This window comes from Anabrus simplex, chromosome 10 (assembly GCF_040414725.1).
Source record: "Anabrus simplex isolate iqAnaSimp1 chromosome 10, ASM4041472v1, whole genome shotgun sequence".
In the NCBI taxonomy this organism is placed as follows: domain Eukaryota; kingdom Metazoa; phylum Arthropoda; class Insecta; order Orthoptera; family Tettigoniidae; genus Anabrus; species Anabrus simplex.
This window is the reverse complement of record NC_090274.1, coordinates 36,520,256-37,673,688: the sequence shown is the minus strand read 5'-3', so window position 1 is coordinate 37,673,688 and position 1,153,433 is coordinate 36,520,256. Positions and strand designations below refer to the sequence as shown.

General features: G+C 40.3%; 3 protein-coding genes and 1 long non-coding RNA gene across 5 annotated transcripts in view; 3 read left to right on the top strand and 1 right to left on the bottom strand.

The window, feature by feature from the left end:
• Positions 1–70,669, top strand: part of dve (SATB1_N and homeodomain domain-containing protein dve) — a 474,059-nt gene extending 403,390 nt beyond the window's left edge. Inside the window, exons 3-10 of the mRNA XM_067154226.2 lie at positions 11,982–12,179; positions 13,709–13,835; positions 16,597–16,699; positions 48,426–48,689; positions 51,935–52,054; positions 55,706–55,844; positions 63,973–64,352; positions 69,914–70,669. Of these exons, the coding sequence (XP_067010327.2) occupies positions 11,982–12,179; positions 13,709–13,835; positions 16,597–16,699; positions 48,426–48,689; positions 51,935–52,054; positions 55,706–55,844; positions 63,973–64,352; positions 69,914–70,669 (2,087 nt within the window). The remainder of the gene's footprint in view (positions 1–11,981; positions 12,180–13,708; positions 13,836–16,596; positions 16,700–48,425; positions 48,690–51,934; positions 52,055–55,705; positions 55,845–63,972; positions 64,353–69,913) is intronic.
• A 202,516-nt stretch (positions 70,670–273,185) lies between these two features.
• On the top strand, positions 273,186–292,973 carry LOC136882269 (uncharacterized). The gene is made up of 3 exons (XR_010861124.2): positions 273,186–273,249; positions 283,174–283,387; positions 292,903–292,973. It is a non-coding gene; the product is annotated as an uncharacterized lncRNA (long non-coding RNA).
• Positions 292,969–339,631, top strand: LOC136882268 (uncharacterized). Its single transcript, XM_068229515.1, has 4 exons — positions 292,969–292,986; positions 300,824–300,897; positions 337,160–337,272; positions 337,358–339,631. Exons 2-4 carry the CDS (start codon positions 300,836–300,838, stop codon positions 338,026–338,028), a joined length of 846 nt encoding a protein of 281 aa, XP_068085616.1. The 5' UTR covers positions 292,969–292,986; positions 300,824–300,835; the 3' UTR covers positions 338,029–339,631.
• On the bottom strand, positions 333,067–989,606 carry Cad87A (cadherin-87A). 2 transcript variants are annotated; one of them, XM_067154819.2, is made up of 37 exons: positions 989,513–989,566; positions 989,155–989,354; positions 475,370–475,432; positions 451,798–451,979; positions 450,268–450,429; positions 437,769–437,894; positions 435,592–435,726; positions 432,936–433,128; positions 431,427–431,539; positions 429,666–430,019; positions 426,091–426,329; positions 425,445–425,556; positions 421,941–422,096; positions 418,287–418,451; positions 416,514–416,637; positions 411,906–412,097; positions 411,725–411,822; positions 406,164–406,319; positions 401,619–401,751; positions 399,791–400,006; positions 396,981–397,138; positions 393,255–393,527; positions 390,441–390,627; positions 384,011–384,231; positions 380,833–381,030; positions 377,140–377,311; positions 376,325–376,527; positions 372,828–372,942; positions 371,923–372,212; positions 368,042–368,217; positions 361,764–361,899; positions 357,964–358,088; positions 357,664–357,768; positions 355,074–355,197; positions 352,371–352,511; positions 344,572–344,728; positions 333,067–333,526 (listed from the first exon to the last, which is right to left on the bottom strand). In XM_067154819.2, the coding sequence occupies exons 3-36, from the start codon at positions 475,419–475,421 to the stop codon at positions 344,579–344,581; spliced, it is 5,682 nt and encodes a 1,893-aa protein (XP_067010920.2). In that variant the 5' UTR covers positions 475,422–475,432; positions 989,155–989,354; positions 989,513–989,566; the 3' UTR covers positions 333,067–333,526; positions 344,572–344,578. The 2 variants fall into 2 exon arrangements, with proteins under 2 accessions (XP_067010920.2, XP_067010919.2); XM_067154818.2 differs by having other exon boundaries at positions 989,155–989,606.
• Between the last annotated feature and the right edge of the window lie 163,827 nt (positions 989,607–1,153,433).

Genomic DNA, 1,153,433 nt, shown 5'->3' with positions numbered 1-1,153,433 from the left:
GCACTGTAAACAATAGGCCCTGCCAGCAAAGGCATATAAGTAATGTATATCCTTTTAATGAACACATGGATTGAACTACGTGATCTCTTTGGTTTCATTATGGGGTTCGTTGCACGTTGGGCAGCTGACTGTTCCTCCAAACAGTGACTTTGACTGTTCTAGTTTCCTTGGCAAAAGAAGGTGTAATTCGCTTTGTCGTGCTTTAAGAAGTTAAACCATCTTATATACGTATCGACGTTCTAATCCCGTGTGAAGGGAAGCCGTACGTGTTTGAGAACTGTGTTATGCAATGTTGCCTCGCCACCTTATTAAGGGGCAGCCATTTCCATAAATCAACTGTCGCGAAAAACATGCATCACTCTCTTACTTCCCTCCCATTCCCTCACCCCACTCGAGATTTTCTGAGAAGGCAGGAAGCCGAGAGAGAGAGAGAGATACCTCATTATTATTCATAATACAGCAAGAATACATATATCACATTTGTTGATCTCCAAACTTTATTTGATAGCGTTGATTGTTCGAAACTCCTTGTCGCGTGGAGGTGATTGTAATAAAGTCTGTCTGTATACCCTGTAGTCCGTTTCTTGATACACTATCGGTTATGAGGCGAGATTAATTTATATGCCATATTTCTACGGCGGGATGCCCTTCCTGACATGAGGCTCAGTTGTTATAATGGAGATGTAAGGAGGTGTAAGGATTTAATTACCACGTTTCCATTGGGGATTGAAATCGATTTGAATACGCTTTACCCACTCAATACTTTACCTGTTTCCATGTACGATTCAATCCGTAATCAGATCGATTTGACACTCGTAGAGTTCGAGATCGCGCGAGGCCGAACGGGAATAATCCGACATGTAGCACTTGATAGCAACGGCCAACCCTAACCAAAGTAAATAAAGAAGTCCTCTTACATTTTATAATCACGGGAACAGAACCAGCTTTTGGGTGGTTAGGCCGTGTGCATTTTGCAGAGTTTCGTCCAGACTTGCCATTTGGACTCATCAGCTGGAATGGCACGCCCCTACAGGACTCTGCTCCTAACCACCCAAAAGCTGGTTCTATTCCCGTGATTATAAGATCTGCGGTCGTGAAAGCCTTTTTTGATATCCTCTTACATTATTACCAAAGGAATTTAAGGCCTATGATACAAACTTGTTTTATACAAAGGGCACCAGGAAAGTTTTGCAAAACGCAAAATGGTTGGCAGGACACCCCTGTTATGGTGAGGGATGAAAAGAGGGGTGAAAACCGGCCTAGAAGACAGCAAGGCGCGACCTTCACTCCAGTTGTTACCAAGCAGTGGGACTGAAAGCAAATTAAGATGTTAGTGTGGTCTAACGGTAAATATCGCGCAATTATCCGATACAATTTTGCTGGTGGGTTAACTGTTGACCAGTGCCTGGAAGCAATGACTCCTGTGCTGGGGAAAGACTGTCCACATCGGACAACAATTTTCCGCTGGTACAAAGAGTTCCAGAGGGGAAATTTTGGTGTTGAAGACGATCCTCGTTCTGGGCGACCGTCTGAATCAGTGACTGAGGAAAACATTGAAGCTGTGAGGAAAATGTTGCAGCAAGAGAAGCGGTTGACATATCGGCAGCTAGAAGCGACCCTCCACATCCCTGCACCAGTTATTCATTCAGTTCTACACGACCAACTCCATGTTAGTTAGGTTTGTTCCCTTTGGGTGCCCCATTCACTTTCAGAGAAACAAAGGGCACATCGAGTGAAATGGTGCTGAGAAATGCTAAAGCAGTTTGAAAATGGAACTTCGCGTAACGTCAATAGCATCGTTACAGGTGACGAAACTTGGCTTTATTATTACGATATCCCAACAAAATCCCAGAACACGGTGTGGCTGTTTGAAGATGAGGGTACTCCTGTGACTATGCGAAAGTCAAGGTCAGTGAAGAAAAGGATGATTGCAGTATTCTTCACTAAACGGGACATCCTGACTCGGGTTGTGCTAGAAACACAAAGGACCGTTACTGCGAAGTGATACAGTGAGACTTGTCTGCCTCAGGTCATCCAGGCTCTCAAGTAGCTCTGTCCAAGGTCACGGCTCAACACTTGGCTCTTGCATCACGACAATGCTCCAGCACATCTTGCTAGCGTAACAATGGATTTTCTTGCCAGATCAAGGTTGACTGTGCTTGATCACCCTCCATACAGTCCTGGTCTTGCCCCATGTGACTTTACACTCTTCCCAGAAGTGAAGATGAGGCTGAAAGAGCGGCGATTTGCATCCGACGAGGAGCTTCTGGCAGCATAGGATCATGAGTGTGAAAATGTAACCGACGAAAAGTGGCAGAGTTGGTTCAGTGACTGGTTTCGACGTATGGAGAAGTGTATTGAGTGTGGTGGAAATTATTTTGAATAAGTCTAAAGCGTTCACTCATACTGCAAAACTTTCCTAGTGCCCTTTGTATACAGTCTATATCCCGTACAATCACCGAAAGCATTGGAGTTTCAAAAGCTGTGGTACTGTGACCAATTTCGTAAATTTTCGTAATTTTTATCCATTTATTTGAGAGATGGGAGAATGATCGATTGGAGCGACAGGGAAACGGTTTTTTTTTTTTCCTGCAGCAGTTTCAAGCACAGAATATGGTTTTCTTTCAGCGTAAGCTGAACAAAAAGAAGCGTATGAAGAGAAGGTGCTACTGGGCAAAAGAAATCAGTACCGTAAGGACTGGTGAGAGTGTGTATTACAACGTTATTAAGTACTTGGACATTTAAGTCTGCGTCTTAAACCACACCTCAAATCAAACAAGTTTATCGTGAGCAAAGGAATGCCTGTAGAGAAAAAAAAAAGTTGTAATCGATTTGTCCGAACTAGCTTCATATACTGAATATAGAACTGTTAAAAATCAGTTTCCGTGTGTACTCACTTTTCTCGCATTATTTCCAATAATGTTATACTCTCCTCCGGCGTCCACAGATTCCTACGAATACAGCACGTAATGGAATATAGGCCTATAAGGAGAAGTAAGCTGAAATCAACCGTACACGAACGAAATCACAGGAAGAATGTGATAAACAAACTAGAGTCGAGCATCCGTAGCATTTTCAAATCGATTTCAATACGTTCCGCGTTTCCATGATACTATATCCGTATTGAGTACGATTCGATTCCACTTTGTACTAGGATCGACTTTGAGACTCAGTACGAACTGAGTCCCGATTTGTAGTTAGTGGGAAGTAAAGCAAATACATTATAACATTATTATTATTATTATTATTATTATTATTATTATTATTATTATTATTATTATTATTATTATTATTATTATTATTATTATTATTATTATAGAATGCAAACTCATATAGCTAGTAGAATGTGTCGTATAGCCTGTTCTTCCGTAATGTAACAAGAGCAACATAATTTCCAGAGTTTCTATTCGATCTAACCCCTAATGATACGCAAATCTCGTAGCAAAACCAGTGTGCGGGCTACGGGATACTTGTCACTCACTTCGATATGTTTGCACTCTAACCTTAAACATACGGGCTCAAGTCATCAGGAAGGAGAGGACGCTAATTTACATTTATACTGATTTGTTCTCCTTGTATTCAGAGGCACAAGTTCCCTCTCTGCATTAACGGCAAGCGACTACTAGGTCAGAGAGAGATAAAAAGGTGATAAAAGGTCAACACTAGCTCCACTTCTTTTGTTTCTTGGAATAAGAAGGAAGGAGTAGGAAGGGAAGAAAGTGTATATGTATATAAGTAAATCATAAGAAAAAAGGAAGCAAGACTACACAGAGGAGGAGGAGGAGGAGAAGGAGGAAAGGCGAAGCAATGTAAAGCTCACAAAACCTTAAGCTCCAGTAGTTATAATATGTCTTAGCTTAACAAGATTACTACACAAATAAGCTGAGCTTTAAGCCAACAAGAAGAACACTGCTAGCTGGCTGGCTAGGAGTAACGAGCCCCTTTACAATCATTATCATAATGCTAATATAACAAGAAAGAAGAAATCAACACCTTACTCTAGATTAACTTCGAAGTATATTTTATAACATAACAATCTATCTTGCTTTTTCTTAATCCATAAGAAAAATGAAATATAATGGTATCTCAGCTTTTTTCCTACATACATACTTCGTCATTATAGAATGTTATGCCTATCAGCATTCAGTCTGCAAGCCTCTATGAATTTGCTAAACGCCTCCACAATCCTCTGTAACTGGCTCTGTGGCCACGTTTAGTCGTCTTGGTCCCCCTCTACTTCTCTTACCCTCCACAACAAGATCCATTATTCTCCTAAGTAACCTATCCTCCTCCACTCGCCTCACATGCCCTTCCACCGAAACCGGTTTATGAGCACAGCCTCATCAGTTGAGTTCATTTTTAACTTAGTCTTAATCTCCTCTCTCCGAATAACCTCCTGCCATTGTCCTCACCTTTTTGTAGCAGCCATCATTCTCGTTTACTTCATATCTGTTACTTCTAACTATGAATAAAATGTTCTGAGTCCACCCAGATTTCACTCTCGTACAGCAAAGTGGGTTGAAAATAGATCGGTATACAGTACAGATAGTTTCTTCCGGGAGCCGACCTCTTTCTTACAGAATACTCTTAATCGCATTTGCGTGCTCACGCCATTAGCTTTGCTGCACTTTGATTCAGTCTCACTAAATACTTGAAATGATGTACCCGTTCCAGTTTCGATTTCCCTATCTGACATTCAATTATTATATCTTACTTATTGCACCTATTTTCAGTTTGCAAGACATTAGACTGCAGGCTTTGAGTACTATCTGCCATTAAGACCAAGTCGTTGGCATAGACCAAACTGCTTACTACATTTCCACGTAACTGAATCCCTCCATGTCACTTTATTTATATCACTCAGTAGGTAATCTGTGTAAACTGTGAACAACAAAGGTGACAAGTTAGAGCCTTGTATAACCCCTGTAAGTACCTTGAGCGAAGAACTCATTCTACCATATTTTCTCACTGTAGCCCAATTGTCAACATGAATGTATTTGACTGATTTTAATCATCTGTCCTTAATCCTATAATCCCTCGTTATTCTGTCATATTCCTTCTCTAGGTCTACGAAACCAAAAAATGACTGTCTATTCCTCCCGTAGTATTTTCCAACTACCTGGCCCATAACGAAAATCTGATCCTGACAGCCCCTCTGTGGTCTGAAACTACAATGAAATTTTCATCCCAAACAAATTAAACTTTTTTTATGGAAACATCATGCTTTAATACGGTTTTGTATTAACAAAAATACACAAACACTTCCGATAACTGGTGATAAAAATATAATCATTTGTTCGAATTTGCTCCTTGTGTTTAAGAGAAACTTTCACTTATGCGTAGTAATTTCCGGTGTGAATCAGTCGTAGTGTGTCCGCTTCCGGATCGCAAGATTACGGGTCCAAACCTAGCAGGGGTAGTAGGTCGTTTTAAAGCTGGAATGAAAGACCACTCGACAATCCGTGCCGTACGATGTTGGCATGTAAAGGATCTCTGCTGAAATGTTTGGTATTTAAGCGACAAAATTAACAGAAACTGAGTCATACATCGCCCTAGTAGGGTAAAACGGAGCGTCAATATTGATATGCAGGCAGTCTAAACGGCGTCATATTAAATTGCCTGCTCACAGTAGGTATGGTCATACATTTCTAATATCAACCATCAAGACGGTGTTATTTTATTTATCGCACGGCTTTTAGAGCCGGGAGTGTCTGAGGTCGTATTCAGCTCGCCTGGTGCAGCTATTTCTGTTTGACATCCAAAGGTGACCTGCGCGTCTGGGCGTAGGATGATGATGATGATGATGATGGTAAGGTAAGGGTGTATTCTGCCCGAAGGCAGGTCAGAGGTGTGCCTGACCGGAGTTTACGTGCGGTAGGGTGGCCAGTTTCTTTTCGCTCCTCCATTCCCTTACCCCCAACCAACAGCGCGTGGTAACCCATCCAAATCTTGACCACGCCCAGTGTTGCTTAACTTCGGAGATCTCTCGGGATCCGGTTTTTCAACATGGCTACGGCCGTTTGATGATGATGATGATGAGGATGATGACGATGAGGTAGAAAGAAGGTGTCTGCTCATAGCCTGCTCGTGTCGAATAACACCACGAGGTCTGCTCAGGGTTTAACGTCTCCATCCGACAGACATTAACCACGGCTGTGGCGCTGGCCTTCTGACCCCAGGTTCTGAGTGGTGGTATTTGAAGGTGGTCAAATACGTCAGCCTCGAGTCAGTAGATTTACTGGCACGTAAAGAAATCCTGCGGGGCAAAATTCCTGCACCTCGGTGTCTACGAAAACCGTCAAAGTAGTCGGATGTAAAACAAATATTCAATATTCATTGACTTGGCCCTCAACGGGCAACTTAAACCCACTCTACAGTGTGATGGTAGTAGTACCAGACCTGTAGCTCAGATCCTTTCCAACAGAACAAAGATGGTCTAGGCCACCATAGCTCAATTGGTAGAGCAACCGACGCGAAATCGGGAGGTTGTCGGTTCGGATCCCACTGGTGTCTGGTTGGCCAGTTTTGTTCTGTGCTTAACATCTCTTCAACACGTACTAAATGTACGTAACACGACCTAATAGGTTGAAAGTCGGGTTCGATTACACATATTATTATTATTATTATTATTATTATTATTATTATTATTATTATTATTATTATTATTATTATTGTCCGTTTCACCTACTTTGGGGTACGATAGATCAATGAATGGTTAATGAGTCGTGTTTTCTTGTCCTCCCAGTACTTTTTCGTCCTTTCAGATCTTGCCCTCCTCTTATCTTCAGAAATTTTGTATAGTCGTTTGTGATTCACCCTGTCTTGAAACCTCTTTATTTTATCTTCGTTTTTTTTTATCTTCGCGGATCCATCTACAAGCATCTCTTATGTAATTTGGAACTCTCATAGGTCCTTCTCATTTTCCTTAAACCAGTTCGACTTGGTTCTCTTATTACGGAAATAGTCGAATGATATATTAGATTATATCAGTTATGCTTTTCGGGTCCATTCCTAGGATGTGACCATAGAAGTCAATTCTCCTTTTCCTCATTTGTGTCGGCAATCCTTTCTGTTTTCCTATACAGTGTTTCATTGCCGGGTTTTTTTTTCTATTGGCTTTACGTCGCACCGACACAGATAGGTCTTATGGCGACTATTGGGATAGGAAAGTGCAAGGAATAGGAAGGAAGCGGCCGTGGCCTTAATTAAGGTACAGTCACAGTATTTACCTGGTGTGAAAATTGGAAACCACGGAAAACCATTTTCAGGGCTGCCGACAGTGGCTGCCCACATTCTCCCAGATACAAACTCACAGCTGCGCGCCCCTAACCGCACGGCCAGCTCGCTCTGTGCTGGACAAAACGGAGGCGGGACAGATTTTCCTCCGGGTCCTCCTGTTTTCCCTTCCATCTTTCAATCCAGCAACACTCTCCAATATAATTTAATTCCATCTGTCAGTCAGTAAGCATTGCCCCAGTTGAGTGCGACAGCCTTCGGCAGCCGGCACAATTCTTATCCTCACCTCATTAATTTCACTCCAGACCCGGTCGCATTACTGGAAAAAGGCTGTGGATTTTCATTATTCATCCCAGTTAATTTTCGTAGAATATTTGAAATAGAAAGCATGCTCCTGCGGTTCGAATTTTTCGGAAGATTTGAGATCTCGGAGCTGTGATCTCGATATCAACCCTGACGCAAGACAACAAGCTTGCTTTTTATTCACTCCGAATCATTCTGACAGTTGTGTTATTGTATAAAAGGAACCAGATAAAACCCAAGAGCATGAAACAATTAGTGTCTGTAATATTGAAACAAAACAATAAAATAATCTGCATCAGATAAAAATGAAAATAATACAGAGTTCACGGTCAATTGTTATGGCGTGGCAGGGTGAAAACAACAGTATGCAATTTTGTAAGACCACTTGAGTGTGGTCGGATTGTGAAACAATCTGAAGATACGAGAATCACACACACACAAGTGTATTGGGCGATGGGTGACGGAGCCAAAACAAATCCTATCTCTCAGTACTGTATATTGTTGTGAATACAACCACCAAGATAAGGAATTGAACCGAAAGAGCTGGGTGGATGGCCGTAGTTACATGCACGGTGGTATTTTTATATTTTATTTAAAAAAATTATGTATATTGTTAGTGAAGAGAAGAAATGTTTCGTGGTGCACACCAGTGTTCAAGTACAAAAGAGGCAATCGAACGCACTAACAGCTACTGTTTATCACAGAAGTTACGTTGTTATCACACGGTACATCTTCTACCCTACCCCTTCAATTGTGTCGCAGCTATGGATCGAGAGCGGGGAATTATTTTTTCATAACAGACTCTCACTCGCACACCAAAAGAGGATAATTTATTGAACGCAATCGACTCTGTGGTATATTATTTTTTTTTTCGTAGTAATTAAAGCCGAAGATCAGTTGTAAAAAATTAGAATCTTCTCCTAATGCAAATCATTAGATTTTTAGTTAATGTACTTCGATTAATCTGGAGGCTGGAGACCAGACTGCTCTTTCATTGGTTCCAAATCTCGGCTACATCATATCCAGGGGAAAGCAAAGGTGGGACAGGATTTCTCACGCATCCTCGATGAATTTTATTCCAATAACAAATTCGGAGACACTAAATTTCTTCCTCACATCAGAATATGACTTAAATTTCCATGAATTAGGGCAATAATAATAATAATAATAATAATAATAATAATAATAATAATAATAATAATAATAATACCGAGCGAGTTGGTCTTGCGGTTGGGGGTGCGTACTTGTGAGCTTGCATCCGGGATCCGGGAGATAGTGGGTTCGAACTCCATTGTTGGCAGTCCTGAAGATGATTTTCCGTTGTTTTCCCATTTTCACACCAGGCAAATGCTGCGGCGTAAAAATCTATAAAAACATAAAGCTACATACGTACTCACAGTAAGGTGGAGACAATTTCCATTACCCTGAAAATGTATTGCAGCATTTCCATAATTTTCAAAGAATAGGCCTTTTTTTTGTTATTTGCTTTACGTCGCACCGACACAGATACAGTAGGTCTTATGGCGACGATGGGAGAGGAAAGGCCTAGAAGTTGGAAGGAAGTGGCCGTGGCCTTAATTAAGGTACAGCCCCAGCATTTGCTTGGTGTGAAAATGGGAAACCACGGAAAACCATCTTCAGGGCTGCCGGCAGTGGGATTAGGACCCACTATGTCCCGGATGCAAGCTCATAGCCGAGCGCCCTTAACCGCACGGCCAACTCGCCCGGTAATAGGCCCTTTTAAATCTGTTATGCTGCCATGCTCAAGATCTTTTTTGAAAGGTCCTCCTATTTACCCCCGGCTTGTATTGATAAATTCTTGATAGATCAGGGGTTTCAATAATCTTGCTAATAAATGGAGGTCGATATATATGGCGATAAAATTTAAAATTGACATGAACTAATGAGGCACTTCCTAGTGCGTAACTAAGAAAACAACTGTTAGGGAATCTGCCACCTGAATGTCATCCTGATAAATGGTGACTTATTTGAAAAGTCATATTACGTACTTCACACTCTCGTGTCTATTAGTGACGTTAATAAAAGAAAATAAGGAGAAATTATATATGCTAGAAACTTAAAAATTGATGTATAGACAAACATAAGAACAAAAACTTTAGTGAACCAGTTTCTGACGACGAGATGGAATTTTGATATTATTTGGAAATAAGCTCTTTATGGACTACACGTGCTTAAATACAGGTGTTTGCCTTCCTTTGTGCCCGTATATCTTAGCGCGGGCTTCTGCTATTTCTTTGTTCCTTGTTCCAGTAATTTTCTTCGATTTTTCCTATTGGTTAAGTTGACAGTAAGTTGTGAAATTTGAATGTGAAGATCTCCATTTTCTTAAATGTCTTATTGCTTCATTTCTACCAAGTAAAGGTCAATTTTGATTTTACCAATCCATTTCATCGTGTCTGTATCGGATTTGCTCTTTTTTCTACGTTTCGTAAGGGCTCGTTCCTTTTATGAGTCTGTAAAATATTAATCTACGTTTTCTAATTTCGCTACCCGTGTCTGTGTGTTAATTGTTTTCCTGTTCATTTCTGAGTCTGCATTCTGCTCGAATTTTCCTAATGTTTTCCGTTCTTTTTTCCTTTCAGTGTAATCGATGTTTGTAATACTAATATTCAGATCCAAGGCCTACAGATTAAGATGTGTTTTGCAGTACTGGCATCCAGACCTAAGGCCTACTGACTGTACTTCTAAAATTCAGACCCAAGGCCTTCTGATTGTACTACTAAAAGCCAGATCCAAAGCCTTCTGATTAAGTATGTTTTGTAGTACTGGCATCCAGACCCAAGCCTTCTGACTGTACTACTAAAAGCCAGATCCAAGGTCTTCTGATTAAGTATGTTTTGTAGTACTGGCATCCAGACCCAAGCCTTTCGACTGTACTACTAAAAGACAGATCCAAGGCCTTCTGATTAAGATATGTTTTGTAGTACTGGCATGCAAGCCTTTCGACTGTACTACTAAAAGACAGATCCAAGGCCTTCTTATTAAGATATGTTCTGTAGTACTGGCATCCAGACCCAAGCCTTCCTACTGTACTACTAAAAGACAGATCCAAGGCCTTCTGATTAAGATATGTTTTGTAGTACTGGCATCCAGACCCAAGCCTTCCTATTGTACTACTAACAGCCAGATCCAAGGCCTTCTGATTAAGATATGTTTTGTAGTACTGGCATCCAGACCCAAGCCTTCCTACTGTACTACTAACAGCCAGATCCAAGGCCTTCTGATTAAGATATGTTTTGTAGTACTGGCATCCAGACCCAAGCCTTCCTACTGTACTACTAACAGCCAGATCCAAGGCCTTTTATTAAGATATGTTCTGTAGTACTGGCATCCAGACCCATGCCTTCCTACTGTACTACTAACAGCCAGATCCAAGGCCTTCTGATTAAGATATGTTTTGTAGTACTGGCATCCAGACCCAAGCCTTTCGACTGTACTACTAAAAGACAGATCCAAGGCCTTCTGATTAAGATATGTTTTGTAGTACTGGCATCCAGACCCAATCCTTTCGACTGTACTACTAAAAGACAGATCCAAGGCCTTCTTATTAAGATATGTTCTGTAGTACTGGCATCCAGACCCAAGCCTTCCTACTGTACTACTAAAAGACAGATCGCGAATTTTACTCGACGGACGCAATGGTTTACAAAGACTGGCAAGCAGGAGGATATGAGCTCAGACACATGATTACACGCTTTGCAATACACGGATTTCATTATAAGCTGTGCAAAACAAAGAAATTCCATCAACCAGACACGGACTGTGTATGTGAACGTTGTGGTAAGAGTTGTGAACGATATCATGCCATGATTTGTACTTGTCGGCGCGAATCGATGATAGCCTTCTGCAGAGATGACTAATGTTGTGTATTAATGTAAATATATTTTGGCCATTGGCTGCAATAAATTATTATTATTATTATTATTAAAAGACAGATCCAAGGCCTTCTGATTAAGAAACGTTTTGCAGTACTAGAATCCAGACCTAAGGCCTTCTGATTGTACTACTAAAATCCAGACCCAAGTCTTCCGACTTTACTATTAAAAGCCAGATCGAAGGCCTTCTGATTAAGATGTGTTTTGTAGTACTGACATCCAGACCCAAGCCTTCTGATTGTACTACTAAAATCAAGACCCAAGTCTTCCGACTTTACTACTAAAAGCCAGATCCAAGGCCTTCTGATTAAGATGTCTTTAGTAGTAACATTCAGACGCAAGGCCTTCTTCCCGTAGTACTAAAAGCCAGATCCAAAGTCATCTGATTGTAATATCAAAATCCAGATCGAAGGCCTCCCAATTGTAGTACTAACATTAGAGTTTTCGACCCATAGAGATTATAATTGTAATTATGATATTTTAAAGGTATATGTTGTGGTATGGTAACGAATTGCAATTATCTTATCTTTCCAGGGTTCGTCGGAGGTCGCTCGCTGCCAGTTCACTGTGTAGTGGAGGCAGTCGCAGCTCTTGGAGGGGACGGCAAGCTGGGCTGGAAGCGACGCCCTGTCGTCGAGACAGACAGCTACGTCATCATACCTGCCAACACCGCCTTTCACGACCTGGTAGCTGTCGCCTTGGCTAGGCTGGGCTACCCGACAGACAGTGCATCTGCCGCCAGAGGTGAGATATTATTTGATTATTCTGATTTCTCTAATGAAAGCTATATTTCTGTTGTACATTTATTTATTTATTTATTTATTTATTTATTTATTTATTTATTTATTTATTTATTTATTTATTTATTTATTTATTTATTTATTTATTTATTTATTTATTTATTTATTTATTTATTTATTTATTTTATTTTCTTCAGCGCAGTTAAGGCTATGCAGTCTCTTACACTAAACTAAGGTTAACTAGTTATCAGTTATATGAAACTAATACAACTTATTAGGTCGACGGATACAGACTCTGCTTTGGCCGTACCCGTCGCCATGGCTCTAACATGGCTCTACAGCTCTGCATTCGAGAGATGGAGAGGGGCTGGCCCCCACCGCTGGCTGTCCTGACATGAGAATGGTTTTCCGTGGTTTCCATTCTCCTGCACTGAGGCGAATGCCGGAACAGTTCCTACTACAGGCCATGGCCACCAACCGTCTCACCCTCTCCGAACATCACCTAATAATCATCGAGTGAGCGACGTGGCCGTGCGATTAGGGGGCGCGTAGCTGTGAGCTTGCATTCGAGAGATAGTGGGTTCCCCACCCCCCTCCACCCCCACCCTCGCACTGTCTGCAGACCTGAAGATGGTTTTCCGTAGTTCCCCATTTTCACAACAGGCAAATTCTGGGGTTGTACCTTGATTAAGGCCACGGCCATTTCCATCCCACTCGTAGCCCTTTCCTATCCCATCGTCACCATAAGAATTAAGTCTCGCTGAACTGATAGACGGCGTTACCGTCTAGAAAGCCCAGCGTCCCCTTCAATAGCAGTTATTAGAAAGTAATGAGTGTGTTAAGACCAAACGAAACCCAACCAAACTTCATGACGCTATAGCCCCAAAGGGCCATCGCCTACCAATGGACCGCTGCTCAGCCCAAAGGCCTGCAGATTATGAGGTATCATGTGGTCGGCACGACGAATCTTTGTACTCAGCCTACATGATTATTATTTTTTTTTTTGCTAGGGGCTTTACGTCGCACCGACACAGATAGATCTTATGGCGACGATGGGATAGGAAAGGCCTAGGAGTTGGAAGGAAGCGGCCGTGGCCTTAATTAAGGTACAGCCCCAGCATCATGATTATTATTGAGGAGCTATCGATGGTGAGATAGCGTCTCCGGTCTAGAAAGCCAATAATAACGCTGGAGAGGATGCGCCATGCTAAGTACGCGTCAATTCGTGATCTTCAGGCCTTCGGGAAGAGGAATGATCATATCAGGGCTGTTGAGCCTTGGGTGGGGGTTTGTCATTAACTCTCTATCATCTTATCTCCTGATTCCTTCCGTAACACCATATTTCAAAGGCTTGTGTTGAAACTGTAATTTTAATCTCTATATAGTACCACGCCCTTGAGGAAAATCTCATATGGTGATATTCTATATTTCCAGCATAAATTAAATCTAAATTCTAGTAAATCAAACATCGGCCGCATTTTACATTAATGAATATTCGAGCTCTACTAATAAATTTACCTTTTTTCTTTTCAGGTTCCGTAGTTATCAAGAACTGGAAGCCACTTAACTTCGATAAGATCACTGACGGTTCTCAAGCCACTGTAGAAGACATTTTGGGGGAGCTAACGACCGTGGCGACTCTTAGGATAGAACTATACAGGTGAGTTAGTTATCCAGATTTTGTATATACTGTGGTGAAATACGCTGGCTTGACGCTAGTAGAAGGTTTGAGGAAAAGAATATACATAACACGCCATCTCAGCATGTGAGATAAACTGACCTTCAAATATTCTGAGTGGGATGCTCCGCCACTTCCCCGATCGCCTTTCTTTACACGTTAGTTGCTAACAAACTGCCTCACACTCTCTCGTCCGTTTTTGCTCTGAATTGTCAAAAGGAACATCAAATAATATCATTTAAAATCTTGTAGAGTTCCATCAGTCAAGGAGTTTGAAAGTTGTGGTAGCTGAGTGACATCTTCATTGGCCAAGATAGTAAGAGTTCAGATCCAGGCCAAGCAACAAGGTATATTTAGCGAATTCTATTCCTTTTTTGTTGTATATCCCGACTGTTTGGAGACCAGAAAATCATTTCTCAAGACCGTTGTTTGGCGCGTGCTACTGTATGGTTGCGAATATTGGGAAAACAGGAAGAAACAAAACCTGAGGCTACAGAAGTGTGGTTTTGGAGAATAATTACAAAAACAAGTTGAATGGATAAAAAGATCTTATGGTTCTGAAGATGATAGGGATCAGATACCGTGAACGAAGAATTATCTACAACCTGTATAAAAATCAGTCTGCAGTGATAAGAATCGAGGGCTTTGAAAAAGAAGCAGCAATCCAGAAAGGAGTGAGGCAAGGCTGCAGTTTGTATCCTCTCCTTTTCAATGTTTACATAGAACAGGCAGTAAAAGAAATCAAAGAGAAATTTGGAAAGGGAATCACAGTCCAAGGAGAGGAAATCAAAACCTTGAGATTTGCCGATGATATTGTTATTTTATCTGAGACTGCAGAAGATCTCGAGAAGTTGCTGAATGGTATGGATGAAGTCTTAGGTAAGGAGTACAAGATGAAAATAAATAAGTCCAAAACAAAAGTAATGGAGTGCAGTCGAACGAAGGTAGGTGATGCAGGAAATATTAGATTAGGAAACGAAGTCTTAAAGGAAGTAGATGAATACTGTTACTTGGGTAGTAAAATAACCAACGATGGCAGAAGTAAGGAGGACATAAAATGCAGACTAGCACAAGCAAGGAAGAGCTTTCTTAAGAAAAGATTTTTGCTCATTTCAAACATTGATATCGGAATTAGAAAGATGTTTTTGAAGACTTTTGTGTGGAGCGTGGCATTGTATGGAAGTGAAACATGGACGATAACTAGCTCAGAAAGAAAGAGAATAGAAGCTTTTGAAATGTGGTGTTACAGAAGAATGCTGAAGGTGAGATGGATAGATCGAATCACGAATGAAGAGATACTGAATCGAATTGGTGAGAGGAGATCGATTTGGCTAAATTTGACGAGAAGAAGAGATATAATGATAGGACACATCTTAAGACACCCAGGACTTCTTCAGTTGGTTTTTGAAGGAAGTGTAGGTGGCAAGAACGGTAGGGGTAGACCAAGGTATGAATATGACAAACAGATTAGAGCAGATGTAGGATGCAATAGTTACGTAGAAATGAAAAGGTTAGCACAGGATAGGGTGGCATGGACGGCTGCATCAAACCAGTCTATGGACTGATGACTCAAACAACAACATTTTAAAGTGTAAGGAGGATCGATGTTTATTAAATACGACAAAGAAGAGGAAAACAAAGCTCCATGGACACGTACCGAGACATGAACCTCTTCTCCAAACCATCATTGTAGGTAAAGTACTGGGAAAGAGACCCAGAGGAAAACCAAGAATGTCGTACATCAGGAACTCCGTCGGCGAACTGGAATGTTGTTCATATAGCAACATGAAGAGGCTATCAGAAGATCATCAGATGTGGCTACAGCGCCAAGGCATTGCTTTTAGCAACTGATGATGATCCCCACGGTTTTTCAAAGTTGATTTAGATTACTGTTACGGAAATAGTCCAGAGAATGTGCTCCTATGGGAATTTCAGCGAAGCAGAACCACTTTCTTCACTTGGGTCCTACTATTTATAGACGACTAAGTTACAGTGAAGACGTTTCATATTTGATGAGGAAATTAATTGATTGCATAAGGGTTCGTCTGAAATCGAGATAAGACTAAATGAAGGAAAGAGAACGGTATCAGAACAGGAAATTCTATATTATGGAGAACAGAACAGAACTTAGACTACAACTCCCTAAGCATAGAATTTCGGTGTATGGAGCAGAAACGTGACAGTAAAAAGACAGCAAGCGAATAACTATTAGCCTCACAGGTGGATTTCTTCAGGAGAGCTGTACGAAGTCAAGGATGGGTAAAGAAGACTCAATTCAGAGAAATGTTGAAGCTGGAGGGGAATGTGTCGGACGCCATTGAAGAATGAAGTTCGAAATAGTTCGGATACGTGAAAAGATGACAAACGAGAGAATTCCTAAGATGATGTGTGAACTGAAAATTTCAGGGCAACAGGAAACGTTCAAAAGCTAAAGAACCGTGAATGGGTGGTGTACGTATTACCGTGACTAGAAGATGCAAAAGCTAGAGAGAATTGTAGATGAGTAAAGTATATTGATCGATGGATTGTATACTGTATTCTAGAAAAGTGTTAATAAATTTTTTCTTCTGGTTCTGTTCCACGTAAAATTAGATCTCCCATGGTTATGATTGGATTATCATCAGCCAAGTAAACCTTGTTATTTTTTCACAGGCAAGCACTATTTTTACGGGGCCTGTTTAAAGGTAATGTATATTAACTCCATTTCTGTACATCCTTCAATTGTATTCCAAATTTGTTTCAGGGCTCGCCCGAATGTCCTGGCTGACATCAAAGACAAGTTACTCAGGCTGCTGCTCCTACAGTCACACGGTGTCCTAGTTAGTACCGGCTGTCCACTAGATGAGGTAAGGTTCTAATTTCTTATCCTGCATGTGTTATATTTATAGAGTCCGGATTATTAGGTGCTGATAGGTTAGACTGCAAACATACTTAAGCCAGTAACAAGTATACCCTACACTGTACAACGTTTATGCTATGAGATTTGCATAGATATTAGGGGTACAGCCTATAGAACTCCTTGAATTTATGCTACTCTGCCTACATTATGATACATCGGGTTGCATGACACTTCCTACAAACCAAATTTCTTTGCAATCTAACCTATTACCACCTACCAATCCGAGGTATTCATAAATAGCAATGGTATATTTTAAGCAGTTTTATACGTTCGAACGCCATCGTATACAGCGAGAGACATGTAACGTCTAGCACATTCTATGGTTATGTCGAGAGAGTTACATACGACGTAAAGTTTTCTAATGCTGTGGTGTATCGTAATTTTATCGATAAAAAAGTCAGGGAGGTTCTTCGTGTTATGTTAAGAACGATGGTGCAATCAAACTGGCGGATAAAATGCTTCCTTTCGGGAAAATGGAAATTATTTGTTACTTGCGGGCGAACGATCAATTTGACAAACTCGCCGTATTTGCTGTGCCCCTACTATGTAGGCAACTCACCCTTCAAAGTTCACGTTCGCGCTGGAGATCCCTTCGAACCAGTTACATAGGAATGAAAGAGCTATGTTGTTTCTATATATAAATACAATCCCACTGTGGGCAGCCCTGAAGATGGTTTTACGTGGTTCCCCATTTTCACACCAGACAACTGCTGGGGCTCTGCCATAATTAAAGGCCACCGTTACTTCCTTCCCACTCCAAGCCCTTTCCCATCTCATCGCCGCCATAAGTCCTATCTGCGACGTATAGCCAATATTATTATTATTATTATTATTATTATTATTATTATTATTATTACTATTATTATTATTATTATTAAGCCAATATTATTATTATTATTATTATTATTATTATTATTATTATTATTATTATTATTATTATTATTATTATTATTATTATCGCCGAAGATCAAAAGATAAGTGTTCATCAAGGCAAAGCTTAGGCATTATTGTTCAGTCATTCGTCCAGAGGCCCTTTATGCAGCAGAATGCCTTGTATTGAACAGGAAGGGTTTAATTGAAAAGTTTGAAGCTAAAGAAAGAAAAATCCTGAGAAAGTTCGTAGGACCAATCAGAGAAAATGGTGAGTACAGGAGACGGCATAACAATGAACTGTACCTGCATGTGGAAAGGATAACGGACACCATTGGGAAACGGAGAATTAATTTTTATGGCCACATAACACGTATGAGCTCTCAGAGATTGACCAGCCGGGCTGAGTGGCTCAGACGGTTGAGGCGCTGGCCTTCTGACCCCAACGTGGCAGGTTCGATCCTGGTTCAGTCCGGTGGTATTTGAAGGTGCTCAAATACGTCAGCCTCGTGTCGGTAGATTTACTGGCACATAAAAGATCTCATGCGGGACTAAATTCCGGCACCTCGGCGTCTCCGAAGACCGTAAAAGTAGTTACTGGGACGTAAAGCAAATATCATTATTATTTATTATAGAGGTTGACCAACCGGATCTTGTCCTACTTTGTAAACAAGTAAACCAAGGAACCCTGGTTCACCGAAGTCGAAAAAGACCTTCAGGAAATAGGGATCACACATGAAGACATCCAGGAACGTGTTCCTCTCCAGAAGAAAGTTCGAGCATACCAGCGATTCCAAGAAAAGCCGAAGTTGAAAACAGGCAAGAAGTGGACTGATGAAAGAAAGAAGGCTCACAGAAGGCGAATGCCGGAATACTGGCAAAAAATTAAAGCTCGAGGATGCAAACGGTTGAAATAACGTGGTCCACAGCCGGCCGAAACGAATAATAATAATAATAATAATAATAATAATAATAATAATAATAATAATAATGTTATTGCCCTTCATATAAGACCAAATCATAATGCAGGTTAATTATGAATTATAGAGAACATGTTCGGATTCTTGATGGCGTCCCCATTTGTCAGGCTATTGTCGCCTGCGAGTTTAGAACAGTCGTTTGGCCGGTAGAAGTGGTCATGTGCTCTTAATTCATGTCTAAATACACAGAGTTCGTGCGCTCGGCGCTAGATTGCAGCAGCTACCGCGAACTCGGCGACTGCAACAGGTGCGTAGCGTAACATAGCAACACATCAGTCCCGCTCCTCCGTCCTTCTTATTATTACGTCAATTCACGTTGAATTATCTATAAATAACTTACTAATACTTGTTCTGAAAACACACATGCTAATAATTATCTACTTTTAGCTCAATTTCATTCATTCCTTTAAGCTGAAAGGACGAAATGACAATTATAAAATTCGTGCAGCATTATCGCCGAAGTATATCCTCTTTATGATTCAGTGGGACCTTTCAAATAAGGCAAGGAAAGAATATTCTCGTCTACCTCACGTAATAAGCAAGTGACGGAATTGCTATTTCTCACCAAGGACACCCATGATTCGAATCTCCAACGATTTATTTATTTATTTATTTATTTATTATTATTATTATTATTATTATGTGAGTATGGACCTAATGGATCACGCAAAACTCTAACGATTCTGTTTTCTGAGTTGCCAAACAGCTCTCATCCTTTCTCCGTGGATCCTTTTTCGTTCTTCTGTCCACTTAGCTCCAGTCTTCTTTTTCACTTCGTTCTCTGGTTGCACTTTCCATCCATTAATTTTTTTCCTATAGAGGTTTCTATCCGCGGTGTCAGTTGAGTCCATATGGGCTTTCTTCAGATCCTTCTTCACTTCCAGTACCCATGGAATATTTTTTTTTAGATGTTCTATGTGGGTGAGAATCTTGTGTGTCAGTCTACTTGCCGACAGTCTGCGAACGTGCCCATAAAATTTCAGACGTCTTTTGCGGATTTCTGCTGGAATGTTGGAAAGCTCTTCTGTCACTTTGCGTGACCTCAGTCTATATCCATCTTCTGTTTTTCGGGGGCCGAGAATTTTCCTCAGGATTCTTCTTTCTTCTTTTAAAATGTTTTCTAGGTCACCTTTCCCATTTAGTGTAAGGGTCTCACTGGCATATAAGACTTCGGGCTTGATTACTGTATTATAGTGTCTGATCTTTGCATGGCGGGTCAAGCACTTTTTATTGTAATTTATTTATTTATTTATGTATTTATTTATTTATTTATTTATTTATTTATTTATTATTTATTTATTTATAATAGAAGTTTGTATACAGGTTGTACCATAATTAGTACAGCAAATTAAAACAGCTGTAAGTACACGATACTCAAAGCAAAAAATAGATCTTAGTAAACATAGATCCGCAAACGAGCCGTTAGCGAGATAATTTAGAAGTTATAGTTAGCAGCCATCACTGACTTGATTATCTGTAAACGTCATACTAGTTAGGAAACGGTACCAACACAACATTAACAGAAGTTACTGGATACTTTGGTAGAAGTGCTGTTGTTTTTAATGAACACGATAACAGTCTTACTTAGTATGTTACAATGACTGTACAGTGTATTTACTCGTAGTTAAAGGAAGTGTTCAAATGTCTCGTTTGCGGCCTATGTTTAGTAAGACGTCCTTGATTCTAGTATCGTGTACTTACAACCGTTTCAATTTGTGTTATTAATTATGATAGGACCTGTATATCTAACAACTGTTAAAATCGCCATCACAGGCTTAGATAAGCTCTATCTTCAGCATTAAGAGAAATGTTCACTGTGTGTCTTCTGCGTTGTCTAACAGAAGAGTCGACATCATTGCCAATCATAAATTAAGAAAAAAGAAAAAACTGCTTTAGTCTTGCATCCCACTATACGTTTTGAAAGAGGCATAGAGCAGGTTGTCATAGAAAAGAGAGAAACATGCCAAATACCAATGTGTCACCAGAGATGCTTTACATGCCGACATCGTACGACATGGAGTGATCAATGGACTTTTCCTCACCCTCCAAAAATCCGACTTCCTCTGTCGGGTTTGAACACCTACCATGGGATCCGGAGGCCGAAAAGAAAACTAGAAACAACAGAGTATTCTCGGCAAAAGAACGAACACGATTCAGCCAACGGACGAAGGAGTAGTGGCGAAAGAGGGAAGATAATAATAATAATAATAATAATAATAATAATAATAATAATAATAATAATGAAAATGAAAACCCACAACCTGTTTTCCAGTCATTGGCGGGTCAGGGATGTAATGAATGAAACACATATAGGCTGTTATTACAATGGGTTCGCCACTCCCAAGGTGATTTATTAATGAGTGATAAATGCTACGTAATGATAATGGAGAGTGTTGCTGGAATGAAAGATGACAGGGAAAACCGGAGTACCCGGAGAAAAACCTGTTCCGCCTCCGCTTTGTCCAGCACAAATCTCACATGGAGTCACCGGGATTTGAACCACGGTATCCAGCGGTGAGAGGCCGACGCGCTGCCGTCTGAGCCACGGAGGCTTAATAATAATAATAATAATAATAATAATAATAATAATAATAATAATAATAATAGCCAAAACTGGGATACTGTTACGCATAGGTTGGACTAATTACACTGGAGACGTCACGGAACACGTTTCAGTCCATCCTAATTAGAAGAGAAGCAACATAAATTATGAACACTGATCGATTGTGCAGCGCGCACCGAACTGGTCCAATAGCGTCCACTTGCTCTCTTTATGGCTTTAATGCACCTCTCTCTCTGAATGTTAACAAAAAATTATATATTTCCGAGAAAACATGTATAAGTTATTTCTGTATTTATATGAATGGGATAGTCTGCATTCATATTTATCTTATTATAGGGGTCCTCTTGTCCTGACGTAAGTTCCGTACGATAAGGCTGGTTTTGCACGGTCAAATAGATTAATTACAGATCCTCTGTAAAACATTTCCTAAAGTTAGCTTTCATGAAGTATAATATGCAATCATTGCACCGCTATACTATTTAAAATCGTCGCTCTCCTGCATTTTCTCCGCTAGACGGAAACATATATCTTCATGTCCGGTTCTATGGCTGAATGGTTAGCGTAATGGCCTTTGGTCACAGGGGTCCCGGGTTCGATTCCCGGCAGGGTCGGAATTCTAACCATCATTGGTTAATTTCTCTGACTCGGGGGCTGGGTGTATGTGTCGTCTTCATCACAATTTCATCCTCATAACGACGCGCAGGTCGCCTACGGGAGTCCGACCTGCATCTGGCGAGCTGAACATGTCTTCGGACACTCCCGGCACTGGAAGCCGTACGCCATTTCATTTCATATATCTTCATTATAGACCGTTATGTCTTTCAGTCTTCAGTCTGCAAGCTTCTGAAAATTTACTAATCGCTTTCAAAATCCTCTATTTGTAACTAGTTCTGTGACCTCGTATAGTTCTAGACCTCTTATCTTTAAATCGTTAGAAACTGAGTCTAACCATCGTCGTCTAGAGTTCCCTCTACTTCTCTTACCCTCCGTATCAGAGTTCATTATTCTCCTAGGTAACCTATCCTCCTCAATCCACCTCACATGACCCCACCACTGAAGTCGGTTTACGCGTACATCTTTATCCATCAAGTTCATTCTAATCGTATCCTTTACCTCCACATTCCGAGTATCCTCCTGCCATTGTTCCCAGCAATCATTCACGCCGATGTCATAACTGACACTTCTACCTTATGAGTAAGACTTGAGTCCACCCAGCTTTCACTCCCATAAAGCAAAATTGGTTTGAAAACATACCGATTTAAAGATAGTTTCGTCCGGGAGCTGACTTCCCTCATACAGAATACTGTTGATTGCTATTGCAGGCTCGCTGCATTAGTTCTACCGCACCTTGATTCAACCTCATTTAATATATTACCATCTTGGGAAAACACACATCCAAAATGCTTGAAATTATCTACCTGTTCCGGCTTTATATCCCCAATCTGATATTCAGTTCTCTACTGACTGGAAAAGCCAATTTTCATACAATACTAAATGCACATATTTTCGAGTACCAAGATATTAGACTGCAGGCTTTCGGCACAATCTGCCATTAAGACCAGGTCGTCCGCATAGGCCGAACTGTTTACTGCATTTTCACCTAACTGAATCCCTCTCTGCCACTTAATACCTTTCAGCAGATGATCCATGTAAACTATGAACAACAAAGGTGACAAGTTAGAGCCTTGTGTAACCCCTCTAAGTACCTTGAATTAAAAACTCATTCTACCATCAATTCTCACTGCAGCCCATTTGTTAACATAAATGACTTTGCTTGATGCCTTTACTAGACAGAAAAGCATAGAATAATAGATATGTTTTTGGGCTTACAAGACGAAAGAGCGAGTACAGATTCTTTCGTTGTTCCCCTCTTAGTAGCCTCTTACAACATGCAGGAGGTACAGGTAATACATCCTTTGACTTCAACCACAAAGGAGATACAAGAGTTTCAATAAATCGAAAGAAAAATGTGCGTATCCACAAGAGAGTGAATAAGCTCATGAATTATGAGAAAATGAAAAACATTCCAGCCCTCATTATTATTATTATTATTATTATTATTATTATTATTATTATTATTATTATTATTATTATTATTATGCCCAACTAAGGAGCACGTTTGAAGTTATTAGCACATTTTTGTTTTTTCTTCTTCTCTTTCCAATCTGCCAACGGCCATAGCCGTGTTGAAACACCGGATCCGATGAGATCTCCGAAGTTAAGAAACATTGGGCGTGGTCAAAATTTGGATGGGTTGCCACGCGCTGTTGAAGGAACGGAAAGGAACTAGCCACCCTACCGTACGTAAACTCCGGCTCAGGCACACCTCCCCGGAGGTTCGTACCTGCTTCGGGCAGAATACACCCTTACCTTACCTTCCCAATCTTTCTTCAATCTCTCGCTGTGTTCCTTTCTACTTTGTTTAGTCCATCCTGTTATTTAGTCGGGTGTGATTTACAGAAAATGTGTGTATGTCAATTAAGGTACTAGATTTTATTCTATCTTGAATGGTTTCTTCGCTAATGCCAATTTCATTTAGGTCTTAAGTGATTTCTTTTACCCAATTGTTGTGATTTTTCATTGATAACGGAAAGCTTAAAATGTTCTCTGTTATTATCCGTTTTATATAAGTGACTATAACATTGTAATCGTTGTTTCCTGATGGTATCTGTGATTTTTCGGTAACTTCATAGATTCCATGTAATTTTCTTTTCATCCAAATTCCATTTTCGCATTTTCCTGAAGATTTTCCTTTCTTTTTTAACTACTGTATTATTATTATTATTATTATTATTATTATTATTATTATTATTATTATTATTATTATTATTATTAAGCCAGAGCATCCGTGGCTCAGCCAGCAGCGCCCGGCCCAGCCTCTCAGCGCTGAGTTCCGTGGTTCAAATCCCTGTTACTTCATGTGAGATTTTTGCTGGACAAAGCAGAGGCAGGACAGGTTTTTTTTCCGGGCACTCCGGTTTTCCTTGTCATCTTTCATTCCAGCAAAGCCGCTGGCCTTGTGACCGCATCTTGGCAGGTTCGATCTTGGCTCAGTCCGGCGGTATTTGAAGGTGCTCAAATACATCAGCCTCGTGTCGGTAGATTTACTGGCACGTAAAAGAAATCCTGCGGGACTAAATTCCGGCACTTCGGTGTCTCCGAAAGCCATAAAAATATTTAGTGAGACGTGCAAACTAACAATATTTGTTTCATTTCATTGCTATTCATTAATCATTGCCCCAGAGGAGTGCGACAGGCTTCGGAAACGGACACAGTTCCTATCCTCGCCGCTACATGGGAGCTTTATTCATTCCATTCCTGATTCCGTTGAAACTGGAAACAGGCTGTGGATTTTCATTTCATTATTAGTCAGGCCATGGACGATCTAGGGGTCTACTTTGATAGTTAATCGTAACGGTTACTGCATTCTCTGATAGACTAATATACTGTATGTATCATAAGGATTTTATGAATGAAAATTTCCTCGCTTTATATCCTACTTCTGGTAAACCTATTGGACATTATTCGTACATTCCACAGCATCTTAGTTCCATGTCTTTGGTAGATCCCATATTAGTGCAAAAAAAAAAGTTGCTAGTAACCTAAGAACACAAAAAATAATTTACAACATTTCAGTTCTGAAAACCTCAAAATTACGAATTTCTTTGAAAATTAATTGTTCATGTTCCCACCAGAGGAGGCACATCAGTAGACAGTAGAGACATCTGATGATCAATGTTCAAACTTCTTCCAGTACACAGTTTGAAGTACATAATGCAGATGGCCTTCTAAAAGGCTCTTAGTTTAAATGCACGGAGAAGGTGTACGTCCGGTACAATAATAATAATAATAATAATAATAATAATAATAATAATAATAATAATAGTGGGTTTCTCTGGGACATATTTTCACCGAATGCACATGCCAACATTGAACCTGATCCAAAATACTCTTTCTATTCAACAAAAAATATGCGATCTCAATACAGTGTCGCAAATTACACAGGCATATGGCCTCTCATCACTGTGCGTGACAATAATTGCCTGAAGCAGAGATCAGCCTAATTGTCCTCTCACAGATGGAACACATTAACAGACGAACACCACTGTATGGACCTGCTTACAAGCTGAAAACTATAATAGTCGTCTCCCAGTATGATCAGCAAACAGCCTTACGCCATCTATATCTCTCGCCCCTTAAAAGCCATGGTAAATGCGATGAACATTAAACATTAGAATAATAGATAAGGTGAGAAATGTGTAGATAATAAAATATAGTTCCCATAGGTTTTCTCCTACTACTTTAGTATGTCATACTAAAATAATTAAATACTTTAATATTTCTTTATTCCTCAAATAATACCTATAAATTGATTAATTTTATTTTTTATATTTTCATCTACTCTTATTTTATTCGCCATTATAAATTACTATATTTTTATATAATATTCCCTCATCAACAAGTAAACCTTCATTAACTTCAAATTCCATAAATTGAAAGTGAGACATTGGAACAGCCTTCTATCATTATGAATATCAATATGCTCCTAAGAAAAACGACCGTTTAAACGCACTCCCACAAATAGAACAACCAATGAGCCTGCCCCCGCTATGTGTAACGCTACGCGACCCGAGAGAGGATTTAACCTAAAGGAGCTCCGAAGGAGTTTTATAAGGGGTCCCACAAACGGAACGGAAGTCGATCCCCACTATGAGTACCTGACAATGACTATCTGACTGTGTACATTGTTACCTACGGAATTTAATTACCTATGTAACCTAATCATTGTGTATTATTGAATGTATGGCCATTGGCTGCAATAAATTATTATATACTTATGCCCCAAACCTCGTATAATCGGAGGGTAACTTTTCAGAAAGGAAACGTGAAAAAATTTCGCAATTTCCTATTTAGAATTATATTCTGAAAACTGCCATAATGCGTCTATTAATATGTACAGTATATGTGTTCCTAAAGCAGCAGGTAACGCTGTTTCAACTCTTCTGGGTAAGAACTGTTGCGCTGCTGTGAAGAGAGGCTGCTCTTTTGATCTTATTAATGCTAGGAAATAAGACAACGTTAATCTTATTACTGTGTGCTGGCAAAGACGCCGTCACTACCGCGGCGCCGTAACCTCTCTTCCACGCGACGTATCCCTCTCTCACACGTCTTATAACTTGTGACTAATTAGAACACAACTTCAGACTGTTTTGGATATGCCTGCTTCTTGGATTTTACGCACTGGATTTATATTGCTTGCGATTTTCTTTGCCAGCGATGCGATATCTAGAAATTATAGTGACATTGAGCGGATAGTGACCCTACATTGGTACAGTAATTACTCTTTATGATCAATTTTTGCGTAGTAAACTTGAATTGTTGGATACCTCATTATTAAGCGCGTATGATCATTCATTATTCACCACTGACGTGCATTTTGGGCAGTCACAGGTGGCAGATTCCCTATCTGTTGTTTGCCTAATCTTCTTTTAAATAATTTCAAAGAATTTTGAAATTTATTGAACACCTCTCTTGGTAAATTATTCCATTCTCTACCTCCTCTTCTTATAAACGAATTTTGTCCTCTTTAATTCCAAATTTATCTTCATATTATTGTGATCTTTTATTCCTTTAATAACAACACTGAAACTTATCCGTCTACTAAAGTCATTCCACACAATTTCTCCACTGACAGCTCGGAACATACCGCATAGTCGAGCAGCTCTTCTCATTTCTCCCAAGTCTTCCCAGCCCAAATTTTGCAACATCATTTTTGTAACGCTCCTCTTATGTCGGAAATCACCCAGAAGAAATTGAGCTGCTTTTCTTTGGATTTTTCCAGTTCTTGAATCAAATAATCCTGGTAAAGCTCCCATACACTGGAACCATACTCTAATTGTGGTCTTACCAAAAATGATGTGCCCTCTCTTTTACATCCTTACAAAACCCCTAAATAACCTCATAACCATACGAAGAGATTTGTACATTCTAAGTCTCGTTTATGTGATTGCCCCAATGAAGACGTTTCTTTACATTAACACCTAGGTACTTACAGAGATCCCCATATGGAACATTCACCCCATGACACAGTTTGAAGCAGAAAGGAGGTTTCCTCTTTGTGAAATACTCAATGTATAAATCAGATCGAGGACGTTCAGAAGAGATTTCTTCAAATTCTATATACCAAACCGCATCAAACTTCAGCGCTAAAAGGAAAGGTTTTATACGCACACTTGCAAGATTAATTTAAACTTTTGTCATTATGTAATATCAGGGGGATTCTTATACAAAATAATATTCTTTTACAAACTGATTAATAATGTGATTGATGGCAGTGAGCCACTTGCTAATGTGAATATTACGAATTTACGGACACAACATGCATTTTATTGAGAATACTAAAAAACAGCAAGTCAAAAATCATCTCAAGTAGTTAGAATGTGTAATCTTTTTTTAAAAAAATTGTTGCATGTAATGAGAGAACTGACTTGACTCTCCGAAAATTCGTGCATCTTGTGGAAACTATAGTTTTACACAGGTAATAAATATGCTATGAAATAATAGCAAATGTATCATCATTTCATAGTTAGTGGAAATAAGGAATAAGTATAGAAGATTCTTTTGTTAAAAATATTATTTTAGAAAAATTTATTACTGTGTAGTACAATTAATATTTTACTGTACTAATTGGTGTCATCCGTTCAGACGAATCCGACCATCGGCGATTCTATGAATTAATGCTCTCCAAGTTGTCCTGTTCCACACTGCCTCCTTTAGTTGTTCCAAGGTGAGGGTGGTTGGGGTCTGTTTTAATGGTGTCTAACCAACGAGGCCTCCAGCGACCTGGTCTTCTTGCACCGCTGATAATTCCTAGCATGATTGATTTTTCCAATGCATCTGATCGCATAACGTGGCCAAAGTATGCTAGTCTCAGCTTCATACTCGTACCAGCCAATGAGATACGGAGATTTGATGCCCTCTAAAACTGCCTTTTGGCGTTCTGAATTCGTTGTAAAATTTTTACAGTGTTTGTTTTATCTCTCTCTTATTTTTTCATATGTATTCCTCAGTTATTATGGACATAGATACAGTTTGTTTAAAAGATTACATAATCTAACTAATGGAGAATTTTTGTGACTCACTGTGTTTGAGAATTCACAATAAACTGTGTGTCGTGTCCGTAAATTCGTAATTTTCACATTAGCAAGTGGGTCACTGTCATCAGTCACATTATTCATCAGTTTGTAAAAGAATATTTGTTGGCGAATCTCCATTATATCACATAATGACGAAAGTTTAAATTCATGTAGCAAATTTATGTATGAAAACTTTTCCTTAATCTCGTGGAGATTTGAACTCGGTGTCTTCGCGTAAGAGACAGACTTTTGTTGGGATTATTTTAATTTGTTTCTAAATTGCTATTGACTGGAAGTTACTTTCCTGGCAGCCAGCATTTTTTCTTTTTTTGGCGCTGTGACCTTCATACCTTCGTGACAGGAATACGAGGAATCAAATACTGGTAAACAATAATTTAAAATAAAATTCATTAATTTTTTCTACTTGATTTTAACTTCTGAATAATTCTTGGTATCATCCAGCCAGTTTTAGTCCCTTCGGCTTGTGATGGCGTTTCTGCGTGACTTTCATTTCCCCGAGCTCAGGTAATCCGGAGGTACGATAAATCATCTCCCGTGATTCCGTAACAAATAAGACTTTGTGGTGACATTATCACCTCCGACTTCTTAATCTTGAGGTTGAATTATATATAACCGTCGTCTGATCCCCGCATTATTTTTTCTTCTCCTTCTTCTTCTTCACCACGTTAAAATTTACGGATGTCTAGAAGATATCCTACCGATTGTCTTCAACCTGCTGAAAAACAAGAAACAAATAATTTATGCAAGCAAATACAAAGATGTAAATAGCGTTGCCTGTTAAGAATGGCTTAACTTGTATAATGCTAGATGATTAACAAACGTTTCCTAAGTCTCCCGCTTCAACTCTTCTGGCGTAAGGATGAATACAATCTGGTATCTTATGACAGTCGCAGCAGGCTTTGCTTCTTGATGCAACGATCGTAAAGAATGATGATGTCAGCGTGTGACAGATAAACCTCTTTAGAATTATGTGTGTCTTAACGTAATTCGTGAGAAAATGTGGCGCTTTTATATTGCTTATTATTATTATTATTATTATTATTATTATTATTATTATTATTATTATTATTATTATTATTATTATTATTATTATTATTACTATACATGCAAAGAAGACCATTAGTACTACGCAAAGTACTTAGAGGCGTACATTTATCTTCCTTTGTGCGCACATTTCCTTCATTCTTTTATTGTGGGCTTCCTTTATGTATTTTGTTCCGACTTGTTGGCTGAATGGTCAGCATATTGGCCTTCGGTTCAGAGGGTCCCGGGTTCGATTCCCGCCGGGACGGGGATTTTATCCATCATTGGTTAATTCCAATGGCTCGGGGGCTGGGTGTTTGTGCTGTCCCCAACATCCCTGCAACTCACACACCACACATAACACTATCCTCCACCACAATAACACGCAGTTACCTACACATGACAAATGCCCCCCACCCTCATCGGAGGGTCTGCCTTACAAGGGCTGTACCCGGCTAGAAATAGCCACACGATGTTAATAATAATAATTTATGTATTTTGAGCAGATTGTTGCAGTCTTCTTCTTTGGTATTTCCTACTGGTCAAATTAACCATTTGTGAATTTTGGGTCTAAAGATTACCCTGTTGTGGACATCTACTGGTGTAATTACTGCTTGTTTTGATTTCGCCAGTCCATTTCATTCTGTCTGTTTTAGCTTCACTCCTGTTTTCATAGAATTCGACTATTTGTTTTTTAAGTCTGTCTGCATGCATTCTTTTAATGTGACCGTAGAATCTTAGCCTGAGTTTTCTAACGTCACTGTGAATATTTGTGTATAGTTTGATTTCCAGTCTACCTCTAAGTCCGTATTGTCAGTCGGTGCGTTTTGAGCCTAGAATTTTTCTTACGATTTTGCGTTCCTTTTTCTCACTGTTTTCATTGTCTCCTTTCCTGTTCAAAAATTATCATTTGTTATTATTATTATTATTATTATTATTATTATTATTATTATTTATGTTTTGTTTCCGAATTTGGCCAACTACACTAGTGTCCAAAAGTTATGCATAAGTTTCGAGTAAGCAGGGCGACAGGAAATAGACCGCAAATCGCACGACATATGCACCTACCAACTTACGTGTTCGCTCTGTATAGAAAAGGAGTGTTCCCTGCTTTGACTAGCAGCGTAGCCGCAAGGTAAACACAGCCAGTGCCTGCGCCCCATATTCCCTCAGTCGTGTTTGCCCTGTTATAGTGTGCGGTGTGTAGCCTTGTGTGAACGTGACGACATAATGGCACAACGACGCCATTTGGCCCCTGTTTTGCAGGGTAGAATACTCGGCCGCCTGGAAGCAAGTCAGACACAGACTGAAGTCGCCGTATCCTTGAATCTGCCAAAAAGTGTCATTTTCAGGCCTTGGAGACGATTTCGAGACACAGGAAATGTTAGTCGTAGGCCAGTACCATGTCGACCAAGGGTAACCACCCCACAGCAAGACCGATATCTGGTCTTAACCGCCCGATGAAATCGAAGTGCACCTGCAAGACAATTGTCGGCGGAGCTTGCAGCCGTCTCAGCGGTTACCGTTTCCCGGCAAACTTCGTACCGGAGGCTCAGAACAGCAAGGCTGTTTGCCCGACGTCCAGCGGTGTGCGTCCCGCTCACTCCAGCACAGAGACGGGCCCGTTTACTGTGGAGCCGTCAACATCAAAACTGGAACCTGAATGAATGGAGGCCTGTGCTCTTCACAGACGAATCCCGCTTCAGTTTTCAGAACGATTTCCGTCGCACATTAATCTGGAGATAACCGGGTAGCCGATACGGCCACAGGAACATAGTGGAACGGGACCAAGTAGGGTGGTGGCGGCGTCATGGTATGGGGCGGCGTCATGTTGAATGGCCGTACGGACCTGCACATCTTCATGGGTGGTCCGAGGAACACTGCTAACGCTCGGAGATACAGGGATGAGGTACTGAGGCAACAGGGGGCTGAGGTTGGATTTCAAAAATTTCCGGAGTTCACTATTCATCTCATTGACGCCGAAATCAATAGATTTGACACTATCTTCGATTATTTTTATTTGTCACTCCCCACTCGCCCCCCATCCCGAAGAGGGCTTAACTTGCCCCTTAGAAAGTCCGGAGTGTCACTATTCATCTCCGCGAACCCGAAAATTATGTATTCGACACTATTTTCGATTAATTTTATATATAACCCCGTGACGCCCCACCCTTAAAAGTGCTAGGGATGGCTTACCCCCACAGTGCTCGTCTCCAGATAGTAAGTTATACGTGTACCAAGTTTCGTTGATTTTGCTCCAGTAGTTTAGGAAGGGATGTGTAATTTACATGCATACATTCATTTTATGTGTATAGATAATGTGATACGTTGAATGAACATGTTCAAGAACATATTACTGAGATATTAAATCTGAATACTACAGGTACATCTACGAGTGAGTTAATATCCTCTTTGTTTTTTGCTAAATAGAATCTCCAGAGAAAATATATTTCGCATAGTGCATATTTGCAAAGAAATATCTCTGAAATGTATTGCTATTAGAGCACTTCCTTAAACACTACATTTATTGTCCTACGGCTCGCTGGCACTATTTGTACTTTCAAACTGTCAAATGGTCGAACTGGAGACATTGCTACGTACAGTTGGCCGTGGCTAAATACAGCCTGGGTTAAATATACACCAAAACGGTAAAATGTCTATCCTTGAACTTTGTTAATCGTCATATTGAATGCAAGGCGAATAGGAAACTAGCTACTTTAACATGAAATGGAAGAGTAGTGCCAATGTTGTTGTTACTACACACTTCAGTCTGTAAGTTAATTTATGGAGTCTGTATTAACTCACTGCAAACTACACGTAGCAAAAGCTGTCGCTCGAAAGTCTGTAAGTACGTATTCCGTTCAATTTCAACGGGTTCATCCTAGTAATTGATTTATTTTAAATAACATATTGTAGAATGAAACATCATAGAATTCTAGGAGTCAAAATTCTCTTTCCATCACTTAACCCCGCAATGATTTCAAGAACGAAACAACTGTCGCATTTTTCGTACAATTAATCCTGTTCCGTTTAGAAGCAGTCGTGAATCATTAAGTTTCTTAATAACATTACAATTATTTCACGTTTTAATTTAAGGACATGGGGAGGCAGGTTACTTAATTCTAAGCTGTTCTGAAGCTCTATGACAAGTTGGAGAGTTTCATTTTCATCTTCATTACTTTACCCCGATGTACGTTGTGGTCGTTCCAGGTAGATCTGCAACTTCAGAATTGATTTGATTACAGTGCTCGTTTATATGGGTAAGAATGGCAATTTTTTAGAAACTTATAGCATCTTCTGGTGATTCAAATTTATTCGCGATGGTAGGGGGTGGTCAATCAATAACACATTTCTGTAGCAATTCATGATTCACTGAAAGATAATCACCATTATCAATTTCCAGCAAAAAATTAGCCAAGTCCAATTCTTCTGGTCTTGCTCGCATGTTTTTGAACAGATGAAATACTTTAAATTCTGATCAAAGAGGAGAAAATTTAGTACAGTTCTGTGTAACAGTTTGTTTGGAAGCATGGTGCAAGTGTAATGGACTAGTATAACTTGGGCCGGGCTGAGTGGCTCAGACGGTTAAGGCGCTGGCCTTCTAACCCCAACTTGGCAGGTTTGATCCTGGCTCAGTCCGGTGGTATTTGAAGGTGCTCAAATACGACAGCCCCGTGTCGGTAGATTTACTGGCACGTAAAAGGAACTCCTGCGGGACTAAATTCCGGCACCTCGGCGTCTCCGAAAACCGTAAAAGTAGTTAGTGGGACGTAAAGCAAATAGCATCATCATCATCATCATCATCATCATCAGTATAACTTAGAAACAGTTCCCTAAACCCATGGGTAAATAGAAAATATCGAGCTGGATTATTATTATTATTATTATTATTATTATTATTATTATTATTATTATTATTATTATTATCGTAGTTATACATTGGACCTTATTTGGTATAAATCGTGGTCGTATTATTTATTATTGGTGTGTTGTATGATCTGTCTTGTGTAACAAAACATGTGAGGTTACGTCACGATACGTCTACTGTATGTATATTAATAAGACTTTATTTAATGTAAGAACACGTAATTAATAGAATATAATTTTTATTACCTGTAAATATGATGTATAAATCCTATGTCATATTGTGTAACACAGGGTAAGGTTGCAGAACAACGCACCTTTGTCACTCGTGTCTTTCAGAATATTCTATCCATTTGTACATAGGTTATTGCCGGGCTGCGTGGCTCAGACGGTTAAGGCGCTGGCCTTCTGACCCCAACTTGGCAGGTTCGATCCTGGCTCAGTCCAGTGGTATTTGAAGGTGCTCAAATATGTCAGCCTCGTGTCGGTAGATTTACTGGCACGTAAAAGAACTCCTGCGGGACTAAATTCCGGCACCTCTGCGTCTCCGAAAACCGTAAAAGAGTAGTTAGTGGGACGTAAAACAAATAACATTATTATTACATAGGTTATTGGAGACTCGAGTAGACACGAGCGAACATGTTGTGTCATACATTTGTAGAAGCTTGGCCAGGCAGGGTATGTAAAGGGACAGTCTTGGATAGTAGAGTTGAGTGCAGGTCGTTGATTTTGTTGTGTTGGTAGTTGGTTGACATGTTAATGTGGCAGTCTTCTTCTGCTTTTTGTAAATAAATCAGTAATTGACAGTATCTCGTGTGTTCGTCTTTGTGAATACGATAAGCACGCAGAACAACAGGAAAATCCTGTCTAAAATCTCCACCTAGAACAATAACATTCCCTCCAAGAGAGATGGAATTACCCATGATGTCTTTCAGAAGTCTGCTAACGCACATCAGGGCATGCACAAATGGAGTGTGACCTCCGGAGGGAGTTGATGCAGGTCTTTTGATTTGATGTCTTAATAGGCGACCTTCGTGTCTGTGAAGATGGGGCCCTACTTATGAAGAATGTTGAGGTCGACACCGTCGACAGACCTGAAGATGGAAAACCGTGGTTGGTTTCCCAATTTTTATACCAGGCAGATGCAGATGCTGGGGCTGTACCTTAATTAAGGCCGCGGCAGCTTCCTTCCAACTCCTATCCCTTTCTTTCCCCAATCGACTATAGGGGGAATACCATGGTTCTGATTTACCATTGATTAATACTATTATGAGGGGCCGGTGACCTTGATTTTGGACCCCTTTTTATGACAAGCGTCATCTCAGAAATTAAGGCATTGTGAATTGGATCCATAGATTGTTTTGGATTCATGGTCAATTTTTCATCTTCATTCTTTTTATATTTTAGTCAGCGGATACATGAAGTTTTAATTATAGTTTCAACCGTTGCACCTCGGACCATTTCGGGCCGATGACCTAGTTGTTAGGTCCCTTTAAACAACAAACATCGTCATTTCTTCTTCTTCTTCTTCTTCTTCTTCTTCTTCTTCTTCTTCTTCTTCTTCTTCTTCTTCTTCGTTTAGGCCTACAATGGACCACGTGGTTGTTAACTCTGGTGAGCTTTTTTCTTCTTTTTAGCCCAGTATTCCTTCATTCAAGCGCTATGGATGTCCTTTCTTTCTTGATTCCATTTCACTTCTACTCCTGGACGCAATGATTTAGCTGTTAGTGACTCGGGAGAGTCACATGTCTTGATTAACTTTCTGAACTTATCTCGGTTGTAAATGTCAGTGTGATCATTATTTAGGTATTGTAGGTCTTTCCGAACTAAATTCGACAATGTGGCATTTGTTGCTTTCCCTCGCTCCTATGTGGAAATGAAGAGATTAGCGGATTACAGAGAAGAGTGAAGAAGACGAATTGCTGTCAACCAATCTTAGGATTGAGAATTAAGAAGTAGTAGAAGAAGAAGAAGATTTCCCTCTAGATACAGTGTTAAAGATCCTTGAAGTGAGTCTCTGTCTGTCCATCCTGACAATGTGACCATACAACATTAGTCTTCTCCTCCTCATAGCTGTTGTAATGCTCTCTATTTTACTGTAGAGTTCCTTGTTGTGCCTGATTCTGTACCCATCTCCTTCTTTATTTATTTATTTATCTGTTTATTTATTTTTTAATCATTAGTGTATACAATTAACTGAAGAGTATACATTTGAAATTGTCTAAGGAAATCACTTATAACTTATACAGTACTTCCTTAAATGTTATCTAATTGAATAGTATTTTCCAAGATGATTCATTCTACAGATTTTGTTGTTAGAAGTAGGGAGAGGGAGAAGCAAGGAGGGGTAAAACGCTATTCCAAGCGATTTATCATAAACCGGAGGTTAGAACCCGTTCATTCATTTGGAGTATTATCTTCGCTATTGCTAGAAGATAAAGCTTCTCTCACTCCAGTTGAGAAGCTTGGTGGTAGAGAAGCAAGCAAGACAGCTCAGCACAGTACAGCAGCAGTGCATAGACAATGATTTCAATGAAGGAAAGGGGCGTAGAGGGTTTGTAAGGGTGCCATGACATAAGAGTATTTAGTAGCAGCTTAAATGTGGAGAGCAGAATATTCTGTGCCTCCTGCAAGCCAAGCGAAGAGAGAGGTTCAGGTGATCGCCGCACAGAAACAAAGCCGCCTGCTACTCTACAACTAAGAGGAAGGAATTGAGACGTAAGGGGCCTTGTCTCCTCTTGCTGTTATGAATTCCACTGCTGAGAGGGAAGGGATTTTCTTTTTTCTGGAAACTTTATCTCTCTTTAAGTTATTTCCGTTTTATTGGACCGATTCTAATAATCCTAAGACGTAGCTAATCAGCTGTTCCAGGGTTTTTAGGCAGTGGCAGGTTAGAATGCAAATTAGTGAGTGTAGACTAACCCGCTTTTCAGCAGTGTAAAGAGATTAACATAAATTCTAGGGGTTATGACGGTTTGTACTCGTAATGTTTATCCCTTTAATGCAGAAAAAATCGAAATATTTTAATTAGACATTGTTTTAATAAACAGGTTGGATAGACAACATAATAGTCGTAAATTAAAAAAACAATAAGATAAGCCACCCTTCCAATACTTATCAATCCTTACATTTAGAACACAATCATTATAACTGGTGTTATAAGTTGGGACATGTTTCGTTCAACTGTCATAAGCATCTTCAGCCATAGTAAAACCTAAAGTTTGGTCAGCAATATGAAATATTCCTCGAGCGGCTAAGGTGACTAGTCACCTCTCTTCCAACATAAATGACTTCAATACACGCTCATTAAGTTTTATTCTCCATCTAAGACTTTGTTGAACTCCCGGTAAAAACTCGAGGACACCTATTTTGACTTTAACTTATTATTAAAGGAAATTTGGATATTTTTGCCTCTACACACATATGCAGTTTTAGGCGTGATTAATTCTGTGATGTGAACTATTTCACTAGTCAACTAACTATTAAGTGATTTTTCGTACCTGACTCTCATTTTCTATGCAATAGAATGAGATTAAACCTTTTACTATTTTAATTTTACTTTGTCACTCGAACGAAAAATAAAAATGATTTTTTTGAAATATTCTAAAACAGTTTTTTAGTGATTGACTGATAGGGATGTAAAATCGAATATGATTATTTACACTACTTTATTATCAGCTTATGTAATTTGATATTTTAACCTCCGTCAATATGAATGTAGTGTTATTATCTTAATTATGTCAAATTGTTAAAAGCTTATACACTAGTTATACGGTTATTGATTGCCACTAATGAGAACATTAGTTCTTAGAGAACTGTTATAGTTTAAGTCACTAGGTTCGGGACCCTTACCAAACTTTAGGTTAAGTTTATTATGGCTGAAGATGCTTACGACAATTGAGCGAAACATGTCACAACTTAAACCACCAGTTGTAATGATTGTGTCCTAAATAGAAGGATTGGTAAGTATTGGAAAGGTGGATTATCTAATTGTTTTTTTTACGATTATTATAATCTATATTCAATACGGTTTATAATGATATTTATAACATATAATATTATAGCCTACCATAAAGTTTTAGTGAAAAATGAAAATACATTCTTGTTTACCTACGAAAATAATGTGGTATTCTTCCATGACCACTACGGCATAAATACTTCTTTGACTGAACAAGGTTCAAACTATTTAAAGATGGTTTCCCTTCTCCGAGGCAGTTCATTTCTTATGGAAGTCTTCCAAATATTTTTATTAATCTCTCAAGCACAACGCGGCACCACATGCTTCACACGATCACCAGGAGCGCTGTTGTTTGGTTGCTGAACTGCAGTCGGCACATCGCTTCCATGTCCCCCTCATAGGGATATGTAGATTGCTGGTGAACCTCAGTGCCTGGGCCACTTTTGGTTTGAACTTGTTGATTCTTTGTTTAATCGTATTTTTTTCCCTTTAGGAGTCATTATTGGATGCAATCCATCAACTAGACACTACAGGAAGCTCTTGAGGACCATTGATTTACCTTCTCTTCTTTCATGAAATATGAAATATTTTACACCATAGCTGTATGTGTGTTGGTGCTCCATAAAGAAAATTGTAAATAAAGGCATTTTTTGCGAAGAAAATGCAATAATAATGGCATGAAATAAAAATGTATTTACACATTAAACTACTTGCGCTTAGTACCACTATGTTAGGTACACAATAGGTTTGTGATTAGTAACAGCAGAGAGTGGTTCCCTGTGGTTTTACAGTACCTGTGATTAGTACCACTGTATGAGCTACACCATGGGTCCGTGTTGCCTGTGATTAATACCCACTATGCGAGGAACATCACGGGATACTACGAGTCCCTGTGATTAGCACACCTATTTGAGGAACACCATGGGTTTGCGTTGCCTGTAAATGGCGTCATTATGTGAGAAACACTATACTTGTTGAGTAGTACCATAATATGTGGGACGCCGTGAGTCTACGCTACTTTTGATTAGTACCGCAATATGACAAATCCCACGGTTCTACTTTACTAGCGATAAGTATCATTATGGGGGTCCGTTGACCTATACTTTGGACCCTTTTAGACATCACGCATCATCGATTTAGGATTGTGCTTTGGAAGCAGTTCCTTGGTCAGTTATACTATAGTTTTAAGATAGTTTCTGGGAAGGTGGGGCACTGCGGGTCGGATCCACTGATTGTTTGAAATTCGTATTCGTCCATTCATTTTTCATCATCACGTTTCTGGTCATTGAATGATTTTGAACCTTTTAAATTTTCATTACGTTTCGTCACATTTCGTATCATTAGAGGCTGATGAGCTAGAAGTTAGGCCCCGTTAAACAACAAGCATCATTATCATCATTAACATAATCAAAGTACCGGTACAGGGATAGATTTCCGTAGATTAATTATGGAATAAAGGGGATAATTTGAATAATTTCAATATTTGTTTTCGTTGTTCTGAAAAGTAATATGCAAAACCCGGATTTTCATGCGGTAATAGGTTAGATTGCAAACTAATTTGGTTAGTAATAAATGTCGGCCACCCTCCCTTCCATAATGTAGAAAGAGTAACATAAATTATAGGGGTTCTGATGGGCCGTACCCAAATGTTTATGCAAACCCCATAGCATAATCGTTGTGAAGGTAGACTATACTTGCTTCTTGCTTCAGTAAGTTTGCATTCTAACCTATTAATGCATAAAATTCCGGGCTCTAGTAATATGTTATCCTTTACGAAACAAAAATTTGTAAATACAGAGAAGTAATGCCAATTTGTCCCGCTATTCAAAATGATGATAGGAAAAATACGAACCGCGCTGTTGGGTTGTTAAGTTGTTTACGTGGCAGCTGAACACAGCATCGGTGTACGTACTACTTCTGGTAGTGGAAGTGGCTGGGTCGTTTAATTCGAGGGCGAACGTATCACGCTTGAAGGAGGGGAACTCCTCACCAGGTGCTGACTTCAGATTGATCACCAGCAAGTAGTAAGTGGAGCTTGTGTTCTCATAGGAACATGTAGATTATATAAATAAACCTGTAGAAGCAGTACCAAAATTCAAATATCTTGGAGTTACTCTTCAAACAACATTGGCATTTTTAACAATCATATCAAAGAAAGAACATCAGCAATAAAAGCAATTTACAACATTCAACAACCACAAAAAATTTCAACGAAAACAGATTATACTATTTAAAACATCTATAGCACCAATAGCAACTTAATGGTATCCGTATAACCTGATATAATCTTAAAATTAACGACCTGATAATGCTAGAGAAAGTTAAGGCTCGTTATATGAAACGAAACCTGGATATCGCACAGTCAGTAGCTTCAAGACTGACCTATGTCTTACTAACAGAAACATTATTTATAGAAGACTTCAGAATGCAGAGACATCTGCTAAACACTAAGACCTACGAGAAAACGCAGCTATATCTGGAACGATTTTTATTCAACAGACGCCATAATGACGAATGATTGGAAACAAGCAAATTACGAGCTTCGACACGTAATAGCACGATATGCAACACATGGTTTTCAACATAATTTCTGCCAAAGTTAGAGATTTCATCACCCGAATGAAAGTTGTGTGTGTAAATTGTGCAAAGAACACTTTGAAAGATATCACGCTAATATCTGCAGTAAAAGACAGAACTAGGACTAGACTAATGTAATATAGTTTTTGTATTTTGCACATTATGCGCATTTTCGTTAATATAATAATAATAATAATAATAATAATAATAATAATAGATTATTCTACTAACATAGTGTACATAGATGACGAATATTGGTTGTCATGATTAAAATGGTGTAAATCCTAAAAATCAAACCAAACTCGAAGGCCTGCACATTACGAGGTGTCGTGTGGTCAGCACGAAGAATCCTCTCGGCCGTTATTCTTGGCTTTCAAGACCGGGGCCGCTACCTCACCGTCAGATAGGTCCTCAGTTTTAATCACGTAAGCTGAGTGGACCTCGAACCAGCCCTCAGATCCAGGTAAAAATCCCTGACTTGGCCGGGAATCGGACCCGGGGCCTCCAGGTAAGAGGCAGGCACGCGACTAATACACCACGGGGCCGGCTAAAATTGTATAAATATATCCATATTAAAAGCAGATCATATTATTATTATTATTATTATTATTATTATTATTATTATTATTATTATTATTATTATACTTCATTTCCCGTTTTCAGTCTTCTGGGTCGGCTTGTGAACCAAGGACCTGCACAGTTTCCTCTCCCTCTCTCAACCACTCCCTTTCTTCCTCCAATATTTCTTCTACTTTTACTCCTCTCTTCTCTATACTCTCCTTCACCGTATCCGTCTCTTTCTGGGTCTTCCGCGTTGTCTTCCTCAACTTACTTTTCTCCATAAATACTCACTTTACCGAGCTCGATAGCTGCAGTCGCTTTAGTGCGGCCGGTATCCAGTATTAGGGAGATAGTGGGTTCGAACCCCACTGTCGGCAGCCCTGAAGATGATTTTCTGTGGTTTCCCATTTTCACACCATGCAAATGCTGGGGCTGTACCTTAATTAAGGTCACGACCGCTTCCTTCCCATTCCTAGACCTTTCCTGCCCCATCGTCGCCATAAGACGTATCTGTGTCGGTGCGACGTGAAGCAACTTGCAAAAAGAAAAAAAATAATACTCACTTTGGAACTATATCCTCTTCCATTCTCATCTTGTGTCCATACCATTTCATCTTACTGGTCTATATCTAGTCTTGCAGTTTAGGGAATCCAGTTATGTTTGTCTCTGATTAGATACATTTATTTATAGAATACACAAAAGGAGGTTGCCCATGAGAAAAAAATATTCTAAATGCATGTATGACTATATAAATGATTTCTCAGTACGGATAATGAACCTTTCAACGCTTGGAGGCCCACATTTTTCGTCAACGACTCTGGTAGTTTGAATATTGAGCAGAATTCTTAGAAGAACTTGGGAATTGTTTCTCTTGCACCGATCATGAGGCCTATAACCTCGATGTTTCTGATTATATCCATTCGAGTCTTCCCAAATATTCCTCTTAATGAATTTCATATCGGCTGCTTGGATTCTGCTCTTGTAAAGTTTTGTTTTGTCCATGTGCCATACTCAGAATTGGTGTGTAATAAATACACTAAGTGCAGAATTTTCTTGCATTTCTCTGGGATTAAAAGTAGATATTAATACAAAAGATTAGAAAAAGATTGCGCCCCGCTTCTAATGGCACCGCCCTAAGGTACGGCGTATATGGCCTGTGTTATAAATCTGCCCCTGCATAGAAAATTTCTTAAGAAAGTTGAACAGCGTGACGTAAAAATTAGACCGTATTAGAAACCAGAGGCGAGAAAATAACATGACAAAATTGATGCTAGAGGTTTACGGGGAGAGAGTAGGGAGTCTATCATAAATTTTGTTCTTCCAACGGCGAAGGAAAAGAAATACGTATCTTGAAGCTGGGATTAGGGAAGGAAGGCTACAAACAAAAGGTATTTAGTGGGACGTGATCTGTGAGGTCAAGAAGCTCTTAAGATTACCACTTCACAAGGCTGCTTCTTCTTATTAAGGTTTATGACTCGCTTAACCTCTTATTGGTCTAATGAGAATAATGGCCTTTCTCCTCTTGCGACCACCTTGTTTCTCCTTGCCAAACCTAGAGATGCTCAACACGCAGCCGTAGGCAAACTCCAGCTCCGCATACGATCAACTTCAGTCCTAGGCGCATTCAGAGGGGTTTTGATGACGACACTTCAGCCCGCTTAAAGTTCTCATTCGCATGACTTTCGAAACATTACCTCATTGATGCCCAATGCGATGAAAATGGTCCTGCGACCGATCCTTGTGGTATGATTCGGAGATTGTGTGTTTGTCTTCATCCACAACACACTGCTAACTACTACATAATCATTCTACAGAGTAGTGGTATTCAAAGTGTGGTACGCATACCACTAGGGGTACGTGGGCTCGTCTCAAGGGGTACGCACATTTCTTGTAGCTTCTACTTACAGTGAACGGTTTAGAAATGAGTTGAGCCTGCTCATTTTCAATAAAATCTTGTTTTTATTTAGTGTTTTTCTACCACTATCCATTCTAAAATATGTGTCAGCTTGTACATTCCATTTGTGATCTAATAATAATAATACCCATTGCCCCACGCTTGGATGACATTTTTAATATATATTTAACACATCTAAATGAATAAAAAACTAAACTTAATAAAAATAAATTATTAAAAATAATTAATCGAAATGTCCGTAGTATGGGCTCCAGAGTTCACCTAAATGGATCCGTCGAATTAGAATAGAGCATGATAATTCTCTCTCCTATGTCTTGTTCATAAAGCTGCGTATTGGTACATCGTGGCCTTACTTAACCTTCTGAAAACGACTAATTAGTTAGGAACTGCACCTAGTTTCATCAATAACCAGATATGAAAAAATGCTTACTTGTCCTGCATTGCTGCTTTTTTTTTTTAATTTTTCGTTTCGAAATCCACTCATTCACTTCAAAGTAACAGTATTGTTGCATTAACAATATTTGTACAGTATCGTTGCTAGTCAGTGAAAACCTTGTAATTTTGCTCACGAGAAAACCACGTTTCTTCTGAAGGCTCACCGCGTTGCCTAAGGCGGAAAGAGAAGACTCCAGTTGTCGAATAATTTGGCCATTGCAGACCGCTCAATTTTGGACTTTTCTGTAAACTTTATAGCGACGATTATATACAATACTTTATTGTTATTATTGGGTGGACATGGTGGTGTAGTGGCTTGTCTGTCGTCTCGGCGGCCGTTGTCTGATTCCTGGGGTGCGATTTTCGCTTGAAAATCCCGTGGTTTCAAGAACGTGATGCGACCTTTTATTCCCGGCCACAAATCGTTCATGCCTCAGGGCGTTCAGGGACGATGATGATGATGGTATGATTATAGTCAATATTATTTGGCGTCCAGCAACAATCATTTCTTATTTGTGATATAATTTAAATATACTCGTACTTTGGGGGGGACACAAATGTAAAACAATTTGATTTTCGAGGTACACCAACCAAAAAGTTTGAATACCACTACCGTAGTTGAACTGCCCCTCCACAATTGATGCATACGAACAACTTCATTCCTAGCCGCATTTAGAGGGGTTTTGATGACGACACTACAGCCTGCTTAAAGTTCTTATTCCCTTGACTTCCGAAACGTTACCTCATTAATGCCCAATGCGCTATTTTGTAGACAACACTTTAAATCCCATTTAAAAATTAATAGCATGGGATCAGTTAATAAATGTATTGCTATACCGAATAAACCAGGCATTTCTTGAGGGATTGGTCACCATAACGGACTTCGATTGAAACGGTCCTGGGCCAGATCCTTGTGGTATGCTACGGAGATTGGGTATTGCCGTTAATGTACATCACACTGCGAATTACTACAGAATCATACTGTAGAGAATACATCCCTCCACACATGGTTGGCGTCACGAAGGACATCCGGTCGTAAAACTGCACTGAACACGTACGTTCTGACCAAAAGTATTACACATGATAAATTTCATATTTGACCCCGTATTGCCGTTAAGAAGACTACATTGAAATACATTACTGAGACATGTTTTGTCCCGCTTTAGAGACATCTTCAGTGACACACAAGAACCATTAAAAATTAGTAAGGACATAATAGAACCATTGGATACAAAGTCTTGGCATCTTCTTGCAACGCGATGTGGTGGCGTTTTGTCAGTAAAACCTGTGGTAATACATTGTTAAAGTCTTAAAACTGACACGAACTTGAAGATGCCTCGAATGTGGGACAAAACATGTCTCATTAATTTTTTTTAATGTAGGTTTAACAATAAAGACGATTCAAGTATTGTAAAGGCGGAACATTTTGTTTAAGGATTTCATAAGCTAACGACTAAAAGTAGTTATGAAAAGAAGAGGAAAAAGAATCATGGAAAATAGGCCTGGCCAATATATAGACCACGTCAATAATTTTCATCGATCACTGGAAGTTTTGTGAGCAAGAAATGTTCTAATTCCCGAAAATCGAATAAATTATATTGTCTACCGTTACCATCCAAATAATAATAATAATAATAATCGTATAACCTCAGCTACCGCGTGCAGACATTTCAATTTGACGCCATCTGGCTCTCTGCTCGTCAATTTTGACGTTCTGTTTTACTCTAGGCCCACTAGATGGCAGTGTAAAGGGAATTTCTCTTGGGCGTCTGTGGCTGAGATTTAATGAGTTCTGTCGCGTAAGCACCATATGTGTCACCAGAGATCTTTTACATGCCGACATCATACGACATGGAGTGTCGAATGAACTTCTTTCAGCCCTTCAAATATCCGACTACCTCTGCCGGGTTTGAACCCGCCATCTCGGGATCCGGAGGCCGACACACTACTACTAATCCACAGAGGCAGCTACATCCAAATGAAACTTAGTTACTGAGTGACACGGACGAGAGATGGTAGATGTCCTGACGCCATAGCCTACAGACCGCGGCGAGAATGAAATTCTTGGTCATGTGTTAGGATACTGCCGGAAAGGAGAATTGCTAAGGAACAGTGGTCATCACAGAGTGAGAGCAGCCTTAGTCTCTGCACTGAGAGATTTGAAGTTGAGATTTAATGAAGAAGTACACTAGCAGTTATTGTTGCCATCCACCAGCAAGCGTGATCCAACCATCCGGTTCGAAAGACACTTATCCCAAGCCAAGGAAGTTCACCGGGAAAAGAAGAACACTTATAATATAGAGTCCGGATTATTAGGTACTAACAGGTTAGAATGCAAACTTACTTAGCCAGTAACAAGTGTACTCTACACTGTACAACGGTTATGCTATGCGATTTGCATAGATATTAGGGGTACAGCCTATGGAACTCCTTGAATTTATACTGCTCTTCCTACATTATGGTACAACGGGTTGCATGACACTTCCTACAAACTAAATTACTTTGCAATCTAACCTATTACCACCTACAAATCCGAGCTACACTTATAAACCACGCATCACTTATCTGAGTTAGAAACATAACATTCGCCCAGAAAACTGGCCCGTGATGGGTCTGCTATTTGGAAGCAGAGGCAGTGTGCAGTGTACCCAAGCTTATGTGGTAAATCTTGAAAAGGCTTGGAATCCATCCCACGACTTTGGGAAAAAATATAGTAGACATTTTAAGAGATTTAGTGACTCTTTCAAAGCATCACTAATACTACTCCTAAATGATAAATCGTTCAGTGCTTTCTTTGTACAATAATTTTAATATTTTCGGTTAACGTGTCCAAATTATAACAATTCGGAATCCTTGTGATCATTAACGGGTTGTGAACTGATGTATTTTGAAAATTAATAACACATAATCATGATAGATTACAGACTTGGTCCTGGATAATTAACTGCGCCAATCAAAGAATAGCCATGATACAAAACCAAAATACAAAGAATAAAAGCACACACAATTGAAAACAACTTAAATTCTCAACACGCATAACCAGCCAGCATTTATCAGTAAATCATGACATGTAAAATAAATTAATAGAAGATTACAAAACATTAATACCAGTCCGTTGAAACGTCATTCTTAGTTACAGTGAATTACAGTAACCAACTTCAAATGCTGCTACGTTAATTTCTGAAGAGGATCATTTGCTGCCAAATTTCATTATTTCGTATTCCCTTGCTCTTACTCCTGGGAGTTTACATGTATTACCACGGTTACCTCTGTTCACATTTATATATATCGTGCATAACGGTTGCGCTATGATATTTGCATAAACATTAGGGGTTCGGCCCATCGAAACCCCTAGAATTTGTTACTCTCACTACATGACAGAAGAGCAGGCTAGATGGCACTTCCTAATAACCAAATTAGTTTGCCTAAAAAGTGTTATTTAGCCACGGAACCAAAATATACTCAGTAGCCCGCTTTGGCCTCTTAAAAATCAGGTATATCCTACCCTGCACAACGGTTATGCTATGGCATTTGCATAAGCATTAGGGGTTCCAACTTTGAAATCACCTAAGAAAGGAAAAGGTCAAAGATTGATATGTACAATGCCACCTGGTGATAGTCCTAAATGCAGATCTGTAGGATTATTTGATTGATTGTAATTCGAAATGTTAAGGGGAGACAGTTCCCGTGTTACATAACATTCCAAATCCTTCCTAAGTACACAGGAACTAATGACCAGAGCGGTGCAACAATCATCACCTTACAACACGTGTAACAATGTTAGCAGCACTGCATGTGTGCAGAGAGAGGACGTGGTAGTGGTGGTGTAATGAAGACGCGGGCCCTAATCCCTGTCAGTTTACCCCCACGGGGCCCCATAAATGATATTATCTTAGAGATGTCACTCGGGATGGTAGTGAGCTTCTGTTTATGGCTGCCCTGCGAGGGATCAGCTTGCTCGTATATCACACGGGCTTACGGAAGAGAGTTGCTTATCATTAAACAATCCATCGGCATTCTTCTCCTTTCTAGCCAACAAGATACATAACTCACCAACAAATACTTACAAATTGTCCATGTGGATAAGGCTTACCACTGAACTAAGGAATGTTTGACCATCTTATGCTTCTTATAATAATCCGTAGATATCCCCTTTAATTTAACTCTTTGCTACCCAGAGTACATGTCATACTTTTCCATATTTTTAAACAGGGTGAATTTAAAATGATAGGGACAAACTTCGAGAGGTGATTCATGGGAGGAAAACCTGATATCGACGTATTGTACGGAAACGGACGGTGAGTCTTCAGCAGAGCAATTATTACACATTACATTATAATGGGAAATGGGAGTCCGGCTCCATGGCTAAATGGTTAGCGTGCTGGCCTTTGGTCACAGGGTTCGATTCTTGACAGGGTCGGGAAATTTAACCATGATTGGTTAATTTGGCTAGCACGGGGGCTGCGTGTACGTTTCGTCTTCATCCTCATCACGACGCGCAGGTCGCCTACGGGTGTCACATCAAAGGACCTGCATCTGGCGAGCCGAACTTGTGCTCGGGCACTAAAAGCCATACGCCATTTCATTTAATATTTCATTTCAATGGGAAATGGGAGCAAAGATCTTGTTATTCGGATGGTGCCGTGTGTGGAGGTACTTTCCTCGATAAATCCGTGGGGCTTCTCCATCATTCCCATCTGCTTGTCGGTATGTGAATAACATCTCGGCTTGTTCCTGATACAAATATGGACCCTTAGTTCCTCCACTTCACTGTCCGACTCGTTGGCTGAATGGTCAGCGTACTGGCCTTCGGTTCTGAGGGTCCCGGGTTCGATTCCCGGCCGGGTTGGGGATTTTAATCGCTTGTGATTAATTCTTCTGGCTCGGGGACTGGGTGCATGTGTCCGTCCCAACACTCTGCTCATCATATTCAGACAACATACTACACTACCAACCACCACAGAAACACGCAATAGCGATTACATCCCTCCATACAGGGTTGGCGTCAGGAAGGGCATCCGGCCGTAAAACAGGGCCAAATCCACATGTGCGACGCAGTTCGCACCCGCGACCCCACAGGTGTGGGAAAAAGCGGTAGAAAAAAAGAAAAAGAAGAAGTTCCTCCACTTCACTACGATCAATGTCCGGCTCCATGGCTAAGTGGTTAGCGTGCTGGATTTTGGTCACAGGGGTCCCGGGTTCGATTCCCAGCAGGGTTGGGAATTTTAACTATCATTGGTCAATTTTTCTGGCACGGGAGCTGAGTGTATGTGTCGTCCTCATCATCATTTCATCCTCATCACGACGCGCAGGTCGCTTACGGATGTCATATCAAAAGACCTGCACATGGCGAGCCGAACATGTCCTCGGACACTCCCGGCACTAAAAGCCATATGCCATTTCATTTTATTACTACGATCAATATGCAACACGAAAAAAAAACCAAACTGTCAGTGTTGTTAGATTGGGGGGGGGGGGCGACGACGACGTCTTGCACAGCAGTACTACACGATGTAAAAAATAAAATTTGCCTGGAAAATATCACAGGAAGCGCTGGAAACCGAGATTTCGATGCACCAATCAGACAGGAACTATGCGCACGCCTCCCGTATAGCTGCTTAGGTCTCGGAGAGTAGAAACGCCGCTGAACGGTCTGAGTTTATAGGAAAGTCCCTGCATACGCAAACGATATTTTGCTAAAAACACACCCCTCATACTTAAATGTGTCCCTAATCTATGGTATTAAAGCTGATTTTTCCACTGTTCACAGGTGACGCTATCTCATTTATGTCGGAGTCCGCCGAGCACACCTGGGCTACACCATCAGTTTCCGGAGCCGAGTGAGGAGTGTCGCCGTAAATTCGAGCAGTGGTGGACGATCCAACTGGCCCAGCAAGCCAGCCACCCGCCGCACACGCCGAGACCACCGCCTACACCACAGTACAGTCCTGGAAGCGGCCATCACCACCCGTCACCAAACAAACCTCTGGAGAGACCGCCATCATTATCAGAGAACGTACACCCAGCGTTGCAGGTACGTCCCCACTTTGAGAAAAAAATCGCTAAAAGTTTAAGGAGATTAGACAAGAAGTGCATGTAGCAGTTTGCTCCCCTTGTTTAGTCCATATACCTGCCGCTATTTCTGGATTGATGCACCATCCCTTGACAGAGGCCAGACCAAAATTAATAATAATAATAATAATAATAATAATAATAATAATAATAATAATAATAATAATAATAATAATAATAATAGAGCCCGGATGTTTAGACAGTAATAGGTTAGAACACAAACTAATTTGACTATATAGTTGCGCCCAAGAGAGTTAATCTGTATTTACATTTGTTGAAGTTATTGTCAGAAACTGATGATTTTGTTGGCGATTATAAAATCTCATATTTATCGGCAATTACATGTTCTGTCTTAAATGCTGGAATAATTAGCACGAGCTTAGGAACGGGTCAGAGTTTAAACAATTGCATTAGGCCTACACATTTATTAAACATTCAGCTTGTATAAAGGGTGATATGCCTCAGATGAAGGTAACTATGACCACGCAGTATACTTCATAGTTACTGATTTGGCCGCTGAAATGTCAGACTCCAACTTTCGTGGGTCCAACTATAGTAAAAGATGTCCCCTGCCCGCTCTTCCGCAAAGTAGTGATAGCAACATAACTTCTAGGGGTTTAATGAACTGGACGCCTAATGCTTAGGCATTCTCATAGCAGAACTGTTGTCCGGGCAAGGTAATGCTTGTTACTCGCTTCAGTAAGTTTGCATTTTAACCTATAAATACCTAAATATCCGGCTCTAATAATAATAATAATAATAATAATAATAATAATAATAATAATAATAATAATAATAATAATAATAATATCTAGTGTGAGAAAAAGTCTACAATGAGCTGGATGCAAGAGGTCAAGAAAGAAAGAAATAAAATAAGAAGATATGCAACTATAGAAACATATATATGTATATATTTAAATGTTATTTTAAGAATGGAAGGATTCCAAGGAAGAATATAAAGGAAAACCGGTCCAAAGTGGTCCAAGAAGAGAAGGATAAAGCATAGTGCAATGATAAAGGAATACTGGTAAGGACAGAAGAGGAAACAACGAGGGAGGATGAATTGAAAATGGCACGTGTTCCCTAGCAGGGCTCATCGTAAGGAATAAGAAGAAGGATACGAAGCAGATAATGTCTGCCTCCTTGACTTAGTGGTGACGTACAAGCCTTTAGCACGAGGAGACTTAAGATAGATTCCCAGCCGTCGTGTGGATTTTAACATCGAATCGTTGATGATGATTATGATGATGCTTGCTGTTTAAAGGGGCTTAACATCTAGGTCATCGGCTCTAATGGTTATTGCATTCTGTAATTCGCACACTGTACATTACGCGGTCCTCAATTACTACACGCAGAGGGCGAGACTGCGCAAAAAGGGCTGCACCAATAATAATAATAATAATAATAATAATAATAATAATAATAATAACAGAAAGCTTTCAGACAGTCGCAGAATTAGGAGTATTACCTTTCATAGTTAGGATGAATACAGAGAGACTAACGAAAATAATATTTGATCATCTCGATAATAATCCCAAACTACAAATCCCACGGTTCATCGAAATTAAACAGGATATGGCTGACCTGGGTGTCACAAGGGAGGTGCATGTGGCCCTGAGGTTCACTCAGCCTACACCAAAAATTAGTACCAGGTTAATTCCTGGGGGCAAAGGCGGCCGGGCGTAAAGCTAACCACTCTACCCCATCACATGCCGCGGTTAACAATGGTGGAAGCCTTTACCTTCCACTCCTCCAAGGGCCTTCATGGCCTGTACGGAGGTGTCTTTGTCTTGGGTGTCACAAGAAACGTGATATTAGATAGAGCCATTTTCAGAAAAAAGGAATTAAGGAGTTTGGTGGGTTCCGAGAGAAAGAGAAGCAGCAAAGAAAACCTGCTTGGATGGAGGAAAGAAGGATGGAACATATTGAAAAGATGCGAAGTCAAGGAGAGGAAGAAATCATCAAGTTTCCGCATTGAGGTGATATTTTCGGTGTGACTGTAAAGGCCCTTTTTCTTTCTTTTCTTCCATATCCCATCGGTATCAGTACAGCTTAACAAAAACATTATGTCAAGGAATGCACGAAACTGAAGTTCAAAATAACGTCCATGATTCCAAAAATCTAACCAGATACTGAAAGAGAGATGAAGAAAATGGGGTAAATTTGATAAGTCTACAGACTATTTGATTTTTTATATACTACACTGGAATAAATACTGCGAAGTCTCTGTTTGGTTGAAGCTCTTTTAAATATGTCCTGAAAATATGTTGAAAACATTCTGCTACGTGTTAAATGTCACACTGACACATCGGCAGGAAAGGGCTGAGACCGGGAAGGTACAGAGCCAGCATTTCCATGGTGTGGAAAGTGAAAACCACGGAAGAATTGTCTTCAGGTCTGCCTACGATATGTTTACGAACCCATTGTCCTGATGTAAGCAAGCTCAGAACTGTTTCGGTCATCTACGTTACTTAAACTATGTGAGAAACATAGATTAAGGGCAAATGAATAAATAAAAATTTGTGCCCAAATATTAATTTTCTCTTTCTCAGAAGTATAGAAAACAAATGAAGATAATTGATCACTGAAAAAATTATCACTTTTCCCCCCACCGGAAATTTTGCATACAAATTTGATTTGTCACTTTATTATCGTAAAGTTGAGCTAAAATACTAGACATATTTTATTCCTCTTGTGATATATCTCAAGAAATTAAAAAATAACTTTTTAATATGGAGCTTTCAGGAGTCTTTAAATTTAAATTTGCACTCGGGAGATAGTGGGTTCGAACGTAATTGCCGGCTGCCCTGAAGATGGTTTTCCGTGGTTTCCCAATTTTACACCAGACAAATGCCGGGGCTGTACTTTAATTAACCCACGGTTGCTTCTTTTCCACTCCTAGCCCTTTCCTATTCTGTCCTCGCCATAATACCTCTTTGTGTCGGTGCGACGTAAAGCAAATAGTAAATTATTGTTTAAAAAAATGTTTTCCTGTAAAGTATGAAAAGCATGCCTTATTATATTGATTTTCCTTGAACTGTTCTCATTGGCAACTCGACAAGAACACAGAGCCCCAGTAACTGTGAATGAGATTTGCCGAGAAATGAAGTCAAATGCCACCTTGCGTGCAGCTTTCAAGCAATGCAATTGAATTCAACTTTGTGGCCCTCAAAAATGCTCAGCTGTAATATCATTCTGTCTTTACAGACGGTGCAAAGCCAGTATCCAACTCAGAAGACGCGTATGAGAACCAGTTTCGACCCAGAGCTTGAGTTACCCAAGTTGCAGCGATGGTTCGCCGAGAACCAACATCCCAGTCGTCAACAGGTGGGTATCCATGGCAACGGAATGTTAACAGAGGGAGCGAAATAACTATGGAGCTTGACAGTCATATTTTGGGGATATTGTGAGTTTGAAAAAAAAATATTTTTGTACCAATAATCTACTATTTGTCACTGAGGTAGCGGTGGTTAGAAACCAGCATGAAAATGGACGGGATGCATGGAACGAAAAGTCATTTCCCTTTGGATCAGAATGCTTTCAAAACTGTATCGTTATAAATTCAACAGTCCTCGTTTATTTAAAACCATCTTTTTGGTACACCAGGGCGTCATTAGTGTTATTAATAAGAAATAATAAATTATTATCAGTGCATCACATCTGGCATAGGCAATATTTGTAGAGATCAGATCTTAATATTACGACTATATCTAAACCTTATCTCTACCGAAAGCCTATTGCAGTCTTAGAAATGAATTTTATGGACACACCAGTGATGCCCTGTAGACAATTCCATGTTACATGCACTAATTTAATAGGAAAACTTGATAGAAATTTAGATATTACATTTGTTTCCTATTTTGAAGGTCTTACATTTTCAGTGACTTCGTGGAATTGTAGAATATTACTTTGTCCTATTCATCATAGGTTTGTTATAAAGTCTACTGTAGTTCAAGAGCTTCCCACCCGTAAATTGCTTTGAACGCAAGACACGGCCTTCAGGCCACCAAGCACAGCTGTGTTCCTGCCCGCCATCGAAATGTGTAGCGGCGGGAAGCGCCCGAATTTAAAACTTCTTATTTATAACATATGGCTTGAGGTATGATTTTTTCGCATTAACGATAAACGCACACAAAAAATATTTTGAAGCGATTTTGCGATATCTTTATGAGTCATATGTTTCTGGTGAAGAAAATACGGATATTATGTTCGCGAATTAAAGCGATAAGGCCATTTTAAAGCTAAATTCAATTATTTCGCGATAAATGCTATATTACAGAGATATATGTAGTGAATAACGAACTTGATATTCTGTTCCAAGATTATGTATGAAAAGAAAAGGAAGGGCAAACAAAGATTCATCAACAGGAAAGAAATATGGCATCATTAATGTTCTGAAAAATATCTTTCAAACATGGCATCAAAGAAAAGGGGTTGGCTCCAGGCTTCTTGCCAAACGAAATGTTTGGGGTGTTGTTCTTGTGGTGGATGGTAATCCCACCCCAGCCTGATTTCTCACGGCATTGTGCAATCCTGTAATCCCTGATGACGTCTACAAGCAGCACAATTGACTGGTGTATTTCGGCTTCGTGGTCAGGTAAAATTAAGAAAGTGATCACAGACAGTAGCGAAGATGGGTCGCTCGACAAGTGTTACGGTGCACAGCAGAGCTAAACAGTTTGCGAGAGAAGGTTTATACGTTTCTGAAAGAAATATTTTAATGTGTAGATTTTGTAATGTTCGTATCGAGTAGGAGAAAAGAGATACGGTCTGAAAACATTGTTTTAAAAAAAAAGGAACATTCAGAACGTAAATTTAGCACTCCAACAGTGAAACGGCAGGCAACAAAAGAACTCCCATTAGATATGCAAAAGAAAGCTAAGAGTGAAAAAATAGAATTTATTCACGAAACAACAGCGATGCTACTCAAAGCCAACATCCCGCTGGAGAAGGTAGACGACCCTGCAGTCCGGAAATTGCTTCAAAAGTATGTACCAGGTATGTACAGTCCATCAATTAAACCTCCACAGTCAACATCAGTGATATTAAGACTCGGTTTTCTAAGACCTCTTTCTGATTTTTCTTTTTTCTATTGGTTAGGATTTGGAGACTTTCCCACAACCAACCGACCAACCAACCAACCAACCAACCAACCAACCAACCAACCAACCAACCAACCAACCAACCAACCAACCAACCAAGGAAACAATGCTTAATTTTAGAATTTCATTAAAGCTAAATTAAAACGATACGTCAATGTCTATTTCGCTTAATAACGCGAAAATTAGTATCCTTCTCGCGAAATCTTTCAAAAATTAATGCGAAAAAATCATGCCTCTACATATGACCATCTGTTAAAGCATGCACTTTCCCTATCATTTTCGTCTGCCTCCTCCTAGTGTATTTGTATCATTACTCTGTCTCCCAAAACCCTGTGCTTGGATTCAAAAGCAAACCTGTACCGCTCAGTTAAGAGTATCTATTTTTGGATTGTATTTACCTAGAAAAAATTCACTACCTATTCTTTGGTGGTCCATGATCTTGATTTAATCTATCGTTTGGTTCAGCAAAACTCTTTAACTATCTTGGCAGGGTTCTAACCCGTCGTCTGGAGATATGGAGGCCGAAACTCATATCATTGATACATAGAGGTAATAATGAAAGTTATTATTGAATTATTTTGCCGTTTTTAGAGAAGGCGATATGCCGAAATATTGTCCTGAGGAAGTTCTTTTATGTGCCAGGAAATCTACTGACATGAGACTGTCGTATCTGAGTACCTTAAGATACCAGCGAACTGAACTGGAATTAAATCCGGCAGTTTGGCTTCAGAGGGCGATCCATATGGCGGGGTTGTGAAGACAATGAAGAACACTTCTTTAATGGCTGGCAGCCACCTATTCTTCCCGTCCGATGTGGGAAAGGGATGCTCTGTTCATTCGGAAGACCGTGGGCTCAATTCCCCCAAAATTTAGAATGTGGTTTCCATTTCTGGACGGGCACATTGTTCTGAGATTCACTCAGCCTGCTGTAGAAATGAGTATAACGGTGATTGGTGTCCCATATAGCGCCGAGGTTACGTATTGTGGAAGGCTTAAACTTCAACTTCCACATGAGATACCATAATCTGTATAGAGGTAGCTTTAATTTTCAGCCAACTTAGTACTTAGTTGACGGCCAATGAAATTATTGCTGGTTTTGTATATTTCCATCTGCTTCTCACCAATTATGATCTATAACGGAAAATGCAGAGTTTAACTGAAATGAAGACCAATACCGAAGTCCGTAAAAAGAGAGGAGAAAAACGGAGTCTGGTAACTGAAGTTGAAGAAGGAAAATAACATTTATTTGGTCACATTCTGCGACATGAGGAATTCCTTTGAAACATCAATGAAGGAAGAATTGCCGGTAAAAGAGGAAGAAGACGACACAGTGTGTCTTATTTCAAGAACCTGCTTCTGAGGATGAACTGCAAGACCTACGTGGAGTTGAAAAGACTGGCTCAAGATGGACGTCTATGGTTGCGGCGTCAGAAGACGACGACAAGTAATAGCTCGACCTTCTTGTAGCTCGCATTCTTAATCTTTCTTGGCCACTTCCCAATCATTCGGGGTTGGCACTAGTGTAGATTAGGCCTGGGTTTATGGCTGGATGCTGTTACGCTTACAATTTTATTTCAAGTAAAAAATTACGAGTAAAAATTATTTTGTAAGGCAGCGAGAGTAAAATAATTTTTAGGTGTCTCGATAGGCCTGGCCCCTGATGGTTATGCAAACCTCATAAGATAACTGTTGTCCGGGCTCCCTTCTTTTAACCTATAAATTCTTAAATATGCGTGCTGTAGTGGGTCTAATTACTAAAATTGAGTAAAATATTTCTCAGGTAACTGCAATTTAGCCCAGTTACTTATTTTTTTTAACTTTTTCCATCACTGAATATATAATACTAGGTGTCATATGTGAAAATGAACTGTTTCAGATTCAGCAGTACGTGAAGGAATTGAACGGCTTGGAGTCTCGACGGGGTCGTAAACCTCTGGACGTCAACAACGTGGTTTATTGGTTCAAGAACGCACGAGCAGCACAGAAGAGGGCAGAACTCCGTGGTGTAGGACCAGGTAAGTCTTCGAAACATTTTTTAAGTTCTAATATCCAACACAAATTCATGGAATGAAACTTTTTGCACAATTCCTGCCATCCTCGTAATTTCACTTCGTCGTTCTTTCATGTGCCAAACATAGATTTCACCTCGGCAACTATAGTTTAGCTGTTGACGTTCAGTTCAGATAGTGAAGGTTCGAATCCCGGCTGGTAATAAAGGAGAATTTCCTTCGAACATCTTGCATCACCAGGATGAAAATTTGGCCATGAAACCCCCAACAAAATGAACCAGGATGGCTCAAGTGACCATAAAAATAACCGATTTAATGTGGTGGTGGGGTTACATTTTGTGCTAATTTAATTTCTTTAGAATTAAAATCTTTATAACCCAGCTACCTAGCTAAAATAATGCATGCTTAACTACAACATTATCATTCAAGAAATACGTCAATTCTTCAAAGACCTATTATTTACTTGTAAAATGTTCACCAAATTTTTATGAATCTTTCATAATAAAGTTTCAAGATTTGCATCATATTTCTCAGATATTCCTTCAGGAAATATATTTAATTAATTCCCTTTATGTACAATCTTCAAATTCTAGAACTACTAATTTAATTTTAAATTAATTGATCAAAGAAGAGAGTCTTATGCATGCTGTTCATATAAACTAACTCCACGTCCATGTAAAATTTCATGTTCTGAATTACAAGAGGCGATCCATACTAATTCACACTTTCGAACGTACCATTAGTCTTGGCATAACAGTCACTGAAAGGTAGTACATAGGCCTACCATTTGGTGTCAGACGCGACAGAGGAGCGTAATATCTGTGAACTACAGCGCATTTCTCCACAGGCTGTCATTAAGTGAGTGGACAGCGGATAGGCTTGATGTCCGAACTTGTGACCAGCAATAGGACTTGGCTTCATAACCATGAACAGAAGATCAAAGTCCAGTCAGTACAGTGGAAGCATAAAACTCGCCAAAGAAATTCCGCATAGTGCCCTCAGCAGGCAGGCAAACGCACAGTACCACCATCGCTGATTATCGGCACCCAAGCGCTGTCACACCCACCGTATTCTCCTGACATGGCTTCTTCTGATTTCCACCTATTCGGGGCTTTGAAGAAACATCATTTTTCTGACCACTAGGAACTGTAAACAGCTGTCTGGAACTGGGTACAGTATACTCTGAAAGTGCTTAGAAAACTTTCCGCACCGCTGGAGTAAGAGTAAACAGTTGTAGGCAGACTGTGTTGAGAGAGGTTTAACGGTTCTGATTGATTAAATAAAATAAATTGCAAATCAGTATGGAGTGGCCCCCGTATTAATTATTGGACATAATAATGAAATTATTAGAAAATTAACAACAATCATATGACGAAGAATTGAATATGTGACATACCTGGACATTACAAATATATTTGGATTAGTGGAAACATGTTTTCGTAAGTGTAAGGAATTAAGGGCATCCGGAAGGGGCTATGTCTGCCATGTTAAAATGGGCGTTTTTAAGGAACATTTTCTCATAAAGTTATGAACCAAGGAAATTCCTTTTTTGTATACATATTTATTAGACCATCGCACGTAGATAGACGACATCATTTTTTAATATCTTCTGTTTTTTTGAAAATATACATTTTTAAGTGAACATCAAAATTTTAGGTTCTAAAAGGAGACATTTTGTTCCATAATTCAGAAATTGTACCTTTGATTTTAAAAAATCTCGTGTTAAAATACGTAGAATGATTAGTTACATACCACCTACAAGTTTGGTTAATGTGCGTTCAGTGGTATCCGAATAAATGTTCCTTAGATACACGAAAAACTACTTTTCAGGAAACGAGCCTCCGTACAGAGGATCATCTGGGTTCTCTTCCATCTCATCTTGTAATCTATTTACACTTCCTTTCTTCTGTCTTCCAAGCTTCACCATATCCCTTTCTGCTGCATCTGCTTTCCTTTTTCTTTATCTATAATTGACATTCGTTTCAGTGTTGTGCTCTAGAGGTACCGGCATACGAAATCTTTGTAGAACTTCGCTCTTCGAGATATTGCCCCCATTGTGTATTGCCACGGCATCATAAACACCAAAGTGGAGTGTTTTTATACTCACAATTTCTCTCTTGGGTACCCGAGTCCAGATCAAATGATTTAAGCATTCGTTAGGGTTTTGAGTTTTACCGAGAAGGCATTTCCGCAGGAGTTTTTCATAGGATAAGTCTCTGAAGACTGGCCTTATGGGTTCCGCGACTGCATATGGGAGACAGTGCTTGTGGTTGTGGTCGCAGTTCCCTTCATTTTTGTGGTATTTGCACCACGTGTCCTCCCCTTTTGGTAACAAACCATGCTGTGGTTGTTCATTCTGCATCTTTTTTGTAGTCAATTGGGGAACACACATTTGCACACTCACTTGTATCGTTCGGAATAACAACAGTGATTTTCCTCTTTCCCACATTCTTGCGCACCTTGAAAATCTTATTACTATGTCTACGCATCTTGTTCAATGTATAAAACCAAACGAAAAAAAAGCAGCTGAATACTGTTGTAAAATAAGCCTCCAAAACAAACAATAAACACATGCAGTTATGTTCTCAATCATTCTGCCGTCCAGGTTGGCCAACAATTGAAAGTTGCACTTTCCTGCAGCAGGGATATCCTCTCGCAGAAAATGACCACGTTCTGAAACATAAAAACCTTCAACAGAGTCTTTGTCACCGCTGGCAAATGGAAAGTAATGCTATGTCACAACAGTTCGAGGACATGTCACGCCCGACATCTGGAGCACTCCAGGTAATATAAAAATTAACACCCTTTCAAACGTCGCAGAGGTCTGAAACAAAAAGTATTCGAAAGAAGAAAGTCACAGGTATATAAAACTGCAAAAAAATAAAAAATGAATTTTTTTCGATTTCACCCCTTCCGGGTGCCCTTAAAAATGTTCTGTAAAATGTAAAATATAAACCCCTCCATGGTTCAGACGGCAGACCGTTGGCCTCTCACCACTGGCGTCCATGGTTCAAACGTCGGTCACTCGCAAGTCAGATCTGTGCTAGACTAAGCGGAGGTCGGACAGGTTTCCTCCAGTCACTCGGGTTTCCCCTGCCATCTTTCATTCCAGCAACACTCTCCACAATCATTTCATGTCATTTGCCATTCGTTAATCAATCATTGCCCCAGAGAAGTACGACAGACGACAGTGAGCACAATTTTCTATCCTCATAGTTAAGTGGTGCTTCTTTCATTCCATTCCTAGTTTACTGGAAACGGGGTGTGGATTGTATTTTTATAAAGAAGAAACTAAATTGAAAAAATATATTTTTATCAATGAAGGTGTGACCCCCACCCTCCGTCCTAACCCGGGGAAATAAATAAGACTGTGAATAATTTCGATTCAAAATTGTGAATTACCAGAAGCTAATGGGATCTTTGATGAAGTTCTCTAGTTGCTCTTTGAAGTGGGTGTGGGGTTGATTTCAGAGTCGTGAAGTTATCTTTAAATTCCTGTCCCACTCTCAGAAGGTAATAGCACTAGACGTAGAGGCTTTTGTGCAGGTCACATCAAGTTACGGACCACTTTCTTGAGGCCCTAATTTAATCACTTTACTATAACCCCTTACTTGGCATCTTCAAGACTTTAACACCGTGGTTATGCCACCCTTTCTACTCCTCTGCCGTCATCTCTATCTAGCCAGCCACTTGCTCAAAGTGATATTGGATGTGGGCTGGGGGGAGCCAACATTAGATTAGAAGGCTGTACAGAGAGTAGGGTATAAAATCAACAGCTTCAATATGCCACGTATTCCTTTCCCGTGCCAATGTATCGTAGCTTTTTAGCTCTGTGGAGCAAGGAATATGGCAGGGCACGATGGACTGTTCAAATAGACCAGGCTGATTCTGAACGGTGGTTGATGTTAGATGTCTACGAATAACAAGACTCGTCTTTTCCCCGTGTTTAAGGAGTTGCATTTATCAGGAACACATCTTTGAAAACCCTTTACTCTTAATGCGAAATTCGACAGAGAACATAACGTTAGAGGATCCCTGGAACTGCATCAACATGAGTGCAAGCAATCCTATTATTGCATACATATCCACTCTGTCTAGACCCCGGATTTTCAGACAGTAATAGGTTAGAATGCAAACGATTTTGATTGTTAGGAAGTCTTCTTTACAACTTGCTTTACATCGCACCGACACAGATAGTTCTTGCGGCGATGATGGGATAAGAAAGGGCCAGGAGTGGGAAGAAAACGGTCGTGGCCTTAATTAAGATACATTTGTCTGGTGAGAAAATGGGGAGGTAAATATTCCCGACACTCACCAGCACAGGAATTGCTGTTTAATGTTCATTTATCACTGGGGACATAAGTAGATTCACGGCGACTGGTACCAACTGATGTGACGTAATTAGTTCCTAGTACCAACTTACGGGTGCGCTGTTTAATTTATTCGTGCTTAGTTGCTACGGTCATAAATAAATTCTTCGTTGCTATGGTAATCAACACGTTATTGTTAAACAATGGATGTTGTTCTGTGCGGAAGTTGCTATGTCAAAATTGATTGATTTCAAGAGTAAGCTTGAAGATTTCGTTTAGGGAAAGGAATTGTAAGAAATATGAGTATAGCACCAAACTCAGTTTTCGGCGACGAAACGAATTATTCTTTAGGTGCTCTCCAATAAGATATGCTAAATTTTTATATAAATCTTCCTTCATCCTGTGTACGATATACTTTGTTTATGTATGTGTTTGAAATAATTTTTCAGCATTCGTCTAACCCTGACTATTATTTTCACTTTAAGAAACATATGGGTGGCCAAGGAACAATCACAGGTATTTTCGTTTCTCCCGTAAAAAAATGATTTTCATAATTTCACTCCTGTTAACTATAAAACTATCATCACCGCAATCTATACTTTATAGTGGTCAAATGTGACAATAATCACCACGCTTCCTTTCCCCTGGGCGAAACATTACGGCTAGCCCTGGACCGTTTAAAAATGTTATTATTATTATTATTATTATTATTATTATTATTATTATTATTATTAATCCGGAAAAGGTTCAGTTAGTGCAGCACTTTCGTCTGGCTAGTGACAAAATCATTTGACTGTGATCAAGCAAAGGGAGTCTGGGGACGTAAGCCCCAGGTCAGGGCCGCGAATCGGCTTCAGGCCTCTTGACATCAGCGCAATCTACACCTCACTGTGTCCGGTTTTAGAATTAACATACTTTGTTTTCCCCGCACCAAACGTGATGGTTCGCGCTGGACCATTTACAAAGGTTTATTACTCCTCCTTATTATTCCTCCTGTACAGAATGCTATTTCTATAATTTCTGTCCCAAGAATTACAGGAGTGACATCAGCGCAAACTACGCTTTAGAGTGATGGGATTTGAAGTTAGCAAGCCCTGGAATACTTTTTTTAAAATTATCTCATTGCCAACGGCCACACCATGTTGAATACACCGGTTTTCGTCCGATCACCGCAGTTAAGCAACTTTGGGCGTGGTCAGTACTTGGATGGGACTCTGTCATTGGCTGAAGATTTGCCCAATGAAACGTCACTCCCATAATTTAAGACAGCAAGATGTTATTATTGTTATTAATTACATAAGCTTATTCTTTCCATTCTTCGTCTCGACTACAATGATGATTAGTGGGTCGGTAACATTGCCTCGTCCTGTTAGGACTTTTTATACCGCCTAAGTTGGTTATAACATCTCGCTAACTTGAATTAGTGGAGTGACGTTTCATTGGACTAAACTTCAACCAATGACAGAGTCCCTCCGCGCCACCGCCAGCCGTGATTATTATGTTATTTATACTGGAGAGTGTTTCGTGAAGTTTTACCGACGGAAAACCATCTTCAGGGCTGCTGATAGTGGAGTTCGAACTCACTATCTCCTGGATGCAAACTCACAGCTGCGTGACCCTAACCGCACGGCCAACTCGCTCTATACATTATTAGGAAGTGTCGTCTCGCCGCTCATCCCTAATTCAGTGAGAGGAACATGATTTCTAGATGTTCTGGTAGACCGTACCCCTAATGTTTCTGCAAAACTCATATCATAACCATTGTGCAGGCTAGTATATACTTGTTAATCTCTTCAGTAAGTTTGAAGTCTAACTTATCACTGCCTGAAAAATCCAATTCTGTTTATCAACAGCTGCCTGAACCAATTCAAGAGTTCAAAGGAAAAATCGGCTAATGCCCAAAAAATCGCAAATGTGGTTTTACTAATACTATAAGTATTCTCAATTACAATAGGGTGCAAAGAAAAGTCAATTCATTGATTTACAGCGGTTTGAAATGTTACGCCCTATGGATGAATCAGCAACTAGCAGTAAGATCACTTCCTCTGATGTTGATATTTTGCCTTAAATATTGTTCCGTCCATTTCTTTTTCTCTTTGATGATCTCTTGTGTTCGACACGTCCTACGGCATATGAAGTCAATCTGTGGTGACTAAACCAAGGCTCACAACAACAAAATTAAATACAAAAAAAGACTGAAAAGATGTAGAATTAAAAGGGCTGGGTCTTGGTATGGACTTTTGTAATTGTCCTGTGATCCACTCGGCCGGAACAGAAATAATGCTGAGCTGTGAAAGAGTTTGCCGTTATGGACTGGCATGGATTTCACTATTTGTATAAGACCATAAAAATTAATACGAGGCCTAAGGAGTCTTCGATTTTCACACCCTTCGTCGTCTTTCTCTACTATGGCCGGTAACTTCGTTTTTCGAAGTGTCAGACCCCTTCAATTTGTTCCCTCTGATTAATGTTATATAGAGGAAGGTTGCCCAGTTGTAATTCCTCTTAAACCAGTATTTACCACCACAACTGTAGCAACCGAAAGGTAATTTACATAGTAAATAGCCCACTTACCGAGCGAGTTGGCCGTGTGGTAAGGGGCGCGCAGCTGTGAGCTTGCATTCGGGAGATAGTGAGTTCGTGCCCCCACTGTCGGCTCTGAAGATAGTTTTCCGTGGTTTCCCATTTTCATACCAGGCAAATGTTGGGGCTGTACCTTAATTAAGACCATGGCCTCTTCCTTCCCACTTCTACCCCTTTCCTATACCATCGTGGCCATATGACCTGTGTATCTCGGTGAGACGTAAAGCAACTTGAAAGAAAAAAACTATTCCACTTGGAGCCAATTTACACCACCCCGTCTATGTTGATTAGAAGAAGTCTCGTTTAGCGCAATGGCGGTTGGTGGTATCTGAAGTTGGGTGTTGCACCAAGATATTTCATTGTCACATTTTTATATGAGAAGCTTGCAAAAATAACAATAAAACAATAAACTCTATTGTCTCAGGAGTGAGGTCCCCAGTCATCAGTAATGGGACATCCCATTACCGTGCTGGCGATCCGTCCTTTCCTGCTTTGAGTCTTCCCCGAATACCATCTTCTTTCCTACTTGCCACCATCCACTTGGTCTTCTTTACATTCTGCCTCTAGCCCACTGCGTTGCTAACTTCAATGACAACATTAAGTAATTTCTGTAGATTGGTTGTAAGTAGGACAGAGTTCTCGGCATAACTGATACATTCATATTTCAGTCTTAGAAAAGCTAATTTGCGTATCATACTCCCTGGACCTATTTTCAAGTTCAAAGATATTACAGTGCAGGCTTTCAGCACAGTCTGCCATAAGATGAAGTCGCCGGCATAGGCCAAACTGCTTACTATAGTCAAAATATTTTGTAAACGCCCTGCGCGGGAAACCGCCGCGCATTTGAGGAAGGGCAGTCTAAGGGGGCTGTCTCTATTCCCAATTTTCTCGCTGCCCAGTCTTCTTTTACATATCGTCTACACATAGGCCAAAGTGCTTACTATAGTCAAAATACTTTGTAAACGTCCTGAGCGGGAAACCACTGCGCATGTGGGGAAGGGAAGTCCAAGGGGGCTGTCTCATCTCCCACTCCTCTCGCTGCCCAGGAAGAGAGAGAATGCACTAATCAAACCCCACACACTACCTACATGACCACGCCCCGCCGGTCACTCAGATAGACATTTACTAAGTATTTAGAATATATATTTCCACCTACCTTAATCCCTCCTTGCCACTTTATAGCTTTGAATAAGGCGATTGTTCTATTTTTCTTTCTGATGCTCATATGTGTACATTTGCAGGTCTGTCATGCCCCCTGTCTCTGAATGGGTACAACAGCAGTAGTCACAGTCCGCCTGCCACTTTGATGGGACCCGACGGCTTGTTGCAGCACGAGCAGAAGAGCCCCAGTCCTCGTGGCCCCATGTTCCTCTCGTCAGACCAGCAGTCGGAGAACTCTGGAGGTGGTTCTGATCAGGAGGAAGATGACGACCATGTGGAACCGAGGAGTGTGGTAGATCCCAGGTTAGACCCGCGTGGAGACCCTCGGGCAGACCTCAGGAGGGACCACTCGGAGATGGATGACGGTCCTGGCAGCCCTACAGCACCTCTCTCACTCACGACCAACGACAAAGATAATAATTGTTCAAACGTCTCGCCGAAACCTCAGAGCTCACCCCACGTGCCAGTAAGTCTTCTTCTTCTTCTTCTCCTTGCTGTCGTTTCGGCCTTCTACGGACCACGCTATTTCAGCTGTCCTTGTCCTTTCCCTTTTGCTTGGTCTTTAACTTTCGCCCAGTATTCCCGCATTCGAATCCTGTTCTGTTCCTTCCTCGCTTCAGTCCATGTTTTGCCAATTTATAGTTTCGGCTTTTCTTGGAAACCATGATGCTCTTGAAGTTCCTTCTTGAGTGGAATACGTTTCTGGATATCCTCCAGTATTATCCCCACTTCTTGCAAGTCTTTCTCTACCCCGATGAATAACGCCTCCTTTGTCTTTTTGTTTTTGTTGAGAAAGTAATTATAGATCCTATTGCTCAGCCTTCTAGGATTAATACGGGCAATGTGGCTGTAGAAAATAATTCTCCTCCTGCGAGCGGTGTCTGTGATATTTTCTGCATGTGTGTTGAGTTCATGATTATGTCGTCTTCTAAATTCACCATTGCTTTGTTTGACCCTAGGATTTTCCTTAAGATCTGCCTTTCTTTTTTCTCGATCAGTGTTATTATTGTTATTATTGGCTTTACGTCACACTAACTACTCTTTCATGGTTTTCGGAGACGCCGAGGTGCCGAAATTTTGTCCCGCAGGAGTTCTTTTACGTGCCAGTAAATGCACCAACACGAGGCTGACGTATTTGAGCGCCTTCAAATACCACCGGACTGAGCCAGGATCGAACGTGCCAAGCTAGGGCCAGAAGGCCAGCGCCTCAACAGTCTGAGCCACTCAGCTCGGCATTTCTCGATCAGACCTTTCTATTCAGAGTAAGGCATTCTGCAGCATATAAAGCCTCCAGTCGTGTTACTGTGCTGTAATGTCGTATTTTGGCGTTAATGGATATAGATTTCTTCTTGTAGATATTTATGGTAGACATTTTTCCTGATCCATGATGTAAAGGCTTCTTTATCAGAAGTACTGGAATCTACCCACTCTCCAAGGTATTTGAATTCCACCAGTAGTTTGATTTTCACTTTTCCTACCTTTAGCACTCTCGGTGCTGACTTAATATTTGTTAGAAATTCTGTTTTCTCAAAGGAGATCTGGAGTCCTGCCTATGCCGCTTCTCTCTTCAGCTCATTGATTTGTTATGCGGCTATCTCTATCGAATCAAAGAAAATTGCAAGGTCATCTGCAAAAGCCAAGCAGTCAACGTTCAGATTTGTATTTCTTTAGCCAAGCCTGACCCCTTTTTCAACACCTTTGCTGCTCATTTCCTTCCTCAACTCACGGATGACTTTCTCAAGTACGCAGTTGAAAAGTAAAATTATTATTATTATTATTATTATTATTATTATTATTATTATTATTATTATTATTATTATTATTATTATTATTATTATTATTATTATTATTATTATTTGGTTTCACCCTCTTTGGGGTACGTTGAATAAATAGTTTCTCTGTGTGGTGTTCTTTTCTTAGTGCTCAGTTTTTCTCCATTCTTTCTGATGTTCATTTCTTCTTATCTTCCGAAATAATAGATTTGGCTTTTAATTAGCTTTGTCTTGGAACCTTAGATGTTTGTCTTTAATTATTACTTTAGCTGTTCGATCGAATGCTGAATTTTCTGTAATTTTTAATTCTACAAGGTCTTTTTTCAGTTCCTTTAAACCAGTTATGTTTTGTTTTTCGGTTACATAAGAAGTCGAAGGTTTGTTTGTTTAATCTATTAAGAGTTCATTCTGAAAATATGAACGTAAAAATGTATCCTTTTTCGCATAGTACCTGAGAGTTTTCGCTTTGCTTGTAGAGTGTTTCGTCCTTGATGTATATTATCTTATTATCCTGAAATTTCGGTCCTATTATCTTTCTTAAAATTTTCCTTTTTTTAAACTCGAGTTTCTCCATCTGGCCTTTCAAATTCATGTTTAGAGTTTCTGCTGCGTTTAGTGCTTCTGGTTCAATTGACTGTTTTATAATGTTTAATACTGGACACCCATGAAAGGAATTTCTTGTTGTATGTATCTTTTGTTAGTTGGAAGGCCAATTCAAGTTTATTTTTCCTGGATTCCAACGCTTTGCATTCCACAGCATTACAGCTAATGCATTCTCCGATATATTTGAATTATTTTACTATTTCAATATTTTGTTTTCAGACTTTCAGGTATTTACGTAGGTGTTTGTTGTTTCTCATAATTTTGTTTTCGTTTTTTGAAGATGATGTGAAGACCTATTTTAGCCGCTTGTTTATTTATTTATTTATTTATTTATTTATTTATTTATTTATTTATTTATTTATTTATTTATTTATTTATTTATTTATTTATTTATTTGTGTCTTTATTAAGTGGCGAAGTTAGGGCTCTTGGCCCTCTCTTACACTTAACCACATACAATTTTTTATTTTTACAGTATTCATCTAAAATATCATTGTAATCAACTTCTGTTATTGAGATATGTAAGTCAGATAAGTAATTACAACAGTACAATTAATTAATGTTACTACTGATGAAAAATTATAGGATAAATAGAGAGTGGATAATAACAAAAAAAATATATCAACTTATAACCTAAAGAATATATCTACAACAAGCTTAAAGGAAAATTTATTCAAAATAAGGCTAAAATAAATTGCTTGCTTGTTGTTTTAAGGGGCCTAACAGCGAAGGTCATCGGCCCCTAAAATAAATTAACTAGTATGTTACGATCTGAGTGTACTAAAATCGATGTTACTATGTAGTCTATTTCTACGAACAGTCTATAGCCTTAAATGAGAGTAGTAAGAATGTAAATGGGATAGCCTAAGAACTTAAATCTAGTACGTCGTTTTTGGTTTCATTCATATTTCATTCACTCTTACATTCATTCGAGTCAACTGTATTGTACTCTGGAGGAATTTACGGTAGGCTGTTTTAAATGTCCTGCACGAGCAAGACTTTTTAATATCATCCGGGATCGTATTCCATAACCTCGTAGTAGAGACCAGAAATGAATGGCTGTAGGTATTCGTTCGATGCGGTGCTATTTCAAGTAGTGATCCGGAACGAGTGTTAATTTCGTGGAACGAAGAAAGAAGCCTAAAATTGGACGACAGGTAGGTGGGGCTGTTTGAAGAAAGCAACTGATAGACGAGGGTCATTTGGTGCGTTTTTCTACGGTCATTTAAACGTGACCATCCCAACTTTTTGTAGTATGGTGTTATATGAGCATCATGTCGGAGCTGGAAGGCATATCGAATGCAAGAGTTCTGTACACGTTGTAGCTTTGTTGCTTGTTCACAGATTAGATCAGTCAATAAACTGTCACAGTAGTCAAAGATTGGAAATAGAAGTGTTTGTATGAGTTTTAATTTAAGATCCAATGGGAGAACATTTTTATGACGCTTCAAAGGATAAATAGATGCGTGTACTTTTCTGCACACATTGATTATATGCTCATTCCAGGTCAGAGTCTCATTTAAGGTGACCCCAAGGTTTGTAACAATCTTGGAGTATGGCACTTCGGTATCATCAATGGTAATTGGAGGAGGATTTTGATTACTATTTAGAGCACATAGCAATTTTTTGTGCCCAATTATTATGCAATGGGTCTTTCATGCGTTGATGAGTAAGGCGTTGTTCCTGGCATACATTGTGAGTCATTGTAGGTCTGTATTCATATGCTGGATTGCTTCGCATATACTATCTACACTGGTATGGTAATATACCTGTAGGTCATCAGCATACAGATGGTATTTACATTGGGCAAGTGGGGATGAAATATCATTGATATGCAGGCTGAATAATAAAGGTCCAAGCACAGATCCTTGATTCTCTAGATTCTCTAGTTCAAGGATTTGCTCCCTTGCTTCCTCCATTATTATTATTATTATTATTATTATTATTATTATCTTAAATTGTATATGTACAATCTATGGGTGTAGATGGAGGAAGTGCAAGCCGTACATACATAGAAGTGTAATACATTAATATACCGGATGTTCCGTCCGCCTCTTATCATTTAGTTTTGTGAAAGTAAACCAACATTAAATTTCTCCTCAAGGTGGCACTAACCGAAAAACAAGGTACGATTCGTACTCTTCCTGTTCCTACCATCAGAACCACTGATGCAATTGCAATGCAAATTTTTACACATAGATAAAACTAGGTTCACTGTGCAAGATGTAGAGATTGAAGGCTGAAACCAGATATATTTCATTGTTACCAACATAATAGGTCTTCCTCTGTGATGTACTGGTTAGATTCCCGGCTCTGTCATCCTCGAAGTGGTTTTCCGTGGTTTCCCACTTCTTCTCCAGGCAGATGCCGAGATGGCACCTAACGTAAGGCCACGGCCACTTCCTTCCCTCTTCCTTGCCTATCCCTTATAATCTTCCCGTCCCCCACAATGTCCCTCTTCATCACTGCAGGTGAGGCCATTTGGGCAAGGTACTGCTCCTCCTCCCAGTTGTAACTCCTGACCCAAAGTCTCACTCTCCAGGACACTGCTCTTGAGGTGGTAGAGGTGGGATCCCTCGCTGGGTCCTCAGGGAAAACGAACCCTGGAAGGTAAACGGACTAAAACAGAAAGAAAGAAATAAAGACCATAATAAGAAATGCATAATGTCATAAGTAAAGCCCGGATGTTTATGCAGTAACAGGTTAGATTGCAAACTAATTTGGTTAGTAGGAATTGTCGGCCACCCGCCCTTCCATAACGTAGCAAGAGTAACATAAATTATAGGGGTTCTGATGGGCCGTACCCCTAATGGTTATGCAAACCCCATAGCATAGTCGTTGTGGAGGTAGACTATACTTGCCCCTTGCTTCAGTAATTTTGCACTCTAACCTATTAATGCATAAAAATCCGGGCTCTAGTCATAAGCCATAAACGTTAATAAAAAATAACTTTCGTGAGCTAATTATTGAAATGAGACGCTCAAAATTTTGCACACACACGGAGAAGGGTCCATACATTCCAATTCAATGAGGATTAGTGGCTTAAGTGTTTCACATTTTCTTCTAGATTTTTTTCTTTCGAACATTTCACAATCAAGAAAAAAATATACCGATATGTGGTTACTAGAGCCCGGATTTTAATGCATTAATAGGTTAGAATGCAAACTTACTGAAGCAAGTAGCAAGTATAGTCTACCTTCACAGCGACTATGGTATGGGGTTTGCATAGACATTAGGGGTACGGCCCATCAGAACCCCTATAATTTATGTTACTCTTGCTACATTTTGGAAGAGCGGGTGGCCGACACTGCCTACTAACCAAACTAGTTTGCAACCTAACCTGTTACTGCATAAAAATCCGGGCCTTAGTGATTACGTTTTTCTGAAGTTCTATGAAGTGTGTAATAATTAATGTTCGTAGAATTAATGCAAATTAACCTCTAAACATACCTGAAAATTTCACGTACATTGATTCAGTAGCTATTATTTATTTAATCCACTTAACGTCCGGGTTTGGTTTATTGATTAATGTTAAGTGATCATTCACAGAAGTTCCATTTAAACCTATTTGGTCAAACCCAAACAGTTCCCTTATCAAAGTTGATGAACTCCAAAGCCATTTTTAAAATTGTTCTTTGCTTTTACAGATGGATGGAATAAAGCAGGAACCACCCGATGAAATCCCTTCACCTCTCCCTGGGAGCAATCACCACAATAACAATAACAACAATAACAAGGAATATGACGAGCCCTCAGACGTTGAGGAGGAAGAAGAAGATGACGAACTCGAGGATATAGAGGATCGTCGAAAGGATGAAGCTGATCTGGGCGGTATCCGACCTCCAGAAAGGTTACGACCCTTTCGCACCCCAAGTCCTTCAGAGCTGATCGTCGCTCGCGGGCCCCCTCACAATCCAGCACACAACATAGGACCTGGATTTCCTCTGGTTCCAAACTCCATGTTTTCTCATAGTATCATGTACATGAGCCATTACATCCCCGGTCTGGCTCACGGTATGGGACCTGCCACGCCCCCTTCGTCGTCGGGTGGACTCAACCTGTCAGCGCTGGCAGCTTCTGCAGACGAACGTCGCAAGAGGAATCGAACATTCATTGACCCCGTGACAGAAGTGCCGCGGCTTGAACAGTGGTTCTCTCTAAACACTCATCCTTCTCATAACCTCATTCTCAAGTACACGGAAGAACTTAATAGGATGCCTTACAGGCAGAAGTTTCCCAGGTTAGAACCTAAAAATGTACAGTTCTGGTTTAAGAATAGGAGAGCTAAGTGCAAACGCTTGAAAATGTCTCTGTTCGAGAATGGACCTTCGGCAACTTCAGTGAACCACCAGCATCATCATCCACACCCGTATCATCACCCTTCTCCTGGTGGAAGGGAATGAAGTGTGTCATCTATTCATACCGCTACTTAACAGAAATATAGGCATCTGTGATGTGGTTGCTAATTTCTTCAGGTTGTGTAAGTAATATGTGCCAAAATATTAGAATATACTTCGGGAGAAATTAGTCATTTTTTATGAAATGTTTGTGTGTAGGCTGCAAAGGAAAGGGGAAAAATTATTCCAAATTAAAAAAAGTACTTTGTAAGTGAGATATCATACACCAGCGAGGATATTGCTATATGTTCACAAAAGTTTGTTATCTTGCCAGTTTGGAAAAATTGTATGATACAAATTTGCTTTCTGTATTCCTGATCTTTTTAAATGTCTTAGAGTTTGGTGAGTAGCAGGGAATTCTAATTGATTAAAAAAGTACCCAGTATGTTGAACAATAACTAGCGCATCACACCGAGAAGGGCTGATACGATGGGCTGCTTTGTGGCAGAGGAATCGGTACAAGACTCAGATGTTTGTGACTGTGGTGTCAGTATGTGATACAGCACTTTCTATTGAAGTGGAGCTTATCACTAACAAAGAAACTCTTCCATCTGTAATCTCCGATCTGATTGAGATTTAGTACAATGACTTCAGTAAGAATGCTTTATTCATCCATATCAAAATTAGATGCGCAGTGTTATATTTAACACCTGTTTCGGGGTGTCAAAGTTTGCTCATTTAAGCACCGCATAGATAGGAGTAAGCGGTGGGAAGCAGGTAGAGGTGGGGCAGGCGGCCACTTCATGTAGTACGCTTCTCACCCTTTCTCTCTCGCACACACGTTACTTCCCCGACTGAATGAGTTAACTGAGTCAAGGTTTGAATTTTTCTTGTCATTCTTTGACCTCACCAATTGTTATATCAGGAAATGAGAATGTAATATAGCTAAATGTATTTTTAAAATATCATGAGCAAACATTGTCACATGAAATATAAATCAAAACTGAGAATTTTGCAAGACAAATACCTGATTTTTAAATGATAACTGGGAAGAAAGCAAAGATGATATGTTCTCTGAATAGTCTTAATCAGCTTTTCCACAGAAGATAACTTCAAGAAAGAAATAACAAAATTCTGCTGTAGATGACGTGAAAATATTAGCATATGCATTTCTTTCACAAAAATAGTGTTTTGAAGTAAACATACAAAAATAAGCAACAAAAAATTGAACGAGTGGAAAGAGAAATTTTTGGATATGTGGAACAGTTATGAATGATGTGGTCTGCTTGTGTAGAAAGTAGAATAATTGAAAAATGAAGTTTTATATATTTCACATCCAAAAATTACAGAGAATACAAATTGAGTATGATTTGAAATAGCTCAAAGTAATTTAGATTTAGTAACTTGTTTTTCAAATTGCAATATAGCAATATTTCTACATGATAAATAAAATGGAGGATTGAGATAATACTTTTTTATATGAAGTTTGCAGGTTTATTGTGTGATTTCCAAAGCAAAAGATATTATGGATCACAAAGTATTAGAAGCCTTGACGCAAATGTTCTGGTATTAACTGCATTTTTATATTTGATATGACATTTTTTGCTCACGAAGTGCTTTGTTAGCTACACTATAACTATTTGAATTGATTTACATACAGCACTGGATAACGATACTGGGAAATGTTGTGGTCAGGACTGGATAATAATTATGTGGTTTCAAATAAGGGGAAGGCCCAAATTATATCAAACTTACTTTTTAAATTTGGTCTTTAGAGTAAATATATTTTTTTCAATGTTTCTATCTTGAGCTATGTTGTTATTTTCCACATATTGTAGTAATTCCTGTAAATTTAATATTTACAAATCAGATCACTTTTTTGGGATAAAATAATGTGTTTCTGAAATTTTATATTGTCGCAGTTCCATACAAATTAATGTCATTTGAAAGATTCCACCCGTCTCTGTTCTGTGTGACACTACATACCGCAGTACTTATGTCCCTGCCTTCTATATTCCTCTTCCCCGCTCGTTCTTCAAGTTACCTGCCGTTTTGTGCTCTTCTTATTTCCCTGCTGCCTGGAAGATTTCATCTTAGAGTTCCCTTGTTAGTGGAGTTTTCTTTATTGGAGAATATGGGTAAAAGTATTGATGATAAATATTACTAAACTGAGAAAAAAGACACAAATTGACATTGACAAAAGAAAAGTTATGGACATTATCTTATATTCAAATAGGTACAGTACACTTTCTAATCTTAATAAGGAAAGTATTAATGATTAAGTATTATATACTAATATCTTGGCACATGTTTCATTACATCTGTAAAATTCTGTTGTATCAATATGAAAATCATTATAGTACTTAGAAAATGCTACTTACTGGAAAATTCCAAAATTATTGTGACTTTTAAATCAATTTCTTATTTTAATCAAAGCGAGTTATTTGTCAACTTGATTTAGCCATACTAGAATGAATATTTTAAAAAGACTTATGCCTGTTTGTTGATTTGATTAAGTTTTCACATAGAATATATTTTTTAAAGAATGTTTGACAATGAAACATGATATTTGAAATAATTTTATCTGTGAAATGAATAAGAATTATGTAATATTATATTAGAGATATTAGGTCATGTTTTACATACGCTGGCGCGTTTTGATCTTCTAAGCTAAGAATAATTAATGTGGTCAGTGGCAGTTGTCACTCCGTAAGTTAGACTCAAGAAGTTTGGAAGTGTAGTCCATTCCTGGCCTCCAGAGTCAAGAAGAGAGATAATGAAGTGGAGGACAGTCATTGCCTTTGTTAAAATTATTCAGTAATTTCTTTCGCCTCGCGCATGACTTCAGATGTGATGCGATTCTTCTTCGAAATGACGGACATTTCGAGAAAGAAGGATTTTACGATAATTGTGTATGGCATATTCTATCACAGCAGACTTCTCTGGCAAAGACGTAAACATGCCTGCTATGTACCTTAGCCCTTCCTACATGTTTGGCCAACATAAATAGATCCACAAGAACAAGAAATCAAAAAGCATGCGTTCCAGCAAAATTCAGACCACAAGATCGAAACCCGTCATAGATACCCACCACTGAAGCCAATTAATGTGTACAGCTTCAGCCTTCGAGTTTATTTCTAAATTTGCCTCTATCTTCTCATTTCCAGTATCCTCCCGCCATTGTTCCCACCGGTTTCTACCATACTTTTATGTCCGTTATTTCATATCATGTATCGTCCATCTCGTTTCATTAGGTACCGATGATCTTCGATGTTAGGCCCCTTTAAACAATAAGCATCATCATCATCATCTAACGTGTGATTAATATATCTTGAGTCCACTCAGCTTGCATTCCCATACAGCAAAGTCGGCCTGAAAACATACCGATTCAAAGATAGGTTTCGTCCGGGAGCTCACTCCCTAATTATAAAATAACGTTGTTCGGAACTACGAGCCCACTGTATTACCTTTGTTACACCTTGATTCAATTTCGCTTAGCATACAACCATCAATACGAATCAATACGAATAGTACTTAGGAAATGCTACTTATTGGAACATTCCAAACTTATTGTGGCTTATATATCAATTTCTTACTTTAATCAAAGTGATTTATTTGGTGATTTGATCTTACCACACTATCCTGTGTGAATACACGTCCTAAATATACCTATTATAGTTTTATATTTACGATCTGTCATTCAAATCAGCAAACTAAAACACAACCTAATGTCCGTAATAAATTATTACATCATTTCGTCATCAATACGTTTTTTAAGAGGCGTTATGTTGAAACAATTTTTTTCTTGAAGAATACAATATTGTAAAATGATGCTTACTTCCGTTAATTCCCCCCCAAAAGCATCACTTGTTGAGATGCATTGTTGCGTCGAAAGTAATGATAAGATGTTTACAAATAAAGAATATAATTATTATTTATAAGAACAGATGCTTTTAGTTTCAAGACAAAGATGCCAATATTTCTCTCGATAGTTGAGATGTTTGTTCATTCCATACTAATAAATGTGCAATTTGACTTAAGTTTGTACTTGAAACTTTAAAAGATTAGACATTTGTTATTGTTAAATCCTTTTGTGCTTTGTAATTCAAGAGAAGAGTGAGATAAAAATGTAATATATATATATGTATTGTAATGTATTATGGACTTGCAAAGCAGAAATAAAAAATAATAATTAATTAATTAATTAATTAATTAATAATTAAGCGATGGAAACAAAAGTTGATTGTAATTCTGTGAGACGTAGCATCTCAGGAAATAATAAAGTACATATAGAAGAAACCAGGCTTGGTGTTTTCCATTGTAACATATAAATATCATCTTATATTTCTCTGAACTGAACAATAAAAGACTTCATTCCAATACTCTAGGCAAATATAATATTTGTTCTCATCATTGTATTAAATGTTTTACCAAGCTTATTTCATTCATCAGTAAGTTTTTTAATTTCTAGACACTGCTTTTCTCAAAAATGTCCATGGTGCATAATGAATTTTAAATGAATTATTCAATTTTTCAATATTTGTTTCTCAAAAATGACAACATTATTTTTCAGATAATTTGCACTATTTATCTGCAATATTTAATCCCAGAATGTAATCAAAAAAATTGTTTAAGTAGTTGCAAGAGACCCTTCAGTAAATGAGCTGAATTGTTTTCTAGCACGTTAGTTTCTTTCAGTCTTAAAGTAAATAGCGGTTCACGAAAGGAGCTGATGAATTAGACTGGAAACTTAACAATTAATTGAAAAAGTTTGCATTGTCAAATTTTGAAATTCAAAACTTATAAATTGGTTACCTATTATAAACCTTGGTTGTCTGAAGGATTTTTGTCAGAGAGGGTGTTCCCCATTCTAGATCTTCCGTGGCATAAAGGACAGCGCGCCGGCCTCTCACTGCTGGGTTCCTTGCTTCATATCCCGGTCACTTCATGTGAAATTTGTGCTGGACAAAGCAGAGGCTGGAGAGATTTTTCTCTGGGTACTCCGGTTTTCCCTGTCATCTTTCATTCCAAGAAACACTCTCCACTATCATTTCATTTCATTTGTCAGTCATTAATCATTGCCCCAGAGGAGTGTGACAGGCTTCGGCAGCCGGCACAATTCCTATCCTCGCCGCCAAATGAGGGCTTCATCCATTCCATTCTTGAGCCGGTCGAATGACTGGAAACAGGCTGTGGATTATTTGAGAGGGTGTTCCCTTTAGGTGGTCCGTATAAGGTAGAAAGCATTTCGTTCGTTCATTAGATCTCATTTATTCTTAAAATGTGACCTTGTAATAGGTACATTCTTTTTTTAAATTTGTTGTTCAGAGATTTTGTATATTTATATTTTTTACCTGAGTAAATGTTGGAGTGATGATTTCTTAACAAGTTAAGGTCGTCAATTGTAATGATTTAATATATCTTAATTTAATTTTATGTTGTCCAATTTGATTTATTAAAAATATCCGTCAAAACGAAGTATTTATGTACAGGGAAGACTCATTAAAATATTAACTTTCTGTATCATTATATAAACTCTCTCGCATCATGGACACAGAGTATTATTTACAACATGATATTTTTCATTTATGATGATGTTATATTGGGTTGAGAACGTACGATGCAATAAATTAAAATAGGTTACATTAAATTTTGATATGCAAACACTGCTGCAAAATTTGTAGTTATTTTCCAATTTTCAATTTCAAATGCTGTCTAGAATATTACATTATGAATGTAAATTTGCTTAAACTACTTTGAACTGAAATTGAATGGCGATATTTTAACTCGAAATTGTGCAAGTATTTGAACAGTATAAAAAGTCTTTTGAAAGAAAGGAAATTGTGCAACACATTGAAACCAAAGATTGTCTTTTTTATAAGACTTGTACAGTGTAATGTAGAGTATTATTATAATAAGTATTATGTAAATTAAAATGGAGTACCTAAGAGAGTGTGTATTTTTTTTTATAAATGTACCTTCACCCAGACAGCCTCCTCAAATTTGCAACTTGGATGTCCTAGTTTAGAGTTCTTGAGTTGTTTGAGAAGACAAACTTTCGGACTTCGAGTTCGTTCCGTAACTTTTGGGCTTTGAATCTCCGTTATATCGAAAACTAATAATAATAATAATAATAATAATAATAATAATAATAATAATAATAATAATCATATTAGATAGTGGAGATATTTCCCCATATTTTCGAACATCTTGGATGTAAGGTTAGATGAAGTGTTGATTCTCACCTTGACACATTTTTTTTCAGACAGTCAATATCCACCTGCAATTTGGGCAGAATTTAGTCAGAACGTACCAATGGTTTCTAAGAATCGAAATCGACTTTCAGCCTACTAGGTCAACTTGACAGCAGTGGGATCTGAACCCACAACCTCCCAATTTCGCGTCGGTTGCTATACCTCCAGCACGTACTATGAAAAATGAAATGGCGTATGGCTTTTAGGGCAGGGAGTGTCTTTTGATTTTACTCCCGTAGGAGACCTGCGCGTCGTGACGAGGATGAAATGATGATGAAGACGACACACGTGCCTGCAAAATTAAGCAGTTTGATGGTTAAAATTCCTGACCCTGCCAGGAATCGATCCCGGGAACCCTCTGACCAAAGGCCAGCACGCTAACCATTTAGCCGTGGAGCCGGCCACGTACTATGTGTAACACGATTAATAGGTTGAAAGTCGATTTGGATTACGATGTGGTCGTAAAAATTCGATATTTATTTCTAAGATTCTTTTCACAGCAAATAGTTCTGAGCTCCAAATCCCAGTATATTCCAATTGACAAGGATATTCAGTGCAGGACTTGCACCAACTTAAATATAATCATAACTAATAATTTCATGTGGCTATTTCTAGCCGGGTGCAGCCCTTGTAAGGCAGACCCTCCGATGAGGGTGGGTGGCATCCGTCATGTGTAGGTAACTGCGTGTTATTGTGGTGGAGGATAGTGTTATCTGTGGTGGGTGAGTTGCAGGGATGTTGGCGACAGTACAAACACTCAGCCCCCGAAACATTGGAATTAACCAACGAAGGTTAAAATCCCCGACCCGGCAGGGAATCGTACCCTGGACTCCTGTGACCAAAGGCCAGCACGCTAACCATTTAGCCATGGATCCGGAAATTACCCAGAACAGATTCCCTATCTGTTGTTTGCCTAGTCTGTTCTTAAAAAATGAAAATAATCTGAAATTAATTGAACATTTTCTTTTTCTTCTTATTCTTCTTCTACCGCTCTGGGGTTGCAGGTTTCAAACTGTATCGCACATGTGGATTTGGCCCTGTGTTACGGCCGGATGGCTTTTCCTGACTCCAACCCTATTTGGAAGCATGTAATCACTACAGTATTGCGTGTTTCGATAGTGGTTGGTAGTGGGGTGTGTTGTCTGAATATGAAGAGGAAAGAGTTGGAGAAAACCACAAACACCCGGTCCCGGAGCTAGAATTAATCGGACGCGATTAAAATCACCGACGTCGCCGGGAATCCATCCCGGACCATCTGAACCGAAGGCCCCAACCCTGACTATTCAGCCAAAAAAGTCGGACTTACTGAATATCTTCGTTGGAAAATTAATTCGAATCCCTAACTCTTCTTCCTATAAACGAATATTTCCCACAATTTATCCTCTTGAATTCCAAATTTACTTAATATTGTGATCTTCCCTACATTTCTTTTTTTTGCAACTTGCTTTACGTCGCACCGACACAGACAGGTCTTATGGCGACGATGGGACAGGAAGGAGCTAGGAGGGGAAGGAAGCGGCCGTGGCCTTAATTAGGTACAGCCCCAGCATTTACCTGGTGTGAAAATGGGAAACCACGGAAAACCATCTTCAGGGCTGCCGACAGTGGGGTTCGAACCTCCCTACTTTTTAAACCAGCACTCAACCTTATTCGTCTACTAAGGTCATTCCACGCCATCTCTCCACTGACAGCTGGAAACATACCACCTAGTCGAACAGCTCGTCTCCTTTCTCCCAAGTCTTCCCAACCTGAACTTGAAACATTTTCGTAACGCTACTCTTTTGTCGGAAATCACCCAGAATTCCCGGCTCTGCCACGAAATTTGAAAGTGTGTACGAGGACTGGAACGGGGTCCACTGAGCCTCGGGAGATCAGCTGAGTATATAGAGATTCCGTTTCCACCTCAGCCAGTGGTTTTCCATCGTATACCACTTCTCCTTCAGGAAAATGCCGGGATGGTACCTAACTTAAGGCCGTGGCCCCTTCCTTTCCTCTTCCTTGCCTACCCCAATCTCCCATCTCCCACAAGATCCCTGTTCAGCATAGAAGGTGAGTCAGCCTAGGCGAGGCACTGGTCCTCCTTCCCAGTTGTATCCCCAACCCAAAGTCTCACGCTTCAGGACACTGCCCTTGAGGCGGTAGAGGTGCGATCCCTCGCTGATGTTCAAGGGAAAACCCAACCCTGGATGGTAAAGAGATTAAGAAATAAATAAATAAATAATAAATCCTCTGGTTGTGAAAATGGTATGTAATATATTGTTTTTATTTTCAAATCCTTATTCCCCATATTCATGACTGGTGAAATCACAGAAGTGTATTCAGAGGGCTTGTCTATTATATAGTTTGTTTTAAGGTGAATTTGACAATATTAACCATCATCATCATTATTATCCATGAAACGATAAAGGTTGACCTTGAGAATTCCCTCCCCGTGCTAGTAGTTGACAGGAGTAGGAGAATGGATCGTCTGTCTCACCCTCAATAAGCCACCTGGCCTGCTTGCTCTTTGACTCCCTTGCGAGCACCACACACTTATTTGATTCTTGTTCTTTGGCAAGGTCACGTGACTGGACAGCCCAGCAATCGTCAGTGGAGACAAATGAAACACTACACTATGTAGTGCAGTAGTTGTTGTGTGTTCTTGTCTCGTGTCGTGTCGTGTCGTGTCGTGTGCCGTGCCGTGCCGTGCCGTGTCGTAAAGTGAGGATTTAAATGCGGTTGTGAACGGAAAACGTAACTCTTTTTACTAAAGTGGAATGAAATAGTGTACCTGAAACCATTCGTTGGAGTTCGAAATAAACTATGCACCTGTTAGAAGCCGTGGAAGATCAACATATCACAGGTATTCAATTTTTCTGCTCATATTTCCAAGTGAATATCATTTCTGAAAATGAAATAAGATGTTATTGGATAACAAACTTATGACTAGCCTCAGTGGAAGCTTACTTGCTTCCTCTCTGGAAACAAGTGACGTTTAATTTTTTTGACAATTAGATCTGTTGACTTCGTAATATAAAGGAAAATGGGACAACATATTTGTTGTGTAACTACAGACTTCGTAAGCAGCGTCAGTTAACCTGAAACATGTGGGCACTGAGTACTCTAATTTTTTAAAGACAATTTACGTAAAGCATTCTGCTGTATTACAACTGAAACATAGGAAAACATTTACGGTAGAACTACTTAATGAACGTTCATTATATATATTTAAAAAGTCATACTTTAAACAATAACAAAACAAAATCTGTAGAGGTATCTCCATTAGATCGTTGGCGAGCGTTATGATTAACCCACTGTGCGATGATTTCGTTTTTAATGCAATTCACTATATTGTCAATCACCGACTTATAGCATCGGATGTTGTTTCATTGAGTTTAGCATGGCCTTTAGGACCTGGTCTAATGAACACACTTGTCAGACCTCTGGTGTTCTACCAGCTTTCATATGAGGTTTGGATAACCATCAATGTCCGTTCATTCCTTTCATTTAGCATGCCGTTGGAACATACAGTACATGCAATCCTCTTCCTCGTACTCTCCTATCACAATGTCCTCCCTTCGTCATCTGAAGTGAGTGATGTTGCGTCTACGATTAGTCAGTTCGTCTCGAATCCATTCATCATCTTTCCCAGCAATAGAAGTCTGTTCCAGTCATATTAGTAACCTGTAAATATTGAAGTCGTTATTGAAAACAAATCCATTATGTTCCATGCCGGAGAAACCTTTGCAAACTAAAGTAATGGGAAGAACAAAAACAAGTAAACTGAAACGTGGGATACTATATACCACAGGGTACGAAATCAAAGCTCTGAACATAAAGAAAGCTATATTCGAATGCTGACTCCCTCAGAAGAACAGTCACATAATATGGCGATCACAGGTAGTATTAACATAAAAGGATAGCTAAAAGAAATTTTTCTCGGGCAAAGTATGAACCGTTTCCATTCCATGGTTAATAACGTCTTTAAAGTGAAAGAACAGATTATTGTTATTATTATTATTATTTCTTTCTCCGTTACGGTCTTCTAGGTACAATGTGACAGTTTCAATGCTTCATCCTTTTGTTCCTTCTTCCATTTTTAACGCTTTCTTTCTAAAAATCTCTCTCTCTCTCTCTCTCTCTCTCTCTCTGCGTCTACCCTTATGTTGTTTCTTTCCGACATGTTACAAAGACATTTGATGATCTGTTTGGTTAACCTGTTGTCATCCATTCTGTATAATAAATGTCCGAAAATACCAATCGCCTCTTTCGCATTGTTTCTGTTATGTTTTATATGTTCCAGTATATTTCATAATTACTTTTTAATTTCCATAGTTCTGCAGTTCTTGGCGGGCCAAGTATTTTCCGTATACATTTTATTTCCAGTTCTACCGGGCAAGTTGGCCGTGCGGTTAGGGGCGCGGTGTCGTCCTGATTGCGAACAAGTGGGTACCTGACAGGGATGATTTGGGTTTGACACACATTAATGAGTCGAGATTGCGGCCAGGCATAAAGTAGAGGCGCTTAAGCGAGAATGTAATGAGCAAGAATATATCATTTTATATATGTCACGCTGCTTATCTAGTTTGATTGTGGCAGTAGTATGCATTACTAGAGGCACCTACAGTCTTCTAAAGTTCTTTAGAAAGCCGCTTTTATTATTACCCGAAATACAAAGTTGCCCAACCCGCTTGACTAGAAATGTTGACTTGGATATGAACAAAATCCTAATTTGATTGGCTGCAGAAAAATTAACCCTCAGTTGGTGCACCAAGTTCTGGTACACGCAATTGGAATACTGGGTAGTAAACAAAAACGTTAAATGCATGTAAGAAAAAACACCCACGTGTTTCCAAATAAACTGACTATTCCATTTACGTATTATTTTGAAAAATAATTGTAAGGGCTAATGCCTTGTCGATGCAACCACTCACTTCTTTCATTGGCATAATAATAATACCGGGCGAGTTGGCCGTGCAATTAGGGGCGCGCAGCTGTGAGCTTGCATCCGGTAGATGGTGGGTTCGAACCCCACTAACAGCAGCCCTGAAGATGGTTTTCCATGGTTTCCCATTTTCACAAGAGGCAAATGCTGGGGCTATACATTAATTAAGGCCACGGCCGCTTCCTTCCCACTCCTAGGCCTTTCCTATCCCATCGTCGCCATAAAACCTATCTGTGTCAGTGCGACGTAAAGCAACTAGCAAAAAAAAAAAAAAATCTAGTTCTTCTAATTTATTCGGTTTGTAATTCAGTACCGTATTAGACATTCACTCGCGTATAGGCATTCCTGTTTGACTACTGTGTTGTATTTTTAGGTTTTTTTTTGCTAGGGGCTTTACGTCGCACCGACACAGATAGGTCTTATGGCGACGATGGGATAGGAAAGCCCTAAGAATTGGAAGGAAGCGGCCGTGGCCTTAATTAAGGTACAGCCCCAGCATTTGCCTGGTGTGAAAATGGGAAACCACGGAAAACCATTTTCAGGGCTGCCAATAGCGGGATTCGAACCTACTATCCCCCGGATGCAAGCTCACAGCCGCGCGCCTCTACGCGCACGGCCAACTCGCCCGGTTTTTAGGTTTTTAGATAACACTTTTTGTTGTAGATATTCCTAGTTATACCGTATGCTATTTCCATCTTGTGTATCCATTCTTCTACAGTGGACTTTTCCAAACTATTTTCTTGAATTGTTTCTGCCAGATATCTGAATTTTTTCCTTTCTTTGTTTCTTTGTTAACCTGGTTACCCTCCAGGGTTGGTTTTTCCCGCGGACTCAGCGAGGGATCACACCTCTACCGCCTCAAGGACAGTGTTCTGGAGTGTGAGACATTGGGTCGGGGGATACAACTGGCGAGAATGACCAGTATCTCGCCCAAGCGGCCTCACCTGCTATGCTGAACCGGGGCCTTGGTGGGGGATGGGAAAATTGGAAGGGATAGACAAGGAAGAGGGAATGAATTGGCCGTGGTCTTAAGTTAGGTATCAACTCGTTATTCGCCTGGAGGTGAAGTGGGAAACTACGGAAAATCACTTCCAGGATGGCTGAGATGGGAATCGAATCCAACTCTACTCATCTGACCTCCCGAGGCTGAGTGGACCCCGTTCCAGCCCCCGCACCACTTTTCAAATTTCGTGGCACAGCGAGGAATCGAACCGAGGCCTCCGGGAGTGGCAGCTGATCACACTAACCACTACACCACAGAGGTGGACTCTGAATTTCTTTACCTTCCTTATTTGACCAATTTTTGTTATTAGAAATTCTGGAGCATGTTATATCATCATCATCATCATCATCTGTTTACCCTCCAGGTTCGGCTTTTCCCTCGGACTTAGCGAGTGATCCCACCTCTACCGCCTCAAGGGCAGTGTCCTGGAGCTTCAGACTCTTGGTCGGGGGATACAACTGGGGAGTATGACCAGTACCTCGCCCAGGCGGCCTCACCTGCTTTGCTGAACAGGGGCCTTGTGGAGGGATGGGAAGATTGGGAAGGATAGGGAAGGAAGCGGCCGTGGCCTTAAGTTAGGTACCATCCCGGCATTCGCCTGGAGGAGAAGTGGGAAACCACGGAAAACCACTTCCAGGATGGCTGAGGTGGGAATCGAACCCACCTCTACTCAGTTGACCTCCCGAGGCTGAGTGGACCCCGTTCCAGCCCTCGTACCACTTTTCAAATTTCGTGGCAGAGCCGGGAATCGCACCCGGACCTCCGGGGGTGGCAGCTAATCACTCTAACCACTACACCACAGAGGCGGACAGCATGTTATATATTTATTATTATTCTCAGAAAGATTGTACATATAATATTTGTTGTGGATATCCACAGAGTTTGTATGTGCAAGGTAGGTGTATTATATTTTGATAAGGAAAAACATGAAATGGCGTATGGCTTTTAGTGCCGGGAGTGTCCGAGGACATGTTCGGCTCGCCAGGTGCAGGTCTTTCGATTTGATACCCTTAGGCGACCTGCGCGTCCTGATGATGATGATGATGATGATGATGAAGACGACACATACACCCCGCCCCCGTGCCAGAGAAATTAACCAATGATGGTTAAAATTCCCGACCTTGCCGGGAATCGAACCCTGGACCGCTATGACCAAAGGCCAGCACGCTAACCATTTATCCATGGACAAAATTAAGTCTGATAAACGTTTAAATGCGAGGGACTTACAATAAAATGCTCACATTCTTCTTTCGAGCGACTACTGTACACGTATTTACGTAATATTGTTTTTGAGACATATTTTATGGATTATTTATTAATTGGTGTCCAGTAATGAATGTTTTATCTAAAAGAAATTCAGAACGATTTTAGAGCAGTGCCTAATATTTTCCGTAATTCTATGTTGCCGAAGGGATACTGGTGGAATGTTTATTATGTTTGCACCGCACCGCCTTGGGAAAAACTCACACCTGTCTGGTCTAGGGAGGGTCGTGATATAACGGGGACAAAGTCTCAGCTCCTCTCTATTCAACTGACCAGAGTGCATACACGTCCGGCTCCATGGCTGTATGGTTAGCATGCTGGCCTTTGGTCACAGGGGTCCCGGGTTCGATTCCCCTGGCACGGGGACTGGGTATATGGGTCGTTTTCATCATCATTTCATCCTTATCATGACGCGCAGGTCGCCTAAGGGAGGCAAATCGAAAGACCTGCACCTGGCGATCCGAAGTCCTTGGACACATCCCGGCACTAAATGTCATACGCCATTTCATTTACTGTATACTGTACAGATATTTTTGTTATTATGTTAGTGGTGGTATAACAAAGTTATAATCATGCCATATAGATGTGCAGTGCTGGAGTGCATAAGGAACTACGATACGTCAGTAAAAACAGAAGGATACGTAACTTGTTTTCATTACTTAAGGATCCTGATTGTCGTAGTACATTGATTCGTTACGTCACACGCATAAATCAGCGGTGTGTATGTAACCTATTCAAGACAGTGACTTGAGCTTTGTTGATAATACAGTATTATGTCGTTGAGGGCGGAAAGACTAGTCTCCGGAAATGCCTTCACCCCATCTTGGGCGAATTAGAATAAACGATTGTTTTAGCGTATAAGTACGTTTTAACTGTGGTTGTCTACCAAATAAAGTTCTTACTAGATAAAACTTCTGAACTGATGTATGTACTATCCGCACACTTTATCTTGGTGCATTTACATCCTAGTGCTGAATCGGTCGACCTGGGCGATCTTCGAAATTCATACTGGCAACCTTTGAAACACAAACTATGAATCGCTTAAGCATCGTTGTGCGACATCTGGCGTAAACTTTACGTACTGGTACTGTTGTTGTTTACACATCAAAGTCAAAGTATAGAATGCATGCTAGGAACAAGATTCGCATCGAGAGATATGTTTTATAATGTTATATAATGTGTATGTGACATAGTTGTTGGCTTAAGATGATAACGGTTTAGAAATTTCATATCGATCGATCATATTCTCGATTCAATTCAGATTTCATTTTCATTCAGTTGGCAGCACCAGGCAGCACTATCGATACCGGGACAACTCGCTCCTTACTCCTCACCCCGTACACAAATGCATCAAGATAAAGTGTGCGGACAGTATGTATGTATGTATGTATGTATGTATGTACAGCCCGTCAGCGATTCCGATGGTGGGATTCTCAACAGCTCTGCCATCAGCTGTCATAGATGGCCTAGGCATCACTGAAGAGTGAGGTAGTTTCCCGTTGCTCTCCTCACCGAGCCAGAGTTGCTATTACATATCAGTCTGCCATGCCCACAGAAATGCATACACCAGCTGACCCTATGAGCAACATTTTCACACCATTCATAGCAGGGACTGGCTGCATAAGGATTGGCATTCATTACCAGCATCGCTCATACCTCAGTCACTTTCATATTGTCAAAGCCAAGGATAAGACAGAGACAGATCAATGAAAGTAACAAAATTGCTCTAGCCTGTACCAGAAGACATAGTGCACTGTAAACACTAGGTCCTGCCAGCAAAGGCATTCTGAACTGATAGTCAGTAGAAATTCGTAAGTGCAGAATAGAGTCCGATTTCGTCTCGCATAGATTGTTGTGATAGTTATGTTTTATCGGATGATAGGCTATCAATAACGGAAGCTCTCTTGCATCCCAAATTTGATGCTTCTTAAATAGACCGAGACTAAGTGACGTTAATTAGTCTAAGAACTTCAGACAATTCACGTAATCAGTGCGGTCCCATATTTATGGTCGTTTGTCTCCAATTGTGAATTTCTGTTTACTTTATATGCAGCATGCATTCGGGGGATAGTGGGTTCGAACCCCACTGTCGGCAGCCCTGAAGATGGTTTTCTGTGGTTTCCCATTTTCACACCAGACAAATGCTGGGGCTGTACCTTAATTAAGGCCACGGCCGCTTCCTTCCCACTGCCAGCCCTTCCCTTTCCCATCGTCGCCATAAGACCTATCTGTGTCGGTGCGACGTAAAGCAAATGGCGAGAAAAAAAGGAGCTACACTCATAATTACAGTCCATGTTTAAGATAATAGCACACCAAAACAATGTGCCTAATGACAGTTGTCTGTGATCAACGGTTACAGAGATAATGAAATTAATATTCTAAAAACTACGCTTTTACAGGAGAACAAAAAATAAACGTAGAAAATGTAAGTCCCGTATCTCAGTAACTATTAATGTTAGATCAATTTAATTTGACACTCTGTTTTGGTGTACCGTCTTAATCGTAAACTAAAATCATGAATGTAGCTCTTTATTTATGAAAAATAGGCCATACAATATTCAAGAAGTCCATCCCTGTGGTGTAGTGGTTAGTACAATTATCTGCCACCCCCGGATCCACGGGTTCGATTCCAGATTCTGTCACGAAATTTGAAAAGTGGTTCGAAGGCTGAAACGGGGTGAACTCAGCCTCTGGAGGTCAATTGAGTAGAGGAGGCTTCTATTCCACCCTCATCCTCCCCGAAGTGGTTTTCCGTGGTTTCCCACTTCTCATCCCAGCAAATGCAGAGATGGTACCTAACTTACGGCCACGGCCGCTTCCTTCTCTTTTCCTTGTCCATCCCATCCGAAGTATCACACTCCTGGACACTGACCTTGAGGCAGTGTTGGTAGGATTCCTCGCTGAGTCAGAAGGGAAAACCAACACTGGAGGGAAATAAATTTTCAACAACATTTGGGAATATTTGATAGAACTATTTGAACTTTTCACTATTATCAAATATCATGATTTTAGTCTAGTTTGTTCCTACATGTTGTGGGTTGTAGCTGTAAAAATATCATGCATGTCACATGCGTAGTTTGAGTTTACCCTTCCGACAGCTTTGAAAGAATTTGTAGCCTTAAAAATATCGCAAGGAATAGACTGTCATAAAAGAAGTAACCAGTAACTAATAATCTAATAATAATAAACAATGTTCATTCATTGTACATGCTAATTTTTGTCCACCTAGGGCTGCCCAAATTATGACGACAAATAGTATAGTGACCTTCCACCCCTTTACTGTAGTCTTCACAGACAAGTGCCCTCTAACTTACAGGGACAGATTTAGCAACCATGCGCAAATATGTGATCCATTTCGTGGAAATGAAAATTTTTCAGCAGATCTGAACAAAAGTATCTGGTGTGTAAAAATTTCTATGTTTTGAGTTCTTGAGCTGCCTATGTCTCTTCTTAACAAACTTACGTTACGCAGCAGTTCATTTCTTCACCACGTGATGTCATGAATACTTTGTACAATTGGTAGTAAAATTAGTGAAGACTGTAATCGCGTTCTTCGCAGAATACAGGTATCTTAAAAGCATCAGTCAATAATTATCTTCAAGTATTGCACCTAGAAGAATGAACTCTTTTTTTAAAATATGCTCGGTATCTTAGGCAAATTTTAGAACCACAAAAATATCAAAAATACATATATCTTAGGAGAAATACATTTATGTGGATTGAAAACATTGTGTGTAATCATAACTGATGATAATAGGTTGAATTGAGGACCAAAGATGGAAAAGGGTGAAAGTGCCGAAATATGAAAAATGTGTGTTTTAAAAATTAAGAAATAGGATGTATTAGCCATGCCGCATATGGTGGTAACTTGTGCATGTGGCTGAGGTCATTAGTTTAGTTGGTAGGACGTTCAACAGTTAGAGCCACAGTCCTGAGTTTGATGGAGAAGGGTGAATGTGCCAGCGTCTCGTCTCGCGCTGCAATTCTTCTGCGCTGTCCATTGTGTGAGTGTGCTATCACTCATGTAGTTTCTAATTTCTGAGCCACTTAATTAAATAAATGAAATTTATAGAAGCTAAATATTGTTATGCAATTATACAAAATGTATTGGACTCAGTATACTTGCACTTCAAAGCTGGTAGGTCTCCTTTGGTAGAGAAGGTTGAAAGTGCATTGTGCTGGAGAACTCTGTTATTGGCGATACTCGAAAATCTGTTTCTGGCACTTTCACCATTTCCCATCTTTGGTCTTCAACTGTGCAACGTTTAATGAAGTTTCTAAAAGTTTCAAAAAGTCGTGTGTTTTTTTTTTCAAATAGATTTTTTTCCCAATATTCAAAGTAATTTCTTAGGAAATCTATCTTTTCTTTTCTTTTCTTTTCTTTTGTTAATATTTTCACCCTCCAGGGCTCGTTTTTCCCTCGGACTCAGTGAGAAATCTCATCTCTACCGCCTCGAGGGCAGTGTCTTGGAGCTTCAGAGTCTGGGTCGGCGGCATAAAAACTCGATCAGTACATCGCCGTCCGCCTTCGTAGCGTAAGGGCTAGTGTTATTAGCTGCCGTCCTCGGGGGCCTGGGTTCGATTCCCGGTACTGCCAGAAATTTCAAACTGGCAGGAGGGCCGGTGTGTAGTTGAAATTGTTCATGCAGCTCACCTCCATTGGGAGGGGAGGGGGGTTCTGAAAAGAGCTGTACCACCTCGGGATGAGGACACGAGTTTACTTTTTAGTACCTCGCCCAGGCGGCCTCTTCTGCTATGCTGAACAGGGGCCTTGTGGGGGGTGGGAAATTAGAAGGGATAGAGAAGGAAGAGGGAAGGAAGCGGCCGTGGCCTGAAGTTTGGTACCATCCCGGCATTTGCCTGGAGGAGAATTGGGAAACCACCGAAAACCACATCGAGGATGGCTGAGGTGGGAATAGAATACCCCTCTACTCGGTTGACCTCCCGAGGTTGAGTGGACCCGCCCGGTTCCAGCCCTCAAACCGGGGCTCCGGGGGTGGCAGCTAATTACGCTAACCACTACACCACAAAGGTGGATTACTAGGAAATAGTTCTTAAAGTACGAAATCAAAACTAATTTACGGAGAGTGTCATCGTCATAAGGTAATCAGAAAAACTACTACTGTTTCTATCGCATTTCCCACACCTGACTGGTCACGATTGCAAAAACTGTGTAGCGTCTCACATGTGGGTTTGACCCTGTTTTACGGCCGCATGCTCTTCTAATCAGGCGAACTAATACTGTAATTAAATATTTAATGACGTGCAGATTTGTTCTGTTGATTGACTTCTTAAACATTAAGTTTAAGCTTACAAGATAATGCTGGTTGGTGGTTTCAAACTACAAGTAACTGGGAGTTGATTTTATCCACAGCTGTGTTTAGTGAAAAGACGGCAACTGCTCGTCTCCCCTCACCAGGTGTTCACTGTCACTTGTGGCTACGCCAATCTGTCAGTGTTCTGTACTAGTAAGTCATGAATTCAGGGTTTTTCCACTCTCCAACATAGAATGCGCTGTTGTGTCGTGTCGAATTTCCATTATTAGAGAAAACCGTTGATAAGTTCATTTCACAATAATTTTATTAACTTCTTCATGGCGTTTCCCAATTTGTATGGAATAGACACTTTGCATGGATTTAGCCAAGTTTTACTGTCGGATGCCCTTCCAGACGCAAACCTTATGTTGGTGGGATTTATTCATTATTGTGTGTGTTTCTGTGGTGGTTTGTAGTGTGGTGTGTTTTATGTTGTAAACAGAGAACACGAATACCCAGCCACTGACCTATAGGAATTAACAAGACAAAGTTAAATCCTCCTATCCTGTCAGGCATTAAAGAACCAAAGTCCCTCTGAACGGAAGGCCACTGTGCTAATCATTCAGCCAAGGGGCATAACTCACGGTATTCTCATAGAGGAAGTGTTTATTTTCCCGCCAGCTCAGTGGGTAGGTGGTCAATATCGTACCCAGGTCGTGATATATAATTCAGCATGCCGAATCTTATAAATCTTGCTTCGTATGATATGAACAGTAGCAGAGCTAGAATGTCCATTGCCACTACTGGGAATCCTACCACCTCATTCGAACAAGTAACTTCACTTCTGTAGCACAATAGCCGGGCTGAGTGGCTCAGACGGTTAAGGCGCTGGCTTTCTGACATCAAGTTCGCAAGCTCGATCTTGGCTAAGTCCGCTGGAATTTGAAGGTGCTAAAATACATCAGCCGTACCGCTAAGTCTACCGCGGGACAACATTCCACATCTTAGGCATCTCCGAAAACGGTGAAAGTAGTAGTGGGACGTAAAACTTCTCTTTCTTAATCTGTTTACCCTCCAGGGTTGGTTTTACCCTCGGACTCAGCGAGGGATCCCACCTCTACCACCTGAAGGGCAGTGTCCTGGGGAGAATGACCAGTACCTCGCCCAGGCGGCCTCACCTACTATGATGAACTTGGGCCTTGGTGGGGGATGGAAAGATTGAAAAGGATAGGCAAGGAAGAGGGAAGGAAGCGCCCGTGGCCTTAAGTTAGGTACCATCCCGGCATTTGCCTGGACGAGAAGTGGGAAAACACGGAAAACCACTTCCAGGATGGCTGAGGTGGAGGGACGTAAAACATTATTATTATTATTATTATTATTATTATTATTATTATTATTATTATTATTGTTACTGACTTATCCGTGGTAGTTAGAGGTGAAAGAAGGTGCTGGGATGAATAGGTCTCAACTTACGAAATTAAAGTTAATTTAAAACTTTAACAGAGGTTATATTTTCTTTTCAAGATCAAGAAATAACAAGAATAACAGGTACTCAGTAGCATATCAACAAGTTAAGGATGTACAATTACAGTTTATTAATGGATTTTGGGCTTCGAGCCCCAGATTCACAATCCCTGAGCAATGAGCTCAACTTATGAACAAGGTTCAACAAAGGGGCAGAAAACCCCAATCGTGCCAAGGAGCACTAGCTCCCAATTACCAGTTAAGACTGCTCGAGGCACACAAAAACCAACTTTAAGAAAGAGCAGCCCGCTCTCAAAGTTCAACCCTATTCAAAGGCCACACCAAACTCCACCTTTAAGCTGCCCTCCAGGCACATAAGAACCGGGGTAATAATACCCAATCTACGGAGGCCTATTAAGTAAAGAAACAGGTCAATTACATGGCCCCAAAATACCAACTTGAGTGGAGGCGTAACTTGCACTCCTAATACACCATTTTAAAACCTATTTGGCACTAGGCCGCTTATGCAAGGGCTAATCCCATACTACGGAGGTGACACGATAGGAAAACTTTATTACATTACAAAAGAAGGGAAACTGTTATGAAAACGTAGTCACCTCAAAACACCATGAGTGGGAGCTCGAGAGGGTAAGGCACTCTCTATCCCAATTTGTAGTTAAAGAGATAGAACTTTATACAAAGTGTCTTTTACATTTTAAAGGAAGGTTACATGATAAAAGTTTCGAACCTGCCCCGAGGGTTAAACTGCTGAGCTAGCAAGCAAAGAAGTTATTAAAAGGCCATTACCTGATGGATGAACTGCCGCCTGAAGAAAGAGGTGCTTCCCGCCCCCTGCTATATAATCACACAAGGAAAGATGTTACTGAAGTGGCCCGGAGACAAGAAAATCAGCAGTTTATATACCCTCGCGGAAAATTCGAGACGTTTCATGAATGATTACAACCCGCCCACAAAATTTTTATTGGATAACAGCAAAAACTAATACACCAGACGAAGAAGAAACACCTTATTGGTGGAAAATTAATTACAGAAATTCCTGATTGGCTACGTTCAAAACAGGCGGAAAGAAAGGATTATATTGCCAACTCTCAAACCACAGAACAAAATTGAGCAAAAACAAAACTTATGAATGTTAAATTTCTTCCGGACAGTTCATTCCTTTAGACCAGAGAGCGTAATTAGTTTTGGTAGAGACATCTGTTAGAGAATGTTCAAAGTTCTTGCTATGGAGCAGACAAACACGAATCGAAATTGACATAGTTCAGAACACTTCAAAATTTACAGTAGAGATATCTTCTGCGAAACTTTAGAATTAACATTGTTGTTAAAGTTCAGGCTTCCTCCAGTAGAAGAGTTTCAACTGGCGCAATGTTTGAATTAGCGGCGCGGAGGTGTACCGCCCGGTACAATTATTATTATTATTATTATTATTATTATTATTATTATTATTATTATTATTATTATTATTATTATTATTATTATTATACAGTGGTGGTGCCGAGTAATATTTTAAGAGGGAGGAAAAATAGGCAACCGTCCTTTGTTACCACTAATCAGAGGAAAAAAATGGAAGGGGTCCGATACTTGGAAAAATGAAGAAATCCTTCACAGAAATATAAGGGCCACGAAGGGCCTAATGCCATTTTGATCGCAAAAGAAAAAGAGTTGACCAAGGGAGCTCGGATAGGTTAAATGAAAGTGAGGATCCTGGCACAGGTTAAGTGGAAGCAATGCCAGGACTCAGATAAGGGTCCCGTGGTTATCAAACCTCTCTCCCAAGTTAAGAGAAGCTGAGGTACCTTTAGTCGCCTGTTATGGCAGACAGGAGATGCCATGGGTGTTAATTCACTGCCCCCACCCATTAATAAAGGCTTGGCTTGTATGCGTTCCGTGGCAGCTAACCCCAGACCCCCTTTGCTAGTAGTACAAGTCTGGGACCTAACCATACCGAGTGAGTACGAACTCCACTGTCCGCAGCCCTCAAGACGGTTTTCCGATGTTTCCCACTTTCATACCAGGCAAATGCTGGGGGCTGTACCGTAATTACGGCCACTGACGCTTCCTTCCCACTCGAAGCCTTTTTCTATCCCACTGTCACCATAAGACCTATGTGAGTCGGTGAGACGTAAAGCAGCTTGCGTGAAGAACAGAAAAGACTTAACAAAAGCAGACCAATTGCCGTTTCGTTCGCTGGACCTAAAAGAAACCGAAAGATGTGTTAGTTATATTGTAGTCTGTCAGTGTTTTCCGAGAGTTAGAAGTTAATTCAAGAATTTCCAGTCTCCAATATAGAATGCATTGCTGTGTCGTGTCGAAATGAGCCGACTCTCTTCTCCTGTCCGCACCGTTACACGTCCGTCACACATTTGGTCGCGTTACGTCACACGCATTTTCGGGTGAAAATGTAATGGCGTATGGCTTTTAGTGCCGGGAGTGTCCGAGGATCAGTTCGGCTCACCAGGTGCAGATATTTCAATTTGACGCCTGTAGGCGTGATGAGGATGAAATGATGAAGAAGACAACACATACACCCAGCCCCCTTGCCAGCGAAATTAACCAATGATGGTTAAAACTCCCGACCCTGCCAGAAATCGAACCCGGGACCCCTGTGACCAAAGGCCAGCACGCTGACCATTGAGCCATGGAGCTGGATACATTTTCGGATGATCCCCTGCTATACGACATATTTATGTCAAAAGGTTCCGAAATATGCCCTGCACTTGTTTCAGTGAAGACTACTTCCGTTGCCACTAGGAAGTATAGTTCCTGTTGAACCATTCGGGGCGCGCGGCTGTGAGCTTGCATCCGGGAGATAGTAGGTTCGAATCCCACTATCGGCAGCCCTGAAAATGGTTTTCCGTGGTTTCCCATTTTGACACCAGGCAATTGCTGGGGCTGTACCTTAATTAAGGCCACGGCCGCTTCCTTACAACTCCTAGGCCTTTCCTATCCCATCGTCGCCATAAGACCTATCTGTGTCGGTTCGACGTAAAGCCCTCTAGCAAAAAAAAAAAAAAGAAAGAACCATTCGGAGTCGTGACAAATGAGATCTGTGATATGCGAAGTCGGCAGACTTCACGCGACACTTCAGGTCAATCGAACTCGACTGTGCGATCTTCATCTCATAGTTTTTCCCCTCCCCCGGTTGTCTCGATCCGAATGACTGCTGCCCCTACCCCTGCGGGTGGGGGACGCACATGTAGAACACAGCCGCGGTATCTCCTGCCTGTCGTAAGAGGCGACTAAAAGGGGCCCAAGGGGCTCTCAACTTGGGCGTGTGGGTTGGCGACCATGGGGCCCTTAGCTGAGTCTTGGCATTGCTTCCACTTCTGCCAGGCTCCTTATCTATTCTGTCCGACCTCCCTTGATCAACTCTTGCTCTTTTCCGACTCCGATGGTATTAGAGCATTCGAGGGCTAGGGAGTCTTTCGTTTTCACGCCCTTCGTGGCCCTCGTCTTCTTCATTTTTCTCCCTCTCTACCCCCTGTGGGTGGGGGACGCAGACGAAAAATACACCCACGGTATCCCCTGCCTGTCGTGAGAGGCGACTAAAAGGGGCGATCAAGGGATGTTCGAATTAGAACCATGAAACTACTTTCGATTAGTACCACCACGCGGGGAACACCATGGGTCGCCTTTACTTGCGAGTAGTCCCACTATATTAGGTACACAATAGGTTTGTGATTCGTAGCAGTAGTGAGTGTGGACTGTGGGTTTCCAGTACCCGTGCGTCGTACCCATGTGAGCAACACCCCGGGTCTGGGCGTAGCCTGTGAGTTGTACCACTATATGAGCTAGTCCGATTCGTTGGCTGAACGGTCAGCGTACTGGCCTTCGCTTCAGAGGGTCCCGGGTTCGATTCCCGGCCGGGTCCGGGATTTTAACCTTAATTGGTTAATTCCAATGGCACGGGGGCTGGGTGTATGTGTTGTCTTCATCATCATTTCATCCTCATCACGACGCGCAGGTCGCCAACGGGAGTCAAATAGAAGGACCTGTACCTGGCGAGCCGAACCCGTCCTGAGATATCCCGGCACTAAAAGCCATACGCCAATTCATATGAGCGACACCGTGGGTCTGCGTTGCCTGTGATTTGCGTTGGCTGTGAGTAGCGCCATTGTGTGAGAAACACCATAGCTCTGCGTTACCTGTATGAGGTACAATACCTGTGAGTAGTACCATAATGTTTGGAACACCGTGAGTTTACGCTACTTTTGATTAGTACCGCAACTTGAGAAATACCATGGTTCTACTTTACTATGGACATGTAATGAGGGGCCGTTGAACCTGGATTTTAGACCCCTTTAGAAACAAGCATCATCATCATCATCATCATGACTGCTGCCCGGGAGACTGATTACCTCGGGGGGGGGGGGGGGGTAATTACATTCGCCTTGACAAAGAACACTGCAATGTATTCGAAACGTCGGCAAACTGTGCGTGATGTACAGTCAACAACACAGTGAATTTTGTTTTGAATATATCTACCAATTAGCGTGATTAGCTGCCACCCCCGGAGGCCCGGGTTCGATTCCCGGCTTTGCCACGAAATTTGAAAAGTGGTACGAGGGCTGGAACTGGGTCCACTCAGCCTCGGGAGGTCACCTGAGTAGAGGTGGGTTCGATTCCCACCTCAGCCATCCTGGAAGTGGTTTTCCGTGGTTTCCCACTTCTCCTCCAGGCGAATGCCGGGATGGTACCTAACTTAAGGCTACGGCCGCTTCCTTCCCTCTCCCTTGCCTATCCCTTCCAATCTTCCCATCCCTCCACAAGGCCCCTGTTCAGCATAGCAGCTGAGGCTGCCTGGGCGAGGTACTGGTCATACTCCCCAGTTGTATCCCCCGACCAAGAGTCTGAAGCTCCAGGACACTGCCCTTGAGGCGATAGAGGTGGGATCCCTCGCTAAGTCCGAGGGAAAAACCGAACCTGGAGGATAAACAGATGATGATGATGATGATATATCTACCAATATTTATACCTTTAGTTTCATTTTGCCATATCCTAATCACTTTTTAACCAGTAAGAGGGATAATCCATCCCCTTGTCTGGCCCCTGTTTTGATTTGAAATGGTTCAAAAATTTCTCTTAAAATTTTTTGCTCTCGATGTTGTTTTGGTCAATGTTTGCCTGATCAATTCTCTTGCTTTCTTGTGTACTTGGAATTCCTCTAGTACGGTAAAACTGTTGATCGATCTACAGAGTCATATGCTTTTTTTAATTCAATAAATGTAACTACACCGGGCGAGTTGGCTGTGCGTTTAGGGGTGTGCGGCTGTGAGCTTGGATCCGGGAGATAGTGGGTTCGAATCCCACTGTCGGCAGACCTGAAGATGGTTTTCCGTGGTTTCCCATTTTCGCAGCAGGCAAATGCTGGATCTGTACCGTAATTAAGGCCACGGCAGCTTCCTTCCAACTCCTAGCCCTTTTCTGTCCAATCGTCGCCAAAAGACCTATCTGTGTCGGTGCGACGTAAAGCCTCGAATTCAAAAAATGGATTTAAGGTTGAATTTTCTCTATACACGATCTCTCTGATATTCACTTCTTACTGATTTTCCTAATATTATAAAAATAACTTTAAGTAACTTTCTTAAAATGTATATGCCATAACCACATACTGAACGGTTAAGGTAAATATTGTATAGTTAAAAAACACAAAAAGTTGTACATTTAAACCATGATTGAAGGTGAAATATTGAAGAAATGGGAACTTTGAATTTGCACAGAAAAAAATATTAATATTAACTTCTACAATCTACTCATAATGCATAATTTTTAAATGAATTAATACCCATGGTAATCAATTTCCTCCTTACATACTTCTCTCAAATCTAAAATGCTAGCTCCACTACTGTTATGTTGTAAGTTTCCGTCAGTTATATGTTCTAGTAGACATTATTTTGACATAAATATGTTTTATGGCTGGGAGTCATCTGGAAATGTGCGTTAAGTAAGTAAGTTACTGTGTCTCAAGTTAGTGTGACGGAAGTGAAACCCTGGCAACGGTTCAGTCTGATGTAACAGACGGACGTACGTTACCTAGCAACCGTGTGCAGGCTATGTCATAGAAAAGTAGCAGCCATTGATGGATGGCCATGACCGAGAAGTATATTTATGACTATCAAATATAACCGTGCTTCGGTACGGTATTCTACATTGTAAACAGATCTCTCGTGTAAATTACTTCAAAGGCACTGAGTAAGAACAACCACGAGTTTACAGGAATGATGACGGAAATGGCAATAGGTTACTTCCCTGCTGGCAAGCAGTCAAGAGACGTTGCTACGGTCACCTGTAGGTTCGTTGTCAGTCTGCGGTGACTCATTGCAAAGCACGGTACCCGCAACGAATAGTCATTCTCTTAGTCGTTTAAAGAGTAAGCTAAGTTATATTCATAACAAAAGTTGTTTATAATGAAGAGACTTTTCACATGCAGTCCACGGATTTTACAGAAAATCAATAGTGTAAGAGAAAATGGAGGAAAACTGTTCTGGTTTTCCTGCAAACCACCCGTCTATTCCTACATGTGCATATCAAAACCTTCCCCGGGATAAGTATATAAATATGTCGTTTGGTCGAGATCTATCCAGCCGTTTCACCATGACAGTGGAACAAACTGACAAACACACACGAAAATTAAAACCACCGATACTCAAGAGAGTTGACCTAAAACTGATAAATATCTGAAACATTGTTAAAACAGACAAAGTTACAGACAGCGGAGCCCCTACAACTTTATTTATATAGATCATTTGATTTATGCATAAGGAAATGTGGTTTCTCTTTCCTTTTCCTTCCTTTTCCTTTCTTTTCAAAATATATTTGTCTGAATTAACAGATTCATACAACCTGAGCCAAATTCAGATAAAAGTTCGTCTATCGTGTAAGGTCTCTCAGCGGATTGTACGCTACTTTGGACATATAATGCGCCGAGATGGTAGACTTCAAAAGCTGATTGTTGAGGGCAAAGTCCAGGGAACCAGACAACGGGGACGAGTACTAACACGATGGATTGACATAGTGAACGGCCCCCTACAGTGTTCTCTCAGAGCAACCACATTGAAAGCTTTAGATATGGAAGAATGGCGGAGTATGGTTCATCGGCTAGAGGGCTGAATATTATGATAGTCACGATGCCTCAGTCATGAGGCAAAACCAAGAAGAAGAAAGAACAACCTGTGACAATAACGTTCGGTGAATAGTCTTGTACTATCAACATAGATGAACAATGCAGGACAGTGACCTTACTGTCCTTCGAAATAGTCCCCTCCCATAACTATGCACTGTTGTGATCGGCGATACATGTCCTGGAAACTTTGTAAGAAGGCTTCCTGTGGGATGGTGTTCAAAATTCTCGTCACATTTCGTTGGATGTCAGGTATATCGTCAAATATTTTTCCTTTCAAAGCGAGTTTGATGCGTGAAATTTCGGCTCTGACCTTTTTCCGGCGAGGGGATCCCGGAGAACGCCATTCCATGTTTTGCAGTTTCGTTTCAAGGTTGTTTCATCCTCGGTGACATTACAGTTCAAGAAATTTGGTGTCTTATCCGCCGTTTTGACAAAATCCTGTGAAGCCTCTAAACGTGCCTGCTTTTGATCGTCAGTCAAGTGATGTGGCACAAGAGGAGAGAACACGTTTTCCTCCTCCCTAACTTCTGGGTGGTGATTTGTCGCACGGATTCACGGTTAATCTGCAGTTCATCCGCTATCATGCGCACAGTTAATCGCTGATCGTTCATGATTAATGTCCTCACCTTCTCAATGTTTTCGTCACTGACGGCGGTCGCCGGTCTTCCGCTCCGGGGGTTGTCAAACACTTTCTCGGCCTCCCTGAAAATGGGCGAACCACTCGTACACACACGGACAAGCATCGCATACGTTTCTTTCGGTGTCTTGACAAGATTAAAATAAAACTGTAGATTGATCGTATGGTCGTTCATGTTCCTGTTCGCAGTTCAGAACCAACGCACTAAACACGCACTGTGCCCAACGGGTCTTACACGGCACACACACAAGATGCTCAACTGAACAACGTTGGGAGCAGGTGGTCAAAACCTGCTGCTACGCAGGTGCAGCGTTGTGTGCCGCCAGTGTTGTCAGATCAGTCGTTCTGACTTCATTCACCGAAATTTATTGTCACAGGTTGTAAAATTCTCAACATAAAAGTTTCGAATTAATTTTAACATTTTGCTAATGTTTAGCGGATGATAATAGAAGTCTGATTATTTCTGCAGTGTAAATATTCACCATGTATGCATGTCCAACCCTTATCCATTTCTCTTTGGGGTCGGGTGTGAAGTGAGATCAACCTTCGTAGCGAGTTTTTACGACCAGATGCCCTTCCTGACGTCACCCTCATCAGAGGAGATAGGAAATGAAATGAATGGCCTCATATGGGAGAGTAGGAAGGGAGAGGGTAAAACCCGGTGCCGGCACATAACCTACTCCTTTCGAATGACACTAAGCGGCCAAACTGAAGACTTAACGTCGTCATCCGACGGACGAATCGTCATCAACAGACTGACTCCTTATAAACAGTGCGGTGAGGTTTTGGTATTGAATTCAGGCTTTTGGCACGCAATATAATGATTAGAAATTGTGTATCTGCCCTGCTGGCGAACATTCTGATGTGTAAAATGTTTTTGGACCAACGGGACTCGAACCGCGGTGTCAGACCATATAGACTTAACGCCTTAACGTCCATGGCTTCCAGGTTGGTTAAAATATTCAACTTAAATTAAAATATTCTTTCGATAACATTTTCTTGCCAATCACAACTTTCAAAAGCTATTTTCAAGTTCAGATCCCCCAAACCGCGGACATTTTTCAACCCAGGATATCATTCAAAAAACCAGGACTGTCCGAGTAAATCCACGACGTATGCGAAGCCTGAATATGAAGGTTATGACTATACTTCGGATTTGTAGGTGGTAATAGGTTAGAATGCAAAGTAATTTGGTTTATAGGAAGTGTCATGCAACCAGTTGTACCATAATTTAGGAAGAGTAGCATAAATTCAAGGAGTTTTATAGGCTGTACTCCTAATATCTATGCAAATCTCATAGCATAACCGTTGTACAGTGTAGGGTAGACTTGGTGCTGGCTGAAGTAAGTTTGCATTCTAACCTATCAGCACCTAATAATCCGGACTCTAGTTATGACTGTCGTACGCGTGAGTATTGGAAGGCCATGATTACCGCAAGCTTCAGTTGAATCACGAAGGCCACGACAACGGTATGTGCTTGTTCTCTGCTTCACCCAGCTTCTTCTCCTTGTCAGGTTTTGTTACAGGAGTGTAATGGGCGCCTTAAGGGCTATATTAAACCTTCACATAGAAATTCCTTGATGAACACAAGAAGACTGCTAGCCACGACAACACAGAATAAGACGCTGTATAATGCGAAGCCAACAAGGATAATGAATATAATCCGATTTTTCCAATTAAAAACGGAAAACTTCCCCTCCTCTTACGAGATACGTATATATTTTTTATATATAAAATAAGATATTAAATTCTGAAGATATACTTTCTTAATGAAGGAATCCTACGAAAAGTTCCTTTGTTGAAGAGCGTCTCAAGTTAAGCCCAAAGTCGCATTGTACCAGGATTATTGACTGAAGCAGCAAGAAGCGTTTTACATTGTTGAAAAATATGGTTCTGTCCGTGCTGACTTTCCAATCAGTCGTAAGACCATGATCTCGTCTATAAAGAGCAGGACGCTGCAGGATATTTAACCATCAACGTCCTATTTAATAGGTCTGTATCTCGCTAAGCCCTTCTCAATATAAAATCCCTAACTTGCGATTTATTTTAACGAATATAATCCAGAACAAAATTGCATTGTTAAAAGTACGCATAGTTTTTTAAGATTGCCAGGAGTGGGACGAAAGCTTCCGTAGAGCTTAATTAATGTACAGCCTAGTGTAAAAATGGGCAACCACGGAGAAACATCTTCAGGACTGTCGACAAGTGGGTTCTAACCAATTATCTCCCGAATGAAAGCTCGCAGCTTTGCGACCCTAACCGCATGGTCAGCTCGCTCGGTCTAGTTAAAGATAAAATTGGTATCAAATGTTTGGTCTTCGCAGATGATCTGGTAATTCTATCCAACAAGAGGCAAGAAGCAATTCAGTCTCTGACACTGATGGCTTCCTGTTGTCTATTCTGCTGGATTACTTTTTTCAGATAGGTGGACTTCTTTTCGCTCGCTGCGATGTTTGAGTCACATAGCTATCAGCTTCCATTCGGGAGATAGTGGGATCGAACTCTGCTGTCGGCAATCCGAAGATGGTTTTTCCTAGTTTCCCATTTCCGCACCCGGAAAGGGTGTGCCTTAAAGACACGGACGATTCCTTCTCACTCCTAGACCTTTGCTATCCCATTATCGCCATAAGACCAATCTGTGTCGGTGCGATGTAAAACAAATTGTAAATTGTCTTCCGTTCCACTGGTAGAGGCTGTCTTCTAAACTCTGTTCCAAAGATAGCTTTTGACCAGTCCTCTAAATTCATTCATGTCAAAAAAATTATTTTCCGGGATACAGACCTGTTTCAGAACTTTCTCACATTCCTGAAGAATGTCAGTTCTTGACATAAATATATCTAATGTCTAGGGTTCATCTGAAAATTTGCTTTACGAAAATTGTGCGACAGAAGTGTAACCGTAACAACGTGTGATATAAAGTATGCATGGATGGCCAGACGATGTTACCTAGCAACCGTGCAGGCTGTGTCTTGTGGCTTGGTGGTCATTTGAAATTAGTAATCGTTTATGGATGACCATGGCTGAGAAACATATTTATGATCATTTGATTTCGCAAAGGAAAAAGTCGTTTCTTCTTGTAAAATTCCAGATTATCTTAGTCGGTCGTTTGTCAAACATCAGGTGATTTGACTGACTCATTTCTAGATCCTAACATGGATGGCTTCTTGTTATAGTCTATTCTGCTGGATTACTTCATCCAGATACGTGGACTTGTAAGTTATCATAATTTAACTTACCATTGTATTTAAGAGTTTACAATAATTAGTGATCAACCATTCTGGTCCATCATTAATGTTCGATATGAACTTAGTCTTTTCAAAGGAAATCTTTAGCCCTACCATTTTATTTCAACGAGTTAATCTTTATTGCTCAATTGATGTTCCGGACAAAACTAACCAACTCATCCGCAGAAGTCAGAGAGTTAAAGTACATCACTTTGAGTTTTGGACTAAATCCAAACCGATAATACCCATACTCCAATATTTTTTTTCCAAGATGAAGTTGAACGGAAGTAGAGATAGCCCATCAGTTTGCCTGAAAACTGATTTGATCCTCAAATGATACAGATATCTTACCCCTGAATTTCCACCTTCGCATTTTTTAGGATCTGTTATGTCAACTCCTGGTCAATCGAATCGTACGCGTTTTTAAAATCAACGGACGCAACCTTTCAGTTTTATCTTCCGATCGTCTTGTATCTATATTGTTCTTCAGATTGAAAATCTGGTATGAATAAGAAACCAGCCTCTTACTCATCCTTCTGTTTAAAAGACCTGTACCGGGCGAGTTGGCCGTGCGGTTAGGAGTGCGCAGCTGTGAGCTTGCATCAGGTGTAGGGGTAGCGTGCCTGCAACCGGGAGATAATGGGTTCGAACACCACTGCCGGCAGCCCTGAAGGTGGTTTTCCGTGGTTTCCCATTTTCACGCCAGGCAAATGCTAGGGCTACACCTTAATTAGGCCACGGCCGCTTCCTTCCCATTCCTAAACCTTCCGTATCCCATCGTCGCCATATAAGACCTATCTGTGTCGGTGCGACGTAAAGCAAATAGCAAACAAAATAATAATAAAAAATAAAAGACCTGTACCAGACCTCTCTGGAGACCACACGTCATCATCTATTTATTCACTGGTTCCATCGTTACATTTGGCAGTGAACGTTGCTTCCTTTAGAGACCAGAATTCTTTCTGAGTTGGCCAGGTTGCGTTCTTCTGTCTAATGGACGCCGTGTCTCCTTTTCGATTGTTCGTATCAGTTTAGCCCGTTTGTCACTATCGTTCTTCGGTAGAGATCTCTGTCAAAGGCGTCTTTGGGTTTGATTTGTCTTCTTTGGTGTTTCTAAACCAAAGCATTGTGGTTTTAAGTTTTGAATCAAACGAGTGAAATATCTTTTTGGTCAATCTGTTTCCGTCTATTCGCTGGATGTGATCGTAAAATCATGCGGATTGTGTCTGTAATTTTCTCTACCTTTTTCCCCTTGTTTGATCTATCTTGGTGGATGCCATTATTGTAATTGGAACCCCTGATTCCTGTCAAGGTTCTGCGCTCCTTTTTCTCCAGTTCTTCGACGAAGCCTTTGTTGACATTTAGGAATAGGTCTTCGGCTGCATAAATAACTAATGGCTTCAGAACCGTTTGATACTGTTGTATCTTAGTGTTCTGGGACAGGTATACTTTCTTGTAGACCGTGCGTGACATTTGGTTGGCTATTTAAAGTTTGCCTATTCGTTCCCCTAAATGCTTTCTGTCAAGTCCATTTTCAAGTTTTTCTACTCGACTGATGTCCCCGTATTTCGTCCGGAGTTTTAAAATATTGCCGGCTCCGTGGTGTAGGGGTAGCGTGCCTGCCTCTTACCCCGAGGCCCCGAGTTCGATTGCCGGCCAGGACAGGGATTGTTACCTGAATCTGAGGGCTGGTTCAAGGTCCACTCAGCCTACGTGATTATAATTGATGAGCTATCTGACGGTAAGATAGTGGCCCCGGCCTAGAAAGCCAAGAATAATGGGCGAGAGGATTCGTCGTGCTGACCACACGACACCTCGTAATCTGCAGGCCTTCGGGTTGAGCAGCGGTCGCTTTGTAGACCAAGGCCCTTCAAGGTCTGTATTGCCATGGGGTTTGGTTTTGTTTGTTTTGAATTATTATTATTATTATTATTATTATTATTATTATTATTATTATTATTATTATTATTATTATTATTAGTATTTGTTTTTATCGGCCTACTAAAGACCATGTTATTTCAGCTGTATTCTCCTTCATTCGTTGCTGGTGTTGCTCTTTTTTTCTTCCGTCCACGTCTTTACCATCTTCAACTTTGGCCTTTTTGGAAAACCCTGGTGGTCTTTTATTTTCCTCCCTAGTGGGTTGCGCTCTTGTACTGTATATCTTCACACCTGTTCCCCATCTCCTGTAGGTCTCTTTCCACCTCCTTGGACTAAGCTGACTGTGTCTTCTTATTCCTTAAAATAGGTAAAACCGAGCTCGATAGCTGCAGTCCTTTAAGTGCGGCCAGTATCCAGTATTCGGGAGATAGTAGGTTCGAACCCCACTATCGGCAGCCCTGAAAATTGTTTTCCGTGGTTCCCCATTTTCACACCAGGCAAATGCTGGGGCTGTACCTTAATTAAGACCACGGCCGCTTCCTTCCCACTCCTAGGCCTTTCCTGACCCATCGTCGCCATAAGACCTATCTGTGTCGGTGCGACGTAAAGCAACTAGCAAAAAAAAAAGGTAAATATCTAGTTTGGTATTATTATTATTATTATTATTATTATTATTATTATTATTATTATTGTGTGTGCCGTCCGGAGGGTCCTCAAGCAGGTGTTTCCAGTTGATTACTAAGATGATTCGTAATATTGAAGACTGCACAAACGTCCACCGAGCTCGATAGCTGCAGTCGCTTAAGTGCGGCCAGTATCCAGTAATCGGGGGATAGTGGGCTCGAGCCCCACTGTCGGCAGCCCTGAAGATGGTTTTCCGTGGTTTCCCATTTTCACACCAGGCAAATGCCTGGGCTGTACCTTAAGGCCACGGCCGCTTTCTTCCACTTCCTAGGCCTTTCCTCTCCCATCGTCGCCATAAGACATATCTGTGTCGGTGCGACGTAAAACAAAATAGCAAAAAAAAAATCCACCCTGAGGAATAAACGAATTGAAGTTGAAATCATTGACCCGTCCGGGAATCGAATCCGGGTCTCCTTGGATCAAAGGCCAGCATGCTAACCATTTAGCCATGGAGACGAACATTTTAGAGATAATAGGACATTAGAATGATCGGCAATGCCCTACGACCTATCCGAACGTAATGAAAGGATATCTTATAAACTGTAGCGAAATCTACAAATATATCCTAAGAATATTAAAAACAATTTGACGTACTCTGGCGATTCATTAAAACACTTGCGAACAAACTATCATTTCAAGTTCCTAAATTTGATCTGATACCGAAAGTGAGTGTTGAAAAAATTAATGGAATTCTCGCCGTCTTGGCCACATGTCCAGCAGTTCGTAACACCAAACACACAACTCCTTCCTCCAACCCTGCATATCTTGCTTCTTGGAACTTAACCAAGTCTTCTCTTCGACAAAGTTTCCGTAAAGATGTCTTCTCTGTCCACACGCCAATCTGACATCACAATCTTGAAAGTGACAATGTGCACTAGTATATCTCCTCTTCTCTGGTATTAGGACCCCCTCCACCATGACGTCACTCTTGGTTATCTTGTTTGCCGCAACAAAGACAGAGAGCGCTAGTGTAGCATGTATGCCAGCGAGCGAGCCAGCCAGCCCAAGTCTTTCGCGTAAGTTTGTGCTGTGACAGGACTGTCAACATCTTACAATAGTTCGGGTAACATTTTCTTATAATATAACAATATATTGATTATCTTGTTTCTCTTCAGAAGACAAGACAAGTGATGAGGTAGAGCAAGGCAATGGAGGGGTGGAGTGGTAGAGGGGTTGGGGGGAAGTGTAACAAGCAAGGAGGCTTTTGTCTTGGCACAAACTTGCCACTGCTAAGTTAGACTAAGCAGCTAAGATAGATAGTCAGTAGCGTTTCCCACCAGACTGGGTTCCTGTTTTCTCAATACATGCAGCCATGACATCTCTATCTGAAGGGAATCCTTCAGCAATCACAGAGGATAGATACACACACACTGTGAGGGTAGGACAGCTCAAACAAAGCCACGAACTCTTTCCCTTTAGAATAATGTATCTCATCCCACTCCTAAGAGCGAAGATGTTCCAACCCCCCTTTCCTTTACACTGATACCAAGACAGGAGAGAGCTCAGATATCAATTTCAATGCTGGATTGTACCAAAGACATATCGGATGCCGGAGTAACTATTAATAAACACTCTTTCGAAAGACTCAAGTTGTAATCAACGTTAAAGAAAAGCCATCCTGGCCCAGGTTTTTTAAATGTTGGAAAAATTTCTTACCATACATCAGAGTAGGATACTGCCTTTGGAATTAGAGATTAAGTTCAGTGCCGCTGTTTCTATTTGCAAAAATGTCAACAAAAAAATCATTAACAGTTTTATCATACTGTATAATAGAGATATATATCAACAAGACACATGAAAAAATCCAAATATTTATTCCTGTCAGTCAGGTACAGTAACTTATGGCACAAAAAGTATGAAGAATTATTTGTTTAAAATATAAAACGAACTACCTTCAAAAATAAAATAAAATTCAACAATTAATAAATATTTAAACTTAATTTAAAGAAATTGTTTCATTCCTACTGGCCTTAAAATTTATGTAAAAAGTATGTCTGTAAATTATCGATTGGAGCAAAATGGATGCTGGAAGGCTCAAAGCCCCAATCTTGGTAACAATAAAATTAACAGAGTAATAACAGGAGAAGTTTTACACATGCCGGCTGATTATACGATTCCAAAGTATATATTTGAGAAACCATTTGAGACCCAGATAACTAAAAAGACTGGGACATTAACAGATGGAAAACTGATAGGGAAGATACAGAGTGTGGTGGACAGATGGCTCAAGGACTGAGGAGGAGGGATCAATGGGGAAAGATCTGAGAGATCAATCTATATGAGTCTAGGCAGACACACTACAGTTTTCCAAGCTGACGTGATAGCCATCATTACATGCCTTGAGGAAAACCTGAAGATGAACTACAGAGATAAGAACATTTTCATATTTACAGATAGCCAAGGAGCCATTAAGGCACTTGAAGCTGTCAGGGTTACATCCAAAATTGTTTGGTGTTGTCATACACTTCTCGTAAAGCTCTCATAGCAGAATGTTGTTAAAATAATATGCATACCTGGGCGTGCAGGCATAGAAGGTAATGAAAAAACAGATAAAATGGCAAGAAAAGGATCAGAAACACCTTTTGTGGGCCCAGAACCAGGACGTGGGATCTCTTATAGACAAGTCCGCATCTACATAGGTAAATGAGTACAAAAGAAACAAATGGAAAACTGGAAAAAATCTCCAGGATGGAGGCTTGCGAAAGAACTAATAAAGATCCCAAACAAGAAGCATACTAAGAAACTGCTGGAGCTCAACAGGGAAAATATAAGATGGATAGTAGGACTGCTGACTAAACACTGCCATCTTATAAAGCACCTACGTAAAGTTGGAGTATTAAGAGACAATGTATGTAGGAAATGTAAGGATGCAGAAGAATCAGCTGAACACATACTCTTTGAATGTGAGGCGCTGGGAAGAATCAGAATTTTCACTCTGGGATTACCTGGTGAAGAGAGAAGAAACATCCGAGAAGATCCAATAAGGAGAACCTGCAACTTTTTGAAGGGAGCAGGTATAACTAGGTGGGGATGAAGGAAAACACATGGTAGCAAACGATCTGCGAGGTTGACGCTGAGATTAGTTGTGAATCTTAAATAGCTCTATCAAACTAAAAAATCTAAAATCACTTCAGACGTACAGTAAGCGCAGTTCAGGGAAAACAGCCTAAAATCGTTTTTTCTTTGCTGTTTTTTACTAGTTTTATTTTTTATTCAAATCCTAGCAAAATTAATTTACATACTTCTCTCTGCAATGTGTTCCTTGGTTCAATACCCTGAGGTGTTTTTTTTTTTAATGTCCACACCGAATGTAGTTAAAAGGGCTTAGGTGAAACTCTACATTGACTCGCATTAGCGCTCGTAGTGGTAGAAAAGGCAAACTGCTAATATGATCGACCGGATAACAAAAATTAAGAATTGTAATTTTTAGGAATAAATAAAGAATATGTTCTCATACTTAATTATATTTTATTTACCTATAATTCGCAGCTCATATCCCAAGGATTTACATGCTGCCATTTCTTGATGGATAAAGTACTTTTGTATCCATCCCTTTGGCACAGGCCGGAGTAAAGTGTAGCTTCCACCGAAGTCCCAGTCAACATCCATGGCTGTGACAATATGGAAGCTGCTGGGGTATGGGTGTTGCTGAGTAATGACATTCAGGGCACGACTAGTGCATCTAAGTGTTATGAAAGGTGTTGTTCATAGGGTCAGTCGTGCTGCAATAGCACTTTCTGACCCAGTGAGGAAAGCAATGGCAAACTACCTCACTCCTCGTCTTGCCTAGTGCGCCTCATTTTGGTGCTGCCATTGGTTTTTGCGGTTTCCTTATAACCGCATAACCTTTGGTGGTGCTATTTGAGGATCCAACCAGCCTCTGGGCTGATGAGCTAACAGACACAGACAGACATCCCTAGGATGTTTTAAACATTCAGTGGCTTGTCTGAAGGGCTAGAACTGTGGGTTGTGATAACACACTTGGAAAAGTGAGAGATAAAAGCTTTCACTATTAGTAAGATGGTGTTGGTGATGATTGTTTTGTGGAGAATTATGAATGAATACTCTTCTCTCCCAGTCGCGGGTGACTACCGGCTGGGATGAGCATCATTATTTCGTGCAGGGAGTAAGAATGAAACCATGGTATATCGCGTAGGGACTAGTCATAATACAAGCTTGTACGACATAATGCCACTGCTTCCCTCCGAGAAGCCCGAAGGAAAGTCCTCCATACCTTCGTTGTAACTTTTATCGCTCTCAGCTTATTTAGAAGAGGAGTGGCCTGCCACTCCATATCCCAATGGGACATAACCAGAGGTCTCAGGCGAGAGCGAATATCACTTGCTGGAACCTTGTAAGGCAACGGGGCAAGTGTTATTGCCTCCTTGGCAGCCTGATCTGCTAACTCATTTCCCTCTACACCCATGTGGCTTGGGAGCCACAGAAACGTGATTCTGGTGCCGGCATCCGAACACCCGGCCAGCAGGTCCTGGATCCGCTGCACCAGAGGGTGCCGAGGGAAACATGTATCAATGGACTGTAGCTGGTGCAAGTTAGCAAAAGAAAACTGTTACCGGTATTGAAATTGAAAGTAGTATACAATTATGTGAACTATATTGATATAGGTCTATTCGTTTCAAACCCTCTACAACTGTTACTTATGTCTTCAAATGAAGCTGCTTTTGACTTACACTCTTTAGCCCTGGCATGAAAGAAATAATACATCCAGTTAGTGCTTTTTTATAGTGCACAATATTAAAGATAATTCAACTAAGATAAATGTTGGCAGATTATTTAATTATTACTAATACTCAGTATACCCCATAAATGGTTTATTGACATATCTTTAATTAATGATTATATAAACTTATCTGAAATACTGTCCGACTCGTTGGCCGAATGTTCAGCGTACTGGCCTTCGGTTCAGAGGGTCCCGGGTTCGATTCCCGGTCGGGGGATTTTAACCTTCATTGGTCAATTTCAATGGCCCGGGGGCTGGGTGTTTGTGCTGTCCCCAACATCCCTGCAACTCACACACCACATATAACACCATCCTCCACCACAATAACACGCAGTTACCTACACATAGCAGATGCCGCCCACCCTCATCGGAGGGTCTGCCTTACAAGGGCTGCACTCGACTAAAAATAGCCTCACGAAGATATATATACATATATCTTAAATACTTCCTAGACTTTGACTTACAAGGAAACCCTTCGAACTGTAAGTCTCCGATCTGATTGAGATTTGTACGACGACTTCAGTAGGAATCTTTATTCAGATATATCAGAAAAAGATGTCCAGTCTTATATTTAGTACCTGTTTTGCGGTGTCATAGTTTACCCATTTAAGCGCGGCATAGACAGGAGTGATCGCTGGGAAGCACGTAGAGGTGGGAAGGCGGCCAGTTCATGTGTCACACTCTCACTCTTGCTCTCTCGCACACACATTACTGCCCCACCTCTACCTGCTTCCCGCCACTCACTCCTGCGATGCGTTCTTAATATACGACTGGGTATCTAATTTTGATATGGCTGCATAAAGCATTCCTGCTGAAAACTTCGTACCAAATCTCAATCAGATCGGATATTTACAGATGCAAGGATTTCCTTGTAAGTCAGAGTCTACGATACCTCCATATGCATATCCTTGTACTAGCTACATGAATCTTCTCTGTTTTCATCCTCTTTACATTTCTTTTAGCTGGGCTGACTAGCTCAGATGTTTGAAACGCTGGCCTTCTGACCCCAACTTGGCTGGTTCGATCCTGGCTCAGTGCAGAGTTATTTGAAGGTGCTGGAATACGTTAGCCTCGTGTAGGTACATAGATTTACGGGCACGTAAAAGAACTCCTGCGGCGCAAAATTACTGCATCTCGGCGTCTCTGAAAACCGTAAAAAGTAGTTAGTGGGATGTAAAAAAACAAATAGGTTTATAATATTATTCTCCCACAATACAGCTGTAGATAGTTCTGCTGTTCTTCCTGGTGTCTTCCATTTCCTATTTAATAACTTAACAAAAGTGCAAAGTTCAGGTTTATTTTCGATTTTACCTATCTCCTTACTCTCGTTCAACGGCCGTAGCCGTGTTGAAACAACGGATCGCGTGAGATCTCCAAAGTTAAGCAACATTGGGCGTGGTCAGGAGTTGGATGGGTTGCCACGCGCTGTTGGTGGGGGGTAAGAGAATGGAGGAGTGGAAAGGAACTGGCCTCCCTACCGTACGTAAACTTCGGCTCAGGAATACCTCTGCGGAGGTTCGGACCTGCCTTCGGGCAGAATACAACCGTACTTTACCTTCCTCTCATTAATATTACTCTCTGACCTTTCTTGTTTCCTTAGTGTTTTAGTTAGGTGTGCCACTTCTATATGTTAATTGCGTTAAATGAATCAATTTTCCTCATTTTCTGTGGTATAGCTGTACTTTTATGTACCCCCATCAGCGAACAAATTACCCCTCTCATTTCCCTTTCAGACAATATTTGAGTTCTTACTGCCATGGGCCAATTTTTACTTATTTTACAAAAATCAGCAAGTGTTCTCTTGCTGTAACAATCTGTCCTTATTGTTCGTTTTTTAATGTCTTTCACTCTTGGGATCACCTTGTTACATAATCCAGTAGCATACCTTGATAAATTTATTTCCCAACAGTATCCCATTCCTTTGTAATTCAGTAGTTTCTTCACTACATCCATTCAGTAACCCTCATTTTGATGTTTCTCTTGGTGCTGACATGTTAACTTAAGGGGAAGTACAACTGGGCAAAAGAAAAACAATTAGCACTAAGTAGAAGATCTGTAGAGGTAAGAGTTGGCAATATTGGCTTGGCGAAACAATGTTTTGGTTTTATTAAACGACATAGTTTCTCATAGAAAAAAACAGAAGTGTTGTTGAGTCTTGATCTAAGTCGAGATCTTTTCCTTTTGTACATAGCAGTGGAACGCGCAGGTCGCCTACGGGAGTCAAATAGAAAGACCTGCACCTGGCGTGCCGAACCCGTTCTGGGATATCCCGGCACTAAAAGCCATACGACATTATTATAGCGGTGGAAATAAATCGCAAAAATGAGATAGAAAACGCGATAGATCTTCTAAAAACGGCTGACATCTTACACTTAGAAAGTGTAGGTAAGACCAGGTGTGAAATGAAAGATTTCTTAGGCCTTACGAACCTTATACCATCCAGGCCGGAGGATACCAGTAATTGACTAAGGGAGGTCGAATAAGAAAGCTGAGATAGAGGAGCCTGACAAAAATAAATGGAAACAGCCAGATTCTGCTAGGGACCCTTTCAAAGAATGTGAGTGTGAGTTCGGCTCCACGGCTTAGTGATCTGTCACCGGGTCCCGGGCTCATTTCCGAGCTTGCAATGTCTTTCCATGTCCATTTCTTTGACAGACTGAATTCCTTTTAGCGTGAAATACTGCATCTACCCCTCCAGAACGCGTTATCGGGCTTGGGTGTATTTCGTACGATCCGATTCATATGTAAAGAAATCTGTACCACGTTCATACTATAATTATATTCCGTGCATGAAGGAGATTCGTATACTAACCAGCGGAGAGGTCTGTTACCTTACTGAATCGACCTCATATCCATTAATATACAGAGTGTTTCCGTTATCATGTTGCAAATTTTCAGGTATGCTGGAGGACGGCAAGTCGATCAGTTTGAGATAAAGAACCGTATTCCGGAAACGCTCGAGTCAACAGTTGTTAGTAATTGATCATTTCGGTAATGTCTTCTTCCTCCCCGCCTAAATGCAGCAGTGTATACAGTGGTACTCAGAGATGTACTACCCACGTTCCTGGAACACATCCCACTTACCCTTCGTCAGCGGATGTGGTTCCAACTTGATGGAGCCGCACCTTACTTTGGACTGAGGGTTCGTGAACATCTGGATCAGAATTCCCAGCAAAGTGGGTAGGAAGAGGAGGTCTTGTTTCATGGCCCGCTCGTTCACCTGATCTCACCCCACTCGATTTCTTTTTGTAGGGCCATGTGAAAAAAAGCCTTGTGTCGTAATTGAAGAGGTTCTCTTGGCAAGAATTCTCGCTGCCTGCGACACTGGTCAAACGATACCGGGTATATTCGAACGTGTACGACAGAACTTAATTAAGGCCACGGTCTCTTTCTTCACACTCCCAGCTCTTTCCTATTCCATCGTCGCCGCAAAACCTACCTGTGTCAGTACGACGTAAAGCAAATTGTAAAACTGTAAATTTGCTGTGAATTTTAGTTTTGTTTTGCACTAGTATTATTTATTTACCAGAGAAAAAGGGTGAGCTTCCATGTACACATAAAATGTTCCCTAGTCCTATCTTAATGTGAGATATTATTAACAATATTTGCATACTTTACAAAATACTCTGCAAGATATATATAATTTCCTACTGCTCGTTCATTCTGTCTATCGATAGTTAGCTAATCATTCATTCATTCATTCATTTATTCATTCCATCATTCCTGTGCTCACATACCTCTTTCCACTCTACCAATTATTTTCTCATTCGCCCACACACTCACAGACACATGAGACGGTTCCATTAAATTACATTTTTCTATATATACATTTGAAATGTTCAAAGAGACAAGTTCTTGACATCCCCTGACAGCGAGTTCTATAGCTTTGCGGAACGCCAATAGAAACCCTTCTGAACCATGCCTGCATTGACGCAGGGGGACGCCATTTCTAACATTTGTTGTAAATGGGGCGGCTTCTGAAACGTGTGCAGGTAAACGGACTTTAAATGAATAGAATTTTCCTTAACTTTTGACTCCGGAATACGGTTTCGTATCTCAAATCGATCTATTTGCCATCCTCCGTCATCCCTGAGAGTTTATATCATCATCACGGATTCAGCCTGTAAGCATATACTGCACTTGTCACATATCTGGATTTCCTTCAGAAGTAATGGAATGTTATTTCAATAGATTTTGAATTACATTCATCTTAATTGCTATGCATAGACTGATAAAGTAGAACCCGGATTTTAATGCATTAATAGGTTAGAATGCAAACTTACTGAAGTGAGTTGCATGCATAGTCTACCTTCACAACGACTGTGCTATGGGGTTTGCATAAACATTAGGGGTACGGCCCATCAGAACCCCTACATTTATACTACTCTTACTACATCATGGAAGAGCGGGTAGCCGACACTTCCTACTAACCAAATTAGTTTGCAATCTAACCTGTTACTGCATAAAAATCCAGGCTTCACTGATAAGGTATGGTATTCATAATTGCCTGTCACCACTCTTTCTGTGTCTTACAGTGCAGTTTTCTGATCTATACGGAAAGTTCTATGAATGGTACAATTATCTTTAGAACATTTAGCGGAATAATTGAAACTATGTATCAATATTATTTAACTAGCTTAAGATCTCATTCCGGAAAGCGCTATTACTAAGAATCCCGTCTCAGCAAACGAGGGTGACTTATTAAACCGCTCAAGACTGTCGGCCATTAAAGGGAGGAGGGGGTAGGGGGAAGGATGCGACAGTCATCTTCTCAAATAAGAATTCTGTGAGATTATTGGGCGGGCGCCCTTTCTCTCTCTCTCTCTCTGTCCTTTCTTCTTCTCTCCAGACAAATCCTAAAGTGATCTCTCCACAAAATCACTTCAGCAAATGTACAGTTCTTTCCACATTATTACGTCTGAATCACACTGACACCAGCGAGTTTTGTAAGTGATATAGAGAACATCAAGAGAATGCAGTGTCCCAAACCAGAAGTTATTGAAGTGATGTGCTGGTGATCAATGGCGGTTCGTGACAAAAATATTAGGGGGTTCACAAGAACACCATTTTTGTTCACGTCCCAAATGTACCAAAGTATAACGCAAATCAGTAAAAAAAAGACTTATTCTCTTCACTCTATGGTAGAACCCATATTACCGAGGATCCAACTTATTCGAAACTAATCTGCGAGTCCACTTACATCCAACAAAGTTACCTTCCATTGAGATAATAGCCAAACAAACTGACATGATCTTTCTCCGGAAATCCCCCTCTACCTCTATAGAAATTGATCCTTTCCAGCGCCTATCGCCTGGTTATCGTTCAGCTCAGAGAGGCGATGGAGGTACCCTTTGGCCGCCTTTCGCCCGTACCTATGCCTTTCAGAAGGATTCCGCAAAGCTATGGAACGCGCTGTCAGGGGATGTCAAGAACTTGTCTTCCCGAAAAATTCAAATGTTTATATAGAAAAATATAATTTAATGGAACCGCCTCATGTGTCTGTGAGTGTGTGGGAGAATGAGTAAATAATTGGTGGAGTGAACAGAAGTATGTGAGCACAGGAATGAATGAATGAATGAATGAATGAATGAATGATTAGCTAACTATCTATAGACAGAATGAACGAACAGTAGGAAATTATATATATCTTGCAGAGTATTTTGTAAAGTATGCAAATATTGTTAGGAATCTCTCACCTCAAGATAGGTCTACGGAAAATTTTATATATACATGGGGGCTCACCCTTTTTCTCTGGGCTTTCCATATTCCTGAAAAAGCATGTGGTAAAGAATTGCTGCCAACCAATCTTCGGATTAAGAAGAAAAAAATTTTGTTCCGCCTTGCATAGCTTCATTAATAATGTAAGTGACTGAAATATTACTTTGTTGAGAAAACGTGTGTTGATTCGATTTCCTGTAAATACTGTAAACAAGAAAAGGCTGAAGGTACGTAATAAGGGGGCAATGATACAGTTGTTTAGAAGTAGTCACATATCCGTGTTCCTTTACCGGTTGCTTATGGCAATAGTTCAGGTTTTATTCATACTGATGCTATCATAATGTATTTACGTCCATTTAGAGCAAGGCCTAGTTTTCAGACGAAGTGCAGGAAACCTACAGGGTGCGCACAAAGTCCGTATAACCTTATATTGACTTTAATTTAATTTAACTCAAACTGACGTGATACTAAAGTACGCATACTCATTTATTTATTTATTTATTTATTTATTTATTTATTTATTTATTTATTTATTTATACTTACATCTTAGGATTCTTAAATATCCGTATATGTCGCTCCGTGATCTTTGCACAGCTGAATACGCCGTCATCTTCTGATGCTCATATTAAGGCAGGATCCTTGGGGTAACTGACTGAAAAGCTTTCGCGCACCGCATTTTTCAGATCATCAATTCCAGCATGCCGGTGCTTCCTCACCTGTCCCTTGATGTAACCCCAGAATGCGTTATCGAGTGGTGTTAGATCAGGTCTCTTTGGTGGCCATGGAAGAGGAGCTGGATAACTGTCCGATCCAGCGATTCCCAAAGACTGTGTTCAGGCGTTGTCGAACAGCAACTGCGAAGTGAGCCGGCGCCCCATCGTGTTGAAACCAAACGACGTCTAAGATTCGCCCATTTTTCAGCTGCGGGATGAGCCAGTAATTAATCATCTGGAGGTAACTGTTCTGATTAACAGAACGATCAAAATAAATATGGGTCAAACAGATGTGTTTTTGTCATTCCGGCCCAGATCACGACGCGAGGTGGGTTTCGCTCGATTTCTCGAACAAATCGAGAAATAGATTACTTTCCCCGAAAGTAAACATACCGGGCAATTTGTCCGTGCGGTTAGAGGCGCACGGCTGTGAGCTTGAATCCGGGAGATAGTGGGTTCGAATCTCACTGTCGACAGCCCTAAAGATGGTTTTCCGTGGTTTCCCATTTTCAAACCAGGCAAACGCTCTGGGGCTGTACCTTAATTAAGGCCACGGCCGCTTCATTCCAATTCCTAGGCCTTTTCTATCCCATCCTTGCCATAAGACCTATCTGTGTCAGTGCGACGTAAAACCACTAGCAAAAAAATAAGTAGCAAACATAGCGACTACAGGAGATGCGATAAATCGCACACTCGTCAGTGAAAACGAGCCATTATTTGTAATTGTTGCAGCATCCGACCACAAGCATCAACACGTCTTTCCAAATAATCATCTGATAATTCACTGGCACTCAATAGACGCCAACACCTCATTTTCAGATCCACTTTGGTGTGTTTCCTTATGGCTGATTCCGGTGTCCCCAACATTGACGCACGTTTCCGTATGGATATGACTGGAGATTGTTCGATAGATTTTTCCACGTCAGCACAAAGTCGAAGTCTGGTGGATGGTCTTCTACTTCTCGACGCGTCGGGAACACCGCTCGTTTAAAAGGCTTTCTCTTCCTACGCTAAGAACGTCTTCTTTGCCGGGGCTGCTTTCGCAAACCGCGTAATGAAATCGTCCCTATTTGCCACTAATTGTACGCTCACGAATCGACACAGCGGCTAGCAAACGTTCCTCAATCGCATAATCACTTGTATCAGCCATTCTTTTAAAATCTTGCCACCAACTACTATCAAAGATGGAGGTCTATAACAATGGGTATCTGACAGTTAAAATAAATACATAACGAGTAGGGGCATGCGGACTATGTGAGCACTCTGTACATGTTAATAGATTAAGGCAGGGCCTCTCAAACGCTGAAAATCTTACGCGTCCAAACCAAGGCGCAGAGACTCCATGGACTGTGCATCGGTCTGACTCGGCTCAACTCGGCTTGATTCGGATGGTGTGCTGAAGGCGACGAAGTGTTCGGTCACAGACGGCTCGTTTATCAGTAAAATAGATAAGCACATGGCAACAACATAGTAATGGAGCAACCTGTTTCAAAGAAAGCAAAGACTTCCGAAAGTCCATTTCGATCGAACTGGGAACTTCCGTATTTGTTTTTGGTCAGTCTTGACGATAAAGCTTTGTGCTTAATCTGAGGGACAATAATTACGAGATCATCAAAATGATCTACTGTATTTTTTAATAGAAACACTTTGCTCTAATTCTACCACAATTTGTCGAAGGAAGATTTTCCTAAGCTGGATCGAGAAACAGCTATGATTATTCGTACATTTGGATCCACATGCATATGTGATATATTTTTATGTTTTTACTTGTACGAAAACTGGGTTGCCCTCTCAGAATTGCTGTCCACCGATCCCTTGTTCCAGACATTGCTTATATAATTGCAAAGAAAAACGAAAAGAAGAGCTAGAGAAGATAAGTTGTCTGCTCAAACCAAATTGAAAGAAGAGATTTTTAACACCGGTAACCTTGTCCCATACAAATGAGTATCTCGGGTCACCACTCGTAAATATCTCGCGGTAAGGGGAGAAACAGCGGGGAAGGTGAGAAGGTGGAGACAGCCCGAACGGGTGAGACAGATGTAGGGAAAGAGGAGTGGGGGGTTTTCACTCTGGTCAACCTAGTGAACTCGTGTCTTGCAGCTTGCGCCGTGCAGTGCACCGGCGCATGCACCCTGAGAGGCCCTGGATTAAGAATTCATACGTAGCGACTGCCTTGTCAACCTGGTTAGTGATTTATTCGAATGGGGTGCCCCACGGCTGGCGAAGGAAGAACGTCCCTAGGCATCCCTGTTTAACATTGAAATCTCTTCAGTTGATAGTCTATGTGGAAATAGTGTCATCAATTCAACGTAGACAATTTTGCGTGGACAGGAAATACACACCGTGGTAACCAGGGAACCAGCTTTCGTCATCTGTCTATACCAAGTCTTCGTCATCTTCTTCCTCGCGTTATTCTCGTGTGCCAGAACACTGCCTTCTATATACAGCAGGGTAAATGGCGCCGTGTTTTAAACGAGGTTCCACTGTCTTTGACTGGCGTTTCTTCTAGCAAAGCCCCTTACACACGGTAAGGCAGCAGAATTTTTCGCATAATACGTATCTTGCGAATGTTCATGGCCATAAAATTGCGTGCTAAATCAGCGGCCAATTTTTTGGAATTAGTTCTTGATAGGTGGCGCTATCTTGTGACAGGGCATGGAAATGTTGTGTTCTGCATCAGCGGCCATTTTGTTGGACGTAGATCATGGTGCTACATATCTCTTTAGATTTATCGGAATTCTTTACGTCATTAGTTGTGGAGGGAAAGAATGCATTACATGTACCCTCCTGCTTGTCGTAATAGACAACTAAGAGGGGAACATCCAAATAATCTGTACTCCCTCTCTCGTATTCTAAGCCCAAATTCTTACCAATGATATATATACTTCACTATATATATATATTTCTTAAACTGCTCATCGGACACAAAATGACCAACAGATGGCGCTGGACAGCAACACGTCAGTTACAAATGGCCACACATGCTTGGCATGGGGTTTTATTGACACCAACAACGAGTGCACAAACAGGCCAATAGATGGCACTGGACAGCAACACTTCTGTGATGCCGCAGGAGACTCGTGTAAGGTATAAAAGGAGCTGTCGTCAGCGAGGGCGTCAGATAAGTCTGCAATCGCAGCATGTTGACATTACAAGAAAAAGCACTGTTAGTGAAGTATTATTTACTTTATTTTGGTGCCAATAAAACCTCATGTCGTGCCAATCATGTCTGTCAGTGATTACCTCCCTACCTCTAATATCTCGTGAAGTATTGCCTCGTCAAATGTTAGCGGACTTTAGGCTCACCCTGTCTTTGTAACAAATGGTGTAGTTGTAGTATTTCTATTTAAAAACCGAAGTTTCGTACCATTATCTCGACTGTGGTACTCTTGAAAACGAAAATGAAATTCCACAACCTGTTTCCAGTCATTCGACCGGGTCAGGAATGGAATGAATGAAGCCCCCATCTAGCGGCGAGGATAGGAAATGTGCCGGCTGCCGAAGCCTATCGCACTCCTGGGTCAATGATTAATGAATGACAGATGAAATGAAATGATATTGGAGAGTGTTGCTGGAATGAAAGATGACAAGGAAAACCGGAGTACCTGGAGAAAAACCTGTCCCGCCTCCGCTTTGTCCAGCACAAATCTCACATGGAGTGACCGGTATTTGAACCACGGAACCCAGCGGTGAGAGGCCAGCGTGTTGACGCCTGAGCGACGGAGCCTTCTGTGATCTCCTTGGTAAAGTGAAAATATAATTTTGGTATCTTTAAGATATCTTCATTGGTTTAGGTATAATTTCCAGTAAACCTTCTTATTGGCTCACCCCGTATTGTATTGCAGCATTCCCTGGACGAGGAAGTTAGAACTAAATAAACAACTCTCCTCAATACCTACTGAGTATCGCCCTCCAGATCCAGAATATCATCACAATATTTCCTGGAAACCCGGTGGTGGAAATGTTGCGAGGAAATACTGTAAATGCACATCCCATCATTCCATCCCCATTGAGCGGTTTATCATCTGGCTAATGGCACATTAACTTACGAAATACCCTTGCTGAAGTGCAGCTATTGCTTTTCGTCTATCCCTTCCGTTTAATCCTGATTGGGATTAAATGAAGGATTTGCTCCGTGTGGATGTAGAATTAAGTCCATATTACTCGACCAAATCTGCGTCGCTCACCTTATTATGCAATCACAATCAATAAATCACACTGGACCTTTTTTTGTATTTATGGAAGCTTAGCATTTAGAGCTATTTGCGTTTCTATAATTAGATATTCCAAAGTTACACTAATATCACTGGTCTGGTAACAAAACCGCGAATTAGTTCCTAGTTTACTCTGTATTTCGTAGGTGATTTCATAAATGAGGTTACAAAACCTCTCAAAGACATATTATTCGCTGTGCAGGGTTTTTAGGAGATAAGTACATTTTGTGACGCTGATAACACTGTTCATCAAAACTGCACTTTGCAATTCTTTCCTTGATCAAAATAGCTAAACTACACTAATTTTATGCTGAGAAAAAGTAATATGGCATCATTTTTTTTCTAGCTTTGAAGATATAAAATTTCAATTATAAATACTTCGACATTCTTTCCTTTCTGAAAATAGCTAAATTGCCATAATTTTTGGTCGAGAAAAATGAATGTGACATAAGATATTGTTTGGTAGGTTTAACTCTGGTTTTAAAGCTTCAACAACACATGAACGCCTTCTCTTTGCTAGTCGCTTGTACTCCCTTCCTAGGTCGTGTGTCAAAAGTAGTCCGCAAGCATAGACGTGTACCATTTTCCGTGATACCTTTGTTCCGCAATCTTCGTCTACGTCTTATTACTGAGTGTACTCTTCCGGAGGGAGTGGTATAGGCAGACAGTCTCCATGAGGTACTGGTCGAAAGGATGATGAGGTGTTGGGGTATTCTACAGTCCGCTTCATTTCTGGGGGGGGGGGGGTGGAGTGTAACATGCAGAAATAGCAATTGTTTATGTGGTTTGAAGGCTCGCTCCAAATCATTGGGACTGCAAACGACTCTGAAGGAACATTTTTGTTCCAAGTAGGTCCACAGCACATATTTTGCAGATTGTACGCGGTACCCAGAAGTTGTCCAGATCTCCTAATTACATTCCAAAATATTGGCTATATACTGTCTTTTTTTAATTTAATTTTTCTGGGGAGAAAATGTCGCCTCACCACGCACATGACAGAAATTTTCTGGAGAGTTGTTAAAAACTTGTTTTTTCAGAACAAATAATATCTTACGTTTATACACAAATGAAAGGGAACTGAAACAAGCTATACTGAGCGAATATCTCTAAACGTTGGCAAGCATGGCTGATGATTCCTACATTCAGTTGTTCTAAACTTCAAATCTTCCTACTGTTAATTGTCCTTTGTTAAAAGGGCGATTGTCTCAACTAACAAAACTTTTCAGTATTAACAAAAAAGAGATTTTTGTGAATACATTACAAGTTTATATTTTGTTTTCTAATTCAGTATGAAGTATTATTCTTGCTGGTAATGACCAGTTACTTAAAATATGTTAAAATGAACAAACTGAAATTGTATTGTAATTTCAAAACACCGGACTTCTACCCTTTTAACAAATGGTGGAAAATATTTTAAGTCACAAAAGTGTTAATAGTATTTGTTTCCTATGAACTTGATAACAACAATTCTATTTTAGTTAGTTAAATATGAAGCGTATGAGCTGAGAATATGCATAACTAAGGTACTGATTCCCTAAGTTACATAATTTTCAGCAGGTTCTCTAACAGCTGCCTCTTCACTGATGAGAACGGGACTCTGCAGTATGTCTTTATAAAATTGCTGTTGACTGTCTTACACATATTGGATAGTTTTGTGTGAAGGTCCTCAATTTTTGTTCCCTTTTTTTAAGGGTACCTTACCAGTAGGATAGCATCATTAATATGTGGTAATTTTATTTTAAGCTTCAGGTCTTCGCATGTGCATGTGAATTTATAATTAAAATTCTCATTGAAAATTTTACAGAAGCCACTATAACTGACCTTCAGACCTGGGTAGTTTTCTATGAACACTATTTTAATATTCAGTTTTAAAATTATTATTTTTTTTGCTAGGGGCTTTACGTCGCACCGACACAGAGAGGTCTTATGGCGACGATGGGATAGGAAAAGTATAGGAGTTGGAAGGAAGCAGCCGTGGCCTTAATTAAGGTACAGCCCCAGCATTTGCCTGGTGTGAAAATGGGAAACCACGGAAAACCATCTTCAGGGCTGCCGATAGTGGGATTCGAACCTACTATCTCCCGGATGCAAGCTCACAGCCACGCGCCTCTACGCGCATGGCCAACTCGCCCGGTTTTTAAAAATTACCCTTAACCCATCATCGCTGTGCTCAGATGTGACAACACAATCTCCAGGCGTCAAATTTCGTACAAAATATCCTTATCACTTAAATGGGCTATATCTCAGAACCGAGAGCTAACTGAAAGTTTTAAATATCATTTTCGCCTTTTCCACAATGAATTGAGTCAAGTCAGAAATATTTTCACTGTTGACCAGTGCAATTACCACCACTCATTTTCGGCTATTGTTACGATGGAGTCGCCACCCCCAAACGCATTTTAGAGCTAGTGCCAGCAATGAATCAGGCCGCCGATAACATGGGAAACAAACGCTACTGATGAATAGTGTATTCATACTATTCCCCGAGTACTGGGCTACCTTTTCCTGGACCTCCACCGTTCTGAAGTCCATCTTCTCCGCTGTAGATTCCGTCGAGGTCTTCCTTCGTAACCCTGCGCTAGGACCCTTACGGGGTGTTACACATGGGGTCAGTAGGCAGGGGCATCACTCCCTAAACAGGGCTGCCTCCGATCAGGGTCCATACCTGCTGAAAATCAGTGTGGAGAAGAGTGAAACACTGGTCATGACAAGATGAGAAAAAGATGGAAAAGGAATTGTTAGTATAATTCTAGTCAGTGGATTCATTTTAGATTTTTTTAACTTTCATTATTGCGAGCTGGATCTGATGATTATTTTAAAATCATACTCATCCATTCGTTCTTCATCATCACGTTTTGAATTCTGGTCAGTGGAGGAGTTTCGGACTTACAAATTGTCATTACATTTCGTAGCATTAGGTGTGGATGACCTAGATGTTACGGCGCTTTAAACAAGCATTACCATCGCCACTACTATTCTTCACCTCGGCACTGATCCCGGACGCATTTGATCCTAGGAATTAACCTGTTATTTATTTATTAATTTTTTTTTTTTTTTTTTTGGTGTAGCCTGACTGAACCCCAAAACCTCTCCAGAAGTCGAAAGCTCGTGTCAAAATTTGTCTATTTCTTGTCGATAAGTCGAACCCACATATTTCCGCTTGAATCGAATACACATGTTAAAACATTTAAGCTCTTCAGGCTTTTTCTCAATCCTGAAATTAGCCGCGTTTCTCCCCAGTGTAATATTGTGCTCATCAGTTAGATTGCTATACTTTTCCAAGCTGCCAGCGATGGTTAGACTCAGATTTTAATGGTATAAAGATAAGGGACATACAACTAAACGAGGCCACATAGCTAGTTACAAATAGAGCATTTTGGAGGCTGAAAGACACAAGGGTCTATAACAACGAAGCATGTATCTATATATTTAAAACACTAAGTTACAGATAGCTTCAGAGAATGGCTGAACCGATGGACGTCGTAAAGCATTCTGATGAAAGCTCTTGGACTGGATTTGCAGAGTGTCTTTAAAAGCATTAAAAAATTATTGCCGTATATTTTTAAATTATTAAAGAAAAGTGTAACATTCTGATAGGCTAATGTGTTCGTCAATACTTAAAGCCCACCTGAACCATGAGAGCGCTGAGCAGCAGGCACGATAGGGGATGTGCATGCGTAGTCATTGTTTTACTGGTGAGCTGTACCGTACTTCGTGGATAGGAATGGACGTTCCTCTGTTGCCCAGCTGTTGAATAGTGCACATGACATTCAAAATTCCTCCAAATTTAAATGTGAATTGGGTGTCCGGTTTTAAAATTCCAAAGCAGCTGGCGATATTATGGTTCAACATGGGATAAAGCCCCAATGGCAAATAGTAATTCATTAAAGTGTATGAATCGCCTTCTAAAGTATATAATAGGTAATGACTTTCCATTCCTTCTGGTGGGAACATTATTGCTCTTAGGAGAGATTTCATGAAGGTTTTGTCTGTTTTTCCACATGCTTATCGCCAAACAATTATTTATTTAGAATTCCTTTTACAATTAGCTTACAGCCGTAAGACTTTCATGTGTTGGTGTAGTGTAAATAAAATAGTAAAAGTATAAACTACAAGGAATATCGTATATAAGGAAATCCTTCAATAAATATTTGCCCCATTGACGGGTTTCAGCCAATTATTATTATTATTATTATTATTATTATTATTATTATTATTATTATTATTATTATTATTATTATTAAAAGCGGCAAACGTTTATCTACTATAATCTAAAAGGACTAAGGATATAAAATTATCGAGAAATGAATAAATTCAAGATTACTGGAAGGGACTTTTTTTTTTATCAACAGTGGAGAGAAAAGATTATTTTATAAGATCTAAGAACTCTTGAGTGCGAATTACCTTTCTCTCCCGGCAGCTAAGTAAAAAAAAGACAGTCCTCGTGTGAGGGAAGAGAGTCTATGTTTTTTGGCGGGTCGCTATTCCCTGTGATCCGATTAGCCGGCAGCAGCTTATACGGGGATGGAGTGATAAAACTAATGGAGTTGTAGCTGTGATTTCTGTGGTCATTGACTTCCTTCCGACTGATTACGTCAGCTAAGTCAAGTTATGGATCTAATCCTCAACCGGCGGCGAATTAGAAACACCAAAGCAATTTGCAGATAACGTTAGTCACCAATCCTATAGAAAAAAAGGGGTTTAATTTTACGAAGTTAAGCCCTTTACTTCTTCTTTCCACCAAACTATCTCTTCTTTTCTCACCTCTCCCTCTGACAAAGTTCAACCTCATTCCTTCTATTAGCACTTTTCTCTCAGCGTTCTTGTGGGTGACGAAAGTTGTAAGATCAAAACATCTACGTCACCAGCAATTGTGATTAGAGAAAATCCCCCACAGAGATACAACAAACAAAAAGAAACCACTTTCCCCTTTGCAAAAATGAAAAATGGTCATTAATATGTCTCCCGGTCATGGCCATCCATCAACGGCCGCTAATTTCAGATGGCAACCAGTCATAAGACATAACAAGCACGGTTGCTAGGTAACATTGTCTGGCCGTCCATCCATACCTTACATCACTGCCTGCACGGTTGCTAGGTAACATTGTCTGGCCGTCCATCCATACCTTAGATCACTGCCTGCACGGTTGCTATGGTTACACTTCCGTCAACATTTTGTCGTGTTACGTTACACAAATTTTCGGGTAACCCCCAGCCGTAAGACATATGTATGTCAATATTAAGACTTGTCACATGAGAAGACAACATTGAGTAGTTCGATGTCACATCCATCGCATGATTGCTTAATGGCGTTGTGTTGAATAAAGAGTAGGAGTCCACCTTTTCAATAGTATTAAGTAGTACTCATGAAAAGAATACAATTATGTTCATTAATAGCATATGTTTCGTCCCTATGAGGGTTATCTTCAGCTGTAAGAAGAGTACAAGAAGTCCAAAAAGTTAGATACACAATACACATAGTTAGCTAAAAAGAATATATGATATGGACTTATTGAAAGAACATTATGGTTCAATATGCGTCCGATGCTAGATCCAAATGTGTTGGATTTTACAGACCCAAAAAGGAAAACCTAGAAGACGCCACTATCAGAAAGGTCCCGGCGGTCAAGTACCTAGCAGAGTGGATCTCGGCAAACTAGAGTGAGAACCTAGCCATAAACACCACGCGCACAAAGTTGGAGAGGGCCTATCATTCCTTCAGAAGCATCTACGCATCAAAGTACCTCTCCAAGAGTCCGGCTCCATGGCTAAATGGTGGGCGTGCTGGCCTTTGGGCACAGGGGCCCCGGGTTCGATTCCCGGCGAGGCTCGGGAATTTTAACCATCACTGGTTAATTTCTCTGGCACGGGAGCTGAGTGTATGTGTTGTCTTCATCATTTCATACTCTCACGACGCGCAGGTCGCCTACGGGAGTAGAATCGAAAGACCTGCATCTGGCGAGCCGAACGTGTCCTCGGACACTCCGGGCACTAAAAGCCATGCGCCATTTCATTTAGCTCTCCAAGAACTTCAAACGCAGGCACTATAATACAGTAGTAAAAGTAACTGTTCTCTACGTCTCTGAGTGTATCGTGATGATAAGGAAAGACCCTCTCAGGAAACTAAAACTCAAGGAAAGGAAGATCTTGAGGAGAAGGCAAGAGGGAGACACCTACAGGATTCGACACAACATCAAGCTGTACGAACATCAGGAAGACATCACCATTACTTGTATAAGAGAAAGGCACCTGGTCTTCTATGGGCACCTAAACCGCACGAACCCCTGCATACTTACTTACCAACAGAATCTTCCCTCTGGCAGGTAGAGGAATCTAGGAACAAGTGTGATCTCTTCGGTCAAGTCGGATCTGAAGAAGAAAAACAAAAAAAAAAGAAAAAACAGGGGATCCCGCACGATTCCATATATGAGCGCCTATAGTTTCGGCAAGTTATCTAGCTGGGAATATTTCTAACGTCCTACGAACCTACTACGCTGGCGTGGCATGGGGATAGGTGATATTCCTACGTGGCGCGTCCCAGGTGGCGGATAGGTGGGTCCTAACCGGCTTGCCAACGGACTTTTTTTTTGCTAGGGGCTTTACGTCGCACCGACACAGATAGGTCTTATGGCGACGATGGGATAGGAAAGGCCTAGGAGTTGGAAGGAAGCGGCCGTGGCCTTAATTAAGGTACAGACCCAGCATTTGCCTGGTGTGAAAATGGGAAACCACGGAAAACCATTTTCAGGGCTGCCGATAGTGGGATTCGAACCTACTATCTCCCGGATGCAAGCTCACAGCCGCGCGCCTCTACACGCACGGCCAACTCGCCCGGTAACCAACGGACTTAAGGGAAATAAAATACCTCTCGCAGACCAAACACACAACTCCGTGTGGGTGGGGGACGCAGACGAAGAATACACCCATGGTATCCCCTGTCTGTCGTAAGAGGTGACCGAAAGGGGCGACCAAGGGATGGTCAAATTAGAACCATGATACTACTTGTGATTAGTGTCAACACGCAGGGAAAACCATGGGTCACTTTTACTCGCGTGTAGTACCGCTATGTTAGGTACAAAATACGTTTGTCATTAGTAGCGACAGTGTGTGACTCAGGATGCATTTTACAGTACCTGTGATTCGTACCCCTATAAGAGCGACACCATGGTTCTGCCTTGCCTATGATTAGTACCCACTATGTGAGGAACACCACAGGATAGTAAGAGTGCCTGTGGTTATGTGAAGAACACCATAGGTTTGCGTTGCCTGTAAATAGCGACACAATGTGCGAAACACCAGGGCCTGTGTTACATGTGTGCATTACATTACCTGTAAGTAGTACCATACTGTGTGGAATACCGCGAGTCTGCGCTACTTTCGATAAGTACCCCCCAACATGTCAAATACCATGATTCTATTTTCCTAGCGATAAGTACCATTTTGAGGGGCCGATGACCTGGATTTTGGACCCGTTTCGACTACAAGCCTCATCGATTCAGTATTGTGCTTTAGAAGCAGTCACTTGGTCAGTAATTCTATTGTTTAACGCTAGTTTATGGGAGTGTGGTACATTGCGCGTCGGATGCACTGATTGTTTTGACTTCATATCCATCCACGTTTTGAATTCTGGTCAGTGAAGGATTATGGATTTTTAATTGTCCTTACATTTCGTCTCATTTCCTGCAATTAGGGGCCAATGACCTAGATGTTAGGCCTCTTTAAACAACAATCTTCATCATCATCATATTTCTAACGACACTTACGAGTAGGACCAGCAGATTTATGTGGACGGAGGAAAGAAAGCTGGCTCCCAGCCAGAAAATGCAGTACTGGAAGAGGAGGAAACAGAAGGCCCACTTAACGAGAAGATACGAGCCCCGTGGTCCTCAGTAGACCCAAACGACAAAGAAGAAGAAGAAGAAGAAGAAGAAGAAGAAGAAGAAGAAGAAGAATAAGAAGGAGGAGGAGGAATGCCATAAAATCTTGGATCCTCGAATTTAAATGAACGGTTGTTAAGATATCACAAGAGGAGAATATTTCGTGTTGACGTTGCGTCACTTTAATGTTCCAAAAACCAGCGGAAGTCCTCTGTGTTTTGAGACGGATGATGATTCTCATAAAACATTGGAACGAATTGAACAAATCAGGAACAATTTGACGATTAAGAGAAGTCGTAACCTTTATGGAGGAGTTCCTCAGCAGGTCTCACGGCACGGTTGAGTGTCTTGACTGGGCTCTGTGAAGACTTTCGACAGCTGAGAATGTCTCTCACAGGGACGAAACATGTACTGTTCGATTATGGTTCCGTCCGGTGGAATTTGAAGGTGCTCAAATATGTCAACCTCGTTTGGTAGATTTACTGGCTCGTAAAGGAACTCCTGTGGGACAAACGTTCGGCACTTCGGCGTCTCAGAAAACCGTCTAAAGTAGGTAGTTGGACGTAAAACAATTTTTATTATTAATTCCAATAGGCTATAGTAATTTATACCAAGTGTTTAAAAATACATAAATTTATACATCTTTTCCTACAGCTTTTCCCATACGTGTGGGGTCACGGGTGCAAAGTTCGTCGCACACGTAGATTTGCCCCGGTTTTACGGTCGGATTCCCTTCCTGTCGCCAACCCTATATGGAAGGATCTAATCACTATTGCGTGTTTCTGTGGTGGTTGGTAGCGTAGAGTAGTGTGTTGTGTGAATATGAAGAGGAGAGTGTTGGGACGGACATAATCACCCAGTTCCCGAGCCAGAAGAATTAATCAGAAGCGATTAAAATCCCCAGCCCGGCCGGGAATCGAACCCAGGACCCTCTGAACTGAAGGCAGGTACGCTGCCCATTCAGCCAACGAGTTGGACACACATAAATTGGTTTATCAAGCGAATTGGCCGTGCGGTTAGGGTCGCGCAGCTGTGGGCTTCCATTCGGGAGATATTATGTTCGAACCCCACCGTCGGCAGCCCTGAATATGGTTTTCCGTGGTTTCCCATTTTCACATCTTTTCTTCGAATTTCTTGGTGTGAGCGTACGAGAGGATTTGGTCTAGTTTTTTGGCCGGATACCCTTCCTGACGCCGTTACCCTCCCAATTCTAGCCCTTTTGCAACTTTCCGTCGCCGAAAACCTTCGATGCAATAGTGGGACGTTAAACAAGTACCAACGAAAAAACTGGGTTTGTCTCTTGTCCGACTCTTTGGCTGAATTTTCACCTTTGAGGCCTTCGGTTCACAAAATTGTTTTCGATTCCTGGCCGCGTCGGGGATTTTAACAGCGTCTGATTAATTCTTCCGGCTCAGGGACCGGATAATTATATTTGTGTCAATATTCTTCTCTTCATATTCAGACAACACACTACACTGCCAACCACCACAGAAAAACGTAATAATGATTACATCCCTCCATATGAGGTTGGCGGCCGTAAAACAGGGCCAAATCCACATTTGCGACGCAGTTCGCACCCGTGACCGCACAGGTGTGGAAGGAGGATGATTATTTTTCACATTCGTAAATGATGGCAGAGTACACGTAAATAAGAAAGTTATAACGATAGAACTTCTATTCAAATAAAACACCTCTAACTCAACGAAAACTACTAAGTAATGTATAATAAAGTCAAAGAGATGCCGGCATGTGAAAGATAGCTGGCGACACATTTGGTGTTTACCCGACAAAATTAATTAAATCTCAGCCACAGACGCCCAAGAGAGTTTCGGTTTACTCGGTCTGCCATCTAGTGGGCCTAGAGTAAAACGGAACGTCGAAATTGACGAGTAGACAATGAGATGGCGTCAAATTGAAATGTCTGCACACGGTAGCTGAGGCCATACGATTATTATTTATAATTAAAATTATTGCTATCATAAATAAGAACAAAAGGCTCGAAAAACAAATAGACAATGGCCATAAAATGGTCTAAAGTAGTCCCCTACAACTTTGGCATCACAAACCAACATAATGCTATCTGTGTGTCTTTTTAATAAAACATATCCTCTGAATAGAAAAGAGTTTTACGTTGAAATTCTGACTCCCCTACCGGGTTAAAACCAGAAATCCTGAGATCCGTAGGGATGAAGCTACAGCGTGATGCTGACTGAACATTTGTTTCTGAAGGATGATGAACATGCAATTTTAGGCATTAATAGTTTGGAATGCAAATTTACTGTGGCGAGTAACAGTTAGAGCGATTATATCATTTTTGTATAAACATTAGGGGTACGGCCCAACAGAACCCCTACAATTTATGTTACTCTCGCTACATTACGGATGAACGAGATAGACGAACACTCACTAATGACAAAATTAGTCTGTATTCTAACCTATTACTGTCCAGAAATTCAAGGTCTAATGATGAAATAATATTACTTTTGGTCTTACTTACATAAAGTTCCAGAAGTTGGTTACACAATTTGTTTCCATCCTGTAGTTTATAAACAGAAAGGACTCATTACTCATAAGTTTGTGGAGGCAGTTAGCAATTCTAATTGTTTACCAGATCTTAATCCAGCGGAGAAGTAACGTCTTTCAAGTTACTAAAGTTAGCTGCTTCTTTTCTTCTTCCTGCCGTAAGACAAGCGGTGCAGGGATCCGCGGATGGTTTATCTGCGGCGCAGAACCTATGAAGTGTCGAGTAAATAAAGCCTATGTTTTAATATAGGAAGTGTGAAGCTTATCAAGTGAAGCCAAGCCAAACCAAGGCAGGCGCTACATTTTTTTCGGAAACTTAATTTCCTGACTATTCTTCAAAGAAGAATGTGGGATGGGGACTGAAGTGCCTTGCCTTGCAAGCAGCTACATCTTGCGGAAGATAAAGGAGTCTCCTCTTCTCGAACAACTCTCACAGTTTATTATTGTTGCTGTGCAGAATGGGAAATATACTGCTTTTCTCTGGTCATCTTCATCAGCTTCGTCTCTCCTTACTCTTCCCATCGCATCTAGTACACTAATTTCTTAAATCTCCAATGATGATGATGATGATGATGATGATGATGATGATGATGATTATATGATTATTTGGGTAGAGCTTAAAATTATAGTATTATCTAATTTTAGTAGTAGTAGTAGTAGTATTCATTCATTCATTCATTCATTGCATTGTTTACCTACTCACTCGACTCTTTTCTGTAGACACATAGCTTTTCTAATAACATGAATAATTACCCCTTAAAATAAATTAAATTCCTATCTTTCTTTCAGACATTAAATATATTCTTTTTCTTGCTTTCTTTCTTTCTTTCTTTCTTTCTTTCTTTCTTTCTTTCTTTCTTCGTTATGCCCATTCAAAGAGCGTGTTTGAACTTGCCCGTTGGCCTGCTGGTTTTCGCCTTCTTATCCTCCCAAAATCTCTTCGTGAATTCACTGTGTTGCATCAGTGGACCACTTCCTACCAGTTTTCTTTTCAGATTTCTCCACTAATTTGTGTTTTGGGTACTATTATACTAGAGGCTCCACGATATTGTATGATGTCGTCCGTAATATTCATTTCTTGGAGGTCCGACTTAGTTTCCTCTAGCCAGTTTATTTTAACCTTATTTGAGTTGATTACTTTAAATAATCTTTTCGTGAGTCAGTCGCTGTCCATTCTATAGATACGGCCATAGAATTTCAGGCATCTCTTGTGTACGTCATCAGTGAATCTGACAGTTATTAAGTAGAGGTCCGCTATTCTCCTCTTAATTTACATTCTATTTTCTCTCGTGGGACCATAAGTTTTCCGGAGAATTTTCCTTTGTATAATTTTAGAGTGGCCTCCAAGGTATATTGTTCATGAGGCGCATACAGCTTCCGGCAAAACAACTGTCTTGCAGTGTCGTAGTTTTGCATGACATGGCATGTCACCTTTATTGTAGTAATTCCACGTTATTCTGTACGCTTTACGTTGGCCCTACTGTCTAGTCCCGATGGTAGTATGATTTCTCAAAGATGTTTGAAGGAGGACACGTGTGAAATTGTTCCGTTTTCCATCTCTAATGGAGTTTTTTTTTGCTATGTTGATGTAAATTTCCCATGTATTGGCTTTTTCGTGCGATATCTGGACGCCTGACTTTGATGCTATATTATGTAATATCTGTACGACGTATCTAGTTTCATCTCTGGTATTAGTAATGATTGCTAGATCACCAAAGGCTAAACAATTTCTCTTGGCTACGCTTCCAAAATTTAAGAAGATGATGTAGAAGAAGCATCTCACTACCTCCATTGGGACTGAATTAGCGACCTTAGTATACACACTGTACTGTATTATAATCAAACGAAGAAGGTAATCCCTAAAAGCAAATGAGAATATAAATATCCGAACTTGACAAATCGTTAACGATGGTGTACATCAAGAAGGAAAAAGTAACATAGCTAAGTCATTCATTTCAAATATTTATGTAATATTAAGGAGTACATTCGAAGTCCGACTCATTGGCTGAATGGTCAGCGTTGAGGCCTTCGGTTGAGAGGGTCCCAGGTTCTATTTCCGGCCGGATAGTGGATTTCAATCGTCCCTGATAATTAGAGTCCGGACTTTCATTCATTAATAGGTTAGAATGCAAACTTACTGAAGCGAGCAGCAAGTATAGTCTACCTTCACAACAATTAAGCTATGGGGATGGCATAAACATAGGGGTACGGCCCATCAGAACCCCTATAATTTATGTTACCCTTGCTACATTATGAAAGAGCAGGTGGCCGACACTTTCTACTAACCAAATTCTTTTGCAATCTAACCTGTTACTGCATAAACATCCGGGCTTTACTGATAATTCTTCTTGCCCGGGGACTGGGTGTTTGTGTTTCTACCAACATTGTCCTCTTCATATTCATACAACACACTATACTACCAACCACCACAGAAACCTGCAATAGTGATTCAATCACTAAATGTATGGTTGGTTTCGGGATGGGCACCCGGCCGTTAAACAGGGCCAAATCCTTATGTGCGACAGAGTAACCGCGACCCCACAGGTGTGAGAAAAGCGGTAGAAAAAGGGGTGCAATGGAACGAAGTCGGGTGATGCAGGAAATACTAGATTATGAAATTAAGTCTGAGAGGAAGTAAAATAAAACTGTTATTTGAGTAACAGAATAACTAGGAGGATACAACATGCAGGCTAGCACAAGAAAGGAAGGCCTTTTTTAAGAAAATATATTTGCTCACTTCGAACATTGATATAGAACAGAGCCTCTCAGGGTGCATGCACCTGGTGCATGCACTGTGCAGGTGCAAAATAAGACTTCGCTTGGTTGACCAGAGTGCAGATCCCCACTCCTCGATTTGGAGCAATAGGGCTGCCTCTCTCTTTCCCCACGCCTGTCTCGCTCGCTCCACATGTCTCCCCCTTCCTCACTTGGTCCGTGGCGCTCCAAATCCGAGCCGAGTTGAGCCGAGACGACGTGGTGGTCCGAGCCAAGCCGAGTGGGATCGATGCACTGTGTACAGGCTTTCTGCGCCTCAGTTTGCACGCGTGAGATTTTGGGCGTTTGAGAGGCCCTAACATAGAAATTATATATATATATATAATGTCTTTGAAGACTTTCGTATGCAGCATTACATTGTATGGAAGTGAAATATGGACGATAAGTAGCACAGAAATAATGGGAATAGAAGCTTTTGAAATGTGGTGTTACAGAAGAAGAATGTTGAAGATGAGATGGGTAGATCGTATCGCAAATGAAGAGAGACTAAATCGAAATTTTGAGAGGAAAACAATTTGGCGAAATTTGACCAGAAAACTGGCAGAATGATAGGGCACACCTTAAGACACCCAGGACTTGTTCAGTTAGTTTTTGAGTGGAGTTTAGGTTGGAAAACTGGCAGGGGTAGGTCAAGGTATGATTACGAGCAACAAATTAGAGTAGATGTAGTAGTTAGGTAGAAAATGTTCGCACAGCACAGGGTGATATGGAGAGCTGCATCAAAGCTGTCTATTAACTGGTGAGGCAAACAACAACATGTTAGAGATTACATTCTGACAATAAATATGAAAATGCTGAATTATACCTACCATCTGTGAGGTTAACCTACAGAATTCACACGCCCTATTATCATTGACTTCTATCTCGCAATGAAAAATACTCCATCCAACACCGCATGCACTACAGAGAAACAGATTTTAAACGGTTTTAATTTAGGTAATAGGAAGCAATACCTTCACACAGATAGAGCACACAAGAGAGATTTTATATAGAGCCTCAATAGGTCATACCTGTGAATGATGTGGTGTCGTGACGGGTGTGCGAACTTAATTCAGCGTGAATGTAAACTGAACAAGGAAAGGATGAATACCAGAGGGGAGAAACGGGGGGAAATATTATAACGAAGCAAACATTTCAACTTGAATGGTTAACATTCTGATAACTGGATTCCTTATTTTTATAAATACCCAGTGAAGGAAAGTGTAATCCCACTGGTTTCTCTCCGTCATGCTCGGGTGGTTTCCCACCCATCTTCGCAGCGCTAATATCTCGTGGTGTGAAGTAAACAAGCGGGTTGGTTCCTGTTCTAAATATCACAGCTTAGCAATGACATTCTTATCCGCGAACAGTTCAAACATACAATGGAAAAATATTATACAGTAGTTTCAAAATATAGGCTATTATTTAAGTTAACCAAGTACGTGCTCAATCAACGTATTTTACTGCAACGGTACCCTACTGGCGGTCCGCAGGCCGGATTCGGATCTGAGCTAATTTATTACCTAAAACAATGTCCGGCTCCATGGCTAAATGGTTAGAGTGCTGGCCTTTGGTCCAGAGTGTCCTGGGTTCGATTCCCGGCCGTGTCGGGGATTTTGACCTTTATTACTTAATTCCGATGGCTCGAGGGCCTGGTAAGTGGTGCTGTCTTCACCACTAGAATTCATCACAGGTAGGACCCAATTCTAATAGACGGGTAGGTCGCCTGTATTGCGTCAACTCTAAAGACCTTCGCCAGGCCTCTTCTGAGGCCACATGCCATTATTATTATTATTATTATTATTATTATTATTATTATTATTATTATTATTATTATTATTATTAGAGTTCGGATTATTAGGTACTGATAGGTTAGAATGCAAACTTACTTAAGCCAGTAACAAGTATACCCTACACCAGGGCCTCTCAGAGGGCATGCACTGTGCACGGTGCAAAAGACGACTTCGCTTGGTTGACCAGAGTGCACACCCCCACTCCTCAATTTGGAGCAATAGCGCTGTCTCTCTCTCTTTCCCCCCGCCTGTCTTGCTCACTCCGCCTGTCTCCCTCTTCCTCACTTGCTCCGTAGCGCTCCAAATCCGAACCGAGTTGAGCCGAGCTTAGCCGAGTAGCTCAGAAACGAAGCGTTGGTCCGAGCCGAGCCGAATGGGACAGATGCACTGGGCACAGAAACTCTGCGCCTCAATTTGCACGCGTGAGATTTTGGGCGTTTGAGTGGTCCTGCCCTACACTGTACAACGGTTATGCTATGAGATTTACATAGATATTAGGGGTAACAGCATATAGAACTCCTTGAATTTATGCTACTCTTCCTACACTATAGTGCAACGGGTTGCATTACACTTATTACAAACCAAATTACTTTGCATTCTAACCTATTACAACCTACAAATTCGAGGTATAATTATTATATCTAAAACAATTGGTGGTAGGCTGTCAACAGCATAACAGCCGCAGGGTTACGAGAGTTTTGTAGACTTAAACTGTTTTCGCTGTTTCAATTTCTCACAGTAACGTCCTTATCATTCACTTTTCTCGTTTCGACTTTTACTTTTGCACTTTTTTGCGGAATGCTAATAATGGAAATTTTATTTTCCATTATTAAATTTGTTCTTTTATACAATTGACCACGATGTATTGACGACAACAGCTGAGCGTGCGAGTCAACACAGCGCCATCTTATAACAAAGTATGTATGTGACGTCACAAAATTAGTACACATTTTGCCTTATTTTCAAACGCTATTTCACGAAAACTAAGTTTCAGATATTCTTCTCTTTCTTCTGTCAATCGAGACATTAAACATAATCGTTATGTACGCGTTCTAGCCAACACTACAAGTGTCGTAAACTTTTTCTTTCCATGTAGGGGAAACCGGGGCAAGATGACGAATCGACCATAACTTTTGTAGTATTGTGTTCACTAACTTACCTACCATGTGACCTTGGGTCGATATCTCACACGTGTAACTTACAAATAGAAGGAAATTTCTTTCAGTCTGTGACAGGCAGTGGTAGGCGGTTATCTGCAGTGTTGCCAACTTATATTTTCAAGATCCGCTAAATACTACTAAAAATCCGCTAAACTTCCGCCAAGAAATCCGATCTCAAATAATGAGCAATAATATAATAATAATAATAATAATAATAATACAAGTAAATGTCTGTACTCACCTGATCTGTGAGTTCCACTGGGATTAGCTCCCTGCCTCAAATCCGGCGAAGTAAAACTTTGAGGTGTTTTACTGCCAGGTGCAAACTAGGTGAATCCCCTACCTTAAGGGCCACACACAGAACAGGCCAATTCATTAAACGGTCTCCCTTCATACCATACTCTCTCACAGTTTCATTATCTGTCGTCATTCGTCAACTAAGAGATAAGTAACCTTTCCCCAGGCATTACAAATTGATGATACCACGATCTTATAACATCAAATCCAAATAACATGTTTTCCTCATGTGACTGCTAGCTCCTGACAAGAAATACGGAATAGCTCGGAGACAGACTAGAGTACCAATTTTTTAAAAAAACGTAAAATGGATAAAATACTAAATTCCGATATAATACATCTAGAATTCCGCCAAAAAATTCGCTGTCCGCTAAATGATATATTTCTCCGCCGACAGTCTTCTAATTCCGCCAAATTTAGCGGAAAATCCGCTAAGTTGGCAACACTGGTTATCTGTCTGGCGCTGTCGCACTAAAATATCTGAGGTATGTGGAGGAAGCTTCTACTACTACTTGTCTCCTCACAGTATGAATTAACCATCTTATTTTCTTTAAATGCCAATGTATTTCCAGCTTACTTCAGTGCCGGGATGAGTGGCTCAGACGGTTGAGGCGCTGGCCTTCCAACCCCAACTTGGCAGGTTCGATCCTGGCTCAGGCCGGTGGTATTTGAAGGTGCTCAAATACGTCATCCCCGTGTCGGCAGATTTACTGGCACGTAAAAGAAGTCCTGCGGGACTAAATTCTGGCACCTCGGCGTGTCCGAAGACCTTAAAAAGTAGTTAGTGGGACATAAAGCAATTATTATTATTATTATTATTATTATTATTATTATTATTATTATTACATCAGTGCTAACCGAATCTTGATTGCAAGACGTCTGTCTATTATAAGGGCAAACCGCTTCGTAAGTAGCCTGGGGCAAGATGACGGGGGCAACTTACCCCAAGCCAGGTATAGGCTACACGTAGTCACCCGTACCCTAACCTAAATTACAGAAATACCTAGAAATTATCAACGGAAGACGGGCAGACAGGATTGGGATGAAGTAAGCATAATAGCCTCAATGCATGCTGTCCAAGAATCTCAGATGTCTCGAAATGCAAGTATGGGCAACGCCATTGAAAGATTTGAAGCATGTGGAATTGGCCCATTCAACCTACAAATATCTGATATGGAAGATTGCTCTCCAGCAGTGACAACAGAAAGATATTATGAAGAACAAAGATATTATGAAGAACAATGACTAAAAATAGCCTAAGTTCACCCTCTAAATGAAGACTGGATCAGTGTGTTATAATTGTAAAGTGTGGTGGCATGAAGCATATGGCCCTGAGGTTCACTCAGCCTACACCAAAAAAGAGTACCAGGTTAATTCATGGGAGCAAAGGCGGCCGGGCGTAGAGCTAACGACTCTACCCCATCACGTGCTGAGGTTAACAATGGTGGAAGCCTTTACCTTCCACTCCTTCAAGGGTCTTCATAGTCTGTACGGAGGTGACTTTGCTTTGCTTTGGTGGCATGAAGACTGCTCAAGTTTTGAAGGTAGTGGACGGTTTCTCTGTGATATGTGCTGAGTATATTCCAGTTTAAAACTGTTTTCTTCAGAGCTCTTGGATTCAATGTAGTGCACAGCAGTTATTAATTTTAGCAGGAACTTCTAAGAGTTACTTTCAATTTATTTTAAAGTATTTTAACATTTTTAAAATTTATGTTCTTTAGAAATGCATGTCCTTGTGTAGTACATAATTGAAATTATTTACTTCGTTTTGATGGTGTGTTTAATAAATTTCAATGAAGTTCCGTTTTTGAAACAGTTGAGAAGAATGCTCGTCATCTTACTCCAATAGATTCGTCAACCTATCCCGGGCACGGGGCAAGATGACGAATTTACATTATTAAAGCCCGGATTTTTATGCAGTAACAGATTAGATTGCAAACTAATTTGGTTCGTAGGAAGTATCGGCCACCCACTCTTCCATAATGTAGCAAGAGTAACATAAATTATAGGGGTTCTGAAGGGCCGTACCCCTCATGTTTATGCAAACCCCATAGCTTATACGTTGTGAAGGTAAACTATACTTGTTACTCGTTTCAATAAGTTTGCATTCTAACCTATTAATGCATCAAAATCCTGGCTCTATACATAATATTCAACTTTACTATTTTATGAACAAGCTATTTAAACATGAACTTTGAACACTGCAGTACTGTTGCAAGAAAAGGTAAGCAGTAATAAGCATGTCATCACAGCAGTAAAACGCGCCATGTTCCGGCGGAATGTCGAAAGCAAGCTTATCATCGTCAAATTGCCCCGGTCTCCCCTACCATCTAAAACGGTTGCCGCCCTTTACTATACCGGGCATAGCACGAACTGCTGCTGCATATCTCTGTGTTTTGAGGCCACCTCTCCATTCGCTGCGTGTTAATCCTTCGCGGTGGCTGACCTATTTATTGTAAGGTGGATGTTTCTTCAGAAAGGATAATTCCTTTACCTTTGTGAGCAAGATCGCACCACTTCTTAAATACTAAGTCCCATAATGTCCCTCTGATCTAATACTAATACTACTACTACCAGTAGTGTAGCCAGTATCGGCCGATAGGCGGGGAGGGGGAGGATTTATAGTTACAAAATGATTATAGAAGGTGCGTGTGTGATGCGCGCATGCACGACTTGCCATTATAAGGAGACTGATAAAAGTAAATTATGTTGATATTCAAACTGCAGTACACAACAGAATCTTATTTTAAAATACAAAACGAAGAGAATGCGATCAAGGTCAACAGTTTTACAGCGAACGGTACGTTCAGATTACAATCTAAAATGAAACTTTTGGGGCTTCTTAGAAAATAGACTGAACACATCTGTATGTTCTACAATGATGTCTCTGAATGTTTATTTAGTTTGTTTGTCTATTTCTGTTTAGTTCCTTTTTGTAAAATGTCCACGGGGGTTCTAACTCCCAGTAACATTCTTGGCTACGACCCTGACTACTACTACTGCTAAATGTTTTCATTCCTCCTCTAAAGGGGGAGGCGGGCCTCCTAGACGGTGACTCCGTCTCTCAGGCCGGAGATTTGTATCGGAGAAGGAAATGCTCGGAGAAGGTGAGAGGGTTGGCGGCCGTGGCCTATATTAGGAACTGTTCCGACATTCGTCTTAGAGCAGGAGAATAGAAAATCACGGAAAACCATTCTCAGGACAGCCGACGGTGGGAACCAGCCCCTCCCCGTTTCCCGAATACAGAGGCGTAGAGCCACGGTAGAGCCTCGGCGATCCCTTCTCTGCTCGGTTGGCCAATCGCAGTGCAGAGCTGTCGGACCACAGACCAGCAGTGTCCACTTCTAAAATGCCAGATCTCCTAATATCCTCTGGTCTTCCGAGAATGGAGAAATCCATCTTTAGGATTCATCAGGTTGTCATCAGGTTATGAGTCATGTTAGGCAACTTCCGCTTTCTTCTTCTAGGTTTCTTGTACCTAAGATTTAGAGCTGCTGATACCCATTTTCCACAGAATAGCCAAAATTCCTTACATTTGATGTGACTATAAATCATGCCATCTGGTTGATCGGCTGGTAACTGAAGGATTTCCTTCAAATTTGATCGTGTTAATTTGTCTGCATGGAAAAGGAATTTTCAAAGGGATAATATTTATAGGAATAGTGTCGGTTTCTATAGCTAGTTAATATCACTTGTGAACCGAGCTCGATAGCTGCAGGCGCGTAAGTGCGGCCAGTATCCAGTATTCGGGAGATAGTAGGTTCGAACCCAACTGTCGGCAGCCCTGAAGATGGTTTTCCGTGGTTTCCCATTCTCTCACCAGGCAAATGCTGGGGCTCTACCGTAAGGCCACGGTCGCTTCCTTCCCACTCCTAGCTCTTTCCTGTCCCATAGTCGCCACAAGACCTACCTGCGTCGGTGCGACGAAAAGCAACTTGCAAAAAAATTATCACCTTACTCCCAAAAGATTAGATGGTATATTCTATTTAAGGGCTTTATGCTTACATTTCCTTCGCCTCTCCCTACGTTTTCTTTCACTGTTCTCCTCCTTCCACTTTAACAATATTTATCTCTACCGTTGGACTTGTCAGTTGTACCAGGTTCAACATGAACCTCGAAATGTTCGAAATGTTCCTGTAACAGGAAATGATCTGGCAAATTATTAGAGTTACGAGGAAAATGCATGTGGACTTTCTTGCAGAAAATTTAATTTTAAACCATGTGTGCACATTTCTTTTTTAGACACGATTAACAGTTTAACAGTTATTTTCATTCATATCGGATAAATCATCCGCCAAAACAAACAAGTACCCTTTTCCTGCATAACTGCTACAAGTTACGAGTTCGTATGAACTCTTCTTTGTAGGGAAATGAATATATTCCAAGTAGACCTGGTAGGATGCATTTTTAATAATAACTCTTTGTGAAACATATTCAATTTTAAATCCCTTGGACGCACAATTCTTCTGACAATCGACTTTTTATAAGATCTTCCTCCTTCTTTGACAAGCTAGGATAATTGTACCTGTACCAATAAAACACCGAAAAAGCTTAGTATGTTGTGCGGGATGGCCGACTGATCGGTTTTCAAGAAGGAGCCCCTGTCCGAAAATGCACGGTTTGGGCGCTGGAGAGCGTCGAAGTCTGAGAACGGTTGTGACAATTTGTTCCGATTTGGTGTCTTGAATACGGAAGGTATGCAACCCTTTAGCTATCTGTGTACTGCGGATGGACGACTTCAGCCTAATAACATTCCTGCACATGCGCTACATTTCTCCACAACGTCCTGGATGCGCATCCTGCTGCGTTACTTGTGTACTGTAGACTGCCAGTGCAGTATCGTTGTTAACAGCAGTGCGACATGTACCAGTTCACTCCTGCGGAAATGACCGACATGCTGCTTGCATACGGCAAAGCAGATTGCAATGGTAGAACTGCTGCAAGATTGTATGCGGAACGTTTTCCAAACAGACGTACCCCTCATCACTCCACGTTCGCGGCCATCGAGAGAGGACTAAGAGAAGCCGGACAGTTCCCCGTAGGTAGTGTGAAGAGTATAGTGTATGACACTTCTATAACATCGGCGGAGGACCTTATTGCTCGAGTCCACAGAACGACATAAATTTTTCAAAGACAACCGCACGTATTGGGTCTCGTGCGTGAGGCTCATTTCCGCCGATGTAGGCTCTGCAATCACTTAGGAGGTACACAGTTCGAACACAGTTTCTAATGAGCGCGATGTGCTACTCATGTTGGGTTTATTCACGACTTGAGGAACGCACACCTATATCACACTTCGATGCGCTACAGCGTTCAAGCCGTGCGTTTCTGGACATGGATTACTTCTTGAAAACGGTTCTGTTTGCCTTCCTGTTTGCCTGTTTTGTTTTCTGGGACACCCTGTATGCCCGGTGGCCCACCCGGTCCTTGAGAACTAGTTTTATGCAACCTGCCACGTTTATTAAAAATTCTAAAAAACAGCTGTCTCTCTCCCTAAAATTTATTACGAAATACATAGTTACGGGCTAGAAGTTAGTAGAGATACTGTTCTTCGTATCTGTGCTTGTTTTACGGATTCACTCAGGGTTCCCATAATCAATATAATAGTGGCAATCACTATTATTATTATTATTATTATTATTATTATTATTATTATTATTATTATTATTATTGGCTACGGTAACATCATTTCATTAATGGTTTGATAAGCAATATCAGATTGACTTAATTCATATTTTAATTAAAATTTACCGTCAAATACGCAGGATATTTTTATCGGGTGAGTATACGAGTTCTTAAAAAAAGGAAGACTGTCGCTACAGTGGTTCCATTCAAGCAAATACCAAACACATTATCTTTGGTCTTGTTTTAAAGAAGAATACACATCTTTCAAAGAGGCGGCGAGCTCTGCAGAAATCGGTTAAGATAACGGACGAACGAATGCTCTTTTCTCTTCTTCAAGCTTGTCTGCCAATTGGAATTGGTTTTCGGAATACCAGCACGACTTTTTAATTTCCTCATCATGTCGCCTTCCTTAAAAAGAGATAACGCTTTTACAACCTGCCTTCGCGCTTCGTTATTGTTTTTGAAGAGCGGTAGCGCTGGATGCGGTGGGAAGGGGAAGCCAGGGAGCGTGTGGTGTTGAAGGGTGCCCTCTTCTCAGTTTGATTGACGTGCTCCGGTGATAAGATGAACTTCCGGCGAGGCATATGCTCTCCTCAGTAACGAGACGGCGAAAACGTGTCTCTCTCTCTGTATTCTGTGGCAAGAATTGACAGTATTCCAAGTCGCACAGCTTAAAATGGTTCTTAGGTGAAATCGTTAGAAAGCGTTGGATGGGTATAAATAACCTTTCCTTAGTCATTGACAGAGAAACGGGGAGATACGACGTGCTTTTGCGGTAGAGGTGGATGGTTGGCTTTGACGCTTGGGAAGGTCATGTAATGCCAGAATATTTCCTGCCCGGGGGATGAAAACATCACCTATAACAAACATTCGTTCTCACATTTATTTATACAGAGCGGTCGGAAACAATGTGAACCAGGTATGTGTGCGTTAGAAGGTTGGTCATACTGATAAATAATTTGAAAAATGTAATTCGATATTTTGCACCGCTGTTATTTTATCAGCTATCAACCAATCAGGTCGCTTCGCGGGTGAATTCAAATTCGCTTTGCAAGGCGGTGTTCCTAAACATGCACGTGGCTTAAGACCGCGCGAAACGGTGAAAGTGTGCAAAAGAAATTCAGTACTTGAAATATTTGCATTTTAAAAGAACATCTCAATATCCTCAAATGGTTTCGTACAAGGAGTTTTTGTTAGATTTAAAAATTCAAGAGTTTAGAAGATGCGGCAAAGTCCATATATAAAATAATAAATTCGTAAATTGATAATCCCGAGTTCCTTTACCTCCTGAATCATCATGTGCCGCGTCCTAATTCAAGAATTCATTTAACATTTTCAAACAAAAATGCTAGAACGTCTGCCCATCAAAATTCTCCACCTTACAAACTATGCAGTATTTATGATAGTGCATCTCGGAAAAACAATGCTCTTGATTAAACAACTCAATACAGGTGAACACCAGGCTGCGAAGCTGGGATTACAGGTATGTCCAGAAAAGACAAAATACTTCACCAATATAAGTGATAAACCCACCAAACTACAGTTGGAACAGGGCCAGATTGAGAAAGTCAACAAATTTAAGTACCTGGGAGAATGGCTGTAACTCAATACGTCAGAAGGGGTAGCACTAACAACCCAGATCAACAAACTAGAGTTAGCATGCCAACTGAACAAGAATATTTATAGCAAGAAATGCCTCTCTCATAACCCCAAATTGAGGCAGTACGAAACAGTCATCCGCCCAGAAGCCCTATACGCCACAGAATGCTTGATGATGAACAGGAAAGGATTGTTGGACAAATTGGAGGTCCAGTAAAGGAAGATCTTGAGAAAGATACTAGGACTGATCAAAGTGGATGGCGAGTACAGGAAGCGATCAAACCAGGAGCTATACAGTTATACTAGAAAAATCACAGACGTAGCCAGGAAGAGGCGCCTGACCTTCTGTGGACATGTCACGAGAATGAACTCAACTACGATGACCTACCAGCTCCTCAACTACTGAGCAAACAAAGATAGGGACACCATCGCTTACAGAAGTGAAGAAAGACATGCAGGAACTTTGAGTAACCGAAAACGACATGGGAAACAGAGCACCTATCAGAAACAAAAGAGGTTTCAGGACAGGCCATCATGTAAAAAAAAAGAGGCACCCTTTGCACAAAGGAAAGAAGAGAGAAGCTAGCCAGGGAATGCGCGAGTATTGGGCAAATATTAAGTCCCTCTCCAAGCAGAAAATTTGAACATCGTGGTCCTTAGTTGGCCCATTCGAAGAAAGAAGATGAATGCTCTTGATTTCAGTTCAAACCTGACAAATTTTTAAAAATAATTCACGACGGCAAGAAAGGTTATTAATTGATTCCACAATCAGAATGGAGCATCACACGAGTCAGCCTGAGGAGGTTAACGTTGAAAAGAGGAACGTCTACGCAGGTGTTACCTGAAACGCTTTCGTTGATCACAGTGGCGTATATAACAGTTTTAAATGTGTTCCCACAGATTAAAGTGCAGTAGGTGAAGGTCAGGAGACTGGGCAGGCCAATGAACCAGCCCTAGATGCTCGACCCATCATCATGGGAAGGTTGTGTTCAAAAACCGGCGGACATGAAAACTAAGTGCCGCTCTGGTGGCACATTATTCAAGAACCAAATGGCGCGGTGAACTACTAGGGGTTCATGTTCCAGTAGCGCAGGCAGTGTGTCCCTCAAGGAGGTCAGATATGCTGATTCGTGGAGTAACATGTATGGGCAGATCAGTTGATGATGGATAATACCACACCACACCACACCACACATAACGTCCAACGCGCTGTTCATGATTAACGACAACCGTACGGTACCATGACGATATTAAACTATCCACGTGTGTGTGTTATACAAGTATATGATGCCATCTCAGGATGGACATGGAGAGAATGACTAGAAGAGTATGGGAGACAACGGGAAGGCGGAAACTAAGTGGACCCCACTGTCGGCAGCCCTGAAAATGGTTTTCCGTGGTTTCCCATTTTCACACCAGGCAAATGCTGGGGCTGTACCTTAACTAAGGCCACGGCCGCTTCCTTCCCACTCCTATCCCTTTCCTGTCCCATTGTCGCCATAAGACCTATCTGTGTCGGTGCGACGTAAAGCAAGTAGCAAAAAAAAAAAAAAAAAAAAAAAAAAAAAAAAAGAAAAGAAACTAAGTGGGTTGTCTGGACTGAGATGGAGATCAAGGTAGAAAGGGTAGAGAACTGGGGAAATAAAAATACACCAACCAATATGACAAGAGTTCAACGACAGAGAAAGCTACAGGAACAGGTGAGAGAAGCACCAGTGGAGAAGATACGGAAAATATCAGCTGTAGAACGGTGATAGAAGAAGAGAGAGCATGGAAGAGGTTCTGGGAGGAGAAGAAGAAAACTCAAACCATGACAAAGCTGACCGTGGTCCTACAGAGGCCGTAATGATTAATAATAATAATAATAATAATAATAATAATAATAATAATAATAATAATAATAATACTGCTGTGAGCCTGCATCCGGGAGATAATGGATTCGAACCCCACTACCGGCAGCCCTGAAAATGGTTTTCCGTGGTTTCCCATTTTTACAGCAGGCTGTACCTTAGTTAAGGCCACGGCCGCTTCCTTCCCACTATTAGCCCTTTTCTATCCCGTCGTTGCCATAAAACCTATCTATGTCGGTGTGACGAGAAGCAACTTGTAAAAAAAGAATTTTAAAAATAACAGTAAGAAGCCATCTCTTACATAACTACGTATCTCCCGGATGCATGCTCACAGCTGTATTATTTATTTATTTATTTATTTATTTATTTATTTATTTATTTATTTATTTATTTATTTATTTATTTATTTATTTATTTATTTATTTATTTATTTATTTATTTATTTATTTTGCGAATCGATCACTTTATATCACGCGACAATTTCATTTTTTCCTTGTCTGAAGATTCCTCTTCCTCCAGTACTCCTTCATACCGCGCTATGCTGTTTCTTCTGTTCATCCGTCCAGGCTCTTCCCGTCTTTGCAATTCTTTCAGCTTGAATCTGTTCCTAATTTTGAATCATGGTCCGAAATGTTTTTCTGTCTCTCATCTGAACTTCCTGGATGTCGAACTTCTCTAGATCTTTACGAACTTCCTTAATCGATAACGCCGTTGTCTTTTTTTCCACAGGCGGTCGAATAACTTTTTTGTTTAGTCTGGTTTTGACCATTCTATACAAATGTCCGAGAAATGATAACCTTCTCTGTTTCACGGTCACCGGAATTTCCTCCACATTTTTCTAGACTTCGTTGTTGTTCCGAAGTTTCCAGCCGGTTTCAGTCTGGATTGGGTCCAAGATTTTCCTTATTCTTCTTCTTTCTAGGATCTCCAGCTTCTCCAATTTGTAATTCATCGAGAGGCATTCTCTGGCATACAGACATTCTGTTTTTAGTACAGTGTTGTAATGCCTTATTCTGACATTCCATGAGATGTATTTCTTGTTGTACATGTTTTTAGTCAGTCTATAAGCTCTCTCCCTTTTTGAGACACGATCGTCTACAGGACCTTTCTCTAGTCCGTTCTCTTGTGTAATTTCACGAAGGTATTTGAACTGTTTAACCCTCTGAATCAGTCCAATCTCTGTGGTCCATGTTTGTCGTTCATCGTGAAATTGGTCTTCTCTTTTGAGATCCTAAGTCCCGTATTGCTAGCGATCTTTTCTAGGAGGTTGATCTGTATGGCCGCTTCATCTAGGTTTTCTGAAAGTGTCGCAAAATCATCAGCGAAATCCATGCAGTTGACTGATTCCTCCCGATTTTCTTTCTAAGCAGATCGGGGTTATCCCTCGATTTTCAAGTTCGCAATTGCAAATTCTCACAATCCTCTTCAGGACACAGTTGAATAATAGTGGTGATAATCCATCACCCTGTCGCACACCTGCCTTAATTTCAAATTATTATTATTATTATTATTATTATTATTATTATTATTATTATTATTATTATTATTATTATTATTATTAAAATGATAATGACTTTAGAAGATAGTTCCGAATATCTCATTTTACTTCCCTTTAAAGTAATAATCACCACTCCTACCCCTAACCGCCTTTACACAGCACACTCTTCTTCAGAGAAGCGGTGAGTTTTAGGGGCTTGAAAAGGAGTAACACAATTTATTTGATTTGAGTTTTAAAGCTTGATATCGTTTCGCAGTCTCGATTTCAGACAGAGCCTTGTGATTACGAAGTAGAAGAGTAGGCCAAGAAGATAAAAGGAAATGTAAGACATTCAAGTTTGAGTAGAAACTGAAGTCTCGCTGTAAAATCCACTTCCTTGATCCGAGATTTCCAGGTCAGAGTTTAGAAGGCTGTGATGGGATCAAGTCAAGAGCAGTTACATCAAGAGCAATCGTAGCTTGTGTGAACACACACGCGCCTAGGTAGGAAAATAAAATAAATATCCTGCATGAAATGAAAGGGCGAAGTTACCATTTCACGAACACAATGGGTGATATATAGACCTCGGATTTTAAGGCAGTAACAGGTTAGAATGTTACCTAATTTGGTTATTAGGACGTGTCGCTAGCCTGCTCTTCCGTAACGTAGCGTGAGTAGCATGAATACAAGGGGGTTCTGATCGGCCATGCCACTAATATTTATACAAATCTCGTAACATAACCGTTGTGCAGTCTAGTATATACTTGTTACTCGCTTCAGTAAGTTTTCATTCTAACCCTTTATTGCCTAAAAATCCGGGCTCTAGTGATAAAGAAACTAGTGTGATTTGAGATTTGCATTACAACAATAAAATAATAAGTCAGCACTGATGATGCATCTTAACTGGAAACCTCGGCTTCGTTTCCTGGCCAGTCCAGGAATTTTAATTTTGTATCGAGGGCTTGAATGGGGTTCACCCAGTGTCGTGAGACCATCGGAGGAGCTGTTGATATGATATGTAGTCACCCCGGTAAATAAATCCTTGTTTGCATTGGGCTGAGGGGTATCAGCATACTGACAACGCAGCATTTCATCTGTGTATGTAGGAGTCGTCTTGGCAGGCCAAGGATAAAATGATACGTTGCAGCACGTGTTAGATTAATAATAATAATAATAGCAATTTTGTAATGAAGTGTGGATGTAGATTGTTTAAATGTACGTTATATACCACCCATAAGGCTTTGTCTTACGCGTTCGAACCCCACTGTCGGCAGCCCTGAAGATGGTTTTCCATGGTGTCCCATTTTCACACCAGGCAAATGCTGGGGCTGTACCTTCCTTCCCACTCCCAGCCCTTCCCGGTCCCATCGTCGCCGTAAGACCTATCGGTGTCGGTGCGACGTAAAGCAACTAGCAAAAAAATGTCTTACGCGGTATAATAGTACTTTCCATTATGATTATTTTCATAAAGACCGTAATAAATCATCCGAGATATCAACTAACAAGGGTTAAGTTCCATTTCTTTCTTTTCTTAATATTACAAAACTATTTTAAATGTGTTTCTGATTATTACCAATATTGCTATTAGAAATGAAGATGCTGCGGCGGTCGAATGCTTGACTCGACTGGACTATATCAGGAAGGTAGTTGTGTGGAAGATTGCTCCATTCAAATGCGTGAATCACACATGTGATGGTATAGGCGTGTACTCCGTTCCAGTGAAACCTCAGCTGCAAAGTAAACGTGGAGGTTCGCCGACCTCGAGGGCGACCTCAAACTCGCTGGCTGGACCGGGTAATGGATGATATGCGGCTCACCAAACTCAGCTATGGATCGACTTAAGTGGAGGAAACATTGCAAGAAGACAGACTCCATCTTCTCGGGAAAATTCAAAGAACATGATGATGATGATTGCTATTTTGTTATAATAGACAATAATTTACCCTAACAGTGTTTCAAATACGCAAATACATAAACGAAACATCAGTCTGAATACAATAATTTACCTTCAGTTTTGGCTGTATACTTGCATTAAACTGAGTGTTTATCTCGGATTAGGTACACAATCGAAAATGAGTTCCGTTCAATTTTTGTATCTCTGTTTCCTTGGTTTATTATTTGCTTACTTCTTCGTATGTTTTCGTTTGTGTTTTTGTTTGTTTGCTTACTTGTTTGTTTGTTTGCTCTTATTTCATTGTTAGTTAGTTAGTTAGTTAGTTAGTTAGTTAGTTAGTTAGTTAGTTAGTTAGTTAGTTAGTTTGTTTGTTTGTTTGTTTGTTTGTTTGTTAGCTTGCTTGCTTACTTGTTTTTTGTTAGCTTTCTTACTTGTTAGTCTGTTAGCTTGCGTTTTTGTTTGCTTCTTTGTTGTATGTTTGTTAGCTTACTTACTTTTTCCTTTTTTTGCTTCTTAGTTTGATTCATACTTTGTTTGCTAGCTTACTTCTGTGTTTGTTTGATTAGTTGCGTACTTCCTCCTTTGATTGCAAGTAAAGCAAATTGTAAAAAAAATTGGGAATGTGCACCATAAAGAAAGACATAGAAGATGACTGTACCTTCCTGACGTAGAAAGTGAACGTTCTTCCCAGATGGGATTAAGGTGTGACGTTGATTTCTTGGTCACTGTTATGCGCTTGGTTTCCTTTCTGGTAATATTTCACGTAAGGTAGGCCGGTATAAAATCGGATACAGTTTCAAGACTCCCAGGAATACAGCACATCTTCTAGAAAGTTAGTAATTTTTATCGACTTATTTTTTTGTTTTCTGGCGGTTGATTTCAGCACCCAATTGTTTACTTGCCCTCTTCAAATGCTGCTAATATCGTTTAGCTTTTCGTTCAAATGCGTGCAGAGTTCTAATCTAAAAAATCTACCACCATCGCCACAACAAGACATAAATTCAGCTGGAGTGCTCTTTCAACCCCATTCAACAACAGACGGGGGCGCTGTAGAGAAAAATAATCTTCTGTATAATCTTCTACTAGTCATGAATACACCTTCTATGATGCTTCTTATATTGTTTCTTCTAATCCTCACTTATGTCATGAATCATCACAGATTTTCAGTGTAATCGTGAAGGGGCTTTCCTTAGTAATTCGTTTCTGTCTTATTGAGTAGTAAGACGTTGTTAAAGACAGTGAAATAATAATCTAACCCTTGGAGGTATAAATGCAACTAAATTGATTAAAATCTCTTCATAAACACAAACTAATTTAAGGAGCACTTGTAACTGCATGCGATAACACGTCAAAGAAGAGCAATTTCAAACAGTTTTCATCGCTTAAACTCATCAAGCTGGAGCTATTTCCTTGGGAAGTTAAGAAAGAAAATACACTAATGCTACACACCTTAAGTTAAGAAATCTATAACTGTATTTAATATAAAACTTTCCTTATGACTTTATACTGTTAATGCCTTTCTCAAAGTTAAGTACTGTATGGGATAGGAATGAGGAAGAGAGGGGGTGAGGAAAAAGAAAGAAAATATGACGGTTATAAAGAAGACGACAGAGAGGAGAAGGACGAGGAAAACACACACACATACACACATTTACCGAGGCAGCAAAGTTAGCAAAAGGAGGACAAACATATTTCTTGTTGTACGTATCTAGCAGCGTGTTATCTGTACTCCCGTCTCTCCTTAGCCCATAACCAAGGATTGCAAGCTCGGTGTGGCAGAATGCTAATAAAATATGATACATACCTCCCTGTATCTTCCATTACTGCCTTCATAGATTACCATATTAAAGGTCTTTCTACCACTGGAGTACAACGCCACACCGCGGTTTTCCCTCCTCCTCCTCCTCCTCCCCCACAAACCACCACCTTCTCTTGTAACAGAAATGTTTGTTATTGATCAAACTGAACTCATCTCTCCCGTGCTTTCTCTCCATCTCTGTCGCCAAATCCTATCACTCCTTCACCAAATTGAGAATCTTAGCAGATCGCTGAAAAGGTAAGAAAAGGGGGAACTTCAACACATTCCCAATGGACGAAAGCATTGTAACACCAATAGTTCAAGATATTGTCAATCTAAGGAGAAGTACTTTCTGAACACAAACCTCTCTTAAAATAAATCAGTGCAAAATATGGAAAGATCTGACCCTTCGAACAATGAAGATATCGGCAAGAATTGGAGAAGTAAAAATGGGAAGCAAATATACAGAATAATTTTAGAATTATCCGACCTTTACAAACGTTTGTGAAATCTGAAGACGACTTTAACTCCAGCTGGAACATAATGTTCACGTGAAATGAATTTCATTATGGTTCCATATTTACGATTGATGTACAAGTATAATCGTTCCACCTAGTCAATACGTTCAAATGTATTCACAATTCAAAATTGCAAAAACATCAGATTAAAAATAACAGTACATGTTTCGGCCTCATTAGGCCATCTTCAAATGCATATAAATAGCATTCGCTTAGAATTAATGTATCGGAAATTACAAAATACTAGTAAAATTTACAATCGTATGATATACTTTAAGACAAAATATGGCATAAAATAGACGCGTACAAAAACATCAGATGACAGCGTGGGTCTGTACTGTTATTTTTAATGTGATATATTTACAATGTTGAGGTGTGAATAAATTTGAATGTATTGACTGGGTGGAACTATTATTCTATAAGTTCTTTCATCTTGCATAACATTTTCATGCACCAGATGAAATGTGCAAAGTGACCTCCTCCTGTCTGAATGCAGCCCTCCACACGTCTAAGCATTGAATGCTGAACACGATCAGAAATGCCTGATGTAGTCTGACGGGTTGCAACAATGCGCCTTGGAGAAATGGTTCATCATCAACAGCAGTCTAATACATGACAGACTTTACGTGTCCTCAGAGGTAAATCATATAGGGGGTTGAAACCAGGAGAACGCGGAGGCCAATGATGTGTTTCCGGACCTTTATTGCCATACTATATTATTCTTTTCATGTGAGTAATCCATTCCTAAAGTTTTGCTGTTTAGATTTGGTACAGATTGTAGATGGAGAAACTACAGGTTGACAAAAATAAGGAGTGAAATAATGACGGATAAGAAAGGAAAAAAGAAAATTAATAAACATTAAGGGGTAAATTAAGGAAATAAAGAACTGAGAAGCAGTCGTTAAACAATAAACAAGAAGGAAATAAATACGAAAAATTAAAAATAAAGTAGATCAATTTCAGAAGATGGATCGACCAGGAGAGCGGATGTTATGGGCATCAACCATAAGGGAAAAAATGTCTTCTATTGGACCCCACTATACTCTTTGAAGTCAACTCGGAGCAGGCATTGGTGGTGAATGAGGAAAAAAGAGCCATCTTCTCCCCATGCTTCCCTCACTTAAGTAAGAGCTCCTGAGGACTTCTCTTCGGAACCCGGGGACACGACTTCCTATCTCAAGAAGCTGGGCCTTTCGTTGACAGATGTATATCATCTGTCATTAAATATTTTGAAGCATTCGGTGGCATTATTAAACAGCCCTTTAAATTTTTATCATTAGAAAATAATGCCTCATTATTCAAAATGTTGTATTCCGGATCTTTGTGGTCAACCGCAATTGCGGCCGAATATCCCTCTTGTTGAGAATACATCTGAGGCTGATGAGTTAAGGTAGAAATGTGTAAGACTCATAAGGTCCGCTGTTGTACCCGCACCCAATTTAACAAGAGGCGAGCTCTGAAGGAACTTACAGATTATTCTGAACTGACCATTCTCTCAGCTGATGAGGGTAATGCGACAGTGGTTATGGACACTTGACGAGTATAAGAATAAGATCTCGGCTATATTGTCAGAGCCTGTTTACAGACTGAGCTCACGTGACTCCACCACTCGTGTGTCCAACGCCACCGTGAAGCTCTTAAGGCAATCTTCGATTCCAAAGGAGGAGGCTAACCATCTGTCCCCGGAGGATGCAGTGCCACGTAGATTATTTGGACTGCCTAAGATACATAAAAAAGATGTTACCCTCAGACATATTGTTAGTACGATAGGTTTTCCTACGTATGCGCTGGCTAAATACTTAAGCAAATTGCTTCAGCCACGCATAGGACGTACTGAATCATACGTCAGGGACTCTCGTTATTTCGTCAACAAGCTGTCAACAATAACCCTTCAACCTAATGCACTTCTGGTGAGTTTCGATGTGGAATCCTTGTTCACTAAAGTGCCGATTGATTCGGTCATGTCTCTCATTGAGCACCTGTTCCCTGAGGACATTACTAAGCTATTTTACCACTGCATGACTTCCAGCTATTTCTTGTGGGATGGGAAATTTTACGAACAGACGGACTTAGTGGCTATGGGAAGTCCACTTTCGCCCGTAGCGGCTAATTTCTTTATGGAGCATTTTGAGAAGGAGGCTATTGCTTCGGCGCTCGTCGAATCTATGATATGGTGGAGGTATATTGATAATTCATTTGTGTTCTGGGCAGAAGGTCCTGAGAAACTTCATCTACTTCTAAAGCACCTAAATCAGCAACATCCTTCAATTAAATTCATTATGGAGATGGAGTCGGACGGATGCCTTCCTTTCTTGAATGTTCTAGTAAGAAAAAAACCGGATGGCTCCTTAGGACATACCGCTTATCGTAAGTCTACTCACACAAATCGCTATCTTCATGCAGATTCTCATCACCTTCCAGCACAAAACAAGGCATCCTCACGACACTCGCGAAGAGGGCGAGACGAATTTGTGAGCCATCACGTATCCAGGTGGAGATGGACACGCTCAAAGTCACTTTCAAGGGTAATGGGTACAGCGATTTGCAGATTCATAGAGCCCTGCATCCCGGAGAAACGACCAAGCAAATCTCACAGAAGGAAGAAGTGAAGGGAACTGCCTACTTGCCTTACATTCACAACACCACAGATTGAATTGCCAAGGTCCTCCTCAAACACAATATAAAAAACCGTGTTTGGCACCGCCAATAAAATTGCTCGCAGTCTGGATAAAACTAAGGACAAATTGTCCGTCTCCACCTTTACATCCTGGGGTATACGAAATTCCCTGTACTTGCGGTAAGGTACATCAGCCAAACATTCCGATCCATTGGTACCCATATCAAGGAACATGAACATAATATTCGTCTCAACCAGCAATAGCTGAGCACGCTCTGTCGTCAGATCATGATGTCATGTTCCAAGATGCTCGAGCTCTTATCCACTGTAGACACTACAAGTCCACGATTAAATGGGAAGCTGTGGAAATACGTAGAAATCCTAACAATTTCAACAGGGACACTGGCTATCAATTAAGTAATACCTGGTTGCCAGCCATTAAGAATTTACGTAGGTAGTTCCCTTCCCTGTCCCTTCACTATTGTTACTTCGTCTCGGTGTTTTCCAAATTCGCACGTCTTCAACGCCAGATGTTTAATTCCAGGCTTGTGTCAATGTCACACACCTGGCAATGTCCTATGTTACGTACACACGTTATGTGACCCTCTTAGACAGATTTTGATGGTTCCGTCAGCTCCTGCTTCGAACGCTAGCGCTTTACCGCGTCCGGGGAGCCATCTGGTGGCGAATGAACGTACGATTTCCACTTCTATTATAACGTCTAAATTCAAAAGCTCATTGTTTAAGAGGTTTCTCGTGGACAGTCGAGATTTCACCTTATTTTCTTGACACGGCACAAGCCCGAAAGCCGATATCATGTCTAGAAGTACGGGCCGTGAAAGCATCATTGGCAGCGTACAAAAGCTTTTGTTACTTGTCATAGAGACTCCATACAACTAGTAATAAAAACTAAGGTATAAAAAATTATCAAAACATTCAATTCAGAAATGGCTGGAAATACATTCTGCAGAACCGAGTGAATGGGTTACGTATCTTCCAACTTGCATTCAGGAGATAGTGGGTTCGAACCCCACTGTCGATATCTATGGTGGTGGTTTTCCGTCGACTCCCATTTTCAGAGCAGCCAACTGCTGGGCCTATACCTTAAGTCCATGGTCGCTTCCTCCTCACTCTTAGCAGTTTCCTACGTCAACGTGATTCAGGAACTGTTTGGTCCGAAAAAAATGCAAAACATTTTTCCTACAAGTTGTTTTGTTTCACACCGACACAGAGAAGTCTTATGACGATAATCGGACAGAAAAGAGCTAGGAGTGTGAAGAAAGCAACCATGGCCTTAATTCAGGTACAGCCCCAGCATTTGCCTGGTCTGAAAATGGGAAACCTCGGAAAATCTTCAGGGCTGACTTCAGTGAGATTGGAACCCACTATCTCTCGAATATTTGGATACTGGCCCCACGTAAGCGACTGCAACTATAGAGCTCGGTCTCCTTGACATGAGTAGATTCATTTGGAAGGGACTATCGTAGATACAACTGAGTCGTAAAACTTAATACACATAATAATAATAATAATAATAATAATAATAATAATAATAATAATAATAATAATAATAATGTATGGCCTGCCAAGAGGCCTATAGGGGACACGCGTGTCTGCCAGGATCGGGTCGTACTGTGACAAATTCTAATGTCGAAGGCATTACACACACAACTTCTCTCTCTCTCTCTCTCTCTCTCTCTCCAGGCCAGAGATACTGGCCAATTAATATGATGTTATTTGCTTTACGTCCCACTAACTACTCTTTTGCGGTTTTCGGAGACGCCGAAGTGCCGGAATTTAGTCCCACAGGAGTTCTTTTACGTGCCAGTAAATCTACCGACACGAGGCTGACGAATTTGAGCACCTTCAAATACCACCGGACTGAGCCAGGATTGAACCTGCCAAGTTGGGGTTAGAAGGCCAGCGCCCTAACCGTCTGAGCCACTCAGTCCAGCTGGCGAATTAAGGTTGAATTCCCTGACTGGCCAGAAACTGAGCCCGGAATAGTTTGGAATGAACGCCAGCACACTATTATTATTATTATTATTATTATTATTATTATTATTATTATTATTATTATTATTATTATTATTGTTGTTACCGTGTTTTGGTGGTAGTTATGCATGAAAGAAGGTGCTGGGTGGTGAATAGGTCTCAAGCTACTAAAGTGAAATTAATTTTAAAAATTTAACAAGGTTATATTTTCTTTTCAAAATTAGGTAACAACAAATAGAACAGGTACTTAGTAGCCGAAACACAATTGAAAAATACATTTACATAGGTACCCCATTTGGGGCTTCAAAGGTCAGAAACATAATTCTTGGGCAATCAGCTCAGTTTTACCTCAAACACAATCTTAACAGAGGGGCAGAAAACCCCATTCATACCTAGGAGCCCTTGCTCCAAATTACACTGAAAAGCCTCCTCGAGGCATACAATATACCATTTTCAAAAGAGCCACTCGCTCTCAATTTTAAGCCTCTCCCAGGCCACACCAAACTCCACTTTTAAGCTGTCCTCAAAGGACATATACACAGGGGTAAAATACCCAACCTACTGAGGTCTATTAAATGACAAGAAGGTTAATACATGACCTCTAAAATACGATTTGAGGGGAGGCGAACTTGCACTCCTAATACACTTTGTTCAAGACCTACTTGGCCTTAGGCCGTTAGTGCAAGGGCTAATCCCATACTACAGAGGTGACTTAAGAAAATAACAATTTACATTACATTACGGAAGAATTGGTTGAGAAAATAAGTTCACCTCCAGACAATGTGAGTGGGAGCTCGAGAGGGTTAGCACTCTCTATCCCAGTATGTAGCTTTACAAGAGAATAGATGAAAAGAGAAGTTACATTTTAGGAAAAGGTTACATAGTGGAACGCTTAGAACCCGCCCCGAAAGTTAAACTGCTGAGCTTAGCAAAGAAAGAATTTATTAATCGGCCATTACCTTGTTGCTGACCGCTGCCGAGGAAAGAGGCGCTTCCCGCCTCCTGCTATGTACTTAATACACTGAAAGATGGAACAGAAGTGGCCGAGAGACCCAAAAATCAGCAGTTTAAATTCTCTCGCGGAAGTTTCTAGGCGTTAGGGGAATGAAAACACCCTCCCACAAACACTTTATTGGGTAGGACCCAGCAACATATTCAAGTTAGGGGAAGATACATCTGATTGGATAGAAATTAATTTAAGAAATTCGGGATTTGTTAGGTTCAACACAAGGGGAAAGAAGGGGTGAATATTGCCAACTTAAACAATGACTGAAAGAAATTTAACAAAGAACAAACTCTTGAAATTAAATTTTCTCCAACAAAATAGTTCTTTGACTCCGCACTAGGTTGCACTATTGTTGATCTTCAGTAGTGTCCTCTAGGAGAGAAAGTTTACACTTCTTACTTCAAGCGAAACAAAAACACATCAAAAATGACACAGTTCAAAAACTCAAAATTTTCCACGTGGTGACATCTTCTGAGAAGGTAAAGAATTAACAGCGTAGATAAAGTTCAGACTTCCTCCAACAGAGGAGTTTCAACTGGCGCACATTTTAAATTAGCGGAGTGGAGGTGTACCGCCCGGTACAATTATTATTATTATTATTATTATTATTATTATTATTATTATTATTATTATTATTATTATTATTATTATTAATGCGTTCAATGTATTCATCTTAACTTATTTTCACAATCTTGCTTAACCTGTTATAGTTTATTTGGCACAATTTACATTTGGTAAGTGCCCATGTGCCTGTCAGCAGATAATAGTAATTACATTGCCTTTAATCACAAATTACTTGGGTATTAACGTGCAGATAATTACCATATGTAACACGTAAAGGTTTTAAATTAAGTCCCTGAGTATTACTATGCCCCTTGCAAATTTCTTATAATACATGATTGGGGCCATCTTCTAGCCTTGTCCTCGAAATTTAGCTTTTAATATTATTTGGCAGTTTATTTAGAAACTTTCGCACTAGTATTTCCAGTCTTCTCTCTCAGTATGTATTAAGTGAAATGGTCACATAACACTGAGCAGTGTTGATAACTCACGTAGAAAAAAAGTAGTTATTAGACTCGTTGGCTGAATGGTCAGTGTACTGGCCTTCGGTTCCGAGGGTCCCGGGTTCGATTCCCGGGCGGGTCGGGGAATTTAAACGCTTCCGATTAATTCTTCTGGCTCGGGGACTGGGTATTTTGTGTCCGTCTCAATACTCTCCTCTTCATATTCACACAACACACTACCAACCGCCATAGAAACACGCCATAATGATTACATCCCTCCGTACAGTGTTGGCGTCAGGAAGGGCATTCATTCTTAAAACAGGGCCAAATCCACATGTGCGACGCAGTTCGCACCAGCGACCCCACAGGTATGGGAAAAGCGGTAGGAAAGGAAGAAGAGGAAATAGTCAAAAAGTAGGTAAACTGTATTTAAAATGTAGCTAAAGGTGGCTAAAAATTATGACTGAAATGGCTTCAAAAAGAGGGTAGATGAACTTTTTTTTTGATAGTGGCTTTACGTCGCACCGACACAGATAGGTCTTATGGCGACGATGGCCTAGGAAAGGCCTAGGAGTTGGAAGGAAGCGACCGTGGCCTTAATTAAGGTATTTGCCTGGTGTGAAAATGGGAAAACACGCAAAACCATCTTCAGGGCTGCCGACAGTGGGATTCGAACCCACTATCTCCCGGATGCAAGCTCACAGCCCGGTAGAGTTGGCCGCGCGGTTAGAGGCGCGCGGCTAGATGAACTTATCCAGTTATTGCAAAGTATAGTCTCCCCATCCTGCACGTCTCCAACAGCACTACTAGAGGCAGCAGAGGATACAGTAGCAGTATTAGAAGCATCCGCGAAAGAGTATGCTTCTGTGGGCCAATTAATTTAAGCACAGTTGTAGGGAGTTCGTATGAATGGCCGCAGCTATTGCTTCTTCTCACGCCAAAATGTACCAGCAGAACGGCATCTGATGTTTGTGTAATCATTCTCTTTCTTGATATTGATTTTATAATATTAATGTGATCAAGACACGTTCTATATCAGCGTTTGAATATGGTAGTCTTAATAAAGGTCATGTCAAGAATACAAGTTCTTGATAGGGATTTTCTTCACTAGCATCTACCTCAACCCAAAACTCAATTGTATTAAAGTATTTTGCTATTTGGTGTAATTTATATATTTTTCCACTGGGTTACTAGTTAGTGTATATTATCACTAACAACACCAACATCACATGCGATACGCACAGTTGAAGGTTTCAGAACTCACAGGGTTTTCCCGACAACAACAAAAATGCTTGTCATTTGCGTCGTATGTACACATCGTCCTCCCCTGCGAACCATGTCACCTTCCCGCGGTGGGGAGGCTTGCGTGTCCCAATGAAGCAGACAGCCGAGCCGCAGGTGCAACCATTTCGAATGGGTATCTGTTGAGAGACCAGACTAAGGAATGGTTCCTCGAAAGGGGGGTAGCAGCCTTTCGGTAGTTCCAAGGGCGGCAGTCTAGATACGGCTTTGTAATAATACTCAACATGGCTTAGCTGTGTTGATACTGCTACACGGCTGAAAGCAACGGGAAACTACAGCCGTAACTAACTCCCGAGGACATGCAGCTCCCTCTGTATGAATGATGTACTGATGATGGCTTCCTCCCGGGTAAAATATTCCGCAGGTAAACTAGTCCCCCATTCGCATCTCCGGGTGGGGACTATACGAGAGGGGGCGATCATCAGGAAGATGGATGCTGACATTCTGCGAGTTGGAGCGTGGAATGTTAGAAGTTTGAATCGTTGTGGTAGGTTAGGAAATCTGAAAAGGGAGGTGGATAGACTAAAGTTAGATGTAGTTGGTATAAGTGAAGTACGTTGCCAGAAAGAACAGGATTTTTGGTCAGGCGACTACCGAATTATCAACACAAAATCAAACAGGAGAAATGCAGGAGTTGGTTTAATAATGAATAAGAAAATAGGGCAGCGGGAAAGCTACTACGACCAGCATAGTGAAATAATTATTGTCGTCAAGATAGACACCAAACCAATGTCCAACACAATAGTGCAGGTCTACATGCCTACTAGCTCAGCGGATGAAGAAGAAATCGAAAGAACATATGAAGAGATAGAAGATTTAATACAATATGTAAAAGGGGACGCGAATCTAATTGTGATGGGAGATTGGAATGCAGTAGTAGGCCAAGAAAGAGAAGGTAATACAGTAAGAGAATTTGGATTGGGACGATAGAGGAAGTCGGAAGTCGATAGAGAAGTCTGCACTGATCATAATTTAGTCCTTGCCAATACCTGGTTCAAACACCACAACCGACGGCTGTATACGTGGATGAGACCTGGAGACACTGGAAGGTATCAAATAGACTTCATTATGAATAGACAGAGATTCAGAAATCAGGTGTTGGATTGCAAAACTTTCCCAGGAGCAGACGTGGACTCTGACCACAACTTGTTGGTCATGAAATGGCATCTGAAGTTGAAGAAATTGAAGAAAAAAAAGAATGCAAAAAGATGGGACCTAGACAAGTTGAAAGAAAAGTGTGAGGAATTGTTTCAAGGAACATGTTGCACAAGGGCTAAATGAAAAGGCTGAAGGAAACACTATGGAGGAAGAGTGGAGAGTCATGAAAAATGAAGTCAGTAGGGCTGCTGAAGAAATGTTAGGAAGGAAGAAAACATCAACCAAGAATCAGTGGATAACTCAGGAGATACTAGACCTGATTGATGAACGACGAAAATACAAGAATGATAGAAATGAAGAGGGCAGAAAAGAATACAGGCGATTAAAGAATGAAGTAGATAGAAAGTGCAAGGTAGCTAAGGAAGAATGGCTGAAGGAGAAGTGCAAGGATGTCGAAGGCTGTATGGTCCTGGGAAAGGTAGATGCTGCATGCAGGAAAATCAAGGAAACCTTTGGAGAAAGGAAATCTAGGTGTATGAATATTAAGACCTCAGTTTGAAAGCCACTTCTAGGGAAAGAAGACAAAGCAGAAAGATGGCAGGAGCATATCCAACAGCTGTATCAAGTTAAGGTGTAGGCAATTTGATTCTCGAACATGAAGAGGCTGTCGATGTTGATTAAATGGGAGACCCAATTTTGAGGCCAGAGTTTGACAGAGCTGTAAGTGACCTAAATAGAAACAAGGCACCTGGAATTGATGACATCGCCTCTGAATTACTGATTGCCTTAGGAGAAACCAGCATGGCAAAGGTTATTCCATTTAGTGTGTAAGGTGTATGAGACAGGAGAAGTCCCATCCGATTTTCGGCAGGATGTTGTTATACCTATTCCCAAGAAAGTCGGTGCTGACAAGTGTGAAAATTACGGCACCATTAGTTTAGTATCCCATGCCTGCAAAATTTTAACACGTATTATTTACAGAAGAATGGAAAAACAAGTTGAAGCTGAGTTAGGAGAAGATCGGTTTGGCTTCAGAAGAAATGTAGGAACACCTGAAGCAATCCTGACTCTACGTCTGATCTTAGAGGATCGAATCAAGAAGGACAAGCCCATGTACATGGCATTCGTAGATCTAGAAAAAGCATTCGATAATGTTGATTGGACCAAGCTATTTATGATTCTGAAGATGATAGGGATCAGATACCGAGAACGAAGAATTATCTACAATCTGTATAAAAATCAGTCTGCGGTGATAAGAATCGAGGACTTCGAAAAAGAAGCAGCAATCCAGAAAGGAGTGAGGCAAGGCTGCAGTTTGTCTCCCCTCCTTTTCAATGTTTACATAGAACAGGCAGTAAAGGAAATCAAATAGGAGTTTGGAAAGGGAATCACAATCCAATGAGAGGAAATCAAAACCTTGAGATATGCCGATGATATTGTTATTTTATCTGGGACTGCAGAAGATCTCGAGAAGGTGCTGAATGGTATGGACGAAGTCTTGGGTAAGGATTACAAGATGAAAATAAACAAGTCCAAAACAAATGTAATGGAGTGCATCGAACGAAGGCAGGTGATGCAGGAAATATTAGATTAGGAGATGAAGTCTTAAAGGAAGTAGATGAATATTGTTACTTGGGTAGTAAAATAACTAACGATGGCAGAAGTAAGGAGGACATAAATGCAGATTAGCACAAGCAAGGAAGAACTTTCATAAGAAAAGAAATTTGCTCATTTCAAACGTTGATATAGGAATTAGGAAGATGTTGTTGAAGACTTTCGTGTGGAGCATGGCATTGTATAGATGGGAAACATGGATGATAACTAGCTCAGAAAGAAAGATAATAGAAGCTTTTGAAATGTGGTGTTACAGAAGAATGCTAAAGATGAGATGGATGGATCAAATCACGAATGAAGAGATATTGAATCGAATTGGTGAGAGGAGATCGATTTGGATAAATTTGACGAGAAGAAGAGATAGAATGATAGGACACATCTTAAGGCACCCAGGACTTCTTCAGTTGGTTTTTGAAGGTAGTGTAGGTGGTAAGAACGCTAGGGATAGACCAAGGTATGAATATGACAAGCAGATTAGAGCAGACGTAGGATGCAATAGTTACGTAGAACTGAAAAGGTTAGCATAGGATAGGGTGGCATGGAGAGCTGCATCAAACCAGTCTATGGACTGATGACTCAAACACATGTATATCGTGTGGAAAGCGTGACTGCAGTTCAGGGGTCAATTTTACAGTAACATTTGTTCATATTTGCCGTGTGTTAAAATCGGTGTCGCCGACCTCGATAGCTGCAGTCGCTAACGTGCGGTCAGTAGCCAGTATTCGGGAGATAGTGGATTCAAACCTCACTGTCGGCCGCCCTGAAGATGGTTTTCCGTGGTTTCCCATTTTCACACCAGGCAAATGCTGGGGCAGTACTTAAGTCCACGGCCACTTCATTCCCACTCCTAGCCCTTTCCTATGCAATCGTCGCCATAAGACCTTCCTGTGTCGGTGCGACGTAAAACAACTTCTAAAAAAAACCTCATTGTCAGTTATGAGACTATGCCTGGTCACTTGTGAGTATAGCACAATATTCTGACACGAACATTTCTATTTTACCTTCTGCCTCACGTGCGCCTAATGAGCTTGTGGTGTGGAAGTTAATTGTTCGCTGATTCAGACTGGTGAAGGGATCGGCCGCTCTTTCAAAAGTTATCGCGTTGCACATGTGATGTTTGATTTTATTTCACACTTGTAATATAAAGGATATCCATGAATCGTAAAGAAAATTATTAAAATCGAAGGAGGCCAACTTTTCTTATAACAGAGGTAAGGGTTGTTCTGCCCGAAGGCAGGTCCGAACCTCCGCAGAGGTGTTCCTGAGCCGGAGTTTACGTGCGGTAGGATGGCCAGTTCCTTTCCGTTCCTCCATTCCCTTACCCCCCACCAACAGCGCGTGGCAACCCATCCAACTCCTGACCACGCCCAATGTTGCTTAACTTCGGAGATCTAACGGGATCCGGTGTTTCAACAGAAATTAGAGCTAAATATTTAGCTTATAACGTAGCTCAAAATTTTGTACTTTTAAAAATAGCTAGAAGTAGCTATAAAATGACTACATTGGCAACACTGACACTCTATACCTATGTTGATAAATTTGTCTACACATATCCTTAAAATAATTTATATTAATTCTTTGTTACTTGTACAATCATAATTCTGAAATCAAATATACAGGCATTCCATTTCTCCTTAATTTTGAACTTGTTTAAATAATAATAATAATAATAATAATAATAATAATAATAATAATAATAATAATAATAATAATAATAATAATAAATAATCGAACAGTGCGCTCTTTGTTGTAGTAATCTTTTGAGTGATGGACATTATTTAGACGGAGCTATATCGTAATCCTGTGATTACCTCAGCCGAAGACTTCCCCTGCTTCGGAAGATATTGATTCTGTAGATTGGGTCATTAAGCTGTGCATCTTGCTGGTGTCTTCTATCGGGCGAGTATTAGGCAAGTACTGTGTGATCGTCTTGAGACAAAATTTACTGTAATAGTTTATTTGAGACAGCGGCTTTGTCCCCCATCCTCTCATTCCCCCTTTCGTCCTACCGTTATGAAATATGGGAGGCATGGAGGAGGAGGAGGAGGAAGGCAAGGCAAGGCGATGTACGCGTGCAATGTACTTCCCACACTCATACACTACTATCGGTTCGTTTGCGGGAGACTCTCTCCGATAATCTTCAGAAACACATAAATATCACCAAGCCTTTAATGCATTTTGTAAGACGGCACTGGTGGAAGGGGTAAGTAAGAGGTGTGTCTCCTACCTTAAGTTTGCGAGGAACTTGGTATTACAGGACTGTTTCCTTTACTAGCAGCAACAACAAGAAGTTGTGTTGTGATGAGAAGTGTGTTCCGGCTTTAACCATCTTGGGAGTTAAGTTTCCTACACTGTGGAGAACACCTGCACCTTATATAAAGGCTTATTTAAGTACAGGGTTCGAATTCCGTATTACAGATCCTCTCAAAGTTATGAAGTTTAATACCGGTTAGAACTAGTTATTGGGATAAATTTTAAGCTTTAGCAAACTTAAGACTGAGTTATGCACTTTGACTGAAGAAATATTCCACGTTTAACTTTATCACAAATTATTTTCTCACTATATTATGATTCTGTCTTTGGTTACCTTACTTTTATCCATGAACCTAACGGTCATTTTAAATGGCCAGAACTTGGTATTTATCTTCTTAAAATGCTTATGTTAAGTACCACCCAGTGTTTACTAAGGCATTGTAGAAAAAATGACAGTCCGGTTTCAGACCGCAGAGACCGAGCCAGTGGCTGTGCGGTTTGGGTCACTTAGCTATCAGCTTCCATTCCGGAAATAGTGGGCTCGAACTCTGGACAGCGCTGAAGATTGTTTCCCATTTTCACACCAGGCACCGTAATTAAGGCTACAATCGCTTCCTTCTCACTTCTAGCCCTTTCCTATATTATCGCCGCCATGTATCGGTGCGGCGTAAAGCAAAGTGAGAAAAAAAATTAGACCGCAAAGGGGCTGTTAGGATGGCTTCAGTATACATCTAAGAAGCCATCACAATCATGAAAAGAGAAAACAGTAAAATATATTATTATTTAAGATTCACTGATGAAATTGCCATTGTAACAGAAATAGAAAAAGAGATGTAGAGAATGCTAAACATACTAGCAGGACCTTTAGGCAAATATAACCTCCAAATTAATGGAAAGAAAACTAAAACAATTACCTTATGCAAAATCCAGGTAAACACATATAACAGACATTAAAACTGGCCATGATAAAACTGGACTGCTATGGAACCATAACTACGAATGATAAAAGGAGTCTACAAGAAGTCAGAAAAAAGATATAAATGCGAATGAGTCTTCGAAGATACAGTAGAAGCATCAGTTGGTCAAACATATAAATATTCAATCTCAGAAGACCTTTGCGAAAACGTTTGTATGGGACGTACTTCTGTACAATTGTGTAAGCCGAACATTAGGAGAGCAAGAAAAGGTAAAGTTACGAGGAGAGAGCAAGTTGGCAGTGCGGTTAGTGTCGCGTAGGTGTGGGTTTATCCATGGTTTTTCATTTTCAGGCAAATGCTGGAGCTATACCTTAAAGCCACGACCTCTTCCTTCCCACTCTTGGCCTCCTTCTATCCCATCATCGCCGGATCGGCGTTAAAGCAAAGTTTTGAATGATTGCAACGTTGAGGTAGTTGAAATGTACATACAGAGAAGAATGCATAGGATAAGTTGGACTGAAATTAGGAACAATACGAAAGTAGGTGGCAGCGCGTCGGCCTCTCACTGCTGGGTTCCGTGGTTCAAATCCCGGTCTCTCCATGTGAGATTTGTGCTGGACAGGTTTTTCTCCGGGTTCTCCGGTTTTCTCTGTCATCTTTCATTCCAGATAAACACTCCACCATCATTTCATTTCATCTGTCAATCATAAATCATTGTCCCAGAGGAGTGCGACAGGCCTCGGCAGCCGGCACAATTCCAACCTCGCCGCAATATGGGGGCTTCATTCATTCCATCTCTGACCCGGTCACTGACTAGAAAGCAGGTTGTAGGTTTTCATTCATTCACGAAAGTGTTTAGAGAAAGAGACACAGGTGAAAACTGAATCTGGTTAATGAAATAATTAAAAACTATAGTTCACATTCTGCGGTATGAGGAGTTATTTTTCAAACATTACAGAAGGAAGAATTGCTGGGAAAAGAGGAAGAGGAAGACGAAGACCCAGAGCGTCTTGCTTCAAGAACCTGTTTCTAAGAATAAGCTGCAAGACCTACAGTACGGTGTGTTGAAAAGACTGGCTCAAGGTGGATAAGATATGGCTTCAGCGACAAGGCTTAGCCTTTGGAAGATGATGATGATGATGATGATGATGATGATGATGATGATGTCAAGTACGATAATTGAAAATGTACGAAGAGAAAAGACATTTTTGCTTATGTTTCAGTATGACAGGGTAACAAGAGAAAAAAATGGTGTCAAATTTCCTATGGGAAAATCAAGTGAGCATAAATATGTTCTTTTACGTCTCTGTCATGTGCATCCATCAAAGGCTGCTAATTGCCGATGACCGCCCGCGATACGACATAGCCTGTACGGTTGCTAGGTAACATTGTCTGGCCATCCATCCATACTTTACGTGACAGCCTGCACGGTTGCTAGGTAACATTGTCTGGCCATCCATCCATACTTTACGTGACAGCCTGCACGGTTGCTAGGTAACATTGTCTGGCCATCCATCCATACTTTACGTGACAGCCTGCACGGTTGCTAGGTAACATTATCTGACCATCCATCCATCCATCCATCCATCCATACTTACTTTACATGACAGCCTGTACGGTTGCTAGGTAACATTATCTGACCACCCATCCATACTTTACATGACAGCTTGTACGGTTGCTAGGTAACATTATCTGACCATCCATCCATACTTTACATGACAGCCTGCACGGTTGCTAGGTAACATTATCTGACCATCCATCCATACCTTACGTGACAGCCTGTACGGTTGCTAGGTAACATTATCTGACCACCCATCCATACTTTACATGACAGCTTGTACGGTTGCTAGGTAACATCTGACCATCCATCCATACCTTACATGACAGCCTGCACGGTTGCTAGGTAACATTATCTGACCATCCATTCATACCTTACATGACAGCCTGCACGGTTGCTAGGTAACACTGTTTGGCCATCCATCCATACTTTACGTGACAGCCTGTACGGTTGCTAGGTAACATTGTCTGACCACCCATCCATACTTTACATGACAGCTTGTACGGTTGCTAGGTAACATTATCTGACCATCCATCCATACTTTACTTGACAGCCTGTACGTCACACATTTTGTTACAAAACGTTTTGGATGACCCCCAGATTTAAGACATATTTATGGCAAAATATTAGGTTTTTACAGGCAATCACAGGCATTTCTGTTGACAATCGGGCGTCACATAGAATTGATAGAGTACGGTAGTCACAGCGATTAGGCAAGTTTAGAATATGTCACTCTTATTGTTCATAGCATGGATCATTTACTGATATGTCAGCAAAATATCAAATAATAAGTGAAGAAAGAGGTAGCAACAGTGTAAATTGATAAATAATATCGCACACAGACTTGGCTAATAAATGAGATGTCGTGTCTCTCCTTCCAAATTGTAGAACTCTTTGAGTGTGATACATCCAATTCATTCGCGATGTTTGTTTCCCCATATTATGTGCGACTTATTCAATATTAAACACTTCCCGTTCCTTTTTGCGATATGTAACTATTTAAGAAATACTGTTTTTCAATCTACTGAAAGCAAGAGTTTGGAAAATTAGCTTTATGCACCCTCGCTCTAAGCATTGGCACATCCTTGAATACGTCTCTCGACAATGTGGTACGAATGATGTCCTTATCACCAGAACACCTAGAAATGTTGATGATTGCTGGACGGATCACAAGTTGCTTTTCTTTTGACTTAGAATCAGTCTTCGCTGTAAGCCACCCAGGCAGAAGTTTGATAAAACTAAACTTCGAGATGCCATGAATTTCCACAACATGATCTCTGACGGGCTGGCAAATACTCCAGTCAACACCAAGAATATAGAGCAGGAAATGGGCTACATTTCAGGAAGTGATCACATTGGCTTAAAAACCATTGGTTTTAAGAAAAATGCAAGACAATACTGGTTTGATGGCGACATGGACAAAGATCCCGTGTGTCATCAATGCTAAACGAGAAGCGCATCTATCCCTTCTTCAAGATCCATCTTCAGACGCTAAGGAAGCGCACTTTCTCGAACTCAAGCGTAAATGCCATAGGCAAATAAGAGATAAAGAACAACCGGTGGCAGCAGAAAGTTCTGGAACTGCAAAGTATGTCTGATGCCCGAGACCTGTGTAACTTCTATGCAGGAATAAGTTATATGGCTCAAATAGCTTCTGCTCCAGGACATTGAAGGCTGCTGGTAATGCTACCACTATTACGGATAGTTAAGAAATCATAGAGCGTTGGAAAGAAACCTTTCTCCACTCGTCTCAATCATAGTTCAAATGCTGCTGAGGACTTTCTCGAGGATGTGCCTGTACATCTCCATCAACCATAGATGGCCCTAAACGCGTAACAACAAAAAAATCAGCATTGGACGTTATAGTTGATACATTTCTCCGAAAATATCATAAACATACGCCGATTTGTACGATATGTCGTAATGAGCAATGCCGTACTAAGCGTTTTCAAAATATAGTGTGTATATATGATTTAGATGGGACCGTTAGATTTTTCCGTTATACTCATTATGACATTAAAAGGAATGCTGCAATAAACGGCGTACACTGTATATTCTCCCAGGATGATGGTATACTAAGTGAAATTGAATAGACTTGCAACAAAGCTAATGCAGATAGTTTTCAGTTGCGATGAACGTTATTCTGTATATTTGCTCCTGGAAGTTATGGAATAGCACTGGGTTTAGGTATTATTTAATAAGTAAACGAACGACGTTGCAATATTAAGGGGACCGTTAATATTAGCGTATCGGAAAATTGTTCCCGTTCCGCTCTCTAGAACTGATAACCTGTCTCTTAACAGAAGGTCGCGGGTTCGACTTTCGGTCAAATCATTGGTTTTACCTGTATCCGAGGAGATCTACTCATCCTACATGAGAACTAAGAGTGCGGATTTTTAGGCATTAATAGGTTAGAATGCAAACATAATGAAGCGTGTAACTCTTTAACTCTAAAATAGACAACAGTTCTGCTATGAGATTTGCATAAACTTTAGGACTTTGGACAGTTAGAACCCCTGGAGATTATGTTACTCTCGCTATATTACTGAAGAGTAAGCTACATGACGCTTTCTACCAGCCAAATTATTTTGCATTCTGACCAGTGAGTATCTAAACATCCGGACTCTAGGACCTATCTGACTGTCAGATCGCGACCCTAGTCTAAAGAAACAATAATGTTCAAGAAGATTCGTCATAACGAACCCGCGTCACCACCTAATCTGCCTGCAACACTTCGGGCAGCGAGGCGATCGCTTGCAAGGGTAAGGCCCTTTAGGGCTGTTTCACCAGCGGTTTTAATTTTCTTTCTTGGTTATCGAGAAACTGTTCATAATATAATTTGTACCCAAGTTGCTTTTCTTTTGACTTAGAATCAGTCTTCGCCGCAAGCCACCCAGGCAGAAGTTTGATGAATCTAAACTTCGAGATGCCATGAATTTCCACAACATGATCTCTGACGGGCTGGCAAATACTCCAGTCAACACCAAGAATATAGAGCAGGAATGGGCTACATTGCAGGAAGTGATCACAGAATCCGTTTTAAAACCATTGGTTTTAAGAAAAATGCAAGACAATACTGGTTTGATGGCGACATCGACAAAGATCCCGTGCGTCATCAATGCTTAACGAGAAGCGCATCTATCCCTTCTTCAAGATCCATCTTCAGACGCTAAGGAAGCGCACTTTCTCGAACTCAAGCGTAAATGCCATAGGCAAATAAGAGATAAAGAACAACCGGTGGCAGCAGAAAGTTCTGGAACTGCAAAGTATGTCTGATGCCCGAGACCTGTGTAACTTCTATGCAGGAATAAGTTATATGGCCCTGTTTCACATTCTCGCATCAAGTAAATACTGGAGTTGTACCGTAAAGCCCCGGCCGCTTCCTTTCCACTGTTAGCTCTCTCCTGTCACATCACTGCAATACGACCTGTCTGTGTCGGTGCGAAGTAAAGCGAATTACAAAATATTAGAAAAAGTTGTGCGAGATATAACTTCTGATTGTTCATACTTCATAAGTAGGGAAGGGGTTTCTAGGCACTAATAGGTTAGAATGCAAACGTGTTTGAAGAAGCCGCAAGTGTTATCTAGCCGCTCTACAGTTTTGTTAGGTAAGTTGCATACATTTTAGGAGTTCTGATAATTCAGATCGTAGCGCCTGCACTTTCTCTTGTGTACAGACTTCTTGAGCTCGCTACAATCTGTTGATGTATGTTTCCCCGAGTACCCTCTGGTGCAGCGGATCCAGGGCCTGCTGGCCGGGTGTTGGGATGCTAACAACCCACATGGGTGTAGTGGAATACGGGTTAGCTGACAAGGCTGCCAAGGAGGCTATCACATTGCCCCCGTTGCCTTAGAAGGTTCCAGCCAGTGATATTCGCTCTCAGCTGAGACATTTGGTTATGTCCTATTGGGTATAATAATAATAATAATAATAATAATAATAATAATAATAATAATAATAATCGTATGGCCTCAGCTACCGTGGGCAGACAGTTTAATTTGATTTCCAAGTGGATACCATAAATGTTAAAAAATCGAAGATTACATTAAGTGGTAACTAAGACTGTCTAATATTGTACTGATTTGTGTATTCCTTAGTTCACCAGGGGGCTACTCCACCACATACTTTTAAACATGCGAAATTTCTTGCACGTGTTCCCGCAGTACGTTTAAGAACGTATAAATAAATAAATAAATAAATTCACAAGAACATTACCACACGTATTGTGTGTGACCACATGCGTCCTGAATTTTAGAAAAACCACTAGTAGACGCAATGTTATAACTTGATATTACAATAAAAACAGACATAATTCCATTTCCTGTCTGAAAAAAAGACTGGTATAACTAAAAACCCGGACAGCGCCAAATACTACAGCTAGTATGAAGATAAAGTTGGAATTCAAGACGACAAATTATGGTAAATGTCCCTTCATTTATAGACAGATGAATTAGGGAAGATATTTCACATATTTCCAACTTCTTCGAAATCATTGAAGAAAAGACCAGGTAAACAACTGACATGGAATCTGCCACCAGGGTGAAAGCCCTAAATGCAGACCAGTGATGAGTGATTGATTGATGAACATAATATGTTGCAAGTTTATTTCGAGAATCCTCTTTTAACATTAATCAGAAGAGAAATTCGACTGTTCGAAGAATGGACCTATTGGAAAAAGAAAGAGAAGTGCCACATAGAATGCGAAAATTACAATTTCTCTAAGTCTCACAAAATAACCTCTGGGCCGGAAGGGAGAAATAATTTAGCCGAGGGAGATCATATACGGAATTTGAAAGTGAGGATACCGACGCAAGTAAGTGGAAACATTGCCAGACTATCCTCCGTGGCTCAGGCGGCAGTACGCCGGCCTCTTACCGCTGGATACCGTGGTTCAAATCCTGGTCACTCCATGAGAGATTTGTGCTGGACAAAGCAGAGGTGGGACAGGTTTTCCTCCGGGTACTCCGGTTTTTCTGTCATCTTTCATTCCAGCAACGCTCTCCATTAACATTTCATCTGTCAGTCATGTATCATTGCTCCAGAGGAGTGCGACAGGCTTCAACAGCCGGTACATTTCCTATCCTCACCGCTAGATGGGGGCTTCATTCATGCCTTTCCTGACCCGATAGAATGAGTGGAAACAGGCTGTGAATTGCCAGATTCGCCTCAGGAACCCATGGTCACAAACTCGCTCTCTTAAGTTGGGAGTCTCTGTATGAATTTTACTCGCTTCTGACAACAGGAAGGGAATACCTCGATGTATTCTACCCCCAACCTACCCTCAGGGAAGTGTACTGTAGGCCACTGGGTCAATATCCTCCACCCTTACTTCTCTACTGTGCGATCTCACCGACTGCTTGTCGATGTTCGTCTGCCACAACCAGCTCTCCCTTGCCTCCGGGTAGATGGGGAAGTGTGCTGCGAGTGCATAATAAAAAAACGTTTAGTAATAGCTAGACCCCGTACTTTTAGGCAGTAATAGTTTAGAATGGAAACTAATGGGTTATTTTTAAGTGTCTAGTCCGTTCTTCAGTTATCACGAATCAAAAGATACTGAAACGAACTGGTGAGACTTAGATCGATTTGACTGCATTCGAAGAGAAGAAGAGATAGAATGGTGGAACACATGTCAAAACACCCAGATCTTGTTCAGTTGGTTTCTGAGGGAAGTGTAGATGGTAAGAACGGTAGGGGTAGACCAAGGTATGAATGTGACAATCAGATTAGAACAGATGTAGGACGTATCAGTTATGTAGAAATGAAAAGCTTAGTACAGGATAGGGTGGCATAGAGAGCTGCCTCAAACCAGTCTGTGGACTGATGAATCAAACGACAACAACAACTTATTTTATGAATAATCCGGTCTTCAGTTATATTTGTTCCTTTGGTTATATTCTCAAATTTAATGCTAGTCATTTTACAGCAATTTTGTCACACACTCAGAATATAGCATTGGTTATACCAAATGGGCCCTATTTTAAAAAAATATAATTAATTCCTCGATGAAAAGTATTGGAAATCCAAAAAATAGGTGTGACGCGTCAGCGATTTATACAAGAATACAGCAATAAACAATACTTATACAAAAGAAATGGAATTCTGAACACCATTGCATTCGGTATATATATACAGAAAAAATGTCGTTTTTATGAGTTCCTTCTATGTGGGTCATACGAATAATCACGCAGAAGGCTCTAGATGTTGTCTGCCATAAAAGGCCTGCTCCATCTGCCTTCATAGCTTTCCTCCATCACCTTTATATCTTGATGAAAACTAGTAGTAAGTGTGTAAAGTAGAGGGTATACAAGTCTCTGGTAGGAACTCAGTTGCAGTATGGTTCCATTGTATGGGACCCTCACCAGGATTACTTGATAGCAAAGAAAATCAGCACTATTTGTTCCTGGTGATTTCCGACAAAAGACTAGCGTTGCGAAAATGTTGCAAACTTCGGACTGGGAAGACTTGGGAGTAAGGAGACGAGATGCTCGACTATGTGGTATGTTCCGTGTTGTCATTGGAGAGATGGCGTGGAATAACATTAGTAGAAGAATACGGTTCAGCGCTTTTTTTAAGTAGTAACGATTACAATATGAAAGTACAGTTGGAATTCAAGAGGTAAAATTAGGGCAAATATTCATTTATAGGAAGAAGAATTAGGTATTTGAATAATTTTCTGAGAGAGATGTTCGATAAATTTGCAACTTGTTTTAAATTATTTAAGGAAAGACTACGTTAAAAAAATGATATTTTAATTATAGTTTAATCTGCCGTTTGGGCAGTTCTTCACTCTCATCACTTATATATATATAAGATAACACAGAGGTACAATTGCACGCTGTTGACTTGCCGGATTGACTATCATATTTGTTGTCGAAGTCGGGTTGAGCGACATATTTCTTGGTGGAACATACAGAAGTATTATTTCATCCCTCTCGACGATTATCCTTCAGTCAGGCAGTAACAGTCAACGTGTTTCGAAAAGAAAACTGACTCTCGCCCTGTTTCGTTTCTTTTTTTTCAAAAAGCAAGCAAGTATTCTTGTAGTTTTAAATGACTGCCGGTATCGTAATCATGGCGACGGGACTTCCCACTTAACGTGGAATCCGAACCGTAGGAATGTGAATTTTTAGTTAGAATATCCCAGATGCAATGACGGGAATTCGAACGTTGGCCACTTGAGTAAGAGGCTAGCGGCGATGCCATTCGGCTAACCCACACTGATTCCTTTTGCAATTTAGTCTTTAATATGGAGTACTCGTTTAGTAACAATCAAAAGACGTTCACTGCAGTCAGGACTGAAGCCACAGATCTGGACAGGGTGACAGTAATAGGTTAGAAACTAGTATCTTCCGTAACGTAGTGAGAGTAACATAAATTCTAGGGGTTCGTAAGGGCCGAACCCCCAATGGTTATGTAACCCTCATAGCATAACCGTTGTGCAGATTAGAGTAAACTTGTTACTCGCTTTATTAAGTTTGCGTTCTAACCTATTACTGTGTCCGGCCCCGCGGTGTCACCCGGTGTCCCCGGGTTCGATTCCCGGCTGGGTCAGGGTTTTTTAATTGTAAATCATTATTATCCCTTTCCTCACATTCAACACTATACATTTCCTCCATTCCAATTACACACGCAGGTTCATATCATGTGGTGCAAGTAGGTTGACGCCCTGAACAAATAGCCTTTATTTAAAGAAAAAACTATTACTGTATAAAATTCCGGACTCTGGGTGTCACCCAGATGGCAGATTCCCTATCAGTTGCTTACATAGTATTTTCTTAATTTATTTCGAAGAGCAGTCCATTGAATTAGGACTGTGAACGATCGAAAAACAGGTAGCAATGCGTTAATGTGTTCCAGCTATACTAATTGTTCCGTAACTCCAGGCTGTTGCTAAACAATTTTATGTGTAGGTGCGTGTGAGGTAAGGAGGTGACGGAGGATAAGAAGATGAAGAACGAGGAAGGAAGCAGACAGAGAGAGCGAGAGAAAGGCAGAAGAAGCAAGCAGTGCTAAAACTTGTTCCCTTCCCCCTGCCTGCATCTCGCGCGCTGCTTGCCGCTGCTAGTGCCATAATTCATCTATCCTATAAGATTACTGATCTTTAATCCCCACCGACCCTCCTAAAAGTTAAGATTTACGGTCGTCTTGGAATTATATTGTTGCCTTTCGCCTTCGCCTACTTTGCGGTTAAGGGAAAATTATTAAGATATATCTAGACGAAATCGCTAGACGACGGTATATATGTGTATGTGTGTGTATATATAGATATACTACCAGCAGAAGAATAAGGAGAAGAAGAAGTAGACGAAGAAGAAGAAGGGTACGGAAGCTTATCTGAGAAAATGTGTGTGTGTGTGTGTTAGTGTGTGTGTGTGGTTTACCGCCGTAAACGAGGAGGGTGATGGCGGGGGTAAAATATAGCCCCCTTTCATGAATCTTATTAAGATATCCCCATGCAGGCACGCGGGGTGGAAGGGAGACAGAGAGAGGAGGGGGGAATATAAAGTTATGAGAAAGAAGTATATAATCCAAGCGATATATCACTACTCAGTACCAACCATGAGCTTCTAAAGTAACTGCAAGTTATATGGAACAACCCCCCACCACCAACATTCACCGCTGCTGCTAAACTCCGGAGCATTCTTTAGAGGCAGTAAGTGATAATCAGGAAAATGATCGATGAAGGAATGAGGGGGTATTCAGGGTGGACTGCCCTCACTAATCCTCCCTTTCAGACAAGAAAAAATCTGATCACCCTCCTCGTCCTAGTTTTTACACGTTTGTGTTGGAAATTAGAAACTCAGTCTCTGTTTTAGAAAGATGAGTTATAAAAGTAGCCAAGCGGTCAAGCTGGAAAATACAACGGGATATTGTCAATTTGGACGACCATGCGATCAGCTGATCCATTTTGCTTTCAGGCTGTCTCCATAGAATGAGTCTCTCCTCTCCTGGAGAAAAGCAAGGAAGTGATTCGAGATATAACAAAGCCAAAATGTATAGTCCATTTCACTTCCGTTTTTGACATAAATATGCTTTACGGTTGGGGGTCATTCGAAAATACGTGTAACGTGACGCGACAAAAGTGTGTGACTAACTAAAATGTAACCAGAGCAACCGTACAGGCTGAGATGCACGGTGTTGAAGGATAGTCTGGCAGTGTTACCTAGCAACCGTGCCGGTTATGTCTTATGGCTGGTGGTCACAGGCTGCACAGTTGCTCGGTAATGATATCTAGCCATTCCATCCATTCTTCACATCACAGTCTGCACTGCTGCTAGATACTAATGTGTAGCCATCACAGCCTGCAAGGTTGCTAGGTAATAATGTCTGGCCATCCATCCATACTTTACATCAGCCTGCTCGGTTGCTAGATAATAATGTGTAGCCACCCATCCATACTTTACATCACAGCCTGCAAGGTTGCTAGGTAATGATATCTAGCCATCCATCCATACTTTACATCACAGCCTGCAAGGTTGCTAGGTAATGATATCTAGCCATCCATCCATACTTTACATCACAGCCTGCAAGGTTGCTAGGTAATAATGCCTAGCCATCCATCCATACTTTACATCACAGCCTGCAAGGTTGCTAGGTAATAATATCTGGCCATACATCCATACTTTACATCACAACCTGCAAGGTTGCTAGGTAATAATATCTGGCCATCCATCCATACTTTACATCACAGCCTGCAAGGTTGCTAGGTAATAATATCTGACCATCCATCCATACTTTACATCACAGCCTGCAAGGTTGCTAGGTAATAATGTCTAGCCATCCATCCATATCTTACAACACAGCCTGCATAGTTTCCAGGTAATAATGTCTAGTCATCCATACCTTACAACACAGCCTGCATAGTTTCCAGGTAATAATGTCTGACCATCCATCCATGCTTTACATCACAGCCTGCACGGTTGCTAGGTAATAATGCCTAGCCATCCATCCATACTTTACACCACAGCCCGCACGGTTACTAAGCAATAATCTCTTGCCATCCATACTTTACAGCCTGCACTGTTGCTAGGTAAAATTGTCTGACCATCCATACCTCACATCACAGACTACACGGCTGCTAAGTGACATTGTCTGTCCATCCATCCATACTTAACAACACAGCCTGCACGGTTGCTAGGTTAGACTTCCGTCACACATTTTGTTAGATGACACTATTTCGTTACACAAATTTTGGGATTAACCCCAACTCTAAGACGTATTTATGTCGAAATGGCGCGCCCGTAGCACTCTATGCTATTGCTTACCACATTTAAGACAACATTTTATCTAGAAAAATTAAATCGTGTGCCTTTGAATGAACGCATGAGCGAAATACGACCCGGTGACACTGGCACAACGTGCTGCGTTTCGGAATATAAGTACTAATGTGCATTACAACACATTGCCGCAATATCCGTAGTAGCTTAGCGACTAGACTGCTGTATTAGCAAATCAATTTTTACCATGGAAAATGAAATGAAATGGCGTATGGCTCTTAGTGCCGGGAGTGTCCGAGGACATGTTCGGTTCGCCAGGTGCAGGTCTTTTGAGTTGACTCCCGTAGGCGACCTGCGCGTCGTGATGAGGATGAAATGATGATGAAGACGACACATACACCCAGCCCTCGAGCCGGCGAAATTAACCAATGATGGCTAAAATTCCCGACCCTACCGGGAATCGAAACCGGGACCCATCTGACCAAAGGCCAGCACGCTAACCATATAGCCATGGAGTTTAGGTTCGATAGTGGACTAAGTTTGTTTGTTCAGTTCTCTGGCGATTTAACGTCATTTGCAAGCAGTGCAGCATTTTGTTGTTATGTCACATGTTAGTGGAGGCCTGGTTGGCTAAGACATTGGAGTCCTTTAAATTGCATCTATTAGTCTACGAATCGAAATGTTCACGAAGTGCGGCTTCCTGATGATACTGTACCCCTATCTTTTCTTTCTTTCGTAATCTGTTCATCCTCCAGGTTTGTTCTTCCCTCTGACTCATCGAGGGATCCCACCTCTACTGCTTCAATGGCAGTGTCCTGGAGCATGAGTCTTCGGGTTGTGGATAAAACTGGAAGGAGGACCAGTACCTCGCCCAGGTGCCCTTAACCTGCTATGCTAAACAGGGACCTTGTGAGGGGGATGAGAAGATTGGTAGGGACAGACAGGGAAGAGGGACGGAAGCGGTCGTGGCCTTAAGTTAGGTACCATCCCGGCATTTGCCTGGAGGAGAAGTGGAAAACCACGGAAATCGAACCCACCTCTACTCAGTTGACCTCCCGAAGCTGAGTGGAACCCGTTACAGCCTTCATACCACTTTCCAAATTACGTAGCAGAGGCGGGAATCGAACCCGGGCCTCCGGGGGTGGCAGCTAATCATTCTAACTACTATACTACAGAGGCGGGCCTGTGTCCCTTATCATTTTCAATTTGATTGATTTGTGCTAGGAAGGAAAAGTGTGTTCGTTTACAACTGTAACAAATTGATCTTAATGAAGTAAAGGTAACAGTAAAAGTACGATATACAGATAAGAATACTGCATTGAACAAAATTAAATGAGATAACAGTTCGATACATTAGCTAATAGAAAGAAAGAAAGAAAAGAAAGAAAGAAAGAAATCACACGCTCAAGTGAGACTAACATTGGCGTTTGTGTTTATTGCCCTTCTACGCCCATCACTCGTTTCACTGAGCTAATCAGACAGCTCTGGTATCGGTTTGTATTGCTAATACCTGTGCTTAGCCGCGCTGCCAGCAGTTAGGGTTGCTAGCGCTTCCTTTTTTTAAATCCCCGTACTATAAAACAGACAATATTTTACTAAATCACCTTTCTTGTATAGGGTCATACAAAATCGCGTGGTGTGCCAATTTGTATTCATCCTATATATAGCATAACTTTCGAGTGTATTGTAAATCATACTTGGTTGCTTAATTTCAAAATATTTTATATTTGCCTAAATATTCTACTTCAGTTCGCTTCTGCGGTGTACTGGTTAATGTGATTATCTTCCCGCCCCCCCCCCGGAGGCTCAGGTTCGATTCTCGGCTCTAGCACGAAATTCAAAAAGTGGAACGAGGACTGCAGTGGGGTCCACTCAGTCTCGGAAGGTCAACTGACTAGAGGAGATTCGATTACCACCTCGGCCCTCCTCGAAGTAGTATTCTGTGGCTTCTCACTTCGTTTCCAGGAAAATTGCGGGATGGTTCATAACTTAAGGCCACGCTGGTTCCTTCCCACTTTCTTGCATATTTCTCCTTGTCTTCTCACCCTCCACAAGGTCCCTGTTCGGCATAGCAGCTGAGGACGCCTGAACAATCTACTGGTCCTCCTTCCCCAGTTGTAACAGAGAGCCATGCAAGCAGCTCTTAGGCTGTACTTTGCTCCTGTACCTAACGCAGCTCATTGAGCCGAATGGTGCCGCCTCTGATTTAAAGTGTAATTTTATGTGTCCAATCGGAACAGCAGCCTCAAATTAGTCGGATGGGATATTCCGTTCAAGGATATTTATTGACCGTGACAGTTCAGCTCCCTTGATTGCGCTGCCTTAGAATCGGCCGTGCTGTCTCCACACTACTGTCATGCAGCAGGCTCACTCAGCCGCAATTGGAAATACTATTCCTTCTGGTGCGCTGTCATTGTCAATAAATATCCTTGAACGTAATATTCCAACAGCCCTGAAGATGGTTTTCCGTGGTTTCCCATTTTCACAGCAGGTGACTTTAATTAAGTCCACGGCCGCTTCCTTCCCACTTCTAGTCCTTTCTTATCCCATCAGATCTTGTCATCCGTTTCATGAGGGATAGTGACCTGCTTTAACGGTTTAAAAAGTATATTTTCCATTTGTCGTTACTTTTTGTGAACGGATTTTTTCTATTGGTTTTGTTTTGGGCTGTTTGTGCTTTTTAAATTTGAATTTGAATGAAATATATAATTTTATTTCAAATGCGATGCCTTATTATAGTTGGTGGTTCATTATCCCTAGTTGTTAAATCTCCGCATGAAGTGGAACACGCTGACTAGCACGTCATCTTATGAGAGGCTCCTTATAGTGTGGCATTCCACCCACCTAATGGCTTACTCTGTTTTTAAATCACTTTATACAAAAGTAAGGCATTACGAATTATATCCACTGATTATTTGCATAATAATTTTCTTCATCATCATCTTTTAAAATCTAGTCGGCAGGTAAATATTAAATGTTAATTATTATTACATTTCGTTTCATCTCGTACCATTATGGGCCGATGACCTAGATGTTACGTCCCTTTAGACAACAAGCTTCATCACCACCTATGGCATCGTCGTCATAAGAAACCTATGTGGCGGTGTGACGTAAACTCACTTGTAAAAATTGACTTTTGAATGAACCCTCGTAGTTTGCAATGAAAACCTAAAGAACGTATTCCCCTGACACTGGATCTCAGATGATATACGTGATGTTCAGTCTTTGCCTGGGCTGACTTATACAATACAAAAAATGAGCGGAAGCGACTATTAATAATATTTGCTTTACGTCTCACTAACTACTTTTACGGTTTTCGGAGACGCCGAGGTGCCAGAATTTAGTCCCGCAGGAGTTCTTTTACGTGCCAGTAAGTCTACCGACACCAGGCTCTTATTTGAGCGCCTTCAAATACCACCGGACTGAGCCAGGATCGAACCTGCCATGTTGGGGTCAGAAGACCAGCGTCACAACCGTCTGAGCCACTCTGTCCGGCACCTGCCCCTATTGTAACGGCCGCAGGGTTTTCACGGTCTCGTACACTTATTTTTTTTTTTTTTTTTGCTAGTTGCTTTACGTCGCACCGACACAGATAGGTCTTATGGCGACGATGGGACAAGGGAGGGCTAGGAGTGGGAAGGAAGCGGCCGTGGCCTTAATTAAGGTACAGCCCCAGCATTTCCCTAGTGTGAAAATGGGAAACCACGGAAAACCATTTTCAGGGCTGCCGACAGTGGGGTTCGAACCTACTATCTCCCGAATACCACTTACTTATTAGAAATACAAGACAAATATTATGTGGATAATAATTTTTATTCAGTGGAATGTGGTACACTTGGAATGTGGGTAATAACTCCGTGTAGTATGGGCCTGTGATGTGAGAAATGAGGTATAACTTAAGAGTACAGGAGTAACATTACGAGTAAAAGTAAGATCAATATATGAATTGCCCAATGTTCTCGAGAGTTCTAACAAAGTCATACTTGATGTAGATGCACCTTCACTTACTTCAAAGTAGTTACTTGTTACAAACTGCTTTCGCTATTTTATTTCCTCATAGTAACGCCTGTTACGCCCTTTTCGTTTAATTTCTTTTATTCCTTCATCATTCAGTTTTCAACTCTTTCTTTTGCACGTTTGTGCCGAATCTAATCAAATCTTTCTTTTCCATTATTAGATTTGTTATTCTATACAACTGACCAGGATATTTTCACGACGGCTAACCTCCGAGTGAGTGCGCGAGTCAACAGCGCCATCTTATAAGAGAGTATGCGTGTGACGTCAGCTATTTAGCACACATTTTTAATTACTTCGAATCGCTATTTCATGCAAACTACGTTTGATATTTTCATTTTTCTTTTTGCAATAGGTAGCCTATTCTTTAATCTGTCATTTGAGACATTAAACATAATCGTAGATTAAATATTCTCGGCAATACATGCGTTCTACCCAAACACTGAAAGCGTCTTATCATATTTCTTTCCATATACTCCTTGTGGAGGATCGTAGACTAAGTCTACGTTAAAAGAACTGAACACTACAGAAATGACAGCTGACGAGTCTTAGGGGAGACACCCGGTATACTTAGGGCCTGTACTACGACTGTCAGGTAAACAGCCAGATACGTAGGCTGCAAACTAGAAGTTAAATATTTTCTTGCGTACTACCAACGGATTTTAACGACGGTATTGTAATGCGGAAGATGTAGTAACATTTTTATTGGGTTGGTAATAAGGTTACTGAAAATATAGTGAAATTTAGCGTGGTGGTATACGTGTTCTCTGGTGTTTTCATTTGTTTAGCTCTATTACTTTGAAATTGTATTACTAGAATCCAATATCAGATTCTTATTAAGCTATAATGTAGAAGTTCAGGTCAAAAACAGAATTATACACATACGAAGAAACGTTAAAATTATTTAACTGTATAACGAAACTGAAACTGTTATAAAGAATAAAAACACTGAAAATGTAACCTGGACGTAAAAGTTAAGATTCAGCTTATGTATCTTTTTTTGTCTAGTACTATTTACGAGGATGCGCGTTACGGCGAAAGTAAAGTTTATATTCGTGATTAATGCCACTGATCCTAATTTCTTTCTTTTCAATACAATGTGAGAATAGTAACTGGCAAGCATTTCTCACTTTAGCGTAAATACTTTTGTAGCAAAAGAAATATAACCTCCTTAACATCCTCATTCGACGGACAAATCACCATGAACAACGTCGTACACATTTACTCCATATGTGCGTCGCGGATAGATTTGGAATACAACCCGCGCTTTTGACACGCATTTTAATGATTAGGAAATGTGTACTATCACCTCTAGTACCCTACCGACTAACATATAGAAGGTAAAGAAATGTTGGACCATTAAGACTCGAACCCACGAAAAACTGCATAGTAGCAAACAATGTTGCCCTAACGACCATGTCTTCCCGTGAAGCTTGCTGTTAACTATCTTGTGTGCAACTCATATACTCAGTAGTAACAACTTGCTAGCTTGGGAACATTTTAAGATTTCTGTGATAGCTGGACAGGGAGCATGACATACTTTATAAATATATACATAGATTACATTGTAACAACTTAATTTCGCACAGCATCATGCAGATACAGATTCATCTTGATGCGTAGCCATCTTGGTTCTTACAGTAGCGTCCCCGATAGGAGTGAAGTCCTAGATAAGAGCGTTAACAGCCTCTCCAACTTCGGCATAGCTAACCTCGAGAATATTCTCGAACTACCAGATAAATGTCCAAACTGCCAAATAAATTTATACTGCACTTTTATCTGGCTGTCGTAGTACAGGCCCTTAGTGGTTTATTATCCCTGGTTGTTAATCTCCACATGAAGTGGAGCACGTTGACTAGCACGTCATCTTATGAGAGGCTCCTTGTAGTGTGGCACGCCACCCTCCTAACGGCTTGCTGTATTTTCGCGCTCGGAGATAACGAGTAATGGGCGACATTCGGAGCCGCGCTAAATTATATATAAGACCATTATATACGTCTTATACATACAAACACATAATAACCTATACAGCCGAAATGGAGGCTTGAGATTTTGGGGAAGACAAATCAAGATTTTTGTGACGGGAGCGAGGTGGAAGGGGAAGCTTGGAAGGAAACGGATTGGTACGGTGTAGCTCTAAATGTGTTGTTTTATTTATCTGGTGTACCGCTTACATTATACACGGTGTAGCTTCTTCCTATGAGCTACTTATCGGCTAGCAAGATTTACTTCCAACTGGCGTTTGTTTCAAGCAGTTTATGAGAGGTATAAGCAATGAAAACCCACCTTCGTATAGGTCATGAAGCCCCTTGGAGGAATGGAAGATATACGCTTCTATTAGTAACCTCGATAACATCAGAACCGTCCAACCTAGGCTAAGACTATTGCAAGAAATGTGTAACCTATGGTGAACAGACGTGGTAAGATTCGTATGCCACTTTCTTATTACTAATGATTAGAGCCTCGAATTTTAGGCAGTAATACTTTAGAATGTCCGCCTCTGTGGTGTAGTGGTTAGCGTAAGTAGCTTCCACCCTTAGGTGTCCGGGTTCGATTCCAGGCTCTGCCACGAAATTTAAAAAGTGGTACGAGGGCTAGCCCGGGATCCACTCAGCCTCGGGATGTCAACTGAGTAGAGTGGGTTCCATTCCCACCTCAGCCATTCTCGAAGTGGTTTTCCGTGATTTCTCACTTCTCCAGGCAAATGCCGGGATGGTACCTAACTTAAGACCATGGTCGTTTCCTTCCTTCTTCCTTCCCTACCAGGCCGCCTGGAAAAGGTACGGCTCTTCCTCCCCAGTTGTATTCCCGACCAAATGTCGCACGCTCCAGAACACTGCCCTTGAGGCGGTAGAGGTGGGATCCCTCGCTAAGTCCAAGGGAAAACCCAACCCTCGAGGGTATACGGATTAAGAAAGGATATTTTAGAATAGCCTCCATGGCTCAGGCTACAGCGCATTGGCCTCTCAGCGCTTGGGTTCCGTTGTTCAAATCCCGGTCACTCCATTGTGTTGGACGAAGAGGAGGCGGGACGGGTTTTCTCTCGGTACTCCGGTTTTCCCTGTTCCAGCAACATACTCCAATATCATTTCATATGTCAGTCATCAATCATTGCCCCAGAGGAGTGCGACAGGCTTCGGCAGCCGGCACAATTTCTCTCCTCGCCACTAGATGGGAGCTTCATTCATTCCATCCCTAAGACAGCGAATGACTGAAAAACAGGCTGTAGATGTTCATTTTCAATATGTCACAATACAAACCTACTGAAGAGAGTAACTACTCCAGCCTGCACAACGGTTACGCAACGAGTTTTGCATAAATATAGGAGTACGGCCTATCAGAACCCCTAGAATTTATGTTAATCTCGCTACATTACGGGCTATAAGACACTACCTAATAACCTAATTTATTTTGTATTCCAACCGATTAAAATGATGGAGATATGCAATTCATGACCTAACTGCAAGCAACGCAAGAAGCAGTAAATTCTAATTCTTTACTTCTACCTGGCGTTGTTTCTAACACAATCTGAGGTCTCTTTCTGCATCTCTATTTCTCTTTACCCGATCCGTAGCAAGAGCGGGGCAGGTACAGACAGCTTGCAGTCCACCCAGGTCTTCCTCTGCTGACCTGTGGTGGTCCGTCCAATTAGACTGAGCATAAGTGCGCGTCTAGTAATTTTTCCAGCGACTATATCAGCGCAGCCTTGATTTTCTCATGTAGTTAGCAATGGAGGCGGTTCTGAAGGTACTCCGCACGCTTGTATGAGGCGTGAGCAAACATTTTCCTTGTGAGGCGTTGCTGCAGCGGACATGATATGTAGCGCGACTCCAATACCCTCAGCACGGACATGTCGTGTCCTGCCGAGGTGTGTGCGTTTATTGTGGCCACGACAACTATGGCGACGTTATCACAGATTCGTCCAAACAGGACCAACGTGCTGTTATTCTGTTCTTGGCTGCTGAAGGACAAACACAGGTGGACATCCATCGGAGGATGAAGATTGTGTATGGGGCATCATATCTGTCGAAAACCACCGTTGTGGAATGGTGTACAAACTTCCGTGCGGGTCGCGTTTCATCACAAGACGCTGGTCGATCTGGGAAGTTAACCTCATCCATTACGGACGACAACAAGCGGGCGGTATCCTGATCTCTCCCCAAGCGATTATCACGCCTTCGGTCCCCTCAAAGAGACCTTGAGGGTTGGACGCTGCCTGGCGGTCGAGGATGTGCAGCAGGACAGGTGTTTTACTACACGGAGATCATCAATCTGGTGCATCGCTGTGATGAGTGTCTCAATGCTCACGGCGATTTTGCCTGATTAACATCCCAATTCAGGACTGTACGGCCGTCGAACGGCAACTTTTTGATCGCCCCTTATATTTCTCATATGGACAAGTCGTATTACATTTGTGACCATTGAAACATACGCATCTGCAATGTGTGAAGTGGGGCCGATGACCTTCGATGTTAGGCCCCTTTAAACAGCAAGCATCATCATCATCATCATCATCATCATCAATGTGTGAAGCATCTACTCGTGTTTCTTTGCTGCTGACCTTCATTCAGACCCGTAGAGCGACACTGGGTGGTAGACACGTTGTATGGTAGTTTCTCGAAAGCAACACCAAAAGAGCTTTATGGACAATGTAGAGACAGTACAGTGAGTGAGAAAGTGTAAGTACTTAGGAAGTGACTGTACTGGGAAAATAAAGTCCCGTATTAGTCAAGCAAGAAATGCATTGAATAAACTGAGGAGTGTGCTCTGCAGCAGAGATCTTAGCTTGAAAATAAAAATCTACAGCCTGTTTCCAGCCATTAGACCGGGTCAGGAGTGGAATGAATGAATCCCCCTTCTAGCGGCGAGGATGGGAATTGTGCCGGCTGCCGAAGCCTGTCGCCCTCCTCTGGGGCAATGATTAATGAATGACAGATGAAATGAAATGATACTGGAGAGTGTTGCTGGAATGAATTATGACAGGAAAAACCGGAGTACCCGGAGAAAAACCTGCCCCGCCTCCGCTTTGTCCAGCACAAATATCACATGGAGTAACCGGGATATGAACCGCGGAACCCAGCGGCGAGAGGCCGGCGCGCTGCCGCCTGAGCCACGGAGGCTAGACCTTAGCTTACATCTAAAAAATAGACTTCACGTTCTCTTCGAAACACGATTAGTCTTATATATTTCGAGGTCTTTTTATGTCTCTACATGAAGTCGAATCTGCTACGATTTGATTTGTTGAAATGTAAGACTTGACGCCTCGCTCCCGCAATCATTGTCCTAAATCAGTACAGTAACATATTCAATTACTGGGTGACTCGGTCGTGCGGTTAGAGTCGCGCAACTGTGAGCTTGCATCCGTAAGATAGTGGGTTCGAACCCCACTGTCGGCAACACTGAAGATGGTTTTCTGTGGTTTCCCATTTTCACACCAGGCAAAGTCTTTGGCATATACATTAATTAAGGCCGCGGCCGCTTCCTTCCAACTCCTAGGCCTTTCCTATCCCATCGTCGCTATAATGCTTATCTGTGTCGGTGCGACGTAAAGCAAATTATTTAAAAAATATTTAATATTTTTAGTGGTAGTTATTACGATAGTCTGTCTTTAGAAACGGGGAAAAATATTAAGTTCTATTCATTCAGAAATTAAGGAAAGAATGGGTTGAAAATGCTAAGTTAATAGATGGTTTTTGGAAATTTCTGAGGTATCTCAAACAGTGAAGTGTATAAATTGTCGCTGCAATTGAAAAGTGAATTTCAACCGCTGAATGATCACTCAAAGATAAATAAACAAAAAACTGCTGCAGAATCATTTCGTTCATCTAATGAGACAAAACTTTTTTCACGCCTATTGATCGTCCAGTATTTTTCACAGTCCGAAATAACTGAGCAATTTGAATCCGATATTGACGGTCCTGAACTTTTCTGATTTGTAACTTATTGTGTGTGTTTTTGCATGCGATACATTGTTTGAAAAAAAGGTCTCAATTTAAAGAAAATTCAGGCAGAAATCTTTGATTGCATTGAGCGGTTTCTAATATCCCGGCAGAGATATTTGGCATAAACTATTTGGCAGCACTGGTTCTGGCAGATCAACTGCGTTTACAGAACACTGGCCTCGTAGATACATGGAACACGGGACTCAGTGTGAGGATGTCCTGTAAAGGAGTGTTTTCTGTTTAGTAGTACAATTAAATAAATCAGGATTTTAAGAATGATCTCACCGCAAACTACGCGCCCGCGCTCTACTTGACGACGTAAAACGAATAACATTCCTTCTTCTTGCCTACGCCTCAACCAAAAGTTGTCTCCTTATCCACACCTGGACGTCGATGTAGGGGGCCTTGATACCACTATGCGATACAGACTGGCACAGCGACCCTATATGAGCGGTTATCATACTCATCCGCGATAATTCAAGACCCGCCAGAATTTGTTACAAATTACTTAACGTCGCACCGACACAGATAGGTCTTATGTCGACGATGGGACAGGAAAGTTCTATGAGTGGTAAAGAAGCGGTCGTGGCCTTAATTAAGGTACAGTCCCAACATTTTCCTCGTGAAATGGGAAACCATGGAAAACCATTTTCAGGACTGCCGACAGTGGGCTTCGAACCCACAATCTCCCGAAAACTGGATACTGGCCGCACTTCAGCGACTGCAGCTACCGAGCTGGGTCCGTCAGAATTCGCACAGACTGTAGCGCAGACAATTATTTTTCGAACAACGATTCATTTACATGCAATATTCCTCTCACGATTTTCCTGCACTAACACTGTACTAGGGAAACCAATATCTTAGAAAGTCAATCTGGGACAATATCATAAAAATAATAAATAAATGTTTACGGTTTTCGGAGACGCCGAGGTACTGGAATTTAGTCCCGCAGGACTCGTTAACGTGCCAGTAAATCTACTGACATGAGGCTGATGTATTTGAGTACCTTCAAATACCACCGGATGAGCTAGAATTGAACCTACCAAATTAGGCTCGGAAAGTCTGCGCTCTTCCGTCCGAGCTACTCAGCCCGACAATAATAATAATAATAATAATAATAATAATAATAATAATAATAATAATAATAATAACACCCCCTGCAGGTGGGGGACGCACATGAAGAATACACCCGCGGTATCCCCTGCCTGTCGTAAGAGGCGACTACAAGGGGCGACCAAGGGATGATTGAATTACAACCATGAAACTACTCTTGATTCGTACCATCATGCGGGGAACACCACGGGTTGCATGTACTTGCGAGTAGTATCACTAAATTGGTACGAAATAGGTTTGTGATTAGTTGCAGTAAAAAGCCTGGCCTGGTGGTTTCCAGTACTCGTGCGTCGTACCCATGTGGGCAACACCGCGGGTCTGGGCGTAGCCTGAGAGTTGTACTGCTATATGAGCGGCACCGTGGGTCAGCGTTGCCTGTGATTGGTGCCCACTATGTGAGGAACACCACGGGAATACCGGCGCCCGTGACTAGCACACCGGTTTGCGTTCGCTATGAGTGGCGCCATTGTGTGAGAAACACCATAGGTCTGCGTTCCCTGTACGAAGTGCAATACTTGTGAGTAGTACCATCTTGTGTGGACCACCGTGAGTCTTCGCTACTTTTGATCAGTACCCCAAAATGACAAATACCATGGTTCTACTTTACTCGCGACATGTACCATTCTGTGGGGCCTTAGACGTGAATTTAGCACCCCTTCAGACATCAAGCATCATTGTGCTTTATAAATGGTCCCTTGGTCAGTAATTAACTACCTCCTTTTTGAGTCTGATCCACTGTTTTTGTTTGTTTGTTTTTTTGTTTGTTTTTGTTTTTTGTAGGGTTCATGTCCATCCATTCATTCTTCATGACATTTTTAATTTTATTTTAGTCAGTGGATGAATTTGAAATTTTTGTTATTTCATTTCGTACCATTAGGGGCCGATGACCTCGATGTTAGGCCCCTTTAAACAACAAGCATCATCATCAGCATCATCATCATCATCATCATCATCAATAATAATAACACCCACCAGTCAAATGCTGGGGCTGTACCTTAATTAAGGCCATGGCAGCTTCCTTCCTACTGCTAGCCCTTTCATGTCCCATCATCACCATGAAACCTGTGACGGTGCGACGTAAAGCAAATTGTAAAAATGTAAAAAAAAAATAATTAAATTGATACTGCTTCGTAATATAGGAAGCATTTTGGACACACACACACACACACACACACACACACACACACACACACACACACACACACACACACCAAAAACAACTTTTTTACAAGTTGCTTTACGTCGCAACGACACAAATAGGTCTTATGGCGACGATGGGACCGAAAGGGGCTAGGGGAGAGAATAAATCAGCCGTAGCCTTTTATGGTACAGTCCCCGAATTTGCTTGGAATGAAAATTGGAAACCACGGAAAACCATCTTCAGGGCTATCGACAGCGAAGTTCGAAGCCACTATCTCCCGAATACTGGATACTGGCCGCACGACAAGTTCAAACACACACTGCGCGTGAGGCAGCAATGGCTGAAAGATTGCCATGTTTGCCAACTTCGTCAGGTAGGAACCGTAGGGTGACATTTTTATCGGTTTATTCCATCTGTCGATAATCAATCATGACATCTGAAATGAATGTTTCTGGCGTCCACTGCCAAAATTGGAACTACCCGGGTCGGTTGGTCACTCTTATTTATACAAACATATCTGTTAAAATACGGATACCAACTTCATTCCTCCCCCACGGTTCAGTTTGCGTAGTTGCACATCTAATCATCTGTAAAGAATTTAGAAACTCTTCCATGTTGATGATGATTGTCTAGTGTACTTCCCTTTAAAACAATAATCACCACAACCACCTTAAAATTGCATTCCTACTGGCAGAGACAACAAGACACTTACTGTATGTGTGCTTTCAGCCTGCCAATTTGTAAATGAGATGTGTTTTGTGTTCTATCACTTGGATCATTCCCTCTTCCCCCATTCCAACTCCTCCCCTCGGCTTAGGGGTGGCGGCTCAGCTTTATTCAATCTCCTGCTTCACCCCCGGTACTAACACGCTCACCCTTGTACACATTAAGCAGTCACCGAACTGGAACGAGATGAGATTATTAAATCTCTGTCTATCTCTCTCACATTCTTGTCTCGACAGGTGCACAAGTTTACCACAGTCTCAACACATCTCCTAATCATATGTAGTGTCTCGAGAGTAGAGGATGGATTCAAATGGGTTAAAGAAAAAAGAAAAATACTCATGCATCTGTGCACTATAAAACAGCAACATATGCATTCATTATATGCACTAAAAAGGAGATGTTCTTTTAAATAATAATAATAATAATTATTATTATTATTATTATTATAATTTTTGTTTGTTTGCTAATTGCTTTACGTCGCACCGACACAGATTGGTCTTATGGCGACTATGGGACAGGAAAGGGCTAGGAGTGGGAAGGAAGCGGCCGTGGCCTTAATTGAGGTACAGTCCCAGCATTTGCCTGGTGTGAAAATGAGAAACCACGGAAAACCATCTTCAGGGCTGCCGATAGTGGGGTTCGAACCTACTATCTCCCGAATACTGGATACTGGCCGCACTTAAGCGACTACAGCTATCGAGCTCGATATAATAATAATAATAATAATAATAATAATAATAATAATAATAATAATAATAATGATATTTTTATTTACGTCCCACTAACTACTTCTGTTTTTGGAGACGACGAGGTGCCGGAATTTTGTCCCACAGGACTTTTGTCTTTACAAGTGGCTTTACGTTGCACCGACGCAGGTAGGTCTTATGCGGACGATGAGGCAGGAAGGGGATAGGAGTGCGAAGAAAACGGCCTTGGCCTTAATTAAGGTACAGCCCCAGCGTTTCTGATGTGAAAATGGGTAACCACGGAAAACCAACTTCAGGGCTGCCGACAGTGGGATTCAAACCCAATATCTCCCGAATACTGGATACTGGCCGCACTTAAGCGACTGCAGCTGTCGAGCTCTGTAGGACTTCTTTTACATGCCAGTAAATCTATGGACATGAGGCTGACGTATTTGAGCACGTTCGAATATCACCGAAGTGGGCCAGGATCGAACCTGCCAGCACCTCAACCGTCTAAGTCACTCAGTCTGACGGACTTTCTTTTATCTATGAGAATGTTTTCATATTCTGAAAGTGTCCTTTCTACTTTACATGAAGTTAAATGTGCAAATTTCGCTGCATCCGTGCTGATTTCGCATCCGGAAGACTGAGGTCCGTTCTGGGTCGAGATATTCATCTCAATATTTACGTGCTGTCAGGAAGGACATCCGGCCTAAGAGAAAAAGTCCTCTCAGTTTTAATTATTGTGTTGATAGGTTGATACTACCCCATGGGCAACACTGGAAGTACCTAGGAGTAAATATAGAGCGATCCATTTAAACTTGAACTACTTTAATAGGTCATTATTTCCCTCTGAAAGCCCATAGAAACTGGTAAATTTGTTTTAATGATCTCAGTGGCTCTGGAAGAATCAGTACCGTTGCCCATTGTTGACAGTTTTGTTGATTGTCGTGACAATAACGAGCATTGTTGGCAAATTAATGATTGGTTCGTTGTCTTCAGCTGGCAGTCGTAACGGAAACATGCAGTACACAGTTTGAGAGCGTGTTTTTATTGTGAAATTATACTGGAAGACTGAGTCATTGGTTACAACACGACGAGCATTTCGAAGAGAATTTCATGTGCGCGATGTTCCAACAAAGGCAACAATGTTATCGATTGTAAAGAAGCTGGAGACAATTGCTGTACTAAACAGTGAGAGTGGTAAATATAGGCCATCACTGAGTGCAGAGACTATTGATAATGTTTGAAGACGCTTCGAGAACTCTCCCAAGAAATCGTTGCGTCGACTAAGCCAGGAGACGGGAATTTCATATGGCACATCTCAAGAGAGCTGGGAAGAAATCGGTGTTGCGACCATACAAAGTGCGTTTGATGCAAGCATTGAAAGAAACAGATCATGAGAAACGAATGCGTTGTTGTCGATGGTTTCAAGGGTTTGTTATTCAACGTCCAGACATTCTCTTAATAACTTGGTTTACAGATGAGGCACTGTTTAATCTGTTAGGTTATATCAACACACAAAACAGCAGATATTGGGCTGCTGTAAACGCCCATATCATGCACAACACACCACTGCATGATGGAAATGTCAGTGTGTGGTGCGCGATGTCAGCTTCCAGAAATGCTGGCCCCATTTTCTCTGATGCGAATGCAGTTTATACTGGCATCTTCAATGAATTTGTGGAGCAGTTGGATGATGTCGAACTGACAGGTTATTTCTCACAAGGTGGAGCAACGTGTCATACGTCTTAACGTTTCCATGCAACTTGTAACCAGTTTCTGTGATGACCGAATATTCATTGCCTTAGCCCACAACGGGCGAATTGCACCCATTCTACAGTGTGATGGCAGTAGTTACAGACCTGTAGCTTAGATCCTTTCCAACAGAACTAGGGTAACCTAGGTCACCATAGCTCAATTGGTAGAGCAACCGGTTCGAAATCGGGAGGTTGTGGGTTCGGATCTTACTGGTGTCCAGTTCGCCATTTATGTTCTGTACGTTACATCCCTTCAGCACGTACTAAATTTACGTAACCCGACCTAATAGGGTAAAAGACGATTTCGAGTAGGAAAATATCACAAACTTTGGGATGAAGAGACTTGGGAGCAAGGAGACGAGATGCTCGACTACATGGTATGTTCCGAGCTGTCAGTAGAGAGATGGTGAGTGATGATATTAGCAGACGAATAAACTGGATTGGAGCTTTTAAATGTAGGAAAGATCATAATATGAAGATAAAGTTGAAATTCAAGAGGACAAACTGGGGAAAATACTCATTTATAGGACGAGATGTACGGGTTTGGAAAAAAAATATCAAGGGAAATGTTCTGTAAATTTCCAAGTTATTTGAAAATATTTAAGAAAAAGTTCGGTAAACAACTGATAGGAAATCTACCACCTGGGTGACGCCCCTAAATGATTTATTTTATTTTATTTTATTTTTTATTTTATTTCATTTTATTTTTTATTTTTTATTTTTATTTTTTATTTTTATTTTTTATTTTATTTTTATTTTATTTTTTATTTTATTTTATTTTTTATTCTAATTTGTTTTATTTTATTTTTTATTTCATTTTATTTTTTAATTTAATTTTTTATTTTATTTTTTATTTTATTTTATTTTTTATTTAATTTAATTTAATTTTATTTTATTTTATTTTATTTTTTATTTTTTATTTAATTTAATTTAATTTTATTTTATTTTTTTGTTTTATTTTATTTTTTAATTTAATTTTATTTTTTATTTTGGCTTATTTTACTTTTTATTTTATTTTTGTTTTGTTTTTGTTTTTGTTTTAACCTCTGACCAAAACCAAAAAAGAGCCTTCGTGGCTCCAGCGACATCCCTCCCCCCCACCCCAAAAAAACTCGAATAAACTGAAGGATGTAAAATCGTTGAAGCTGAAAAACGAGAAATATGGCGATCATATCCACCTTTCAAAATACTACTCATTTCACGTAGAAATTCCAGCGCTAGATTTCTTGCTTTTACTTGTTCATTTTTTTTTTTGCTAGGGGCTTTACGTCGCACAGACACAGATAGGTCTTATGGCGACGATGGGATATGAAAGGCCTAGGAGTTGGAAGGAAGCGGCCGTGGCCTTAATTAAGGTACAGCCCCAGCATTTGCCTGGTGTGAATATGGGAAACCACGGAAAACCATCTTCAGGGCTGCCGATAGTGGGATTCGAACCTACTATCTCCCGGATGCAAGCTCACAGCCGCGCGCCTCTACGCGCACGGCCAACTCGCCCGGTTTTTTTCATCTTCTACCTTCATAGTTACTCCTACTCTCCGCCTCTGTGGTGTAGTGGTTAGTGTGATTAGCTGCTACCCCCTGAGGCCCTGGTTCGATTCCCGGCTCTGCCACGAAATTTGAAAAGTGGTACGAGGGCTGGAACGGGGTCCACTCAGCCTCGTGAGGTCAACTGAGTAGAGGGTGTTCGATTCCCTCCTCAGCCATCCTCGAAGTGGTTTTGCGTGGTTTCTCACTTCTCCTCCAGGCAAATGCCGTCATGGTACCTAACTTAGGCCACGATCGCTTCCTTCCTTCTTCCTTGTCCATCCTTTCCAATCTTTCCATCCCCCCACAAGTCCCTTATTCAGCATAGCAGGTGAGGCCGCCTGGGCTAGCTGCTGGTCCTCCTCCTCAATTGTATCCCCCGACCTAGATTCTCACACTCCAGGACACTGCCCTTGAGGCGGTAGAGGTGGGATCCTTCGCTGAGTCCGAGGAAACGCCAACCCTGGAGGGTAACCAGATTAAGAAGATTATGGTATGTAGGATAGTAGCATTTCCATTTTACTGTACAATAAATATTAGGTTAAAAATTAATTCCCAGAAGCAAACCACAACTTAATTTAAATGATTGCAAATGTTAAAAACATTTAAAGTTTTTACAACAGTCATCAATGATCTGCATTTAGGGCGGTTTCCCGGGTGGCAAATTCCTTATCGTTTGTTTACCTAGCCTTCTGTTTAATATTTTCAACAAAGAAATTTATCGAAAATTTCCATTGATAATTTATTCCAATCCCGTACTTCTCGTCCTATAAACGAATATTTTCCCCAGTTTGCCCTCTTGAATTTCAACTTCATCTTCACATTATGATGTTTCCTACTTTTAAAAGCTCCACTCAAGCTTATTCTTCTGCTTACGTCATTCCACGCCAACTCACCACTGACAATTGGAAACATGCCACATAGCCGAGCATCTTGTTGTATGTCCGGCGCTCCCTTCTCGCTCCGCCAGCCAGCTACACGCGCGCCAAGTGTCATTCTTCTAGCCTCGACGCGCAGCCCTCAGTGCGCGTGCCTGAACCATCGTGTGTGTACTATAAAGAGGAACTCCCAGCCTGTCCAGATGCCCACTTGCCCCGGTGTCCAGCTCCAGAATACACCCTACGTCGAGCACGGAGGCTACTCCTCTTGAAAATGTGCTTCGGCCAGGTGGACTGAATTTCTGGCAGTACGAGGTCTCACCTCTGGTCACCGCTCCTCTTATTCCGCTGCCCATATCCAGTCAAACTATTACATATAGTCATATTTCCCTAATTAATGCAAGCTCCCTTGGTTTCGCCAAGTAAGAATTCTTCCAACATTGAACTTGCTTTTATGAACTCAGCAAGGAAGGACTTTCCAAAACATTTATGTCAGTACTTCGGATAGTTTTCGACTATCGACTTTTCATATCAAGGACTATCTTTTCAAGATAGTAGTGGATGTAAATACTGCAAACTTGTATATAGTGTACAAAAGATAGACTCTTTCTCAAGATTCCTAATTCATTTTGCTTCAAGTTAAATTTCAGTTTTATTTGTGTAAATAGTGTATTTTGCATTTGAAGCGAATAATAAAGTTGTGTTTTGTAAATCTCTACCTTGGTTACAACACATCTCTTCTCCTTACTCCTAAGTCTTCCCAGACCAAAGTTTGCAACATTTTAGTAACACTATTCCTTTGTCAGAAATCACCCAGAACACATCGTGGTGCATCTCTTTGAATTTTTCTAGTTCTCGTACCAAGTAGTCTTGGTGAGGGTTCCATACACTGGAGCCATACTCTAAGTGCGGTCCTACCAGAAACGTATATGCCCCCTCCTTTACATCCTTACTACAACCCCTAAATACTCTCATAAGCATTTGAAGAGATCTGTTACTACTTCGTTAATATGATTACCCAAATTCAACTACCACCTGGATTCAAGAAATCAAGAAAGACCTGGAAAGGAACAACATACGAGAAGAAGAATTATTGGAAAGAAAGATTTTTAGGAAGAAAGTCTTACAAATGGAAGGATTCCAAGGGAGGAAGGAAAAGAAAACAGGCACAAAGTGGACTGAAGACAGGAAAAAGAAACAGTGAAACAATGAAAGAATACTGGAAGAAAATGAAAGAACAACTAAGGAGGAACAATTGAAATTGTAACGTGGTCCTTAGAAGGCCGGAACGCAAGAAGAAGAAGATGATGAAGATGATGATGATGATGATGATGATGATGATGATGATGATGATGATGATGATGATGATGATGAAGATTACCCAAATGAAGATCATTCCTTATATTAACACATAGGTACTTACATTAGATTGTTCCCGCCTTAAGTTACTATCACCCCATCAACACAATAATTAAAACTGGAGGACTTTTCCTCTAGACTATTTATCCCATTTGCATTCATACCATTGACTGCTGTCCATCTCACTACATTGTTTAAGTTCCCCTGCAGTCACTCACAATCTTGCAACTCATTTACTACTCTATACAGTACAACTTCATCAGCAAATATCCTTATCTGTGATTTCAAATCCTTACTCATTTCATTTATATAGGTATGTAAGGAAATATAAAGGTCTTAGAACACTGCCTTGTGGGACCCCGACTTTATTACAGGATTAGATAACGCTTCACCTACTCTAGGTCTTTTCAATCCCGAATGTACCAGCGTTTCGCCCTAGTGTAGCAGTGGGCTCTTCTGTTGGATTGCTACAACTTTCCAAGACGCTGGCACCTGCTCGTTGAGACAGCACTGCAAGCGTCCTATGTAGAAATGCAGTGACGGCGCACTAGGGGAAGCATGTGCCTCCTTTTGTATAAATGCCTGCCTTTGATCTTTATATAAAAATGATATCCAACTGATGAGCCTACCGCTTCACTGGCAATTTCACGTTTGAAAAGGCCTAAAGACCTTATGGGCCTCATGCGGTCTACGAACCACCAGTTGGAAATCCTTCCTATAAATTTAGCAACGTTCGCAATTTTACATTGAAGTTCACGCTAAAATACACCAACTGGTGCAAAAAGTAAAAAAACCGAAAATTGTGCACTTATCGTGATTTTATGCTGATTTGGTGATTTGTATGGTACAACTCTATCATATTGGTATCCATTCATCACCATAACTTCGTGATCAGGTCAGTTGAAATGTTGAAAATTGTACTAACCCTCATCTGGCATCACATGTCTGTGAGACGGCTGGCAAACTTTCCCACGGCCATTCCCTCCACTGAATTTATAATTATTTACATTAAAAATATAGTAGCATGCCCTGTGTTAAGGAAAATTTTGCTCTCTAACCAGCATGGACTTCGGATATCAAAATGGAAGTTATGTTTAAGTTTTCCAGAAGGTTTCTCCTTTTACCAGTTCTAGGTTCTTTATAAAAGGTTGGCATAGCTGAGAAATTATCACAGAAAAATAGGAAAGTCAACTTTTTTCCAAGCATCATTTTATTATTTTGTATTTTCATCTGGATTTGTCATTTTTTTCAATTTCGCTGTGATATGATTGAAAAAATATTTTAAAAGGAATTAAGTTCAATAAACTTCTGGCTCGGTGAGGAAAGCAACGGGAAACTACCTCACTCCTCATTTCCCTAGTACGCCTCTTCAGTGATGCCTAGGCCATTTATGACAGCTGATGGCGGAGCTGTTGAGGATCCAACCAGCCTTCGGGCTGAGGACTAAACATACAAAAAAAATTAAGAAATAAGAACAACTTCTTTAATTTAATTTTAAATATTTGGGATATGACACACACCATGATACCAGTTACAGTACCAAAATATATGGTAACACCTGAGGTTTACATATGCAAATTGTCTAAATTCAGGCATGACAAGGTTAAGAGCTCGCGTACAGTTTTGCGTGCATAAGAAACAGATTTTATCGTTACAGCAGAAATTTTAGTTGTCCATTCAGCCATTAGCTATGGAATCCATCAATTCCGTAAGATTCTAATAACCAGGCGAGTTGGCCGTGCGGTTAGGGGCGCGCAGCTGTGAACTTGCATGCGGGAGACAGTGGGCTCGAACCACACTGTCGGCAGCCCTGAAGATGGTTTTCCGTGGTTTCCCATTTTCACACCAGGTAAATGCTGGGGCTGTACCTTAATTAAGGCCACGACAGCTTCCTTCCAACTCCTAGGCCTTTCCTATCCCATCGTCGCCATAAGACCTACGGTGCGACGTAAAGCTACTAACAAAAAAAGTATTCTAATACTTTTTCACTGACAATGTGCCCTTAAAAAGCTACAAGACACACGCTGGGATATATCAGCACATCGGTATATATTAGACATTTTGAACGTAATATCGACCACCCAGAAAACTGCTCAAGAAGATCATCTCCAATGCAATACATCAGACGGTGTTAACTTACAACGATGAACGAGGTAGTAGACCAGCTAGCGAAAGAAGCCATATGTTCTGATTTGCTACCCGCAATCAAGCAACAGGCCTACAGGGAAGCGAATCGCGTGTCAACATTACCTTCGATCAAACGAACTTAAGATTTCTTATTTATTTAGCGTATGGCCCATACAATCAAGTTGAGTTCAGAAAAAAAAATTATATACATATTTACATAACAAGAAAACAATGACCAAGGAAAGGCTCCCTACAACTGAATGTCAAGATTATTGATCCCCTGTATTGCTTCTGGAGTTGCCATCAGAAAATCCACTTTGCTGCCTGTGTATGCCCGCGTTTCACACACTCTGACTTTATGATGTATGGTTTGTCGTGCAACTCCGCAGTCACGCGCGGGTGTCGGCAACTTGTTCCATTTAAACAACATGTCTCTCCATCTGCCATGGCCTGTTCTTATTCTGTTCAGAGCAGACCATGTTTTACGTGGTAGCCGGAATCCACTTGAAAGTTTGGCATTCGAGAACATACTGTGCAGGTGCGTCTCCGTTGCTGCTTCCCACCGTCTTTTCCACTCTGTAGGTGGGTTGTAGCTTCTAGCAACCACGTCTAAGGCGTTACGTAAAGTTCGATGGCGTGAACGTAATCTGTTTTGGTTGATAGTCCGCAGATCTTCATGTACAGGTAGATCGGAGTTCCTTAAGATTTTATTGAATTCCTTGATGAGTGCGGTGGATCTGCGTAAATCAGATGGCATTATTCCAGATAGAAGTGGGAGCCAATGAGTTGGTGTAGATCGAATTGTGCCAGTTATTATGCGCATAGTGGAATTCAATTCAATATCAATGATCTTGTGTGATGACTGTTCATCTATATTGGAGCACAGTACTCAGCACTTGAATACACCAAGACTAAAGCTGAAGTCCCTAAAAACGCTTGCCGAAGAACTCCAGGTAGTTCCACAAAGCTTATGAATGATGTTGTTACGTGTTTTCAGTTTCTGTGCAGATCCCAACAGATGTTGCTTGTAGGATAGTGTTCTATCCAAGGTTACTCAAAGATATTTTGGGTTCCAGTTGTGGTGAAGAATCCTGTCACAGAAACTTACATTTAATTTAGTATTTGCTAAGTGATTGTTTAAATGGAAACAAAACACCTCCGTTTTATTGGTGTTGGGCTTAAGTCTCCAGTTCCTGAAGTAAGTTTCCAAAATGGACAAATCCCTTGTTAACATCTCTCCAGAATTACAACTTTACGAAACGTAACCTGGAGACCATACGCAGGTCCTTCAGGGATACATCAGCACATCCGAGAAGTTCTTGGAGACTTTTACAATATTGGGCTGTGCTTTTTACTTTCAGGTTTTGAGTCCGTATTGGTCGTTCAATCAGCTTGGTAGCAAGATTGGAATGTTCCTTTATCATATGCAATTTTTCTTTTCTTAAAATGGTCGTAAGTGTCGTTTTATAGGGAGAAAAAGCACATCTATATTATATAAATTAATATAAATTTGTATCCCCGTCCTGAGGTAGTGAAATCCCCAATGCAGGTGAGCTGCGTGTACCTTAAAGAACATATACCAGCCTTCCCTGCCTATATTAAACTTCTGACAGTGCCGGGAATCGAACCTTGGCCACCGTGCGTGGCAAGTAATAGCGCTAACCATTACGCTATGGAGGGTGACTGCATTCCATTAAAAACGGGGCTTAAGAACGTTGTCCAAAGTTGTTATTTTACTAGCTTAAAAGATACGCAAATATTGAAGAAACGGAATTCATCTTTTGAAGACTCATATTGCGAACATTTTCTGTGGAAAACCATAAAAATTACAAGCTTGATTTGAAAATCACAAGAATGTAGAAGGAATGAAGCTGCTGTAAACATTTTCTTTGCATCGCACCGATACAGGTAGGACATAACGGCGACGAGGGTAGAGAAAAGGGCTACAAGTGGGAAGAAAGTGACCGTTGTCTCGATTAATAAGGTGAGACCCCGCCATTTTCCTGGTATGAGTGTAGGAAACCATGGAAAACCAGGGCTGCCAACATTGGGGCTCAAACTCACTATCTCCCGAATGCAAGTTGACGTTGGACGTTATTTTTAACTGTTACTGTTCACGGTTACTTTATTGTAGCAGTGACAGATGTAACAGTTACACAAAAATAACAGTTTATCACACCTCTACTATATGTGAAGACAAACAATATCGAAAGCTCATAAAATTGATTAACCATTGTTTGTTGTGAATGCTTTGTCCCTTCCGCTGCCATCCATCTTCTATATATGGGATTACTGTTGCGTGCCGAGTAAAACAGCCAACGTGAATATTGGCGGGTTTTATCTAGAGAGTTAGATTTTTTTTTGTTTAGTATGCCATTCCTCTGGTTCTTAAATTTTCTGACGACTGGTTCATCTTCGAGCTATGCATTCCCCACTGTGAGGCGCTGACTGGAATGAGTAGTGTGCACACTTAACGGAATACGGCAGAGAAGTGTAGTGAAGCACGGGTACTAGAGGTGTGACAAACGGTTATTTTTGTGTAACTACTACATCTGTCACTGCTACAATAAAGTAACTGTGAAAAGTAACAGTTAAAAATAACCTCCAACGTTACTCCACTGTTATTGGTCACAGCCTGGTCACGGCTTCAAGCTTGTCTCCTTACAGCTGTGTTAAGAAGTCCCATTCATTCACTCGCAGTTGCGCGCACGCATCACTACACTGTTGAAAGTCGGTGCAGCAAAACACGGATTCCTATTTGCTATAAAGTTAACGAGAGGCAGACAACGGATGAAATGAGAAGACAACATAGCGTCTTTTCTGAAATCTAGAGGAGTGAGTGTGACAATGTCCCGATCAAGGATAGAGGACGAGAAAACATGTGGATCTGTCTGCCAAACCTCGACACAAACCGGTACAAGAGGTACAAGAGAGTAAAATGAAGTAATGTTATGTTACGTTACTTATAATATGTTATTTAATATGAATATGTAGCCCTGCGCGATGTCTGAGTCAACGATTACCCCTGAGCAATTGAATATGTCATAACAGTTCATGCTTCAGTTACTAGATGACAGCAGTAACGTAAACAAATGCACTTCAGAGTACATTATACACTATAGTGTATTTGAGTTCAAGCAATCTCCTACGAAAGCGCTGTCACTTGGAAAACATGCGTACGATCTGAACTCTGAAGGTTACATTCTGTGTCTGTAAGCTGCTACTCGTAACAGTTACCACTTCCCAGTTACTGTTTTCACTAGAACGTTATTCTGTTGTCGTTACTCGGTAACCTGTTATTTTTGTCCTCGTTACATTTGTAACAGTGATAGGCATGTAACTGTGACAAAGTAACTGCTCCGTTGTTTTTCAGCCATCTCTAACGGGTACGTCAGCTTGTCTTGTAAAAATTGTGGAGAGACAAGTGTTGTTTCACCAGCTGATTTGAAAAATACATAAACGTGGAAGAAACGGACTTTAGGATGAGGACTAAGAAAGTAGTCGTAAGTGTCCTTTTATGTTTTGTAGTCAGATGGCAGGAGAGCTAATACAAACATCCTAACCTAACCCCATTTAACTACAGTCCTTGAAGAGCCTTGGCCTACCAAGCGACAGCTGCTCAGCGCGAAGGCCTGCAAATTACGAGCTGTCGTGTGGTCAGTACGACGAATCCTCTCGGCCGTTATTCTTGGCTCTCTAGACCGGGGTCGATATCTCACCGTCAGATAGCTCCTCAATTGTAATCACGAAGGCTAAGTGGACCTCTAACCAGCCCTCAGATCCAGGTAAAATTCCCTGATCTGGCCGGGAATCGAACCCGGGATCTCCGGGTAAGAGGTATCACGCTACCCCTACACCGCGGGGTCGGCTCATTACAAACATCAGAATATAAAATTCCAAAACAGAACAAGTGAAACATTTCTGTTATATAGGAAGCATTATTAGTGAAGACAACTGATGCGTTAGGGAAATTAAAAGAATTGGTCTTTGAGAATAAAAGAAATATTTTAACAAATACCCATACACGTTTAGAAACAAGAAAGTCTTTTGAAATGTCCTTTGTCTCAAATGTACTACTTTATAGTATAGAGATTAATTGGAAGTAACTGCAATGTGATTTTCGAGGAAATGATGAGGGCATGCTGGACTCAGAAAAAAAGACGAATCGAGATGTTCTATAGGAATTCAATGAGCAATGGAGACTTACAGTGTTTTGAGGACGTCTACGGTTAAACAATGCCTAAGTATGGCTGCCGCATTGCAGAGACGTTATTTATCACTTAGACATATTTAACCTCAAATGAGAGGTTGTGTACCATGAAACATGTAATTTGTGTTATCAAGTTGAGACGATTTCTCAAAGAAAGGCCTCTTTGTGGGTCTCCCGCTGCTAAATCGCAGCAATTCATTTGACATGTACGGGGAGATAGATCTTAAAATAAGGTTTAGCTTTTCAAGAGACTTGTTTCTTGAGACAGACAAAGGGACAGTCCGGCAACTGTCAACTTGAACACAATTCTTGGCAACCGATATATTTTATTATATACATGGGGTAATTTCCGTGGAATTATAGGTCACTTCGACTACATACACGTCAGAATTACGTGTCCCGATCGTCAGAGGGCTGTCACATTCATCAACCGGGAGAGATTCACTTATATTTGCTGCCAATTAAACACACATAATAGTGAAAACTAAAAAGTAGGTTGTATGTGGTTTTTATATAGACTTATATATAATCGTATAAGTTTTCGGCAACTGTCAGATAGGAAAAGGCAAGTGGTGATTATTGTTTGAAGAGGTGGACTTGAGAAGAGCCGTCGTCGTAATGACAGCCCTAGTACTTGCCTGGTGTAAAAATAGGGAAACTACGGAAAACAGTCTTCAGGGCTGCTGATGATGCGTTTTGAACCTACGATCTCCAGAATGCAAGTTACATATATATGGCCCGTGCAACACACTCGGTTATACATTACTATTGCTTCGCCTTCCCTTCGTCGAAGCTATCGTATTTATGAGTAGATTACACTCACCGTAACAACGCTATAATCAAAGCTACACTTCCCCGCAGGGTGGCGTGTCGCTTAGTGTCGATAATATTATGAGATTTAATTTCCACCAAAAAGCGATACTCTTTTATCTGTGGGCAAGTCATGCTCATGCTTATCCGTACTTGAGTAACGTGCAGGGAGACAAACAGCTGACTGGCGTTCGGCGCGCGCACCGACGAATTTCATTGGTTGCGACAGGCAAAGAGTTGCATTAAAGATACTTCTATCTCCATTTTCAAATCAATATTGAAACATTAAGCGATGTCTGCTTAAACATCGGCTGAACATTGTTTATGCAATGAAAGTTCGTGGTCGATTTAGATGTTGTTTAGGTAGACGTTGTCTAAGGCTTAAAACTAGTCATCGTTTCTGCAATCGGTCCAATGACTTCCTAGTAAATGTATTTGAAGGAAAAATAGTAGGAAGGAAAGAAAGAAAGAAAGAAAGAAAGAAAGAAAAAGAAAGAAAGAAGGAAAGAAAGAAAGAAAGAATGAACGAAAGAGGAAGACATACTTCGAGGATGTGAGAAACTTGATGGGATGTAAAGACTACAAGGAAGGTGTGAAAATGGGAAACCACGGAAAACCATCTTCAGGGCTGCCGACAGGGGCTTCGATTCCACTATCTCCCGAATACTGGATGCTGGCCGCACTTAAGCGACTGCAGCTATCGAGCTCGGTAACGCGACAAGGATTAGCCTTTAATGTATGAAGATGAGTGAGGATAGCAGCCTGCTTTAAAAACGCCAAAAGTTGAAATAAATGCACTTTATATATCCCTTCAAATATGGGAAATAAGACGAAGGTCGTAATTTTTGGTGCGCAAAAGCAAAGGGCGTACCATCCTGTCCTAAGAATTATCGGAATATGTAGAAAATATACCTTGAAACGTTAGGATAAAAAAATTGGTCTCGGTGTTGTTTTGTAGTGAAAAAGAACACCCTCTTTAAAAAATACCTATTTGTAAATAAATTATGTTGATATCCCTTGAAATTTGAGGTTTAAGACGGCAAGTGTGTGTTGTACGGGAACACAAACATTTACTAGCCTGTCTTTAAAAACACAGAAATGCGGAAGAAATGAATATATCCTTTGAAAAATGAGGATAAAAAATAATCATAATTGTTGTGTTATACTATAGACTTCAATATCCTTTGAAAAATGACGATAAAAAGTATTCATAATTGTAATACTATAGACTTCATCTGAAAAATATACGCCAATAGGAAAGTATCTGTTAATGCACATGTTAGGAGTGCGGTGATACCGACTTGAATCCGGAGGACGGGGATATTTAGAGCTCATTTGTCTTAGATGAGTTTCGCCTTAAGAGAACCCAAAAATAACCAGGGCACTTAACGCCCTTGAAAGGGCCTTGGCCTGCCCAGCGACCGTTGCTCAGCCCGAAGGCCTGCAGGTTACGAGGGGTCGTGTGGTCAGCACGACGCATCCTCTCGGCCATTATTCTGGGCTTTCGAGACTGGGCCGCCATTTCACCGTCAGCCCTGCTCAATTCTAATCACTTAGGCTAAGAGGACCTCGAACCACCCCTAAGGTCGAGAGAAAAATCCCTGACCTGGCCGGGAATCGAACCCGAAGCCTCCGGGTGAGAGGCAGGCACGCTACCCCTACACCATGGGGCCTAAGAGAAGCCATCCTTTATACATATAATAGAATGTAAGGCTCATCTAGGACGCCGTGGTGAGTTCCTCTCGAAGATAACACTTCAGAATCCACTCAGATGAAACAAATCTTTAAGGTGAGAGAAGAAAAGTATATCCAACAAGTTTTTCACTTAGGAAAGGAGTTGTTAGCAGGAGATTCGTAAGCACAAGATAAGAGGAATGAATGAAAGAAAGAAGGAAAGCAAGGAGACAAGCCAGGAAGCCAGCACGGCAAGGGAGACAAAGTAGTGTGTCTTATCCGTTGGCGTTTCCTGGAGATTTCCAGGGGATTTGCTCCGGGGACAGGGACAGATGCGCTCTCTCCCGGAGTCCTCATGACAAAATAGGCCGCTTTGTGATCCTTGCTGTCTTTTGTTACTGTTATCTAACTGTAATATTATATCCGGCGGGGAAGATGGAAGATGGTCATTCTTTATGGAGTAAGATACAGTGGAAAATACAACCTTAAGTGAAACTTATAAACAGAGGTAAAACATTATTGTGATGATATCTTAATTCTTGGAAGAAGTAATGTTCTCGCACCCTTGAGATATCAATAAGACAAGTCAGAAAAATACAGTAAGTAAAATCCCGTGTTCATGGTTCAAAGGTTACACAAGGTTCCAATCTTTGACCCTTATTGTTTGTGATTTACATGTAAGCCTACAATATTATTATTTATTGAAATACAGATGACATCATAGGATTGCACGTACTTAGTGGGTAGATTTATACTGTTGATTTAATCTTAACTAATTAAAATGTAGTGTTCTACTGTGCTTGTAACAGTGGCAAAATTATAAAATAACATAAAGTTCCCCATTAGTAAATCTGTTACATTGTGGGCGGTTAAGATCGCGTAGCTGTGAAGAGGTGGTGATGGCGATTATAGTTTTAAGAGGAAGTAGAACTAGGCAATTATCCTCTATATAACGCTAATCAGAGGGGGAAAATGGAAGGGATCCGACACTTCGAGAAATGAAGTTATCTGCTCTAATACCGTCGGAGTCGGAAAAGAACAAGAGTTGACTAAGGGAGGTCGGATAGGATAGATGAAAGTGAGGAACTTGGCACAAGTAAGAAGAAGCAATGCCAAGACTCAGCTAAGAGCCCCGTGTTCGCCAACCCACGCTCCAAAGTACAGAGCCCCTGGGGCCCCCTTTAGTCGCCTTTTACGACAGGCGGGGATACCGTGGATGCTATTCTACCGCCCCAACCCACGCGTGGGGGGCAAAGCTGAGAGCTTGAGTTCGAGAGATAGTGGGTTCGAATCCCACCATTGGCAGTCCCAAAATGGTTTTCCGTGTTTTCCCATGTTCACACCAGGCAAATGTCAGGCTCCATGGCTAAATGGTTACCGTGCTGTCCTTTGGCCTAGGGGATCCCGTGTTCGATTCCCGGTCGGGTCAGATCTTCCTGAAGGGGGCTGATCGATAAAATGAGGTAACCCATATTGTTTGCGTTAGCAATTTTAGGTGCGTAGTACCACTATGTTAGGTACAAAATAGGTTTGCGATTAGTAGCAACAGAGTGCGCTGTCGGCTTTTACAGTACCTGTGATCAGTACCATTATATGAGCGACACCACAGTTCTGGCTTGCCTATGATTAGTACCCACTATGTGAAGAACACCACGGGATAGTAAGAGTCCCTGTAGCTAGTACACTTGCGTGATGAACACCGTAGGTTTGCGTTGCCCGTAAATGGCACTGCAATGTGCGAAACGCCATAGGTCTGTATTACATGTGCGAATTTCATTACCTGTGAGTAGCACCATAATGTATGGAATAGCGCGAGTCTACGCTACTTTTGATTAGTATCGCAACATGAAAAATACCATGGTTCTACTTTCCTAGTGATAAGTACCATTATGAGGGGCGGATGACTTGGATTTTGGACCCCTTTAGACTGCAAGCAGCATCGGTTCAGTACTGTGCTATAGAAGCAGTCCCTTGGTTAGTAATATTGTTGTTTTACGTCAGTTTATGTGAATGTGAGGTATTGCGGGTCGGATCTACTGATTGTTTTAAATTCATTTCCATCCATTCATTCTTCATCCTCACGTTTTGAAATCTGGACAGTGGAGGATTTTGGACTTTTAATTTTTCATTACATTCGTCTCATTTCGTACCATTAGAGGCCGATGACCTAGATGTTAGGCCCCTTTAAAGAACGATCATCATCATCATCATCTATTTCATGTTTCAGCACCTTTTCTCCCCACTTAAAAGATTATACAGAATCTATTTTCTCTTCTTGAACAGATTTTTAAAATTTTGTTTAATCAGAAATTAACAACAGTCAATAAATAAATAAATAAATAAATAAATAAAATATAATAAAATATAATATAATATAATATAATATAATATAATATAATATAATATAATATAATATAATATAATTTATGGAAACCGCCAGTAAAAAAACCCAGCAAAAATGACTAACCTGCAGCTATGGAAGCAAATTTAAACAATGATGTTGTAACAGTTTAAACTAATTTCAGATAGTACTGGCATGAATTTAATGGTTCCATCCATCGATTGTGTACTCTCTTCTTGGCCGTGTTAGTGTTTTACCAGTCCAACCCTGAATGTGTTTTTCACAGCACGAAATCATGCCGAAGGGTAAGAAGAAGCAGAAGTTGTGATTCAGAATTTGGAAGAAGTTGATGAGTGTTAGGGAGAACCTTGGTGGATTTACTAAAGACAAATTTGAATTAATTTGAAAGGACAGTCAAGATGTAGAAACCTTTGCAACTTTGACTGAACTCCCTTTGTGAGTGCTGACAAGATATGTTCCATTGTTTCTGTAGATGTCGAGCGGAGTTTCTCTATAGATAAGGATCTATTTAGTTCAAAGCACCAGCGACTGACAGTCAAAAACATTGAAATGTGTATAATGCAATATAGCAAGTTCATTAATAATAATTAGTAGAGCCCGGATTTTAATGCATTAATAGGTTAGAATGCAAATTTACTGAAGTGAGTACAGTAGCATGCATAGTCTATCTTCACAACGACAGTGCTATGGGGTTTGCATAAACATTAGGGGTACGGCCCACCAGAACCCCTATAATTTACGTTACTCTTGCTACATTATGGAAGAGCGGGTGGCCGACACTTCCTTCCAACCAAATTAGATTGCAATCTAACCTGTTACTGCATAAAAATCCGGGCTTTAATAATTGGAATCCACTAAATGGGAGAAGGAAAGGTCATGCAACTGGTTTATATCTTAATAACGTGATTTCATCCACACAATTTTTGCACCCTTTTCTGACCATACTTTCACCTCATAATCCTTTCCCTAGTAATAATGTTTTGTGTTTCTCCTGTAAAATTGCATAAATGATGGTTATAGCCTTTTACTTGACAACCGTCGTATAGGTTTTCCCATGAAATCTCCGAAGTTACGCAACATTGGATGTAAGTCACCAATTACATAGATAACTGGCATGTTGTTGGCTAGAAAAGAAGTGGAGAGGAACCACCACAAATATGCCTGATCAGTGACCTCTGACCTATCCAGCATCCAAGCTTGAATAAGGCATTTGATTATCGATTAGTAGGAACGAACAAACAGCCACAGACTTCTGTTACATGGATCGAAACACACCTGTCGAATAAGTAAACATTACATCCATATTGAATGTGCTACTAACACATCACGTGTTAAAATTCTTCTGAAGGTTGAAGATAGGAAATAACGTTTCCCAGAACAGCGACAATGATAAAGCATTAGCAAAGTTATCTAATTCCCCAGCTATTTTCCGTCAATATTCAGACAGGCTGTTTTACTCGGGATGCAGCAGCAATCCCATCTATCGGAGATGAGTGGCAGTAGAATGGACAAGTCACATCACAGCAATGTTCAATTGTTGATCAGTTTTATTAGCTTTCTATTTTGTAGGCCTTCACAATAAGTTTTCTCCCGACTCTGGGACATTAAAGCATCTAATATAAATTTCCTACTTTCGTGACGCTTTCTTGTCTTGTTCGTCAAGAAATCGTTCTTTACGATTTTTCTCATTTTTATGATCGTCTGCACAATTTTCCTTGTCGATACGGACCGACGATTACGCGGTTTTACACCTTAAGACAAAACCTGAGCTATGTACAGACAAAACATCTATTTTATGTATATATGGATCTTTACGGCCATTAGAGACCACAACAATTACACATTTTTGGAAGCTTTCTTTGCAGTCCGGTATCGTTGCCTCCTTCCTACTGTCCACCCGCTGTGTTGCTGTTCTTCACGGAAGCCCTTGAAGTTATCCTGAAATCGGTACTTGATTGTGTTAGCAATATCATCACGATTTAGGCTAATATTTTCAGATCAATCAATCACTACTGATCTACATTTAGGGCAATCGCCCAGGTGGCAGATTCCCTGTCTGTTGTTTTCCTAGCCTTTTCTTTGATTGTAAAGAAATTGGAAATTCCTTGCAATTTTTTTCTGAAAATTTCCACTCATTACATGTATTATCGAGTATGGTAAAAATTTGCTTAGTCAAACTAAGATGATCATAGAACTTGAGTCCTCGCTTCTTGATATATTCCATCAGTCATTCGGTTGTCTGTTATAGTTAGTCTCGTCCCGCAAACCTGTATTGTCCAGCCAAGATCTCTGGACCCATTTTCTTTCGAAGGATCTTACTCTCAAACTTCCGAGATTCTCTGAAACCAGCCTATCCTGTAACTCGGAGGCATTCATTTCCATAGAGACATTCAGGTTTAATCACCGTACTGTAATGTCTGAGTTTAGTTTGCATTGAAATTGCCTTTTTCTTGTGCAGGTTGTGAGTTTTGACTCGCCTACTGTTGTTTGATTCTATTTCATTGGATCTCATTTGCATAATCTCACAGATATATCTGAAGCTACCGGGCGTGTTGGCCATGCAGTTAGGGGCGCGGAACTGTGTGCTTGCATCTGGGAGATACAGGGTTCGAGCACCACAGTCGTCATCCCGGAATATAGTTTTCCATGTTTTCCCATTTTCACATCAGGCTATACCTTAGTTAAGGTTACGGCCGCTTCCTTCCCATAAGAATTACCTGTGTCGGTGGGACCAGTCAACTCTCTAAATCTTACCATACATTGTCTTTAGTTGTTGTGGACCTGTGGGGATGTTAATCAAGCACTTTGTTTTTTCCAAAGATCAAAAGATTTTTCTGTTCTGCATCTTCATCTGTGTGCTAGAAAGGATCGATAAATCATCAAAAAAAGCTAGTCAGTAGATCTTGAACCTCCAATGTATATCTGGTTCGGTAAACCTTTCTTGTTAAGTTCATTTTCCCCGTTTACAGATAATATTTCCCAAAATGTAATTGAAGAGAGTCGGTGAGTTATATCTGTTTTAATTTTAAACGCGTTGGAGAATTCACCCATGAATTTTACTTCAGAGCGGGTGATTTAGGGTCTCCAGATTCACTCAAGATGTCAATTAGCACTTTGAGGTCGATTGAATTATACGGCCGGGCTGAGTGGCTCAGACGGTTGAGGCGCTGGCCTTCTGACCCCAACTTGGCATGTTCGATCCTGGCTCACTGGCTCAGTCCCGTGGTATTTGAACAACTTTAAATACGTCAGCCTCGTGTAGGTAGACTTAAAGGCACTTAAAAGAACTGCGGGACAACATTCCGGCACCTCGGCGTCTCCGGAAACCGTAAAGGTAGTTAGTGGGACGTAAATCAAATAACATTAAAATTATTATTATTATGAATCATACGCTTTCTGGAAACCTACGAAGTCTACTGCCAGATTTTTTTGAGTCTTTTTAGATGATAGTTTTTTAGATTAATATTAACGCATTAGCAATGCTCATTTCGACGTGAAATGTTTTAAAGATGATCTCAAAGCAAAGAATTTTCGTATCGAATAGCACTTTTACAGAGTACGTTAAATCATTACTTAAGTTATCGCTATGTTCTTTCTTGCTCTCCTCCCACATCTCTTTCATTCGTTCTGATCTAGGTTTCCGGAGCTGTTCTATGTTGTGTGGATGCCTTCTTTTCTTTCTTGTTCATCCCTGAAGATCGCTTTTTGGATTTTGTCCCTAAACTTATTATATGTATCCTTAATGTTAATATTTGCTTCTCTGTGGTCATTTAATGTCTATGAGAACCATGCTGGTTGTACTTCAAGGTTTATGATTTTATTAAAAATTTGTTTTGTCAGTCTGTCATTATTCATTCTGTTCAAATGTCCGAAAAACGACGATCTTTTACGCAAGTATTCTGCTTCTGCTGTCCTTGGGCCAAGAATGCTTTTAACCAGTATTCTTTCTATATTCATAATTGTTTATTTCGCCTTTCCACACAAGTTTTACTGTTTCGTCTCCACAAAGAGCCTCTATTGTAGTATTTAACTTTGGTGAACCATGATAATGCTCTTTCTTTTACATTTCTAATGCTGTGGAGTGCTACGTTCATCTTTGCTATTTGAATGACTTATTTATTTTTTACCGTCCTCCCCGTTAAGTATACGTAAATAAATTATCTGTGGAGAAAATCAAATATTTGTTGTTGTTTTTTGTCCAGTCCTTGTCTAGTTTTTTCTACGGGGTCGAGCGTGAGGTGAGATGAATCTGTCGTAGCTGATTTTTATAACCGGATGCGCTTCCTGACGTCAACCTCATCAGAGGAGTTAATGAGATGAAATGAATGACGTGATATAGGATAGTAGGAAGGGAGAGGGTGAAACCCGGTGCCGGCACGTAGCCTGCACCTGTCGAATAGCACCAATGAGTCTGCTCAAGGCTTAACGTCTCCATCCGATGAACATATCACATTCAACAGCGTCGTATGCCCTCACTGCATATGAGCACTGCGGAGAGATTTGCAATTTAATCCAGGCTTTTGGCACGCTATCCAGTAATAAGAAATTCTATTCCACCACCTCACCTAACCTGTCGGCCAATATTCTGATCGTGAAATTTTTTCGAGCAACGGTTAACCACGGTGAGAAAATCAAATGTTTCTTCTTCTTCTTTATCTGTTTGTCCTCCAAGGTCGGTTTTCCCCTTGGACTAAGCGAGGAATCCGACCTCTACCGCCTTACGGCAGTGTCCTGGAGCTTCAGAATCTGGGTCTGGGATACAACTGGGGACGATGACCAGTACCTCGACCAGGCGGTCTCACCTGCTATGCCGAAGAGGGGCCTTGCCGGGGATGGGACGATTGGAAGGGATAGGCAAGGAAGAGAGAAGGAAGCGGCCGTGGCCTTAAGTTAGGTACCGTCTCGGCATTTCCCTGGAGGAGAAGTGGGAAAAACCACTTCCAGGATGGCTGAGGTAGGAATTGAACCCACCTCTACTCAGTTCTGTTCCAGCCCTCGTACCAGTTTTCAAATTTCGTGGCAGAGGCAGGAATCACAGCAAATCATACTAACCACTACACTACAGAGGTGGGCCTCAAATGTTTAAATACCAAATCTGAAAGTCATTCGTCAAAAGGTTTTCTGTTAACGAATTTTTCTCTCAAGTGTTTCTGTTTTAATTTAAATAGTTCTGATGTAATATTTATCCGTAAGAAATTATCCTGCACCCCCCGTTTTAAGCAATTCAAAACCTCGGAGAACCAGAAATATTGCGGAGTTCTTTGGGAGAGTACGCCGGATCTCCAGGAGAGTTCCTTGAAGTGTAGTCGCTGCAGCTGTCACCATGTATCACGGCAAAGGACTTGTGTATATGTTTGGAATTGTGGAACGTCGTTAAGTCGTGTGTGAGGAGCCTTGCTTGATCTTTTCTTGGGAGCGAGCAGTAACTTAGACTTTGTCCAGTAGACGCGCCGTCGTGTAACTGCCAGATAAACACGCTCTTGTGTGTCGATATGCTGGCCTCAGCTATCGATCTTTCAAAAATAAGACGGGAGCGAAGGGAAAGATTATCTTCAGAGCCCATAAGGGATGATAGACTATTTCAATGGAATTTATATCGCACTACACAGCTATCCTATTGAAATCGTAAGGGCTGCGCCACGCGCGGATAGATTTATATACGCACTTAATTCCTGATTTATTTCCTTCTTGTTGATGGCTGATAATTTCTATGTTTTCTCCCGTAAAACAACAACCGCTTTTGATATATTTTAAATCCTAAAAGTGATACTTAGGAGTCCAGCTCGTTGGGTGAATGGCCAGGGCAGCGGTCTTCGGTTCAGTGTGTCCCTGCTTCGATTCTCGTCATGGTAAGGTAACTTAAGCCCCATCTATTTAATTCCTCTGGCTCGGAAAGTGAGTGCTTTGTGTTAATCTTCATCACACACATATCATCACACTACCAACCACCAGAGAAACACGCAGTAAGAAGGGCTTACGACCGTAAAACTGGGCCTAATTAATAAAAAGTCCCAACCCCAAGGAAGAAAAAGTGGTATTTTGGGTGTGCTACTTGTTTAACATCGCACCAACATATTGAAGGTTTTTGGCGACGCAAGGTACGGCCGCAGCATTTGCCTGGTGTGAAAATGAGAAACCACGGGCAAACATCTTCAGGGCTGGCGACGGTGGGATTCGAACCCACTATCTCCCGAATGCAAACTGATAGCCCTGTAACCCAAACCACTTGCTCGGCGGTAATAATTTGATATAGAATAAAGAGTTCCCCTAACCTCAGTCCAGAAGGAAATATCTTAACTAATTAAAAGACTAAAAAGGGTACTAGGTTGCATGTAGGTAGTCCTAACTGATAATGTAAAACCCACTTTAAAAATGAAAATCCTCCGCCTTTTTTCCAGTCATTTAACAAGGTCAGGAATGGAATGAATGAAGCCCCCATCTAACGGCGAGGACAGGAATTGTGCCGACTGTCTAAGCCTTTCGCACTTCTCTGGGGCAATAAAATGACTGACAGATGAAATGAAATGATATTGGAGAGTGTTGCTGGAATGAAAGATGACAGGGAAAACCGGAGTACCCGGAGAAAAGCCTGTCCCGCCTCCGCTTTTTCCAGCACAGATCTCCCATGGATTGACCGGGATTTGAACCACGGAACCCAGCTCACAAAACCTCCATAGGTATCCTAACAACGTAGGGGCTTACCGTATTGTAGGAATGTGTGTTTGCATGACGTACATGCGCAAAATGCATTTTGCTTTACACATTAGCATAGGACAATGAACACAACGAAAATTGTTCTGATGGACTGGGTTCGGATTCCATTGGTGTCCGGTTGGTCATTTTTGCTCTGTACTTAACATCTCTGCCCACCTCCGTGGTGTAGTGGTTAGTGTGATTAGCTGCCACCCCCAGAGGCCCGGGTTCGATTCCCGGCTGTGTCACGAAATTTGAAAAGTGGTAGGAGGGCTGGAACGGTGTCCTCTCAGCCTCGCGAGGTCAACTGAGTCAATGGGGGTTCCATTCCCTCCTCAGCCACACCCAGTGTTTTTGCGTGGTTTCCCCATTTCTCCTCCAGGTAAATGCCGGGATGGTACCTAACTCAAGGACACGGCCGCTTCCTTCCCTCCTTCTTGCCTATCTCTTCCGATCTTCCCATCCCCACAAGACCCCTGTTCAGCATAGCAGGTGAGACCACCTGGGCGAGGTACTGGTCCTCCTCCCCAGTTGTATCCCCGACCCCCAAGTCTCACGCTACACGACACTGCCCTTGAGGCGGTAGAAGTGGGTTCGCTCGCTAACTCGGAGGGAATAAACCGACCTTGGAGGGTGAACGGATTAAGAAAGAAGAAGTAATAATAATGATGTTTGTTATTTAAAGGGGCCTAACAGCTAGTTCATCAGCCCAAATAATAATAATAATAATAATAATAATAATAATAATAATAATCGAAATCAACTTTCAACCAATCAGGTCGTGTTACATACATATAACTTATTGTAGTACGTATAGAATACATGTTAAGTACAGAACAAAAATATCCAACCGGACATCAGTGGGATCCGAACCCACAACCTCCCGATTTTGCGTCGGTTGCTCTACCAATTGAGCTATGGTCGCCTACGTCATCTTTGTTCTGTTGGAAAGGATCTAAGCTACAGTTCCGACACACTGCATATATATATATATATAGTGCTCTTATGGGTGCAATATATATGTATGTATGTATGTATGTATGTAACACGACCTAATAAGTTGAAAGTTGATTTCGATTACAACGCGGTCGTGACAATTCAATATTCAATAATAATAATAATAATAATAATAATAATAATAATAATAATAATAATAATAATAATAATAATTTCCTTGCCTGGTAAATGCTGCGAAGTGAACGAAGGGTTTCCTCGTCGTCATGGTGACGGGCTGACCTGTAGAGTATTGTAATGCAGCTAGCATGGCTGCGGCTAGCTAAGCCACACTTTACTGGGGATCAAACATTGCTAAGATACTCCACGTCTTGAGCCGCATTTAATTGGCCCTAAGACGTGGACTGCCTCTCATTCCACCCCTTCTCAACTTCTCATCATAAGTGATTCTCTCTTCCTCCCAGTCTTCTGTCCATCCATCTCTGTCTGTCGGCCCACCACAAGATATTTCTTCTCTTGTTCTTAATATTATTGGAGCCATCAGGGCCATTTCTTTACGCCTTCTTATCGAAGAGAGAAAATTGCCAGACTCATAGTTACAAATCTATAGAGTATAACGAAAAATATGCCGTTCAACAATAAGACTCTAATAACTAGGACTTGGAAGTTGAGGAAATTTTTTCGTTTCTCCGCCCCCGCTACCACGAGTCTCAGAAGACGAGGCCTAACATAATATATGTTGATTCCTGTTTTTTTCGACGGGGTTTGGCGTATAGGTCCTCTTCTAGCCTTCTTATAAGTCTTATGCCTGTTGCTCACGGTCAAATTAATTTTTTATAAAACCTTTTATAAAACTTTTCATAAAATAGGACATGTTTTATTCCGTAAAATATATTTTACGAAACGAACCAATCAGCGAAGCTGACATCACGATGATGCTGGCGCTACGTCGTGAGAAGATTGTGAAGCTCGACTGTAAACAAACACTTCTTTCTAAAATGGCAGGATCCGGGTGGACTAAGGAAGCTGTTAGACTTTTATTGGGCGAATACCAGAAATATCCTTGTTTGTACGAGGTTAAAACTCCACTTTACCACAATAGAAATGCAAGAAGAGAGGCAGAAAACACAATCGCCGAATTCCGATATGAATGCTGGTCTTCTAACCTCAACTAATTCTCGACCGAGGACAGCAATCCTCTACCTTCTTCTCTTTTTTCATCCAATCCCGAGTCCTCCATTTCCTAGCATTTCTTTTCTTCCTTTTCACCGCTGTACTACATATAATTGCAGCTAAAGCAGCAAGTTTTGCTTCGTTTATTGGAGCCATACTCTCAAACACACTGTAAGTTGAACAGCTGATTCTTGGTTTAAAACGTTATCGATAGATGACAGCACATACTCATCTTAGTTCAGAACTGAGTTCATAGATGGCCATCCTGATGCTTCCACGGATTTTATAAAATAATTTTAGCGTGAGCAACACAGCTTTTATTCACCAAATTTTTATAAAATTAATTGTACAACAAATTTTAGTGTGCAATAGGCATAAGTCTTTTTGTTTTGTTTTGCAAATTCACCTTCTTTTGACTATATTTGTACTGCCCATTCTCACTTCGAATCGTCATTAGTTCATCCATCACCTATTAAATATTTTTTCTGAATAATAATAATAATAATAATAATAATAATAATAATGACGTGTGGCCTCCGAAGAGGCCTGATGCAGGTTTTTCCAGTTGACGCCGTATAGGTGACCTGTGCGTTTATGAGGATAGAACCCTACTTGTGAAGCCATCAGAATTAACCAATGAAGGTGACATCCCCGATCTGGCCGGGAATCGAATCCGGGACCCTCTGGACCAAAGGCCAACACGCTAACCATTTAGCCATGGAGCCGTTTCCTGTAGTAAGAGAAAAAATTAAATGAAAATCAAACAAAATGAAACTAATGCTTGAACAAGTCAGGGGTACCAAATTATGTGCAAGATACAGTAATTGAAATATTGAAAGGTGAAAATTATGATGCGAGTGTTCTTGAAGAGGAAGAGCTCACTTACATTAAGTATGAACCCTCAACATCTGTTGATGTGAAGGGAAGTTTCTCGGTGTTTCACAACGTGCTGTCTGAAAACAGACTATCCTTTACCCTTAAGAACGTGGAGATGAGTACTGTAATACACTGCAAAGCTAACTGACGTAAGGTTTCCAAGTACGATTCCAGTCATCCAAATTTCAATTTCTTTCTCCAGGATGTCCAATGCGGGTTCACCAAATTCATTGTAGGTGGAAAAAACATTTCATTCTAAATTCTGCAAGTCCTCAATTTTAACAAACATTGAATTTATTTTGTAAATTATATTAATCTAAAAATATATAAAGTAAAAAAGAATTATTTTACTCATGCTTGCACTGTTTGTTGCATAACACCAGAATTATGCAATTTGAAAGCATTGTAGTCCTTCATTAAATATGCAGTCCGGCTCCATGGCTAAATGGTTAGCGTGCTGGCCTTTGGCCATAGGGGTCCTGAGTTCGATTCCCGGCAGGGTCGGGAATTTTAACCATAATTGGTTAATTCCGCTGGCAAGGGGGCTGGGTGTATGTGTCGTCTTCATCATCATTTCATCCTCATCACGACGCGCGGGTCGCCTATGGGAGTCAAATCAAAAGACCTGCATCTAGCGAGGCAAACTTGTCCTCGGACACTCCCGGCGCTAAAAGCCATACGCCATTTCATTTCATTGAATATGTAATTAAAACTAAAATTCTGAATGAAATTGGATTGCATTTTTACGTCCATTTTTAAATCAGATTTTACGTCTATTTTTGGATAATGATAAGGTCATGTTTAGACAGTTTCTTCTAACAGCTAGGCTGAATATCACGCTGTGTTATCAGAAGAGCAGATATAAATTAGTCGGTAAAAGAATAGGTCAAATTTCCTTTAGAGAAAATCAAATAAGGCCGCATCTGTGATGTAGTGGTTAGCGTGATTATCTGCCACACCCGAAGGTCCGGGTTAAATTCCCGGCTCTGCAACGAAATTTAAAAAAGTGGTACGAGTGCTGGAACGGGGTCCACTCAGCCTCGGGAGGTCAAATCAGTAGAAGTGAGTTCGATTCCCACCTCAGCCATCCATCTCCTCCAAGCCCATGCCGGGATGGTACCTAAGTTAAGGCCACGGCCGCCTCCTTCCCTCTTCTTCATCTATCTCTTCTAATCTCCCCCTCCCCCACAAGGCCCTCGTTCAGCATAGCAGGTGAGGCCGCCTTGGCGAGGTACTGCTCATCCTCCCCAGTTGTATCCCCGATCCAATGTCTCACGCTCCAGGACACTACACTTGAGGCGGTAGAGGTGGGATCCCTCGCTGAGTGCAAGGGAAAAACCAACCCTGGAGAGTAAACGGATTAAGAAAGAAAGAAAGAAAGAAAGAAAATCAAATAATCAAAATCGTATTTCAATAAATTAAACTGAATAATAATGATTAATTTATTTACATATACTGAATCGTTTTCAAGAGATACCTGTATGGAATTTGGAGTCGAAAAGTGTAGGTTTCAGTGCATCGAACGGAGGAAATCGACTCATGACCTATGAAACTACCGCAAATGAAATACAGTCGAATCTCGATATCTCGAACCTTCATAACTCGAATTTTCAATATCTCGAAGTAACTTCCATTTCCTGACCATTTGTCCTATTCTTCACGTGTATTTATTTCTCTATTACTCGAAATTCGGTTAGACGAATTGCTCGAAGCAAACATTTCCGCCCTTGAAGCAAAAAATACTCTGTAACCCGAATTGTGTGCAACATTAACTGTGCAATACGTCAATTTTGTGGTTTGTTAGGGAACAGTCAACAAGTAAAGAATGATGCTGGGAGCTAATGTGACGGGAACCGGAAAAACTAAAACTTATAGTGTTCGGAAAATCGGCGAAGCCTCGCTGTTTCTCGGGGATGGATTAATTACCGGTCACGGACGAAAGGAACCCCTGAAGTCGCGGATGACAAGCTCCATTTACGAATCTCGGCCGCGTGGTACTGACGAGAAGTTTCAAGAGTAGAGACTAACGGATTTCTTCCAAAGGTGTTAACTGAAGTTTCTTGTTTCACTGCTGTGTGTTCTGTATCCTGTCTAATAAAAAGTTACTATATCTATAATAAGGGTTGTAATTAAACTGATGCCGTAAATAGTTTTTTTGTATATTTTTAAATACTGTTAAAATAATGTATTCAGTATAAGCCCGTAGATACATATGATTCAGTTATGTGCTATACATGCTCAAAAACGCTATTCTCTATATTTTCCACCCCTGGTTGAGAAAACCTCGTGGATACTAGAAACTGTAAGTGTGTCACAATTAAGTCACTTACTCTGCCTTGTAGTAGTTATTATTTTTTTCCGCTGCTGAATTGTACCATCCATCGGCTATGTTAGGAGATGGATATACTGTATGCAAGTTATACAACAGTGAAGACATACTCCCTAAATTTAATTTAATGTTCTATGAATTGTGTGTACAATAAAATTTCACTCCTCAAATACTTACAACTTATCTCATTATTGCGGACCCCTTGGATTATCGTCGCGGCCCATCAAGGGTTCCACCGGACGACGGCTTTGGAATGCCTGCTGTAGAGTATGGAGGTATGAGACCTCTTTAATAAAAAAGAGCTTTTTGTATGTCTATCAATCATGGCTATTCACCAATACTTCACATCACAGCCTACAAAATCACTTCGGCAATCTGTAACGCCCCTCTTTGATAATGTACTGTCAATCATGACATCTGTCGATACCTCAAATCACAGCCTGCTCGGTTACTAGGTAACATCGCGTCACACTTAATGTATCGCTAATTTCGTGAGTCAAATTTCCAGATGACTCGTGAACCACAAGGTATATTTGCGTTGAAAACGTACATCGGGGATCCTTAAAAGTGAATGCGCTTCCAATAAATAGTAGAACCTGCCAAGTGTATTTAGAATTCAAATGTCTAAAGAAACAAATTTGCCATGTTTAACGCTGAAAATATTTCTTAGCATACAATGTGGGGGGGGGGTCCTCATACTACGAAAAACGTATAATTAAGCAATTTCCTAAATTGTGACGGACCGGGCGAGTTGGCCGTGCGCGTTGAGGCGCGCGACTGTGAGCTTGCATCCGGGAGATAGTAGGTTCGAATCCCACTATCGGCAGCCCTGAAGATGGTTTTCCGTGGTTTCCCATTTTCACACCAGGCAAATGCTGGGGCTGTACCTTAATTAAGGCCACGGCCGCTTCCTTCCAACTCCTAGACCTTTCCTATTCCATCGTCGCCATAAGACCTATCTGTGTCGGAGCGACGTAAAGCCCCTAGCAAAAAAAAAAAAAAAAAAAATGTGACGGGAGTTGAAGGGCTAAAGGGGTCGGAAAGGTTTCAAATTGTGAGTCTTCAAACAAAAACAAAAATAATTTCGAGAATAACTTCCGGCCTAAATGCAATTTCGAATAAACAGCCTAAAATAGCTTGTTTCTTACTCGTTTACTTCTACGCAAATTAACTAATGAATAATTCGAAAAAAATAATTCGAAACCTCACATCATTATTTTATTAGATTTTATTAGATGAGAGTCATGCCGAGAAATTAGTATCAAACATTATCATACACCTTGAATTTCAACGGTTGTCACCGTAAAGCACTTGCTTTGGCGCGATCCTATCAGATCGAAGGCGAATTTTATGTGTTCTCAAGCGAGTCTTAAGACACGTTCAGATTTAGCAACACCGCTTCACAAAGCCCATTTGAATCCGCCCGCGAAACGACCTGATTGGCTAACATCAGCAACTGATTAAAATGAGAATGGCACGAGATATCCAATTATTTCTTTTACATTATTTATCATTACGACCAACTCTATAACGCCCATATACCCTTTTCACATTGTTTCCGACCACCCTGTATGACGGTAAAATAATTTTTGTAATAATAATAATAATAATAATAATAATAATAATAATAATAATAATAATAATAATTGTTACGGGGATACCGTGGTGGACAGAGGTGAAAGAAGGTGCGGGCATGAATGAGTCTATCTAAGACAATTAAAAGGTTAATTAAAACTTTTAAAGTTAGTTATTTCTTTTTTCTCTGCTACGTTTTCGTTTCTTTCCAAAATTAATACTTTACAGTTTGAGACACTAAAATACATGAGATTGTGTAACAAATTTTATAAATCTGAATAACAATAATTAACAACTTTGAGCTTGAAGCCCCCGAGTTTTACAATCTTCAAGAGCTCCGCGGCTGCTCCAAAAAACGGTCAAGGAGACGGACCTCCCAATTCCTTTTACACCAAAGTAAGAGCTTCCATGCTCTAAAAGTTTGTATAGAAGACTACCCTCCACACCTTATAAAATTACAGCCTTCCAAGGCACCATTCAACATTAATAAACAAAGCGTTTTTGATCCATCAAATTTACATTTTCAAGAAGGTCCAGGCCTACCTAAAGCACGAAATATATTTTACAAAACCAAACAGTACTGACTGTCGTAAAGCCCGACCGACAGCTTTCTTTAAAAGACTCAAGTTTAACAGGGGTACCATGTACCCATTCTACCGAGGCTTTTTGGAAAACAATGGCCCAAAAACCAAAGTAGTGGGGAGGCTAACGTGCGCTCCTAGAAGTTTGTAATTAGAAGCTTAAAACCCTAATCCTATGCTACTAAGGTGACTAGATAGAGGAAAGTTAAGTTTAAAAAAATATGAACCGTTTACAAAGTCATAGTCACCTCAAAATCAAGTAGAAAGGAAATACGAGAGGGTTCGCACTCTCTATTCCCTAATTTCAGCTATGTTCTTTTCGGCTTGTTCAACATTTACATTAGAAGTAGAAATTAATTTTTTTTGGAAATTTAAGGTTATATTATTAAAGATTAGAAACCTTCCCCTCGAGCTAGCTTTCAGAGGCTATCACTTAGTTACTGTATATGATGGCTGCCATTACCTTAAGCTGATGGAATACTCGATGATGGGCGAGACGTCTCCACCTCCTCTATTAACACACACTCAGTAGACTGGACGATCAATAAGACAACCTAGTCGAAAAATGTGCGAGCTTTTATACCCGAGAGGAAGGTTATAGGGAGCTCTGGGCTAAAGCCCGACACACCCCCAATTTTAATTGGATGATTAAATAGCTACAAGACCGATCTTATTGGTTAAAAAAATAAATGTACAAAATTTTCTATTCGCTAGCATCCAAAGTTGGCGGGAAGAGATAGAAGTGTTACGAACTTTGACACACCCAAAACAAGGACTCAGTTTAGTAAAGTTTAAAATAAGAAATTACTTTGCAATCTTAATAATCCCTCTTCACACCAGAGGGCATGACATAAGTTTTTTAGTAGACATATCTATAGAGAAAAGTCCCAACTTTATGCACTAGTTGTTGCAAACTTCATATATCAGATGGCATTCTTCAAGGCGCTTCATTTGAATGAACGGGGCGGGTATACCTCCCGGTACAATAATTCGCTTCACTTTCCACTAACTACTTTTACGAATTTAGGAGAGCCGAGGTGCCGGAATATAGTCCCGAAGGCGTTCTTTTACATAAATCTACCGACACGAGGCTGACGTATTTGAGCACCTTAAAATACCACCGGACTGAGCCGGGATCGAACCTGCAAGTAGGGGTCAGAAGGCCAGCGCATCAACCGTCTGAACCACTCAGCCCGGCAAAAAATTTCTTCGTACGGGCTCTTGCCGCCTTATGTTTTTTAAGCTCTTTATATTTTGACCGTGCAATTTGAAGAACAAGTTCACCTGGTTATTGATATTATTATGTAACATGATCTTTTCCATTGGAAAAATGCACTTATCCTTGAACTTTTTTTCCTAGGATTGTTATTGTATCCAAGTATCCTCAATAACTGAAAGCGCTCCTGTATCTCATTTCGATTTGTACGTTTGGGGCTGATTGCACGTGGGCCACTAGTCGGTACTATTAACACTTTCAGTTCTATCTTCGAGCTAGGCCACTGATGTATGCATCAACTAGTTAATTTGACAGCCTGTGAAAAGGTCTCTTGTCGAACTATGCATGTAAAAGAAACAGCTAAATATTGTGTGAGATTACTCACCACTCGTAAACAAATACTGTAGGTACGTATGCCGCTCTACCAAGAGAGCTGTGTTATGCATTCTTGCGCACGACAAAGTATGAATAGTTGCCTATACAAAGTACGTCACGGGGCTGATGGCAGTTCGTTCATTCATTCATGTACCATCGTATAAACATCAAAGAGAATTTAAATGAATATGAGCATATCCTCCTTGTCTTTATAATTGATGTTAGAGGGAAATGGTACCCCACCCTATGTTAGCAATACTAATTTTATCTAATTTAGGTACACATTTTAGAAGACTATCAACTATGTCACAATGAAATTTGATACACACACAGCTTGCGGGCTTTTGTGTCAACGATAGATTTTACACTTCGAATAATAAACAGACTGAATTTATGTATTTTCACGGTCAACCATTTCTGAATGATACTGTACGACGTCAACAGTTTTTAATTGATGATGTTAAACTACGAAATGAGTAAAAGAACAAACAGTATAAATGCCATGCTAATAAGCCGAATAGTTCCTAAAATACTGGTACCTTTGCCTAAAACATTGAGGAAAACTAAGGTGCAAAATTACCTTAATGCATTCCAGCACTGTTTTCTGGATAATCGGGGTATTTAATATTTTCTGGTTTCTGTGCACAATTCTTAATGCTTAGAAAATAGCAAAAGCATCCAGATCAGATTATTTTCCTCCCCTTATCAGTTTCTTGAAATATATGGAGGGTGTTCATTCCCTATTTGATCCCTAATCTATGCATTACTTTTATCCTACCAGTCCACATGTCACTGAAAATAATTACAGTGTTATGAACAATGAAAAGTGACTGATATCCTACAAACACTGTCTTTGGAACCCTGCTCCATACGGCAGTGTTAAATGATTCATCATTTAGGGACTAGTTCCAGATCAGTAAATCTCCTGAACACATGCGTTACAGTGGAAGCAGCCATAGCACAAATGGACCCAACAAAAACATTCCCTTAGATGTTCAAGTTCAACAAAATTACTCTTCCATATGAATTGGAATTTGAAAGTATGGGGTGTAACCTCAAGCGTGATGACGGACAGTAGCCTGTTTTATCGTGCATAAAAGTGTGTTTTCTATTTGATTTTAATTCTTATTTTATTCTTAACTACATTTAATTCTATTCGCTCCGTTTTGGTTAGACTGTGTCTACTTGAATGTGTTTTAACTTGTAATTATGTTTATGATGTCGTTTCAAAGGCAGGGCCTTATCCTATCTCAACCTTTTTAATATTTTATGAGGAAATAAGGTATTGCGAATTAGATCCACTGATTATTTTAAATTCGTATTCATTAAGTTATTAAATGTTTGTCAAGTTTTACATATACTTTTTATCACATTTTCTCCCTTCTTGAAAGATAAGTTAAAATTTTTGCATTTATTTTTGAAAACTAGCTCTTATCCCGTGTAACTGAATGTCTATAAATATCAGTTTTGATTCGGATACGTAGGCCCGATTGGCGACTGCCGAACTCTACAAGACTGGAGGGACAAGACCATCTCCAAGATTACGAAACTGAAGCTTGAAAGTGCGCTGATGTTTTTTTTTTTACCGTCAAGTATATCGCCGAGACACTGGCAGTTAACACACCTGACAAGAGAGAAGTGCTGGATATATGGGTTTGCTGTCGAGTCGTGCGCGTATCTTGGAGGGGACACCAGACCAACGCTTCAGTTGCTGGGAAGATCGGAGAAAAGTAGAGGCTCGTGAAGAATATAAGCCGAGTATTCTTGAGATACCTTGGTCATATTTCAAGGAGGAAGGAAGCCATGGAGAAGATGGTGGTAGAAGGCAGGGTACCACGCGGGCGAGTACCCACGAGAATTGTTGTAAATTCCTTGCTCGAGGCTTTACAGCTGGCTGAAGGTGGATCAGCATAGCGAAAACTCTCCAACTGCAAGTGACATGTCACCATGCTCTGTCAAGGGTAAGAGTGGAAAGATAGTGTGACTAGCCTAACATTTTCAGAATGTGTAGATACTATCCCTTACTTCACTGCCACTGCACTGAGCTTGGAAAGGAAACTTCGAGTGGTAACTGGCGGTGTACTAGCTGGTTTCTTGGAAAGCTATTACATAATGTTGTAATAAATAAACCTAGATAGTTCAAAAATCAATTTTTTCAGGAAGTATTATAGACATTGGAGGCACTTATTTGATTTGGTTAGTAGCTGGATAGGAGGGAGATGAGCCTCCCCTCAGCTAAGACTAAATCTGCAACCTGTTGCTGAGGGCGTGACGTATTAATGGAGAGAGTTAGCCCCCGTACTACCGCTACAGTGGGTACAGCAAGTAGTAAGAACAAGGTCGACCAAATTAATGAGACTCGTAAAGTGTGCTAACTCCCGGCGGCGGCGGCAGCAGCAGCGCCTTCGGTTTCCTCTGCACAAATTTACACAAAACACCCGTGTTTCGTAAGGTTAGGGAATAACAAGTAGATTATTCGACAGCCCTACCACTGCGCCATATACTAGGAAGACCTGAAGACCGCTCTGGATGCTCTTTTTTCTTTTTTTGCTATTTGTTTTACGTCACTCCGACACAGATAGGTCTTATGGCGATGGTGGGATAGGAAAGTGCTAGGAGTGGGAAGAAAAAGGGCCGTGGCCTTGATTAAGGTACAGCCCCAGCATTTGCCTGGTGTGAAAATGGGAAACCACGGACAAACATCTTCAGGGCTGCTGACAGTGGGGTTCGAACCCACTATCTCCGGGATGCAAGCTCACACCTGCACGCCCCTCACCTCACGGCCAACTCGCCGGGTATTTGGATGCTACAATATTAAGGAAGCAAAGAAATATCATGACGCTCAGTCATGAGTAGTACAAATGATGATGATGATGATGATGGTGGTGGTTCTTTGTCTTGTACAGAGTGGGCAAAATAAAACTTACCAGGGAAATATTTATAAGACGGACGCAGAATTGAGCATTGTTAACAAACAGGAGAACTGCCCATCACAGGAAATGCTGGAAATCGTGATTTCGATGCATCAGTCGATTGCTATCACACGTCTGCGAGCCGGGCTGAGTGGTTCAGATGGGTGAGGTTCTGATCTTCTGAACCCCACCTTGGCAGGTTGGACCCTGCCACCGTCCGTTGGTATTCGAAGATGCTCGAATACGTCAGTCTCGTATCGGTAGATTTACTATCAGGTAAAAATAACTCATGAGGGACTAAATTCCGGCACCTCGAGGTCTCCAAAACCCGAAAAAGTACTTGGTGGGACGTACAAATAAATAATATTATTATTAACATTATTTAATGTCTGCGCTTGCGCATCTCCAGCATTTTCCGAGTACGTTGCTGAGTGAAAGAAGAGCAGACGTGTTTAGTGACCAGTTGAATGTAACACAAATTGGTGCTCACGATAAAACAGCGCGTGTTCATTGTCGAGTGTTATGCGAAGCACGATTCATGGGGGGGGGGAACCTGTTCGGAAGTGTTCGCGCAAGAGTTTGAGACTGGAAGTGTTTTTTGATAAAGCCTCCAGCAAGGTCTGAAAAGCAAAACATAGTCGCAAAATGGCATAAAACGGGCTCTATAGCAAATACAAATCGTGACTAGCCGAAAAGAGTTCGAACAAGAGCAAACATTGCTCGAGCGGAGGAAAGTCTGGAACGAAGTCCGACGGAATCTCAAGCTGTGCAAGTGGGAATTAAAGAAATCGTCGTGTCGGAACATTATCAAAAAGGACCTGCATCTGTATCATCACAAATTTACTGCTGTGCATACGTTAAAGCTTCTGGAAGAACCTTCGTGTGTTGAGTTCTGCCGGTGGTTTCTGAGTGAAGTGGAGTCAGGACTTTTGGACCCTCAGTTTTTAGTTTCTTCTGTGTTGTTCATTAACAAGCGTCAAACCCACATCAGTCCTATTGTAAATATCTTCCGGCCAGTTTTATTTTGACCACCCTGTATATAGTAGCCAACGGCCGCAGCCGTGTTGAAATACCGGATCCCGTGAGACCTCCGCAGTTAAGCAACATTGGGCGTGGTCAAGATTTGTATGGGTTGCCACGCACTGTTGGTGGGGGTGGGGGGTAAGGGAACGGAGGAGCGGAAAGGAACTGGCCACACTGCCGTACGTAAACTCCGGCTCAGGCACACCTCTGCGGAGGTTCGAACCTGCCTTCGGGCAGAATACATCCTTACCTTACCTGTAGGCTATATAGTTGGAATACCTGTTATGACTAAGTATAACGTTCCTCAGTTTACGTAAGCAGATGATGGTGTATGTTTATTTACATATATATATTTGCTTTACGTCCCACCGACACAGATAGGTCTTACGGCGACGATGGGATAGGAAAGGGCTAGGAATGAGAAAGAAGTGGCCGTGGCCTTAATTAAGGTACAGTCCCAGAATTTGCCTGGTGTGGAAATGGGAAACCACGGAAAACTCTCTTCAGGGCTGCCGACAGTGGGATTCGAACCCACTATCTCCCGGATGCAAGCTCACAGCTGCGTACTCCTAACCGCACGGCCAACTCGCCCGGTGATGGAGTATGCTTGATCTTCTTCACTGTACTCCACTACAATATGAACGCTTAATATGAATGGCATTAAGAGGCAGGAAGCTTTCGAGATGCGATGTTGCCATCGAATGCAGATAACACCAACGCTGAGGTGTTAAAGGCGCGTCTAGACTTGCAGCCGAACCGCGTCACGTTCCTGTCTGGACGGTACTTGCTCTGTAACTAGGCCGCGTAACGTTAAACCCTTAACATGAACGATACGGAACGAGGTTAGCTGCGTTCCACTGCTTGTCGGATCTCCCGCGTTACATCAAAGGGCTGTGCGTGCGCAAGTTACAGCAAGCACGGACGTACGCAGAATCTTCGTACGTGACACGCATTCATCTCTGCCTGCTTGATTAGTAAACATGCAGTGGATTGAGCAAAACAGGCTGCATTTTTTTTAAATGAACAGAGGGAAAGAAATTTTTTGGTCAGCCAAATATCCCTGAGATTACAACGAAAGTTGTAAGGTATTCAAAGTCTATAGGTGAAATTCTCTGAAACTTCGTGTTGGCCAGCAATTTTGAACCATGCGTATTTCTACCTGTATACTACCACAGTGTCAGACTCGTTGCCTGAATTGTCAGCGTACTGGCCTTCGGTTCAGAGGGTCCCGCGTTGGATTCCCGGCCGGGTCGGGGATTTTAACCTTTATTGGTTAATTCCAATGGCTCGGGGCTCTCATCTTCACAGCCATGCAGGTCGCCTAATAGGCCGTCTACTAGAAAAAGACCTGCCCCAGGCAACTCCGGAGGCCATACGCCATTATTATTACTACCACAGTCAAAAAGTTAGGCTACTGGCGCCTACTGTGTAGGCAACACAGTGTACACCTCTGCACTACACTCAAAATGTTCGTGAACTGGCGCTAACAGTTCAAGTATCACTCATATTCTTTTGTTCGCGACTTTTTGCCGTCGTGGTGATCCGGGCGATTTCGACTTGATCATCTCAAACGTTTCGATAGCGGATTTGCCTGATTTTTTTGGCAAAGTTTGAAATTTTCCCATTGCTCAAACTACGACATTCTCAAGTTCCGCAGCTGACATTTAACTACCCTTCACAACAGACACCGTAGTTCTGCTTATACTGTATGCACGCAACTGCCTCTTGTTGATACTAGCAACATCCTGTGGTGCAAACTCTCCGTTGTAGTGGATCACAGCGACACTACACGGCCATTCCACCAACTTCCTGACTCTACTACGTATAACTGAGTTTGTCACCGTCGTCTCGGTTTCAGTCTCCTTTAGTTTGCACAATACAAATAAATATTGGCTGCTGCAGCTACCGCCATGTTTAAGAGCTGCACTAGATCAACTGGTGATAGGTTGCGTGTTACGGATTGCGCCTCGGTGTGCAAAAGTTTACCCCGTAACGGCGGTGCGTAGCGTTGCTCCTTTTTCACCTTCGCACGCTACCTTGTTAAGTTTAGAAGTTCGGTGCGCATGTCTGTGCCCGCTTTTAGACATTTTACAGGAGAGGAAGTAGCTGCTGATTCAGATTACGAAACACCAGCTCATGCGGATAGTCCATAGGCTTCGGCATGTCAATCTGATTACTGAAGGGAAAATACTAGGCAAGCACCCCCGAGGAACACCAAGAAAGACCTTAACGAAGACATTGCTTGAGATTCCAGGACTCATAACTTATGACAAGGCGAAACGTGCTGCTCAGAACAGAGACTAATGGAAAAAAAACTTACCAAAGACCCTTCGGAACACTATAGTTGGGCCCACGAGAGTTGAATTCTGGCATTTGAGCGGGGAAAGCAGTAACTATGAAGTATGCTGTGTTGTCATAGTTAACTCAATCTGCCGCATATTACCCTTTCATACAGGTTGAATATTTAAACATTTGTGTTGGCCTAATGCTATTCAATGAACTTTGACCCGTTCTTAAGCTCGTGCTAATAATTCCGCCATTTAAGACAGAACACGTCATTGCCGATAAATATAGATTTCATATTCACTAAACTGGCAATAACCTCAACAAATGCACATGTTAAATATATAATAATAGAACTGTACAACTAGCCACTGATTAACTTACAAAAAAATAACTAACAATGAAAATAATATTCAGAAAACAAACACTTAATTGATTACATAAACCAGCAACAGCTAACACAGTACTACTATGGATAATATCACGAAAGCGACTGAGAGCAAGACAATCCACGTGGCGATAGCTTCCTTAAATGTAGCATCTCTCTTATTGTTGCCATAGCAACAGATCATTTTCGAGCAGCGTTAGTCAACTTTTTCACGCCGGTGGCGCTAAACGTCCCGTGGGTACGTTGTTGGTTATGAGTAGAGCTTAGATTTTTGTCACTAATAGTTTAGAATGTAAACTAATTTGGCTCCTGGGAAGTATCGCCTTGCCCGCTCTTCCGTAATGTACCGAGAGTAACATACATTGCAGGGGATCTAATTGGTGTACCCCGAATGTTCATGCAAATCTCATAGCAACACCGTTGTGCGGACTAGAGTATACTTCTTAATTGCTTCAGTAAGATTGCATTCAAACCTAATACTGCCTAACAATCCGGGCTCAAACTATCAATCTACATCATAGATAGTCAAGGAGAGAGCCCCGCTCCTTGGGTTAACGACATGAGCGTGAGAAGAGCCGAGAGCAGCTGACTTCTAACAGTTCGTGCTGTAAAGACTAGATGGCGATATGAGGAGTCAAGGAGCAAGCAAAGCCACAGCAATGTACCTGGCTAAGTATATCGTTGCTGCCGGGACAAAACCTCCTATGTGAAATATTTTAGCTTAGAACTTTGCCCGGTAATGTTCTGTCATCTAAGGTGCAATATTGTCAAGGCATTCTCGCTCTTCATAATGTATGTGCTGCGGGTCAGTATATCTCCAAAAACATAATCACATAGGAGGTTTTGTCCCGGCAGCGACGATATTATGTTTACGTAGTACAATCGTGCAGTTAGTTTGTTTTTTCATTGTTTATGCAGTATTTCTATGAGTACTGGCAGTAATCAAAGGAGTATTTAGTTATCACTAGAGTCCGAATTATCAGGTGCTGATAGGTTAGAATGCAAACTTACTTAAGCCAGTAACAAGTATACCCTACATTGTACAGCGGTTATGCTATGAGATTTGCATAGATATTAGGGGTACAGCCTATAGAACTCCTTTAATTTATGCTACTCCTCCTACATTATGGTACAACGGGTTGCATGACACTACTTACAAACCAAAATTCTTTGCATTCTAACCTATTACCACCTACAAATCCGAGGTATAGTTATCACATGTCAAAATAATTTTGTTTCCTACGTATAAACTAATAAAATGAATATTATGAAATGTGTTTAACACAAGGCGTTTGATTACAACATAACTTATTTTGTTTCCTCTCCGTGACCTAATACACTGAATTGAAGGTGAAATTAGGCACAATAAAAGTAATAACAGTTTAAATCTGTTTAGATACACGCCCCTTCACTAGTTGTAACTGAGAGCCGTGCAAGCAGCTGCTAGGCTCTGCCTTCCGTTAGAACGCATACTCTGCTACTTTAACCTGCCTGAAGTTGAGCGCTGCTCATTTAGCCGAATTGTGCCCGCCTTGGGGCCGTTTTCCCCAAATGAGTTTAAACTAGGTTTATTTTAATCTGGTTTAAGTCTGAGTTTAAACTAACATTCATTTTCCCCATATTGGTTTAAACTTTGTATCAAGTTTAAACCTGGCTCAGAGTTAAACCTTCTATATTGTTGGTTTAAACTGCTGTTTATATTCAACCTTCTTGACATTTTATTAACGTATCTGTGATTTTCCTAATAGAAGGGTTAGTTTTGACTACCAGTACTGCAGCACTTTAATGAAAAACGTACTAAAATTATAACCTAGTATTAGCATTAGAAAAATGGGAGAATTTATTGAAGTCTTTGGTTAAATAGGAAATAATTTTGATGTGCAAGAGAGGTTAAGAAGCCGCGTTCCAACAAAAGTTTACAATCTTGGAAAATCGGATGTAACGGAGTTCTTTGATGGATTTATAATTCATAAGCGAACAGCAAGGATTGTCTAGTATCGAAGAAGGATTCATTTAAAACGTCAACTGCACGAAATAATGCTATTTGGCTAGAAGCAATGATTCTGGTTGCTTTAAGATATGATGCGCAGGCATTTTTTTTCATTAACAACGGGGACCACAGACCTTAAATTGCAGTCTCCTTATAATATTATATACTGTAAAATACTGTTCGTGGTATGAATACTGTAATGTGATGCATAAAAATATTCCTACATAAGTCGTGTAATACGTCCGCTCTTCATGCGGTACGTGGTGGCTGTGGTCGCTAAAGCGTGAAGTCAGCATCGTCCGAATCCGTGACAACACGGTTCGAATCTAATTTGTCGAAAACATTTTTACCATCAGAATGTTGACCGGCACGGTAGGAGAGGCGGTGGTATACAATTTCTAATCGCTAGATTATATATTTATAGGATCAGAAAAACAATAAAGTATTTCATGCTTGCTAGTAAACTTGTAATAGAATAGATTATAGTTAAGAATGTTTCATCGTATCTATTGCCAGCATACCAGCAATAGAAATATTAATGCTGTAGGGAGAAGAGTATTATGCATACAGTACGACATATCGCGAACTTGGTTATGTTATAAACGAATATGGAATCAAGTAATACATCTCCAAATAATACATCCTCAGTGGTCTGTCTGCTGGATCCAAGGTTTGTGAGATTGATTCCGGCCGAGGGCGATGGATTTTGATAGGAGATAGATCCCGAGCATGCTTGGAATTTGTTTACTTGAAATTCACATAAATGTTGATTTTCTGAGGAAAGGAATACCGTAGGCCTATTGCTGAAAGACCAGGATTTTAATATTTCAACGTTCCCGTGTGTTCCGTAAGACAATAGGTATCAAAAGACACGTATTAGGCCCACGGTACTTGTTTATGGTAAAGCATGACAGAGAAAAATAAGAAATAGAAGTGCGTTCCAATAAATTGTAGATAGCAATAGGTAGAATTATATGACACAACACTTCGCACAAATGTAAACAATTTATTTATCAGTAAAGCTAATATCCCGCCGAATTTGTTCTTTATTCACTACGTACGATAGCATTAACTCGCCACAAACAGCTGATATTATTACAAAAATGTCGGTCATTGAATTACTTGGCTCTGATTGGCCAATTCCAATCGACCATGCCTTCGACTATTCCTTCAGTGCAGCCAACGTTAGCGCCAACGACAGCTCGCCCGTTTAAACTAAACGAGTGTCAGAAATTGGTGGAGAAAATGGACGCAACTTTAAACTAGATACTAAAGTTAAACGGGTTTAATTTATACCAGGTTTAACTCGATTTGGAGAAAATGGCCCTTGGATGTACATTTTCTCTCAAATAACTTAAATTCAGTAAATATTTCATTTTGTATAACCCTGCGACTTTAAAGCCATTTAAACGAACATATTGTTTCTTTAAATACATACACAACTTGTGGCATAACATTTCCAACCATTAAAGTTTAACACTACGATTAATTGAATATGCAAAATATTCTCTTGCTGAAATTTTTTTAAAGTCCCAGGTCTACTACGTACTCTAGAATTTTCTAAGATATTTCTTCAGAATTTTTTGCAATCGTACATTGTGGGCAAGAGCCCTGTCCATAGATCGCGGTCTATGGGTCAACTGAGTTCCGGTTAAGAGGGTAGAGAATATCACTTACCTAGGCAGCGTCATCAAAGAGTATTACGACCGTTTACAAGAAATAAAATGGCGTATTAAGAAGGCAGGGCGGCATTTACAAGCCTTCGTCCAGTGCTCGGTAACAGAGAACACTGCAGCTTCAGATGAGGATCGCACGGTACAGCGTGTTCTCCATCGTGGTCTACGGAGTCGAGTCCTGGACTATGAGAAAAGCCACCATGAGAACATTACGACCGTTTCAAATGTGGGTCTTCCGCCGCATGCTTCGTATCAGGTGGGTGAACGAAACTACTGGGATGCATCAATTAGAGTCCCTAGAATTTGTTACTCTCGGTACAATACGGAAGGTATTGACTAGGATGCGTAAAGAAAAATAACTATGTAGGGTTTTTAAAACCGGGAAGCTCTATTATTGACATATTTATGTCGTATAACTGAAGGTTATCTGAAAGTTTGCGTGAAGGAAGTGTTAACTCTAGCAGTCGTGCAGGCTCGGATGTAAGGTATGGACGGATGGCCCGATAATGTTACCTAGCAACCGCACAAGCTGTGATGTAAGGTATGGACGGATGGCTAGACAATGTTACCTAGAAACCGTGCAGGTAGCGATGTGAGGTATGGATGGACGGCCAGACAATGTTGCCTAGCAACTGTGCAGGCAGCGATGTAAGGTATGGATGGATGGCTAGACAATGTTACCTAGCAACCGCACAAGCTGTGATGTAAGGTATGGGTGGATGGCTAGACAATGTTACCTAGCAACCGTGCAGGCTGTGATGTAAAGTACGGGTGGATGGCCAGACAATGTTATCTAGCAACCGTGCAGAGAGTGATGTAAGGTACGGGTGGATGGCCAGACAGTGTTACCTAGCAACCGTGCAGGCTGTGATGTAAGGTATGAATGGATGGCCATTACGGCGAGACATATTTATGTTCATTGATCTTCGCAAACGGAAAAGTGGTTTCTTTTCGATCATACCACGAGGCACCCGAAAACTTACACCCTCCTGCAAATAATTATACAAGGGATCGAAGGGGACCCCGCACATCTTGCCAGGAGACCGTGCGACAGTAGTTCGGACAACAAATATTTCGTTATTCCGCGCAGCCCAGAACAAAATTATGATGACCAGACTGATCGCCAACGTCCGATGATGAATACGGCACTACAAGAAGAAGAAGAAGAAGAAGAAGAAGAATAGACGGCGTGGTGCAGGTACTTCGACCCTTAAGCGACCTACGTGTCTGTAGCTCTGAGGATGTCTGATACTCAATACGACACACCCACTCAGCCTCCGAGGCATAGGAATCAACCAATTTAAAGTCCCTAACCCGGCCGGAAATGGAATCCAGGACTCCTTGTTCCAAAGGTCAGCTCATATTCATTTGACCATGGAACTGGACAACGGTACATTGAATGATTTTTTCTATTGATATTAAAGGTTTTGTGTGATATCCAAAGAGCACATTTTTTTCAGTACTATTCCTTTTATTACTTTTTAGTCGCTCGGACTCGGATAGGTCTTACGGCGAGATAGGTTAGTGCGGGGAGGAAGTAAGTATGGTCTTCAGGTATAGCCCCAAGACTTGCCTGCTGTCAAAACGGAAAACCACGGAAAAAGATCTTCTGTGCCACCGACAGTGAAGTTAGAACTCGCCATCTCCTAGACGCAACCAAACAGCTACACAGCTCGAACAGCGTAACCAACTATCTTCTTCTTCTTCTTCTTCTTCTCCTCTTCTTCTTATTCTTCTTCTTCTTCTTCTTCCTCTGATGTTGGCTATCATTTCAGAATTCAGACTTCTTAGTGCCGTTTCGGAACAGTTCTGTTGAAGACATGTGGTACCAGGTGTGTGTGTGTCTCTCTCTCTCTCTCTCTCTCTCTCTCTCTCTCTCTCTCTCTCTGAAAACAAGAAAGGTTGTATGGGTAAGACACACTAGCCTAAAAACAAATGTACATTAAATGTGTTCTACCTCGGAATACTGCATATGTCCTTATGAAGCTTTTTGCTTTTCAAATGATCCTTCTTATCATATCCCTGAATAATGATCATTCCCCCTGGGGCATCCTGCATAATTATGCTCTTATCATACGGAAGAGATTCGACCCTTCAACAAATGAAAGATATCTGCGAAGGAATTAGTAAAGTGGAAAGTAAAAGCTCTCAAAGCCTTCCAAATCTAAACCGTTGCTATTCACAAACATGTGACAATTTCTTAAAGGCTGAAGTGTGATCATAAAAGTAGTGAAGCTTAATATGAAGAGACTGGCTCTTGTGGTGGGAAGTAATGCAAGCCTCAGTAAGGGTAACTAGTAGCTCAAACACGGTCTAAAAATAGTGTCCCTGGGAAATTTATGAGCAGAATTATTCAGAAAACGCCAGCAATGAACAAGAAATGACACCGCTACAGGATAATGTCTTGACGGAAGGATTCCTGTCCGCTTGTGCTGCAGGTAGTTTCAGCGTGCTCACAGAAGTATAGCAGGTAAACCCTGGAGATTTGAACTGGATGGGCCACGAGCCCTCCAGGATGTAATATTCCCTTCGTCTGCAGGGGATTCATCCAATGAATACATAATACTATATCTTCTCCCCAGCGGCAAGTATTACCCATCGCAGGGATCGATCCTGGGTCCAGGGATAATTCCGCCGTCTTGATCGTGACGTTAATTGATTCGGCGAAATATGATAGGTAGGCCGGCCTTTGACTTCTGTTTCATACGTAAGATATCTCTACAATAAACCTCCTCGTGCTGAATACATTTTTGCGAATGTCGTATTGTTCCTACATTCTTTTGCCAAGCTCTGTGATCAACTCTGTTTTCTTCCAGTTCCGACGGCACAGTAGTGATCTGAAATGTTTAAGACCACCATACGTGTTCAGTTATTCAATAACATCGCAAAAATGTAAATTAGAATTTCTGATCACAGTTCAAATACATGATGCTAAAGTTCAAAATATTCTTTTCGGTATTTGCATTATGAAAAAATAACATATTTTGCTCTTTTGATACATCAACAAATTGCCGAGCTGAGTGGCTCAGACGGTTGAGGCAGGTTGGCAGGTTCTATCCTTGCGGAGTCCGGTCGTATTTGAAAGTGCTCAAATACGTCTGCCTCGTGTAGGTAGATTTCCTGGCACGTAAAAGAACTCCTGCTGGACAAAATTTCGGCACCTCGGCATCTCCGTAAACCGTCAAAAAGTAGTTCGTGGGACGTAGAAAACATGTATTACTATTATTATTATTATTATTATTATTATTATTATTATTATTATTACTTCGACTTCTTGGTCTTGGCAGTGACCTGATATTTTTTTTCTATTTGCTTTATGCTTTACGTAGCGCCAACACAGATAGGTCTTATGGTTGCAATGGAATAAGAAAGGCCTAGGAGTGGGAAGGAAGCGTCCGTGGCTTTAACTAAGGTACAGCCCCAACATTAGCCTGGTATGAAAATGGGAAACCACGGAAAACCATCTTCAGGGGTGCCGACAGAGGGGTTCGAACCCACTATCTCCCGGATGCAAGCTCACAGCTGGCCAACTCACCCGATGACCTGACACTTGACTTTGACACACTCTCTTTCCTCAAACGAACGTATGACTTCCTTGTTGTGGTGCTCTGCTGACAACCGAAGCCAAGAACAATGCCACAAAAATGAATGTTGAGTGCAATTTTCGTGCATAAATCAGAACAGCTCATAGGGAGGAAAGCGATTCAGACAGCTTGCTCGGTGACCTTGTTTCATGTGAAAAGGGTTGGGGAGAAGGTAACCAGTTTCAGCTTAACTTTGAAATATATGCGCATGATAACAAAGAGGTATATAATTGTTCTGATTCTCGGAGAGAGGCTCATCTGATTTCACACTTGCCAAAAATTATTGCTGATAATTGGAGGAGAGGAAGCTGTCGAAAGGAATGGAAGGAAGGAAAATCAAATTTACAGGACATACCTCTAGACACAACACCTTCATCAGCAATATATTTGAAGGCAAATTATTTGTAGCTTGGCGGACGCAGAGTGGGTTTCGGGCCACAAGTGGGCAGGGCTGGTCCGTGGTCCGACAGCTCTGCACTCCGACCGGTCAAGCGCGCAGAGGAGCGTGGCCACGGCTTTACCGTGGATCTACGTCTCTGTATTCGGGAGACGGAAAGAGGCTGGTCCCCACTGTCGGCTGTCCTGAGAATAGTTTTCCGTGTTTTTCCATTCTTTTGCACTAAGGCGAATGTCGGGACAGTTCCCAGTATATGCAGTGGCCGCCAACCCTCTCACCTTCTCCGTACATTTCCTTCTCCTAGCCTGAGAAAGGGCGTCACCGTATAGGAGGCCCGCCTTCCCCTTCAAGGGAGGAATGGAAACGTGTAGTAGTAGAAGAAAAGTAGAGGCCAGACAGGGAAAAATACTCAGAAGAGATCAAGGAAAAATGGGAATCAGAATTTGCGTGACGGTGAAAAGAGCGGTCCAAGATAGAGACGAATGTTCGTATCGACGAGGCATTACGTTAGGAAAATATGATAAATGAATGAATTCATTAATCAGGGCCGGAATGTTTAGGCAGAAATAGGTTAGAGTGCAAATTAATTTGGCTATTAAAGTGTCTCCTAGCCGCTCTGTCGTAATGTAGAAACAGTAACATAAATTCTAGGGGCAATGTTTATTCAAATCTCGTATCATAACCGTTGTGCGTGCTAGAGTATATTTGTTGCTCGCTTCATACCACTAGAACTGTAACCTAATACTGCCTGAAATTCCGTCTCTAGTTATAATACTTGCAATGAATTGCAGCACAAACTACTTGGGGCGTTCAGAAATGATAGGCACTAAATGTTCTTCCTTCACAGTATTTATTGAAACAGAATAAATCTAGATTCCCCGTCAAGGTCTACGCACGTTTTCATTCGTTCCGCTAGTTTCCTTTCCGTATTTGCAAAGCGAACCATTCTTTGGGCGTATCCCGACATCACTTCTGCACAACCCCCTGAAGTTAGTTCTTGGAGGTAAACGTCTTACCTCGCATGGCTTCCTTCACTGTGTAGTCTCCAAGGGTAAGATCTGGTGAGTATGGCGGAAGAGGAACACGGAGTGACAATAATAGTCTGCCAACTGCCATATGGCCACGTATGGTTACGGTTCTGGGACTTGGTGCTACTGCCCATCACACGGCTGCTAATCTCGTGTGAAGCAGCCACTCCTCCCCTTCTGACACACAATAGGAATCACAGTTCAAGGAGATAAAATGTGATCAAATAAAAGTAGCATCACCATGAATAGCATGACCGAAGACGTTTACAACAGAATTCCATATCGTTGAACGTAAAACTCATACATTATTGCACTGTCATAGGAACAGAGGCTTTGTATGTTGTCGAATACCTTGCTATGAAAAAGAAAGACCTCATAGAAAAATTGTAAATTAATGAAAATTAAGGAAAATTATTGGCCCAATTAAAGACAAAGAAAAATATAGACGTTGACATAACCGTGAGCTGTATACGCATGTCCTGAAGAACTTTGATGTCATGCGGAGAATGAGAATTGTATTTTATTGCCATTTGCTAAGAATGAAACTCACGATTATCGCACCAGATCTTTACCTATTTCAAAGACAAGAAGACCCAGCCAACTTGGTTCAGTGAAGTGGAAAGGATCCTACGGGAGATGAGGATCACTTATGAAGATATACCAGAACGCAACCCACTCAGGAGGAAACTAAAAGACCACCAGGGTTTTCAATCAAGGCCAATGTTTAGGACGGGAAAAGACGAGGACAGAAGAAAGAACAGAGCAACGAATGAAGGATCACTGGAGTAGATCAAAGTCAGGAGAAGACAGCTGAAATAACGTGGTCCTTGGTAGGCGGATACGAACAAAGAGGAAGAATCATCATATTTTCAAGTTTCAAATATTAAAGAAGCGCTGGACGAACTACAATAAAGCTTCAATCCTTTTACTGTACAGTATATTGACATCTTTCAACTTACCCTCATTCCTCTGTATTTTATCCCAGTCACATGCAGAATTTTAAATAGCTTGGAACACTATTTTTGTACTGCTCCAAAGATACTTTATACAGAATGTGAGCTTGAACTGCTTTATTAGGTCTCCTAAAACACGACAGAGTACGTATTGCTTTGCTTGTTCTTCTGAATCTCCTCGGATGTTAAAATGATTTTCTACTAATCTACACTATCAGTAATAAATAATTACCGACGTAGATATCACCATTCCTTGTTTAAAGACTGTTAAACAAAACAAACGGACGTCTCAAGTCGTGGGTGAGTTGAGACTTAGGAGCAAGCAGTAGCTCATAAACAAACAGCCCGCACACAATTTATGATCACGCTCTAAGTTTGGGGTTTATAATGGCTATCATATATCAGAAGGCACACGTACGTATCGCTCTAGTGATCAAACATTCTTACCTTTTTCTCTTTCTCTTTCGAAATTTGACATTAATAACATTGCTAGAACAGAAACTACTAAGCGGCAGTCTTAGAAATAAGTCAGGAACCGTTAAGTATAGTTGTATATTACGCTGCCAGGTGACAGTGCAGGTGAGCGGTATAAAATGATACCTTTTCTTCACCAGTAACCTCGAAATAGTAAGGGGATCACATGCTTTAATAACAGTATATCATGATATAAAGCTCGTTTTATTGCTACAGCAAAACGAGATCGAAAATTAATTGTAATGAATAGTTCTCATGAGAGGGGTGCCTCCAGGTGCACTGCTAGCTCCCCTGAAGTTGCTGCTATACGTATCATTTTGGATGAATATACAAAAGGGGTTATCAGATTTGAATACTGAATAGGAAGACATCTAGCAAGGTTTGAACTAATTGGTTAATACGTGAAATCTGTTGAATATGTTCAATATGGTCTGCCTCTTCACCCACTAATCTGAATCACATTGATATCGTACAGACATTCTTCTATGCAATTGTTAGAGCCAGGGTATATGATAGTCAAAACTTGAGCAGCAATCGGATACTGGATAAGTTAAATATTTGCCGATATCTACTCGCATGAAAGTTAGTTTATTTCGTTCTCCTGAACATGAATCCTTCTTTTCCCTGCATGTCCCAACTCGCAAAACCAGGATAAATCCATCCCTTCATATTCCGTATTCCCGCGGTCTCTCTTGTTCTAATAACTTTATTTATCCGCAATCTAGTCCTCCTTAACTCTTTATTTTCCGACAGGAACTTGGAAGTTTTTTCTTCGTATGCCTCCTTTAATTGATTGTTCCTTAACTTAACCTAGCTCATTTCTTTCATATTCCTTTTTTTCTCTTCTCATTGCTGCCCCCTCTATTGTACATAATATGATATTTATTTTTTACTGTACTATACCGTTACTTGTATGTCATGTCTGTATTTAACTTACTCTGCCTACCTATAAGTTCTTCTCTTCGTTTTATTTTCAGTCTTTAATTTTTCCGCTACTCTTGTCATTAGATGTTTTTTCTTCATTGATATTTCATTTATTTTTCAATGTTTGCATTATGCTACTCCATAGTAAATATATTTTTCATTGAGGAACTCAGTAATTCGGCATCTCGCTGTTTTAGTGTCCCACATAAATAATAATAAATTAATAATGACATGAACGCAAGAAAAGCCGTGGTTTACTAAATGTTTACTAAATGATTATTATTTCGTCTTCAGGTTTAGTGATTCCAGGCTTATCACAGTGAGGACACCTGCCCTTTCGCTCTGCTATTCCGCAGCTGAATACGCATGCCCGGTGTGGTACAAATCTTGCCATACCAAAGCAGTTGATGTAGCACTCAACGAAACCTGCCGCATTATTACTGGATGTTTGAGACCTACACCTTTGAAAAAAGTGTATTGCCTTGCAGGGATAGCACCTCCCGATATTCGCCGTGAAGTGGCAGCCAAGAAAGAAAAGAGAAAGGTGTTGACATCGGAAGCCCACCCTTTGTTTGGATATGAGCCACCACGCCAGCGGCTTAAGTCTAGGAAAAGCTTCTTGAGAGTAACCGAAACACTTGCAGGAACAGCGCAGCAAACAAGAATTCAAGAATGGCGCGTCAGGAGTCAACATACGAGGATCAGTCAATGGATGACCCCAAAAGAGGAACTCCCTCCTGGCCATGTCACAGATTGGGTGAATTGGAGAGCACTGAACAGACTGCGCTCTGGTGTTACGCGGTGCAGGGTAAACCAGAAGAAATGGGGTTTCGAAGTGGACAGTACCTTGTGTGTATGTGGAGAAGAGCAGACCACAGCCCATTTGCTGCAATGCAGTTCATGCCCAATCAGCTGCGCAACAGAAGACCTGGTTAAAGCGAAGCCAAATGCACTTGATGTTGCAAGGTTTTGGGCTCACATAGTTTAATGTGGCTCTTCGCCATTGGAGTATTTATATTATGTTTTATGTTCTTCCTTATCTTTAATTTTAAACTTATGTATGCTTCTGACACGATATAAATAAATAAGCGGAACGACACGTCAAGTAAAACTTATACTATTTAGACAGCTTTCCTGTGTAGTTACACGATGGATTGTTTCTATATTTATGTGGTTATAAGTATCCTGTAGTCTGCACGTAAACACTGTTGGAAAATTTGCATAAAAAATAGGAATTGAGAAGAAGTTAACTATGCCCCCGCTGATTATGCAACTTTTTAAACAGACGTGTTATGCAGCTTAGACAATATTTGCTTCTTCATAAAGATAATTTCTCTTCTGTAATTTCATATCTTATGAAACCCGGACAGCTTTTATAACTGTCTTATGACAACATATTTCATGAAAAATACTGTCCTTGTCTTTTGTGCATGTTCCTACTAGACATCTTTTGATACCAGTCGAACTTGCATAATGACTGACCAACTTTTTAATGTTTTCATACCATGTTTTAAGAATAAAAAGCTAACAAGCAAGCGCATGTTCCTTTCTAAACGACTCAAGTCCTTTCCACTTTGTGGGTATAGTGGTCCCAACAAATGTAGTAACCTACTGCAATTATTTGGTTACCGAGCTCGATAGCTGCAGTCGCTTAAGTGCGGCCAGTATCCAGTATTCGGGAGATGGTAGGTTCGAACCCCACTGTCGGCAGCCCTGAAGATGTTTTTCCGTGGTTTCCCATTTTCACACCAGGCAAATGCTGGGGCTGTACCTTAATTAAGGCCACGGCCGCTTCCTTCCCACTCCTATCCCTTTCTTATCCCACCGTCGCCATAAGACCTATCTGTGTCAGTGCGACGTAAAACAACTAGCAAAAACAAAAATTATTTGGCAGCTAATGTTTATGATGTAGCTGGCGGTATTTCTTATGAAGAAAAGGAGGAAATTATTGATAATCTTGAGTTAACTTATGGGAGAAAGAGAATATTCAATCAATCAATCAATCAATCAATTACCACTGATCTGCATTCAGGGCAGTCGGCCAGCTGACAGATCTGTTGTTTACCTAGACTTTTATTAAATAATTCCAAAGAATTTGCAAATTTATTGAACAATTCCTTTGGTGAATTATTAGAATCCCTAACTCTCCTTCCTATAAATCAATATTCACCCCAATATTTGCTCTTGAATTCCAACTTTATCATCATATTGTTATCTTTCCTACGTACTTTAAAAAAAATACTCAAACCTATTCGTCTACCTATGTCTCTGAAAATACCACTTAGTCCAGAAGTTCGTCGCCTTTCTCCCAAGTCTTCCCAGCCCAAATTTTATAACATTTTTGTAACGTTACTCTTTTGTCGGAAATCACCCAGAACAAATCGAGCTGTTTTTCTTTGGATTGTTTCCATTTCTCGAATCGAGTAATCCTGGTGAGGGTCCCATACACTGGAACCATACTCAAGTTGGGGTCTTACCAAATACTTATACGCCCTCTCCTTTACATTCTTACTACGACCCCTAAATACCCTCATATCCATGTCCATCCCTTTAGTTACAATCCCGTTTATATGATTACCCCAATTGAGGTCTTTCCTTACATATACACTTAGGTACTTACATTGATCCCCATAAAGGACTTTCAACCTATAAACATTGTAAGAAAAAGTGAGGGAACTTTTCTTATTAATGAAACTCACAACCTGACTTTTAACTTTTCTGACGCTTCATGGAAAGCAAAAATAGGAGAGGGCATATACGGCTTGGAAAATGAATTACTCCCTGCGTCCCAAAATCCTCGTCCCATAGAAGTCAAAAAAAGGGCAATTAGATGGAAATGACAGAAATATTTGTACAAAATACATGGAAGCTACGTGAGCTCCGCACAGTGATTACCACGTCTCTCACGGTGTGAGCCCTACGGAGGCAAGTAACCAAAAAAAAAAAAATCGATAATTATATCCATATTTGTCAAATTTGTATCCTGATAGCATGAAAGCTATTTTATATCGTCGCTGTCTTCTGACAAAGAGGTCACCATTCGATCCCCGACCAATGCATTTGGGTATTTTGGTATGAATATTCACATATCTGTATTCCACGAAAGAAACTGCAAGTTACGTGGCTACGATTATGACATCAGGTATAAAACTCCTTGTATCAAATGATCGTAAAACAACCAAGGAGACAAATACTTTGATTTTCGTGATGCGATGGAACTTGCTCATACCATCTGGCCCACAGCGATCTACTTCAAGATAACAATATCTATTTCGAAACCCGTATTTCTGCGCCCGACATGTGTGATGAAATTGTCAACTCTAATTTCCTGCACGTTATCTCTAATTAGAAAGACAGCGGAGGAAAATAATTGTTATTATTATTATTCGTGCAGGCATCGCCCAGATAAGAGACTGTAATTTTCTAAGCGAAGGCGGTCTCCGTCCCTGATATCGCAGCGCAGGCTCAGTTACCGTATTTATCACACTTTTGATGAATGCAACATACGCCCAAAACAATACCTGCCAAGTAGAAGAAAACATCTTTCCTTTACAGTTTACGGATTGAAGAAAGGAAAGTGATGGGCCGATTGATCGTGTTATTCTTTCATTTATTCTATCGTTCATTCATGTTCGGAGTTGAACATGACTTATTACAGGGTGGGAAAAATAAAATTTGTCCGGAAAATATTTATAAGACTGATATAGGAATGACCCTTCTTAATGAACATGAGAACTGCCAATAATAGGAAATGCTGCAAACCGTGATTACGATGCACCTATCAGTTGCTGTTACATATCTGCGCATGTATATCTCCTGAGTACGTCGCTGTGTCGTTACTTGTAAGCGATTCAAAGGAGCAGACGTGTTCAATGACCTGTTGAATGTAACGCAAAATTGTGTTCACGATAAAAGAACGCGTGTTCTTTGCCGATTACCTGATTCAAGAACTGGAAAAAAATCCAAAGAAAAGCAGCTCGATTTGTTCTGGACGATTTCCGACAAAAGAGTAGCGTTACAAAAATGTTGCAAAGTTTGGGCTGGGAAGACTTGAGTGAAAGGAGACGACCTGCTCGACTAAGTGGGATGTTCCGAGCTGTCAGTGGAGAGATGGTGTGGGAGGACATCAGTAGACGAATACGTTTGAGCGGTGTCTTCAAAAGTAGAAAAGATCACAATATAAAGATAACGTTGGAATTCAAGAGGACAAATTGGGGTAAATACTCGTTTATAGTGAGAGGAGTTAGGGACTGGAATAACAGACCAAGGGAGAAGTTCAATAAATTTCCAATTTCTTTGCAATCATTTAAGAAAAGGCTATGACACAACAGATAGGCAATCTGCAACCTGGGCGAGTGCCCTAAATGCAGATCAGTAGTGACTGATTGTCTGAAAGTGCTCAGAACAGAAATATGTAGAAAATCCAATGTAGAGTGTTGTGCGAAACACGATTCGTGGTAAACCTGCGCGGAACTGTTTTGAGCAAGAGTTTAAGACTGGAAGTATTTTGGCAAAATCTCCAGCAAAATCTGTAGTGCAAAACTTGATGGAAAATGCGGTGAAACGGGCTCTGTAGCGAATAAGAACTGTAACTATTCGAAAAGAGTTCGAACATTAGAAAACATTGCTCGAGTGAAGGAAAGCCTAGAGCGAACTCCGACGAAATCGCAACGCCGTTGGGATTTAAAAGATCGTCGTGTGGAAAGATTATTCAAACGGGATCTGCATCTGTATCCTTACAAATTTATTCTTGTGCAGCCGTTAAAGCGTCCACACGAACCTTCGCGTGTTGAGTTCTGTCGGTGGTTTTTGAGTGAAGTGGCTTCGGGGCTTTTGGATCCTTAGTTTTTCATTTCTTCAGATAAGGCCATTTCCAGCATCTTCTCTGATGTTCATTATTAAATCCCGAATTTTTATGCAGTAACAGGTTAGGCTGCAAACTAATTTGGTTAGTAGGAAGTATCGGCCACCCGCTCTTCCATAAAGTAGCAAGAGTAACCTAAATTGTAGGGGTTCTGATGGGCTGTACACCTAATGTTTATGCAAGTCTCATAGCATAATCGTTGTGAAGGTAGACTATACTTGCTACTCGTTTCAGTAAGTTTGCATTCTAACCTATTAATGCATCAAAATCCGGGCTCTATATTCATTATCAAGGGCCAATCCCGCGTCAGTCCTATCGTAAATATTTTCCAGGTCAGTTTTAATTTGCCCACCCTGTATGTAATTTCTTGTTGCATACAGGAGAAACGTTTCAAGTCATCTCTGTGCAGGCCATGAAGGCTCTAGGAGGTATGGAAGGTAAAGGCTCCCACTATCCGTAACCTCGGCACTTGGTTGGGTAGAGTTGTTAGCTCTACGCCCGACTGCCTTTGCCCCCGGGGGTTTAACCTAGTACACATTTTTTTAGGGTGAGTAAACCTCAGGGCGATGTGATCCTCCGGAAGTGCAAATCGTAATATTTTCCATTTCCTGTCGGAGAATAGAAACCAGATGAACCGATCTCGCCTTTACCGCTTTAACCAGATAGCTCCTAGAAACGTCTCAGGTACGTATATAACACTGGCGATTTTACCTTGTTTAGCGAGCGAGTTGGCCGTGTGGTTAGGCTTGCGCAGCTATGAGCTTGCATTGGGGAGATAGTAGGTTCGAACCCCACTCTTGCTAGCCCTGAAGATGGTTTTTCGGCGGTTTCTCATTTTCATATACTTCCTTTTAAAACAAAAATCACCATCACCATCCATTTTCACACCAGGCAAATGCTGGGGCTGTACCTTAATTATCACCACGGCCGATACCTTCCCAATCCCAGCCCTTTGCTTGTTCCTTCCGTCAACGAAATGCTTCGATGTGTTGGCGCAACGTTAAACCACTCTTAATTGACGTATAAAATTTAACTTATTAATTCTTTTTTTTTTTACAAGTTGCTTTACGTCACACTGACACAGATAGGTCTTACGGCGACTGGGACGGAAAGGATGACAGGGAAGCGGCAATGACCTTAATTAAGTTGTAGCCCTTGAATTTTCCTGGTGTACTACTACTACTACTACTACTACTACTACTACTACTACTACTACTACTACTACTTGTACCGGTTGGTACATCTATACGCCGCACATTTGAATGTTCCGCCTTAAAGTACTCCTCTACTGGAGAAACTCTGAACTTTAAAAACCGAATCAACTCAACTATTTCTCAGAAGATGTCACTGTGTGTATTTCGATTTGTTTTGTTTTTCATTGATCAAGAAGTCTGGACATTCTCTCACAGATGTCTCTACCACAAACTATGATCATGCACCCTCTTGCGAAGTGAAGGAACTTTTCTTGAAGAAATTTTGTATTCAGAAGTTTTGGTCTTTACTAAATTTTGTTCTTTCATCTATAGGTTGGCAATATTAATCTTTCTTTCCGCCAGTTTTGAACTTAGCCAATCCCAAATTTCTTTAATTAATTTTGGACCAATAGTGTCCTTCTTCTCCAATTTTAATGTGTAAATTTTGGGCAACCAATAAACGCCTGTGGATGTGTCTTAATTATTCATGAAAGGTCTCGAATCTTCCATGAGGGTTTAAAAACTGCTGATTTTCATGGCTCGTCGCCACTTCAATAACATCTAGCTTAGCGTATGGAAGTATAGCAGGGGGCGGGTTGCGCCTCTTCCTTCGAGCAGCAGCTCTTCAGCAAAGGTAATGGCATTTTAACATCTTTATTTCTTTCTTGGCCAGCAGTTTAACCCCCGGGGAAGGTTCGAAACCTTTTCAAAGTATCCTACCTGTTTAAAAATGTAACTTAGTGCCGGCTTATGTAAACATTTTCTTATTACTTTAACTGTAAATCGGGGATAGGGAGTGCTTTACCCTCTCGAGCATGCCTTCAATTTGGATTTGAGGTGACTACGTTTTCATAACCGATTTTCTACTCTTCATTAATGTGTTCAATTATTTTTCTTATACGAGTCACCTTCCTTGTGTGGGAATAGCCCCTGTGTAATCGGCCTAGTGCTCCTTAGGTTTTAACAAGTTGCATGTAGGAGTGCAAGCAACGCCTCCGTTCATATTGGTATTTTGGGCCATTTCATTAACCTATTATTTTTCTTTAAAGGCCCGGTAGGCTGGGTACGAGATACCCCTGTTTAATTCGTGTAAGCTGCGCCTCGATGGTAAGTGATTGTAAATCTTTGTATTGCCTTTAATAGGCTTGAAAGATTGAGAGCGGGTCAGCTCTTTATGGTGTTGTGGTAAAAGTGCCTCGGAGAGGCTTGAGATGTGAAGGTGGGAGCAAGTGCTCCATGTTATGAGGAGTTTTCTGCTCTTTGGTAATTTGTGGTTGTGAGCTGAGAGCTCAGAAATTGTTCAACTTTGGGGCTCGTTGCCCAGAATTTGTAAAGACCCCTTAACTTGTGCTTTCGTTTGTAAAGTTGCATTGTACCTTTTTTTTCTTTATTATTTCACCTAGTGAAAATTGTTAAATCTTGCTGTTTATTGAAAATATAACCTTTATTTAAATTTTAAATTCATCTTTCGGACTTGTAGTTAGACCCATTCCAGCCCGCACCTTTCTTTCACCTCTGCTGATCCACCAAAACACGGTAACAATAATAATAATTGGAAGCCACAGAAAACCATCCTCTGGGCTGCCGCCAGTGGGGTTCGAACCCACTATTTAGCGAATACAAACTCAATGCTGCGCGCCCCTAAACGCAGGTGAACCAGCTCGATTTATTAATTCGTAATGATGGTTACAGAAAGGAGAAGCTATTTTACTTTTTAAGAATTAGCTATGCAGGGAGGGTTGGTCTACGACACAAGCAGGAATTACACATCATTTCTCTGTCTCGAGAGTGAAGACAACTTGCTAGATCGCGGGAAACGCACCGCGCTTTGGGAGAGCAAAGGTAAATGCTGGATTCTCTGGAGAAAATCGTCAGCTCAACTCGCTGTGGAAACCATATGTTAGCTTCCCCTAAAGTAGGTGTCTTCGCTTCCAGGACGTTTCGGTCACTGAATCTTCATCCATTTTTCCATGTACACAAAATTTAGGCTGTCAGATTCGTCCACAATAAATGTCGTCAATGCGAGATCGTCAAGAACAGATCATTTTCATCCATTTCTTCCCGTCCATTGGCAAAACAGGTCCACTTTCTTCATATGCTGCGAATTCATCCATTTCCTCCTGTTCCTAAACATTCAGTTGCTTCTATTTACTAACAACAATATAAAAATAGTAAAATATTGTTACTGATCCCATGGTCCTCCTCAGTGATGTAGTGGTTAGTGAGATTGACACCCCCGGAGGCTCGGGTTCGGTTTCCGGCTCTGCAACGAAATTTGATAAGTAGCACAAGGATTGGAACGGGGTTCACTCAGCCTCGGGAGATCAACTGAGTAGAGGGGATTCGATTCCCACCTAAGCCACCAGTTTCCCGCTTCTTCTCCAGGCAAATTCCGGAATGGTACCGAACTTAATGTACGGCCGCTTCCTTTCCTCTTCCTTGCCTATTCCTTCCAATTTCCCATCCCCCCACAAGGACCCTGTTCAGTATAGCAGGTGAGGCCACATGAGCGAGGTAATGGTCGTCGTTGCCAGTTGTATTCCCGACCAAATATCTCATGCTCCAGGACACAGGATCCGTCGCTGAGTCCGGGGAAAAATCCAACCCTGGACGGTAAACGGATTTAATAATAATCTTCTTTTGTTACCGCTTTTTCCCACGCCTGTGGGGTCGCGGGTTCGAACTGCGTCGCACATGAGGATTTTAATAGTGTTATTGGCTTTACGTCCCACTAACTAGTTTTACGGTTTTCGGAGACGCCGCGGTGCCGAAATTTAGTCTCGCAGGAGTTCTTTTACGTGCCAGTAAATCTATCGACACGAGGCTGATGTATTTGAGCACCTTCAAATACCACCGGACTGAACCAGGATCGAAATTGCAGGTAGGGGCCAGAAGGACAGCGCCTCAACCGTCTGAGCCACTCAGCACGGCACATGTGGATTTGGCCATGTTTTACGGCCGGATGCCCATCCTGACGCCAACCCTGTATGGTGGGATGTAATCACTATTGCGTGTTTCTGTGGTGGTAGGTAGTGTGGTATGTTGTCTGAATATGATGAGGAGAGTGTTAGGACGTACACATACACCCAGTCCCCGAGTCAGAAGAATTAATCAAAAGCTATTAAGATCCCCGATCCGGCCGGGAATCGAACCCGGGACCCTCTGAACCGAGGGCCAGTACGCTGACCATTTAGCCAACGAGTCGGACGGATTAAATAGTAGTAGTAGTAGTAATAATAATAATAATAATAATACACAAATTTCCAAGACGTGTTTGTTTGCCTTCCTTTGTGCCAATATTTATTTAAATCTTTCGTTGTAGGCTTCTTTCCTCACTTCGATCCAAGTTGCTTCGGTCGTTTTCTTCGGATTGGTCAATTTTACTGTATCTTCATGTTTTGAATGACGCCCCTCCTTTGGCAAACTAGTGAAAGTGACAAGCTAAATGATCTGCAGTTACGGTCTGGAGTTTTCACTTTATACAAGATCTACCCTTCGGCAAAGTCCAGCTAGCCTGGCGTTCTGGTGGCGTAGCGAGCATGCCTTTTACCGGGATACCCCGGTTTCGATGACTGGCCAGATCAGGAATTTTCACTGTATGTGGAGGCTGGTGTGATATCCACCCAACCTACGTGAGATGAACTGAGGGGATGTGTGACGATAAGGTGGTGGTTATTGTTTTAAAAGGAAGTTCAACTGTGCAATTATCCTCTGTTAACACTAATTAGTAGGGAAGGTTCTTTTATGCATGAATAGGTTTGAATGCAAACATACCTGATTTGCTACCCGCACAACGTTTCTGCTGTGAGATTTGCATAAATATTACTGATCTGAACTATGAGAACCCCTACAATTTATGTAACTCGCCTACATAACTGTAGAACGACTTGATAGTACTTGCACCTTATTCAAACACGTGTGCATTCTAACAAATTAGTGCCTAAAAATCCTTTTCTACAATCAAAGAGAAAAAGGGAAGAGGCCCATCCCTTCGAAAAATGAAGACTGCCTAGGCCTCGAAAACCGAATACAGTCGGGGTCAGAAAATAACGGTTGCCCAAAGCAGGTCGGATAGGGTAGATAAAAGTGAGAAGCCTAGCACAAGCGAGTGGAAGTAAAGTCAGACTCAGATAGGGAACCCGTGGACGCAAACCCATGCTTGCAAGCTGAAAGCCCCTGCTCACCCTTTTAGTAGCCTCTTACGACAGACACGATGTGTTGGCGGTCCTAGTCTAGAACGAGCGAGAGAGCGAGAGAATTCGCCGTATTGACTACGTGTCAGTTAATCTGCTGCCGGGCTGAGTGGCTCAGACGGTTGAGGCGCTGGCCTTCTGACCCCAACTTGGCAGCACCCCCTGCGGGTGGGGAACGCATATGTAGAATACACCCGCGGTATCACCTGCCCGTCGTAAGAGGCGACTAAAAGGGGCGACCAAGGGCTGACTGAATTAGAACCATGAAACTAATTTTGAATCGTACCATCACGCGGGGAACACCATAGGTTGCCTGTACTTGCGAGTAGTACCACTAAATTCCGTACGAAATAGGTTTGTGATTAGTAGAAGTTAAAGCCTGGCCTGGTGGATTCCAGTACCCGTGCGTCGTACCCATGTGTGCAACACCGCGGGTCTGGGCGTAGCCTGTGAGTTGTACCACTATATGAGCAGCACCGTGGGTCTGCGTTGCCTGTGATTAGTACCCACTATGTGAGGAACACCACGGGAATACCGGCATCCGTGTTTAGTACACCTTCTCGGTTTGCGTTGACTCTGAGTTGCGCCATTGTGTGAGACACACCATAGGTCTGCGTTACTTGTACGTATTGCAATACTTGTGAGTAGTACCATCTTTTGTGGAACACCGTGAGTCTTCGCTACTTCTGATTAATACCCCCAACATGACACATACCATGGTTCTATTTTACTCGCGACATGTACCATTCTTTGGGGCCTTAGACGTGGATTTTGCACCCCCTTTAGACACCAAGCATCATTGTGCTTTATAAGTGGTCCCTTGGTCGGTAATAATGTTATTTTCGATCTGTATTGTGTCCGATCCACTGGTTTTTGTTTGTTTTGTGTTTTGTTGAGTTCCTGTCCATCCATTCATTCTTCATGCCGTATTTTATTTTTATTTTGATCAGTGGATGCCTTTGCAATGTTGTTCTTTCATTTCGTACCATTAGGGGCCGATAACCTTCGATGTTAGGCCCCTTAAAACAACAAGCATCATCATCATCATCATCATCATCAACTTGGCAGGTTCGATCCTGGCTCAGTCCGGTGGTACCCCCTGTGGGTGGGGGAGGCAGACGAAGAATTCACCCACGGTATCCCCTGCCTGTCGCAAGAGGCGACTGAAAGGGGCGACCAAGGGATGAATGAATTAGAACCATGAAACTACTGTTGATTCGTACCATCATGCGGGGAAAACCATGGGTTGCCTGTACTTGCGAGTTGTACCACTATATTTGGTACGAAATGGGATTGTGATTAGTAGCAGCAGAGAGTTGGTTCTCCTGTGGGTTTCCAGTACCCGTGCGTCGTACCCATGTGAGCAACACTGCGGGTCTGGGCGTAGCCTGTGAGTTGTACCACTATATGCGCGACACCGTGGGTCTGCGTTGCCTGTGATTAGTACCCACTATGTGAGGAACACCACGGGGCCCGTGGGACCGGCATCCGTGCCTAGTACACCTAGGTGAGGAAACTCATTGGTCTGCGTTGGCTGTACGAAGAACAATACTTGTGAGTAGTACCATCTTGCGTGGAACACCGTGAGTCTTCGCTACTTTTGATTAGTACCCCAACATGACTAATACCATGGTTCTACTTTACTTGCGACATGTACCATTCTCTGGGGCCTTAGACATGGATTTTGCACCCCTTTAGACATCAAGCATCATTTTGCTTTATGAGTGGTCCCTTGGTCAGTAATGAATTATTTACGATCTTTGTTTGAGTCTGATCCACTGTATTTTGTTTGTTTGTTTTCTTTTCTTTTCTGTTTTTTGTTGGGTTCATGTCCATCCATTCATTCTTCATGATATTTTTTTAAATTTTGGTCAGTGGAGGAATTTTACATTTTTGTTCTTTCATTCGGTACCATTAGGGGCCGATGACCTCGATGTTAGGCCCCTTTAAACAACAAGCATCATCATCATCAGTCCGGTGGTATTTGAAAGTGCTCAAATACGTCAGCCTCGTGTCGGTAGATTTACTGGCACGTAAAAGAACTCCTGCGGGAATAAATTCCGGCACCTCGGCGTCTCCGAAGACCGAAAAAGTAGTTAGTGGGACGTAAAGCAAATAGTAGTAGTAGTAGTAGTAATCTGCTGGCCTTCGAGCTGAGCAGCTGTCGCTAGTTAGCCCAAGGCCCATCAGGGTTTTAGGGTGTGTGTATGTGGGGGGAGGGGGGGGGGGAGCTCTATATGGATAAGGAATAAAGGAAAGTAAAACAATATAAAAGTTGATTTTGCACGAGCAGTCAGAACGTGTTTCAGCTCTTCTGAAAAATTGCCAAATAGCAATTTTGCTAGTTTTCCATAAGGTCTGTTTTTATTTCACTGATCCACTTTATAATGCTTGCTTTACACCTCATATTATTTGAGTCACTTAGGGTCGATTATTTTGAGTTCTCCATAACATTTTTTCTAATGTCACTGAGAATGCAAGTGTATTAGTTTAGAATCTGTTGTATTCATCTGTGATTTCGATATATGCTTTCTCATTCAGAATTACTGTTTCCGATCAATATAGACATTCTGAATCAATGCCAATGTTGTAATACAGCATTCTTGTTGTAGATATTTTCCGTGATCAGATACGCTGTCTTCATTTTTAGCATTTAATTTCGTTGGTTTTTGTTTCGTTTCCGTTTTCCAGAGATATTTAAATTGAGGGACACCTTTTGATTTTGTCGTATTTTGTTTTCATGTATTTTTTAGTCTGTTTATACAATAGCACCTAATGTATTCTGGTTGGTGAATACCGCTGTTTATTTCAGGAGTTGTACGAGATAGCGGGTTCGAACCCCACTGTCGGTAGATGTTTTCTGTGGATTTCAAATGTTCACACCAGGCAAATGCTGGGGGTACCTTTACTTCCCTCCAACTCCTAGCACATTACTATCCCAGCGTATCCATACGACCTATCTGTGTCGGTGCGACGTAAAAAAATGCAAAATAATAAAAAATAAAGAAAATTATCACTGCTGAGCGATTTTCAGAATTGCGTGGCAGATGGCTAGTTAATTGGAAAGGATGCCATCGCCATACAGTGTCATTTACCGGAAACCGCTAAGACTTACCATTTGAGTAGCAATTTCAAAGTCAAGTTATTTTTTGTACCATTCTTCGTATATGACAGGATGAAATGGAAGAGATGAATCCGCAACATAACACGGCTAATGATGATGGAGAAGAGGAAGAAATAACTTCGAAATCTTAACGTTGATACAAATCACAAAATGGTTCTGACGATGCTTTGCTAACGGTGCATATATTTGTGTATGTTACTTGTATCCATTCTTTATGGGGAGCGACTGTCCTGCACGATAAGCTGTTGTAGAAGATAGCTCGTTCTCCTTCTATTTTTTGAAGCCCGCTACAAAGCTTAAGGGACAGCCAATACCTGCACAACTGCTGGTCAATACAGATTTTCTGCATCATTTATATATTTTGATCTATCCTTTGCTTCTCCTAAGAGAGATCGGATCATGTGGACATCTGACCTGAGTAGTCTGTCATCGCAGAAAACAATGGCGAGGCATTTGATCTCCTTCAGTTTTTTTTCATATGAGGAAGAAACGATATCAGGGTTAAAAAAAAGTGAAATTCGAGCTTGTGCTGATAAGATGTCAGACTTTATAGAAAATTAAGGCGTTCAGTTTTGTTATATGGAGCAGACACTCCATCTTAATCTGCACCCTCACTTGGTGAATAAACTGAGAAAATTATCATCCTTAATTTCACCAACAGCTAAATCTGCCCGCATAATTCACTCATTTACATGCCTATCAGAAACTAGTATTCGTGATGAGCAGTCCTACCCCACACTCTGCCATTCTCTTTTTAACACATGTTAAGAATACTTCATAATCTCCGATCTCTTCCTCGGTATCTTCTCTTACCCGAATATCATTAACTCAAAAACACATTGAGATGCATCCTCTCTTGCTGATCAGCCAGTTGTACTTCCGTAAGCACCTTTAATACTGATAGCTCCCTGTCGAATTCCATTTCGTTAGCCAAGTTGATTCCAAAGAGTCCCTCGCCTGTCAAATGGAAGTAGGACTCTATTTCTGCCATACAAAACTCCGAGGCTTGCTTAAAATGTTCCGAGCCCGGTAAACTTCGTAAAGCACAATGCCACTCTACTTTAACACAGTCCCAGTGAGAATATCTCCTCTCACGGGTTAGGGGCTACGGTGGATTGTATAGTCCAAGCTGCCGGAGCACAAGGTGGTCCATGACTCAGAATATGCCAGAGGTGGTCACTCCTATTCCATAGAAACCGGTATCCCGACTTTCAGGACCACTTACTAGGCCACTCAGCGTCGTTGCCTATGTTTCACGAACTAGGACGTGACTACAGTAACCTACACCACGAATAATAGTAATAATAATAATAATAATAATAATAAACAACTAGCCGCGTGGAATAGAGGTGGCGAGCCTGCCTTTTACTAGAGGCCTCGGCTTCGATTTTCATCCATTTCAGGGATTATAATAATTATTGCATCTCACTTGGTAGTAGTAATTTCGGCAGGTCAAGATCATAACAGGCCGTGTTTCACTATTTGAATTATTATTATTATTATTATTATTATTATTATTATTATTATTATTATTATTATTATTATTATTATTATATGGCTGGATCAAAAATTTTAATACATTATTTAGTTTCAATCGGTTAATCGACATAATTTTCATCGATTTTAAATGACCATAAATATATATATATAATAATATATTTTCATATTTAATTTGTATTCTGTAATTTTATTAGTTTGAGATATTTTTCTAATTTAATATTATGACCATAAATATTTTATATATCACTTTTTATTTAATTTGTATTCTTTAGTTAGATTAGTGTGAGATATTTTTATTTTTCATGAATAATATTGTACTATTATATTTTATTATTTCTTGGTCGCAATTTTCATTGCGTAAATTTCTACAAGAGATTGACGCAGTGAACATTTATTAAATCTAAAACACGTATTTAAAGAAAGACTCGCCTAATCATAAACATACGAGTGCATTCACATACTCTGAATTAAATGCTACTCGGTATTTAGCGACACTATTTCCTTATTCACACGCACAAAAAAACCTTAATTTTCTTTTACTAACTGTAAACCAAAATGTTGAAAACGCAACATTAACTCGCTAAACAGACTGCAGATCTGCAGCGGGCAAAGATGCGACCATCCTTTCGAGGCCAGGTAGTCGACCGTCCCATTTCCATTGTCATTATTTTCTTCTTTGCTCAGTAATCACCAGCAGTCCAGAACGACAAAAGTCCGTTAAGGCGAAAATTATCTGATTTTTCCTGGCTTTGCATTAAAACAAGTGGAATAAAACGAATAATTACCGAGCTCAATAGCTGCAGACGCTTAAGTGCGGCCAGTATTCGGGAGATAGTAGGTTCGGACCGCACTGTCAGCAGCCCTGAAGATGGTTTTCCGTGGTTTCCCAATTTCACACCAGGAAAATGCTGGGGCTGTACCTTAATTAAGGCCACGGCCGCTTCCTTCCCACTCCCAGCCCTTCCCTGTCCCATCGTCGCCATAAGACCTATCTGTGTCGGTGCGACGTAAAGCAAATAGCAAAAAAAAAAAAAAAAAAAACGGAATAATTTTAATCGACTGTAATACTAGATCGGACATGTTTGGTCGGCCAATCTTATGACGGAAATTGTTCAATTAATCCGAAGCAATGGATCGATTAAAATCCACAGCACTGCAGTTTTTTAATTATCGCTGTCATCAGAGCAGTGGTCTGATAGAAAAGACTAATTTGAAGAATGGGTTACAAGTAGCGGAGGCAATCTTAGATTAAACTTGATGATCATTCATGCACAAAACTTTTAACCCGTCCCACGGAGCATCTGAGGAATAGCAAGTCTCACGTGACTTGATGCGATCGCAGCCACGGGATTTCCAGTTTGCATGGAATCAGAGCCGTACGAAAGTGAAATTTCAGTTAAATGCCATATATATGGACGGGGATTCGAGTCACGAATTCTTTGACGAGAAGGCCCTATAAATGGGGAAAAGTCCACGACTGAAAAAATTCTCGTAATAGACACTGCTTCGAAACTGAGATTGGGAAATATAATACTTGTGATATTGGTTTTATAGCCCACTACCTAAAGGAAATAATGTCAAATAATCGTATTACGAAACACTTTGGCATATTGCCCTTCCTCCTGCACGGTAAGGAGTAAATATTAATTTCTGACCACTACCATAAGTCTGCTTGACTGCTGTATTTGCCCGCAGCTTGTTTGCTATCGAGAAGAGAACCACGTCACCCTTTACGAAGCTTGCGGTTCTCTGCCATATTCAAACGTCTCTGCACCACAAAATCTTCTTTCCTAAGATGCCAAGTGGCCGGTCTCATTACGGTGTTGACGTAAGAGGACTGTCTTCAAAGGAGCGGCGACGACGACTACTTGGCTGAATGTCCAAATGTTGATCTTAGCTCGTATAATGAGCAATCAAAGGGGGGCTCCCCATTAAGACAGACTTAGTGCGAGGAACTGCTTCCTACTCAATTACCAATTAACTAGCAATGACACGAGACCAGCCACCTCGTCCCTCCGTCAAAGAGTGAAAATAGGCTCAGGCAGGGCGAGACACTACAGAATACAAGCTGTATTCTACCAATATTGGACAGCAGATCCCTAATGGCCGGAGGGTGAAGTAACAATCAAATTGATTATTCCAGCATTTGTTTCAGATTTTTCGGGTTCCTATGCAGTAATTACTGGCTTATACTGAGGGCTACCAAGGGTATCGGTGAAGCCCAAACCTCAATTCAGAATTATGGAAGTCCAAAGCACATTATAATGTAAGCATCTGACACATTGTTCCATTTGTAAAACTTGAAAGGCAGTAAGAAAAATCGTCGCACGTATTTCTGAGAGCAAGGCATCGGATACTGATATTGCAGCCCAGACTCTCGTCCCTCTCCCCTCGACACACCTCGTGCGGCTTGCTGACGTATGTCCGATAGGTGCTGGATTCGGAGTGATAGCTGTGCTAGGCTTCGTTCCGCCAGATCGCTACTGCTAACTATCAACCGTGCGTTACTCATCGTATATACTTCCTCACCTCTGACTTAATTATATAGGTAACAGAGCGCTGGTATTTCACTCCCGTTTACTTCCCCATTCTTGTAGGAAGACACTGCAGGGCTGCTGTTATAGGAGTAATATAGTTTCCTTTGTATAGGTAAATCTGCTAAAATGAAATACATTATTTCAGGTTTAGTGTTCTCTCTTGTTGGTTGGAATCGAACCCGTGATCATGGGTCGGACAACACTACTGATCTCCCGAGGAAGATAACGAACTAGTGAATGATGGGTGCGACCGCTGAAAAATTCCACATATTTAACATAATAATAATAATAATAATGGTGCATGGCATCTATATAGGCTTGGTGGTAACCTAATTACGATAAAATGAATGGCGAAGACGACATAAACACCCAGTTCCCAGTCCAGGTGAATTAACAGTATGAGGGGGTTGATTCTGAAAATTGAACCGGGGTTATCTGACCAAAGGGAAGCATTCCATCCATTTAGCCACAAAGCCGGGCTTTAATTTGCTAAACCTTAGGCTACCATCTTCACTGATCAGGTGTTAAGTATTGGCAGTAGCAGAGGCCAGGGCAGTGGCTTGTGAAGCAGCCTTCGCTACTGGCTGCAACTCAAAACGCTGAAGACTTCACGTTCAGTAAACCAACTATCGAAAAGGGGTAACCTAAGTCTAGTGGCAGCCCACGTCTTGATCCCAGCATACGCTACTGACAGTAATAATCAATTATAAACAGTAGAACCAGGATTTGAAGGCAGTATTAGGTTAGAAATCAAGCTTACTAACGCGTGTAACAAGTATACTCTAATTTGCACAAAGGTGATGCTATGAGGTTTGCATAGACATCAGGGTTTCGGCCCATCATAACCCCTAGAATGTATGTTACTCTTACTGCATAAAAATCCGGTGACTAACAATCAGTTTATATTTATCTGGTTCTAAGGCACGGTACACACAGTCAGGGAATGTGTAGGCATGTCGTAAGGAGGGATGCATATATAGTAGGAGTGTTAAAGAAAGTCTTGTGGAGATGACGAGCCTTCGTGGCAATCTACCACTAATTCAACAACGCAGAATATATACATACGACCTACCGTTTCACATCTAGTCTTCTCAGTGCCTATGCATCGACTACTTACAGCCACAAACTCTAGGTCTGACATGCAATTACTTTTCACTCAAGCTGTAGTCGGCTGTGCATGTCGTTGCCCTGAAACATCTGATATTCAGCCATTCAAGTTGCCTTCCCACTCGATATTTACAGCTGAAGCAGTTGAAATATGCCAATTACTCTCCTATGCTGAAATTCTTCAACGCACCGATGTTCTAATAATTTCAGACTCACTCACTGCCCTCACAATGTTACAGACTCTTTGTGAATGTAATATTCACCTGATCAACATCATCGGAAATTTTATTGACCGCAAACGAAATGGAACAACCAGTCACTTTTGTGGATCCCTTAACATATGGGAATTAAAAATAGTGAACATGTTCATCATTTAGCCAAAGAAGCTGACCAAAATGGACCACTTATTTGCACTACCTGATTCTATTGGCCTATCTAAAGCTTTTGATAGGGTAGATCATGGGAGATTACTGACGAAAATGGGGGGTTATTGGACTAGAGAAAAGATTGGTTGAATGGGTGTCTAAATTTCTGGAAAGTAGAACTGACAGAATTAGAGTAGGTGACGTGTTATCTGATCCTGTAATGATTAAGAGGGCAGTGTTATTGGACTTTACTTTTCTTTTTATAAACGGCATGAGAGTATGAGTAAATAACTGGAGTCACAGATAAGGCTATTTGCGTAGATGTTATACTGTAGAGCAGGCCTCTCAAACGCCCAAAATCTCACGCGTGCAGACAGCGGCGCAGAGTTCCTGTGCACAGTGCATCGGTTCCATTCGGCTCAGCTCGGACCAACTCTTCGTCTCTGGGCTACTCGGCTAAGCTCGGCTCAACTCGGCTTGGATTTGGAGCGCTACGAAGCAAGTAACGAAGAGGGAGACAGGCGGAGCGAGCGAGACAGGCGTGGGGAAAGAGAGAGACAGCTCCAAATCAAGGAGTGGGGTTCTGCACTCTGGTCAACCAAGCGAAGTCGTCTTTTGCACCGTGTACAGTGCATGCACCTTGAGAGGCCCTGCTGTAGAGAGTAGTAGATGAGTTGCAGGATTGTGAGCCACTGCAGGGGGACTTGAACAATATTGTGGGATGGACAGCAGACAACGGTATGAGTGTGCTCACAAATGGGATGAAAAGTCGTCGAGTTGTAAGTTTCACTAAGAGGAAAAGTCCTCTCAGTTTTAATCATGGTGTTGATGGGTTGATAGTACCCCATGGGGAACAATGATGTACGTTCCTAGGAATGATCTTCATTGGGGTAATCATATTAACGAGTTTGTTAAGAAAGTTTACAGATCTCTTCACATGGTTATGAGAGTATTTACGGGTTGTAGGAAAGATGTAAAGGAGAGGGCGTATAAGTCTCTGGTAAGACCGCAGTTAGAGTATGGCTCCAGTGCATGGGACCCTCACCAGGACTACTTGATACGAGAACTGGAAAAAATTCAAGACAGCAGCTGTATATTTTTCTGGGTGATTTCCGATAAAGGAATAGGGTTACGAAAATTTTGCTAACTTTAGGCTGGGAAGATTTGGGAGTAAGGAGTAAGGATACTCGACTGTGTGGCATCTTTCGAACTGTTAGTGGAGATATGGCGTGGAATGACATTGTTAGCATGAGAGGCAAGTAGGAAAGATCACAACATGAAGATAAAGTTGGAATTAAAGAGGACAAATTGAGGCGAATATTCATTTAAAGGGCAAAGAGTTACGTATTGGAATAATTTATCGAGAGAAACTTTCGAGAAATTTCCAAGTTCTTTGAAAACGTTTTAGGAAAAGCTAGGAAAACAACAGATAGGGAATCTGCCACCTAGGTGACAGTCCTAAAAGCAGATCAATAGTGATTCATTTGATTTGATTTGATTTGATTTGATTTGATTCTCATTTGTCTGCAACTTGTGTTGATATCTGAAAACATTTCTCAACATAGTTAATAAACTTTTGTTAACGAACTACTTCAATTTTATGTCCACACCAGAAAAGCTGTTTGCGAGGTTACGATGCATAGGCTCAGGAAGAAGGAAACAGACGCAAAGTGTGGCAAAGGAAAATATTGGAAAGGCGTTTAGAATTAAGTTTGGAGAGAACACTTATTACAATAATTCACTTATATCAGAACTTTTAATTCATCATGCAGCAGGCTTTCAAAATTTTCTTGAGAATGCCCCCACATGGCTCTCAGTTCCTGTTGACAGTAATTGTCACTAAAATTGCAAGAAATGGTATAGATTATCGAAAAGCCGCCTCCACTAATGACAGGCTATTTTTATATATAACTTTAAGATTCCTAGCGACTGGTGAGTCGGATATTTCCCTTATATATTTGTCTAGAGTGTAAAGACAAGCAATTTCAGTTATTGTGCCTGAGGTATTTGAAGCTTTCTACCTCAATCTCAAGGAATTGGTAAAGGTACGGAAACAAATCTTCATTTAACTTGGTTAGTCTAGTAGTATTTTGATGATATACAAGTGGTTTTGAAAGGTTAGGTTATTCAGTGCGGAGCGAAGCTGGAAATGAAACTGCATTACAACACAGGTAAAATAATATCATACATAATTGATAATAGTGTACATTAGAACATTTGATAGTAAATTTTTAGAAGAAATAAGAAAGCATTACGAATTTACCTGCTCCAATTGCGTCCTTGCGCATGTGCGAACCGAAATGTTAACGAAAACACGAAAAGTTAATGAAAAGTTTTATTCACAAAAATTTTTTAGTTTATCACATGCTCGAAAATTTAAAGAACACGCTATTTTGTTTATTAAGTCAAAAATGTTCCTGAACATTGTTGGTTAATAGTGTTTATTAACAAAGTTAACGAAAACGTCTTGGTGTGGACGCTCCTTAACGTTCACACTACAGAAGGTGTGTCCAACAGTTTTTAAAATATGTTTCATATCTTATGTTTAATGGTTATACGCGTCTTAATTCTAAAGATCAATATACAGAGTGTGTGTTTATGAAACAAATCTCAGCATGTTATTTAACGCTGAAGATGATTTTGAATAAAGTTTTAAACACGCGTCCCTAAAATGAAATAATTTGTGGTAAAAACTACAATTAAAACACATCATCATAATTTTTAATTGTAATTGAGTAAAATATTTCTCAGGTAACTGTAATTCAGTCCAATTAATTATTCTACGTACATTTCCTATCACTGGCATAATGCAAACAGATTGACACAGAGTTCTGCTGGACATTCCATCTGCCTAAATCTTGGTTGTTGATATTGCACTTTCTGCCTTGAAATCGTAAACAAGTTTTATTTAGTTTTCCACTAAACAATATTAGTTGGTATTAAGTTGCATTTATACCTGAAATCGCAACCTTCTTACGATGAATTTTCCCAGAAAAAATATTTAATTATTGTAATTATATACTGTAAATTTTGTTTCCCGGTCCCTTAGGGTTATCCTCACTGGAGGACGGATGGTTTATTTTAATTTTGAAAACCTTTCTTGGCAAACAAAGTAGGAGCCCCCAAACTACGGAAAACGTTAAATTAAGCAATATCCTAAATTACGCCTTAAGTTGAAGCGCTAAAGGCCCCGAAAAGATTTCAAATTTTAAGTCTTGAATAGCTTACCAAAATCTATAAAAATAAATTTCGAAAATCACTTTCGGCCTAAATGCAGTTCCTGAAAAATTGTCCAAAATCGCTTGTCATTACTCGTTTTCTATTTTATTCAAATCCTAGCCAAATTAAAATATTTATATAATTCTTTCTGTAATGTGTTCCTTCATTCAATACCCTCAGACGTTTTTATTTTTTATTTTGAAAAATCCACACCGAAACTGCATTGACTCACAATAGCGCTTGTGAAAATGAAAATGAAAACCTACAACCTGTTTTCCAGTCAATGACCGGGTCAGGGATGTAATGAATGATGCAGATATAGGCTATTAGTACGATGGGGTCGCCACTCCCAAAGTGATTTATTAATGACGGATAGATGCTATGAAATGAGAATGGAGAGTGTTGCTGGAATGAAAGATGACAGGGAAAACCGGAGTACCCGGAGAAAAACCTGTCCTGCCTCCGCTTTGTCCAGCACAAATCTCACATGGAGTGACCGGGATTTGAACCACGGTATCCAGCGGTGAGAGGCCGACGCAATAGCGCTTGTATGGGTAGAAAAAAAGAAACTGCTAATCTAATCGACCGGATAACAATGGTTAAGAAAAGGATTGTAATTTTTATTATTAAATAAAGAATATATTCTGATACTTTATTATATTTTATTTACCTAAAATTCGTAGTTCATATGCTAAGGATATTTTCAGCACTGAGTTGCTTGCCAATCACAATCAATCAATCAATTAATCAATCAATCAATCACTACTGATCTGCATTTAGGGCACTCGCCCAGGTGGCAGATTCCCTATCTGTTGTTTTCCTAGCCTTTTCTTAAATTATTGCAAAGAGATTGGAAATTTATTGAACATCTCCCTTGGTAAGTTATTCCAACCCCTAACTTCCCTTCCTATAAATGAATATTTGCCCCAATGTGTCCTCTTGAATTCCAACTTTATCTTCATATCATGATCTTTCCTACTTTTAAAGACACCATCCAAACTTATTCGTTTACTGGTGTCCTCCCACGCCATCTCTCCTGACAGCTCGGAACATACCACTTAGTCGAGCAGCTCGTCTCCCTTTTACCAAGTCTTCCCAGCCCAAACTTTGCAACATTTTTGTAACGCTACTCTTTTGTCGGAAATCGCCCAGAACAAATCGAGCTGCTTTTCTTTGGATTTTTTCCAGTTCCTGAATCAAGTAATCCTGGTAAGGGTCCCATGCACTGGAACCATACTCAAGTTGAGGTCTCACCAGAGATAAATATGCTCTCTCCTTTACATCCCTACTACAACCCCTAAATACTCTCATAACCATGTGCAGAGATCTGTACCCTTTATTTACAATCACATTTATGTGATTACCCCAATGAAGATCTTTCCTTATATTTATACCTAGGTATTTAAAATGATCCCCAAAGGGAACTTTCACCCCATCAACGCAGTAATTAAATCTGAGAGGACTTTTCCTATTTGTGAAACTCACAACCTGACTTTTATCCCCATTTATCATCATACCATTGCCTACTGTCCATCTAACAACATTATCGAGGTCATTTTGCAGAAGGGATAGAACTATAGATTTCTTAAATAAATCTCACCACTTGTCTTTTCACCAACGTCTAAATTGAGGAAGTTTTACTGTGTAATAAATATATACAATTCCTGGACGTACTGCGGGCAATAACTGCTAAAGGATTTGATTTCTAAACAAACTGGGCATAAATCACTGGGCATAAAACACAGCCAAATTTTAATTTTTCTCACTTCGTATGACATTTCCCTTGGCACTGATCAACTTCATTAAGAAATATCGAGATGACAGAGAAGGATCGGTAGGCCTACATAAGATGGGATATGCATTCTGTGAAAGCCTGTGCTTGCTACAATCTCATATACTCCGGACTCAGCAAGAGGAAGAAATGAGATGAAATCTGTATCCACTTGACCTGCACTAATCTATAAGCGGATTTACTTTTTCGTCAATCCTGCCTCTATAATGCAAATAAAGCATCTTCTAAAAATAAGTTGAATGGCTTGTACGAGCATTTCCTAGCGAACCTCGATTTGGCTATTAAGAGAGAACATTTGAGTGAGTTTAAACAAATAATTTAAAGTATGTGATAATAATAATTGTACCGGGCGGTACACCTCCACGCCGCTAATTTAAAATTTGCGCCAGTTGAAACTCCTCTGCTGGAGGAAGTCTGAACTTTATTGACGGTATTAATTTTTAAGTTTCTCAGAAGATGTCACTACGTGGAAATTTTGGAGTTTTTGAACTGTGCCACTTTTGATGTATTTTTGTTTTACCGGTAGTAAGAAGTGTGAACTTTCTCTTCTAGAGGACACTACTGAAAAACTACAATGGTGCACCCTAGTGCGATGTGAAAAGAACTATTTTTTGGAGAAATTTTTATTTCAAAAGTTTGTTTCTTGTTAAATTTCTTTCTGTTATTGTTTAAGTTGGCTGTATACCCCTCTCTTTCCCCTTGTTTTGTATTTAGCCAATCCCGAATTTCTTTAATTAATTTCTGACCAATCTGATGTATCTTCCCCCAACTTGAATATGTTGCTGTACCCTACCCAATAAAGTGATTGTGGGCGGGTGTTTTCTTCCCTAAAACGCCTCGAACTTTCCGCGAGAGTATATAAACTGCTGATTTTTGGGTCTCTGCGCCACTTCTGTACCATCTCTCAGTGTGTAAAGTACATAGCAGGGGGCGGGTAGCGCCTCTTTCTTCGGCAGCGGTCAACAACAAGGTAATGGCCGATTAATAACTTCTTTCTTTGCTAGCTCAGCAGTTTAACTCTCGGGGCGGGTCCGAAGTTTTTCCATAATGTAACCTTCCTTAAAATGTAAAGACCTTTGGTATCTATTCTATCTTTAAACTACATATCGGGATAGAGAGTGCTTAACCCTCTCGAGCTCCCACTCATATTGTTTTGAGGTGAACTTATTTTTCTCAACCTATTCTTCTTTAACGTAATGTAAATTGTTTCTTTCTTAAGTCACCTCTTTAGTATGGGATTAGCCCTTGTATTAACGGCCTAGTGCCAAGTAGGTTTTAAACAAAGCGTATTTGGAGCGCAAGTTCGCCTCCTCTCAAATTGTTATTTTAGAGGTCATGTAATTAATCTTTTCTCACTTAATAGACCTCAGTAGGTTGGGTATTTTACCCCTGTGTCTATGTCCTGAGAGGACAACTTGAAGGTGGAGTTTGGTGTGGCCTTTCAGAGGCTTAAAGTTTGAGAGCGAGTAGCTCTTTCTTGAAAATTGAGTGTTGTATGCCTCGAGGAGGCTTTTCTGTGTAATTTGGAGCAAGTGCTCCTGAGCATGAATGGGGTTTTCTGCCCCTCTGTTAAAACTTATTTTGAAGTAAGGTTGGGCTGATTGCCCAAGCATTGTGAAGTCGGGGCGCGAAGCCCAAATCCAGTAAATTGTGTAACTACATTTTGTTGACTTGCTACTCTGTACCTGCCATGCTTGTTATTTTCTTATTTTGAAAAGAAAATATAACCTTGTTAATTTTACATGAACTCTAATTTCGTAGCTTGAGACCCGTTCACACCCGCACCTTCTTTCACCTCTAACTACCGCAAAAACTCGGTAACAATAATAATAATAATAATAATAATAATAATAATAATAATAATAATAATAATAATAATAATGAAACCACAAATGATGCAAGACATTTGGCAAACGGAACACATTGCACAGATCTGAAAAATAGTCATTAATTCAACCATTACAGAGGAATCTTGCTTGTAGCGAGTTAGTGGCTACGTGGTTTGGGTCACGTAGTTGTCAGTCTGAATTTGGGTGATAGTAGCTTCGACAGCCCTGAAAATGGGTTTTCCGTGGTTTCCCATTTTCACACCACACCTTAAGACCACGATCGCCGCTTTCTTCCCGATTCTAGCCCTTCACTCTACCACTCTCACTATAAGACATTTCTGTGTCAGTGCGACGTAAAACAAATTGTAAATATATATATCTAATATATTTATTTTAAATCTTACCAATATCAATTACAAATTTCTGCCTTCCAATGTCTTTTTGACAGAACAACTAGAACCTTCAATGGGAGAATATCAAGGAAGATTCCGAACAGGCAGATCATGTTTAGAGAAAAATCTTCAACCTAAATATGATCCTCAGACTTAAAAAAATTATAGCAGAAATTTAGTCTGCACATTCAGCGACTTCAAAAACGCTTATGGCTCAATTGATCGCGAATTACTGTTCCATATTCTGAAGGAACAACGTTTGGTCATCAAAATCCATGCAGTCATAAAACAGACAATAATAGACAAGAAATTAAAATTTGAATTCATGGAGGAGATCTAAGAACCTTTCGAAATCAAAAGAGGTTTAAGACAAGGAGACGGGGTTCCCTCCGTTAGTCTTAAACTGTGTTTTCAAAAAAATACAAGAATGGCGTAAACGAAAATCGATCAACAATGCACTGGATTATTAGAAATAGATTGCCAATCATTTGCAGGAGACCTAGAAATGGTAACTCGCGACATTCCAACAGCTCACAAATACGTCGAACTCTTGAAGGGAACAGCAGAGAAAGCCGGGCTTCAGGTATCATTTGAAAAGAAGAGAATGCATTTGCCTGAAACAAATATGTATGGAAAGAAAATACTACAAATTCAAACAAGTTGCACACATTAAATACCCGTATCTCACGAAACAATTCAGGTAAACCGAATCGAAATAAAAGGCAAGGAAATTAGATGTCAGAGAACGTACAGTAAGCAGCATAATCAACTCACCGAAAAAATCCATAAGTTAACAAAAATGTGTTCCCAAACTCACAGAACAAAGACATTACAATACAGTCAATAAATGGATCGGGAGCACTCATTTTGTACAGAAGCCAATGAGGATCAAGAACGCAAAATTATAAGAAAAATTCAATACGGACTCAGAAACAAACATTCACAATAATATTTGAAAACGCACACACAAATCTTTTGGATACAATAAAGGAATAAATCCCGGCTGACTCACGAAACAAAGGGATGAATTTCATGGAAACGGGAGAAAAGCCAAAAGAAACACTACGAAACGGTTCGCTGAAATGAAAAACGAGCTGTAATTGGCCGGAATTACGCAAGAAACAAAACAGAGAGATGATTATATACAACATTCGCAAATAGCAAACTGTGCAAAAGGACAAACCGAAGAAAATGACCAGATAAGGATGGATGATTACAGCTTGTAACTACATTGAACAAGAACTTGTTCTACCATCAATTCTCACTTTATCCTGTCGGCATAAATCCCTTTGAATACCCGTATTGCCATGTACTAGCGATCATTGGCGTAGACTGATTGGACCAGAGAGAAAAGAATGGGAGAAATATCCACAAAGAGGAAAACAGACAACTATGAGTCATTTGCGTAGTAGTAGTAGTAGTAGTAGTAGTAGTTTTAGCGGAACTTTTAAAATAAGGAAAGATAATTATCTATCTACATAAATAAAAATGGATGTTTGTGTGTGTAAATGACACATCTCCTAAACCACTGGAACAATTTCAACCGAACTTTGTACACTTAAAACTTACTATCTGGAGAAGAGCACTGTGGGGGTAAGCCATCCCTAGCACCCTTAGGGGGAGTCAGGGGGGTTAGGTATAAAAATAATCGAAAATGGTATGAAAACCATAGTTTTCGGGGTCGCTGAGATGAATAGTGATACTCCACATTTTTTTAAATTCCAAGTTCTACCCCCTTTGGCATAGGGGTAAGAAAGTGTAAAAAAAAAAAAAATGACCAAAATTACAGAGTTTATGGATGTATGTGTGTATGTTACAGAATAGCTCTGAACGAAACTTGGTACACATACAACTTATCACCTGGAAAAATAAATACTATAGAGATAAAACAGTCCAACCCCGCTTGGAGTGGGGAATGGAAGGGGATGACATTTAAAAGTAATAGAAAATAACTAATATTAATGTCGAATCCATTATTCATGTGTCGCTGAGACGAATTGTGACGCTCTGGATACCGTTTAAGCCCTCGTCCAGCCTCCATTGAGACGGGGGCTGAGAGAGTCTTAAAAGTAAATAGTCCGAAATGATCGAGATTAGTGTTGAATCCACTGCTCTTTGGTGACAGTCTCAATGGCAGCTGAAATCGCGCACATCATATTTACCTATAGCGCGAATGGTTAATACATATAGTTATCCCCTTTTTTTGAAAGGATTGAGTACTTCCCAATCAATTCGAGCTTCCACAAGGACAAAGTTTTAATCGAAAATTAAATAATCCAAATCTTGAAATCAAACACATCTAAACAACTCTAAAACTACGTTAAAGATCGTAAAATCAACATAAAAAAGGAGTTCTGTAAAAATTCACTTCACACATAACTGGTAATAAATATCTTAAAGGTAAACAAACATTCAAAAACTATCCGGGGAACGCCGGGTGCTACAACTAGTACGAAGATAGTGGGAATTCAAGAGGATATACGGGCAAATATCCATTTATAGGAAGAGGAATTAGGGAATGGAATAATTTATGAAGGGAAATGTTCGATTTTCTTTTAAATCATTTAAGAAGATATTACGTAAACAATCTGCCACTTGGGCGATAGTCCTAAATGCAGATCAGTGTTGGATTGATTGATTGATTGATTGATTGATTGATTGATTGATTGATTGATTGATTGATTGATTGATTGATTGATTGATTGATTGATTGATTGATTGATTGATTGATTGATTGATTGATTGATTGATTGCACATATTTTCGGTCCTCCGGGCTGAATGGCTTAGACGGACCCCAGCTTGGCAGGTTAGGTCCTGGCTCAGTCCGGTGGTGTTTGGAGGTGTTCACATACGTCAGCCTCGTGTCGGTAGGTTTACTGGTAGGTGAAAGAACTCCCGCGGGACTAAATTCCGGCACCTGGGCATCTCCAAAAACCGCAAAAGGAGTTAGTGTGACGTAAAGCAATTATTATTATTATTATTATTATTATTATTATTATTATTATTATTATTATTATTATTATTATTTATTTGCGGTCTCCAAGATACCGGACTTCCATGCTTTCAGCACAGTGTACCATTAAGACTGAGTCTTCGGCATAGGCCAAGCTACGCACCTACTGCATTTTTACCCAGATGGCCGGCCTGAGTGGCTCAGACGGTTAAGGCGCTGGCCTTCTAACCCCAACTTGGCAGGTTGGATCCTGGCTCAGTCCGGTGGTATTTGAAGGTGCTCAAATACTACAGCCCCGTGTCGGTAGATTTACTGGCACGTTAAAGAACTCCTGCGGGACTAAATTCCGGCACCTCGGCGTCTCCGAAGACCTTAAAAAGTAGTTAGTGGGACGTAAAGCAAATAACATTATTATTATTTACCCAGATGAATCCCTCTCTACCTGCCTTTCTGTGAATGATTCATATAAACTATGAACAATAAGGATGAATGATTACGGCCTTGTGTAACCCTCGTAACAACATTGCACAAGAACTTGTCCTACCATCTATTCTCACTTTAGCCCGATTTTCAGCATAAATCTACCGTATTTGATTGCCTCTATTACCATGTACTAGCGATCAGTGGCGTAGACTGCTTTTCGGCGCCTCCGCTGCAGAAGGTCCTAATGGAGCCCATAACAACGATTGCCAAACATTTCTTTTCCCAGTTGATCATCAGTAGAAGCAGCCAAAAAAGAGGACTGAATTGTCCTATACGAGTCTAAGGTAATTCCGGTAGAGTTGCCGCACTTGTTATATTTTTTTTAGATTTATTTAAAAAATTATTGCAAATTGATAAAGAATAATTTGAAAATGTCTACATTAGACTAGAGTTGAGAAAAAAAACATAGGTAGTTTAAAATAAATGGGAGAAATACAAGAACAAAGGAATTGTTGCATCTGTGGCGTCTCTCCCTGGAACCCGGTATAGATGTCCAGTAAAATAATCAAGAGCAAAATCAAATTTAAGCTAATTTATTCAATTTAAATTTTACTGAACTTTAGAACACCCTAAAATATTAAAACATGAGGCATAAATTGGCCCGAAGCAGTACAACAAGCCAGAACATTTACATTTTCGCCTCTCTCTCTCCTGACTTTAGTACATGAACAGATTTGGAACCTTTTCCGTTATCACAGAACCAGGCTGGCTGTTAGCTTGTACTCCAAACTTATCCATGTTAGAAACGCTCTATGGTCTATCAAATACATTTTTATTTCTGAAAATAATGTAATTGTATATAATGTAAATGTAATTGTATATAATAATAACAACGTTAACAATGAATGCAATACAAAATATTATGTATTTTAAGAATCGTGACGGGCCGATGACCGTCGATGTTAGGCGCCTTAAAACAACAAGCATCATCATCAAGCAAGAATTGTGGCATAAGATATTCGAATAAAATACCGGTATCCTCTGAATATTATTGAATATTTCCAGATCGCTTTTACAATCTGAAAGCTATGGGTCATTTCTACCGCATTGCTGTGCGACACCTCTCCCAGCTATCAGATAGAGACGCCGCACCCTCCTGTCGTAAATCAAGCCCAACATAGCCGAAAATAAGCTTATTATGAATTAGAGTCATGGTCCTGATTTCTGCTGTACTAAAAACTACTGATCTAATCATTTGAAACCAATTTAATATTCAATAAATGAACACAAGAAAAAACTTCGTCAGGAGGAAACATATACTCTCCGCAAGATATTGGCTATAATTGGTGTAGCAACTTTAATTACACCTTCAGACACTAGTTCTTCCTTAGAAACTGAAAAACCATACACACTGCCATTTAGCTCCAACGATGGGAACCTCTGTATACAGTGTATGCTGCATCTGTACAGGATTTAACTCACTATTGCCTGCATGTCCATGAACCCATTATCAGTTTGTGAGCATATGGTGTCATTCGAAAATATATTACACCTTAAAACTTGGTTTTGGGTCGGCGAGTCTTCGATCTTCACAAAGCTTATCGAAGTGACTTTTCACGTACACACGACGAGGCGCACGCACCGTGAATACCCTCCTTCCCCTCACTAAACCCCTGTCCCGCCAACATATTCTTTTCTTTTTCGAAATAATGTCTCAGATGTAGCCTAATTTCACCAATAATAAGGAACAACCTTTTATTTACAAAACTTCCCCCAGTTGAAGGTTGCTACAATGGACAAAGCACAATGAAACAAATGAAATTATAATTTTGGATTTCAATAATTTTGTTGATTGCATTATTTTCATAATGCATTTGAACTATGAGTTATAACACGTAGCAATGATTTCTCCGAAATTTATGGAACCTCGTAAAGCTAACAAGGGCATAGTTTATAGTTCCGGAACCTCTAAATTAAACTTCTTCCAAAAACTCTCAATAAGCTCCTATCACGTTAAAGTCCTTCAATCCAAATTTATATTTATGATAAATTATGCTCGGTTCATAGATACGCTTCTTTTCCCCACCAGCAATTAATTTGTTACAGATTTTTTAAAACCACGATATACGTTCAAAATATTTTTGAACAGGAACCCCACCATGATTGGGAGTGGGGGACCTCATTTCAGATCTCCTGACGTCGGGGTCCCGGAGCGGTGCACCAGTTGCATCAGCCTAGCTACGCCTCTGATAAATATCATGCGATTTAAAATACGGTGTCAATAATTGACACACTTTTCCTGCTGTACGTGACATTTTGCGACCTCTTTTTCTAGGATACTAGCCTGAAAAATTTAACCCTGAAGGGTCAAAAGAAGGAAAAGCTACCCCTATGCTGACTAAATAGGTCTTGGAGGCGTGGAAGGTAACCGCGACAATAAGTAGCTTTACAAACATGTTGCAAAGTTTGGGGTGAGAAGACTTGGGAGAAAGGAGACGAGCTGTTCGACTAAGTGGTATGTTCCGAGCTGTCAGTGGAGAGATACCGTGGAATGACGTTAGTAGACGAATAAGTCTGAGTGGTGTATTTAAAAGTAGGAAAGATCACAATATGAAGTTGAAATTCAACGGGACTAATTGGGGGAAATATTCGTTTGTAGGAAAGGGAATTACGGGATTGGAATAACTTAACCAAGGGAGATGTTCAATAAATTTCCAATTTCTTTGAAATCTCTTTAAGAAATGCTAGGAAAACAACAGATAATCTGCCACCTGGTCGACTGCCCTAAATGGAAATCAGTAGTGATTGAAGTGCATTAGAGTAGTTAGCTCCAGGCGCAGTTGCCTTTGCCTTCGGGATTTAACTTGTACCTAGAGCCATGAGCTCTTAAAGAAGTGAAATCCTTATTTCTAAATTTTCCTTTCTGGAAATCGAACCCAGCACAATGGTAGACCGAGGAAATGATCATACATCTTTCTGAACGATTTCAAAGAAATAAGAAGCTACGAATAGAAGATTATGAAATCTCTTATTGCATGGATTTTGTACATTAGTAAATATTTAGATTATTTCACCTCTACAACGCTTTTTGAGTTAATGTCTCTTCAATACGTGGTCCAAGTCAAAAGATGTAGATGTATAGATTTTAAACAGAGCGCGTTCTGTTGTGTTCAGTACTGGGAACAACTTGTAAAGAATACCTGCAACGCCATCTAGTAACAAAGTTGCAAACTGTAGCTGTAGTATGTATCAGCTGCCAGACCAAAACAAAAATATCAGAAGAATGTCGTGGGAAGAAATCAATAACAATACATGTTCCAGGAAACCATTTCAAAGATACTTTTCATTATGGAATGGCTTATGTAAGATCTTGTGGATTCATGACTTGAAGTGCATAGCTTTTCAACACCCCGGTCTCTATGATATAGGTTATGTCAGGTATTATTCCTGTTGTTAGCCGATCGAACCAACCATGTTGGTGTAAGTTTGGCAACGTCCGTAAGCCGTGCTGACACTTCTCACAGAGAGGATGTTGGAGGAATATTTTTCAGGTAAAATAATGTAAAATGTATATTTTGATATTTCCTTTCGTAATATATTAATAAAGATAGCTCATAAAAATAAGTGAAATTATTGTATTTTAAGATAAATAACCATAAAATACTGCATTTGAGGGGCGTGTACTGTAAGTTGAAAAATCCATACTTTGAAACGTATAGACCTACTCATAATCAGCATCCCTTGAAATAAGTGCAGGTTAATATTCTTATTGCTCTAATTAAATTTATTGGGAAAGCAGATTTTTTAAATATTCTCTGTTTCTGTGATTTCTAAAAAAAAGTCTCTCTCGAAGTTATTTCGCGGCGCTTTTTATGAATTAAACCTGATAGTTCAGTACAGAAGCCTATTTTCCCACAAAAAGAATGTCGCATATTTATATTTTTAACCTACACTAGCCTGTCTAGGCCTACATTAGATATTAAAGAGGGCAATGACCCTGATATTTGAACTCATATCTACAAATCCTCAGTCGAAGCTAACTCTGCCAATTTGAATATACTGCAGTGTTGTGTACTAAGTACCTTGATTTTTTTTAAATCATTAGGATACTATTAAAAGTTTGTGCATTTTCAAGGGTGTTTTGGCCCAAGATGCCCAAGAGCAGTTGGTGATAATTGGTTGAAACAACCTTGAGGGGGACCAACATCCTTGTGCCCAGACACAGAAGCAGAGGATAAAAAGAGGTGGCTCTGAATACTTGATGCCCATATTGCTAACACATTGTGTATGGAATCGTTCCCGCATGTTGGGGAGGGTGATTTGAACGAGTCCTTGCTGTTGTCTGTCCAGAAATATATCCTCTCTCAGCACTGATTACCAGTTCCATCCTCTTCTCTTCATGTCCTCTCTCAGCACTGATTACCAGTTCCATCCTCTTCTCTTTATGTCCTCTCTCAGCTGGTGTAGGCATCTCTTTCTTCATCTTCTCATTGGCCTTCTTCCTTCAACCTTACTTTGGAGGAAACTTAATTTTGCATGCTTGCAGTTTACTAACTTCTGTCTGTTTTAATGTAGGTCCTACATGTTTCTAGACTGTGTGTGAGAATGAGCACAAAGTATCACTTAACAGAGTCATCTTGGTTCTCATGGGCACTTTGTTATCCCAAAGTTGATGTCTTGCGAGGTTGTAGACGTCGTAACTTCTAGCCACTCTGTTTACTATTTCTTTGTCTTCAGTATTCCTGCTGGAAATCATGCTGCCTAGGTATCAGAACTACCTGTACACATTGAATGTTTTCACCTTCAAGCTTTATGTGATAATACCATTTTAAAAAAAATGTTAATTGACAGTGAACCAAATTAAAATAATAAGTGAGTTAAATCCACCTTTTCAATACAAATGAAATATTTATTAAATAAACATTTAATGGGATTAGTTTCAACCTATTTAAAGGTCATCTTCAGCCATATCGCGTGTAGAACAACGTATTTGAAACACAGTGGTTTTAAAGATGGTCTTAAAACATAGAAGTTTGACACTATGAAAAAATTGTTTTTAGAATTTCCTTTAAACACTTTCGTTCACTTAGCTGTGGGAATATATGAGAAGAAGAAATCTTCTAGTGTTCTTCATAGTATTCAAGACCGTACATACAAGTCGAAATTCAGTCTTGATGAGGTATAGAATTGGGCATATATGCTTAATGTTGTTGTAGTAGAGAAGTCTTTTGATATTCTTCGTATCACTGCGAAGTGTAGATACACTTTAAATACTTTATAATCTTGATGAGATGTAGAATTGAGCATATGCAAAGTAATGTCCTAATTAAAATAAGAGTTGAAGAAATATACGAAGAATATCAAAAGACTTCTTCTCTACTACAACAACATTATGCATATATGCTCAGTTCTATACTTCATCAAGATTGTGAATTTCGATTTGTATGTATGCCATGGGCGCCCATATGACAGTTTGTAGGGGGGGGATAGACCTGGGGGTTCGTAGTATTTTTAATATTTTGGAAGATAAATGGCGACTTTTATTCTGCGGTAGAATAATCCACGGTATACCCTGCCTATCGGTGGGAGACGGTAATACAACTTCTACGTAATACTGACTTTTAAATCATTTTCTTGAAAGGAAAACATCTGACTACGTTAGATTTTTGCCTTTCCCTGAGAGCTAGCGGGGGGCCACGGCCCCACCTTGCCCCCGTGTATGGGCGCCCTTGATGTATGCTCTTGAATACTGTGAAGAATACTAGAAGATTTCTTCTTCTCATATATTCCCACAGCTAAGTGAACAAAAGTGTTTTAAGGAAATTCTAAAATCAATTTTTTCATAGTGTCAAACTTCTATGTTTTAAGAGCATCTTTAAAACCACTGTGTTTCAAATACGTTGTTCTATGCACAATATGGCTGAAGATGATCTGTAAAGAGGTTGAAACTAGTCCCATTAAATGTTTATTTAATGAACACTATTTAATTTGTATTGAAAAGGTGGAATTAACTCAATTATTATTTTAATTTGGTTTAATCAAAGTCCAATACAGGCCCTTAAAATGATATTCATTTCTCTAGATATTGACAGTGCGCGAGCAACACCTTGTATCCCACAATGAATGCTCTTCTGATCTATTATCTTCCTTAAGACTGGTCGCGCCTTCCAACCACCCATGGATATGCAGTCCATCAGAGCAATGTTTGTTGTGTTCATTTTCCTTTGTTGATGTGTAAAGGAAATTGAACATTGAATGTAGGAGGGTGTAAATACTTCATGAAAATATGCATTCCTACAGTATGGTTCAGTAAAGTTCATTTTTCTTTACAAATTGGCATAGGAAAATGAACGCAATGGACATTGTTCCGCTGGACTGCACATCAGTTTGTGGCTGGGAGGCGTGACCAGTCTTAAAGAAAATAATGGATTGGAAGGGCATTGTGGAATACAAGGTATTGCTTGTGCACTGTCGATATAACTTTTTTTAAATAATACCGTAACTTCGGCCATACAGGGTAAATTTGGCCACTGACAAATAGCAACACTGATTTTCTCCTGCCTCCTATACTGAAAAAGACGAACCACCTGCAACAACTAAAATTCACACACAGTAGAATTCTCTATCAACACTTGGTAGTCCAAAGAACTTTGGCGGGCTCATTGTTGAGTCAATCGATTTCTTTCGCAGCCCCCACTGCTGTCTTGTCTGGTAACAGCAGAAAACAAATTCTTCCCTAGCCCCAGCATTCGATTCTCCATTCTAGTGGTTTATGGGGTCAAAATGCAAGTATGTCTGATAACTGATCAACCCAATTTGATGCATTTTATTCAAATAGGTTTTTCAGGGAATAGTTTTGTAATAAAAGTTGTTCTCTTCTGGGATAACTTCGGCTATGCCAAGAACATACAGGAAAACATTACGCGGCCGCGGGTATTGTGATTAAAATCCTGTTTACCTCAAAAACACTTTAGAAGAGATTAATAAAGGCACAATAACAGTTTGGCAAGCCTCTGAGAAGAAAGAGGAGGTTTATCCAGATGGGGAGAGGAAAGATGGTTCCCATTTTCAATGATAAATGTGCCTAAAGACAGATGCATAGACTGCTGTCAGTTGACATGGATGATACACAGTTAAGAACTTGATTGATGGCCCAGATATTTTCTAATTTAGAAGGACTTATGAGGACAGTCTACAAAATTGCTTCCTTTTAGACGTTCTTTTCTCTCCATAGAATTGGACATAATGATTTTCGTACCTTTTATTTATGACCTTTTGCACCATTTCAAATGTTTATGCAATGCAACATGTAATTTGTAATATAATACAATGCTTGGATGCTTAGGCTAAATAAAATAGTTTCTTCTTTGTGGAAAATGTGAATTGTTTGAAAATATCCTATAAATTTGATCACTATACATCTGATTCACCACATATCGTTTTCATTTGTTTGTGATCATTGATACTGGGTATTCTGCAGGTTTTTAAAAACCATTCACAGTAGCCAAAGTAACACTAAGTTGAAGAAAACTTTTTTTCTTGAATTATTTATATGGTGGCCAAAGATACCCGAAAACATAGAGTAACTCCGGCCACTCTTTTGATAATCATAATTCATTACTAAATAACAATATTAGAATTATGTTCATATTTAAAAGTAAAAAGTAAAAGTAAACTCGTGTCCTCATCCCGAGGTGGTGCAGCTCTTTTCAGGCACACCCCCATTGGAGGTGAGCTGCACGTACCATTTCAACCACATACCAGCCCTCCTGCCATTCTTAAATTTCTGGCAGTACCGGGAATCGAACCCGGGCCCCCGAGGACGGCAGCTAATAACACTAACCGTTACGCTACGGAGGCGGACATATTTAAAAGTGAAGAACAAACATGGCAGAATTTATATTATATTTTTCAGAAAGTTAGAGGGAATATTTCACATTAACTAAAATAGGTACAAAAAAGTGGCATTGTACGGTATTGTCACATACAGTTTGATGAGAGAACCAAGATAGCTCTGTGTAAGTCATACTTTGTGCCCATTCTTACCTACAGTCTAGAACCGTGTACACTGGAAGAGAGAGAGGTTAGTAAACTGCAGGCATGCAAAATTAATGTTATAAAGAAATTACACAATGTAGGTTGTATTGAGTAGGTACTCTATAATGTTGCCGTGATATTTAATCATGTTTTTTGAATACTATGGAAGGCTAGAACAATGGAATCTATAATAAAAAATAAAAATCAATGGCATGGATATTTTTTAAAACTATGTGAACTTTTTAAAATTAATTGAATTAGTACTGTATACCATATGAGCCTCCATGGCTCAGGCGGCAGTGCACTGGCTTTTCACCAATGGGTTCCATGGTTCAAATCCCGGTCACTCCACGTGAGATTTGTGCTGGATAAAGCAGAGACCTCTCTGCGCACTCCAGTTTTGCTTGTCGTCTTTCATTCCAGCGATACTTTCCAGTATAATTTAATTTCATCTGTCAGTCATTAATCATTGCCCCAGAAGAGTGCGACAGGCTTCAGCAGCCGGCACAATTCCTATCCTCACTGCTAGACTTCATTCATTCCATTCCTGACCCAGACAAATGACTCGAAACAGGCTGAGGATTTTCGTTTTCACTATCCCGTTTCCACAAATCAAGTGAAATTTCCAAGAATTCCTGTTTGGTGAACAGTTCTCAAAGATTTACAACTTACACCAAACCAAACCCCGAAGGACCATGACTTACCAAGCTACAGCTAAAGCGTGACATTGTAGAAAGGAAACATACCCTCACTCTCTGCTAATCAATCAATCAATCAGTCAATCAATCAATCATCACTAATCTGCATTAGGGCAGTTGCCCAGGTGGAAGATTCCTTATCTGTTGTTTACCTAGTCCTTTCTTATATGATTTCAGAGAACTTGGAAATTTATCGAACATTTTCCTTTGTTAAAATACTCCAATCCCTAATTCGTCTACGTATAAATGAATATTTCCACCAATTTGGCCTCTTGAATTCCAACTTTTCTTCATATTATGATCTTTCCTACTGTTAAAAGCTCCACCCAAGCCTGTTCATCTACACAAGAACCTCGTTCATCCGGATTAAGTGGGACCGGAACTGATCCAGATTATCGAAAATCTGGATAATCCAGAAAAACTAAAAAACAAATACAGTACATGTTAGATAATATATTAACATAAGTTGTACAGTAATACCTTTTTTTCAATTGCACAAAAAATATAAAAACACTTTTCTTACATTTACAACTGTGTTTTATGCACTAAAATAATGTGTGAAATTTTTCTGTTTTACATATGTATATCGTTTGCACACAGCAGGATCACAAAGATATTTTACTAACATCAGTTATGCCGGTGTGGTTTCAGTCTGGGATTCTAAATAGGCCATCAGTTCGTCCAACTGCATTGTTGCATCTCCATGCGTCATTGTTTCTTCTGATGAAGTGCCAGTTTTATTTTCGAATTCACCATCACTCTCATCAGTACCTGCCGAGGAATATGAGGCAATAATTTATTCATCTGTCATTATACCGTAGCTTGAATTACAGTAATTTTTCAACCAGTCATTTACGTTGTTCACATCTACGTCCAAGCATCCGGGAATGCGTGCAAATGTGTCAAGGAACTCAGAAGAGTCTACGGTTTCCCATTCTCAATTCCAGGTGAATGCTGGGATGGTACCTTTGATAGACCATGGCCGACTTACTTCCATCCTGTCTTTAACTATCCTTGGTGGAAAAGACATTCAAGAAGAATTGACCCCGTAAAAGAAATACTGTAGGGCCTACAAGTAAAAATAACTTTTTATTATTTTCGATCCGGATTAATGAGGGCCAGATAAACGAGTTTCTTGTGTAATTGGGCCCAATGTCTCGGTGCATTATCCTGCTAGAATGTCTCATAGCTGTAGGGGAACGTGAAGTTCATGAAGGGCTGCAAGGGGTCTTCAAAGCAGTTCAACATAGCAATCGCTCTTCTATGACTTGGTCAAGTGGATCAGCGGATTCAACCCATGCCACGTGAACACGCCCCACATCATTATGGAGCTTCGTTGGGTCTGCACTATTAACCAAAACTTACTGTAAGCTCGAAACAGCTACAGCAGTGATTCATTGGACCAAGCTACGTGTTGCCAGTTCTCCACGGTCCAATTAGCCCAGATAAGATGCTGTGCCCAGTATTGTGGTGTAAACAAGGGCACTTTGCTAGATTTTATGGTCCCACAGTCTCACTGACGTTAAAAAGGCTACAATGACCTGCTGGTACCTCCTGCATTGAATGTAGGTATGATTTTAGCCAGTGTGGCTAGTCTGTTACCCCGGGCAATTCTAGCCAGACTCCACTAATCGAGGTCATTAAGCATCCGTGGTTGGCCACTGCGCTGTTCGTTGTGGGCAGTAATGCTTTCCATGAGATATTCCTGTGACACAGTCAGTTGAGGACTTTAATGACCGCACAACTTTGACAATGTAATGTTCTGTCCATCTGGCCACAACCAGCACAGACGGTGTTGACACTCTCTCTCTCGAGATGTGAGATCACATCTGATGCAGGTCTGGGCACTTCTGAGATGTCCCAATATGGTGGAGCCACAAAGTGTTACTTTTAAAAAACTTAAATTTTACATTTGTCACATCTATGCATGTTTGAATCCTAATTGGATCATCTTAAGTAGATTCCAAAAAATTGACATATATCATAGTTAAAAACATTTAAAATTGAAGATAGAATGATGATGTGAATGTTAAAATGTTCTTATGAAGAAAAAAGTTCGTGCTTTTAATAAGTCTTGTTAAAATCTTCAGTGTGCACTGTTATCCCTTTTTTCATAACATATCCTTGATGTTTCATTAGTTAAAAGTTTGCTGTTTGGACTAGGCAGTATCTGATTATTAATCTGAGGTACGTTGTTTTCAATAGCTTTGACAAAATTTTTCATTACTCCTAATTTAATATGCAGTGGAGGTAAATATATTTTTTCAAGATTCACTAAAGGGACATGGGACACATTTTTCTGGCCAGGGATAACAGATTCGTGTTTAGACCTTGATTTTCTAACCTAGTGAGACTTATTATTTCTGGATTTTCACTAAAATTAGTTTCATGTTTTCATATGTCTCTTTCATATCAGCAGCATGCACTACAGGTATTGATGGAAGTTCTTTGCCAGTATGTAGCAGCACTGCCTTCAAACTAACTTTAGACGAGTCTATGAACAATCGCCACTCATCTGGCCAGTTTTGATGCCCAAGATTTTCGATAACAGAATGAATATCTTTGCAGAACACAATATCATTTTCTTCAGAGAAGCTCTCTTTGAAATCACTATGGCAGCTTCAATAGCGACATATTTGTACATCTTTTTGGAGTAGATTCCAGCCTTTGAGTCTTGGAAGTTAAAACTTCAGCTTGCTGTTTAAACAGGTTTAAATCCTGAATCAGGTCATTAAGGTCTTACCGATTGGGGAAGTATCGTTCTGATGAACAGCTACTGCCTTCATATGCAGGATCACTGAATCATTTTCAGGTTGAGTTACCTCAGAATCAGAGTTGTAGGTTAATGCCTTATCTGCATATACTGGTACAGGGAATTCTTCATTGTGCAAGACTGGCTTCATTGCATTCATTGCAGATGGCAAATTTGGATATGTAACTGTATAATTTGATTTAGATGTGATTCCTTTAATATTAAAAAAAATCTTTCGGTTCCCTCCAAATCATAGGAATTGTAACTGGCATATGATGTGTACCATTTTTCCATCCAGTCAACAGTCTAACACATGAAACACAGCATAGGATTTGGGACCCAGCTCTTGTCAATATTGCCCACTCGGCATGCAAAGTAAAGTTCATAACACTCTTTCACAAGTTGAGTGAAATGTCGCCTGTGATACTTAAAGGTCAGCTCACCAGTAATATCTGCATGATTTACACTCTTTCTTGGCGTGTTCAAAAAACAAAACACTAAAACACAACATATTCAATACACAGAAAGGAAGGAAATATTTCACTAGTGATATTCTTGCTAACACTCTCACAGTCTGCTCAATACTGACACATGACAATGCCATATTAACAGGTTTGCGCATGTCAAAACAGGAATGAATCTACGCAATCTTGTCTTTTGGTGCTTCAACATGATATTACATATAATTTCCTTAAATACAGCTTGAATGGAATATATATATACACGAGGTAAAGATTCCAGGTAAAAGAGAATGCAAAAATCAAAGTTTAGAAAGTTGCTGGTCATGAAAAAGACTCGGCCTGATGGAAAAATTCTGACTACATAATCTGAATTCATTATGACAAACTGCAGATTTCTTGTGAAGAAAGCCTTGTTAACCAGTGTTATTGGAAATGATAAATTTTCAAGCCAACTACTTTTTCATTGCTAACATTTCACCCCAGTGTGCCAGTTTGGGCTCATCAGTTGGTAACCAGCATACCCACCAAGATGCATGGCTAGTGCATATAGCAGAGGCCACTGCATGGGCTGCTTGGAGCCACAGGTAGTGCCAATGCACTACCCGATACTTCATCTTATGTACAAAAATTGATGCCTGCTAGGCCATCAGATGATATAGATAATGAATCCCATAGAGAAACTTAAATATTTGTGTTTGATAATTGCAAATTAAATAGTCCGTTATTGGACATTATCAGTTTTCCAGCAAAGTTAGCCATGTGTCCTGATGGTTGTGCTGTTTACCAACAGATGAGGCCAAATTGGCACACTGGGACGAAATGCTGGCAACCAAGAATGAGTTAGCTGGAAAATTTAACTTTCCAATAACATCTATTCATATTGGAATCTCCCTGTGTTTGTGTTTGGATTATATTGAGTGAAGTAGACCTTTTTGAAATCACTATGAAAATGTTCATATTTTTTATATAATTCAGTGTTAAAATGCGTGTCTCCATCTTTAGTGCAAAACATGAAATTCTGATGAAAAGACCAAGCAAATTGGCTGTTTAAAAATTCATGAGTTTATTTCACCAGTTGTGGAAGGTAACTCATTTTTATATAGGAATGTAACACAAGGTTTTTTTTTAGTAAAATGATCTAAAGCATGTAGTACTTTTGGTTTTTGAAGTATTTATGTGATTTTTATTTAATTGTGAGTAGAATACCTCGCACCCGCAGGGTTATACCCTGGCCAATGCATGTGACATTTTTCTGGATTAATAATCACGTTCTTGTGAATAGATTTCTCCATAAAATTGGAGAATCTGTGACTATGATCTTCCATAATGGTATATAAACTTCCAATAATTGTGTCTTTTTGTGTGATGCATGTGAAACTGATGCTATCGACTGGAGGTGAAAAATCGTAGACTTCTCCGTGGTCATGTATTTTAATAGTCATTCAATTTCCATGTAAACAGAAACAGAAATTCTACAATTCAAAACTTGATGGGATAATATTATAATGTTCTGTTTTATTGCCGTAGGTTTCTACCAATGGTGAAAGGATGAGCTGGTCTTACTTTTTGGTCGGTTCGAAGCAAGAACTGTGCTGCGAAGTGATCGCCACTGAGCAAGATGTCTGAGTTAGTCGTTGTAAAGTCTGAACCAGCCTGGTGTGAGGAGGAGGAAGAGGATGGAGGAGGGGGAGAAGATGATGAGGAAGCAGATGAAGAGAGGAATGATGCTTGTGATCCTCTTGTAAGTACATAGAAGTCCTCTCACGCTCTCATCTTTTCGTGACCTTAGTGCTATAGTTGGTTCCTTCTGTTCCCAAGATGACAGTTTGTTTTGATGGAGGTTGCTGACATATTTGAGGGTGTTTAAATGGAATGACCCAAAGGACAATATTCTGCCTCTCAAATGTCTTTTAAAATCTCTCCTATCTTTCTGTTTATGACTTAATTTGCACTTCTTTGTTCCTTTTTGTCTATATATTTAAAACAGTAAGCTGATTTGTTTTGCATGAATTTTGAGAGAGCGGCTGAACCAGTGGACATCGTAAAGCATTCTGATAAAAGCTTTTGGCCTGTAGATTAGCATAAACATTTCTTGCCGTATATTTTTAAATTATTGAAGAAAATGTAGCAGTCTGATTAGCTAATGCGCTTGTGTACTGGTGAGCCCAAGCCTGCCTGAAACGTGAGAGCACTCAACAGCAAGCATGATAGGGAAGGTGGTAGGGGAGTAGGTACATTTGCGCAGTCATTATCTTACTGGTCAGTTGGTACTTTGTGGACAGGGAAAACTGCTGTTCCGTTTTGTTGCCCAGCTGTTAAACAGTGTACATTACATTCAACATTTCTCTAAATTTAAATGAATTTGGTGTCTGGTTTAAAATTAAATTCCAAAGCAGCTGGCAATGTTCGATTAGCATGGCTCAATCCGGGATAAAGTCCCAATGTCAAATAGTCGCTCATTAATATGTGTGAATCGTCATCTAAAATATACTGTAGGCAGGGTTCTCCCTAGAAATTTTCGTCAGCCAGGTGCCAGGAATGAGTAGCCAGGCAGGAAATAGGGTGCAAAAAATGGATAGGATAAAATTTCAGTTTATTCACCTCGGGGCATTAATAACATCAGACAGGTAAACTTTAACCGCAAAATTGAAGTATTTTAGTATTATCACAAACAAGACACACCGTAACAAAGTATTTTGAACTTCTAGTGTTCTACTGTTTATTGATAATCATGTAACGCAGGGGCTTACCATTTTGTTACTGTGGAGTGCCATACGGGTTTGTGACGTCATGCAGAATCGCATGCGATTCCACGCTAATTCAGGCACTGCTCGTGCACGTGACTATATGGTAGTCAAGCTAAACATTTAAACTCCGATGTAATTGATGCAGTTATTCTGACAATAATGAAGATTTGTCATATAAATAAACAGCTTTACAGTATTTAAATTTAAATTTGGAACACCCAACGACTGAAATATATATTAATATTATGGAACTAGCATATATCTAGGTTATGTTAGCTGGGCGGTCTATAAAATCGGCAGGGCGGTTTTCCCTTTAAAAAGGTTCTAGGGAGAACACTGATAGGTACAGTGGAACCTTGATTCTATGTTTTTGGGGGGACAATGGAAAAAAAAAACGTACAACACGGGAAAACGGAAAATCCAGGAACGAATGAACCATCAACAATTTGACTAAACATAGCAAAACTGAAATATGTATAATATGTATACCTACTTATAATCTTACAAACACCCCTAAACCAAACCAAACTACAGCCTCAATGGGCCTTCCGCCTACTGAGGCCAGCAGAATACGAGGTGACACATGGTCAGTGTGACGAATTCTGTCGGCCTTTATTCCTGGCTCTCTAGACTGGGATCGCCATCTCACCATTAAATAGCTCCTCAATTAAAGGTAATTGTAAAATGACTGAACCTGGAACCAGTCCTCATATCCAGGTAAAAATGCCTGACCTGGCCGGGAATCGAACCCGGACGCTCCAGGTGAGAGGCAGGCAAGGTAAACCGCGAGGCTGGCTTTAAACGTTACTTACCTGTACGTTACGTAAAAATCTCGAAACTTTACATTAAGTTTTACCGGGGAAACTTCATCAGTTTCCTCTGAAAACTCTTTCAGTTTATCAACTTTGGTCAGTCAAACTCTTCGAAAAATCTAATACCCGTAACGCCAAGTCAAACGATCGACCACAATAGTTTTTAATTCACTAACCTAATAAAATAAAGCACACTAGATATAAAAGCGCTCAACATGATAGCGAAATCCCTTTCTTTTATTCTTTCATTGTAATTTGTAGTCAGTTTATGGAAATCTTGTACCGCGTAAATTAGGGCTACATCGACTTTTAAAGGTTATGTTGAACTCGAGAATATGGTTTTGAATGTAAATTTCTATTCTCAAGTTCTCGAATGCATTACAATCAATCCTGCCCATCACAAATCACAATCAAATTGGAAAGAGAAAAGATATCATTAATACTTCCGAAATTACGGTTATTCGCGACCTTGAGCTAGGCTGGAAAGCGTGTTTGCTGTACAAGTCAGTACGAGTACGAAATGATACAAAGTTTTTAAATGTAACTTGCGCAAATAAAACAACTGCAGTTTTTATAACATTTTAACACAAAAACGTGAAATTCTCAGTCTTATATTGGGACCAAAACAGTAGGTAATAGGCAATCCCAAAACCTCCCATGGCTTTATGTACCAGTATGTAAGCTGTAACAGCTGTTCTGGTCTCGATAACATAATCGTATATGATAATATTAAAATATTAAATTTATGTTACTTAAGGAGCAGTTTCGATTTCTGCCTGAAAGCCCAGTGACTATACAGTGCCCTGAGGGAAGTGCTTTTTTTTTGCTATTGGCTTTACGTCGCACCGACACAGATATGTCTTATGGCGACGAAAGAGGGAAGTGCTGAAAATCTGTTTGGTGATACACTCGAAAAAAAGTAAACAATAAAATAAAAATAAACATCTAACCCTGGACATAATGTAGACATTTTGCAAGTACGAACATTTGAGGAAACTCGTTCCGTCTTCAAGTAGAGCTATCAACAAGTATAATTAAAGAACCACCTAATCGATACTTTATTTTTTTGCGTTGGGCAAAATTAAATATACATAAACGCAAAAATAGTGTATCGATTAGGTGGTTCTTTAATTATACTTGTTGATTATACTCATCGATAGGTCATGAAGTGGACAACTTGCAATTCAAGTAGAGCTGTCGAAATGCGCCCTGTCTCCTTCCAATTGTTGTGGACATTCTGCTTTATGATTCACTGCCGATCGCTTTCCCAGTACAGTAGGGCCTACTTCCTCAAATTACTGCAATGACGGGACGTTAACACCAAGATCCGTAAGTATGCCGTAGCCGTCCTTTCGTGAGATACAGTTTCTTGAAAAATGCGTGATCGAGGATTTAGCGTTGATGGGACTGAAATTTCTGGATGGTTGATCTGGAAAATCGTTTCTTCGAGGAACGGATAGTGCGGGATTATTACAACATGATTTATTTAAGATGCTCACGGGACCACGTAATTTGAACAAATAATACGGGAAAACGTAGTTTCCGGGAACGTATAATCGAGGTTCTACTGCAACTACATTCCATTCCTTCCGGTGGGAAAATTATTGTTCTTGGGAGAGATTTCATAAATGTTTTGTCTGTTTTGCAACATACCTATCGCCAAACAATTATTTCAGTATAAAGATAATTTAAAAGTCACCACCTTATCAATACACAGATTTATTTACTTCAAAATTGGTAAATTAGGTCAAGACCGGTTTCGATCCCTAAGGGATCATCTTCAGTTGACATACATATAAAAAAGATATTTACAAAAACATCACATGTAAAATATTAATCTTATAGTTAATTCAATTGAGACAAATTTTTTTTGTATTTAGAATGTTGGTGGATACATCTTAGTTTGAAAACATGTGTGTGAGATTTATAGGCTCACTATGTCTAAATTGTTGCGTATATAGGTCCTATACTTCTTTACATACAGTGTCAAAATTATTACATTCAATATAATTTCTATATTTGATGAAAACACTGGCAAATTGCTTGCTGAAATGGTAAAGTGTGTACATTTTTTAGTTTAAAAGTACATGTTGTTTTTTACATGTTGTCATATTACAATTTATATTACAAAGTATAGAATAAAATTATTCTTGCATTTGTGCACATTGATAATAGTGAGACTATTGTAGGATCTTCAAAAAATATACCGTTGTTTGAGGTATGTCACTGTATATCTGCTTTTTTGAAATGTCAATAGCCTAATTACATTCTTATATATAAGTTATGAAATTTCACTTTTTATAGTTCGGTCAAATGGAAGAAACATAGAATAACCTTGTTAATTTAGATTCTTCATGACTAAAATACTGGTATGTAGTACATTATTAAAATAGATCTTTAATACTAAAATACAAGTATGTGGTACCTTCTGTACTTGTTTTATATATTAAAATGGGGTTTACATTTATTGACATTAGTTCTATGGTTTGTTACCATTTGTAAAGTTGTGGTCTAATATGAAGGCCAGTTGGAAATGTTTAAAGTAAGTCTGATGGGAAAGGGTTCAATCCCTTGTTTATATTGTTTATTTTTGCCGCTTGTTAGGTACAAGCATGGGATGATCTAGTTAAAATGAACTCTTCATAACTAAAATATTGGTATATGGTAGCTTATTAAAATAAATTCTTTACATTAAAAGTACTAATATGTAAGTATGTAATACGTAATATGTGCACATTTTTCAAACGTAAGATAGGGTTAACATAGATTAAGAACAGTACTATGGGTTGTTACTGTTTGTGAGATTGTAATCTGATATAACTGGTCAGTTAGAAATGTATGAAATGTTTACATAAATAGGACCGAATACATATTTATACTATGTTGCTTTGCCTCTTTTTACAAGTGAATTACGTGTTGTAGTATAGTATTTGTTGCAATTTTGTAAGCTGCTGCTGTTGTTGGAGTTATCTTCAGATTCTGTATGTCGTTAAGAAAACATTTTCCTTCTTATCGCATGTCGTTACTAGTGGAATGGGTGACTATTGTGAAATGGGGTGCGTTTGAAATGTCGTGCGTCTTGGTAAAGTTGCACGTTTGTTGTGGCGTGGAGGCTTCTATGTGTTGTAAGATAATGTATGTTAAATGTTGAGACCGTGTATTCTGCGTGGCTGCCTGTCGGGCAGATATACAGTGACATACCTCAAACAACGGTATATTTTTTGAAGATCCTACAATAGTCTCACTATTATCAATGTGCACAAATGCAAGAATAATTTTATTCTATACTTTGTAATATAAATTGTAATATGACAACATGTAAAAAACATGTACTTTAAAACTAAAAAATGTACACACTTTACCATTTCAGTAAGCAATTTGCCAGTGTTTTCATCAAATAGATAAATTATATTGAATGTAATAATTTTGACACTGTATGTAAAGAAGTATAGGACCTATATATGCAATAATTTAGACATAGTGAGCCTATAAATCTCACACACATGTTTTCAAACTAAGATGTATCCACCAACATTCTAAATACAAAAAAAATTTGTCTCAATTGAATTAACTATAAGATTAATATTTTACATGTGATGTTTTTGTAAATATCTTTTTTATATGTATGTCAACTGAAGATGATCCCTTAGGGATCGAAACCGGTCTTGACCTAATTTACCAATCTTGAAGTAAATAAATCTGTGTATTGATAAGGTGGTGACTTTTAAATTATCTTTATACTGTGATACCAATCAATACGGAAATGAAGCTAATAGATTATAATAAAACAATTATTTATTTATAAAACCAAACCCTATAATGTAACGGCTCCAAAGGGCCATAGCTTACCAAGCAACCGCTGCTCAGCCTGAAGGCATGCAGAGTACGAGGTTGCATGTGCTCAGCATGGCAAATCTTCTCGGCCATTATTCTTGGTTTTCTAGACCGTATTTATAATTGTATTAAATAATCTCCTCTTTGAACTTTTTCACAATACATCACTTAACTTATATAAAAATACGCAGGCAAAACCACAAAAGAAATAAAATTTGCCGCTTTTTGTTTTGAAAGAAATCGGTAACAGTGACTGTCCCTCTGTAGATGATGATGGATCGAATGTTATTGAACTACCAGCCAGAATTTTAGCACATTATATCGTAATTGAAATTTATAGCAAAATGTTCACTTCTGCGAAAGATGTCATGGTTTTCTCGAAAATTACCATTCTTAATTTGAAAGTCATTGGGCTTACACCCGGTAATTGGAAACCATACACTAGTGTCAACAAATTAATACGAAGATGAAAAGCTAGCTACTTCAATTTCGTAGATAATTCTTGAATTCTGTGAAATTAATAGCTGCATCCACATTGGAGCCATAGTTATGCTCCTTAAAAATCGGAACATTTCTCAACGGCTCCTAAATTGAACCATTTAGGGCCCAATTCTAAGAAGTATGTACGAAAATTGTTTAGATTTGGAAACAATAAGTGAAGATAAAGCTGGACAGAGAATTGATCCCTCAAAATGACTTTATAATATCCAATAAAACATTTCTGTTTTCTTTCAAGAGGCATCAATTTCCAGTTCACTTGGCATTTTGTATCACGATCAATAAACCTCAAGGGACATGAAGGTCTCTGTTTACGTTAGCCAGATTTTAGACATGGCCAGATAAATGTTGCCATGTTAAGAGAGCGATATTTTAAAGTTGCAATAGTGCTGAAAGGTACAAGGTTTGAGGTACAAGGAATGCATCGAGCAAGAGGCTGCATGGTTTGGGTTATGTAGCTATAAGCTTGCATTCAGATGATAGTGGGTTCGAACTCCACTGTCGATAGCCCTGAAGATGGTTTTCCGTGGTTTCCCATTTTCACACCAAGCACGTGATGGGGCTGTACCTTAATTAAGGCCATGGCCGGTTCCTTCCCGCTCCTAGCCGTTTTCAATCCCATGATTGCCATAAGGCTTATCTGTGTCGGTGTAATGTAAGGCAACTTGTAAAAAGAAGTTGTATTGTAATTCATAAGCACTTGCCTTTATTAGTCTAAATTGTTCACTCACAAATTATCAGCAAAATGCTGAAATTGTATACCTTGATCTTCAGGCTGACTAATATATTTTTGTTAGTCAAAATAAATTTGAACTCTCTGAGTGCTGTCCAACTCAACACTATTCTGCGAGGAATTTCTGTTATTGGGTATCTTTCTCAGTTTAATTTTTTGACCAAGATAGATATATAGTGAACAGTTTTGACATTTTAGTTTCCAAATTTAACAAGTTAATTCTTTGAACTTACAATTTTGATTTTTCCAGTATTCATTTCCAAACCAATTGCTGCTGAAGGATCCTATAGCTTATGGAACATAGCCTTCAGGACATGCAGTGACAAAATATCGGATCTATTTGGAAAATCAACAAATCGAAAATACGAGAAGAATCGGTAGCAAATTTTTGTCTTAACGTAACAGTTTGGGTTTTTATTAACAGTTACTGCACAATATGCAAACACTGTACAAGGATTTCCTCCTGGTTGCCCAAAATTAGATCTCACCCGTCAATGGGATGCCTGTAGATTAATGGAATGAATACAAAATAGAAAATAACAATCGTACCAGCAACTACCTCAGCCGTAATTGTAATGATAAAAGTAGAATATAAAATATACATAAGGATTTATTTGTTAGAGCGTAATTATTTATTTATTTATTGTTCATAACGATTTATTTGTTTTATATTTATAGCTTTTGCATGTCAAATGTCAAAATGTACTTCTTATACATGTATTTGATTTGCTGGATAAGAGATATACCATACTATACGGCTATACTAATCTACCAGTTTGATGGCACAATTGGCCAGTGTGGGGGGAGTGTGACAGCCGAGTGGGCATTGTCTTAGGCATACCATAGAGGCGGCCACGGTTCAAATCCCAACCACACATAAACACCTATGTAACGCTACAAGCTTAGCATTTTAAACGTTTTTAATTGACCAGCTTGTCAGACCTGAAAGAAAACTGGAGGTGTGAATTTTTGTTTGTATGTCAAAAACTGACTAAAATGCTCCTCAATACACATATTGATAGTTTATTTTACAAAATAAAAACTAACATCCGAAAAACAGGACCCACACAATTGTGCGTATCAAAATTCAAAACCTCGTATCACATACGATGATGTATCTTCAAAATTTACGTTCACTAACCAATTTACACACTTCATTGAATATATTCCGTTATTCAGTAAAGCTTCTAGATTAATATAAACGCAATAAATAAATACTTACTTTTGGCACTACTGCTTCCTGCCATCTCGCCAATCAACTGTGCTTTTTAAACTCTTCTTCCTTTGCCCTGGCGGTCAAGCGCATACTAAAAGCAATTGAAATACACGCCACGTAACCCGCACAATCACTGTAGTCTGGTCTAGCGCCGAAAAAACATCAAATACGGTCAGGGATAACTAAAATATGAACCCGCACAATTGTGCGTACACAGTCTGAAAGGGATATGCCATTAGGCTAATCTTGAAAATGTGTAGGTGTAGACAGCATGTAATATCAAATAAAACAGAGCAATTGCATTATAATTATGTCGTTCTTATTACAGACAACCGTCAAACAGCCAAGAAACAAGTCGAAGAACTACAAAATGTTGCAGTCAAAACAGGGTTAAGAATCTCTTTCGAGAAAACAGCATTCATGGATTCTATAAAAAAAGGCGACACGGACAGACTTGTTACATTGTATGGGGATATCCAGCGTGTGCAAAAATTTAAATACCTGGGAGAAATACTCGCCCCCAATGGAGATGAAAAGGAGGGATTAAAGGAGAGGGTGAGAAGGATGGAGCTGGCATTCAGACTATGTCATGACACCTATAAGTCCAAGTCTCTCTCAATTCAGGCCAAGTTAAAACATTACTGCACAGTGGTTAGAACAGAGTGCCTTTATGGAGCAGAAACCTTGACGAGGTTGACCCAGTCCTTGAAAAAAGAGAAAGAAGATTCTTGCGAAAAATCTTAGGCCCTAGAAAGTCGACGAGTGACCCAAACACATTCCGGTTAAGATCGAATTTGGAGCTCTACAAGACAGTAGAAAGAATCACGACTGTGATGAGAAAAAGGAGACTGACGTTTTATGGACATATCAAAAGAATGAACCCTGAGAGATTGACCAACAGGATACTTTTTCTGCAGGAAAGGTGGAAAAAACAACCGGGATGGCTTACACACGTGCACAATGACTTGGCAGAAATAGGTATCAAGGAGGAGGATATAAAAGAAAGGACATGATTTAGGAAGAAGGTTGCGGGATTGAGGGATGCGTCTGAAGAGCAACATGCGAAGCCACGGAACATCTCGGTGGAAGAACGAGCAAGAAGAAGTCAAAGACTCAAGAATCTTTGGCGAGAGTGTAAAGAGAAGGGTATCAGTCTGTGTGACAGAAGGAAGATTGTGTAAACGTGGCCCACAGGTGGCCGTATCGATTAATAATAATAATAATAATAAAATATATCACTTCCGTTAACACATTACCAGTAATTTTCTACCATAATAATGTCTGATGGTGATTTCTTTCATAAATCCTTGAACTAAACTGAGCTCAAAAGCCTCTGACTGTGTTAGAATATTGTGTATATGAATTTTTATCCATATTGATTTCCTGACTTAAATGTTGTTTCTTATTGCTTTACAGGGGCAAAACCTATCGAACTGTGTGACAAAGGAGGAAGCAGAATCTAGCAGTGATGATCAAGATGATCAAGATGATCAAGAAAAGGTAAGAACGATATCAAACAAATGTCTCTTGATAAGTAACTACTTATATGGGAAAGAATTTAATGATGAAATTGTAATGTTTATTCTTACCCAAGTATACTGTCCTTGGCTTAAATACAACAAAATAATTAACAGAATTGGAATAATTAATTTACTAATTCAGGACAAATGAGTAACTATACAGAGTGATTCAGCTAAGTTGTGCACCTCAAATATCTTCTGATCTGATAAAGATATAGACGTTCTGTTTTCAAATTATTAAATTGTATGAAGCGCCTGTCGTATTTCTCTTTTAACCCCTCAGCGCCGACCTCTATACGTGGTATAGACCCTCTTTTCTTCCGTAGCCGCCGACCTCTATATGTGGTATAGACCCTCTTTTCTTCCGTAGCCGCCGACCTCTATACGTGGTATAGACCCATACATGGTTTCACATTTACGGCTATAGCGCGAAGAGTTTTGGAGTTATTGATATGCAAATTGTTGTGTTTCCAAGAAGACATTTTTAGGTTTATCAGCGTTGTAAATAAGAATTGAAAAATTGTTATGATGTAGTTGTTTTTGCAAGGATAATTATTTGTCAAATAAGTCTGAGCACTAATCTCTTGCTTTTTTAAAAGTCTGTTTGTTTAATTCTTTCCCACAGAATAAAATAAAGAAAAGATGATCTGAGAAGTTTGTCTTTTCGTGTGATGTTCTTTGCTCTATTTGTACATTGGGAGTGCGGTTTATTTATTATATTTGTCTTTATTTCTCAGCTTGTAATATTTTCGTAACTCTCCACGAGCGCTCTGTGTAGGCATCAGTTAGTGCTGCTTTCTGTCATACGATACGAGAACCAGTTGTTCATGGTATATATCTCGCTTGAAAGAAAATGTCTCGACCTTTTATCTGAAATATGTATCGAGTTGGTTTGTTTCGTCATAAATGTTATTCCCCTCATTCAGTTTCGTCCTGTTGCTTTCGGTCTCGCTACAGCTTCATCAGTCCGTGTGACACGCCGCGCTCAGCCGTGGTATGACTGACAGTAACGTGCTTGAAATATTGTATAATTCAGATGAAGGTTTAGTCGGAAGTAGTAGTGACAGTATAAGCAGCAGTGATAATGAAATAGATGATGTAGCAGTGGTAAATGATGAGAGTGACGATGAGGAGGAAACAGTACTTGGAAATTTCGTGTAAGAGACTACATAATTATACAGGTCAAAGAGAAGTTTTTAACGGTGAATTCTGATTGCTAAATTCTCTAATAATACTCACACAGGTCACAGAGACAAATATTGAGCAATTACCTTATCGGGTTCAGCTGGTGAAAGGTTTGTTTACAAAATACGCTCGCTCGGGAGGGGAACGAAATATTCAAGGCCGGCGCGCATCAGATAATACAGTTCCAAGGTTGCAGGAAAGACATTTTATCAGGAAATTAGCACCCAAGAGTTGGAAATCCAAACCTCAGAGACATTGTATCCTGTGTTCAAAACACGGCGAAAAGAAGACGTCAGTGTACTGCTTCCAGGAGTGTGACTTGAGTCCCTGTCTCAAAGAGTGTTCGAACTCTATCACACGGAACTAACTTACTAAGGAAATGTGAAACAATTATGTAATTATCTGCATGTACATAGTTCTGTCATAAGGTATTCCAAATTTCGCGAAAATCGGGCTACTCTTATACTTGTAGTAACGCTTTAAGTGAATCGATGTATTGCAGTCGCGCGTAGTTGAAATCTCATCCGGCCGCGGGGTAGGAAGCTATTTAAATGGCTGCGACGCTGAGGGGTTAAATCAGACTATATTAATATATATATAGATCCAGCAGTAACTGTGAGAACCTTTATGCTTAAATTTAATTAAAGGCAGAAAATAAAGTATACTGCAGTTTGCATAATATCTTTTCCCTTTTTTTTTTTTTTTCTTTTCCTTCACGTTCCTTCAAATATTGATTTATTTTGTTCAAGAAATATAGCTGCAATGTGACTCAACTCGTGTCTTTGAGGTTCAAGCACGGTAACCACTATGCCACCACTCCAGTTGACTGTGATGTAACTCTCCAAGTATATATGCATTGCATTGGAATCGGGGATTCATCAATTTTACGGAAATTATTAGGTTGCGGACCTGACATGTTTAAGTAAAATTTGTTCACCTTTTAGTGTTCTTTTTTTCTTTGTTTTTTTTTTTTCTTTCTATTGACTTTACATCGCACCGACACAGATATGTCTTATGGCGACGATGGGACAGGAAAGGGCTAGGACTGGGAAGGAAGCGGCCGTGGCCTTAATTAAGGAACAGCCCCAGCATTTACCTGATGCGAAAATGGGAAACCACGGAAAACCATCTTCAGGGCTGCCGACAGTGGGGTTCAAACCCACTATCTCCCAAATACTAGATACTGGCCGCACTTACGCGACTGCAGCTATCGAGCTCGGTTTTTAGTGTTCTGTCACCTCTACTTTGACTGAAGCTGATCCTGCATCATGACATTTGACCTAGTTTTTTTTTTTTTTTCGAAAACAAAAGCGTATTGACCTAAACCCTTAGACATGGGTTACTGTTGGGTGTCCTGCCAAAGGTACATGAAAGCTCGCTGAGTTTGGTTGGCCACAGGATCTGGCCTCTACTTGTAATTATTGACAGTTGTTCTAGCATTGTGTTATTGATGACTGACTGCTAGCGTCAGGCACCTGATTGGGGACAGGTACAGGAGCTGCGGTGGAAGTGGGAGGGGGAATGTGGTGTCGTCTTCCAAGCTGAAGATGTCTCAAAACGAAGAGATGAAATATGTCCTTGTAATTAAGTGATAACTCAAATAATACATCCGGTGAAAGTCTCTTGATTTTAATCTTCTTCTTGTATCATATCCTTATTGGATGTCGGCTATCGTCAGGGCGATCTGGTTCTTGTTCTCAGCAACTCGGGAAAGAGTGGGGGTACTGAGTCCATACCATTCTCATAGATTCCATAGCCAAGATATTCTTTTCCTTCCTCTACTTCTCCTTCCTTCAATTTTATCTTCTAAGATAAGCTGAAGAAGTCTGTATTAATCATTTCGAATGATATGGCCAATGTACTCATGTTACTTCTTTTTGATGTTGTGCATGACCTTTAGCTTGTTGTTCAGGCGTTGGAGTATTTCAGTGTTATTTACTCTGTCAACCCATGAGATTCTGAGCAGGCGTCTGTATCACCACGTCTCAAAAGGTCCAAGTCTTGGCAGCATAAAATAAGAGAGAAAATATGTAACACTGAAGTAAATGGAAACGGAGATTGATCTTAAAGTCCCTGTTACAGATAAGTTTGCTCATTCTTTTGAATGTAGTCCTCGCCTGTTCAGTCCATGACCTAATTTCAACAGCATTGTTCCAGCTGTTATCAAGTACGCTGTCAAGATAGGCTACTTAAAGAGGTGAACTTGCTGCAGTGATGTGCCAGCTACTCAGATTAACAGGTTGAACGATGTATTTGCTCATGACCGTTACTTCGGTCTTTTTCGTGTTTAAACACAGACCTGCTGCAGCACTGTGTTTGACCACACAGTTTAATAATGTCTGCAGATCTTGAACACTTGTTGCAAGCAGAACAGTATCATCTGCATATTGCAGATTATTTATTGTGATCCCATTAGCAATGATGCCCTCCTGTTTTCCTTCCAGTGCTTCAGAAAATACCCTTTCATAGAAAATACAGTAGAACCCCCTTTTAACAAATCTCAGCGGGATTTGATATTTGTTCCTTAAAAAGGGATTTTCCTTAAAAGGAGGTTCAACGAAAATAGGCTATACATCACAAGAAGTAATAATACATTTTTGTCTTCAACTAGTGTAATGTCACGAAATAATAAATGATCATATTAATACTAAAAGCTCAAACTAACACAAGAATAAAAGAAAATAATTACAAAACAGAAGCAGACCCGGCCAACAGCTGGAAACTGCAGATGGTGGTGATGATGAATTACAAAACAGCAGATGTACCAAATTCCTTAGTGGACCATTGGGACCACAACCTGCAGCAAGAAAAAGAGAAATAGGTATTACTGACTTGCAGTTTTAAATTGTAGTCCAGTGCAGTAGTTTGCTTCCTGTCTCACATGTCTTTGCATCATCACAAAGGTCTACAACATCCGTCTGTGGTGCTGAGGTTAGGATATCCATCATTATCACCACAAGTAACAAATTCTTCTAATGTTGTGGCACTCAAGTCCTTTGACACAACCCCGCAATGTCATCAGTAGTGTCATCTTCATTAAAACTTCTGAAATGGCACCAAAACTTGCATGGCCAAAGCAGTTTTGAATAGTGTCTGTTGTGACTAGTTGCCATGCTGCCACCAACATATGCACTCCTTGGAGTATATTCAATTTTTTTCAAAGAAAGAAATAGCTCTTTGAACCAGGCCCTTCCTGTACTTCACTTTCTCAGAATGAATAATGCCAAGGGCCAAAGGCTGCAGGTGACTAGTGCAGTTAGGAGGAAAGAAAACCACTTTGATATTCCACAGGAAAGATGTACCTGAAGGATGAGCTGGACATCTATCACCAGCACTATCTTCCTTCCTGCTGATCCCATATTAGCATCCAAGCTTCGTGAAAATTTTAGAAATATCTCAGATGTCATCCACATATTTACATGGGAGTGTACAGGTGTTCTTGAAGCATTCTGAATTCTTAAATTTTCCAATTATTAGTGCGGGTAATTTTTCACTCCTGTCGCTGTTAACACATAACAACGCTGTCAGTCTTTCTTTACTTTTCTTTGCCTCCACGGCATTTTTCTCTGTGAACAACATAGTCTTGGATGGGAGCAAATTGTAAAACACTCCAGTTTCATCGGCGTTAAAATTATCCTTAGCATCATATCCTTCAAGAAGTCGAGGTAACGTAATCCTTTTCCAGTACACAACTGTATCGTCGGTAACTTCCCCACTCTCGCCGCACATGTTTTGGAACGAATGATTGTGCCCTTTTTTAAAATGATCAAACCAGCCATTAGAAGCATGGAAATCGATCAAACCCAGCTTAAGTGCGACTTCTCGAGCTTTTTGTTTAAGTATGTTCCTGTTAATTGGAGCGTTCTCACTCCTTTTTCCCACAAACCATTTCATTAAGATGTTTTCAAGTTCTTCGTATGGCGAAGAACTAACATTCTTCCGTATTTTTTCCCCAGAACCGCACTCCACTTCCGTGGTCATAATTGTTTCCTTCTGCTTCATGATGCCAAACAGCTTAGAGGGTGCCAATCCATATTTTTTTGCCATCTGTGACAAAGGTACTTGGCTATCCCTTTCAACATCACTAATGATATCGATCTTTTGATGAAGAGTCAGCTTGTTACGTTTAGCAGCCATAATGAACGTAGTCTGCCGTAACTCACAGTACAACCCATATCGCAGACACAAATGTAACTCGTAGCACAACTTTCAACACAGGAACAAAACAGTGATTGAAGCTGCAGATGTTCTTCAGTCTGCACGCTCCGCGTGATTCCTAAGCAGAGATTGGTGCTGCGAGAGAGAAATGCCTAGCCTGTGTAACAGCACTGCGGCTATAGGTTAAGGCAGCTGACCTCGCTGGAGACATAACTATTTAACTATCGTTAGTGAAGATTTTCCTTTTTCAGATAATGACTGGACATAGGATATTTAATTTCATTGTGGGATTTTTCATACATTTTTAAATATATTATTACTATTATTGACTGCTGTTATTGTGGATGCTGAAAAATATGACAGTAGAAATGTTGCAGGTTTGATGTACGATATGAAATAAATAATTTTTATGGATGTTTTAAGGTTAACTAGCGATCCACCCCGACTAAAATGGTCATAACTCCTGAACCATTATTGCAAATTATGTACTTGAAAGATTATTTTAATCCTTATGAGTCCTAGAGGAGGTTAGGCACTTTAGTTGGATGTAATTTGGGCAAAAATCTATTTATTTATTTATTTTATTTTATTTTATTTTATTTATTTTGTTTGTTTGTTTGTTTGAAAAGTTTTTTTTTTTTTTTACCACCAACTATGAACTAAAATTGCTCTAAAGGTCAGATGGTTAGAAGTAAGTATATGCCCTCACAGACTTTTTTGTAGAGCTTGAGGAGCTCTACATTTTGTATGCTTACACTTGGGGTCTACTGATGTCGGTTCAGGCTGCATAAGGCATGGAAGGCATGACTTTCTACTTATTGCATAATTTTTTCTAGAATACATTTTCATTTTGTTCAATATCGATAGCCTTTTCAGTTTCTAATTGCTTTTAATCTTCTGAAATATGTCTCACTGTACATCACGTGAAATTTGCAAGAGACCTTCCACCTAAATGTTTATATTTCGTGAAGTTACTTGTGTCTTGCGGCACATATGCATACGTCAGTGATGCCTCTAGGCCGTACAGCTAGTCTTGCCAGAAGTCGCACTTTGCTTCCATACATCCGTCATTCCAACGCTGCCTACAGTTCAGTGGACATGACTTACAAACGGCATCTAGCATGACAGTGACTGCTGCTTGCCAATAACAGTGATTTCCAAAGGCTGCGCCAATTTTTTCATGGTTCCACACATCGCTAAAGGAACGCTTTAATTTAACACCTTAACTTTGGACTGAGATAACATGAAAACGGAAGTTAATTAACATTACAAGCAAGTTTAGAATAAGGTATCTTATCGCAAATTTTCGTTGCAATAGGATGTGCGATCGTAATTTATGTGAAATATATTCCTTATAAACGGACCTTTCCTTATGTCGGGGTTTGTTAAAAGGGGGTTTAAATAACATTGCGCTTATGGCAATTTGGCTGGGCCTTACGAAAATCTTCGTTAAAAGCGGAAATTCCTTAAAAGCAGGCACGTTAGAAAGGGGTTCTACTGTATTGAAAAGGAGTGGAGATAGAACACAGTCTTGCCTCACTCCTTGCTTTATTTCAATAGCATGGATATTTGTGCTGTCAACCTTAACTGATTTTAATAGTGTAATTAATTTACATTCTTTAAGATTTCTGTTCATAATCTGATTTTAACCAACTCGCCCAATGTATGTGCGAGGGCTGTTTCTTTATTAACGACAACTATTAATTACAACAGGTACAAAAGAGATACCACCTCTATCAAATATCTACAATCCCTCGTGTAGTCCCCAGCATTGTTTAGAACCTGTTGTTAGTGATGTAGAAGTCCTAGTATCCCTGTAACAGTGCTCTGAAAGGTGCGAACACAGCAGTCTATTGCCTGCAGAACTTTGAGAACAACTGTTTCTTCATCTTCGGTATAAAATTAGAATCCTAGGGGGTTTAAGACCGGGAAATATGGGGGGGTCGATAGGACACTTCCCAGCCCCATTGAGTGTATAAGTTGGCCACCTGATGGAAGGCATCTGCAGGAAGTGTCTTAGATTCTTGCACAATGCTGGTCACAGGTGATGTTTGAAAATGAACAATAATCCTGAGCTTTCACAGTCTGTCCTTGGGATACTGTGTGCATTAAGATAACAAACACCATCTCAATCAGACACCAGATTTTGATTTTCTTAGGAACTAAAGGTTCGACCATTCTCTCACAGATGACTCCATTCTTTGCAGAACAACGCATGCTAGGAGCATTGGATGGACTGTACTGTGAGGCAGGTTGGGTATCACCCTAACTGGTTCCATTTCCTGGTGTACGTAAAACAGTGTTGCCACTAATAAAGAAACAGCTCTCATAATGTCATCATATTGTGACAATATCCTCCTCCTTTGTTGTAATTTGCTTTGTGAACTACTGTTCTCTTGCATTGTTGTAAACCTCTTCCTCCCTGTCTAATCCTTCATTGTGCTGAATAATAATAATATATTTTAATATTTCAGAGTCCGTTGGAGATGGTGGCTGTGAAAGTCGAAATAGATGAAGGCGTCATTGGAGAAAACGTCGGAGATAACAAGTAAGTCATTGCCATTTCTGTACTTAGTTCGATACAGTGTATACAAAATGTCGTCCAGTAATTGCAAGCCGTTTTAAAGGCGATTGCAACAATTAAAATGAGGACGAGGACCAACCCTATAACTTGCAATTTTCATCTAAAGAGTCGTCTTGGACAAGTAATGTTATATCGTTTTATACAAAGTCTGTGCTCCAGATCTCTCTTGAAATGCATTTAAAGGAGCCCCCATGATGTCTTAAACTACAGTTATGTTACAAAACCCATTTTTAGAGCCTTGCTGGGAATGATAGGAGTGGAGAAGAGCAGTTATTTCTGCCAAACCTCTGGAGATCTCCGATAATTCTCTGATCGAATTCAGTGGCATGTACTTCACATAACATCTGTGAACAGTACATTAAATGTTTTAAATGGTATGTTACCTCGAATGCAAGACGAGCACGTGCAACAACGGAGTTATGAAAAGGAGTAAAATTGTAGTTTACGAAGTACATCGAACACGTTATACCAAAAAAACCGAAATAAACTCTAAACTAAACTCATAGCAAGATCAAATTGTTGTATTCATAAGCCAACCAAAACAGATCCACGTAATAACAACTTCAAATAACCACAACATAATCATTCACGGTCAACAGATTTCATTTGTCGAAAATAAAAATATTTTGTAGGGCTGGTGGATATATCTGTTGAGTAAAACGCAAATTCAATGCTTTAAGGTAGCGTCACGATCAACTGTTATGATTTAACAGCCGTGCAAATGACCAAAATCCGTAAACAGGACAAAGCCGATGTATCGGTGCCATGAGCTTTCTCGCCATAACCTCTCGCACCGATAGATCGGCGCGCAGATTGCGAAAGGGTTAAAAAGTGCTTTGTGAAATCATAATTTTATTTATAACAGATTTCAGATTTTATTTTTAAAATGAAATGAACACACACAAGTACCATGTAAATCCTAGCTACTTCCCTAATCATTTTCATTAGAGATATCTGATACTGCCATTAAAAGTTCAAGGAATTTCTCTTTGTGAACCCACATTTGTGTCGCATCTCGTATTACGGCCATGCCGATCTTGTGTTTTTCGCGTACATACCTCACAATTTCATGTTCAAGTTCTTTCAAGTGTCCTAGTTGTGGGCCACTGGATGCCTTTCTTGTACAAAATGCATTTTTAGACTACCTTTGTCTGCACGCCAACGCTTTAGTTATGCCGTATTTTCTTGTGGCTGCACAATTATTCTTCATTTCTGCATGTTTAATAACCATTAATTAAAAATTGGCATCGTAATATCGACAAGAACCCGTTGAAAATTTGCTAGCGAAACCTGTTTCATTGTCTGTACAATACAACAATCCATCATTAAAATATTTCTGTCTGTAAAATGGTTACTTTTACCAAGTGTCACGTACAGTAGATGTCTTTCTAACAATTGGCAGGGTAACATCCTTGCTGTTCCAATTCAGATGACATTTCTTATGCAGCTGGGGCTTGGAGGTATATTATGGTTGATATTGCAATTAGCTCAAGAGAGTAGGCCTAATGTTTTGATGCCATTTTGTGGAAATGAGAAACATTTTTGTCGAGGCTAGTAGAATATCATTCTCTCTTCCCTATTTTCCGAGAACCAGTGATGTTAAGCAGAGGCACTGTACAATTTATAGCCGCGACTTGCGATGTATAATAATGATGTGGACGTTAAAGTTCGATGAATATTGAATTTTCACGACCGTATTGTAATCGAAACAGACTTTCAACGTATTAGGTCGTGTTACGTACATGTAGCACGTGTTGAAGAGATGTTAAGTACAAGAGCAACCGACGCAAAATCGGGAGGTTGTGGGTTCGGATCCCACTGGTGTCCGGCTGGCCATTTTTGTTCTGTACTTAACATCTCTTCAACACGTGCTACATGTACGTAACACGACCTAATACGTTGAAAGTCTGTTTCGGTTAAAGTTCGAGTTTTGTGTGCATGCGCAGGGGGTGATGGGAAGCAGCCAGCGGTGTTCATTGCTATTACGTTGTGAATGCAAGACGGCCCTTGATTTTTCATGTGAAATGCTGAGAAAAACAGTCGTCTTGGATTCATAGAAATTCAGTATTTCCTATAATACGTTTGCCAGTAGCGTGATTAATTGGAGAAAGGAGCACTGATTAATTATTTATGTATAAAAGCATACAATATGGTGACAGGTACTGGTACATCATTTGGTGTTGTTGAGACTGTATTTGTCAAAATACCTTCTTTACTTCCAGTACTTAGTTTTTCCTTATAATACAGTATTTTGAAAGGTGCAGTTAGTAAGTGTTTGAGGATTGCTTTAATATAGCTTGCACAAATCAATAGAATAACCTGTACATGAGTAATCAAGAGATTGCTGTTTGAAAGTGACATGGAATCTTGGAACATGGATTTAAATAGTATACAGCCAAAACTGTTTAGGACGCTTTCGTGGGGACCAGAAAAAAGTAATAAAGAGGCAATGTGCTAAAAAATGAAGAACAATTTTGCTGTTAAATTTAAGTTTAGGTTCGAATGAAGAAGTAATTATGATGAAAACAAAGAAGCAAGTCTTTGCAATTATAATTAATGAAATAAGTAAAGAAATAATGCATTTTAAGAATACCAACATAGTAAAACATAAAGGAAAAACATTCTTAGAAACCTGAACTATACACGTTGCTTACTATTAAGTCTTCATAGGAATGTCCAACATTGGGGTGATTTGCACACATTTCGTGTGTGGATTAGCATTAACTCTCTTGATAAACTATCATTATTTGTAAACAGTCTAGCTTTCTTTTTCTCCATAAATTAATGTCCTTCAAACTACTGTGCATAAGTACAGTAGGGCTAAGTTATGTACATGATCACCAGAAGACAATTCACTCCGAAATGTAAAATTAAGCCCCAACACGTCAGACGAGCTACTGTTGCGCGATCCAAACAACCATAGCAAAGACTGTCTTGGGACTGACGTTCCCTGCAGCTATAGGCCGACATGCAACCGAGCTCCGGGGCTGTGAAATTAAGCTCTCTATGAATTCCTTACCCAGGTCAGTTGTCGCTTTCGTGGCCCGTCGTGCATGCAGCGTGGCCAGGAACATTAATTTAAAGTTCTTATGGTGGGAGTTACGAACGTACTAAAGAGTGACAAAAATGTGCGATCCAGGTTTCTTTAGCATGTATTTAATAGGACATGGCCTGGGACTTTGGAATAATGGCGAGATAACCAGGGAAACGCACTAGAGAGGAACATCTTAACGAGTTTCAACTGTACACCTTTTTAAAAACCTCTTGTCTTCAACAATGCTCATGGGCTGCATATCAGTGCTATACCAGTGAACATGATCAGAGAATTCTGTAAGTTTGTCCTTTCTTCTCTGTTTTGGCTGAATACAGAAGCTGTATTCTTCCTGCCTGCCATTTCATTAAGCTGTTTATTTATGGCCCATTTTATGTGATCCATAAAATTTTGTGTGCCATCACTTTCGTCATGTGTTTTATGGCAAAAATTTATATTTTGCAAATTTCCTTCACTAAGCAGGTTCGAAAAATTGTCAGGCATCCAAAGATTTTCTCCCTAGGGTGTATCAATAAAATAAATTCAGGAAATGAACATAATAAGGAAAACCCAATACTTAAAAATGTTTAAAATCAATGAAAATGAAGGTAAACTAGTTCTAAATCTAATTACAAAATAAATCACTTGGTCATGAAAACAAAATGCAGACCGAACGTTGTTCTAATACAGTTGCTGACATCATTCCCTGCTCTGAAATATCATACTTTCCAGCAGCCACACACACTGCTCGGCAGTTTCAGTGTACTGCGCATGTTTTAAAGCAGGGCCTCTCAGGGTGCATGCGCCTGGTGCATGCACCGTGCATGGTGCAAAAGATGACTTTGCTTGGTTGCCCAGAGTGCAGACCCCCACTCCTCGATTTGGAGCAATAGTGCTATCTCTCTTTTTCCCCACGCCTGTCTCACTCGCTCCCTCTGTCTCCCTCTTCCTCACTTGCTCCGTAGTGCTCCAAATCCGAGCCGAGCTTAGCCAAGTAGCCCAGGGACGAAGAGTTGGTCCGAGCTTCTGCATTACATAATATTGTATTTCAAAGCAACAGCGAGTCGTGTAATTATGACTCATAAGAGATTTGAAGGCGTTGAAGGAATTATGGGAATCATCACCAGATGATGTCAACATGCACATTATTGAAAAGATGGTGATTTATACTATCAGTCTACATAAGGAAATGTTGCGTAATGATACATACATCCATTAGAATACAGCAGAAATTTAAGTCTATATGCTTTCAATCAGAAAGAGGTTGAACTATTTCAAACTCTTTAGAAAGAAAAAAAAAAAACTGATTTGGACTGATTCACACGTAAAAAAAAAAAAAAGGCAGAGATAGTCATCTTGAGGGGCATCCCATTTCAATCTCTGTTTATATAATGTTAATTTTGTTCTCTTGGGTACTTTGTCATCCCATGAAAGCTCTCTGACTTGATGATAAAATGTTGTACCTTTACTTAGTCTGTTATTAATTTCAGGATTGATTTCATTACTTCCATTAATAATGCTCCCCAGATATGTAAACTGTTCTAAATTCACTAACCGTTCTCCGTCTATGTTCATTTGGCTTCTCTTTCTCTCTTTCCTACAGTGCATGACTACAGTTTTCTTTTTACTAATTACCATTCCAAGCTCCTTCAGATTTTCATCCCAAATGTCCAGTCTCCTTTGTACTTCCCTTCCCTTTCCCCAAATCACCACATCATCTGCTAATACCAAAGCATTCACTTCATCACTACTGATACTCAGTTTTACACGTTTTATAATTTCATCCATCAGTATAATGATCAATAATGGCGACAGTGCACTTCCTTGCTTGAGACCTTTTTTGTATAAAATGTTTCAGAATCACCACTCCCCACTTGTACACTGTTTTTACTCTCATAATACAACATTTTTATCTTGTTATTTAATGATTTTGGCACATTCCTTTTCAGTAGGTATTCCCCACACATTTTCTCTTAACTGTATCATAAGCTTTTTCCAAATCCAAAAATACGAAGATGATTTCCTTGTTCCTTTCCAGATGTTTTTCCATTATCGTTCGCACTGTAAATATAAAGTCCATTGTTGATCTATTCGGTCTGAAGATCATCACATAAAATTAAACACCTGGGTTGCTATTTCTAAGTCTTCATTGGAGTGGAAACACTCTGAACACAGTCTTGACATGATGGTGGCTGCAACAAGTACGGTTTTTGATGCTCAGTACTCTCAGTACTCTCTACATTTGACACTCCAAGGAGCAGTAATTACAGTTGTATGTGGCCCAGTGGCGATTATTCCATATAGGATGTGAGGCTCATCCTACACTCCACATTTTATCTGTATAAACTGTTATTAACATTCATTGCCATAATTTAAAACTAAATGACAAATCACAGATCACAATTAAGAGCGTTATTTGAAAGGCCCTATGGGAAAGTGTTTTATTCTGAGCAGGTTGGTATTGGGCTTGAGGACGTCTTCATCTTAAACTGTCCTTTAATACACATGAGTATAAGCGACGTCAGCGCAGTGGGATGGAGGCGGAGTTTAGAGGGGAATTGTACTTAAGACATCGGGCAGTGAGGACTCGGTCGTTTGTCCGACAGCAGGTTTTTCTAGACCTCAACATAGCGAGTAGTACGAAGTGGCCATATTGAGCTGTCTGTACACTGAGCATCAGAAACCATACTGAATCAGTCCGTTGTAAAATGTCTTGTAATGCGAGTACATCAAAATGTGAAAATCCAGTAAGTGAACCTTATGATTGTGTAATCGAAGGACTAATGAAAAAACAGTTCAGCTCGTTAAGCTTTCAAGGAAAGAAGGAACTAATTTCTAAAGGGTGGCCTTCACCATCATTACCCAACTAAATTCAGTTTTGTAAAATTGGCGGCAAAACAGTGAAACTTAATTTCTGTATGTCTAAGTTTACAGAAATACCATGGGTAAGTGGGTATAGACATTTAAATAAACTGTTCTGTTGGCCATGTTTATTGTTTTGTAACCAGAAAAGTACTCAGAGCAATGTAGGTGTGACTGATTTAAATAACACTTGCCTGAAAAAAAAAAAAAAAAAAAAAAAAGAAATAGGTGTACTGATTTCAAATATGTAAACCGTTTTTGCCTATCACGTACAGTTTTTATGCTATTTGAAATCCAAAATTGACATATTGTTGTAATTTTGATAGAAAACACCAAAATAGAAAATATATTTAATTTTAATGGGATATGATGAAATTTCAACGAATATACAAAAAAGTAACATGCTCATTGCTAGAATGTATGAATCTCACTACAAGAACACTATCGTTTGCTGCACTTTGATGTGAAAGAATGCTGCGTTGATTTGCGTTTCTGTTCCTCAGTAGTGTTATCTCGCACTAGACACCAACAGTAATCTGACCGAGCTCGATAGCTGCAGTCGCTTAAATGCGGCCAGTATCCAGTATTCGGGAGATAGTAGGTTCGAACCCCACTGTCGGCAGCCCTGAAAATGGTTTTCCGTGGTTTCCCATTTTCACACCAGGCAAATGCTGGGGCTGTACCTTAACACTAGGACCGCCGGAGCATACTGTATACCTAGAACCGCCAATGCGGTCATTTTGACCGCTGTATTCTAATTATTATTTTTATGCTCAATACATATAGTAACTCATTATCATCGTTTCAAATATGTATTACTAAGTTTATAAAACATTATTTATGGGATCTAACACGGAAAAGATTCAAAATATTCAATAGTTTTGCAAATGTAGTATTTTCCTAATTTATTACAAACACAAAAACGTTTCTATAAAACACACTTATCTAAAAAGAAACATTGTTTTTACTTCAAATTCTTCTAGTATAAACGGTAAAAATAGTTATTACTTATTATCAGAAAATAGAATTACTGTAACATTCCAATTAGTGCAATTTATGACCTGAAACTTGTTTGCCAAATCCACGTACCACAACATATTTGTCTCCTTCTTATCCTCCAGTGTATTTGCACACGCTGATGCAATCCTGCGTCTTTTGAAGCAGGAACTACATACCTTAGTTATGTACTTTGAGCAAGAACCACATACTCGCTGTTTGCACTTTCTGCAGCTAAAACTTGTCTTATTCCTGCATTTCCTCATTTGGCATTGCCTATTCTGTAAATATCCTTCCACAGGCTTCCTAAATTCGGGTTCTGTATCCACAGACTTAGGTTTCGATCTTATGTACCCCACACGAAGCTCCACTGCTAGTTTCAGGATGTAATTTCGGCGACTGATCTTCTTCCCTGTCAGTGTTTGAAAATGATCTAGGAGTTGAAATGAAATGGCGTATGGCTTTTAGTGCCGGAATGTGACCGAGGACACATGATGAAGACGACACGTATACCCAGTCCCCGTGCCAGGGGAATTAAGCAATTTCGGTTAAAATTCCCGACCCAGCCGGAAATCGAACCCGGGACCCCTGTGACCAAAGGCCAACATGCTAACCTTTTTGCCATGGAGCCAGACATCCAGGAGTTGATAGCTGCCAAGTCAAGAATATTATGAAATACATGAACAGGTCATCTTCGTGTAACGGATCGAATAGTATATTTTCTTCCCATTTGATCTACCGTAGTAGAAGTATTCTGTTGCGGGAATCCTTTTGGGATTAGCTTGAAGTTCAACTTCTGAGTGCCAAGTACTGTATAGAAGGACGTTCTTGTTTTGTTTTCCTTGATAAACAGTAAGTGTGTCATTGGAATGTTTCACGAGAGTTGAGTCGTAAAGACTAGCTTTCATAGCCTTCAGAGCTTTAGGAATTTTTCTCCTTGATCGTCTAATGGTTCCAACAATATTCGAACCATTACTTTTCAACTTCTCACCAAGTTTCACTGTTGCAAAGAAAGTTATCTGTAGTCACTTGTCGCCCCTTCTTTTGAAACGGCTCCACCAACTTCATTACTACACTTCCGGGTAGAGCCTCGTCACGTGGTCTGAAATCGTCTTTTCCTAGGTAAGGAAACCCACTGCACGGAAACTTTGAGTCAACATCCACAAGAAGCCAAAATGTAATTCCAGTTTTATCTGGTTTGTTGGGCATGTACTGTAAGAATGGACACCTTGTTTTTCTTGGAAAAAGCTGCTCATCAGCAGGCAGATTTTCACCTGGAATATAAGACAATTGACAATTTTCGATGAATTTGTTCCATACTTTTGATACTAACGCAAATTTATCAGTTTTCAAATGTTCTAATCTTGTAATTATGACGTCCAAACGCTAAAATCTTTGGATTTCTCGACAAAAATTCCTCCCCATTGTTTCTCTGAAGAATGGTGGTCCCCACTTTTCAGACCAGAGTTCATTAGGTATAGTGCTACTGGCTCCAAGTACACCACGAGCATACACTAAGCCAATGAATGCCTACAGTTTTCTAAACTTACACTCCACAATTTATCTCCTAATACGCGTTTTGCTTCAGTTTCCGTAGAGTGTTTGATGTGTTTCAATATAGATTCATCAATAAAAAGACGACATGCACACGCTACACTGTCGTCAGAAACATACTGCTTTGAATATGGAGTAGGTCCTGGATTTTCTTTCAAGATGTTGTGACAAGCCATCCTTCCAGGTGTAGTCTTCACAAACTCTCATACAGGCCACTCCATGAAGTCATCTGTACCTAGTAACATATTACTTGGTCCTGGGAGGCTTGTGTTGATGCGTCCCTTCTTTCATCCAGCTTTTCCTATCGCATTTTCTACTGCTGTAATAGAACAATCGGAAACTTTCAGTTCTCGGCCTACACCAGGCATAATTACAGTCTAATTGCTGAATTTCAGTACCAAGATTGTAATGTTGACATCAAAATAACGTATATCATTAGGGAATCGTGTCAGCGGAAGAATGTTCGCTACTCTCAGAGGACAGTGACCCATTAGCCGCCTTTAGAAAAATGAATAAAGAAGAGAATGAACAATGGCCGTAGATATACTATCAGAGTTTCATAGTTATGCTTACATTATTGCAGGGAGAATAATTATAAACAAATGTTATCTCACAGAGAGGAATAAGCACATGTTCTAATACATTTTATTATGATAATCAATACAGCGGTCATTTTGACCGCTTCGGCGGTTCTAGGTATACTCGTTACTTACGTCCTAACCAATGACGCAAAATTAATTACATTTAATACAGATGATTCTGACCGGTAATCAGGAAAGGTCACTGAAGCTCTTTGCAATACGACAGAAAATGTGGTCAAAATAAGGCTTAGAAAAAGTATAGCGGTCATTTTGACCGCTCCGGCGGTTCTAGTGTTAATTAAGGCCACGGCCGCTTTCTTCCCACTCCCAGCCCTTCCCTGTCCCATCGTCGCCATAAGACCTATCTGTGTCGGCGCGACGTAAAACAGCTAGAAAAAAAAAACCAGTAATTTGATATCAAGGAGACGTCCCATCGCCCCTGTTACCTTTGTTCCATTTCTTATAGATCCTGATGGAACCGCTCGCCATGTTCCTTGCTGAATGCTCCTAAATTTGCAGAAAAATAATCCAGATAACTGTGCAGGAAATGTAATTTTAAGCTCATGCGGCGACCCAATTTCTGGAAGTTGTACAGCATGGTTTCCACATTTTTTGGTAGTTGAAATCTTTAACATTACCCAGGAATTTACTGCAAACATCCTTGAAGGATTCCCATGCCTGAAGCTGTGTTTGGTTCGTCGTACTGAATGTCGAATCCTTCGTACGCTTCCGAATTTGGGGGCTGTCAAAAACACCTTCCTTAATTTTGGCGTCCGACAGTCCTGGAAATTTCTGACAGAGGTACTGAAAGCAGGGACTGCCTCTATCCAAACTCTACATAACATACTTTGAGGATCAATTAATGGACGATTTATAATGGTTTTATTTCTCCGGACACAAACTTTTTCCACTTGGGCCATTCAGACACTAATCAGTGACGATCCCTGTCCCGAGAGTCACACTCGCACAGAAAACAGGGGAACTTTGTATATCCTCCTTGATGCCTAATATGATACAGCACACTTTTAAATCACAGCACAGTAATCATCTGTGTTAATTGAAGTTCAGTTTCTGCAACACCATAGATAAATTGTGATAGTTTTCATGAAGAGATGTTGAATGGACGACTGGCACTGAAGCAAATTTCTTTCCATTGTGCAGAAGAACACCTTTGAAACATCTTTTACTGGTTTCAATAAATAGACGCCAGTCTTTTGCTTCATAAATAGTTCCAAGACAATGAATCAAGCCAGGGATATCACAGCAAAACACAAGTTCGTCTTCATAAACAAAAGAGTGCTGGAATTCTTCCTGCCAATTTCTGTAACAATATTAATTTGTCCGAGGAAATTAAAAAATTCTCTCTTTCAATCTTGATTCTAAAAGTTCACTATTTTTTTTAGTGAGGCCTACGTCATGCACCAAATCATTTAAGTCACACTGATTATAAAGACACAGAGTTTTATCCTCAACATCCGGTACAAAGGTATCGTCATCACCATCCTCCGCACTTTAAGATGACGAAGATACACTCTCTGTTGACTGTATTGGTGGTTTTGGGACAGGAATATCAGATCCATGTGGTACAGGGCTTATGGCAGATGGAAGGCAGGGATACACAATGTGCTTTTTGTTTTTCTGTTGAACCCGGACACTTCATATACACAAAAATAACATTTGTCAAAATGATTTCTTTGTTCCCGCCAAGCCATTGGGATTCCAAATGGCATTGATAGCAACAACCCATTGTACCATTGCCGCAGGTTTTCTACACACATTTTTCACTCAATATGGGGTGCAAAATTCTTGTCCTGATCACCTAACTTCATGTTAAAATATGCCAAGTACAGTCTTTTTATAAATGGCGTAATATTTTGCTTCTGGCCTTTAATTGTATACTGGCCACATGTATAACAAAAAGAGTTCGGATTGTTCACACATTTTCACCTCCGAACATCACTGCCACTTGCCATTTTAATGCAAATTAACTCGCTCACTCAATCGACTTCCAGTGCATGTTGTAACTTGAAGACAAAGGCGTGACACACGTTCTCAGATTCTCCTCTCAGACTATGGAGAAACATGATCTTGGCATTTTGACCTTGTCTGACATTGCCCATGCGCAAACTACAACTGTTCTATTTGTTCTTCCGGTGTTCCTGTATGATTACCTACTCTCCTCCAAAACGGAGCACGTACAATATTTTTTCTCAGACATGTCCATACCTGCATTCCATACAACCAATCCAAACCTCGTTTACAACAACGAAACTCCATTAGCATAAATATGAGACGGACTTGTGACAAATCTGTACATGATACGAAACACCTGGTATTATTTTATACATTGTTGTTGTTTGCGTCATCAGTCCATAGACTGGTTTGATGCAGCTCTCCATGCCACCCTATCCGGTGCTAAACTTTTCATTTCTACGTAAGTATTGCATCCTACATCTGCTCTAATCTGCTTGTCATATTCATACCTTGGTCTACCCCTAGCGTTCTTACCACCTACACTTCCTTCAAAAACCAACTGAACAAGTCCTGGGTGTCTTAAGATGTGTCCTATCATGCTATCTCTTCTTCTCGTCAAATTTAGCCAAATCGATCTCCTCTCACCAATTCGATTCAGTATCTCTTCATTCGTGATTCGATCTATCCATCTCACCTTCAGCATTCTTCTGTAACACCACATTTCAAAAGCTTCTATTCTCTTTCTTTCTGAGCTAGTTATCGTCCATGTTTCACTTCCATACAATGCCACGCTCCACACGAAAGTCTTCAAAAACATCCTTCTGATTCCGATATCAATGTCTGAAGTGAGCAAATTTCTTTTCTTAAGAAAGCTCTTCCTTGCTTGTGCTAGTCTGCATTTTATGTCCTGCTTACTTCTGCCATCATTAGTTATTTTACTACCCAAGTAACAATATTCATCTACTTCCTTTAAGACTTAATTTCCTAATCTAATGTTTCCTACATCACCTGCCTTCATTCGACTGCACTCCATTACTTTTGTTTTGGACTTATTTATTTTCATCTGGTACTCCTTACCCAAGACTTCATCCATGCCATTCAGCAACTTCTCGAGATCTTCTGCAGTCTCGGATAAAATAACAATATCATCGGCAAATCTCAAGATTTTGATTGCTTTCCTTGGACTGTGATTCCCTTTCCAAATTTCTCTTTGATTTCCTTTACTGCCTGTTCTATGTAAACATTGAAAAGGAGAGGGGACAAACTGCAGCCTTGCCTCACTCCTTTCTGGATTGCTGCTTCTTTTTCATACATACAGGCACTAAATGTAATGTATATCACATACAATTAATTTTGCCATAAAATCTTCGCAGGCCGGTGTAATTTAGGAAATATTCTCTGTAAAAGTCATCAACAAATGAAGGAACACATTACTGCTTAACCTACCTATTTAATTCTTTTTTGTATGTATAACTACTAATGCTTGATCCTACACATCTAAACTAACAGGAGTCACCGCGGAATGCATACCTCATATGTTTCATTTGTCACAGATTTGCAGCATAAGTGTAGCTCGTGTGAGCATAGCCTAAACACTGATGAGCTTTAAGAACAGGGGTGCCATGGCGCCTACGCAGGTATAGAGTGCATTTGATTCTGAGATACAGTAGTATGGTGTTGGCAACATTTCAGTCCTCTCGCCAGGATCTATTAGCAGTTGTGTTTCTTTCCACGAGTTGCCTTCCAATTTGTATAAGTCTAGGTCCACCTTTGGTAAGATACAGTATTCAGAATGCTCTGTATCTTCTGGTTTGGGCTAGAAGAAGTTTGTTTCTTTCATCATTGTGATCTTTGATTTTGACAACATGAAGGTGACTGAGGTATGAGCGATGCTAGTTACACTATTCTTTGTGTGTGGTGAATGGTGTAGGTGTTTGGCTTATAGTGTTAGTTGGTATGTACGTTTCAATGGGCTTTGCAGACATAGCCGGCCTCGTGGTGTAGGGGTAGCAGTGCCTGCTTTTTACCCAGAGGCTACGGGTTCGATTCCCACCCACGTCAGGATCTGGATCTGAGGACAGGTTCAAGATCCATTCAGCTTATGTTATTAGTATTGAGGATAAGCAATAAACTTCATATTTGAGGCCAGTATTGATGGATATGACTTTATGATGCTGCCTGATTATACACCAAACTCCATGTTACATAGTCCAAAGAAATACTAAAGTATGGGACTACTCTGTGCCGAATGGGAGGCTGATATTTAGCACTATAATATCTGCAGTTGTGTACTCCAAATTAAGGACATAGAGCTGCATCATGTACGGAAATTTTCCCATGAGCAGAACATAAACTGAACAGCAATAAAGAAAGTCGTACCTCTAAAACCAATGGAAGAATGCTGCGAGAGATAATGAGAGATTGACCTTTCCAGTTATGGTCTCACTTGCCTCGTAAAGGGAAAGGAGTGATTTTTTTAATGCCGATCACCCGAAAGCAAACTCCTGGATGTCTTGCAAGTCACCTTTATCTTTATCCAAATACCTAAATGCTACAAAAATGTTGTGCAATCTGACCGCAGTAAGATCGGTCCTTGACAGAACTTTCAGCCCAACCGATGCTGCCAAAACAGTTTCAATGAGACCTAAACACTTGGACATGTTGTGGGGTTGTGCAGGAGCAACGAATTACTGTGTAAAAATAGTCACCATTGAGTAAGGACATCATTTGCTCAAGGCCTGAGGCAGCATGGATGGGTGGTGCATGAAGGAGTTCACTGTGTCTCTACAGACAACTCAATGAGAAGAGTGGACACCATAGCCATCGATAAGAAAGAGAATAAAGCGATGGTGTTAGATCCTACCATTTGCTTTGAGAGGGATCTGCAACAAGGTCGGGATGTTAATCTGGAAAAGCAAGGAATTTATACACCATGTCTGCCATATCTGTCACCTAAATGTAATATTCCTCTTGGTCAGTGGGTTGTCAGAGGCATCCTGTTTGTATCCAGAGGTACCCTGCCCAAGAACACAGCCACTATCCTTCAAAATTTAAAAATTCCTTTTTACGACAGAAGGAAAATATTATTACAGATCATAAGAGATTCTATGCAAATTATAGTTGCATTTATACCTGAAATTGTAATTTCCTTACAATGAATTTTCCAGAAAAATGATTTCAGTATTATTATAATCACATACTGTAAGTTCACGGATTCCGGACCTTTATGATCGCCCTGACTGGATGACGGATGATTTATTTAAAAATATCTTACTGCCTACTAATAAGGAAGGATTTTATTTTCCACCTCATCAATACATTGATATATGATATGATATGATATATATGATATATATGATATATATGATATGATATGATATGATATGATATGATATGATATGATATGATATGATATGATATGATATGATATGATATGATATGATATGATATGATATGATATGATATGATATGATATGATATGATTGTCATTAATTCATTAAAGAAAAACTTTTGGACTAGTTTCAATCAAGTATACAATCATCTTCATCATATTTTACAAGATAAAATCTGAGAGACATAGGAATCTTATATATAACTTAAAATATTCAATTAAAAAGGCAAGTGGGAACATGAAATCTTTCAAAGGCTAAACACGCTGATGAGGGGAACCCGCCGGTGTAACAATTCGATTTCTCAGAAACTGCGCCACCGCAGTGGTTGAACTTTTGACGCACTTAAAGTCTTGTAAAGCACGTCTGAAACTTTGACAGTCATTGTTGCCTTTGGAGATGGTGCTTCCGAGGTCCTTGAATATTATTAATAACTTCAAATACTTAGGGAACTTCTTTTCTTCTGTCAGTACCACAAACCAAGAACTAGGCATTAAAGTAAAAGCTACATCCAAATTCTACCACTCCGTTTGTCAACTACTTTCAGATGACTAATTTCCCCAAGCTTCCAAGCTCACTCTGTACAAAACATATCCTGTACCAATTCTAATATACAGACTGGAAGCAGTAACAATGACCAGACCTGCAAAGAGTCTCTTACAAGCCACCAAAAGAAATTTCCTTCATTCTTGTCTCTAACAGATGAGGAGAAAAAATATGGCATGAGAATAACTGCCAACAACTTGTTGGATTGAACAAGTGTCTGTTGGAAACGTTAAAGTTAAAGCCTTTGGTCACAGGGGTCCCAGGTTAAATTCCCAGCAGGATCGGGAATTTTAATGATCATTGGTTAATTTTGCTGGTATGGGGTCTGGGTGTATGCATTGTCTTCATCATTTCATCCTCATCACGGTACGCAGGTTGCCTACGGGAGTTAAATCAAAAGACCTATACCTGGCGAGCTGAACATATCATCGGACACTCCTGGCACTAAAAGCCATATGCCATTTTTTTTTCTTCCATTCAATTTCCCTTGGTGAGGATATTCTTTTTTATTATCTTATGCTGACAATATTAGGTTTATATTCCCTTTTCTTTTCTGTTATTTAAGGTCCCCTTCCCTTTCTTACCTGCACATAGCAAAATTACCTATACACCATTCTTGTTTTGATGGTCACAGTGAATATATTGTACACACACGAAATCTCATGAAGATGACTATGAACTGTTCCCATATGATGTGTGATTTGAGGTTTCTTCTTCAGCTTTGATGCCGAGGTTTATTAACATTGTTTAGATGGATGTATTGACGCCCCGTAATTGTAGATGTGATAATAAGCCTTTAGGCTTTTGCCATGTCAAGAAAACAAGGTGAAATTCTTTACGTTTCCATTGGAGAAGTCTTCCTCGTGAACATCAGGTAGCGAAATATTTGAGAATGTGTACTCAAATTTTCTATTTTGTGGTCCGCCTCTTTAGTGTGTGTTAAATACATTAATCTAGTACATTGTCAGTAAAGTATTTTAACATACTCAACTTACGCTAAGTAGCCTCCATGGCTCAGGCAGCTGCGTGCCAGCCTCTCACCGTTCGGTTCCATGGTTCAAATTCCGGTCGCTCCATGTGAAATTTGTGCTGGACAGAGTGAAGGCGGAACAGGTTTTTCTCCAGGTATTCCAGTTTTCCCTGCCATCTTTCATTCCAGCAACACTCTCCAATATCATTTCATTTCATCTGTCATTCATTAATGATTGCCCCAGAGGAGTGCGACAGGCTTCAGCAGCCGGCACAATTCCTATCCTTGCTGCTAGATGGGGCTTCATTCATTCCATTCCTGAACCGGTCGAATGACTGGAAACAGGCTGTGGATGTTCATTTCAACTTACACTAGGTACCTTTCAAAACCTCTTCTCAATTCATACTTCATTTTTTTGTTGTCTTACAGACTCTATCGAATCAGAATCCACAACCCACTTTACCATCTTCACAACCAGTTATGACTTTGAGTTTAGAATTGAACCTTTTGATATGAAATATCAGGGACTGGTTTCTAAGAAGATTTATAGCATTTATTCGTGTCTTCTTTTTTTTCACATGACTGACTTAAGAAAAATTTCAACAACAGTGTCACTTTCCAGCTACCGTTATCAGTATCATCTAAGTACCTAAAAGTTTTTCCACAAACTTCAAGACCCAGTCAAGAGTTTCCTGGACTTTCCTCTTTGATTAATTTTAATGGATTTCAGCATAATTTGACTTCGAGAGTACATAGAACATTATTTATTGTTCACATCTTGTAATCTATTTTAAATGTTTCATATTTTATGATTTTTAGCTTGTATATTATCAGTTTAAATTGTGATTTTTGTTTATGATGTATATTTATTTAGCACTCTAGCTGATAATGTCCCCTAGGGGACAAAACATGTACTAGATTAATGTATGTGACATCTACTGAATAGGCGGACCGCTAAATCTAATATTTGAGTACGTATTCTTAAATATTTTTCTACTAGATATTCTAGTCAATATGGGAACTATAATGGAGGTTTTAAAGCTCGTTACTTGTAATGTCTCGTGAACAATCAAGATTTTCTTCTGAAAACGCAGAGTGAAGTTCTCTGCGAAACGTAAAGAATTTAATCTTGTTTGTTCAACACGGCAGAAACCCAAGATCTTATTATCACATCTTTATTAACATTGTTATCTTGTTTTTATAGGAAAGTCCAAGATACTACCGTTCCACGTGTGAGGCGGAAAGGGAAAAATATTAAAAGGAAGAAGAACAAATCTTCGAAAAAATGTGATCTTCAGGATCACAAAGAAACATCCAAGCGAACATGCAGAATATGTGACGCCGAATTTTATACTACTTTTGAACTCAAACAGCATTGTATAATGCATCGTAAGAAGACTTCTTATCAGTGTTCATTATGTAAAAGTTTCTTGGAAACACAACAGGAGCTTGACAAGCATAGTAGTAAGTGTAGTAATAGCACCGTTTTTAAGTGTCATGATTGCAACAAGATATTTTTTTACCGCACGTCTCTCGTAAGACATCTTCACGTACGCAAAGTGCGAAAGCCTGTTAAATGTTATCGGTGCCATTCTCGCTTTGATGATCACGATGAATATATCGCACACATGAAATCTCACGAAGATGATGATAAACCATTCCCGTGTGATAAGTGTAATTTGAGGTTTGCTTATCGGACAGACTTCATTAGACATTTGTTGAACGTTCACCCAGAAACAGAAGAATATCCCTGTCGTGAATGTACAAGAACTTTCTCGTTGCATTTCATGTACATGCAGCACTTGATGGCCCATGCAGGGCAGACGCCGTTCACTTGTTTAGAATGCGATAAAACATTATCTGGTGCAAAATTACTCACGCATCATTTGAAAACTCATATCGGGGAGAAACTGCATAAATGCCTACAGTGTAATATTGTATTTCATGAACGGTTTACCTTGATCCAGCATTTAACTCTCCACACTAGACGACAGTTGAATGTTTGTCCTCAGTGTTCCCGTAGTTTTCTCGATGTCAGTACTCTGATCGAACATTCAAAGTTACATACTGAAGAAAAGCCTTTCTTCTGCACTGAGTGCAATAAGACGTTTTGTAATCCAAATCAGCTATCTGTCCATTTGAAAGCCCATGAAGATGAATTATTTCAGTGTAATGAGTGTGGAAAAAAATTCACAAGGAGGGATTATTTGTGTCAGCATATGAAAACTCATAAAAGAAAGTCCCCTGTGGTGTGATGCATGCTGAATCTTCATTGTTCAGAATAACTGACCAGTTGCACAGAAAGGGACTAGTCAGCAACAGAAATTTTACAGAGGAGCTGAACAAAAGTATCTGCTGTGTAAAAATTGCATTTCTTCGTAATGAACTAAGTTATGCAGAGGTTTGATTCTTCACCACTCAGTGTCGTGAAAACTTTGTACGGTTGGTAGGAAATTAAGTTCGAGCTGTAGCTGAGTTTTTCTCAAAATACTGTTTTCTTAATAGTAAGAGTCGGTAATTAATATCTTCTGAAGTATTGCACCTAGAAGCATTAACCTTTAAAAAAAAAAAGGTGGTTAATTTAATTTATGCCAATTCTAGAACCACAAAAAAAGCTTCCAAAAATTAAATAATCCAACTTTAGGTCCCCTTCAGCACAACTGGTCACATTACAGGGTGGCACATGAAATGAGTCACCATTTATGTTGATTAATAAAAACTTCATTGTCAATACAGACTCAAAGAAACATATACTACAATGAAAAACACACTGTGGAGAATTACTCTAACCTCAGCACATTCTCAATATGGACACCATTTCGATTTCTAACTTCCTTCAAACGAACACTGATGTTAGCGATTACCCCACAGAACATGTCTTCTGTGATTTCACTCCAAGCTTGAAGAATAAGTTTTCTGAGCTCCATTAAATCACGTGGTAATTTTGAAAAAATATTTTCCTCTCTTCTGCACCGAGTGCAATAAGACGTTTTGTAATCCAAATCAATTATCTGTCCACTTGAAAGCCCATGAAATAACAGCCACCATAGGGTTAGGAGCAGTATTGCAGAACTTCTCAAAATATCTGGCAGATTTGAAGTCTTTGAAGAAGTGCACTGTATCTCTAGCGATGGAGCCATTAAACTTGCAGACACTGTCGGGATTGATAGGAAGATAACCGTCGGTGTTGTTATTGATCCAACAGTAAGGTTTGAGAGTAACAATTCACAAGCCAAAGAAGTTGATTCTGAAAAGAAATGACCCTACGAACCGTTTTAAGTACTTTGTGAAGACAAGTATCACATATCCACCAGTTGCGATGATGTGACAGGAAAGGTCTAGGAATGTGAAGGAAGCGGCCGTGGCCTTAATTAAGGTATAACCCCAGCATTTGCCTGGTGTTAAGGCTCACTACCAGAGTAGATGATGACCTCAGGATCCCTGTGAAATCTAAAATTCCCAAAAGTACCCATGGAGGTCAGGCTGGGGGTTTTGAAATTTGGAGTTCAGCATAAGAATGCTAGTGTAAGCATTTCTTTCATCCAGTGGAGTATGTTTTTGTAAAGTGATGATCTATAGTTTTCCTGGACTGAAAAGTTTCCTGAAAGTCTGTATCAGTCGTGTCCTCAGTACAAGGAAATGAACTTCTTACTTTTCCGTAATTTCTGACTGTCTATCGGTATGTATGTACACGCATCACAAGAAAATGGCTGAGAATAATTTAATGAAAATCAGTATGTAAAATCGGGGGATGAGCCATTACAATTTAGGCTATAAATAATTTTATTCACGCTGAGTGAAATGGTAGTTTAGGGGAAGGCCTAAAATTTAATTCTCAAATATTTGTATTATTAGTGGTCCTATTGATAAATACTACATAACTAAAGTTCTATAGAATTGAATTTCTGATCACTTATGTCTTAGATATTTTTACCGTACCAGCTATGATAAGAGATGTTCATGAATTTGTATTTTTGTTGCTAAGTCCATATCAACGTCGAGCCACGAGAAAATGGGTAAACAGAATTTAATGGTAATCAGCATGTAGAGTCGGGGAATAAGAAACTACAGTCTAAGGTATAAACAGTTGTATTCACCCTGGATGAAATTGTAGTTTAAGGGAAGGTGCCTCAAATTTTATTTTTAAATACCTGTGTTATTGGTGCTATTGAAAAGTACTACATGACAAAAATTATAGAGAATACAATTTCTGATAATTTATATTTTATTCAGTTTTACCATACCAACTATGATAAAAGTGGTATTTCAGAGATGGAAGAAAACTAAATGTGAAGGCCTACAATATCGAAAGCCCGTAGCATTGATCTACAATAACATTACATTGACCATCGTTTGTTGTGATGTTCTTTGTCTCTTATGCTGCCACTCGGTTACGATAGATGGGATTACTATAGTGTACAGAGTATAACAGCCTGACTGAATATTGGCGGGAAATAGCTAGGGAGTTGGAAAACTTTCTTCTTTAGCATGCCATTCCTCTGGTTCATACATTTTCTGATACTGCTGGTATGTAACACACTGGTTCATCATAGTATTCCAGCTATTCTATCCCTACTCTGTCACACTGTTTTGAATGAGCAGTGTACACACTTAAGGCAGAGGCTTACGTAGTAGGAGTAGGACTAGTAGGAGTAGGAGTTGGAGTATGACCAGGTTTAGAGTTACAATTTAGGCCTATTCCAAATTATAGCAACATAATTCACTAAATAACTCAAATTTAACCCTGAAAAGAGCCATTTCTTTAGAAAAGCTTCTTCCTCTTCACTTTTATTAAATTCTACATTCATTTTATTCCAAATTAGCAGTGAAGAGGGGGTTTCTTCTCTAGCTTGGAGGAAAAATTTGCCTCCAAGTCAGATAGATTTTTCCGCCGCCAGTGTAGTGAATCGAGATTTTCAGACTCATCGGGTACTCCTAGGAAACAGTTTAGTAAAAGGGCATAGTTTTTGCACTATTCGACTCCACCGCCGAAGAAGATTAAGAGTAATAATAATAATAATAATAATAATAATAAAAATCTTATGGCCTCAGGTACAGTGTGCAGACATTTAAATTTGACGCCATCTGGCTGTCTGCTCATCAATTTCGACGTTCCGTTTTACTCTAGGCCCACTAGATGGCAGATTAATAGTGTTCACGGATCACGGCTGTCTGCGGCTTGGTCTGGAACTTTGGACTGTTAGATCAGCAGCGTAGTACTGTTTGTTAAAAGTGAGAAAATGTGTGGTTTTTCATTTGATTGAGTATTTGATATGAAAACATTGCTTTCAATCGCGCCATTCCTACTGACGTCATTGTAATGACCTATGTTCATTTCAGTTTGGAAAACCCCTAAGACAGTCTTACTGAGGATGTAAAAGGGCAGGTGGAAAGTGAGTGTCTGCCATTATAATGAAAAACTCCCCAACCTGATTGTGACTGATGGTAGGCAAGCAGGCCTACCATACATACATACATACATACATACATACATACATACATACATACATACATCATTATAGGCCGTTATGCCTTTCAGCATTCAGTCTGCAAGCTTCTGTGAATTTACTAAATGTCACCACAATCCTCTATTTGCAAATAGTGCTGTGGCCTTATTTAGTTCTATAGCTCCTATCTTTAAATCGTTAGAAACCGAGTCTAACCATCGTCGTCTTGGTCTCCCTCTACTTCTCTTACCCTCCATAACTGAGTCCATTATTCTCCTATGTAACCTATCCTCCTCCATTCGCCTCACATGACCCCACCACCGAAGGCGGTTTATGAGTACAGCTTCATCAATCGTAACATCTTTATGGCTCAGATATCATCTTTCCCTCTTGTTGTTTACCAAGAGTAAAAAGTAAATGGCCACTTCACCCTTTACACCCTGCATGTCTCTGTAGGCCACTAAGAGGGGAACAGTCAAAGAATCTGTACTCTCTCCCTTGTCCTGTAAACCCAAAAACATATTCATGACTGTTTTTCCATGTAGCAAAAAAAATGTATGAGTGTGAAGTCACCATATTTTTTGGACCATAAGACACACTTTTTGTTATAAAAATTACTGCTTAAAATAAGCGTATGGTCTCTTACGTCTATCGTACTTAGACACTGTGTATACGTGATTTGCTACACCAAATCTCAAAATATTCTGTACAATACACTCAGCAGTTGATTTGTTTTACCGGGCGAGTTGGCTGTGCGGTTAGGGGTGCGCAGCTGTGAGCTCGCATCTGGAAGATAGTAGGTTCGAATCCCACCGTTGGCAGCCCTGAAAATGGTTTTCCGTGGTTTCCCATTTTCACACCAGGCAAATGCTGGGGCTGTACCTTAATTAAGGCCACAGCTGCTTCCTTCCCACTCCTAGGCCTTTACTGTCCCATCGTTGCCATAAAACCTATCTGTGTCAGTGCAATGTAAAGCAAAATAGCATTTTAAAAAATTTGTTTTAGTACTGCATTTAAGAAACAGTGGGTATGGTATACCTATATTTTTCTGACAGAAATGAGAGTTGCCAGGGAATTCCTAACAAGACGGCTCCCAACTCCTTTCCCACGTGCCTCCTTATCACACCAGGCAAACGCACAGAGCTGCAACCTTGACTACCGTTGCAGGTAACCTTCAAGGAAGGGTGAAAAGAAAATCACTTTGTAATCTGTAGCAATTTCCAGTAGTGGCAAGTTCCGGTTGTGATAATTTACCGTACACAATGTCAGTTGTTCAGAAGAGGTTTCTTTACGACTTGGCATTAAAATTAAAAGTTATGGAATATGCAAAATTATATGGTAATAGGGCAGCAGGAAGACAGTACCTACTTGTGATTCGTAACCGTGACAGTATTCCACTACCTACCGTTAATTTGCGTTTGTACACGAATAAATTATTTCTCTAAAATTTTGTTTGAAAATACAGTGACTTATATTTTTCCTTAAATTTTTATCAAAATATCAGGGTACGTCTTTTGGTCCGAAAAATACTGTATCTTTTAAAAATTTTCTCAAACCTCCAGTCGTTCCTGGTATTCAGTTGTTGCCATTCTACAATCCCATGTTTTGAGTGGTAGAGATATTTATTTCATCATCGCCCATTTCTGAAGGCTTCGTTTGCCTTGTCATAGCATTCTTCACTCACTTTTTTCAGGCTAGCAATATGAATTGCCTTCTAACTCATTCTCCGCGATCTTTATATAGGACATTCTTCGTCGGCCTTGAAATTTTTATTTTTTCTCCAGATTTTTTTTTTTTTGTCACTTCAGCTGCCATCCTGCTCATTAGATTTTTTGTCAGTCCACTCCACTCCTCTAATTTTCCTCCAGAACCAAATTTCTTTAGTCTTGATTCATCCAGTTTGTTACATCCACATCTTGCTACCATATGTGAGTACACTCTAAACAAATGTTATGAGGAATCTCTTTCTCGTCTGGGATTTACTTATTTAATTACTTACTTATTACCTTTGTTTCTTCTCCCTTAGTTTTTATAATTTGACTGCTGCCTGCACAGGTCTTGTAGACGGTAGCTCTAGAAACTGTACCAGCTTCACGAACTAGTGGCGGTTCCATGTATGTTTTATTTTTCCCACCACATGCATTGTTAGCGAAAGCACATATTCTGTGTGGCATGGTTGTAGAAATACCAGACATCCATTAAAAATTGTTGGCCTTCAATTATTGTGTTAAATCGGTACTGCAGCAAGGAGATTTTCCTCACAGCTATGAGCAATTAGACTGGCTAAGCGACGGTGACTGAACCATGATGACCTGTCCCCTGCTAACAATCAAAGGGCTGTGATATTTTGACCAGGCAAAGGTAGCATCATCAATTTTATTCTTTTAATTGAAGGCTAGAATGAATGGTTTGACAAAACAACAGCTGACTCTGTAATAATGAGTAGAATTTAACTTTTGAATTAAAAGGCATACATTAAATATAAAATATGAGAAGACAGGAGGCAGACTTGACTTGATACCATATGACGTCATAACATAGTGCCCTGTCACCCGATGTTCTCGAACGGGCGCTGTGCTGATCATAACATTAGCAGTGCCACCTACTGCATATGTGATAACTGTTCATTTTTCTTGAGCAAATTAACTTCACTCTAATGTTAACATTTAATATGCCGGCCCCGTGGTATAGAGATTGCCCAGAGGCCCCAGGTTCAATTCTGGGCCAGGCAGCGATTTTTACCTGGATCTGATGGCTGGTTCAAGGTCCACTCAACCTACGTGAGTGCATGATCGTGAGATCTAGAAAGCCAAGGATAACGGCCGAGAGGATTTGTCCTGCTGACCACACGACACCTCATAATCTGCAAGCTTTAGGGCTGAGGAGCAATTGCTAGTTACGCCATGGCCCTTCGGGGGTGTTGCGCCGTGGGGTTTGATTTGTTTTAATATACTGTGCGTTCATTTAAAAACTTCTCACCTCGAATAAATTTAATGGTTCTTATTCATTTTTTTTTTTTTGAGGCAAAACTTGTCAATTTACGAGCAGTACATAGAGTTCAGTCAGCAGTGGTTTTGAATTTCACCTTCGAAAACTAAATTGCTGTGTTTTTCCTTAAGAATCAAAAAGCCAAAATAAGAACGATAAAATGTATTCAAACTGGGAAGTTTTGAATTAACACACAATATATTAGAGGCATATTAAATCAGTTGACAGTAAAAAAAAAAATTGAATACCAACCAAATTATTTTATAACTGCTATAACTGGACTTCTGTTAAGGTTAATCACCACCACACCTGGGATGGTACGGGCACCATAGACATAACTGACTTTGAATTCAGAAAATCTGTTGGGAATGTGTAGGCATTTTTTTTCCCCTACTTGTTTAATTTAAGGATTTTAGGTGACAGAGGGTTTGGAAAGTGCTAGGAATGGCAAGGTTCTGGCCATGGCTTTAATTAAGGTACAGCCCCAGCATTTGCCTGGTGAGAAAATGGGAAACCACAGAAAACCATTTTCAGGGTGATTCGAACCCACTATCTCTCAAATGCAAGCTCACAGCTGTGAGACCCTAACCTCACGGCCAATTTGCTTGGTGTGCGGGTTTTACAGGGAATTTTTTATGATGCAGACCACCATCTGTTCTGTAGTGAACTAAGTATCTCTAGGCTTAGGAAAAAGTGGTGGAAATGTAGGAAGCAGTTTGTTCTATGCCGACAGCTTAGCCTTCATGGCAGGCCAAAGTGGGTAGCCTACTTACCTGAACTTGAAAATAGGTGGTGTAAGTATGAGATGAAAATTAGCATTTTCAGAAGGGAAGAGAGGTAAGAGAAATGAATGTCAGGTTGGGAATACAAAATCGGAACAGGTAGATAATTTCAAGAACCCCAGGATGGTAGTACAGTAAGTGAGATTGAATCAAGGATCAACAAAGCTAATGCAGCGAGTTCTCAGTTGCGATCAGCAGTATTCTGTAAGATAAGGCAGCTCCCAGAAGAAACTGTCTTTACACCGATCTGTTTCCAGACAAACTTTGCTCTATGGGAATGAAAGCTTGGTGGACACAGGATATCTTATCCATAAGTTAGAACTAACATACATGAAAGTAGCGAGAATTATCACTGGTACAAACAGGTGGGGACAACGGCAGGAGGATACTTGGAATGAGGAGGTAAAGGCAAGATAGGAATGAACTCTATGGATGAAATGGTACACATAAACTGGCAACATGTAGTAAATTCACAGAGGTTTGCAGACTGAACGCTGAAAGGCATAACAGCCTATAATGAAATACCAATCTATACAGTAGATTTAAAACGTTTCCTGTAAACAGCTTTGTGCGGTCTGTCCGGCAATTCTGCTGGACCAATTTGCATCTTTCTTTTTTTTTTTTTAATTCTCTCCAGAATTACCTGCTGATGAATCATCAGACATTAAAATTCAGTCAACTTCGAGTAATCCTAAAATCAAATCACTAAATGACCACTCAAATAATTGCAGGTCAAAGCTTTACCCTAGCCCGCAATACATTCTGTATGTAGTGGATTGCTAAGCAGTTAATACTTTCATTAATATTCTGATACACAGTATGTGATTTTTCATCCTGAGTAATGCCATTGTACGCAGCCATAACTTATTTGATAACTGCCTATAAAGCCAGAGATTATACACTTCCTGTGATCATCGAAGAATACTATTCTCTGCTAGATACTCTTCGATTCTCTGACCTCCCCCAGCTTCTAAATGTACTCAACAGATGGCAGAATGTTCTTAATAACATTCACGCTGCTAAGAGGAAACAATCGATGTTCATACAGATGGGAAGGTATCAAGTCAACTAGCCTTCTGTATTACCATTACCAATAATAAAGCGCAGGGACAACCTCTTGAAAAAGTGGCTAGTCTACTTGCTCGAAGCAGTACCGGTACAATAGTCGGTCACGGCCAATTCTTTTGTTTCGGGCAAAATCGTTTGAAAATGTTTAGATCCAGATACGCCCGAATGGTCGAATCATGAATATGGTATGGAAAGAAGTGTTACAAACTACAGTAGAGTCTCGTTAATCCGAACTAATTGGGACCGGAGTCTGTTCGGATTACGAAATTTTCGGGTTAACCAGAAAATATTTTCTAATAATAATGTTACTGTTTTTACGTCGCGCTAAATACTTTTATGGTTTCCGGAGATGCCTGGGTGCCGGGATTTTCTCCCGCAGGGGTTCTTTTATGTGCCAGTAAATCTACTTACGCGAGGCTGATGTATTTGAGCACCTTCAAGTACTACCGGACTGAGCCAGGATCGAACCTGCCAAGTTGGGGTCAGAAAGCCAGCACCTCAACCGTCTGAGGACAATAGTTTCTACAATACAGTACAGTACATACTGTAATTTGAAATGTCCATTCTTTATCAGTTACGTTAATAAAATACTGTATGAAATTACAATAGGGTAGTTAAGAACTCGTAGAGGATAAAACGACAGTGAAAATCACATTAGCAAGTGGATGGAAGCTGACTGTCATCAATTTCAAACAGACCAAGAAATTTTAGCTATGATGGAGAAAGAATCTGGAGTTGATGAGGAACAGAGTGACGACGAAGAAGACCACAATGAACAACCAGTGTCACATTCAGATGCCGCGGCCGCCTTAGAACTTGCCATACACTACGTCGAGCAACACTCCTCTGCTACGCCCACTGATGTGATGTTTATGAGACGTTTGTTTAACACTGCATCTTCAAGTAGGTTCCAATCACTACGGCAAAAGAAACTAACAGAGTTTGTAAAGATAAACCACCAGTGATTCATGGTTTATGAAGTGTAGTTATATTTACATTAAGTTATTCTAGTAATATATGACTAATAAAATGCAAGTAAATCTTTATTATATAATATGTTCTTTCATTTCAATAAGGAGATTTTTAAAATAAAAAATAGAATATTTCAGTTCGGATTAACCGGACTTTCGGACTAACGGGGTTCGGATTAACGGGACTCTACTGTACTCGATTATTATGTACGAGTGTTAAATGTTCATAAAACTTTTGAAAACGGCAGGTGAAACAATACGACTGGAACAGGCATATCAAGACTAGTTATCTGACCTATTTATAATGAATGCTGCGAAGCAGCATGGGTCCGCTAGTTTTATTTAAAACATATTGAACATCTTATTATAAATAAATAAACACTGAAAATGAAATTGGTTGTTAACACAGAGGCTCAATTTGAATGTTAAATAAATGTTTTCACCATTAACAGTTATTCAACATCCTTTGTCTCATAAGATATAAACTTCATGTTTTGATTCATATTGAATTGTGACCACAATAATACATATAATTTACAAAGTTTATTCCACCTACTCAGTACTGTACAATAATTGCAATATCTATAAATACATTACAATATGTTATCAAGGGACTAGTTTCGACCCTACATGGGTCATCATCAGCCGTCCTTGACTCAACCATTTTACAACTTTCAACAGAGGAACCTTTCAACATTTTCGTCCAGCTCCATGGCTAAATGGTTAACATGCTCGCCTTTGGTCACAGGGGTTCCAGGTTCGATTCCTGGCAGGGCCAGGAATTTTAACTATGATTGGTTAATTTTGCTGGCACAGGGGATGGTTGTGTGTGTCATCCTCGTCATGATGCACAGGTCGCCTACGGGTGTCAAATCAAAAGACCTGCACCTGGTGAGCCGAACATGTCCTCAGATACTCCTAGCACTAAAAGCCATATGCCATTACATTTCAGCATTTTCAAGATAATTATTCAAGAAGGTTACGGGAAGTATTAATGAAACATGTTTTTAACGCGGTACGATGGATCTAAGGATTTTAGATTTCACTAACAGCCCAATTTTAATTTCTTTTTAATTGTATGTGTTGTGCACATTGTTCATTTCAGGATCTCTAGATGTCTTTAATACATTTTAATGTCATTCGAGTATGTTTGTACATTTGTTTTACTTACTGGCTGTGTTTGTACAGATTTGTATTGTGGCTGATGATGGCCAACCAAGGCGGAAGCTAGTTCCTTGACTAAAGAATGTAATAATAAACATTGCATAATATAGAATTGAAAAGCTAGTCCATATCTGACATAAGTTTTATTATTCTTGTCCTTATCTCTCATTAAAATGTATAATTATCCAACTTTTATTCTTACCTATCTTTTGTTCTTAACATTAATCCTGAATATAGTGAAGTAATATGTTTTAGAATTTCATCACGTTCTTTCATATGCACAAGCCATGCTTCATTTACACATGTCTCTTCTTGCTACACTAATAAACAACTGGGTCTCGATGCCTGCTCGCTAGCGCGCAATGTGTTGACCTCTCCCTTTGACTTCTTTTCCTTGAGTTGGGGTTGTGGCAGTAAGAAAACATACATTCACATTCTACAAATGAATATGATCAATAATCGTTCACTTTATTAAAAGTTTTCTGGAAACAAATTACAGTACTAAATAATTTTTGTCTGTCTATTTTGGAAGAGTTATTGCTCAAGAAATGTGCACGAACAGTGACGGAGGTCACCCATAAACCAACTAAGATAGAAAATATGAAAACAAGGAAGAGGAAAGGAGGAGAGCTAGTGCAGACAACTACAGATGTGGTGAAAAAAAGAAGGTAAATCTGCAGAAGTGAGAAACTTTGTAGCATGTGATCTTGAGGATAAACACCAGACATGAAGTTATAGTATTGCAAAATAAAATAGTTATGTTACTTACCTCTTTGAGTGCAAAAGTTGTGATGGATCTCCAGGGTATGGTGTGGATTTTTTTTTTTCGAAAACTTTGACTTGCCTCTTTAGGTATGTTAATTGTCTTTACAAGATGCTTCTCAGTAAAACAAGTGATTTAGAAACATTTGTTTTTGATGACTATGCTTCTCATGTGGATTATGTGTAATATATTGGCTAACAAAAGCAGTTGTAAGTTTTTTATTGAATTTATGCCGTAAGTTGTGACTTGATGTTGGCTTCATAATTTTCACTTTTTTCAAACTTCATGTACTTTTCCTTTGAATGTTACAAAATATAGTGCAAATTCAACTAATTTTGAAGATTTAGATATTACTGCTGAATTAGGGGGAATTATAGACTAAAGTAAGGTGCAGTGTGTATCACGGGCACGTGCAGTCGGCACTGAAGGTCACAATTTTAATAGAGTCGCCACCTGTATATGGGGCATTATACAGGGTGAAATTGGGGGGTAAGAAGGATGAAGACAGTTAAATACAATGTAAAATGCCTAAAAAATAAAATAAAAAAATAGTGCAGTGGCACTGTGTGTCCATTTTCCTCTCAAATGATGGCAGTCAACATGTTCATTTGCCCTGTACTTAAAAGAAACCTTTTTATTTTTATTATGCCTTACACATCCATATACTGTTATATACATCTAGTTTTCAATATAAGATGATAGCAGTAAATTCCATTCAGTTTTTCCTTTAATAATAATAATAATAATAATAATAATAATAATAATAATAATAATATTAATAATATTAATAATAATCATCGTATGGACTCAGTTACCGTGTGCAGACATTTCAATTTGACGCCATCTGTCTGTCTGCTCGTCAATTTCGATATTCCGTTTTACTCTAGGCTCACTAGATGGCAGACCGAGTAAACCGAAACTCTCTTGGGCGTCTATAGCTGAGATTTAATGAATTTTGTTGGGTAAACACCAAATGTGTCACCAGAGATTTTTTACATGCCGACATCGTACGACATGGAGTGTCTTATGGACTTTTTTCCGCCCTTCAAAAATCCGACTACCTCTGCCGGGTTTGAACCCGCTATCTTGGGATCCGGAGGCCGACACTCTACCAACTGATCCACAGAGGCAGCTTAGTTTTTCCTTTATTTTCGGTAGATTTTGCACTGAAAACACCCTTTCTAATAGAGAATATAACATTCATCATTTTTTTAATTGGCACACAGTAAAACTATCCAAAAGTCATTGTTATATTTGACTTTTTTTATTTGAGATGATACTTCTTGTATCTTAATGTTAATTAGTTGTATATTTAATTCTCCAGAATTAAGATGTATAAATTTTGAAATGTTATAGATGAATGAATTATTATTGTGATTATTAAATTATTTCTGTTTTATCTATCAATATTTTATTGTTTGATTTGATGTGGTTGTTAATAAAATCTTTGTTATTTTCTGTTATCGATTGTTAGAATTGTTTTTAAAATGTGTATTACGCCTTTGTACCTATCCTACTTTAATTTCCTATTGTTGTGTGAATATCTTTTGCTGTTCACCCCTTCTATCAATGCATCTCCCCTTTTTTGTACATAATATTTAACTTAGTTTGCAATTGGTTTATGCTGAGTCATTTGTGCCGAGAATAGGTTTGGGATGCACAGGACTCCTTTGTGTGGTTCTCCTACTTTTGCCTACTTTAGGGGGGTGTGTGTGTGTGTGTGTGGGGGGGGGGGGGGGGGGGGGCAGGTGGGGGATGGGATGGGACGGTACAGGACGTTAAGTGTGACACAGTGCAGCAAGTTATTTGCAGCTTTTATTGAAGTTAATTAAATTTTTGAGAATTTTGGTTTGATTTTGAATGTTGGACTTAAAACATACTGAAGTGTGTGATTTAGTACCTCTCAGAGATAGGACTTGCGTTTGGATTCAGGAGGTCGAATGGACTGTATTGAGATTAACCTGTCTCATTTGATAGGGTGGATCATGGGAGACTACTAGCAAAAATGTGTGCAATTGGACTAGACAAAAGAGTGACTGAATGAGTGGATATATTTATAGGAAATAGAACTCTGAGAATTAGAGTAGGCAAAGCTTTATCTGACCCTGTAATAATGGGAATTCCTCAAGGCATTATTATTGGACCTTGTTTTTTGATATGAGTAAATAAGTGGATCCAGAGATAAGGCTTTTTGCAGATGATGTTATTCTGTGCAGAGTAATAAATAAGTTAAAAGATTGTGAGCAATTGCAAAATGCTCGATAATGTTCTGAGATGGTATAATGATAAACGGGATTAAAAGTCAGATTATAAGTTTGATAAATACGAAAAATCCTCTCAGTTTTAATTACTGCATTGATGAGGGTGGAAGTTCCTTATGGGGATCACTGTAAGTACCTAGGTGTTAATGCAAGGAAAGATCTCGTTGGGAAAATCACATAAATGGGATTGTAAATAAAGGGTACAGTTCTCTGCACATGGTTATGAGGGTATTTAGGGGTTGTGATAAGGATGTAAAGCAGAGGGCATATAAGTCTCTGGTAAGACCCCAATTAGAGTATGGTTCCAGTGTATGGGACCCTCACCAGGATTACTTGATTCAAGAACTGGAAACAAATCCAAAGAAAAGCAGCTTGATGATTTCCTACAAAAGAGTAGCATTACGAAAATGTTGCAAAGTTTGGGCTGGGAAGACTTGGGAGAAAGGAAATGATGCTCAACTAAATGGTATGTTCTGAGCTGTCAGTTGAGGGATGCCATGGAATGACATTAGTAGACAAATAAGTTGGAGTAGTTAAGTACAGGTCGGGTATGCAAGTTGAACTTCCCTGTATCGAGACAGGTGGTACAATGTTGTTGCACTTGCTGGCCAGGCGGATCGAGCAAGAGGAAAAGGGTTTTTTGTTAGTCTCTTTGCAGGTGGAAGATTATCGCCCTCATTCCCAGCCTTGGTTGTTTCAGTGAATGGTTAAGACTGGAAATCTTTAGTCACCTCCCCAAGCTAGACTTATTGCATTGCTACTTACTGTTTTCGAATAGGAATGGTATAGATTTTCTCATCAGTCAGTTTATTAACTTTCCCAACAAGTACAAAAGAAACAAATGTTAATTCTTTTATTATAAAATGTCTTTATGGCAACAATCTCCTGTGGTAACAAACCTCCTGTCAAAGGAGGTGTAAAACAGTATAAAAACTCGTTTAAATCACTGTCCTCATAATTCAAAATGTGTATGTATATATAAACTTTCATCACTTTCTTCCTGAAGAATGTTTCTCCACTGTCTCAATCGTCATCATCACCTTGTTCTTCTCTCTTCATATTCTATGAATTTTTTTCTTGTTTTATAATTTTTATATTTTGAGTGAATCTTGTCAGTAGGGTAAGTTGTAGCATTTACAAATGTAGCAAACAATATTCTCATAATAAAATAGGTATCTATATCTCAATATAGATAAATACTATTTGCTATTCCTTCCACTGTATCTTCTTCAATGAGGCAAATGGCCTGGAAAAGAAAAACAGTTGAAATTAATAACAAGGTTCAATTAAACATATCAAACATTTGCTATGGGGATATTTCTCCATTACAAGAAAAGTTCAAAATGTTTTGATCAAAAAATGATGGGACCCAAGCAAGCTATCCTGACTACAACATGCAGAATTTATTAAGTGAAAAGGCTCTGAAAGTGGCTCATTCATCTAAAACTGGAGGCCCCATAGCTATGATCACAAAATCAGACTTACAGACTTGGTTTAACGTAGATTTCCGTATTACCCCGCCCAACTGTGCTAAGCTTTTCAATTTTTATATACCGGTAACCACAGTATATTTCTGTTAACTGAAATAAAAGTGGCACACCTTATTTCAGATTAGCAAAATTTCTGGTAATGAATGTATGGCCATTTCTAGAGTTAAAACTGTAGAAACTATCTCATAAGTTTCAGTTACAAGAAAGCATTAAATGTATTTAGTTTTTTAAAGTTGTTGATGCAATGCTTACAGTAGTTAGAATACAGGATTGAAAATGAAAATCCACAGCCTGTTTCCAGTAATTTGACCTGGTCCGGAATGAATGAATGAATGAATGAAGCCCCCTTCTAGCGGCGAGGATAGGAATTGTGCCAGCTGCCGAAGCATGTCGCACTTCTCTAGGGCAATGGTTAATGACTGACAGACGAAATTATATTGGAGGGTGTCACTGAAATGAAAGGTGACAGGGAAAACCAGAGTACCCGGGGAAAACCTACCTCGCCTCCACTTTTGTCCAGCACAAATCACGCATGGAGTGACTGGGATTTGAACCACGGAACCCAGCAGTGAGAGGCTGGTGCGCTGCCGCAAAGCCTCAGAGGCTCCAGAATACAGGATTACTAAATCTAAATGTCAAACACTATTTCTTTAAGAAAAAGCCCAATATTTTCTTTATGGTTTTTTTGTTCACATATATGAACATGGATACTTCATGTTGTGGGTTACTGTAATAGTGACCTACAGCAGAAGTCCATTACAATGAGAATTCATAATGGCAAAAAATGTACTCGCTTAGTGGACTGTTGTTGTATCCAATTTTCTGTAAAGGACAGGAAAACAAAAAAGAAACCAACAACAAAAAACATGAAAATCTGTATGAAACCAGAATCAGTTTGTCAGAACTTTTCATGGGTGCTTCCCGTACAGCTGTTTATTCGTATTTAATTCGAACACACTGTAAATGTGCAATGTTCAGTTTTATTTAATGAATGAAGCCATTCTTTTTTCATAGTCAACTAACTTAGGTGAAAAGCTTTTCAGTTTGCAAATACAAATATCACACTTTGTTCACATTTTACACATATGTACAAGTACTAAGTAGAATGGTTTGTTCTATAAGAACATTCTCGGACTCTTAACAATTCAGTTTACCATGAACATATATATATGTAAAAAATTGTTTACATCATGACCCGACAATAGAGGGTGCTCAGCTATTGCCGATTTGTCCAATTTGCCTGGCTGGTTGAGACGAATATTACGTTCATGTACCTTGATACGGATACCAGTGGACCAGCATGTTTGGCCGATGTACACCTTACCGCAAGTACAGGGAATTTCGTGTACCCCAGGATGTAAAACTGGGGACAATTTGTTGTTGTTTGTTGCTATTTTTCTTTACGTCGCACCAACACAGATAGGTCTTATGGCGATGATGGGACAAGGAAGGCCTAGGAGTGGGAAGGAAGGGTCGTGGCCATAATTAACCACGGAAAACCATCTTCAGGGCTGCCAACAGTGGGGTTCGAACCCACTATCTCCCGAATACTGGATACTGGCCGCACTTAAGCGACTGCAGCTATCGAGCTCAGTAAATAGTGAAAGACAACCACCCTCCTCCTAACACGATAGTTGAATTATTAAATAAATAAACAAAGGAAAAACAACAGAAAAACCGAACATGAAAGAGAAAAATACAATGCCCTGAACTATGTGAACAAAGAACACACACAAAACAGCTAATATTTTCCTAACACAAGGTCAACAAGTAGCCTTTAAAATGAACAGCACATTAGCAAATGCAACCTAAACAAAAAGACCTTTTCTCCAAATCAAGAGTTAATGAACTCAGATGTCACCAACCACAGTGCACTGCCACATATATAGGCCAAACAGAATGTCATTTCCACACCAGATACAAATAACACAAAAATGTGATTACTGTAGATATAATCTGTATTCAGCCTTTGGAGGGCACGCACATGACAACTCGCACCATTTCACAGATATCAATGCTCATCTAAAAATTTTAAACATAAAAAATAAAAGCAAATATTTTGACATTAAAGAAGCTATAGAAATTTATACTGCAGAAAGGGATAACCCAAAAAATCCCCGAAGATCACACACGTTTCTAAAATTAAGTAGCAGAGAAGAGCGGAATTTTTTTAAATAACACTTCACTCTTTTTGCATTAGTACTTAATGAATCCCACGCTAGGCTAATTTGGCTAATTTAATTAATGTCTGGAATCTGGGTTAGGATATTCTGATCTTTATTAAATCGACAAGTTTACGCACTCAAGACATTTTAGTAGATTATTATTTTTCACTAACAATGTCTTACAAGATGCTCATTAATTCAGTTTCATACTTTTATGCCATCAAAATTATCTTACACAGAGTGGTCGGAAATGTCATGAACTGGGTATATAAGTGTTAGAGGGTTGGTCATAGTGATAAATCATTTGAAACAAATTTGTTATCTGGAGCCGTTGTAATTTTATCAGCTGCTGAAATTAGTCAATCAGATCGCTTCGCAGGCGAATTCATGTACCTGGTTCACATTGTTTCTGACCACCCTGTATTTACCCTCTAATAAACAAAAATATAGCAGAACTTCCCCTCCCATATGAACTGAGTTACTGCCTACAGAATTCCCCTCACCCCTCTACATAGCAACCACGACTGGAGCAAGGGAACTGGCTTCACTCCAAACACAACCGCTGGAGGTAACTGACAATCAGCAGTTTAGTAAGTACAGAAAACTGTATCGACGTTAGTAAGGCACTGGAGGACTACAATTGCAATTTCCCCCTTTTTCTTAACATCACCAATTCACATTCATCGACAAGTTTATGCAATGAAAGCAATATTTATTGCAAACATACGTGCACAATTTAAAGTGATTTGATAGAATTTGAGGACGTTCTTCTCAAACTAAACATGACATTCTTTGTTTAACAGTGTGTGGTTTTTTTGTAGGCATGTTATAGTGTTATATCCTCGCTGCACCTTGAAAAAGTGCTATGTGATACTTTGGTAGGAAATGCAATATATGGTGCAAAGACAGTGGAAATTTGTTGGAAACTGTATCTTATAATACGATATGTGAATACTCAGTGGTTTCGCTGCAATAACAGAAAAATAAAAACCGCTATATATAACACCGTTAAAATTGATTCCTAATCTGCTTCATGAAAACAGCGGCACATTGCCGATTTTCCAGTAAATGCCACTATAGAAACACTGTACGTTGTATTGACATATAGCGCTTTTTCAACAAACGAATAGTGCTTTTACTGCATTATCATCAAGGGCAGCAAAGTATCTTCTAAATAATACCATAAAGTCTCCATCAATAATGGAATTCTGCTATTTTCGACAGCCATAAACTATCAAGCCTTCAGTTCTGCACGATGCAAAGAAGAGGAAAAAGGCTGGTGCAGGAGGAACTTGAAGCTACGAGGAATAATGATGGATCAAATGATATTATGATAGGTATGTATTTTCATTAAATTAAGTTCAGGCATCTGATTTTTATTTTATTTTTCCAAGGTCTTTGACAATGAATGTTGAATTCCAGATAACAACTGCATTGTCCTTCCCACTGCTTATGGTTTTTCCGAAAACTCAAGAGAAACTACGGAAGAAAGACAAGAAGATAACGAGCAAAATTACAAAAACGACTTCTTACACAAGAAGAATTCTGATAAACTGAACAAAATGCTGAGGCTCCACGGGAAGAAATACCAGGGTAAAAAGTTCCAAGACAACATGTACCTTGTAGTCGAGCGCGCAGAGCGTAAATTACTTCCAGTAACGTGTTCACACAAGGAAGGTAAAAAGTCAAATGCGAGGAGTTATAGGTGTAGAGAAATTGGTGAAAATCAGAGAACAAAGATTCACAAAACTATTTGGGGCTTCAACTCGTGGGATCAAAAGAGGGCATATGTACGTGGGCTGGTGATTTACCGAAAAGTTTTAAGGAGAAGAAATAAAAATATTGACGTTCCGAAGAAAGAGTATGGTTACGACTGTTATTTACCAACAGAGGATGGACGGAAAGTGAGGGTTTGCAAAAACTTTCTTCTAGCCACTACAGGTTTGAAGAAGGATAGTTTTGATGATTGGGTAAAACCTTTCTACAGCAACAGTGAGAAGGAAGAATCAACAGAAAATGTGGAAAGAGGATTTACACAAGACAGTGACAAAATCGGCTCAGAAAAGTTCAAATCTGATTTGGTAAGACAGTAGCTGTAATGTAACAGTGGAAGAGTTCGATGTTCATGTACAAAAGAAAGGGGAAGCTCGTAAAGCAAAGGAACAAGCAATCATCCACGTCCGAAACTATACTTGTTGCATCTATGGATGTCCGCAGTATTCTGCTATTCCCCAAACTACTGGTTCGGAAAGTATTACAGCAAAACGCTTCAAATTCATAATTTCAGATTTTATGTTAAAAGTACAAAATACGTTCATTTTTATTTTTGCATCATAAATTTCATTGAGAACAACTCTAGCTGCCATAGTAAAATCATCCTCTTTTTTGCTTTTCTTTTTTACGTCGCACTGACACAGATAGGTCTTATGGCGACGATGGGACAGGGAAGTGCTAGGAGTGGGAAGGAAGCGGCCGTGGCCTTAATTAAGGTACAGCCCCAGCATTTGCCTAGTGTGAAAATGGGAAACCACAGAAAACCATCTTCTGCCGACAGTGGGGTTCGAACCTACTGTCTCCCAAATACTGGATACTGGCCGCACTTAAGCGACTCCAGCTATCAAACTCGGTCCTCTTTTTTTGATGAGTGCCAATATCATAATAAAAATAAGATTCTAGTGAGTGCTGTGTCAGACGTATCAGCCGAACTAAGCATCGAAATCGATCAGATTATATTAGGAAAAGATCGCATAATGATCCACGTCCGACTCATTGGCTGAATGGTCAGCATTGAGGCCTTCGATTCAGAGGGTCCCAAGTTTGATTCCCGGTGGTTCAAGGATTTTAACTGCGTCTGATTAATTCTTCTGGCTCGGGGACTGGGTGTTTGTATTTATCCCAACACTCCCCTCTTCATATTCAGACAACGCACCACACTACCAACCACAACAGAAATCTGCAATAATGATAGCGTTGGCGTCAGGAAGGGCATATGGCCATAAAACAGGGCCAAGGCCACTTGTGTGACACAGCTTGCACCCGCGACTCCACAGGTGTGGGAAAAGTGGTAGAAGGAGATCACACAATGATGGACGTTGATAGTGGCCACTCTAAATTTGATTGTCTATTCACTCTAATCTATTCACCTGCACATTATCTATCGAAGACAGAAGCAGCTAGAAAGACACAACTCTTCAGTACCTGGACTGCAAATTCTTCTAAGTTTAAGAACAGCTACCACCAAACGTCTTCACAGGAATGGCAAAGTGTTCTACTGGCAAGTTCTGCCTCAGAGAAGGCAGAAAGGAAGTTGAAGCGAGCCATAGCCACTCATTCATCAGCCTCTTAAAACTACTGAAAAGTCAAAATAAGACAGTCTGCTACGTTTGAAAATGTTCTTGCATAAAGATTATCATTACTTAGACTGTTGTGAGAATTGCCAACATCCAGTGTTCACAATGTCCTGCTTTGTTGTAGTTTGTTTCATTTTTGTGTTGTTTATTTCAAGTATTACATTTTCAAAATTTTGTGATATTAATGTGAAGATTACTGAAAATCTGAGCAGTGATTCATGAATTAATGTCTTGTTCACTACAGCAGCATTTATTCAAACAATCTGAACATAGACTTCTCTTGGTTCAGAATAAAGAAGTGCATTTCATTTTGTCAATTATACAGCTTGAATTATGAATAAAATTATGGAGATATAATTGTTTCAATTCATTAGTATCATTGTAAAATACCATATTAGCATTATTCAGCTTAGGTTTGAAAAGAAGATTCCACCTTCCAATACTTGAATTTATTCACTGTAAGTGTTACTAATCTACATGACAGTGTTGGAAAGATTTGCTTCCTCGAAGCAAATGAAGTCGAAGATAACACACAATAAACGCACCTCACTTGTAGACATAATTTTTCACGGACATAATATCACTATAGCCCTTTTTTAATTTTTTAAATCCAATTCTTATCAGTGTTGAACCTAAATATTTTTAAGCTATGATTTTATCATCTAATGTTTTGTCTATTTTGTGTCAATTTTGTTATGTACACTTTTTTGTCTTAGCTGAAGATATTCCAAAAAAGGAACAAAACATGTACTAATAGAAATTATGAGATATTAAGCTAAACATATGTATTTAATTGTATAGGTTATCCAATACATTTGAGTACTGGAAGGTGGAATCTTCTTTTCAAACCTAAGTTCTATATAATTGTTCTGCAAAATTTATTTTAATTGAGAAGCTGTTGAAAACAATGATTTTCTTGTGCAAAAAGTAGTCCATTCTACTAAATATGTGATTTGAACATTTTCAAGAATCTGTCGACATAAATGAGAATATGTACGCATATTTTTAAAATTAAGTTGATTTTCTCAAATCGGTAAATATCTTCCTTTGTAAAATCTGCTATGTGCCGCACAGGTACAAAACAAAAAAATTGCATTTTTAGAGCATGTTCCATAAATCCTGAGTAAATAATATTCTCTGCAGAAATCTACGTACTAAGACAGTTTCCACGTACATTTAGCCATTTGTATGAAAACTGATAATGTTTCATGCTTCTCCAGAAAAATTGTCATTTTGGCACATAGCTGTTTTTCGAGGCACAGTGACAATGTGTGTTATAATTGTTGTTTTCAACAAACTGAAAAGCTCTAAAGTTATATGAAAAACTCAGCGGTTTGCTACTCAAGACCATTATGTAGGTTATTTATGGTATCAGTAAAAATAGTCATACAAGGTACTCTTTAATTCATAACCGCACATTTATTCCACCCAAAGCATTTATTCTATGAAAAGCCAAGACAAATAAGCCACTGCCAGGTAGCTCTCCCATGTCTCCCCTGAATAACGAGATTATATTCTTGCCTCTCCTCGCATCCCACTAACAATTAAATTAATATGAACTTAGAGACAGTATATTTTTAACACAGTTTCATGATGTTAATATGGTTTCAAATTGTGCATTTTGACGTTGATAAACATTATATAATTGTCAATTTTTCTACAAACTTCTATCAGCTGATGATGACGCAAATGGGCATCGAAACTAGTACTGTTTGAAATATATGTTGTAATTAAATCTACGCAACAATTTTTATGTATTGAATAAGGTGGACCCAAATTATAATAAAAGTTGTAATCCCCCACAGACAAGTAGGTTAATAAACCAAGATGGCAAGCAATTAACCTGGGCTTAGTCGAACTGTCCGCATCAAATTTAGATGTGAATAAGTAAACAAAATATCTCAAAGTTACTTAAATGCCAACAAAGGCATTCATAACTTTTATTATCACCAATTCTCAAGCACTGATATATTTTGCACCGTAAACAATTTTGTATGTAATATTTAGAAAAAGAAAGCCATCTTTGTACAGGCAATGAAGGTTCTTGGAGGGGTGGAAAGTAAAGGCTTTCACTATCCATAACCTCGGCACTTGGTAAGGCAGTGGTGAGCTGTCAGACTCGTTGGCTGAATGGTCAGCGTACTGGCCTTTGGTTCAGAGGGTCCCGGGTTCGATTCCCGGCTGGGTCGGGGATTTTAACCTTCATTGGTTAATTTCAATAGCCCGGGGGCTGGGTGTTTGTGCTGTCCCCAACATCCCTGCAACTTACACACCACACATAACGCTATCTTCCACCACATTAACATGCAGGTATTTACACATGGCAGATGCCGCCCACCCTCATCGGAGGGTCTGCCTTACAAGGGCTGCACTCGGCTAGATATAGCCACACAAAATTATTATTATAGTGGTGAGCTCTATGCCTGACCACCTTTGCCCCCAGGAATTAATCTGATATTTATTTTTGGGGTAAGGTGAGTGAATCTCAGGGCTATGTGCACCTCTGGAAGTGGAAATCTCGTTTCATAAATTTTTGACTTCCTGATGTTAATGAAACCCAAGTCCTTCTAGGTGCACCGAGGACACCTTTACCGCCTTGGCCAGGCAGCCCCTTAATATAATATACAGGGTGAAGCGAAATTCGCGCACTCGGGCGTCGCAGTGCGACTCCTCACATGCTAGCAATAAAAAAAATATCTCTCACAAAAGATCGTCCTGCGAGTATATCCGGCAGAAAAAGAACATTGAAGAGTGGCAATCTGGCAACACTGTAAACACATGTAGGGTAACTACCTCTGTCAGCACTTATTAGCCATGCTGTGAAGTTGGTGCAGTAGATAGTTTTGGGTTAGCATGCAGGAGGTCTAGGGTTCGATCCTGGGTTGAGGCGCTTTTTTATTTGCTAATTTCCATCACACATTACATACTGTAATACAGTAAGACACCATTTCTTAGGTCACGTGTATCCTACATTTATAAAATTTAGTAACGCTGAACACGTTGTAACGCATCTGGTAGATGAATTGGTGCGAATACATTCACACCTACGACGTGGAAAGGCCGTCTTTCAAAGCTGACCAATAAAAACGAATGTTCGTCCATTTCTAGGATCGTAGTATGTAAGTGCAAATGGTTTCTAGAGGACCCGCTGCAATCGCTGTTGACGATTAAGATGCCAGATACCATACCACCTGGACTACATTTACGAAATAAAAAACGTACGCCTCAACCCCGAGGACATTTTTTAATTGCTGGCATGTGAGGAATCGCGCTGCGATGCCGAGCGCGCGAATTTCGCTTCACCCTGTATATGCATGGTTAAAAGTAATTTGTTAGAATTTGAGGATATCGTCATAGAATGAAACATGTCAATCAAATATAGTAAATGGTTTTACAGGTATGTGGTGGTGTTCTAAATGTTACATTCTTGTTAAACAGACTGAAAAGCTTTAAGTTAAGATCACTCTGGATCCTTGGTAAATGTTTAGCATTCATGTGTTATGAAAACATACTGTAAGTTCACTGTAGAGTAATGATAAACCTTTTCACCACAAATTTTTGTGGAAACAGCCTTCCTGTAATTTTTGTAAGCTGAGGATGATTTTATTCAAAGTTGAAACTTAAGTCCCTGAATTTGTATAATTTGTGGTAAAAACGTATATACCATTCTATAACTATTAAATAGGAAGTTTAATTGACTTCATGCATTTGTCTGATCTGCTATTCATTGGGAAGACTTCCACTTTACCCTTATATTTTGCCCATAAAGTGTTGAAATTGAAAGCAAGTTAGAATAAGAGCATATTGTACATAAACTGTGCATTTCATACACACAGTAAATAGTATAACTTCAAAATTTCTTTATAAAAATTCAGTTGCAAGTTTTGATCGACATGAGGTTTTAGTCGGCAGTCCTGAAGGTGGTTTTCCGTGGTTTCCCATTTTCACACCAGGCAAATGCTGGGGCTGTACCTTACTTAAGGCCATGGCCGCTTCCTTCCCACTCCTAGGCCTTTCCTATCTCATCCCTGCCATAAGACCTATCTGTATCGGTGTGACATAAAGCAAATTCAAAAAAAAAAAAGTTTTTACTGTACTGCATCTACTGTGACCTGCTTGTAATGTTCATGCATTGCTCTTCCCTAACACACTTCCATGTGAAATATACTTTTAGGATTTTGGAGCTTCCCTATACCCAAGATCCAACCAGCATCTGAACTGTCCACTTAACACAGAGAAAGGTTAAAAAAAATGTATATAATTACACACCAATATACAGTAGAACCTCGATAATTTGAAATCACTTAATTCAAAGTCTCGCCTAATTCAAAGAAGCTCTAGTCCCCAGAAACAGGAGGTACAGTTTTGCATGTTATTTAAATTGTTTAATTCGAAATACGGATAATTCTTAATTGGAAGAACAATGTCGGTCCCATTACTGAAATTCAGACTTGAAATTCAAAACTGCCTTTACATTGTAAAAATATAGTATTTTACGGAGTAATTTAAATTCAAAATTTCTCTTAGTCATGATAGAAGGAAAGAGTCTTCCGGAACGTGCAGGGGTAGCTTTCCGCACTTTCACGAACTTCAGCATGACTACAGTGTGCTTCACAGTTGCTAAGGTCGACTGGAATCTTAATTCTTTTGTATTCAGCATTTTAAGGAACACCACAATGTCACCTACCAGGCAGTGTGCGGAGAAGAATAATCCGCGAACACTGGCGATGCCGACAGTTGGCGGAAAAGAGTGGCTCGTAATCAGTTCGTACGCACCAAACAATATTGTCCTTGCTGGTGAGACTGGATCGTTTTCTTTTTTCAATGCCGAGCCCAAACGGACTTATGGTTTTAAATGAGAGAAGTGCCAGGCCAGAAAATCGTAGAAGCGTGGGGTCACTACTCTGTTGCAATGCAGACGGAAGAGTCGGAAGCGAGAGACTTCCTTCCCTCATCATAGGAAAGTTTGAAAAGATACTATGTTTTAAGGGCATCAGCCACTTTATGTGCAAGTACAAGGCATCTAAAAACACAAACAGTAAAGCACTTACACAGGGGAATTGCATAATTTGTCCCCATTTTTAATCATTCTTTTTCTTTTCGTTGCGTGAGGTTATGTTTGCCAGTCATTTATCCAGGTGCATTATTTGAATAATGTAAATGAACCTTGTTGGATACATTTCCAAAATCACGTAATGTGAAGTCCGATTTTTGCATCCCAAGGACTTTGAATTAATGAGGTTTTACTGTATTTTGCAGAGTGCCTTTTCTAAGTTGCATCCTTACCTGCCTATCAAATAAGTTCAGCCACAAACTCTGGTTGTCCATCCTTATTGATAGTGAGAGCTGTTCTGGGTCGATATGGATCCAAACTGTTGCCTCCTAGAGCCTGCTCTGGGACTTGGAATGTCGACCCCTGGAATCCCAGGGTTCCTTCATACATCTGCAAACAAAAGAAGTAAAGGCACATGAAATCTTTATGGCAAAATTATTTAAATAAAACTTCTGTAAAAAGAAGAGTCAGAGAAAAGATGATAAGACCTATCTATTTAAACAATAATGAAACCTTGAAAATACCACACAAATGTGGAAGTCTTAAGTTTCCAGTAACTGGTGCTGTACGGTGGGGACCAGCCCCTCTATGTCTCCCAAATGCACGAGGTGTTCGGGCCATGGTAGAGCCATGCCCACCAGTCCTCTGCTCGGTTGGCCAATCAGAGCGTAGAGCTGCCAGATCTCGGACTAGCCGTGGCCACTTGTAGGTCAAGGCCTACTCTGCAACTGCAAGGAGTTTTTTTTTTCTTTCACCAACAGTCTGATTTAGTTCAGGTTTGTTTCTTGCTTGCTTGCTAACTAATCCGCTTGTCTATGGAGTATGAGGGGAGGCAAGAAGGTAACCTCTTTATTTAGCGAGATCATAGGAATTGTTACCTGACTGTAGCTTGTGTGTCTCGGTATGTAATAGAACAAATCGATGAAAAAAGACTTAGGACAGTATAAACGCATGATTACAAATTAAAGAGTATCTTGTATGACTTTATTTTTAGTTATACAGTGAATAACTTACATAACAGTCTTGAGTGGCAAACTGCTAACTAAATTCATAGAATTTAGTACAGATAACAACCACCTGACTCACCGCTGTGTTCCATGGTTCAAATAAAGACACAACAACAAATGCAACCTGAATAATAAAGACCTCACCTGTTCTCCAAATCAGCATTTTATGAACTAAAACATCAAGAAACAAACTACAACGCCACATATGTAGAATTTCACTGTCAACGGCAAGGACCGAGGATTGCACATAATAGCATAATGTGTGTTGGTTTGGAGTAGCTGTCCATGCACCTACAGGAAAATAATAAGTTGAAGATAACACTGTTCAATTGAAATAACTGCAAATAACTGACAGTACAGCCAAGAGCTGACTGCACTGCATGGTATGGTGTTTGTAGCAACACAGTTCAGAACGTGGCGTTTGAAGCGTCCACCTGCTAAACAGACGAGGTTGAAGTAATATTTGTGTTCAACAGTAATCATGTCAACATGCTGCAAACACAATAGTGGATCACCAGCCTTACAGCCAAGATCTCTCCCCTTGTGACAGACATGTCATTGATCAGCTGAAGAAAACCCTGAAGAAAAACCATCTGATCAAGTGGTTTTCGATGCTGTTGAAGAGTGTTTTAACCAGCAGCTAGCATTTTTCCTTGTGGGAGATATATAGCAACTTTTTCAGCATGGGGACGGGTGCCTGAACGATGGGGGTGTTTATCTGTAAACCAGCAGAGTCCAGTCTGCTTCACAGTGTGTAAAGCACACAGACATACGCATGTGTGGTAGCTTTGTGAAACAGAGTTATCAATGGAGGGGCAAAGAGAGTGTGCTGGGGAAGGAGCTGGTGTGCTCGAGATAGTTTTTTCTGTGAAAATCTCACTATGCTGAAAAACAGGAGATAATATGATCTGCCATATCAACACTATATACAAAAAACTGTTTAATATGTATTATTTGTACATGTTTTGAGAAAACAATCACAATGACTTGATTATGTAAAATTCATTAGATATCATTTAATTGTGACTTTGGTAAATCCTTTTTTTTGCTGAAGAAGAGAATGTTTGTGTATAGTATTGACATGGCAGATCATATTATTTCTTGATTTTGAGTGTAGTGAGACTGTCACTGTAAGTAGTCAATACGGACCACTATATGCCATTAATATGGTCAAGTTTATAGACTTTTCTGGTGACAGAGAAGAAGGTGCAGGTGCAGATGCATGTAGGCTGCAGCGCTCAATCTTGTCAATCCGTCATAAGTCCACTCGTGCTTGATTCGGGAAGGATCAAGGGATTATTCAATAAATTATGGCCACGTTTTTTTTTTTTTCCACCTGATTTTATGGTTCCTGAAAACAAGACTAATTAAAAGAAAAACAGCAATTTCTACTTTGTGTATTAGCATATATTTGCTAGTTTTATTATTTTGTAAAATTAGATATATGTTTGCCAATGTAGAAACATACAAATATCCATTCTATTTAGTCAATTTGTTTTTTGTATGCTATGTGGCACAATTATAATTTTCTACTTTTGTAAAAAATATATTTTGCATATTTTTCTATGTTCCACTAACTATTTTTATGGTTTTCGGAGATGCCAGAATTTAGTCTCTTCACACACGATACAATTTGGATGGTAACTGACAAACTTAATATTCTGTGAAGAATAATTTTGGTTTTCTCATAATTTCTATTGCAAAATTAACAACACCTATCTTCTTAAGTTGTGAAAGGTGAAGAGACATCATAGCTGCATAAAGATATGGTGAAGGAAAGACTGACAGAAATGGAGAAGGAACTGTGCTGGCCAGTGATTGAAAGTCGCACACTGTGTGGACCACTGCACACTATGCGGAATTCTGGACGCCACTACTGTATACTGTCTCAAACTGTAATCATTACGTTGTCATTTTGATATATGTGTGCGTGCATAAGAAACGGGACCATTTCTCAGCCAACAGTTCATGAAATAATTGTAAAAAACCACTCAAGTGTGTAAAATGTCGAATTTTTGTTTCTGATGCCTATGTATTGCTTAGACCATAATCTATTCACTGCGTGAATTTAAAAGCCCTCTGACAATATCCACTGCTAAAATATGAGGTTTATTTGATACTAAGAAAAGGGACCACTTTTTTGTCGTAAGCAAGGTTCCGCTCACAGCTGCACAAACATGAGATGACTCAGATATTTTATCTTTTGAAATGAAATGGCGTATGGCTTTTAGTGCCGGGAGATCTCAGGACAGGTTCGGCTCGCCAGGTGCAGGTCTTTTGATTTGACACTTGTAGGTAACCTGCGCGTTGTGATGAGGATGAGATTATGATGATGATGAAGACAACACATACACCCAGCCCTCGTGCCAGGAAAATTAACCAATGATAGTTAAAATTCCCGACTCTGCCGGGAATTGAACCCGGGACCCCTGTGACCAAAGACCAGCATGCTAACCATTTAGCCATGGAGCCGAACATTTTATCTTATGATGAATAAATCCTAGCTGGGTACTTTTAAAGGTAATAGGTTTCATAAACATGTATGCTCCAAACATTTCAAATATCGATGCAGTCTTTCAGTATATTTCATAGTGTGGAGAAGTGTGATGTTTTCCTTATTATTCATATAGCTGTGATTTAAGTTTATTAAAAAGTTTTCAAATAGTTTAGGTGAGTAATAATTCTCACTATGTCAGGGCCTAATGGTGCACCACATGATATTGTAAAAGCTTTAAAACAATACGCAGACAGTGACTTGCTGCCAGAACTATTGAATGTTATTTCAGACTACTTCAGTGCACCCCTCGAGTTTGAAAGTAAAAATTCTGGTGAGGATAGTGATTTTGAGGAAAGTGAACCTTTTGTAATTTCCACAACAGACGAGTTGTAGGAGGAATCTCCTGATGCGGACGTAAGTGCTCTACATGATGTTCCCAAAGTTCAAACATCCTCTGAATATACAGAGGAGGTTAAATAATTTGTAAACAAGGGTTGTGGCTGTACAAGAAATTGCACTGGTCTTTTTCCCAAAAGCTTCATTAATTCATTCTTTGAGAATAGAATGTCAGGAACTGGATTACAGTTGTGGAGAACATGTCAATCACCACCACATGTTAACTATGGGTGTGATGAATGCTTTAGTACGAACCCAGCCAATGACGACAGCTACTAAGAGAAAAAAAATGACAGGAAAGAAACCTACAAAACTCAGAGGACAGAAGGTGTGTCAGTCATTCTTTCAATTGGTATTTGCCTGTGGCTCTAAGAGGCTAAAAAATTTAAAAGGAACAATTTAAGAAAGAAGAGGTGCAGCCTAAAATTCACCGAAACGTATTAAAGACTTCTCAGATAAAATCTATTCCTTTTGATGATCGTAAACATGTAGTCAACTTTATGAATAATTTCAGTGAACAAAATGCACTTGTCACGCCAGGCCGGATCCCTACAAAACGAAGAAAAGGTCTCGTGCTTCTACCAACCAGCATGTCTAACAAGTACGTTCATACAGTATACTCTGACAGTTGTAGAGAATTCCTGTACCACTCTCATCCTGGTGTTTCATCAGGCAACATAGTAGTTCAGAAACCGAAGACTGATCTTTGTATGACTTGTAGAAGCAATCAAACTGTAATAATAGCCAGGCTGAGTGGCTCAGACGGTTGAGGCCACTGTATACTGTCACTTATGGATGAGGAGGAAAAAAATAATTTTTCATTAGGTGAGGAGCATTTAGAATTCCATGCTGATAACTGTGTTGGGCAAAATAAAAACATCTTAATGAGATACCTCATGTGGAGAGTTATGACAGTGTAACTGTTCCCTCCTCAGCAAAAAACACTTGGGGAGATGAAAGTTATTATCTTGGGACACATGAATATTAAATAAACTATTCGTGGCTTGCCCGCAAATTGCCACGCAAATAGAAACAATTAACATTCCATGGTTCCCCATTTCTCTATGTAATGTTTGGGCGCCATGGTTACAGTTTTAAATAAGACTGTAAACCAAAATTTATATTTACTAGCATAGAGACTTATACTTAAATCACAGGGGTAGGATTTTAAATAATTAACCATTAAGGATCGCTTAAGAAAGAAAATTAACGCAATATTAAATACAAATGAATTTATTATACAAAAAAAATGAGATGAATCGGAAAAGTTTCCTTAAAGCGTGGAGGGATTTAGAATTTACTGAATTTACTATTGCTTGCTTTATCTAATTGAAGCTCACCAATTGCAGCTTTCGTTGACGTCATCTGGTTTCCGTGGTTACTCGTTCTCTTCTTCTCGATGTAGACTTTGCTGCATGGGCATCCTTCCTTCCTTCTCTGATACGGTACGGGCTATCTGGACTAACACTCCCTACTTGCCTAGTCCTTAACTTAGACATTGGCCCTACACTTGTAAAAACTGATCAGCGTTGATCGTATGAGGAGAAAATTCAGAGATATGAATTTTTCCATATTAGTAGAAATCTCAATCCAACTGAGCTATACTATTTATACGGTACAGACTTGTACCAAATTCCGTAGACTTGAACTAAACATAGTTCTTCGTCCACAATATTTACTGAATATCACACAAGCCATAAGCTTGTTTCGTTTCTCGTAGATCCGATAACATTACCGAAGCGACAACACATTGTACAAAAGTAACTATGTCGCGGAGCGACCACACACTGTTTCAAAATCAAATCACGTCGTTCAAAGCAGATGTTCACAGTAGAAGTACTAGTGATGGAGTATCTCGTTAGGATGTTAGCTTCACAGCAGAAGTTGTACTTAGTTAGGTGCCGTTCTCGTGGTGAGAATCACTATATATCCGGGCTCACCCCCACTCTTGGTAACAGTTCAATCTCAATACTCATATACAACGAAGTATCTGATTCGATAGATCGAAGCATCAACTCCCCTTCCCTTCCTCGACAAGTCCAGAAGGCGTGGCGAAGATATAGCTGACTAGCTTGCAAGCCTCGCGCACGGGTCGCTGTTTACTAGCCTTGGTCATAAAATAAACCCATGACTAACGCAAAATCCCAAGCTTCAAGAATAACCCTCCGTATACACAAACATGAGATGAAATGAAAACAACTATGTCTCAACATATTGACCGTATTTACAACATAATGAATTCTTATCCTACATAATATAATTTTTTTTTTTTTTTTTTTTTTTTTTTTTTTTTTTTTTTTTTTGCTAGGGGCTTTACGTCGCACCGACACAGACAGGTCTTATGGCGACGATGGGATAGGAAAGGCCTAGGAGTTGGAAGGAAGCGGCCGTGGCCTTAATTAAGGTACAGCCCCAGCATTTGCCTGGTGTGAAAATGGGAAACCACGGAAAACCATCTTCAGGGCTGCCGATAGTGGGATTCGAACCTACTATCTCCCGGATGCAAGCTCACAGCCGCACGCCTCTACGCGCACGGCCAACTCGCCCGGTATAATAATTTTAATAATAAAACGATGTTATCATATATACAATATGATTCCAAAAAAAGCCTTGATTACAAATGATTGACGTTGAATAAATATGTTATTACAAATAATCGCCGATGGCGGATAAACTTGATATCAAATGATATCGCGTAAAATGATATTATTAAATTAGTAGGGCTGGAGAAGCCTGGACGGTTTCAACAGGAAAGAAGAGCCGTTACAAAATTTCATTTTTGCCAGTGGGACACACTAAATTTCAACCTGATTTGTATTTTGGTTGTTTCAAGAGAGCATTCCAGAAGAATGAAAGTGCAGTTATTGAAGATGTAATAAACGTTGTCAAGATTCTATCTCTCTTATTCCTGTCGCTGTTGACACAAAATCCGGAAATGTAACAATTGCTACATATGTGTGGCAAAACAAGTTCCACAATAACCCAGATACATCACTTTGTGTATATCAAAGAGCACGCTGGTGTAGTGTGGACAAAGCAACCCATAGTTTCTGAAGAAGTACCCTACACCATCCTTCCAGAAGATCCACCATCTGACTTCACTGACCTTCTGCTGGTCATCAAACCTCAAGGACTTAGCATCGATAGACAGACGATCTCGGACCAACCAACTCACGTAAAAATCTTACGGAACCGGCTTCTGTTTCTCCTCTTCTGCCAATAATTTTCTTCAAAAAGTGTAATGCCTAAAGAAAAAATGAGGCTCAGAAGAGAAAACCACCATCTCCCAGAAAATTCTCCCCCAAAGAAGAGGTCTCGACCCACCTGCAGCTACTGTGGAGAGGTAGGACATCGGGGCCAGATGGTGAAAGTTCATATCATATGCCCAAAACGCAGGCTTCAACATAAATAATATATTCCTGTCTTACGCTGGCAAGGTATGTGATAATTTTTGTAAAGTGCAGTAGTGTTGCAATTAGTTGTCTTCAGTGACCTTCTGCAAGTCATGAAACCTCAGAGACTTAGCATCGATAGATAGATCTCCATGAAAAAATTAGACTGTAAATAATATCTTTTGGTAATATTCGTTAGACAGGATCTACACCAGAATACCGGTGAATATGAAAATGTAAACGCCAGAATAACATGGGAGTAGTTTACTAGTTATTTGTGTCATAAAGTAATCACATTTTTAAACAGCTCTGCTGAAAAGTTATGAAATCTTATGTTGTAATATTACATGCTAATTTATGGCCTTAATTTTTTTTTTCGGGAGCATTCAATTCAATTACATGATTTTAGTTACATATTATGGAACACGACAGTACCTTTATCTCAATACCTGACATGTGGTCCCTTTTCATATGCACACACATATATGATGAATGTTACCCAATATGTGTAGTTTAAGTTTCTAGACACCGGTCTGTTTCAATTGATCCTGTATATTATAATAAATAAAAGTGATGTCACATTTAATTATCTTTGTCCAGTTTTTATTTCAAGCTACCTAAATCAATGAAAAGTATGTTCCCTTCATAGTTCCTGTTATTCTGTATAGGATTTAAATAAATGAAAAAAGTGTGAATATGGTAACAAGGAATGGACGTATATAAAAGAAATGTCAACTTACATCTCTGGGTGTTCCTCGCACCGAACTGTGCGCACTGCCCCCGTGACGGGCAGCTCCGCCTCCTGACAAGGTGGCATAATCTCCCAAGTCTTCCGAGCTCTGCCGTGGTGGATGCTGGATTGTAGCATACGTGTTATCAACCTAGGAAAGAGGCATAATGTTAGTACTGTACCCAGAGTATAGCTCCCAGGTAGCATCGTGGATAAATATGAAATTAATGAGCAACAATATTTCATGAATTAGGATTTGCTATTGCTTGTTGTTTAAGGGGGCCTAACACTGAGGTCATAGGCCTGGATTTGCTGTTACTCCAAAAAAACACAATCATAATCATGAAATACCTTCATGCACAAGTTTGCAGATGCTCGCATGCGATGCTGACTGGATTTCTTTCTCTTTCTTTCAAGAATTCAGTACTTCTAACAAGATAAAGAAGAAAACTATTATTGTTCCTATTTATAAAGCTTAAAGTCTGCTCTTTCAGAATGTATGGAGAAGTCTGAAGAAATATGAACATCAATAATTCTATAAAGAAATTAAGTATGTTATAATTATTATTAGAAAAAATATTTGTGCACCTTCATTCTACACATATTATTAATCTGATGGTAGGTTAAGCCTAAATTCAATGATATGTTTCCAGTGACACTTGATATGTTTGGTTGTTTATATTTCGGTGTTATCAGATTTATGTATCTTACGGAGGAAGTGAAAGTGGTGAATTCAGAACAAGAATAAGATGATGATTAGGAACATTCTCCCACTACTATGGTCGTCTTGACGAGAAGTTGTGTGGATACGGGGTAAGGGGCATGAGGAGTTAAGTACGGCTGCTGCGCATGTGCCAATCTCAAGTTTCAAGGCCTGACAATAAACACCCGTTGCATCCGTGGTGATTCTTGCAAACTGAAGTGTGCTCTTAAGTTCCAGACTGGTAATGCAATTGTGTTTTAGTTACACATTTACTGTGAAAATTCCATAATGAGTAGCGTCCGTGGCTCAGGTGGCAGCATGCTGGCCTCTCACCGCTGAGTTCTGTAGTTCAAATCCTGGTCACTCCATGTGAGATTTGTGCTGGACAGAGCGGAGGTGAGACAGGTTTTTCTCTGGGTACTCCTGTTTTCCCTGTCATCTTTCATTCCAGCAACACTCTCCAATATCATTTCTTTTCATCTGCCATTCATTAATCATTGCCCCACAGGACTGCGACAGGCTTTGGCAGCCGGCACAATTCCTATTCTCGCCGCTAGATGGGGGCTTCATTCATTCCATTCCTGACCTGGTCAAATGACTGGAAACAGGCTGAGGATTTTCACTTTACTACATAATTAACAATCTAATAATGAACATGCAACTTTTTCAGAGTGCTCGCACTTCCTATCACAACTAATGTTTGTTGCTAAGAGTCCAGTATCCGTTACTCACGCCGAACCTACAAGCTGCTGCAACTTCTCGTCAAACGCAGATAGTACTGACAGGTTTCCCAATTCTTCCAATCCAGAATCGTCTAAAATCTCTTTCAGCCTAGCAGTGTCACTTTCATTCAAGATATCTTCCTTAAAAAAAAAAAAAAAATACAAATGTAGACTGCAGCAAACAACATTATGACCGTCAGCCGTGAGACATGGCCAGTGCAGTCGCTAGGTAACATTATCTGATCATCCATTCATACTTGACATCAAGGCCTGCACAGTTTCTAGGTTACACTTCCGTCACACAGTTTGTTACACGAATTTTTGGATGACGTCCAACTTAGACGTACTTATATCAAAACATTTCAGGTTCAAGCATTTTTCATGTAGTGTGGAAACTCCCACCAGATGGCAGCACCAGATGGTATTCTCTTTTTTTTATAATGTCCAATAACGGACCTTTTATATCAGTATTATTAGAACACCCCCTTACCAGCCTGCAGCACAATAAGCTACCGTGTCAACAACAATTGCGATGGATCCAGGTAGGTGTACGGTACATCCTATCTACAAATTAACAATTTATACAGGGTCATTCAGCTAAGATGTCCACCTCAAATAATTTGTGAGCCATTTAAGATACCGACTTTCTGTTTTCACTTTCGTTAATGGTATTAAGAGACGCACATAGTTGAACATGTACTACTTTTCCAGGCTTTCGACAAAATGTATCGACATATCGTTTACATATGAGAACATTATTTCACGCTTTAACTGCTGATGGTATACCATGAAGTTTTTGGTCTTAGTTATTCGGTGTCACACACCTATCATAGCACAGGAGAAACAGTCTCGAGGGAGAGCACTGACCACCACTAGAGGCAGCAGAAAGAGGAGACGAGGACAAACATAAAAACACAAAGGACAAGGATGATCTCCACATATTCATTCACAGCTGTCTTCAAATAAATTCTCCCTCCTCATCAACCACAGTACTACTACTTGGCCCCCGATGAGCTTGTTTCTGCTTCTCAGCTTCATCAGGAGGGCAGGCATCAACACTCGTGCTGTGTTGCTGGCTGCTGTGCTGCTGTGTGTTTGACAGACTGAAAAGCCTTGTTATATCATACTCATCGAAGGGTCATCTTGATGGCAATCTAGGAAGATGTGGAGACTGTCCTTGTACTTTTGTGTTTCTAGCAGTATTCTTGTTAAAATAAATTCCTAATGAAGAACAGATTTATATAGAATAATCCTACTCTAAAATGGGAAGGTACAGCTAACACCTTACCTGTGAGAAGTCTACACTTGTACGACGCTCAATTGGCTGATTCTGTGGAGGGGAAGAACCTGGACCTTCGGGCTCACAGAACACCTGCATAGTCAACTCTTGTTCCTCGTATAATTTCAGTTTTCTGAAAAACAGAAAAAACGGTATTGAAATTGATTTTCTGAACACAAAATAATTTTTTCAACTGTTAGATGCTGCTTCCTATAAGGTCGTAGAACATTATACTAAGCTGAAAAGTAGAGTTGTTAAAATTGCCACTCGAGAGAATGGAGTCTTTACAGATCAATTTTGCTTCAAAGTGAATAATGTGCCTCCTATGGACAAAATTTCAATATGTGTTTGTTGGAAAAGTACATTCCTGTAGCAAACCATATAGCCTATTTTATATGGAGTTCATTTTCTCCTAAGAGAATTACCTTATTTCTCCAAATCCAAGATGACCTTGATTGTAAGATGACCCCGACTTTTTCCTTAAATAAATAACTCGGCACTTAAAAACTGCTTTGCGAAATCATGTGAATACCTTTCTTGTATAGTACGCATTTTTAGACTATCCTTGTCTTCGCACCAATGCCGAACAATGGCTTCTGTTATGTCGAATTTTCTTGCAGCTGCACAATTATTCTTCATTTTCGCATGTTTAATAACCATTAACTTAGAATTGACAGCATAATATTGATGAGAACCCGTCAAAAATATGCCGGCAATACCTCTTCCACGTGTCTTTCCAATACGACGATCCATCACGAAAATATTCCTGCTGTCTGTAAAACTGTTAATTTTACTAAGTGTCAGGTGCAGCAGACATGTTAGAACTCTGCCATTGAGTAGCCATGGCCTTTCTAAGAATTCAAAGGCTCGCATGTTTTGATGCCATTCTGCCGATTTGAGAAACATTTTTGTTGAGGCTAATAGGGGACCTTTTTTTTCAATGTATTCACCCAGTCGCCCGCGCTGCGAGTCTGTCTTCCGGCAAGTAGAATGTCATTCTCTCTTCATTATTTCCAGAGAACCAGTGACATTACGCAGAGGCACTGTACAATTGGTTGCTGTGACTAGCGATGTAGCCTATAGGCCTAAAAAGATCGACTTTGAAGGTCGAGTTTTATGTGCACGTGGGGGGGGGGGGGGGGTAAAGGGAAAAATCATGGTTCCCTTCCCATTGTAGCTGCCAGTGGTGTTCCTTACTGTCAAGTCGCGAATGCTAAACAACCCTTGATTTTTCACATGAGATTCTGAGAGAAAAAAAAGTAGTCTTGGATTTGGAGAAATACGGGATTTAGCAAAATGATTGAAATGAAGTAATCTAACAATTTTACTATGAGAAGTAAAAGAAAATAATAAATATATATACATAATAAGATAATTGTCATATTTTATTAAACTCAGCCAGATACGTAGGCTGCAGTTTCGCTAACTAGAAGTTAAATATTTTCTTGCGTACTACCAAAGGACTTCAACTATGGTATTATTATGCGGAAGATGTAGTAATATTTTTATTGCAATGACAATAAGCTTGCTGAAGATGTAGTGAAATTTAGCATGATGGTATAACTGTTCCCTGGTGTTTTCATTTGTTTAGTGCTATTCTCTCCAAATTATTAGGCTATAATGTGGAAGTTCTGGTCAAGAAAAGAATTAGAACTGAAACCCATACATTTGAAGAAATTGTAATCTTTACAATTTTTTGTTTATTTTTCACAATTGGCTTTACGTTGCACTGACACAGATATGTCTTATGGCGACGATAGGACAGGAAAGGGCTAGGAGTGGGAAGGAAGCACCAGGGGCCTTAATTAAGGTACAGCCCCAGCATTTGCCTGGTGTGAAAATCGGAAACACGGAAAACCATTTTCAGGACTGCCGGCAGTGGGGTTCGAACCAGAATGCAAGTTCACAGCTGCATGACCCTAACCACACGGTCACTTGCTCAGTAATTTTAACATTAATTAAATACGTAACAAAACTCAGAAATTTTTATAGAAAAATAAAAGGACTGACAATGTTATCTGGATGCAAAAGGTAAGATTCAGGTTATGTACCTTATCAAATAATTCATACCACGTGATATAATTTTGTTTTTTGTTTAATTCTAAATGTGAGGGTGCACATTACAGCAAAAGTAAAGTTTATATTTCTAATCAATGCCACCGTATGTAGCAGAGGAGCATTAATTTTATTAATAATTATTGAATTTATCGTTAATTTAATAGATTGTCTTGGAAAAAATAAACTATGTTATAATAGTCATTGGCCACAATTTCTCACTTCAGTGTAAATACTTAGTAGTAACTTGTTATGAAATCAAAGAAATATATAACCTCCATAACGTCCTCATTCGATGGCTGGATTGCCATGAACGAAGTCGTATAGCCTTACTCCGTATGAGCGCCGCGGATATTTTTGAAATAGAACTCAAGATTTTGGCACGCACTCTATGGATTTCTCCGCTTTCAAAAATTTGCCTACCTTTTGCCTGGATTGAACTTGTGATCTTTGGTACAAGAAGCCAGCCCATCAACCACTTGGCTGTTTTCAGTTCACCTACAGTATTATTCTGGCTTAAGAACATAAAACGATATTTACTTACTGTTCAATCCAAAGTGGATTTTCTGTTGTGTTGGTCAAATCATCAATGATTTCCTTCTTTATTAGAGCTTCCTTCTTCTTCAGGTCACTGGGAGCAGCGATGACCCTGTGTAGAACAAGAGAAAAAAAAATAGTTATACAAGGTGCAAGAAATTCCTACTACATTTTTTTGTAATTTGTTTTACTGCTGTGTTCGTGTGACCCATCTCTTGCTTGTCTCATGAACTACACCAAATGCACACAGTAGGAAGGATTGTTTGAGGAATGACATTTAAAAAAAAAAGTTAGAGTAAGAGCTTACCAGTGTCGTAGACAGCAGCAAACCACGATGAAGGTGACAGAGCCAACAAAGAGTACAATCACCAATGCTATAAGTGCAGCCAGTGCAGTATCGAAGGTCTCTTCTTGTACGCTGACGAAAGCTGGCTGTAAGAATGTGAATCAGCTTAGAATAATATGGCAAGCATTTCATCTACTAGGTAGGCTACATATTCTGAAAAACAATTATGGATATATCAGAGACAAGAAACTAGGTGAAAAGACAGAAGAACTTTAGGTATAAACAGATCATGGGGAGAAACAGAACGGCAAGACAAGAACAAACCTAAAAAGAAAAATATGTTGAAACTCCACATCCTCACTCACAGCCATCTCCATAAATACAGTATAAACAGACTCTCCCCTAATCACTCCCAGTTTATCTACATCCTTTTGTTTCTTAGCAAAGCAAAGACATCTCCAAACAGGCAATGAAGGCCCTTGGAGGAATAGAAGGCAAGGCTTCCACTAGTCATAACACATTAACTGAAATAGAATGGTTAGCTCTTTGCCCTTCAAAATTAACCTGGTAATAACGAAGCAACTTAGCTACATGGTTTGAGACATGTAACTGTGAGCTTGCATTCGGGAGATGATGGATTGGAGCCCTACTGTTGGCCGCCCTGAAGATGGCTTTCCTTGGTTTTCCATTTTCACACCAGACAACTGCTGGACATTCTAATAGATGCTCGTGATGCTTGTTGTTTAAAGGGGCTAAAATATAGGTCTTCGACCCCAGACGCCCTAATTAAGGCCACGGTCGCTTCCTTACCAGACCTAGCCCTGTCCTATCCAATTCTCTCATACCAAGCGCACCTCTCTGGGTCAGAGAGATATAAGAAAAAAGAAAGAAAATGTAGAATGAGTGAACCCAGGATCATACCAGTCCAGAAGAGAAAGACCTTTATCTACATTTTTTGACTTTTCAACTGGGAATTGAAATCTTATCCTGGGCGAAGCAAGCACACCTTTACTCCCTGAGTAAGGCAGCCCCCCCTCCTCCAACTTCTGTCACCTTATTCTTCTTACCCACCCAGCAAACTACTTTTCTAATTTTCAAGCTCCATCAGGGATATTATCGTTCACACTAACTGATGTTTGGCTCTATGGCCTGGTGGCCTGTGTTTATCCTTGGGGCCCAAAGTTTGAATGCCAGCTAGGCCAAGAATTTTTAATCTTCAACAGTTAATTCCCTTGGCTTGTGGACTGGGTGTTTATACTGTCCCCAACATTCCTTAGCTCTCACAATAGCAACAGACCTTCCAACTCTCTCATTCTTGAGAGTGAGACTGACTCGTTCTAGGCAAATCTCGTGCACCGAAGCTGACATGTCACACATATGGCCATTGAGGATTGCAAGTTTGTACTTAGATTCCAAGTTATTTCTCAATCGGATTTTGCCGTCATTCACTGTTGTAGTTAATTCAATAGCCAAATGAAATTAAATATTGTGACAGTGATCAACAGATGTGGCGGCACACCCCGGATGGGGTTTGGCCAAAGCATCATGTCTGCTACTTCTAATCTGCCGCAGTTCCCCCAGTGCTATCTTCCCTCCGGGAAACTTTTTCACGTGATCCTGTCGTGCCTATATAAGCCAGGCAGGCGCAGAGCAGCAGTAGAGTGCTGGCCTTCCGAGCCCAATTTGGCAAGTTTGTTCCTGGTGCAGTCCGGTGGTATTTGGAGGTGCTCAAATACGTCAGCCTCATGTTGGCAGATTTACTGGTACACTGAAGAACTCCTGTGTGACAAAATTCTGGCACCTCGGTGTCTCCGAAAACCATCAACATAGTTAGTGGGATGTAAAATCAATAACATTATGATACTTAAAATTGAATCCAAGATTAATCAAACCTTCATACTTTGTATCAAAGAATGTGGTGGTAGTATGGCAGTCACACAAGGTATATTGAACCAATAAATAATAGATTCCAGATTAACAAAGAGGATTTTCAAGTACCTTTGGTACATAAATGCAAGAACTAGCTCGATTCAAGAACTAAAGAAAGATTTAGAAACAAATAATATAAGAGAAGAAGGAACTATGGACAGAGAGATTTTTAGAAAGAGGGTAGTAAGTAAGGAAGGATTCCAAGGAAGATTGAACAAGAAACCTGGTGGAAGTGGTCTGAGGACAGAAAGAAACAGCATAGTGAAAAGATGAAAGAATATTGGAAGGAACGGAAGAGAAAACAACAAATAATGAAGAACTGAATTGAAATTGGCACGTGGTCCTTAGCAGGCCTAATCAGAAAGAAGAAGAGATATTCTGAATTATAATATTATTTAAATATTCTTTGAATAAGCTAGTAATGAGGCTGTATCTTCACAGTAACCTTAGTACAAGGAGAGCTATCCTTTATATGGACTTCCTACTATTATTATTATTATTATTATTATTATTATTATTATTATTATTATTATTATTATTATTATTTAGCAAACTGGCCTATATTAAAGCCAGATACAGTGTCTGACCAAAAATTGAAGCACCCGGAAGGAAACAAAATGAAATTTCACGTGTTGAGAGGGTATGTGATGTTATTTCAGTGATTACAAAATAGACAAATTTACACAGAACTTGGCAGCACGAGCCCACTTATCAGTATGACACCGCACCCTCTCTGGCCTGATTGCATGCACTGAATCAGTTGGGAAGGGAGTCAAAGCCGTTGTATCCTCTCATGAGGCAAATTGGCCCACAACTGTTGTAACTGATACTGGCACTGGGATAAGTTGACACCTGAACTGATCCCACACGTGTTCTATCGGGGACATATCTGGGAATCTCGCTGGCCACAGGATTAAAGTCATGCAGACAGTTCACAGCGACATGTGCTGCGTGTGGATGAGCATTGTCCTGTTGAAAAATGGCATCACGATACCGTCCCATGAGGATGCAGGATGTCTGTGACTTACTGTTGTGCCGCCAGAGTTCGCTCAATTACTACCAGCCATGACCTGAAGTCGTACCCCACGGCTCCCCACACCACGTCAGGAGTAACACCGCTGTGCCTCTCCAAACCATCTCCCCATGTCGCCGCCATACTCACAAGTGGTCATGTGGGGTAGTACAGAACCACGCAACACAATGCAATACCATTCATCAGCAGTCCATGCTTCCTGGACAGGGCACCACTCCAAACACAGCCGTTTGTGTTGTGGTGTTAACGGCAGCCTACGCATGGGACGGTGATTCCCTGGCACAGCTGCTTCTAGTCTCCGACCAATGGTGCGGGATGACACAGAATGTTGCAGTGTGTCCATTACTTCTTCTCGGATGGCAGGCGCAGATATGAATGGGTCATGATGTGCTTGGTGCACAATACAGCGCAGTATCGAGACTCACAACGAAGCCTCTCTGAAACTCTGTTAAGTGCTGATAATGCTGTCTCACCCGAGTACGCGGTATCTCTGTGTCCTTCACGGCGATCACTCAACATCTGACGCTGTTCATGCCTGTTATATAACTTACCAAGCCCGGTAACAACACTAAACATTAACTCACTCTGGTGGCCATTCTACCTGTCACAGAGAATTGCAACTCTAAACGGTTACATACCTGCTGAAGGTGTGTACGCGTACAAAGTTACATTGAGATCTGAGCATTTCTTCTTTTTTGTAAGACAGTGCATTTTTCTTTTTAAATGTTCTAGATTTTATATAGCACAGATTTCTTTTAGACTTGCAGATGATGGTCATTCGGGGTAGTACAGAACTAAAAATAAATAAATAAATAAATAAATAAATAAATAAATGGTGATAAATACAGTATATACTTACAATAATGTTTTCGATTGCAAATCCAGCATAGTAGTCCTTCAGGTAATCATACTTGGCATCTATAACCTTAAGAACTTCAGGAATTGAAGCTATGGTCTGTGTCGAACTGTCCACAACGTGAAGATACATGTCACACCTGGAATAGGAATTTATTCATTCAGTCCACTGTAATTTAACTGCTGAATCAGTAAATAGAGAAAAATTTATATTCAGTTTTACGTAATTTATTACCCACTTTATTACCCATGTACTTAAACCACAAAACTTCAGCAAATTCTTTCACAGATAGTTCAGTATCAGATTTGTATGTAATCCTGTGCTATGGTCTTTTGTAATGAAATACAGTATACTCTTACTTTTAACCAACGAGTGGTCGCTATATGAGATTTTCTCCCACATTATTTTGTATTGTGAGTTTACTTCTCAGTGATACAAGGGAGGTGACTGTTCCCTCTTCTAGACGAGTTGATAACTGTCATGAGTAAGGTGATTCACATTTGAAGGGTAAGCATCCCCTCCTCACGTGACCAGTGGCGTTGGTGTTGGTGTTATATTGAAGTCGAGAGGGAAACTTTCTCCTATTGTAGGCGTTACTATTTGACTTAAGTCTTGCGCATAACGTTCTCCATTTGCAATTACTGATAAACGAGTCTTCAAAAAATATGAGTCGAGGACGAATGCTGGGAAATAAACACTGTTACAAACTCCAGGTAACTCAAATGTTAGAGAGAAGACCTATTGAACTTTATTCTTGCATTTGTATTGTGACTGTTAGAAAGTTCTATATTAATAACAATTTTATTAGTTTTACGTCCCAACCGGGCGAGTTGGCCGTGCGCGTAGAGGCGCGCGGCTGTGAGCTTGCATCCCGGAGATAGTAGGTTCGAATCCCACTATCGGCAGCCCTGAAAATGGTTTTCCGTGGTTTCCCATTTTCACACCAGGCAAATGCTGGGGCTGTACCTTAATTAAGGCCACGGCCGCTTCCTTCCAACTCCTAGGCCTTTCCTATCCCATCGTCGCCATAAGACCTATCTGTGTCGGCGCGACGTAAAGCCCCTAGCAAAAAAAAATTTATGTCCCAATAACTACTTTTTACGGTTTTCGAAGATGCCGAGGTGCCGAAATTTTGTCCCACAGGATTTCTTTTACATACCAGTAAAGCTACAGCCGATGTATCTGAGCACCTTCGAATAACACCGGACTGAACCAGGATCAAACCTGCGCAGAGAACCAGCACCTTAACCGTCTGAGCCATTCAGCCCGGCACTCTTGTGAATATTGCATACTTACATGTGACTGAACTAATGACTAATTTCCATTAAGGAGTAATTTGTTTCTGTAATATACAGATAATAATTTTTTAAAATCTAAGCGACCACTCGTAGGTTAAACACACTTTTGTCTTACACTTTCCCAATAAACTTGCACAGAACTATTACCACATCACCAATGAGGAAATAATCTGTCGTGCTTAGAAATTATGATAAGACCTGACACTCACAAAACATAGAAACTTCAGGCTATTTCAGTTACATCTACTGTACTGACAGGCACAGGCTGGTACAATTGACCTTCGAAGGCAAGTTAGAAGAGAAATGTGGTTGGGGGTGAATAAAATGATTTTGGGCTTCAAATCTCTAACAACTGTTCAATATCCTTGATTTGGCAACCATGATATAGAACATGCCATCTCTGTCGTCTGGGGGTAGCATACCTACTTCTCAACGCGAGGCTCCGGATTCTATTTCAGCAAGGTGAGTAGATTTTACCTGTATCTCAGGGCTGGTTCAAGTGCTACTCAGCTTACTGTCATTCTTAATCTGCCATGTTTATTTCACAACATACACAGTCATCATCAGCATAGGGCCTAACACTGTGGTTAGCTGGTTCAAGTCCCATTGGTGGAAAACATTTCAGCAGGGCCAGCAGGGTAGGAGAGGTGGTGGTATACAATTTCTAACCACCCTGCCAAAAGTCTGACTTCAATTCCAAGACTTTCTGCAGTGTTCGAGTGGACAGAGGGAAAATAACACTGTTGATTGCGATTCATCCATTGTGTCCGTTAAACCTACAGCAGACCCCTTGGTGCTATTCGACAAAAGAAGGCTATATGCCGACACATTGTTTTCACCCTCTCCCTACCTTGCTACCACCACCACCATTTCTCACCCAGTCGCACAGGTCTTCCATGGGCGTCAAATAGAAAGACCTGCACCTTGGACACTACCATCAATAAAATAAATAAGTAAATAAATAGTATTCCCTCATAATGAAAGGATTTCCAGTTAACACAACGTCATACATATTTTGTATTTTTCTTGCGCCTAGTGCAGTTTTTTTTATTTGGAAGATCTTCCAAACTGCAAGATGTATATCTTTGCATGATGTAGGTGCATGGGTAGTTTAGTTATTTACATGAATTTCAAGAGTGGAGATCAGCAACAGCCCGAATCATCTTATGTGTTGTTATTACTTCATTTATTCTATATTCATCTAGGTGGAAGATCATATGCCAGTCTATTATTTGGTTATCTTCTGCAGGCATGCACATGCTTATTTTATTGTTTTCTTCCGGCCTGCATGCTGTTGGCATGTCTTTCATCATCTATTATTTGGATATACATGTTTTTTTTTAGCCTTAATCAATCAATCAATCAATCACTAATGATCTGCATTTAGGGCAGTCGCCCAGGTGGCAGATTCCCTATCTGTTGTTTCCTAGCGTTTTATTAAATGATTGCAAAGAAATTGAAAATTTATTGAACATCTCCCTTGTTAAGTTATTCCAATCCCTAACTCCCCTTCCTATAAACGAATATTTGCCCCAATTTGTCCTCTTGAATTCCAACTTTATCTTGATACTGTGTTCTTTCCTACTTTTAAAGACACCACTCAAATGTATTCGTCTACTGATGTCCTCCCACGCCATCTCTCCACTGACAGCTCAGAACATACCACTTATTACATGTTATAAATCTCATTTTTGGTCCGTATTGAAAATTTACAGTTCAACAAAAATAAAGGTGTTTTAATTTAATCCACCTATTCAATACTATAAGTGAAAATAAAAGTATTGAATAGGTGGATTAAATTAAAACACCTTTATTGTAGTTGAACATACCATTTAGTCGAGCAGCTCATCTCCTTTCTCCCAAGTCTTCCCAAACCAAACTTTGCAACATTTTTGTAACGCTACTCTTTTGTCGGAAATTGCCCAGAACAAATCGAGCTGCTTTTCTTTGGATTTTTTCCAGTTCCTGAATCAAGTAATCCTGGTGAAGGTCCCATACACTGGAACCATACTCTAGTTGGGTTCTCACCAGAGACAAATATGCTCTCTCCTTTACATCATTACTACAACCCCTAAATACCCTCATAGCCATGTGCAGAGATTTGAACTCTTTATTTACAATCATATTTATGTGATTACCCCAATGATCTTTCCTTATATTAAAACCTAGGTATTTACAATGATCCCCAAAGAGAACTTTCACCCCATCAATGCAGTAAAAATTAAAACTGAGAGGCCTTCTCCTATTTTTCTTTTAGCATATGCCAAGTTATAAATGTTGTTTCTGTCTCTGCCATTGTTGACTTGAGTAACTATACTGCTGTGTGTTGATTTGTGATTGAAATCTCTTTCATGATTTTGGAGGTTATATGTGTTTGATTTTCTTAGATATATTATTTTTACAATGATTTTTCTTACTGCAAAGAGGAATTAAACTAAGAACAGAATTATATTTCATACATGACATTGGTGTAACCACGAACAACCATAAATAGATAATTGCAAATTAAGAAATATAAGAAGATCACAACTAAATAAGTAATGATGTAGAAATGAATCTCTGTATTCCATAAAGGAATACGCTGACATGCTCCAGATATGAGACATTTAATTCTATCATGAAACTTTGGCAATTGTGTAATTTCATTTTAATGTTATCTGTGATGCACCTATACTGTGTGATTCAGCAGCCCCTTCCAATACAGTTTGCTGCAGTCCAACTAACGTGCACATGGTTATAGGGGTGCTATTCCCCTGCAGGAATCAATGCATAAAACTAGGTAACAGTGCAGTAATTAATGTCTTAATTACTGAACCAGATGGGGTATGTACTCTGCCCTTGTCATATTACCAGCATGTTTCCAGCAGTGTAGCATAGCGGATGTGGTTAGGCGTTCACTTAGCAAGCAACGGAATGAGCCAGTGGTGGTTCGAATCCTGCATCATTCAAATATTTTTTTGCATTGCTATGATGTTTGAATATGTAAACACAGGCCCACATTTGCCACATTCAAACAATAGAATGTTGCTGTTATTCATCTTGTGCCCTGTGCATATTCTGCTGGTTAGGGCCTGAACATACTGTAATCTCTGCTGTCATTCGGCATGTTTTCAACAGAGGAATACGTTGACATGCTTCTCATTTATGGGGAAGCAAGAGAAAACGCATGCGAGGCATTACATCTGTACCAGGAACGGTATCCTGACAGGCGATACCCGGCTGCTACGAAATTCTGCCGTGTTGAAAGATGGCCAAGGACAACGTGTGATTTCCAACCAGCTCCCAGTCCGCAATAGGCCCGTTACATCAGGTGAAATAGAAGAGGCCATTCTCGAGGCAGCTCATAACAATCCACACATCAGTACAAGGGGGAATGCACAACGGGTGAACGCCAGCCGTCCGTCTGGCTAATACTGCATGAACATAAATTTCACCCATACCATCTTGAGCCACACCAAGAGCTTCATGGGTGGGATTTCGAAGCTCAAATGGAGTTCTGTCGGTGGCTATTAGGCAGACTGGACAATGATGCAGCATTTGTAACGCATATCCTGTTCTCGGGCGAATCGCGCTTCCACAATAATGGAAATGTCAATCACCACAACATGCACTATTGGAAGTCGGGACAATCTTCACTGGGTGCGACAGGCGGACCATCAAGTACGATGGGGAGGGAATGTTTGGTGTGCCGAGTGTGCATAAACCAAAACGCTCATCACATCGAGCATTTGCTGCGATAAAACATTGTCAGGGCAGTTGTGCTCCTATTATTTCTGGTCTGTAAGTGTCTGGCCTGCTAACTAATCAGCCCTTCTTAGGGTAACAGACACACTCATTCACACACAATTTGTAAGAAAGTGGGCATTGAACTTACATTGCGTGCGGTACGTATTGAACAAATATTTCAAAAATTTATTTGTAATCTTCACTGTGGACTTGAACCTCCCACCTGACATGCAAGCCCGCTCCGCCACGCCTTTACCAACTATACTACAGATCTGTATGGCACAGTGGGAAGCTTATAGCAAGTATTAGTTTGATTGCGTTCGCAATATCAATTTAGTGTTGCTGGTGCGTCAGGTTCATATGTTCTAGAAGGCACACGCATGTCTTCCAGTGTTTAATACAAGTATAATATTACAGCGTCCTATCATGGTGAGGCAGTAAATACCAAGATATCCGGCTGTGTTGTCTGAGCATACGGGCAGGGCAGATGTTTTCAGGATTGAATGAATATTGTGGGTTGCATAAAACTACATTAGAAGGTGCAGCTGAATAACGCTGTATAATGTTCATCTTGTAGTTGAAATTCAGTCAGATATGTTGACAAGCATGGGATTCAAGTGTCGCAGAAGAAGACTGCATTGTTAGTTTCCAAGTGGGCTGATTGTTGATAATGAGAAATGAATCGAGACAATAGCTACCAATCCTTTTTATCAGATGATTGTATCTTTCCACCCACGATTTGCTACTATAATTTAATAAACTTGAGCCATCTGTATTTTAAGTCCATCTTATGTTATTTACTGAAATGATCTTGTTATATATCCATTTATTTATGAATTTATGGATTAATACCATTGCACAAGACGACTGTCTCAGGCCATCCTAAAATTATATACTGAATCATGTCTTCATCGGAACCTACTAGTCCCTGGAGGTTAGAACAACTACTGACAAGAGCCAGAGGTGCATGGTTATTTTGAACCCAGGATACTTTACACTATGTAATTTTATTTCATAGATATACTACCTACTGTATCAGGCTTAATGTACCACATATATGGTTGCCACCCATTACGTGAAGCCTTACCCTATTACTTGAGATAATAATTGACTCCCATACGTAGGCAATAGGTAAAATATTCTTTGAAAACATCCAAGTGTTACACTTTCTTTGGCCAGCGGTGTATACAAAAGAAGCAAATACATAAAACATTGGAGAGAAACCAGTTCAACTCAAGAGGTATACGAAGTACTTACCAGTCTCGATGAATTCTACTAGAGGAGTCTACATGATAACGGATGTCATCAACAACCACCAGTGACTGTGTGATGTTAGAGAGTTCAGCAACAATCTCATTGCGCTCTTCATTCACCTCCTCTGGGGGACGAGACAGTATCACCCGTATCAACTGCTGGGGCTCATAGATCCAGACCTGGCAGAAGGAAATTGTTTTAATGTTAAGTGAACCGTGCATTGCAATACCATCAGACAGTTATTTAACAGGGCATGATATACTGATTAGGAGAAAGAATTTGACACAGTTGCTGGAAATTTTGAAAGATATTAGTATAGATCAGAAGGACAGAATTTTAATTAAGGAGCTGTATACGGGACAGGAATTGGTAGTTCAAGTTGAAGATAATGAAATGGAAGAGATTGGTCTTGGAACACGTGTGAGATGGGGATGTTGTATGTCGCCAACTATTTTCAAAACTCAGCAGGGCACAGAAAGCATCAATCAATCAAGTCAGAATATAATCAAAATCTTCCGGGCTATTCTGCCTTGGTCCACTCCTCTCATTCCTGCCAAACGTTTTGACTAGTGCTGCGGTTGTCCTCTTCTGTGGCATCATCTAAGTACTCTCTCCTGTATCTCACTGGTAGAAATGAGAAGAGTGGACCACAGCAGAACAGCCCAGAAGATTTTTGATTATACTGACTCCGGCAGTGAAAGCCTTCCTTGTATAATAAATTTTGTTAAGAAAGAAACCACCACACATGGCAGGGAAAAATATGTAGTTATTAACTACGTCAACAAGAACACGTACAAAGTATCTAATATTTTCAAAAAATAAGGTCTAAAAGTTGCTTTTAGAACAAACAACACACTACAGTGACACATCAGCAAGTACAACCTAAACAAAAAGACCCCTCTCGCCAAGTCAGGAGTATATGAACACAAATGCCAAGAACGTAACTGAAAAGCCACATACATATGCCAAACAAAACTTAATTTCCAAACAAGATACAAAGAACACAAAATCACTATCAGATATAATCAGCATTCAGCCTTTGGAAAGCACATATACGACAGTTCACACCATTTCACAGACATCAACATGGATCTAAAAATCTTACACTTCAAAAATAACAGTAAATCTTTGAATATTAAGGAAGCCATCGAAATTTACATTGCGAAAAAAGATAATGAAAACAACCTGAACAAACATGCATTTTAATAATATTCCACCTATTCACCTTAAGTAACATCTGGACAACATTTACACTTATACATTAGCGCTTAATGAATCCCATAGGAGATAATCTCAATGTGGGTTAGGATATACTTATCTGTAGTAAGTGAATCTGACATAGGCTCAGGACGATCTTTTATAGATTATCAAGTATCACTAAATAAACTCTCTAGAACACTCCTAAAATATTGTAATAATAATAATACTAATAGTAAATATAAAAAATAAATGTTTCATGTAGTCAGAACATGAGTTGACTTCAAAAATAATGCTAATAGGTACACACTCCATTTCAATACCTTCACAGAATGTGAATCTTCAGGATATCACTGACTTTTTTTTCCACATGGGGAGGGAATGATACTGAAGTCTGCAAGGATGAATGCATTACTCCATTTTATGTTCCTTAGCATAGAGATATTCAGAGATATTCAGTGGCTACCATCACTTAGCGAGACTAATATTCGCAGAAATTCTAGTGACATTTTTTATGGGGGTGAGGGGCAAAGAGGGAACTCAACTCTTCCAGTAGAACTGCCAACTGAATTGCATCGATAGTGTGATCGATATGAATTTTCCAAACCTTTATTATCTGAAGACCACAATTGCATTACACATGCACGAATGTATATAGTCTTATTGTGACATTTTTATTTATTATCTATATAATCATAATGAATTAGAGTGGCCTACCTCTTTTGATGATGATGATGATGATGATGCTTGTTATTTAAAGGGGCCTAACATCTAGGTCATCGGCCCCTAATGGTATGAAAGGAGACAAAATGGAATCACAAATTAAAAGTCCAAAATTCTCCACTGACCAGAATATAAAACGTGAGGACAAAGAATGAATGGATGGATATGAATTTAAAACAATCAGTGGATCCAAACCGCAATGTCTTGCATTCACAGAAACTAACACGAAACAATAGTATTACTGACAAGGGACTGAGTGTATAGCATAATACTGAATCGATGATACTAGTAATCTAAAGGGGTCCAAAATCAAGTCATCGGCCCCTCATAATGGTACTTATCACTAGGAAAGTAGAACCATGGTATATGTCATGTTGCGGTACTAATCAAAAGGAGCGCAGACTCGCAGCATTCCACACGGTATGGTACTACTCACACGTAATGAAATTTGCACATGTAATACAGACCTATGGTGTTTCGCACATTGCGGCGCCATTTACAGGCAAAGCAAACCTATGGTGTTCATCGCGACAGGGACCCGCACTATCCCATGGTGTTCCTCTCGTAGTGGGTACTAATTGTAGGCAAGCCAGAACCATGGTGTCGCTCCTAAAGTGGTACTAATCACAGGTACTGTAGAAGCTGGCAACGCACTCTGTTGCTACTACTGTAATTGCAAACCTATTTGGTACCTAACATAGCGGTACTACGTGCAAGTAAAAGCGACCCATAGTGTTCCCCATGTGGTGGTACTAATTACAAGTAGTTTCATGGTTCTAATACAATCATCCCTTGGTCGCCCTTTTTAGTCACCTCTTACGACAGGCAGGGGATACCATGGGTGTATTCTTCATCTGTGCCCCCCACCCACAGAGGGTTGTGTATTTGGTCCACGAGAGGTATTTTATTTCCCTCAAGTCCGCCAGCAAACCGGTTAGGACAACCCTGTCCGCCACCTGGGATGTGCCACGTAGAACTATCACCTCTCCCCCTGCTACGCCAGCATAGCAGGTTCGGGGTGTGCCTCTTTTTACTAAGGGTGCGTGGATAGGCGGAAATGTTTTGATTATATTAGTTGTGGAAAGAGATATTCCCGTATATGCGGCAGATTGTTCAATAGACTTACTGTGGGGGAAGAGCAAATGTATACTTTCTTTTTTCTTCTATGTCTGCTATTACTTTTCTGCCCTCGCTGTGTGTAGATCATGATGTTCTTTTCCAAGTAGGAGTTCTAAGGTATTCATGTGATGTATTTTGATTTTCCTCAGCCATTGCAATACGTTTCAAAAGTTCATTTTTCACTTATATTTCTTTGCAATGTGTAAAAATAACAAGAGTATTTGAAGTTTTGCAATTACACTACCAGATGTCTTATGGCAATTCATAAAATTCACTTTTGGCGTCATAGATTGCCAATGCGTATCTCGAAGATAATCAAGGTCTACCGATTCAGTACTAGGGAGCCAAAGTTTCAGTAAAAGTTTTGCGGGTAGTAGTCAGACTTTCAAAAGGATTGCTCCCAAGCAAAATTTTCCCATCACTTTCATGTTTTCAGTATTTTCAGGATAACTAATTCAAAATAGAGGAATGGAAATGCCTTAACCTCTTCACCATCACATGTTCATTCCAGCTCCATTCTTGACCACGTAACTCTAGTAGGTGGGGGTGGCAGAATAACATTTACTGTTATCTTAACTGCCGTAAGAGGAGACTAAAAGGTACACCCAGTACTCTCACCTTGGGAGCATAGGTTGGCGACCACGGTTCCATTAGGTGAGTCTGGCATTGTTTCTACTTACTTGTGTCAGTATCCTCAGTTTCCTATCTGATCTGAGGAGCAACTTCAGGGGTTGACAAACATGTAACCAGTCATATGTTAAATGATTGTCCTGCAAACAATGACTACAACAGCTAGTCCTAAGAATGACAAATTATTTTTATGCAGTACAAGAAAATGGACTTACATGAACTCGTGCGTGAGCTTCTCGGCCGGGTGGCGCTCGCTCTTTGGCCACCACGTCAAGTACAATCCTTTCCTGGTTGTATTCTGCCATGTAGTTGGCTGTAACTATCTTTCCATCTTCAGTCACATTAAACGGTGAGGGCGTGAGAGAACCTGAAGAATTTTTGGAGCCAAATTTGAACAAGTTAGATGCAGCTATGAAGTAAATGATCGAGCCATTGACGTCAAGATCAGGATCTTCAGCTGTCAGTTTCACAACAAATTCATTGATGTTTGCCATTGCATTCACACCTGGAATGTATGAGAAGGTCAAGATTTAATAAGTATTTAAGTTAGGGACTAAATATTACTGATTAAAACAGAAATGATAAAAACTAAAATAAATTGTATATATGCAAATACTCTGCACATCCAAACTTTAAGGGAGAATTAACAGAAGAAAAGAAAGAGATTTGGCTTTAATTTGTGTTTCATTTACAAGAAATTAATCCTACATAATGAGGTACTCCAAAACTAAATAAAATATCAATTTATTTTAACAAATGCAATCTTCAAATACAGTTGGGTAGGCCTTTTGTTTAGCTTTGAACATTCATTTACAAGAACTTTTTCTTTTCTTTTAGAAGTTGCTTTACACGCACCAACACATATAGGTCTTATGAAGGAAGCGGCCGTGGCCTCAATTAAGGTACAGCCCCAGAACTTGCCTGGTATGAAAATGGGAAACTATGGAAAACCATCTTCAGGGCTGCCGACAGTGGGGTTTGAACCCATTATCTCACAAATGCAAGCTCATGGCTGCGTGCCCTTAACTGCATGGCCAACTCGCTCAGTACGGGAACTTTTAGCCATACTTAACACTTGATTCACACTTCACTTTTAACATGCTACTAATAGTTTATTTACCTGCATAATAGTTGGCTTGCTCGAAATGTGGAGAATTGTCATTCTCGTCTAGTATGGTGATTTGTACATGAGCTACACTTGGGTCATGTTCATCTTCTAACCTCTTGAGTTCATCCTAGGAAAATATAAACAGAATGAATAATAAAACAATATATAAGAAATTATTTATACAACAAATATAACAAATGAATCATCAGTCATCACTGATCTTCGTTTATGACTGTCACCCAAGTGGCAGATTCCCTATCTATTGTTTCCCTAGTCTTTTCATAAATGATTTCAAAGACCGGGTCAGGGATTTTAACCTTCATTGGTTAATTCCATTGGCCCGGGGGCTGGGTGTTTGTGCTGTCCCCAACATCCCTGCAACTCACACTCTACACATAACACTATCCTCCACCACAATAACACGCAGTTACATACACATGGCAGATGCCGCCCACCCTCATCGGAGGGTCTGCCTTACAAGGGCTGCACTCGGCTAGAAATAGCCACACGAAATTATTATTATTTCAAAGAACTTGTAAAAAAAAATTTCAAAGTTGTTTTACGTCCCACCGACACAGATAGGTCTTAAGATGATGATAGGACAGGAAAGGGCTAGGAGTGGGAAGGAAGCGGCCGTGGCCTTAATTAAGCTACAGCCCCAGCATTTGCCTGGTGTGAAAATGGGAAACCATGGAAAACCATCTTCTCCCGAATACTGGATACTGGCCGCACTTAAGCGACTGCAGTTATCAAGCTCCGTTACTTTGAAATTTATCAAATATTTTCCATGATAATTCCATTCCCAAATTTATTTTGCTATGAAACTGGCAGCCGGCCCCGTGGTGTAGGGGTAGCGTGCCTGCCTCTTACCCGGAGGCCCTGGGTTCGATTTCCGGCCAGGTCAGGGATTTTTTACCTGGACCTGAGGGCTGGTTCGAGGTCCACTCAGCCTACGTGATTAGAACTGAGGATCTATCTGACGGTGAGATGGCGGCCCCTGTCTAGAAAGCCAAGAATAACGGCCGAGAGGATTCGTCGTGCTGACCACACAACACCTCGTAATCTGCAGGCCTTCGGGCTGAGCAGCGGTCGCTTGGTAGTCCAAGGCCCTTCAAGGGCTGTAGTGCCATGGGGTTTGGTTTGGTTTTATAAAACTGGTAAGGAATCTGCCACCTAGGCGACTGTCCTAAATTGATCGATCCTAGTCTCCTGAAAATTAGTTGCATTTTAAAACAAGCAGGGATCTTCCTGTCTTTATTCACACCCAGCACCATCAAACTTCATTTGATGACTGTTTCACTTTTAACGTCCTTAAACATTTACCCTCATCTTGCCACCCTCTTGCTTTTAGAGATCACAAAGTCTGACATCACCTGTTGCTCAGGTCTAGGGAAGCACCCAACCTCGGTATTTGATAACCATTTTGTATCCGTGCATTACTTTTATGGGTAATCTATATCTGCTTATATGGTGAGCTCTCCATTTATTTCCTACACATATAGATACATATGTAGAAGTAACCTTCAAAGCAAGTCTTGAAAAACAATGGCAATGTTAGGATTTTCCTTATTCACCGGGTGTCCACAGAATTAATATTTATTTAAATTCCAGTCTAACAAAAATTACATAAATGTGTTTCTTGAATTTACCATTGAGAAGTAAAGCTTTCAGGCAATATACAGAATGAGGCAAGTTTTGCTTAGTGAATAATGACAGTTTCAGAGCACAACCCAATCTTCTAAAGCACTATTAATCAAGGATTATTGCCAATTTTGGGGACAGATACAGGTATCAGAAAATGCAGGGTAACCAACTAACCAGCATCATACATTTAATTCCCTTTCTTTTTTTTTTAATAAGGCAATTTTTGGAACTTTGCTTCTCATATACAGAATGTTCCCAAACACATGGGAACATACACACTCCCTCTGTCTCTGTCTATCTCTCTCTGTGTGTGTGTGTGTGTGTGTGTGTGTGTGTGTGTGTGTGTGTGTGTGTGTGTGTGTGTGAATACTACACCCCAAAACTTTATAAAAAGTCCCTATGAACATATGCCTGTTTAAGTTATTCGCTGGAATAGGGGGATAGTTCGTAGTTAGGATTAAATTTGGAGTTGGGCATGCCATTACAGACAAAGCAGTACTTCACCAGCATGTTAGACAAGGTTGCCATCAAAACTACATGCAATGCCTGGAATGTTCAAACGTGTCCATCAATCAATGAGGTGGCGTGTTCAGGCGTGCCATTCAGGCGCATGGTGGACATTTTGTGGATTTCTGATATTAGAATGCAGTATCCCTGCTTGTACACTAACATGGCAACATCTACTTGCACACTAGCACTCTACATATATGTTTGATGGTTTGGTTTTCTCAACATATTTACACCATCTTATAGGGGCATTTTATATTCTGGTGATATTCCCATTTTTGCTGTTCTCCTTGAATCTTCTCAGTGGAGTCAAAATGCTGTCTTTTCAACTGGGCTTTCATTTTAGGAAAGAGAGGGAATTCTTGGGAGGACAGATGTGGTGAGTAGAGGAAGGGTGTGGAATGGTGGTCATGTTTTCTTGTCAGAAAGTTTTTCACAACAAGTGAGGTGCATGTGGATGTTGCCGTTTGTACCTCACAACTTCCCTCAGCAGTCTCAAAAACATCTTTTTAAAATTTCCCATTGGCAGTTCAATGTGGTGGAATGAACTCCTTGTGCACAGGTCCTCGAATGTCTCAAACAATTATCAGTATTGAATTAATGTTACGGCAAGCGTGGTGCACAGTTTCTGTTTGCAGAGTGGAACAAGACTTCCACTTCCACTGAGACGATTGCTGCTTTATTTTATTGATCCTGAAGCATTACAGATTCTTTGCTCCTAACATCAGCCATTTCAAATTTTGCTGAAGCACAGGAACGTGGTAAGAAGTAAAGCACCGAAACTCAGAAACACGTGCACTTTTAAGGACGTTGGTTGGCAGGCTAACAAATGAGCCATACAGCAAGAAGCATCTAGTTTCAGAATTTTATACCCCTACTTGTTCACAAGGATTTTTTTTTTGCTTTACATCGCACCAACACAGATAGGTCTTATGGCGACGCACAAAGAATTTTCGAATTCTCAGTAAATTCTGGGTAGACCTTGTACAAGTTATAACACTCTTAATGTAACACTATTTTGTACCAAAACTTGGCCACATCCAGTGCATTCTGATTGCCTGGAAACAAATTTTCTTCTCTTGTTAATTTAATATTTAGTGCTTGACAATAATGTATTTTAGTGTACCATTTGCCACCGAGGTAGACACCTCATTTGCAAATAAAGAGATTTTGATTTTGAACTCATTGTCTGTGCAAGATGGACACAGTGAATACTAAAGCATGTTTGATGGTTTGGTTTTCTCTACATCTTGTAGGAATATTTTAAAGTCTGACATAAAGTTAACCATCGTTTAAGAAATTCAAAGGTACAGACACTACTTCACTTATCCCAATAATTTATATGCATGTAGACTTACCTGTGACAGGTATAAATCGGGCTCATTGCTAGCCTTGATATACAGATTATATTCATCCTTCAGCTCTCGATCAAAGGACTTATTGGTGAAAATGCCACCATCAGTCTTATCCACGTAAAAGCCTCCATCATCGTTGCCGCTCAAGATATGGTAGTACACACGGGCGTGTTTACCTTCATCCCGATCCACAGCAGTCACTTTGCCTGGAACACAGTCCACAAGGAAGTAGTCATTTTAAATGTACTATTCAACACAACACAACGCAATGCTGAATTAAACAGATTTTTCTCACTAAGTTCTGAACTTTCATACTAATGTTTTATTAGGTATTTCAGCTAATAGGTCATGTACATTGTAAAAGAAATAATACATTTATATAAGTATGTGTGTTAAAAAGTACTGAGCCTATATTTATTGTATTCTGTTAATTAAATAAACAAAAGTAATCATTTTACAGTGCCTGCATTGGCACACAATTAGGGAGCTACAGTATCTTTCTGCAACAGAAGTTGTTTGCGATAATGATAGAATTGTGTTATGTTTCATGGAAATGGATTCTTTTGGAAAAAAAATACTAATCTTGTAAGGGAATCATATTTAAAACACTTGCAAATAAAAGCACATTACTACTGAATCAGCAAAAAGAAAAAATGTGTTTCTAGTTAATTCATTCAGGGGTGTACAATCCTAGTTAGACTGGAAAAGAGTAACAAACAAATAAGTGAAGATGTTAAGAAACGAAGTTGAAAGTCCTTGGGGTATTAAACCACTATCATTGGCATATCAAAATCTTCTGGAATCATTCAAGTACTCACCTATGAAGAGGTCCTTGCGAGAGTTTTCTGGCACTTTAAACCGATATGGAAGAGACGTATCATCCATAGGGAATTCAGGCTTGTTGTCGTCGGTATCAACAAGTAATATTGTGAGGAACTGGAGAGTCTCCTTCGGGGTTGGTTTGCCGTAGTCTCGAGCCACGAGTACAAGCTGCAACATAAAAATGAATGAAGAAATATGTAGGGAATAAACATCCCATCAATATACAGAGGTTATATACCGTATAATCTTGAATACCACCCGCACTGTTTATTTTCAAAAATATCGCTTCCAAAATTGGGTGTGGGTCTTATTTAAAATTTTGGGAAATGTATCTTTCCAAATGCACATAAATTGGGCATCACTGCCGGCACGGCTTGGCAACAATGCTCTCTCCGCTCTCGGTATACGCTACTTCCGCGCTTGGCGTCAGTCTCATGCACGTTCTTGGAGTATCAACATGAATTCCACAAAGCGTTTGCGGTCTTTTACTGCGAATGAGAAACTGAAAGTAGTTCGGGAAGCCGAAATTATTGGAAATCGTGCCACCGGTAGGAAATAAGATATTGACGAGTCGTGTATTCGCGATTGGAGAAAGAAGAAAAATGTGCTATTAACATGTAGTGGTGATCGTAGAGCTTTTTGTAGACTGAGTGCACAGTTTCCAGAAATTGAAAAAAAAACAAAAAAAAAAAAAAAACTTTATAAATATGTGACAGAAAGGCGGGAATTCGGATATGGTGTGTCAACCGAAATGTGTCAGCTAAAGGCATTAGAGATGGCAAAGGAACTTTCATCAGAAGGGTTTAAGGCAAGCCGAGGATGGGTTTGTAATTTTTATAAAAGAAGTGGGTTGAGCATACGAAGGCGTACCTCAATTCACAGCGTCTTCCTGGTGCCTACGATGAGAAGTTATTGTCGTTTCAGCTTCACATAATTTTGTTGCGGAAGAAAATGCATATTTGCTTTCCCAAATTGACAATGCAGATCAGACGCCAGTCTACTTTGAAATGCCAGTGGACAGGACTGTGAATGTTAAGGATGCGAAAAGTGTTACCATTAGAACAGGTGGTAATGAAAAACAACGATGTAAGGTAATGGTATGTATTCTCGCCGACGGAACCAAATTGCCGCCGTACATTGTTCTCAAGCAAAAGATGCTTCCTAAAAATCTACTGGTACCCGCTGGTGTTATCGTCAGATCTCAGAACTCCGGCTGGATGGACAGTTCACTTGTGGAAGACTGGGTAAAGTGTGTCTAGCAACATCACCCTGGTGCATTATTGGGACAAAAGAGCTTGCTTGTTCTCGACAGTTACCGCAGCCACACAACAGATGCTGTGAAGAAACATATCAAGGATGGGAAAACCGACCTAGCAGTCATTCCGGGTGGGATGACATCTATGTTACAGCTGCTGGATGTCTGCGTGAACTGTCCATTTAAAGCAGCCTTGAAAAAGCTCTATACAGAATGCATGATGGCTGATAAACACACACTGACACCAACTGGTCACTTTCAGCGCCCGGAAGTTCAGCTGCTGTGTTCGTGGATTTTGACAGCATGGAATCGTATCCCTGGAGACCTCATACGGAAGAGCTTCAGGAAATGTAGCATTTCTAATGCTATGGATGGCAGCGATGATGACATTTTGTGGGAAGGTGATGGTGATGAAAGTTCCGAAGTTGGTACTGATGATGATGATGATGATGAATGAACTCGTTGGATATCATTCTGGAATTGTTTGTTTAGGTACTTTTATTTGTATTTTCTAATCATTTGATGTGTGTTAGTAAAGACTGTAAATAATTTTGACTTCACTTTTTTTTTAAAATTTTGTTCTTTCAAAATGAGGGTGCGGGTCTTATTCGGTGGTGGGTATTATTCGAGATTATACGGTATGTGTACTACTGTAAGATGTAAGCCTATTTTTGACACCCAAAATTACTATGTGAAAAGTAACTTAAAATTTGGGTCATATTAATGTTCCTTACAAATAAATCTTACACGGTAGACTGTCAAAATTAATACAGTAATTTATGATAATGTTGCTAAGTGCACCTAAAAGACTATCCTCATTGAATGAGAAATATTATATCAAGACACAATTCCATGTTGCCCAAATACCTCAAATATGGAAACTCCTACAATAAAGCATCAAGGATAAAGTTTGTTCGATGTCACTCCTTAAACTTGATCAGTAAGAGTTCTACCTCATAGTTACAGTAAAAGTAATGTTGTGTGGTGAAGATAATTAATTCACTTTGCTGATAAAAGATACTTTTCACTATACAGTTGAAATCTAAGGTGGTGGAGCTCTTTTCAGGTACACCCCCAATGGAGGGGAGCTGCATGCACCTTTTTAACCACATACCAGTCCTCCTGCAAGTCTTAAATTTCTGGGCTCCAGGGACTCAACTTGTGAGCACAGGTTGGTGACCACTGGATCCTTGGCTGAGTCCTGGCATTGCTTCCACTTGTGCCCGGCTCCTCACTTTCATCTATCGTATCGGATCTCCCTTGGTCAACTCTTGTTCTTTTCCAACCCCGATGGTCTTCTATTATGATGCCCTTCATGGCCCTCATCTGTCTTTGGCCGATATCTTCAATGTTTTGATGTGTCGGATCCCTTCAATTTTTTCTATGTGATTAGTGTTTACAGAGAATGGTTGCCCAGTTGTACTTCGTCTTAAAACAATAATCATTACCACAACCAGTACCGGGAACCACATCCAAGCCTCTGAGAATGGCAGCTAACATTGTATTGTTCTTGAAACCTATATCTGCCTTCTGAACGTTCTCCTTTTGTCAGTGTCACAGTGGAAAGCAATAGAACTGAAGGGCGATAATGCAGTCACTTCAATGAAATGGAGGAAAATATCAAGAATCTGTTACTATAGGGACTTTTCATGATGATGATGATGCTAATTGGGAGGAAAAAACAAACACCTCATGGCACTACATCCAAGACAGGCCTTCATGCACCAAGTGACCACTGCTCAGCCTGAAGGCCTGTAGGTTATGAGGTGATACGTTGCCAAGTGTGAAAAATTTTCCCAGCTGTTATTCTTGGCATTCTAGATGAGGGCTGCTATCTCACCATCATATGGCTCCTCAATTACAGTTCTCCCATAGGTTGAGTGAACTTCGAACCAGCACTCGGATCCATGAAAAATTCCTGACCTGGCTGATAATTAACACTGGGGCCACGTGGCAAGCGGATCCATGAAAAATTCCTGACCTGGCTGATAATTAACACTGGGGCCACGTGGCAAGCAGTAAGCTTGCTATTCCTAGATGACAGGATCAGTTAAGAGGGAAACGTTTAGCTTATTTTCCTAATTTTAGTATGTAATAATTAAAAAAGGAAAAAGAAAGACGGAAGGAAGTAGCTGAGTTGAGTTTGTCATTTCTATCCTTTGGATACATCTGTATGAAGTGTGTTTCCTTTATCAACATTTTTCTCCCTTACTCCGATTTGCCATTACTAGTAACCCAGGTATGGATCAAATAAACTCTTATCACAGCAATGAACTTGTTAAATTTTATGTGAAGATCAACTGAAGGCATCACGGTAACACTCAGAGCTTCAATAACTTGTAAAGTCATCAGAATTTCAAAGAATGATGTTTATTATTAGCTGGACAAAGCTCAACTTGCCCTCAATTGAAGACAAACTCTTACCGGTACGTACCGAATAGTTTGCTCGTACTTCACGATCCAGTATGATCTTCGTTCTTAGCTCTCCCGAGTCCATGTTGATAGTGAATTCATCAGTTTCCTGGACATCCATGTTATCGACTTTGAAGTGGTATCCAATTCTTCCATTTTCACCATGATCTTCATCAGTTGCCTTCACGGTCATCACCAGGTAATTGGCAAGTCCTGCATTCTAAAACAGATATTACAATGACAGTCAATACGTGGATAACCATAATTTATCCTAATCTGTTGAGAGATTTCTGTTGATTTTGAAATCTTTAGCATGGTTTTAATTCAGTTTCAATAACAATCATCCCTATGTAACAGAAATTGAATAGCAAATTGTATGAATATACATCATGTGGAAAGACTAGCTTATGCAGCAAGGAAACCTTTCTGGACTATAATAAAGAATATTAGGAAAGGAAATAAATAGTATTCTGTGTAAATCAGAGGATTTCATTGTAGATTCTAGGGAATCTCTAGATAGATGGACGCAATTATTTTGAAAACGGGTCTTGTGGCTGCAGAATACATAGTGTGGCTGTATGATGGGTCTAGAAACAAGTGAATGCATAGAGTTAAGTAGTAGCAGTGATTAGCGGGAACAGTCCCCCACCCTCCTCTTTGTGGAGAAAACATTACATTTTTATTCCATTTTAGCTGCCTAAAACTAGAAATTATAGGAATGATAAACAAAAGTAATTTGTACAAGCCCTGTTGTCTTATCAGCTAACTCTTTCCTTTATTTAATTTTTAACATAATTATTGGCGGAAATACGCAAAAAAATGTTGTTTGTCGCGGTTAACCAATTTGTGCAGGGTCATAGCAAACAGTGGAGACTTTGCATGTGCTGTGAGGAAGGGTAGCAGGGGTATATTTTTTGCCAAGGTCATGTACACTCATCAGTCTGGCAGTCTCTTCAGTGCCTGTTTGTTTCTTAGTGTGTAGTCAAATACTAAATGATTTTTAATTGTATAATCACGCTGTACTTCTATTTAATTGCAACACATGAGTAATAGTGTTCCATTGGTGAAAGTTTTATTGTATAGTGTTGAATCAAATTCTCAAAAAACTATTATTACCGCAAGTTGGTAAACTGCCAACCTTTATTTTCCTGTCAAAATTTGTGCAGAGCGCATTAAAAACCTTACCATTTTATAGCCTATAAATTTCTTTCGCTCCCCACTTCAAATTCTCACTCACCACTACTGGACTTAAGGTTTAGAAGTTTCCTTCTTTCTAAATGGGCTCTCCTTTTGCAACTGTTTTGAAATTACTCTATTTCCCATCAACATTGACTATTATATCTTCCAGGTGTTTTTTGCGGGTAATCTATCACCATAGGCTAGATAGGAGCAGTAAGTTGAGACCTAATCGCCTAAGCTCTCTTACACAGAGCAATGGACATCTCTGGCTTGTTTGATTCTCTTTGACCCATCCTTTCAACTCATTTTCATCTGCTGTAGGCTTGGACCTTCTTTAAATATTCCTTGTTTAATAATGTGGTGGGTTCTTTTTACAGGTATGTTATAGTGTAATATTCATAATGAAACTGTGTGTTCGGCACACTGGAAAGATTTTAAGTTTACAATAAAATATTAGTAATGTTTTGTTTTCCTGACAATTGCTGCATACTTTATTTCCAATTTTTAAGGGACAGTATGCTGTACGTCATCGATTACAGAGCTAATGCTAGTTATTGAATGATCATAGATTTGTCTGTAGTGAAATCATTAATACATTGCTATCATTACTGATGCTATAAATTATTTCTCATTTGAGATGATGTGTATTTTAATGTGTGTAATTTTTTCATTACAAATCTTTCCTCACATAAAATACTCATCCTAGATTTTTGTAAGAAAATATGGAGAAATAAAGTGTGTGTCAAAGAGGATAGATTAGGATAGAGATGAAACTCAATGATAAATTTCGGTTCCAAGCCACTTGGCGCTAGTAGTTTTAGTCTCTTTTCCGAGATAGCGCCAGAGTGTGCATTCTGGTGCAATACCTTAGTATTACTATCAACAGATAGTGCGGAGAATTAACATCCGGCGCAGTGACGCACATCCGGGTATGCTTACTGCTCCTCCCCCCTCCTTTCCCTGCCCCTCGCCGCCCCCCCACCAAACGGAGATAATAATGCAGTTCTACTACTTCCATGCCCAATACATTGTAATTCATATATTTTTATTTCCAAGTACTTACTACGTTGTAAATAATGATATGATACCCCTAGTTCGTATGGCATACTATGTTACTGAGAACATAACCACACACCTCAAAGCAGCTTTAACTTCAAATGAATGATAGACACATTAACACAAAGCTGATAATATAAGAAATAAGAAATCCCTTCGAAAGCAAGACAACAGAGCACACCATATGCTAGACAATGGGGTATCACATCAATATCCAAGTACCACATGAAAATAAAAATAACAATTAAATGCACTGAGACAGGACTACATTAATAGAACCATTCAGCTTTCAGCCCCTGATGTGTACTCAAACAGGAAATACAGGATTTCAGGAGGACTGGCGAAGATATATTTCAAATAAACAAACACAAGGAACTAAGATTTACATCACAAGCACATGCGCACTTGGAATTCAAACAACACAAATACTGTAGCAACATGGGAACTATCGATTAAAATCGATATAAGTTCGAACAAGGTTAATCGATTGGGTAAAGTCGAATTTGATGCAATTCAGCAATATTATCTCCACAATGCTTGACGTTTTATGACTAATTAATTTGTGAGAAGTGCCCACTGATTGAGGTTAGACTTGAAATACTTTAAATACTTCACTTCGAGACAAACTGTCTTTAATTATTAACAACGCTCATTTCATGCTTACTTGCGTGCCATCTACAGAACGTGTATATAACTATTTACACGTTATGAATGGCCTCCAGCGCCATCTAGAAAAAGAGACTGAAACTACCTGAAGCTAGCTACAGATTGGAACCAAAAGCCCTATTAGAGTTTCACCCCCCTGGTGTGTGTATTACATGGATAAATACAGTAATTCTCACAACATACTTTTTATTGACTCCCAGTTATCTTGTGTTCATCTGATTTTTCCTCTTGTTTTAGAAAAATGTCTGAAGTCTCTTTTGCCACCCAAACTAAATTTATATGACAAAACTGGGGCTTACCTCTGGGACTTCAATGGTAGCATTATTAAATGCTGGCATCACAAAGACAGGTGCATGTTGGTTCACATCCAATATTCGAATATTGATGGTAGCATTGTCTGCATATTTGCCTTGGCCCATACCATCTCTACCCTCGACCACAAGGTGGAATTCACGCGGTTGTTGCTCGAGAGATGTTGCAGGGTAAAGAATTCCTGATACAGGATCCAGATGGAATACATCTGCAAAACAGAACATTATACAGATGATATATCAGTTCCAGTACATCTACAATACACCTACTGTATTATAATGCTCAGTGGCACTTTGCCAAAACAAGCTCTAAAATTTTGCATGTTCATACGTGTCGTTTTCCGAAATATACCACTTCTTTACCTATAAGTCTATTGTCTAAACTGAAGGTACTCTAATTCCATCATCATACACTTCTGAAATTTGTTGAATTTCATTATCCATTATTCTGTTCTTTGTCTTCAAAGCAGAACAGGTGCTAGACATCTTCTGTAGAAAATTTAAAAGGAAAATGAACACGAAATACATCTTTATATTGTAGCATTATATTGCATGTTTAATCTTTATTTTGTCCGTAAGTAAGGAAGTCAAAATGCCAACATAGGTTTAATGAGATGGAATTTGTTCTATTACAAAAGATTTTTTCGGCCTATACACTACAATACAGAGTACCTATGCTAGATTATAGCATGAAAAGAGTTGATGTGATAATTTGAGCCACCACTCCCTGCCCAGGGAAAAAATTTTGTTCTGCTCTTGGTTGTTATATTTTTTTGTGTGGTACTTTTAGGCCGCGAGCACACCGAGCGCGCTTCGCATAGTGTGTCACGTGTAGCGTGAAGTGCTATGCATAGAGCTTCCTGTTAACACTGAATTCTCTACACCATGCACACAGCTTAGCTTGGCGCGTGGCTTTTTAGGGTGGTGACAAACTAATGCTGTTGCCAAGTTCACTAGCAACAGTTTATTGATGGATAACAGTTACTTAAAATTGAAAATTAGAAAGAAGAATCGAAAGTGGGTACATGAATTTAATGTAGAATGAATTCATTTCTGAGAATTCTATCATTTGTATAGGGATAATAGACTTTGTCACGATAAATTTTATGATTACTTAAGAATGAGAAAAAATACCTTTGACCTTTCAAACCCTGCAACTGAAATGTGGCGACAAGTAGCAGAGAAGTATTGGGAGAAATTGAATTTCCCCAACTGTCTAGGAGCACAGGGCAGCGAACACGTGGAAATTAAATTTCTGGCTAAATCACGCTTTTTATTTTCAATACTGTTACAATTAGCATGCACAATTTATCATCGTAACAAAAGTGGAGTAAATGTGTGACAAATATAATAATTCATAAATAGAAATATTTACTTCCAAGCCCACTACTAGCCTGCGGAGTGATATTCTTCATGTTACCACCCTCCATTGGCAAAATTATAAACTGATACGACAGTCTGGGAGATTCTATGCACTTTGTCACAAAGTGTCTGGCTACATGGGTAAATGGTTACCGTACTGGTCTTTGGTCACAGGAGTCCCGCGTTCGATTCCCGGCAGAGTTCGGAATTGTAATCATAATTAGTAAATTCCATTGGTACGGGGGCTGGGTATATGTGTGTATTCATAATCATTTCATCCTCATCACGACACAGGTCACCTACGGGACTCAATTCAAAAGACCTGCACATGGCAAGCCAAACTTCTCCTCGGACACTTCCGACACTAAAATCCATACGTAATTTCATCCTGTCACAAGGTTAAGCCCTGTAAAGTGTGACAGTAGAAGTAATATTACTGTATATGTTTACTGTAGGAATGCGATAAAACTGTTGCAGATACTTTAACCAATTAACATCATAATTGAAAAAGGGGAAAGTGAATTTACACACATCGTTTTTTTCTTTGAACTCACCTTTCCTTCAATTTCATTCCTTAATACGTAAATCTCCTCTTGTTACAGACATTAAACCATATTTTCCTTCCGACTCTCTATATAAGAAGCCACAGTCGCATCTTCTAGCTAATATAAACACAGCTACTTACCATCAAGCACTCTTCCTACAATGTGCTTTAAGAAGACTGCAGACTTATCTCATCACACGAGATTAACAGCAAACTAGCAACTTTAAAATTTTATTTTAAACCCCACTTGGAGTGATCAAAAATACTTTTCTTAGTCATTTCTACAGATTAAACTGCTTAAGCTCTAAATTTATTTCTTACACCCTCAACCTTTACAGAGCGCCTTTTAACAAAGTTCAATTCAACGCAGAATTAACTGTGTTCTATAAGAACTCTATAATTATGGCATTTTTCTTTGCTCCTACAATGTAACTTAAGAAGACAGCAGACTTATCTCATCACCAGCATCTTTAAAATTTATTTAAATTCCACTTGGAGTAATCAATAACACTTTTCTTCATTATTATTCTAAAGATTAAACTGTTCTTACGCCCTCAACCAACACAGGGTACCTTTTAACAAGGTTCAGTTCAATGCAGCAATTATTGTGTTCTTATAAAACTACTAATATGCAACTTGTTACCACATTTTTAGAAAAGGACAGTCATAAAAGTATATAAATAAGGACTGTTTGTAAGGCTTTATAAAGGCTTATTATAAGAATATTTTAACTACTGTCATCCCACTGGCTCGTTTTTTAACACATATATCTACAATGTCATCCTCACATTTATAATTTGTAATTTTTCTTAAAAAAAACTATAATTAAGAGTAATTAGGTTTGAGTTTTTTTGCTTTACGTCGCACCGACACAGATAGGTCGTATGGCGACGATGGGACAGGAAAGACCTAGGAATGGGAAGGAAGCGTCCATGGCCTTAATTAAGGTACAGCCCCAGCATTTGTCTGGTGTGAAAATGGGAAACCATGGAAAACCATCTTCAGGGCTGCTGACAGTGGGGTTCGAACCCACTATCTCCCGAATACTGGATACTGGCCGCACTTAAGCAACTGCAACTATCAAGCTTGGTAGGTTTGAGATTAAGGCGGAAGATGCCCTTAAGAAAAGGGGAAAACATGTCTCTATAATTTACTTGATAAGTTTTAATTCTTAATTTACTCTTTACGTATTGAATAAGTGGGATCAAATCAAATCAAATCAAATCAATCAATACTGATCTGCATTTAGGGCAGTCGCCCAGGTGGCAGATTCCCTATCTGTTACTTTCCTAGCCTTTTCCTAAATGATTTCAAAGAAATTGGAAATTTATTGAACATCTCCCTTGGTAAGTTATTCCAATCCCTAACTCCCCTTCCGATAAATGAATATTTGCCCCAGTTTGTCCTCTTGAATTCCAACTTTATCTTCATATTGTGATCTTTCCTACTTTTATAAACGCCATTCAAACTTGTTCGTCTACTAATGTCATTCCACGCCATCTCTCCGCTGACAGCTCGGAACATACCACTTACATGTAATAAATATCATTTTTGGTCCGTATTGATGATATTTGATTGAAATAATAACATTAAGTTATTTCAATCACATACCACTTAGTCGAGCAGCTCTTCTTCTTTCTCTCAATTCTTCCCAACCCAAACATTGCAACATTTTTGTAACGCTACTCTTTTGTCGGAAATCGCCCAAAACAAATCAAGCTGCTTTTCTTTGGATTTTTTCCAGTTCTTGAATCAGGTAATCCTGGTGAGGGTCCCATACACTGGAACCATACTCTAGTTGGGGTCTTACCAGAGACTTATATGCACTCTCCTTTACATCCTTACTACAACCCCTAAACACCCTCATAACCATGTGCAGAGATCTGTACCCTTTATTTACAATCCCATTTATGTGATTACCCCAATGAAGATCTTTCCTTATATTAACACCTAGATACTTACAATGATCCCCAAAAGGAACTTTCACCCCATCAACGCAGTAATTAAAACTGAGAGGACTTTTCCTATTTGTGAAACTCACAACCTGACTTTTAACCCCATTTATCAACATACCATTGCCTGCTGTCCATCTCACAACATTTTCGAGGTCACGTTGCAGTTGCTCACAATCTTGTAACTTATTTATCACTCTATAGAGAATAACATCATCCACAAAAAGCCTTACCTCCGATTCCACTCCTTTACTCATATCATTTATATATATAAGAAAACATAAAGGTCCGATAATACTGCCTTGAGGAATTCCCCTCTTAATTATTACAGGGTCAGATAAAGCTTCACCTACTCTAATTCTCTGAGATCTATTTTCTAGAAATATAGCAACCCATTCAGTCACTCTTTTGTCTAGTCCAATTGCACTCATTTTTGCCAGTAGTCTCCCATGATCCACCCTATCAAATGCTTTAGACAGGTCAATCACGATACAGTCAATTTGACATCCTGAATCCAAGATATCTGCTATATCTTGCTGGAATCCTACAAGTTGAGCTTCAGTGGAATAACCTTTCCTAAAACCGAATTGCCTTCTATCGAACCAGTTATTAATTTCACAAACATGTCTAATATAATCAGAAAGAATGCCTTCCCAAAGCTTACATACAATGCATGTCAAACTTACTGGCCTGTAATTTTCAGCTTTATGTCTATCACCCTTTCCTTTATACACAGGGGCTACTATAGCAACTCTCCATTCATCTGGTATAGCTCCTCCGACCAAACAATAATCAAATAAGTACTTCAGATATGGTACTATTTCCCAAACCATTGTCTTTAGTATATCCCCAGAAATCCGATCAATTCCAGCCGCTTTTCTAGTTTTCAACTTTTGTATCTTATTGTAAATGTCATTGTTATCATATGTAAATTTTATTACTTCTTTGGCCTTAGTCTCCTCCTCTATCTCGACATTATCCTTGTAACCAACAATCTTTACATACTGCTGACTGAATACTTCTGCCTTTTGAAGATCCTCACATACACACTCCCCTCGTTCATTAATTATTCCTGGAATGTCCTTCTTGGAACCTGTTTCTGCCTTAAAATACCTATACATACCCTTCCATTTTTCACTAAAATTCGTATGACTGCCAATTATGCTTGCCATCATGTTATCCTTAGCTGCCTTCTTTGCTAGATTCAATTTTCCAGTAAGTTCCTTCAATTTCTCCTTACTTCCACAGCCATTTCTAACTCTATTTCTTTCCAGTCTGCACCTCCTTCTTAGTCACTTTATTTCTCTATTATAATAAGGTGGGTCTTTACCATTCCTTACCACCCTTAATGGTACAAACCTGTTTTCGCATTCCTCAACAATTTCTTTAAACCCATCCCAGAGTCTGTTTACATTTTTATTTACCGTTTTCCACCGATCATAGTTACTTTTTAGAAACTGCCTCATGCCTGCTTTATCAGCCATATGGTACTCCTAACAGTCCTACTTTTAAGACCTTCCTTCCTATCACATTTATTTTTTAACTACCACAAAAACAGCTTCATGATCACTAATACCATCTATTACTTCAGTTTCCCTATAGAGCTCATCTGGTTTTATCAGCACGACATCCAGGATATTTTTCCCTCTGGTTGGTTCCATCACTTTCTGAATCAGCTGTCCTTCCCATATTAACTTATTTGCCATTTGTTGGTCATGCTTCCTGTCATTCGCATTTCCTTCCCAATTGACATCTGGCAAATTCAGATCTCCCGCTACAATCACATTTCTTTCCATGTCGTTTCCCACATAGGTGGTATGTTCCAAGCTGTCAGTGGAGAGATGGCATAGAATGACAATAGTAGATGAATAAGTTTGAATGGTGTCTTTAAAAGTAGGAAAGATCACAATATGAAGATAAAGTTGGAATTCAAGAGGAGAAATTGGGGCAAATATTTCTTTATAGGAAGGGGAGTTGGGGAATGGAATAACTTACAAGGGGAGATGTTCAATAAATTTCCAATTTATTTGAAATCATTTAAGAAAAGGCTAGGAAAACAACAGATAGGGAATCTGCCACCTGGGCAACTGCCCTAAATGTAGATCAGTAGTGACTGACTCCAAGCAGTTCTGACCCGAAAATATTGTTCAATTGTGTGTTAACTGGTGCTGGCTTTTGTCATGATTGTCTCAAGGTGTAAAACCGCATGCTCATTGTCCATATCGACAAGGAAAATTGTGAATACGTTTTTTTCCCCTCACTTTTTATAATCATAAAGGAGTGATCGCTTCAAGAACAAGACAAGCGGAGTCATGAAACAAGGATGGACTCCCTTTACATTAGACGTACTAATATCACAGAGTCGGAATAAAAACTAAAAGTTCCCTTACAACTGCTGCTTTCTTGCAGAATTTAATCTCCTATGGCCCTTCCACATTTTAGGTTTTATTTTTCTAATTACCCTTACTTATATTATAGTTTCCTTAACATACTTTTAATTTTAATTTAATTTAATTTTTAAAAATTAAAAAAAAAAAAACTGTGTTTATAAGTGACTTACTATTTTCATTCCCAGAGATAATGGAATAACGAACAGCACCATTTTCTCCCTCGTCAGCATCCTCCGCTCGAACTTGAGTAATGGGAGATGGTGGCGATACAGGCAAGTTCTCATCAATCTGAATGTCCAGCGTGTGGTGTGAGAAGATGGGAGGATTGTCATTCTCGTCCAGTAGTTTGATATGAACCTAAGATAACAAAACAGTAATTAATACACCTATATGTTGTCTAAATGATTTAGAAAGAAACTTCTGTTAAACTTTAAATATTCCAATATTTGCAAGAAATTAACTTGTAAATATTGTAATTATAAGCAGGAATTCTCCAGTTTTTTGTGGAATAAAAACCACAGGGATATGAGATTTTACTCTAAAAATTTCACAAGCATTGGCCAGGATTTTAACCATGGCTGCCTTGGTCAGAAGCCAGTTACTATACAACTCTGTTATCATTCCTCTGCAAATATTTGGACGTCCAGGAACTTGGAGAGTAATTTTGAAAGGTGTATGTTTGAATATTTCATGTTATTCTACTCTCCAAGGCTGATAATTACCGCCACTCATTTTAGGCTATTGTTACTATGGGGCCGCCACTCCCAAAGGCATTCTAGAGCCACTGCCAGCAGTTATTCAGGCCGCCCCTTTAATGTACTTATACTATTCCCTGAGTACTGGGCTGCCTCTTCCACAAGCTCCACCATTCCAAAGTCTATCTTCCATCTAGCAAGAGGTTTCAAATTACAATACCGAGAAAAAAGGTATGAAAATCAGTGTGGAGAAGAGCAAAACAGTGGTAATGACAAGAGGAGAAAGGAAAGGAAAAGGTATCGTATCAGGGGACAAAACCTTGAGGTTGTTGAATATTTCAAATATTTGGGAAGTGAAATAATGCAAGATGCAAGGTTGGATACGGAAATCAGCAGAAGGGTACAGGTGGGAAATGCGTTCTACCAGAATGTAAGGAACCTGGTTTGGAAGAGAGAAGCTCCTATGAAATGTAAAGAGATAATGTACAAGATGTACTCTACCTCTTGTATCAGAGACTTGGACTTTGACAGCAAGAAATGAGAGGAAAATTCAGGTCCGTGAGATGAAGTTCCTGAGGAGTGTGGTAGGGAAGACAAGGAGAGACAGAGTAAGAAATGTTGAGCTCAGAACAGGTTATGAGGATGGAGGAAAGAAGGATACCAAAATACGTGTTGGAGGCTAAGATAGAAGGAAAGAGGGAGGCCCAGAGCAAGATGGATGGATTCTGTCAAGAACAGTATAAGAAAGAGAAGACTGGACAGGAATGCAATTATTTAAGAGGAGTGGTGGAAGGAGAGGCAATGGTGGACAAGTACCATCAACCTGGCAGGAGATGGACAGTGTTCCCAGTGATAATGCAAATGATGATGATGATGATGATGATGATGATCATTAATCTACTCTCCAAAAACCAGTAATGCAGGATGTTTACTATAAATCAACATAAATTACTGCCTTCTAGAGCAAATAGTTCGTGAGATATCTTGTCTTAACCCATTCCAGTCTGGGCCTTAATATCCCTAACAAACGTTCTGGACTGGGCATTGTTAAGGATATTTAAAACATTATGTCTCTGTACCTGTAGGAGATATTTGCATGATTCTTTTTTTCTTTGTGCTTGTTTGAGCATCTAGTTTTGAAAAACGCTGTTTGTATTATGTCAGCTATCACATGAGATTCTAAAATTGTTTATATATTACACCATGTTATGCGAAAGGAAAAAGGGTCTGACGGATAACTGAGCAAGTAAAGTTTTCTGAAATACTGTTATATAATGTGCATTGCAATTAGAAAACAACAACAATAATGAGTACGATATAAAACTATAATTTTTCAATAATAATAGTAATAATTACAATAATGAAAATGGGAGCTCTTATGAAATTTTATTTTAATCGATAAATTTTGTCAAAAGTTACTCAAATGTATTGTTCCATTTCCCACAAAAGACTTCTGAGAAATAGAAAATACAGTCTTCTAAACAGACAACTCTACTAATATGTAGACAATCTTGCATATTCACGCAAATTTGAAATACGCGGGAACATGCCCTAGGCCATAAAACTAACTCAAATCATAATGAAATGTAAGAAGTTGTTTCGAATTCATACGTCAATAATATGTTCATTTGCGCATAAATTTATATCGAAAATATAACTTTCATCAAGCACATTTTTGCCGCGAGAAGCCATATCTTAGAGCTCACTGAGTGACAACGTACTGATGCATGTTGATCGAAAACATCGTAAATTCTCTGACTTAGACATATAATACTGCCTTCTGCTTAAATACTCTCGTAACTAATACATGAAGAAACACGATGTACTCACCAGAATGCGTGCATAGCTCATTTTCAATTTTTAGTGAATTGTCAAACCTCAGCTATGCTCGCAGTTAGACCGGAAAGAGTTAACTGAACAAATGCTCATGAAATCTGGAGAAATGGCTTGTGTAGTAACATATTTTTTTAAATACTTGAAGTCATCAAAAATTAATTAAACATACACAAAATTAAAGAGGAAACTCCAAATAACAACAATTTACCATAAAAACAATTTTTTTACCAACACCACCTTCTATACTCCCCTTAAAACATCCAGAATTTACATCCAGTTGCCCATAATATATCATGTTCATGCCATAAACCTATGGGCATAATAGAGTTTGGTTCACAGACTATGGATTCACAGAAGCATTTAACAGACAACTCATATTCACAGAAGAGAGGACGTACTGTAGTAACTGAGAAACAGAAGATAAGAAAAGTTAAATAGAATTCTCTTTCTCACCGGTACAGATGCAGTTCGACGAGTTTCTGATGGTGCACCATCGCTGGCCATCACTTGTAATGTTAGATCAGGTACCACTTCCCGGTTTAGCAGGGCTGTGTTCCCAACTGTAATTTCTCCAGTATCATGCCCCACACTGAAGTCCTTGCTGTGTTCTCCTACCAGGCTGTACGTGACAGTTCCAAACACTCCCTCGTCACCATCCACTGCACTTACTGTCACCACATGTGTGCCTGGACGAGCATTCTCGAGCACCTCAGCATTATAAGATTGCTGTAAATAGACATAGAAACATCTTCATTACACTGTAGATTGTTATGCCTTTCAACATTCAGTCTGAAAGTCTCTGTGAATTAACAAAGAGCCGCTGTAACCTTCTGCTTCCAGGTAGCTCGGAGAGCTCAATATCCACCCATCTCTTACCATTAAATCACTAAAAATTGAGATAGATTTGTTCTGAGGGATTTCCAACAAAAGAGTAGCGTTACAAAAATGTTGCAAAGTTTGGGCTGGGAAGAGTTGGGAGAAAGGACACAAGCTGCTTGACTAAGTGGTATGTTCCGAGCTGTCAGTGGAAAGATGGCATGGAATGACATTAGTAGAGTAGGAAAGATCACAATATGAAGATAACATTGTAATTCAAGACGACAAATTGTGGCAAATATTCATTTGTAGGAAGGGGTGTTAGGGATTGGAATAACTTACCAAGGGAGATGTTCAATAAATTTCCAATTTCTTTGCAATCATTTAAGAAAAGGCTAGGAAAACAACAGACAGGGAATCTGCCACCTAGGCGACTGCCCTAAATGCAGATTGGTAATGATTGATTGATTGATAACCATTATCATCTTCGTGTTTTGCAACATCATCTACCCTCTATGGCAGATTCCATCGCTCTCCTTGGTTTTCTATCCTTTTCCATTTACATCGCCTGACTCCCCTACCAAAGCTAGTTCATATACAGCGCTTCATTCACCATACTGATACAGCCACCTCAGCATCCTAACACTGTGATCATAATCACGAGACCTCCAGTTTTATGGAGAAGAAGAGCAAAATTAGCCTTTATCTAGTCATTCCAAGTACCTTCCTGTCATTGTCCTCGCCTATTAGTATAGTAGAAGCCCAATATAACATGGTCTGACATATCACAGATTTGAATTTAATGTGGTGAAGATTATCCCCCCCCCCCAAAAAAAAAATACAGCATTAATTTATTAGTAAAATTATTTTTTTTGAAAGTCAATAAATTAGTCTGCTTAAAAAATAGGAAAACATGTAATACCACTTTTAAGATGGCCAATGTGGGATTAGAACACAGTTTCTCCCAAGTCCACTTATGCATACAGTAGTTCCAAAGAGAGTGTTAATGCCCTGAGCTTGAAAAATTCTTGTTTCACTATTTGGCGTGTTGTCATTTAACTACGGCGTTTATGCTAATGGAGCAGTTCAGCAATTGTTTCATCCTTTGAAGGTCCCAGCCAACAATACAGTACAGTACCTATTTTGATCTTGGACTTGAATAATGCAGAACTGTGTTCCTGGGATATCACAGAAGCAACCAGAAACAAAGAATTCCTGAGATATGAGATAGCCTTAAAATTTCTATCAATTCTTACCAAGAAGCGGAAGAACAAAGCTAGTTCATATACAGCGCTTCATTCACCATACTGATACAGCCACCTCAGCATCCTAACACTGTGATCATAATCACAAAATACGAAGTCAACAAAGCGCTTACTCCACCTCCCCTCCTGCCAACCAGTGTAGGCTATTGTACAGTATTGTCATGCAATAGTACTGAATTCTGAGTTCACTGTGTGTGCATGATGTCGCAGAAAAGTTGTTGTATTTCTCTTTGCCCCGTTCCTCTTCATTTGCCGCAGGACAAGCAACATTCCGATATATCATGGTTAAGCTATAACACGAGAGCAAAGTATGTATCCCAACCACCATATTATATTGGGCTTCTATTGTACCAGCAATAATTCTCTCTTCTTTCATATTTTTTACTTGCAGTTTATGAATAAGGTGTCCTGAATCCACCGAGCTTTCATTCCCCTTCATAACATTTAAAGCAATGCAGAGCAATAAAAAGAAAATTTCATTAAAGAGCTCATTTTTATTATGGAATATTACTGATCACATCTCCGAGCTCACTGCCTTAATCAATCTGGTGCTGTCGCCCAGGTTGGAGAGTCCCTATCAAGTGTTTACCTAGTGTTTTCTCTAACATTTTTTAATGAATTTGGAAATTTATTGAACATTTCCCTTGATAAATTATTCCAATCCCATACTCCTCGTCCTATAAATGAATATTTGCCCCAATTTGTTCTCTTGAATCTGAACTTTATCTTCATATTATTATCTTTCCTACTTTTAAAAGGTTCACTCATACTCATTCTTGTACCTATGTCATTCCACACCAACTCTCAACTGACAGCTTGAAACATACGACTTAGTCCACCATCTTGTCTCCTTATTCCCTAGTCTTCCCATCCCAAAGTTTGCAACATTTTCATAACACTACTCCTTTGTTGGAAATCACCCAGAACGAATTGTGCTACTTTCCTTAGGATCTTTTTCAGTTCTCACACCAAGTAGTCCTGGTATAGGTCCCACACACTAGAACTACACCCCAATTGGGGTCTTACCTGAGATTTGTAAGTCCTTACTACAAACACTGTTATTTTATTTCACTTACTATACTACCATCCTGAAAAAATGCACATCCATGTACTTGAAGACAAATAAGCTACAATGCAGTTTTTAAAAGCAGTAAACCAAACCCCATGGCACTACAGCCCTTGAAGGGCCTTGGCCTACCAAGTGACCGCTGCTCAGCCCGAAGGCCTGCATAATACGAGGTGTCGTGTGGTCAGCACGATGAATCCTCTCGGCCGTTATTCTTGGCTTCCTAGACCGGGTTTTAAAAGTAGTAAATATTATAATATGAAGATAAAGTTGAAATTTAAGAGGACACATTGGGGAAAACATTCATTTATAGGAAGGAGAATTAGAGATACAACTAATTCACCAAGGGAGATGTTCGATAAATTTCTAACTTCTATGAATCCATCTAAGAAAAGACTAGGTGAACAGTTAATAGGGAATATGCCACTTGGGTAACAGATCAGTTGATTGATTGATTGATTGATTGATTGATTGATTGATTGATTGACTAATTGACCCACCTGTTCCAGCCTTGTATTTGCAATTGTTGTTGTGTGAAACTTGAAGTAAAAAACTAGAGAAAATTGAAACCTTTAAAATGTGGTGTTGCAGAATACTGAAAGTGAGATGGGTACACTGACAGACAAATGAGGTGATACTGACTCAAGCTGATGTGAGGAGAACGATTTGGCAAAATTTGCCTAGAAGAATACATGATAACGATGTTCTCCTACAACAATATCATTTATTGCAATCTTTCTATTCAAAACAAGATACCATCTATATGATAGAGTTTTTACCCAAACATATTTAAACTCTATAGAGTCATCCTCGTTACACATTTTGTTATTATACTGAAGATGACTCCAAAATAGAGATGAAACATGTCCCTTTCCTAAAAAAAAATAGAAGAAAAGGAACAAAGAATTTTTAAGCATTGTAAAGATGGAGTTGACTCAAACAGTCTTAAAACTTGTTCAATTTCACTATGTTTAGAATTTTGTTCCTGTCTTCATCTATTCCTACTTTATAAATTACAGAGAATTCACTTACCTGTGAGAATACAGGATTCATATCATTGATGTTTATGATATTGACAGTGACGTCAGCTGTTGCTGACTTTTGAGGTTCTCCAGAGTCATAAGCAACAACAGTGAAATTAAGGCTCTTCACTTGCTCATAGTCAACACGTTTCTTGGTGCGGACAGTGCCTGGAAAGAAGGATATTAAAAACAGGAGTAATATAATTTCTTACAAATTCTTATGGTTTCCATTTTGGGCAATGTACTTACATTTGTATGACTAATAGGCCTATCTCTAAAACAGAGGTGCTCAGCTGGGTGCCGTTTGAGGCTAGCTCAGTGTGGCCGGGCTGGCCTGACATATATGTGGACAGCTTACATAGCAAGCATATGTCACAGTGAAGTGGGAGAACAAACACATTTTTCAGGGAAGATAACAGTGATCTTCGATTGTGATTACAAAACGCTCCTCCACTACGCAGCGAAATGCTGATTGGGGTACCGTATTAAAAAAATCCGACAACACTATAATCGCAAGAAAACCAACCTTTTCAAATATTCCGGTTTGATTTATACTGTACTCGTTATAAACAGTCAGTTTTATTTTTCTATATGTATACATTCAAAGTAAATTAACAATTTATAATTTTTATATTACAATTTACAAAAGGTACAAGCTACGATTTACAATTCCTTGGATGGGAATAATAGTATTTTCATTTTAAAAAAAAGTACAATTGCTGTTATTCATTCAGCAAAAGTTATACAATTACATAATTCAACAAGTTTACTGCTTGATTTTGCATAGTGTTGTATCACTTTCCCTGTTCACCGAATTTCTGAAAATAGTATTTAAAACTTATCAGGCGTCCGATAATGGTGAGGGAGTTTCTTGAGAACATAGATACTCACGAGTCAAGATTAAAGTACAACAACAACAACAACAACGTAAATGTATCTGGCAAATAGATGAACAGTATGCCTTCAAATAAATAACCTAACTGATGTTATTACTAGTAAACATGATTGGATTGTTGGTGAGTTTATTAGATAATTTAAACCCAAGCAAACAAAAGCTACGCCAGAAAGAATGTAGCAATTAAAAGCAGTGTTATCATATAAAATACTTGATCAAATGAAAAACGACACATTTTCTCACTTTTAATGAACATTACCACGCTATGTGTAGGATGCTAATTAGTTTATCATCACCTATGCAATATAAACTAAACTATAAACTAATTAGGATCCTACATATAGTATCTTCAATACAGATCCATAATGATATTTATCACTTGCAACATTACTACGCTGACGATCTAACAGTCCAAAGTTCCATTGCTGGAATGACCGGGTCGCAGACAGCCACGAACACTCCTCTGCCATTATTCCATTAAATATGCACACTGCTCATTCTAATCAGTGCCTCAGAGTAGGGACTGAATAGCTGGAATGCTATGATGAACCAGTGGTATCAGAAAATTTGTGAACCAGAAGAATGGGATGCTAAAGAAGGGGGAGATTAACTCCCCAGCTACTTCCTGCCAATATTCAGGCAGGCTATTATACTCTGCGTGTAGCAGTAATCTCATCTAACAGAGATGAGTGGCAGCAGAAGACACAAAGCACATTACAGCAAACAATGGTCAATGTAATGTTACTGTTGATCAATTTTATGAGCTTTCTATATTGTAGGCCTTCAAAATTAGTTTTCTTCTGACTCTGTGATATTACGGCATCTTATAAAATTATTTATAGCGTAGACTGTATTTCCTTATTCTCCGACTTTACATACTGATTTTAATTTAATTCTATTTACCCATTTTTTCGTGACCTGGTGCTGATATGGACTTAACAACAAAAATCCAAATTCATTAATATCTCTGTGATCATAGTCTATAGTGTAACAATGTATAAGACATGGATGATCAGAAATTTAATACTTTATTTATGTAGTATTTATCGACAGGGCCACTAATAACATAAACATTTGAAACTGACACTTTAGGCCTTTCCCTAAACTACAATTTCACTCAGCATGAATGAAATTATTTATGGCCGAGATTGTAATGACTTCACACACTGACTTTCATTAAATTGTCTTCAGTTGTTTTCTCGTGATGTGCGTACATACATATGTACAAACAGAGAGAAATTATGGAAAATTAAAAAGTGCATTTCCTTGTTACTGTGGACACAACCGATACAGAAATACCATTTTTTTAAAATTCTGAGCAGTGTACAGATAAAACAGATATACAGATATATAGATAGATGTTTCTAAAGCATTTCTTAAAATTTAATAGGGAAAATTGTATTTCATTACGTACATTACAAAAATATTTGAGGTTGTAGGCCTAATTTTTTATTGTATCTGGTCAAAATACTTAAACTGTATTGAACATAAATAACTTATTACAATGTAAATTGAAAATGACGTGGATTTCTGCACTCTTTCTTTCATTATTTTCTGCCTCCATTTCAAACTCGGGTATCGCCGCAGAGATCGAGAGTGACTGGGAGAACTTCGCCCAACCTTCACGGCCCCTGATGTAACCACAACATCACTGTGGTTGAGTAACATACGCTCACTTTACAATGGAAAAAATTAAATGAATCCTCCTAATTCAATACATCACATAGTTTCATCTTTGGATGAAAAACCGTCAATACGGAATGATTCTAATATCTTGTAATAACATACGTTCATCGCCAGTCTGCCCTCCCGCTTACAGTGCTGTGTGCCCGTGGGACGAAATGCCCAGCGTGAGCACCTCTGTTCTAAACTATCTTGTGCTTATGAGCTGTTAATGATATTACCAACGTACAACATATGCTTACCTGTGGCGTTGTTAATATCAAAGAAATCGCTCTCGGGTTCCAGAGTATAGCCTGCTATTTTGGAGTCTTGGTCAGTAGCAACAAATGTACCAACCACTGTACCAACAGGCTGTTCCTCCAGCATTTCCACTGTGTAATGTGGAAACTCAGGTGTCCATGGTTTGGCAAACATTGGAGGATAATCATTTACGTCAATGATGGTGATGACCAGGATACCTGACACAGAAAGTCGCAAATGAAGAATGATAAAATATTAAAATGGAAACAAAATCATATCACTATTATACCACTAAACTCGACAATGTCTGAACCTTCTAACTACTTAAAACCCCTTGACTGGGTTTGACACCTAAAGCACTTACATGCACATTATGTTCTGAAACCTATAGGTGTTTATGAAATTCAAATTACATTTGTAAATTGGATTAGTTTCCCATAAGCATCTGGCTTGTTTATTACTTCTGCCATCCACTGGTGGGTTTTTGTAAGCTCTTTCCAGTATTTTAGATTTGAATATTGTTCATCTTTTCATACATTCTCTGACTCGTATCATGTGAATAGTGCGTGTCTATACAGCAACCACGTCTTCTATATGATGCAAACTTCCCAGGTGTTCTCTGCCACTATATACATGCCTGCAGTATTTTATTTGTGAAATTGCTCATTCCTTGTATATATTTTCTTGCCTGTATATGCATACATCCTGTTTTATTTTAGGGGGTGCACAGAAACTATTGAAGAGTTATGCAAACATGGCTTAGATTCAAAAGATGTTTAATTCGATCATTGAAAATGAATCAGCAAAACATCTATTAGAAGGAAGCTACAGTGAAACAGTGGATAAATCTGGAATGGTCAACCAGATGGAAAAAGACCTCTGAGCAGACCTACATAAACTACAATACTGCCCTGCTTGCTTATATAGACAGTTGCTTCTTTATTGTATCCCTTCCATTATCACAGTAGTATTATTTATTCTTGTGTCAGAATCATATATAAGGCACAGTTCAAATATTATATTCTTTGTGATCAGAACTCTGCTACTTCCAGTGCATTTACTGTGGAGTACTGAAGGTCTTCTTGAGTACAGGAGGCTGGACACAGTTGACATTGCAGCAAATGTTGTACAGTCTGGACTTCTCCACATTCACAGTGAATACCATTCTTATCAGCCAAAGTTTCCAAAATTCTTCTCCAACCAGTGGGGAGTTAGGTCATAGTCTTCCATAGTTGTAGCTTAGCTTTTTCAGCGGTGGTTCTAAGTTCCTTTGATGTGCAGAGTTTTTTGAATTCTGATGACTTTGCTCTAGCCACCCAGAACAAAGATTTTGAGTCAGTGGAGAATACCCTTATGAATGCCATTGGAGATCTCTCCAGATTCTACAGTATAAACCAGCTTAAACCAAACCCCTCAAAAACACAGTAAAATATATTAAATTACTTTTATTATATTGAAACCATTTGATGTCTAATATTATTAAATTTAATTTAAACAACTCTGTTAAATTACATCCTCTGTTGGCTGGTTACACTTGCCGCAAACTACCGTGCATGCTACGATTGATATATTGCAACAAAATGTATTCGTAACTGTTAAGCTGGACATCAGGAGAATAGGAGAAAAGCCACCCTAAAGCAGCAGAAATGGCACAAATAAAAAGAACAAGCTGCTTTGAAGATACAACAAACTGAGAAGTATTAAGAGAAGTAAGGAAGGACAGAAGATAAGAAAGAAAAATTGGGAAATGAAATTTATTAGACATATCATAAGATGTAACATCTTCATTATCAATATTTTTGATTATATTAATTTCAAGTAGTATCATACCTCGTCCTTGCTGAGTTGTTGGAGCTGTGATATCAGTTACAAGCACAGTGAGCCTGACGACAGCTGCAATATCCCTCTTCAGTTCACTTGCCACTGACACTTCACCTGTTGCCCGATCGACACTGAAGAAAGACTGAAATAATTAAAAGAGAAGTACATTAGAATTTCATGAGCCTGTTTGTGGTTCACTGGATGAGAAGCCACGTTGTATCAAAAGCTCAAATCTGGTTGACAGCATACAAATTTTGTACCGATATCACCATTTTCATTCTGCCCCTTAACTTCCATAATTATAGATCGATCGATCAATCAATCAATCCATCCACCTCTGATCTACATTTAGGGCTGTTGCCATGTGGTAGATTTCCCTGTCAATTATTAACCTAGTCTTTTCACTATCCTGCCCCCATCACAAATTGCCGATCGCCGCAGGACTTTGATATTGAGCAGATGGTGTTGCAACTGGACAACTTACAGGAGAAACCTAAAATGCCTGGGAAAATACCATCAACCATGCTTGTGGAGAATACTGTAAGTTAAATGGCAAGATCATCGAACGAACTTTAGTATCCTACAGGAAGCCAACACTACAAGCATGGAGGCAAAGATAGTCGGGCATCAGCTACTCTGGGCCGGTCATATTGTCTGCATGCCAGATACACACTTCTCCCAAAGAAAATCATGCACTCCCAACTAAAGAATGGCCAGCGTAACCATGGAGGGCAGCTTAAACAATATAATGATGTTCTAAAGTGTAAACTTAAAAGGTGAATAATAATAATAATAATAATAATAATAATAATAATAATAATAATAATAATCATATGGCCTCAGCTACCACATGCAGACATTTCAATTTGATGCCATCTGGCTGTCTGCTCGTCAATTTCGACGTTCCGTTTTACTCAAGGCCCACGAGGTGGCAGACAGAGTAAAGCGGATCTCTCTTGGGTGACTATGGCTGAGATTTAATGAATTTTGTTGGGTAAATACCAAATGTATCACCAGAGATCTTTTACATGCCAACATCGTACAACCTGGAGTGTCGAATGGACTTTTTTCCGCCCTTCAAAAATCCGACTACTCAAAAGGTTGCAAGTGATAAAAATCATTGTTAATCCGTATTGAAGATACTGATTGTAGGTTGCTAAACGGTTTATTTTGTCACCTATTCAATACATTTAAATTTTTACATTTAGGAATTTATTATTAATTCCACTTGAGACATGTTTCGCCCTTCATTGAGGGCATCATCAGTCGAATCACCTCCTCAAGGCAAAAATCAGATACCTGATTAGTATTTAACATGCACACATTAATATACATTACTATGGGAAAATTAAGTACGAGAAACACTTGTACAATGGTGACAGTTGACAATATAAGTTTATAGACTAAGTAGTTGGCACCAATGCGTAAAATTACTGGGTAATTTTAGCAGAGCTAGCAGTGGTGCTCCGAAGAATTATTGATGCACTCATAGGAAATTATAACGTTTTTACAAATTATTTACATTATAACAGTCGGGGGAGAAAGGGTATAGTGCTCGGCGTCAATGTTCGTAACAAAAATTACTGTCAATAGTTGGTAACTATACAGTAAATTTACATTAACCAATTGAACAGTTGAGAATTTACAGTTTATATACATATTTACAAGAGAGCCGCTTGGTGAGCAAGGATATAACAATGTCTAGCACCAAGTGCGTCCCATTGTTTTAATCGTTGGAAGACGATTGCAGCATTGATATATCAGAAATATGCACAGTGGTTTAATCTTATTTTATAATCACAGGGGGCAGGGAAAATATTCCATAGCCAAATGAGGTTCTATAGGCATCAAACTGAAAGTTATCTGGTTGAAGTCCCGGGTTCGGTACGGTGAACTAATCAGGTACCTGATTTTTGCCTTGAGGAGGTGATTAATAATAAATTCCTAAATGTAAAAATTTATATGTATTGAATAGGTGACAAAATAAACCATTTAGCATCCTACTCAAAAGGTGTCTTATTGATATGGTCAACTGGGAAACTACAGCCGATGATAGACCCAAATCATTTAGCATTCTATACAATGGAGTTGAACATCTAGAACAAGATAGAAGAAGATTAGAAGCTGAGAGGAGGAGTGAATGCGAGGGATGGCGTTCTTACACAACCATCTGCTGTAACAACTAGTGTGTGCTGTCACTGCAATAAAATCTGTGCATCCAGAATCAGACTGTTCAGCCATCTGAGATGACACAATTAATACGTCCAAATGACATTGTATTTATTTACTATATATTCGCTGAGAAATAAATGCCTATGATGATGAGTCTTTTCTAAATCGATTTCAGAGAAGTTGGAAATTTATCAAACATTTCACTTGGTAAGCTATTCCCACCCCTAATTCCTCTTCCTATAAACAAATATTTGCCCCAATTTGTCCTCATGAATTCCAACTTCATGATCTCTCCTACTTTTAATAACTCCATTCTATGTCATCTCTCCGCTGACTGCTCAGAACATGCCACTTAGTCTAGCAGCTCGTGTCCTTTCTCCCAACTCTTCCCAGCTCAAAATTTGCAACATTTATGTGTAAAGAGGTGATGTATTAAGATGTACCATTGCCCAATACTAACATATACAGTGGAGATCTGGACACTGACAAAAAGACAGGAGAATAAAATCCAGGCCAGTGAAATGAAAGTTTTAAGGAATGTTACAGGGACGACAAGAAAGGACAGAGTAAAAACTGAGGACATCAGGAAGGAAATTTGAGTGGAAAAAGCTTGAGAACGGAGATGGATTAACTTAAACGGTTTGCAAAAGGGAAGAATGCTGAAATGGAATGGATGATGATGATGATGATGAAACAAATCAAGGATAGAGTGGACAAGATGATGGCAGGTCAAATGAAAAACTAGGATAGATAATTCAACAATCAGTATTTAAAGAAAACAAAAACAAAAATAGCAGCTCACAATGTTAGCTCTGTCACTTAACACATTAGAGACGGTCGTATTTGAATGTGCTACCCTCCAGAAATCCCAGGATTTTAATGGTTTTTGAAATTTTTTCAATGCTAGGGTGAACCAGAAAAAAGAATATTCGAATATTTAGAAAGATCACATTTTCCAGTACATAAAAATGAGTTTGAATTATCATAATAGTGTAGCAATTTTTAAATATAAATTTATGAAAATAGTATTTTGGACAAACGAAAAAAATTGAACACAGCTATGGACACCAGTTCGGTTAAGATTTCAAAATCTGTCTAATATTGTGGACACATCTTATGAAATACACTAATACAGATTCTAATATAATTGGTCAACTGGCACCGGTATCCTTGTTTACGACCAGCAATTTGCTTTCCCACTGTTCATTGTTTGATGACGGGGTTGCATCAAGTTGCTGCAAGTTGTCATCTGTAACACAGGAAACATCCACTTTTTTGGGAAATGGTATAAAACTGTATTACAGAAGCCACTTCAGGAAACTGTATAAAACTACGTTACACGTCACACCAATTTGAAATTAGCTCATTATCTGCATTTACTTTCCTGAAAATGCCAGAATCATCATGTTTACTTAGTGTGTAATTGTTAGCCCCATCCTCATTTTCAGAACTCGTGTCTTCCATAAGAACATCCATTATTGATTCATTGTTAAAATTTTCTACACTTGAATTAGACATGCTAAATATTCACAAGAATTACACACACACTCTTCCTGTCCGCAAGTACCTTACGTACTTTCCCGCCCATTTCACAGCTGAGAGTCAACGATGACGCAGCCCCAGGTTATGTAGGAACATGCCTGTGTTATCAATGCTTTGGAAGAATTTCTCCCAACTTATGCTCATAACTAGTACATTTTATGCTTATTTTAGCATTCACCAGTATCGTAGTGAAGTCACAGCTCGCTAAAACGGCAGCTACTATTTTTAAACTACAGTGAAAACGTACCCGCAGATTCTCCAAGCTCCGTCAGCAGCAATGAAGTAGCACACCCATAGTTTCTACGAATGGCATCTCCAATATGCTAACAGTGAACAAAAACGATTGGTGTATTCGGGAGATAGTAGGTTCGAACCCCACTGTCGGCAGCCCTGAAAATGGTTTTCCGTGGTTTCCAATTTTCACACCAGGCAAATGCTGGGGCTGTACCTTAATTAAGGCCACGGCCACTTCCTTCCCACTCCTAGCCCTTTCCTGTCCCATCGTCGCCATAAGACCTATCTGTGTCGATGCGACGTAAAGCAACTAGCAAAAAAAAAAAAATTTTTGGTGGATAATATTCAATAAATGTTTAAAACAAATGTAACTGCATTATTTAATATTAGGTCTATTTGAAATTCATGTAATCATTATAGGTGAAAACAACATGCTTCTTTTTTCTGTATAAAAATGTGCCAGCAGGCAAGGCCCATCCCTCACTCGCAGGATGATGATAATGATTATTGCAGGCATAAAAAAAAGGAAAGAAAAAAGTCACTGGTGCAAGGGTGACATTTAACTAACTAAGATACACTTGTATTTAAATTATAATTTCAACTTACCTTGAAAGCACTTGTATCAGTAACTTGTTTCCCGTTCTTATCCACAGCTGAGATGGGTTCAGCTAGGGCGAAGTTTAAAGCATCCGTGCTATTGACATCTGGATCTCGAGCTTTTAAGGTGTAGAACACGGTGTTGGGAGGAGCATTTTCAGTCACCTGAAAGAAGAATCTAGATTTAATATCTTCTGAAAGAGAAAATTTTGTTCATATGTGTTAGAAGTCCTGTAGAAATAGGTACTTGGATACGAACACATATCAGGAGAAACACAATAACAGGATGGGAAGAAGGAGAAGCACAAATAACAGACAAGGACAAACAGAAAAACACAAAAGGAAGACAACCCCTTCTTCATATAAACAAGCTCTTTGGTCATCAATCATGGAACGTATGAGGCGATCTGGAAGAGAAGGGCGAACCTGCAAAACGTAGCTTTAGAAATATTTAAGTTCAAAGTTTGCATGCTCGTAAATGAGATATTGATGAACCTGCCATGAATATCTCTTTAAAATAATCATACTCCTTAAACTGAGATATGGACACATTTAATTACTGATCATAAAGGCACAGAACGAATCGATTAATGGGAAATAACAACCAGACATGCCAGGATGATTATCATTTTTACTGTTATTCATAATAAATACCTCTATAAACTATGTATGTAACAACTCACTACAGTTACCCTTGAATGTCTGGTTTGTTACAAGGCTGACTGTGCGATCAACTGTTAAGTTTGGAGAGGATTCAATGGTGCGTCGGCCTTCCCTAGCAGAGCAATATGAGCATTATGAATGTGTCACATGCAACGCAGTATCTGTAGTTTTTGAAACAACGGCTATTTTTGATGTAGTAAAAGTGAACACAGCTTCTGTCAAGCTAGTGTTATAGGGGATGATCTCAGCTCCCTGGAGAAGCAATAAAAAAATATTTACCACTAGCGGTTTGCCCTTCTCTTCCAGAAAGCCTCATATTAGGAGTGGACGTCTAAATCTATACAGTCCACATCTTAATGTTAAAAAGGCTGAATATTTGGAAACTAAACGAAACATGTTCACCCTCAAGGATGATAATGATGATGTAAACCTAGTAAAAAACCAACTGCTTCTACTATTTAGGATCCCACTAGGAGAGTGATGGTGATGTTGAAAAGGAAGTAAGACTAAAAGCGAGGGCAGTAGGGAAATGAGTTACAGGAGTACTCTGTGTTAAGTGTACCTCGCAAGAAAAAAACCCAGGTGTATCACACTAGTTAATCAATCAATAAATCAATGAATGATCTGCATTTAGGGCTGTCGCCCAGGCAGCAGTTTGCCTATCAATTATTTGTCTAGCTTTTCCTAGAGCCCATAAGGTGGGGGCTCTATATGGGGCCAAGAGTTGCCTAGTTGACCTAAGTGTTGAGCGTCCTCAATACAGTATGTAGATGCATGTGTTATGCTGGTTACTTGGAGTTTCTCTCCTTGATCAGGTTGAGCAAATATGACTCTTCCATACTGTCTTGAGATCTCTCAGCCACGAGTTCCTCAGCAGAGTTCACTCAGGAGCTCTTGCAAGACAGTCCCTCAACATTAAAGGATATTTATGCAGCGCTCAAAAAAGTTTTGCATATTACGATTTCACACGGTGTACGTTACAGTACCTCAAACATCTTTACAATATGTGCTGTGTGCCAATGTCTGAGACAGTAAAGCTAAACCCAGATCGGGTTCAATATCTGCCCAATAGGAGCATTTGTTGTACGGCAAGACCCATTATTACAAATAAGTGCATTCAAATTGTGACAAAGCTGCAAGAAGGATGGTGATAAGCGAGTGTCACTGCTCATGTCGGAGTGAATCAGAGTGATGTCTCTATAGTTCAGAAAAACTTAAGGGCACAAAAATAGTTGCTGACCAACAGTGGATCTAAAATGCTATAATCAAATATTTGTATTGTCACCCATATTATTTTTAATAATTATGAAGAATCAAGAATGGAGTAGACAAGATGATGAAAAAACAATAAGAGATATTCACAAATTTTTAAAAAAATGTAACAAACAGTACTTGATTTATGTCACACCGACACAGGTCTGGCGTGACAATGGGAAACAAAGGACAACAATCTTCAGGGCTGCCAACAGTGGGGTTCAAACCCACTATCTCCCAAATACAAGCTTACAGCTATGTGACCCAAACCGCACAGCACTTGCAAAACAATTCACAGGCAGGTTTGGTATTTGTTGGCTTTAGCAAGTCATAGTCCCCACTGCTACTCCGCCTTGTTCCACTAGGATTTTCAGAGGGCCACTGGAGAGGATGTGTCGGATCAGACAGTGCGAAATCAGCTGCATGACAGAAGACCGACATCATAGAGGCCTGTACCAAAAGCTCCTCTTAAACCATTCATAGGACAGCGTGTGAGGTAGGCAACAATTCATAGCCCATGGCACCAGGAACAGTATTTACATCACCATAAGTTGCACCCACATAACAGAAGTCTGGTGAGAGATTGAATGAGTCCTTCATCCGGAAGTGCCATCAACAACAAGAGGGTTCTGTCATGTGTTGGGGTGGAATCATGTTTGGTTGACGTACGCCTCTAATTGCTGCCCAAGGAAGCACGACTGTTCTTGTATACAGAGACAACATCCTCCAGCCTGTATTTACAGGATTTGCTATCAGTGAATGCAAGAGCTTTACACTATTATCGCGGCCACCAAATTAAGCGGGTCAGAGAAATTACGCTGTTGTCAAGGTTATGTAGCAACTGGCAAAGAAATGTCTAACTGAACACATCGTTTTGGAGCGCGAGGCAAGTTCTTATCTCTCAAGCTCCTGATGTTACTTCATACAATGTTTCAAAACAAATTATACTACAAGCTTCAGAAAAGACTGCTGATTCCAGTGGTATAACTATTTTCCATATAAACTGCTTCAAATAATTATTAAAAATAGCATCTTGAACAAGTAAATTTAAATCCGTAAATCATGTATTGAAAATTTCAGTAAGCGGCCAAGTTTTTAAATTTTCAGCCAATAAAATTTTGTCTGCGAGAAAATGTAAAAAGTAGCCTGACTTACATTTTTTATCTGAAACATATTTCCGTGAATCTTGTAATTTTCCTGGAAAATGGCCTGGAAAGCAATCGCATAAATGTCGCTGGCTGATGCAGTTTGGGGCGCGCGCGCCAGCACAGGCTGCAGGACGCCGTAAATACTTTCGGATTACATATTAATCCGTATCAGTTTTATTACATTATAACTTTAAATATTTGAATACTGTATATTGTACTGAGTAATATGGAAAAAGAACTACTTTAAAGAATGTTAACATTAATTTACAATGAATTGAGAATCAGGTTCTAGCTTCAAGGCAGTCTAAGATTTCTTAGTCACTGTCATCACACATCTCACTATCTGTCGAGTCATCATTTACACTGATGATGAATGGCTCCATTCTTTCGTCCCTTACTATTTCCTTGGCCGAATCATGCGAATGAAGATTTTCCGTGCGATTGAAGCACTTTCCCCAATTTGCAGCAGTCACACAGTCGATGGCTTCTGATATGAGTTTTTCTACGTCCTTTATTTTGAATGTCTTGGTCCTCTCTGCCACTTCTCTCTTGACTTGAGCCCAAATCAATTCACATTCACTATCCATTTTAACTGCACTTACGGTGCAAGCTCAACAGCTGCATGACAGGGAATGACATGGGTAAGGTGGCCTGGAGCGGATGGGCTTCAACTAGACAGCACTGCACGATAAGCGTTGCCAATCCGTGCTCGGAGATAAGCGACTCTCGACCATCTGTCGCTTTGCTGTTTCCATATCTGATGACAGCGCAGTTTTCTTCACCCACCTAATTTGGTGGCTGCAACAATAGTTTATGATGATACTCATGCCAACGAGTAAGAGTGGTCAGTAAGTTCCTTGAGATGCATGGCGTACTATGACTGGTGTGGCTAGCATATCTGTACACAAGAACTGTGCTGAATATGCAGGGCAACTGAATGAAGCTGTTATCAAAGAGTGGGATAATCTGGGGATAATCTCCCCCAAAACCAGTTGGATTATTTGGTTTTGAGTAAGCCTCATTGTGTTCAAGAGTGACTCAGGGCCCTACATGCCTATACATGGTACTGATCTGCCACACAAAGAAAAATAATTTTGTGTTCAGAATCCCACATAACCAACCTTGTACCTTTGTTACATTTCTGTTGTTTTTGCTTAGCTGACTGCATCTTGCTTCCCTTTTTATATGCCCCTTCTTATACAGTAAAACCTTGATAATTTGAAGTGATCAGGACCACTGTGGTCTGTGGTGCTTTATATCCAATATTTACAAAGAAAAATAAATCCTGGAGTTGTCTATGGTATGAAGTACTTGCGTACCTATTGAAAGTCAATTATAATCCAGGATGCAATCACATTCACATCCTGATACAATGCATACACAATTTTCTATTTGACTTCGTTAGAAACCATCGGTACCTCAATGTTTAAAACAAATGAAAACGTGAAAAAAACTATGTATGACATGGTAGCCAAAATAGAAATTAAGTTCCAACAATAATGCATTTCAATATGCTCCTCGTTAGGCAAACTGAACAACAATGTAATTCTTTTCTGAAATACAAGTCAGTGGTGTGTTGCGTAAGTGCATTTCTGTAAGTTGTCAAAATAAAATCTTCTACTACATCCATTGCATTCACAACATTTTCTGGGGCATTACTGGTAGAGATGACACCGTTCAGAATCAATAAGGCTGTCATTTTGTGTCTTTAGCTGGCGGGCACGTGAGAGGACTCCGTTTACGATGTTTCGTCTGCTTGTGATTCCATTATAAACAAATTTAGATTCTACAAAACTTGAAACAAAAGTAACTTTGTGACCGCACTGTATGTGTACCTCACGACAATAATGAGGCTTGCTGACAATGCGATACAAACAAGTAACAAAACAGCAGCAATAAAATGTTTAATTCCTCAAAAAATGAAGTAGGGGCATATGCGACCTTGAGGGGTTCGAGACAGTCGCTCATTGTTGTTAATTGTCGTCTACAATGACTATTTGTTATAGTACTGATTTCGAATTGCATAGTTTAGGGGGCCTGATGAGAACTTTGAATTACATATTAACTGTATTTTGAATTAACCAACTTCAAATTAAAGAGTTTTCACTGTATACAATACACGTACATGCCCATTAAAAAAAAAAAAAAAAGGGCACATGCAAAACAATTTTTGAGTTGCTAATATGATGACCGTCCAGCTCGAACCATATGTTGCGCACAGTCGTGTTAAATAGTGCTCATCAATCTGAAAAGAGGACCCTGCACCTGGAGGAAAGGCAAAGAAGAAGACTGGGATAAACACAATGATGGTGTGTGAAGAGGGAGCAACAGAAAGTAGACAAGGATAAATATGAAAGAACAGAACAATCTCTTCTCCTCATATAAATGGGCTTTCTCATCATAGAGAACTGCATCAAACTAGCCTATGGAGAGATGACTGAAATTACAGTATGGATCAGAACAATTTCACAGACATGTTTTCAAGTATCTTCAAAATTTTCTTACCTCTGCTCTCTGTGTTGGAGGCTCGAACACAGGATCTTTATCATTACTGTTGAGTACACTCACGGTAACTGTTGTGGTACCTGTCAATGCTGGAGTTCCTGAAAAATTACTAACACAATTAGTAAACACAGAAATTGTAACTGTATAAAGGAACTGTACGCTTCTCATTAACATGTCTTACCTCCATCCACGGCAATTAGTTCGATGTTGTACACATTACGTCTATCGTAGTCTAGTTTACTGACCACTGTTACTAATCCCGTCTCTTCATCTACAGCAAAATCATCGAAAGCTCCCTTCTGGATGCGGAATTTAATTTTTGCGTTCAAGCCGGTGTCTGCATCTTTAGCTGAAGTCTGCTCCACACTGGTCCCTGCCAATGATAAAGTAATATACTTACAATAAATGTAATGGACAAGGAACACAGTTTGTTACAGGTACACAAAAGTCGAACTAGAGGTTTGTTCCAACACACTACCACACTACTTCAAGAACTGCCAAGAATCTGTGCAGTTCGTAATTAACATTTCAAGAAACTCCAAACACAAACTCAAACTGTCAAGAATTCATCACGTTCGAGACTGGGACATGGGCGGTACACACAAAAAAAGGTCAGATAATCTGTGGAACAAATAAAAAGAGACAAAAAATGTCCAGTCTGTCAAACACACAACAATTTAAATATAAATTATAACACTATAAACATACCTGCAAAAAATTCACACTAATATACAAAGAAAGACATGTTTTGTTCTACAAGAACATCCTCAGATTCTATCAAATCACTTAAAACAAGCATATATATGTACTGTAGACAATACTGCACATATATACGCTTGCATAAACTTGTCAATGATAGAGAGTTAAGTGATAATATGAACAAGTATCGACAAATAATGAATTTACAAGTATTAATGTAATGAAAAAAAAATGTCTGTATTTATCTAGACTGCCCATGCTAAGTCTGTTGTCACCAAGCACTATTTCAGGACTATCATGTTCAGTTCTAGTCCTTAAATGTTGTAACACCTATTCCTAGCTCTGAAAGTAATTTTTCAGAACTTCTAATTTCTGTTCTAGTGTGCACACATGTCTTCATTTTTGTAGAGTGGCCATTGCCACTTCAGAAAACAGGACTTTACAATACTACTGAAAATTAACGTGTAAAAAAAAGAAAAAATTATTGTTTACCCACAAAAATATATTTCAGTAATGAATGATTTAACACGCACATGCACGAAGTTCGTTGCACCCAAGTGCACTGGGGGGGGGGGGCATCAATAGCCTCTTCGTTCATTATTTTGTTGTGGCAGGAAAACAATAGACAGTGATTACTCCCTTTCATGTATTGACAAGCACAACAAGTTGGCGGTCAGATATCCCAAACTCGGATATACAGTGAAACCTTGTTAGTGCATTCCTCATTAACATGTTTTCCCGCTTAGCATGTTGTAAATTCGAAGTGCCTATTCTTATCATATTAAATCTATATAAATACCTCAATTATAATGTCACAAATTTTTGCTATTATCACGTAGTACGATCATATTTTTCCTAGCCCTAAAAATGTTATTCATTATCCTTTGTCAAACAAACGTGATTTCGAACTTGGTTAAGATCCGTTGTCACAGTTGCATGATTATGGAAAAAGGCCTTAAATTCCTGAACTTCACAGGATAAGTTGTATGTTCAGGGTGGAAGCCATTATTCTCAGGAATGTTCAGTTTTGCTTGCCAGTTAGCAGGGAGTTTGTCAAATAACACAGAGAGTCGATTTGTGCTTGTATTTCGCATTCCATTCAGAAGTTAGAAATTTATTTTGTGTTGAGTGGTACAGTGAAGTGTAGCGAATATTTGTCGTGTGATACGGTAGCCTATATCTGGATTAGAAATACGCAAACATACCTACGAGAAATTACAGGTGACCAGAATGAGTCTGAATACAACAAATTTATAAATTAATAGCCTACAGCAGCTATGGAGAAAGGAATGAAATACAAAGTGGATAGCTTGGCCTTGGGCCAGAACAGCATTGCATGTGCTGCCTGTGCTGTCGCTAGCTTAGACTTTCCATTTGACTGCCACTCAATCTATTAAACTGTCAGCGCGGAGTGATGAGCACTGCTCGCACTGTACTACGATCTAGTGGTTACGATCAAAGCTGTTTGTGTTTTAACTCATTTCTCTGAGTTTCGAACAATATACCTTGATCCCTATATCGATAGTGTTTTGTCACTGAACTTCCGAGTGATATTTCAAGGAATGTTGATCTCTGCCACCAGGGGCAAGCACTGTTTTTGTCTGCTATCTGGTGACTACTATGCAGACTTCTTGCATTATCCCTTTCAGACCGAGTACGCACAATTGTGCGGGTTCGTATTTTAGTTATCCCTGACCGTATTTGATGTTTTTTCGGCGCTACACCGGACTGCAGTGATTGTGCAGGACACGTGGCATGTATTTCAATTGATTTTAGTATGCGCTTGACCACCAGGGCGAAGGAAGAAGAGTTTAAAAAGCACAGTTGATCGGCGAGATGGCAGGAAGCAGTAGTGCCGAAAGTAAGTATTTATTTACTGCGTTTATATTAATCTGGAAGCTTTACTGAATACCGGAATATATTCAATGAAGTGTGTACATTGGTTAGTGAACGTAAATTTTGAAGCTACACCATCGTACGTGATACAACGAGGTTTTGAATTTTGATACGCACAATTGTGTGGGTCCTGTTTTTTGGATGTTAGTTTTTATTTTGTAAAATAAACTATTAATATGTGTATTGAGGAGCATTTTAGTCAGTTCTTGACGTACAAACAAAAATTCACACCTCCAGTTTTCTTTCAGGTCTGAAAGGGTTATACCTTTATTTCCTCTCAGGGAAGAACCAGACTGTCCATATAATCATAAGTTTTGTCTAATCACGGCTCCCTTGAGACTGTTTTTTCCTCACCTTTTTCCTTGTCACATGCTGTCTTGCATTCTGAAGGTTGTGAGTGGAGATGGCTTCTACAAACAAGAGCGGGTTATCGAGTGTTGAAATGGAGGATGTTTTAGAACAGTTGAGTGGTTCTGAGGAAAGTTTCTTAGATTCGGATGGTGAATTGACTGATGTGGATGACATCACTGTACACGAAGTCCTTAGTTCAGAATCAGATACGAGTGATATAGTGCACAGAATGGAAATGTACATGTCACGGTTAATACATTTCGATGGGAAAACGTGTCTAATTAATTGGGTCAAATAGAACAGTTTATAGGGAACCCAGGACCTCAGAATGAAGCAACTGGGGAATGGTATGGTGTGAAGGTTATCATGATGTTCTTTATGGACAACTAATAGTTTGTGAAACAAATTTATATGCTGAGCAAAGAATCCTATCTAAGGGCTTATTACCACTTTGTTCCAGAATATGGGATTGGAAACCAGTCACGGAGGACAAGATATAGGCTACATTGTGATTGCTCTTTATATGCTAATGGGTATAATACAAAAGCCTATGCTATGAAGCTATTTTTAAGTTCCAGTATTATTGAAATCCATAAAATAGTACCAAAGTTGTGTTACTTTGAACAAAGCCTCCTACAGCTCAGAGACGACCGGGCATTTAAATCCACCATGCTTAGGAGTTAATAGCATATATAGTGTCCAGTTTCTATTATATGCAATGCTGAAAGTGATGTCTGTCTGATGAAATTACCATTCACACACAAGTTCTTCTATGGTAATGTTCCTAATTCCTGCTGTAATATTCTCCTGCAGTTGCTCTATCATGTGAGGATTACTCCTATAAACTTTATTTTTTCAAGTTCCTCACAAATAAGTCACATACTGTGTGATTGGGGATACATGGGAGCCATAATCCATCAGAAATAACCCTGTCACCAAAAACATTTTTTATGTCATCTAAAGAACATGGCAGTAGCCAGTATGGGCTGTAGGAGAATCTAGTTGAAAATGTACGTTGATTCTCTCATCTTCTGATAACATTCTGTGTCCATTTACTCTGTCATTAAAAAATAAGAACTGTTATTTGCCTTGCAGTTACAGCACTCCATATGCCTACTTTGTCATCATGTAATGAAACCTCACAAATTAATCTGGGATTCTCTGTAAACCAGTAACTACTGTTCTGTGAATCTATGTGACTGAGCAAATAAAACCATGCCTCATCAGAAAAGATAATCAAATGTGGATCAACAATGTTTTATAAAACCAAACCAAATGACAGATATTCACTAGTTTTTCATCTCCACAGTGTCGTAGTTCATGCGCAATAATAACTCTAAAAGGTTTCAGTCTAATTATTTGGTAGCCATAACGACTACCAATGAATTTTACAACACTTGTGAATAATTTACCAAAAGAGACTAAATTTTAAGAATTATAAGCTGCATAATCAAGCAAATAACTGAAAGAGACATGCGTGCAGGACTACGACCTTCACAGGTGAGCTTCAAAGCAGGCAACTCCAGCAACTACCGCTTTTCATCTGAGTGCTGTTCAGGCTGTAGCAGAGCTAATTACATAATAACCTTCTAAAAATTGCATGTCACCTGATATTATACATGAGAGGGTTTCTGAAACACGTGCATAAACTGAGTGGAACTGGTCAATGTATGCAGGAAGAAGTTTTAAACTCGGATCGAGTTATACAGCAGACGTTCCATTGTACATGAGAAGTATACATTTTGTTGCACCTTTGAATATATCGCCAACATCCAACCTCCCTGTCCTTAAAGTGAGATGGGCTCAATTTTTATTCTCCAGTACAATATTGTGAATTCCTTACCGATAGGAGTATCCTCTTCTATGAAAGCTACGTAGCTCTCACGTTCAAAGAATGGGGCATTGTTGTTCACATCACGAACCATGATGTGCACTGAGGTTGTGCTCGCGAAGGTCCCGTCGCTTGCCTACAACAGACGACATGGCGCTAATTACAGACTCATTAGATAATGCTCAAGAACAAATACGAGAATTACAGAAACAAGCGGCCAAAATAGGATTGCAAATATCATTTGAAAAAACAACGTTTATGACGAACATCATTAATGCCCCTCAAAATATCACAATTAACAATAACATAATATCTCAGACAGACTGATTTAAATACCTGGGAGAATGGATAACAAACAAAACAGAAGGAAAGGTAGCTATTGCTATAAGAGTAAACAAAATGGAAAGGATGTTTCATATGACAAAAGATATACACAATAAGAAATCTCCATCCTGGAACTTGAAATTAAGACGTTATCAAACAGTGGACCGGCCAGAAATTTGATATGCAGCAGAAACTCTTAAACTTACAAGAATTGGGCATCTTAAAAGAAGAAAAAGTTGAAAGAAGAATTTTAAGAAAAAGACTGAGACCTATAAGATGACCACGATGGTTGCACCAGTATGTACTCTGCCGGGACATTCTACCAGCACAGGCCACTGCAGACACTGCAGTGAGTATGAAACCTTACCACATGTGCTGGGGAGTTGCCCTCAATGAGAACTGCTTAGGATCAAATGCCATAACATCATCAGAAACCTGATTGCTAACACTCTTCGTCTCAAAAATCTAGAAGTGTACGAAGAAGTCCACTGCATCGCCAAAGGAGGCAGCACTTGCAGGATTGATAGACGGAGGAATGAGGCAGAAATTATTGATCCTACGGTACGCTTTGAATCTTCAGCCTCTCAGCCGACTGACTTAGACAATGAGAAAAAGGATATCTATAATCCAACCATCCCTTTCTTTCTTGAGTCGTATAACCTTAAAAAAAATTACGGTGACTGGACTTTTCTTTGGTGCGAGGGGAACAATTCCCAAATCTTTCGTCACATGGCGACAAAAATATAAACTAGCGAGAAGTCTACAAGATGAGATAGTCGTCTTAGTCGTCTCACTCATCAAATACTCCGTTTCGATTCTTCGTCACCATTTATATGGAGTTCATGCCATTTAACATGGTTAATTGTAACCTATCATTTTTTTAAACATTAATCTTTTTTATCTTCCCTCAAAATTGTTATTGTGTATTATTCTGTGTCTTATGGCAAATCTAGGATGACCTGGATCAGACTAAATAAATAAATAAAATAAAAGTTGAAAAACTGACAATAATGAGGAAAAGAAGACTCAATTTTTTTGGACACATTTATAGAATGAAATCTAAGCTAACATGGTTCATTGACATTGAAAAGGATTAGAAAAATGCTGGAATTAAAATAGATATGATAGAAAGCAAAACATGTTTCAGAGAAGTAACTCGAAAGGCAGGATTTCAGGAGAGAAAGACATTAACAACTGGAAGAAAATGGACTCAAGAGGAAAAGGAACAACATTCTCAGAAAATGAAGTTTGGAAACAATGAAAGTTAAATGCAAAGAAAAGTAACCAAAGTTGATTTATTGTACCCTCAAAAGGGTTATTAAAAAAACAAAAAAAAGTAATCTGTTATTATTATCATAATTTGAATTTCACTTTTATGATGGAAGTATCCTTTATAATATTGTGATTATCACAGGGATTGTAAATTATGTTGATACAATAAATAGGAGGTAAGATTCTCACCTGTACAATTAACGTGATGTGGTCAGTGGAGGTATTTGTCATGTCGATACCATTAGGGCTGTTGACAGTGATCTCTCCTGAGTGAGGATTGATGGAGAACATATTGTTAATGTTGCCTTCCAGGATGGAATAAACTATTTCCGAAGTCTTGTCCTGATCTCGAGCCTGGAACAAGTCATTATGACCATAAAAGTTTTATAACATAAATAAACAAATGTTCAAGACAGTAAGAAAAGGATAGGAACAGCTACAAAGGATGACAGTAACAGAAAGAAGTGCAGTTCACTGATACATGTTCATTATTTTTATCAAGAAAACTATAATGTATTTATTTGCGTATGAGATGCATATTTTCTTTTCAAATTCTTGTAACAAAAATCTTATGCGAGGAAAAGTTTGTACTGAAAAGATGCACAAGGGGAAGGGGTAAACTGCAACAATCACACTTACCAGCGAGTGTACCCCATTCAAAGATTTGGAGGTCGGTATACCCATGCAACCTTATGCCTCCCCATACTGTAATATTTGGACCACCAAAATGATCATGTTCAACAATGTTCCTGGGTGCATTTTGTATTTCCACCTCTCGCTAGATGAGGGTACGTCTAGAATCACTATTCAGATGAATCTGTTCTCGTCTGAGAAGAGCAAGTGAACCCACTCCTCTTCGGTCCAGACCTGATGCTATTGGCACCATTACAAACGGTGCTGCCAATGTGCGGTTGTCAAAGAAACACAACGTAATGGTAGTCGGGCAAACAGATCACCCCCATGCAGTCACCGTGCTACAGTGGAGCTTGAGATTGGGTGCCTTGCAGTCCCGTTAAATGTGGTTTCAATTGCACCCGCTGTTTGACGTGAGTCTCCTCTTGCTTGTTGCACAATGTGGCGGTCATCTGTTGCTGTAGTTGACCATAGATGACCCCCTCCTTTCCTTCGGGCAGCAGTGCCTGTAGTTCAGAATACCTTCCATGCAAGAGAAACAATCCTGTGAGCAATACCAAACTACTGGGCTTCACTCGTCACACTTCATCCTTCTTCCACTTTCCCGATGATTCTTCCTCGTGTGAAGTCATCCATATGTTGTCTCCGCGCTATGTTGTAATGAATAACACCACTGCAGCACGCCGTACAAGCTCCCTGATTGACCCGCACTGCCTTGTCCCGTTCCTTCAACTGCCTCGTTTTGGGGGGCCAGACCCATTCGGCGCTGTAATCGCCAGATTTCTATGCACGTGTGGGAGACCTCAGGAACAAGTTACCGCACTATCATTCATTCCCACCAAGTAATTAATGTGTTATCTTGCTTTATCTATCTTGTTCTTAAGTTTTGCACAGCAGTTTATTCATCAATTCATCTTCTTTGATCTCAGAGCTGTAGTCTGCAGCATATACGGGATGAGACATGCAGAATCAAACATCAAGACTGCAACTGACTAGACATATGATTCTGGTGCACCTTCACAGCAGATCGGCCAGACACGACCTCCTCCATCTCCACGACTGTTGGGAACCTTGATAGTAGGAATTTCTTTTCTGTTCATTTTAATGTTGGGCTCTTATTCAGCCACTCCTAATGTGGAGAGAAGAAACAGTGTTGCTGGTGCAGAAAGAACAACAGAAAGAGGAAATGAGGACTATCTCTGAAAATTTTCTTTTCTATTCTTCTTTCCATATCTTAATTGAAGATCTGTTAACATGGCCCTCCGTGAGAGGTGAAGCCTAGTTTCTGGTGAAACTAGGTAGCTTCTGAGGTTGAGAAGCAATGGATGAAAAAAAACTGAGACTAATAAGAAGAGAGCCTTTCTATCTGGGGGCAACAGTGTGCAAAAATGCAGAGATTGTCCTTTTGTGTGTTTATGCTTATCTTTGTCCCTTCATTCTGCCACTTCTCCCCACATTGACTTGTGATTTTTCTGTTATGAGTTCCTCTCTTCCTACATACAGCCAAAACTGGCTAGGACTTTTTTGTGGGGACCAAACAAAATAATGCCATAAAGAGGGAATGTGCTGAAAATTGAAAAACAATTACATTGTTGAATTTAAAGTTAGGTTTGAACGTAAAATTAATTACAATGAAAACAAAGAAACATGCGTTTACAATCATAATTAATGAAATAAATAAAGAAATAATACATTTTAAGAACACCAACATAGTGAAGCTTCAAGGAGAAACGTTCTTAGAGATGCAAACTATACATGTTGCTTAAAATTAAGTTTAAGTTCTCACAGGAATGTCCAACATCTGGGCGATTGGCACACGTTTTATGTATGGATTACCATCAGCTTTCTCAATAAACTTTAATTTTTCATCATTTATAAACTGTCTTTCTTCTTCTCCGTAACTGAATGTCCTGCAAACCACTATGCCTAATTTATCTATGTTGTTACACAATGCACTTACGAGCATAAAATTAAGCATCAACACATCACAGAAGCTACTGTTGTGTGATCCAAACAAACATACACCCACATCAAAGACTGGATTGAGGCGGACGCTCTCTGCAGCTGTAGGCCGACATTCCAGGTCCGTGAAATTAAGTTTTCTACAAAATCCTCACCCAGGCCAGTCGTCGCTGGCGAATCGTGCATGCATCATGGCCAGGAACGCTAAATTAAATTTCTTATGTTGGGATTTACGAAGGAAAGTAAACCTGATTCAAAGACGAGGAGAAATCTATATGGGCTCCCCTTTGCAAGTGCTTTATTAATTGGATTACTGTACTGAATGCATTTTAGATGCCTTGTGCTTGCACGGAAAGTACCCGATGCCCTTAAAACATCGCGGTTTATTGAACTTTCCTATGATGAGGGAAGGAAGTCTCTCGCTTCGTGTGCATTGCATAGCAACACAGTACATTTCCCACCTGGCAATTCTCTCTTTTAAAAGTCTGTTTGGCCTCAGCATTTAAAAAATAAGACAAAAAAACAAACAAACAAACAAACAATGCAGTTTCGTCGGCATTGACAATATTGTTTGGTGCGTACGAATTGATTATAGGCAATAAGTCACGTTCTTTTGCCAACTGTCGGCATCGCCAGTGTTCGCGGATTCTACCCCTCCACACACTGCCTGCTACCTAATATTGTGGCATTCCTTAAAACGCCGAATACAAAATAATTACGATTCAGGGTCGAACATAGCAGATATGAAGCACACTGTAGACACGCCGAAGTAGGTTGGTGAAAGTGCGCAAAGTTACTCCTGTGGCCCTGCACGTTCCGGAACGCGTTCTTTCGTGACGCAGAGAAAATTTGAATTTAAATTACTCTGTAAAAATTTTTTCACCCCCCCCCCCCCCCCCAGAATGTAAAGGAAGTTTCGAATTGAAAGTCTAAATTTCAGTAAAAGGACCGATATTGTACTTCAAATGATGAATTATCTGTATTTTGAATTAAGCAATTTAAATAACATGCAAAACTGTACCTCATGTTTCCCGGAACGAGAGCTGCTTCGAATTAGGCGAGATTTTGAATTAACCGATTTCGAATTATCGAGGTTCCACTGTATTTATATATGACATGAATGAGTTAAAAATGTACCTGTTGTGTGTTGGATGTGAACCATACAATCTAGCACACAGAATTAGTACATTTTTGTCATATGATTACAAGTTATTAAATGTTTTAATAAGAGCAAATCATGATACTTACCAGGACTTGTAGAGGAGGCTCAAAGTGAGTGGCACCCTCATCGATTGCAACTCTGTAGCTACTGCTCACAAACTGAGGACTGTTGTCATTGCTGTCCAGTAAAGTAATCCTCAGAGGTACCACTGTTGACTGCCCTTTCCCATCATTGTCAGTAGCCTAGTAAGAGTAAATAGTCAACATAAATATCTGAAGTGCACAGTGACCTTGGCCAAGTAGAATTTAAAAGAATGAGTAATGTCTGACAAAATAACTAAGATAGTTTGCTTAGTGATGAGTAGAAATCCTGACATAGTTCATTTGGAAATTAAGAAATATAGGTTGTCAACAACTTTAAATACTCAGCTACCTTCATTTTTTAGGACAGTAGCCTACCATAAAACAAGAAACTGAACATAGAATATAAGAAGTTTCAACATTTTAAACCCTCCATTCGTCAAGTACTTCAGCTCTCATGTTGATACTCTTGTGACTCTGATGTCGACAGTACGTCGACTCCTTTCTTTTTCCGTTAATTTCACACCTTGTTTCATTCTTTACATACTACCTGGAAAATTTATCCTGAAGTAGTCCCATATACCATAAACCGCATGCTGTTTGCAATTTTCGATAGTTTATTTTTAAGTTACAATAATTGCAGATTGTCATAAAATTTAAATATGAGTATTCATTCAGATTTATAATGGCAAACAATGAAGGAAGGAACTGTTGTGCAATGTTGTGTATGTTCATTTACAGTGAAACCGTTAGTGTGTTCCTCATTAACACGTTTTCCCGCTTAGCACGTTGGGAATTTGAAGTCCCGATTCTCATCGTATTAAATCTAAATAAAATCTATATAAAAAATACCTCGCTTATCGTGTCACGAATTTTCGCTATTAGTGTTTAGTACGATCACATTTTTCCTAGACCTGAAAATGTTACTGTATTTGTCATCCCTTCAGAAAGAAATGTGCTTTCCAACGCTGTCGCCATAGTTGCGTGATTCTGGGAAAAGGCCTTCCTGAACTTCAAAGGATAAGTTGCACTTTCAGGGAGCAAGTTGTTAGCCTCAGGAATGTTCAGTTTTGCTTGCCGGTTAGCAGCGAGATTGCTGAATAGCAGAGTGAGCCTGTTTGTGCTTGTATTTCGCATTCCATTCAGAAGGTGGAAATGTATTTTGTGTTTAGTGGTACAGTGAAGTGTAGCGAATATTTGTCACGTGATACGGTAGTCTATCTCTGGACTAGGAACATAATCGTGCAAAATTGACTAGTGTGGTGCATATTTGTCATGTGATAGCCTAATTGTGGATAAAGAAAATGTTGTAAAATTCCTTAATAATGAACATAAAATTTTAATCTGTCAAAAAGTGGACTGGCATAAGCGCGCAGACTCGATCACTTAAGTTGGTCTAAGTTTTGCTCGGTTGAAAATGGCGGCCAAAGTCATTCCTCACAGTTGCACAGGGTCGAGTGAACCCTCCAATTCTTCATCTAACAGTATGACCAGAAAATAATGTTTTATAACCCACAGCTTCGAAATAAAAGGCTTCTACCAGCATTTGTTTTAGAAAGATTGTTATCTGCAATAATATTTAAGATTTTTTTGTTGGCCTCTGTGCACATGTTTTCATATTTGTTGTCTGGTGTTTTTCACACCTTTCAGTATACCAGTACTTGTTATTTTATACTCCCTGGCAGAAAAGGTTTTCACATTTGTTCTTTCGTGTTTTTCACACATGATAATACTTTCCTCTCATCTTTAGAAATGGTAGATAGGCCTATAGTTTTTACTGTACCTGTGGATACACGACGTAAAATGGTCTCATGTCAGAAAAAACATATCTAGCATTTCTATATCTCTGCTTGAAACTTTTTATTCGTACATTCATTAGTACGTTTTCACGCTTGACATGTTCTTTTTCCTTGTCCCCTGCAGAAATGTCTTAATGAGGTTTCACTGATATGCAGGCCTAATATTACAATTTTATTTACCCCTCTCAAATAGGCCTCGTGAAATATAAAAAAATAAAAAAATAATTTAGGTAATTAATGCCACAAAATGCAATTTTTGGTATAAATAGAAAAATATATCTAGATGTGGAGAGGTTTGGAATTGAATCTCTGCTTTTGGCATGCAATCCAGCTGACCATCATTATGACTGTGAACATTTTTTCCACCAAGGGGAGCCAGACCATAAAGACTTGATGTGTTAACGATAAAGGTCGTCAGGTGGGCTACATCATTGTTGAAAGCCTTTTTAAATCATCTTGAACAAAATAATATGTTGTACTAATCTTGACCTACATACTTGAAACTTCAACACTGAATGGACTAACTGTCTCCACTAAACCCCTTATCTCATAAAACTCATTAAGAGCCTTGGCAGATGGCATCACACGCTCGGTACGATGACATCCTCATCCATACTGCTTGTCTTTTCTCATCTGCGAGAACTCTGTTTTGGTTTTGTAATATTAGAGTTCAGTGAACCCACTACCTTTTAGTTTATTAACAAGAAGTCTATCAGTTTCTATACCTGGAATTATAACACCACCAGAAAATTTCACCTGAAATTGTTTACACACCTCTCTACACAATCCGATTTTTACATATGTGTCTTACATAAAAACTCTTTGTTCAAGTGTGAACTTTTCAGTTTTGCAACAGATTAATTTGATTATTCACCATGCCAATTGAATGAAAACACACACACACACCCTTTACTGAATTTTAAGACACTTGTGTTTGCACAACCCTTGTCCTGTTTCTTTACGGGGTCGGGTGTGAGGGGAGGTGAATCTGTCGTGGCAGGTTTTTTTTGTGACCAGATGCCCTTCCTGATGTTAGTCTCATCAGGGGAGTTAATGAGATGAAACATCTGAGTGATATATGATAGGAAAGAAGAGGGTGAAACCTGGTGCCGGCACATAGCCTACTCCTGTCTAATAGCACCAAGGGGTCTGCTCAAGGCTTAACATCCCCATCCGATGGATGAATCACCATCAACAGCGTCATATGCCCTCACTCCATATGAGCACTGCGGAGAGATTTGTAATTTAATCCAGGCTTTTGACACGCAATCTAGTGATTAGAAATTGTATACCACCACCTCCCCTACCCTGCCGGCCAACAGGACTCTAACCGCTAACCTTGGTGTTAGACCGTTTCGACTTCAACACCTTAACAATCATGGCCACCTGGCAGGCTAATTTTAAGACAGTTGTAAAAACCTTAAACTGCCTAATGAAGTGTATCACCGAAAGAGACTGAATTTTAAGAATCTTACACTGCAGAATCAAGAAAATAACTGAAAGGGTCAAGTGAGCAGTAATGCAACTTTCATGGGCGAGCTTCAACATGCTTCCTTGCTGCAGACAACTCCACCAGCTACCATTTTGGATGTATGCGCTCTTCCGGCTCAGACCAAGCTAACGTATCTGTACAAAGCAATGTTTAGTGTGATCACATGACCATGCATGAGAATTAACAAGTGAAAGATAATAAACGTGTGATCAGACTTACTCTATAGGACAGATAGTAGATGGCTCGGTTCTCATAATTTAGACAGTTACCAGAGCCTGGCGTGGGGCAGTCTGCAACAGCAATGACACCGGTCCTGTTGTTTACAGTAAAGCTGCAATAGAAACCAAATGGAAAATCACAATCGCTTAACTGACAGATTAACATTACAGTGAATTACATAGAGACAATTCCACTTTTTCAATACGATTAGGAGATACATACTAATTTTTTCTGTTCTAAATATAAGAACATGTTCTGTCTCTCATATGGGACATTTTCAGCTTAAAGATGATAAAATAATATACATCAAAATATATGCAAAGCTGACAAATAGTATCCTAGACGACCAAACTGTGATCCTACTGATTGTGTCTGTGACTTATATATTGGAATGGGGAGTGAAGTAAATTTCTAATCCTTCACCAACATATTGTATGCACCAGACTTGCAATAACATGCACATGGGAAATGTTTACAAAATACAAGCGGCGACTGCCCAAACAGGTGGACGAATAGCTGTGTGTTTCTAATCATTCGGTGTTTTGATAGTAAACCAATGGCTGTCCTTATCAGTGATCACACTTAGGATAAATGAAATAACATTAATCTGACTGCCCATTAATGCAGTTCTTATCTGAGTACTTACTTCTCTGCCCCATCACCATCCAGAGAATATATAAGCCCGTTCTCTCCAAAGCGCCCGCTGTCCCGATCTGTGGCAGTAATAGTCTTCACGACAGTTCCTGGAGATGCTGTCTCAGGAATGGATGCTGAATATGAGATACTGTCAAATTCAGGAGTGTTATCGTTGGCATCCGTGATGGTAACTGTGACTGTTGCAGTGGATGACAGCTTTGGATTGGTGTTCTCCTCTTCTGCAATTACCTGGAAATATAACAAATATTACTCTGTCATAATTAGGAAATATATAATAATTGTTCCACCACACAAAACCCCTTTCAGTGAATAATGTATCTATCTAATTATGCAAAACTTAGTTAATAGGTGATTATTACCATTTGTATAATCACCAATAATACAGTGGAAGTCTGCTATAGCGAGTATGGCATATAACAAGAACTGTTTTTTTTTTTTTAATATCCCTAGAAAATTCCTATATTAAGCCGTGTAATGTCCTTTGGTTACAATGAGAATCCTTCCACACTGATTCAACCATTATTATGAATGATTCAGCGTGTCTAATTTTTTCCTTTCTCAAGATTTATTCTGCACTCCAGTGATTGTATTGAATGCCATCTATCTTCCATATCAATTTCTCGCTACGTGTTCTAGCGATCTCTATCGACGATGTTCAAAGGTACTGCAGAATCACCATCATCATAATTTCCCCTTATCCAGCTCCTGCTGGGTCAGGGTATTTATGGTACCTCATCTTCCTCTTTCCTTCCATCATTCTTCTTTCACGATCTTGTCCCAGTCTAAATTTCGTCTTCTTATGCTGCTCTTCACTGATTCAATTCATCTTGTTCTAGGTTTTCCTCTTGCTCACTTGCCCTCGCACTTTGCCTCCAGCATCTGTTTTGGAATTCTCTTCTGCTCCATCCTCTTTACATGTCCAAACCACCTTAGTTCATTCTTTTCAACTCTCTCATTTAGCGTTCCTATCCCAACTTCCTTCCTGATATCTTCATTTCTCACTCTGTCTTTCCTATCATACTTCTTAGAAATTTCATCTCGCTGCTTTGATTTCTACTCTCCTGCCTGCTAGTCAAAGTCTCAGCTGCATATGTCAGTATGGGTACACAGTACATTCTGTGGTACATTATCTCTTTACTTTTCCTTTGTACTTCTTTGCTCCAAACAAGTTTTCTTACACTTCGGTAGAGTGCATAACTCTGTTGTACCCTCCTGCTAATCTCCATGTGCACCCTAGCATTTTGCATTAATTCACTTCCTAGGCACTTCAAGCTGTCCACAATTTCCAGACTCTTGACTTTCAATTTTCACAGTGCCCTTTCCTTGCCTTTCCCCTCTCGACATCACCGTAGTCTTGCTTTTCTCTGTACTGATTTTCATGCCCTACTAATTTTTTTTCCATTCTCAATATTTTCGTCCAGTACATCTACTTCTTGTTGGAATTCTTTGCTGTCCTTTCCCCAGATCACAACATCATCTGCAAATAGCAGTATCTTCATCTATTTATCTCCATAGCTTCCTTTGTTTTTTTTCACAATTTCATCCATGACCATAATAAACAAAAGAGGTGACAGCACACTCCCCTGTCTTAGTCCAGTCTTATTCCTGAACCATTCTGTCCTGTCAACTGGGGTCGATACTCTGCTAACACAGTTGTTGTACATTGCTTGCACCATTTCTAACATTTCTCTTCCGAGTCTCTTTTTAACCGTGGTTTCCCGAACCTTCTCTCTGGGTACACTATCATATGCCTTTTCTATATTTATGAAAGTCATGACCAGATCGTTTCCATATTCCCAGTTCTTTTCCATCAGCTGTCTCATACTAAAGATGGTGTCCACTGTAGATCTTCCACTCCTGAAGCCATATTGTTCCTCTTGTAACTCTCCTTCAATCTTTCTTCTCATTCTTCCTTCTAATATCCTTTCCAGTATTTAAACTATTAGTAATACCTGTTGAACAGTAGTAAAAGTGTAAATAATGTGACAAAGTAGTTTTTAACTCATCAGAATTAAAGCTGGGAGCCTCCGTGGCTCAGACGGCAGTGCATCGGCCTCTCACCGCTGGATACCGTGGTTCAAATCCCGGTCACTCCATGTGGGATTTGTGCTGGACAAAGCGGAGGCGGAACAGGTTTTTCTCCGGGTACTCCGGTTTTCCCTGTCATCTTTCATTCCAGCAACACTCTCCATTCTCATTTCATAGCATCTATCATTCATTAATAAATCACTTTGGGAGTGGCGACCCCATCGTACTAACAGCCTATATTTTCTTCATTCATCACATCCCTGACCCGGTCAATGACTGGAAAACAGGTTGTAGGTTTTCATTTTCAATTGAAGCTGAAGTAAATGATTGCTTAATTTTAATACTATAAAAAGTACTGAAATTCCATAAGAATGCAGCCTAATACTTCTTAGTATCAATCAATCAATCAATCAGTCAATCAATCACTACTGATCTGCATTTAGGGCAGTCGCCCAGGTGGCAGATTCCCTATCTGTTGTTATATGGCATGGTGTATCACTGATTTCAGCGATTCCTTTGTATATTCTCACGTCTGGTTACATTTCAGAAAGACTATGTATAGCGAAAAAGTTATTATTACTTCACCGGGACTCGGAATATGTTTTCAGGATACATTAACAGGTAGGTAAGGTTAGGTGATGCTGTTTGAGTAAGAAAACTGGAATGTTTGCCTCAGAAGCCTCTGGAGTGACTCTAGAGTATTACAATTTTTAAGAATGAAAGTGAACATGTACATTCCTGTAATTTTTTTTTGGTAGTGGCTTTCACGTCGCACTGACACAGATAGGTCTTATGGCAACGATGGGATAGCAAAGGCCTAGGAGACGGAAGGAAGCGGCCGTAGCCTTAATTAAGGTACAGCCCCAGCATTTGCCTGGTGTGAAAATGGAAAACCATCTTCAGGGCTGCCGATAGTGGGATTCAAACCCACTATCTTCCGGATGCAAACTCTCAGCCATGCACCCCTAACCGCACATCCAACTTGCCCGGTGGAATTAGAAAAAATAATTAATGATTAAGCTATAGTATGGAAATCATTTGCGAAAATGTAAGGTTTGAACAAACTTATCTTTTCATACCAGTTTTAATGTTGTTCTTCATTCCTTCCAACTTTTGTGAAATTGGATATAACAACAGTGCACTATTGGGAGTAAAGTTTTCACTGTTATGAATTCTCGCTAAAATGGACATCTACTGTACTTGTAAGTTTGACGAATACAGATGAATTATTAATTTTTCCTGGTCATTTTACAGCATTTTAAAAATGGGTTGATTTATTTCATTTTTATTTCTTTATTGTATTACATATAAAAATCAAACAGAGAAAACAGAACTGAAAATATGTTGCAAACTGTTTAATAAATGAAAAGGAGATAACCGAGTGGGCTGTAGAGCAATATCCCTCACAGCTGACAATCGAGATTCTTCAGCTAATTAACTAAATATGTTCGGCCTGCATAAGACCTGACAAAATGTTCATTTACTCCAAAAATTAAAGTAACAACAAACTCAAAAGAGAACAAAACCTTCACTTACCAGGACAATAAACTTCCGCTGATTAGGATCTTCATAATCAAGTGTCCCATTAGCTACGCGGATGCTGACTGATGTGGATCCAGTAGCATTTGTTGGCTCCACTTGAAATGCTCCTGAAACATCTTCAAGTCTGAGCGTGAATGCAGAATTAATTCCAACATCCGGATCTTTGACGATCATGTCAAGATGTGGCAGCAACGTTCCATGTGCCACATTCTCAGGTATGGAGGTGCTATATTCTCGCCTATTAAAGCGAGGTGGTTCATCATTTACATCCTTTATGGTGACTGTTAGCTCTGCTGTAGACTCTGTGAGAACGTCAGATATTGCGGACCCATTAACCATCTCCCGAGCCTGAAAAACAGTACAGAATTTAGACACACACACAAATTAGGGGAGTTTCTCTAGTTTCTAAAATTTCTCAGCACAGACAAAAGTTTGTTTCATACACTACTTCTAAATTTGTGAATGTTATAATGTATCCATTTTACTGGAATAGTTTCTAGGTTTTGTAACAAAAGAATTTCTGTTGCAACCACATGTTTCTGGAATTGTAGCCAATTATGAAAGAAAGATCGCTAGGTTTGCTGTGAAACAGGGGTGGTCATAACAGTACCTAATTTTGTAATAATGTATTGATATAGCCTAATTAGAATTCTGTTGATTGGATGCCCTATCAGATTTCTGACTTTATTTCAAAATGAATGTAAATGACTAAAGCATGAATTATCAGAAGAAGCATAATTCATAATAATGGTCATATCAGATAATGAACTTGCGAGTTTCTACTGCTTCACCTCATGAAGTCACAATAATGAATATCCTACCAAAGAGTTCTTTGTAGTATTGAAGGTCTTCATTTCATTCCTGGGAATGAAGTATCCTCTCAACAAATGCTAACTGCTCACAAAATGTAAATAGGAGAATTGGTACTGCCCACTCAGCATTTAGATGTTTATCCCGTCATGTCTTCATGAATAAGGACCTTACAATGCATACCAAGAACATGGTTTACCATGCTATTGTCATATCAACACTGCTTTAGGAATGTGAAACTTGGACCATCTACCGTCAGGATGTCCGACATCTACCATCACTGGCCACTGTCTCAGATGGAAAGTGCACGCCCACTGCATGAGTGAAACCAGGAGTCCTCGTCAACTCCTGTATGGTGAACTCTGCTCTGACACAAGACTTCATGGAGCCCCTTTGAAGTGTTTCAAGGATCAGCTAAAGCATACTATGAAAAGAGCTGGAATTAACACTCAAACCTGGGATATGCTTACAGAGAATTGTACATTTAGACACCACACTGTTTCTATATCAGTTACTGTGTTTGATGAGGAATGACATAGACATGAAGAGGCTAAATGACAAGCATGGAAGCTCTGTGAAGCTCAACCCTGCCCTCCCCCAGCCATTCCATGTGATTTGTGTGAACATATGTTTAATGCCAAGACTGGGCTACTAAGTCATATGAAACATATTCACAAAGCATTGTGAGTGTGAAAATGTAAACTGCTGAAGAATATGTTTACTCGGATACGAGTTGCAGCCAACGACCCCACAATTAGTGTGGTGATGCCGAGTGATGTAGTGGCTGATGGTTGTTCATCTGGTAATCACAGATGATTGTCAGTTTTCATTCATCCAGGCTGCAATATTCCTTATGTTCTCATCCTTAAAAAGTTGGCAATTGTCAGCAGTAATAAACCACAAATACAAACCAAAAAAAAAAAAAATACTGCTATCATATTTTACCCTGACAATGATGGTGAGGACGCCTGTAGAATCTGGAAGGGCTTCCTTGTCCAGAGGTCTTGCAGTCCGTAGCTCTCCTGTCTCAGGATCCAGTAGGAAATAGCCGAGAGGATCTGAAAGACCATACATGAAGCTATTAATACTTAACTTACAAGAAAGAATGATACCCAACTGAAAATCTTTTTGCTGTCCAACCACACCAACAAACACAACAGAGGAACACTTTATGGAAGGATAATGTAATGTAATGTAATGTTATTTGTTTTACGTCCCAGTAACTACTCTTTTACGGTTTTCGGAGACGCCGAGGTGCCGGAATTTAGTCCCGCAGGAGTTCTTTTACGTGCCAGCAAATCTACCGACACGAGGCTGACGTATTTGAGCACCTTCAAATACCACCGGACTGAGCCAGGATCGAACCTGCCAAGTTGGGGTCAGAAGGCCAGCGCCTTAACCGTCTGAGCCACTCAGCCCGGCTTTATGGAAGGAAGAAGGGAAGTTAGTTGGCTTCAGAAATGGAGAGCAGAGAACCAGTTTTCTATTGTTCCACTGAAGGAAAAGCTATCACCAGACACAATTTACCTTTTCTAGTGTGGAAGACATTGGACCAGCTCTGAACAGGTGTTTCAAAATGCTAAACTAATTTAAAGCCATTGGGAACTTTCCCAGAAGGAAAAAACACACCACATTTCTTGCAAGATTTTTCAAAACCTCCAGCATTCACTGACTTGGTGTAAATCTAGGTCAACCCTGTGCAAGGGAAGACTTATTTCCTTGCAAATGTTTTGGATGGAAATCCTGTAATCCAGATACAAAAAGTAGAGTAAATGCTCTGCAAGCCCTGCATTATCATTGCAATCCAAATTAACATGACAAAAGAGACTTGTTTGACTGGCAGACTAGAAAAAAAACAACAACTAAGATAAGGTAATACCCATCTCTCATAATCTTGGAAACCACAAATCTGGGACAGTGTATTGTTTATTGTAATCTTTTCTTATTTTTCATAGATGCAGTATACATAAGTTGATATGTTCTTTGATCTGACCACTGATGAAGGGAATGGTTGAATTCCTGAAATATGTTTGGTTGAATAAATAATTTTGACAATAATTGACAAGGCTGTTTCAAATATAACTATTTTAAATATTATCAACAGTGTGAACTGTGTCGAACATGTGGATTTGTCCCTGTTTTACGGCCGGATGCCCTTCCTGACGCCAGTCCTATATGGAGGGATGTACTCACTATTACGTGTATCTGTGGTGGTTGGTAGTGTAGTGTGTTGTCTGAATACGAAGAGGAAAGTGTTGGAACAAACACACACGCATTCCCCGAACCAGAAGAATTAATCAGAGGTGATTCAAATCCCCGACCCAGCTGAGAATCAAACCCGGGACCCTCTGAACCAAAGGCCTCAACGCTGACAATTCAACCAATGAGTCAGACGAAAGAAATCTGATTATTGTAATAAAAATGGTTCAGGTGAATGAATTTAACATTACTCACTGGTTACAAGTTCATAAGTAACTTTACGAGGCTGTCCACGGTCACCATCTCTAGCCTTCACCGTCATCACCAATGTACCGATGGAGGCATTCTCAGGAACCACGCCAGCCAGAGATCCCAGGAACACTGGAGGAGAGTTCTGTACATCTCCTACCTTCACTTCCAAGCCAGTGCTGCTGTTATGTTTTCCATCCTGCAAAGGAAAACACTCTTCTTGATAGAAAAGAAAACTATGCTTATTGAAGAAAGGAACAAGGATTTGAGGTGATATGAGTATAAATATAATGACAGGTCAATAAAGAAAGATAAGAAAAAGATTATTCTGTGTGTGGAACCTCCAACAATATGGCAAAAAAGTGGAAATAAGGACAAATATGAAAATAAAATTAGGACATGGACAATCTTCATATAATGCTTTCTTAAAATAGATAAGCCCTCTGCCCATTAATTCCCATTGTTCTATGCCCCCAACAAGTCTGTTTCTACTTCTCAGGTTCTTGGATGGGAAGGGGCATCAAAATGCACTCAATGGGCCATCTTGAGAAATCTGCCTCTCTCTTTCCTTTTCCTGGGCTTATCTGGTTTTCTTCTTATCAAACCCTTCCATTGAACATCTGTCATGGTAGATAGAGCCTATCTACGTGAAGATGGAAAAATTATCCTTTTTCTTGTCACATTCATCCTTGTATTGACTTTCTGTTGCTTTCTTCCCCACACTTGACCTGCCATTCTAGTAACCTTAATTTATGTATCTCTATCCATGCCCTTATTCTTCTATATATGAAGATGTACACATTTATATATTATGTTCTTATCTCTCACTATTCTTTCCCCCCATTACTTAATTTTTAATGAAGTTCATGAGAATATATTTATATTTTAAGTAAGTAATTTGTCTTTATTTGTGGCAAAGTTAGGGCCCCTCTTACACTTAACCACCACATTAAAAAAATGTATTTCTGTTAATTATTTTAAAACACAACAATTTTTTTAAATATGGAGATGGTAATATAAGAAAAAATTATAGAATGTACAACATGACACTATAAATGGACATGATAATAATAATTATAAAACTAACAATAGTAATAATAAAAGAAGGAAACACAGTAAAAACCTACAGCTAGAAAATACATTTTTAATTTTACGTAAATATGATCATTCACACTACACTCATTGTACAAGTCAGCTAGAAGCATTCAGCAAATGATTTTGGCAATCCATCTTAAATCTCCTACGAGAACGTAAAACGAGTGATTGTAAGCCCTGGAGTGACCGTGAGATATATTTAAAGAGGAGCTAGATATTCGAAACCGACTTTCAACCTATTAGGTCGTGTTATGTACATTTAGTACGTGTTGAAGAGATGTTAAGTACAGAACAAAAATGGCCAACCAGACACCAGTGGGATCTGAACCCACAACCTCCCGATTTCACGTCGGTTGCTCTACCAATTGAGCTATGGTGGCCAAGGCCATCTTTGTTCTGTTGGAACGGATCTGAGCTACAGGTCTGGTACTACTACCATCACACTGTAGAGTGCGTTTAAGTTGCCCGTTGAGGGCCAAGTCAATGAATATTCAATTTTCACGACCGCATTGTAATCGAAACCGACTTTCAACCTATTAGGTCGTGTTACGTACATTTAGTACGTGTTGAAGGGATGTTAAGTACAGAACAAAAATGGCCAACCAGACACCAGTGAAAATTGAATATTCATTGACTTGGCCCTCAACGGGCAACTTAAACGCACTCTACAGTGTGATGGTAGTAGTACCAGACCTGTAGCTCAGATCCTTTCCAACAGAACAAAGATGGCCTTGGCCACCATAGCTCAACTGGTAGAGCAACCGACGCGAAATCGGGAGGTTGTGGGTTCGGATCCCACTGGTGTCTGGTTGGCCATTTTTGTTCTGTACTTAACATCTCTTCAACACGTACTAAGTGTACGTAACACGACCTAATAGGTTGAAAGTCGGTTTCGATTACAATGCGGTCGTGAAAATTGAATATTCAAGGAGCTAGATAGTTTATTGTGGTTATGATGGGGGAGAGGTAATTCAAGTTTGATGAGAGGTAATCCAGTACACCTGAGTTCAGAACTCCCCGCAGAAGGGATAACATTTGGAGACTGTGACGCTCATGTACACTAAGCCGTGACAACTCCCTATAATAAGGTGAAATCTTAATCACATCGCAGCTTAAATATAAATCGAATACAGAGGTTTAAACTCCATTCTAGTATCATATTGCTGTCTGGAGATATGTCCATAAGTACAGTGTCGCAGTAGTCTAGAATAGGTAAGATTAAGGATTTTACCAGCTGTATTTTAAGATGTTTTGGAAATATAGGTGATTAGTGTTTGGGAGAAAAAATGGATTTCTGCACTTTATGGCATGTATTTATGATTTTTTCAGTCCAATTTAGCATCTCAGTCATAGTAACACCTAAGTTTCTTACTGACATATAATAGGGTACGACAGTATTATTTAAAATAATTCGGGGTACATGTCTACTTTTTAACAAGTTAAGGTTTCTTTCGGTGCCAAATATTATAATCTGAGTTTTGTTAGGATTTATTAACAAGCTGTTATTTTTGGCATAGTGATGAAATTACGAATCACCCAGGCCGAGGCAAAAGAATGGAATACATACCGTAGCAACGAGTGACATGTGATAGAACTGGCGCAGAGAATAGTCGAGGGGCTGGCGTAAGACCACGGCACCGAAGTAGCTGCGTTCGCTGGCGTTCAGTGTCACAACCTCGAATTTGGAGCAAGCATCTGGGAACTGAAATAAAAAGATGGTCATGTTACAACAGGGTTAAATCCAAGATTCAGAAATAAGGCAAACTTATGACTCTGTAACACCACAGTGAGGTCTCAGAAGCCCAACGTGAAATATATCATTGCACAATTTTCTTACATACAGTATTTACGTACTGTATGGAATTTAGGTTCATCAATGTAAATTAGGTTGGTAGCTCTCTGTGCATTACACTAGATCAGGGGCACAGAAACTGCAGTGTGATGCTCACTGTTGTGTATTCCTCCTGCAGTATTTGCCTACTGTCAATGTGCTAACATCTAATACTTATGTTTATGATAACGATAGTGTACCTGTGCTATGTTTAGAATGGCTAGTTCTGTATTAAGATTGTCAGAAAAAACAATGCAGATATTAATGATGATGATGATGCTTGTTGTTTAGAGGGGCCTAACATCTAGGTCACTGGCCCAATGCAGATATTAGAAGATGGTGACAATGAAAGGGATATATGAGGTGATTGAGAATTAGAGTCTGATAATGTAAATGAGACATTGAAACTGGCAACAAGTTGATACATTCGCAGTGCGGCAAACCATTCTGTCTTTGCAAAAATGCCATGTGTGTTGAGTGAGAACATCAGAGGTCCTCTAAGCGTGCTTGGAACTCCCCTCCCCCACTAAGAAAAACTGTCAGAGGTACTTTCACCATTTCCATTTTGCTAATCTGGAATGTGAAGGCTTCTTTCTCAGAGATATTGTATTTAACTTCAATATCGGCTTCATATTTCCCCCTCTCCCACCTCTGACACACTGAGTGCCATGTCTGTGTTTATTATGAACTCCATTTTCTCAAAGGAGATCTGAAGATCTCCCTTTATTATCATCATAATGATAACTTATTAGCTCCTGGTATCCTCCTATACCTAACGTGAGGTAGCAGTCCGCAAGGAAATGACCACACCATTAAAATCCCTTGGCTGACATGGCTGACTTAAAACATCATTTTATGACCACTGTCAAAGATCTTCTGATTTTACAAAGAACACAGCATCAGTGATAAATATTTTCATATTTAGACGTCAACCAGCACCATCATGGTTAAGTTCATGCAAAAGTTTCTTGAAGACCAAACAGAAGCACAAAGGAACATAACAGCAAGGAAGAGTCACTTTGTGGCGAGCAAGAGCTGAGCATCTTGGAGAATGGAAAACAACTCACTCATGAAAAATTACCAGCTGGAGATATGGCATACTGGAGATCTTTAAATAGGCTGCGCTAAGGTGCAAGACCAATTTGCACAAGTGGGGATATTTTGCAGATTCTGTTTTGTGTGGCTGTGGTGAAGAGCAGACTACAGCACATTTGCTAGAATGTCATCTCTGGCCTGCCACAAGAAGTGAGAAGGAGCTGCTTGAGGCGACAAGGAACGCACTCGACGTTGCTAATTTCTCGTGCACCACAATCTGAACCTTTGGTGTACAATATTTTTCATCGTCTTTTATAGACATCTTTAAATATGCATCCAACTCTGCTTCTGACACAATATAAATAAATAAATTATCACCATAAGAAATGAAGTGAAATACCATTTCACCATACATTTATGAGCCATTTCCTGATGGATACAGTACTTTTGTATCCATCTCTTGGCACAGGCCAGAGTAAAGTGTAGCTTTCACCGAAGTCCCAGTCTCATCCATGGCTGTGACAATATGGAAGCGCTGGGGTATGGGTGGTGCTGAGTAATGACATTAAGAGCACGACTAGTGCATGTGAGTATTATGAAAGGTGCTGCTCATAGGGTCAGTCATGCTGCAATAGCACTTTCTGACCCAGTGAGGAAAGCAATGGCAAACTACCTCACTCCTCATCTTGCCTAGTATGCCTCATTTTGGTGCTGCCATTGGTTTGTGCGGTTTCCTTGTAACCGCATAACTTTTGGTAGTGCTATTTGAGGATCCAACCAGCCTCTGGGCTGATGACCTAACAGACACAGACATCCAAGGAACAGAATTAGGTAGTTCCAGTCCAAAAAACAAATTTCTAATGCAGACAAATCCTTACCTGAGGCAAATCTACACACATGACATCAAGACTGTCCCCCAACTGGTCAGGATCTTCTACTTTTATGCCATGGAACACTGTACTTCCTATGGGGGTGTCTTCCAGAACAGATGTTTCATATGGTACCTGTAAGCAATGAAGGAACAGGTTACTCATGAACTGTGAAAGGACAATCCAAAATTTACCTGCAAATACAAAAAGACAAATAATAATAGTAAATCTATCCAGCAAGACTACAAATCAATAAGTCTGGGTGCATACCAGAGGAGAATACACAAAATTCCTTTGGGCGAATACATGGCTGACTTTAATCATGATTTTACGACCACCAAAAAAATCTTCTGATTTTACAAAGAGCACAGAACACAGCATCAATGAAAATATTATCAAATTCAGACCAAAGAAATAATCCTGTTTATAATTTAAATGACATTTTGGGGCAGTCCAACAATCTTTTCAAGGCTTTAATGAATATCTTTAACAAACATAAGAAAGCTAAAACTTCTGCATCTTGCAACTTTCCCAGCTAAAAACACACACACACACACTCTCTCTCTTTCTCGACCCGGCCCAATAATTTGGCAGATCATGCTGTAGGGCACTTAGTTTACATTCTACATTCAATCTTCATCAAGTAGTAAATAACATTTTTGGTCCTTTGCATGGTTTTTTTTCTTGCTCATGTTTCTTTTCTTTACTTTTCTCCAACTTTATATTCTTATTTTCTGTCTTTATTGATTTTAATAGAATGTCATACCTGTTATAACGTCAACTTTTCTGGCCAATATTCCATGTTTACTTCAAAAAGGGAAACCTTGTTTTACTCTTCCAAGTGTGCTGCTTTACTTATTAACCATCAGTGGTTGTCCACATCAATTTTTAACAGTGATAGATTTACATAACAAGAATTCAGAAGTGATTTGTGCAAAACCCAGACATATGATTTTTGGAAAATACAGATTTCCACTTTTATTTCATCAAGATGAACTTTCTATACTATGCATTTTCTTTGTTTGTTTTAATTATTTTCAGTTTTACATTGCATATTTTTGTTCCATTCATTGTTTTAATATGTGGCTGAAGAAAGCCAAAGCATGTACCAGAGTTTTTAATCATCATCTTTGAAGTGTTTTTAATATTCTGTAGGCAATATTGAATTGTACTGACTAAGGTGTATTTTTTAAATTTTCTCCTTTTTCAAAGGAAATTTTGTGTGTTATACATTAACAATACAGAACATTGCGAATATGAGATTCAGAAACTGTACGAGAGGAGTTTTAACAAACAACTTGAGACGAGTCATTTTTGACAGACTGATTTGATAATAAAGTTAACATTGTTTGTCATGAATGAGACATGCACAGGTTGTCAGAAAATGCATGGAGAAAACAATGAAGGTGCCTGGAATTATGTCTCATCTCAAGGAAACTAGAGACAACCCACTTGGCGCATGCACATCCTCTTGCTTTCATTAGTCATCAATCTGGTGGAGGAAGATTTCATTTCAGTTTCATGGTGGCATATCTTTGAACGGAACACTAAGATGGAATTAAGTCATGAAAGTTACAGAGAGATGGGAGCAAGAAAAGGACATATTAGGATGAACACAATGGTAAGTCAGTGTGGAGACAGGAAACAACAGAAAGAGAACACAAGCACACATGTGAAAACACAAAAGGACAAGGATATCTCCACACCTTCATAAACTGTCCTCTTTGAAGAGACAGGCTCTTTCCTCAGTTCTCTCAAGACAGCAGCTCATTGTTGATGCCTGCCCTTTTGATGAGGCTGAGAAGTAGTAACAAGCTTACTGAGGACTGAAAAGAGATGGATGAGGAAGAATGTAGATCGATTCACGAATGAAGAGATACTGAATCAAATTGGTGAGAAAAGACTGATTTGGTTAAATTTGACGGGAAGAACAGACAGAATGATAGGACAGATTTTAAGACATCCAGGACTTGTGCAGTTGGTTTTTGAGGGAAGTGTAGGTGGTAAGAATGGTAGGGGTAGACCACGGTATGAATATGACAAGCAGATTAGAGCACTTGTAGGATGCAACAGTTACGTAGAAATGAAAAGGTTAGCACAAGATAGGCTTGCATGGAGAGCAGCATCAAACCAGTCTATGGACTGATGAATCAAACAACAACAACATCAACAACATGGAAGAATTGGGATTGATGAGGAGAGAGCCGATCTATTTGAAGATTGCAGTGGCGTATTTTATGAAGATGTGGAGATTGGCCTTGTGTCCTCTTTCTGTTACTCCTTCTTCCCATACCGACTTGCCTAGATTCTGTTCATCCTATTATGTGCTTCTTTTCTTGTTCCCATCCCTCTACATCACCTGATTTTACACTTGTTTGTTTATCTGCATTTAGGGCAGTCGCACACGTGGCAGATTCCCTATCTGTCATTGACCTAGTCTTTTCTTGAATAAGTGCAAAAAATTTGGAAATTTATTGGTAAATTTATTATTCCATCCCTAACTCTTCTTCCTATACAACAAATATTTGCCCCAATTCGTTCTCTTGAATTCCAACTTCATCTTCATATTGTGATCTTTCCTACTTTCAGAAACACCACTCAAGCCTTTTAGTCTACTAATGTCATTCCATGCCATCTCTCCGTTGATAGCTCTGAACATACCACTTAGTCGAGCAACTCGTCTCCTTTCTCCCAAGTCTTCCCAGCCCAAACTTTGCAATATTAATACTTACATTAAGATAGAATTAGATTCTCATAAACTTCTTGTTTTGGTTCAGTCAAGGCCTGCAGTGTCAGCTGAAAAATTATGCTGAAAATATTGACTGCCTATGGGAAGGGTAGTTAAGTTAAAAGCATGGTATTTTTTTTATCTTTTAATTAAGAGGAGGCATTGAAAACTTGCAAACAGGCTTTCCATCCAAGCACGACAGATAATAATATGAAATAACAGCTGCTGCTAGTATATCAGATGCCATTAAGAGCCAGAATAAAAATAAATCACAGAGACTGCCTGTGTCTTTATAGAGTGTGATACTTGGCCTCCATCGTGTTTGTCTAGAGACAGTTTATCTGTGATAGTTTTGTCTTCAAACATGAAGAATCATGAAATACTTGTCTGTCTGTTTCTTCATCCCAGAGGCTGGTTGTATCCTCAAATAGCAATAGGAAAACTGCAGGAACTAATGAGGTGTACAAGGCATCACGAGGAGAGAGTTAGTTTTCCATTCCTTTCCTCATTGGCCAGAAAGTGCTATTGCAGCACAACTGCATAGCTGGCTTCCTTCTTAACAAACAGACTTCAGTGGAAGCTACACTTTATTCTGGCTAGTGCCAAGAAATAAATGAAGCCTTTCCTACCCCATCGTCGCCATAAGACCTATCTGTGTCGATGCGACGTAAATCCACTAACGAAAAAAAAAAAAAAGAAAGAAACACATGCACCGAGAAATAACAGCAGATGGAACAAACTATCTGACAGACATTTATAATATTAGTTAACTTGTGTCTTCATGGTGGTGCAACTTTTCTCCTCAGACACACCATTACTGGAGGCAAGTTGTATGCACCATTTTAACCATATACCAGCCCTTCTGCCAATGTTTAATCTTTGGGAATGCCGGGATTCGAACCCGGGCCTCCGAAGATGGCAGCTAATAGTGACAACCGTCGTTACACCACACAGGTGGACAATGTAATAGGCTACTGAATCCGATGGCAAGTAGGCTATAGCGTTACCAGTACTGTACTGGTATTTACTGGGCTAATTTCAGCTACCTATAGTGGTTGTTATATGTACATGTTTTAGGAACGTCAATCTGGCATAAAGCCTCTAGACCAGGGATGGCGAACCTTTTCCAGCTAGTGTGCCATTTTAAGTCTGGTTTATTATTCTCAACTGTTAACTGTGCCACTTGTTATTTTCCTGTAAGGAATGGCTACAACCTATTACACCACCCCCTCCACCCGCGACTTCCTTTCCAAATTCCCAATTATATTTCATTATATGTTATTTATTTTATTTATTTACTTACTGATTCATTCATTTATTAGATCTACATCTTGTAAATACATTTGATTGCATGTTCCGTGGTCGTATTTTGCAAATACTGCAAAAAATTACATTTTTAGGGTCTGTAAGTTTTGATAATACCGATTATTATTTGTAAATAAATAATAAGCTCCCATTGTAACATACTTCGTCAGGAAATATTATTACCGGGTGAGTTGGCCGCGTGGTTAGAGGCGCGCAACTATGAACTTGCATCCAGGAGATAGTGGGTTCGAGCCCCACTGTTGGCAGTCCCGAAGATGATTTTCCGTGGTTTTCCACTTTCACACCAGAAAATGCTGGGGCTCTATCTCAATTAAGGCGTTTTCCTTCCCACTCGTAAGCCTTAACTATCCTATCGTCGCCGTAAGACCTATCTGTGTCAATGCGATGTAAAACAAATTGTAAGAAGATAAATATTATATATAAAAATTAAAAATATGAATATCGTCAATGGACTTCACTTCCTCCATTAGCTACATTATCTTTTCATGTTGTTGTACTTGGTACGCTCAACAACTGAATTAACTTGTACCTCATCACATTTCCGCAAGGAAATCAGGAAAAAAAAAAAAAAAAAGCAGCTATCCTTACTTGTAAGGCCACATCCTTGCTTTCATCAAAACATATTGCATACATCTGTGAGTTATCCAAATTAGCTTTGAATTGCTCCGAAACTTCTTCACTCATTCTTATTATTCTATCCTTGACAGCAGTTTAGCTGGCTGGTATTCCTTTCATTCTGATATTTATTTGTTGTTTTCAGATAATGTGTCGGACATCAATTAGAATGTTTATTTCAAGAAGTCACCGTCAGAAAGTGGTTTCCTACGCATGCTGTACTATGCAGTGAGACAGATGGAAACAGCCGCACTGATATTATTTCTTGGCCGGAAAGATGATACAAAAGAATTAGTTTGTTTTGTGTAATGCTCGATATTTTGTGACACGAACTCTCTTCTTTCTTCATTTGGCATGGAACAAACATGTGGATGATTAGTCTCGAAATGGTGCTTTACTTTAAATGTGGAGGATACAATTGTTTTCGAACACAGGCAACACATCTTTCTATCTGTCCGAATTCCCTTGTCCACTGTTCTTGAAAAATCTAGTCACTACCTTTGTTAAGTTTCTCTTTCGGCACCGAAAACATGTTTGCGAGGTCCGTATACAAAACCACGAGAAAACGACACTGTTATCTCACTTGACTTTCGGGCCTATCAGTGTAGCAGTGTTGCAATATTGCACGTCCGGATGGAACTAATATTTCGATTTTCGATGTTTATTTCTTACACGTGAAACACTATAAGGCATGTATTGTCTGTAACAAAAGACGTATATAAAAACATTATTATGTTCGTGTGGCGTGCCACCGAAATCGTGTTCGCGTGTCACCCAGTGACACGCGTGGCATAGGTTCGCCATCCCTGCTCCAGACCATCTGCATCAGTGAACCTCGTGGAGCATTAGTTACCGGTACGCTATGCTACACAACCTGATCCGTCCTCCAAAAGCGTACCGTACACTACATGTTTAAAATCTAACAAAGTGGACAAGGCGGAAGAAATCTTCATTCAAAAGATATTGCCAATAATGACGAAGTACAGTAACAGCAGTTAGCAAAGTAAGGTTAGATATATTTTAACATCTAAAATAATTTAGATGTTAGGTAGGTATTGTACCGGTACGCCCTATTAAGGGACACAGAAGCCTTTTATTTGGAGGTACTAAACTTTTCAATGAGATACAGTAACGATATCTCATAGGGGCCTAATAAATTTATATTAATTATATAGGCCGACATTTTGAAACATTCAAAAATTTCATAATGTTCTCGTGCTGCCTATCATTAGACCCCTAACCTCAATGTTCCCTCAATATACTTCAATAATAGCTGGATAATTGCCTCTTTCCTAACGTTGAAACAAAATGATAAATGATTTATGAATCATTTTCATTCAATGAACGAAAATCTGACGAAATTCCGGATTAGCACATGGAGATAAACATTCTAACTTCGGTGATTCAACCTACTTATCGACGGAGAAAGTCTGCCGAATATTTAAACGAAATACGAAGTAATTTTGTTCCACAACATTGATAGGCCTATCAATCATATTTGTATTTGTTCAAAACCTAAGTAAATTAAAATATTATTTTACCTGTCCTGTTTTCTATTCAGTGACAAGACTATTGTCTGCATGAGTACCGGTAGTCATCGTGATTTTTGAACTCCCCAGTTCCATTTTCAGTGAAATACCGTATTAAAGGAATATGGTCTGAAATTTTATTTTAAAATTTCTCTTTTACAAAATTAACACCAAAAATGGACAAAATGTTCAAATTTTCGTTAATTTTATTCGGTTCCTATCCAGCGATACAGATTTTATAAAATTAAATTTAGACAGTTTACGTATTCTAGAACAACACGAAGAGGCAAGCAACTACTGCAGATTTGTTTTCTCCAGAATAAGTTCCATTTGCCAAAACGTGTTGATTCTACCTTCAGTTCATTTACTTCAAAGTGCACGCTGGGTTTATTGAAATGCTTAAGGTTAGTGCATGGCCTGATCTAAACTTCCCAATCTAGAAACAAAGAAACTTCATCACACTAAGAGCACTGGCTCATTTCCAATTCAATGCTTACAGAAGTTGGCCGGTTTGCTATTTACAAATCAGGATACCGTACCTCGGGTCATACAGTTTGGATCGCGTACAGGAGGTGTTGAAATAACTGCTTCATGACACGAAGTTTGTAATAACGCCGTCTACAGAAACACACAACTGTTCACTGGTCTCAATTCTAATAAAACAAGAAGCAACTTATTGTTAAAGCTCGTTGCTGTACCTGTAGAATTTCCTTCTAGTCGAGAATTAAGCAATCTATGTTGTGTAATCTTTTTGTATTCATTTATAATACAGTTCACATACGAAATGTATTATTATTATTATTATTATTATTATTATTATTATTATTATTATTATTTCCGCCTCTGTCGTACAGTTGTTAGTATAATTAGCTGCCACCCCCCGGAGGCACGGGTTCGATTCCCGGTTCTGCCACGAAATTTGAAAGTGGTACGAGGGCTGGAACGGGGTCCACTCAGCCTCGGGATGTCAGCTGAGTACAGGAAGGTTCGATTCCCATTTCAGCCATCCTCGAAGTAGTTTTCAATGGTTTCCCCACTTCTCCTCCAGGCAAATGTCGAGATGGTACCGAAGGCCACGGCCGTTTCCTTTCATCTTTCTTGTCTATCCCCTCCAATCTTTCCATCACCCCACAAGGCCCCTGTTCAGCATTGCAGGTGAGGCCGCCTGGGCGAGGTACTGGTCCTCCTTCCGAGTTATATCCCTCGATCCTAAGTCTCACGCTCCAGTACATTGCCCTTGAGGCGATAAAGATGGGATCCCTTGCTGAGTCCGAGGGAAAAACCAGCCTCCCTGGACGGTGAACGGAGTAAACGGATTAAGAAAGATTATTATTATTATTACTTCTACTACTCCGAGTTCCTGAAAAGTACAGCAGCGTAAATGTAAAATTGTCATTAGAGCCTGTAAAACTAGGCTCAATGCCGACCCCATCTGTCATCCGAAATGAAATTAGTTGAAGAAATGGATCAACATATCATTGAGATTTTAGAAATCGGCAATATTGTTTTTCATTTCAGAAGTAAATTACATTTTATGTCGAGGCTCTCGGACATTCCCGCCAGTAAAAAAAAAGCGTGATTAGCTGCCACCCCCAGAGGCACGGGTTCGATTCCCGGCTCTGCCACGAAATTTGGAAAGTGGTGCGAGGGCTGGAACGGGGTCCACTCAGACTCGGGCGGTCAGTTGAGTAGAGGAAGATTCGATTCCCACCTCAGCCATCCACGAAGTGGTTTTCCGTGGTTCTCTACTTCTCCTCCAGGCAAATGCCAGGATGGTAGCTAACTTAAGGCCACGGCCGCTTCCTTCCCTCTTCCTTGTCACTCCCATCCTATCTTCCCATCCCCGCACGGCCCCTGTTTAGTATAGCAGGTGAGAACGCATGGGCAAGGTACTGGTCGTCCTCCTCAGTCCTGACCGAAAGTCTGACGCTCCAGGACACTGCCCTGGGACCCCTCGCCGAGTTCGAGGTAAAAACCAACCCTGGATTAAGAAAGAAGCAAAAAAGAAAAGAAAAAAGCAAAAAACCCATAAGCAAGAAAAGTCAAAAGCTTTAGTTATACATTTCTTGACAACATGATTCGATTTTTTGGAAACGTCTAATATTTTATTTTTTTACCACTAACATAATGTTACGTTCATAAAAAGTTGCTGTTGTAATTTTCACGTTAAGGATTTAATAAGGGAACAACTATTTTCCCGAGATTCAGTTTCCTTATCCTGAAACATAACTGACGGAGCAATACATAGCCTGCCCTCTAGTAGCGCTAATACGAAGTGATGTACCACCCTTCAGAACTGACGGAGAAATACATGGCCTGCCCTCTAGTAGCGCTAATACGAAGTGATGTACCACCCTTCAGAACTGACGGAGAAATACATAGCCTGCCCTCTAGTATCGCTACTACGAAGTGACGCCGGTTTTACCAAAGTACCTGCGCTTCGCCTCTCCCCACCGCCTAGCTGCTTTGGCCGAGCGGTTTAGGTGTTGGTTATACGACTGGGAGTGAGAACTTCAGAGGTTCGAATCTCCAGATTTCCGTGTCGGATATAGCGGCCATGTATCCTTCATGGAAATCGCCGTTGTATAACCTTCTGCACAGGCCTGTGTGAATGTGTGAGTGAAAAAATCTCTGGGCGGTGGACCCGGGGTCTTTCCCTTTCCCCCCCTTTCACCCTGGGTTCACCCTCAGAGGTTTCTCTCGAAAGAGAGTTTTGCAAAAAAAAATTTTTAAAAATGATTCTGCCTTTTATTAAACATTTAAACAAGCTTATCTTTTAGAATATGACTCCATCTTAATGCAATTTGCCTTTTATTTCGCAGGGTTCATGTTTTTTTACACTCTACATAAAACTTTTCAAAAAGTGCTTCTAAGTTACCATTCTTGGATGTTAGCAGAGACTTTATTTTTGAAAAGGAAAGTAGGAAAGATCACAATCTGAAGATAAAGTTGGAATTGAAGAGGACAAATTGGGGCAAATATTTTTTATTGGAAGGGAAATGTTCAATAATTTTCCAATTTCTTTGCGATCATTCGCAGATAGGGAATCTGCCACCTGGGCGACTGCCTAAATGCAGATCAGTAGTGATTGATTGATTGAACAACGGTTAAAGAGAAAAACACTGTAATTAAGGCTGAAGCACTGACGCGTTATACAAATCAGAAAAAGAAGCGTAGCCACAAGGGGGTTACTGGGTGGTTAGGAACCCTGCCCCTGGGAAATTTTACAAAAAGGAAAAAAAAGAAACTAACGACAAACAAACATTCAGCGACATAACAGTAGAACCAAGAGATCTCTTGAATGTATTTTCTAGGAAGCTTGAAGAGTTGGATGTTAGACTGACATACCATTCGCTGTTAAAACTGTCGAATTGTTCTTGTTCTCTATTTTAATGTAGTGTACTGCAATCTGAATATCAACATAACAGACTTGTTAGTGTCCTTATCCCTTTCAGACCTGAAAGAAAACTGGAGGTGTGAATTTTTGTTTGTACGTCAAGAACTGACTAAAATGCTCCTCAATACACATATTAATAGTTAGTTTTTATTTTGTAAAATAAACATCCGAAAAACAGGACCCACACAATTGTGCGTATCAAAATTCAAAACCTCGTTGTATCACGTACGATGGTGTAGCTTCAAAATTTACGTTCACTAACCAATGTACACACTTCATTGAATATATTCCGGTATTCAGTAAAGCTTCTAGATTAATATAAACGCAGTAAATAAATACTTACTTTCGGCACTACTGCTTCCTGCCATCTCGCCGATCAACTGTGCTTTTTAAACTCTTCTTCCTTCGCCCTGGTGGTCAAGCGCATACTAAAATCAATTGAAATACATGCCACGTGTCCTGCACAATCACTGCAGTCCAGTGTAGCGCCGAAAAAACATCAAATACGGTCAGGGATAACTAAAATACGAACCCGCACAATTGTGCGTACTCGGTCTGAAAGGGATATAATGACAAGTCTTGCATGCGTGCACCACACACGCACAAGCACCTTCATTATGTTCTGTCATCATTTTGGCTAAATGGTTAGCGTACTGGCCTTTGGGCACAGGGGTCCCGGATTCGGTTCCAGGCAGGGTTGGGAATTTTAATCATCACTGGTTAATTTCGCTGGTTCGGGGGCTGGGTGTATGTGTCGTCTTCATCATAATTTCATCTTCATCACGACACGCAGGTCGCCTAAGAGCGTCAAATCGAAAGACCTGCACCTGGCGAGCCGAACATGTCCTCGGACACTCCCGACACTAAAAGCCATACGCTATTTCATTTTTCATCTCACCGTAGACACTGATGTTCATTTATTTTGTTAATTACTGTAAATTTTAAATTTTTCACCCGACCATTTGTGGTGGTGAGTGGGCGGGTGGGGGCATAACCCCATTTCGCCCCCTGTGGATCCGCCACTGCTTATTTGTTACCCGCTAGGTTTATTGTTCAAAATAGTGCACTTGACATCTGATAAGTTTCAAGTTGTATTGTGATTTCTTGAGTGATTCTCCACTGAATACGACTACCGGCGGTAGTTCAAAAATATTGCATTAAAACCAAATAGGACTTTATTGCAGTTTCTAAAGAACATTCAAACAACCGTGATATTCATACGCATTCTTCTTTGTCGAAAGAAATGATGACTAGTAAACGCGGCAACGCTATAGAAACCGCTACCCGAGAGCGGCAGCCTTACGGCTTTCTGCCCCTCCCACCGCGCAGTCACAGCACTGGTAACGAGCCAGTTGCCGCTACAGCTAGCAGTTTCTTATCTAGCTAAAAGCGTTTAAAGCAACAAATAGCCTACAATAAATATACACATTATCGCGCGTATAGATCTGAATATGTTTTAGAAGTTGTAGTATTTTCGATTTGTGATTTGTTGAAGTGTCTGTATGCTGAAGAATTGTATAATTTTACTTTTAGCGGCTTGTTTTAACTGACGACTGAACCAGCTTTGGTTTTGTGAGAAGATGATGGAACAAAAAATAGGCTACATATGGGGGCTTTATTAAATGCCAATGACTGTGTAATATAGAGTTTGTTAAAAGTTCCATTCAGCCGTCGTTCATACAGTGACAAAGCTCAAATAATTATGAATATGTCTTTGCTGGCAGGACCTAGTGTTTACAGTGCGCTTTGTCTTTTGGTACAGGCTAAAGCAATTTTGTTACTTTCATTGATCTGTTTCTGTCTTGTCACTTACTCTGAAAATATGAAAGTGACTGAGGTATGAGTGATGCTAGTAATGCCATTCCTTATGTAGCCAGCCCTTGCTATGAATGGTGTGAAAATGTTGCTTATAGGGCCAGTTGGTGCATGCATTTCAGTGGGCTTGGCAGACTGATATGTAATAGCAACTTTTGACTCCGTGAGGAAAGCAACGGGAAACTATGCCTCTTCAGTGATGTCTAGGCCATGTATGACAGCTGTTGGCGGAGCTGTTGAGGATCCAAACAGCCTTAGAGCTGAGAACTGAACAAACATACATACAAACATGACAAGGCCTACGCCTGAACTGCAATTGTATGTTGATGTGAAGGAAAACAGCACGAGTATACACGCCATTTCACATCACCAGAATGAATTGGTTGTCTGGTAGTTCTAAGCCGTCTAAAATGTGTTGCTAGCCATGTTGTTATTAAGTCGTGAAGATATCAACTCTTTTCGCACAGCAGTTCAAAAATATCATAAATCGAAGGCGCACATTTACGGTAGCATGAACTTTGCAAACTTTGGTTATAAAAGAACAGATTTTCAACTAGATAAACAACATACTCTGCACACTGACCTACATGGCCTAATAAAAAAATCGTGAAATTTTACTATGTATTCGTGTTCTCGCAAAAACAGTGCATGAAATTATTTCCGCCATATAAGAAAACAGACTAAATCCAGTGATTCCTGAAGTACTAACATTGGCAACGTTGTGACTATACCAGCACCCTCAGCATCTATTAGAAAGAACGTTTTCTGCACTGAAGAGGATTAAGTCATAATAACGTTTATTGCGGTTTGTCATTAATGTCAACTGAATAGTCCTTTCTTCAGAAACTTCGCAAGCTGAGCGAGTACAACTTCAATGACGACATCAAGGAATTTTCAGCCCAAACCAAGCGTCTCGACTTCACAAATAAATAGATAAGATTTAAAAAAATGTAATTTTATGTTTTGTGTGTTAGTAGGTTGAGTGATAGCCACTGGTGTTGGATGAAATATGGTGGGGGAGAAAAGAAAGACTTTAGTGACGATCGTTCCTGGTCTGTTCTTTTCCTCGTTTGCAAGTATAAACAATATTCTACTTACGTCCCGGAAGGCTGGAGGATTGTCGTTTTCATCCAGGATGATGACGTAGACGGGGATTCTCACCACGTTGTTCTCAGTGCCGTCGCCAACCTCATCTTCCAAAGTCACCACGAAACGAAGAGTGTCGTTCACCTCACGATCCAGAGGCTTCACCACCTTCACCTGCAATTTAATAACAAGAATATGCTACTCGGTCAAGTATTTTAGTCAGACAAGTTTATAATGTACATAATATGAAATTTATAAAACAATCTGGTTTTGACATGGTAAGCAAGGTTAATGTTTTGCCTTAAATATGTCTTATGGCTGGGGGTTGTCAGAAAATTTGCGTCACAAATTTAGCGATATAAAAAGTGCGACGCGACGTTACCTAGCAACCGTGCAGGTTGTGATGTGGCGTCCAAAGAGGCCTGGTGCAGGTCCTCCGAGCTATTTGAATTAACCAATGAAAGTTAAAATCCTCGACCCGGCCGGGGATCGAACCCAGTACCCTCTGATCCAAAGGCCAGCACGCTAACCATTTAGCCATGGAGCTGAACTCGAGTCCTCATCCCGAGGCGATGCAGCTCTTTTTAGGCACTTCAACCACTTACCAGCCCTCCTGCCATTCGTACATTTCTCGTAGTACCGGGAACCGAACCCGGGCCTCCGAGGACGGCAGCTAATACTGCTAACAGTAACGCTACGGAGGCAAGGCTGTGATGCAAAGCGCTGATGGATGGCCATGACTGAGAGACATATTGATTATCAAAGGGGGGCGTTAGAGTACAGATGGTCAATGCGATCTAGCAGGCTGTGATGTGAAGTATTGGTACATCACCATGACACATACATTATCAACGAGGGGCAGCATTAAAGTACAGATGGTCAGCGTGATGTGTATTGATGGATGCCGATACTCTACTCTACTCTACTCTACTCTACTATACTCATACTCATACTCATACTCAAGAGAACCGACTATTCATTCATGGTAGTGTCTTAGGCTCTGAGTGAGAGTGACCCTTTCGATGCCCTGTAACCTATACTTGTCAACAACTTGTCAACTAAACAACATGACACAAGGGAGGAGGGCTTCAAATAAGTTAAATTTTTGCCCGGGTTTCGGATGGACTTGCCGCTCTGAAACATGAACAATACGCTGCAGGTGCGAAGTCGCCACCACTAAGTTGTTTTATTTCTCAAGGTCTGGCAGTCATGCTACGTATTATTTCTATATTATGTGTATTATTGCTGATATTTTTTATTACAATATGCACAGTAAAACATTAATTTCAGTAATACTGTATATTTATCCCCTCCCCGGACAATTTTAGTGGGGAGGAACCTTTGAGATAAAATCGTCGGTGGGGGAAGACTCTCCCTCCCAGCTTTTGCACCCTAATCTCTTGTACTATTTTCCTATTTTTATCAGCAATTCTATAACCGTATGTTGTGTCTTTGTTATAATTTGTTCCTGTGATAACCTTGGTAATTTTCAGGAAACTAATAAAATAAAATAATGTTTTAACCACGTCTATTGGCACTTACCTTGCCTGATACTGGATCTACTTCCAGCCTGTCTGTTCCCATGATACCATACTTAATAGGCGATCCTTCAGGATCTGATCCAGTGAGCTGGAACACCACATCTCCAACACGGGTCGCCTCCGAGAGTACCAGCTTGTCCAAATCCTTGGTGAGGACAGGTGGGGAATTTCCAACAACCGAACCTGAAACAGAGTCAATTAGAATCGTTAGACTCCGCTAGGTACTACAATGCTAGTTTAGAAAAGTGGAGCTCAAGTTCACAGTGAGGCTCAGAACTTCAGTAGAATGTTGTCTATGTGATCAAGTGACCAGTTGATATGTAGGGTCTTTACTAAATTGCAAGTAAACTATTACCATCTTTCCCACCTCTTTGTACCAATATTCATTATCAGTACTTTCTTCTACCTTATAGGAGGAGAAGAAGAAGAAGAAAATGAATTGAGTCAATGAGGAAAAGACGACTCAAATTTTATGGATATCTGTTTAGAACGGATAAAATGAGACTGACAAAACAGATTTTTAAAACACTCGACAATAGACTTAAAGTTTCCGACGAATGGTTCAGGGAGGTAAGAAGGGATCTTAGGGAAGACGTCCGAACAAAGTATAGATCCGAGATCGACAGCTTCAGAGGCTTCCATGACGAACAGAGGAAAGAAGACAGGTCATACGGCGACGATGGTGTAGGAAAGGGTTAGGAGTGGGTAGGGAGCGGCCATGGCCTGAAGGTACAGCCCCAGGAGTGAAAATATGAAACCACGGAAAACCTCTGCTAACTCACTCAGTTTAATGTTGTTTCAATTGGCCGTAAATGAATAATAATAATTATAATAATCTACTGCACATTGATGCAGATTTTAGCAGACGTTGAGGAGTAGAAATTTGTTTTCAAGAGGGTTTTCTTAAAATGCTGATAAACAAATGCCATCCACGAACCTACTACGCTGGCGTAGCAGGGGGAGAGGTGATACTCCTAGGTGGCGGATAGGGTGGTCCTAACCGGCTTGCCGGCGGATAGCGATAAATGAAATACCTCTCACGGACCAAACACACAACCCCCTGTGGGTGGGGATCGCAGACGAAGAATACACCCACGGTATCCCCTGCCTGCCGTAAGAGGCGACCAAGGGATGATTATATTAGAACCGTGAAACCCTTTGTGATTAGTACCACCACGCGGGGAACACCATGGGTCGACTTTTCCCTGCGCGTAGTACCACTACGTTAGGTACGAAATAGGTTTGTGATTAGTAGTAAACGAGAGTGCGACGGCTTTTACAGTACCTGTGATTAGTAGCACTATCTGAGCGACACCATGGGATGACGGAACCCATGGTTCTGGCTTGCCTATGATTAGTACCCACTATATGAGGAACACCACGGGTTAGTAAGAGTCTCTGTGGCTAGTACACGTAGGTGATGAACACCATAGGTTTGCGTTGCCAGTCAATGGCGCCGCAATGTGCGAATTTTATTACCTGCGAATAGTACCATAATGTGTAGAATACCGCGAGTCTACGCTACTCTTGATTAATACAGCAACATTGACAACTACCATGGTTCTACTTTTCTAGCCATACGTACCATTATGAGGGACCGATGACTTGGATTTTGGACTCCTTTCGACTGCAAGCATCATCGCTTCAGAAGCAGTCCCTTGGTCAGTAATACTATTGTTCTACGCCACCTTCTGTGCACGTGAGGAACTGTGGGTCGGATCCATCCATCCATCCATCCATCCATCCATCCATCCATCCATCCATCCATCCATCCATCCATCCATCCATCCATCCATCCATCCATCCATCCATCCATCCATCCATCCATCCAGTCGAGGATTTTGGGATTTTAATTTGTCCTTTCATTTCGTACCATAAGGGTCGATGCCCTAGATGTTAGGCCCCTTTAAACAACAAGCAGCACCATCATCAACAAATGCTATAGTTTTATTGGATTTCAGTATCATTCAGCTGGCTGAGCCGGGGTTCGACCACTTAATTTTGGGCATAGAATGCTACGCTACAGAACAGGCTAAGAAAAAACATTTTTATCTTTAAATGAATGCGGATAACATGACTGAAGCACCATCAACCCTCTACGCCACTGTATATAGGACTCATTAGAATTTAAAACATGTATTTGCTGAACAAAATTTCCAGTCTATGCCAACCATTTATTCATGTAGTTTATCAGCGGTTTTCTGCTTAAAGCTGCAATGAGATACGGTACATTCACAGTGGGCACGCATCGTCACAGTGGTGAGTATATAAACGTTTTATAGCCTCTTGACATATGGAAGTTAAGTGGATCAGAGCGCGAAATGAATGCTAACTCCCTCCTCCAGCAATCCGGTGAAGTTTATTACTTCAAATCTTTATTCATGTTACGCGCCTCCTCTGCTTGCAATAAAACACAGAAACAAATCTGTGTAAGTGAGAGATAGCCACTGCGAATTATATTCATACATGTCATTATTAATGTGCAAACTCCCTTGACCATTTGTGTGTAGTTCTGTCAGCGTTTCTAACTCCCAGTATTTAAATGAAGTTGGGAGATGGGTCTGAGGGCTTCATACAGTGCAACTCTGTTTGGGTAACGCACCAGGGAATCCAGTCAACTGGTCACAACTGTTTGACTAAAGCAAACTTTTCAACTCATGCCCATTGATACTGTACACGCAACTCTGGTGGCAATTTGTAGAAGAGTGGTTCGACCAAATAGATCAATATACCAACAGTGGAAATCGTGGTCACTCGGAACCAAATACTGTACGCACACCTAAATTAAGCCTGAACCCTTATGCCTCACTTCGTTCATTAAAATATATTGAAACTAGAGCAATAATCTGTCACTCATCAGAACCTAACCATTACAGAACAAAGCGACTTGGCTATATGGTTTGGGTCCCGTAGCTTTTGGCTGCTCTGGAGATTGTTTTCGGTGGTTTACCCATTTTCACACCAGGCAAATACTGGGATTGAGCCGACATTAAGGACGCGTTCGCTTCCTTCGCAATCCTGACCCTTTCCTACCCCATTGTTGCCATAAGACCTGTCTGTAAAACAAATAGAAATATTAATAAACTAACACCTACGTCTAAACGAACTGAGTGAGCTGGCTCTCAACCAACAACCCTAAGAACGAGAGAATTTTACTTCATTTTGAAGTAATGATTTGATGATATATTAAAATTAGTACGAAATATTCCCTCTTTTCCAGCTGATAAACATTCATAGGTCGTAAATGATCGACCATAGTACGTATGTTCATGGTTACGTACGTCCCACTATTCACGTCCGTATCTAATAAGAACCTTACCGTCACAGACCAATGATTATGAATTAACACAGACTTCTAAACGAAGGGTAACATTTTGACATAAATATGTCTCATGACTTTGCGTTACGAAATTACTGTCGCAATATGTGTGACAGTGGATGGCCAGACAATGTTACCTAGAAACCGTGAAGGCAGTGATGTAAGGTATGGATGGATGGATGGATTGATTGATTGATTGATTGGATTGAATGGTGGCTAGCAATACAGTTTAGACGGCTTAGAAATATCAGACAACCAATTAAATATATCATATGTATTCTGGTGATGTGAAATGGCCTGTATACTCATCCTGTTTTCCTTCACATCGGCACACAATTGCAGTTCAGGCGTAGGCCTTGTCATGTATGTATGTAATGTATATATGTTCGTTCAGTCCTCAGCCCTAAGGCTGGTTGGATCCTCAACATCCTCATACATGGCCTAGGCATCACTGAAGAGGCATAACTTACTAAGGAAAGGAGGAGTGAGGTAATTTCCCGTTGCTTTCCTCGCCGAGTCAGAAGTTGCTATTACATATCAGTCTGCCAAGCCCACTGAAATGCATGCACCAACTGACCCTTTGAGCAACATTTTCACACCATTTATAGCAGGGGATGGCTACTAAAGGAATGGCATTATTAGCATCACTCATACCTCAGTCACTTTCAGAAACAGATCAATGAAAGTAACAAAATCGGTCTAGCCTATACCAGAAGACAAAGGGCACTGTAAACACTAGGTCCCGCCAGCAAAGACATAGACTTGCGGCATTCCACACATTATGGTACTACTCACAGGTAATGAAATTCGCACATGAAATAGAGACCTATGGTGTTTCGCACATTGCGGTGCCATTTACAGGCATCGCAAACCTATAGTGTCCATCACCACAGGAACCCGCACTATCTCGTGGTGTTTCTCACATAGTAGGTACTAATCATAGGCAAGCCAGACCCATGGCGACGTTCATATAGTGCTACTAATCACAGGTACTGTAAAAGCCGGCAACGTACTCTGTTGCTACTAATCACATACGTATTTGGTACCTAACATAGTGGTACTAAGTGCAAGTAAAAGCGACCCATGGTATTCCCCGCCTGGTGGTACTTATCACAAGTAGTTTCATGGTTTTAATACAATCATCCCTTGGTCGTCCCTTTTAGTCGCCTCTTACGACAGGCAGGGGACACCGTGGGTGTATTTTTCGTCTGCGTCCCCCACCCACACGGGGTCCACCGGGAATGATTTGAGGTCATTTTTCAAGTGGATAATGTTCGTCCACATACGGTAAGGGTTACTATGAACTGTCTACGTGATGTTAAGGCACACTGCCAAACGACTGTTACAAAATTTCACTTTGGGGGGATGGTTATCCTCCAATTACAAGACATTATGACTGCTGAATCGAATGGAAATAGGAATAACTAACTCTACAGGGTGGCCAATGTCCGATGGAATAACCGCTTAAAATACCAGCTATGCGGAATGAAAAAATTGGTATTGATTACCGAAATGGTGTTGTAAACGATAATGATCGCTGTGGTATTGGTGACTGGAGGAGTGGACATCAATCCTGGGACCCTGAGTTGGAAAGATGTAGTAAAAATTAAGGATGTGGATATTTAGGACGTGAAAACTAACCTGAAAGACGTACTGGCAGAGATTCGAGGAGGCCTAGAAACTTTTTATTTTTACAATGTGCTTTACGTCGCACCGACGATGTGATAGGAAAGGGCTACGAGTGAAACGGAGCGGCCGTGGCCTTAAGGTACAGCCCCAGCATATGTTTAGTATGAAATGGGAAGGCACGGACAGTGGAGTTCGAACCCACTATCTCCCGAATTCTGGATACTGGCCTAGAAAACACCGAAGAGAGGAAATGGACAGTCATCGAACTCTGTACAGAAAATTCTATGAGGTGTAAATGAAATGAACTGGCGTATGGCTTTTTTTTTTGTGTGTGTGCCGGGAGTGTCCGAGGACATGTTTGTTTCGCCAGGTGCAGGTCTTTTGATTTGTCGTCCGTAGGCGACCTGCGCGTTGTGATGAGGTTGAAATTGTGATGTAGATGACACATACACCTTTTCCCCGTGCCAGCGAAATTAACCAATGATGGTTAAAATTCCCGACCCTACCGAGAATGAACCCGGGACCCCAGTGACCAAAGGCGAACACACTAACCATTCAGCCGTGGAGCCGGACAAAATGATGATGAACAGAATGAAGGTGCATGTGCGTGTGTGGTGCACGCATGCAAGACTTGTCATTATAAAGACACTAACAAGTCTGGTATGTTGATATTCAGATTGCAGTACACTACAAGATCTTACATTAAAATACAGACCAAGAACAATACAACGGTTTTAACAGCGAATGGTATGTTCAGTTTACAGTCTAACATCCAACTCTTGAAGCTTCCTAGAAAATAGATTTAAGAGATCTCTTGGTTCTAGTGTTATCTCGCTGAATGTTTAGCTTACAATACTCCATATAAAACTTTTCACAAAGTGCTTCTGCAACTCTAAGTTAACATTCTTGGATGTTAGTAGACTATTTTTTGGGAAGGCGTCTTTCGCTTGCGCAATTCGAGGATTTACTTCCCCCGTACATTTTCCATATTTAAATTCCTTTACTTGGACTAATTTCTCTCGGTCACCCTCCCTAGTGCATACCATTACCTTTGTTTTATTTTTGTTTACTATCATACCGCATCTGTTTAAAGGATTACCCTTTAGCTCCGTCGTCTATTTTATGCTTTAAGGCTTTAAGTTAATAAAACTAATAGCCTTCAAAGCTATAAATAAAGACAAAAATCTTTAAGCCTTAATAGTTTTACCTACTCCTTTAGAATTGCAGTCTAATATCATTATTGTCTATAAAGCCTGGTAGGGGAGAAAATTCTCCTAAATAAATTTACAGTTTACCGCCTATCATTTCAGCCACCCTACCGCAACAATGACTTTTTTCAACTAATCATAAGGATATTGGAACATTATACTTCATATTTGGTGCTTGAGCAGGAATGGTAGATGCATCTCTTAGTTTATTAATCCGTGCAGAATTAGGACAGCCAGGTTATTTAATTGGTGATGACCAAATTTATAACGTTATTGTCACTGCTCACGCATTATGTGATTCAGTGGCTTCTCCATTCCTCTCTCATTCTCAGCTATCAGGCCTATATCATCTACAAATAACCATATTGGTTGAATAATTGCCGCCACAGTAGTTTCAAGTAGTTACCTACATCACTGGAATCACAAACCAACATTTTATATTAAACTATTTAAACACAGTCATAATATACATAAATATAATATACATAATACTAAAATATTTAATGGTAATCAATGAAGTAGTACAATGGCACCAGTTAGAGGCAAAGGGTTGGGTTAACTAAATGATATCAGTTTGCCATCAACTTTTATACAATGACTGTTCTTGATTCTTCGATGTAGATATTAAATAAAAAGGCAGAAGGAAGATAAGACAAAATTTTCAAGATTTTAAAAGATACGCTTGTAAGCTTGTACAAGTATTTTTTTATTTTTGCAAAACTCTCTTTCGAGAGAAACCTCTGAGGGTGAACCCAGGGTGAAAGGGGGGAAAGGGAAAGAAATTACCCCGGGTTCACCGCCCAGAGATTTTTTCACTCACACATTCACACAGGCCTGTGCAGAAGGTTATACAACGGCGATTTCCATGAAGGATACATGGCCGCTATATCCGACACGGAAATCTGGAGATTCGAACTTCTGAAGTTCTCACTCCCAGTCGTATAACCAACACCTAAACCACTCGGCCAAAGCAGCTAGGCGGTGGGGAGAGGCGAAGCGCAGGTACTTAGCTACAGCCGGTGTCACTTCGTAGTAGCGCTACTAGAGGGCGGGCTATGTATTGCTCCGTCGTTTCTGAAGAGTGGTTGCATTTCATGTTCATTTCATTTCTTTAACGAGAAGACTACAACAGCAACATTTTATGAAAACATTATATTTAGTGGTAAAAATTTGCAATATTAGATGTTTAAAAAAATCGAATCATGTCAAAGCTTTTGACTTCTTTTGCTTATGGGTTTTTCGCTTCTTTCTTTCTTTCTTTCTTTCTTTCTTTCTTTCTTTCTTTCTTTCTTAATCCGTCTACCTTGAACTCGGTGAAGGGTCCCACCTCTTTCGCCTCAAGGGCAGTGTCCTGGAGCGTCAGATAGTCAGGTGATACAACTGGGGAGGAGGATCAGTACCTCTCCCATGTGTTCTCACCTGCTATGCTGAACAGGGGCCTTGTGTGGGGATGGAATGGACAAGGAAGAGGGATGGAAGCGGCCGTGGCCTTAGCTACCGTCCCGGTATTTGCCTGGATAAGAATTGGGAAACCACGGAAAACCACTTCGAGGTTGGCTGAGGTGGGAACCCTCCTCTACTCAGTTGACCTCCCGAGGCTGAGTGGACCCCGTTCCAGCCCTCGTACCACTTTCCAGATTTTATGGCAGAGCCGGGAATCGAACCTCTATCTCTGGCGGTGGCAGCTAATCACGCTTTTTTCTTTTTTACTTCCGGGGATGTCCGAGGACCTATTCGCCTCGTCATAAAATTTCATTTACTTCTGAAATTAAAAACAGGATTGCCGATTTCTAAAATCTCAATGATATGTTGATCCATTTCTTCAACTAATTTCATTTCGGATGACAGTTGGGGTCGACATTGAGCCTAGTTTTACAGGCTCTAATGACAATTTTACATTTACGCTGCTGTACTTTTCAAGAACTCATAATAATAATAATAATAATAATAATAATAATAATAATAATAATAATAATAATAATGATCTTTAATCCGTTTACTCCGTTCACTGTCCAGGGAGGCTGGTTTTTCCCTCGGACTCAGCAAGGGAATCCCACCTGTATCGCCTCAAGGGCAATGTACTGGAGCGTGAGAGTTAGGATCGAGGAATATAACTCGGAAGGAGGACCAGTACCTCGCCGCTGCTTCCAAAGCACAATCCTGAATCGATGTTGCTTATTGTTTGAAGGGGTCCAAAATCCAATTTAGTGGCCCCCCATAATGTTGCTTATCGCTAGTAAAGTAGAACCATGGTATTTCTCACGTGACGGTACTAACCATAAGTAACGTAGACTTACGGTGTTCCATACGTCATTATGGTACTACTCACAGGTAACGCAGACCCTATAGTGTTTCTCACATTTCGGCGCCACTCATAGGCAACGCAAACCCATGGTGTTCCTCACATAGGTATACTAATCCCAGGGACTCGTACTATCCCGTGGTGTTCCTCACACACTGGTACTAATCACAGGCAACGTAAGCCCGTGGTGTACCGCCTATATTGGTACTAATCACAGGCAACGCTCATTCTCGAGGTGTTTTTCACATAATGGTACAAATCACAGGTCATGCAGATACAACGCAAGCCCGTGGTGTTCCGCATATATTGGTACTAATCATGGGTACTGTACAACACATACTGATTGACTCTCTGTTTCTACTAATCACAAACCTATTCGTCCGCCTCTGTGGTGTAGTGGTTAGCGTGATTAGCTGCCACCCCCGGAGGCCCGGGTTCGATTCCCGGCTCTGCCACGAAATTTGAAAAGTGGTACGAGGGCTGGAACGGGGTCCACTCAGCCTCGGGAGGCCTCAGCCATCCTCGAAGTGGTTTTCGGTGGTTTCCCACTTCTCCTCCAGGCGAATGCCGGGATGGTACCTAACTTAAGGCCACGGCCGCTTCCTTCCCTCTTCCTTGTCTATCCCTTCCAGTCTTCCCATCCCTCCACAAGGCCCCTGTTCAGCATAGCAGGTGAGGCCGCCTGGGCGAGGTACTGGTCATACTCCCCAGTTGTATCCCCCACCAAGAGTCGAAGCTCCAGGACACTGCCCTTGAGGCGGTAGAGGTGGGATCCCTCGCTCAGTCCGAGGGAAAAACCGAACCTGGAGGGTAAACAGATGATGATGATGATGATGATGATGATGACAAACCTATTCTGTACCTAACATAGTGGTACTACTCGCAAGTAAAGGCGACCCATAGCGTTCTTCGCGTGGTGGTACTAATGACAATTAGTTTCACGGTTCTAATTCAATCATCTCTTGGTAGCTCCTTTTAGTCGCCTCTTACGACAGGCGGGGGATACCGTGGTTGTATTCTCTCCACTATTCAAGGATTCTATTAAGAGTTTTACTGGACCTCATGCTAGTTACGCAACAGGCTTAACGTGAACGATCCATCATTGTGGTTGGTATTGTTCCAAACAGTGTCTCGCTCGCTACACGAAGGAGATATATAACGAGTCCACCACGAAGTAGCCACACATGTTTTCCCAAGTTTGGACATAAATATGTCTCATGACTGAGGGTGGTCTGAAAATCTGCGTCACGAAATTAGCCAGACGAAATGTGTGACACGACGTTACCTAGCAACCGTGTAGGCTGTTAATAGAAGAACTGATGAACGGCCATGAATGAGAGACATATAGAAGGCTTTTTTTTTTAATCAAAGAGGACACCATACTCTAGAATAATGATTAATTTATTCGTGGGAATCTTATAGACCCCGAGTCAATTTCCTCCTTTTGGATGCTCCGAATCCTACACTAGTCTAATCCAAATTCCATTCAGATTTATCTCGAAAACGATTCTTCTTCTTCTTTTACTAGAGCTTTTCCCCACACCCGTAGGGTCGCGGGTACGAACTGCGTCGATCATGTGGTTATGGTCCTGGTTTTACGGCCGGATGCCCTTCCTGACGCCAACCCTATATCGAGGGATGTAATCACTATTGCGTGTTTCTGTGGTGGTTGGTAGTGTGGTGTGTTGTCTGAATATGATGAGGAGAGTGTTGGGACGGACACATACACCCAGTCCCCGAGCCAGAAGAATTAATCAGAACCGATTAAAATCCCCGACCCGGCCGAGAATCATACCCGGGAACCTCTGAACCGAAGGCCAGTACGCTGACCATTCAGCCAACGAGTCGGAACTCTCGAGAACGATTCGTTAGATGCAAATAAATTAATCGTTATCGATTTGAGTTTCCTTTACTGAAAGACATTTATGAACATTTGATTTTCCGTAAGGGAAATTTTACAATATTTTTAAGGAGAACGTCTTTCAATAGTTGGTGGAGAACGTTCTCATTCCATGTATTGCCCTTATGACTACAGGGCTGCCATGGCCAACGGCTCTCTGCTCAACACCATCATTGGTGGCACATAAATTTGTGAAATTCAATATTTAAGTTCAAGACGAAAAGTGGAAGAAACTAAGCCATAAATCATTTTTGTGAACTAAAGGGATCGGGGGGTTTGCAGGAGCTATTTTTTTGTTTGTACACAATCAAAGGTAAACTACGGCACATAAAATACCTCAACATTGAAGTGTAAGGCAAATGAAGGAGAAAATGGACAAATAATTTTTATGAGCTCGAGATGTGAGGGATGATGCATTTGACTGCATTTAATACACTTCTACAGGCAATAAAGGTTAGAAGACAGACGTAACAAATAAATACTGTAGATGACTCCACTACAGAAGTGAACTGCCGGCGGTTCACAGAGCGAGGGACTACACGAGGCTTGTACCAGAGCAAAACAGAACAAGGAAAATGAAGGAAGGCAACGAAGCGATGGCTGTTTCCGCCATTGTGCTTCCCCCCTACAGATGTATGTATGAAAAATGAAATATTACGTTGTTATATCAATAACTCACGGGAAAAAATGCCTGATCCTTTTTTATCTATGTTTCAAAATACATTATAAAATACAATATAATATTCCTTAATCACGAGGAATTATGGGTGTCTGAGAGGGGGTGTGTTCATTCCTTGTAGGTCCATAAGAACAACACTGTTTTCTTAACGTGGAATGAGCTAAAGAACTTGGTAACAACAACAACATTTAGATATTTATGTTGCCTATAAAACTTTGAAACCACTAGCGACTATTCGTCCTTCAGCATATTAGCAAATTTTCATGAGGAAAAATGACATTGCCGGTTTTGGTAACAACAACAACAACAACAACAACAACAACAACAACAACAACAACGTGTGGCCTGGTGAAACTCTTCCCAGCTGACGCCATATAAACGACTTGCGCGTCTCTGAGGATGGGGCCCTACTTAGGATGAATTTTAATGATTAAGACGGCACAAGTATCCAGTCTCCGTGTCAAGAGGAATTAACCAATACATGTAAAAATCCCCGACCTGGCAGGAATCGAACCCGGGACTTCTTAGACCTTAAAGGCCAGCATTTTAACCATTTAGCCATGGAGCCGGACACCGGGTCTGGTGAAAAATGTATTAGCGAAAAGAATTAGTAAACAATCTTTACGAAATGTACCGTTTAGCAAAAACAGTAATTAGTATATATTTATATGGAAAAATAAAGAACTGCGCGTTCTTTATTCTTGGCTTCTTTTACTCAAATCAGTACAGATTTTCACTATCTTAAAAAGTGACAGTTATGTTCGGTTTGGAAAAGTTAAGCTAGGTTAGGTTAGGTTAGGTTAGGTTAGGTTAGGTTAGGTAGCTTAGATTAGATTAAAGGTCAAGTTAGGTTACGCATTCAGGAGATAGTGGCCTCGAGTCCCACTGTCGGCAGCTCTGTGTATGGTTTTCCGTGGTTTGCCATTTCAGACTAGGCAAATTCTGGGACTGGACCTTAATTAAGGCCCTGGTCGCTTCATTCCGTCTCCCATCCCACCGTCGGCGAAGACCTATCTAAGTCGACGCGAGTAAAACTAATACCCAAAAAAGTTAGGTTAGGTTTGCTTAGAAGAAATCAGATCAGATTAGTTTAGGTAGCATTATTGGAGGTTAGATTATATTAGGTGGTGTGATTACGTTAGGTTATTAGAATTTAGATGAGTCAGGCTAGGCGGGGTTAGGTTATGTTACACCAGGTAGAAGAGATTTTTTATTTTGCTAGTTGCTTTACGTCGTACCGACACAGATAGGTCTTATGGCGGCGATGGGACAGGAAAGGGCTAGGAGTGTGAAGGAAGCGGCCGTGACCTTAATTAAGGTACAGCTCCAGCATTTGCCTGGCGAGAAAATGGGAAACCACGGAAAACCATTTTCAGGGCTGCCGACAGTGGGATTCGAGCCTACTATCTATTGGATACAGCAGCTATCAAGCTCGGTTTAGATTAGATTAGGTTAGGCTATGTTAGATTAGGAAATTAGGTTATTTTATGTGAGGTTAGGTATATGATTATCTAGTTAGACTTTCGGGTTGAACCGTGTTGTTGTTTTCTGTACTTTCATCTCTACATACCGTGGAAGCTTCACATCAAAGATATATTTGGAGATGTTTAGTTTTTTTCTAATGTGGTTTTTCCCACGCTAACTTTGTTGCTTGGTATTATGAATTGTACTTCATCGGAAATCTATGCCTCCTGGAACAAGGAACCATTGTGAAATGTACTTCCACATGGCTAAATATCACTGCTGGCCGTGGATACAATTAATTAATCACTCATAACCTACTTTTGTTCTGTTCGGCACAGTCTAGCAACAGACAGATTTAGATGGATTCTCTTCTTAATCCACTATCGCTGCTAATGGCTATGTGGTATTAAGGCAGGCTAACGAAGGTGACGTCATATTTCACTGTATTAGTACACGTCGACATGTACTAATTTTATGAGTTACATTTTAGCGATCGACATATTTATACTGTGCATGAGTGTGATATGCGAGCTGTCACTATCGAGCAAATGGGCAGGAATAAAGAGAGAGAGGCTGACAGGGCATGTTAGGGAAAATTTGTCATCTCCTGTTTTACTACCTGTATTGGCAGCACTGTTTTGTGAAACAATACTCATTACCATACAAGATAAAACAAACAAGGGATTTGGTACGTAAATCTGACAAGCTACGATGAATGATAGTGATCGCACAGGAGAGGAGATAAATCCAAGGTATCAGTGTTTGGAAAATGAAAACCGGAAATATATTCCCTGCTCAGAAGGCAGCTTAAGTTTTCAGTAGAGGGATTGTAATAAGCCTGTCCTCGATAGGGGTATTATTAATAGGATTATCAATGGCTGGGAGATGTGACGGGCAACTAGAGGAGTTCTATGTTCTTTACCTGGAGGGAAAAGCTTGTAAAACGGTTGTCCATTCAGTCATTCTAAGCTCAACAGACAAAAAATTAGGCACCTCTTGAGAAATCATTACAAGCACAATAGAATACCGTATTACTCCGCCTCTGGACATGGTAACCGCCTGGATTCGGTTAGGGAACGTGTCCACAGGGTTGTGCTGGTACATCGCGTCTAGGTTAAGACACTCGCTGAGGATTTGATCGCACAATTCCACCAAACTTCGGGGATGCTGATGTCGGAGTTTTTTCCAACATGCCTCACATATTTTCAATGGGGTTCAAGTCAGGTGACTTTGCAGGCCAATCGAGATGTAATAGCGTGGGGGAGTGTTCAGGAAACCAGCCACATATGCATTCATCCCGATGAATTTTGCTGATGTCATCTTGAAAATTCAGGGTATCAAATTGATGGAAAGGCAGCACCTGAATATCCAGAATGTTTAAATAAACATGCTGGTTCATGTTAATAGTCACCTCAGTAAGCGGGACCATCACAGACCCACCTCCGGCTTGAACCTGACCTTGCGCATATCCAGGATGAAATGCTTCATTTGGTCTTCGGTAAACTCGACGCGTGCGTCATTGCGATACAGGCAGAAACGTGATTCATCAGGCCACATTACGTTCCGCCAGTCAACTAAAGTCCACATTCGATGAATTCTAGCCCACTGAAGACGCGCAGTTTCATGTGCGCGTGTGAGCAATGGCCTCTTGCGAGGTGTCGACCCCAAATGTTCATTGCATGCAATTTCCGTCGCAAAGTTCTCTCGCTAACAGGTTGGGATGGATCTTCATTCACCCACTGCAACAACTTCTTTCAGATTTGGAAGAGATGTTGATTCAAAAGCCGTGAAACACGTCTCCGATATCTCTTACTCAGGATCTTTTTCCCGCCACAATTCTTTTGTCGTGTTTTGTGGCCACGTGTAGTACTTCACTGCTTGTACACACGTTGAACAGTCCGCTGCGAAACACCAACAAATCCAGGAACTTCACGCACCGTATGTCTATGGGAACGGCCAAACACGATTACCGCTTTTTGCCCCTCTGTCACATCCTTACATCTACCTATGTTCACGTACAGTGTCCCCTCGAAACATCAATGTCTCACTGATCGCTATCGCCTTATGCTAATAATAATAATTTCGTGTGGCTATTTCTAGCCGAGTGCAGCCCTTGTAAGGCAGACCCTCCGATGAGGGTGGGCGGCATCTGCCATGTGTAGGTAACTGCGTGTTATTGTGGTGGAGGATAGTGTTATGTGTGGTGTGTGAGTTGCAGGGATGTTGGGAACAGCACAAACACCCAGCCCCCGGACCATTGGAATTAACCAATGAAGGTTAAAATCCCCGACCCGGCCGGGAATCGAACCCGGGACCCTCTGAACCGAAGGCCAGTACGCTGACCATTCAGCCAACGAGTCGGACTCGCCTTATGCTGAAACAGAGGCAGTGCGCGTGCGGTTGAACATGGACTTATATGGACTGTAATGCTGGGCTACCAAGAAAACAGACGAAACGAACTGCTTATGTACTTGTAAGGACTATACACTGTTTAAGAATTCGTGTCTTAGCCGGTTGGAGACTAACAGCAGTCGGAACAGGGAATTACCGTCCCAGGCGCAGGCTGCCGTTAACACAACACAAACTGATGCGTCTGGAGTGGTGCCGTAACTGGGAAGCAAGGACGGCTGATGAACGGTGTCGCACTGTGTGTTCAGCGATGAATCTTGGCTCTGCAGTAGCCCGAATGACCATCGTCTGCGAGTGTGGTGGCGACCTGGAGAAAAGTCCCATAGTTCCAATGTTTTGGAGAGGCACAGTGGTGTTACTCCCGGCGTCATGGTGTGGGGAACCACTGAGAATGATGATGATGCTTATTGTTTAAAGGGGCCTAACATCTAGGTCATCGGCCCCTAATGGTACGAAATGTAATGACAAATTACAAGTCCAAAATCCTCCACTGACCAGAATTCAAAACGTGAGGACGAAGAATGAATGGATGGATATGAATTTAAAACAACCAGTGGATCCGACCCGCCATGTCTGGCATTCACAGAAACTGACGTGAAACAATGACGAATATAATACCAAGTGTGATCACTCCGCTCTCTTTAACATTGTAGTTGGTGGTCCTGCCGTAGTGTGGCGCTGCAGTCTCAACAATCCAACTGCGACGACACGTGCACCCAATTGTCGGCAAAGGTATAGCGAGCGTGCGTGAAGTCGTGGTGATAATTTTACCGTCTATTAGTTTGTTTTAATAATTTTCTGAAAGATCGTGTTAGTATCTGTGCAGTGCTTTGTGTGTGCAATCAACTAGTTTTCTATTATTTCGAGAAAATGTCGTACTGTTTCGTTCCTGGTTGTAAATCGGGTTACGGAAGGAAGCCTGATGGTAGACGGCATTTTACACCACCAAAGGGTAATAATCTGTTTGCGAAGTGGGCTAGAGTTATTCCGCGGACAGATAAGCAACTGTCGGCCAAAAGCAGAATATGTGACCTGCATGGTATGAGGTTTTCTTTTAGAGAGTTTATTACTTAGAATAACATCACCTAGAGGATAGGATATAGGCAAAATTTGTTACATCTTCCCTCACAAAGTCATTTGAAGAAACTCTGCAAAGGACTTAAATGTCCCTACGGTGTAAATCCTCATTGCTTAAACACTATTTCAGATTATTTTAATAATGAAATGAACGAGAATAAACGGTACGGGATAGTTATATTCGATGAGGTTAAACTAAGAGAAGAGATTCAATTTAATGTGGGGCGATATTTTTACTAGTGTCTTTACTAGATTGAGACGATTTCAGTTGTGCCATCAGGAGCTGGCTGTTGTATTGAACACACTTTGAAATGCAAGGTCGACAATCTTCTAAGTCTACTCGTAAACTATCGAAAGTGGCCTCAAACTAGTTTTAGTGAGTAATTTACTTCATTTAATTTATGTGGGAAAAGTTTCAGTGTTATTTACAGTCCAGTGTATGTTTAATTTGCTCTGTTTAAAAATGATTTTTTAAGTATGTAAAAGCACAATATTGCTCTCGCTTTTCGTAATGTTTCATTTTATTTCGTATGATCTCTTATTAAAGTTCAAAGATATTTCTTCGTGCGGAGTGATAATATTATAACTCTCTGACAGTGTTAATCATGTGTTGTATTTGATTATTTGCGTATCAATGTAATTTCGATTAAATCACCGTGTAGCGTTGGTGTTAGGCTCCACTAGCGCCGCTCTGCGGGAGAGCGCTTGAACTCGGTGAGAGATCTCACTTGGTGTTCTATTCGTCATGATATTACTGACCAAGGGACTGCGTCTATAGCATAATACTGAATCGTTGATACTTTTAATCTAAAGGGGTCCAAAATCCAAGTCATCGGCCCCTCATATTGGTACTTATCGCTAGGAAAGTAGAACCATGGTATTTGTCATGTTGCGGTATAATCAAAAGTAGCGTAGACTCTCGGCATTCCACACATTATCGTACTACTCACACGTAATGAAATTCGCACATTGCGGTGCCGTTTACAGGCATCGCAAACCTATGGTGTTCATCACATGGGTGTACTAAACACAGGGACCCGCACTATCCCGTGGTGTTCCTCACATAGTGGGTACTAATCATAGGCAAGCCAGAACCATGGTGGCGCTCATATAGTGGTACTAATCACAGGTACTGTAAAAGCCGCCAACGCACTCTGTTGCTATTAATCACAAACGTATTTGGTACCTAACATAGTGGTACTAAGTGCAAGTAAAAGCGACCCATGGTATTCCCCGCCTGGTGGTACTTATCACAAGTAGTTTCATGGTTTTAATACAATCATCCCTTGGTCGCCTCTTACGACAGGTAGGGGATACCGTGGGTGTATTTTTCGTCTGCGTCCCCCACCCGCACGGGGTCCACCGGGAATGATTTCAGGTCATGGCTGGTAGTGACTGAGGGAACTCTGGTGCCATAACGGTACGTCATGGACATCCTGCGTACTCATGTATTACTTCTCATGCGGCAGAATTGTGGTGCCATTTTTCAAGTGGATAATGCTCGTCCACATACGGTCTGCGTGATGTTAAAGTACTCCCGTTGTACCCGGCACACTGCCAAACGACTGTTACAAAATTTCACTGTGGGGGAATGGTTATCCTCCAATTACTGCTAAATCGAATGGAAATAGGAATAGCTCTCTAACTGTACAGGGCGGTCTTCGTCCGATGGAATAACCACGGATTGAGAAATAGTATTAATTGCCTCGAAATGGTGTTAACGATAATGATCGCTATGATATTGGTGACTGGAAGAGTGGACATCAATCTTGCGTCCCTGAGTTGGAAAGACATCGTAAAAATTAAGGATGTGGATATCCAGGACGTGAAAAATAGCATGAAAGACGTACTGGCAGAGATCGGAGGAGGCCTAGAAACTTTTTTTATTTTTTTAAATTTTTTATTTCTTTTACAATTTGCTTTAAGTCGCACCGACGATGTGATAGGAAAGGGCTACGAGTGAAACGGAGCGGCCGTGGCCTTAAGGCACAGCCCCAGTATTTGTTTAGTATGCAATGGGAAGGCACGGAAAACCACCTTCAGGGCTGCTGACAGTGGAGTTCGAACTCACTATCTCCCGAATACTGGATACTGGCCTAGAAAACTACGAAGAGGAAATTGACAGTCGTCGAACTCTGTACAGAAAATCCTATGAGGTGTAAACGAAAAAAAATGGCGTATGTTTTTTTTTTAGTGCCGGGAGTGTCCGAGGACATGTTCGGGTCGCCAGGTGCAGGTCTTTTGATTTGACGTCCGTAGGCGACCTGCGCGTTGTGATGAGGATGAAATTATGAAGACGATACATACACCCATTCCCCGTGCCAGCGAAATGAACCAATGATGGTTAAAATTCCTGACCCTGCCGGGAATCGGACTCGGGGCCCCTGTGACCAAAGGCCAGCACGCTAACCATTTATCCATGGAGCCGGGCGCTGTGAGGTGTAATTTCGAAGACACAGCCAATTATTGTGGCGAAAACGATGATATGGCAACGCCAGTGGCCGACGCGTAGTATGGATGGACGCGGCTCGGCATATGCTTTGCGTGTATCATACATATGTTCTGTGAAGGCCAGCAGATATGCACGCACTACACGCATGCGATGTTGCCAAGTTCATTATTTGTCCGCAAACTGCACTCGCACGAAGAACAATCTTCAGAATGAGTATTATGATAACATCTTTCACACACAACATTCTTCGCAGCTACGCTTGCTCTACTATTCAACGGGCATCCTGTATGTTGTAATTAATAATTTTATTGTGTTTTTTACATCCCACTAACTACGTTTTTGACGGTTTTCAGAGACGCCGAAGTACCGGAATTTAGTGCTGCAGGAGTTCTTTTACGTGCCCGTAAATCTACCGACACGAGACTGACGTATTTCAGCACTTTCATATTCTGTAATTAGACAAAAAAACTAACAGTCACTGACCATCCAATGAAGGCAGTTTACCCACTTCTGCGTTGCTTTGTTTGTATATTGTGGAACAGTTATATTATAACAGAGAACCTTTTTTTGAAGCCCTCTTCGTCTTTCTCATGTTCTACGTGTCCGTTTTGCTATCCCGCGGTAGTAATCTCATGTGCACGTGTTTTATCGCATACAATTTACTAAGTGGAATACGAGTGTTTGCTATCAAACTGGAGTTTGTAGAAGTCTGTACGTGACACGACTCGTGTTTATCGTACTAGGAAGGACAGAGGTGGAAACAAACATACAATGTTTGCGACCGTAAAACTCGGGAAGCAATTGCTTTAAATAAGCTTCAGCGGGAAGACGTGTAGGTACTTTTTGCCCTTTTTTTTTTTTTTTTTTTTTTGCTAGGGGCTTTACGTCGCACCGACACAGATAGGTCTTATGGCGACGATGGGATAGGAAAGGCCTAGGAGTTGGAAGGAAGCGACCAACTCGCCCGGTTTGCACTTATTTCGGAGGGTGGTAGGGATCAAAATAATGTTCTAAGTAGGTTACGGTAGAAGTACCTAATCAGCGAGCTCGATAGCTGCAGTCGCGTAAGTGCGGCCAGTATCCAGTATTCGGGAGATAGTGGGTTCGAACCCCACTGTCGGCAACCCTGAAGAGTGTTTTCCGTGGTTTCCAATTTTCACACCAGGCGAATGCTAGGGCTGTACCTTAATTAAGGCCACAGCCACTTCCTTCCCATTCCTAGCCCTTTCCTGTCCCATCGTCGCCATAAGACCTATCTGTGTCGGTGCGACGTAAAACAACTTACAAAAAAAAAGTAGTACCTGATCAATCTTTTTTTCTTTCTTTCTTTTTTCTTCCTTAGTCCGTTCATCTCCAGGGTTGGTCTTTCCCTAGGACTCAGCGAGGGATCCAACTTCTCCACTTCCACTGCCCTTGAGCGTGAGACTTTGGGTCGGCTGATACAACCGGGGGAGGACCAGTATCTCGCTCAGGCGGATTCACCTGTTATGCTGAACAAGGGTCTTGTGGAGGAGGAGAAGAGTAGAAGGAAAAGGCAAGGAAGAGGGAAGGAAATGGCCGTGGCCTTAAGTTAGGTGGTAAACCACGGAAAACCACTTCGAGGATGGCTGAGGTGGGAATCGAATGTCTTCTGCTCAGTCTGACCTCCCGAGGCTGCGTTGACCCCGTTCCAGCCTCGTAACAATTTATGAATTCCGTGGCAGAGCCAGGAATCGAATCCGGGCCTCTAGGGATGTCACTAACCACTACACTACAGAGGCGGACATATAAACAATATTTTCTTTGTTACGTAATCCGTTTACCGACCAGGGTTGCTTTTTCCCTCGATATCAGTGAGGGATTCCACCTCTACCGCCTCAAGGGTAGTCACCTGGAGCGTGAGACTTTGGGTCGGTGGATACAGCTGAGGAGGGGGACCGGTACCTCGCCCAGGCTGCCTCACCTGTTATGCTGAACAGGGGCCTTGTGGGGGAAGGCAAGATTGGAAGGGATAGACAAGGAAGAGGGAAAGAAGTGGCCGTGTCCTTTATTGAAGTGCCATCTCGGCATTTGCCTGGAGGTGAAGTGGGAAACCACGGAAAACCACTTCGAGGATGGCTGAGGTAGGAATCGAAACCCCCTCTACTCAGTTGACCAGCCGAGGCCGAGTGGACCCCGTTCCTGTCCTCGTACCACATTTAAAATTTCGTGGCAGAGCCGTGAATCGAACCCGGGCCTCCGGGGGGGGGGGGGGTTAGCTATTCGCACTAACCACTACACCACAAAGGCAGACGTAATGCATGTTGTCGAGGGGAAACAAATGATATCTCTTGTCTCCCAAGCTACACTGTCTGGTAATTGACTTAAGACCGGTAAAAACATCCCGGTCTAGAAAGCCATGAATAACGGCCGAGAGGATTCGTCGTGCTGACCACACGACACCTCGTAATCTGCAGGCCTTCGGGCTGAGCAGCGGTCGCTTGGTAGGCCAAGGCCCTTCAAGGACTGTAGTGCTATGGGGTTTGGTTTGGTTTTGTTCGGTAAAAACATACTCTAAGTGAGCAGGCATCTCGTGTCGAAGTCATGCGCCTTACTTCAGTTACTGTTATTACGTCTTGGGCACTGATCAATCTACTTTAAATTTTTTAAATATAAAATACTTCCGCAGATATAATAGTTTTTGAATTCTAAGCACAAGGGCCAGTGCTGATATGAATGGCTCTATGCGCTTCTCGGGCAATTTTTTGAAAGTTTACTTTTAAGAATTGTGTCCGCCTCTGTGGTGTGGTGGTTAGTGTGATCAGCTGCCACCTTCGGAGACTCTATTCCCAGCTCTGCCACGAAATCTGAAAAGTGGTACGAGGGCTGGAACGGAGTCGACTCAGCCTCGGGATGTCAACTGAGTGGAAGGTTTCGATTCTCACCTCAGCCATCCTCGCAGTGGTTTTTCGTGGTTTCTCACTTCTTCAGGAAAATGTCGGGATGGTACCTAACTTAAGACCCCGTATACTTAATACTGTCTTGGTCGGGAGAGAGCAGGAACTGACCAATGGTAGTCGGATAGGAAAGATGGCACAAGTTGAAGCAATGACTCAGTTGTGTCTTGTGTCTCAGTGCTGCGGCCACCAAATCACGTCCCTGGAGAAGATCCCCTTTTAGTCACCTCTTACCTCAGTCAGGGGATACCATCGATGTTTTTTTAGAATTTGCACTACGTCGCACCGACACAGATAGTTCTTATGGCGACGATGGGATAGGAAACGACTAGGAGTGGGAAGGAAGCGGCTGTGGCCTTAATTAAGATACAGCCCCAGCATTTTCCTGGTATGAAAATGGGAAACCACGGAAAACCATCTTCAGGGCTGCCGACAGCGGAGTTCGAATCCGCTATCTCCCGGATGCAAGCTCACGGCTGCGCGCCCCTAAGTGCACGGCCAACTCGCCCGGTCCGTTGATGTTTTCTACCCCTTCCTACCCACATGGCAAATGGAAAATAATGAACTGAAAGTGATGAGACCTTGTTTTTCTCTCCGGACGAGTTGGCCGTGTGGCTGTGAGCTTGCATCCGGGAGATAGTGGGTTCGAACCCCAATGTCGGCAGCCCTAAAGATGGTTTTCGTGGTTTCCCCTTTTCACACCAGGCAAATGATGGGGCTGTACCTTAATTAAGGCTACGGCCACTTCCTTCCAACTCCTAGGCCTTTCCTATCCCCTTGTCGCCACAAGACCTCCCTGTGTCGGTGCGACGTAAAGCCACTAGCAAAAAAAAAATATATTTAATGCGGGCAGATCTGACTGTTTTACCGTCATATACGAACGATCATTTTTTGACGGTAACAAAATAAGCATTTTTGATATTGAATTCGCTTACGTTTGTACCATTTCTCATCACGTTTTTCGGCTCATACACATTTATATTTCCGTCCATTCGTATTTCATATAGCACAGGCATGCTGCTGGCAAAAATGAACGTCGACCAGGCTGGTATACGAGTTCTGTGGCGGACAATAAGTCTAGCTGGATAATGAGCAAAATGATTGAAATATTTCAATATATGAGAGGGGTATTGTTAGGAGAGATAGAAGCTGCTTCCGTAGTGCTACAGCTGCATTGGATTATGTCCTCGATATTTTCAATCATGAGAAGGGTAAAATAGAAAGAAAAAAATGCTGTATATGGATAGCAGACACACAGAGGTATAGAATGTGATGTGGATTACATCCGGTCTGATGCGGGGCTGGTTGTTGAGGAATGCCAATACGTGCACAGTGTGTCGTATATTGTAACAATCAGGTGTAAAATTTCCTCCATCCGCGAATGGATGAAGGGATTCGGCATTCTAAATTAGGATGAGATATCAATTCCCTGTTTTGTAAGCTGTTTCAAAATCCACAGTTCTAGACCTTCAGGCAAGCAAATTTATTCCTAAAAGTTACAATCCTTTTCTCAATCATCGTTATCCGGTCGATTAGATTAGCAGATTGCCTTTTTTTACCACTACGAGCGCTAACGTGAGTCATTGCAGAGTTTTTGTTTGCTAGTCGCACCAACATGGGACGATGGGATAGGAAAGGCCTAAGAGTTGGAAGGAAGCGGCCGTGGCCTTAAGCCAGCATTTGTCTGGTGTGAAAATGGGAAACCACGGAAAACCATCTTCAGGGCTACCGACAGTGGGATTCGAACCCACTATCTTCCGGATGCAAGCTCTCAGCCGCGCGCACCTAACCGCATGGCCAACTCGCCCGGTAAGGCAGAGTTAAACTTAGGCCCTTATAACTACATTCGATGTGAACATTTTTCAAGAAATCTAATAAACGCTTGAGGGTATTGAACCAAGAAACACATTACAGGAAGGATTATGTAAATACGTAAATTTGGCTAGGATTTGAATTTTTAAAAAACGAGTAAAGAAACAAGTGATTTTAGACTGCTTTTCCGGAACTGCAATTAGGCCGGTTGTGGTTCTCCAAATTTGTTTCTTTTCGTTTGAAGAGCTATCCAAGACTTACAATTTGAAATGTTTCCTGGCCCTATGACCCTTCAAATTTCGGCACAATTGAGGAAAACGCTTCATTTTAACGTTTTTCGTACTATGGGGATCCCTACCCCACTAAGAAATGTTTACAACATGAAAAAGAGAGAAGGGTTCACTTACCGAAGAAGCAACAGCAGCATCCCAGAGCCAATATCAGCACCTGTTTCGTCATGTCGTTCGTTCCTGCAAGCAAAAGGATATAAGTGTAAATAAATGCATTTAAATAAAGACATTTTTTAAAAAAATCATATAAAATAATGTGAATATAATACGTTTACAGCCATGTAAATAAAAACAAATTATTAGTGATTAGTTATTATTAGGATTTATTGAACCTTACAGGCGGTCGCCCAATACAGTGTTCAAATTCATAACAGCCTAAGCAAAAATAAAATGTATAAACTACCCTGATTAAGCACAATAACAAAAAATAATTCGATTAGTAATTGGAAACAAATGGCTCACGGTCAACTCACATCTGGAGTGCCACCAGCCCTGTGAATAAATGTAAACTACAGTTATTAGTAATGAACAAACTATGACAAGTATAGTGCCCACTCCCCCCACGCAGTGCTCACTCCCCGGTGAAGCCTGTTGTTGCGAGGCTACTCACGAGAATAATAGTGGGCCTACCCCGTAATGATCACCGCGCGTATGAATCTGGTGATTAGCAGACATACTGTGATTGCCAGGCTACTCACGAGACAATAACGATTTTAAACTAATAAGAGTAATAAAAATAGCCCCTAACAGTTGTGCTAACTGCTGATTGGAGTCTGGTGCTGACCAGAAGACTAAGAAATGTTACGCATCCTGTAAAACAAAATATTAACGCACTGACATTTACCCTGCTACACGGGAAAGCATAATTATATTCATGGATATGTTCTTGGGCTTGGAAGACGAGAAAGCGAGTACAGATTCTCTGGTTCGTTCCCCTCTTAGTAGCCTTTTACGGCATGCAGGGGGCATCCTTTGACTTCACCGACGCGAGAGATAAAGAGATTTCCGATAAATCAAAAGAAAAATGAGTGTAATCACAAAAGATTGGTAAAGATAATAATAATAATAATATAATCGCAGAAAAAGCATGACTCAGGATCTCATCTGAAAAGACAGACTGCACAGAATACAAACATAATAAAGAAAAGCACCTGGAAACAAATTATGCTAAGGTCAAGAGGTCAGATAAATTTAAATGTCTTGGTGAATGGATCCAGCCGAATGGGCTTGACGAAGAAGCCAATAAAGGAAGGGTCAGAAAGATGGAGTTAGCCTATGCATTAGTACAGAATAGATACAACGAAAGAACGATATCTTACAGAGCAAAGGTCAGACACTATACCACGGTTATAAAGCCAGACGGACTTTACAGTTCAGAATGTCTGATACTGAATAAGAAAGGGGAAATGGATGAGCTAGAGAAGAAAGAAAGAAAATGCTGAGAAGGATCTTAAGACCCCCCCCCCCAAAAAGATAATATGGTAATGGAGGAAGAGGAGAAATGAAGATCGATACAGACAGAGATCACAGGCACTATACGTAAGAGGGGACTGAAGTTTTATTGAACCTCATAAGAAGGAACGAGAGTCGGCTAACAAAGAATATCTTTAACTACATCATATAATTAAAAGCAAGTACTAAATGGGTAGAAGAAACAAGAAAGGACATGGAGAAATTTGGCATCAATCCATAAGAAATATTTAAGATAGATATGTTTCGAGCTAAAATTGATAAATTCAAGGGGTTCCAGGAAAATCAAGATGAAAAGTCCAAGAACATTTTATCAGAGGAAAGGAACAGGAAATAATTTTCTTCTTTGACAGTTTCCGGAGACGCCGAGGTTCCGGAATTTAGTCCCGAGGAAATTCTTGTACGTGCCAGTAAATCTACCGACACGAGGCTGACGAATTTGAGCACCTTCAGATATCATCGGACTGAACCTGGAAAGTTGGAGTCAGAAGGCTGGTGCCTCAACCGCCTGAGCCACTCAGCCCGGCAGAATGGTAAGGCTTACGAATTGTGAGAAAATTAAATACTTTCCAGACCTAGTAATTTTTTATTATTATTATTATTATTATTATTATTATTATTATTATTATTATTATTATTATTATTATTATTCGGCGTCAGACATGGTACGTCGATGCCTGTATAAGGGACTTTGTATTAATGATACTGAATAAATAGATAAATAAATAAATAAAAATAAATAAATAAACGTCTCAATTAACGTTTTTTTAACGATTTGTTTTACGTCACACGGGCACATATAGGTCTTACGGTGAAGAAGGGATGGGAAAGGCCTAGGAGTAGGAAAGAAGCGGCCGCGGCCTTAATTAAGGTGTGAAAATGCGAAACCACGGAAAACCATCTTCAAGACTGCCGACAGTGGATTTCGAACCCACTATCTCCCGGATGCGAGCTCACAGCTGCGCGCTCCTAACCCCACGGCCAACTCGCCCGGTCTCTCAATGAATGAATGAATGACAAATAAACAAACAAGCATACCAATAAAAATACATAAATAAATCCATACATATCAAATAAATTATTACAACTTATACATTTCTTACTGGTTCCGTATTGACAATATAAGAAATCCAATATAATAAAAGAATTGAAATAAAGGGTCCACCCTCATTAATACTTGTCAGTTGACAGTTACGTTTTGGCATTTTTATTATAATAACTGACAAGTATTGATTAGGGTGGACCCTTTATTAAATTCAATTATTAGAATTGAATTTCTTGTATCAAATAAACGAGTAAATAAATAATGAAATAAGCAAGTAAAAATAATTTTTCATTGCTAGGCCAATAAATAAATACAATATTTATCATTCTCTAAGTTGCAGCCTCAGCGAACGAAATATCTCCACGATCCTCTGCATTCAACCAGTTAAGCGGCTTATTTTATTCGTACGCGTCTTACCGTAAAATACTTAAGTAAAATTTACAATAATCGACTCTTAAGTGTGTCTTTCTTTCGTAGCATCTAACATACTGCTGATTAACAAATGCTAGCCAGTCATCACTGAATATCTACTAGCACAGTTCAATCTACAACGTGTTCATCCCTGTATTAGAATGCAAACGAACTTATGTCTCCACTAGATAAAAGTAAACTTATGGTTATGAGTCTGACTGAGGGTCGGGAATTTTAACCATAATCGGTTAATTCCACTGGCGCGGGGGCTGGGTGTATGTGTCGTCTTCATCATAATTTCATCCTCATCAAGACGCGCGAGTCGCCTATGGGCATCAAAACTAAAGACCTGCATCTGGCGAGCCGAACTTGTCCTCGGACACTCCAGCCATATGCCATTTCATTATTGTTACGAATGAGAAAAGACCATCGGACTACACCGATATTGAAGCGTCCACTTTTGGCAAGAAAGTCGGTGTTCTGCCGTCTAAACCAATGATCTCTGACTTCTCCATTGACGTTCCTCAAATGAGAATGTACCATTACTAAGAATATTTCAAATATTTCTCTCAAATGCGTTCTACTCATTAAGTACTGTAGTTTATAGAATACAATCACTACGAGCTGGTGCTCTCTTCGTTGAAAGGGCAATGTTATCTGCACACCTCCCACTGACATCGTCTTCTTGGCTGGCATATTACATATTCATATGTTGAACCCTATCAGAGAGGATGTTTGGCCACACGGATATTTACCCAAGCTCATGTGACACGCTCCGTCAGCCTTGTAGGCAGCCAATATCAGCGAGCGACCGAGGTCGTCACCCTTCATAGAACAGCCAAGGAAAATCTCTCTCTTAATAGAATGTGTATAGTAATAGACAGACGCCATCTAGAATTTCAGGGCAAAGTATAGATATCAAATTCTTCATCTCGTTTCGTTGAATTCACACTATATCTAAAGGTGTAGTTGGAAATTTCTTTTACGAAGTACTGTTAAAATCGCTCACCATTATGTCAAAGGAGGCTCCGGGCGGAATTAAAACTGCACTTCTCATGCGGTGTTTATTGCAGTTATTAAACTCATTCCCTAGAAAGTACACATGAAAATCAAGGAAACCTTTGGTAAAAGGTAAGTGTGAATACGAAGAGCTCAGATGGGAAATCATTTCTAGTGAAAGAAGACAAAGCAGAAAGATGGCAGGAACATATCCAACAGTTGTATCAAAGTAAAGAAGTAGATGATAAGGTTCTGGAATAACAGCAGGCTGTTGATGTTCATAAAATGGGAGACCCGATTTTGAGGTCAGAATTCGACAAAGCTTTGAGAGACCTAAGTAGAAAACTATCGAACAATTAGTTTAGAATGTCAGGCATGCAAAATTTTAACACGCATTATGTACAGAAAAATGTAAAGACAAATTGATGGTGAGTTGGGAGAAGATCAGTTTGGCATCAGAAGAAATGTAGCAGCACGAAGCAATCCTGACCTTACGTCTCATCTTATTATTGGGGATCGAATTAAAGAGGACAAATCCATGTACATGGCATTCGTACATCTAGAAAAGGTGAAGGTGATCGGGATGAAATACAGAGAAAGAAGAATTATCTACGTATCCATTTTATTTTTTACATTTTCATATTTCGGAAATCTAAAAAGCTATACTTTGCTATTAATACTATAGTTTCCCCTATAATCAGGCAAACAACATTTACAGACCATTATTGTACTTAAAAAAGACAAGGCATTGCCTCAAAAGTCCGCCATTTTCCTTTTAAACTCGACACCATGCACAGACCTTATATCTAGGTGGTGTTGGTTGAACCACGGCCGACTTGATGCGTCGCTACAGCTAGCTCCTTATAAGGAGCGCAGCGAGGGATCCAGTCGGCCGTGGTTGAACAAACGCGTTTCTAAGTAGGCGGCAAAAATGTAAGCAATGTTTCTCCCACCACAGATTTTTTTAGAAAGTATATACACATGTCAACATATTTATACATGAATTATGTTTAAGGGATACGGTTCAGAGAATATACGCAAGCAACTTGAATTACAGCTTCCTGTGCATGCACTGAATACTCTGTCTTGCTAATTTATTATTCCACGAGCATCCATATTTTATCCTATCCTGTTTACCTGTCTGCTCTGACAAAAATGTGCTTCACATACGTAAAAGGAAATCCTCCCAGCTAATGGACTTAGAGCACCCGTTCCTGCAGTGTTCAAAACATGCCCTCTTCACACGGAGAAGTTGTTATTGTTGTTGTTGTTCCTCTTCTAGTAGCCGGTTAATATGTTAACTTTCTATCCGATTGGCCTTATTAGAATTCCAGGCCATTTCACAGAGGATTTGGTGCCCTTTACGGATCAGTGGAATAGTGTCGGCCACCAGATTCAGAGATGAATGACGGGCTCAATTCAAACCAGGTAAGAGTAGTCGGATTTATGAAGGTGGGAAAAACTTTATGTAGTGGGACGGTAGCATGTAACCGATCTCTGGTGACACTGTTTGGCGTTTGCCCGACAGAACGAATTAAAATTTAAAAGGAACGTCGAAATAGACATGCAGGCAGCCTATATGGCACCACATCAAAATATCTCGGTACACGGTTGCCGAGGCTATATTATTATTATTACTATTATTTTAGACTAATGCCTTTGAGCGTTCAGTCTGCATGCCTTTGAAAAATTACTAACCACCGTCACAAACCTCTAAATTTAACTAGTTATGTGGTGGCGCTTTTGAAATTCAAAATGCATTCGTAAGTTGTGCTAGCTACGTATAGGTTCTGACATGGAATATGGATATGGATATGGTCTGTCTGGAATTAAAGTTACCAATTTTCCGACACTGTTATAACCATGACAAACATTGTTCGTCTATGTATACTATGTTAGTAGCGTCATCTTCTCACTGTGGGCTTTCTTCCTATAACTAAGAGCTTGTATCAAGTGAACCACGCTCTGCTACCAGTGTTGTCTATGTGCACCAGGTCAGTAGCGTCATCTTCTCACTGTGCGGTATGTCCCTGTAAGTAAAAGCTTGAGACTATCTCATATCAAGTGAATCACGTTTTACTCCTTTAAGTGATCGGGAAACGAACCTTGGAATAACAGACGGGCTCCTACCTCTACACCACGCGGTTAGCTAACAACAACAACAACAACAACAATTACATTTATGAGGTGTGGAATGTCTTCAATTGTCAGTCTTTTGTGGACACAGCCATGTTCCTTTCGACTTGTCGGACCTCTCTACCTCCCCTGTGTGTGTATCACCTGCATGTCGTAATAAGCCAGTAAAAGGGGGTAACAACTAAGGACTCTGTACTCCCTTTCCCCAAAACCTATCCACGATTCTATGTTTTTTTTGTGTAGTGCGGAAAATGTACAAGTGAAAAGTTTCCTTCAATCTCATCTGTAGTCTATTCTCTCTTCTCTATGTGCAGTAAAACCTCCATAAGACGCTCCCGTTTATAACGTTATCCCGGGTGTTACGTATTTTTACCCTGTGGTTAGGAAACTAGTATACAGGGTGAAGCGTAATGCGCGCACTCGGGCGTCGCAGCGCGACTCCTCACATGCCAGCAATAAAAAATGTATCTTACAAAATTTCGTCTTGCGAGTATATCCGGTAGAAAACGGACGTTAAAGAGTAGCAATCTGGCAACACTGTAACCATATGTAGGGTAACTGTCGCTGTCAGCCAGACCACGTCGTGCTGTACAGTTGGTGCAGTGGGTAGAATTTTTGGTTGGCTTGCAGGAGGTCGATGGTTCGATCCTGGGTTGAGGCGCATTTTTTATTTGCTAATTTCCATCTGACATTACCTACTGTGATACAGTAAGACACCGTTTCTGAGGTCACATGTACCCTACATTTACAACATAATAATAATAATAATAATAATAATAATAATAATAATAATAATACATTGAGATACGTACTAAACAGCATGCGGTTACCAGACGCAACACGCAATGTTGAAAGGCAGAATTATTGGGACCATGGTGATAACACATACAAATTGTAACCGAGTTTGGACATTATTCGCAGAGCACGTTGCTAGGCTTACTGGTAACGTAAGGCCCTAACGGAATGTAATGGACCTGAACGAGGCAAGAATAATAGTTGGTACTAATCTATGGGACCACTGGAGGAGGGAACAAAGAAAACAGGTTTCACATCTAGTAGATGAAGTGGTGCGAATAAATTCACGCCCACGTCGTGGAAAGGGCGCCTTTCAAAGCTGACCAATGAAAACGATTGTTCGTCCATTTCTAGGATCGTAGTATGTAAGTGCAAATGGTTTCTAGAGGACCCACTGCAATCGCTGTTGACGATTAAGATGCCAGATACCATACCACCTGGACTACATTTACGAAATAAAAAAACATACGCCTGAACCCAGGATCGACCACTCGACCTGCTGCATGCTAACCCAAAACTCGATCCATTGCACCAACTGTACAATACGAGTAACGTCTGCTGACAGAGGTGGTTACCCTACATGTGGTTACAGTGTTGCCAGATTGCTAATCTTCAACGTCGTTTTTCTGCCGGATATACTCGCAAGATGAAATTTCGTAAGAGACATTTTTTTATTGCTGGCATGTGAGGAGTCGCGCTGCGACGCCCGAGTGCGCGAATTACGCTTCACCCTGTATATAAAATACCATGTTATATTGCACTTCTCTCGCGTTTACGACGCTTTTTTCCGAAGGAAATATACTTCGTTTAACTTTTAGAAAACTTCAGAGGAAGTGGAAAAAATTTACATCCCCGTCGCATGTGTACCTACAGATCTGAAGAAAACTGTAAACTTTACCTGGAGCTAAAGGCTATATAGAGTATGTTGACATTCAGACTTCGCAATCAGCTTATCTTAATCTGCAGTGTGTACAGACTACACAGATTGACACAAATGGAGGATTTCTTGCAAACAAGTTGTTACATATCAGTTTAGAAATCATGGAGAATGAAGGGTTTCATCACATCCATTACGGGTTTACCTGGGCGGTTCTAAAATTGTCTTTCAATTATGGTCAGTGTATTGACGCTTGTTTGCGATAAAGAGTGTGAAAAGTAAGGCGCTTTCCACATCAGATACAAGATCAACTTTGTGAAACAGCTCACTGATTCGTTACGAATTTCATCGTTTACATGAAGAATGATATTAAATGATGCTGATGCTTGTAGTTTAAAGGGGCCTAACAGCTAGGTCATCAGCCCCTTATGGTACGAGATGGAACTAAATGTAATAATAATTAAAATGTAAAATTATATCCGTTGAGAAGAATTTGAAGGAAATGAAGAAAAATGATCATGAATTTAAAATAATCAATGCTTTATTTTCTTATAAAATAATAGATAAAACCGATCAAGGTAGAATAAGGCATTGCCTTCAAGTACACTCGTATGTAACATTTAAGTTTAAAAACACATTAAAACACAGAAAACGAACTAAAACATAATTAACGGAATACAACATATTTAACAATAAAATAAGATTAAAAGCAGATAAGAACTCGCTTTTATACATGATAAAACAGGCTACTATCCCTCACAAAAAGGATGACGAGTTCTGCTGACTGCTCGTCATCTCGTAAGATGAGGGAAACTTATATTTAAGAAATCGTTATACAACCATTGCAGCCAAGAGGATGTAATGGTGTATCTACTATTTGGTGGAGTTGGTACTATATTATTTTAAATATTTCGATAAAATGATACGTCAATATATAGTCACCTTTAAAATGAAAACCATGTAAATTACATAATTTTATTGCTTAGTCTCTCTCCGTTTAATGCGCTTAATCATGGAGTCATTTGGACAGTTCTTTATCTAGGTTTCACTGTATTAGGTTTGAGTGTTGCTCGACTTGTCATAGATTATCTAACTTGGGTCAGGTATTTTCTGCCTCTTTGTGCGCAGCCATGATCGTTAATTCGTAAAATTATCCATTTCTAGCTTCAAACCTCTATCAAATTGTCTTGTCGTATATAATTAAATGAGTGTTGAGAAACTATGAGAGTAACGCGAATTGTACGGGAAGGACACTAAATTCTATCAATGAAAACGAAAAAATTAGTAAATAGTGACATTGGGGCAACGGATGAATCTGGAATGGGCAACCAGATGGTGAAACGATCTCTGAACAGATCTAAATTAACTGCAATACTGCCCCATTCTTCTATGGGCAGTTACTTCTCTATCATATCCTCCTATCATCACAGCAGTTCGACACAATCATGTAAACATTTTAGATTTTCAAATATTATTATTCATATTGTAATGAAATCATAACAATGCCACTTCAAATTTAAATATTTATTAACTGAAACTCAAAGTTTTCAAAAATAATTAATTCATTTAAATAATACAACCAAATTTGCAAACATTTTCTCGTAACACTACTCTTTTGTCGGAAAACATCCGGAACAAATCGAGCTGCTTTCCTTTGGATTTTTTCTAGTTCTCAAATAAAGTAATCCTGGTCGGGGTCACATACACCAGAACCATACTCTTATTGTGGTCTTACCAGTGACTAATAGGCCTACGCCTTCTCCTTTACATCCTTACTGTAATCCCTTGAAGTGTTGCAAAGTGACATCTTTGGGCAGGAAGTATTGGACAGACCTGGAAATCGAACGTAGGTCAACGGGACAGATTTTATAATGCGCCATATGATCCACGTCGGAATCCTTTCTTTATCACGTTCATTAATTTGCGCACTCCTGTATCAACTACCTACAATTACTCGTACAATTTTAATACAAACCCACGTTTATCTACAATAGAAATACATTTCATATTGAAATTGCATTCCGTTTCTCCTTATCTTTTAATTTCATTTCCTTGTTTCGGCTGTAATATGCAATACTTACGACAGTTATTCCAGTTTCTTGCCTCAGGTGCAAATTTATCGAATTCCCTTGGAGATAGCCACTTAGTTTTGTCTATGAACACTGTAAAATCTTCCTCGTACTTTTGAGCAGAAAATTGTATTGCATTATTAACCCCGTTTTCTCTTCTCCTTTCGATTCCCTCTAACTGCCGTCTTGCGTGTTATCCGTTTCGCCTGAAACCAAGTTGCTGGAGGTTGGTGTAAATTTTATTGAAGGACAAAATTAGTGAAGGTTCTATCAAGCGAATGTCCTGGGAGAGATCGACAACCAAACATGAAGCTATTCATTTTAGGAATTAAAATTATTGAAGAAAAATCCATAGTCCTCGCCCTTCAGACAAGCAACTCAAATGTTGAAAACATCTTAGGGATATGAGCTACGAATTTTAGGCAAATAAAATATAATAAAGTGTGAGGATATATTATTTATTTATTCCTAAAAATTAAAATCCTTTTTTGGATTCGGTCGATTAAATTAGCAGTTGCATTTTTCTACCATTGCGAGTGCTAATGTGAGTCAATGTAGAGTTTCACTTAAGCCCTTATAACAACATTCGGTGTAGACATTTTTCAAAAAAAAAAAAAAAAGCCTGAAGGTACTGAACCAAGGAACACATTTCATAAAGAATTGTGTAAATAAGTTAATTTGACACGGATTTGAATCAGAAAGAAAACGAGCAAAGAAACACGCGATTTTAGGTTGTTTTTCCAGAACTGCATTTAGGCTGGGAGGGATTTTCGAAATTTGTTTTCTCACCTTTCCGGGCCCTTAAACTTTCTGCAAAATTGAGGAAATTTTACGGTTTTTATAGTATCGGAACCCCTACTTTGTTAAGAAATGATTTCGACATTAAAATATAATATTTAAGGTCCACAAGGGTGTCTCCTAAAAATGGAAGCAGAGCCTTTTATAAGGAGCGCAAGGAGAGTCCATTTACTGCCTGCCTAGCTCGACAGAAGGGAGTAGGGTTGCCAAGGAAACGTGGGCTGACTCACTGCGGTCGGCATGGAGACATGCCTGTTGTCCGCCTGGAGTTGCTTGGAGTCCTTTCACTTCTCAGAGTAAGAAAGGAATGCAGGATTGTGGTAACACCGCGCAACGACAGGTCCTTCCTTCTGCGCTAGCTGGCAGAACGCTTCTTTTAATAACTAAATTCTTTTACGGTTTTCGGGGACACCAAGCTGCCGGAATTTAGTCTCACAGAAGTTCTTTTACGTGCCAATAAATCTACCGACACGAGGCTGACGTAAAAGAACTTCTCCGGCAACTCGCAAAAGTATTTAGTAAGACGTGAAGCAATTAAATAAATAAATAAATAAATAAATAAATAAATAAATAAATAAATAAATAAATAAATGTTACAACTGTAGTGCGCTAACTGCAATGGTAGTGATGAAGGTTTTTGGAAGTCCGAAATGCTTACAGAAGTTTGCAAAAAGTTTTGGAATGATGTTCTTTGCTCCAGTTTTCAAAGAAGTGACCGATATAACCATCAGGGAAGTAAACTCATGTCCACATCCCGAGATGATCCAGCTCTTTTCAGGCACACTCCTATGGAGCTCCATGTACCATTTTAACCTCGTACCAGCCCTCCTGCCATTCTTGAATTTCTAGCAGTACCGGGAATCGAACCCGGGCCTCCTAGGACGGCAGCTTATAGCGCTAACCGTTAGGCAACGAGGGCGGACAGTATCAGGTGATACTTTACTTTAAAATATTCAACAGTGGGTTCATAGCTGATGTTCTTCTCTGCATTCACTTCCTCGAGTTGATTGACATAAACGTCTAACCTTATGGTAGGGTCTATGATATAACCTTGAGGAGAACATGGCTTGTAGGCGATGATATCTATTCGCCGATTTCTGCCATCAAAAGAGATCTAGAAAATCTTAGTATACGTTGAACTAATTTGGGGTCTTTCCTTTTACAGTCATGAAAAAACATAACGAATGGGGAAAGAACAGGGACTATTTCGTAGGGTTTTCGTCAGAACACGAGCCTGACATGAGCGAAGTGAAGGACACTTTTGGATAGTTGATAAATAAATAAATAAATAAGTAAATAAATAAATAAATAAATAAATAAATAAATAAATAAATAAATAATATCCGCAAAGTTTTCGACAGCTGTCCATGTCTTACACTTAACCAGTAACAGAATTAGATTGATATTTGTATAACCAACTAAAAGTCTTAGAAAAGGAACAGTTCATAAACTTATATTACGTAGAACTTCTGAACTGTAGCCAACAGTAACTACTTATACATCAAAAGTTATTAAACTCAAAGAGAAAAAAAGCACAATATTTCAGAAACGTAGCGCAGTTCTGAAGAGATAAATAAACACTAAAGTTGTAAAACAAAGAAAAAAAGAGAATTACAAACAGTAGAACTGTAATTATACGTGAAACAAAAGTTACTCTTGCACTGTAAGTCTCCAAGCAAGTTGTGGAAGGTACAATGGAAGGATAAACGAGGCAGGGGTAAAGAGGACGAAGTAGGAAAATGATTATGTCTTGCTGCCTTGCAACTTCTGTCTTTCCATGAGATATTTTGTGCCTGCACATTTAAATTTCTTAGACACTGATGTCGTTCTCACGTCTTGCGGCAGATTGTTCCATTCAGGAATTGCAGCAATTGCGAAGGAATTTCCATATATTGAGTAATTATTATGAGATATGGTAAGAATTTGTGTGATCTTGAGTTTGTTTTTCGTGGTATAAGAGTTTTTAAATTCGTTGCAGTAAGGTTGGGCGGTGAAGATTACGCATATCTTGTAGATGGTGCCAGCAGGGTTTGGTGTAGGACGATGTCACACGATCTGTGCATTTTACGAGAGTTTTAACTTGTGTAACTATTCATCAGTGCAGTCGTTATAAAGCAGACTGCACTGCAGCAGTCAAGAACTGGCATAAGTAGAGTTTCAATATATTTTCAGTTTAAAGGGAGAAAATCCTTCTGTTGGCAACCGAGTTCTCGGGACCAGTGAATTATGCTTGAGGAATTGTTAAGGACGGCGAATTAACTCCACTGTCATAAACCAGCAGGGACAGATGAAATTACACCTGAAATGGTGAAATATAGTGAGTGGGAAGGGAGGGATGAAATGGCTTCACAGAATCTTAGTAGAGTGGCTCAGACGGTTGAGGCGCTGGCGTTCTGATCCCAACTTGGCGGGTTCGATCCTGGCTCAGTCCAGTGGTATTTGAAGGTGCTCAAATACGTCAGCCTCGTGTCGGTAGATTTACTGGCACGTCAAAGAACTCCCGCGGGACTAAATTCCGGTACCTCGGCGTCTCGAAAAACCGTAGAAGAATAGTTCTTCTTCTTCTTTCGGTGCCTATCCGTTTCGGATGTTGGCGATCATGATGGCTATTTTCGTCTTGTTTGTGGCAGAGCGGAACAGTTCAACTGATGACATATTGCACTAGCCTCTAAGATTGTCAAGCCAAGATATTCTTGTTCTTCCAGGACCTCTTTTGCTGTTGATTTTCCCCTGGAGTGTTTTTTGGAGTAGGTTGTATCTATCTGTGTTGCGCATTATATGTCCCAGATACTGCAGCTTTCGGCATTTCACTATCTTGATTAACTGAGGTGTTGTGTTCATCCTTCTCATTACTTCCACGTTTGCAATTCTCTGGGTCCAAGATATTCTCAGGATCCGCCTATAAAGCCATGTTTCAAAGGCCTCCAGCTTCTTCTCTGTGTTTTTATTTAAAGTCCATGTCTCCACACCATATAAAAGAACAGAAAATACATAACAGTGCAGAAGTCTGATTTTAGTCCCTAAAGTTAGATTGTGGCTTTTAAACACATTACTCATTTTCTGGAATAGTTAGTGGGACGTAAAGCAATTCTTCTTCTTCTTCTTAGTATTATTAATATTATTATGTTTTCACATCAGAGTTGTGGATGTAAATAAATTCATTCAGGGTAGGTTAATATTAGTATATACATTTCAGCAGATGAATGATGAACTTGTATAGGTTTGCGATTGAAATATTGTATTTCGAAATAAATATTGTAGCTTCATTAAGAGAAAGGCTGGCTCATTTTTAATCCAATTGAAGTTTGGTCACTCCTGCTGGGGGATTTCGTGCCTTATAATTTGAGAGAAAGTCTTTCTCTTCTTCTCAACAACTTCTCTCACCTTGCAGCGAACTAATTACTAATACAAGCGGTACGGGGATTTCCCTGGAGCTCATTTCTCTTGATTGCTCCCTTCCTCTCCCCATCCCCCCCCCCCCCTCTCTCTAACACTCTATTTCACTGCGGCAGCGGAGTGGAATTTTTGCGAGAGGGTACTCGCTAAGAGAAAAATGAAACTAATTTTTCTTCGTCAACATACACTCATTTTAAAATGCATGGAAAGTTTCCGTCATCTTAAAGGCTTCGTGTCATTAATTCCTAATGCTGCCTTACATCTTGATTATCTGTTCACCCTGCTGCATCGCCTTCCCTTGTAAAATTAACGAGTATCGACAAGAGAAGATGAAAATCAGGCTATTGTTTATAAAATCCACTAACGGAGGAGGAAAAGACTAGGTTAATGCATATGGGCCACTTAGGAACACGCAGAATCAACATTTGTTCAGCTTTCATCCTTGCCTAGTAGTTCTTCAGTTTCATTGATTGTTGTAACAGGTACGTCGTGTTTGTTACTTCAATTCGATTTCAATTCAATCAGTACTGATTTGCATTTAGGGCAGTCACCCAGGTGGTAGATTCCCTATCTGTTGTTTTTCTAGCCTTTTCTTAAATACTTGTAAACAAATTGGAATTTTATTGAACACATTCCTTGGTAAATTATTCCAATCCCTAACTCCCGTTCCTATAAACAAATATTTGCCCAAATTTGTCCTCTTGAATTCCAACTTTATTATCATACTGTGATTTTTCCTACTTTCAAAGACACCATTCTACTAATGTCACTCCACGCAATCTCTCTACTGACAGCTCGGAACATACCACTTACTAAAGCAGCTCGTCTCCTTTCTCCAAAGTCTTCCCAGTCTAAACTTTGCAACATTTTTGTAACGCTACTCTTTTGTCGGTAATCACCCAGAATAAATCAAGGTGCTTTTCTTTGGATTTTTCCCAGTTCTTGAATCATGTAATCCTGGCGAGGGTCCCATACACTGGAACCATACACTAGTTGGGGATTTACCAGAGACTTGCATGCCCTCTCCTTTACATCCTTACCACAACCATAACCATGTGCAGAGATCTGTACACTTTATTTACAATCCCATTTAAGTGATTACCCCAATGAAGATCAGGCGCGGTTCTGCCTTTAGATCACATGGTCACGTGCCCCTCCACCGATTAAAACTATTATAAAAATCAGAACAACATTATGCACGATTACTGTCACGACCAGTTTCAGTGAGTTCAAGAGGCTATGATTCACCATGGTTGTTCTTGTTCTAGCAGCCCTGGACTAAACTAGGCAACATAGTAAAGGTCTAATCCTGGATGGGACCGACTCGTTCTTATACCTGAACATCATCCCGTCATTCTGTGAGCTGTGAGGGGTGAAGGGGGTTATGGCGAATTCCATTGACCCGGTCACAGTATTTCTACGACGTGACACTTCAGCGCTAGTTCGTATTTTGAACTTACTTCTCCTACAGCCTACTAGATAGCACCCAGCTACACTTTCTTGTCGGCATATATATTATTAACGCGCGAAAAAAGTATATACTGTAGTGTTTGTAGCAAACCTGTGTCTGTTAGATTAATCGTGTCCATCGGTGTCGATGTTCATTGTAAGGCTGAAAAGTGTGTGAAGATTAGGGTGATATCTGAGTGTATTCCTGTGCGAGCATAAGTGTTTTAAAAATTAATCAATTGAGCTGCTTACAAACAAAATCTCTTAATTACGAAAACAGATTATTAGCTAAAGAAATGGGCGGACCAAGACCAGAGCTTAGCATAAATCGTTCAAAGATAAAAATAGAACCTACAATCGCAGTTTTATATACAAGAAATAAAAAGGTAAGATTAATTTAATTGATTTAATTGATTCCTAGTGTTTCAAATATGTTGAATCTGCCCCACCCATTTTTATCATCACGAGCCGCCACTGATGAAGATCTTTCCTTATATTAACACCTAGGTTCTTACAATGATTACCCCATCAACCCAGTAATTACAACTGAGAGGACTTTCCCTATTTGTGAAACTCACAACCTGAGTTTTAACCCGTTTATCATCATACCATTGCCTACTGTTCATCTCACAATACTATCGAGGTAATTTTGCAGTTACAGTCTTGTAACTTATTGAAATGAAATGGCGTATGTCTTTTAGTGCCGGGAGTGTCCGAAGACATGTTCTACTCGCCAGATGCAGGTCTTTTGATTTGACTCCCGTAGGCGACCTGTGCGTCGTGATGGGGATGAAATGATGATGAGGACAACACATACACCCATCCCCAGTGCTAGCGAAATTAACCAATGACGGTTAAAATTCCCGGCCCTGCCGGGAATCGAACCCGCGATCCCTGTGACCAAAGGCCAGCACGCTAACCATTTAGCCATGGAGCCGGACTTGTTTATTGCTCAATAGGATGACATCATCCGCAAAAAGCCGTATCTCTGATTCCACTTCTTTACTCATATCATTTATACTCGTATATGTAAGAAAACAAAGGCCCATCTTCCTATCTTCCCCAAATCCGTTTGTGTGAACAATTTTCCTGATTATATTTCTACCCTGCAGATATGGTGATCCTAATTCAGCGCAGTCTTTCTCTACTTGCTTATACCATTTTGATTTCGTACGTTTGATTTGCAAACATTTCTGTATTCGATAAGTAAGTCTGGTGTTACTCGTTCTTTCCAAATGGCTTAAAAATTGAATTCGTCGCAGTCTCGTTGCATCAATAAGTTTAGATAATTTAAAATTTATTTCCGAGTTGGGTTTGGGGTAATGTATTCCATTTTCAATTCTGGGCCCTAGGATTTTTCTCATGATTTTCCTTTTTTTAATCTCTATATTGTTCCTTTAAGTTTTAAGATGTAAATTGAGCGTTTCTGAAACATAAAGTGCTCCAGGCTTGATCACTGCCAAGCAATGGCGAATTTTACTGTTCCAGGACAAGCAGTTTTTGTTAGGAACATTCTTTGTGTGCAGTGTTGCCAACTTGGCGGATTTTCCGCTAAATTTGGCGGAATTAGAACACTGTCGGCGGAGAAATATATCATTTAGCGGACAGCGGATTTTTTGGTGGAATTCTAGATTTATTATAGCGGAATTTAGTGTTTTGTCCATTTTATGATTTTTTAAAAAAAATTCGTATTCCAGTCTGTCTCCGAGCTATTCCGTATTTTTTCATCATCATCATCATCATCATCATCATCTGTTTACCCTCCAGGTTCGGTTTTTCCCTCGGACTTAGCGAGGGTCCCACCTCTACCGCCTCAAGGGCAGTGTCCTGGAGTTTCAGACTCTTGGTCGGGGGATACAACTGGGGAGAACGACCAGTACCTCGCCCAGGCGGCCTCACCTGCTATGCTGAACAGGGGCCTTGTGGAGGGATGGGAAGATCGGATGGGATAGGCAAGGAAGAGGGAAGGAAGCGGCCGTGGCCTTAAGTTAGGTACCATCCCGGCATTCGCCTGGAGGAGAAGTGGGAAACCACGGAAAACCACTTCGAGGATGGCTGAGGTGGGAATCGAACCCACCTCTACTCAGTTGACCTCCCGAGGCTGAGTGGACCCCGTTCCAGCCCTTGTACCACTTTTCAAATTTCGTGGCAGAGCCGGGAATCGAACCCGGACCTCCGGGGGTGGCAGCTAATCACGCTAACCACTACACCACAGAGGCGGACCCGTATTTTTTATCAGGAGGAAAACATGTCATTTGGATTTGGTGTTATGAGATCATGGTATCGTAAATTTGTAACGCGTTGGGAAAGGGTACCTATCTCTTACCGACGAATGACGGCAGATGATGAAACTGTGAGAGAGTAGCATTTATATTTATGCTCATTATTTGGGGTCGGATTTCTTGGCGGAATTTTAGCGGATTTTTAGTAGTATTTAGCGGATCTTGAAAATATAAGTTGGCAACACTGTTTGTGTGTTGAAAAGTAAGTTCCATTTTCTAAATTCCCCGTATTGTTCTGAAAGTCTTCTATACATTTCCGCTCCTAGTACACCCTCACACCCAAAACAAAGATTACTGAACGCTTTTCTTCCTTGGTGCAAACAGAGAGTAGCGCGGCCATCTTTAAGTCGCAACAGCGCAAGCTGTACTGATCTGATAAGGCTGAAACCTACCACAGACGCAGACAACGGTGCCATCTAGTGGGTCCTGAGCACACAATGCCATACAGCCAACCTAAAGACAATTAGAGCAACATTGCAGATACTTATTGACTTGCCTGCGTAGTTATTGACATTTAAAAGAAAAAAGGTGTGAGAGTGGAGTCCCTCCTTAAAAGCCACAAGCGAATTGCGCTCCGTAGGTTGATCTCAGCTCGAATCTGTAGTATTTTCTTTTCTGAGGTGTAGCTGGATATGACTGGGCCAATTATCTTGGAATTCATGTTTTATAAAATACAGAGCTGTTACACCCAGTGTAAAACCAGAAATACATTATTGATGCGTTCTCTATTCCCTGTAGCGTCCAGAACAAGAACTAGTATTGCTTTGAGACTCAAAGGAACTGTATGGAATCTTATCAGGACCATGCGCTTCCAAAGACGTCAGACGTTTAAAGCCGTGTTCTGCTCTCCGTCTTACAGAATTCTATTTCCTTGCTTCTCCACCTTCCTCTTGTGGCGGATTTCCCGCACCAGATAGAGAGAAAAATAGATTGTACTGTATTCAAGCAGGGTTTACTTTTTCTTCAGTTCCACATTCGATATACTATTTCTTACTTTGTGATTTTTTATCTTTTGTTAGAAGGCGTAGGAATATATCGGAGCAGAACAGGCTGATATGAAAAGGTGTGCATGTTCTCTGAGTTTCCAAGCTATAGGAAGTTCATCTGCCATTACGGGGAGATCCTCCCAAGTCTGTCACCAATATTACGCTATTGTCTTAATCCTGAAACGAAACACTATGCGATACGAGCTGCTGAAGAGTATTTTGATGCTTGTCATTGGTGATTTTGGACTTTCTGGAATTGAATCATCGATTATTTGAGAAACAACACATGCCCTTTTGGACAAAATAGCTTATTATTATTATTATTATTATTATTATTATTATTATTATTATTATTATTATTATTATTATTATTATTATTATTTGTTAAATACATCGCAACTGGGAAATGAAATGAAATGGTATATGGCTTTTAGCGTAGGGAGTGTCCGAGGACATGTTCGGCTCGCTAAGTGCAGGTCTTTTGGTTTGACTGCCGTAGGCGACCTGCGCGTCGTGATGAGGATGAAATGATGTTGAAGACGACACATACACCCAGCCCCCGTGCCAGCAAAATTAACCAATGATGGTTAAAATTCCTGAATCTGGAATCGAACGCGGGACCCCTGTGACCAAAGACCAGCACGCTAACCATTTAGGAAGTTAAAACATAAATACACAAGAACAACAGCAAGTGTACAACGCGCAATTCCACCCCACAGTGCGCCGTCTCACACAGCAAAATCAGTGAAAGACACTTTGAAGTCGCTTGGATGGAACATCCTTCCACACCCGCCGTACTTCCCCGACCTGGCCCCATCTGCTCACAGAGCAGCACTTCAGCAATTTCGAGAAAGTTCGAAAATGGCTCGACGAATGGTTTGCCTCAAAAGATAAGCAGTTTTTCCGGCATGGTATTCATAACTTACCTGAAATATGGGCGAAGTGTGTAGAAGCCGATGGCCAATATTTTGAATAAACAAACAATGAATTTCCCTTGAAAATTAAGTGTTTTCCTTACCACAAAGCGGCAAAAACTTATGCAAAACTCCTGATAGGTTGAGCTTACTACGAGATTAACATTACAACACCGTCATATACAAATTCACACGTACCTTAAATAATTCAGATGCTTTAATACTACAATTTAATGTATTATGTTAAAATTAAATGTACTCCCAACTTTCAGAGAGAAAGCATGTATTATCCGCACACTTTATCTTGGTGCATTTGTGTACGGGGGTGAGGAGTAAGGAGGGAGCTGTCCCGGTATCGATAGTGCTGCCAACTGAATGAAAATGAAATCTGAATTGAATCGAGAATTTGATCGATCGATCGATATGAAATTTCTAAACCGTTATCATCTTAAGCCAACAACTATGTCACATACACATTATATAACATTATAAAACATTTCTCGATGCGAATCTTGTTCCTAGCATGAATTCTATACTTTGGCTTTGTTGTGTCAACAACAACAACAGTACTAGTACGTAAAGTGTACGCCAGATGTCGCACAACGATGCTTAAGCGATTCATAGTTTGTGTTTCAAAGGTTGCCAGTACGAATCTCGAAGATCGCCGAGGTCGACCATTCAGCACTAGGGTGTAAATGCACCAAGATAAAGTGTGCCGATAAATATGTCCGCCTCATAAGGGTTTTACTGGGACCTTAAACATTTTCTCCTGGCCTGCTGTCAATAGGCGGCACATATCTGAATAACTTTAATAAACAAGACATTCTCTTGCAGTTTTATAACAGGGACAATTTTAAGTGATATTGTTAAGAAGGACAATGTTGGAAAATGTTCTGAATTTTGACTTTAATGTTCCTGTATGAAGTGAAATTTAAATATCAATTTAATTACATAATTCAAGTGTGATATGTAGTGTAGTGTGCTTAAACGTTGGTTAACATTAAATAACCTCATTTCTCATGTTTTTTGCTACCAAGAGTTTATTTATTTGAAAAATCACAGATGTACAGCAACTTTCAGTCCACATATCACTCTTTTTTGAAAAAGTATTTTTTCAATAATTATTCCAAAAGTTCAGATAAATAATGGGTATAAATACCAGGCACGAGTTCCAAACATGAGAAGCTGTGGGCAGTTTTTTCCCCACTTTTCTCAAAACTAGTGATGATTATGATGATGATGCTTGTTGTTTCAAGGGGCCTAACATCTACGACATCTGCCCCTAATGGGACGAAATATAATGGCAATTTTAAATTGTAAAATGCATTCACTGACCAGAATTCAAAATTTAATGAAAAATGTTTGGATGAATATGAATTCTAATAATCAGCGGATCCAACTCACAGTATTCAAAGTTAAAAATAATTCTAAAATCATTTCACTGACCAGAATTCAAAAAGATGATTATGAACTTAAAACAATTATATATATCGACCAAAGGGCTGCTTCCAAAGCACAATCATGAATCGATGATGTTCGTTGTCTAATGGGGAGCAAAATCCAGGGCAGCGGCCCCTCATGTCTGTCTGTTAGGTCATCAGCCCAGAGGCTGGTTGGATCCTGAAATAGCACCACCAAAGGCTATGTAGTTATAGGGAAACTGCAAAAACCAATGGCAGAGCCCAAATGAGGCATACTGGGCAAGATGAGGAGTGAGGTAGTTTGCCATTGCTTTCCTCACTGGACCAGAAGGTGCTACTGCAGCACGACTGATCCTATGAGCAACACCTTTCATTACACTCAGACACTAGTTGTGCTCCAAATGTCATTACTCAGCACCACTCATACCCTAGCGGCTTCCATATTGTCACAGCCATGGATGAGACTTCGGTGGAAGCTACGCTTTGCTGTGGCCTGTGCCAAGAGACGGATACAACAATACTGCATCCATCAAGTAATGACAACAGGCGGCGGCCCCTCATAATGGTACTTATTGCTAGTAAAGTAAAACCACTGTATTTCTCACATGTAACGTAGACTCACGGTGTTCCTCGCATTGTGGACTACTCGCATAGTGGTCGTAATCACAGGGACCCGTACTATCCCGTGGTTTTCCTCACATAGTGGGTACTAATCGTAGGCAGCGCAGACTCATGCTGTTGCTCACATAGTGTGTACTAATCACAGGGAACAGACAAAATCAATCAATCAATCAATACTGATCTGCATCTAGGGCAGTCGCCCAGGTGGCAGATTCCCTATCTGTTGTTTTCCTAGCCTTTTCCTAAATGATTTCAAAGAAATTGGAAATTTATTGAACGTCTCCCTTGGTAAGTTATTCCAATCCGTAACTTCCCTTCCTATAAATGAATATTTGCCCCAATTTGTCCTCTTGAATTCCAACTTTATCTTCATATTGTGATCTTTCCTACTTTTATAAACGCCACTCAAACTTATTCCTCTACTGATGTCATTCCACGCCATCCCTCCGCTGACAGCTCGGAACATACCATTTAGTCGAGCAGCTCTTCTTCTTTCACTCAATTCCTCCCAACCCAAACTATGCAACATTTTTGTAACGCTACTCTTTTGTCGGAAATCACCCAGAACAAATCGAGCTGCTTTTCTTTGGATTTGTTCCAGTTCTTGAATCAGGTAATCCTGGTGAGGGTCCCATACACTGGAACCATACCCTAGTTGGGGTTTTACCAGATACTTAAATGCCCTCTCCTTTACATCCTTACTACAACCCCTAAATACCCTCATAACCATGTGCAGAGATCTGTACCCTTTATTTACAATCCCATTTATGTGATTACCGCAATGAAGATCTTTCCTTATATTAACACCTAGATACTTACAATGATCCCCAAAAGGAACTTTCACCCCATCAACGTAGTAATTAAAACTGAGAGGACTTTTCCTATTTGTGAAACTCACAACCTGACTTTTAACTCCGTTTATCATCATAACATTGCCTGGTGTCCATCTCACAACATTTTCGAGGTCACGTCGCAGTTGCTCACAATCTTGTAACTTATTTATTACTCTATAGAGAATAACATCATCCGCAAAAATCCTTGATCCGTACTATCCCGTGGTGTTCCTTACATAGTGGGTACTGATCACAGGGACTCGTATATTTCGTGGTGTTCCTCGAAATGCAGACTCATGATGTCCACAACCATATGCTGGAACACCGCAGTGAGGATTTTTTCTTTTTTTCCTGCTTGGAGTGTTCCACCCGAACCTGGACAGAGGGGACCTTCCGTCATAGTGGCGGATACTATATACGGTTACCGTGAACCCATAATGATCCACCCACTGACCCATGATATTCCTCGCGTGATGGTACTAATTACAGGTAATCTCATGGTTCAAAATTCAGCATCCCTTGGGTACCCCTCTTGGTCGGTTCTTACGACGAGCAGAAGATACCGAGGGTATATTCTTAGTCTGCGTCCTCCACTCAAAAGGGGGTTCGTTTATTTTTAACCCGTGTATTATCATATTAAGAAATTAAATTTCAGAAGTTCAGTTCGGTAGTGAATTGAGTAAATTACGACTCGATAGAACAAAGAATTAATGCGGATTGCAATTTTTTTTTGTGATATATAAAGCCGCATCTTTTGAGTTTCGACTCAGTCAATCTATAACTGTGATATTCAGTAAACATTGTATACACATTTCTAAATATTTTGAGTATCATTTGATAGAATCTGATGATGTCCTTTCTAGGACGAAACACTATTGCGTGTTTCTGTGGTGATTTGTAGTGTGGTGTGTTGTCTGAATTTGAAGAGGAGAGTGTTGGAACAAACACAAAACAGTCAGTCCCCTAGTCAGAATAATTATTAATAATAATATTAATAATATTAATCTGTTCGTATTGAAACTCAGGAGAACAAGAAGAATGTTCTCGGATGAGGAACGAGCAAAAGCGAGCCAGAGATTGAAGGAATATTGGCGTGAAAATAAAGAACATCAACTGTCCAGGAAGTTGTGTAATGAAATGAAATGGCGTATGGTTTTTAGTGCCAGGAGTGTCCGAGGACAAGTTTGGCTCGCCAGATGCAAGCCCTTTGATTTGACACCCGTAGGCGACCTGCGCGTCGTGATGATGAGGATGAAATGATGATGAAGACGACACATACATCCAGCCCTCGTGTCAGCGAAATTAACCAATTATGGTTAAAATTCCCGACTCCGCCGGAAACCGTACCAGGGACTCCTGTGACCAAAGGCTAGCGCGCTAACCATTTAGTCATGGAGCCGGACAGGGAGTTGTGTAATCATAACCCACAGGAGTTGAAACGATCCTACATTTATAGTAATGTTATGGTGGTGCTATTGCCTGCTGCCATTTCTTGATGAATACAGTACTTTTGTATCAGTCTCTTGGCACAGGCCAGAGCAAAGTGTAGCTTCCACCGAAGTCCCAGTTTCATCCATGGCTGTGACAATATGGAAGCTGCTGGGGTATGGGTGGTGCTGAGTACTGACATTCAGAGCATGACTAGTGCATCTGAGTGTTATGAAAGGTCAGTCGTGCTGCATTAGCACTTTCTGACTCAGTGAGGAAAGCAATGGCAAACTACCTCACTCCTCGTCTTGCCTAGTACGCCTCATTTTGGTGCTGCCATTGGTTTTTGCGGTTTCCTTATAACCGCATAACCTTTGGTGGTGCTATTTGAGGATCCAACCAGCCTCTGGGCTGATGACCTAACAAAGAGACAGATGGTGGTGGTGATTATTGTTTAAAGAGGAAGTACAACTTCGCAACCATAATCTATATAACAATATTCAGAGAGAAAAAATGGAAGGGAGCAGACACTCCGAAAAATTAAGATATCGGCCAAAGAAAGACAAAGAGCCACGAAGGGCGTGAAAATGAAAGACTCCCTAGGCCTCGAATGATCTTATACCGTCGGGGTCGGAAAATAACAAGAGTTTACCAAGGGAGGTCAGATAGGATAGATGAAAGTGTGCAGCCCGGCACACGTAATTGGAAGCAATGGCACGACACAGCTAAGGGCCCCGTGGTCGCCAACACACGCTCCGAAGTTCAGAATTCCAGGAGCCCCTCGTACGATAAGCAGGGGTTACCGCAGGTGTTATTCTACTGCCCCCACCCACCACAGAGGGTTCGGAGACGGCGAGCTGCCAGAATTCAATCCCGCAGTAAATCTACCGACACGAGGCTGACGTATTTGAGTGCCTTCAAATACCACCGAACAAAGCTAGGAACGAACCTACCAAGTTGGGGCCGGAAGGCCAGCGCTTCAACCGTCTGAGCTACCCAGGCCGGCAGAAAAATTAATCGGACGCGATTTAAATCCCTGACCCTGCCGGGAACTGAATCCGGGGCCCTCTGAATGGAAGGCTCCAACGCTGACCCTTCAGCCAATGAATTGGACAAGAACGAAACATGTCATTCTATTGTAATACAGTTGACTTTTTCTTACAAGTTGCTTTACGCCACACCGACACAGATAGGTCTTATGGCAACAACTGAACGGAAAACCATTTTCAAGGCTGCCAACAGTGGGGTTCGAACCCACTATCTCCCGATTACCTGTTACTGGTCGCACTTAAGAGACTGCAGTTACCGAGCTCGGCGTATTTTTTCCAAGTGTAATTCTGTTTTCTTTTCAGGTAGTTTGTAGATTTATTTATTTATTTAAAATTAGCTTCGGTGGCCTTAAGAACCTCACAGTTATATATTGCATGTCCACGACTGCCGTTCGTTCATAAGAGCTTCCAATTAGATTCTAGAATCCTATTTTCAAGTACAGTTTGGGCCGATTATCTCCTATTTACAGCAGTGCCCCATTTTTTACGTGTTCGTGAGCTGAGTTTATGAGAACGTTACTCGCAAGGGCCTTGGAGAAAGAAGATGGATTGCTGGAAGGAGACGTGTGTCAGATATGAGGATATTTTAATTGAAACAGCTTTGCCAGCATGAGATTTAATTACTACATGCAGATAGGGTTACATTTATATTTGTAGTAACTAACCTGACGGACTGCCTCACGTGCCTTTATTGAAATGTTTCCAGGAAAAGAGAGCTTTAATTAAATTCAACGATGTTTGCTTGGGGGCCGATTTAATTATTTACAATATATATAGCCTGAAAGAGAACGCGTGGAAGGGTTATCTTCAGAACCTCGAATACCGTGCATAGAATTTTCATGGTATGTTGGAATGCCATGATATTTCACCCTCATTATTAAAGTATAGTATACAGTTACTAAAGGAATATAGAAAAATGTTGGTTAAAGCGACTTCAGGTTCAGAGATACATCGTCGCTTGCGTGAAGTGTTGTAGGGACAAACGTATTCCTCAGAAAAAAAATTGTTTTTCAGTTTTTGAATATTGAATTTTTCAACCTATTAGATCGTGTGATCTTTTAGTGTCCGACACCGTGAAAAAGTTGTTAGTGTGCTTGCCTTCGGTCCAAAGGATGCTGGGTTGAATTCACGGCCGGGTTTGATTCATTCTTCTGGCTCGGGGGCTGAGTGGTACTGAAGAGATGTTAAATACAGAACAAAAATGGCCAACCGGACACCAATGGGATCCGAACCCACGACCTCCCGATTTCGCGTCGATTGCTCTACCAATTGAGCTATGGTGGCCTAGGTTATATTTATTCCGTTGGAACACGACCTAAGAGGTTGTAAGTCGACTTCGATTACAAATCGATCGTGAAAATTAAATATTCATTGACTTCACCCACAACGGGCGACTTGCACGCACTCTACTGTGTGATGGCAGTAGTTACAGATCTGTAGCTTAGATCAAATACAGTAGAGACAATACGCGACACAGAGCGAGATATCGAGGGACAGCTATTGGAGCTCACTCTAGCGGATAGACCTGAACAGTACTGATTCTCTCATAAGAGCACGTGTATTTTTGTGTGAAGTTTTTGGTGTTATTTATGCGTTTTCAGTGAGTTGACATAATTAAATAGTAGCGTGTGTCATTCCTTGATATCTCCTCTCAACATGCGGGGAAAGGTATGTGTTGTGTTTGGCTGCAGTAATTACGAAGTAGAGAAAAATGCGCGGTCGTTCTTCAGGTTCCCTCGTGAGAAGAAAATGTAAGTAATATTGTGTTTGCATATATATTCTTCCAGTGACAGAGATTTTTATAGTACTTCATAATCTTCTGACCTGCTCGACCCATATTTTAACTGGCATAAAATGTAATACGCATATTTTATTGTATAGTGCAGGAGTTAACCTTCAATACCGATGTGTTGTTGTAGGTGTGATCTGTGGATTTTGAAATGTCACAGAAGTGATTTGGATAAGGCGTACAAGAAAGAAGGGACATTACGCTTATATAAGAATTATAATATCTGTTCAGATCATTTCCAGGCCAGCGACTTTAAAAATCCTCGACTATACAGTCAAGGGTGTTACATTTTTACTCTAATTGTACGTAAATATTACTCAAAGCAACACTATCGACAACATTTTCATACTTTTCTTTCTTTAATCCCTCTTCTCAGATTAAAGCCGGAATTTTATAGTTTTTCTTTCTGTTAGTAGGCTTCATGTTAAGAGGAAAATTGTCCAGCTTTTAAATGTTAATTCATTGCATCATGTGTGTAAGGAATGTGCCGATATTTTTATTGACAAGTGTCTTGATGTGATCATACAATGTTTTTTAAATGAGAAAAAAGACAAATTCAACCGTAAAAGTTCAGGTAGGAATGCTAAAGCTAAAAAAGTAACGCATAAATGAAAGATCAAGCCATTTCACAGCAGCCCATTTCATATCTTGTTTATGTGTCTAATTTCAGTCTTTGAATAATAACCTTTTAAATAATTCTTCATTCATTTATCCAGAATTGCTTTAGCAACTTCGAAGTTAATGTCTCAATACTACTTTCTTTCTAGACGTAATTTATTTATCCACTTCCATATATACATTTCCATTGATATTTGAATTTAGCGCGATTTGTTCAGGTCAAGTCAATAGGAGCGCCACCGTCGAATTGTCTCCCATTTTAGCAAGGCGAAATCCGTAAGTGTCGTGTATTGTCTCTACTGTATTTGCTTAGATCCTTTCTAACAGAACAAAGATGACCTAGTTCACCACAGCCACAAGAAGTGCCTGTCGTTGCGGCATAAACAAATAACCTTTACAAACAACATTAATTATTGCATGTATATGTATGTGTTTGTTTGTTTGTTTGTTTGTTTGTTTGTTTGTTCGTTTGGTCTTCAGCCCGAAGGTTGGTTGGATCCTCAAAATCTCTACCTGAGCTGTCATAGATGCTCTAGGCTTCACTGAACAGGCGCACTAGAGAAATGAGGAGTGAGGTAATTTCCCGTTGCTTTCATCACTGCGCCAGAAGTTGCTATTATTAGTCTGCCAAGTCCACTGAAATGCCTGCACGATCCGACCCTATGAGCTACATTTTCGCACCATTCCTAGCAGGGACTGGCATTACTAACATCGCTCATACCTCAGTCACTGAGGCAGATCAATAAAAAGTGACAAACTTGCTCTAGCCCGTAACAGAAGACATGGTGAACTGTAAACACTAAGTCTCGCCAGCAAAGGCATAATAATAATAATAATAATAATAATAATAATAATAATAATAATAATAATTATTATTATTATTATTATTATTATTTATTTATTTATCGATACGGCCACTTGTGGGCCACGTTTACGCAATCTTCCTTCTATCACGCAGACTGATACCCTTCTCTTTACACTCTAGCCAAAGATTCTCCTACCGGGCGATCAGGGGCATGCGGCTGTGAACTTGCATCCGGGAGATAGTGGGTTCAAATCCCACTGTCGGCAGCCCTGAAGATGGTTTTATGTGGTTTCCCATTTTCATACCAGGCAAATGCTGGGGCTGTACCTTAATTAAGGCCACGGCCGCTTCCTTCCAACCCCTAGTCCTTTCCTATCCCATCGTTGCCATAAGACCTATCTGTGTCGGTGCGACGTAAAGCAACTAGCAAAAGATTCTCCAGTCTTTGACTTCTTCTTGCTCGTTCTTCCACCGAGATGTTCCGTGGCTTCCCATGATGCTCTTCAGATACATCCCTCATTCCCGCAACCTTTTTCCTATACGATGTCCTTTCTTTTATATCCTCCTTGATACCGATTTCTGCCAAGTCATTGTGCACCTATGTACGTCAACGCTAGTGAAAGCGGAGATGAAGATCATTGGTACGGCGGAACTGGCGGAAGAGTCATCCTTGCTTTTTGGGATAGTAATAAAAAGCATTCACGAAGATAGTCAACAGCTTCAGCAGGGGATGAGGAATCTGGATTCCAACGGTGAAGAAGGTGGAAGAACTATCTTTGAAATATAAACCCACACGTGTCTGATCCCGCAGCGGGCGGTGTTGTGGTCAGCGTCTGTATCCAGGTCAGGGTCGGCTCCACGTCTTGCCAATCTGGTTCTAATTTTTGTGGGACCTACGGTCTCCACCCTCATGTGAAATGATTCACACAATCTACCATGATGGTAAAACGCACATCGGAAAGGCATAATAATTGTGTATGATTTCTTTTTTTTTTTTTGAATTGGCTCTACGTCGCACCGACACAGAAAAGTCTTATGGTGACGATGGAATAGGAAAGGCCTAGGAATGGGAAGGAAGCTGCGGTGGCCTTAAATAAGGTACAGCCTGGTGTAAAAATGGGAAACCACGGAAAACCATCTTGAGGGCTGCAGACAGTGGAGCTCAAACTGTATGATTTCTTATCTTCATATGAAATTATCTTTTAGTGTTCGACACCGTGGAAAGGTTGTTAGCGTGCTTGCCTTCGGTCCAAAAGGTGCTGGGTTGGATTCACGGCCGGTTTTGATTAATTATTCTGGCTCGGGGACTGGGTATTTGCGTTTATCCCAACACTTACCTCTTCATATTCAGACAACTCACTACACTACCAGCGACCACAGAAACACCCCTCTGTATAGGGTTGCGTCAGGAAGGGCATCCAACCGTTAAACAGGACCAAATCCACTTGTGCGACACATTTCGCACCCGCGACCCCACGGATGTGGGAAAAGCGTTGGAAGAAGATGATCTAAGAACCACGTTTACACAATCAAACAGATCTAACTCTCAAACTTTTTTTTTTTACATTCTTTCCAGATCTTCGTAAGTTTTTGACTTCTTTGTCGCTCCTCAACCGAGATGTTGCGAGACTTGACGAGTTTCTCCCATGTATCCCTCAATTTTCTTTCCAAGCGTTGTTCATTCCTGTGTATCTCCCTCCTGGTTCGCCACTTCCTCAAAGTCGTTATGGACCTCCTTAAGTCTTCCATTTTTCTTGTAGATTAGTTATCCTGTGTGGCACTCTCATCTTGCCGACTTTTTTAAGTAGAGTTTTCGATTCGGTCTCACGCGGAGCATCGGTTGTGAATCTGCTTAGTGATAATAGAATGCCATTTTTCCTATACTCTGCATGTAAGTATCTCGTATCTCACGTGAAAAGTCTATTGACTCACAAACTTGTCAATAAATGCACATAACACATCACCTTTAAGAGCGTATTGTGTAGATATATCACACCATGGATTTAAGGGTTGGAAACATCAGAAGGACACCACAGGCGGAAATTATCTCGGCGTATTATATCCTACTAATTCGGCCATTACAAAAAATGGTTACTCGGAGAGAAGCACGGCTAAAAGCTTAATGGGTGTGGATTATTTCTTCTGTGTCCTAAGAGGATCACAAACTAATGAGTTTTAAGTGTAGAGCTCAACATAACTTTGCTAACCGGAACAAAAAAGGATAACACAATACGTTCGCGGAAATATTGAAAAATCTCCTTAAAATAAGTAGCTGAATTCCAACTGATTCACATAAGCGCTTTTAAGTGCTTCATTATGAGTGAGAAGGAGATTTTTAAAAGCGATTTTGAGATATAAAAACGCTGCCAACTAGGTACCCTGTAATAGGATCGGATTGGAAGCACGAACACACATACAACGAACGATCATAGGCTGAATTAGTGAGAGCAAAATCCTCTTATGTTTGCGATAGCTCTGGGTGAAGTCAAGTCGGAGTATAATGGCTTCCATGTAACATGTGAATGGATAGGTAAGTCGAACATAGCCGAAGGATCATTCAGAAATAAAATTATCTATCAAATGCTCATGTCTTCCGATACATTGAACTCAAATTGATAACGATTCATTTATTTTGCCACATTTCACAAAAAGAGTTACAGAGCCTCGGCGTTGAGTCGCTGGCTGTACGGTCTACTTCATTACCGTAACAGGTTTGCCTGGCCAGACAAGTGTGATAATAATGATTATTGGGCGCTATGCATCCTGCAGATTGGCCGTAAGAATTCTTCACGTTAGTCTGTCGGAGATGTGTTTTTTCTCCCTTAGGAAGCTTGTATCTCAGGGCTGTTAGTTAGAAGCCTGAGGAATTCCGTTGCTTAATAAAGGGAAGCCTCTACAAAATTGCAGTCATGAGATCCGCTTAGCTGGGTTTCAGTAGAATGTGTACGATATCTTAGGAAACCAAGAGAGAGAGAGAGAGAGAGAGAGAGAGAGAGAGAGAGAGAGAGAGAGAGAGAGACCAATCTTTTGACTACCATTCTTCATCATAAAATTCCTTTTGAGCTTTATTAATATAGACACTGATAGTTGAGGCCTATAGTAGTAAAAAGAAAATTTCGGAACAGTTTTCTCTATCTATTTTTCCAGTTTCCTTTTCTGGTAAGGGAAAAATTTCAGCAGGTTTCCTTAGATAAAATTACACAAGTTAGGAAGTTGAAGGTTATACTTTAGGAGAGATACAGCATGCACTGTGACTGCTGAGGACCTAGAAGTCCGTTTACCTACAACACAGGTTTCACAAGCTGCTTCATTTAAAACCGGGCGAGTTGGCCGTGCGCGTAGAGGCGCGCGGCTGTGAGCTTGCATCCGGGAGATAGTAGGTTCGAATCCCACTATCAGCAGCCCTGAAAATGGTTTTCCGTGGTTTCCCATTTTCACACCAGGCAAATGCTGGGGCTGTACCTTAATTAAGGCCACGGCCGCTTCCTTCCAACTCCTAGGCCATTCCTATCCCATCGTCGCCATAAGACATATCTGTGTCGGTGCGACGTAAAGCCCATAGCTTCATTTAAAACAAAAGTTCGAAATAGCGTCCCCTTGCGTCAATGCAAGCATGGCATCGTCGCACATAGTTCTGTCGTACCCGTTCGAACATCCCCGGTGTAGCTTGAACAGCGTCGCAGGCAGCGAGAATTCTCGCCAAGAGATCCTTCTCAGTCTCCACATGTGTCTCATACACAAGGCTTTTCGCATGGCCCCACAAGAAGAAATCCAGTGGGGTGAGATCGGGTGAACTACTGCGGGACGAAATTCAGAACCCCCGCGTCTGTTAAAGTGACACTCCGAAGATAAAAATCGATATTTTGAACATTTTAGTGCATTTTTTGTTTATGACTGAAACTGAAAGGATTGAGGTTTTTTTCTTGTCACGAAGTTATTCCGTTGAATTAAAAAAATATCACTGTAATAATACTTTGTTTGCCAATTGTATTTTTACATTTAAATCCCATTTTTCTCCCATAATATTCTGCCAAATGTAACAGCTATATTAAGAAACCTGCGTATGGAATTTTTGATTGCAGAATTTTTCAAGTAGTAGCGATTTTTAAGTCCAAAATTTTAGAACGTAAAAACTACAGAAACTTTACGACATATGTCCTTATATAAATTATGTACAGAAAAGTCGATACGTAGTGTTTTCAAAAGAAGTATTATCTACCTAATTACGAATTTACATTAAAATGTTACTTACATTTAATCAAAAAATTGAATTAAACATTTCAAAAAAATTATTTTGGAAAAAGTATTAATTGTATATGAAAGAAATGTTCGTGATATCTCTACTTTTATGTAGGTGACATTCCCACAAAGTTTCGTGAAAATCTATGCATTAGGTAAAAATATCCTTTTATCTCCGGAGTGTCGCCTTAATTGTGATGGTAGACACCTACTTTCTAGATCGCTATAGATCGACTTCAATGAATATATATATCGACATACGAAAGTATATGTACGTTTACAATTGCAGAACTTCATTTACAGATTAATTCCTGCTAAACGGTACGTCATATCGACAAACGGATTGCCTTAAGAACGGACGGACGTTAAACCACTTGGATTATTAATAACTTTTGACTCAAACGTTTGCGGTGTACGGTTCATTTGCCGTCCTCGATCATCCCAGGAAGTTTGCAACATCATCACGGATGCACCCTGTAGACAAGTATTAAAAATCGATCAACATTTCCCAAAACAGGTGGCTGGAGGAAGACTGCTATTGTCTGACTAATTTAATACGGCGTCATTTCCATTATTTAACGCCGATACATACCTAAACAGCATCGAATCCCGCCGGTGTTTGAGGGTCGGACTGAGCCAGAATCGAACATGCCAATTTGGGCTCAGAAGGCCAGCGCTTCAACCGTCTGAGCCACTCATCCCGACGCGGAAAATACTTATAAAATTATTAGTGAAATGAAAGAATGAATTATTTTGAACTTATCTTTAAATGGTTAAAATTACCGCTTCTCTAGAGGTTTAATATTGTTTTAAATCAGACACGTTCTTCGGCAACAATAGGAACGGAAAGGACGAGGAGTGAGAAGGCAGCGATCATAGTCTTAATTAAGCTACAGAAATGTGAAACCACGAAAAACCACCTTTGCAAAGGATGTACGATAACAGCATAAACGTATTGTGTCTTTGTAATTATTGATGATGTCCGACTCGTTGGCTGAAGGGTCAGCGTACTGGCCTTCGGTTCAGAGGGTCCTGGGTTCGATTCCCGGCTCGGTCGGAGATTTTAACCTTCATTGATTCATTCCATTGGCGCGGGGGCTTGGTGTACCCAACATCCCTGCAACTCACACACCACACACAACAGTATCCTGCATCTCAATAACTCGCAGTTACCTGCACATGACAGATGCCGCCCACCCTCATCGGAGGGTCTGGCTTACAAGCGATGCACCTGGTTAGAAATAGCCACACGAAATTAAAAATAAAAATTAAATTATTGATGGTGAACGACTCCATGCTACAAGTAGAGTCAGTCCAAAAACTGTACCAGTTACATCCATGAACAAAATAACAAACAACAAAAACAAAGAGCATATCGCTACGGCCCTGATAGGCCTTGGTGTACCAAGCAACCGCTGCTCAGCTTGAAGGTCTTCAGATTACAAGGAGACATCTGGTCAGCCACTATCTTGACGGCAGGGAACTCCTCATTGTTCTCACGTGGGCAGAATGGACATCGAATCAGCCCTCAAATCCAGGTAAAAATCCATGACATGGATGGGAATCGAATGCAGGGCCTCCGAGTAAGAGGCAGACTCACAATAATAATAATAGTAATAATAATAATAATAATAATAATAATAATAATAATAATAATAATAATAATAATCACCAAGCGGAAAGGCTGCGTTTTAACATGCTACGACTATGGAGCTAAACTCTGCATTCGGGAGAGGAGGGGGTTCGAACACCACCTTAGGCTGTCCTCAGAATGGTTTTTCTGCGGTTTCCCATTTTCACTTCCAGGCAAATGCCGGGGTAGTTCCTATTCATATGCCACAGTGGATTCCTGCCATCTCCTTACACAAAGTCATTCATCATCATTTTTCTTCTTATCCATTAGCTCCTCGACTGAGGATGGCGTCAGGAAGGGCAACTGGGCGCAAAAATGCCATATAATTTCATCTTATCCTCAATCGCTATGAGGAACTCCATTCTGTCGTCATCATGCCACCTGTTTAGTAAAAAATCTAACCATATATTCGCTTTCTTCATCCTGCAGTTCATGATGTAAAGCTTGGTATTGTGTCGTAGAGGGTAATGGTATTTTTAATCTAAGTTCTTCCATATAGAACGGTTGCCATGTGAGCTTGTAGGTTAGTCTCGAAGGAGCATTTTTCCCCCAGGCAGAGAACTTCTCCAAGATACATGGCCTTCACTCTTTCTAGTGTAGCTAGGTTATCCTTATATAGGTGTTCCGAGACAATGTCTAATAAGGCGTATGCCATGATGGTGTCTGTTTGTACGTAGACTTTTTTTTTTTCCTATTAGCAGCATGCAACTTAGTAGGAGCGCTCTGCCATCTGCTCAGGATATTTGGAAGCTGGGAAAGATTACAAAATCAAAGATTGTGTAGCAGGGAATAGTATTCTTTCGAGATCAGAGGAAGTGTATATTCTCTGGCTTGACAGGTGGTAATCAAACATGGCCGCATGCAATGATATTACTAAGGATGAAGATCTAATATCAGAATATAATGAAAGTATTTGTCGCTTAGCAACCTGCTAAGTACAGAATGTATTGCGGGCTAGGGTAAGTCTTCGCCTGCAATTGTTGGAGCAACCATTTATTGATTTGATTTTATTATTATTGAAAGTTGGCTGTTCTTAGAGACCTATGAATGTCTCATGATTAACCGGCACGTAATTCCGGATAGAATAAAACAGAAATGAAGCAAATCGGTCTAGTAGAACGGACGAACGGATTTGCCAAATGTGTTTATAGTAAATTCTTTTAATAATAATAATAATAATAATAATAATAATAATAATAATAATAATAATAATAATAATAATAATAATACTTGCCCCTCAACAACTGTGCAGACTTTTTGATCTGGCGCCATTTAGACTGCCTGCTTAACAATTTCAGTTACATTTTACGCTACCAGATGGCAGAGAAACCAGAGCTGTATTTGGGTGACTTAGGCCGAGTTTTAATTAATTTTGTTGGGTAAAAACCTGTACTGGCCGCCTCTGTGGTGTAGTGGTTAGCGTGATTAGCTGCCACCCCCGGAGGTCCGGGTTCGATTCCCGGCTCTGCCACTAAATTTGAAAAGTGGTACGAGGGCTGGAACGGGGTCCACTCAGCCTCGGGAGGTCAACTGAGTAGAGGTGGGTTCGATTCCCACCTCAGCCATCCTGGAAGTGGTTTTCCGTGGTTTCCCACTTCTCCTCCAGGCGAATGCCGGGATGGTACCTAACTTAAGGCCACGGCCGCTTCCTTCCCTCTTCCTTGTCTATCCCTTCCAATCTTCCCATCCCTCCACAAGGCCCCTGTTCAGCATAGCAGGTGAGGCCGCCTGGGCGATGTACTGGTCATACTCCCCAGTTGTATCCCCCGACCAAAAGTCTGAAGCTCCAGGACACTGCCCTTGAGGCGGTAGAGGTGGGATCCCTCGCTAAGTCCGAGGGAAAAACCGAACCTGGAGGGTAAACAGATGATGATGATGATGAAAAACCTGTACATCGTTCACATGTTGATATCGCACGACACGGAATTATTTCAGTGCTTCAAAATTCCGACTACCTCTGCCAAGATTGAATCCGTGATCCTCCATGCGGAGATCAGAAGCTCGACGACTGAGCAACAGAGGGAACTACCAGGAAGAAATATTCAATTCACTGACTTTCCATCTCATACTTTTAAAAACCAATCAACTTCGCTTATTTTGTGATACAGTCAGGGTGTTGACAAGGAAAGCACCATCGGTGAAATTGCGACAAGATGTCACTAAAATAAAAATAAAATAAAAAAAGAATTCTGCTCGTCAGCTGTCACGAAGTTGTTTGGAATATACTGTTCCTCCCCCCAATAGCCTCCAGACTGACAGCTTCATTACGGAACTAAACTCTCGCTTGACTGACAAGTGACAGCAGAGAGACTTGTCAATAAGGCAGCGTCAACATAATTCTCAACATTCGCCAAACACGACCAACTGAAATGTTATTTTGTGAACATTTGTCTGGAGACATTTCTAGCAAGGAGAGTCTTTGACGCGTTAAACCGCAAATTCGTTCAGTCTGCTTATTAGTAACTGAGCTAGGGACACACGTTCCCGAGCTGTGAGCAACACCAAAAAAACCTCGACAATGTTGTGAGTTAGACAAAGGTATGCTGATAGAAAAGATGTCTAATTCCTTAATTGTTGTACTATACCCGATTATGCGTACGTTCCATGTACCTTTTATTATACAGGGTGGCCGAAAACTCGGTTAACATTCGACACAAATTCGATGAGGCATTATTTCACGAAATAATATTTGACACGCGTGATTGGCATGACAGGGTTTTTTATTGACACCAAAATTAAGTATAGTAAAGCTTCACTTACAGTGCCTTCTCTGGTAATATCAACATGCCGTGTTGCTGTCCATCACCATCTGTTGGCCTCTTTGTGCAGTCGCTGTTATCTTCAATAAAACCCCATGTCATGCCAATCACGTGTGTCAGAAATTACCTTTCTACCTCCAATATTCCATGAAGTATTGCCTCGTCAAGTGTTAGCGGACTTTGGGTCATCCCGTAGGTTTCATGAGTTTTCCCACAACCTTCTTATGGTGGAAGGAATGCCCTCTGGACAGGCACCCCTAAATTAATATACTGATTGCGTGAAAGTTCCTCGTAAGTTTTCCTTCTTTACTAGTGGTTTAAGGCAGCCTCCGCGGCTCAGGCGGCAGCGCGCCGGCCTCTCACTGCTGGGTTTCGTGGTTCAGATCCCGGTCACTCCCTGTGAGATTTATGCGGGACAAAGCGGAGGAGTCATTTTTCCGGGTACTCCGTTTTTCCCGGTCACCTTTCATTCTAGCAACACCCTCCAAAATCACTTCATTTCATCCGTCAGTCATTGATCATTGCCTCGGGAGTGAGACAAGCGCCTCAACCGTCTGAGACACTCAGCCCTAATAACTAACTAACTAACTAACTAACTAACTAACTAACTAACTAACTAACTAACTAACTAAATATACGTGCCAGGATTAATAATGAATGCTGTTTCTTAACGTTCAAATTAGAAGAATACGTGCGGGGATGTGCCGCGCAATAGCTTATGGCTCAGGTAATACTGAGGGGGATAAGTGAGTCATATAGTTAACCGTCGGCTGACCACGACGGGCTGATAATTTAGAAAAGAGAACAAACAAAAACATCTACTTTGACAGTATCGTTTGACTCAATACAGTATCGATTGTTTAAGTGCTTTACGTTAATCTTTCGCTCGGACGTGTAGCATACAGACAGCTGAGTGTTACAAGAAACACTTGAAGGAACGTCGTACATTGATGTATTAACGAATTGAAAATTTACTGATCTACGCACAGGACTCATGATCTACTTTATAGTCTAGAACAAGTTGTTTATGAACATAATCAACTCTACTGTGTTGCCAAATATAACACATTATTATTATTATTATTATTATTATTATTATTATTATTATTATTATTATTGTACCGGGAGGTACACCCGCCCCGTTCATTTAGATGAACCACCTTGGAAAATGCCATATTTAAACTAAAACTTGCAGTTACTAGCGGAAGAAGTTTGAACTGTTCTCTACAGATGTCTCTACCAAAAACGTGTTTCTATGCCCTCTGGTGTGAAGAGGGATTATTAAAATTGTTAAGTATTTTCTTATAATAAGGATTACTACACTGAGTTAATTATTCTTTGTTTTTTGTATGTTAAAGTTAACACTTCAATCTCTTCCCGCCAACTTTGGATGCTGACCAATAGAAAATTTTGTACATTTTTCAACCAATCACATATATCTTGTATCTATTTAATTACCCAATGGAAATTGGGGGTGTGTCGGGCCTTAGCCCATAACTCTCTAGAACCTTCCTCTCGGGTATAAAAGCTGGCACATTTTCGACCAGATGGTCCAGCTTGCATTGAAAGCTCAGGATATCCCCGCATTCTCCGTTGTGCGGATGCGGGCAGGGAATAGGCCAGCCAAGGGCAACCTATTCCTAGTTGCAGTGGCGGACACCCCAGACGCGGACAATCTGCGGAAAATGCGGATGCTCGCGAACATGCTGGTGTCGGTCGAGCCATACCGCCCCCCAGCCACTGGCCCCCAATGTGGAGTGTGTCAGAGGCATGGCCATCCAGGGGCGGCGTGCCGACTGGAGCCCAGATGCCGCAGATGCGCCGCCTCCCACTTGTCCCGCGACTGCCCCCACGGCAACGACCCCGCGTACTCTAAGTGCGCTAACTGCGGGGGAAAACACGCGGCCAACTTTAAAGACTGTCCTAGCCGCAAGGACTACGAAGCCGCCCATCAAGGCAAAGGGCCAAAGGGTAATAAGCGTGGCAACCCTAAGGCCCAAGCAGGCCCCTCAGGCACAGGCGCTTCACGCAAGAAGAACCCAGGCCCATCAGGTACAAAGGACCCTTCAGGTCTCGCAGGCCCGTCAGGCACAAAGGGCCAAAAGCAAGGTCCTTCAGACAACCAGCGCCCATCAGGCGGAGGCATTTTAAATTTCAAGCCCGTACGGACGGTAGGCAAGCAAAACCACGGGCCCTCAGCCCAACCAGCCCCCACCACCGTCCGAGCTAAGACCTCAAGTAAGATCAACAAGAAGGCCCAGCCCCAGGAAACCAAACAAAGGCAGGTTAAGTCCACGCCAGCTCTTCCCGAGCTACTAGAAGGCCCACCCCAGGCCAGCTCCACCCCCCGCAGAGAACCTGCCGATAGTCAGCCGGCATCCGCACCACCACCCCCCTCGCCCTCACCTCTCACCACACCAATCTCACCAACACAGATACAGGCACAACAGCCAGCGGGGAACATGGCAGTAAAGGCATTCAGGGAAAGGATAGAAGAAATCCTGAAAACCTTCTTTCCGAACCTGAACCTGTCGGTAGCCATAACCACTGGGGTTATGATGGCCAACATGCTCCCCTACCCCTGGCTAAGGGACCTGGCTAATGCAATCTCCGAACGCCTAACCCCGGATGGCTGAACAACCCCACGAAGATAATAATAATAATAATAATAACAATAACACGCAGGAGCTTCGAGTTCTAATATGGAACTGCCAGGGCGTCAGATCTAGGAAATATGAACTCGAAGCCTTCCTAGCCGCGAACTCAATACACGTAGCTCTCCTAACAGAGACCTTCCTCCCTCCGGGGAGGAAGTTCACTATAAGAGGCTACAAAATGCACAGAAGCGATAAGGCTAACAAAGTTGGAGGAGTGGCAGTCCTGGTAAGGAAGGACATCAAGCACATGGAGGTAGACATACCAGAGCTGGTCACGCTAGAGGCATGTGGAATAGCCCTACCAGTGCAAGGAACACTCATAAATGTAATAGCAGCATACTCCAGACCGACAAGCCTCAACACTCAAGACATAGAAACAGTACTAGGGCTAAATCGAAACACAGTGCTAGGAGGCGACTTAAACTCGAAACACGCCACCTGGGGATGCCTGAAACCAAACCCAGCAGGCACAAGGCTGTATGACCACATGCTATCCCAGGACTATGTGGTAACAGCCCCCAGTGAGCCCACGTTCCTAGCACCGAACGATCACGTATCCGACATACTTGACATAGCCCTATTGCGACATATTCCTCAAAGGCATAGCATTAAGGTAGTGAACGACCTGGGGTCGAGGCACCAACCAGTGATATTTACACTAGATGCGAACCCAGAGGAATATGAGAAAAACCCCAGACGCCGGCTCAACTATAAAGCAGCCAACTGGGGCAAATTCGAACGCAAGCTAGACACACTCCTACAGGGAAGCGAAGGCATGCTAATAGACAGCACAGCCCAAATTGACGAAGCAGTCAAAACCCTCGTAGAAGCAATTCAAACAGCCACAACTGCGAGCATACCGCTAAGCAAACACAGAGAAACACCTCTTTTCGAGATTCCAGCGCACATTAAAGAGTTAATACGCAGGCGCAACAGTCACAGGCGTAACTGGGCTCGACATCACAGAGACGAAGACCGCGAGATGAAAAACGAATTAAACACGGAAATACAAAAGCAACTACTCGAATACAGGTCGGAAAAGTGGAACAACCACCTCAAACTTTTCGACACTAACACCAGGCCAGTGTGGAACTTAGCGAGACACTTCACGCGAGAACCACACAACATCCCTACCATCAAGGGACCTAACGGCCCGGTATACGAGAACCGTGACAAAGCCGAAATCATAGCGGACTCCATAGAGGCGGCTTTCACCCCAAACGAAATACCATCTGACCCAGCCTTCATCAGGCAAACTGAGGCAAAGGTAGCAGAATTCCTTGAAAACGCACCTAAGCCGGAGGTTAAGAGGACAAATATACACGAAATTAAGTGGATTATAGGTCATCTTAACTCCAAGAAGGCGCCAGGCCCAGACGAGATCCAAAACATAATAATTAAGAAATTAACTCACAAAGCCCTAACACTACTTACCAGCATCTTCAATGCAATGTTCAGACTACAATACTACCCTGAACAATGGAAAAGGGCTAGGATCCTCGTATTTGGAAAACCAGGCAAAGACAAGTCAGACCCCAACAACTACAGACCCATCAGCCTTCTGGACGCCCTCAGTAAAGTATTCGAGAAAATACTACTGAAAAGGTTAATAGGGCATATCAAGGAAAAAGGCATAATTCGCAACGAGCAGTTTGGCTTTAGGAACGCACATTCTGCCCCACAACTGCTCACTCGATTCATAGAACAAGCCACCATAGGTCTCAACAAACGAAGAGACACAGGAACGGTTTTCCTTGATATCCAGAAAGCATTTGACAAAGTCTGGCACGAAGGCCTACTAGCGAAACTAATAGACCACGAATTCCACCCAGGCTATATAAGACTTATTAAATCTTATCTGGAGGGCCGAGAGTTCAAAGTAGACGTACATAACATGCTGTCAAGTACTCGCAGGATTAGAGCGGGCGTAGCCCAAGGGTCCCTTATCGGCCCAATCCTCTTCGTCCTGTATACAAACGACATGCCTACGACAGAACTCACTACCACACACCTCTACGCTGATGACACCGCTATCTCAGTTCAACATCCACAGCTAGCGTGCGCTCGAAAGAGGCTCCAAGTAGCACTAAGAACTCTCGAGCCTTGGCTAACGAAATGGCGCATCAAGGTCAATGTTGACAAGTGCCAAGCAGTGCTGTTCACTAAGAAGAACAGACTCACACGCAAACCAGTCAACATAAAAGCGCTAAAGCTTTTCAACGAAGATATAGTGTGGCATGACAAAGTCAAATACCTAGGAGTAATCCTAGACAGAAAGCTCACCATGCTACACCACATCAATGATATTCAAAGAAAAGCACACATACGACTTAACCAGCTATATCCTATACTGAACAAAAAGTCCAGTATTAAAACGGAAGTAGCCATAAACATGTATAAGGCCTTAATCAGACCAATAATCATGTACGCGGCCCCAGCGTGGGGGTACACTGCAATGACGAACCTGGATAAGCTGGAATTAATACAAAATAAATGCCTACGAGCAGCGACCAGACTCCCTTTCGACACGCCAATACGCCAACTACGCAGTATTGCGAAAGTCAGCTCAATAAGGCACCAAATACGTAAACAGACACTAAACATGTACAGAAAGTCATGGAGTAATAAGATCAACCCGTTAATAAGCGGGATCGGACGCTACGACGTTGATCTGTACAAAAAGTATCCTACACCGAAGCACATTCTGTTCAGCCACAGGGTTGGGTGGGCGAGGGGCCGATAGCCAACCCACTCCCGCCAAGCTGACACCTATATAACACATACACCCACACACTGCAGACTCCTATGTAAATATGTAAATATGTTTCAGCTGTCCTAGACCCAGGGACCAGGCGAGGAAGATTGACAAAAAGTACAACTTAAGAAGACGACGGCAACGCAGCCAGACGGCCAAGGACGTGTCAATCCACCCCCGCCCCCCTACAGAGACATGGGAGCGGAACACCAGCCCGCGCCCTATAAACAGCACTAATATCTATCTGTTATCTCTTTCCTATCTAGGTTGTAAGCTGGACATGAGAGCAGGCAAACAGCCGGCACTCCAATGAGAAATTGTATATACATATGTTATTAATAATCTTAGTTTTAGATCTGCAGTGACAAGTGTGTTCAAACAACACCGCATAGAGGGACATCGACAGGAGGAAGAAGATAGCCCCTTGCATGCAAGGCTTGGCTCTAATTCCCCCCTCTCCAAAAGGAGACTTGGCACCAGGGACTGCTGGCTGCTGGACAATGGGACGAACCTGTGGCCCAAAGCCCAGACGCTAGCAGACCCGAGCCGACCCGGCAGTGACAAGAAGGACTGATCCCCATAATAACAAAAATTGCAAGGAATTGGTTTATGTTTTGTGCATGTTACCTGTTCCTAACTAACATAACCTCTGGTCTTTTTCCAGCCCACATCCTTGCATGTGCTATCAAAAGATGTCAGGTTTTACATGTAGGCTCTTTCTTCTTTCTGCCTATGTGGTTTTTCCCTGACCCTTCAATACCATACCTTAACACTATGCAACCAATACAAACTTTGCCGTGGTAGCGAGTCTGACTCGGAAACCGGCAGATACTCCTTGTATCACTTCCCACTCTACCCAGCTATCTCTTTTCTACTTAGAAATTAATAGCATGTCGGAGGCCATGTAGATTGAGTCGATGGTCACGGCGGGGGAGCGGGCTACGGGGGCCCCCCGTAAAAGAAAAAAAAAAAAAAAAAAAAAAGACCAGATGGTCTTATTCATCGCTCCAGTCTAGTGTGTGCGTTTATAAAGGAGGCGGGGAGCCTCGTCCATCACCGAGTAATCCAGCAGCTCCAAGTAATGGCAGTCCTATTTAAATGATAATCTTTGAAAGCTAGCTCAAGGGGAAGGTTTCCAACCTTTACCAATGTAACTTTAATTTTCTAAAATGTAAACTTCAAAGAAGTCAATAGAACTTAGCCGAAATCAGCGAAGAGAGAGTGTCATACCCTCTTGCGTTCCCTATCAACTTGATTTTGGAGGTGACTATGATTTCGTAACCTGCTTCAGTTTGGAATCTTTGTAATTTAAATTTTCTCTCTATCTAGGCACCTCAGTAGTTTAGGCTTAGCCTCCGTATTTTCAGGCCAAAAGCCCAAATATGGTTTTAATCTTTTTATTGCAAATTTCAAGCAGTGGAAGTGTCCGCCTCCATATCATTTTAATTTTAGGGCCAGTAACTTTAACCTGTCTTCCACAAATTCCCGGTAGAATGGGTATTCGATATCCCTGCCAAGTTCAGTTTCATTTCTGGAACTAAGTTTCCAAGCGTAAAATTTTAATAGAGCAAAGACGCGCCATCTCTGTAATGGTTAAATGGTGCCTCTGAAAGGGCGGTGTGGTATAAGGTTCGGAGAGTAGTCTACTAGATAATTTTGTGGAGAAAAGGTGCTCTTGAAACATTGTGTATTTCGAATACTCTGTAAAAGAAATTGGGAGGTTCGTCTCCTTGACTGTCTTTTTAAAGGAGTCGCAGCGTTCGTGGAGAATGAATAATTAGGGAGCTTCAAGCTCAAGGTTGTTGCTATTCGATATTTTAAAATGAACTTTTGTAACTGAATTATAAAGTTTATCTTTGAAAAAACTTAAAAGATAACTGAGAAGAGAAATACAACACTAATTTTAAAATTTTAATTAATCTTTTGACTGTTTTAGATAGACCCACTCATGCCCGCACCTTCTTTCACCTCTGTCCACCACGGTATCCCCGTAACAATTATTATTATTATTATTATTATTATTATTCTTATTATTGTTATTATTATTACAATCTTCCTGTAAGAGCTGCAGGTTGTTAGAGAGCGATGCCCGGAAATGAGCATGAGGCAATATACCCGTAATATTAAAAGAAGCGTTTTGACACATATAGGGCTAGAGGGAGGAACATTGCACGGTGTTGCCACATTCCTTTCTCCTTCCCCTCACTTCCGGGTCACTTGTTCGTTCGTTCGGACCGTTGTGTTCTGTTGTACGTAACTCAGAAGTGAGAGGTTTGGCGTCTCTGAGCAACACGAGCTGGCCAGCAGGCTTATCTCCATGGAAACCGCAGTGGGCACGCCCACGTTTCCATAGCAGACATAACCCCTAATTCCTTCTCCCCAACCAGGCAGGCAGTGAACGGACCTACCTCTAAGAACTGTCAGAGTGCTTCTTTGAGTATTATGGCACACAGTGGGTTTCAGCCAATGCCACCGTAGCGTGCTTGCTATGGGCCGACCCTATCAGCAGGGAGGTCCTTGTTCAAGCCTCTCCCATGGAGAAGTTTATTTCTTCTAATATAGCTCTCTGGTAATTAGACCTCCGAATTTTTTTTCAATACACCAGAAAACCCGAAAACACACAAACAAAAAGTGCCGAAATTTCTTCTAATCCGAACTTAACGAAAATTAATGGTGCATAATATATCTGTGCCGAAAATCTCTTTTATCGTCGCAGTGCGTGACGTTTTATTGATAACATCACTCGTTAGGTTCTTCCCCGCATTCAGTTTTAGACTCGAATTACGTAATCTCTTCCCTCTTATTGAAGTCAAAACTCACGCTTGACTGCATAATTCGAAGGGAAATCACCGACCCGTATATAGAATATAAAACCTGCATCCTGCCACGACTTCAAAATTGGCATACAATTTCTATGCCTGATGAATAGATTGGGGAGGAAGAGAAGAAGAAGATGAAGAAGAATAGAGTAGCCAGAAGAGTACTTGTGAGTGAAAATATATTATTTTTCTCATAATAACTTTAAATTACTATTGCAATGTTTAATTTAGTTACATTATAACACTTCAGTGTTCGAGAAACTACCGAAATTTTCATTAAAACTGCAGAAATTTTTACGTAGAATCTACCGATTTTTTATTTGTAGACCTGAAAAGAGTGGCTCTAAGGTTCATATACACGGTTCACGTTCTTTCCGACCATAAATACATAACACTTATTGTGAAATACAGTTCTAATTTTACAATCAACATAACCCCTTGTATCCACCAAGTTGATAAGAAACATTCGTGTTGTTACAGTCAATGGGCATAAGCAGATAAATTAAACAAAATCATCAGGATCTGAAGATGGGACGCGAAAGTTTGAAACCCAGGCTCGTAAAGCACGTCGGAAACGCTCAAGTGTCTACAACCAACCAACCAACCAACCAACCAACCAACCATTTCGCCTCGTCTTTCACTGAGGGAAGTTTTTGGCTAATCGGATTGTTACACTAGGAGAGCTCCCCTTGTGAGCCGAAGTTGAAAAGAATTGGCTACAGATATTATAAACCAATTTACTGTTATTTATTTATTTATTTATTTATTTATTTATTTGTGTCTTTATAAAGTGGCAAAATTACGACTCTAGCCCCTTTCTTACACTTAACCACATACAATTTGTAGACTTATACAGCATCAATTTAAAACCTCATGATAATCAATTACAGTTGATGAGATAAGATGAGTAAGTCAGATAAGGCGTGAAATAATACAATTAATTAAAATTATTATTGATGAAAAGAATTATGGGATGACTAGAGAGTGGACAATAACAGAAAGATATCAAAATAATACCTAAGTAATATATCTACTAACTAGCTTAAAGGGGAACTTACTCTGATATGAGGAAAAAATACATTAACTGAATGCTACAAACTGAGTTCACTAAAAATCATGTTACTATCTGATCTATTTCTAGGAGCAGTATATTGTCTTAAGTGAGAGGAGTAAAAAACGTAAATGGGATTGCTTGAGGCATTTAAATCTAATACGTAATTTTTTGTTTCATTCATACTTCATTCACTCTTACATTCATTCGAGTAAACTGTATGTACTCTGGAGATATTTACGGTGGGCTGTTTTAAATGTCCTAGACGAACAAGACTTTTTAATATCTTCCGGCATCATATTCCATAACCTCGAAGCAGAGACCAGAAATGAATGGCTCTAGGTGTTTGTTCGATGCGACGATATTTCAAGTAGTGATCCAGAACGAGTGTTAATTTCGTGGAGTGAATAAAGAAGTCTGAAATTGGACGATAGATAGGTGGAGGTGTTTGTAGAAAGCAACTGATAGACGAGGATCATTGGTGGGTTTTTCCACAGTCGTTAAAACGTAACCATCCCAGCTTTTTGTAGAATTTGCTTTACGTCGCACCGACACGGATAGGTCTTATGGCGACGATGGGATAGGAAAGACCTAGGAGTGGGGAGGAAACGGCCGTGGCCTTAAGGTACAGCCCTAACATTTGCCTGGTGCGAAAATGCGAAACAACGGAAAACCATCTTCACGGCTGCCTAGAATGGGATTCGAACCCACTATCTCCCGGATGCAAGCTTAGAGCTGCGCGCCCCCAACCACATGGCCAACTCGCCTGGTCAACTTTTTGTAGTATGGTGAATATGAGCATCATGTCGGAGTTGGAATTCAATTCGAATGTAAGTGTTCGGTACACGTTGTAGTTTTGTTGCTTGTTCACAGTTTAGGTCAATCAGTATACTGTCACTGTAGTCAAGGATTGGGCATAGAAGTGTTTGTATGAGTTTTGGGCGAGTTGGCCGTGCGGTTAGGGGCGCGCTGCTGTGAGCTTGCATCTGGGAGATAGTTGGTTCGAATCCCACTGTCGGCAGCCCTGAAAATGGTTTTCCGTGGTTTCCCATTTTCACACCAGGCAAATGCTGGGGCTGTACCTTAATTAAGGCCTCGGCCGCTTCTGTCCAACTCCTAGGCCTTTCCTATCCCATCGTCGCCATGAGACCTATCTGTGTCGGCGCGACGTAAAGCCAATAGCAGAGAATTTACTGTATCACTCTGTATTTAGAACAAAAGAACCATTTAAGAATCAAAAATATTTGAAAATAAGCGTTTGAGTCTCATTACATGGAACAAAGATGAATTCTAGAATGTACAATGTATCACAATTTTATAAATTGTAGAGTGTTCAAACGATTAAGTATCAATCACAACCAAACAATGTCCATAATCACGTGCACAATATTATACAGCAAATTATGGAATTGACCAGCCGTTATGGAACTAATTAGTGATTTCTATGCTTAGTACCGCTTGACAGACAGTCAAGTGGTTTCAATATACGATCTCCAAAGGCAGTGAATTGATGGCCTCCCGATAATTTCCATAATGCCACTGCTAGAGAAGCAACGATAAATCCAGCTATTGAATTAATATACTGTAACTCACAAAGCATCCGTTAACGTGATTGATCTAAATACAGTATATTTATACTATGAATTGGCATCGTGAATGCAACGGGGCACTTATGTCATATGCAGAGACGATTTGTTTCGATTCGAAAGTATGAGTTACTTTCTGTAATATTCAATTGCGGATCGTTCAAAGAAAAGTCTACTAACGAGCTTAAAGGAGAACTTACTCTAATATAAGGCAAAAATAAATTAACTGAATGTTACTATCTGAGTTCACTAAAGTCATGTTACTGTGCTATCTATTTCTAGGAACAGTGCATAGTCTTAAATGAGAAGAGTAAAAACGTAAATGGGATAGCCAAATAGAATGTTTGGTAATTAGACCTCGTATGTTCAGCTAAAGGGCTACGTTTCTTTATATAGGGCAAAACAAAAAAATAGCTAAGTATCTTCACGTTTCATACAAAATACGAAAATTCGATTAGCAATGCCATATTTTGCTTCAGAACTCAAGTACTCACTCATCAGGAGCATGTCTGTGAACTACGCAGACTTGATTTCTGATTTGTTTATTAAGCCTTCAACTCGGGTGGTGGTTGGATCCTCAACAGCATCAGCAAAATCAGGAAACTATAAAAATCTCTGATGGCGTCCTAATAAAGTGTATAAGGCGTGTTGAGGAGTGACGTAGTTAGCTAGAGCTTTCCTTACTGAGCCAGAAAGTGCTATTACAGCAGCACTTTTCACAACGTACGGACACACTAGTTATGGTCTGAATGCCATTTCTCAGCAGCACCCATACCTTGACAATTCCTGTAATGCCAGTCATAAATGAAGCCGGGATTCTGAGGAATGCAAACTTTCTGAAATGAATAACACGTATACTGTAGCCTGCACACCGGTTATGCTGTGAGATTTAAATAAATATTGGGAGCACGGTGTATAAGAACCACTAGAATTTATGTTACCCTCGCTACACTGTAAAAATCCGGAGTATAATCCGGCACTAAAAGCCATATGCCACTTCATTTCATTTCGACTTGCCAGGTGCAGGTCATTTTTTGATAAAAAATTAGTCTAGTCTGCTCTTCCGTAATGCAGTGGGGGTAATATACATTATAGGGGCTCGTCCATCAGAACCCCTAAAGTGTATGCAATACTCTTAACTCAACCGTTGCACAGGCTACTCGCATTCTAACCTAACAGTGCCTAAGATAATGGGCCCTACTTATTACATATGGGAAATAAAAATATGCCAGCCGTACACTCATGAGATACTTACATTATTTTTCCTTCACCATTCCATTATTTACCGGGAAGAATGAAAGGATACTACAGCAAAGGAGAATTGCTAAGAAACACCAGTCATCAGAGTGAGAGCAATCTTAACCTCTTCACCGAGAGATTTGAAGCGGAGAGTTTATGAAGAAGTACACTGTATCTCTTCCACGGAGTGTAACAGAAGAGCATATATTGTTGCCATCCACCAGCAGACTCGAGCAGCTGTTATTCTAGATCCAACCATCCGGTTCGAAAGAGACTTATCCCAGGCCAAAAATGTTGACCAGAAAAAGAAGAGCATTTATGAACCATGAATCCGATATCTGAGTGAGAGACATAACATTCGCCCAGGAAACTGCTTCGTGATGTGTCTGCAATTTGGAAGCAGAGGCAGTGACCGAAGTTTACGTGGGAGATTTTGAAAAAAGTTTGGAATCCAGCACACGACTTTGGAAAAATTTACAGTGGACATTTTAAAAGATTCACTGACTATTTCAAATAATCACTTATACTACTCCTAAATGATAAATCGTTTAGTGGTTTCTTCCTGTAGAACCATTTTAATATTTTCGGTTAATATCGTCTAAATTGTAAACATTCAGGATCTTTCCGGCCTTTCACTGTTTATGAAGTAATGTCCTTTGAAAATACCTAATATTTTTATCCTTTCTTTTTAGATATCTTCCTAATATAACTCGCTGACTAAGTTAATGTTTATTGCTTAAAGGGGCCTAACAACTAGGTCATCAGCCACTAAGTTAATTTTATATATAATCATTATCGAGTCCGGATGTTTAAGCAGAAATAGGTTCGAATGCAAACTTACTGAAGCTGGTAACAAGTATACTCGACCCTACATAACAAATCTGTTAGGGGTCTTGCATAAACTTTAGGGGCACGGCCCTTCAGAACCCCTAGAATTTGTGTTACTCTTGCTACATAACCGGAAAAAGGGCTAGATGACACTTCCTAATAACCAAATTAGTTTGCATTCTAACCTATATCTGTCTAAAAATCCGAAATCTAATGATCATAATCAAATGCATAGGCGTGTTTCATTTTGTAACACTTTTAGTTTAATTGTAAACAATTTAGTCAGTCATTACATAGTTACTTATTTTATATTGCTTATTAATTTAAATAATTTCTATTTTACACTCATATATGTTTATTTATGAAGCCCCACGGCTCAGGGGACAGCGCGCTGGTCTGTTACTGCTGGGTTCCATGGTTCAAATCCCCGTCAGTCCATGTGAGATTTGTGTTGGACAAAGCGGAGGCGGGGTAGGTTTATCTCCTTTCCGGCTACTCCGGTTTTCCCTGTCATCCTTCATTCCAGCAACACTCTTCAATACCATTTCATTTCATCTGTCAGTCATAAATCATTGCCCCAGAGAAGTGCGACAGGCTTCGGCAGCCGGTACAACCTATATATGAGGAAATTATTAAAAAAATTTTGTCTTCAGTATACACATTTCAGTTAGTCATACAATATTAATTGAAACAACCTAGTTGTATATAGCATTCTAAAACACCTGTTGACAAACATAACGGTTGCTGCTATTCGCGATTCTATACTAGTTTTGAGAATATTTATACAGTCAATAGTATCGTGTGTTACGTACTCCTTGCTTCTTAGTCTCTTCTTGTGCTGTATGTGAAAACAGTTTTAATATTCCATGCTAATGCGATAGATAGTATGTTTTTATAACCTGTTACGCAACGATGGTAAGTTGTATATTGACAAATGATGTAAACTTTACTTTGTCCTAGTGGCGACGCCATAATTAGGGATGTTATCAATCAATCAATCAATCAATCAATCAATGTATGTATGTTACAAAAGGCGGTGGTTGTAAATGTTATTGGTTGCCAATCTAAAACTACTATTTAAAAGAAACCTCTTAGCATCTCAATATAGATAAATCAGATATGTACAGCGTAAGTTTATCTCGTACAAATATAATAACGACCATTTATAATAGTACCATTAATATTAATTTCTCTTAGCAGTTAATGTTTTATCGAAACAATGTGATTTGAATTTTTTTCCTAATGTAGGAAGCAGTAGTACTGGCATTTTTCTGATTTTGAAAGAAGTAATCTCTTCTTTACAGTCCTATATGCTTAATTCTTTTGACGCTTAGCACATGCGAAGAAAATAACATTATAGGTAATGGTGATGAAAAATAATTATTGATCAGGGAAGAGTGGAATAAAGAAAACGGCTGTTTAAAACAGGAAAAGAGACACAAATGCAAAAGGTTATAGAGTCAGTGGAGAAAGAAATATCGAAAAAACAAAGAAAATAAAAAGGCCAGAAGGTCCGATATTAACTATGGAAATTTACCATGTTCCTAATCATCCATATTCATCACTATTGTAACAATAACATTACACGAATATACTCTATGTTTGAGGTAACCTTTGATGGGAGTACGTAGTATGATATTAAATGATAAATTATTTCTAGTCGTGGACCACAGAATCTTGCCTATACATGTCAGGTAGCAGTGTTTGATTGCTAGGTTGGTCGAAGTGTCGTGTGTTGCACGGTCTTCACCAGGAGGGAGTGTCTGTACACAACACGTTCCAACAGCGAGCAGTTAAAGGGCGTGCCCAGTAACCCAGACAGGTAATGTGCTACGTTCAGCTTAATTAAAATACGCTGTATTTGTTACATCCTTTTTTAAGCTGATTCACCCGTGAATATCACGTGAAGGTGATGGGCAAATTAAAGGACAAAATAACAAGATCGTCAGGATCTCATAACACTAATAGCGAGTATATTCTAGAGGAATAATGGGTTAAGTATTTCAATCACATGCATCTGCTTCTGGGTATAGTCTAGCCCGCAAATGCGATCTGTAAGAAGTATTGCATAAACAGTAGGGGTTTTAAATTCCTTGTCGGAGCTTTCATACAATTCGTGCGCCTAGACGATTCTGTGCTCGTTGGAATCTAATGTATGCATTTGTGTTCATGTGTGTTACAGGGGAAGACAAACTAGATTTTCAGCCTTCTTATGACAAATTACAGAAGATAAGTTTGGAACGCTTGGAGAGTGAAGGTATCAGACCATGCACGGCGGGGAAAATGAAAGTCACTCCAGACCGCGAAAACTGTCGGATTAGAAAGAGAAGTTGGAAAGGAAGCACGGAAAAAGTAAGTAGATAGAGGTGAGGACCCCATATTGACCACTTTACTCTCACAAAGTGAGTGCCTCAGAGGATTCAAAAGGATGTTAGAGATGAGTTTTAGATGTCAAGTGTTGATTTCATAACCTATAAAATGAGTCTGATTTGCTGTAACTCAGCGATGGACCTTCAGTGTTCACTAATGTTTCGCCTGTAATTGAGGCTGACGTCTTCGGAACAGGTAACTGGTCATGAAAGTCTAAATCTGTAGATAGGGTGGTACATATTTTAATGAAGGGAAAGCCATCCAGTAAGTTCATTTGAACTTTCACATCGACAACACAAAATAGAAATTAAGTTACCAGTCAACTGTAATGGACCATAAAATCAAACATAATTCTTTCCACTGTGGCCATTATTGGTGCAATCTTATGAATGGTTTCTTGTGTTAGTGGCTTAATGGTTTAGCCGTAGTCCTCCTGCTCCCAAGACAGCGGTTCCAATTACGACTGAGGACGGTGATACTGTATTTATGGATATGACAACAGCATGTTTACTACTAAGTTAAGGATGTACTTTTGCGGAATAATTACATCAGCTCGGCTTCTCTTAAGGCTTTTAACAACTGAACGAGTATTATTTATTACTGGCTTCACTACCAACATAATATGATGAATACGAGCCATTTTCCATAAATAAATAAACGAATAAATAATAGCAAGTGAAGATATAATACAAATGAATAAAGTAGTCAAACATAAACAAATGATAATTAAATACAAAGTGTACTTTAATTGCATTATTCTTATTTCTTTTCAAAGTATATAGTTAAAATAGAATTTGCCTCCCACCGCTGCGTTTCGTGGTTCGAATCCCGGTCACTCCATATGAGATTTGTGCTGGACAAAGCTGAGGCGGGACAGGTTTTTTCTCCGGGTACTCCGGTTTTCCCTATCATCTTTCATTCCAGCAACACTCTCCAATATTTCATTTCATCTGTCAGTTATTAATCATTACCCCCGGAGGAGTGCGACAGGCTTCAGCAGCCGGCACAATTCCTATCCTCGCCGCTAGATTGGGGCTTCATTTATTCCATTCCTGACTCGGTAAAATGACTGGAAACAGGTTGTGGATGTTCATATATTAATGATCCAATTATAAAACGACGAACATGTCTTTCACAAAGTTTACAACTACACAGTTGCTGACAGTATTATTCCGTATGCAGCCACTCTGAATGACAGCACATGATACGTTATAACTAGTGGCATAGTGACACGTGATTGCAGTAATCACAAAGCAACCGTCTCCCGTGGAAAATTTGAATCAGCGTGAAGCTGTTGATCATATTGTGTTGAAGTGTGTATGCGTGTAATGCTTCCTTTTGGAATATTTCGAACATGAGTTACTGGATGTCACAATAAATTAGCGAAAATACCTTTCATTCTCGCATACAGGCAAACCTATTGTCATAGGTGCTGACGAATTAAATTCCCGTTAATATGCGCAGTTTTTGTAATGGCGTCTAGCGGAGATGAGTGACGGTAGAATAGGCAGAGTGTAACTCGACTAACAACAATAGTCAGATCCGGCTCCATGGCTAAATGGCTAGCGCACTGGCTTCTGTTTCAAGTGTCATTGGGTTCGATTTCGTCCAGCTCGTGGATTTTAACCTTAATTGATTAATTCTACCCGTTCGGGGGTTGTATATGTGTGTATATGTGTTTTGTCCTTAATATTATAACTGTGTCTATTTCAACATGTTTCATTTTATCAAAGTGGACCGGGAATATAAAGGTTAGACGGTTGGCCATACTGTTGAAAAATCCATATTTCTAGTCTTCAGACAAGCAACTCAATGTTGAAAACATCCTAGGGGTATAAGCTAGAAATTTTACGTAAATAAAGTATTATAAAGTATGAAAATAAATTTCTTATTTATTACTAAAAATTACAGTCCTTTTCTTAATCATCGTTATTTGGTCGATTAGATTAGCAGTTTGCCTTTTTTTTCTACCACTACGAGTGCTAATGTGAGTCAATGCTGAGTTTCACTTAGGCCCTTATAACTACATTTCGTGTGGACATTTTAAGAAAAATCCAAAAAATTCCTGAGGGTATTGAACCAAGGAACGCATTACAGAAATAATTATGTAAGTAAGTCAAATTGGATAGGATTTGAAAAAAAAATGAGTAAAGAAACAAGCGATTTTAGGATGATTTTCCGACAATGCATTTAGGCCGGAAGCGATTTTCGAAATTTGAAATCTTTTCGGGCCCTTTATCCCTTCAACTTTCAGCACAATAGAGAGGTTTGCTTAATTTTACGTTTTTCGTAGTATGGACACCCCTGCTTTGTGTGCTATGAAATGTTTTCAATATTAAAGGAGGTAAACTGCCACCCCCAGAGGTCCGGGTTCGATTCCCGGCTCTGCCACGAAATTTGAAAAGTGGTACGAGGACTGGAACTGGTCCACTCAGCCTCGGGAGGTCAACTGAGTAGAGGTGGGTTCGATTCCCACCTCAGCCATCCTGGAAGTGGTTTTCCACTTCTCCTCCAGGCAAATGCCGGGATGGTACCTAACTGAAGGCCACGGCCGCTTCCTTCCCTCTTCCTTGCCTGTCCCATCCAATCTTCCCATCCCTCCACTAGGCCCCTGTTCAGCATAGCAGGTGAGGCCGCCTGGGCGAGTTACTGGTCATTGAGGCGGTAGAGGTGGGATCCCTCGCTGAGTCCGAGGGAAAAACCAACCCTGGAGGGTAAGCAGATTACGAACGAAAAATAACGTGTTAATGAATACTATAATATATTGGATTCTACTGATCTAGAGTACAGTGGCCCAGCCAACTACTAGGATATCTGTGGTATTCCAACTACTGATGAGCTGGCTATGATCGAACGCTGGCTGTTTTACGATTATTTATTTATTTATTTATTTATTTAATCTCTTTATTTGTGGCGAAGTTAGGGCTCTTGGCCCTCTCTTACACTTAACCACATTATGCGGCTTAATACTGAATACAAACTTAATATTCAAACATACTGTATATAATATAATAATAATATAACTTAATATACACTAAAACTAAAAGATTACATCCTAAGTCTAAAATTAGAAAAATAAATTCAATAACTACTCTAGATGGAATTCATACAATATAACAGTAATTTATGTACACTTTTGGGAACTATTTGCTCCAGACATTTACTCACACATAACTACATGGTATAGCCTACGTATTCAAGAGGAAATCTTTAGACTGTCTTTTGAAGATAATTAATGAGGAACAATTTCTAATTTCAGGGGGTAAAGCATTCCATATTCAACCGCCCGACACAAGGAAAGAATTACTGAAGGCAGATGAACGATGTGGAGGTATTGCAATTGTTGACCCAGATCGCGTGTCACGGTCATGAAAGGAAGATAGAAAACGGAAATTACTGGAGAGATATTCAGGTATATTTTCAGTCAAGAGTGGATAGATACGGGTTGATGCATGGTGATTTCTCTGCTGCTCTACATTTAACGAAGAAAGTTGTGCATAAAAAGGGGATACATGCGAGGCAAAATTCAATGAAAATATAAATCAAATACAGGAGTTTAAAGATCTCTGCAATTTTCCTATTTTGTTCACTGGTAGCATCCAGCAAAACAACATCACAATAGTTAAAAATTGGAAGTATCAATGTTTGAACCAGTTTTATTTTTAAGTTGAGAGGTAATACGGTCTGGTGAATCTGAAGGGGATTAAGTGATGAATGAACTTTCCCGCATACCTTAGCGACATGCTCATCCCAGTTTAAAGTTTCATTTATAGTGACTCCAAGGCTTTTTACTGATTTACAGAATGGGATAGCAACGCCCTTTAGTTGAATGACTGGAATTCGAAGACTGTGTAGGCGATTGGTAAAACCTGAGGACCTTCTAAATATCAGACTAAAAGTAATGCACGTTATGAAGAAATTATGAATCAATGTATCCCAATTTCCTACAGGAAAAGGACAAGGGAGGAAATAATAACCAATCTGTAAGTATACTGATTATTCTCGGCGTGTGTTGTACGTTAATACACCTGGTCGATACCGTTAGAAATTGCTTGAGAAAGGGAGAAATTCTGAGCTCTTTAAGTCAGTACGCCCTACCAGGGAAAAGAGAAATGAAAGGAGATGAGGGGACGGGGAAGGGAGGAGATTTCTAAAGCTATCTCAAGGAAAATTTCAATTCCAATGTCATTACTCTGGTGCTGAGAGAGAACGATACGTTTTTCTAGGATTAGGGTTAACGAAGGCCGACGTAATACATCTCTTGGGCTTTTCTGCTTGTAATTACCGACAGTAATGAGGACTTTGTAGCCAAACCTGAGGGTTCTAAATGCTAGTCCAAGTTGAATGATGATGAGACCTCCGGGCTGGGCTGACTGTTGCTAGGAGCAATTAGCATGATGAATAGTGTGGTGACGTCTTTTCTCTGCTGTCTCCTACGTGGTGGTGACTATGACTTCCATTTATGGTGTAATTACAGGTCACCGGTACGTTAAATTAGTGTTAAGGGGAAATTAATTCCTTGCATACCTCTGTATCTACAGGATGTAATTTGCCCAGTTCCTTGGGAATACTTTAAGGGAATATGATAACATTTGATTGTTCTAAAGCAGTGGTTCCAAAAATTCAGCTGACATCCTCTCCCCTCCATTTTAAAGCTCTGCAAATCCCATGCCATACCAACCTCTTTTTGCTCTTGGTTTCTTTACACATCACCGACTCTGATGGGTCTAAGGGTCGTATTTTGAAAACAAGAAGATGAGGCAAAGTAGACTATGTACCCAACAAAGCCACCATTTTCCTATTCATAGTTGAGAATTTGCAGAAGGTAGACTTTAGCCGAAACTTTGCTTCAGAATCGGGAATGGCCAGTACTTCGACTTCACAAAAGTCGACTACAAAGAATAATACAATGGCGGACATTCTAAATCTACTGCAATTGTGGAAGGTATTGAAGGTCTGCAGGAGATTATCCAAGCCGCAAACATTCTTCGTCGAGTTATACGAGATGCGCAAACCCGATTGAGTTCTACAGGAACAGCGAATTCAAAATTAGGCACAGATTTGATAAGGAAAACCTGTATTGGTCATCTTCGTGATGTTTAAAAATGTACTAATAACAGAAAATCAAAAGAGGACTACCTATTCTTTCAATGATACAACTGCTAATTGCTCTAAGATATTATGCCAAGGGCAAGTGTGAATTAGTAGACTTATTAATTTATTATTTATTGTAATGCTTTTACACGTACCGGTAACTGATTGACGATATGTTAAACGAATACGCACAGTGTTCTAGTTAAAGGTTTAATTCATTTTGTATTTTTTCGTTACAGGTAATTACCTAATTTCTGCTGATTTACGAAGTGTAAGACAGCCAACAGTTAGCAGAATGGTATCTGTACTCACTGCCAGGAAGAGACTTCAGTTTGTCAAGTTTTCACAAGCTAAAAATTTGTTTCCTTAAGTTTCATTGTTGAGCAAAAAGCAACAAAACCCATCGACAGATTGCAATATGCCAGGCCTGATTAGAAAGAACTAAAAATGCTTGACAGAAGCCGCTCTTCTCATGTTTTCTATTATTATTAGTCATTATCATTGGCAACCTCAAATAAAGTTCATAAAATCTCGAATTTTCAAAGTCTACTTTGAAGAAAGTGACGTCTATGAAACAGACTTTGATAGGGAAGTCTAACTTTGCTCTAAGTAGACTTTGTGAAGTATCCACTCAAACTCATATTCTTGAATACGACCCTTGCGACGAAGATGGTATAGGGCAGAGCTTAGACGGTAGAAGGAAGCGACCGTGATCTCAGTTAAATTTTTCTTGTTCTTTTTTACGTCGCACAAACACAAAGATTTCCGGCGATGCAATGACGGAGGTGATAGAATTGGAACATTAATTAGAGTATAGCCCCGCAAATTGCCTGGTGTGAAAGTGGGAAATCACGGAAACCCATCTTCAGGGCTATCGATAGTGGCATTGGAATTCAGCATCTTCCGAATGCAGGCTAACATCCACACAACCCGAAGCACGTAGCCATTGCACTCGGTGCCACCCGAACTATTACAAACATTTTGTTCTTAGTAACGCTTTGGTTTGAGAATAATATAAATAAATGACAAGATTTCAAATTTCACAAATGATATAAAAGGTAAAATAAAAATACATTAGGAAACTTTAGGAATAGGTTCCTCACATGTTGACAAGAAAAATAAGTTGTATGGAGATAGGTCCGAGAAAGCTTACCTTTAGATTTACGAGATTATAAATACCGGTACGTTGTAAGTTGCAATTTTTGTTTTTAGGCCACTTCAAGAAATAATTCCTTATGTAACTTTCTAGAGTTGGGAGGACGTTAATGAACCTCTTACACTGTCCCATACTTGTCCAGAAATGCAGTTAAATGAAGTTGCCAAATTTTCATTGTACTACAGGATATAACAAAATCCATAACAACATTCTTAGGACCAATGAAAACAACAATAATGCCAAAATAAGAAGTAGGCCTAGTAAGGATACATACAAGGAAGAAAATATAACAGAACAATAAGAAAAATGAGATTGCTATATCTTGACCATACCATTACAATGGATGATAATATTGAAGAAAAAAATCCCTCCAGATATTGGAGTACCTTTGGTAGAAAGTCAACAAGGAGTCGAAAATGGAATTGCTTGCTGCTGCTGTTGTTGTTTGTCGTAGTGTAAAATTCTGAATTACTTAAGGTACATGTGAATTTTTATATGATGATACTGGATTTAGAATTTTAAAGTAGTAGTATATTTTGTGATATTTTCTTTCCGTGGAATTGCTTGTTGTGCTCTTGGTATAGTAGTATGCCTTCGGGATATTCCCCAATTGCGATGTATCTGTCAATAATAATAATAATAATAATAATAATAATAATAATAATAATAATAATAATAATAATAATAATAATAAGCTTTGTATGCATCAGAAACCACATCTCTAGGAGGCCACTCTAAAATGGATGACATTGAAAAAAAAAGAACGAAAAATTCAAAGGAAAATATATGGTCCCATTCATGTAAATAGTATATGAATGAAAACTGTAGATTTGTACAAAGCAATGGACAAGCTCACAGATACCGTACGCAGGAGACGATTGAAATTTTATGGCCACATCTGTAGAATGGACGACACTAGATGTGCAAAAATCTGCTTGGTATATTTAATTCAAAGAAGGTCAAAATCAGCTGGTTAGAGGAAATAAAGCAGGACTTAAAAAGAAATCAACATCACAGAAGATATCATCAGGGATCGCAAGGCTTTTGGAACTCTGGTTGCAAAGTACACGTTTGCGGAAAAGTCTAAAAGAACCACAGCGAAACAGTGGACGGAAGAACGCAAGAAACAGCATAGCGAGTTCATGAAGAGATTTTGGGAGGAGAAGAAGAAAGAAAAAGCATCATCAAGCTAACAAGTTCCAACGCGCTCTGTAAACAGGCACAACGACATAATAATAATAATAATAATAATAATAATAATAATAATAATAATAATAATAATAGTAATAATAATAATCAAGCTGGATACAAGAGGTGAAGAAAGATTTAGGAAGAAATAAAATAAGAGAAGAGGAAACTATAGAAAATTAGATTTAAGAAAGGAAAGATTCAAGAGTGGAATGATTCCAAGGAAGAATGAAAAGTAAACTCTGTCCAAAGTGGTCTGAGGAGAGACGAATAGGGCACAGTGCAATGGTGAAGGAATGCTGGAACGAACGGAAGAAGAAACAACGAGGAATGATTAATACAAATTGACACAGGGTCTCTAGCAGGCTACATCGTAAATAATAATAATAATAATAATAATAATAAATACATGATGAAATTTCAGCAACAGATTCCTCCGTTGTTGACAAGAAAAACACGAATATGGATGCCCACAAACTTGCTTTCTGCGTTACTTAATTACAAGTGAGTTGTAAGCTGAAATACATATTTTTAGGCTTTTAGGAAAATGGATTGTTTTGGTACCAAACACTGGGGCGAGAAGATGTGGATCAATCTCTTCCACTAGTGCATGGAATAACAATTCACGACACCGGACATCACCTGGTTAGTAAAAATGGTGCAGTAAAGTATCAACATATCAAGAATGAAATCCTTACATGTAGAGAAGAAAGGTAAGTAAAATTAGTATTGGTAAAAAAATTCTCACTTTCTGGATTAGACTATAGGTAAGTTTTAGTTCATGTATTTCGGTTGCCTGCGGGAAAATAATTCCTTGGATTCATTTGAGGAGCTACAGGAATGAAACTCACCTTCTATCCGTCTCCCCAAAGTACTCAGAAATACAATTCACGGAATCTGACGATACTGAATTTTCCTACAGGATGTTGCAGAAGTTTATGATGAGACTTCAGGAGTAGATTGCCCAGGCGTAAAAAAGAAAAATAAGTTATATCAACATAGTTCTGCAGAAGCATAGTTACCGAGCTACAATATCATGTTGCAATTCGTACCTTTAGACTCGTCGGCGAAACTAATTCCGTTCAGAAGTGTCTGGAACGTGGATCAACTTGTTAAACTGTCAGGATAACAAATAATGAAGCAACATTAGAGCATCTGTTTATTCAAAACAGCGCAACGACATCACTTCGCAATATTTCAGTGATGTATTTCTCATATGTAAAGGAGAAAACTAATTTTCAGTCGAAAAAAATACTGTCTGCGTGGTTATTCGCTACAACGTCGCCCGACGGTGAAATGATGACGCGTTACAAATTCAATTCAATCATCTCGAAAATAAAGAAATACGGGCAAGTCGTGTGCTATTCCTCTTGATGGTGAGACATACTACTTACAAGTCCTTTACTCTGCTAGTAAGATGACTAGCTTTAGATGCAACGTACACATTGGTAAAATAGTCTTCAGATGACCTACAAATACACCACTTCCACCCGTAAACGTAATATTAATCTAGAAAGTCATCATCATCATCATCTGTTTACCCTCCAGGTTCGGTTTTTCCCTCGGACTTAGCGAGGGATCCCACCTCTACCGCCTCAAGGGCAGTGTCCTGGAGCTTCAGACTCTTGGTCGGGGGATACAACTGGGGAGTATGACCAGTACCTCGCCCAGGCGGCCTCACCTGCTAAGCTGAACAGGGGCCTTGTGGAGGGATGGGAAGATTGGAAGGGATAGGCCGTGGCCTTAAGTTAGGTACCATCCCGGCATTCGCCTGGAGGAGAAGTGGGAAACCACGGAAAACCACTTCGAGGATGGCTGAGGTGGGAATAGAACCCACCTCTACTCAGTTGACCTCCCGAGGCTGAGTGGACCCCGTTCCAGCCCTCGTACCACTTTTCAAATTTCGTGGCAGAGCCGGGAATCGAACCCGGACCTCCGGGGGTGGCAGCTGATCACGCTAACCACTACACCACAGAGGCGGCATCTAGAAAGTCACGAGTGAAATATATCAACTAACAGGAAAGGTTTTCCAGTTCGAATACATGAGAATGGAAGTACTAGTTTTGCGGAACGTGATAGTTTCTCGTTACTCAAACGTACCTAGAAAAATTCAGAAATTCTGATTGAAAGTAATTTGATATGAGATAATCCTGGTAAGCGCTCTCGTTCTATCGTCTAACCAGTTTCCTTCGGCAATGGTCTGAACGAAAGAGTCTGTTTTCGGTGTGAATAAACAGACGTACTAAAAATATCACATATAACTGATTGTATACGGCAATTTTATTTTGGACAGTTTCCGTACAAGATGACACTTAAAAGGGGTTTGCACATTTGAAAACATTTCCTGGCGTTCCTGAGTTACTTGTCAAGAAATATGCATGAATTGCTTTGCTGTAATGATTACTTCCTCTAACAATATAACTCTGTCCTCATATATTTTTTCTGATATTGAACAATATTGTGTTCTTGACAGGTCATAGGAAATGCACAGCGATAATGATGGAAAATAAAGAGATCGATTTCCAGAAGTTTGTAGGAACTTCTCGTGTGACGCTGGAGACTGAAGGATGACTTCCGTTCTCTGAGCTTCATTTTTCACAGCACTCACAAGAGTGCTATCAGAAGCAGCAGCAGTGAGCGGACCTCACTAATAGCCCCTTGAAACTCGCCTTCCTCTTCCAAACGAGGTTGGGGAAAGCTACCGGAAGCAAAACGATCCGTTCTCCTTCACAGGGATGAGTTAGGCAACCCTTTCTACACCAAAGTAAATGATGGAGAGCCTCTTGTAAATGGTCAGTCTTTCTCCGTGGAGTGCGTAGCTATTAGTTTTTGAATATACAAGGTTAATCAAGTTAAAAATCTTCACCTCAGAGAGCAAAACGCTTTTAAATACTATGAATCCACTTTGAGTAGGGGTAATATGGGTCTCATTAATGTTAGGATAAGAGTGTAGTACTTTGTTAGCATGCAACCGAATTTATCCGGAACTAATTATTTTGCTATTTTGCTTTACGTCACACCGACAAAGATAGGTCTTATGGCGACGATGGGATAGAAAAGGCCTGGGAATTGGAAGGAAGCGGTCGTGGTCTGGTGTGAAAATGGGAAACCACGGAGACCATCTTCAGGGCTGCCGACACTGGGGTTCGAACCCACTATCTCCCGGATGTAAGCTCACAGCTGCGCGCCCCTAAGCGCACGGCCAACTCGCCCGGTGAATCAGTAGTACCACTTTCTTAGGTACACAATAGGTTTGTGATTTGTGGCAGCTGAGAGCGGTTCGCTCTGGGTTTCCAGTACCTGTGATTAGTACCGGTATATGCGGAACATCACGGGTTAAAGTTGCCTGTGATTTGTACACCTATGTGAGGAACACCTTACATTACTGGGAAGTAAAAGCGACCTATGGCTTCCCCCGCGTGATGGTACTAATTACAAATAGTCTCACGGTTCTAATTCGATCATCCCTTGATCGCCCCTTTTATTCGCCTCTTATGACAGGTAAGGGATACCGTGTGTGTATTCTTCGTCTGCGTCCCCTACCCACAAGGGGTTGTGCATTTGGTACGCGAAGAGCTATTTTATTTCACTCATGACCGCTGGCAAGCCGGTTAGGATCTCCTCTCCTCCACCTTGTCGCGCCATGTGGGGGTATCACCTCTCTCTCTGCTCCGGTAGTTTCGTGGTGTCGACTAAGAACCCACATGCTAGGTTAGACCTGACATTTTTTACTTGACGTACAAACCATTTGAGTGATATCAACGTTTACATACAAGGCAGAAATGTGATGATTGTTGCTGTGTGGAACGGAATTTGTGCTACTAAGCTAGAACTTCCATTGTTCGATAAAACAAATACAGGAAAATGATTTTAAATAATTTACATCTTTAAAACCACCTAACTTTTTCGAATGTAACACTGTGGAGCCCTTGCGAAGCGTAACGGCGAACATTATTAGCTGCCGTTCTCGGGTGCCCTGGTTCGATTCCCGGTACTGCCAGAGATTTAATAAAATTTTTAAAACTTGCTTTACATCGCACCGACACAGATTGGCCTTATGGCGATGATGGGATTGAAAAGGAATAGGAGTGCGAAGGAATCGGCCGTGGCCTTAATTAATTTGCCTGGTGTGAAATTTGGGAATCACGGAAAACCATCTTCAGGACTGCCGACAGTGGGGCTTGAACCCACTATCTCCCAGATTCAAGCTCACAGCTGCATGCCCCTAATCGCACGGCTGGCACGTGGTTAAAATTCTACATGCAGCTCACCTCCATTGGAGGCCTGCCTGCAAAGAGCTACTCCAACTCAGTGTAAAGACACGAGTTTGTTTTACTTTGAAACCCTTAAACAGGAATGCCGCCCGAGTTAAACATTATTACGATATCCTTTTCTGTCAATTTTGAGGAGTTTCGAGTTAAATTAAAAAGTAATAAGGCTTCACCCGGGCTGACTGACCGAGACGGTTGAGGCGCTGACGTTCAGGCCCCATCTTGGCCGGTTCGATCCTGGCTCAGTCCGATGGTATTTGAAGGTGCTCAAGTTCGTCAGCCTCGTATCGGTATATTTACTGGCACGTTAAAGAAACTCCTGCGGGACTAAACTGCGGCACATCACGGTCTCCGAAAACCGTAAAAATAGTTTGTGGGACGTAAATCCAGTAGTAGTAGTAGTAGTAGTTGTAGCAGTAGCGAATTCTACCCATATTGGAGGACGTTAAGCAAATAACTGAATCATTTCTTCTGTAGGTTCTTCTTGTTGTTCCAGTAGGTTTTCATTCTCTCCGAGAAGGCTTGTTTACGTTCTTCCGACCACTTTGTTCTGCTCTGTTTTTGCTGTGGTTGCTCTGATGTTGCTTCCCAATTGTTTATTTTTGTCTGAAGGTTGTCTGACATTTCCAGAATGTCTGTTGAACTTATGTTTGCTTTTTTTGAGGTCCTTTCGAAGTTCGTTAAGCCTGAGTGTTGCGTTCTTAAACGAGGTTACATAACCTATTATCCTTTTTGTCAATGGATTTTCTGGTAATCTAGTCAGATGACCGAAGAATTTCATTCGTCTTTTCCTAATGTCAGTTTCGATGTTTGAGAACATTTCTGTTGTTTTGATTGATTGCAACCTGTAACTGTCTTGGGTGTACCTTGCTTCTAAGATTCTTCTAATAATCCTCGTCCCTTCTTTTTTGATTTCTTCAAGTTCTTGTTTTGTGTTGAGTGCCAGTGTTTGAGTTGCGTAAATGATTTATTATTATTATTATGCTTTTCCCACTCCCTTATATAGGTCCCGGCTGCGAACTATGTCGCACATGCGGATCTGGTCCTGTTTGACGGCCGGATGCCCGTTCTGACGCCAACCCTATACGGAGGGATGTCTTCACTATTGCTTGTTTCTATGGTGGTTCGTGTTGTGAGTCTGTGAAGAGGAGAGTATTGGAACGAACACAAAATCCTCAAAGAGCCAGTCTTCCGAGTTAGTCTTACGCGATTAAAATCCCCAAACCCGCCAGGAATCGAACCCAGCACCCTATGAACGGAACGCGTCGACGCAGACAATTCATGCAAGAAATGAGACTAAATTGTCGTCCTGAATAGAGAAAATAATGTTAGATTTGGTTTTATTATTTTCTTATAGAAGTTATTACAATTCTAGAATTCTTTCCGTCATAAAATATTTATGAAACTGCAAGAGTATGAGTGTGTCATGAGTAGGGCCCGAATTTTTAACCAGTAACAGGTTAGAATGCAAAGGTACTGAAGTGACGACGAGTGCAGACTACGCTGCACAACAATTATGGTGTAAGGGTTGCATAACCGTTAGAGGTACGGCTGTCAGCAATCCTAGAATTTGTTACTCTAGCTACATTACGGAACAGCGGCCTAGACGTCACCACCTAATAACCAAATTAGTTTGCAGTATAACCTATTACTGCATAACATTCCGGAGTCTAATAATGAAAATAGAATCAAATTCATTCTGAACTAGCTTTTTACCCACGGATTTGCACGAGTGAATTTTTTGACCATTTATATAGGCTATGTAACTAACAGAGTAAACTGTATCAAAATGCGTTAGATATACTTTTAGTAATCTTGGAATCTGTTCGTTTGTATTGATTTGTAGATAGAAGATAATATCTCCAGAAATAAAGGAGTAAGAATCGGGCAAAAAACTACCACGATCGGGAAGAACCGTTGGATTTTTTTCACAATCTGTTTTACATCGCACCGACACAGATAGGTTTTATGGCGCCGATGAAATAGGAAAGGGCTAGGAGTGGGAAGGAATTGACCGTGGCCTTAATTAAGGTACAGCCCCAACATTTGCCTGTAAGAGAAAGCAACGAAGAACAGAAAAATACTGCTCTAAGAAGTAATAGAGACACCATTTTAGCCCCATGCTAGGGACAACGAATGGCAGCAGTAAAGCATCACTTGCTAATGGTTCTAATAGTAGCTATGATTCACGGATCGTATTGCTAAAATCGTACAGAGGTACAATACACGAACTGTATTTCGAACTTCAATTAAGATTAGGCAACTCCTGTGGCCAACAAAGGGGCAATTTGCCTAAATTGCAACAAACATGTATCTATAGAGTTCCCTGTACTTGTGGCAAGGATTATATTGGACAGACTTCGAGAACGATATGCACTCGCATTAAAGAACGTAACAGGTGTACCAACCTCACAAATCAGCTGTTATTGAACATGCTCCAACACCTGGTCATGATGGCATTTTCCAAGGAGTGGATGTTCTTGCCCGAATAAAGCAATATCGCTCGAGAATAATCAGGGAAGCGGTTGAAATACGTAAACCCCCAGATGATTTCAACCGCGATACAGGCTGCAATCTCATTGAATCATGGCGACCTATTATGAGAACCATTGGAAAGTAATGCTTTACTGCTGCTATTCATTGTTCCTAGCATAGAGCTAAAATGGCGTCCCTATTACATCTAAGGGCACCATTTAAAGTTCTTTATGACTTTCTCATAGCAACCATCGATGCACCGTGTTTTCCGTTTGCTGTTTTCTGCTGATGAGGAAAGGCAAGGTACCTTTCGAAACGCGCGTTGAGTGTGGTTATATTCTTTATTACACGGCATAATCCCAAAATATTACATCTTGAACAGTTACACGGGCCGTGAAAGTCTAAATTCTAAAGTCCAAAGTTAGTAGTACCTATCACTAAATTCCACAGGGCGTATTAGCTAGTTTTAGGGCATATTTCCTTGCATACCTGATCATCCAGAACATTATGACCATCTGTTTACTACCGATATAAACCCATCCAGGCGATAGCAGCGTCACCTGACGAGAAATGATTGCTAATGATACGCACGCACTATGCACGTAGTATCAGTGAACGTGCTTTCCGTGTGTAGAATGGGGAAGGCGCGCGATCTATCTGAGTTTGACCGAGGGCAGATTGTGATGGTCTGAAGGCTCGACACGAGCATTTCGAAAACTGTACGACTTGTCGGGTGTTCAAGGAGTGCTGTGGTGAATGTCTTCAACAAGTGGCGAAACCAAGGGGAAACCACGTCCAAATGTCGAGGGGTTGGGCGGCCACCCCTCATTACAGATGTCTGACGTCGTAGGCTGGGCAGACTGGTCAAACAGAACAGGCGACGAACTGTGATGAAACTAACATCAGACTTTAATGCTAGGCAGAGTAAGATGTGTCTGAACACATAGTCAACCAAACACTCCTAAGGATGAACCTCCACAGCCGACGAGTCATGCATGTGTCTATGCTAACACCACGATATCGGGAACTACGACTGAAATGGGCACGTGACCATCGTCACTGCACGTTGGCGCGGTGGCAGAGCGTTGCATTGTCTGATGAATCCCGATACCTTCTTTGTTATGGCGATAGGAGGGTGCGAATCCATCGTCTTCCAAGGGAACAGCTCCTTGACACCTGTCCTGCGGGACGGAAACAAGCTGGCGGCGGCTGAATTATGCTCTGGGAAACATTCACGTAGGCATCTATAGGCCCAGTGTAGCTCGTGCAAGGCACCATGACGGCCGAAAAGTATCGTAAACTGGTTGCTGACCACGTACACCCCTTCACGACGATCATATTTCCCAACGGCAGTGGCATGTTTCAACAAGATAATGTACCAGGTCACAAGGCCAGGAGAGTGATGGAGTGGTTCGAGGAACATAGCGGCGAGATGCAATTGACGTGCTGGCCCTCCAACTCACCAGATCTTAACCCGATCGAACACATCTGTGATGTGATTGAACGTGGCGTCAAAAGCTCATAGCCAACTTCCTCCAGCGACCTACCAAGGCCACGCCACTGTTATCCGTGCCAAAGGTGGACATACCGGCTATTAGATAGGCCGTCATAATATGCTGGATGATCAGTGTATTCTGTTATTATTTAGGTCATATACTTCCGAACCTTAATGATCATGATAACTGTGTGACCTCAACTTATTTTTTATAATCATTTTGCGGGTATAAATCGAATTATACTCTAAGAAGACAGGAAGCTGCTATGTTAAAGAACTGTAATAAATGTGGAAGACTGATGGTGCTGTCATCTATCAGACTTGGAGAGATAAAATAGCCCTGTTTTGTCTTCTCCTACAGTAAGGTCCACGATTCAAGCTCAGAGTTAATCTAATACGAGAAAAGTCCAGGAATAAAGGGATGATAATAATAACAACTTTGAAGTATAAAAATTTGTTGTGATTTGACAAATCCAATTTCGTTTTCAGCGGTTGAGTTCTGCTTTTCTTTCTTTTTGCAATTACAGTGTCCAATTTGTGTGCAGAATAAAAAAATACATACTAACAATTTTTTATTTCGCCTTCACTTTGGCGTCTCGTCAAGCTGACTGTACCCCTTGGGTAAGAACATTCTCTAACGAACCGACACGACGCTTGCGGTGGAAAATATTGTTTCTGCTTGCTTTTTGTGAAGGTGTCTCACTGCTGCTGCTGCAAAAATTCCAGCCCCGTGCGCTGATGTACAAAGCTGTCATACAGAGGCAGCGACTGTGTTTATTACGTTGCGGGATTATTCGCCAAATATGTCATGCTGAAGGGATTTCAACAGAGGATTTTCTTTCCACTTTCGAGAATTCCAGGATTATTGCTCCCTTGCCTCCAGATTACTTTTCCAAGCTTAATGTAAAAATAACTCATGTCCCAACGTTTGCGAGGTAAAATACCGTACTGTTTTATATGAACATCATGTTCATCAGTTCCATGCACTTAGTTGCTGTTTGATAACTTATATCAGTGTGGTCTCCATTTTAACGGATGAAGAAGTGATTATTACAAAATAAAATTTCCAGTGTGCGTATCTCTGTGTTGAGAGTAGCCTAACCTCGAAAACCATCGGGCGGATTTCGTATCAAGCATATCTCAGCGCTTTCTTGGTTTGCGCTGCCTAAACCATCAACGATACATCCCCAAGTATGTGGGTAGAATTGTTGAGCATAAAATAATATCTTCAAATAATATAATCTTTGTAATTGCATGAGCTTAGGTCAGGAGACATTTTGTCACCAATCGTGTACATAGAGGTCTGAAGTTACAAACAACACCCCCAAAATATATAATTACTTAGAAATTACTCTTCAATTATTCTTAATTTTTCGTATCAGTTGGATGAGGGGGAGAGGATTACTGTAAAACACAAACTCAAGTACAACACTAATAAAATTATAATAATTTACACATTGAATTTTCACATATGTTGCACTGTATTGCACCACAGTGCGTGTAGAGATTGTATTATTTCCATTTCATTTGGTATTCAACCTTTCCACTTAAAAAAAAAGATACCACTTTTCCCTTTCCGAAAATCAAGTGATCATAAATATATCTTTATGTAGAGCCCGGATTTTGATGCATTAATAGGTTAGAATGCAAACTTACTGAAGCGAGTAGCAAGTGTAGTCTACCTTCACAACGATTATGCTATGAGTTTTGCATAAACATTAGGGGTACGGACCATCAGAACCTCTTTAATTTATGTTACTCTTGCTACATTTTGGAACAGCGGGTGCCCGACACTTCCTACTAACCAAATTAGTTTGCAATCTAACCTGTTATCGCATAAAAATCCGGGCTTTACTTATGTCTCTCGTCACGGCTGTTAATTTCAAATGACCGCTAGAATATTACGCGTTAACAGAGTACGTAACACTGAAGTACTCCAACGCCTAAACCAAGAGTTTGAGGTCATATACAACATTAAAAGAGAAGAAACTTGAGTGCTTTGGCCATATCATTCGAAATGATAAATATAGATTCCTTCAGCTTATCTTACAAGGTAAAATTGAAGGAAGGAGAAGTAGGGGAAGGCTACGGAATCTACGAAAATGGTACGGGCTCGGTACATCCACTCTTTTCTAAGTTTCTGAGAATTGAGACAAAGGCTGCTTTTCAAGATGGCTGCTATACTCTATTCGTATAGACCTAACTAGAGGGTTGCCCCAGGGTTTACAACTTGTAACTTATGACCTATTAGTTTTATCAGCCTAATCTTCGAGGACAGAGGCAAGGGCTCACATGAATGCGAAAAATGGCCGGTATACATGGGCTCTTATGGGACTAACTCCTGGGAGCTGGTGCAGGGGCAATGCTCAAGATGGCGGCTATATATAGGCTCTTATGGAGAAAGCTGGCCCAGGGTAGGATACGCTACCAACACACACACGGTTCACCATCGGTACACCGGACATTTGCGGGGAGCCGAACTTCCTCTGAAGCAATACATACAGAGCCATGGTACACTTAAGGAGGTGGCCTAGGAACTAATGCGCAAGATGGCGGCCACGTGCAACTTCCTAGTGCTAGGGCCCCCGAGGCCAGATTGCCGCTATATATTGGTTATATGAGATTAATTTTAACGAGATGGATAAGGAGCTAATGGTGATACATTGTTCTTACAGGCTCTTATGGGACTAACTCGAGGAAAGCTGTGTTAGGGCATAGGGGCAAATGGGCATACACAGACCCTTATGGGGCTAACTCGTGGAAAGCTGTGCTAGGGCATAGGGGCGAATGGGCATACACAGACCCTTATTGGGCTAACACGGGGAGAGCTGTGCTAGAGCATAGGGGAAAATGGGTATACACAGACCCTTACGGTGCTAACTCGGGGAGAGCTGTGCTAAGGCTCCTGAAGCAAGAAAGAAGGCCGCGCGCTACGACCTCTGACACCCTGAGGTAATAGCATGTCGTTATCTTATGGAATAATTTCGAAAGAGGGTACTAAAATCTATACATGACTTGAGAGAGCACGGGTTAGCCAACTAGAGGTCTTTAGCTGAGTCTAGCCATTATGTTTGCTAAGCTGTTGTCTATATAACCTCCCTTGGCCAACTCTTGAACTACACTTCATTCCGAGGTGGTGGGGCCTAGCAGACTAAAGCTCCTCCACGGACACTCTTGCCTTAGGTAGGAGCCCAGCAGCCTGTGCTATTGTTGTGTCTGCATTGATTATGGAGCTATTGATGATGACTCGTTTTGGACAGTTGTATGTAACATTCTCAAGAGTACGCAGATCCATAGATATCAAAGTACAAATGTTAGGAAATATCTCCGAGATATATTTCAGATTATTAATTTCAATATGAATTAATCTTCGGCATTAGGTATCTCTTATGTCTTCTCTTCTTTGTTAGTATAATCTATGTTTCTGAAAGGGTAAAAGTAATCTATAGATAGAAAATTCCTAATTCTGTCTGTCATTCACGGCGATATTTGTAAACCAGAAGGTTTCAACAGCTGAAATTGGCACTAGTTATAGATTATTGTCTCTCAATTACAATACTGATCAATATACCTCTGATGACCACGACTTATGTACTTTCTTAAAAAGAAAAGTACGTTTCAATCAGTGAAGTTGTCACATATTTGTCATTATGACGTAGGTACACAGCTATATCTATAGGCATGACGTCGACATGCGTAAATCCTGGCTTCTTGTGCCTTATACAGAAATAATTTGAGAGAGACTTAAACTGGTACGTACCAGTTATGTGTTACAAGAACAGTGCAGTGATAACCATCATAAAAAGTACTTAAACTGTTCAGTGAAAAATTATATCTTTCAGTGAAATGAATTAATAACATTTTTTTTCTATTCTGGGCTTTATGATTGTCGATAAATATAAGTTGGAGGAACGTACATGGTGGCCGTGGTCAAAAACCGTGCTTAGAGGGTTTGAATACCGTTCGTTAAACGTTTTTTACCATCGCAATTTTTGTCGGCCGGGAAGGGGAAGTGATGTTAGGGAATTTATGATCACCAGAATGCATGCCAAAACCCTGGATTAAATTCCAACCCCTACGAAGTGATCATACGGAATGAGTGTCTATAAACATATTGATGAACAGTTGTAACATTTTCAAGAGTACGCAGATTCATAGACATCAAAATATAACTCCGAGCACTCAATATGGTTTGCAAGGAAATACTGCAATACCTGTTTTGATTCCATTCGAATGCCGTACAAAACCTAAAAAAGTATAACTTTTATTTGTACTTACTTGTACTTCCTACAATGATAGGCTGCCTAGATCTGACAAAGTATACCATAACACTTGAATATTGAATGCCTATGTAACCATGAAGAGTTTTGTGGAGTTAATACTTCTTGTATGCAGTCGTATAGAGGTGATTTTTTACAATTTGGGCGGAGCCTTTAATGGCCAAGACGACTAAATCAAAGTACAGATTCTTGGGAATGCCCACACATTTGAAGAACTCAGAGAATTTTGATACGGTTTATCTTGCCCCGTTGGAAAGTCCTACAACCCTTTTAAACGAAATGATGTATGATTCTAAGAAGTAGCTGATGGTTGGTTCATAGATGGCTCGCTTCTTCGCGTCTACCTCTGCTGGCTGACTGAGTCGACCTCACATCTACTGTAGTAGTGAGGTCCAGAATATATGCAAAGTCTCTTTCTCGGTGAATTGCGAGTATATGTGTTCTCCGATTGCTTCCATCGAGAACAACAACACATGGCACCTCTTCATGTACCTCGTAATCTGTCTGGGAGAATGCTGCTGCAATTCTATACCTTATTCGTTGTGCCTGATATTCCTAGGCAAGTCCCCCGTGGACATGAACCAAGAACATGAACTATATATTAACATATACTAATAGTCCATTTAGAATTTCCAGTACTTTTATACAGTAATTTCGACTGACGAAGACAGGCTTATGTACTGGTATTATATAATCTCCTAGATGTTTAGTTTTCAACCGTTATTTTTCCTCAGAATGATATTGTATCTTATTATCTTCCATATATTCCTCCACTAACTTTATCTGGTAAAATTATTCCATACGAAAACTCGGTATGAAATCTTGGTGTAATTATAACCGAGAATCTTAACTGGGGAGAGCACATTACAAATATCTGTAGAAAAGTGTATGCGTCACTTTACCCACTAAAATATCATCAAAATATGCTGCCACTAAACATGAGAATTAGGCTTATAAATACTCTTATCCTCCCTATATTTTCCTACTGTGACGTAGTACTAATTGATGCCACGAGAGAACAACTAAACCGATTACAACGTGCTATGAACTCATGTATTAGATTTATACTTTCCTTATGCTATGATGTTCATGTTACCCCTTATTATCGACAACTTTCCCTTCTAAAATTTGAAAAATATAGAAACCTCCACGTGGCAGTATTAATCTTTCGAGTACTAAAAGAGAATATCCCATACTACTTATCTTCACAACTCAATTTCCTATCCTCTTTCCACCAGCATAACACACGCTCCGGCAGTACACTTGCTATCCCTTTCAGCAGGTCAGCAGCATTTAGCCGTTCCTTTGTTGCAAATTAGCCATAAAATCCTTAAATTCCTTCAAGTTGTCTTGCCGTGAGTATCTCCTAGATCTGTGCCGCCAGGCTGAATGGATCTGGTAAAGTGAATGTGTGTATGAATGTACGTTTACTGTGCTTATGGTATTTTGTGTCATTCAACTTTTAATTTGTAACGATAGTTTTAAGACATGACTAAGAATATTTATAGAGTTTATGTTATTTTATGTTTCATAGTTTGTAATGGTAGTTTTAAGATAAGATTATGAATATTGCTCTCAGATGTACAATGTTAATGAAGTGTGGTTAAGTGTAAGAGAGGACCATGAGTCCTAACTTCGCCACTACAAATAAAGGCAAATATAATAATATTCTTGTTATTAAGTTTTGTATACGCCTCCGTGGCTCAGGCAGCAGCGCGACGGCCTCTCACCGCTGTATACTGTGGTTCAAATCCCGGTCCCTCCATGTGAGATTTGTGCTGGATAAAGCGGAGGCGGGTCAGGTTTTTCTCTGGGTACTCCGGTTTTCCCTGTCATCTTTCATTACAGCAACACTCTCCACTATCATTTCATTTCATCTGTCAGTCATTAATCATTTCCCCAGAGGAGTGCGACAGGCCTCGGCAGCCAGCACAATTCATATCCTCGCAACAAGTTGGGGGCTTCATTCATCCCATCCCTTACCCGGTCATTGACTGGAAAACAGGTTGTAGGTTTTCATTAAAGTTTGTATATTAATTGATGCATTTAAGTTACAATGGCAGTTAGTTACAGCCAAAGGGACCCTCTGGTCCTACTTGTAATTAACTTTAAATAAATACATTTATACATATTATACGCTTTGCTGATTTATAACTAATACTGCGCTAGTTCTTGTTTTGATGAACTTGGAGTTCACAATCCAGTAGAGTTAGTTTCCAGTTGTGGTAGCGTTGAGTGTGGACAGGATCTGTAATATTGTTATATGGAAATCTGTGCGAGTGTTAATTCGAACCACAAGGCTTTGATGATGTTGGAGATTACTGCGGTATGATTTAACAAACGTGTGTTTATTAGTAGGTTTGTAGTAGATTACAACAAGTTTAGTTCGTGTTATCTCAAACTTGCATGCTCCAAGTCTCACCCACCCCTGTAGTCCCGCTCTGAAAGCTGTCTAAGCTCTCACTCGGAATTGAGGAGGTAATGTTGTTAACTCAGTGTAGAGATTAATTAATGTCTATACCGCAGCTTGACGTAATATTAAAGAAATTTAATTGTAATCAGAGAGATGTTTTTAACAACAACAATTTATATATTCAAAAAGTTTATTAAAAACAGCTTTCTCCATCCCGTCCAGTCGATCTACTGGACCTATTTGCTTCATTATTCTTTTATTCTTTCCGGAATTACCTGCCGGAAAATGATCAGATATTTACAGGTCTGTAAGGTTAATCAACTTTGAGTAATCCCAAAATCAAATCACTAAATGACCACTCCAAAAACTGCAGGCGAAGGCTTACCCTAGCCCGCAATACATTCTGTACTTAGCTGGTTGCTATGGGATCAAATTGCAGGCGAAGGCTTATCCTAGCCCGCAATACATTCTGTACTTAGCTGGTTGCTATGCGATCAATACTTTCATTAATCTTTACAAATAAAGAGAGACGTCAATGTGCCAATCTTCGGAATACCATTGGAGGTTACAATCGTCCTCGAACAGCACAAAGGGAGCTTCTTGTTATTTGAACAGTACCACGGAGTGTAGCCAATCATTTCACACCATGACGTATTATACGGCATTTGCTATCAATTTTACTACATTTCTCTTCTACTTCTGTTTACCGCTTTAGTTTCTTGCCTCTGCCTTGCCTCTAAGAATCCCTGCGCTACATTTCTCCTCTGTTACCGTTTTCTTAAATCCGTAACTCATATCACCACAATTTAGTGAGGGACATTTTCCAATACACCCCCTTGGTACTTACATATTTGTCCTATCCGGCTGTCCTCATTTATAATCCTATTTTCCTATTCATTTCAACTGTCTCAACTGTATTACTTTCATCCTTAATTACTCCATACATATGCAAGTGCTAATCCCGAAACCTGCACACACTTTCCTTTGAGGATAAGTTCCAAGCTTTTTGATCCAGGAAAATATCGAAATATGGAGGCAACAAACAATTCGAATAAATGAATACCCTCTCCTCAGATTCATGTGATCCTGAAGGAGGGTAGAAGGACATATCTCCTTAACAGTACTGTCATGCTTCCTTCAAACTGTTCACTTTGTACCTAGCTCTCTTCCAGGAATTACGGAACAGCGTGTGGTGATTGAAATCCACTTTCGTGCGGTCAGCACTCAGGTAACTTTACAGACATGACTGGCGTAATTTTAGCCTCTGTCAGCTTATAGAGCTGACAATTGAATCTGGCGTGCCTGTCCTGACTACCTGCTGGTAACTGGTATGTATTTGGGGCGTGGAGTTGCGGAGTGCGGCAACATCACTGTCTCTGTGTGCGCGTTACGACTCCCTGGGGGCAAAGCTAATGGCAAATTACAAGCCATCCCTTGACTTTTATTATAATATAACTGTGTCCCTCGAGCTAGAAAACTTCATAGAGAAACGTAATAACAGCATCGACTTCTGTGCTTGTGATGCAGTTCACTTATTGCGGTTAATAAAGAAGTTAATGAAGGATCACGTTATGTTGAGTAAATTCGCCACAGAGAACCAATAGTTATGGTTTGACGTAGACTTATGCACCTCGACAACGGGTACATGGAATTAAAAAAAGTTAAGACGCTTTTAGTGTTTGGGTAGAACACGCATATCACCGACAGTATTTAAATTACGAATATATATATAATATCTCAATTGAAAGATAAGAGAGAAGGCTACCTGTTTATAAAATCCACAGTTCTAGCCCTTTAGGCAAGCAACTCAATGTTTAAAACATCCTAGGGATTTGAGCAACCAATTTTAAGTAAATAAGATATAATTATGTATGAGAATATATTCTTTATTTATTCCTAAAAATGACAATCCTTTTCTTAATCATCGTTATCCGGTCGATTAGATTAGCAGTTTAAATTGTTCTATCACTATGAGTGCTAATGTGAGTCAGAGCATTGTCCTTATAATTACATTCGGTGTGGACATTTTCAAAAAATTAAAAAAAAACCCTGAGGGTATTGAACCAAGGAATACATTGGAGAAATAATTATTATGTTTTACATTAATTTGGACAGAATTTGAATAAAAAAGAAAAGTAGGCCTAGGAAAGAAACAATCGATTTTAGGATCTTTTTCCGGAACTACTTTTAGACCGGAAGTAATATTCGAAATTTGTTTTCAAATTGAAACCATTCAGGGCCCCTTAGCCCTTGAAATTTCGGCACAATTGGGAAAATTGCTTAATTTTACATTTTTCGTAGTATGGCGAACCCAACTTTGTCTGCTAAAAACATTAAGTACTCCAGGCACTACCTACGGAAAGAGAGGCATTAGATAACCCCAAGATGACGTGTATTATGGGTGGACCAACTCAAGAGTCTGGTTTATAACACGATGCTCTAACAAGAGAGAGAGAGAGAGAGAGAGAGAGAGAGAGAGAGAGAGAGAGAGAATTGATCGACGTTATCAAGACGCGATCTCGCGACATTCACAGTTCACAAATACAAGTAGAAATCAAATACTGAAATGTGACACTGAATTCTCTTTACGCCCTTCAGGAATTGTTTCATTCCGCTGTGCTGTGTACAGTGCTGTGAGTGTCTGACAGAAGTTTGCTTGGACACACTTGGAAGTTCATAATGTATTCATGCTAAAGTTTTCAATTGATCAGCAAACTCGAGTACAAAATATTGTTTTTTTCTCTTAGAAGTAATCAATCTAGAAAACTTTGTGTTTGAAGAGAACAGGAAAAGAAGTTTACACCACCGAATACATCAACATTTGTTTTAGATGGTAGTAGAAAACTTTTGTTAGCAGTAACAACAATGACAAAAAATAATGTGATTCAAAAAACTGAAGTACGCCTGTTGGCAAAGACAGAAGTTTTAAACGAGCTTTGAGAAGGGAATGAAAAAAAAAAAGTCAACAAAAATGCGACTGGTACTAATATATCATGTTTAATGCAAGTAGAACGTGAAAAAACATCTATCCACATGGTAAAGTGGGTGGGAGAACAAAACGAGCTGGGCATGTAACAATAAAACAAAGCTTTGAATAGAAAAAGTAATAAACGGGAAACAAATGGCAATTTATTTCTGTGAGACAAGGGATTAATGGGTAGGTCACACAGAGAAACAGATGCTGAAAATCACATTTGTCTCCGAACAGAATAATAATAATAATAATAATAATAATAATAATAATAATAATAATAATAATAATAATAATAATAGTTGATGACATAGCAATCCTTTCCAATAATAGGCATGAAGGAATTCATTCCATTGAAAAACTACATGAAATTGCCATCAAAACGGGACTTCAAATTTCGTATGAGAAAACTCAGTACATGGAAGGAGCCTCACGATACTTAGATGGACAACCTATGATAACTAAATTCGGCAAAATTGTTCAAGTGAACCAATTTAAATATTTGGGAGAAATTATTCAGCCCTCTGGTTTAAACCGCGAAGTAAATAAAGAAAGAATTTCCAAATTACAGAAAGCATACAGGATCACTTGGAACAGATATAATAAAAAATCAATATCTCGGAATGCAAAACGTAGACACTATAATACAGTGATCAAACCTGAAGCGTTATATGCCTCAGAAACCTTAATCATTGGTGGCGGATCTTTAACCAAAGACATTGAGAAACAAGAAGGAACATTTTACGAAAAGTTTTTGGCCCAGTTTGTGTAGATGGAATATGGAGGAAAAAAATCATCCCAGGAGATATATTGTCATTCTGAAAAAAATTTGAACAAGCAAAAAATGCCACAGACTATACCAAAAATAAAAATAAAAGAAGAGACGGGAATTGGACCAAAACCACGCTCTGCTACCATACTGTAATGAGGAGATGTGCTATCATATAGCAGTGAGGGTGTTCAGAAATAATACTGTTTTGAGGGTGTTCAGATATCATACAGATACCCTCAGCTATCGTCGTAGGTACGTACGATGCAGAGATAAAATAGTATACTGTATTAGTTGATATATATAGCTCAAGCATACATGTGGTAGAAGAAGCAGCACGATATAATAATAATAATAATAATAATAATAATAATAATAATAATAATAATAATAATAATAATGTACGGCAGAATTCGTACAGTGAGAAGGAATAGGACCAAGAGAAAGTGACAGGAAAAAGAAAAATCTCGAACTTAACAAAGTAAATAAGATATGTATTTAACAAATAATAAAAATAGTAAACATTTCTCAACAAGTTTAGTAAATCGCAGACAAGAGTTTGCTAGACTGAAATATATAGAGGAAACTTCTAAAGACAAGGAAAATATGCCACATTTACAATATAGATATTTAGAAATACATCAAAATCGTATGAATAAGTATTAAGAGTACAATGAAGAATAATAAAAAGTCGAAATAGAGGAAGCAACCTGAAAGAAGATGTGAAAGGAAGGGAAAATGAAAATGAAGTAGGGATGGAACTGGGGAAGGGATTCTCTTCGCCGGGTGAAGTTACGCTGCAGAATGTGTTATTATAATTATTATATCAAAAGGTAGCATTGGTCCAAGGAAGCAGATATTGTGATTTCAAAATTCCATTGTCCGTAGTACAGTTCGTGTTTGAAAGGTTTTAGTCGAAATAATGTCCTGCACAAATATTTTTGATGCCGTAATAAGCTGGCAAAAGTAAAGTTCAAGTGGGGCAGATGGCCCAATGAAGAATTTAATGTCAAGATAACATTATGATAAAACTTGCTCCCCGGATAACCTGAAGAAAATAACAGTCCAGATGGTAAATGACAGTATAGAACGTAGTAGTTCTATGGGTGCTTCCACCACTCCGCAACGAAGCCAGATTCAATTTTTAGAGCGGTGGAGTGATATACAGTCGTACAGAAACGTCGAGAAGAATAGAGAAGTTGAAAGCCAGCATATTCCAGAAACGTCATAATCACGTGTCCAATAGCGGTTAGCGCAAGCACACACACAGGCGGAGAAGGCGGTACGTGGAGAAGAAGATGACGTCAGGATCACGTGATGAACAGAGTAGGCAGACGACAGGTGAGCATAGCAGAAGAGTGGGTGAAGCAGTGGTGGCGTGATCGGCGAAAACCAGCATGCAAAGGTAGGAAGTATACGTAGCAGTAGCGGAGATCGTAACAACACTTTTCGGAAAAGACGATTGAAATTTTATGAACACAGTGTTCATTCTGATAATAACAGGCTAACTAAAAGAATTCTTAACCTGGCCCTTTCGTCTAAAATCAAGAACAGCTGGCTTCGTGAAACTGAAACAGATCTCCAGGAAATCAACATCTCAGAAGACATTGTACAGGACAGATGTAAATTCAGAACCAAAATCGACAATCACCACTTTGAAGACAAACCCAACACCAGAGCTACTATAACTTGGACAGAAGAACGAAGGAGGAAGCTCAGCGAGAGGACGAAGAGATTTTGGGAGGAAAAGAAGTACAACACATCAGCTAAGCAAGTTCAACCGTGCTCCTGAGTAGGGCATAACGATGTAAAAAATGTTCCTTTGCGTAAGGAATAATGGATATAATGGTACAGGAATGGAGTGACGAGAGGTTTTATGATGAAAATCGTGGATTATGTATAATAGAATGCGATTTTTTTATATTATTATCGTTCTCTTTGTTTAATGGCCCCGCTGAAACAATGAAGCCTGCTATAATGGCAAACCATATTGTATTAAATCGTTATGTAATTTATCTGATCTCTTCTGATGTGTACAATTGCGCTATTGGGCAGTATACAGGGATAGCTTGTTAAAATATACATCTCATTGTGGTTTTGGTAGGTTAACTACAGCTTTACAAACTATATAGACGATCTAAATATTACGAACATTCGACATTCTTAGGACCGTTTCTTGATACCTAAGTTAAATATTGCGACAATTAAATGTTTGTAAATACATTAAAATAGAGGCGAATTTAGCGCTCTTAGTTTCCTTTTACACCTAATGTTACAACATGTTGATTAACTTATATATCACAAAAAAAAATTAATGAGTGGACATTGATCAAGTAATACCTGATTTCGCACCACAATAATACCTAAATTAATATTATAGAATCAAATTACTAGCTTATATTGCTGCTAAGCACCGACTTGGTTTAAATTGTCACTGTGAGGTAAAAAATAAAGGGGTATACTGCTTCGCACAACAGATGTGTTGTAACTGTAAACTGTGCATTGTTTAATAGAAAGGGAAAACTATAATATATTACTGTTACTTGAGAGAAACAAGTTATACTTATCCACATCACATAATATACTGTAATATGTCGTTTTGCTGTTTGAAAAAGGATAAGTTATACTGTCCCGCTAAGCACACTTGTTGCGACGGTTGCCGGTATACTCCAGAAAAACAAGCTGCGATTTTCCCCTACACAGCAGAAATACAAAATATATTATTTAGGAACCATCCTTCGATTCACACCACAAACGTTAGGTCAACAATGATATTATGGTCGTTCCTTTTTTTGCTAGTTGCTTTACGTCGCACCGACGCAGATAGGTCTTATGGCGACGATGGGACAGGAAAGGGCTAGGAATGGGAAGGAAGCGGCCGTGGCCTTAATTTAGGTACAGCCCCAGCATTTTCCTGGTGTGAAAATGGGAAACCACGGAAAACCATCTTCAGGGCTGCCGACAGTGGGGTTCGAACCTACTATCTCCCGAATACTGGATACTGGCCGCACTTAAGCGACTGCAGCTATCGAGCTCGGTATGGTCGTTCTTATAACAAGGAAAGTGTTGAGAATTTCAATGAAGAGAGATTCATGAAACTACATTTTATGCACCAGATCCCACACAAGTGAAGTCTTCTGATTTGTCTGGATAAGGAAGAGGAATTGACGGGTCCATCACTCTTTCTTGTGTCGGCTCTGGAGATGCACAGTTACGAAGTTGAGAGTTTGACGCTCTTGTCCCGAGATTACTCTCAACACACAACTAAAGGAAACCACAGGCTGACAGCGAAAATCCATTTATCATCCTAATGCACGCATGAGTTCAGCGACCTGTATGGATACAACATTGACAAGGGTAGATATACTCACAAAGGGAACCCACAGCTATGGGGTCACCGATTTCGTTTGAATTTTGGGAGCATGTTTGACGTCAACAACAAGCAGACAAGAGTCTGCCGAGAAAATGGGCCTTTAAATTTAAAATCCTACATACTGTACATGATAGTAATTTGTGCCTGAGCATCTAAGGCACATTTTATCTGAAAGCCAACGACCCTGCTTTCCTCACAGACGTTACGGGTTTGAGGAACCGAAGTGTCTCATTTTTTTTACAAAAATATAAACATATGATGAAATAAAGGATAAAACACGACGAAAAAGAAATTTTATTTTGGACGTTTTCATGCCTTTAAAGTTATCGGCAGTGTCAGCGTCTTCAGCGATTTTGGAATTCTGAAAGGCCACTCTACCACTGGTCCCTAATGGTACGAGGTGCAAGAAAAAGAAACAGCAATTTAAACTTTGAAATGTATCCACCGACTAAAATCTAAAACGAATCATAATGAAAAAATTACCACTGAATCCGAAACTATCAGTGGATCCAATTCACAATGTCTCGTATTCTGAGATGATGCTTGTTGTCCAAAGGGGTCCAAAATCCAGGTTACCGGCCTCACATAATAGTACTAATCACTGGTAAAGCAGAACCGTGGCGTTCCTCCTATGGTGGTACACATCACGGCTAACGTACACTCAAGATGTTCCTCGCATGGTGGTACAAATGACAGGTTATGTAGACGCATGGTGTTCCTCACATAGTGGGACTAATAACGGGAGCTGGTATTCCCGTGGTGTTCCCCACGTAGTGGAACTAATCACAGGCTACGTATACTCATGGTGTTGCTCACACAGAGGTAGTAATCATTGGCAGCGTATACCCACGGTGTATCACACATAATGGTACCACCCACGGGCAACACAAACCCATGGTGTTCCACACATATTGTATTAATCACGGGCACCGGTATTCCCGTGGTGTTCCTCACACAGTGGCACCAATTACAGGCAACACAGACCCGTGGTACTACTCATACGCAACGCAGACTCATTCTGAATACAGGGAAATCAACGCCTTTCAGCGTGACGCACGGACGCCAGTCCGTGATGCAGCGAGCCCGCTTCCCCACCTCGATGGAATGCACACGATGGTACTAATCAGAGGGAATGCCCAGACCTATGGTGTTCCTCACATAATGATACTAAGCGCAAGTAACGTCGCCCCATGGTGTTATTCACATAAATGGTACTAATCAAAAGTAATCTCATGGTTCCAACTCCTCATCCTTTGTCCGTCCCTTTAAGTCACCTCTTACGGCAGACATCACCCTCCCACAGGAGGTACGTCAAAGATTTTAGCATTGCCAGTACGTTCTCCTAACACATGTGTTCACGACGTCCAGGTTCAATAACTTACGGTCTCAAGAGCTTAGGCTGCATAGAAAATGAAAAATGCATGCAATCTTTACAACTCTCCGGTATTACATATAGTACATGGCATGTTATTCATCTGACGTATAACGCAATAACCACACGTGGTCTTCAGTAGATTATCGGTAATTGGGCGGCCATCATTCAACGTGACACTGACTGATCACACTGTGAGCGCGGGGATTTACTGTGTCATATAGAACGAATGGTTGTCAGGTTACGAGGCCAGATATCCCTATACTTGACACGGTGTAATATATGAAGGGAATCTGTTTTACCTAAGAGTACGGTCAACAAAATAATTTTCCTTGAAAATGCAACACTATATTTCACTGTTACGAAATAGAAACTTTTTACTCTGTTACAGAATCGAATACGATAATAGTGTATCCTGTAAAACAATACTGAATAGCGCTACAGCTACCAGCGTGCAAGTCTGGAAATAATAATAATAATAATAATAATAATAATAATAATAATAATAATAATAATAATAATAATAATAATAATAATACAGCAAATGGAATTGACAAAGAGGCCATAGCAGCAAGGATCAAGAAAATGGAAGTCACTTTCCAAACAGCCCGCAACATACACCACAAAAAGTGCCCTGAACACAAAAATTCGTCACTACAACATTGTCAGCAGATCAGTATCGCTGTATGCATCTGAATGCCTTATCCTGTGCGAGAAATGTTTGCTTGCGGATTTAGAGAGGAAAGAAAGATCCTACACACCATACTTGGCCCAAACTACAAAAATGGCATCTACATTAGAAAATCCAGGCAAGAAGTATGCTCTAAGATAGAGAAGATCATGGACACAATGCGTAAAGGCAGCGTTCGCTTCTACGGTCATATACAACGGATGATCCACTCTCGATGGACGAAACGTATCTTCAGTATATTTGACTCAAAACCAAAAACGGCAATGCCATGGTACGTTAATGTCAAGAAAGATCTTAAAGAACTGGGCCTACAAGCAGAAGATGCACAAGAGCGAAATCTTTTCAGAGCAGCTATCAAGACTTTTGGGACTTGCGAGACAAAAAACGGGCAACTGGTGCTAAATGGTCCCTAGCTGGCTGATTAACGAAGTTGAATGAATAATAATAATAATAATAATAATAATAATAATAATAATAATAATAATAATAATAATGAGTTCAAGGGCAGCTGGATGAGAAACGTAAAGACAGACAAGAATTACTTTATAATACTTACTAGCTGATGTACCCGTGCTTCGCTACGGGATTCTCAGAAAGACTGTCTTTGTGGGTTTGCAACTGAAGTCAACATACCAATATGCATTTGTAATTATTAAATTAAATTATGATTTCATTCTGGGAATATATATTTTTTTTACATAAATGCCAAAGGCAGATATTTATACAAATGGAGGTACATACTTCTCCTAGTACACCGTCACTGCATTGTCTTACAAAGGAGTCTTGCTCAACGTGGCACTAGCCGTCAGTGTCCTGCAAAGGAGTGGTAAGCAAACTGACGAATCCGCTGCCATACTGGGGCGATACGCTTTGATTTCAGGATTGAACAAGCTTAAAGAGCTTGAATAAGATAATCCACATCAACTTTGACAAGAAAGGCGAAAGATTACAGCCTCTTTTAACCCAGGGGTTTTCAAATGGCGGCGCATGTGGCCCACAAATTCATATTTTGCGGCCCGCGAAAGTATTTTAAGAAATTATGTGAACAGTACGGCTCCATGGCTAAAAGGTTAGCGTGCTGAGCTTTGGTTACAGGGGTCCCGGGTTCGATTCCCAGCAGGGTCAGGAATTTTTAACTTTCGTTGGTTAATTTCCCTGATAATGATGATCCTTGTTGTTTAAAGGGGCCTGCCATCTAGGTCATCGGCCCCTAAATATACGAAATGTAATGACAATTTCAAAGTCCAAAATTCATCCACTGACCATAATTCAAAACGCGATGATGAAGAATGAATGGAAGAATATATGTATTTAAAATAATCAGCGGATACAACTTACAATACTGAATGTGAAAAATAATTTCAAAATGGATCCACTGGCAATAATTCAAAAATACGACGATGAAGAATGATTATGAACTTAAAACAATAGTATTATTGACCAAGACACTGCTTCCAACGCACAACCCTAAATCGATAGTGCTTGTTGTATAAAGGGGTAGTAAAATAGTAAAATAGTAAAATAGAACCATGCTATTTCTCATGCTGAGGTACTAATCAAAAGTAGCGAAGACTCATGAGTAGGACCATAATGAGTGGAACACCGTAAGTATTGTACGTCGCATAGGCAACGCAGACCTATGACATAATAGCGTCACTCATAGGCAACGAAAACCCATGGTGTTCCTCACCTAGGTATAATCATTACGGGCACCGGTATTCCCGTGGTGCTCCTTACATAGTCGGCATTAATCACAGGCAACGCAGACCCATGTTGTTGATCATATAGTGATACTAATCACAGGCAACGCAGACCCATGTTGTTGATCATATAGTGATACTAATCACAGGCAACGCAGACCCATGTTGTTGATCATATAGTGATACTAATCACAGGCAACGCAGACCCATGTTGTTGATCATATAGTGATACTAATCACAGGCAACGCAGACCCATGTTGTTGATCATATAGTGATACTAATCACAGGCAACGCAGACCCATGTTGTTGATCATATAGTGATACTAATCACAGGCAACGCAGACCCATGTTGTTGATCATATAGTGATACTAATCACAGGCAACGCAGACCCATGTTGTTGATCATATAGTGATACTAATCACAGGCAACGCAGACCCATGTTGTTGATCATATAGTGATACTAATCACAGGCAACGCAGACCCATGTTGTTGATCATATAGTGATACTAATCACAGGCAACGCAGACCCATGTTGTTGATCATATAGTGATACTAATCACAGGCAACGCAGACCCATGTTGTTGATCATATAGTGATACTAATCACAGGCAACGCAGACCCATGTTGTTGATCATATAGTGATACTAATCACAGGTACTGTAAACCCACAGTGAGCGACTCCCCGCTGCTACTAAGGACCTCTCTGTAAAATATATAAATGTGTGTGTGTAAATGTCACTAGATGTAGATTAATCATGACAATTATTTAAGGAGATTCATTTTTATTATTTATTTATTTATTTATTTATTTATTTATTTATTTATTTATTTATTTATTTATTTATTTATTTATTTATTTATTTATTTATTTATTTAAGGTGTTGTAAATATGCATATATAAATGTCTCTATATTTAGTTTAAACATGGTTATTATTTTAGGAACCGAGCTCGATAGCTGCAGTCGCTTAAGTGCGGCCAGTATCCAGTATTCTAGAGATAGTAGGTTCGAATCCCACTGTCGGCAGCCCTGAAAATGGTTTTCCGTGGTTTCCCATTTTACACCAGGCAAATGCTGGGGCTGTATCTTAATTAAGGCCACGGCCGCTTCCTTCCCACTCCTAGCCCTTTCCTGTCCCATCGTCGCCATAAGACCTATCTGTGTCGGTGCGACGTAAAGCAACTAGCAAAAAAAAAAAAAAAATATTTTAGGAAATTAGTGTTAATCATTTAAGGTGTATTTGTTGTATATTTTGTTTTATTGAATCATCTGTAACTGGACAAATGACGATGATAAACAAATCTATCTAAACCTATTGTGCAGCTAACATACTGGTACAACTCGCAAGTAAAGGGGACCAATGGTGTTACGCGCATAATGGTACTAATCGCTGGTGAAGGAGAACCATGGTGTTCCTCCTATAGTGGTACTAATCACAGATAATGTAGACCCATGGTGTGTCGCACACAATGGCACTACTCATAAGTAACACAAACCCAAGGTGTTCCTCGCATAATGGTACTACTCCTCTCAGGAGTAGTACCCATGGTTTTACTCACACAGTGGTACTACTCATAGGTAATGCACACCCATTCTGAACACAGTGGAACCGACCTGTGGAATACACACGATGACACTTATCACAAATACCGCCCAGACCCGCAGTGTTACTCGCATAGTGATACTGCTCTCATGTAACGCAGGCCCCATGGTTTTCCATGCAAGGAGGTACTAGTCGCAAATAACGTCGACCCATGGTGTTCCGCACGTAATGGTACTAATCACATGTACTCTCATGGTTCAAATTTCATCATTCCTAGGTCGCCCCTTTTAGTCACCTCTTACGACAGGCAGGGGATACCGTGGGTGTATTCTTCGTCTGCGTCCCCCATCCACACGGAGTGCCAGTCAAGGCGACTGCCGCCAAGCCACATAGTTAGCAGGTACCGGAGCACTCGGTCAGCGTAACAACTTACACAGCGTTTATTGCTTTCTTGACCGGGTCAGCTATCTCTCATATCAAACAGCTCCTCAGTAAGTTCATTCCATCCTTCAGTCAAGAATTACAATTCTTGGACTGGCTTCCGGCGAGAGCTTCAGGTGAGCGGCAGGCAGGCTGGAACTAACCCACAGGACTGGCGTAGTAATTTAGATGTCTAAAAATACTACACGATTCACTTTAGAACACCAGTAGTTTCCCAGTTAATAAAAATCATTCTGTATTATCCTCCAATAACTCCCTGTTCTCCATTCTTGTCTCGAGAATTATAAATAATCAAAGACATTGACCAAGGACTCAACATTTATCAAGAACTTTAAAAAAATATATATTTTTCGATATTGTGATTTCAAAAAGTTCTTGCCACTTGTTTCCATGGTCATATTTTTTACTGCGACAAATTTCTAAGGATCTGTAGTGAAGACAGCTAAAGAGGGCTTAACTTGTACAAAGCGGTGGGATTCAATCGATGTTAGCGGGAGATAATACCGCTGAGAAGAAAGGAAACAAGTAAGTGGTCGCTGGAAGCTAACGAAACAGAAGGTTGTGACCATCGCAAAGTTCAAATAGTTGTAAACTCTTTACTCTGAGGCCATTGTGTAGTAAACGAGGAGGTCTGTGTGTTCATTTTATCTTTCTTGTTTCAAGCTGCACGACACAATGAAAGGAAACAAACTCCCACTGATTACCAACTTACAACCCTTTTGTAGTTGTTTGAACCGGAGAACACAATGCTTTCCTACAGGGTGTCAAATAAACGCCGTCCAATATTCACGGACCGTGATAAGTACACCACAGACTTTTAAGTGGTAATAAATTAGAATGCAAACAAATTTAGTCATTAGGAAGTGTCATCTAGCCCGTCGTTCCGTAATGTAGCAATAGTAAAATAAAATCTAGGAATTCTGATGGACGAACCCCTAATGTTTCTGCAAAACTCATAGCATAACTGTTGTGCTGACTAGAGTGTACTTGTTACTCGCTTTAGTAAGTTTGCCTTCTAACCTAAAACTGTCTAAAAATCCGGGCATTAATGATAGATAATAATCATGTCAATTGAAAAAAGGATATGAACTTGCCCTCTGTTGTGCAATTTTCATGCAGAATCAGGTGGTTATAAGTAAGATAATGCAGTTTTCCAACCACAGTTTATCATGTGTAGGTGCCTGCGGACGTAACTTGGTAGGGTGATCACTAAACATATCAAATGTAATTGGTACAGTAATATTCATTCCGGCAGAAAACAGGATAATAAATTAAGACTTCAGAACATCACTTCATGCCCAGCATTGTTACATAGGCTGTTCACAACATAATAAAGTGCTGGCTAAATGGTTAGCGTGCTGGCTTGAAGTCTAGGGTCTCCCGAGTTCGATTCCCTATCGGTTCGGGTATTTTAACTTTCATTGCTTCATTTCTCTACCTCGGGGGCTGGGTGCTTGTGCAGTCTTCACTTTTGTCATCTTAAGTAGGGCCCCATCCTCAAAGACGCACCATACGGCGTCAATTCCAAAGACGTGCACCAGACGTCTTCGGAGGTCACATGGCAGGAAAAATCAGAATAAAGTGAGGGATTCTAAGCTATCTAGGATAAAATTCTTAAAAAGAATTTACCTGTATTAAGTCCACCTATTTAATACAAATTATTGCCATTTAATGAATGGTGCCGAAGTGCTACATAGTAGACATGTTTCGACCTTGCCAAGAGGACATCTTCAGGTTACAATACACAAGGATGAAAAACATGTATAGAACAGTGATGTATAATAACTTCAATGAGATAAAATAAAATCAGTAATTGCAATAAAATCCATATTTATATTGCTTCAATCTTGTTGTGAGAAGAAACTAGTTGGAACAGAGTGTGGGTCCAACCGTGTTTAACACAACAAATTATAGGGTGGAGGGATACTTTAAAATTATGAGGATTGTGAAATGCTATCTGTTTGTCACACTTCTGGAACGGCATGAAGTGTTGAACTCCATAAAATTTTTCACGGAGAATAAAAATGTAACCAGGATTTAAGTACGGAACCGAAATGAAGTTCATTACCCGATTCTAACCTGGAATACAATAGTTTCTTAACCCGTGCTGTTGAAGTACACTGCTACGTGCCAGTTCTGTCGCAGCCCCGTTCGGGATTTCCTGGAAGGGATGAGTAAGCCAGGCCGGGGATCTGCCAGCTGGCTCGGGGACATGCCACGGTCTCGCCTATATGGTGCTCTCGTGCGGTTTCCTCGTTCGCCTCTTCGAACATGAAGCGAGAATGTTCCGTCTCTAGTCGAGCCCCGAAGATTCTAGCACTCCATCACCAGGATAAAAAAGGGAGTCTAACCACGAACAGTTAGCCAGTAGCTGGAGCACCTGGAGTTGGGCAGCAGTAATGTTGGATGTCGCCGTTGTGTTGGGAGTGTCGAGTGTGTGGTATATGTTGCAACAATTGGTGTGAGTAGAGTTGGATCAGTGTTAATTTCCATTGTTGTGAGGAGTATTGTAGTGCTGGTTAGCACTGCTGACGTTTCTCTGTTGTGTGCCGGCTACTTTTAGATGGCACTGGTAAGTAGTTAAGTGTTTGGAGCGGCCACATGAACTGACTGCTTGAGTGGCGGACTGAAGTCGAGTCAAGGAAAAGTCATCGTGTGCTCTGATGGTCAACAGCCCCGTGTTCCAACCTGTCTGTGTGCAGCGGTTGTGTGTGAAGTGACCGAGCGTGCGGAGAGGAAGTGAAAGGTGAAGCCAGTCAGTAAGGATTATAACCTGTACCGAGAAAAGACTGTCCAGCTGGTGCCTGATGACTTATGTGAGACATCCTATATACGGTATCCGGCGGAACAAATGACGCTGAAATTATTGCTAATCTTCTGTTGAGTCCGGTGGTAATTGAAGGTGCTCAAATACGACAGCCTCGTGTCGGTAGATTTACTGGCACGTAAAAGAACTCTTGCGGGACTAAATTCTGGCACCTTGGCGTCTCCGAAGACCGTAAAAAGTAGTTAGTGGGACGTGAAACAAATAACATTATTATTATTATTAATCTTCTGTTGAGATATCCCAAGAAACGAAACATTTATTTATTGTATATAATAACTTGACATAATAGAAATGCAATGTTGTGAGAACCATAATTGCAGAAATCAACATAACAGAGGGGAAGATGTTTATCGTGGAACATTATTTCCGGTCACACATATAATGGGGCGTCAGTATGGGCCGAGTTTATTTCACTTTAAAGAACTGTGCGAGGAGCTATTTAATAACAAGGCACCAAAATAAAGGAGCAATCTTGGCTGTTGTTAACAAGCTCTGCCATACGGAATCAGTCTGATGTCAACGAAAGGGGACACAACAGGACGCCCAAAATCCGCACCACAAAACAGTCACAGTTAGTCACCAATCGTAGTCAACGACGAACATCGCTGAAACTAGGTGTGATCGATAGGTCTGTTCGATGGATGTCTAAAATGCTGGATGGATTTGCATACTATATTCAACTTGCTCCTCTCCAAGACTGTATTCATACCGCGAAACTACTTCTCCAGATCTACGAAATCAGATAAAAATAACAGTGTCAAGGGCAAATTCCTGAGTTTTGATTTTTCTCCTTGAATTGTGATTTCCCTTTTGCCTTCCTCTGCACGACTTGTTCAGTATAAATATAAAAATGGAGGGGTTAACAAACTGTACCTCTGTCCAATTCCGTTAAAGACCTGTTTCATAAACTTCCCTTATTATTACTGCAGATCGAATTTCGCATAGATTGTACGAAATAGTTTTTCCTCGTTGGTGGCGCAGTCTACCGACGGTACATTATCGTTTGGTATATAATTTGGAACAATTCAGCTATATGAGATGTACATTTTAACGAGATTTAATTAGCTGCACTGAAAACTCCTCTTACCTTGGCGATCGCTCTGGAGAATACTGTGATGGTATAACAGACCGTACCTGGAACAAAAGAAAACAAAAGATAATTAGCTGAGAAAAAAATTCCCCTTGCGAAAATCAAATGTTTATAAATATATCTCCCGGTCATGGCCATCCATCAAACAAACCAAACCAAACCAAACCAAACCAAACCCCATGGCACTACAGCCCTTGAAGGGCCTTGGCCTACCAAGCGACCGCTGCTCAGCCCGAAGGCCTGCAGATTACGAGGTGTCGTGTGGTCAGCACGACGAATCCTCTCGGCCGTTATTCTTGGCTTTCTAGACCGGGGCCGCTATCTCACCGTCAGATAGCTCCTCAATTCTAATCACGTAGGCTGAGTGGACCTCGAACCAGCCCTCAGGTCCAGGTAAAAATCCCTGACCTGGCCGGGAATCGAACCCGGGGCCTCCGGGTGAGAGGCAGGCACGCTACCCCTACACCACGGGGCCGGCGGCCATCCATCAACGGCTGCTAATTTCAGATGACATAGCCAGCACGGTTGCTAGGTAACATTGCCTGACCATCTTACATCACTGCCTGCACGGTTGCTATGGTTACTCTTCCGTCACATATTTCGTCACGTCACGCAAATTTTCTGATGACCCCTAGCCATAAGACATATTTATGTCAAAGGAGCAATATTATTAGTCTCAAAATATACCATTACACGTGCTTTGGTATAAATTTCCCTGCAACGGCTTAATTGCTGGCACATTCGTTAGAGGCGACAGACTCTGAGCCATCTTACCTGAGAAAGTGTAGCGTGTACAAGTTTACATCGCACAGATCTGATTTCAAGAGCAATTTTCGCAGAAACTGTTATATACACCGCTCTGAAATTCTAAATGTATTTCGACAAACTGAAGGAATTATACTGAAAATTAACCATATATTTCTTCTATTTATTTTAAATTATAACAAAATTTTTCCAACATCACTGGCAAAACATCTTATACCAAGACCAGCAAATGTACCCGTGCTTCGCCACGGTATTCTACATTGTATACGGATTTATCCGTAAATTACTGTAAAGGCAGTGAGTAAGATTATATTAAACTGCATGCCTCCTAGCGCTATCCTAGAAACAACGCAGCGAGGACAGAATAAGTTGTTTCCGATCTAAGGTAGGCCACTTTTACTACTGCCAATCACAATCGAGTTCAGAATTTTCTACTAAAACGGGAGGCTCACTTGACAACTGCCATTCACAATAGACATGGAGAATCTTCATTATAAGACAGGACATTTTTTCCTAATGCAAGTCACACCGAGTTCGAAAGATGCGATTATAATCGAGAAATGCAGCGTTATCATTTAACGTATCAACAATCGTATAAGCAATAGAACGGCGATTGTGCTATCTGTTTTGCAATACGACTTACCGTTTAGCCACCAATTATCCTGAAACGAAGGTTTGCACCGTCATTAAAATTCATCCATATTTCGATATTTACCGGGACCAAACGTTATACATTTCAATAGCTTGGAATTTTTCCTCAAAGAAAAGAGTGTCCACGTATCGGGATTAGCATTCGCATACATGCGGAGAAATCAAAGAAGAAAGTAATACAATTACGAAAGTTGAAATTAATAGAAAATAGGATTATAACTGAGGACAACCGGAAAGGACAAATATTTGAATAACAAGTGGAAGTAGGCCTATTGGAAATTCGAATGTCCCTCAATAAAGCGGTAACAGAGGAGAAATTTGGGGGCAGGGATTCTTAGGTAAACAGATAAGATGACTTATGTTATTAATTAAGATATTCGAGGACGGTTATAACCTCCAACGATATTCCGCCAATATCCAGCAGAATGGCCGATCGACGTCTATCGAGCTTTCTAACCAAAGGAACAACCACGAGTTTACAGGAATGATTACGAAAATGGCAATACGTTACTTCCCTGCTGGCAAGTGGTCAGAGATGTTACCATGGTAACCTGTAGGTTCGTTGTCGGTTTGTCGAGTCACTCAATGCAGAGCATGATGCCCGCTGAAAATAGCAATTTGCTCCATCATTTGAAGAGTAAGCTAAATTATGAACATAACAAAATTTGTTTATAATGAAGAGACGTTTCACATACAGTCCATGGATTTTACATACTATCTATTAGAGAAAATTGAGGAAAACTGTTCTGGTTTTCCTATATCCCCTCCCCTCCATCTATCAAAGATTTTAAAATCATTTGCATATCAAAACCTTCCCCGGGATGAGTATACTCTTAATGTGATGTTTGGTCGAGATATATTCAGCCGTTTCGCCGTGATGGTGGAACAGACACGAAAAATAAAAACCACCGATTCGGTCTTGAGTGGACCTAAAACGGATAAATATCTGAAAAATTGGCAAAACAATGGAAATTACAGACAGCGGACCCCCTATATCTTTATTTAAATAGACAAGAACAAATTAATGCACCTGTTTCTAAATCCTATGAAAGGTAAAGGATTAAAGATTCTAATATTATTATTGATATATACAACCGTCCTACAACAGCTGAAGGTTGCCCAATGATAAAGAGTACCTTTACAACAATAATGGATATACGTACAGTAGATAATGTGATCGTATGAGGTTATAATTTATATTCACATGTTTTATTTTGGAGAAATATTTGAATTAAGCACTACTAGAGAAAGATTAAACATAAAAAACCATGATTATTTCTCCCATAATATGCCCGTAATCATTTTAGAGTGTAACCAGATATCTAACTTTTTCTTGTACAATTTCCTGTATGTCCCACCAACACATATAAGTCCTATTGCACCGATGGGATAGGGAGGGAGGGGGAAGGAAGCACCCGTGGGTTTAATTAAGGTACAGCCTCAGAATTTGCTTGGTGTGAAAATTAGAAACCATGGAAAACCATATTCAGGACTGCCAACATTGGGGTTCGAACCCACCATCTCCCGAATCCAAGCTGACAGCTACGTGACTCAAACCTCGCAGCCGATAGCTCTGTGAATACAACATAATATCTAGCTGACTGAACTCATTTCATACCATGACTGATTTTAACGTAGAAATGCGATTTTCTTTCTCTCTTTGGATATGTAACAACAATAGCTACACATTATGAAACTAGAACTGGGTCTGTTTTCCAGTTATTACCAAACAGAGTTGTAGAGTTACGAAAGGTTACCTGGGCAACTGGTAATGTTCTGTACAGATTGCTTTCTGCTGTTTAATTTACTTTCTTTTATAGAAGTCAAAGTGATGTGTCGGTTTCTCTTTGTTTTATGGGTGTTGTCCAGTACGTGGAATAGACGAGAAGTGTAAAGTGTTCAAACAAACAGAAAAAATATACAAGAATAACGTTAACCCAATATTTGCCATTAATTTAAGACTGAAATATAAAATCCAAGTAAACATGGTGAAAGAACGACGATTTTTTAAAATATACAATAGGCGACAGTGGTGGCCTTTTACAGCTGTGTTCCGTGGTTCAAACCTCGCACACTCCATGTGAGATTTGTGTTGGATAGAGCAGAGGCGGGATAGGGTTTTTTACCCGGGTAATCCGATTTCCCCTGTCATCTTTCATTCCAGCAACACTTTCCAATATTTCATTTCATCTGTCAGTCATTAATCATTGACCCAGAGGAGTGCGACAGGCTTCGGCAGCCGGCACACTTCATATCCCCGCCGCTAGATAGGGGCATCATTCATTCCATTCCTGACCCGGTCGAATGATTGTAAAGAGGTTGTGGATTTCTCATTTTCCTAGATTTTCAAGTTTACCCAGGGAGAGACGAACACATTTTTATGCCACAGTGTGGATTCGAGAACTGCACTGAACTAGTTTTGCGCACTGAAAAGCAAAAGAGTAATACATTTCCATAACAGCATTGGATCCGCGAGCTATGCTATTGATCTATGGCTCAACTACTCTATTCATTCGTTATTATGCCATCCCTGGACCTGACGCTGCTCTATGTACGTACGTGGTTTGGCTCTCCAATTCCATTAATTTCATGGCCAGATGAGGAATTTCATGTTTGCAGTAGACAAGCGCACTCGCGGACTGTACATAACGTGACGGAGAATTAGTGTCTGTTAGCAACAAATTAGTTTTAATAACCTTGTTGACAATATCAATAATTACAGCTGCAAATAATAGAGTTTGCTACCATTCACCAGTTTGCGGCGCGGATCGCAGGTCTAGAGGTATGAGGAGAGGACAGATATTGGCTAAATTTTAGGTCAACGAAGTCTAAATGTATTGTTCATTAATGATGATCTGTAGCAGGGGTTGTCAATTTATAAAGTCTCGAGAGCCACATAGGAAACCTTATAGTTCAGTTCTTATGAGTTCCGACTTGACATTTGAGCGCTGCCTTTGGGCGGAGGCTAAGTGAATTAATAAACAATCAATTGTACGCAGCTGATCGCTCCGATAGAGAGCGTTAGACTCCAGTTCCGGTTACCAGTGTTGTCGGTCTGTTGTTTACTGAAACCACGTGTTATCAGCTGTGTATTATATTGTGCTCAGTTCTTTCCGCGCTCTTTATCTGTTCACTCAGCCATTCTTGACAAAGCACCAACAATGAGGGTTGAAGGAGCACAACATTTCGGTTCGCGATGACATGTGGAATCTCATTCATCTTGTGAAACAAAACAAGCCCTAGTACCTAGTTTACGTGGTGGATGAAATAACAAGTTGGAAGACTTCTTTGGGAAGCCGTAGGCCGTGTAAATGCGGAAGATTGGATCAAGGCTGTGAGACACAATCCGGGATAAGTGAAAATTGGGAGAAGGAAAGTATCACAGACGATTATGTTGAAGACGTTGATATCTCGTTACGGTCAAGCGATAGTGAAACCTCAACAGACGATGACAATGCCGATAGTGATTCAGAAATTAGTGGTATATTTCCTTTGTAGAATTTTTCCTTCTTTCGGAGAAACTGAATCGATTAGCAACGCGAGCTTATCTAGATGGTGACTAGAAATTTCATTTCATTTTCTCGCATTTTAACTGCTCGAGCAATCTTACAGCCTTATCCTATGTGGTGTGTTATTATTAATTTTATGTGAATTATGCAAGTCGTATTGTGTGCAGTAGATCAGCTGTTTGTACTCGTAACCATTTGGCACCAATGTCTGACTTCCGGTTAACTGTCAAGTGAAAACTAATAAAAACGGAACTATGGGCATGATCGCGGGCCGCAATTTAATAACGGGCAATTTTCATAAAATTCCGCAAATAGAACAGAGGTGCCGGTGTGAAATGTACATAGTTCAATTGAAATGAAGGTCTAATAATATTAATTGCTCAAAAAATTTACAATTTCAATATATAATGAAATAAGAAGAAACATTATTATACTCAGGACAATTAAATTTAGTCGAAGTAGAGCATCCAACAATGTCAGTTCATTTGAATTAATATTTGACAAATGACAAGGAAGAAAAATATCTGAAGGCAAATTGAAATTAATAATGTATAAAAACAAAACTTACAGAAGGACAATTTAGTGGGAGTAGAGTGAAGGGAACAATGATATACAGTTTTAGGAGCCTAACATTCCAGAAATGTACATCCAGGAGTACTTCTCTGAAAATTCTTTGAGTGTGCAGCGCTGTGTACCAGCTGGTACTAACAATAAAAGAAGAACTGAAACAGATTCTTACACCAATGGCAATTCAGTACTAGCCGCGAAACTTCTAGTGATACTTCGGCTCCCTGGTGCTGAATCAGTAGACCTCGGTTATCTTCGAGATTCGTATTGGCAACCTCTGACACAAAACAATATGAATTGATTATGCATCGCCGTGAGACATCTGGCGGTATAATTGCAACGTTTTAAATACTATTGTTATTTATACAGCAAAAATGTAGAGTGAGGAAAATCGAAGTATATCACAGGAATAACCTACAGTAGAACTCCTACACGGAAACGATGGTTTAGAAAATTCATATGGATCGATCATACTATCGATTCAATTCAGATTGATTTCCATTCAGTTGGCAGTATTATCGAAACCGTTGTAACTACGTACTTATTCCTCAACCTCTTTGACGTTTTGAAATGAGTACAAGTTTTCCGCATGTAATGCTCGCCATACACGTGTTCGTTGTAGGAGTTCGCTGCACCATTTCAACAATGTGTTGCTCTTCCTGCACAGGTTGTTCAACTACACGTTCAGAAGAAAAATAGGAACTTGGAAGAATACCTGTTTCACTCAATGTGCTGAAAACTCTGGTACCGAGCTCGATAGCTGCGGTCGCTTAAGTGCGGCCAGTATCCAGTAATCGGGAGATAGTGGGTTTGAGCCCCACTGTCGGCAACCCTGAAGATGGTTTTCCGTGGTTTCCCATTTTCACACCAGGCAAATCCCGACAGCCGCAAGAGCACTGCCATCGCGGAAGCAGTAAACATACACCATATACAGGATGAACCGAAATTCGCGCCCTCCGGCGTCGGAGCGTGACTCCTCACATGCCAGCAATAAAAAAAAAAAAGTCTCTCACAAAAGTTCGTCCTGCGAGTATATCCGGCAGAGAAAGGACGTTGAAGAGTGGCAATCTGGCAACACTGTAACCACATATAGGCTCACTACCTCTGTCAGCACATGTTAGTTGTGCTGTACAGTTGGTGCAGTGGATAGAATTTTGGGTTAGCATGCGAGAGGTCGAGGGGTCGATCCTAGGTTGAGGCGTATGTTCTTTTTATTTCGTAAATGTATTCCATGTGGTATGGTATCTGGCATCTTAATCGTCAACAGCGATTGCAGCGGGTCCTCTAGAAACCATCTGCACTTACACATACTACGATCCTAGAAATGGACGAACAATCGTTTTCATTGGTCAGATTTGAAAGACGCCCTTTCCACGTCGTGGGCGTGAATTTATTCGCTGTTGCCGATTAAGATACTATATACCATACCACCTGGACTACATTTACGAAATAAAAAACATACGCCTCAACCCAGGATCGACCCCTCGACCTTCTGCATGCCAACCCAAAACTCTATCCACTGCACCAACTGTACAGCACAACTAACATGTACCGACAGAGGTACTGTAGTTACCCTACATGTGGTTACAGTGTTGCCAGACTGCCACTCTTCAACGTCCTTTTTCTGCCGGATATACTCGGAGGACGAACTTTTGTGACAGACATTTTTTTATTGTTGGCATGTGGGGAGTTGCGCTGCGACGCTCGAGTACGAGAATTTCGGTTCACTCTGTATGCATATTCTTCATTAGTGAAAATGTGTGGCATTTTATCCAGCGGGTGTTGCAAACACAGTTAACTGATGCTTCTCTCTGATCCACTCTCAACACACCGTGGGAATCTGCGCGTTGAATGGGCTGGTTTAATGGCAGAAAGACATTCGGAGCAAAGAGGCTGAAAGCAACGAGGTTGGGATAGAATAAAACTTCAAAGAATTTGGGTGGGAAGAGACATCCGTCCGCATCACTAGCCCCAAAACAAATGCACATTTAATGTATTATATCTCAAAAACCACTCGGAATAGGGCATATGTCCAAATGAAATTGCTTGTTTCAAATGATCTTTCCCGTAATATACCCTACCGGAATTTTGACCATTCCTCCTGGGACATCCTCTATGTATCGTCGATGTTACACCAGTACCTTACTCCACTGACCGTAGAAATTGAAGTTTGGGTGTACAGAATTTAAAATATCGATCATCAGATGTCTATGGTACTTCATGATGCAAGAAATATATATTTTCCTTCTAATGGCAAAAAAGTACTGCAGTTGGATCAAAATATGAATAGCACAGGTTTATTTTATCACTGATTGAACCCATAGTCTCAAAATCCGCGAGCCACCACTTGCTTTAAGTTGTAAGTAAACAGCATGGAGCTTTACTCCGAGAACAAAAATGATTCACATTTTGGAATGTGACAAAAAGATTTTCACAAATTAAAAAGTGTCAGCTGTAGACCTCGCACAGATGGATCAGTGTGACATCAGCAGACGTGCAAGATGCCTCGCAGACGTATGCGTGAACCGTACCATCAAATGAGTGAGTCTGAAAAATGAAAAAAAATGATAAAAAGAAATCCGGAGCATAAAGTAAAACAGAAAGATAATGAAAGAGTTAAACATACAAACTGAAAATATAAGCAAGGCATAAACCAAACAAAACATACATACATTTATCACCTTTAACATAAATGAAATATTTCAACTCCCACTAATGGTTTAGAATTTGTAAGTAATATTTGGAAAGTTTATGGACACCTCTTTGAGAAGCACAAGAATCTTCTCTTTGCCAAGTTTTCTAGCGCTCCTACGACTTCATTTTCATTCCGCAGAGAGCCGAACGCATACACGAGATAAGCGGCGAGTGTGTATAGAGTCAGGAAATGAAGCTAAGAACGAACACAAAAGGACAAAGTTATAGAACACATATATACACGCGACAGCTTCTTGAAGCGTAAGAGCGAGCCGATCTCTCCACACTGCGGGTAGCCATAGAAGTGCTGTGCGTAATACACCTGTGGGCGGAGCCTTATCTTTTCTTTTTTGTACGGTTTAAAGGACATGAAAAAGTTATAACATCGTTGGCAGGTTGGACAAACACGGGGCTCTCAATGGCAGTTTACTTGCAATACGCCTTCCCTGCACAGGGTTTTATGTCCCAAGAGAAGCAGTAAATCTTCGCTAGGTAGAGAGCTTTGTGGAATAGTCAGGCTCTACACCATAGCAGACAATTAAACTGACCGAAAATGAAATCCCACCACCAAGAACACATTACTTTAGAGAATGAGCTTTTTTATTTTTTTTGCTAGTTGCTTTACGTCGCACCGACACGGATAGGTCTTATGGCGACGATGGGACAGGGAAGGGCTGGGAGTGGGAAGGAAGCGGCCGTGGACTTAATTAAGGTACAGCCCCAGCATTTGCCTGGTGTGAAAATGGGAAACCACGGAAAACAATCTTCAGGGCTGCCGACAGTTGGGTTCGAACCTACTATCTCCCGAATACTGGATACTGGCCGCACTTAAGCGACTGCAGCTATCGAGCTCGGTAGAATGAGCTTTAGGCTAAGCAATTGTCTAGATAACATATTTAATTGATTCAAGTTTCCAGTTCACCGGTTCAAGTATATGCGAGACGAAATGTGACATGTTCCGTATATCATTTTGTGGGATGGAGTTCCAACCCTGTTGCGCTTGGACAGTTGCTGGTATTGGATGCCGCTGAATTTGGCATCCCATAATGTCCCATACATACTCTGGTGATCTCGCAGGGCAAGACGACTGGTCGACACTCTGTAGAGCCCGTTGTCGACAGTAGCGGTGTGAATAGGATAGTTATCCTTTTTGGAGAATACCCCCTTGAATAATGATAATCGCCAATCACCAAATCCGCTGTCAAGGTTCGTGAAATAACGACAAGAGTGATCCTGCTGTCAAAGCAAATAGCTCCCCAGACCATAACTCCTGTGTAGGTCAAGTCTCCTTCTTACGAAATACGAAACTGCGGCCACCACTGGAATCAAGACAGAAACGGCTCTCATCTGAGAACAAAACAGATTTACACTCCGCCCTCCAATGAACTCTAGTTTGACATCACTGAAGTTCCAGATGGCAGTGATTCGGATTTAGTGGCATGAACGCTACAGAACCTCTGGCTAGGAGCTGTCCCTCGGTTTCCTACAGTTCGCTGTGTCACTTGTACGAACTGAAGCTCCTAATGGCTGCTGCAGATATCTTTATGCCAAGTCTTTCTGGAATTTCGTGGAAGTAACACTGACCTTCTCGTAGCCCTACTACACCACCTCGTTCAAATTTAGTATACTGTCTTCTACATGTCCTCAATGACATGTTTGACTCAGAAGTACCTTACATCGTCATGACTAACGCTCACAAAGTGCACAGTGCGTATTTAAAGCAAACTTGATTTGCAAGGTCATAGTGGCGCTTCTAACACCACTCTTCGTCGATTAGCGCGCAAATCAGTATAGGCGTCGTCTTGACTTCTTGGAAGCAGTTTAATTTAGACGTTCTGGAACTAAAAACCATGTGTTATAACGCGTATAGTTGAAAGACGTTATGAGAATAATGTAATCAACAAATTGTTCTGTGGAGAATTAACGAAAGAGGCACATCTGTTGAGAGCATGTAAGGAAACAGATTCATTTAGGATCAAATGCGTGGGTAGTGATTGCAAAGCAGAAAAGGAAAGGAAGAAACTTTTTATACTTTTATAAAATTTGTGGTAAAAGAGATTAAAAATGAAGTAAGCACTAACTCAACATATATAGGGTAAGATACATGTTGTCCTAGACTATTTAACGTTGTTAAAATAAATAAATAAATAAATAAATAAATAAATAAATAAATAAATAAATAAATAAATAAATAAATAAATAAATAAATACATTTAAAAACTACAATTTAGATAATGTGTGTAAAGGGTTATTAGGCTTAATTGTAATGTTTATTGACTAGGTCGACGCCCGAACAATTACAATTAAAAATATTTATTGTAGTAATAGATAGATTAATTTTAATAAACAATTTGGATTACAATTCATTACATTAAATGATTACTCTCTCTCCAGTTTCAGGTGATCCAGAACTGGGAGATGGGAGATTCTAAAAATTATAAAACAATGAACATAATATAAAGTAGAAGAATTTTCTGCTTGGCGCTCGACAAACCAAATATAGCCATGAGGACAGCTGAAATGGATATGGCCAACCAAAAAAGACGTGTGTCGGGTACACTGTGTCGTTTTAGAGCCTTTGGCTATGAGCGTTCTTCCGTGATCGTAGTGTAGAGAACTAGTTTGCTTTTATGTAAAGGATGGAAGGGAAATGGAGAGCTTGTCATGTGTGACAGTTACGTGATATTCACTCAGCGGAAGTAAATTGGTAAAATGTCGAGAAGAACATCGGGGAGGTTTAATACAGAATGCGGAGAGGAATTTCATGTGACGCCTTTTAGAAATGAAACTTAATTTTTGATGTGAGGCTATATTTTTAACAACTTAAAAATATTAACGTTGACAGTCATTGCGAAAAATTTGTGAGTAGCTATACAGAGTGTAACAATATTGTACGACCAAATGTTGAAGATGCATTCTCAGACGAAGAAGAATAAATAATATTATATGTACATGGATTCGGAAACTGTTTATTTCCATGCCAGAACAAATTTCCTACAGCTGTACATAGTAGGCCTAAATTAATAATGGGAAACAAAGAGGAATGGAACGTACCATTAGAGGGTGGCTAAAACCAAATCCTTGCTATAATATTTACTGTATACTGGAAAAGTACCTCCTAGTAATCGTCGTGAATTTGAAGCCCATCGCGAACGACTTACTCCCTAACAGCACAGTGGCTAGCTGTCGTAACCATCTAAAAATTGTCCGTTTCGTGCATGGTGGTAAAAGTCATTGAGCAGCTGATTCAAGATTTTTCAACATTTCCATAGAGTCGTCATTACTAAGCATACAGATTCTTTAAAAATTTGGACTGAACTGAGAGCTCATCCTAACATATCGTAACTCAGTATGAAATTTTTTAGTTTTAATGGACAAGTTCTGAAGAATAATTTGAACATATTCTGTGCATGATAGATCACAGGTGATGCTGCAAATAGCTAAGGCTCTGTTCGGCCATCAAATACGTCGCTGTAGGCTGAAATCTAGCAGGAGTTTCTTGCAAGCATCAAAGCCCTTGGAATATTCTCAGCCAAATGTACGATTTCCTAGGGAAAGGTGGACCCTCCGGCGAGGGTGGGCAGCATCTGGCGTGTGAAGGAAACTGCGTGTTGTAATGGTAGAACTTGGCGTTGTGTGTGGTGTGCGAGTTGCAGGCATGTTGAGGAGCAATGTCATCTCCGTACAGGCAATGAAGGCCCTTGGAGGGGTGGAAGGTAAAGGCTTCCACTATCCGTAACCTCGGCACTTGATGGGTAAGCTTTGCACCCGGGAATTAACCTGGTACTCATATTTTGGTGTAAGCTGAGTGCACCTCAGGGCCATGTGCATCTACGGAAGTGGAAATCTCGTTTCTTAAATTTTACGACTTCCTGACGGGAATTCGAACCCACGTCCTTCCGGGAGAACCGAGCGTGCCTTTACCGCCTCGGCCAGGCAGCCCCTGGCATGTTGGAGACGGTACGAATACCAGAGGCCAGGGATATTAGCCCTTTAAGGTTAAAATCTGAAGAGTCGATCGGGAATCGAACCCGGAGCCCCTCTGAACCGAAGGCGACTACGCTATCCATTTAGCCAAAGAGCCCAGCGGCTGGAACCGAGCGAACTACTGACGAAAGCAAAGACTGGGAGGTGTAGACATCACTGAACTATCTACGAAATGCAGTCGGTAGGTCTAAGTCGTCGAGATACCGGTTGTGTCCCTGGTGAAGAGCAGGAAAATCAGACAGTGAAAAACATGTGCCAGTGCAAGTAGTGTCATTTTCTCCTTTCACCTAATGTCCAAGATTCACTTCCATATAAAACAATACTCGATACATAGGTCTTCAACAGTTGTATCCTCATATTAACACTTATGGTTCTTCTCATTAAAAGCATTCTTCGCTTGAGCAATCCTATGCGATATCTTGCGACAACGTTTTCCATCATTCGTAATTTTACATCCTATGTACGTCAATTCGGACACTTCGATAATGTTCCGTTTCCCAATTTTATGTCAGTATGTTTTATCTTTCGACTACTGCATACTAAAAGTTTTGTTTTATCTTTATTTTCATGTTATATTCTTTTTCCAGTATTTTATTCATCATATGAAGAATCATTTGTAAATCTTCCCCACTCTTCAATTAATATTATGGCGGCAAATCTTAACATGCCAATTTTAATCCCGCGAATATTTAATAATAATAATGTTATTTGCTTTACGTCCCACAAACTACTTTTACGGTTTTCGGAGACGCCGAGGTGCTAGAATTCAGTCCACAAGGAGTTGTTTTTCGTGCCAGTAAATCTACCGACACAAGGCTGACGTATTTGAGCACCTTCAAGTATCACCGGACTGAGCCAGGATCGAACTTGCCAAGTTGGGGTCAGAAGGACAGCACTCAACCGTCTGAGCCACTCAGCCCAGCCCCGTGAATAGTTACTCCAACTTCTAGTTCCTCTGTCCACTGTTTTTAGTACATATACTGTAGATTGATATGGAGATAAGGAACAGCCTTGTCTGACTCCTTTTTCTTCACACCCATCGAGAATGTTTCCTACAAAGTCAAGAAGACAGCATCACATAGTTCACTCCAATGATGTGTGCAGCCCCATGACGGACTGACCTTTAGTTGGTAGTCATGGTAACGGGATTTATGTGTGTGCGAGTTAAAGTGAATGGTCAAAGTTTATACGAAGAATACTGTTTGAACATGGAACGGCCAGGATCGATAATAAACCTGCTGTACCTGAGGGGATATTGAATTCAGATCTAGATAATTGGATTTCCACGTCATTCAATCTACTATGATTGTTAAGGAACTTTATTGTTTAGCTATGAACAAATATTATCGTTACGAGAGAACTACACAGGATCAATACAATAAACTATACAGGGAAGCCATGCAGCCGTAAAAACGGTCATCATCTGCTAGCAGCAGTGTCCTCGCTTAATTCGGGGAGAAGGCTTAGAAGAATAAAAAAGAATTATTATTATTATTATTATTATTATTATTATTATTATTATTATTGTACCGGTTGGTACACCTATACGCCGCACATTTGAATTTTCCGCCTTAAACTACTCCTCTACAGCTGAAACTGTGAACTTTAAAACTGAATTAATTCAACCGTTTATCAGAAGATGTCACTGTGTTAATTTCGAATGTTTTTTTTAACTAATTATCAAGAAGTGTGGACATTCTCTCACAGATGTCTCTACCAAAAACTATGATCATGCACCCTGGTGCGAAGTGATGGAACTTTTCTTGAAGATATTTTATACTCATAAGTTTTCCTAAAACTAAATTTCGTTCTTTCATTTGTGGGTTGGCAATATAAATCTTTTCTTTCCGCCAGTTTTGAAGTTAGCCAATCAATAATTTCTGTCATTAATTTTCAGCCAATTGTGTCTTTCTTCCCCAATTTTTGATGTGTAAATTTTAGTTAGCCAATAAACGCCTGTGGGTGTGTCTTAATTATTCATGAAAGGTCTCGAATCTTCCCCGAGAGTATAAAAACTGCTGATTTTCTTGTCTCTCGGCCACTTCAACAACATCTAGCTTAGTGTATGGAAGTATAGCAGGGGGCGGGTAGCGCCTCTTCCTTCGGGCAGCAGCTCTTCAACAAAGGTAATGGCCTTTTAACATCTTCATTTCTTGCTAGCTCAGCAGTTTAGCCCTCGGGGAAGGTCCGAAACCTTTTCGATGTAATCTACCTCTCTAAAAATCTAACTTAGTGCCGGTTTATGTAAAAATTTCTTATTACTTTAACTGTAAATCGGGGACAGAGAGTGCTTTACCCTCTCAAGCTCCCCTTTATTTTGAGTTGAGGTGACTACGTTTTCTTAACCGATTTTCTACTCTTAATGTATTAAAATTTTCTTATACGAGTCACCTCCCTAGTTTGGGAATAGCCCCTATATCATACGGTTTCATTGTAGGAGTGCAAGCAACGCCTCCATTCATCTTGGTATTTTGGGTCATTTAATTAATCTGTTCTTTTCCACTGAGTACCAGTAGGTTCGGTACGAGATAACCCCGTTCCATTTGATGTAAGCGGTGCCTTGGGGGCAATTTGTGTAATAGTCTGTTATTGCCTTTAATAGGCTTGAAAGATTGAGAGCGGCTCTGCTCTTTCTTGTGTTTGAAAAGTGCCTCTGGGAAGCTTGAGGTTAAAAGTTGGGAGCAAGTGCTCCTTGAATGGAGGGGTCTTCAGCCCTTTGAATAAATGAGTGTACCTTGATAATGTTGGGCTAGTAGCTCAAGGATTGTGTAACTGAGGCTCGAAGCCAGAACTTGTAATGATCTTCTAAAACTTGTGTTTTCGTGCTCTGGTTTATAAATTATACCTTGTACCTGATTTTGGCTTGTTGATTTGTTACTTGTTGAATTTTGAAAGTCTATATGAAAATTGTTAAGTTCTGAAAATATAACCTTTATTGAAATTTTAATTCATCTTTCGGACTTGTAGTTAGACCCATTTCAGCCCGCACCTTCTTTCACCGCTGCATTCTACGGATAACTCCGTAACAATTATTATTATTATTATTATTATTATTATTATTATTATTATTATTATTATTATTATTATTAAATTCGTTTACGCCAATGTGAGATCACGTTAAGCAACTATTACTATCCGGGAGATAGTAGGTTCGAATCCCACTATCGGCAGCCCTGAAGATGGTTTTCCGTGGTTTCCCATTTTCACACCAGGCAAATGCTGAGGCTGTACCTTAATTAAGGCCACGGCCGAGTCCTTCCAACTCCTAGGCCTTTCCTATACCATTGTCGCCATAAGACCTACCTGTGTCGGTGCGACGTAAAGCCCCTAGCATAAATATATACTACTTGTTCTTTATCTGTTTACCCTCCAGGGTCGGTTCTTCCCTGGGACTTAGCGAGGGATCCCACCTCTACCACCTCAAGGGCAGTGTACTGGAGCTTCAGACTCTGGGTCCGGGTATACAACTGGGGAGGATGCTCAGTACCTCGCCCAGTCGGCCTCACCTGCTATGCTGAACAGGGGCCTTGCGGGGGGATGGGAAGATTGGAAGGGATAGACAAGGAAGAGAAAAGGAAGCGGCCGTGGCCTTAAGTTAGGTTCCATCCCGGCATTTGTCTGGAGAAGTGGGAAACCACGGAAAACCACTTCCAGATGGCTGAGGTGAGAATCGAACCCACCTATACTCAGTTGACCTCCCGAGGCTGAGTGGACCTCATTCCAGCCTTCGTACCACTTTTCAAATTTTGTGGCAGAGCAGGGAATCGAACCCGGGTCTCCGGGGTGCCAGCTAATCACACTAACTAATACACCACAGAGGGGGACTAAGCAACTATTCCACATTACTAAAAGCCTTCTTTGCAGCACAAAATCCTTGAATTCTTTCTCTGGCAGCCTTCTATCCTTTCTTCATCCTCTATTAATTTTCTGTTCGTCATGGAAGCCTGTGAAGCTGTCGATCACTGATCTATACTTTGTTCGGTTGAGGATGTTTTCTCGATTTAATCCAGACTGCTCAGGATCCGTTCTTACCGTGTCAAATGACCGTGCGGTTAACGGGCGCGCAGCTGTGAGCTTACACCCGGGAGACAGTGGGTTCGACCCCCCACTGTCGGCGGCTCTGAAGATGTTTTTCTGTGATTTCCCATTTTCACACCAAGCAAATGCTGGATGTGTACCATAATTGAGCCCACGGCCGCTTCCTTCCAACTCCTAGGACTTTCCTATCCCATCGTTGCCATAGGAGCTATCTTTGTCGATACGACGTAAAAAAATAAAAAATAAAATTTCAAGATCCTTTTTTTACCTCCCTGAACACTTACCGGAAACTTTAGGTTTACTATGAAGTGTTTAAAAAATCTGTTCTGTCATCCTCTTTTCGTCCATTCTAAACTGATATCTATATAATTTGATCTTTGTTTTCTTCAGTGACTAAATTTTGCGCTTTCCTGGTATAATTCTCCCCTTTCTCATAACTAAAGCCTGGATTTTTATGCATTAACAGGATAGACTGCAAACTAATTTGGTTAGTAGGAAGTGTCGGCCACCCGCTCTTCCATAATGTAGCAAGAGTAACATAAATTATAGGGGTTCTGATGGGCCGTACCCCTAAAGTTTATGCAAACCTCATAGCACAGTCGTTGTGAAGGTAGACTACACTTGCTAATCGCTTCAGTAAGTTTGCATTCTAACCTATTAATGCATCAAAATGCGGGCTCTACTCATAACCTATATACTGGCCATCCACGATTTTTAGACCCATTATTTTACGGAGGATCTTCCTCTCCTCTTAAATTTCTCGGCTTCATTTAGTCCTGACATTCGGAGGCATTCATTATCATACAGACACTCCGTTTTTATTACTGTGTTGTAGTGGCTTACTTTGGCTCCCCTCCAGATGGCTTCCGTCTTGTACAAAGTATTATTATTATTATTACTATTTAGAGAGTACGGAAACTTATGGGCTCTAACGTAATTTCCCTTACCTATATTGCAGTGGCGTATACCTAGGGCTACCAAGGCTATCAGTGAAGCCCAAACCTCAATTGAAAATGATGGAAGTCTAAAGCACATTATAATGTAAGCATCTGATACATTGTTCCATTTACAAAACTTGAAAGCAGTGAGAAAAAACGTCGCACGTATTTCTGAGAGCAAGGCATCGGCGATTGATAACGCAGCCCAGACTCTCACCCCTCTCCCCTCGACTCGCCGCACGCGGCATGCTGCTGTATATCGGATAGGAGTGGGGACCGGGGGCATAGGTGTGCTAGGCTTCGCTCCGTCACATCACCACTGCTAACTATCAACCATGCGTTAGTCATCGCATATACTTCCTCACCTCGTACTGCTGACTTAATTATATGGGTAACGGGGTGCTGGTATTTCACTTCCGTTTACTTCTACATCCCTGTAGGAAAACACTGCAAGGATGCTGTTATAGGAGCAATATAGTTTTCTTTTTATTGGTATATCTGCTAAAATGAAATGCAGCCTTTCAGTTTAGTATTCTCTTTGGTTGGTTTGAATCGAACCCGTGATCATGGGTCGGACACCAGTACTGATCTCCCGAGGAAGCTAATTAACCAGTGAAGGATGGGTACGACTGCTGTAAAACTCAACATTTTTATTTAAAATATAATAATAATAATAATAATAATAATAATAATAATAATAATAATAATAATAATTGTACCGGGTGGTACACCTCCACGCCGCTAATTCAAATATTGCGCCTGTTGAAACTCCTCTACAGGAGAGAGCCTGAACTTTAACAAACTGTATTAACTCAACGGTTTCTCGGAAGATGTCACTACTGTAAATTTGGTAATTTTGAAGTGTTCTGAACTGTGCCTATTTCGATTTGTGTTTGTCTGCTCCGTATCAAGAAGTTGGGACATTCTCCAACAGATGTCTCTACCAAAAACTATGATAACGCACTCTGGTGTAAAGGAATGTACTTGTTTGAAGAAACCTTGTATCAATAAGTTTGTTCTTTGTTAAATTTCTTTCTTTCTTTCTTTCTTTCTTTCTTTCTTTCTTTCTTTCTTTCTTTCTTTCATTTTTTTGGGTTGGCAATATTGATCTCTGTTTCCGCCAGTTTTGAATTCAGCCAATCCAGAATTTTCTAATTTAATTTTCCTCCAATCCTAGGTTTCTTGTATATGTTGTGTGTAACTTTTGATGTTAGCCAATAAAGGGAAGGGGTGTGGCGCTTTTTTTTCATGAAAGGTCTCGAAGCTTCTTTGTGGGTATAAAACTGCTGAGGTTCATGGCTCGTGGCCACTCCATCGACATCTTGCTTTGTGTGTGAATATGTAGCAGGGGGGCGGGAAGCGCCTCTTTCTTCGGGCAGCAGTTCTTCAACAAGGTAATGGCCGTTTAATAACTTTATTTCTTGCTAGCTCAGCAGTTTAACCCACGGGGCTGGTACGAAACTTTTCTCGTGTAACCTACCTTTAAAATGTAAAAGACATTTGCTAAAAATTCCGTCTCTAACTACAAATTGGGATAGAGAGTGCCTAACCCTCTCGAGCTCCCACTCATATTGTTTTGAGGTGACTACGTTTTCATAACCGATTTTCTTCTTTGCTGAATGTAATAAAGTTTTCTTACACGAGTCACCTCCTTAGTATGGGATTAGCCCTTGTGTAAACGGCCTAGTGCCAAGTAGGTTTTAAAAGGGTATTAGGAGTGCAAGCTACGCCTCCAGTCAATTTGGTATTTTGGGCCATGTAATTAACCTGTTCCTTTTCTGAGTAGGCCCAGTAGGTTGGGTACATGATACCCCTGTGTAAATTTGTAAGTTGTGCCTGCAGGCAAGTGATTGTAAAAGTCGAGGATGCCTTAAATAGGCGTGAGTAACTGAGAGCCGGTTCGCTCGTTTCGAATTAGGTTTTGAGTGCCTCTAGAAGGCCGGAATGTGTTAGGTGAGAGCAAGGGCTCTTTGATTTCAGGGGAATTCTGCCCCAGGTAGTCTGGTTGCATATTGGTAAAGTGGAGCTTGGAGCTCATTAATTATTCACCCGGGGCTTGAACCCCAGCAAATGTAATTTCTTAACTTGTTTTCCTGCTACTTGGTACCTGTTACTCTGTTTCTGAAAAGAAAATATAACCTTTGTTAAAGTTTTAAATTAACTTTAATTTGGTAGTTGAGACCTATTCCAGCCCGCACCTTATTTCACCTCTGCTGAACCACCAAAATCCCGTAATAATAATAATAATAATAATAATAATAATAATAATAATAATAATAATAATAATAATAATAATAATGGGGCATGGCATCTGTATAGGCTTGGCGGTGACCTAATGAGGATAAAAATGAATGGCGAAGACGTCATAAACACCCAGTTCCGAAGCCAGGAGAATTAACAGTATGAGGGGGTTGATTCTGAAAATTGAACCGCGGCCATCGAACTAAAGGCAAGCATTCTATCCATTTAGCCACAAAGCCGAACTTTCCTTTCGAAAACCTTAGGCTACCATCTCCACTGATCAGGAGTTGAGCATTGACAGTAGCAGAGGCCAGGGCAGTAGCCTTTGCCTACACAGCAGGTTTCTCCGTTGGCTACTGGCTGCAGTTCAAAACGCTTAAGGCATGACGTTCACTAAACAAACCATCGAAAAGGGGTAACCTAAGTCTAGTGGTAACGCACGTCGTGATCCCAGCATACGCCACTGCAGTATTGTCCTTTCCTTACTGTGTCATGTATTGGATTACTCCTTCCTCTGGGAGTAGACTGACGTAGTTAGGGGTTTTGACGAGTAGAAGAGCAAGTTTACTGATGAAGATCGAAATTAACCGCACTCACAACTCATGAATGGAATACAGATGGGCCTTGTGAAGCACGCTCTGTAACGTGAACTCATTTCCAGTATTACCACGGGGGGGGGGGAGCTGAACTTGCATCTGATATGATTCCATTATATCGTCTCAACGACTCCAATATCGAAATCGATTCTATTTGTTGCTGCTGCTCTACTCTCGGCCGTGCTATGTCACACAAGGAAGGCTTAGGAATGAGATTACGTTCTGTATTGGATACGCGGCTGAATTTTAAGCTCGCCCAAACGTCAGAGCACGTGTTGTTAATACCCGAATACTTGTTTGCTGATGATGCTTGTTGTTTAAAGGGGCCTAATGTCTAGGTCATCGGAACAATTATACTATTTCTTTTTCTTTGCAAGTTGCTTTACGTCGCATCGACACGTTGGTCTTTTGGCGACGATGGGACAGGAAAGCGCTAGAAGTGGGAAGGAAGCGGCCGTGGCCTTATTTAAGGTACAGCCCCAGCATTTGCCTAGACCAATAATACCTGGATAGTTGAACAGTGGAGAGAGATATTCCAATTGATAGCCACCCCTATTAGGGAATCAAAAGATTAAATTACTATTGCCACCATCAAGCAGACTGTCTCTTTCAGATTTTATTTGAGAAATAATATCCAATACATGCTTCTTCAAGTTAGAGAGTACACGTGGTGTCTTACAATCGCCAATGAATTTTTCAACGCTATTGTCTCGATAATAGTGTCCGCGATTTGTTTATTCTTAAGAAGTTCAGCGTCTCCTTAGGAATTGACCCTCTAGCGCCAATCATAGGGTCAATGACTACCCATTTTGTAATTTAGTATTTCTTTCAGAGATCCTCGAGGCATGGTTCATATATAACCCTTTTCTCCTCATACACTAATCGAGGCTACTGTTAATTTTCCTCGAATCTTACAGTGGAATCAGTCACCATACTCGTACCTTTCGCCCGGTCGATAACAACAATATCAGCTCGTCTTGTGGATCCATTTGTGGAAAGACATCTTACTTCTTCATGGATCTCCAAGTGCAATTGTTTACGGAGGCTTCCAACATTCAGTGTGCGAACTAAATCGTGCTGATAAGCTCTCCCTTAAGACAGAACCCTAATACACACAGAAAATCCATAGGATAGAGGCTTTTTTAAAAATTTGCTTTACGTCGCACCGACACAGAGGGGTCTTATGGCTACGATGGGACAGGGAAGGGCTAGGAGTGGGAAGGAATCGGCCGTGGCCTTAAGTAAGGTATAGTCCCAGCATTTGCCTGGTGTGAAAATGGGAAACCACGGAAAACCATGTTCAGGGCTGCCGACAGTGTGGCTCGATCCCACTATGTCCCAGATGCAAGCTCACAGCTGCGCGCCCCTAACCGCTCGGCCAACTCTCCCGATAGATTAGAGGTCTATTGATATTAACCTGAGAGTAATTTAAACAGCATTAGCCTATGTGATCCATCCCTGACCTGATCCTGATATCAAATAACGTCTTGTTCCCTGTACCCCTTTGTAATATACTACCATGTGGGCACAATGAACATGGCCCAGAAAATATTTCCAAGACTGCGCGGAACTGACTCTTGTTAATGAACAGAAGAACTGCCCCTCACAGGAAATGATAGAAACCGCGATTTCGATGCACCAATCTGTTCCTATCACATGTCTGTGAGCATCTCACGTGAAGATTCGTCCGGACGCGTTAACGCACGCACAACAGTAAATTTGTAAGGATACAGATGCAGGTCCTTTTTTGATAAAGTTTCGACACGACGAGCTCTTAGTTCCCACGTGCACAGATAAACGTACTTCATTACACTTTATTTACCTAAAATTCGTAGCTCATAAGTAAAGCCTGGATTTTAGTGCAGTAACAGGTTAGATTGCAAACTAATTTGGTTAGTAGGAAGTGTCGACCACCCGCTCTTCAATAATGTAGCAAGAGTAACACAAATTATAGGGGTTCTGATGGGCCGTACCCCTGATATTTATGCAAACCCCATAGCATAGTCGTTCTGAAGGTAGACTATATTTGCTCCTCGCTTCAGTAAGTTTGCATTCTAACCTATTAACGCATGAAAATTCGGGCTCTACTCATAACCCTAGGATGTTTTCAACATTGAGTAGCTTGCCTGTAGGGCCAGAACTGTGGAATTTTTTGTGGAGTCCCAGTAATATGTACGTTTTTCTATACCTTGAATTATATCGATAACTTGAAATATTTTTCAACCTCCGCAGTCGAATGTACGATTTACATTCACGCTCTTTTGTCAGGAAAAGTTTTTCAGTCTAGACAAGAAAACTCATGATCTGTATCATTCTGGCTATTTTTGTACGTACGATGTACTGGTCCTAAGTCTTAGTAACTGTCAGTGTTCGGTCTGCGGAAACACATTTATCAAAATTGACAGAGCAGGAGCAAGAAGGCTAACAGTAATAACGCCGCTCACTTCAAAGGTAACAGATCTTGGATGTTTTATAGCATCGTCCCGGGTCCTGTTTCGGAGCTGAATTATTGAATAACATGAAAGAAGCCAGGTCAGACCTTCCCTTCTGTGATCGCCGTCCATCGCCTGCAGCAAATATAACAAGGATAATAAGAACAGGAGAGAGAAAAGTTCTCCTCCTTTGAAGACAACGTTTCTAGAAAATACTACCCGAACTTAAAATTGCAACAAACACAAGGTAAAAGTGGTGGTGATTGTTGTTTTAAGAGGAAGTACAACTGGGCAACCATCCTCTATGTAACACTAATCAGAGGGAAAAATGAAAGGGATCCGTCACTTCGAAAAATGAAGATATTGGCCAGAAGAAGACAAGGGTCACGAAGGGGGTGAAAATGAAAGACTCTCTAGCCATCGCAAACCTAGTAGCGTCGGGGTCGGAAAAGAACAAGAATTGACCAAGAGAGGTCGGATAGGATAGATGCAAGTGAGGAGCATGGTACAAGCAAGTGGAAGCAATGCCAGGATTCAGCTAAAATCCCCGTGGTCGCCAACCCAAAGTTCAGAGACCCTGGAGCTCTTTTAGTCGCTTCTAACGACAGGCAGTCTTATTCTACCGCCCCCACCCACAGGGGAAACACAGAAGGTAAGTCCCCTGACAAAGGTGTAGGATACTGCGGTGTAAACTATTAAGGCCAGATGGAAAATTACTACGGAAACACTAACACAAACGGTATATTCCAAAATGACACGAATTCACAACTTGTGAGTGGCCAGGAGGATCCTCAATTCTAAATGAAATACAAAAGTGAATATGTCTTCTTCTTCCTCTTTTTTACGGCCTCATCATTACCGGGCGAGATGGCTTGCGGTTAGGAGCGCGCAGCTGTAAGTTCGCATACGGGAGAGAGTGGATTCAAACCCCACTGTCCGCAGCCATGAAAAGGGTTTTCCGTAGTTTCCCATTTTTACACCGGGCAAATGCTGGCCTTAATTAAGGCCACGGCCGCTTCCTTCCAACTCCTAGGCCTTTCCTATCCCATCGTTGCCATGAGACCTATCTGTGTCGGTGAGACGTAAAGCCACTAGGAAATAAAGGAGGCCCGTGCCCTTAACCGTCTGAGCCACTCAGCTCTGCTCCAGGTTTCTTCTTACACTCTTCTTTATTGAATTGATATATCTTGTTCTAGGTTCCCCTCTCGCCCACATTCCTTTGTACTTCATCTCTATCATCTGTTTTGATATTATTTTTTCATCCATCCTCTTTGCATGTCCAAACCATCTTAGTTTATTTTGACGAAGTTTAATGATCCTGCTCGATGTTTGAAGTCTCCTGATCACATTATACTTTGAAGCTCAGATGTTATCCCCTTAATCTAACATGTGCTTCAAACATTTTGCAGTTACCTTTAAAGCCAAAATATAATAACTGGCCATTTCCTGGACGGTCTGCAGAGATGGATATAAATACTGGAGAGATGTGGAGGGAGAAAAAGGGTGTCTTTGTAAGGCACAACATAAGCCAGTAAGATCAAAAGGTCTCTTTTATGAGGTTCTTTTCCTGGCAATTAGCAGATTTACTAGAGCATGAGGTTTTAATGACTTATCCCCAACTCGCTCGTTAGCGCTCTCCACCTTACCAACCCTCTTCCCACCTTCACCGCTGGAGCAGTCTCTCGCTCCACTACTGCTGCTGCTGTGCAATTAAAATCCGCCATTTATTTTAAATGCAGCTTTTATTGCTTGCTTTAATCTTCTGTGCTAGAACACTGCTATACTCAAAATATATCCTGAGCTAGGTCTACATACAGAGGAACACGGTAATAATATTATAACACCTCGAAAATTTTAGTCTACGGAAAGGATTTGTAGGTACTACTGAAACAGGTCAGAATGCAAACATCCTTAGGTATGTCGCAAAGTACCAGCTAAACCGCATAATGGACGTGCAGTGAAATTTACATAAATATTGGGGATATAGAATCTATAAGGGCCATTCAAAAAAAGAAACTAGCCAGAGGCTATAAAATGAAATCCTGTACCTTTATTTCAAAAGTATTGGCCAGAACTGTTGAGGCACTTGTCACACTGCGACACAAGGCGGTGAATGGCCGTCTCGTAAAATTCTTGGGGCTGCGCTGCGAACCAGTTCCGAACGTACTGCTTGACGTCTGTGTCCCAGGTAAATCGTTTGCCTCTCAGAGCCTTATTTACTGCACAATGGACTTTTTTTTTTGGAGACGACAACTCTGTGTGCTTCCACTGGAGACTTTGTCGTTTTGACTCGGGTTCGAAGTGATGACGCCAAGTTTCGTCTCCAGCGACCAGTCGTGGCAGAAACTCATTCTCTTCCTTGCCACAGAGCTGCAGATGTTCAAGAGAGAGGTCCATTCGACAAGCTTCCTGAATATTGAGAGGCACGCATTGTGCGCACTTTTAGCAAATTTTCAATCTGTCCTTAATGATGGCGTGAACATTTCCGACCCTCACTCCGACTCTGCGACAATGGCTGCTACTGTAACTCTCCAGTCTTACATAATGAGGGCACCCACCTGCTGGGCAATGGCAGCGGCAATGCGGTGTGGCGTTCCAGATCGTGCATCGTCGGCCAACGACTACCGTCCTTTCCTGAATCGCTTGTGCCATGCCTTGACCTTTGCAGCGGTCATGCAGTGCTCTCCGTACATTTGGGCCACACTTCGACCAATTTTCGTCCCCTCACTCCTTCTGGTGTCAGGAAACGCTCTTCTTTTGAAGCCTCCATTTCACTGTTTTCAGCACGACTGGGTGCAGTGGACGATCAATGCGTGCGCGGGCTCACTCTGTCGTCACGTGATGTGCACCCATGTCCCTCCAGCGGCGAGTTTAGGACCTCAGCGCTGTTATAGTGACAGCACCTTCTTCCGCAGGCAATTGAATTACGATCCTTTAGCGGTCTTACGCTCCGGGTCATTTCTTTTTGAGCGGCCTTCATAAGAACCCCTAATATTTAGGCAACTCACGTTATATAAGCGCAGAGCGGGTTAGTTGATACTTGGCGATTTGGTTAAATAGTTTGCATTCGAACCCATTATTGCCTAAATAACCTTTTCCAAGTCATCAGCCATTCGCTTAACACGAATTTCGTCACGCGTTTTCAAATACAGAGCCAACATTGTGGAAAAATACACCGAATCCATCAAGGTTATTCCCATCTCTGCGGATTTATAGCTCCCTTGTTGGTTCTTATTATTGCATGACATACTCCGTATGTGTTTAGGACTTCTGGTTAACATATTTTCTCCTCTCTTGTGGGTGCGAGCGGTAGAATAACATCCACGGTATCCCCTGCCTGTCTGAAGAGGCGACAAAGTGGCCCCAGGAGCACTTAACCTGCGAGAGTGGGTTAGCGACTACGGGGCCCTTAACCGAGTCCTGGTATTGCTTCCACTTATTTGTGTGACGTTCCTGAGTTTCATCTACCCTATTCGACCTCTCTTGGTCAACTACTGTTATTTTACGACCCCGAAGGTATTAAGTTTACGAGGCCTATGCAGTCTTTCATTTTCACGCCTTTCATGGCCCTTGTCTTTCTTTGGCCGATATCTTAATTTTTGAACTGTCGAACCCCTTCCATTTCCTTCTTTTACAGTTTTAATAGAGGATGTTTGCCCAGTTACATTTCCTCTTAAAACAATCACCACCACCACTCCATATTCTCCTGACATGTCACTGGGCAATATTCCTCTTCTCCACTATTCCTACATTTCTTTCTTCTTTGGACTATATAGCTATTCCCATCGCTACCTGCTTTGCATCACAGCGATACAGACAGACCTTAATAGTGACGATGGGATAGGAGAGGGCTAAAATCAGGAAGAAGGCAACCGTTGCCAGGTGTAGAAATGGGAAACAAAGGAAAATCACATTCAGGCTGTCGACAATGGGGTTCAAACCCATATTTTCCCGAACGCAAGCTTACAGCGTAGCTATCTCGCTTGCTTTTGCATTCCTTACTACTCATTTCTTAAAAATATTAACGTCACATTCTTTTTTGGCTAAGATGGTGTAGGAATATATTAGAACTGGGAAGGCAATGCTTCAGCTATGAGTTACATATTCCCTAGATTCGTAACCCCTAGAAGGACATTTCTACACTAGTTACTTTTGCATCACGAACAGCACCCCTCTGACAGTCTTCAAAATTCCTGATAAAACAATGGACAGCTATTCTCCGTCATCTTATGTTTCCCGTTTCCCGTATTTCTAGGCTGAAAATAACGCTGAACGGGAGATTAAATGAGGAAATGACTTGCAATAATCTGTTTTACGTCGCACGAACACAGATAGGTCCTACGACGAACATAGATAAGAAAGAGCCACGAGGGGGAAGGAATCGGCCGTGGCCTTAATTAAGGTACAGCCCCAGCATTGGGTGGGGTGAAAATGGCGAACTACGGACAACCATCTTCAGGGCTGCCGACAGTGGTGTTCGAACCCACTATGTCCCGAATGCTAGCTTATAGCTACGTGACTCAAATCACATGGCCACTTGCTTGGTGATGTCATGACACTTTATAAACTGATGCCTGACACTACCGAATATTACAAGGCTAAATTGGAAAGTAATTCGGGTCTGAATTAGACTTTTATTTCTGTATTTGGTGCCGTTTTTTTAAACAGATGCTTCACAAGTACTCCTATTGAATATCTTCAATCAAGGGCCATATGCAGAGTGAGTCACATCGAGTAACACTGGTGGGGAACGAAGTACGTTTGAAGATTTTCCGTTTTCTTGAGAATTACTTGTCAGATTTTAAAAGCAACCACACTCCTAAATTTTCAATGTCTATATCTCTTATGCTAGGCATAGGGAACAGTGTACCTATATTTAAAAATAACAGATATTGACAACTTGGGACAGTATTGTGAGTTCTACTATGATTCCCCTAGTTACACTTCAAACCGAGAACGAATCACTTTGACATGTCTTAGGATTCTATGATAGAGGAACATTATTACGTAATTCACGCCATCACATGGTGCTTTGCGACAAGAAGTGTGGCAAGTGCACGAAGAAATCCCATGCGTTTTCTCAGATGGGTTAACTAGAAGAGTTGATATTATTTCATATTCTAACACCTTTAGGCATGGCATAATTATTGACCCTTCCGTCCGATTTGAGGGGGATAAAACGAAGATGGTTCTCTATGAACCTACTATTAATTATTTCAAAGGCCGATAAAAGCTCAAATGCGTTGATGTAATAGATCTACTGATAGCAGCACGAGGTGCTCCACCATGTTTTTTTTTTTCGATGAAAAATCACATTCCAACTTCCGTAGCCTACGAGATGAGATAGTCACCATCGTCCTAAGGAAAAGTTGACAAATTTTGAATCACCTTCTAAATCCACACCTCCAGGTGTTGTTTGAGTTTTGTATCATATTACACTTTAATTAAAATGTTAATGATTCTTTTATTGTCATATGGGTATGCACTGAGTCTTTCGGGGCTACCTACATTGGGAGGCAGTTTTGTAAATAAATTGAGGTAAACAATTTAACTGAATCTCCCAGTATTCCACACAACAAACCTCACGATGTTTCCGTATTGACTTATAAATAATAAAAATTGACCACCTTTCATTAAATACAATACTGAGAACACTTTAAACTATAAATAAATAATGAAAAGCACTTTTATTACCAATACATGTTTCGGTTCTTATTAGATCATCTTCTAAAGCTGGAACTATGAAGAGACTGTATCGTATATCTCAATGTCAAGGTTATAAGTACGGTCCAAATATTTATACAATACAATTTCGGAATGGAAAATTATTTAAGAATGATCAAGAATCCTTCAATTTGCACTATGGTTCTGCGGTGAGATTTGCTTAAAATAGGTTTACAACTTTTTAGACTCCCCCTTCCCATGATGTACAGTACATTTCTCCGATACAAATCGTGGAACGGACTATCTGATACTTTGTGCTCCCTAAATAAATTTGTATTATAACTAATTTTTGAGCAGAAATTCAGTGGCTAGTCTTAACAGAACAGTAGTATATTTATTTATTTTTATTTATTTAACAAAACAAAAAAGCGAGATGCCGAATTACGGAGTTCCGCAATGAAGAAAGATCAGCTAATGACAAAAGTAGGGGAAGACAATTTAAAAATATAACTGTAGAGACAACAATTAACAATAAAACATAAAAAAGAACGAGAAAAATTGAAGATTGAAAGTAAAACGAAGAGAAGAACTTTTAGCTAGGCGCAGTAAGATAAATACATTTTTACAAGTTGCTTAACGTCGCGCCGACACGGGTAGTTCTTATGGCGACGATTGGAGAGGCAAGGGCTAGGAGTGGGAGGAAAGCGTCCGTGGACTTACTTAGGATACAGCCCCAGCATTTGCCTGGTGTGAAAATGGAAAACCTTTTTCAGGGCTGCCGACAGTGGGGTTCGAACCCACTATCTCCCGAATACTGGATACTGGCCGCACTTAAGCGACTGTAGCTATCGAGCTCTGTAAGATAAATACAGGCAAATGCTGGGGCTGTACCTTAATTAAGGCCACGACCGCTTCCTCCCCACTCCTAGGCCTTTCCTGTCCCATCGTCGCCGAAAGACCTATCTGTGTCGATGCGACGTAAAGCAACTAGCAACAACAACAAAAAAGAACTTTGAACAAGAGAGAGGCGGGAACATGGAATATGAAAGGATCGATTTATCCTGGTTTTTCGGGTTGGAAAACGTTCGGGAGAACGAAATAAACCGTTAACAAAGGTTATATAGGAATCTAAGGTCGGCTACTTTCCTGCGAGTAGATAACGGGCGAAGGTTTAACTTATCCAGTATCTGATTGCTGCTCATTGCTAGTGGTTTTACATCGCACCGGCTCAATAGTTGACCACAAGGGATTAGATATCAAAGATAAAAGAGAGGAAGAACGAAGATTCGCAATGATCTAAATAGTGATGAGGGTGAATATTAAACAAAAGGGCATGAAAGGATGAAAATACAAACAATGTACGGCTCCGTCATCTTCCGTTGTCAGGACACCACGTCAAACAAGTTGCGAGTCCTTAACAGAGGGAAGATATTGCACTCTACGAGGTTCTGAAAAACCTTATGATATTTTAATTCAGAGATATCTATATCCACCTGTAGAAGATGAAAAAGAAATTATATCCACACTGAAGAAAATTGTAAAGTATATGTGCACTACTACTGGAGCAAGTAAGTCTCCCTGTGGAACTCCTGGATCTAACTTCGAACAAAGCGAGGAAGGACACGGTGCCTCAGAACGAGACTGGCCAAGGAACTTGTAACATATGTTGAACTCCGATGATGATGTCGTTAGGACATTTTAGAGGCAGAGTACACTTTCTTGCCTTCAGCCTTGCTCTACAGCTCTGCCTTGCTGGCGTTTACATCGGCGAGCGTTTATAATGCCCTCATCCGACAGGAATTTCCTTTGAAGTAGGGATTATCAATGAATGAATACTTTTCTCTCCCAATCAGGGATGACCACCAATTGGAGACAGAGTATTCGTTCATTATAATAGTAATTATTATTACATGGAATTTGTTTTTGATGATGATGATGATGCTTGTTGTTTAAAGGGGCCTAACATCGAGGTCATCGGCCCCTAATGGTACGAAATGAGATTAAATGGAATGACAAATTAAAAGCCCAAAATTCTCCACTGACCAGAATTCCAAACATGAGGACGAAGAATGAATGGATGGATATGAATTTAAAACAATCAGTGGATGCCACCCGCAATACCTGACATTCATAGAAACTGACGGAAAAATAATAGGATTACTGACCAAGGGACTGCTGCTTGAGCATAATACTGAATCGAGGCTGCTTGCTATCTAAAGGGGGTCCAAAATCCAAGTTATCGGCCCCTCATAACGGTACTTATCGCTAGGAATGTAGAATCATAGTATTTTCATGCTGCGGTACTAATCAAAAATAGCAGAGACTCGCCGTATTCCACACATTATGGTACTACTCACAGGTTGTGATATTCGACATATGATACAGACCTATGGTTTTTCTCACATTGCGGCGCCATTTACAGGCAACGCAACCCTATGGTGTTCATCACATAAGAGTACTAACCACAGGGACCTTCCGCTATCCCGTGGTGTTCCTCATATAGTGGGTACTAATCACAGGCAAGGTAGAACCATGGTAGCTATCATCCCATGGTCCTGCTCATATGGTGGTACTAATCACAGGTACTGCTAAAGCCGACCGCACGGTGCTCCTGTGTCCTACTAATCACAATCACTCTTCGTACCAACAAAGCTACCGGTGCCGACACTATAGGTCCTCTTTTCCTAAAAAATACTGCCAGCACTCTTTGCGTCCTTCTCTCTAAATTATTTAAGAGATGTTTTGCCGCGGGCTATTTTCCTAATACCTGGAAACAGGCAAATATTGTTCCACTTCTCAAATCAGGCAACAAATTTAATGTTTCATCTTACCGACCAATCTCTATTCTCCCCACACTATCCTTTATCTTTGAAAAAATTATACACCAGCGTCTCCTCGCATTCACTTTGCCGTATATCTCAACCAAGCAGCATGGTTTTCTACCAGGTGGCTCTTGTCTAACAAACCTGGCCACTCTGCATAGCTTTGCATCACACGCCATTGCAGCTAAATCACAGCTGGATATCTGCTACGTAGACATTTCGAAAGCTTTCGATTCTGTTGACCATACTCTGTTGCTCCATAAACTCTCCGAACGATTTAATATACATGGCAGTCTACTGACCCTTCTTTCTGGCTTCCTACATAACCGTTGGCAGAGAGTGGTAATATCAGGCACTTCATCCTCATGGTTACCAGTCACCTCCGGTGTCCCACAAGGCAGTATTCTTGGCCCCTTGCTGTTTTCTTTGTTTATGGACGATCTGCCGTCCGAACTCAACGAAACAGCGAATACCCTACTCTTTGCTGATGACTGCAAGATATTTAGGGAGATCAGGAATCCAGCAGATGCAGCTCTGCTACAGTAATCGCTTAATGCCCTCTAGAACTGGTGCCGTACTTGGAAACTTATCCCCAATCCACAAAAATGCAGCCACATGACCATAACACTACGTAAATCTCCTCTACCGACATCATATTACCTACTCGACAAGCCCATCACCGTGGTTACGCAACAGCGTGACCTAGGTGTAATATTCGATACAAAATTACAATTTAAGACCCATATAGAAACATATACAACCAAGGCTATGAAATTACTAGGCATTCTCTATCGCTTCACAGAAATTTCTGACCCCGTTGCTCTTCGCCACTTCTTCCTCACGATCGTTCAACCTCTCTTAAACTACTGCTCTCCGATTTGATCAACAGCCGCCCCCTCCAATATCAAGCAGTTAGACAGAGCAGTGTCCTTCTTTGCTGCAATTGTAAGGAACAGAAACCCCAAGCTCAGAAATCTGTCTACGCAGCAGATATTAATGGCAATTAATGTGTCACCGCTGCACATCAGGCGACAGGTAGCTGACCTGAGTTTCCTCCACGAGATCTTAAATGGACATTACCGCTCGGAACATCTTGTTTCTCTCTTCTCTCTCCGCGTTCCTTCCCGCTCCACCAGAACCAAAGACCTTCTCCACATTCCCCACACTCAGCATTCAATACTTCAACGATCTTTCCTAATCCGCGTCCCAACACTCTTTAACAATATTAATAGGAGACAAGAGCTTGATATAGCATCAAATAAAAGTGTATTCGAGAGGTGTGTAAATAGTATCTTAAAGATAAGTTGATGCGAAGGGATTATACCGCCATCTTGACCCACGACGACTTGGCTATGAACATGGACATTCTCACGGTTTTCGATTTGGACAGTTGTTATTAGTAGGCTGTGTACCTGATCTTGTTATATTTTGTTATGTTTCTTATGTTTTATTATGAAATTTTACGTTTGTTAAATAGTCTGTTGACAGTGCAAGTGAAATTTGCTCAGTGTAGCTGTATCTTGTGCTTCGTGAATAAATAAATAAATAAATAAATAAATAAATAAACAAACCTATTTGGTACCTAATATAGTGGTACTACGCGCAAGTAAATCGACCCTTGGTGTTCTCCGCGTGGTGGTACTAATCACAAGTAGTTTCCTAGTTCTAATACAATCATCCCTTGGTCGCCCCTTTTAGTCGCCTCTCACGACAGGCAGGGGATACCGTGGGTGTATTATTCGTCTGCCTCCCCCACCCACAGGGGGTAGTGTGTTTGGTCCGCGAGAGGTATTTTATTTCCCTCAAGTCCGCCGGTAAGCCGGTTAGGACCCCCCTATCCGCCAGCTGGGATGCGCCACGTGGGAGTATCACCTCTCCCCCTGCTACGCCAGCGTAGTAGGTTCGTGGGAATTTGTTTTTATCATTACTACAAATTACCAAAGACATTCGAATTAGTGAAATGTTACAAGAAGTAATTAAAATGTATTTATTTGTTTATATATATATATATATATATATATATATATATATATATATATATATATATATATATATTCACAGGGTGTCCCAGGAGGAATGGTCAATATTCAGGGATATGACAGGGATGATTATTTGAAGCAAATACCTTCGGATGGACATATTCCGAATGCTTTTCGAGATTGAACACATTTAATGTACATTTGTTTTTGGCCTAGTGGCGTGCGTGTATGTGTCTTACCCACCCAACGTCTTTGACTTTTTGAAATAGGTACAAGTTTTCCGCATGCAATGTTCGCCCATATACGTGTTTGTGGGACGTTGATACGTGCAGAACGTGGCCGCATGCTGGTAGTAGGCCTACACTACACCATTTCAACAATGTGTTGCTGTTTGTTGAACTACACGCTCAGAAGAATAATGGGAACGCGGAGGAGTACCTGTTTCACGCAATGTGCTACAATCTCTACTCTACAATCAGGAATTAGACGGTCTTGCTCGACAGTATGTAGGAGTACTACCATCGCAGAATCTATAAACATAAACATACACACGCGCACATGTATATATATAAAATTGGATGTTGGTATGTTTGAAGCTAATAGACTCAAAAACTACTCGACCGATTTCGCTGAAATTTTCACAGTTTGTTCTTATTACATCTGAGAGGGATTAAGAAGTGGTATGAACGAAACCTGATTGGTAGTTCGGCACTAAGGGGTGAAAAATTAAATAGAGGAAGATAAGCAAACCGCAAGACGAGTCCGATTAGCGGGTTGCCTACCAAACAGTATGTAAAAATTATGATGTGTTCCTTAAAACTTATTTCTGCTTTTATCAAATAGTGTGGTGGCAGGACAACCCTCCCAGCCCAAGGGGAGAGGATGAAATTTAAAAGTAATCGAAAACGACCGATATTAGTGTCGTATGTGCTGAGGTAAATAAGTGTACACAGGCAGGATAACGTCTGTCGGGTTTTATTATTATATAAAGTATTATATAAAGATGAACAAAAATGTCTATAAAGGACTAAGACGAACTGTGAACCATAGGTTCAGATTGTGGTGCACCAGAGACTAGCGTCATCGAGCGGATTCCTTGTCGCCTCAAGCAGCTCTTTCTCAGTAAATGTGGCAGGACATTCTAGCAGAATTAAAATACATGATACAGATCCAATAAATATTACTTAGACTTACCTTAAAAGTTAGGCAAAGTTATTGAATCCAGGATACCTCCTCATGTGCATATTCTTACTACATACGATTGAAAGAAGATGATAAACAAAATTCCCTTCATCCCCAGTCGCGGATGAAGGAGGGAATAGCGAATAATTATTCTCGAATCAGATAGACTTTAGCCAACGGCCGTAGCCGTGTTGAAACACCGGATCCCGTGAGATCTCCGAAGTTAAGCAACATTAGGCGTGGTCAGGAGTTGAATGGGTTGCCACGCGCTGTTGGTGGGGGGGTAAGTGAATGGAGGAGTGGAAAGGAACTGGCCACCCTGCCGCACGTAAACTGCGGCTCAGGAACACCTCTGCGGAGGTTCGGACCTGCCTTCGGGCAGAATAACCGTTAAGGCTTGGTTTCTCAGAACTGACGCATGCGAGGTGCGAGGGGCGAGGCCGACGTTGCGTACTTTCATCCCAATGACGCTGCGAGGCTCGTGGTTTTCCAGGCTGCGAAGCGGATCAGTTGCCGAGCACATGGCTCGCAGCCTGTGCGCTACTGTTGGAAGAGGAAGCGGATTATGTGTCAATACTGGAGGGTTTTCTTCACCCCTATAGCAGTATCAATGGAAACTGTTGATGATCTTGTGATGTCAGCCTGTATCGTCCACAACCTTCTCAGGAATGAGCGAATTCCTTACCCAAATGAACACTTTATTGGCTATTTGGAATTAACAGAAAACATGATTCCTCTGGCAGCTGACAACGGAGGTAATTCTATACATGATGCTTTCATGATAAGAGACAGCTTCAAGAAATATTTTTTTGTAGCAGGGAGAGAGAATCGGTATGACAAAGAGAATATGCTAACAGGGTGGAGTGAAAGGTTTTTTTTCTAACGGACAAACATGTATTTGTGTTTACCTATAGTTTACTTTCTCTGTGACCCAATTAGCATAATAACGGAATGAACACCGTTATTAAAATAAAACACGTGATTTTATTAAATGAACAATATTGAACTCAAATTTTGTAAAATTATATATACTGGCATATTTGATATTAAAGTAATGGATTTATTGGTTGATATATCATTTCTAAATATGTTAATTATTTAATCCTTTGAAACTGAACTCATTATATTTGTTATAAGTAACATCAATAATAATAATAATAATAATAATAATAATAATAATAATAATAATAGACACCCTACCACCAATCCACAGAGGCAGCTACCACATCAATGAAAAAGCAAAGAATCCCAAGAACGGAGGTTCCAAATGACAGTAAATTAACATTAATCGTCTGGTACCTCCATTTTTGGAGTTTCTATTTTTACGAACTCTTTCCTTCTCAAGACCATCGTATAATACATAAAACTAGCAACATTTATTAGCTGTTCTATCCATCGTCAGTGATATCATTTTCCATAAGTTGTCTTTCACAACGTTGTTTTTGTAGCTCTTGTGTTGTGAGTTATACAACACTGGGTGCATTCGAATTTCTTTAATCAGTTCCTCGTCCACTTCGTCCGTAAAGCTCATCGTGTTACTTAAAACAGTAAAAACAAGAACAGAAACAATGTCGCCTCGCACTGCTGTCGCCTCGCACAAATCTGGCCGGACGAATCAGTGCGCGGTGACGCTGCGAGGTCTCACTGCGAGGTTGCGCACACTGCGCACCGCGCAGCTTGAGAAACCACTTGCATAAGCTCGTGTAGTTTGGATTTGTGCGAGGCGGGCCTCGCACCTCGCATGCGTCGGTTCTGAGAAACCAAGCCTTTAGATAGACTTTACTATTCAAGAGAAAAGAAAATCTTCACAGTTTTGATACTTTTTTTTTTTTTACAATTTGCTTTACGTCGCACTGACACAGATAGGTCTTATGTCGTCAAAGGGGGAAGAAATGGGTAGAAGTGGGAAAGAAGCGACCGTCGCCTTAATTAAGGTACAGCCTCAGCATTTACCTGGGGTAAAAATTGAAAACCTGGAAAAAACCATGGGGTTCGAAGCCACTATCTCCCGAATGAAAGCTCACAGCTGCGCGCCCCTAACCGCACGGCCAACTCTCCCGGTAGTTTTGATACTATGGCTTCAAAAATTTAATTCGAATTTAGAGAGTCAGCGACAGTTCATTTTCCAATTTACAGCAACCCAGCCAAATTGAGATGTATGGGGCCGAGGAAGATGAAAACGGCTCTCCAAAAGTAATTGATCACACACGAACGCGATGAGAAGAACGAGAAGGATTCGTCAGAGCTTAAAATTGATAGAAACTTGCAAGTTAAAATATCAAGGAGATTATTTGGACAAATTATGGATTCCAATTCGAGAAGATTTTTCATATCTCGCTAAATAGGCTCTTGAGGTTTTGTTTCTGTTTACGACCCAATATTTGTGCAAAGCAGCTGAAGAGGAATGTTGAGAGGAGAGAGGAAAGTGGGCAAGTGCCATAAATGCCCATATCTGGCAAAGCAGCATCCAACTCCTGGGCTAAAATTTCAACGCTGAGGCCTTCGGTTCAGAAGGTTCCGGGTTCGACTCCCGGCCGAGTGGCGATTTTAATCACGTCTGATTAACTCTTCCGACTCTCGGGGACGGGGTGTTTGTGTTTTTCCCAACTCTTTCCTCTTCATATTCAGACAATACACTACACTACCAACCACCACAGAAACACGCAATGATTACAACCCTCCATATAGAGTTGGCGCCGGGAAGAGCATCCGGGCACAAAACGGGGCCAAATCAACATATGAGACACAGTTCGAACACGCGATCTCACATGCGTGGGAAACGTGGTAGAAGAACAAGAAGAATATTCTTGCAGAGCAACATTTTATATGATGATCGATATAAAAACAGTTAAATGTGCCGGTTTAAAAATACTGGTTGAAGAAATGCCAGTGAATCTATCCCATATTCGTCTAAACAAACTAAATTTTGAATACTCGCCAAGCACGACTAAAATTAAGGGTGAATATACATTTGCTTGTTTTTCTACTCTTAGAATAGTATGTAAGTACGTTTTGTTTACATCATACGAAATTAATGTAAATAATACTGGATTTTTGTTTTTCTACAATTTGATTTACGTCGCACCTGCACAGATAGGTCTTATGGCAACGAAGAGGAAGGACAACGCTAGGAATGGGAAGGAAGCGACCGTGGCCTTAATTAAGGTACAACCTCGGCATTTGGCTTGTGTGAAAATTGGAAACTATGGAAAACTATCTCAGGGCTCTAACAGTGGGGTTCGAACCCGCTATTTCCCGAATGCAAGATTATAGTTTCGTGAAACAAACTGCGCACACACTCGTTCAGTGGAAATATGTGGTTGTTTCGTCCAGGAAGTCGTGAAGAGCAGGGGTTGTTTCCTCTTTCCATTTCTGAATCCGTTTTGTTGGTAATGTTGAAGTTGTCTTGCTGCATCTATTGGAACTTCGTGATTTAAAAAATAATAATTTTGCAAAATTCCATAGAACTTTACTTACCGACACCTTAGACACTGTGTTTCCTAATACTGGATAGGAAATAAGACGAAATGAAATTTTATGGCATGTCTTACGGATGGATTCCCTTCTTAATACGAACTTGAGGAGGTAATGATGAATGTTAGTGAATGAAAGGAGGTGGAAGGAATCTGGTATGGCTTGTAAATAGAAACTGACTAGGAATTTTCCTGGAAGCGAAAATGGGTACCTACAGGAAACCGTTCTCAGGACAGGCGACAGTGCGATTCGAATACACTCCTCTCCCGAATGCAGTACTTGCGGAACCACTCATTTCGGTTCCGCAGAACAAAGATACAAAAAATGTATTGAAGTAATATTTTGTACAGCACTATAACATAGGAATGTGAGATATTTAACATTCGAATTATGTCTGCCTGATTTCCTTCGCGACTTAGTCTGTTTCTTATTGAAAAATAAAATCACTGTTCTAGTCACTGTACAGTTCTGTAATCCAGAAGCGACTGTACAGTAAGTACTACCATTACATTGTAATCATACACTTTAACAATGTTCTCTATGGCTTGCTCAATACCATTAAAACTTTTATTCTAACACCGAAATGTTTTATTATCTCTCAAGAATATTTGAATTACATATCTTTTAAGATATCATTAACTGTTTACAACGTTGGTAGAAAATTGCTTTTATTACGTTCCTCCGAATCTGAAATCGATAGAAAAGTGAGCCGAGATATTACATTCATTTTTCTGATAACGTGAATCGTAAGTTAGTAAAGAGCTTCGTACTTGAAGGAGAGAAAATGTAATGCGTGTGGAATATACACGGTGATTATTTATTGTTCACTGTCTGAATATTCTATCAATAGTCACGGTAAATAAATAGGTGTCGTTTACCATTTTAGCTCCTTCCTTTTTCATCATCAGATGACCGGGCGTGTTGGCGGTGCGGTTAGGAGCGCGCAGCTGTGAGCTCGCATCCGGGATATAGTGGGTTCGAACCCCACTGTTGGCAGCCCTGAAAATGGTTTTCCCGTGGTTTCCCATTTTCACACCAGGAAAATTCTGGGGCTGTACTTAATTAAGGCCACGTCAGCTTCCTTCCCATTCCTAGGCCTTTCCTGTCCCATCGTCGCCAAAAGACCTATCTGTGTCGGTGCGACGTAAAGCAACTAGCAAAAAAATAAGTAGCATTATTAGATGTATTAATATACAATAGGTCTCAATGATTTTACACAGAATGTTTCTTCATCTTATAATATCAATTTGCAAACATCCTGAACAAATTCGTATATATATCAATGATCCGAACAAGAATGTAGGACGGGTCACATAATCCCGCTGCCTTGCTAGTATTATGACTACAGCCCTGATTTTGCAAACTGACAGAGGAATAACAAGTATGCTCTAGCTTGCACAGCGGTTATGCTATGAGCTTTACATAAACGTACGGCCCATCAGAAATACTAGGTTTTATTTTACCCTCGCTACCTTACGGAAAATCTGGCTAGACACTTCCTAATTTCCAAATTAGTTTGCACTTTAACCAATTATTGTGATTAGGTAGTACTTTTATTGGAAGGTAATTGAATTTCTATCTCTATATATTTATAAAATTGTATGCTGGTATGTTTGGGATTAATAGACTCAAAAACTACTGGACCGATTTCGCTGAAAACTTCAGAACTTGTTATTACTTCTGAGAGTGCTTATGAAGTGGTTTGAACGAGATCCGATGGATAGTTTTATAATAATAAGTACTCTTATGTAATGTTATTAAATTGGAAATCCGCACCAAGATTGGATAGACTTGATGGACGGATTGTCACTAGGCGACAGCAGATTACGCTATATCATGATAGTCCGGCAGTAAATGCTGTATATAGCAGTATAGGAACACGTCGCCATGTTTTATAAAGTACCTTTCTTGATATGAGGTTCATTCTTTTGCCTATTATTTTGAAATAGCAATCCAACATGCCGTGATGGAGATATACTTTCATGTCACAGGACCAACTTTGATAGTTCTGCCCAGTTTGACGAATGCAGCTGTGTAAAATATTTGAGAAACTGTAAAAAATAGAGAATATCAAAGAGAATACTAACGGTGGAGTTGACTCCTAAGGAAGAGCAGCTGGGGGTTCCCAACGAGCAAAGGCGAGTCTCTGTGATCTGTCTATAGATCTACATGCGTATATACATGTCTTTGTATGTGGGGATCTATTACATACCCTACTAAACCACTGGAGCGATTTCAAACCAAATTTGGTACAGTTATGACTAGAGCCCGGATTTTGATGCATTAATAGGTTAGAATGCAAGCTTACTGAAGAGAGTAGCAAGTATAGACTACCTTCACAACGATTATGCTATGGGGATTGCATAAACATCCAATCAGAACCACTATAATTTATGTTACTCTTGCTACATTATGGAAGAGCGGGTGGCCCACACTTCCTAATAACCAAATTGGTTTGCAATCTACCTAACCTGTTAATGCATAAAAATCCGGGCTTTACTTATCACTTAGTATCATCTCGTATTAATATAATTTAAAACATTCTAAGACTTACAGTTTATCGGTCAACTCTTCACAATCAGTTAAGAATTTAAACAAAAGTTTTACTAAACTTTTCGAACTGTTGTGCTTCCATTCATGAACAGCCGGGGGTGTTTACCAACATGATAATGCACGCCCCCATGCAACTGTTATAACCCAATGTGCTCTACAGAGTGTCGGCATGTTGCCTTGACCTGCTAGATCCTTCGACTGTCCCCAATCGAGCACGTACGGGACATCATTGGACGACAACTCCAGCGTCATCCCCAACCGGCATTAACTCTTCCTGTATTGACCGACCAAGTGCAACAGGCATGGAACTCTATCCCACAAGCTGACATCCGGCACCTTTATGACACCATGCATGCCTGCATTCAACAGTCAGGCGATTACACCGGTTATTAATGGACCAGCATGTTACAATAGCTTTGCTCGCGCGGATATTAACCTGAAGCCTTGTATCTTTAATCAATTAAATACTCGTATGTTACCTCGACATGTATATTTCAAACATTTCCGTATTCTGCATTCCTTATTTCATGGCATTTGGATATATTTCCGCCAGTGTATGTGATGGAAATTACGTCACATTAGTTGATACCGTAGGCCTTGGTCGCCAAAGATGCTGCAGCTGTGGATTTGTATAGAGTGTGTATTGAAATAGAAACTGTATCGTCAGTGCCGTCTCATTAGTCGTTACTGTAGACATTACGTTTCATTATTTATTTCTTTATTTATTTATTGAAATATATATTCATGATAATTAGCTTTTCGCAAGGGGAAACGTTTCATTTTTTTCTTCTTTCTCCAATTGCTGTGCCCCACGCCCTGCTAGTGTCGTCTTCCGGCCATGTACAGTAACATCTACCTCACTGTTGCCTTGCAGTGCCCGAGTTTTGCGTCCGTTTCTTTCTTTGAAAACTTCTCTGGTCGAAACGTAGGTAGTCCTCACCTTTTTTAATCCTCACTTTTATTAATATCTCAATTACAAAGAAGAGTCCAAAAATAACAGTTCTGTAAGACTTACATCGCAAGGAAGATACAAAGATGGGAAATCAAGAGGAGAAGCAGAACGACACATAAAATGAAATGTGTGTGTGTGAGAAAGAGAAATGGTAAAGTGTGCAACGTAAAAGGAGTTGCTACGAAGACATTTATTGGACGATTTCTTTACATTGCCTGGTCCCTTTTAGATAGAAGTTAATGTGTTCTTTATGGAGACGTTCTGAAGATGACATCTGTAAGATACTTCTAAAAGAAATCCCAGGTGACTTTCGAAGGAGCGGTTCACACAGTCTCTTCTTCAAATAGATAGAAAGCTGATTTACTGGAATGAGAGCTGGACAGCTGGCTGACGTCTTTTAAGAAACTTGCTCAAAAAGGTCTTCAAGTCTCTCGAGATGTAGCCAGACTGACAAGGAAAGAAAAGAACAAAATCTGTGGTAACTTGCTACAGGTGGGCTACGACAAGCTCTTATCACCCCTGTCCCCTTCACAACCCAAAAATCGATTTCATACCAGACAGTGATAACCTACAGTGCAGATTATTATGCGGTAATAGGTTACTGAAGTCAGTAACAAGTATAGTCTTCCCTACAAAACGGTTATGTTATAAGTCTTGCATAAACTTGAGGGGTACGGCTTATCAGAACCCCTGGCATTTATGTTACTCTCACTACATTAGGGAGCAGTGGCCTAGTCGACAAATTCTCAATAACCAGATATTAGTTTGCATTCCAACCTATTATTACATTAAAATCCGGAAAACTCACCGACTTCGAGGGATCCAGATGTGCCTGGATAAGAAGAACATCTTGGTGAGAAGCAGCAAACATTAACACTGACATAACAACCATACGCTTTTCTATTATTTAAATAACAATTTCTTTTACGTCGCACCGACACAGATAGGTTTTGTGGCGACGACGGGACAGGAAAAGCCTAGGAGTTGAAAGGAATCGGCGATGCCTAGCTCAAGGTACAGCCACAACCAGCCTTTGCCTGGTGTGAAAATGGGAAACCACGGAAAACCATCTTCAGGGTGGCCGACCGTGAGGTTCGAAACCAATATCTGCCGAATGCAATCTGACAGTTACGTGGCCCAAACTGCGCAGCCACTCGTTCGGCTAGCCATTGCAAATGGTAGCCAAGACCATTCAATTTTTCATACTATTATTATTATTATTATTATTATTATTATTATTATTATTATTGTATAACCCGTGTCTGAAAAGTTCAGTGAATGGTCTCATGAAATAAAGACAACGTAAGTTACACACAAAACTCCTTTACTGGCCTTCAAAGTAATCTCCGTTAGCTACAACACACTTTTGACAGCGACTGCAGACGCTGAACACCACGCCATTGGCTGTCTCTTGGTCTCCGGATCATACTGGTAGCACCATGACTCGTCTCCTGTAATGATGGTTTTCAACGCCTCCGGATTTTGGTCACAAACGCCAACGAAATCTCCCAACGTTTCCATCGGAGTTTGCTTCTGCTCGTCTGTCAGCTTGTGCGGTACAAACCGGGCATAAATCGTCCACTTTTTCAAACGTTCATGAACAATGGTCCTTACACTGTCCTTGCCTACACCCACTTCATCTACTATCATTCGTAAGGACAGTCGCTGATCATTCGCAACGATCTGTCGCACTCGTTCGATGTTGTCTGGAGATGTGCTTGTGGTTGGTCGACCCGAACGCGTCTCGTCCTGAACACCTTCCTTTCCATTTCGAAAGCGTTTAAACGAGTCAAAAATGCACTTTTTACTCACTGCATGAGCGTGGTAAACTTGCACTAACATTGCGTGTGTTTCCGTTGCCGTTTTACCTAGGTGGAAGCGAAACTTCATGTTAATGCGTTGCTCCATTTTGCACTCCATTGTGCAATAGCACAAGTCCTCACACTGACTCCGTGCGATGTGTTGCAGCGTTCTACTCCGTTTAACTGTGTTGAGTTGACCGATTGGGGGCACTTGGTATCATGTCACGCAATGCGTATGCGCGAGCGGATCGTCCGAACTAGCATGGTGTACAAACTAGGCGACCATTCACCGAACTTTTCAGACACAGGTTGTATATATAAAACGCTAACGTGTATGTATCACAAAACTCGAGCTCTTAAACCAGGAGTTCAAAGATGTGGTTTGTACCAAAATCTTACAAATCGTCTCAATACTACAGGAAGAAAATCTTGCATTTCTTGAAAAGTCAACGGAAATACACTTGTTTTACGTAATTCATTTAATTACAAAGCCGCATCAAGATTTGGATCGACCTTGATGGATAGATTATCGCTAGACGAAAGCGACTTACTCCGTATCATGATAGTCCGGTAAGAATTGCTGTACTTTGGAGGATGGAAACACGCCGCCATGTTTTATGAAGTATCTTTCTTTATAAGTTCATGTAACCAGGCAACTCAGTACCGAGCAATCTGTTCATTTTCACACCAGATGGAAAAGTAAAGAATGATGCCATGTATCCACGCGCGTTGCAATGAACATTACAACCCCTAATGTTTATGCAAACCTCATAACATTACTGTCGTGCAGGTAGACTCTACTTGTTACTCGCTTCAGTTAGTTTGCATTCTAACCTATTACTGCAGAAACATCCGGGCCCTAATTTTTATTATTATTTGTTTTCCCGTCGTTGACAGGACTATCACTTAGCAAGTGTATATCACATTTCTGTCAACCTCTCATGTTACTGCTGACATTCTCAGGCACTTACAATAGGTTGACATCCTTTCTCTGCATACTCCAGTGACATATAAGGGCACAGTTCACATGCTTTGAAAGTGACGTCCTTGACTGAGGAATTTACAAGCTTCCATATAATATAAATTAAAGTTCACTGTTGTTGAATTTTCCTTTATCCCCTGTGATGTAATACTATGGCAAACATGCACTAAAATACGTTTCTCTGAATAAATCAAAGGCCACATTCAATGCAGCGTGTAGGAGAAAAAAAAAGAACACGGGAGTATTCGCGCGGCGCCATTCGAAATGAATATATTTAAATGTCATCATGAAAGGCCTTTTTTTAGTACCTTTTGTTTAAAAAATATGTAACCATCAGAAGCCCACGGAAATGATAGCCATGCTTTGACAATTGCACAAGAGCGAACATGAAAAATAAAAAAGGTATGACAAAAAGTTTGCGTAACTTGTTCCGAACGACTATTTCCTAAATATCGTGGCACAAATGGATGGTAGTGCTTCTATCTGTGCTGCTGCGTCAACGCAGCAGTTTTCACATCATTGAGCAGAGTATGGTCGAGAAGATATATAGATTTATTTGTTGAATGTCGCATGTGTATCATTGAAAGGGACAATATATTCGTATATCCACAGAATTATTTTTACAGCCATGAAGCCTTTTACAATCAGCAGAAGAGTTGAATACATTGCGTAATTACAAAGTTTGAGGGAAATTTTTTCATGGTGAGTGATATGGCAGGTCAGTATTTCGCAAATGTGACTGATCATATCCTGTTATAAATTTAACATCTTTTGTGAATAATACTGCTGTTTTTATTCTGGGATTTTCAGTATAATATTCAAGCAAAATTGTATGGTCCTGAAGAATTCATTGTTACATTATCTACACAACTAATAAAACTGAGTTGTCTTTCTGTTTCATTGTTTGTTTGCTTGTTTCTTTGTTCCCGATAGACTCGAAAACTCCTGGACCGATTGAGCCTATATTTCGTGAGGATATATAGTTTACGTCATCCAACTTGTTGGCTGAATTGTCAACGTACAGCCCTTTGGTTCAGACGGTCCCGGGTTCGAACCCTGGCCGGATCGGGGATTTTAATCGCTTCTGAATAATTCTTCTCGCTCGGGGGCTGGGTGTTTGTGCTTGTCGCAACACTCTCCTCTTCATATTCAGACACCACACCATACTACCAACCACCACAGTAACACGCAATAGTGATTACATCCCTCCATATAGTGTTGGCGTCAGGAAGGGCATCCGGGCGTAAAACAGGGAGAAATCAACACGTGCGTTAGAGTTCACACCAAGCAGTAGTAGAAAAAGAAGGTGATACAGTCTGAAGTCCGGAATGACGCAAGAGACTTTTCACTTTGATATATTTCACTGGAGAAGATTTGGAGAAATTGCTGAAAGATATGGACGGAGTCTTGGTTAAGGAGTACAAGAGGAAAATAAATAAGTTCAAAACAAAAGTAACGGAGTGCAGTCGAACGAAGCCAAGTGACGCTGGAAATATTAGATTAGGAAATGGAGTCTTAAAGGAAGTAGATGATTATTGTTATTTGGGTAGTAAAATAACTAACGAACTGGTGGGGGATTTGAGAGGGTTATATCCAAAATTTGGGAAATTTTTGCCCTACATCAAGAAGGCACAAGGACGGAAGTTAACTGACTGAATGTTTGAATCCCTCAGCATATATATTTTTTGTTATTACCACTGGTTATAGAATAATCGTGGAACTACGAGTTCCATTTCTGGGAAAAGACTAAGACGGATGAGTTATGCATGCGTCGCAAATTTGCTCAATGTAAGGCTCATCCATTCCATGCTGATACCTGGATGTAAACATTTATGTTACCATTTTGAAATGGCGGCTCTTGTGATCACAAGATGAGTAGCCTAAAGTTCAAATCTGATTCAAAGACTGTTTTATGGCGATCTAAAAACCACCTCTTTCGTGAATAAGAGAGTCTTGAATACTTGCAATTTACAAGTACGCTTCCTCCTACTAATTTTGAAAGTGCAAGACGTTGCTGAACTAGCATCATTTTGCTGGAAAGCGAACGATGAGAACCACAAATGCATGGACGGAAGAACGGAAGGAAAATCACAGTGAGAGATGAAGACATTTTAGGAATAGAAGAAAGCAAATTCATCTGCTAAATCAGTTCAGTCGCGCTCATTATTTGGCCACATCGTTGTGAAAAAATTGCCGAGAACATGTCCTTTGAATTCAAAAGAGTTGATAGGATTTGGATTTGGGGAGAGGAATGGGACCGAAGTTAAGTACAAACAAACCAAACCTCATGTTTTGTCCAAAATTTGTTTACAAAGCGACTGCTGCCCAGCCCGAAAGCCCACAGATTATGAGGTGACGCATGGTCAGTGTGACGAATCCTCTCGGTCGTTTTTCCTGGTTTTCTAGACCATCTCACCGTCCGATAGCTCCTCTGTTTTAATTACGTAGGCTGAGTGGACCTCGAACCAGCCCTCAGGTCAAGGCAAGAATTCCTGACCTGGCCAGGAATTAAACCCGGTGCCTCCTGGTGACAGGATGGTGTTAGTTGTTTAAATGGGTCTAACAGCTAGGTCATCGGCCCCTAATGGTACGAAGTGCAACGAAATGAAACTATAATTAAAGTTTCAAAATGTACCTACTGCCTAAAATATAAACCTAATGATGATTAATCCAGTCCGCCTCTGTGGTGTAGTGGTCAGCGTGATTAGCTGCCACCCCTGGAGGCCCGGGTTCGATTCCCGGCTCTGCCACGAAATTTGAAATGTGGTATGAGGGCTCGAACGGGGTCCACTCAGGCTCGGGAGGTCAACTGAGTAGAGGTGGGTTCGATTCCCACCTCAGCCATCCTGGAAGTGGTTTTTCGTGGTTTTCCACTTCTCCTCCAGGCGAATGCCGGGATGGTACCTAACATAAGGCCACGGCCGCTTCCTTTCCTCTTCCTTGCCTATCCCTTCCAATCTTCCCATCCCTCCACAAGACCCCTGTTCAGTATAGCAGGTGAGGCCGCCTGGGCGAGGTACTGGTCATTCTCCCCAGTTGTATCCCCGACCAAGAGTCTGAAGCTCCAGGACACTGCCCTTGAGGCGGTAGAGGTGGGATCCTTCGCTAAGTCCGAGGGAAAAGCCGACCTTGGAGGGTAAACAGATGATGATGATGATGATGATGATGATGATGATGATGATGAATCCAAAACAATCAGCGGATCCAATTCACAATGCGTTCCTTCCTGAAACGATGCTTGTTATAAAAAGGGGTCCAAACTCCAGTTCACCGGCCCCTAATAATAGTACTAATCACTGGTAAAGCAGAACCATGGTGTTCCTCCTATAGTGGTGCCAATCACAGGTAACGTTGACTCATGGTGTTCCTCGCATGGAGGTACTAATCACAGGTAAAATAGACACATAGTATGTCACACATAACGGCACCACTAGCTGGCAGTACATACCCGTGGTGTTTCTCACAGAGTGGTACTAATCAAGGGCAACCGTCAAACCCGTGGTATTTCTCACAGAGTGGTACTAATCACGGGCAAGCGTCAAACCCATGGTGTTTCTCACAGAGTGGTACTAATCACAGGCAACCGTCAAACCCATGGTGTTTCTCACATAGTGATACTAATTAGAGGCAACGCAGACCCATGATGTTCCTCGCATTCTGTAGTAGTGCTAATCACAGGCAACCGTCAAACCCATGGTGTTTCTCACAGAGTGGTACTAATCACAGGCAACCGTCAAACCCATGGTGTTTCTCACATAGTGATACTAATTAGAGGCAACGCAGACCCATGATGTTCCTCGCATTCTGTAGTAGTGCTAATCACAGGCAACCGTCAAACCCATGGTGTTTCTCACAGAGTGGTACTAATCACAGGCAACCGCCAAACCCGTGGTGTTCCTCACATAGTGATACTAATTAGAGGCAACGCAGAACCATGGTGTTCCTCACATTCTGTAGTAATGCCTAGTACTAAACACGGGCAGCCGACAAATCCGTGGTGTTGTTCGTATAGTGGTACTACTCATAGGTACCGCAGACCCATTCTGAGCACAGGGTATCAGACACATTCCAGCGCAGCCGAGCGCCCACTCCCCCGCCTCGGTGGAATGCACACTATGGTAGCCTCATTGTTCAAAGTCCATCATCCCTTGGTCGCCCCTTTTAGTCGCCTTTCACGACAGGCAGCGGATACCGTGGGTGTATTCTTCGTTGCGTCTCCCGCCCACAACTGGTGAGTGGACCTCGAACCAACCCTCAGGAAGGGCAGGAATTCCTGACCTGGGCGGGAATCTAACCAGGGTCCTCCGTGTGAGAGGCAGACACGCTACCGCTACACCTTGGGACCGGCCAAATATAAATTCAGTCCGTGTAATCACCGTTATCAGAACTTCAGAACACTTGCTTTATTTTATTTCTGACGGAACCCCTCGATTATTCATGCATTACAGGGTTGACAATTCGGCCGTCTCCATGGCAACAGAGCGGGTCACGAACGGAACGGGAGAATCCTAGGAATTTGAGCTGGAAATAGTTTTCTGGATGCTGCACCTTTCTCTTTATCTCTGAAGAACGCCCACAGCATCAGCTGTCATATGCGCCTGACGTAGAACATATACTCTCTTTCTTTTTTAATATTTCTCTTTTCCCCCATTACAATAGCAGAGACGCGCTGACGTGGGTCGGTTTTTTTATATCTGAATGCATACGGAGTAAAAATATTTGCGGAATTGTAAAATATGAAGTCTGGGCTACACATACACCCATTCATAGATTCCCTGTTTAACTTTAGAAAAAATTACAGAAGTGTGAAATTTGCTATGTATTTTCACTCTGGTAAATGAGTTTACCAATGTTTCCATTATCCTGTCACATTCTGGCAGGGAATATTGAAAATATCTCCGTTCTCATTTCAATTTACCTGGCAGACCTTCCATCTCTATTTTATATTCTATTCTTGTCCGCGAACTGTGATTTCCAGTTTTCGTTCTGTGAGGTCAAGATCGCAAAGACTAGTTGAGTCCTCAAAAAGCATCACTAGTGGTTATGCGGTAATTTTATTATTAGTGATTTACGCACTTATAACTAGTTCTTTTTGAATCCTCGTTTGTGTTCCCAGTACCTCCTGGGTACTGCTGTTAGCTTTTCCTTTCTTTCCTGCGAAAGAGCTTTGCGACATTTAACAACCTTTGGTCGAGGAGACCACGAATTGTTTTTTTCTATGCCATATGTTTCAATAACTTCATTAATCTCTTGTGTGTTCCTGGTCATCATCAGCCGATCACAAGTGTAAAACAATGCCACACATAAATAAAATGCGAAGTTAAAATATTTATGTTAGTTTCTGTTAGTGAAGCACTAAAATCTTTAGGGAGCACTGTGCGTTGAAGTTTAGTCAATCACAAATAAAAAGCACAGGTAAAAACTGTTAATTTAAGATGAAACTGTCGGATGCAGTTAACGAAGCACTATAACACACTATGGAGCACTGTTTGTTGAGTTTTCAGTGCTAAGAAGAAGTCTAAAATTAAATACGTATTTTACAGTTTCAGTTCAAGATACACAGTATAATTTTAAGGATCAGTACTGCTTGTCGATAGTTCCAACAATCAGAAAGGAATTTTAGATCAAATACGTAAACGTAGTATGGAGCAAGTTCTTGAAGAGTAGCAACACGTATGTGTCGATCGGAACTGTACTTCCGGAAGTTAACACAAATTCGACGAAATTTGTTTTAAAAAGGTGAAGTATCAAGCTTTTAATACTGATATGAGCGAAATAGTACAATATAGTTGTATATTATTTGCCGAGAGAGATAAGGATTCATATCGTACCCTTCCCTAACATACACCATTCCTCTCCATAAACCCAGTAATAGACCAAAAATCAAATCCCATTGCTGAACAGCTACCAAGCAACCACTGCTCAGCCGGAAGGCCTGCCTATTGCGAGATGAAGCTCTCGGACATTATTCTTGTCTTCCTACACCGGATATGACATCTCATCGTCAGAGAGCTCATCAGTTGTTCCACGAACCATCCCTTTCGATTCAGATACTAGTCCCTGACCAGGCCGGGGACCGAACGGCGGTCGACAGTAGAGTGCTACCCTCAAGTAGCTCTCTTCTTTTTCACATTGAAAGTAAATGGGTTTCATAATATTACGGATGCCCTGTGCATCAAACATAGTGAATATCGCCAACAACCTTGTCACTGCAACGACAATGGCAGTCCACACCTGTTCTTCTGCAACAACACTACCTCACATCCTCCTCACTCCCCAGATCTCACAATCCCAGATGACTGCACATAAGGCATGCTGAAAGAATCCTTTTTCCAGGCAGATGAATAGATCCCGGATTTTATATAGTAAAAGGTTACAATGCAAACTAATATTTCTTTATTGGGAAGTGTCGACTAGCCCGTTCTTCCGTAACGTAGTGAGAGTAACATAAATTCTAGGGGTTCTGACGGGCTGATCCCCTAGTGTTTATGCAAAACTCATAGCATAACCATTGTACAGGCTAGGGTATACTAGTTACTCGCTTCAGTAAGTTTGCATTCTAACATATTACTGCCAAAAAATTCCCGCTCTACGAATGGCCCTCCTAGGCATGTTCTTGTGTCCTTGCCGTAACCTGTGTTCATCAACCTTTTCATCCGTTACGAACTGAGCCTGTATGTTTCGCCAGTAACAGGTTAGAACGAGAACTAATTTGGTTAGAAAAAAAGTGCCGTCTAGCCCGCTCTTACGTAATGTAGCAAGAATACGATAACTTATAAGGGGTTCTAATATGCCAGGCCCTTAATGATATGCAAATCTCAAAGCAGAACTGTAAGGTTGAGCTGTGTGTCAACAAGGCTTTGTGAGTACTATTCATACAAGCTGGTGAGCAATATTCCGCAACAGGGTGAACCACGTCCATAACTGAAGTACAGAGTGTCGATGCAAAGGATTCCCACCAACATCTACTTTCTAGCTACCTATACTTAGCCACTATGCGGCGGGGAAGTGCACTTATTCGAGAGTACAAAAATCTACTGAAAAATCCTCACCCCTCCCTGTTCACGCAGACATCCCAACCGTCCGTAAAGGAGGAACACTTCGCTCTCGTCACCCACCCCTGGAAACTGCAAGGATGTTAGTTGACAACGGCTTTAATACTAATGACTGCTGGAGACAGATATGACAGATTAATGTTACGACGGAACAACTTAAGATGACGTGCATATGGACCAAGCCACCTGGCTTTGAATTGCCATGCAAGATCTGGTCGGTTCTTAACCGAATAAGAACCAACACTTGCAGGTGTGCCGATTTCCTACAAAAGGGGAAGAAGATAACTTCTCCGAGTTGTGACTGAGGCACTGAAAAACAGACTGTTCACCATGTAGTCCAAGAATGTCCCCTGTGAGCTTTCCCTGGCGACCCAACAGAGTTCCTGGTTATGGCGGAGGTATCAATGGACTAATTCGTGGCCTGGGTATTAGTTTGCAATTTGGGATAGTTTTAGTGATGTAGCCATAATCGGAATAAATACATAAATAAAATAAGTACGTTTGTACTCTAACCTATAAAAGCCGAATCATCCAGACTCTAATTATAAACAATGCAATGCTATGCAACACAAGTTTTGTCGACATAATTGAATACGTGTTAGTGTTGTCACCCTGTATGCTATAATGGCATATCCTGATGTTCAGAGCCTGTTTTAGATTCCGTTTTGCACCACACTGTACCAGTAATTCATAGCGGGTATGGTATTTCATATTCCACGTAGTCATTTGGAACTTCCACAATATCTGTTACATTCTTGTTGCTTCTCTCAGTTCTAAAATTTATTTAGACAGTATCTTCCCCCGCTAGATGACAGATACAGCGGAGCTCTTCTCCTCGTTGCAGATGTCAGCTCGTCTTTATCTTATGAAACTTGCACAGATACACATTGTAACGTCACGAAAGTAAATTAGAAACTCAGAATAATACAGAGATGTTCCATGAAAAGCCTTTTACAGCGAAATTGCTCATACCTGACTATTTCCATTAACTGAAACACTCGAGACGTCAAGGAGGTGTCTCCCGTTTTTAGGCATTTATTAAATTGCGGGCCCGACGAGGCTTCGTCTGCAGCAATTTAAAATGGAATAAACATGTTGAGGAAATAAGGTGTAAAGCATACAGAGTCCTGGGATTCATCCGCAGATCTCTACTGGGAGCCAGGAAGAAAGCCGTTCAGACAGCCTATCTGTCATTAGTACGGCCAATACTGTTGTACGGGCTTCCTTCCTGGCACCCTACTACAGTGGAGAACATGACGAAACTAGAGAGAGTTCAACGCCGAGCAGAACGACTAATTACTCAACACGGTCATTTAAATACAGCCAGGTCACTGCCCTCCATAACATCCCTCTGTAAACAAATAGATATTACTTTCCTGAGAAAATCCCTCGCAGGTAACATTCATATAAACCCTTTCAACCGCTTACAGCTGAACTATCGTTCCGCTCAAAGAGGTCGAGGTGTGTCCCTTTTCCCTCCATTTGCAAGAACAGCATCATATCAAAGTGGCTTCTTTAGTCGTTCTGCTCGGTTGTGGAATGAACTCCCACCGCAGATACAAGAACTACCTGCAGAAAATTTCTGTAAAGACGTAAAACGGATGTATATATAACGAAACCCTCTGTACAAAACATAATTTATCTACTGTGAGAATGTTCAGCATGAGTGGGAGGATGGATGAAAGTTATGGGGTCCCGAGTGATTGAGACGGTAAATGTGTATGAGTGAGCCGGCCTAGCTAAAATATATGTGGGGTTTCTAGAGAGAGAGAGAGAGAGAGAGAGAGAGAGTGTGTGTGTGAGTCGTCATGACTTGAATGTTGAACAGGTCTTGTGAGTATTACTGTATGTAAATATGCCTATGTAATTATTTTAACTGTATATAAGAACATCATGTAGAATGTAATTGTATATTTGTATATTATAATTTTTAAGTGGTGATGGAGGCACTTTTGTGTATATGGGGCTATGCCCTTTCTCCATTCACCATCCCTAAATTGTAACTACAATTAGTGGAAAATAAATAATAATAATAATAATAATAATAATATAGGATGGAGACAAAATCTTGAAGGCACGCACAGTAGTAAGGTTTCTTCTTCTTCTTCTTCGTTGACAATTCAGTCTAATGACTGGTTTGCCCCTATGATGAGTCTTCTCCACGTGGGTCGATCCTGTGCAGTACTTTTTTTTTTTTTTGCTAGGGGCTTTACGTCGCACCGACACAGATAGGTCTTATGGCGACGATGGGATAGGAAAGACCTAGGAGTTGGAAGGAAGCGGCCGTGGCCTTAATTAAGGTACAGCCCCAGCATTTGCCTGGTGTGAAAATGGGAAACCACGGAAAACCATTTTCAGGACTGCCGATAGTGGGATTCGAACCTACTATCTCCCGGATGCAAGCTCACAGCCGCTCGCCTCCACACGCACGGCCAACTCGCCCGGTGTGTGCAGTACTTATTCGATTATTTAATTTCATTCGATTATATTTCCGATTCAATTATTTTTCGATTATTCATTCGAAAGAATGAGGCAATCGAATAGTGAATATTTTTTGCATCCGATTATTTTTTCGATTACTTATTCGAAAATTCATAGCATAATTGTTGTGAAGGTAGACGATACTTGTTACTCCCTTCAGTAAGTTTGCATTCTAACCTATTAATGCATCAAAATCCGGGCTCTAATTTTAAGCATTCGGTTATGCCTTCACTACAACTGAAACGCATTCGATTAGTTATTAGATTATTTAAATTATCAGATGGAGGTTAATCGATCATTAAAAGTATTCAATTACCATATCCCATTACTAGTCTGCACAGCTCCTGCATCCTGAGTTCGCAAGAAATTTCATCATGAATGTCTTTCATTGTCTTCCACGAGGGCGTTTCCCTGATACTATACCTTCCAACCTTTCTATCAACATATTCCTATGTCGAAGTCTATGTCCCATCTAGAAAGTTGTCTCTACTTAAATTAACTCAACAGCTGTCTTTTTTCTTGGACAGTATTCAATAAGGCGGTTTTGTCTTCTCCACCCAACTTTTAATAACTCTCCTGGTTAACGTCCAGGTCTCAGCAAAATGCAGAGCATATTTTATATAAGATGAAGGACATTATTTTCTGACATAGAACTGACTCTGTCTCCGAAGGCTTGCTTTGCTACTGATATCCGCGATTTTATTTCAGTGTGACAGGAAGATTTTCTGTTATGATCTGGCCAAGGTATTTTAACTGTGCTACTTGTTATACAGGCTAACCACTGATCATCACGTGCAATGGACGATGGTTCCTACTAAACACCATGATTTTTTTAAATATTCATTTTGATACCAGATTCCATACCTTTTTAATTCAGGTTTAGCAACATTTTAGATAATGTTGTTGGACTACCCGCAATTATAGCTTTAACATCGGCAAATTTGATGGTATGCATTAGTCTGAATAAGTCACTCCAAGCTTGTTTTTTCTTGTAGATTCATTGATGATTTTCTCAGAAAAGTCATTAAACAGGAACGATGAGAGCAGATAGCCTGTTTAATATCTGTACAGGGGCTGTTAGTTCGTTGCCAAACCTTGTAATCGCATTTTGATATTTACTTAAATCGTACGATATCAGTGTATATAAGTAATAGAGTGGAGTCTGTGATCTCTCGATACTAGAATTCAATCCAATGAAACTACTCTGCGCATTTGAATAACCCAGTTTATGAACATATTTGACTGCCTGTTTAATTTCCTGTGTTTAAACACAAAGTTGTAAAATATTTACGTAAGATGCTATAAAAATGTTTGTCTAAACCTGAATGTATTTCACCTCTATAATGTGCATTCTCTCCACACTGCCAATAAACGTAACAGCAGTACACTGTATTAGCAAATTATTTCAATCAAACGTACTTTTAAATTAGTTGTGCATATCGGCAGCTTGTTCAAAGATGACGCTGCATTCACTGTCACATGTAATTTACAACTTTGTTTACTGATAGGCTGTGGAGGTGAGAGGTCGAGGAAGAACGACATTTACTGTATCCCAGACAAGAGAGACTAACAATTCGGATGGCCAAATGCGGCTTTATTACCATGTAGGTGTCTCAAAATGAACAAATAATTTGGACTGGCTGTTTTCAAACTCGTCAGATTGCGAAATGTGTTTGGCCGTTGAGTGAAGTGACCGCCTGAGGGGGGCGGCGGAGTTGTTCGCAGTACTGGGAGACTATAGGATTAAGAACAGATTATTAAAAGTGATCGAAGGCATTTATGTTCACAATTGGATTGCAGAGAGAACAAATGGTAGGAGGATGAGGATGAGGATGATAATGATGTATGTTGTTTAAAGGGGTTCGAAATTCAGGTCAACGGCCCCTCATAGTGGTACTAATCGCTAGGAAAGTAGAACCATGGTATTTCTCAAGTTGGGGTATTAATCAAAAGTAGCGTAGACTCACGGTGTTCCAAACATTGCGGTACTACTCAAAAGTATTGTACGTCGCACAGGTAGCGCAGACCTATGGTATTTCTCGCGTAATGGCGCCACTCGAATGCAACGCAAACCCATGGTGTTTCTCACATAGGTGTACTAATCACAGGCACTGGAAACCCACAGTGAACCGCTCTCAGCTGCTACTGATCACAAACCTATTGTGGACCTAACATAGTGGTACTACGCGCAAGTAAAGGCGAATCATGGTGTTCACCGCGTGGTGGTACTAATCGCAAGTAGTTTCATGGTTCTAATTCAATTATCTCCTGGTCGCCCCTTTTAGTCGCCTCTTATGACAGGCCGAGATACCAGGGCTCTGCGTCCCTCTCCCACAGAGGGTATATAATGTTTTGCTGAATCATCTATAATTGGGCAAATAACCTGTTGACGGTAAATTTATCTATCTACGTACTGTATATAGGATACGTATTCTCCCAGGATGGTAGTATACTAAGTTATATTGAATCAAGGTGCAGTAAAGCTAATGCGGTGAGTTCGCACTTGCGATTAATATTATTCTGTAAGAAGGAAATCAATTACCGGACGGTTGGGGGCGGTGGAGTAACGCCCACGGTATTCTTTGCCTGTCGTAAGAGGCGACTAAATGGGGCCCAGGGTCTCTGAACTTGATTGTGTTGGTTGGCAATCCTGGCGCCCTTAGCTGAGACCTGGCATTGCTTCCACTTGTGCCAGGCTCCTCACTTCATCTATCCTAACCGACCTCCCTTGGTCAACTCTTGTTCTTTTCCGACCCCGACGGTATTAGAGCACTCGAGGTCTAAGGAGTCTTTCATTTTCACGCCCTTCGTGACCCTTGTTTTTCTTTGGCCGATTTTTTTGAAGTGTCGGGTCCTTTTAATTTTTTTCTCTGATTTGTGTTGCACAGAGGCTGGTTATCCAGTTTTACTTCCTCTTAAAACAATAGTAATCACCACCACCAGCACCACCACGAAACTAACTATACATCGGTCTGTTATTAGACCAAATTTGCTTATGGGAGTGAAAGCTTGGTGGACTCAGGACATCTAATTCATAAGTTAAAAGTAACAGACATGTATTTAGGGAGAATGATAGCTGGTACAAGCAGATGGGAACGATGGCAGGAGGGTACTTGGATTGAGAGAGAAAGTAAGATAGGAATTACCTCGATTTATAAACCTGTGCTTATATGTCAGCTTCGGTGGTGGGTCATGTCAGGCAAATGGAGGAGGATAGAAAATTAATAGATTCTGCCATGAAGGGTAAGAGAAGTAGAGGGAGACGAAGACATAGATGGTTAGACTCAGTTTCTAAGGATTTAAAGCTTCTAGTCCTTTAGGCCAGCAACTCAATGCTGAAAACATCCTAGAGATATAAGCTATGAATGTGAGGTAAATAAAATGTAATAAAGTATGAGAATATACAGTATTCTTTATTTATTCTCAAACATTAAAGTTCTTTTCTCAGTCATCATGATCCGGTCGATTAGATTAGCAGTTTGCCTTTTTCTATCACTACGAGCGCTAATGAGTCAATGCAGAATTTATCTTAAGCCCTTATAACTACATTCGGTGTGGACATTTTTTCAAAAAAATAAAAAACCCTTGAATATTGAACCAAGGAACACATTACAGAAAGAAATATGTAAATAAGTTAATTTGGCTAGGATTTGAATCAGAATGAAAACGAGTAAAGAAACAAGGGATTTTAAGCTGTTTTTCCGAAACTGCATAGTCCTTCAACTTCCAGCAAAATTGAGGAAATTGCTTAATTGTACGTGTTTCGTTGTATGGGAACCCCCTACTTTGTCTGATAAAAAATGTTTTCAACATTAAAATGGCTTTTAATGCCGGGAATCGAACCCGGGACCCCTATAACAGAAGTCCATCACGCTAACCATTTAGCCATGGAGCCGGACGACACCATAGAGCTAGTTACAATTAGAGGATTTTGGCGGCGTTCAGTAAAATCACAGAAGCTTGCAGGACTGAACGCTGAAAGGTCTAACAGTCTATAATGAATGTACGTGAACGCGCATGTTTAAGTAGGTTTTACTGCATCTATTTTTCTGTGATTTTCCTTGTTTTCTTGCATTATTTTAGTACTGTAGCTGTGCTCAAGAGAAGAGTTAATCTCTACACATATTCTCAGTATCTAACTGCATTCAAGGCAGGTAAACTTAACGTGCATTGTGGTCTATCTCGTGAAGCCTTGAAACCAGACTATCGTACTTTAAAAAACTGGAGTAAAGTTCTATTAATATAATTTTTTTCTCTCACAACAGTTCCTGAAAGTTTTAACAAGATTAAGAAAGTTAGGGTGAGACCTAGCATCAGTCCATTCTTTTCTCAGAACCTGCTGGGAACAAGAGAAGTCGGTCGATTTGAATATTGACATTCTTAACTCCTGGGTGTAGGGACTAATTCCCATCACTGCTGTGCCTACAGAAAGTCGAAAGTTAATTAAATATCTCCACATTAAGGATCCTAAAGAGAAACAAGAATCTTTGTGGATTGTATTCAGAACTTAATCTGGTTTTCGGAAGAACACTCCTAATTTCTCATCCAATTATAAAGTCATCGGGTAGACACTGAACTGGGATTAACTGAACTAATCATTCTTCATTCGCAAGAACTCTGTATCCTCAACTGCGGGTCCAATAAATGTTACTAAATACAAGGAAACTCAAAAGTCCGTTAACATTTGACGATGCAATACTTTACGGAATATTGAAAGTAGGGAGGTAATAATTGACACACATGATTAGTATGGCATTGAGTTTTATTGACTCCAAAATAAAGTACACGAAATGACCAACAGATGGTGCTGGACAGCAACATATCGGGTACAGATAGCTACACATGCTCGAAATGACATGCGGTTTCGTTGACACCAACAACGAGTGCATAAACAGGCCAACAGATGGCGCTGGACAGCAACACGTAAGTGATGCCGCATGAGATCCGTGTACGGTATAAAAGGAGCTGTCGTGAGAGAGGGACAGCGTCAAATGTGCCTCAATCCGTCTGATTACTGGTTGTCGGGTTACCTGAAGTCGCAAGTCTACCGCGATCGTCAGACCTCATTAGGGATGCTCAACATCCGACGACAATTTCTCACCATACCTACGGATATGCTGCATAATGCAGGTATTGTTGATGAATGACGGCCGAGACGTTGAGCATGTGTTATAAAGAACATCGTCTTTGCTAAACCTCGATTGTTATGCTAATTATTGGTGGTGTATCGTATGAAGCACCATCTGTTTGTCATGTTGTACACTTTATTTCGATGTCAATAAAACTCCATGTCATTTCAATCATGTGTGTCAATTATTACCTCTTAACCTCCGATATTCTATAAGTATTGTCTCGTCAAATGTTAACGGAGATTCTTTGTGGATTATATTAAGAACGTAATCTGGTTATTAGAAGAACACAATTTTACATCCAATTATGAAGTCATCAGGTAGGTTCCGAAGTGAATTTAACTTAAGCAAATCTTTCTCCATTCGCAAAACTCAGTATCCTCAACTGCGGGTCGTCCAATAAATGTTACTAAATATTTATTTTTTATTATTAACTCTAAGGGAAAGAGAGTGTGAATAGAAATGGCTTGTCACTTAGCTGGCTGAGGTTCAAAACTAGATGGTTTCCAAGTTGGATTTCTTACCACACGGAAACCAGGTAGCATCAGGAATGGAATCCAATCTAAGGTGACTCCGGTAAGAGAGTCTGGTTTCAAGGCTTCGCGGTCTTCGTCGTTTCAGAGGATCGTGTGCTAGAATACCTATCACTCCGGGAATTTGAACCTGGTACGAATATTTCATCTGGCTCCAGAATTGAGCGTTTTTGTTAATCTTAATTCCCGTGTTTTTATTTTTGCATTTTACAAGCAATGCCTGTCTGTTAGGTCATCAGCCCAGAGGCTGGTTGGATCCTCAAATAGCACCACCAAAGGTTATGCGGTTATAAGGAAACCGCAAAAACCAATGGTAGCACCAAAATGAGGGGTACTAGGCAAGACGAGGAGTGAGGTAGTTTGCCATTGTTTTCCTCACTGGGTCAGAAAGTGCTATTGCAGCACGACTGACCCTATGAGCATCACCCTTCATAACACTCAGATGCACTAGTCGTGCTCTGAATGCCATTACTCAGTACCACCCATACCCCAGCAGCTTCCATATTGTCACAGCCATGGATGGGACTGGGACTTCGGTGAAAGCTACACTTTACTCTGGCCTGTGCCAAGAGATGGATGCAAAAGTACTGTATCCATCAAGAAATGGCAGCAGGCAAATTACAAGCAATAACGATGATTTAAAACTACATCCATAAACTGAATTCTTTAACACTAAATTTCTTTGGACTATAACCGGCAGTAGCTCTCTATTTCCTTGCGACAGTTGTCTTCTTCCTGGGCCTTTTCCAATGACTTTCTACGGCTATAGCCCATTTTTCCGGCCAGATGCCCTGTGTAACGCCAACTCTACGTGGAGGGATGTATTCACAGTCGTGTGTTTCTGCGGTCTTTCGATGTGGTCAAGACATCTGTGATATGTGTGATGACGAACACATACAACCAGCCCTGAGTTACATGAATTAACCAAGGGACACCACTGAAATCCTTGATCCAGCAGTGAATCGAACCCTGGGCCCTATGAACCAAACGCGAGTGCGCTGACCACTCAGGCAAAGTGGCGGACTCCTTCCGAGAGTTTAGTAGGGAGGAATAATTGGTGTGCCCCAGGGGTAAATTGTAGACCCACTATTGTTGTATATATACATTCTTAGACTTTCATTTTATCCCGAAGATGAAGTTATCATATTTTGTAAACAGATTTATTTCATATAAACGGCCGATTAATAATATGAGATGTATAAGGTGTTTTCTCAGCTGATAAACTACAGAGACTGTACCTTAATTAAGGCCATGGCCGCTGCCTTCCCTTTTCCGATGTGTTAGTGTGACGTTCAGCCACTTGAGAATACACTTAAGATTAGATGTCCAGATATTCCTTTTTCTAGCAGGACTATTTCTCAGAAAACATAGAAATAAAAGGCGTTTGGTAGATAAGTATTCTTCTGTTGGTTATTGATAAAGCCCTAAATGATTTCCAAACTGAAACATATTACGTTAAAAATTTGATGTTTGTAGCTCAGGTAGTATTTAATGATTAAGGACTTGGGACTTTGCTGATATACAATATCTTCCAGCGTAAACAGTTTGCTTCTTCTACGTAGAACGTTTTCATACAATTTACGCATGCATATTATCTGCAGTGCAGTGATGTACTTAGAATTCTTACGTATTACGCATGCAGAAAACGTCCTGACCCGTAGTGGAATTATGAGTATAGCTGCAGTGCAGTAATGTACATTAGACCTGAATACTGCCTAAATCATGGTACGGCGGGTGGTATACATTACGGGGAAAGCGAAGCTACTAACCACCTCACAAACATCACACTCTCCTTCAAGCTTCTTCCCGGACAAACTATTCCCTAAATTATTATATATATATATATATATATTCCACGACCTGTGGGCATTCAACTCTACCCTCCGTATGGTTATTTTTACATATCTCCCAAACACCCTACATACATATATACATACATACATACATACATATAAGAAAAAAGATCAACCAGGACTCTTTCATGCAAAATGTTTTAGCGACATTTTGTTTATTAGGTGGCATATTCTTCAAGCAGGTTGTAGTATGTCTGTCATCAGTAATGAGCACCTTCAGCGTGCACCCAGTGAAAGTCTAAAAAAATTAGGAGAACAAGACATCACACATAAAAGAGAGGACATGTCTTAACTAACACAGTTAGCAAGGCTGGAGCTGTACAAGGCTTCTGAAAGCGCGCACTCTCCTTTTTTTCCCCTTAGACAACATGTTTTCTTGTCGCCCACCTTCTTCTTCGCCGCCTCTTCCTTCTCTCCGCCCACCATACCACGCTTCGCACAGTATTTATTCTAACGTCTCTTTCTTTCACCTACCTCATTAATTTCAGGCCCTTCCCTTCCTTTTTTTCTCCTTTACCCTTAAACCGTGTTTATTCCACTCTGCTTGTCATTTCAGCTAAATTAACACTTCCATTTGTCTCGATCTAATCAGTTACACCCGACTGCATACATATTTTTTCTTCATTTATTAGGAAGCAATGTTCTTGCTGGTGTGTAAAGAACTGTAACATGACCACTTTCACATTTTTATGACATTGATATTCCCACAAGATCAACCACGTTCCTTAAAAAGCCTTGTAATCCAAGAGGAAAGTGGTTTCATCCCAAACAGTGACGTATCTCCGCCCTAACTTGCGAGCTCCTCAGATTTTTCCAATCTAAGGTTGGGTGCATACTACGATCCTGAGCAAATTCAAGAAATGTTCCAAATTCTTGTTTTGAGATAAACTGGAATTTTAGATTTCGAGCTATTTTATCTCTCCTACGCTGTAGGCGAATCCGTCATTCACTTAACGCACTTATCTTCAAGCAGATACGTTTGTTAACCGAAGGAAATGCAAGATGCGCCATTTCGGCTCTTTCAAATCACCATAAACAGCGGTTTATTAGCATACGCCAAATAAAACACGGATAATTTATTGAGTGCGGTTGCAGATACATTAATATGGCTAAGAAAAGTCATTGAAAACGACCACCAAAACCCAAACGTTATCTCTAAATTGAAAATTGTAGATACGTTGAATTCCTTGGGACGCCAGTAAATTTCTCGCCATTTCCTTGTAAACGAAAGGTACGAACATTCCAGTTCCAGCCCGTCCCTTCGTGCTTTGTCTGGTTTCTCCGTGTGCCTTCTGGAAGTCGAAACGAGAATATTCCCTCTCTAATGGTACCTCGATGATTCCAGTACTTCATCGTCCGAAATATAAATACAACGCCGCCGCGAGCGAGGGGTGATTGTTGTGTGGAGTATATGGTGAGTGTTCCACCAGAGTCACTGTGTGTAACAGTTGGTGTTAGTACATTTGGAGTAGTGTTAATAGCTGTTGTTGTGCGGAATATTGTAGTGGTCGTTAGCACTGTTGAGTAGTTCACTGTGTGGAGCGGTCACGTGAATTGATTGTGTGAGTGACGGAGTTTCTCTAGAGGTGAACCCAGGAACAGACGTCGTGTGTTGAGGTACTCAGCAACCCTGTGTTCAAACCTGTCTGCATGCAACTGCTATGTGTGTGTGTGTGAAGTGATTGAGCGTGCGAAGTGGAAGTGAAAGGTGGACCTTCTCAATAAGAATTATCGCCCATACCAGGTAAGGACTGCCCAGCTGGAATCCTGCTGTAAGAGACTTGTATATAGACAGCAATTAGTGGAGTGTTGTCATTCATTATTGAATATAATTATGTGTGTGCATTATCGTCCTGAATTAAATTAGATTGCTAAAACACTGTTTTAGTTATCATACAATCCAGTGAGTTATTGTTTGTCATCAGTTCGTAGAGAGGTTTGATGCAGCAATCCATGTCACCTTATCATGTGCTAAACTTTTCATATCTATGTAGGCCTAACTATTGCATCCTACATCTGCTTTAATCTGCTTATCATATTCATACCTTGGTCTACCCCTACCATTATTACCGCCTACAGTTCCTTCAAAACACACTGAACAAGACTTGTGTGTCTTAACGATATGTCTTGCCATGTCTTCTAGTCAAATTTAGCCAAAGTGTTCTCCTCTCAACAATTTGATTCAGTATCTCTTCATTCGTGATTCGATTCACCCAGCTCACCTATAGCATTCTTCTGTAACACCACATTTCAAAACGTTCTAATATTCTTTTTGAGCTAGTTATTGTCCATGATGCACTTACATGTTGCGCTCCAAACGAAATCTTCAAAACCTTATTTCTAATTTCTATATTAATGTTCGAAGCGAGCAAATTTCTTTTCTTAAGAAAGACCTTCCTTGCTTGTGCTAATCAAGATTTTATGTCCTCCTTACTTCTGCCATTCTTACTTATTTTACTACCCAAGTAACAATATTAGTAGAGAGGCTATGTGCATCCTACAGCGGGCCAATCAGAGGCGGAGCGGGTCACGTGATGCTGACGTCATAGCGCGGGAAATTTGAATTTTGACGGGAGATTTTAATTTGTAAACAAAGCCACGTGCTGTTTTGACAGCTGTCAAGCGGCCATCTTTAAACAAGACCTTGGTATTCTGCATTTTATGTCCTCGTTACGTCTGCCATCATTAGTTATTCTACGACCCAAGTAACAGTATTCATCTACTTCCTTTAGAACTTCACTTCCTAATCTAATATTTCCTGCATCATCTGAATTCATTAAATTGCACTTCATTACTTTTGTTTCGGACTTATTTATTTCCTTCTTGTACTCCGTCTCCGTGTCCACACCATTCAGCAATTTCTCCAGATCTTCTGCAGACAGATAAAATAACCGTATCATCGGCAAATCTCAGGGTTTTGATTTCCTCTCCTTGGATTGTGATTCCATTTTCAAATTCTTCTACGATTACCTTTACTGCCTGTTGTATATAAATATTAAAAAGGAGAGGGGACAAACTGCAGCCTTGCCTCAATCCTTTCTGATCCAGTCAGTATACCGTATTTACGCGAATAATCCCCGCACCCTAACTTTAGGAAGGCTGATTTTGAAAAAAAAATCGACATTGACTCAAATAAAACCCGCACCCCAATTTCGTGCCTCAATTTTTTTAAAATATGCGGGTATTATTCGCGTAAAAATACCTAAATACCTAAATATGCAAGTATAGAACTCGTGCGTACTTACTCTTAATGATATGACCCATCTCAAGTCAGCCACTCACCTGAAAGATAAATGAATATTTCAGTTATGCTACAGATTGTTTAGAAACTAGGCCTAATTAAGAGTAAAAATACATGTTTAAAACATATGAACTGTACATAATTCAAAGGAAAAGAACTACATTATACTTTCATGTACACGGAAATTTCACATCACGAAAGAGTTTTGAAACACATGTGAAACTTAAAAATAGAAGCAAAGCTGTGACAAGCAAGTGATTAGAATGTTGGAGGGAATTTACATTTCTTCGTTACGAATCGAAATGCTGTTGTCGAGGAAATACTAATCCGCAACACATGTATCACTTAGAACAATAATTCGTTGATCTAGTTCATGCTATACTGAACCTTAGATGACAGAACGTTTCTGGTCAGAGTTCTGCTTGTTGCTTTTTTAAAGGGGCCTAACATCAAAGGTCATCGGCCTGGTCAGAGTTCTAGGTTGAAATATAATCACACAGCGGTTTTTCTGGGAGGAAGGACGATTTCTGGACCCAGCAGTGGCTTCTGCATTGTCAAGATGGGAGCAGTCATTGAGTGCTGTTAAGGAGCCATGCATTAGTGCATCAAATTCTAGACTCTTCTCAGAGAGCCGTGGTTCCACGTCGCAATATAAACACGCAGCAGAATTTGAACGGGAACTGTAGTACAGCCTGCGTGGAGATGGATTTTCTACCACAGGATTGCTTCTCGTATGCGACATAATGCCACAATAGTGATGCAAGTGTGAGACTAGTGGAATGAAGAGAACCGAACGCATCGAAAATACGGCAGATCACGAACTGTGACGAGAGCACGAAATAATAAACACATCGTCCGTATAGTAGTAAAGGATTTTAGAGATTGATCACAAGGGTTACCACAAAATGGAACACTGCAGCAGGTGAAGCAATGTCTGCTTCCAAGTGTTTGATGAAGTTTGCTTCGGTGAGGCCTGGTGGCACACACTCCTTTCCGCGGATTTCCTTGACAAGTCGATGTCTCGAGCTACAAGGGGCTCGTGAAAATACACTCACATATTGGAGGGCAGACCGGGAACACTTCCTGATTCCGAACGAGTCCTGCCTTAATTTTCACTACAATGATGACCATGTACGACCACACTCCATTACCTTTGTTTAGGATTTACTTATTTTCATCTCGTATTCCTTCTCCAAGATTGAGTCCATACCATTCAGCCATTTCTCCAGGTCTTTTGCAGACTCCGATAAAATAAGAATATCATCAGCAAATCTCAGATTTTTTATTTTTTTCCTTGCATTGTGATTCTGTTTCTAAATTCCTTTTTAATTTCCTATATCGTGTGTTCTATATAAACACTGGAAAAGAGAAGGTGGAATACTAATAAAGGATTTATAATTAATATGTGGTCTGTCCATACTGTGTGATTAAATACATCTCTCATAGAAAACGGCTTGTGATCTACATTCATAACATGTTTAAATATACAGTATAGGCCTATATTAAGTCAAGGTTATTATTATTATTATTATTATTATTATTATTATTAATATTAATTATTATTATTATGTTGGTAATGTGCAGGTCAGACTCGCAGCTCCCTGGAGAGTGCACAGGCATGTGGAGTATAGCAGAGTCTCTTGTGAGTTAACGCGACCATACACACTCATGATATATACATCTGGTGAATTAGCCTTCTGTTGTACGTCGTGGGTGACCCTTTGACCTCTGGCTAGCGTGTGAAACAAAGAGATAGAATAGAGGCAATTAATTATTGGTAAGGTTCATTCTTTTTTTCATGTATGAAACCAGGTGCTGGCATATGCGGACGTTTCCTTTGAGATCTGAGAGGATGAGCTAAATATTTCATACTTTACATAAAGGGAGTTCGAATGTACGTTCTCGTAATTTTCATATTACGCTATTTAGGTTATCTGCGTATCAGTTTCAACTCTTTCTCTACAAGGTGGCCTGTGAAGACGACTGGTACCCTAGGAGAAGTCTGCAAGTAACGATCCATCACATCATCAGCATGCCAACTTTCTCAATCGTTTTGTTTGTCTTTCACCACTAAGTTAACTGTGTCAAATGTTAGGCATACCACGATCCTGAGCGAACCCTTTTCCCTTTCTAGCCTTCCGTGTAGGATGAGAAGGCCTATTTACGAAACGAGAATCGAAGCCGTAGCCTTTGAGTTATATGAAGACATTCTACCCTTACGCCAAGGTGCTAGCATTATTATTACTGGTATGGACACTTAATATGAATGGAAGCAGACCGAGTTGGAAAGAAAGTATTTACAGAAAAATGGACAGAGAAGAGACAACCAGAAAGCTCTATCGCCTTTTTCTTTTTCTTTTCTTTTACAATTTGCTCTACGTCACTCGGACACAGAGAGGTCTTATTGCGCCGACGGGATAGAAAAGGGGTAGGAGTGGGGATGAAGCGACCGTAGCCTTAATTAAGGCACAGCGTCGGCGTTTGCCAGATGTGAGAACAGGAAACCACGGAAACCATCTTTAGGGCTGCCTACTGTGAGTTTGGAACCCACGATCTCGTGAATGCAAGCCAGATACGTGACTCAAACCACGAAGTCACTCGCTCGGTAAGAAAGTTCTCGACAGTTGTTGATAGTATGGAGAAGAGATGAGGAAGGATACAAATGTTGGCAGTGGTACTTGGACGGATCTAAATACACGACTTCTGTTTTCCTGTTTTGTTATTTTATTCCGTGTGTTAATAGTGTCTCCATGGTTCAGGCGGAAGCGCGCCGGCCTCTCACCGCTGGGTTCCGCGGTTTAAATCCCGGTCACGCCATGTGGGATTTGTGCTGGACAAAGCGGAGGTGGGACAGGTTTTTCTCCGGGTACTCCAGATTTCCCTGTCATCTTTCATTCCAGCAATGCTCTCCAATATCATTTCATTACATCTATCAGTCAATTATTGCCCCAGAGGAGTGCGACAGGCTTCGGTAGCCGGCACAATTCCTATCTTCGCTGCAAGATGGGGGCTTAATTCATTGCATCCCTGACTCGGTCACTGACTGGAAAACAGGTTGTGTGTTTTCATTTTTATTCCGTGTGTCACAAAGTTTTACTACATTTTGATGCATTAGGACACTTTTCTTTGTTCTGGGTTATTTTCTATACTGTGCGTTTATTTTTTCTTTCCTTTAATGTGCTTTTATAATTATAAGGGCTCAGTTTAGTTTTATAGCGTGTTTGTAATATATGTTAAATTGTATGTACATTATAAGATATGATTTGACAGAATAACGGGCTTTATAGCCTCAGTCACGCTATGTAAATGAAATAATAATAATAATAATAATAGTAATAATAATAATAATAATAATAATGTCGACCCCGTGGTGTAGGTCTACCATACCTGCCTCTTACCCCGACGCCCCGGGTTCGATTCCCGGCCAGGTCAGGGATTTTTACCTGGACCTGAGGGCTGGTTCGAGGTCCACTCAGCCTACGTGATTAGAAGTGAGGAGCTATCTGACGGTGAGATAGCGGCCCCGGCCTAGAAAGCCAAGAATAACGGCTGAGAGGATTCGTCGTGCTAACCACACGGCACCTCGTAATCTGCAGGCCTACGGGCTGAGCAGCGGTAGCTTGGTAGGGCAAATTCTTCAAGAGCTGTAGTGCCATGGGGTTTTAAATAATAATAATAATAATAATAATAATAATAATACCGGAAGCAGGACAATTGTGCCGGGGAGACATAACAATGGAGCTCCTCGATTCATAACCCGACCTATGAGAGTACTGCAAATGTGAACTTAAGAATATATATATTTTTTTACTTGATTTACTTACATCGATAGAACGAACTATGGATACCTCTTTCCAGAGTTTTTCATCATCACCATTCTTCTTCTTCTTCTTCTTCTTCTTCTTCTTCTTCTTCTTCTTCTTATTGGTATGGACACGATGTCAATGACAGAAGACCGAGTTCGAATGAGAGTATTTACAGAAAATTGCACAGAAAAAAGACAACCAGGAAGCTCTCTCGCTTTTTTATTTTACTGCAGATTATGGGATGTCTTGTGGTCAGCACGAATGCCCCGGCCGTTATTCTTGGCTTTCTAGACCGTCAGATAGCTCTTCAATTATAATCACATAGGCTGAGTGGACGTCGAAGCAGCCCTCAGGTCCAGTTAATGAAACGATAATTAAAACTTCAAATTATATCCGCTGACTAAAATCTAAAACGAATCATGAAGATAAAATGACCATGAATCCAAAACAACCAGTGGAACTTATTCACAAAGCCTCATATTCTGAGATGATGCTTGTTGTCCAAGGGGGTCCAAAATCCAGGTTCTCGGTCTCTCATAATTGTACTAATCACTAGTAAAGCAGAACCATGGTGTTTCTCTTATAGTGTCACAAATCACAGTATAGCACCACAATCCTAGATGCGCAATTCCCAAAAGGCGTCAACTAAAAGACCTACATCAGGCCTCTCCGGAGACCACGCGATCAAGCATGCAGTTTCTCATACGTAGCGGACCCCGTCCACCCTAGTAGGAGTATCTGCATTAAAGGGTTGTACCAAGTTAACAAATGCCAAACACAAGAAGTAATAGTCGTCTTCTTGAGATAAATATTCCTATCTGGAAATTCATCTTACCGCAAGTGTATCTGAACGATTTGGTGAAATATGAGAATCTCCGCTGACCGTGTTTTCAGTTTTAAGCATTCACAGGTAAGGAGATTTGTGTGTGTCAATATCTTGATATATTACATATTCTTAAAGTGAATAATCGTTTAGTGATCATCAGACACACACTGCTGCGAATGTCACGAAAAAAAAAAGATTGATTCCTATTGTTAGCGTGTTCGTCTATCATTCATCATTGGTTTGCTCACACAAAGAGGAATAATATATCTTCAATAGGAGTGCTGGGAATGGCGTGTCATGCATATTGTGCTTCTTAGGAAACCCCGTCGACAATTTGATATTCTTAAATCAGTAAAGGGATTCACGTAGGCAAACAGAAAACTTGAATAGTACGGATTGCCATCATTAGAGCCCGGCTTTTTTAATGCGGTAACAGGGTAGAATGCAAATTAATATTTCATTAGGAGCTGTCGACAAGGCCGCTCTTCCGTAATGTAGTGAGAGTAACATAAATTCTGGGGGTTCTGATGGGCCGAACCCCTAATGTTTATGCAAAGCTCATAGCATAACCGTTGTGCAGGCTTGCGTATACGTGTTACTCGCTTCAGTACGTTTGCATTCTAACCTATTACCGCATAAAAATTCGGGCTTTGGTTATTACTAAAGATCGGATTTTTATGCATTAGGTAACAGCTTAGATTGCAAACTAGTATTTGGTTAGAAGGATGTGTCGGCCACCCGCTCTTCCATAACGTAGCAAGAGTAACAAATTATAGGGGCCCTGATGGGTTATACCCCTAATGTTTATGCAAACCTCATAGCATAATCGTTGTGAAGGTAGACTATACTTGCTACTCGCTTCAGTAAGTTTGCCTTCTAACCTATTAACGCATCATAATCCGGGCTCTAATTATGATGATCATGTTCGTTGTTCAAAGGGGCCTGACGGAGGTCATCGGCCCCTAATTGTACGAGGTGCAACGAAATGAAACGATAATTAAAACTTCGAAATACATCCGCTGACTAAAATCTAAAAGGAAGCATGAAGAGAAACTGGCCATGAATCCCAAACAATCAGTAGAACCTATTCACAATGCCTCATATTCTCAGATGATGCTTGTTGTCCAAACGGGTCCAAATTCCAGGTCGTCGGCCTCTCATAATTTTACTAATCACTGGTAAAGCAGAACCATGCTGTTCCTCTTATAGTACTACAAATCACAGGTAAAGTTGTAGTGATACTTTAACATTAGAATTACCTTAACTATGTCCTCCTTAAGATTTAAGCAAAACTGTAATGATCTCTCTCCGTATAGTTCTGTGTTTTGCTCTGCACGTGATGGGTCTATCTACCCCCCCCCCCCCCCTCTCCCTCCCCCTCTCTCTCTCTCTCTCTCTCTCTCTCTCTCTCTCTCTCTCTCTCTCTCTCTCTCTCTCTCTCTCTCTCTCTTCCTATTACTAACGGGAGTGCGGATGGCTTTGTTGAATGTTGGAGTAGCCATTTTGCAGTTGATTTCTGTTCTTTGTACGAGACAGACTCGTCATGTAGGGTGCGATATATTTCCGGGATTTGTCCCGGTTCACATCCCTTTCGGGTGGGAATTTTTGTGAGTGCCGTTTTATTTTCTACTTCTTCTACTTATTGATCGCGTTTGGTACATAAATTAACCTTGTGTCTTATTCCGTTCTGATCTGGATTTCTACTCCAACTTTCTCATGGATTACCGGCATCCTCGTTAGTGTTAATAGCAGATTTAATTATTAGCTCATAACTGACATTTTCCTAAATCCCATTATTATTCTGGTTTGTGGTTTATACTATTTTGGCGGCCAGTAATCTTGATCCAGTCCTTCCCTCTTGAAGTAATTCAAACTTGTACCTTTCTATTTGTAATACTGCGTCCGTTGGAATTATCTATATTGCGACGTTTTCGGCCGCTTTCCTAAATTGTATTATTGAACCTTGATTTTAAATACCGGTGGCCGTTATCTTAATTATGCCTATCCGTTCTGAAGGCGAATATTAAACGTAATTCACCTGGTGGTGGTAATCATTAATTCTAATGAAGTATGTATTGAAAAAAATGACCCCACAAGTTTTTATGACTGTGATTTGTCACATGTTTTGATTGCCTGCTTTTATTTTTTGGCAGCGTCTTGATGCCCTTAATTGTGGCATGTTTTGTTTTGGGAATTGAGACTTGAGTCTGATTTGATTCGACGTTTGTCTCGCAGTGTTAGTGGTGATATTTACTGATCTCGTATTTTATTCACCACTTGATGGGATGATTTATTGTATCAGCTATTATTTTATTGTCCTGCATTTTAATGAGTAAATTATTGATTTAAGGAATGATTTCTCGGTAATGCTACTTAATGTTTTCACATTTAATTTAAGACTTCATTGTATGATCTTTTGTATCATCCGTTAGCTGATTCATTAATCATTGAGTTAAGGAGGTATTTCTCCTCGACTTGACCTTGCACTACCTTTGTCCATCTTCGGTTGTGAGAATTACTTCTGCTTCATTTGTTGTTTAATTTTGCTCTATCTAAGCTCGCCTTCTGGTCTTAATCTATCAATTTAAACTTCTCTCCTAATGTATTGATTTTAGGTTCTCCTTTGGTATCCTTTGTACTGTGGGTTTTCTTGTTAGTTACTATATTGGAGGGCATTTGCTTGTAGATTTCTGCTCCCTGGTAACTTTGATGTACTCTGTTCTTGAGTTAACACCGTACTAAGGTATTGGTTTCGTTTCTCTCCTCTTATCCTTCCCAATTAATTTTATTGTTAAAGAAACTGTTCCTTATTCTTCTTTGGGATATTTATCCTAAAATCAACCAAATCATTTAACCTTTAATGCTATTTCCCTAGAGGACATACGCAATTCTTATAAATTGTTGTTATTAAATTTTACTATTTAGAAAATTGGTATAATCCTTAAGTTACAATTGCTTGTTATTGCATGTTTTAATATTTTTCTGTTCTTATTTATTTCCTACCTGGGGTATAATAACACTATATTGGTATTCATGTTTGATTTTTCTGGTCTTAATGTGTGTGTAATAGCACAGCGTATGTGAATGTTTACCTTGCCTGATCTAGTACCTGGTGAGAGGTTACTATGTACTATTTAATAACTGCTACCGTCTCATATATATTTCTCTAATCTGCCACATCACAAAGTAGCCTCATGGTATTCTTCGCACGGTGGTGCTAATCGCAGGTAATGTAAATCGATGGTATGTCGCACATAATGGCACCACTCACAGATAACACAGACGCATGGTGTTCTTAACATGATGGCACTAATCACAAGTAATCTCATGGTTCCAATTCCATCATCCCCTGGTTGTCCCTTTTAGTCGCATCTTACGACATGCCGGGTTTACCGTGGGTGTATTCTTCGTCTCACAGGGGGTACGGTATAGTATAATTGTTACTCGCTTCAGTAATTTTGCGTTCCAACCTTGTAATGCATAAAAATCCGGACTTTAACCGATCATCAATGAGCATTAAACCGAAAGACGTTCGAAATCATTTACCTTCTGTTATTTTACGTCATGGCGAGAAAAGCGGATTTTTCCCGCTGTTTAAAAACCAAACCAGTCCCGCGTTCTAGAGGTAGTTAGAATGCCTATTATCTAGAGGTCACGGTTTCGAACCTAGACTAGAAGCCTGGCTTATTCGAGGTCCAGTCAGTGTACGCGAAAACAAATGAGAAGTTACCTGATAGTGGGATACCAACTCCGGTCTTAGCAGCCAAGAGGTTCTTCATAATCTGCAGGGCATTGCGATGAGCAGCGGTCGCGTGGTAGGCCATCGTCCGCCATGGCCATAGTGCCATAAGGTTTCTTTCAACACACATCACGCAACAAGAACCGTTTCTATGCAATATGTAAAACGTATAGTCGAAATTGACACGCCAGCAGTGTACGTGGCATTACATCACAATCCCTGCAAACAACAGCCGAAGTCATAGGATTCTCTTTAATTTTTTAATTTTATATGTTGCTTTACGTCGCACTGGCACAGATAGGTCATTTGGCGACGATGAGATAGGAAAGGGCAAGGTGGCGGGAGAGCGGCCATGTCCTTAATTGAGGTAGAGCGCCAGCATTTGCCTGGTATGAAAATGGGAAACCACGGAAAACCGTCTTCAGGGCTGCTGGATTCGAACTCGCTATCTCCAGAATGCAGGCTCACAGCTGCGCACCCTTAACCGCACGGTCAACTCCCTCGGTCCCTATGCCCGAATGCTTACGCAGTTACAGGTTCGAATGTTTCATTTGCTGAAGAGAGTAACAAATTCATGATAGTATTGGTTTTACGTCCCATTAGGGACTAACTACTTCTACGGTTTTCGGAGACGCCGATATGCCGGAATTTTGGTCATCGGGAGATCTTTACCATGCCAGTAAATCTACAGATTTAAATACCAGCGGACTGAACTGGGATCGCACCCGCGAACCTGACCTCATAAAACCACAGCTCTACAACTTGAGTTGTTCAACCTCACAGAACTTCATGATTTTACGTTATATTTTCTGAATATTTTCGAAGTATGATTTCCTGTTCAAAGTGTTTTTTTTTTTTATCCCCGGAGATATTCTGGTTTACGGTCTTAAGTTTGTTAATTTGGAAATGCATTTTTTGTTGTAGAGATCTGGGAAGAGTAGTAATGTTATTTCTATTGTTTGGCATTTGATTTTTTATTATTATTAGCAATATTATGCAGTATTCGGGAGATAGTGGGCTCGAATCCCACTGTCGGAAGCCCTGAAGATGGTTTCCCGTCGTTTTCCATTTTCACACTAAGCAAATGCTGAGCTTGTACCTTAATTACGGCCAAGGCCGCTTCCTTCTCACTCCCAACCCTTTCCTGTCCCATCGTCGCCATAAGATCTGTGTCGATGCGACGTAAATCAACTTGTAAAAAGGTAAGATTATGCATTTTATTGACATATTATTTCTTTTTGCAGATGACCTTGCCATCTCAGCCAGAAACCGAGAAGACACTCAAAAGATGCTTGAGAGCCTGCATGAAATTGCCGAAAGAGCGGGTCTTTAAAGGTCTCTTATGAAAATAAGTAATACATGGAGTACAAGCACGAATGTTAGAATGATAGAAAAGTACAAATACATGGGTGAATGAATCCAACCCATTGCACTGGATAAAGTGGCAAACAAGGCAAGAACAAGAAAATTAGATATGGCCTACAAGCTAACACAGAACTAGTATAACAAACGGGCAATATCTTACGAGGCCAAAATTCGACGTTATAATTCTGTAATAAAACCGGAAGGATTGTGCGCTTCAGAGTAACTTATTTTAAATAAAAGACCCCTTCAGACAAGCAACTCATTGTTGAAAACATCCTAGCGATATGAGCTACGTATTTTTGGTAAATAAAATATAATAAATTATGAGAATATATTCTTTATTTATCCCTAAAAATTACAATCTTAATAATCGTTATTGGGTAGATTGGATAAGCAGTTTGCCTTTTTCGACCACTACGAGCGCTAATGTCATGCGAGGCATTTTTTCACTTGTGTCAATGCAAAGTTTCACTTAAGGCCTTATAACTCCATTCGGTGTGGACATTTTTCAAGCAATCAGAAAAAAAAACCCTGAGGGTACTGAACCAGGGAACACATTACAGAAAAGAATTATATAAATACATTAATTTGGCTAGGATTTTAATAAGAAAACACGAGTAAAGAAACAAGATTTTAGGCTGTTTTTCTGGAACGGTATTTAGACCGGAAGTGGTTTTCGAAATTTATTTTTAAAAAATCTGATATAGCTATCCAAAACTCACCATTTGAATCTTTTTTCGCAATATGGGCCTCCCTACTTTGTCTGTTGTTTTCAACATTAAAAAAGAGGAGCTGCAAGAAGGAAAGGAAAATTCTGAAGAAAATTCTGGGACCGCATGGGACTTGGAAGAGCTCTAAAAGCAGGCTGAAAAATTACGGACACAATGCGGAAATGAAGGGTGAAATTCTACGTACTCTTTGGTAAGAATGGATGACAAACGGCTGACCAAAAAGATCTTAAAATACATCATGGTGTTAAAGGTCACCTCCAGCTGGGCAGAAGAGATCAGGGGGGATGCGCAAGAAATGCCGACAGTCTAAAATCATTTCAGGAAGAAAGTACTAAAAAGGATATTCAAACAAATCATTTCCGAAGACGAAAGATGAGAAGTGAAAGAATGAAGAGGTGCTGCGAAAAGAAGAAAGACCAAGAAACCTGAAGTTTTATGCGCTCCATAGTCGGCCAAATTAGAAAGAAAATCTATCATCATCATCATCATCATCATCATCATCATCATCATCATCATCATCTACTACATTGATTCCTTCAGAAATGTGTTTGCGAAGTATTTTCTCACAGTTCTTGTCGTGTTAAGACTGTCGTATTCAATAACCGCAGTGCGAGCGAGGTGTATGTTTTGTGTTACAATGCGAACAGAGTTGAATATCAATTAACGCCTGCAACGCCTGCATTAGAACGTGCTCACAAAACCTCCTTCACACTACATTTTCCATTTGTAAAGCAAGGAGGCGCGTTACATTCTTCATTTTCTTGCATTCATTGTTAGACGCGCTGCTTTGTTCGAACGCGGAAGAATAACTGGAAGCTACGTTTTGTTAAAGTGCCATTGTTGGTGTTCCACATGTTCTGCTGTTATATTTTGTCGCGATGGCTAAACGAAGCCATTGTGGATCCTAGCTGGCTTTGTTTGTCTGTTTGTCTATTTTCCCTGAGAACGTCGTACGACACAATACGCATTGTACAGAATGGACTACACAATGCAGTACACAAAATGGAACAGGAAGACATGTTTTTGCGTTAGAGTTAGCTAGCAACTAGAATAAAAAACAATTCTGTTTCTTATTTAACTATAAACACGTGTTGCATTTATTATTTCTATTTTCAAGCAAGGATAATACGGAGACGCCTCCATTGTGAACTGTATTTCAAGTCTTGATAAACATTCTCGTATACAGAACCGGTCAAAAGTTTAGGACCACATAAAAATTATGAAATATCATCTCGAACCTAAAATTGTGCTACTAGACCTCTGTATTTTTCTTCCTGAGCTCTCGCATCTAATATGATATACGTTGCCTGATTGAGTTAAGCCAGGTGTTGGTAGAAGTTATGCATTTTTAACTGTTGGAAGATCACTCCAGAAAGTCAAAATTTTTGGAAATATATACTATAATTGGTTTCAAGTATCACCACCAAGATTTTTTCGTAGACTTAGTATAAATATAATAATTCCTAAAAAATGCGGCACCGGTTTTTGTGCGTAACCTTTTTTTTTTTAAACCAGCCCTAAGTTGGTGAATTTTCCCTTGTTCTTGTCATAGGTTTCAGTGTGAACTATCGGCATCAGAAATATTTTCATGGATGCCATCTGCAGAGTGCAAATGAAACTATCACGGCAGATGTGTCTGATGCCAATAGCTCATCCCGAGACCTCAGGCCGTACATGACAAGGACAATCAACCATCTTTGCGCTGCTTCGAAAAATAAAACAACAAAAAAAGAACCGGTGCTGTATATTTTCGGAAAATTTTGATATTTATACTAAAATAGCTCCCACCTATTGATAAGTCAAAAAAAATCTTAGTGGTGATACTTGCAACCAATTAGCATATACAGTACATTATATTACCAACATTTTTTTGTGTGACCTTCCAAGAATAAAAAAATTCATAAGTTCTACAATACTTGGTCAGAAAGAAAATTACAGAGGTCTAGTGGCATAATTTTAGGTTCTAGATGATTTTCCGTGATGTGGTCTAAGAATTTTACCTATACTGTAACAGATGAACTTCAGCGAGAAATAGTCAGAGAATTAAATAAAAAGTATGGAATAATATTTGTTTTACGTCCAACGAACTACATTATTGTGGTTTTCGGAGGAGCCGAGGTGCCGGAATGTTGTCTCGCAGCAGTTATCTTCCGTGCTAATAAATCTACCGACACAAGGCTGATGTATTTGAGAAGCTCCAAACATCACAGGACTGAGCCCGGATCACACCTGCCAAGTTAGACTCACAACTAGAGTCCGGACTTACATGCATTAGTAGGTTAGAATACAAAGTTACTGAAGTGAGCAGCAAGTATAGTCTACCTTCACAACGATTATGCTATGGGGATAAATATTAGGGGTACGGCCCATCAGAACCCTATAATTGATGTGACCCTTGCTGCATTATGAAAGAGTGGGTGGCCGACACTTTCTACTAACCAAATTATTTTGTAATCTACCCTGTTACTGCATAAAAATCCGGGCTTTACTCGTAACGCAAGCTACTCAACACGGCAAATCATGAAATACAGTGTCTCCAAAATAATGTACTCTCTATAGATGCAAGGTTAATTATTTAATGTAAATTAATAAAGAGCATGCAATGCAGGAAATTAAAGTAACCGGATCCAGGAAAGAAAGAAGACAAGTCCAGTGTCCCCTGCCTGTCCACAAATGTTCACAATTGCCTCGAGCGATGAGGCTGCTTTTAAGTTAAATGGTTCCATTAATCGATATGTATATACCTACTGATTGGCTGAAAATCAAAATGCGACTGTTGAATACTATGTGAATCTACAAGGAGTTACCATGTGGTGTGAGATATCCGCATCAGCCATTCTAGGGTAAGTTTTTTATTATTAAAGTGTCACGGGGGAAGTTTCCCTAAACTTGCTGGCGGACTCCGTCGGTCCATGCATTGCAGAAACAGTTAGCGACGAGGAGTGTTACTTCTAGCAAGACTGTGCCACACTTACGAACAGATGGAATTTGGCGAAGAGGTAGCGTTGAATTCCCAGCGCGTTACCCCAACCTCGGACCAATTAAATTTTTCTAAAGAGGGTACATAAAATATGAGGTTCACGGCCCAAAACCCACAACAGTCGACGCACTGAAATAGGAAATTGCAACACAATGCATTGCAATTCCAAATAAATAGATCCATTGACTCCATTGGTGCACGTTAACAGCTGAGTCACCGGTTTGAACATCTGCAAACCTTTCGAAATACTCGAATGAAAAGTGATGTTATTAAGACAGTTGGTTCACTCATTTAGTTTCAGCATTTGGAGATACGTTTGGAAAAAGGCATGATTCTATTTTTCATACGCGTACATCGATTTGCTTACTTCAATCGATTATCCATCCGATACACTTAAACCGAAAATTGATTAATGACGCATCCGATATTCTATGCCAGGTATCGTCACTCGCGAGCAAAATGCCTTCGGAGCCAGTTTGCTCCCCGCTTTCGAGGTAAGAGAGCAGCTTAGCGAGCAAGTAGGGGAAGAAGTAGGGAAAGTGCATGACGCAGTGCGTACTAAAGGCCAGTGGCGCTAAGGTATAGCATATCTTTCTGGACAGGTTATATTGCGACACGATACGCTTGAACTCATGTGAGATGATAGTAGTGCGTTTCCTCGCATCACACGTTGCTCAAGCCTAGTTGGTTTTAATGTCACCATATGAGGAATCTGAGAGTAGGTTTTCACCATATTCAGGCTTTAGAAAAGGATCTGCAGGTGTTCACTGCGCCCTTCTCAGTGGACGTGCAACCTGTTAGACCAGAACTGCAGCCAGATCTGATTGACTTACAGTGCGATACTCAAATGAAAGATAAGTTTGCACATACAAACAGTTTGACTAAATTTTATGTTCGTTTTCCATGGGAGAGATTTCCTAGACTGCACATGTTTTAAGTATATTCCGATCAACTTATTTATGTGAACAGATGTTTTCGTTAATGAAGATTTTTAAATATAGACACAGAAGTAGGGTCACCGATGAAAACTTGAAATGTGCTTTGTGACTTGCCAGTACGCAAACGATAGAACCAAACATTGATACAATACTATCTAAACGAGCCCTAAGATCCTGTGAAGGAGCAGTACACCAGTGATATGTTTCAATTCTTGTGTTTAATTGTTGACATATAGTCATAAATGCCGTAAAAATATTGAAATGTATGTTAATGAGAGTGTAAAGAATGTGTACAAATCACACAAATTGTATTTTGTTTGGGTAAATGTACGTATCCCAAAAGCTTCAGTTAATCGTGAAAATGTATTTATTCCGGACATATTGCACACTGCTGTATATTCATTTGTCAGATTATACAACAGGACAAGAAAATTACTCACTATGTCCCATTCGTATCACGTGATCCATGCTACAAATTTTTAAATATTATTATTATTATTATTATTATTATTATTATTATTATTATTATTATTATTATTATTATGGTTGTTACTATTGTTTATATGGTAACATTTCCGAGCGGCAAGTACACTACGGCCACGGTATGAAACCCGCCTGTCCGCTGCTCTCTTGTCACGTGACAGACAGCCTTCCAGAGCGGAGCAAGTAACACCAGCTCCCTAGAGCAGCTATGTGACGACGCCTGTTCTATGTGATACAATTGAATAGTATTTGAATCTCATTCGATTATTGTATTCCATTATTCCAATCGAATTAAGGTTATTCGATTACTGAACGTATTCGATTATCCCATCAATACTTCCTGCGTAGCAGAATTTTAGGGATATGGTCAATTGAACGTTAAGCTAGTATTAGTAGGTCGTTTATTCTTGTTCACCACCATGAATTTTGTTTTCCGAGCGTGTATTTTTGGTCTGAATTTCCCCGAGGATTTTGTGGAAAGCTCCGAGGATTATATTCATCTCGCTAAAATCGCAGTATACCTTCAACTAGTAGCCTATATTTGAGGTGGAAAACTCTGATGGTCCACGACGTATATAAATGTTAAAACACGCTTAACCATAATCGCGCACGATTCTCACACCGAAATTCAACGTTCAAACGACTGCACAATCTTCGGGTATGCACAAAATTGTTGTCGTGTACTCTCCGGGATACGAACCCAGGACGGCAGCTTCCTCCGAGGGTCGACTCGTAGATATGACCTGATGTATTAGAGTTAACTAGCGTAAGGAGCTGAGAATCATATGTTTCCCATTTTCACACCAGGCAAATGCTGGGGCTGTACCTTAAGGCCAGGGCCGATTCCTTCCCACTCCTAAGCCTTTCTTGTCCCATCGTCGCCGTAAGACCTATCTTTGTCGGTGCGACGTAAAAGCAATTGTAAAAGAAAAGTCCTCGGCCTAGGAGTGGGAAGGAATCGGCCCTGGCCTTAAGGTACAGCCCCAGCATTTGCCTGGTGTGAAAATGGGAAACCACGGAAGACTACGGGATATCCAGGTCTCTGATCGGCAGAGACCGTAACACGGTAGAATGATCTATGATGACGTTTCATAGACCATTTCCATGAGCTTCGAGAACAATGAGTGGGGCTCGGAGGTCTATATAAGCTTAGGCAGCCCAACCCCGAGGCCTTCTGTTAGTAACTCGACGGAGCAGGTGCCAAACGTATCCTTTTCAGCCGGCAAGATTATTGCGCAACAGATAAACATCGACTTAGACGTGGAGCACTTAAGACTCACCTAGATGACTTCTACTCAAGACTCAGTCACTTTAGACTAACTTCTCTGTACATATTGTACATAACTTCAGTTTTCTCAAGACTATTAAATATTCCTCAAGGGAGCGGCAGCATCTTCTTAACCTACTTCTGCTCACCTAGTTGGAGCTTCCTAACCAACTCATTCCAACCGCCCGGGAACAATCGAATCAAGTAACCAACCAACCTACCAACCTTCTACGAAGTCCAACACCTGCCCGTCACGACAGTGTGAAATGATATATATCTCCATACTAATATTTTGAGCACCAATATTTGACCTATCCACCACGTAGTGTAAATTACCAAGGGATCTAAACTTTCAGTTACATACGAAAGGTATGATATGTTACTAGAGGGGGTGTCATCCCTTTCACAATTGTTAATCCAGTATTGTGTAGTTGAGGGTGCGAGTGTCCGGACTGGAATTTGCCGCTGTGAATGATGGGAGGAAGTGACGCTTATCGTACGCTACTGCGCACAATGCAGTGATTTAACGCCTGCAGATTAAACCAATGATTTGCTAATTAACCCTGCGGAGCCACTGTCAGACTGTCCATCATAACGGTCAATCAGCCAGGAGTTCTTGATACGTGTCAGCTATTATCCTAGGGAACGGACATGTCAGTACACCATTAATAACTCCCAGGTAAAGAATGCGTGTTGTTAGGTTGTAAATTTTGTGAGGGAGATAAAATTTGTTCAGAAGAAACACTTCAGTATCGACTCAGTCAAATGTAATTTAAAAGCTTTCCAGTCTGTTAAACACACAAGCTAAATATAAATATTACACTATAACACACTTGTAAAAACACACACTATTAAACAAAGAATAAAAATACACACAATTAAACAAAGAATAAAAATACACACTATTAAACAAAGAATACAAATACACACTATTAAACAAAGAATACAAATACATACTATTAAACAAGGAATACAAATACACACTATTAAACAAAGAATACAAATACACACTATTAAACAAAGAATTACATGTTTCGTTCATGAAAGGACATCATCAGAATCTATCAAATCACACTCAGATATTTAGAAAGTTTATTTCTGTTTAATAATTTATCATCACCAGTGTCTAAAGGCTTAGACTCTGTGCTAAGTCTTGAAGGAATTTTTTCCTCGGTCGTCCTCGGCTTTCTACCCCGTGATTTTCCCTTCCAGCAGATTGGTAAGAAAGGTATTGTGTCGCAAGATGTGGCCAGTGAATTTAGCTCCTCTTCTCTGTATCGTTAAAATAAGTTCTCTCTTCCTTTGAATTTCTTCTAAAACGCTTTTGTTTGTTCTCTTTTCAATCCACTTAATCCTGAGCATGCGTCTCCAGACCCACATCTCAAACGCTTCCAGTCGTTTCCAATCCTCTTCTTTCTTCTTCTTTTCCTGCCGCTTTTTCCCACACTGTGGGGTCGCGGGTGCGAACTGCGTCGCACATGTGGATTTGACCCTGTTTTACGGCCGGATGCCCTTCCTGGCGCCAACCCTCTATGGAGGGATGTAAGCACTATTGCGTGTTTCTGTGGTGGTTGGTAGTGTAGTGTGTTGTCTGAATATGATGAGGAGAGTGTTGGGACGGACATATACACCCAGTCCCCGAGCCAGAAGAATTAATCAGAAGCGATTAAAATCCCCGACCCGGCCGGGAATCGAACCCGGGACCCTCTGAACCGAAGGCCAGTACGCTGACCATTCAGCCAACGAGTCGGACCAGTCGTTTCCAATCCTGATTGTCCAAAATTCACAGCCATACAATAGGCCACTCCATACAAAGGAAATAGCAAATATCTTTCTAATTCAAAAATCTAAATTTGTATCGATTAAAAGATATCTATTATTACTTTTTCCCTGCTAGTGGCTTTACGTCGCACTGACACAGTTAGGTCTTATGGCGACGATGGGATAGGAAAGGCTAGGAGTTGGAAAGAATTAAGGTAATTAAGGAAATCCGGATCATATGGAAAAATTTAAAAAACAAATACAGTACATGTTATCTAATCTATTAACATAAGTTGTACAGTGATACCTTTTTTCAATTGTACCAAAAATATCAGAACACGTTTCGTACATTTGAGACTCTGTTTTATGCTCTAAAACAATATTAGAGTTTTTTTCTGTTTTACATTTGTATAGCGTTTACGCGCCGCACGATCACAAAGACGTTTTACTAACCAACAGTTCTGCCAGTGTAGTTTCAGCCAAGGATTCTAAACAGGCCATCAGTTTGTCCAGCTGCATTGTTGCCTCTCCATGAGGCACTGTTTCTTCTGATGGAGCGCCGATTTCATATTCGAATTCACTATAAGTGAATTAATAGTGCGTTGCATTCAGAAGAGCGTGGGTTCGGATCCCACTTCGGCCGTTCTGGGAATGTATTAACACGGTTTCCCATTCTCAATTCAAGACGAACGCCGGGACGGTACCTTTGTTAGACCGTGACCGAATTACTTCCAATTCCTATCCTTAACTATCCTTGGCGGAAAAGACATTCAAGAAGAGTCGACGCCATAAAAGAAATACTGTACAAGTAAAAATAAATGTGTACTCACATCTTGCGGCATGAAGAGTTCTCTTAGACATCACTGAAGGAAGAATTTCAGGGAAAAGAGAAAGAGGACGACCGAGAATGTCCTATTTCAAGAACCTGCTTCTGAGGGTGAGCTGCAAGACCTACCAAAACCAAACCAAACCCCATGGCACTACAGCACTTGAAGGGCCTTGGCCTACCAAGCGACCGCTGCTCAGCCCGAAGGCCTGCAGATTTCGAGGTGTCGTATGGTCAGCACGAATCCTCTCGTCCGTTATTCTTGGCTTCCTAGCGCGAGGCCGCTATTTCAACGTCAGGTAGCTCCTCAATTCTAATCACGTAGGCTGAGTGGACATCGAACCAGCCCTCAGGTCCAGGTAAAAATCCCTGACCTGGCCGGGAATAGAACCCGGGGCTTCCGGGTAAGAGGCAGACACGCTACCTCTACACCAGGGGGCAGGCTGCAAGACCTACACTGAGTTGAAAAAACTGGCTCAAGCTAGGCGTCTATGGCTGCGGAGACAATGCTTAGCCTTTAGAATATGACGATGACGACGACAATGATACTGATGATGATGATGATGATGATGACGATGATAATATTGCGTGATAAAAGCCCGGATTCAGTTCCAAATCTCTCATCAATGTTCGTATGGAGGGTATATGTCGTAGTAGATGGCGATTCGACGGTCAGATGGTGACATTAAGCCTTGAGTAGACCACTTTGCGTTATTCGACAGGAGTAGGCTATGTTCTGACACCCAATTTCACCTTCTTCGTGGCTCACCATCATCATCATCATCATCATCCACAGAATCACTTAGCTCTCCCAAGGAGCCGAACATGTGTTCAGAAACTCCCGACACTAAATGCCTTAGGCTCAGCAAATAATTAAGTAATCACTACCATTTTCTATCTCCAAGTAAAGAATGAAAGAAGTACGTAAATAAATCATATTAGGATGAGTAAAGCGCTCTAACAAAGGGGACTAAAAGACAGAATTATTAAGTATCGTCATAAGAATTACAGATAGAGTTATCTCTGTACCCGTAGTTAAATGGCGAGTCGTGAAGATTTACGTGACCCGGTGTTGTCTGGCAACATTCCAAAACAGTAAGGCACGTGTGTGCAGTTAATACATTCGCTTCACGCTCGTATCTACTGTAAAGTGTGAGAGAGGAGTACGTAGAGGCTTTAAACACACTTTACTACCATTAAATAATTGTTCATCTACAGTTACTTACTTGGAAATAGTTCACTGTAGACTTTCTGATGCACTGGTTGTTGGTTTAATGTCATGGACGTTGTTCTCTGAACACACTTTCATAATTAGACCCGGATTTTTATGCAGTAATGGGTTAGAACGCCGGCCCCGTGGTGTAGGGGTAGCGTGCCTGCCTCTTACACGGAGGCCCCGGGTTCGATTCCCGGCCAGTTCATGGATTTTTACCTGGACCTGAGGGCTGGTTCGAGGTCCACTCAGCCTACGTGATTAGAATTGAGGAGTTATCTGACGGTGAGATAGCGGCCCCGGTCTCGAAAACCAAGAATAACGGCCGAGAGGATTCTTCGTGCTGACCACACGACAGCTCGTAATCTGCAGGCCTTCGGGCTGAGCAGCGGTCGCTTGGTAGGCCAAGGCCCTTCAAGGGCTGTAGTGCCATGGGGTTGGTTGGTTAATAGGTTAGAACGCAAACTAATTTAGTCATCAGGATGTGTCATCCACCCTGCTCTTCCTCAATGTAGGGAGAGTAACATAAATTCTAGGAGTCTGAGATACCGTACCGTATGTTTATGCAAATCTCGTAGCATAAGTGTTGTGTGCAGGGTAAAGTGGCTTGTTATTCACTTCAGTAAATTTGCATTCTAACCTCTTACTGTGTTTATAATTCAAAACAGCACCGGCAACGCTTTATATACGTTGTAAAGAACAGCAAACTGATCATACTTCAAGATGGAACCTATGTCCAAAAATGTATGGTTTGGGTTCTGTGAGGTCTCACTCATCGTGCATTAAACTACAAAAGGGGGTTCAAACTGTTGCTGTTCAGTACAGAGATTCGAAATCATGGTCAAAGATGTATGGATGTGTGCATAGTATTTCAGTCACTGTGTGGATTTGTGTCTCCTCGTTTTGTGAAGCAGGAATCTCGTGCACCATACTCTTGAGAGTGCAGGGTGCAATGCAGATTGTGAAAGAATTCGGGCAAGGGGGAACGGTTGGGTTGACATAAGGAAAGTAAGACAAGATCTACGACTCGAGGCATTTAAGAAATGGAGTAATAAGCCTCATAAAGGAAGGAGAGTAATCCTTTCTAAGCAACATACACCAGCTAACGAATGGATTAGAGATCAGAAGGGCTCGACATGGACTGGATGCAGAGAAGCAATCAAGATGACGGCAAATGTACCAACGTACGCTCTGTACTGGGAAGATCTCAGGAGAATAGTCTCTGTTGATGCTGTCACAGAGAGATAGAAACATTTGCACATTTCGTAGGAACCTGTCCGCATGGTGAAATGCTGCGCACTTCTCACATCCCACAATCAGATCCCCGATTGTTGAAGGTATAAAACTAAAAGGCTAAGCAACCTATGGAAAGGTGCATGATATCATGGAGCAACGGACGAATAGACATCGTCAATCATCGACCCTTACACATCACTAGGCAGCATAATCGATCCGAATATCCGGTTCAAGACAAATGAAGACCAACCTGCAGAAGTTGGCCTTGAAACAATACCAATCTATAAAACCACAATACCGCACTATAAGCCTCAATTCATAAACATCAGTGGCCTCATGATCAGTGCTCGAGGTGTAATTCCCTGACTACTCGCAGACATCTTGAAAAGATTTGGACTAAGTACTGACCTTTTCCACTCAATTGTAACAGCCATTGTAAAGGGGTCGATAGCCATCTTCAGAATCTACACCTATAGACCATAACAACCACCTTGAAGCTACCTTGTTTTCTTTTAAGTATTGAAGAACTTTTGTGAAATAAATCTATTGATTAAGGATCTCTTTGTCCCTGCTGCAGGTGTTGTAGGAAGATATCCAATATCTGGTTAATGAAGATCTTTTCAGAAAATGTGTAACGCACACAAATCGCCGAATCCGAAGCACTATCAAATCTATCTGTCGCACACCGCACTAAGTATACATTTTAGGATATAGATACCCGCTAAAAACCAATCAGTTTGCCTTCCTGTAGAACATGGAAAGCGTCGTCGTACTCATTCTGAGAAAAAAAAAAAACGGCACATGTTAGAGTTAGAACGTGAAATATGTAAAAACCAGAACTTATCAGGAAATTCTAGCTATGACAAAACTCTATATGAAATTCTAAAATTAAAAACAACCAGAATTTTTGTCTTAAATGTATAAAATATATAAGAAATAAGTCATAAGGAAATAATACATGATAACATTATAAAAGAAGACTGTAAGGATCTGCAACCTGTACGCCTGTGCATTCTTACACCTCTTGCAATTACTTAAGACAATATATCAGTAGTTTACGTATTTTGTGTGTGTTTAATTGTTTGTTTGTTCCGCCATAACGGTGAAACTGCTGAACATATTTCCACCGAACTTCATATTCATACTAAGCCCATCCGGGAAACCTTTTTGAAATGCATCATGATCTTCAACATCAGGTAACCCCTCCAGCTTGACGAGTAGGGTGGTGTTGAATGAGCTCTCACCGGCGTTGTCTGTCCATGTATATCTCCCTCAAGCCCCTCGTCTACTAATAATGTTATTGGTCTTAAGTCCCACTAACTAATTTGACGGTTTCCGGCGACGCCGAGGTGCTGGTATTTTGTCTCGCGAGAGTTATTTCCCGTGCCGGTGAATCTATTTGAGCACTTTAATATCCACCGGACTGAGCCAGTATCGAACCTGACAAGCTGGGCTCAGAAAGCCAGCGCCTTAACAGTCTTAGCTACTCAGCCCGGCCCTCATCTACTCTCTACGCCCATCTTCAATGGTCCAGCCATCGTTCCCCAAGTCGTCCAACAGGTCTCCTTCCCCTGACTGTTCAATGTATCCATCTGGTGTTTGAGAGCCTGACATTCTCTTTACATTCCCGAACCACGTAAGTCTTGCAGACCTGATTCTTTCTTCCAGAGGGTGCACGTGATTTCAAAATCAGTCTCAAGAAATCGAAGTTTACAGGAAAATCAAAAGATGTATCTAATGTTTTCCCCAATACTACTGGATTCAAAACATCGTCTCTATTTTCTTCAAATTTCTAAAAAAAAAGTATATACTGTACATTCCGACATTGAGAGATATACGAAGTATACCGAAAAAATGCACTTTTGATTGCTTAATTCGAGATAAACAAATCATATGTAAGCAATACAAATATATTGACAAAATGCAATTTTTCTTGTAAGCAATACAAATATATTGAAAAAATGCCATTTTTGTTGTAAGCAATACAAATATGTTGACAAAATGCTACTTTTGTTGTAAGCAATACAAATATGTTGACAAAATGCTATTTTTGTTGAAAGCAATACAAATATGTTGACAAAATGCTATTTTTGTTGTAAGCAATACAAATATGTTGACAAACTGCTATTTTTGTTGTAAGCAATACAAATATGTTGACAAAATGCTATTTTTGTTGAAAGTAATACAAATATATTGACAAAATGCAATTTTTGTTGTAAGCAATACAAATATATTGACAAAATGCAATTATTGTTTGTCTAATTTAAGATAAACAAATAATGTGGTAATAACAGAAATAAACTAACAAAAAATGTTAACTTAATTCGAGATAAAAGCGAAGCATTGGGTGGAAATACACATTTTTTAAATATATATGTAATGCTATTTCTGTTTTTCCCAATTGGAGAAGAAAGCAAATCAAATTGTGTTGAACAAAATACAATGTCTTTTTGCTGAATTCTTCATAAAACTTACGAATTTTATAAAGGAAATGGAAATATAGAGGCAGCAATGCAATATCTGTACGCCGAATTCAGGATGCAAAAGAAGTTACAGACAAAAGACAATTCAATACAGGAAGAAGTTAATTTACTTCAATCACGACTAAATCCTTTTCACTTTCGAATGATGGAAACAAATCTACCTCTTTACAGCTTAAGAAAGATATTTCCGAGTCCCTCTCTAACACAAAGCCCTGCTTCTCTCAGCGAATGTTAGTAAAGATCTTGTGATCGAACTGTAATATACGTTTCAACTTTAATTGGTTTGTCTTTGCAGCGCTGTTTGTCGTCTCTGAAACGACTGAATTACACGAGCATATTTATAGGGCGAGGCGGCAGCAAAGATTTACACGACTGCGATGTAGGTACTTGTGTAACGGCTCCAGAGAGAGATTCTCTGCGACAGTAAATTGAGGAGTGCTCTAATTGCAATTTGGAAGCATGGAGACTGTTTCTGGCCCGGCCATCGTTTACGTCACGACACCAGCAGAACCGCTCTTTGGATATGGAGCACTAGGCTTACAAAATACCACCAAATGTACCAAGTCGTTGAAAAATACATAGTATACACGAATTGACACTGACTTTTATGAAACCACCACAGGTTGATATAATTATCATACTCGTATGCATCTAATTCTCGCTGTCTCCCGGATGAAGGTTGACAAATATCAGAGTATTTTTTTTTTCCTATTTTACGCTTCCCTTATCAAGGTTGCCGTATCGTGGATTCAGAAGCACTGCCCAAGGGTTTCACTTATGTAAGATCAAACAAACATGATTTATTATATGTTTTATTATTAGACCAGGGATGTTTAGGTAGTAATAGTTTAGAATTAAAACCAATTTTGTTATTAAGAAATTTAGTTTAGACCGCTATTAATCCTCGAGTAGATGCACTAAATGATGTCGCACTAGTGGGCGCGCGGACTACGGCTGAAATTCAGTTCAAATAGCGCTATTTCCATTGTTGCTACGTAAAAATAAATATTTCCATGCAATTACTAATTTTAAATACATTGCTTTTGGATAAAAATCACTTGAAATTTTTTATGAACTTCAAATGTGGGTAAAAGAATGCAATTTTTAGACTGTGACAAAAATATTTATTTTTGTTATTATGATTGAAAAACAGAGGAACATTCGATAGTAAATTTGATTTTTTTACAAAATGACGTTGCGTTATAATATAACTTCTTATTCTTCTTTTCCTACCGCTTTTCCCACACCTGCAGGGTCGCTGGTGCTATCTGTGTCGCAAATATGGATTTGACCCTGTTTTACGGTCGGATGCCCTTCCTGACGCCAACTCTATAACGAGGGATGTAACCACAATTGGGTGTTTCTGTGGTGGTTGGTAGTTTGTTGTGTGAATATGAAGAGGAAAGTGTTGGGACAAACACAAACACCCAGTCCCCGAGCCAGAAGAATTGATCAGAGGCTATTAAAATCCCCGACCCGGCCGGGAATCGAACCCGGGACCTCTGAACCGAAGGCCTCAACGCTGACCATTCAGCCAATGAGTCGGACTTGCGTTTTAATAGAACTATCATATACAAGGAATATGTTATGAACAATGCGGTAAGTTATTGATATGGATTCATGAGTACCCTGTAAGTCCGACTCATTGACCGAATGGTCAGTGTTAAGGCCTTCGGTTCAGAGGGGGTTCCCGGCCAGGTCAGGGATTTTAATCGCTTCTGATTAATTCTTCTGACCCGAGGACTGGGTGTTTGCCTTTGTCCAACACTTTCAGCTTCATATTCAGACACTACACTAACAATCACCAGAGAAACACGCAATAGTGACTACATACCTCCATATAGGGTTGACGTCAGGAAGGGCATCCGACCGTCAAACAGAGCCAAATACACATGTCCGACACTGTTCGCACCCGCGTACCCACAGATGTGGGAAAGGCTGTAGAAAAAACAGAAGAAGAATGGTTAAAATTCCCGACCCTGCCGGGAACCGAACCCGGAACCCCTGTGGTCAAAGGCCAGCACGCTAACCATATAGCCATGGAGCCGTACAAGATGATGATGATGAATAATGCCGAGTGACATCTCGCTACTGTGGCAAAACGTCATGTTTTTACAAACTTACACAATATAACTATAAACTCTAACAAATCACAGTGTCGATGCGTATGCAACAGTCTAGGTAGCCAGTTCGTGTTGACCAGAAGGGGTAACTAGAGCCTGTCACAGATAGGCGTGCACAGGCCTGAGTCAGCAACGGGGAAAATACAAGCCGAATGAGGGGAAGAGGCTTGCGTCCGCGTGCACAGGCTTATGGCAGGCAAGGATTAAAACCCGTGCCTTACGATATAGTAAGAAGATTCTCCTACGACACACTATTTTAAGCACTTTCCAGCTTTTAAAAATGTTAATGGACAGCAGAACCTTTTAAAAATCTGGAACAAGATAACACTACACATAGAGAAAGAGGTAGTGTACTCCGTAAGTGATGTGCATGTGGGAAAGGTTTTATCCTCTCTCGCTGTAAAATGAGGATGGACTCCTCGCTGTGGATCGTTAACTCTCTCCTGCCCAAGAGCTTTTATTCCTAGCGAAGTAAAACAGCATGCAGACAAGCATGTTTTAAAAGATTAACATGTACCGTGGACTTACTACATACAGAACAGAACAATGTTCTTATGGATTGCTTACTGGAGAAGAGTGGTTAGACGAACACAAATACGCCGTTCAACATTCAACAAAATAACCAGTCAAAATTTTGTAGAAACATTATTTTACTTGAAAACTAAAATAACTATTGTTGGTAGAGGAAACAAATTAAGTCAGCACATTTATCTCCAAGAAATTGGAATTGGTTTGAGAAATGCCATAGTCCTCTTGTTGTTGTTGTTGTTCCTTGATCCCTACCTGGTGTCTGGCAGTGTGTATTGGCAATACACCGTCTTGGGTGCCTTTGGACTTCTGAAAATGTTCACTACATGCTTTCATTTTTTTGCGGTTGGTGGCTAAGCCCCTGGCGCACAACGAATATGTTGCCCGGCTCGCTAGAGCAGCAACGCGTTTGGGCTAACGCCTAGATTAATCAATGCCAATTCGAGACTATGTGCCCCGAACGCAAATTGAAGAAGAATGGGATTTAAAAAAAAGGGCAACGGGGAAGACAATACGCTGCAGTTCAACCATAGCCTCTTCATTCAACTTGGTTCTCCAAATGGAGAGCCTGTCGCCGATGCGTCGCTTCTCTCATTCGCATGAGGTTCAGTCACAGCAGTCACTCGCCTTACTGTTCTTGTGACCATCAAGCAATCGCTGACACCATAACCACATCTTCTCGTCCCATCTTTTAAATGTACAGGGAAAAAATAATAACTTTACTTTCAGTGGATTTCCAACTACCACTCAACATACAGTTATTTTATCATACCAGTAACCAGAGGTGTATAATACAATCACAATATTATTAAAAGACACCGATTTAAGACTACAAAGTTTCACGTAATATACAATCGGAAAAAATAACTAAACTTATTATAGTTGGAGTATTTAAGTTTCTTCTTTTTTCTCTGTGTATGTGTGGGTATTCTGTAAGGACTCAGAACTATTAAAACTACGAAATCCAAGTACAATATTGCGGAAGATTCATATGTGTATGTATTCTAAGAGTATATTTAATGTTTATAATTTCTATTATAATATGAAGCCTACGTGGCTCAGGGGGCATGGCGTCGGCTTCTCACCGCTGGGTTCCGTGGTTCAAATCCCGCTCACTCCATGTGAGATTTTTGCTCGACAAAGCGGAGGCGGGACAGGTTTTTCTCCGGGTTCACCGGTTTTCCCCGTCATCTTTCATTCTAGCAACACTCTCCAGTATCATTTCATTTCATGTGCCAGTCATTAATCATTGTCCCAGAGGAGTGACAGGCCTCGGCAGCCGGAACAATTCTTATCCTCGCTGCAAGATGGGGGCTTCATTCATTCCATCCCTGACCCGTTCAATGACTGGATAACAGGTTGTAGGTTTTCATTTTTAATTTCTATTCTAATGTATTTGTAGCTGGCTGTTTGGTGTGGTACCTAAAGCAAATAACGGAAAAAATCCCTTGGCGTCACTGATATTCAGAGGGTAGCCCTTCAGGTCATCTTCGATTTTCATGAGAAAGATATTTTGGGGGCTGTTCACGGTCGTAAAGACCAGAGGTGTTAGTGCGGTTGTTAAATGGCGTTTATTCGACAAACATAAATTTTCAGTAATGTTTAGTCCATATAGCTGTGCTCCTGATATTACGGGAAGAAGTTCAGTGGATAGAAATGTGAATGTAACAATAAATTTGTCGTATTTTTGGAAGGAGCACTATCTCATCAAAAGCCTCCGGGGCTCTGGCGGCAGCGCGCTGGTCCCTCACTGCTGGGTTCCGTGGTTTAAATCCCGGTTACCCCATGTGAGATTTGTACTCGACAAAGCGGAGGGGTGGATGGTTTTTCTCCAGGTACTCCGGTTTTCCCTTGTCATATTTCATTCGAGCAACACTCTCCGTTATAATTTGATTTCATCTGTCATTCATTAATCATTGCTCCAGAGGAGTGCGACAAGCTTCAACAGCCGGCACAATTCATATCCTCGCCGCTAGATTAATTCCATTCCTGCCCCGGTCGAATTAATGGAAACAGGCTATGGATTTTCATTTTCACTTTGTCTCATCACCGAGTATGAGAAATATAGCGTATGGTAGTTCCAGTTTTCCTCTAAGTAGTCGAGATGTGGACATGTGGAATTTTGGTGCTACATACCGGAGGAAACATATTTTTGAAATGTGGTGCTGGCGAAGAACATTTGCGTGCCTGTTGATATTGTGATCCTATCAACAGGACCTCCAGGCAAGTGAATTTTAATTTCAGAATGCCCATGTGCATTGACCAGAATTCAAACTGGGATCACATTTGTGAGAAGCCAGTTATAATATTCCGTGAAGAAAGGTTTCTACAATTCGTTCGACGTGGACAAGACAGCTTAAATTAGGAAATTTTCTGACGGCGTTCACAGTCGCTAATCCACCATTATCAAGAATAAAAATGGATACTAGCTATTTTTTACAGTACGTTCGGGCGAGGACTGCAGGAGACGGAGAAGACTACACCATCACAGCTTCGTTGGAGATCACGATCCTCAGAATTCAAGTAAAGATGAAAGAGGTAGCCATGGAATTTCCTACATAGTTACATTACGCGATTATCCAACGAATTTTTTTTTTCAAATGAGCAAATTTTATTAACTACAGGGTGAGTCTTGTAAGGGCTGCCGTCGTTCCAGAAATCTGTGTGTCGGCGGTGCCCATCACATCATTCTCGTACTCGTACTCCCGTAGAAAACCCATCAACTTCCTTGAATGGATTATGACTAGACCCCGGATTTTTAGGTAGTAAGAGTTTAGAATGCGAAAAAAAATAAATGAATTGGCGTATGGCTTTTAGTGCCGGGAGTGTCCGAAGACATGTATGGCACGTCAGGTACACGTAGGCGACCTGCGCGTCCTGATGAGGATTAAGTGATGATGAAGTCGACACATGCTCCCAGTCCCCGTACCAGCGAAATTAACCAATGATGGTTAAAATTCCCGACCCTGCCGGGAATCAAATCCGGGACTGCTGTGACCAAAGGCCAGCACGCTAACCATTTAGCCATGGAGGCGGACTGGAATGCGACCTAATTTGGTTATTAGGAAGTGTCGTCTCTAGCCCGTTCTTCCATTATGTAGCAAGAGTAACAAATTCTAGGGGTACTGATGGGCCATACCCGTCCGACTCGTTGGCTGAATGGTCAGCGTACTGGCCTTCGGTTCAGAGGGTCCCGGGTTCGATTCCCGGCCGGGTCGGGGATTTTAATCGCTTCTGATTAATTCTTCTGGCTCGGGGACTGGGTGTATATGTCCGTCCCAACACTCTCCTCATCATACTCAGACAACACACTACACTACCAACCACCACAGAAACACGCAATAGTGCTTACATCCCTCCATAGAGGGTTGGCGTCAGGAAGGGCATCCGGCCGTAAAACAGGGCCAAATCCACATGTGCGACGCAGTTCGCACCCGCGACCCCACAGGTGTGGGAAAAAGCGGCAGGAAAAGACTGATGGGCCATACCCCCTAAAGTTTATGCAAGACTCATAACACAACTGTTCTGTAGGGTAGACTACACTTGTTACCAGCATCAATAAGTTAGCATTTTGGACTCTAATAATAACAATGAATACACAATAAAACATAGCGCATTACAGTTAGTGTTGACAGTGTAGTGTGTAATGATATTTCGGTTCACTCTCTGCAAATCAACCTCAAGAATATTCAATATTTCTGTGTGAATTGCATGCATAAAACCCACAGCACACAAAAATACGTTGATCAATACTTGATTTAGAATCCATGAATCGCACTAAGCAGATCAATCACGCTGTACGGGAAGCTTATCGCAGACTAGTTGAGACCATGACATTACTGGGCGAACTGTATGGGTCAGACGGCTATTGCACCATCCACTCTCGCAGACACTGCGCAGGAAACAATTGAATTGTTCGAGTGAGTCAGATGATTGCTATACACACTTCCTGCTACGGTAAAATGATCGGGCTCTTGTACGGAAGAATCAGCGTCAGACTTGTATACCTCATGCCGTATTTTGGTCTATTGTAATAAAGTAGGCTTAAACGAATTCGAGGTCTTTAAGGTCTTTTCAGTCGTGAAATAGACAGCGTTCCACCTCAAGGCGGCAATGGGATTATCAGTAGACCCCCTGAATTTTAGGCAGTGATAGGTTCAAATGCGAACTAGCCCGCTCTTCCGTAATGTAGCGAGAGCAACATAAATTCTAGGGGTTCTGATGGGCCTTACCCATAACATTTTATGCTAATCTCATGGCACAAATGTCGTGCAGGCTAGATTATATTTACTCGCTTCATTATATTTGCATCGTAACCTATTATTGCCTAAAAATACGTGCTATATTCTTCAGTTTGACCTGATACCACAATGCAATGACGATGCACTAGGGGAGACGAGTACCTCTACTTGTATAAATTCCTGGCTTGGGTTTTATTTGGAATTTTTGTTTGTTTAACACTTTAGTATGTATCTGTCAGATATACACTTTGCCAATAAACTCGAGCAATTATATTATGTTAGAAAAGTCATACAGAACCCTTAGGGAATGTTGTATTTTAAATATATTCAAAGTGTATAGAAATGCACCCTAAATTTTTTATTTACAAAAGTAATCTCTATGGTAACGTTCTCGTTTTTGTCGAGTTTGTACTCGGGGATTAAGAAATTTTCAACCGATCACACTGTGTAGCTGAAAGTCTACAGTTGATCGCATTTTCCTCTAACACAGTAAAAACGAGTTAATTTTGTGTATGCTTCATAAAAGGATCGTGAGCCTTAACAAGAAGCATTGTGTGTGGCGTATCAGAGAAATAGAAATCTAAATCTTACCTATGAATAAACGAAATTTCAGTTCAGTACAGTCTGTATTTCAGAGCCATTAAACATTTTTGTTACAATCGTTTATAACAGTCTGGTTGGTTATGGGATAATATAAAGAGAAGTGCACATGAAAGCTCACAAAATGTTAAGCGTGCTCTCTTAGTGCACTATCTGTTCATTTCTTCTTACGTTATGGTGATACTACATTCATGACCCTCATTACGCAGAACGTAATAAATCCACTCCCAATAAAACGAGTACTCTTGCCGCTCAACGAATATTATGGCGTGGAAACGGAGTCCTCAAGCAAGTTATCCGTAGCCTATGAAATGACAGCCATTGACTATAAACACTTTATAATGCTTCCGCAGTAACAGCAGTTCCGCAGGCAGCAGTGCTTAATAGTTTAGAAGTTCAAATATTTATAAAACTATCAAAATACCCACTGGAAAACCTATAGATTTATATTATATTCGTTTAATGTGTCCCGTTGGCATGTTTTAGACGACAATACGAAAGAGGGCATCACTTTCGAAACTTCATAAGAATTTTTCCATTTGAATCAACTCGATTGTAACGGGTACAAACACTGTTTTTCTACAAAAATTATGTTCTCTGGAGTGAACCATAATTTAATTTCACCGGCTGAGATCAAAAACTGAAAAAATATTTGGACCTGTTTACTATTTACTTAACATCGCACCGATACAGGTAGGTTTTTTTTTGGTGACTATGGGATAGGAGAGAATTAGGACTGAGGAGGATGAGACCGTTGGTTTAATTAAGGTATAGCCCCAGCATTTGCCTGGGTGGAAATGGGAAACTACTGAAAAGTATCTTTAGAGCTGTCATCAATGAGGTTCGAAATCAATATTTTCTGAACGCAAGCTGACAACTTCGTCACCCAAACTACGTAGCCAACTCGTTCGGTATTCAGGCATTATCAGTCGTGAAATAACCAATGCTTCTTCCAGTGTGGTAGCACTCGTCAACACGCTGGCTAGTACACCACTGAGATACCAACAGCAAGCTTTCTTTGAAGCACAGCGCAGTGATAGTGTACTATGGGAATTTTCATATTACATTATTCGTTAATACATCATGTTCTAGTACATGGAATTGAATCATGACTTGTTAAAAGAACGAAAGTCCATAGAACCTAATTTTAAGAACGTTATTTATCAACCGGTTAATTTTGTTCTTGTAAATGGCACTATTCTCATGATTCAACTTGTAATGAATAACATGCACGATGTAAGTTCATTAATTTCAATGCAATTTTACATACAGATTAAGGTGTTTAAAGTACGTGGACTTAAGTCCTTTTAACAAGTCATGATTTATCATGATTTAATTGTTTTAGACTGCCTTAAAACGAAAATTACTAATGTTTTAGAACTTTTTTCTGGTGCGCGCAACACAATTGTCCATGAGAAAATAACATCTCCTAGGGGTAAAATCCCAAGGAGTTCAAGTATTGACCGCGAGTCTTATTTATTTTAATAAAACAATAGGGATGATTGGAAACTCTTGCCTTTTTCAGTGTGACAACGGAGATGATTCCGTTTGTAAACCGAAACTTTTACGTTCACTCTATGGTGCATGAGAAAGATACAGCGGCAAAAATGGCCGAGCATGGACCTAACTACCAGTGTTGTCAACTTAGCTGTTTTCAAACTATATGTGGGTTAAGAAACCTGTTTAGTAATGAAAATATACATCTAACTGCTTCTTGAAAATATATTTATAAACTCTGTCTGGTTAAAATCTAGTAATTACATTTTCACATACTTTTGTATTTTAAGGAAAATTTATTTCCAGTGAGAGAGAGAACATAGAAGGGGCAGCGAAGGGGATACCGTAAATGCCCCAACTTCGTCGAATTTCACTGTACAATATTCAAGTCACAACGTAGTGCTGATCAAGTGTGGATGGTGGTCGATTGTGCTAGTCTTCGACTCGTCGTGTGAGACTCTTTTTTTTCTGTCAACTTTTATATTATTCATGTTCTACTTAAGCAATGAGGTGAATAATTCATGTTATTTATATATACGCAAAAGGCATAGAAAAGGCACGTCGGGAAAGTTCGCAGCTCTAAATTTTCTACAATTGTGCGCTCATTAAAAAAAAATGACGTCCTATATGCCTTTTGCATATAAATAAATAAATAAATAAATAAATAAATAAATAAATAAATAAATAAATAAATAAATAAATAAATAAATAAATAAATAAATAAATAAATAAATAAATAAATAAATAAATAAATAAATAAATAAATAAATAAATAAATAAATAAATAAATAATATAAAAAATGAGAAAAATATTCTCGACACGGGGAGTCGAACTCACGGCCATCGAATTACCTATCCGAGATCTTACCGCTACGCCAACTACTGCTCGGCGTGCGCACTAACGTAAGTGGCTTATACGGTGCGAGAGCCGCGTCAACATTTTTATTTTTTATTTGCTATACGCTTGGCCATCTGGAGTTCCCACTTCGGGTACTTTCATTTTTAACCAAGCCCTGCATGTTCTGTAAATTTTTGCGAAATCGGTGGTGACGCGTAGGGAATGCCCCCTTGTTAGTTGAAAGATAAATCTGAAGAAGAATAACTAAATCGACAATGATTTGCTGATTTTAGATTTTTAAGTAAGCTTGAGCTTGTCTGTAACTATTTCCGCAATATTTCTTTACTGTAGGTTGCAAGATAATAATTATTATAAATTATTTCTAGTTGTTAAACGTACAATTGTAGTAGTTTCTGGAAAAAGTTTCAGTTTGAAAATGTTTACATTTGGACGTTATTCAGATGGTAATTAGGATAAAAATTATATTTAGTTGTGAAAGTTGTGATTCTAGTTCTTTTTTAGGGGAAGGTTTTAGCTGGAAAATTTCTGAACTGTTGGCAACACTACTGACTACTACATCTCACTTATTAGGGGATGTTACTGATAGCTCAAGCCTGTACCTTCCTCTCTTCCAGGTGCCTTCATGGCCCGTATTAAGATGGGTTTGCTTTCCACACATATTCAGAACGTGATTCAAAATTAAAGCGTTTTTATTCAACTACATCGTAGCCACATACTATTAAAAGCAAATGTGTGAAGCAGATTTCGGAAATCCAGTCTTTTCTCAAATTAACATCTCCGTTCAAAATGAAATATGAGAAAACAACCGCTGAGCTCTGAGAGAAGTGGCTAACATTTGAGGTGCCTAGTATCAAACATGGACAAAAGCCATTTGGTTAATTTTTCAGTAGAGCCACATTTTTGTTTCTCTATGTTAACCGACCGATACGAGTGTGAAAATTTTTGTGTGCCATATTGCCAGCCCTATGAACAAGAAAACCATTGTTGACACTTAAGAATTCCGTTCTAAGGCAATGTAAAACACGTTCAAATATGACGATGTCCATTTTTCAAACTAAGATTGACTTTTGTCCGATTTTGATACAAACTATCCCAATATTTTGAAACCAAACTGCGGGATGGCATGATAGTAAACTTCTATTTTAAAAGAAATGTAATGAAAATATGAAAGATATAAGTTTATTCTTATACTTTGTTAACAACTAACATGATATTCATCTGAACTTATTGTGGCCGTCGTCTTCTTCAGATCTTTCTCAATGAGTCCAAAAGTCCTATCTGACGGCAGATATGAGTTTCCAATAATTGGAAATATCAGTTCTCATTTCTTTGCCTCATTCTCCAGCCACTTATAAACAGACACATTGTCAGGGCGCAGCTTGCTTTGAGATGTGCCTGTTACAACAGACAGTTTGTAACAGTAAAGTTGTCTGGAATAATAAGCCGACTGATCACTTAATTTTGGCAAAGCAAGGTTCTTTTGGCAATCATAGGACATTAAAAGACTGTCCTCCTCTTTTTTCTTCAGTTGCCGATAAACATTCTCTGCTTGTTTTTTGTGGATAGTTCTCTTCAAAATTAAGGTTGTTCTTTCCTCTTCATTCTTTTCAAACTTAACACATTGCTCTAGTTCCAAGCATGTAGTGCACTCATCTGTGCCTGGAGAAGAAAACCCGAAATTTAACCTGGTATTAAAAAGGTGCCTAAAGTAAACTCCCTTTACTTGCAATTCCACTTCAGGTGGACAGTCCGAAACATTGCCTTCCATATCAAACGAAAATATTTTACCAAATACTTACGTTATAAGTAAAACACTGAAGAAACATGAACACTAAACTTCCAAGCACGCACCGACAAGAGAATGTAAACAAATGGTCGCCATGCCAGTTTGATGTCACTTGTACCAATGTGTTTGGCTGAAACGGTCATGTACGTTTTTGATAGAAACTTTGTTTGGAGGTGTCCTATTATGAAAGAAACGGCATATTTCTTTGTTAAAAATAAAGTACAAAAATTCGTTTATGAAATACATGGGCTACTAATTCGGAGAAAGCATTAAAAATACTATAACTTTATATTCTTAACTCAATTTTGATATAGGTGGCGCATGTCCGTGTTTGATATTAGGCACCTCATTTCTCTCTAGCCTGACATTCGAAATATGGGCTTGAAATAGAGGAGATTAAATGCAAAAAGATTACGAATAAAACCAGATTTAAAGCTCTCATTCGGGTTGAATTTCATCCCTTTCCTCTCGTTTATGCGGTTATACCTGACCCTCCATCAACGGTGAACATGTCTTCAGTGCGGGTGTGAATGAACACGAATTAATCCCGTCTCTTAAAGTTCGTTTTCATTACGTCTCTCCTTCATTTCGAGGTTTACACTACTCTACAACCATCCACTGTGATGAACAAGATGGGTTTATAGTTATTAACGCAGGCACTCAATTGGTTTCAATAGAAAAGCGTAAGGATTCAGAAGAATTTCTAGTGTTAGAGAATAATTCACTAAGTTGTAACATCGTGGAATAATGACTGTAAGAGATGTAACTAGGGAATGAACGTTTAGGAAACATTACAGAGCATTGCCTCTACCTTTCATCTTCTCCTTCTTCTTCTTAAGACTTCCATAAATATAGGACTTTGAAAATGTAAAAGCAATCAGATTGACTAATTAGAGTTCCTAATCTTTGTCTACATTGCAGGTAGGTTCCAAGACGAAGCGAAGGCTTACGGGGATGAACTAGCGAGTTTCAATCCACCCGTTTCCTAGCATTTTATTGTTCACTATAACAGGTTAGACTAGTTTGACCGCGTCGAATAAAATCATGGCACCTCGCAGTTGGTTCGCTCGATGGAGCAAAGCTCCTCTGTGAACGCACCAATGACAGCGCTCGTCGGCAGTATGATCCATAGCTTTGTGGCCAACCACCAGCTAACAGAATTGACGCCTGTATAATCCGTAACATCTGCCACCATGCGATTGCTGCTGAATGATGACGCTTTAATAGAACAACTCATTTCGTTCCGTCCCCAAAGGACATTGCTTGATAACCTGGTCGTGATAGTCAATGATTCTCTCCCCCTCTGTATCGAACAATCTCACACATCTACGATGCGGTAAATCCTCATACGGAGGGCGCAAAACAGGAAGAATTGATCCATGATAGTTACTAGCCTTCTGCCAGAAGGCATCAGGAAACCTTTTTGTTAAGACCTCCATTTCTCTACCGTCTGAACACCTTAGTCAAATAGCAAAATTATTAATTATTAAAGCTTCCGTGGCTCAGACGGCAACGCGTCGCACTCTCACCGCTGGATACCGTGGTTCAAATCCCGGTCACTCAATGTGAGATTTGTGCTGAACAAAGCGGAGGCGGGACAGGATTTTCTCCGGGTACTTTCATCTTTCATTCCAGCAACACTCTCCATTCTCATTTCATAGCATCTATCAGTCATTAATAAATCACTTTGGGAGTGGCGACCCCATCGTACTAACAGCCTATATATGATTCATTCATTACATCCCTGACCCGGTCAATGGATCTAAATTGCAATGCATTTTCCTGTAAAAAGAAGATTAAAAACAGAGTAAAATGCATTAAAATTAAATAAGGAGCTGACTTAGATGTAAAATAATAAACACGGAGCGAGTTAGCCGTGCGGTTGGGGGCGTGCAGCAGTTAACTTGCATTCGGGAGATAGTGAGTTCTAACCCCACTATCAGCAGCCCTGAAGATGATTTTCCACACCAGGCAAATGCTGGGACTGTAGCTTAATTAAGGCTATGGCCCATTCCTGACACAGATAGGTCTTATGGCAACGATCTGATAGGAAAGGCCTAGGAGTGGGAAGGAAGCGGCCATGGCCTTAATTAAGGTACAGCCCGAGTATTTGCCTTTGTGAAAAATTCCATTGGCTCTAGAAATCCAAATATCTCTGTAGTTGTATATCGATATGCTCGTCCACATCCATTGTAAACAGCGCACGAAATAAGCTCTTCGAATGAGCTCTGCCATTTTCTTCTCATCACTAGCAATGAGTGTAGTATCGTCTGCATGACGGAGGTTGGATATTTTCTTACCACCAGCAGGCAATCCGCCATCCCATTCATCAACAGCAGGTTGCATTGTGTACTTGCCATAGATATTGAAGAGCACGGGTGATAGCATACCGCCCTGCCGCACACCTTTCTAGATCTGGAAATTCCCACACAGTTGTCCATTTATTTTATACAGGGTGTCTCACGATGAATTGTCAATATTCAGAGATATGATAGGGAAGATCACTTGAAGCAAAAAAATTCATATGGACATATACCATGTCCAATAACGGACCATTTATATCACCTCTTCATGTACCTTGTAACCTGTCTGGGAGAATGCTGCTGCAATTCTAGATCTTATTTTGTCGTGCCTAACATTCCTAAGCAAGTCCCTCCGTGGACACGAACCAAGAACATGAGCTAGGGCTTCAGGCTCACTGCAGTGTATCCAGTGGACTCCATTCCGGCTACGTCTAGAGAGGGCCCGTACAGGAACCACGTTCTTCATCTGCGTCTCCAACGAAAGGGAGTAGCCCAAAAGTACCAAACAAATGTACATTGTGTTCTATCACGGAAATCATTCGGAATGGGGCATATGTCCATACGAAGTTTTTCGCTTCAAGTGATCGATCCTGCCATATCATTGAATTTAGTCATTCCTCCTGGGACACCCTGTATTCACATCAAAATGTATCTGCTGTCTAAGCAGATGATGTATGAGATTTGATGTTATACGGTATCAAGACTCAGAAGCATTGAACAGTAACATGGCAGGTCTCAAAGTTTTCATTGTAACAAAAACAGTTCCTGACAGCGTGGTTTATAACTGGAGACAGGAGCGAAGGGGGAAGTTTTTAACACAATGTTCGGTTTAGACTAATGAGAACAGGGAACGAGTGAGGAGGTGACGAGGTTTGTATCTGGCGGGAAGGTGGCTGTCTGTCTGTCTCTCTGACTGCTCTAGTGTGAAGTGAAGTGGAGCTGTGGTTTGCGACAACCACCAGGAGAATCTGCATAAAGCCGACAGGCTGTAAGAGCTACTGCGTCGAGCCGATATCAGTGGTTCATTAAAGGAGATATCTCACTCGCTGCGGGCTGTGGTGGAATAATTCCTTGTTAACTTATTTTCCCGCTAGTTCTTACACATCGGCAGACAGTTGAAAAGTATTTCACGCAGTTTTTATTATTTCTGCAAACCCTTAGGTACATGGTTTGGTATACAGTGAACTCTCCAGTTAAGAGTCGCATTCAAAAGGAGGGGGTCAGCAATTGATCCCAGTGACATTTCTTGGTTCTAACTCCGAGATAGTTGGTTGATTTATTTTAAGCATTTGTGACATTTGTTTCTGATGGTTATTCCGCGGGTTGACGAAAATGACAGCTTGCAATCGGGAGTTAGTGTACTGGAACCCCAATTTCGGCAGCCCTGAAGGTGGTTTTCCGTGGTTTACCAGTCAAATGCTGGGATTGTACCTTAATTAAGGCCACGTTCGCTTCCTTCCCACTACCATCCCTTTCCTATCCCACCGTCGCCATAATACCTATCTGTGTTGGTGCCACGTAAAGTAAATATCATTGGTGAGTTATTCCTATTCTTGAATTCGGATGTGTAACTGGGACAAGAATATTCTCTGTGCTGAAAAAATTGAGAACGTCCAGTGACAGTAATTTATAGAATTATTCTTTGTTTTGTATTTTAATGTGTAGATGCCCAGGGTCGTAGCCGTGCTGAAACACGGGATCCCGTGAGATGTCCGATGTTAAGCAACATTGGGCGTGCCTCAGCAACTCTTCTGGGGTAACGATTAATGACTGGCAGGTGAAATGGTATTGGAGAGTGTTGCTGGAATGAATGACAGGGAAAACCGGAGTACCCGGAGGAAAAATTGTGGCGCCTCCGCTTTGCCCAGCACAAATCTCACATCGAGTGCCCGGGACTTGAACCCCAGCGGTGAGAGGCCGGTGCGCTGCCGCCTGAGCCACGGAGGCTCTACTAAATATTGCTGGAAGAAGTTCTGTTGCCATAAGTTCAAAATGCTCGACACTCACTTAGGGAGACATTGCTGAGAGACTCGAAAACTCTGAGTGTGAATTTAGTTGCAATTTACATGGTAGTTTCATCCAGTGAAACTGAAGATTTTGTTCAAGAACACCCTGGCTGAGAGATAACTCTTGCTAATTAGTCTGACGAAAGTGATGAAGGTATGGGCAGTTTTATTTTACTGGTGGACTCCCTTTTATCAGCGTATGTAATTTTCGGATATCACTGAAGTCATCTGTTATACCCTGTTGATAGTAAAGAGTAATTATCTATAGTGGTAGCCAGCACGAACTGTTATACCAGAACTACACTGCAATATTTTGTTTTCGTAATGAAGAAACTGTCATTGAAAAACCGTTTTATTCGCATTAAATTTAATCAAAATCATGTCTCATAACCGAAAAAGTAATATGTTGGATTTCCAAGTCATAGTTACTTATAAAAGTAATGTATAATACGTACGGTTTAGCAAACGAAATATACATAAAAGTCGTGGAGTCATTTGTCTGACCCCCCGTCATGTTTGTTTATCTGTATAACACTTAGCACTCGTAAGCGACTGTTAATGGTCAAGGGCTAAGGATTGTCCGTAAAATAAAATGTTCGGTAAATGACGAATAAGGCAGAATTTATTTATGGTGTAAGACGTTCGGTGGTATTGACTTAATTCCTGTCACTCCTGGGTGGAGCATAATGCATATAGGCTACAGGAGTTCTCCATCAGATGCAATTAGTTGCTGTTGTCTTAACGTTCTTCCAGGACTTCCCAACCATCTTCGCCTCTCCTTCCACTGCTCTCCCACTTCTTCTAGCTCTCTGCGGATTCCATTCAAGAGCCTGGCTTGGTATTCTATCAGGACATCAGCGCAGTGTGTGACCCATCCATTTCTATTTAAGTTACTAACGTATTAGTATCTCAGACTTGCGTTGTTGGATACGCTGGTTCGCTTTTCTGGGGAACTTCTTGCTTTCTGATACATATATGTACCCATTGACATGGCTACCAGGGTCGACTTTGACTTCTAATTGTACACGCAAATTTAGCCCAAGGAGAACACAGATGTCGCCTTTGTCGTCCTGTGATTTTACGACGTTATGTTCCAGATCTTGCCTGTCTTGCTTTTCCATGGCTCTTCTTCCAAGGTTTTATCCTGGTGAACGGCAATGGAGAGTGACACAATGTTTTTCGAGGCTTGTTTTCAGTAATTGTTTTATTTGTTTCTGATTTTCGTGCGGCCGTTGATATTAGTTTGGTTTTCTTAATTTTATTTAATAAACTCTGTTTCCTACTCTGTGTTATTATTGAAGGAGTAAGATGGACAGCTTTTTATCCTTTTGATAACTTTTCTTTCTGGTCATTTTCGACCCGGTACGTGCCAACTATGATAGGTTAAGTATTTACTGTATTTATCGCCCCGTTACCTCTGGTTGATTGTAGTTTCCACTGATTTATTTTATTTTTCGATTTCTTTCTACCTGTGTATGTGTTGTGTTTTCCGGTTATTTATTCCTCGGTGCTCATTGTGCCCATCTCCGATTTGGGCACGCGAGAAGAATAACGCAGGCTGTTCTAGCACAAGCACATGCCCTATTTATCTAAATAGCAGAGGGGCACATTTCTCAACTCGAAAGACTTAAAGAGCTCGCATACTTGGCTTAACAGTCATAATTTTAAAATAAATTCATTACATTTTCGTTAGAGTCTTGTACACGCCTTTCTAATTTACTTCAGTTGCGCCGAATCAGTTAGGTCTTAATCGTGACAATGGGATAGGTCTGGGACTGGAAAAGAAGTGGCCATTATCTTAAAGAACCGTCCCAAGAATTTACATGGTGTGATAATGTGATACACCATTTTTAAGTCCGCCAACAGGCAGGTTTCGAACCCACTATCATCAGAATGCAAGCTCACAGCCACGTGACTCGAACCACGTAGCCAACTCGCTCGGTATTTTTTATACATTCCCCTATTCTTGTTAGCTACTAGAAGCTCCCTTGGCGTGTTTGTTATCAGGTCCGTGCATTTTTTATGTGTATTTTATTACGATGCAATTAAGCTACGCTGACTTACGAGGCAATTTGAGGTCGTTATTTTCCTGTTCTTCAATATCTCCTTTATGATTCACCACAGTTTTTGAATGAGGTTGCGCTCAATGCTACTACAAGGCTAAGGCCATGACTTTACATTTTATCCTCCGAAACTCTCTTCATAGGACTATTAATAATGCATGTACTATAATTAAGAAACACTTCTACTCTTCAAATCTCAGGCTTATGCCAGCAACTATATAAATCATCTTCAGTAATCTCCAAAACGTCAGGCAATTTGATCGAGGATGCCAAAAAAAAATTTGTTTAGACAAGGAAGGCCCGAACATGTCAAAAATAAAGATTTCCTCATATATCTCCAGAGTTCGTAACTCATTAATGAAAACAATTCTCATAGATTAAATTCTAAATATTTGTACACGTAAGTACTTCGTTTTGTCCTACCCTTGCAGAAGAGGCTCTATGTTCTCAATATACACCTCTGGCGTGAAGGAAGAAGTCCTATATAGTCTTCGCAGTCTACTTCACACTACCGTAACCCTGGTGTGTAGGCACAACTCATAGCCTGTACGCACTGCTCTCCACCTACGTATGAGGTAAATAATGTTAATAGCCAAGGGGAGTAAAACGCGGAAAGTTCATTAAAAATTACACCTTCTTCCGTAATGTAAGTCCCTATTACATTTTCATTTTATTGTTACGGCTATCTCTGGTTTATTTCATGTCAGAGTGAAGGTGCGTTTTATTTTATTAGCAATTTAAGTACCGCTGCCTTCTCTTTTACTGCCTAGCACTCGAGTCAATGAGAACTAATGTATCTTTTTGTACGCTATCTGTCCTTTGTAGTAATGTATTTGAAAGTAGCAATAATGTTATATCTTTAACCTCCCTTGAATTTGTATGGATTTTAAGACATTCAAGACGTGGAAATTTCTCTTTAACCCTCACATTACTAAGCTTTCCAGCACCCCTAGTTCACCGAGTAGCGTAATCAGAATACCTAGTCAGGTTTCTATGAATTCTCAAATTTCTTTTGGGAACATAATCTATGAAATCCTAAAAGCAATTATTTCAAGTAATAAAATGCACAGAACATCACGATGTCTTAATATTTTTTAATATACTCTTATATGCCAGCCCTCTTGTAGCTCCCTTCTGGATTTGTGAGTTAAGACCTTCTCAGCTGGCCTGGAGGGCATGGTCGGCCTCTCTATGTATTGTTCCGTTCGTTTGGTTACTCCGTGCGCTTTCTGGAATGGTAAACGAGAAAATTCCCTCTCTAGCCGCACCGTGAATATTCCGGTACCTGATAATACGAGCCATACAGTGGAGAAGAGCCGTGGACAGTGAGCCAGCGTTGGAGGTCGGTGGCCGAATGGAGTGCAGGGGGTGCCGAATGCTGTGAGCATCGTCGTGTTGAAGTACGGAGTACTGCCTTGAAGTACTGTCTGTCTAGCGACGTGGAGAGAGTGACTGGAGGTTGACAGCGGTAGTGCCGGTTGTCGTCTGTGCCCCACAGAAGTCAGAGTATCGTCGCGTACAGAGTGGAGTAAGCTAGTATCTGGACTAGGTAGGCAGACCGTCATGGGGTTAGCATTTGGAACAACTGGTGTGAGTAGAATTGGAGCAGTGTTAACTGTCGTTGCTAGGAAGAATATTGTATTGCTGAAACATTGTTGAGCTGTTACTGTTGTGTGACCTCTGTTTAATTGTCACTAGAGCGCGAATGTTTAGTAGGATGTCAAGTAAGATGTATCGGCTGGCCCGCTCTTCCGTACTGTAACGGGAGTAACATAACATTTAGGGGTTCTGAGATTCCGAGCCCCTAATGCTTATGCAAATCTCATAACACTACTGCTCTCCGGGCTAGAGCATACGTGTTACTCGCTAATGCCGTTCCGTTAATGCCCGAACGTCCAGTCGCTAGTTGTCACGTGCGTAGCTCACTGTTTGGACGTGTGGATGGGGGACTTTCCTGAAGCCGAACCAAAGAACCGACATCATGCGTTGTGGGGGTCAGCAGCAACACTTGTGTGTGTGATGGAGCGGAGCGTACGAGCGAAAGTGAAAAGTAATCTGCCAAAAAGGTTTATCGCCCGTTCAGGTAGTGAGCAATTAGCGGAGGCTGGTCATTCATGGCTGAATAGAATTGTGTGTTCATTCGGTGAATCTACAATTACGTTAGAGTGATGAAATAGTGTTTTGTTCGTAAAAAATATTAATTGATAAAATTATTGGTCAAAAACAGGCCTAATTTAATAGACATTCAAATATAGTTTAATTTCCAACGTAATAATCTTATTTATTTATTTATTTATTTATTTATTTATTTATTTATATTCTCCAAAATAACTGAACTCAAAATGTTCGTCATAAAAACCTATCAGTTAAAGATAAAACACTAGATACCTAAATGGAACACTGGTATTAACAATATGATAAGAGAACACTATTAGACTTGTTATCATAAAGGCGTCTGGTACTAGCAATCGAAGCAATGTTAAATTAGGCCCGGATTTGGGAAGGAAGCGTCTATGACAAATAGGCTTCAAGATGAAAAAAATGGTTTCATTTTCTCTAGTTCTCCATGCCAATCTCAAATTAAGTACACAGTCGAGAAACGGGTCCTGGACCACAAGACGGGGAGCTCTACGCTATGGTTTGCAGGGGAGAGGTGGAGGTGGACCTTTTCATGCACATTGAAGGTTTACATATATTTAAAATGCGGTACTAATGACCTTCATCTGATTTAATATAATTTAATTGAATAAGGAAGAAAATGTCTCCGTGGCTCAGACAGCAGCGCGTCGGCCTCTCACCGCTGGATACCGTGGTTCAAATCCCGGTCATTCCAAGTGAGATTTGTGCTGGACAAAGCGGAGGCGGGACAGGCTTTTCTCCGGGTACTCCGGTTTTCCCTGTCATCTTTCATTCCAGCAACACTCTCCATTCTCATTTCGTATCATCTATCATTCATTAATATATCACTTTGGGAGTGGCGACCCCGTCGTAATAATAGCCTATATCTGATTCATTCATTACATCCCTGACCCGGTCAATGACTGGAAAACAGGTTGTAGGTTTTCATTTTTCATTTTCAAAGAACAAAATCTAAGCCAAAATCAAGATAACGAAAAGTACTGTAGTAACAATGGCACACTAGTAAATTAAAATGTTCCCGCAATAAACAATGTGTACCGATAACAATAAAAAAGTGAAAGGTTGTAAGTCGTGGAAATTCCAGTAATTTGGGGAACTTTGTGAACGAAAATTTAAATTAAATTGTGTGACAACAACAGTGTGAAAGTAGTAGAGGAAAAGAAGCCTCATTGCATTGCTATGATGTTCGTAGTAACAACAAACGCCGTGTTGTAACCCACTTCTGCAACCTGTGCGGCACGCTTGTACAGCACGTAGTGTGATTTTGATATGTAAGGGGCTTCTCTTATTTTTTTTCCAACATTATTGTTGTTATTGTTTGGGATACTTTGGTTAAGAGTTACAAGAATCTTCTACCCTCCATGCAGGCCCATAATCCGTTTTGGGAAGTAGGTCAATATACAAGAGAAGTCCTTTCAGTCCTTGAAAAATTATCGAGAGAAGAGTCCAGCGAATTTCCATCTGAAATATTCTCGACTACATTTTTCCAAGCACTACTCCGCGCGAATTCTAATATGTTTGTCCTTCGTGTCGGTAATGTTTATCTGTAATTATTAATGGTCAGTGTGTCTTGTACAATCTCAAAACAGCTTAAACTGTAAAAACACTGAAAATATCATTACAATTTTAAGAGTAGAAAACTAATAAATTTTATTTTTACGCATATTCGCAGGTGGAGGAATGTATTCACCTCCAAACCTCAAATATAGCAAAAGTCTGTCAATTAACTAAGACGCAGTAATAAAGGTGTTCTTCTTGGGCCACAAACACGAACATGATGGTTGCTATACTGTGAAGATACGACACGACAATAATAAGAACAAGAAGAATACAGCAATAATAATGCCGGACTGAGTGGCTCAGAGGGTTGAGGCGCGGGCCTTCTGACCCCAACTTGGCAGTTTCTATCCTGGCTCTGTCCGGTGGTATTTGAAGGTGCTGAAATACGTCAGCGTCGTGTCGGTAGATTTACTGGCACGTAAAAGAACTCTTGCGGAAATAAATTCAGGCAACTCGCCGTCTCCGAAAACCGTAAAAATAGATAGTAGAACGTAACAAAATAACGTAATAATAATAATAATTCCTTTTATTTTCGAAAATATGATGAGATGGATGGTTTCGGATTTTATTTACGAATTAGTTTGAATCTGAGAGTACAGCCCATCAGAACCCCTACAATTTATGTGACTCTTGCTACATAACGGTAGGACGGGTTAGGCGACACTTCCTAATAACCAAATTAGTTTCATTTTATCCTAATAGTTCCTAATGTCGGAAGTCTATACATTATATGAGATCGCTTGTAAAGACAGATTTTTAATGGTGTTTATTTGGTGCCTATAATAAAACCTTTGGTTTAACTGTTACTTATTGGCACATTTCTGTTGAAATATAGTCCAGAATATTTCAGGTGGAACTTTGTTTGGATCTTCTATCGACAATTTTTAAGCAAGGATTGAAACTGCTTCTCTTGTATATTGACCTCCTTTCTGGAAACGGATTATGGGTATGCTTGGAGGGTAAAGGATTCTTATTGGATCTCTCATAGTGGTTATATTTTCAACTCCTTTGGTTAGATAACGTTTGAATCTGTAAGCCTATATAGTTGGTATAGTTTAAGTTACAGGGATAGGCTGAAGCTTCAGGGCGGGGCTGCACATAAGAGATAACAGCTTACCCCTGGTGCCGGAGGTGTTGAAAGTGGGCTAGCACAATCTCGAGATAAAGTGTTAGTAGGAGAACGCCCTGGTGCGCGATATACCTGGACACCGCAGTCGCAGATTTATGGGTCAATAAAGTAGGTGAGGTCACCTCTTGAGGTCAGGAGCGCAAGTAGGAAGGAGGAGGGTGAAGTAGATAGAGTGTGTACTCTACAATGTGAGTGTTTGTATCCTCAAAACTGTCCAGCACAGGAGACAAGAGAAGTGCCACCTGAAGTATGCTTTGCTAAATTACAACACACACCAGTACAAGGGTGATCTAATAAGTAACGACTATAGCGAGAGGACGCTAAATTATGGTACTGTCCAGCACAGAGGACAAGAGGAATGCCACCTGAAGTATGCTTTGCTAAATTACAACACATGCCAAGTATCGACTACAGAGAGAGAAGACGCTAAATTATGTTAGAGAGAAAACTGTGATCCCTTTCTCTAAAACTGTCCTCTGAACGTACAGTCTTTCATAAAAACTAAGATCGCCGAAGCGGCATTTTTACTCTGCGATAAGTTAAGCTGCAGTATGGGAGGCGCGCGCAAGCAGCCTGGACGTGTTCGACCTGGGGAGCATCAGTCGCCAGTCTGAATCTCAACGTTAATATGTGAGACAGTTATCATTGCAACACCGTATTTTCGTACGTAAACGTTCTGGTTTCATCTTCATGGTCGTACAAACGGTCGTCTGAAGAACGAGAGGGAAATAGACCAGATTAATTAATATTTCTACCTCTTAATGCATAAAAATCCGGAGTCTACTGTCGTTGATAAAACTGTGCGCTTAAACCAGTTGGAGGATTGTGGGACTGCATGAGGCTGGTTGGTCATGTCGTGCAATTACCAGGTATGTGGGCTATTCAGATATCTCAGTGGCCCGATGTTGGACTCAGTGGGTACATGAGGGCACCCAATTATGTAGACCAAGAAATACCACCCCGAGGGAGGACCGTCGTATGGTGCGCCAAGCATTGCGGGATCTCATAACTTCGGCACTCGCCATCCGCGAACATCAACTGGAGACTAACATCCTGAGAGTTCCCGCACAGTGCCTCGACGACTCTCTTCCGCCGGATTGGGGCCCTACCGCCCCATGCGTCGGTTGTCATTGACACCAAAACACCCACACCAGCGTTTCCAGTGGTGCCTTGCTCGGGAGGCATGGGCAGAGGAAAACTGGCGTCATATCATGTTCAGTGATGAGTCGCGCTTCTCTATAAACTCCAATGACCATCGTGTGCGGGTTTGGCGGCGTCGAGGGCAGTGGGGAAGTTCCTGCCAATACTGTGGAAAGACACACAGGCGTAATCCCTGGTATCATGGTGTGGGGAGCCATATAATATGCGTTCAGGTCACCTCTAATAGTGCTTCGGCAGACTTTGACGGCAGAGCGATACGTCACTGATATTCTGCGTCCGCACGTCCTACACCTTATGGAGCCTGGGACAGTGTTACGACAAGATAATGTACGTCCACACACAGAACCTGTGTCTATGGACTGCCTAGAGCATGCTGAGGTCCTCTCGTGGCCAGCAAGATTCCCGAACCTCTCCATCATTGAACACGTGTGGGATGATATTGGAAGGGGACTCTATCCCAGTACCAACCTGCGGGATCTGGAGGGACAACTGCAACAACTGTGGACGAACATGCCTCAGGAGAGTATCCAGAGGCTGTCTGACACCATTCCGAACTGCATAAGGGCCCGGGGGGGGGGGTGCGACACCCTACTGACCTGGCGCCGTCATTCCACCTGTAACTGCCAACGGCCTTGTCTCTTTCATCCCATATTGTAATCAGTTCAATAAAGGCACATGGTCTTTCACCACTCGTTCTGGAAGCTTAACCTTTTTCTTGTCAGGCAGTGTATTTTCTGTCAAATTAGCATTGCCAAGATAGGGCTTTCCCGCTCCTTGACAGGAAATTAAATTTCACTTCCTAAGCTTTGTAAATGTGATAAAGACAACTTAGTACGGATGAGATCAATATGTTTGCTCTTCAGAAGCGTAAACCGCATGGAAATGAAGTCTCACACTGTGCAGAGAGTTAACTCTGAATTTATAGGAAAGGAGATAGAACAAAACTGCTTGCTGAATGTTAACGGGCACCCACTACATGTGTATTACATATTTACTTTTCCACTCTACTCACAACGCGCAATGGTGCAATTGATTTAACTTCCATTTCCGGCAAAGTTCAGTTAGTTATAGCAAATATACAATGGTATTTTATTTCCTGGAATGAACCGCTTCCACATGGATACATAACTATTTATGTGAATGATAATCCCGTTCCTATGTAAAACTGACATCAATAAAGCCACATGTTCAAACTACACAAGCGAGTTGCGAATCAAACCACAGCGGCGATAGCCACCAAGTGAAAATTACGTGACTTGCAAATCTGAGCGTAGACAAACGAGAAAATCAACGTAATATTATTACTAATTCAGTATGTGTTGACAGCTATCGTGGTAGTTTCTATCATGTGTACTATAACGGGTTGTGTGATATGATAAATAACAAATGTGCGATGAAACTGAAGGTTAGGGATAAAATAATGAAATTCTACACAGAGTTTCTACTGAACTTCAAGGTTCATGATGTTTGTTGTTTAAAGGGGCCTAATATATAGGTCATCGGTTAATCGGTTAATTGATAAATCGCAAGGACATGATTATTAACATTCAGAAAATCATCCACCGGCAACAATTCAAAAAGACGACGTTGAAAATTGATTATGAATCTAAAACAATCGGTAGATCCCATCCGCAATACCCACCCTTCCTATAAAATACCTTATATACGGAACAAGAGCCTGCTTACAAAGCAAAACTATAATTATATCGATGATGCTTGTTGCCGAAAGGGATCCAAAAACAAGGTCTCATAATGGTACTAATCACAGACAACGCCCAAACCCGTGGTGCTCTTCACAGGTAATGTAGATACATTGTGTTCCTCGCCTAGTGATACTCATCACTTTCATGCATTAATAGGTTAGAATGCAAAGTTACTGAAGCGAACAGCAAGTATAGTCTACCTTCACAACGATTATGCTACGGGGATGGCATAAACATTAGGGGTACGGCCCATCAGAACCCCTATAATTTATGTTACTCTTGCTACATTGTGAAAGAGCGGGTGGCCGACACTTCCTACTAATCGAACTATTTTGCAATCTAACCTTTTACTGCATAAAAATCCGGGCTTTACTAATCACAGGTAACGTAGACCCATGGCATTCCACTGTTCAATTACAGTGGAATATTAACACATTACATCCAGCCCGCCTGGTGGCCATGATCGTTAAGGCGCTGAAGTCTAAAACGGTCTAACACCGAGGTTAGCCGGTTCGAGTCCCGTTGGTCGAAAAATTTTCACCATCAGAATGTTGGCCGGCAGGGTAGGGGAGATGGTGGTATACAATTTCCAATCACTAGATTGCGTGCCAAAAGCCTGGATTAAATTCCAAACCTTTCCGCAGTGCTCATATGGAGTGAGGGCATATGATGCTGTTGATGGTGATTCGTCCGTCGGATGGGGACGTTAAGCCTTGAGCAGACCCCTTGGTGCTATTCGACAGGAGTAGGCTATGTGCCGGCACCGGGTTTCACCCTCTCCCTACTATCATTCACGTCATTCATTTCATCTCTCGTTAACTCCTCTGATGAGGTTGACGTCAGGAAGGGCACCCGGTCATAAAAAGCCTGCCACGACAGATTCATCTCACCTCATACCCGACCCCGTAAGGAAACGGGACAAGGGTTGGACAAACATTAACACATTACATCCATTGTAATTGTTGTCAGCTTCATAAATGGGTGAAACACAGTTTTCTTGAAGCTCGTAGGCAGAGGTGTAACAAATGTACGGCCCCAGCAATTGCCTGGTGTGAACATGGGAAACCACGGAAAGCCATCTTCAGGGCTGTCGTCGGTGGGGTTCGAACACACTACCTCCTGCATGCAAACTTACAGCTGCGCGCACCTAATCGCACAGACAACTCACCCGGTTCGAAGAAGTTTTGTAGCCAGCATTTCTCAATACTTGAACATAATTATTAAATTTCCCATATTAAGAAGTACATTACCTCTAGCGATAGTTCCAAGGAGACGCTTCGCTGAATTAAAAGAAGAATCTCACCTGAAAAATTAAAAAAAAACCAAGCATAAATATAACAGTTCTGTGAATCCAATAAATACGTACACGTGAGTAAATTAAAAAAATGTTAATAGATTATATAAAGCTGGATTATGAAGTTATTGAATTAGGGTCATGATTTAGTAGCATTTATAACTGGAACCACATCACACTGTTCAGCACGAGAACAGTCTACCAGAGACTGCTATATATATATATATATATATATATATGATACTAAAGATCTATAGTACAGTAGGCAGGTCAGTGTAGTGATGCGTTCAGAATTACTCAATGTGGAGGTTTTCATATCTATTGCTAGATATGTTGTTTGTGATAATATCCGTCCTCTCTTTCACTTCAAAAATCTCACTTCAATTCAGCACATAAGAAACTTCTCTAAAACAGACTACTATTCATTCACTTCCTGCCCAACCGTGCTACTGCCAATGCTGGAAACCGCATTCCAGATAATGCGGGGTAATGGCACTTACTGTGAAACCATTCTTACACATGATAATGCCCGTCCACATACCACCACGGTGATCATATATTAACCTGAATTCGTATCATATGATAGAGTTGTTTTTTTCTTCCCGGCAGTGTCTGCCCCAAGAGCTAACCTGAAACTGATTTTTTTATAATAATAATAATGTCATTTGCTTTAAGTCTCACTAACTTCTTTTTAATGTTTTCGGAGAAGCCGAGGTGCCGGAATTTAGTCCCGCAGGAGTTCTTTTACGTGCCTGTAAATCTATCGACACGAGGCTGTCGTATAAGAGCACCTTCAATTACCACCGGACTGAGCCAGGATCGAACCTGCCAAGATGGGATCAAAAGGCCAGCGCCTCAACCGTCTGAGCCACTCAGCCCGGCATTATAACTCTTTTCAAATGTAACTTAAAAACTTATAACCTCATGGAATCATGAGCTGCCTGGTACGCAATGGAAATATGTGGTAAGGTTTCTCCAAGTTAAATCTACTGTATACAGGGCATGTAAAAGCTCTACGACAAATTTTCAGGAATAGATTCGTCACATACAGAGTGTATCAGAACTATACCGACAAACAATTCAGGGATTATCTTTATTTTAATTTAAGAACGATGATGCAATCTAATTGTGCTCTGCCATAGCAAATATGGCGAGTTCGTCAATTTGAATCGCGCACCCAGAAGTAACAAACTAATCTCATGTTCTCGAAAAAATCTCAATAACTACGGTGAAATCGGATTTATGAACATAACACGAAAACCATCCCTGAATTTCTGGCTGTGTCGTTCTGATACACGCTGTAGAGTGAAGGAAAAGAAAGGGCATGGCAATGTGGATCCAGAAACGCTTGATTGTAGAATTATGGGGCCTTTTAGTTGGTTTGTAATCAACAACGGCCGAATGCACGACAGATTTTACATGTCCTCAAATGTAAACTTCCAGGGGACTGAGGTGAGGGGAACGTGGTGGCCAAACCATTGGTCCATCTCTACTTATCGAAAGCCCAGAATACACATAAATGTGCCTGCGGACAAAAAGAGTGAAATGTGCGAGGGCAGCATCGTGCATACAGTGCAGCTGTCAACGGAATGCTAGTGGTGTGTCTTCAAAGTGATCAGGCAACGTACTAAATTACGCAAGAAATCTATGTAATTCTTTCCTGTAAACCTGCCCGGAAGAACGCAGCGTCCCAACAAGCAATCACCAAGAACTGGAGGGGACCTAGAGGTAGGTCAGATCTCTTATCAAATGTATTCGCCGCGTGATCCATTGTGTATATTAGGAATTGATTCGTGGAATTTCGCCGTCGAGTTTTGACAATCCCTGTATAATTAGCCATCCATGTTCCTAGGCAACCAGACAATGCACGTCTTCATCACGATAATCCAACAGGACATTCCATCACGTGTCCCCACCAGTATTTCTCGTTCTCGTTTCTCTGAAACTTACGATTATAAGAACAACTTGTTAAATTTAATAAGTTCACTGCACCCCGATTCTTGCCTTAATGTTTGGCAGCCTTGGAACAATCCCAAAATAAAGTCTAAATTGCAGATGTTTTTCCATTCGCACGCAGATAGGCAATACCTTGCTTTAAAAGGGATCCCTACAGATTTTCCGAAGCCATCTGTACATTAGGTCTGTAAGTGAAGAAAATATATGTTTTCTGGATAATTATGAATTTAGACAGAGAGCCATAGACTAATATTTATTTTTGTGCTTCTCAAGTTCATCATTAGTAATGTTCGTTATGACTGGCTACATACTAAATCCAGTTGTGAAGTTTGAACCGAGTTCAGACTAACCACAGGAGTTCGAGGATGAATAATCACAGCCCTCATTCAATACATGAACCTCATAACTAAAACAGCCTTTCTATAGAATTTTATTGGTTCTTGCTTGCACTTTTAATTGGTATACATAGTAAGAAATAAATTAACAAGAAAATCCACCTTTTAAATACAGTATATCAAGCAAATGATACAGTATTACGTCATTACAAACACGCGTTTGTATTACATCAGACATATATACCGTACATTTCACTACATAGATTTACTTCGTTGCCTGAGGTTGTAACTCATCTTAAAGACATTATATTATGACAAGATGATCACTAGCATAATTTGTTACTATATGCATTTTGATATAATTATTCCTGCAACATTGTCTTTGTCTTATATACGTATATTTTTGTTACTACATGATCTATTCACTTTTTATTTTGGCTGAAGATTGCCACTAAGTGGTTGAACCTAGTCCCAAGGCTGATTTAATATTATTTACCGTACTTGACATACTGTATCGAAAAGGTGGACCCTCTTGTCAATTTATTTCTTATAATTGCACTTCAATACGGAACAGAAATGTAATTTATGGTACACATAACTCAAAACTGGCAGTTTTTGAGCTATGGCGTGGTATTAAATGAGCGACATCATAATATCACATATAATGTTTCGATTGGCACTGTGTATCGAAGATATTTTCCAGTTTTAGTAGTGTTTTTGGAATGCCACAAAATTATCAGCATTGAAGTAACCATCTCCAGTACCGTAGACAAGGAGAAAACAAAAAGGTAAAGGAATGCAGTGGAATAAATTTGAGCGCCATGGGATATATTACATTAGGAAATGAAGTCTTAATTTTTATCATTCATTTACTCTGACAGCAATACTTGTTTGCTAGAGGAAACAGAATGGCTCACAATTAAAAGAAATGAATTGTTGGTTTCGAAAAGGAATATAAATGTAGTGATGAATACGAACATTTTTTTTACGATGTCAGGAGTAAAATAAATAATGTTTTCCGTACAAATGGTTCCGCATTATTGCCACTGAGAATTTTATATTCGTTGTAACAATTCTGTCTTGAAGATTCCTTCCCTGTCTGTAAGATTGCCACCAGTCGACAAAATTTCTCGGGATGTTCACTCTAGCACCCAGAGGCAGTCCTCTTCTTGAAACTGTAGGCTCTCCGGATGTAGGGTTTTGTTCGCAGATACATATATGATTTTTCTTTACCTACGTCACCTGGCTGGGAAACAGAGTCTTCAAATCTTATGGTAGGTCCAATGATTTCTGATTTATTTGGTGTCGGATTGATGGCAATTATACCAATACGACGGTTACTTCCACGTTCTGCTACACAGTGGACTTATTCATGAACCTCAAGGCTTTTTTCTTTCAGACTGCTCGCTAATCTCACGGTGTTATGACGCTTAGTGCGAAGTAACTTTCCATGAGGACAGCTCCAGGGCACATGGGGTTTAATACTGCTGCAGTGCCTGGAGTGGCCTGTGCTCTTAGAACGTCCAGGTAGATTGCGCACTGGGGTGACCATTGCCGTCATTTTTAGTATGTCTCTCCATTCCGAGGATAATAGTCCATTGCATTTCATCGCCCATGAGTTGGCAGATGGTACTTCGGCGAATAATAGAACTCCTTTCCCTTGATTGAGTACTAGGATAACGAAGTATGGTAGAAGCAAGGTGGATATAAAATGCAGACTAACACAACCAAAGAAAGCTTTCCTTAACAGCAAAGAAACTTTCTCACAAGTATCATAGATATGCATATTAAAAACCTGTTTGTGGAGCGTTGTAAACAGGCAACCTCTGGTAAGAAGATACTTAAATAAATTGTAAATCTCTCCTCTATTCATATTATTATTTATTTACCGTAAATATGAGGAGAAATGCGGAATATCTGAAGATAAAATGGTGAGACCCTGTGTAAATGTAAACCTATATTTAGACGAGTTATTATTTTACATATTTACATGGTTTATAAAATACCGAGGTAGTTCTGTGTAATGTGTACTTAATCTCTTAGCACTCATTCTTTCTCTCTTTCGACAGCAAATCACCCATTCCTTCAATAATTCCCGTGCTCACATACATCCTTTGACTTTACCAATCTGTCACTCATTCATTAAGATCAGGTTGGTAAATCGGATGGTAGATGGAGAGATAATCAAGTTAGTGAGGGAAGAATAATTTGTTGAAATTTGATCACATGAAGAGAGGCATTCATTGGTTATTCCGCAATGTAATGAGAGTAACATAGATACTAAGGGGTTCTGATGTGACGTACGCCTAATGTATATGCAAAACTCATAGCATGATCGTTGTGCAGGCTAGTATATACTTGTTACTCGCTTCAGTGAATGTGCTTTCTAAACTGATAATGCATAAAAGTCCAAGCTCTGTTTATTGGACTCATCCAGGACTTGTCTAGTAAGTTTTTGAGGGAAGTGTCGGCGGTAATAACAGTAAAGATAGACCAAGATTTGGCGGCATGGAGAACTGCAGTCTATAGATTTAACACCCAAACATTGTATGAGGTTATAAGTAATATTTAAGAATTCACCGCATCTCTAAATTAGAAGGAAGTGAGCATAGAGCCGCTAATGCGTGTGCCTGAAGTCATGCGTAGGAAGTTCATGCATTAGTGACGAAGAGAAACACCACTCTCGCATAGAGCAAGCTTCTCTCGTTCAATATTAACGTGCTCCTGTGTACAGAGAACATCCGGACTGTCTTGTCACCTTCCCGTACTGAAATATTAACAAGGAAATGTCAGACTTCCTCCAGATGAAACAGCCCACCACATGGAACAGCAGAGAGTTGTTAGGAAGTTCTTTTGAACATTCGTTCGTTACAGGCTGTTGTTACTCTCCAGAGTTCAGTCTAGTAGTAGGAGTGACTTTTGTGTTAAGGTTACATAAATAAAGGCAATAATCTTCATTTCTTTTGACAGAAATGACAGCAAGAAGTGAACGAGGTTCGAGACTTTGGAGAATAAATGTTTTGTTAACGAAATCGATGAGCCATGAAAGGCATGAAGATGAATTACTTCCAAGGCCTTTATTACTTACTACTGGGATCAGGAATGAACAGGAGTAAGTATTAGGGTTCTGTCGTAAGGGAGAGCTTATGAGAATCAATAGGCACAATACAGTTCGCACGCTGACTGCTGGAATCCTCCGTAAAGAAAACCACTTTAAGGTCTATGAAAAAGTAGGTTGTCTTTCAAGAAATGGGTCCACCTGACGAACTGATATTGTTGTAATTGATCGGGTAAAAGGTACGGGTATAGTGACTAATCCCACTATAGGATTCGAGGACAGGGCGATTTGGACGCATGGTTAAAGGCGCGCGGGTGTGAGCTTGCATCCTATAGTGGGTTCGAACCCCACTATCGGCAACCCTGAAGATGGTTTTCCGTGGTTTCCCATTTTCACATCAGGCGAATTCTGGGGCTGTACCTTAATTAAGGCCACGGCCGCTTCCTTCCCATTCCTATCCCATCGTCGCCGTGCGGTGCGACGTAAAGCGAATTGTAAAAATAAAATTCGAGGAAAATGAACAGCAGCTTCGAGCAGTGTGCCAACAGGAAAAGGCCATACATGAACAATGCAATGACGATCTTGGAAAGAAGTGTTAGATTACAAAATGGGAAGTCATTGGGGTTAAGATTAGCGCTAGAGAGACAATTCTAAAGAGGACGCTGGGCTTCTTAAGAATTAACAATATATCCTCGACATCAACCAGGCCATAGGGGAAAAATCGTTGGCGACTGTTACACTATTTGTACTCTCTGCCCTGAAACACCATGTACTGTATTTTCTTTTCCCAATAAAATCCGAAGGAGAATATCCGCCTGATGGTTGATAATTTTACGTTTTATCTCAAACCCCTCTTACATCCGAACAGCACACAAAATAATTATTTTTCATATCAAATGATTCGTAGGCAGATCATTCTGATTCTCTAATAGGGGCGGGTAACAGATGGATTCTCTCTTCCTCCTAGTAAGTAATTCAGTAGGTAAAAGCAATGGTAGCGACATATGCCCCATGACTGTCATAGCATTCTCTCATACTGAAAGTCCGTCCGGCTCCATGGCTGAATCGTCAGTGCAATAGCGTTCAATTCATACGGTCCTGAGTTCGATTCGCAGAGGCCAGGGGTTTCAAACGCTTCAGGTTAATTCCCATAGTTCTGAAGTGGTGTGTGCGTGATCGTCTTTAATACACATCTCGACCACCACACACCACATCGCACTGAAGCACACAATAGTGTACACATCCCTTAACGTCGGTTTGGTGTCAGGAAGGGCATCTGGCCGTAAAAGAGGGATTAACACACATTAGTTTCGACTAAGATAAATGAAATATAAAAGGTTAGGAAAGAAGAAGCTGCTCTCAATTTTAAAGCCCATGTGTGGAGGCAGCACGTAAGGCATCATCCCTACACTAGTTCTGTATTTTTACATTTATAAAGGCCAGATGAATAGGTAAGTATGTAACACACACAACAGTTCTATTCTGAGACTTGCATAAACTGTAGGGGTGCGCCCTATTAGATCCCCTTATAAATTATGTTGCTGTCGCTACATTACTGAAGAGAGGACTGGAAAACACTTCCTACTAGCGAAATTACTTTGCATTCGAACCTATTAATGCCCGAATGTCCGACTCGTTGGCTGAACGGTCAGCGTACTGGCCTTCGGTTCAGAGGGACCCGGGTTCGATTCCCGGCCGGGTCGGGGATTTTAACCTTAATTGGTTAATTCGAATGGCACGGGGTCTGGGTGTATGTGTTGTCTTCATCATCATTTCGTCCTCACCACGACGCGCAGGTCGCCTACAGGAGTCAACTCGAAAGACCTGCACCTGGCGAGCCGAACATGTCTTCGGACACTCCCGGCACTAAAAGCCATACGCCATTTCATTTCAATGCCCGAATATCGGGGTTCTATTTCATATACAGTATTTACTATTGTGGAGAGATCAGATATGGATGGAAGCTTGAGGGGAAATTTCTAACCGAATAAATACTAACCATCTGAGTAGCTTAAGGGGCAGAGGCCTAGCCTTAAGAGCCTCTGTCCAATCAGACCTCAGTTACGTGGTATTTGAAGGTGACCAAATATTTCCGCCTTTTGTTTGTAGAACAAAATTCCGGCACCTCAGCTTCTCCAAGAAAAACATAAAAGTGGTTAGTGGGACGAAAATGCTTTCACCCCGGAAGCTGTTTAGATCTTCAAATAGCACCAAAAATGCCATAAGGAAACCACAAAAACTGGTGCCGTAAGGAAGCGTACACGGCACAATGAGGAGTGAGGTCGATTGCCATTGGTTCCTTCACCAACCAGAAATCACTACTGCAGCATGTATGGCCCTATGAGTAGCATCTTTGATAACATTCAGATGCTCTAGGTGTGCTCAGAAAGTCATTGCTAGAGTCCGAATTATTAGGTGCTGATAGGTTAGAATGCAAACTTACTTAAGCCAATAACAAGTATACCCTGCACTGTACAACGGTTATGCTATGGGATTTGCATAGGTATTAGAGGTACAGCCTAGATAACTCCTTGAATTTATGCTACTCTTCCTACATTAGGGTACCACGGGTTGCATGACATTTTCTACAAACCAAATTACTTTGCATTCTAAACTATTACCACCTACAAGTCCGAGGTATAGTCATTACCCAGCATCAGGCATACCTCAGCAGATTTAAATCTACCATGGGCATAAATAGGTCTCAGACTTTCGTGGAAGCTACATGTTACCCTGTATCTGTCTCTACTACAGGCCAAACATACTGCATCCCTCGAGAAACAGCCATGATGTAAATCTTTTGGAAAAATTACAATCTGCTTTACGTCGCACCGACATAGATTGGTCTTTGTCGACGATGGGACAGGAAAGGGCTAGGAGTGGGAAGGAAGTAGCTGTGGCCTTAATTAAGGCAAAGCCCCAGCATTTGCCCGGTGTGAAAATGGAAAACCACTAATAATTTCGTGTGGCTATTTCTAGCCGAGTGCAGCCCTTGTAAGGCAGACCCTCCGATGAGGGTGGGCGCCATCTGCCATGTGTAGGTAACTGCGCATTATTGTGGTGGAAGATAGTGTTATGTGTGGTGTGTGAGTTGCAGGGATGTTGGGGACAGCAAGAACACCCAGCCCCCGGGCCACTGGAATTAACCAATGAAGGTTAAAATCCCCGACCCGGCCGGGAATCGAACCAAGGACCATCTGAACCGAATGCCACTACGCTGACCATTCAGCCAACGAGTCGGATGGGAAACCACTGAAAACCATCTTCAAGGCCTCGCCGATGATCAGCTTATGGTGCCTATGTTGATCGGTGCCCTTTCCTGTTTGAAAAGTAAAAGCGGACACCTCTGCCACTCTACTATAAACGGCGTCATCTTGCGGGCTCAGATTTCATCAGAAGTTCCTTCCATACGAGAGCCCATTGGCTACTGCCATTAAGACGGTAAAACACCAGACGGAATGACAGTTATGCCATGGAAAAGGTGTAAATCACTCTTGAGGGATTTTACCTGTGCCGACAAGTTTGCCCAGTCCAATCTTCCCATTTCGTCATTGAGTGCTGGGAGTGCAGCCGTGAATGGGGAAATGCTAAAAGAAGAGAATGAATACAGCGATATGTTGAAAAAATTCTTCTTCGTACCTGGGTAATGAGGGCCTAGAGGTTGGCCAACGGGTTGCTCGAATTTCCAGCGATAAGTGATCAACTGCTTACCTTATTCATCGCATCAGCATAGCTGTAATGCGTGGTAATGTCACATCCATTCTCGGGACACTACCCCCTGGTAAATAGCTGGATGAAGTTTTTGTTCTTTAATGCATGACATTCGGGATATATTAGATTACTAGTTTAATAGTTGTTTGTACAATGTGCGCATTAAATATATAATACATGGTTAATTTCAGCGGCAGATAAAATGACAACCGCATGAGTTTAAAATTATTTTTTCAAAATATTTCTCAGTATGACCACCATATATCCGGTTCATGAAGTTCGCGACCACCGTGTATAACTCAGTCTCCTGTCTCGAGCTTCTAATATCACCAATGCGATATAGAGGGCACCAGATTCTAATACACAAGCGCATAAACATTCACATCATATTTATAAATTGTTAATGCCAAATTAAAAAGCACTGACTCGTAAGATAAGCAACACTTACTATGTAATTCAACTGTAATACAAAAATATCCACGTATCTGTTTACTGCCTTCAGCTGTCTAAAGACACACAAAAACTTATCTTCTATAATTACTCACTGTCAACACCAAATCCACTAAAAGCCCCTCTAAATAGTTTTTCTTGACAGAGCGAAGTTCACACGGTTCTTTTTTGCGCTAGAACGCGGCATTATAGCAGTGAAAGTAGAGATAAAACGGTTGTAATTTGACTTGAAGATGCATAGCAGCAAGAAACGAACAAAAAGAATGTATGGGAGAGTAAGAATGTGTGCGCGGGCGGGCTCATGCTGGCCAAAAACTCCCTGTGCAGCGGGCAACCTACCAAACAAGCAAGTCGCGCGGGAAGCAGAGCAGCAAGGCATCCGTTCAGGCATTTATCTTGATTTAACCGAGCTGGTGGCGGGAATTGGGCCACACTGGCGCCTTCAGTCGTTTCGTTTAGCAGGAGGGAGAAGAAAGAGATTGTCAGATAAGGTTATCCATTCTTTGTTGAATCCTGCCTTAATGGTACATGGGGAATATTCGAACTATACCTACAGGTATACTACGTTAACGCTGGCACACTCGTTAAAGCTATCCGATTACCAAACACGTCTTTCTTTAGCTTCCATGCGGTAGTAGATCATATTTCAACGAGATCCGTCTAAGCTACACAACACTTATGTTTAAAAAGTTGCATAAACAGCAGGGGAATATTCCTTTTAAACACTGCTCTTTATGGAACGCTTTCTATGGTGTGATGTAAACTGCCTCTAAAGGGGATGTTTGCCTTTTTACAACTACGTCATTGCCTGCAATTTTCTAAAGACAATTGCCTCCAGTTAGACGCTGTGAGGCATTCCATAGAGAACTTAACATTCTTTTCAACGTCCGCCATCAAGATATTTATAATTTTACAGAAGTTATTTTTCAAATACGCCTACGTGTTGACCAACTTCGAAGAATAACGCAATTAGCTACAGTCCTCTGAGGTGCAGATTCGATTCCCGGTACGACCAGAAATTTAAGACTGGCAGCAGGATAACAACTGTGTACTGAAAAAGGCATTGAGGATGCCTGTAAAGAGCTCTGCTATCTGAAGCCGAGGATATAAATGTACAGGATGACCCAAAATTCCGTTAATATTTGACGTGCAATAGTTCACGGAATACTGGAGGTAGAGAGGTAATAATTGACATGCATGACTGGTAAGACATTGGGTTTTATTGACACCAAAATTTTAGTAAATGAAGCTTCACTAACAGTGCCTTTTCTGGTAACAACATGCCGCGACTGCAGGCGCATCTGATGCCTTCTCTCACAACAGCTCCTTTTAAACTATACACAGGTCTTATGCGGTGTATTACCGTCCAGCGCCATCTGTTGGCCTGTTTGTGCAGCCGTTGTTGGTGACAATAAAACGCCATTTCATGTTAAGCATGTGTGGCCATTTGTTCCTGACGTGTCGCTCTCCAGCACCATCTGTTGGTCACTTTGTGTAATTTATGTTGGTGTCATTCTGTATAGTAGCACAAAGCAAGACATCGGAACATCGGATTTTAAAGCAGTACTAGGTTAGAGTGCAAATTAATTTAGTTAGAAGGAAGGAAGTGTCGCGCAGCTCGTCGTTCAATAATCCAGTATTCGGGAGATAGTAGGTTCGAACCCCACTGTCGGCAGCCCTGAAAATGGTTTTCCGTGGTTTCCCATTTTCACGCCACGCAAATGCGGGGGCTGTACCTTAATTAAGGCCACGGCCGCTTCCTTCCCACTCCTAGCCCTTCCCTGTCCCATCGTCGCCGTAAGACCTGTCTGTGTCGGTGCGACGTAAAGCAACTAACAAAACTAACGTTGTTCAATAATGTAGCAAGAGTAACATACATTCCAGGAGTTCCGTAGGACGTACTCATAAGGTCTATGCAAATCTCATGACATACCCGTTGTACAGGGTAGACTATATTTGTTACTCGCCTCAGTAAGTTTGCATTCTCAAGTATCAGTACCTAAAAATCCGGACTCTGAATTGTTTCTGAGAAAAGTATACCTGTGTGGAACTTAAAAATACCAAGAGCTTACTGATTTTTTGTGACAATACACTGTTGTATGCGTAACTTAGTAATATGGACAAAGGGAATGGGTCTGTTTAGTACAAAGAATTATTCTTTTTTTTTTTTTTTTACAAAATTTATAATGTTCGCACTTCGGTAAGAACAGATTAGTCGATTTTTGTCAGGGTTGTATGTTTTAAATTCCTATATTTTGCAGGAGGCCAGTAGTTTTAGAAACACGTTTTACATTTTATGATGCAGTTTTGTAAATGAATCTGACCAATACCGTAATAGTATTTAATAGAATTTTAACCGTACCAGTAATTTATAAGAATTATTAATATAGGCCCGTATCACTGACACTCCTTGCCTGCAAAATAGGAAGGAAGAGGTGGTTAAAGTTGTGTAATTAGAAGCAGGAAACATGTGCACTGTCTCAGGTAAAGAGAATGCAGTTTATATACCATAAGTGATGTTAACAGGAGACAATTTACGTTAATTTTTGTCCTGGGGAAGCAAATTTCCAAATCCAAGGACAACAACAACAACAACTTTGCCCCAAGACGTAAGATGGCTGTACCAAGGACAAATCTCCCCCACTCTCTGAAAATGGAATCAAGGATCATCTTGTTAGGCCACCTTACCACTTAACGCTCAAGTAAATTGTGAAACGATAACGTTTCTAAAACAAACTTGTTTTAATTTCACTTGTTTCAGCTGTACAGAGCTCCAGTGAGAAATGTAATTTTAAATACACTCTAGAAAGTACCACCGATCTCAAAGATGAGCAGGACATTTATAGGGCGTCAATTCGAAAGACCTGTACCAAACCATTCCGGAGGCCGCATGACATTATTATTATTATTATTATTATTATTATTATTATTATTATTATTATTATTATTAATTCGTTATGTTTAACTAAGGAGTGCGTTTGAACTTCTTAGCAATTTTTTTAGTTTCTTCTTCTCTTCCCAATATCTTTTCGCTGTGTTCCTTTTTACGTTGATAAGTCCACCCTGTATTTAGTCTGGTGGATTTTACAGCAAAATTTGTGTTTGTGAATGAAGATTCTGAATTTTATTCTATCTTGAATGGTTTCTTCGTTGACGCCAATTTCATTTCGGTCTTCGCTGATTTCTTTTAGCCAATTATTGCGATTTTTCTTTGATAAGGCAAACTTTACAATTTTCGTTGTGAGCCTCTTATTATCCATTCTATATAAGTGACCATAAAATTGTAATAGTCTTTTCCTGATTGTGTCTGTGATTTTTTCTGTAAGTTGATAGATTTCATGTGATTTCTTTTTAATCCAAATTCCATTTGCGCACTTTGAACTTAAGATTTTCCTGAGCATTTTTCTTTCTTGTTTTTCAATCATCTTTATTCGACATCTGACACCAATTATCATAGTTTCAGATGCATAATGTGCTTCCGTTTTAACCACCGTGTCATAACGTCGTAATTTTGTCTTTTTTGATATAGTTTTTTATTGTATCGATTCCAAGTAATTTTGTATGCTCTTGGAAGTTTTCCGATTCTTTCTTTGTTGTCTTGCTGATTTAACCCTGCTGGTTCAATCATTTCACCTAGATACTTAACTTCGCCTACTTGAGCGATATTTCCATGTTTGGTGATTAATGGCTGATTGTTGAAACCTGCTCTAGTTCCTTCCATATACTTTGTCCTTTCATAAGAAACTTAGAGCCCTGTTTTCGCAGCTATTTCATGGGGTTTTTCTACAGACTGGATTGGTTCCTCCCTGTTGTTAGATATGATAGCAATGTCATCAGCAAATTATTATTATTATTATTATTTATTAGTAGTTTTTATTCTTCTTCTTGTCGTTTGGGTCTACTGAGGACCACGGGGCTCGTTTCGACTCTTTGTATGTAAATTCTGTTTTTTTTATTCGCCCAGAAAGCTTTCATCTTCTGGCTGTGTGCTTGTTTCCTTTCCTCGGTCCACTTGGGTCGGGTGGTGCCTGTACCCTGTCTGCTGGTGAGAGACTCAGGAAAGACACCTTGAAAGGTCAACTGCCGGAATAATACACGATCCCTGTATAGTTTGTTCTGAAATCCCCAGCTGTTCTAAGTCGGACTTCACTGTGGTGATCCATTTATTTTTGGAAGCTTTCCCTCTGCCTGTAGTGGTAAAGATCTTGCTAGTAAGTCTGTAAGTACTCATATGAGTCAAATGTCCATAGAAATTCAATCGCCTCTTCCTCATAGATGTAACTATGTCTTCTTGATAGTCATATATCTCATTGTTGTGCCTTATCCTGTAAGTACCATCCCCTTCTCTTATTGGTCCTAAAATCCTGCTTAGTATTTTTCGTTCCTTGAGCTCTAGCTTCCTCAGTGGACCTTTTCTGTTCATCGGAAGACACTCAGGGGCGTACAGTACGGACGGTCTTACTACTGAATTGTAATGTTGGAGTTCAAGGTTCTTAGAGAGGCACTTGGATGTATAGAGGCTCTTACAGGTGTGGTAGATCCTTTCCAACTTGGTGCATCTGGTTTCTATTGCTAATGTCTCATTGTCGGTTGCTGAAATCCACTCCCCTTGGTACTTCGCTGTAGGAACCCTATGAATGGTGGTGTTTTCCAATAGCATTGTAGGGTGGACTCCCTTTATGTTAGTCATGAACTCAGTTTTCTTTATATTGACTCTCAAGCCGGTTTTAGCTGCTATGGTAATTATTAGTATTTTATTACTATTAATTACGCATTTTTATTACGATGGTGAAAAATTTATTTATTGTTTTGCTTATGAGTTAACGTTCAACGAACTCAAATGTTTTCAGTTACGCAAGAACAGGAAAGGAGTAGGGTTGAAAAGGTAGTGGTAGTGCCTTCACTTGAGGTACAGCCTTTGAATTTGAATTGTGTGAAACTAAAAAGACAGAACAATTTTCAGGTCTGTTGACGGAGGGATTCGAATCCCCGTTCTCTAAAAAGCAAGCTCACAGGTTCGCAACCCGAAGCGCATTGTCAACTCTCCGACTGGTAAGGAATTCAAATGGAAAATTATCATTAAAACATATGAGAATAATGGAATGTCTTTTCACGGATGTTGAAGAGGGATCCCCTAAGCTTACATTTCATGGAGGATTAAATTAAGGCAGTGACAGAGCAATGTCACACAAAACAGTATTTGTTTAATTCTAGAGAAACCCCTCTCGCTGTACATATATGTTCATTTTTCCTTCATCCTTTTTAACTTCAACTTTTTCCCTGCTGCTCGAGCTCCACCGTAATTAGAACTAACTTTTTTTTAACAAGATAATGCAACTCCGTGGTTTAACATCACTGTTAACGATTCTGACATCTCATCGCGTCGAGCTAAAAATAAAAGGAACATGACTCTGTAGTCAAGAACATTAAAAGAAACATGGGGATTATAGCAAGTGTGCAGGCCCGAGAGGAAACAAAACACAATTTGTCATCGGCTTACCGGAGGAGCAAGGGACTAAGAATAATAAATAATGAAGACATTATACAAGTTGAAACCTGAATAAACCATTAGGAAGAAACAAAGCGGAATTCTTAGAGCCGTAATGATTACTGCAAAAAACCGGTTTAATAAGAACCAAGTACATGGATGCTTTCATTAAGTAAAAAGATTACGGTCTTCTGTAGCTAGACTCCTAAGTATAGTCACTGCGGCTATGCAATAATAATAATAATAATAATAATAATAATAATAATAATAATAATAATAATAATAATAATAATAATGATATTTTTACGTACCACTAACTATCATATGAAATTAATTTTATTTTGGTCCTCATTGATGATTTATCACCATCAACAAGGATGAGAAGGTCCACCTATTGAGTACTGTATACGTATAATATGTTAATATTATTTGTTACATCGGGACTAGTTTCTACGCTTGTACTGGTTCATTTTCAGCCTTAAATTATTAATAGTGGGCCTTCTCATCCTTGTCGATAGTCTCACTAAATACTTTAGACGGTTTACTGAGAGGCCGATGTGCCGGAATTTCGTCCCTCAGGAGTTTTTACGTCCCAGTATATCTACTGACACGACGGTGACATATTAAAGACTATGCTATGCTATGAAATAGCCTATCTGTAATAATAATAATAATAATTGTACCGGGCGGTACACCTCCACGCCGCTAATTCAAAATGTGCGCCAGTTGAAACTCCTCTGCTGGAGGAAGTCTGAACTTTATCTACGGTATTAATTTTCTACTTTCTCAGAAGATGTCACTACCTGGAAATTTTGAAGTTTTTGAACTGTGTCATTTTCGACGTATTTTTGTTTTGCTTGTAGTAAGAAGTGTGAACTTTCTCTTCTAGAGGACACTACTGAAGATCAACAATAGTGCACCCTAGTGCGGAGTGAAAGAACTGTTTTTTTGGAGAAAATTTAATTTCAAAAGTTTATTCTTTGCTAAATTTCTTTCAGTCATTGTTTAAGTTGGCAATATTAACCCTTTCTTTCCCCTTGTTTTGAATTTAGCCAATCCCGAATTTCTTAAATTAATTTTCCACCAATAATGTGTTTCTTCTTCATCTTGTGTAGGGGTTTTCTTTGTTCACCAATAAAAAGATTGTGGGCGGGTGTTTTCCTTCCTGAAACGCCTCGAACTTTCCGCGAGAGTATATAAACTGCTGATTTTAGGGTCTCTGCGCCACTTCTGTTCCATATTTCAGTGTGTAAAGTACATAGCAGGGGGCGGGAAGCGCCTCTTTCTTCGGCAGCGGTCAACAACAAGGTAATGGCCGATTAATAACTTCTTTCTTTGCTAGCTCAGCAGTTTAACTCTCGGGGCGGGTCCGAAGTTTTTCCATAATGTAACCTTCCTTAAAATGTATCTATTCTATCTTTAAACTGCATATCGGGATAGAGAGTGCTTAACCCTCTCGAGCTCCCAATCATATTGTTTTGAGGTGAACTTATTTTTCTCAACCTATTTTTCGTTAACGTAAAGCAAATTGTTCTTTTCTAAAGTCACCTCTGTAGTATGGGATTAGCCCTTGCATTAGTGGCCTAGAGCCAGATTAGGTTTTAAAACAAATGCATTAGGAGTGCAGATCGCCTCCTCTCAAATTGTTATTTTAGAGGTCATGTAATTAACCTTCTTCTCATTTAATAGACCTCAGTAGGTTGGGTATTTTACCCCTGTGTATATGTCCTTAGAGGACAGCTTGAAAGTGGAATTAGGTGTGGCCTTCGACAATCCTGAATTTTGAGAGCAAGTTGCTCTTTTCCCGAAAATTTTGTTTTCTGCGCGCCTCGAGGAGGCCTTACTGTGTATTTTGGAACAAGTGCTCCTAGGCATGAATGGGGTTTTCTGCCCCTCTGTTGAAACTTGTGGTTGGGGTAAAACTGGGCTAATTGCTCAAGAATTGTGAGGCTGGGGCTCGAAGCCCAAATCCTGTAAATATTGTAATTGTATTGCCTTGCTACTCTGTACCTGCCATGATTGTTATTTCTTTATTTTGAAAAGAAAATATAACCTTGTTAATTTTACATGCACTATAATTTCGTAGCTTGAGACCCGTTCACACCCGCACCTTCTTTCACGCCTAACTACCACAAAAACACGGTAATAATAATAATAATAATAATAATAATAATAATAATAATAATGTTACGGAGTTTTCCGTGGAAGGCAGAGGTGAAAGAAGGTGCGGGCTGGAATTAGTCTAACTACAAGTCTTAAAAGATGTATTTAAAATTTAAATAAAGGTTATATTTTCAACAGATAACAACATATAACAATTTTCACTGGGTGAAATAACAAAGAAAATCAGGTACAATGCAACTTTACAAAAGAAGGCACAAGTTAAGGGGTCTTTACAATTTCTGGGATACGAACCCAAATTCGTCAATCCTTGAGCTCTCAGCTCACAACCACAAAATACCAAAGGGCAGAACGCCCTTAATTACATGGAGCACTGGCTCCCAGCAATCAAAATGTCACGCCTCCCCGAGGCACCTTTCAAAATACCAGAAAGATCTGACCCGCTCTCAATCTTTCAAGCCTATTAAGAGGCCATAAGCGGACTTTACTACAAACTGCCCTCAAGGCACACTTATAAATAAACAGGGATAACTTGTACCCAACCTGCAGGGCCTTATAAAGAAAAACATGTGCTAAATTATAAATGGCCCAAAACAAGGTGAAAGGAGGCGAAACTTGCACTCCTACATGAGCGCTTGTAAAATACCTAAGTGGCGCTAGGCCAATTACACAGGGGCTAATCCCAAGCTAGGGAGGTGACTTGTATAGGGAAAACTTTAACACTTTAAGGAAGAGTAGAAACTCAGTAATGAAAACGTAGTCACCTCAACTTCAAAATGAAGGGGAGCTCGAGAGGGTAAAGCACTCTCTATCCCCAATTTACAGTTAAAGAAATTTGTAGTATTTACATAGACTGAAATGGGATTTATATTTTACAGAGATGGGTTACCTATTATAGGTTTCGAACCTTCCCCGCAAGTTAAACTGCTGAGCTAGCAAGAAAAGATGTTAAACGGCCATTACCTTGTTGAAGATCTGTTGCCCGAAGAAAGAGGCCCTTCCCGCCGCCTACTACATATCCACACGCTAACCTAGATGTTACTGAAGTGGCACGGAGACAAGAAAATCAGCAGTTTTTATACCCTCGAGGAAAATTCGAGACCTTTCATGAATGATTAAGACGCGCCCACAAGCGTTTATTGGTTAACAGCAAAAGTTACACACAATTCGATGAAGAAACACCTCATTGGTGAAAAATTAATTACAGAAATTTAGGTTTGGTTAAATTCAAAACAGGCGAAAAGAAAGCTTAATATTGCCAACCCACAAATGAAAGAACAAAGTTTAGTAAAGACAAAACTTATGAATACAAAATTTCTCCAAGGAAGTTCATTCCTTCATACCAGAGTGCATTATCATAGTTTTTTAGTAGAGACATCTGTTAAAGAATGTCCACACTTCTTGAACAACAAAATCAAATCAAAAACACCCAATGACATCTTCTGATAAATAGTAGAGTTGATTCAGTTGTTACAGTTCAGGGTTTCTCCTGTAGAGAGGTACCTTAAGGCGGAAAATTCAAATTTGCAGCGTAGAGGTGTACCAACTGGTACAATTATTATTATTATTATTATTATTATTATTATTGTTACCGAGTTTTGTGGTAGTTAAGCATGAAAGAAGGTGCTGGGTGGTGAATAGGTCTCAAGCTACTAAAGAGAAATTAAATTTTAAAATTTAACAAGGTTATATTTTCTTTTCAAAATTAGGTAACAACAAATAGAACAGGTACTTAGTAGCCGAAATACAACTTGAAATGTACAATTACAGGGATTAAAGAATTTGGGCTTCGAGCCCTGAAAACACAATTCTTGAGCAACTAGCTCAACTTTACGATATACCAATTTTAACAAAGGGGCAGAAGACCCCACTCAAACCCTGGAGCCCTTGCTCCAAATTACACAGCAAAGCCTCCTCGAGGCATACAACTCTCAGTTTTAGAAAAGAGCCACTCGCTCTTAAAGTTAAGCCTCTCCCAGGCCACACCAAACTCAACTTTCAAGTTGTCCTCAAAGGACATATACACAGGGGTAAAATACCCAACCTACTGAGGTCTATTAGGTGAGAAAAGATTAATACATGACCTCTGAAATACAACTTGAGAGGAGGCGAACTTGCACTCCTAACACACTTTGCTTTTAAAACCTAATCTGGCTCTGGGCCACTAACGCAAGGGCTAATCCCATACTACAGAGGTGACTTAGAGAAGAACACTTTACATTACATAAACGAAGAAAAGTTTGAGAAAATAAGTTCACCTCAAAACAAATGTGAGTGGGAGCTCGAGAGGGTTAGCACTCTCTATCCCAATATGTAACTTTACAAGAAAGAGAAGAAAAGAGTAGTTACATTTTAGGAAAAGGTTACATGATGGAAAACGCTTCGAACCCGCCGCGAGAGTTAAACTGCCGACCTAGCAAGAAAAGAAGATATTAATAGGCCATTACCTGGTAGTAGATCGCTGCCGAGGAAAGAGGCGCTTCCCGCCTCCTGCTATGTACTTAATACACTGAAAGATGGAACAGAAGTGGCCCGGAGACCCCAAAATCAGCAGTTTATATCCTCTCGCGGAAGATTCTAGGCGTTAGGGGAAAGAAAACACCCTCCCACAAAGATTTTATTGGGTAGGACCCCGCAACAGATACAAGATGGGGGAAGATACCCCTGATTGGCCAGAAATTCATTGAAGAAATTCGTGATTGGATACATTCAAAGCAAGGGGAAGAAAGGGGTAAACAGCCAACTTAAACCATGACAGAAAGAAATTTAACAAAGAACAAACTCTTGAAATAAAAATTTCTCCAACAAAATAGTTCTTTGATTTCGCACTAGGTTGCACTATTGTAATTCTTCAGTAGAGTCCTCTAGAAGAGAAAGTTCACACTTCTTACTTCAAGCGAAACAAAAACACATCAAAAGTGACACAGTTCAAAAACTCAAAATTTTCCACGTGGTGACATCTTCTGAGAAAGTAGAGAATTAATAGAATAGATAAAGTTCAACCTTCCTCCAGAAGAGGAGTTTCAACTGGCGCAACTTTTAAATAAACGGTGTAGAGGTGTACCGCCCGGTACAATTATTATTATTATTATTATTAGCTGCAGTATCCAGCTCTGCTCGGGGACTTAATATTTTAGGATTTGTATTCTCTCTTTGAATTGGAGCCTCCGTGGCAAAAGTGGCAGCGCGCCGGTCTGTCACCACTGGGTTCCGTGGTTCAAATCCCGGTCACTCAATGTGAGATTTGTGCTGCTAGACAAAGCGGGTACTCCGTTTTTTTCCCTGTCATCTTTCATTCCAGAAACAGCCTCCAAAATAATTTCATTTCATCTGTCAGTCATTAACGATTGGCCCAGAGGAGTGCCACAGGCAGTCGGCTAAACTGCTATCCTCGCCGCTAGATGGGGCTTCATTTATCCCGTCCCTGACCCGATGGAATGATTGGAAACAGGTTGTGGATTTTAATGTTTCATCCTGTTTTAGGTGATTCTTTTTCAAACCTATTCTCAAAACTCATGCCAATAGAGGCTGAACTTAATTAGGAGCAGCAGTTTTCATCTCAGCTACCCCGAAAACTACGAATTAAACACTGTTGTGTAGAGCGTCCGTGGCTCAGGTGGCAGCGCGCCGGCCTCGCACCGCTGGATTCCGTGGTTCAAATCCCGGTCATTCCATGTGAGATTTGTGCTGGACAAAGTGGAGTCGGAACAGGTTTTCTCCGGTTACTCTGGTCTAAGCTGCCATTTTTCATTCCGGAAGCAAATTACAATATTGTTTCATTTCATTTGTCAGTTGTTTGTTATTGCCCTAGAAGAGTGCGACATGCTTCGGCAACCGGCACAGTTCCTATCCTCGCCGCTTCGTTCATTACAATCCTGACCCGGTCAAGTGACTAGAAACAGAGGCTGTGGATTTTCATTTTTGATGTTAATGTTTATAATCTACGTGAAATTGTGTTCATTTCTTTTTATTTTATTCTCTTGCCGCATCTTTTTACTATACAAAAAAATTGCTGTCCTAACTGTTGCGATCCATTCTTTGTTTACGAATTTTATAACATTTTCTCTGATCCACCTTATGATTAATTGCAAAATGGAAATAATAAACTTCGTCCGTGATTTATAAATAATCTGGAGTAAAAAGATCTTAATGAATGCTACTGACGAATACTTGCGAGCAGAGTGCAGAGAAGTCTCCCATATCACACTGGAAGTATCAAAGAGTTTGATATGTTGCAACGAAAGGGAGCAAGTTTCGAGTTTAATAATTTGAATCCTAGATGTACTAGTGTGTCTATAATGATACAGCATCTCTCGTGAAAATCGCCGGAGGGTTTGGGCGGAGAGGATAAAATTTGTTTCCCATATACAATGCTCTTGGTAATGAGACGACATGAAGAGACTTGAATAAACGACAGGAAAGAAAACCCCTATCCTATTAAATTGGAAGGAAAGATACAAGAATACGAAACAGCAATAATAGTATCTGTGCACTAATGATCACATATACTAGGGCTTTAAATGAAGATGTGGCAATATTTATAGAACTAACAAGTACAATTGCATTACATCCTTCAATGTAGTCACCCGCAAAGTCTACTACCTTTCGGCAAATTTTAGAAAGCCGTTGGGGACCGTTGGCGAGGCGTTATCTGTTGATGACAGCGACGTAGCGCCCTACTGCGTGGAGTACAGATGCCATGTTGGGAAATCGGTGGCCTAGGAGGGGTTGTTTCAACTTTGGTAACAGGTCTAAGTTCCAAGGTCCCATGTCCGGTGAGTACGGAGGCTGTTCCACGACATCCCAGTATCACCGTTACAATAAAAATTGCAACAGTGTTTGCAACATGGCAACCTGCGTTGTCATACAACACGATATGGCGATCATCTCGCAATAAAACACGGATGTTTGCGCCGCATAGTCGGACGCAGATGTAACTCCAGAAATCGGCAACAGTAGTTTCTGCTGACGGTTTGTCCCTCAGGCCCAGCATGCGTAAGAATGACACTGGGTTCCTGTCGAAATTTATGTGGACGTGGCGAAGCTTGGGGACATCATTCATTCGATTGATGCCTTAATTCGGGCCCGTAGGCTCGTGCCCAAGTCTTATCAATGGCGACAATACTCTCTAGACATGCGTCTCCTTCGTTGGGGTATCAAGCCAGGTGGATGCCAACCAGTGCATACTGGTGCCACTTCTGTATGTCGGCGAATTGATGTGGAACACAACGTGGGGCAACTTTCCTCATGTTGAGATTTTTCGTCAGTATGTGCCACACCGTATAATGAAGATAATTCCCGGGCAGTCCGTCGAAGGTGTATGGAAACGAGACCTCTCATGATGTCAATGTGATCTTGTGGAATGGATGGCCGTCCTGTGCAAATCCGCTGAAATTCCTATACGGTAATGCATTCTCCCCAAAAGCTTCACGTAATCCTCGATAATATTCTGTTGAATTTTTGCCACGGCCAACTTCGATTTTAATCCACGAACGCAGGTCACCTTTCGAAAACATGTTTTTAATCACATTGCAACAACTGGATGCCCGTCAATATTTTCGGCAATTTTGAACAATAATTATCTATCTATCAGGGTTGGCTAATGTTCAGTTAAATTTGTAAGAAAGTATTAAATGAGATAAATATATAGAATTTACCACTTGCTGTGTTCCTAGCATGCTCCAAACGGGTGGCATTCTACGTCCTTGTTCTAAGTCCTCGTTAATGTAACCCGTGAAGAAATTGCGAAACCTTAACGAGGATTGAACTCTGGTCTTCGAGTTTCTTTTAACCCCTAGGTACACATCCCTTTCTGGGCTGAAAACTGACAGGCGACGGAATTTTCATATATTTACGATAATATATCGAACTCTGAATGAAATATATTTCTTCCCTCGCTATTTCCGTCAACCACACTTCAATGTATAATAGAACCCTCGTTGTGGCTGGGTGACGATTTTGGAATTCACTTCCAGCAGCTGTCAGTAACTCTAAGTCAATATCACAGTTGAAGACTGCATGCAGAGATTACCTGTTGGATACCGCTGATTATTTCGTATGACTGGTGACGCGTAGCAGGTTGTGTGATTGTGATAGGTAGACTAGTAACGTTGCCATTTTACTTACAGCTCAAGAACACTTCCTTCTTCTAATTATTATTATTATTATTATTATTATTATTATTATCATTATCATCATCATCATCATCATCATCATCATCATCATCATCATCATCATCATCTGTTTACCCTCCAGGTTCGGCTTTTCCCTCGGACTCAGCGAGGGATCCCACCTCTACCGCCTCAAAGGCAGTGTCCTGGAGCTTCAGACTCTTGGTCGGGGATACAACTGGGGAGAATGACCAGTTCCTCGCCCAGGCGGCCTCACCTGCTACGCTGAACAGGGGCCTTGTGGAGGGATGGGAAGATTGGAAGGAATAGGCAAGGAAGAGGGAAGGAAGCGGCCGTGGCCTTAAGTTAGGTACCATCCCGGCATTCGCCTGGAGGAGAAGTGGGAAACCACGGAAAACCACTTCCAGGATGGCTGAGGTGGGAATCGAACCCACCTCTACTCAGTTGACCTCCCGAGGCTGAGTGGACCCCGTTCCAGCCCTCGTACCACTTTTCAAATTTCGTGGCAGAGCCGGGAATCGAACCCGGACCTCCGGGGGTGGCAGCTAATCACACTAACCACTACATCACAGAGGCGGACATTATTATTATTATTATTATTATTATTATTATTATTATTATTACAGGGTAAATGTACATAACATTTAACCTTTAACTCATGTACCTAGATCACTGCTTTTGCCATACTTGTGTTTCCTTTACTTTATTATGTATTGTGTTCTTTTTATGCAGGGGCTGCCTGGCCGAGGCGGTAAAGGCGTGATCGGTTCACTCGGAAGGACGTGGGTTCGAATCCCCGTCAGGAAGTCGTAAAATTTAAAAAACGAGATTTCCACTTCCGGAGGTGCATATGACCCTGAGGTTCACTCAGCCTACACCAGAAATGAGTACCAGGTTAATTCCTGGGGGCAAAGGCGGCCGGGCGTAGAGCTAAACACTTTACCCCATCACGTGCCGAGGTTAACAATGGTGGAAGCCTTTACCTTCCCCTCCTCCAAGGTCATTCATGGCCTGTACGGAGGTGACTTTGCTTTGCTTTGCTTTGTTCTGTTTATGCACTGCTTATATTTTTCAGTTTGTATGTTACTTGTTCATTATTACTTATTTTCTCTTTCTTATGTACGTTTATGCTTTATTTTATTTTATTTGTTGAGCTTTGCTTTGCTTGCTTTGTTTGTTTGTTTGTTTGTTTGTTTGTTTGTTTGTTTGTTTGTTTCTTTCTTTCTTTCTTCATTATAAGTTCTCCAAATGCGTTATTTAGCTTAGTTATCTTTGATTTTATAATACGATAATACATTTATCCTATATATTTACTACCTTGTAATTTACGTGGTTAAGTATAAGAGAGGGCTACGAGCCCTAAATTCGCCACACCAAAACTCAAAAATAGCATAAAATAAATATAATCGATTATTAATAACAGGAAGGTCATCATCAGTGTATGAACTAGTTTGGTGCAGCCTTCCATGCCACCCTAACCTGTGATGATCTTTTCATTTCTGCTAAACTAGTACGTCCTACATCTAATCTTCTTGTTATATTCATATATTGGTCTACGCCTGCCAATCTTACCACCTAAACTTCCCTCAAAAACCAACTGGACCGAGCTCGATAGCTGCAGATGCTTAAGTGCAGCGAGTATGGGTTCGAACCCCACTGTCGGCAACTCCAAAAATGGTTTTCCACGGTTTCCCCTTTCTCATACCAAGCAAATTCTGGGGCTGTACCTTAATTAAGGCCACGGATGCTTCCTTCCCACTTCTAGTCCTTTCCTCTCCCATCGTCGCCATAAAAACTACCTGTGTCAGTGTAACGTAAAGGGCCGGGCTGAGTGGCTCAGACGGTTAAGGCGCTGGCCTTCTAACCCCAACTTGGCAGGTTCGATCCTGGCTCAGTCCGGTGGTGTTTGAAGGTGCTCAAATACGATAGCCCCGTGTCGGTAGATTTACTGGCGCGTAAAAGAACTCCTGCGGGACTAAATTCCGGCACCTCGGCGTCTCCGAAGACCTTGAAGAGTAGTTAGTGGGACGTAAAACAAATTTGTAACGTAAAGAAACATGTGCCCTATCATTCTGTACCTTCTTCTGGTCAAATTTGGCCTAATCGATCTCCTCTTACCAATTCGATTCGGTACCGCTTCATTTGTAATTCGATCTATCCATCTCACCTTCGGCATTCTTCAGTAACACCACATTTCAAAAGCTTCTATTCTATTTCGTTCTCAGCTCGTTATCATCCATAATTCACTTCCATACAATGCCACGCTCCATAGAAAAGCCTTCAAAAACATCTTTCTAATTCCTATACCCATGTACGAAGTGAGTAAATTTCTGTTCTTAACAAAGGCCTTGCTTGCTTGTGCTAGCCTGCATTTTATGTCCTCCTTAATTCTGCCATCGGTAGTTACACTGCTACGCTGTGTACCATAAAAAATTTGCCTGAATTGTTTGTTTTATTGCAACATCCCTAAGTCTGGTGGGAAGGTTCCAACGTCAAACGTTTCTTTAAAAAGTACCGCGTATTTTTAATGTGATTTTTTTCGCACCAATTGAGAAATGCCAATATTTTTTATTTCCTCCGAAACTGTGCTTCAACTGTGCGCCTATGTGGAAACGTCAACATGAGCGGGATCCAGCTGCACTGTATACAGTTGCTGGAAACATGTGTTACCCATGTTCATTAGCTGGGTTACATGAAGGTGAACTATGTCCAACCACGCCACTATTCACACGCTATATAAACATGTAAATAAAACACCATACGAGACATCACTTCGTAACATGACACAGGTTCTTAATAAAACTGCGTAACACTGACATTGAGGCAGTAGAAGGAAGTAGGTCTATTTTATTTATTATGCCTTTGCAGGTGGCGAAGGTGGGTCTCTTAGTCCTCTGTTACACTTAACCACTGTAGTGATACATCCTTGGGAGCAGACCTCAAGAGTACATAATAATATATAGTATATAATAATCCCTGTTCATTGAATTACTGAAAATTCCGATGATAATAGCGAGGAGTTTGATCACGAGTGAGGACATAGATATTTACTATCCAAGATTAAAGTAAAACAATACAAATGCATTGATTATTTGAAGAGTAGGTCTTCAAATAAATAACCTAACTGAGGTTATTCCCGTTAAGCATGATTGGATTTTTTGTGAGTTTATCGGATAATTTAATCCCAGGCGACCACAAGCCGCAGCTTATCCACTTTAACTCCGTATTCTATTAGAAATATTTATAAATCACCTCTTAAAATGATGATAATGATGATTGTTGTTTTAAGGGTCCTAACATCTAGGTCATCGGCCCCTGATGGTACGAAATGAGACAAGATGTAATGACAAAATAAAAATACAAAATCCTCCACTGACCAGAATTCAAAGCGTGAGGACGAAAAATGAACGGATGGATATGAAGTTAAAACAATCGGTGGAGCCGATCGGCAATGCCTCAGTCTCAGAAACTGATGGAAAACAACAGTAAATACTGACCAAGGGACTGCTTCTATCGATCAACACTGAATCGATGATGCTTGCAAGCTAAAGGGGTCCAAAATATAGGTTATCGGCCTCTCATAATGGTATTTATCGCTTGGAAAGTAGAACCATGGTATCAGTCATGGCGCGGTACTAATCAAAAGTATCATACACTCGCGGTATTCCACACATTATGGTACTACTCACAGGTAATGAACTTCGCACATGTAATACAGACCTATGGTGTTTCGCACATAGCGGCGCCATTTACAGGCAACGCAAACCTATGATTTTCATCACATACGTGTACTAACCACAGGGACTCGTACTATCCCGCGGTGTTCCTTACATATTGGGTACTAGTCATAGGCAAGCCAGAACCCTGGTGTCGTTCATGAAGTGCTACTAATCACAGGTGCCGTAAAAGCCTGACCGCGCGGTGCTCCTGCGTGCTACTAATCACAAATCCATTTGGTACCTAACATTGTGGACTACGCGCAAGTAATTGCGACCATTGGTGTTCCCCGCGTGGTGGTACTAATCACAAGTAGTTTCATGGTTCTAATACAATCATCCCTTGGTCGCCCCTTTTAGTCGCCTCTTACGACAGGCAGGGCATACCGTGGGTGTATTCTTTGTCGGCGTCCCCCACCCACAAGGGGTTGTGTGTTTGGTCCGCGAGAGGTATTTTATTTCCCCCAAGTCCGCCGATAAGCCGGTTAGGACGCCCCTATTCGCCACCTGGGACGCACCTCTTAAAATATAATAGTGAAAACTTTATTACGTAGAGTCCAAAATATTTAAGGCATCCGTTCAAAGCTCACTGTATGGATTTCTGCCTTCATTCGTTATTTTCTGCCACAATTTCAAACTCGTGTGTCGGCGCAGTGATCGAGAGTTCATTTTGTTTCCGTTCATTGAAGCTTGCAGTGTTGTGCGAAAGCGAGATGAAATGCCCAGCCCGAGCCCATTTGCTCTACAGGACTGAGGTCAGGTGACCTTGTAGGCCAGCAGGAATTCTTAAGTATATTCGTGGGATTAAAATGGTCATAATCTGGGAGCGATATGTCGGCATATTTTCCTTGTGTAGGTGCAGGTCTCTCACAGGGTGCTGGAGGATAATAAATGGATCAATTTTGTCGAATGGACTGTTACTGAGTCGTGCGCCCATGAGGGACGTTGAGTTCCATGTCATTCCAGCCTACTGTGAGCAGTTCGTTACAACGCACTGTTTCTAATTAAATTCTTCATCACTGTATATGCACACAGTACATCCACATCTGAATGCAGGGAGCAGGTTTGTGGAATACAAAATGTATTTTCATTTCGTTCTCGTCCACTGAAGTGATTGAATTGGAATTAACATTACTCGGACTCCGCAATTCCAATTTATTTAAAATCTCTCTCTCCATATTTTTTAATGATAAATTCATAGTCCTGATTTCAACACACTGGTATAACATGAATTACAATGACCAGCACTAAATTGAATTTGTTCTCGGTAATAACCGTGATTAAAAAGTAGAGGAAATCTGGGTACACGAGAAGGACAGTCAGGGTGTCACCGAGAGAAAGAGGAGACTGGGTGAGACTAAGTTGGAAGAAAGGAATGGAAAATAAATCACTGTCTACTAATCTGCATTTAGGGCAGTCACCCAGGTGGCAGATTCCCTATCTGTTGTTTTCGTAGCCTTTTCTTAAATGATTGCGAAGAAATCGGAAATTTATTGAACATCTCCCTTTGTATGTTAATCCAATCCATAACTCCTCTCCCTATAAACGAATTATTTGCCCCAATTTGTCTTCTTGAATTCCAACTCTATGTTCATAATGTGATCTTTCCTACTTTTAAAGACATCGCTCAAACTTATTCCTCTACTATTACCATTCCACGCCATCTCTCCACTGACAGCTCGGAACATACCACTTGCTCGAGCAGTTCGTCACCTTTCTCCCAAGTCTTCCCAGCCCAAACTTCGCAATATTTGTGTAGCGCTACTTTTTTGTCGGAAATTACCCAGAACAAATCGAGCAGCTTTTCTTTGGATTTTTTCCAGTTCTTGAATTCAGTAATCCTGGTAAGGGTCCCACACACTGGAACCATACTCTATTTGGGGTCTTACCAGAGACTTATATGCCCTCTCCTTTACATCCTTACTACAACCCCTAAATACTCTCATAACCATGTGCAGAGATGTGTACCCTTTAACCTTCACGGAGTCGCTCACTCATTTGAAACATTAGTAGTCGCGCGGGGTGTTGACAATACCCCAACTATCATTTTACAGTACAACCTACACAAAGACATTAGTCTGTATCACTTTCTGGTTCACCTGAATCTTGGTAAAATTTTCCACAGACATTCCTCATATCTAAAGCCCGGATTTTTATGCAGTAACAGGTTAGATTGCAAAATAATTTGGTTAGTAGAAAGTGTCGGCCACCCGCTCTTTCATGATGTAGCAAGGGTAACATAAATTATAGGGGTTCTGATGAGCCGTACACCTAATGTTTGTGCAATCCCCACAGCATAATCGTTGTGAAGGTAGGCTATACTTCCTACATAGACATTAGGGGTAAGGTCCATCTAAACCCTTGTAATTTATGTTACTCTTACTACGCTATGGAAGAGCGGGTGGCAGACACTTCCTACCAACCAAATTAGTTTGCAATCTAACCTATTACTGCATAAAAAATCCCGGCTTTATTTATTACTCTATAGAGGACAACATCACTCGCAAACAGCATTATCTCTGATTGCTGCTGACTGCATATCTGAACACGTTGATATTGTGCATACGGTCTAGTTCCATACAACTTTTTAGGCTATGAAATGCCGTTTCTTTACATCATTTACATCATTTTTCTTAGAGTTACAACGTGGCAGATTGCGAGTTTTGAACACATACTGGCGTCAAAACATAACACCGGTATTTCCACCAAGCTGAAGTTCACCAAATTGTTTGTCAAACTGTGAATGATATATAAATTATATATAACGCAGGTGAGAAACTGGAACCACGTGGAATCCCTTTTTTCAACAGACAACTCATTCTACCGTGGACACGTCCCGTATAGTTATTATCTGCATGTCATTTTCCTCCTGTGTTAAGTATTTCGAACTTATCTCGGCACATGACCAACAATTATTTCTTTCATACTCCGCCGCACACTTTTTCAATAAAATAAAATCGTAAGTGGAACTGTTTATTTCTCAGTCTGAATTGTTCACTGACTTAGACCAGTATTTCCTGATGCTGTTTTTACATCCCCGTCGTTTCTGTTGTAAGGTGAACACGTCTATGTACGAGAGGTCACGCTCAAGTGGTGAGTTACCCTTAGGAGAAGAAGACGTTCGGTCAACTCTTCCACCACCTCCGTCACGTCCTCAATCAATATCCAAGCGACCCGAGATACTTCCCCAGACACTTGTTGCGGAGTCTTCTCCTGATTGGCTTCTGGGACGAGCTGCGGCGGTCAGAAACTGTAAATTCTCTCCTCCCAGTAAAAAGGGATTTTACGTATGGTTGGAAGAAAGTCAACTGATCTTAAATATCATCAGGCATCATCAGAACCGCGAATGACTCATGTAAATTATAAGTAATGCAGATTAAATAGCGGTACCTTGTAAAACCTCCTCCCGAACCGGCAACTCATTTGGCAATGGACAAGTTCCGTAAAGTTATTTCTGAAATTTTCTTACCGAGTCTTGAACAACCTGTATGCATTTACAGTGTAAAATTTAAGCCTACGCATCCATTATCTGTTTTCTTCTTTTCCTGCCGCTTTTTCCCACACCTGTGGGGTCGCGGGTGCGAACTGCGTCGCACATGTGGATTTGGCCCTGTTTTACGGCCGGATGCCCTTCCTGACGCCAACCCTCTATGGAGGGATGTAAGCACTATTGCGTGTTTCTGTGGTGGTTGATAGTGTAGTATGTTGTCTGAATATGATGAGGAGAGTGTTGGGACGGACATATACACCCAGTCCCCGAGCCAGAGGAATTAATCAGGAGCGATTAAAATCCCCGACCCGGCCGGGAATCGAACCCGGGACCCTCTGAACCGAAGGCCAGTACGCTGACCATTCAGCCAAGGAGTCGGACGCATCCATTATCTGTTTTGCTCGTGAATATTAAGCACAGTGTAAAAAGAAGGCTAGATGAGGATATGTCTACTGACAGTGGAAAAATAAATAAATAAATAAATAAATAAATAAATAAATAAATAAATAAATAAATAAATAAATAAATAACTCTTATGGTTGGCGCTCGTCTCCACTAGAAAGTTAGTTAAACTTTGAAAGCTCCTTTTCCATAAGTTTACTTTTTGGCATGTAAGGAACATTTTCTCCTAAATTATCAAAGATACATACCTCAAACTTTGAGGGATTGCAAACAAAGCCAAAATACACCTTCTATCACAGTCTTTTTTATCCTACTTAATTTATGACATATGTTATATTAAAGATACTATGTCAAAAGCGTGTCAATTATAATTAATATCTTTCCAGAAAATGCCAATACATAAAAATCCCCATGGTACATGCTGTTAATTAAATGTAAAAGTTTCATCGTTCTGGTGTTAAGAGTTTAGAATAAAATGTTCCTTATCCGGGGGATAGTAGGTTCGAATCCCACTATCGGCAGCCCTAAAAATGGTTTTCCGTGGTTTCCCATTTTCACACCAGGCAAATGCTGGGGCTGTACCTTAATTAAGGCCACGGCCGCTTCCTTCCAACTCCTAGGCCTTTCCTATCCCATCGTCGCCATAAGACATATCTGTGTCGGTGCGACGTAAAGCCCCTAGCAAAAGAAAATTGTTCCTTTCAGTGTGTATGAGCTAGCTTTTATAATGAGATCATGTGAGCTGAATAGATGAGGGAATATTACCTACGGGGAAATGAAGAAGAAGAAGAAGAAGAAAGACCGATTTAAATCTGGAATATGAAATCGAATTTCGTATCAGCTGATTTTTAAAACGCCGGCCCCGTGGTGTAGGGGTAGCGTGCCTGCCTCTTGCCGGAAGGCCCCGGGTTCGATTCCCGGCAAGGTCAGGGATTTTTACCTGGACCCGAGGGCTGGTTCGAGGTCCACTCAGCCTACGTGATTAGAACTGAGGATCTATCTGACGGTGAGATAGCGGCCCCGGTCTAGAAAGCCAAGAATAAAGGCCGAGAGGATTCGTCGTGCTGACCATACAACCCCTCGCAATCTGCAGACCGTCGGGCTGAGCAGCTGTTGCTTGGTAGGCCAAGGGCCTTCAAGGGCTGTAGTGCCATGGTGTTTGATTTTTAAAACGTTGTCAGGGATTCATCTACGGTTAGCAGATTATAAAAGCGTCTAGTACATCGACATAACATTGCAATACAAAGTAATCGGGTAATATATGAATCTGTGAGTTGCATTCGTATTTAAATAATTCGTATCGCGATATCCATACAACTATACACTGGATTAGATTGTTTATCCTTCGTTCCGTGAAGTGTTCTATGTAACCTGGCGCAGCACGCGATAAGCCGATATAGTGAAATAGTCCTCTACACAGCATCATTAGGCGAGTCAATATATTCAGATTACAACGTATCGCTGCCAAAATTGCTGATATCAAATGTTGGAATTGGTTAGAATGGAAATTCATATCCGGATTAGCATTTTCACTCAGTATTCCATGGCGTAATCTAGGAATATTCAATTTTAAAATCTGCGAAGATACGGGATTGTATTTTAACTGTCGACAAACCTCCAAAAGGATTGTGGACAAATTAACGCATGTGAAATCATTTCAAGAAACTTCGAAATCTAACCTCCGAAAAGTGGAAATGAAAGGTAGATCCAGTCGTGGAAATATTTACTAATAATAATATTGGCTTTATGTCCAACTAACTACTTTCACGATTTTCGGAGGAGCCGAGGTGCCGGAATTTAGTCCCGCAAGGGTTCTTCTACGTGCCTGTATACCTACCGACACGAGGCTGACGTCTTTGAGCACATTCAAATACCACCGGGCTGAGCCAGGATCGAAACTGCCACGTCGGGGTTAGAAGGCCAGTGCCTCAACCGACTGAGTCACTACATCCTTGTCTATCTATCTACCCATCCATCTATCTATCTACCCATCTATCTATCTATCTATCTATCTATTTAACAAACTACCCCACATATCCCTCTATTCAAATAGTTTGTTATTGATAATGATGCTTGTTGTTTAAAGGGGCCGAACATCTAGGTCATCGGCCTTCAATGGTACGAGATGAAACGAAATGTATAAGGGGCAATCTAAAAATTTCCGTTCGATGGCCGTACAGTCAGGAAAAAACGCCGTGAGCACAGAGGCACTCATCCCACTGATGCACCAGGTTGAAGATACTCGTGCGGTAAAACACTGTGCCCTGGTGCGTAACGTGCGTAACTGCCTGCTGCACATCCTCACCGACAGGAAGCGTCGGCATTTCAAGGCGTTTTTGAGGGGACCGGAGGGGTGACATCCGCATGAGGAGAGATCAGGACTATAGGGCGGGTGCTTGAGTGTCCTCCACTTAAGTTGGCAATAGATGAGGCTGGCCTCGCAGATCGACCGGCGTCTTGTGTCGAAACGCGCCCCGCACGGAACTTGGTGCATCCCTTCCACAACGGTGGTTTTCGTCACAAATGCTGCCCGATACACAGTCTTCATTCTCCGATGGATGTCTACCGGTGTTTGTTCTTTGGCAGCCAAGGACAGAACAATAGCACATTGGTCCTGTTGGGACGCATCCCCATAGTTCACCTCGGCACGACACGACTGCCACTTTAATCCCTTTGCCTACATGTCCGTGCTTATATCCGCATGGGAGTTGCGCTAGGTTGCATGTCCACTGTAGCGACGCCCTCAAAGGGAAACTTTTTGATCGCGCCTAATAATAATAATAATAATTACAATTTAACCACTGATAAGTTTTTAAAAGATGACGAAGAAAATGATTTGTTGATGTCTGAGTCATCAGTACGTGGACTGGTTTGATGCAGCTCTCCATAACACCCTATTCTGTGGTAACCTCTTCATTTCTACGTAACTACTACATCCAAAATCTACTCTAATCTGCTTGACATAATCGTACCTCGGTCTACTCCTACCGTTCTTGCCACCTACACTTCCCTCAAAAACTAGGCGTACAAGTCCTGGGTGTCTTAAGATGTGCCCTATTCATTCTATCTCTTCTTCTGGTTAAATTTAGCCAAATCGATCTCCCTTCACCAATTCGATTCATTATCGCTTCATTTGTGAGTCTATCTACCCATCTCACCTTCAACGTTCTTCTGTAACACCCCATTTCAAAAGTTTCTATTCTCTCTGTTTCTGAGATAGTTATCATCCATTTTCCACCTCCATACAATGCCACGCTCCAGAGGAAAGTCTTGAAGAACATATTTCTAAATCCTATACCAATTTTGGAGGTGAACAAATTTATTTTGTTCTGAAGGACCTTCCTTGCTCGTATTGGTCTGCATTTTATGTCCTCCTTTCTTCTACCATCGTTAGTTATTTTACTACCCAAATAACAATGTTCATCTACTTCCTTTAAGACTTCATTTCCTAATCTAATATTTCCTGCATCACATGAATTTGTTCGACTGCACTCCATTACTTTTGTTTTGGACTTTTTCACCTTGTATTTCTTCCCCAAGAATCTCCAGATCTTTTGCAGACAATATCATCGGCAAATCTCAGGGCTTTGGTTTGCTCTCCTTCGACTTTGAATCCCTTTCTAAATTCCTCTGATTTCCCTTATCGCCTGTTCTATGTAAACATTGAAAGGGAGAGGAGAAAATGATTATGACGTTAAAATAATCAGAGGATCTAATCCTCAATGCCTTATTTTTGTATAAAATGATTGAAAAGTAGTTGAAAATGTATCAAAATGGGGTAAGGCATTGCCTTGGAAATTAGACCATATATTTCATTAAAATTAGAAGTAAAAAAGAACACATCCAAAAATTATGGATGAAACTCTCTCCTTTGAGAAAGGATCGCTGTAAATCATTGTCAGTATTTACAAATTTTCTCTGCTGAACCAAGATGTAGACACTTGATGCTACAGGCCCGACAAATATAGATTCTTAAGAACTGTAGTGCTGGAGAAATATCTTACACGAATGTTTGGCAGTATTTCGCATCATTGACTCGCTGTAAACGAACTCAACCTCAGAATTAGTTCATCATCATTAGTGATGGGATAATCGAATACAAAACAATAGCTTATTCGATTAATATATTTTATTCGATTATTAGATTCTATTTGACATTCGATTTGTTTTCGATTATTCATTCGAACGAACGGGAAAATCGAATAGTGATTTTTCCATCCGATTATTTTTTCGATTATTCATTCGAAACTCCATTAGAATCAATGAGCCTATCGAATAGTGAATTTTTTAATTCGATTATTTTTTCGATTATTCATTTGGAACTGCATTCGAATGAATGAGGCAACTGAATAGTGAATGATTTAGAAATAATCGAGTGAAAAGTGATATTAAGACAGATGATTCACTCATTTAGTTTCAGCATTTGGAGATACGTTTGTAAAAAGAGTATTTCTATTTTTCATAAGAGTTCATCTATTCGCTTATTTTAATATTCTATGCGATACAACTGAATGATATTTGAAACTCATTCGAATATTTTATTCGATTATTTAAATAATCGGATGGAGGTTATTCGAATATTAAAAGTATCCGAGTATCCAATCACTTATCATCATCATCATCATCATCATCATCATCATCATCAACAACAACAACAACAACAACAACATAATCATTGTGCAAACAAAGAGTTGTGCAATTCTTCGGAAACATTGGAAGGGCAGAGTAGAACAGCTGGTCATCCTTGGCAATGTCCCTAGGGGCAGAGATCGTAGGCGAGTTCCCACTCGATTATCAGAAATTATTTACGAAACAACAACACATAGAAGTCAATTTGAAGTTCTGTTTAATAATTCACTACACAACGCGTTTGGGAGACTTAGATCCATCGTTAGGTGGTGAAATGGTGCCATGTACTGCTATTGAAATTGCAGATGTACAGAAAAGTCTCTCACCACTTTATACACACATCTAAGTGAGATAAAACCAAGCATTTTAGAGGCACTAGACGTTTATAGAAATACATTAACGCATGCTCAATGAAAACATATAAACTGAACATTCACATACAGTATAATCTTAAGCTTTAGCGAGAAATGTGTTTTCCTGAAACGAGTTGAGCCAACACAGATGTAGGACATTACTTTATAGTGTACGTTGATCCTACTCGTAAATGCGATACTATAATACTGTACGGAGACAAATGTATACCAATTCAAAAAACAATGTGTCTCACCATTTCACCCCCGTGAATGGAGCAGAGTCTCCAAAACACGCTGTGAAGTGAATCATTTAATAAAACTGCGAACTGACTGGTAATTGTGTTTTTGTTGTTTGATAAAGAATTATTTCACAGTCATTACATCGCGAACAATGATACTGGGCTGAAATTCTCTGATGCAGCATGTCCGCCGAGGATCACAAGAGATAAAGAATACAGCAGTCTCCTTGCAGACCGCGATCTTCAGTATTGAAAGAACGGTAAGTATCCGTCTATAGGCTATGCATAGGTGTTTCCGTATTTTCTTCTTTCTTTTTTGAAATGCTATTTGTTCGGGACGTCGACCTATGTTATGAACCTGTGTGTATTTGGAAATTGCGGAACTGTAAAGTGTTGAACGTTAGGAAAGGAACGTTAAGGAGGACACGAACAACCAGTCCCTAGGCCAGGGATATTAATCATTTACAATTAAAAACCCCGTCCGACTCGTTGGCTGAATGGTCAGCGTACTGGCCTTCGCTTCAGAGGGTCCCGGGTTCGATTCCCGGCCGGGTCGGGGATTTTAACCTTCAATGGCCCGGGGGCTGGTTATTTGTGCTGTCCCCAACATCCCTGCAACTCACACACCACACACAACACTATGCTCCACCACAATAACACGCAGTTACCTACACATGGCAGATGCCCTACAAAGGCTGCACTAGGCTAGGAATAGCCACACGAAATACATTAAAAACCCCTGACCCGGCCGGGAATCGAACCCGGGGCCGCCAGGTGACAGGCGGTTACGTTGCCCCCTACACCGCGGGGCAGGACAAGGTGTCTCCGTAGTATAGTGTTGACAACAACCGCACAGTGATCCGGTATCGCAATCTAGCACGATAGAATGATTTTATGTAATAAAACACAAAAATAAGTTAAGGAGATTATCAGAAACGATACATTTATATATATTCTTCATTTTACAAGCTGTTAGAATACTACATAATAATATCTTATTCATATGCCAACAAACAACCAATATTCCAAAGAGCCACTTTAAGACGTGTGATGCACGAAGTGTCCGCCTCTGTGGTGTAGTGGTTAGTGTGATTAGCTGCCACCCCCGGAGGCCCGGGTTCGATTCCCGGCTCTGCCACGAAATTTGAAAAGTGGTACGAGGGCTGGAACGGGGTCCACTCAGCCTCGGGAGGTCAACTGAGTAGAGGTGGGTTCGATTCCCACCTCAGCCATCCTGGAAGTGGTTTTCCGTGGTTTCCCACTTCTCCTCCAGGCGAATGCCGGGATGGTACCTAACTTAAGGCAACGGCCGCTTCCTTCCCTCTTCCTTGCCTATCCCTTCCAATCTTCCCATCCCTCCACAAGGCCCCTGTTCAGCATAGCAGGTGAGGCCGCCTGGGCGAGGTACTGGTCATACTCCCCAGTTGTATCCCCCGACCAAGAGTCTGAAGCTCCAGGACACTGCCCTTGAGGCGGTAGAGGTGGGATCCCTCGCTAAGTCCGAGGGAAAAACCGAACCTGGAGGGTAAACCGATGATGATGATGATGATGATGATGCACGAAGTACAACTGGGTTGGTGTTGGCTGGCTGCCAAAAGTTCGTGTTTTTCCACCGCCAACAGTATAAGTGCTTATCAGTCAACTGAGTGTAGTGGATGTGAGTGGTTGTATTTCAGTGTAAACAGAATCAAGTGTGGATTTCTTATAATGTATTCTTTAAAAGGAAGTTATGTACTTTCTGTATAGTTTTGTATTATTATATACTCTTTAAGGGAGAGCAGCATCTTACAGGAGAACAAAACGTGCGTGATTCAGAATTATGCGAGACACATAAATGGCTGCCAAAGTGTTTGTATATGCTTCTATGAATGCGTATAAATGTACAGTATTGTTTACTTAGCGAACATTAGTCAATAATTGATGATGATGATGCTTGTTTAAAGAGACCTAACATCTAGGTCATCGGCCCCTAGTGGCACGAAATAAGACGAAATGTACGAACAATTAAAAATACATAAGCCTCCACTGACCAGAACTCAAAACGTGAGGACGAAAAATGAATGGATGGATATTAAGTTAAAACAATCAGCGGATCCGACCCGTAATGCCCCAGAAACTAACGTTAAGCAATAGTAAGGGACTGCTTATAAAGCACAATACTGAATCGATTATGGTTGTAGTCTAAAGGGGTCCAAAATCCTGGTCATTGGCCCCTCATATTGGTACTTATCGCTAGTAAAGTAGAACGATGGTATTTGTCATGTTGCGGTCAAGTAGTGTAGATTCGCTGTATCCCCCATATTATGGCACTACTCACAGTACATGCGCACAAGTAACACAGACCTATGTCGTTTCTCACATTGCGGCGCCATTTATACCCAACGCAAACCTACGGTGTTCCTCCGATAGTGGGTACTAATCATAGGCAAGGCAGACCCATGGTGTCGCTCATATAGTGGTACTAAGCGGAAGTACAGTAAAAGAGACCCATAGTATTCCCTGCGTGATGGTTCTAATTACAAGTAGTCTCATGGTTCTAATTCGACCATCTCTTGCTCACTCCTTATAGTTGCTTCTTACGACAGGTAGCGGATACCGTGGGTGTATTCTTTGTCTGCGGCCCCCACCCAGAGGGGGTTGCCAATAATTGAGAGCTTGGTGAAAATAAACAAATAATGGAAGGCTTTTAAGTTACATTACCAAGTGCACCATATGCACCTGTTGATCCGTTTATGCCCTGACATTGCTCACACTGACTTATGAGACTGTCATAATTCAAGGTTCCTTAAAATCCACCCCAAGACTTGTCAGCCCCGGAGATGATGAACTTACCGTCCTGATGTGATCTTATTTTGTTCGAATTCTATCCCACCTCTATTGACTACTCTCCTACTAATGTATCTGATCAAAATCTGGATTTGCCTTTTCAGTGTTATTTGTCGGCTCACTACTGCCACTATCCTCGTCCAATCTGTCTGTAATCCCTTGATGTCTTCATCCCATCTCCTTCCGTAACCCGTAACTCCCCTTTACATCGTCTTATTTGTTCCAATCCTCCACTCTCCCTCTTCTTTTTCGCGCTTACTCGCCGCTAGGAGTCTCTTTTTTGTTATTTTGAACTCTCCCCTCTGACCACAGCAACAGCACCCGTCCAATGTCACTCTAAAGTGTAAAAATGTAATCAGAAGATCATTGGTTCTTTTTTAATTAGATTTACGTAATTCTGATTTCATTTTTTTGAAAATATTAGTTTGTAATAAATAATTTACAACCACCCCTTCTCCACCTTTTTCTTTAACTAAGTCAAAACTGAAAAGGAAACCCTAATATCAGCATTGAGTTGTACAGAGTAGTTAGTTTTATGCTTGATTATCTTTATCCTCAGGAATTAATTTGGTAATCACTTTTGATGTAATACCACTGAACCTCGGGTTTTTTCCTCTTCATAAGCTTGGGGTGAAAATAGGACGAAAACGAACGCAAGCCATGAAATTTGCCGATTATCAAGCTATATCTGCGGGTAGTCCAAGAATTTTATCCAAAATATTGCTAAAACTGAATGAAAAAGCTAAGGAATTTGGATGAAAATGAATATTAATGAAACAAAAGTCATGATGTTTAATAGGAACATTACACGTGATGAACAGTGGTGAGCCTGTTTAGCAAGTAGCACAGTTCAAATACCTTGGGCAGGAAATCTTCAGTGTCACAATGATATCAAAACATGAATAGCAACAGAAAAGCAGCCTTCAGAGATAAAAGGTCCCTTCTATGTCAGGAGCCAACGGCCGTAGCCGTGTTGAAACACCGGATCCCGTGAGATATCCGAAGTTAAGCAACATTGGGAGTGGTCAAGATGTGGATGGGTGGCCACGCGCTGTTGGGTGGAGGGGTAAAGGAATGGAGGAGCAGCAAGGAACTGCCCACCCTACCGTACGTAAACTCCGGTTCAGGCACACTTCTGCGGAGGTTCTGAACTGCCGTTCTATGTCAAGAAACAATGTCCCTCACCTTACGTGAACGAATAATGAAATCTTATGTTTGGTATGCTGCTCTGTATTGTGCTGAGACCTGGACGTTAACTAAGTGATATTAAGAGGCTATAAGCCTTTGAGATGTGGTGTTGGCGACGGCTGCAACGGATAAGTTGGGTGGAGTAGTAGACCAATACTGAGGCATTGAACATTGTCCAAGAAAAGAGACAGCTGTTGAGCCGGATTAGGAAGAGGCATGGGAATGTGTTGATGGAAATTTTGGAAGGTAAAATACTAGGAAAATGCCCTCGTGGAGGGCGAGGAAAGACATTCACGATGACATTTCTTGTGACTCAGGGTGCAGGAGCTATGCAGATGCAAAACGTTCTACACGGGATCGACCCAGTTGGAGAAGACTCATCGCAGAGGCAAACCAGTCATTAGACTGAATTACTCTAAGAAGAAGATGAAGAAAAAGAAGAGATCTCGATTCTAATATTTTCTGACGTGGAATCGATACCACGTCCTTCTAGGTGGAATGAGTACACTTTTATCACCTCGACTAGGCATCCCCCACCTGCCCGCTAGGCTAGATTGTATCAGTGGAGGAAAATCCGAAAGAAACAGTATTTCATAATAATCAACACGACGACAGCTTCGAATCTAAGAGGAAACTTCTAGTACACCTAGGAACAATCATATTCATGAAGTTCCTTGAATGTGAAGCACAATATTGTGGAGTACTTCTAGTGTTACTTCAATCACCTCGAACTTTATTTCTCCTTTGTACGTATCAGATCCGTCGAATGAGCCTCCACCACGAAGCTCGCTTGTGCTGGAAACGAGAATGGAAATTCTGAATGGTCACGCGAAGGGAACAGGAGTTATTCCACTCACACCTTCCTACTTTGAACTCCATTATGGCCCTCTCTGTTTTCCGCTTTTCTAGAAGTGTGTGAGAGTAGGAGGAGGAGGAGGAGTAAGAAAGAGGTCAACAATAGAGGAACAAAATTCTAAGGGACCTGCACGAGAAGTGGAAGGGAAGACGAGGCCTTTATATTCAAATGGTTGCTTTTTGCTTCAACCACACGATATCTGGCAAAGCAGCTGTCACAAGCTATATCTTTTCAAAAGTTCAAAGATTTTTAGATATGAAACAGAAAAAAAAACTGTTTGTTTCACATAAAACACGAGCATATTTCAAGTGTGAAACATTCTTGTAAAGCCAGACGTGTTATTCGATGGAATACGAAATTAATTCACAAAATAACATTTTCATCTTTACTAAACACGAACACATTCTGTCCAAGAATAATTCATATTTGCTTACAGAGTTCCATTTTTTTCACTTCTGCCGTGCGGTTAGGCACGCGCAGCAGCAAGCTTGAATTCGGGAGACAGTGGGTTCGAACCCAACTGACAGCAGCCCTGAAAATGGTTTTCCGTGCTTTCTGACTTTTACACACACCTGCCAAGTGCTGGAGATGTACCTTAACTAAGGTCACGGTCCTTCCCACTTCTACCCCTTTCCTATCTGGGCCGGTGCGACGTAAAGCAACTTCTGTATATACTTATAAACAGTCCGAACAAAATTTTACGATGACCTTGGTTCGCTCTGAAAGGAGTGAATAACGTGCTAGATCCGCGTTAAAATGATTGTGATTTTTGCGCATTTCCATCGCTTCCTTTATGATCACGAACTCGTAGCACATCTTGGAACACATCATAACCTGAAGATAATGTGTTGTCGGCTATTGCATATTTGTGTAACTAGCTGAGGAACAATTCTTTCATGTTTCATGATACCCGTACCGGAGGAATCGTATATTTGCCCAACCCACGAAGACTGAGGGGCTCTTGTATGGAAGAAGAGAAACTTGAATACCTCGTATAATTTTTTGTAGACGCCGAGGTGAAGTATTTAGTCCCACAGGAGTTATTTTACGTGCCAGTAAATCTACCAACACAAATCTGACGTATTTGAGCACCTTCAAATACCACCGGACTGAGCCAGAATCGAACCTGCCAAGTTAGGGTCAGAAGGCCAGCGCCTCAACCGTCTGAGCCACTCAGCCAGATAAGCGTTAAAGTAGGAAACCTTGGAAAACCAGCTTCAGAGGTGCCGAGAGTGGGGTTCGAATTCACAATCACCCGAATACAAGCTGACAGCTACGTGACCGAAACCGCGCAGCAACTCTCTCGGTTTCTACGAACTATTTTGTGGCTTTAGAGTTATTTTGTGTGTTTAATTTAAAGTTTTAGGTTATTTTGCTTTTTGAATGGAGCTTTGTTCTTGTTGCAGCTCGTATTGTCGGAGAACTAGCTGATTCTTCTAAATAATGAAAATAAGTGATAACTATGTATTTACACGTCGCAGTATAGGTATGTTGAACGAGATCCCCGCTGTCATTGGCAATGTTACCAGTCAGTCTAGCGAACCCGGATTCAACATTAATCTCGGTCAGTTTGGACTTTTTTTCTTCCCCCCTCTGACCCATATGCCGATGGAGGCTAAATGTTGACGTAAACGGCATCCAGATTGTCACAATCCATCTCAGTGACGACGAAAAGTATGGATTCAACACTAACATAGGTCGATTTACATTATTTTTCGACGGGATGATGGCTGGCATTCTCGCCCGAACTTAGCAGGTTCGATCCTAGCTCAATCCGCTGATATTTGAAGGTGCTCAAATACGTCAGCCTCGTGTTGATAGATTAAAAAGCATGTAAAAGAATCCTGAGGGACAAAATTCCGGCACCTCGGAGTCTCCGAAAACAATCAATAGTAGTTAGCGGGTCGTAAAAACAATAACAGTATTATTGGATTATTTTTACATACCAATCCCTCCCCACCCCACCCCTAACGGTGTGTCTTACTGCCACGGTATTGCTCTTCCAGATACTATTAAGTCATATTGAAATTGCAGGTTTGCCTACAGCCAGTTATTTTTCATCTTTTAGCTTCGCTGATGTCTTTACGGTAAAATATTGCACCTTAATAGTGCGCAACCCGCTCAGCACGGAATGTATTGTGGGCTAGGATAGGCCTTCCTCTGCAATTATTGGAGTGTTCGTTTATCGATTTGATTTTAGGATTCCTCAAAGGTGACTGGACCCAGGAATATAACAATGCCTGATGATTGACTGACAGGTAATTCCGGGGAGAATAAAATATAATTGAAGAAAATCGGTCCAGTAGAACCGACGGACGAACTGGACAAAACTGTTTTAGCAAACTTTTAAATATATAGATCGGTTACCATACCGCTCTTAAAAAAAAAAAAAAAAAATCCTTGTGTCATTGTCCTCTACAGTATTCGCCCCTGCAGGTTGTACTTATAATTTTGAAACACCTTGTTGAATGTCTAGACGTGGTGGCCAACTGATTATCTTGAAGGATAGAAGGATAATGAAAAGCGAAATGAACCACTGAGGTGCAGTGAAGGAATAAATACGAACTATACAGTGTGGTCGGAAATAAAGTGAACCGAGTATATGAGCGCCTGAGCTTTGGTCATACTGATAAGGGGCAGAGCCCGGATGTTTGTGCAGTGATAGGTTAGAATGCAAACTTACTGAAGCGAGTAGCAAGTATAGTCTATCTTGGACAACGATAATGCTATGAGGTTTGCATAAACATTAGGGGTTTGGCCCATTAGAACCCCCTAGAATTTATGTTACTCCCACTACATTACGTTATAGCGGGCTAGTCGACGCCTCCTAATAACCAAATTAGTTTGTATTCTAACCTATTACTGCATAAAAACATCCGGGCCCTACGTTATAAGTAATTTGAAAAAAATTACGTCGATATCTCGTGCTGTTGGAATTTTATCAGCTGCTGACTTTAGCTAATCAGATCGCTTCCCGGGCGAATTCAAATGAGTTGTACGAGGCGGTGTTGCTAAATCTGCACGTGGCTTGGTCGGGATTGAGAGTCATGCCGAGAAATGAGCATCAAACACACAGTGGGTTTCAGCTGGAGCCTGGATTGCATATAATTACATATTATGCTTTCGTATATGTAGCCACAGGAAAAGCCAAAATGTCGGTGAATCACACTAAAAGGACCATTATTCCAGGAGTTTAGAGTTACATATTTTTACATATTTCAATACATAATACTGTGCATATTTTTAAAAAATATTTTGAGGGATATAGCGCATATGAAAGAAAACAATTCTTTTTTAACTAATTTTACATCGACTTGAGATTTTTAATAATTACCGGGCGAGTTGGCCGTGCGGTTAGGGACGTGCAGCTGTGAGCTTGCATCCGGGAGATAGTGGGTTCGAACCCCACTGTCGGCAGCCCTGAAGATGGTTTAACGTGGTTTCCCATTTTCACACCAGACAAATGCTGGGGCTGTACCTTAATTAAAGCCAAGGCCGCTTCCTGCCCATTCCTAGGCCTTTCCTATCCCATCGTTGCCATAAGACCTACCTGTGTCGGTGCGACGTAAAGCAAATAGAAAAATGTTTTAATTAAACACTTGAAAATACTTTAAGAATCCAATACTTCTGTAACATCTAAAAGTAATTTAATAACTTAAAGTGAGGTATTCTGTCAAAGAAACGCATCCCTTAGCTATGTTGACAGTGCAAGTCTTCGGTGTCTCGAGCTGTGTCTTCCCGTGCACAATTTTTTTGTCATATTGTACTCCTCTCCTCCCTTTGTCAGTCCTCAGTTTAAAAAGCGCATTTTCTCTTTCCTTCTTTCTTTCATCCTATCTATCTTTCTCCTTCGGTCATTGCCCATGATTCACATCTATAAAGGGCTACATTACATACAAAAGTCTTCAGAAATATTTTTTTTTCTAATAAGCATGTCTGCGTTTCATGAGATCAAATTTCTTCTCTCTTAATAAGGACTTTCCTTGCTTGAGTAAGTCTACAATTAAAAATTTCTTTGTCGGGCAATTTAAAATCCGTGCCAGTGTCTTCATGTGAAATTGAAAGGTCTTTTTCTATATATAATACCATCCTAACAAACACAAGGCAATCGACGACGACAGAAAATTTGGAAAATCTTTAGTTATTAATTGCGCCTCCAAATTAAAATTAAAGGTAGAATAACATCTGTACTTTTAACTTTTTCGGTTTTGTTTCCTTTTCTGTGTACAGGAATACATGTATTTTTTTATTTACTACATATTTAACCAGATATTTTGTCAATTTCAGCTAAATATTTATCATCTTTATATTATATATAATCCGGGCTCCAGATGTTCAGCCAGCTCCACCGTTGCGTGCTTGCTATAGGCCGAGCCTATCAGCAGGGAGATCCTTGTTCAAGTTCCACCCCCGGAGAAGTTTATTTCTTCCAGATACTTGTTCAAGTTCCTCCCCTGGAGAAGTTTATTTCTTCTATTGACGCTCTCAAGCCGGTCATAAGCCACGTGAAGATTTCGTTACATCGCCTCGCAAAACTCATCTGAAGAGTCATCCGCGAAGTGATCTGATTGGCTAACTTCAGCACCTGGTAAAATAACAGCGCGAGGTGTCTAATTATTTTTTTCCAATTATTTATGCATATGACGAACCCTTTAACGCTCATATATCCAGTTCACGTTGTTGCCGACCACTCTGTATGTCCAAGACTGTTCCAGTGCAGTATTTCACCTACAACGGTCGCAGCATTAAGAGTCCTTTTTGGTGCATCGTCGTTGTCAACCACTGAGTGAATACAAATCTTGTGTATGTATTTAATTATACCTATTTGTCTAAGCAGATTCAGATTCAGTAAACCGTTCCTAGACCGACAGGGTAACACTATACTACAATAGCAGGCACGTCCTCGTCTCGGCCCTTGGCTGTTGCCTAGTAACAACACCTTGCAGGTAGGATGCATGCATAGCACGGAGCCCACCCCACGTTACGTGCTGGTTTAGCCTGCAGGAGATCAGGCTTGTAATCCCATCTGCCTGCTTCTCTGCTTACAAAAACTAATGCATTTATTATTATAATTTTTGAAGAGTAGAATACATTTTGTATTCGGAGTACCTACTTGATCAAAAGTGATGGGAAACCGAAAGCGTTACTAATAGCGTAGTCATACATACTGTAAACGATTTCACACATGTTTCTGCATTTTAAATACTGTTAGAATAAACTAGCAGTAGTATTGTGGATGCCTTACTTATGCTATATTAACAAAATAATAACGTCCCAGTTTAATACCTTGGTAGTGCTACTTGAAAAATGAAAGCCTACAACCTGTTTTCCAGTCAGTGACCGGGTGGGGGATAGAATGAATGAAGCCCCCATCTTGCGACGAGGATAGGAATTGTGCCGGCTGCCAAAGCTTATCGCACTCTTCTGGGGCAATGATTGATGGCTGACAGATGAAATGCAATGATAGTGGATTGTGTTGCTGGAATGAAAGATGACAGGGAAAACCGGAATACCCGGAGAAAAACCTGCCCCGCCTCCGCTTTGTCCAGCAAAAATCTCACATGGAGTGACCGTGATTTGATCCACGGAACCCAGCGGTGAGAGGCCGACGCGCTGCCGCCTAAGCCAAGGAGGCTTGTGGTAACGAAATTCCTTAAAAATTTAGTGTGTAGAGTTGGGTAATAAAATATTTAAGTGTCATTTATATGACTGAAGAGATGCTATTTTTACCAGTGGGAAATATCATGCATGTGGCATAGGCGAGAGTTTTAAATCCCAAGAGTAAAGAAAATAAAACCCATTTTGGTTTGAATTATATACATTATTCTTTCATAACCGTTCATGTATTTTCCGAAGAAAGACAAGAATATTTTAAGGCTAGTCAACTAGATACCTTTCCGTATGTACATACGTAGACTGTTTTCTCTTAGCAGCACGTAAGTTATTAGGAACGTTCTGCCATCTGTTGAGTATATTTAAAAGCTGTGGAAGGTCAGAGGTGCGCTCTTGATTGGGACCGATATTTCACAACAGGGGATGGAGGTCGGGCAGTAATCATTCACTTGCCTGACTCCCGTTGTACAGTTAAGTTGTTAATACTTAAGACTACACTAATACTGTAGTGTTCACATTTCACTGGTGCAAATTTTAAATAAATATTTGAATTGTTTGGGAAGTGTGGACGTTTCTATTGTTTTCGCATCACATTCTCGTACTTTCCGATATTAGCATTTTTGTATAATAATGGTTAGGTCAACTCTAGCCATAATTTAGTTTAAAATCTGAGTTCAACTTAATTTTAATAATAATAATAATAATCTTCCTGTCGTCGCCATAAGACCTATTTGTGTCGGTGTGACGTTAAGCAACTAGCAAAAAAAAAATCTTCCTTGCCTTTCTTCCAATTTCTTGGCGTCGGCGCATGCGAGGATTTGGCCCAATTTCACGAACGGATGCTCTTCTTGACGCAAGTCCTGTCTGAAGGGACGTAATGATCATCGCGTGTTTCTGTGGTAATTTGTAGCGAGATGTGTTGTGTGAAGTTGGAGGTGCGTAATGAGACAAAAACAAGCACCTAGCCCCCGAGCCATAGAAATGAACGATACAGGGTTTAATCACCAACCCACCCAGATATCGAACCCGAAGCCCTCCGAACCGAAGGCCATTATTTTGACCAATCAGTAAAAAATCCGGATGATAATAATAATAATAATAATAATAATAATAATAATAATAATAATAATAATAATAAGACAGAAAAGGGACCAAATTAAATTTCAAACAGTTAAATAATTTTATTGGGCATTAAACTATAGAAATAAAATTTGATTATAAGACTGCTTAAAACTACCGAACTTATTTTATTTTATGCCCCCTTTACTCAAATCATGCTGTCACGCTACGCCACTGGGTGATAAAGGAGGAGGATGAACAGAAACTGAAATGAGGATCCTGCGATGGGCTTGTTCAGCGACGTTATATGCCAATCTCAAAGAGTTACACCGATCTTTCAAAAATTAAAAGAAAGTTGACGTCGATGGCTTAGTCGTATTGAAAGTGAGCAAGAGAGAATATGGTCAACGGAACTGAGAGCACGAACTATAGCTCATCCCACGTTAAGAAAACAGTATTAGTCTTATGGACCTACAAGGAGTGAACATACCCCCTCTGAGACACCCATAATTCCTCGTCGTTAAGGAACATTATACCGTGCTTTGTAATGCATTACGAAGGATAAATAAAAAGGACGAGGCATTTTTGCCCTGAGTTATTAAAATAACTACATAATATTTCCGTTTTTCATAATACATTCGCAGGGAGGATGCACAATGACGGGAACAGCCATCGCTTAAGGAGGAAGCACAAGGGCAGGAACAGCCATCGCTTAGGGAGGAAGCACAATGGCGGGAACAGCCATCGCTTAGGGAGGATGCACAATGACAGGAACAGCCATCGCTTAGGGAGGATGCACAATGACGGGAACAGCCATCGCTTAGGGAGGATGCACAATGACGGGAACAGCCATCGCTTAGGGAGGATGCACAAAGGCAGGAACAGCCATCGCTTAGGGAGGAAGCACAAAGGCAGGAACAGCCATCGCTTAGGGAGGAACCACAATGGCGGGAACAGCCATCGCTTAGGGAGGAAGCACAATGGCCGGAACAGCCATCGCTTAGGGAGGAAGCACAATGGCCGGAACAGCCATCGCTTAGGGAGGATGCACAATGGCAGGAACAGCCTTCGCTTAAGGAGGATGCACAATGACGGGAACAGCCATCGCTTAGGGAGGATGCACAATGGCAGGAACAGCCATCGCTTAGGGAGGATGCACAATGGCAGGAACAGCCATCGCTTAGGGAGGATGCACAATGGCAGGAACAGCCATCGCTTAGGGAGGATGCACAATGACGGGAACAGCCATCGCTCAGGGAGGATGCACAATGGCAGGAACAGCCATCGCTTTGTTGCCTTCCTTCATTTTCCTCACACTCTGTGAACAGCCGGCAGCTCACTTCAGTAGTGAAATCATCTGCAGTATTTATTTGTTGCGTCTGTTTTCTAGCCTTTATATCAGTGCGTACTTGTGTTGAGCGAGTGTTATGTGATTTATTAGCCTACGTGTGTGATTGCTTTCTTTTTAACATTAATACAGTGATTTGTTTGCGTTATGGCTGAGAACGTTACAATACGATAGCACAGTAGTACTCGGCGTTGCCTGGTGAAATTTATTAAATGCAATTAACTGCACCCCCCACTCCTCGAGCCCATAACAATTATCATTTGTCTGTTTTCTCCCCCAATTTGCCTTACACTTCGATGCTGAGGTTTTTTTATGTGCCTTAGTTTACCTCTGTACAAACCAAAAATAGCCCCTGTAAACCATCCCTTCCCCTTTAGTTCATACAAGTAATTTGCAGCTTAGTTTCTTCCGCTTTTTATCTTGAACGTAAGTACTGAATTTCACAGATTTCTGTGCCGTCGTTTTCCCGTAATGGTGTGGAGCAAAAAGCTGTTCGATATGGTAACACTGTTGTCATAAAAGCAATACTGTTTTCTTAACAGGGAATGACTTATAGCACTGAGATGGTCACAAATAAACTGAAAAGCTAGAGACATAAATGTCTTGGGACATTAGGATGCCGATTCTGTTAAGATTTTTCTAGGGGAGAGCGATCAGAAGAGTCCTCCCGTTATTATTCGAGAAAAGGCACCAAATAAAAGGAGTTCGAAATAGAAACGTGATCTCAACTGTATAATTCTCAGCGTCAAAACTTCCAGAACGGAAGCAGTATTTATAAGATGAAACACAGGGTGGGAATGAACACATCTGTTTTATAGAAAAGGAAGGAAACATTCTGGGATTCTAAAAGATGGCCAATAAGTCTTGTCCCTTCTATAAGATCTCAGATTTACTATGTGGTGGGACAATCTAGTCTTCTGGGGGAGTCAGACATACCACCCTGACAAATGGACATAGACCTCTATATGAGTAATGTCACGGACACGCTGAAGTAGATCCAACTCGCTCTCCATCTCTCCTCTACAAGACATGCACGCATGTGAGCGGAATATATAAAAATTGAAAGATATTTTAAAGCAGTCCTGTAGCGCACTTGGTTAGCCGTACGCCAGCTGCACTCGAAGTGCTGGGATCATATACAGTGCAGCCGGATGGCATTTAAAAACGCTAACACGTTGAGCGCTACAATATCCGCTTGCAGGAGGTAAAAATAAAGTTTCCGTCCACACATAAAATTTTCAAAATTGTTTCTGGCGCCGAACGTATTGGAGAAACCAGGGGCAGCAATTTAAAATAACACATTAAGAAAAACTTAGTAAGGAAGAATGTGAGAACATTGAGTCCGTCACAATATACATCAATTGAAGGGGGTAATATTAATAATAGAAGAGATAAATCTTGTGAAACAACAGGCTGAAAAAGCTGGACTTAAGATCAATATGCCCCCAGCTCCCCAGAACTAAAGACAAAGTATGGTAAGATAGAGTTAACAGCTTCAAATATCTCAGTGAAATTGTGCAGATGGGGATCTTATGAAAGATAAGCTAACAAAAGTAGGCGAGATAGGATGACCGCAGCGTTTCGCAGAACACACAACCTATACAAGCAAAAGGCAATTTCAGTACAAGTTAAAATCAGACATTAAAACAAGGTGATTAAACCGGAATGTCTATGGAAGTGAATGCCTCCGAATTACTGGAAAGGCTGGTCTGAGACAAGCTAAGATGTTTGAGAGGAAGAGCCTTCGAAATATAATCGGCCTAAAGATCGTGCCTGGACAAAAGCAATTATATCAGAAAACCGAGCGACGGATAGAATCCATCAAGAAGTGACGACTCAAGTTCGATGGGTACTTATTTAGAATGAATGACAAGCGGTTGACTAGGATTTTTCTTTTTACTATACTTGATAGTAGACCTAGGAAGTCAGAAGGATCTTTTTAAAAAATGGACTAAATCCTAAAGACATTATTAACCGAGTCAAGTACCGACACCAGAACAATGACTTCAAGGGCTTTCGTGAAGAAGAACAGCAGAACAGTGGTGTACAGCAGAAAGGAGACAGGCTGTGTGTGAGAGAGAGAATACAACAATACCGGGCTACAAAGAAAGCTTCTAAAAATATTGCTTATTGTGGTCTCTAAAGGCCGTAAACGTCTAAAAAATTAAATAAATGGAATTGATTTTACTGTTCAATAGTTACTATTACGCTTCACAGAGACGCCGAGGTGCCGGAAATTTTGTCTCGCAATACTTCCTTTACCTGGCATGAAGCTGGCACCTTCAGATACGGCCGGATTGAAAAAAAGGAAGATCGATTCCGACACTATGGACCGAAGAAGAGTAAAGAAGACGTTTACTCAGGAAGGCTGAGAGCTTAGACTGTCAAGTGCAGAAACTACAATGTACCTTATACCACCTTGCACATCTGAACTCTTTCTCCAGATGGGAACATCATTATGACCTACGTTTGAGCTCTTCTCTCAGGAGCACACAATGGAGACAAAGAATACGTTTGAACTCGTAAAGATAAAGCATTTACAGTTCGTGTTCATCCATGCGAAAACAAAGGTAAAATCGACACGCTCCCGCGAATACTTCTATCTACCTGGTCTGGGAACAGCGTTGATGTCATCTCTATAGCAGGGAGAGGAAGGGGATCATCAACGTTCCCCGTGCATTACAGCTGAGTCTTGCGGGCCAGGCTAGCAGCTCGACATCCGGGAATCGATCTTAGCTATCGCACGATAATATTTATAGACTTGTTAACCTCCTCCTCCTTTGAAGACAACACTTTGATTCTATTGTTTAAACAATATCAATGTGAACAATAAAATGAACTCTTGTTTTCCGAGGGTTGCAGCTCTTTTCAAGCACACCACCAAAGGAGATGAGCTGAATAACCGCATAACTGCAAACCTTAAATTTCTGGTAGTACAGGGAATCGAACCCGGTCATCCCGAAGACGGCGGAGGAGGACACATCAAGTTTCGAATTGGTTTGTTTATTACTGAATTGTAAAAGTACCGCTCATTAGATAGGAGTGGTCAACGTAGCAGCCTTCGGCTCAGAGGGTCCTAGGTTCGACTCACAGACGTGCTTGCGAATTTGGCCGCGGCTGGTTAATTTTTCTAACACGGGAACTCTGCGTTTACGTTTGTCTGAATGCAAATCTAGTTATATTCGACACAATAACACATTAGTGAATACAACCCTATCCATAGAGGATTCTTTTCTTTCGCTTTGGCCGACTACAGGCGACGTTAATTCGAATTCAGCTTCATCTGTGTATGGGATTTATTCATCGTCCAGTTCTCCTTCAGCTCCAATCTCCTTTCTTGTGTCCATAGAGCTTGGGTACGAGATCTAATTTTTTCTTTAAACCTCTTCGTGGCTTTGATCCTCTATTTGTAAGCATCCCTGTTGCTAATTTCTGTTTCTTGAATTCGCATTTCTTCCAGGTACTTTACCTCCTGATATCAGCGCGCCGTATTTTTCATGATCTCAAAAAGAATCTTATTATCTGATAGGTCAGTCTTCCCGGGTTCAAAATGTAGATATGTCCGAAGAACATGGCTCTCCTCTTCCGGATGGGGTCAGAGACCTTTTCCATCTTGAGATATAATTCTTGGTTTCCTTTCTTTTTGCATGACCTTCCTCTGTTCTTTGGGCTCCCACTATCTTCCTCAGAATGTTTCTGTCCAATAGCTTCAACATCTTAACAATCCTATTTTTATTAGGTTTACACATTCAGCTGCATATAAATGCTCCGGGTGGTTCACTGTCTGGTAGTGTCTGATTTCTGCATTGATCTACTTGTAAGTGCTCATGGTTAGTTTATATGCCAAGTTCATCTTTTTGATTCTCGATAACAGCGCCTCTCTTTCTGACAGGTTATTTGTCTATCCGCTCTCCGAGATATTTGAATTTCTCCACTTTATGAATCCTTTCTCTCTCAACTGTCATCCATCTGGGTGGTGTTTTGATGTTGGTCATGTATTGTGTCTTCTCCAAGTTGATTCGTAGACCTGCCTTACTTGCTTCTTCCAGGAGTTGGGCAATTTGGTTCCGTGCCTCCTCCATTGATTGGAAGAACCACAATGTCATCAGCAAGGGCTAAACGGTCAACTCCAATCCTTTTGTTCTTGTATCCCATTCGTATACCACCTATTCCTTGTATTTTGTGGCGCCACTCCCTAATCACTTTGTCAAGAACACAATAGAACAGAAGGAGAGACAGTCCATCTCCCTGTCTGACCCCTGTTTGAATCCCGAAAGATTCCGATAGGATCCCTCTGAACTTGACCTTTGATGTTGTGTCAGTCATTATTATTATTATTCTCGCACTATACTGGGGTCAGCTTGTCGGCACATCCGTCTCCATTCTGGGCCGATCCAAGGCAACCTCATGGGTGACACCCGCATACGCCTACTCCATATTCTTCCTGATACAATTCGACCCAGCCACCGCTTCATGGGTCTACCAGGCGGTCTCTGTCCAACAGGGTCAAACCGCATGGTTGTCATTACTGCGTACCACGTGTCCATACCATCCAAGCCTGGTTTCCCGTAGTTTCGCCCCAATTGGCGCAACTCCCACCCATCTTCGAACGTTGTTGTTCAAATCGCGTTAGTCTGACACATCAGCAGAGCATTTGCATTTCCATCACTTGTAGAACATTATATTATATACAATTCTTCAATAAAGCTCTAATTTATTTATTATGGTACAAGTTAAGCAGCGCACAAGTTGAGCAACATTATGAAAGCAACTAATAATTTACAAAACAGAATAAACATAAAAAGTCAAGGCAAAACGAAGTAGAAATCGAGAGTAGTATATAAAGTATAGAAAAATAGAAAGAAAAAATATACAAATACAGATTGTTTCTTTTACTATTTGATTTACGTCGCGCTGACACAGATAGGTCTTACCGCGACGATGGGGTAGGAAAGGCCTAGGAATGGGAAGGAAGCGGCCATGATCTTTAATTAAGGTACAGCCCTAGTATTTGCCTGGTGTGAAAATGGGAAACTACGGAGAACCATCTTCAGGGCTGCCGACAGTGGGGTTCGAACCCACTATCTTCCGGATGCAAGCTCACAGCTGCGCGAAACACAGAAATGATGTAAAGTAAAATACATAAATTAACAAATGAAAAATGAAAACTAAACTAGCTAATACTGAAGGACAAATTTGGAATTTCCTGTTTTGAATACCTTAATATTAGTACGCCACTGTACAGTAATCTAGTAGTATATAATTTAGTGCAGAACCCAGCTGTCTATGTACTATAACAACGAATTTTGAAAAATTCTGTCCAATCTTTCTTTCCCGAAACGCAGAAAACAAACAAATGAATTGCCAGACAAACAAATACACCGACAGATATACAAACAAACACTGAGCTCATTCTTCTTTCGAATTTGTCATTCGTTATCTGCAATAAATACGAAGTATGAGGCAAACATCTGACGTGGGCAGACGAAACTAATGTTATTTCCACAGATTATATACTATTTTGAGTATGAATATTTAGGCCTACGTTTACGGTTTTGTTTACTTTGATATATGGTACATTATGTTCTTTAACAAAATATCATCTCATTAAACTTCTTTTGGTGTTTCTGAGTTAATTATATCTATTTTACCCCATATTTACCTGCGCGGTATCAATGTTAGGAAGTGTTAACAAAAACTTTCCCTGTCTGTTTTAGATGAGCAACTCTCTGCATCAAACTTGACTACATAACTCATTAGCGTACAAGTTGAAACTTGTTATATCTAAACCTTGTATGAAGTAAGTGAAATAAACATGAAGCAGAACTTCGGTAACTAGCTCTTCTGTCTCGTCTAGGTTCTCCCTTACTGCGTTCAAGTCTCCGTTCCAGTGAAATAAAGCAAGTCACACATGCACCTTAAGTTTATACCAGCTATTCCCTTCCGAAGGGCTATTTTAAACAGGGCATTTAATTACTCTGATAGTTATTTAAAAACTGCCGGGGTACACTGTTGTTCAAAACGTCGTAACAACTCATATGTGGAGTAATCTGATTCTTCTAATTCACTCTATCGCTGTGGAGGAAGAGTTGCATAAACATTAGGATATTTCATTTTCCAGTAACTCGTATCTTATTGCAGAAACAATGTGCGGGCTACTCGTTACTAATTTGATAATCATTTAGGTATTTATTATTTCCTACAAAAAGCGAATAATAATAATAATAATAATAATAAAATAATAATAATAATAACAATAATAATAAGATTAATGCCCGAAGCCCTTTACGTCCCGGAAACCTTGATCATTGGAGACAGATCACTTACTGAAGAGAGAGAGAAACAGGAGAGGAAAATATTAAGGAAAATCTTTGGTCCAGTCTAGTCAGAGGTAATCTGGACGAAACTGACGTCTCGGGAGCTTTATCAGCATTGTGAAAAGATTGCCGATACCATCAAGAAAAGGCGATTAAAGTTCTATGGACACATTCTCAGAATGAAAAATGACAGGCTCATCAAAAGCATTCTCAACATTGCTCTCTCAATGAAAGTCAAGAACAACTGGCTTAGCGAAATAGAAGAAGACCTTCAGTAAATTGGCAACCCACAGGAAATTATTATTTAAGATCGACTCCAATTTAAAAAATGTCATTAACCATAACGCCAGGACCAATAAATCATGGAATGAAGATCGAAGGAAAATGTTCAGTGCGCAGATGAAGATATTTTGGAAGAAGAAAAAATCAACATAAGGCAAATAAGTTCTAATAATAATGTTATTTGCTTTACGTCGCACTAACTACTTATACGGGCGTGCCGGAATTTAGTCCCGCAGGAATTATTTTACGTGCCAGTAAATCTACCGACACGAAGCTGTCGTATTTGAGCACCTTCAAATACCACCGGACTGAGCTAGGATCGAACTTGCCAAGTTGGGGTTAGAAGGCCAGCGCCTTAACCGTCTGAGCCACTCAGCCCGGCCAAATACGTTCTATCGCACTCCACAGATGGCATAACGCTGTAAGTAATAATAATAATAATAATAATAATAATAATAATAATAATAATAATAATAACAATAATAATAATATGAAGGACGCCGAAGCGACATGAGATTGAAGAGGTCGACATTGACGTCGAGTTCTTCCTCAATTAGACTTCCATTTCGACAATCGAGATCGTATATTATTATTACTTTTTACATCGTTATGCCCTACTCAGGAGTATGGTTGAACTTGCTTAGCTGGTGTGTTGTACTTCTTTTCCTCCTAAAATCTCTTCGTCCTCTCGCTGAGCTTCTTCCTTCGTTCTTCTGTCCAAGTTATAGTAGCTCTGGTGCTGGGTTTGTCTTCAAAGTGGTGATTGTCGATTTTGGTTCTAACTGTACATCTGTCCTGTACAATGTCTTCTGAGATGTTGATGATTATTATTATTATTATTATTATTATTATTATTATTATTATTATTATTATTATTATTATTATTATGATTAAGACAGTGAGTCTCTAGTATAATAATAATAATAATAATAATAATAATAATATATAATAATAGTTGTTTTACGTGCACTAACTAATTTTACGGTTTCCGGAGACTTTGCTGGGTGTGAATATTGGAAACGACGGAAAACCATCTTCAGGGCTAACGACAGTGGGGAACGAACCTACTATCTGCCGAATGCAAGCACACAACTGCGCGCCCCTAGCAGCACAGCCAACTCGCCCAGCCCTTCCATCATCTGCTTCTGTTTCCCTCCACGACGAAATTCAATAATCGAATATGGAATCTCCTTTTATTGAATCGCTTAACGTAATAATGATCTACCTTTAATATCTATGTATTCATTCAGGTTCATCGCGTGCGTTTTCCCCTTTTCAGTTGCCACCCTCATCAATGCAATTAATGAGATGCTTGGGTCTCTCACAATTGCCTGCATATAGGAAGGTGTAACACAGTCTATAATGAAAATGAATCTATATAGACTTAAAAAAAGGAAATTCTCCATCTGCATTCACATATTGAACGAGTTCCACGGACATTACATCAAATTGCTTCCTATTACGAGGACCTGCAGAGGGAAATGCAGACATCAAATTCCACCGGCCAGAGCTATGACTTATTCACGAGGCACTCAATGACAAGCTCCTGTAACTTTGATTGCGCCCGGCGGGGCCCTGCTCCATATAAACGCTGAATATTGCAAGCGCCGTCTGTGTTGGCGCAGGGATTGTGTACGGCATTCCTCCTTTCGCTCTCTCTCCTGCTACAACTCCCGAGAGATAAGCCAGGACAGCGTAGCTTAGTGGTATGGGGTTGGCTTTTGGGCCTGGCTTAAATTTAGGCTAAGAGCATTGCTGTAAATACTGCATCGCACAGCCCTTTAAAAAATAGAATAATTAATTTTTGAAACTAGCTAGATTATACAGGGTCTGTGCTGATGTTACAAACTCTCAGCGATGATGAAGGACGGCAAATGGATCTATTTGAGATAAGGAACCATATTCCGAAAAGTTAGGCAAAATTCTACTCATTCTAGTCCGTTTACCTGCACAAGTTTCACAAGTTGTTCCATTTACAACAAATTTTCGAAATGACGTTCCCCTGCGTCAATGTAGGCTTGGCATCGTCACACAAAGTTCTGTCGTACACGTTCGAATATCCCCTGTGTCGTTTGAACAGCATCGCAGGCAGTGAGAATTCTTGCCAAGTAACCTCCTTCAGTCTCGACAGGTGTCTCATACAGAATGCTTTTCACATGGCCCCTCAAGAAATAAAGTGGGAGTAAGATCAGGCGAACGAGCGGGCCACGAAACAGGACCTCCTCTTCCTATCCAGTTTGCAGGGAATATCTGATCCAGGTGTTCATGAACTCTCAGTCCAAAGTAAGGTGGGGGTCCATCATCTTGGACAAAAGACAAGTGGGATGTGTTCCAGGAACGTGGGAAGTACATCTCTGAGCACCAATGTGTACACTGCTGTTGTTAAGACCAGACGGATGTTAAACACATTGGGTTATTAATAAACTTTTTAAAAAAATCTCCAAAAACTTTCCTTCCATTCTTCAACTCTGTTCTATCTTGTTGTATTCGTTACATTTCATTTTATTAGTTTCTATTTATTTCTTCTACTGAATTCGTTTATTCTTCTATATTGCGCCTCATACATACACAGTGTGATGGAACGTCTTAATTGGAGCTTAATGTTGTCATCAGAGTCCCGCTTGGAGCGCTGTGCCAGCATACAGCGAGCCACCTGGTGGAGAACGACCGTACCACTACGGTTCCAACGGTAACGCATTCTTGAATTCAAACGCTCGTGAACAGTTGAGATTTTCTTCTGAAGACGCAGAGTATATTCTCTGAGGAACCTAAAGAGTTTCACCTTATTTTCCTGATACAGCATAAGCCCAAAAAGTACGTATCATGTCTACAAGTATGGGCCGTGAATGTGTCAATGTTGACCTTAGCTAGATTACATTTTTGGCCACCAGAACTGGAGCTTAGAAAGAGCCCTTCTGTTCAGAGGGTCCAAGGTTTGATTCCCGACCGGGTCGGGGATTTTAATCGCACCTGATTAATTATTCTGGCCACGGGACTGAGTTTTTACCGCAAATCTACCCTCTTGATATTCAGAATACATATTACTCTATCAACCATTACCAAAACACGTAATATTGATTACATTCCTGGACCAAATCTTCATGTGCGACACAGCCTCGCACCCGCGACCCCACAGGTGTTGAAGAAGCGGTAGAGGAAGAAGAAGAAGAATAGGTAACAATGCAAACCTGCTGAAGCTAATAACAAGTATACTCTAGCCTGATCAACGGTTATGCTATTAGAGTTGCATAAACACTAGGGGTACGGCAATCAGAAACCCTGGAATTTATGTTACTACCGCTGCATTACGGACGAGTGGACTAGACGACACTATCTAGAAAAACAGTTTGGATTCTAACCTATTACTGACTAAAAATCTGGGGGAGGGGGAGGAGATCAGCGATTCCCTAATTATTTTCCACCAAAGGAACATCAGATGTGCTCAGCCAGGACTCCAGTAGAACGGTAAACTCCTCATAACGCTTGATCACCTTAATTTTGAGTCTTTCCAAAGGATCCTTTTGATTCTGAGCATTGGTGATTTTGGACTTTTTTGAATTCTAACAAGCCGTTCTATTCCCTCAAAAGGTTTCGATAATTTTGAAGCCATTTATTGTCCAAATATCGTGAAATATTTCACCCTTCTTCGCACCACATTTTGTGTTCAAATGTTTTCTATTTAAATTCTTCATCGAATACTTTAAGTTGATTTTTTCAATTGTCATAGCCTTCAGGCTCAGTAGATCAGTACGGCGACATCTTATTGTTGCTTTTGCTCTATTAGCACCACGCAGAGGACACGAGTAGGGTAATTTAAGGTTGAACCTACGGACGCTGAGCAACGTTGTCCTCTGTATGGCTCAACGGCTCTCACACTAGTCTGGCTGACGTCCAACTGCACCACACAATGAGAATTATATCTGGTACATTGCGCTCCGCTCGTATTCAATTGTTACCATTATTGAGCAACATTCAACCTCCTCACATCAGATGGCAAAGCGCCCTTGTTGGACTGTGGACCGGGATAATGAAGAACAAGCTACCTCCCAATACATCAGGATACAAATGAAAAACCCGTAACGGGACTGAAATCACGGAAATCTGCCTGGAAGACGGCAAAGGAATTAGTCAGTTCACATTTGAAACCTAATTAAACATGGAAACATATATCTCAATCACACCCTCACGACATTGTCAACATCAGGGATCCAACTACAAGTTGCCTGCGTTAAACCTTCCTCGCTCCACCTGGACCACACTTAGCAGGATACACTGCGGAGTCGGAAGAAGTGTTTCCGCTGTGCATCAGTGGGGCTGCAAAGACTCTTCAGCTTATGACTGTGGTGCTGACTTGCAAACCATCGTACACATTCTCAAGAACTGACCTCTGCGAGTTTTTGCTGGTTCCATCGAGGACATACATCGTGTGACCCTTGAGGCACTCTCTTGGTTGGAAGAGCTTGACATTCGTATGTAAGAGACTGAAAGCCCTCCACATTAGCCTCTTTAACGTGGACTTTGTATATTTTAAGGTGTATCTATAGTGGATTGTATATTTATTTATTATTTTTCCTGTCAGGAACGTGTACATAGAGTCGATTGTCAACTGTAGGATCATATGCTAAGTAATAATAAGTCGTATAGTCTTAGAATTTACTAAGACAAATCACACGAAACTTCTCATGACGTTCTACCACAACAGAATACAGAGATTAACCGTTATCGAACATCAGAGTTATTTTAGTACCGTAATACAGCGGCAGTATTCTAACACCCAATCACATGATAACTTGAATCTTGTGGTCGGATCAATTGATCACTATCGTAGCATATGTTGTCCAGAAATAAATTTTATTCAAAATCTTTCTTGTTTTTGTAACCCTCACAGTCCCGTGTTCGTCTCCAGAATTATAGTCGTGTCCTACCTCAAAATATAAAAACATATACACACTCCATCCTTTCCCGTTTAATCTGTGATATTTAATTTCCGTGCGCATTCTCATTTCAGCCACTAACATTCAACAGACTTTAAAGCATACCAGAGATCATATTAATGAAAAAATTCTAGAGTCCCTCTCCCTGTTGTGAAAAGCACACACTACTTCATTCTAAAACCACTTTTGTATTATTATTCGTGAAAAATATCAGATTGTACAGCAACACATGCTGTTTCTTAATTCCTGTTAAAGCTCGTAAGTCCTTTTTAATTGCTTTTTCTTTATGAAGAGGACATTAAAACGCCTTTATTTTCATCTTATTAGCTTCTCTCAAGGTAATAATATAAATACGAATTCTTTGTAAACAACTGTACGATCTTTAGGGACGGAAATTGAAAGGGAACAGCGATGAATCTCTCCTCCTCGTTCTTGGTGAGATGAAGAAAATTTACAGAGAACTGAAATGAAATTATCTGTTGTTTCCTGCTTCGATTACCAGATGAAGGCAAGGTGATGGACGTGTTACTAACGGACTACGAGCAGAGAGATTGATTTTGTTTAACTCCTCTATAAATGTAAGCAGACGTTAGGAAGAGCTCCTATTGGCTATGTGCCGAGGAATGATTCGTACGCAGACCTCTTTATAATAATTCTCAACTTTCACAACATAGCCTACGAGAGAGAAGCATGTTCGAATATATCCGCATGGTCTTTCCCTCTGTTCGTCAGCCACAAGATAATTTTGCAATTAATGTAGGATTAGTGATAAAGTCCTTATTTGATGCAAAAATTCTTAGTCCTAGACCACGACGCCAGCGAGAAAGTGAAAGCCTATTGTAAACCCTTGTAACGCGAAACAAAGCCCCCCGAAATTTGTATTTGCTAGTTTAATGAATACCACGAAAGATCACGACAGATTGAGAAGGAAATGATCTTTATTAGGATCCTGAGTGGAATCAAAATATTTGCAATTTAACTGTATAGTCACGTCTTCCGACTCATTGGGTGAATGGACAGCGTTGAGGCCTTCGGCTCAGAGGGTCCCGGGTTCGATTCTCGGCCGGGTCGTGGATTTTAGTCGCCTCGATTAATTCTTCAGGCCCGGGGACTGGGTTTTTGTGTTCTTACCAACACTTATCTCTTCATATTCAGAAACACACTACACTACCAACCACCACAGAAACACGCAATAGTGGTTAGATTCCTCCATACAGGGTTGGCGTCAGGAAGGATATCCGGCCGCAAAAAACAGGGCCAAATCCACATGTTCGACACAGTTAGCACCAGAGACCCCACAGGTGTGGGAAAAAGAGGTAGAGGTAGAAAAACAACTGTACAGTCACGTTCAAAGGTAATGGTTACAGTACTCTACAGATTCTTAGAGCCCTGCATCCCAGAGGGACAACTATGCGAATCTCACGGAACAAAGACTTTTTCCAAATTAGAACTCTCTTCAACCGTAGGGGTACGCCTGAGACTTTTAGAGGGATAGGCGAGCAGCCTTAAGGAAAAAATGAAGAAAAAATAAAATATGGATATAAACAAGAAGAAATGTATGTATTTATATAATGAGCCACGCTTCGCTTTAAAGTTCCACGTGGACTACGACACATCAGAAAGCTGTGTCATGGCATGTAGTCTCACCCATCCCTTTGACATTTTGATGGTTCACAATGTCTGAATTACAGAATTAAGATCGATAATGGTTCGTCCTTAATTATTAATTTGACAATGACACTATCAGGTGTGTTTGCCAGTTTTTATGGCAAAGAAAACATGTAATTTTCAGGGGAAATAAATTTTTTGTTCATTCAAACTACTGGCCAGCGACTTCTACACAATTCGCCCATCTTTTAGGTAAGTTATGAATACCGTGCCAGAAATACTGCTTGTCGTTTGCGGAAAACCATTCGTCGAGCCATTTTCCAACTTCCTCGAAATTTCTGAAGTGCTGCTCTACGAACGCGTGCCCCATTGACGCGAAGAGTTGATGGTCAGATGGCGCCAGGTTGGGGCAGTACGGCGGGTGCGGAAGGATGCCCCATCCAAGCGATTTCAAGCTGTCATTCACTGGTTTTGCTGTGTGAGACGGCGCATTGTCGTTTAACAAAATCACTTTGCCATGTCTTCTGGCTCATTCCGGTCGTCTTTCGATCATTACGTGATTTAAATTAATCATTTGCTGGCGGTAGCGTTTGTATTAACGGTTTCGCCGTGCTTCAAGAGTTCATAATACGCAACACAGCTCTGCCCCCACCAGACACAATTCACCATGTTTAAATTGTCGAAACCATGTCTCACATGTTCTAATGGACGGAGCGTATTACCATATGTTTCTACCAGCAAATGATGACTTTCACAGCCCTTTTCTTTTGATTAAATAAGAACAGCAATGCGTGCCGCAAATGTTCTTTTTCAGGCACAAACGTCGATATGATCACTGAACAATACAACACAGATGCTAGTGCCCTAGTCGACACTTCTTAATAACCATATATTGCTTTCCATTCTAACTTATCACTGGATAAAAATCCAGGCTCTAATCATCATCATTCGTCTAACTGTAGTGAATAGATCAGGGGACATTGGCAGCTAGGAAGATCGATGGAGAGAAATTCGGTACCTTCGAAAGGAAATTGAAGTGAAAAATTCTCATATCCAACAGAGATGGTGAGTATGGAAAAAGGGGAAACAAGAGGATGATTCTATAATGATTGGGTATTGGATCACAAACATATCCTTTTGCTAGTGGCTTAAAGTTACGCTAACATACGGATGGTTTTCAGCGACCCAAGGATGGGAAAAGGCTAGGATTGGGAAGGTAGTGGCACTGGCTGTAAGGTGTAAAAATTGAAAACAATGGAAAAACAATTTCATGACTGCCGACAGTGGGATTCGAGCCTACAAATTCCCTAGTGCAAGATCACAGCCGCGCGTCCCTAACCGCACGGCCAACTGGCTCGGTCACAAATATCTTGACAAGCAGACTAAATCCAGTGCGTTGGTCATGTTGCCAGAGAAGGCAATAATAAGAGCTGTCAAGGTAGATATACGAAAAGAAAAAATAAAGACCCGTTGGTGACCAAGGCTGCTATGGCAAGACGGGCTGTAAAAAGATGGAGTTAACTCATGAGGGCATCACAAGGTTTCCCATCGGGGCCAGTGATCGTCGGATGATGATGATTATGCTGATGACCTTCTCCCGTGCCCATCTCTGTCTCTCTCTCTCTCTCCCTCTCTCTCTCAAAACAAACAAACAAACACACACACACACACACACACCTATACCAACGTTGAATATTAATTTTCCTGTTGGTGCAAATCAAACTGAGTATGGATTTCGTTCCCAGGTATATGTAGGGAATATCTACAGGAAGTTTGCCCTCATTTCGATGTGTACTTGCAGCTGAAATATTCTTCATTCTCCCTCCTATCACTATTCAAATTTCCTTCTTGGTTAAGCAATTAGCAGGAACAGATCTCCCTCTCTAAAACTAATAAACACCACGTTTTGTTTTGATAAGGAAATCTCTTCATAATGAGGAGATGTTAAAACTTCATTAGCAGTAAAATGTTTTATTTTCAGCGAACATCTGAGCTCTCATTTTTCACAAGCCGCTTTGGAAGTAATTCATTTGTCTACGCGGTCATCAAGTTTGACGATGATGATGATGATTATTATTATTATTGTTGTTGTTTAATGCAGCCTAAAAGCTAGGTCGTCGGCCCGTAACGTTGCGAGGTGAACGAAACGAAAAGAAAACCTTCAAAATGTATCCACTGACCAGAATATAAAACGAATGATGATGAAAAAATGGTCCTGAAACAAAACAACCAGTGAGTGCAATTTACAATATCTTCATTTCTGGGATGATACTCATTATGTAAAGGGGTCCAAAATCCACGTCTTGCGTGGTTTCCCATTTTCACACCAGGCAAATGCTGTACCTTAATTAAAGCCACGGCCGCTTCCTTCCAACTCCTAGGCCTTTCCTATCCCATAGTCGCTATAAGACCTATCTGTGTCGGTGCGACGTAAAGCCATTAGCAAAAAAAAAAATCCACGTCAGAGTACTACTCATAACAGTACTAATCACCGGTAAAGCAGAAACATGGTATTCGTCCTATAGTGGTACTAATTACAGCTAACTAATTTTCATTTATGTGAATGTTAAACTAATAAAGGAAACAAAAAAACCAGTCACCTCCGTACAGGCCATGAAGGCCCTTGGAGGAGTGGAAGGTAAGGGATTCCACCATTGTTAACCGCGGCACGTGATGGGGTAGAGTGGTTAGCTCTACGCCCGGCAACCTTTGCCCCCCAGGAATTAACCTGGTACTCATTTTTGGTTTAGGCTGAGTGAACCTCAGGGCCATATGCACCCCCGAAAGTGGAAATCTCGTTTCTTAAATTTTACGACTTCCTGACGGGGATTCGAACCCATGTCCTTCCGGGCGAACAGAGCACGCCTTTACCGCCTCTGCCAGGCAGCCCCAATAAAGGAAACATTTAACCAAAATTCTAGTACTCTAAACTAAGCCCCCTGTAAAAGCCAGATGTTGAAACTGAATATGAGGAGCAACCAATCGAAACGTATTGACTTTGGTGCAGTCTCAGGGAGTATTTTTCGTGCACCACACGTTCCCGCATTCAGATTTTATCTGTCTGCATACTGCAATGTTGAAATAATATCTTGAGCAGTTAAAACAAATCTTATATTGTTCACGTGGGGAACTGAATCAGAACCTATAATGTCTACCTATGACATATTTTCATTGTATTTAATTTCATAAAATGCATAAAATGTAATAAATGTAGCCTATTCTAGGCAATAATATTCTGCCTATAACTACTTCTTCTTTGTCTCTTCAATCCAAAGGTTGGTGGGAAACATGATCTTCTCCCAATGACTCCCGCTCTTGAGCCAGGTGGTAATTAGCCCGCCTTCTTTTTATGCCATCTAGAAATTCTGTTCTTGGTTGACCTCTTTTTGGTCTCCTATTATTCCCTCGATCAGTGAGATGCACCAGGATCAATGACGCAATAGGTGGCCACTCAGCTGTTCCGTCGATTTTCAATAGTTGGTAACAATGAGCATTTTTCTTCTACTCTATTCAAAACTTCATTTGTTACCTTACTTGTCCATGGTACTCGTAGGATTCGAGGCCAGCACCATATTTCAAAAGCTCTTATTCTTGCCTTGTTCTGCCTATAACGAATTATTTCATCGTGTAGTTCCTTGAGGTAGATATTGATTTTATACTGTTGTAAGTAAGTACTGTAAATCTGAAGTGGTTGAAAGACTAATTTTGTAAGTTATAATATTCATGGACTAAAATTAATATGAACGAATTACGACAAAAATATAAATTCATAAAAACATAATAATGTCTTATAAAACAGATCAAAACGTATATTGTCCTAAATGTAATTTACTTTCTAACATCTCCAATAAATTGTTATTCTCTTGCAACCTGACTTCTAATTCAATATCCCAATAAGAAATTAACTGTGAAAACTGCATTATATTTTACTGAATACTCAGAATCTATCAGTTTTCTCCTTCTCCTAGACATAACACATTTTGATAGGTTGCTTCTCATATGATCTTTACCACCCCTGCAGCATGCAACCAACATTACCGGCGCGCTATGCATAACTACCAGACATAACTTCAAGAAATTGACGGCGACTCGGAGACCCTAGGGTATTTCGTATTTACCCCTCCTTACTCATAATTGGAAACAACAATGTCACACTCAGGAACACGTGTCAAACCTCTTGAGATCCTCTTCTCTCAGTCGCTCTTTATCGTAGCAATTGGGGCAGCCGTTAAATACGATTTAACTCCAGTGCCGGAGCTATTATGTAATTTAGGGTAATGATTTCATTGCCGAGAGTTCGTGACGCAGCATAGAAATAAGTTTATCCCTCCTCTACTCACTGACGGGCGGACATGCAAACTTCCCCTCTCCAGTACTGGTGTAGTCCCTTTAAATTATTGACTGGATCTACAATCTGGCAGCAGTACTCTATGCTGAATATACTTCCATTACCGGTACCCTCTTCCCTTAATAGAACACGTTACTTGGGGCACGTTACACAATTCTAATATTAAAGAGTTCTTTGGCTTTATTCCTGGATCAGGCGCGTGGGGTACACGTGTCACACACGTCATTTTTTCTTATTTATTTGTTTATTTTCTTGCCAGTTCACTCACTCCGGGCTTACGTGTTTTCTAGTACCTTTCAAGGACATTGTCACCAATAATAGGGTGAGAAAGCAATTGCGTGGTAGCACTCAAAGCACCGTCTGTGGGTACCTGCGTAAGACTTTTTGTGAAAATCTGAAGTCTCAACAAACCTTTTCTTTGTAGTGATAGCAGTTTTGTGCATTTTAATACATTATTAAGAGCAATTTCAACGTGAATGATCGATTTTAACAAGAGTTAATAATAAAATAGTAATAAGGTGAGAGCGATAAAAGTAACTACAAAGGTATGGACTTCGCTTCGGGCTTCTGGGAGAGAAGCAGTGGTATTATGTTGTCTTCGGATCGGTCACGGCATAGTAACGCACTCCTATCTACTGAAAGGTGAAGGCTCCCCCGGTGTGTACTTGTGACGGTCATCTAACCGTGGTACACATCCTTACGGAAGTGCGTGGACCGGGCCTTATGCGCCGTAATCTAAAACTCCCGAGAGCCAAAGTAACGAGAAAGTAATAACTTAGATTTAAAAATTACAAACAGATCGTGCAACAGGGTAGAGGTCAATGAACTTAGGAATATGCTTGTTTTTCTTAGGTTTTGCATTTACTGTAGTGACGAAATGAAATGTCGTATGGCTTTTAGTGCCGGGATATCCCAGAACGGGTTCGACTCGCCAGGTGCAGGTCTTTCTATTTGACTCCCGTAGGCGACCTGCGCGTCGTGATGAGGATGAAATGATGATGAAGACAACACATACACTCAGCCCCCGTGCCATTGGAATTAACCAATTAAGGTTAAAATCCCCGACCAGGCCGGGAATCGAACCCGATGCCCTCTGAACCGAAGGCCAGTACACTAACCCTTCGGCCAACGAGTCGGAAACTGTAGTGATGAAGCCCAAGGAGAGTAAAGCGGCTCGCACCTTCAAGTGTAAAAACATGAAAGAAGCGTTGCGCTTTGTTAAGGACGAAGAACGGACAGTTTATAAAGCTGGTAAACAATGTGGAATCACATGAAGCAAGGGTTATTGTGTTAAATTCTCAGCTGATCCTCAGTGTTCCAGCACTGCTAAAATTTGAAAGCCGTTTGTCACGCCGTTTGAACTAAAAATTAAAATAGTAAGTTATTATGTTAAAACAATGCGTTCTTTTTGGTTTTCTACTTATAGCTAACCAGGCTAACCAAGTCAGAACAGGCCATCAACGTCAGGAATGAAATCCACAACTGGGCCCAAGCTGAAATCCACAGATCGAAAAAAATGTTAGCGACAACTGTAGTGCACGTGGAGGTTTTTATGCAGATGATGTCAGGAAGAAGAATGGGGCCAAGTAGAGTGAATGCCAGTTTTGGCATGTTTGGTACTACGGAAATTCATAGGTTATAAACTTCATGGTTCTGATCCGTATTGTTAGTTCTAATACTGCTGATCATTAATATTTCAATAGTAAATGGGAACTGGTAAATGTTGATCCTGTAGTTTGTCATCAAATCTATTTGTGTGGTGTTAGCTATATGTAATCCATTGGACACCACTGTAAATAACCACTAGCTGACGGGGAACTGTTAGATGATGTTTCATCCTCAATCAAAGTAATAAATGAGATGCTCTCAATGTATCTGTGTAACCACATCTTCATGTGCTGTCCTGACAATGTCCAACAACATTTCAGCAAGATTTAACAAGCACCATGTGATGTTTACTCCTTGGTTTTAAATACAAAAAAGGAGCATGGTGATCTCGGAACCATAACAGTTTGCTGCTTGAGTACATCTGTGCGTATTTTCTGAAGTTCTTGAATACAATACAGACACTTACTGAAACAACTCGTTAACAATATCATTGATGCAGTAACTCTAACCGCCAAAGAAAAAGGGAAACCTGTTTTCATACCAAAACTTCCATTAATCTCAAATGATTTGTCGATTTCTTTCAAACGATTACGATTACGTAGCTTATATTATGACGATCAATAAGACTCAGGGTCAAACGTTCCACTATTGCGTTTTTCATTTGAAGGATTTCAGTTTTTCACAAAGTCACATCTACGCTGATTTCTCACGAGTCGGATAAGCAGAAAATCTGTTTGTGCATGCGCTAGAAAGGACCTCTAATGTAGTGTATGAATGAATTTTTATGAAATAATTTAGTATGTAAGATCAAAAGAGAATAAAAATAAAGGAAACAGGAAAAAAGAGTGGTCTTTTAATGCATGTTTCTGTATTATAAAGAGAAAACCGCACATGTGTGCAAAAAGAAGAAGAAAAACAGCAAAGCGTGTTGTCTTCAGTTAGTCCATATAAGAAAACTTCCGTGAGACAAAATTGCGACACTCTCGCCGTCTCTGAAAACCGGAAAAGTAATTATTAGAACAAACATATTCTAATCCACGATATATTAAACCGTGATATATCAGAATTCTACGAAGTAAAACAGGAGGGAGTGATCGCACAGGAAGATCTCGTTTGAACTGTATGAGAGAGAGATTGACAACATGAACTGAACAGCAAACTAGATAGTATGTCTTACCTTGAAACAAGAGGCCCGAATAATGTATCGTACTTCTGGAAAGGGCTTACCTGTAATGGAAGAAATACCACACGATTAGCCTAAATAATATTAAAGATTACATAATTCGAAACAAATCGTTAATGGAATCAAGGTACCTAAGTAAAGAAATACTTTTTAATTGAGGTAATCATATTAATGAGGTTGTAAGTAAAGGGCCCGGATGTTTACGGCATGTCTTATTTTATTTCTTTATGTTATTTCTGTTCCGGGGCATGTGTGGAACGCAGAGCTGGTGAAAGAAGGTGCGGGCTTGAATGATTCTAACTATAATATCAAGAATTGAATTAAAATGTTAACAAAGGTTATATTTCCTTTAGAATATCAGATTTAACAATTTTTTCACTGAATGAACATAACAATAAAACATCAGGTACAATGCCAATCTTGAAACAAGATTTGGAAAAATCCAAGATTCAGAACTTTAACAATTTTGGGCTTCAAGGCCCTAGTTTTACAATTTCAGAGATACCGGATCCAATTTACAAACTTTAATTCAAAATAAGGAACAATTTAGACAAGGGCAGAAATCTCCTTAATTCAAGAGCACTTGCTCCCTAAATACAATAGCTAGCCTTCCAGAGGCACGAGTTACTATTACAAAACTCTGAAAAAGAGCTAACAGGCTATCAGTTTCTTACGGCCCACTCAAGGCAACTTTACATGAAAATATTACACTCTCAGGCCTGACAATGCATGATTTATAAATGGAAATAATTTTACACAGGCGTATCTAGTACCCAACCTATAGGGTCTTTGCGAAAAAGAAGAGGTTACATAAGCGGCCCGAACACAAACTGAATGGAAGCGTACACTGCACTCCCAGATAAGGAAAAATTAAAACCCACAGGGCTCTCGGCCGATGAAACTGGGGCTAGTCCCAAACAACTGGGGTGGCGCGCATGGAAATAACTGTAATACATTACAAGAAATAAAGGTTGCGAAATCGCAGTCACCTCAAACCCAGATGAAGGGGAGCTCAAGAGGGTAACTCACTCTTTATCCCCGATTTACAGTTAAAGACTGTATGAAGTTTTACATTAGCCGAAAGAAAATATACATTTTAGAAAAGTATGATACATAGTTAAGATTCGGACCTTCCCCTCAGATAAAGTTGCGGAGACAGCAAGAAAGATAGAATTTGAGGGGCTATTACCTTATTGATGTTCTGGCGGCCGAAGAAAGAGGTCTCCTGCCTTAACACACACACTTATAAAGACGGCGATCAATTGACAAGGAAACACGAAAAGGCGCAGTTTATATACCATTAGGGAAGGTTCGAGAGGATTCTGGGCTAATCCGTACACACCCTCTCAATTTTATTGGTTAAACCCTAAAGATACACTCAAAATCGAACAACAAGCCTGTGATAGGTTGAAAATTAATTACAGAAATTTTTCATTGGTCAAATTCAAAACTGGCGGAATGAGACAGAAGTGTTGCAAACCTAGAGTTAAAAAACAAAAGACAAATGAAAGATGAGAAAACCTATAAACACAAAATTAATTTCAATAACTTCCTTTACTTTGCACCAGAGTGCATGATCTTAGTTTTTTGGTAGTGTCATCTGTGGAAAAATGTCTTGATGTATAGCAAAACAAAACAAGGAGAAATTCAATCAGTTTAGGAAACTTTGCCATAACGCAATTACTTAATATTTCAGTGGTGACATCTTCTGATTAAGGTTCCAAGTTCAGGTTGTATCAGTTTCAACTTTTGGTCGATATCTGTGTCGGTGAGACGTAAAGGAAATGATTTAAAAAAGGTAGTTGGAAGAGAAAACGGACCTCGCTGACTGTTGATTATGTCAAATTGTCTGAGCGCCGGAAGCTTTCGAAAATAAATCTGGTTTCTGAAAAGTTTTTACAAAGAATGATTGTACTCTAGTTGTTTTTTTGTGGAAATTTTAAAATATTCTGAAGTAGTATTTTGTCATCTCTATTTCTTTCAGTAATTTCAGAAAGAGTTTCTCTTCCGTACGTCACCTCTGGTTGATCCACCGTCTTATAATGTTTTAATTTAGTTTTGTGGGCTTATTATTAGACTATATATTGCTAATGATGTTCATCGTAATTGCAGTGGTTAACTGTTAGTGAGGGCGTAGAACCGTATTTTCTCACAATTAAGGGCGTTATCTATCTAATATCTAAAAATTCATATTAATGGATATTTACAGTCTTTTTCTCCCATCGTAGAGTATTGATGATTTAGTAAAATTATTGGATTGCATACCTTTTTTTCCAAAGGAAAGAAAAATAATCCAAATCCATCCAACAGTACTAGAGAAAACACAGTTTAATGGGCATGTACATTTGTATATTTAACTCTAACGTATCCTGTTAAATCTCTATCTACATTTAGTGGAGAACGAGCATTCAAATCTATCCACTCTGAAAGCTTGGTAATCATCCAGTAGAGTAGCGCTTCGCTGCTAAATGGCGGTTCAATATTAACGTCGAATTCGATATACAGACCATCCACAGGGCAGCACTTTAAAAGGACATCAAACACGATAGCTGATTGGAATAAAAAGCAATAGTTCATGATGACTAAACGCACAGAGACCACTTTTCTTCATTAAACGTTACAGGAGTCATAATTACGGCTTGGATTTTAGGTTTCTTGTATGTTTACAGTAGATGTCTACTATAGTGGGTTAGTACGTTCCATGGGAGGTTTGCAGACACCAACATCTGGCGTATGCGCAAGTGGATTGCCAACTGTGGAAGAAATAAGAATTTGCTTCCTGTTGCTGCTGGACTTATTCCTCCTAGGTACACTAGCGATGTCCACAGTTGCAGATGTATGCTGCTGAAGATGGGATTTGTAGTTACGTTTAATTTGAAAAGAATATAAATCTCAAGCACAAAGCGGAGGCGGGACAGGTTTTTCTCCGGGTACTCCGGTTTTTCCTGTCATCTTTCATTCCAGCAACATTCTCCATTATCATTTCATAGCATTTATCACTCATTAATAAATCACCTTGGGAGTGGCGACCCCACTGTAATAACAGCCTATATATCTTCCATTCATTACATCCCTGACCCGGTCAATGACTGGAAAACAGGTTGTAGGTTTTCATTTTCATAAATCTCAAGCACACTTCAGTAAGCGTGCTGGGGTATTGCAGCGCACTTTTTAGGTTAGTTACGGACTATTCGACCATCCGCAGTAAAGATGAGACCTGTATCCATTTTTCAATAACAGCTATTTAGGCTTGTTTCACTACTCTTTCTGACAGCTGTACTCTCTGTGGATGATGGGAATCCAACGCAATACCCCACCTCTTAACCTATTAGCTTCATAAAGGTGTCCTGTGCAGCGTGAGGAATTGGACGTGCTGGATTTGAAGGTAGTAACCCTGAACTATCTCCGTTCTACTGCCGATGCTATTAGTGGTTATAATTTTACGATGATGATAATGTTCGTTGTTTCAAGAAGCCTGACGGCTAGGTCATCGGTCCCTAATGGTACGAGATGCAACGTAATGATGAAAAAATGACTATGAAACCAAAACAATCAGCGGATAAGATGTTCAAAATCCAGTTCATTGACCGCTTATAGTAGTACTAAACACTGGTAAAGCAGAACCATGCTGTTCCTCCTATAGTGGTACTAATCACAGACAATGCAAACCCACGCCGTATTACACATTATGGTATCAACCACAGGTAACGCAGACCCATGGAGTTTCTCACTTAATGGTACTAATCACGAGCAACACCCAAACCCGTGGAGTTGCTCACATAACGGTAATAATCAGAGGCAACGTAGACCAGTTATGTTCTTCATATAGTTGTACTACTCATAGGTAACACACAGCCATTCTGAACATAGGGGAACCGACATATTCCAGCGCAGCGTACGGCTTCTTTTCTCGCATGGACATCAGTCCCCGCAGCCGATTGCTCGCCCCCTGCCTCGGTGGAATACACACGGTGCTACTAAACACAGGCAACGCTCAGACCCGTGGTGTTCATCACATAAGGGTACTACTCCTAGATAACGTAGATCCATGGTGTTACTCACGTAATGGAACTAATCACAAGTAAATGCAAGGAAGGGGATACCGTGGGTGTATTCTTCGTCTGCGTCTCCCACCCACACGGGGAAAATAACTCTTCATTTGAATAATGTTATTTTATGTGGCAACCCCTCATTTAAGTATTTTTAGGTACAACGAAATTAACATTCTGCTTCAGGAAGTGTGAAACGAACGTTATATCTTGAAATTAGTTAATTAAATAACCAGGAAAAATAGCTTAAAACCTAAAACTCCGGGCCCTAGTCACTTATTTATAAAATAATTCATAATTCCTCCTCCTTGTAGAAGGTCAGTAAGCAATATACAGCAATTACTCGTATTTTGCTTGCTGGAAGGTGGATATCGAATCATTATTGGAGATTGAGCGACCAGGATAACGTTTTCTGGCTTCGTCTACGTTTCCCTTTTTGCCTTGCCGCCACCATCAGTTTCATCCGGTCGTGTTTTTCCATTTCGGAACATATGATCAAAATAGGGCGTTTTGCGGAGGTTCTGTTTATGGCTGAGTTAACCCAAGGGAATGAGTCTCGTTTCGAAAACAAACAAACAAACAAACAAACAAACAAACAAACAAACAAACAAACAAATCAGCTATATTTACGGCTGTCGCTCAGGTGGCGGATACCTGATCAGTTATTTACCTAGCTTATTCTGAAATATTTGCAAAGAACTTGGAAATGTACTGAACACTTCCCTTGATCATTTATTTCAATCCCTTACTCCTCACCCTGTAAATGAATATTTGCCGCAATTTGTCCTCTTTAATTCTAACTTTATATCTTCATACTATGATATTTTCTGTCCGACCCCGTGGTGTAGGGGGAAACGCGGCCACCCGGCGGACCCGGGTTCGATTCCCGGCCGGGTCAGGGGTTTTTAATTGTAAATGATTAATATCCCTGACCTGGGGACTCCACCATTTCCAAATACACACAGGTTCACTTCATATGTTGCAAAGTCGGGGCATAATAATATTTAATTTAATTTTTTGATATTTAAATTTTTAAATTTTTAAATTTAAAATTAAAAATTTTTAAATTAAAAAATTCCTATTGTTAAAAGCTCCGCGCAAGCTCATTTGTTTACTAATGTATTCCCACGCCAACTCTCCACTGGCAGCTCGGAACATACCACACAGTCGAGCATCCCTTCACCTTACTCCCAAATCTTCCCAGCGCAAAATTTGTAACATTTTCATAACACTACTCCTTTGTTGGAAATAACCCAGAACAAACCGAGCTGCATAATTCTGAATTTCTCGAACCCTGCCTGACCTTTCCGAGTGAAACGAACACGCCTTTACAGTTCACGGTGCCCACTAACTACGTCAAGAATCAAAGTTTAATTTGTGCAAACATAATATGAAGGCCCACAAAGAGAGAGAAAGTCCAAATGTAACAAGAGCGCTGTAATTATTGATGGCTATTCTCTTACTTGTGTAACTCTAATCCTGACAGCGGAGAACGAACACAGCACGGGCATTCTGCGGTGCGTGAATTATGAAAGGATCTGACCAAGCTCGTTGACGTCACCACCCCGTAATTTGCCTTTCTTGCCTCCAACAGAAGCATAACAAGATCCCCCATTACACCTAACCTTACTTCCCTGGACGAGAACTAGTTACCCACAAGTCTCACATGTGATAGTACACATTAGTGAGGTGATAATCTAATACAAAATAATAGCTTATTCCATTATTTAATTTTATTCGATTAATCAATTATATTTCCCAATCGATTATTTTTCAATTATTAATTAGAATGAACGAGGCAATCGAATTGTGAATTTTTCCACTCGGTTATTTTAATCGATTATTTCTTCGATTATTTAAAAAATCGGATATAAGTTTTTCGATTATTAAAAGTATTCGATTACTAGTACTCATATAAAACAGTCCGCCTTCTTAGCCGAATTAACAGCACATTCGGTTCAGGGGGCCAGAGCTTCGATTCCCGGCTGGGTTGGAGGTTTTAAACTTAACTGGTTATTTCCACTGGTTCGGGGACTGGGTATTTGTTGTCCCCAACATTCCTGCAACTCGCATACCAGACACAACACCGTCCTCCACTACAAAACACGCAGTTCCCATGCGTGGCAGACGCCGGGCACCCTCATTGGAGGGTCTGCCTTATATGGGGTGCACCAGGCGAGCCAAACATGTGCTCATACGATAAATAAAATAACATACAATGTGTCCCACTCCCAGAGGGGCCTGGAGACAATATGCATGTTCTCAGAGGCATATTAAGGACGCCCGGAGTATTCTATTACCGATACCATTACATTCATTGCTTATTTATGCTCCCAATAGCCTTTATCATGAGTACTAATCTTTTTTACACGCGATGTTGGAAGTGGTATCCTTCAGCATTCAAACATTGCTAGCATCTTCCAATGAATGTCCGGCTCGAATGGTTAGCGAGCTGGCCTTTGGGCCATAGAGTCCCGGGTTCGATTTCCGGCCGAGTCGGGGATTTTGACCCTAAATGGTTACTTCCCTTGGCCCTGGGACTGGGTACTCGTACTGTCCCCAACATCCCTGCAACTCAAACACCACACACAACACTATACTCCACCACAATAACACGCAAATACCTACACATTGCAGATGCCAACCACCCTTACCGGAGGGTCTGCCTTAAAAGGGCTGTACCCGGGTAGAAATAGCCACATGAAATTAAATCTTCCAATGAATTAAAAAAGTAACCTTATTTTCTCGAAAATAAAATTTTTCTGCACTAATCCGATTGCACCGTCGTTCTTAACAAGAAGAGCATCCCTGATATTTTTGTCGGTATAGTTCTGATACACCCTGTATATATAAGAACATCAGGACACTTACTGTGTGGACAACAATGATCCTGAATTCCACAAAATCGCTAACAGATTTAATGTTACAGCTTGGAAAAAGTAAATAAATAATTCGTGAACAAATAATTAACTTCTTGGACTCATAGGCCTACTCTACGGAAGGTAAGTGCAACAGATTCGTAAGAGACTATCACACAAAGTGGGCTAGGTTACAATTATGAAATCTAAATGTGGTGGTGCAGAATGCTTAATGAGTTTTCGATAATGCCTGTTATATTTTTCGGAGACGCAGAGGAACCAGAACTTTGTCCCGCAGGAGTTCCTGTACTTGTCAGTAAATCCACAAACACGAGGCTGATGCATTTGAGCACCTTCAAATACCACCGGACTGAGCCAGGAGCGAATCTGTCATGTTGGGTTCAGTACGTCAGCGCTCTAACCCCTCCCCCCCCCCAGCTACTCAGCCCGGCTATGTTAAAATAAGAACAAATGGAAGTGTCCTGAAGGGATAGAAACTGGGTGTACATGGAAATCTGTGAAATCCCCTTCAACTCTTTCCCTTGAGAGTGTTACAACAGACGACAAACAACTGAGATAACTCTTGATATATTGGCAACGTATCTTTTTCTTATCAAGTAATGACTGACATAGACATTAAACAGCTCTTCTGTAATAATATATTATGTTCATTATGGTACTGTACCGGAAATTCTGTTCCGCCTTGACCACTTGCTTGGCAGAATCACTGGCCGTTTACTTGCCAGCGGGGATAAACAAAAAGCTGCACTGGAACTCACTCGCACGTGCCAACAGGTTTCAGCGGGCCTTGAAAAAGGCATATCTGGGAGGCAACTAGCATTCCAGCAGCCAGCCATCGCGCCAGTGATGGGTCAAGGCAATGAGGAACTTCCTACTTGAAATTATGTCTGATGAGACTTCTATGAATGTTAAGTTCAATAGTGGCGACAAAAGATACTAGAATTTGTACTGAATTCTTCGAATTACATCATTTCACCTGTTTTGTATTGATAAAGTATATTCCAGTAATAGCTTCAACATGAACAGTGAATCCAATCTAATTGATCAATAACAATTTTCTACCAGTGATTAAACATTAGAGGAAATGCACCTAGTAAAATACAGTGCCAATTTTACGATTTACAAGCGTAGGACACTCACAACTTAATCTTGTCTCGTGTTTATAAAGTTTTTAAGTGACACGTTGAAACCCCGACCGAGTGGCTATTTTGTCATATCAACCTGCTAAATTTTTTTGCTATTTTGATTTACGTCGCACCGACACAGATAGGTCTTATGGCGACGATGGGACAGGAAATGCCTAGGAATAGGAAGGAACCGGACATGGCCTTAATGAAGGTACAGCCCCAGCATTTGCCTGCTGTAAAAATGGGAAACAATGGAAAAACATCTTCAGGGCTGCCGACAGTTGGATTCGAACCCGTTATCTCCCGAATGCGAGCTCATACAACCTGCTATCGTTTCGACTGCGCGGAAGTTGGAACGTGGTGACTTCATGGAATTTAAACGTGGTTACTACGCGGGAATCAAACGTGGTACCATGGGGATGGCATCACAACACCAGCTGCCAAGGGCTTCATATGCTGTTCGTTGATCCGCATTTCTCTACATTTTAATTCCTGATATCCAGATAATTCAGGTTTTAACAGACTAACTGTATTACATGTTGAACTTTAGAATCAGTGATTTCATAACTCAACGAACTATTTCGCTCATTGCAATTCAAATTACATTTTATAAGTGTTTAATGACAATTCTAAAATAGACCATAGCACAGAACTTTAGAAGAAGATAAAAGTCACGATTATTTGAAGTGATAACAGATTCAAAAGACTCCAGTGAAATTCATTTTTCAAGTGAAAATGTGTTATTTTGAATTTCACTTTTTTGTCATTTAAACAAATACACGAAGAACTTTATAATCTTTATAAGGAAGGAACTTATTGATTTTCAACGAAAGATAATCGTTTCATGTTAAAAGACAATCATAAGAAATGATTAGCCAGGTGACATTTACTGGTTCAGAAAATATTTTAATTTGATTTAATGCTACGAGTCAGAAATAATAGGGAACTTATTCATCAAATTCTCAAGCTGAATAAATTAAGTTTAAGATTTATCCGTTTCGCTCTGCGTCTACCTCTCTCTGTACCTGCTCCGTAAGTACGCACATCCCTTTGCAAGATTCTCATGCCCATATCCTTACATTTTCCTGGTACAATATGTACCTCCCAAGAAAATGTTAAAAATAAAAGAAGATAAGGAAATAGTGTATTTAATCCACGGCTCCTTTATCATAAAGGGAAAACCGCACGGATGTACAAAAAAACCAGTGAAGCGGGTTGTCTGCAGCTAGTTACTGCATAAAAACCTGGTGTCTAAATTGATGCATAGTACTAGACTGCAGGGGCAAGCTGCAAAATGCTTAACCTGGTTGTACTGCTAATGCGCCTTCTGTGGGGAAGTCCAAAGTGCATTTTGTTAAAAGCACAAATACAATAGAACACTCACCTACTGTACATAAAACTAACTTTATTATCCTTTTTACTCGACTGAGATTCTATTTTGATCCACAATCAATCATAAGAAATGTCTAGTAAGCGTCCCTTAATCTTCTCTTTACACTGAAGAGAACTAGCAATGTGTATGTGTGTGAGTTTTCAGATAATCAATAGCGTGATTTATCTTGCTGTGTCTTTTGACAGGCCGAAAGGGGAGCCTGGTGTGAGCGGGTAGTAAGTCAAGTTTGAAGGGCGGAGAAGAATAACTCTCATCACAGTTCTTGTATGAGGCGCTGGGCGTTGGTCACCGTAAATCTCAATAGCCTGCTATTAATTGATGGCGGGGAGAGCATTCATCACCGATTAATCCCCGATATCGACTAACTCATCCTCTGCCTCCCTCTTCCCCCACCCTTTACCGCACCGCTACCCATGCAGTCTCTCTAATAACTCCCCACGGTGTTATAAAATTATTGGCGATCTTGCCAAGATTACGCAGCCCAAAACTTGTTATCGCCGTACTATATCCCGCGGGCGATTTATGAAGAAAAATTTTAAGTGATCTCTTAACTTCATCTTAGCGCTTCCAGTTTTTAGGTCGTATAGTGCATATTGAGTGGGAAACTGCTCAGTGACTCCATCACCAACTTTTCACCATGCTAGTCAGTGGAAGTAATATTGTCTTTCGCTTCTACCACTTTTCTTACAACCAAACCACGGATTTGTAGACTGTAAAAGGTTAAAATGCAACGTAATTAGGTTTTTACGAAATGTCAACCAGCCCGCTCTTCCACAATGTAGTGAGAGTCACATAAATAGTAGGGGTTCTGATGCGCCGAAGCTCCCTATTGTTTATGTAAAACCCATAGCATGAACGTTGTGCAGGCTGGAGTATACATCGTTAAATTTGCATTCTAACCTATTGCCGTCTGAAAATATTGGTTCTACTCTTCAGCTACTGGGCTTTACAACAAAGATTTACAACATCGAGAAGCAGAATTTGAACCAGACAATCATACCAGTACTGTGAACCACTTCACTGTACTGTGAACCACTTCACTGAAGATATTAATTAATGCAAAATGAGAAACTGCGATATCCTCTCTCCAGTCCTTTGTAACTTATATCCAGAAGCGCTTTTTTTTAACAAGTGGCTTTACGTCTCACTGACACAGGTAGGTCTTAGGGCTAGGAGTGGGAAGGAACGGCCGGAAACCACAGAAAACAACCTTCAAGGCTGCCGACAGTGGGGGGGAATGAAGCTATTTTTCCAATTGCTCATGATGAAATTGACAAAAGAATCAAGATTAACGCGAAGTGAATAAACACCATCCGCTATGCAGATGACACGGCGATGCCCGCTGACCGAGCTCGAACCCCACTATCCGCAGCCCTGAAGATTGTTTTCCGTGGTTTCCCATTTTCACCTCAGTCAACTACCCCATGGATTTGTAGACAGTAACAGGTTAAAATGCAAAGTAATTAGGTTAAAACGAAATGTTATCCAGCCCGCTCTTCCACAATGTGGTGACAGTCACATAAATACTAGGGGTTCTGATGGGCCGAAGTCCCCTATTGTTTATGTAAAACCCATAGCATAACCGTTGTGCAGGTTGGGGTATACATCGTTAAATTTGCATTCTAACCTATTGCCGCCTGAAAATATTGGTTCTACTCTTCAGCTACATGTACCTCAATTAAGGCCATGGCCGCTTCCTTCTCACATCTAGTCCTTTCCTGTCCCATCGTCGCCATAAGTCCTATCTGTGTCGGTGCGACGTAATGCAAATTGTGGAGATAGGAGATGCCCGCTGACAATTTAGAAGACCTCCAGTTTATTTTGAACAGCATCAACGAAATAAGCAAGGAATTTGCACTGAAACGTTCACACAAAATTCATTGATCTCATTCTTCTTAATTCTTAATCCAACAACTGACTGGCATAAATTCTTCTCCACTTTTCTCTGTTCGTGTCTTCATTTCTTCTTATCAGCCTTCCCCTACATATTCCCTGATCTGTCTAGAGCAGCGATGGTAAATCTATGACACGCGAATACGATTTCTACGCCACGCCGCACACCAGGCAGACATTTTTGAATGATTTTAACATGTAATAAATAGGTCGAAAATCTTGCAACATAGCCGAACTTCGAGATAAACTACAACGTGCACATCATGCCTGTGTAAGATTTATATGTAATTTGTCCGACTCGTTGGCTGAATGGTCAGCGTACTGGCCTTCGGTTCAGAGGGTCCCGGGTTCCATTCCCGGCCGGGTCGGGGGGTTTTAACCTCAATTCCAATGGCCCAGGGGCTGGGGTTTGTACTGTCCCTAAAATTCCTGCTACTCACACACCACACATAACACTATCCTCCACCACAATAACACGCAGTTACCTACACATGGCAGATGCCGCCCACCGTCATCGGAGGGTCTGCCTTACAAGGGCTTCACTCGGCTAGAAATAGCTACACGAAATTATAAAATTAATATGTAATTTGAAATTTTCAGTCTTACGTCGACCTTGGATGATTACACCCCGAAGACAGACGCACGCTGCCTACCCTAACTGCATCGCACCGAATCTTCTTCTTCTTCATCTTCTTCTTCTTCTTCATCATCTTGGCGTTTTTCCAAATTTTGTGGGGGACGGTTCTTGAAGTGTATTTGGCCCAATTTTAAATGTCCAAAATATTAAGCTAGGAAGGTCTTGGAAAAATCAGGAGGATTGGTATTGGGGAAGAGAAATATTAAAAACCGTGAAACGCGCAGAGGACAGGTCGGTGTTGGCAGAGCTGGGATTAACGATGTAGGGTATTGTAAACATGGGAAAATATATTTCTGGAATGAAGCTGACCATTGGCACAAAGAAAGCGGCGAGGAATAATAATAATAATAATAATAATAATAATAATAATAATAATAATAATAATAATAATAATAATAATAATAATAATAATAATAATAATGTTATGTGCTTTACGTCCCACTAACTACTTTTTAAGGTCTTCGGAGACGCCGAGGTGCCGGAATTTAGTCCCGCAGGAGTTCTTTAACGTGCCAGTAAATCTACCGACACGGGGCTGTCGTATTTGAGCACCTTCAAATACCACCGGACTGAGCCAGGATCGAACCTGCCAAGTTGGGGTTAGAAGGCCAGCGCCTTAACCGTCTGAGCCACTCAGCCCGGCCGGTGAGGAATCGAAAGGTTGTGAACATGTTAAAGCATTACTACAGAGAATGTGTTGTTGGAACAGTTGTTTTCAGAATTTAAGAAGTTTGATGCCTTGGAATAGGAGTTTTTATACGAAGTTAAAAAATATATTTTTCCTTTTGAGAAATTCAAATGATCATAAATGTGCTTCTACGTCATGGCCATCCATCAACGACTGCTAATATTTCAGATGTCCACCAGCTTACACGGTTGCTAGGTAACGCTGTCTGGCCATCCATCCATTCCTTACAACACAGCCTGCACAGTTTCTAGGTTACACTTCCGTTACACATTTCGTGACGACAAATTTCAAATTTTCTGATGCCTCCCTGACATTAAGACATATGTAAGACAAGAAAGAAGAATTTCTCAGGGGAGAACAGCTTTTGGAAAGGGAAAATGTCCTAATTGCCACGAATTTCCTCGTTGAATTAAGGAGAAGGTTTGTCAAGTGTTTTGTATGGAGTGTGGTCCCGTATGCCGAGAAAAATTATTATTATTATTATTATTATTATTATTATTATTATTAATAACGAGTACGTCGCAACTGGGAAATATCACTGTGGCAATGGTCACTTACAGTAGTGTAATAATAAAGTAAACTTAAAACGTAATTATCCAACAACAACAACAACAAGATTACAACAAGCAATTCCATGGACAGAGAATATTACAAAAATACTACTAGCATCATCATATACAAATTCACACGCAACTCAAGTATTTCCAGTGCTTAACACTAGGGCTTAAAATACTAAAGGTTGATCTTTCTACTAGCTTAACATTACAAGTGATAAAAAACGTTAAGTTAAAACATAATTACCCAACAAAAGCCAGGGACAACCAAAAAGAAAAGTGTGTGGTTGTAGAGAAGAGTGGAAAAAGTGTGAAGCCGACATAATTCAGAAAGAGAATATACTAGTGTGGGTATAAGAGGGAAGAGAGACCAGATGAGTATAAGTTAGAGGAAGACATCTGCGGGGAATTACTCAGGACTCAGAAAACTGGGAGACAGATTTATATAAAAGACAAATCAATAATGCTATTGGTTTTACGTCCCAATATATACTTTTTACGGTTTTACGATATGCCGAGGTGCCGGAATTTAGTCGTACAGGTGTTATCTTACGTTCCAGTAAATCTATCGACACAAGAATGACGTATTTGAGCACCTTCAAATACCACCGGACTGAGCCAGGATCGAAAATGCCAAGTTGGGCTCAGAAGGCAAGCGCTTTAACCATCTTATGCCTAGTCCACACCAAAGCCAAAAAACAATGTTAATGAAAACATTTCTCAACATAGTTAATAAACTTCTGCAACAAACTTCTTCAGCATTATGTCCACACCAGAAGAGCTATTTGTGAGGTCACGATGCATAGGGTCAAGAAGAAGAAAACAGACGCAAAGCGTGGCGAAGAAAAATGTTGGAAAGGTGTTTATAATCAAGTTTGAAGAGAACACTTCTGTGAGAACTTTTAATTCATGATTGAGCAGGCTTTCATAATTTTCCTCAGAATGCCCCCAGATGAATTTCAGTTCTTGTTGACAGTAACTGGGCCTGACATTGTAGGGAATGAAACATTATCGGAAAGCTGGCTCCACTAATGACTAGAGTCCGGATTTTAATGCATTAATAGGTTAGAATGCAAACTTACTGAAGTGAGTAGCATGCATAGTCTACCTTCACAACGATTGTGCTATGGGGATTGCATAAACATTAGGGGTACGGCCCATTAGAACCTTTATAATTTAGGTTACTCTTACTACATTATGGAAGAACGGGTGGCCGACACTTCCTACTAACCAAATTAGTTCGCAGTCTAACCTACTACTGCATAAAAATCCGGCCATTACTAATGACAGACTAGGTACAACTTTAATACTGCTAGCAACCGGTGTCTCATACATTTCACTTGTTTATTTCTCTAGAGTATCGAATCAAGCGTAGCCTCCGTGGCTCAGGCGGCAGCACGTTCACCTTTCACCGCTGGGTTCCGCTGTTCAAATCCCGGTCATAACATGCGAGATTTGTGCTGGACAAAGCGGAGGCGGGACAGGTTTCACTCCCGGTACTCCGGTTTTCCCTGTCATCTTTCATTCCAGCAACACTCTCCACTACCATTTCATTTCATCTGCCAGCCATTAATCATTATCCCAGACAAGCTTCGGCAGCCGGAACAATTCCTATCCTCGCTGCAAGATGGGGGCTTCATTCATTCCATCCCTGACCCGGTCAATGACTGGAAAACAGGTTGTAGGTTTTCATTTTCATCAAAATAAGCAATTGTGCCTTAGGTGTTTGAAGCTTTAAAGAACAATCTCTAGCACAAGCAAGAAAGAGCTTTCTTAAGAAAAGAAATATCCTCACTTCAAACATTGATATAGGAATTAGATGTTTTTGAAGACTTTCGTGTGGAGCGTGGCATTGTATGGAAGTGAAAGATGGACGATAACTAGCTCAGAAAGAAAGAGATAGAAGCTTTTGAAATGTGGTGTTACAGTAGAATGCTGTAGGTGAGATGGATAGATCGGATCACGAATGAAGAGATACTGAATCGAATTGGTGAGAGGAGATCGATTTGGCTGAATTTAACAAGAAGAGATAGAACGATAGGACACATCTTAAGACATCCAGGACTTGTTCAGTTGGTTTTTGAAGGAAGTGTAGGTGGTAAGAACGGTAGGGGTAGACAAAGGTATGAACATGACAGGCAGATTAGAGCAGATGTAGGATGCAATAGTTACGTAGAAATGAAAAGGTTAGCACAGGATAGGGGGGCATGAACTGATGACTCAAACAACATCACAACAATCTCACGGAATTGGTAAAGGTACCAAATAAAGAAAAATCTTACTTTATTCTAGTTAGGATAGTATAATTTGGATGATATACAAGTGATTCTGGAAGGTTAGAATCAGAAAGAAGTGAAGCTGGAAATAAAACTATATTAGAACGCAGATAAAAGGATATCATACAGAATTAAAAATACTGTATATTAGAACCTTCCCTTGCGATTTGATAGTTAAGTTTTAGACGAAATAAGAAAGCACTGCACTACGAACGTGCATGCTCTAATTGCGTTCTTGCGCATGTGGAAACCGAAATGTTAACAAAAACACGAAACGTTTATAAACAATTTCATTAAATATTAAGTTAAAGATATTTTATTTATCAACATGCTCGAAAAGTTAACAAACACGCTGTTTTATTTATTAACAGTCAAAAATGTTCGTAAACATGGTTGGTTAACAGTGTTTATTAATAAAAACAAAACCTCCTTGTGTTAACGCATCTTTAGCCACTCAGCCCCGTGGATAGGAAAGACGAAACACTGGATCTGTCACTAGATATATTTTACACATCGACATCCGAAGTCCTGTTAAATCTAAAAGGCAAAGACGTTCCAATAGACGAGGGTTAGGGACGTAGAATGAACGACGCCCGTTGTCGCTCGTTATTCTTTGTGATGAGTGTGTGGAGGAGACAAAGGAACAGTGGATTGTGGTGCACATGTAGTGCCATTTCAATACTGCTCCACATACTACAGACCCATCAAAAAGCAGCCACACCCACTCACTTTGTGCTCGCTCGTTCGATCTGTCCGAGGGCAATGGAGCCTCTTTTTATGGTTCATCCCACCCCACCGCCACTTGTTCTGGCGTAATAAAGTTCAGTCCGTGTTTGGGGTCTGAGAAACAAAAAACCTTGCTTCACCCCTCCCTTTCGTACATGTGACTTTAGTTTTAGAAGACTCAGCGCACAAAACAGTAGTCTTAAGGGTCGTCAAAAATAAGTGTTATTATTATTATTATTATTATTATTATTATTATTATTATTATTATTATTATTATTATTATTATTATTATTAGCCCGCCTGGTGGCCATGATCATTAAGGCGTTGAAGTCTAAATGGTCTGACACCGTGCTTAGCCAGTTCGAGTCCCGTTGGTAGAAAAATGTTCAGCAGAATGTTGGCCGGCAGAGTAAGAGAGAAAGAAAAAATGAAATGTCGTATGGCTTTTAGTGCCGGGAGATCCCAGGACGGGTTCGGCTCGCCAGGTGCAGGTCTTTCTATTTGACACCCGTAGGCGACCTGCGCGTCGTGATGAGGATGAAATGATGATGAAGACAACACGTACACCCAGCCCCCGTGCCATTGGAATTAACCATTTAAGGTTAAAATCCCCGACTCGGCCGGGAATCGAACCCGGAACCCTCTGAACCGAAGGCCAGTACGCTGATCGTTCAGCCAACGAGTCGGACAGGGTAAGAGAGAGGTTGTGGTATACAATTTCTAACCATTAGAATGCGTGCCAAAAGCCTGGATTAAATTCCAAACCTGTCTGCAGTAAATATATAGACTGAAGGCATATGTCATGACGCTGTTTTGATGATGATTCGTCCATCGGATGGGAACGTTACGCCTTCAGCAGAACCCTTGGTGCTATTCGACAGGAGTAGGCTATGTGCCGGCACCGGGTTTCACCCTCTCCCTTCCTAGTGTCATATATCACGTCATTCATTTCATCTCATTAACTCCTCTGATGAGGTTGACGTGAGGAAGGGCATCCGGCGATAAAAACTCGCCACGACAGATTCATCTCTCCTCATACCCGACCCCGTAGAGAAACGGGACACGTGTTGAACAAATAATAATAATAATAATAATAATAATAATAATAATAATAATAATAATAATAATAATAATAATATTTACACGCTGCACCGCGACGATGGGATAGCAAACGCCTAGGAGCAGTAAGGAAATTGCCTTTATTAAGGAACAGTCCCAGCATTTTCCTGGTGTGAAAATAAGAAACCACGGAAAACCATCCACAGGGCTGCCGACAGAGGGGTTCGAACCCACTATATCTCGAATGCAAGCTCACAGTTGCGCGACCCTAACCGCATGGCCAACTCAATCGGTCTTATGCTACTAATAATATTAATAATAATAATAATAATAATAATAATAATAAATAATACGGAGGCTAAGATAAGTAGAGCGAAATCAAGGCAACGATGGTTAGGCTCCGTTTCTAATGAATAAAACAAGAGGGTATGGAACTAAACGAAGACGACTGGGGAGGCGTTTAGTAAATTCACAGAAGTTTCCAGACTGAAGGCTGAAAGGCATAACAGTCTAATTTTTTATTTAAAAATCAGCTTTACGTCGCACCGACATAAATAGGTCTCTTGGCGACAAAGGAGTAGGAAAGGCCTACGAGCGGGAAAGAAGCAAGCGTGGCCTTAATTAAGGCACAGTCCCAGCAATTGCCCGGTGTGAAAATGGGGAAACACGGAAAACAGTCTTCAGGGCTGCCGACAGTGTGGTTCGAACCCACTATCTCCCAAATGCAAGGTGATAGCTACAGAGGCAATAAGGAATACATAATAATAATAATAATAATAATAATAATAATAATAATAATAATAATAATAATAATAATAATAATCCGTATGAATAATTACCGGTTCATGAAGAGAATCTGGAATTTTCTAAAACCAAATTAATCTACAGTAAGTTGAGATGATTCCAAGAGAGTGAGAGAGATCTGAGAGACCTGGACATTACGGAGGATAAAACCAGTGACAAGGTTAGTTTCAGAAGGATGGTACAAAGCTATCAGGGTATTAAGTTGGAGACAGAACCCAGAAGACACAGAAAGCGCTGATTGATGGGCTCAAGAGATACTGGGAGGTTGTGAAAGCTGTCAGACGAACAAGAACAAGACTCTAGAAAACCAAACCCCATGGCGCAACAGCCCCGAAGGGCCTTGGCCTATAAAAGCGACCGCTGCTCAGCCCGAAGGCCTGCAGATTACGCGGTGGCATGTGGTCAGAACTACGAATCCTCACAGCCGTTATTCTTAGCTCTCTAGACCAGGGCCACCATCTCACCGTCAGATAGCTCCTCAGTTGTTATCCCGTAGGCTGAGCTGACCTCGAAGCAGCTCTCAGGTCCAGGTAAAAACACCTGACCTGACCGGGAATCGAAACCGAGGCCTCCGGGTAAGAGGCAGGTACGCTACCCCTACACTGCGGTGCCGGCCGAACAAGACACAGACCAGAAAATGAGATTGGTTATGAACAAGCAGTCCATAGAGGTTCAATTGGGATGATAATAATAATAAGAAAAAGAAATAGAAGAAGGAGAAGAAAAAGAAGTTACTATTACTAATAATAAATTCGGAAAAATTAACCAAGTGAATAAATTCAAGTATTTAGGAGCAGTAATTCAGCCATCAGGCTCGAATCGTGAAAAAATAAGGAGAGGATCTCAAAATTACAGGTCTATAGACTCACCTGGAACAGATATAACAAAAAATCAATATCCCGGGGGGCAAAATTAAAACATTACAACTCAGTTATCAAACCTGATGCATTATATGACTTGGAAATATTCCTCATTGTAGACAGATAACTTATATAGAGAAACAGGAGAGGAAAATACTGAGGAAAATCTAATAATAATGTTATTTGCTTTACGTACCACTAACGTCTTTTACGGTTTTCGGAGACACCGAGGTGCCGGAATTGAGTCCCGCAGGAGTTCTTTTACGTGCTAGTAAATCTACTGACACGAGGCTGACGTATTTGAGCACCTTCAAATACCACCGGACTGTTCCAGGATCGAACCTGCCAAGTTGGGGACAGAAGGCCTGCGGCTCAACCGTCTGAGCCACTCAGCCCGGCTGAGGAAAATCTACTCTATATTCTACTCAGAGGGAATCTGGATGAAATGGAAGTCTCGGGAGCTTTATCAGAATTCCGAAAAGATCTCCTACACGATAACGAAAAAGCGATTACAGTTCTGTGCCCAAATTCTCAGAATGAACAATGATAGGCTCACCGAAAGGATTCTCTACCTTGCTCTCTCAATGAAAGTCAAGAATAGCTGGCTTAATAAAATACATACAAATAAAATAAATACAAATATCTGTAGAAAAGTGTACGCGTCCCTTCACCCACTAAAATATCATCAAAATATGCTGCCACTAAACATGAGAATTATGCTTATAAATACTCTTATCCTCCCTATATTTTCCTACTGTGACGTAGTACTAACTGATGCCACGAGAGAACAACTAAACCGATTACAACGTGCTATGAATTCGTGTATTAGATTTATCTTTTCCTTACGCTATGATGTTCATGTTACCCCTTATTATCGACAACTTTCCCTTCTAAAATTTGAACAATATAGAAACCTCCACGTGGCAGTATTAATCTTTCGAGTATTAAAAGAGAATATCCCATACTACTTATCTTCACAACTCAATTTCCTATCCTCTTTCCACCAGCATAACACACGCTCTGGCAGAACACTTGCTATCCCTCTCAGCAGGTCAGCAGCATTCAGCCGTTCCTTTGTTGCAAATGGAGCTAGAATATGGAATTCTCTCCCCCATAACATTAGAGCCATACAATCCTTAAATTCCTTCAAGTTGTCTTGCCGTGAGCATCTCCTCGATATGTGCCGCCAGGCTGAATGAATCTGGCAGAGTGAATGTGTGTATGAATGTACGTTTACTGTGCTTAGGGTATTTAGTGTGAATCAACTTTTAACTTGTAACGATATTTTAAGACATGACTAAGAATATTTATAGAGTTTATGTTATTTTGTTTCATATTTTGTTTCTAGTTTGTAATGGTAGTTTTAAGATAAGATTATGAATATTGCTCTCAGATGTACTATGTTAATGAAGTGTGGTTAAGTGTAAGAGAGGACCATGAGTCCTAACTTCGCCACTACAAATAAAGGCAAATATAATATATAATAATATAAAAGACCTTCAGGAAATTATTCAAATTCAAAAAGGCAGTCAACGACCATCATTTTGTTGAGAAAATGAATACCACGACCAATAAATCATGGACTGAAGAACGGGGGGAAATTTTCTGTGGTCAAATGAAGATATTTCTTGGTAGAAGAAAGAAATCAACATCACCTATATAAGTTGTATCGCGCTCAACAGTTGAGCATAACGCAGTAAATAATAATAATAATAATAATAATAATAATAATAATAATAATAATAATAATAATAATAATAATAATAATAATAATAATAATAATAATAATAATAATAATAATCCCTGATACCCTCGCAGACACCGTATCAAAAGAAAAATTTATGGGCAAAACACTTAAACCATTCAGAAAAAAATACAGGTGTAAGGCAAGATGATGAGTTATCTCTACACCCCGGATTTGTAGGTGGTAATAGGTTAGAATGCAAAGTAATTTGGTTTGTAGGAAGTGTTATGCAACCCGTTGTATCAAACCGTAGGAAGAGTAGCAAAATTCAAGGAGTTCTATAGACTGTGCCCCTAATATCTATGCAAATCTCATAGCATACCGTTGTACAGTGTAGGGTATACTTGTTACTGGCTTAAGTAAGTTTGCATTCTAACCTATGAGTACCTAATAATCCGGACTCTACCTTATCTCCATTCCTATTAAATTGCGTCCTGAAGAAAATGGTAAGAATTTGGAATGGAAAACTTAAAGAACACAAGCTGTCACCAATAACACCGGGAAGAAAGAACAGAGATATTGAAATAGACTGTCTAGCATTTGCAGATTACTTTGGCCTACTTTTAGAAAACCTGAAAAATGCATGAATGCATGGCAGTCTCTTGAAGAAATAGCCAGGTTTAGGAATTTCTGTAGAAAAAAAAACAAATTTATGACAAATATATAAGAAAACGCTCCAGAATTTCTAGTAACAGAAACTGGTCGAATAAAGGAGGAAAATATATTCAATTAATTGGGGGAAACAATTCAGGAAAATGGTTTGGAAATATGCGATGTACTGTAGAAGAAAGGATACACAAGATGGAAACAGCATACGGTATAACCTCAATATACAACACTACAACGCAGTAGTCAAACCGTAATGCCCATATGTGAGCGAATGTCTAGTACTTAATTACAAGATTAATAAATTAGATGTAATGGAATGTAAATTGATACGGAAAATACTCGGCCCGCTAAGAACTACAGAACTCTGGAAATCAAGTAGTAATGATGAAATATACCGGAACATAGAAAACATAACGGATACAATGCGCAGGATGCGATTGACATTTTTTTAAAATATTTATATAGAATGGATGGCAACAGGTTAACCAAAGAGATCGTCAAATATCTCTGGAACACGAAGTCAACAACAACCTGGATTCATGTCGAGAAACTTTTGGAAAGAAACAACATAAGGTAAGAAGCAACAGAGAGAGATTTTTAGAAAGAAAGTGTTAAAAATGGAAGGATTCCAAGGTCGGGACGGAAAGAGAACAAACTTAAAATGGTTCGAGGAGAGGGAAAGGGGGCATAGTGAGCAGATGGAGTATTGGAAAAGGAAGAAAGAACAACATAGGATGAAGCATTGAATTGTCTCGTGGTTCCTAGAAGACTAACTGAGAAAAAATAATAATAATCCTTATTAGAGAGTCATGTGTGTCCCCTTGGAGCAGAGAACCACACGTATATGAGTCCTGATACCATCAGGCAGTTGAAATTACATGAAAACAGCATACGTTTCCTGCTTAACTACATCGTGAGTATCACCTGAAACACGATTCTACGAACTCTCTGTGCCAGTTTGCGCGCATTGTCCCCAATCACCGCTGGCGTTCAGACCACACTTGTGACCTGCCCCGAGTGCGGCTATTAAAATCTGGACAAGCAATTCCGGTATGAATGTTATTGGTGTTTCGTATCCCACAGTTCACAGACTGTGTGTGACATTCCAACTTGTTAACATTCAACTGTAATGATGGTTACGAACAGAATAATCAGCCATGTGTAGAAACAGAGAGATAGCTTCCAGACTATTATTTATTTTGTTGAAGTGGGGAGGTGCTGTAATGTTTGTATCCCTGACATTAAAAATGAGTTTTATAATTATTCGTAGTTTTCGTTGCAAACTGGAGCGAACACTGGGAGTTGCACGTCAGAATGACTTCTAGTCCCAATTAAATGTCATACAACTGAATGCTGGGAACAGTAAATATTCAATGAAAAATTCTACGCTCAAGTTAAACAGATCTCGTGGAAAAAAACTACCTTTGCCAGCGAACAAACTATGCCACTTACCACAGAACTGAAGGGAATACGGGTTTCAGTAAGAATGTGATGATGATGATGATGATGATGATGTTTCTTGTTTAAAGGAGCCTAACATCCAAGGCATCGGCCTCTGATTATATGAAATGTAAGGACAATTTATAAGTCCAAAATTCATCCACTGACCAGAATTCAAAACATGATGATGAAGAATGAATGGATGAATATGAAATTAAAATAATCAGCAAATCCAACTCACAATACTGAAAATTAAAAATAATTCCAAAATTGATCCCTGGCTAGAATTCAAAAAGACGACGAAAAATGATTATGAACTTCAAAGAATAAGTGGGTCCGACCTGCTATGCTGCACCTAATCACAAGTAACGAAGACTCACGGTGTTCCTCACATTGCGGGTATTAATCGCAATCAACGCCCAGACCCACGGTGTTCCCCGGAATGCAGGCTCATGATGTCCATAACCAGATGCTGAAACACCCCAGCGATCACAGCCTCTTTTTACCTGATTGGGGTGTTGCAAGCGAACCTGGACGGAGGGTAGCCTCCGCCATAGTGACGGACACTATAAGCGGGTACTTTAATCCATAGTGATCCACCCACAAACCTGTGGTGTTCCTTACATACTAGTACTAATCGCAAGAAAAGTCGACTCTTGGTGTTCGTCGCGTAAATGTACTAATCACAGGTAATCTCATGGTTCAAAATTCAGCATCCCTTGGTTACCCCTTTTAGTCGCCTCTTAGGAGAAGCAGGAGATGCCGTGGGGATATTCTTCGTTTGCATCCCCCACCCACAGAGAATACGTTTGGCTGTGAAACAACTGCATGCCTTGCAAAATAGGTTTTTTCCTTGCGTCACGCTACAGTGCTGCGATTTTGTAAAATTTCTGAGTTGGGTTTGGTAACCCTGCGTAAGAGTAAAATTTAAGTAAGGAAATGGCTAAAGTTCCTTTTTTGGGCGATCTTATTGAATTTCGTAAATTACCGATGCATTTATTTTACCTGATCGGACAAAGTTAACTCTTTTCCGACTACATTCTTGAAGCCTACATAGGAACAGATAGTTCCTTCCCTCCTGTATGTTGGGCTTGTTGTTTGAGTCATCAGTCCATAGACTGGTTTGATGCAGCTCTCCAAGCTACCCTATCCTGTGCTAACCTTTTCATTTCTACGTAACTATTGCATCCTACATCTGCTCTAATCTGCTTGTTATATTCACACCTTGGTCTACCGCTACCGTTCTTACCACCTACACTTCCTTCAAAAACCAACTGAACAAGTCCTGGGTGTCTTAGGGCTTGTACGAGTTTATAGACCAATCGGACTAAAATTAGACTCCTATTAGATTATGGGACCATCGCCAGGATTACTTGATTCAGGAACTGGAAAAGAGTAAAGAGACAAGCTGTTCGACTAAGCGGTATGTTCCGACCTGTCAGTGCAGAGATAGAACAGAATGACATTAACAGACGAATAAGCTACTAAAGATATAGATAATATGAAAAAGTAGTTGGAAATGCAAAGGAAACATTAGGGCAAATACTTTTTCTATAAGAAGAATAATTACGGACCGCAATAATTTACCTAGGTAAATGTTCAATAAAATTCGAATCTTTTTGAAATTATGTACGAAAAGGCAAGGTAAACTACTGATAGGGAATTCGCCACCTGAGCGACAGTCCTACTTGCATGAAAATAAAAATGAAAACCTACAACCTGTTTTCCAGTCATTGACTGGGTCAGGGATGTAATGAATGAATCATATATACGCTATTAGTACGATGGGGTCGCCACTCACGAAGTGATTTATTAATGACTAATAGGTGCTATTAAATGAGAATGGAGAGTGTTGCTGGAATGAAAGATGACAGGTAAAATCTGAGTACCCGGAGAAAAACCCGTCCCGCCTCCGCTTTGTCCAGCACAAATCTCACAAGGAGTGACCAGGATTTGAAGCACGGTATCCAGCGGTGAGAGGCCGACGCGCTACCGTCTGAGCCACGGAGGCTTTCCTACCTCCATATCAGTGGTAAATGAAATGACGAATGATGCCGGATGCTTCCGCAAGCATCACAAGGAGAATTCTTACAAGTTTGATCGATCAATCAAGAGAATCACTGATGTGGTTTCAACGTTTGACTTTTTTTCAAATTGGATTCGCGGCGCACTAAAAAAGATGTGTCTTATGGCGACGATGGACGGAAGGAGCTAGGGGAGGAAAAGAAGCGGCCGTGGCCCCAATATTAAGGTACAGACCCAGCATTTGCCTGGCATGAAAATGGGAAACCACGAAAAACCATTTCCAGGGCTGCCGACAGTGGGGTTCCAAATCACTATCCCCCGGATGCAAGCTCACAGCTGCGCGCCTCTAACCGCATGGCCAATTCGCCCGGTCATTTCAGATTCGAACATATTTAAAGTTTCAAAGTGGCAGCACAAAGCAGTTCAGAAGAAGGAAGCAAATATAGCACAAATGTATTCGTAAATGTTAGGAGTACGAAACAAATTCACTTACCGATTAGAGATTCTAAAGCAGGTCAAATCGACTGAACTTGCCCGTGAGGACGAACAGCAATACCAAACCTAATGTTGACACTATAATTTGTTTAACGAGCAAACTTACAGTATTTATGTACAAAATGTTTCATGCTTTCATCTGTTGTTAGCTTAAATAGTTGTAAGTTTGTAAAGGCGGGAAATAAAATTTAGTACATTTTTTATTCTTACCACGATGCGTTTACAGAGTATTTTCGTAGGTATTATAATCCGCTTTTGATTGTAAATCAAAATCGTGTGTGCGCTCTCAACGTGCAGTGTCTCATTCTGTGTAACAACCGCCAAGGGATCCCATGAACCGTATAGTCCATCTTGCAATGAATTTTTTTTTAATTTTAGACTGGAAGCATTGTAAGTGTCTCCACCGAAAGATAAAATATGATGACATCCCCTTTAGAGAGATTTCAAAGCTACACTGGACGAAGTCTCTTGGATGTAACGTTACATGGACACCGATGAAAACAAGCCTCACATAAAAGGCTTTACAACAGCATATCCTCGTAAGATATAGTGACTGCTAGTGTAGTGACTAAGCCGGATATTAGCGTACTCCCTGCCTTCGATCCTAACATCGGAGATCAGCCACTTTGACAGTGAATGGGATGCAATCTGAATATATTACCCGTGCTTACTTATAACAACCAGGACGCTATACAGGGAAACTATTTAACAGCGGAGGCTTTTCGGATACAGTACAACGATTCAGATTAAAGCCGGTGTGCATGTTAGGAATGACTTACGGTATTCGAGTTCAATGACTTAATGACTAGCCATGTATAATTTCAGAAGTGAAGCAATACTTTATAAGGGTCACAAATTGAACTCTATGGAAATATATATTTACCATGTACTATGTAAGATGTATGAAACAGGAGAAGTGCCATCCGATTTTCGGCAGAATCTTGTTATACATATTCCCAAGAAAATCTGTGCTGGCAAGTGTGAAATCTACCGCAAAATTACTTTAGTACCTCACACACGAAAATTTTTAAGACGTATTATTTACAGATAAGCCGGCCCCACGGTGTAGGGGTAGCATGCCTGCCTCTTACCCGGAGGCCCCGGGTTCGATTCCCGGCCAGGCCAGGGATTTTTACCTGGACCTGAGGGCTAGTTCGAGGTCCACTCAGCCTACGTGATTAGAATTGAGGAGCTATCTGACGGTGAGTATGGGGGCCCGGTCTAGCCAAGAATAACGGCCGAGAGGATTCGTCGTGCTGACGACATGACACCTCGTAATCTGCAGGACTTCGCGCTGAGCAGCGGTCGCTTGGCAGGCCAAGGCCATTCAAGGGCTGTAGTGCCATGGGGTTGGGTTTGGTTTGGTTTGATTATTTACAGATGAATGGAAAGACAAGTTGAAACTGAGTTTGGAGAAGATCAATATGCCTTCAGAAGGAATGTAGGAACACGTGAAGCAATACTCACTTTACGTCTATCGTACATGACCGAATTAAGAACAAACCCATGTACATGGCGTTCATAGATCTAGAAAAGGCATTCGTTAATATTGATTGGACCAAACTATTTGAGATTCTGAAGGCGATCGGGATCAGATACTGAGAACAAAGAATTATTACAATCTGTCTACAGTGACAAGAATCGGGAGCTTTGAAAAGTTAGCAGAAAGGAGTGAGGCAAGGGTGCAGGCCATAAAGGAAATCAAAGAGGAATTTAGAAAGTGGATCACAATCCAAGGAGAGGAAATCAAAACGCTGGGATTTGCCGATGATGTTATTGTATCTGAGACTGAAGCAGACGCAGAGAAACTGCTGAATGGCATGGACGGAGTCTTGGGTAAGAAGTACAAGATGAAAATAAATAAGTGCAAAACAAAAGTAAAGGAGTGCGGTCGAACGAAGTCAGGTGATCCAAGAAATATTAGATTACGAAATGTAGTCTTAAAGGAAGTAAATACTACTGTTATTGAGGTAGTAAAATAACTAACGATGGCATAAGTAAGGACGACATGAAATGCAGACTAGCACAAGCAAGGAAGGTCTTTCATAAGAAAAGAAATTTGCTCACTTTGAACATTGATATAGGAATTAGAAAGATGTTTTTGAAGACTTTCTTCTGGAGCATGGCATTGTATGGAAGTGAAACATGGATGGTAACTAGCTCAGAAATAAAGATAATAGAAGCTTTTGAAATGTGGTGTTACAGAAGAATGCTGAAGGTGAGATGGATAGATCGAATCACGAATGAAGAGACACTGAATCGAACTGGTGAAAGGAGATTGATTTGGCTAAATTTGACGAGAAGAGACAGAATGATAGAACACACCTTGTTTAGTCAGTTTTTGAGGGAAGTGTAGGTGGTAAGAATGGTAGGGGTAGACCAAGGTATGAATATGACAAGCAGATTAGAGCAGACGTAGGATGTAATACTTACGTAGAAATTAAAAGGATAGCACAGTATTTTTTTTTGCTAGGGGCTTTACGTCGCACCGACACAGATAGGTCTTATGGCGACGAGATAGCACAGTATAGGGTGGCATGGAGAACTGCATCAAATCAGTCTATGGACTGATGAAACAACAACAACAACTACAACCACCTTTGAAATTATTTACAATGATGAGATTATCACAATGTTCTGCATTCCAATCTTTGTTAGCAAAATTTAGTATTTTCCTTGACATTAGCAACGGTTTACCTCCTCTGTACCTTTTATAAGGTGAACATGCATTGACTGGCAATGTTCTTCCGTGCACGTAAAGTATGTATCGCTTTTATTTGCGAAAGCGCTTTGATTCAATCCGCGTGGGCTAGGAGGGGAACACAAGAGTAAAGTGGCACTGATATACTCGGCTAATCATGTGGAATTGACACCTCGTGCTGTTTTGCAACGGAGCGTTATTGGCTCTCCACGCTTTCGCCAGCGCGACCTGAATAGAAATATGTGTCCGTCTCTGTTTAGTGTGATTAGCGGCGAATTCGGCCACGAGGCCTGGAGAACGGGATCCACTGAGCCTCGGGAGTTCAACTGAGTAGAAGGGGGGTTTCGATTCCCACCTTAGACATTCTCGAAGTGGTTTTGCGTGGTTTGTCCACTTCTTCTTCAGGAAAAAGCCAAGGCCGCTTCCTTCCCTCTTCCTTGTCTATCCCTTGCGATCTCAGCAGGTGAGCCCGCCTGGGCCCTCAGTTGTATCTCCGACCAAATGTCTGACGCTCCAGGACACTGCACGTGAGGCGGTAGAGGTGGAAATCTGTCGCTGAGTCTAAGGGAAAAACCAACCCCGGATGATAAACGAAGAAAGAAAGAAACAAAGAAAGAAAGAAAGAAAGAAAGATAGATAGATGCAACTCCATTTGGACTGTTTTGCTCTTCAGTGTTCATTCTGCAATTGTCTGCGAGTTAATCAAGCACTCTCACCATACTGTATTTGCAACAAGCAATTGTGTCTCATATTCGTCTGGTATTTTTCCCTTTCTTTCTTCGAATCCCTCCCCATTCGTCTCACGTAATTTCACCAGCGAAGTCTTTCTTTGCACAACATAAGCGTTATATCTCCATTAAGACTCGAGGAAATGTGAGAAGTGTATTGTACAAACGACGCTAAACATCATTCCATTACAAGATAAAACAAATACAACCTCGCCAAGCAATATTCCGGACGAGAAAACCGAGAAAAGGAATGAGAGTTGTATATGTTCATATGAAATCTCATGATGGGAATGAAACACTATCAAAGTCTAACTAAAGACAGAGCAACATAAAAAAGAATTTGGGAATGGATACAGAAGAAGACTTTCGAAAGTAAGAAGTAAAATGTGGATATTTCCTCGTAACTAGCAAGAACGAAGCCCATCCCCACCCCTCAAAAGAAGGAAGGTAAAAATTAAATTCTACAGTAATGGGCGAGTGACTCCCTCACTCCCCACACCCGTCGTCCGCTGTCCTGAGAATGTTTTTTCGTGGTTACCGTTCTCGTCACCAAGGCAACTGCCACGACCGTTCTTTTCATAGGACACGGCCTCCCCCCCCTTTTCCTCCCCAGCATCTCAAAATCACCGCAACGCATCTCCATGACCTGAGAGGAGTCACCCACAAGGAGGCCCGTCGCACCCCTTCAGGGTACATATTATTAATATTATTATTAATTACGGTCCGGCTCCTGAGGTGAATGGCGGGCATAGTGCCCTACGGTTCCTTGGGGTCCGGGTTCGATTCCGGCTGGGGCCATAGGTTTTAACGGCGCAGCGTGAGCTTTCTTCCTCTAGCTTTGCGACTGGGCGTTTTGTGTTCGTCATAACACAATTCTCTACATATAAATGCAACAAGCCGCACTAACAACCATCACGGAAACACACAGCAGTGAATATATTCCTCTACATAGGATTGCATCAGGATGAACATCCGGCGATTAAGTCGGCCGACCCTAAACAAAATAACAATGTTACAAGCAAAGAAATCAAAAGAGATATATAAACAGATATTGAAAGAATGTTGTTGATTTTATGCTCCGGTAACTACTTTCAGGGTTTTGGGAGACGCGGAGGTGCCGGAAATTGTCACGCGGGAGTATTTCTTTTTTATGTGCTGTTAAATCTACCGACTCGATGCTGGCGTATTTGAACATCTGCAGACATCAGCAGACTGAGCCGGATGGGACCCTTGACTTCGAAAGCTCAGCGCTTCCACTGTCAACTCAGACTTTAAATAAATAAATAAATAAATAAATAAATAAATAAATAAATAAATAAATAAATAAATAAATAAATAAATAAATAAATAAATAAATAAATAAATAAATAAATCAATCAATACATACATACATAATTAATTAAATAATTAAATAAATAATTAAATAATAAAATAAATAAATAAAAATGGGTAAAATGTTGGCGTGCTGGCCTTCGACTACATGGGTCCCGGGTTCGATTCCCGATTTGACGGGGGTCATATCAGAAGACCTGCACCAGGGCTCTCCGGAGGCCCCGCGCAATTATTTCACTGTTTAAGAGAAACCCATCGGTCAAAGAACTTGACAACTTAGTTAAGTTTAGAATTTTTCGTGCACCTAATGTAGAAAATAGCTGAAGAGACAGAGGTTCGAGGAAATGTGAGAAGAGCATTGTACAAACGACGCTAAACGTCATTCCATTACAAGATAAAACAAATACAACGTCGCCAAGCAATATTCCGGACGAGAAAACCGAGAAAAGGAATGAGAGTTTTATATGTTCATATGAAATCTCATGATGGGAATGAAACATGAATAAAAAGAAGAAAAAATGATTATAGCTTGCAACTTTAAAAGAATTCATTTCTGCGGAGGAAAATGAAATGTCTGAAAACACTTTTTTAATATATCTCCTTCTGCTCAGTGATATAATAAAGTTTCGGTGTTGCTAGATGAAGACGTTGGATTGCGTTAAACCTGCACGGTACTGGGGTGAATGTAGTTTAACTCATGTACGATGAATGTGGTAATGGAAGTCCACAGCGAATGTCTAAACTTTCATAATATTAACACTAAGACGTCCAAAATTGGAAGTGGATTCTTCGAGTCCATTGTTTTGATAGTTGAGATTTATCAACCCAAGATGAGTAAGTAACGCTGATATTTATTTACATATTGACTGTCAGGCTATTTCTGATCGCCAGTATCCTTTCAATAAATTTCTTTTAGCAGGTTAGCAATCCTTACTTGCTAACTTGGAGGGTCTGCGTAGACAGTCTGTCACTGCCAGGCAATATTTTAGAAAGGTACGATTTTCACACCAGGCAAATGCTGGGACTGTACCTTATTAAGGCGGCGGCCGCTTCCTTCCCACTCCTAGCCCTTCACTCTGCCCCATCGTCGCCATAAGACCTATCTGTGTCGGTGCGACGTAAAGCAAAAAAAGGTGCGAGCGACAGTCCACCTGATGGGCCCAAATGGCACCCACGAAAGGCTGCACACACACTGGCCTAATAACCGAAGTGCTTGGTTCCATCACTGCCATTTTTGTATGTAGTCGCGAAAGAGTGATTTGCCAATAATGAATATATGCGATATGCATAGGTATTTACAGGGGTTAGACAAGGCTGTAATTTTTCGCCTTTGCTGCTCAAAGTACATATGGATCATCTGAAGAAAGGTATTAAGCGGCGGGGAAGGATTCAATTAGGTGAAATTACAGCAAGCAGTCTGGCCTGTGCTGATGATTTTGTCTTAATGGCAGATTGTACCGAGAGCCTGCAGTCTAACATTTTGGAACTTGAAAATAGGCGCAATGAGCATGGTATGAAAATCAGCCTCTCGAAAAATAAATTGATGTCAGTATGTAAGAAATCCAAGAGAACTGAATGTCAGAATGACAGGTAGATAATTTCAAGTATTTACGATGTGTGTTGTTCCAGGATGGTAATATAGTGAGATTGAATCAAGGTGCAGTAAAACTAATGCAGTGAGCTCGCATTTGCGATCAACAGTATTCTGTAAGAAGGAAGTCAGCTTCCGGACGGACGAAACTATCTTTACATCGGTCCGTTTTCAGACCAATTTTACTTTACGGGAGCGCAAGCTTGGTGGACTCAGGAAAGTAGCGATAATGAATGCTGGTACAAACAGATGGGAACAATGGCAGGAGGGTACTCGGAATGAGGATATAAAGGCTGAGTTGGGAAGGAACTCGATGGATGAAGCTGTGCGTATAAACCGGATTCGGTGACGAGTCATGTGAGGTGAATGGAGGAGGATAGGTTACCAAGGAGAATAATGGACTCTGTTATGGAGGGCAAGAGAAGTAGAGGGAGACCAAGATGGCGATGGTGAGACTAAGTTTCTAACGATTTAAAAATAAGATGATCCTTGGATACCCGAAATACGTCAAAGTTTAGTCCGAACTTGAGACGATGGAGAATGTGACGTCATAGAAGACACACATTTCTCCCGCGAAGCTTTCTTACTTTGGCGAATAAGAACTCGCGCCTTAACGCGGAGTCTTAAATATTACCATGTTTGCCACGGAACTAGTTACAAATAGAGGATTATGGCGGTGGTTAGTCAATTCGCAGTGGCTTGCAGATCGAATGCTAAAAGGGATAACGGTCTATAACGAAGACGTATGTAGCCTACGTATGTATTGAACCTTTGGGTAGTAATGGTCTCAGTATATATATATATGTATATACAGAGCGCATCATTAGACAGTGGTTTACATTCTTAGTTTCCACCATGAGGTCCGTGATTCAATCTCCGATTCTTCCAAGCTTAGTCTGAGGGTCTGGAATGGAATAAGGAGTTCTTTAATTTTATTGGATATAGTAGTCTGCCTTTAAATGCATTCATCCCGTAGTTCGGTTCCATGGTTGAATCGTCTACGTACTGGCCTTCGGTTCAGACGGCCTCGAGTTCGTTTTTCAGCCGGGCCGAGGATTTTAACTATACCTCTGGTTCTGGGACTGGGTGTTTTTGAGTCCATTTTCGTTTACAAACAACACATTGCACTACAAACCTCTACAGTAACATACAACCCTCCGAATCGGGTTGGCGTCGGGAAGGGCATCCGGTCATAAAACTAGGATAAATCCACCACTGTTTCTGAGTGGGACAGCTCATCTACACCCTCCTTTACTTTCCTGTCATAAATAGCTACGGTTATGGTGGATAATTCCATGTACTTGTCTGTTATATTTGTAGACGAAATCACTGGCAGATGAAGAGAATATTCTTGAGCTGTGGCTGTGTCAGAAAGTAGGAGTCCTATCTCAGAGTTTATCTCGGTGCCATCTCAAGCCAGCAGGAAATAGCTGAAGCAGCAGCACCACTTGTTCCAATACGTGACCAATATATGACAGCACGTGCGTCCTCTAAGAGCGTGACAGACAAAGAGAGAGTCTGAACAGGAGATAGCTACTTGTAATTATTCGTGCATGTTTATTGGGTTGCATACTTCATCATTCCAGATGCGACCTTTTCACGCATTGTGGACATTCTCATTAATTATGCTTAATCTCTGAAAATGCAGAAGATCCTCTTCCCCAATATAGAGACGTACTTCTACATCATTGTAACACTTTTCAGCCTACGGATTCTAATTATCTAATTACTAATGCAAAAATAAATTATTTTCAACCGTATTGATTAATTAATCTTCTATAGAGGGTAATATCCCTAGAATCAGTCAGTACTATTCAATGAGTTTTATTCACCGAGAAAGGCATGTTTCGCCTTATTTAAAGGCTGATTCAGGCTATAATTCTTTTGATCAACCCCTTACACATTAATATAGTTCATTCACATATAACAAACGCACTGTGTATTATAGATAAAGTAATTAAATCCGATTAAATTTAATTTTAATCTGAGGCAAAATGCTACTCTTTTTTTCAAGTTACTAAAAATGTAAATTGAATTCAAATAACCATTGGAAAACTAAAGGACTATAACATATTACTTTGCTGGTCCAAAATTTTGTCACATATACAGCATTTTTGTGAGCTCCAGGGAAAAGTGGCACTAGGTCATTACTGACATACATTTAGCTATTGTCTTTTCTCCATTGAAAAGCACGGCAAAATTTCTCATGATTTCCAATGAATATTTCAGTCTTGATTTATACCAATATTCTCACATCAAGATGCGATCTAAACAAAGAAAACATAATCTGAATTTAGCAACATATGGACTTACCTCACTCCTTTCTGTGACTCGCTATATTTTCTTGTCGTAGATGACTACGGTTATAGAACTACAAACAACCACAAAATCGCCTGTAGTGAGTACATACCTCCACACAGGGTTGGCGTCAGAAAGGGAATCCAGACGTTAAAGCAGAATACTTCCTACGGTGGGGGCTTAAATAGTTAATGCCATTTTATCAGTCATCAACATTTAGCCATGGAGCCGGACAAAAAGCCTATAAACAAGGCGAAACATGTCTGCTTGGACAAATAACATTCAACAGTATTGATTGGCTGTAAGTACATTACCCTTAATCTAGGGCCAAATGAATGGCAAAAAATGACCTTTAAAATGGTCGGCAACAATAAATGTTCTGAATGATCCAAAATATGAAGAAGAATAGCAATCTACATGAAAAACGAAACATTTGCGTTGCCAATATTACTTTCAATCCGTAAAGGAGAGAATACAATTATCAATAATAATAATAATAATAATAATAATAATAATAATAATAATAATAAAATAATAATAATACGCTCCGTAACTCTTGATAACATGATCGCATTCACGGAATTTCCGTTTACGTGCAATTCTCAATACAAGGGCATGACTTTCCATTTTTAAACTGACCACAGACACTGGCAAGGATTCGATCCCCGGTCGACTCGGTGAGAAGCCAGCAATGATTTTATTCATTTTGATATCATGCCGGCAAATAAAATGTACACCTAGAGCTTAACACACCTCAGCTTTGCCCCTTCACACAGTAATCTGCACCACCGTCGAAGTGCATGTGTGAGGAGGATTGCATAACACCACTTACAGTACAGTAGACACTGGACTAGTCTCTTTCCTGTGCTACACCGCATTGACTGTCTCTCGTGGTATGATATATTTACCTAACTTCGTTCCGTTTATAGAATTTCATTGCTTTTTACCATTTTTCTCTTGATATCTCCCGGGATATAGATGCAGTCGACTGCGAAATTAAATGGAATGAAAGTCAATATATCTTATTACAGAACATAGAAGGCAATATAAACAGTTTCGTTGGAATGAAGGATTTTTTATACGATTGGGGAAACTACCGAGTGTCTCAGAAAGGATTCAACATATACTGCTGTACAAAAATAAAGCCCAAGAGAGCTTAAGGTAATTTTAACAGAGAATCTATATATCACTCGTGCACTACAATAGTGTCAAAACTCATAAAAATGCAATGTTACAGAAATCGATTCCCACAGAGAACCTGAAATATTTGCTCTGAGTAAGTAAATTTACAATACCAATATAAATGGTCAGTTATTGGACATTACAGATTTTCCCAGGTAACTCATTCCTGTTGCCAGCGTTTCGCCCTAGGGTGCCAACTTGGGGTCATCAGTTGGTAACTAGCACACCTATCATTACGCATGGCTAGTGCATACCGTTGAAACCACTGCATAGGCTACTTGGAGCCACCGGCAGTGCTAATGTACTATGAGAGACGTTGTCTCTTTTTGAACGATTGATGCTTGCTAGGCCATCAGATGTTACAGAAATCGATTGGTATCATAAATTTACTCATTCGGGACAGTTATTTTAGGTTCCCTATGGGAATCATATGCCGGTGTTGCTGCTGGAAGGTTGAACGATCTGCAATGCTGAAGAGTGCATGAAATCCAAATTCAAATTTTTTGAGCCCACGAGTGATATATTGGATACTAGCTGATGTACCCGTGCTTCGCTACGGGATTCTCAGAAAGAATGTGGTTTTCTTAACCTGAAATCAACATAGGTCATTACAAAAACGTAAGTATGAATGTAGCGATTAAAAGCAATGCTATCATATAAAATACTCGATCAAATGGAAAGCCGCACGTTTTATCACTTTTAATGAACAGTGCTGCGGTTAGATTGCGGTGCCAATCTAATAGTCCAAAGTTCCAGAGCTGGGATGACCAGGCTGCAGATTGCCATGAACACTCATCTGCCATTATTCTGCTAAATATGCACACTGTTCATTCCAATCAGTACCTCAGAGTAGGGATATTTGAGAATTACATTTTAGGCCTTCCCCTAAACTACCCTTTCACTCAGCGTGAATAAAGTAATTTACAGTCTAGACTATAGCGACTTATTTCCTGACTTTGTATACCGATTTTCATCAAGATAGGACTACTAATAACAACAATATTTGAGAATTATATTTTAGGCCTTCCCCTAATCTACCATTTTTCTCAGCGTGAATACAATTATTGATAGCCCAGATTGTAGAAACTTATTTTCCAACTTTGCATACCCATTTTCTTTAAAATACGACCACTAATAACATAAATAGTTGAGAATTCAATTGTAGGCCTTCCCCTAAACTACCATTCCACTCAGCGTGAGTAAAATGATTTATAGCCTAAATTGTAGAGGCTTATCCCCCGACTTCACAGGCCGATTTTCATTACACCACTAATAACATAAATAGTTGAGAATTCAATTTTAGGCCTCCCCCTAAACTACCATTTCACTCAGCGTGAGTAAAATGATGTATAGCCTAGATTGTAGAGGCTCATCCTCTAACTTCACATACCGATTTTCATTAAATTCTCTTCAACCGTTTACTCGTGATGCGTGTACAGACAGACAGACAGACAGACAGACAGACAGACAGACAGACAGACAGAAATTACGGAAAAGTAAAAAGTGCATTTTCTTGTTATTATGGACATGACCGATACAGAAATACCATTATTTTCAAATTCTGAGCAATGTACAGACAAAACTCCTATTTTATATATATAGATATTACATACCTTCCTGTAACTCTTGCAGGTTGTTAGCCGTACAGCGAGTACCTTAACCAATACGTATTATTTTACAAATGTTTTTCTTAATACTTAAATGAAAACAGGGTAGCTTCAAAGTGGTTGTTAAATTCTAACGTGTTTTGGAGCAAGCTAAATACAACCAGCGTTGAGGCTCTCGTAACTAAACAGTAGCTTCGATGGACAGGTCATGTAGTTCGCATTTCTGAGTTACGTCTCCCAAAACAAATCATGTACTGTCAGTTAAAAGTCGGACAGAGAAAGAAGGGTGGGCAACAAAAACGCTATAAAGACGTTTTGAACGTGAGTCTAAAAAATGTCGCATAAACCAGAGCAGAGAAAAGCTCAGTCCAGCAGACACAACGCTAGGAAAGAGCAGCAGTAGCAACCCTCACGGATCAGTTCCTACCCAAGACACCGTCTACCAACATTATGGAAGAGTCTGTGGTTCCAGAAGTTGATTATTCATCCATCAAAGAACTCATGCGATTTGAACTCTACTCTTGGACGAAGACAATCATACTTGTTAACGAGTGACAGCCTATTAATAAAAAAATCCTATAGCTGTGGTTTCTGAAGATCGCTATCAAACCCTTTAACGCGGCTGTCACAACTGAGTGGAGAAAGTCAGCACTTAGCCCAAATCTTTTTAAAAAAGTCCACGAGTAGCCGGGAAATGGTCTCTCGAACACAGTGATGCTTATGCACTCAATCTTGTAGTGTAGTGTCGTGGTTTCATAGATTCGCCTTTTTATCAAGGTCAACTTCTTCAGGATTGGTCTTCATTTGTCTCCCACCAGATAAGCGGGACGATTACGTGAGGGTCGATGGCGATGACATCTATCAGTCAGTTGAGAGACCATGCACCTCCTCATAGGCTGCGTATCCGTTTAGTCGCAGAGCTTCAGCAATCAGGGATATTAGGTGAGAATTGCACAGCAAATGACCATGTGGACAGGATCCAAAGATCTGAGCAAGTGTTTGTCTGTCTGTAACACCACTGACAGAGGCCATTGTCCTGAGATCTGCGTGATACACAGCGTTTCGGTGATACTTCTAATTTTATCAGAAACTAGCATATATATACCCACACATTTTAAATATTACTAGCCGGCCTGAGTGGCTCAGACGGTTGAGGTGCTGGCCTTCTGACCCCAACTTGGCAGGTTCGATCCTGGCGGCTCAGTCCGGTGGTATTTGAAGGTGCTCAAATACGTCAGCCTCGTTTCGGTAGATTTACTGGCACGTAAAAGAACTCCTGCGGGACAGAATTCCGGCACCGCGGCGTCTCCGAAAACCGTAAAAGCGTAGCTAGTGGGACGTAAAGCAAATAACATTATTTATATTATAAATATTAATAATTCCACGAATTGTCTGCCATCACTGAACCACTCATACCCTCTTCGGTATATGGCACGGACATCCTTCCTGCCGCCACCCACTCATCCAACTGAAATCTCATCCGAAGACACTTTTGAGTCCTTAAGTGGAGAAGACAACAGCCAATATTTTCGGTCCGTAAGTAATGAGTATTGCTGGTTAAACTGAAAAGTTGGAACATTCAATCTAGATTATTTATGACGTACAAATAAATGACGGTTTGGATCCACAGTTGGTGTGTAACGAGGAACAAACGACGGATTTTTTGGGTTTATACATGGACAAGATTAAAGGAAGAAGGACTGCCATTTTGAGTCCACAAGTACTGAAGCAAAATCAGCTAAAATTTTGTGTGTACAGATGGATTTTTTTTTTTACAAGTTGTTTTACGTCGCACTGGAACAGACAGGTCTTACGGCGACAATAGGAAAGGAAGGGGCTAATAATGGGAAGGAAGCGACCGTTGCCTTGATTAAGATACAGCCCTAGCATTTGCCTGATGTGAAAATGGAAAACCATGCAAAACCATTTTCAGGGCTGCCGACAGTGGGGTTCGAACCCACTATATCCCGAATAGTGGCTTATGGCCGCACTTAAGCGACTGCAGCTATCGGGCTGGGTAGATGGAATGAAATGAAGGATAAACGACTACAACTTTGAGTCCACAGACAGGATGAAGGATGGATATATTTACCTTATAACTTGAGACAGCTGAAGGACACATGATGGGTATTTTGAAGAGAGGGCAGCCACGTTAGTCCATAAATGCTGAGTGTTCGGAGAAGAGAGATGACTAACACATTGAGTTAATAGATAAAGAATATCGAAAAACAGACAACGGACATTATGAGTTCCAAGAGGAAGTGAATTGCAAGATAAACAACTACAATATTGGATCATCTGGCATAAACTTACTAATGAATTAAACTGTTGGTTCATTGTTGGGGTGTACTGAAGAACGAACAGTCGAAGTTTACGGACTCTCGATGTATCGACAGTGCTATCGATATTTACCTCAGTGCACATGTGGAGAATACAAATGAAGCCCTTCTATATCGGCAGCGGGGGGTTGTGCAATGCAAATGAACAGCTTATTAACGACGGAGACAAATTTCGAGTGTGTACAGAGAGAATTAAACGAACAGTACGTGAGGAGGAGAGAGAAGTTAGACAGATGAGAGTAGCGAGTGTTAAAGGGGAACCACTCACAGAGTTGACCCACATTCTCCCCCACTAAGGAGTTTGTTTACGGCAGTGATGTGACCCAGTATGTAATGGGCGTAGAGGAAGGAATCTCTGCCAACAGATAATGAGATCTTCCATTTCGGAATTTACTACCGAGGGAAACACGCTAATTGGGATTCCCCTAGCGTGCTTCAAGCCAACGAATGAAGGGAATGATTTTATGATTCCGAGAGATAAAGTAGGAGTGGAATTTGAATATCATCCACAGAATTCGACGCGACAAGTACCAACATTTCTTTCTTAAAATTGATGAGAACAGTACCGAATGATTTATAACTCTTTTAAATTCATAAATATCCATTTGACAGAGTAATTTCTCAAACGATGAATTATGTTTTAAAAGCATTCTCTACACTAAGAGCCTCCGTGGCTCAGGCAATAGCATGCCGGCCTCTCACCGATGAGTTCCGTGGCTCAAATCTCGGTCACTCCATGCGAGATTTCTGCTGGAAAAAGCGGAGGAGGGGCAGAATTTTCTCCAGATACTCCGGTTTTCTCCTGTCAATTTAATTCCAGCAACGCTCTCCAATATCATATCATTTCGTTTGTCAGTCATTAATCGTTGCCCCAGAGGAGTGCGACAGGCTTCGGCACCCGGCACAATTTCTATGCTCGCCGCTAGATGCGGGATTCATTCATTTAATTCCTGACCCGGTCGAATGATTGGAAACAGGCTGAGGATTTTCTCTACACTGTTGTAAGGACTGAGTGAGTTGGCCGTGCGGTTAGGGTTACACAGCTGTGAGCTTGCATTCGGGAGATGGTGCGTTCTAACCGCACAGTTGGAAACCCTGAATATGGTTTTCCGTGGTTTCCCATTTTCATACGAGGCAAGTGCTGGACCTTAATTAAGGCCACGGTCGATACCTTCCGAGTCCTAGCTAGACCTTTCCCATCCTTACTTGACCGAAAACTGTCCATGAGTTAGTGCGACATGAAACCACATGTTCTACTAAGTGTCAGAATGACCAGCCTTAAAAATCAGAGAATAGTTATCAATGTCCCAAATACCTGCATAAATTATTAAAAAGTACATACATACATTATCATTATAGACTATTATGCCTTTCAGCGTTCAGTCTGCAAGCCTCTGTGAATTTACTAAAAGTCACCACAATCCTCTATTTGCAACTAGTGCTGTGGCCTCATTTAGTTATATACCTCTTATCTTTAAATCGCTAGAAACCGAGTGTAACCATCGTCGTCTTGGCCTGCCTTTATTTCTTTTACCCTCCATAACAGAGTCTATTATTCTCTTAGGTAACCTATCCTCCTCAATTCGCCTCACACGACCCCACCACCGAAGCCGGTTTATGCGTACAGCTTCATCCATCGAGTTCATTCCTAAATTAGCTTTTAACTCCTCATTCCGAGTACCCCCTGCCATTGTTTCCACCTGTTTGTACCAGCTTGCATGTAAGAGAACGCAGCACGTTTAGGACTGAATGAGTTTGACAAACGGCCACAACTATAATGGAGCTGTTGGCAAAGGCAATAACTTGGACTTAGACATTTCAGTATCCCAGCTACACCGCCACAACTCTAAAAATTAACATCACAATTAAAGATGTGACGTGATGGTTGTCGCTATTCAGTACTTTTATTATGTAAGAATTACACGTATTTATGTATTTATAATTTATTAGATACAGCCTATAGAGGGCCATTTTACAATATTATAATGTTAATAATTCATCTTAATAATAATAATAATAATAATAATAATAATAATAATAATAATAATAATAAGTTTAGATAAGTACGAGGGAGAATCAAAAAGTAAGTTACACTTCCAAGTTATGGCAATTTATGAAACCACCTCTACATAGGCAACATGACTATGACAACATACAATTCAAGTTCACTTTTCCACATAGCCCTCAAGAGACAAACACTTCTCGGAACGATCATCGAACTTTTCGATTCCGGATGCGTAGAAATCACCTTCAGCGCTACGTAGCCACCTAGAGAAAGCTGCTTTCACCTCTTCATCGCTTCAAAATCGTCGTCCACCGAGATCGTATTTCAGCTTACCGAACACATGATAATCGCATGGCACTAAGTCTGGACTGTATGGAGGATGTTGCCACTGCCACTTGAATCGCTGTAGCAGTTCGGACGTTTGGCGGGCCGTATGAGGTGTGGTGTTATTGTGCAATTTTTCATGCGATTAGAACTGTAATTGTACTTAGTTTTCAATACGGATCAGCATGAAATTAATTGCTTATGATTCAATTAAAGCTGTCAAAATATTACTGTAGGTGCTGAATAATTTAGTTATTAAGAAGTTATTTTAAGTTATTAAGGTGTAAGAATGCCTTTGCTGGCAGACCTAGTGTTTACAGTGCACTATGTCTTCTGGTATAGGCTAGAGCAATTTTGTTACTTTCATTGATCTGTCTCAGCTTTATCCTTGGCTTTGACAAAATGAATGTGACCGAGGTATGAGTGATGCTAGTAATGCCATTCCTTCTGCAGCCAGTCCCTGCTATGAATGGTGTGAAAATATTGCTCATAGGGTTGGTTGGTGCTTGCATTACAGTGGGCTTGGCGGACTGATATGTAATAGCAACTTCTGGCTCGGTGAAGAAAGCAACGGGAAACTACCTCACTCCTCATTTCCCTAGTACGCCTCTTCAGTGATGCCTAGGCCATCTATGACAGCTGATGGCAGAGGTGTTGAGGATCCAACCAGCCTTCGGGCTGAGGACTAAACATACATACAAGGTGTAAGACTTGCACCAGTGTAATTTAATAAATACTTTAAAGATTTTAATTATTTTTATGAGTTGCTTTACGTCGCACCGATACAGATAGGTCTTAGCGACGATGGTATAGGAAAGGGCTAGGAATGGGAAGGAAGCGACCGTGGCTTGAACATTAAAGTTGAGCTCCAGCATAGGCCTGGTGTGAAAATGGGAAACCTTGTCGTGAAGCGGCAATTAAATAAATAAATATCTCTGAAAAAACACAACAACTGGTTAGTAGAAATTTTAAAAAAGAAAGACCTGCAAGAAATATGTATTACCGAAGCAGCCATTCAAGATAGAAAACTTTTAGAAGCCTAATAAACAAACATAAGTTTGCAAAGAAACCTAAAAGAAAATATGCAAGAAGGACAGAAGGACGCAATTTTTTTTTATCGGTGAACGAGTGAAGAGATGTCGGGAGGAAAGTGTATGGTAAGTAACATCAAACGCGCTCCGCTTTTGGAAATAATAATAATAATAATAATAATAATAATAATAATAATAATAATAATAATAATCCAAATATATGGCGAATGTATGTCACTGAAACCCTTTGCCTTTCAAAACAATCGGGTCATCCGATAATTTGTGGAACGATAGTGTCATTCATTGAAATGTATGACTCGATGTTACCTAGCAACAGCACCTTGAGAGGTGTACAGCCTTGGATCTTTGCGTATGTCATGGCCATCCATTAACACTTCACATCACAGTCCGGCACGATTGCTAGGTAACATTGTGTCACACATTTCAGCGAATGACAAAAAATTTTAATTTGATTTTCCCTATGGGAAATGTAATACTTAAAAATATCTATGAGCAGCATTAGTTGGAAATTTGAATATTTTAATTTTCATAGGTGCGGTTATAGAAACGTTATAACAAACCTGTTAATATTATGTTTACACTTCTCTTTTCCGTACTGTGCAAGATTTCTTGACAACGAGTTCACTTCTTTTACTTCATCCAGATTCTCCTCAGCTTTATATCGATAAGAAATGACCAAGCCAACTCACTCGCTTTTCTTCCCGTAAAATATTCCCTCAGCAGCTACTCTGCAGTTTGGCCTCCATATTGAAGCAGTTGTGATGTAAATCAAGATATCGACAACAAAGCCCCTTTTTATATCACACGAAAACCGAATAAACACCAGTGGTGCGAACCTATGCATTACATCAGCCAGACTCCAGCCACTCCAGTTTCAAGACGATGAAACGAAGGCAACAGCATATCAATTCCAGCCGCAGATGGAAGAATCGTAGAAATGAATATATCCGCCTGCTGTCTTTTGCAATCTCCACTATCAGTTCCATGTTTCTAAATCGACTGTACTAGTAACCTCCATTACTGTAGTTATTTATTTAGCGCACAGCTATTTCTCATCACTAGGGCCCGGAATTTTTGGCAGTAATAGGTTAGGATGCAGATTTACTGAAGCTAATAATTATAGTCTAATGTGCTCAAGGGTTATGCTATGAGTTTTGCATAATTAGGGGTTCGGTACATCAGCACCCCTGGAATTTATGTTATTCTCACTACACTACGGAAGAGCAGACTAATCGACACTTCCTAATACCCAAAGATTAGCTTGCATTCTAAACTGTTACCACGTAAAAAATAAGGGGGCTAAAATATCAAATGATGATGATGCTTGCTGTTTAAAGGGGGCTATCATCTATGTCATCGGCCACTAATGGTACGAAATGAGACGAATTTTAATGACAATTTAGAAGTCCAAAATTCATCCACTGACCAGAATTCAAATAATGATGATGATGATGATGATGATGAATGAATGGGTGAATATGCATACATACATACATATATTCATTATCATTATAGACTGTTATGCCTTTCAGCGTTCAGTCTGCAAGCCGCTGTGAATTTACTAAACGTCGCCACAATCCTCGATCTGCGACTAGTGTTGTGGCCTCATTTAGTTCTATAAATCTTATCTTTAAATCGTTAGAAACCGAGTCTAACCATCGTCGTCTTGGTCTACCTCTGCTTCTCTTACCCTCCATAACAGAGTCCATTATTCTCCTAGGTAACCTATCCTCCTCCATTCGCGTCACATGACCCCACCACCGAAGCCGGTTTATGCGTACAGCTTCATCCATCGAGTTCATTCCTGAATTAGCCTTTATCCCCTTATTCCGAGTACCCTCCTGCCATTGTTCCCACCTGTTTGTACCAGCAATCATTCTTGCTACTTTCATGTCTTATTTCTAACTTATGAATAAGATATCCTGAGTCCACCCAGCTTTCGCTCCCGTAAAGCAAAGTCGGTCTGAAAACAGACCGATGTAAAGATAGTTTCGTCCGGGAGCTGACTTCCTTCTTACAGAATACTGTTGATCGCAACTGCGAACTCACTGCATTAGCTTTTCGACACCTAGATTCAATCTCACTATATTACCATCCTGGGAGAACACACAACCTAAATACTTGAAATTATCGACCTGTTCTAGTTTTGTATCACCAATCTGACATTCAATTCCGTTGAATTTCTTACCTACTGACATCAATTTAGTCTTCGAGAGGCTAATTTTCATACTAGCATCATTGCACCTCTTTTCAAGTTCCAAGATATTAGACTGCAGGCTTTCGGCACAATCTGCCATTAAGACCAAGTCGTCAGCATAGGCCAGACTGCTTACTACATTTCCACCTAACTGAATCCCTCCCTGCCATTTTATATCTTTAAGCAGATGATTCATGTAAACTACGAACAGAAAAGGTGAAAGATTACAGCCTTGTATAACCCCTGTAAGTACCCTGAATCAATTCATTCTACTGTCAATTCTCACTGAAGCCCAATTGTCGACATAAATGCCTTTGATTGATTTTAATAATTTACCTTTAATTCCCTAGTCCCCCAGTATAGCGAACATCTTTCCGCTCGGTACCCTGTCATATGCTTTCTCCAGATCTACGAAACATAAACACAACTGCCTATTCCTCTCGTAGCATTTTTCAATTACCTGGCGCATACTGAAAATCTGATCCTGACAGCTTCTCTGTGGTCTGAAACCACACTGGTTTTCATCCAACTTCCTCTCAACGACTGATCGCACCCTCCCTTCCAAGATGCCAGTGAATACCTTGCCTGGTATGCTAATCAAAGACATACCTCGATAGTTGTTATGAAGTTGTGGTGAACATGAATTTAAAATAATCAGCGGATCAAATGCACAATACTGAAAGTTAAAAATAATTGCAAAATCGATCCACTAACAACAATTCAAAAGGAAGGCGATGAATAATGATTATGAACCTGAAACAATAAGTGGATCCGACCCGCAATGCCCCGCTTTAAAACAGTAGTATTAATGACCAAGGGGCTGCTTCCAAAGTACAATCCTGAATCGGTGATGCTTGTTTAAAGGGGTAAAAAAATCCAGGTCATCGGTCTCTCATAATAGAAAGTTACTTATCACTAGTAAAGTAGACCAATATTATTTCTCATGTTGAGATCATCATCATCATCATCATCATCTGTTTACCCTCCAGGTTCGGTTTTTCTCTCGGACTTAGCGAGGGATCCCACCTCTACCGCCTCAAGGGCAGTGTCCTGGAGCTTCAGACTCTTGGTCGGGGGATACAACTGGGGAGTATGACCAGTACTTCGCCCAGGCGGCCTCACCTGCTATGCTGAACAGGGGCCTAGTAGAGGGATGGAAAGATTGGAAGGGATAGGCAAGGAAGAGGGAAGAAAGCGGCCGTGGCCTTAAGTTAGGTACCATCCCGGCATTCGCCTGAAGGAGAAGTGGGAAACCACGGAAAACCACTTCCAGGATGGCTGAGGTGGGAATCGAACCCACCTCTACTCAGTTGACCTCCCGAGGCTGAGTGGACCCCGTTCCAGCCCTCGTACCACTTTTCAAATTTCGTGGCAGAGCCGGGAATCGAACCCGGACCTCCGGGGGTGGCAGCTAATCACGCTAACCACTACACCACAGAGGCGGACCTCATGTTGAGATACTAATCAAAAATAGCGAAGACTCACGGTGTTCCACACATTATGGTACTACTCACAAGTATTGTACGTCACAGAGGTAACGTAGACCTGTGGTGTTTATCATATAATGGCGCCACTCATAGGCAAATCAAGCCCATGGTGTTCCTCATATCGGTGCATTAATCACAGGGACTCGTACTATCCCGTGATGATCCTCACATAGTGGGTACTAAACAGGGCAACGCTGACCCACGGTGTCGCTCATATAGTGATACTAATCATAGGCAACACTCAGACCCGTGGTGTTTCTCACATAATGGTACTAATCACGGGTACGTAAACACCATCTTGATTCACACTCTACTGCTACTAATCACAAACGTATTGTGTACCTAACATAGTGGTACTACTCGCACATAAAGGCAACCCATGATGTTCCCCTCGTGGTGATACTAATCATAAGTAGTTTCATGGTTCTAATTCAATCATCCCTTTGTCGCCGCTTGTAGTCGCCTCTTACGACAGACAGGGGATACCGTGGGTGTATTCTTCGTCTCCGTCCCCCACCCACAGGGGATGTAGGTTAGAATATGAAGGTGCGAAGTATACTGCATATACATAAAAATTTACCGGTAGTAAATATCAGAGAATTATTGATAAAATATGTAGTGGTATGAACGCATTAAACTTACCAAAAAATGTACGTGGATTCCTTTTATGACGACTTATGGTTATGATATAAGACAATAAAGTTGTTTTGGAAAAAAATATAGTTAATGCTTTAGATAATTTAGATAGTCTATTATTTTCTAATGTTGACAGTATAGTTACTTATTAAATAGAAAAAAATAAGAAATAATGTGTGTGCGAGAGAGAGCAAGAGTGAGAATGTGATACATGAAATAGCCGGCCGCCCCACGTCTACCTACTTCCCACCGCTCACTCCTGTCCATGCGGTGCTTAAATGAGCAAACTTTGACACCTCAAAACTGGTATGAAATACTCGATTGGGCATCTAATGCTGATATGGCTAAATAAAGCACTCCTACTGAAGTCATTGTACCAAATCTCAATCAGATCGGAGACTACAGTAGGAAGGGTTTCCTTGCAAGGTCAATGACTGACCCCCCAGTTTGATAAGCGACTTTTTAAATATGAACGAGAAAAGGCGTCGTATTTTCCGCAGAAGTCACAGTGGAACTCACACTGACGTTCCAGACAAAATAGGGATATTTCCATTCACAAATCACATATTTTCAGAAAAATACCATAATAACTTGTGTACTGTAAGGGTACTGTGAATGTTCACCCATACTGTACGTTGTCATAACTGGATAAATAAGATTATCATTAAAGTCCGGATTATTAGGTACTGATAGGTTAGAATGCAAACTTACTTAAGCCAGTAACAAGTATAGCCTACACTGCACAACGGTTATGCTACGAGATTTGCATAGATATTAGGGGTACAGCCAATAGAACTCCCTGAATTTATGTTACTCTTCCTACATTATGGTACAACGGGTTGCATGACACCTCCTACAAACCAAACTACTTTGCATTCTAACCTATTAACATCTACAAATCCGAGGTATAATTATCATACACAACACCGGATATTTGTTATGGTTTCTTTCCTTCTTGACTGCCTAGTCATTAATGCAAAAGGTTCAAGAGCATTCGTTCCAGGAAGGGAATACGTCCAGAACTTTCTATCGTTGAGTCTGCACATCCATTTGAAGTTAGATGCTTGAAATGTTAGTCAGAAAGTTTCAAACATGTGTGTTTAATTTGTAAGTACCCGAAAGTGTAACAGAATAGTGGTCGAATGAAGCACGGTTTTTTAAATTTCCCTAACATTTGCCAAATAGGACATTCTATTCTACATTTAGCGATCCATATATAAACTCACGGCTCTTGACGCCCTTGAAAGGGCTCTGGCCTGCCCAGCGACCGCTGCTCAGCCCGAAGGCCTGCAGGTTTCGAGGGGCCGTGTGGTCAGCACGACGCACCCTCTCGGCCGTTATTCTGGGCTTTCGAGACCGGGGTCCCCATCTCATCGTCAGATAACTCCACAATTCTAATCACGTAGGCTGAGTGGACCTCAAACCAGCCCTCTGGTCCAGGTAAGAATCCCTGACCCGGCCCGGAATCGAACCCGGGGCCTCCGGGCGAGAGGCAGGCACGCTGCCCCTACACCACGGAGCCGGCTGATTCATATATAAGCAACTGGAATTAGAAATGGAGGTAGCCAAAATTTAGGAACTAACTGATGATTTTCTTCAAACTAAAACAGAGCAAAACTGAACAGTACTTCTAACATTGCTTAGGCTGAGGTTTCAAACCACTGACAATCTAATTTTTCTACCAGTTGCTGTATGTACCTCAGCGCATTTCCTCAAGATTATCTTAAAATCGTAACACAACCTGGAATCGAAATTTCATTATCTTAGTGAGAAACTTAATTACCTAGTCGCTAGGTGTAAAGAAGAGTAACCTTTCGTAATTTAGCATCCATCAGGGTCTATAAACCACGATAGCTACAGCGCCCCCCTTCGAACGTGTGAAATATACTGGTAGGAGCATTTTTCATCAGTGTCTGAGCAGGTTCAATTCTTTGTGTAAACAGAATGTACCGAGCAGAAGATATCGATTCAAGCTTCATTATCGTGGAACTGAATTGAGATAGCCATGCAGCAACTGTTAAACTCAATCACCCCGCCATTCCAGAAATGGAACTCTTTTTTATATATCCAGTACGACCGAGCTGTATAACTAGAAATTTGATGTGTAAGTAATTCCTCTCAATTCAATATTTAGTTGATAACATTGGATTTCCGTCCAATGGATTTGCTTCATTCCATTTCCCGATATTCATCGATCAAATTATAGAAGAAGGATTATCTGCTCGGTGGAGGACGACTTGCACTCTTGTTGAGATTGAACTCGAGTGATCTGGAAACCATTAGACGCAACAATGGATTGTGACTTTCATCCGGAGAAAACGCCACGCAATTTTAACTACTGTGTTGATGGGGGGTAAATGTACCTTAAGAGTAAGTACAGTGAATTTCTCTCATCGGTTGGCCGGCAGGCGCGCCCAGCTTATCTGCCTTCCGTTACACAGTGCAGCAACATCACGGGAATGCCCGCACTTCGCAGTTCAGGTCCGTGCTTAGAGCATGTATTAAGCATTGATCTGCTGCTCGAACAGTTCTCGAGTTGTGAAGTGTTACTTCGGGGTATACAGTAATTCTCATAATGCGTTCACATGTGTACACGGTACAGGAAAGGCCATTTAGATGAATTACAGTTACCTTAGAAATGTTTTACTTCATTTTGTCGATGAGCCCCCGTGGCTCAGGCGGCAGCGCGCCGGCCTCTCACCGCTGGGTTCCGCGGTTCAAATCCCGGTAACTCCATGTGCGATTTGTGCGAGACAAAGCGGAGGCGGGACAGGTTTTCCTCCGGGTTCTCCGGTTAGCAACACTCTCCAATATCGTTTCATTTCATCTGTGCGACGGGCTTCCGCAGCCGGCACAATTCCTATCCTCGCCGCAAGGTGGGGGTTTCATTCATTCCACCCTAGACCCGGTCAATGACTGGAAAACAGGTTTTCTTCAGTAACGACTTAAATGAGTTGACATAAGAGTTATTGGCAAGACACCGTTGAGAATATTGTTCCATTGTTTGTGACCCAGAGTAGGATTGCTTGATCGAGAACTGGAATAGATCCATAGTAAAGCGACATGAATTGTTCTGGGTGATTTCCGACAAAAGAGTAGCGTTAAGAAAATGATACAGTCACTGGAATGAGAAGACTTTGGAGTAAGGAGAGGAGCTGCTTGATTAAGTGGTATGTTTCGAACTGTCAGTGGAGACATGGCGTGGGATGACAGTAGTAGACGAATAAGCCTGAATGGAGATTTTAAATGTAGGAACGATCGTAATATGAAGATAAAGTTTGGATTCAAGGGGAAACAGTGCGGCGATTTGCATTTATAGGAAGAGGCTCTAGGGATTGGAATAATTTAAGTGTGGGGAATCTGTCAGCTAGGCGATTCCCCTTAATACAGACCAGTGGTAAATTAAATGGATGAAATTATAAAAATTAGTGCTATGGATTTCTATACCTAAAGTCATTTGCAAAATCGTACAGAAAATATAGAGTGCATCGAAGAATTAGATTCCGACATCTCTATGTACTGCTACCGTTTCTGCGTCCAGACTTCTGAACCACCTGCAAGTGTAGTTCGGATTAAATCTGCTCGGAATAGTATTGCCTTCCTTCACTTTTTAACAGCCCTTACTTCGTACCGTATGGCATTTACTGTACAGCCTGTACGGCATGAAATCAAGAGTGTCTCACGACTGGCTTCTGACCAAGGTTCTAATCCTGATGATACCACTTGGGATTTTGCATTCAAAATGTTACCTAACCAAGATTCGTATTTTACGTAAGCCTGGAAGTTCCGTGGCTTTGATCACGATATCAAGAGTTATGCAAAACTTAAAAAAAAAATGCTTGCTTACCCACGTGAAAACTGCACTCCTCGATACGATTAAGAGGAATTAACATATTATCAGATATATTTCTTGGCTAGTTAATACACCGAAGTTTATCTACATCAATAAATTTATTTAGATGTAGTTTTGGAACGAGCTACAAATTTTAAACACTTTTCTTGCTACTTCCCTCACAGAACAATATAACAAGTATATAGTTGAATGTGTCGCCGTTACGTTTGTAAAAACTACATCGGGAAATATTTGAACTTAGAACTTTGCCCGGTAATGTTCTGTCATCTGAGGTTCAACATTGTGCGATTATTGCTCAATGGCTAAATGGTTAACGTGATGGCCTTTGGGCACAGGGGTCTCAAGTTCAATTCCCGGCAGGGTCGGGAATTTTAACCACAACTGGTTAATTTCGATAGCACGGGGGCTGGGTGTGTGTGTGTGTCGTCATCATCATCACTCCATCTTCATTATAACGCACAAGTTACCTAGGGGTGTCAAATCAGAAGACCTGAATCTGGTGAACCGAACTTGTCCTCGGCCATTCCCAGCACTAAAAACCATACACAATTTCATTGACAAAGAATTAGAGAATAAAATAAATTATAATAAGAGAGAATAGATTATATTTATTTATCACCTGCAGGGTGTCCCAATTACAGATGATGTAATAAAAAATTAAATATTAATTAAATATATATACAAAGAGATATACATCTTCACATGTTTTCTACAGACTATTCACATAATAATTCACATAATTTACAAAATTATCACGTTCCACTCTTGAGGAGAGCTTTCCGAATTGCAGTGGAAGGGTGGTGAAAAATGTCGAGTGACCCTTCCACCTGATTTATGGTCCTGAGGGCTTGCATGAACCAAGAGTTTTCATGTGCAACCATCCTAAATTTGGGAAGGTGCAATGTACATTTCTGCTTGTTCGCCTGAATTTTCGGCGCGTTGCCAGCGTATTCATATTTTACAAATTCTTCATACCTGCTTGAAAAGAGTGGCATGCCTAGGAATCCAAATCTAACCCACTTCATGAACCTTATCTGAACTCTCTCGAGATGGTATATGTGGCTTTTCTTATACGGGAGCTACAACTCACAACCATACTCGAGAGGGCGTATCACCAGAGAACAAAAGTGTTTTGGCAAATGCAATATTACTGAAATCTTGACAATTCCTTTTGACAAACCCCAGGAGTCTGAAAGATTTCTTTATGATATTATCGATGTGTTTCTCCACGTATAAGCCTTTTCTGTTACTAAGAATTACACCTAGGACATTAAACTCCTCCAGATGATTTAAAAATTCTCCGCTGATTTTATATTTGTAAAACACAGGTGTTAATTTTCGAGTGAATTGCATGACACCAAACTAAACTTTAAAAACTCTGAGGGAACATTTATCACACCACTCGGATATTTGCTTCAAATCTTCTTGTAGATAATCGCCATCACTGCCGTCTTCTATGACTTTGTATAGTTTCAAGTCGTCAGCGTACAAGAGACATTCACTGCTCTGAACAACTGTAGTAATATCATTTAGAAACAAAACAAATAGAAGAGGCCCTAACAGCGATCCCTGTGGGATGCCAGATGAAGGTTGGTAGGGGTTAGAAAACAAATCCTCAGATTTGACAAAACATATTCGTTTTGTCAAGTAACTCTTCAGCCACTCGAAAATACTCCCTGAAACTCCATCCGCTGACAACTTCCTCAACAAGGCCTCGTGTTGTAAAGAGTCGGAAGCTTTGGAGAAATCAGTATATACAGTATGTTCACCAAACATATTTACCGTAAGCTGTTTTTGCTGGCGTAACGACGATATATTTAACGGTTTCCCAAGAAATGCTTAGTTCTGAAAGACCACAGAAGTGGTCCAAGTATGCGAAAATTGATGTTTATTCTTCCTAACAAGCGTCCGCTCAGAGTTTCTGAAGACGGGATTGGCAAGAACGAGGGAGTGCATGTCAATATAGAAATAGGATGGTTTTCATCAGGTAACAAGGTATTGTCTATGCCGCAGAACGCTTCGTTGTAAAGAGTTGCATAATCATCAGGGGGAAAGATTCTTCAGATCACGTCCATGTCTGCAAATCATCCGTACAGGGTCAAGCATGAGGTTGTTTAGAACGAACTGAATATTAATATAATGAATTCTATTATTTCATACAAACGACGACCTTTCATCATAATAGCCCAAGATTCCAGACTGAAGTAATAATGAGGTGCTGATATAAAATGCTATTTATTTTAAGAAAGAAAACTGTACTTCTACACGAATTTTGAATATGCATACGACAGTATTAACAGGAATCAGTCAATAGTAATTACGAAGGGATAGAGTAATACGAGTTAGAAAGACAACAACAACAACAACAACAACAACAACAAAATCAAGGAGCCAGACTAAACTTCGGTCATCATATCCCAGTTAATTCAAGGGTCAATTGAACTACTCAAGTTCATCTTGGGTTTGGTTGCGGGTTTAAGGCCGTATGCCCTTCCTAATACCACGTGATTTTTCAAGTGAAAATTCCAACCCGTGACCGACCGGGATTCTGTCCTGGAAAGCGAGTAGCTAAGCCACTGAAGTAATCGGGTTAATTTCTTCTTGAGACATTTATTTCGTCATTTGTCATATAAATACAAACCATTACATCATTCCGTTTCCTTCCCATCCATTCCCTTATAATTCCTTACTTGCATTCATTCCCTTGCCTTACTTACATTTTGTTCCCTAACCTTTATTCAATACCCTATCCCTCACTCCCTTCTTTTCATTCCTTTCCTTCTTCTATCTGGTCCACTTCTACTTTCTTTATTCTTCCCTTTCCTACCTCCAATTGTTCCTAAATTTTATCTCCTTCCATTTCTTACTTTTCTTCCCTTTGTTCAAGTCCATATTTTCCTGTTATTTGCTACCTTACTTTTCCCTTTCCTTTTCCTCTATTTCCTTTAATTTAGTTCCTTCCTCCTGTTTTCTTCCCCCCCCCCTTTTCGACCCAACCTTAAATTATTGATAAATATATATGAGGGAATTACACCTCTTCAAATCTTTAAAATACGGAATTCATCAGATTCGAATATAATAATCCCCTCACCCTCCTGCAATATCCATGAACGAACTCATAACACGCATTCGGTAAATGCGTAAATGAACCAACGCCATTAACATAATAAATGTATTGCAAATTAACAGCCGGTCAGTGCAGAGATAAATCTACTTCCTGTCAATGCTTTATGAAGGCAACATTTACACTCATTAACTATGCGGCTTCCAGTAATAGCAAACTCAATTAAAATGAAAATATGTTCTCTCCCATGGGAAACAAAACTTCGATAGCCTTTTGTACTTGCAATGCGGCACAGTCAACTATTACGATCATATTTTACAACATAATGCTCTATAGCACGTCCAGTCTAAGGACCAAGAATCATAGATTTAGATTTCAAAATTTACCTTTTCAGGCGTATTGGAAAACCATACTTTCAGAAGAGAGTGCGAAATAAGTAAGTTTTTATGAGTGGTGTCTGGTATGTACTGTAAGTGCGTCTGGTTCCAACGGTATGCTAACCCTGAAGCGAGTTATGTAGGGAGAGTTGCATAAATGGTAGGGGTTCTAAAATACTGTGCTCCTACAAATATTTATGATGTAACTCTGGACGATGAAGGTAACACTGGCTGCTTGTCGATATCTAAGGGACCACTATGAGTGGTAAATTAATGTAGATGATGAGGTATGTGTAGGAAATATGGTTTAGAGAGAGATGCCATGTTGCGGCCTGATGAGCGTAAGAGAATATTTTTGAGAAGGGGTTAAGAAGTTGTCCTATCGCGCAATGATATTTGCGTTCCAGAGTTCACGTGCTCACAAGAAATCGCACAAAATGAAAGTCAAAACACGTAATAACAATGGCAATAAGAAGAAATGCAAATGGTAGGACCTACATAGAAATGAGAGATACTCGAATGATAGCTGCCCTTTTCCAAGGGTTATCATGAGGTACAGGCCATTAATTAATTCTGAAGTAAACCAATCATTCATAAACATTTCGGTTAATGACAAATTATAATCCGTAAGGTTGAGCAAGTGCTGTATTTGATTTTCCAGTGAAACCGTACCGTTGTATTGCACATATATTTACTTGACGAAATAACAGTCATATGACTTCCAAACGCTTGCCTTTTTATTTCCCCTTCAGCAATATGTAGCAAGGTTTCTTTGTTTCTTTTCTTCTTCAGCCTCTGTCTTGTGAGCTCTCTCTTTCTAATCTCATTGTTGAGTCGATTACTAGGCCGCTGTAGCGCTTTCTATCGATAGGTAGTATATCAACATACTTACTCTTCAGATGATAAGCAGGTTACTTTATACACTTCAAATCGGTATTTCTTCGGACACTCAGGCATTAGTACTTCTGACCCTGTGATCTCTATTTTTCCTAAGAAGTTCTTTGCGACAGAAGCCAAGAACGTGAGGGAGGGTTTAATTGGTGTTATAATGACGCTACGGACTGCTTGACTCCTGCAAGGGACACTGAGGATTGAGATAACATTACAGTTCATATTTAGAGTATTCATCCATTGTGATGAGGAAGGACTTATTTTTTCCAAATCCACGAACGTATTCCTCTTCCACAGTGCGGTACGTTTTTCTACCTTTAATAGTGTTCTTCTCGTAATACATGCTAAGTCTTCGCACACTAGGTTCTTGTTCTTGTGATGTGGAAAGATGTATTAACTTGCCTGAATTTCTTCTTGGAAATTTCTTGTTCAACTTAGTAGTTGGACCATGAGTGCAGCTAAGCCGATTATAAATGTTAGGGTGATGCAGAAAGGCCTTCCACGATGCTCTCAGAATTGCCAAACAAAGAAATAGAGCCTGGACTACCTGTACCGGGACATACAATTCCCTTGACAACACTTCTAATTAATGAATCCACATCAAATAGAAATACATGTTTAAGTTTCGAAAGAAGGAGGGGCGTATTTAAAGGATTAGACCAAGGTGGGCCAAACACACTTAATTAATATTTTAATTTTCCGGTCAGGTTTAACGTAATTCTACATTTATTTATTTTATTTATATTTTATTTTATATCATAAGCGGAGTTAGGGATTTTGGCCTACTCATACACTTAACCACAACAAAAGAATATGATCATAATACGTGTGTAAGAAACAAAAATGTTAAACCTAACTACGATAATAATCCTACATTAAAAAATGAAACAATTATTTAAAACCAAGTATATCTATATTGAAATCATAAGAACAAATATAAACATGTACTCACACAATCATACATAATTTTCTCAGGCAGTTTTATAGTTTACGAAATAATTTTAGCAAGAAGATCTACAGTTCAAGTTAATTGATTTTATAATATTTACTGGAATAGAGTTCCAGAATCTGGCACCCAACACTTGGAACAACCGGCTGAAAATAGTAATTTAGTTGGTGGGAACTGAATGGTATGGGAGCTGGAATGTGCGAAGGAGGAAAGTGAGTTGGAAGACGAAGAAATGTAGTAGGTTTGTTATTCATGCAACAGGGTACAAACTAGAGTAGCTGCGTGCAGCGTATATAGCCTTTCAGAGTAGCTGTCAGATATGTGTCTTGTATATAATTTATATTTAAAGCTATTATTTGTTTCAATGTAATAATTAATTACATAACTTATATAATTAATTAGAACTTAAGGTACTGTAGTTTGTACATTATATCACATATAAGAAATTTGTTCAGAAAGGAACTGGATATATTTATGGACAACTGCGACTGGGACCAAATGAGTCATGTAAGAAAACAGAAGGAATTGGGGGGGGGGGGATCGATAAGAAAGCCAAGCCCGGCTTTATGGACATATCCTCCGGGTGAATGCAGATAGGCTCAAGTGAAATATCGTGACCCACTTTAAGGGAAAAATTGTTTATTACCGAACGAATATGGGGATCAGATAAATTGTTAAGCAACGAAGCAATTTCGGAAAATCTTGAAAAAATTCGCTTTTGGAAAAATCAAATAACCATAAAAAGAGGACTCGTGCTGCTCCACTGCTTCGTTATAAAAAAAAGTGAGATAATTCGTCTTGACTTGTAGAAGAAATTATGTTACGGTAATCCCAAAAATAAGGTCTCCTATATTTTTATAAATACAGGACTCTGTTCATGTGGTTGTTGGTCACAATATTGTGAAGAGTATTTCCCGCGCTCGCATATAAACATACGCATGCCGCGCTGAGGCACTCAGTCTTGGTTTGGCAGCTATTAAGAATGGAGCTCCCGTTGTATGTTACCGCCAAGTGCGAAGTGTGCGCAGTTATTCGGTTTTTGAACGCAAAATGTACTGAACGGATTGAAATCCATCGCCAATTGATGGAAGTGTATGGTGAGTCGTGCATAGATGTCAGGAATGTTCGTAAGTGGTGTAGAGAGTTTGCAGCCGGTGGGACTGAAATTCACGACGAACGAACAAAGGAGCGGGAGACCGTCAATTTCCGTCGAGACAGTCGTGAAGGTTGAGCAAATCATGCGTGAAGATCGGCGGATCACCCTGGATGATCTCTGCACTTTGGTTCCTGAGGTTTCCCGAAGCTCCGCACACAACTTCCTGAACAGCATGGCAGCGAGCTGGTATGACATGAACATACAAGAACTGTCACAGCGTCTGCAAAAAATGCATCGACCGAAATGGTGATTATGTAAAAAATAGCTAAATGTTCAAGGTGTAAAACGATGTAAACTATTGTAGAAATAAACAGGGTCCGCCTCTGTGGTATAGTGGTTAGTGTGATTAGCTGCCACCCCCGGAGGTCCGGGTTCGATTCCCGGCTCTGCCATGAAATTAGAAAAGTGGTACGAGGGCTGGAACGGGGTCCACTGAGGCTCGGGAGCTCAACTGAGTAGAGGTGGGTTCGATTCCCATCTCAGCCATCCTCGAAGTGGTTTTCCCTGGTTTCCCCACTTCTCCTCCAGGCAAATGCCGGGATGGTACCTAACTCAAGGCCACGGCCGCTTCCTTCCCTCTTAGTTTTCTCCCCCTTCCTATCTTCCCATCCCCCCGCAAGGCCCCTGTTCAGCATAGCAGGTGAGACCGCCTGGGCGTGGTACTGGTCATCCTCCCCAGGTGTATCCCCCGACCCAGAGTCTGAAGCTCCAGGACACTGCCCTTGAGGCGGTAGAGGTGGGATCCCTCGCTGAGTCCGAGGGAAAAGCCAACCCTGGAGGGTAAGCAGATTAAGAAGAATAAGAAGAAATGAACAGGTCTATGTATTTATAAAAAAATAAAATAACATTTTAGGATTACGTTAATTTGGCTAGGATTTGAATAAAAACAAAACGATAAAGAAACAAGCGATTTTAGGCAGTATATTTAGCAACTGCATTTAGGTCAGAAGTGATTTCCGAAATTTGAATTTTTAAAAATTTGATATAGCTGTCCAAAACTTAAAATTTGAAACCTTCCCGGGTCCTTTAGCCCTTCAACTTTCGGCAAAATTGAGAAAATAGCTTAATTTTACGTTTTTCGTAGTATGGGGGCCCCTAATTTTGTCTGTTAAGAAATGTTTTTAACATTAAAATTCAGACTTGCGCAGGTTTTTTCAGGACAGAACTAGATCCAGAACAAAATCATCATGTGAAGAATAACGAAGACACTTTGCAAAGTATAAGAATGAAGGAATACTGGAATGAAGGAAGACCAGAAGAAACGAAGCTGATACGTGGTCCTCAGATGGCCAAAATGAAAAGAAGAAAATATTTGTAGCAATTTTTTTTAAAAAAAATGGAGTAAATGTGAAATAGACAAGGGAAGACGGTCTTGAACGAAGGAAAAATTATTGTAATAATATTTAATTCTTTGATTTTAAGGACTATGAATTCGCAGAAATGTTGCGTTGAACTAATAATAGTATTACATCACATCCACTGGCTTCAACTGGGCCGTTCCAATTAGCTTCACTTTGTGTTTATTACCGATACGGCTATTTGTACCGTAACTTGCTACTGCTTTAATTACAGTCGTTACAAATTGATAGCAATACCTAGCATAATGCTTGACAAAAAAAAAATGTTGAAAATAAAACAAAAAACAAGGAATCAACAATAACACCAGCGCAGGTTCCCGTTAATGAATTGCAGTCATTATCTATATAGCATCCTCCATCGCACAGCTCAATGAAAATGACCGTGTGATTGTGGAGAGTAAAATTCCATTATTTAAAATTTATACCCGCTTCACGCAGTGTAACCCAACTTACTTTCAAACGAAATGAACATTTCAACAATAAAATGTAAGAGACAGACGGATTAAAACAGGTCGCCTGCCCAGAAGTACAGAAAAACATTACGTCCTTCAAAATGAATCACCAGATCTGTTAACACATTTATCGCAGTGGGTGATGAGACGGTCAATATAATAATTACTGATGAACCTGGTGGTCTGTCGACGGGCTAGGCATTTAAACATGTGACCGACGGAAATCCATCTCCGCAAATGTCTTCCTGCATGTCCGGAAAGATTATAGAGCCCGGATTTTTATGCATTAATAAGTTAGAATGCAATGTATCTGAAGTGAGCAGCAAGTATAGTCTACCTTCACAACGATTATGCTATGGGGTTTGCATGAACATTAGGGGTACGACCCATCAGCACTCCTATAATTTATGTTACTCTTGCTACATTATGGAAGAGCGGGTGGCTGACACTTCCTTTTAACGAAATTTAGTTTGCAATCTAATCTGTTACGGCATGAAAATTCGGGCTTTGATTATAAATATCATGGGGAGAGATAAGGACTGCAGGGAGGTTGTTGAAGACTTTCTCACTCAAAACTCTGAAGCGAACTCCTCACATAGTTGGCTGTGTGGGGGCGGGCATTATCATTCAGGGGGATTCGGAAATTATTCGCAGAAGGACCTCGAGAGGTTGGTGGTATCAACGAATAAAGTAATTATTATACAGGGAGTTTCTCTCGTCGGTTTTCCGGCACGCACGCCCGGCTTATCTGCCTCCCGTTGGCTCATCACTTCCCGCTCCACGGCATAGCAAAAAGGACAGTACTTTGCTCACTTAATCCGTGCATGATATGAGATGACAAAGTTAAGAAAACTACAGTTATCATGTATGGTTTCAATTTTAACATTTTCGTAGTCCGCCATGCTGAGCGCTTCGAAACCCCGGCTTCTCGTTCAAGTCGTCCTATGGATTCTGTAGGCGATTTCATTTACTTTTTCCTCGTTAAGTAGGCCTGCACGTTTTATAACACTTCGCTTCTTATTGAGTAAAGAACCAGTTCCTCTCAGTTTACGTGTTTCTACACGGTCTCTATGTGGAGGAAGTACACCTGGAATTTGTGTTACAAATCACCTAACGACTTCCCAGCAAGACTGTTATCACATAATTATCGTTCACAGATACCCTTTTCTTTACCATGTACACATGTGGAGGCATTATGAGAATTATACCCCGAAGTAACACTTTACAACTTGAGAACAGTTGGAGCGATAGATCAACACTTAATGCAAGTTCTAAGCACGGACCTGAACTGTGAAGTGCGGGATTTCCCGTGCTGTCGCTGCGTTGTGTTGTATGACGGGAAGTGATGAGTCAACGGAAGGCAGATAAGCTGGGCGCGCTTGCCGGCCAACCGATGAGAGAAATTTACTGTACGACTTAGGGATATTCAAAGCAGTGGTTGGTATCCGAACATAGGAGAAGGGCGACCCTCTCAGAATTCAACTCGATAATTTAGAGTATAAATACAAATATTGTGAATGTAAATACAAGAGAGACATGAGGTTTGATCTGGTGAATGATGTAAATTTACAAAAAATAAGGGATGGATTAGGGGGAAGGATACAGTAAGGTGCCTTTCTCTCTGGTGAACACAGAAGAATTTCACTTGCTCAAATCCTATAAAGAAACCCTAGCGGTGAGAAGGAAATTTCTGAATAGTAATGAATGATATGTGTCACATATTTTTGCACCAGTATTTTTAGGTAGCCTACATAAACACAGATATCTTCGAAATTTAACCTGACCATGTTCAATTTATTTTATATATGTACTAAATGATGGGATTCCAGATTACAAATGCATATTCTGTTACTAATCAAACAATGGAATTGTATACTTCAATAATGGCTTTGATATTCTTATTTATTTATTGGCATTTCTCGTACAGAGCAATTGTCTGCGTGGTTTTAGTCACGAAGCTGTCGGCTTGCATTTAGGATATAGTGGGTTCGAACCCCAATGTCGGCAGCTCTGAATATGTTTTTCAGTGATTTCCCATTTTCACAACGGGAAAATGTTGGGCCACGGCCACTTCCATCCCACTCCTAGCCCTTTCCTATCCCATCGTCGTCCGTAAGACCTGTCTGTGTCGGTGTAACGTAAGGCAAATTGGAAAAAAATTATAGCTTCTAATAAAAAAAAACTGTTGATGCTGGCGGGCTGTCGACGGAGGGAGGAAACTCATGCAAAGAGTAGACTTAAATTAAATATACAGGGTGAAGCGAAATTCGCGCACTCGGGCGTCGCAGCGCGACTCCTCACATGCAGGCAATAAAAAAATGTCTCTCACAAAAGTTCGTCCTGCGAGTATATCCGGAAGAAAAGGGTCGTTGAAGAGTGGCAAACTGGCAACACTGTAACTATATGTAGGGTAACTACCTCTGTGAGGACGTGTTAGCCACGCTGTACAGTTGGTGCAGTGGATAGAGTTTTGGGTTAGCATGCAGGAGGTCGAGGCCCTTTTTTATTTGCTAATTTTCATCCGACATTACATACTGTAACACAGTAAGGCACCGTTTCTGAGGTCACATGTATCCTACATTTACAAAATTTAGTAACGCTGAACACGTTGTAACGCATCTAGTAGATGAAGTGGTAGGAATAAATTCACACCCACGACTTAGAAATGGCGTCTTTCAAAGCTGACCAATGAAAACGGATGTTCGTCCATTTCTAGGATCGTAGTATGTAAGTGCAAATGGTTTCTAGAGAACCCACTGCAATCGCTGTTGACGATTAAGATGCCAGATACCATACCAACTGGACTACATTTACGAAATAAAAAACATACGCCTCAAACCAGGATCGACCCCCTCGACCTCCTGCATGTTAACGCAAAACTCTACCCACTGCACCAATTGTACAGCACGACTACAACGTGCTGACAGAGGTAGTGACGTTACATGTGGTTACAGTGTTGCCAGATTGCCACTCTTCAACGACCTTTTTCTCCCGGATATACTCGCGGGACGAACTTTTGTGAGATACATTATTTTATTGCCTGCATGTGAGGAGTGCGCGAATTTCGCTTCATCCTGTATATCTGTACATCATTGATATGTTCAGTTTTAGTGTTCTACTCTACGTTTCAGAAGTGTATGTGTGTTTGAACTCTTAATATGCAATTCTTCTACATACAAACAAAATGTTAAGGATTTATATGCGACATATTTTTCACTTGTTTCTAAGGTACAGAAATACAGACGTCTTAGAAATTTAGCTTGAACATTTTCAATTTCTTTTATATATTTATTAAATAAGATTCCAGACTATAGATGCATATTCTGTTACTAATCTAACAATAGAACTGTATAGCTGACTAACGTCGTTAGTATTTTCGTTAAAAATTCGAAATTCCTATAAGGCCTTATTTATAACGTTGTCAATTATTACTCCGATAATGTAAACAAAACAGAGATAAGAACTTTTCATCTAGACAGCAGAAGAGCCCATTACATTCCCCAAGTTCAATTCAGAGACAAACAGCTAAAATACTGTGCTCATCCAAAATAGTTGGGTATTGTGCTGGATCGCTCTTTGACGTATAAAGAACATCTCTGAAGAACAGCAGCAAAGGTTAAAACACGTAACAACATCCTTAACAAACTCAGTGGCACTAGTTGGAGAGCAAATGCTAATGTCCTCCGAACAACAGCTCTTGTTCTAGTATACCCAGTTGCTGAATATTGCAGCCCTGTATGAATCAACAGCGCACATACAGGAAAAGTTGACGTCCAGGTGAGTGATACAATGAGGACAGAGTTTGGCACACTCAAATCCACACCACTTAATTGGCTGCCAGTATTAACTAACATCCATCATCCTCCTCACCTCCGAAGGCTAACTGCTCTGAAGAAGGAATGGTTAAAACGTACTGCAAATACACTCTTGCCAATTCATCAGGACTGCAACCCTCAGAAGCATGGAAGACTAAAATCTCGACATCCATCATGGCAACTAGGAAAGAGGTACAACATGAATAATGTCTCGAGGCAAGAGTGGGCTGCTTCAAACCCTGACCAGCTAGGGTTGATATCTGACCCCTGTGGGAAACTTGCTGGGTTCAGTGGCTAAATTCTCTGGACATTAAATTATAAGTTATATTACCATCCATTGATTCTTTGTCCGATTGTTATTTTATCTGCATTAAATGTATATAATTTTAAGTGTATATAGTATATAGTTTCCCTCTACCCTCTACATGCCATACGAAATAAATAAATTACTCTGATCTCTCTCTTATCTTCAACTCGCTTTAGGCAGGTACTTTTCTTATTATTTACGCCGGGTTAAGTGGCTCAGACGGTTGAGGCGCTGTCTTTCTGACCCGAATTGGTAGGTTCGATCCTGGCTCAGTCCGGTGGTGTTTGAAGGTGTTCAAATATGTCAGCCTCGTGTCGACAGATTTACTGGCACGTAAAAGAACTCCTGCGAAACAAAATTCCGGCACCCGACGTCTCCGAAATCCTTTAAACTGCAGTCGACGTAAAGCCAATATCATTTTTATTTTACTTTTTACGACTGAATTTGCGGTTTTTTTTTTTGTGATGGGAAGAGTTCCTCTCATGAACTAAAAGTATCTTTTTAAAATTCTCGACGAACCTAGTATCGAACACATGTCCCTTCGGGTGAACTGAACAGGCCTTTATTGTCTTAGCTAGGCATATCCTATTATTATTATTATTATTATTATTATTATTATTATTATTATTATTATTATTATTATTATTATGCAGCTTCATTTGAATACTAATCTAACTGGACAGTGTTAATGCACCCTGGAGCAACTGGGAGTTGTTCTTTGAAGTGTTCATGTCTGGAGGGTGTGGACCAGGAAGTCAGCCACGAACAGGTAGCAAAGTTCCGGTAGGAGGAACACAGTAGTACCTGATATGGCCGACAGACAGCACGACACTCCTTGGATAGGAGTTCATTGACATAGCAACGGTACTTACATACGCAAGGTGGCATCTTGCGCAGGACACCGTATGCTAATCAAGTTGGAATGTCCCTTCAATAGGTGGCTAGTATTAGGGGACTTCCGATGTCTGAAAACCTTAAGGTACCGTACCATATGGCTGAAGACAAGGATGAGTCTTATAATGCTTGTTGTGCTTCATATGTACGTTCTGAACAGAAACACCCAGTCAGAGGAATTACCGACAAGCAGTTAAAATTCTCGGCCCGGGCAGGAATCGAACTCGGAACCCTCTGAACCAAAGGCCAGTGCACTGACCATTCATTGAAGGAGCCATACCATAACACTAGTGTCTGAATCTCCATTTAACGAATCTATTAATTTCGTCGAATCTTAACTTCTCCAAATAATTACTGCAGGCGTTTTAATACACCCAATACTTGAAAACTCCTACCTGCAATGGTGAGACTAGGAAACAGAAGTGAGTTTGGCACCAGCTTACCTAGAACAAACAAAAAACAAATAAATGTCATTATTTTTATCGTTACAATTCATAACACAGAAATAAAAATACAGTGACAAGTAGGCACGCTGCTTCTCACTGTGAAGGTTATAAAATGAAATAAAGAAGTTTCTATGTGAGCCTTCATTTCCTTCACAATTATCAAAATAATAATGATAACCTGGATTCATGAAGTCAGGAAAGATTTGCAAAGAAAGAACATAAGGGAAGAAGCAACAGAGAGAGAGAGAGAGAGAGAGAGAGAGAGAGAGAGAGAGAGAGAGAGAGAGAGATATTTTTAAAAAGAAAGTGTTAAAAATGGAAGGATTCCAAGGTCGGACGGGAAAGAAAACAGGCTCAAAATGGTCTGAGGAGAGCTAAAGGAGACATAGTGAGCAGACGAAGGAATGTTGTAGGAAAAAAACAACAAAGGATGAAGCATGAAAAATTACGTGGTCCATAGAACACCCTAACGGAGAAATAATAATAATAATAATAATAATAATAATAATAATAATAATAATAATAATAATAATAATAATAATTTTCAGAGGGCATTTAGAATGAAATGAAATGAAATGAAGTATGGCTTTTAGTGCCGGGAGTATCCGAGGACATGTTCGGCTCGCCAAGTGCAGGTCTTTTGATTTGACGTCCGTAGGCGACCTGCGCGTTGTGATAAGGATGAAATGATGATGAAGACGATACATACAACCAGCCTTCGTGCCAGCGAAATTAGCCAATGATTGTTAAAATTCCCGACCCCATCGGGAATCGAACCCGGGACTCCCGTGGCCAACGCCCAGCACACTAACCATTTAGCCATGGAGCCGGACGGCATTTAGATTAACATGGGATCACTACAATAAACTAGTAATGATACAGTTATTCTACCGGAAGCCTTAACTTTAGGAAGTCATTCATTGCAGATATTTTTACGAAATATTTGGGCCCCATACGAAAAAATGGAATTTGGATCAAAAGGGGAACTGCAGTGCTCTATAGTTACACAGATAGCCTCACCAGTACTGTACGGAGGAGGCGTTTGAAATTTGTTGGGAACATTTTTAGGATGGATAATTATAGACTCAAAGAAAGGTTATGCAATGTAATACATTTCCAAAACAAGAGAAATAATTAGCTGGAGGAAACAGGAGGGGAACCTGAATGAATTGAACATCATTGAAGACATGCTTAAAAATCCAAAGTTTTCCAGGGCCTCAGTAAATAAATACAATTTTGTAATAAAAAAATAAAAAAAGAGCAGCAGGACTCGTATAAAGTTGTCAGAAGAACAGAAGGAGCAACACAGTGAGTTCATGAAGAGATGTTGGAAGAATAGGAAGGCGAAAGTCATCAAGCCAATGAAAAAGTTACAAAACGAAAGAATAGTAAGAATTCTTTATTCTCCTCAGAAGCGTCCGACTCGTTGGCTGAACGGTCAGCGTACTGGCCTTCGGGTTCAGAGGGGTCCCGGGTTCGATTCCCGGTCGGGTCGGCGATTTTAACCTTAATTGGTTAATTTCAATGGCACGGGGGCTGGGTGTATGTGTTGTCTTCATCATCATTTCATCCTCATCACCTGCGGGAGTCAAATAGAAAGACCTGCACTTGGCGAGCAGAAACCCGTCCTGGGATATCCCGGCACTAAAAGCCATACAACATTTCATTTTTTCCCTCAGAAGCACCAGTATTTGCTATTTTGGAGCAACTTAAGAACGACATAGATGAAGTAAGAAGCATAACACAAATTTAGATACAGTACAGTTAATTATTAAATCATTTTAAACCTAACATTATAAATGAAAGATATGGAGACACAAGACAATTGAACCATTCACAAACTGAAAATCCACAGCTTGTTTCTAGTCATTTGACCGGTCAGGCATGGAATAAATGAAGCCCTCATCTAGCGGCGAGGACAGGAAGTCTACCCGCTGCCGAAGCCTGTCGCACTCCTCTGGGGCAATGATTAATGATTAACACATGAAATGATATTGTAATGTGTTGCTTAAATATATGATGACAGAGAAAACTGGAGTAACCGGAGAAAAACTTGCCCCACCCCCGCTTTGTCTCACATGGAGTGACCGAGACTTGAACCACGGAACCCAGCGGTGAGAGGAAGGCGTGCTGCCGCCGAGGCCACGAATGCTTCAGGAAGCCCTTATACTAATTAAATATGCTGTGCCCAGTAGCGGGGGACGTCAATAACATTAGGGTTGGCAACTATTAAATATTCCATCCTGCATGTTGTTCGAGACAAGCGACAGTGGTAAAGGTGTTGAGCTGTCTGTAGTTCCTACACAACCATAGAGGGGAGATTCACTCGAAATCTCCTATTTCTTCACCAGGTTCGGCTTGGTTCTTCCGACTCCAGTCCGTAGTGTATCCCAGTCCTTCTTGTGGCAATAATAATAATAATAATAATAATAATAATAATAATAATAATAATAATAATAATAATAATAATAATAATAATAATAATTTCAGACTTTACAGTACAGTAATCAAGCCGGAATGCATGTGTCCCGGCATTCAGCTGGAAGCGAAAATCGGAAACTCAACCGCTTCTGTACATAAAACATACAAATCCATCGTGTCACCTTGATATGTTGTGATAATGTTCTCCTAAACGTTATATCTCATTGTCTGACCTACTGTATGGCAAATTTAAAATACATCGGTGGTCTTATTCCATTTAAATGAAAAGTCTGTTAAAAGTTTTATTGGACGACAGTTCTTCGCTTTTTCCAATAGCCTAGCTGGTTTAGGAATGCCTGAGGATGCATTTACTGTTCAGGAATTTGTCTTCAATTTGGATTACCTAGCGTGTCAGTAAATCTTATTGACAAAGTTATCTTGCTGTGAATCACACCTAATTAACGGATGACTAAGCAGAGATACAACCTTGGCCATTAGAAGCGAGAGCCCCGTCAGAACTAACTATTAAGTCTGACTTTGTCCTGTATCCTGATAATACCCATTATCGTAGTTTTCGTTCTCTTCGCTAACACCTTTTCTTATCCTTCATTCCCTCCACCACATTTCTTGTGACGTTGTTTTGTGTTGTATTTCCAGGTCAATTAAGTAGTGTGCCAGTGCATAGATTATAAAGGAAAACAGGGCGAAAGTTAGGAAAAATATACGAAATCTTCATTCTTAGCCTTATCCACCGTTCCATTGTAACACGGATACGTTTTTGTGCTGGTGTCTATCTGGAATTAGACACACCAATTTTCCGTGGACAGAAAATAGACACCGTAATATACAAAGCAGATTTCTGGCACACTATAATAACATGAGGAAGAAGATGAAGACTTAGTATAAATAGATGACGAATATTGGTTGCCTGGTTACAATGTGACTGGACGGGACTAGATTCGAGGACATCATGCAGACTTCACTATGATTGGGGCCAACCTCAAGTAATGGAGAAGGCACTCGAAGAAGAAGGAAAAGAAGAAGAAAAGGAGAAATTTACGCAGGAGGATGAGACCACTTACTTCCGACTTACTTGGTCATGTGTGCAAATTTACTGACTAGGCGGCCTTCATACACAGGGGTAACGGATTATTTTCCATTCTTATACTGTAATACGTGAAGGTATCCCAAAGCCATTGGGACAGATATCCAGGAATTCGAGAAAGTCGGTTTTGATAAATTTCAAGTGCGTATATCAACTAATGTAGTCCGACTTGTTGGCTGAACGGTCAGCGTACTCGCCTTCGGTTCAAAGGGTCCCGGGTTCGATTCGCGGCCGGGTCGGGGATTTTAACCTTAATTGGTTAATTCCAATGGCACGGGGGCTGGATGTACGTGTTGTCTTCATCATGTCATCCTCATCACGACTCGCAGGTCGCCTACGGGAGTCAAATAGAAAGACCTGCACCTGTCGAGCCGAACCCTTCTTGGGATATCCCGGCACTAAAAGCCATACGGCATTTCATTCAACTAAATGTAAACGAGCTCGGATCTCAGTGGATAATGCAGGAGTCTAGGCATCGAAGGATCACCGGTTCACTTCCAGCTGCGTGCATCTGTTTCATTTGTTTTCTTGTCCTTGTCATTCTTCCTATGTAATAATGTTTGTAACGGTTCAAAATTTGGGGTGCAGAAATAAAAAACTTTGGGTAGGACACGAAACTTTCAATTTTGCTTTAATATGGAAAATAGAAATATGTACAACTTTCTACATGGCATTTTTCATGTTTGTAACGTTATAATATTCTTGTCCAGAATATACATAGAACGAAACACGTGAATGAAGGGGAGGGGGATAAAGGAATAGAGGTCCATTTGCAAGAGCAGCATCATATCAAAGCGACTTCTTTATTCGTTCTGCTCGGCTGTGGAATGAACACACTCACCACAGACAAAAGAACTACCTGCAGAAAAGGTTTGCAAAGAGGTGAAAATAATGTATAAATAACGAAACCCTCTGTATTGAACATAATTTTCTACTGTGTGAATGTTCAATATGCGTGCGAGGACGGATGAAAGTTTATGTGAGGCCGAGTGAGTGAGACGATGTGAGTATGAATGAGTCGGCCTGGCTGAAGTATATGTGGGGATGTTTCGAATTACTTGAATGTTGAACAGGTCTTCTGAATATTATGTAAATATTGTCTATGTAAATACGGCAACTGTATGTAAGGATATTCTGTAGAATATAACTGTGTACACTGACTGACAGAGCAAATGCAACACCAAGAAGGAGTGTTTCGAAAGGGATGAAAGTTGGGGAAAAAACAGAGACGGCACGGACGAATAACTGATGTTTATTTCAAACCGATATGCAGGTTACACATTGCGCACGGCATCGACTCAGTAGGATGTAGGACCACAGCGAGCGGCGATGCACGCAGAAACACGTCGAGGTACAGAGTCAATAAGAGTGCGGATGGTGTCCTGAGGGATGGTTCTCCATTCTCTGTCAACCATTTGCCACAGTTGGTCGTCCGTACGAGGCTGAGGCAGAGTTTGCAAACGGCGTCCAATGAGATCCCACACGTGTTCGATTGGTGAGAGATCCGTAGAGTACGCTGGCCACGGAAGCATCTGTACACCTCGTAGAGCCTGTTGGGAGATACGAGCAGTGTGTGGGAGGGCATTATCCTGCTGAAACAGAGCATTGGGCAGCCCCTGAAGGTACGGGAGTGCCACCGGCCGCAGCACATGCTGCACGTAGCGGTGGGCATTTAACGTGCCTTGAATACGCACTAGAGGTGACGTGGAATCATACGCAATAGCGCCCCAAACCATGATGCCGCGTTGTCTAGCGGTAGGGCGCTCCACAGTTACTGCCGGATTTGACCTTTCTCCACGCCGACGCCACACTCGTCTGCGGTGACTATCACTGACAGAACAGAAGCGTGACTCATCGGAGAACACGACGTTCCGCCATTCCCTCATCCAAGTCGCTCTAGCCCGGCACCATCCCAGGCGTGCACGTCTATGCTGTGGAGTCAATGGTAGTCTTCTGAGCGGACGCCGGGAGTGCAGGCCTCTTTCAACCAATCGACGGGAAATTGTTCTGGTCGATATTGAAACAGCCAGTGTGTCTTGCACATGCTGAAGAATGGCGGTTGACGTGGCGTGCGGGGCTGCCACCGCTTGGCGGCGGATGCGCCGATCCTCGCGTGCTGACGTCACTCGGGCTGCGCCTGGACCCCTCGCACGTGCCACATGTCCCTGCGCCAACCATCTTCGCCACAGGCGCTGCACCGTGGACACATCCCTATGGGTATCGGCTGCGATTTGACGAAGCGACCAACCTGCCCTTCTCAGCCCGATCACCATACCCCTCGTAAAGTCGTCTGTCTGCTGGAAATGCCTCCGTTGACGGCGACCTGGCATTCTTAGCTATACACGTGTCCTGTGGCACACGACAACACGTTCTACAATGACTGTCGGCTGAGAAATCACGGTACGAAGTGGGCCATTCGCCAACGCCGTGTCCCATTTATCGTTCGCTACGTGCGCAGCACAGCGGCGCATTTCACATCATGAGCATACCTCAGTGACGTCAGTCTACCCTGAAATTGACAAAGTTCTGACCACTCCTTCTTGGTGTTGCATTTGCTCTGTCAGTCAGTGTATTTTAATGTTGTAATTATAAGTGGGGATGGAGACACATTCGTGTATGTGGGGATATGCCATTTCTCCATTCGCCATCACTGAATTGTATCTACAATTCGTGGAAAATAAATACATAAATAAATGTTACTGTATATAAAAACGTATGCATGTGTGTGTGTCTGTGTGTGTGTAAATGACACATCTCCTCTTAAACTACTAGAGCAATTTCAACCAAACTTGTTACACTTACGACTTACTATCTAAAGACGAGCACTGTGGGGGTAAGCTATTCGTAGCACCCTTAGGGGTGGGGTGTCAGGGGGGTTAAGTATAAAAATAATCGAAAATAGCGTCGAATCCACAGTTTTCGGGGTGGCTGAGATGAATAGTGTCACTCCCGATTTTTTAAAAGTCAACGTTCAGGCTTCCTTTCGTCTGGGGGGCAAGGGGGGGAATGGAAACAGCGTCTGTGGACCTCCCTATGCTGTTTCTCGGATAACGCCAAAAGACATGCAATTTAAAAAAATCTTATTCACTTCATGTACAGCAATTCACTTCGATATCCGTATACAATGTAGAATACCGTAGCGAAGCACGGGTACATATGCTAGTAAATAAATAAGTAAACCCGTGCAGATAGTGGGTCGTGAACCAGCGATGCATGTATTACAAGCCCGGATATTTAGGCAGTAATATGTTAGCAAACAAACTTACCGAAACGACTAATAAGTAGAGTATACTCTAGCTACACAACGGTTATGCTATGAGTTTTGCATAGGCATTAGGGGTTTGGCAGTTCAGAACCCTAAAATTTAGTTTACCCTCGTTACATTCCCAGCGAACGGGCTAGACGACACTTCCTAATAACCAAATTAGTTTGCATTCTAACATATCACCGCTTTAAAATACGGAGTCTATTAATATTACATTGTTGAGAAAAAATCATTAAAATGTTATGGTTATATTGTTATTTTGAAAAGGAAAAAGATTCTGAATGCATCAACACGTTTAGTTTCTGCAATTAAATCTGCAATGTCAATTTTATGAGTCCGTGAATGGTAAACTAAAAATAATTAAACAATTGTGAATGAGAGAAAATGTGCTAGCTGTAGGTCTGATTTTGTTTACACACTTTGAAAGTTTTGTATTATCTCCCAAGCAACAGCGAGTTATTATAGAGTTATTATAGAAAAATTGAGTTCCCAAAAAACTATCACACCAAGTTCGATAGCTGCAGTCGCTTAAGTGCGGCCAGTATCCAGTATTCGGGAGATAGTAGATTCGAACCCCACTGTTGGCAGCCCTGAAGATGGTTTTCCGTGGTTTCCCATTTTCACACCAGGCAAATGCTGGGGCTGTACCTTAATTAAGGCCACGGCCGCTTCCTTCCCACTCCTAGCTCTTCCCTGCTGTCCCATCGTCGCTATAAGACCTATCTGTGTCGGTGCGATTTAAAGCAACTAGCAAAAACTTTCATAACTATACAAAAAGCGGGCAAAAACTGAAGTGGCTTGAGATTGGTATAGCCTGTCGATTGCAGTTCGTTTAGTGTTGCATAAAGGCAAAGCGTGAATTTCAAAACATGAACAAATAGATTCACTTTCAAACAAAGTATAGGAAGGCAGCAAACTCTGTGCGAAAACTAACCTATGTAAAGGTAGTTTCTTCTGATAATTTTCATAAAATCAAAACGTTCCATGATGACCGCAAGAGCACTTTACTTGCCTATCCTAAAATATAGCCACTGACCGCTGATGACGCAAATCAGTTTTAATTACCACATAGTTGTGGTCCTTCTAATGTTGCCGGCACATGAGTGACAGGCAGCTCGGGGTCAGCAAATACAGTAAAACATTGTGGTCCAACAACGACTGACAGTGACGTGCTAAATCGAGTAATTAATAACCGTAATAATTGTTATGACTATGTCGCTAGTGGGGAATGCGAAGAATTGTTACAAGCAGACATCAATTAATTTCATTACAAAAACGTCAGCAAACACTGGATTCTATAGTGCTGTTTGCCGTATTAGGTCATGTACTGTTTATGGCAGCTACAATTCAATCATGCTACTAAAGAGGAACATATCACGGTTTCGAAAAAGAATCTGGTTGCTCTCAGAACGGCTACCAGATGTAATTTTTTTTTTTGAATTTTAAGTGCAAAATTAAATTTTATCACATACGTTGAAGATATGTCATTACTAGATGAGAGTATGAAATGGGGCGCTGGAGGGCGTACGCGCATAAACGTCGCGTCGATGTGTTAGTTACGTCAAATAAATAAAAAAGAGCGTTTGCTTGCTTTTAGCCAACGGCCGTAGCCGTGTTGAAACACCGGATCCCGTGAGATCTCCGAAGTTAAGCAACATTGGGCGTGGTCAGTAGTTGGATGGGTTGCCACGCGCTGTTGGTGAGGGGTAAGGGAATGGAGGAGCGGAAAGGGACTGGCCACCCTACCGCACGTAAACTCCGGCTCAGGAGCATCTCTGCGGAGGTTCGGACCTGCCTTCGGGCAGAATAACCCTTACCTTTACCTTACTTGCTTTTATTTCGTTGATTTAACATACAAGCTCAATACTTTGTTGAATACAGGGGCATGGTAAGAGGAATATGCGATTCTATTTGCTTTACGTCGCACTGACACTGATAGGTCTTATGGCGACGATGGGATGGGATAGGAAAGGTCTAGGAGTTGGAAGGAAGCGGCCGTGGCCTTAATTATGGCACAGCCCCGGCATTTACCTGGTGTGAAAATGGGAAACCACGGAAAACCATCTTCAAGGCTGCCGACAGTGGGACTCGAACTCACGATCTCCCGATTACTGGATACTGGCCGCACTTAAGCGACTGCAGCTATCGAGCACGGTGGAAAAGTTAATAGTAATAATAATAATAATAATAATAATAATAATAATAATAATAATAATAATAATAATAATAATAATAATAATAATAATATGCGATTCAGGGTTTATAAAATAAATAATAAACGTATTATCATTTAGCAGTGGTGTACAACGTATACCCAAATATAACCAGAATAACATTGCCGTAGGCGAAGCTTGCGCAATACGCATTTCTGCTGCTGGGCGTGTACAGCGCGCATCTCATTGCCAGTTCATTGCCGCCTGTGTTGGCTTGTTCTGTTCATCTGCAGTGATTGTTTTTGCTAGCGCTGTTTTGTTCTTGTTACGCTTTTTATGACGGTAAGTTTAAATGAACAACGTGCAAACCTTTTACTGGTAAGTTTTAAGAAGGTTGCGCAACAGTGTTCGTCAAGAAAGACCCGATATGTGGCAGACAAGAGACTGGTTCGTCCACCATGACAACGCTCCTGCACCCACAGCCATCTCTCTCAGATAGTGTTTGGCTAAAATTGCCATGGTTCTGCTGCCCCTCCCTGACCTGGTTCCATGAGACTTTTTCTTATTTCCACACATGAAATGGGGCATGAAAGAACAATGATTTTACAACACTGAAGAGGTCATGAAAAATACGAGGGAGGAGCTGTCAGCCATTTGTGAAGATGACTACAAACAATGTTTCGAACGAACAGTGGAAGCATCGGTAGGACAAATGTGTTACTTGTAATGGAGAGTATTTTGAAGGGGATAAGGTCGTTTTTTAAAAAAAATTGAGAATATATAGCTTTTAAAAATAATTTCGTTTCTTTGGGTACCCCCTTGTAAGTGATGATTTAAAATATTCACCGATTTCTTTTAAATTTCCACTACAATTTTTTTCCAAATTCGTGTGGTAGATTCCAAGATTTCTCAAGATTTCCCATGTATGCTAGTGTACAGTGCCTTTGCTTCCAATTAGTAACCCAATCACTGACCAATTTTCTCGGCGAATGTTATTTCTCTCACTCAGATATGGGATACATGGTTGGTAAATGCTCTTCTTTTCCCGGTCAGCTTCCTTGGTCTGGGATTAAGTCTCTTTCAGACCAGATGGTTGGATCAGAATAACATTTGTTCGCGTCTGCTGGTCGATGGCAACCGTATTTGATCTTCTGTGGGACCCCGCGAAAGAGCTGCAGTGTAGTTCTTCATAAACTGATGATGATGATGATGATGATGATGATGATGATTCTTGTTTATAGGGGCCGAACATTTAGGTCATAGGCCCCTAATGGTACGAAATGTAATGGCAATTTAGAAGTCTAAAATTCATCCACTGACAAGAATTCAAGACATGATGATGGAGAATGAAGGGATGGATATGAGTTTAAAATAATCAAGGAATCTAACTCACAATTCTCAAAGTTAACAATAATTCAAAAATCGATCCAGTGACTAGAATTCAAAAAGACGACGATGAACAATGATTATGAACTTGCAACAATCAGTAGATCCGACCTGCGATGCCCTACCTTCTCGGAAACTGTCTTAAATCTATAGTATACTGTATACTGACGAAGGAATTGCTTCCAAAGCACAATCCGAAATCGATGATGCTTGTTGTCTACAGGGGTCCAAAATCCAGGTCAACGGCCCTTCATAATGGTATTTATCGCTAGTAAAGTAAAACCATGGTATTCCTCATGTGGCGGTACTAATCAAAAGTAACGTAGACTCACGGTGTTCCACATATTATGGTACTACTCATGGGTAATGTAATACGCACAGGTAATGCAGACCTATGGTGTTTCTCACATAATGGCGCCACTCACAGGCAACGTAAACCAATGGTGTTACTCACATAGTGGTACTAATGACAAACCAATTGTGTACCTAACATAGTGGTACTACTCGTAAGTAAAGGCGAGTGTTCCACGCGTGATGGTACTAATCACAAATAGTTTCATGGTTCTAATTCAATCATGTCTTGGTCACCCCTTTTAGTCGCCTCTTACGACAGCCAAGGGATGCCGTGGGTGTATTCTTCATCTGCGTTCCCCACCCACAGGGTGGTCTTCATAAATTCTCCACTTCAAATCTCTCAGTGCAGAGTCTAAGGCTGCTCTCACTCTGTGATGGCGGGTCCTCCTTTGCGGCAGTATCCTAACACATGACCAAGAGGTTCATTATCGCCACAGTCTGGAAGACGGCAGAGGACTGTGCGAGGACATCTACCAGGAACACCTCGAACCACCGACATGTTGAACGACATTTTCAGAGCATTCGCCCACTCAGAGTTTGACTGTCCTTTCAGGTTACTTATCCAGAAGATTGCTTTAGGGTGATCGGCATAAATTTCAATACCTTTTCCTCTTTAGGTGTGTAGTGTCATTATGTTAGCTCTATGTGCAATGTAACTAAGTTTTCTAAGTGTTTCAAATGTGACATTAAATCGGTTTCATAAATTTGTTGAACGTGACACCAAGTATGGGACGGAATTTACTGAAGTTTCCGAGTCAACAATATCTCGTTCATAGGACTTCATGAGGCAAAAAAAATTCATGCAATTCACTAGGACACTTAAAACTCCGATTAGTGCTCTCAGAGTAAAAGATCCGTTATTTTAGATGGTTCGAGATTTTAAATACCTTTGTGTGCAACAGAGTTCAACTGGGAAGAAGCAGAAATAAAATTTGGAATAATAAATGTCAAGAGTTGTTTCTTTAAGATTAAAAAACCTATTAACTTCAAAATTATTGTTCATGAACAAAAAAAGTCAGGAAATTCAAAACAATAATCCTATTGGAATCTATGGTTCTGAAGATTGGATCTTCTAAGGAAAGGTGCCGAAAATTCTTAAGTTTGAAAATAAAATTCTACGAACGACCACCAATAACTTTGATGTCACTGCCATAATGCGGAGCGAACGTCAGATGGTTTGGACTGATGAATATGGTTGTGATTGTAAATGTGTGAATTGTACCATTTAGAAAATAGGAAATCGAACTTGAAAATTTGGATTTTTTTAATATGGAACAACCAATCATATTTTCCAAGTGCAAACATTTTTTCGTTCCTAGTGAATTGTGAAACCTGGACATTGAGCGAGTTTGTTAAGCAAAAACTCAGAACAACCCAAAGAGCTATGGAACGGTTCATGCTAGGCTTGACGAAGAAAGACAGGAAGAGAGCAGATTACATCAGGTCAGTCACAAAGGTCAGTGACATTTTAGAAAGGGTATTTACCCTAAAATGGCAGTGGGCAGGCCATGTTGCTCGGAGAACTGATGGTAGGTGGACAAAGCTTGTGCTTGAGTGGTGTCCGAAAGATCATCTCAGACCAAGGGGAAGACCACCGGACAGATGGGATAAAGACATCCGGAAGATTACTGGGATCAATTGGCAGAACATCGCTCAAGACCGTCCCAGATGGAGAGACCTCACGAAAACCTACCTTGCTTCGGACTTAAAGAGGCCACATCGTAAAAACGATTGAATATGGCTGATAGTGATAGTGATAGTGAATTGTCAAATAATACACTCATCGCGTATGCGCAGGTGCGAAAACAGAGACAGAACGCAACACCTGACTTAACCTGAGCTAGAGGCTAGCTAACCGGAACATTTTAATAAAAGTAAAAGTCACTAATAACGTTTGTTTAACCAAAACAACTCCACTCACGCAAGGGATCTTCTGAGTGCAGGTAAGGTGAGCGAGTGAAAGTTAAGCTCGCACAAATTACGGCCCTGACGAACTCATTAAGGGAACTTTCGACCGCAAAGAACGTGATTATCCGAAGGCGAGGAAATAATATCATTGACAGCGACATGCACAGGAGAGGATATCATACTGCCTAGTGAAAGACGAATTGAAAATGCTAATATACGAACTGGAACTGGGTTTCTTTTGATGAAATATATCACATCCTTCCGTACATGGGCGTAAGAGATTCTGGCACAACGTCACTAGAGATTTATTTTTGCTAGTGGCTTTACGACGCACCGACACAGATAGGTCTTATGACAACGATGGGATCGGAAAGTCCTAGGAGTTGGAAGAAAGCGGCCGTGGCCTTAATTAAGGTACAGCCCCAGCATTTGCTTGGTGTGAAAATGGGAAACCACAGAAAACCATCTTCAGGGCTGCCGACAGTGGGATTCGAACCCACTAATCTCCCGGATGCAAGCTCACAGCCGCGCGCCCTAATCGCACGGCCAACTCGTAAGGTGAGATTTTTTTTGGCAATCTTGTTCCATCTGTAAGTTTCTCAATTTTCAAGTGTCGTCTGAAATAAGGTATTAGCAAAACAGAATATAAAACGCCTGGAAGCATGGAAATGTGGATCCCTCCATATAAGATTCGCGCTGGACTAAGCGGAGGCAGGACAGGTTTTTCTCCGGGTACTCCGATTTTCCCTGTTATTCTTCATTCCAGCAACACTCTCTAATATCATATCATATTTCATTGCATTTGCCATTCACTAGTCATTGCCCCAGAGGAGTGCGACAGGCCTCAGCAGCCGGCACAGTTCGTATCCTCGCTGCTAGATGAGGACTTACTTCATTTCATTCCTGACCCGGTCGAATGACTGGAAACAGGATGTGGATTTTCATTCATTGGCATGCACCAATTCATTCACACGACACTGTAATTTAAAAATGAAGACACGTTAGTAATCGACAACTTCCCACTTTCACATTCCCACCAGATGTTGTTATATAGACGGGATAATGAGGGTATTGTTGTGAACAAGGAAGGAGGAAAAACTATGTAAATTGTGTAACACATTGCAAAACAATAGCTGTATGGATGGTATTATAGAGTCTCTCAAAGGAAGCTGAGTACATCAACAATGCTTGACTCAGAATTTACGCATGTAGTTGACACGCAGATTGACCTCTATTACAACGAGTAATAAGAACTCGGGCGTGAATTTTTCAAACCTTATTGGCATCGTTGTTGAAACGTCGTCCTTTGTATATCTGTTTCATGTGCTGTTTTAATAGTTACTTTTTGCACATCTGATAGGGAATTTAGGGGAACGCGCTAACTATAGCCTGGTTAGTTCACGTCAGCTGCTTCGCTCCTCCCTACCTGTCCGCCACACCCCGATACTCCCGCGGCACTTCTAATTTTACGACTATTTATTTGTTCAATTTTGGCGTTAAAACTTGCGCTGGGCACATGCAGTTTTCACCTTAGCATTTTACTGCCTCCCACGAATATTCCTACCAAATTTCAACCGAATCCGAGTGTAACACATGTATGTGTTCCCTTGTTAGTTGCAGGCCATTATTTCATTGACGCAACAAAAAATACTCGAACCGATGTGTCGCTTCACCTGTCATCGGAAGCATTTTAGAGCTACTGCCAACACGTAATTTGGCCGCCCCTAACACGGAGTACAGACACCATTTGTAGCCGCCCGATCCAGAACAGACGCTACGACTGGGACAAATACCTTTAACTCAATTCATCCCGAGACCTGGGCTGCCACTTCCGCCATCTACACGGTACCAAAGACTTTATTTTCCACTGCAGATGCCTTTGAGGTCTTTACTCATTACCCTCAGCTAGGGCCATCCATATTTATGACCCCTGGCGTGAGGGTGTCCCAGTATTATTAAGCCCCCAGGAATTGGGCTGCCTGTTGGTCCGCGGGTTCATTTCCGAGTTTGCTGAACCAGCGAAAATTTCTGTGGGCCCTATATCCGCCATCGAGGGACGCACCCTCTAGGGGTTAACAGGTTCCCCCGAGGGATAGCTGGCTGAAATAAAAGAATAATAATAATTATAACAATAATAACACTCCATTACTGCCTTCAACAATTTTTAGGAATTAGATCTCGCTAAACTTCATGGAATATACCTCTTGTATTTGTCCAGTTTTATATCTTTAGACTTTTGTTAAGAGAAACACCCATTAAGTACCTTTTCATCCGTCGCTGACAGACTAGAAGTTTGTTGATCTATTTTCTAGTTGCAGAGCGTGTCTCGGCACCTAATGTGAGAACAGACAGAACATAAGTCTTCCTTCCTGATGTTAAGATGATAATCATTCTTGAGAATGTCCGGATTTATGGCTAAATGGGTAGCATGCTGGCCTTTGGTCCAAGAGGTTCCGGGTTCAATTCCCGGTCGGGTCGGAGATTTAAACTTTCATAAGTTAATTCCTACGGTTCGGGGGATGGGTGTTTGTGCCGTCTTCAGCATTACTCGAAAGACCTTCACCAAGTCTATCCGGAGTCCACATGCCATTATTATTGTTATTAAGAATATATAGAGTGGTCAGAAGCAATGTAAACCGGGTATATCAGCATTGGAGGGTTGGTCACACTGATAAACAATTTCTCCTTCTACCACGCGGGTGCGAACTGTGTCGCACGCCTGGGTTTGACCGTGTTTTATGGCCGGATGCACTTCCTTATATTGCGTGTTTCTGTGGTCGTTGGTAGTGTAGTGCTTTGTCTGAATACGAGGAAGAAAGTATTGGCACAAACACAAAGCCCCAGTCCCAAAGCCAGAAGAATTAATCAGACGCGATTAAAATCGCCGAACCACTCGGGAATAAAACCCGGACCCCTTGAAACCGAAGTTTCAAAACTGACCATTCAGCGAATGAGTAGGACACGTTGAGACATATTCTGCAATGTAAAACGTATTTCTGAAACTCTCGAAGCTATCACCAGAATGCAATAACTACACTACTCAGTAATTTCGCATGTTTTGTACTTCAGAGAGCTAAGAATGCTTGCATCCGCTTTATAATGAACATTCTAACATTCCAAAATTTTCTCATAAAACTCCTGCATTTCACGAGATAAATTGGTTTAAACCAAACCATCGTTATAGCTATCATTCGTTGATTCTACTCCGCAAAATAATACGCTGGCAGACACCTTCTTATCTAACATATTCTTTCCAGTTACTCTCAACCATTCATAACATCCCGAGCAGAGCTGCAGCTATCCTAACCTTCAAAATACCAAATCACAGATCTACCCTCTACAATAATTTTTGTTGTCAGTACAATTCAGACATGGAATTCGTTGCCCAATGACATAAGGGACATCCTATCTGAACCGGTATTTAAAAAGAAATGTTTGTATCGGCTGTTGGACGGATCAAATCGAGTGTAAATACATGAATTATATTTTACTGCTTGGTTATTTCATTAGGTGTCTCACTAAGTTTTACTAAATTTCTTTTTATTGATGCAATGGAAAATAGTAATTCGGTATCTTGCATCGTAGTAATTTTATCAGCTGCGAAGTTGGCCAATCAGCGCACGGACGAATTCAAATGAGCTTTGCCGAGACTGTATTGCTGAATGTGCACGAGGCTTAAGATCCCTCATTATTATTATTATTACTACGATAAAAATACATCGAAAATGGGAAATCACTTATAGTAGTGTGATAATATGGTAAAGTTAAAACATAATTACCCAATACCACCGTCTACAACAACGGAAGTACAAGCAATACCATGGAAAGAAAAATTATGAGAAATACTAGCAGTTGAACATTCTAAATCCAGCATTATCATATTCAAATTCACATACAACTTAAAATATTTCCAGTGCTTAATAATACGGCTTACAATACTATAGGTTGAGCTTAGTACTAGCTTATCATAATATTGCAAAACTCGTAGCTTGACCGTTGTGCAGGGTAGAGTGTACTTGCTAGTCCCTTCAGTAAGTTTGCACTAACCTACTACCACCTAAACATTCGGGATCAAATGATAATATTCTGGACTACTTTTGTTCATGGTAATATCCATGTGTACACCTACCGTGAAAAATGTATTCATTTATTCACCTTGTACAGCAGAGTGTTGTGTTTACGTTTGTTCTCGGTGTGCACTCTTCCGTATTTCTCTCTGTTCATATTACTGTGGTGTGAGTACTTGCTGGGGGTGTTGGTTGTTCCGCCGCTCAGCTCGTCCGTTCCGCTCCCATCGCTTTGACAAGCTGATGAAAATAAACCCATTAGCAGATAACATCACTTGTCATTGTACATTGAGTTCAATGCAGTCCACATTCAATGGAGGTTGTTCTGCTTTCTTCATGTAACTCTCCAATTTCTCCAAATAATAATAATAATAATAATAATAATAATAATAATAATAATAATAATAATAATAATAATAATAATAATAATAATAATAATAAAGGGTCGTCTATAACCTGCCTTTCCGACAATCTAACGAGAGTAACAAATTGTTGGGGTTCTGATGGGCTGTACCCCTAATGTTTATGTTTTTTCGGAACGTTATGCCTATCTGTGGAGCGCGATAGAACATATTTAGTTGATTTTATTCTTCTCCCAAAGTCTCTTCATCTGGACACTGAACATTTTCATTCGTTCTTCAGTCCATGATTTATCGGTCTTGGTATTAATTTTCTCAGAAAATTGATGGTTGTTCAATGCTTTTTTTGAACTGAAGTCAATGTTGAACAATTTCCTGTGGGATGCCAATTTCCTGAAGGTCTTGTTCTATTTCACTAAGCCAGCTGTTCTTGACTTTCATAGAGAGAGCAAGGTTGAGAATCCTTTTGGTGAGCCTGCCACTGTTCAATCTGAGAATGTGGCCATAGAACTTTAAACGCCTTTTCCTGATGATGTCTGATCTTTTCAGAATGCTGATAAAGCACCCGAGACTTCCGTTTCATCCACATTCCCTCTGAGTAGACTGAACCAAAGATTTCCATCAATACTTTCCTCTCTTGTTTGTGTCTTTAATAAGTGATCTGCCTCCAATGATCAAGGTTTTCGAGGCGTATAGTGCTCAGGTTTGATAACAGAGTTGTGATGTCTTAATTTTGCGTTCCTCGATATTGATTGTTATATATGTGCCAGGTCAGTCTATAGGCCTTCTGTAATTTTGATATCCTCTTCTTACTTGCTTCACGATTCAAGCGTTATGGCCGAATTTCTTGTCCTAGCTTCTTGAACTTATTCATTTGATTAATTTTGCCGAATTTAGTCTTTAGAGGTTTCCCATCTAGATAACGAACAGATCCTTCCATGTACTGAGTTTTATATACGATATTTGGAGCCCAGACTTAGCTGCAATTTCACGAAGTTCTTCATGGGCCTAAACTATTTCTTGTCTGCTGTTAGAAAAAATATCTAGATCATCTGCGAAGACCAAACACTGCAAATGAATTTTATTTTTGAGTAGTCGGCCAATAGTTATTGCCATTGTGTCATTTTCCCATGTCGTGATAACTTTCTCAAGCGCAAGATTGAACAATAACTGGGATTATTATTTTTTTATTATTATTATTATTATATTCATTACGGTCGTCTATGAACCCCGTTCACACAATCCATAGATCTTATATCGCTCAAACTTAGCTTCTTTTCTTCGCACTCCTTCCAAATATTCTTAAATCTTTGAATTCTTCTTCGTCGCTCTTCAACTGAGATGTTGCGTGACTTGATTTTCTCCGGTGCATCCCAAATTCCCGCAATTTTCTTCCTAAAGGTTGTTCTTTCCTGATCTCCCTCCCGGATCCACACTTCTTCCTAGTTCTTGCGACCTCCTCTTGCAGACTAAGCATCCTGTGTCTAGTTTCTTCTTTTCCCCATAGAGTTGTAATCTTCCCAACTTTTTCACGAAGTTTTTGATTCGGTCTCAATCGGAAAATGGGTTGTGAATTTAGTGTCTTCTTTGGACCTAAGAATTTTGCTACGGAATCTTCTTTCCCTTTTTCAAGGACTGAGTCCGTTACTCTCGTCTTGGTTTCCGCTGCATTAAGACACTGTGCTCAGACCACCCTACTATAATGTTAAAATTTTGCCTGGATGAATATAGACTTGGTAAGTTCCATGGTACAGTCTGAAAGTCATTTTAATCCTTCGCACCCTTCTATTTATAGTTCCTTTCTCGATTCCTTTCGGGGTGAGAATTTCTCACAGGTACTGGGATTTCTGAACAAGGTGGATTTCCACAAATTTGGTTTTAATTCTGTCAGTCAGATCTGTTTTCTCTAATTGCATGTACATAGTTCTTTTCAAAATATAATAATAATAATAATAATAATAATAATAATAATAATAATAATAATAATAATAATAATAATAATAATGACATGAAACCACCAAGATGCATTCGAATTGTGTCTCCCTCTCTGTTTCACAGTGTACGTAAAAGTGAAGATCCAGGTTCTATAATAATCATAGAAGAACAAAAATATGAACTAGCGATAGATATTTTTGTTATCCTTATCCATAAAGTTGAAGAAAGATTCCACTTGTACGTAATTATAGGTATCGTACTCAGTGTCACGAAATATTCTGTTTTACGTGAAATCCGAATCATACGACATTACTTCTGATTTTTAAAATTATACATGCACCGGTGAAGAATGATATCGCAGATGTTTTGGTGAGAAGCAGTGAAGGAAGTCAGTCGGTTTTCCCACACTTAAAATAAATAAAAGAGAATTAAAATAAAATATATAAATACATTTCCATATTGCAATTTTTTCTATTTAAAAGAAAATTATTTATCTAAAGGGTATCATGTACTCTCTGGCGTACCTCAGGGATCTCTCTTAGGCCGTATTTTATTCCCACTTTGCATAAACGATATTCCTAGAGATTTTCTACATATGAAACATGTGTAGGTATGCCGATGATTTACAGACTTATTTATGTATTTCTATAAAACTTATTAAATCATGTAGGTGTGAAATAAATTGATACACATGAGGACTATATGGATATGTCCTAAAGAATAATCGTAAATTAATTGCGAACAAATTTTGGCTATGTTTCTGAGATACACGCTAAGATATTTCTGTCCAGGATGAGAACAGTTGAACCGGCTATCTCATAAATGAATAAATGGGATATATTTCATTTTGAAGATGCACCTCTGAGTTATTTTTATGAGTATTTTCTAAGTTGTCATTTAGATTACATTTTTGCTACAAGGTATAATTTCGCACGAACTCAGGAAGGTATTTTCGCTTCGGTAGAATAGAAAAGAACTGTATTTGAGGGTAAGCGACCATGGTATTATTAAGGGTAGGTCCTAGCATTTGCTTGTTGTGAAAAAGAGAAACCACGGAAAATCATCATCGAATCCACTATATCCCGAAAGTAAGCAAACGGCACCTGCATCTGGGCACTGGTTCGAGGTCCATCCAACATGCATGACAGCAACTGAGGAACTATCTGACAGTGAGATAGCGGCCCCTGTCAAGAAAGCCAAGAAAACGGCCGAGAAGTTTCGTTGCTATGACAACCTCTAAATTTGCAGGCTCTCGGGCTGAGCAGCGGTAACTTGGCTGCTAAACTACCATCAAACATGGCTGTAGCGCCATGAGGCCTCTTTGTTTGCATCAGATACACACACGCGTGTAGCGACCACTAGATCATTCACTCAGCTTGTTAGACGGTTTGCCACTTTGTATACAATGCTCTTGACCCAGAAATGTACGCGGTATCGTCAGGTGTGCCGTAAGAATATGTAGGGAATCTTTTGTATCCGGACAGGCGGGTGTTTTGAAACCGGATACGTCAGCAGGGCTGTACAAAGACCTTGTCCTTTCTTTCTACATTATCGAGCTAAACTGATTAGCGGTTAGTTAGACGTTGTCTTCTAAGCAGAGGAGCTCTCAAGGCCATGAATATGCCATGACTGTTCAGCATTCTTGACTGTTTCTCTGTTATTTTAGAAGCTACTACCTTTGTGGATCCGTCTTAGAGTGCCGGCCTACAGATTCTAAGATTGCGGATTGATGCCCGGTGAAAGAAGTCGGATTTTTGAATGGTTGAGAACACATTCCGACATCCAAAGTCCTGCGAGATCGTCATATAAAAGATCCTTGGCGACCCATTCGGTGTTCACCCGACAAAATTAATTAAAACTAAGCCCAAGAGGGATCCAGAATAAAACTGAACGGAGTCAGTCGACTGTCATGCCCCTTAAATAAATAAATAAATAAATAAATAAATAAATAAATAAATTCTGACATTTTAGTTTTATTTGACATAAAAATTATTTATCTAAATGGTCCTGGTGTACACTCTGGCGTTCCTCAGGGATCTCACCTAGACCCTATTTTGCTTTCACTTTACATAAAATATTTTCTAGGGGTATTCTGCATGTGAGGCATGATATGCAAGTCCGCCGATGATTTACAGACATTATTATTATTATTATTATTATTATTATTATTATTATTATTATTATTATTATTACTACTTAAAAAACAGATGACCATGTCCTCACCTGCCCGGATCAGTTCAACACGAGTTGGCTGTGCAGTTCACGTCACCTAGCTTTGACTTTTGATTCGGGAGATGGTGTGTTCAACCCGACCATCGGTAGTCCTGACGAGGGATTTCCATTTCCAGGCCAAGCAAATACTGCAGCTGGGACCATATGAAAACTACGGTTGCTTCCTTCCCAAATCTACCCCTTTCCGACCCTGATGTTGCTTAAGCTCTTCCAAGTGTTAGTGCGACATTAAGAAACCTAGCTGACACACAGTGAAAACCGAGAAAAACGACGGCGAGATTCAGTTTAAGTCTTAAAGCAGTTTTGGTACACTCGATGAAAATGAAAAACTCCAAAAAGAGGACCATGGTTTCATTTCGCCAATTGCAAAATATTGAACCGCCAGTGTTTCGCCATCGTGTAGCAGTGGGCTTGTCAGTTTGACGGTGACGGTGCACTAGGGGAGGTAAATGTCTCTACTTGTAGAAATGCCTGGCTTTTGCGTTTATATGAAAAATGAAACTGCAACAAGGGAACAATACAAGACCTTGAATAAAGGTGAACTTATTCTTCTCTCCTCTGTGTGGCCAATTCCTGTCGTTTAACATGGATTTTATGGATTTTCCATCCCTATTCTCCCTCACTACCCCGCCTCGGCGAACGTACCACCGGGGTGGAGATTGCACTATTAGCTTAGAGCAGGGCCTCTCAGGGTGCATGCGCCCATGCACTGCACGGCGCAAGGTGCAGGAGAAGACTTCACTAGGTTGACCAGAGTTCAAACCCCCACTCCTCTTTCCCTACACCTGTCTCACCCGTTCGGCCTGTCTCCGCCTTCTTCACCTTCCCCGCTGATTCTTCCCTCACTGCGAAATATTCTTGACCTCTTCTACGTACTTGGAGGTGGCCGTTAATCCCATGATGTATTTGAAGATCTTTTCGGTTAGTCGTTTGCCACATCTGTTCTTAATTTGTGTCCGTAGAATTTCAGCCTTCATTGCCACATTATTATTATTATTATTATTATTATTATTATTACAATGGGAATATCGTGGAACGCAGAGGTGCAAGAAGGTTCTGGGGGGAAATGGGTGGGCAGAGAAATGATCGGAGCATAATTTAAAACACTAAAATTTGAAATTTTATTTCTTTCCTTTTTTCTTCTAACTTTAAACTTTGATAAACAACAACCGCAACCATTCAGGAGCTCGTAGACTCAAATGACAGAAATGATGAAAGTTCAGGTACACAATAAGTTGTAGAATGAGCTTGTAGCTCCAAAGTTACATTATTCAAATGAGCACCATTGGTCCCTTCAGTCAATACTCTAGGAAACTGCGCTCAAAACCGTATCACAATCTAGCCGCTCCAAGACACAATTTTCTAATCCAAATTTTACATTAGATCATTATAACACAGTTTTACTGTCTTGCTTGCTCGACAGCCTGATTCACACTTGACTTTGAACAGTTAGAAATTAAACAGGGGCAATTAGTGCCCATATTAAATGGCCTTAGAGGTCAAAGGAAAAGGTTTAAGGTATCGGCCGTAAGCAAGATGCTAGGAGGCGAACTCTTGCACTCCTTGGGAAACACGGTTTGAAACACTTAAAATGCTATCTGGGCCTATGGCTCTAAGTTATAGAGGCCAAGCCTAAGGTAAAAGAAAAATATTAAGTTCCAAAAGAAGATATAAATTTTAAAGTTTTACAAAATTTTAGTCACCCGAGTACCAAGTTGAATGGGAATTAAAAGAGGGTGAACACTCTCTATTCCCTAACTTATATTTTGCCCAACAGGGATCTGAATAAAGACTTGCTTGAGAATTTGCATTTAAAAGATTACATGAAATTTAATAATGTATATTAAGAAAATAAATTTTGAAACCTCAGGTTCGCTTTCTGAAACTATGACATAATTAAACGATGTCTGCCATTACCTTGAGCTGGTGGGCCTTCCGACGGTGGGCAAGGATTGCCCCCTGCATCCACTACGCATGCACTCTGGACTGGAGCGATGAAAAGACAACATGGTCCAAAAGCTCCCAGCTTTTATAGGAGAGGGGAAGGTTCCAGAACTCTCTAAGCCGAAAGCCTGTACACACCCTCAATTTTGATTGGCGAATTAAATAAATATCCAACATTTCTGATTCACTAATAATTTCATGAAGAAGGAAAAGATGGCAGTGCTAGTAACCTTAGAACACATAAAACAATCTACAAACATTTCAGTTTTGTAAAGCTAGAAATACAGAAATTCCTAAGAAAATTGTCCATCCTCCCACCAGTCTATAGTAAAGACATCTTAAGATTAAAGTTCAAACTTCTTCCAATACATAGTTTAGGCGCTCAGTTTAAATGTACGGAGCAGATATCTCCGGTATTATTATTATTATTATTATTATTATTATTATTATTATTATTATTATTATTATTATTATTATTATTATTATTATTTCATCCAGCCAGTGCTGAGAAAGAACAAGATTTCCTTTTCTCTCCGTCGAGAACAAGTATCTCACAAGGTGAAATGCTACTGCACAGAAAAGCAGGCTGTAAAATGTCATATGCATTATAAACTTATTCTCTACATTTTTTAACTTCATCCGAGTCCAACAGAATGGGGAGCATGATATAAACTTCAGAAAAATTCTTACAATAATTCACGGTTCGTTGAGAGGAAAGGGTAGAATCGCAAGGGAGGACTTCAGTCTGTTAACCATGTCGGACAGACGAGAACCGTCTGGATCTTTTTTTTTTTTACTTCCTCCCAGGCGAGTTGTAAAATGAGATGCGAAAAAACGAGAATAAAAACTGAGGGCAGTAAAGAATAAAAAGGCACGAATGAACTGCCTCGACAACTGCCAGAGAATGTCACCTGGGGATGCTATATAATTTTACTCCAGGAACATATGGAAGATTTAAAAAGTAAATCTTTACTCTCTATTTAAGAGGAAAAAGCTATACTTTTCTACCCAAATTAAACTGAGTGAAATTCAGGATTTTGTATTTATAAACTACGACCCACCGAAGACCTGTACCAGCATAATGACAGACTCACAGACATGATCAGGAAACCCAAACTAACTTTCTATGGGCACATACAGAGTATGGAAAACAGACTTACAACGATGTAGTTAACAGTTCAAGCAGGAAAACAAATTGGTATCATGAAATGGAGGGAGATTTAAGGCAGGTGAGGTTCAACAGGCAAATGACAGGAGACAGAAAAGAATACAAAAACAAATTAGGAATACATTTCTTATAGTAAATAATAAGAAGAAGGCAGGAACATTGTGGACAGAACAATGGAAACAGTAGCACAGCCAAAGAATGAATAAGAGGAATCAGCGGACACGTGAAAATAGACTGCGGAGTGCTTTGTATTTTACAAAATGAATTAATGCAATGGAATTTTAAAACATCTGTTGGGGTCATAAGTCCCTTCGCATTCTAATCCACACAGCCTGGGGATGCTACAACCCGCTCGACAGCAGCGATAACAGGTGTGCTTGCATAGGAAGGGTTAGGAGTGGAAAGGAAACGGCCGTGGCCTTAATTAAGGTGCAGCTCTAGCATTTGCCTGGAGTGAAAATGGGAAACCATGGAAAACCATCTTTAGGGCTACCAACAGTGGGGTTCGAACACACTGTCTTACAAATACAAGCTCACAGCTGCACAGCCAAATCGCTCGGTGACCCATTTGCTGTTCATCCGACAAATTTAATTAAAAACTCAGCCAAAGACGCCCAAGAGAGATTCAGTATACCCTGCCATCTAATAAACTAAATATCAATATATATTAATTAATTAATTAATTAATTAATTAATTTATTTATTTATTTATTTATTTATTTATTTATTTATTTATTTATTTATTTATTTATTTATTTATTTGCCGGGCTGAGTGGCTCACACGGATGAGGCACTGGCCTTCTGATCACAACTTGGCAGGTTTGATCCTGGCCCAGTCCGGTGGTATTTGAAGGTGCTTAAATACGTTAGCCTCGTGTCGGCAGATCTACTGGCACGTAAAAGGCTAAATTCCGGCACCTCGGCGTCTCCGATATCCGTAAAAGAAGTTAGTGGATCGTAAATCCATTAACATTATTAGACAGTATTATTTATTTATTTATTTATTTATTTATTTATTTATTTATTTATTTATTTATTTATTTATTTATTTATTTATTTAGGAAATGAAAACAGCACTGCCGAATTACATAGTTCTGAGGATTATATCCACAATAGATTATCACAATGCAAACTTGAAAAAATGAAGATCGACGAAGAGAAATCAACTCATGAAAAAAGTAACGGAAGGAAATTAAGAACCCACCAGATAGTTGTACGGAAATGAGTAATAATAAAAAATAATGGCAAATGAAAAGAACGAAGAAAATTAGAGATTGAAAGTAAAACGAAGAAAAAAAACTTACGGCTAGGCGCAGTAAGATAAATACAGATACGAGCAATCAGCCAGATGGAGTCACATTAAAATGTCTGCACGCTGTAGCTGAGGCCATTACAATTATTATTATTATTATTAATAATAATTATTATTATTGTTAATTATCATTATAATCGTGAATGGACAGTGTAGGTTACAAGGAAGGGGGAAATTACACCCAAAAAAAAGAAAGATTGATTGATTGAGTCAGTGAAGAAATGACGACTCTAATTTTATGGACATTAGTTTGGAATGGAGGAGGAGAAGAAGCTGACAAAACAGTTTTTTAAGACAGTAGACCTAAAGTGTCCGACAAACGGTTCAGGGAAGTAAGAAAGGATCTTGAGCAGTCTGGATTAAATCAGGAAGTCGTCCTAAACCGAACAAGGTATACATCAGTGATCGACAGCTTCAGAGGCTTCCAAGAAGAACAGAAAATGAATAAGGGATGAACAGAGGAAATAAGAGAGTCTTTCAGAGGGAAAATGTAAATATTTTGTGTCGAAAAGAAGGCTTTCAGTAATGTATGACTGTTGCATAACGTGGTCTCAAATGGCCGGAAACTACTACTTTTCCTACCACTTTTCCCACACCTGTGGAGTCGCGGGTGCGAACTGGGTCGCACATGTGGATTTGGCCCTGTTTTACGGCCGGATGCCCTTCCAGACGCCAACCCTATATGGAAAGATGTAATGAGTATTGCGTGTTTCTGTGGTAGTTGGTAGTGTGGTATGTTGCCCGAATATGATGAGGAGAGTGTTGGGATGGACACATACCCCCAGTCCCCGAGCCAGAAGAATTAATCAGAAGCGATTAAAATCCCCGACCCGCCCGTAAATCGAACCCGAGACCCTCTCAACCGAAGGCCAGTACGCCGACCATTCAGCCAACGAGTCGGACTGGCCATAAACTATTATTATTATTATTATTATTATTATTATTATTATTATTATTATTATTATTATTATTATTAATGTGCGAGGAATAATAGCGAAGGTAATCGAAGTTACATTATTCACAAACATTCAATTACATCAGGAAATACAAGTTGTATGAAAAGTATACGTAACAAAAATTTTAAAGTTCATTTTCAGTCTTTTATAACCGATGTGTTTTTATAATACAAGCCACAATAAATCTGATATTAAAAATTAGACTTTCCTTGCCAAGTAAATCAAAGGTGAACACCACTAACACAGCCACCAGCGATGGGTGTTGCAGTTAGTATCCTAATTTAAAAAAATAATGTAACATTTAGAACCACTGGTGCCTTCGTAATTCAAACGGCAGCGCGCCGCTCTCTCACCGTTGGGTTCCGTGGTTCAGATCCCGGTCTCTCTATGTGAGATTTGTGCTGGACAGAACTGAGGCGGGACAGGTTTCTGTCCGGGTACTCCAGTTTTCCCTGTCATCTTTTATTCCAGCAACATTCTCCAAAATAATTTCATTTCGTGTCTCGGTCATTAATCACTATACCTCGGATTTGTAGGTGGTAATAGGTTAGAAGGAAAAATAATTTGGTTTGAAGGAAGTGTCATGCAACCTATTGTACCATAATGTAGGAAGAGTAGCATAAATTCAGGGAGCGCTATAGGCTGTACCCCTAATATCTATGCAAATCTCATAGCATACCCGTTGTACAGTGTAGGGTATACTTGTTACTGACTTAAGTAAGTTTTCATTCTAACCTATCAGCACCTAATAATCCGGACTCTATTAATCACTGCCTCAGAATGCGACAGACTTCGACAGCCGGCACAAATCCAATTCTCGCAACTAGATGGGGGTTTCATTCATTCCATTCCTCAACCGGGCGAACGAGTGGAAACAGGCTGTGGATTTTCAATATTCAGACCCGAAAATATTTACCCGACCATCCCCTCATGCCCTTATAACGTTAATATGAAAACACTACAATATAAAGTGCGAAAATAAGATTATAAACGAACTTGTTTCCAGATACGAACTTGGAACAGTTAGGTCATATCCAGCATGGCCTGTTGCAGTTTAGTAGTGAATAAATCCCGCTGCTTCATTATGTGCCGCGCAGGAGTTTGTGTGTGATTGCGATTGATGGAGTCATTATGCAGCCAGACAGGCGCGACGTATATGACTGAGCGTTTCGTAACAACGGCTTCAAGCAGAGGGAAGTAATAGCTATGTAATCAGATATATGGCGGCTGTGGGATATTGGATTTACCAGTCAATACCTCCTCTAACGTACCAGGGTTCGTATGAATTTCATTTAACTGGTTCGGAACATTTCTGTAATGATGGATACTTGGGTCCTCAAGGGCCACATTTTATGGAATTCACCAGAGGGAAGACAGATACTGCAGGTAAATGAACCCTTGAATGGACTCAACACGAGAGGTACCGGGGAAAAACGCATTTTCCCCATTTCGTATTTTTAATCTTCGCGGTATAAACGCATTAAAATTGTAGGACTGAATTCTCAAGTTCAAGGAATTTTTCACAAGTTTTGGACACTAGACAGCCAATGAACTACAACCATCTTCCGAATGTCGATCTCATCGATCCAATGATCGTCTCAGTTGGTCTCATGGACTCTCCTCCTGTACCACGTCTGCCCATCGGCCGTCTTACCTACAGCTCCTTCCACGTTATATATTGCTCCTATGGACCTACAAGGACTGAGCATACCCACGTTGAGACACGTAATTCCTCGCGATTAAAGGATGTTATACTGTACTTTGTAATGTACTATGAAAGATAGATAAAAAGGACGAGGCATTTTCGCTCATGAGTTATCAAAATAACTACATAACATTTTATTTATCATAAATACGTTTATAGGGAGGAATCACAATGGTAGGAACAGCCATCGCTTAGGCAGGAAGCACAATGGCGGGAACAGCCATCGCTTCGTTTCCTTTCTTCATTTTCCTTCTTCTGCGTTGCTCTGGTACAAGCCTCGTGTAGTCAATCACATATGTGTGTTCTGTGTGTTTCCAGGCTTTAAATTTGTGCGTACTTGTCTTGTGTTGAATGAGTGTTATGTGACAAGCCTGCGTGTGGGATTTATTGCTTTAACATTAATACTGTGATATTTTGTAGAGTCATCTAGAGTATTTATTTGTTGCGTCGGTTTTCTAGCCTATATTTTCTGGAGACATTTATTAAATGCAATTAAATGCATCCCATATAAATTATTTGTCTACTTTCTCCCCCAACTTGCTTTACACTTCAATGGTAAAGTCTTTTGTGTGCCATAGTTTACCTCTGATTCCGTACAAACCAACAATAGCCCCATTAAAACGCCTTCCCCTTTAGTCCATATAAATAATTCGTAACTTAGTTTCTTCCGCTTTTTGTCTTTAAATTAAATACTGAATTTCACAAACATATGTGTCGCCGCTTTCCCGTGATCGTATTGAGCAGAGCCGTACGATATGGCAACCCTATTTCAATAAGAGTAATACTGTTTTCTTAACATGAAATGAGCTATAGAAGCAACGCTGCCGGCCCAGTACCATTTCAAGGTGATGTTCTCTCCAGGATGGAGGATCATCGCACCCCGGCGTGGAGGGCCCCTTGTGAACGCAACAACCCGAACATCGCCATCGAGCAGCTCACTTCCACCATGGCAAGTATAATGGGCTGGGGAGCCATAACCCCTTTTAGCCGATCCACTCTCTAAGTATTACGAGGAATACTGATGTCACAGGTGCATTTGGATGAGATCGTGTATCCGTATCTGTTCCTATTATAGTCGGGGTTCCAGATGAGATATTCCACCATGATAATGCCCGACCTCACAGAGCAAAGATAACCCAGGATTTCCTCAGTCATGTCCGCACACTATCATGGCCTTCCCGGTTCCTAACATGTCCCTAATCGAGCATAAGTGGGAACAGTTGAAATGATAGCTACCACCGAGCCACAGTGCCCTGGATTTGGAACACACCATCCAAGAAACTGTGCACATGTCTGTTTCAGGACAACATCCACCGTCTGATAGATTCCATGCAGGACCGTGTTGCAACGGGTATCGCAGTCTGACTAGACTTCGTGCGACAGATCAGATTGTCTTACAGTTACCATTGTGATCATATGAATTAGTTCCCTGTACCATCACTTCCCAAAAAAAAATTCGGTGTCATCTAGGGCATCAGTTAACTGTACACCATTTTCACTGTGCTTCAGTGTATTTACAAGGTGGCCGATGTAAGTGTGTTCACTGATCTTTTCTAGCGATGTGTCCTGGCCTCTGTATTACCTGTCATTACCACTTTGTTGGACTTAACTTAGGTTTTGGAAAGTTTCATGCTCAGGCCCGTTGACCGACACTGGTATGCCAGGCCTGTACCAAGGGCTGATCATTCATACCCGTTAATAAATTTCAAATAAGCATGAATCAGAGCAATGTCAACCCCTGGGATTATCATTCTTGGGCGATCATCTGCGCATTGCGACTGCTGCTGTTGTGATAAGGCACACGCCAGATTTTAAAAATTTTCGTCATAGATGGAAATCAACCCGAGGACTTTCAAGATTAGATTATTAACATGCTCCCAAATAAACGAAGAAGGAAAATTAAACACCACACCTGGTCAATAAATTGCCTGGATATTTTTTCATTAATCTAAACAACAGGGACTAAAGCGCTTCCTTGAACCCAAATCTACGAAGAGAGATTTCAATGAGCGATCTCCACAGGAGCAGTATTATTTACTTCCACACCTGAAGTCACAGCACAGTAATACACGGCTACATATCAATGAGAGACTAATTTTACGGCAGTCATCCAATTTTAATGGCAGCAATCGAAAAAAAGCGAGCTCAGTTTTATTAAAATCGTTACTCTGATAAAAAAAAGTGCCAACATACCGGCGTATGAACTTTAAAATTAAAGTAAAAAAAAAAGTAAAATGAGAAGGTTTTGTGTATTAGGTCGGCTCAAAAGTTTAATTAAAATCAGTTCAGGTACTGTGGAGGCAAAATATAGGAGGAAACATCCCTGGAACATAGCCTACAGCAACGACAAGCTGCAGGTTGGTAAAGCCAACTTAGGAAGGCGACAGGGAAATAATATTTTTTTTACATCCCGCTAACTATGGACTGTTTTCGGATACGCCGGAATGACGGAATTTAGTCCGGCATGAGTTCTTTTACGTGGCAGTAATTCTATTGACACGAGGCTGACGTATTAGAACACCTTCAAATACCACCGGACTAAGCCAAGATCGAACCTGCCAAGTGGGGGTCAGAAGGCCAGCGCCTCAACCGTCTGAGCAACTCAGTCCGGCGCGATAGGAAAATGAAAAAAATGGTAAAATACGAATAAAACAAATTTCTAGAAGCGGCATTAACATATGTCCCAAATTCTTGTTGTGCAAATAATAATAATAATAATAATAATAATAATAATAATAATAATAATAATAATAATAATAATAATAATAATAATAATAATAACTACACGCTACATGAAAAATCCTATCTCAGTGTCGGATCGATAGAATACAACACCGATCTAGTGGCTGCGTGGTTTGGGTCACGTAACTATCCGTTTCCATTCAGGAGGTAGTGGGTTAGAACCCCACTGCCGGCATCCCTGAAGATGCTTTTCCATGGTTTCCCATTTTCATACCAGGCAAATGCTGGGACTGCACCTTAATTAAGGCTACTCTCGCTTCCTTGCCACTTTCAGCTCTTTCCTCTCCAATAGTCACCATGAAACCAGTAAGTGTCTGTGTGACGTAAAGCAAATTATAAGGGGAAGAAAGTACAACCAAACATTAGAAGAAAAATTTGAAGGATATCAAGCAGCGTTGAGAACGCGCCCATATGAAATACTGAACCTAAGGCTAATCCTCGGTTAGGAAATAACTTGTAGTTAAATTTGTCTGTAAACATGCTCATCTTTGTATTTAACACATTAGCCGACCAGACGTAAAGATAAAACTTCTCCAAACTTGTTTCTACCAATACTTGACTATTGCGACATTTTCCTCGTTGATGTGACCCGTGAACGAACTACGAAACTTCATCGAGCATTGAACTCTGGTCTTCGATTTGCTTTTAACTTGAGTTATAATGCTCATATAACCCCTAGATACACACCTGAAAGGCAACGGAATTTTCACACACTTATGTACATATTTCTTTAAACTTCCATTCTTTATCCTCACTCAATAATTGTTACACTAGATCTGGCACTTTCCTTGCTATTCCCATCAACCACTCTTCAGTGTATAATAGATACTTCGTTGTGGCTGGGTCACGAGTTTGGAATTCACTTCCAGCTGCTGTCAGGAACTCTATAAAAATTTAAAACTGCGTGCAGAGATTATCTGTTGAATATCGCTAATTGTTTTGTGTAACTGTTTCAGGTATGCTAGTAATATTGCCATTTTACTGTACAGCTGAAGAATATTGTTCTTATAATCAATACTAGGTTGTTATTATATTTTTTTGCTACAGAGTGAATGTACATGATATTTAGATTTTAACTCGTGTACATATCAAACTTAACGGCCATACTTGTATTTCCGTTAATTTATTATGTACTGTGTTTTGTTTATGCATTGCTTATATTTTCTGTTTGTAAGTAACATTTTCATTATGAATTTGTCTCATTCTTTTGTATTTTTATGCTGCAGGTTCATTTTTATCTTATTTTTATTTGTTGATCTTTCCTTTCATTCTTCTTCATATGTTTTCCATGTGTGTTATTCAGCTTAGTTATCCTTTATTTTATAACAGAGGGCCACGAGCTCTAACTTCGCCACTGCTAAAGTCAAATAAATAAATAAATAAATAAATAAATAAATAAATAAATAAAAAATAAATAAATAAATAAATAAATAAACGATATGGAGCCATGACTACATATGGAAAGAAGAACCTCTCGAGGAATGCCAAACTGCGATACTACATAATAACCATCAGGAATGCTGCATTATATGCAACTGAAACGCTGACATTGGGCAAGAGAGCATGCATACAATTGGAGAAGGAGGAATGAAGGATCTTGAGACATATATGGGGCACCAAAAAGCAAGGTGAAATCTGGGTACACAGATCAAGGCAGGAACTACATGCGAGTATAGAACCAATTTCGAGTGTGATTAGAAAGAGAAGGTTAGGATTTGTTGGACATCTCATGAGGACGGATGACAGTAGGCTGACGAAGAAGATATGGAATGCAACCTGCTTAACTGGAAATAAGTGGATGAAGGAAGTCAGAGAAGATTGGGAGACTATTGGCATAAAGGAAAAATATCCACTGATGACAGTACAGGATAGGTCCAAATACAAAAAGCTCGTGGAAGGTCACAGATGGACAGACACCAGGATCCAGATTCAGATCACGGAAGCCGAGAGAAAGAGGAGGAGTGAGAGAATGAAGAGGTATTGGGAAGAAAGAAGACGTACCGAACAAGTCCCTCGTGATCCTCAGGGGTCGGAACGAACCTAATAATAAGAAATAAATAAATATTAATTTGAGGATAAATATCGCCTATTTTCCATTATCACAATCTTCGTCTATTAAATCTTCACCAATATGAATCGCCGTTTCAATGATCATAGCTGCTCTCCGGCTATCAAAACCCTACATCTGGTCCGCACGTTATACGTATGATCATCCCTCTCTTTATTCAGTCTATTCCAGTGGAAATTTATACCTGCCATTACCTCTACCTTCATCATGACTATATTTTCCTTCCGCTTAATTCGCTCGTTCACTGAGGATTAGTTCTGACAGTGGAACGAACCCCGACTCCCATAATATACATCCATAATCCTAAAATGAAATTAAACGAATGAGGTTAGGCGAGATATTATAGTACTTTGCCACATTGTAACACTCAAACTCAGAACTATTTTAACATTATATTCATTACTGACTGACATTATTGGCTAATATTATAATTATTAACTGTTGAAATATATATGAATGACCGTGCACAATATAGAACACATTCCTCGACTTGTCGCCACCTCTCAACAAATACGAAGACAGATGTGAAAGCACAGTAACGTATTAGGAACACCAGTGAAGGGTTTAGTCTTCTCCTTCAAAAGACATGAACAAACATGACCTCAGTGTTCCGACCAAGCTGTGTGGTTTCCAAGCACAGAAACAAAAACACTTGGACTCGACACTCTGAAAACTTACAAATAGTAAAAGATATAAACTTCATTTTTGTTTCCGTATTGAACTGAGATCACAGAGATAATTTTTTTAAGGTTCAAAGTTAAAATAAAGAGGTTTCAGGACAGGGTGAAGCCCAAACGACTATACAGAATTTCTGAATAAGAGGGGAAGGCAAGGTCTGAAAGGATGAAAAAGTACTGGGAGGACAGGAAAACACGACTCACTAACCACTGATTGATCTATCGGACCCCAAAGTGGGTGAAACGGACAAGAAGAAAAGAAGAAGAATGAGCAGTGAAGAAAATGACAAAATGAAAAAGTAGCGGAAGAAATTTAAAAACATACATATAAATGTAGGGAAACGACAATTAACAATTAAAAATAATAGCAAATTAAAGGAAGATTAAAGCTAGAAAGTAAAACCAAGAGATCTTAAACTAGTTCGGCACAGTGAAATATATACTGATATGACACATACGTAACGCTGCCAAAACACTCACATGCTTTTCTTCCGGTGAATTTGTTACATATTGTTATACATTGTTTCAATACTTCCTATTTATAACCTTACGAAGATGTACACATTTAGATGATAATAATAATAATAATAATAATAATAATAATAATAATAATAATAATAATAATAATAATAATTGTATGAGGCGGGATAGTCATGTACTTTACCTGCTGTGCACATTCGATTAGAAACCTGCATTGCTAATCCAGAGGATAATAACTATATTCAACAGTAATATAGATAAAATCGCCAACCCCTAACCCCACCGGGCACCTGGCTTGTGCCAATGAAACCGTAATTTCTTCCGAACACACCACACGCCGTGTCCCCTGTGTAATTACTTGGAATTTATGGCTATTTTATTGTCATATTGCACAATAACCTGTCGCCTGCAGACCACACCACAGTTTAAATATTAAACCACAAATTAAAGAATTACAATGGGTAGCTTTTTTTTTTTTGGGTCTCTGTTGGGTAGTTTATGTCGGGGGTGAAACGTGTTGCTCTCTAAAATAACAGAGGAATTGAATAACACAGTTCAATTAGACACAAACAAGTGGCTAATTAAAAATATATATCTGCCGATAGGTGATTCATTAACAAGCGGTGGGTCTGTGTACGGGTGTATGGGCCTTGAAATTTAACGAGTGATTCTTTATGGCAAAATTCGATGTACAACCGTTAAAAAAAAAGAATGAGTACCTTGCAGATACATATTTCTCGGTAGTGACTATTCCTTGTGATATTCGTTTATTTCCACAAATAATAATAATAATAATAATAATAATAATAATAATAATAATAATAATAATAATAATAATTTGCTTTACGTCCCATCAACCAACTTTTATTGTTTTCGGAGATGACAAGGTGCCGGAATTTTGTCCCGCAAGAGTTCTTTTACGTGCCAGTAAATTTACCGACACGAGGCTGACGTAATTGTGATGATTAATTGTGGATTCTTCTTCTCCTTTGTTATGTTCAAGTAAGGAGCACGATTAAACTTTTTTTTAGCTGATATCGTTGAGCTTTTACTCTAACAAAATCTCTTGATTTTCTCGCTGTGGCTTTTCTTGCGGTCTTCTGTCCAGATTTTGTTGGTGTTAGTGCTTGTATGATGTTTAAAGCGGTGATTGTTGACTAATTTTCTGAACTTAGATCTGTCTAACACAATGTCATCTGTGATACTTATTTCCTGAGGATCATTTTCAACTTCGAGCAGCAAATTATTTTCTACTGTCATTGATAGGACAAGATTCAGAATTCTTTTCGTCAATCTCTGGTTGCTCATTCTGAGAATTTCAAACGTCTCATCCTAAATGTGTCAGATTTTCTTTCACTGTTTTTCTACACCTTTAATCAATAATAATCTTTCCTCAAATTATCAGTGTTTCAGGTGCATACAGCGCTTAAAGCTTTACAGTATTACAGTGTTAGTTTTTTTTTTATATTATCTGCTCCAAGTGAGTCGGTATGCTCTCTGTAGTTTAGAGACCCCTTCTTTGTTCGCTTCACAATTTAGTCCTGATGATTGGATGATTTCTCCCAGATATTTGAATTTAGACACACGAGCTATTTTGCCGTATTGGTTGTCCATGTAGGTACCGAAGAGATTATTATATTTTTTCTTGCAAGTTGCTTTACGTCGCACCGACACAGATAGGTCTTATAGCGACGATGGGAAAGGAAAGGGCTAGGAAAGGGCTAGGAATGGGAAGGAATTGGCCGTGGCCCTAATTAAGGTACAGCCCTAGCGTTTGCCTGGTGTGAAAATGGGAAACCACGGAAAACCATCTTCAGGGCTACCGACAGTCGGGTTCGAATTTACTATCTCCCGAATACCTGATAGTGGCCGCACTTGAGCGACTACAGCTATCGAGCTCGGTATTATTATTATTATTATTATTATTATTATTATTATTATTATTATTATTATTATTATGTATTATTTCAAATAGCCCTACTTGTGTCCACGTTTGTTCAACTATCGGGGTTTGATCTTTGTCCAGTATTGTCGCACCCCGGTGTAGTTCCTTACTTTCTTCCGACCAGGGGGTACCTTTCTTCTTCAGGTGTATTTTCTGAAAAACGTGAACATTCTTCAGGATCTGTCTGTTTTGTAAGTCTGTCAGCTCCACATTTTTCTACATCCTCCTCAGTCTCCATTAGCCATGTGGTATGGTCTTTTTTGTACCACCAGGAGGTGAACAGGTGATTGGTCAGTCTCTTGGGAGACGATCTCTCCTTGCTAGAAAGCTACCTTTCTTTTCGTAGCACAGTCAGAGAGCCTCTCTATCTGCGAGTAGAGCTCTAGATTGTGACGTCTCCGGTATTCCCCATCTTCCAGAACTGGACCTAGGACGCCTCTGACAATTCTGCTCTCACAGACTTCCAAGACAAGATTTATAGGAAAGTGTTAAAATTACTTGGCTTTCTAAAAAAAGGAAATCCACTGAACGTTGATAACTTTGTTTTGAACTCTATTCAGGCCATCGTTACAGTACTGTTGCGATTTGTGGCTCCCTTTTCAACAGTATTATTTAATACAGAGCCTGGAAGGAGCCCAAGTAAGGCTCTTGAAATGGATAAGCTACACACGTTTCTATGTCTACTTCTCTCTGCTTGTCCCATAACGAGACATTTGTGAGAATGAGTATGATGGCATTGCATTCGCGCTTCAGGTAAGCCAATGCCCTCAGTTTTTACAAGTTTCTGAAGAAAAGAGTGAACTGCTCAGTTTTGGGGTTGATTCCATTACATGTTCCTACTAAGGCAAAGGTATATTTTCCATCTGCCTAAAGTGAGAACTTTGGCTCGGGCAAATCCACGGCTGCTAAGGGCTCTAAAATCACTAGAATGAGATGGGTGAATCAGTGGATATTTTTCACTCAGCACCCTCTGAAATTAGACGTACCCTAAGAACATCAAGAACGTAAGGCCATCTCTATAGAAATGATGATGTCTGACACATCAGTCCATGGACTGATTTGATGCAGCCCTCCATGCCACCCTATCCTGTTCGAACTTTTCCATTTCTACATAACGGCTCTAATCTGCTTGTAATTTTCATACATTGTTCACCCCCTACCGTTCTCATCGCCTACACTTCCCTAGAAAACCAACTGAATAAATCCTGGGTGTCTTAAGACGTGTTCTATCAATCTCTCCTTCTCGTCAAATTTATCCAAAATTATCTACTCTCACCAATTTGAGTCAGCACGGTATCTGATCATTCCTGATTCAATTTATCCATCTTACCTTCAGAATTATTCTGTAACACCACATTTCAAAGGCTTCTGTTCTCTTTCTTTCTGAGCTAGTTATCGTCCATGTTTCACTTCCATACAATATCACGCTCCAGACGAAAGTCTTCAAAAACATCATTCTAATTCCTATATCAATGTTAGAAGTGAGCAAATTTCTTTTCTTAAGAGGTCTCCCTTGCTTGTGTTAATCAGAATTTTGTCCTCCTTACTTCTGCCATTCTTACTTATTTTACTACCCAAGTAACAATATTCATCTACTTCCTTTAAGGCTTAATTTCTTTATCTAATATTTCCTGAACTATCCGACTTCGTACGACTGCACTCCATTATTTTAGTTTTGGAATTATTTATTTTCATCTTATACTCCGTATCCGAGACTCCGTCCAATTGAGCAATTTCTCCAGATCTTCTCCAGTCTCATATCATCAGCAAATCTCACGATTTTGATTTCCTGCCGTTGGATTGTGATAATGTGCATAAAAATATCTAGATTTCGTTGAAACATGATAAAAACGAATTCCGTAAAATAATTGTGTACTGAAGTTGTTGTAAATATGTGTATATAAACGTATCTATATTTAGTTTAAACATGATAAGCACTTTATGAGATTAATTTTTATTTATTTAATGTGTATTTGTTGTATGCTTGTTTTATTGCATCACTTATAACCTGTTAATGATAAATAAATCTATCAATCAATTGTTCAATCAAGCCTTTTCCTGTCAGTTATTGTTGTTAATTATTTTATTGGCTTTACGACCCACTAATCACATACGAGGCTTTTGGAGTAAAATGCTTTCGCCAACGAACTTCCCTTAATTTTTTTTAATGAAAACTCCTTGTGATTTGCACGCGGTGAAAGGTGAACAATAGCATATAGTAACCTCCTACGTGATTATAATTTTGCCTCCTTAAGGAATCAAAAAGGAATGTCATTTGGCATATTTCACAGTAGACTTTCGCTTGAACAGTTTAATTTTAATATGAAAACAAGATTACGTTTAAGGCAATTCTCTATTGTAATCTAAGCAAAACTCTCTACCATAAACTTCCCCACTGCAGAGAATGTGTGCAACATTTAATAATTTGATATTAAACGGCATAGACATTGACTTCGATTTTACATTTTCAAAATATTCTGCTTTGATCAAGGAACTGTTCAGAATATAAAATCAGTATGTCGCAATCTGTAGATTTATTTAATCTCATTTATACTGTAACAATACTCTTGTTTGCCTGTGTGGTGTAGTGGTTAGCGTGATTAGCTGCCACCCCCGGAGGTCCGGGTTCGATTCCCGGCTCTGCCACGAAATTTGGAAAGTGGTACGAGGGCTGGAACGGGGTCCATTCAGCCTCGGGAGGTCAACTGAGTAGAGGTAGGTTCGATTCCCACCTCAGCCATCCTGGAAGTGGTTTTCCGTGGTTTCCCACTTCTCCTCCAGGCAAATACCGGGATGGTACCTAACTTAAGGCCACGGCCGCTTCCTTCCCCCTTCCTTGCCTGTCCCATCCAATCTTCCCATTCCTCCACAAGGCCCCTGTTCAGCCTAGCTGGTGAGGCCGCCTGGGCGAGGAACTGGTCATTCTCCCCAGTTGTATCCCCGACCCAAAGTCTGAAGCTCCAGGACACTGCTCTTGCGGCGGTAGAGGTGGCATCCTTCGCTGAGTCCGAGGGAAAAACCGAACCTGGAGGATAACCAGATTAAGAACAAGAAGAACAATACTCTTAATAGAGACAGATCTATTTTTGTTACGAAAATGGCCATTGCTGTAAAGATAATATCCTAACTTACTGAATGTTAATTTAATAGTCATCTATAAATAATTGCGCACGTTATTGTAACAATGTACAGGACGTATCCATGATGATAAATTTTTTAGGGATGATGGAGAACTGCAAATGGATCAATTTGAGATCAGAAACTGTAGTCCGGAAACACCTGACTCAACCTTTTTTTAATAACCGAATTTGTCTAACATCCGTCCGTTCTTAACAGGTGCCAGGGTGTAGAAATTTTGTCCCGCAGTAGTTCTTTAACGCGCCGGAAGTCAACAATATGGGGTTGCCACCCTTAAGCGCCACCGACCTCAAGTTCAGTTCAGGCCCGTTTCTTCTTCCTCCCCGCCTAAATGCAGCAGAGTACACGGGTGGTGCTCAGAGATGTACTATCCACGTTCATGGAACACACCCCACTTGCCCTTCGTCAACGGATGTGGGTCCAACATGATCGAGCCCCACCTCACTTTCGACTGAGGGTTCGTGAATACCTGGATCAGACCTTCCCTGCAAAGCAGATAATGGGAGGCCCTGCTTCGTGGCCCACTCATTCACCTGATCTCACCCCACTTCATTTCTTCTTGTGGGGCCATGTGAAAAGCCTTCTGTCGTAATTGAAGAGGTTACCTTGGCAAGAATTCTCGCTGTGCCTGCGACGCTGTTCAAACGACACCGGCGATATTTGAACGTGTACGACAGAACTTTGTGCAACAATACCATGCCTGCATTGACACAGGGGGACGATATATCGAACATTTGTTGTAAATGGAGCAGCTTGTAAAACTTGTGCAGGTAAACGGACGGAGTAGAATTTTGTTTAACATTTTTACTCGATCTTTTCCGGAATATGGTTCCTTATTTCAAACTGAACCATTTACCGTCCTCCATCGTCCCTGAAAGTTTGTAAAATCATTACGGACACACCACGTATAAGACTAATTTTTGTATTAATTTATCTTTTTAGTTTAGATTTACAATTACTATTTGTTTTTGTTTCTTTGTTTCTATGTTCTAATTTTACCACTTTGTAATCTTTACTGTAGTCCTTGTTTGTGTGTAAATGCTTGGGTATGATTGATAGAATCTCCAAACAGCGACCAATATCGACTATGTCATTCTAAGCGTGAAATCAATGTTTCTGCGATTATTATTAGAAGAAGAGAAAATGAGCATCAACAATTTTGATGACCTTTCGCTATCAAATCTGTACACGTTTCAGTGTGTGTGTTCCAAAGTCAATATTTGACCAACTGTACCACATCAAGGATTTTGTTTTCGAGCTTTTGCGTATCTCCCTCTCTTTATCTAACCCCACTCTATACATACTACTCCACACACACTGTGTTACATACTCACTCAATAAATCTCTGCTTGTTTAACTGTAACAATCCACTGTGTAAGCTCCTGAGCCATCGGAAAAGCGGGGGCACAAGAGCATTGATCCTCATCTCACAGGTACACAGCAGCGTTGACCGTGTAAATAAAGTGGAAAAGTTTGTTTCGAAAAGCCTGGGATTAAATTCGATAGCCAAACACAGAACGCAGCCATGGATATAAAAGTTAGCCTAGAGAATTTTTTCTCAAGTACCGTAACAAAACAAAAAATATCCCTCACAACATCTCCAATCGGACACTCAAATTTAAGAAAGTTATTTTTCTATTACAAAAGCGTCCATAAATCCACTGCATTAATACACAGTACTCAGTAAGGAAGGGGTGATTTTCATGCAGTAATGGGTTCGATTTCAACGAGAAACAAGCCGCACAACACCTGTGTCTAGAGAGTTACATAAATGCTAGGGGCACGCTTCTTTTTTAACCCGTTGGATGCCAATCTTTTTTATTTGAAATTTTGCTCTGTGGGAGGACATTTTATTTTTATAAGGCGTGATCAAAGATTTTCCGCTTGAGGGTGTTGCTGCAGCGGACATGCAATATACCGCGACTCCGATGCGGTTATGCGCTTATATGAGCATGCCGAGGTGTGTGCGTTACATGAGACTACGTGAGCTATGGTGACGTTATTACAAAATGCGTCCAAACAGGACCAACGTCCTGTTATTCTAATCTTGGCTTCCGAAGGACAAACACCGGTGGACATCCATCGGAGAATAAGGACTGTGTACGGAGCACCATGTGTCGTCGAAAACCACCGTTGTGGAATGGCGCACCAAGTTCCGTGCGGGTCGCATTTTGACAGAAGACGCCAGTCAATCTGGGATGCCAGCTTCATCAATTACAGACAAAAACAAGTGGATGGTGGATGAGGCTTTGAAGTGGCAACGCTTCCTGTCGGACGAGCATGTGCAGCAGGCGGTTACGGACTTCTTCACGCATAGCAGGACACGGGGGTCTTCAACCTGGTGTGTTGGTAGGATGAGTGCCTCAACGCTCATGGGTATCTTGCCTGATTGGCATCCTGATTCAGGACTGTACGGCCGTGGAACGCAAACTTTTTGATTGCCCCTTATACCTTCAGCAAACGGACACTCGTGTCTGCTATGGCCTAGTAGGAAGTCCAAAAAATATTCACCGGAGTAGCCCGTGGCACACAACGTGTTAACCCTCACCACTGACACGCGGTCTGTCTGACCGTGTCCTTTTCCTCACTTACCCTTCTCAGGGTTTGCACGTCTGTAATACCATCGTGGTTCGATCAGGTGTCTCAGCCATGTTCATCTTGCTGCCGAACTATCAATGTGGCCGTGTGATAACAGGTAGATTTACACTGACTGACAGAGCAAATGCAACACCAAGAAGGAGTGGTCAGAACTTTATGCCAATTGCAGGGTAGACTGACGTCTGCGCACGTAGCGAACGATAAATGGGACACGGCGTTGGCGAATGGCCCACTTCGTACCGTGATTTCTCAGCCGACAGTCATTGTAGAACGTGTTGTCGTGTGCCACAGGACACGTGTATAGCTAAGAATGCCAGGCCGCCGTCAACGGAGGCATTTCCAGCAGACAGACGACTTTACGAGGGGTATGGTGATCGGGCTGAGAAGGGCAGGTTGGTCGCTTCGTCAAATCGCAGCCGATACCCATAGGGATGTGTCCACGGTGCAGTGCCTGTGGCGAAGATGGTTGGCGCAGGGACATGTGGCACGTGCGAGGGGTCCAGGCGCAGCACGAGTGACGTCAGCACGCGAGGAACGGCGCATCCGCCGCCAAGCGGTGGCAGCCCCGCACGCCACGTCAACCGCCATTCTTCAGCATGTGCAAGACACACTGGCTGTTCCAATATCGACCAGAACAATTTCCCATCGATTGGTTGAAGGAGGCCTGCACTCCCGGCGTCCGCTCAGAAGACTACCATTGACTCCACAGCATAGACGTGCACGCCTGGCATGGTGCCGGGCTAGAGCGACTTGGATGAGGGAATGGCGGAACGTCGTGTTCTCCGATGAGTCACGTTTCTGTTCTGTCAGTGATAGTCACCGCAGACGAGTGTGGCGTCGGCGTGGAGAAAGGTCAAATCCGGCAGTAACTGTGGAGCGCCCTACCGCTAGACAACGCGGCATCATGGTTTGGGGCGCTATTGCGTATGATTCCACGTCACCTCTAGTGCGTATTCAAGGCACGTTAAATGCCCACCGCTACGTGCAGCATGTGCTGCGGCCGGTGGCACTCCCGTACCTTCAGGGGCTGCCCAATGCTCTGTTTCAGCAGGATAATGCCCGCCCACACACTGCTCGCATCTCCCAACAGGCTCTACGAGGTGTAGAGATGCTTCCGTGGCCAGCGTACTCTCCGGATCTCTCACCAATCGAACACGTGTGGGATCTCATTGGACGCCGTTTGCAAACTCTGCCCCAGCCTCGTACGGACGACCAACTGTGGCAAATGGTTGACAGAGAATGGAGAACCAACCCTCAGGACACCATCCGCACTCTTATTGACTCTGTACCTCGACGTGTTTCTGCGTGCATCGCCGCTCGCGGTGGTCCTACATCCTACTGAGTCGATGCCGTGCGCATTGTGTAACCTGCATATCGGTTTGAAATAAACATCAATTATTCGTCCGTGCCGTCTCTGTTTTTTCCCCAACTTTCATCCCTTTCGAACCACTCCTCCTTGGCGTTGCATTTGCTCTGTCAGTCAGTGTATAAGCATGCCGATGTGCGTGCGTTACATGAGACTACGTGAGCTATGGTGACGTTATTACCAAATGGGTCCAAACAGGACCAACGTGCTGTTATTCTAATCTTGGCTTCCGAAGGACAAACACCGGTGGACATCCATCGGAGAATAAGGACTGTGTACGGAGCACCATGTGTCGTCGAAAACCACCGTTGTGGAATGGCGCACCAAGTTCCGTGCGGGTCGCATTTTGACAGAAGACGCCGGTCAATCTGGGATGCCAGCTTCATCAATTACAGACAAAAACAAGTGGATGGTGGATGAGGCTTTGAAGTGTCAACGCTTCCTGTCGGACGAGCATGTGCAGCAGGCGGTTACGGACTTCTTCACGCATAGCAGGACACTGGGATCTTCAACCTGGTGTGTCGGTAGGATGAGTGCCTCAACGCTCATGGATATCTTGCCTGATTGGCATCCTGATTCAGGACTGTACGGCCGTGGAACGCAAACTTTTTGATTGCCCCTTATACCTTCAGCAAACGGACACTCGTGTCTCCCATGGCCTAGTAAGAAGTCCAAAAACTATTCACCGGAGTAGCCTGTGGCACTCAACGTGTTAACCCTCACCACTGACACGCGGTCTGTCTGACCGTGCCCTTTTCCTCACTTACCCTTCTCACGGTTTGCACGTCTGTAATACCATCGTGGTTCGATCAGGTGTCTCAGCCATGTTCATCTTGCTGCCGAACTAACAATGTGGCCGTGTGATAACAGGTAGATTTATTTTACAGCGGTCCGGGTGACCGCTGCATTGTTGCACTTAGAAACAGAGCACAGCGGAGAGAGTGATCGATCCTACAGTACGCATATCAGACATCCTTAATATGTTCGGTGAGGATTCGCATTAATGTTATTCTATAGATACAAATGCAACAAAAAATGAACGACTTTAGAATGCTAATTTGGCCAGTAGGAAGTGTCGTCTTGCCCGCATTTCCGTAATGTAGCGAGAGTAACATTACTTTTAAGTGTTGTAACAGACCGGGCCCCTAGTGTTTATGCAAATTTCATAGCAGAACTGTTGTCCAGGCTAGAGTATACTAGTTACTCGCTTCAGTAAGTTTGAATTCTAACCTATAAGTAATTAAACATCCGTGCTCTAATCATTGCTAACAGCAATACACAGACGCGAGAAGCGTGGTGGTAATTCTACTGCCGCAGGGTATATAGTATCAACAAAATTTATCAAGTGTCAAATAATTTCTCCCTGGAACCAGTTTCCTAATAAAACATACATCAATTAAAACGTGAAATCGCTAATTCCTTTAAAGGATGTTATTTCTCGATTGTTTAATGGTCCCAGATCACTTTAATATATTTAAATAATAATATTATTGGTTTTTACATCCAACTAACTACTTTTTTAAGGTTTACGGAGACGCCAATGTGTCGAATTTTTCCCCGCAGGAGTTCTTTTACGTGCGGGTAAATCTACCGACACGAGGCTGACGTATTTGAGCACCTTCAAATACCACCGGACTGAGCCAGGATCGAACCTGGCAAGTTGGGTCCAAAAGGCCAGCGCCTCAAGCGTCTGAGCCTCACCTATGACTAAATCTCTTTTAAAACTTGTATATATTCAGGAATGTCACTTCTATTACTATATTATGAATAGTAACTTAACCATGCTCCGGTACACATTTAAGTAAGAGCAATAAGTTCTAAGAAAACAATTCAACAATAATTGTACATTTCCAATTGAATAACCTCTACTGTGGATTAATGGTAGAGTGTTGTGACCTCCGCATCCAACGACCCTTGATTCAGACTCGGCGGACGTAGTCGTATTTATGAAGGGCGGAAAAGTCCATTCGACACTCCACATCGTACGCTGCCGGCATGTAAATTATCTCTGTCAATTACCCCTCAAAATGAATTATAAAACTCAGCCATAGAACTTCCACGAGAGATCCTCTTGATTTTGTTATCTGGCAGAGTGAAACAGAGCGCCGAAATTGACGTAGAGGCAGCCTAGATTTTGCCAAACAAAAATGCATTCACATAGTAACAGAGGCTATACGAATATTATTATTATTATTATTATTATTATTATTATTATTATTATTATCAGTGAAATGGATCAGGTTAGATAATAATATAATAATAAAGTGGTGATTGAGATTCATCGCATTTTTAAATCAGAGGACTTAAACACGTTTATATAAACACGATAAGTTGATAAATTATTTCTTATAGATTTATTGTTGTACATTAATTTTTATAGCGGCGTTTTGTTCTTAGGCATTTGTACCTTGCCCCATTCGGAGAAAACTCTTCTTTCTGGGTAAAAAATGCTTATACATGCGTACTTATGCTGCATTTTTTCGTCTTGTGAGTTACAAACTCGCGACCAAAAGCTTGACGGTCTCTCAGAGGTTACGAACTTTGCATCATTCAAGACACCTTGGTATACCAGGTTCTCTAGTACTAAGTATTAAGTTTCAAAGCTATAGCTATTTAAAAAAAATGCTATTTGTTCGAGGCGTCGACCTAGAAAGATCTTTTGCCCCTACTTGCACCTTATGTGAGGAACCTGCGTGTATTTTGTAAATGGAGGAAGTGTAAAGTGTTGAATGTGAGGAAAGGAACGTTAAGGACGACACAAACACGCAGTCCCCAGGCCTGGGATATTAATCATTTACAATTGAAAACCCCTGGCCCGGCCGGGAATCGAACCCGGTACTGACGGGTGACAAGCGGACGCGTTGCCCCTTACAACTCGGGGCCGGACAAGCTACAGCTATACTTCGACTTTTAGTTATTAATGTTGAAGCCGTTCTTCACTGGTTTATTTCCGTACGAATGTAGCTATAACGTTATTAGTGTATACAAGTAACAGCAGAGAAGACGAAGCATGCGTCATTTGGCCACTGTAATTTTGTTTCTATATATAAGACCATCAAAGTCGGTAACGATAAATTTACCTATTGCCAAAAGCCCTGCCCTAAGGCTGCTGGTTATGATACTTATGAAGTCGCACTGCCAGCTTAATGGCGATGCACTGTCTACCTGGAAAGTTTGACCGCCTGCCTACGACGATGCTGACACTGACACGACAGTGCGCATCTATCAATGGAACTTCCTGAATATCAAGGGATAGACCCCGAATTGTTTGGCAGTAATAGGTTAGAATGCAAAATAATCTGGTTATTAGGTCTCATCTAGTCTACTCTTCCGCAATGTAGCGGGAGTAACAACAATTATACGAGTTCTGATATGCCGTTGTTCAGGATAGCCCGCTCTTCTCTAATGTAGAGAGAGTAACAAATTCGGGGCATGGGGGGTTCTTATAGGGCGAAGCCCTAGTGTTTATGCAGAACTCATAACATATCCATCGTGCAGGCTAGTGCATACTTGTTATTCCAGTAAGTATGCATTCTAACTTATTACTGCCTAACCGTTTGGAGTTCTTGTCATAGCCACGTTGTGAAAAACTGCCCCAAGTCCCGCTGTAAATAATATCGCATCAGTTTTAGTGCAAGAGTTTTCCCGCTGAAGATACTACAAAAAAGCGTACTGTTGAAATTTGGACAGCTGGTTAGTAAATGTTACAAAGATCTACATTTTTTATAATCACTCCCTTCCTCTCAGCACTACTTCGGTGGTCTTCACTCCGCAATTTACAGATGTAAACTCCAGCTAGTTTATGACACGTCAAATATAAGAAACGTGCTTTGATCCAGAATTTGCGCACGCCCATTTCGCAAAAATACAGCACTCATTATCTTTCTTAGGTAATCAGCGAGTGTACGAAAAACAGGGCGTTTGCAAATTAAGTAAAAATATTTTTTCTGCTTGTGTACTGGTAGGGCTCTGCTTAAACACAACGTCAAAATAATATCCTGTTAAAAATGTTGAAAATGTGATGACTTTAGTTCAGGTAGTATTTAATGATTAACGACTTAAGGCTTAGCTAACATGTATTACATTATATTCCAGAGTGAAAACGTTCATTTCATGAACGAATGACATTTTCATACATCTTTCGCATGCATACTGTCTGAAGCTGCAGTGCAGTGATGCACTTAGAATTACTTCTCACAAAATACACATACATACTACCTAACACAAGGTACGGCGGGTGATATATGTCGAGGGGCAAACGAAGTTACTACCTAACTCACAAACATTTCTCTCTACTTGAAGCTACTCCCTCGGACAAAGCATTCGGTATTTCTTCTTAAAAGATCATATTTTACAAACTCCTAACCTACTTTCCATAAGATTTTTTGTACACATCTGCACTGCATTCGGCGAGTGCTAAAAGTAGCATAAGTGCTCACGTTGTATCTGAGAGAAACATAATTTCAGTCCATCTACACAATCCCTATATAATTTGTGGAAGATAGAAACCAACGTAAAATGCAATTTAAGGTTTATTTATAACACATCAATTGAAATATTGAGGAAGGGCACATTTGAAACAATCAAACTAATTTCACAGTCTTCAGGATCCTAAGATCGTAATTTATTGATTAGTCAAACAACTCACAGAATAAAATACAGTTTTACAAATCATCTCCATCTTCATTTCCAATTTGAAAAGATCTCCAGATGCAAGCACGAGCACAAACAATAATGAGCTAATTCACAGCAAATCAAACGCATCAGAGATAAATATGAATAATTTACAAATTACTCGCGCCGTATCTGTGAGATAAAGCTGACACCACCTCGTGACATTTGTATTACATGAAGGTCACAACACTCAGGGACGTAACATAAGGGCCTACAATGCAGTAGGTCTGGGCCTTTAAGGGGCTCGCAGACACCTTGCAAAAATATATATCTCTGGCCTAATGTAGAATCAGTTTAAATAATTTGTTTTCAAATTTATAAGGAGAGGAATTACCATTTGGTCGCATCTAGCAGTAGTTATTACTGCTTGCCCCTGCCATCTCTCGCAACACCTCGGTCGCTCCTCACAAGACCTGCACCTAAATAGTACATTACGCAATAAGCCTATATTGGCAATAATTAAGAAACGAATATGTTTATAAATCGAGTGAAGCGAGTTTTATAATTTCCATACGAGTGTCTTAAGTACCATTATACTTGAGTTGCATACGACTGTTTATGCTCGACTATAATAACACTATTTTTTTAAATATTCATAAAAATTCTGTCGAGATGTCGCTTGGCAGTAGTTGAGTTTACTGAATAGAGCGCAGAGCGCCTGCGATGGGTTATTGATTTTTCCGCGAGTGGATCAGAGACCTTGACAATATCATATGTTTTCAAAGCTTTGATAGAAGGTTATCACTAGGGCCCGGATTTTTATGCGGTAACCGCTTAGATTGCAAACTAATTTGGTTAGTAGGAAGTGTCGGCCACCCGCTCTTCCATAATGTAGCAAGAGTAACATAAATTATAGGGGTTTTGATGGGCCGTACCCCTATTGTTTATGCAAACCCTGTAGCATAGTCGTTGTGAAGGTAGACTATACTTGTTACTCGCTTCAGGAAGTTTGCCTTCTAACCTATTACTGCCGTGTCGTTGTGGAATAATGGAAGAAGGTGCATTGATGTTAATATGTGTGTCGGACATGTTTGACTTTGGAATCAAGTGCGAAGCTAGTGCGTTGAGCGCAGGTGCGATGCTATCGTTACCTAATTGGTCAAACAGTTCTATCATAATGAAAATCTTCACTCTTGATTGGTGGAGAACCTGTATCATAACGAAACTTTAACTATAATGAACCTCATTAAGATTCAGTTTTCTGGCATATAATATTTATATTTCGGCATTGTCGAGCATAAAATTAACTGTTGTACAGTAATGAATCTAAATATATGGTAACGTAGAGAAATTGAAGGAACACTGAAAAACTCCAAGTGGATGGTTACACCTTTGAAGCAGTAGATAGCTTCACATATCTTGGCTCGGTAATAACATCAGAAAATAAAGTTGAGACAGATATTGTAAATCGAATTAAGGCTGCCAACAGATCCTACAGGGCACTGTATCGCCTTCTGAGAAGTTGAAACTTAAGCAGGAAATTAAAACTGACTCTCTACAAAACAATAATTAAACCCGTGCTTATGTATGGGAGTGAGGCATGGGTATTGACTGAAACCACAGAGAGGAGATTAAATGTGTAGGAAAGGAAAGTACTGAGGAAGATATTTGGACCGGTGAAGGAGGGAGATTTATGGAGAATCAGAACAAATGAAGAAATAAGATTATTGTATAAGGAGCCGGACTTGGTGACATCAATCAAAATGAGACGAATTGGATGGCTGGGGCATGTACAACGGATGGAGGAGGGAAGACTTCCAAGAAAAGCACTGACAGGACACCCTGGGGGCAGAAGGAGAGGTCGGCCCCGGATGAGACGGCTGGAGGATGTGGAGACTGACCTGAGGACCGTTGGAGTCAGGAGGTGGCGTAGGCGTGCTGAAGACCGGAACGACTGGAGAGCTGTGGTCAAGGAGGCCAAGGTCCTTAAAGGACCGTAGAGCCATGGAGTAAGTAAGTATGTAAGTACAGTAATGAAACCTGATACGTAAACGTCACATTTTAGTTAGAAAATGATAAATTCTTGATGTGTGGTGCATCTGAGATCGTATTATGCACACATTTTGCTGAATATTTCACTTTTATTACACACTTATTCAACAGCAATGCATTATGCCAATAAGAAGTAGGTGTAGTAATACTCGGTCAATTCACTTTCGAAAGACCTCTCTTTGCGCGAGTGTTTATGAGTTGTGCTGTATGATATTTTTCAAGCTTTATTTGCACAGTTTTTTATTTAATTTTGTTCGTATATTTTTGAGTGTTGTAATCGAGTAAATTATTATAACCGAGATTTTGTTATCGATTACAGAGAATAGTTCTGTAGTTACTGTACTTAAAACGAAATCAATGTTAAGTACGAACAAGTAAATTGTGTACGGTTCAGCAGCTTAGCCGTGAAACCACAGAGGCGGCTAAGCATAAAGCATATTAAAATTATTTATGCTAATCTTACAATAGCGAATTATCCCTTTTTGAATATAATATGACTATGGAAAATTTTCTACATGCTGTAATTAAATTAAATTTAGTTATTCCTAGGTTTTACATTTTATTTCAGGGGGCCCGAATTTTTATTTTCACAGGGGGTTCGCGTCATATTCGGAATGCCCCTGACAACACTACTGGGAGAGATGAGCTTCTAGCTTCAAGCAAGCTCAAGCTACAGCAAATAATCACCACCGTGCCACTCTCAGATAACAAGCGACTATACAGTGTTAAACTGGTATAACGCGGCGAGCACAAAAAGTGCCACTATTCTAAACGTAGTCCTATCACACTGCAGAACGTCACGGAACTACCTTTCAACGACATACAAGTGAAGCCAACATGCCCAAGTTACCACGCCAAAATTTCACTTAGAATTCTAGTTCTGTTTCCTATTCAGGTTCTGAATACGAGCGAATGCTACCGCAAAATTTGTGACAAAGTTATTGAACATTTCAGTTAAAAGCCACACTAAAAGCCGGACAATAATAAAGTTTAGCCCGAGCGGAGCGGCTGCCCATCCCATTAACGTAAGGGTAGGAGGGTGCTTCCCGTAAGGAGATTCCAGGCCAGCTGGTTCGTGACGGGTAACTTGGCTAACATCCAAGTAAACTAGCATGAAGCATGCCATTAACTTCATACATAAATCTACACCAACATCACTCCTAGAGAGCTGTCTCCCATGCTGAGATGTCTCCACTACTGCCAGAATCCTACCATCAGATCAATAGGCCAATTTCCAAGATGCTGCATCCCGAGAATAAGAGGAATAGACAATCTCCACAAATGATGCAAAATTCCCGTCCTTTGAATGTTCTTAAAATATCAATTCAGATAAAACTGATAAAAAAGGAGGAGTGCGAGTTGGTGGTAGTAGGAGGATAGAATGTATTCGGTTTGCTGATGATATGATGTTATTGGCCAAGAGTGAAAGAGATATGATAGATTTAAATAAGACCTGTGAGGAATTCGGAAGGAGAATCAATAAGTGCAAGAAACGTCCGTCGTGTTACGGAAAAATGGATCAATTTGAGGTAAGGAACCGTTCGACTCAAAAGTTATTAATAATCAAAGTTGTTTAACATCCTTCAGTTCTTGACAGTTCAAACTACACCGGGAATATTCGAACGGGTACGACAGAACATTGTGCGAGGATGCTATGCCTGCACTGGTGCATGGGGGCGCCATTTCGAACAGTTGTTGTGAATGGAGCAATTTGTGAAACTTGTGAAGGTAAACGAATACAAACGACTAGAATATTGCTTAACTTTTGAATTTATTTATTTATTTATTTATTTATTTATTTATTTATTTATTTATTTATTTATTTATTCATTTATTCTTTCATTCATTTATTAGATACAGCCTATGGAGGGATATTTAATAATAATAATAATAATAATAATAATAATAATAATAATAATAATAATAATAATAATTGTACCTGGAGGTACACCTCCACTCCACTAATTTAAAATGTGCGCCAGTTGAAACTCCTCTGCTGGAGGAAGTCTGAACTTTATCTACGCTATTAATTCTTTACCTTCTCAGAAGATGTCACCACGTGGAAAATTTTGAGTTTTTGAACTGTGTCATTTTTGATGTGTTTTTGTTTCGCTTGAAGTAAGAAGTGTGAACTTTCTCTTCTAGAGGACACTACTGAAGATCAACAATAGTGCACCCTAGTGCGGAGTCAAAGAACTATTTTTTTGGAGAAATTTTTATTTCAAATGTTTGTTTCTTGCTAAATTTCTTTCTGTTATCGTCTAAGTTGGCTGTATACCCCTCTTTTCCCCCTTGTTTTAGATTTATCCAATCCCGAATTTCTTTTAGTAATTTCCGACCAATCCGATGTATCTTCCCCCATCTTGGATATGTTTCTGTACCCTAGCCAATAAAGTAATTGTGGGCGGGTGTTTTCTTTCCCCTAACGCCTAGAAACTTCCGCGAGAGGATTTAAACTGCTGATTTTAGGGTCTCCGGGCCACTTCTGTTCCATCTTTCAGTGTATAAAGTACATAGCAGGAGGCGGGAAGCGCCTCTTTCCTCGGCAGCGGTCATCAATAAGGTAATGGCCGATTAATAAATTCTTTCTTTGCTAGCTCAGCAGTTTAACTCTCGGGGCGGGTGCGAAGCGTTCCACCATGTAACCTTTTCCTAAAATGTAACAATCTTTCTTCTATTCTCTTTTAAGCTACCTTCTGGGATAGAGAGTGCTAACCCTCTCGAGCTCCCACTCTTATTGTTTTGAGGTGAACTTATTTTCTCAACCTATTCTTCGTTAATATAAAACAAATTGCTCTTTTCTAAAGTCACCTCGGTAGTATGGGATTAGCCCTTGCATTAGTGGCCTAGAGCCATATTAGGTTTTTTTAAAAACAAGTGTATTAGGAGTGCAGATTGCCTCCTCTCAAATTGTTATTTTAGAGGTCATGTAATTGCCCCTTTTCATTTAATAGACTTCAGTAGGTTGGGTATTGTACCCCTGTGTCTATGTCCAGTGAGGACAACTTGAAGGTGGAGTTTGGTGTGGCCTGGGAGAGGCTTAAATTTTGAGAGCGAGTGGCTCTTTTGAAAATTAAGTGTTGTATGCCTCGTGGAGGATTTTCTGTGTAATTTGGAGCAAGGGCTCCTAGGTATGAATGGGGTTTTCTGCCCCTCTGTTAAAACTCGTGTTTGGGGTAAAACTGAGCTGATTGCCCAAGCTGTGTAAAATCAGGGCGCGAAGCCCAATTCCTGTAAATATTGTAACTACCCTTTTTGACTTGCTACTTTGTACCTGCCATGCTTGTTATTTCTTGTTTTTGAAAAGAAAATATAACCTTGTTAAATTTTAAATTAATTTTGCTTTCGTAGCTGGAGACCTATTCACACCCGCACCTTCGTTCACCTCTACCTACCACGGAAAAACTCCGTAACAATAATAATAATAATAATAATAATAATAATAATAATAATGACAACGATAACTGGCAAGTGTCGCTTATAGAAATTAGGAAGAGGAAATATTGAGGGTTGGAGGGACGGAAAGAAATAGAAACCTGGAGAGGACTTCGGTGCTATTAAGTACTGTGGTACAGAGATTTGACTTTCTAGGATGCCGGGAGGTGCCTCGTTGTTTTATATGCTTTTGCACTTAAATGTCTACATCGCTACATAGCAACGCACTCCTACTTACTGAAGGGACAAGCCCCACCACCGTTGTGTACTTAAGGTGGTCATCTTACCGTGGTACACATCCTCACGGAGTGCGGGGACCTTGCCAATCTGCGCCGTAGTCATCATGCGAGATGACGAGCAGTCAGCAGACCGCGCCATCCTTTTTGTGAGGGGTATTGGCCTGTTGTATCGTGTATGAAAGCGAGTTTTCTATTTTGTTTTTAAGTTTTATTTGACTGTTAACTACGTTTTATTCCTTTTACGTTGTTTTAATTTTTGTGTACTGTATTTTAAGGTTTTTTTAGATTTATGATACCCATGATTTCCCTTCAAGACAATGCCATATTCTATTTCAATTAATTATTATATCGTTTTATAAACAAATAGGGCATGCGAATTTGATCCACTGATTATTTGTTAAGGTCCCGTGGTGTAGGGGTAGCGTGCCTGCCTCTTACCCGGGTTCGATTCCCGGCCGGGTCAGGGATTTTTACCTGGACCTGAGGGCTGGTTCGAGATCCACTCAGCCTACGTGATTAGAATTGAGGAGCTATCTGACCACGAATAACGGCCGAGAGAATTCTTCGTGCTGACCGCAGGACACCTCGTAATCTGCAGACCTTCGGGATGAGCAGCGGTCACTTGGTAGGCCAAGGCCCTTCAAGATCTGTAGTGCGATGTGGTTTGGTTTGGTTTGGTTTGATTATTATTTAAAGTTATAGACATTTTTCATCATCATTTGTTTTAAATTCCAGTCAGTGGATTTTTAAGAAACGAATTACTATTATTATTACATGACGTAGATGTCAGGCCCTTTAAAGTAACAAGCATCATCTTCATCAATATATATATATATGTTTAAAAGCAGGCCCCTAATGTTTATGCAGTAACAGATTAGAATGAAATTAATTTAGTTATTGGGAAGTGTCGTTTAATCTGCTCTTTCGTAATGTAGCGAGAGTAACATCAAGATCTAGGGTTTCCGATGGGCCGTACCCCAAATATTTATGCAAGACTCATAACTACGGCCCGGATGTTTATGCAGTAATAGGTTAGAATGCAACCTTCCTGAAGCGAGTAACAAGTATAGTCTACCTTCACAACGACTATGCTACGGGGTTTCCATAAACAATAGGGGTACGGCCCAGCAAAACCCCTATAATTTATGTTACTCTTGCTACATTATGGAAGAGCGGGTGGCCGACACTTCCTACTAACCAAATTAGTTTGCAGTCTAAGCGGTTACTGCATAAACATCCGGGCCCTACTCATAACATAACCGTTGTGCAGGCTGCAGTATACTTTTTACTCTCTTCAGTAAATTTGAAGTCTAACCTACTTATTGCCTAAAATCTCGAACTATACTGATAAACAGATTAAATCTAAGATATGTAACGCTTTCCCATAATTTTCTCGCGGTTTGATGATAACACTTAAATTTGATGTTCTGGAGAGCTCGCAGCTCACAAACACTGCAGGCCATAGATGTGGGAGAAAAGTTTCCAAAGGACTGAAAATGCTTTGATTTCCTTGCGCGAGCCCCAATTTAGAGCACCTTTCCTCTGAAACCGGCTTGATCCCTGTGAGTGTTTCCGGAATTTTTGAATTTGCTACAGATCTTGGGAGGATTCACGTATTTTATTCTTCTATGGTGAATAAAGTGCCACATTAATTCATGTTTACTTTCATTTCTATACAACATTACTAGAGTCCGGACTTTCATGCATTAATGGGTTGCAATGTTACTGAAGCGAGCGGCAAGTATAGACTACCTTCACAACGATTATGCTATGGGGATTGCATAAACATTAGGGGTACGGACCATCAGAACCCCTACGATTTATGTTACCCTTGCTACATTATGAAAGAGCACGTTGCCGACACTTCCTACTAACCAAATTATTTTGCAATCTAACACGTTACTGCATAAAAACCCGGGCTTTAAACATTACACTTCGTCTGGTCCGTTTGTTCAATGGCCAGCGTAATGGTCTTCGGTTCAGAGAGCTGAGGTTCTCAATACGCATTTACATAAAACACGCAACACTACAAACCACCAAAGAAACACGCAAAAGTGAATAGATCTCATCACATAGGGCATCCAGCCGTAAAATCAGGCTTAATCCAGATAAAGCTCAAGCAGTAGTAAGAATAACAAGAAGAATAAGAAAGAAGGCATTGTTACGCTTCGACTTCCATGTATTAGTACAGGTAGAGGGGTACCAGTAGTTTTGGTTCCAAGCACACGACTGTTCATTGTTTGAAGGTCTTAAAATCGTTATCCCGGAACTTACAAAGTTTTATCTACCACATAAACTGTGTTGTTTCTTCTTGTTAATTTGTTACTTTGTTCAGATAAGGCAAGAGTTAGTGACAAGACAGCTGTGGTAAGAGCCTATTGTCTCAACTTGTTCCTCGCACAGCTCTAATCCTTGGCGCTGTTCCAGAGACAGGCTTCTAGCTCACACTGTAACACCCACACATGGCGAGGTAGGCACGGAGCTCTTTTCTCACATGAATCTCTTCCATCTCAAAAGTTTCAGAAGACAATAACCTATTGTGTTTGCGGGAGAATCTTCAGGCTTTAGGCAGAAAATGAGGCTCTGTTTCGGTTCCTCATGTTCCGTCCTCAGTTTACTATCTGTGAATGAGTAGCATATTCCTCGCTCTATCCACCAGCACCCGCCAGAGCAAGATAATAACCTCCATTAAAGTCTGAATTTCATTTATACTCCAGATCAAGGCTGACTCACTAACTGCCTCCAGCTTTCAAATACTGTACAAATATCGCTTTTAGGAAACGTCTGTCTTCTTTTTCTTCTACCACCCTTCAGTCACCTGTGGGGTTGCAGGTGGGAACTGTGTCGCACATGTGGATTTTGCCCTGTTTCAAGACCGGATGCCCTTCCTGACGCCAACCTTATATGGAAGGATGTAATCACTATTGCGTGTTTCTGTGGTGGTTGGTAATGTAGTGTGTTGTCTAAATAAAAAGATTAAAGTTTTGAAACAATCAAAAACACCTAGTCCCCGAGCCAGGAGAATTAAAATCCCCGATCCGGCCGGGAATCGAACCGGGGACTCTCTCAACCGAAGGCTTCAACGCTGGATATTCAGCCAACGAGTCGGACGTTTCTGAAAATGTCTATCATCACACATTATGTCCACACACTTTCGTAAAGCCCATGGCAGCAAACAGTATACTGCGTTTTAGTCTACCTAGGTAATCAATTGACCTAACCCGGGGGGGGGGGGGGTTACAATTGCCTTCAATGGAGAAAGAAATCGTATGGAGGAAGATCAGGAAATCTTGGCGGCTAAAGTTTCCTGGAGATAACCACCAACTCCTACACATATATTCCCTCAAGTTAACGAACGACCGACGTACCTTTGCGATGTCAACGACTGCACATCTCATGTTGCCTTTCAGTTCATCAATTTACATTACTTGGTGGAATTACAGGTGCATTGCAGAAGAGAAGGATGTATAGGATCCAGAGACTCCAGCGTTCAAAACACTTTTGGAGATGATTTGGCCTAATAATGAGCTATGAATACTGTTAGATAAGACTGTAATGCAAATACTACGACCAGTTACTTACTTCGGCATAATATTGCACTGTAGTTCCAGAATGGGCGTTAAAAAGGCAGAGAAAATTTAGTCCTAAAACACTGAAAGACATACCTAAAGCCGGTTACAAGAGTGTGTCCACTTACTTAATTCATAGTATTGAAGTGATCAAAGTAAACGATGGAGTGGATGTTTTTAGGAAAGACAATACAATTGCAGAGAATATTATTCAGTGAGAAAATGTAATGCATATCCAATGACTGGTTATATATAGAACAAGTGCTTACTCTGATCGTATGATTTCAGTGATGATGAAGACGTTTGTTGTTTTAAGGGGCCTAACAGCTAGGTCATCGGACCCTAATGGTGTAACGAAAATAAACTATAATTAAAACTTCAAAATGCATCCACTGACTAGAATCTAAAAAGAATGATGATGAAAAAATGACCGTGAATCCAAAGCAATCAGTTCCTATTCACAATGCCTTATTTTCTGAGATGATTCTTGTGACCCAAAACGGTCACCGGCCGCTCATAGTAGTAATAATCAGTGGCAAAGCAGAACGATGGTTCTCCTCCCATAGTGGTACTAATCACACGTAATGAAAACTCATGGTGTTCCTCGCATGGAACAGGTATTGTAGACCCAGGGTACGTCACACACCATGGCACCACTCACAGGTAACGCAGACCAACGGTGTTACTGACATACTGGTACTAATCACAGGTGATTTAAACCCACGGTGTCACACACTATGGCACCACCCACAGACAACAGACCCATGGTACTCCTCCCATAATGGTACTACTCTCAGGCAGTGTATACTCATGGTGTTGCTCACATAGTGGTACTGAAATGAAATGTCGTATGGCTTTTAGTGCTGGGATATCCCAGGACGGGTTCGGCTCGCCAGGTGCAGGTCTTTCTATTTGACACCCGTAGGCGACCTGCGCGTCGTGATGAGGATGAAATGATGATGAATACAACACATACACCCAGCCCCCGGGCCATTGGAATTAACCAATTAAGGTTAAAATCCCCGACCCGGCCGGGAATCGAACCCGAGACCCTCTGAACAGAAGGCCAGTGCGCTGACCGTTCAGCCAACGAGTCGGATAGTGGTACTAATCACAGGCAAAGTAGATCCATGATGTTCCTCATATAATGGTATTACTCGTAGGTAACGCAGACCCATTCTGAATACAGCGGAAACAACACATTCCAGTGCAGCGTACGGCACATTCTATCGCATGGACAATATAATAGAAGACAACGCCCAGACCCGTGGTGTTCCTCACTGAATGGTACAAATCACAAGTAGTCTCATGGTTCTAATTTCATCATCCATTGGTGGACCCCTTTTAGTCGCCTCTGACGATAGGCAGGGGGATACCGTGCGTGTATTTTTCGTGTGCGACCACACGTACAGCGGGTTATTATTGCAATGATCGCAACGAAGTGATGGAACAGACACTTTCAGGAAGGACGTTAATACTGCAGAGAAGTTTCTTTAATCAGACGAGGATATAATTCATATTACATGATAAGTTACAGTAGTGAACAAACGATTTCCTTGAACATAAGTACTTTTAATATTAGATACTATTTTGTTGGCATTCAGGGGTAGTAGTCAAGGGACCCGAGGGGGGAAACGAGACAATATTGGTAGACGTTAGTCTGGATGTAGCAGTCTCTTCGGACTAATCACCTACTGACAATTCCAAATTAGCCGACGTTATATAATTATTGTGAGTGTTATTTTGACGTTTAATGCGCTAGTATACATCTTGTATTTAATCTTTTACAGATCATCAAGTAAGAATATAATTCTCGTCGCCTTTCAGTTTAACAACCTTCTTGCGATCGACCAATTCCGCTGCATTTCAGAATCAATGGCAGCATCCCTTTGGACGCCTCGCTGTATGTCAGTAATTAAAACAGGGTGTTTGACATCTCCACCCCCTTCCCACCCTTCGCTCGCTAATAGCATTGTAACTGAGTAACAATTCGCAGAGGCTGTAATCTGCGTCTGACAATGGAACATGATTAGCTTGTGAGGGAAGACACTTTGGGGGAATGCAAGGCATTGTCTGTGCGAACAAAGACGAGAGATGGGAGGTGTGGGCTCCTTAATACGTACAATATGGTAATTTACTTGCTGGTGAACTGACAGCAGGATTAGTTAAGAGGATGTGTTTGACATCAGATCATACTGCCTTTCGAAATGGGATTTCTATGACGAACAAAGCAAAGACCATACAGTGTGGTTCATGGGATGTCGTCGCCAACTGCTGAGTTGATTGCCGAGTACGTTGTATATGAATCTGTGTCCTATTCTCAAAGCAAACCAAACCAAACCAAACCAAACCAAACCAAACCAAACCAAACCCAACCCAACCCAACCCAAACCAAACACCATGGCACTACAGCCCTTGAAGGGCCTTGGCCTACCAAGCGACCGCTGCTCAGCACGAAGGCCTACAGATTACGTGGTGTCGTGTGGTCGGCACGACGCATCCTCTCGGCCGTTATTTTTGGTTTTCTAGACCGGTGCCGCTATCTCACCGTCAGATAGCTCCTGAATTCTAATCACGTAGGCTGAGTGAACCTCGAACCAGTCCTCAGGTCCAGGTAAAAATCCCTGACCTGGCCGGGAATCGAACCCGCGGCCTTCGGGTAAGAGGCAGGAACGCTACCCCTACACCACGGGGCTGGCTCTTAATACTTACACTTACAATAATTATTATTTGAAAGTTGTTGGTGGGAAACTTTTCTGGAGCTCTTTTCGTTGGAAGCGTACAATTAAATAAGGTAACTTCTCGCAAATAAAGTCGATTTATTTGGCCCATGTTTTGAAGTTCAAAGCATACTTTGAATTCCTTACTTGCTTAGTGCAGAAATATTTCAATTTGAGAATAAGTGAAGTCCATATGATGTTTTGTGACAGTTCAATCTTGCATGTTAAAATTTATGGTCTGCGAAGTTGAATGGATATGTTAGTGCCCTGTAACAGATGTTGCGTAATCGACAAAATTAAATGAAACCTAACCATAGGACGCCCATTACTATTATGTCGTCTTATTATTATTATTATTATTATTATTATTATTATTATTATTATTATTATTTGGGTATACAACACTTACTGACAAACAGTGTACTAAATTAACATACTAATTTGTTTTCGAAAGAAAATATGTGTCTTTGCCACGAAAAATATATTATACGCCTATACGGTATTTACCTGTACATCCGTGAATACCGTAGATGTTAGCTCTCAGTAATTATTTATTAAAAAAAGCCACGTAAACAAAACCACTGGGAAAGAACAAGTTGTGTTTAGATCGAACCTAACCTGGAATTGTGACACACTTTCAAAGTTGTATCCTCCCAAGGTGATAACATTTCTTGTAAGTTGCTGACTGCTGATCACTTCAGCTGATAAATTATCTACTCAAAAATCCCAAAATATGCTTGCAAGTGTGTACTTTAATATATAGAAATGTGCACTAAATCTTTTATCTTGCAAGCAATTTGTTTTATAGGACAGGTGAAAAACACAAATACTAGAAACATAACATGAAATAATCAAATGTTTAATCACACAGAGAGATAGAGGGGCGTAATATTATTCCTAACCTTTCTTATTATTTTCCCAAAAGTGACTTAGTAAAAGTGCCATCAAACTTACGTAATGCTCTTGCAGACTATGAAAATTTGATTTTTGCACACACTGCACAGCGCTGCGACGATTACAACGGCATTGCTGCCTTACGTGTATTTTCTACTTACAGTTAAACTATTCCAAGGACATCCCGTATATCTGCAAGTTATTTTCTACTTGCAAGTTACTCTATTCCAAGGACATCCCGTATATCTGCAAGTTATTTTCTACTTACAAGTTACTCTATTCCAAGGACATCCCGTATATCTGCAAGTTATTTTCTACTTACAAGTTAAACTATTTCAAGGACATTCCGTATATCTGCAAGTTATTTTCTACTTACAAGTTGAACTATTCCAAGGACATCCCGTATATCTGCAAGTTATTTTCTACTTGCAAGTTACTCTATTCCAAGGACATCCCGTATATCTGCAAGTTATTTTCTACTTACAAGTTAAACTATTCCAAGGACATCCCAGATATCTGCTAGTTATTTTCTACTTGCAAGTTAAGGCAAAAAATGGCCATTATCAAAGTGAAAAGTTGAATAAAAATTCTGCGAAGGCATTTATCTTGTCAATAATATTATAAACTGGGAGTAGATATAGAAAAAAAAATTAAAATTAATTGATCAGTAAGTGAGATTGAATCAAGGTGTAGTAAAGCTAATGCAGTGAGCTCGCAGTTGCGATCAGCAGTATTCTCTAAGAAGGAAGTCAGCTCCCAGACAAAACTATCTTTACATCGGTCTGTTTTCAGACCAACTTTGCTTTATGGGAGCGAAAGCTGGGCGGATTCAGGATATCTTATTCATAAGTTAGAAGTAACAGACATGAAAGTAGCAAGAATGATTGCTGGTACAAACAGGTGGGAACAATGGCAGGAGGGAACTCGGAATGAGGAGATAAAGGCTAATTTAGGAATGAACTTGATGGATGAAGCTGTACGCATAAACCGGCTTCGGTGGTGGGGTCATGTGAGGCGAATGGAGGAGGATAGGTTACCTAGGAGAATAATGGACTCTGTTATGGTGGGTAAGAGAAGTAGAGGGAGATCAAGACGACGATGGTTAGACTCTGTTTCTAACGATTTAAAGATAAGAGGTATAGAACTAAATGAGGCCACAACACTAGTTGCAAATCGAGGATTGTGGCGACGTTTAGTAAATTCTCAGAGGCTTGCAGACTGAACGCTGAAAGGCATAACAGTCTATAATGATAATTTATGTATGTATGTATGATCAGTTTATATGCGAATCTACAGTTTAAATTACTTTAATTGAAAATAGTATTCTCTGTCCTATGACAAGCTGGAGCGGCAGAAAGAAGTTTAAATAGAATCAGGTATATGGCTGCATTAAAAAAGGTATTTGCGTGTATTCCTGAACTCTACTGATTACCCTGAATTTAGTTTTCTCAGTATTTATTTTATGGTCAAACTCCTTGTTCAAAAGGAATTACACGCTTTTAAAACTGTCGGTGAGTATCAAAACGTCACCTGTCGTGCAGTAGTACTTTGCTCAATTACGACGCCCCGGTCTCTGTGAGTAAAAGCCTCCGGTGCTATGCAAGAGGAAAGATGAGTGCAGCCTCTACAGGCATGAACGATGACGTCATGAAGCGAGGAGGTTCTCAAGGGACCAGCCTCTCGAGTTGGTAAGGCTGATTCTCCACGAGCAGGTAAAACGCCGCTGTTCGCCCGCTACAAACCCGCTTGCGGAACAGAACTATGGGGTATATGTTGAGTTGTCTACACGGGCGGTTTGCACGCCGCGGGTGGACGCGTCCGTGAGCGGGCAGGCGGGTCTAACGCCAACAGAGGCGTCATTCCCGCTAGCGGTAGAACAGCGAATCATACTCCACGTGGCGGCAGTGAGCAGTTCACCCGCCTCTGTCGCACGATAGGAACTGCCAGAAGTGTAGTATATTCTTTACTAGCTGATGTATCCGTGCTTCGCTCCGGAATTCTACATTGTATACAGAATTCTAGGTTAGGTACTGTACACGTTGTGAGCAAGATTGTATTAAATTGCATAGCTCCTAACGTTACCCTAGAAACGCGACGGGGAAGTCACCAAACGTCTTTTCTCATATGAAGACTGGGTTAGCGAATATTCATTGCAACGATAGGCCCGCTTGCCTACCATCGGTCACAATCAGGTTGGGGAGTTTAGATTATAATGGCAGACACTCAATCTCCACCTGCCTTTTTACATCCTCAGAAATACTGTCTTAATCATTTTTCCAACTGAAATGAACATAGGTCATTGCCATGATGTCAATAGGAATGACACGATTAAAAGCAATGTTTTCGTATGAAATACTCGATCAAATGAAAAACCACGCATTTTAACGAACAGTAGGCCTACTACACTTCCGATCAAACAATCCAAATTTTCAGAGCTGGAATGATCAACCCGCAGACAGCCGTGATCCGTGAACACTCTTCGTTTTTTTTTTTTTTTCGGTGGGGAGGAGGGGTCGAATAGTGGAGAGTCCCAGGGCAAAAATTATGCCCTTTTACTAATCTGTGACCGGGCGAGTTGGCCGTGCGCGTAGAAGCGCGCGGCTGTGAGCTTGCATCCGGGAGATAGTTGGTTCGAATCCCACTATCGGCAGCCCTGAAAATGGTTTTCCGTGGTTTCCCATTTTCACACCAGGCAAATACTGGGGCTGTGCCTTAATTAAGGCCATGTCCGCTTCCTTCCAACTCCTAGGCCTTTCCTATCCCATCGTCGCCATAAGACCTATCTGTGTCGGTGCGACGTAAAGCCCATAGCAAAAAAATTTACTAATCTATTTCCTAGGAATACACTATGAATCGGAAAATCTCAATTCACTACACTGGCGGGGGAAGAAACTATTTGACTTGGAGGCAAATTCTTCCTCAAAGCCAGAGGAGAAAGCCCCTCTTCACTGCTAATTTGGAATAAAATGAATATAAAAGTGAAGCGGAAGAAGCTTTTCTTACGAAACGGCTCTTTTCAGGGTTGAATTTTGATTTATTTAGTGAATTGTGGTGCTATAATTTGGAGTAGCCCTAAATTGTAATTCTAGACCAGGTCATACTACTACTACTACTACTACTACTACTAATACTACCGGTACACTGCTCATTCGTAACAGCCCGTCAGAGTAGGGATCCAACAGCTGGAATACTATGATGAACCAGTGTGTTACGTACCAGCAGTATCAGGAAATGTGTCCGGCTCCATGCTAAATTGTTAGCGCGCTGGCCTTTGGTCACAGGGATCCCGGGTTCGATTCCCGGCAGGGTCGGGAATTTTAACCATAATTGGTTAATTTCGCTGACACGGGGACTGGGTGTATGTGTCGTCTTCATCATCATTTCATCCTCATCACGACGCACGGGTCGCCTACGGGCGTCAAATTAAAAGACCTGCATCTGGCGAGCCAAACTTGTCCTCAGACACTCCCGGCACTAAAAGCCATACGCCATTTCATTTCATTTCATTTCATTTCATTTCATTTCATTTCATCAGGAAATGTATGAACCAGAGGAATGGCATGCTAAAGAAGAAAGTTTTCTAACTCCCCAGCTATTTCCCGCCAGTATTCAGTCAGGCTGTTATACTCGGTACGCAGCAGTAACCCCATCTATCGGAGTGGAGTGGCAGCATAAGAGACAAAGAACATCACAACAAGCAATGGTCAATATAATGTTATTGTTGCGCTTCCGATATTGCAGGCCTTCACATTTAGTTTTCCTCCGACTCTGAAATACCACTCTTATCATAGTCGGTACGGTAAAACTGAATAAAGCATAAAGGTAAGGGTGTATTTTTCCCGAAGGCAGGTCCGAACCTCCGCAGAGGTGCGCCTGAGCCGGAGTTTACCTGCGGTAGGGTGGCTAGTTCCTTTTCACTCCTCCATTCCCTTATAATAATAATAATAATAATAATAATAATAATAATAATAATAATAATAATAATAATAATGGCGTATGGCCTCTGGAGAGGAGTGGTGCAGGTCTTTTTCTGGTAGACGGCCTATTAGGCGACCTGCATGTCTGTGAAGATGAGGGTCCTACCTAGGATGATTTCTAATGTTGAATACACCACACACACCCAGCCCCCGAGCCATTGGAATTAACCAATTAAGGTCAAAATCCCCGACCCGGCCGGAAATCGAACCCGTAACCCTCTGGACCTAAGGCCAGTACGCCGACCATTCAGCCATCGAGTCGGACTCCATTCCCTTACCCCTAACCAACAGCCCGTAGCAACCCACCCAAATCTTGACCACGCCCAATGTTGCATAACTTCGGAGATGTCACGGGATCCGGTTTTTCAACACGGCTACGGCCGTTAGCAATAAAACATAAATGATCGAAAATTGTATTCTCTCTAACTTTTGTTAAGCAGTACTTTTGGATAGGACCAATAACTTATTGTAGGTATTTACAAAATAAAATTTAGGTGTTTCCCCTAGACTGGAATTTCATCCAGGGTGAATAAAATTGTTTATAGCTTAGGCTTGTGTTTCTTATTCCCCGACTCTATGTACCGATTTTCATTATATTCTGTTAACCCATTTTCTCCTGCATCGGCGTTGATATGGACTTAGCAACAAAAATACAAATTCATGAATGTCTCTGTTATCATAGCCGGTACGGTAAACATGTATGAGACATAAATGATCGGAAATTTAATTCTATATAACTTTAGTTATGTAATATTCATCGATAAGGCCACTAATAATATTAATATTTGAGAATTAAATTTCAGGCCTTCCCCTAAACTACCATTTCACTCGTTTAGTAATATGCACCTATGGACATACAAAAGTGGAGGACGGGAAAGCCGAATAGATTTCCTCTTGTGTAGAAGAATGCATCTGAAGGAGGTAAAGGACTGCAAAGTCATACTAGGGGAAGACGTAGCTCCACAACACAGAGTGCTAGTGCTTGATTATGTATGCACAGGGATGAAGAAGAGAGCAGTAAGGAAAATGACTCCAAGAATCAAATGGTGGAGGTTAGAAGATCCAATTTTGAGAAGTGAATTCAAGGAAAAGGTGATCCAAGAAGCACAGTTAGTAGAAGGTGTTCAGAAATGGTGGACAGTAAACGCTGAAGCTATCAGGAAAGTTGGTATGGAAGTTCTCGGTATGACATCTGGTAAAGGCGCTCCACTTGATAAAGAAACATGGTGGTGGAATGATGAGGTCCAGAATGCGATCAAGATGAAAAAACAAGCCAAGAAAGCCTGGGAAGAATCTGGAATAGCCGAAGATAGAGAACACTACAGACAAGCTAATAAAGCTGCGAAAAGAGCTGTTGGAAGAGCAAAGGCATTGGCATGGAATGAAGTCTACGAAAATTTAGAGACCAAAGAGGGCGAGGCAAAGCTCTTCAGAATTGCTAAGGCACAGGATGTAGCATCAAAAGATCTAACACACATCAAGCAAATGAAGAATGAACAAGGAATGGTAATTCAAGATGAGAACCTAATTAAGAAGAGATGGGAGGAGTATTTTAAAAAGCTTCTTAATGAGGAGAATGAACGGCTTGTGTTTGAAAATGGCATTCCAAATTATAATGTAACCACTGACATATGCAGGATAGAGGTTGAAACTGCTATGAAGAAAATGAAAAGTGGAAAAGCAACGGGCCCCGATGAAATCCCTGTAGAGGTCTGGAAATGCCTGGGAGAAGAGGGAATAAATATGTTGTTAAACCTATTCCAACAAATATTCCAACAGGAAATAATGCCCAATGAGTGGCGTAAGAGTACCATAATCCCCATTTTTAAAGAAAAGGGGGACATTCAGGATTGTGCAAATTACAGAGGAATAAAACTCATGTCGCACACTATGAAAATCTGGGAAAAAGTCATTGAAAGTAGGCTTAGGCAGGAGACAATAATAGCAGAAGAACAATTTGGATTTATGCCAGGGAAAGGAACCATAGATGCCATTTTTTCTCTAAGACAGCTCATGGAAAGACACAGAGAAAAGAGGAAAGAATTACATATGGTGTTTATTGATTTAGAGAAGGCTTATGATCGTGTGCCCCGCCAAGAAGTATGGAGATGCATGAGATCCAAGGGAGTACCAGAGAAGTATGTGCGCATCATTCAGGACATGTATCATGGGTCAAAGACGCAAGTTAGAAGCAGTGTAGGGCTAACGGAAACCATTCCAGTTGAAGTTGGTCTCCATCAAGGATCTGCGCTGAGTCCTTATATCTTTAATCTGATAATGGATGTTCTCTCTGAAAGTCTTAGAGATCCAGCTCCTTGGTGCATGCTATTTGCAGATGACATCGTACTATGCAGCACTAATAGAGAACAACTTGAACTTAAACTAGAACACTGGAAAAAAGCACTGGAGGATAGAGGTCTTAAAATCAGCCGGAATAAGACAGAATACTTGTGCCTCGGTGGAAAGGGAAATTATAGTGTGAAAATGGATGGAAATCAACTCCTCGCAAGTAATTGTTTCAAGTACCTTGGATCAACTGTATCTGATGATGGCAATCTAGATCTGGAAATTACACACCGAATTCAGGCTGCCTGGTTAAATTGGAAAAGGCTGTCTGGTGTCCTCTGCGACAGGAGACTAAATGTCCAAGTGAAAGGGAGTGTCTACAAAAGTGCGGTGAGACCTGCCATGATATACGGTGCAGAAACTTGGCCAATAGTACAATCGCAAAATAAGCGGTTGGATGTAGCCGAAATGAAAATGCTACGATGGATGTGTGGTGTTACTAGGAAAGACCATATCAAGAACAGCTTCATACGAGGCAGTGTTAAGGTTACTCAAGCATCACAGAAAGTTCAAGAAAGGCGGTTGCTCTGGTATGGTCACATCAAGCGCAGGGATGAGAACTATGTAGCAAGAAGAGTGCTTGACTTGGAGGTGAAGGGCAGGAGGGAGAGAGGCAGACCTAGAAGAAGATGGATGGACTGTGTGCGAGAAGACTTCGCAGAAAAGCAGTTAACTGAAAACACCATTTGGGACCGAGGAAAATGGAAAAGACTTGTCAAAAACGTCGACCCCGCATGAGCGGGAAAAGACGAAGAAGAAGAAGAAGAAGAAGAAGAAGAAGAAGAAGAAGTAATATGCACCTCAACTGACATTCTGTAATATTGGAAAAACATTTCCAGAGAGTTCATGTGTTCGCAAAACGTTAAATGAAAATGTCCAGTGGTGAGCCGATTCGATAACGCAGGGTAAGTCCACCAACGTCTTTTCTTACCAGGTTTCTTTTTCAATATTGCTAATAACTGTAGTTGAACAGCTCCAACAACAAGACCTATTTGTACGACATCCATCATTATAGTGTGGCAGGTTTATCGCTGGTGGAGAATAGCTGCGCGTGTCGCCGGCGTTTTTGGCGCTGTTTACCGGCGTCAATTCAACCGCTCGTGTAGAATAGGCAAAAAGTTTGAGCGGTCAGGCGGACGAACAGCGGCGTTTTACCTGCTCGTGGAGAATCAGCCTAAATTACACTTCATTACGTAATTACTTCCGGAGCGGAGGATTTCTCTGTCGTGTAGTGGGCTAAAGCGGCGAGTTGTATTAACAATGTGAGGTTACAAAGAGAGAGTGCTGAATGTGCCACTAAAATCTGATCAATGTTCGGTCAAAAAAGTTCTGCAACTTCAACGTTATATTATTAGAATCTCCCAACAAATTCAATGGTTTGAGAGTGACAGAAGAGCGGTTTTCAACCGAGAGTACGCGTACCCCGCTGACTTGTAAAGTAACCAGTAATAGCAGAAAAAAATAATCTATTTATTGAAAGTAATTTGCTTTACGTCGCACGTCACTAATGTGTCCACTCCAATGGTAAAGACGGAACTTAGCCGGGCTGAGTGGCTCAGACGGTTAAGGCGCTGGCCTTCTAACCCCAACTTGGCAGGTTCGATCCTGGCTCAGTCCGGTGGTATTTGAAGGTGCTCAAATACGACAGCCCCGTGTCGGTAGATTTACTGGCACGTTAAAGAACTCCTGCGGGACTAAATTCCGGCACCTCGGCGTCTCCGAAGACCTTAAAAAGTAGTTAGTGGGACGTAAAACAAATAACATTATTATTATTATTAAGACGGAACTTCTACCAAACTCAATGAAGCATACCAACTGTCGCAAAACTGTTACAACAAGAAGTGCATTTCGAAGAACGCCAAAATACACTATTACAAAACTGTTGTCAGACCCCAGTTCTTATATGCTGGGGAAACCTTAGTGATGAACAGGGAAGGCACCATGGAAGACATAGAAAAAGTTGAAAGACGTATCCTTCGGAAAATTCATGGGCCAAAATTGCTCCCGGATAGAACCTATCGACTGAAAGCGAACTCGGAAATGTACCAACTGTTGGAAGCGGCTAACGACGTAGGCTGCTGAAGTTCTGAGATTGGACAACGGCAGGCCTACGCAGAAAATCTTCTCACTCATCAAAAGGTACAAGACTAGAAGCATGTGGCTCAATGAAAAAGACTTAGCTTCTGCTCAGATTTATGGTACTGATGTTTCAAACCGCCCTAAATTTTGTAAAATGGTAAACTCATGGTCTCCTCTACCACAGGTTGTTAAACCTCTCAAATCTCTTTCACAGGAAAGAAAGAAAAAACGAATAGTAGGTGTGGGAACGAAAGGAGCATTCGAAAAGAACTAGTCGTAAGCGCTCCCTAGTGAACTTAAGTCACTAATATACTACTACTACTACTACTACTACTACTACTACTAATAATAATAATAATAATAATAATAATAATAATAATAATAATAATAATAATAATAATAATGGCTTTACGTCGTACCATTCCTTTACGGTTCTTAGAGACGCCGAGGTGCCGTAATTTAGCCCCGCACGCATTCTTCTACATGCACGTAAATTCACCGACACGAGGCTGACGTATTAGAGCACCTTCAAATACCACCGGACTGAGCCAGGATCGAACCTGCCAAGTTGGGGTCAGAAGGCCAGCGCCTCAACCGTCTGAGCCAGTCAGGCCGGCAGTCCATGGCAACAATGGGGTAGGAAAGAGCTAGAAATGGGAATGAAGCAGACATGGCCTTAATTTAAGTAACATTGGGAAACCACGACGAACCATTTTCAGGGCTGCCGAAAGTGAGGCTCAAACCCACTATGTCCTGAATGCGTACTAACAACTACGTGACCAAAGCCGCCCAGACACTCGCTCTGTAGTCTACCAATCAAATCTACGATACTTATAGGAACTTAAAAACAGCATACGAGAAGAAATATCAAATCCGTTCCTCGAAGAGATCGGTGAATTATATGTATTAATGGAATCTTTACGATCATATTAACAACGTTTCTACCTGTGGAACAATATTACGGTCTTCTCACATATCACAAATTATTATTATTATTATTATTATTATTATTATTATTATTATTATTATTAAATTAAGAGTTTAATCCGTCTCTTTGCTCGAATGATCAGTGTTGAGGCTTTCGGCTCACAGTAACCCATGTTCGATTCCCTATCGTGTAGGTGATTTTAATTGTGTCTGAATAATTCGTCTGACTACGGGGCAGGGTGTCTGTGTTTGACCCAAGATACTCTTCCTCATACTCATACAACACTTCACCGTACGAAACATCGCAGAAACACACAACATTGTAAACGTCCTTCAGCATAGGTACTGGAGACGGAAGGAGCATGCAACCATAAAGCTCGGCAACGTACAAACAAGTGCCAAGGACAAAGACCAAAGAAAAAGAATCTTACTAATTTTAAGTCCCATTAAAACTTTGTAGAAGTCTCTGGGCTTCAAGAAGCAGCACGGCGGCCGCACACCGCTGGGTTCTGTCGTCGGAATCCCGGTCAGTCCATGTAAGATTTGTGCTGAACAAAGTGGAGCGGAACAGATTTTACTCCGGGTACTCCGTTTTTCCCCTCTCATATTTCATTCCAGCAAAACTCTCCAATATCATTTCATCTGTCAGTCATTAATCAGTGCCCCCAGTGCTTCGGCAGCCGGCACACAATTCCTATCCTCGCCGCGAGATGAACGCATAATTTGTTCCATTCTTGTCCCGGTCGAATGACTGGAAACATATCGTGGATTTTTACTGCATAGCCCTTTATAGATCACTACTAGAGTAATGATCCATCGTTGTAAGCTATTTGAAGGTATTTAAAATTTACGTACTCTATTATTAAAACAAAAACATGGATGTCATAGAATTCAGTGGTACTGATTTCGATAACAATAAGAACAATACTTTGCTTATGGATTACATCTTAAGATGATTTATATCTTATGCAAGTTTGGCGTTTATATTTTATGGTCGATTTGTGAAGGAGCTAAGAATAGAAAACTAATTCTGACCTTATTTCTGTTCTGTGGTTAATTAATAATAATTAAATTACTTAGGACTGTTTCCGCTTGTCAGTTAATCACTGCCATACAGCAAAAAAGTTCTGCTCTATAAAAGGTTAAATACGTTTGACACGATTTCCGTGATAGCAGGGTGCCGGATTTTCTATCCCACAGGAGTTCTTCGTGCCTGTGAATCAAATGGCATGAAGCTGGCGTACTTGAGCACCTTGAAATACAACACACCTAAACTGGGATCGAACCCATTAACTCGGACTCCAGAGCCACTCAGCCAGACCTAATTCCTTTCTAATTACTCTCATGTGATTGAATATCGAAGAATTTTACTCATTAAGGTTAAAGCAGTGACTCAAAGCCGAGAGTCGAAGTGGGTTGGAAAGTGATATGTCAACCCCCAGAATCTAGACTACACGGCGACGGTCTAGAATGAAAAAGTGTGTGTGTGTGTGTGTGTGTGTGTGTGTGTGTGTGTGTGTGTGTGTGTAAAAGAGAGAGAGAGAGTACCGCTTAATGCTCAGGGCGTCACTTCGACTCCGGGCTACAAAAGCGAGAAATATTGTCGTCCCGTCGTGGCCCATAAAAGAGCTGAGTGGAGGCCGGTCGATAAATACATACCAGTGGTCGCGAGGCTGCTTGTCCGCAGATATTGGGAGCCGGGAGGATGTGCTCTCAACATACAGAACACACTTTTTTTCAGATATCACGTTTAACTACGAGGGTTGTGGCATAAGTCATGGCTAAAGCCCGGATTTTTATGCAATAACAGGTTAGATTGCAAAATAATTTGGTTAGTAGAAAGTGTCGGCAACGCGCTCTTTCATAATGTAGCAAGGGTAACATAAATCATAGGGGTTCTGATGGTCCGTACCCCTAATGTTTATGCAATCCCCATAGCATAATCGTTGTGAAGGTAGACTATACTTGCTGTTCGCTTCACTAACTTTGCATTCTAACCCCTTAATGCATGAAAGTCCGGACTCTAGACATGGCCATTTTCACCGCACGAATGCATCATCTACCAGACAAATAGAAATACACAGGTGGGAGTGGGGAACGTAAAGTGCTATGGAATGTATGAATACTGCTGAGTATATTCACCAGGCGTAGGATATAAAGCGACGAAATTGCCAGCCATGAAATCATTGCGCTGCATAATGTTCATTCTCAGACAGTAGAGTAAACCTCAAAGTAGTCCACTAGATAGTGCACAGCACGTTGCCAACGATGCAGGAGACTTCACCATGTGGGAATTCTGAATTTTCATGCCTGCTAGGAGAAAGGTTACCGATACTGATACTTAATTTTTCAAAATGGGATCGAGGGAGTTACCTCACCGAGTGAAACAACTTGTGTCTGAATTCTGTGAGGGTGGCGAGGGTTGGGATGGTTCTGCATCTTTTCATCCTTGTTGATTACAAATAGACCCTATCCTGATACCAACTCTTACCTGATATACTGATCCGTCACAATATTCGTTATTTGAGTCATTCGGACCGTAATATGGATACAAGACAGCAATTGAATCAGGTTGCTTTTCCTCATTTACCACAACCACCTACATGGATGGTCCATCGAAAAGAAGTACGATGGCAAGTCAATAACATATAGAGCCTGGATGATTAAGCAGTAACAGATTAGAATGCAAACTAATTCGGCCGGTAGAAAGTCTCCTCTAGCCCGCTCTTCAATAATATAGTGAGAGTAACATAATTTCCAGGGTTTCTAACAGTCCGAACCTCTAAACCTTATGCAAATCTCATAGCAGAAATGGTGTGCAGTGAACGAGTTACCCGCATTATTAAGGTTGCATTCTAACCTACTAAAGCCTAAAAATCTAGTAATAAATGACCAAAACTCTTAGGTTACTCCATCAGGCAGGATAGATGTGTTGAATTGGAGACAGAATAATAAACTTTGAAATTACTTTACCTAAGGCTGTGAATTCTTCTTCATCACGAAAAACCAGCAAACAATGCTTACTGACCTGAAACAGAAGAAACATCAGGTGCGAACGATTAAATGCAAATAACAGCGGATTCAACGGAGTTGCCCAGATGAATCTGGACAATTCCTTAATTACAGCCTAATAATACCGTATGCGGCAAATCAAAAGACAATGAAATATAATTGCATTGGTGCAGTTTGTGTTCAAAGTGAGTACCACCATGTACCATACATTGTTCGTAACATATCTGAAGATTATTGAACATGCAGAAGAACAAAGGTTGCTATAAGGACACCAAAAAAACCGTTATCTTCTCTCGTAATTCGGGCATATTTGTAGGTTGGTCATCTTTCCTGGAAACTGATCACTCTAATATGCCCTACCGGTTGCAGACTAACTTTGCTTCGTAAATTAAAGGAGTGTTAGAGGGTTTTATTTGACAAAAGCAGAAATCGCACCTGATTATAAGCAAGGGAACAGGAAGGATTGAAATAACTATCCACGTTATCTGCGGTGATTACATTCAGCGGTAGGCGCGCTTAAAAATTTCATATCGGCTGCCAACCTCCCACGTGTACAAGCGTAAACGTGACACACTAATTGCTTTTGATTTACATTTTAGTTACAAACAGTGAAAACAGATGATGTTCATAATGTCTCCCTCCAACTTGGAGGCATAATTTACAACTCTGCAGCGTTTTCTTTGGAAAATTCCCACCACTTCTCGGACACGACGTGGAGGAGTGGTGAACGACAGACGGAAGTATTCAAGGGGGAGAGAAGGAAGGGAATACGGACAGCGGTTCATCACAAAGGAAACCAATTTTCCCTTTATGAGAACCAAATGAACACAAATCTTTCTTCCGGTCAGAGCCGTCCATCAACGGGTGGTAATTTCAGGGGGGAACGAACCATACGACGCAGCCTGACCATCTATCCATACCTTACATCACTGCATGCACGGTTTCTGGGTAAGACTGTCTGGCCGTCCATCCGTACCTTACATCATTGCCTGCACGGTTGCCAGGTAACACTGTCCATCCGTACCTTACGTCACTGCCTGCACGGTTGCCAGGTAACATAGTCCGACCATCCATTCGTACCTTACGTCACTGCCTGCACGGTTGCTAGGTAACACACTCTGCTTATTCGTCCGTACCTTACATCCCTGCCTGCACGATTGCTATGGTTACAATTCCGTCATATATTTTGTGGCGTGACGTTACGCACATTTTTGGATGACCCCCAGCCATAAGGCATATTTCTATCAAAACAATATGCGCATATATCTCGCATAAGTTGGTTTTCACGGCTCGATACAGAACGTTCCTGAATATGTGGGAAGTAAACTGTGGCTGTATAATTCACTCTAAAACAACACAAGTCCATATGAACATATGCCCTACAGTCGATCGGTTTGAATTGTTTAACAACATTCTTCTCTTTGTCCTAAAAAGCACAGTAAAGTTTCCAATAATGAGCAAGGTGTCAACGAGAACCTAAATGAGAGGCGCGCCAGTCATTGAGTTGAACGGTATGTTACAGAGAAGAACGACAGAGACACCGGGAGAGAAAGCTAAACCACAGGGATTACATCCTTGATTGCCAGATTCTGGAGCGAGAGTGAAGTAGCGTATTTCCTTTGAGAGGGAGAACTCTAGTCGGCGAACTTTGTCACTGTAATTGTCCTCTCTGTGTCTTGATGAGAGCTTGCTATCTGCCCTTCTCCATTTCTTGCGTGATACTGGAGAAGAGCGAGATGGCTCCTTTGTAAACAGAACTAAACACACCCTCCACCTCCAAAACATTTCATGCCATACCCCTACCCTCTTCTCACGTGCCTGAACAAACACAGAGTTCCATGTCCCGGCTTGACTTGTCAGCACCTACCCTGTGGAGCAACAACAAACAAGCCAGCATGAAATTACAAGGGCTCTAATGCTAAGCTCAGGATCAGACTCTGGATATTTACATAAAATTAAAGTCCTCTCTCTCACCCAAGCCTGGATGAGGTAACACACTTGCGCATATCTTAACTCTAAATCAAGGATGTCCAATATTATTCGGTCTAACATCTACAATCTGTATAAAAATCCCGTGCATGCAAAGTTCTGATCTACATAATATGAGGGCTGGTCAATAAGTATCTGCAATTTTGCTCTTATTGTCTTCAGGTTAGCTCTATGGCGTTGTGTGCTCACCAGCCGCTAGATGGCACCGCTGTCTACGTCTGTGGAAGTTTTGAGCGTTATCAGTAGGGTTGGCACTATGTCCCAGACTGTTCCGGTCTGACCAACACCACTTATGAGATCAGTACAGCTTGCGCTGTTGCGATGTAAATATGGCCATGCCACTCTCTTCTTGCACCAAGGAAGAACCATGGCTAATGTGTATATGGTTTGCCACGCCATCAGCAGTCACTCGTCTATTATTAGTATACCTCGGATTTGTAGGTGGTAATAGGTTAGAATGCAAAGGAATTTGGTTTGTGGGAAGTGTTATGCAACCCGCTGTGCCAAAATGTGGGAAGAGTAGCATAAATTCAAGTTCTATAGGCTGTACCCCTAATATCTATGCAAATCTCATAGCATAACCGTTGTACAGTGTAGGGTATACTTGTTACTGGCGTAAGTAAGTTTGCATTCTAACCTATCAGCACCTAATAATCCGAACTCTAATGATAACAGTTACGAGGTCACGACACTCAGTACTGAGGAAAACGACTAATGATGATGAACATTGAATAGCTGATTCGAGGACTGAATATCTGTAGGGAGAGAGGAGAGAGATTGCATCGTATTCTAGTCAATTCGTGGCTCAGCGGAGTCACTGTTGCTCATCATGTCTCTAAATATTTTATTACTGTTGTTAACTAGCTATTACCCGCGACGTCACTCGCTTACGTTCAGGAATTATTTAGGAATAACGTCATCGACGAGCAGAGCTCAGCAAGAGTGTTTCGTACGAAACAGCAAGGCTAGAAGTGCCTAGATTGCTAACACACCATTCAATTACAAGATAATTGCAGCATCCTCCTTCTTCTTCTTCTTTATTACTGTTATTATTATTTATTCGCTGGGCACAAAACTCTGCTTTCTTTTGAGCTTATAATTCCCTCATTCTTTCTGAGTGTGCCTGCTTGCGTTCCTCTGTCCAAGGGACACCGTGTCCTCTTTTCGGTTCTTTGTCTCGGTTAAGCCCGTTCGTCACTATCTTTTTTTCTCTCTGCCAAAGACGTCTTCAACGGGCCGTGCGGATACACGCCAGGCAAATGCTGGGGCTGTACCGTAATTAAGGCCAAGGTCGCTTCCTACCAACTGCTAGGTCTTTCCTATCCCATCATCGCAAAGCTAAAAGGAAAGAAAGAAAGGAAGAAAGAAAGAAAGAAAGAAAGAAAGAAAGAAAGGGCGTCTTCCGGTTTGATCTGTAGCACACGGAGGTCTTCTTTGGTGTTTCTAAACCAAGGCACTGTGGTTTTAAGTTTTGAATCAAATTGGTGAAAGATCTGTTTGATCAACCTGTTTCCGTCCATTCGTTTGAGGTGACCGGAAAATCGTGCCCCTCTCTTTCGGATGGTGTTTGTTATTTTCTATATTTTGTTATAGACTTCCTTACTGGATCTTTTCTGGTCAATTCCATTCTTGTAGTTGGATCCCTTGATTCCTCTAATTATTCTCCTCCCCCTTTTCTGCAGTTCTTCGAGGAATCTTTTATTGCCATTTAGGGATAGGGTTTCGGATGCATACATAATTACTAGCTTCAGAACAGTTTCATAGTGACGTATCTTAGTATTTTGGGAAAGGCTTTTCTTTGTATATCGTGCGTGACGTTTGGTAGGCTATTTCAAGTTTACGTATTCGTATTATTATTATTCACAAATTACTGAGGTTTGTCCTTGATGGGAATTTGGTCTAGTTTGACAATCAGAATCCCTTCCCGAGACCAACCCTAATTAGAGGGATCTATTCACTATAGCATGGTTCTGTGGTGGTTGGTAATGTGGTGTACATAGATGAAGAGAAGTACCTTAAGACCAACGTAGACGTCCAGTCCTTGGGCGAGAGGAATTAATCATATGCAGAACATAAAATTTCCAGTCCAGCCATAAATAGAAACTAGGGCCTTCTGAACCGGAGAACATCTCATTGACATTTCACCTAAGGACCCAGACAAAAGAGTACCCCAGTAACCAATCAAAAACGTAGTTTTAAAAATTAGTTTCCACAATCTTGACTTTACTTCTGATCTCAGAAGACCGAATCAAGAAGGAAAATCTCACGAAAATGGCGTTCGTAGATCTAAAACTTGCATTCGATAATGTTGCAAGCTATTTGAAATTCTGAAGGTGATCGAGAACATATATCGAGAAAGAACAATTATCTACAATCTGTAAAAGAATCAGTCTACAGTGATATGAATCGAGGGCTTTGAAAACAGAAGCAGCAAACCCGAAAGGAGTGAGGCAAGGCTGCAGTTCGTCCCCAATCCTCTTCAAAGTTTATATATAACAGGCGGCAGAGAAAATCGAAGACGAATTTGGAAAAGGAATCAAATCAAAGGGGACGAAATCGAAACCCTGAATTTTTACGATGATGGTGATATTTTATCTGAGTCTTCAGAAGATCTAGAGAAATTGCGGAATTGTATGGACAGTGTCTTGGTGAAGGAGAACAAGATGAAAATAAAGAAGTCGAAAACAAAATTAATGGAGTGCAGTCGAAGTTAGGTGATGCAGAAAATATTACATTAACGTTTTGAAGAAAGTAGGCGAGTATTGTTACTTGGGTAGTAAAATAACTACGATGACAGAAATAAGGAGGACATAAAATATAGACAAGAAAAATGAAGAAAGTCCCTTCTTAAGAAAATAGTGTTGTTGATGATGATGATGATGCTTGCTGTTTAAGGGGCCTAAAATCTCTGTCATCGGCCTCGAATGGTACGAAATGAGACGAAATGAAATGACAAATTAAAAGCCCACAAACATCCACAATTCAAAACTTGAGGACGAATATATGAATGGAAGGATGGATGTGTATTTAAAACGTTCAGTGGAACCGACCCACAGTGCCTCACATGCAGAGAAGCTGGCGTAGAACAAAGTATTACTGACCAAGGGACTGCTTCTATAGCACAATACTGAATTGATGATACTTGTAGTCGAAAGAGGTCCAAAATCCAAGTCAGCGGCCATTCACACTGATGTCGCTAGGAAAGTACAACCATGGTATTTGTCATGTTGCGGTACTAATCAATAGCAAGGTAGACTCGCGATATTCCACACATTATGGTACTACTCACAGCGCACATTGCGCACATGTAACACAGACCTACGGTGTTTCGTACATTGCGGCGGTATTTACAGGCAACGAAAACCTATGGCCTCCCTCGCATAAGTGCACTAATCACAGGGACTCTCACTATCCCGTGGTGTTCCTCACATAGTGGGTTGTATTAAGCATAGGCAAGGCAGAACCATTGTGTCGCTAATCCCATGGTGTCGCCCATATACGGGTACGAATCACAGGTACCGTAAAATGCATCCTGAGCCACACACTGTCGCTACTAATCACGAACCTCTTTTGTAACTAAAATAGTGGTTCTACGCGCAAGTAAAAGTGACCCATTGTGTTCTCTGCATGATGGTACTAATTACAAGTAGTCTTATGGTTCTAATTTGATCATCCCTTGATCGCCCCTTTTAGTCGCCTCTTGCGACAGACAGGGGATACCGTGGGTGTATTCTTCGTCTGCGTCCACCCTCCACAGGAGGTAAAACCCATCCTCCTAATCTTCGAAGGCAAATAGCCGTGGAAATGAATGGCATGCCCGTGTGCAACTGTGTCACGGGGCATTAAAATCTAGAAACCCGTCATGGAAGCTAGGCGACAAGTTTTTTTGAATCCCAGTTCAGCATGGATCAAGCTTGGCGTGAATAATGGGCTACGTTGAACACTGGTCATCTCTAATCCTTTTGAGCGCTCCCAAGTTTCCAACTTACCAGGAAAGATTCGCACATCGTTGAACGAAACATGGAAGGTGCAGGTTCTGCCAGCATAAGTGGGGAATGACAGCCAGCCCTTCCTCTGACTGAAATGATACACCTCAACCCATTCAAGATAAAACAGTCATGGAATGCAGACTGAGGAGATTTGAGGGATACATTCACGACCTGCATGAAGTTACCGAAGAAGCTGTCAGCTGGTTGACATGTCTGGACATCCAGTTGTGATTTTCGCTACTCACCCCTGTGTAGTACCCACCAAAAGAGTTAACAGCTCTTCTTCAGGTCTCAATAGCATGCATCCATATTGCATATTTAGTACATTAAAATAGTATTTATAAGTGATTATTTAACTGGTTGTATAATTGATATTTAATTACTACACCTCCGATTTGTAGGTTAGAATGCAAAGTAATTTGGTTTTTAGGAAGTATTATGCAACCCGTTGTACCAAACTGTAGGAAGAGTAGCATAAATTCAAGGAGTTCTATAGGCTGTGGCCCTGATATCTATGCAAATCTCATAGCATAACCGTTGTACAGTGTAGGGTATACTTGTTACTGGCTTAAGCAAATTTGCATTCTAACCTAACAATGAGCACCTAATAATCCGGACTCTAGTGATTACGGTACTGGTTTATGTATTCAGTACTTTCAAATATTATTTGTAAGCGATTGCTTGTTTCTTTGTTTGTATATTTAGTTTGTTCAACTACTAATTGTAACAGATTGTTTGTTTGCATGTTTAGTACATTTAACTATTATTTGTAAGTGTTTGTTTGTTTGTATATTTATTACTTGTAACTGTTATATAAGCCTCCGTAGCTCAGGCGGCAGCACACCGGCCTCTAACCTCTGGATTACGTGGTTCAAATCTCGGTCACTCCATGTGAGATTTGCGCTGGACAAAGCGGAGGCGGGGCAGGTTTTTCTCCGGGCACACCGGTTTTCCCTGTCATCTTTCATTCCAGCGATATTCTCCATTATCTTTTCATCTTTCAGTCATTAATCACTGCCCCAGAGAAGTGCGACAGGCTTCGATAGCCGGCATAATTCCTATCCTCGCCACCAGATGGGGCTTCATTCATTCCATTTTTGACCCGGTCGAATGACTGGAAACAGGCTGCGGATTTTCATTTTTCAACTGTCATGTGTGAATGTTTGTTTCTATATTTAGTATTTTCAACTATTATTCGTAAGAGACTGTTGTTTTTATATATGGTACTTTAAACTATTATTTGTGAGCGATTGTATATATGTTTAGTACTTTGAACTAATATTTGTAAGCGACTGTTAGTTTGTATATTTATTACTTTCAACTAATACTTGTAAGCGACTGTTATTTTGTATATTTATTACTTTCAACTAATACTTGTAAGCGACTGTTAGTTTGTATATTTATTACTTTCAAGTAATATTTGTAAGCGACTGTTATTTTGTATATTTAGTACTTTAATCTAATACTTGTAAGCGACTGTTAGTTTGTATATTTATTACTTTCAACTAATATTTGTAAGCGACTGTTATTTTGTATATTTAGTACTTTCATCTAATACTTGTAAGCGAATGTTAGTTTGTATATTTAGTACTTTCAACTAATATTTGTAAGCGACTGTTTGTTTGTATATTTGGCACTTTCAACTAGTATTTGTAAGCGACTGTTAGTTTGTATACTTAGTACTTTCAACTAATACTTGTAAGCGACTGTTTTTTTGTATATTTAGTACTTTCATCTAATACTTGTAAGCGACTGTTAGTTTGTATATTTAGTACTTTCAATTAATATTTGTAAGCGGTGTGATGGTTTGTAATGTATTCTCTTGCCATCCGCAATATATAATTATTATTTGATAAATCCAACCACATACAAAAAAGGTACATTCTAGTGCTGGTTGAAGAAAATTGAAACTGAGAACAAAACAAAACTCATGGTGGAGTGCTTTTTCCCTCGGTATAAAAATATACATCCTACTTGTCAGTGAAAAGGTACAGCAAAGCACCATTAATGGAATGTCAATCAAACTAATGTAATTATGGATTATGCGTGGGGACTTGAAAGGGAGAATATTATTAGCATTTCACGCTGTAAAATATTCCCCGCTTGAATTTGATTCGTGTTGGGAGAAATAGATTGTTACATAGAAAATATGGAAATTGGATTACAGCATGCAATACCAATGCAAATGAAATTGAGGTAACATCTCTAATTTCTTGTTCTCGTATTTCAATTTGTTCCATCGTACGATCAGCTACTGCTCTGTAAGAAATATTTAATTTCAACGGGTAATTTATTCATGTCTAGAAAAGATTGGAATGCAAAGCATTGTACTTTAATGATGCCAAACTTCAGCTATTTGTTCATATTTGCACAATGGTATTGACAAGGTAAACACGATCAATTTCCAAACAATTCCTCATTCTTGCAAATATTCGACGGTAGGCTCACAATTTAAATGCTTCGAGTCTTTTCACTGTGGCTTTAATGGGTTCAGAACTACGCAAGTATATTAGCAAAGTGAGTATTGAACAAATAAATAACAGAGCAAGTGCCTCAGTGATATGCGCCACGCACCTATTACCTCGCATTCGGAAGATAGCGGGTTAGAACGCCAGTGGCGGCTTCCCAATTTCACAATAGGCAAATCCTAGTGTTGCACTTATATCATGACCATGGTCACTTCTTGCGCACTCCCTGCCTGTTCCTATCCTATCGTCGCAATAAAACCTATCTGTGTCAGTGCGACGTAAAAAAAAAAAGAAATGAAATGAAGCATAATCAACGAGTTCAATATCTTACTAAGGAATACAGGACAATGTATAAGGTGTTAGAGCAACGAGGGGTCATTGTGGACCCAGTCAGGGCAAAGTTACTATAGAAACCGTCGTCGCATCATAGGACCAGGGATAACGACCACCATTATCATTACTGTGATATGAAAATCAATATACCTTTCACTGTTCTCAACTCTTCACATTATCCATTGCCAACTTGCTCCTCTGTCGAATTCCTCATCGGCTGCATTACCTCAGCCGTGAAACCCAGGCACTCCAAGTTCCACTTCAATGGAGCGTAATAGTTCAGTGACATCGCCACAAGGTGACCGCGGTTCGAATCGCACTATGTGCTATTTTCACGGCGAGAAATTCATATCGTTGGAACCCGGATTTCACATTAAATCTGAAAGTGTCTTGGCTTTATTACAAAGTTTTATGAAAACACTTCAATATCTTGTAAATTCTGAGTAAATTTCAGTGTGATGGTGTTAATTGTCATTCTGATCATAGGGGCGTGGATTAGATTCCTGGCCAGGTCGGGCATTTAAGCCTCGTCTGATGAATTCCTCAGAGTCGGCAAAGCAAAGTAAGTAGAGTCATCTCCGTACAGGCCACGAAGGCCCTTGGAGCGGTGGAAGGTAAAGGCTACCACTATCCGTAACCTCGGCATTTGATGGGGTAGAGTGGTTATCTCTACGCCCGGCCGCCTTAGCCCCCAGGAATTAACCTGGTACTCATTTTTGGTGTAGGCTGAATGAACCTCAGGGCTATGTGCACCTCCGGAAGTAGAAATCTCGTTTCTTAAATTTTAAGACTTCCTGACGGGGATTCGAACCCACGTCCTTCCGGGCGAACCGAGCACGCCTTTACCGCCTCGCTCAGGCACCTCAGAGTCGGCAGTCTGGGAGATTGTGCTGGTCCAATAAACACCTTTTCATATGGGGTAGGCCTAATACAGATTGTCCAAAATATGAAGGCTTGTGAAGACAAATAACAAAGGCAGAAAGTAATACCAGCAGAAAACTTGTAGAATTTTGTAAGATAAATACAGGGTGACCGAAAAGTTCCATAACATTTAACGAGGCAATACTTCAAGGAATATTGGAAGGAGAGAGGTAATAATTGAGACACATGATTGGCATGACATGGGGTTTTATTGACACCAAAATAAAGTACACAAGATAACCAACAGATGGCGCTTCATACGATACACAAGCAATAATTAGCCTAACAATCGAGGTTTAGAAAAGACGATGTTCTTTATAACACAGGCTCAACATGTCGGCCGTCATTCATTAACAATGCCTGCAGTCGAGGGACATTGTTGTGAACAGTACTGTACAGCATATCCATAGGTATGGTGAGAAATTGCCGTCGGACGTTGTCTTTTAGCATCCCTAATGAGGTCGGACGATCGCGGTAGACTTTCGACTTAAGCTAACCCCATAACCAATAATCACACGGATTGAGATCGGGGGACAGGGGAAGCCAAGCATGACATGCCGCGATTGCAGGCGCATCTGACGCCCTCTCTTACGACAGCTCCTTTTATACCGTACGCGGGTCTCATGATGCATCACTGACGTGTTGCTTTCCAGCGCCATCTGTTGGTCATTTTGTGTACTTTATTTTGGTGTCATTAAAACCTCATTTCATGCCAATCATGTATGTCTATTATCTGCCTACCTCTAATATTCTGTTAAGTATTGCCTTGTCTAATGTCAACGGACTTTTTGGTAAACCTGTAAAAGTAAAAATTATTGATCCAACGGTACGCTTTGAATCTTCAGCCTCTCAGCCGACTGACGTGGACGATGAGAAACAGAATATTTATAATACAACCACCCGTTCTTGCTTGAGTCTTGTAACCTTCGAAAAATTACGAAGACTTGACTTTTCTTTGGTACGGAGGGAACAATTCTCAGATCTTTTGTGACATGACGACAGAAAGATGAACTGTCGAGAAATCTGCAAGATGAGATAGTCGTCTCAATAGTCATAAACTCCGTCTCGATTCTTCGACATTATTTATATGTTCATGTCACTTAACATGGTTAATTATAACATATTATTTTTAGGATTAATCTGTTTTATAATATTTCATCAAAATATTTACTGTGTATTATTCTGTGTCATTTGGCAAATCTAGAATGTCCTGGGTCAGATTAAATAAACGAAATATTAAGGGCTCAAATGCTGAGAAAAATAGAAACGAGAGAAAGGGCATTTGGCTGTAAAAGTGGGTCAAATTAACACTCACTGACCATGCCAATAATTGCGGGGAAATTCCAGGAACAAGAAAAAGAAGAAGATAGACGAACTGTTGTTGAATTCACCCCGCAGGGAAATGTTTGCTCGAAAGAAGTATTTTTCAAGTTCATTCATACCGCCCAGAACGCCTTATATACTGAGCATCGTACGACAATAGTATGTAGAATGTGGCGCTGTAGGATTTAATCAGCCAGTCTAACCACCTACGCCTTAACCGCCAACTCAGCTCTGAAACACAGTCACCTTCTCCGTGAAACCGCACAGTTCTAGCCTTTCTCTTTCCACTTGCATGGCTGGTGAGAAGCAGGAAAGCTGCGCTGTGCGGCGTCTAACAGCTAAGAGGTGTTGTCAACACGCTTGGTACTTACTGTAATTCTTAACTTTTATATTATCCTGACACTTTGCCTTTTATCAGGGTGGTGGTGATAATTGTTTTAAGTGAAAGTACAATTGGGCAACAATCCTCTATTAACACTAATCATAGGGAAAAACTGGAAGTGGTCCGACAATTCGAAAAATGAAGGTATCGACCAAAGAAAGACAAGGACCACGAAGGGCGTGAAAATGAAAGGGTACCAAGGCCTCATATACTTTAATAGCGTCGGTGTTGGGAAAAACAAAATTTGGCCAAGGGTGGTCGGATCCGATAAATGAAAATGAGGGGCCAGGAACAAGTATGTGGAAGCAATGCCAGGACTCAGCTAAGGCCCCGTGGTCGCCATACCACGCTCCCAAGTTAATAGCACATGGAGGAACCAATTATCAAGGGACGACATTAATGTGTAATAATAATAATAATAATAATAATAATAATAATAATAATAATAATAATAATAATAATAATAATCACTGAGCACGCCCAACTACATCTATGCTGAGTTAATGGAGTGACACATTAAGTCGGGCCGTGCTCTGAGTTGTACCGCCTTTCACAGCGATACTATGAACACGAAAATGTTTAGAAGCCTGAAATTAGCACAGTATACGAGTTACAAACAATACAATGATTACTACTCCGCATTTTTATTCGGTAATACGTTAGAATGTCCGCCTCTGTAGTGTAGTGGTTAGTGTGATTAGCTGCCACCCCCGGAGGCCCGGGTTCGATTCCCGGCTCTGCCACGAAATTTGAAAAGTGGTACGAGAGCTGTAACGGGATCCACTCAGCCTCGGTAGGTCAACTGAGTAGAGGTGGGTTCGATTCCCACCTCAGCCATCCTGGAAGTGGTTTTCCGTAGTTTCCCACTTCTCCAGACAAATTCCGGGATGGTACCTAACTTAAGGCCACGACCGCTTCCTTCCCTCGTCCTTGTCTATCCCTTCAAATCTTCCCATCCCCCACCAACGCCCCTGTTCAGCATAGCAGGCGAGGCCGCCTGGGCGAGGTACTGGTCATCCTCCCCAGTTGTATCCCCCGACTCAGAGTCTGAAGCTCCAGGACACTGCCCTTGAGGCGGTAGAGGTGGGATCCCTCACTGAGTCTGAGGGAAAAACCGACCCTGGAGGGTAAACAGATTAAGAATACGTTAGAATGCAAAGGAGTTTGATCAGGAAGTGTCGCCTAGCCGTCCGGCTCTTCCATAATGTAGTAAGAGTAACGAATTTTAGGGGTTCTCTTAGACCAAGTATGGTGAATCTATGACAGACGTGCCACTAGGTGACACGCTAACACGACATAGTAATATATTTTAATGTTTTGACATGTAATAAATAAGTCGAAAATCTAGCAACATATTTTAACATAACGTTTTAATAAAGAAGTATGTCGCAATTAATTCTATGGCCATGTTTTTTACAAATTTTATTAGGTTAAAGAAAAAAATTGTATTAATAAAACTGACCTGTTTTTTGAGTTATGTTTGCAAAATAAAATCATGAAGCACTCAGTCGAATGGCTTTACATGTAACGTAATCTAATAACTATATTAAGTCAAATGAGGGGGTTTCATTATGATTTTAAAGGAAAATAACCGATGGCATACTAGGCAGTAAAATGTAATAAACAACTTAACTGAAGACCAAAAATAGAAAAGAGTAAAAGCGCCAGAAACATGTTCTCGAGGACAACGGTACTCTCAATCTTCTCTACCAAAGGAGACTAGGAATTAATGATTACCTAGGGTCTTTGAAGTGCAAGTATACTACATCCAATACTTTTTATATAATTACATAACAATATTTAGCTTGTACTTTTTGCTATTTTTCTTTACGACGCACCGACACAGATAGGTTTTATGGCGACGATGGGACAGGAAAGGCCTAGGAATGGGAAGGAAGCGGCCGTGGCCTTAATTAAGGTACAGCCCCAACATTTGCCTGGTGTAAAAATGGGAGACCACGGAAAACCATCTTCAGTGCTGCCGACAGTGGTGTTCGAACCCACTATCTCCCGGATGCGAGCTCACAGCTGCGCACTCCTAACCGCACGGCCAACTCGCTCGGTATTTAGCTTGTATAAATTTCATTTCTTGCATTAATGGCTCAGAAATTAGAAAATACATGAGTGATAGCACACTGACACAATGGACAGCACAGAAGAATTGCAGCGCGAGACGCTGCCATATTCACCCTTCCCCACAAAACTCAGCTGGGCACATTGGACTGTGGCTCTAGCCGTTGAACATCCTACCAACTAAACTAATGACCTCAGGCACATGCACAAGTTACCATCATATGCGGGGTGGCTATTACATCCCCTTATTACAAAAAAAAGCACATTTTTCATATTTCGGCACTTTCACCCTTTTACATCGTTGGTCCCCAATTGACAAGCTAACAGGAGAAGGCTTGCCATCCCTGTTTTAGACCGTACCCCTAATGCTTATGCAAAACTCATAGCATAACCGCTATGCAGTATACTTGTTGCATTCTAACCTTTTATGCTTAAAATCTGGGTTTTAATGATGACCATCATACTTTGGTACAGGTAAAAACATTAATTTCGTCTACTGTAGCAATTATGACTGTTGATTCTGGGGAAGTTTTATTCGTAAGTTTCATTAACACGTTGTCCGACTCGTTGGCTGAATGGTCAGCGTACTGGACTTCGGTTCAGAGGGTCCAGGGTTCGATTCTCGGCCGGGCCGGGGATTTTAACCTTCATTGGTTAATTCCAATGGCCCGGGGACTGGGTGTTTGTGCTGTTCCCAACATCCCTATAACACACACACACCACACATAACACCATCCTCCACCACAATAACACGCAGTTACCTTCATATGGCAGATGCCGCCCACCCTCATCGGAGGGTCTGTCTTACAAGGGCTGCACTCTGCTAGAAATAGCCACACGAAATTTAAATTTTTATTAACACGTTCATTTCAAATGTTGAAGAAAGACTATTAGTAATGATATATTTACGATATTATCGTTGGCTCTGTATTTCTCACACCTCTTACAAACAGTTTATGCTCTTGTGCTAAGTTTCCTGCCACCAGACAACGCATCAGCGCAGTCAACTCAGGCGTGACCCGTTCGTTTCTTACAAGGCTGTTGTGTGCCAGTTTCCAAGTCATCTCTACTCTGGACTCTCAGGCGCTGCTTCCCCCACACCTTCTACCTCCCGCTCTTTCTCCCTGTGTCGTCTATCATATCCACGGACAAACTTCGTAAGACAGGAACTTGGGTGAGCAGTGATATGGCCCAAGACAATGTCAAACCTAAATGTCCAACACATTATAATCTTAATCCGTTAAAGCCGAAGACTTGGTCTTAATGGCAGAGTGCGCTCAAAGATTGTAATCTAACATCTAGGGGCTTGAAAAAAGAAGTGACGAGTGTGATATGAAATTAGCGTTTCTGAGATTTAAGTGTTGTCAAAATGAAAGAAGCAAAAGAGGACTAAATGCCAGGAAGGGTATACAAAAAGAGGAACAGGTAGATCATTTGAAATACTGTTCGGCTCCTTAGCTAAATGACAAACGTAGTTGACTGACGTTACTTAAAAGAGCCGGGAGTTCGAATCCCGGTCGGGGTTTTAAATCTTAAGTGGTTAATTTCCTTGGCTCGGGGATTGGGTGCTTGTGCTGCATGCAACATCTCCCACCGTCGTCGGAGGGGCTGCCCTACAAGCGCTGCACAACACTAGTATAATAGCCACACAAAATTAAATTATTTCAAGTAAATACGATGGGTATTCTGTCCGCCTCCCTGGGTGAGAGATCCCGTAGTGATCCGCAGTTCAGAGAGCCCCGGGTTCGATTTCAAGTATATACATACGTCTTCATTATAGACTAATCCCTTTGTGCGTTCACTCTGCAAGCCTCTGTGAAATTACTGAATGTTTCCACAATCCTCTATTTGTAACTACTCTGGTCGTCTGACGAGAAGTCACGTTGATGCAGGGTACAGGGTGGAAGGGGTAAGCAAAGCTGCTGCGCATGCGCGTGTCTCAAGTCTCAAGGCCTGACAATGAACATCTGTTCCGACCGCGGTGACTCTTTAGGATTGTGGCGCTGTTGTGGTTAAGTTACACATTTATTGTACGTAGCCTACTGCATCTATTTCAGAGAGGTCTCATGGTGTATCACGACTAATGTTTGTAGCTAAGAGTGTAGTATCTTTAAATCTTGCCGTACCTACAAGCTTCATTGAGTTCCATGCTTTTAAGTAATCAGAAACTCGGTCTAACTATTGCCACCTTGCTCCCCCTTTACTTCTCTTACGCTCCACAACGGAGTCCGTTTATTTTCCTAGCCCATTCGCCACACATGACCCCATCACCGAAGCCGGTTTATGAATACCGCTTCATCCAAGCCTTTATCGCCTCCTTCCGAGTAACTTCCGCCAATGTTCCCACCTGTTCGTACCAGCTGTCATTCTCGATGTATCCAGTAATCGGGAGATCGTGGGTTCGAACCCCACTGTCGGCAGCCCTGAAGATGGTTTCCCGTGGTTTCCCATTTTCACACCAGGCAAATGCTGGGGCTGTACCTTAATTAAGGCCACGGCCGCTTCCTTCCCATTCCTAGGCCTTTCCTATCCCATCGTCGCCATAAGACATATCTGTGTCGGTGCGACGTAAAGCAAATAGCATTCTCGATACTTTCACATCTTTTCCTCCTAACTCCCGTAAATCAAAGTCAGTCTGAAAACAGACCGATGTAAAGATATTTTCGGCTGGAAGCTGACTCCTCCTTACACAATATTGTTGATTGCAACTGCAAACTCCTCAGTCACTGCATAAGCTGTCGGGCTGAGTGGTTCAGACGGTTAAGGCGCTGGCCTTCTAACCCCAACTTGGCAGGTTCGATCCTGGCTCAGTCCGGTGGTATTTGAAGGTGCTCAAATACGACAGCCCCGTGTCGGTAGATTTACTGGCACGTAAAAGAACTCCTGCGGGACTAAATTCCGGCACCTCGGCGTCTCCGAAGACCTTAAAAAGTAGTTAGTGGGACGTAAAGCAAATAACATTATTATTATTATTATTATTATTATTATTATTATTATTATTATTACTGCATAAGCTTTGCTAAATTTTGGATTTATTCCTATAGCTCTGGAACTGGTTGTTTCTGTTAGTCTTAATGTACGTGATCATATTCACAAAACATACTGCACTACTAACCATCAGAGAAACAAGTAATAGTAAATATATGCCTCTTCATAGGGTTGGATTTAGAAGGGCATCCTACAGTTAAATTGAGTCAAATTCTAAAGAATCAGGCTGGATGAATAAGATTCATTTCTTGAAGCATCACCTACTGCAGTACGGGCTAGCATGAGGTCAAAATAGCATCACCTGTTATATCCGCTACGGAATGAAGTCATTCAACTTTCTTACTTGACGTCATCACTGGTATTTCACAACCGAGGTCATTATTGCGTCTACTCACGGATCCAACTCAGACTAATGCAAAACCAGAATGGATCATACTTCCGACATTTCCTCATTTCAAAGGGGGAAAGCCGGCTTTATGCTACTATATTGTGGGAGAAGTCAAGCTGAGTTAAAAAACACGTACAACTTTAAAAGTAAAAAAAAAATCATTTAAAAATAAAATTCAATATTTATTTGTAAAATATATTTTCCTCTAGTGAAAGAGTATTATTTTGACTGCCGTTCTTCAAAAGTTATGTCTGTAATAATAATGAATTGACTGCATGAAAGAGGAGACCTGAATGAATTGAACATCAGGAAAGACAACATGAAAAATCGCACAAATCTTCAGGAACTCAGTAAATAAGGAGGCGGAAGTCCTTTTTTCTTCACAATCTGTTTTACGTCGCACGGACACAGACGATGGGAGAGGAAAGAGCCAGGATTGGGAAGGAAGCAGCCGTGGCCTTAATTAAGATACAGTCCCAGCATTTACCTGGTGTAAAAATGGGAAAACATGGAAAACCATCTTCAGGGTTGTCGACAGTGGGGTTCGAACATACTGTCTCCCGATTGCAAGCTCACAGCTGCGTGACCCGAACCGCACAGTCACTTGCTCGGTAGGCCCCTGTCACAAAAGTTACCAAGCCAATGAACAATTTCCAACGGTCTCTATGAATGGGCATAACGAAATAATAATAATAATAATAATAATAATAATAATAATAATAATAATAATAATAATAATATTAATAATATTAATATTAATAATAATATTAATAATTATAATAATAATAATAATAATAATAATAATAATAATAATAATAATAATAATAATAATCCTATTTTGATCTATAGTTTCCATTGTTATCCTTTTAACATGAATTGGTGCCCGATAAATTTTAATTCTATTATTTTGTCAATTTTGAATTACTCGCGAGTATTGAACAGATTTATTATTATTATTATTATTATTATTATTATTATTATTATTATTATTATTATTATTGAACAGGAAGAGGCTCTTCCGGATAGCACTGAGAAAAATTTTGACGAATTCTACAAAAAGACAGAGAAATCACAATATCATTTAAACAGAAAAGACTTTGTACGGACACATCAAAAGAATGCCACCAGAGAGCAGAGCTGAGACAATTCTGGAATATGTAGAGAGTAGGAAGATAAGGTTCAGGAGTCAGGGAAGACAACAACAAAAATAACATGCCACAGGATGCAGTGCATAATAGACATTATTCTTACAGAATGATCGTCAAAAAATTACGGGATTCCGAGAAATAACGAATAGGAAAAAGACCGGCAACACTTGATGGCAAGTACGTAAAGAAGCCCATTCCGAAAGGATAGAGAAATGTTAAGCTGATCCAAAACAAGAATCGGAAATTAAATGTTTAACGTGGTACATAGCAGACCCTAACGAGAGCAAAAATAAACAAAATTTTATTGGGTTTTACTTTCCACTAACTAATTTCACCTCTCTAAAGAACCAGAGAAACAAGGAAATGCTATTTGGTCCTTGTTTCAATGAGGGTGAAATCCTGACATTCACCTCCCCGCGGTAGAGAGGGGGCAACGAATGCATATAAAAATAATATTTTATATGCAGGCGGCTAACGAATGAAGGGACCGATTATCTCCCGGTATAAGGAGATCCCCTATACCAAGTGCCAACAGTCTCTTTGAGAGTGGAAGAGTAGATATGGGTAAGGGCACTCTATTGTCCTGGGGACAAGAAATTGTTCCCAAAGGCGGAGGAACCAGTTTGGACAACGGCATTAGGATGCAGAAGGCAACGGGAAACCACTGCATTAAAGATTCTGAGAGATATTCCAATAAATCCACATGGCATGGCTGCAACGTCAAGATCGGAGCTGGCCGTGTGGGTCGTCTACCTCCGTTTGGAGACGACGGCTTAAGAAGAACTAATTTCACGATATTCAGTGAAATTACATTTGCTACAAGATACATCATACGGATTTTTTTCACAATTAACGGTTTTCAATGAAATGCTACTTTCTTGTGTTTTTTGGGCTGCGGTCACTTTCACTAATGAATAGCAGCTACTCACTTTGCGCGTAAGTAGGGCTCACGCAAAGCCACGTTAGAAACCATTCGTGTGAAGTCGTTATTCGTTTATTCTAGCCGAAGAATGACGACTATTTTATCGACATGGGTCCGATAACACATTACTTTCGTGTTAGAACACAGTTTATGTGCGACTATGCCGAAATATAGAGAGTATATGCCAGAAAACTGAATTTTAATGAGGCTCATGTTTCGTTATGATACAGGTTCTCCACCAATCAGATTTCAGATTTTCATCATGATACAACTGTTTGAGCTATTAGGTGAGGATAGCAAAATCAAACATGTCGGACACACACATTAACATCAACGCACCTTCTACTTCCAATATTCCACAACCACACAGCACATTCCCTCAAATTCACTTCACCAACTCTACAATAAACAATTTGTATTTGAAATAAATCTAGGTTATGATAACTAACCTTCTATCAAAAATTTGAAAACATACGACATTGTCAAGGCCTCTGATCCACTCACGAAAAAAATCAATAATCCAGCGCATGCGCAGTTGTAGAATAGTACGTTGTGAAACAAGCCTATAATGGTAATTAAAACACTCTTATGGAAATTATGAAACTGAGAAACGCACAGGAACACAACATACCAGCCTACCACATGAAACTCTGCCTTACATGGGATGTTCGAAATACCCTCCGTTAGTAGTGATGCAAGCTCATCCCGCCATCAACGCAACCGGGATTTTTTATTACTGGACGATTTTTTTAAATCCCTGTATGTATAATTTTTAAAGTTTAATAAGATTAAGACTTGGATTGATTTTTTCCTTTAGTCAGAAACAGTCTGGTAATCCGGCAATTTGGCCTAACAGTCAAGGTGCTGATCTTCGTTCTAAAGGGCCATGTGTACGAATCCCGGCCCGCACAGGGATTTTATTTGTATTAGTTAATAACTCTTGCTTTGTGGCAAGGTATTTTGCGTTCCTTTTGATACACATCTTTAAATGCACACAACCACATCACACAACAATGCACCATAGAAACAGGCAAGAGTAAACGCAACCCTCCACATACAGTAGTGTTGATGTCACAGGAAAGGCATCTGGACGTTAAACTAGGCTAAATCCATTCAAGGTCGAAGTTTAAAGAGAAGTAGTGAACTCTGGTGAAAATGAAAAAAGTGAAAATCCGCAACCTGTCTCCAAGTAGCCCTCAAGTAGCGGCGAGGATAGGAATTGTGCCGCTTTGTCCAGCACAAATCTCACATGGAGTGACCGGGATTTGAACTACAGAACACAGTGGTGAGAGGCTGACGCGCTTCCGCCTGAGCCACGGAGGCTCCCTAGATGAACTCTGCTACTTTTCCAAAATTAATTAACTGGCCGCGTTGTTTCTAACGAAGTTCACTGGCTACGCTGAGAGATTATTAAAAAGGATTAAAAAATTACATTAGCTTTACTCTGACCGAATATGCAAGACTGCATAGTAAAAGAAAAAAAGGAGAGTCCTGTTCGGATATTAAGGGTAATTCCATTTTCTCGGCTATGAGCGTATGTAACTGAAACTTCATAATACCCTGTTACAACTTCATCCACTTCAAAGATAAGCCTTTTCCATTTCCGTACGCGCATGAACAGAGGGTCTGCAGCGAATGGGAAAGACGTATAATATCACTCGAACATTCAAAGCCACTTTCCCCTAGCACTGTTAACGATAATTATACCCTTAGCTCCCTTCCAGATAAATATACACTAATGTGTGATTCCACTGGAGTCCGCGGTGCGCCATATTTGCACGACATCAACTACGATTATAAAGCGATGGCTATGTACAAAATATGAACGTGGAGATTGCAGAAAGTGAGGAAACTTTGCTTCCATCTCCGTGCAAAGATTGTCCCTGATCTTCTGCAAAATAGCTCCCCGCAGATTTTGTAGCTAAAAGGTAGAAAAAGCAGATTTCCAAGAGCTAATGATACAGTTTAGAGAATATAATAATTAGACATGTTATAAACCAAGAGTATTTCTAATATTAAAAACTGAAAACATAGCATTAGATAAACTTAAATTGGTTATATCTACAGAACTTATCAATTCAAAAATTAACGCATTGAGGGATATGATGGAGAAGCAATTATGCTGACGTGAGTGAGGCAGCAGTGCTGCTTGCCATCCTCTTCATTTGATATTTGTGTATAACTGGCTGTAACCAGAGAGGATATCAGAAATATATGTTTGCCGCATTATAATGCAATTGTATTGAGAAAGAAGTAAAAGCCAGATTGAGGAAAATGCTATTGGTAACGTTGAATCTTCCAATTTTGAACGTCACTGGAATCATGTACGCAGAGAGAAAGATTATTATATAAAAATCAAACGGCATTGGTAAGCATCGAGGGATATGATGGAGCAGCAAAAATGCAGAAATGAGTGAGACAGAGCCGCAGTTTGTTTATATAACAGCCTGTGGAAGGAACAGAAGTGACATTCTCACTGGTGACCATGGAGTCGGTTGATGTAGAAAATATCAATTTAAGTAGATGGAACATTGCTATGTGAGTAGTAGAAAATCCGGTAACAGTAGAAGGATGGAGGACAAAGTATAAACTAGAACAAGCAAGGAGCAATTTTCTGTACATTACTGTAACACCATCAATGTTTTGAAACAGTTGCATGTGGAAGGAAATAAATTTTTTCACATCGAACACAGACGTGGACAATGGAAAGATGTTAGTGTAGACTTCTGTGTGGAAAGTGGCACTGTACGAATGTGCAACGTGAATATTATAAAGCAGAGAAAGAAACTTACTGCTATATAAAAATGCTGAAGTTGAAGTCACAAGTGAAGAGATACGAGTACCGATTATATATTTTTGTAAAATTTGACCATAAGAAGACAGATTGTTAGGACACATCATGAGACATCTAGTACTTGTTCAGTTACTTTTTGAGGCAAGTATAGACGGTAAGAACGGTATACGTAGACCAAGGCATGAATACGACGAACAGATTAGGAAAGCTGCAGGACTTAATAGATACGTTGTTGGCCCAAGATCGGGTGGCACTGAGAACTGCATCAAACCAATCAATGGACCGACGAACCAAACAACAACAACAACCACCTTATAATTTTGAGCTTACATGTCGAATTTTTATCTTGTACTTAGATTTTTATCTCTATTCCAGTTTGTTTGTTTCTTTGTTTGTCTGTTTGTTGATGATGACGATGCTTATTGTTTAAAGGGGCGTAACATAGAGGTCATCGGCCCCTAATGGTACGAAAGGAAATGACAACAAAATGTTCAAAAATCCACTGATTAAAATAAAATAAAAAATGTCATGAAGATTGAATGGATGGACATGAACACAAAAAAAAACAGTGGATCCGACTCAAAAAAGGTCATAAATAATAGTATTACTGACCAAAGGGACCACTTATAAAGCACAATCGTGAATCGGGGATGCTTGATGTCTAAAGGGGTCCAAAATCCAGGTCTAAGGCCCCTCAGAATGCTACATGTCGCGAGTAAAGTAGAACCATGATATTTGTCATGTTGGGGTACTAATCAAAAGTAGCGAATCACGGTGTTCCACACAAGATGGTTCTACTCACAAGTATTGTACTTCGCACAGGTAACGCAGACCTATGGTGTTTCTCACACAATGGCGCCACTCATAGCCAATGCAAACTGATGAGGTTCCTCGCCTAGGTGTACTAGTCACGGGTGCCGGTGTTCTTGTGGTGTTCCTCACATACAATCGCAGGCAACGCAGACCCACGGTGTCGCTCATATAGTGTTACAACTCACAGGCAACGCCCAGACCCGCGGTGTTGCTCACATGGTTACGACGCATGGGTACTGGAAACCCACAGGAGAACCCACTCTTTGCTGCTACTAATCACAACCCTATTTCGTACCTAATATAGTGGTACTACTCGGAAGTACAGGCAACCCATGGTGTTCCCCACATGATGGTACGAATCAAAAGTACTTTCATGGTCCTAATTCAATCATCCCTTGGCCGCCCCTTTTAGTCGCCTCTCACGACAGGCAGGGGATACCGTGGGTATATTATTCGTCTGCGTCCCTCACCCACAGGGGGTAAAGAGAGAGAAAAAAGAAGAAAGAAGGGATCCGTCACTTCGAAAAATGAAGTAACGGACGAAGAAAGGCAAGGGCCCCGAAGGGCGTGAAAATGAAAGACTCCCTGAGGCCTCGAATGCTCTAATACCGTCGGGGTCTGAAAAGAACAAGAGTTGACCAAGGGAGGTCGGATAGGATAGACGAAAGTGAGGAGCCTGGCACAAGTAAATGGAAGCAATGCCAAGACTCAGCTAAGGGTCCCGTGATCGCCGATCCACACTCCCAAGTTGAGAGCCCCTTGGGCTCCTGTTAGTCGCCTGTTACGACAGGCAGGGGATACCGCGGGTATAATCTACATGTGCGTCCCCCACCCGCAGGAGGTGTTGGTTTGTTTGTTCGTTTCGATGTTAGGAGAAAACGGCGGAAGAGAATTTCCGGAAACACTGTATTTATGTATAGGGAAAACCGGGCTATATATTACTTGATTAGTACGCAGGGGTAGAGCAATATTAAAGGGGCCAAAACGGCAAATATGAAATTTTGTGAAAAATATTATTTGCCATTCCTCACGTTTGCGTTTTTTACCATCCTAGAAATAATAAACAGAGATGTTCGCGATTAGTATATTTTAACAAACTTCCGAACATCTCAAAAAATTAGTGGGCACTCTTCTCTTCTGATTCTACTCATTTCCACCAGATGGCATTACTATTCTATTTACAAAAATTAACCTGTCGATGACGGACAGGAGCACAGCAGCTAGTAACATATTTATCATTAATATTATTATTTGAAATATGAGGTAAACCAGACATTGTTCAGTACATGGAATATTGTTTCCACGTCAAGAAGTATTTACAATACAGTAACAGTACTGCAGCACCATCAATGTTTTGAAACAGTAGCTCAATATAATGTGTGTACAAGCCTGCTAATTGGATTCTGAGCATATCTCTGTAACAATTAGCTGTAGAGTTCTAAATTCAGCTCAATTACATTAGAATGGCAGGCACATACACAAACACACTATAATTGTATCATCTGGTTTTGCTATTCATCGTTCTTTGTCAGTAAATTTTTGCGCGCGACATAATTACAGACTGGAAATGTGTAAGTATTTTTTTTTAAACCGGACACAAATACTAAATCGTCGACAATGTTCTCGACTTACGTTTCACAGAAAAATACTCACTTAGATTTCGGCGTTGCCATGCTGAAACAGAGAGTAATTTTAACATATTTCTACCTGTTTAAGTGAACAGATTTTACAGACATCAGGGTGTTGGAAGTTAGACCCATATGAGTTCTTTGACATACTGGAGTTGTCGCATGTTACACGCTCTAATACCGCTGACTAAAGGCCCGCTCCCACCTAGTGGAATGGAATCGAATCGAACCGAACAGAATTTGTTTTTAACATGTGTTTAAATGGGAGATAGAGATAGCGATCGCCACGAGTCGAATCGAATCGAACCGAACGGAACAGGATTCTCTGCCAAGAATATTTTTCGACTAGCGGAGCGGAATCGAACAGAATTATCAAGATTCGTGCAACTTCGTAGACGGTCCGGTCGAGTCGAGATCTTTAGGACGACCATTTGGCGGCAAATGTGTATCAGCTTCAGCTGGAGAGTCAGCTGTTTCTTGGATACGGTCGGGAAAATTTTGTTTTGTGATCGTTTATTTAACTTATTGATACTAGACACGGAAAAACTTATTAGCTTTGTTCAAAAATATAATTTCCTCTACTACAAGACCCACGAGCATTACTGCAACAACGTAAAAAATAATGCCTGGGAGGATTTAAGCAAGGCTATGGAAAACCAAACTTATTATAATATTCAATTTTGTGGTAGGTTTCTGTAGTCTATATACAATTTAATTCATATTTTTTGTTGACTTCATCACCAAATCATGTTATGTTGGAGTCCACATACAGTACATCAGTACGATAATTGACATCACATCTCACATAGGATGCATCTTTCAGTGTTTATTATATTTTCAGTGAACGATTTCGTAAGTGGCATTCCCTAGGTTTCAAACTGTCGTATTTGTGCTGTGCGGTTAGGGGTGCGTAGGTGTGAGTTTTCATTCAGGAGATAGTGAGTTCGAAACCCACTGTCGGCAGCCCTGAAGATGGTTTTCCGTGGTTTCCCCATTTTCACACCAGAAAAATGCTGGGTCTGTACCTTAATTAAGGCCACGGTCCTAGCCCTTTCCTATTGTCACCATAAGACCTATCTGTGTCGGTGCGACGTAAAGCAAATTGTAAAAAAAATAATAAAATAATAAAAAGGAATGTTGAGGCTACCTCGATTAATGATTTCATCCTCCCACGGGACGCAATCTAATGCATTAAAGTAGTTTTAAAAATGATCACGGCCTCCCATTGCATCTGATGTAGCATTTCCTCCCGTAAAATTAACCTTTTCTGTTGAATTCTACTATCCGAAATAGTTGTTGAAATTGCAGTACAGTAACCCTGAAGTAGGCCTACCGTCGAAACTTAGCTTCATCGCGCATTCAACATTGAAATAAGTTTGAATACTCTCCTTTTGGCTGTCTTGTTAATTTCATGTACCCAGAAACTTCTCCGATCTCTCGTAATTTTCTACCTCCTCACACCTTCTATCAGACCGCCCATTGCAAGCCTGTGAAGATTCCCGTAGAATCCCGTTCGATTCTGTTCCGCTAGATGCGAGCGGTCGAGTGGAAATTTCGGCTGTTCGGTTCTATTCGATTCCACTAGGTGGGAGCGAGCCTTTAAGCGGATATTCGAACAGCTATATTCAGAACAGAAGGTGAAAAGCTAACTGAATACAGTAGAGTAGGTTGTGTATCACGTAATTGCTGGGATATCTAAAAGCAGAACTTTAGGCAAAGGAAGTATTACTTAGCACCACTGAGGAGTTATTTAAACAATTCAGGAAAAGCCTACCGACATGAATCAACGGCAAATCCAGAATTCCGTTAAGGAAACATGGCGAGAAGCTGAGTAAAGCTCGCTTAGACCTAGATCGGCTCAAATACTGACCACTTAGGTATAATCTCTGCTCATTAGAGCTAGCCACCTTGTTTTACACGGGAATAATTTATAATTTGTAATATTTCTTTGTAGAAGACATAATTGTTTTCCTACTGTTTTCTGTATACACCTCGCTGCGGCGTTTACCAAAGTCCTTTCCTGCCGCTCCCCTCTTAACACGCGTATTTTTGGCCATATGATGTTTAAACAATTCCTGCGCTTTCACTAAACTGACAATAACTCTTAAACAATACGTGGAATTTCAGTACTGTACATTACTGGAGCACCATCAATGTTTGGATACTGTAACTCAGTATAATGTTACCGTATGTATCTTAATACGATTATTTAGATGAATAAAATGTATTTTTATAAGTATTACGTGATTAATATTGAAATATAGTAAGATAGCTATTTTGATGACTTTTTGTTGTTCAAAGGAGTCTAAGGAGTCATCGGCCCGGTTGCTATTCTACCCCTAACTATAACATAAGAATCTTTTACAGGAAGGCTAGCCGATGTACCTGTGCTTCGCTACAGGATTCTCAGAAAGACTGTATTTGTGGTTTTCCTAACTTAAGTCAACATAGGTCATTACATGAACGTCAGTAGTAATGTAGCGATTACAAGCAATGTTATCATATAAATTACTACATCAAATAAAACAGCACATCTGACAGTCCAACGTTCCAGAGCTGGACTGACCAAGCCACAGACAGCCATGAACACTCCTCTGCCATTATTCCGTTAAATATACACACTGCCCATTCTTATCAGTGCCTCAGAGTAGGGATTGAATAGCTCGAATGCTATGATGAACCAGTGTGTTACGTACAAGTAGCATGAGAAAATTTATGGACCAGAGGAATGGCATGCTAAAGAAGAAAGCTATCTAACTCCCCAGCTACTCCCCGCCAATATTCAGGCAGGCTGTTACACTTTGTACGACCGGGCAAGTTGGCCGTGTGGTTAGGGGCGCGCAACTGTGAACTTGAATCCGGGAGATAGTGGATTCGAACAGCACTGTTGACAGCCCTGAAGATGGTATTCCGTGGTTTCCCATTTTCACACCAGGCATATGCTGGGGCTGTACCTTAAGGCTATGACCGCTTCCTTCACACTCCTAGCCCATCGTCGCTGTAAGACCTATCTGTGTCGGTGCAACGTAAAGCAATTTTAAAAAAATACTCGGTACGCAGCAGTAATCCTATCTATCGGAGATGAGAGGCAGTAGAAGGCACAAACCACATCACAACAAACAATGGTCAATGTAGGCTAATGATATTGTTAATCAATTTGATGAGCTTCCTATATTGTAGACCTTCACATTAATTTCCCTTCGACTCTGTATATTAGTTCGTCTTATAAGATGATTTATAGTATAGAGTGTAGTTCTTTATTCTCCAACTTTACATACTGATTTTTATTAAATTCTCTTTACCCATTTTCTCGTAACTGGGCGCTAATATGGACTTAGTACCAAAAATCAAAATTCATGAATATCTCTGTGATCATCATAGCCGGTACGGTAAGAATGTGTAAGACATAAATGACCGGAAATTTAATATTATATAACCTTAGTTACGTAGCATTTATCGATAGGAGCACTAATTATAAATATTTGAGAATTAAATTTTAGGCCTTGCCCTTAACTACCAATTCAGTCAGCGCGAATGGAATTATTTATGGCCCAGATTATAGCAATTTATTTCCCGACTTTGCATACCTCTTTTCATTAAATTCTCTTTAGCCGTGTTCTCGTGATGCGTGTACAGACAGACAGACAGACAGACAGACAGACAGACAGACAGACAGACAGACAGACAGACAGACAGACAGACAGACAGACAGACAGACAGACAGACAGACAGACAGACAGACAGACAGACAGACAGACAGACAGACAGACATTACGGAAAATTAAAGAGTGTATTTCGTTGTTACTGTAGACACGACCGATACAGAAATGCCAGCCTTTTTAAATTCTGAGCAATCTACAGAGAAAACTCGTATTTTATATATATAGATATATACAACCGAGAACAATTTTGTAGTGCCTTTTACACTAAATTCTACGCATGATTCCTTCTTTGATGGGCGGATTCCGAAAAGGCACAAGGCAAAATTAGGTAAGACTCTCGTTGGTCCTGTCGCCCTCTATGGAACCAAGTGCTGGCCGGGGCAACATCAAGGCATGAACAGGCACTCCATGTGATGTGGATGCCGCGTTGGAGGCTTGAGACAGTATGGGATCATGTGCCAAATGAGACTGTCCGTCTGTAATTGGGCGTGAATACAATGTCCGAAATGCCGTGGATTCAATCGGAAGACTGCCACCTGGAAGATCCAGGAAGCGCTGGTTTGATACGAAGACATTAAAAAATCCAGTGTCACGCCCTCAAGATACATTTGATAGCAAATATACAACTGTGTGGGAATAATACAAGAGAGAATTCTTTTACACATCCTTGGGATCCATCGTTGATGGTTTAGGCAGCGTAAGCCGAGAAAGCGCTAGGATTGCCTTTTATTCCTTGATTGCTAATACTCGGCTCTCTTTTGTCGCTTATTAATGGCTCTTACACCTTAACATTTCTCGATAGCCATATCAAAATCCGTTCGGAGCTTCTAAAGCAGGGCCTCTCAAACGCCCAAAATGTCACACGTGTATAGTGAGGCGCAGAGTTCCTGTGCACAGTGCATCGGTCCCACTCGGCTGAGCTCGGACTAACGCTTCGTGTCTGGGCTACCCGGCTAAGCTCGGCTCAACTCGGCTCAGATTTGGAGCGCTAGGAGCAAGTGAGGAAGAGGGAGACAGGCGGAGCGAGCGAGACATGCGTGGGGAAAGAGAGAGATAGCGCTAATGCTCCAAATGGAGGAGTGGGTGGTCTGCACTCTGGTCAACCAGGCGAAGTCGTCTTTTGCACCGTGCACAGTGCATGCACCAGCACCCTGAGAGGCCCTGTTCTAGAGACTAGCCTGCATACAGATACACCTACCCCTATGTCGGTGCGACGTTAAATTGGAAAAGATAGAAGAAAAAAGACACACCTACAGGGGGCTTTGTTTAAAAATTTTAAACCAACCTCAAGTAGTGTACAGATATAATGGAATGGTGGCTGGCAACTGCGCTACTCACAAAACGCCTTGTCTTTTATTAGGCTGAGAGAGTGACAATATACCGCGAAGCCAAATGGTAGGAGGGTGTCCACTGGCAAATTCTAAAGTGTCTCTTGCGAATGTGGTGTGCGACATATGGTTCTCTCGAGCCGAGTCTGCGCGGTACACCAGAATGGTGGAGCTATACCTACCTTCAGGCTAATTTACGGAGCCCACATGATTAATCTTTCGCTTCCCACACTCCGCAAGCCTTTACATCATTAATTAAATACGGTATCGGCGAGCCCGCAAGGGGTAACCAGGTGGGCCCACCAGAACAAGCTAGAGGCTATGATGAATACATTCTCACCATGTGACGAATCACAACATGCAATTTCTGGAGGCTTTGATGAATAGGTCGCAAAGTGACAAGCTACTTCAGGAGGCTTTGAAGAATAAAATGACATCAAAACCCACCAGAACAAGTAAACTCAAGAGGCCATGATGAATACGTTCTCATCGTGTGACAAATCAGAACAAACATCTTCCAGGGTTAAAAAAAGAACATTTTACCATATTCATCTGAAATGAACGTTCAGCTGCCTAAAAATCTGACCTAGTTACGAATCAGGAGTTGGTGGAATGTCTAAAAAGCGAGTATTTTCAGCAGTCGAAGTTCATCGTTTTTTTCTCAAAAGTGATTTTCTAATAATATTTAACATGCATGATATTTTCCAAAGGTTTCAAGATAACTGCATAGCATATTTCTAACAGAATGTTTGTTATAAAACATATGACAAAGAATATGTCGATGTTGTAAAAGAATATCTTCGTCCCTTTACACTGCAGAAGATATATCACTTGAAAGTGTTTAAAAGATTGAAATTAATATTTAAAATAATGGTTTGCTGCAAATTTCACCGTGATAATTTTGAAAAACTAGCAAAACGAAAAGTTCTTATTGGAATATAATAGATTGAAGAGCAAATTTCAAATATACACTGCACTGTGATAACAGCTTATAATATTACAGGAATGAAAGTTTTAAAATGGTCTATTTATAACGGTGGAAGTGTAAATTATATCAGGAGGCTTTGAAGAATAAGATGTCACAATGTGACCCAATAGCAGAAGTTATTTCAGGAGGCTTTGAAGAATAAGATGTCACAAAGTGACCCAATAGCAGAAGTTATTTCAGGAGGCTTTGATGAAAAAGTTTTTACCAGAAGACCCACATAAGAACAAACTTCTCGAAGAAGTAGTAATGAGTAAGTTCTCACAATGTGACGCATCGGAGCACGCGATTTCAGAAGGCCATTTATAAAAATAGAACTATAGTAATTTTGTTTGTGCATTTCAAATTTTTGCCCCAAACATTTTTCGGAATAAAGAATTCAGTTATTGCTTGTTTGATTCCTTCGGCTTCAATGCGTTTCATAACTTTATTAACCCTCCAAGTGCTGATGGTTTCACTCTTAAGTGCTGAGCTTTCTTAAGGCAGTGTGCAGATACATTTTTTAAAAAAATTAATAAATACAAATTCGTAACTACGTATGGCATATTATATATCAATTTGTTCAGGAAGAACTAGGGAATGAGATAATAGTAGGATATCTTACTTACAAGAATCCAGTAAAAGTATAATGGATGATTAGCCAAACTTTTTTTAAAAAATGTAAAAAATTCCAGTTTATGAGGTTGGTAACAAGCACTACATTATCTGAAATTAAATTTCAAGATATAAAAACTGTACCAAATTTCATTACACGCACAATGATATATAATAACAGAAACTTCAATGAATAATAAAAAAGTCACAGGGTAAAAAGACTCGGAGAGAGTCTGTTGTGGTGGGCCATTAGGTCTATATGTGCCTGGTAGGGTTCACACTTCTGGATTTTCTACATCACTACTTGACGCATCACTATAGTCACGGATATCTAAATTAGGGTCATATTCTTCCTCACTTCCAGAAGAAAAGTCGTCTAATGATAAATCATCAGGAAAATCTTCTACATTACCAATGTCGTCTGCACTTTCATCACTCCCAAGCTCCTCCAGTGCTTCTCTAATTGCACTAGAACCACTTAATTCACTCATGTTTATATTATAATAATCACTAAATAAAATAAACCAATTAAAATAAAGTAAATCAGCCACACAATAATCACAAATCGGCTAGCAAACAATAACCTTCAAACGCGCGAAGCAACAGCGCAGTTTGAGCAGACGTAAACAAGACCAGTTACAGCTGACAAGATCGCCGCTTACTGAATTATTTCCCCAACCAAAGACCAACGTACACTTCCTAACAGATAGAGAATTTCATTTCGCAGCGAGAATATTCCTAAAATCGATTGTTATGCTGATTTTAGAAGTTGTTATATCAATTTTACGAATCGTCTCACTGCGAGATGATAGCACTTCAGCCAGGATCCGAATCGTCTCGTAGTGAGACGGTAGCATTTCGAGGGTTAATACACTGTGGCGTAGAAATTCTAAGCGAGCTAAAACAGAAAATGGTCACATTCCTCCGTTGATATTAAAAACTTCATTCAATAAAAGTTGTAAGAATTATAATTTCCGACCTTTCATGCCTTGTACGCTTTTACCGTACGGCCAATAATAACTGAGATATTAGTGATTATTCCATTATTCAAAGACTTAAAAATATATCCTGAGAAATTAGTGTCTAAAAACCGTAAGTTATACGAAAAAAATATAAGAACTCTAATTTCGAGTAATGTATAATGAATACACTTCCACCGTACCAGCTATAACAGTGTGAATATTCTGAATTTTGATCTTGTTACTAAATTTATCAACAGCGTGCATTGCTAAAGCGGAAATATTGTGTAGATATAACGAGCATCAAGCGACAATGATATTTGTTGTGACAGTTCTTATAAGCTGAAAAATCGCGCGGTCATTAAGCCCAATTTAAAAATTAAAAATATCGAAATGGAAGAAAGAAAAAAAGTGAAGAAGACATAAAACGAACTTTACTAAGAGGGCAGAAAACAATGTAATTATGAAAGCCAACAATGCCCTAAGTCTCCTAAACTTAACATGAAAAGTGCGCAGATTTTCTGTATTTACTATTTGAAGTATGCTCCGTGTCCTCTGCTGTTTCTTTCTCCGCTACAATGAACTTTAGGTGGCCTTGGTTAACGAGGTCTCACCAAGTGATCCAGACCGTTAGATTTGGCTCTGTGTGTGACTGGGTGTGTGAAGCTTCTACCATCCAGTTGCTAACGATCCCAAGCAAAGAGTATGTAAGGCATAGATATGCAACTCAATGATAGTAAATACCAAGATGATGGACAAGAAGCTGGCAGGGACATTTTGATTCAAGGTAATCCAGCACCATACACGTCGTCATTATTTCTGATGGTGACGTCTATCGAAGATTTGTTTTTAATAGTGACATTCGCGTAGCGCCGCATTAGGCCAGCACGATGTGGTGGTACACAAATAAATGTGCAATTTTACAAACATAAATTTAAAATTTAAATAGTCAGGTTATGAAGACAATATATTTTAACAAAAATAATGAAAAACTTAGCAAGTTAGGACCACATCTGACAACCGCAGTACAATCCTTAAGAAAGAAAAGTAGGGAGGAAAATCACACACAAACTCCTCTGGGACAAGAATTTTGTCTTAATATTTGCGTCGTGTAGGTACTGAATAAAGGCGGAGTGAATTATTCTGCCTTGTCCTCGTAAAAAACTAATTCTGTGCATGAGAAAATATATCGCGAGTTTCTGCAGCAATAATATAGACTGCTTGGGTCTCGAATATGATTCAAATCTGCTGTGTTATGTCGATCTGATAAGAAACACGCTAGAATCGATTACTCTAATTCGATCAAGGTGACTGGCGTAACAATCATGACCTAGCCTTATTCACGTTCTTGCAGTTTATTTTACTACTTGCATTACGTCGCACCGACAGAGGTGTCTTATGGCGACGATGGGAGAAGAAAGGCCTAGGAATTGGAAGGAAGTGGCCGTGGCCTTAAATTAAGGTACAGCCCAGCATTTGCCTGGTGTGAAGATGGGAAACCACGGAAAACCATCTTCATGGCTACCGACAGTGGGGTTCGAACCCTTTATCTCCCGGATGCAAGCTCACAGCTGCGCGACCCTAACCGCACGGCCAACTCATCCGGTGTTCTTGCGGCTAGATTGTCTTCTACTACTAACTTTGTATTTGGCGAAGTTTAGAAGTTCTGCAGTTACAGTACGCAAGTCAGAAAAAGAACATGAGTAGCGTAGAACAGAAAGGAGAATGATGGCAAGGCCTAAGTTGTATTGATGAACATATAAATTTATAAGATAATAAAAACTGTATTCTTGTTTAGCTACAAATATGTTCATGTCATGCCAGAAAATCTAAAGAGACCACGGGTTATATCTATCTACGAGGGATGTACATAAAGTGGCAACGTAGTCCAGACACTCGCAGGAAGTCTGGCATGCCCAAATAAGATAGGGGAGCAGTCAGGTGGCGCTGTTATCGATACGTAGTGTGCATCAGAAGGGCATCCAGTTGGGAGTGTTGTTGCTGTGTGGTTTTGAAATGATGAGTGTCTATTTCGCCACTCTAAAGCATATTTTCAAAAGGTAATCAGAATCCGTGGATTAAAATCAAGGTTTCTCTTGGTAGAAATGTATCAGAATATTACCGAGTATTACGTGAAGCTTGTGGTGAGAATACATTACCATACAGGAGGGTTGCTCGACGGGTCAAGGCGTTCTGTGCGGTACGTAATGAGGTCTTGGAACACCCTCCGTACTCACCGGACATGAGTCCTTGAGACTTCGACCTGTTTCTAAAGTTAAAGAAACTCCTCCGAGGCCGCCGGTTTCCTGATGTGGCATCTGTACTCAGTGCAGTAGGGCGTTCCGTCCCTGTCATCAACAGAGAACGCGTTGCCAACGGCTTCCCGACATTTGGCAAAACTTTGCGGGTGACCAAACTGAGGGCATGTAATGCATTTGTACTGGTTAGTTCATTAAATGTTGCGTTCTATCTATATTGCCACTATTTTATTTACAGCCCTTGTATCTGTCTGTCTGAGCATCACGATAGAACAGCAGGATATATTTCTATGAAATTCGGCTATTGTTGAGCTAATTGGCGTCATGATATTCAAAAGAGGAAGGGGTGTTGAATTAAAATGGTTCCTTGCTGACATTTTAAAACCTGTCCGTTTTATGTAGAAATGTTTCAGATAAAATTTACTTGAAATTCAGCTGTGACCACTGTATGCCATTACGGCTTTCTGATATAGAACATACCCTGACAGTCCTTTCCACAACCCGTGCGAAGGAGAGAGATTTAATCTAGTGGGATTTGAAGCGCTGCCACCTTGTTGAGAAACAAATCACTGCGTCAATCAGCTCTTATATCACTCTTGGATAGTAGAAACTGACATATTCGCGGGGTTTTATGCATTTTAAGGTGGATATAATTAACCTTAATCTGGTAAGTGTTCCCTCACCCACATTTAAGTTTTGTACAGAATTTTGCATGAACAGTATGAGTTCAAATTTAAAAAAAAAGGCTGTGCCCATAATTTTCGTACACCTCTCTAAATAGAAGCATTAGAAGCAGAAGTGTTGCATTACTTTAGGGGCACGTTACTTTAAACAGAAATGCTATGATCATTGAAATTTAACCTACTAATGTTTTTAAACATCTGCTTCCAAATTATTTAAAAGTAACTGAACAATAATATTTTTACGGTTTTCAGAAAGGCTGAGGTGATGTAATTTGGTCCCGCACGAGTTCTTTTGGTGGTAAGGACTGAATTTTTAGTCACTAATGGGTTAGACACCAAACGTATTTGAACAAAGCTCAAATATCAAATAGGCCCGGAGTTTCCAATTTTAAAGGGCTCGAGGAAAATTTTTGGAAATCCTAGTCATGTTCGCGAGCCGCACTTTAATACTAGCCCAGTTTTCGTAAAATTCAGCAAATAGTAGGAAGTATCATTATGAAATAATATACATAGTACAACATAGTTCAATTGAAATGAAGGTTTGATTTAATTGCTTAAAGCATTAATTTACAACTGCATAAAAGAGTGAATTTTGGAACCGGGCTGAGTGGCTCAGATGGCTGAGGCGTTGGCCTTCTGACCGCAGCTTGGCAGGTTCGATCTTAGTTCATAACGGAGGTATTTATGGGTTCTCAATTACGTCAGCCTCGTGTCAGTAGGTATACTAGGACGTTAAAGAACTCCTGCGGGACAAAATAACGGCACCTCGGCGTCTCCGAAAACCATCAAAAGTAGTTAGTGGGACGTAAAAAGCAATCACATTATTATTTAAAATACGGATTTTAAATGCTTAAAAATAATCTATTCTGATGAAATAAATAATTGAAAAGGGGACATAATATTACAGAATGAGTTAATTCTTCACATTATTTCCTAAAATGCTCTCGGGGGCCACAAAATATGACTTCGGCGGGCCGCCATTTGTAAAACCCTGATCTAGCCGTTCTACAGTTACGTCGGTGAGTTGCATAAGTTTTAGGGGTTCTGATAGTTCAGATCGCTAATATTTAGTCAAATCTCACTGCAGGTCCGTTGTGCGGGTAGAAAACACTTTTGACTTGATTAAATACGTTTGCATTCTAACCTAGTAGTACTTAAAAATAATTTCCCTAATTTGGGAACATTCAAAAGCCGGGATTGACCCCGCCAGCCTGAACTACGGTCAGCACTCTACTGTCGGAGCTACTCATCGCGGCTAAAAAGTAATTTAAAGTTAACTGCGATATTAAAACATTTGGAGTTACATTGTACCTACGAAGTACGTACTGGCAAAGTGCCGGGAATTTTATTTTCCAGAGTTGGTGGCTATGAGCGAGTTCAATATGCTAGTCTTGTTGCAGTGGTGAACGCAAGAGGAAGCGAATGAAAGTGCACCACAGTGGAACAGAGATAAGAAGCGGCGAGGACAGTAGAACACAGCGTAACCTGATTATATTCGAGACATATAGAGCGCGACCTTCCTTAGAATGTCCGAGGCTGCTTACAGCACGTCTAGCAGTGCAGCTCCCTCTACCGGACGAGAATCTACACATCTAAGCCTATTATAAAAGAAAGTCCCCAGTAAGTGTGTGTTGGTGAATGCGCGGGCCAATCTTGAAAACCACTGAACGGATTTTGTCGAGGTTTTTATTATTTATTTATTTATTTATTTATTTATTTATTTATTTATTTATTTATTTATTTATTCCTGACTTACATTTGTGGCGAAGTTAGGGCTCACGGCCCTCTCTCTTACACTTAACCACTATAAACAGAATTTAAAAATGTAAACATAAAAGTAAGACATAGAAATTCTAAAAAGAAATAATACTACAGACAGATAATTCTAAGACTACCGGTAAGTTAGGCCTACATATCAGTACAGCAATTAATGTGATAATTACTAATAATAATAACAACAATATTATTAATAATAACAACATTAATATTAATAATAATAATAATAATAATAATAATAATAATAATAATAATAATAATAAATGAAGAAAACCCATTCACACAACATACACACAATGACTCACACAACTCAGTTTTATGTTACCAGGAAAAACTTTCGGCAGGCAGATTTGAATTTATGAGAGGAAGTAAGGTGCCGAATGTCCATTGGGAGTGTATTCCAGAGTCTCGATGCAGTAACTAAAAAGGAATGATTGTAGGAATTCGTTCGACTTAGTGGAATTTCAAGTAAGGAACCAGAACGGGTACTAATTTCTTGGAATGAGGAAAGGAAACGAAAATTAGAAGAGAGGTAAGTAGGAGTGTTCGTCGAGAGCACTTGGTAAACAAGTGTCATTAGGTGATAATTCCTTCGTTCATTTATGCGTAGCCATTCCAATGTTTTGAAATATGGTGTAACATGAGTGTCATGTCGCAGTTGGAAGGCATATCGTATGCATGAGTTTTGTGCTCGCTGAAGTCTCAAAGCTTGTTCAGCGTTTAGATTGACTAGTACTGTATCACAGTAGTCTAAAATTGGGAATTGCTTGGATTGATTATAATTTAAGTTTTTGAGGAAAAGAATTCTTGTGACGTTTCAGGGGATATAGAGCTGCATGAACCCTTCTACATACATTTGTTACGTGTTCATACCAGGTCAGATTCTCATTGATGGAGATTCTAAGATTATGGATCGCCTTATAGCCGGAAAAAATAATTTTAGGAATACCAACTTCCTGCCGGTATTTTAGACACATTTTAGACAATATTTATTTCCTTCGCATCATATTTCCAACCTTTTGCACCGTAGTTATAATAATAATAATAATAATAATAATAATAATAATAATAATAATAATAATAATAATAATAATAAGAATAATAATAATAATAATAATAATAATAATAATAATTAGAGATGGTCGACAAATCACAGCTTGTTACTTTGTCACCGATATATCAAATACGCTGTCACGAAAGTATCTGTGACAAAATATCGTTTAAGTTGCGAACTTGGATCACGTTCACAGGTCTATGTTATCTGTTGTAGCTTAAGGTATATATCCGTTTTTCATTTCAGTTACCTACGATGATATTAAAGGTGTTCAATCATACCTATCTAGCAACTTTGTATGTCAACAGCTAGCTCATGCTTCATACCTAGCGCGAATAGAACAGATCAGTTCTTATCTTGCAAATGAGGCATGTTTGAATACATAATATTTTTTCGTGAAGTACTTGTCCGATTTTCAAAATAATCACAGTGCTGAATTGGTGATGTTTGTAGATTTTAGGCCATGTGTACGAAATAGTGCGGTACCGGTACCGTAAAAAATAAGAGAAGTTAGTTCCATGATCCCAGAAAATATTAACGTCATGACACAGTACTTCTAATCCATTACTGAAAGTGAAAACAAAATGTCAATATCTTTAACCGTTCACGAGTTATTTGAGGGGGATAACTTTGCTGAATAACCCTGTATATGGGAGGAATCTTTGTATGAAGTTCATAAATTTATTATTTCTAGCCATTTTATTTTTAAACCTACATTAACTACTGTAATTAATTGGTATCCTGGAGACACGACACGGGTAATCACATTATAATTGTTAATTTATTGCGCATTATTTTAACAGCCTTTACCTATGCATTATTAAAACTTCAAATTATAAATGTGAACATTATTTTTCCCACTTCTAATGTCCCGAATCTTCGGAAAAATATCACCCGACATTGTCATCATATCAACTAGAAGTATTCCCATACTGGCCACCCGCGATCAAGGAGTGACCGTGACGATAATCATATGCACGTGCTCCCTGTGACTGAATCGCAGATAAAAGTCAGATATTGTTGTGTCACGGATACACAGGGATACCTGCCAACTTTCAAAACGAGAAATCCGGAAGATCCTAAAGCGAAAAATGTTTAACACCTCGTGCAGCGTCGTAAAGTCTTGAGACATAATGAAAAAAGGATAGCAGGGGAGGGGGGGGGGGTGCGTGTGGAGATTATAAACAACACTAATACAAGTCAAATATATGTTATGATCACCCCTGAAATTAAATACTAACACTAAGTTACATGCCAACGGCCGTAGCCGTGTTGAAGCACCGGATCCCGTGAGATCTCCGAAGTTAAGCAACACTGGGCGTGGTCAGGAGTTGGATGGGTTGCCACGCGCTGTTGGTGGGGGGTAAGGGAATGGAGGAGCGGAAAGGAACTGGCCACCCTACCGCACGTAAACTCCGGCTCAGGAACACCTCTGCGGAGGTTCGGACCTGCTGCCTTCGGGCAGAATAACCCTTACCTACTAAGTTACATCTTGACGAGTGCTCATCTGTTTCTATTTAACACTGGGAACACTTTCCGTGATCATGTAAAACAAGGAAATTAAGCACAATATGCCTTCCTAAAAGACTTTATAATATCGTTCATTACAAACACCACTATACTAAATCGCTTACAAATTCGTCACACAATTCCACGAGTTTCAGAACTGCCGCCAATGTTACTCACACCCCCACAAAAACAAAGTGTTTTAACTGTTACAAAGCACGTCGCAGTTACTAAAGTTGTTATATTTCAATTCACAGCCTGCTACTTTTCAAGTATTTATTTTCTTCAAAATCACAGCCTGCTACTGAAGTACGAGAGCAGTTGAGGTCAAACAGGTGACAAAAGCACATTTACCGGTTGAATTTCAAACACTGCATCTCGTATTACCAGCTACTATCGAAAGACAAACATATCCGATGTGACCGCAGAAAGCGAAACCAAGCGCAGATATTCACTATCCGTACAATCGCAAAACACACTCAAAATCCGTACATTTTACGGAAAAGCCACGGGTCACAGATATTCGGAAATATCATATCATTTAAGCTCATCTCTAACCCTGACCCGTGACGATATTCATATGCTCGTGCTTCCTGTGACGAAATCACAGTTAAAAGTCACAGATAGTTTTGTGTCACGGATATTTCTATCACCGTTATTCTGAAATATCGCTTAAGCTCATTCCTACTCATGATTTCGTAGAGAGGATACTGAGCACAGCAGTCAGTTTTAAGGGTGTGGTTCCTTGTGTTATCAACCATCCACCGCTATTCGGAGATTGGCAGACCGCTTCCGCATACAGCGCTTCGGAAGTTCTTTAGAGTTTCCGTTTAAAGCCAACGGCAAGCGAAGCATAGTAATGAAGGAGGATAAAATATCTACGACCGAGCGAATTAGCCGTGCGGTTAGGGGGCGCGTAGATGCGAATTCGCATTCACGAGATTGTGGGTTCAAATCTCACCGTTGGCAGCAATGAAGATAGTTTTCTGTAGTTTCCGATTTTCATACCAGGCAAACGCTTGGGCTCTACCTTAAGGCTATGACCGCTACCTTCCCAATCCTAGCCCTTTCCTATTCTTTCGAGGCTGATGTGTTAATAATAATGTTATTTACTTTACGTCCCCGGAAGGACGTGGATTCGAATCCCCGTCAGGAAGTCGTAAAATTTAAGAAACGAGATTTCCACTTCCGGAGGTGCATATGGCCCTGAGGTTCACTCAGCCTACACCAAAATGAGTACCAGGTTAATTCCTGGGGGCAAAGGCGGCCGGGCGTAGAGCTAACCACTCTACCCCCATCACGTGCCGAGGTTAACAATGGTGGAAGTCTCTACCTTCCACTTCTTCAAGGGCCTTCATGGCCTGTACGGAGGTGACTTTGCTTACTTTACGTCCCACTAACTACTTTTACGGTTTTTCGGGGCCTCCTAGGTGCCGGAATTTAGTCCCGCAGGAGATTTTTACGTGCCAGTAAATCTACCGACACGAAGCTGACGTATTTAAGCACCTTCAAATATTATCGGACAAAGCCATGATCGAACCTGCCAACCTCCAGCACCTCAACCGTCTGAGCCACTCAGCCCTGCGTCCTTGTATTAGCGCAACGTTAAAAAACCAGAAAAAAACAAAGAAAAGGCTTAGCTGAACTTTCAAGCCAGGCTGAGAGGCTCCGTGGAATGCTTCACCTGCTTCAGTTTCATTACTTCTTCCGAATAGCCCATTTGGAGTGTACGATAAATCAACTTTGGATATTGTTCATTGTATTCGATTTCGTTTGCTTCCATATTACCTTCATCCTTCGAGAGTGTCTTCTTTCTCTTCTTGAATCCACTTTCTTCTAGTTGTTGGTTTCTTCCTCTCCTGAAATCCTGTCTTTTGAGTCAATTCTATAAAAAGTTTTCTATTTTCTAATGTGTCCGTTATAATTTCAGCGCTCTTCATATCTTTTTTCAATTTAAACAAACCATTTGGGTTTGGATTTGTAACTGTTCAATAAATCGAAGATCTGTTTAGTTAGTCTGTTGCTTTCCATTCTATAAATTAATGTGTCCAAAAAACTGTAGTCTTTATCATTACATCAATTACTTTTCCAATTTTCTAATATAGCTCTCTGTTTAGCCCTAGCCTGTATTCTGAATAATCATTTCTTTTAGATCCTAACATTTTTCTCAAAATTCTTGTTTCAACTTTCTCTAGTCTTTCGAGATCTACAATTCTAGTTGAAGTGTCTGTGCTGCATGTAGAAGTTTCGGGTCTGACCAGTGCTTGTTACCGTCTTAATTTCGTGTTCCAGGATAAGGATTTTTTTGCTATGTACATTTTTTGTTAAATGAAACCATCCATTCCGGTCTGTGTACTCTGGTTTCTATGGCTTTTTCTTTTCTTTTGTGTTGTTCGTTATCCATTCTCCTAGGTATTTAAAACAATTTCTTTTACATATTGTGTTGTTATGAATTGTGATATGTTGGTGAGCGTCACTGATGTTTGTCATAAAACTTGCAATCCTACTTTTGATGCTTGTTTCTGCAATTCTCTGATTTGTTCTTGAGCATTTTCCAGTGAGTCAGTATCTAATGCCATGTCATCCACTAGACAAGCTATCTTATTTGTCATTCATTTCTTGAGCTTGCTCCTCGACTGACTGACATCACTTTAGTAAATTATATAGACTTAGAATGGATTCCTAACTTATGTTTTAATACACAGTATGTTTGGCTTCCCTCTCCTCAGGGGATGCATGCACACTCGTTCTCCGTTCTGCTCTGTATACAAATAGCACACTTGAAGGCGCCAGACCTCTCCTTTGTCAGTTCCAAAGCAGCATCTTACAGAACACAATCTAGATGTTGTCTCTCGTAGGAGGAAACTAATTGTGAGGTTTGGAAGCGCAAGAGATAGGGAATTCCCCCACCCAACTCTTGTCCCCCTCCTGGATATCTCTTGCTGAACAAGGCAACGTTCACAAGAATTACACAGAGCTGATCCTTGTTTATCCTACGAATTTAGAATAAAATCATCCGGCGGTATTTAAGGACAAATGTGTATACAGTGGATGCCATTTATTGTAATCACGGATAATGTTATCAACCGTATTATATAATCACTTTTATGAAGTCCCGTACGGACAAATACTAAAACATTGAAAAAATCTTCCGTTTATTGTGATCATGAATTCGGTTTATGTTATACTTATTTTGAAAGATTTCGTTCTCAAGTATCGCGCCTTGCATGAACACACTTCTTCAAATATGAAAGTGCTAAAGGCTGTAAAACTTCCAAGGAAAGAGTACAAGTTTTATGTTGTGCGAATTTGTCTGGTGAAAAGAAAAGACTGTTAGTGATTGGGAAAAGTAAGAACCCACGATGCTTTAAAAAGCATCAATAAGTTTCCAATGGACTATAACTCCTGTTGTAATGCATGGATGACTGCTTTGATTTTCAAAGAATAGCTACTGAAGTGGGATAATAGGCTGAACCGTAAAATAGTTTTGCTGGTTGATATCTGTGCAGCACACATTGTGAATTATGAGCTCAAGAACATCAAGGTAGTTTCCTTACCGGCGAATACAACTTTATTAATTCAACCATGCGATCAAGGAATCATTCGCGCCATGAAATGCGCACACAAATTTTAGAAAACACAGAGGAGTCACATAAAACCAGTGCCAATGCCCTTGCTCTTGCCGAGGATGTTGAATGGATGAACACTGATAAGGGCATCATTACTGATGCGAAACAGACAAAGACGACTTAGGTATGAGATAGCGCTGCTGATGATGACGATGTTGCCGAAACTTCCCGCTTCTGGTCCAGGCGCTAATGGGCAAGATGGCCGCCGCGCGCAATCTACCTCTAGGGCTACTGCGCAAGATGGCCGCCACGCGCAATCTACTTCTAGCTACGCGTTACGACCTCTGACACGTTCAGACAATAGGATGTCGTCATCTTATGGAATACTGTCGAAAGAGACTACTAAAAAGGGGTACCTGACTTGAGAGAGCATGGGTTAGCAAACTAGGGTTCTTTAGCTGAGTCTAGGCATGATGTATGCTAAGTTGTTGTCTATCTAACCTCCCTTGGCTAACTTTTGAGAGACAACAAGAAGCAAACAAAGCTGAAAACAGTTAACGGTATTGCAGTGCTGTGTATCGATATCTGTTTCATTGTAGTGCGTGTAGGTTATGAATAAATACAGTAGGCTACCAATCAATTTTTATTTTTCGGCTAATGTTATCGAATTATCTGAGTCCCAGAGTGATTATCATAAGCGGCGTCCACTGTACACTACATTTATAATCCAGTGTTTTTTTTTTGTAGCTGTACGAAACGGTACGCAGTAGCGCACTTTATTCTCGAAAGAAACAAAAAAATTAATTATATATTATTCGGAATATTCCCATCACATTTCCTATGATGTGTTGGCATATGGCTTAAAATAAATTTCGTTTGTCCGCTTTTGTTACGTTTCTTTGCAGATAATGATTTCGAGACCATGACTGAGGTTTCTGTAAACTGCAATTCTAAAATTATAATTCTTGATATATTAACAATTCCGTGTCCTCCGTTCGGAGTTAAAGAATAAAAAAGAGGTAATCTTCGTCTTTCTCTTTCCTGTCCTTCCTCATTTTTGGCTACTAGCGGGTTAGTTTACTCACCCTTCAGCACACAAACTGATCTTATCGAGGACAATCTATCGGTATCCGTATTGCAGTTAGTGCGGTTAATACTAACAAAAACGTAAAATTAAGCAATTTCCTCAACTATGCCGAAAGTTGAAGGGCTAAAGGGCCCGGAGAGGTTTTAGATTGTAAGTCCTGGGTAGCTCTATCAAGCTAGGAAAACAAAATTTGAAAATCATTTCCGGCCTCCATCCAGGTCCGGAAAAAACAGCCTAACGTCGGTTGTTCCTTTACTAGTTTTCTTTTTCATTCAAATTCTAGCCAAATTAACTTAGTTACATAATTCGTTCTGTAATGTGTTCCTTGGTTCAATACCCTCAGGCGCGTAACGATTTTTTGAAATACGTCCACACCGAATGTAGTTATAAGGGCTTAAGTGAAACTCCACGCTAGCTCAGATTAGCGCTCGTAGTGGTAGAAAAAGGCAAACTGCTAATCTAATAGACCGGATAACAAAGATTAAGAGAAGGATTGTTAATTTTAGGAATAAATAAAGAATATATTCTCATACTCTCTTATTCTTCTTCTTCTTGCGTTAGGGCCTACTAGAGACCGCGTTCCAATTTCAATTCTTCATCCTTTGTTACTGTTCCTTCCTTTTCTTTCAATATTCCTTCATTGTTTCACTATGTTTCTTCATTTTTCTTTCTTCAGACCACTTTGTGCCGGTTTTCTTTGCCTCCCTCCCTTGGAATCCTTCCTTCTTTAAAACTTTCTTCCTGAAAATTTCTCTTTTCATTACTTTTTCGATCTCTTGAATCCAGGTGGTTGTTCACTTTTTCTTCTAAAGATACGTCAAGATTTTTTTGATTACTCTATCGTCATTCTCAAACTTTATTATATTTTATTTCCCTAACATTCGTAGCTCATATCCCTAGGATGTTTTTAACAATGAGTTGCTTGCCTCAAGGGATAGAACTGTGGATGTTTAGATAACTGCTTTCGTAATTTAAATAATTTGGAAGGCATAAAACACTTGTTTTGTGCTCCCGATGCAAGCGAGTTCATACTTAGTTAGGAACAGCAAGGAGCGCACGCGAGAAGTGAAATGGATAAAAACCGAGCTCGACAGCTGCAGTCGCTTAAGCGCGGCCAGTATCCAGTATTCGGGAGATAGTGGGTTCGAACCCACTGTCGACAGCCCTGAAAATGGTTTTCCGTGGTTTCCCATTTTCACACCAGGCAAATGCTGGGGCTGTACCTTAATTAAGGCTACGGTCGCTTCCTTCCCACTCCTAGCTCTTTGCTGTCCCATCGTCGCCGTAAGACCTATCTGTGTCAGTGCGACGTAAAACAACTAGCAAAAAAAATGAATAAAATGTATTTGACGATTATTTTGAAGTATCTCGTGAACCTGCGAAGAGAAAATCAAGTGAATATGAAGAAAATAACTCAGCTACCGTCAGATTGACTGCAGTTCAAGAGAGAAAAATTCTGACCCCGATGGGACCAATTGTTCAACATTAACTAAGAAAAATGATTTCTTCCAGAAAATCGAGTGGCTTTATGCAAAAAATAAAATGCTATGTTCAAAGGTGTGCCAGATTTTACAAGTTCAGGAACAGAAAACCAGATGCAAGTTACAATTTCTTCAGAGAGAGCCAGTAGTAAAGTCAGTACCTTTGGAAGAGAGTAAGACAGTACATCTGGAGGTGCAAACACAGTATGAGATTCAATTTATGGCCGTGTTGGCCGTGCGGTTAGGGGCGCCCAGCGATGAGCTTGCATCCGAGAGACAGTGCGTTCGAACACCACTGTCGGCAGGCCTGAAGATGGCTTTCCGTGGTTTTCTATTTTCACACCAGGCAAATGCTGGCGCTATACCTTAATTAACGCCACGGCTGCTTCCGTCCCATTCCTAGGCCTTTCATATTCCATCGTCGCCATAAGACCTATCCGTGTCGGTGCGACGTAAAGAGAATAGCAAAAAAAATGGGGTGAGTACCACTACTTTTTTTCTTAAAAAAACGCACTGATATAATGTATCAGAACTCAGTGACAAAACTTCACGAATGGATTCCTCACAAAGGGAGAAGAAAAGCTGTATAAGAAAATTGGTTGGGAAAGGCATAACTATAGATTCATCCGACCATTTCGCAACGTTAGTGGAACTGATTAACTCTGTATGGTCAGCTGAAAAACTCTGTTCATGTATCATATTAAATGTTCAAAATGACCTACTTGAATACAGACTTCCGCTTGTCTTCGAGTCTGACAAGACTGTCCGTACCATGGATCTAAGGTTCGAATTCAACGATCAGGTGGCTAAGTCAAGATATTAGTACCTGCTGCTAGTGGAGCTAACAAAGGATACCAATATAAATGGTCCATTATTGGACATTATAAATTTTCCAGCTAACTCATTCCTGGTTGCCAGCGTTTCGCCCCAGTGTGCTAAGTTGGGCTCATCAGTTGATAAATATCACACCCACCAAGACGCATGGCTAGTGCATACCGTGGAGCCACCGGTAGTACCATTGCACTATATTGGTGTTATAAATTTACTCATTCGGGACAAATATTTCGGTTTCCCTATGGGAATCAACATCTATATCAGTTAAGAAAGGAGGTGGAGAGAACTGATCTAAAACTTCTTGACGACAGTGTAGTCTATCACACCAAAACAAGGAGGAACCTAACTTCTCTAAGACCACACATTACACAGAGAGATTTCATATGTTTTCTCATTAGGCGAAAGCTATATCCTTTGAAATGAAATTCTGATGAACTCTGGTACGTTAGAGAAGGTATTGGCTGGTAAATCCAATATCCCACAGCCCCCATATATCTGATTACATGGCTATTACTCCCCTCTGCTTGAAGCCCTTGTTCCGAAAAGCTCAATCATATACGTCACGCCTGTCTGGCTCGGTAATGGCTCCATCAAGCGCCATCACATACAAACCCCCGCGCGGCACATAATGAAGTAGCGGGATTCATTCACCGCCAGAGCAGATCTATATTTCAGCAGGACGTGGCTTGATTCAGGACTTCTCAATATATGTCTATTAGAGCTGACACCCTCGATGCTCAGGAGTATCGAGAGATGAGTACATTTCGATGTAAGCTGTGATACGACCCGTTTAAATTTCCATTTAATTCATTTCTTCGTATCTTCCTATTATTCCTACGGATTTATGATCAGGGATTAAGGTGGTTAAATGAAGCTGACCTGCAATTGTGTGTAACTTAAAAAACGCTCTTGTAGACAATAATTACAACCACTTCATGGGGCACATAAATATCTACGTCACGGAAAGGCAGGAAAATGAAAGAAGCCTCTTTTGGACACGTAAGCGAAATCTATCATATTATGAAGGCGAACAACTGAACAACTTGAAGACGGAAGAAAGAAGGTCCTAACCTTCAACAAACTTAGATCCACCCACCCACCCACCCAGTTAATTCATAATGTATATTGTAAGCTAAGGATAAATCTGTTCAGACTACTGATAAAAATAAAATGTAAAAAACTACAATTTGGTGTTAGGCTGTAACCGTAACTTGGCGTAACTGTATTGTTTAATGTAGTGATAAATAAATATATTTTAACAAGAAAATCATGCATGTATCAAAAATAATTTATATTGCAATGAATGGTTACTCTTTCCTCCTTTCCAGGCGATCCGGAACTAGTGGATGGGAGTATTCCATTATAAAAAGAGGAGAGCCGCCGTCAAAGGCGGTAAAATGCAAGCCTTTTTCGGTTTCGAATGCTCTAATACGAGTGCAATCGGGGTCGGAAAGGAACAACAGTTGGAGAAGAGAAGTTTCATAGGAGTGATTAAAGGAAGAGCCTTGCAGGAACACTGGACTCATCTGGGGGCCCGTAGACGTCACACCACCTGACAGAATAAAATATTTGGCTGTAAATTAAAACGGGAAACAGTAAAGAATATAATAAAGAAAATAGCTGAATAAGGGATATGAATTTCAGAACTACCCAACTGAAATGTGAAATCTACACCTCGTAAATATGAATATTAAACCTATACAATGTAGAAAGATGGAAACATGGAACATAAATATTATACGAAGTCTATGATAATTAAACGGATAAATAAACAAATTACAGCCGACAACAGTTCTCAAAAATTAATATGGATTAGCACGCTTAGCACTCTCGACATTAAAACTGTAGCTTCCTAACTAGTGATGGGATAATCAAATACTTTTGATAATCGAATGACCCCCATCCGACTACATAAATAATTGAGTAAGTAATCGAATAAAATAATCGATAAAGTTTGAAATGTCACTCACTTGTATCGCATAAAATATTCAGATGCGTCAGGAATCAATTTTTCGGTTTACGTGTGTCGGATCGATAATCCAAATGTATCTCCAAATATTGAAACTAAATGAGTGAATTAACTGCCTTAATAACATCACTTTTCATTCCATTATTTCGAAAACATTCACTATTCCATTGCCTCATTCATTCGAATGCAGTTCCGAATGAAGAATCGAAAAATAATCGCATGTAGAAGTTCATTATTCGATTGCCTCATTGTTTCGAATGGAGTTTCGGATGGATGGTTTTCATCAGAGTGGTACTTATCACGGGCGCCAATCAAACCCGTGGTTTTTGTCACTACGTGATGCCAACCATAGGCAGGATAGGCCCGTGGTATTCCTTACAAAGTGATACTCTCGTAGGTAACATTCAGAACACAGTGGATCCGACCGGTGAAATACGCACGATGACACTTATCACTAGAGCCCGGATTTTTATGCATCGATAGGTTAGAATGCAAACTTACTGAAGCCAGTAGCAAATATAGTCTACCTTCACAACGACTATGTTACGGTGTTTGCATTTACATTAGGGGTACGGCCCATCACATCCCCTATCCTGTATGTTACTCTTGCTACATTATGAAAGAGCGGGTGCCCGACACTTCCTACTAACCAAATTAGTTTGCAATCTAGCCTGTTACTGCATAAAAATCCGGACTTTACTTATCACAAACAACGCCCAGACCCGTAGGATTTCTCACATATTGGTACTGTTTCTATGTAACGTAGACCTACGGTTTTCGTCGCAAGCTATATCGACCCATGGTGTTCCGCACGTAATGGTACTAATCACAAGTAATCACATAGTTTTAATATCATCCCTTGGTCGCCCCTTTTAGTCGCCTCTTACGACAGGCAGGGGATGCCGTGGGTGCATTCGTCTACACCCCCCACAGGGGGTAAGCCCACAACGAAGTCCGACGAAATCTCAACGCCGTTTACTTGTGCAAGTTGGAATTAAGAGGTCGTCGTGTCGAAATGTTATCAATGAGGATCTGAATCTGTATCCTTACAAATGTTCTGTTGTGCACGAGTTACAGCGTCCAGACGAGCACGCGGGGAATGCGCACGCGCAGACATGTGTCAACAACAGATTGGTACATCGAAATCACGGCTTCCAGCAATTTCTGTGATGGCCAGTTCACCTGTTAATTAACAACGATCAACTCAGCGTCAGTCTCATGAATATTTTCCGGGCCAGTTTTATTTTCCCCACCCTGAATATGTGCTGCGGGTCTGTATTTCCCGACAACAGTATCACATAGCGGTTTTCGCAGGCGAAACGACGATATGCTAAACCCCTTCCACTCCACCGCCAAACTTAGTTGACTGTCTAGCAGGTCGCATACTGAATGAACAAGGCGAACTAGAAACTTTGGCAATCCACCTGTTTGCGGTCAAGTAAGTCGAGAACCCTCATTTAGACTATACTGCTACTAATCTCCTACTTGGAAAGAAAGACACGCTTGGTTCAATAGAGACGCTCAATAGGAAGGGGGAAGGCTATTATGAGATGCCTCGGATTAAATGTCGACGGAAGCTCCACCACTTGAATAGAGCTGTCCTTAACAGAGACAAGGAGATCTCCAGTTTCTGTTTTCATGGAAAATAAAAGAGAAAAGAGAGACTTCCACATCTTCCTCATAAAGTAAAGAAAGAGTAGAAAAAAGGTTCTGCTTGACATAGGGATTATATCGTCCGCGACAAATGTTGTTATCCTCCTGCAGCTTGATGCTGGTCCGCGCATAAAGAATGAATATTAGAGACAATACTGAGCTCGTACGAGACAATTTTCTGCGTTAAATTCAGCCAAGTGACCTCAAAAATTTCCTCCATAACATTTAGTTTCCTCAATTGAATAGTTACCTCCGAATAAAGATCTGACCTACAAGAAATCGGAAGTTGACCTTTCAGTGGAATCATGATCCATCTGAACACACTGACAGCCTCGTGAATGTAAAATGACATTCCTCTCTTTCAAAGCAGTGTTACGAATAAAACTCCGTGTGTTTCATTACTCTGATTTACTTGAGGACAACCCAATAAATGTACACATACGCGCGCGCGCGTCCATTCGCTATGAGTAGCCACACTTACTAATTACTGTTTACAAATCTCTTCCTTATGGGACAGTAGGCGGTCCGGCCACTTGCTACTACCCTGGGAAGGCTAATCCTTACTTTTATTTCCCCAAGTTCATCATCCTCATACAGCAGCTGTGTGTAGACTGCTTGACTTAAACATAAGGCTACGGGTTACACAACACACGAAGACTATTCCTTCGTTCGACTCCAGAGACAGTCCAGTAATTCACACAGTCACATGCAGTGAGCAACTAAATGGCTTAACAGTAAACAGCAGGACGATGCTCACAACAGCGAATATTAACACAGGTACATTTACTCTCACACTCACGATAGCGGTTTCCCTCACTGACTCGCGGCGATCCTCCGTCCACAGAAGTACACAAACACACAGTACTCTTATGTAGTGCACAGTCTTCGCTTCCGCACGTCGTCCGCAGCCCAGCTACTCGCTTGACACTCTGACACACCAACAACAGCTTCTCGTTCAGGCCTCGGTGGCACACAAGCGACAGCCAACACCTCTGTCGCCCTCACCGCAGCCACCAAACCCCAACACACTGAGTCTCACAGTGACTCTACCACGGAGCCCAACTTCACTGACTGTCCGCGGCTAGCCTACCTTTTTATAGCTCGGATGATGTGAACCAGAACATTCGCGAGGTAGCTAGAGGCGGAACATTCCCGTTGAATCTCCATGAAAGTCATACACAAGCCAGCCGACGAGAGGAATACATGGAACGGCCGGCCGTGCCCTCCAGGCCGGCCTCCAGGGAGTAACGAACGGGGCTACCATAGGTCTGGCACTTAACAGCAGACTTACTTAAATTGGCATATCAGCGAATACTGATCTATTTTTAGGAAATAGCGGAACAACACAAGCAAGTTCTTAGCAATAGTATCGAAAAGCAATTCAACAAAGTTAGAAAACGTAGAATTAACCCATTTTTAATGGAAGGATAACAGATATGAAGCACCGAGGAAAACTGTGGAGCCCTACAAGAACAGGAAGGGACTTTTCAAGCCAAGAAAATGTTAGTTGTTTTACATCAAACCGACACAGATAGGTCTTACTTCGAAGATGGAACAGGAAAGGGCTGGGAGTGGGAAGGAAGCGGCCGTGGCCTTAATTAAGGTACAGCCCCAGCATTTGCCTGGTGTGAAAATAGGAAACCACGGAAAATCATTTTCAGGGCTGCCATCAACAGGTGAGTGGAATGGCGATTACTCGAAGCTGTTTACACAGCCTATTTGTAACTGTGTTACAAATCATTAGCAATGTTGATTCGTGCATTTCAGTAAAACGTATTAAAATTCAACGTATGCTCAGTGTACACCCTGATGATGATTTTAAAGTCGATGTAATTTAAAAATAATCTCAGCTCCTAAATTATTAGTCACCGTAGTGTGCAAACACAGATGGATCGTTAAGCCTCAACAGATGGCGCAGCAAACGAATCCCGTGCTCAACCGCACGCGCACTCCCTCTAAGTGAGCATAACGCAGTAGCGATCAGTGAGACAGTAATGTTTCAAGCGGGCAGTGTATGCCAACATGGGTAGATGTAAGGATGTCACAGAGTGGCAGAAACGGGCAATTGTGTTTGGCTGTGCCCATGCCCATACTGTGCGTGAAGTAGCTGGATGTGTTGGTATTGCACAGAGGACTGTTCAACGTGTCTATAAGCAGTGGTGTACTACACGAGTTAAGATTTTGTGTTCCTTTTATGGCCTTGGGGTTAAGACCATGGGCACGGTCTCCAACATACTTAATAATGATTTGTAAAGTAGATTTAATTTTAAAATATGCTCGCCAATAGACTGAGCAACAAATTTCTGCAGTGTTTATTTCAAGACAGACGACACCCAGCTCCTTACAGCTAGAGATTATACTACGTTATGAACATCTGGTAACCCTAGCTCTCAGTATGTTACACCTATCTCGAAGAGATAGATGTTTGTGTTGTGCCGATACCGGTATCTCCATCGAGACTCCTCTGTCGGCCTTTTGTGTTAGTTTTCAGTTGTGTGTTAGATTTTCGTATGTTGACTGATTTCGTGTTGCGGTAAGTTTATGTGTTCGTGTATCTGTTGTGGTCACCCATCCAGTGGGTGACCACTCCCGATGTTGCTTAACTGTCTGTGTGTAGTGCGTCTGGTACAGTGTCTGACAGGGTTATATACCATGGAGGTTATCATTAAGGAAAGAATAACGTGTTTTGCATTTACTTGGAACAGGTTCATAAGATATCCTAGCGATAAGCCAGTTTCGGCTTCGGCTTCATTGGCGAGAGGACATATTAAATAATTTTATATAATATGTCAATGGTCACAAGGAAATAACATTGCTTAGGGAAAAAGACTTGCGGCGACTTATTTCTAGGAAACATGATAAGCGTAATCACATCCATAATATTAGAATTGATATGTGAACAGTTTCCGAGGTTATAGGTGAAAACCTACAACGTGTTTTCCAGTCAATGACCGGCGAGGATAGAAATTGTGGCGGCTGCCGAGGCCTATCGCACTCCACTCGGGGAATGATTAATGACTGACATATGAAACGAAATTACAGGTGAGCAATATTATACATGTGGCCACGAAACATGACGTTAGAATTGTGGTCAGAAAAAAAACCCTGACTGAGAGGGACCGGAGAGGCGTTTCACGGCTTGTAAATCAAACCCGACAGGAATTGCTGCAGTCAGTGAATGAAGGTCCATCCCAACCTGCTAGCGAGAGAACACTGCGACGGGAACTGCCTGCAATGAAACTTTGGAGTCGGTCACCCAGCAAGAGGCCATTGCTCACACATACAGCTGCGCGTCTTCAATGGGCTAGAAATCATCGAACGTAGACAGTAGCTGACTGGCGGAACGTAATGTGGTTTGACGAATCACCGTTATTGGCTGCATTCCATTGACGCACGTAGTCGAGTGCAACGAAGGCCAAATGAAGCATTTCATCCTGGATGTGTGCAAGGTCAGGTTCAAGCCGGAGGTGGATGTGTTATGATTTGGGGATGTTTTTAGTATCATTGATTAGGCTTGCTCACTGAGATGACCATTAACATGAACCATAATTTTTATTTAAACATTCCGGATGTCAGATGTTTCCTTTCAGTCAACATCTGCATGATGAGTATGCTATTGATACACCGGTTTTTTCAACATGATAACAGCGAAGTTCATTAGATTGAATGCATATGCGACTGGTTTTATGAACACACCCCCAACCTACCACATCTTGACTGGCCTGCACAATCACCTGACTTTAACCCCATTGAAAATCTGCGAGACATGTTGGAACAGCGGGTGAAACACCGACATAAGCATCAAAGCAATTTGGTGGAATTGAGCGATCAAATCCTCAACGAGTGGCTTTACCTGGATGCGGCGAAACCGCACGACGTTGTGGGCCCATGTGGTTATCAAGTCCATAGGCGGAGTAAATATGCTTGTAATGATTTCTCCAGGGCTGTCTAATTTGTTTCTCCGGTGAGCTTATTATTTTTAGGAGAGATTTCGCCAAATATGAAGAAGCCGTTGTATCGAAACTTCTATCAACAGACATGATAAAATGCCACGATTATAGTAGGGTGTATTATAGCTTTGGAGGAAATAAAACTCGAAAAGTTACAAATTTTGTGTGAATGAAAATAAAATATACATGGTATGTAAGAAAATACTACTTGAAGCTGAATATGTATTTTTCTCTTTACTGTAGCATTTATATGTCATTATAGGTTACATAATTGTTTCCACTGTTTACAGATACATGTATATTCAATTTAATTTTTCATCTATGCGTATGTATCTGAAAACTGTATCATTTCTTCCCAGGTGAGGATCTTGCAACGTGTTCGTCCCTAAGATAAGTCTCCTCAACCTGAGTATCTTGATCTGTCCTTTTAGCCTCTTCATAGTCCTTCAGGAATGTTCCTGGGAAGAACTTCTATGTAAGTGCTTTTTGTCCATCTATGGGGACGTTTTACAGGCATTTTACCCCCTAGTACATGGACATTCGCTACACAAGACTGGCGACTTAGGTGCGGCTAGTGACAAGACAATTGGTGACAGTTATAGAAACGAAGAGGGATATTCACATTTAATAATGTTATTAATTTTACGTCCCACTAACTACTGTTACCGTTTTCGGAGACGCCGAGATGCCGAAATTTTGTCCCGCCGGACTTCTTTTACGTGCCGATAAATCTACCGTCACGGGAAACGGGAAGCGATATTATTCACCGGACCAGTCTCTTACAGGGGGTTCATTATATTATCAGTGACGGAACAAAAACCTCCACTTATCAGAAATATCACAAGCTATCTCGAAGGAAGATTTATTTATTTATTTATTTATTTATTTATTTATTTATTTATTTATTTATTTATTTATTTATTTATTCGATTTATTGTTCAACAGACATTTCAGCCCACTTACAGAACATTTCCGTTTCTTATTTCTATTGTTATGAATTACATAGTATAAAAATAAAATATGAAAGCAAATACTATACTTATGAACAATGCACAGTGTTAAGCGTGTGTTCCAATTTGATATTGTAATGCCCCAAGAATATACATTTTAAATCTAAATAAATCTAAGGAGTGAAACTATTCATGGTACACAAATATGATACTCTATTTAATTTGTCTTCTCTTGAGTTGCCTTCTGACTGGCCTAAAGATGACACACTGCTCGTCAAGTATGTTCACGTTTGGCAATTTATTAACTGACTGGCATATGCTGTATAAAGGTGAATTCATATGGTGATTTGTGTATGACCTGTTAATACAGAGAGTTAAATTATTTATGTTACTTTCAACACATACAAGTTTTTTTTTTGTTTTTTTTTTTTTTGCTAGTTGTTTTACGTCGCACCGACACAGATAGATCTTACGGCGACGATGGGACAGTAAAGGGCTAGGAGTGGGAAGGAAGCGGCCGTGGCCTTAATTAAGGTACAGCCCCAGCATTTGCCTGGTGTGAAAATGTGAAACCACGGAAAACCATTTTCAGGGCTGCCGACAGTGGGGTTCGAACCTACTATCTCCCGAATACCGGATACTGGCCGCACTTAAGCGACTGCACATACAAGTTTTCTCCGAGGTATAGTTAGTGGTAGATCCATCGGAACATCGACCCCCACCCCCGGAGATATTTCGATTTTCAACCCTATTGTATTCTAAACTAGCTGATGTACCCGTGCTTCGCTACGGGATTCTCAGAAAGACTGTCTTTGTGGTTTTCCTAAGTACAGTTAACTTAGACCATTACAAAAACGTTAGTAGGAATGTAGGGGTTAAAAGAATACTCCCTCAAATAAAAAACGCACATTTTCTCGCTTTTAACGAACAGTACTACCATGCCGAACTAACAGTCCAAAGTTCCAGTGCTGCAGTGACCAGACCTCAGACAGCCGTGAACACTCCTCTGCCAATGTTCCGTTAATTATACTGTACACACTGCTCATTCCAATCAGTGCCTCAGGGTAGGGATTGAATAGCTAGAATGCTATGATGAACCTGTTTGTTACATACAAGTGGTATCAGAAAATTTATGAACCAAAGGAATGGCATGCTTAAGAAGAATGTTATCTAACTCCCCAGCTACTTCTCGCCAATATTGAGGCAGGCTGTTATACTCGGTACGACCGGGCGAGTTGGTCGTGCGGTTACGGGTGCGCAGCTGTGAGTTTGCATCCGGGAGGTAGTGGGTCCGAAAACCACTGTCGACAGCTCTGAAAATGGTTTTCGGTGGTCTCCCATTTTCACACCAGGCAAATGCTGGGGCTGTACCGTAATTAACGACAAGGCCGCTTCCTTTCCACTACTAGCCCTTCCCTATCCCATCGTCGCCATAATGCATATGTGTCGGTGCGATGTAAAGTAAATTTAAAAAAAACTCGGTATACAGCAGTAATCCCATCTATCGGACATAACTGGCAACAGAGGACACAAAGCACATCAGAACAAAAAATGGTCAATGTAATGTTATTGTTGTTCAGTGTTATGAACTTTCTGTATTGTAGGCCTTCACATTTAGTGTTCTTTCGACTCTGATGTTAGGGCGTCTTACGAAATTATTTATAGCGTAGACTGTAGTTCATTATTCCCCGATTTAACATAACGATTTTGATTAAATTCTGTTTACCCATTTTCTCGTGACTTGGCGCTGATATGGACTTAGCAACAAAAATCCAAATTCATGAATCTCTCTGTTATCATAGCCGGTACAGTAAAAATGTACAAACTGTGCGACTTGGCCGTGTGGTTAGCAGCGCGCAGCTGTGAGCTCGCATCCGGGAGATAGTGGATTCGAACCCCACTGCCGGCAGCCCTGAAGATGGTTTTCCGTGGTTTCCCATTTTAACACCAGGCAAATGCTGGGGCTGTACCGTAATTAAGGCTACGGCCGCTTCCTTCCCATTCCTAGGACTTTTCTGTCCCATCGTCGCCATAAGACCTGTCTGTGTCGGTTTGACGTAAAGCAACTAGCATATATATATATATATATATATATATATATATATATATATATATATATAAGACATAAATGATCGGAGATTTAATACTATATAACTACATACCGATTATATAATCATTATTATTAATTAATAATGATTGTTAATTAATTAATAATCATTAATTATTATTAATTAATAATGATTATTAATTAATTAATAATCATTAATTATTATTAAATTCTCTTCAGCCGTTCTCTCGTGATGCGTGTACATACATACAGAAATTACGGAAAATTAAAAAGTGCATTTTCTTGCTACTATGGACACAACCGATACAGATATGCCATTATTTTTAAATTCTGAGCAACATACAGAGACAAACCTTTTATTTTATATATATAGATGTGAAAACTACTCCAGGAAAGAGTCCAATTACTTTAGGATTTTAATCACAGCCTGGTAGTGATTCAGTTTCTTTCAAGTTAGAACCCCATGATCCTCTGGCATCGCGTACCTTCTCACGCACAGCCGACTTCACAAACTTCTCCCACTTCTCAAACAAAGGCTGAGCACACACTTTCTCTTCTTTCCTAGTGTAATAAACTCTGCTGTAGCTTGTTCTCGTTGCGCACTACGAACAGCTGATGCAGGCATACCGGTAAACTTGGATATTAATTCTGCTAGACGGGAGATTATGTTGACAGTGAAGAAAATATTAAGATTGTGTATATGGTGTTTCATTCGATAACTAGAGTTCGGATTTTTAGACAGTAATAGATTAAAATGCAAACTTACTGAAGCGGATAACACGAATAGTGGCTCAGTTATTCGTACAGGTTTCAACTTCTTATCAGGTCTCTTATATTCACATTGACGATTGAAAAACTGAAACAAAACTTATATTATGGGTAAAAAATGCATGATTTGTCAATGAAATGAAATGGCGATGGCTTTTTCTGCCGGGAGTATCCGAGGACCTGTTCGGCTCGCCAGGTGCAGGTCTTTCGATTTGACTCCCAAAGGCGACCTGCGCGTCGTGATAAAGATGAAATGATGAAGACGACATATACACCCAGCCCCCGCAAAAGAGCATTAACCAATTATGCTTAAAATTCCCAACCCTGCCGGGAATCGAACCCGAGGCCCCTGAGACCAAAGGCCAGCACGCTAACCATTTAGCCACAGAAGCTGGATGGTTTGGCAATGATACAGTGGAACCTCTATATCTCGAATCATCTCGGGAATTAAATTTTCTTTCAAGCTATCGAAACTTCGAGATATAGAAAATACCGTTTTTGAGCACGTACAGCACAGAATTGAATCATACCGAATACATTATGTTTAACAGTATTTAAAAAGTATACAAAATATTTTACGGTATCACTTTAATTATAACCCTTATTATAGTAACTTTTTAGAAGACAGGATACAGAACATAATGTAGTGAAACAAAAAATACAGTTCGGTTAACACCTTTGGAAGAAATCCGTTAGTCTCTTCTGTTTGTTACGGTTAACCTTTCCTCCCTTCACACTGAAACTTCTCATCAATTGCACGCAGCCGAGATTCGTAAATGGAGTTTGTCATCCGCGACTTCCGGCCCCGTGGTGTAGGGGTAGCGTGCCTGCCTCTTACTCGGAGGCCGCGGGTTACATTCTCGGCCACGTCAAGGAGTTTTACCTGGACCTGAGGGCTGGTTCAAGGTCCACTCAGCCTACGTGATTAGAATTGAGGAGCTATCTGACGGTCAGATAGCGGCCCCGGTCTAGGAAGCCAAGAATAACGGCCGAGAGTATTCGTCGTGCTGACCACACGACACCTCGTAATCTGCAGGCCTTCTGGCTGAGCAGTGGTCGCTTGGGAGGCCAAGGCCCTTCAAAGACTGTAGTGCCGTGGGGTTTAGTTTGGTTTTGGTTGCATTCGTACGTGGCCGGTAATTTATTCACACCCAAGAAACAGCGAGGCTTCTCCAATTTTCCGAACATTAGCAGTTTTATTTTTTTCGGCTCCCGTCATATTAGATCCCAGAATCACTGTACAGTTTTCTTTACTTGTTAACTGTTCCTCACAAGCCACAACTGCCGTATAGCACAGTAAGTCAATGTTGCACAAAATTCGAGTTACAGAGTACTTTTTGCTTCAAGGGAGGAAACGTTTGCTTCGAGAAATCGAGAAATTCGTGTAACAGAATTTGGAGTAATAGAGAAATAAATACACGTGAAGAATAGGACAAACGGCCGGAAATTTAAGTTACTTCGAGATATCGAGATTCGACTAATAGAAGTTCGAGATATCGAGATTCGACTAATAGAAGTTCGAGATATCGAGATTCGACTGTAATTCTTTAGTCAAAAGCATACTTATTTTCATACAGACAGGAAGATTTGATATGAATGTGCCAGCATCGAAAAACGGGTGTACCAGTTGTATTCGTACACATGAACAGGATAATGCGCATAGTTTGTTTTCGATGCACGGAAAAGTCTCAGTGATGGCAAACGACTGGTCAAGTGCGTTAGTCTTCTTCCTAACGTATCTGTGGTGGACATGGGTAGGAGTGCAGAGTGAAGTACGGCGCTTTAAACTGGCACTTAAAGGATTTTCATTACGAAAGATTGGACAGCTCGTCAATAGAACACATTCTACGATGCAATATGTGGTTGATAAATTTAAATACAAAGGCACTATTAAGAACACGTCAAGGAAATTCACGAGTAAGTATTTAACTGAAATGAAAGAAGGGTTTGTTGTTCAGCTGATAGAGTCACATTCCAAATTAAGTGCACCAGTATTGAGGCAATTCACGGAGGAACGAACTGGAAAGAAGATCAGCAACTCCACCATCCGTCAGATCCTGTAGCTGTAAGACATATTTGTGTCAAAAATGCTCGCTTTTCCAGACTGACATAGTTGCAGTTTTAATTTTTCTATATAAGCAAGACTAATTCTAGGGACAAGTTGGTCGAACTCTGGCAAGCGTGAAGCAAAGATCTCCCCTCCCTGCGACTTCAGGTATCAACTCACATACTTTTTACATTATGTTTCTCATTCCTAAACATGAAACCCCTTCCCCTCAGCTAGCGTGGTACAGGCTTTCTGAATTGGTGCCATCGAGGCGGCCCTCCATCCATTTTCGACAATCCGACTGTGCTGCTATCTAGCAACGAAAGCAGGTAATTCTACTTAGTGATGGAATAATCGAATACTTCTGATAATTGAATGACCTCAATCCGATTATTGAGATAATCGAATAAATAATCTATAAATAATCGAATGAGTTTCAAATATTCATTTGTATCGCATAAAATATTGGGATGCGTCAGGAATCAATTTTTCTGTTTAAGTGTGTCGGATGGATAATCGATTGAAGTAAGTCGAATAGATGAACTCTTACAAAAATAGAATTACGCCTTTTTCCAAACGTATCTCCAAATGCTGAAAGTAGAGTGAATTCACTGTCTTAATAATATCACTTTTCATTCCATTATTTCGAAAGCATTCACTATTCAATTGCCTCATTCATTCGAATGAATAATCGAAAAATAATCTAATGGGAAGTATAATAGAATAATAGAGTAAAATGAAATCGATTATTTTGTATTCGATTATCCAATCACTAATTCTACCTACTATGGCTGAGTTAATTTAATTTGTCGGGTGATTGTGTGACGACAGAAACTATTTAAATGCCAAAAACAATGAATGGCACAGAGTGTCCAGGATTTCTGACTGTTCTTCATAAATCGCGAACTTGCGATCACGAGTCGGATATTATCGTTGATTCATAGAGGCAGCTCCCTCTTGTGACGCCATTCATGTGATGCAATTCTGTGACTTCCTTTCCTCGTTAGTCTTCTACCTTGCCTGCTATGAGTGCGTTACCATGGTGACTAACTTAGTGATTGTTAAACGAGTACCGGGAAAAGAAACCGGAACGCTTTAGCAATGCAGCAGAAATTCAATGCGTAAGAACGTTTAGATGAAGGTGAATCTACGCTGGGCTCCATAGCTAAATGGTTAGCGTGCTGGCCTTTGGCCACAGGAGTCCCGAGTTCTATTTCCGGTGGGGTCGGGAATTTTAACCATAATTGCTTAATTTAGCTGACACGGGGGCTGGGTGTATATGTTGTCTTCATCATCATTTCATCCTCATCACGACGCGCAGGTCCCCTACAGGTGTCAAATCAAAAAAACTGCATCTGGCGAGCCGAACTTGTCCTCGGACGCTCCCGGCACTAAAAGCCATACGTCATTTCATTTCATCTGTAATGAACTAAGAATCAAGAATGGTACGTTAAAGCGGCTACATAAGGCCTTTACATTAATAAGTAATTGTCATTTTAACCGATCATTTCGTTATCCACCCAAGGGTCCGGTCCGGAAAAAGCCAGTTAGTAAGGCATCTCCTGAATTAAATTACTGGAGTAATTAAATTTATTTTATTTATTTATTTATTTATTTATTTATTTATTTATTTATTTATTTATTTATTTATTTATTTATTTATTCACTGGTTGCAGTAACCAGCGATGCCTGGGTGTTTACTTTTCGTATTTGTATAACTGTTAATTATGTGCGTGGTGCCGGGCTGAGTGGCTCAGACGGTTGAGGTGCTGGCCTTCTATCCCCAACTTGACAGGTTCGATCCTGGCTGAGTCAGGTGGTATTTGAAGGTGCTCAAATACCTCAGCCTCGTGTCGGCAGATTTATAGGCACGGAAAAGAACTCCTGTGGAACTAAATTCCGTCACCTCGGTGTCTCCGAAAACCGTAGAAGTAGTTAGTGGGATGTAAAGAAATTATTATTATTATTATTATTATTATTATTATTATTAATTTAATGTCCAGTAAATTTTGTACAAGTCTTTACTGTGAGGTTGATTGATATTTTGTAGTTTTAGTTTAAATTTTCGATGATTTTCTTTCGCGTTAAACTTTGTTCTTGTGGCGGCTGATAAGTAGCTGATCCTTTCGAATAATTAAAATACATAAATGATAACTGTAGGGTATATATTTATGCGTCGCTCTATAGATATGATGTACACGATTCCAACTGTCAATGGGACCGTCACCAATCAACCTAGTGACTGACCTTGGACTTAAACGGCATCCAGAGTGTCACAATTCATCTCAGCGTTGCCGTAAAGCATGAATTCGGCACTACATTTGGTTATTTTAAAACTCATCCCCTCCGAACCCCACCCCTAAAGGTGTCTTACCACCCAGCAGTAAGTACATAATTTCATTGCAATTTCTTCAGTGGTTTGAGAGAAGGTGTGCAATTTACATACACACATTTATCCATAATTATTTACAAATATATTTATTGGGAATTAAACTATAGCAGTTAAATAACGTAAATTCACCTTCGCCACTCAAAATACATTTTAGTTATAACAAGAAGAAAATATGAAACAGCAATGACAGTACCTTGCAGTAGACTGTACGATAATTGATATTCAGCTCAGGGATTTACCTGTAACAAGAGAAGCAAATATTAGGCAATCAGATGTTTATTATTTTGAAGGGTAAAATAATTGGACCATAAGATGGCATTTTGATTCAGCATTTAAATAGACACAGTCATACCGCAAATTATAAAGCATATCCATATTTTGAATATATACGTCTGAAGGTCTGATCAGCTTTTGTTGCGCTAAGAGATCAATTAATTGCATATGGCACTGGTCATAGCAATGGACAGACTGTTTTATCTAGCTGGTTTGAAAGAAAGCGCAACAGAATGAAATACAAGACAGAAACTTGGAATATTGTAATGGTTACTCTTAAGCCAAATTGATTTCCTTGAAGACATTACCAAATAATTGAAGAATTGTGGAATTAAAACAATCGGAAAAAAGTTAGTAATATCACAACACTTTCAAGGTAAAAGCTAGTTTCATCTCCGTTTTATTTATTTTTATGCTTATTTCTTTTTAAAGGGTCCATGTATTAATCTATAACATACCTACGTTTTCTATTTCTTGAACCTGAATGAAAGTGAAATCTTTCTTATTTGTAATTAGTAAAGGATATTTATGTATTAAGAAAAATATTATTGCGAATGTGAGTTGAATAAAATATTTATGTTACTGATGTACGATCAATACAATTTTAGTCAGTAGTGAACGATAAAGACATCGTAGTTACCGCGAATCTCTACTGGAATCAGCGCGCACACCTAAGGTTAGGAGACACAGTGACCATGCAAGAAGAAATCCAGAGATTTGAGGCAAGGCTTTGTGCATTCCTCACTTCTTTTTAAAATTTACTCAGAATAAATCGTTGTAGAAACCCTGTCAGATTTGGCAGTGGGTATTGAAATAAATGGGTAGTACTCCTACAACACCCGGCAATCGGATGATACAGGTCCGACCTAGAAGACCTGCAGCTGTTAGTCGATCGAGTAAGAGCTTTCAGAAGCTTACTGCTTAGAATTGAGACCTTGTTCATGGTGATAAGCCTCAAGGAAGTATCTGGCAAGTTGATGGCAAGAAACGCAGAAATCGAAATTTTGACCACTTGGTCTTCATGGGAAGCTGAACTAACACACAATGATATCATGCAATTGAAATTGCAAAGATCCATCTATGAGTCAACTGCTGTGCTGTAGAAATCTGACTCTCTCAAATGAACTACTTATCATCGCGAAATGCTGCGTGCATTCCTTCTTATTATATGGAGTTGAGGCATCAGAGAAGAAACAAAATCATTTGAAATGTGTACTTATAGAATACTACTGGGCTGATCACGTGACTAATGCAGAAACGTCGCGGCAGACTGGGAAAAGGAAAAGAGCTACTGAATGCAGTGAAACAGCGCAAACTGGAATATCTTGGTCACATCATGCGGAAAGAAGGGTAACATCACCTACCGCAGCTCGTGACCCAAGAGAAAAATTCCCAGGACGTTGTTTTATTTCGTGCCTCAGGAGTCTACGACAAAGATTAGCCACGATGATTCGGATAGGGCACAAGAAGAAGCATTTTTATGAACGCATCTCTCCCACCCCATATTTCTTTCCCCAAGAATGTGAAAATGACTCATTATTTATACATCATTCGTAATTACTCCGACGGTAAAGGCGTGGAAGGACATGGGTTCGATTCCCCGTCAAGAAGTCGAAAGATTAAAGAAACAGGATTTCCACTTCCGGAGGTGCACATGGTCCTGAGGTTCACACAGCCTACACCAAAAATGAGTGCCAGGTTAATTCCTGGAGACAATGGCGGCCGGGCATATAGCTAACCACTCTACCCCATCAAGTGCCGAGGTTACACATAGTGGAAGCCTTTACCTTCCACCGCTCCCAGGGCCTTTATGGCCTATATAGAGATGACTTTGCTAATTACTTTGAGGGAGAAATTATTTATGCACCAAGGTTTCTACGTAATCCCCTTATATGAAATAATGTATGTACCGTATTTCATTTTACATACAAAAAAATTAAGTAAAAACATTTATAAGTATTCCAATCGCACAGCTGCGAGCTTGCATTCGAGAGATGGTGGGTTCGAACCCCACCGTCGTCAGCCCTAAAGTAGGCTTTTCATGGTTCACCATTTTCACAACGAGAAATTTCTGGGGCGTAGCCGAAAAACCTTCAGGTGTGTTAGTTCGACGTTGTACCAAGGCTATACCAAATACACTAGACAATACTGAACACTTTGGTACTCTCCCGCTCTAAACTGAGAGACATGTTGATAGTGGCGCACCTGGCGGCCCGAATTTAAACATCGAGCGGCAAGACTGAAACTACAGAAAATGAACGTTAAAATTGACAGAAATAATGAAACTCAAAAATATTTTCTTTTTTCTTTCGAATCCTTAGCTGAATGGTCAGTGATGAGGCCATCGGTTCAGAAGGTTACGGATTCGATTCCCGGTCGGATCGGGGATTTTAATAGCATCTAATTATTCTGGCACGGGGACTGGGTGTTTATGTTCCTTCCAACACGTTTATCTTCATGTTCAGGAACACATTACTCTTCCAACCACCACAGAAACATGCAATACTGATTACTACACCTCAGATTTTTACGTACTAAAATGTTATTTTTCCTGCCTAAAACAGACTCTTGCATAGGTTCTGTGCAGCTTCAATATTACCTATTTTAATAGGCATCAATTTTATTTTGCTAACCTGATAACTCGTTAGGAGGAAATATAATACATGTTTCACTCACCTCTTTGCTGCAAACGACACAGAACATAGTTTTACCATCCGATATGACATGGGGAAACTCCTGTAACAGTGGCGTATCCTGGAATCTCCACTGAGGCATGCAACTAGTAACCATGCAGTTAACCCAATGTATTAAGTAAATCTCAATTCTACTCACCCTAATTACATGTAGGTGAACTCGAGCCAAACAGTTTTACTGTAAATTTCTGGATTGAACGTGCGTACACAATTCTTGTTTTCTGTTTTCTGTCCGCCTCTGTGGTGTAGTGGTTAGTGTGATTAGCTGCCACCCCCGGAGGCCCGGGTTCGATTCCAGGCTCTGCCACGAAATTTGAAAAGTGGTACGAGGGCTGGAACGGGGTCCACTCAGCCTCGGGAGGTCAACTGAGTAGAGGTGGGTTCGATTCCCACCTCAGCCATCCTGGAAGTGGTTTTCCGTGGTTTCCCACTTCTCCTCCAGGCAAATGTCGGGATGGTACCTAACTTCAGGCCACGGCCGCTTCCTTCCCTCTTCCTTGTCTATCCCTTCCAATCTTCCCATCCCCCGCAAGGCCCCTGTTCAGCATAGCAGGTGAGGCGAGGTACTGGTCATCCTCCCCAGTTGTATACCCCGACCCAGAGTCTGAAGCTCCAGTACACTGCCCTTGAGGAGGTAGAGGAGGGATCCCTCGCTGAGTCCGAGGGAAAAGCCAACCCTGGAAGGTAAGCAGATTAAGAAGAAGAAGAAATTTACGAGGGAAGGTAGAGGTCTCCCGGCTTTAACTATTTGAATCTTTTCATCAAACGAACGGCCAGTAAATGATTTTTCAAACTGATTTACAATTATATCCGTTTTAGACTCATCCATCGTTAATACCACATGTGCGCAAAATATAATAAAACACCGAAAACACAATGAATTAACTCACTAGTTAGCCACAACTCAAGCACTGGAGGTAAGTCACCCCAGTGGCATTGGTCAGTTTCGTCACGTTGGGTTCTCGCTGGGGGGTAATCTGTGGGTCCCGTTCGCTGTGAAGATGCCGACTTTCTCCAAGTTGCTAACAGATGACAGAGAGTAGCACGGGTATGGGTTGACAAATTCTGACCAAGTTTCAATTGCAGCGACATCGTTCGGAGGGTTTCAGAACTACGTCTGCCACCGAATGCAATTTTAAGATTGAATGCCTTACATTCTTAACTCCTCCATTCGCTGTCTCTTTCTTCCTAGAGTGGAGTAGACGGCGAGACTACACCAGCACCACAAGTAGTCAAGCAACGGAACCAGTACAGTTGCGCGGACTTTTTGAACTTCTGAGAGATGAAATCGTTAATATTCGACTTGAAACAACCTAAAATCGTACATCAGACAGTTCTTTGTGTTATCATAACGCATGCAATGAATGCCTTGCATTCAAGGAGAATACGCCCCTGTCCTGTAACTACGACTTGGAACTTGACACTTTCGGTATAATTCATAGTGTATAGCAGGGCCTCTCAAACGCCCAAAATCTAACGTGTGCAAACTGAGGCGCAGAGTTCCTGTGCACAGTGCATCGGTCCCACTCGGCTAGGCTCGGACCAACGCTTCGTCTCTGGGCTACTCGGCTAAGCTCGGCTCAACCAGGCTTCGATTTGGAGCGCTACGGAGCAAGTGAAGAAGGGGAGGGGCAGGCGAAGTCGTCTTTTGCGCCGTGAACAGTGCATGCACCCACCCTGAGAGGCCCTGGTGTATAGTGTATTACTACACCCAATTTCAAGGCCGTCCCACTTGGTGCACCGGCAATCAATGTCTTGCGATATCTCGCAAAGTGACACGTATTCTCTATAGAGTATTTGTCTATCCGGTAGAGACGTCTGTGCGTGCAGCAGACTGACTCAGGGCGAAGTTCATCGTCAGGTGGTGTCATGAACTCGACCACCCTGCATGCAGTAAGCATGGCACAGTGGTCAGTGTCCTTGTCGGCCCTGGAGTAATGTCAGAAAACAGAAGGAAAGTTTGAAACGGAGTCTGAAATCCTTGGTCATCTCCTGGAATTCTGTTATGGTGCACCATCATACTGCTAGATCAGACATCGGCAATGGCTTGGAAAAGGAAGAGATTCGGTATTTGTGAGATAATACAGCCTATGTGTTGGATCCTACGGTCCGGTTTGAGTGGACGGAAGACCAGGTCAAGACTGGTGACTAGGAGAAAAGAGAGATACAGTATATGAGTCCTGCCTGCCATATCTTATCTAGCACTATTAACATCCCATTAAACAAATGAAAAGTTCACGGCTAATTTTCCGGAACAATAGGTAGCTTCAATATAGTGTCGGAACCAGGACTCTCTGTCAATCAATATCATCAGCATCATGATCTTGGATGTGATACAGGATTCCCGAAATATTCATCACTACCTCGGCTGCTACCTCTCACTCAGTTTGGCCTTAAAAATAAACGTTCTTGAAACTGGAACCAATTTACTTTGTATCATTACATAATTCTGTATTTTTCATTCTCGTTGTCATCGTGTGCAATTCCAGGAAGACGAAAGTTGTTGTTTTCCCCCTTAATATCGCACTAACACATCCAAGATGTTTGGTGATGTAATAATTGAAAAGGGTAGGTTTGTTAGAGTTCCGGCCGTGGCCGTAATTTTCCTGATGTGAAAATGGGAAGTCCGACTCTGTGGTGTAGTGATTAGTGTGATTAGCTGCCACCCCCAGAGGCCCGGGTTCGATTCTCGGCTCTGCCACGAAATTTGAAAAAAAAGGTACGAGGGCTGGTACTGGGTCCACTCAAGCTCGGGAGGCCAACTGAGTAGAGGTGGGTTCGATTCCCTCATCATAAATTCTCGAAGTGGTTTTCCGTGGTTTCCCACTTTTCCAGGCAAATGCCGGGATGGTACCAAACGTAACGCCACGGTCGCTTCTTTCCCTCTTCCTTGTCTATTCCTTTCGATCGTAACATCACCCCCACAAGGCCGCAATTCAGCATAGCGGATGAGACCACCTGGGCAAGGCTGGTCCTCCTCCCCAGCTGTATCCCCCGACCTAAAGTCTCACTGCAGGACACTGCCCTTGGGCCGATAGAGATGGGATCCCTCACTGAGTGCGAGGGAGAAACCAACCCTAGAGGGTAAACGGATTAAGAAAGAAGTGAAAATGGAAAATCACGAGATTCCACCTTCAGAGTTGCCGACGGTGGGATTCGAACCCACTATCTCCCGAATGCAAGCTCACAGCTGCGCGACCCTAACCGTAAGGCCAACTCGCTCGATTAATTTATTTCTTTTTCGTACTGATATTATTTGTTTCACGTCTCACTAACTACCTTTTACGTTTTTCAGAAACAACTATGTGGAGGAATTTTATCCAGTTGAAGTTCTTTTGGCCACCTCTGTGGTGTAGTGGTTAGTGTGATTATCTGCCTCCCCCGGAATCCCGGGTTCGATTGCCGGCTCTGCCAAAAAATTTGGAAAGTGGTGCGAGGGCTGGAGCGGAGTACACTCAGCCTCGGAAGGTCAACTGAGTAGAGAGGGTTAGATTCCCACCCAATTAATCCTCGAAGTGGTTTTCCGTGGTTTTCCACTCTTCCAGGCAAATGCCGGGATGGTACCTAACTTAAGGTTACGGCCACTTCCTTATCTGTCCTTTCCAATCTTCCCATACCCCAGCAAGGCACCTGCTCAGCATACCAGGTGAGAGACAGACAGCCTGGGTGAGGTACTGGTCCTCCCCTAAGTTGTATTACCCCGATCCAAAATCTCACGCTCCAGGACACCGCTCTGGAGGCGGTAAAGGTGGGAAACCTCCCTGAGTCCGAGGAAACAACCAACTGTGGACATTAAACGGATTAGGAAAGAAAGAAAGTTATTTTACAAGCAGACAAATCTGTCGAAACCAGTCTAGCGTATTTGAGCATTTTCAATTACGATAGAACTGAGCCACGTTTGAACCCATCAACCCAAGCTAAAGAAGGCCGGAACACTGCCATCTGAGCTACTCAGCCCTGCAGAGAGAAAGCAGGCGTTTGCGGTGTAAACAGGGAACCAACTCTTTTATCACACTGTAGTGCTAAGACAAAGCTGTTCTGCTCTAGAAAGAACAGTTCTTGTTTTACATCCCACACACTCAAACGCTGTGAAAGTGATACCTGCTCTGAGTCCGACACCTCCAATAGATGCTAGTATAGTGAACTGCTGTCTGTTTCAGCATTTGCTTCTTGGGTTGATTAGCATTAGTATTATGTTATTAACACAGTTATGAACAGAACGGAACGTCTATTGAAAAGGGCGAGCCATTTATAACTTACATATAAAATGTTCCCTAGACTTATGCAGTGTTCTCCCCAAACATTTTTGTCAGCCAGGCAGAAGAAATGAGTTGCCGGGCGGAAAATACTGCGTAAGAAATGAATATGATAAAAATTTCAATGTAATCCCATCACAACAACAATATTAGACAGGTAAATATTAACTGCAAAACTGAACTATTTTGTGGAAAAGACGGAATACTTGCGCGACAAAAGGTCTCACGAACAAGACTTAACAAAGTAGGTTAGGATAGGATCTTCTAGTCTTCTACTACTCCTTCATAACCATGTAACACCGGGGCTTACCACTCGGTTGCTGTGGAGTATCATGCGGGTTTGCGACGTCATGCGGAATCGAATTCTTGCATGCCATTCCACGCTATTCCAGACACCACTCGCGTATGACATTAAGTGATAGTCAAGCTAAAGCTAAACACTTGGAACTCCGATATAAATGATGCAATAATGCTTAAAACATGAAGATTTTTCATTTAAATAAAACAGTTTTACAGTATTTGCGTTTTAATTTGGAACACCCAATGACTCAAATATATGTGTCAATATTATGTAACTAGCACTTATCTAGAATTTTTAGCCAGGCGATCTGTAAAAACCGGCCGAGTGGTGGGCCCATTTAAAAGGTCCTAGGGAGAACACTGCTATAATTAGAATTAGATATTACTCACTATATTAAAAAATAATGTGCGAATTGTACACACATATAGCTTCTTACTGCACAATCACTCTATCGACGGTTAACTAGGCACCCATTCATTCACTTATTCTCTTATTTTCTTTCAATGTACACGCATACACAGAAATGGTGTCCCAACATAATTAACACGGCCCCACCCCAGTACTGAAAAGGATGGTAGGGAGTGAAAGGGTAGTACTGAAGGCACACAGTGTGTATTGCTATACATCCACCACTGTGCACATTTCAATCACAACAGTCTTGTAGCGGGCTGTCTACCTGCAGCAACGTGTTAGGCGAGGAGGTGAGGAGACGTCATGCTTAGTTTATATCGGGACACCATTCCAATGCATGCATGTACTAGTCTGCTCTTCATCCATTCCCCCACACACAAATACACGCGCAGTTCCTTTAAAAGACAGGTGCATGCACCAGCTGTTCCCGTCCGTATTGACGGGTCATGCAAAATGAAGGTGCAGCTACACTAAGTGGAATATTCGAAAAAAAGAATGTTGCCTACTGTACAGGCTAACGGCAACATGGTCTCCACCCACTATTCCTTACACTTCACGGCCAGAAACAATGTAACACACAAAGGATACGTAACTATTTCGTTGCTGAGATACTGAATGTTAGGCTCTTACAAGTGAGCCCGTCATTTAATGTAATGCTCCTTTGTACGCCGCATTCGTCGTTCTGTTACCGTGAGCACAAACGAAGAGTGATTTAATGCTACTGACACAGGAATATGCGAGGTACAGTTAGGCGGGTGAGAAGCAGCTTGACCTGAGGTCACGTCCTGTAACTCTCAGAGCCTGACTCTGTGACTTGTTGAGAGTTATCGCCAAGCACGGACTGCCTGGTAACCGCAAACGGAAACCGGTAGGCTGTTATGGAGGGTAGGGATAGGATAGGTGCTTCAGTACTGGAAATGGGGTACAAACTAAGCATTCCCCTGCAATGGGAGAGCGGGGGGAACCAAATAGAATTACCACACTGACAAAGACCGTGTAGGCGTAGATTTGAAATCCTGGCGTTCCAAAAGTACGATAAAAAAACTTAAATCAAGAATTCTCAATAGTTTTCCTGTTATAACAAATCAGTGCTACGCTTACCCGCTGCTGGACTATGTCCGCTAGGACTTAGACTATTCCATTAGAATTTCACTTATTAATCCTACTATCGAAAGAGTGTAAAAGAGGAAAACGTTATAGAAATACTTTTCCATTAAGATTGTTCAAGTATATTTTATGGGAGATTAAAAAAAACACTTTCGGTCTTCCTATAAACCCCCGGTCCTTTAACGGATGTTGATATGATACTGACCCTAAAACATACCCACCGGGCGAGTTGGCCGTGCGCGTAGAGGCGCGCGGCTGTGAGCTTGCATCCGGGAGATAGTAGGTTCGAATCCTACTATCGGCAGCCCTGAAGATGGTTTTCCGTGGTTTCTCATTTTCACACCAGGCAAATGCTGGGGCTGTACCTTAATTAAGGCCACGGCCGCTTCCTTCCAACTCCTAGGCCTTTCCTATCCCATCGTCGCCATAAGACCTATCTGTGTCGGTGCGACGTAAAGCCCCTAGCAAAAAAAAACATACCCATGGATGGGCGGATTCTATTTTTGAAGTTTGTTTGAATATATCGGGTAGTTTTTCGGATATAAGCACTCAGACTCCAAAGCTAAAAAAATATGTAGGAGGTCATTAGGTATTACACCTGAAACAGATAACTGCAAAGGAATATTCACCAAAATAATCGATGTACCGACACACGGCCGTTACGATTTTATTGATGTAGATATCTATCTGTTTGGGAAGGGATAAAAGATAAGGGTGTATTATGCCCGAAGGCAGGTTCGAACCTCCGCAGAGGTGTGCCTGAGCCGGAGTTTACGTACGGTAGTGTGGCCAGTTCCTTTCCGCTCCTCCATTCCCTTGCCCCCCACCTACAGCGTGTGGCAACCCATCCAGATCTTGACCACGCCCAATGTTGCTTAACTTCGGAAATCTCACGGGATCCGGCGTTTCAACACGGCTACGGCCATTGGCAATGGGAAGGGAAATAACTGTTTATTGGATTTTCTGTGAGACGCTGTACTATCTGGAGCTTCCTCATTCTCCGCTGTTATGGAATGCGAAGCAGGTAGACCATACGCCAGTATGGTTGCGTAGGGTTAGACCATTTTCACACAGGACTTTGGAAACAGAGTATTTGTGAGACTAGGGAACCCGATCATTTTATTTACAATTTGCCTTACGTCGCACCGACATATGGCGACGACGGGATAGGAAAGGACTAGTAGTAGGAAAGAAGCGACCGTGGCCTTAATGAAGGTACAGCCACAGCATTTGCCTGGAGTAAAATGGGAAGGCACGGAAAACCATCTTCAGGACTGCCGAAGGTGGGGTTCGAACCCACTATCTCCCGAATGCAAGCTGATAGCTGCATGACCCAAACCGCATAGCCACTTGCTCGGTTGAACCCGGGTCTCTCGGCGACTCGGCCATCTCTCAGAGGGAGAAGAGAGGCACCCGGAGACCGTGAGCCTTAATTATCTTTACTTTTCAAACATTACAATTTTTGCATAATTCTATCTTTGGTACAAAACGGAATTCGAAATTTGATTACTCTGAAAGAGGAAAGAGACATCAATTCTCTCAGAACAATAACGGAACCCGGGGAAATTTGTTGGATGTTTCTTCTTACTATATTTCTATGAGAGAAGAAAAGAAATAGGAGAGAAAGATGTTCTACCTGCCTTTGGACAAATGTTTCCGAAATTGCTCAAATACCTCAAAAAAGTTTTATATTTACCTCAGCCAGAAACACTGAGCTCCTGAAAATCTAAAATACGCATGGTTTTCGCCACTGTACCAAGGGTCCAAGTGACGAATGTGAACATCCGGATCCTACTATATCCCTTATATAAGACGCCGTGACGAGACACGAAGAGCAGAGCCGGTGGGTGGTATACGTTGCCTCCAGGCCACGTGGTCCGTACTCAGATCTGATTTCCCTGACGCCCGCCGCGTCACATCTAGACCATGTTTCCGGAACCTAGCGTGTAAAAGATTTCAGTTGGTTGACGAAAGTCGCGAGGATGTGAGCTAAATTCTAACGTAGTCTGGTGGCATTTAACAATGACTGTTAGTAAGATTTCCTGGTTCAACAAATAATTCCTTTCAGTTCAGAATATTTTCAGTCAAAACATATTGTATATCCTGTGCAGGATATGAAGGAGAGCGAATCATATAGAATGATTTATGATTATTTATCGGTCTAAATCAGGGCCTCTCAGGGTGCATGCGCCTGGTGCATGCACTGTACACAGTGCAAAAGATGACTTTGCTTGGTTGACCAGAGTGCAGACCCCCACTCCTCGATTTGGAGCAATAGCGCTGTCTCTCTCTTTCCCCACGCCTGTCTCGCTCGCTCCCCCTGTCTCCCTCTTCCTCACTTGCTCCGTAGCGCTCCAAATCCGAGCCGAGTTGAGCCGAGCGTAGCCGAGTAGCCCAGAGACGAAGCGTTTGTCCGAGCCGAGCCGAGCGGAGCGGGACCGATGCACTGTGCACAGGAATTCTGCACCGCTGTTTGCACGCGTGAGAATTTAGGCGTTTGAGAGCCCCTGGTCTAAATGGTCAAGTACGCTGAAAAGTTGGAATTGTATAACTTTGGAATTTGAAACTGCAGCCAGAATCGTATGAGAACTAGGATTCCTACAATGCGACAGTCATATGAAACATAGAATTGAACGCCAGGTGAGAAATACGACATAGGACCAGTTGGATCATATCAAGTGCATAGGTATAATCTCCAGCGTTGCCAACCGTACATGCATATTGGTAAGAACGTTGTGACGAATGTTCGAATTTCTGAATCAACATAAAAATCTTTGTAATGTTTTCGTTCCTACAATCTGCTTTACACTCACACGTCCCACCATATAAAACAAGACAATAAATAAATAAATAAATAAATAAATAAATAAATAAATAAATAAATAAATAAATAAATAAATAAATAAATAAATAGGTCTTACGGCGTCGATGGGATAGGAAAAGGCTGGGAGTGGGAAGAAATCGACCGTGGCCTTGATTAATGTACTGCCCCAGCATTCGCCTGGTGTGAAAATGGGAAACCACGGAAAACCATCTTCAGGGCTGCCGACAGTGGGGTTCGAACGCACTATCTCCCAGATGCAAGCTCACAGCTGCGCGAACCTAACTCGCCCGTTGGTAGGCTAACGTTTTCGCCGAACAGTGAGATGAAATACCTCCCAAATGTGTTTTGTGCAGGTAAGTTAGTAAGCATGATCTCATCGCGAGCTGAGATGAGTGCTTGGGGAATCTCCACGTTTTTCCTTGCCTGCAAGCTGTTGCGACATGCATCACAATCAATTAGCCGTGTTATTACGTAATCAGGTCATGTAACTTAAGATATCAGCCTGCATTTAAAGTTCATAAAATGCAATGATAAATATTGGCTGTTGATTACGAATTCAATACTGCAAAACAACGCAGAAAACAAACTTTTCAAAAAAATACGGATCTGTAAAACGAACTATATTATTATTATTATTATTATTATTATTATTATTATTATTAACTAGAGGACTCGCGCTGCTCCGCAGTATTCGTTAAGAAGGGTCAGATAACTCGTCTTGAAATGTCTGTCGCAATCATATTTTTCGCCTGCTCTTTTAATTGGTTTTATGAACGTTTTTTAAGAAACGCGTTTGGTACAGTGTTGCCAATTTGGTGGATTTTCCGCTAAATTTGACGGAATTAGAAGACTGTCGGCGGAGAAATGCGGACAGCGGATTTTTTTTTTTTTTTTTTTGCGGAATTCTAGACTTATTATAGCGGAATTTAGTGCTTTATCCATTTAAAAAATAATTTACTTCAGGCTGTCTCCGAGCTCTTCCGTATTTCTTGTCAGGAGCTAGCAGTCACATGAGGAAAACATGTTATTTGGATTTGATGTTATGAGATCATGGTATCATAAATTTTATTTGACGAATGACGACAGGTAATGAAACTGAGAGAGAGTAGCATTTATATTTATGCTATGAAGGAAGACCGTTTAATGAACTGGCCTGTTCTGTGTGTGGCCCTTGAGGTAGGGGGTTCACCTAGTTTGCACCCGGCAGTAACACGCCCACAAGTTTTAGCTCGCCGGCTCGGGGTTAATCCCAGTGAAACTCACAGATCAGGTGAGTGCAGACGTTTAGTATTATTATTATTATTATTATTATTATTATTGCTCATTATTTGAGATCGGGTTTCTTAACGGAATTTTAGCGGATTTTTAGAAGTAGTTAGCGGATCTTGAAAATATAAGTTGGCAACTCTGGTTTGGTATGCCGCAGTTCGCAATTCATTCGATTCTGACGTAATCATACCGTCTGTCTGGTAAAAATATGTCCATATATTCCCTGTTCTTATCCCTCAGTTTCTCATGTAAAGCTTGCTATTGCGTAATAGAAAGCAATGCTATTCTTAATCGCAGTAGTTCTATATAGAACGGTTCTCTCGTGAGCTAATGTTAGTCTCGAAGGAGCGTTTTCGAGGTAGAGAATTTTTTAAGAGACATGACTCTCACTCTTTCTAGTGTACGTAGATTATCCTTTGGTGGGTGTTCCCAGATAATTTCTAAGGCGTATATCATGATTGGGTCAGTTTGTACGTGGCCTTTTTTTCTTACAGCATGTAAGTTATTAGGAACTCTGTGCCATCTATTGAATATATTTGGAAGCTGGGAAGGGTTAGAGAATCAAAGAGTATCTAGCGGGAAATAGTATTCTTCTGTGATCAGCGGAAGTGTATACTCTGGTTTGACAGGTAGTAATCAAACATGATTAAGTGGTTAGCGTGCTGGCCTTTGGTCACAGGGGTCCCGGGTTCGATTCCCGGCAGGGTCTGGAATTTTAACCATCATTGGTTAATTTCGCTGACACGGGGGCTGGGTGTATGTGTCGTCTTCATCATCATTTCATCCTCATCACTATGCGCAGGTCGCAAGCGGATGTCAAATCAAACTACCTGCATCTGGCGAGGCGAACTTGTCCTCGGACACTCCCGGCACTAAAAAGCCATACGCCATTTCATTTCATCAAACATGGACGCATGCAATGGCATAAGTTAGGATCAAAACCACATGTATCAGAATATTCATGAAAGTGTTAGTCGTTTAGCAATCTGCTAAGTACAGAATATATTGCAGGTTAGGATAAGCCTTCGCCTGCAATGTTGGAGTGATCGTTTAATGATTTGATTTTATGATTAACTTACTCAAAGTTGGCTGAACATAAATCTATCAATGTCTCATGATTCACCGGCATGTGATTCCGGACGGAATAAAATAAAAAGGAAACAAATCGGTCCAGTAGAACGGACGGATTTACCAAAGCTATTTTTAGTAAACTCTTAATATATAGATAACTAGCAAGATACCCGTGCTTCGCTACGGTATTATACTGAAATTTATAATTGAATGCTTATTGTTTTATATATAATCCGCCAAAATTCGCGATCTGACTCGTTTTGTAATAGATTACGGCAAGTTTCCTCCCATTTTTCAATCTTTCTTTCCAGCAATCGATTTCGTACTTCCCTGGCTAGGTCTATGTATTCCACCCGGTCAGTTGGGTCCCTAAATCTTTGCCATCTTTTCCTATAAGCATTTTGAATATGGATCAAATCCTTCAGGAGATCCGGCGTGGTGTCGTCTTGGGTGCCTTGGCGTTACTGAACCCGCGGCCGGACTACATTCTTAGTCATTACCCGTCCAGGACCCGTTTCCAGCGCGGTCCGCACATTTGACGACGGTGCAGAACATTATTATTATTATTATTATTATTATTATTATTATTATTATTATTATTATTATTATTATTATTATAGATGTTCTGGACCCCACAACAAGATGCAAGACCGCTACTTGGCGGTAAATTACATCTGCTGCCATTGTCATTGTTGACAATGTGACCAGCGGCCATTGTCGCGCGTAGACAAGTGAGCGGGATTTCTGGCGATACGAATGACATACTTCCGTGCATTACTGACCTTATTATAGAGGTGAACAATTTGACGGTCAATCTCATTCCTATCGTTTATTTCAAATGTGTTAAAATTTTTATTTATATGTCAGGAGAATCTACTGTAATCTAAGAACGTTCTCCAAAGGAAAGGATAATACATGGATTCCATAAATAGTGCAACTTGGCATGTTTTTTAAACTATAAAAAAAGTAGTGGTATGTTCAACTATATGAACAGTAATTGTTACAAATGGCCATATCTAGTGATGAACATATTTTAAAAATATTTATTAATAAAGTTTTTTTGTACCAATATTAGTGCTAGATTTTGTCTAATTATAAATATGATTCCAGTGTGCTTTAAATAACAAGTAACTATTAAAATACAAGAAGTTTCAGAAAATTTTTTAGGAAGTCGTTACATTTGTTCCTGAGTTCTAATGCTCAATTTACTCATTCAAACAAACAATCTTACTTTAATTTGTTCTTATATACTATTATCTGCTTTAATATGATAAGTATTTTGCCAAGTTTGCTCAGTTATAACGTTTTCTGTCAACTGTGTAACACCCGTTACATTAAAAATAGTGAAATGACAAGAAAAACAGTGTTTGTAGTACGTTTAAATTACAATCACTTTAGTGTTTCTAGAGTTTCTTTGGTCTACAGTAAAATGAGCAAGTTTCTATTAGCTGTCATCTAACAGAGTTTATTGATTTTCACCATCTACTTCAACAACTGACTTGCATTCGTGTAACAGTACCTTTTTCTTAAATATTAGAATACTGGGAAAAGTTTTATTTCAGAAAACTATAGCTCCTGGTACACACAAAACTAATAGCTACCTTTTGCAGTTGATGAGATTTTGATCAATATTGTTATTTCATTCTCCAAATTCTTCTTTTTAACTGTTCAACTGTAACACCAGTTACAATGGAATGCCTGAATAATAATGATTTCATGTGGATATTGCTTAGTCTAGTGTACTCCTAGTAAGACAGACCCTCTGATAAGGGTGGGTGGCATCTGCCTTGTACAGGAAACTGCACACTAGAGCAGTGGAGGATAGTGTTGTGTGTGCAGTATGAGTTGCAAGAGTGTTGGGGACAGCACAATCACTAGTCCCTCAGCGAAAAGAATTAACAATTTCCCTTCCGTAACTTTTCCACCGAGATGTTACCTGGTTTAGCAGAACTTCACTCCGGTTTCTCCCAAATTTTCTTCCTGAAAATGGTTCTGTCTTGAAATGGTTTAGGGATTATGCCTCCTTCCCTTAGATCTTCGTGTACTTCTTTAAGCGAACCGGGACGAGATTTATATTCTTCTTCTTCATCATCTTTTTATTCTTCTTCTCATTATTCCAGTAATGGCCTGATAGGAATCACCACGCGCCAACTTCAATTCATCAACCCTCGATGTTTTCTCTTTCTTTCCAATGCTCCATCTTTTCGCTGTGCTTCTCTCTCCCTCTCTCTCTTTAGACCACTTTGTACTTTTTCTCCACCTTGGATCCTCCCATATTCACTTTATTTCTAAAAATAAATGTTGCTCATAGGGTTGGTTTGTGTGGGCATTTCAGTGGTCTTGGCAGACTGATATGTAATACCAACTTCTGGCTCAGTGAGGAAAGAAACAGGAAACTATCTCACTCATCATTTCCCTAATACGCCTCCTCAGTGACGCCTGGGCCACCTATGAGCGCTGATGGCGGAGCAGTTGACGTTCAAACCAGCCTCGGAGCTGAACACTCAACATACACATACGGTATATTAATTCGTTTCAAATCTTTCTTGACTTCTTGAATCCAGGTGGTTGTTGATTTTTCTCCCAAATGTAGCTGAATCATTTCTTTTTTGTGAATCTGTTATCATCCATGCTAAAAATATGCCCGAAAAATAAGTATTCTTTGCTTATCCTTTCCATTATGTTTTCCATGTTCTGATAGATTTCCTTACTACTTCCTAATTTCCACAATTCTGTATTTTTTCATTGGACCCAGGTTTCTTCTAATGATTCTTCTTTCTGATACTTCACGCTTATTGTATGATCAGCCCTTGTCCCGTTTCTCTACGGGATCGGGTATGAGGCGAGATGAATCTGTCGTGGCGAGTTTTTATGACCGGAGATGAAATGAATGACGTTGTATATGATAGTAGGAAAGGAGAGGGTGAAGCCTGGTGCCGGCACATAGCCTACTCCAGTCGAATAGCACCAAGGGGTCTGGTCAAGACTTAACGTCCCCATCCGACGGACGAATCACCATCAATAGCGTCATATGCCCTCACTCCATATGAACACTGCGGAGAGGTTTGAAATTTAATTCAGGCTCTTGGTACGTAATCTAGTGATTAGAAATTGTGTATCACCACCTCACCTACCCTGCCGGCCAACATTCTGATGGTGAAATTATTTTGACCAACGAGTGTAATCTATAAATTAATACTAGGCATTCCTGTTTCACTACTGCAACATAGTAAGTTACGTTAAGAATTCTGGATAAGAATTTTATACTGTAAAATGTTTTATAGTCGTAATATTGAAAGATGCATTCTCACAGTTCTTAGAGTGAGATTCGTTCACTGCCTGTCTGGTTGGGGAGAAGGGAGTAGGGGTATGGTTACCATGGAAACGTAGGCGGATTCACTGCGGTTGCCATGGAGATAAGCCTGCTGGCCGGCTCGTGTTGTTTGGAGTTACCAAACCTCTCACTTCTGAGTTACGTACAACAGAACACAGTGGTCTGAACGAATGAACAAGCGAGCCGGAAGCCAAGGGAAGGAGAAAGGAATGCAGGAGTGTGGGTACACTATGCAGTGCTCCTCCCTCCAGCACTATCCGTCAAAAAGCTTCTTTTAATATTACGGGTATAATAATGCCAAATATCCTTCCATCTTGTGTAGGTACCCTTTCTTTTATGGCAGACTTTTCTAAGCCACATTTCTTTTGAATTTATTCACTTCCTCAGTTCAAACAATTTCTGTCATTTAAGAAAAATGGATTTCTCTACAGAGACTCTCAAACCTGTTTTAATGGTTATTTAAATTGATTTGCACTTGTTAGGGTTTTCGAAAGTATAGCGAAATAATTTACAAATGTCAGGCAATTTATTTCAACACCATTACCTTGTATCCCCAAAGTTATTGGCGAAATCCTGTCTTCATTTAGTTTTTCTTTGCAAACTATTATTGAGCTTCGAGTTTGAATGTTACGATGCTATGCTTTCCCTGAGTTTATTTATCGTTTCAAAGGCTGGACGCTCAAGACCTTTGCTGGAGAGATGGACTGAAGGTTGAAACGTATTTATATAGCAGAATGCCTTGAATATCCTGAGTAGAAAGGAAAACCAATGAGAAATTCCTCAACTTGTAAAATAAGAAAAAAATCTTCTAACGACCATCAAGGAACGAACGCTCAGGTATATCTGGCATATCTTGAGAGGTGAATGATAATGAACTTCCCAAACTGATCATCGAGGAGAAAATTTAAGGAAGACGACCTGTGGGTAGACGAAGAAATTCCTGGCTCAAAGACCTGCGCCGTTGGTATGGACGACCTTGCCTTGAAATCTGTCGAGTCACTGTTTCGCAAGTTATCATAATATGAATTGGCTCTCCAACATTCGTAGGGAGAAGGCGTCGTAAGACGAAGAATATGGAGTAGCGTGTGGATCTATCGTCTTTTGTTCTGAACTAGGAGTTTCCACACCTTTGTAACTGTGGAAGTGAAAGCGTGAGATGAGAGAACACAAGGAGATGGCTTCAGTTTGAAGCCTGAGCACTCTGCTAATTAGCAGAGTGATACCTTCCTCAGAAAGACGAGAATTTAAAAATGCTTTGTTGGAGCGCTTTCAAGTATTTGTTAAAGGCCGATGTAAGCAAATGACTACCGGTACAGGAGAAAGTCTACCTGATACGCTGTATCAGTTGTCAACATTGTGGTTAGAAAGAGAGTTTATATATGGTATTTTCGAACTGGGATCTGAATTGCGGTTTTTACATATTGTGTGCGTGTGTGTAACTGAACTTTTTCACCTCAGAACAAGCAGAACAAGCGAAGTCAACATTATTATTTCAAAGAAGAAGTTAGAAAGATTTCAGTCTCTTATTACCGCCATCTGCTCTCAGAAAAGGAAAATATTCAAAATTATGCGAGGGGTTTGTTAGAGTATCTAGAATATCCAGTGTAACTGACGTATAAATGTACGATAATTTACCTGAACGAAATTCCTCTTGCGAGACTTAGCGATAAAATGAAACTTAGAATATGTATTCCTGCCTGCGATTTATTTACAATATCGGGTACGATGTTCAAACCATCCCATATTATCAGGCTCTCTCATGGCTGAAGCCTGATAAACGTCGGCAGCTACACATTTTAACGATGGTGTTTAGAGTGTTAACTGCAAGTCAGCCACTGTATATTTCTTCTAAATTCACCTTTTATCATCATTTCACAACTTAAATATACGTTCCAGATCCTCTCTTTCTATTCCAGTGCACCTCACAAATAAAATTAATAGATCTTTTGTAGTGACTGGCGCCAGATTATGGAATTCCCTGCCAGCTCAGGTCAGAGAAACTAGCTCTTTACAAAGATTTAAGGTCACGTGCCGAGACTACCTACTGAGGACAGCTAACTGAATTGTTGAAGTGTGAATGTGTGCATGCCTGAGGATTAGTCATTATTAAGAGCTTTGAATATTAATTAGTTTTAGTATTAACTTAGTAATTCTATTTAAATTTATTCTCAATTCTACTTTTTTTTGTAGTTTTAACTATTTTAAGTATCTCAGTATTTTATTTAAGATTTTGATTAGTATGTGGTTAAGTGGAAGAGGGAGCCTCAAGCCCTAGCTTTGCCACTAGAAAAAGGAATAAATAAATAAATGAATAAAATAAATAAATAAATAAATAAATATAAATAAATAAATAAATAATCAAAATGGCCCTGTACGACATTATAACACCCGTGAATAGAGCGAAAGAAATCCACGTAGGGCAGTGTGAAAGGTGACAACATTTTGAAACCGAAAAGTGTAGTGAACCCGTGATATCCTCTCAGTGAATACAGCAAAAGGTTGTTTTCACATATGTTAATAACCAAGGAGGACACATAAAAGTATGTACAAAGTGTGTGTCACCTTTTAACAAGTACTGAGGCAGCGATATAAAGTTTTGAAAATATAACCATACCTATTTGTGTCTTATACACGGTAGATCGATTGGTAACACACTCTGCCATGGTTCGATTTCTTTTGATGGGCTTAAAATGTTCCGACTGATAAACTGGGTTCGGTAAGGTGAAATCTTGAGAGTGAGCAAGTCCGCCACTGGCTCTTTCTCCCAGTATGCTAAATCCTCTGTGGTGAAATTTATTTTGATGTCTGCTCACAGTATAATATTTAGGAGGTACAAATTGCTATTTGCTTTACGTCGCATCGACACAGATAGGTCTTATGGTGACGATGGGGTAGGAAAGGAAGCGTCCGTCGCCTTAATTAAGGCACAGCCTGGTGTTAAAATGGGAAACAACGGAAAACCATCTTCAGGGCTGCCGACAGTGGGGTTCGAACCCACTATCTCCCGGATGCAAGCTCTTAGCTGCGTACCCCTAACCGCAGGCCAACTCGCCCGGTAGAGGTACAAATAAACGACTTCCTTCACCACTTACGTCTTCTTACGTCGCACCGACACAGACAGGTTTTATGGCGACGATGGGATAAGGTACAGCCCCAGCATTTGCCTGGCATGAAAATGGGGAAACCACGGAAATGCATCTTCAGGGCTGCCGACAGTGGGGTCCGAACCCACTATCTCCCAAATGAAAATTCACAGTTGTAAGATACCTGTTCCCAAATATTTGGATACGTGCGTGCACTTTTCAACACGCTCAAAATTCATCCCGTAAAATTACTAAAGTTATGTTTTGCAAGGAATACTTGACAGAGTCTTCAGAAATTGGACATATAACTGATGCACTTGTTTGGTCTTCCCTTTATAGCCGGTGAAGACCGACGAATCCTCTACAGATGACTTAATGGAATCACACAACGTTTTTCAGTGACAAAACTAATTATTTATTTCGAACTTATCTCTCTCCTGACTCCGTCATTCCATCTAAGGCATGCCGACAGGGAAATATGGAGTAATTGAAGGAGACACTAATACCGTGGAGTCATTTCATTCAAAGTTCAGTTGACCAGAAGAGATAGAATGATAGGACACATCATAATATCATTGCTTTTACGACCCACTAACTACCTTTAAGGTTTTCGGAGATGCCGAGGTGCGGGAACATTTTACTGCAGGCGTTTTTTTATGTTCCAGTAAATCTACCAGCATGAGACTGACGTATCTGAGCATCTTCAAATACCACCAGACTGAGCCAACTTGGACTCAGAAAGCTAGCGCATTGATCGTCACAAAAACTCAGCCCGGCACATCTTAAGACTCCCATGACTTGTTCAGTTAGATTTTGAGGCAGTAGGAATGGGAGGGGAGAGCAAAGTATGGACATGGACTGAGATACATGTAGATTGTAATAGACATGAAAAGGTTACCACAGGAGAGGGTGGCATGGAGAGCTTCATCAAACCATTCTATAGTCTGATGACCCAAAGATCATCATCTCCACTTCAAGAAACTCTTAGGACTGACAACGTTTACTTCACACTTTAGATGAGAATTTGATCAAGCTTTTGTTAGGAGAATTCGCGTGCTACCGATGATGACTGGAATAGGGGTGAAACCTGACGTAGCTTTCACAGTTCGTGTCTACAGTCACGCAGATATTCAGTTATCCAACACCTTCGTGTAGTAATGGTTCGCATGTGAACTGTATCACAATTAATATTAAAAAGAATTCCAGAGCAAGGACGCTACACAATAGGATGAGGTAGAGGACAATATTAAGGCCCTTCTCCCCGCACGCAGAAAGATACGACACGATACAGCCATCAGTTTATCACTTTTACCCGGATCGTTTTATTACAAACGTATATCTGCTTATTTACGCAATCTTGGTGGACGTATTCCCAAGCAGCAGTCAACAAACAATAATTATAATCAGAGCCTGAATGTTTAGCCAGTAACAGGTAGGAATTCAATCCCCTGCCTGTCGTAACAGACGACTAAAATGGTCCCCAGAGGCTCTCAACCCTCCACAGAATGAATTAATTTTCATTTCTCTTTGGTTAAGAACATTTCAAGCTTTAAAGTTCAACTTACGTTCGGTGTTTCAGATATACTAGCAATTCTTAACTGAGGCTAATAGCTTAACACTTGCATGTGATGTGGTTTGTCATAATGGGATATATTTTTCCGGATTTTAAGCTAAGCTTTTAACATTCAAAGTCCGAACATTACTGCCAACCAGACCATGGGTACGTATTGCAAGACGCAAGTACATTTGCAAGACCGTAGATCGGTTATGTCTTTGAGGTTGAGCCAGAGGTATTCCTGAAATTTGTGGCAGTGTGATGGGCAAGGCCCACAGAAAATAAACGGTGGTTGGTAAGCGTAGATGTTAACGGGGTGGAAGGAGTACCTTTGGTTGTAGGGCTGTTTTGTCATCTGTTATGTAAAAAAACAAGGCATCACTGACGCGTTGCTGTCCATCGCCACCTGTTGGCCTGTTTGCCAATAAAACCCTACGTCATGTGAAGCATGTGTGGCCATTTATACCTGAAATGTTGTTGTCCAGCGCCACCTGTTGGTAATTTTGTGTACTTTATTTTGGTGTCAATAAAACCCCATGTCACGCCCATCATGTGTGTCAATTATTACCTCTATACCTCCAACATTTCGTGAAGTATTGCCTCGTGTTACCCTGTATAGGAATAAGAATATTAGCAGATGTCGAAAGATTTCTGACGAATCATACAACAACTATTACTTGTTCTGAAAATAAATTGGCCACGTCTGAATAATTCATGGAACATTTTAAAAACAAAGTGGCATAGACAAAGAGGGACTTGCATTCAGACTCTTCCAACAGTCATCCATCAAAGCACTTTTCATCAGCCATGTCTGGGTATTGCAACAGAGTAACAAAGCATCGCATAATACATAATGCTGCAATGTAATTACGTACGACAAGCAAAGAAAGGGAAAAAACAAACAAATTACATACATTGGCTTGTGCTGAAATTAAATTACGCTCCGAACATTCGTAGCGATGGTAACGTTAAATGTAAAAAAAAAAAAAAAAAAAAAAAAAAAAAAAAGAGGTAGAACTTCAAAAATGTTTGACAATACTCTGCAGTCTCACAATTTGTATCAGTTCCTATGTCTTGCCGAGATCCTTGATGATGTAGTCTGTTAAAAATCCAAATGCCATGGTGCAACATCTCCGAAGGGCCTTGGCTTACCAAGCAATGGCTGCTCAAATCCGAAGGCCTGCAGATTACGAGGTGTCATGTGGTCAGCACGACGAATCCTCTCGGCCGTTATTCTTGGTTTTCTACATCGGGGCCGCCATCTTACAGCTAGATAGCTCCTCAATCGTAATCACGTAGGCTGAGTGGACCTCGAACCAGCCCTCAGGTCCAGGTAAAAATCCCTGGCCTGGCCGGGAATCGAACCCTGTGGCATCCGGGTAAGAGGAAGGCACGCCGCTCCTATACTGCGGGACAGCTGTGACGTAGTCGGTTAAGCGTGGACCGAATATTTCTAAAGTTACGAGTGAGTTGGCCGTGCGGTTAGGAGTGTGCGGCTGTGAGCTTGCATTCGGGAGATAGTGGGTTCCGAACTCACTGTCGGCAATCCTGAAGATAGTTTTCTGTGGTTTCCCATTTTCACACCAGGCAAATGCTGGGGCTGTGCCTTAATTAAGGCCACGGCCACTTCCTTCCCACTCCTAGCCCTTTCTTGTCCCATAGTTGCCATAAAACCTATATGTGTCGGTATGACGTAAAGCAAATTATTTAAAAAATTAAAAAATATCTGCTGAAGGACGTGAGAGAAGGAGAAAGAGGATGGCGAAAACCCAAACCATGACAAAGTACACGTGGACCTACAGACGCCGGAAGAAGATGAAATTTTACCCAAAATTCAATAGTTTTGTGCAATATTTTAATCATTTCAAATCCATACCTCGTTTTTATATAAGAAACTCCTCTTTCTTTTAAACTTCGTGGCCATGTTTTTTCCACTGAGTCACTCATTTTGACACTGTTCTAAATTCAAAAGACTCGTGAGTCGTAGAGGGTGATCACCCCGTTGGCTTTAGTAAGATCAGTTAAGAGCTACGATACTTCCTCAAGTTGCTATCCTGAAAATAAAAATCCACAGCCTGATTCCAGTCATTTGTACGCGTCGGGAATGGAATGAATGAAGCTCCCATCTAGCGGCGAGGATAGGAAATGTGCCGGCTGCCGAAGCCTGTCGCACTCCTCTGGGGCAATGACAAGTGGCTGACAGATGAAATGTTAATGGAGAATGTTGTCCAACACAAATCTCACATTGGGTGACCGGGATTTGCACCACGGTATCCAGTGGTGAGGGGCCGACGCGCTGCCGCCTGAGCCACGGAAGCTTGCTATCTTACAGCTCTGAACAGTTCCAGTCCCCGTTATACATTGTATGCTGTTTGCTCTGTTGCAAGCTGGGTTAGCACACACTTTCTCACTTCGTCTCTCCCAGGCTGTTCTATTGAAATTAAGAACACTTGAAGCAATGACCTTGACGGCTCTTTCCACAGCATTACAGCCGTGTCGAGCCTAGACACACAAGATTAATAACATGTTAGTGCTGATGACATACATACCCTGAGGGTTACTGCTTGTTATGTACGAACCTCCAAGGCTGCAACTACCTCCTATGAAATGCAATCAAGCAGGAAAGCTTATCATTTTAACGTGAATGTTGTAAACTCTCGTACTAGTATTCCTCGAGGTAGCGCATCTCTTTTCAGGCATACCACCAATGGAGGTGAACTACATGTACCTTTTGACTATACTGCTAATAATAAGAGTTGGTGTCTGACATTTCTTAGAGGGAGGTCCGTTTACTGCCTGCCGAGGCGGGATAAAGGGAGTGGCTGTGTGGTTGCCATGGAAATGAGGGTGGGGTGACTGCGGTTGCCATGGAGATAAAACTTCAGGGCAGCTCGTCTTGCTGGGAGTTGCCAAACCTGTCACTGTCACTGATAAGAACCTGATTGTTTGTATAAGAGTGATCGCAAATGGGACGACACCGCCTGGCCAGGTAGTCTACAACAGATCACAGCGGTAAGAATGAAGGAGGGAACAAGTGAGCAGGAAGCGAGGGGTAAGAGCATGTAGAAAGGAATGCTGGAATGTGGCAACATCGTGAAAAGGCACGTGCAATGCTCCTCCCTCCAACCTTACCTGTCAGACGCCAACTTTAGTTAAGTCTAGTATAGAGTTGCCAGGTGTGGCGTATTACACGGGATTTCCCGTATTTGAAGGTCTGAAGTACTGTCATTTCAACAGCATACGGGACGTCCTTTATTATTTCATGTTTAAACAACTCACTTCTGAAACTTATCTGCTTTTTCTCCAGAACTTCACGAAGTTCCCGATTTCAAGTTCATAAGTAGTTAAACAGAAATAAATATACGAGTGTGATTTGATAATCTGATGATGATCTTTTAAAAACATTCAGTGAGTGTAAAGAGTATTCGTACGACCCCGCATATTTAGAAAGTAATTAATTTTTCATCCGTTTAGATAGGCTTATGGATTGAAAACATAAGCATTCATGTAGTATTCAAATACCTCTATTCATTCCATAACGAATACGAAAATAAAACATTGTCATAATGTTTAAAAATTCACAGACAGTAAATTTTTGTTTGAAGGCCCCCGTTTTCGCGAATAAAATCAGCCCTCCACTCCCTGCTAATGGCGTTGTGCACGCTTCAGTGGCTCGGACGTGTCCCATTTACTCATTTCGACTCAGATGTTGACAGGGCACCGTTCAAGTGCATTCAAACGTTGTCAGAATGGGACGAAAGAGTCCGAAAACTACTCCCAGAGAACGGAAAGTCCTTCACAATAAGACATGGTCGCTCAAAAGGATCGCAGAAGCAGTTGGGAGGCCTAATTTAACCATGTAGTCGATTATCGACAGTTTTTCCCAGACAAAAATACACAGTAACAAGCCTACAACTGGACGTCCGCGGGCTCTGACCCAGGCAGAGAGGCGCTTCTTTCTCCGAGAAGTAAAGAAAAATCCGCGATGCAGTACCCTGAAAATTGCTGCTGAGCTGGAACGGCGAGGTGCTAGTGCGCAACAACCTCCTTCAAATGGACTTCCACGGGCGTCGGGGAAGTAAGAAGTTCTATGTGAGCAAGGGTAATCGTCTGAAATGGTCACACTTTGCCACGGAACACCGAAACACAGATCTGGAGGTCTTCAACAGGACTGCCTGCACTGATGAAAACAAGTAAATCTTCGGTTCAGGCGGGAGCCTCCAAGTGTGGCGGCAACCGACCACCGAGCTATAGCAGCGGAGCCTGATTCCTCTTGTGAAACATGGGGGTGGTTCAGTGAAAATGTGGGGGTGTATGAGCGCTAAGGGAGTGGGAAATCATTTCACTGAAGGCAAGATGGACCACCGAATGTACATCAATATTTTGCGAGTGTTGATAAAATGGGAACGGGAAGTGATTATCTTTTTCAACAGGACAATGATCCGAAACATGAAGCTGGAGATGCCCAGCTCTGGTTGTTGTACAACACTCCCAAACGCTTGGAAACCTCTCCCCAGTTCCCTGAACTAAACCCAATTGAACATTTATGGCACAACCTTGCAACAAAAATTAGGTGTAGATGCATTTCTAGCAAGCGAGATTTACAAAATGCTCTCAAGAAGGAATGGGATAAAATGCCCTCTTCCTACTGTGCCAGTTTAGTAAAATCAATGCCCAATCGCATCCAAGCTGTCATAGTCACCAAGGGCAATCCTACACAGTATTGTTTTCCACGGACTGACGGAGAAATGTGCAGAAGAGAGGGCCCGTACGAATACTTTTCGTTTGTCCCAAAAGATATATAAATTTTTCTTACATTTTTACAGGTTTATGACAATTTTTTGTTTGCATATTGTTTATGGAATGAATAAAGGTATCTGATTGCTACATGAATGTTTATTTCAATCCATAAACTTACCTAAACGTACGAAACATTCATTGTTTTCTAAAATATGCGGGGTCGTACGAATACTTATTACTAGAGCCCGGATTTTAATGCATTAATAGGCTAGAATGCAAACTTACTGAAGTGAGTAGCATGCATAGTCTACCTTCACAACGATTGTGCTATGGGGATTGCATAAACATTAGGGGTACGGCCCATTAGAACCCCTATAATTTATGTTACTCTTACTACATTATGGAAGAGCGGGTGGCCGACACTTCCTACTAACGAAATTAGTTTTGCAGTCTAACCTATTACTGCATAAAGATCCGGGTTTTACTTATCACATGTCCTATTTTAATTAGTTTTTGGAGTATAATACTATTACCATACGTTTCATTTTTCAGAGTTTATAAATTTATTAATCAATGTTTCGGCAGACTTTTTTCACCTTTTCTCAACTCTACCCTCCATGCCGATGGAGCTGAACATGGACTTACGACACCCGAAGTGTCCGTATTACTCTCAGTTCTCGAAAACGGATCTCCTCTATCTCCTCTTCTAAAACAAACTTAAAATAGATGGCTTCAGACATAACAAATTATTGAAAAATGCTAAAAGTGAAGAAAAATACGGGCTATAAACCTTTTATGTTGAACATAAAACAGTAAAACACTGTGATAAAGTTTGTGTCTACAATGTAATCATAGTACAGGAAATTATATCTCAGTGATTTCCTGAAAAAAGAAATAAACGTCGTTATGCCCTGTCGATGTGACCTGTCCCTTACAGGCATTTCAAAATATGGCAAACCTACTTTCCACGTGACTTAGAAGTGCATAAAATCAGGTCGCCACAATTAGAATCGTGGTGTAAATAATAGGTTCATATTCGGGATTAGAGCTCCGGAGAGTCGCAGTTCATCTCAGTGACCCCGAAAACAATGGATTTAACACTAAAATCTATCGATTTCGGTAATTTTTATATTTCACCTCCTCCCCTGAGAGTACTAGGGTTGTCTTTCCCCACACAGTTCCTTTTTTCCAGATAGGAAATCATATCTGTACCAAGTCTGGTTGAGAGGTATGCTGCACAATTTCGGTCATTTTAGACGATTTATTTTTCACCCATTCTCCTCGGAGTGCAACTATCCATCTCAGAGATCCAGAAATCTATGGATTCGACACTATTTTCTGTTATTTTCAAGTCACCCCCACCCCTCGGCGTGCTAGGGGAGTCTTGCCCCCACAGTATTTTTTCCCCGAGATAGTAAGTCGTGTGTACCAAGTTTGTTTGCGGGCTATGCAGGAACTTGCACACACATTTTATATCTATAATCCCGATTATTTAGGGCATTTCGTTTTTCACCCCTTCTCACCATAATGTCCACAGGGGTTGAAATTACCGGGCGAGTCGGCCGTGCGGTTAGGGTCGCGCAGCTGTGAGCTTGCATCCGGGAGATAGTGGGTTCGAGCCCCACTATCGGGAGCCCTGAAAATGGTTTTCAGTGGTTTCCCATTTTCACACCAGGCAAATGCTGGGGCTGTACCTTAATTAAAGTCATGGCCGCTTCCTTCCTACTCCTAAGCCTTTCCTATCCCATCGTCGCCATAAGACCTGTCTGCGTCGGTGCGACGTAAAGCCAATTCAAAAAATAAGGGAGGGGGGTTGAAATTGGACGTAAAAGACATCCAGAGTGTCAATATTAATGTCAGATACCCGGAAAAATGCGGATTTGACAATATTTTCGATTATTTTACATGTCACCCCCCCCCCCCACTTCCACCCCTAGGGGTACCATAATCTTTTAAAGCTTGCTAGGGGCTTTACGTCGCACCGACACAGATAGGTCTTATGGCGACGATAGGATAGGAAAGGCCTAGGAGTTGGAAGGAAGCGGGCGTGGCCTTAATTAAGGTACAGCCCCAGCATTTTCCTGGTGTGAAAATGGGAAACCACGGAAAACCATCTCCAGGGCTGCCGATAGTGGGATTCGAACCTACTATCTCCCGGATGCAAGCTCACAGCCGCGCGCCTCTACGCGCACGGCCAACTCGCCCGGTGGTACCATAATCTGGCGATATTTTTCTCCAAATAGTAAGGTATACAGTATGTGTACCAAATTTGGTTGAAATTGCTCCAGTGGTTTAGGAGGAGATGTGGATCAAACACACATATTGATGAATATGCCTATGTACATAATTTTCTATAAGGCGCTTTCTAACCATTTTCAACGTAGCGACCATGCGTCATAGCATAATGATACTAACCGCAGCTACTTGAAGTTACTCTTGTGACCAAATGTTTAATTTTACACGAAAGAAAACTCAACCACCGTTTTCAGTGACCATATCTGAAACTTCGTACTAATTTTCTTGCAATTCACAGCGTTCGAACACTAATACTACACTTCCGTCGTCAGCAAGAGTGTAGCATCGTGATCATATGCTTGCAGCCCTTGCAACCCCATCATACAGACCACCGCAGCTTACGAAACACCCTACGTAGCATAGCAAATCTCAATTTGACGCGCTTGAACTATAAAATCCATTACCATTCATTAGAGTGCATTTATTTTGATGTAGTATAAAAACATAATGGAAATTGAATCGTGTTGCTGCCCACAGTAGTACCATCCTTAATTTTCAAATTTAATTGGATTGAGTATTGATCCAATTTTAGCGTCAGGTAATGTTATTTCTGATGGATTACATGTGGGGGAGGGGGGCATAATGTGAGTGACAGGTAGTTTTTGTTTTGTTTTGCAATCAATATATTAACGTTCGGAATATATCGTGTTCTAGATTTTAGGTCAACGCTCAAATAACAACAACAACAACAACAACAACAACAACAACAATAATAATATTAATAATAATAATAATAATAATAATAATAATAATAATAATAATAATAATAATAATAATCATATGGCCTCAGCTACCGTGTGCAGACATTTCGATTTGACGCCATCTGGATGTCTGCTCGTCAATTTCGACGTTACGTTTTACTCTAGGTCCGCTAGATGGCAGACAGAGTAAACCGGATATCTCTTGGGCGTCTATGGCTGAGATTTAATTAATTTTGTCGGGTAAATACCAAATGTATCACCAGAGATCTTTTACATGCTGACATCGTACGACATGAAGTGTCGAATGGACTTTTTCCGCCCTTCAAAAATCCGACTACCTTTTCCAGGTTTGAACCCGCTATCTTGGGATTCGGAGGCCGACAGTCTACCACGGATCCAGAGAGGCAGCTATAATATTACAATTATTTATTATAATAATAATAATATTTGTAGCCTCCATGGCTCAGGTGGTAGTGCGCCGGCCTCTCACCGCTGGGTTCCGTGGTTCAAATCCCGGTCACTCCATGTGAGATTTGTGCTGGACAAAGCGGAGGCGGGGCAGGTTTTTCTCCGGGTACTCCGGTTTTCCCTGTCATAATTCATTCCAGCAACACTCTTCAATATCATTTCATTTCATCCGTCATTCATTAATCATTGCCCCAGAGGAGTGCGACAGGCTTCGGCAGCCGGCACAATTCCTATCCTCGCCGCTAGTTGGGGGCTTCATTCATTCCATTCCTGACCCGGTCGAAAGACTGGAAACAGGCTGTGGATTTTCATTTCATTTTCAATTATATTTGTAATCTAATCTTAGTTATGTGCGTAATATTATTTATTTTTAGAATGACTTTTATGTTTACATTTTTAAATTTTATTGCTTGCATCCGGAAGATGGTAGGTTCGAACCCCACTATGGCAGTCGTGAAGATGATTTTCCATGGTTTCCCATTTTCGCATCAGGCAAGTGATCGGGCCATGCCTTAATTAAGGCCACGGCCGCTTCTTTCTCACTCCTAGACCTTTCCTATCCCATCATCGCCATTAAGAGATCTCTGTCGGTACAACGTCAAGCAAAATTGTAAAATAAAATATATATTGCACTGATATTTAGTACGTTACAATAACTCAAAAACATTCCAAAGGTATAAAAATACTAATTAATAACAATATTAAATAAATTTAACTAATCTTCTCAGCACCGGATAAATGTTACTTCTGTACTCAGGTATGAATAGTTTACTTGGAAATGAAAATCCACAGCTTGTTTCCCGCCATTCGAGCGGATCAGGAACGTAATGAATGAAGCCCCTATCTAGCGGTGTGGATAGGAATTGTGCCGGCTGCCGAGGAATGTACTAAATGGAGATCAGTAGTGATTAAGAAGCTAGGGACATACTTGTCACACTCCTCTGAGACAATGATTAATGAATGAAGCCCCCATCTCGCGGTGAGGATAGGAATTGTGCCGGCTGCCGAGGAATGTACTAAATGGAGATCAGTAGTGATTAAGAAGCTAGGGACATACTTGTCACACTCCTCTGAGACAATGATTAATGAATAACAGATGAAACGATATTGAAGAGTGTTGCTGGAATGAAAGATGACAGGGAAAACCGGAGTACCCGGAGAAAAACCTGTCCCACCTCCGCTTTGTCCAGCACAAATCTCACATGGAGTGACCGGGATTTGAACCACGAAACCCAGCGGTGAGCGGCCGGCGCACTGCCGTCTGAGCCACGGAGGCTATTGATTCTTTAATCAATAATACCGAATCAATCCTATCTATCATGACGTAATCCTTATAAATGTTTTCGAGGAAGAGCTGCCTAATTACGATTAATGCTTCATTCCTAACGGGTGAATACAGATTCTTTCATTTAATTAAAATATGAATACGCATTATTTGGGTACATTCGTTATTAAAATTCACAGGAAATAGACAAAACATAGGCCTAGATATAAATTATATTTCGCTTTACGCTTAGCGAGATTATATATTTTTAAATATAAAAAATACATCTGATACTGTACTTCACTTACAACTCAGATAGGGAGTAAAAAAAAAAAAGCCTCCTTTGAACAACAGAATATCCAGTTTTGTCGTAACCCCACATATCTACCTTATTTTCATCTCTGCCATATTGTCCGGTTTCTTTTCATATTTGCTAGTTAGTAATTATTCACGTCCTGCTCTGTGGTGTAGTGATGTTCGGGTTCGATTCCCGGCTCTGCCAAGAAATTTGACAACTGGAATGCGGTCAGCTCAGCCCTGGGAGATCCACCGAGTACAGGGTTTTCGATTCCCACCTCAGCCATCCTCGAAGTGGTTTCCCACTTCTCCTCCAGGCAAATGCCGGGATGGTACCTAACTTATCGCCACGATGGCTTCCTTCCCTCTTCCTTGTCTATCCTTTTCAATCTTCCGCTCCTCCCACAACGACCCTGTTCAGCACAGCAGGTGAGGCCGCCTGGCCAAGGTACTCCTCCTCCCCCAGTTGTAACCCCCGACCGAATGTCTCACGCTCCAGGACACTGCCCTTGAGGCGGTAGAGGCTGAGTCCGGGGGAAAAACCAACCCTGGATGGTAAACTGATTAAGAAAGAAGGAAACAAAGAAAAATGAAAGTCATTATTCACTGTTTCTGATCCTTAAGTCATAGCATTGCAAATCTAACCACCGTTTTACATACCATTTCCATGAGTTTAGCGAGCAACATAATAATAATAATAATAATAATAATAATAATAATAATAATAATAATAATAATCGTTATTATCGCCACGGTAAGTCGCTCAGACCGTGTAGCTGAGCTTGTTTCTTTTTTGCTGTTGAAGCCTGCAGATTTACTTTAGGCTAAGTAAACCTCGTTGGAGCCCTTAGTCTTGAACTATAGCCCCTCGAATTGTAGGGAGTCGAAGTCAGGACCGGGGAGTAATAAGAGCCAGTTCTAGTCTACACCATGGCGCAAGCTACAGTAATTCTTGTTGCAATATTATTTCTGATCTTGACGTACGAAGAAAGTGTTTTCTCTTTAGAGATACCGTTGCTTTGTTTTATTTTATTCAGTACAGTTAGTTACACACAGGATGGGCGAGGGGGAGGGGAGGAGGAGGTGGAAGTAGAGCAAGGCGGAAATGCCATTATTTAAAACTTGAAAACACCTGCAATATTAAGTGACAGCGCAACTGGACTTGATTTATCGTCCTGATTGTAGTGTACAAGAACTTTGAGAACAAATAAAGCCGTAAGTTAGGCAATAACTTTTTCCTCCCACACCCTCGCCTTTACGTAGTTATTTAACTTTAAAACTTGAAGGAGAAACCTGGCGTGCGCCAACTAGCCAGCGTGGGTTCTCCCAAGCAAGTTTTCCTCTCTCGCTCTCGCTGTGGCCTTCCCCTAAGCCCGCAGGCTGCGGCTGTTACCTTCACTGCTGCTGCAGCTCATGGCAGAGGAATGTGATCACGTGACCTCGCCTTAACCAGGAGGGATACAGCGAAGGAGCGTGACTGAATACCCACCCACTTTCATCAGCGTGTTTTACTAGAAAGACGGCTCATCATCAGTATTTTTAAGAAACTTCTTTTAAAGCTACCGTTATGCCACTCAACAGCGACAAAATTACTCCCATCAGACACTGCATCAAGGATATCTGACGTGAAAGATGCAATTTTAAAGCACATTCTGTAGGTTCATATCCATTAAACTACCTGTTCGAAGATCAGCTCCCTCACGTTTTAACGTCAACTAGGGCAAAATACAGTCATAATTTCGACTATCTAACTCCATCTGTCTATCAACAGGAATGCCAGCAGCAATAAATCACGCTTAAGAACTCCATCTTCTGCCATAACAATAGATACCACAATATTCACCAATAAAACGTTATGAATCATACATCTCATTGTACTACCAACAACAAAGACTTACAAATGTATCCGAAAAATATTTTACCCTACTAAAATGAACTCTCAGAAAGGAAAAATATTTTCCCCATACCGTACTATGTGTACATGAGCAAAAAATGTGCAAATTGCAACTCTTCCTTGTACCTTTTAGGCAATTACAGAAGTGCACTGAATTTTATTGTTGAAGCTCTTGCGGTTTCTGAAGAAGAAAAAAAAAACCGAGCTAGAGATGGCAAATTTTTATTTTCGAAAAAATGCGATGTTAGCTGACAGATGAGGAGAAATGGCAGTGTTGTCATGTATCTTAATTTTTTCTTAACGTAGAATGTGGTACTGAAACATGGGCAATAACTAGCGGAAATAGAAATGCCATAGAAGTCTTTGAAATGTGGTGTTACAGAGGGATGTTGAGAGCGAGATGGAAAGATCAGATCATAAATGAAGAAATATTGAATCATGTTTATGAAAGGAAAACAATTCGGCTAAATAAAATCATAATAACTACGTCGTTCTTTTACGTCCCACTAACTACCCTTGACGGTTTTCGGAGACGCCGAGGTGCCAGAATTTTGCCACGCTGGAATCTTTTCACGTGCCAGTAAATGTACAGACACGAGGTTGACATATTTGAACACCTTCAAAGACCACCGGACTGAGCCAAGAACGAACCTACCAAGTTGGGGTCAGAAGGCCTGCACCTCAAACGTCTGAGCCACTCAGCCCGGCCGATGTATCTGTAAAGCCATACGCTAAATAAAATAAATAAGAACTCTAAGGGTACGAACATACCGAAGATGTAAGGGTACGAACATACCGAAGATGTAACGCAGCTCGCGGTCGCGGTTTACATCGCGGTCGATGCCTCCATGTCACCTCCTGGTAACACAAACACACAGTTTTAAATGGAACAGTTCATGTCAAAGATGCTCGCTTCCATTCACCATCGCGATTTACCAGGAGGTCTAGCGCGATGACAAGAAAGTTTGTGTTCTCATCGCTGTCGAACGGGAGGCATCGATGTAGCTTGCTCCTGATTGGCTTGTCCGGTTTGAGATCACGTGATATATCCCCCGTTCTACTCTGCCCTTAATCCAGGTGTTCATAGAGCCCGCGTGTGTATTCGTGTGGTAGTTATTGTACTTCACAGTATCAATTTTTGATTCCACATTGTTGTTTATGTATTGGAACGTCTCAAAGGACATTCTCACGTATGAATGGAATCTGTCCGCGTGGTGTTTCAGTTCTTCAAATACCGGGCGAGTTGGCCGTGCGCATAGAGGCGCGCGGCTGTGAGGTTGCATCCGGGAGATAGTAGGTTCGAATCCCACTATCGGCAGCCCTGAAAATGGTTTTCCGTGGTTTCCCATTTTCACACCAGGCAAATGCTGGGGCTGTACCTTAATTAAGGCCACGGCCGCTTCCTTCCAACTCCTAGGCCTTTCCTATCCCATCGTCGCCATAAGACCTTTCTGTGTCGGTGCACGTAAAGCCCATTGCAAAAAAGTTCTTCAAATAAGTTGTGATATTCCCCCAGCGCCAGCCTTCTTTTATTACAGGATGATCATTCCACTGGCGGGTTTACTGATTAAATAATAATGTTATTTGCTTTACGTCCCATTAGCTACTTTTTAAAGTCTTTGAAGACGCCGAGGTGCCGGAATTTAGTCCTGCGGGAGTTCTTTAACGTGCCAGTAAATCTACCGACACGGGGCTGTCATATTTGAGCACCTTCAAATACCACTGGACTGATCCAGGATCGAACCTGCCAAGTTAGGGTTAGAAGGCCAGCGCCTTAACCGTCTGAGCCACTCAGCCCGGCGGTTTACTGATTTGAAAGTAGCCACCACCGTGTGCTTATGCACAATGAATCACTATCTCCACTGTCACTTGAATACATACTCTATACTTGTAAAAGCTCAGTAGTAGAGGATAAATTATCTTTAACTTGAACGCGGAGATCTAAACATTACGTCCAGTCCCTGTAAACACATCTCAGAACACTGAAAGGTAAACCTCCCCGGTATGTTCACCCTCCATCGACCACGACGTAAACCGCGACCGCGAGCTGCGATGCATCTTCGGTATGTTCGTACCCTAAGTACTTACGCGTTAATATACGGTAAGATCTTCACTGACGTAATCATATTAACGAGATCCGAAATAAAGATTACAGACATCTTCATATTGTTATGAGGGTTTTTCGGGGTTGTAGTAAGAAAGTAAAGGAGACAGCGTACAAGTCTCTGGTATTAATAAGAGCATTGTATAGGGCCCACACCAGGATTACTTGACACGTAAAATGGGGAAGGATCCACGGGAAGGCAGCATGATTTGTTCTGGGTGAACTCCGACAAAAACTAATGTTGCGAATATGTTCCTAACTTTGGGTAGGGAAACCTTGAGAATAAGGTGACGAGCTGCTTGACTACGCTGTATGCTCCAAGCTACCAGGTTCTCTTAACTTGGGAGCGAGAGTTGGCGATCACGGGGTCCTTAATCGAGTCCTTTCATTGCACCAATTACTTGTGCCAGGCTCCTCACTTTCATCTATCATATCCGACCTCTCTTGGTCAACTCTTGTTCTTTTCCGGCCCCGACGGTATTAGAACTTGCGAGGCCTACGGAATATTTCACTGTCGCGCCCTTCGTCTTTCCTAATTTTTCGAAGAGTCGGATCCCTTTATTTCTCCTTCTGATTAGTGATAATAGGGGATGGTTGCCCAGTTGTTCTTCCTCTTAAAACAGTCACAACCATTACAAAGCTGTCAGTGGAGACATGGCGCGAAATTACATTAGTAGATGAATAAGATTAAGTGATGGTTTTAAAACTATGAAGCCGGGCTGAGTGGCTCAGATGGTTGAGGCGCTGGCCTTCTGACCCCAACATGGCAGGTTCGATCCTGGCTCAATCCGGTGATATTTGAGGGTGCTCAAATATGTCAGCCTCGTGTCTGTAGATTTACTGGCACGTAAAAGAACTGCGGGACAAAATTCCAGCACCTCGGCGTCTCCGAAAACCGTAAAAGTAGTTAGTGGGACGTAAAGCAATTAGCATTATTATTATTATTATTATTATTATTATTATTATTATTATTAAAACTATGAAGACACAATTGCAATTCAAGAGGAGAGATTAGAGCAAATATTCGTTTTTAGGAAGAGGAGTTAGTGATTGGAATAATTTTTCAAGGAAAGTGTTCAAAGAAATTTCAAAGAAATCATTTAAAAGAAAGTCTAGGTACACAATTGATAAGGTATCTACCACCTGGGCGACAACTGCAGGTGATTTGATTGATTGAAATAGCTAGTTGTTTTAGTCGCACCGACACAGACAGGTCTTATGGCGACGATGGGAGAGGAAAGGGCTAGGAGTGGGAAGGAAACGGCCGTGGCCTTAATTAAGGTACAGCCCCAGCATTTTCCTGGTGTGAAAATGGGAAACTACGGAAAACCATTTTCAGGGCTGCCGAAAGTGGGGTTCGAACCTACTATCTCCCGAATACTGGATACTGGCCGCACTTAAGCGACTGCAGCTATCAAGCTCGGTGATTGAAATAGCATGACTCATCTTGCGTGATATAGATGGCTTGGAAGGAAGCAGACAAAGCGGCAAGAATAGTAGAAGGAGGTCTAAACATGAATATGCAAATATGCACATATAGGAGGTAATTGTTATATAAAGATGAAGTGTAGGGGGGGGGGGGGGGACTGAGGGATGAAGTCTATGGCCAAAAGGCCCAACCAAAAACAGAGCACAGTGATTACAGAGACGCTCAGTTCATATTCAATAGGTTAGAGACCGAATTCTGAGTGGTATAATGGTGTATAACGAAGAATTGAAGATCATGTTCCGCAATTACTGGTTGACAAAGTAAATTAATTATTTACAAACTACGTTTGTGTCCACAATAGGTTGTAGCAACCACTTCATTCCAATGTTCATTTACTGGTTTTATTCCGTCAATTAAATAGAGTGCAATACCTCATTAGATAAATCACCAAATATGTCATGCATGTTTTGTCAGTTTGTACAACCGTGTTGTGATTGTTCATGTATTTCATGTATTGACCACTCGAGGGAATTTCCCTGTCAGTTGAAATGTTTGCCTTCATTTTGTACTCTGACATTTGAGAAACACGATGACATCTGTAACAAAATAACGTGGTCTTCAAACGTTTCTTTGTAAATACAAACACTTAAAATACCTGCTGTATTATATCCAATGATATAGATCAATATCAATGAATGAATCAATCAGTAACTACAGATCTGCATTTAGGGCAGTCGCCCAGGTGGCAGATTTCCCATCTGTTGTTTTCCTAGCCTTTTTTTAAATGAATGCAAAGAAATTGGAAATGTATTGTACATCTCCCTTGGTAAATTATTCCAATCTTTAAGTCCTCTTTGTACAAACGAATATTTTTTCCCAATTTAGCCCCTACAATTCCAACTTTATCTTCACACTATGGTCTTTCCTACATTTAAAGACACCACACAAACGTATTCGTCTACTAATGCCATCTCTCCACCGACAGCTCGGAACATACCTACCACTTAGTCTTACCAGCCCAAACTTTGCAACATTTTTGTAACGCTACTCGTTTGTCGGAATTCACCCAGAAGAAACCGAACTGCTTTTCTTCGGATTTTTTTTCCATTTCTTGAATCAAGTAATCCTGGTGAAGGTCCCATACACTGGAACCATACTCTAGTTGGGGTCTTACCAGAGACTTATCTGCCCTCTCCATTACATCCTTACTACAAGCCGTAAATACCCTCATAACCATGTGCAGAGATCTGTACTCTTTATTTCCAATCCCATTTATGCGATTAGCCCAATGAAGATCTTTCCTTATATGGCAGGGACCTCTCGAAACGTACTCATTATCGATATAATGAAAGAAGTCATGTTAAACAAAATAAAAACAGATTTTATATCACTCATCCCGGTGGTCACTTTTTTTCGTTTTATTTTTGTAGTAACTTACTAAGCTCAATATCCTCTATCCTTTGACACGAACATTACTTATTTCGTCCAAGTTTGGAGAAATAGCCAATGTTTACTTCCAAATTATTCAAGAATACGAAACAGTCCCCGGTAAGACGTAGATAAGCTCAATTATCTTGTTAACATTCTGAACATTGTTAATGCAAGTGGCTTCAGCCAGGTAAGTCAGTCTGTCTTAAGTGTAATATGTTTGCTGTTATTACTGTGAATGTGGACATTATAATCCCGTAAATGAATTATTGGCAGTGAATTTACATAGCTGTTCTGTTGAAGAGAACTATTAAATATTACTAGCTAACAATTCACAAACGCATCCAAAGCCTATTGGGAGATAATGCCCGATTCTCAACCCGATGTCACGAAAACGAAGTATTCCAAAGCCACCTGCAAGTGAGTATTTCTTTAGAACGATTTGAACGAGCTCCTAGCAACCAGGTAACAAGAAATTGTTATTAGAATCTTGGAGAAACCGTGGAAAATGATTCTACAACCTTCTCACATTGTAATAAAAAGAAATTAAATTAAAAGTAAGAAAACACAACACTAATAATAGCGTAAGGAATAATTTCAAACTAACAGTACAATGAACAATGGCAACTCCTGACCTTTTTATGAGGTTGGTTGACCTTTTCTGCAGCAGTTGCTCGCACACACCTGAAGGCTGCGTTGCGATGTCTTTCAGGTTCGTTATTCTAAATTACGGTATTTTCTTTTTACATTATTTAAAGACGTACGTATCACTTTGGACGCTTCATTAATTGCACTGACGGAACGAAACAGAAAGAAAGCAAACAGGTGTTGAAAACTAAAATGTCGATAAAGGAAATAAAACAACAAAACACTTGAAAACAACACTGAACACCACACAACACAGCACTTAAAATACGATCACAAGAACAAAACACATGAGGAAAGGAAATAAAGAACGATGAGGTGGATAAGGTTTAAAAGTTATTTGGTTACGAAAATCAGCTGTTTGGACGGCGATAGTAGCGGCTACTATCCGTTTCAACTACCCCACGTCTCGAATGGACCGCATTTGAAAGCGGACTGACAGCACCGGTCCGTTAGGAGTAGCGCAGCCTGTGTCTGGAGCCTGCCTGCCACGCAGCAACTCGCGAAACTTGCCGATTGCTTACGATAATTCTCGAAGGGGCTTCGCGTCTTGGAACGAGCAAAGCCCACCACAGAGCTAGACATTCCTTCAAACATGACAACACAGCCTTGGTCGCGGAAGGACTTGCAGTACCGGTGCTGTGAAATCCAGCTGGCACGTACACTACGTAGAAACTTCCTTCCAGGGAGAAGGGAGAAGGATCCAGGATCATTTATTGACAACGTGATAAACTGCCTAAACATCGCACATTTGAAATAGTTTCATTAATCACTAGTAAAGCCAACGCACCTAAATGCCCCCACTTACAAAAGCTTTCAACGCAGTAACTCAGGTAGTACGGCACTTAACTATTATTACTATTATTGTTGTCCGCCTCTGTGGTGTAGTGGTTAGTGTGATTATCTGCAAACCCCGGAGGCCCGAGTTCGATTCCCGGCTCTGCCACGAAATTTGTAAAGTGGTACGAGGGCTGGAACGGGATCCACTCAGCCTCGGAAGGTCAACTCAGTAGAGGTGGGTTCTATTCCTACCTCAGCCATCCTGGAAGTGGTTTTCCGTGGTTTCCCACTTCTCCTCCGGGATGGCAACTAACTTAAGCCCACGGCCGCTTCCTTCCATCTTGCTTGTCTATTCCTTCCGATCTTCCCATTCCCCACCAAGGCCCCTGTTCAGCATAGCAGGTGAGGCCACCTGGGCGAGGCACTGGCCATCCTCCCCAGTTGTAACCCACCACCCAATGTGTCACGCTCCAGGACACTGTACTTGAGGCGGTAGAGGTGGGATCCCTCGCTGAGTCCGAGAAAAAAGCCAACCCTGGAGGGTAAGCAGATTAAGAAATAAAGAAAGAAAGAAGAATATTATTGTCCATATCTATCCCTAAATTATTATTATTATTATTATTATTATTATTATTATTATTATTATTATTATTATTATTATTCAGTTATAAAAGGTATTGCAGGAGTAAGAAACAAAAAATTCAAAATTTTACACATTTAGATTATCTTCCCTCAAAGGAATTTATTACTTCCTAATTCAATTATTGTATCTCATAATAATAATAATAATAATAATAATAATAATAATAATAATAATAATAATAATAATAATAACAACAATTAAGACACTACCAAACAGTAGTCAGACCCGAAACTCTATATGCAGGAGAGACACTTAAACTAACTAGAAATGGATATCTCGAAAACTAAAGAAAATTGAAAGAATAATTTTTATAGAAAAATACTAGGAGCTAAAAGAAATAATAATTCAGGTTAAGGTCAAACAGAGAGCTATATTTGAAAATGGAAAAAATAACTGATGATGAGGAAGAGAAGACTACAGTTTCTTGGACACATTTATAGAATGGAAAGCAACAGACTAACTAAACAGATCTTCAATTTATTGAACAGTTACAATTTCAATCCCACATGGTTTGTTGAAAATGAAAAAAGATATGAAGAACGCTGGATTTAAAACAGACACAATAGAAAACAGAACACATTTTAGAGAAGTAACTCAAAAGGTAGGATTTCAGGAAAGGAAGAAACCGCCTACTAGAAAAAAGTGGGCGAAAGAAGAGAAAGAAAGACACTCTTAAAGAATGAAGGAAATTTGTGTCACTGGAGAGTTGACGTGGAATGACAATAGTAGGCGAATAAGTTTGAGCTGTGTCTTTAAAAGTAGGAAAGATCATAATATGAAGATAAAGTTGAAATTCAAGAGGACAAATTGAGGCAAATATCCGTTTATAGGAAGGGCAGTTAGGGATTGGAATAACTTACTAACGGAGATGTTCAATAAATTTCCAATTTCTTTGAAATCATTTAAGAAAAGGCTAGAAAAACAACAGACAGGGAATCTGCCACATGGGCGACTATCCTAAATGCAGATCAGTAGTGACTCACTGATTGATTTGGAAGCAAACGAAATCGAATACAATTTAAAATATCCAAAGTTGATTATCGTGCCCTTGAAGTGCGTTATTCGAAAGAAGAAGAATACCAATAATACAGGACAACAAATTTGAACATTTTTCGCACGCAGAAATGAAAATATACGGTTTTAGTTAATTTGCATATGCTGATTTCGAACCTGAAGCTAAAGAGGACATGATGCACTTCCTGCAATATACTACATAGGCTATATAGTACACTGTTGTTCATTTGCGGTTTTCTATTATTATATTTGGTGTAATTTCAACCCGAATCGTCCATAATCCAAAATACACAACAAGAGAAATATATTACGTATTCTAAAATTGCATTTATGTTGCAATTACGACTTAATATAGTAAAAATTGTTCCCTTCCTAAAACTTTATCCTCGGAGAGTTGCACCTACAATATGACTCCGAAACATCTGTGGTAAGTTGCCAGCAGTAATCGGCAAGCATGTTGGATACTGATTTCCCCTTGATTCTCCTTTCCATTTCTAATAAGTCCTGATGGAACCTCATGCTCACCACTAACCTCACCAAGGTTCGGTGGAAAGAAATTCAAGTGAGAATGGAGGAAGTGAATCTTAAGGGACATGTTACATCCCAGTGCCTTGTAAGCCCTCAACAAATCTTCCACCATATCCCTGTAATTGTCTGCTCTATACTTTCCTAGAAAATTCACACGAATCGATTTAAAAGCAAGCTAGGATTTGTAAAAAATAGGAATGAAGGTTCCCTCGAATACAGAAATCATATAAGAGATCGCATATTTGTTGCCCTATGAAGACACCTTCCTTTAATTTTGCCTGAATCAAACTTTGAAATTTTCCCATTAAATATGGAAATGCCCTTCCTGATATGTCTATCGCCTTAACAAAGTTCATAAACCCCAGTTTTATATGCAAAGGGCAGGAAAATTATTTTGTTGATATCAAGAAGTGGCAAGAAATACACTTTTTTGTCCTAATACTATACTTTCTCTTTCTTGGTGACCACTTTCTGATTTCATAATGATTACGCTTATCTCGATTGTCCTGCTCACAGGAAAAACAACAAAATATGAAACCTGACTGCATTCCTGTTAGCAAAGCTATCACTTTTGGATCTGCACAAATCTGCCACCCGTGTTCTGTATAGTTCAAAGCCTTAAGAATTGTTTCCATACACTCATATGTTTCTTTCATATTAACGGAATAGGCAACTGTGGGGTTTAACATTCCTTGAAAGTAATAAAATCAAGAGGTATAATAATTACATTGTCCAGACAGGGAGACAATAGAGCCTTCCGCTACCGAAGAAAGCAACAGTCCCGCTACGCCAGGGTACGATACAAATATCTCAACAATGTTAGGTGATTCGAAAAAACTAATGTTATTTTCGTGATCAGCGTGTCCTAAAACATATATTTCGTGTCTGAGAGCAATTCACTGTTTTACTGTGAATCTGTCCTTTCCTAAGCTGCAGCGTGTCTTAAAATGCAAGGGAAGGCCCTCTGGAGAAACTGACAGTCAACAAAAAGACAAATGTGAGAAAATTCGTGGGCCCAGTAAGTGGAATGAGCGAATATAGACGACGGCACAACCACTAACTCATCGCCCACGTGGAAAAAATAACTGACGTGATGGGGAAAATAAGAATTGTACTTTATGGTCATATAGCCCGAATGAGCGCTACGAGATTAACAAGAAAGATTTTTACGTACTTTCTGGGAAAGAAAACCAAAGGACCCTGCTTCACGGAGGTGAAAAGCGATTTGCAAGGATTGGGGATTAAGTTTGAAGATATGTGGGAGCGCAACTCGCTTAAGGTGAAACTCAAAGAACATCAGAGTTTCCAAAAAAAAGCTTAAAACAGACAAGAAAGAAAGCAACAACATTGAGAACGAATGAGAAAGGAAACAGTCGGAATAACGTGGTTGGCCGAAACGACAAGAAGAAGAAAACCGAGCCCCGTAGCACAACAGCCCCGAAGGGCCTTGGCGTACCAAGCGACCGCTGCTCAGCCCAAAGGGCTACAGATTATGAGGTGTGGTCAACACGACGAATTCTCTCGGCTGTTATTAGTGGCTGTCTATACCAGGGCCGCCATCTCACCGTCAGATAACTCCTCAATTGTAATCAAGTAGGCTGAGTAGACCTCGAACCAAGCCTCAGGTCCAGGTAAAAAATCCCTGATCTGGCCGGGAATCGAACCAGGAGCCTTCGGGTAAGAGGCAGGCACGCTACCCCTACACCGCGGGGCCGGTAGAATAATAATAATAATAATAATAATAATAATAATAATAATAATAACAATAATAATAATAATAATAATAATAATAATAATAATAATATCTGTCTTCCAAAACCTAGAACAGAAAAATAAATGCAATGTGTTGTCGTCCGGTGTTCCATGACTAAATACTTAGTGCGCTGGTCTTTGGTCCGAGGGGTCCCGTGTTCGACTTCCGGCCGGGGCGAGGATTTTAACTTTAATTGTTTAATTCTCCTGGCTCGAGCTCAGAGTGTGTGTGCTGTCGTCAACCGTACAATTCATCACAGATAGGGCCCCATCCTCTAAGACATGTAGTTAGCCTATAGGGCGTCAATTCGAAAGACCTGTACTACAGTCTGTCTCACCATGTTTGAGAGCCGGAGTATGCAATCTGTGCGAGATTTAATTTTAGGAACGCACTCCCTATATGAAGATCTGCACAAAAATTAACGTTGCTCAACTTATATTGTTTGGAAGAAATGTAACAAGTCTTAAAATATGATGCTTTTGCTCATTATTCGTAATATAATTTGAGTATTCCTTATTCTCCCCATACAAACATGTTACAGTACATTTCCCAGACATTGCGAGGCAAGTCACTTAACGGAAGAGTTTGCGGAAAACGACGATCCGTTTCGCAAACATTGTCTTTTGAGCCCAGCAGCTCAGTATTTGCTGATCCGAAGCACATGTGTCCAGTTTTCCTTTTTGCTTGTCCTAAGTTTATTGTGAAAAAAATAATACCACAACGTTTTAATTAGCTGGAAGTGCGAAGATCCGTGCGGGGTGTGTGTCTGTGTGTAAGAGAGAGACACACAGAGAGAGAGAGAAAGAGAAAGTGCCGTGAATCAGACCAGTCTGTGAATAAATATAAAAAAAGGAAAACCAATGGCGAGAAGACATGTATGTTAAATGTGTTCGCCAAATTTCGTAAAGAAAATCCTGGAAGTACACTGGATGAAGTAACAAGTGCAGTGGCCGATGTAACAGGTATTTCTAAGGCGAGCATTCACCGTGTTAGGAAAAAAAGTTAAGGTTGATAGAAAACTGGTTATTCCTAAGAAAACAAATAAAGCGACACAGCTAAGTGCAAAATAAGATAGTTTTACAAAAGACGTTATGCGTTCCAAAATAACGACTTCCTTTAAAGAAATGAAATACTAACTCTTAAAATGTTAGCTTCACATAATAGTGACAGTACATTGCCTACATTTTCTCATGCAACTCTTCACAAACTTTTGAAAATTATGAACTTCACTTAAGGGAGAAGAAAGTATTTACGACAGATTAAGAAATTTCGTGAAGAGGGTTGATCTGAAATAAATAACTGAAATAAATCAAATTACCAAAAATAATTAAAATAAAATAAATGAATACAAATAATTAATCGAAATATCCGTAGTATGGGCGCCAGAGTTCAGCAAAATGGATCCCTCAAATTTTAATGAAGCATGATAATTCTCTCTCGCAGGGCGTGTATATAAAGCAGCGTACTGGTAGGCCTACATCTGCTTTAGGGCTCACCTAACCTTCTGAAAACGACTAAATAGGCAGGAACCGCCCCTAGGTTCATCAGTATCTCCACTGATTCTAAAATTAAAATCCACAGCCTGTTTCCGGTCATTTGACCGGGTCAGGACTGGAATAAATGAAGCCCCCATCTAGTGGTGAGGATATGAACTGTGCCGGCTGCCGAAGCCTGTCGCACTTTTCTGGGGCAATGATCAATGAATGACAGCCGAAATGAAATGATATTGGAGAGTGTTGCTGGAAAGAGAGAAGACAGGGAAAACCGGAGTACCCGGGGAGAAACCTATCCCGCCTCCGCTTTCTCCAACAAAAATCTCACATGGAGTAACCGGGATTTGAGCCACGGAACCCAGCGGTGAGAGGCCGGCGCTCATCCGGCTGAGCCACGGAGGCTCCAGTACCGATTCTAAAATAACTAACGATATTCTAAATAACATCCGTGCATGAGCACCTCATCAACATACCAAAATATACATAAAACAAACACACAAAATACTGCTGGAAGACTCCACATTTACAATAACAACAACAACAACAGTCGGAACTCAAAAGGGAGGACCATGCTACTATATGCAGTTAGTCCGTTGAACATTAATTTACAAAGCACATATATGTAGATAAATACCCTTCACTATCTCTGTGTATCAACACAACTTTATAATTCTGTGTTCACTGATTCTAGCATTTTGTTTGATGATACATTCACTCGACCAACACCAGCTTGTTATTGCACGACATAAATTATGGAAAGTCTGAAATACAGCACCCCATAGCTCTCACCAGCATATAGAGACACGAAGTCGCCACAGGTAATAAAATAAAGAGTGCCTAAGCACTCCACAGTTTGTAGGACGGTACCACACATCACATTCCACAAAATTTCACGTCAAACACGTTCCAAAAAATTTCAAGGCAAGTCCGCTCCACCAAAGTTTTAAGTCAACCATGTTTCACAAAAGTTACATCTCCTCCATGTAATCAAAATTTTTAAAATCAATTCCTCCGTTGTTTTCAGTCAAGTCTATTCGTCGTGTTCTCGCGTGCCTAAATAGAACTCAGCTTCCCCCTACTTTCACATGGTACATCTAGATTGGTCCTGGCCATCCAATCAGGAGTAAAAGATCCTCTTGCCATACCAAGACCACGCCCCGAACCTCATCCGGGTCCGAAGACAATAACAACAAGGCTAGCTCATCGGAATCTGGGCCTTTCCACATGATTCACAGAAACTTTCCGAGTTGTAAATAGCACTGTTTTACCATTCGCTTGTACAAAACAAATTACTCGTATCATATATGAAGACCTTCCAGATTACAATATTAAGAATAAATATACAAATGAAATAATTGCGATGGTTTGATATATGTATTATCCAGGTCTATTTATTTCCTTGAAGAAACGTGGGCTAATATAGGGCACACTCCTACGTAAATTTGGAAATATGAAACTATCAAATCTGGTAAACATGGATTTCTTAGGGGATAATCGAGTGGGTTGAAATCTCCCTCTGGCAAGGGTAAACGGCTTATTGTTCTCTACGTAAGAAATGAAAACGGTTTGTTCAGGCGAAACTGTCTAATGAACGACAAATGTTCTGGAACGGGAAGTACTTCAGAATACACGCGCTTGCGATTGCTTTCTACGAATCTAAAATACGGCGAGACAGAATGTAAGCATCTTAGGAGGCCATAAGACATTATTACTACATTTTAGGCGGTGTGACACTTAAATACTGGGCGACATGCAGTTCCACTTTATATCCAACAACAGGAGTCACTGCGAGATAAGTGTTTTTGAAATACAAGTTGAATGAGCGTAGAGTGTTCACTTCTCGCTCTCCACAACTCTCGCATGCACCTCTCAAGACACGCGTCGTGTGTGGCAGAAAGCTTTTCTTTTTGTGCAAGAACATAAAAGAAGAAAGCCGATAATACATCAACAGAAGCTTTATGCACGTGCTTTTATACGGACTCCTCGAGAGAAGGGTTTGAATTCAAAAGCTTCGATGCCTTTCTTCTCTTCCAATCTTCACCTCAAAAGAAGGTATAAGAACGCACTTATAATGAGCTTCCGTTCCCGCGAACTTCACAAAGAAAAACGTGATGAAACGCCACATTGTTGGTAATAAAGGAGAGTGGGTTATTGTTGTATGTTGAACGGAATGTTGAATACTCCAAAAAGTTTCCAGAAAGGTTTCTTCAAAAACATTCGTGTCCAGACTTCTAAATCTTTACCATAAAATAGATGCCGTGTCGTGATACTCTGGGATATCGTCAAAATAAATAGAACTGTAGAAACCTTTGCTGCGCATTACACAAAGAAACAATATTCAAAAATAAACACAGGTTGTATCAGAAGTATCCCGACAAAAAATCAGGTATGCTCTTCGTGTTTTTAAGGACGATGGTGCAATTCGGGTGCTCGATTCAAATTGACGAACTCGCTGTACTTGCTATGGCAGAGAACAAGTCGCTGACGTGCTTCAAGGAAGAGAAGGGGTGTTTGATGGAGAGAGAGATAAAGCTCCGCGCGTATGCACAAGTTTCCTCGTTCGACTCGCACAAGAGTGTCCTGGTCTTTTACAGGAAATATCCTCCGTTCATTTATTAAACAGCCCTAACTGCACATACAGTACAAGGACACGCTGTAATTCAGACACTTGTCTGTCAAAGAAGGCATCAAATCATTTCCCCTCTCTGTTGGTGTATGACTTTTAGTGCCGGAAGTGTCCGAGGAGATGTTCGGTTCGCCAGGTGCAGGTCTTTTAATTTGACTCCCTTAGGTGACCTGCGTGTCATGCTGAGGATGAAATGATGGTGAAAACAACGCATACACCCAGACCCCGTGCCAGAGAAATTAACCAATGATGTTTAAATTTACCGACCCTGGCGGGAATCGGACCCCTGTGACCAAAGGCCAGCACACTAACCATTTAGTCATTGAGCCAGACATGCTCGAAGATGCAACGCTGCCACACTACGAATGTGTATTCCTTCACACACATCATTGTAAATGTGAAATACTGAACGAAGGAAACAACACGCCCAGTAGTTGGAATTACAGTAGATGTTCAACGTGCCCCCTACCTACTTCGATACAGTTCACATCGGTGTGGTAGTGACCTTTGGACTCTGTTCTAAATGTGTGGTGTGTAGCGAACGACCTGGAAAGCTGCAGGAATTCTGGATACAAACTCTTCTTTTTTTACAGGGTTTGATTAGTAGTTAGTTTGTGCAGAACAAACTGTACACTGCTTCCTGGTGCTGGGGAGTGACTATGCGAAACGAACGAGAAATTTGCGCATTCGCACCACCGACCATTACCTCTGTCTCCCACTTACCACTTTCCCTCCCTTCCCTCCTCTGATTCACAGCAACAGGCAGCGGCTGGCTCTCTGGCATAGAAAATACGCCCAAAAGTAACAAAGTAACCTCACTTCTCTAAAAAACAATATTTTCTCCGCCAATCCGATTACACTAACATTCATGACATAACACAAAAAGCATCCCTGATATTTTTGTCGATATAGCTCTGATACGCTCTGTATAAATGGGGAGTCAAATTTAAACGGGTCACTTGGCAAGATCTGGAGAAATTGCTGAAAGGTATAGATAGAGTCTTCGAGAAGGAGTACAAGATGAAAGTAAATTGAAAATCAAAAGAACCGTAATGCATTGCTAAGCTGAATAGCTCGGACGTTAGAGCACTGGCCTTCTGAGCCCAACTTGGCAGTTTTGATCCTAACTCAGTCCGGCGTTATGTAAAGGTGCTCAAATAGGTCAGCCTTGTGTCTGTAGATTTACTGGCACGTGAAAGAACACCCGCGGCACAATTTTCTGGCTCCTCGGCGTCTCCGAGAACCATAAATATAGTTAGTGGAAGTCAAATCAAAAACATTGTTATAATAAAAGAAATGAAGTCAAGTGATGCAGATAATATTAGATTAGGAAAATAAATCTTAAAGGAAATAGATAAATATTGTTACTTGGGTAGTAAAACAACTAATGATGGCAGAAGTAAGGAGGGCATAAAATTCAGAGTAACACAAGCAACGAAAGGTTTTCCTAACAAAATAAATTTTCCCACTTCGAACATTGATATAGGAACCGGCGCTAAGCCAAGACAGTGCTACTGTCAACTACCGGAGGAGTAGAAAACGGAATAATCTAAAATTTGCAACTGTGCAAAAGGAAATCCGTCGTTTGCGTAGTGAGGTACAACTCTCCGTCTGGAAAAAGGTAGTGGGAGAGGGAGGCTCTCTCCGAGACAAATTTGGTCTTATTGCGATGGATTGCAAGAAACATTGGACGCGGAGTTCCGTACGTCCACCATCCATGACATCACAATCAAACAGTGGGTAATGCAAGTGCTGGCTCGCTATATTCAATATCCTTTTCGTTTTCCTCCGACTGATCAGACCTGTACGTCAAACTTTTTTTTTGCTAGTTGCTTTACGTCGCACCGACACAGATAGGTCTTATGGCGACGATGGGACAGGAAAGGGTTGGGAGTGGGAAGGAAGCGGCCGTGGCCTTAATTAAGGTACAGCCCCAGCATTTGCCTGGTGTGAAAATGGGAAACCACGGAAAACCATTTTCAGGGCTGCCGACAGTGGGGTTCGAACCTACTATCTCCCGAATACTGGATACTGGCTGCACTTAAGTGACTGCAGCTATCGAGCTCGGTCGTCAAACTTGTAACGTCCTCCGTATATAGACTGTCACCTTCAAAACAATAACTTATAAGCTGTGAAAAACAAAATAACAATAATGCAAACACATGTTGTTATATGTATTGACAGAAACAACGGAGAACACAAATGTTTGTTTAAAAAAAACGAGAGAGATATCGGTATCAACGTTTCAGACGCTCCATTCCTGAAAATTAAAACGTAAAATTGTACATACAGCGCCAAAGACCACGCTTCAATCTACGTTATTACTGCCCATGTCACGCAGTGTGACATCACCCCGTGACCATCAAAAGCTATTTGAAAATAGTTGACTGCTTAACACATCTTCAATCGCATCATAAAGCTGCAGCCCCGAAAGTTCACCGTGACTTCCATGATTTACTTGAAGATGAAAAATGTTTTTTGACACACTCAACGACATTGCGCTTAAGGAATCGTCGCAAACGTTCTCATAAACATTTCACAAATAGTAAACAGACTATACTAGACTTAACTAAAGTTGGCGTCTGACAGGTAAGGTTGGAGGGAGGAGCACTGCACGTGCCATTTCACGATGTTGCCACAATCCAGCATTCCTTTCTACATGTTGTTACCCCTCGCTTCCGGCTCACTTGTCCCCTCCTTCATTCTGACCGCTGTGATCTGTTGTAGACACCTGGCCAGGCGGTGTCGTCCCATTTGCGATCACTCTTATACAAACAATCAGGTTCTTATCAGTGACAGTGAGAGGTTTGGCAACTCCCAGAAAGACGAGCTGCCTTGAAGTTTTATCTCCATGGCAACCGCACTCGCCCCACCATCGTTTCCATGGTAACCACACAGCCACTCCCTTTATCCCGCCTCGGCAGGCAGTAAACGGACCTCCCTCTAAGAAATGTCAGACACCAACTCTTATTATTAGCAGTATAATACAATGTGGAAATTACAAAGGAGAGCTATGAGGAAGGCAGATAGAGTATGCAAAGTGTAGCACCGGTTCTGTTCGACAGCTAAGCAGGCGGCAGGCGCGGGGAGAAGGGAAACGTGCCTCAGCGTACCAGAATGAGGGACGGACGGGAGGAGGTGCAGAGGTGTGGCACAAGGCAGTGTGCCGGCTAAGCATTGGCTAGCAGGTATCCATCGCTGTTCGCGCGGAACTTGAAATGTCGCAACTTTTAAGCTCCTTAGTTAACGCCCTCAGGAATTTTGGCACCCAAAATTGATGCTGATATCATTTTTACGTGTACCTCAATGTGTTTTTCAAGTTTCATCGCGATCGTCGACTTAACCATTGCCGATGTTCCCTTGTAAGTCTCGCCAGCAAAGGCATAATGTGCAGTATATTGTTTTAATTCTTTTATACATGCGAGTATAGACACGTCTTAAGACACCCAGGTATTGTTCAGATGGTTTTTGAAGGAAGTGTAGGCGTTAAGAAAATAAATAAATAAATAAATAAATAAATAAATCCATAGGCAAATACATAAATAGATAAATAAAATAAATGCACAGATAAATAAATAAATACATAGATAAATAAATACATACCGATAAATAAATAAATACATTTTAGAGAAATATCCTTCGCATGATAATAGGTCCAGAATTTGGTTATCTAATATAGGTTCTGAGGAAGTGGAGAATTATACCAAGAAAGCTATTGATTGAGTCAATGAAGAAAAGAAGTGTTTATAATGGACGAGAGGAGGCTGACAAATCAGATTTTTAAAACACTTGACAGTAGATCTAAAGTTTCCGACAGGTGGTTTAGGGAGTTCTTAATGGTTGGCTAATTCCACCTTCAAAATACTATACAATTTTTATTCCTCTTTTCTATTTAAAAAGGGACATATTTCGTCTCTCTTATATGAGACATTCCCAGCCCTAATTATAGTAAAAGCACTTAATATTTCTTATAATAATCTAAACCAATGACTTATCCATAAATCTAGGAGTCAATATGACTCAGTCAAATCATGCATAAAAATGACTGGAAGTAGTTCATATTGTTAAAATATCTTGTGATGAAAGTAATGTGTCATGAAGGTAGACTGTTAGAAATCGTATTTCCAATGGATTTATATTTCTCAAATGAAATTGTTTAATAGTAGAGTAACAATGTTCTGAATACAATAATATTGTATTAATAATGTATTATGTGACTAATTGAATCCGTCACAGGCTTGTTAATGTTTTGAAGTACATGTGCTTGTAAGTGAAACGGGGCTTATTTCATCTAGTTGGAAATTCCTCAACATCAAGGCTGAAGATGTCTCATAAGAGAGACGAAACATATCCCTTTTTAAAGAGAAATAAGGAATAAAAATTGTATTTTGTAAAGGTGGAATTACCCATATAAATGACTCCTAATTCGTTAAGGTTGACAATACGGACTAAGTATGAAATTAATTTCTTCTGCTTCGGGTAGGCAAGAAAGTATCTTCAGCAGTCTGGATTACATTGGGAAGACATCCTAAAAAGGAGAAAGTACAGATCAGTGATCTACAGCTTCAGAGGCTTTTATGACAAACAGAAACTGAATAGGGGATGGACAGAGGAAAGAAGACAGGCTGCCAGAGAACAAAATACAAAGATTTTGGGATGCAAAGAAGGCTTTCAGTAGTGCGTGATTGTTGCTTAACGTGGTCTCAAATGGTCGTGAACAAATATAATAAGTAAATAGAAATAACAGTTCTGGTGAAGGCTGAGTGGATCCCAGGGCGTCTGAAGTGGAAGCCCCGTTTCTAAATCGAACCCATGTTCTTCACAATAGACAAAGTTCTCCTCCGAAGCGTAAAGGTTAACAATATTAGCTGCCGTCTTTGGACACCCGGGTTCGATTTCCGGTACTATCAAAGATTAAAGGAATGGCAGAAGACTGGTATGTGGTTAAACTGGTACTTGCAGCGCACCTTCAGTATTGAAAATATCTGCACCTCCTCAGGTCAAAGGAACGTGTTTAGTATTACGATAAAACAAAGTATGCCTCAGTACAATTGCTAAGGAAGGTTGCCAAGTTGAACTTTCCCTCAAAATAATAAACACCACCACCGCACAATTTGAATATATCCAAAAGAAATTCGTTGTCTTGTCATTAATAGTGAAACAATTAAATATACTTGTAATTACTAGAGCCTGCCCCGCGATGTAGGGGTAGAGTTTCTGCCTCTTATCTGAAGGACCCGGTTTCGATTCCGGCCAGGCCAGGGATTTTAACGTGATCTGAGGGCTGGTTGGAGCTATTGATGGTGAGATGTTGGCCCCGGTCTAGGAAGCCAAGAGTAACGGCCGAGAGGATTCGTCGTGCTGACAACACGACAGTTCATAATCTGCAGGTCTTTGGCTGAGCAGCAGTCGTTTGGTAGGGCATGGCCCTTCGGGGCTGTTGCCCCATGGGGTTTGGTTTTTGGATTTTTATGCGGCAATACTGTATGTTAGAATGCACACTTACTGAAGCGAGTAGCATGTATAGTCTACCCTGTAAAACATCTAAGCTGTGAGTGTTGCATAGACATTAAGGGTAAGGCCCATCAAAACCCCAAAAGAGTTTTTGTTACTCTCACTACACAACGGAAGAGTGGGTAGACGACGACACCTCCTAATAACCAAATTAGTTTACATTATAACCTATTGCTGCCTAAATTTCGGGTTCTAATAATTACAAATATACAGCAAAAAAGTTGTACCATATTTCATATCAAAGTAACAACCCTCGACGGATTCTTTCTTTGAGAAGTCACGTTTCCAGTTGACACCTCCTAAGGCGAGCTATTCATGTCAAGTCCTTTCAGAAATGATAAATGAATACACAAGCTACATGCTCCTTACTTTGCTAGCTCTGGAAGAAAGTGATAAGAAACTTCCAGTCATTGAGGCCAGTCCATCACCGGAACATACAAAATATAGCGCTCGTCTTTACTATCAATATTGTGTGAATGCGAAGTGGGTAACACTGCTGTCATAATGTTTACGAGAGAAGGATGCGATATTCTGAATTATTATTATTATTATTATTATTATTATTATTATTATTATTATTATTATTATTATTATTATTATTATTATTTTCGTTTCAGCCATCTATGGGCTACGATTACGCAAATTCATTGCTTTCTCAGGTTCTTTCTCCTTCCTCTTTCGCCAGTATTCCTTCATCCGTTGTCTTCCTCGTGCTCGTTCTTCTGCCGAGAATACTCTATTCTTCCTCGTTTTCTCATCAGTTAGGTCCTTCACCTCCGCAACTCTGTGCCTGAAGATTTTCCTGTTTGTTATATCTTCTGCCGTGATCCCACATTTTTCTAAATCTCGGTGAACTTCTTTTACCCATGGGACTTGTGTCTTCCTGTTCTCCTGGAAGGTGAGGATCCTGTTGGCGAGTCTCTCCGATCCCATCCTTTTAATATGTCCGTAGAACGTCAATCTCCTCTTTTTCATTGTGGTGGTGATATTTTCAAATTGTTGGTATAGTTCTCGGTTTGGTCTCATGCGAAATGTAAACTTGTCTGATGATTTTATGGGTCCAAGAATCTTTCTAAGGAACCTCCTTTCTTTCTTTTCCAAATCTGAGAGACCCTTTGTGGCTATTGTCTCAGCTGCGTATAAACATTTAGGTTTGACTATCGTGCTGTAGTGCATGAATTTGGCCTGGTAGGAGAGTGACTTAGATTTGTAGGTGTTCTGACATAATCTAAACGCAGTTTCCATCTTTCTTGCACGTTCTTGAATTGCCGCTTTCTCATTCGTGTTTGGAGTCAAAATCTCTCCTAGGTATTTGAATTTTGTAGCCCTTTTGATGTCACCGTACTTCGTCTTCATTGTCCAGGTTGGGTCAGTGGTATTTATATTCATGTACTCCGTCTTCTCAAAAGATATTTGCAATCCTGTTTTGTCTGCTGTTTCTTTGAGGACTTCAATCTGCTTTATTATTATTATTATTATTATTATTATTATTATTATTATTATTATTATTATTATTATTATTATTATTATTTCGTTTCACCCTCTTTGGGCTACGTTGAATCAATCATTCCCCTGCGTGTTGTTCTTTCCTTAGAGCCCAGTATTTCATCATTCTTTATGATCTACGTTTCCTCTCGTCTTCCGAGATAATAGGTTTGGTTTTTAATGTAGATTTGCCTTCGAACCTTATATTTTCGTCTTTATTTATTACTACACCTCGGATTTGTAGATGGTAATAGGTTAGAATGCAAAGTAATTTGGTTTGTAGGAAGTGTTATGCAACCCGTTGTACCAAAATGTAGGAAGAGTAGCATAAATTCAAGGAGTTCTAGTGGCTGTGCCCCTAATATCTATGCAATTCTCATAGCATAACCGTTGTACAGTGTAGGGTATAATTGTTACTGGTTTAAGTAAGTTTGCAATCTAACCTATCAGCACCTAATAATCCGGACTCTAGTTATTATTCTAGCTGTTCAATCGAATAGCGGATTTTCTGTTATTTTTAATTCTACTAGTTTTTTTCAGTTATTTAAACCAGTTGCGTTTCGTTTTGTGGTTACGAAAGAAGTCAAAGATTTGTTTGGTTAATCTATTAGAGTTCATTCTTAGAAGATCACCGTAAAAACGTTATTTGTTTCGCATAGTATCGGAGAGTTCTTCAATTTTCTTGGAGAGAGTTTCATTCTTGATGTATATTATCTTATTATCATGAAAGTTTGGTCCTATGATCTTCCTTAAAATTTTCCTTTCTAGTAGCTCGAGTTTCTCCATCTGGTCATTGAAATTAGTGTTTCTGCCTCTGACTTAATCACTGTTTTAAAATGTTTAATTTTAGATACCCATGAAATATATTTCTTGTTGTATGTATCTTTCGTTAATTGGAAGGCGAGTTCAAGTTTAATTTTCCTGGATTCGACAGCATTCCAACTAATCCATTCTCTGTGATATTTGAATACTTTTACTATTTCAATCTTTTGTTCTTGGACTTTGAGGTATTTATGTGGGTGTTAGGAGATGTGCAGACCTATTTTAGCTGCTCGCTTCTCTAGTTCAAGGATTTGCTCCTTTGATTCCTCATTTGTTTCAGCAAACAAGGCCATATCATCTGCAAAAGCAATACAGTTGATTTTAAGGTTCTTATTTTTGCACCATAGTCTACTTCCACTCTTTATATTTTTGTTCTATTCTAAAATAATAATAATAATAATAATAATAATAATAATTAATATTATTATCACATCGTTATTGCCTACTAAGGAGCGTGGTTAAACCCATTTAGCTGGTGATTTTGCTTTTCCCTTATCCCAAAATCTCTTCTTCTTCTTCTTCTCACGAAGTTTTTTCTACGTTCTTCTGTCCATGTATTAGTGGTTCTGCTGTTGGTTTTGTCTGAAAATTGGCGATTTTTTATTAGTATTCGGAATGTATATCTATCTCATGTAACTTACTCGGTGACGTTCATTTCCTGGAGGCAAGCTCTCAAATACACTATGAGAAAAATGAATGCGATTTAATTTGTCTCCTCTTGATGCAATGCTTATGTTCAAGAAAAATGTGTCCCAGGGATTTAGAATCCCCCTCATCCTAATGATTGCCTGGATGTGTCTGTTATCCCTACCACACCCTCCCATCGAAGCGCAAGGGGATGTCCAATTACCAGTAGATATCCTATGGTATCAGGTGTTCTCAGATCAAGCAGGTGCGTTTCATATTACCTGTAACAAGGCGGACTGGGCAGCATTGAATTATTACGAGTATTAGTCTCAGTCTAGGTTAAACAGTGCTGTAATCTACCCATTATGAGTCTAATTCCTAAAAACGATCTCTGATAAATCATACTTCACATTCAAAACAACTTAACTCATAACGTTATTTTACTGGTTCATAAACCACAAGCAAATCTTAACCTTCACGCACACTGCAAGAGATTTGTCCGTCGCTCTTTCGTATCGTTAACGTGAATAACAGCCAGAAGTGGACAACGGCATAGTTACAAAAAGTAGCCGCGGCACATACAAGACCAACGAAATCAGCATATAAACACACACTGCACACAGAATCGGAAGAATAATTTTTTTACGTTCACAAAGGTGAAAATGCAAAATGATGTTCACATATTTTAATATCCTATGTACATCCAGCCTACAAAGGTAATACTGTAATTGTAGCTCGAATTAGTATCAGTGCAAAATCGCTTTTGAAAGATCTGTTTTATGTTAGGTTGGTGTAGGTTTATTGAAATATTATGAAAGTACAAAGCGCAGGAAATTAAGAATACTTGAGGATTAAATTTTGATTATACTTGCTTCTACCTATTTGTGCAAGCACCTATTTTCACAAATAAATTATGCAGACTATTAGAGAAAGTGCTAACTTTCAACCTGCTGACTATTAGTGATGGAGTGGATCATTCTGAAATCATAGTTCATATGCAGGGCAGGCAAAAATGGGAGCAGAAAGTGCAAATTCCCAGGGGATCGGGATCGTAGGGAGCCCTGGACCAAAAACATGAATTAGAAATAAAAATGTAAAGTTTAAATACATTTAAATGCCAATAAGAATACGACCTACTGTTGTTTAAAAAGTGAAAAACAATTTAAGTGTGTCAGTGTGCAGGAGAGAAGTATGACGTTAGTGTTGTTGTTGATGTTACCAATTTTATACCAATTTTGTACTATATTTGGGGGGAGGGGTACATGTCAAAGAATACGCACAAATTTTGCAACAAAATGGCACGAAGTTACTCCACAAATATATCAAAATGCTTGCTTCCAAAGTTACACCAAAAATACACCGACTTCACACCAAGATTACTCCAAATCTGAACCTTATCTTTGTAGGATAAATACGAAGAGAATTGCACAAATTTTGTACTAAAATGAGACTAAAGTGATTCCACAAATGCACCCAAATCTTTTTGTAATTTTGGAGCATTTTTTAATCAAACTTCGTTACACAGCAGTGTTGAAAATAAAGAAAGTTGAAAGAAAAAACTTTGTTGTACTTTTGTCGCGAACTTTGTACAGAAATTGTCTGATTAGCGTACTATACTGTGGTATAAAATGTCACTTCTCTTGCACCAACTTTGTTGGTGTAAATTAATGTGAAAAATGTTTAGTATAATTATGGTGCAGTTTTGGTGCATTTTTCATTGGTGTTGAATCGGTGCATCCATTGTCGCTTTTATACCAAATTAGCTGATGATGTTGATGATGCTTGTTGTCTAAAGGGGCCTAACATCTAGGTCATAGACCTACCAAATTAGCACCATAAATACACCGCGTTTGCACCGATAAAAATTTTGTAAACTCCGCCGCCAGAGGCTGATAATCAGGTAAGTCTTGGTTATAAAATAACCTGGAAGTTCGTAGTTCTGCTCTAAGTTAAGTGAGGGGGAAGGGTGAACCAGGATTTAGGGGACGGGACTCCTGTCACCGGGCCTGTTCACATGAATGGCGTATTTCAAGGTAACCCTTTGGGTCTACTATTAGTTATTTTGCTGACCCACGACTAGTAGAGGTGGGCATATCGGAAGGAATATAAATACTGCTATATTCGCCTGATATTATACTCCTTTCGCAAAGCAAATTCGCTCTTTAGGGTGGACTAGACAGGCTTCACAAATGGTCGCGAAAGACTGGATTAGAGTTAAACACAGCAGAATGTAAGGTCATGACATTCAGAAGAGGAGGAAATATATATATATATATATATATATATCGTTATTTAGGGCTATCTTCAGAAGTAACAGGAAAAATATTTATCGACTACATAAAGGACAGATGAACAGCAGAAACTAAGGCCATTTTTGACATCAAAAACCCAGAGAAACTGTTCCTAGGAAGAGCTTTTCGCCTCTTTATTTTAAAAATTGTACCAATAGTTTGATACCGGTTATCTCAATTTGCACACATGTATCTCTCGCAAACGTAAAGAGACTGGAATCTATAAAAACTTAGTGGCTGATGGAAGTAGAAGTATGTAAGAATAACGCTATATTGAAAAAAAGTAGAAAATCGATGCATTTAACGCAATAATGATATGGAAGTGGCACACCTACTAATGGACTGAAACTAAACAAGAAAGATCAAGGAGAAATACATAGACGGAGAGGAGACAGGTAAAATCGAAAATGAACCTGAACTTTATAAATTTGTTAATTAATAAACTCTCTATATCTCCAACACGAAACACTAACAGGAGAATTATAAGTGAAAGGACGTAAAATAATAACAATCCTAGGATCGAGAATCAAAGATGGAGTGAATTTTCCAAAATCAAATGCGGAAATATATAAAAGAATCTCCAAAATTACAGACACAATGCGCATGCGAAGAATACAATTAATGAGGCACTTACAAAGAATGGACTGAGACTGTCGCACCGAAATTACACATTCTTAAGGAACAAAACCACTAGATCAAATTCGTACAAATAGATAGAGGAAGACCTGAAGGAATTAGGAACACCAAATAAACTGGGCCGAGATGAAATCACAACAATCACACTCACACGACATGTACGGTCAGTGAAACGAAAACACACCCATTAACTACGTATGAGGGAATACTGGGCTAAAAGGAAAAGCCAACAAACGTTGATTCTGCGCGATCCTAAGTGATCCATTAGCGACGAATAATAATAATAATAAGAAGAAGAAGAAGAAGAAGAAACAGAGATTGAAAAACACCAGGGATAACGGCAGAACTATGTAATATTATATGAGGAATGTGGCAAAAGAAATCTAAAGAGGATGAAAACAGAGAGGATGGATGGAGCTAGTAGTAAGGATATGCATCCACGAGTTACTGAAAGTCTAGGAAGTATCTCTACTGCTTAGTTCACATAATCGTTAACAGACCCTGGATTTTAAGACAGTAATAGATTAGAATGCAAACAAATTTGGTTCGTAGCATGTGTTGTAATGATATAAATTCACCTCCACTGCATTCATCGTGTTCTGCTGTTTCCTACCCGGCGTTTGACCTCCACACACCACTGCACCTACCGCAATACTGCCAACCGATTGCCCGTCTCAGGTTAAGATGGCGGCATTGACTCTACACTCTACACTATTTCTTGACCATTCTCGGCGTTACCAGTGCCGTGTGTTATGACCTCCCCTGTATCTCCTCTCTCCAACTTGCCTATATAATTGGCTCCGTCTGCCTTCTAATTCGAGACGTTCTTAGGCTGTTGGAGAGAGCAGAATATCTTTGTGCTAGGCTGGTGGAAATTTTAACCACAGTGTGAGACTTTACTGTTCGATCAAGATGTATTGTATTGTATTGTATAGCCAGAAAACACTATCTGCTGCCATTCCTAACCCCAGTGACGTCGTTCCATACACCATTACAGTGTAGCATGTTTATGCATATTAGTCAAAGGTAGGCGGAGAAGGGGACGACTCCTCGGTAACCCAGACCGTAATAAACGATGACGGACTGTCACTCCTGATAGTGTACGATGTGTTACACTGTTCCACTGTTGCGCTAGAGCTGAGGAGGACGCAGATCTGTCCTGCAATGCCATTCGGATGTGGTGTCGATCTTCTCGGGTGGTGGTATGGTTGGTGCGACCAGATCCATCTCGTCGTGTTCTACGGATTTCTGTGGACCATTCTGTACACATCCGTTTCACTGCCGACGCACTTCATCCCACACTAGTAGCAATTTCCCGGATGTATGAATCATGTTCTCTCGTGCCAATAATTCGCCCTCCTTCAAACTCACTCATTTGACGGTACGTCTGCGAGGCATCCTGCACGTCTGCTCAAATCACACTGATTTTTACCTTTGGTTTATAGCGACAACGAGAGTCGCAGGCACATTTTACCAGTAGGTTGTGGTGCGCCGAGATATCGGTGTGGATCTTGAACGTGAGGGCCGACATAGTTCAAATGCTAATCATTTCTTCGGAACATACTTATGCACATGTCCTGTGAATATGAATTTCCTATTCTAGTCATTAATGGTGTTCTGGTTTTTATGAACCTGAGTGTATGTAGGCTTATTATTAAGGAGTAATTTGTTCGTCATTCAAAATTTCCTTTTTGTATTCGTTTTCATTGCTGCGGAAAAGAAAATTTTCTTGCTTGCCAGTGGCTTTACGTCACACCGACACAGATGGTGACGATGGGATAAGAAAGTGCTAGGAGTTGGGAGGAAGCGGCCGTGGCCTTAATGAAGGTACAGGCCCAGCATTTGCCTGGCGTGAAAATGGGGGAAACCACGGAAAAACATCTTCAGGGCTGCCGACAGTGGGATTCGAACCCACTATCTCCCGGATGCAAGCTCACAGCCTGCGCCCCTAACTGCACGGCCAACTCGCCCGGTGAAAAAAGTGTAATACACCCCATGTTTCTGTTTCTATGTTCTATGTTGTTAGTTGGATTATCTTTAGTATTGTGTATTGTAAAAGTCTAGCTACATGTACAAACTATGATTACAATAAATGAATACTGTCTCCCCACTTGGTGGTCATCTACGAATTGGAGAGATGAGAAGTCTGTTCCCTGATTGATTCAGTGTTTGGAAGTGCGATGAGTATACAACGGATTTGAAGGTGGTAATAGGTTAGAATGCAAAGTAATTTGGTTTGTAGGAAGTGTCATGCAGCCCATTGTTCCACAATGTAGGAAGAGTAGCATAAATTCAAGGAGTGCTATAGGCTATACCCCTAATATCTATGCAAATCTCACAGCATAACCGTTGTACAGTGTAGGGTATACTTCTTACTGGCTTCAGTAAGATTGCATTCTAACCTATCAGCACCAAATAATCCGGACTCTATGTGATGAGTTGTATATAACTAACGTCATATGGATTTACATGAATATAGATTACTAGTCCTCAAGCCAAAAGAGCAAACTAGAAACGGCTTAAAATCTCCGACCCAGTCGAGGTTAAAATCCAGGACTATCCGAACTGTAAACCATTGCGTTGACCGCCCAGCGGAGGAGTCTTGAACATTATCTGATTTCTGTTCGTATTGAACACCTACAACCAACTTACACAACTATATTCATTTCCTGTTCTATAGTTGTCAGTTCCATATCAGAAATAACAAGGGGCCACCGAGAGAGACCAGAGACAAAGTGAGAGGAGATATTTGGCCGAGAAGCAGATGTTTTTGAATTATAGATGAACCGTTCTTTGCCCACACAGAGATGGAACGAAATGAAAAAGGAAAGATCAACACAATGGAGGGAGAAATTGGAAACCTACAATTGCATGAGGGAATAATATTGTGTTTTTATCGTATTAATAAAAGATAAAGGACATAAGTACTGAATAACAACAAGGTAAACAAACCTATGTGAATACGGTATTGGATTTATTTTGAAATACTAGTGGAATGCGGGGGCTTCGATATACATAAAAATGCAATGAGCTTTAAGAAAATAAACCACTTTTCTCTTTGCGAAAATCAAATGATCGCAAATATGTCTCCCGATCATGGCCATCCATCAATGGATGCTAATGTCAGATGGCAACCAGTCATAAGACGTAACATGCACGGTTGCTAGGTAACATTATATGGCCATTCATCCATACCTTACATCACTACCTGCACGGTTGCTAGGTAACATTGTCTGGCCATCCATCCATACCTTATATAACTGCCTGCACGGTTGCTAGGTAACATTGTCTGGCCATCCATCCATACCTTACATCACTACCTGCACGGTTGCTAGGTAACATTATATGGCCATCCATCCATACCTTACATCACTGCCTGCACGGTTGCTAGGTAACATTGTCTGGCCATCCATCCATACCTTACATCACTACCTGCACGGTTGCTAGGTAACATTGTCTGGCCATCCATCCATACCTTACATCACTACCTGCACGGTTGCTAGGTAACATTTTCTGGCCATCCATCCATACCTTACATCACTACCTGCACGGTTGCTTGGTAACATTGTCTGGCCATCCATCCATACCTTACATCACTACCTGCACGGTTGCTAGGTAACATTACATGGCCATCCATCCATACCTTACATCACTGCCTGCACGGTTGCTAGGTAACATTGTCTGGCCATCCATCCATACCTTACATAACTGCCTGCACGGTTGCTAGGTAACATTGTCTGGCCATCCATCCATACCTTACATCACTACCTGCACGGTTGCTAGGTAACATTATATGGCAATCCATCCATACCTTACATCACTGCCTGCACGGTTGCTAGGTAACATTGTTTGGCCATCCATCCATACCTTACATCACTACCTGCACGGTTGCTAGGTTACACTTCCGTCACACGTTACACACATTCTTGGATGAACCCAGACATAAGACATATTTATGTCAAAAAGTGATCGAGAATAAATACATTAGCAAGGAATGGCCGTGTTACGTAATAATATACTTATATTTATAATTCTTCCTTCACCAATTACAGGCTTCTATGGAGAAAAGAAAACGAGTAATGTGTCAAGATATTACTATAGCAGGTACATTAGGTTTAGCAGTTTAATGTCAATACAGAAACTTGGGCAATTTCTTTCGTAACTCAGATAGTGAGTCTTTTTGACTTAAATAAGCTGGGGGTCATATGAAATTCTTCTTCTTGAGACGCCATCTCCATATGGAGATCTCGACAATGCAACATGGAAAGCTTCTTCTGATGTGCCTTCTTCGAATATCCTTTAGCCATGAACTTCTCCGTCTAGCAACGGGCCGTTTTCCTTGTATCTTTCCTTCAATAATTAGCTGTAATAATTGATACCGCTTGCCCCTCATAACTTGCCCTAATATTGCGTTTTTCTTTGTTTTACATTTTGTAACACTTCTCTTTGGTTTTTCATCCGTTGAAGGACCTCGACATATGCAATCTTCAGTGTCCAAGGTATGCGCAAGAGACGGCGATACATATACATTTCAAAGGCATCCATATGTTTTTCAGTGCTTGGATCCAGTATTTAGCTTCCACATCCATATAGGAGAATAGTGAACATGTAGCAGCGGATCATGTGGATTGGTAACTGCAGACTGAGATCTGACCTTAAAAAGAATTTCTTCATGATAACGAATAGTTTCCTGATCTGCTCAATTTTAGATTTTATTTCTTGTTTGGAATCACAATGGACGTTCAGCATGGTGCCCAAGTATTTGAAAGAGGACACTTGCTATACTCTATGAAGTTTCATTCTGAGATTTATTCTATATCATATGAAATCAACGACGCGAAAAGTGTAAGGTAATGTTACCTAGCAACCATGCAACCTGTGATGTGAAGTATCAATGGGTGGCCATGACAAACACATATAGAAGACTGTCTTATCAAAGAGGCATCATCTTATCATGCTCTAGAGAAATGGTTATTTCACTGGGTGGTAGTTTCATACGTACATAGAGCCCCCCCCACCCACGTTTCAATCCACTGAATCCTACACCTGTGAACTCCAAATTCTCTCGAAAACGATTCGTTATAAATTTAAGATTTACTCATTGAAAGACATATTTATGATAGTTTGAATGTACCAAAGGGGAATTTGACACAATTTGTTTGTGAATTTTTATAGAACACACGAGTGTTGTCTCAGTTTGCGGATGTAGTACCTCCGTAGGGTGGTTTCAAGTGTACGCAGAAGGTCTCAAACTCTGAATGGTGTCTCTGGCACCAATAATCAAACTGAATGTTGTAACAGTTTTCAGGTGATATTTCTTTCTAAAATATTCTATTGCTAGCTCACATTTAAGTCCGGACCGAAGGCATTCAATCTAGAGTTCCTGACAATAAAACACATATCTTCTGAGTAGAATTTGATATACCTGATTATTCACGGAAATACTTTCTAATCAATTAAATACATACGTATGTTATTTTATTATTCTTAAATGTAACCTCATGAAATAAAATAGACTCGCATACGGCGCTAGTGTAAGGCTCCTCAAATTGAATCGGAGTCGGTTGTGTATGATTTGTACTTCGTTATTGCGAAAAGCGAGAGCGTGACTCGGCGCCGTGAATCGCACACGAATGTATGTAACAGTTCTTGAATTAAATGGTGCAGCTTCCGCCATTTTGTGGATTACTTTCTTCATTCAAAGAAAATATATCACACTCCAACCCCCAAATATATACTACAAAACACAGAAGAACAATCTTTTCTCGAAAATGTTTACAGTTAGGAAGAATATTCATTTACACTTTCTTCTGGCAAATTGAAATTGAAATTATTAATAATTTTGTCCACCTTATTAACTTTTCAAAGTTCCCACGCGTATGTTTTCCTCTAACTTGTTTCACATTAACTTTCGCTACATGGTCCGCTTAAGATAGTGCGATTGTACAACAAACAAAAGCATCTTTTTCTGGAATTCTGTTAGAATTACGAAGGAAATGCTTACAATTTGTTTCTAGAAATCGAATTTTATGTACACTCGTTGACTCTATTATTTAACAGGATTAACCGTACATTTACCCATTAATTGCTTCACATTTCTTTTCCCTGCACGGACCCCGTAAGGGGAGTGGGAAAACTTCCTCTCGACAATGTTAATTTGACATAAAAATTATCGCAACATCGCTGGAACTATCACGGTTAAAGTTTTGAAAATTTTACAGCTAATAGTTACCATCTTCCCCTAGGAAGTGAACTGGAATGAAGTGGATTGAGTGAACAGTTGTACATTTTTAATGTCCCAGATGTTAGTAAAAAGAAGTCATTAAAATAGCACTAAAATAAAACAAATCAAGGGAAATATGCTTTTGTTCAGTTTTACTCAGGCATAAAATAAATCTCTGAAAAAAAATGATCTCCTTAGTTTGTGTTCTTCATGAGATAATGTTTCAGACATGTGAAGAGAAGTCAATTTTCAAAAAATGAGTTCAAATTAAGACAGAATGTTCACTTACACATTTACCCACGTCAGCACCTAAAAACAGACTGCTCTATAATCAGCATCATCTGAGTGTTTGTTATGCAAATTATTCACACATACTTCTGAAACAGATTAGTGAAAACCACAACCTTCTAAATCAAACGGTTACGGAAATAGGTAACTTCAAAGAGAAACATGGCCGAAGTTATAACATTTCTCATTTAGGCATTAATATTCGATTTTTTGGAAATGTTTACGGGTAGCGTATCATTAAAAATTACATACAATTTCATTTGGCAGAGTCCAAATAATTTTATGAGACAATATTTGGAAAAGTAATTTTAAAATGTTTCCCCACCCCCCTTCCTATGTATTGTAATAGTAAATGTTAATCGAAGATTCCAGTCGTATGCTTCCCAAATTTGAGCACCGTCTATTAAGTAGATTTTATGTGAAAGAAACCGAGATAAAGGTACCAAGGATAAAGAATGCACCAGAACACAGCAAAGCAACATTTTCTCTAAAATTATTAGAGATACAAGGAAAATTCATATATATACTTGTTTCTGGGAAAAGGATTTGAAGTATATTTGTTGCGATCCATTGTTCAATGGGACTAACCGTTTAGGCAGCATATTCAATTATAAGGATCCCAGACGTTTGTTTTTCTGTGACTTGCTTCACATCTTCTTTCGCTGCATAGACAACTTCAAAGATAGAGTGATAGTGAGTAGCCTATGTGTTAACCAAAAGTATCACTTATAAGATTGCCAATTTTGATACAGACATGCATACACACAAACTTTTAGATGTATTATTGCTGACATTTTTCCTTCATTCACGGTTTTATATTCCCTTTGATATTCCGAGGTGATACATAACATGTGTTATACGAAACGATATTATCTTTCAAACAGCGAAAGAAATTTCAAAATTTGTCCAGGAAGATTTCCCTTTCCCTACGCACTCAGTCTCTCTTTACATATTTAGAGTCCAAATTTTTAGGCAGTAATAGCTTAGAATGGAAACGTACGGAATCGAATAACTAGTATAGTCTAACCTACAGAACGGTTATGTTATGACTTTTGCATAAACATTAGGGGTTCGGCCCATCAGAACTCCTTGATAACATTACGGAAGAGTGGTCTAAACGACACACCCTATTATGTAATTTACTTTGCATTCTAACCTATTACTGCGTATTGCTACACATTTAATTGATATCTTTAGGAATCTAGTTCCATTCTTTGAAAACGACCAATATTGTTCAAACTCTGAACACGTCTTTACAAAATTGACTGTTTTTCTTGTTACCGGCACCTCAAAAGTTATTATTCATTAAAAGTTGGACTTGAGTACTATGTTCGCTATACTGAGGGACTATGGGATTAAGGATTGATATTAAAATAAATCAAAGGCATTTATATTGACAATTGGGCTGCAGTGAGAATTGATGGTACAGTCAGTTCTTAGTTCACGGTACTTAAGGGTGTTAGGCAAGGCCGTAATCTTTCACCTTTCTTGTTGATAGTTTACATGGATCATCTGCTGAAAGTAAGCAGTCTGGCCTATGCTGATGACTTGTTCTTAATGGAAGATAGTAGACTGCAGGGTTTCGGCACAATCTTGGAACTTGAAAATAGGTTCAATGAGTATGGTATGGAAATTAACCTTTCAAAGACTAAATTGATGTCAGTAGGTAAGAAATCCAATAGAACTGATTGTCAGATTCGTGATACTAAGCTGGAAGAGGAAGATAATTTCAAGTATTTAGGGTGTTAGTTCTGCCAAGATGGTAGTATAGTAAGTGAAATTGAATCAAGGTGCAGTAAAGGTAATGCAGTGAGGTCGCAGTTGCGATCAACAGTATTCTGTAAGAAGGAAGTCAGCTCCCGGACGAAACTATCTTTACATCGGTCTGTTTTCAGACCAATTCTTCTTTACGGGAGTGAAAGCTGGATGGACTCAGGATATTTTATTCATACGTAAGAGGTAAAAGACTTGAACGTAGCTAGAATGATCGCTCGTACAAACAGATTGGAACAATGGCAGTAGGGTATTCGGAATGAGGAGATAAATGCTAAGTTAGGAATAAACTCGATGGATGAAGCTGTACGCATAAACCACCTTCGGTGTTGGGGTCATATGAGGCGAAGGGAGGAGGACATGTTACCTAGGAGAATAATGGACTCTGTTATGGAGTCTAAAAGAAGTAGAGGGAGAATAAGTTGGCGATGGTTAGGTTCAGTTTATAACGATCTAAAGGTAAGAGGTACTGAACTAAACGAGGTCACAGCACTGTTTGCAAATAGAGGATTGTGGCGGCGTTTAGTAAATTCAGAGAGTATCGCGGACTGAAGGATGAAAGGCATAACGGTCTATAATATGATATATGTATGTATAAATACTATGGGTATAAATCGCTTATATAACATTTGTGAAGGTAAGATTAAATGTTATTTCAGTTTCCTCCTGCTTAAAGAAAAAACAGAAACAGAGTTTCACTCGTTATATTTCTCTCATCTCCGTTCCAGTAGGAGACGGGCGAGAGCAACTGATGGCAAGGGTATGTATGACCGAAACCGCCAGATCATGAATTATTTGTATCTTAATGCACCTCTCTCCTTCTCCAGTGTGACGCTCTGGCGTATTCTGTTTCTGTTTCGCTTCTAGCCGACACACGAAGAGAAGTACAATTTTAGCCAACATATTAAACATATAGACCAGGAATTACAACAATACAGCATTAATCTCTTAATATAATCCATTGTCCAATAAAACGGAGAAAAAACCCAGCCCTTAATAGTTATATAATAACAATCAGAATAGTTTTATATGCATTTTTATTTGCTTTTATGTATGTAATTAACATTTTTTGTGAAATTCTTATTTGTATATTGTGAACATGGTGATTGGGCGAGAGTCTGTTAAGTTCGTCATTCGATAATTAAATTCCAGAGGTCCTTACAAACTAAACACGAGGGAACCAAAAGAGGAACGCCTCAACTGTTTGAAAATGCTTCGTCTAACACCAGAACAGGGTATTTAATAGAAAAGAATGTTTTTAGATCCTCAGAAAATAAGAACCAAGTTGAGAGAAGGTGAAGTTGGTAAGTGGTGCGATCTCCCACAGAAAGGGAAAGGAGTTATCCTTTTTCGTCAACATCCTCCAGACAATCAGTGCGTTAGTACCGCCAAGGATTATCTTGTAGGGAATGGCGTCATATTTTTTGAAATTTTGTGTACCTTTTTCCCAGAAACTATGAAATCAATGTATTTCAAACTTTGTAGTATATTAGACACTATACAGGTCTGTTCGTGGAAGTAAATTTAATCAGACATCTTGATTAGTTCATAGAGGTCAACTTGAAGAGCACTGACAATTTTATAGATAATTTCAGTTTTAAATTAGGAGATAAAAAATTAAATCTCAACTCCTTTAAACAGCATGACAATAATTCTAATTCAACAGATCAAACATGTTTTGAGTAGTATGCATGCAAATTTTCTTGGGTCTGGATTGAGTATTTTCTCAGAAAAAAGTACATGAGTTGAGGAAAATTTTAACAATTTTTTTTAAAATATTATTTTTATAGTGTTCCTTCTCACACAAGTTATTACACATAGAAGCTTCATATTCTACAAAAATTATTATGAATGTATCCCGTGTATATCAAAAGAACATTCAAGGAAATAGGCTACCTCCTTTAATTTATGAGATATGTAACTAAACTTCGGAAGTTGTATTTTTCTATCGTTTCACACTTCCCGGTTCCATTAAGACGCTTTTAGAGTTTAGATAGAACGCGTATATCGAAGAGAGTATTTAACTTACGATTATGTTTAATGTCTCAATTGACAGCTAAGAGAGGAGGATAACTGTAGCAAAAAATAATGAAAATATGAAATGTAGCTTTCATGAAATAGCGTTTGAAATTACGGCAAAATTTGTGCCTAATAAGTGATGTCAAACGTACTCTGATATAAGATGTAAATGAGCTGACTGGCGCGCTAATTTCTCATACACAGACTTGTACTACACCGAGTTTTTACCCACATTCCAAGTGTACAACTTTCTACTGAATAAAATTTATTTTTTACATAATATTTGTTTTTTATTTCTAACAAGTAAGTGTACAAAGCCCTCAGACCCCTGCGCCAGTTACAGTAGTGAGAGACCACCGCCAGTGTTTTAAATGTTGAAAGTATTTCTTAGCGGACAAAGTAGGCGTTCCCATGCTAAGAAAAATGTAAAATTAAATAATTTCCTGAGTTTTACCGAAAGTTGAAGGACTAAAGGCCCCGGAAAGGTTTCAAATTGTGAGCCTTGGATAGTTCTACAAACAAACAAAAAACAAATTTCAAAAATCACTTTTGGCCTAAATGCAGTTCCGCAAAAACAGCCTAAATTGCTTATTTCTTTAATAGTTTTCTTTTTATTCAAATCCTAGCCCAATTAAATTATTTACATAATTATTCATCAATACACTTAGGCGTTTTTTATTTTTGAAAAATGTCCACACCGAATGAAGTTATAAGGGCTTAAGTGAAACTCTGTATTGACTCAGATTAGCGCTCGTAGTGGTGCTTAAGTGAAAATCTGCACTGGCTCACATTAGCGCTCGTAGTGGTGTGTAATTGAAACAATACATTGACTCGCATCAGCGCTCGTAGTGGTGCTTAAGTTAAATTCTGCACTGGCTCACATTAGCGCTCGTAGTGGTGTGTAATTGAAACAATACATTGACTCGCATTAGCGCTCGTAGTGGTGCTTAAGTTAAATTCTGCACTGGCTCACATTAGCGCTCGTAGTGGCGTGTAATTGAAACAATACATTGACTCGCATCAGCGCTCGTAGTGGTGCTTAAGTTAAATTCTGCACTGGCTCACATTAGCGCTCGTAGTGGTGTGTAATTGAAACAATACATTGACTCGCATTAGCGCTCGTAGTGATGCTTAAGTTAAATTCTGCACTGGCTCACATTAGCGCTCGTAGCGGTGCATAAGTGAACCAATACTTTGACCCACATTAGTGTTCGTAGTGGTGCTTAAGTGAAACAATGCATTGGCTCACATTAGTGCTCGTAGTGGCGCTTAAGTTAAATTCTGCACTGGCTCACATTAGTGTTCGTAGTGGTGCTTAAGTCAAATAGAGCTCGTAGTACTAGAGAAAGGCAAACTGCTAATCTAATCGACTGGATAACGATGATCAAGGAAAGGATTGCATTTTTTGGAAAAACTTTATTATGTTTTATTTACATAAAATTTCTAGCTCATCTCTTTAGGATGTTTTCGACATTGATGATGATGATGATGATGATGATGATGCTTGTCGTTTAAAGGGGCCTAACATCGAAGGTCATCGGCCCTTTTCAACATTGAGTTACTTGGATTTTTTTGAGGTCATTTTATCCCTTCATTCCATCTCGTTCCTTGAACCAATACAATATATTCAGAATTCATCAATATAGGAAGTAAAAAGCTACAACATGCATTTCAGGTAGAGATATTACTTTTCCTATAGCGAAAGCGTGGCAGCATTTAATTGGAGCTATGTTATTCACACCTAACTTCTTCTGAATGCAATCTTCTACCACGTATATTTCGAACAGTTTTGATAATTATCTTTTCCAAGCAGCTCCTTAATAATGGGGATACTGTACCCGACGTGTCATCACCAGCGAGCCTTTTCTATTACTGTAATTACAAAATACATCCAGGTGCATACAATGGGGACAAATTACAAGCGCTCACAAAATGAGTTCCCAGAATAGAATAGAACAATCAGAGAATACAATTGGAACTCTATGATTCCTGCCCATTGTTTTCAATTGAAGTGATATTTGAAAACAAAGAGGAGCCAATATAATGAAACTGAACGTTTCTCTATTAAACTGTAGCAAACACACCAGGTTATGCAATGAAGCATTAGAGTTTCATAAACGTGTGCTTTGCATATTATGATACGTTCAACAGTATGAAGGTAGGGCCGAAACAAATGGGTAGCTATTTTTCATGAACCTCGACTTACTTTTATTGAAAATGAACATGTAAACACGCCATGGCTCTGCGGCGTTGATGGGCTTTGCACTACCGAGAGAGCACTTCTCAGCGCGGAGGCAAACAGATTACGGGGCTGCGCGTGGTCAGCTTGGCGAATCATCAATGAAATCATCTGCATTTAGTATTATCAGCCAGCTGGCAGATACCTTATGAATTGTTTAGCGAGCATTTTCTTGAATGTTTTCGATGAACTTGAAGTTTATCGAACATCTCCCATGATACATTATTCCAGTCCCTTATTCCTTGCCGTATAAATTCATATTTGTCCTCTTAAATTTCATATTTTGATCATTCATCTTTACTACTTTGAAAAACTCCACCCAAGCTCTTTCATCTAATAATGCCGTGCTGAGTGGCTCACCTTCGATCCTCACTCCGGTGGTATTTGAAGGTGCTCAAGCCTCGTGGCACCTTAAAGAACTCCTGTGAGACTAAATTTCGGCACGTCGGCGCCTCCGAAAAGCGCAAAAGTAGTTAGTGTGACGTAAAGCAGATAACGTTATTGTTACTATCATCATAATGCACTAATGTCATTCCACGCGATCTCACCACTGACAGCTCGGAACATACCGCTTAGTCGATCAGCCCGTCCCCTTACTCCTAAGGGTTCCCAGGCCCAAGTTTGCAACAACATTTCCAAACACCAATCTTTTGTCGTAAATCACCAAGAACAAATCGAGCTGCTTTTCTTAGAGTTCTTTCCAGTTCTCGAATCAAGTCATCCTTGTGTGTGTATCATGCTCTGGGGTTTTATACGCCACGTCCTTTCCTTCCTTAATGGAACCCCTAAATACCCTCATAACCATATGAAGAGATACGTACCCATTATTTACAACCTCGCTTATATGATTACAAATGAAGACCATTCCTTATATTAACACCTAAATACATACAGTTATCCGCGTGAAGTACTTCCATCCCATCAACACAGTATTTCCCCTTAGTGAAACATACAAACTGAATTTTCTTCCCGTTTACTGTCATACCGTAGTCTGCTCTGCATCTCACAACATCGTCTAGGCCGTTTTGTTTTGTTTTGTTTTGTGTTTTGCTTAACGCCGCTCCGTCACAGATAGATCTTATGGCAACGATAAACAAGAAACTAAATTAATATTGAAAACTGATATTTAAGTTATATTTAAAACGTGAAGTAAACGTCAAAATAAAATGATTGAGATCATGAAAGTTAACTAACGAGAAATATTTAGACCTTACATTAAAGACAATAAATACAATCAGTAGGTTCAACTATAAGCACAATAATATAACATAATGTAATAAATGAAATTAGGCAGTGCACGATCCTAAGAAATTCTAAGTCTTGAAAGGAGGAAAATTTTTTAAGTTTTTCTTTAACAGGCTAAAAGCAGATGAGATGTGATTTTTGGGACGTTTAAACTGATGAATCTGGACTGAGAGAATGGAAAGTCTCATCAGCAAAATAGAGAAAAGAGGGTAAAAATATTTGGACACCTAATGAAGTGCAACAGTTTCGATTGGAACACCATGTCAGGAAAAGTTCTCGGAAAAATATGGAGGATGGCAATAGAAAGATCATGAAAATAGTGATGCAAATGAAGTGTCGTTTCTACGAAGAGTTAATGACGTAAGCAATGAACAGAAAAACTTGGATGGAGCGTCTAGTTATAGGATATCAGCAGGGTAAACTGGGGGCTCCAGCAGCCTCCTCCTGCTCCTCACGCAACTAAAGGAGGTCTCCACCACACGGATGTGCTCCCAGTCCCTGAGGTCAGCCTCCAGAGTTGTAAGCCATTCATATGTATTAGCCCTTACGCCACCTCCCTAGTCCCAAAAGAAAAATATATAGTCGCCATCTTGTTCAACAGTAGTAGCTCAGATCCGATGCCCTGAGGTCACCCTCCAGATATAACCCTATATAAGAAATGCATACGTATTACCCCTTACACCACCTCCCTACCCCCACAAGAAAAATGTATAGTCACCATCTTGTTGTTCAGAATTCCAAGCTTACCTCCGAGGCCATGAGGTATCCCTGAACCATGCCCTATAAAACAATTATAGCGGCCATCCTGTCTAGTTAGGTAACCCTGTAAGTTTAAGCCTGCACTCTTGTGGGATTAGCCTCCTCGTTCATCGAACTTGGGTCTGTAAGTTTGGCACCCCAGTGAGGTTAAGCCTAGATTCAAATCCAAGCCTTTCAGTTTAAGCTTGCACACGTAGCCAGCCGTCCTACTTTTCAATTCGCCCGCCAAGTTACGTCATTTAGGGTTAAGCATGCACTCTTAGTCAGGACATCAGTGAGGAGGAGACCTCTCCTCAGGAGCGTGAGTAGGTAGAGGCTACCGGAGCCCTCAATTTATCCTACTGATATCTGTTTGGCATGTACTATGTGCACATGACAAGACTTATTAAGATGGAAGTCTATTTCAAAAAACGGCTTTCTTTTTCAGTTATATTATAATTAGAGCTCCGATATTTAGGCGGTAATAGTTCAGAACGCAAACTTAACTGAAGTGAATAACAAGTATACACTGCCCTGCATAACGGTTATGCTATGAGTTTTGAATAAACGTTAGGGGCACTGTCTATCAGAACTCCTAGAATTCATGTAACTCTCGCTACATTTTGGAAGAGCGTTCTAAGTGTTATTTCCTAATAATCAAATTAATTTGCATTCTAACATATTACCGCCTAAAATACGGGGCACAATATTAATATTCAGTCATATTTACTTGGCAATATAACTGTAAATTAAAAACTCACAGGACGTTTAAGGCATGACAATTTTTTAAAATAATCAGGTAGTATTGCACCTAGCTTGGTGTATACAGAGTGAAGCCGAACTCCACCGACAAACCTTCGGAGATGGAGGTCGACAATTTGAAAAATACCTGCAAGGGAACAGTTCTGTATTTGTTACATACTGTACTATACAGCACACCGACAGAACAAATTAAACAGAACTGTGACAAAAGTGCACGTGTTTCGTCTGAAGGATGTTGCATTATTCTGTATTTTGTGTGTTACGTTTTGTTTATTGCATATTACAGGCTCTGCATATTTTACAGCTTCACTGTTTTAAAGATCCCATGATCTAAGACTCGTATTGGGACAGTTCATCAAAAAGCTGGCGCAGTTACAATACTAAAAGCAAATTAAATTATTGATAATACAAAACTGATAAAAAATTTAATATTCCTCATCTGCTATCACAAACATATCTGAACGACATAATATTTTAAACTTTTTCACCTTCATCGTTAATACTCGCGATCCTGTTTTTCAGAAAATAACTAAATATGACATTTTGAACTACCTGGGTATACTTGACCTTAGAAGCCGTTTACAGTTCTCAGTTATGCGATCTATTTTAACTTCTTAAATAATTAATGGCTACACCAAATGTAATACTCTTCAGACGTACTTGCCTATAAACGTTCCACCTCCCCCACCCAACACACAACCGGCATACTCATCATGCATCCCGTCCGCGCCTAACATTACAACAACGCTTTATCTTCCACCGTCTCTCAACTCAGGTAATTCAGTACTCGATATTGACATATTCACATCTTTCAAATCCTTCAAACATAAAATTAAAAGATTCCTTTGAAGTCCTCACCAGGTCGTTATCTTCTGACCTTCGAATCCGTGACCTTTATTCTTCCTAACTCTATAACCGACCCTGGCCAGTTATAGTTGCATTTGTTGTTACATTGTTATCATCAATATATCACTGTTGATACCTAATATTGTTGTCATTGCTATCATTTATACTTATTTAAACTTGATCATAATTAATTTCGTGTGGCTATTTCTAGCCGAGTGCAGCCCTTGTAAGGCAGACCCTCCGATGAGTGTGGGCGGCATCTGCCATGTGTAGGTAACTGCGTGTAAATGTGGTGGAGGACAGTGTTATGTGTGGTGTTTGAGTTGCAGGGGGACAGCACAAACACCCAGCCCCCGGGCCATTGGAATTAACCAATGAAAATTAAAATCCCCGACCCGGCCGGGAATCGAACCCGGGAACCTCTGAACCGAAGGCCAGTACGCTGACCATTCAGCCAACAAGTCGGATATTTAAACTTGATTTTATTATTATTGTTAGTGTAAAATGGCCCTCCATAGGCTGTCTAATAAATAAACAAACAAACAAATAAATACATAAAAATACAATAAAAACCTAAAATACAACATTTTCAAGGATAATATTGTGTGTTTAAAAGTTTATGTAATCAGAACCAAATAGCTCGATATGAAAACTGATAACAACTTCATCTAAATAGACTAAATCCTAGAGTATTAAATTTTGTCGATAAATGTCTCTTAATATTTCTTATGAATTTATTGACATTCTGACAAGCTTTCATCGAGTCTAGAATGGAATTAAATGCTATTATAACCCTATACAATACACCATTAGTTCCTTACTTCACTGTATTCATTATACAGAAATGTAAGTTTCCAGATTGCCGTGTTGCATGATCATAATTAGATGAATTACTGATGACTTTGAGTTTTATTTTTGCCCGAGCCAAACTATGTTTTATTTTGAAGGAAAGTGTTATCAGAGAGTATGCAATAGATAGCCTAACCAGAGGAATAACCTGTTGATATGTTTCGTCTTTTACGTTCTGGTTATTGTTAGGGCCCGGATGTTTATGATATGTCAGCTTTTTCTTTAATTTATTTCCATGGAAAATACAAGTTAAGCATGATTTCATTTACGGTGACTCAAATTATGTAATTTTCACGGGCCATATAAAATAATATTTTCGCTCTTTTAACGCTTTTTCATGTTCCGGTAATGTTTCATATTATGGTCATATTTCCACCTGAATTTTCGTGTTTTTGTCATACTTTTATTCCATATTCAGTCGTCTCAAAGACGGATTTTTAACATTTCCTAATTGTTTTCTGTAATTTGTCACATTATTTTTCTTAGAAATATATATTTATGTGAATTAGGAGGGTAAGATGTATAGAAAGAGACAGATGTGTATAAAGCGACAGAATAGTGAGCCTCAATTGAACTCTGATGATTTGACGTATTTCAAATATAGCCTAATAACATCCTGCGATTCTGAGCGGTCTTTTCACCGTAACAAGTCAATGTTTCGTAAAAATAGAAAATCGTTCCTATTTGAAAAATTTAAAATATATTTAATTTGCTGTTGTAATTCTTTCTGATCGCTCATCAAAATGTGACATTTATTTAATTCTGTGCAGAATCGATAGTTACATCCGGAATAAGTAATTAAATACATTCAAAATATACTAATAAAATTAATATTATTACCTCATGAATGTTCTAGATTTTGAACTACATTTTCAATATAATGTTAACTTAAACAGTGGAAAGATTTTGAAGATTTCAAAAATGTGAGCAAAAAAATAATGAAGTCATATTTCTTGTCATATTTTAATACATTTTAGGTTCATAAACAATCAGGACCTAGTTATTATATAACACATACTTTTTAATGATATGAAGACATTTTCAGAGAAACAAGGGTGATTGGGCTAACAAACCGAGTAAATAGTAATTGCATTATTATTCTGTAACAAGCCACCTGTTCCCTTATACTAATGTACTCAGAATGTATCCCTGAATAACCTCTAAAACTTTATCAGCGGAGTTCGGCTTCACCTCGTACTACCTCTTCAATGTGTTGCCCAGAACTGAGTGAAATATATTTAAAGTCCACGTAACCAGACTTCAGTTCGTTGGGGAGAGGGGGGGGTGTGCTGATAATGAATCTAAAGGACTATGTGGAACGAGATGCGGATTAACCAAGAATACTTCTATTCCCATGCATAGAAAATTTATCGCCATTCATATACTTATATTTAATGTAGGGTTTGCCAGGGACGACTTCATTCCTGGCAAGTGTTCGACTTGCATTAAAACTTGTCAACGAACCTGCATGAAATCCTACAGGGAGCTGCGAATAGATGATCGTATGAAATTTTCATCAGTTAGTAGGACCCGCTCGTCCAGAACGCCCTCTATGGCAATGTTCCGAAATATTTTCTCTACTCACGACACAGTCGACGTGGCACGCCAAAATGTAACTCCGTTCACAAACGCATATGACACTATTTAGTTTATTATTAAGCAGAAGTCGACTTGTGCATTTATTAAAATGTTGTTTCTTGAAAGTATCACACTGAAAAGTTATGAGTAGAATGATGTATTTTAATAGTAACTCTTATTTTCCCTCGATTTATTTATTCGTGTCAGAGGTACCAATAAATACAAGAAAGAGATACTGAATATATGTACTGAATATGAAAAATGTACATGAACAAATTAGTAGTAGTAGTAAATTTGGCATGGCTCATGATTAGAGCCCGGATTTTGATGCATTAATAGGTTAGAATGAAAACTTACTGAAGCGAGTAGCAAGTATAGTCTACCTTCACAACGATTAAGCCATGGGGTTTGCATAAACATGAGGGGTACGGCCCATCAGAATGCTTAACATTTATGTTACTCTTGCTACATTATGGAAGAGCGGGTGGCCGATATTTCCTACTAACCGAATTAGTTTGCAATCTAAGCTGTTACCGCATAAAAATCCGGGCTTTACTCATGGTGGTGTAATACAGTATTTAAATTATTATTATTATTATTATTATTATTATTATTATTATTATTATTATTATTATTATTAATAATAATCGTATATAGTTATAAATGAAGCACTTAAAAATTTGCATATGAAGTATAACAAATGGAAGAAAATACATACAAATCAAAAGGAGAAATCAAGTGTTACATGCAAATATCTGCACTATATATACACTGACTGACAGAGCAAATGTAACACCAAGAAGGAGTGGTCAGAACGTTATGCCAATTGCAGGATAGACTGACGTCACTGAGGTATGCTCATGATGTGAAATGCGCCGCTGTGCTGCGCACGTAGCGAACGATAAATGGGACACGGCGTTGGCGAATGGCCCACTTCGTACCGTGATTTCTCAGCCGACAGTCATTGCAGAACGTGTTGTCGTGTGCCACAGGACACGTGTATAGCTAAGAATGCCAGGCCGCCGTCAACGGAGGCATTTCCAGCAGACAGACGACTTTACGAGGGGTATGGTGATCGGGCTGAGAAGGGCAGGTTGGTCGCTTCGTCAAATCGCATCCGATACCCATAGGGATGTGTCCACGGTGCAGCGCCTGTGGCGAAGATGGTTGGCGCAGGGACATGTGGCACGTGCGAGGGGTCCAGGCGCAGCCCGAGTGACGTCAGCACGCGAGGATCGGCGCATCCGCCGCCAAGCGGTGGTAGCCCCCCACGCCACGTCAACCACCATTCTTCAGCATGTGCAAGACACCCTGGCTGTTCCAATATCGACCAGAACAATTTCCCGTCGGTTGGTTGAAGGAGGCCTGCACTCCCGGCGTCCGCTCAGAAGACTACCATTGACTCCACAGCATAGACGTGCACGCCTGGCATGGTGCCGGGCTAGAGCGACTTGGATGAGGGAATGGCGGAACGTCGTGTTCTCCGATGAGTCACGCTTCTGTTCTGTCAGTGATAGTCACCGCAGACGAGTGTGGCGTCGGCGTGGAGAAAGGTCAAATCCGGCAGTAACTGTGGAGCGCCCTACCGCTAGACAACGCGGCATCATGGTTTGGGGCGCTATTGCGTATGATTCCACGTCACCTCTAGTGCGTATTCAAGGCACGTTAAATGCCCACCGCTACGTGCAGCATGCGCTGCGGCCGGTGGCACTCCCGTACCTTCAGGGGCTGCCCAATGCTCTGTTTCAGCAGGATAATGCCCGCCCACACACTGCTCGCATCTCCCAACAGGCTCTACGAGGTGTACAGATGCTTCCGTGGCCAGCGTACTCTCCGGATCTCTCACCAATCGAACACGTGTGGGATCTCATTGGACGCCGTTGGCAAACTCTGCCCCAGCCTCGTACGGATGACCAACTGTGGCAAATGGTTGGCAGAGAATGGAGAACCATCCCTCAGGTCACCATCCGCACTCTTATTGACTCTGTACCTCGACGTGTTTCTGCGTGCATCGCCGCTCGCGGTGGTCCTACATCCTACTGAGTCGATGCCGTGCGCATTGTGTAACCTGCATATCGGTTTGAAATAAACATCAATTATTCGTCCGTGCCGTCTCTGTTTTTTCCCCAACTTTCATCCCTTTCGAACCACTCCTCCTTGGTGTTGCATTGTCACTGTCAGTCAGTGTACATCATTTACACAAGTTGTGACCAGTATTTGGCTACATTAATGGCAATGTTTTCAGTCAGTGCCAATTCCAACCCTGAAGATAAATCTGGGAATAGACGACAGTATTAGTGTTAATAAATGACAGTTGCCCAGTTAGGCTTCCTCTTAAAACGACAATCAACACCGCCACCACTTGTAACAGAATATGTGACGGAAGTGTAACCTAGCAACCGTGTAGGCTGTCATGTAAGGCAGATAGGTAGATTAGATAATGCCTATGTTTGCGGCGAAGTTAGAGCTCAAGGCCCTCTTTCACAATTAAACACTAGAAGAGTTCACAATATTTTCTTTTACAATTTGCTTTACGTCACACCGACACAGATAGGCAACGATGGGATAGGAAAGGGCTAGGAATGGGAAGTAAGCGGCCGTGAACTAATAAGGGTACAGCCCCAGACTTTTCCTTGTGTGAAAATAGTAAACCACGGAAGACAATAGAAGAGTATACATCTGCATAACCCAAATGTTATTAATAGCAATACCAATAGTAATAATAGTATTAATAATATAATTCATAATTTTAAAATACACAAAATAAAGTACACTTAAATGGCGTAACTGCAGTTATCCATTCACTCAACAATTATCCAGCAAGTCAGTGGGATCTACTTAGCAAATACTCGCGACAAGCCACTTTAAATTTGCAATGAGAAGGTATGTGAGTGCGGTTCACAGGTATAGCAGGAGAGGAGCCAGATCTTGAATTGTGTTCATGATAGGACGAGAGGTAAGGAAAATGCGAAAAAAAATATTTGGGAGTATTAGTGGAAAGTATTTTGTGCACAAATGATAAAATGTGAAGTTCACGGCGTTGGTGCACTCGAAGCCACGGCAGCTATTTATGATAAGGTGATATATATCAGCATCGTACCGCAGATTAAATACACTGCAAAAAAAAATTATTATACCCTCTTAGAGTTTTCCAATTCACTCAAGATTTATTGTTGAAACAGTGCATATGGAGTGCATGAAATGATTACATTTACAGGTCAATAGCTCAAGCGGTACTGAGGCACCAGATGTCGATCCATGCTGAAACACCCATTTTAGTTCGTGGTATATCCTCTACAGGCGGCAATACATGAGCTGATTCTGGCATCCATTCGATCATACAGATGCTGAACAGTGTCTTAGGATACATTATCCCACGCCTGTTCGACCTGTTCACGAAGTTCTGCAAGGATTGTGGGTTGACGACTCACAGGTGTCAGTTGCGCCCCATCATACCCCACATGTACTCGATGGAAGACAAGTCCGCAAATCGTGCTGGCCAGAGAAGTTGCTGCACGTCTGAGTTTCACGTGCAGTGTATGGGCGAGCATTACCCTGTTGGAACAACACATCACCTTCCTGTTGCAAGAATGGCGGAAGAACTGGTCTTACAACATTCTGCACGTGCCGAGCGCTGGTCATCGTTCTCTCCACAAACACCAAAGATGAACGGGAGTTGTAGCTTATCGCACCCCAGACCATAAGGCCTGGGGTGAGACCAGTGTGTCTTGAACGAACGCACTCTACGTGACAGCGCTCGCCAGGTCTACGTCGTACGCGCAAAGGACCATCACCTGCGTGCGGGCAGAACCTGCTTTCATCGCTGAAGATCATGGCCCGCCGTTCTATCTTCTAAGTGACCCTCTGATGTCACCGGTCGAGCCGTGCAGGTCGATGTTGTGGCTTGAGTGGAAGACGGGCTAGAAGTGTGCGTGGCCGTAGTCCCACTGCTAGTAACCGGTTGGCAACTTCTGTGTTGACACTTCTGTGGTCACACACCCTGTTATCTGTGTTGTGGTTGGTAGCTGTACGATCTGCCACTACTGCTCTTAAAATACGACGATCTTGGCAGACGTCTGTGCTGCGTGGACGTCCAGAACCTCTTGTACGGGTGGAGAATGTTCACGTGACCATTACAATCAGCATCGTTGCACAACTGACGCAGCACATCCAACTTGTGTGGCATTTTTCCAAACGGACCACCCCGCACTCGGAAGGCCACAATCTGACCCCTGTCAAACTTGCTCACTTGGCTGTAGGAAGAACGAGTGTCTCCGTGGCATAGTGCTCGTTTGCTTCACACGTTTACACCACACTGAGCCTTATGACTGTAAACGTTCCCCATTAAAGGGTACACGCAGATGTTGCATGGCAGCTACGTCACTACGCTATCTATTAACGGACGATGTTGAAACCATGATTAGTACATCTACTATCCCCCAGGTGGCATCTGCCGTCATCGGATCAAAATCGATGACGTCTTTCCAGGTGTACTAACTTTTTCCAGCTGTGTATATGTTTTACGCAGCTGTTCAGGCTCCGGTCCAGTTTCTTCTTTTACTATCGCAGGATATTTCAGTCAACACAGTGTCACAATAGTCAAATACAGGTAGTATCAGAGAGTGAATTAGTTTTACTTTAATGGATGGATGGTCAGACAACGTTACCGAGCAAACGTACAGGCTGTCTTATAGCTGGCGGTCATATGGAATCAGCAGTCGTTGATAGACGGTCATGACCGAGAGAAATAAGACATAATTATGCTCATTTCATTTTTGTCATAGGGAAATTTGACGCCAATTCTTCACACCGGCCTGTTTAAAGTACCGTGAAATACTTCGTTATTTTTAGAATTTGCTTTACGTCGCACCGACAAATATAGATCTTATGGCGACGATGGGATAGGCCTAGGAGTGGGAAAGAAGCGGTCGTGGTCTTAAATACGGTACAGCCCCAACATTATCGTGTTGCGAAAATGGAGAACAACTGAATACCATCTTCAGGGCAGCCGACATTGGGGTTCGAACCCACTATCTTCCGGATGCAAGCTCACAGCTGCGCGCCCCTAATCGCACGGCCATCTCGCCCGATGAAATTCTTCAAATAAATGTGTTAACGACTTTTGCACTGCACAAACAACAAGCGTTTCGAACAAACGGTTACGACGCTAATACTTGAACAAGTACTCTAAACGACCACTAGACAGTACCAGGAGCCGGAAATGAGCCAGGTTTCACATGTTAACCAGTGGGAAAAAAGTTCATAGACAGGTTTGATGCAGCCCTCAATGTCACCCTGTCCGTACTAACCTTTCCATTTTTTATGTGCTGCATCCTACATCTGCTCCAATCTGCTTATCATATTCATACCTTGGTCTACCCCTACCTTTCTTACCGCCGACACTTCCATCAGAAACCGACATAACAAGTTCTGGTTGTCTTAATATGAGTCCTAAATTCCATTCCCTTCTTCTAGACAAATTTGGTCATATCGCTCTTCTATCACCAGTTCTTTTCAGTATTTCTTCATTCGTTCAGCATTCTTCTATAACACCACATCTCAAAAGCTTCTATTCTCTTTCTTACTGAGCTAATTATCGCCCATGTTTCACTTCCATACAGTGCCAAGCTCCAGACGGAAGTCTTCAAAAACATTTAATTCTTATCTCAATGCTCGAGGTAAGCAAATTTCTTTTCTTAAGAAAGGCCTTCCTTGTGTGTGCTAGTCTGCATTTTATGTCCTCCTTACTTCTACCTTCGTTGCTATTCGAGTAACAATATTCATCCACTTCCTGATGATGATGATGCTTGTTCTTTAAAGGGACCTAAAATCTAGGTCATCGCTCCCTAATGGTACGAAATGAAACGAAATATAATGACAATTCAAAATTCCAAAATCATCCACTGACCAGAATTCAAAACATGATGACGAATAAATGGATGGATATGAAGTTAAACAATAGTATTACCGACCAAGAAACTGCTTCTCAAGCACAATCCTGAATCGATGATGCTTGTAGTCTAAAGGGGTCCGAAATCCAGGTCATCGGCCCCTCATAATGGTACTTATCGCTAGGAAAGTAACCATGGTATTTGTCATGTTGCGGTACTAATCAAAGGTAGCGTAGAATCACGGTATTCCAGACATTATGGTACCACTCACAGGTAGTACATATAATACAGACCTGTGGTGTTTCTCACATTGCGGCGCCATTTACAGGCAACGCAAACCTATGGCGTTCCTCACATAGGTGTACTAAGCAGAGGGACTCGTGCTATCTCATGGTGTTCCTCACAAAGTGGGTACTAATCATAGGCAAGGCAGAGCCATGGTGTCGCTCATATAGTGCTACTAATCACAGGTACTGTAAAACTCATCCTGATTCACAAATTGTGGCTACTAATTACAAACCTGTTGTGTACCTAACAAAGTGGTACTACGCGCAAGTAAAAGCGACCCAAGGTGTTTCCCGCGTGGTGGTACTAATTGCAAGTAGTCCCAAGGTTCTAATTCGATCATCCCTTGGTCGCCCCTTTTAGTTGCCTCTTACGACGGGCAGGGGATACAGTGGGTGTATTCTTCACCTGCGTTCCCCACCCACATGGGGATGTGTTTGGTTCGTGAGAGTTGTTTTATTTCGCTCAAGTCCGCCGGAAAGCCGACCCCTGGGACGCGCCACGTGGGAGTATCACCTTTGCCCCTGCTACGCTAGTGTAATAGGTTCGTGACATCTACTTACTTTAAGAACTCATTGCCTAGTCTAATATTTCCTGCATCACCTGGCTTTGTTTGATTGCACTTTTGTTTTGGACTTATTTATTTTTATCTTTTATTCCTTACCTCAGGCTGTCCATAACATTCAGTAATTTCTCCAGATCTCCTGCAGTCTCATATAAAATTACAATATCATCGGCAAATCGCAGCGTTTTTATCTTCTCTGCTTGGATTTTTTAACAATACAAAATCACCGATTCCCGTTCCAAATTTCTCTTAGATATCCTTTACCGCTATCTCTCTCTTAAACAGGATGAATGAACTCAGTAAACATGATATCTGTTGCCTTCTTCGCATCTTTATAAATGTCTCTTCAATATACTGTAGTTTTGAGCATTTAATCAGTTTCTCATCCAACACTTCCCTTGCTCCAGTAGATCGTTGTAGGTGAGATGTTTAGAAGCCGTCAACGACTAAAGGACACTCTCATAAAAGCATGAGGTCACCGGAGTCGCCCTAGGGGGCACGACGTTGCATGAAAGGATGCTAGAAATAGCTTCTACCACAGCGCTGTGCAGAAATGAGCAGAATACAAATGACGCCATTAAAGTTAAAAGTGTTACACATAAAGGTTGTGAAAACGAACGACGAGGATGAAAGAGAAGATTTGCTTAAAATATTTACTTAGTAACAGTACATGAAGAGAGAGTGGGATATACTAGAATGTTAGTACAAATTAAATATGTAATAAAAAGATGTATATTACAGAGGAATTCAGTGGCGTATAATGAGTGCTACCGAGGCTATAGGTGAAGCCCAGACCTCAAATGAAAACGATGAAAATCTAAAGCACATTATAATGTAAGCATCTGACACATTTACAAAACTCGAAAGTAATGAGAGCAAGACATCGGTGATCTTGTAGTCCAATCGCTGTGTCCCTCTCCCCTCGCCACACCTCGCGCGGCTTGCTGCTGTATCTCCGATAGGTGCGGGGACCGGGGGGATACGTGTGCTAGGCTTCGGTCCGTCAGATCGCCACTGCTAACAACCATGTGTTCCTCATCGTATATACTTCCTCACCTCATACTTCTGAATTATATATATAACTCCCTGCATCATTGCAGAAAGACACTGCAGGGCTGTTGTTGTATGAGTAATATAGTTTATTATATAAGTAATTCTGATAAAATGAAACGCAATATTTCAGGTTTAGTGACCTCTTATGTTGGTTGGAACAGCAGCCGTTATCGTGGGTCGGACACCACCACTGAAACCAGTGAACGATGGGTACGACCGCTTGTGAAAAAAATGAAAACCTACAACCTGTTTTCCAGTCATTGACCGGGTCAGTCTAAGACGATCAGAAGCTCTCCTAAAGGTTTGGAAGAACATTCAGCAGAACCCCCAACTACCCATCCATCAAGATATTACGCACACTGAACATCAACGACTGAAATCAAGGAAACCACCCTGGCGTACAGCAATGGATCTTGAAAGAACCTCTTTTCATGTTAACAGTTCATGGAAAGCCCAGTGGGATCAGTCTTCAGTAGTGACAAACATTTGGTTGAGAATCCTTCTAAACGAGTACAAGGATTTGATCTTCCAAGACGACAGTGGAGAATCATCAATCGGATAAGAACTGGACAAGGCAGATGTGGTTATCTGTTGTGCAAATGGGGTTGGACTAGGTCTGCAGATTGTGATTGTGGTGCCTCTTCTCAGTCAATCCACCACATTGTTGCTGACTGCCCAATTTAAGCATTCACCGCACATCGGATGAATCAGTTGATTGGGTCAAAATGCTAGACCTAGAGTTATAGTATTGTACGGACTTGTGACTACGCACATTTACCCTGAACTATATACATGTGTGTACATAGATTCATCATACGATAAATAAATAAACCGGGTCAGTGATGTAATGTATGAAACATATATAGGCTGTTATTACAATAGGGTCGCCACTCCCAAGGTGATTTATTTATGAGTGATAAATGCTATGAAATGATAATGGAGAGTGTTGCTGGAATGAAGGATGACAGGGGAAACCGGAGTACCCGGAGAAAAACCTGTCCCGCCTCCGCTTTGTCCAGCACAAATCTCACATGGAGTGAACGGGATTTGAACCACGTTATCCAGCGGTGAGAGGCCGACGCGCTGCCGTCTGAGCCACGGAGGCTTACGACCGCTTGTACTGATGTAAAATTCAAACTTTTAATTTAATAATAATAATAATAATAATAATAATAATAATAATAATAATAATAATAATAATAATAATACTGGTGCGCGGCTTGGTGATCACCTAATGTGAATGAAATGAATGGCGAAGACCTCATAAACACCGAGTCCCCAAGCCAGGGGAATTAAGAGTATTAGGAGGTTGATTCTATGACATGAACCGGGGCAAGCCGGACTTTAATTTGCTAAACCTAAGGCTATCATCTCCACTGATCACATACTGATTATTGAAAGCAGCAGGGGCCAGGGCAGTAGTTGTGAAACAGTCTTGACAACACAGCAGGCTACTTCTTTATTTGCAGCTCAAAGCGCTTAATGCTAGGCGTTCACTGAACCAACAATCGAAAATGGGGTAACCTAGATCTAGTGGCAAACCACATCTTGATTCCAGCATACGCCACCGAAATGATTCATGAAAATCATTTGCAGCTTTAATGACCTATAACTGTTGAACTAATAACGCAAATATGTGCAAAGTCTTCTGAATTGAAGACATCCCCGAATAGGTATGCAACCAACAAATCAGTAATTTTTTCAGGAGAAGGGAACATTATTTTTGGGATTTATTTCATGGTATGTACTACTTGCATATGCAAGTGTACAAATTAGTTAATCTATTAAAACAGTATTTCATTGTTATAACTTAAGGTTTTAGAAATACTGTATGCATTGAAATGAAATGGCGTATGGCTTTTAGTGCCGGAAGATCCCAGGATGTGTTCGGCTCGCCAGGTGCAGGTCTATTGAGTCGACTCCCGTAGGTGACCTGCGCGTCGTGATGTGGATGGAATTATGATGAAGATAACACAAACACTCAACTCTCGTGCCAGGGAAATTAACCAATTATGGTTAAAATTCCCGATCCTGCCGGGAATCGCACCCGGAACCCCTGTAACCAAAGGCCACCACGCTAACCATTTAGCCGTGGAGCCGGACAATATATGCATTGGAAGTGACACAATTGGAAATAATCTGCAAGTTGTTTGCATATGAGAGAAGAGAAATCCTGTACTTGCTCTTGGAACAAAATGATAGAAAATAATATCATTAATCTCAGGGAATAACAAGATAAGTAAAAAAATAAAATTCTCAGAGGAAGATTTTTTTTTGTTTTTAACCCGCGAGTGGTCGCTAGCCGAAATGTAACGTGAGTGGTCGCGCGTGAGACTTTCTCTCACATTGAAATAAACATGACTTCATTCACAGTTTTATGGGGCGTAAGGCTGAAATTTACAACTGAAATGAAACGCAGGTTCCGCCTTATATATTTTAGATATAAATGAAGTGATTAGCTGTGAGAGAGAGAGAGAGATATGGCGTATGGCTTTTAGCGCCGGGCGTGTCCGAGGACAAATTCGATACGCGAGATGCACGTCTTTTGATTTGACACCCGTAGGCGACCTGCGCGTCATGATGAGGATGAAATGATGAAGAAGACGGTACATACACCCAGCCCCCGTGTCAGCGAAATTAACCAATTAAGGTTAAAATTCCCGACCCCGCCGGGAATCGAACCCGGGACTTCTGTGACCAAAGGCCAGCACGCTAACCAATTAGCCATGGAGCTGGGCATGATTAAACGTTTATTAAAGACACAAATTACGACTTAAAATCACATATTGATTGTACATAAAAATAACTTCCGTCCTGAAGTTGTAAAAAAAACAAAATCTTACACATGCATTATATCTAGTAATATTTACGTACAAAGCAAGGTTTCTGAACACAATAACATTTTCAGAAACAAGAAGTGCTCATAATACAAATACTAACGCGTACAACAGGAGTCAGTTTCCCGCTCCACTTCAAAGTAACACCAACGTCATTAGTCGCGCGATGAGAGAATCTCTCACGCAGCGCGCACGGACACACAGGAACCTTTGTTCTGACTACGGGAGGGGGTGCTTACCCTTCAAATGTGAATTGCTCTACTCAAGAAAGTTATAAACTGAGCTAGACGAGGGAACAGCCACCTCCCTTTCATTACTGTGAAGTAATATCACAATAAAAAATAATGTGAGACAAAATCTCATATAGCGACCACTCGCGGTTTAAACAATACAAAATCACCGATTCATCAAATGTTGTCAAACCATTCATTATTGAAAAAGCGTTTTAAATAATGGTTTGATTGTATTTTGTCAAGAAATTAAGTGTCAGCTTTGGATCGTGAATGAAACCGATATTGAACAGGCATCATTTTCTTATGTGGACTAGTAAAGGCCAAAGCGCGTGAGTCGCATTTGTGTACTGTTATTTTGGGAAGATTTATTTTTAACATAATTATCTGTGCAAATTCATTTACAAGATGATAATTTTTACGCCCACAGTAACCACAGAAAACGTAGTACACATAAAATAAACTGACTTATCTGGTGGAAGCCACTTTCATTAACAAGAAAACTCAACTTATCTGGTACTTACCGGGGAGTGTTTTGTATTCTTGAACAATGTCGACGTAGAATTTTGTATTTCTTCACTATTATTAGTGCCAAAGGCTAGAGAACATTTGCCTTAGCAGGTTATTACAAAAATATAAAAAACAAACAAACGAAAAACATACTTATCTGCTTTTTCCTGGGACGAATGATGTTAGTTTAATAATTAAAAAAATGTCAGAAAATGTTTTAAAATATAGATGTGATTTCCTGCATGGCCTTTATTTAAATGATCTTCCACACGTGGTGATAAACCAACACAAGTATCGTTCACCATCTTCACTCATGTTGCATCCCTACGCTACGGAGAACAATGTTCTGCTGACTGTAAACCAGTTTGAAGTTCAAATGTAAGACTTAAGATGACACCACAACATAGAGGCGTGGTGATACATCCTATTTATACCAAAATCTCTTTCTTTGACTGCCCCTTATAGCTTTAGTAATATTATTTAATGGGGGAGGTTGTATTTCTAATCTCCCTATTCTTGTTTGTGTGTCTGAAGGGAATATCAGCGAATGTTTGCTCCAATCATTCCTGTTCTATAACAAATTTTACCCCAGTGTTTTTTATTAGAACATGTTAACGCGGAAAATTAGGATTGTTACCACCATTACAAGTAAGATAACAATGTTATAATAATTTTCTGTTAATTTGTGAAACATTAATTACTGTAGATAAATTCTGCAAGCGTACCTACTACATGCGACTACAACTCACGCCAATCTCTTATCTGTCCAGGAAATATGTCGAGTACCATGTAACACGTTACGCGCTGTTCCCATGAGGATGAAAGTAAGTGGATTAGTTTTATAAAGCAGGTTACATGCAGGACATAAAAAAATTGACAAAATTGTAATATTCCACTTTTATCTCTTGACCCCAGATCTTCCGGCATAAATAGATTGGAATTCAAAATAATCCACATATTAGAAAGTGTCATATAGCCTAGTATTCCGTAATGTGTCGAGAGTAACATACATTGCAAAGGTTCCGATGAGCATACCCCTGATGTTTAAGCAAAACTCATAGCATAACAGTTGTGCAGGCTAGAGTATACTTTATTACTCTCTTCAGTTATGTATACATTCTAAACTACAACTACTGCCTAAACTTACCGGCTCTATTTTCATCAATGGTGGAAGGAAACTTCTTGAATAAGAACGAATACCTAATGTCAAGAAAAACTGAAAGTACTTTGGGTTTTCCAAATTGTAAAGTAACAAGTGTAGCACGCTAAAATGTCACTCCTTTTTCGCGATTGAAAAAATTGTGCAGTTATATTGACCCCTCAGCTAGAAGGGTCGCGATGACCTAAATGTTAGGCTCCTGTATACAACAATCATTATCATCATCATTATCACCATCAGCCTTATTGCTTGTTTCCACGTCTGACGATCCTATTGTAAACTTAAAAATTATTTTGTACCAATACTTCAGTTTTCTTTGCCTAGCGTTTATTAGAATTAAACTATTTTGATTTACACTTTCTAGTTTTAAAATTCATTTTGTTTAAATATAGTAGTTATCTGCATCTTAACTGAGAATTAGTTGTTTAAATATCGTTCTCTGTAAATCTGATGCCAGTGTAATAGGTATGTAAAATCTTGCACCGGTAATAAATAAATAAATAAATAAATAAATAAATAAATAAATAAATAAATAAATAAATAAATAAATAAATAAATAAATAAATAAATAAATAAATAAATAAATAAATAAATAAATAAATAAATAAATAAATAAATAAATAAATAAATAAATAAATAAATAAATAAATAAATAAATAAATAAATAAATAAATAAATAAATAAATAAATAAATAAATAAATAAATAAATAAATAAATAAATAAATAAATAAATAAATAAATAAATAAATAAATAAATAAATAAATAAATAAATAAATAAATAAATAAATAAATAAATAAATAAATAAATAAATAAATAAATAAATAAATAAATAAATAAATAAATAAATAAATAAATAAATAAATAAATAAATAAATAAATAAATAAATAAATAAATAAATAAATAAATAAATAAATAAATAAATAAATAAATAAATAAATAAATAAATAAATAAATAAATAAATAAATAAATAAATAAATAAATAAATAAATAAATAAATAAATAAATAAATAAATAAATAAATAAATAAATAAATAAATAAATAAATAAATAAATAAATAAATAAATAAATAAATAAATAAATAAATAAATAAATAAATAAATAAATAAATAAATAAATAAATAAATAAATAAATAAATAAATAAATAAATAAATAAATAAATAAATAAATAAATAAATAAATAAATAAATAAATAAATAAATAAATAAATAAATAAATAAATAAATAAATAAATAAATAAATAAATAAATAAATAAATAAATAAATAAATAAATAAATAAATAAATAAATAAATAAATAAATAAATAAATAAATAAATAAATAAATAAATAAATAAATAAATAAATAAATAAATAAATAAATAAATAAATAAATAAATAAATAAATAAATAAATAAATAAATAAATAAATAAATAAATAAATAAATAAATAAATAAATAAATAAATAAATAAATAAATAAATAAATAAATAAATAAATAAATAAATAAATAAATAAATAAATAAATAAATAAATAAATAAATAAATAAATAAATAAATAAATAAATAAATAAATAAATAAATAAATAAATAAATAAATAAATAAATAAATAAATAAATAAATAAATAAATAAATAAATAAATAAATAAATAAATAAATAAATAAATAAATAAATAAATAAATAGCATATCTACAGAATAAACCCGGGAAGACAGATATATCAGATAATAAGATTTTGGAGATCAGGAAAACTACGGTGCGTTTGTATCAGGAGATGGAGAAGGACCTGGAGAAAATGAGAATTAAAGAACGGAAATCAGCAACAGGGATGCTTTTAAGTCGAAGATCAAGGCCACGAAGAGGTTTCAAGGAAAGTTAGATCCCGTACCCAAGCGCCAAGGGCAGAAAAAAGGTGGAGATTGCAGAGTGAAAGGGTGAATGAGTACTGGACGAGGTTTAAAGCCCAGAAACAGTTGAAGCTGTATTAGAATTAACGTGGTCCGTAGTCGGCTAAAACGAAAGAAGAAGAAATAGAAATAAATGCTCTGGCATCATCTTTGTATCTGCGTACGAATCGCAACAGAGTTCATCAGCGGTATTCTTAAAATAGGATTCTTAAAATAGAATTCACATACACGGAACTTTGCCTTCGGTAAGAGAAGAGTGTCGCACCTGAATATGTGACCATTGAACTTTGCCTTCCCCATCCAGATCGTGTTCAGTAATCATCGTTTATATATGATATTCCTTACGGGAACCTGAAGTATGATAGGCTCAAAAATATCAATTTTCGTTTTTGAGATTTAAGAAATGTCCAATCTTTCCTGAAGAATTTAACGTATCAATTATTTAGCTGATGTTATAATTTAGGCAATAAAATTAAGTTAAATAACTCTGCACGCTGAATATCATTAGGTGCCACCTATAAGTCAAGCATTCTTTTTCAATTTTCCGTAAGTCATATTTTTTTGAAACTTTATGTACCTTTTTCTCAGAAACTATCACATCAAAGTATTTCAAACTTGGTAGTCTCTTAGACACTATATAAATCTTCTTTTGGAAATATATTTAATCACATATCTTCCTTAGTTCAGAGCACTGCCAACTTCACAGAAAATTTCACTTTTCAACTAGGATATAAGAAAAACAAATTCTCAACTTCTCTAAACAATAGGACAATAATTTTACTTCAGCAGATCAAAAAAGGTTTTAATATTATTATAAAGGCAACATTTCTTGGGTTTGGTTTGAGTGTTTTCTCAGAAAAAGGTACATTAGTTAAGGGAATTTTTAAAAATATTTTTAAAAGTATCAATTTCATAATGTTCTTTCTGACACAGAATAATAAACATAAAAGCCTCATATTCTACCTAAATAATTATGAATGTATTCAGAATATATCAAAGGAACATTTAAAGAAATACCTCCTCTAGTTTCTAGGATATGTAACTAAACATCAGAAGTCATATTTTGCTATCATTCACACTTTCCGGATTCCTTAAAACGAGGACATTTGACTTTGTGTCCCTTCAGCTTGTTCTGGTCATTCAACTCCAGTATAACCAATAAGGTTCAACATTCACCTGAGAAGTAATGAAGACTAACCTTGTAATACCAATCTCTCGAAACTGTGTTGCAGTGAAGCCTTACTAGCAGAGGCCAGATGTTTATTAGGCATTCAAATGTTAGAATGTGGATTTACTGAAGGGAGTAACAAGTGTACACTAGCCCGGATAACTGTCCTGGTACGACATTTGCATACACAGTAGGGGCCCGGCCTATTAGAATCCCTAGAAGTTATGTCAATCTCGTTACATTACGGAGGAGAGGGCTGGACGAAACTTCCTACTTACCAAATTAGTTTCTAATCTAACCTGTTACTGCTTTGAAATTTGACAGCAGCGTGCTCAAAGTTTACAGAGAAGGGCGTTGTGGAACTGTTTAATTAACGTGATGTATCTCCGATATTTCTAAACCATTGTCGCCAATTATTTAAAGGCTAACGGTATTACAATCGCACAAGTCACACGATTTTGAAGATGGAAGATCTTCAAGATCGTCATCATGTAATTGTTTTTCAAACAATGAATGTTCCATACTAAACGCACGAATCCTGTTCACGTGGCAACAATGGACACATTTTCCCTTGTATATAGATTACTCAAATGGTCTTTAATCTCTGCCAAAAGAGGCAAGGTCAGTAAACACAGCTGTAGGAACAGAGTAGTGGCGAATAAACATTGGAAACGTACGGGACAGCGCCAGGGCTCAAACGCTGCATTGAAATCATCTGGCCTAGTTATACTTCATCTTGACGCAGCAGTCACCCTCACTCTTACTATTATTATTTTCGCCTGGACCTGCTCAGGACCACTGGTTTTTGCTTTCTGTTTGGCTCAGAAGGCTTTAATTTTCTGGCTGTGTGCCATCTTCCTCTCGTCTATCCACTGTTCTTCATGCTTTGCATAGCAATCTTTCGGAACTGTGATCGGTTTTTTATGATGTTTAGTGGAAATTAAGGCATGCCCGGATAAACGGGTTAACCCACGTTTTTTTAAATGGTGGAAAATTGAGTTCTATGAATGAGGCTGAAAATATAAAGAATTATCTGTATTCTTTTTTGTAAACGTAAGGATAAAGCACAAAGTAAAAATTTACCTTTTTTACAGACTTCCTTTAATAAGTCCAAAACAATATCAATAATAAAAGAGGACATTTACATTAAATTTCTTTATCCTTCACACAGCTATCTCCAATATTAAGAAGCAATGCTTATATTAACTACTAACTCGGAAGTAATCATTGTAATCTTTCATTTAACCACTTTTGAAAACGTTATACTAAGTTTATTGCATTTACTGACTGTATTTTGCCCAGAAAATTTATGGTTGAGGATGTTATTTAACAGTAGTCATTGTTATAATAAAAAGAATGTGATGTTATCTGATATCGCAACCGTTTAAGATTTGGTAGTGTGCATGATAAATTGGCAGAATATAATCCATCATTTCCTCAAGGTATTTCAGTTTTGCAGGATTTATGGGTCTTGGACCATGTTATTTGGTAGGGAACGTAATGCAACTAAGTGAGGGTCTACCAGCTAATCTTGCTTTTCTTCTAACTTCCACAGAATCATAAGGCTCTATTTGACCGTAACTATACTTAAAAAGAGCCTAAAGGTTGGTTAGTATTTGATATTTTCACTGTTTTTGTAAATTTTCTCAGAAACGAGTGTCAACATAATCTCTGCTCAAGTACTGGATTACTGATATTGTTAAATATTATTAGATTATAAACGTAATAACCTTATAAAATATGGTTCTGTAAAATCAAAATATATTTGTACTATCTACTATTACGAGATTCGAAAATGTATTTTCTTATTTAGAACATTATTTACAGCATCGGTTACCATGCTTATCGACTACATCTACTACTCGCCTCTAGAAGATAGATGGGTAAGCCCGTTCTTGATATTACAGATAAGGCAAATCCAGGAAAAACAAGAACTTTCGCATTGTGCATTTAACCTCATATGGTCCCTGAAGGATAGCCCAGCAACATGACAAATACATCTATCAGCTGCAAGAGATGGCAGCACTTAAGATTAATTTTTAATTTTGAGGCTTAACGCGTTTTTTGCGGCATGGCTTCAGCTGCTCTACATCCGATTTCACTGCGGTAATCCAATTGTTATTCGAGGTTTTCCCTCTGTCTGTTGTGCTGCAGATCTTACGTGTAAACCTGCAGGTGTCCATGTGGGTGAAGTGGCCGTAGAAGACTTGTCACCTTTTCCTCATGGATGTGATTATATCTTCCTGATGATCATAGAGCTCATTGTTGTGCCTGATCCTGTAAGTGCCATTCTATTTTCTTATGAACCCTAATATCATCCTTATTAAGTTCCATTACTTGATGTCTACTTTCTTAAGGGGACCCTCCCTGGTCATCAAGAGGAATTAAGAGGGGTAGAACACTATTATTTTTATTATTTTTATTTTTAACAGTAGTGTTCGGATACTAAGTGACTCTCAGGAAGCATAGAACACAATCAATGACAAACACAATGTCAATCCTATAGCTGCTACTATACAATCTACAGCACAGCAGTGCCCCCATGTCTGTTTTTTCTGGATCTGAGGACACAAAGGTTCTCCTGGAAATGAAAAGACAGATGTCCCTGCAAAAGCAGCCTCCTCATCCAACATAGAATTTGCCTAGAACAAATCACCCCTACGGTATCCAAAATCTCAAATCATGTCTTATTAGTAGAGTCCGGATTATTAGGTGCTGATAGGTTAGAATGCAAACTTACTTAAGCCAGTAACAAGTATACCCTACACTGTACAACGGTTATGCTATGAGATTTGCATAGATATTAGGGGTACAGCCTATAGAACTCCTTGAATTTATGCTACTCTTCCTACATTTTGGTACAACGGGTTGCATAACACTTCCTACAAACCCAATTACTTTGCATTCTAACCTATTACCACCTACAAATCCGAGGTATACTTATTGGATAGATAGTAAAATAACCTGTAAGCATCAAGAACAAAGGGGGCTGTCACAAGATAATTATTTTCCCCCATATATATATGGCCGACTCCAGTGAAAAACAATTAGTGTCCGAAATCATTCTCACTTCGTTTCTCTTCGCCCGTGGGAATTTTAAGTGCTACTTTGAACTCTTTAAAATTAACATTGCAGGCGATTTTTGTTGTGCTTTGGTGGATTTTTTTTCAAACAGTGGATCATATATTTTCGACTGTGCCATGTTTGGTAGGACTAAATTTGATGTTGAGTGTCACCCGGATAATTGTAATGTGAAACTCGCAAAGCCATTATATCATCTGTTTAGGAAATACTGCTGCTACAAACAGTTCCCTAAGTTCATTCATTTAGATTTCTAATTTTGTGTCAAGTGCCAATAATTAACCCTTGAGGACTGACGCGGAAAAATATAGGGCGAAGACTGGCGTATGCGTGTATTTGACCCGGATTTTTAAAATCTACTTTTAGCCGTCCTGCACTACGTACGAAATGAATTTGCAGCTGGACTGTTCTAATGAAATATTCTAAATCGTTTAATGTGATTTTAAACATGTATTCAATATAACATGGTAGAGCCTCCGTGGCTCAGACGGCAGCGCGTCGGCCTCTCACCGCTGGATACCGTGGTTCAAATCCCGGTCACTCCATGTGAGATTTGTGCTGGACAAAGCGGAGGCGGGACAGGTTTTTCTCCGGGTACTCCGGTTTTCCCTGTCATCTTTCATTCCAGCAACACTCTCCATTCTCATTTCATTGCATCTATCATTCATTAATAAATCACTTTGGGAGTGGCGACCCCATCGTACTAACAGCCTATATCTGCTTCATTCATTACATCACTGACCCGGTCAATGACTGGAAAACAGGTTGTAGGTTTTCATTTTTTTCAATATAACATGCAAAATAATTATAATAATGTCATGAATTGTGAAATAGGCCATAATATTATCTTCAATGTCATTCACTTCGGATCAAGAATTCAAAGAAATATTCACATTAATACTCTGATGAAAATGGAAATTGCAACACCCAGAGGGTGTGGTGCTACATTGCTGCAATTGAACATGCAGGACGAGTGTTCACTTTTGATTCGATGATTACAATTTCAGGTCCCTCTGACCGCAAGTTTGGACAACAATCAATACAGCATGTGCCCACCACGAGCTGCAATACATTGATGAATTCGTCGAGGAATGGAGTCAATAAGGCCCTGGATCGCTTCCTGAGGTATTGTGGCCCATGCTTGCTGCACTGCACGGGTCAGTTGTTCCAGAGTTGTGGGTGGCTGAGGACGGTTGGCCAGTTGTCGACCCATCATGTCCCACACATGCTCAATAGGACTGAGGTCCGGGGATCTGGCGGGCTGGGTTGTGCTGTCGTGGAGAGCTTCTCTGGAGATGCGTACAGTGTGAACCCGGGCATTGTCGTGCTGAAACATCCCATTAGCAATGTTCGCCATCATAGGGACAACCACTGAATTGAGTACCCTATCAGCGTACTGTCGAACAGTCATAGTGCCCTCAACAAGCACTAATTGTGATTTCACATTAAAGCCAATAGCTCCCCACACCATAATGCTTGGTGTTGGCCCTGTGTGCCTCACGACAATAAGATCTGGGCGGCCCCTCTCCCCGGTACGTCGGCGCACACGATTCCGGCGATCACTGCGGGCAAGACAGAAGCGCGATTCACCACTAAAGACGACCCTATGCCATTCGTCGACCCACGTCGATCTTTCTCGACACCAGGCCAACCTTACACGTCGCTGTTGTGGGGTCAATGGAACACCTTCTGCAGGAACACGGGCTCCTAAGCCAGCTGCACGCAGCCGATTACCAACTATTTGTTGTGTAACGTGGGGTGCCACAGCTGCTCGAATTTGCGCTACTGTCGCATGGGGTTACACCCGGCCCATCCGAATGATGCGGCGATCCTCTCTCACAGTTGTCCGTCGCGTTGGACCTGTGCCAAGTCTACGAGTGTAGGTACTTCCCTTTGACCACTGCAGCCATACACGTTGTACCGTAGATGCCTGTCGGCCAACACGTGCAGCGACAGTCCTTAGCGATAATCCAGCCTCACACAGCCCAATTATCCAAGCCCTCTCAAACGGCGACAGTTGTTGATAGCGTGCTCTTCTCTGTCGTCGAGGCATGTTTTACGGGAAATACTGCACGGCACAGACTGCAAGTCAACTACGCTACACCAGAGTCCGTATACTGGAGTTGATTCCTCCGCGACCAATCACGTGGGGAGACCTGTAGCAACAATCCAATGGGTCTGAAACTTTGATCGTTTACATACCTACATGGCATTGTTCCATATCTTGAAAATAAACACAAACGACCAATACGTGTATAACACTTTTCAATCACACACGAATCGTTACCAGTATTCTTCAAGATTTCATGGCTGTCCAAAATGTGCCCTTCTATTCACGCTGGCTGGTAGCGGTACCCGTACACTGGAGACACATGGGCGCGGTGTGTTGACCTCAAATCATTATCCCATAATTGTTGCACTCAGTATTCGTCTTCCTGTCAGCACTGAAAGGGAAATACCCACATCTTGTTCGGCCTTTCTTAGCTGGAAATCCTCTCATCGGAGTTTCAATGCCTACATATCCAGCTATGTTCGACGTTAGTGAACAAAGAATGTTCTCCATTACGGATGGGTTTTTGATGTGTTCCTGGACCATTCTTGACACAGTTGCTTGAGAAAAGCTCGTCTAACTACCTTGTCAGGTCCCTTTGATTGGTAGACAATGAGAGTATTTACGCCAGCTACATTCAGCATGGTATAAAATACAGTTAGTGGCAAGCGGTTACTCATACGTACAACGTTGTACGTTGCACAAAGCTCGTCAACAACATCAACGCCAGACTTTGTGCATTTGTAAAATTTATTCAAATCCGGCTTCTGTTTGTCACCGGTTTCGCCACCAATGGCTGCGTCATGCTGCATTGTTGATAGGAGCAGCACGGTCTTTCCTTTCCTCGAAACATGTGATACCAGAGTCACTTGATTATCAAATGAAAATTACCGGGCGAGTTGGCCGTGCGGTTAGGAGCGCGCAGCTGTGAGCTCGCATCCGGGAGATAGTGGGTTAGAATCCCACCATCGGCAGCTTTGAAGATGGTTTTCCGTGGTTTCCCATTTTCACACCAGGCAAATGCTGGGGCTGTACCTTAATTACGACCACGGCCGCTTCCTTCCCATTCCTAGGCCTTTCCTGTTCCATCATCGACATAAGACCTATCTGTGTGTGCGACGTAAAGCAACTAGCAAGAAAAAATCAAATGCAAATTTACTTGAATACTGTGGTCTGTTTTTGTGTTGTACAAAAGTAAGAGGAATTTCCTTTTTTATTCTTACATATCTTTCCGACTATAGCAAGCAGATTACTGTTCAGCAAATATTTTGCTAAGCTCACTTTCTGACAAACAGTCATCTTCACTTTCACTTGCCTGTCTACCGATTCCTTCCTCCCCTTCATCTTTAAATACTTCATCAATTAGTCGTTTTAAACGTTCTTTTTCCTTATTCCAATACATAGACACAGCTATCAAGATAAGGAGTGATTTGACCGAAAAATGACGGGAGGACTGGCGCCAACGGTAAATCTGACCCACTAATAACTCGGGTGATGATAAAGCAATAACATTTGAACTTTCTCAGGATTTAGTTCAAGGTCAGGAAGGAAGGTACTGAAGGCGATAGGAAACGAGGGGTGACCAAATCACAATTATAGGCTAATATTTAAGTCTCGGGTCAAAAACACCCATGCATCAGTCTTCGCGGGTTAATTAACAGATCAAAACTATAACCCTAACATACGCATTTAAAATAGGGTTCAATTTATTAGTAAGGTAAGGTAAGGGTGTGTTCTGCCCGAAGGCAGGTCCGAACCTCCACAGAGGTGTGCCTGAGCTGGAGTTCACGTACGGTAGGGTGGCCAGTTCCTTTCCGCTCCTCCATTCCCTTACCCCCCACCAACAGCGCGTGGCAACCCACCCACTTCTAGACCACGCCCAATGTTGCTTAACTTCGGAGATCTCACGGGATCCATTTATTAGTAGCAATAATAATATTTATTAAATATTCTATCATTCAGAATTAATAAAGAAATCTGTTTCCCGATGCTATATTTCTTTCTGCTTTCTCACAGTGAGCGGTAAACTCCTTCTTTTCAATTCACGGAAAGTAATTTTGCTTTCGTTGCAATAACGGGAACGGAAAACCATTTCCAATGAGAGAGGTCTTAAGGAATCCTGGCTAAGGAGGAATAAAAGTGAGGAAGAAATATGGAGAAAGGAGAAAATTTAGTAGAGAGTGTGCGTGGAGATTATTGAATTTCACGCCAATATTGCGCTGTAAATCAACGGGGAACAATTTCAAATATAAAACATAGGGATGCAGAAAAGTAAGAGGAAATGATTTATTGCTCCTGTACTAAAACGAACGTGACCGCTTTAATTCAAGTGAAACAGATGTGACGGAGTTCACTGGAAGTCCCAAGTTTCTATCTGTGCTGTGCATAGAGGAATTTTTGAATACGAGCGTTGTAGCGTGCTAGAAAGTATGACAGTGTGTTAAGTGTCAGGGATGTTACTCACCTTGAAGATAATATAGGGTTTGTTCTAACAAGTGGGGAGTAATCAGGGGTGTGGAAAGTACACCCTGAAATAACCGTGAGAGTCACTATGAACACAGAAGGGCGTTCGGGATCTCTGGTGACGAGTTTGAAGGCCGCTGGCAGCGCTGTTATCAATCTGAGCACGTCAAAACGGGGAGTGATGATTCACGTCAGTATTGAGTACGTGTGCGTGGTTTCCTGATAGTAGGTGCAACGATGCCGAAGCGGATTGGCCGCTACATAACAGCCCTTTCCGATGCTAAAAGCAGTTATTCTGCAATCGAAGGAATTTGTAAGAAGTGTGAGTTCTTGATATCGAAGAACGGGATCAGTGCTCTATTGAATAAAACAGGCAAAGGTGGACTGATATAGATTCCAGTATAGTCTACCTTCACAACGACTATGCTATGGGGTTTGCATAAACATTAGGGATCCGGCCCATCAGGACCCCTATAATTTATGTTATTCTTGCTACATTATAGAAAAGCGGGTGGCCGACACTTTCTACTAACCTAATTAATAATAATAATTTTATTTGTTTTACGTCCCACTAACTACGCTTTTACGGTTTTCGGAGACGCCGAGGTGCCGGAATTTAGTCCCGCAGGAGTTCTTTTACGTGCCAGTAAATCTACCGACACGAGGCTGACGTATTTGAGCACCTTCAAATAACACCGGACTGAGCCAGGATCGAACCTGCCAAGTTGGGGTAAGAAGGCCAGCGCCTCAACCGTCTGAGCCACTCAGCCCGGCCGTAACCCAATTAGTTTGCAGTCCAACCTGATACTGCATAAAGATCCGGGCTTTACTTATCAGCGGTCTACACACGGATCTCCTTGCTCATACGTCACATCTACACAAGTCAATTTCAAAGTTCTCGTTTTATCTTGCTTTTTATATTAAAACATAATTAGTTCCTTCTTCCATGATGAAGAATCTACTTACTTCATTACAGTCTAATTAAAGATATTTTCTTAGTCTTTGTTAATTCAATGGTAATTGTATTCCGGACTTTAGTAATTATTCTCTTCTATCTATCGCAGGAAACTCCAGCAAATGAGAAACAACGACGATATTAATTAGAACAGAATAAAAATGCATAGTCAAATATTGTTAGTTTCGTATCAACATAGGAATAACGTCATTAGTTCAAGGTCAGGAAGGAAGGTACTGAAGGCGATAGGAAACGAGGGGTGACCAAATCACAATTATAGGCTAATATTTAAGTCTCGGGTTTCCTGAAACATATTCTCCGATTCTGAATGAGTTTATTGACCGCTGTATGGATAAATGATTAGCATGCTGGAATCTGATCGAAGGGGTTCCTAGGGTCAATTTCCGGCCGGGTCATTCTAACCTTCATTTCTTAATTCTGATGGCTCGGGGACTGGGCATTTGTTCTGTCTTCATCATTAGATTCATCTCTGTTTCTCTTTATCCGCTCAGGTCATCCTATGAATCATGCGTATTCATCACCACTTTTCCAGACAGCATTTCCTTAGTTCAGCGATTGTCACTCCAGTATGTTTTTACCACCACATATATTTAACGTGATCCTCACCTTCCTGTTCCTCCTCTTTCCACCCATATTCTTCTTTATGTCCTTTTCTCAAATTACCTGAGGTCGGCACTTCGAATGGATTTACGCCTGTTTTTACGTCCAATGCTTTTCATCATCTACTCAGAAAATATTTTTCGAGATACCCTTTGCGGAAAGACTCAAGAAGTTGTGGTTTACGGAGTCCTAAAAATATCCGCAGTTCTAACCCTTCAGGAAAGCAACTCAATGTTGAAAACATCCTAAAGATATGAGCTACGAATGTTAGTTAATAAGATATAATAAAGTACGAGAGTATATTCTTTATTTATTCCTAAAAATTAGAATTCTTTTCTTAGTCATGGTTATCCGCTAGATTAGATTGGCAGTTTGCCTTTTTCTATCACTACGAGCGCTAATGTGAGTCAATGCAGAGTGTCGCGTAAGCCCTTATATCTATATTGGGCGTGGGCATTTAAAAATATCAGAAAAACGCCTGAGGGTATTGAACCAAGGAATACATTACAGAAGGAATTATGTAAATACGTTAATTTGGCTAGGATTTAAATAAAAAATTACGAGTATAGAAACACGAGATTTTAAGGCTGCTTTTCCGGACCTGCATTTAGGTGGAAGTGCTTTTCGAAATTTGTTTTCTTAGTTTGATAGAGCTATCCAAGACTCGAAAATTCAAATATTTCCGGCCCCTTTAGAACTTCAAATTTCGGAACAATTGATAAAATTGCTTAGGGGCCGATGACCTAGCTGTTAGGCCCCTTTAAACAACAACATCATCAAATGTTGCCACTTTCGCGATCCGGTCCTTTCCTGCTTTGAGACTACCAGAACCACCACTTTCTTTCCCATTTACTACCACCCACTTCGTCGCCTTTACATTCAGCTTCAAGCCCATGGCGTTTCTATCTTCAGTGACAACATTAAGTAGTTCCTAGAGATCCTGGAGACTGGTTGCAAGTAGGGCAGTGTCATCGGCACACTTCATGATATTTTAATGTTGAAAAAAATTCTTAGCATTCGTCCCTGATTCGTCCGATGCCCTCTCAGTTACTTCTCACGCACACACAGTGTGATGGGACATCTTAATTGGAGCTTAACGTAGTCTTATCAGCTCCCGCTCGGAGCGCTGTGGCAGCATACAGTGAGCCATCTGGTGACGAACGAGCGTACCACTACATCTCCAAATTCAAACCCTCATTGTTGTAGAGCTCTTCCTTGTGAACAGCCGAGATTTTCTCCTGAAGACGCGGAGCAACATTCTCTGCGAAACGTAAAGAGGTTCACCTTGTTTTCTTGATACGGCATAAGCCCAAAATGCCATATCATGTCAATAAGTGTCGTCTCGTCAATTCTTCCGTAATATAGCGAGAATAACATAAATTTTAGGGGTTCTGATGGGCCATACTCCTGATGTTTATGCAAACCTCATAGCATAACCGTTGTGTAGACTAGAGTATAACTGTAACACGCTCCAGTAAGTTTGCATTCTAACATATTACTGCCTAAATGTACGGGCTCTAGGTGATCAATGATTGTTGAACCGAGGTACAGAAAATCGTGTGCTACCTTCAGCTCTGCGAGGTTGTCTTGTGCTGCTCTGAGTTTGGTTTACTGAATTTGAGCTCCAGTCAATACTCAAGTTACACATTCTTCAGAGTTACTACCATTTCTGAAAGCTCTTCCACGCTTCTGACAAGCACGGTAATGTCATCAGCAAAGCACAGGTTGTAAATTTGAGTTAATGGCACTGAATTGAAGGATGTGAATTTATTCGCTGCCCGTCAGAGATGTGCTAATTGATATATATGGGCTATGGTAATGGACGGCTGAGCTTGGCAGTTGTTGAAGGGCGTGCCTCTGCTGATTAGGTATGTGAGATCGAATTTCAGTTCAATTAAGAAGTGGCGCTTGAGGAGAGTACTTGTGTACGAAGATCCACACTCTGTAGCTTATCACATCATCATATACTAAAGGCTACGATGCAACCAGTTTTCCTCTCAATCCTACTTTTCTCTTCACTCCTTGAAGTCTTAACATCCTATCAAATTTCTCTCACGTCTTCGAACTATGTCTTCCTAGCCTTCCTCATACATTTTTCCTTCAAAGACGTTTACTAGCAAGTCATTGTGTCTCAGGATATGACCCACAAATTTAACTTCATTCTTTCCATACCATTTATCAGTCTCCATAGTTTATTGAAGTCCTTCAGAACATTTCGATATTTATTCTTTAGCCCAGCATGTCCTCGTCATTTTTTTCCAAATCCACACTCTAGCTGCTTCCAGTGAATCTATTTCCTTTCTTTATAATAGTCCAGCTCTCACAACCATAAAGTAGTACATTCCAGACTAGGGATTTTACAAAGCCTTTCTTGTTTCTAAAAGCCAACGGCCGTAGCCGTGTTGAAACACCGGATCCCGTGAGATCTCTGAAGTTAAGCAACATTGGGCGTGGTCAGGAGATGGATGGGTTGCCACGCGCTGTTGGTGGGGGGTAAGGGAATGGAGGAGCGGAAAGGAACTGGCCACCCTACCGCACGTAAACTCCGGCTCAGGAACACCTCTGCGGAGGTTCGGACCTGCCTTCGGGCAGAATAACCCTTACCTACCTCTTGTTTCTAAACTTATACGGATATTTGTTGACAGATATCTTTTATTTTGAGAGGCCTGTTTAGCAAGAGCTCTTCTTCTTTTGATTTCCTTGGTGTATCTATTGTCTTCAGTTATAATGATTCCTAAGTAAAAGAAATGCTGCACTTGTTCTACTTTGGAATTTCCTATCCTTGTGGTTGTATTAACTCCCCTGCAATCCTTACTCACAAATAACATTTTGGTTTTCTATTGATTTTAAGTTTGTAATATTTCACTATGCTTTTGCAGGTGAGATGTAGTGTTTACAGTGCACTATGCACTAGGTTGCAGTTTGTCCCCACCCCACTCTTCCTTTCAATTTTTACATACAACAGACAGTAAAGGAAATCAAGAGTAATTTTGAAAGGGAATCACAGTCCTAGGAGAGGAAATCAAAACTTTGAGATTTGACAATGATATTATTATTATTTTATCTGAGACTGCAGAAGACCTCGATTTGTTGCTGAATGGAATGGACGTAGTCTTGGGTAAGGAGTACAAGATGAAAATAAATAAGTCCAAAACAAAAGTAATGGAGTGCAGTCGAAAGAAAGCAGGTGATGCAGGAAATATAAGATTATGAAATGATTTTTAAAGGAAGTAGATGAATATTCTTATTTGGGTAGTAAAATAGCTAACGATGGCAGAAGTAAGGAGTATATAAAATACAGACTAACATAAGGAAGAGAGGGTTTTCTTAAGCAAATAAATTTGCTCACTTCAAGCATTGATATAGGAACTAGGAAGATTTTTCTGTTCATATGGAGCGTCGCATTGTATGGAAGTGAAACGTGGACGTTAACTAGCTCAGAAAGAAAGAGGATAGAAGCTTTTGAAATGTGATGTTACAGAAGAATGCTGAAAGTGAGATGGATAGATCGAATCACACATGAAGAGATACCGAATCGAATTGGTGAGAGGATGTGGATTTGGCTAAATGTGATGAGAAGAAGAGATGGAATGTTAGGACACATCTTAAGACACCCAGGATTTGTGCAGTTGGTTTTTGAAGGAAGTGTCGGTGGTAAGAACGGTAGGGGTAGACCAAGGCATGAATACGACAAGCAGATTAGAGCAGATGTAAGATGCGATAGTTACGTAGAAATGAAAAGGTTAGCACAGGATAGGGTGGCATAAACCAGTCTTAGAACTGATGACTCAAACAACAAGAACAACAACATGTCTTCTGGTGTTGGCCGGAATAACTTTGTTACTTTCATTGACCTGTCTCAGTCTCAACATTGGCTTTGACAGTATGCAAGTGACTGAAGTATGAGCGATGCTAGTAATAGCATTCCGTATGCAGTCAGTCCCTGTTATTATTGGTATGAAAATATCATTCATAACGTCAGTTGGTGCGGGCATTTCAATGGGCTTGGCAGACTTCTATGTAATAGCAACTTCTGGCACACTCCTGATTTTCCTTCTATGCCTCTTCAGTGACGCCTAGGCTATCTATGACAGCTGTTGGCGGAGCTGTGAAGGATCAAACCAGCCCTCAGGCTGAGTACCCGACATAACAATGTTTCAGTGTGTCACACAGAACAGTCAACATTCTATTTAATTCATTCTCAGAGTTTGCTACTATGAAAATGTCATCAGCAAATCTAATACTGTAGATTATTTTCCCATTTATCGTTATTCATTTAGTCATTTCCTTTAAAACACATAATGCTTCTTCAACAAACAAATTGAAAGGGTACGGTGAGAGTGGCCAACCCTGCCTCACGCCTTTCTTAATTTTTGCCATTCTTGTCACAATTGTAAACTTAATCTGGTTTTAATAGCTCGCTACCATTCCTACAGCTGAGAACGATTTATTAACGAGAGCTGGAATGCCCTATATCATTCATATTAAAACTGCCAAGTTTATGTGTTCATATCCACAGCATGTATCCAGTCATTTGACTGGGTCAGAAAAGAAATAAATGAAGCCACCTAGTGGCAAGGATTGGAACTGTGCCGGTTGCCGAAGTCTGTCGCACTCCTCTTCGGCAATAATTTAATAATTAATGAATGTTATTTGCTTTACGTTCCATTAACTACTTTTACGTTTTTGAAGACGTCGAGGGGGCTGGAAATTTTCTCCCGCGAGAGTTATTTTACGTGCCAGGAAATCTACCGACACGAGGCTGATTTATTTGAGCGTCTTCAAATACTACCGGACTGAACCAGGATCGAATCGAGCGCCTCAACCGTCTGAGCCACTCAGCCCGGCAGAAACTAAGCCTTCATCGAGACGTTTGCTTCGAGACAGAAGTTCAAAATAAACAACACATTTTTTTAATTTCCAGATCTACGTAATCATGTAAAGAACTACGTATCAGTGTTAAGGCTGAAAATATTTCTTAACAAAGTAGGGGTCGCCATACTGTGAAAAACATAAAATTAAGCAATTTCCTCAATAGTGCCGAAATTTGAAGGGCTAAAGCGCCCGGGAAGGTTTCAAATTGTGAGTCTTGGATATCTCTATATCTCTACCTAACTAAAAAACAAATTTCGATAATAACTTCCGGCCTAAATACTGTTTACAAAAAGAAGCCTAAAATCGCTCGCTTCTTCACTCGTTTTTATTTTACGCAAATCCTAACCAAATTAAACTTAAAAATCCCCCAAGTTCTCATCATCCCATTATCCGTTTTGTCGTAACGTCATTTTTAAAGCTCTTAATGCGGCACCGTGCATGTAAAGCAAGAATACACCCATTATCTCACACTGCCAGATTATTGGCTTCAGACTACCATTTCAATAATATCGCTGGAATATAATTACTAAATTCCGGATTTTCATGCTGTAACAGGTTAGATTGCAAAATAGTTTGGTTAGTAGAAAGTGTCGGCCACCCGCTCTTTCATAATGTAGCAAGGGTAACATAAATTATAGGGGTTCTGATGGGCCGTACTCCTAATGTTTATGCAATCCCCATACCTTAATCGTTTTGAAGGTAGACTATACTTGCTGTTCGCTTCAGTAACTTTGCATTCTAACCTACTAATGCATGAAAGTCCGGACTCTAATAATTACCTTGTAGTACGCCTGGGCTGTGCATAAGAGGAGAAAGACATCTGAGGGAGTAATTACAGTCCAGGGCAGTTTTAAGGCAAGTTTGTTATTCAAAACATCCAATGCATTTTTCTACCTTAAACTATAAGAGGTGTGGTGTAGGGATAGCTTGCCTCTCTCTTACCCGGAGGCTCCGGGTTTGACTCCTAGCCAGGTCAGAGATTTTCACCTGGATCTGAGGGCTGGTTCGAGGTCCACTCAGCCTACGTGATTAGAACTGAGGATCAATGTGACGGTGAGAGAGCGGCCCCGGTCCATAAAGCTAAGAATAACGGCCGAGAGGATTCGTCGTGATGACCACACGGCACCTCGTAATCTGCAGGCCTTCCGGGCTAAGCAGCGGTCGCTTGGTAAGCCAAGGCCCTTCAGGTTTGTACTGCCATGGAGTTAGTTAAAATATAAGGGGTGATCAAAATGTTTCCGTTCAATGGCCGTACATTCCTGAATCGGGATGCCAGTCAGGCAAAATCGCATTGATGTACTTTTCGTACTGACGCACCAGGTTGAAGATCCGAGTGTCCTGCTGCGTGATGAAGTCCGTAACCACATGCTGCACATTCTCATACGACAGAAAGCGTCGGCCCTTCAAGACCTTTATGAGGGAACCGAATGCGTGATAATCGCTTGGGGAGAGATGAGGAGTATAGGCCTCATCCATCACCCGTTTGTTGTTGTCCGTAATTTATGAGGCTGGCCTGCCAGATTGACCGCCGTCTTGTGCCGAAACGCGACTGCACGGAACTTGGTGCACCATTCCACAACGGTGGTTTTCGACAGACATGCTGTCCCATACACAGTCTTCACTCCACGATGGATGTCCACCGGTTTTTCCCCTTCGGCAGCCAAGAACAGAATAACAGCACGTTGGTCCTGTTTGGACGCATTCGGTAATAACGTCGCCATAGTTCACTTGGCCTCATTTAACGCACGCACCTCGGCATGACATGACTGTCACACTAATCCCTTTGCCTACATGTCCGAGCTTACGTACCCACATCGGAGTCAAGCTACTTTGCATATACATTGCAGCAACGCCCTCGAACGGAAATTTTTGGTCACGCCTCATTGCCATGTACAAATCGCTCACTGTGACAGAGTTCTTATCAGATTCACCTGAAATTGTCAGATTAATTTTAAATATGTTCAGGAATTAAAATAGTTCTGAAAGTTATTATCAGTTGAATCTCTTCATATCTTTTTTTCCTATAATAACACCAATCTAGAGTTTTACCTATTGTGGGAATAATGAACAGCTGGGAAACTTATATCTCTAATAGTTTATATCTGACTGCAAGACCCAGACTTAAAGCATATGAATATTTTGACAAACCTGTCAACCTAAAACCTAAAGATAATGAAAACGTGCCGCAACGAGAATTTTCCATACAACACATAACAATTAACACCGACAAGAACAAGGTGATGGCCATTCCTAGAACTCGTAACACGCGCATTCTTATGAGTATTTGTGAGGAACCAGGTGAACAAGTGCGGAAGTTTAAGAACCTTGGCAGCTGGATTACTGAGTCTGATTTAGTCATCCGTATACTTAAAGAAATGGCTCGTGCTAAGTTTCTGAAAATGAGGAATCTACTGTGTGACGGAAGCCTCAGCTTCGAGACATTTCAAAACTTCGTCAGATGCTGACTATATTCAGTGCTTCTGTACGACCCTGAAACATGGACTCAGAAATGTAACACCATTAAGAGAATAAATACCTTCAAAATGTGGGTGTTCTGAAGGGTGTCACGGATCACGTGGACTGACCACGTCTCCAATGCTGCCATACGCAGACGCATGAGGAGAGATCGAATGTTGATGTGTACAAACAAGAAAAGAAAGACCATATTATGGGGAATGAAAAGTACAATCTACTTACATTGATCATGCAGGGTAAAATTGATGGATGTAGAGATCGAGGTCGAAGGAAACACCCTTGACTGAGGAACTTACAGGACTGGACAGGTCTAGATTGGAGTAGACTGATGAGGACAACCGAACATCCTACAGACATTGCTGTGATTGTGGCTAACCTTCAGTATTGGAGAAGACACCACAAGAAGAAGATTAATCACTTTGGAACTAACTAACCTAACAAAATCAAATTTTATGTGGTGCATTATCATATTAATATATGTTTGTTTCCTTACATTTGGTTGTGGTAGTAGTGAATTGTATAAGTTCCAAATTTGAGCCATGGCTCCCTTAAATGATGCCGTTAACGCGCCCTGTTCTTCGATAAAATTATGCCGTAACATATCGGACAAACGAGTGCTAAGGCTTAAACGTATCAAGAGGATTTATGTTGCTGCAGCTTTTCAGGAAGATATAACAGAGTGTGCCGTGGTTTATGATGCGACCTTTCAAATGGGCAAGTATTTGCCCTAGGATTTCTCCTTTATGTTATGTTCCAAAAGCATTTGAAATATGGCCATTAACGCAATAACAAAGTAGAACACTCCATTACATAGGACGCAGTAGCAGCAGCTACAACGAGCTCGTTCTGGCCATTGTAGGGGAATGCATTACTTTGCTAATGAAACACTAAAAAAACATATGTCCGCAGTCCATTTGTCGCAGTTAATAACTGGAAGAGGTATGTGCACACTTAACATTCCGGCTCACAGTGAAACGTAACATAACACAACTGCTAAAACTATTTGACATAATCAGCTCCTTGTATTATAGCCATACACATTAAGGTTTTACTTTCAGCCTGGAAATTAACAAAAATGTAGACAATAAAATGGCAATTCTTATTTTATATACAGTGGACTCGCTTTAATTCGAACACTAATGAGGTACAGTATTAAGCATTCTACCGTACCTTAACAGTTTCCATGTTGTCCTGTACTGTAGGCGAAAGTTTTCACACGAAAACATAGCGTACAAACACTAGTAAACAACAGCATTAACACACAAATTAGCACATGGAACAATACACTCATTTCATTGCTCACTTAGAAAAGTTAGTGATTTTTGTTTGTTTGGATTTGTTTAGGTTTACATGACAGACAAAATCCTCAATTTTATTTAAAGCTTGATCATCAAATACATTTGACTAATCTTCAGCGAAGCTCGTTAAACTTCCTACTATTTTGAAAGCTTCAGATGTGGTCGGTGCACGTTCTTCCATGACGTCATGACTGCTCTCCCCTGTTCATCATTGAGTGGATTGGAATTTTGTAGCACTTTTTGCAGAATCTCTTACCCTATCAGTTTTTCAATATACTGAAACTTCGCATCAACGGATAAATACACTTCATAATTGACATCAGTCATTACTTCTTGCCATCGCTCAGATTCCATGTGCATTTCCAGTTCTTCTGGAACAATTTCTGCGTTGGTTTCCTTGTTTTTAAAAACCTGCTTTACGGAAACATTTTGCAATTGTTTGCTCATATTCCAAGGTTCACAACTTCGGACTGGAGGAGGGGGCCAATTACCGAGGCCCGCAGACCAGCCATAGCGATATTGCACTCACTGACAGTCGCAGAGGTAAATAGCGACTACCTGACCATAACTAGGAATCTACAATAAAAGTAAAGAATTATTGGGAATTATTTGAAAACTTCAATGCGTGCAACCGTTACAAAAGTAACTTGCGATAAAATCCTGGCTTCGAATTATCCAAATTTAAGCTTCAGAAATTCGAATTTATTACGACTTTTTGCATTGATTAGAATATAAATTTCAACGGAATAAACTTTTATTCGAATTATTCAAAATTTGAATCACCGAATGTCGAATTAACCAGAGTCCACAGTATTCCGTGCCAGGGAGTGAGAGTGTAAGTCATGTTATTACTGGTCTTCACAGTACAAATCTCTGATTTAATTTTTTTTCCTAATGGGTTTACGTCGCACTCACACAGATAGGTCTTATGGCGACGATGGGATAGGAAAGGCCTAGGAGTTGGAAGGAAGCAGTCGTGGCCTTAATTAAGGTCACGGCCGCTTCCTTCCCAATACTTGTTCTTTCACATTCTTGTGTCGCCGAAAACTTTCCACGTGTTAGTGCGACGTTAAAAAAGTAGCAATAAAATACAGAAATCTCTGAGTAAGTCAGTTGTGAATGACCTGAACGCTGGCCACCAAGTTCCCCAGATATTGCCCTCTTAGATAATTACTTTGAAGATGCATAAAATGTATAGCCTTGCAGAGCTGGCTGAAATCGAAGAAATAATAATACTGCTAAAGCACAAGGAGCGTGGTTCAAAGACGGCCTAAATGAACTAAAACAATAATAATAATAATAATAATAATAATAATAATAATAATAATAATAATAATAATAATCGTAATCATTCTTAGAATGAGTAATTAAAGATTGACCAAAAGAATTCTTCTGAACGTTGCCCTATAAATGAAAGTAAAAATCAACTTGCTGCTCGAAGATGGAAAATATATTCAGGAAATAGGCATCACAGATGACATTGTGTTAGACATATCTAAGTTCAAAAAGTTAGTCGACAATTACCGCTTTACACACAATCCAAGTACTACCACTAAACAAAACCTGATCAAAAGATCCCAAGAAATGCTACAGAGAGAAGATGAAGAAATTTTGGGAGAAGAAAAAGGCAACGACACCAGTTAAATAAGTTAAATTGCTCTCCTTAATCGGGCGTTAAGAACAAAGGATAATAATAATAATAATAATAATAATAATAATAATTACTTTTACAGTCTTCGGAAGTGCCAATGTTCCACATTTTTATCCAGCAAGAATTTTTCCGTACTGGTAAAAATAGCTAGTCGGAAACCACTCTAAACGAAGGAAAGCAGTCTATTTAGAACACATCTCCTAAAGTAACGTAGCAAATATAGCTGATCATAGAAGCAAAACATGAAGCTAGATTTGAGAGTTTTCGGATTTTCTTTCTACAATGGCAATAGGATAAATTAAATATAAACAGATAGTGTTAAAACACTTCATGAACACATTTCCTCCATGAATCTTGTTGAACACGTCTGATTAAAATGCAGCATCAAAATAGCATTGTATCTGTCGTTAGTTTTATTTCACGCGAATACAAACGCAGAATATTCTCCTTTTTTTGTGCGCGTCACTTCTGCGAACAATATTGAATATTCATAATCATTGATGGCCGCGCAAAATACTTTGTTTATTTCGCCAGTAAAATATGTGTTGTAACAGTGTGTTCAATTTGCATGCATAATGCATTCGTTCAGCATCATTCAGTGTACGCAACCAGCATAAGTGGATTGATAATGTTTTTTTTGTTTTGTTTCGAGCTTAATTTATCGATCATTTTATTTAGAATTGTTAGCATGAAGGATTTATTTTGTGTTTATATTATCGATAATCTTTCTGGAGTTTAGAAGCGATTGCTGAATTCCTACGTTTGCAGTGTTGCATTTTTAGTTTCCATAGGAGGAGGAGTGAAAGAGCTGCAGGCTACTGAACTATGGTGACAATTAAAAATAAACTGGAGGAACATGATTAAAAATTATGAGGATTTCAAGAAAATCGGGCTTAACAAAGAGAAGAAATTTGTTTGTTGGGCCACCTTCTAAGATGAGATAACAATTTGATAATTGTAAATGGATGTCAGATGGAGGAAGAGGAAGAAAAAGAACAATTGTTTTGACACAGAATGATGAACGCCACCTAAAACTACTAAAGTATGAAGAAACGAAAACACCAGTTCAGGGATAAAATAAATTCGCTAAGGTCCAACAGAAATTCTGAGAACTCGGAGTGAGAGAGAGAGAGAGAGAGAGAGAAATATCATTCGTATTAATAGACTTTTGAACGATCTAGTGTATATTAGGTTTGTGACTCTTTCTGTGATCCCATGTTCCTGTGCCAAAGATGGATGAACATTTTCTCAAAAGTAAAGAAAAATACATTATATCTAATTTTTTTGTTATAAAGGTCATGCCCAAACCAAAAATTGGTTTTAACCATTTACAGATACACGTATAAGGTAGCAAAATCAAAATAATTTTTAGCAGTGATATAGGCCTATTTAAATTATAATGATCTAATTGTATAACACGCAGTTTTGAAGCAAGTGGAAAAACACACGAAGTTGGAAAGAATCACGAAATCACAAACTTAACATATCCATTCTACAAGTACCTATAGTTGTATTTTTTTATTATTTTTTTTTACAATTTGCTTTACGTCGCACTAACACAGATACATCTTATGGCGACGAAGAGACAGCAAATGGCTGGCTAGGGAAGTGGGAAGGAAGTGGTCATAGCCTTAAGTAAGGTACAGTCCCAGCATTTGATGGTGTGAAAATGGGAATCCACGGAAAACCATCTTCAGAGCTGTCTACAGTGAGTTTCAAACCCGCTACCTGCCGGATGCAAGCTCACAGCTGCGATACTTTAACCGCATGGACGATTCGCTCGGTCATTCCCTGTTTAATAATATAACGATACTATTTCAGTTCTCTTTACGATGTACATAGCCTATCTATATCTCAATTTTCTTGTCTCTTCTTAATTAATTAATTTTAATTCAGAACTCTGCTACCAGGGATAGTTGAGTACACCGTACAATCCTGGATTACTGGAAGGTGTAAATGAAGTACTGTCCTTTATTACTATTGGTGTTATTTCTACAAATCATGCAATATGTATTAAATGAGTGTGTGTACTGTGCTTCTTGTGCACTGTGAGGAAGTTCTGAGCAACTGTTGGGACTTTACGTCTTACTAACGCACATAGGTCTTACCGCGACAATGGGATAGGAAAGCCCTAGGAGTGGGAAGGAAGTGGTCGTGGCCTGAACTAACGTACAGTCCCAGCATTTGCCTGGTTTGAAAATGGGAAACCACGGAAATCCATCTTCAGGACTGCCGACACTGGGGCTCGAACCCACTATCTCCCGGATGGAAGCTCACAGCTGAGCGCCACTAACCGCACGCCCAACTCGCCCGGTAATAAAACTATGAGTGTGGAATTAGTGTCATTATTGTATCTACTACCGCCTATAATCATGTAAATCTACTGCTGGATTATCAAAGGGAGGTTTATTTAAGATTTTTGTTTTATGTTTTAGCCAGCTGTATGAAATAGAATTCTGCATATAGCGGCACGAAATTTTCAGTCCTTTAGGTTTTCGCTGAGGACAGGTTATGCTGTATTATTATTATCATCGTCACATACCAAACTAGACTGCCTTTTTCCTTGCGTTCAAGCGTACAGGGTTTCTCCTTCGTAATATACTTAACCTCCTGCAAGGGATGAAAGTATTACCCTTGGTCCGTTGGCAATATCAATTTGCCCGCAGGCTTTGTCCCACCTAATGAATGCGATAGAATGCATGACCTCCACTGCCAGTTACTAAAATCGTTTTGTTGAAAGTTGGGAGCGTCCGGAATACCGTGGTCTCAAAAGCAATTCTAAATGTTCATATGATTATCATAAATATTAGGAGGGTAATGTTCATCAAAAGCTCACTTAAAACGTTCTGTGAATAGTCTGTGAGATAATATTGTTGAAAAATTACATTTTAGTTCATCTGCCTCATGTATGCTGTTGTTTAGTGAATGAATCGATAGATTTTCTTATTCTTCCACTTCTCTTTTCCTGAATCGTTGGGTTCGCGGATACACATTTATATTTGACAATGTTTTACGGTTGGATGCTCTTCCTGGCGCCAAACCTATGTGGAGAGATGAAATCACTGTTGCGTGTTTTCTGAATATGAAGAGGAGAGTGTTGGGACAAATACAGTCAGTCAGAAAATTAGTAAAAAAACAAGCGATTTTAGGCTGTTTATTTAGAAATCCATTTAGGTGGGAAGTGATTTTCAAAATTCGTTATTTTAGTTTGATAGTGCTATCAAAGACTCAAAGTTTGAAAATTTTCCAACCGCTTTATTTTAATTTCTTCTACTTTTGGCACACTTGAGGAAAATGCTTAATTTTACGTTTTTCGAAGTATGGGGACCCCTCATTGCCTGCTAAGAAATGTTTATACATTAATAATGACAATAACAATAATCTAATCATTAAAATAGAAGTAGATTGAAATATCGAAAGAAATATGAATCTACGAATCAGTTGTAATGGAACTATGAAACAAATGAATTGTAACGAACCACTTACCTTTTGCGGATGATCTAGTCGTACTAGCGGAAACCCTAGAAGAAAGAAGAATAAAATTAGAAGAACTTGAACAGCGTGCGGCCAGAATAGCATGACAATTTTCATACAAAAATTAGAATAGATCACTAATATCAACAATGTACAGGCAGAAATTCCAACATTCAAAAAACAAAATAATTTAAAGAGTCAACAAATTCAAATACTTAGGAAAACAGTGGTAGAAATTCAAATAATGGAAACAGCTTATCACACAGCGATGAATATATACAACAAATAACCAGTATCCAGGAATGTTGAATTGAGACACTACGAAACTGTAATCCTTCCAGCAACATTATATGCAACAGCGTGTTTGAACAACTCCCCATAGAGAAGAATAAAGTAAACAGAAAAGAGAATCTTTACGAAGATTCTGGAGAATGGCACACACACATTGAGATCAGAACAAGATTTATACAAGGCATCAGAAAAAAAGGTCATGCTTTCAGCAAAAGAAGATTAAGAAACTAAACGACCATCAGTGTTTCCAGGAAACGCCAAAGTTGAAGAGGCGTAAGACGTGGACGGTGAAAGAAAAGACAGACACAGGCAAGGAATGAAGGAGCACTGTAAAAAGACAAAGCCCATAGAAGGCAGTTGATAAAACGTGTTTCTTAGTAGGCCAATACGAAACAAAGAGTGACTGCGTATTCTCCAGAATGTGTTGAAAATGTTACCTCGTCTTATCCCTGAATATTATCTGAGGTTAAATAATCTCACATTAAATAAGACTTTAGAATAGGCAATCTAATAAACAACCTATAGCGAGCTACTTTACACTAAAAATTTAACAAATTTAAAAAAAGTACAATAAAATGACATTGGTTTAAACAACAATATTAAGTATCAAGAATAAATAAATAACAATAACAACGTAACAACAATGACAACGATAACTGGCAAGGGTCGGTTATAGAGTTAGGAAGAAGAAAGGTTGGATGGACGGAAGAAAATGGAAATCTGGAGAGGACTTCAAAGGAATCTCTTAATTTTGTGTCTGATGGATGCGAAGCGTGTGAATATGTCGATATCGGGTAGTGAGTTACCAGGCGTTGGGAGACAGTGGAAGATAGAGTGGTGTTGTAAGGTTAGGCGCGGACGGGACACTTGGTGAGTATGCCGGTTGAGAGTTGGGCGCGTGGGATCTCGTATAGGGAAGTATGTTGGAAGTGTTCATTCCTTGGTTTAGCAATGAAAAAGATTCCATTTCTTAAACCAGTCACTACACGAACTGAGAACTGTAATTCATCACAATTATCAGGCGCAGACACATGCCTTAGTATTTTCATATCGTCGGCGTACAAGAAGAGGGAACACTGACTAATTTTCGGTGCAAAGAATTATGTCATCGATGTAGAGAATAAAGAGTAAGGGTCCCAGGATACTGCCCCGAGACACACCTGATAACACAGATGAGGCAGATTCGGAGACTACCACTCTTTGTTTTCTGCCGCAGAGGAAACTAGTTATCAATGACAAGACGGGAGCATGGATGTTAGATATTTATATTCATGAAGATGTTTTAGTTATGTTATTGTATCGGAAAATTAGTCTATTTGAGTGTGGGAGAGTATACATTCCTTAAGGTGGATATGAAGCTAAAAGTATCTATATTTCTGCTAACTTGACTATATGGATGACGTCTTTTGAATTTTCAATATTCCTTCTTGTCGTCTCTTCACTACGATTTGATTTATTCGACAATTCAACCAGGAAATATCCCATGACAAATTTACAACGATGAAGTTCCCTTTTAGAGATAGAAGCTGTAGACAGTTTAACGGATATCACTGCAGCTTTCTTTGTTACTTTCATTCCAAAAGCGTATTTTGTACGCAGTTTCAGATTAGAGAAGAGCTTGTTTACTTCCAAGAACATGGTTTATTAATGTAAAGTATTGGCTGACCCAAAAGTTAGTTAACATTTGACGAGGCAATACTTCGCGGAATATTGGAAGCAGAGAGGTAATAATTGACACACATGATTGGCATGACACGGGGTTTTACTGACATCAAAATAAGTTATACAAAATGACCAACAGATGGCGCTGGATAGCAACAAGTCAAGTACAAATGGCCACACATGCTTGGCATGACATGGTGTTTTATTGACACCAAAATAAAGTGTAGAGGATGAGTAACAGATCACGCTTCATACGATACACAAGCAATGATTATCGTAACAATCGAGGTTTAACAATGACATTCTTTATAACACTTCCTCAACATCTTGGCCGTTATTCATCAACAATACCTGTAGTCGAGGGACAATGTTGTGAACAGCACTGCACAGCATATCTGCAGGTATGGTGAAGAATTGCATTCCTCTGGTTAGAGTGGAGGCGGGTCTCTTAGACGGTTTCTCAGGCCGCGAGGTTTGTTACGGTGAAGGAAATGTTTATCGGAGAAGGTGAGGGGGTTAGCGGCCGTGGCCTATACTAGGAACTGTTCCATCATTCACCTGAGTGCAAGAGAATGTAAAACCACAGAAAACCATTCTCAGAACAGCCGACGGTAGGGACCAGCCCCCCACTCCGTCTCCCGAATGCAGAGTCGCGGCCATCCCTCCTATGCTCGGTTGTTCAGTTGGACTGCAGAGCTGTCGAATCACGAACCAGCCGTAGCCATCTGCAGGCTGAATCCCATTCTGCCGTCGGATGTTGCCTTTTAGCATTCCTAATGAGGTAGGACGATCGCGATATACTTGCGACTTCAGGTAACCCCACAACCAAAAATGACACGGATTGAAGTCGGGGGATCGAGGAGTGCAAGCGCAACATGCCACGATTTCAGGTGCATTTGATGCCCTCTCTCACGACAGCTCTTCGTGCGACATCATTGACGTGTTACTGTCCAGCGCCATCTGTTGGTCATTTTGTGTACTTTATTTTGGTGTCAATAAAACCCCATGTGTGTCAATTATTACCTCTCTGTCATCCTGTACATAAACCAACACAGGTTGCCATGATTACAATCATGCCGGGGGATTGATGACGCTAATTCCAGATAGACACCGCCTCCAGCTCAAAAAAATATCCATGTTAAAAATAAATATGACCCCTAAACTGTTGCAGGACAAAGCAGATAATGAAGGGGTTTACGAAGAAAATTCTATCCGTAAAATCAATAACTCTACCTTCGTCTATGTTAAAATCCTGGCTGAGTGACGAACGCGCTCATCCATATATCAAGAGCGTCACGTTACTTTGAAATATATGAAAGTCTTCTATCTCTTTCCCGGTGTCAGTCAAGAATATCAAAGCGACGGATGGAATATAAACACATCTCCAGTTCTTCCCGCCTCGTGTCATGTATTCAATATCTGAAGGACTTGGAACGGAGCCTCGTGATAGACACACGAGTTCTCATTTCGTATAGAGGATGATATTGATGCATTTCACTTCCCATCTACTTTGCACCAAGAGACTGATACAGCATTCTCTGTTCCATACACTACGCTTTTCCTGCGTGGAAATCTCGATGCTCCTTTAATACAGATATCGTTTCCAGAAGAAGAAAAAAATGTTTGTGATCCACTGTGCACCTGGGAACATTTCATGTATCTCGGGAAATTCAAGATCAGAATAACGAAACAACATTCTTTACCTTTATCTCTTCCTTTCTTCCCCCTTACCTTCCTTCCCTTGCCTTCTTCCCTCCTGATAACCCGCTCTTCGTTTCTCCCAATCATCCTTCCTTCCGCCCTTTCTATCATCCAACATCTCTATTTCCTTTCTCCATTACACACTTTCTTTCCTTTCCTCTTCCCTCTTCCTTCCTTCTAACCTTACCTTAGTTTTTTCCTGTCTTCGTTTGTAGTTCTTTTTCTCCCTTCATTCCTTCCTTCCATTTCTTCCTTCCTTCCTACACTACCTGTTTCATTCTTAGTTCCTTTCTTCCTCCCCTTTCTTCTTCGTTCCTTCAACAATATGCCCTACCTTCCTCCTTTCTTTCATTCCTTCTTTCTTTCTTTCCCTCATTACTTCCCTCCTTCCTTCTTTCCTCTCTTCCACTTCCCTATATTACCTTCTTTCACACTCTTCCCATCGTTCCCTTCTTACTCCTCTTCCTGTTTTCCTACTTTTTTTCGCGTCTTACCCTTTCCTTCTTTCTTCCATCCCGCCTTCCCTTTATTCCTTTCTGCCTTCTGTTACTTCATTTCTTCCCTCCATTTCCTATCTTCATTCCTTCCGCTCTTACACTTCCTTTCCTTACCTTACCTTCTTTTTCTTTTTTCCTCTTGAACTTTCTTTCCTTCGTTCCTTTCTCCTTCCTCTCCCTTTGTACTTATTTCATTCCATCCCTTCAACCTTTTATTCTTTCCTTACTTCTCTTCTTTCTCTTTCACTTTCTTTCTTGCTTCCTCCCTTCCTTCCTCTCTTCCCCTTCCTTTATTTTCCTTCATTCCTCTCTTCCCCTTCCTTTATTTTCCTTCATTCCTTTCTTCCTTCTCTCTCTTTTCCTTACTTCATTCCGTCCCTTTATCCTTTTCTTCCTTCCTCACCTTTCTTCTTTCCTTAAATTCTATCGTTTCCTTCTTTTTTCCTTTCTTTCTTTCCTTTCTTATCTTTCTTATTTTTCTTCCTTCCCTTCCTTTTCTTCCTTCCTTCCGTACTATCCAATGAAACTACAGCCACACACTGTGGAATGTATCTTTCTTCATTTCTGAAGTAGCGCAGCACATAGGCCACTGTTTGCACGGATTCTATTCAGTATACGACGAAGTCCTACGGAGTACATCTAGCTCCCTTGTTTTATAGTGATATCATGAAGTCGTGACTATTCCTCGAAGCATAGAAGTAACATAATGACTTCAATGGAGAAACTTTAGTTATATGGTCTGAAGAACGTAAATTTCACCTCATTTATCACACCAAAAATCGATGCACATTAGATAAGCTTCATGGATGAAAGTATACAATCCTGATTTATGGTTCGTATCTTAAAATGATAACCTCCTACCGCTGGCAACCACACATAGTCAGCACCGCCCAGTGATACTACGAAGACCGCGCAAATTGTCCCTGCGATTAGGGGCACGCAGCTGTGGACACAGTGGGTTCGAACCCCACTGTCGGCAGCCCTAAAGATGCTTTCCATGGTTTCCCATTTCACACTAGGCAAATGCTGGGGATATAGGGGACAGGGCCAAATTCCGTGCTCGCATCTAATTTCGTCTCCCTAGGGATTTCTAGTTTGCACAGTTGGTACCTAATGCTTATCCGCCCGCACACGCATAGCCCCATCCCGTTTCGCACCACGTTTAGTTTCCGTGTACAAGGAGGATTAATTTTTCATACTGAGCTGAGTTAATGTAGCTTTCGAATTAAGAGCCGTTATTCCTAGAGTGAGCACTGATATGTGTGGAGTAGTTCCTGGCATGTAATCGCTACAGTGAGGTGGTTGGCGTGAGTTACTGTAGCGCCCATTATGATAAATCAGGAATATTCGTAATTTCGTCCCCTTCATTTTATTTTTTATTTATGAAGTTTATTATTATTTTCAGATGGAAAAACGCAAGCAGTGGGATAAGGGGAATATAAAAAAGGCCATTAAGGCAGTGAACGACAAAATAATGGGTTAAAAACGTGAAAGTAAAGCGTTTAAGAACCCAAGAGCAACGCTGTAAGGGTATGTTAAAAAGAATATGACGAAATCATTTTTGATAAATGGCCTTCATGTAATTCATTATAGGGAAAGCATTTGGTAAGGTTAGAAAGGAAAAAGTATATTAAAAGCATTTGCATTTCTCTTAAATTTGGTAGGGGACGAAATTACGAACACATTTTTGTCATTTTAGTTTTTGCAGTGTTATATACTCAGTAATATATATACCAATTTCTAGCCTTGTCTATACTATTCCTGAATTTCTACAAGTCCAAATCTCCTAATGGGACAAATATGGGCCCCAACCTTACCTTAATTAAGGCTACGGCTGATTTCTTCCCACTCCTAGCTCTTTCTTATGCCGTCGTCTCCGTAATATTTATCTGTGTCGGTGCGACGTAAAGCCTCATTGGGTGGGCTGCCGATGCATTAATTGACATGCTGACTGCTGAGTATAGGCAAGAGGCTTCAACGCCGGTCTTTTTGGGGCTAGTTAGTCACTAAATGAATGATCTCTAGGAATGAAATCTGGCAGGGCAACATCGTCATCCTCAGCATATACGCAGAAGGTTCTACTGTTCATTTATTATTCTATAAACACTTTCAATTTATATCATGATGTGCAGCAGCCCGCGTTGATATGAACTCATGTCTTATGAATGAAGAGAAACAATATCCACTTGATCTTAGCCAAGAGTATCGTCGGTGCTACGTCGTGAAACGTTTCTCATCTCGGCAGCTTAAATTGGATTGCCTTTACAAACCATTAATCTTTATCTCTGTCCTGCAAAGATATTTATGTCTTATAGCACGGCTCGAAAGAAATTCTTTATCATTAACCCGCTCTCCACCAGTGACAGTTGTGTTGTTGATACAAGAGGAGGGATGTCGCCTGCTCCATTCTTGATCCCGCGTTCACACTGGGAGAATATCGTGTCACTTGAATAGAATCTCAAAATAAAAATTTGATATGTACGTACTACTCACAGGAGCAATGTCAAACTTGGGAATCACTGATAAAATAATACTAATAATATTAACAAAAACGACAACATAATAATAATCATCAACAGACATTCTAGGAAAAGACATCTTTAGATATAATGTAAACAAGTGGGAAGCGGAATTAGAGCAACCACAACAAGAGCAGTACAGACCAAAGTGGTCGGTAGATGTTAAACAAGCCTTCTGGGAAAGAATGAAAGCCTATTGGAACAAAAAGAAGAACCCACAGAAGAACTGAATTATTTGTTTAACGTCTTCCAATATTGGAAGAATTCGCTAATAATAATAAATAAATACAATAACAACATAGTCACCTTTGTCGACTTTCAAAAGGCATACGACTCAATAGGCAGAACCACCCTCATGATAATTCTGCAGTAATTGGGTCTGGACCAGAAGACCAACATCCTTCTCCAAAAGACCCTGAGTTATACGCGACCACGAGTGAAGTTCAGAGGAACACTGTCGGAAAGTTTTCAAAGACATGAGTTAGACACCGAGACGGACTTTCGCCCCCTTCTCTTCCACTATTCCTTGGACAAGGTCATCAGAGAGTGGCGGAAAGAACTCGCAGAACAAATGATACCAAGCGGTATTTATCTGGGACACAAACGGAAGGGACTACTAGTGGACTGTTTGGCGTTCGCAGATGACCTGTCACTTATGGCGAACTCAGTAGAAGTAGCAATGAAACAGGTCAATGCACTTAAACACCCGACTGCCAAGGCGGGATTACACGTGTCTCTAGAAAAGACAAAATTCTTCATCAACATGAGTTATACTCCCAGCGAACTACAGTTCGAATAGGACCAGATTGAGAAGGTCAACAGATTTAAGTAGTTGGGAGAATGGCTGGAACCTAACATGTCAAAAAGGGTAGCACTAACAACCCGGATTAACAAATTAGAGTTAGCATATCGACTGACGAAGAACATTTATAATAAGAATGTCTCTCTCGTAACACCAAATTGAGGCACTATCAGACAGTTACCCGCCCAGAAGACCTAACGCCACAGAATGCTTCATACTGAACAGGAAAGGATTTCTGGACAAGCTGGAGGTACAGGAGAGGATGGGTAGTACGGAAGGTGACGAAATCAGAAGCCATAGTCATACTGAAAATATCACAGACGTAACCAGAAAGAGGCGCCTGACTTTCTACGGACATGTATCAAGGATGAACCCAACTAGGATGACCTACCGGCTTCTCAACTACTGGAAGAACAGGAAGATTGCGACACCATGGATAACAGAAGTGAAGAAAGGAACTGGGAGTAACTGTAAACGTCATCACGAACCAAGCACCTCTCAGAATAATAATCAAACCAAAGAAGTTTTAGGACAGACCATCTTGTAATAAAACAGGCGCCATCTGGACAAAGGAGAGAAGGGAGAAACATAGCCAGAGAATGCACGAGTACTGGGCAATCATCAAATGCTTCTCTAAGCGAAAGAGGTGGTCCATTCGAAATAATAATAATAATAATAACAATCATAGCAATAATAATAATAATGACGCCGACACAACCCCCACACAACCAAGAAGCAAGTTGAAGAACTACAAAATGTTGCGTCGAAAACAGGATTAATAATTTAATTTTTTTTAAACAGCACTCATACACTCAGACAAAGCAGATGACACCGATTGATTTGTAACTCAGTTTCGGGACATCCATCACGTTCATAAATTTAAATACCTGGGAGAAACTCTCACTCCCATTGGAAATGAAAAGGAAGAATTAAAAGTGAGGATGAGGAGAGTGGATATGACACTCAGAATATGCCGTGACCCATACAAGTCCAAATCCATGTCCAGTCAAGACAAAGTAAGTCATTATCGCACAGTGGTTAGAACGGAGTGTCTTTATGGAGCAGAGTGACAGACTCAGACTTGAAAATACAGAAAAATCTTGGGTCCAAAGAAGTTGCAACGTACTTAACGGTTGATATAGGTCACACCCGCACGCGGTCTGCGCAGTTTGGTCGAAGCGGCGGCGCTGCGGAGGCCATTTAGCGAAATGGCGGACTCCCCTAGTACCCTGAGACGCACGCCGCCCGCTAAGCTGAGACTGGCAGGTTCTCTGCCCACGACTGCAATGCTATAAGCCTCTGCACACCCAGACCGTGAAATCTATAAAACCATCTAAAAATGACGATGAAATTGAGGAAAAGGGGACTGACCTTTTATGGACACATTAAGCGGATGAATCACTAGAGGTTGGTTGACAACATACTCCTTTTACAAGAAAAGTGGAGAACACAGACTGGGTGGCTGACACAAGGGCACAAAGTCCTAGCGGAGGTGAGTATCAAAGAGGTAGAGATACAGGATAGAACAACGTTTAGGAAAAAGATTGCGGGAATGAGGGATTCAGGCGACAAGCCACTGGACAAACTATGAGACATCTCGGTGGAGGAAAGAGAATGGAGAAGCCAAAGATTTTGGCGAGAGTGCAAAGGGCATTAGTCTGCGTGACAGAAGGGCAGGTAGATCATGTAAACGTGGACCACAAATGGCGGTATCGATGAATGAATGAACAATACGGTGTGTCCTCAAACATGTGGCAATTAATCGGGGGTTGGATAGAGCACCGCAAAATAACATGAAAGTCTCCTATGAATGTATGCCATAAATTCGATAGTCCCTTCCCAGTGACAATGGGAGGATACCAGGATGGAAAGCGAACAGCTCTTCCAGAGCGGGTACAGGTCTTCTTGGCTGCAACATCTATTGGTGATGAATTAACTTCTTACTCCTGATGGCTGGATTGTAGGTGGGACTGCACTACACTTGTCATAGAAAAAGAAAAGCTAAGTTGAGTGTCATTAAACACAGACTGTTCACCTTCAGCTCTTTAAACCGCGAAGTACTTCTTAGAACAGCACATCACTTGGAATGGTCTCTTAAAGATTGGTTCTAAGAGTTTACGGAGAGCATAATATCCGATGAACACAAGAGAGGGATGTAAGAGCTCATAACGGATGGAAGATTATATTGCTGAAAGGTGTCCCGGATGAACTGGGTGAAGGACCGAATGTGTTCTTAGAGATTCAGAATGAAAGAAGGGAAATCTATGGCTGATGTCCCGCCGATAACATTTGCAAGGAACTTAGGAGATTCACTAGACTAGACTAGGATGTCTAGGAAGCTCTAAATTAGCGTTCAAGTACCTCCTATCCTGTAAGGGTACAGACATGCTTTGCGACCGAAGATTCACCACAGTTGTCTCATAAAATAGGATGAATTCAAAACAATTCCAAACTGCAAAATCAAGTTATCACCAATGGGAGTGGAATGAGAGGGTCTTCCCTAATTTGAACAAATTATTGTTCACGGACACTAAAAGGCTTACTCAAGACAAATACTGCAATGTGTAACATTTCGAAAACGATTCTCCCCATAATGATGTATCGACAATCCATCGACGCTGTAATTACGTCATGTGGAAATGGGGACGTATTAATGAGATAATAATTGCCGGCTAATTGCTGTGATGGCTGCTTAATGAAGAATTAATGACACATATCCTGACATGTGCCCGCTGCAATACAACCAATTACGGTCCTCCCAAGGATACGAGGAGGATCAATTCCTTTAGTGGACTCCAAACCGGAGAAAATTACAGCAGAAACTTGTCAGATAAATATTGAATGATGAGGGAAACGCCCATAATTGTTTATTAAAAATGATGAACTTTCGTCCATTGAAGAACAACTCTCTTATTTTCCATATCTATTATTAAAGATACAGCCCACAAGTAGATCAAGGGAACAGAAGGCAGTAAACCTCACCACACGACACCTCGTAATCTGCAGGCCTTCGGGCTGAGCAGCGGTCGCTTGGTAGACCAACGCCATTCAGGGCTGTAGTGCCATTGGGTTTCGTTAGGTTAGGTTAAGAGGCAGTAAACGATGCTGCCTCTGTTAGATCAACTATCTGCGATACTGGGATTCTCCGTGACTAAGACGGCAGCGCACCGGTCTCTCACCGCTGGGTTCCTTGGTTCGAATCCTGGTAACTCTATGTGAGATATGTGCTGGAAAACGCGAAGGTGAGGCAGGGCTTTCTCAGGATTCATTTCATCTGCCAGTCATTAAGGACAGGAGGAAGGTGATTTCTATTAATTTGCAGCCTGATTTGGGCAGAATTCAAACTAAAACAGCTGGGCTCCTATTCACAATAGACTAATGAAATTCTTACCACATATATGTAGAATCAATCAATCAATCAATACTGATCTGCATTTGGGGCAGTCGCCCAGGTGGCAGATTCCCTATCTGTTGTTTTCCTAGCCTTTTCTTAAATGATTTCAAAGAAATTGGAAATTTATTGAACATCTCCCTTGGTAAGTTATTCCAAACCCTAACTCCCCTTCCCATAAATGAATATTTGCCCCAATTTGTCCTCTTGAATTCCAACTTTATCTTCATATTGTGATCTTTCCTACTTTTAAAGACGCAACTCAAACTTATTCGTCTACTGATGTCATTCCACGCCATCTCTCCGCTGACAGCTCGGAACATACCACTTAGTCGAGCAGCCCGTCTTCTTTCTCTTAGTTATTCCCAGCCCAAACTTTGCAAACATTTTTGTAACGCTAATCTTTTGTCGGAAATCACCCAGAACAAATCGAGCTGCTTTTCTTTGGATTTTTCCAGTTCTTGAATCAAGTAATCCTGGTGAGGGTCCCATACACTGGAACCATACTCTAATTGGGGTACTACCAGAGACTTATATGCACTCTCCTTTACATCCTTACTACAACCCCGAAACACCCTCATAACCATGTGCAGAGATCTGTACCCTTTATTTACAATCCCATTTATGTGATTACCCCAATGAAGATCTTTCCTTATATTAACACCTAAGTACTTACAATGATCCCCAAAAGGAACTTTCACCCCCATCAACGCAGTAATTAAAACTGAGAGGACTTTTCCTATTTGTGAAACTCACAACCTGACTTTTAACCCTGATTATCAACGTACCATTGCCTGCTGTCCAACTCACATTGTCGAGGTCACGTTGCAGTTGCTCACAACCTTGTAGCTTACTTATTACTCTATAAAGAATAACATCATCCAAAAAAAGCCTTACTTCTGATTCCACTTGTTTACACATATCATATATATATTAGAAAACATACACGTCCAATAATACTGCCTTGTGGAACTCGTCTCTTAAATATTACAGATTCAGATAAGCTTCTCCTACTCTAATTCTCTGAGATCTATTTTCTAGAAATATAGCAACACATTCAGTCACTCTTTTGTCATCCGACTCGTTGGCTGAACGGTCAGCGTACTGGCCTTCGGTTCAGAGGGTCCCGGGTTCGATTCCCGGCCGGGTCGGGATTTTAACCTTAATTGGTTAATTCCAATGGCACGGGGGCTGGGCGTATGTGTTGTGTTCATCATCATTTCATCCTCATCACGACGCGCAGGTCGCCTACGGGAGTCAAATAGAAAGACCTGCACCTGGCGAGCCGAACCCGTCCTGGGATATCCCGGCACTAAAAGCCAAACGACATTTCATTTCACTCTTTTTTTGGTCGCTTTACGTCGCACCGACACAGAGAGGTCTTATGGCGACGATGGGACAGGGAAAGGCTAGGAGTGGGAAGGAAGCGGCCGTGGCCTTAATTAAGGTACAGCCCCAGCATTTGCCTCGTGTGAAAATGGGAAACCACGGAAAACTATTTTCAGGGCTGCCGACAGTGGGGTTCGAACCTACTATCTCCCGAATACTGGATACTGGCCGCACTTAAGCGACTGCAGCTATCGAGATCGTATTTCACTCTTTTGTCCAGTCCAATTGCACTCATGTTTGCCAGTAGTCTCCCGTGATCCACCCTATCAAATGCTTTAGACAGGTCAATCGAGATACAGACCGTTTGACTTCCTGAATCCACGATATCTGCTATATCTTGCTGAAATCCTTCAAGTTGAGCTTCAGTGGAATAACCTTTCCTAAAACCGAACTGCCTTCCATAGAACCAGTTATTAATTTCGCAAACATGACTAATATAATCAGAAAGACTGCCTTCCCAAAGCTTACAAACAAAGCATATCAAACTTACTGGCCTGTAATTTTCGGCTTTATGTCTATCATCCTTTCCTTTATACACAGGGGCTACTATAGTAACTCTCCATTCATTTGGTATAGCTCCTTCAACCAAACTATAATCAAATAAGTACTTCAGATATGGCACTATACCCAACTCATTGTCTTTAGTATGTCCCAAGAAATCTTATCAATTCCAGCCGCTTTTCGAGTTTTCAACTTTTGTATCTTGTTGTATGTAACTGTCATTGTTATCATATGTATATTTTAATACTTCTTTAGTATTAGTCACCTTCTCTATCTGGACATTTTCCTTGTAACCGACAATCTTTACATACTGCTGACTGAATACTTCTGCCTTTTGAAGATCCTCACATAGACTTCTTGTTCATTAATCAATCCTGGAATGTCCTTCTTGGAACCTGTTTCTGCCTTAAAATATCTATACATACCCTTCCATTTTTCACTAATATTTGTATGACTGCCAATTATGCTTGCCATCATGTTATCCTTAGCTGCCTTCTTTGCTAGATTCAATTTCCTAGTAAGTTACTTCAATTTCTCCTTACTTCCACAGCCATTTTAAAATCTATTTCTTTCCAATCTGCATCTCCTTCTTAGTCTCTTTATTTCTATATTATAATAAGGTGGTACTTTACCATTACTTACCACCTTTAAAGGTACAAACCTGTTTTCACATTCCTCAACACTTGCTTTAAACCCATCCCAGAGTCTGTTTACACATTTATTTATAGTTTTGCACCGATCATAGTTACTTTTTAGAAACTGCCTCATGCCTGCTTCATCATCCATATGGTACTGCCTAATAGTCCTACTTTTAAAACCTTCCTTTCTATCACATTTATTTTTAACTACGACAAAAACAGCTTCATGATCGCTAATGCCATCTATTACTTCGGTTTATCTATAGAGCTCATCTTATTTTACTAGCACCACATCCAGGATATTTTTTCCTCTAGTTGGTTCCATCACTTTCTGAACCAGCTGTCCGTCCCATATTAGCTTATTTGCCACTTGTTCGTCATGCTTTCTGTCGTTCGCATTTCCTTCCCAATTGACATTTGGTAAATTTAGATCACCCGCTACAATCACATTTCTTTCCATGTCGTTTCTCACATAGCTGATTATCTTATTAAATAATTCTGAATCCGTGTCAGCGCTACTCTTTCCCGGTCTGTACACTCCAAAGACATCAATTTGCCTATTATCTTTAGAAATGAGCCTTACACCAAGAATTTCATGTCTCTCATCTTTAACTTTTTCGCAGCTTACAAATTCTTCTTTCACCAGAATGAATACTCTCCCTCCCACCATTCATATCCTATCGCTAAGATACACTCTCCAGTTCCGTGAGAAAATTTCTGCATCCATTATATCATTTCTCAGCCATGATTCAACTCCTATTACAATATCTGGTAAATATATATCTATTAAATGACTTAATTCTATTCCTTTCTTTACAATACTTTTACAGTTCAACACTAACATATTTATGTCATCCCTACTTGACTTCCAGATCTCTGTACCCTTATCACCGCTCCATAGACAACCGCGTTTTCCTGAATGTACCTCCCTATTACCCTTCCAAACAAATTTCCTAACTTATACGTACCACTGCGGTTTAAGTGAAGGCCATCTGAGTGCAGATCCCTATCTCCTACCCACCCATTAGGATCTAGAAATTTAACTCCCAGAATATTCTTAACTGTTATTATATATTCTAAAAATCCTAATAAAATTAGTTCACCTGCAATGATTTTTTGAAAATATGTCCAATTTGAGTTTTTATACATTCAGGTGCAATTTTCTGAGTAACTATTTGAGATAGAACTATTTTCTTTTCTATATTAACTCTTGAGACTACTCTCAAGGTGGCGAATTTTTAAAAATATTGTTTAAGTAGATACTATTTCATTTATTTAAATTAATATTAGCATTTGTTTGCAAAAAAATTATGTAAGAAATAATAATTTGCTAAATAATAATTTTGAAAATATATTTTTTGTTTAGTAGATAACATGTCTTGTATCGAATCCAAAATACATGTAGATTTGTAATGTTAGGTACCTAAAGAGAAGCATTTGTGAAACTAAATTAATTTCATGCGTTTTCAAGAGAATCCATTGCAGGTAAATTGATAGCATTAGGATGTTTAAAATGTATGGCAACAGTTAGAACCATTCTATATGTATGTGGTGAAATTTTAATTAGCTTAATGTGTACAGGAATCGAGTTTTGTTAGTTTAAATTCTACCCAAAGCAGGCTGCAAAATGATAGCAATTGCCTGCGATCTGTCGCTAATCAATGCCCCAGAGGAGTGCGACAGATTTCGGCAGCCGGCACAATTCCTATCCTCGCTGCTAGATGAAGCTTCATTCATTCCATTTATCCGGTTGGCTGACTGAAAACGTGCCGATTTCACAGTCTTCCATTTAAAACTCGAGGGTAATTTTTGATTAATGACCTTCCTACAGAGCGTACATGATTTTATGTACCTAGGTATATATTTTTTACAATTGTCTTTACACACTTTTCGTTTCAGCCGGTGTCACTGTAGAGTACTTGCTACAGAGCGATTCTGTCAGCTAGGAAGTCTGTATTCAAACACGTTCCCTGACGAAGTTTTATTCTTCGACTAATCATCTCAAACTTGTCTCACGTCACGAGCAGGTTCAGCAACGCCACCACCGCGCAAAGCCCATTTGAATTCGGCCGCGAAGCGATCTGATTGCCTAACGTCAGTTGCTGATAAAATGTAAACGGCGCGAGTTATTTCATTCTTTTAAAAAAATATTATTTATCAGTATGACCAACCCTGTAACGCTCATATCCCCAGTTCACAATTTTCCGACCACCCTGTATTATTATCATTATCAATTAGAAGTAGTTACGAAGTTAACAGTACAATTAAATGAGTATCCAGTGAGTGGACTAAGATTTCTTGTTAATTTTGCAATGCGTGATATGTATTTTAAATTAGCGAAAACCAGAATCATTCTATGTAAACAATACAAATTGAATTCCAGATCTAAAAGTGGAAAAAATGTAAAAATCCACAGCCTGTTTCCAGTAATTCGACTGGATTAGGAATGGAATGAATGAAGCCCCATCTAGCGGCGAGGATAGGAATTGTGCCGGCTGCCGAAGCCTGTCACACTCCTCTTGGGCAACGATTAATGACTGACAGATGATATGAAATGATAATGGAGAGTGTTGCTGGAATGGAAACCTCAGGGAAAATCGGAGTACCCAGAGAAAAAGCTGTCTCGCCTCCACTTTGTCCAGCAGGATTGGATTCAAGAATGGACTTCCATAGCTCCAGCTGAGTATCAGAACTTCCCCTGTATTACAAGAATACCTCGCAGAACCTGGACAACCCTCAATCGTATCCGGACAGGCCATGGAAAGTGCGCTGACTTCCTCTATAAATGGGGCAAACTTCCTTCCCCGGAATGTAGCTGCGGTGCCCCTAAGCAAACAGTTCGTCATATAGTGGAACAGTGCCCCCTGAGTGCTTATCAGGGTAACCCAAAATACTTTCTTGACACAAATCCTTTGCAGAGCTTGAAGGTGAAATTGTAACCTACATAGTGTGTTGTATATTTAATTTGTGATTGTGTGATGTTATTTACAATGTCATACGCTAAATAAAAATAAATTTGTACAGTACAAATCTCACATGGGTTGACCGGGATTTGAACCACGAAACATAGCGGTGAGAGGCCGGAGCTGCTGCCTGAGCCATGAAGGCAAACGTCTAAAAGTATATAACACATAATAGAGACATAGTTAAAACCAGTTCAGTGTAATACAGTAATGTATAATTTGAAAATCAAATCAAATTGGTCATAAATATGTCTCCCAGTCATGGCCATCCATCAACGGCTGCTAATTTCCTATGGCAACCGGCCATAAGACATAGCCTGGTCAGTTGCTAGGTAACATTGTCTGTCCAAACATCCATACCTTGCATCACTGCCTGCACGGTTGCCATGGTTAAACTTCCGTCACAAATTTTCGGATGGTCCCAGCACAACCTCTTTCGGTTAAATAAGTTACCCCCACGATCCTCAGTTTACAACCATCCCTGTGGCTCCTCTTAGGTCCACATCTCTTATCCATAAATCATTAAGAACTGGGTCTAAACATCGTCACCTGGGTTTTCTGTGCTCCATAGTTGATACGAAAGCTTCGTTTAAAATTTGTTTGAAATTTATGGTGTGTGTTTTACATGATGGACGGTTTTTAAATTGTTTATCTTTACTAACACGATGTCCCCCTCATCTTAAATAAATCAAGAGTAAAGTGATAGCCAACGCTTTTGCGACAAACTCGAGTTTGATGGCCGACATCTGCCGCCATTCTCTCACTTAGAGTTGAAAACAACACTCTCTCAGCAATGTATTGCGGGACAGTATTCTACATTCTAATGTGCCACCAAGTAACCGGTGAAGAGATAGGACGTTATTTAAAGAGCGAACAGGTTCCAAAAATTTAGTATGTAATCCTATAGTAGCACATCCATATTCGTAGATAGTATATGAAGATATTTATTTATTTCTTCTTCTTGCGTTCCGGACTTCTAAGGACCACGTTACAATTTCAATTCTTCCTCTTTAGTTGTTCTTTCCTTTTCTTCCAGTATTCTTTCATTGTTTCACTGTGCTTCTTTTTTCTGTCTTCAGTCCACGTTGTACCTGGTTTCTTTTCCTTCCTCCCTTGGAATCGTTCCCTTTTGTAAGACTTTCTTCCTAAAAATTTTTCTTTCCAATAATTCTTCTTCTCGTATGTTGTTCATTTCCAGGTTTTTCTTCACTTCTTGAATCCAGGTGGTGGTTGATTTATTTATTTATTTATTTATTTATTTATTTATTTATTTATTTATTTATTTATTTATTTATTTATTTATTTACTTGAGAATGTGAAGGTAAACCGTCCCAAATCCAATTATATTCCGTCTTGATGTATCAGATTTAAACTCTATATGCATTCAAGGAAAAATAATAACGATAATAACAATAGTAATGATAAGAAGAATTAAAAGAAGAAAACGAATAATACGAATTGAAAATTAAAATCTACGAACAAGAAACATAAAATAGGTGATGGATTAACGAAAGGAAAGTTCTAAACCAATTATAAAATGAACAACAAAACAACTTATGAGTATTCAGCATACCAGCAAAAGGGAATTCTATAATGATTATTATTTAGTTAAGATTGCCTTTATTTGCTTATTGAACAATCTAGTATCAGCTGTATTATAAATCGATAATATTTTAACTAATGGTGAATTGTAATGATGAACTCTTCTAGATCTTGGTATGTGAAATGGTGTTTGTTATGGTGATCTTACTTTTGGTGCATGAAAAGGGATGGAACTAAGTAATTCTAGACAGTCACGTATACACGTATACAAGTTAAAAAGTATGCTCCTTTCGAACCTGGTCCACAATCAATAAACCATTAAGGGTATATGTAATCAAAAATACTTTCTGTCAAGCTGTAGGTCTATACGAGAATTTTACTGCCTTCTTAAACTTTGAATACGTTTAAAAGATTGCAATCTGATTGAGAAAGTCTCATGAGGTGAAGCTGTGCATCATTCCTAACTCTAAAGGAGTTAAATAAATATGTAATCTAATTGTTAAAATATTGTGAATTTTTAATTATTTAATCATTATCAATGAAAGAGATATCCGGCCACAATTGCCGGCGACCACAGAGATTCGGAATACAATACAACTTTTTAAAATCTATAACAGAAATGTAAGTCATTATTATCTGATGATAAGACCATAAGTAGTGGTTTAATATTGTTAAAGAATCCCTCAAAAAAACCTGTTATTAAGGCAAATATATTGAGACATCTATGACCCATGACACACAGATGCATAGATAGTTAATTCGTGTACAAGCACGGTACCAATTTTTATTTCTTTTAAATATATTTGGTGTCATGTCATTATTTCTCAGTATGAGAAAATGTAGAAATTTTTTTTCAAAAATAAAAATTATATTCTTCGGTCCCAAAAAGGTTATTGATGTCGATTGAGTTCATGGCTGTAATTATTTGCAGTCCTGATTATATGCTCTGGCGTTTTGACTTATTCATTTCCTAAGCTACACTTTCTTAAAGATCATATTTTCACGAAGTGTAATTCTTACCTTTTATAGTTATGATTACGCACTTAATAAAAGCGGACATAAATCTTTACGTTTGTGCTTTTCATCGTCTAAGCTAGGTTCTCTTGTAAAGGATATTGTCTCTTAAATTATTGTATTTATATTGTAACTGATATGAACTGTTTCCTTGAAGTAAACGAGTGGTGTTTCGATACGTAAGATTTCTCTGCTTTGTCCATTATCCTTTTGTTTATTAAAATGGTTGATTTATTGCTTGAAGAATTGATGCGTATGGATTATTTATGCGGTTATCACACTAAAATATAATGAAATCTTATCCATGTAGAGACGTCAGGCCTCAAAATGTGTATTGCATTATACTTTAGAGTTTGTCACGCCAGGTAGTGGACGTCATATTAAAGTTACAGAACATATACTCCGTTTTATACGATCAATTCTGAGTCTATTCGTCTCCAGTTCACGGCTGAACTATGAGGTACGCCAACTTCAACAAGGCAATTTCCAGAGATGCCTAACCTATATTTCACTGAATAAACTACGACCTATTGTGTTAAATTCAGTGTTGGTGAAGAGATGTCTAGAACATAGCCTTCTAAATAAAATATGGCCTCTTGATATAAATTCAGTGTTGTTGAAGGGATACCTACGCATAGCTTTCTGAGAAAGTCATAGCCCCCTGTGTTCCCGCGTTCATTTTTCTGAAGAGGTGCCTAAACCATAGACTTCTGAACAAATTATGGCCTCTTGAGTTGGAAGATTTCTGAAAAAAAATGTCGAGGACCATAGCCTCCTAGTTCAATTGCATGTTATCACACAGTTTTGGAAGACCATAGGCAACTAGTTAAATTAAATAGTGTTTCACAGCCTCGTGCATAATATCATGACCTGAAGAGTAAAATTTCACGGCGAAATGTATAACATATCCTTCTGAGAAAGTCACAGCCCACTGAGTTTCTGCGTTCATGTTCCTTAAGAGCTTTCTAAACCATAGCCTTCTAAATAAAATTTGACGTCTTGAGATAAAAGGAGTGTTTCTTAACAAATTTCGAGGGCCATAACAAACTGGTTAAATTAAATGCTATACGCAGTTGTGGAATACCATAGCAAACTGTTTAAACTGAGATGTCCACAATCTTACTAACATGTCATTTGTGGAAGACCATTAAGATGCCCACAATCTTACAAATATGTCACCGAGCTCGATAGCTGCAGTCGCTTAAATGCGGCCAGTATTCAGTATTCGGGAGATATGGGTTCGAACGGCACTGTCGGAAGCACTGAAAATGGTTCTCCGTGGTTTCCCATTTTCACACCAGGCAAATGCTGGGGCTGTACCTTAATTAAGGGCACGGCCGCTTCATTCCCACTCCTAGCCCCTTCGCCTTTCATCGTCGCTATAAGACCTATCTGTGTCAGAGCGACGCAAAGCAACTTGTAAAAAAAATTACTAACATGTCCTTGACCTATTGTATCATTCTGGTACTCCATAAATATTTATATGCCTCTATACTTCTAGGCTCTCATTAGTTCTTCTTGTTTATGGAAATGTTCTATCTTCTCTTGCGATTTATCAGTGGTTGAATTAAATTAATATCCTGAATAAACTTGGACACTGATATACTTAGTGTTAAACACACCGTCAAGAGAGTACGTTAAGTGCTCCTCTACACATGGGCAAGTATAATACCTTTTAACAAAAATTATCCTGTGTTAGTAACATGCATGTTGATGGCGTCCCGAATAAAGTTGTTGAGGCGGTCACAAGAGGTCACCATTGTACTGTAAAGTAGGTGGTGTGTGAGTAGAATTTATATATAGGTTCAGCCCTGCGGCTATTCTCCATGTTTACCGAGCTCTTGAGCTTTTGTTCACCTTCCTCTTCCAACACACATCTCCTCCACCCCCACACCATCAGTCACCGTGCCTAGGGCGAAATCCGGTTGCCAGGGGCACTCGCACTCGCCGGACAAACAAAAAGATGAAAGAGACTATCGAACCATATTCTCTATTTCCCTTTCTTTTTCTCTCTCTCTCTCTCTCTCTCTCTCTCTCTCTCTCTCTCTCTCTGAGTATTCATCGAATTGTATTAATCCATGTAAAGGCATTCTAATAATTATATTATTATAATACTAGAGGACCCGTGCAGCTCCACGGCATTCCTTATATATACGTCAGATAACTTATCTTGTAATACCTGCCACAGTTATAATGTTTTGCCTGCCCTTTTCAGTAGTTTTACGAACCGACACATAATAACTATACCTCGGATATGCAGGTGGTAATAGGTTAAAATGCAAAGTAATTTGGTTTGTAGTAAGTGTCATGCAACCCGTTGTACCACGATGTAGGAAGAGTAGCATAAATTCAAGGAGTTCTGTAGGCTGTACCCCTAATACCTATGCAAATCTCAGAGCATAACCGTTGTACAGTGTAGCGTATAATTGTTACTGGCTTAATTTGGTTTGTAGTAAGTGTGATGCAACCCTTTGTACCATGATGTAGGAAGAGTAGCATAAACTCAAGGAGTTCTATAGGCTGTACCCCTAATATCTATGCAAATCTCAGAGCATAACCGTTGTACAGTGTAGGGTATAATTGTTACTGGCTTAAGTAAGTTTGCATTCTAACCTATCAGTACCTAATAATCCGGACTCTAATAATAACTGACTCATTCGTAACTTAGTTTATAACACTTCTTTCCATTGAATATTCCCTGTGCTTCGACGATTCGCCCGTGTCTGGTTTTTAACATTTTCAATCGATCTTGCTCGAAATAGTGTAACATACATGTGGCCGCGGATGAATACCGGTTTGGGTGACTTGACACCCACTTTTCTAACAGTTTGTCCCTGCGCTTTATTATTGGTCATACAGAAGGCTGGATGACCTGATATCTTCCCGTCTGTACGTACGTAGACTGTTTACTCATAGCAACATGTAAGTTATTAAGAACCTTTGCCATCTTATTGATTACATTCAGAAGGTGGGGAAGGTCAGAGAATCGAAGAGTGTCGAGCAGAGGATAGTATTCTTCCATAATCAGAGGAAGTGTATACTCTCTGGCTTGACAGGTTACCGAGGCCCGGACTCGAGCAAGTTCTTGTTACGGTTAGTTCAAAGAATTTAATTCTGGAATGAAGATTAGAACGTGGTTCACAAGATATCAGATTTTCTCAAGCTCGCAGTTACAGGAAGGAAACGCACAGTGACAAGATGACGCTACTGACCTAGAATACGTAGACGAACGTTGGTTGCCATGGTTACAATTGTGTCTGGAAGTTGATGCCGCTAATTCCAGATAGACCTCCAAAGAAATGTATCCATGTTAAGGACTCATAGTTGGATAACTGGCAATAGGAATAGAATAATGAAGAATTTCCCATTAAATAGTAGGGACCATGCACTATTATTTTTCTCACATTTGTGGGATCGGAAATGTTGGATTGTCCATGGTTTTACGTCCGGATGTCCTTTCTGACGCCGACTCCAAGTAGAGGGATGTGTTCAATATTGCGTGTTTCTGTGGTGGTTAGTATTGTGGTATGTTGTCTGAATATGAAGAGAATTGTGATGAGAAAGGTACCCGGTCTCCGACTGAGAGAAATTAACCAGATGCGATTAATATGCCAGACAGGTCGGAAATCGAACCCGGGAACTTCTGAACCTATGCCCTTCAACGCTGACCACTCAATTAAGTTAGAGACCATGCAATAGCTATTTGTTTACAAAACAAAGTTTTCCGGTGTTATTTTAAAATTTTAAACATGTTTTAAAATTTTATCCATCCACCTCATTGCATACCTCAAGTACTACTAGTGTAACGCGTGGCACGAGTTGCAAAACGGTAATCCATCACATGGCAGAGAGGCGAATTTCTCTTGGACTGAGTTTAAATTAAATGTGTTGTGTAAACCCCTGATCTTTTACATGCCATCATCCTACTATACGAGGTGTCGAATGGACCTTTATCCAACATTAAAAATTTCGACAACCTCTGCCGGGTTTGAACCTACAGTCTTAGGATTGGGAGTCTGACACTCTACCCCTGATCCACAGAGGGAGCCACCTTGTCATAATCAAACAAAGACGTTAAGACTATCTAGGCATAAATGTAATGAGTGATGGCAACCTTTTTTCCCCCGCTCGAAGGCCGGTATCTCTGGGTACATTGGCGATCCGACTGCTCGAATCCGGGCCTCGGTAACGACGGCCGTTCTCGCCGTCAACCTTGAACGCAACTGCCCGGAACGTATGAATAATGCTGAATAAGTTTACCAGGTTATGCTTAGAAAGTACAGTAACCTTTACGGTAAACACTCAGAGTAGTTCCCTAGATTGTCCACAATACATTGCCAACGATGCGGGAGACTTAGAATGCCAGTCATCTTAATATATATATAAATCTTGGGATCTCGTGTTTCACAGCGTTAGCAATATCCTCTCGTGTCGTAAACCATCTCATATGCAAAGGGATAAGGTCAAAATCGCACGGAGATACGTTCGGCGAGTACGGTGGTTATTCCAGTACTTCCCACTCCCAGCGCTGAAGATTCCTCCGCACAGCCTCTGATGCATGCGGTCTGGCGTTGCCATGAAAACGGACGGCATTATTGAGAAGATCCGGGCATATCTCCTTCATGGCGCCACGTAACTGCCTCTGCAGGAAGGTCCCGTAGTACGTTGCTTTCACCGTTCTGTCATATGAAACGAAGTAACACACAATCACCCTTCTAACATGATTAGCCACAATGATCATCAGCTTTATGCGTTAAGGATTTGCCAGAACTTCTGCCTTCGCGGTGGTCACCATTCTGCAGACTGGTGTTTGAGCTCTGGTTCATACTCCCTGGCCCAAAATTCATCCATGTTCACTATTTTCTCCAGCATTTCCTCGCTATCCTGCTAGTAGCATACCAAGTGGTCAGAACAAATTGCATTTATGTCCGACCTTTCAACGTTAGTCAGTACACATGGCAGCCATAATGCAATATTACGCAGACGAAGATATTCCCATAAAGTTCTGTGGATTGTTCGTTTTTCAGTGCCTCTTTAGGATAGTAGCACAAATAGTGTCCATTTTCTGCGCACGTCCATGCACTTGGTAATTACTGCACGCGACACATGAGTCCCGACACTAACACTTCTTTAGGACAGTTGTACATCGCAGCTTGTTTCACATGAAATGCTGCTTCCCATTTCGCAACAACGTTTCGGTACGGAAGGGCATTACTCCCCATAGTCTCTGTATGACACTCTTTGGCATGGCGACTCCGTCAGACTGAGTCAGTACTTAAGTCCCATCGCTCTGTGAGTGCTACCTGCAAACGCACCGCCATCTAATACTGTGTCCATGTACTGTGACTGCCATGCTTTCCAGGACATACGTCCACTGTACGGAAACACCGTGAAAATGGAAGGGGCAAAGTAGTTGCCATGAATTCCGTCCCAACCATTGTAATTAGCACTCGATGGGATTGCTGTCTCTATAATGATCAGCCCCACACAACAATTCATTTTACAAGGAGCTTACTCCACTAATTATACGCAGTGGTCATTAGAGGAACGTTATTAAATCAAACGCCAGGATATTTTCACTGCAATCGAATCAGACTACTCATTAACTACAAGCACTTGTACAATAATTGGCGCTTAAAACTGCTAGGTGATGGTGGTGGTGTTGGGGGGGGGGGGGTGCACTGGTTCTTTTTTGGTCCACATCCTTCGAAATACAGAGCTTCCACGCGAATGGTATCGATCAGTTAGCCCCCGCTCATTCTACGGAAGAAGACCGACAGCTGCCTGCGTCATTTTGAAGCATAAATATTTGCCTACCTCACAGGCTGATGATAGTCTTTTCCATGTCACGTCACTTTCACCGGCAGGGTAGAACTTCTTATTCTCCCAAACTCAATTGACTAGAAACTGATGAAATAAATACTTAATTCATTCTGTTGCTAGACTTAATGTTTGTCAGCACCTGAATTTCTTAATTAAATCCAATTTAATTTGTTTTCCGGCATTGTGAGGTATTGTAAGGCAACGGACGGACATTTATGTTACACACAGACAGCAGTAATAATTGATAGTAGAATGAGTTCCGAGTTCAAACTAATTACGGGTGGTAGACACTTCTTTCACTCTTATTTGTCATAGTTTACATAAATCTTTTACTAGAGTGAATCAGCTGGTGTCCGCTTGCCTGGTATAGTGGTTAGTGTGATTAGCTCCCACTCTCGGAGGCCCAGGTTCCATTCCCGTCTCTGCCACGAAATTTGAAAAGTGGTACAAGGGCTGGAACGTGGTCCACTCAGCATCGGGAGGTCAACTGAGTAGAGGGGGATTCGATTCCCACCTCAGCCATCCCCGAAGTGTTTTTCCGTGGTTTCCCACTTCTCCGGGAAAATGCCGGGATTGCACCTAACTTAAGGCCACGGCCGTTTCCTTCTCCCTTCTCATCCCCCACAAGCACCTGTTCATCATAACAGGTTAGGCCGCCTGGCGAGGGTACTGGTCTTCCTCCCAAGTTGTATCCCTCGACCCAAAGTATCACGCTTCAGAACACTCCCCTTGAGGTGGTGAGGTGGGATCCTTCGCTGAGTCCGAGGTTAAAACAAACACTGGAGGGCAAGCAAGCAAGCAAGCAAGCAAGCAAGCAAGCAAGCAAGCAACCGATATATGGGGAGACGGAGAAATTACTTACTTAAAGACTTGCACCGTTGATATGAAGTTAGATTGAAATATTTCGATCCACAGTTTCTCGAGTAATCATACCCAACTGGTTCGCCAACCTTCGTAGGTAGACTGAGTCATAGTATTAACCATACACCATAATTTGTTCTCCCTTTGCGATAACGTAAGAGTAAACTTCAAAACCTATATCAACACTATGAGGGTTTAATTTACCAGCTGATGACACAGCTAGCAGCTGTCCATCTACTTACATCGCGGTGTTAGTACGTAGACACAGCGCTCCATAATCAGCTTAGTGGTAATTCACTCTCGCACGGCGACATAAGTTCCCACTTTACACCGTACAAGTGGTACGTCTATCTCCGGAGCTAAGCTCTTTAAAAACAAAGTCTTGAACGACTTTCCTAGCCGGAGAAGATAGAGCAACCAGGATAGTAGTTTCAAAAACTTACACTTTGACGAAGAATCATTTCGTAGAAATGAATTTTGCTACTCGAAGGTCCAGGCAGAATGGCAGAGACGGTTTATGTGCTGCCTTTCCAAACTCTACGCGGAGGGTTCGAACCTGTCTGATCCCGGTGATATTTGCCCAACCACGGTCTACAGGTAGCAACATGCCTCTGACTGGGAGGCTCTGGGTTAGATTTACTACCAGGTCATGGGGGATGGTTCAACGACCACTGAGAACAATTGAGGAGCTATCTGGTGGTCGTATAAGAACCACGCTATAATGGCCAAGTATAACGAACGAGAGGTTTTGTCACCCTGACCACACATCACTTCGTAATATGAAAGCCTCCAGAATGAGTGACGTTTGCTTGGTAGTCTAATGTCCATAAAGATTGAAGTGTAATGGAGATTACTTTGCTTTGAAACAAGAACCTCTTTTGGACAACATTCCGGCACTTTCACGTCTCTTAAAACCGAAAGAAAGTAGCTAGTGGGATGGAAAAATATTATTATTATTATTATTAATATTATTATTATTATTAGAGAACCGACGCTATTCCGCAGCATTCGGTATAAACAGGTCAGATAACTCGTCTGAATATGCCTGTCGTAATCATTTTGCCTGCCCTTTTCAATGGTTTTAGGAATATTTAATAAAAAGCGCGTTATAGTTTGCGGCATTTCGTAGACAGAATTCATCCATTCTCGCGTCATCAATCATGCCGTCGGTTTGGTAAAAGTCTATCCATATATTCGCTTTTCTTAAATCCTGCAGTTCTTGCTGTAAAGCATTGTATTGTGTTGTAGAAGGCAATGGTATTTTTAATCGCAGTTCTTCTATATAGAACGGTTGTGTTGTGAGCTCGTACGTATGTCTCAAAGGAGCGTTTTTTGTCAGGCTCAGAACTTCTTAAGATACATGGCCTTCACTTTTTCTAGTGTAACTAGGTTATTCTTCCACAGGTGTTCCCAGGTAATGTCTAAGGCGTATGTCATGACGGAGTCTGTTTGAACGTAGACTTTTTCTTCTTAGAAGCATATACGTTATTACTAGACTTTGGATTTTTAGGTGATAATAGGTTAGAATGCAAACTGGTTTGGTTAATAGGAAGTGTCGCACAACCCGCTCTTCCATACTGTAGCAAGAGTAACATACATTTTAGGAGTTCTAAAGGCCGTACTCCTAATGTCTATGCAAACCTCATAGCATAACTGTTGTACATGGTAGGGTACACTTCTTATTGGCTTAAGTAAGTTTGCAGTCTAGCCTATCAGCACCTAAAAATCCGGGCTCTTTAGATCGCAAATAAAATCAGTGTTCTGCCATCTGTTGAACATATTTGGAAACTGGGAAAGGTTATAGAATCAAAGAATATCTAGTAGGAAATAGTATTCTTCCATCAGAATATTAATGAAAGTGTTAGTCGCTTAGCAACCACGTAAGTACAGAATGTATTGCGGGTTAGGGTAAGCCTTCGCCTGCAATTATTATTGGAGTGATCATTTAATGATTTGATTTTACGATTCCTCAAAGTCAGCTGAACTTAAAGACCTATCAATGTCTTATGATTCACTGGCAGGTAATTTCGGAGAGAATAAAACACAAATGAAGCAAGTAGGCCCAGTAGAACGGACGGACGGATTTGCCCAAGCTGCTTTTAGTAAACTGTTGTAATATATATTATTACTATAGACTATTTTAAATTGATGATAATAATATAGCAACAGTGCTTCGTGTTACATTTTTCAGACTTTAACTAGATCAGTAGAAACATAAAACCGTGGGGATTCACGGCCGGTGCAGCGACATCATAAAGGTCAGTAAACACTGAAGACTTTGAATGGGGTGAATACAGAGGAGAAGAAGAGACAACATAATTCAAATGATAAAAATACAAGGTAATAAGTGTTACGAATGATGATGGTATCAAGGCTATGTAACTCGTACGAAGATCATTATAATTTTTCTTCTGCATTATCGTAGTCTGCGTCTGTTTGACTTGGCTTAAGATTACGTCACTAACTCTTGTTCTGGATAAGATGCAAGAGACTAAAACTTGGCTCGTGGTAACCCTCTTTAGATCGCAAATAAAATCAGTGGCCGTCCTCTCCAGATAACTGGATCTCCTCCTCGCTGGATCATAATGAACTGTGCGCGTCAGCAACTTGTTCAGCTGGTTAAACTAATGCCTGACCGAGTTACACCAAGATTCTAAGGTTCGTCTCAGAGTTATTGTAATTAAGTTACCCTATTTACAATCTTGAAGACTCCCTTTCTTGAAGGTTATATCCTCGCACTGCTTACCTCATCACAAACGCATTCATTTTCGCATTTCACTTGTCTCACTCTTTCATGTACCTATACAAACTAAAAATAATATCCAATCTAAATAGCTCAAGGCGGCGGGTTTGACTCGACCTCAGTACGGCGGTATTTAAAGGTGCTCAAAGAAATATTAAAACAAAATTCGGCACATCAGCGTTTACTAAAATCGCAAAAGTATTCATTATCAAAGTATTTCTCGTGCATACGAGCGCAACTCAGAACAACAGCTGCACGAGAGGTTTGAAAGGACCGGTGTGCGCGCAGATCACCGATGTAGCAGCTAGGAACGCAACCTGCTCGCTGATGGAAAACCAACCAAGGACGTATGACGTAGCCATCGAACACTCATTCCTTCCGTCTCATGATTTCCAGAACCGAACGTGATACAAAAATTTCAATTACATAGTCGTGTATCCCATAATAACACAGGGTAGAATATCGAATTTCATTAAAATCGGCGGTGGGATAACTTGGAAATTAACTGTAGAAGATTGACGAATGAGAAGCCACGATGCCCGGACTACGGGCATAAAATGAGCTAGTTGAGTTAGCTTAAATCAGTATCTGCGTGTATTCCCACTGTGTGCGGGCCAGCTGAGGAAGATATCGTTCAAAGATCATTACTCTAAGCGGGAGACTGCCGGCGGTAGTTGTGTCTACGGAAAGTTCAAGTGTTCGCGTCTGTGGACATACAAATTTCTAACAATTTCAGAAATTGCAGCAATTTTACCTCAATCAGTCTCCGACTCGTTGGCTGAATGGTCAGCGTACTAGCCTTCGGTTCAGAGGGTCCCGGGTTCGATTCCCGGCCGGGTCGGGGATTTTAACCTTAATTGGTTAATTCCAATGGCCCGGGGGCTGGGTGTTTGTGATGTCCCCAACATCCCTGCAACTCACACACCACACATAGCACTATCCTCCACCACAATAACACGCAGTTACCTATACATGGCAGATGCCGCCCACGCCTATCGGAGGGTCTGCCTTACAAGGGCTGCACTCGGCTAGTAATAGCCAGACGAAATTATTATATACCTCAATCAGTGTAGTTGAAGTCTGACAGAGCTCTCCAGAGCTGCACACTAATGCTAAAAGAGTAGCAAACTTCAGCTAGTTATGTGAATGAGGTAATGAGGTATGAGGAGGCGGATGAGAGAGAATTATGTGGTAATGTGGTAAAATCCGTGCTTGGTTTTAAGAAACGCTGTGTAGTCGGAAATTTTGTACAGTAAGTGTTCTTTAAGGCCTCCCAATCAGAGAATATGTAGCTCTGTCTCTCAATCCTGGCCCGAATCGAATCTCCTATCAACGAAATGGAAAGGCAATACCGGAGGACTGAGCCAAGATCGAAACTGCCGAGTTGGGCTCACCGTCTTTGCTACTCAGCCAGGTATAAAACTTTAGACGTATGCCGATTTGACCACTTAGATAAATACCTGCCACGTGGTATGTATTTTCCGTTAGAAAGTGATTCCAAGAGAGTGCCGTTGAAGGTTTCAAAATTTAAATGTAAACGGTATATTTATATGTGATAGTTCTGAACAGTGATAAGAAAATTGCATATAGACACATCTAAGTCATTCGAGATCACGCTAATTGTCCTTATATTGTACCATACCCTACATTTTAAGAACACAATGTTACTTCATTTGTTACGTACATAAACCTTGAGCAGCCTAGATGATCTTATTTTTCTAGCGTTTTTCTCACTCCTTTGGGGTCGCGGGTGCGAACTGTGTCGAACATGTGGATATGGCCCTGTTTTACGGCAGGATGCCCTTCCCGACGCCAACCCTATGTGAATGGATATTGTAATAACTATTGTGTGTTTCTGTAGTGGTTGGTAATGTACTATGTTGTCTGAATATGAAGATGAGTGTGTTGGGACAAACAAAAACAACCAGTCCCCAAACCTAAAGGATTAATCAAACGCGAATTATATTCCTGAGACGACCAGGAATCGAACCCGGGACTCTCTGAACCGAACGCTTCAATGCTGACCATTCAGCCAACGAGTCGCACAGCCTACTTGATGCTTGTTCCTCACTAAATAAATTCGTAATGTACGGTAACCTTACAGAAACTTTATAAATATGCAATTCTCTCTGCATAATGATTTAGAAGGCTATACAACATTTATTTATAACTAAGTATGTTTGAAATGTAACTTATCAGATTCCCTAATATTTATGCATTTCTCCCTACATACAGCAACTATTGATTAGGTTGGACGACACTTGGAGCAAGTTTTGTAATTGTATTTTTTTAACCAATAAGCAATTTAATTTTTTTCTCATGAAATACTATTTGATAAGTATAAATTTGACACACTATATGTGAACATTAATAAGAAATTTGTAATGAAATTTAATAACAATATTTTCCCCTGTTTTCTGCCTTAAGGTGCAAGCATCATTTCTCTGTGTCTTCGACAGTTAAAGCCCTTGGGATGAAATCAGTTTGTATTCTAATGAGCTTAGAGAGGATGGAAGTGCAACTCACTTAGGACTGAAGTGTGAAGCCATGTAAAGGTACAGACTTAGTAACCTCAAAGCTGATTACACTCTAGAACAGTGTTCTTCCACGTTGTTACTATGATGTAAAGCATTTGGTGACGTTTGGAATACTTTATCGACTTATACACCCGAGCAATGGAAAGTACCCTTCAATTGGAAGAGACACGAATTATTTTTCTCTCTCCTGCCTCCAGAAATGGGCCGATGACCTAGCTCATTCATAACTTCTACTATTTATGCAAATTTAACTACATAACTGTAGAATACACATTACTTGTTTCTTGCTAAGTAATTTTGTAATGTAACATTCAAAACTCGTACGATTTATACAATTCTTCCTACATAATTACAAAACGCACTTGATGATACTCAATAATGTTATTGGTTTTTACGTACCATCAACTACTGTCCCTCAACATTTTGTCATCTAGTAGTTCTGATGTGCTGATAAATATACCAATATGTGGTTTACCATTAAATGTCTCAACGAGTTTTTTCATTATCTCTAGAAATACGTATTATGAAATATATCATAGATGAACTTTTGATTTTAGGATTTCGACAGGCATTTTATCGTATTTTTATGCGACTCTCCCTAGAAAATAAAACGAATTATTATTATAACCCTTCAGAACCTATAATGTTTACGCAACGAAATATATCTCTCGTTAAGCAAGTTTGTATTCTAACCTTTTAGAATCCCAGATATTCTCGCAATTTCCCAACATAAACAATGAGTGGGCTACGAATCACTTATTTCCGGCACAACAAATTCATATAGTTACATTTTTCCATCCCTGCATAAATCTGGAGTAGCTTCGGTAGTTCCTTATTAAGTAATTTCACATTGTAACCTTATAGAAAATATTTTAACTACGATGCTTATTTATTGTCAAGTATGCTTGAAGTGTAACCTTTCTTCTTACAATTTGATTTACGTCACACCGACGCAGATAGGTCTTACGGTGAATATTTTTAACCTTTCATAACCCTAACTGTTCATACAAGTCTCCCTGTATACCACCACTGAGTACTTTAGATATTACCTGTTCCATTGTTGAATAAGTTGGTATTATAACCCTTCAAAACTCCTACCATTTACAAATATTTACCTACATAACTACAAGAATAGGCTAAACAACTTTCCGGAAATCAACATATTTACGTGCTTCTCCTTTCGTAATCATAGAACAGGCCAGAATATATAAATTTGTCGTGAAATAAGTTTGTAACATTCCAGAACATCATTAGATGGTGTATGACGACATTTGATTTCCGAATCCCTGTCATTTACACACTTCTTCTCACATAACCATTGAGCGTGCTAGGAAACACTAATTTATCGCAAAATAAGTTTGTGTTGTAATATTTCATAACCTCTTCAGTTTATGCAACTTTCTGAACGTAGTAATTGAATCAGAACCCCTGCCATTTATGCAACTCTTCGTACATAACGAATGAGCACGGTAGAATATGCAGTAGGCCTATTTGTTTCTCGCTTAGTAAATTTGTAATGTAACATACAAACTAATACGATTTATGCAACTCTTCATACATAATTATATAGCAGGTTTGATGAAACGCAATGTTATTAGTTTCAAGTCTCACCAACAACTTTCACTGGAAATCTTGTCCCATAGGAATTCTTACATTTTGATAAATCAACCAACATGAGGCTGAAGTATTTGGGCACCTTCAGACACCAAGGGACTGAGATGGGCTCAGAAAGTCAATGCATTATCGTCTGAGCAGCTCAACTCTCTTAAGTGATACTTCCTTCTGAGTATATAAATTTGTATTCTAACTAACTTCTGCTCAAATTGCTCGTAATGCACCATCATTTACGGTCAAGAATAGTCGTGAATTACACAGAGGGGAGAATTTAACAAGTTCCACTAAAATGCTTTCACCATTGCTCAACGATAACAAGGTTTTACCACTCTAAAGTAGGTCAGACTAAGAGAGGCATTGTTATCCGTTTCCTAGAGGGACATTAAACAACATTACCATATACACACACAAAGTTATCGAGTGAATTCATACAGAGGCATAGCAACAAGAATGTTAATGAACAGTTCCCCGCTGAAATGAGTAAACGACGTAACTCGTGATCAAAGAACTCTGTTTTCTCAAGGGCAATACTGTTTTGCATATGCCTTACCTATCACCACCGCGGTTAAGAGATCTTCGCGTAACAGCTATTCCTATGGGAACCAAGTATCGCAAGTTCATTTCATTAAGGAAACCGAATTCCGTGATGGATAGATAGGTAGAAAAGTGGATAAAAGTAAACACGAATAAAGAAATAAACAAACACACTAAAAGCCAAATTCCATGGTGCAACAACCCCGAATGGCTATGGCTTACGAAGCGACCGCTGCACAGCCCGAAGTCCTGCAGATTACGAGGTATCGTGTGGACGGCACGCCGAAAACTCTCGGTCGTTATTCTTGGCTTTTTAGACCGGGGCCGCTATCTCACCGTCAACTAGCTGCTCAATTGTAATCTCTTAGGCCGAGCGGACCTCGAACGAGCCCTCAGATCCAGGTAAAAATCTCTGGCCTGGCCCGGAATCGAATCCGGGGCCTCCGGGTAACTTGCAGGTACGATACCACTAAACCGCTGGGCCGAGTATTTATTTAAGTGAATCTGTAATTTTTACTTAATATATTTGATATATGATGCATAGTCCTACGGTTATGACATGAACGTACTTGCCAGAAACTAGTAATAGCATTTAGAATTATAATAATTCAAACTATAAAGCTTGTTGTTCGACTCGCTGGCTAAATGATCAGCGTTCGTTGAGACTTTCGGTTTAGTGTGGTCCCAGGTTCCATTTCCGGCCGGGTTGGGGAATTTTATCGCGTCTGATTAATTCTCCTGGCTCGGAGACTGGGAATTTCTGTTTCCATCAACAATTTTATCATCGTATTGAGACAACACACTACTCTACCCACCATTTCAGAAAGATGCAATATCGATGGCATCCCTTTATACAGGGTTGGCGTCAGGAAGAGCATCCCGACGTAAAAAAGGGCCAAATATACATGTGCACAGTCTGCACTCGCGATCTCACAGGTGTGGGGGAAAAGCTATAGAAGAAGAAAAACTATAAATATCAATGTATAATATTGTTGTATATGAACTGATAAGGAGGCCAACCAGTTAGATTCCCTAAGAGGGGCTGTGATCTGTGGGATAACTATAACACCGTGGGGCTGTTGTGTGTTGGATAGCCATAACAAGTGTTACCTGTTAGATACCCATAACCCAGAGGGGTTGTTAACTGTTGGATAGCCGTAACCTAGTGGGAGGTGTTATCTGTTAGATACCCATAACCCAGTGGATTGTAAGATCTCTAGGCGCTACACGCCATAACTTCCTGTTGTAATGTCAAACGGTATATATAATTGTATTTTCTGTTGTGAATGTTTGTTTATATAATTTATTTATTTATCTATTTATTTATTTATTTATTTATTTATTTATTTATTTATAATGTGGGGAAGTTAGGTGTCTTTGCCCTGTCTTATACTTAACCAGACATATTATTTTTTTGTTTCTACTGCATTAATTTTAAACATAGTAGTTCTACTGTATGGCAACTGTGACAGTAGTGCTTCAGCTTCACATTGAAGTATATAATAGTTTTGTTGTGGACACCTTGAGTTTACTGATATGCCATTTACATTTTGTTCCTGCGTAACGCAAAGACATCTTTCTCGGAGAAGGTGGGTTCTATTCATTCTACCAGGTACTTAAACTCTTCTGCTCGCTTAATTATTATTATATCTTATGGAAGTCTACGATTGCTCACTACCTGTGATTCGATGCATTCACTCGTCTCATGCACTGAAAGAAAGAAAACACTTATGTTAAAGCCCAATAGAGCCGTGGCCTACCGTGAGGACTACTGCCCAGTAAGATGAGCTGCAGGTACTGGAGTTCTGCGTGGTCAGCAGCACGATACCTCCAGAAGGATTGCTTGACTTCTTTGACAGGTCCCTGCCTCTCGTATAAGCCATATCTTCAAAGTGTCTCACGAGTCTGAATGAATCCCGTTCTAGTCCAGCAGTGATACCCCTGCACTGGGCAGGAATCGAACTAGGGGATTTGGGAAAAAATGCAGGCTTGCTAATGTTACACTACCGAACTTGCTTCACATGCAGCAGAGGCAAATTTAAAATCCTGAATTACTTACCGTGTTACCAGATTAATCAAATGGAAATATTTTCTATTTACAGTTACATATGAATTATGTTATTTGGATATAGTTACTCTAGGCTGTGAAGCAGAAGAAGAGTTGGTTGATTGCAGTCAATCCTGGCCAGATTATATACCACCTTTCATGCATCACTTTACATAGACTTGGAAATATTTATTTTCTCGAATAATCTCACTCGTCGGAGAGTATTACATCTCCCAAGTGTATGTAAGTCACAGATGGTAGGTTAGTGCACGAATAAAGAGACTAATTGTAGATCCGCATGATCTTTTATCAGACTCGTGATATTATCACTATTATTCAAACGGGATAAGTGGCTCCAACTGTTGAGACGCTGGCCTACTGAACCCAAATTGGCAGACTCAATCATGGCTCAGTTCGGAAGTATCTGAAGGTGCCTCGTGTCGATAGATTTACTGGAACGTAGAAAAACACCTGCGGGACTAAATTTTGGTACCTCAGCGCCTCCGAAAACTATCAAAAAGAAGTTAGTGGGACTTAAAATATTATTATTACTGATATTCAAACTTCTGTGAGTCTTCAAGGACAATACGTCAATAAATCGTCGGACTACACATTACATTCTCCCAATTGATTTCTTTTTTTCAATTTGGCTGTTTAGCATATTAGGCTTTAAATCTCGCTGTACTCTCCTGACTTCGTCCTTCATTCCTCAATTGAGAATACCTTTTTATGAAAGAAGTATGGAATAACACAGCAGACATTGAAACGTTACAATAAAACTTTCTATGCAGTAAAAAGTTTCTTCATAAAACCTGTCTTGTTTACATAACGCGCTATACATATTCAGAAGGTGGTAATTCCCTTTTTACTTCAACTTTTATGTGCTGTGGGCTTCATATATTCTTCGGAGTTCTGCTCCATAAAAATACAATTGTTACATTTCACGGCACTTGATTTAATGTTTTATATTATAATATACTTTTACAACCATTCAGTTGAAAGGCTGTATGCTCCACGCGGATTTATGGTATTGAGACTTCGAAGAAGCAGATAATCGATCAGAATCTGCGGAGATGTGACTCTGCAGAAAAATAGTAATCATCTCAATCTAATCTAATAATAATAAAGAGGATTTACAGACATCAGACGCGTGTTATAATGTCGGGTATAGGTAACCTTTGTGGCAGTGAGTTTACGATCCTTATTTATTAAGTATTAGATCAAGAAGAAGAAGAAGAAGAATAAGAAGACGAAGTACGATGGTCACATTTTCACCCGTGACATTCTTCTCCAGTTATTATTGAGGATTAAGGTCTGGTGTGTGGGGGATGGGACGCGGGAACGAGTAAAGACTATTGGCGCTATACTGTCACTATTGCAACGGCTGCAGGTTTTTGAGTGTACTTATTAGAAAAAAGGAAATATTATGTGGATAATACATTTGATTCAATAAAACATGCTACATTTGGAATGTGGGTAATAACTCGGTTTAGTACGGGTCTGTGATATGAGGAATAACGGACATAATTTAAGAGTTCGGGAGTGATATTACGAGTGAAAATAAGATCAATATATGAATTGCCCAATATTGAGTTGCTCGGCACAACATTAAAATTAAAGTGATGTTTGAGAAAATAAACCTCCAACTGAGTTTGTGAGTTAACACAGCGCCATTTTATAAAAGAGTACGCGTGTGACGTCACATATTTAGCACAAAATTTGCCTTAATTAGAAGCGGTATTTCATGAAAACTACGTTCGAAATTTTCAAGTTTTTGGGGAAACATTTGGCCTCATTTTCACCTGTCAATTGAAACAGTAAACATAATAGTAAGTAAAGTACCCAAACATTACAAGCGTCTTAAAATTTTCTTTCCATATACGCATTATTGAGGAATGCAAGTCTATGTTAAAAATACTATATTAGGAACACTGTTGATGAACTAAATTGTGATTCGTACGCCGATATGAATAAGATGGCTATTGACCACCAGACACGGTTGCTAAGGTTAGGTTGAAGGAAGAATGCCACCTTGCAATACTTACTAGGTTTTTACTACTAGTCTATGTCTATATACGTGACGACGTAAGGGAAGAAGCAAACATAGCAGGACCGGCGGAGAGACTCCCATCAACATCTTAAAACTTTATAACTAGAATTTAACCTCAACTTCGGGTTTTCTTAAGAAATTTCCTCCGGACATTTTCATTTAAAATTTTTAGTCTATCCTCAAGGTATTTAAATTACATATTTCTCCAGAATTTTCAAGAAAGAATATCCCTCACATACGGATTTTATCTCAAGCTTGAACACTGACTTGTTGAGTGTTTTGGATCAACATAAGGTAAGGATCATTCTGCCCGAAGGCAGGTCCGAACCTCCGCAGACGTTTTTCTGAGCCGGAGTTTACGTGCGGTACGGTGGCCAGTTCCTTTCCGCTCCTCCATTCACTTACTCCCCACCAACAGCGCGTGGCAACCCATCCAACTCCTGACCACGCCCAATGTTGCTTAACTTCGGAGATATCACGCGATCCGGTGTTTCAACACGGCTACGGCCGTTGGCTGGAGCAACATGACGGAAAATTTTATCTCATCATTTTCATCATCACCATCATAATAAGTGTTTTTATTTCGTTTGTGCCAATGTTTAGATGAAGATGTTCCGCATTAGGAAGAAAACGTGTGCTTTTTTTAAAAATAATGTAACTAGATTTTAAGATTGATGATCATGATCAAAATGAATTGGGACCTCAGTATCTGGTCATTCTGATGACATAGAGAAATATTTCGTGAAAGGTTTTATATCAATCCTGGCAAATTGTGGTAAAAAAAGTTCAATAGATCACGGATTACACTTTAGAAACATACATTGCTCCAAATGCCAGACTGTCCACTGCTATTATGTGTGTATTTCCAGGCTCAACAAACAGAACTTTCATTATAGAGGGTAGATCAGATACAACGTGAACTTGGTACAGGAGTGTTGGAATGTTGGTCATATTGATGAATAATTTTAAAAAATGATCTCACGCTATTTTTATCATTTGATGAAGTCAGCCAAACAGATCGCTTCAAATGGTCTTTGCGAGGTGGATTAAAACCTGGATAATGCCAACAGGCTGGCCGATGAAAGGAAAAAATGTTCAGAAATTTGCAACACAACAATCACCAGAATCGGTTGTTAACTTGAAATCAATTTAGATACAACCTTTTTACACCTGGAACACAGTCGCGCTCTCATATAAATATGATTGTTGTGACTGTTTTCTTACTTTACGTCGCACCGTTACAGATAGGTCTTATGGCGACGATGGGATAGGATAGGGCTAAGAGGGGGAATGAAGCGACCGCTGCCTTAATAAATATACAGCTCTATGATTTGCCCGGAGTGAAGTTGGGATATCATGGAAAACCATCTTCAAGGCTGCAGGGCTTCGAATCCACTATCTAGTTAAGTTTACTCTTGTTTTAGACAAAGTGAACGTTTGTGATCAGTAAATTGACCCTACCTTTATTCTCTGCTCGTGGTATAAGTTAGAAGTCCACCCAGATAATTTTGTGAACTCTGATGATGTAATTATTATCTCAGATAGTTTACCTTCCAATTCAGGATCCTTTGCCTTCCGCACAACCAAGAGTGCAACTCTTCCATTGTTCTCCTTTAAACAAGGTATTCCACTACCAGCTAACATAACGCTTGTGAACTAGGTGTTGTATGGCAATTTCATTACCAATACCATTGTGCTTTACCGTCCTCGAATTGAGACTAGTTCTTAGTAAACTGAGCTCTTCGAATTCATTAGTCTGACTTAAAACGTAGCAAAAAATGTATATAAAACTTAAGAGGCAATGTATTTCGCGGTTTAGACAAAGTTAACTTGTGTTTCATACATGGCAAAGGTGAGAATCCAACACCATTGTGCTGTGCTGGAGGGAGCTATGTTAACCCGCAGTGCATGGCTGTGGCTGGACTGTAGTTATACTAACCCGCATTGTCAGCAGGTACAAAGGATAGTCTAACCATTCTTGAGTCCTGACGTGCACACTTTTGATAGAGCGAAAGTGGGAGCGAAAGAAAGCGTGTTTTACTTCTTTCCTTTTTCTCTTTTACTTGCTTCTAGACTGCCCGCGGCGAACGGAACTGCGTCACTTTACCAGGTGACTGAATGGAAAAGAGCGAGGGAGACAAAGAGACTACACATGAGCTGAGAGGGAGAGAAACAACGACAAGTGCTCACGGAACACATAGGACAGCCTCAGGCACCACTGATATCCAAAATATTCATACAGAACTTCCACGGTGAACCATCCGCTTGCAGCTTCAAGTTCAATTCAGTGCTAAGGGTTAACACTGGTTGAAATTGAGTTTCTAAAACGTGGTTTTCTATATTGAAATACGTATAGATTTTTATAAATGATATCAAAAACGATGAAAAATTTATCAAACACCACTCTAGGTAACTTCATACGATCACTAATTCATCTTCCTATAAAAATTTATACGCCCCAGTCGGTACACTTGTAATCCAGCTCTATCTTCATATTATGATCTTTCCTACTTCAAGAATCTCAACTCGAGATTGTTCGTCTACTAATGTCATTCCAAGCTATCTCTGCACGGACAGCTCGGAAGATTCTCTGTAGTCAAGCAGTTCATCTCCTTACTTCCACGTCTTGCGAGCCCGAAGTTTGCAACATTTTCGTAACATTACTCGTTTGTCGGAAATCAATCAGAACAAATAGTGCTGCTTACTTTTGCATCTTTTTTCAGTTCTTGAATCAAATAATCTCTGTTAGGGTTACATGAACTAGGACCATGAAATCTTACCAGTGGCTGATACACCCTCTCCTTTAAATCCTTACTACAACTCCCAAATACCCTCATAACCACAAGAAGAGATCTGTAATCTTTATTTCAAATCCCGTTGATGTAATTATCCCAATGAATATCTTCCCTTATATTAACACCCAGGTACGTACAGTGATCCCCATAAGTAACTGTCACCCAATTAACACAGTAATTAAAAGTGAAGATACTTATTCTTTTGGTGAAGTTTACAACCTTACTTATCCCTCCGTTTCTCACTTGGTATAATCACTGAAGTATTCAATGTACATAACGATCTCAGGATTGTCTTTTATCACCCAGTGCGATGAACATTTTGGAATCTTCAGCGTGGAAATGTTTTTTAAAAACTTATTTCCGCTCCCTTTTTGAAGTCAAGTTACTTGCCATCCTCATTTAACACACAAAATGGTTTTGAAACCCTTTTACCTTATTTACATCCTCCAACATATGGGCCTTTCACGGCTTGATGTTGTTCTCAAAATTATTTACATATATTTATAGAGGCACGAGAGTTTACATTATTTACCTCCATATTGGACCTTACGTACAGAGTCTGGTACAGCATTATGCAACAAAATGCCGTAGAATTTGGTACATACACCTAGTGTTGCATATTTTTAATGTTATTGGCTTTACGTCCGACTAACTACTTTTTCGGTTTTCGGAGACTCCAAGGTGCCGGAATTTTGCCCCGCAGGAGTTATTTCAAGTGCCAGTAAATCTATCGACACGAGGCTGACGTATTTGGGCACCTTCAAATACCACCGGACTCTGCCAGATCGTAAGGCCAGCGCCACTTAGCCCTGCTATAAAACATTTCGAAGAACGAAGACACAAAATCAACAGCTGGCTATTGACCAATTACCTCATACCTCATGCATGTTCCATTGTTATCGTTTACTGACTCGCGTATGATCTTCCTTAAAGGCGGCTGGGAGAGCTGAGTCACCTGATCAACCCACCTGCTTGGTGCTTTTCCACTTGGTATTTTACCATTGACTGTACCTGAGTTGTCCTCCTGTCACCTTGTAACGTGGCCGATGAACTCCAAAAATATTTTCTGGTATCATAGTAAATATACATATCTTCTGTCCGACTCCATGGCTAAATGGTTAGCGTGCTGGCCTTTGGTCACAGGGGTCCCGGGTTCGATTCCCGGCAGGTCGGGAATTTTAACCATAATTGGTTAATTTCGCTGGCACGGGGACTGGGTGTACGCGTCGTCTTCATCATCATTTCATCCTCATTACGAAGCGCAGGTCGCCTACGGGGGTCAAATCAAAAGACCTGCATCTGGCGAGCCGAACTTGTCCTTGGACCCTCCCGGCACTAAAAGCCATACGCCATTTCATTAAATATCTTGTCATGTGCAAGTAATTCTTTATTGACACATTCGCTCTTCTTTGTGTAGTCCTTGCCACCACCACATTTCAGAGTCACCAAAACGTTGATAGCAGTGATAAATAAATAAAAATAATTAAGTGGGCGGAAGAATTTAAGTACCTCGGCGACCGGATAGAAAATAACTTGTCACAGAAAGCAGCCCTCACCATAAGAATTAACAAGCTCTAGCTAGCCTCTCCGCTGGCTGAAAACACCTGCAATAAGCGATGTTTATTACGCAGTCTTAAAATTAAAAAATCACTATACAACTGTCATCCACCCGGAAGCCCTGTATGCTAAGGAGTGTATGTCACAGTCTTGACTGAAAACCTGGAAGTCGAAGAGGCGAAAATTCTCAGAATGATTCTAGGCCGGTACTCGAAGGTGGGATATACTGTAGACGTCATAATTCAGCGCTCTACTCGCAGATGGCGTGTTTCTGTGACTGTGGCTCAATAAGGAGATTACATTTTGATGGTGGAGTTCCTGATAAACTCTCCAACTACCTGTCGAATTTTGACTAAATGAAGTCCATACCATATAGCTCACAGATACTGAGGAGTATGAAAAAGAACTGGGGCTGAGAAATTCACAAAACAGATAGGCAGTGAGACAGATAGTGAGGAAAGTCCATGGTTTTTAGGAAAATAACTGTGAAGAAGAAAGGTACCACTGGTCCGAAGACAAAAAGGAGCTACACCAGAAGATGCGATAAAACTAGACGAAGATCAAAGCCTAACACCTGAAAAGGCATAGCCACAAGGAGGGTCACTCGTGAGAATAAATAAATAAATAAATAAATAAATAAATAAATAAATAAATAAATAAATAAATAAATAAATAAATAAATAAATAAATAAATAAATAAATAAATAAATAAATAAATAAATAAATAAATAAATAAATAAATAAATAAATAAATAAATAAATAAATAAATAAATAAATAAATAAATAAATAAATAAATAAATAAATAAATAAATAAATAAATAAATAAATAAATAAATAAATAAATAAATAAATAAATAAATAAATAAATAAATAAATAAATAAATAAATAAATAAATAAATAAATAAATAAATAAATAAATAAATAAATAAATAAATAAATAAATAAATAAATAAATAAATAAATAAATAAATAAATAAATAAATAAATAAATAAATAAATAAATAAATAAATAAATAAATAAATAAATAAATAAATAAATAAATAAATAAATAAATAAATAAATAAATAAATAAATAAATAAATAAATAAATAAATAAATAAATAAATAAATAAATAAATAAATAAATAAATAAATAAATAAATAAATAAATAAATAAATAAATAAATAAATAAATAAATAAATAAATAAATAAATAAATAAATAAATAAATAAATAAATAAATAAATAAATAAATAAATAAATAAATAAATAAATAAATAAATAAATAAATAAATAAATAAATAAATAAATAAATAAATAAATAAATAAATAAATAAATAAATAAATAAATAAATAAATAAATAAATAAATAAATAAATAAATAAATAAATAAATAAATAAATAAATAAACAAACAAACAAACATATTGTAGACCCCGGATTTTTATGCAGTAATAGGTTTGAATGCAAACTAAAATTTGGTTATTAGGAACTGTCAACTAGCCTGCTCTTCCGTAATGTAGTGAGAGTAACATAAATTGTAGGGGTTCTGATAGGCCGTACCCATTCAGTTTATGCAAGACTCATAACATAACCGTTATGCACGGGAAACTATACTTGTTATCTGTTTCAATAGGTTCGCATTCTAACCTATTACTATCTAAAAATCTGGACTCTACATATAAACTATTATACAAAGTAATATAATTGAAGTATTGTGCTAAATTAGAAGGTAAATGAATGCAAAAATATACACATCAAAGATGAAATATATAAATAATAAGCTGATATTTAAAATACATAAAAATCAAAGCATTATATATCATGGCAGTCTCCTTCCCTTTATGGGTGGGTGAATTATTCGATTCCACCAGTACGGTCTAGTACACGAGAGAATTACAGTCCAGCACTTTGACGTGGGACAGTGAGGGAAATCCCGCCATGGGTAGCAATTAAACATCAAAGATCTGCACTGTGATTCGCTCCCGTAAGCCACCCGTCCTAGCGGAATGCGTTAGTGCACTCGTCTAGAAAGAAACGATAATGGTTTGAACCCCGTGGGCGTTCAATAATTTAAGCTGCACGAACCTAGATAATGATAACTCTGGAGGTGATATTGATTATTGTGTTATAAGGAAACGGATGTAGTAGTTTCTTCAGTAATCCTAACCAGCAGTGGTGAGTGACAGCTGCCACTAAAAGTACAGTACATTACAACATTTCGTACCTGGAAAGTAATCATAAGGGATCAGATTTTTAGGCAATAGCGGGTTAGGCTGGAAACTAATTTGGCTAGTGGAAAGCATCGGCTTGCCGGTTGTTCATTAATGTACCTAGGGTAACATAAATTCTAGGGGCCGATTGCAGAAACGATGACTAGTTTTAAGCCTTAGATAACGTCTACAAAACAACGTCTAAATCGAGCACGCTTTTCCATTGCATAAACCGGTGTTTAACTAGACATTGTTTAACCCGCCATCGGTATCGTTGTCCGCACTTACGCGAGAGGTAGCGTGTATAGGGGCTCCCTAACATCGGCTTGGTATATGATTTTAGTTCTTATACGAGCTCTTCTCGGCAGTTTGAATAAATTATACTAGTATTTGGTTATTTAGTATATATACTTACATATTTGTATATATCCACAATTGTTTATTACCTAAATATTTGCTACTACAATTTCGACTCGTACACTGTTTTCGTTCTTTTAGAAGGTAATTATAATTTTGTTTTAACAGACTGGTTTTATGTTAACTATTTATATAAATTTACATAACTATTACTAAATATTATGAAAAATAACAAAAATCCTTGGCATTACAAATACATTACAGTACAAAACAAATGTTAACATGATTTGTAGACCACATTATTTTGTATCATTGTCCTGTTCACTAATTTCTTTCAACTTCTTGCGAAAAACATTCACTTCATACTACTTTTGTTAGTCCAGTGTGCTCTTTGCACGTTGAGCGTTTGCACGCATCACAGCAAGCTGACGTAAATCGTTTTTTTCGAACTGGGAGTAGGCACATCTTGATTTCCGCCCGGAAACGTCTGAAAATATATACAGTAAACACCATAGCTTTTTTTGGTAATGATTATAAGCAAGTTTTACAAAGTGTTCAATTAGATACTTGTAAAAATGGAGAAGTGAGAATTGTTAGCAATACTTACCTGGGGCTGCTGGTGTCGCATTTCTGACGGGAAGTTCTTGTCCAAAGATATTTTTTATGGAAATTCTGAGACCAGTTGACAGAACATCGACTAAAGCACGTCTCTACAGATGTGGCTTTACGATTTCCAGGGCAAGATTCTTCAATCCAGCTCAAAATAACAGATTCACTAGGCCTATTAGACATTATAATTTCACTGTGATACTGTTTACTAAAACAGTACACCAGCACGGAATGCGCAAAAATTGTGACGCCAAAGGTATCGAGGCTAGAATGTGCCTAACACTGCCTGTGACGCGACCGGTATCGTAGCGAGGCGCGGACTAACACTCCAGACAGAACGCACTTCCCCCACTCCTCCACGTGACACGTGTGCGTGAATCATCGCGTAACGAAGGAAAACATGTGACTCATAAACTCATTTGAGAATACCTGGAGTTTGAAAAGTGTGAGTCTTAAAGCAAAAAACTTTTCTTAATAAGGAATGTTTTTGTTAGGGGCTACCTAACAACGATACCGATGGCGGGTTAAAGTTTCAATATTGGTTTGAAAATCGAGATAGAAGTACCTTTCATGCAACTCTTTGCTTGTCGAAACCAATTAAATTTGTCGGTGCCGGTGCCGAACGCTAGTCAGATGTTTGTCTTCCTACACATTACTCAAATATGGCTAAGCATGAGCATGACTTGCCTACAGATAAGAATATCACTTTCGGTGGAAATTAAATCTCATAATATTATCGACAATAAAGCGACACGCCAACGTACAGGGAAGTGTAGCTTTGATCAAAGCATTGTCATGGTGAGTGTAATCTAGTAAATAGCTTCGACGAAGGGAAGATAAAACAATAGTAATGTGTAACCGAATGTGTTGTACAGGCCATATACATGGAGATCGTAGGTTCTAAACGAATTATAATCGGCAGCCCTGAATATTCCTTTCCGTATTTTCCCTATTTTTACACCAGGCAAATCCTGGGGCTGTTATTATGTACACGGCTGTTCTTCCCCAGTCCTCCCCTTTAAACAATAATCACCACCATCACCACCACTTGCCTTTTCCTATCTTATAGTTGCCGAAAACTTATCTGAATTAGCGCGACGATTATAAATAAACCACATACAACCTACTGAACAGTTTTCACTATTATGTGTGTTTACTTGGCAGTAAGTATAAGTGAATCCCTCCCGGTTGATGTATGTGACAGCCCTCTGACGATTGGGACAAGTAATTTCGACATGTATGTCGTCAAAGTGTCCTATAATTCCACGGAAATTACCCCATGTATCATGAAATATATCGGTTGCCAAGAATTGTATTCCAGTTGGCAGTTACTGGTCTTTTCCTTTGTCAGTCTCAAGAAACAAGTCTCTTGAAAAGCTAAATATTATTTGAAGCACTACTTCTACGTATATTTCAAATGAATTGCTGCGATTTTGCAGCGGCCGATCCACAATGAAGACGTCGAACTAACTTTTCCTCCCGGAATCGTCTCAACATGATAATACAAATTACATGTTTCATGGTTCATCACCTCTGATTGCGAAACACTCCTCTCATTCGAGGTTAAACAGTGTTCTCAGTAGTGTTTAAACATGGCAGGTTGAACATCGGTTTTGGACAGTGTCTAAGTGATAAATAATGTCTCTGCAATGCGGCAGCCATACTTAGGCATTGTTTAACCGTAGATATCGTCTAAAGATGTTTCTGCAGTCGGTCCTAGGAGTTCTAATAGGCCGTACCCCTACTGCTTACATAGCAAGACCGTTGTGCGGTTGGAGTACACTTGTTACTCGCCGCATTCTAACCTATTTCTGCCTGCAAATCCGGGCTGTAATAATCACCAGAACTATGTGACGAGGCTGTCAATCTCACTCCTAACGAAAGCTGGTTGAGTGCCGACTGGACTGTGCACACCGATGCTGATGACTATTTTCAGCTCCTCAATGATTTGAAAATAGCCTCTGAAAGAGATATGGTCACTGTGGTGGTTGCTGAAGAGGTTCTTCCCCAAATCTCTGAAGCGTATTATCCACAGAGACGGGGATGTGGGGGCATGCATTATCATAAAGAATGGTAAAACCGTTAGTTAGTATGCCCGGAACTTATGACTTTACGGCGCACACAGTTTCTGATACGTGTCTTCATAGCGCACAGCATTGAATGTTCGAGGTGAAGGAACTCATTCGTGGATATCGGCTTGCATTTCACGATAAAGTGTGTGACCGCGTACCGATGAGGTTCCGTTGATAGTCCGCCAGCGTTTTCAAGAATGTCTTAAAAGTTCTGGTGATTACTTTTGAGGTACGAAATTTCTAGCGTACGTTTTGGCAGGTGATTCGTTCTCATTTGACAGCCCCTATTCAGAGTGTTCCCAAATATGTTAGAAGTAATCGGAGGTTGGATAGTACACCCCAAAACAACATAAAAACTCCCGATGTCCTACAGTGGATAGTTTATGAACTGCGTCTTTTGAAGTTATTACCAGAAAAGTGGGAAGAGTGCGTGTTTAGTTTAAAGTTTGATGTCGGTCACGCTGTTACGGACATTTCAGTACATCACCAGCGTGTGTGGAACAAGGATGTTCGCAGTGTTCGAACATATCCGACAATCAAGGAGGTGGCGTGCATTCAGGCGCATGGCAAACATTTTGAGGATTTCTTGTATTAGAATGTAGTATCCCTGCTGGTACACTAACATGTGGCAGCTACTTGACAGGGAATGTACCAGGTAAGGCTGTTACCAATAATTCCCGTACAAAATTCGAAAGACTGTAACTCGTAAATCGTAGGGCAAATGTTCATAGGAAACTTATGTGTAGTTTTGGAGGGTATTATCACACACCGACTACTCCTCGCATGTTTTGGAACACTCTGTATAGAGAGAACAGCCCATACTATATAGTTCTTAGTCAGTCGCTGTAATGTTTTGTATTCATGTATGTCATACTTGAATTGAGCGAATTCTCCGTCTACTAGCGATGCGCAGCTGTGAGCCTGCATCCGGGAGAGAGTGGATTCGAACCCCACTGTCGGCAGCCCAGAGTACAGTTTTCCGTGGTTCCGCATTTTCATAATAGGCAAATTTTGGGGCTGTACCTTAATTAATGCCACAGCCGCCTTCTTCCTACTCCTAGCCCTTTCCTATCCCATCGCCGCCATAAATCCTGTGTGTGGGTGCGACGCAAAACCTCTAGCAAAAAAAGGAAATTGTATTCTTGTTCTTTTCCTCCTCTTCTTATTATTCATATCATTTATAACAATTTTCTCAACTGTCTGAGTTCGGTACTAATGCCCAGTTTTACGGCAGATTACCCTTCCTAACGTCAACGTTATGTGCACGAAAGTATTCAGTGTTGCGTATTTTTATGGTGGCTGTTAGTGGGGGTGTTGTATGTAAATAAAGAGGTGTATTAAAGCGATCACAACCCCCAGTATGAATGCTGCAGCAGAGGAATTAACCACACACGGGGTAGTTCCCCAGCTTAGCCGGGAATCGAACTCGGGGCCCTATGAAACAAAGGCCACTAGGATAACCATTCAGGCAAGGAGAAAGACTTCTTTGGTTATACGCAGTAGAGTCATGAAGTTTGTGGACTGGACTGACTATGGTAGCATCACAGGACGTTGCCATGACAGTTCTTCGCAAGTCTTAGCAAGAGGCAAGTGTGCACTTACAGGCAGAACTACGGTCTCTGTTGTGAAGGCCAATTGATTGTCAACTTGGGAATGTCGTAGTTTGAGCCCAAAATTAGGCAAATCCGCTCGCGAAACCTTTGATGTGATCAATTCGAAATCACCAGGATCGCCACGACGGAAGAGAGACGCAAACAGACAGCTCAAAAGACTACGTGATCCTTGGACTGTTAGCGTCAGTCCACGAACACATGGACTGTAGTATGTGCATAGGTGTACACTGTGTTGCCTATATTGTAGGCGCTAGTCCAAGATGTTAATGACTGTACTGTAGTACATGCGTGAACGTCGTGTTGCCTACAATGTAGGCACCAGTCTACGAACTTAATGATTTTTGTACACAGGGGTGTCTATTACCCAAACTACTGGGCCTTCTTGGAAAGAAGAACAGATAAAAATTACTGGCCCGAACACAAAGTGTATGGAGGCGTTCACTTGCGCTCCTAGAAAACCAAGTATAAAACCCTAACTGGGCTCGCGGCCTGATGATACAGAGGCTAATCCCAAGCTACTGAGGTGACTAGAGAGAAAGGTTAATTTAATGCTTTACACAAAGAGAAACAGTTAAAAAATCGTAGTTGCCTCGAGATAAATTGAAGGAGAACACGAGAGGGTAACGCACTCTCTATCCCCGATTTACAGTTTAAGACTTTATGAAATTTTACATTACCAAGAAGTAATTTACATGTTAGAAATCAAACAGTTACATGGTTAAAGTTTAAAAACTTCCCCTCGGATAAGTTAGCGGAGACAGCTACAAAGATAGAAAACTGGTGGCTGTTACCGTAAACATGGGTTACTTTGTCCCTTGGGGTGTTACTTTGGCCCACCTTGGAAAAAATGTTTCAAAACATTATCGGCAGCTTGTAATCCACAGTACAGAGTGAACTCCTGTCACATCCGCAAGATGGTAGCACAATGCAGTCTCCATGATATATTGGTGGTTCTGCGTTATCGCAACAGATGGCAGTAGAGTCAAGCACATGGCTAGTGAAGTGGAGCGTATTTTCGTAGTCCTGCAACTTCTATCACTGAAGCTGGTGTACTGCTTGGCGAAGAATAAGTTCCCCGCCTCCCGTCTTAACAGACAAACTCAGTAAGTCGACGATCAGTAAGAAAAGGTAGCTTGAAAAGCCGCAGCTTATATACCAGAGGGGATGGTTCGAGAAGGCTCTGGACTAAATCCGGACACACCCTCTCATTTTTATTGGATAGTCGAAAAGTTACAAGTATCCTGTGATAGACTGAATAATAAATACAAAATTTTCTAATTGGCCAGATTCAAAAGCTGGCGGGATGAGAAGAAAGTGTTACAAGCCTTGAAATAACAAAATAAATGAACATTAATTTAGTTGAGTAAACATAAGAACACAAAACTTCTTTAAATCACTAGTTCTTCCACCGTTCACCAGAGTGCATGACCACAGTATTTGTAAGGACATCTATGGAGAAAAGTACGCACTTCTTGCTGTACACCAAAACGAAATAAATAAATCCAGTCAGATTAGGCAACTTCAAAATAACACATTACTCTTTTATTTATGAATGACATCTTCTGATTAAAGTCCCAACTTCATTCACAAGCTGTTTCAAGATGTGTATGAAAGATCGCGTTCCTTAAGTGATTCTTTTAAATGTGCGGAGTTGAGATGTACCTCCCGGTACAGTTATTATTATTATTATTATTATTATTATTATTATTATTATTATTATTATTATTGAGATCTTTAAAATAATTTAATTATGCGACTGAAAATACTCGCGATAACATTTTATATGTCATACGAATGTGTGTAATAGTGGAGCCCAACACATAGGCTGTTCTTGTCGAGAGGTTAGAAGTTCTGTTTGTGTGGGAGAGAAGAGTTTGGTGCAGAAAAACTGTGCCTCAGGGAGAGCAGGACTCGAGGGAAATCCGCGGTGCTTGTATTAGTAATTAGTTCTCTTCCTGCCAGACGAGAGGAGAGAAAAGATTTAGAATGAAGATTAAAGTTTTCCACAGAAGTGAAAGAGAACACGTAATTCCCTTTCTAAATAGATCTTTATACTTGCCGTGAATTGAGAAGGTATTTCGTTTGTATAGTGGATACTTCAATTTGTTTTATAATTATACTGTACTTTGAATTATATTGATATGAGTACAAAATGAGGAACATTTTATTGAAATATATTTTCCAACCTTCTCCATTAAAGATATTCTCATTACAATATTGATGAAATTGGAAAGCAAGAACGAAAAAGTCATAGGTAAATATATTATCCTTTTCCTTTCTTTCTTTCTTTCTTTCTTTCTTTCTTCGAACAGGGCATGAAAGCCGATGAACGAGTTGAAGGTAAAGGATTCCACTATCCGTAATCTCGGCACCTTATCGGGTGGAGTGATCAGATCTACGCCGGAAAAATATATGGTCCCACTCTTGTAAATGAGTAAATGAGAGAAACTGCAGTGATACACACACAAACAGATAATGGCGTTCGTAGGAGAAGCTTGAATTTCTACGGTCACATCTGTAGAATGGACAATAACAGATTTAATAAAAAGCTCCTAACTTTAATCATTTCAAAGAAGGTGAAGAAAAACTCTCTCTCTTTCCTAGCGTTTATCCCAAAGTATGGGGTTCGCTGTTTTGCTACATCTCCTCCATTTCGTCCTGTTGCTGACATCTTCAGGTTTTAAACCAACGTCGTGCATGTCGGCCTTGATATTGTAAGTCCACCGCTTTAAAGGCCTTCCACGTGGTCGTGTTTCTCCCGGATCAACTTGGAGAGCTGTTTCAACAACTAAGCCGTCCTGCCTTCTCATAACGTGACCGTACCAGCGAAGATGCGCTTCCCTCACTTTCTCCACAATTGGAGCGACGCCAAGGCTTTGTCGAACATCCTCATTTCTTATGTGGTTACATCGAGACAGTCCAAGAGTCCATCGAAGCATCCTCATTTCCATTGTATGCAGAGTCTGCTCATGCTTTTTAGTCATTGGACGACATTCTCCCCGTAAATACCTGCTGGGCGTACCACGGTCTTGTACATTTTTGCCTTTGGATGGTGAGGCATCTTTTTATCGCAGAGGACTCCGGTGACTTGTCTCCACTTGAGCCAAGCTGCATTTACTCGCGCTCGGGTGTCAAAAGTGGCATCACAGTTCGAAGTGACAACTGATCCAAGGTATTTACAATGCATGGTTTCTGCAAGTCTTGATTATTGATCCTTATGGTCCCACTAGTTTGGGGGTCACATTCTAGGTATTCGGTTTTCTGGGTATTGAGGCGCACACCATTCTCAGCTAATTTGTCTCTCCAAGTTTGTGTCTGGCGTTGGAGTCCAAGGCGTGTGTGATGGGCAAGTACCACATCATCCGCATAAAGAAGGGTCCAGGGTTGTGATGTCTGTATATCAGCCGTTGCTGTATACAAGCAGAGGATACATAATAAAGGCGATAGAGCAGAGCCCTGATATACAACCACGGTGATATCAAAATGTGGAGAGATTCCAGCTGGAATCCGGACCACACTAGTTGTATTATGATACATAAGTTGTACCCAGCTTACATAGGTTTCCTGGACTTCATGGCTACGAAGGGCTCGCCAGATGAGGTCATGGTAAAGTCTTCGGAATTCTGGTTGTAAATCACACATTCGGGGAAAAAGCTAAAACGACCACTTGGGAACAGTGGACAGAAGAACGGAAAAATCACCAGTGCGAATTCATGAAGGGGTTTGGGGAGGAGACGAGGAGGAAGAAGAAGCGGAAGCCATCAGTCCAAACTAACAATTTCAAACGTGCTCTTTAATTGGCCATTACGAAAAGAAAAGACAGAAGAACAATGATTGTGTTTTGGTCATTAGTTGACAGACTTATTTGAAGGATGTTTTACAAAACTATATCTATTTCATTTTTGATACTTCTTTAATGTCTCACTAACGTACGGAAGGTTTCCGGTGACGGAAGAATGGAAAAGGGCTAGGACTGGGGAGGTAGCGGCCGTGGCCTTAATTAAGGTACAGCCACTGGTATGAGAAAGGGAAACCCTGGAAAACCATATTCAGGGCTGCCAACTGTGGGGTTCTACATCTCCACTTGGCATATTCATATCTTGGTCTCTGTCCACCAATTGTATTCCCTATACTTCCCTTCGAAACAAACTGTATTAACTCTGGATGTCTCAAATTATGTCGCTTCAGTCCACCTCTTCTTCTGGTAAAATTTCGAAACTCAATTCTGCATCTATTCAGTTGTGATAAAAAAATCTACCAAATCAGCATTCTCCTGTAACACCACATTTCAAAACTTTGTATGTCTTTTCTTAGATTCATAGTGTGTAGTGTTATTTGGTTCTTAGTTCGAGTCGAACCGTGTTGTTGTTTTCTCTACATTCCGTACAATTTACCTACGTTTCAGAACATTGCAGTATTCTTTGTCAACTTGTTGATTACCTGCCTGGGAGTGTGATTCCCTCGGGGATTTCAGTCGCCTTGACAAAGAATACTGCAATGTATTCGAAACTTCTACAAACTGTACGAAATGTACAGGAATAAACAACAAGGTTCAGCCCGGAAGAAGAACCGAGTTTTTTTTTGTTTGTTGAACTCCAGCCATATCCAAGCAACGCCACTCTCGACAAAAAAGTGTTAGAAAAATATTTCTTGTATGAATATCTAAGTTTGTTACGAGTGAAGACCTTTCCTTGTTTAGGGTAAGTTATATTTTATTTACTCCTTACATCTGCTGCAATTGGTTAATCTTTAATATTCAGCCATTTCGTAATCAAATAATTCCAATTTAATTTAGCTGCATTTCATTACATTGTTCTAGGTTTATCTGTTTATATCACACACTCCATCTCAACTACCCTGTGTATGCTATTCATAAATTTCTCCAGAATTGGAACAGAATCAGCCTGTGTAATCCAAAATGATTGTGGACATAATTTCCGTCAATGAAGTCCAAAGATCCGGCTTCATCATCGATCCGACAGAGCGCTTCGAAACAGATATAAACCAGCCAGCAACAGTGGTCCAAGAGAAGAAAGAAATATATGAATCATGTGCAGACGTTTTCAAAACAGAATACAATTTAAAGAGTGTCACAGTCATTGGATTGGTAGTGGGTTGGAGTTGTACCATTCCAAAGTTATTTCAACAGTATTGTTCTTATTTACATTTTGCTAATAATATGTATAAAGACAGGGGTCTCTTTAACTTCTATGAAATATTCTTTATAACTAGCAATAAGTTAATGACTTGGTCGAAATTGCATAACTTTCATGAATTTATTATGTAATATGTTTACAGACTTATACGATATAGGCACACACTTTGTGAGGTATACTTTGTCCTGTGGAAACCCATAAATGGGGAAATATGAATAAATTAATAAATAGATCCAAATATCAATTAATTTTCGTACAACAATATCGGCTGATGACTACAGGCATATATACTATATATATATTTAGTATTCCGTAATAATTGAATAATTTTCACAATGAATATTCCATCCTTTTATTTGCATTTCAATGTTTAGTAAACGTATGAGTAATACATCTTCCTTCTCCAGTCTATGAAAAGTATCTGATCAATATTTTTCAATAATATCCTTTCCTCTTAGCAATACATTAAACTTGAATGATGCATTACTCGGAGGAACTATACATTCTGTTGATAGCACATAAACGCATTCTCTCTGCTTACGAGAACTCCTTTCTGGTAACTCTGTTATGTCTCCTTCTCGTGTAGGTATACATTGAGTTCCAGAACGAAATTGTAGTAGTATCGATCTGTTTCTTTTGCAAACCACTTTCTGTTCTTAATGTCCTGGTGTCTGATGGTAGACCTCACAAAGAGCTATGTAATAGCAAAGTAGTTTTACTCACCACTTGGGAAAAGCAGTGGATTCTGTGGACATATTCTGGCTCGACCACCCACAAGGGTACGAATATCATGAGTAGATCTTAGATGTTTAAGCAGAAATAGGTCAGAATGCGAACTAATTTAGTTCCTTTATCCCAACCGCTCTTTCGTAATGAAGCAAGGGTAACACGAATTCTAGAGGTTCAAATAGGAAGTACCCCCCCCCCCCATGGCACTACAGCCCTTGAAGGGCCTTAGCCTATCAAGCGACCGCTGCTCAGCAAGAAGGCCTGCAGATTACGAGGTGTTGTGTGGTCAGCACGACGAATCCTCTCGGCCGTTATTCTTGGCTTTCTAGATCTGAGGTATTATTATTATTATTATTGTTACCGTTTTTAGTGGATCAGCAGAGGTGAAAGAAGGTGCGGGCTGGAATAGGTCTCAACTACAAAATTAAAGTTAATTTAAATCTTTAACAAAGGTTATATTTTCTTTTCAAAATCAACAAATAACAGAGTATAACAGGTACCAAGTAGCAGATCAACAAATTAACAAATTACAGTTCGTTAAAAGATTTGGGCTTCGAGCCTCAAGATTAATTTCTGAGCTCTCAGCTCACCACCACAATTGCTAAAGGGCAGAAAACCCCTAAATGCATGGAGCCCTTGCTCCCAACTTTTAACTCAAGCCTCCCAGAGGCACCTTTCACACACAAGAAAGAGCAGATGCGCTCTCGAAGTCTTCAAGCCTATTTAAGAGGTCATAAACTGACTTTACACTAACTGCCCTCAAGGCACACATATAATGGCACAGGGGTACCTCGTACCCAATCTACTGGACCTTCACAAGATGAAAATAAAATATCAGGTTAAGTTACTGGCCCAAAGTACAGAAGGGATTGGAGGGGTGAACTTGCACTCCTAAATACACTTTAAAACCTAAGTGGCTCTAGGCCGAAACACAGGGGCTAATCCCAAGCTATGGAGGTGACCCGTATGAGAAAACTATAATACACTGACTGACAGTGACAATGCAACACCAAGGAGGAGTGGTTCGAAAGGGATGAAAGTTGGGGAAAAAAACAGAGACGGCACGGACGAATAATTGATGTTTATTTCAAACCGATATGCAGGTTACACAATGCGCACGGCATCGACTCAGTAGGATGTAGGACCACCGCGAGCGGCGAGGCACGCAGAAACACGTCGAGGTACAGAGTCAATAAGAGTGCGGATGGTGTCCTGAGGGATGGTTCTCCATTCTCTGTCAACCATTTGCCACAGTTGGTCGTCCGTACGAGGCTGGGGCAGAGTTTGCAAACGGCGTCCAATGAGATCCCACACGTGTTCGATTGGTGAGAGATCCGGGGAGTACGCTGGCCACGGAAGCATCTGTACACCTCGTAGAGCCTGTTGGGAGATGCGAGCAGTGTGTGGGCGGGCATTATCCTGCTGAAACAGAGCATTGGGCAGCCCCTGAAGGTACGGGAGTGCCACCGGCCACAGCACATGCTGCACGTAGCGGTGGGCATTTAACGTGCCTTGAATACGCACTAGAGGTGACGTGGAATCATACGCAATAGCGCCCCAAACCATGATGCCGCGTTGTCTAGCGGTAGAACGCTCCACAGTTACTGCCGGATTTGACCTTTCTCCACGCCGACGCCACACTCGTCTGCGGTGACTATCACTGACAGAACAGAAGCGTGACTCATCGGAGAACACGACGTTCCGCCATTCCCTCATCCAAGTCGCTCTAGCCCGGCACCATGCCAGGCGTGCACGTCTATGCTCTGTGGAGTCAATGGTAGTCTTCTGAGCAGACGCCGGGAGTGCAGGCCTCCTTCAACCAATCGACGGGAAATTGTTCTGGTCGATATTGGAACAACCAGGGTGTCTTGCACATGCTGAAGAATGGCGGTTGACGTGGCGTGCGGGGCTGCCACCGCTTGGCGGCGGATGCGCCGATCCTCGCGTGCTGACGTCACTCGGGCTGCGCCTGGACCCCTCGCACGTGCCACATGTCCCTGCGCCAACCATCTTCTCCACAGGCGCTGCACCGTGGACACATCCCTATGGGTATCGGCTGCGATTTGACGAAGCGACCAACCTGTCCTTCTCAGCCCGATCACCATACCCCTCGTAAAGTTGTCTGTCTGCTGGAAATGCCTCCGTTGACGGCGGCCTGGCATTCTTAGCTATACACGTGTCCTGTGGCACACGACAACACGTTCTACAATGACTGTCGGCTGAGAAATCACGGTACGAAGTGGGCCATTCGCCAACGCCGTGTCCCATTTTTCGTTCGCTACGTGCGCAGCACAGCGGCGCATTTCACATCATGAGCATATCTCAGTGACGTCAGTCTACCCTGCAATTGGCATAAAGTTCTGACCACTCCTTCTTGGTGCTGCATTTGCTCTGTCAGTCAGTGTATTTTAAGGAAGAGAAGAAACGGTTATGGAAACGTAGTCACCTCAATTTCAAAATTAAGGGGAGTTCGAGAGGGTAAAGCACTCTCTATCCCCGCTTTACAGTAAAAGAAATTTATAGACTTTCCATAGACAGAAAAGGAATTTACATTTTAAAAAGGTAGGCTACATACTAAAGGTTTCGAACCCTCCCCGAGAGTTAAACTGCTGAGCTAGCAAGAAATAAAGATGTTAACAGGTCATTACCTTGTAGAAGAACTGCTGCTTGAAGAAAGAGGCGCTTCCCGCCCCCTGCTACATATTCACACACTGAGTTAGATGTTATACTAGTGGCACCGAGACAAGAAAATCAGCAGTTTTTATACCCTCGTGGAAAATTCGAGACCTTTCAGGAATGAGTAGACACACCCTTTCGCTTTTATTGGATAGCTTAAAGCAACATATCTATGTCGAAGAAGACATACATGATTGGTTGGAAATAAATTAAAGAAATTTGGGATTGGCTAAATTCAAAACAGGCGGATAGAAAGGATTTATGTTGCCAACCCAAATATAACGGAACAAAATATAGTAAAAACAAAACTTATGAATACTAAATTTCTTCAAGAAAGTTCATTCCTTCGCACCAGAGTGCGTAATCATAGTTTTTAGTAGAGACATCTGGTAGAGAACGTCCACACTTCTTGATCAAATACAAACAAAAACACATCAAAATTCACACAGAGCTATCTTCGGAGAAACTGTTGAGTTAATACAGTTTGTTCAAGTTCAGGCTTTCTCCTGTAGAGGAGTTTCAACTGGCGCAATATTTGAACTAGCGGCGTGGAGGTGTACCGCCCGGTACAATTATTATTTTATTTCTCTGTTGTTCCTTCTTCTTCCTACAACACTCCATCTGCTCATTATGTCTTCTTTTCCTCTGCTCGGACCTGTTTTCTATCCCTCTCAACCTTGGAATCCTCCCATATTTTAACACTTTCTTTCTAAATCTCTTTCTCTCTCTTCTCTCTCTGTGTTGCTGATTCTTCTCTTATACAGTTTATTTCCAAATATTTCCTGACTTCATGATTATAGGTTGTTGTTGACTTCTTTTTCCAAAGATATTTGAAGATCTTTTTGGTTAACCTGTTGTCATCCAATCTGTACATATGCCCAAAACAACATCAGTCGGCACTTCCGCATTGTTTCTGTTATGTTTTATATGTTCGGATATATTTAATCATTTTTTAAAATAAAATTTTATTTCTTCCGGGCGTCCACCCTTGTGGATCTTTTGTCCCTACTGGCACCATATGATATTAACCTGCGTGTCAAGTAGAATGGTGGAAGTGTAGAGTACTGTATGTGAGGAAAGGAACATTTAAGGACGACACAAACACCCAGTCCCCAGGCCAGGGATACTACTCATTACAATTAAAATCCCTGACCCCGCCGGGAATTAAACCCGGGGCCCCTACTTACTTATTTCCAGAGTTCTTGGACCGAATATTTCCAGTACTTTTAATTTATTCGGCTTGTAATTCAGTGCTAGCTCGACTGTGATGTTGTACTTTCAGGTTTTTAGATAAACACATTTTGTTGTAGATATTCCTAGTTATACCGTATGCTCGTTTCATCTTGTGTACCATTTGTTCTACAGCGGACTCTTACAAACCACTTTTTTAAAAAAAATTCTCCCTTTTCGTATCAACCACGTATGGGTTGTGATTACACGCCTTCCATCATTTTCTCGGGTTTTCTATCTCTATAGCCAGTTCTTCTTCATCCGTTTGATTACTCGTGTCGTTCTTCAGCAGAACATACTCGGTCCTTTCTGGTTTTCTCGTAGGATAGATCATTAACCTCCGCAAAATTTTTGCTGAACACTAATCTGTTTCATACGTCTCCTTCCCAGACCCTACACTTTTCTAGATCCCGACGGACTTCTTTCAGCCATGGCACTGGCGTTTACCTGTTCCTCTGGGAAGTGAGAATCCTGTTGGTGAGCCTTTCAGGTTACATAATTTCGATATGTCTATAGAAAGAAAATCATCGTATTTTTTTATTCTTCTCATCATCATCATCATCATCATCATCATCATCATCATCATTACTATTTTTATTATTTCATGAATTAATTGTATAACCTTGCCTCAATAACTTCCTGTGCTCAATAGTTTGTGTAAGGATTTACTGCTAATCAGCTGAGTCCCCTTATGGTCGAGGAGACTTTGAATATAATCCAAGGATTGAGTCTAATGTCCAGCGACCCCTTCCTCCACGGGAGGCCTGTGGTTACCCCTCTGGACCCCATCAGTCAATATAGAGGAAGGGATTTGGCTTGGAGGGTTACGCCCATAATAGTGCAATGGGAGGGTCAGTTCTAATGGCCTAATTGGTTCCTGAAGTTATATCCCAAGACAGATGATCTATTTCCGCCCCAATTGGTACCCAAGTTTAAATACATTCCATCAGAAGGATAGTGTTATGAAAGGGTGAAAGTACGTCGCATACACGAGTTGCGATTCGAACCGCATCCTCAACGCTGAAGCTCGTGATGATGATTTATTTACCACGCAATGATTACATTAGAAACGGTAACTTGTGGTGGAATACATTTTTCTCCGTGAATATATGCGAGTCCGCCTCTGTGGTGTAGTGGTTAGCGTGATTAGCTGCCACCCCCGGAGGTCCGGGTTCGATTCCCGGCTCTGCCACGAAATTTGAAAAGTGGTACGAGGGCTGGAACGGGGTCCACTCAGCCTCGGGAGGTCAACTGAGTAGAGGTGGGGTCGATTCCCACCTCAGCCATCCTGGAAGTGGTTTTCCGTGGTTTCCCACTTCTCCTCCAGGCAAATGCCGGGATGGTACCTAACTTAAGGCCACGGCCGCTTCCTTCCCTCTTCCTTGCTTGTCCCATCCAATCTTCCCATCCCAACACTAGGCCCCTGTTCAGCTTAGCAGGTGAGGCCGCCTGGGCGAGTTACTGGTCATTCTCCCCAGTTGTATCCCCCGACCCAAAGTCTGAATCTCCAGGACACTGCCCTTGAGGCGGTAGAGGTGGGATCCCTCGCTGAGTCCGAGGGAAAAACCAACCCTGGAGGGTAAACAGATTACGAACGAACGAACGAATATATGCGAAATTACTAGGCTCCATTACCACGTTTAATACGGCGTGTTAGGTTGATATTTTTCTTCAACGGTATGCGCCTGTATGCGACGTACGATAAAACTGAAGAAAATCCGGATTGAATGAGGACTATTTCCGAACGTGTGGTACGGCACAGTTCTTTATACAAAGTTGTGCGAAATTGTCCCGGCTTCTTGATTACATACTGTAGTATATATACATATTTATTATTTATTTTTATATTCGCTAATCGGAACCACGATAAGTTTCATTATACACTCTGGCATTTACATAGTTTTAGATTGATCCAGTAGGTTTTCATGGCCTCTGTGCTGAGCACGGTGTTCATTCGAACACTTTGCACCAGATGTCCACTTCACATCCCGGAAAGGGCCGTAAGTCACAACGCTTGTTCTAAAATGGTTCGTTTGTGCGAGGCATCTGGTCGTAAGTTCATTTCCTCGAGGTCTTTCTTGACGTTAACGTACTAGGGAGTTGTTGTTTTAGGTTTGAGTCGAAATTGTTAAAAATGCGTTTTGTGCATCGTGAGTCGTCCATGCGTGGTATTATTATTATTATTATTATTATTATTATTATTATTATTATTATTATTATTATTACAGACATATAAGAAACTCTCCAAAGCAGTCCAGACTAGATTAGTGGAACTAGTAGATGAATATAAAAGCTTGTTGAATACAAAAGCATCTTTAGGAAAGGAAGATCATGCGTTGAACAGATCTGAAGACTTGCTTTTTGCTAGCAGCTTTACGTCGCACCGACACAGAGAAGTTTTATGGCGACGAGGGGATAGGAAAGACCTACGAGTTGGAAGGAAGTGGCCGTGGCTTTAATTAAGGTACAGCCCCAGCATTTGCCTGGTGTGAAAATGGTAAACCAGGGAAAACCATATTCAGGGCTGCCGACTGTGAGATTCGAATCACTATCTCCAGGATGCAAGATCATAGCCGCGTGCCCCTAACCGCACGGCCAACTTACCCGGTGATCTGAAGACTAAATTGAGTACTGCAGAATTACATCTTACAGGACATGGCGGTGGTATTAGTAGATCTAAAATCATCAAACCCTAACAAAAATTAAAGAAGAGTTGGAATGCACGGGAGAACAACTAGGGAGTCCATTCCATACCAGGAAAATTCACCCCAGACCATAACAGAGACACCAGCGCCCTGGACCACACTTTCGAGGCAGGCGGGATCCATCGCTTCATGTGGTCTGCGCCATACACGGCGTCTCCCATCGGCATGGTGCAGTTGAAATCGTGATTCGTCCGACCATATCACGTTACGCCATTGTCCCAGTGTCCATCCCTGGTGACTGGCGAAAAATGCGCGTCGTTGTGCCCGATGACGTTGGGTTAACAGTGGCACCCGTGTTCGGCGCCGGCTCCCATAGCCCATAGAACGCATGTTCCTACGGATTGTCCACTGGGAGACGTGTCTAGCACGGCGTGTGTTGAATTAATACGTGATTTGTTGCACGGTTGCCCGTCTGTCACGATTGACAATCCGTCTCAGATGTCGCCGGTCACGGTCATCGAAGGTGGCTGGACGGCCGGTCGTTCGTCTGTTTTGGACGGTGACACCCGCATTCAACCATTCACGATACACCCTGGACACGGTTGATCGTGTGAAGCCGAATTCCCGCACCACTTCCGAAATCGCACTTCCCATCCGTCGGGCACCGACCACCATACCCCGTTCGAACGGTGTCGGTTCACGACGACGTTCCATGTTACACCTGTCACATGCATAACCACTGCTCACAAGGTCTCCTATACAATTGCCGCTGGCACAGGGGGCGTGTGGTGCGCAGACAACACAACTGCGCATCAGTGCTCCGCTACCCCATGACATTTGCTCAGTCAGTGACTGAGCCACCCAGGAACCCCGATTTGAACCCCATCGAGCATATCTGGGATGTCCTGGAATGCAGGCTCCGTGCCGTGGATCTTGCACCCACGAACTGACTGAGCAAATGTCATGGGATAGCGGAGCACTGATGCGTAGGTGTGTTGTCTGCGCACCACACGCCCCCTGTGCCAGCGGCAGATGTATAGGAGACCTTGTGAGCAGTGGCTGTGCATGTGACAGGTGTGACATAGAACGTCGTCGTGAGCTGACACCGTTCGAACGGGGTATGGTGGTCGGTGCCCGACGGATGGGAAGTGCGATTTCGGAAGTGGTGCGGGAATTCGGCTTCACACGATCAACCGTGTCCAGGGTGTATCGTGAATGGTTGAATGAGGGTATTACTGTCCACAACAGGCGAACGACCGGCCGTTCTGCCACCCTCGATCACCGTGACTGGCGACATCTGAGACGGATTGTCAATAATGACAGACGGGCAAACATGCAACAAATCACGGCTCAATTCAACAAAGGCCGTGCTAGACACGTTTCCCAGTGGACAATCCGTAGAAACATGCGTTCTATGGGGTATGGGAACCGGGGCCGCGCACGAGTGCCACTGTTAACCCAACGTCATCGGGCACAACGACGCGTATTTGTCGCCAGTCAGCAGGGATGGACACTGGAACAATGGCGTAACGTGATATGGTCGGATGAATCACGATTTCAACTGCACCATGCCGATGGGAGGCACCGTGTATGGCGCAGACCACATGAAACGATGGATCCCGCCTGCCTCGAAGGTGTGGTCCAGGGCGTTGGTGTCTCTGTGATGGTTTGGGGTGCATATTCCTGGTATGGAATGGGCCCCTTAGTTGTTCTGGAAGAGACTGAATGGTACGTAGTATGTTGAGCTGCTCGGAAACCATCTCCACCCATTTTTGGCCTTCCAGTGCCCAGACGGTTCTGCGGTGTTTCAAGATGATAACGCGCCGCCACATCGCTCCCACGTCGCCCGGGAATGGTTCCAGGAACTTGCAGCGGAGGTCCAACGACTGCCATGGCCACCCATGAGCCCCGACATGAACCTTATCGAGCATATGTTGGATGTCCTGGAACGCAGGCTCCGTGCCATGGATAATGCACCGACGAACAGACCAGCATAGGCGGCCGCTCTGCAAACGATTTGGTGTCAGCTGCGTCCAGAGGACTGCCAGGGACTTGTCGATTCACTTCCATGGCGTCTCACTGCACTTCGCAGGGCCAGAGGAGGCCCCACACGCTATTAGGTGACTATCCCATGACATTTGCTGTCAGTGTATATATCCATAGTTCTAGCTCTTCAGACAAGCAAATCAATGTTGAAAACACACTAGGGTTATGAGCTACGAATTTTAGATAGATAAAATATAATAAATTATGATAATATATTCTTTACTTATTCCTAAAAATTACAATCCTTTTCTTATCCATCGTTATCTGGTCGATTGGATTAGCATTTTGCCTTTTTCTACCACTACGAGCGCTAACGTCCGTCAATGCATTGTTTCACTTAATCACCACTGCAAGCGCTAATGTCAGTCAATGCAGAGTTTCACTTAAGCCCTTGTAAATACATTCGGTGTGGTCATTTTTCAAGGAATCAGTAAGCGCTTGAGGTTATTGAGCCAAGAAATAGATTACAGACAGAATTATGTAAAGAAGTTAATTTGAATAGGATTTGAATCAAAAGGAAAAATAGTAAAAAAAAAAAAAAAAAAAAAAAAGCGATTTTAGGCAGCTTTTCGGAAACTGCATTTAGGCAGGAAGTGATTTTCGAAACTTCGTTTTTAACCCTTCCCGGGCCCTTTAGCTCATCAACTTTTGACACAATCGAGGAAATTGCTTTATTTTACATTTATCGTAGTATGGGGAACTCTGCTTTAGCTGCTAAGAAATATTTTCAATACTAAAATGATAATTCCCGGCCCGATACATCCCTTGCAACAGTTGCGACCATCCAAGATCTTCTACGTCCACCTTATTCACCAGACTTCGCCCCTAGTAATTAATATATGCTTAGGCCTCTCAAACAAGCTGTGGGAGGAAAGATTTTCAGTTCCCATGAAGATAAAGGTGATATACAAGTAACTGCGGAGACAAACAAAAAATACTTTCCTGCAGGAATAACTGCACTTCACAAGCTCTGGAGAATTTGCAATTGAAGACGATGGAGATTACGGAGAAACATGAAAAAAACATGTACACCTTTCGATCAATAAACCAAACTGAGAGAATAATGACGGTGTTTACTCACTTACCTTCGTAAATTGGGATGATTGGGATCGTAATTGTAGGAAACTCGGTTCTAAAGGGAGAGTATCTCGTCTCTGTTAAGTATTAACAACCACGTATACTCAAATATTCAATGTAATGATTAAGGGAGTAGAGAGAGAAGAATTCTAGTTGTTGTCAGAGTAAGAGGCTCTGGCTAATGGATCTTTAATATCGCAAGTCCCCAGTACAGACAGAATAACTCGAGTGGAACTCCATACATTAATAATGCGTCAACCTCAGTAGATATTGAATAACTGTCTATGAAATAAACAACAACAAATGGAGCGCACTGAAGGGGAATAGTACTCTAAAGAAAGACTGAAACAGCATGGAAGAGTGGGACAGAAAGTCAGTAAAGGAACATGCAGGATGAGCGCGAGAGAATGATGCGATGTTAACTATTTTTAGATCCTCTCAGCTCACCTTAGGACAGGTATGGTTTTAAAAAGGAGCTGGTTTTCTACCTACAGAATATCCACCCACCTTGCTACAATGCTAGGTTCAACATAGCAGAAGAATAAGGTGAAGCACGAGCATAAATATTATAAGAGAATCAGCATAAGTAGTATATAAGAATCAAAACAAGAAAACGGAGAACAGTGGACTAGGAAGAGGAGGAATATCATTAACCCTGGATTAGTAAGGTAGTGTGCAGCCACACTCCAGAGCACTTTCACTCTGGAATGGTTTGAGGTTCGTAGAATTGAATTTTTTCATTTACGCTTACTTTCTTTTTCTCTCTAACAGGTAGTCAGTGCCACTGCGTATGCGTGTTTATCAGCTGTCTGGACACTGACCTTGGGGTATCTTCTCAAAGTGATATCTTTTCTTGTGCATTTCGACTGAACTGTTTGCCATTATTTCTGATGTGTGTTTATATATTACACATATTTAACCGTTCCAGATTTAATTGAGTACAGGTTTTCGTGATATAATTGTGTAATACAACAAGACACTGATGACAAACACTTGTAAAAAGAAACTCTCTGCTGAATGGAGCTTGTCTAAATGGCTTCATCATCCTGAGCATATTCTAACATCAGCAGGTCAACGTTCAACAAACCTAGACGTGCTTTTATTGACATCAGGAGAGGATTTGATGTTTCCATGGACAAAGAAACGACTTCTGATTAAAACTATTCCTATATCTATCAAGGACATCTAGGCAAGGAATTTCCAGTCAGAGCTCCAACTGAAAGGTCTTCTGGATGTCAAGGAAGATGTTATGTCTGTTTTTCTGTGGCGTTTGCAATAGACCGGTATATCAGGAACACAGTGATCACTTGCAATAGGTGCATTGGCTGAAATTTCGGAAGGAAAAATTTTGAAAAGTATATTTTACCCAGTAGAACCTACATCTGTGACCTTCTTGCATTTTATGTACTGGCTATAATTTTTAAAGAACATAATTTTCTTCGCATTAAATTGATAATATCTTCAATATATTAAAGGAAAATTCAGAATGTTTCGGTTCAATATATTTAAAACTTCAGTGTGTGGGGTTCGTATACACCCCACCTTACTCATAGCGCTGTAACAATTACACTTGACACATCCAGGGTTAAAGAAGGGAGAGAGAAACCGAAGAAAAAAGTCAATAAAAAGCAAGAAGTTAATAAGAACTAGAGTAAGGAAGATGAGGAGAAGGGGCTGGAGATGAGAGAGCAATAGTCGATCAAAAATCATTTGAAGGAAGGAGCATGAGGATTGCAGGAAGAGAAGGAATTGAAAAAGTGAAGGATAAGGAAATAAGAGTAAACCAAAAGGACGTGATAATGATAAGACAGAAAAGTGAAGTGAAGAGAAGGTGATGAAGTAAAAAGGACGAGAATAAGGATTCGTTTTACATCAGTGGCATTGCAATAAATTAATGACTGCTACACTCAAGGTGTCTAAGTAAAGTTTTTGATTTGTCTACCCACCATTCCCCACAAATGTTTACCGGAGTCAGATCCGGAGACTTGGAAGGCCTTAGTTCAATTGTGAGATCGAGGAGTTACGAAATACGAATGTGGGGTATGTTCTGTCAAAACATCCCACTGGTAACGTTTTGTGATTACTTCTCAAAGAGAAAAATTCGAAGAATACCGGAACGTTTGTAAAATAATCATTGTCCCTAGGTAGGGCCGGGACCACTGACTAGCCGTAGTTTACCTGAAACATCGCGGCTATTTCTTTCCCATGAGCAATATCATGAGTGTTAATCATCGACCATGTGCTCACACTCATTCTTGTTTTCCTTGGAATATTTTACAGGTTATGGTGTTTCAAAATATATAGCTAACAAACTTATATAATTTCACATACAGGGTGCTTTTAAATTATACTTTTTGTGTTCTTTCAAGGGGTGAAGTTAGGGTGACTGGTCCTCTCTTACACTTAACCACTTTTAACACTTATCTGCAGATGCTATAAATAACTTCATACTAACACTCCCACTCCCACGTGTAAGAATAATTAAAAAAGTATAATGTACATTAACCAATCGCTCGATGCATTTGCAAAAGACTGGTGAAAGAATTGTGAATAATGTACGTGATACGCTATATACAAATTGATATTACATTAAGTATGTAATGCTTGTGTATATTTTACATTATATTATATATGCACATTGTTTTTAATGAAAATTAAAATACTATTGGTTACAAAATCTAATATCTACGTAGCTTGATTCATGTTGCGTTTATGACTAGGGCCCGGATGTTTATAACCTAAAAATCTTTCAAATATTCAAGCGTTTATGACCTTAAAAAGTATTAAAATATAACAATAAATATGACGAACATTGACAGAAAAATATGACCATAATATGATAAATTACCGGAAAATGACACAAGAAGGTAAAAAATGCCAATATATGACTTTGTATGACCCGTGAAAATTGCATCATTTTAGTCACCATAGATAAAATTATGCTTAACCTGTATTTTCCATGGAAATAATATAAAGAAAAAATATGACATGTCATAAATATCCCGGCCCTATTTATGATACTATAACAAATACAAATATCAAAAAGATTATCAAATATTAGCTGTTACGTAGAACATTTAACAATTGTAAACTGATGTAGTCATATTTACGAAGGGTTGGTAATGATGTGTGATGAATATTCTAGGGGGGCCGATGATCTTCGATATTAGGCCCCTTAAAACAACAAGCAAGCAATCAAGCAAGCACACAGAATATTCCAGCGTTAAATATCAATACCGTCCACAAAACTCCAACTTAGGATTTCGAGTTCAGGTCAGAGTTTAACCCAGTTCTTTTGACATTCATGAAGCTAGATAATGTTAATTATTTATATTATGAATATTTCATGACTATACGATACGATACTCCTTTACAAATAAATAGTAGCACAATTCCGTACAGTAAAACAGTGAGAAATCTTGGGGTGACTATGACTGAAACTCTAAATTGGACAGAACATATCAAAAACATAAGTCATAAGGTGTTTGCCACTCTACACCCACTGAAATTAAACAAAGATATTATACCACTAAACATGCGGCAAAGATTAACACAGACCCTAATTCTTCCTATCCTTGACTACTGTGATGTTATCTTGGTAGACGCTACTAAAGAACAAACTAGGAAACTGCAGCGTATTATGAATTGTTGCCTTAGATTCATTTTTAACCTAAGGTATGATGTGCATATTACTCCTTATTATCAGGCACTGCACTGGTTAAAACCTGATAAGAGACGTGAATATCATATACTTGTCTTAATACACAAACTCCTGCATAGTAACTCCCCCCGGTATATTTCATCTAAACTTCACTTCCTCTCTTCCTTCCATAATCGTAACACTCGCTCGGGCTCCACTTTAGCTATTCCTCTTCACCACTCTTCTGTGTATAATAAATCTTTCATTGTAACCGGATCCAGGCTTTGGAATTCCCTGCCAGTAAGTGTCAGGAGCATTGACTCCTTCCTCAAATTTAAAATATCTTGCCGAGACTTCCTGTTGAGAGATACCGATTGAAGTGTGTATTGGTGTGTATTGTGTGCGTGTGATTGGTAATTATAAAATTAAAAATTGTTTCTGTTAGTTTTATATAATATAAACGTAAGGGTAGTTGATAAGTGTGTACATTGTAAGTGTATGTGCAAGTGTCTGTGTGAGATAGAAAAGAGGACTGAAGTAACGAGCTAATAAGCTAATAAGCTGCATAATGTGTGGATGTGTAACTTAAGCTTAATTTAGGAAACAGTATAAGTAGTGTAATTAGTATAATCAGTAATAGGTAACCTTAATATTATTTATTGTATTGTGGTTAAGTGTAAGAGAGGGCCGTGTGCCTTAACTTCGCCACATGAAAGAAGCCATAATAAATAAATAAATAAAATAAATAAACGGGAGGTATTTCTTGCCCTTTGTGTGGTCTAATTTTTCTCCCTTTATGAGCGTGTTATCTTAACTTTTTATTTTCGCTGAACGTAAGCAATTAACAGAATAGAGTCGTGCTCTAATGTATGCACATGCCTGAAGGCAACGTGGCTCGCGTATAAATGGAGGTAAACATATATCAACTTCACGGTATGTAGACTTGTTCTGATAATGTTGTGGACTCGGAACAGTAATTTATTAACACCGTCATAATGATAAGAATGAAAACGGGGTGAGCTTTGCAGTAAATTAGATTTTAATTACACAAGGGAGTGAATGGGGGGAGGAGGTTATTCATAAGCTAAATGTTACGATTTGATGAAGACCATTTATACGAGGTAAGATTTATGATAGTGGTAAGTATTTAATTTAACTGTATGTGGAATGGATTTTTTGCACTCCCAGATTTACTTAAAGTTGAACATTTGTAACTAGAACGTCTATAACTCGAATATTCGGTATCTCAAGCAAACTGTCATATCCCGATAAAATCGTAGTGGCAATATTGATATAACAAAATATTTAATTCACTAACCAGTGCATTTGCATTACAGTCCTTCACAGTAGAAACCCGCAAAGTCTATTACCTTTTACCAAATGTCGGAAAGCCGTTGGGGACCGTTGACAAGGTGTTCTCTGTTGATGACCACGACGTAGCGCCCCACTGCGCGGAGTACAGTTGCTACGTCGAGAAATCGACGGCCTCGCATGAGTTCCGTTTAACATCGGAAATAGGTGGAAGTCACAAGGACTATGTCTGGTGAGTGCGGAGGGTGTTCCAGACCCCCAATGCCACAGCAGCAATAAGAGCTTGACACTGTTTGCGACATGACAACGTGCACTGTCATGCAACACGATAGGGAGATCGTCTCGCACTAAACATGGACGTTAGCTCCGCATAGCCGAACGCAGAAGTTACTCCATAAATCAGGTTGTCCCTCCGGAACAGCATGCGTAAGAATGACACGCTAGTAGTCGTATGCCACAATCAGTATAAGCTTCACTCGACTGGGTTCCTGTCAAAATTTCTGCGGACGTCGCGAACCTGGGTGACGCCATTCATTCGACTGACACTTTAATTCAGGTTCGTGCCCACGTCTCATCGATGGCGACAATACGCTGCAGGAATGCGTTTCCTTCGTCGCGGTATCTGTCCATGTGGATGCCAGCCAGTGCATACTGTTTTTTTTCTGTACGTAGAACCCAACGGGACGCAATTTTTCTCATGTCAAGACATTCTGCAAGTATGTGTCACGTGTATGATGACTGAGACCAACCTGTACGGATAACTTCCGGACAGTCCATAGGGAGACGAGACCACTCACGATGTCAATCTGATCTTGAGGGCTGAACAGCCGACATATGAGGTGAAAGTCCACAAACGCTTTGACCTAACGTACAACAGTCTTATACAGTAATGCATTCTAGCCACAGGCTTCATGTAGTCCTTGATAAGATTCTGATGCATTTTCGCCACGGGAAACCTCGATTTTAATCCACGAATGCTCATCACCTTTAGAAAACATGCAGTGAAATCGACACTCTTCACTTCAACGCCACACATCAACAACAGCGCCACCTGACCGCTCCCATATTCCATTTGAACAAGCCCGATCTCTTGCAAGCGCCTGAACTACGTTACCACTACTTTACATACAACCCTCGTAGAATAGAATACTCCCATCCCCCAGTTTTGGATCATGTGATACTTGGGAGGGAGTAATCATTTATTGTAATCCAAAATGAGTTTTGATACCTGTATTCTTCTCCTTATTACTATTTTCTATTCCTACATTAATAATAACAATAATAATAATAATAATAATAATAATAATAATAATAATAATAATAGTAATTGTTACCGTGTTTTAGCGGTAGGTAGAGGCGTAAGAAGGTGCGGGCGTGAATGGGTTTCAAACTACGGAATCAAAGTTAATGTAAAATTAATTTAAAATTTAACTAGGTTATATTTTCTTTTCAAAAACCAAGCAATAACAGACATGGCAGGTACAATGTAGCAAAACAAGGGGAGATACAATATTTACAGGTTTTGGGCTTCACGCCCTGACTTCAGCGATCAGCTCAGTTTTACCACAAACACAAGTTTTAACAGAGGGGCAGAAAACCCCATTCATCCCTAGGAGCCCCTGGCTCCGAATTACACAGAAAAGCCTCCACGAGGCATATGACACTCCATTTTCAAAAGAGCGATCCGCTCTTAAAATTTAAGCCTCTCAAAGGCCACACCAAACTCTACCTTCAAGCTGTCCTCTAAGGACGTATTCAGAGGGGTAAAATACCCAACCTACAGAGGTCTATTACATGAAAAGAAGGTTGATTACATGACCTCTAAAATAACAATTTGAGAGGAGGCGATCTTGCACTCCTAATACACTTTGTTTTTTTTTAAAACCTAATCTGGCTCTGGGCCGCTAACGCAAGGGCTAATCCCATACTACAGAGGTGACTTAGAGAAGAACACTTTACATTACATAAACGAAGAATAGTTTGAGAAAATAAGTTCACCTCAAAACAAATGTGAGTGGGAGCTCGAGAGGGTTAGCACTCTCTATCCCAATATGTAGCTTTACAAGAAAAAGATGAAAAGAGTAATTACATTTTAGGAAAAGGTTACATGATGGAAATGCTTCGAACCCGCCGCGAGTGTTAAACTGCCGACCTAGCGAGAAAAGAAGTTATTAATAGGCCATTACCTGATGTAGAACGGCTGAAGAAGAAAGAGGCGCTTCCCGCCTCCTGCTATGTACTTAATACACTGAAAGATGGAACAGAAGTGGCCCGGAGACCCCAAAATCAGCAGTTTATATCCTCTCGCGGAAGATTCTAGGCGTTAGGGGAAATAAAACACCCTCCCTCAAAGTTTTTATTGGCTAGGGAAAAGAAACCCCTACATAGAGGAAGAAGAAACACATTATTGGTGGAAAATTAATTAAAGAAATTCGGGATTGGCTAGATCCAAAATAAGGGGAAAAAGAGGGGTATACAGCCAACTTAAACCATGACAGAAAGAAATTTAACAAAGAACAAACTCTTGAAATAAAAATTTCTCCAACAAAATAGTTCTTTGATTTCGCACTAGGTCGCACTATTGTTGATCTTCAGTAGTGTCCTCTAGAAGAGAAAGTTCACACTTCTTACTTCAAGCGAAACAAAAACACATCAAAAATGACACAGTTCACAAACTCAAAAATTTCCAGGTAGTGACATCTTCTGAGAAATTAGTAGATTAATAGTGTAGATAAAGTTCAGACTTCCTCCAGAAGAGGAGTTTCAACTGGCGCAACTTTTAAATAAACAGAGTAGAGGTGTACCGCCCGGTACAGACCTCCCCCCCAAAAGTTCCTCCAGGGGTGACACATGAAATCAGTTTGAAACAAGTTCCAAGTTATAAAGTGAATATGAAAATAGATTACAAGATTTTCAGAATGTTGTGTGATTCAGTTTCACAATTTGTTGTTGCAGGTGAAGTAAAGTCTTTCTGTTTTTAGAAGTTGAATTTCTGAAGATAAACTTTTAATACTTGAAGGTGATGAAAAATTTGGCAATGTCCACCAAATACGGTGTTGAATTCCCAAGTGTAATCATTACTTATGGTGACTGTCCATGTAGTTGATGTAGATTGAGTCGGATGGCCAGACCGGCCGTTGCAGCTTGCGTCCAACGGAGGCCGCTCGGACCCCTCAAGTACCCTGAGATACCGCTCGCCCGCACTATGAGGGGAGCAGAGGTGTTGAAGTACGCCGCGCCCGCGGTGAACAGATACAGGCTGCGGGCATGTAGCAGAGCGTGCGCCGCACATCAGCCTTGGCCGGGAGGAGAGTTCCGGCTCGCCGTGCACATGTCGTCCTCGCTGGAGAGGAGGGGGCCCATCCCCCTCCCCAGTCGCTGCACGGCGCTGCGCGGCTGCGGGGGCGCTGAAACATTAAAGCTAGGCGGCAGAATTGTGTTGGACAATCATTTTCTTTGAGGGTACAGGCTTGTAGAGAGAGTGAGGGGCCAGCGGCGTGCAGATATTCATGGTATTCATTAAGCCACTGTGTAGAGTGGAGCAGGAGACGGGAGCGTGGTAATGGCCGTGGCAAAGATAGGATGGCAGTTTAATGGGTCGGGGCAGGTTTCACAAACATGCTTACATAAGAAACAAAATCCTATAGAAGGGGCAGAATGCCTTAAAAGTGAAACTCAAAAAAAATATATAACCTTCATATCCTTTCAAAATAATATGAAGCAAGTTAACACAGAAATTACACCGGTTTCACCTGGGACAGGTGAACCCTAAATATCCTCTCGGTGGCTGGATTACTTAGCAATAAGGTAACCGGCGTAAGAAAATCGAGAATGATACAAGGCCCATGAAATCTGGGGGCAAGCTTGCCCGCGGGAACAAAATTTTTGACCATAACCTGGTCACCTACCTTCAAGGTGGTGGGTCTCCGTCCACGATCATACCTTTCCCTAACCTTTTCATGAGATACTTTAAGATTAGCTTTAGCCTTCTTTCAAAGATCTTTAATGTTGTCCGGATCTATTGTCTCGGGCAGAATGTCATTCAGAGACCAGAGGTTAGAGAGCGGCGAGTTGGGAACGAACTTAAACATCAAAGAAGCTGGAGTAAATTTGTGAGATTCATGAACCGCCGAATTCAAAGCAAAAGCTAACCAATGCAGGGACGTGTCCCACCTAGAATGATCTTCATGATGATAGGCAATAAGTGCGGACCTGAGATTACGGTTAACCCGTTCAGCCAGAGATGGTTGAGGGTAATAAGCAGATGTAGTTACATGAGAGATGGACAAGTCAAAACAGAATTTACGAAACAGATTTGATGTAAAAGCTTTAGCATTATCAGATACAATGTGTTGGCACGGACCAAAAGAAGCAAAAATAGAATTTAGGCAAGTAATGGTGGACTGAGCGGTAGCCAGCTTAGTCGGAAATAACCAGGAAAATCTTGTAAAACCATCTACACACACAAAGATGAACTTGTTGGCATTACCCTTTGACTGGGGGAAGGGTCCCACATAATCGATATGCAGGCGTTCCATGGGGCGCGACGCTTGATGCGAAGACAAAAGGCCTACCTTGGTGGACATGGTGGGTTTACTAAGCAAACAAGATTTAAAAGCTTTTACAAGTTCACGGATTTCACCGTCCATACCTTTCCAAATGAACATTTCACGAATTTTTTCACGAGTTTTAAAGATTCCAAGATGCCCCCCCAATGGGGTCTCATGATAGTATTTGAAGATCATAGGTACAAGAACCGCTGGAACAAAAACTTTCATCAACTTATCATGCCTCGAAGGGCAACATAGAACACCATTCCTTAGAACATAAGGGACAGCATGTTCCCCAGAAGAAAGGGTTTCCATTATCGGAGCCAGCGTCGGATCTTCACGTTGGTATTTCTCAATATCCCTAAAAAGCATGGGAGCATCTGTTAAGATGGCATTAACACCAGATAGTATGGACTCGGAAGGTGATGAACTGTCGACCGGTTCGTGGGTCTCTACGTCGTTATGAAACATACGGCTGAGTCCATCGGCAACAACATTTTCAGTACCTCTGATATGCCGTACATCGAATTGGAAGGCAGAAATACGGATGGCCCAACGGGCTATACGACCTGTACGACGCGGCCTACCTAAGACCCAGCTTAAGGCTTGATTATCTGTCTCCAGATCGAATTTGACGTGTTCCAGATAGAGACGGAACTTTTCTAAGGCGAATAAGACTGCCAAACCTTCAAGCTCATATATGGAGTACTTTGCTTCTTGAGCTGACAATGTCCTAGACGCATAGGCGATGGGTCGCCTCCCTAGTTCAGTCTCTTGAAGAAGAACTGCAGCTACTGCTGACGACGATGCGTCGGTTTGGACGATGAATTTCTTCGAGAAATCAGGCATAGCAAGAACAGGGGCATTACAGAGAGCTAATTTCAGATCTTCAAAAGCGGCTTGTTGAGAAGGTCCCCACTCGAATTTGATGCCTTTCCTACGAAGAAGGTTTAAGGGCGCCGCTCTATTAGCAAAGTTAGGAATGAACTTCCTGAAGAAATTCACCATACCAATGAACCTGGCGATACCTTTGATGTCCTTGGGAGGTTTAAAATCACGGATGGCCTGTGTTCTAGAATGATCGACTGCTACTCCATCGGGTGACACAATATGCCCTAGGAATGACATAGAGGGCTTAGCAAAGGCAACCTTGGACAACTTAACAGTTAACCCAGCCTTACGAAGGCGATCGAGAACTTCTCGCAGATGATCCAGATGTTCTTCAAAGGTTTCGGAAAATACGACGACATCATCCAAGTAGTGATATAAGTACTCAAATTTGATGTCGGAAAAGACCCTATCTAGTAGCCTAGTGAGCACAGCTGCCCCCGTGGGGAGCCCGAAAGGCACGCGGTTGTATTCATATAAATTCCAGTCCGTGGCAAACGCTGTAAGATGTTTAGACTCTTCGGCAAGGGGAATTTGATTATAGGCCTGATTCAAGTCCAAGATGGTGAAGAACTTGGCCTTACGAAACCATGAAAAGCAAGAATGAAGGTCGGGAAGGGGCACAGATTGCAACACCACCTTCCGATTGAGAGCCCTGTAATCCATGACAGGCCTGAAGCCTCCTTGGGGTTTCGGGACTAGAAAAATAGGCGAAGAATACGCTGACTTAGAGGGCCTAATAATACCATCTTTCAACATCTGATCGATGATTTCTTTCAGAGCCTTCATTTTAGGTGGAGATAGCCTATACGGTGGAAAACGGACAGGAATAGAATCCGTGACCTCAATTTTGTATTCAATAAGGTCAGTAACACCAAGAGTATCAGAGAACACCTCGGGAAACGACTGACACAATTTCCGAATACTATCAGCCTGCTCCTCAGGTAGATGTCTAAGGTCTAACAACATCTCATCCTGGGTAGGCGAAATAGATGAACATGATACAGAATTACACTTTAACAAGGGAATTCTACAATTGGACGCAAATTTGAATGTGCACGACCTACTCTGGAGATCGAGCACAAGACCAGTGTGAGAAATGAAGTCCGCTCCCAATATGATGGGGCAAGACAAACGCTTGGCCACAAACAATTTGATCTTCCATGTAAATTTAAAAACCCGAATTTTGACATGTAAGGAACCTAGAATTTCTAATGGAGATGAATTAGCCGAAACATATTTAACAGGAGATGAGTCATAGTCAGGGAGTTTACAAACAGATTTCAATTTAGAATACCAATCAGCCGAAATAATGGAACAAACGCTGCCTGAATCTAAGAGAGCTGTTATAGGCTCGTTATTCAACTCAATCCTAAGAAAAGGAACCGGTGCGGGGGTATCCGCCGCAATCCTAAGACACTCTCTGGGGCATTCAAAAGATGAATTTGAAGGCTGGTCGTTCTCTGCATTTACAACCTGTTTACTAGGGGCTAAGTCTCGGGAAGATGGATTAGTCGGCTCAGCCGACGCCACTAGTCACTTTTTATTATTGGAATAGCTGGAATTTGCACCAGAAGTTGGGCAGGAGGGGGTGCTATTTGAGTTTGGGCAATTCTTGGCGATATGTGAGAAGGCCCCACACTTAAAACAGCCTTGTGATGACCCTGCTCCATTCCTTGTCCCACTTGACTTGATCAGAGGACACTTATTCCGCAGATGTTCAGGCGACCCGCAAGCATAACATTTACGGGGATTGACTGGTCGGCGAGGTGGAGGCCGAGTGTTACTAAAGGAAGGCGGGGGTTCTTTCGCGACACGCAAAGAATCGGCGTATCTAACTCCTTCCGCTGAGACGGCCAATGCTTCAAGTTCAGAGAAGGTTTGCGGACACGCCGCGAAACACAAATATGACCTGTAGGATGGCGAAATACCTTCTACAATAGCCTGCACAATCTGATCTTCAGGAAAGTGCAGGGCAAACACCCTAGTGTAGAATTTGATATCTTGAATGAAATCAGCCAAGTTTTCATCCAAGCGCTGTACACGGTAATAGTACTTCTGAATCAGGGAGGACCTGGCCCTAGCCGGGATGAAGTTAGCTAGCAAATGGGCATGGAAATCCTCAATAGATGATTGCTCGGCAATGGCTCTTACGATTTTATCAGAGAGAATACCAATAGCATACGGATAGATAATTTGCAAAATTTGACATGGCGAAAGAGAAAAAACCAGAGCATGATCCTGAAATTCCACTAGAAATCTTAAAAATGAAATTACATCACTGGTGGTGTTGACGGAAAACTTAGAGATACCTCTAAGCAACATTGCCAATGGATGAGGCAAGCTACTGAACCCAGGTGACATAGTCGTTAAAGGTTTCAATGGCAAAGAAGTTAATTCAGAGCGGATGTTACCCAATGACGCACGGCGTTCAGATTCGTTGTTCGATGGGGCAGAGATAGTTTGAGCAGCAACGGTTATCCTATTGCCTTCTCCCTTAGCAGGTTCTTCCTCACTACTTACATTCACAACGGTGGGCTGATCAGATTTGGGAGGAACTTCCCCAGTTAACAATTGAGTGACTTTACTAGACAATTCAGAGATAGTTTCAAGGAGCGTATTAGCTTGCTTCCTCTGAACGTCATTCACCTTCAGAGACAACAGATCATTAACTCTATTTGAAAAGTGATATAGCCTGCCTTGCACACGCTTAATTTGATTAGGAGACGGATCGTTTTCATCAAAAAAGCTGACTACAGATGCTAGCCCAGTAATATTCTCGACGATCGTGGAAAGAGAGTCATCAATTTCTTTCTCTCCCAAATTGGGGATGGAAATGGGCAAATCAAGGGACTCTCTAAGCTTGTTGGTGTCGATTGCAACCGTGCCTCCAGATTGCACATTTCTGATAGTTAACTCGTATATCAACTCCTCTTTGCGCAAATAGTTAAGGAGGAGAACATCGCGAGGGCCGGGCATGATGACAGAACAATTTTGAAAAACTCAAAAAATTCCAGCAACTGAGACAATTGTTAGAGTTCGAATCAAAGCAATGTTTAGCCGTCAAAAGGGGCTAAATTGAGACCCATTCAACCACGCTCTGCTACCACTTGTTACCGTGTTTTAGCGGTAGGTAGAGGCGTAAGAAGGTGCGGGCGTGAATGGGTTTCAAACTACGGAATCAAAGTTAATGTAAAATTAATTTAAAATTTAACTAGGTTATATTTTCTTTTCAAAAACCAAGCAATAACAGACATGGCAGGTACAATGTAGCAAAACAAGGGGAGATACAATATTTACAGGTTTTGGGCTTCACGCCCTGACTTCAGCGATCAGCTCAGTTTTACCACAAACACAAGTTTTAACAGAGGGGCAGAAAACCCCATTCATCCCTAGGAGCCCCTGGCTCCGAATTACACAGAAAAGCCTCCACGAGGCATATGACACTCCATTTTCAAAAGAGCGATCCGCTCTTAAAATTTAAGCCTCTCAAAGGCCACACCAAACTCTACCTTCAAGCTGTCCTCTAAGGACGTATTCACAGGGGTAAAATACCCAACCTACAGAGGTCTATTACATGAAAAGAAGGTTGATTACATGACCTCTAAAATAACAATTTGAGAGGAGGCGATCTTGCACTCCTAATACACTTTGTTTTTTTTTAAAACCTAATCTGGCTCTGGGCCGCTAACGCAAGGGCTAATCCCATACTACAGAGGTGACTTAGAGAAGAACACTTTACATTACATAAACGAAGAATAGTTTGAGAAAATAAGTTCACCTCAAAACAAATGTGAGTGGGAGCTCGAGAGGGTTAGCACTCTCTATCCCAATATGTAGCTTTACAAGAAAAAGATGAAAAGAGTAATTACATTTTAGGAAAAGGTTACATGATGGAAATGCTTCGAACCCGCCGCGAGTGTTAAACTGCCGACCTAGCGAGAAAAGAAGTTATTAATAGGCCATTACCTGATGTAGAACGGCTGAAGAAGAAAGAGGCGCTTCCCGCCTCCTGCTATGTACTTAATACACTGAAAGATGGAACAGAAGTGGCCCGGAGACCCCAAAATCAGCAGTTTATATCCTCTCGCGGAAGATTCTAGGCGTTAGGGGAAATAAAACACCCTCCCTCAAAGTTTTTATTGGCTAGGGAAAAGAAACCCCTACATAGAGGAAGAAGAAACACATTATTGGTGGAAAATTAATTAAAGAAATTCGGGATTGGCTAGATCCAAAATAAGGGGAAAAAGAGGGGTATACAGCCAACTTAAACCATGACAGAAAGAAATTTAACAAAGAACAAACTCTTGAAATAAAAATTTCTCCAACAAAATAGTTCTTTGATTTCGCACTAGGTCGCACTATTGTTGATCTTCAGTAGTGTCCTCTAGAAGAGAAAGTTCACACTTCTTACTTCAAGCGAAACAAAAACACATCAAAAATGACACAGTTCACAAACTCAAAAATTTCCAGGTAGTGACATCTTCTGAGAAATTAGTAGATTAATAGTGTAGATAAAGTTCAGACTTCCTCCAGAAGAGGAGTTTCAACTGGCGCAACTTTTAAATAAACAGAGTAGAGGTGTACCGCCCGGTACAGTAATAATAACAATAATAATAATCTTTCTTTCTTACCTAACCCGTTAACCCTCCAGGGGTTGGATTTTCCCTCGGCCTCAGCGAGGGATCCCACTAGCGTGAGAATTTGGGTCGGGGACACAACTGGGGAGGAGGACCAGTACCTCTCCCAGGCGGCTTCACCTGCTATGCGGAACAGGGACCTTACAGGGGATGGAAAGATTGGAAAATGCCCCCAGGCAAATGCCGGGATGGTACCTAACTTAAGGCCATGGCCACTTCCTTCCCTCTTTCTTGTCTGTCTCTTCCTATCCTCCCATCCCGCACAAGGCCCCTGTTCAGCATAGCAGGTGAGGCCCTCCTCTACAGTTGTATCCCCCGAAACAAACTCTCACGCTCCAGGACATTGCCCTTTAGGTGGTAGATGTGGGATCCCTCGCTGAGTCCGAGGGAAGAACCAACCATGAATGGTAAACAGATTAAGAAATAATAGCAATAATAGTAAATAATTATTCTACGTCCACTACCCAATCTGACAGTTTTCTTGGACGCCGAGAATCTGAAATTTTATCCCCAAGGATGTATTTTTGTACCGGTAAATATATCATAAATTTACGATAGAAAGTGGTGTTCTGTTGGTTGAAAACCTTATCCTGATTCAGCTCAACACGTCTGTTCTACCGTTGTATTTCATCAACAGTATCAACGAATGCGTCTGATACTAATGGAATACTACTTGGTTTTGCGTCTTTCATTGTCGTTCGAACCCCTGTACCTTTTCGATGCCTATTGGACAAATATAACCTTCTCTCAGAATACAGACACAATGTCCCTGTGAATGTTCACAGGTTCCAGGGCTTTGGGTGCAGAAAACAGATTGCTACGTGGACCTCCTCCCATTACCACCACTTTCGTAACTTAGCCATTTTTCAACTGTCCCCCTGCCAAGGTTGTGGCTTATTGACTATGCAAAATATATCGGTGTGGTTACAAACTATCGGATACATAATATGGAGCGAGCTTTGTTCAATTTCTTTCTGAGTAAAAGGAGGAAGAATTTACTTTTTGACTTACTATTTTTCAACACCTTTTACAACAATAGCCTTTTCCTATTCAAAATAGTTCGATAAAACTAATTGTTGTGATGTAATTGTATATTAGTGTCCTCATCACGAGGTGGTGCAACTCTTATCAAAAAGACCCCAAATGAAGGTGAGCTGAATGAATCTTTCCAGCAGTTAATCAGCCCTCCTGCCAATCAAACTTCTGGGAGTACTGTAAATCGAACCAGGGCCTCTGAGCGTGGCAGCTAATACTGCTAACATTTACGCACCGGAGGCGCGCATTGTTGTAATGACAATTCACTTTACACTCTTCAGACAGAGGCAGTGACGCAATAGTCTCTGACTCGCATCGGCCAGTGAAGAGAAGCACACGGTCTGTTCTTTATGGCGAGCCATAAATATGAGATAATACGATTTTATAGCGTAGAAAATTTTTATTGGCTGCCGTCTTCTGAGCGGAAGATGGGGGAGATTAGATGGCATTTAATGGGCGTCAACAGAACGTGCGTACATTGCCCAGGAATAACCTTTTCGCTAGGATCATTGAAGAGAGCGGTACTTAATGTTATAATGGTATGATATATTGCAGCGAAGGACAATAAATGTAAATTCAATACGAGGGTGATTCAATAAGTAAGACAGAAAACTTGTTGCACTGAAGCCCGTTAAGGGCCATGGTCTCACAGGAGCTTCTGCGCATATTGATTCTCCATCGATATCAGAATTTCATCAGGGAGTACCATCCTAAGAAAATTGTGGAATAACATCGGATTCAAGTGCAACAACTATTCTTGTTTACCGTTTGTGTTTACGTGAAGAAGTTTAACACTCAACTGAACCATTTCAAGCGTTTATTTACCAGAATTATTCCCAAATTTAACTTGCTAAGAACGCTACTGGGAACAATTTCGACAAAAAGAAAAGAGGATAGGAAATATTCTCAATTCTAGAGCCTCGTGGTATGAGTTGCATCACCGCATGCATCCCTGTATTTTATCTATGTACAATCAGTCACAAAAGTCTACATACACTCCTACAATTTCAAAATGTAGTATATTGAAATATTTGCCTGTTAAATCCTCGTAAACTAATTCTACAGAATTTAATCGTCAATTCTACCCATACAGGTCCTCAACAAAATACTTCTGGGAAGACATCAAGACATAGCAAAAGCGCATCTCACAAAAGTCAACATACCCCTGTGCATTAGTCCACTGTTTACATCCTGCGAGGGTTAAAGAGGGCCATGAATCAGCCTAGCTCCAAACATCAAGGTGATAATTTCGTGTGGCTATTTCTAGCCGAGTGCAGCCCTTGCAAGGCAGACCCTCCGATGAGGGTGGGCTGCACCTGCCATGTGTAGGTAACTGCGTGTTATTGGGGTGGAGGATAGTGTTATGTGTGGTGTATGAGTTGCAGAGATGTTGGGAACAGCAGAAACACCCAGCCCCCTGGCCATTGGAATTAACCAGTGAAGGTTACAATCCCCGACCCGGCCGGGATTCGAACCCGGTGTTCACTTGTGACAGTGCGGAGGGAAAGTGAGTAACTATGTCTAGAAAAGAAATACCTATGGATATTCGAAATTTAATAGTGAAATTAGATTATCAAGGTAGATCTTATGGGAATATAGCGGAGATTATGGGGAAGACTCGTGCAATTGTACAAACAATTGTGCGCAATTTCAAATTGAATGGCAGTGTGATGAATAAATCACGTTCTGGCCGTCCGCGCATATTAAATGACCGTGATGTTCGGTCAATCCTGAAGACAGTGAAGTCCAATCCGCGAACAAGTGCCCCTAAAATAGCGACAGATATTGCGAACTCTACACATAAGGCTGTACATACGGAAACTGAAAGAAACAAACGGATATCGAGGACGAAGTGCAAGACCAATCTCTAATTACGGAGCAGAATCGGAGGAAGAGGATAGAGTTTGCCACAGAGCATCTTCGGAAAGATGTTACGTTTTGAAAACGAGTTCTCTTTGCGGATGAAAGTCCATACAAAGTATCTAGAGCAGAGGTCAGTGGTAAAATGTGATATGATCTGGAAATGAAGCCATGAAAACTGAAAATCTTGTACGAACCGCCAATTATGGTGGAAGCACTGTGATGGTATGGGGATCAATGATGGTGGCTGGGGTGGGCAATTTGGTTTTTATTGAAGGCATAATGGATCACAGGCAGTATCTCAACATACAACATCTGAAAGCGTCTGGAGAAAGTTTAGGGTTTGGACGACAATGGATCTTCCAAAAGGATAACGATCCAAAACACACTGCTCACACCGTCCGAGGATGGATCCTGTATAACGTTCCCAAACAATTACACTCACCCGACTTAAGCCCAATCGAGCATACCTTGGCTGAAGGCGAAAAAAAGATTTCGCAAGTACTAAATCACAAACAAAGATACTTTGAAGGATGCACTGAAGAGGGCATGGTCCGAAATAACTCCATCGATGACAGAGCATCTTCTGTTATCTATGCCTAGAAGACTGCAGGCTGTTATAGACACAGATGGAGGTCCTACGAACTATTGAGAGTGGACACTGGTGTTGTATGTAGACTTTTCTGACTGATTGTACCTTTCCTTACTCAGTGCGAGAAATTTCTGGTATTGAACATTAAATTGCAAATATCAAAACGGTTATATTATTATTATTTACTGTATTTTAATTACTTCGTAGGTCTTATATTATGGTACCAAGAGCAAAATGTTCATTTATTTTATATTGTGTAGTACTGTATAATAGACATTTCATAAATAGAGTAAGATATAAGGAACAATCAAATGGAAACCAAACACCCGCCATAACATACACTCCGCGCGAAAGGTGGCAACATGTTTGTTACGTATCGATACTGCCATCGCTGCCGTAGGAGAACTGCATGGTGACTGTTGCACTCGGCAATCGCAAACCCCTACCTCACTGAACAGAAAATTAATAATAATAATAATAATAATAATAATAATAATAATAATAATAATAATAATAATAATAATAATAATAATGTACGTTTTACGTCCCACTAACTACTTTTCGGCCTTCGGAGACGCCGAAGTGCTGGAATTTTGCCCCGAAGGTGTTCCCTTATATGCCAGTAAATTTACCAAGACGAGGCCGGCGTATATGAGTACTTTCAAATACCACCGTTGTAAGCCGGGATCGAACCTGCCCATCTGACCTCAGAAGACCAGCACTTTTATCCATTATTTTTGTTTTAAGTGTATGAAACATGAGAATGTTCAAGAAAGATCTACTGCACATATTAATGACTACAATTTAGAAAATAGACTTGTATTTGAACTGAATATCTGCAGTATCCTTCTTCTTCTTCTTCTTCTTCTTCTTCTTCTTCTTCTTCTTCTTCTTATTATTATTATTATTATTATTATTATTATTATTATTATTATTATTATTATTATTATTATTATTATTATTATTATTATTATTATTCACAACGAGGCCTCCTAGGGACCACGTGTCGATTTCAGTTCACCCTTCCTTGTCGTTTCCTCTTGACTTACTGTAATTTATTTTATTTCTTTGCAAAACTTTCTTGACCTCTTGTATCCATCTTATTATTCATGTTCCTTTCTCAAAGGTACTCGAATATCTGTTTTGTCGTAATTCTGTGCTGTATCTTGACCAGGAGGTAAAACTTTGCGTCTGGTCGCCTGTTCGCCGTTGCTCCCTTAGCATCACCCAGGGTACTTTCAGGTTAAACCTACGGACGTGAGCTATGTTGGACCCCGAGTCAACGACAAATACTGCCCGTCAATGCCTTCTGTGAAGAAGACGCAGCCACCTGGTTTCAGCCTCCCTCCGCACTGAACAGGATCCGAACTAACGACGGGAACTGAGCAGCCTTTCACTACAAGTGGAACAGAATCCCAACGCCTCAGTGTGACTGTAGCTCTACACAACAGACAGTAAAGCACAGCATCAAAGAATGCAGGACTAGAAAATACAATGGCAGTGGTAGTGACTTTGCTTTTGCGACTCCAGAGGCCATAGAATATATATATACAATTTGCACATACGTATATAGTGTAGATCTTGCAGCAATAGACTCTGTATCTCTAGCCATACACTAAATAAAAAAATAAAATCTGTTTTGTCAATCTGTTTTTATTAAGCCCGAATTTTGATGCATTAATAGGTTAGAATGCAAACTTACTGAAGCGAGTAGCAAGTATAGTCTAACTTCACAACGATTAAGTGATGGGGTTTGCATAAACATTAGGGGTACGGCACATCATGACCCCTAAAATTTATGTTACTCTTGCTACATTATGGAAGAGCGGGTGGCTGGAACTTCCTACTAACCAAATTAGTTTGCAATCTAACCTGTTACTGCATACAAATCCTGGCTGTAGTTATTCTCCATTCAATAGATACGTCCAAAACATATCAATACTTTTGCTGTTATATTTCCTATATTTTGGTACATTTCCTTATTACTTATTAATTTCCATTGTTCTGTTGTTTTCATTGAACCTAAGATTTTGTTCATGATTCTTCCCTCAAGTACATCCATTTTATCCACTTTATTGTTCAAAACTAGACGTTCACTTGCATAAATATATTGCCATTTAAAGATTTTTATGTAAGCTTTTATTGTTGTAAAATTCTTAAGTGATGCCAAACACTCTTTCCAACTTGTATAACTTTTCTTCTACGGCAGGCAGATTTGTCTAAACCATGCTTGAATGATTTCTCCCTAGTATATGAATTTCTTTACTTTCTCTCGTCAACCAATATCTGTCGTTAAATTTTTGTAAACGTTTTATAAATTTTGAATGCATTTTGAATTCCTACAGTTTTTCTATTTTTTGTGTGTCTTTTATTAACATTATAACAATTTTAAAGCGTTCGTAATATTTTTCTTAAAGCCCGGATGTTTAGGTTGTGTAGGTTAGAATACACACTTAATGAAGCGAGTAACAAGTATACTGTAGCCTGCGCAACGATTGTGCTATGAGTTTTGCATAAACACTAGGCATTCGTCCATTAGAACCCCTAGAATTTATGTTATTCTTACTACACTACAGAATAGTTGGCAATTTAGTTTGCATTCTAACCTACTACTGCATACAATTTCGGGGTCTATTACTACTATAACTATTCTGTTACACAATTATTACGCGCCCTAGCAGTGTATAAAATACACAAACATATAAACGAAATACCCAATACGCAGTGTGTAATTTGAAATATAGTACGTCCGTGTAACATATGATCGAAGAGACTATTATAAGCAACACATGCAAAGAAATTGTCAGCTATCTTTAAATTTAAAGTTAAATATTTAAAGTCAATATTTTTAGGTTTGCAGTGAGTATCCAGGTAGCAGTGGAAAACTAAGCCTGCTGTAGTGAGAAGAGCTCGGGGAGAGGTAAGTTCAGCGAGGGAAATTGTTGCGTAATCCAAATGCACTGATCTCGTGATATACTGACCTAGAACATTGCACAGCCTTGGAGAGGAGGGCGACCTGGGACAACCACAGCTGTGTTGTTGTTCTGTTTAGCAGAAGGGAGAATCCAATGTCTATTGGCTTCTCAAAAACATTTGCCAAAGTGTTGTGATTTATCTTCTCCACGGTGATTAAGATATAAGCAACGTATTTGAAGATGTTTCCTTAGAATTCAATTTTCCGCCACCAGTTCATTTATTGCTAGAGGTTTTACGTCGCACCGACACAGACAGCTCTGATGGCAACGATGGGATAGGAAAGGGCTGGGTGTGGGATGGAAGCGGCCGTGACCTTAATTAAGGTACAGCTCCAGCATTTGCCTGGCGTGAAAACAGGGAACCACGGAAAACCATCTTCACGGCTGCCGACAGTGGGGTTCGAACCCACTATCTCCCGGATGCAAGCTCACAGCTGCGCGCCCCTAACCGCATGGCCAACTCGCCCGGTACCACTAATTCAAATGACGTGCCTGATTTAAGTTAAGCCTTGTATGAACGGTGTGAAGTTAGACTTAATAATGATTTATAGTAGCTATGGCCGTAGCCAAGTACACGCGTGCGCTATACGGCTGCAGATAAGCGCTGTCAGTGTATCTCTTTTGATCAAATGATTATAATAATAATAATAATAATAATGTTATTTGCTTTGTCCCACTAACTATTTTTAAGGTCTTTTTTAAGACGCCGAGGTGCTGGAATTTAGTCCCGTAGGAGTTCTTTTACGAGCCAGTAAATCTACCGACAAGGGGCTGTCGTATTTGAACACCTTCAAATACCACTGGACTGAACCAAGATCGAACCTGCCAAGTTGGGGTTAGAAGGCCAGCGCCTCAACCGTCTGGGCCACTCAGCCCGGCATTGACCAAATGAGTCCTCTGGAAAAACACGTATTAGTCACGACTTCTGTAGACCGTAAAATGAAACAGCTACGACAGCAACAGGAGAACTAGAGCAACGGGAAGTTTACCAGGCAAGGCTACCCCTAGTGTTAGAGATCAGGATACACAGATACTGTATGCTGTAGGCGAGTTTGTGTTTCATTAACAGTACGACAATATCCATGCAGAATGTACCTCACTGTCAATATCCTGAGGTTAATAAAGGCTCACAGCTTGATCCTAGTATCTTACTTGGCAATAAACGCAGCTCCTGTGGAGCGAGTGAAGATACAGTAATATTGAAGCTGAAATTAAGCGATTTCAAACGGTGGCACCAAGAAATGAAGCAAAGTATAAGAGAATCCTAAACTGAGATATACGCGTTCATTTACTGTAATCCTTAATGATATCTGCAGGTTTTTGTTGCTAGTTGCTTTACTTCGCACCGACACAGATAGGTCTTATGGCGACGACGGGACAGGAAAGGCCTAGCAATAAGAAGGAAGCGGCCGTGGCATAATTAAGGTACAGCCCCAGCATTTGCCTGGTGTGAAAATGAATAACCGTCTTCAGGGCTGCCGACAGTGGGGTTCGAACCCACTATCCCCCGGATGCGAGCTTACATCATCGCGCTCCTAACCACACGGCCAAGTCGCCCGGTACACCATTTACACTGAAATAATAATAATAATAATAATA

What these genes read in the sequence shown, in the direction of transcription:
- Cad87A (XM_067154818.2), bottom strand. Translation starts at nt 475,421, where the DNA reads ATGACGAAACAGGTGCTGATATTGGCTCTGGGATGCTGCTGTTGCTTC. An exon ending in ATGCTGCTGTTGCTTCTTCG is followed by an intron (nt 451,980 to 475,369) that starts GTAAGTGAACCC and finishes ACTCTGTTTCAG; the next exon opens with GTTCGGTTGTTGGAAATTCC. An exon ending in TGCTGCTGTCTACGACACTG is followed by an intron (nt 357,769 to 357,963) that starts GTAAGCTCTTAC and finishes TGTTCTACACAG; the next exon opens with GGTCATCGCTGCTCCCAGTG.
- LOC136882268 (XM_068229515.1), top strand. Translation starts at nt 300,836, where the DNA reads ATGGTGGCTGTGAAAGTCGAAATAGATGAAGGCGTCATTGGAGAAAAC. An exon ending in GAAAACGTCGGAGATAACAA is followed by an intron (nt 300,898 to 337,159) that starts GTAAGTCATTGC and finishes TATTTTCGACAG; the next exon opens with CCATAAACTATCAAGCCTTC. An exon ending in ATCAAATGATATTATGATAG is followed by an intron (nt 337,273 to 337,357) that starts GTATGTATTTTC and finishes GTTGAATTCCAG; the next exon opens with ATAACAACTGCATTGTCCTT.